The 1,027,500-nt window shown below is 42.8% G+C and overlaps 19 protein-coding genes and 1 pseudogene across 37 annotated transcripts in view; 4 read left to right on the top strand and 16 right to left on the bottom strand.

Moving 5' to 3' along the window:
- Nucleotides 1-98,438: 98,438 nt before the first annotated feature.
- hyal1 (hyaluronidase 1) lies at nt 98,439-101,603 on the bottom strand. The gene is made up of 4 exons (XM_029683891.2): nt 101,330-101,603; nt 100,171-101,090; nt 99,953-100,042; nt 98,439-99,867 (listed from the first exon to the last, which is right to left on the bottom strand). Exons 1-4 carry the CDS (start codon nt 101,331-101,333, stop codon nt 99,547-99,549), a joined length of 1,335 nt encoding a protein of 444 aa, XP_029539751.1. The 5' UTR covers nt 101,334-101,603; the 3' UTR covers nt 98,439-99,546.
- A 1,596-nt stretch (nt 101,604-103,199) lies between these two features.
- On the bottom strand, nt 103,200-109,055 carry LOC115143443 (hyaluronidase-2-like). Its single transcript, XM_029683887.2, has 4 exons — nt 107,142-109,055; nt 105,641-106,623; nt 104,597-104,686; nt 103,200-104,328 (listed from the first exon to the last, which is right to left on the bottom strand). Exons 2-4 carry the CDS (start codon nt 106,577-106,579, stop codon nt 103,930-103,932), a joined length of 1,428 nt encoding a protein of 475 aa, XP_029539747.1. The 5' UTR covers nt 106,580-106,623; nt 107,142-109,055; the 3' UTR covers nt 103,200-103,929.
- A 93-nt stretch (nt 109,056-109,148) lies between these two features.
- Nucleotides 109,149-112,892, bottom strand: LOC115143444 (tumor suppressor candidate 2-like). Of its 3 annotated transcripts, none has more exons than XM_029683888.1 (7): nt 112,681-112,892; nt 112,033-112,273; nt 111,816-111,936; nt 111,636-111,695; nt 110,984-111,015; nt 110,579-110,670; nt 109,149-109,997 (listed from the first exon to the last, which is right to left on the bottom strand). In XM_029683888.1, the coding sequence occupies exons 2-7, from the start codon at nt 112,182-112,184 to the stop codon at nt 109,855-109,857; spliced, it is 600 nt and encodes a 199-aa protein (XP_029539748.1). In that variant the 5' UTR covers nt 112,185-112,273; nt 112,681-112,892; the 3' UTR covers nt 109,149-109,854. The 3 variants fall into 3 exon arrangements, with proteins under 3 accessions (XP_029539748.1, XP_029539749.1, XP_029539750.1); XM_029683889.1 differs by having other exon boundaries at nt 109,149-109,994; XM_029683890.2 differs by lacking the exons at nt 109,149-109,997; nt 110,579-110,670; nt 110,984-111,015 and having other exon boundaries at nt 111,203-111,695; nt 112,681-112,886.
- Nucleotides 112,893-114,817: 1,925 nt separating this feature from the next.
- On the bottom strand, nt 114,818-123,774 carry LOC115143442 (ras association domain-containing protein 1-like). Of its 2 annotated transcripts, XM_029683885.1 has the most exons (7): nt 123,455-123,774; nt 122,444-122,822; nt 120,985-121,097; nt 116,896-117,003; nt 116,385-116,676; nt 116,132-116,247; nt 114,818-116,028 (listed from the first exon to the last, which is right to left on the bottom strand). In XM_029683885.1, the coding sequence occupies exons 2-7, from the start codon at nt 122,763-122,765 to the stop codon at nt 115,849-115,851; spliced, it is 1,131 nt and encodes a 376-aa protein (XP_029539745.1). In that variant the 5' UTR covers nt 122,766-122,822; nt 123,455-123,774; the 3' UTR covers nt 114,818-115,848. The 2 variants fall into 2 exon arrangements, with proteins under 2 accessions (XP_029539745.1, XP_029539746.1); XM_029683886.2 differs by lacking the exons at nt 120,985-121,097; nt 122,444-122,822; nt 123,455-123,774 and adding an exon at nt 119,657-120,276.
- A 13,275-nt stretch (nt 123,775-137,049) lies between these two features.
- Nucleotides 137,050-144,281, bottom strand: nprl2 (NPR2 like, GATOR1 complex subunit). Its single transcript, XM_029683871.2, has 11 exons — nt 143,733-144,281; nt 140,701-140,792; nt 140,223-140,391; nt 140,006-140,114; nt 139,784-139,920; nt 139,206-139,303; nt 138,685-138,721; nt 138,490-138,583; nt 138,283-138,400; nt 137,941-138,083; nt 137,050-137,788 (listed from the first exon to the last, which is right to left on the bottom strand). Exons 1-11 carry the CDS (start codon nt 143,805-143,807, stop codon nt 137,721-137,723), a joined length of 1,140 nt encoding a protein of 379 aa, XP_029539731.1. The 5' UTR covers nt 143,808-144,281; the 3' UTR covers nt 137,050-137,720.
- A 267-nt stretch (nt 144,282-144,548) lies between these two features.
- On the top strand, nt 144,549-147,579 carry LOC115143436 (MTRF1L release factor glutamine methyltransferase-like). The gene is made up of 12 exons (XM_029683873.2): nt 144,549-144,602; nt 144,774-144,869; nt 145,029-145,202; nt 145,333-145,424; nt 145,561-145,654; nt 145,907-146,044; nt 146,152-146,216; nt 146,328-146,377; nt 146,498-146,603; nt 146,699-146,794; nt 147,196-147,306; nt 147,422-147,579. The coding sequence occupies exons 1-12, from the start codon at nt 144,591-144,593 to the stop codon at nt 147,483-147,485; spliced, it is 1,098 nt and encodes a 365-aa protein (XP_029539733.1). The 5' UTR covers nt 144,549-144,590; the 3' UTR covers nt 147,486-147,579.
- A 514-nt stretch (nt 147,580-148,093) lies between these two features.
- Nucleotides 148,094-154,392, bottom strand: LOC115143437 (cytokine-inducible SH2-containing protein-like). 6 transcript variants are annotated; one of them, XM_029683876.2, is made up of 5 exons: nt 154,249-154,312; nt 154,129-154,153; nt 152,097-152,158; nt 149,221-149,381; nt 148,094-149,030 (listed from the first exon to the last, which is right to left on the bottom strand). In XM_029683876.2, exons 4-5 carry the CDS (start codon nt 149,333-149,335, stop codon nt 148,534-148,536), a joined length of 612 nt encoding a protein of 203 aa, XP_029539736.1. In that variant the 5' UTR covers nt 149,336-149,381; nt 152,097-152,158; nt 154,129-154,153; nt 154,249-154,312; the 3' UTR covers nt 148,094-148,533. The 6 variants fall into 6 exon arrangements, with proteins under 6 accessions (XP_029539736.1, XP_029539734.1, XP_029539738.1 ...); XM_029683874.2 differs by lacking the exon at nt 152,097-152,158 and having other exon boundaries at nt 154,249-154,392; XM_029683878.1 differs by lacking the exons at nt 152,097-152,158; nt 154,129-154,153 and having other exon boundaries at nt 154,249-154,330.
- A 32-nt stretch (nt 154,393-154,424) lies between these two features.
- LOC115143438 (twinfilin-2-like) lies at nt 154,425-160,290 on the bottom strand. Its single transcript, XM_029683879.2, has 4 exons — nt 160,094-160,290; nt 155,938-156,033; nt 155,707-155,811; nt 154,425-154,904 (listed from the first exon to the last, which is right to left on the bottom strand). The coding sequence occupies exons 2-4, from the start codon at nt 156,019-156,021 to the stop codon at nt 154,686-154,688; spliced, it is 408 nt and encodes a 135-aa protein (XP_029539739.1). The 5' UTR covers nt 156,022-156,033; nt 160,094-160,290; the 3' UTR covers nt 154,425-154,685.
- A 6,919-nt stretch (nt 160,291-167,209) lies between these two features.
- Nucleotides 167,210-168,396, bottom strand: LOC135560253 (F-box/WD repeat-containing protein 7-like). Its single transcript, XM_065001980.1, has 2 exons — nt 167,521-168,396; nt 167,210-167,447 (listed from the first exon to the last, which is right to left on the bottom strand). Exons 1-2 carry the CDS (start codon nt 168,394-168,396, stop codon nt 167,418-167,420), a joined length of 906 nt encoding a protein of 301 aa, XP_064858052.1. The 3' UTR covers nt 167,210-167,417.
- Nucleotides 168,332-174,045, bottom strand: LOC115143441 (WD repeat-containing protein 82-B-like). The gene is made up of 7 exons (XM_029683883.2): nt 173,681-174,045; nt 173,194-173,241; nt 172,665-172,731; nt 169,108-169,224; nt 168,844-168,999; nt 168,608-168,681; nt 168,332-168,419 (listed from the first exon to the last, which is right to left on the bottom strand). The coding sequence occupies exons 4-7, from the start codon at nt 169,141-169,143 to the stop codon at nt 168,413-168,415; spliced, it is 273 nt and encodes a 90-aa protein (XP_029539743.1). The 5' UTR covers nt 169,144-169,224; nt 172,665-172,731; nt 173,194-173,241; nt 173,681-174,045; the 3' UTR covers nt 168,332-168,412.
- Nucleotides 174,046-174,131: 86 nt separating this feature from the next.
- On the top strand, nt 174,132-177,893 carry glyctk (glycerate kinase). 3 transcript variants are annotated; one of them, XM_029683869.2, is made up of 6 exons: nt 174,132-174,299; nt 175,432-175,484; nt 175,750-176,128; nt 176,219-176,370; nt 176,493-176,668; nt 176,795-177,893. In XM_029683869.2, exons 3-6 carry the CDS (start codon nt 175,773-175,775, stop codon nt 177,689-177,691), a joined length of 1,581 nt encoding a protein of 526 aa, XP_029539729.1. In that variant the 5' UTR covers nt 174,132-174,299; nt 175,432-175,484; nt 175,750-175,772; the 3' UTR covers nt 177,692-177,893. The 3 variants fall into 3 exon arrangements, with proteins under 3 accessions (XP_029539729.1, XP_029539730.1, XP_029539728.1); XM_029683870.2 differs by lacking the exon at nt 175,432-175,484; XM_029683868.2 differs by lacking the exon at nt 174,132-174,299 and having other exon boundaries at nt 174,312-175,484.
- A 2,186-nt stretch (nt 177,894-180,079) lies between these two features.
- Nucleotides 180,080-182,022, bottom strand: LOC115143439 (T-cell leukemia translocation-altered gene protein homolog). Its single transcript, XM_029683880.2, has 3 exons — nt 181,622-182,022; nt 181,422-181,476; nt 180,080-181,272 (listed from the first exon to the last, which is right to left on the bottom strand). The coding sequence occupies exons 1-3, from the start codon at nt 181,830-181,832 to the stop codon at nt 181,230-181,232; spliced, it is 309 nt and encodes a 102-aa protein (XP_029539740.1). The 5' UTR covers nt 181,833-182,022; the 3' UTR covers nt 180,080-181,229.
- A 327-nt stretch (nt 182,023-182,349) lies between these two features.
- Nucleotides 182,350-188,239, top strand: LOC115143433 (vacuolar fusion protein MON1 homolog B-like). 5 transcript variants are annotated; one of them, XM_029683864.2, is made up of 6 exons: nt 182,350-182,453; nt 183,757-183,857; nt 184,064-184,693; nt 184,833-185,625; nt 186,709-186,856; nt 187,233-188,239. In XM_029683864.2, the coding sequence occupies exons 1-6, from the start codon at nt 182,416-182,418 to the stop codon at nt 187,452-187,454; spliced, it is 1,932 nt and encodes a 643-aa protein (XP_029539724.1). In that variant the 5' UTR covers nt 182,350-182,415; the 3' UTR covers nt 187,455-188,239. The 5 variants fall into 5 exon arrangements, with proteins under 5 accessions (XP_029539724.1, XP_029539723.1, XP_029539726.1 ...); XM_029683863.2 differs by having other exon boundaries at nt 184,019-184,693; XM_029683866.2 differs by having other exon boundaries at nt 182,411-182,480; nt 184,019-184,693.
- Nucleotides 188,240-188,588: 349 nt separating this feature from the next.
- LOC115143432 (bromodomain and PHD finger-containing protein 3-like) lies at nt 188,589-208,653 on the bottom strand. The gene is made up of 13 exons (XM_029683860.2): nt 208,311-208,653; nt 195,218-196,781; nt 194,850-195,006; nt 194,615-194,746; nt 194,266-194,394; nt 193,837-194,149; nt 193,361-193,639; nt 192,650-193,201; nt 192,402-192,471; nt 192,217-192,293; nt 191,912-192,042; nt 191,295-191,449; nt 188,589-191,146 (listed from the first exon to the last, which is right to left on the bottom strand). The coding sequence occupies exons 2-13, from the start codon at nt 196,729-196,731 to the stop codon at nt 190,951-190,953; spliced, it is 3,705 nt and encodes a 1,234-aa protein (XP_029539720.1). The 5' UTR covers nt 196,732-196,781; nt 208,311-208,653; the 3' UTR covers nt 188,589-190,950.
- LOC115143431 (glutamate receptor U1-like) lies at nt 208,563-215,173 on the top strand. Its single transcript, XM_029683859.2, has 10 exons — nt 208,563-209,773; nt 209,950-210,035; nt 211,736-211,767; nt 211,895-212,074; nt 212,261-212,484; nt 212,597-212,694; nt 212,820-213,037; nt 213,194-213,413; nt 213,603-213,847; nt 213,963-215,173. Exons 2-10 carry the CDS (start codon nt 209,966-209,968, stop codon nt 214,062-214,064), a joined length of 1,389 nt encoding a protein of 462 aa, XP_029539719.1. The 5' UTR covers nt 208,563-209,773; nt 209,950-209,965; the 3' UTR covers nt 214,065-215,173.
- Nucleotides 215,174-232,546: 17,373 nt separating this feature from the next.
- LOC115143430 (ski oncogene-like) lies at nt 232,547-297,473 on the bottom strand. Its single transcript, XM_029683858.2, has 7 exons — nt 296,071-297,473; nt 237,572-237,685; nt 236,946-237,049; nt 236,473-236,741; nt 235,270-235,553; nt 234,880-235,110; nt 232,547-234,744 (listed from the first exon to the last, which is right to left on the bottom strand). The coding sequence occupies exons 1-7, from the start codon at nt 296,968-296,970 to the stop codon at nt 234,574-234,576; spliced, it is 2,073 nt and encodes a 690-aa protein (XP_029539718.1). The 5' UTR covers nt 296,971-297,473; the 3' UTR covers nt 232,547-234,573.
- A 3,574-nt stretch (nt 297,474-301,047) lies between these two features.
- LOC115143429 (transmembrane protein 51-like) lies at nt 301,048-314,938 on the bottom strand. Of its 3 annotated transcripts, none has more exons than XM_029683856.2 (4): nt 314,673-314,938; nt 313,909-314,109; nt 303,967-304,446; nt 301,048-303,193 (listed from the first exon to the last, which is right to left on the bottom strand). In XM_029683856.2, exons 3-4 carry the CDS (start codon nt 304,350-304,352, stop codon nt 302,770-302,772), a joined length of 810 nt encoding a protein of 269 aa, XP_029539716.1. In that variant the 5' UTR covers nt 304,353-304,446; nt 313,909-314,109; nt 314,673-314,938; the 3' UTR covers nt 301,048-302,769. The 3 variants fall into 3 exon arrangements, with proteins under 3 accessions (XP_029539716.1, XP_029539717.1, XP_029539715.1); XM_029683857.2 differs by lacking the exon at nt 314,673-314,938 and adding an exon at nt 314,201-314,592; XM_029683855.2 differs by lacking the exon at nt 313,909-314,109.
- Nucleotides 314,939-318,705: 3,767 nt separating this feature from the next.
- Nucleotides 318,706-953,100, bottom strand: LOC115115236 (kazrin-like; annotated as a pseudogene).
- A 15,007-nt stretch (nt 953,101-968,107) lies between these two features.
- On the bottom strand, nt 968,108-980,064 carry LOC115117565 (PR domain zinc finger protein 2-like). Its single transcript, XM_029646040.2, is given in 8 exon segments — nt 968,108-969,804; nt 969,921-972,247; nt 972,250-974,541; nt 974,727-974,837; nt 978,224-978,350; nt 978,957-979,109; nt 979,278-979,381; nt 979,935-980,064. Coding segments are annotated over 8 exon segments (5,247 nt in total). The 5' UTR covers nt 980,050-980,064; the 3' UTR covers nt 968,108-969,786.
- Nucleotides 980,065-1,001,635: 21,571 nt separating this feature from the next.
- The window catches only part of LOC115117564 (forkhead box protein J3-like), a 197,720-nt gene continuing 171,855 nt past the window's right edge, over nt 1,001,636-1,027,500 (bottom strand). For all 3 annotated transcript variants that reach the window (XM_065001977.1, XM_065001979.1, XM_065001978.1), the window contains exons 4-12: nt 1,024,985-1,025,068; nt 1,023,564-1,023,665; nt 1,017,883-1,018,011; nt 1,014,130-1,014,304; nt 1,008,073-1,008,525; nt 1,007,615-1,007,716; nt 1,006,746-1,006,940; nt 1,005,915-1,006,013; nt 1,001,636-1,005,667 (exon numbers count right to left, since the gene is read on the bottom strand). In XM_065001977.1, the coding sequence (XP_064858049.1) occupies nt 1,005,555-1,005,667; nt 1,005,915-1,006,013; nt 1,006,746-1,006,940; nt 1,007,615-1,007,716; nt 1,008,073-1,008,525; nt 1,014,130-1,014,304; nt 1,017,883-1,018,011; nt 1,023,564-1,023,665; nt 1,024,985-1,025,068 (1,452 nt within the window). In that variant the 3' untranslated portion in view covers nt 1,001,636-1,005,554. The remainder of the gene's footprint in view (nt 1,005,668-1,005,914; nt 1,006,014-1,006,745; nt 1,006,941-1,007,614; nt 1,007,717-1,008,072; nt 1,008,526-1,014,129; nt 1,014,305-1,017,882; nt 1,018,012-1,023,563; nt 1,023,666-1,024,984; nt 1,025,069-1,027,500) is intronic.

Here is a 1,027,500-nt window from a genome sequence, read left to right as displayed (position 1 = left end):
CACACACACACACACACACACGGTGCGTGTGAAAACAGAGTCCCAGTGTTGGCATGCTCTACTAGAAGCTTAATGACCCTTGGGTAATGGCCTCTTTGGTCTTAAGGAAATCCTCCCTCATGCATAAATCAAAGATGGGAGAAGGATAGTGAGGGGAAGATAGGGGAGAGAGGGGAAGATAGAGGGGAGAGAGGGGAGAGAGGGGAAGATAGGGGAGAGAGGGAGAGAGGGAAGATAGGGGAGAGGGGAGAGAGGGAAGATAGGGGAGAGAGGGGAAGATAGGGGAGAGAGGGGAGAGAGGGGAAGATAGGGGAGAGAGGGGAGAGAGGAGAGAGAGCAGGACAGCAGCAGTACAGGTATAGAGAGATAGAGAAGGGAGGACAGCAGCAGTACAGGTATAGAGAGATAGAGAAGGGAGGACAGCAGCAGTACAGGTATAGAGGGATAGAGAAGGGAGGACAGCAACAGTACAGGTATAGAGAGATAGAGAAGGGAGGACAGCAGCAGTACGGGTATAGAGGGATAGAGAAGAGAGGACAGCAACAGTACAGGTATAGAGAGATAGAGAAGGGAGGACAGCAGCAGTACAGGTATAGAGGGACATCTAAAACATCTCTAGTCCTAATGCATAACTGCCTATTACTAGGTATTTTCTTCTCAGGACTATTTTCCCATGAATAACTCCCTCATCTCCCCTTCATAAACTACCCATCATCCCCTCTTCTCCATCTCTCTCTCTCTGTCTGCTGACATTTCTCCGTGTTAGCAACCGGCTGCTAAACACAAACAGAGCCTTGTAGCTAATCACACCATCCTTTCCTTTGCCGGCGGTTACTCACTTCCCTGTCACCGATGAGCCACCTCCTCAGTCGGGATACTCCTCAGTCTGGATATTGCACATCTATTTTTATTTATTTATTATTTCACCTTTATTTAACCAGGAAGGCTAGTTGAGAAGAAGTTCTCATTTACAATTGCGACCTGGCCAAGATAAAGCAATGCAGTTCGACACATACAACGACACAGAGTTACACATGGAGTAAAACAAACATACAGTCAATAATACAGTAGTAAAATAAGTCAATAAACGATGTGAGCAAATGAGGTGAAATAAGGGAGGTAAAGGCAAAAAAAAGGCCAAGGTGGCAAAGTAAATACAATATAGCAAGTAATACACTTGAATGGTAGATTTGCAGTGGAAGAAAGTACAAAGTAGAAATAAAAATAATGGGGTGCAAAGGAACCAAATAAATAAATACAGTAGGGGAAGAGGTAGTTGTTTGGGCTAAATTATAGGTGGGCTATGTACAGGTGCAGTCATCTGTGAGCTGTTCTGACAGCTGGTGCTTAAAGCTAGTGAGGGGGATAAGTGTTTCCAGTTTCATAGATTTTTGTAGTTCGTTCCAGTCATTGGCAGCAGAGAACTGGAAGGAGAGGCGGCCAAAGGAAGAATTGGTTTTGGGGACGACCAGAGAGATATACCTGCTGGAGCGCGTGCTACAGGTGGGTCCTGCTATGGTGACCAGCGAGCTGAGATAAGGGGGGACTTTAACTAGCAGGGTCTTGTCGATGACCTGGAGCCAATGGGTTTGGCGACGAGTATGAAGCGAGGGCCAGCCAACGAGAGCGTACGGGTCGCAGTGGTGGGTAGTATATGGGGCTTTGATGACAAAACGGATGGCAATAGACTGCATCCAATTTATTGAGTAGAGTATTGGCTATTTTATAGATGACAATACCGAAGTCGAGGATCAGTAGGATGGTCAGTTTTATGAGGGTATGTTTGGCAGCATGAGGGAAGGATGCTTTGTTGCGAAATAGGAGGCCAATTCTAGATTTAACTTTGGTTTGGAGATGTTTGATGTGAGTCTGGAAGGAGAGGTTACAGTCTAACCAGACACCTAGGTATTTGTAGTTCTCCACATATTCTAAGTCAGAACCGTCCAGAGTAGTGATGCTGGATGGGCGGGCAGGTGCAGGCAGTGATCGGTTGAAGAGCATGAATTAGTTTTACTTGTATTTAAGAGCAGTTGGAGGCCACGGAAGGAGAGTTGTATGGCATTGAAGCTCGTCTGGAGGGTTGTTAACACAGTGTCCAAAGAATGGCCAGAAATATACAGAATGGTGTCGTCTGCGTAGAGGTGGATCAGAGACTCACCAGCAGCAAGAGCGACATCATTGATGTATACAGAGAAGAGAGTCGGCCCAAGAATTGAACCTTGCGGCACCCCCATAGAGACTGCCAGAGGCCCAGACAACAGGCCCTCCGATTTGACACACTGAACTCTATCAGAGAAGTAGTTGGTGAACCAGGCGAGCCAACCATTTGAGAAACCAAGGCTATCGAGTCTGCCGATGAGGATGTGGTGATTGACAGAGTCGAAAGCCTTGTCCAGGTCAATGAATACGGCTACACAGTATTGTTTCTTATCGATGGCGGTTAAGATATTGTTTAGGACCTTGAGCATGGCTGAGGTGCACCCATGACCAGCTCAGAAACCAGATTGGATAGCGGAGAAGGTGCGGTGGGATTCGAAATGGTCGGTAATCTGTTTGTTGACTTGGCTTTCGAAGACCTTAGAAACGCAGGGTATGATGAATATAGGTCTGTAGTAGTTTGGGTCTAGATTGTCCCCCCTCCCCTTTGAAGAGGGGGATTACCGCGGCAGCTTTCCACCCTTTGGGGATCTCAGATGATACAATAGAGAGGTTGAACAGGCTAGTAATAGGGGTTGTAACAATTTCGGCAGATCATTTTAGAAAGAGAGGGTCCAGATTCTCTCGCCCGGCTGATTTGTAGGGGTCCAGATTTTGCAGCTCTTTCAGAACATCAGCTGACTGGATTTGGGAGAAGGAGAAATGGGGAAGGCTGGGGCGAGTTGCTGTGGGGAGTTCAGTGCAGTTGACCGGGGTAGGGGTAGCCAGGTGGAAAGCATGGCCAGCCGTAGAAAAATGCTTATCAATGAGGGCTAATTATAACTGACACAGTGCTCTTCATTCTGACCCTGCATGTGTTTACTGAATGTTAGTGTGGAGACAAACAAGAGTTAAAGTGGGAAAACATACAAGCTCATAATAATCTATACTTCTGACCCTGTCCTACAGGTTTAAATACAAATCTAGTTCTTCATTCTTCTTGTCTTTTATGATTGATAATGAGATATCGACTAGTATCCCTCAAAACTATACCGATCAGTGGGCTAGAGAAATGTGTCTGTGCTCATAATGTGATGAACTACATCCAAATGATCATGATGGTCCATGAATATATCCTATAGCAGCTGGAGGGATGGGGACTGGAAGAAGACTGCCTGTCCCTCTCAAGGAGTCTCACTCATCAATCTCTCAATTCAAGAGCTTTTCTATCGTGCACCTCTTCAAGTCCTACATGTCCTACATGTCAAGTCCTACATGCCTTTCGGGCTTTGGAAGACTAGCTGGGCCTCTTTATGAAGAACCTTGGGACAAATATATTGTCAAAATAACCAAATGAAATGAACTGATCTGAAATGGATTGAAAGTTGGTGCAAGTCAGGCTGCAGCATGGTAGAAAACATACTTTGTTTTGGCCAGCAAAAATGTAGCTACAGCAAGTGTAATGAAATTCTGATTCAGAGTGTTAATTTCGCAATCAGAAAGTTTTCAGACCCCTTGACTTTTTCCTAATTTTGTTAAGTTACAGCCTTATTCTAAAAACTGATAAAATTGTTTTTTTCCCTCATCAAGCTACATATAATACACCACAATGACAAAGAAAATATGGTTTTTAGAAATAATAAATCAACTGAAATATCACATTTACATAAGTATTCAGACCCTTTACTCAGTACTTTGTTGATGCACCTTTGGCAGCCTCTAGTTTTTACAGCTTACAAGCTTGGCACACCTGTATTGGGATGTTTCTCTCATTCTTCTCTGCAGATCCTCTCAAGCTTTGTCAGGTTGGATGGGGAGCGTCGCTGCACAGCTCTTTTCAGGTCTCTCCAGAGATGTTCGATCTGGTTCAAGTCCGGGCTCTGGCTGGGCCACTCAAGGACATTCAGAGACTTGTCCTGAAGCCACTCCTGCTTTGTCTTGGCTGTGTGCTTAGGGTCATTGTCCTGTTGGAAGGTGAACCTTCGCCCCAGTCTGAGGTCCTGAACACTCTGGAGACTGTTCTAGGATCTCTGTACTTTGCTCCGTTCATATTTCCCTCGATCCTGACTAGTTTCCCAGTCTCTGCCCTGCCACTAAAAAAACATCCTCACAGCATGGCGCTGCCACCACCATGCTTCACCGTAGGGATGGTGCCACGTTTCCTCCAGACGTGATGTTTGGCATTCTGGACAAAGAGTTCATTATTGGTTTCTTCAGACCAGAGAATCTTGTTTCTCATAGTCTTAGAGTTCTTTAGGTGCCTTTTTTGCAAACTCCAAGTCATATGCCTTTTACTGAGGAGTGGCTTCTGTCTGGCCACTCTACCATAAAGGCCTGATTGGTGGAGTGCTGCAGAGATGGTTGTCCTTCTGGAAGGTACTCCCATCTCCACAGAGGAACTCTGGAGCTCTGTCAGAGTGACAATGGGTTTCTTAGTCACCTCCCTAACTAAGGCCCTTCTCCCCGGATTGTTCTGGCCAGGCGGCCAGCCCTAGAAAGAGTCTTGGTGGTTGCAAACTTCCTCCATTTAAAAAACATTGGAGGACACTATGTTCTTTTTGGTACCCTTTCCCAGATCTGTGCCTCGACACAATTCCTTCAACCTAATGGCCTGGTTTTTCTCTGATGTGCATTGTCAACTGTGGGACGTTATATAGACAGTTTTTTACAAATAATGTCCAATCAATGGAATTTACCAAAGGTGTACTTCTAATCAAGATGTAGAAACATCTCAAGGATGATCAACAGAAACCGGATGCACCTGAGCTCAATTTCGAGTCTCATAGCAAAGGGTTTGAATATTTATGTAAATAGGTTATTTCAAATCAAATCAAATGTATTTATATAGCCCTTCTTACATCAGCTGATATCTCAAAGTGCTGTACAGAAACCCCGCCTAAAACCCCAAACAGCAAGCAATGCAGGTGTAGAAGCACGGTGGCTAGGAAAAACTGCCTAGAAAGGCCAAAACCTAGGAAGAAACCTAGAGGGGAACCAGGCTATGAGGGGTGGCCAGTCCTCTTCTGGCTGTGTCGGTGGAGATTGTAACAGAACATGGCCAAGATGTTCAAATGTTCATAAATGACCAGCAGGGTCAAATAATAGTAGTTATCAATGGTACAGCAAGTCAGCACCTCAGCCGATCATTAAGAGTATCTCTACCGCTCCTGCTGTCTCTAGAGAGTTGAAAACAGCAGGTCTGGGACAGGTAGCACGTCCGGTGAACAGGTCAGGGTTCCATAGCTGCAGGCAGAACAGTTGAAACTGGAGCAGCAGCACGGCCAGGTGGACTGGGGACAGCAAGGAGTCATCGTGCCAGCTAGTCCTGAGGCATTGACCAGGTCCTCCGAGAGAGAGAGAGTGAAAGAAAGAGAGAAAGAGAGAATTAGAGAGAGCATACTTAAATTCACACAGGACACTGAATAAGACAGGAGAAGTACTCCAGATATAACAGACTGACCCTAGCCCCTCGACACATAATCTACTGCAGCATAAATACTGGAGACTGAAACAGGAGGGGTCAGGAGACACTGTGGCCCCATCCGATGATACCCCCGGACAGGGCCAAACAGTCCGGATATAACCCCACCCACTTTGCCAAAGCACAGCCCCCACACCACTAGAGGGATATCTTCAACCACCAACTTACCATCCTGAGACAAGGCCGAGTATAGCCCACAAAGATCTCCGCCACGGCACAACCCAATGGGGGGCGGCAACCCAGACAGGATGACCACGTCAGTGACTCAACCCACTCAAGTGACGCACCCCTCCTAGGGACGGCATGGAGGAGCACCAGTAAGCCAGTGACTCAGCCCCTGTAATAGGGTTAGAGGCAGAGAATCCCAGTGGAGAGAGGGGAACTGGCCAGGCAGAGACAGCAAGGGCGATTCGTTGCTCCAGAGCCTTTTTGTTCACCTTCACACTCCTGGGCCAGACTACACTCAATCATATGACCCACTGAAGAGATGAGTCTTCAGTAAATATTTAAAGGTTGAGACCGAGTCTGCGTCACTCACATGGGTAGGCAGACCATTCGATAAAAATTGAGCTCTATAGGAGAAAGCCTTGCCTCCAGTTGTTTGCTTAGAAATTCTAGGGACAATTAGGAGGCCTGCGTCTTGTGACCGTAGCGTACGTGTAGGTATGTACGGCAGGACCAAATTGGAAAGACAAGTAGGAGCAAGCCCATGTAATGCTTCGTAAGTTAGCAGTAAAACCTTAAAAATCAGCCCTTGCCTTAACAGGAAGGCAGTGTAGGGAGGCTAGCACTGGAGTAATATGATCAAATTTTGGGGTTCTAGTCAGGATTCTAGCAGCCGTATTTAGCACTGATTTTTGCAATGTTACGTAGATGGAAAAAAAGCTGTCCTTGAAACAGTCTTGATATGTTCGTCAAAAGAGAGATCAGGGTCCAGAGTAACGCCGAGGTCCTTCACAGTTTTATTTGAGACGACTGTACAACCATCAAGATTAATTGTCAGATTCAACAGAAGATCGCTTTGTTTCTTGGGACCTAGAACAAGCATCTCTGTTTTGTCCGAGTTTAAAAGTAGAAAGTTTGCAGCCATCCACTTCCTTATGTCTGAAACACAGGCTTCTAGCGAGGGCAATTTTGAGGCTTCACCATGTTTCATTGAAATGTACAGCTGTGTGTCATCCGCATAGCAGTGAAAGTTAACATTATGTTTTCGAATGACATCCCCAAGAGGTAAAATATATAGTGAAAACAATAGTGGTCCTAAAACGGAACCTTGAGGAAAACCCCGAAATGTACAGTTTATTTGTCAGAGGACAAACCATTCACAGAGACAAACTGATATCTTTCCAACAGATAAGATCTAAACCAGGCCAGAACTTGTCCGTGTAGACCAATTTGTGTTTCCAATCTCTCCAAAAGAATGTGGTGATCAATGGTATCAAAAGCAGCACTAAGGTCTAGGAGCACGAGGACAGATGCAGAGCCTCGGTCTGACGCCATTAAAAGGTAATTCACAAGTGCAGTCTCAGTGCTATGATGGAGTCTAAAACCAGACTGAAGCATTTCGTATACATTGTTTGTCTTCAGGAAGGCAACAGCTTTTTCTAAAATTGAGAGGAATCGAAGATTCGATATAGGCCGATAGTTTTTAAATATTTTCTGGGTAAAGGTTTGGCTTTTTCAAGAGAGGCTTTATTACTGCCACTTTTAGTCAGTTTGGTTCACATCCGGTGGATAGAGAGCCATTTATTATGTTCAACATAGGAGGGCCAAGCACAGGAAGCAGCTTTTTCAGTAGTTTAGTTGGAATAGGGTCCAGTATGCAGCTTGAAGGTTTAGAGGCCATGATTATTTCCATCATTGTGTCAAGAGATTTAGTACTAAAACACTTGAGTGTCTCTCTTGATCCTAGGTCCTGGCAGAGTTGTGCAGACTCGGGACAACTGAGCTTTGGAGGAATACGCAGATTTAAAGAGGAGTCCGTAATTTGCTTTCTAATGATCATGATCTTTTCCTCAAAGAAGTTCATTAATTTATTACTGCTGAAGTGAAAGCGATCCTCTCTTGGGGAATGCTGCTTTTTAGTTAGCTTTGCGACAGTATCAAAAATACATTTCGGATTGTTCTTAATTTCCTCAATTAAGTTGGAAAAATAGGATGATCGAGCAGCAGTGAGGGCTCTTCGATACTGCACGGTACTGTCTTTCCAAGCTTATCGGAAGACTTCCAGTTTGGTGTAGCAGCAGTGAGGGCTCTTCGATACTGTACGGTACTGTCTTTCCAAGCTAGTCAGAAGACTTCCAGTTTGGTGTAGCAGCAGTGAGGGCTCTTCGATACTGCACGGTACTGTCTTTCCAAGCTAGTCGGAAGACTTCCAGTTTGATGTGGCGCCATTTCCGTTCCAATTATCTGGAAGCTTGCTTCAGAGCTCGGGAATTATCTGTATACCAGGGAGCTAGTTTCTTATGACAAATGTTTTTAGTTTTTAGGGGTGCAACTGCATCTAGGGTATTGCACAAGGTTAAATTGAGTTCCTCAGTTAGGTGGTTAACTGATTTTTGTCCTCTGATGTCCTTGGGTAGGCAGAGGGAGTCTGGAAGGGCATCAAGGAATCTTTGGGTTGTCTGAGAATTTATTGCACGACTTTTGATGCTCCTTGGTTGGGGTCTGAGCAGATTATTTGTTGCGATTGCAAACGTAATAAAATGGTGGTCTGATAGTCCAGGATTATGAGGAAAAACATTAAGATCCACAACATTCATTCCATGGGACAAAACTAGGTCCAGAGTATGACTGTGACAGTGAGTAGGTCCGGAGACAAAACCCACTGAGTTGATGATGGCTCCGAAAGCCTTTTGGAGTGGGTCTGTGGACTAAAATCACCAACAATGAGAATATCATCTGCTATGACTATTTCTGTTTATTTAATTTGTAATACATTTTCTAAACTTTCTAAAAACCTGTTTTCGTTTTGTCATTATGGGGTATTGTGATGTCTTTATGGGGTATTGTGATGTCATTATGGGCTATTGTGATGTCTTTATGGGTTATTGTGATGTCATTATGGGGTATTGTGATGTCATTATGGGGTATTGTGATGTCATTATGGGGTATTGTGATGTCATTATGGGGTATTGTGTGTAGACTGATGAGAAGAAAAAAGGTGTCTGAATACTTTTTGAATGCACTGTACAGGGTTGCATGTGTGATTGTAGGTTACAGTGAACATTGGAGTTTACGAGCTCTAACATGAAGGACTAGTGGAATAAAATGACGAAAATGGCAATAAAATACTTAAGAAATATAAATAGCACTATATACATCATAACTGTAGCAGTGATGAATAAAGAAATGTCCATTGTGGTGGAGGCAGAGTAAAGACTGCTGAGGAGATGGGGGGGAATGACCATAGGGGAGGAAGCAACATGACCATTTTATAATAGTAATAATAATATACATATTAACAACTGCAACAGTGATGATTGTCGTTGGGGTGGAGCAGGTAGCTGAGTAGCAGGACGGGGGGTGCAGATAGTTGACTAGTGGTGGCTATTCAGCAGCCTGATGGTCTGAGGGTGGAAACTATTGGCCAGACTTTCAGTTTTTGCCATGATGGTCCTGTACTGCCTGCTTCTGAGTGATTGAAGCAGGGAGAACGGGGCATGGCTTGGGCAGGAGGGAGAACAGGGCATGGCTTGGACAGGAGGGAGGACATGGCATGGCTTGGACAGGAGGGAGGACAGGGCATGGCTTGGGCAGCTAGGGACCCTGATGATGTTCTTGGCCTTCCTGCGACACCTGGTGATGTAGATGTCCTGTAGGGCAGGCAGTGTACACCCAATAGTGTGTTAGGCAGCACGTATCACCCTCGGAAGTGCCTTGCAGTCCGTGGCGGTGGAGTTGCCGTACTGTGATGCTGCCGACAGTATGCTCTCCATCCTCAGAATGATATATTTTGTTATGACCAATGAAAGGCTTATTGGTGTTATAAGACATGAATTACGACTTAAGGCCAGCTTACGCCAAGAGGCCAGAGCATTTGGATTGGTTGGATTGAGGGAGAGAGTGGTTCTGTCTGTGCGTGGGCTGGGTGCTCCTCCTCTCAACGCTCTCCGCATGCAGAGTGAAATGCACGTCAGGCTCAGAGGCTCTTAGCCGTCCTGCCATCACATTAAAGAGCATCTTAATTAGCATTAAAACCCAGTGATAAGGGCTTAATGAAGGAATTAGTAGATAAGACAAAGTCTGGAGCTTATTCTTCCACACAGTCACAGACACACAGACAGACAAACACACACAGTCATACACACACTGACACTGGCACAATTTTACATTCAGAAACAGAACTGGGTCAGAAGTCATATTAAAAGGCCTGAAAGGAAATACAGATATGAATTAGAATTAGCTCCTGCTGAATGTAAGGCAGGTGGTCACGCATGTTGACATTTTGTACATTTTGTACTGCTTATATAAATTGGAGGCTGTTACCCTTCTTTAAACTCTCTAAATAGGGCTGCTTAAAGCTTTCAACTCAAATTGTTGTCCAAGAATTTGTTGGTTGGAGGTCTTAGTTGTGTTGTGTGTTATTCCATAGAAATATGATGTGCCTACAGAGTTGAATGAGAATCTCTCTTTGACACAGTGATGAAGACCTGGACCTGAACTAATATATCCTTGATCGTTATATCCAATATATATCCAGTATATTCCAAATATTGTACACATCACATCTCAAAGCACTGTGTTAACTCTGTACTCTCTGAGCCTTGAGAACGGTCTGTTATTGTTCGTTCTTCAGTGACAACGACATACACATCTGACTCCCATTCATATAATCACAAAATGAAAATGTATGTGGTTCTCACACAGTCTCTCCTAAATTGGACACATATTTCCACGTCTCTCTCTCTCTCTCTCTCTCTCTCTCTCACACACACACACACACACACACACACACACACACACACACACACACACACACACACACACACACACACACACACACACACACACACACACACACACACACACATACACACACAGAGGGGGGCAGATGCTTTCCTGTCCTCCCAGAGGAGCATGTCACATATGCTGAGAGTGACTGTGCTGGTCACATTAAACACACCATGTGCACTGTGTGTGTGTGTGTGTGTGTATGTGATATTTGTCTGTGCATGCCTCCGGAAGCCTAGGAGACTTAAAAGCAAACACATACACATAAAATATCACGTTGGCAATATCTACAGCAGTGATTTACAAATGTGTTTTGTATTCTTTGTATACAAAAGAACAAAATGATATTTTATTCATGTGTAGGGGCCTACATTTTGATAAAGCATCTTTTGCCAAGAGACAGAGCATTCATCATTTGGTCTTTAATGTGTGTCAGTCTTTGGATATTTCAGCACACTGACTATGATACCAACTGTCATAACAATAGATATTTCTGTTGATGTGATGAATTATCTGTCAAACAGCCAGCAGTAGGACATCGTCTGCTGGTCAAATGGAGCCATACAATATACCGTGGGGCAAAAAAGTATTTAATCAGCCACCAATTGTGCAAGTTCTCCCACTTAAAAAGATGAGAGAGGCCTGTAATTTTCATCATAGGTTCACTTCAACTATGACAGACAAAATGAGAAGAAAAAAATCCAGAAAATCACATTGTAAGATTTTAATGAATTTTATTTGCAAATTATGGTGGAAAATAAGTATTTGGTCAATAAACAAAAGTTTATCTCAATACTTTGTTATATACCCTTTGTCGGCAATGACAGAGGTCAAACGTTTTCTGTAAGTCTTCACAAGGTTTTCACACACTGTTGCTGGTATTTTGGCCATTCCTCCACGCAGATCTCCTCTAGAGCAGTAATGATTTGGGGCTGTTGCTGGGCAACACGGACTTTCAACTCCCTCCAAAGATTTTCTATGGGGTTGAGATCTGGAGACTGGCTAGGCCACTCCAGGACCTTGAAATGCTTCTTACGAAGCCACTCAAAATCTCACGATACATGGCCCCATTCAGTTTTCCTTTACACGGATCAGTCGTCCTGGTCCCTTTCCAGAAAAACAGCCCCAAATCATGATGTTTCCACCCCCATGCTTCACAGTAGGTATGGTGTTCTTTGGATGCAACTCAGCATTCTTTGTCCTCCAAACACGACGAGTTGAGTTTTTACCAAAAAGTTCTATTTTGGTTTCATCTGACCATATGACACTCTCCCAATCTTCTTCTGGATCATCCAAATGCTCTCTAGCAAACTTCAGATGGGCCTGGACATGTACTGGCTTAAGCAGCGAACACGTCTGGCACTGCAAGATTTGAGTCCCTGGCGGCGTAGTGTGTTACTGATGGTAGGCTTTGTTACTTTGGTTCCAGCTCTCTACAGGTCATTCACTAGGTCCCCCCGTGTGGTTCTGGGATTTTTGCTCACCTTTCTTGTGATCACGGGGTGAGATCTTGCGTGGAGCCCCAGATCGAGGGAAATTATCAGTGGTCTTGTATGTCTTCCATTTCCAATTATTGCTCCCATAGTTGATTTCTTCAAACCAAGCTGCTTACCTATTGCAGATTCAGTCCTCCCAGCCTGGTGCAGGTCTACAATTTTGTTTCTGGTGTCCTTTGAAAGCTCTTTGGTCTTGGCCATAGTGGAGTTTGGAGTGTGACTGTTTGAGGTTGTGGACAGGTGTATTTTTTACTGATAACAAGTTCAAACAGGTGCCATTAATACAGGTAACGAGTGGAGGACAGAGGAGCCTCTTAAAGAAGAAGTTATCTTGCTTGTTTGTAGGTGACCAAATACTTATTATCCACCATAATTTGCAAATAAATTGTTTAAAAATCCTACAATGTGATTTTCTGGATTTTTTTTCTAATTTTGTCTGTCATAGTTGAAGTTTACCTATGATGAAAATTACAGGCCTCTCTCATCTTTTTCAGTGGGAGAACAATTGGTGGCTGACTAAATACTTTTTTCCCCCACTGTAACATAACCCAAGTGGTGTTTTCACTGGCCTGGTTGCCTCTTACTGCCTATAGACAGCTATGTGTGGACTGCAGGGCTGAGATACTGTGTATGTACTGTATATGAGTATTCAATGCTTATTGCAATTAAACTAATGGGCCTATAATGAAGACATCTGAACCAGTACGCATGCACACTAGCAATGCTCCCTGTTCTGATTGCCCCCATCATCATGTAGCCCAACCTTTAACGCAGAGATGTCAAGCCTCAGCCAGCCAAATGTCTTGTTAATCTTAACTGGCCAATCGTAGCCTGGTGTACTGTATACTACTAAACTGGGTGGGAGGCGGGACATCACAGTATAGAGGCAGAGACGAGATTAAGACTTGAATCAAAAGCGGATTAAAGTGTGTTTGTGTGTCTGTATGTATGTGTGTGTGTGTGTGTGTGTGTGTGTGTGTGTGTGTGTGTGTGTGTGTGTGTGTGTGTGTGTGTGTGTGTGTGTGTGTGTGTGTGTGTGTGTGTGTGGCTGCGTGGGTGGGTGGGTGTAGGGCCATCTCCTCCAGTGTTGAACACAAACATATACACACGTATGCCCACTTAACATGAAACTGTTGTATTATAAACACGTTCACACACTGTGTGTATACCCACTGTGCACAATAAATCACATGCAAATAAGACTTAATGTGGGTTAACATGTTTATTATGCCTGTTGTGTCTCATTGTCAAACAGCCCCTCTGAAATGACATTAAAGCATCTCGATGAAGATGAATCCACAGGTTCTGACAGACTGTAGTGTCTGAGGTGATCGTTTCAAACCACCATTCCCAGACAATGAGAAGAAGGTGATTGTTGGGTTAATTTGTCTAAGTGTGTATCCTTCTCACTTAGACGAATTAGTGTGCCAACTCCATATCCCAGGCCAGCGCTTCTAATCATCTCCCTCTGATCAGCACAGAGATACCGTCAGGAAAACCTCATCTGCAACAACCACAAACAATCCTGCATCTGAAATCGAGCAATAGAGCATAAACAAAGAAACAGTTCAAATCCCACCTAAGATGCTTTGATTATATTCGCCTCAACTGTGATTGGAAGCAGAGAGCTTATCACAGAGCCCCCTGTCTGAACCACCTAAAGCTGTGCCCAGGGCAGCAATGAACCGACTCCACGGGTTACATTTGGGGGCAGGAGCAAAGCTCAAAAGGAACCATAAGAGAACTCATCCTGTACTCTGAGACTGAGAGGGTAATATTAATAGTTGGCATGACTGCTATTAAAATAAACATAATTGTATTAAAAGAGATAATGCAGGGCCTGTTTACAGTCAAAAACCAACCAATTGGGTTCTTTGGTAATCCAGCACTTGGTAAGTATTGGACAGAACACATGCTGGGTTCATTTGAGTTGGTTGGATTATCGTACTTTCTACAGATTGTAAATTAAAGATAAACATTTTTGCAAAAATAATGATTATATTATTGATCGATTGACTATGACTTTTCAAATGACCCAGTATTGCTATCTGCAGTGTTAGTGGCAGGTAAATGTTGCAATTCTTCAGCCATTCCAGGGCATGTGACCAAAGACGAGCAACATATGGACAGTACCAAAATAAATGATCTAATGACTCTGCCTCCTCACAGCAGAATCTGCAGAGCTGGGAAGATTGTTCCTCATATATATAACATTCTATTGGTTGCAAGAATTTTGTATAATGATTTTAATTGAAAAATTCTATGTTTTAAATACGGCGTCATTTTGCATGTCAATTCATAAAACATGTGCCATGGAAAATCTCTTCCCAACTATTTTGCAATTTATATGGAATAGCTGTCAATTTTTTTGTTCTTACATGAAACTGGTATATCTTTTTATTCATCACAATTTTCTTTAACCAATATTGGTCTTTAATGCAGGGCCGACAGACAAGTTCCTAACTTCTCCCCCTTCCACTTACCTCTTCCATTTCTGCAGTAATGCTGCAATTAGTTGTTTGTCATTTTGGGTAGAGCAGACATTTCCATATGTTTGAGTTAGCTGCAAGTGTGACATAACACCACCAGTTATGATATCAATTACAAAGATTATACCTTTTTTTTAAAAATGTTATCGAAAAACTATTTAAATATTTTTTATCAATTAGTATATAATAATACAATTAGTATATTTGTTGTATTATTTGTTCTGTATTTTCTGATGGAGTAAACTGAAATTGCAAACAACTTTCTATGGCTTGTTTAAAAAATAACAATATTTTGGAGATGATTTTGTTTTCAAATAACCGAAAGTGAGCGGTTGTAATCTGAATAAAGGGAAAAAGGCCATTATTGAACATGGGGTGAGACATTCTTATACATTTTCTAGAGAACCAGTTCGGATTTAAGTATAACTTTTGTATGACATGTCTTTAGTGAGAGGTCTAATGCTTTAACAATTAATCATTTCTGTCCTCCGAATTCATATTCATTATTTAAATAGGCCCTTTAAATTTTGTCTGGTTTGCCGTTCCAAATAAAATAGATTTTTTTTTGCTCATATAATTTAAAAAACAGGTCACTAGGTGTAGGCAAAACCATAAGCAAATAAGTAAACTGTGATATGACTAAAGAGTTAATCAGGGTGATTTTCCACAAATAGTGTCACGCTCATCTGAATGAATGGACCGAGGCGCAGCGTACTTTTTTATTTTATTTTTATTTCACCTTTATTTAACCAGGTAGGCAAGTTGAGAACAAGTTCTCATTTACAATTGCGACCTGGCCAAGATAAAGCAAAGCAGTTCGACAGATACAACGACACAGAGTTACACATGGAGTAAAACAAACATACAGTCAATAATACAGTATAAACAAGTCTATATACAATGTGAGCAAATGAGGTGAGAAGGGAGGTAAAGGCAAAAAAGGCCATGGTGGCAAAGTAAATACAATATAGCAAGTAAAACACTGGAATGGTAGTTTTGCAATGGAAGAATGTGCAAAGTAGAGATACAAATAATGGGGTGCAAAGGAGCAAAATAAATAAATTAATTAAATACAGTTGGGAAAGAGGTAGTTGTTTGGGCTAAATTATAGGCGGGCTCTGTACAGGTGCAGTAATCTGTGAGCTGCTCTGACAGTTGGTGCTTAAAGCTAGTGAGGGAGATAAGTGTTTCCAGTTTCAGAGATTTTTGTAGTTCGTTCCAGTCATTGGCAGCAGAGAACTGGAAGGAGAGGCGGCCAAAGAAAGAATTGGTTTTGGGGGTGACTAGAGAGATATACCTGCTGGAGCGTGTGCTACAGATGGTTGATGCTATGGTGACCAGCGAGCTGAGATAAGGGGGGACTTTACCTAGCAGGGTCTTGTAGATGACATGGAGCCAGTGGGTATGGCGACGAGTATGAAGCGAGGGCCAACCAACGAGAGCGTACAGGTCGCAATGGTGGGTAGTATATGGGGCTTTGGTGACAAAACGGATTGCACTGTGATAGACTGCATCCAATTTGTTGAGTAGGGTATTGGAGGCTATTTTGTAAATGACATCGCCAAAGTCGAGGATTGGTAGGATGGTCAGTTTTACAAGGGTATGTTTGGCAGCATGAGTGAAGGATGCTTTGTTGCGAAATAGGAAGCCAATTCTAGATTTAACTTTGGATTGGAGATGTTTGATATGGGTCTGGAAGGAGAGTTTACAGTCTAACCAGACACCTAAGTATTTGTAGTTGTCCACGTATTCTAAGTCAGAGCCGTCCAGAGTAGTGATGTTGGACAGGCGGGTAGGTGCAGGTAGCGATCGGTTGAAGAGCATGCATTTAGTTTTACTTGTATTTAAGAGCAATTGGAGGCCACGGAAGGAGAGTTGTATGGCATTGAAGCTTGCCTGGAGGGTTGTTAACACAGTGTCCAAAGAAGGGCCAGAAGTATACAGAATGGTGTCGTCTGCGTAGAGGTGGATCAGAGACTCACCAGCAGCAAGAGCGACCTCGTTGATATATAGAGAAGAGAGTCGGTCCAATAATTTAACCCTGTGGCACCCCCATAGAGTACTTAGAGTTCCACAAGTTTAATTAATATGAAACTCACCAAAAACAATACAGAAGAAAACGAAACGTGAAGTTCTGGGCTGCTCACAGGCAGCTACACAAAAACAAGATCCCACAAACAACAGGTGGGAAAAGGCTGCCTAAATATGATCCCCAATCAGAGACAACGATAGACAGCTGCCTCTGATTAGGAACCATACCAGGCCAACAAAGAAATAGAAAACATAGATTACCCACCCTAGTCACACCCTGACCTAACCAAATAGAGAATTAAAAGGATCTCTAAGGTCAGGGTGTGACAGTACTCTCCCCCCCAAAGGCAAACCTGAACCTATAGGGGAGGGTCCGGGTGGGCATCTACCCTCGGTGGCGGCTCCGGTGTGGGACGCAGACCACGCTCCGTTCGTGGATCCGCCAACCTCGTGGCGCCTCTGGTGCAGGGATCATCGCCAGAGGCTCCGGACCGTGGATCGTCACCGGAGGCTCCGGACCGTGGATCTTAGCCGAAGGAACCGGGCCGTGGATCGTCGCCGGAGGAACCGGATCGTGGATCGTCGCTGGAGGAACAGGACCGTGGATCTTTGCCGGAGGCTCCGGACTGCTGACTGTCTCTGGAGGCTCCAGACTGCAGACCGTCGCTGGAGGCTCCGGACTGCCGACCATCTCTGGAGGCTCCAGACTGCCGACCGTCGCTAGAGGAGACCTTCCTCTCCCAGACTGGCTCTGGTTCAACCAACCCGTGTGCCCCTGATAGAGGAAATTATGGTTGAAATGATTAATTATGTATACATTATTGATTAGAACCATTTATTCTAATACTATTATGTTATGGTATGAACTGTTACTGAAAATGTAAACAGAACGAATTAATTGTCTGTGCCTCTTGGGGGGTTTAAGGGTGAGGATTGATATAGCTTTTCAGACAAGATAAGGATGTTTGGGTTATGTTCCATTAGGGGAGAAAAAGTATATCTTTTAGACAGTTTGGAATGTAGTTTTATGGGGGGAGTAGGAGAAGAGTTTCAGACCTAAAAACAATGGGCTCTTGTGAGAATCGGAGAGAGGGTGTGAAACTGATGACGTCATTTATGTTCTCTCTTTAAAATGTAATGTTCTTTGTATTATGGGTTAGTACTCATCAAGAATAAATGCTGAACTTGTTTTTAAGACTGGTCTCTTGCTAATTCATGCAAATGATAAACTTACAACTTATCATGAAATAGATAAGAGTGTGAATTTGGTTTTGGCTGCAAAATACTCAGGAATCTAGAATTCCTCTATCAATTTGGTCCTTCGAGTGCCGGATCTAAATACCTCTCCCTGTGCCTGGAGGTAGTACGCTGGAAAATCGTGCACGGACGAGTTTTTGACTCGTTTTACTAAAGACCTGACCTCTGAATTGAGGTTAAAATTGAAACAGGCCTGCGTATTATCACAGAGGACAGAGAGAGTGACTAGATACAACGAACATTGCTTTCCCAGTCGGCGATAAGGTCAGTAATTTTTATTCTTGATTAAGGGGGAATGATTTAAATTATCATAGAGTGGATGTAAGTTGTTCTCAGTTTGAAAGTCAACTCTACAAATAGGCTATGCTTGGAGCGACATTGTAGTTCAAAGTCCTATAGGGAACAGCGACTTACTGTATAGTCCTACAGTGATCACTGTATACGGGTGAAAACTAGTGTCAGATCGAGCGATGAATGGAGGGGGGGTCTTTCCCGGTTTTTAGTAGTCAGTGTTCTTGATAGTGAAAAGTGATCGTGTGGTTGAGGTTCCGTGGGAAGAAACGGAACAGGTGATTTTATACCATCAGCTTTCAAGAATAGACACTGCAGGATTGGTTTTGGGACTGGCCTCGGTCCATTTGTTTTCGGTCAACTTTACAAGTAGGCTATGTTTGGAGCGACATAGTTTAAGTTAAAAGTCCTATAGGAACAGTGATTATTGTATACGGGGGAGTTAAATGTCAGATTGAACAATGTATCCGGCGGAAAGACAGAACAAGTGACCCCATAGATATATAGATCTTGATAATAGACACTGCAGGTTGGTGGTCTTTATTTAGATTATGGGGAACAATTGAGTTGCTTTTCCGTTGGTCATTTTCAATCAACTCTACAGTTTAAGCTATATTTGGGGCGATATTTTAGTTCAAAGTCCTATAGGAACAGTGATTACTGTATATTCCTACAGTGATCGCTGTATACGGGTGAAAACTAGTATCAGATTGAACGACGAGTGGACGGAGACTCTTGAGACTCGGTCTATTTGTCCTCGGTCAACCCTACAAGTAGGCTGATTTGGAGCGACAATCTTAGCAGAAGTCCTATAGGAACAGTAATGTATTGTATACGGGTGAGACTTAATGTCAGACTTTAGTAGATGAGGATTCCAATAAAGAGATATTAACCATAAGGTGTTAAATATTGGAATTACTAGGAGTGAGTAGATAAGGATTCCAATAAAGAGAAATTAACATAAAGTGTTGAAGATTGGAATTAATAGGAGGGGCAGGAATTTATTATAATGGGTAGTAATCCCTCTAAACTGCTTTCTGAAGAGACGGAAGATTACCGTTATATGAAACAAAAAGATCGAAGGAACGTAGATTTCTGTCCTAAATGGAAAAAAAAGGAATGGTTTTGACGGACGCCTAGATGTCGAAAAGTTAGAATCCCTTCTAAAACAGATACAAAGGGAGCGAGATTAATGAGAATCCTAAACTGAGGGAAAACGTTGGGCGTTTAAATTTGGGCTATTTTCTGTTGTCTAGATGTTGGAGTATAAAATTACAGATAACTATAAAAATGGGTATATTTGCGGAGAGTCTCAGTCCAATGCATAGAGCTGGTAGTATAGTGGTGAGCGCAAAAGTCTCACCAACAGTAATCCACGGTTCGGTTCCCGGCCGAGGCGTTTAACTAAAATTGATTTTAGATCGTAATTGACCTATTTGCATGTTTTGCCTGAAAAATACGGTCGCCAGTGCTTGCCAAATTTATAACTGAACGGATATTATGTGTTCTAGATAGAATTGAAAAAAGAAGTCATTAAAAATAACGGCGAGACAATTTCGATGTAAAACGCTATTTCGCCCAAAATAATCTGGTGGAATAATGTATTGAGATGGGAGTCGTATTCAAATAAATGTATCATAGAAGAGAGAGTTACCTAAAGTTAAATGGAGGGGATAACGGAGAGATACGATACAATTTACTATTTGGACGTTATAGCTATTTATGAATCGATTGACATATGAGAAATTTAACACAAAAACATGGTACGTTTAAATGTTAGGGTATAGTAAATTGAGAAGTTCGGTTGGGTTTGCTCTGATGATTAGAATTTGGAACTGAGCTCAATCTGAATAGGGAATATATATTTTACAAAGGCGGGCAGATTTGTGGCTATAGCCAGCAACGGAATTGCTAGACACTCAATGGGGCTATATAGTGCAACGCTTTGGACTATAAATTAGGTAAGAATAGTTTAATCGTAAGAAGTTGTGATTGTTTTTCCGAGTATTGAGTTTTGGTTCAGGTAACGCCAGTGAATTTGAACAAAAAGTAACGTATTCTAAAAATGATCTGTTTTCCGTTCTCATTGCGGGGAACAAATAAAATGTCTTATCTTAAAGGGACAGTGCACGGTAATCACAGTGGTTTGAGTGTATGACAGTGGAAAAAATATTGTGGGACGACAATTCGAAGATAGAAAAATAAGTTACATGATACCTCAAGAGATTTAAAACAAACGACGTGAAGGGATCGTCGGAATTATTGGGTGTCGTTGTAGGAGTAAAAGTTTGGGTTAAGGGGATTTCCCTGTTCCCAGAGACAAGGCATTTTTAAGGCGTACACTCGCTAATGCTAGTCTGAGTTTGTAATTAGACAAGTGAATAACGTATTGGGAATAGAGTTGTAATTAAAATACTAAGTCAAAGACGAGACAGGTACTTAGAGCAAAATGGATTCTAAATGATAACAAAGAGACAATTATGATTTATACCCATCGAAAAGCTTTTATAAAATTGGCGAATTTAGAGATGTTGGTTGGGGTGGTAAATTATAATTCAGGATTTGAACAGATGTGATAAATTAGGTTTGGTTAATCGAACAAGAATTATTTACAATTCATTTGAAGTCGCTACGAATTGGCAGGTTGAGCGCTTGATGATGACGTCACTAGCGAGGCACTTTTGTCACCAGGGACTGGGGATAACGGAGCAAATCGTATGGCTGTTAGTGTGTGTATCGAGGTTTCGAGTAACTTTTCACTTTACTGGTTATGGTCAATTTTAGGGTTTGATTTAACTTAGTTGAACCGTGTGTTCTGGCGGGTTTAGGTAAACTCTTTGTTCCGGGACGGATGGGAGTTACCCAGAAATAAGTAAATTAAAGGAGCCATGAGAGAATGCGAATGCATATTTATTAAATATCGGAGATATTATATTATTATAAAGATATTAAATATAGGACATCTATGATGATTTAGGATTATTGTTAGGATTACGATAGATTGATTAAGGAAATGTAAGGACTTTAGAGAAAAGCCGCTCATAGACATGTTCTTTCTAAAAGAAAATCCATGATTTTAGATAAAGCCAAACAGTGAGGCATGTAGTTCAAATTTGGGAATGTGAAAAACAGAGCCACAGGCAGACAGAAGAGCCCTCCCCCGCACTGCAGAGACCTTGAAGGTTGGAGAGCAGAGAAGTTTTAGAAGGGGAGCCAGGACGAGCAAAGATAACATAGAGTGTAGATAACAGTTACTGAGTGGAGACAAAAGCGAGAATTGGACATGTGGAAAATGAAAGGGACACTCCTAAATGATAATGTCAGACATAAGGATAATTCACTAAATCTTACCTAAGTCATTGTGTAAGAATAAGGCAAGGTTGTTACCTGGGCAGAGCCAGGTAACAAAGGGGGGATGGGTAAATAGTGTTCTAGAATAGGATGTGACCTACGGGATAATTAACTAATAATTTTTTTTTTAGCTAATAAACAGAACGAATAAGAAACTGTTTTATTAACCAAACCTGTATGTCTAAGAGTCTATGCACTACAGGTGAACTACAGGTGAAGTCACTCAATCCAGTCCCATAGGCCTGGCGGGGGGACCATACCAAGGGCTCCTGGTGACAGCTAGCTGAAAGAGCTACCCGGATTCATATCGCACTGAGGGAGGGTAGGACACATTTACGCTATCGAACAATAACAGAGTTCGAGACGAGAACTGGAATTAACAGAATTCTGGGTGCCATCTCTCGAATGAAAAATACCTTACCTGTCCTTTCCTCACTGTTGTTGTTCATAGAAGTGAAAATGTGTCTGGCTCTTGCTAGGCGATGTGTTCTAGGGGAGAGGGTGGGGCTTCACATGGAAGCTGTTCGTCTGAAGCTTGCCTACGGAGCTGTGAGGGGAACGGCACCTCAGTACCTCCAGGCTCTGATCAGGCCCTACACCCAAACAAGGGCACTGTGTTCATCCACCTCTGGCCTGCTCGCCTCCAGACCACTGAGGAAGTACAGTTCCCGCGCAGCCCAGTCAAAACTGTTCGCTGCTCTGGCCCCCCAATGGTGGAACAAACTCCCTCACGACGCCAGGACAGCGGAGTCAATCACCACCTTCCGGAGACACCTGAAACCCCACCTCTTTCAGGAATACCTAGGATAGGATAAAGTAATCCTTCTCCCCCCCCCCCCTTACTAGATTTAGATGCACTATTGTAAAGTGGCTGTTCCACTGGATGTCTTAAGGTGAACGCACCAATTTGTAAGTCGCTCTGGATAAGAGCGTCTGCTAAATGACTTAAATGTAAATGTAAATGAAGCTGTTTTATCGTGGGTGACATGTTCCTGATACAGCACGTCCTACTAGATATGCGAAGAGTGGTAATTTGACCCATGGTTTAGACGGTGAGGATTTTGTTCCAAAATAGAAGAGATATCGGTGCAGGTTCCCATATTGATCGTGGACACAGGTCATACCCCATGGGGAGAGAGGGCTATATGAATCCATTCGCCCAGTATGGAAAAAGGTAGAGTGGAGTGGCATAAGGAAATGCTTAACTCTTTAAATAGAAATGAAGGAGGGTCAAGGGTTGTGGTAGGGAGATGACCAGGTCTTGGTCGACACCCTAGTACGGTTCTGGGTAGAGGAGTGTGGGTCGGTATGGTAAAGCTGTTCATGAAAGCAGGAATGCCAGATAATGACAGTTGTATTGATTTGCACTAATTATATCCCCAGGAACCAAGTTAGTACTTGCAATAGGACAGAGAATATGACCACTGACGAGACCATGTCTGAATTGACAGGCTGGTTGAACTCTGGGGATTTCAATAAAATAAAATGGGCCAGTGTTGACACCTAGTGGTTGTGTGGGTCATGTGCGCAGACAACAGGACATGAAGTTATCTAAAAGGGAAAAGAGAAGCACTCCATCTGGGTCATTTGATGACAAGGTATACATTGATAACATTGGGGTTCCAGGAGAGGTGCCAGATGAGTCAAAGCAAGAAATCAGATCCTAGCAGGATTAGAGTTAAGCATTTCCGGGGCTCTACTCTCGCAAGAACGTGGACTGGATTAATTATAGTTATGATAATCAACAGCGCTTTAGCAGGAATACCAGAAGTGTTATTAAAGGTTTTGTAGAACAGACTGAAGCAACCAGCTGGAAGACCTGACAGAATAGAATTGCATTAGATAAAAGGGGGAAGTGGGCGTGGTAATCAGGACCATGTCTTACATCCCAGGTAGCACAGCTCCGGACGAATCAGTGCCCGAAGCCTCAGCTGGTTTGACCACCCTGGCTCACGGGTTGGCAGAAAACTCTGGGGTGAATACTTCCCTGACTAATTGGTTTGATAGTACGTTTGGAAAATGGAAATTTTTTATAATCACTGTGTTATGGGCGGCATCCACCTGCATGACTGTTTTAATTTTATGCGGCTGTTGTCTAATTCCCTGTGTGCGAGGCCTTGTTTCCAGGACTCTGGAGAGATCAATGACACTACAGATGGTGCGTTATGGGCCGATTCCAGGTTCTGACCCGTGGAGGACTGAAGGCATGTCTACAGAGGAAGTGGACGAATCTGGATCTGTCATTTGTGGGGAATTTATGTTTGATGAGAATAGTGTTGACATGAAGGGGAATTAGATTGTAATTTGTTTCAATGATTAAATTGTTTTTTTAATAAAGATTGTGACAAAAATCCTGAAAGAGGAGTTATGATTCTGATGTAGGTTTAAAAATAGTTGGAGTTAAGGTTGGATTTGATTAATGATGGGTGAAGAGTCAGATAAACATTTATAATAATATTTTTATTTTGTAGATTTGAATGTATAATATTTGATCAAAGGGAGGCTTGATAGAGGAAATTATGGTTGAAATGATTAATTATGTATACATTATTGATTAGAACCAGAATCGGAGAGAGGGTGTGAAACTGATGACGTCATTTTATGTTCTCTCTTTAAAATGTAATGTTCTTTGTATTATGAGTTAGTACTCATCAAGAATAAATGCTGAACTTGTTTTTAAGACTGGTCTCTTGCTAATTCATGCCAATGATAAACTTACAACTTATCATGAAATAGATAAGAGTGTGAATTTGGTTTTGGCTGCAAAATACTCAGGAATCTAGAATTCCTCTATCAGCCCCCCAATTATTTTTTTTACGGCTGCCCTTCTTTCATCGTGGCCGCGAACCCTGGTGTCGTCGTTGTTGCTCCTTTGCTGCTTCCGCCTGCTTCCATGGCAGGCTTCTGTCTCCTGCCATGGATTTGTCCCACATCCAGGATGTTCTCCACTCCTTGCTTTCCTCCCAGGTTCAGGATCCCTGCTCCTCCTGGGCACGCTGCTTGGTCCGTGGGTGGTGGTATCTTCTGTTACGCTCGTTGATGGAAGGATCGGACCAAGGTGCAGCATGGAAGGCGTACATCTTACTATATTCAATGCACACCGAAAAAACAACAAATACAAACGAAACGTAAAGTTTAGTAGGGCTAAACAGCACAGTACCAAAACAAGATCCCACAAACTACAGGTGGGAAAAGGCTGCCTAAAAATGATCCCCAATCAGAGACAACGATAGACAGCTGCCTCTGATTGGGAACCATTCCCGGCCAACAAAAAAATAGAAAACATAGATTGCTCACCCTAGTCACACCCTGACCTAACCAAATAGAGATTTAAAAGGTTCTCTAAGGTCAGGGCGTGACAAATAGACAGATATTTTCCTTTCCATGGTAGCAAGATCTTATCTATTTTTGCCAACTTTCTATTAAAATGTATTGGAGTGAGATCATTTATTTCTGTCGGGATATGTATACCGAGTATGTCCACATCCCTGTCAGATCATTTTATTGGTAAACTATACAGTAATGTAAAAGTTGTATATTTTAGTGATCCAATACGTAATATAGTAGTACACTTATCATCATTTGGTTTTAATCCAGAGTGGTTAGAAAAAGTATCTAGATCCTCTATGAGGCTGTGGAGGGATTCTAATTGTGGATTTAAAAGAAAACATGAATCATCAGCGTACAATGACACCTTTGTTTTTAAACTCTGGATTTCTAATCCCTTGATATTATTGTTGGATCTGAATTTAATTTTAAATAGATATGTCGATATTGGACAACCTTTGGTATTAGATGGGTATTTTTTACTTCATGCTGGGTTGACCCAGCAGCTGGGTCTTTTATAATATAACCCTTAAGGTATTTTCAGGAGGAGTGGTTTATTAGGGTCGTGGCTTTCAGATAGACCTCATTGGCCACCTGTGAGAGTTATTGTCCTAACTATTCATCATGTAAAGTACTGCAAACTACATTTTCCTTTAAAAAATGCATTTTGCACGTTCTAGAATATTATTTATTACTTAATACAAAAGGTGATATCTATACCAACAAAGGATTTGCATAGGCTTTTAGGGAACTCATACACTTCTGTAAGCCTCATTGAAACGACAAAAATGTAAATGTTCAACCTTAACGTGATAACTATACAACAGAACAGATGAACAGGAATGACATTTACATGTGGCTAAATATAACTATCTGAAAGCCACTCCCCTACTAAACGACGCCTCCAGTCCTCTGATCTGACCCGTTGGGTCATATCTCAATAACCCAGCACCAATAACACAACATCAACAACCCAACCTTGCTCTTTTTTAAAGAAAACAACCCAACTAAGTGACCCAATGCCTGCAACCCAGCAGTTGGGTCAATAAAACAACCCAGCATTTTTCTTTGTTTACATGCAGTTGCTAGTGCTATTGCTGTACATTGGACACAAGCTAAATGTAATCAGGATGTTAGTGAAAGTGATCAGACTAACATTGAGCACATGATCATAGCAGAGTCATTTATCACATTCCTCTTAGCTTTCCCTTTCTGGCACCTTTCTGTAAATCCCACTACTAGTCCAACCAACAGAGTCCACCAGGCTCTTAGTCTGTGCGTAATCACTGACAGCATCTGGAAATGCTTTTCTTGTGGTACCTGCTGCTGTTTGTGCTTGCTGTTGCTAAGCTTCCTTTGCCGCATACACTGACTGTAGATCATTCTGTATAATAGTCCTAGTGTCAACCAGTGGCTGATGAATGGGCATCAGTGGCTGATGAATGGGTGGTTTCTGGGTGCAGCTTTAGCTACAGTCTTATTGCTCAGGAGTGAGGGACCCATCTTAGGCAGGATGTGAGAGAGGAAAGCATTTCAATAGGATTAGAAATAAACTATTGTTGAGCAAAAAATGGGTTGTCTTGTTTAGGGGGGTTGAGCATTGTCATATTAAGTTCTCTGCTAAAACAATAAAAAGGACAGATCCATGTGAATTAGAATGATATCGGTGTGCTGTATGTTCGTGTCAGTTAATGTTGTAAATATTACGTTTCAATACAATGTGGCACATACACATATACCTTTACCTGGGCATTCACACAGAGACACTGACACACTCATACCCATGTATAAAACAAGAGGATTCAAGACGCATGCAGACATTCTTCCTCTGGTTTGTTCTTCACTTGTCCTGGGGAGGGAGTGGAGATTTCCCCCTATTTGTTGCCGTGTAGACAGCAAGAATGTGCAAAGCTGTCATCAAAGTAAAGAGTGGCTACTTGCTAAATGACTTAAATGTAAATGTAAATGTACTTTGAAGAATCTAAAATCTAAAATCTAATCTATCGATTTGTTTAACTCATTTTTTGCTTACTACATGATTCCATATGTTTTATTTCATAGTTTTGATGTTGTCACTATTATTCTACAATTAAGAAAATAGTAAAAATAAAGAAAGACCCTTGAATGATTAGGTGTGTCCAAACTTTTGACTGGTACTGTATATAGTTCTGAAGACATCGAAACAATGAAATAACACATATTCTGGATTCTTGAAGAATATAACTTATAATTACCTCATGAGCTTAGTTCAACAGTCACACTCCAGGAGAACCCGAAATATAAGCTTGTTTTTCACCAATGTTTGGAAACATTGTAGATGTAAACAAACACTGTATAGCCTCATAACATGGTTAAAACAATCATTTTGATATCATGGATTGTCACCGATGTCATAAGAACGGGACCAAGGTGCAGTGTATGTAGAGTTCCACATCTTTATTTCCAAGTGAAACTTAAGCAAAACAAAGACAATAAACGAACAACTAAACGTGACTACGTGGTGCACAAACACAAAACAATATCCCACAAACACAGGTGGGAAAAATAGCTACTTAAATATGATCCCCAATTAGAGACAATGATTACCAGCTGCCTCTCATTGGGAATCATACAAAACACCAACATAGAAAATAATAAACTAGAATACCCCCTAGTCACGCCCTGACCTACTACACCATAGAGAAACAAGGGCTCTCTATGGTCAGGGCGTGACATGGATGTTCAGTCCTTGCATCCATAGCTCTGTCTATTAATCTGAGAGTGATTACATTTCTCCAGGTCCATCCCTCAGCTTTTTACCAAAACAGAGGCGGGGCAACCGTTTTGTTATTGTTTCATCTGTGGATTTGCCCTTTAAACAGCTGCATATTATCAAGATATCAAAGTGTCACCAACAAAAAGTTAAACAATAGGCCTGTAGCAAATGCAGCATATGGCATTAATTTTTCACATATAAATAGCCCTTTTCAGTGGTGCTCAAAGCATGCCATTCCATGAGCGCAGCATTTATTTTCCAACTCGAATCAATGAGCCCAATCAGTTCTCCATGACAACAAAATCATAATCAACAGAGTAGGGCTGGCTAATAAGTCCTTACTTTTGGGGTTATGCTCAGGTAAAACAATTTGGCTAATCTATACTTCCATATTTCCAAGTCCTATTCTTGAAGATCAAGGGGTATAACATGTATTGGAATGGCTGGAATTCTGACAGACTTTGATTTTTAATGTAAATATATAATTTACTCGTATTATTTTTTTGTAGTAGAAAGTGATGGGTTAGAAGAAGCCCACATAACCAACCCATAAACCAACCCATGGCGAGCTATGTAAACTTTAACATTGATTTATCCTGCAATAGATGTTGTTCAATTGGTAACATACATTTTTGTCTTCTTCTAATGCCTCTTAAGGGGAAAGTAATCTAAAAGTAACTGAATGTAATCAGATTACATTACTTAGTTGGGTAATCCGAAAGTTAGTTTTTAACGATTACAATTTTGGACAGGTAACTAGTAACTGTAATGGATTAAATTTAGAAAGTAACTTACCCAACCCTGCATATTATTAATGTTAGCTCTCTGTGTACTTCCAAGGGCCAGCTTGGAAGGACCTGCTGCCCTGTTCTGAGCATGTTGCACCTGACCACACAACTGAACAGTAGTCCAGGTGCAACAAAACTAGGGCCTGTAGGACCTGTGTTTTTGACAGTGCTGTTAAGAAGGCAGAGCAGCGCTTTTTATGGACAGACTTCTCCCCATTTTAGCTACTGTTGTATCAATTTGTTTTGACCATGACAGTTTACAATCCAGGGTTACTCCAAGCATTTTAGTCACCTCAACTTGCTCAATTTCCACATTATTCATTACAAGTTGAGGTTAGGTTTAGTAATGATTTGTCCCAAATACAATGCTTTCAGTTTTTGAAATATTAAGGACTAACTTATTCTTTGCCACCCATTCTGAAGCTAACTGCAGCTCTTTGTTAAGTGTTGCAATCATTTCAATCACTGTTGTAGCTGACATGTACAGTGTTGAGTCATCCGCATACATAGACACACTGGCTTTACTCAAAGCTAGTGGCATGTATTTAGTAAAGCTTGAAAATGTAAGGGGCCTAGACAGCTGCCCTGGGAAATTCCTGATTCTACCTTGATTATGTTGGAGAGGATTCCATTAAAGAACACCCTCTGTGTTTATCCACAGTATAGCAGGGTGTGTAAAGCCATAAGACATACGTTTTTCCAGCAGCAGACTATGATCGATAATGTCAAAAGCCGCCCTGAAGTCTAACAAAACAGCCCCCACAATCTTTTAATCATCAATTTAATTTGTGTAAGTTCTGTGCTTGTTGAATGACCTTCCCCATAAGCGTGCTGAAAGTGTGTTGTAAATGGGGTTTTACTATTCTTAGGTAGTGGAATGACTTTTACTTCCCTCCAGGTCCGAGGGCACAAACTTTCTAGTAGGCTTAAATTGAAGATATGGCAAATAGGAGTGGCAATATCGTCCGCTATTATCAGTAATTTTCCATTCAAGTTCTCAAACCGCATTGGCTTGTTATTGTTGATAGACAACAATAATATGTTCACCTCTTCCACACTCACTTTACAGAATTCAAAACGAAAATGACCAAAATTTGGTCTGATATACTTGGATGTGTAGTGTCAGCGTTTGTTGTTGTCATATCATGCCTAGGTTTGCTAATCTTGTCAATGAAAAAAATGATTAAAGTAGTTGGCAATATCAGTGGGTTTTGTGAAGAATGAGCCATCTGATACAATGAATGATGGAGCAGAGTTTGCCTTTTTGCCCAAAATGTCATTTAAGCTTTTTACTATAATTCTTTATATTATTTATCTTTGTTTCATAGTATAGTTTCTTCTTCTTGTTATTCAGTTTAGTCATATAATTTCTCAATTTGCAGGATGTTTGCCAATTGGTTGTGCTGACAGACTTATTTGCCATACCTTTTGCCTCAGCCCTCTCAAACATACCATTTTTCAATTCCTCATCAATCCAAGGGGATTTATCAGTTTTTACAGTCAGTTTATTAATAGGTGCATGATTATTAGTAACTGGAATAAGCAATTTCATAAATGTGTCAAGTGGAGCATCTGGTTGCTCCTCATTACACACACCAGACAAGCAAATATTCTTTACATCATCAACATAAGAATCACTTCAAAACGTATTGTATGACCTCTTATACACTATATTAGGCCCAGACTTTGGAACTTTTGTTTTCATAGATATTGCTACTATATTGTGATCATTGCATCCAGTGGATATGGATACTGCTTTAAAGAACATTTCTGCAGCATTAGTAAAGATGTGATCAATGCATGTTGATGATTTAATTCCTGTGCTTTTTGTAACTACCCTGGTAAGTTGACTGATAACCTGATCCAGGTTTGCAGGCACTGGTTACAGTTTGAAGCCTTTCTTGAGTGGGCAGCTTGATGAAAGCCAGTCAATACATTATCAAGCATTTCACACATATTATCCATATTATCCATATTATCCAGACTGTTAGCACTTAGTGGTCTACAGCAGCTTCCCACAAGAATGGATTTTAGGTGAGGCAGATAGCCATAACCTGTAGCCATATTACTTCAACAGTATTTAACATGAGAACCTCTCTAAGCTTTACAGGAATGTGATTCTTAATATAGACTGCAACACCACCCCCATTGGCATTTCTGTCTTTTCTGTAGATGTTATAACCATGTATTGCTACAACTGTATCATCAAAGGTATTAGGTAAGTGAGTTTCAGAGATATAGTCAGAATATGAATGTCATCTGTTACTGGCAAGTTAGTGACTTCATGTTAACATGGGCTATTTTAGCACTTTTGTGGGATGCTTGATTGTTTTCATTGCTTTACTGGGAAGCTTAGCAGAAGTAGACATGCTCATTAATTTATGTTAGTGCAGGGTGAGCTGCACACAGTGGACTTCTTACTATGGCACACCACCTCAGTGCTAACAGTATAACTCTAGCTTATAGGCACATGAATACTGCATACAATAGCTTGGGATTAGCAGAAGCATTCAGGGAAGTTAGAGGGACATAAATTAGGTTACTTACATTGTGTCTTCCAATGCCCCTGGGATAATGTACATTTGCTGAAGAATTATAACAACTCAGCGACACACTAGTAGGGATTAACTGACCTGGGCTTGGGTCATTGATAAGTAATTGTCTCAACGCAGCCTTATAATGCTGTGAAAGGATCCAGGAACCGAAATGATTTGGGTGGATCCCATCCTCTTTATAAAACCAGCTTTGTTTCCAAAAGGTATCAAAATTGTCAAGAAATGTTACACCCACAGAACTGCAATAGTCTCATAGCCAGTTATGGACGGATAAAAGTCTGCTGAAACATTCATTGGCACAATTTAGGGTGGGCATAGGGCCCTAATCCTACACTTCACACAATTAGTTGAACCTTTCACGGGTCCACAAGAAGCATGATAGCGTACGCCCGCTGCTCCAGGCAATAGGTCCAGACCTCCCACAGCAGGCAGTGCCCCGTCAGATCCAGAGAGAGGGAAAGGAGCCGAACTCGACGACGAAGACGCTGCTGGTGTCAGCATAGTTGGATGCAGCACCGTCATTGCAGACACAGGCAATCCCAGTCATGAAGGCGGAGGTTGATCAGGCACCAGTGCAGTGAAGCTATTCCTTATGTCAATCTTCTCTGAACCTCTTGCAGTCGCTCCTGTCCGCTTAGCAGCATGCCACTGCCTTCGGGTTTCCACAACTTGTGACTTGGGATCAGCGCTGTTTGGAACAGTCTGTTCTCCGTCTACTTCATTACAAGATGAAGGAGAAGAAGCAGATGGAGACGACTTCCTGGGCAGGCAAGTTCCAGGTACCACAGGCCATTCCGATAGGGACAGATGACAAGGTGTGTAAACATCCATCAGGCCTGAAGGAGTTGAGAATAAGAAAGTTCCAATTTGCGTTTTCCCCATAAATTTGTGCAGAATTGAGATTTCTTTGCTAAGCATATTCAACTCATTCCTCTAATCCTCCACTAGCAAATAATTGCTGCATTGGGCTCCATTGCTAGCTAGCTAGTTGGCAGCAGGTATTCACACAAACACTTGTGAAAAAAAAATAAAAGAAATGAAAGGAAATGAAAGGAAACAACAGGTCGAGGCGCAGGAGGTTAGCAAGTTTGTGACAGGAAATGATGCAGTCAATTCGCATCCGACTGACTGTGGTAACAGCAGAATGTAAACAGAAAATAAGGAGTTAATGGTTTTTGAGCCCACTGTCATCTCCAGTCTAGCGTTGGCTATCACGCAGGATATTAGCAGATCAATCTAAATGGCTTCCATCTGAAGCAAATGCCACAATATCTATTGATCACACACCCCCGACCAGGGTGAGGAGCAGAGTTAATTCATTAGGGATTGACACCCAATTCCCCCCTCTTATTCAGAGATGGACAGCCACGGAATCCTAATGAGGTGTACCCTCTATGGTCTACTCGCTTGCTAACACCATCCGGCCTGCAATAATACACCCACAGTCATAATGAAACCAAACACACTGAGCATTCAGATCATGATGAGCTCTTTGTTCATAAACCTGCAGCAGATAGTCATCTCTGTGTTGTCAACTTCTTACATTCTGATCATGAAGCCTGACAGCCTCATGGGGTATTTCATCTACCAACACCATTTATCTATTTATCTATCATTTTTCAGAAAACAGCAGGTCAATCAGGGACTTTTATGAGGCGATGTGACTTCCTAGACACCTTTTCACAGTATACCACACTCTTTTGTTATTCTTCCCTCCTCTCTATCTTCCTCTTCCTCCTTTACTCCATCTCTCTCTTCCTCTTCCCCCTCATCTCCATCTTCCTCTTCCTCCTTTACCCCATCTCTCTCTTCCTCTTCTCCCTTCTCTCCATCAATCTTCTCCCTTTTCCCTCCTCTCCATCTTTCTCTTCCTCCCCAGCAGCCTCCCTCTGTCTCTCCCTGTCACTGCAGATCCCCAGTCCGCTCTAATGAACATATGAATGTCTTTATTGTCTTTCTCCAACAGCACTGCGCCTTCTCCTTAAACTTCACTCTAATAGGATACAGGGCCCTTCCATTGATTGGGTTACTAGAGAATAAAATAGGCTCTTAACTGTACCTCAGTGCTGAGCGGAGCCCTAATCCAGCCACCCAGGACTGCCAGGCTCTCCCTCCCTCTCCCATACGCTCCGATATGGATCTGATCCCCAGTGCAATTTCATGCCTGCTTTGCCCCTCTTCTTCTGCAGCACAGCGTCAATTACCCTCATAAAACAAATTCTGCCACCTTCAAACTCCTTCCTCCAAACTCCTCACGACATTCACATCTCTGCACATCCAACAAATTATAAACTCTCTGCACAACTCAATTTCTTGCACATCCAGTGCCTTCAGAAAGTGTTCATACCCCTTGACTTATTTCACATTTTGTTGTGTTACAGTCTAATGGATGCCAAATAATTGACCAATAAATAAATCATTTTTAAAATAATGTCTCTTTCATCTCTTTGTGCTTTCATATCTTTCCATCAATTTGCAAGTGGCTGAAAATCACCGGAGAAAGCATCAAAGCGACGGAATTTAATTTTAATTTTAATTTAACCTTTATTTAACTAAGTCAGTTAAGAACAAATTCTTATTTACAATGACGGCCTACCAAAAGGCAAAAGGCCTCATGCGGGGACAGGGGCTGGGATTAAAAATATTAAATTCTATAAAAATATAGGACAAAACACACATCATGACAAGAGAGACACCTAAGGCAACAACATAGCATGGCAGCAACACATGACAACACAGCATGGTAGCAACACAACATGACAACTACATGGTAACAACACAACATGGCAGCAGCACAACATGGTAGCAGCACAAAACATGGTACAAACATTATTGGGCACAGACAACAGCACAAAGGTCAAGAAGGTAGAGACAACAATACATCACGCGAAGCAGCCACGACTATCAGTAAGAGCGTCCATGATTGTGTCTTTTAATGAAGAGATGGAGATAAAACTGTCCAGTTTGAGTGGTTTTTGCAGCTTGTTCCAGTCGCTAGCTACAGCGAACTGAAAAGAGGAGTGACCCAGGGATGTGTGTGCTTTGGGACCTTTAACAGAATGTGACTGGCAGAACGGGAGTTGTATGTGGAGGATTAGGACTGCAGTAGATATCTCAGATAGGGGGAGTGAGGCCTAAGAGGGTTTTATAGATAAGCATCAACCAGTGGGTCTTGCAACGGGTACACAGAGATGACCAGTTTACAGAGGAGTACAGAGTGCAGTGATGTGTCCTATAAGGAGCATTGGTGGAAAATCTGATGAAAACAGTGCCCCTCTATCTCAGTATGTGTAGTCCATGTTTCTGATGCTGTCTGGACCAAAATAATATAACATGTTGCTGCCGTAGCATTTGATTGATTGATGCCAGGAAGCATTAGGCCTCCCTTAATTCTAAATGGATTAGCCAATCAGCGTTGAGCTGAGCTCAACTGTGAGTTGTCTTGGTGCAGCAAAACGTCCCCCCAAGGGAGAGTAGTTGGATTTGGCTTCACACCAATCAAATCACTTCCTAAGCAAGACGTAATTTTCAGAAAAATGTGTATGTTTCTGGTCTGCTTGTGTTGATGTCCTGCAGTAGCTAGCTTGCTAAATCTGGAGTCCAAATTTGAGATTTTTGGTTCCAACCTCCGTGTCTTTGTGAGATGCAGTGTGGGTGAACGGATGATCTCCGCATGTGTATTTCAAACCATAAAGCATGGAGGAGGAGGTGATATGGTGTGGGGTGCTTTGCTGGTGTGATTGATTTAGAATTCAAGGTACACTTAACCAGCATGGCTACCACAGCATTCTGCAGCAATACACCACCCATTTCTGGTTTGGGCTTAGTGGGACAATTATTTGTTTTTCAACAGGAAAATTACCCAAAACATTGCTATTTTACCAAGAAGGAGAGTGATGGAGTGCTGCATCAGATGACCTGGCCTCCACAAATCTCCACAAACCAAATTGAGATGGTTTGGGATGAATCGAACCGTAGAGTGAAGGAAAAGCAGCTAACAAGTGCTCAACACATGTGGGAACTCCTTCAAGCCTGTTTGTCACGGTTGTCGTAAGAACTAGACCAAGGTGCAGCGTACGTAGAGTTCCACATCTTTATTATCAATTGGAACTTTAGCAAAACAAAACAATAAACGAACAACGAAACGTGACTACACAAAATAATATCCCACAAACACAAGTGGGAAAAATAGCTTAAAAATAACAATTACCAGCTGCCTCTAATTGGGAACCAAACCAAAGCACCAACATATACATTTTAAACTAGGCCCCCTTGTCATGGTCAGGGCGTGACACTGTTTGAAAAGAATTGCAGGTGAAACCGGTTGAAAAAATGCCAAGAGAGTGCAAAGCTATCATCAAGGCAAAGGGTGGCTATTTGAAGAATTTGAAGTATTCATACCCCTGAGTCAATGCTTTGTAGAAGCACCTTTGGCGGCAATTACAGCTTTAAGTAGTCTTGGGTATGTCTGATCAGCTTTGCACATCAATTCTTCCTTGCAGATATTCTCAAGCTCTGTTAAGTTAGATGGGGAGTGGCGGTGAACAGCAATCTACAAGTCTTCCAACATTGTTGTTCTATAGCCATTCCAGTGTTGCTTTTGCTGTATGCTTAGGGTCATTGTCCTGTTGGAATTAAATCTTCACCCCAGTCTAAGGTTTTTTCACTCTGAAGCAGGTTCTCATCAAGGATTTGCCTGTGTTTGGCTCCTTTCATTCTTCCCTTCATCCTTACCAGTCCCTGCTGCTGAAAAGCATCCCCATAACATGACACTGCCATATCACCTTCATGCTTCACGGTAGGGCTGGCCTTATACGGTGATGAGCTGCGCCTGGTTTTCCCCATACATAGCGCGTTGCATTCAGACCAAAGAGTTACATTTCTGTCTCATCAGACCACAGAATCTTTTGCCTTATGCTCTGAGTCTTTCATGTGCCTTTCTGCAAACTCCAGGCGTGCTGTCATGTGGTTTTTCTCAGGAGTGGCTTCTGTCTGGCTACTTTGTCGGGGATGTGTACACCGGTTGTCCTTCTGTAAGGTTCTCCCATCTCGGCCAAGGTTGTTCTGTCAGAGAGGTCATTGGGTTCTTGGTCACCTCCCTGACCAAGGTCCTTCTTGCCCGGTTTCTCAGTTTGGTCGGATGGCCAGCTCTATGCAGAGTCTTGGTAGTTCCATATTTTTTCAATTTCCCAATGATGGGAACCACTGCTGGTTCACTTTCAACACTCTCGAAATTGTTTTATACCCTTCCCCAGATATATACCTCATCACAATTCTCTATCAGAGATCTACAGACAGTTCCTTGGACTTCATGGTATAGTTTCTGCTCTGACATTTACTGTCAACTGTGGGACCTTATACAGTCCACAAGTGGACTCCAATCAAGTTGTAGTGACATCTCAAGGATGATCAAAGGAAATTGGATGAACCTGTGCACAATTTGGAGTGTCATAGGAATACTAACAGTATGTACATTAAATATTTCTGTATTTAATTTTCAATAGATTTGTAAAAATGCATAAAAACACGTTTTCACTTTGTCTTTCTGGGGTATTGTGCGTAGATAGGGGAGAAGACAATGTAGTTCATCCATTTTGAGTTCCGGCTGTAACACAACAACATGCGGAATAAATCAAGGATGGTGAATACTTTCTGAAGGCACTGTCTGTTTGTAGTGTATTCCTACTATTTGCATATAAGCCATTATAAGATAATGTGCCTTTCCTAAAATGTCAACGAAATCACTTCTAATCTCATGCGTCAAGTCTTTGTCATGTCAAATCGGATAATTTTGGAATAGATTATTACATTCACCTATTCTCATCTATACAGATATCTTTCTAAAAGCCTTAGAAAATACTCATAATAAGATACAGCATCCATCTAATCATACACATACCTAACCATCACACATGCACACTCACACACACACACACACACACACACACACACACACACACACACACACACACACACACACACACACACACACACACACACACACACACACACACACACACACACTCTTCCATATGCTCACACACAAAGATCCTTGAGCCAAGGGGGAATTTCCATTTCATAAGGATTACAGGGAACCATTAAGTTTCAATTTCAGGGTTGGTAATACCAGCTTGTGCTGGCTGGGTGGCTCTCCATCCCTCTGACCTCTGACGTCTAGATCTGCCAGGCTAATCCCAGGTTAATGGCTGGGCCAGATCATATATGAGGTTACATAACACTCCTCTGAAACACACTCACGCACGCACACACACACGCACGCACGCACGCACACACACACACACACACACACTTCCCCTTTGTCTCAGATGTTCCTTCTCTCTGCTCCTTCTTCTCCACTCCACACAAAGTTCCTTCCCTGGATTTGAGGAACTGTTTAAAAAATATATTCAAATTACATTAACAGATTTTCTAAGTAATGCGTCTAAGGGGCGAGATGGAGCGTAATGGAGAATACACAGCTTTCTTATCACGGCACTGCAAAAAGGAGAAACGTTGACAGACAGAGGACATTTTCTGGGACCCTAAGAGTCTCAGTAAGGAGGAAGAGAGATGGGGCACAGAAGAAGAGATAATGAAACATTTTGACTCAATAATAAATATAATCTATGAGAATGGTAATTATGGGGGCCAGTGGTTAGTAAGGGGTTCACGGATTAAAGTAATGGAGAGTAAAGTATTTTTAAGACAATATTATTTCCTGTGGAGTTATTTATTGAGCCACATGCCAACACATTTTAAATAACTTGTGGTGCTATTGATGTGTGAAACTTACTCCTCAGCTTGAAGGGTCCCCATTTGCAGCAGCGAATAGCTAGTTTTTCGCGTGGAGCAGACTGGTAAGACACTTTTGGAGGGCGATCACATGTGCTAGCAAGGCAGCGGTCCTGGGTTGAAGCCTCGGTGTGAACCGAATCAGGAAGAAGTGACAATGACTATGAAAATCTGTTCTCATTGCAGGATGAACTGTCTCGTGTTCTGGCAGAGTAATATGGAATGGTCATATTCTAGTCATATGATATTGCAATGCAACATTAATTGCATAGTAATGAGTATTTGAGTGGCTAGTTGAGTGGTTTACATGTCCTGATTTAGCTAAAGGCAACAGTAATTTTCTATGTTGGCAATGGGTTTGCTCTCTTATATCTTGCGATGTTTTGGTCTATACACTCTCTCTTGACAATTAATTACAGAGATATAACAAGTTAAATAATACATTTCTTATGTATATAGATAGTGATTCATTCAAAAGAGATGGCACTTAGAAATTAACAAGAATGTAACATATTTTCAAAAGAGTAATTTAGTGAACATTCACTTTCATAATGACTTATTTGAGTGCCTTCTCTCATCAGATAACTACCATTTCAATACCAAAAGACACAACCTATTCACTATGTAATTACCTAGTAATTGACTGGTCTTCAAGAAATAGTCGTGTCCCTTTTGCTGAGGTCTTCATCCTCTGTATCCTTACTAAGATTGTGTGGAATAGTTGCTCGGTGGTCTGCATATTGGTGTGTGTATTGTTTAAGCCGTACCTGTGTATGTGAGCACGCATACATGTGTGTGTTAACCTTTGTTCAGGGCTTTACATCCTCCCAGTCAAGCAGGCAGATGTCTAGAGGCAGGTGGACAGCATCTCTGGTGTCTAGAGGCAGGCAGGCAGGCAGCATCTTTGGTGTCTAGAGGCAGGCGGACAGCATCTCTGGTGTCCAGAGGCAGGCAGACAGCATCTCTTGTGTATAGAGGCAGGCGGACGGCATCTTTAGTGTCTAGAGGCAGGTGAACAGTGTCTCTTGTGTCTAGAGGCAGGCAGACAACATCTCTGGTGTCTAGAGGCAGGTGGACAGCATATATTGTGTCTAAAGGAAGGTGGACAGCATCTCTTGTGTCTCTGAGTCAGAAGAACATGAGAGGCATTTCAATCAGTATCCACACACATTCCCTCTCGGTAACAACACCCCCAAGCCACACACACATTCCCTCTCAGTGACAACACCCCCACCCCACACACACATTCCCTCTCAGTGACAACACCCCCACCCCACACACACATTCCCTCTCAGTGACAACACCCCCACCCCCACACACACATTCCCTCTCAGTGACAACACCCCCACCCCACACACACATTCCCTCTCGGTGACAACACCCCCACCCCACACCTACATTCCCACTCAGTGACAACACCCCCACCCCACACACACATTCCCTCTCTGTGACAACAGCCCCCCACACACACACACACTCCCTCTCAGTGACAGCCCCCCCCACACCCACACCACATTCCCTCTCAGTGACAACCCCCCGCATACACATATTCGCTGCCATTGACAACCTCCCCCGCATACACACACAATTCCCTCTCAGTGACAACACCCCCAGAGTTCATATAAGGAAATCAGTCAATTGAAATAAAGTCATTAGGCCCTAATCTTTGGATTAGAGGCTCCCAAACATGCTCAATGGGTGACATGTCTGGTGAGTATGCAGGCCATGGAAGAACTGGGACATTTTCAGCTTTGTTTCAGAACATTCAATGATCTGGAAACAGCTCTAGTGGACATTCCTTCAGTCAGCACGCCAATTGCAAACTCCCTCAAAATGGAAGACATCTGTGGCATTGTGTTGTGTGTCAAAGCTGCACATTTTAGAGAGGCCTTTCGTTGTTCCCAGCACGAGGTGCACCTGTGTAATGACCATGCTGTTTAAACAGTAACAGTAAAGTCTACACCTGTTGTATTCGGATTTGATTTTATTTTGACATGCCACACCTGTCAGGTGGATGGATTATTTAGGCAAAGAAGAAATGCTCACTAACAGGGATGTTAAGACATTTGTGCACAACACTTGAGAGAAATAAGCTTTTTGTGCATATGGAACATTTCTGGGATCTTTTATTTGAGCTCAATAAACATGGGACCAACACTTTACATGTTGCGTTTTACATTCATGTTCAGTATATATATGAATTAAGAAATCAAGAAATGTCGTAACTAATCTACTTAGCAACCCAAATAGCACTGTAACAGTAATCCAAATCCAAGCTATACGTATGTACACCGGATTAATTTACACAAGACATACTAAGAATGATATGTACAGCAGTAGATATATTACAGTGAGTTATGTCAAGAACCCAGTGTATAAATCAATATGCGGTGTGTATAAACAGTGTAACTACAATGCAATGTGCAGTAGTAGAAATAATAGAATGAGCTACACTACTGGCCAAAAGTTTTAGAACAAATCAAAATCTAATTTTATTTGTCACATACACATGGTTAGCAAATGTTTGTGCTTCTAGTAATATCCAGTAATATCTCATATCTAAGTAATCTAACAAATTCACAACAACTACCTTATACACACAAATGTAAAGGGATGGAATAAGAATATGTACATACAAATTTATGGATGAGCGATGGCCGTGCGGCATAGGCAAGATGCAATAGATGGTATGGAATACAGTATATACATATGAGATGAGTGATGTAGGATATGTCGACATTATTAAAGTGGCATTACCTAAAGTGACTAATGATACTTTTATTAAATCAATTTATTAAAGTGGCCAGTGATTTGGGAACAGGCAGTGTCTCGGGTGGTTGCTGTCCTTGATGATTTTTTGGGCCTTCCTGTGACATCGGGTGCTGTAGGTGTCATGGAGGGCAGGTAGTTTTCCCCCGGTGATGCGTTGTGCAGACCGCAGTTGAGGGCGGTGCAGTTGCGGTGATACAGCCCGACAGGATGCTCTCGATTGTGCATCTGTAAAGGTTTGTAAGGATTTTAGGTGGCAAGCTGTTGCGCCTTCTTCACCATGCTGTCTGTGTGGGTGGACCATTTCAGTTTGTCGGGGGATGTGTACACCGAGGAACTTAAAACTTTCCACCTTCTCCACTACTATCCCATCGATGTGGATATGGGGATGCTCCTTTTGCTGTTTCACAGTTCACAATCATCTCCTTTGTTTTGTTGACATTGAGTTTGAGGTTGTTCTCCTGACACCACACTCCGAGTGCCCTCACCTCCTCCCAATAGGCTGTCTGGTCATTGTTGGTAATCAAGCCCACAACTGTTGTGTCGTCTGGAAACTTGATGATTGAGTTGGAGGCGTGCATGGCCACACAGTCATGGGTGAACAGGGAGTACAGGAGGGGGCTGACCACACACCTTTGTGGGGCCCCAGTGTTGAGGATCAGCGAAGTGGAGATGTTATTTCCTACCTTCACCACCTTGGAGGGTACAATGGTGTTGAATGCTGAGCTGTAGTCAATGAACAGCATTCTTACATAGGTATTCCTCTTATACAGATGGGATAGGGCAGTGTGCAGTGTGATGGCGATTGCATCATCTGAGGACCAGTTGGGGCGGTATGCAAACTGAAGTGGGTCTAGGGTGGCAGGTAAGGTGGAGGTGATATGATCCTTGACTAGTCTCTCAAAGCACTTCATGATGACAGAAGTGAGTGCTACGGGGTGATAGTCATTCAGTTCAGTTATCTTTGCCTTCTTTGGTTCAGGAACAATGGTGGCCATCTTGAAGCATGTGGGGACAGCAGACTGGGATACACCAGCCAGCTGGTCTGCGCATGCTCTGTGGACGTGGCTAGGGATGCCGTCTGGGCCAGCAGCCTTGCGAGGGTTAACACGTTTCCATGTTTTACTCACGTTGACCAAGGAAAAGGAGAGGGGGGCACTGTATTATCCTCAAAGCAGGCAAAGAAGGTGTTTAGCTTGTCTGGAAACAAGATGTAGGTGTCTGTGATGTGGCTGGTTTTCTTTTTGTAGTCCGTAATTTCCTGTAGACCCTGCCACATACCTCTCATGTCTGGGCCGTTGAATTGCGACTCCATGTCCCTATAGCGACATTTTGCTTTTTTGATTGGCTTGCGGAGGGAATAACTACACTGTTTATATTTGGCCACATTCCCCGAACTCTTTCCACAGTTGAATGCAGTGGTTCGCGCTTTTAGTTTTGAGCAAATGCCGCCGTCTATCCACGGTTTCTGGTTGGGGTAGGATTTAATAGTCACAGTGGGTACAACATCTCCAATGCACTTCCTAATAAACTCACTCCCCGAGTCAGCGTATAAATCAATATTATTGTCTGAGGCTTCCTGGAATATTTTCCAGTCCAGGTGATCAAAACGATCTTGAAGCGTGGATTCCGATTGGTCAGACCAGTGTTGAATGGTTCTTGTCACAGGTACATCCTGTTTGAGTTTCTGCCTATAGGACGGTACGAGCAAGATGGAGTCATGGTCAGAGTTGCCAAAGGGAGGGCGGGGAATGGCCTTGTACGCATCGCAGAAGTTAGAGTAGCAGTGGTCCAGTGTTTTGCTCGAGCGGGTACTACAGTCAATGTGCTGGTAGAATTTAGGTAGCCTTGTTCTCAAATGAACTTTGTTAAAATCCCCAGCTACAATAAATGCAGCCTCGGGATATCTGATTTCCAGTTTACATAGAGTCCAGTGAAGTTCTTTCAGGGACGTCGGGGTATCTGCTTGGGGGGGGGGGAATACACGGCTGTGATATAATCGAAGAGAATTCTCTTGGGAGATAATGCGGTCTGCATTTGATTGTAAGGAATTCTAGGTCAGGTGAACAAAAGGACTTGAATTCCTGTATGTTGTTAGTATTACACCAAGAGTCGTTAATCATGAGGCATACACCCCCGCCCTTCTTCTTACCAGAGAGATGTTTGTTTCTGTCAGGGCGACGCATGAAGAGACCGGGGCTGTATCGACTCAGACAACATATCCCGAGTGAGCCATGTTCCCGTGAAACAGAGAATGTTACAATCTCTGATGTCTGTCCAGAAGGCAACTCATGCCCTAATTTCATCCACCTTGTTGTCTAGAGATTGGACATTGGCGACTAATATGCTCGGAGTGGTGGGTGGTGTGCTTGTCTTCCAAGTATGACCAGGAGGCCGCTTCCTTTGCCGTAACGTCATTGTTTTGGGTCGGCCTCTGGGATTAAATCCAATGTCCAGGGTGGAGGTCCGAACAAAGGATCCGCTTCGGGAAAGTCGTATTCCTGGTCGTAATATTGGTAAGTTGATGTCGCTCTTATATCCAATAGTTTTTTTTTTTTTTTAATTAAACTTTATTTAACTAGGCAAGTCAGTTAAGAACAAATTCTTATTTTCAATGACGGCCTAGGAACAGTGGGTTAACTGCCCGTTCAGGGGCAGAACGACAGATTTGTACCTTGTCAGCTCGGGGGTTTTAACTTGCAACCTTTCGGTTACTAGTCCAACGCTCTAACCACTAGGCTACAAAATAATATTGATTTATATGCTGACTCGGTGAGTGAGTTTATAAGGAAGTGCATTGGAGATGTTGTACCCACTGTGACATTACAACCTACCCTAACCAGAAACCGTGGAAAGACGGCGGCATTTGCTCAAAACAAAAAGCGCAAACCACCGCATTCAACCATGGAAAGAGTTCGGGGAACCCTGCCACCCTGGCTGTATGTAATAACACTTAAGATTTTCTGGGCTAACAATGTAAGAAATAGTACATAAAAAAAAAATTGCTGCATAGTTTCCTACGGACTTGAAGCAAGGCGACCTTTTCTTTAATTTTACTATTTTCTACATTGTAGAATAATAGTAAAGACATCAAAACTATGAAAAAACACATATGGAATCATGTAGTAACCAAAAAGGTGTTAAACTAATTATATTCTTCAAATAGCCACCCTTTGCCTTAATGACAGCTTTGCACATTCTTGACATTCTCTCAACCAGCTTCATAAGGTAGTCACCTGGAATGCATGTCAATTAACAGGTGTGCCTTCTTTAAGTTCATTTGTGGAATTTCTTTCCTTCTTAGTGCGTTTGAGCCAATCAGTTGTTTTGTGACAAGGTAGGGGGGAAGAAGAAAGAAACAGAAGAAACGACCAAGTACATATTATGGCAAGAACAGATCAAATAAGCAAAGAGAAATGACAGTCCATCATTACTTTAAGACATGACGGTCAGTCAACATGGAACATTTCAAGAACTTTGAATGTTTGTTCAACAGTCTGATGGTAATGGAAGCTGTTCAACAGTCTGATGGTAATAGAAGCTGTTCAACAGTCTGATGGCCTGGTAATAGAAGCTGTTCAACAGTCTGATGGTCTGGTAATAGAAGCTGTTCAACAGTCTGATGGTAATAGAAGTTGTTCAACAGTCTGATGGCCTGGTAATAGAAGCTGTTCAACAGTCTGATGGTAATAGAAGCTGTTCAACAGTCTGATGATAATAGAAGCTGTTCAACAGTTTGATGGTCTGGTAATAGAAGCTGTTCAACAGTCTGATGGTCTGGTAATAGAAGCTGTTCAACAGTCTGATGGCCTGGTAATATAAGCTGTTCGACAGTCTGATGGTCTGGTAATAGAAGCTGTTCAACAGTCTGATGGTCTGGTAAAAGAAGCTGTAAAACAGTCTGATGGTAATAGAAGCTGTTCAACAGTCTGATGGTCTGGTAATAGAAGCTGTTCAACAGTCTGATGGCCTGGTAATAGAAGCTGTTCAACAGTCTGATGGTAATAGAAGTTGTTCAACAGTCTGATGGCCTGGTAATAGAAGCTGTTCAACAGTCTGATGGTCTGGTAATAGAAGCTGTTCAACAGTCTGATGGTCTGGTAATAGAAGCTGTTCAACAGTCTGATGGTCTGGTAATAGAAGCTGTTCAACAGTCTGATGGTAATAGAAGCTGTTCAACAGTCTGATGATAATAGAAGCTGTTCAACAGTCTGATGGTCTGGTAATAGAAGCTGTTCAACAGTCTGATGGTCTGGTAATAGAAGCTGTTCAATAGTCTGATGGTAATAGAAGCTGTTCAACAGTCTGATGGTCTGGTAATAGAAGCTGTAAAACAGTCTGATGGTAATAGAAGCTGTTCAACAGTCTGATGGTCTGGTAATAGAAGCTGTTCAACAGTCTGATGGTCTGGTAATAGAAGCTGTTCAACAGTCTGATGGTCTGGTAATAGAAGCTGTTCAACAGTCTGATGGTAATAGAAGCTGTTCAACAGTCTGATGATAATAGAAGCTGTTCAACAGTCTGATGGTCTGGTAATAGAAGCTGTTCAACAGTCTGATGGTCTGGTAATAGAAGCTGTTCAACAGTCTGATGGTCTGGTAATAGAAGCTGTAAAACAGTCTGATGGTAATAGAAGCTGTTCAACAGTCTGATGGTCTGGTAATAGAAGCTGTTCAACAGTCTGATGGTAATAGAAGCTGTAAAACAGTCTGATGGTAATAGAAGCTGTTCAACAGTCTGATGGTCTGGTAATAGAAGCTGTTCAACCGTCTGATGGTCTGGTAATAGAAGTTGTTCAACAGTCTGATGGTAATAGAAGCTGTTCAACAGTCTGATGGTAATAGAAGCTGTTCAACAGTCTGATGGTCTGGTAATAGAAGCTGTTCAACAGTCTGATGGTCTGGTAATTGAAACTCTTCAGCAGTCTGATGGTAATAGAAGCTGTTCAACAGTCTGATGGTCTGGTAATATAAGCTGTTCAACAGTCTTATGGTCTGGTAATAGAAGCTGTTCAACAGTCTGATGGTCTGGTAATATAAGCTGTTCAACAGTCTGATGGTCATAGAAGCTGTTCAACAGTCTGATGGTCTGGTAATAGAAGCTGTTCAACAGTCTGATGGTCTGGTAATAGAAGCTGTTCAACAGTCTGATGGTCTGGTAATAGAAGCTGTTCAACAGTCTGATGGTCTGGTAAAAGAAGCTGTTCAACAGTCTGATGGTAATAGAAGCTGTTCAACAGTCTGATGGTCTGGTAATAGAAGCTGTTCAACAGTCTGATGGTCTGGTAATAGAAGCTGTTCAACAGTCTGATGGTAATAGAAGCTGTTCAACAGTCTGATGGTCTGGTAATAGAAGCTGTTCAACAGTCTGATGGTCTGGTAATAGAAGCTGTTCAACAGTCTGATGGTCTGGTAATAGAAGCTGTTCAACAGTCTGACGGCCTGGTAAAAGAAGCTGTTCAACAGTCTGATGGTAATAGAAGCTGTTCAACAGTCTGATGGTCTGGTAATAGAAGCTGTTCAACAGTCTGACGGCCTGGTAATAGAAGCTGTTTTTTAGTCTCACGATGTTGGTCCTGATGCACCTCTGTCTGCCAGACGGTTCTACATCTGCACCAGTCGGTGGGCTCAAGAGGATGAAAATATTTCACATTGGCCCTCAGAGCCTTAAAAAGTTTGACAGCTGCACCATTAAGAGCATCTTGACTGGCTGCATAATTGCTTGGTATGGCAACTGCTTAGTATCTGACCGCAAGGAGCTACAGAGGGTAATGTGTATGACCCAGTACATCACTGGGACCGACCTCCCTGCCATCCAGGATCTCTATACCAGACAGTGTCAGAGGACGGCCCTAAAATTCGGCAAAGACTCCAGTCACCCAAGTAATAGACTGGTCTCTCTGCTACCGCACAGCAAGCGGTACCGATGCACCAAGACAGGAACCAACAGGACCCTGAACAGCTTCTACCCCCAAGCCATAAGATGCTAAATAGTTAACCAAATAGCTACCCGGACACTCTGCATTCACCCTTTTTGCACAAACTGTTTGGACTGGCAGCTTCTTTAATAAATAGTACCCGCAAAACACCAGTCTCAACGTCAACAGTGAGGAGGCGACTCCTGGATGCTGGCCTTCTAGGCAGAGATCCTCTGTCCAGTGTCAGTGTTCTTTTGCCCATCTTAGTCTTTTCTTTTTATTGGCCAGTCTGAGATATGGCTTTTTCTTTGCAACTCTGCCAAGAAGGCCAGCATCCCGGAGTCGCCTCCTCACTGTTGATGTTAAGACTGGTGTTTTGCGGGTACTATTTAATGAAACTGACAATTGAGGACTTGTGAGGTGTCTGTTTCTCAAACTAGACACTCTAATGTACTTGTCCTCTTGCTCAGATGTGCACCGGGGCCTCCCACTCCTCTTTCTATTCTGGTTAGAGCCAGTTTGCGCTGTTCTGTGAAGGGAGTCGTACCCAGCATTGTACGAGATCTTCAGTTTCTTGGTAATTTCTCACATGGAATAGCCTTAATTTCTCAGAACAAGAGTAGACTGACGAGTTTCAGAAGAAAGTTCTTAGTTTCTGGCCATTTTGAGCCTGTAATTGAACCCACAAATGTTGATGCTCCAGATCCTCAACTAGTCTAAAGAAGGCCAGTTGTATTGTTTCTTTAATCAGAACAACAGTTTTCAGGTGTACTAACATAATTGCAAAAGGGTTTTCTGATAATCAATTAGCCTTTTAAAATGATAAACGTGCCATTGGAACACAGGAGTGATGGTTGCTTATAATGGGCCTCTGAATACCTATGTAGATATTCCATAAAAAATCTGCCGTTTCCAGCTACAATAGTCATTTACAACATTCACAACGTATACACTGTATTTCTGATCAATTTGGTGTTATTTTAATGGACAAAAAAAAGTGCTTTCTTTCAAAAACAAGGACATTTCTAAGTGACACCAAACTTTTGAACGGTAGTGTACATATCTACGTCAATGGCCTCCCGAGTAGACAGATTAAAGGCTGCCAATTGTGCGCTGCCCCATGGGGCTTTGCCTTAGACCACTGCATCGCTAGCTGTGCCACTAGAGATCCTGGTTCAAGTCCAGACCCTGTCGCAGCCGGGACTCCCATGGGGCAGTGCCTTAGACCACTGCATCGCTAGCTGTGCCACTAGAGATCCTGGTTCAAGTCCAGACCCTGTCGCAGCCGGGACTCCCATGGGGCAGTGCCTTAGACCACTGCATCGCTAGCTGTGCCACTAGAGATCCTGGTTCAAGTCCAGACCCTGTCGCAGCCGCGACTCCCATGGGGCAGTGCCTTAGACCACTGCATCGCTAGCTGTGCCACTAGAGATCCTGGTTCAAGTCCAGACCCTGTCGCAGCCGGGACTCCCATGGGGCAGTGCCTTAGACCACTGCATCGCTAGCTGTGCCACTAGAGATCCTGGTTCAAGTCCAGACCCTGTCGCAGCCGGGACTCCCATGGGGCAGTGCCTTAGACCACTGCATCGCTAGCTGTGCCACTAGAGATCCTGGCTTTTGGCCACAGGAGGGATCTGCAAATTAAGATGGAAGTCCCACCCAGGTGACTATATTAAAATGGTGGAAGCCCTCAATGGTGCTGCCCATGCTAATATGAGCTTTTGGCCACAGGAGGGATCTGCAAATTAAGTTGGAAGTCCCACCCAGTTGACAATATTAAAATGGTGGAAACCCTCAATGGTGTTGCCCATGCTAATACGGGCTTTTGGCCACTGATGTCCCCACATGCTTCAAGATGTCCACCATTGTTCCTGTACCCAAGAAAGCAAAGGTGTAAAAAATAACACTAAAATAAACAAAAGACTACAAAGTTGGCTGGGAGCTAGCAACAGGGCGACCATCATCAGTGCCATCTTGTTGTGAAAATTACCTATATGAAGAGGTAAATATTAAGGGGTTCCATACTAGTTAAGCACCCTGGTCCTAGCAGCATGCACTCTGCATTATCTGCCCAAAATCCTAAGAACGCTTGTAGGAAATGCCTCGAGATTTCAAAAGTTAATTACGGCTTCAAATTAAGTGCACGACAAGTGCCAACATGAGACCAGGGAAACAGCCTTTAATCTGTCCCTGCCCGCTGCTCCCCTCTTCCCAGCATCTCAAATGGCTGCACCAAAGCCACTGTTTACCAAATTAAAAAATCCCAACTGTAGCAGGCAATCAACAAGCACATGGATTTACACAATTTCCTCCCCCTCACTCGTTTGTTTGTGTATTGAAAGGGGGATAGAAAGACTAATGATTGAATTGAGCAGAGGCCCTTTTTGCAGCCAGTTTAAGAGAGAAATGTGATTGCCGTTTTAATTAACAAACATAGCGTGCTTTTGAAACTTTTCAAATCTCTTTCATTGGCGCTAAGGAGTACAATTATGAGCACATTGCAGCAGCACCCGTGTGGTGATTTAGTCATTTGTACTTGCATGGAAGCTGTTCAGCTGGCCCTATTCAAGAGCTGTGTAAAGATAGCTGAGGTGAGGTATGAATTTAGTCCTATCTCGACTGTGTGAAGAGATAGCTGTTGTGTATCTATGGGCTTTTAAAGGTTGTTGTGATATTCGTTGAGATGGTTTTCAAGTATGTATCATTTTTTAATTTGTGTAGCTATTCATGTTGGTTAAACCGTGACATTAAATTGTGTCCTCCACCATTCTCTTTCACATCCAAACATTCCAAGTTTAATTTCAGTTAGAAATAATACTTCCTCTGGATATTTCAGCATCTAACATTCTATACCTCTGAGTCACAAAATTCCATTTCGTTTTTAAAGTTATTACCCACTGGATTGTTTTAGAAGAAGGAGCAGGATTGTAATGTAAAGGTCTCAGAATATCTTTGTTTATCATTGTCGTCCATGGTGAGAGGCCATGATAGGGAGAGAAACGACACTAATGGCCCTGTACAAAATCACAATGACGTCCAAAACCATCACCTCCTTCCTGTCCTGTCTAGATGTGCCAGAAGTCTGCCTTTCATCAGTACTCAGTCTGTAGGCTTGTTTGACCATGTTTCTATCTGCCTCGGAGTCAGGCAGGACCATAGAGATAGATAGCGGACTCTAGTGCCAAAAAGCCTGTCTCACAGACGCCATAATAGGACAGATACTATGGGGTGAGACAGAGGTGCACCATATTATCTCAGTCACACCACAGTCCACTTCCTGAGCTACAGCCTTTGGAAGGGTTGGTCGGGAAGTTGAGCAGTCACATCGCAGATGAAACCCACATCAAGGATTCATGTAAACAAGCGTCCTCCGCCTTTGTCTTATCAGGCCCAAATTTTATCAGGCCCAAAATACAGGCATACCAGACATACTCTCTCTCTCTCTCTCTCTCTCTCTTTCTAACCTCCCACACCCCTCCTCGCTTTCTCTCTCTCTCTATTTCCCTCTCTGTCACTCTATCTCTGGCTCTCTCTCTTTCTCACTTTTATACTGCTTATCTCCAATGAAGAAACTGAGAAGAAGTGTTGACTTAGAAATAGAACTGGGTGAAAGTGGCCACAGCCTGCCTCTTAACAGGGTCCTTTATCTCATGATATGTCCATTTACTAGCTAGGACATATTGACAGTGTAATCACGCAGGTAAACACAGCATAGCCAGATCATGTTAGATACTGTAATAGTGTTTCAGCTAAGATGGCCATTGTCAATATCAAATCAAATCAAATGGTATTAGTCACATGCGTTGAATACAACAGCTGTAGACCTTGCAGTGAAATGCTGAATACAACAGCTGTAGACCTTGCAGTGAAATGCTGAATACAACAGCTGTAGACCTTGCAGTGAAATGCTGAATACAACAGCTGTAGACCTTGCAGTGAAATGCTGAATACAACAGCTGTAGACCTTGCAGTGAAATGCTTACTTACGAGTCCCTAACCAACAATGCAGTTTAAAAAAATAATGCAATTTAAGAATAAGAAATAAAAGTAACAAGTAGTTAAAGAGTAGTAGTAAAATAACAATAGCGAGACTATATACAGGGGGGGGGGGGTACCGATACAGAGTCAATGTGCAGGGGCACCGGTTAGTTAGGGTAATATGTACATGTAGGGAGAGTTATTAAAGTGACTATGCATAGATGATAACAACAGTCTCCTGATGGGGAATAGGTTTGGTCGTGCCCTCTTCACGACTATCTAGCTGAGCTTGGACCATGTTAGTTTGTTGGTGACATGGACAACAAGGAACTTGGAAGCTCTCAACCTGCTCCACTAGAGCCTGGTCGATGAGAATGGGGGTGTGCTTGGTCCTCTTTTTCCTGTAGTCCACAATCATCTCCTTTGTCTTGATCACGTTGAGGGACAGGTTGTTGTCCTGGCATCACACGGCCAGGTCTCTGACCTCCTCCCTATAGGCTGTCTGGTCGTTGTCGGTGATCAGGCCTAACACTGTTGTGTCATCGGCAAACTTAATGATGGTGTTAGAGTCATGCCTGGCCGTGCAGTCATGAGTGAACAGGGAGTAGGGGACTGAGCACGCACCCCTGAGGGGCCCCTGTTTTGAGGATCAGCGTAGCAGATGTGTGTTGTTACCTACCCTTACCACCTGGGGGCGGCCCTTCAGGAAGTCCAGGATCCAGGTGCAGAGGGAGGTGTTTAGTCCCAGGGTCCTTAGCTTATTGATGAGCTTTGAGGGCACTATGGTGTTGAAAGCTGAGCTGTAGTAAATTAATAGCATTCTCACATAGGTGTTACTTTTGTCCAGATGGGAAAGGGCAGTGTGGAGTGCAATTGAGATTGCATCATCTGTGGATCTGTTGGGGTGGTATGCAAATTGGAGTGTGTCTAGGGTTTCTGGGATAATGGTGTTGATGTGAGCCATGACCAGCCTTTCAAGGCACTTCATGGCTACAGATGTGAGTGCTATGGGTTGGTAGTCATTTAGGCAGGTTACCTTAGTGTTCTTGGGCACAGGGACTATGGTGGTCTGCTTAACTACGGACTCAGACAGGGAGAGGTTGAAAATGTCAATGAAGACACTTGCCAGTTGGTCAGCGCATGCTCACAGTACATGTCCTTGTAATCCGTCTGGTCCTGCGGCCTTGTGAATGTTGACCTGTTTAAAGGTCTTACTCACATCGGCTGCAGAGAGCGTGATCACAGTCTTCCAGAACAGCTGGTGTTCTCATGCATGTTTCAGTGTTATTTGCCTCAAAGCGAACATAGAAGTAGTTTAGCTCATCTGGTAGGCTCGTGTCACTGGGCAGCTCTCGGCTGTGCTTCCCTTTGTAGTCTGTAATGATTTGCAAGCCCTGCCACATCTGACGACTGTCAGAGTTGGTGTAGTATGATGTGGTCTAAGGCCTGTATTGACGCTTTAACTGTTTGATGGTTCATCGGAGGGCATAGTGGGATTTCTTATAAGCTTCCGGGTTAGAGTCCCACTCCTTGAAAGTGGCAGCTCTAGCATTTAGCTCAGTACGGATGTTGCATGTAATTCATGGCTTCTGGTTGGGGTATGTACGTAAGGTCACTGTGGGGACGACGTCATCGATGCACTTATTGATGTAGCCAATGACTAATGTGGTGTACTCCTCAATGCCATCGGAGTAATGCCGGAACATATTCCAGTCTGTGCTAGCAAAACAGTCCTGTAGCTTAGCATCTGCTTCATCTGACCACTTTTTTATTGATCGAGTCACTGGTGCTTCCTGCTTTAATTTTTGCTTGTATGCAGGAATCAGGAAGATAGAATTATTGTCATATTTGCTAAATGGGGGGCAAGGGAGAGCTTTGTATGAGTGTCTGTGTGTGGAGTAAAGGTGGTCCACAGTTTTTTCCCTCTGGTTGCACATTTAACATGCTGATAGAAGTTTGGTAAGACGGATTTCAGTTTGCCTGCATTAAAGTCCCTGGCCACTCGGAGTGCAGCCTCTGGATGAGCGTTTTCCTGTTTGCTTATGGCGGAATACAGCTCATTCAGTGCGGTCTTAGTGCCAGCATCAGTCTGTGGTGGTATTTAGACTGCGACGAAAAATACAGATGAAAACTTTCTAGGAAACAGTGGGTTAACTGCCTTGTTCAGGTGCAGAATGACAGATTCTTGCCTTGGGGATTTGATCTTGCAACCTTTCGGTTACTCTACCAATGCTCTAACCACTAGGCTACCTGCGCCCCAGGAGTATCATGAGATACTCTACCTCAGGCAAGCAAAACCTCGAGACTTTCTTAGATATCTCGCACCAGCTGTTATTTACAAATATACATAGTCCCCCGCCGCTTGTCTTACCAGACGCCGCTGTTCTGTCCTGTCGATAAAGCGTATAACCAGCCAGCTGTATGTCGATAATGTCGTCGTTCAGCCACTACTCCGTGAACCATAAGATATTACCGTTTTTAATATCCCGTTGGTAGTTTAATCTTCCGCGTAGGTCATCGATTTTATTTTCCAAAGATTGCACGTTTGCTAGCAGAATGGAAGGCAGTTGGGGTTTATTCGATCACCTACGAATTCTCAGAAAGCAGCCCACCCTCTGGACCCCTTTTCTTTGTCTTCTCTTCACACAAATAACAGGGATATGGGCCTGTTCCCGGGATATCATTCTATGCCTGTTCCCGGGATATCATTCTATGCCTGTTCCCGGGATATCATTCTATGCCTGTTCCCGGTATATCATTCTATGCCTGTTCCCGGGATATCATTCTATGCCTGTTCCCGGTATATCATTCTCGTCATACTCATTAAAGGGAAAAAAGGATTCTGCCAGTCCGTGGTGAGTAATCGCAGTTCTGATGTCCAGAAGTTATTTTCGGTAATAAGAGACGTTAGCAGCAACATTATGTACAAAATAGGTTTTAAAAATAAGTTACAAACAACCCAAAGAAACAAACAAAAAACACAATTGGTTTGGAATACGTAAAACGTCAGTTCTCCGGCACCATCTTGATTCCAGATGATACTGCTACAGCAGATGTATGGTAACAAACATAATGGTTCATTTTAGTCAAATCCACTCTCATTTCCTCGTGTACTAAATAGATAACTCTGTTATTTCTGCTTTAGCCAAGGCACAAGATAGAATCTCTGGTTGAACAAAAATGGCCTAGCATAAATACTGTATAGATTACTGTGGGACTGGTATGATCTAGTCCTATAGAAGGGCATTACAGATGACTTATCACCATCCCATCTGGTATTCACCAGATGAGGCGGGAGTCATGACTTTTATAATATGAATCATAATGACTTAAATGTAATGTAAATGTTTTTGAGGATGTTACGAATGAGCACACACACACTCAGAAGAAGGAGAAGAGGAATCACACAAACACTCAACGTAGAGGACAGGGCGGACACAGACGCACACCCTCTCTCGCCTCTAAGCTGTAAATGAGCTGGTGTGGATCAGCGCCTCCTGGCCAAATGGGTTGTGTCGGCACACTGAGAGCACATCATCATGCTGCTTATTTTGGATTGGCACGCCGCTCTGAGGAGCAAGGTAAGGCATGCCACCACACACAGGCATATAGGCACGCATTCACACACACACCAACACACACACTATATACAATGAGATGTAGCACTTCAGAGGCAGAGGGGCGACAGATTTAAGCTACTGATAAAACAAAATTAAGTAAAGTTTAGCAACATATAATGACGAGAGAAAAGTAATGTTTATTAACAGATAATGATAAGTAAAAAGTCAAGTTTAGCTACAGACAATGATAAGAAAAAAGTCAAGTTTAGCTACAGACAATGATAAGTAAAAAGTCAAGTTTAGCTACAGACAATGATAAGTAAAAAGTCAAGTTTAGCTACAGACAATGATAAGTAAAAAGTCAAGTTTAGCTACAGACAATGATAAGTAAAAAGTCAAGTTTAGCTACAGACAATGATAAGTAAAAAGTCCAGTTTAGCTACGGATAATGATAAGTAAAAAGTCAAGTTTAGCTACAGACAATGATAAGTAAAAAGTCAAGTTTAGCTACAGACAATGATAAGTAAAAAGTCAAGTTTAGCTACGGATAATGATAAGTAAAAAGTCAAGTTTAGCTACAGACAATGATAAGTAAAAAGTCAAGTTTAGCTACAGACAATGATAAGTAAAAAGTCAAGTTTAGCTACTGTAACGACGGGTGAGTGAAATGAGTGAGGAGTCAGATGCAGAGAGCGAAATTAACGGGGAAACGCTTTAATGTCCTTCAAAACGATACATCACCAAACGTAACAACCAACAAGCCCGCACAAACACCAGCGGGCAAAACAAACTTAAATAACACCCATCCCAAAACCCCAACAAGGAACAGGTGAAAACAATTAGACAAAAACAAACGAAAAGGAAAAAGGGATCGGTGGCAGCTAATAGACCGGCGACGACGACCGCCGAGCGCCACCCGAGCAGGAAGGGGAGCCACCTTCGGTGGTATTCGTGACAGCTACAGACAATGATAAGAAAAAAGTCAAGTTTAGCTACGGATAATGATAAGTAAAAAGTCAAGTTTAGCTACAGATAATGATAAGAGAAAAGTAAAGTTTAGCTACAGATAATGATAAGAGAAAAGTAAAGTTTAGCTACAGATAATGGTGCGAAAAAAGTAAAGTCAAAGTCAAACACACTTCCCGACTCATAGTAAAAAAATGCACACATACACAAATGCACACAAACACACAAACACAAGTATGGACACACACACTCTCCTACTCTCTCTCTCTCTTTGTCTCTCTCTCTGTCTGTCTCTCTGTCTCTCTGTCTCTCTCACACACACTCCTACTCTCTCTCTCTGTCTGTCTCTCTGTCTCTCTGTCTCTCTCACACACACTCCTACTCTCTCTCTCTGTCTGTCTCTCTGTCTCTCTGTCTCTCTCACACACACTCCTACTCTCTCTCTCTGTCTCTTTGTTTCTCTCTCTCTGTCTGTCTGTCTGTCTGTCTGTCTGTCTGTCTGTCTGTCTGTCTGTCTGTCTGTCTGTCTGTCTGTCTGTCTGTCTGTCTGTCTGTCTGTCTGTCTGTCTCTCTGTCTCTCTGTCTCTCTGTCTCTCTGTCTCTCTGTCTCTCTGTCTCTCTGTCTCTCTCACACACTGTCCTACTCTCTCTCTGTCTCTCTGTCTCTCTCACACACTCATACAGCACAGGGCCCTGGTGACCATGTGAGTTTAATGGCATTACTGATGAGGTCAAAGAGAGAGGGGAGCCGGGTTAATTGGGAGATGCTCAGCAAATCTCAGGTTGAATTATGATTACAAATTCTCTGAATGTTAACGGGGAAAGTATGATATAAATATAGCTTCCAGCTGGGCTGAATGTGGAGTTGTGAAAAGACAGGAGGAATTTTCTTCCCCATGAGATGGTATCTGTGGAAATTAGGTTATAATACCAGATAGAGGACAGGACAATTATCACATCTCTAAATCTTATAGACACAGATAAGAGCCACTACAGCTTTGCTTGAGTAAGCTGCTATTGCTTCTTCAGTTCTGACTCAGAGAATGTATCATTAAAAGGTCAAAAATACTTGTGTGGAAAGGAATATAATATTTTTATCAGTATGAACACACATTAATAATAATAATAGATTTATTTGTATAGCACTTTTCAATAAAAGTAATTAAGTGCTTCATATAGTGCATCCCAGTAGAGGCCTTATCAGTGAGAGGTGTTTGGTCGACAGCCTTGACCGGCCAGCACAAGGTTGCTCCAGGTCACTCTGTCTGGGACAAATAGAAAAACAGACACAAAAGGAGAGTAGAAGAAAACTGAGGACAAGAGGGCAGGGAATAGAGAATGTGAATAGAGTTTAGGGGCGTGATCACACAGCGACCGATCTCTCTGCTGTTCTTTTACAGGGGTTTTCTTTTCTGGTATTAATCCATATACTGACAGAGACCTGCCACACAAACCATTAATACTTTTAACCACATAACAGATCAATGTATTTATGTGCTAACAAGAACCTGTGGAATCCCCTCAGCACACTACTCCTCTGTTTTTCTCTCCCATTACACACACACACACACACACACACACTATTTGTGAAAATGTAGAAAATAACTGCCCCCACCGCCCTCCTTTCCCTCCACAGATAGCAGCACATGTATAATTGCATTGTGCAACAGTGCGTACCTTAGAGGAAATAATTATCACCATAAAAAGAGCAATTACTAACCTGGCAGAGAGTTGCAATGGATTTTAATGTGTCTATAACGTCTTCTCATGCACTCCTCTTTGTTTATTTAGTTGACTGATGTTCGCTTTTGATGGATACACAACCAAACTTACAAAAACCCACATTTAATATGGCCATATGTAGCGGCGGGTGGTTCAGTGAATCTCATTCATGTGTTGAGTAACTTTAAATAACTATCCAGGGAAAATCTAACTTTTAAAAGTTAATATTCTGTTAACTCATACCCAAATAATGTTGACTCATCCTATACTCGTATTTGTGCCCACAGCAGAATGTACCTGTATTTGGGGTGTTTCTCCCATTCTTCTCTGCAGATCCTCTCAAGCTCTGTCAGGTTGAATGGGGAGCGTCGCTACACAGCTATTTTCAGGTCTCTCCAGAAATGTCAAATCAAATCAAATCAAATGTTATTTGTCACATAAACATGGTTAACAGATGTTAATGCGAGTGTAGCAAAATGCTTGAGCTTCTAGTTCCGATAATGCAGTAATATCTAACAAGTAATCTAACAATTTCACAACAACTACCTTATACACACACAAGTGTAAAGGAATTAATAAGAATATGTACATAAAAATATATATGGATGAGTGAATCAAACGGCATAGGCACGATGCAATAGATGGTATAGAGTACAGTATATACATATGAGATGAGTAATGTAGGGTATGTAAACATAATATAAAGTGGCATAGTTTAAAGTGACTAGTGATACATTTATTACATAATTTTTTTATTATTAAAGTGGCTGGAGTTGAGTCAGTATGTTGACAGCAGCCACTTAATGTTATTGATGGCTGTTTAACAGTCTGATGGCCTTGAGATAAAAGCTGTTTTTCAGTTTCTCGGTCCCAGCTTTGATGTACCTGTACTGACCTCGCCTTCTGGATGATAGCGGTGTGAACAGGCAGTGGCTCGGGTGGTTGTTGTCCTTGATTAACTTTTTGGCCTTCCTGTGACATCGGGTGATGTAGGTGTCCTGGAGAACAGGTAGTTTGTCCCCGGTGATGCGTTGTGCAGACCTCACTACCCTCTGGAGAGCCTTACGGTTGTGGGTGGAGCAGTTGCCGTACCAGGCGGTGATACAGACCGACAGGATGCTCTCGATTGTGCATCTGTAAAAGTTTGTGAGTGTTTTTGGTGACAAGCTGAATTTCTTCAGCCTCCTGAGGTTGAAGAGGCACTATTGCGCCTTCTTCACCATGCTTTCTGTGTGGGTGGACTGTCGTGGAAATTTCCTCTATTTACCAAATCATGGGAGCAAACCACACACACACAAGTCAGAGTTAGTTATCAAAGTCCATCCTTAATTATATGAGCTCTATCACAATCCTGTGACTCTCATGTAATTCAGTGTCTCTCAGTGAATTCTCTGAGAGCCCCCCCCTGCATTGCAACTGCGATCCTTTAATAGCAAAGAACACACATAGTCAGACAGCATAGACATAAATAAATCGTTCAGCTTTGTCTCCTTACTCAAACCCCAGAACTATAAACCAATCCTCCATATCAACAGGCATATATCAAATTGTCATTTAGATACAACCAATTCTAAATACAACCAATCCTGGACAAACTCACGGAGAGGAGAATGAGGCTATAGGTTAAGATAGAAACATCATTAGAGGGAGCATAGAATGATTCCAGACACTGCCACCCTCCTTTCCCCGCTGGGAAAGGTAGGGAGTAAAAGATATGTTTACACATGATGACACTTTGACCTATCCCCTCTCTGCGGCCCATGCAACTTAGTCTTGACATAGAACAGATAACTGCAACCCCGCCACAGTATTATACAAAAATACCATTCTGATGAGAAGTAACTTACACACATTTGATGAATATAAAACATCTTACATATGTTACCAACAAATTCTGATTCTTCCACGACAGGACCATTTCAGTTTGTCCGTGATGTGTACGCCGAGGAACTTAAAACTTTCCACCTTCTCCACTACTGTCCCATCGATGTGGATAGGGGGTGCACCCTCTGCTGTTTCCTGAATTCCACGATCATCTCCTTTGTGTAACGGCTTTCTTCCGCTGAAGGAGAGGAGGACCAAAATGCAGCGTGGTTAGAGTTCATTGTTTTTAATATGAGAAACTAAACATGAACACAATTACAAAACAACAAATGTGGCAAAACCCGAAACAGTCCTATCTGGTGCAGAGAACACAAAGACAGGAAACAACCACCCACAAACCCAACACAAAACAAGCTACCTAAATATGGTTCCCAATCAGAGACAATGACTAACACCTGCCTCTGATTGAGAACCATATCAGGCCATACATGGAAACGGACAAACTAGACACACAACATAGAATGCCCACCCAGCTCACATCCTGACCAACTCTAAAACAAGGAAAATACAAAAGAACTATGGTCAGAATGTGACAGTACCCCCCCTCCCCCCCCAAGGTGCAGACTCCGACCGCACAACGTAAACCTATAGGGGAGGGTCTGGGTGGGCATCTGGCGCTGGAAGTGGACCCCACTCCACCATTGTCTTTGTCCACCTCCTTAGCGTCCTTTGAGTGGCGACCCTCGCCGCCGACCTTGGCTTAGGAACCCTAACAAAGGGCCCCACTGGACTGAGGAGCGCCTCTGGACTGAGGGGTGCCTCATGACTGAGGAAACTCCTCCGGACTGAGGGACAGATCCGGACTGAAGGGCAGCTCATGACTGAGAGGTAGCTCATGACTGATAGGTAGCTCATGACCGAGGGGTAGCTCAGGACCGAGGGGTAGCTCAGGACTGAGGGGTAGCTCAGGACTGAGAGGTAGCTCAGGACTGAGGGATAGCTCAGGACTGAGGGATAGCTCAGGACTGAGGGATAGCTCAGGACTGAGAGATAGCTCTGGCTGGTTGACGGCTCTGGCAGCTTCTGGCTGACTGACGACTCTGGCAGATCCTGGCCGAATGGCGGCTCTGGCGGAGCTGGCTCACTGGTGGCTCTGGCTGATCCTGGCTGACTGGTGGCTCTGGCGGATCCTGGCTGACTGGCGGCTCTGGCGGCTCCTTGCAGACTGGCGGCTCTGGCGGCTCTGGCCAGGCGGGAGACTCTAGCAGCTCTGGACAGGCGGGAGACTCTAGCAGCTCTGGACAGGCGGTAGACTAGCAGCTCTGGACAGGCGGGAGACTCTAGCAGCTCTGGACAGGCGGGAGACTCTAGCAGCTCTGGGCAGGCGGGAGACTCTAGCAGCTCTGGACAGGCGGGAGACTCTAGCAGCTCTGGACAGGCGGGAGACTCTAGCAGCTCTGGACAGGCGGGAGACTCTAGCAGCTCTGGACAGGCGGGAGACTCTAGCAGCTCTGGACAGGCGGGAGACTCTAGCAGCTCTGGACAGGCGGGAGACTCTAGCAGCTCTGGACAGGCGGGAGACTCTAGCAGCTCTGGACAGGCGGGAGACTCTAGCAGCTCTGGACATGCGGGAGACTCTAGCAGCTCTGGACATGCGGGAGACTCTAGCAGCTCTGGACATGCGGGAGACTCTAGCAGCTCTGGACAGGCGAGGCGCACTGTAGGCCTGGTACGTGGTGCCGGCACTGGTGGTACTGGGCCGAGGACACGCACCTCAGGGCGAGTGCGGAGAGGAGAAACAGGGAGTACTGGGCTCTGGACATGCACAGGAAGCATGGTGCGGAGGGCTGCCACTGGAGGGCTGGTGCGTGTAGGTGGCACTGGATAGACCGGACCGTGCAGGTGCACTGGAGCTCTTGAGCACCGAGCCTGCCCAACCTTACCTGGCTCGATGTCCACTCTAGCCCGGCCAATACGAGGAGCTGGAATGTACCGCACCGGGCTATGCACCCGCACTGGAGACACCGTGCGCTCCACAGCATAACACGGTGCCTGCCCGGTCTCTCTCGCTCTCCGGTAAGCACAGGAAGTTGGCGCGGGTCTCCTACCTGGCTTCGCTATACTCCCTGTGTCCCCTCTCCCAATACATTTTTGGGGCTGCCTCGGGCTTCATACCGCGCCGCCGTGCTCGTTTCGCCAACTCCATTCTCCTGTAACCCTCCTCGCACTGCTCCAGCGAATCCCAGGCGGGCTCCGGCACTCTCCCTGGGTCGACCGACCACCTGTCTATCTCTTCCCAAGTTGTATAGTCCAGATTCTGCTCCCATGTCCAGAAATCCTGACATCGCTGCCTCTCCTGTTCCTGCCTGTTGCCACGCTGCTTGGTCCTGTTGTGGTGGGTGGTTCTGTAACGGCTTTCTTCCACTGAAGGAGAGGAGGACCAAAATGCAGCGTGGTTAGAGTTAATGGTTTTTAATATGAGAAACTAAACATGAAGACAGGTTACAACCACCCACAAACCCCAACACAAAACAAGCTACCTAAATATGGTTCCCGATCAGAGACAATGACTAACACCTGCCTCTAATTGAGAACCATATCAGGCCATACATAGAAACGGACAAACTAGACACACAACATAGAATGCCCACCCAGCTCACGTCCTGACCAACACTAAAACAAGGAAAACACAAAAGAACTATGGTCAAAACGTGACACTTTGTTTTGTTGACGTTGAGTGTGAGGTTGTTTTCCTGACACCACACTCCGAGGGCCCTCACCTCCTCCCTGTAGGCCGTCTCGTCGTTGTTGGTAATCAAGCAAACTTGATGATTGAGTTGGAGGCATGCATGGCCACACAGTCTTGGGTGAACAGGGACTACAGGAGAGGGTTGAGAATGCACCCTTGTGGGGCTCCAGTGTTAAAGATCAGCGGGTTGGAGATGTTGTTTCCTACCCTCACCACCTAAATTCAGTTGTCCAATCAACTGAATTTACCACAGGTGGACTCCAATAGAATTGTAGAAATCAAGGATGATCAATGGAACAAGATGCACCTGAGCTCAAATTTGAGTCTCACCTTACGTAAATAAGGTTTTTTATTACATTTGCATAAAAATCTAAAAACCTCGCTTTGTCTTTATGAGGTATTGTGCTTAGATTGATGAGGTAAAAAAAAAGTGTATTTAATCAATTTTAGAATAAGGCTGTAAGGTAACAGAATATGGAAAAAGGTACCCGCAATTGGATTGAATCTAGCCCTAAAGCTTTATCAAAATTCACAACTGACTAAGGTCTGCTGCATTTCAATAGCTAATATCCATTTCCGATTAGGTGATGTCATTTCAATTCATTGCAGAGCTTGTGAATAAATTGCTCTCCAAATTAGGTGTCATTGTAGCGGGGTTACTCATTTTAATCTTAAACGTCATAATAAAATAATAATTTAAATTATATGGACGCGAGAGTGAATGATTTTGTCATTTGTACTACAAGCGGTGGGTTCTGTGCTCTGTGTCACGAGAAAATGAAAAGATGCATTAAGGCGCCCAAAAGCCAGTAACGAGCAGAAAGGAACAAAACTGTAGTCAAGATTTTGCCTATTCCACATTGCTCTGTCAGATAATTAATCAGAATCTGCTCCCTGCCTCCTTTTGATAATATGGCCATCTATCAACGTCTTAGCTTATCCTGCCCTCTCTAATATGTCTTCCCACTGAACTGGGCTACTCTTCTTTCTATAGAACTTCACAAATTAGAAATTGATTGATTGTGTCAGGCAATTATTGAAAATCATCATTGTCCACAATCTTTGTGGGCATTTACAGCCTGGGCTCTGCCCAACCTGTAGTCTGACTAAGCAACAATGAGGAGGATGACAACTTCCTAGAACTGTCAATCGTAGCCTGTGCCTCATGTAGGCTACAAGGAGTTCCCTGCGAATCGATTTGTTTTCTCTGTCTGTATTTACAGTAAGTTAGCACATAGTACATAGGTTAAAAAGGAGAGGGAAGAATACAGGCAGCATGAAAGGAGCCACTAAAGAGGCATCCTCCCTGCAGCCACACCAACAACAAGTGCGTGGCGCTGTCCACGTGGCCTTGGTGCTGAATCATCGCCAGATCTTCATAGCTCTACATGCAGTGCTTCTCGATGGTACTGAATTGTTGTGCGGTGCTCTCCGCATGGTGGTAGTGTTGAATAAACGCGGTGCTATCCATGGTGCTGAATTGTTGTGCAGTGCGTGCAAAATTGTCTGTGGTGCTGTTCACTAGGTCATAGTGTTGGATCGTTGTCCAATCTTCATTAGCGCTAAACGCGGTGTTGTCCATGGTACTGACCTGTTTACCAGTAACGGTACAACTTGGGGACCTCACAGGCACAGGTGAAGATGTAACACCCTGGTTACAGTGGGTAACAGGCTAAATCATGGTGCAAGCACTAGCTTATAAGTAACATAATCTGGTGTCTAATTAAGCAATAAGGCATGAGGGGGTGTGGTATATGGCCAATATACCACGGCTGTCAGCCAACCAGCATTCAGGGCTCGAACCACCCAGTTTATAATTTCAAACAGCTGTCTGCTACGCCACAGGATGGATGGCGGCGGGCAGAAACACCTTGATAATTCATTGCCTGTGAAATGAAGATGAATATTTAATATCATCTCATTAACAGACTGAGTACAGTCATCCAACATAAACAGAACAACCAACAAACCCACTGTCAGTATGTCACTGTCTGTGATGCTCCGGGATTAAATAGGGTCAATCATGTAACATGTTAACATTGGATCATGAAATAGTCATGCATGCATACATTGCACGTGCTAAGTTTACATGTAACTCTCATTATCATTAGGATTTAATGATGTGAACTGGTACTAAATTATGTTGAGTAATACCACATCTGTCCATCACATTCAAAGTTTGTCCTTTTAACAGTGAAACACTACTGAGCTGGTTTTTAGGTTCTTTTTTTCCATTTGGGTTCATTTCCAGACATCATTAACCGAAATATAATTTCCTCTGAATTGGATATCAAATAATCGTATTTATTGATAAAAACCTTCTAAACCTCTTTAACTAGAGTTAAGTGCATGTGTCTGTGTGTATGCCTCCATGACAAGGTTTGCAGGAGTACATTGAGTGTGTGGCTGAGTATAATTCACTCGTAGAACAGCCCCATTTCCCTCTGCCCACCTGCTTGGTCACATGAATCTAATGCAAGTCACAGCACAAAATCCATAACAGTACATTTCACTTCTAAGGAGGAACGTGTCCCATCACCGACCCCGCCTGGGTTGCCTGGTAACTCAACACGCCCACATAACTAACCCTAACATTACTGTGGAGTCATAAAGTCATAAAAACAACCATGCTGGATAACCCATAGCCAATGTGGCTAAAGCCTGGGCTATCCATCTCATTAGGCCAGTAATGGCACCGCGGAGGACACCCTGGCTATCACTCTAATGGATTCTGCTTATTTGATGTGCATCTGTAGCAGGGTCAGAGTTCACCGTTAGGTCAGCTACAGAAGTCTGATATGACTAATGCACCATTTCCAAAAGTAACAACCTGGCTTTTAGACGTAACAATCCCTTCACACATTAATCTGGTTTTAGTGTTCATGTCATTATCCATTCTCAAAGGCTACATGGGCTGTGAACGTTCCAGAAGCCCTTCTGAGATATCAGTCCACATTAATCTTATTATGGGCATGATCCCTAGAGAAGGCTTCCCTCTGCACAATAGTATACAGATTATAATCGTATTATTGTGTATAGTAGGTTTACACTGAAGCAAATTATTTTTTAGTAATGACATACTTGTCATGTGACAACTTTCACAGCTATTTGTCTAGGTTTAGTGGAGTTTATTCATGCTCTGCATAATAACAGCTAAATACTGAATCGCTGTACACAGTACTACCCTATTGTTTTAGCTGTACTAAGTACTGCCCTAATGTTTTAGCTGTACACAATACTGCCCTAATGTTTTAGCTGTACACAGTACTACCCAAATGGTTTAGCTGTACTATGTACTACCCTAATGTTTTAGCTGTACACAGTACTACCCTAATGTTTTAGCTGTACACAGTACTGCCCTAATGTTTTAGCTGTACACAGTATTGCCCTAATGTTTTAGCTGTACACAGTACTGCCCTTATGTTTTAGCTGTACACAGTACTACCCTAATGTTTTAGCTGTACACAGTACTACCCTAATGTTTTAGCTGTACACAGTACTACCCTAATGTTTTAGCTGTACACAGTACTACCCTAATGTTTTAGCTGTACACAGTACTACCCTAATGTTTTAGCTGTACACAGTACTGCCCTAATGTTTTAGCTGTACACAGTACTACCCTAATGTTTTAGCTGTACACAGTACTACCCTAATGTTTTAGCTGTACACAGTACTACCCTAATGTTTTAGCTGTACACAGTACTGCCCTAATGTTTTGGCTGTACACAGTACTGCCCTAATGTTTTAGCTGTACACAGTACTGCCCTAATGTTTTGGCTGTACACAGTACTGCCCTAATGGTTTAGCTGTACACAGTACTACCCTAATGTTTTAGCTGTACACAGTACTACCCTAATGTTTTAGCTGTACACAGTACTACCCTAATGTTTTAGCTGTACAACATACTATCCTAATGTTTTAGCTGTACACAGTACTACCCTAATGTTTTAGCTGTACACAGTACTACCCTAATGTTTTAGCTGTACAACATACTATCCTAATGTTTTAGCTGTACACAGTACTACCCTAATGTTTTAGCTGTACACAGTACTGCCCTAATGTTTTAGCTGTACACAGTACTACCCTAATGTTTTAGCTGTACAACATACTATCCTAATGTTTTAGCTGTACACAGTACTGCCCTAATGGTTTGGCTATACACAGTACTGCCCTAATGGTTGAGCTGTACACAGTACTACCCTAATGTTTTAGCTGTACACAGTACTGCCCTAATGGTTTAGCTGTACACAGTACTGCCCTAATTGTTTGGCTGTACACAGTACTGCCCTAATGGTTTAGCTGTACACAGTACTGCCCTAATGTTTTAGCTGTACACAGTACTGCCCTAATGGTTTAGCTGTACACAGTACTACCCTAATGTTTTAGCTGTACACAGTACTACCCTAATGGTTTGCCTATACACAGTACTGCCCTAATGTTTTAGCTGTACACAGTACTGCCCTAATTGTTTGGCTGTACACAGTACTACCCTAATGGTTGAGCTGTACACAGTACTACCCTAATGTTTTAGCTGTACACAGTACTACCCTAATGGTTGAGCTGTACACAGTACTACCCTAATGGTTGAGCTGTACACAGTACTACCCCAATGTTTTAGCTAATACTGAAATGCAAGTACACTCTCCTTTAGATGGGAGAGCAGCACAATTAATATTACAGTTACACTAAGTATTGAGATAGTAAAATCTTACTGCTCCTTGTCGGGTTTTCAGTCTGGCATTAAAAAAGCAGTATATTTCAGCTTGGCCTTAAGAGCAGTATCAAGGTGCACAGCAGGAGAAGGGAAGTGACAGGGATGCTGTGATCCCAGGGAGGTCTCAGTAATATTCACTCGGGAATAAAAACGAAACATTATCACTGCTAATGAACTGCACGCCTGGGATTTTCCAGGCGTTTGGACCCTGGGTTTGATTTTACAAGCATGTATAAGACTCACTAGATATGATGTCTCACAGAGGTGGTAATTATTGATAATGAGTCTTATTGTGCAGAGGGAGGCTAATGGCTGTGTCTGACCACCTTATCCTACCAACTGTCATGGCATTCTTCTGCTTTACCAAATGAGGAGAGTTACAAACTTCACACACCAGTCAGAGTTACACTTAAACTACATCTTTTTTTAATAAGAGCTTTGCAATAGCCCTTTTTGCCTTTCAATGATGCGCTATTTCTAATGAACCATTGAAAAGTCCCAACAGAAAAGTACAAAAATCTTTTGTAGCCAAGATACACCCCTCTCAACTTACATGACGAATCACAGATCTTAGGAACAGTTCACAAATGTTAAGATTTGTATGAAAGATATCTATAAAACATAGCAGACAGTTACTGCTGTGTCAACAGTTCTCATTGTAAAGACCAGTGTCTGGCCCTCTCCAAAGACAGTGCTATCTCATAGAGGCCCATCCTCAGTGGAACACACACACAATACTCTATTCTGTCGAATGTAACAACTATTATAATGTAATACAAGCATTATAACAATCTTACAAGCATTAAAACATAATCTTGCAATTGTTCACGACACAACACTCCCCTGAGCCAGTACCACTGTATTATGCTGGTGTTGTGGATGGCTAAGTTAGCACCGCTACTGCCTTCCTGAGACCTGAAGAGCAGCTACTGATCGCTAACATGCTAGCTTGTAGAGTATGTTGTGACCTGGTGTGGGTTTGAATCCCAGGTCCGCCGTGGCTGGGTTGGATTGTATTATACAGTGGGTATCATAAGCATTCACCCCCCTTGGACTTTTCACATTTTGTTGCGTGAAAAAGCGGGATCGAAATGGATTTGTAGTTTTTTTTGTCATTGATCATAAAATACTCCGTAATGTCAAAAGTTTATAGAAAATTCTACAAATGTTAACAAATTAATATAAATTAAATGACCAAAATAATGTTGTTGCAAAGGTATTAACCCATTTTGTTTAGGCCAGCCTAAATTAGTTGAGGAGTAGAATTTGGCTGAACAAACCACATAGTTACATGGACTCACTCTGTGTGCAATAATTATGGGGTTGACATGATTTTTAATGACTACCCCTTCCTCAGTCCCCCATACATACATCTGTAACCTCAGTCAAGTATTGCATTTCAAGCACATATTCAACTATAAAGACCAGGGAGCTTTTCAAAAGTTTCATAACGAACGGTAGTGATTGGTAGTTGGGTACAATAACAAATCAGACATTGAATATAAATTTAAGCATGGTCAAGTTAAAGGAGGAGTTTATCTAAAATCCAGACACTCCCAAGTGATTCTATACATGAAACTAGTTCAGTGGAGTTTGCCCTCTCCCCCTCTCTCTCCCTGTAGTGCTGTACTGAAACAGCTGCTCTCCCTCTCTCTCCCTGTAGTGCTGTACTGAAACAGCTGCTCTCCCCCTCTCTCTCCCTGTAGTGCTGTACTGAAACAGCTGCTCTCCCCCTCTCTCTCCCTGTAGTGCTGTACTGAAACAGCTGCTCTCCCCCTCTCTCTCCCTGTAGTGCTGTACTGAAACAGCTGCTCTCCCCTCTCTCTCCCTGTAGTGCTGTACTGAAACAGCTGCTCTCCCCCTCTCTCTCCCTGTAGTGCTGTACTGAAACAGCTGCTCTCTCTCCCTGTAGTGCTGTACTGAAACAGCTGCTCCCCTCTCTCTCCCTGTAGTGCTGTACTGAAACAGCTGCTCTCCCCCTCTCTCTCCCTGTAGTGCTGTACTGAAACAGCTGCTCTCCCCCTCTCTCTCCCTGTAGTGCTGTACTGAAACAGCTGCTCTCCCCCTCTCTCTCCCTGTAGTGCTGTACTGAAACAGCTGCTCCCCCTCTCTCTCCCTGTAGTGCTGTACTGAAACAGCTGCTCCCCCTCTCTCCCTGTAGTGCTGTACTGAAACAGCTGCTCTCCCCCTCTCTCCCTGTAGTGCTGTACTGAAACAGCTGCTCTCCCCCTCTCTCTCCCTGTAGTGCTGTACTGAAACAGCTGCTCTCCCCCTCTCTCTCCCTGTAGTGCTGTACTGAAACAGCTGCAAAAACGGGCCACGTGACGAATGATGTTGCTGGATGCAAGCCTCGCTCTGCTCTGTTGCCAATGAATTTAACATGTGGTTAAAATTCAAAGTTTTATTGAAAGCGCGCAGCCTGAATGAGCTACAGTATTTTTGTTAATTTTGAGGATTTTGAGTCGAAAATGTGTACTTTTCTACCTAAAACATTTGCGATTATTTTATATAATTATTACTCTATCCATCTCTAGCCACCTCTAGCCACCTCTAGCCACCTCTAGGCATCCCTAGTCATCTCTAGCCACCTCTAGACATCTCTAGACATCTCTAGCCACCTCTAGCCACCTATAGGCATCCCTAGGCATCTCTAGCCACCTCTAGACATCTCTAGACATCTCTAGACACCTCTAGCCACATCTAGGCATCTCTAGCCACCTCTAGCCACCTCTAGACACCTCTAGGCATCTCTAGACAACTCTAGGCATCTCTAGACAACTCTAGGCATCTCTAGACAACTCTAGGCATCTCTAGACAACTCTAGCCAACTCTAGACATCTCTAGCCACCTCTAGCCACACAGCAGGAGCTGGACCACAGCCCCAACCCATCCCCAGGATCAACACAGACTGGTGTTGCAGCAGTAGCTGGACCACAGCCCCAACCCATCCCCAGGATCAACACAGACTGGTGTTGCAGCAGTAGCTGGACCACAGCCCCAACCCACCCCTAGGATCAACACAGACTGGTGTTGCAGCAGTAGCTGGACCACAGCCCCAACCCACCCCCAGGATCAACACAGACTGGTGTTGCAGCAGTAGCTGGACCACAGCCCCAACCCATCCCCAGGATCAACACAGACTGGTGTTGCAGCAGTAGCTGGACCACAGCCCCAACCCATCCCCAGGATAAACACAGACTGGTGTTGCAGCAGTAGCTGGACCACAGCCCACCCATCCCTAGGATCAACACAAACTGGTGTTGCAGCAGTAGCTGGACCACAGCCCCAACCCATCCCTAGGATCAACACAGACTGGTGTTGCAGCAGTAGCTGGACCACAGCCCCAACCCACCCCTAGGATCAACACAGACTGGTGTTGCAGTTGTGGCAATTGCGCTCCAATGCCAAAAATTATAAATGTTTGTGTTGCAGAAGATTAAAATATGTGACTACAGTTCTTACAGAAATCGAGGAACGTACTGATGATGAGGAGCAATTTGTTTGCTTTGCGAACATGGAGATTTTGCTGCTCACCTAAACTCTGGTGTCCTGGAAAAAAAATCTGTATTCCAAAAATGAATTGGAGATGCACCCCTGTTCCAGCTGGGCCAAATGGACAGTTATCTAATGAGTAAGTAGCACAACTTAACTTTATTGAATGATTGCTTATCATAAACATCTATGACCTGGACCATTGTGGCTTTATGTTTTTGGGATATTCTATTCTGCAATGTAAGGTGACACAATGTCCATTGTTTCTCAACTCCCCCTGTCATTAATACACAGGGCACATATGCTAATCTGTTGAGCACCTAGGCCTCTAATGTATGTCTACATGATGCAATGGTAATAACACAATAAGAACACCTCGAACGTCAAGAATCAGGCTACAATCCTCAGCACGCTCGCTGTCTCTTGTTCTTCTCAAACATGCCTTTGTATTTTAGGACTGCGCCAGACCCAGTCCATGGAGGTACAGTAGCAACATCTGTATCTTTTAGTATCCTTTGGTTTTCTGTCCCCATCATTTCATATGCATTGTCGCTGAAGTGCTTGCTACACACATGCAGCGATGCATGTTGGCTGCAGGAGTATTTACATTGTATATAGTATTTTGAATTGCTACTAACCATCTTCTGCATCTTTTATTGGAAAACAGTGAAATGTGGTGCCTTCTTTCCTTGATTTCATGTCTAAAGTGCAGCCAATGACCAAACACCAGCTTGCTCTTGCTGCCATCTCTTTTTTCACTTTGCGTAACTTCTTTCACCTAAAATATAATATTATGCTTGATCTGTAAATGTGGTCTGGAGGCTCTATACGGACGGTGTGATACAATTGCGGAGCTTCCGGAGGCTTGCGGATGCCAAATCGAGCTCTGCATGGCTCCGCATTGACATGATTATTTGACAGTAGGTGGGGGCGGTGCATCCTGTGTAAACACAAACTCACTTCCTTCACCACAAACATGGAGAACTTTGACAAAAGGCTATCAGAACAGGTTCACAAATAAAAAACATCTTTATGATACTGTCACGAACCGGCTCGAAATTCGTAACAAAAGGGAGACAACGTGGAGACTAGAAATACCTAAATATATTTATTAAATAAAGTAAACTAAATACAGTTCACAATGGTGTGTGTAATCAGTAATCAGTAGTGTAAGTGAGTGTTTGCATGCATAAATGTGATAATGCGGGGTTGGTGAAAGGTGCCAAAGCAAACAAACAAAAGGCCACAGAAGTACCACAACAAAATCTATAAAGGTGTCTGCATGGAGAGAGTCTCCTCCATGACTGGGGAAGTGGTGTATTTATCCTGGGACACACCCAGGCCCAGGTGTGTCCCATGTCTCTGACGACCCACCCGGCTCTGCCCACCGGCCTCCTAATAAGGAAAACGAGAGCAAAGAGAATATGGCAGACAGAGTGGGAGGGTCGTCACAATACCTCATGTATGGATTTCAAAGACACTAAAATGAGTTTGAACTCCTGGAAAGAGATCAGGGAGGTAATGGGGATAGATGTGGTTAAGAGTTCAATAGAATGCAGACCATTGGAGACAGACGGACAACGGAGTGGCTCAGATTCAACAAATCTGATCTAACAAAGTGGATATTTGTCAAATCTGTCATGATTGATGTATTGAAAAAGGCCCACGATGAGGTTACTAAAATCTGATGTTGATATATTTATCTATTTTCGCTGCAGGTTTAGAAATAGTGACACCTAAATACTAAGCTGACATATGTAACTGTTTTAAGATGGTCCATGGATTATTTAGCTGCTTGATTATGAATATTAAGAACCCTTAAGGTATCAAAAAACATATTTAAAAACTGATTGAATAAAACATTGAATTTGGCATTACTGATGGTGAATCTGTTATTCAATGTGTTTCTATTGCCTAAAAGCAATCACCATCAGTAATGCCAAATTCAATGTTTTATCCAATCACCCTTTAAATATATTTTGGACACGGTCCGGGAAAAAAAATCTGCCTTTTAAAAATGCATGTCATGCAATGCTACCTCTCTTACAATTTCAGAAGACATTAGCTGAATCTTTTCTAATACCACACAAATTACCGAAATGAGTTGGTACTGACAAACTGAGACACTGACAAACTGAGAACAATCTGGTCTTGAATTCAAATAACAATAGCCCAGGCCAATGAAGCGACACAATGATTGTACAATATTAGGAGGAAATATATATATATATATATACAGTTGAAGTCAGAAGTTTACATACACCTGAGCCATATACATTTAAACTCAGTTTTTCACAATTCCTGACATTTAATCCTAGTAATAAATCCCTGTTTTAGGTCAGTTAGGATCACCACTTTATTTTAAGAATTTGAAATGTCAGAATAATAGTATAGAGATTTATTTCAGATGTATTTATTTCATCACATCCCCAGTGGGTCAGAAGTTTACATAAACTCAATTAGTATTTGGTAGCATTGCCTTTAAATTATAAAACTTCGGTCAAACGTTTTGGGTAGCCTTCCACAAGTCTCCCACAATAAGCTGGGTGAATTTTGGCCCATTCCTCCTGACAGAGATGGGGTAACTGAGTCAGGTTTGTAGGCCTCCTTGCTCGCACACACTTTTTCAGTTCGGCCCACAAATCTTCTATAGGATTGAGGTCAGGGCTTTGTGATGGCCACTCCAATACCTTGACTTTGCTGTCATTAAGGAATTTTGCCACAACTTTCGAAGTATGCTTGGGGTCATTGTCCATTCGCGACCAAGCTTTAACTTCCTTGAGATGTTGCTTCAATACATCCACATAATTGTCCCTCCTCATGATGCCATCTATTTTGTGAAGTGCACCAGGCCCTCCTGCAGCAAAGCACGCCCACAACATGATGCTGCCACCCCAGTGCTTCACGGTTGGGATGGTGTTCTTCGGCTTGCAAGCCTCCCCCTTTTTCCTCCAAACATAACGATGATCATTATGGCCAAACAGTTCTATTTATGTTTCATCAGACCAGAGGACATTTCTCCAAAAAGTACGATCTTTGTCCCCATGTGCAGTTGCAAACCATAGTCTGGCTTTTTTATGGTGGTTTTGGAGCAGTTATTTCTTCCTTGCTGAGCGGCCTTTCAGGTTATGTCGATATAGAACTCATTTTACTCTGGATATAGATACTTTTGTACCTGTTTCCTCCAGCATCTTCACAAGGTCCTTTGCTGTTGTTTTGGGATTGATTTGCACTTTTCGCACCAAAGTAGGTTCATGTCTAGGAGACAGAATGCGTCTCCTTCCTGAGCGGTTTGACGGCTGCGTGGTCCCATGGTGTTTATACTTGCGTACTATTGTTTATACAGATGAATGTGGTACCTTCAGGCATTTGAAAATTGCTCCCAAGGACGAACCAGACTTGTGGAGGTCTACTATATTTTTTCTGAGGTCTTGGCTGATTTCTTTTGATTTTCACATGATGTCAAGCAAAGAGGCACTGAGTTTGAGGGTAGGCCTTGAAATACATCCACAGGTACACCTCCAATTGACTCAAATGATGTCAATTAGACTATCAGACGCTTCTAAAGCCAGAACATCATTTTCTGGAATTTTCCAAGCTGTTTAAAGGCACAGTCAACTTAGTAAATGTAAACTTCTGACCCACTGGAATTGTGATACACTGAATTATAAGTTAAATAATCTGTCTGTAAACAATTGCTGGAAAAATGAATTGTGTCATGCACAAAGTAGATGTCCTAACCGACATGCCAAAACTATAGTGTGTTAACAAGAAATTTGTGGAGTGGTTGAAAAACAAGTTTTAATGACTCCAACCTAAGTGTATGTAAACTTCCGACTTCAACTGTACATAGTAAAGGGTAGGGTAAGCCACTAAATAAAAAGTCCAATAGTACACTGACTTACCTAATGAGGAAGATGAAGCCATAGTGTATGTTTTTCCCATGATTGTGCCGTATTTCTAAATCTGCAAAAAGTGACAGCCGCAACCAACCATAGAAATATAATCCATTAATGGCAGTTCGCATGCAAGTCGAGACCGGCAGCCATTGAGTTTAACAGCCAGAGTAAGAGCTTCCAAAACCCTTCTGTATATTAAACAGCGACGTGAAAAGTATTTGTCCCTTTTCCGATTTTCTGTATTTTTTGCATATTTTTTCAACTGAATGTTATCAGGTCTTCAACCAAAATGTAATATTAGATAAAGGGAGCCTGTGTTTACAAATAACAAAATACATTTATACTTATTTCATTTATTTAATTAACAAACTTAGTACTGCTGTAACTCAACAACATTTGTGGGTTTTCAAGCATGAACTGCTCATTTCAAGTCCTGCCACAACATCTCAATTGGGATTAAGTCTGGACTTTGACTAGGTCATTTCAAAACTTTTTGGGGACCAGCTCCTGACTCACATAACTGACCAGTCACATTCATTTATTATGCAGCTTATTTTTGTATTTTTTATGAATCAGTTACTTAGCAAACGTTCTCTCTGCGTGGGCTTTTGGGAAACGTACGTTACATCTTCAGCCTTTGTAGGAATGATGCATCATTAAAACACGCCTAAGACTAAATGGCATCGCTATCGGGAAACCGGCCCCAGGGATGAGGCCATTGGGGATTTTAAAACAGCTACAGAGTTCAATGGCTGTGAAGGGAGAAAACTGAGGATGGATCAACAACATTGTAGTGACTCCACAATAATGACCTAAATGACAGAGTGAAAAGAAGAATACAAATATACAGAATAAAAATAAAACATCCAACATGGCACTAAAGTAATACTGTAAACCACAGCAAAATAATAACTTGTATTGTCCTAAATGCAAATCCAACACATCACTGAGTAACTGCTTCCTTATTTTTAAGCATGGTGGTGGCTGCATCATGTTATGGTTATACTTGACATTGTCGGAGACTGGGGAGCTTTTCAGGGTGAAAGAAACGGGATGGAGTTAAACACAGGAAAAGTCCTAGAGGAAAACCTGCTTCAGTCTGTTTTACATCAGACACTGGGAGATTAATTCACCTTTCAGCAGCACAATAAGCTACAACACAAGGCTAAATCTACACTGGAGTTACTTACCAAGAAGACAGTGAATGTTCCTGACGGTCCAAGTTACAGTTTTGACATGAATCTCATGAAAAATCTATTGCAAGACTTGAAAATGGCCTTCCAGCCATGGTCCTTGACAGAGCTTAAAGACTTTTAAAAATAATAATGGGCTAATATTGCGCAATCCAGTTGTGCAAAGCTCTTAGAGAATTACCCATGAAGACTCTTAGCTGTAATCGCTGCCAAATGTGTTTCTAACAGGGAGCTGAATACTTATGTAACGTTTTATTTTTCATTAATAAAACAAAAATGTGAGAATATTTCTTCCACTGACATTACAGAGTATTTTGAGTAGATCAATGACAACAAAAAAATCACAATTAAATTAATTTCAATCCCACTTTGTAATGCAAAAAGTGTTTAAAGAATCAAATGGGGGTGAATACTTGTGATACCCACTGTACATACCCCTAAGCCACGAGTTTCCCCTTTAGGGTTGTCACATTCAAGGCCACTACAACACAATGACCTCTGTTTAGATGGCTGTTATCATTACATTTGTGAGATCAACAAATATCTTGGGGTCAGAGACTGATAGAGATATGTATGTTATAGAGCTCAAGTTCAAAGCATGAAACGCTATGGATGTGCTTGACCAGAGATTCCAGAATGTGCCCTGGTCTCTAATGTACCAATAAACAGCATGAAGGGAGATGCTCCCGCCTCCAATTAATGATTTTTTCCAGTTCCACGAACCAGTGATGCTCTGTCCTCCTCATCACGACTCAGATCAAGTCCTGCCTGCCCATCATTGATGATTTCCCCTGTAGATGTCCCACATCAGTCTAACCCTTATAGATGTCCCACATCCCTCTTACCCCTATAGATGTCCCACATCACTCTAACCCGTATAGATGTCCCACATCACTCTAACCCTTATAGATGTCCCACATCACTCTAACCCTTATAGATGTCCCACATCACTCTAACCCTTATAGATGTCCCACATGACTCTAACCCTTATAGATGTCCCACATCACTCTAACCCGTATAGATGTCCCACATCACTCTAACCCTTATAGATGTCCCACATCACTCTAACCCTTATAGATGTCCCACATCACTCTAACCCTTATAGATGTCCCACATCACTCTAACCCTTATAGATGTCCCACATCAATCTAACCCTTATAGATGTCCCACATCACTCTAACCCTTATAGATGCCCCACATCACTCTAACCATTATAGATATCCCACATCCCTCTTACCCTTATAGATGTCCCACATCACTCTAACCCTAACCCTTATAGATGTCCCACATCACTCTAACCCGTATAGATGTCCCACATCACTCTAACCCTTATAGATGTCCCACATCACTCTAACCCTTATAGATGTCCCACATCCCTCTAACCCTAATAGATGTCCCACATCACTCTAACCTTTATAGATGTCCCACATCCCTCTAACCCTTATAGATGTCCCACATCAAACATCTCCAATCGAAAATCAAATCAAGAGTCGGCTTTCTATTCCGAAACAAAGCCTCCTTCACTCACGCCGCCAAGCTTACCCTAGTAAAACTGACTATCCTACCGATCCTCGACTTCGGCGATGTCATCTACAAAATGGCTTCCAACACTCTACTCAGCAAACTGGATGCAGTCTATCACAGTGCCATCCGTTTTGTCACTAAAGCACCTTATACCACCCACCACTGCGACTTGTATGCTCTAGTCGGCTGGCCCTCGCTACATATTCGTCGCCAGACCCACTGGCTCCAGGTCATCTACAAGTCCATGCTAGGTAAAACTCCGCCTTATCTCAGTTCACTGGTCACGATGGCAACACCCATCCGTAGCACGCGCTCCAGCAGGTGTATCTCACTGATCATCCCTAAAGCCAACACCTCATTTGGCCGCCTTTCGTTCCAGTACTCTGCTGCCTGTGACTGGAACAAACTGCAAAAATCGCTGAAGTTGGAGACTTTTATCTCCCTCACCAACTTCAAACATCAGCTATCCGAGCAGCTAACCGATCGCTGCAGCTGTACATAGTCTTTTGGTAAATAGCCCACCCATTTTCACCTACCTCATTCCCATACTGTTTTTATACTGTTTTTTATTTATTTACTTTTCTGCTCTTTTGCACACCAATATCTCTACCTGTACATGACCATCTGATCATTTATCACTCCAGTGTTAATCTGCAAAATTGTATTATTCGCCTACCTCCTCATGCCTTTTGCACACATTGTATATAGACTGCCCATTTTTTCTACTGTGTTATTGACTTGTTAATTGTTTACTCCATGTGTAACTCTGTGTTGTCTGTTCACACTGCTATGCTTTATCTTGGCCAGGTCGCAGTTGCAAATGAGAACTTGTTCTCAACTAGCCTACCTGGTTAAATAAAGGTGAAAAAAAAAAAACATCACTCTAACCACATGACTCTAACCTTAACCCTTAGAGATGTCCCACATCACTCTAACCCGTATAATGTCCCACATGACTCTAACCCTTGTAGATGATCTAATGATCCACCTAATACTCAATAAAGGTATGTAGTATAGATGATTATAGCTTATTAGATATCACCAATGGACTATTAGATAATGCTAATATAACCTGCAACAACATGGCAAATGTCAACAGATAGACTTCAAAAGTTGTCATTTGGGTCACAGGTAGAGACAAAAGGAATTGTATTTGAGTCCGTCAATACACTTCTAACTCGATGGTGTGTGTGTGTCACTGTGTGTCAGGGTGTATTGTTAGTTAGAGTGATTTTGTGTGTGTATGAGTGATGCAGCAAAATTGTCCATTTGCTGTATATCTGATGGGCTCAGGGATGTCATTAGTCACAGCGTGCTCTCTCTCATTAAATGGCCCAGTCGCCATGGCAGCCTCACAAGGCCCATCCCCTTCCTCAGTGCATGGAGAGGGACAGGCCAATTAGAGCAAGGCGCAGTGACATGCAGTCTGCTGTGATTACAGCTCTAAGGACTGGAGAGCCACACAGGGGACAATAATACACCCTCTACAGATGCCTCCCACCAAACAAGCACAGTGACATGCAGTCTGCTGTGATTACAGCTCTAAGGACTGGAGAGCCACACAGGGGACAATAATACACCCTCTACAGATGCCTCCCACCAAACAAGCACAGTGACATGCAGTCTGCTGTGATTACAGCTCTAAGGACTGGAGAGCCACACAGGGGACAATAATACACCCTCTACAGATGCCTCCCACCAAACAAGCACAGAGACATGCAGTCTGCTGTGATTACAGCTCTAAGGACTGGAGAGCCACACAGGGGACAATAATACACCCTCTACAGATGCCTCCCACCAAACAAGCACAGTGACATGCAGTCTGCTGTGATTACAGCTCTAAGGACTGGAGAGCCACACAGGGGACAATAATACACCTCTACAGATGCCTCCCACCAAACAAGCACAGTGACATGCAGTCTGCTGTGATTACAGCTCTAAGGACTGGAGAGCCACACAGGGGACAATAATACACCCTCTACAGATGCCTCCCACCAAACAAGCACAGTGACATGCAGTCTGCTGTGATTACAGCTCTAAGGACTGGAGAGCCACACAGGGGACAATAATACACCCTCTACAGATGCCTCCCACCAAACAAGCACAGTGACATGCAGTCTGCTGTGATTACAGCTCTAAGGACTGGAGAGCCACACAGGGGACAATAATACACCCTCTACAGATGCCTCCCACCAAACAAGCACAGTGACTGTCGGTGAGCCAGCCAGACCCTAGAGGACGGAAGTCATGTCTGCTGAGAGAGTAAGCAGGGGGCCCTCATTGCTCCATTAACACTGCCAATCTGTCTGCTGCCATCAGGAGAGTTTAGATTGCTGGCCTGCAGAGAGAGGAGCAGTAATGAACTACATTACCCAAAAACCTCTGTGGCATACACAAAATCCTGTACGAATCTGATGGATTTTAGGAGATGTTGCCAGTGGTTCTGTGTTTCACCTGTGAGGAGACCGTTTCATGGTGCCCATGGAGACAGACATGAGGAAGAAGAGAGCCCTCTAATCAAATCAACGAGGAGAATATTTCACATAGTTATTCATACACATGCTTTCATGCAGATTCATCCTCTCACACACTGGACACCTCGACACCTCGACACCTACACACTGACACGCCACTCGTACATACATACTGGACACTATGACACCGACCCACCTACACACTGACACGCCACACGTATATAATGGACACTACGACACCAACCCACCTACACACTGGCATACATACATACTGGACACTAGACCTACGCACTGATACGCCCTCACAGAGACTATAACAGAGGACAGCTCCTCCAGGGCTATTCTGAGGCAAGCGCCAGAGTTAAACGGCACTTTATGTTGTTTTGTGAGCACCAAAAGAGAAAAGAGGAAAAAAGAGAAAAAAAATTACCTTGTGTCTGGGGAGATGGAGGCATTGGTCTCTCTCTGCCTACATCTTTGTGTTTCTGAGTGAATGGTTCACTGCTTTTTTATAACAAAAAACACAGAAAAAAAATACATCATTTTCTCCAGTCAATCTCTGCTCACGCTGACCAGCACATGAACAACAAGGCCAAACAAAAAAGCTGGGTATTCTAAATCTATCTTACATTTGTACTTAGCATTTCTTATGAATAAAACTGCATAATTCTGCCATTTCTTCTCTGTTATAAGTAACGAAGGGTATTATTTTCCCTTTATACCGGAAGACATGGGGATGGAAGGAGGGAAGGAGGATATGAGGGATGGAGGGAAGGAGGACATGGGGGATGGAAGGAGAGAAGGAGGATATGAGGGATGGAGGGAAGGAGGACATGGGGGATGGAAGGAGAGAAGGAGGATATGAGGGATGGAGGGAAGGAGGACATTGGGGGATGGAGGGAGAGAAGGAGGTGGGATAGAGGGAGGGAAGGAGGACATGGGGGATGGAGGGAGAGAAGGAGGTGGGATAGAGGGAGGGAAGGAGAACATGGGGGATGGAGGGAGAGAAGGAGGTGGGATAGAGGGAGGGAAGGAGGACATGGGGGATGGAGGGAGAGAAGGAGGTGGGATAGAGGGAGGGAAGGAAGGGTAGAAATAGAAGGTAGTAACAGAGTAACGAGTTAGTAGCTTGTAAATGATTTGAGTGGGTGGAGAAAAGAAAGGTAAGTAAAGCTGCAGATTGTGTATTTATTTTTTGATAGTTATCTTTAGTCACACAACATTAACCCCAAATAATAGGGGGGGTGGGGGGTTAAAAGTAATGCACACACACTTGCAAATACAAACACACTTAACCACACACACAAGTGAAACATATCACCATAAAATAATCTGATACCAGACACAATGGAACCTGTGCTGCTTGTTGGAATTTCGGTCCCGACTTGGAGAAAAACACATCCCTCTTTCTCTCTCCCTCCCTCCCTCTGTAAACTGTATATTTATTTTTCTCAACCTCTGTATCTCTCTCTCAACCTCTGTATCTCTCTCTCTCTATATTTTTAAGTGGGAGAACTTGCACAATTGGTGGCTGACTAAATACTTTTTTGCCCCACTGTATATGTATGTATATATATATATATACACAGTGGCAAAAAAATGAGAACTTTATAGATCTGGGGATCCATCTTGCGTGGATCCCCAGATCGAGGGAGATTATCAGTGGTCTTGTACGTCTTCCATTTCCTAATAATTGCTCCCACAGTTGATTTCTTCAAACCAAGCTGCTTACCTATTGCAGATTCCGTCTTCCCAGCCTGGTGCAGGTCTACAATTTTGTTTCTGGTGTCCTTTGACAGCTCTTTGGTCTTGGCAATAGTGGAGTTTGGAGTGTTACTGTTTGAGGTTGTGGACCGGTGTCTTTTATACTGACAACAAGTTCAAACAGGTGCCATTAATACAGGTAACGAGTGGAGGACAGAGGAGCCTCTTAAAGAAGAAGTTACAGGTCTGTGAGGGCCAGAAATCTTGCTTGTTTGTAGGTGACCAAATACTTATTTTCCACTAAAATCTGCAAATAAATTCATTAAAAATCCAACAATGTGATTTTCTGGATTTTTTTTTTCTCACTCTGTCATAGTTGAAGTGTACCTATGATGAAAATTACAGGCCTCTCCTCTCTTTAAGTGGGAGAACTTGCATAATTAGTGGCTGACTAAATACTTTTTTGCCCCACTGTATATATATATATATATAAATGTATATTTCCCTCTCTCTCTCTCTCTCTCTCTGTATCTCTCTCAACCTCTTTTTGTTTCTCTCTCTCCCTCTCTCTCTCTCTGTATCTCTCTCTCAGCCTCTTTTTGTTTCTCAATTCAATTCAATTCAAGGTCTTTATTGGCATGGGAAACATATGTTAACATTGCCAAAGCAAGTGAAGTAGATAGTAAACAAAAGTGAAATAAACAATAAAAATGAACAGTAAAAATTACACTCACAGAAGTTCCAAAATAATAAAGATTTTCAAATGTCATATTATGTTTATATACAGTGTTGCTGCTCCAGTTTCAACTGTTCTGCCTTACTATTATTCAACCATGCTGGTCATTTATGAACATTTGAACATCTTGGCCACGTTCTGTTATAATCTCCACCCGGCACAGCCAGAAGAGGACTGGCCACCCCACATATGCTCTCTCTAATTCTCTCTTTCTTTCTCTCTCTCTCGGAGGACCTGAGCCCTAGGACCGTGCCCCAGGACTACCTGACATGATGACTCCTTGCTGTCCCCAGTCCACCTGACTGTGCTGCTGCTCCAGTTTCAACTGTTCTGCCTTATTATTATTCGACCATGCTGGTCATTTATGAACATTTTAACATCTTGGTCATGTTCTGTTATAATCTCTACCCGGCACAGCCAGAAGAGGACTGGCCACCCCACAGCCTGGTTCCTCTCTAGGTTTCTTCCTAGGTTTTGGCCTTTCTAGGGAGTTTTTCCTAGCCACCGTGCTTTTACACCTGCATTGTTTGCTGTTTGGGGTTTTAGGCTGGGTTTCTGTACAGCACTTTGAGATATCAGCTGATGTACGAAGGGCTATATAAATACATTTGATTTTGATTTGATTTGATTTGATTTGTTGTAACAATGTGCAAATAGTTCAAGTGCAAAAGGGATAATAAATAAACATACATTTTGTCTAAGATGGCGTAGCAGTAGGGCGTGTGTATTTGTCTTATCTTTCGATATATAAACAGCTGAAGATGCGCATTACCGAAAAAGTGCTGTGCGTCACAAGCTTGGCTCCTTCCAGTATGAATCTTCAATAGCGAATGACCGTCTTTATGCAGGAGTTTACTACATGGGTTGGTCTTCCAACACATAAACATGACATATTGCCATATACCTCAGCTCATTGGCTATCTAACCAGCTAGATTTCAAGACGATCAGTGGTCATTGGGTTATAATACAGTCAATCAGATCCAAAAAGAAACCAAATCGGTTTCTTTCAGTCAATACGTCCCGCGAAATCACCCATCAAGTTTGGTTGTGTTACAAACAAACCAGTTGATAGCAATGAAACCAAACATGACTGGAAAAGTCACGTTTAGTGTGTGTATTTACATTGAATGTGTCGTCGAAAATTGAATGAGACGGAATTCACAGCACAAGCGGTTCACAAAATGTTTCGTGTTAGGCTATAAAAATGGATTTTATCAAACAAAAGACCATTCATTGTGTAACATTGAGCATTGGGATTGCAAACAGAGGAAGATCGTCAAAGGTAAACCATTTATTTTATTTCAATTTGTGATTTTGTTACGCCTGTGCTGGTTGAAATTGTTTTTTATGGGGCTCTATCCTCAGATAATCACATCGTATTCTTTCGCAGTAAATCCTTTTTTAAATCTGACAACGCAGTTGGATTAGCAAGATTTTATGCTTTCGAAACATGTGAGACACTTGTATTTTCATGAATGTTTAATATGACTATTTATGTAGCGATCACTGGTTTGGTGCGCAGAGGTTAACTAGGAAGTCGGGGTACCAAGGAAAATATTCAGATTACAAAGTTATAATATCCCAATATAACCTTTCAGATATTTTCATATCTGATCCATAGTCTTCTGATTAATGAATTATTTACTTTACCTCACGTTAGTCTCATTCTAAACGTCGTAAATTGTTGGTTATCTGCACGAACTCAGTCTTCACTATGAGTCATCCATACATCAATTGTCTTAAATCATTTATTTATTACTAACTAAGTAATTCACAGAAATGCATAAACAAACAGTAAATATGGTTACAAGAAATGATAGGAGAATCTGCCCTAGTGGGCTAAACTGGCATCGCGGCTTGGTGTACAAAAAGGGAAGTGGGGGTCGATTGAGAAGTCACTACAGAGTTAATAATTATAACAATTGAAATGCTAATCCTTTACACATGAACGCTCACTCATTCGGGAACAATTGCAATCAATATATATATTTACGCTCAGTGTGTCGTCTTGATCGCTGTTGTTTATTTTGTAGAATTGTCCGTCTCTCTCCCTCTCTCTGTTGTGGTTAGACCCTAACTGGGCTCAGGGGCGGTTCTCTAATTTAGTTCAACTCAAAAGGGAATTGGAGTTTCCTTCATTAAACAGTCCAAAATCACATTGTAAAATTGTGTAAACAGTATCATATTCACTCATTCATCTTATACAACAATTAGATGTAAACCTCATATCTGAGGCTATTATATAAACAGCGTTATGGTAATGTGGCCACACCGTCTCCCATGAGCTTTCCAAGTTGTGACATACGGACCAGTTAGTAGCTGGATTCTTCACCGATCTTTCATACCTTCTCCGGAACATGACATTTGTTGGGACCTCAAGTTCTGTGAGGTGGAAGAAATTCATTTGTTCTCTATGAAAATTCACTCTGTCTCTTATACTGTGTGGCCATGAGGCAGGGAATTTATAACCTCTCTCTGACCACAGCGGTCTGGTTGCAGAGAGAGGGGGATGGTGTTCGCTGTACCCAAAGAGGGCAACGTCATGACACTCATGACGCGATATGCAACTTTTTAGGGAAGTTAGGAACTAATATACACAGGCAGTTAGAAAAGCAAAGGCTAGCTTTTTCAAACAGAAATTTGCATCTTGTAGCACAAACTCCAAAACGTTCTGGGACACTGTAAAGTCCATGGAGAATAAGATCACCTCCTCCCATTAGCCCACTGCACGGAGGCTAGGAAATCTACTATAATCGAGAATTTCAATAAGCATTTTTCTATGGCTGGCCATGCTTTCCAACTGGCTATCCCTACCCCTGTCAACAGCTCTGAACCCCCCACAGCAACTTTCCCAAGCCTCCCCCATTTCTCCTTCACCCAAATCCAGATAACTGATGTTCTGAAAGAGCTGCAAAATCTGGACCCCTACAAATCAGCCGGGCTAGACAATCTGGACCCTCTCTTTCTAAAATTATCCACCGCAATTGTTGCAACCCCAATTACTAGCCTGTTCAACCTCTCTTTCATATTGTCTGAGATCCCCAAAGATTGGAAAGCTGCCACGGTCATCCCCCTCTTCAAATGGGGAGACACTCTAGACCCAAACTGTTACAGACCTATATCCATCCTGCCCTGCCTTTCTAAAGTCTTTGAAAGCCAAGTTAACAAACAGATCACCGACCATTTAGAATCCTACCGTACCTTCTCCACTATGCAATCCGGTTTCAGAGCTGGTCATGGGTGCACCTCAGAGTGCTGTGACCTGTATGCTCTCGTTGGCTGGCCCTCGCTTCATATTCATCGCAAAACCCACTGGCTCCAGGTCATATATAAATCTTTGCTAGGTAAAGCTCCACTAACTTTAAGCACCAGCTGTCAGAGCAGCTTACCGATCATTGCACCTGTACACAGCACATCTGTAAATAGCCCATCCAACTACCTCATCCCCATATTGTTATTTATTTTTTTGCTCCTTTGCACCAGTATCTCTACTTAACTTACACATTCATCTTCTGCACATCTATCACTCCAGTGTTTAATTGCTAAATTGTAATTATTTCACCACTATGACCTATTTATTGCCTTACCTCCCTAATCTTACTACATTTGCACACACTGTATATACATTTTTATTTTGTGTTATTTTGTTTATCCCATGTATAACTCTGTGTTGTTTGTGTCGCACTGCTTTGCTTTATCTTGGCCAGGTCGCAGTTGTAAATGAGAACTTGTTCTCAACTGGCCTACCTGGTTAAATAAAGGTGACTTTTTTATATATATGGTTTGTTTTTACAATGGTGTTTGTTTTTCTCTGGTTGCCCTTTTCTTGTGGCTACAGGTCACAAATATTGCTGCTGTGATGGCATACTGTGGTATGTCACCCAGCAGATATGGGAATTTATCCAAATTGGGTTTATTTTCAAATTCTTTGTGGATCTGTGTCATTTGAGGGAAATATATGTCTCTAATATGGTCATACATTTGGCAGGAGGTTAGGAAGTGCAGCTCAGTTTCCATCTCATTTTGTGGGCAGTGTGCACATAGCCTGTCTTCTCTTGAGAGCCAGGTTTGCCTACGGCGGCCTTTCTCAATAGCAAGGCTATGCTCACCGAGTCTGTACATAGTGAAAGTTTTCCTTAAGTTTGGGTCAGTCACAGTGGTCAGGTATTCTGCGAGTGTGTACTCTCTGTTCAGGGCCAAATAGCACTCTAGTTTGCTCCGGATTTTTGTTAATTCTTTCCAATGTGTCAAGTAATTATCTTTTTGTTTTCTCATGATTTGGTTGGGTCTAATTGTGTTGCTGTCCTGGGGCTCTGTGGGGCCTGTTTGTGTTTGCAAACAGAGCCCCAGGACCAGCTTGCTTAGGGTACTCTCCTCCAGGTTCCTCTCTCTGTAGGTGATGTCTTTGTTATGGAAAAATTGGGAATGCTTCCTATTAGGTGGTTGTAGAATTTAACGTCTCTTTTCTAGATTTTGCTCTGCATGCATTTGCTCTGCATGCATTATTTATTTATTTTTACGTTGCACACAGAGGATATTTTTGCAGAAATCTGCATGCAGAGGGGCCCAGGTCTGGCAGAATCTGTGCAGAAGATCTAGGTAATGCTGTAGGCCCTCCTTGGTTGGTGACAGAAGCACCAGATAATCAGAAAACAGTAGACATTTGACTTCAGATTCTAGTAGGGTGAGGCCGGGTGCTGCAGTTTGTTCTAGTGCCCTCGCCAATTTGTTGATATATATGTTAAAGAGGGTGGGGCTTAAGCTGCATCCCTGTCTCACCCCACGGCCCTGTGTGAAGAAATGTGTGTGTTTTTTGCCAATTTTAACCGCACACTTGTTTCTGTACATGTTTTTCCCCCAACACCACTTTCCATCAATTTGAATAGCAGACCCTCACGCCACATTGAGTCAAAGGCTTTTTTGAAATCAACAAAGCATGAGAAGACTTTGCCTTTGTTTTGGTTTGTTTGTTTGTCAATTAGGGTGTGCAGAGTGCTATAATTTGGTAAAAGGCCAAATTGTTATTTGCTCAGTACATTGTTTTCACTGAGTAAATGTACGAGTCTCTCTCTCTCTGTATCTCTCTCTCAGAGGATAAAAGATAGAAAAACATAGGATATTAATGGTGATAGAACAGGGTGAGTCCGGAGAGCAGAGGGTTGAAAGGAGGTGAACAACTAATAATGAGGAGAGCAGAGCGAAAGAAAGTGGAGAATCGAGTCGAGAGAGAAGGGAAGAATAAAGAAAGTGGAGAATCGAGGCGAGAGAGAAAGGGAGAATAAAGAAAGTGGAGAATCGAGGCGAGAGAGAAGGGGAGAATAAAGAAAGTGGAGAATCGAGGCGAGAGAGAAAGGGAGAATAAAGAAAGTGGAGAATCGAGGCGAGAGAGAAGGGGAGAATAAAGAAAGTGGAGCATCAAGGCAAGAGAGAAGGGGAGAATAAAGAAAGTGGAGCATCGAGGCGAGAGAGAAGGGGAGAATATAGAAAGTGGAGCATCGAGGCGAGAGAGAAGGGGAGAATAAAGAAAGTGGAGCATTGAGGCGAGAGAGAAGGGGAGAATAAAGAAAGTGGAGCATCGAGGCGAGAGAGAAGGGGAGAATAAAGAAAGTGGAGCATCGAGGCGAGAGAGAAGGGGAGAATAAAGAAAGTGGAGCATTGAGGCAAGAGAGGAGGGGAGAATAAAGAAAGTGGAGCATCAAGGCAAGAGAGAAGGGGAGAATAAAGAAAGTGAAGCATCGAGGCGAGAGAGAAGGAGAGAATAAAGAAAGTGGAGCATTGAGGCGAGAGAGAAGGGGAGAATAAAGAAAGTGGAGCATCGAGGCGAGAGAGAAGGGGAGAATAAAGAAAGGGGAGCATTGAGGCGAGAGAGAAGGGGAGAATAAAGAAAGTGGAGCATCGAGGCGAGAGAGAAGGGGAGAATAAAGAAAGTGGAGCATCGAGGCGAGAGAGAAGGGGTGAATAAAGAAAGTGGAGCATCGAGGCGAGAGAGAAGGGGAGAATAAAGAAAGTGGAGCATCGAGGCGAGAGAGAAGGTGAGAATAAAGAAAGTGGAGCATCGAGGCGAGAGAGAAGGGGAGAATAAAGAGATGTTGAGAGAGATTTTGCGGGGTGACAGAGTTAGGGAGTTTCAAAATGAGAGGGGAAAAAGGAGAAGGGAGGTGCAGAAAAGAGAGGAGAAAGAGCGGGTTGAAGGGTTAGGTGTGAAGTTGGGAGTCTATGTGACAGTATTAAAGCCACAGGAGCAGCAGAGGAAAGCTGTTAGCGGGAGCGCACCGTCTCCTAATCGATTGTGAACAGTGCTACAGAGCAGAACCAATCGCAAGGGCTCCCAGAGACTTCTCTGGGTTAGAGTACTTACACGCTGTCTGCTGCCCGATCAGAGAAAGTAGAGAAGGAGAAGAGAGTGAAAGAAACAGAGGCAGAATAAACGAAGATATGAAGAGAAAGTGAGAGAGGAGAGAAAGAGGGAGTTGGAGAAGATTCAGGTTCAGCTATTCTAATTGAGTGACCTTGACTTGAGATAGCTGGTTAGGCTTCTTAGCTCAGACTGTGTGTGTGTGTGTGTGTGTGTGTGTGTGTGTGTGTGTGTGTGTGTGTGTGTGTGTGTGTGTGTGTGTGTGTGTGTGTGTGTGTGTGTGTGTGTGTGTGTGTGTGTGTGTGTGTGTGTGTGTGTGTGTGTGTGTGTGTGTGTGTGTGTGTGTGTGTGTGTGTGTGTGTGTGTGTGTGTGTGTGGTTTTTGTTTAGTCGGCATTAGATTAGTCCAACTCAGAGATGATGACCTCTAAGAAAGATCACGTCACACTGTCTAAAACAGAAATGGTCTACGTCCTTAACCTTAAGAAAGTTAATGAGACTGAGTTTTAAACAAAATAATAATAAGTTAAAGGAACGATCTGAAACCTATTGAGGCTATAATTGGTTTGACAACCAATATGCTACTCGTGACAAGCGGCCTGGCTAGCAGCCAGACAGACAGCTATCCAACAGACAGCTGCAGAGCAGCGCCATCAAAACAAAAGCCCAATCTCATCCTGACACATATCATTTGCATTCCTCCATCTGTCTCTTCTCTCTTTCATGCTCCTTTCTGCACTGAATAAAAATAGGTGTAAGGTGTTGGTCCCATGTTTTATGAGCTGAAATAAAAGATCCCTAAAATGTTCCATACACACAAAAAAAACATATTTCTCTCAAATTTTCTGCACAAATTTGTTTAGTGAGCGCTTCGCAGTAAGATCTTTGAAATTGTTGCATGATACATTTATATTTTTGTTCAGTATAGTTAAACCCAACATGGAGGTGGTTGTTCCTGACCGTGTAAAGTTGTGCTGCCTGCGACACTGGGGGGAGAAATCCCATTAGTCTTGCTTGACTGGGTTTACCTGTTAGAACCATCGCATAGTAATTAAGAGCGGGAAATAAATTATGGAGTGCCAGATTAAGACATCAGACTCTTGGTTGATATAAGGAGAGAAAGCAAAGCTAGAGAGAGAGACAGAGAGAGACAGAGATCTCCACAGGAGGATAGAAGAGGGGCTGAATATCCCCCACTGGCAATGTGATATTGTCGTCATTTTAGACAGGGTGTAGATGTCATCAAGTAATACCATGTATTGGTATACTGTCACACACACTTAAATGAACATGATAGTGAATGTAGAAAGCAATAGATCCACAGTAAGCCTACAGTACCATAATAAGCTCACTCAGACAACTTGAGATGGCACAGGATAAACCCTACCTCTTTGTTTTAGTGTGCAAGGTGTTTTGCATGAAATGCCACGCTATGCTGATCCTTCCACAAGGATCTGAAGTGCCATAAAAAAGGGTCTAATCACAGCTTCAAGTGTGAGTGTGGTTCTGGTCAAGGGCATGCGGTCAATAAGCAGAACTGCCCCTTTAAACGGCAGTCGGTTGTCTAGGAAACAGGTACAGAAATCAGGGATTTGGAAGATGGCTGAGTAGAGCAGCCTGGGAGGCAGCATTAAGCAGGGTTAGTGCTATCCAGGGTCCTCGAGACGTCCCTACCCGAAACTCTAGCCTTAACCTCTACCTTAATCATCTTACATGTCAACTTTAATGGGTGACGTTAGAGCTCCGGGATAGCAAGGACCCATTTAACAGCAGCCTCTTGAAACAACAGCAAGGAGACATAATGTCACACAGTCACACACAGGAGCCACAACATAACACTCTCTAGCAGAAACACTATAGCAGTCATAACCAAATTAGACCGTTTTAGAGATGTTCATGGTCCACATGAGGATACTTCAGTGAATCAGCTGAGTTCTGTGAATTTCAAATGTTCAGTGGTATCTGTTGTTTTCAAGTTGTTGTGTAATATTGCATACTAGTGTGTTTAAAAATGTTTGATGTCTAAACATACATTGAAAGTCAAATCTCCACTGGAATTATGAGGATAACAGCTAAAACATATTTCTAGCACTTGATCAGGTACACTACCGTTCAGAAGTTTGGGGTCACTTAGAAATGTCCTTGTTTTTGAAAGAAAAGCAAATGCTTTGACCATTAAAATAACATGAAATTGATCAGAAATACAGTGTGGACACTGTTAATGTTGTAAATGACTATCGTAGCTGGAAACGACTGATTTTTTTATGAAATAGGCGTACAGAGGCCCAATCACTCCTGTGTTCCAATGGCATGTTGTGTTAGCTAATACAAGTTTATCATTTTAAAAGCGTTGGGGTGGGGTCAATGCCAGCTGCCCAGCATAGGGCAACCAGTCATCAGCCTCTTTATTCTGTCTCTGTTCTCATTCAGTTAAGCATGTACTAACGCTTAGAAGAAGAGAAAGAATAGCCGACTGTGACCTGAAGCCCCATAGGACAGTGCTGTCCGTAGTAGGGTAGTGTTTGGCACCGGGGGCTTTCCTTGGCTCATCGAGCTCTAGTGACTCCTTGTGGCAGGGCACAGCGAAGAGCCAATGTTGTAATTCGGTGAGATAATTCCTGGTTAAAAGATTCCGGATTCAAGAGGTAAAAAGCAGGAAGACCTGATTCCTACCAGGATTTCTGGAAAACCAGGGTTTTTGGGAAAGTTACCGACATTTTGCCACCCTGGATCGGTCACACAGGTATCCTTTCCTGGAGGCCTTTATTTTGTCTGGCATCCATTCTGACCTTTCAACATGCTGACAAAGACAACATTTCAAAGTATTTGCTGCATTATCCACAATCAAAAAGAGACTCAATAACCATATATGAGCTCTAAACGTGTGAACTCTTAATGTTTACATTTTAGCAGGCGCTTTTATCCAGAGAGACTTAGAGTAGATTGTGGATATATTTTTCATACATTTCTTCCATACTGGTCCCCCATGGGAATTGAACCCACAACGCTTACATTGCAAATGCCATACCCTACCAACTGAGCCACACAAATGCCATGCCCTACCAACTGAGCCACACAAATGCCATGCCCTACCAACTGAGCCACGCAAATGCCATGCCCTACCAACTGAGCCACACAAATGCCATGCCCTACCAACTGAGCCACACAAATGCCATGCCCTACCAACTGAGCCACACAAATGCCATGCCCTACCAACTGAGCCACGCAAATGCCATCCCCTACCAACTGAGCCACGCAAATGCCATGCACTACCAACTGAGCCACACAAATGCCATGCCCTACCAACTGAGCCACGCAAATGCCATGCCCTACCAACTGAGCCACACAAATCCCATGCCTTACCAACTGAGCCACACAAATGCCATGCCCTACCAACTGAGCCACGCAAATGCCATCCCCTACCAACTGAGCCACGCAAATGCCATGCACTACCAACTGAGCCACACAAATGCCATGCCCTACCAACTGAGCCACGCAAATGCCATGCCCTACCAACTGAGCCACACAAATCCCATGCCCTACCAACTGAGCCACACAAATGCCATGCCCTACCAACTGAGCCACGCAAATGCCATGCCCTACCAACTGAGCCACGCAAATGCCATGCCCTACCAACTGAGCCACACAAATGCCATGCCCTACCAACTGAGCCACACAAATGCCATGCCCTACCAACTGAGCCACGCAAATGCCATGCCCTACCAACTGAGCCACTCAAATGCCATGCCCTACCAACTGAGCCACACAAATGCCATGCCCTACCAACTGAGCCACGCAAATGCCATGCCCTACCAACTGAGCCACGCAAATGCCATGCCCTACCAACTGAGCCACGCAAATGCCATGCACCACCAAAACTGAGCCACACAAATGCCATGCCCTACCAACTGAGCCACGCAAATGCCATGCCCTACCAACTGAGCCACACAAATGCCATCCCCTACCAACTGAGCCACGCAAATGCCATGCCCTACCAACTGAGCCACGCAAATGCCATGCCCTACCAACTGAGCCACACAAATGCCATGCCCTACCAACTGAGCCACGCAAATGTGTAAGGTCACCATAAGATAACATGTTGAAGTATTGTAGGATTTATTGGTATATGAAATATGAAGCGGTGAATACATCACACAGCCATGACAAGCAACCAAAATGGCTGAGAAAATGCAAGTAGGGACCTCGCCCAGGCAGCACGACTGAGAGAGACTATCCACATGCAGTAAAATATCGAGAATATCAGCGCCCAGTTTCACCTGTTGAGTTACATTAACTACTACTGCCCCCTAGTGTGTAAAAGGGAGTGGACTGAGACGTATACCTGCATGAATGGTGTACCTCAAGGAAGAATATGGACAGAGAATCCCCCATCCTCCCCTTCCCTCCTCTATTATCTCCATCCACCATCCCTACTCCATCCTCCATCCCTACTCCCCATCCTCCTCTATCCTCCTCTAACCCTCCTCTATTCTCTCCATCCACCATCCCTACTCCATCCTCCATCCCTACTCCCCATCCTCCTCTATCCTCCTCTAATCCTACTCTATTCTCTCCATCCACCATCCCTACTCCATCCTCCATCCCTACTCCCCATCCTCCTCTATCCTCCTCTAATCCTACTCTATTATCTCCATCCACCATCCCTACTCCAGCCTCCATCCCTACTCCCCATCCTCCTCTAACCCTCCTCCATCCCTACTCCATCCACCATCCCTACTCCCCATCCTGCTCTATCCCCCTCTAACCTTCTTCTATTCTCTCCATCCACCATCCCTACTCCCCATCCTCCTCTATCCTCCTCTATTCTCTCCATCCACCATCCCTACTCCCCATCCTCCTCCATCCCTCCTCTATTCTCTCCATCCTCCATCCCTCCTCCCCATCCTCCTCCATTGTCCTCTATTCTCTCCATCCTCCATCCCTACTCCCCATCCTCCTCCAACCCTCCTGTATTCTCTCCATCCTCCTCCAACCCTCCTATTCTCTCCATCCTCCATCCCTCCCCAACCTCTTCCATCCTCCTCTATTCTCTCCATTCTCCATCCCTCCTCCTCTATCCCCACCATCTTCCCCCAGCCTGATGCTCTGTGTGGAGAGACGCAGATACACTGGGACAGATTAGATCCTTGTAACTTTACAGAGTGGTGTGTGGTGTGGACGGCCTGCCGTAGCGCTGGTGTTGCTGAACTGTGAAGGGGAGATAGCCCGCGGGCATGACTCCGACGGGGACCTTTCAAATCCAATCGCATCGCCGTGGTCCCCGTCCCAGCTCTGTCTCGCTATCAGAGCAGATAACATTCTCTAGTAAAGGTTACAAAATGTAACCGTGACATTTCTGTTGAGGCCGAACAACGGGCATTCCTGGGATTCCTGTACAAAGACTGAATTTATATAAGGATGTGTATTCATGTCTATAGTGTGTGTGTGAGTGGGAGGGGAGAGGGGGTGTGTGTGTGTTTAATTAAAGTGAATTACTGAGAAAAGTTTATTCTATGTTCAAAAAATTATTTTTTCTCTAAGAGTCATGTTTAGTGGGGCTTTAAGTTAATTAAAAGCACAAGGCAAGCTACATCTCCAAGAATTAAATAAAAAAATATGATAAGAAGATGGACACAATTTGACTGAATTGTGGATTAAAAAAAATATGGGTATAGAAATTTGCAAATGCCATTATTCTAATCTCTCTCTCCCTGTCTCTCTCTCTCTCTCTTCCTCCTGTTGTCTCTCTGTCACTTCTTTAAAAGACATAGCAAAAGACACAGTTCTTTAAATGACATAGCATACATATTATAGGAGAGAGTAGAGATGTTACAGAACTGTTGTCTGTCTGTTGTAAACTTTGGTCAAATTGTTCTTAGACTAGGTTCTCAGGTCCCCAGGGCCTAGGCAAAGGCCACTAAGTGTCAGGATGTAGTTCATTTGAAATCAGCTCCAAGCACGGTATGTGCTAAGGCCCTCCAACACACGGGATCGCTATTGCTCTATCTGCTGCTAACACAACATTTGTCAGGTTGATATTAATGTTCAGAGACTGTTTGAAAAAGGAACACAAAACACAATGGCAGCCATCGTGGTTGGAAAGCGAGGTAGCTGCAGTGATCCCTTCCCTTTTACAATGGCAGCCATCGTGGTTGGAAAGCGAGGTAGCTGCAGTGATACCTTCCCTTTTACAATGGCAGCCATCGTGGTTGGAAAGCGAGGTAGCTGCAGTGATCCCTTCCCTTTTGCACTGGCAGCCATCATTGTTGGAAAGCGAGGTAGCTGCGGTGATCCCTTCCCTTTTACAATGGCAGCCATCGTGGTTGGAAAGCGAGGTAGCTGCAGTGATCCCTTCCCTTTTGCACTGGCAGCCATCATTGTTGGAAAGTGAGGTAGCTGCGGTGATCCCTTCCCTTTTACAATGGCAGCCATCGTGGTTGGAAAGCGAGGTAGCTGCAGTGATCCCTTCCCTTTTACAATGGCAGCCATCGTGGTTGGAAAGCGAGGTGGCTGCAGTGATCCCTTCCCTTTTACAATGGCAGCCATCGTGGTTGGAAAGCGAGGTAGCTGCAGTGATACCTTCCCTTTTACAATGGCAGCCATCGTGGTTGGAAAGCGAGGTAGCTGCAGTGATCCCTTCCCTTTTGCACTGGCAGCCATCATTGTTGGAAAGCGAGGTAGCTGCGGTGATCCCTTCCCTTTTACAATGGCAGCCATCGTGGTTGGAAAGCGAGGTAGCTGCAGTGATCCCTTCCCTTTTGCACTGGCAGCCATCATTGTTGGAAAGCGAGGTAGCTGCGGTGATCCCTTCCCTTTTACAATGGCAGCCATCGTGGTTGGAAAGCGAGGTAGCTGCAGTGATCCCTTCCCTTTTACAATGGCAGCCATCGTGGTTGGAAAGCGAGGTAGCTGCAGTGATCCCTTCCCTTTTACAATGGCAGCCATCGTGGTTGGAAAGCGAGGTAGCTGCAGTGATCCCTTCCCTTTTGCCACGGCAGCCATTGTGGTTGGAAAGCGAGGTAGCTGCAGTGATCCCTTCCCTTTTGCACTGGCAGCCATCGTGGTTGGAAAGCGAGGTAGCTGCAGTGATCCCTTCCCTTTTACAATGGCAGCCATCGTGGTTGGAAAGCGAGGTAGCTGCAGTGATCCCTTCCCTTTTACACTGGCAGCCATCGTGGTTGGAAAGCGAGGTAGCTGCAGTGATCTCTTCCCTTTTGCACTGGCAGCCATCGTGGTTGGAAAGCGAGGTAGCTGCAGTGATCCCTTCCCTTTTGCACTGGCAGCCATTGTGGTTGGAAAGCGAGGTAGCTGCAGTGATCCCTTCCCTTTTGCAATGGCAGCCATGGTGGTTGGAAAGCGAGGTAGCTGCAGTGATCCCTTCCCTTTTACACTGGCAGCCATGGTGGTTGGAAAGCGAGGTAGCTGCAGTGATCCCTTCCCTTTTGCAATGGCAGCCATGGTGGTTGGAAAGCGAGGTAGCTGCAGTGATCCCTTCCCTTTTGCAATGGCAGCCATGGTGGTTGGAAAGCGAGGTAGCTGCAGTGATCCCTTCCCTTTTGCAATGGCAGCCATGGTGGTTGGAAAGCGAGGTAGCTGCAGTGATCCCTTCCCTTTTGCAATGGCAGCCATCGTGGTTGGAAAGCGAGGTAGCTGCAGTGATCCCTTTCCTTTTACACTGGCAGCCATCGTGGTTGGAAAGCGAGGTAGCTGCAGTGATCTCTTCCCTTTTGCAATGGCAGCCATCTTACACTCGTTTACATATGATTGTGTGCATACAATTGTATGAGATGAGTGGTATTTTAAGGTGTCACTAGAGACTGATAAGATATTTTCTTCCTATTTTGTAGCAAATTACAAGTCTTTATTCTTATTCTTCACTGGTTCCCATCTACAATCCAATCAGCATTTCCCCACTGTGAGGTGACCAGCATGTCAGTTTTCTCCTTCATTGTGCCACTACCGAGAGCCTCCTCTCATAACAAAAGCATCTCTCTTCGGAGATCCACTTCATTACCCAGACTAATATGGAAAAAACATTTTATTCAAATGAGCTTAGATCAAAATTCAGTAAAATGAAAATTCTGAAATGGATTATCTGCTTACAAAAATAAATCACATTTAAATGAATTACATAATAAATTACTTATCTGAAAAGTGCAAGTTTCCCTCATTGGCTGAAGGTCCATGGGGTTAACCTTGGTGTGTGTGTGTTTGTGTGTGGTGGTGTTCACCGAGCTCTAATGGGGTCTGGCAGGGATGGAGGGATTGAGAACAGAGCTGCTCATCGGTGGAGAAGTCACATGTGACAGTCTGTCAGGTCACCTCTCATCAGGACACATACTGCAGAGACAGCAAATCTTCAACTCACACGCACACACACCCACAGGTAGGCGCACAAACCCATGTGCACACACCTGCACGCGCAGAGATACACACTCCTCTCATGTCATACCCCTGAGAGAGAGTTTATACAAGGTTATTCATTTATCTTCCATGAATAAAGAAAGTGAATATCTTGAAACAGTCTGCATTCAGGCATTGCGTTGATATGACATGCACAACAGCCAGATAGAGTCTGTCTGCCACTCAGAGGGAGAAATGGCCATTCAGTGAAGTGAGTGCAATCAGAGCCCCATCTCAGAGAAATAGGACATTGTGACCTCTATCACCACGCCCCCCCCCCTCTCTCTCTCTATGTCCTGATGTCATTTTCTTACATTTGATGGATATATTATTATTGAAGTGTCAGAGAACATTTTGTGTGACAGTCTGCACAAACACCTCAGCCTCCATCAAGCATCTGTTGTGTCCGTGTACCTAGAAACAGGAGAGCTCATAAGTTTTATTTCTGTGAAACGGTCACAAAGAGTGCATTGGCCTTCTGTGCTACTGTGTAAATATACAGTACCAGTCAAAAGTTTGGACACATCTACTCATTCAAGGGTTTTTCTTTATTTTTACTATTTTCTACATTGTAGAATAATAGTGAAGACATCAAAACTATGAAATAACACATATGGAATCATGTAGTAACAACAAAAGTGTAATTACATGTAGGTGTGATGATATGGGGGTACTTTGCTGGTGACACTGTCAGTGATTTATTTAGAATTCAAGGCACACTTACCCACCACGTCTACCACAGCATTCTGCAGCGATATGCCATCCCATCTGGTTTGTGCTTAGTGGGACTATCATTTGTTTTTCAACAGGACAATTACCCAACACACCTCCAGGCTGTCTAAGGGCTATTTGACCAATAAGGAGAGTGATGGAGTGCTGCATCAGATGACCTGGCCTCCACAATCACCCATCCTCAACCCAAATGAGATAGTTTGGGATGAGTTGGACCGCAGAGTGAAGGAAAAGCAGCCAACAAGTGCTCAGCATAGGTGGGAACTCCTTCAAAACTGTTGGAAAAGCATTCCAGGTGAAGCTGGTTGAGAGAAGGCAAATTTCATCAAGGCAAAGGGTGGCTACTTTGAATAATCTCAAATATAAAATATATTTTGATTTGTTTAACACGTTTTTGGTTACTACATCATTCCATGTGTTATTTCCTAGTTTTCTTCACAATTATTTTACAATGTAGAAAATAGTAAAAATAAAGAAAAACCCTGAAATAAGTAGGTGTGTCAACTTTTGACTGGTACTGTAATTTTGGAAGACATTAGTCAAAGATATTCGGAGTCAGTGTGGTCACAGTTGGTATACAACCACATCAAACAGGTTCTGATTTCATTGTACTGTGTACCATGTGTGTCCTGTGCATGACAAATAAACTTGACTTGATTCCCACTCCCCTACCACAGTGAAAAATCAACGAACAAAAACATAGACTTGCTCACACATATAAGGGACAACACATCCTTGCAGAGATACAGAAGAACATCAGACCTCTATGAAGCCTGATCAGTCTTGACTCTTTTGAAGGACACTGACAGAGAGTGTGACGAACCACTTATTATACCAAGAGCCACCGAGACAATCTCTAGACCGAGCGGCAGGGGAGGGGAGGGGGAGGCGTGACCACAGAGGGGTGACAGAGCGAGACACCAAAATGAACAAATGTGGAGATTAGAGGATAGAGAGATGGAGAGTGAGGGCCCGGCTCACTGGAACTGACAGACAGGGGTTAGTTAGTGGGAGAGAGGGCCAATTGTTTGGAGAGTTGTGTTTCTAGCAGGAGCCAGATAATGCTCACAGTGGCCTCTCATTATAGCTGATCTACCTGAAGGCTACAGGTCAGCTCTATTCAGTATTGGAGTATGGGAAAAGGAGAAAATATAACAGCTAATTTGCATTCAAATTGTTATTATGACTGTTGCAACATTAAGTTGTTCTCATCTTTTTACTTATCATTGCGTAAATTATACAATGTCATGTGTAATTCAAGTCAGGCAAGTGCAGGCCGAAACCACAGTTTTGATGATTCTAAAAGGCTCCTATATATTCCTATTTTCCATATATGGGAATAATAGTGTGTGGAAACAGCAGCTTTTGGATATCTTTCTCATTTTCCCCCCAATCCAATCTGCTGTGATAAAGAGGGAAGTGGGAAAGAGCAAGCCCATCCTCCAGGGAGAAAGCCAAATTACAGCCAACCACACTACATTGAAACAGCAGCTATCAGAAGAGAGAGGGTCTTACATGCTGCGTGAAAATCAATCAAGGGCATCAGGGTCACCACATGTTCCTAAGAAGACACCGAGACAGTGTCTGTCAGTGTCTGTTAGCTCAATACTGTGGATAAGCACTCATATTTTGAGCTCTTCAAAACTGAGGCATGAAATTATCCATACATTTTTGTGGTTCCAATTATCTTTTGCAAAGAGCCACTTAATCCACTCTGAGCTGTGGTGACCAGTAGTAGCTACATATAAAGCCTTGGGTAAGCTCTTGTTTCAGTTTAATTATTACATACCACCACCTGGTGGTCACAGACCTGCAGTAGGAAACCCAGGGAATCCTGTCAGAGCTCAGCATGCTGCTCCTCTGCTAACAGCTCACACACAAGTATAGAAATAACCATGTTCTTTCTAAATGAGAGTGGGTACAAGGCATCCATAATAGGTCCACTGTGGTGCGAGGTTGGGATATCACATGCAGCTGTGCTGAAATGGTTGAAGACCACTTCCTATTGTGATTTTAGTACAGATATGCCAGTGAGATCATTTATTGAATGTAAAATTCAAAAACATTTCAGTTGAAGTATCTGGTAGACAATACATTCACCCATACAGTATCAATCATGAGTACATTAAATCACATTTCTAATGAGTCACATATACGCCCACAGGGTTCTAGTAAATTTCTGAGTACATTTGTGGTGCTCAAGAATCACTTTGCCATTAGCTAACAGCTGAAACTGCCAAGCACCACTCCAGTTGGTGTGGATCTCCTTAGCTCTAATAGCTTTAAAAACTTAAAGTCCCGAAATGAAGCATTATTTTAAAGCTAGAATCCTTAGTTGCTACATCCATTTCTGGACTTATGAATGATATATACCCATTGATTCTTGAAGAATATAACTTGGGAATGCATCGTGAGCTTAGCTCAACTCGCATACCCCATCAGAACCCAAAATATGTTGTTTTACTCCAATGTTGGTAAACAGTGTAAACACTGTATAGCATCAAAACATGGTTAAAAGCATCCATAGCTCTGTCTATAAATGTGAGAATGGTTACACTTCTAAAAGGCCCATCCCTCAGCTTAATACCAAAACAGAGGAGGAATGACTCCTTTGTTATTGTTTCAACTAAGGATTCAAGCTTAACCACTGATTTTCTGTGACGTGTTTGAAACCAATAGGAATAATCCCAGGTCATAAACTGTCATTTAACAAGATTACATTTCTACTTTTGTAAAATGTCTGCAAACTATTTTCTAAACAGACAGGTGCTTAAATGGCAATGTCAACTATGGTTTATTCCTAGCTTTCTCAGTGATCTACAAATAAACTGTTCATAATATCATCTCACTTCATCCCTCACTAGTAAACTCATCCAACTGGTAACATGTAACCCACCTATCTGGAGTGGTCAGAGGCAGATTGGTGTTGAGCAGGGGGAGTCTGAATGAGGGTCACGAATGCAACAATGCTTGTTACAATTGTTATACTTCTATACCTTATTGGCTCAGGACTGGGTATAATGTGTCCCATAAGAGTGAGTACAGTAATCAGAGTGGGCTAAAGTAATGTAATGTAGCGTAACGTAATGTAACCGATGCTCCTTTAAACACAAGGGGATTGTCTCGATCAGAACTACAGGGGCTTGGAGCAGTGTTCACCTCCCCAGCCAGGATAGCATTGGCACTGGAAGTGGGTCTGTATGTAGACAGCCTCACGTGGCTTCAGTTGGCCCAGCACCCTGTAGCGTTGCCCTCCCTCTGGCCTCTTCTCAGGCACCACAGTCCAGGCACTGGGGTCCAGGTGGAGGTAGGCACGGGAGACTTTGTCTCTCCTCTGGCATCGGCCCTGTGAGGAGCACACCGTCCTGCTACACAGAGTAGCTGCTGTGGTCACATTCACCAAGTAACGGCCCAGGGTTTCATCCAGGTAGTCTTTGATTGCCTCACAATTCGCCTGGAAAACAGGAAATCACAAATAATCATTATTTGTGTGTGTTTGCATATGCAGGGAATGGACCAAATTCTAAGTTACAATGTACCTTAGATTTGGAGTAGGCATCGTCTCCCCACAGTACGATCCCTGCAGATCCTAAAGCAGCACTCTCTCCAATCGTGTGGACCAGGACCTCCTAACAAAGTAGCAATCAGGGGTCAGTATGTATCACGTACCATAACAGTCTTAGACTCATACTATTGCACTGATAGACAATAGGGATTGGCAGTACAGAACAGCATACTGAACTAGGGGGGCACCTGCCTGAGAGAGGAACTCCAGAGAGTAAGTGTAGACAATGCGGGCGTACGGAAACACAGGGGGGACCATGGGGGTCACCTGCGCGCCCACCCTCATGGCTTCCATGACACGGTGGTGTGTGTAGAGGAGGATGCCGTTGCCAAGACCACGCATCCCAATATCCAGGTAGATATCTGGGTAGAGGGCAGAGGAGACGTTCCACAGCCAGAACAGATCATCATTCCTCTTCAACTCTGTCTGAGGACACTCCCCTGTGTAGTTATATGTTGTGTTTTTGTAGTAGTTATAGCAGGAGGGGAAGCCATAAAAGCCCCACATTCCCTTGGGCCTCTCCTGCTCCCCCAACCTTAGGGTGCCCTCCATGAACGCCCGTGCTGCATCCTCAAACTCCTTGCGGGCCACCACCTCCACCTGAGCAGGGCTCCAGTCTGGGTGCTTGGCCCTCACTAGGGCCCTGGACCCCTCCCAGTAAACCTTCATGCCGTCCCAGTTGCGCTCCCACAGTGGCCTCCAGCTCTCCCAGTCCACCACAGCCAACCCTTGGAAGTCTCTGTCAGGCATGTAGGTCCGGAGGTCCTCAGAGGAAGCCCTCAGGTGCTCCAGCAGGCTGGCATTCTGTGGCACCCCGCCGTTAACTGCCTCTCCTTGGTTGTATCTTGGGTACAGACCCAGTTTAGTATTGTAGAAGATGGTGATGTTGTCACCCATGAAGCTCTGGTTCTGATTGCTCACTATGTTGAACACTCCCAGGTCCAGATCCACCCCATAGCGGCTCTTACACTGGGCTGTGGGGGCATTCCACACAGTGAGGAAGGGCAGCTGGGACAGTGTGGGGAGTGCTCCTGCTTCATGCTCACTGCTAAGAACAATACTGGCCACATTCACACAAAGAATCAGCGCCCCAGGGAAAATGCACTTTATACCTGCAGAGAGAAAACACTACTTTTATACCATATTTTGCCAAATTGAAATAAAAGCAGTGTGCCTGAGTGACACAGTCAGTACATACTGATTCAAGTTCTCCAGTCGACTATTTTACTGTGAGGAAGTAAGTCACATGACTTTGAGTGTGCGAAGGGAATCTAATGAAAATATGCACTGCATAAACATTACTTAGCTAAGTCAAAATCACACAATAACAGCTCCTTATTAGTCTACTTACCCATATCATCGGTTTCGTGGGCAAATAGTTGGTTTATACAAGTCAACTGACTATAGAGAAAAGTGTATGCTATCGCATGATCTGCTGATAGCCAACTTCTCTTTTCAAAGTAAGAAAGAGGAAGGAAAACGGTCTGGAGAAACAAGTAGGTGCGCTGGATTTAGGTCGTCCGCTATGCCTGGGGTTCGGACTTTGTTATTTTTATTGCACAAAGTGCAAATTCGGATCACCATTTGCGCCACGCGAACTAAATGCAGTGCATCTTGAAAAACCAGAGGAGATTTTCCAATCACCAATCAAAAGAGGACGAGGCAGAACGTTTTCTCATACAGTCGACATTCGTTAAAGATACATGAACAAATGTATTTCGCTCTGAATCACCCGCGAAGGTGCTGCAGGTGGTTTGCGAAATTGTTTAGATTCATTTTTTTATATCTATTTTTTCTTCCAGACATAATAACAGTTGGGAGTATTAATGGTATTATAAGCAATTTCACGATACAAATGGTTTATAATAATAATTATTATTATTATTATAAACAATTATAATTATAAACAATTATAATTATTATAGTTTATAATAGTTTACAATATTATTATAATAATTATTATTATTATATTATTATGTGCTACATTTACTGCTAGAATGGACAACATTTGACCACCAAAATATTTTACGTTTAGCAAATTCTGCGATTCTCGTCAAGAGCTTTTTACAGTGATTTGGTGGTCCCCAGAACAGGACAGGTTGGGAACCACTATAGCCCATTCAGCTCGTGAAAATAGTGTATTATATAAATGATTAGAAAGTATTGCTCTCAGAATAGGCCTACAGAATGCACTGTCTTTAATATTTTTGTATTTTTATTTAACCTTTATTTAACTAGGCAAGTCAGTTAAGAACACATTCTTATTTACAATGATGGCCTACCCCGGCCAAACCCGGACGACGCTGGACCAATTGTATGCCGCCCTATGGGACTCCAAATCACAGCCGGATGTGATGCAGGCTGGATTCGAACCAGTGCCTTAGACCGCTGCACCACTCGGGATAATGAATTAATGAATTAGATAATTAAAATAAACAGGCTCTGTGCATTAACATTTTAACAGACCTGGCTATCTGCAATGTGTCTAAACACACAGGCCTATAAAACTTTAGGATCTCTTGCTGAAGACTTCAAAGGAACCAAAATCATTTTGGCTAGAGGAAACCTATAATTATGGTAGAGGAGGGCTGTTAAATCAAATATGGTGTTGTGGCCTAGGCTACAGTAAGGCAATGCTTCAGACAAAGTTTTATTTGACCCCAAAATCGGGAGGGTAGCCTATTGCCCACTCATTTGGATGTCAAAACCCCAAAACTGTTTTTTAAAAGATATATAGATCAGTGGAGAATTGCCCTCAGAATTCTATAAACATGCAGGGTCTTTCCATAATGTCAGGTCATGTGTCAGCTTCCTGGAAACGTGTATTGCTGAAAATAACATTTGGCTGGCAGCACCAGACAATTATAGGGGGGAAGGGGTTGTGCCAGACAAATGCAATCTCAAAAGTAGCCTGTATTTAAGGTCTAGGCCAGGGGTATCCAACTCTTACCCTACGAGGTCCGGAGGCTGCTGGTTTTCTGTTCTGCCTGATAATTACACACACCTGGTGTCCCAGGTCTAAATCAGTCCCTGATTAGAGAGTAACAATGAAAAAAATGCAGTGGAACTGGTATCGAGGTCCAGAGTTGAGTTTGAAGGGTCTAGGCCTATAGCCCATATGTGTACATTGTGATTTTTGGATCCACCAGAAACAAAGCAGAGAGAGGCACTTATAGACCAGTGACCAGCAAGAGTGATGCATCTGCAAGATTTGTATTGGATGTTGTTAAGGCTTTGATTTATTTTGAAAGATTGAAACACAGTACACAGTAAAATAGATGCACAATTCTGGAGAGAAAATAGTAGTCTTGTTTTTGTCATAACATTTGTCATAAAATAACAAAAGCTTTTTTCTTGTGTGAAAATACATTCATATAAATGTGAACTTTTACCTAAAGATAAAAATGTCAAAGGTCAGGCACTAAGTAATATTTTGTGCTATTAAAAAAATCAAGTGCATCTGTCCCATTTTGGCACACACACATAACACAAACCTGTACATACATCATAAGCTGAAAACTACCACACAAAAACAAACTGGGATCATGAGAAAATTACAACTTAAAAGGGAAGGGGGTTGTAGAAAGGAAAGGGGAGAGGGGTGGGAAGAAGAGACAGGCATGAGAGAGATATATATTGTTGGGACTGAGAAAGAGCGAGAGAGCAATGTAAACAAAGTTATTTCCAGCGAGCCCTCCAATGTATCAAGAAAATCAAAACACACAAACAACCATAACTCTACGTACGTGTTCCACAGTGTTCCACCATCTATTCATAGATTCACCAAACTTACAGCATCCTGGGCCCCAGTGAATACATTTGCATTTGTCCCAGTGTATGTATATAATGCTTGTGCATTTTGTGGAAGTGTGTAGATAATGTCATGTGTATACCAATACACATTAAATCATTTTAAATGTAGCTGTATGAACTATGTATGTATGCAATCAGTCAGAGCAGGAGTGTGAGGAGTAGCAGGAGCAGACAGTGAACCCATGTCCCCATGACTGAAGGTGCGATACCTCTCTGTTGTAGGGGGTCTCTCTGGCCACAACCCTCTCCCTGGTAGCCACTATAGCACTGGCACTGAAACTCTCTCTGAAAGCCCATTATCTCCTCTTCCCCAAGCTGACCTAGAGTTTGAACCTTGAATTTGCCATTTTCCAGGCTGACTATGTTGTGGGTGAGGGGGCTGAGGTGCAGGTAGGCGTCAGTGTCAGGGTGTCTGCGCAGGCAGCGTCCTTGGGAACCGCACAGCCTCTGGCTGCACAGCTCTGCTGCCGTGGAGACATTGAGCAGGTACCGGCCCAGCGGACCCTGTAGGTACTCATTCAGACTGAAGCAACTGGTCTGGAGAGAGAAAAACACACACAGAGTTGAAAGATTGATGTTGTTCCTGCGTCTCCCCAATTTAAATGAAGCTTACAGTCCACTACAAACCATTTCACAGCATAATAACAAAAAGCATAGGAAGAGGGGCTGCTACAAAAACACAACTCCTAATCAGCTGATCATCAAGTGTGTGACATGATTGACTATGATATTGTGACAAGCAGTCAGAGGTCCTGTGATTTGGTCATTCAGTGATTCATAGCGATGTCATTATGTGGACACTTGCCTTGCTGCCTGCATAAGCATGGTCTCCCCAGAGGATGATGCCTGCAGCCCCAAGAGCCACACTCTCCCCGATGGTGGAGACCAGGTCCATCTGCAGAGAGATGAAATCATTACAAATCTTGACTATAGGAGTACAGATTTGTCACAAAAAGCACACCGTGCACAGTCATCACAAATCAGCCAGTGGAAATAGAACCAGAATGAACCACATGCACTTAGTATTGTTGAGCGTGAGAGGGGGCGAGAGGTAACTGGACCCTATAGACCTTGTGTATGACCACCTCTTATCTGCTCATGCCCCCTAAGGAAATGCACTATGGAGTGTTAGCGAGTAACATGTCCAACACCCATCCTGCTCACACACATACAAAAGAGTGGTAGTATTGGAGTGACTGCTGATAGCGCAGGAAAGGGTTGCAGCCACAGATAAGGACGGAGAGAAATTTGTCTGTGAATCAGGGTCAATCAAACCAGCACACACAGACACACCACACAAAAGAGCAGTTAGAAATCACACCCATTGATGAAATAGATTTTAAAGAGGGAGTATTCAGAAAAAATATGAAACGGTTTCAAACTAAAACTCATTGAATCCTCAAAACATTAACTGAATCGGAATCATCATTCAAATCAATTTTAGGGTAGGATTAGGGTAGGTTTATAGGCTGTAGATATTGGTTAACAGAAATTATTCTTCCAACTCCTTGACTACTTTCTCACTGAATTGAGCTGGAATATGATATGCAGGATGGATTTCCTGTCCAATGGTAAACAGTCTGATCAAAAGGTCTAGGTAGGTGGCCTGGGGTGGCCTATCTGTCTAAGCCACTGCCTCTGGAGGACATGTATGATGTTCTGCAGCCAGCATGGATTTGTATCTGTTCCCGTGCTCTTTCAGCAACCTCTCTCTCATACCTTTCACCTCCATCTGTCTCAACCCAATAAACATACAAAGACTTAAAAAAAAACTATATTATTTAAAGGTCTAGGTAGGATAAGTGCTCCTGGTTAGTACTATGTGACTGTCAGTGAAACGGCCCCTCACCTCTGTCAGCAGGTCCAATACGTTGGCGTAGGTGGGCCGGGCATACACAAAGACAGGACGTGCCAGCCCGTCTCCCCCTGATGCCAGACGCATCCCCTCCTTCACCCGGTTCCGGACAAACTGGCGCCCAGAGGGCGAAGAGCGTAGCACTGTGCTCATGTAGACGGAAGGGAAGAGGGCTGTACTCTCAGTCCACAGCCATTTGAGCATTTCATTCCGGGCCACCTCCACGTCAGGGCAGCGGCCCGTGTAGTTCTCCAGAGTGATCCTGTAGTCGTGGTTATAGCAGTCTGGGAACAGGTAGAACCCCCACAGCTGGTTGGGCCGCAGGCTCTTGGCCAGCCTCAGGGTCTCCAGCATGAACTTCCGAGCCGACATCTCAAACTCCTGCTGGGCCACCTTAGCCACACGCTCTGCGGGCCAAGCTAGGTTCTTCTCAGCCACCAGCTGGCGTGACTGTCTGCGGTACACATCCTTGAAGTCCCAGTTGCGGATCCACAGTGGTCTCCATTCCTCCCAGTCAATAACTGCCAGTCCCTTGGCCCCTGGTTCACGTATGTAATACTGAATGCCCTCCGGCATCTTCTCCAGATGCTGAGTGAGACTGGCAACCTGCGGGAGCCCACCGTTCATGGCTGTACCATCAGGCTCATCATAGTAGGGGTACAACCCTAAGCGGTCCTTGTAAAATATGGTGAGGTTCTGGCGGACAAAGCCCTCATTGGGCGATGCCACAATCTGGAACTGTTCCAGCTGAAAATGGATACCGTGCCGCGGGCCGCAGTCCTCCGTCGGGGCATTCCAGGCCAGGACCAGAGGCTTTTGGGGATACAGTGGCCATCTTGTGGGCTTCAGTTCCTCAGCACAGAAGCAGCAGTCCCATAGAAGAGTCACCAACAACAATACTTTCCAATCAGGCAGTACAGTCCAGTACAACATGACTTTTGTGGGGAATGAATATCTTTTCACTCTGCTCTCCTGTCCTGTAAAGATAAATTACATTAACTTATTTTAAATGTAAATTGAAGTGAACATCACAAATTATATTTGGGATTTCTAATCAATAGATTCAGATTTGCTACCAACTGTAATTACTTGGGTACCTCCATGACCATACAAGTTGAAATAGAGGGCTGACTTTCCCCACAGGTTCAAGACATACACTGGGTTTAAGAACGAAGACGATAATATGGTGTGAACAGTTCAGCTGGTTTAATTCATTGTATTCCGCGTGAAAGCCTCTATGAATAATGCATTAAGATCAAGCAGCCTACTGTATATGACAAGCCTAGAAACAATACCACTTTTCATGAAGATGATGAATTTAATATTTAGTGAAAGTTCTAGGTTACTGAAAGTAATCCGTTTGTTGGGAAACAGTATTTAGCAGCAGTGGACTTGAAAAAGCAGTAGACGCTTGTCTCGGGAAACACACCCTTACATTTTTGCTTTTACCCATGAGGAAGTTTTAATTAGTGGAAAAGAAAATAGAAAAACATACTTTACAGAAACGAGGAAGCATTCCCAAAAGATGGAGTCCTGCTATATTCCAAGCCACGTTTGTCTTTCCTCAAGATAAGTTGGAGAAAAGTGAATGAAACAAACTTTAAGTGATCCCTGCAATAATAGGTAAAAACACTGGTACTTCATTTATGTCACTGGCGTGTATTATTACTGTACTTTACAACTTGAAACGACAGTGAGTGTACCCGTAAACCTTGTACTGTTGTCAGTTCAGTTGCACGAAACGCCTACCCTAGACTAGCGGGAGACTGGACCACTTCAGGATGTTCCATTCAGCATGAAAAGGGGGGAGTGGCGAACTAAACCGTACAATTATGATATTTGTACTGTAGGCGTGTCAAGTGGTTCTTAATATATTGTATGACACCAACATAATTGAACTAACCTAGGTTTAATATCTTATATTTATTTCCAGTTAATATTTCTTTCCAGTTTTTAATTGAAAATAGTTCCTTTAATTTGTCAGTTGAACACTTCAGAATGAGTCAGTCCAAAACGTTTCCAATTTGGTCATTGAAAACAGATGCAATACACATGACCAAAAGTACGTGGACACCTGCTTGTCGAACATCTCATTCCAAAATTAATATGGAGTTGGTCCCCCCTTTGCTGCTATAACAGCCTACACTCTTCTGGGAAGGTTTTCCACTCGATGTTGGAACAATGCTGCAGGGACTTGCTTCCATTCAGCCACAAGAGCATTAGAGAGGTCTGGCTCGCAGTCTGCGTTACAGTTCATCCCAAAGGTGTTTGATGGGGTTGATGTCAGGGCTCTGTGCAGGCCAGTCAAGTTCTTCCACACCGATCTTGACAATCCATTTCTGTATGGACTTTGTTTTATGTGCACGGGGCATCGTCATGCTGAAACAGGAAAGGGCCTTTCTCAAACAGTTGCCACAAAGTTGGAAGCACAGAATCGTCTAGAATGTCATTGTATGCTGTAGCATTAAGATTTTCCTTCACTGGAACTTAAAGAGCCTGAACCATGAAAAACACCCCCAGACCATTATTCCTCATCCACCAAACTTTACAGTTGGCACTATGCATTGGGGCAGGTAGCGTTTTCCTGGCATCCACCAAACCCAGATTCGTCCTTCAGACTACCGGATGGTGAAGCGTGATTTATCACTCCAGAGAATGTGTTTCCACTGCTCCAGAGTCCAATGGAGGCGAGCTTTACACCACTCCAGCCGACACTTGGCATTGCGCATGGTGATCTTAGGCTTGTGTGAGGCTGCTATGCCATGGAAACCCATTTCATGAAGCTCCCAACTAACAGTTCATGTGCAAACGTTGCTTCCAGTGGCAATTTGGAACTCAGGGGAGAGTGTTACAAACGAAGACAGACGATTTTTACGCATTACGCGCTTCAGCACTCGGCATCCCCGTTCTGTGAGATTGTGGCCTACGACTTCGCAACTGACCTGTTGTTGCGTCTACGCGTTTCCACATCACAATAACAGCACTTACAGTTGACCCAGGCAGCTCAAGCAGGGAAGAAATTTGATTAACGGACTTGTTGGAAGGGTGTCATCCTATGACAGTACCATGTTGAAAGTCACTGAGCCATTTTACTGCCAATATTTACCTATGAATATTGCATGGCTGTGTGCTCGATTTTACACACCTGTCAGCAACGGGTGTGGCTGAAATAGCCAAATCAACTAATTTGAAGGGATGTCCACATAATTTTGTATATATAGTGTATATTGTTGCATTATCTAGATTTAATAGCTGTTGACAGCGTAGAATAGGGGTCCCAATTACATTCAGTCATGGGCCGGTTTTCCCTTGAAAGGATTGTTTGGGGGTTGAACATGGTTATAAATCATTTGTACTGCAAATTAACCACAAGAATCCCAGACTATTTGACAAAACATAATTACTCCAAACCTTGTTTACATTGGGATACGATCACATATGCCTCACTTTTTATGCGTGGGAATACTTCGTAACAGATGTCCTAAATAAAAACCACTTTGAGCCGATTTCACAGTATTTAATATCCAACAACAAAAATCACCTGCGGCCCGCCTATTGAGGAAGCCTGGCGTAGACACTCCCAACATACTGAGAATGCCATGCCTATAGTTTGAGTTCTCAGTTTGATACATTTGAGTCATTTATAACAGACTCTCTTATCCAGAGTGACTTACAGTAGTGAGTGCATCCATTTTTTGTACTGGTCCCCCATGGGAATGGAAGCCACAACCCTGGCGTTGCAAAAGCCACACTCTACCAATTGAGCCACACAGGACCATTTGAGTTCATATACAGTTTTTGGCCAAACAGTTAAATGACAAGCATACAATTGCAACCAATGTTTTAAACATGTTCATTACATATTCATAAACTATCTATACACTTACAATTGACAGTTTAAACCCCTAAATAAATAATTTTAAGTAGGCTACACCATAATATAAAGTCTTACAGAATAACCTATAGCTAATGTAAGCAAGCATGGTATATCTCTAGGACTAGTAGCATTTAAACTCTGTCTGGACACAGACATCTGGCATGCAGATGTTCCGCTTGAGGCAGATGAGATGGCCATTGGCAGTGGCTCAAATGAACCAACCAAGTACCACATGCTGTCATGTTGCCAAGATCATGGAAAGATTTAGAGCAGGCTGGGGTTGAAAGCTTTTAAATGAATAGTTAGAAGCAAAGTCCAACAAAACATATGCCTAAAGGGTGCATGTAACGTGGAGGATCTGAGAGCACATGATAGACAAAAAACCCTGGAAGTGAGGTGAGGCCTCATCCTGTGGGGGGTCACTCAGTTGATGCGGTTCCGCTGTTTGTTCTCCAAGCTCTGCTGACTCACCTGCTAGTATATGCGTGTGAATGAGACAAAGAGAGAGTGAGGGACGAGAAGGGATGGGCAGTTTCCCTCCATCCTGCGTGCTTCCCTTTGACCCTTGACTATGGACATTACATCATCAGCCTTCAGGCACCTCCAGGAAGTGATAACAATGTGGGGAACTGGAAACACACTCTGTCACCTTCATCATAAACAAGCACTTTAAAAATCAGAGGGACCATAGGACCGTATAATAGCCTGTAACTCACACAGGTTACATTTTGAACTTTGTAGATCATGTGGGAAATGGCTTTATAAAATTCATTTTTATCTTTGAGAAGTATGAAAATATATTTTTACACCAACAACCCATGAATTCACATACTTTACATAAACTGCCTATGGCATTTGAACTCCATGGGACTTTCTGATTAAATAAAATGTCATGATGCAACTGAAATGTACATATTTACATCCTCACACACCTTTTTCCATCACGCCATGTAAATTGCTTACAGTATGCTATTTGGATGTATTACTCTTCTTGCTAAATCCATCAGTATGGCTAAAACACACTTTAGGAATTTATGATCATAAACAAGCCTCACCCATTCGAGAGTAACCAATCTCAGAGGAAGTTGCTCTGCAGAACATCAAAGGACGGAATGAAGGAGGAATTACATCAGTCTGACCCCTGGCCCTGAAACACACCCAACCACATTCCATACAATTACAGGGGCCAGAGATCGCCATTATGCCCATAGCCAGCCGTATGCTACAAGAGAGCAAACAACACTGAAACAGACAATATGTCATGATCATGAACCATTAGATACTGTACAAATTATCATTAGAATATTTTCCCCCAAACCTTCAATATGTATATAAAGTACTTCACTTTATCATAAACAACTAGACACATGTCATGTCATAATCATCTTAAATTATTCAAAGTCAATTGGCATAAATGATGACTGACCCAAAAACGTTACAGAATCAAACCTGAGACCCACCTGTAAAAGAGCACTGCCCCCTGGTGCCTAAACTGAAATACAGCAGAGAGAAAAAAAATATTCACCAACAGCTTCCCAGGATTATGATAACGAGAAAGAGGACTAGTAAATTGAGCCAATCAGTCTTTAAATCGCTGAACACAAAACCATCGATATTGTGACCACATTGTGTGTAGACTGTGAACCATGTGGACTTCATAAAAACAGGGGATGCCTCAGTATTTTAGCCTGGTAAACCATTTATTCAAGTATTTCCAACTCAGACAGATTATTTTTATTTACATTAAAAGTTCACTAGTGCAGGTCTTGGCTCCAATCAGAGGCAGACATAGATATGATAAAATTGAAAATGGTCAACATGTACTGTGGGAATTCATAAACCTTCCCTTATCTTGAGCTACCTTTCTCTCCCACACACACACACTTCTTTACATGTCACAAAAGGCAGTACTTTTACTCTATCCTTTATCTTTCACCAAAACATCTATCCGCCTCCCCTTTCTCTCCGCAACATAGCTTCAGTGGTCTGTCCACAGCTGTAGTCAGACATCTCATCCATCTTACACCAGCGTTCAAGATGGAGCAGTTGTAGTGTGGGGCAGCCTTTGACTGACATCTTTTCCACATTAGACCAGCCCAATGTGATTCACACCTCACAGAGGATGACAGGAAAATCTACATGGATCCGGGGATGGTTCAGCATCACAATTCCCTACAAACAGATAACAATACCCACAAGAGTAAATTATAAACAAGAACAAGAACCATGGGTAACTGGAAACCTTTCCAAAACAGAGTCTGGGACTCTCAAGTGATCATCCAATCAGCGTACCTGAGGTATGAGGTTCTTCTGAATCCTCTTCAGCTTGGACCTCTTCCGGCCATTTTTTGTCACCAAAGTCTCTTCATAGAACTCATGAGCCAGGTCCCCATCCTCATCATAGTAAAGAGAGCTAACACACATACACACAAAATCAGGTATTGGAAAGTATTTCGCTAAGGATCACATATCATATAGGCTACATATTGCATTTAGCAAACATTATTACCTCCTCCTTGTGAAAATAAATGGGGTTGCTTTTCTGGTCCCTTTGAGGCGGGTCAAAGACTGGTCTTCTTGCCCCTCACTGCCTGAATCACCTCCAGCTCCTGAACCAGCAAATGGCCAAGCACCTTTCACCTTGGACCCACTGCCTCCCATCTTCAGTGATGGGACATTATCCCCTGTGAAACCCCCTAGGCAACGAGTATATGAGCTGTACAGACAGTCAGTTGTCTCCTGGTTTGGATCTGAAAACAAGAACAGTTATGCCATAGGCACTGCTGATAAAACACACAAGCTGTTGCGTTAGCTAGCCTGATGTTACCACATAGGCCAAACAATAGTTAGCTAGCAAGTTAAATAGCTAGGTTAGCTTGCTAACTAGTTGGCATTCAAACGGTCAATTTAACATTAGCTAGTTATAGTAGTTAGCGAACGAAGTTGGCCAAGATGACTAGCTAACGTAACACTGTTCAAATTACAGCTGATAGCAAACTAAGTTATCTTAATATAGTAAATGAATTAAGCTTTTAAAATGCATCAACCAAAGCTACATAACTATCTCAACGGCTGTTTGCTACGCTAGCCTAGTAACTTAACAATTAGCAAGGTAAGCTGACGTTAGCTAGCGGTGTATTATGGTGACAGCACTTACAGTAACATGTTCATTATTTTAGCTGTGACTTCTATTCGTCCTTGGAGTAAGGTAGTGTTGATCAAATACACTGTTGTTGTTAAATAGCTAAAATGGCTGGCTAGCTAGTACAGATCTCAAAAAAACAATCACGCCCTACGTCACGAATGGTCTAAACGATCGAAAGAACCGCACGGTTGGTCAGCTGAGCTTGCGCATGAGTGACATAAACAATGTACCTCTAGCCAGTACGGAGAGGATGTAGGTAGATGTTTGCACAATATCCTTTACTAACTCTGTACACCATCACAAGGAAATAATAGTAACATTCTCTTCGTCAAAGTTTGCAGCCCAAACACTTAAGACACACCCTATCTCCTCAGCTTTCAAATTAAGTGGACACTTTTGATGACGTGTGACAAGAAGACACTTTGCAGGGCAAGGGAGGCAGTAATTGGCAAGACATCAATAGGTTTATAATTGAACACATTTATGAAGATTTTACACTATTGTGGAGAGATGTACTGTTTGGATTCTTTACATACAATAGAAATAAGCGCAATCATTTTTACGTAATTAATTTCATTATTCTTTTGGCCAAATTTCATATACACAAATGTAAATTTACAAACAGAAAACCACATTTTCGTACCCTACAAAAAGAAATTGAACTGTATTTTAAGACGGTTAAATGCTCTACTAACAAAAAAGCTGTTAGAATTGTAAGTATATGCATGTCCCTTAAGGTCCTTGTGTAATTGTAATGTGATATTGTACCCCCTAGCTCGATTGTCTATTGTTTGTAATCTATGTATGCTTGTGTTCCCTCGTGTGCTTTATGTATTGATTTGATATTAATAAAATAAAATTTAAAAAAGGGAGGCAGGAATTGTGTTGCATCTTTTTTGGCATTGCATTCATGTAAGAAAACTGTGGCAAGACATCAGTAGATTTATAATTGAACACGTTTATGAAGATCTTACAATATTGTGGAGAGATGTACTGCTTGAATTCTTTACCTACGATAGAAATAAGCTGAAACATTTTTATGTAATTCATTTCATTATTCTTTTGGCCAAATTTCATATTGACAAATGTAAATTTACAACAAAAAAAACATATTCTAACCTTACATAAATAAATTGAACTGTATTTCAAGACAATTAAATACTCTACTAACAAAAAGCTGTTAGAATAATGAGTGTTTGTATGTCCCTTAAGGTCCTTGTATAATGTGATATTGTACCCCCTAGCCCTATTGTCCATTGTATATTATTTATATATACTTGTGTTCCCACATGTACTTCCTGTATTCATTTGTTGTTAATAAAATAAATAAATTAAAAAGGAGGCAGGCATTATTTTTTAATGGAAATTCGTCACTCGTTCATCCCGCGATGATTGTGTTTTCAGCCACAGGTACTTGTGGGTGCTTTATATGCGCAACAGTCAATTATGATTGCATGTCTACTTATATTAAATATATCATTATTAATATACGCCTACTGTATGATAGCTAGCTAACGGTAGCCTGCCTAGCTGGAACTTCTGAGGAAGGGAAATGTTTTTTTCTACAATTTTCAAAAGATAACCAAACAAAAACATATTTGCTTTTAACGAGGCGTGTTTGTGCCATCATGTGCATTAGTAGCACAATTTCAAACTTATTTGCATTCGTTTTTAATTCCACTTGTATGTTGCCTTCTCCATTGATGTTGTTTTTAAGTTTTCGCTGACTTTTTTTAGCGGATGTACAATCGTCGCGAATTGAATTATGGGGAGTTTCAGACCCCGGAATTAACATAATTATACACTCGCAAAATCCAATGAAAACGAGGCCTGAGGGCCTTACGTTGCAAACTTCCCTTGCTTGGCTAATCATTTGGACCACCCGCCAAGATGGCGACGGAGTATCCCCCCAAGGGCATAAGGCGAGGGTAAGTGGAAGAGTGTGTCTTTTAAGTATTTGGACCGCAAACCAAGTACTCGCAACTAGCCATAACTGCCAAGTGAGGATAGCATTATTTAGTAAACGAATATCATCCCAATGGAATACCCCCATCATCAAGAGACACCACACCTTAGTGAAGGATATCTTATGTAATGTGAACAGTGCTAATTTATTATTGTTTTGTAAAAAATATATTGACACTGGACATGTAAAAACATTTTTTTTTAATAATTGACAGTCAAGGTATTATTTCAAGCAATATAGACATGTACTGATCATATGAATCCAATTCTCAACTCTATTATTCTGTTGTTTTAGGTTTAAAATCTCATAAAGAACATGAAAAGATATACAAACAAACAAACATTCCATAAAAATCATCAGCTTCCAGTTCAAAGTGTTTCAAGGATGAGATTCCCCTATCAATTAAATCAACCTGGGGATTCCCTATCAATTAAATCAACCTGGGGATTGTCCTCTCAATTGACATTCACAGTGCACCCAACACATGGGGCACTCCCACTCAGTTTCATAAAGGGACAGCAAAAAGAGTAACATCCATCACAGTACAGATGTGCAAGAGGTATGTGGCAGAGATTGGGGTCAAATGGAAACCTGGGGTACCTACCTGGCCCATAATGTCCATCGCTTGTTATTCTGACTAGCATTTGGGTCTGGAGATACTGAGGCAGACAGCACCTGAATATGTTTAACATTTGTCTTAGCTAGTAGGTTGGCTACCCTCTTATTGCTTGGCATTAAGGGAGTTAAACAGCTTTTTGATATGGCTTACCCCACTCAGGTGTCTCAAAATGATCTTTGATCGTTACCCCAAAGCTATAAATGATATAATCTATGGACCCTACTGCCAGCAAGAATAATGTGATAAACGCTACGAACCAGGTAGCTGACCCAGGATAGTGAAATGGCGCCCCCATAATGAGAGGCAGTACTGGACAAAGCCAGTCTCTCATCAGCCACAGTTTCATATACTGTTTCTCAACTCTCATTATCAACAGACTCTCTCTAGCTGTACGGCACTTCTGATAGCTCTCACATTCACACGCGCTTGCCCTCTTGCTCTCATGCGCCCTCTCGCTCTCATTCGTTCTTTCACTCTCCTCCTTTGAGGGAGGTGTCCACTTGTGTTCTCTGGGATCTTTGGATGCAGTGATGACTGGTCATCTTGTGATGGTTGTCAGTCAGAGGTGCAGGTTGTCCCATAGGCGACATGTTTCTCAGCCAGGGGTGGAACCACTAGCGGAGGAACCACCAGGGATGGAAGCAGCAGCTTGGGTCTCCTGCATTCTGGTGCGGGCCAGAGCGTAGCGCTGCAAAATCTGCTTGACATGCTCCTCCTCCTCACGCTGTAACATGCGGACAAAGTTCTTGAGCTCTGGCATAGAGAAGGCATCCCACTGGACAGAGAGAGGAGGGAGACAGAGCATTAGTGTATGCTGCACAATGTGAAATGGCCATGTTGGTTTGACAATGAATGCCCAATGCATGCTCAATACTCACGTTGACCTCTCCAGTCTCATTCTCTTTCAATACCAAACTGAGGGCTTTCTCATTGGGTCCAGCACACAGACGCAGTTCGAGTGGACGCTCGTCATCAGACAGCTTACGTAGGAACACTGAGAGAAATACAGGAGGACAATAGAATTAATCAACTGTATTGCACCTCGTTGTATTTATCTACTGTATGTGATGTCAATGCAGAACAAAGAACAGACATGTGCTGCCACAAAACCGGTCACAGAGGTAGGCTTACCTTGGTCATGACGCTCGGTGCGCTCAAACAGGGCAAACTTTCCAGGGTTGTCCACCACAGTGAACTTCTTTAGCAAGGCTTCGATGACCTCACGAGCGCATGTCCGGGAGCTGATGTGTAGGTGTTTAGATATATCCTTGGGCAGGTAGAAAGAGGTGCAACGTTTTACTCCCCCATTCTTCTTGACCGCACCATCCTGTGTTGCAGTACCTTTTCTCGGTGGGGGAACTGACACAGGTCGTACCAGCTTGAACTGGACCTTTATGAAGCCAGTGAAGGAACCATCTTTGTTCTGTTGAAGAGAATGAAGAAATGTTGTCATAAAATTTAACATTAACACACATTATCAACATGTTATTGCATAGTAGACATTACATTGTTGGTGTAATTCTGCAGTATTGTAACTGAGCAATTACTGAATTACTAGATTTATTACAATGTTATTACAATGGTATACTAGATTTATTACAATGTTACTACAAAGGTATAAGGGCAACTTGTTAGTACTCACCAGGTTCATAAAGAGGTTGCTGTTGATTTGAGCATTGTACTCCTTCACCTTCTGCTGGATCTCTGTGCCTGACAGCTCCTGCTGCTTCCCACATTTGACCTGCTCATCCTGACCAGAGAGATAGAAAAGGGAGTCAATATTTCAATAAGCCATTTATTGGTTACACTTTCATTGTCGAAGAGGCCGTAAAAGCCCTCTTTCCATTTGGCTTACTCTCTCATCTTCCTAAAGACAAAAAAAGGGTTATCTTGGGAGTCTTTTGTGTTCTACCACTTTAAGCCAAGTTTAAATGTGTTGCATGTAAAATCATGCCTGTAAGAAATGTGTTATGTGGGCCTAATGGGGGCAAACTAACACCCCACAACATTTCATATTGAAAAAAAATCAAATTGATTAGAGGGACAGTTAAGGAGGCATGACATATCGACCAATTGAACTAAACATTTAGTTAAGAAAATCATCCCAATGAAAATTCCCAGAGGTGGACAAGCTGGGTTTTTTCCCGCAGTAGCTGAGAAGAAGGAAGCACTAGACTGGTGTAGGTCAAAATGGTATGAGAAACAGCATTACTGCTTTTTCAGGACTTGTTGCTGCTGTATAATGAAGAGTTGGTAAATGTGCTAAATAGTAACCTATGCTTCACAGTGCTAACTTCCTGTAAGCTCCACTCCTTCCTTCACAAATGACCACCGGTTGCATCAGATTCCAAACTTCCTGTCAAGTGTCAACGTAGCCATAGCTTACAATAGGGAAGTAGTGGAGTACAATGATGTCAGCGCTGACCAATCCTAGTTCCTGAACTCCTATCTCTGAAGAGGGAGGCGCCATGGGGGAACGTGCAGCTGTTTGTAATGTCTGCAACGGCTTTGAGCTGCATTCTTTAATGCTGTGTTCATGTAAAAAAATATCCCCCGCCCGCTTGAGATGTCTGGTATGGACACACGGTATCCACCACATGTATGCACTTCCGGTGTCTAATGGTCCGTTCTTGCTTCCTGTGTGAGGATGTTATTCAGGACATATGATGCACAAAATGTAGGCGCATCAATTAGGGCAGTATTTCCCAACCCTAGTCCTCAGGTACCCCCAACAGTACACATTTTTACTGTAACACTGGACAAGCACACCTGATTCAACTTGTCAACTAATCATCAAACCCTCAATGAGCTGAGTGAGGTGTGTTTGTCAAGGGCTACAACAAAACTCTGTATTGTTGGAGGCACTTGGGGACCAGGATTGGGAAACACTGAATTAGGGGACCAACAGTAGCTGTTTTTCGTGGAGGGATGATCCATAGATCAATAGCCATTAATCTCCATGGCTCGTGCTACCATCAGTACCCTGGGGCAAAATCACAAGAAAAATAACTAAATCAGGAGGAAAATCACAGGGACAAATAAATAACTCTTTAGGAATGGTGCCATTCAAAACTATATTGCTCTTGTGTTGTTTATCCCACTAATCATGTTCCTAATGCGGAGAGTTAGCTGATGTTTACACATTGGAGAAATGAATGGCCACAGCTGCCCAGAATTCATGGAGCACAAAACTACATAAAGCAATGTCAAGCTGTGAAAAAAAGATCAATAAACCAGATCAATAACCTACATCCTAATGCAGATTGAAAGGCTGCTGAGTTAATGTCCTGCAGTTAATTATTAAATAGGCAATCACAAAATGAGAGCCAGCTCATTCTACTAAGGAGTCACTAATGTTCACGGTGACGTTATCACTTTGTACTGTACTCTGTATAATAACATTCAAGATGATGTGGAAATATTAGTTAATCAGACATGATCTTATTTTGCCATTACTCATTGAAACCCTGCGGAAATATGTGTGCAGGCTTATATGCAGACTTGTGTGTGCAAGCTTTGTAAGTGTAATGTTTGTTCAGATGTGAGAGTAGAACACTGAACAGTAGGCTACATGAGTGTGTTTGTGTTCCGAAACTTAACTAGAGGTACAGTATCATGGGTGCGTCACTAAACATGAATTTGTGAGTGGTTCTCAGCATCAGGGTGTAAGAGTCATCATTGTAATATAGATGTTAAGCAAGCCAAACTGCTTTCTTAACCCGGAAGCCAGCAGCACCAATGTGTCGGAGGAAACACTGTACAGCTGGCAACCGAGGTCAGCGTGCATGTGCCCGGCCCGCCACAACGAGTCGCTAGAGCGCAATGGGACAAGGACATCCCGGCCGGGCAAACCCTCCCCTAACCCGGACGGCGCTGGGCCAATTGTCCGCCAGCTCATGGGTCTCCTGGTAGCGGCCGGCTGTGACAGAGCCTGGGATTGAACACGGGTCTGTAGTGAAATGTTTTATATGAGAGGTACAGCAGATCCCAATGATTTTTTTTTTAAAGGAGCCATGGTATAGTTACTCGGGGTACTACAGCAATCACGCTATTAGTGAATAATCATAAACTACAATGCAACTATAAAGAAAGTTACAGAGTGGGCTCCTGAGTGGGGCAGCGGTCTAAGGCACTGCATCTCAGTGCTAGAGGCGTCACTACAGACCCTGGTTCAATTCCAGGCTGTCTCACAACCGGCCGTGATTGGGAGTCCCATAGGGCGGCACACAATTGGCCCAGTGTCGTTTGGGTTTGGCCGGGGTAGCCCGTCATTGTAAATAAGAACTTTCCTAGTTAAATAAAGGTAAAATAAAAAATACAATTAAACAGAACTATTCTAAATGGAAACAGCTTGGTAGGCAATTGACATAGTCCTGTCTGCTTGATAAAGTTATCATTCTTACCTTCTCTTTCTTGGATTTGCAAATGAATGATGTGCGAGCAGTAAAGTACTGCTCGAACTCAGAATCCGAGTCCCCACTGCAGTATCCGCTACTGGTGGAGCTGCCCCACGTCTTCCCGAAGGATGGGCTCTTATCCGAAACACTGACCGCGTCTTTCATGATCAAAATGTTGCAATGTAACGTTAGACTCTGGAACGATATTGCGATCAGACTTCGCTACAATTTCTCAAATTGTATCTAATTCGGCTTTGATTGGAGGACTAATAGGCCTAGTTTCCCGTTTAATAAAACAATGTATATCTTAAAATGTATCCCGCTGTAATAAACATGTAGTAACTACAGCAACTTGAGATTCACAGATAGTGTGTAGCGTATTCAGACTGCTAGTATAGTTAGTATCTCCCTGTAAACTTCAACAACGTTCTAAAGCACGTTTTTGTCGGTTTCCTGTTCAATCTGGCCACGTTTCGGTTTCTCAAAACGAGCAGAGAACAGGATGCGGGACCAGCCCCCGCCTTTCCATCTCTCTCCCCGGACGGCGGAGGCCCCACCCAGGCAGTTGAGATTAGAAAATACACAAAACCAGCGCAAACGGCCATGATTGGGCGCTGAGGGAAAATTAGAACTCCCATGACATCATACCCCCCCTTTTCCTGTCTGCCAATAATAAATGCGACGTGAGACAATGAAAATCATGTGAGGATTCAGATGAAAGCAGAGCATAGGGGATTCTCATAACATGACAAATGCATGACATATGTAGGCCTATGGTTCTACAGAGAACAGCACCACTTTAGAGAAAAATAAATATATCAGATAAGACTAGCTCCCGAGTGGCGCAGCAATCTAAGGCACTGCAGACCCTGGTTCGATTCCAGGCTGTATCACAACCGGCCGTGATTGGGAGTCCTATAGGGCGGTGCAAAATTGGCCCGGGGTAGGCCGTCATTGTAAATAATAATTTGTTCTTAACCTTAACTGACTTGCCTTGTTAAATAAAGGTTCATTAATAAATACAAATAAAATACATATAAATGATTGATGCCCATAGATAGGGTACTGTAGCCAAAGGGAATTGTGAGAGAGAGGACCTGAACTGAAAGGACCTGACACAGGGGGATCATGGAATAGAAAGAAACATGAATAGAAAGAAAAGAAGACTAGGGTGATTGATTACAGAGAGTGTGCAGACACCATGTCACCACAAAGAGTATGGCCTGAATAGTGGATAGGTGGTGGTCATGACACACGACATGGCCGGTGAATGAGAGGTTGAGTAGAGAAAACAAATGAAATGACACGCATACATCAGATCATGAGGTTCTTACCACATTTGTATCAGTCTCTACAGCACATGTTTGTTCAACTGTGGAGCCACGATCCAAACTGCAATCTAATTGGATGAGAGGTCGACATCGATAGTGACATGTGAATCCGCAATCTGTGAGAAAAGATAGTGATGAATTAAAAACAGGATTTGATCAGATCATGGGTTGTAATCAAAGTCACATCTCCACAGATGTAAGGAAATGTCCGCTATGAAAAGAAGTGTTGAGCACTGGCACAAACTTCCATTTACTCAATTTAGGATGTCAATTCCCTCCAGTTTTGGGACATTTTGAGATTCTAATTTATCTGCTGTCCTCCACTGGCCACATGGAGTCATTACACGTTTGACAACTAGTCACAGACTAAAAAATATTACTTCAAATTGGTCACTAACTAATCAAACAGGACATGATCAGACAAGTATTGCTAGACAGTAGAGGGATTATTTGACATATAAAGAGGTGTTGTCATGAGAGTTTACCAGTATATTCCCCATACACTTCAGACACAGGCTACACTTCTCAATTCTCTCTCCACACATGTAATGGCCACACATAACAATTTAAAGGGCCGGTTTCAGCCAGAGGAAAGGAAGATCATAGTGTAAACTTTGAAGATTATGCATGTACCTACACAGACATTTTTTTTTTTAAACACTAGATCCATCTTAATGCCCTAAAGAATAGACTGCCGCCAACAGCTGACTGAATTTGGGAGTTTTCCAAGTACTCCAGAGCTAAAACAGGGTCTGGGATTTCCAGGCGAGCGGTTTGGTTCTCAGCTGGTTCGTCGCTGCTGGGAACAGTAATGTCCCTCTTTGCAGAAACTCCTCATTAAAGCCTATTCAGGCCTAATGAATACTGAGTCCTGTGAATAGAGCCCATCTTACAAAAAGCCCATTTAGTCCATCTGAGAAACAATGACTTAAAGCTTTATGGCCTGGCATATACATAAACAAACACATACAGTATATCCTATGCACACACAAACAGGCTATATAATACTGTAGGACCCTGGTTTGCACGGGCGGAAATCAACTCTGCCTCTTGACCATGCTTTCTATGTCTGCTAGAGGGTCGAGGGTTCGCGCCACACTCCTTGCCCGTTTCATTATATTGGTGTCAGAAGTGGGATAACCTTGAAACACATTCTCATAGGCTAGCCATAGTTAAACCCTATAACACTCACGCACATAGGCCTACATAACACAGGAGGCTGTTGAGGGGAGGACCGCTCATAATAATGTCTGGAATGGAGTGAATTAAATGGTATCAACCACCATTTCATTCACTCCATGGAAACCATGTGTTTGATACCATTCCGTTCCAGCCATTACTATGAGCCCGTCCTCCCCAATTAAGGTGCCACCGGTTGCCTGTGACATACATGTATGCAGACATACAATCCTAATAATTATCATGGAAGTCAATCCTATGCAGCAGCAGAAGACAGACTCACTGGCACAGCGCAGGCTCTGTTTGTACAGTCCCCAGATGAAGTCTCCACACAGGTCACACCAGGTGGGCTGGGCATGGCTGCAGGGCTGGAAGTCATGTCCCTCTCCCCTCTCATCTGTGAGCCGTGGGTCCAGGCTATCCCCCAGCAGTCGGATGATGCCCACCCGGCTGAGCAGCTCTGGGACCTTCCCTGGGCTGATCCGCAGGGCATTGGCCCGCTCCAGGCGAGGTGGTGAGCGAGGCACCTCGCAGCAGGTCAGCTCAATCCGGTCATTGTCATGCAGCCTCAACTCACGGAGCTCAATGAACTCACCCCAAGACATTCTGTTAGTCACAGCTTCAGTTCCTTCTTCACTCAGAGGCAATCATCACACCTGTGACTAAAAACAATAATACACAATCCAGCGTCACCAATCATGAAGCACCAACTCATGGACAGGACATTGGCCTACAGTAGTACATTGTTGCTAGCCTTCAAATGTGGGGAGAACTTCCCATACAGCTATGCTTCCCTTACTATAGAAACCACAGCTTGAACTAAATAAAATAGCCTATTCTATAGCCTACTGAGTATGAATGAAGTCATTGTTTCTCGGCATAAAATGATCTGTGTTAGTACTTTAATATAATTTGCCATTTGCTGCATCAATAAACTGGTCTAATAATAATAAAAAATAGCGTTTTAAGGCTATTTTATAATTGTCCTGTTCTTTATTGTTTTAATAACGGAGCACGTTGCCGTCTATTATTAAATACCAAGATAACTAGTTATATTAATTTGCATACCATCAAATGTCAGATTATATAATCGAATAAATCGCCAATATTCTGCTTCAAACATGTCGTGAATAATAATTGTAAATCAGGCCTACATGCAGCCGTTTAGCATCACAGATGAAGATGTATGAGGGAGGAGGGGGTAGCCTAGAAACACAAGAAGCAAGGGACCGAGCCTATTTCACATCATTCATAAAACTTGCTATAGACTTGTTTTGAAAGTTTAACAATTTACCAAATCCGGGATCCACCCCGCAGCGGCCGATGCCTCGTCCCCGATGTTCTTCTATCGTACCAAGTTTCCATATAAGTTATTACGAATAACGGAGCAGAGGTGGGCAGTTTCGCGTCTGGTCTGGAAACAATGTATTATCCGCTACTTAACGGAAATACCCCAATTCGAAAAAAAATCGAGATTATCAGCAGCGCGTTTACTTTATAACGACCTCATCACCCTATTCGGACACCCCAACATGTGACGCAATAACAAGACAAGAAAATGAGAGAAAGACGAGAAAGTGAAGAGCAGACTACTGTTCTTGACATCCGGAATGTTTTCACATAGGGGGTGCTTCTGAGTCTTGAACAGTAGAGCGGGCGCGGGAGATGTGTGTGTGTGTAAATCCCAGCCCTCCATCGCCATTGAACACTGTGTATCTGTATGCTATTTCATTAGTGACATTCAAATACAAACTACATTAAGGATAATCATTTACTAATCATCCATTGACAGTATATGTTATATGTTTGTCAGTTAACATGTGAACTTCACAGGCACACCCTTTTTTACAGTTCAAGGCGCGCAGAGTCTAAACAATCAAGTGGGTAAAGTTACTTTGAAATACTACCCAGTGAAATGGATACCGTGCAGTTACCTGAACAATAGGCAGATTCTGATCCCAGGATGACTGACCATGATGATGAGTCAAAACATGAGGCCACAAACTTTGGAGTTTCTTGTAAAACATTTTTCTATTTCACATCTATGACAGACGCATAGGCTTATTTAATTGTTAGAATTGTCAAAAAAAATGTGCTAAACAACTTGTAAGATGACAAGCTAATGAGGAGCCCATTATTACAATTTAATTAGCAAGTCTTGAGTTGTGCTCCTTCCCAGGTTCAACCTGTGAGTTCCACTCAGTCTGAGATCAAAGGGATATATCAGGTCTGAGATCAAAGGGATATAAACTCTGTTTGATAATTTATTTTTTTAAATGAATGTTTTACCTTTATTTAACTAGACAAGTCAGTTAAAAACAAATTCTTATATACAAAGATGGCCTACACTGGCCAAACCTGGATGATGCTGGGCCAATTGTGTGCCGCCCTATGGGACTCCCAATCACGGCCGGTTGTGAAACAGCCTGGATTCGAACCAGGGTGTCTGTAGTGACTCCTCAAGCACTGAGATGCAGTGCATTAGATCGTTGCGCCACCCGGGAGCCGTCAACGTTTGCATTAATACAATCTAGAAGTCGGAATTTAATTGAGACAGACAAACCTCAAAAGGTTAACATTAACAGTCCAAAACCATAACAATTGCATTCAAATCCCATCCCAAATTGCATATAGGTGAATATCTTTCCATTGACTTGTCACCACATAAGACCTCTCTTTTCTCTCCCATTACACTTTTTTTGCCTTTACCTCCCTTATCTCACCTTATTTGCTCACATCGTATATAAACTTGTTTATACTATATTATTGACTGTATGTTTGTTTTACTCCATGTGTAACTCTGTGACGTTGAATGTGTCGAACTGCTTTGCTTTATCTTGGCCAGGTCGCAATTGTAAATGAGAACTTGTTCTCAACTTGCCTACCTGGTTAAATAAAGGTGAAATTAAAACATTTAAAAACTCAGTCCAATATATTGCTGATGTCCACCTTTCTCTCTTCAGGAGTTATGGTCAAGTCCTTCTGGAGCTTTTCTGTGGCTTCAGTCATCAGTTGGCAGGCCGCCTTGTGTTTGGCCCAGTGCTTCACCTGGCATTCCCTACAAACACATAGCAGCAACACTTAGAACACGGGTGTCAAACTTATGGCCCGCAATCTGGCCCGCAGGTGGTCTGAGTAAAACAGAAAACTCAATATAAACTTAATATACTTTCAAATGACTAAAACCAAATCAAAACTGTGTAGAAATGTAATGGACTTACATTTATACAGTCATGAACGTGTCCAGCTCGTTAACAATAACCAAAATGAAAGCTTGACCATCAGAGAGTATCAAAAACACACAAAAAAAACGCTGGATAGAGGGTCTATCTTTTGCTAATTTTGACGGCAAGGAAATACAATCAATTTTCCGTGTGGCCCTCCAGACCTTGTTGAAGATGAGTTTGACACCCATGACATATAATCTCATTCAGCTGCTTTGGGCTACACAGTAGAACCTCTTGAACACATGGGGTGTAATGTTTTTTTCATGGTCTTTTGAGTACAATCTCTTGTAATATATCAACACATTCTTTGCAAGTCTAGTAACAGATTCGTTTGATATTTATTCAAGTAGAAACATTTCCCTGTAGTGCTACAATGTGAACAGTCTTACCTCTGGCAGTACCATTCTCCCTGGTAAGGTAGCATCTCTTGGAAGCCTCCTCCCCACACATAGGCTTCTCAGGGATCAAACTTTCCATCACATCCAGGTTATAGGTCTGGGCCAACCTAGCAGAGATGATTCCTATGCAAGCAGAGAATAGATTGTAACAGATATGCACAATGGCAGGTCTTGAATCCCCTCCAAGGTTTCATTCTCCCTTATGGATTTTGGTCTCATTCCGTCCCTTTACTAATGTCACCAGACTCAGTATTACCTGAGTGCTTGTTGTCTCAGGTCCTTCTCAGATGAGTTGAATGTTTCCTTCACTTGATACTTGGCAATGGCCTTCCACACATATTGTCCCGCATAATTTTGTTCCATATCTCTAGGATCGACAAGTAAGAGTAAGATGTTTAATTGTAAGACAAATAAAGTAAAATCACATTTTATTGGTCACATACACATGGTTAGTAGATGTTATTGCGAGTGTAGCGAAATGTTTCTAGATCCGACGGTGCAGCAGTATCTAACAATTTCACAACAAATCTAATATCTTAACAAATTCCACAACAAAACCTAATACACACAATCTAGTAAAGGAATGGGATGAGAATATAAAGTATAAAATTTATGGATGAGCAGTGACAGAGCGGCTAAGATGCAATAGATAGTAAAGAATACAGTGAGGCAAAAAAGTATTTAGTCAGCCACCAATTGTGCAAGTTCTCCTACTTAAAAAATGAGAGAGGCCTGTAATTTTCATCATAGGTACACTTCAACTATGACAGACAAAATTAGAAAAAAATCCAGAAAATCACATTGTAGGATTTTTAATGAATTTATTTGCAAATTATGGTGGAAAATAAGTATTTGGTCAATAACAAAAGTTTATCTCAATACTTTGTTATATACCCTTTGTTGGCAATGACAGAGGTCAAACGTTTTCTGTAAGTCTTCACAAGGTTTTCACACACTGTTGCTGGTATTTTGGCCCATTCCTCCATGCAGATCTCCTCTAGAGCAGTGATGTTTTGGGGCTGTTGCTGGGCAACACGGACTTTCAACTCCCTCCAAAGATTTTCTATGGGGTTGAGATCTGGAGACTGGCTAGGCCACTCCAGGACCTTGAAATGCTTCTTACGAAGCCACTCCTTCGTTGACCGGGCGGTGTGTTTGGGATCATTGTCATGCTGAAAGACCCAGCCACGTTTCATCTTCAATGGCCTTGCTGATGGAAGGAGGTTTTCACTCAAAATCTCACGATACATGGCCCCATTCATTCTTTCCTTTACACGGATCAGTCGTCCTGGTACCTTTGCAGAAAAACAGCCCCAAAGCATGATGTTTCCACCCCCATGCTTCACAGTAGGTATGGTGTTCTTTGGATGCAACTCAGCATTCTTTGTCCTCCAAACACGGCGAGTTGAATGTGATGAAAGAAATAAAAGCTGAAATAAATCACTTTCTACTATTATTCTGACATTTCACATTCTTAAAATTAAAGTGGTGATCCTAACATACCTAAGACAGGGGATTTTTACTTGAATTAAATGTTAGGAATTGTGAAAAACTGAGTTTAAATGTTTTTGGATAAGGTGTATGTTAACTTCCTAGAAGAAAAAGAAACGCACACCTATTTAGGCGAGGTGCTGGCCAGCAGAGTAGATAACTTGAAAATAAAAGAGAGCCGCACACTCTAGGAGCTCAGATGCAAAAATGTAATTACCTAGTTCAAGCTGTCTTCATCAGGGTATAAACACAAACACTGCGGGATGACTCGTTTATATAGTGTCAAAAGACACAGGTGTCTGTAATCATGGCCAAAAGTGGCCTAATATCATTGGTTAATGATCAAATATTAAAATGTCATACAAAGAACAGTATACGAACAACAAATGGATAGCATACGATCATAAATTCATTTGACTACACAAGCTTACAAACAATTACAATGGCAAAGTCACAATAATCACAAGAATGACTTCAGATCAAAGTCTACGTTGAGACCGAAGGGCGCAAGGGTCTTTAAATTAAAGATCCAGGAAACCTCTCGTTTAACAATAAATTATCAAGGTCACCCCCTCTCCTAGGTAGGGTGACATGTTCGATGCCAATATAATGCAGAGACGAAATCGAGTGGCCTGCCTCCAAGAAGTGGGCCGCAACTGGGTAAGTAAAGTTTCTACACTTAATGTTGCTACGATGCTCTGAGATACGTACTTTTAATTCACGCTTTGTTTTACCTACATATTTTTTTTTACCACAAGGACAAGTTATAAGATAAATAACTGCCTTAGTGGTGCACGTAATAACACCTTTGATTGGGATCAATTTCCCTGTTTGAAGGATCTACATTTATAAGTGCCATTGCATTGAGCACAGCCATTCCATTTGTCATTTCCATCCAGTAGGGGTGCAAATAGATGTTGTTCAGGAATATCTTTGGGTGGTAAATCAGAGTGTACCCCTGCCCTTGTTACCAGAGAGATGTTTGTTCCTGTCGACGCAATACACTGAAAATCCCATTGGCTGTACGGACTCCGATAGCATGTCCCCAGCTAGCCATGTCTCCGTGAAACAGAGTATGTTACAAACCCGGATATCTCTTTGGAAAGCAACTCTTGCCCTAATTTCGTCAACTTTGTTAACTAGGGACTGGACATTAGCTAGTAATATACTCGGAAGCGGTGGGTGGTGTCCGCGCATCTGAAGCCTCACTAGAAGACTGTTCTGGCACCCTCTCCTCTGACGGTGTTGTTTTGGGTCGGCCTCTGGAATCAGTTCAAATGCCCTGGGAGGTGCAAACAAAGCATCCGCTTTGGGAAAGTCGTATTCGTGGTCGTAGTGCTGGTATGCTGGTAAATTGACGTCTCTCTGATATCCAATAGTTCTTCCCGGTTGTATGTAATAACACTTTAGGTTTTCTGGGCTAACAATGTAAGGTATAATACATTAAAAATATATACAGTGCCTTGCGAAAGTATTCGGCCCCCTTGAACTTTGCGACCTTTTGCCACATTTCAGGCTTCAAACATAAAGATATAAAACTGTATTTTTTTGTGAAGAATCAACAACAAGTGGGACACAATCATGAAGTGGAACGATATTTATTGGATATTTCAAACTTTTTTAACAAATCAAAAACTGAAAAATTGGGCGTGCAAAATTATTCAGCCCCTTTACTTTCAGTGCAGCAAACTCTCTCCAGAAGTTCAGTGAGGATCTCTGAATGATCCAATGTTGACCTAAATGACTAATGATGATAAATACAATCCACCTGTGTGTAATCAAGTCTCCGTATAAATGCACCTGCACTGTGATAGTCTCAGAGGTCCGTTAAAAGCGCAGAGAGCATCATGAAGAACAAGGAACACACCAGGCAGGTCCGAGATACTGTTGTGAAGACGTTTAAAGCCGGATTTGGATACAAAAATATTTCCCAAGCTTTAAACATCCCAAGGAGCACTGTGCAAGCGATAATATTGAAATGGAAGGAGTATCAAACCACTTCAAATCTACCAAGACCTGGCCGTCCCTCTAAACTTTCAGCTCATACAAGGAGAAGACTGATCAGAGATGCAGCCAAACACAACAGTTGTTGTGTTTAATATGCTAACTTACACATTCTGTTAAGATCTTACTCCAGAGTGATTAGTTCTTGCAATTTGTAGTCTATGACATTTCAGATTTAGATATGATTTATCACAAAGTGCTTTGAATGTAGTAAACTACTTTAGTGTAACTTAACTCCTTCCAGTGTGAAGTAATTGGTAGCTTGGTAAACTATATGTTCAGAGTAGCTTTCCCAACACTGCAACTATCAGGTTTCAGGTGTGACCCAGATGCAGACAGTGTCGAAGAAACAAAAGTTTATTTGTAGAACAGGGGCAGGCAAACGGAAACAGGAGACAAAGGGCTGTGAGACATGGGTTTAACTCTAGACACATGAAAGGTGGGATGTATACGGAGGGTACGGGGCAACAGAAGACAAACAGCAGAGGGGATAATGACCTTGGAGATGGGAAATGGGACGATTAACCGGGGAGAGATTTTGCAGGATTCCACCCGGAGGGACAGATCCCAGGTGGACAGCCATACCTTCTGCCCGAGAAGATACTGGGGAGCTGGAGTCCGGTGGCGATCCACTTGTCCTCAATACCTGGAGGTGGTCACGAGGAGGGCCGACTGGACTCTCCTTCAAGTACGACAACAGCGGCAGAGAAACATCTGGTCCGAAGGTATGCTGACTTCTTCTTCTTGCTTAGGGAAAAGTGGGGGCTGATACCCCAGGGAACACTCAAAGTGTGATAGGCCTGTAGCAGGGAAGGGTGTTGTAGGCATATTCAACCCACACAAGCTGCTGGCTCCAGGTGGTGGGGTTGGCGAAGACCAGGCAGCACAGAGTAGTTTCTAGGTCCTGGTTGGTTTTCTCCAACTAGCCGTTGGACTGGGGTGGAACCCGGAGGACAGACTGGCCGACAACCCAATGAGTGTGCAGAACACCTTCCAGAACTGGGATGAGAACTGAGGACCCCGGTCAGAGACCATGTCTACTGGCAGTCCATGAATCCGGAAGACGTGCTGCACCATGAGCTGGGCCGTCTCTTTGGCAGAGGGTAGCTTGAAGAGAGAAATTAAGTGGGAGCTTTGGAAAACCGATCCACTATGGTCAGGATGGCGGTGTTGCCATCAGACGGGGGAGACCCATGACAAAGTCCAGGTAGATGTGAAACCAGGGACAATGAGGGACAGGCAGAGGTTGGAGGAGACCAGATGGAGCTTGCCGAAGAGTGTTGTTCTGTGCACAGACCGTGCAAGCGGCAACGAATGCGGAGACATCAAGAACCATGGTAGGCCACCAAAAGCGTTGTGGCACAAAAGCCAGGGTCCGGCAGGAGCCCGGGTGGCAGAAAAGCCTGGAGGAGTGTGCCCACTCCAGGACCAAGGAGTGGACCGCGTAAGGAATGAACATCCGGTTACCTGGGTTTCCCCTGGCGTTCGGCTGAGAACGCTGTGCCTCACGAACCTGCTTCCCTATTCCCCAGCTGAGTGCAGTCGCCAGGCACAAGGTGGGAAGGATGGTCTCAGGTTCTGGGGTAGTAGCCGTGGGGCTATAGCGGTGTGACTGCGCATCCGGCTTGAGATTCTTGGATCCCGGCTGGTATGAGAGGGAGAAGTTGAACCGGGTGAACAGTAGGGCCCACCTAGCTTGCCTGGAATTGAGGCACTTCGCGGTGTGGAGATATTCCAGGTTCTTGTGGTCGGTCCACACAATGACAAGATGTTCCACCCTCTCCAGCCATTGCTTCCACTCCTCCAACGCCATCTTCACAGCGAGAAGCTCATGATTCCCCACATAATAGTGGTGTTCTGTGATCCCGGAATGCCCGATCAGCAGCTGGGGACCACGTGAACGGAACCTTGAGAGAGGTGAGTGCAGACAGGGGGGATGCCAGGGTGCTGTAGCCCTGGATAAAGAGGCGATAAAAGTTGGTGAATCCCAGGAAACGTTGCAGCTGTACTCTGGACATAGGCTGGGTCCAATCCACCACCACTCTCACTGTCCTGGGATCCATCTGGACATTCCCTGCAGCAATGATGTAACCCAGAAAGGGGATGGTGGAGAGATTTAATTTGCACTTCTCTGCTTTTACAAAAAGGCGTTGGGAAACCTGTCGGACGTGGAGCACGTGTTCTTGGGTGGAGCGTGTGAAGACGAGGATGTCATCGAGGTAAACGAACATGAACCGGTTCAACATGTCACAGAAAACATCATTAACCAGAGCCTGGAACACAGCAGGGGCGCTGGTAAGGCCAAATGGCATGACCAGATTCTCATTGTGACCACTGGCCATGTTGAAGGCAGTTTTCCACTTGTCCCCTTCCCATATCCGCACCAGGTGGTAGGCTTTCCATAGCTCCAGCTTGGAGAACACGGTGGCACCCTAGAGTGGCTCAAAGGGTGAGGAGATGAGAGGTAACGGTTCTTCACCGTGATGTCATTCAGACCCCGGTAGTTGATGCACGGCGCAGGGTTTTGTCCTTCTTCTCCACAAAGGTCCGGGGCAACTTCCGAGCCCCCAGGAAGACGTCCCGGGGCAGGCTGCGCTGACTTCAGGCAATGGGCATGGCAGAACGGGCTTCAGCCCATGATTGCACCGGCACACCAGTCAATGAGGGGATTGTGTCGCTGTAGCCAGGAGAAACCCAATACCATGGGTACCTGAGAAGACTTAATGAGCAGGAGCTGGAGCGTCTTGCTGTGGTTCCCTGATACACATAGGTTGATGGGGTGGTATTGTGGGTGACCCGGCCTATAGAGCGCACGTCCAGTGCTCTAACATCCATGGGAATGGAATGGGACTGAGTGGGAATATCCAGCTCAGAAGCCAGTGTAGCGTCCTTTAAGCTCTCATTGGCCCCAGAGTCGGTGTACCCGGATAGATTTTGACTGGTTCTCCCACAGCAACATGGCATGAAAAGGTCTTTTAGTGGATAGGTGGAGACGAAATTACTAGTAGTTCTGCAATACAGGCAGCTCTAAGTGTGAAGCCTGTATAACCGTTCAGCTGGAGACCGCCTAGCTCTGCCTAGTTGCATGGGCTCGTGAAGAGGTGAATCGCCAGTCTTCGGAGGCTCTCGGGGGAACTCTGGTATCCTCGGGTTCTCTCGGCAACGGAGCCATCGGGGAACTTCCGGGATACCTCGGAGAAAAGGTGGAATTCTTGGACGGGTGAGTAAAATGCAACACAAAATTACGTTCTTGAGTTTTGGTCCTGTGGATACCACGCTGTGAACAGTTTGAAGCAAACCTGTGCACATGCGAAGATACAGTGTGAGCAATTACCAAGAAAGGCTAGTACCTACCATACCCAATAATTTACAGCAATAGTTTAATGATATTTATTTTACAACAAGCCTACTAATAACCCATCTTAAACTAAATACGGAGCACACAATTAAAATTAATTTAGCAAACAGAAATGTCTCAACAGATAAAACAAAATGCATTATGCATGTTTAAAACTTGTTTAGATTAATAAATAGGCCTACAATGATAACAATGATATACAGCAGTGGTTACCAACCAGTCAATCGCCAAGGAATTCCTAGTTGATTACCAAACATTTCTGTAAAAAACAACGACAAGGCTTTCGTTCCTATATTTTTTTTACTCGTCTCACGCTGTTAGTGTTAGGTGTACCTGATGTGTTGTCATTGTGAACCATTTCATATCTCTGAAGGTACAAACTCTGCCTTCCCGGGGGTAGCAGATCAAGTGCGCTATAGGCCTACCACTGGCCAATCGGATGGTTCAGATTAACGTAACGTAGCAGGCGTAAAAGAAAGCTATAGCAAAGTTGATACTGTGAGATTTCTAAACTTTTAAAACCATGACTAGAGAGAGACTGTCAACGAATAGAGCAAAGAGCTACTGGTTTTATGACTGAGTTCATGTTTAAGTTTTTACTCAGCACTGTCAACACTTTGTATTCAAAACTTTTATAAGCAATAAAATGCGTGTTCTCCCTACTTCCACTCGCATTACAACCAACACTGCAGCTGCAATGAATGAGTCAAAGTGTATCGATAGGCTTGCGTTGTTATTATTAGCAGCTTGGGTCTTTTTTAATATCGAGGAATGTTTCACTTTATCTGATCATATTAGTAACAACATGAATTTGTGCATGAGGCAGAAATAATGTGGTGCAATTTGAGTTTTGCCATTAGCTGGAAGACGGAGTCCATGTTTGGTCAGTGTCAGCAGAGGAAAGGGAGAGCGGAGGGACGTTGACTGACCATCAGAAGTAGGCTCTATCAACACAGTAATATAAAAAAGGTTATTATTATGCTCACTCAGTTGTGCCTCACAAGTAATACAACAACTGATCTATTACCAGTGTGATCATATAGCCTACTTCAAATGTTGAAATATCATTTTAATAAAATGGTTAGAGAAGTACAAAAATGCATTGGCAGGGCAATTCAAGCAAAGCCCATATACGGTGATAATGTTTTGGGCCTATAGCCTACTGCATAGGTTAATGTTGCGTAGGCTTACGTTTTTTAAGTAATGTTAATGTAGATCTCGGCTTGCATTTTGACTCAGAAAGTGATGTTGACTCAAAAAAGGTTGGTGACCACTGATACACGGTAATAATAATGATTAATACAAATTATTATAAATGCTATATAAATATATATTTTTTCAAAATTGCATCCTACCTGAATAGTGAGTTGCACAATAGCCTGCATTTGGTTGTACCAACTTTCATCTCATCTTCGTCCACTACAATATTAAAAGTTCTCCATACAAAGGACATTCCTCTGGTAGGCCTTTCACTGTAGGCATACTCTCTAACTTTCCTTTAACTTTCTCTCCTCTCTTGCTCGCTCTCTCCTCAGCAGCAGATGCATGCTGATACTAGATATTAGATACTACTGTACTGTTGGAGCTAGGAACAAGCATTTCGCAACATCCTCAATAACATCTGCTAAATATGTGTATGTGACCAATAAAATGTGATTTGATGCACATAAGGCAGCGTGCAAGGAGTGAGAGAATGGTGCTGAAGTGTGAAAAGCGGGATGTATAATATGCAGCCCCCCAGCTACAACTTCACTTAATCGGCTTTTAATTTATTTTATAGGCAAAAGCCGTCTAACGGAAACCCTGGCGTGCGTGCGTGTGCGTGTGTGTGTGTTCGTGTTCCTCACCTGTTCCAAGATTAGGTCTTTCTTTGGAGGGGCAGGGTCTGTGACAGTGAGGTGACTGAGGAAGCGCTGGAGCTCCACCAGGTTGGCCAGCTGGTCTCTTAACACCTCTATCAGGAAACCACAGCTACACACAAAATAAGTTTCAGTTTGAGTTAGACTTTTATTGTCTGCATTGTGGTCTGTCTGATAGACCACCTATGCTATCCTGCACAGCTCTCAGAGCTCATAATTCTATCCTCACGTATGTTCAGGAAGGAGAGAGAATCATGTAAATAATAGTAAGAGAAAACACCAGTCAAAACAAAGCCTGGATACCTCATCTGTCTTCTAATCGGAGGGGAGATAAGAAAAGATTTTGAAGGACAATGATCTGAACAGACATTCTTCCTGAGCTATAGTTTTGATAGTTAGGATTCAGAGGCCACTCTTGTCAGAAGCGCCAGTACTGGCTGAGACTACTGTACCTTTAAGCCCTGGTTCTTGTTGAAGTTGTTGAAGTCATATTTCTTTTGGCAGTCTTCCTTCAGCACCAGGTTGTACAGAGCAATCCAGACCTGGCCGTCCAATTTAGTCACCTTCAGACAGAACCATTTTCCATTAATGTACTTCTCTATCTCTCCTGTAGAAGGAGACAAAGGACATGTGGGTCTACTACACTGTAACAACTAGGCCAGGGTTCCCCAACTGGTGGCCCGCAGGCCAAATAGTTTTATACCCCCCCCACATCCCAAGTAAAAAAAAAACATATTTCTTTAGAATTTTCCTTGTTGGACCTAAAAAACTGTAAAAACACCAGGAAATCAGCTACAAGTCATTTTCATTGAGGAAATCTTTTCCCAAGTCTTCCCACACATGTTTTGTCAAATATTATATCTGTTTGGGCTTCTTGCAGTCAATTTGCAGTCTACAAGTTATTTGTAATCATGTTCTGGCCCCCAACCATGCGCTAGTTGATGATCCCATTACAATATTCACACACCTCAACTTTTTTGCACATTTTGTTGTTTTATAGCCTGAATTTTAAATGGATTATAATTGAGTTTTTTTTCACTGGCCTACACACAATACCCCATTATGTCAAAGTGGAAATATGTTTTTAAACATTTTAAAAATTAATGCAAAATGAAAAGCTGAAATGTCTTGAGTCAACAACTATTCAACCCCTTTGTTATGGCTAGCCTAAATAAGTTCAGGAGTAAACATTTGCTTAACAAGTCACATGGACTGAATAATAGTGTTTAACATGATTTTTGAATGACTACCTCATCTCTGTACCCCACATGTACAATTATCTGTCGAGCAGTGAACACATTCAACCACAAAGACCAGGGAGGTTGTCCAATGCCTCGCAAAAAAAGGCACCTATTGATAGATGGGTCATATGAAAAAAGCAGACATTGAATATTCCTTTGAGCATGATGAAGTTATTCATTACTCTTTGGATGGTGTATCAATGAACGCAGTCACTACAAAGATACAGGTGTCCTTCCTAACTCCGGAGAGGAGGGAAACCACTCAGGGATTTCACCATTAGGCCAATGGTGACTTTCAAAAAGTTAAAGTTTAATGGCTGTGATAGGAGAAAACTGAGGATGCATCAACAGCATTGTAGTTATTCAAAAATAGTAAACTAATTGACAGAGTAAAAAGGAAGCCTGTACAGAATAAACATATTCCAAAACATGCATCCTGTTTTCAACAAGGCACAAAAGTAGAACTGCAAAAAATGTGCCAAAGAAATTAACTTTGTCTTGAATACAAAGTGTTATGTTTGGGGCAAATCCATCACAACACATTACTGAGTATCCACTTCATATTTTCAAGCATGGTGGTGGCTGCATCATGTTATGAGTATACTCTTTTTTAGGATAAAAAACAAAAAACAAATAGAGCTAAGCACAGGCAAAATCAGAGGAATACTTGGTTCAGTCTGCTTTCCAACAGACACTGGGAGACAAATTCACCTTTCTGCAGAAAAATAACACAAAATACAAGGCCAAAGATACACTGGAGTTGCTTACCAAGACAACATTGAATGTTCCAAGACTTAAATTGGCTTGAAAACCTATGGCAATGCTTGAAAATGGCTGTCTAGCAATGATCAACAACCAACTTGACAGAGCTTGAAGAATTTTTTAAAGCATGTGCAAATGTTCTACAATCCAGGTGTACAAAGCTCTTCGAGACTTAACCAGAAAGACACAGCTGTGATCACTGGCAAAGGTGATTCTAACATGTATTGAGATCAGGGGTGTGAATACTTCTGTAAATTAGAGACTGTATTTCTGCATTTAATTTTCAATAAGTTAGCTAACATTTCTAAAAACATGTTTTCACTCACATTATGGGGTTAAGAAGCATCATAACGTGAGTGAAAACATGTTTTTGGAAATGTTAGCAAATGTATTGAAAAAACAGCATGTAGATGGGTGAGAAACAAAACCAATTCAATCCATTTTGAATTCAGGCTGTAATACAATGTGGAATAAGTCGAGGGGTATACATACTTTCTGAAGGCTCTGTAGGTGAAGTGAGCAAGATAAACACAGTCAGACAATGGGTCATTCAAATCAACAACACATCTTTATTATTGCAAGGAGTTGGTATTATCATTTTTTGGTACATTAATAAGCACATTTTACATTTGAGTCATTTAGCTGATGTTCTTATCCAGAGCGACTTACAGGAGCAATTAGGGTTAAGTGCCTTGCTCAAAGGAACATAAACAGATTTTTAACCTAGTCGGCGCAAGAGTTTGAACTAGCGAATGTTCTCTGAACTGGCACAACGCTCTTAACCGCTAGGCTACCTGCCACATTCCTCATTTTTGTGGTCTTTTTAAATTATTCCATTCATTGTTCTGAATGAAACTATCCCACAATGATTGATTCAAAGTCTGGATGGGAAAACCTGAGGATGATAACAGGTGACATTGGTGACATACTAGTAGTATATAAATTCCTACATGTCTCAGCCTTTGAATGCACAGATCATTTCCAGAACATTTCGGATGAAGTCCACAGACAACAACAGTGATAAACTGACTTTTCTAAGGCATCTTTGGCCGAGGTTGATCCACATTGTGTCTCCTGGACAGCAGGCAGTTGTGTGGGTCAGATGAGAGGCGAGCAGGAGGCCTCTGTTTCAGTACAATCGGACCTCGTGTCTGTCTGTCTTTGTTAGAGAGATGGCTTTCTCTATCAAAGTGAGTGTGGTTGCTGATTAAGCCAGGGTATCACTTCCAGCATACAATTATGTTGGGGTCATTCTCCAAGCGCTCATCCAGCTCTTTGTAGCTCATTCCTGCAAATACAGGGAAAGGCGCTGCCATGAGAGATTATAGAGTATAGAACGATTTCTCAAAATACTTATCCAGCCCTCTGTAATTATTAATCTTCCTAAACACGTCATCACTATAAAACCAGTAATGTGTCATCATAAACGCCTTAACCTACCCGTCTTGCAGCAGATTTCGTCGTAACTATGGCAACCAGTGTAAAGGCGTGGTGGGCGGCTCCTCTCGTCTCGTGTCACCTTAACAGGATACTTCTGCAGACGGCGAATGAGAGCCTTCATCAGTCCATACTGGATCAGCCTCCTGTTGAGCATCACATGATATCAACAACACTATTCTCTACACTTCTCCACGTAGATGAGGATTAGCGATCTAGCTAAATCTGGTGCAATGGCATGTTGTACATGGTCCCTGACAAATAAATAAATAAATAAATATGGACATTGAGGTCTATGTCAACCACATAAACATCATGAGTCAACATGGATGCTTAATAACTCACCTCTCATCTACCCTCTGCAGCTGCTGTGAGTAGCGGGAGCAAAGATCACGAACTGTGGTGCCTGGAGTCAGACCACAGTACAGCTGGAACACATCCCTTAAACAGGCTCTCTTCTGTCCTGAAGCACACAGGCAGCAGAACTTATCATACACTCACTGTAACAAATTCTAACTTGTTCTGACTACAACTTTCCAAACTGGCTGTTACCTTTCTTGGTGACATAGTTGAGACACTCCTCCTGAATGGACCTGTCATCTATCAGGCTCTGGACTGTAGGGGTTGTACAGTACACATTGGAGTACTGGAGAGACACAACATACAGTTTGTTAGCAGGACTGTAGACACACTCACACACACACAGCACATTTCAGAAGAAGGTATTGTTACTGAGGGTTTCATTACCTGAAATATTGATACCAAGGTTACAACACCATAATACCTGTGAAAAAGAATGTTCTCTTAGAATCTATTCCATGGTTTCAAAGGGAAATGTTGTTTCATCATAAAGAATGTTCTTTTAGCATCTATTCCATGGTTTCAAAGGGAAATGTTGTTTCATCATAAAGAATGTTCTCTTAGAATCTATTCCATGGTTTCAAAGGGAAATGTTGTTTCATCATAAAGAATGTTCTTTTAGCATCTATTCCATGGTTTCAAAGGGAAATGTTGTTTCATCATAAAGAATGTTCTCTTAGAATCTATTCCATGGTTTCAAAGGGAAATGTTGTTTCATCATAAAGAATGTTCTCTTAGAATCTATTCCATGGTTTCATAGGGAAATGTTGTTTCATCATAAAGAATGTTCTCTTAGAATCTATTCCATGGTTTCAAAGGGAAATGTTTCATCAAAGAATGTTCTCTTAGAATCTATTCCAATGGGTTCATTATCTGTTGCATCATATTATCAGTTTTAAAGCACTCACAGTAAATTCTGTACGGCGATCCGGACTAGATTAAGTTCAACATCCGCTTCTGCAGATATCTTCTGGATATGCCTGAACCCATCAATGTAGGCCAGGATCTACAACAGAATTCAACAAATTTCTAACATCTTTTTCATCAGCGCTTTAATCTGAGACAGGTGCATGATGACATTGCACAGTACTGGTCCAAAATTTGGACACACCTACTAATTCAAGGGTTTTTCTTTATTTGTACTATTTTCTACATTGTAGAATAATAGTGAAGACATCAAAACTATGAAATAGCACATATGGAATCATGTAGTAACCAAAAAAAAAGTGTTAAACAAATCTAAATATATTTTCTATTTGAGATTCTTCAAAGTAGCCACCCTTTGCCTTGATGACAGCTTTAATAGTACAAAAGAAAAACCCTTGAATGAGTAGGTGTCCAAACTTTTGACTGGTACTGTATAGACAAATCATTGTTTCTCTGAAACCCTTGATGGGATGTCAGCCACACTGTATGTACGCTTCTGGTAAGGATGAGGCGTGGGTCTATTTGTGTGAGCCACTGTCGGTGTGGCAGAAAGACCTACCTGTTGAGTGGTGAGATCCCACTGGGATTTGATGAAGTGGTCTTTGCACTGAGTGAAGACAGGCACGTCATACTCCTGCACGATCAGAGGGTCCCTGCGCTGCTCAATCAACTTCAGGTTGATTGTATTGGACTCATCTAAATAAGAGGGAGGAAACAAATGGTGTGTAAGAGAAAGAGAAAAGGCTATCTGACACATTGCTGTGTACAAATGCACACATACCGATGGGTAAGGTACAGGCTCCGGTAGCATTTAGCTCCTCTAACAAGGTGGACATAATAGGTAGCAGTTTCTGTTTGCTCTCCTCGTTCGATATGAACCCACTCTCCAGCTGCAAAATAAAGAGAAATATTAACACTTTGACCCATATATCCCATAAGACATTCAGATCTTGTGATGTTTTGAAAAAGAGCACTAGCCTCCAGGGAGATCCTTTTACCTCCAGCGTTGTGAGGTACCCTGACAGCTTCTTGACAATTGGCTCAAGGGCACAGGTCTTGGTCCTTGCATCGCATACAAGGCCCAGGTTAAAGAGCAGAGCATTACGGCTGTACTTCTTGTGCTCGATGCACACCGGACAACCAATTAACTTCTTCCCCATGGCCGTTCTACATCAATCAAAGACAAGTCCATATTATGGCAAGAACCGCTCAAATAAGCAAAGAGAAATGACAGTCCATCATTACTTTAAGACATGAAGGTCAGTCTATTCGGAAAATGTGCAGTTTCAAAAGCCATCAAGCGCCATGATGAAACTGGTTCTTGTGAGGACCGCCACAGGAAAGGAAAAAATTGCAGCCCAAATAAATTATTCATTTAGTTCAAGTAACAGACACAAGAGGAGAGAAAAATAAGACCTGTTGTTAAATTGGACCATGAATAAGAATATCCTAATGTAAATTCCCAAGTGTACGTACACAGTTATGAGTTTGTTCTGCAGTTCTGGTTTGGTAATGATGTACACCTGTACTGTGTCAAAGAGCTCCCGGGATATGTACTCCTCTGGAACCTGGAGAGGATAGAACACAATAGAAAGATGGGAAAATATAGAACACAGCCCCAACAGATGACACAATCTTTATTGCCCTCTCCCACCTGGACAAAAGGAACACCTACAGTATGTGAGAATGCTGTTCATTGACTACAGCTTAGTGTTCAACACCATTGTGCCCTCGAAGCTCATCACTAAGCTAAGGACTCTGGGACTGAACACCTCCATCTGAAACTGGATCCTGGACTTCCTGACAGCTCACCCCCAGGTGGTGAGGATAGGCAATAACACAGCCATGCTGACCCTCAACACAGGGGCCCCCTCAGAGGTGCATGCTTAGTCCCCTCCTGTACTCCCTGTACACCCACGACTGCGTGGCCACGCACAACTCCAACATCATCACTAAGTTTGCCGACAACATCACTGAGTTTGCCGACAACACGACGGTGGTAGTCCTGATTACCGACACAATGAGACAGCTTATAGGGAGGAGGTCAGAGACCTGTCAGTGTGGTTCCAGGAGAACAACCTCTCTCTTAATGTCAGCAAGACAAAGGAGCTGATCATGGACTACAGGAAACGGACGGGACGAGCACGCTCCCATCCACATCAACAGGGCTGTAGTGGAGCGGGTCGAGAGCTTCAAGTTCCTCGGTGTCCACATCACTAAGGATCTATCATGGTCCAGACACACCAACACAATTGTGAAGAGGGCACGACAACGCCACTTCCCCCTCAGGAGACTGAAATTACTTGGCATGGGCCCTCAAATCCTCAAAAAGTTCTACAGCTGCACCATCGAGAGCATCTTGACGAACTGCATCACCAGTATGGCAACTGCTTGGCATCCGACCGCAAGGCACTACAGAGTAGTGAGTACGGCCCAGTACATTACTGGGGCTGAGCTTCGTGCCATCCAGGACCTCTATGCCAGGCGATGTCAGAGGAAGGCCCAAAAAAGTGTCAGACTCCAGCCTCCCAAGCCACAGACTGTTCTAGCTACTACCGCACAGCAAGCGGTACCAATCCACCAAGTCTGGAACCAACTGGACCCTGAACAGCTTCTATCCCCAAGCCATAAGACTTCTGAACAGCTAATCAAAGGGCTACCCGGACTACTTGCATTTATCTTTTTTGGCACTAACTCTTTAGCAGTGACTATGCACACACTGGACTCTACCCACACACACTTACTGACACCCCCAACACACACACGCAAACTGATGAAACGCACTCACACTTACCACATAAGCTGCTGATAGTCACTTTACCCCTACCTATACAGTGCATTCGAAAAGTATTCAGACCCTTGACTTTTTCCACATTTGTTACGTTAAAGCCTTATTCTAAAATGGATTCAATAAAAAGAAATTACTCATCAATCTACACACAATACCTCATAACGACAAAGCAAAAACAGGTTTTTCTAAACGTTTTCAAATGTATTAAAAATAAAAAAAACAGATACCTTATTTACATAAGTATTGAGACCCTTTGGTATGAGACTCGAAATTGAGCTCAGGTGCATCCTGTTTCCATTGATCATCCTTGAGACGATTATACAACATGATTGGAGTCCACCTGTGGTAAATATCTGAGTAAAACCCAAGCCATGAGGTCGAAGGAATTGTACATAGCACTACGACCATGAGGTTGAAGGAATTGTACATAGCACTACAAGACAGGGTCATGTTGAGGTACAGATCTGGGGAAGGGTACCAAAACATTTCTGCAGCATTGAAGGTTCCCAAGAACACAGTGGCCTCCATTATTCTTAAATGGAAGAAGTTTGGAACCACCAAGACTCTCCCTAATGCTGGCCGTCCGGCCAAACTGAGAAATCATATATATATTTTCTAATCCCTGCCCCCGCAGGAGGCCTTTTGCTTTTGGTAGGCCGTCATTGTAAATATGAATTTGTTCTTAACTGACTTGCCTAGTTAGATTAGAGCAGTAAAAATAAATGTTGTGTCACACCCGTGATATACGGTCTGATATACCACAGCTGTCAGCCAATCAGCATTCAGGGCTGGAACCACCCAGTTAATAATCCATTTTAGAATAAGGCTGTAACGTGTTAAAAGTCAAGTGTTCTGAATACTTTCCGAATGCATTGTATGTACAGTACAGTACATAGGTACCTCAATTACTTTGTGCCTCTGCACATTGACTTAGTACTTGCACTCCCTGTATAGCCATGTTATTTTCTAAACCCTATTTATAGCAGTTGTGGAAAAAGTACCCAATTGTCATACTTGAGTAAAAGTAAAGATAACTTAATAGAAAATGACTCAAGTAAAAGTTATCTGGTAAAATACTACTTGAGTAAAAGTCTAAAAGAATTTGGTTTTATATATACTTAAGTATTAAAATAATTACTAATTCCTTATATTAAGCAAACCAGAGGGCACCGTTTTAGTTTTTTAAACTTATGTATCGATAGCCAGGGGAACCTACAAGACAAGTGAGTCTGCCAGATCAGGGGCAGTAGAGATGACCAGGGTTGTTTTCTTGATACGTGTGTGAATTGGACCATTTTCCTGTCCTGCTAAGCATTCAAAATGTAGAGAGTACTTTTGGGTGTCCGGGAAAATGTCTGGAGTAAAAAGAACACTATTTTGTCAAGGAATGTAGCAAAGTAAAAGTTGTCAAAAATATAAATAGTAAAGTACAGACACCACAAAAAAAACGACTTAAGTAGTACATTAAAGTATTTTTACACCACTGTATATAGCCATGTTATATTTACTCGTTATTCACTGCGTCACTATTTCTATTTTTGATCTTATCTTTAGCTCTGCATTGTTGGAAAAGGACCCGTAAGTAAAGCAGTTCACTGTTAATCTACCCGCCAGGTTGTATACGAAGCATGTGACAAATAAAATGCGATTTGATTAGAAAGTTAGCTTGACACTCGTTGCAAAAACTGTCGAAACATATACTGTACTGTACACCTACCTGGTAAGTAATCTTTGGTCCCAGTGTGGGGTGAAACTCACTAAAAAATATACACTCTATTCGACTCATCCCCATGAAGACGTTGTAAAAAGGACTTTAAACTTCAGGTAGTATAATAAAGAAAGAAAGTAACTCCAACTGCGTCAATCTCTTACTCCGTTCAGACAATGTGAATGCTCAATTGAAGATAAGTCTTTTTGAAGACCTACAGTAGCTGTGTATATAGTGGTTGTAAATCACTCTCTTGTTACTGTAGCTAGCTAGTAGCTATGATGACTCCTAATTCCTGACAGAGCAGGGAAGGGTTGTTGTTGACAGTCTACCCTAGCTAGCTAGTCCAGCTATCTCTAGCTTACTTAAACTCTCTGGCTAATGTGTAAACATACAACTGGATCCTCTTGTATTTCCTTACAATTGACGACCAATCTATTTAAATGTCATGCAAAAAAAATATACCACAGCGTAAATACAATCGAACAAGTGGTATGCTAGCTAGCTATATGGCTAACAACAACCTTGCGCTATCGATGAAACATGGTGGAGTTCCCGAACATAATTTTCCCGCACTGCGCATTACTGATGGGTACGTTCCAGGACACGCCAAACAAGTTGATGGATGTCAGATTTGGGAAATGAAATCTTTATAGTACACGTTAAATAAATGTCGATCAGGTATGAATTAATTTGATGCATGTACTGCAATTTTCTTCTTAAAAATATAATTTAATTTAACTTCATCCTAATTGTATGGATCGACAAAATACAGTTAACTTTTATTTTGGAAGGATTTATGAATTCATCTAATGCACTATTATTCTGAAAAAAGGAAGGATGCCCGGAAGTGAATACCTCTAATGAATGATTGAAATGGTTGGTTATTTTGTATTTAATAGTTAGTACAGTCAACTTACTTAGACCACATTCAGCTGGTTTTACACAATATCCATTAATATAGTCAAACGATTATTTCGGAGTTTCATATTAGCTACATTTTTTTACCTTCTTTATGTCAACTGCTTCACGTGTTTGTCTTCTGTCAAGAGAAAGTGGAATACCATGTGGATACGATTACGAAGACCATTGAAGGAGGTTTATAACTGCTTTAAACCACTTAAAGACGGATTTATTGGACACAAGGTAAATTAAGATGCCTTTCCTATAAAGTGTTGCACGTGGATTGCAAGGAAAGTGCGTTGTTTACAGTATAAACATAACTGGAATTCATTATTGAATGAAGCCTCGTAATATCCTCGTAATATTCTCCCTATTGCTGTCTCGCTCCCTCCCTTCCTCCAGTGGCTGTGCACGTCTCCGTGTGTGGCTGAATGCGTCCCAGCCTTACCTACAGCTAGCAGGCTCACGGTGGAGCAAGCTGTCAAGTTATGGACAGACCATTTCCAGCAAAGAGGTGTCTCAGAGCCACATCTCTCCAGCCAGTACATCATTGCACATTTGCTTGGTGCTAAAACAGTGAGTTTCTGAACCCAAAATATGATCCTTGCAAGTAATTTCCATATTCACCTTTCCACCTTTTATCCTTTTCGGTCTATCATTCTCTCACTGAAGGAATCATCTAACCCTCAACCTCTTCCCCTCGCAGTTAGAGGGCATTGGACAGGACAGGCTGGCTGAATTCCTGACACAAGAACAGACAGAGCAGACATGGGAGCTCTGTTCCAGACGTCTCACCAGGTACATACAAGCTTAGTCTTAACGTGCTAGTCAGTGACGGTGCACTTGACCTGTTCTTCTGTCTCTGAAAGCTAACAATTTCATTGGAAAGTGTAGCCTACATTGCGTCAACATGTGAAATGTGCTGTGTGTTCAGAATGCCAGTGCAGTATGTGATTGAAGAGTGGGACTTCAGAGATCTGACACTGAAGATGAGACCTCCCGTGTTTATCCCCCGGCCTGAAACTGAGGTGCGGGAGAGTACACACACACTTTTTTATTTTATTTATTTATTTTATTTATTTTTTATTTAACCTTTATTTAACTAGGTAAGTCACTTACACATACTATAAAACAAGTTGTTTGAAACACAAGGGACCATAATCTCTTGTGATAAGAGCGCATTTAAATATTTCATTCTGTGACTGTCGTCAGAATTTCCATTGCAGAGACATGAAGCTATGGTTGTCAAGCTATGGTTGCACGTCTGTCTGTCTGTGCAGGAGTTGGTTGGCCTAGTGCTTACAGATCTCCAGATGAAGCAGGGGACTGGATTAAGTGAGGAGACCAGCTTCAGGTGCCTGGAAGTGGGTTGTGGCTCTGGTGCTATCTCCCTCAGTTTACTTAAGAGCCTCCCACAGGTGTGCTCTCCCCCTCTTTTACTTTCTCCCTTTCTTTCATATCATGTTCCTTGATCTCTGAGCCCCTTCACTCAAACAACACTGATATTTGGGTTTCTCTCTCTCAGCTCAGAGCGATTGCTTTAGATAAAAACAAGGATGCTGTGGATCTGACAAGAGAGAACTCACACAGGTAATCATGAAAACACAGGATAACAATTTTACTTTGATTAGCTGATTTTGATTAGCGACATTAATTCATGTTTTGTGAATATGTGCAAACCTGATTGGCTGTATGTTACAGTTTGGGGTTCCAGGACCGACTTGAGGTTCACCATATGGATGTGATGAGAGGTAAGGTCAATAGGAATGATGGGGGAGGGATATTATAACATCGGTAAAGGAAGATAAGCCATACAGATGTTACATTCAGATTTGCCGATTTCAAGGGTGTGATTTTATGTTATGTTCTAGATGCAGACATAATTGTGAGCATGTGCAGTCCAGTCTCCGTTTTGGTCAGCAACCCTCCGTACCTGTTCTCAGAGGATATGATATCACTTGAACCTGAAATCCTCAGGTGAGACGAGCAGTCGCACGCACACACAAATGCACGCACACTTCGAGTTAAAATGGAAGTATATGAACTACAGTGTTCTGTGCTGACATCCTCAGGTTTGAGGACCATGCTGCTCTGGATGGGGGGAAAGATGGCATGCAGGTGATGAGACACATTCTGACTCTGGCTCCAAAGCTCTTATCCAACCATGGGTAAGGCACTGGGTGTATTTTCTGCATCTAGAACATAACATAAAATCACACGCTTGAAATTGGTCAATATGAATGTATCATTGCTATCTATAATTTCCCTCCCCCCGTTGTTCCTAGTGATCTTACCGCTCATCATATCCATATGGTGAAACTCAAGTCAGTTCTGGAGCTACAAACTGTATTGGAAGTGTTTATGCAGGCCACAGTGTTTGTTTTTAAGGGAATATTCACAGTAGGCCAATATTATTTTAATGTACCGTTTTGTGGCGCACACTAAGAAGCTTTCTGTCTAGTCACTCTGTTGTATCTATTGTAAAGCAGGTCTCACTACTTCAATCTCTGTTATTCAATGGTTTGAGAAGTTTCACTTCACTGTGTTTTCATTTCTTTCTGTCTTGCAGTCGTGTATACTTGGAAGTAGACCCACGTCATCCACAGCTCATCCAGAAGTGGGTAGAGGAAAGTGTCGAAGAGTTACACTACTTGCACACGCATCGTGACATCACTGACAGGTCAGGAGTAAATCAGACTGCTATATCTTTGTTAAATAACTACATTTTCAAAACCTTCCATCAAGAAATGTATTCATATTGAACGCCTGATTCATATTCTCTCTGTCGCTTATAGGCCCCGTTTCTGCATCCTTCAAAAAAAAGAGTGCAACACAGATCAGGACCAGGACCAGCATTGAGAGACTGTGTGAGATATGGATCCTGTTTCACTGGCTTCAGACCAGCCTGCTACAGCCTCAACACCCACCATCCATCTGCCACGTACTGTACACACTACTGAGCTCAAATAATGTAGAAATTCACAAACACGTACATATACATATCGTAGATGGGCTTCATTTATACCTGAGGACGTTGTAGGTGCTAATGTGTGTTTGTGTGGCAATAAAGGAGGGTGATCGTGACCGAGCGAGTAGTAGGCTGAAGGTAATTACTGAGAGGCTTTTCTTAGAACCCTCCCTCTCAGAATTTCACCCTCCCAGAAGGCATTCAGTAGTTCTACGAATCAAGGGATTCTCCCTCCCCGCTGACTAGGCTGCTGACTCAGATTCACTCTTACACAAAGGCACATTGAATCCAGCCTATATTGCCTAGTCGATTCTGCTGTGTACACACTTATACACGAGGGGGTTTAATCTCTGTTATAAAGACCGCTTCAGATAACAACTGAGATTGGGCACACTGCCCACGCAACCCATTTTCTCTTCTGTGGATGTAGGCTATAAAGCTCTTTGTGGCATTTGACCCACCAAAAGACAACGGGACATTGAAGACAGGAGCAGTATAACTCATTTAACATTGTTTTAATAAAAAAAGGGATATGTACAGTGTCGGGGGGGGGTAAAAAATGACAATGTTGACTAAATAAAAAATTTAACCATTTACATCTGTGACTGAAAAGCAATTCACTGCTCAGAAACAGAAAGAAAACGTTACCCCTCATAGCACGAGGATACACTACAGTTAGCACCATATGTTTTCCAGTCAATCACCTCTGTGAATTGGGGTGGTACACAGAACCCCACTTCCCTCTGAGAAATCCAAAACCAGGCACCATTTTCTGGAAGGTTCTTTCCCAAACATGGTCTCATGACCAACCGTATGTCTGATGTGGCTCCATTAGTTGCCAGTGCAGTGATGTTGTTTCCAGCTGCCAGGGACCTCTTACTGACAGCGCTCCTCAAGGTTTAGTTGAACTGTTTAGTTTAATTCAGCACCAGAGGACCCTCATACATGGAAGGGGTAGTCCTGCAGGTAGCGCACCAGTGGGCGTGGCAGTGGCAGCTGGTCCGGACAGCCTGTGCTGCGGTTGATGGTGAGGCGTGTGATATGCTGGAGGGAGGGGAAGGCCTGGGGCTTGTGCAGGGCCCGCTTGAGCTTCAGCACTACTGTGCTCTCCTGAACTGTCCTCTGGGCGGGCTGTGCGCTATGAGTCTCCTCCACCTTGCCCTTCTGCACCTTCCTTGTTGGTCCTACATAGTACTGCACCATGCTAGGCACGTCAGGAAAGGACAAAAGGCTGGGTCGGGCTGGCGAGCTGGAGTCTAGCAGAAACCGGGCTCCACTGTACTGGATGCGTATACTGGTGGGGCCACGGGCAGTCCTAACAGACAGGGTCAGCATGTACAGGGGATGGCTGCTGTCTCGAATCAGAAAGGCCCCCTCTGACGCTGCCTGGAGAGCTGCATGGGCCTGACCTGCTGTGATGGCTCCCCAGTACCAGCCTGCAAAGAGTGAGAGGTCAAAGTTTATTAACTTATTCAATGGTTTAGATTTTAGTAATCCTGTAGTAAGCAGTCGACTGGATGAACTGAAACGCAAGTAGTTATTGTTACCAAAAACATTAAAACCATGAAAGGGTTTCAGGGAGCCTGTTGGGAGGAGTTTACAGTTTGGAAATTCGATTTGCATTACCTGAGGTATCAAGGTAGAAGAAGTTTTTGGCGATGGTGCGCAGGTCATTCGTGGGGTCCCACTGTGGAGGGGTGCTGTGAAGGCAGTGAGGTGAGGAGATGCTCCCTGTCCGCATGCCCACAGGGCCCTCTGTGGGGCTGCCAGACAGCAGTGGTCTGGGGCTGTAAACAAGAGACTACAACAATGAGCACAGGACAAGTGTAGGAGACAGTAGGGAACAACCAGGTGAATCATTCATTACATTACGCACTATCCTGTTAAAGGACAAGTCCTAATATTGTCATAGGCAGGGTAGCCTAGTGGTTAGAGCGTTGGACTAGAAACCGGAAGGTTGCAAGTTCAAACCCCCGAGCTGACAAGGTACAAATCTGTCGTTCTGCCCCTGAACAGGCAGTTAACCCACTGTTCCTAGGCTGTCATTGAAAATAAGAATTTGTTCTTAACTGACTTGCCTAGTTAAATAAAGGTAAAATAAAATAATAGGCTAATTAATCAGGGGGCGGACTTGAACCAGAAATCTGCCCTGGCATTGCTAACACACCGGGCAATTTTTCCCCTCCAGGCCCCCCTCACCAGACCATTTTTCCCTCCAGGCCCCCACACCAGACCATTTTTCCCTCCAGGCCCCCTCACCAGACCATTTTTCCCTCCAGGCCCCCTCACCAGACCATTTTTCCCTCCAGGCCCCCACACCAGACCATTTTTCCCTCCAGGCCCCCACACCAGACCATTTTTTTCCAGAGGCCCCCATTATTAGTCAAGTAATTGTCATTTTGCACACACAAAAAAAACAAGTTAGACAGGCCCAATGGGCTGAAAATGGACCAGCCCATCTGGCATTTATCTGAAATGCAAGATGGCCAGTCCACCCTTGGCCTTAATGTTATGTTGGGGGAGGGGGGGGGGTGTTTTGCTGGAACAACGCTCATCATTTAGGAGTGGTGGCTTTACAAGACCTCAAATCTCAACATTAAATCTCTGATGGCTCCCTTCCTTGTAACATCAAGCAGTGTCACTGACTGAGTGTGAATTGATTCAGATGCTCAGATACGGGTTAGACTTGTCACAATTGGAAGTATTATAATATTTGAATTCACAACAGGGTTGCGTTCGATTCCAATTTAATTTGTAATTCCAATAAAATTATTGAAATCACGCATGAAGAGGAAAATCTGTTGAATTCAATTCGAATTTAAACAATCTTCATGTTATGGATTTTTAATTGGATTAGAATTTAAACTGTTTGGACTGTTTGAATTGGAATTGGGGAATTTATTTGGAATTTAATATTATTAGAATTAATGAACCTAGTATCAAATGTATTCCAGGATTTGTTTTAAATTTCAACTTGTATATTTCTATTTACAGTATAGCTAGGCTATCTGCACAGCAGAATTTGTGCAATTGTTAGTGATAATATTTAATTGGGAATTGAGTTCTTGGAATTTAAATATTGGAATTGACAGTAATTGAATTATTTCTGAATTCTAAGAATGACCTGGAATTTTTTTTTAATTAAATGGAATTTATAGGGAGATAAACACGACTTTTGTCTTTGCCATTTGATTTTGAATATCAACTTCAAAGCATGAAATGTCACATCAAACAGGGACAAAAGAATGTGAACTTACCCTTGAACACAAAGAATCATGATGGTGAGTCTTCAATATTCCACAATAGTCTAATTCCACAGCGGTTTTTACGAAAATATAGCTGGTCTATACAAAGGAATGTAATTATTTTATTCTAATTAATGTCTCACGCAAATGTTCAGTGAATAGAGACGCATCCGAAAATGAATAAACTAATTCAAAAGCACTCAAATAAATGTGAAATGTAGAAAAATAGGATACAGAGCAGCAGATGAGTGTTGTCTCTAAAATGGGTTCTTAGCATGTGAGGGAGGGTGTGTGGGTTCGGCTTTTAAAATGAACCAATTCCAAGAATTATACTCTGTGATTCTATTCTGAGAACTGTTCAGTACACCGGAGCTTCTGACGTCATATGCGCACCGCCACCGAGCCTGTCCACATTTTATTATTTGAAATCTGTTACTGTGAATGCCAGTGTAAAAATAAATACAAATTTAGCTCGTACCTGGTGAGTCTAAATTCATCATAGTAATTCCGTCTTTCGGTCTTGCTGCCAGGAATCGGACCTCACCACTACCTTCCCCCTAATCACTTTCCAAGAATCGTCGCGATTATCTCCGCCCACTAGACCTGCAGCAAGCCCTTTACACATTCTGGGAATTGAGTCACTAGAATAATGGGTATGCGGAACGGATAGGGTTTTTCCAAATAATATAGACATTCGTCAGCTGAAAATACGTATAAACAGAGGGTGAAAATAGATTTAATTTCTTACGGGTACGGGATATCCAAGTGCGCGCACTATTTTTTTATATGATAAAATATACATGGGAGCCTACTCTGCTGACACTGACAAACAGATCAATAAAAACGATGTCTAGTCCATATATAATTAGCCTACGAAAAGGGGAGACACAAATACAATATGACCTCAATCTAATCTGGAGGACGAAATTATTGTTGCAAAAAAACTTAAACGACACTGACCCATTGACAAAGTCATTAGGCCTACACTTGTAGCTGAATTGATGCATTCACGGATGTCCACGCGCGCCACGGTCTCGGCCACTCATCTCCGTCTTGTCCGCGGGCGTTTCGGCCACGCATCTATGCCTTGGCAACATGTTAGTGTTCTCCTCAAACCACAACTCAATTTGGAGCGTATACCAACCGATTTCCAGTCAGTTCGCTAATTATTCATGCGGCTGATATGCAGTAATGTCAAATAATGGTATAATAGCCTGTAGTTTTTGGGGCTTGTTGTTTTAATCATGATATACTTACTTTTAACTGGTATGGCGTACAACACTTTATTTGGCCTGGTTCAACCCGCCTTACTTTCACCCCTGCTTATAAACAAATGTCAAAATCAAATCATATGTTATTTGTCACATACACATGGTTAGCAGATGTTAATGCAGAGTGTAGCGAAATGCTTGTGCTTCTAGTTCCGACTATGCAGTAATATCTAACAAGTAATCTAACCTAACAATTTCACAACAACTACCTTATACACAAGTGTAAGGAATGAATAAGAATATGTACATACAAATATATGAATGAATGATGGTCTAACGGCATAGGCAAGATGCAGTAGATGGTATAGAGGACAGTATATACATATGAGATGAGTAATGTAGGGTATGTAAACATTATATAAAGTGGCATTGTTTAAAGTGGGTAGTGATAAATTGATGTAATAAATGTTTCCATTATTAAAGTGGCTAGAGTATGTTGGCAACTCAATGCTGGGGATGACTGTTTAACAGTCTGATGGCCTTGAGATAGAAGCTGTTTTTCAGTCTCTCTGTCCCCGCTTTGATGCACAAAATGTGATGTTAGGTCTGGTGTGGTGGCCTAACATTAATTTGCCACTCAAATGGCTCGATATTTGTGACAGACTTGTTCAGTAGAGTAAGGCAAGTTTTGAAACAAACTGTTGGAAAGGTTATTGAATTCGTCTTCCAGCTGGGCTGACCTGGCTGGAAACACATGGTTGTACAGGCTTTTGTCTCTGACCAGCAGTAATACACCTGTTTCAATTAATCAAGGGCTTGATGTTTGAATCAGGCCCGTAGCAGTACTAAACTGGAACTGTGTGTGGGACCAGTATTAAATGACAATACACGGTTGAAGAAATGTTGTGTAATATGTCAATAGTTATGGATTTTGGGGGTGCCTTTACCTTATGTTAGTCTACACGTGTAAAAAGTTTGAGGTTTTAATTAACCTGCTCTCAAAGGCATGTGGGCTATTAGGCTACTCGCTATTTCAATTAAGGAATTCCTTGCAGATCTTAATTAACAGGCTCTAAGCTCTGTGCTATTTATGCATGGCTGCCAGCGCATATTGACAATCTGTGCTTATGTTAAAACATGGTCATTTGCTTCCTCAACAGGCCAGTCAGGGGTGCAGCCTACAGTAGTCTAGTCAGAAGTGTCCTCCCTGTCCCCTCTGTGTGTCCTTTAATAGCTGCCACAAGAGGCTCTCTTGTAATAACATCATCGGTCCCATGCAGTGTGTGTTTTTTTTTTTTACTTATCATTTCAGTGATAAGAAAAAGACAACATACTGAAAAACATCTACATCTCACTTAGAATTCCTCTCATTATCCTCTGTTTTTACAAACATGTTTGATGCAAAACATTTAGTGACAACAGGCAAGGTATGGATAACTAGGGTTGCAAAATTCCAGTAATATTCCACAAATGCCCTGGTTTTCCAGAAAAACTGGTTGGAAGATTCCTGGAGTCACGAGGGAATAAGCAGGAAATCCAGGAAGCCTCTAACCAGGATTTCCAGGGGGGAAAAAACTGGGAATTTGGGGAAAGTTTAACCTATGGACAACACATCAGATGGACAGGCTTCTTCTGTAGATCTGTGACATTTGCAATAGAGAAATTTGGCTGAGGCATCTGTAAGACCATCCATTGGTCTTTCATGTTTGTCAGTCCATCTGTCTGTCTGTGTGTGAGAGACATATGCCCCTTGGAGGGGGGAACACAACACCCTGCTACATCTCAACTCCCCGTGGAGTGAAAAAAAAAAGTGCGTTAGTAGGTGCGGGGAAAGACAGAGGCAGAGAAAAATACTGTTACAGGGAATTGATTATTCCTTAAAACACGGTAAGGTGGGGGAAAAGGGGCTGGACGGAACCAAAGCAAAGAAAGTAAGTTAAAGAGTCCCCTCTCCTACCTTCCCACTACTTACCTAACCTTTAGCACCAACTGGCTCGCTAACAAAATACCAGGGGTATTACCTAGTGTGCATAGACAGATTAAATTCTACAGGTTATGTGTGCCCGCAGGCCTCTTACCTAAACACTCCCAAGGTGCGCTCCCCTTCTCCCCCGGAACAAATGAAACAGAATAGTTACTAATACTTAGTGAACAATTTCAATAACCAAAAACACTAAGTCCTATTGGCATACACATACCTTGGAAGGAGCGCCTACAAAATAATATCCACAAAACTTTTACAGACTGCCACAACAAATCAACACAGGACATAAAAATAAGCTATTTTTCTGACAAAGGAACACTGACTTTTATCAAGCTGGTGAAGGAGTTGGTAATTGAAGAGCCAGCTGTTTCCCCTGATTAGAGGGAGGGGTCAGAGCTCCAATCAGCGATGGGGCCGACCAATCAGCTGCTTGAGGAATCCAGGATTCCATTTCCTGAAATACACACATACACATACACATACAAACCCACAACAACACAGAAACTGGGCCTCTGTCGGGTCGGAATGAACCAGCTCTATCATTTCTTTCTCTGTTTCTCTTTCTTTCTCTGTGTCCAACTTCTGCAACACACACATATTACACAGCTACCACTGAGATGACTGTGTATGGCTCAGGCAGTGTGCCTTGGGTCAGAATACATGGCTATTATCGCTGAGATTGTGGCCGCCAGAGATATCAATCGTTTGTATTTGGTTGGCTAATGGCATTTCTATATGGCTCACCAGCTGAATGTAGTTGATGTGTTTCTGTGCAAGTTGTTGTAGAACCCGTTTGGCATCCTCCTGCAGTGGGAAAGCAAGGCCCTGCAGTGTTTGGCTCTTACTCTCTACACTGGTCTTTGTTTTCACCTGATGGGGGCAGCATATACACAGACACAATACATTATTACTTAAAGTGATACTACAGGTTTTTGGAAATTAATCTACTTCCCTAGAGTCAGATGACCTCGTGGATACCATTTTAATGCCTCTGTGTCCAGTATGAAGGATGTTAGAGGTAGTTTCATTAGCTAATGTTAGCTAATGCTAACTAGCAATTGTGCTAGCTCTAGTTAGCAACTTCCTTCAAACTGTACTCAGAGACATAAAAATGGTTTCCACGAGTTCATCTGACTCTGGGGAAGTAGATAAAGGGCTTCATTGCCAAAAAAACAAGTATCCCTTTACAAGAAAATGTAGAATAACATTTTTAACTAAATAGTATATATTGTGTTCACACAGGTAAATACACCACACGCAGCTGTGCAATCTGCACAGACACATTTATGGACATGTTCTATGCTCTCACTCTCACACTCTCTCTAGTCTAGACAGTGCCAGTGAATGCTGTTCAAAGAGGAGGCTAGTGTTATTCATTCCCCTCGAATAATGATTACCTTGAATTTAGTTTACAAATATTTTCTACATTTTTAAGTGATACATTAGAATTGTTGGGGTCAAACCAGTGTTACTGTTTCCCAGTTGTCAGTCATGCAGGGTTAATGTAGAATGCATGGTCATTAGTTGAGGTAAATGTGTGACCCTCCTTATTTTAGTTGATGAGGGATTCCACCATTCTGTCCTCAGTATGTGAAAACACACGTACACACATGCAATAATAATTTACCTGTTCGATGCCGTTAATTAACCTAGTCGATGCTTATCGTCTCACCTCGTTGATTTTAATTCTCTGCAACTCCTGTTCAGCAGCTGTGAGTGGGGCAGGGCCGGAGCTGGTGGACATATGTCGCTGATACCCCTCCAGACAGATGTCCTCCTAGTGAGAGCAAATAAGAGGTCAGCCATTTAGGGAAGGCTGAGAACCAACAGGTCTAACCTCATCATTAGTCAGGTAAGAGAATAACCAGAGTATATCAGTTTAAAAAAATGGCTTCTACTGTACCTCCTCTGTGCCAAACATCTCATCCTTCACATGACCACCACCAAACTCCTTCTTCACTGTGTCACGGGTGGCAGCATTCAGCATCTTCTGTCTCACCTGTAGTGAACATGAATGGGTGAATGAGACATGGATCTGAGTGAAATGTGTTTGCTGTGAACATGAGAGTATGTGTGTGTTGCACACAAGGTTATTATAGTTTTGTGATTTAATATTAATTTTTATTTCTATTCATTTGAGATTTAACTTGATATTCTGTTTAGTTTCAGTTTGTTTTCAGACTTGATTTGCTAGTTTTCATTTCATTTCAGTTTGATAAAAACATTTCCATTTTGTTTTTATATTATTTAGTTTTAGTGTTAGGGACAGGAAGTAGCCTATACGTGAGAGCCTATTATGCATTGTAGGCCTATATAGTTATTTGGGGGGCTGTCCCTTCTTGCTACTGGGGGGTAGTAATACATTGGCCAGGACCATAGACTTGAAAATAAATAACACATCTCTATCTGTGTCATGATGGCGTCTTTGAAAGCATGGGCAGCTCCATTGAGGCCATCTCTATCTTGAAATGGTCAATTTTCTTCTTCACAAGTAAAATACATTGTTTGATCCCTCCTGCTGACCCAGCTACACTATCATGACTCCAACCGGGTCATCAGGTCATGCCAACTGGATTATCAGGAGGGATCAGCCAATGAAGGTGGAAGTCGACTAAATCAAAATGGTGAATCCTCAATGGAGCTGCCCATGCTAACACAGGCTTTTGGCAACTAGAGGACGTCATTCAACTCCATGGCCATTACATAGGTTTGGTTAGGTTTAAATTATAAATCAATCCTAATTTGACTTGTATTTAAAGGATAAGCGCCAAGACTGGTGCAAGAAATATGGTGGAAGGAAACTCTCTTGCCCATGTTTACACCAATCAAATGCTTTTTTACCTTTAGTGAAAGTACCTTTATCTGACAGAAAGAGAGAGGAAAAAACAACAAATGAGGTCATGGCACATTTGACATGTTATGTTTATGTAGCAGGCCCCCATCCAACAGGCCCCCATCCACATCGACAGGGCTGTAGCGGAGTGGGCCATGTTCACCCACGACTGTGTGGCTGTGCACGACTCCAACACCATCATTAAGTTTGCCGATGACACGACAGTGGTAGACCTGATCACTGAAGACAATGAGACAGCCTATAGGGAGGAGGAGGTCAGAGACCTGGCAGTGTGGTGCCAGAATAACAACCTCTTCCTCAACGTCAGTAAGACAATGGACCTGATTGGGGACTACAGGAAATGGAGGGCCGAGCACGCCCCCATTCATATCGACAGGGTTGTAGTGGAGCGGGTTGAGAGCTTCAAGTTCCTTGTTGTCCACATCACTAAGGAATTAACATGGTCCACACACACCAAGACAGTAGTGAAGAAGGCACGGCAACGCCTCATTCCCCTCAGGAGGCTGAAAAGATTTGGCCCTCAGATCCTCAAAAAGTTCAAAAGCTGCACCATTGAAAGCATCTTGACTGGCTGTATCAACTGCTTGGCATCCGACCGCAAGGCACTACAGAGGGCAATGCGTACAGGACATCACCTTGGCCGAGCTCCCTGCCATCTAGGACCTCTACCAGGTGATATAGCATTTTTCAAATACTGCAGCCACCTAAGTCATAGAGTGTTCTCTCTGCCACCGCATGGCAAGCGGTACCGATGCACCAAGTCTAGAACCAACAGGACCCTGAACAGCTTCTAACCCCAAGCCATAAGACTGCTAAATAGTTAACCAATAGAGGCCCACAGTGGAGGTGTCATAATACCAATAAAAACTAGCGGTCAAAGAGGGAAATGGTTCCAATCGTTTTTTCCACCATTCATTTTCTTTTTTTTTTAGAACACTTAAAATAAGGGCTGTTTAGACTTACCCTGGCGTGACGTTCTGATAAGCTTGTAAAACTTGCACAAGACAGTTCACATAATTGTCCATTTAAAGACATTTTGTCAAATTATTTATTACTACATTTAGCGAACATTAGATAGTTAATCCAGAGGTTCTTACCTTTGCATCGATTTGGCAGACTCATCTAGATCATCATGACATTTGTAGTTCTTTATGATAGCCACATTAGCAGCTAAGTAGAATTTCAATTTTTGGGGGTAAATATAGGTGAATATATTGCTAAAAGTCACCTTGTGTTAGAGAGATTTACATGGTTATAATAACTTCAAGCCAGGCTAAATCTACACAAAACACAGACCTTATTTTAAGTCATTTTAAAATCGTCTATGGAAAAAATGAATGGTGGAAAAACGATTGGAACCATTTCCATGTTTGACCACTAGGTTTTATGGGTATTATGACTCGTACTGTGCTTGTCTGTTGCTACCCGGACTATCTGCATTGACCCTTATGCACTAACTCTTTTGACTCATCACATACCCTGCTGCTACTTTTGTTATCTATCCTGCTGCCTAGTCACTTTATCCCTACCTATATGTACACATCTACCTCAATTAACTCGTACCCCTGCACATCGACTCTGTACTGGTACCCTGTGTATATAGTCAAGTTATCGTTACTCAATGTGTATTTAGTCCTTGTGTTATTTTTTTTCTCTCTGCATTGTTGGGAAGGGTCCAAAAGTATGAATTTCACTATTAGTCTACACCTGTTGTTTACAAGCATGTGACAAATAAAATGTGATTTGATTTGACATAGATCACTGACTAACCCCTTCAAATAGGGTTCATGAAAACAGCGGCAACAACAGCAAAAACATAAGCAATACAACATTGCTTCACAAATCTATCAGTTCACAGCTAGCCAGCTTGTGTCTGTTTCCGTTCAACCAAACAGGATTTTCTGGTTTATCTTCTGCATTCCAGAGAGGTGGTCATTTGGTTTCTCAATCCTGAGAAACCAGTTGTCCACGGAAAGAGAATGTTGTCTCTATGAACGCTTGGGATGCAGGGGCGTAAACCAGATCCAGTGCCACAGGGCACAGCTTTGGATAAACTGCCATCCTTGCCCGCCAGAACTAGAGAGGTGACTCTGTAAACATGTCACCCTTAACCTTTTCCAGGTATTTCCCCAGCTCACACGGGGCACATTAGCAGCTAAGTCGAATTTCCATTTTTGGGGGTAAATACAGGTGAATATATTGATAAAAGTCACCTTGTGTTAGAGAGATTTACATGATTATAATAACAGGCTAAATCTACACAAAACACAGACCTTATTTTAAGTCATTTTAAAATCTTCTATGGGAAAAATGAATTGTGGAAAAACGATTGGAACCATTTCCATGTTTAACCACTAGGTTTTATGGATATTATGACTCATACTGTGCTTGTCTGTTGCTACCCGGACAGTGACCTCAGACACAATCTTTGATGTGAGGAAGATATTGTTCTGAAGCACTGCGGTCAAGATGCTTGCACGAGTCATGGTGCTTGCATCTTCCTGGGACCCTGCTGCTTCACGGCTGTACTATCTGATTTGCTGATGTACAAAAGACTCTGCTTCCCTCATCAGTGGCTACATCTCTGTTGAGCGAAGTGCTAGAGACACACTTTGGTCCATCAGGCAAGCTGTTGCAGGGGTTGGATAAAAGTTGGCTGCCAGAATAATTTAGTATGCAGTGACTTCAGGAGGACCTGTGCCAACTGTTTTGCAACATAAGTTGAATGCAAGTGTGCCTCAAGGTTGAGAAGACACAGCACCACATCAGACAGCGACTGGCTGTCAGATTGAAGTTGGTCGGTGAGGATTACGAACGGCTCCAACAACTTCAGAAGCTGTTCTAGCTTGGCCCAGTCATGCTTCGTGCTCAACCTAAGATTTCTTCCCTGTTAGCTAGTGATAGCTAGGGATAGTGATGCACAAGCAGGGCTCATTTGAAACATCGACATCCACTGGCAACATTTACCCACTAGATTCAGAAGCTCGAAAACTCCATTAGATTTTTAACCAAAGTTTAGAAGAAACTAAAACTAAACATAATTTATGATGGTTTTTATTTAATTTAGTTTTGCATTCAAAGATAATAGGTTCAGTATAGTCTTCGTTTTTTTATGTTTTTAGTTTACATTCTTTATTTCAGTTTACTAAATTGTTTTTCAATTATTGTACCTTTTTTAGTGTCAGTTTTCATGTACTATAATAACCTTGGTTGCACGGTTACACGTAATGGAGATTGGTCAGGAGACCAGGAGATGAATATCCATTCGTATCCCTGTGCGTTCTGGGAGTTGAGGTGGTATAGTATGTAGCAGGGCTCCTTGTCGTCCAGCAGAGGAAGTAGGAAGTGGTCATAGTCATGGTCCCAGCTCTGTCCCGGCTCTCTGAATGTCCCCAGCACCAGCTACTCTGAAAAACAGAGTACAACTCGTTACACACCTTGACCCATGCTTTAAACATTATTACTCAGCTACACATACACGCAGGTGGGGATGTGTGAAACTTACTCCTTAGCCTGAAGTGTCCCCACTTGTGACACTGAATAGCTAGCTTTTCATGTGGCGCTGACTGGTAAAGATGCTTTGGGAGGGTGGTCACATGTGCTAACAAAGCAGAGGTTTTGGGTTCGAGCCTCGGTGTGAACCTAATCAGGAGGAAGTTGTGCTAGGCAAGCAGCGTGACATCCTTTACAGTGGTGCCAATTGTCTCAGATCTACAGTAGCACTAAGGTCGTTGTTGAGTAAGTTTGAGGGGTAAACGTAGCACATGGTGATGTGTGAAACTTACTCCTCAGCCTGAAGTGTCGCCACTGAATAGCTAACTTTTTATATGGCACAGACTGATGGGATGCTTAAGGAAGACGGTCATGTGTGCTATAGAGAGTCCTGGGTTTGAGTCTTGGTGTGAGCCGAATCAGAAGGAAGTGGTACTGGCTAAGCAAGTAGCGTGACGTCCTTTACACACACGCAAAAACACCTTCTCTGTCCCCCGAAGCCACTGTAGTCCAGCCAATGCTCTTCTTTTTGCAGTGATATCATTTTTTCATCTATTTTACTCCATGCACTGAAGGCTCTTCTGTGGCTTATCTTTCCCCTACTCTTGTGTTTGGCTTAAATGAGTCTCAACACATCAATGAACTATTCATCAGGTCTCGGGACCTATTCATCTCACTGGTGTATAGGGACCATTTAAGTTGAGCCTGTCAATGATTGACAGTAGCCTACATGGCAGTCCTCGATTGTGCACTCAGCTAATTCTCTCTCAATAATATTGACAAGATCGGAAAAGAACGTTGTCAAATGATCCAGGGTCACTAACTTTGGCATGCATGACGACAGCGGAGACGCTGTGTTTAAAATGACACATTGGTGTTATTTACTAGAAATAGATCACTAGTTAACCAGGTCTATAAAATGAGGTCACAGATAAGATGCACACACACACTTGCATAGAATTCCGCAACAACATAAAGTCCAATCACAGACAGACGATCAACACATGAAGACAAGTGCCCACACACACATCTCCAAATAGCTCAATAGCGCAGTGACAGGCTCAAAAAGCAGAAGACAGACAGGAGACCTCAAACATACTTTAAAAAACAGTCCAGAGAAACTTTAGACAGTACAACTGTACCCCATCTGCATACTTGCCCAACTGTTGGTCTATACACCACCTGGAGATAGGCCCAGACATCAGACTAGACACAAGCCCGTAAACTACCCAGAGACAGTCCAACTCGAGCTAGACTCCACACCCATATCAGTCATAGCCTCAGATATCTACAGTTTGACTGATGGACCAGACAGTGCATCAGTAGGCCCGCAAGATGTCATAAAAATATGTAAACATCCCAGATGTACTTCATTAAATATCTGTATAACCTCACAGGCCAACCTGTTGTCTCGTGGTATGTTTCACACACGCATAGTCTGGCACATAGAGGAAAATAAATCATCATGTCTAATGAATGTTAGACTTATTTTGTGTGACAGCTCATGGATTGACCTATGAACATCACAGTGTGTGAGAGATCTGGCCATTTGAGTGTTATGCCTGACACCTGGATCAACATCTCCACAGTGGTTTCATGCACGTAGCTGGCTGCTTATTGTTGTGTTTTTTTTATACTGAAAAGCTACCCTGAAAGGACTATCAGAAAATAAGAAGCCCCCTTGCACCTAATCATGTTATGTTACCTGACTAAAGTGAGTTTCTGCTACAGGTGCTGTTAGCGACTCATAAGGTGCAATCAACAGTCAGGTTTTGTCATGATGAGTATCATTAGACAGTGAGGACTCAGATGATTTTTTCCACTAACCCTTCTGAATGGGAGTTTAACGTAACTTGATATCTCAACTGGATCATATACAGTGCCTTGCAAAAGTATTCAGACCCCTTGGATTTCTTCACATTTTATTGTGTTACAAAGTGGGATAAAAATGGATTGAATTCACTTTTTTGTCAACAATCTACACAAAATACTCTGTAATGTCAAAGTGAAAGAAAAATCCAAGTTTTATTTTTGATAAAAACTATTCGGAACTAAAATCGAGTATTTGCGTAAGTATTCAGACCCTTTGTTGACGCAAGCCTAAATTAGATCAGGAGTAAAATGTGGTTTAAAAAATATCACACAAATTACATGGACTCACTCTTTGTGAAGAATGATTTTTGAATGACTAACCCTTCCTCTGTCCCATACACATACAACATCCGTAAGGTCCCTCAGTCAAGCATTGAAATTCGCACACAGATTCAACTACAAAGACCAGGGTGCTTTTTGAAAGCCTCAAAAAGAAGGGCAGTGATTGGTAGATGGGTAACAATAACAAATCAGACATTGAATATCTCTTTAAGCATGGTCAAGTTAATAATTATGCTGTGGATGATGTATTAAACCACCCAGAGACATCAAATATACAGTCGTCCTTCTGAACTAAGCTGCAGGACAGGAATGAAACTGCTCAGGGATGTTACCATGAGGCCATTAGTGATTTTAAATCAGCTATAGAGTTCATTGCCTGTGATGGTAGAAAACTGAGGATGGATCAACAACACTGTAGTGACTCACAATAATGACCTAAATGAGAGAGTGAAAAGAATACAAATATACAGAATACAAATATTACAACAACGAGGCACTAAAGTAATACTGCAAAATAACACACCAAAGGATTAAACTTTTTGGTCTAAATGTGAAGTCTCATGTTTGGGGAAAATCCAACACAACACATCACTGAGTAACTGCCTCCTTATTTTCAAGCATGGTGGTGGCTGCTTCATGTTATGGCTATACTTGACATTGGCAAATACTGGGGAGTTTTTCAGGATAAAAAGCAATGAAATGGAGCTACTGTAAGCAAAATCCTAGAGGAAAACCTGCTTCAGTCTGCTTTACACCAGAGACTGGGAGAGGAATTCACCTATGAGCAGGACAATAACTTACAACACAAGGCCAAATCTACACTGGAGTTGCTTACTAAGAAACAGTGAATGTTCCTGAGTGGCCAAGTTACAGGTATTACTTAAATCTGCTTGAAAATATATGGCAAGTTTTGAAAATTGCTGTCTAGCCATGATCCCCAACATCTTGACAGAGCTTGAAGAATTTTGAAAAGAATAATGGGCAAATATTCCACAATCCAGGTGTGCAAAGCTCTTAGAGACTTGCCCAAAAAGACTCACACTTGTAATCGATGCCAAAGGTGTTTGTAAGTAAGTAAGCATTTCACTGTAAGGTCTAAACATGTTGTATTTGGCAGATGTGACAAATACAATTTGATTTGATTTGTTTCTAACGTATTGACTCAAGGAGCTGAATACTTAAGCAATGACTATATTTTAGTTATTACATTTTAATTCATCTTTTGTAAGTTTTCTTCCACTTTGACATTAGAGTATTTTGTGTCGATTGTTGACAAAAAAATGACAATTCAATCCATTTTAATCCCACTTTGTAACACAATAAAATGTCTGAATACTTTTGCAAGGCACTGTAAACCTTGACAACTTGCCCACCATCACAAAGTTGAGGAAAGCAGTCAGTCTCTCTTGCAATCCCTTTCAACAGACTGAATGCATCATCTGACCAAACACATTGTGAAATATTTGTTTTTTTTTCAACTCAATGACATCTCCACCAGCACCACAATCAAGTGACTGAACAGCAGAACAGGGAACAACATGGATAACTCACACACACTTTCACAAATACACACATCATCATACAAAACACACAGTTAGATCAGTTTAATCACATAACACTGGCAATTCAGGATAAATCATTCAAGACATCAAATTCATATAAATGTTGTTGCGCTGCCTTACCAAGACCCTCCCGTCCTAGATCCCCCCTGCCCCTGCAACCTGACTACACCGCTGTCCCCTGGGTCACTCACCGTCCTGGATGAGGCGGATAGCTCCACCACCTGCCCTGGCCAAGGACTCCCCTAGTTCTGGCGTCACAACGAGAACCAGAAACATGGCAGTTCAGCACGAAGTATGTTGAGAGACAGAGACGGTAGAGCCAAGCCAAGTACCAGTGCAGATGATGGAGATTTAGCCCAGCCAAAAAAAGACACACAATGGGGTAACCTGCAGCAATAACTGCACTGATAAAGCCAGTATGACTAAGCACTGCTCTGAGTGAGTGTGACAGTATGACTAGGACACAGCTAGCGTAACTACAGCAGGATTATGTGTGTTCAGAAAGGCAACCTAATCCCCTCTCTCCCAAATGTAGCTGATACTGACTGTTCTGCCTGTCCATCTTCCTCCCCACCCCCAGCCCACCAGGTTCTGCTTGAGAGACAAACTAGTGACCGGAAAACCTTAAAACCACACTCACCTGAGCCCCTGACCAAGTGACATTTCTGTTAAACTGTTTTCAACAATATTTGATTGTAATTTGGTGCACTGTTCAGTGGTGGAGATAAGTAAATGGAGGACTGAAAACTATTGACAAAGACTGCAGAGATATGTTTAATGGACGTGTACGGCACACAGTCTGTCACAAGGGAACATTTGTGTTAATGCAGTTACCAACAATTAAGAATAACAATGGTCCAAGTATTGAACCTAGCAGCATCAAGTGATTGAACTTAATGGCCTCTTTTTTTAAACTCTGATTTCAATTATTACTCAGAAAACCAATTCCAAGGCCTTTGTGCAAACCCAAGCATTTTAGTTTATCTAAGAGAATGAGATGGTGAGTTAGACCAAAGGCCTTGGTAAAAAAATCTATATGGCCCCTGTGATATAAACAGATTACCTGAGTTCAGCTGCTGCAGGCCATTCGATGGTGTGTGTTTGTTTGTCTAATACCGAAAATAATTCAGATCATACATCAATCCCATGCTTCTTGCACAATGAGTATCAACTGCATTCAATCCCAGTTTATGTGCTATTACTGTATGTCCAGGGAACAGTTTAAAAAAAAAGTTTTTAATCCAGATCAAAACACTCATGTGTTGAGTGAAATCCTGTTCATCAATTGGATTCTCTTTTCCCATAATTGTTAACTTTTTTTCTGGACATTTTGTGCGTGCAATTAGGATTTAACTAGATATCCTCCACTAGTCTAGCAAATTCGCACACGCTTGTCTCTTGAACGAGCCAGGAAGGATTTTGTGTGGGCATATCAAACAAAAGTCAAAACGAAACCAAACTATAAGAATGTAGATGTAATATAATCCACTGTAGACTATGACAGATTTTTTTGACAATATATTTTTCTTAGGAACATTGAGAGCATGTACTTCATGGACTACTTTTTGATCGGAATAGAAGTAATTAGTTATAAATTATGAATATAGATTTATCTTTTTGTGAAGATAACTTGGTTGTAGTGAGCTACTATCACTGTAAATGGTTGACAACATCTAATTAGGGACACAGTAATAAAAACACTGGAACATTTTCATCCTAATTCAATATTCTGAGAAACTGGCCCACTGTTAGAATCTATTTCAAGAACTCTACGTTTGAATTCCCTGAAATGCCTCAGACTACCATTACCCCTAATGCAATTCTAAAATTAGGAACCTCAAACGCCTTTTTGCATTCATTGTAAATTGTAATTTCTCACTTTCCAAGAATAGCATGACTGCTTCAATCACTGACCTCTTCCTAGTATGTTGCACATAACTTTAACTAAATTGTCATCTGTGACTTCAAGCAGCAGGTTTCAGAGTATTGCTGCCAATTGACCTTGTTCAGGGGTGGACATGCTCCTTTCCAAGAAGACAGTGGTAATGCAGTTTCAAGTAAATATTGTGGTTTTATCACGAGGGTGAATTAAACTGTGGAGACGTGCTTACTTGTTGATTCACACCTTACGCCTTGACGTATTTCCATCTTCATTAAATGCATGTTAACCTTTATTTAGACAGGGAATCCCATTGAGACCAGTCTCTTTTGCAAGGGATCCCTGCATGACTTGGTTGGTCAATCATTCCCATGTTCCTGCTTGCCTTGTCATCATTTATCCATAACTTCAGTAATGTGCACTGTTCTTTGAGAGGCTGGGCAAGTATTGAGGGGTTCGGGAAGAGCTATTGGTCGTCAGAGGAAAAGGGTTTACTCCGTCCAAAATCTTCCCACGAAAATAAAACCAGAGGAATTCTAATTTGTTCAACAACAAATGTAATTGCACATGTGCCTCAGTGAAGCTTCTTCAATATACGTTTGATAATAATTGTTAGGTTGTTACGAAATAAATAAGTGGATGCACATTGCATTTCTGCAACAACGTCTGCCCTTTCATTGGCTAAAATGGTCCCACCTGACCTCGCATCGTCCCGCATGCCTTACATTTTTGAGGTTGTGTATTTCCATTGTTAGAGCGGTCATGCGACAATCTTGTCAATATAACAGATAATCTTTGATAATGTGTGACCCTAAGATTGTGTTAACAGAGGTTAGGCATAGACACAGATTACACTTCACCAGCTGAACACACCCTCCTGTTGATATTAACCTGTCAGTTGAGACAAGTCTACAAACAAACGTCATATTAGGAATGCACTGTGGTAGTACATTATAAATCACCAGGGGTGTATTCACTAGGAACCAAACGGGTAGGGACATATCCAAATTTGTCCAATTGAAACTCTTTTCTTGCTAAAACAATTTCAGTTTGGAGTAAAGTCTGTTGCAAAACGTTTTGCAACGGTCTTGGTCTGAACAAATACACCCCAGCTGTCCTAGACTAGGTTAGACTAGCCTAGACTAGCCTGCTAGTGCTAATGATGCCGTGTGGTTCACTGACTGGGTGTAGGTAAACAACCTCTGATTAGGAAGACACACATAGAAGTCCAACACTTGTTAAAAAATAAAACATTTAATGTTACAAGTATAAAAAGAACACAAAAATCGGACAATTTATATTCCTGAAGTTCTACATACTTACAATCAACTTGAATTGGCAACACACACACACACACACAAAGAGCTGGATGTGCTGACGCCTGCTGGTTTTAAATGGGATCTCACGTTGCCTGTGGCTTCCATAGCTTCTCGCCCTCTCAATCAATCATCAATAGTGGGGAGCCAGAATGCCTGCAGAGGACAAAACAGATTTACTGAGCATTCTGTATGTGAGATTGTGTGTTTTCAACAGAACTAATCTTACCATGTTTGAACAGGCACTAGAAAAAGTCATGAATTTGGGGTTGAACTGAAGGCAGGTGACGGGACCCGTGTGCTTCCCATCCAGAACAGCCACCTTCATCCCACTCTCTGCATTCCACATGTGGATCTTCTCATCCAGAACAGCTACCTTCATCCCAATCTCTGCATTCCACATGTGGATCTTCTCATCCAGAACAGCCACCTTCATCCCACTCTCTGCATTCCACATGTGGATCTTCTCATCCAGAACAGCTACCTTCATCCCACTCTCTGCATTCCACATGTGGATCTTCTCATCCAGACCAGCCACCTTCATCCCACTCTCTGCATTCCACATGTGGATCTTCCCATCCAGAACAGCCACCTTCATCCCACTCTCTGCATTCCACATGTGGATCTTCTCATCCAGAACAGCTACCTTCATCCCACTCTCTGCATTCCACATGTGGATCTTCCCATCCAGAACAGCTACCTTCATCCCACTCTCTGCATTCCACATGTGGATCTTCTCATCCAGACCAGCCACCTTCATCCCACTCTCTGCATTCCACATGTGGATCTTCCCATCCAGAACAGCCACCTTCATCCCAATCTCTGCATTCCACATGTGGATCTTCTCATCCAGAACAGCTACCTTCATCCCAATCTCTGCATTCCACATGTGGATCTTCCCATCCAGAACAGCCACCTTCATCCCACTCTCTGCATTCCACATGTGGATCTTCTCATCCAGAACAGCTACCTTCATCCCAATCTCTGCATTCCACGTGTGGATCTTCCCATCCAGAACAGCCATCTTCATCCCACTCTCTGCATTCCACATGTGGATCTTCCCATCCAGAACAGCTACCTTCATCCCACTCTCTGCATTCCACATGTGGATTTTCCCATCCTCAGAGCCTGAGACACAACCAGCGTCAGACCACGGAAAAACAAGAGGAAGCTTAACTACTGTTTTAGTGTGTGTAATGTTTCCAGGTTAGGTGAAATTAGCAGTTTCAAATAATTACTACCAAATTGTTCTATGGTAGAATAAGAAGACAATTGGAACTTTCATGTCTTACTTTACAGAACATAGAGCCTGTTACCTCACGATCATAATAAACTGAGAGTCAGGAGTGAAGGAGGCCTCCAGCGTCACAGCTTTACTGTTGTTGTAGCCCTGTAGGATAGAGGAGTGTCTATAAGTATAGGCCTATCATTTACTTCTTGAGTAACTTGCTCTTGTTGTGAAATGTATGTCAGTTCAAGAGTCTTTGCATTAAGTATCTAACAGAGTCCGTCTAGGTATTAAGTGTCCGCATGAATGCGTATTATCTCTCACCCCAAAGGAATGCATCACAGCGCCCTTGAAGGCATTGATGAGGCGGAGAGCACCCCCATTGGTTGAGACAAGGATGAGCTTCCCATCATTGCTGAACTTGAGTTCTGTCAACTCACATGTACGGTCGTACTGTAGCTTGAAGGTAGCAAAAGGACCCTATAGAGAAGCCAACAAGAACAGTTACTCCATCTACCACTGACCTGCATTCACAGCTCTCAATACACATACAACTATAAAACAGAAAGCCCTGATAACTACTGTTACCTTGTCAAAGGATCGCAGGTCGTACAATTTGACCATCTCAGAGTTCACACCAGCAGCAAAAATCAGACCCTCAGGATCAAAGGAGCAAACTGGCTTCCCCTGGAGGTGCGTCAGGCCCTGGTAGTGACAGAGACAGTCACAGGAAATATATTTAATCCAGCGCAACACTACATCTAGAACAGGGATGCAAACTGGCAAGCCTCCAAAAAGGACTTCTTTTGTGCATATCATTTGAATATTTCAGGGAATAACAAGTACATATTTGAACAATCTCAATACTCTGGGAACATGTTTATGGTGGGCTGGCATTACTTAAATGATTACAGGGTTCGAATGTAATCCACAGAAATGTATTGTGCCATATCACAACGTGTTGCTGTACTCATGAGCGGCATGATTTTCAAAGTCTGAACCAGGCCTTTATTAGGCCTATTTGAGCATGGCTGCAGCTCACTGCGTTCTGGATCTCCAACGGTAACGCAACTAGCCTAAATATAGATGGTGTCATTCCTTTATCGATCAAATATTTTGTTTACTAGGTCTACTTGGTACCGCTGCTTTGTTCTGTTTGCATTCGACTGCTATATAGTATTTGTTTGTATGCATGAATAACAAGGCTACTACTTTCAGCATTTAGTTTGCATTATTTTGGTAAGACAGCGGTGTGTACAGCTGCATTCATATAGGGTAATTCACCTATTACAAACAGCCCATCTATCTTATAGGGAAAGGGGGGTATCTAGTAGAGGTTGGCCGATTTCAAGTTTTCATAACAATCGGTAGTCGCCATTTTTGGACGCCGATTACATTGCACTCCACAAGGAAACTGCGTGGCAGGCTGACCACCTGTTATACGAGTGCAGCAAGGAGCCAAGGTAAGTTGCTAGCTAGCATTAAACTTACCTAATAAAAAACAAGCAATCTTACATAATCACTAGTTAACTACACATGGTTGAAGATATTACTAGGTTAACTAGATTGTCCTGCGTTGCATATCATCAAAAATCATAATCGATCGACCTCTAGTACCTAGTCAGTTGTCCAACTGAACTTATTCAACTGAAGTGTGTCTTCCGCATTTAACCCAACCCCCAACCTCTCTGAATCAGAGGTGCGGGGGACTGCCTTAATCGACATCGGCGCCCGGGGAACAGTGGGTTAACTGCCTTGTTCAGGGGCAGAACGACAGATTTTTACCTTGTCAGCTCAGGAATTCAATCCTAAAACCTTCCGGATACTGGCCCAACCACTAGACTACCTGCCGCCCCATTAGCCTATATTATTAGCAAAACGGCCTTGCTTTAGTGTGTAGGAAGCCGTCTGATGTGCTGATACAGTGCAGCATAGATGGACTACAGATTTCACACAACCTGTCACTTCAAAAGCACTCAATGGTCAGAGTCTCGTCATTTGAACTGTGTTTATTGTGGTATAGCGTGATAGAAGCAGAATTCAATACATTTCCAATGCAAGAAGCACCAAAAATTGTGCCCCTCACTCATTTCAACCACCCCCCCTGTCACTAGATCCTCCCACCAGGGCTGGAGAGAAGCAGCTGAGTAGACTAATGTCTGGTTAGGGGGATGCAGCTGGCTGCTCACCGCTGTCACACGTGATATTATTGGATGCAGCACTCATTCTGATATATATCTGACATCACGCTCTGAGATTCTATTTGTAGGATGCGTAAGGATTCATTCTGTGTTCAGTCATTCATTTCAATATGAGAAACATACCCCATTATTATCTGTAAATAGCCCACCCAACTACCCCATCCCCATGTTATTATAATTGTTTTGCTCCTTTGCACCCCAGAATCTCCACTTGCACATTCATCTTCTGCACATCTATCATTCCAGTGTTTAATTGCTAAATTGTAATTATTTCACCACTATGGGTTATTTATTGCCATACCTCCCTAAACTTACTACATTTGCACACGCTGTATATAGACTTTTTTCTTGTGTTATTGACTGTATGTTTGTTTATTCCATGTGTAACTCTGTCGTTTGTGTCGCACTGCTTTGCTCTAGCTTGTCCAGGTCGCAATTGTAACTCAACTGGCCTACCTGGTTAAATAAAGGTGTTCTCAACTAGCCTACCTGGTTAAATAAAGGTGTTCTCAACTGGCCTACCTGGTTAAATAAAGGTGAAATAATACATGTTAAAAATTGGTGGGTGGTAATGTTCACTTAAATACTAACGTATCTAGCTAACGTTAATAACTGTGTGTGTAATCATTTGCGCTATTGAGACATACGTGCAACTATAATTAGCTTCTTATCAACTATAACCTCAGCATCATTTCGAACACAGGTTGCATTCCAAATTTTCCAGCCGGGAACAAAGTTTGTTGCGTGGAGTGCGTGATGACACAGCCGCCAGAGACGGTAACGTTAATGAATCTCAATTGTATACTCCGTGCGTTCTCTCTCCTGAAAGTCCATTGGTTGAGATATCCTGAGGTCCCACGCCTCTAACCTTCTCCAATGGTTTTGAGAAGGAGGCGAGGAGTATGCAATTGAGATTCTCCCAGGGAGAAGATTTGTTTGTGCCTCTTTTATAGCTCAATGGTGATATATGCACTTTCTTTAACGGATCTACAATATTCCCATGGATGACCTATTGAGATCAAAAAGGTGAATATCACATAAAGTGGCAAGTTTACATCCCTGATCTAGAGTCAATTGATCTGCAATGTCAAGGAGTGGTCAAGGTAGACTCTGCGATATGACGTAGAAAGCAAACAGTTTTGAAGCGCCAGGCTCAACTTCTCTGCTGTTTTGGTCCCGTGGCTACCACATTGTAAAAAGTGTGAAGTGAACTCATGCACATGTGCAGATACTGTGTGTGACTGTGAAAGCAAAGTTGTGCATCTCGTCCATCGCAATATCTGCAGTTCCGCTTCATGGCAACGTCATTTTGCTGTGTCACCCTCTAAGACCTAGTGAGTAAGGGAACACACCTGGCAGTTCAGAGACCGCAGGTCCCATAGCCGGATTGTCTTGTCTAAAGATCCTGAGATAAATGTGTCATCCACAGGGGACATGGAGAGAGCCGTCACTCTGAAACATTCATGATAAAGGTATAGAAACATCTACCTTGAGAGAAACACCTGATGTCTTGTGATCATAATCCCTAGCGGTGTATTGCCAATTTCCATGTTGTCTGTAGCTTGTGAGGTGTGGAAACACTTTGTTGCTTTTATGAATTTTGTCTTGCTGCTTTTTGTTCTATGTTGCTCTGTCTGTATGCTACGTCTTGCTTGTCCTATGTTGCTCTGTCTGTATGCTATGTCTTGCTTGTCCTATGTTGCTCTGCGTGTGCTCACTGCTCAATGATTGTCTATATTGTAATTGTTTTTAATAACCTGCCCAGGGACTGCGATTGAAAATTAGCCGGCTGGCTAAAACTGGCACTTTTACTGAAACGTAGATTAATGTAAAAAATAAAATAAACTCAAACTCTGTTAAAAAAAAACAATACTCAAGTAATAGTACAGTAATGTAGCCTAAACTACCCCTCAGATAATTGGGTTTCTCGGTCTCAATCCTCACCTTTTGTTTTGTCCAGGGAAGTACCGGATGTACTTGTTGTCATGGAGGGAGAGGTACCGGATAGTGTCTGCAATTATCATAAAGGCGTGGGGTTATGGGCCGATGACAGCATAGCATTCCCATTCATCACCATAGACAACTAGAGAGCAAGTAGAGCTTCCGATCCTGGAGGCGATGGGCACTGGGCAGGTCGGATGAGTAGACACCACCCTAGGCAAGGCAGTGGCTTGTACAGTTAGCTCCTTTATCGGGCAGAATCACGGACCCTCAAACTGTACAAACAACTACCTCAGACCAGGGTGAGCATGGCCGCCCCAGGCTGAGATTAACGCGGTCAGGCCCTGTCAGGAAATCCCCATGAACAATCTTCTATATACATACAATATTACACTCCTGAAATGTGCCAGGCCAGAGTTACATGGACAACTGCTTATCGACAGATATAGGCCAACTGATCACAAATCGCCTCACTAACATAGCATCAATTTTGTTGGAGCTGTAGACCACGGTGTTGGCTGCATGTGTGTACCTGATCAGATCCACTCCATACTTCTTACTGTAGAGGGTCCGCTTGGGTCTGGACCAGCACAGGATGGAGAGGAAAAACATTTAAGGAACGATGTTAGATTGCTGGCACAGAAACAAAGCCAACAGCCTCTGAAATCCCAATAACAATCATAATACGGGCGGTTAAAACAGCAACGTATAGTGCTAACCTCGACGAGCACATACAATTGTTAAATATCGTTATGTATTCTACCTCCACAATATACACGCTTGTGGGAAATAAGATTAAATACAATTGATAGTTTTGTTACCAAGCTAACAACCCAGACCTGCATCCGCTCAAACTCTCGATCGTGTCTTAACTCGAGCCCGGGGAATTTGCATACCGCAGTAGGCCTCACTAGTACTAACGGAGCAGATCTTAGTTACAGCACAGGGGTCGGCCTACCCTAACAGGCAGCTCGGGGGAAAAAAACGGTCGATTAATATGAATTCGATGCATGTCTTACTTTCCCTCCTGGCAATCGTATAAAACCAGGGAGTCATCGTCGCTGCTAGAAATAATGGTTTCGCCGTTTGAGCTGGAAATCAAAACAGTTGATTTTGTCTGAATTTTCTCGGAAAACCTTTGCAACCCTGAAGCTCCGCAGCACATTGTCCGTCAGCTTCATGATGGGCTCTTTGAGGGGGAGCAGACCCTCGTTTTCTACTCGAATCTATTATCTGATCATCTATTTATGTGGTTTTAAAATAGGAGCTTCACTATTTGAAGAAAAAATATATAGAACTGTGTGTTTCAAAAACTGTAAAGAAAGACCTCCTGGTACACTTGTTACACGAGTCATGTAAAAGCACCGCCTTCCATACGTCCGCTACCCGCAAGTTCCACAGACACGCGCATTAACTCTCGCGATATACAACAACTATCGCGGTACAGTCAGTTCATGTTTTGCACACAACCATAAGAGCACAGACTATAAACAAGGAAGACGCAATCAGAACGCTTTTGGATACAGACAAAAATGGAGCAGAGAAATTCTCACATTTACAATAATTGTAACTACTTATCAGTCATACAATAATACGTGCTCTGACTGTCAAGACAGAGTAACCGAAGTAGCAATGCAGGTGAGTTTGAAGTCATTGGGTTATGTAAATCGACCCCTAGCCTTGGGGTGTATTCATTACGCCGATTGCAAAACGATTTGCAACAGAAACCACATATCCAATCAGAGGGCAGGGTGGGGTATTCCCATAATACCTATCCAATCATTTTTCAGATACACTGAAAACGTGTAGCTCCGAGAACATGGTTTAAATGGCTACCTAGAAATGTCTTGCTTTTTAGTGGTGGTAGTTGTCATTGAGACATTTGCCTCCCCATCACATTACCAGCTTGCAGGTGATAGCCTAGCCAACGACAGGTGATAAGCACATGGAAAACAAATTGTGTACTGTGCTTCCCATCTTGACGTTAGTGATGTACAAGTAATAGCCAAAATAAATTAAACACTTGAGTTAATGAGGGATACAAAGTATATTGAAAGCAGGTGCTTCCACACAGGTGTGGTTTCCATTAGTTAATTAAACAATTAACATCCCATGCTTAGGGTAATGTATAACAAACAAAAAAATGTAGTTTCCCATCATTTACTTTAAGGGTGGTCTCAAAATAAACATACATCAGGTTTAAATGATGTATGTATGTGTCAAGTCACCAGATCTCAACCCAATTATGGGAGATTCTGGAGCGGCGCTAAGACAGCGGTTTCCAGCGTCAACAAAACACCAAATGATGGAATTTCTTATGGAAGAATGGTGCCGCATCCCTCCAATCGAGTTCCAGATACTTGTAGAATCTGCCAAGGCGCATTGAAGCTGTTCTGGTGGCTTGTGGTGGCCCAACGCCCTATTAAGAAATGTTATGTTGGTGTTTCCTTTATTTTGGCAGTTAGCTGTATGTGAGTGAGGTTTGAATATTCAGCACTCATCCACCCTGCCACAAGGTGGATCTATCCTCATTCCAGTCAATATTTTTAATACCTAGTTGCTCAAATTGAATACTGCTGTGTGTTTTGACCCTGGGTAGTTGCTGATTTGTACATCTAAAAAAGACAAACACGCAGACTGCTCACTTTTCCTGCCCTATGGTCAGGCTTGAGTCAATCATTACACATAGGGTACACATTCAACTTGAGTTGAGCTCTGTCCAGATTTTGCCACACTGTTTTAGTGCTAATCCCGACTCTGCAATACACAGCTCGCACACGGAGCACAGAGGAAATCCAGAGGTTCACCATACCCGGTGTACAGGTAGGCAACCTCTGTAGGATTCAGTCAATGACTTGTCAACTAAATGCAGAGACTATGGGGTTATCCAACATGTTTGGTGGGCATCTCAAGGCAAGTGACAAAGTTGACCTACTAGTTGACCTATCTGGATTCTCTTGGGTGTACTCCTTTTGGTAAATTACCAGTAAAATCATAACAGCAGAAACCGCAAAGGGTGTGGTCATAATTTACAGTACATCCTGTGATCGAGAAACATGGTTTTTGCCTTTTCTCTCCTGTCCGCTAGGTGCTCCCTGCAAGGACAGCCTGATGGCTTGTGTTGTGTCCCTGTATCGGCCTTTATCTTTACTGGCTCCTGTGGGGGTGAGGCGAGCCATAGTTTGCAGAATGTCACTGGACATGCGAGCACGGGAGGTGTTTGCTACGGCTATCGAAGCTGTGCAACCAGACATTGTGATGCGGCGGGGTCTGGAGCGTACAGGAGACACCCTCCTAGTGAATGGACGCAGCTTCACGCTAAAGAACAACCTTCACCTGGTAGGCTTTGGCAAAGCTGTGCTGGGCATGGCTGCCGAGGCAGAGAGGATAGTGGGGGACCACTTGGTGAGAGGAGTGATCAGTGTGCCACACGGCATTCAGGAGACAATACGGCAGCATGGGAAAGAGTAAGCAACTCACACTAGAACCAGATTGTTTGTGGGTGGGATGGGTTTGGTTGGTCAATTAATTCTTAATCTGTTTTAATTCCACCTCAGCCAGATGTTGTTGAAGGATGGAAGTCGCATCACAGTGATGGAGGGAGCTAAACACAACCTGCCAGATGCTGATGCCCAGAGGGCAGCCGAATGTATCAAGGAGCTGGTCAGCACACTAACAGAGAATGACATGTTGCTTGTACTCATCTCAGGTAAACTGATACCAAACTATTAAATCATGTAACTGTCACACAAACTAGTCATTACTCAATTTGAATCACTGAAGCTACAGGTTGTCCATAAATATGTACATACCGTGTGTGTGTGTGTGTAGGAGGAGGGTCTGCACTCTTGCCTGCACCAGTCCCACCAATCTCTCTTCAAGAGAAACAGGATGTTACACGCAGACTGGCTGGTGCTGGTGCCACCATTCAGGAGCTTAACTCTGTACGCCGTGCCCTGTCAATTTTGAAAGGAGGAGGACTTGCACACTGCGCTCACCCTGCTCAGGTAAGAGCACAACTGTACTAGCTCATTATAGAACTTTTACCCAAAGACCTGAACTTCTTGCACATTAGCTTTACATTCTGGTTGTATTTGGCCGAATAAAATGTTCCTGTTAACATTTTATAACAGGTGGTGGCCCTGGTTCTGTCTGATGTAATTGGAGATCCCCTGGACTTGATAGCCAGTGGCCCCACAGTGTGGACTGAGGTGTGGCCTGAGGAGATTTGGTCGATCCTTGAACGTTACGGGCTGTCCTCCTCTCTCCCTGTCTCGGTGAAAGAGGTGCTTGGACGCTCAGCTCCCCGATGGGAGGAGTCTGGAGAGCAGTCAGACAGGGCGGCACATGTTCTCAATGCTGTGATTGGCTCCAATAGCATTGCTCTGGAATGCGCAGGGAGACGTGCGCGGGAGCTCGGATTCCGTCCAGTTGTGCTGTCGCCAGGGGTGTGCGGGAACGTACAGTCTGTCTCTCGCCTTTATGGTCTACTGGCTCGCTTTGCCTGCTCCCGTGACGAGCCTCCTCCTGAGTTGCCTGCTGAGATTCTGAAGCTGGGGCCCGAGACAGGCGTGGAAAGCTGGGACTTGTGCCGTGCTATGCAGGTGCTTGGTGAGGGGCGTGGGGAGGGCTGGGGAGCCACCTGTCTGCTGGCTGGGGGAGAGCCCACTGTGCAGTTGACAGGCAAGGGGCGTGGTGGGCGGAACCAGGAGCTGGCCCTGAGAGTAGGGCTTGAGCTGGCAGGCATGGAGCTCCCTCCGAAGGGTCCCCTGTTCCTGAGTGGTGGGACCGATGGTCAGGACGGGCCAACTGAGGCAGCAGGGGCAGTCACAGACGCGGGGCTTGGCAAAGAAGCACGAGCACAGGGGCTCGACCCTGATGGCTTCCTCGTCAACAATGATTCCTTCACCTTCTTTTCACGCCTGTCTGGTGGGCAGCGGCTGCTCCTACCAGGGTTAACAGGTACCAATGTGATGGATGTGCACATGCTGCTCATCCCACCAATCCCCATAGTTGTGTCTGGTCGTTGATGAAGACAAGGGCATGGAAGCTGTCAATTACACATTTCAGTATGAATCCATACAGAGCAGACTGAGTATATTCAGAGAGCAGCTTTTCAAAGCTGACCATGACCATGATATTCTTTCCAGCAAGCCCTTTTGGAGATCCATGTTTAATTTAAAAAGCAGCAGTCAGTTATGTCTATGATAAGAATAAATACAGTAAATAGTGTACTTTTGTGTTATTTGTGAAGAGATTGTTTCTGTACAGAGCAGTTAGTCAGGCAGATATAGGCAAATATACCCAAGAATGTTCCAATTAATGATACAAGTATCAGACATAGTACACTAATACTAGATACCTTAAGGAACATTTCTGAAGATTGGATGCAGTCTAATAAAATGCCTGCCATTCTGATTTCCTATTAGATGAAAATAGGGTAAAGTCATTCCAAATAATATGTAAATGACTTTGTAATGTTATCTACCCACTAAATAAACCCCACAAATAACATAGACAATAACCTACTCTTAAGACCTTCAAGGGGGTCATATTGAGGTCATTTTGACCATAGTCCAATGACTATGGGAAAACATTTTGAACTTGTTGATAGAGCCAAGAAATGTCACAGCTGGGGCATGTCTCCGTTATTCTTGGCTATAGTGCCATTAGATTTGGTCCATTACCCCCCTGGCTGCCATTTCCCATATGACCAATAACCAGCTGCATGGGGCCATATTGGACAGGATTCACTTGGACATGTCGCCATAAAATTAAATGGTACTTACAGCCCAATGATGGTTTCAAATGTTTTAGAGGGTCTGGAAAACACAAAATGGCTCGCAAACGCCATATATACTTATCCGTTAAACTTGTGGTGAAAACATGTCAAATGAATTTTTCCATGACTAGTTCCAATAGTTTTACATGTAAACACTCTAGAAAGTCATGAGTGTTCCCTGAAGTCTACTGATTGCAATGATATGTTTTGTCAATTAAATTTTTTTTAAAGACAGGAAACCTGCCCTGTACACATCACTTTGGGTAAAACTACATAGGAATGCATTATGTCCAGCAGAGAGAGACAGGTAACCCATTATGAGACCTTTCAGTATTTACACATAGTAAAAGTCTAAACAAAGATGTCTAGCTATAGTGCCATTGCAGATTTAACCTATTATACTCAGTGGTGAATTTTGTTCACCAAATTCGACACTCATTGATCTCCATACAAAAATGCCTTGCTTGGCCAGAGAAAAAATGAAAAACACCTGCTGGAGAAGACAGATTTTGCGTCCAGTTATCCCTCTCACTTTGGACGTTCCTCTCTAATACTACAGAGATGACTTTAATCAACCAAGTTGATTTTCACCTGTTGACTCTTTCTCAATGCCACACACTTGTCACTAATTATCAGGACTGCCCTGATAGGATTTAAATACAAACTGAAGGTGTGAATGAGCCCGTCAAGCCGTTACTCAAGTTTCTTTCCAGTTGTGTTAAAAGTACATTTCCTATTTCCTTGTATATTTTAGTTACGTAATACTTTTCCTTGTTTAATATAATCATCCTTATCACCTTTACCTTTTTACATTATGCAACTTGCTTATGTCTCTCCTTTGTTTCAGAACCACACACAAATCCAACTTTACCATGTCCAACCACAAGTCCATAATAAATATGTGAACTTTGGCTCTGTCTCCTTGCTCTCTGACCGGAGCAGAGTAAATCTAGATGGTTGTACAGTCATCTCAAATAAAACTGAAGGACCTTGGCGTTACTCGATGAACGTGTCAAAAATATTTCAAGAGCAGCCTTTTTTCATCTTCGTAACATTGCAAAAATCAGAAACTTGTCTAAATGAATTGAATTATACCCCTGGTGACATCTATCCAATTAATTCCCTATCTTAGATTTCTTAGCCTATTTTTCAATGCCCATTTTGGAAATGACGCCAGGGTGGTGTAATTGACCAAATCTGCGATGGCACTACAAAAATAGTTATTTAGACATGCCTTAGCAATGTGTGAAATTTGGTGGCTCTATCATTTTTTCACATAGCTGCTGGACTATGGTCAGTGACCTCAATATGACCCTTATTAAGGTCTTAAGAGTACTTTATGATCAGATTTGTCTATATCTGGGGTAGATGAATGAGTTATTTTGATATTGTTTGGAATGATTTTACTCTATTTTCTTCTAACAGGTAGCCATTTTATTAAAAATAGCCACAATGGTTGACTGACAAGCTCCCCGGGCTGCAAAAAAAACATTAAAATGTTCCTTAAAGTATCTAGTATTAGTGTACCAAGTTTGATACTTGTATCATAATTCTTCCATTTTATGTCACCTATCTGCTGGACTAAGTTGTGTGCTAGACATCGTTATAGACAATGAAAAAAAATAACATTAGGAAATTAGAATTTGAAACAAAATTATTTATGTACCAATCAACTGCACAAGACCATAACATAAAATGTACAATCAATGTGCCTACTCCATTGGACTGCTACAGGTACCAACCTGTACCTGAGACAATAAAAAGTATTATTGGCCTTCACTGTTTAATATTTTCACAGCAATCAGAAGACAGGGCTGCGTTCAGTACAAAAAAAACATACTCCAACATTCAATCAAATGGAAACGGTGCTGTTCTAAATGGCCAGTTAAAAACAGGGAGGGGTTGGGTTGTGGAAGGCTGTCAGCATGGCCGCTTACCTTTAAATACGTCACTCACTTTCTTCAAGCATCAACCTGTCAGACCCACGAAACAGAGCAAACCTACCGCAATCTGTTCAATATCGTTTTGGGGAAACGTGTCATTTAGTACAAACAGATAAACAATGTAGCAAATGTTCAATCAAACTGAACGCACCCCAGTCTTCACTGTTTTATATTTTCATAACAATCAAAAGACAGTCATTGAGGGCTCAGGCTGTCAAGAATAAGAAATATGAATTTGAGGAAAGCTGCTGTTTGATGTAAGACCTCTATCTCTGACCACTCTCTCCACAGTAGCCTTGCTCCAGCGCAATCTTCATGGATTACTATGTAGCCTTGCTCCAGCAAAAATAAAAACAGAAACCATCTCTCTGAACAGCTCCTTACTCATACAATATGTTATGAACATAACTGCAGTCACACCAACCCACAACTCTCACAGCATTTGTTGTTGAGTCTCTCCAGATTCTGTCTAGATTAGAGTAACATTTCATGTAAATCTATATCAATCAGTGGATATGTAGCCAGATGGATATTTGAATGTCTCACCAATAAAAGGAGGTAAAATTGTACATGAGCCAGAGGAGCTAAATTTAAAAAGATATGAGATTAAAAAAGATATGGCATATGAGAGAATATCTTAGCATATTACATGGTGTTTATATCGTCATGACAACCAACAAGTAGAAACTTCTTCAGCTCAAAGGAAGCGTCCACAGGCCCACCTCATCAATGAACTCCAGTCCATTTGAAAAGGCACAACATTAGCAAGTCTGTGTCTACTCAGCAACCCTGTCTGATAAGACAGAGAGCAAATTGTATGTAGTCCAACTTATGTCCTGTCTGTCACTCACGATGTGTCTTGAGGTTGTCTCCTGCCGCACTCTCCCTGACAGATAGAAAACATTATCACAACCATTCACTGATATGAGACAAGGAAAGGTTCACACCTATAAACGACACTGTATAGTGACTGGGGAGAATAACAGTCAGTATTTGGGGGTACCTGGAGGGAGATATGGATGCTTGGACACCTACCATCCGCTCCTGTGAGGTGCAGTGTCAGGTGTGCCTCCATTCTTTCCACCAGTACCTAAACGTTAGAAAGCAATACAAGTTAGCTAGCTAGCACTTAATCGCAGCATGCCTTTCAGACATAGCTAACTAACGTTATAGAACTAAACGTGATGATGGTGGCAAATATTCGAATATGAATAACTATCTAGTTTAGCACTTACCTTGTCGGTAATACATATCGTTCACAGTGTTTCCGTAAAATTTCCAAGCAAAATGGATGGCAATGAGACTGACAACGAGCCAACTAAACAATATCTTGAATATTGACACTCTCATATCATTAGCCAGCCAGTCGTCAACAAATTCGGAAAGAAACGAAACAAACCCGTCCACAATGCGGGATAAAAACTCGAAATCCCAGGGCTCTTCCATTTTATAAAACAACACCCAAAATGTATGCTTTGTCAAAAAAACATATTTGATCTAAACCAGCTAGCTAACGTTAGTTATTAATATGACCAAGGCCGAGTAACTGTCTAAACCACTGAGGTTTACTATAGCTAGCTATATGAACAGGGGCTAAACGCGTAACAGCTAGCCAACGGGCGATGCGCTGACTGTTTCAAATCACCCCATTCGTCAAACAGATTGAGGAGGAAAAGTTCAGTCACAGATGCAATAATATTTTCTTTATTGTTATGTCACGAAACACTTTTCAATTCAAATAACCGTACTATTATAATGAGATAACCAGTATCTCATATAGCTAGCTCTTGGTACACTTAGCTACCTTTTGGGGGAGAATAGAATCCTCTGTGTCAAATCTGAAAGTATATTTTTTGGTCTAGATTTAGGGAATCGTGTCTGTACAAGGCTGCGCATTGACGGCAACCAGCACGAATCGTAAACAAACAAACAAAACTAAAAAGCGCACTGGAACGTACCCTGTCTGTGGGAGAGGGAGTTTCTTCCCTCATTGGTTTATTACTTGCTCCATCTAAATTACCATTGGACAATGAATCCCGTCACCATTGGGATTATGGATGTGCTGTTGTGAGTGGAAAAACAACTTGTTTACCAGTTAGTTATACCTTTCTACCGATGATTTAACAACGGAATAGCCAAACGTAAAATGTGTTTGTTACATTATTTCAAGTTGTGTTAGTATTGTAGCTACATTGATAACGTTAGGTATTTGCTAAAGCTACTATAGTTAACTAGCTGGCTGCTTTATTGTGTTCGGCAAACTGGAGGGTTGGGAAGTACAGTACTGGAATGTATTTAGCTGGATGTTACGTAGTGAGGGTAGCTTTAGCCTGCAATAACATCTAAATCATCTAGCTAGTTAGGTACTTCATTTAGTTTTAGTTAGATAGTTAGATATGTAACGTTAACTCATTAGCCCAAAATTGTTTTGCCTGCTAATCGTATTAATCCAGTTAGCTAGATAAAGGCATTTTAATTTAGAGCTAATGTTAACTGTGATGTTTTCTGGTCTGTATAGCGATGCATATTGGCTTCATCTGTTGTAGGAAATTAATTTAGCTAGTTAAATTAAGTTGAAGTTCAAAGCCTAGTAAAAAAAGCTAATGTTGCCAGTAACAAACGGCTAACGTTACTTAAATATGTTCCTACTGCAGGGGCTTTAATCTGATCAAGATGCTAGTCAGTGAGTGTTTGTTACCAAAACTAAACACACACTGCGTGTACAACAAATTAGGAACACCTGCACTTACCATGACATAGACTGACCAATGCTGTGTCAATGCACTTCCATCAGTGTACATGAAGGGAAGGAGACAGGTTAAAGCTTGAGACATGGATTGTGTGTGTGCCATTCAGAGGGTGAATTGGCAAGACAAAATATTTAAGTGCATTTGAACCAGGTATGTTAGTAGGTGCCAGGCGCACTGTTTGTGCGTCAAGAACTGCAATGCTGCTGGGTTTTTCACACAACAGTTTCCTGTGTGTATCAAGAATGGTCCACCACCTGAAGGACATCCAGCCAACTTCACACAACTGTGGGAAGCATTGGAGTCAACATGTGCCAGCATCCCTATGGAACGCTTTTGACACCTTGTAGAGTCCATGCCCTGACTAATTTAGGCTGTTCTGAGGGCAAATGGGGTGCGCAACTCAATATTAGGAAGGTATTCCATATTCCAAGGTACTCCATAATGACCCATTTTAGGCTTGTCCGTCTATCTAGGCATTAGTTACTTGCATTACCAGTTTGTGGCTAGCTGCGTAGCTCGAACGCTAGTGGTGTGCTGTTGTAGTATGTCTGTTACTGTTAACTGAATATCAAATGAATGACTAGTATGCCAATGAATGCTTCCTTTTCTGTGATTTACAGTGTTTGTGATGTCAACATGGAGAGAGATGACAATCAAGAAAAGGGAGAGATGGAGGAGATAAAGAGTGAGAATCCATCCTCTGACTGCACACTGTCAACTGGTAATGAAATGCCTTTCTAATAGCATGTGATATCTAATCTATAATGAAAGTTAGCTCATCTTTAATGACATCCAGCTGATATTGACATGCCTCCACTCAGTAAGTAGGGGGATCAGCAGTGTTTGTAATTATTTTACTGAGTTCATTTGTGTGATTTTCAGGTTCTGCTGATCTCACTCATGCTCTGCCCTCTGAAATTCACACAGTTCCTGAGCCTGCTGGGCCAGTGGGAGAAGACGACGGCACCAATGTGACTTTAGAGGAGCCTAAGAATCCACCTCCATCAGAAACTATGGGTGAGGAGGGGACCCAGGAACTAGAACCGGCCCCTGATCAGGAACTAGAACCGGCCCCTGTCCAGGAACTAGAACCGGTCCCTGACCAGGAACTAGAACCGGCTCCTGACCAGGTAAAAGATGAAGAGACTGATGAGTGCAATAAGACAGAATATCATAACAGTTCAGGTGGTCAACCAGAGACTGTGCCAGAAGAGGCTTCATCTTCAGCTGAGAATGTGCAGGACGACTCAGGGGAGTTTGTGGTCACTATGTTGGCCAGAGGTAAACTGGAGGAACAAGATATGGGAGTGAAGGGGATGTCCTCTACACTTTCAGAGACTGGCGCCCCAGAGGCCCCCCCATCCTACCGTGATGAAGACGTGATGGCTGAGAGCTGGAGGCAGCACAGGAAGCATGTGTTTGTCCTGAGTGAGGCAGGGAAACCAATCTACTCCCGCTACGGCAGTGAAGAGGCCCTGTCGTCCACTATGGGAGTCATGATGGCACTGGTGTCCTTTGTCCAGAGTAGTGACAACATGATCCGCTCTGTCTACTCAGGTGAGCATTTCTAGAATTTCCTTACATTCTTGACTATGACAATAAGTTACTATAGGTGTTTTTGTAGCATACTTGGCTCCTTCTGTACAGCTTTACATCGTGATGTTTCCCTGTGTCTCTACCTCTACTCTTCCCTCAGACGGGCACACGGTGGTGTTCATGCAGAAGGGTCCTCTGGTGCTGGTGTCTGTGTCAAGCAGCCGTCAGTCAGAGCAGCAGCTGCGTGCTGAGCTGCTGTACGTCTACTACCAGATCATCAGCATGCTCACCCAGGCCAGCATCACACGTATCTTCGAACACAAGAAGAACTATGACCTGCGGCGACTACTGGCCGGCTCCGAGAAGATCCTGGATGGCCTCCTCAACCTGGTGGACTCAGACCCCAGCTTCCTGCTGGCAGCGGTGCACTGCTTGCCCCTGACTTCCTCTCTCAGGGACTCCCTCAGCCAGATCCTACAGAAGGCCATCACCCCAAACCTGGTCTTCTCCATCCTCATTGCCAAGAACCAGCTGCTCACCATTGTCCAGGAGAAGACGGTGATTGAGGACACCAGGCTGGAGCCTGCTGATGTCCACCTGCTGCTCAACCTCATTGGGGCCTCCTCTGCCTTCCAGGCTGGAGAGATCTGGACTCCTATCTGCCTGCCTCTCTTTAACCCTGACTGTTACTTCTATGCCTACATCTCCTACCTGGACCCCCCAGAATGCACTGTGTGTCTGCTGCTGCTCTCCACGGATAAGGAGGCTTTTTATGCGGTGGCAGAGTGTAAGAGGAGGATAGAGTTGGCCATGCTGGCTCAGAGCTCTCTGAGGCTCATTGCCAATGCCCACTCCTACAGCGTGAGCCAGGTGGGTGTCTCAGACCTCAGGCACTTCATGTACAAGCCCTTTGATGTCCCAGACAACCACAAGCAGCTCACCCAGTTCACCAGGTAGGTGGTATGTTTTGATTGTGCCTGTATAACCTTCACCCAGTGAATGATTAAGAATGATTCACATCTGTCTTTGTCATTTTACTACTTTCTTGCATGTTTTAACTAAATAGTGTTTCTGCATTTCTGTGTTAATGCGCAGAAAGATTAGCCTACAAACATAATTACTCAAAAAGTAATGTCAAAGGGGAGATGTGGGGCGGCAGGGTAGCCTAGTGGTTAGAGCGTTGGACTAGTAACCGGAAGGTTGCAAGTTCGAATCCCCGAGCTGACAAGGTACAAATCTGTCGTTCTGCCCCTGAACAGGCAGTTAACCCACTGTTCCTAGGCCGTCATTGAAAATAAGCATTTGTTCTTATTGCCTAGTTAAATAAAGGTTAAATTAAATTAAAAATGTGTAGCGCTGCTGAGGGGAGGAGGGCTCATAATAATGGCTGGAACAAAGCGAATGGAATGGCATCAAACCTATGGAAACCATGTTCTAGGTATTTGATGCCATTCCACTGATTACATTCCAGCCATTACCAGGAGCCCGTCCTCCCCAATTAAGATGCCACCAACCTCCTGTGGTGTGTAGTACATCAAAATATGTGCCTCAGCAGGTCGGATCACATGCAGCCTCCAGTAGACCTATTGCTTATGATGGCCATATTAACATTACAGAATCATATGCATTGAAAGTGCATGATATCCATGATGATACTGATAAGATTGTATCACTCTCACTGTAAGTGAAGCATGACTTCAATTATTTCTTAATTATCTTGATTGCCATCTTTGGGTTTCTTATTAGACCAGCTGTACCAGTGAGAACCAACTTCCAAAATCTAATAAAACAGGGAAAATAAATACTCACCATGCAATGCTGTGTCTTGCAAACTGAGTTATTGAAAGGCTAACAGTCTGACTTACGTTAGAGCAGCATGATCAAAGTGGGAGAAGCAAACATGTTTTATTTTTCCAAACACACTGTTCTATGGCAATTTCTTTCTGATGTATACAATTGGCCGATATTTACACTGCATAATATCTAAGGTCTTGCCCTGTCCTTGTTTAAGACGTTTGATGTGCTGTTGATTTCAGCCCAGAGATGGAGGCTCCCTACAGCACGGAGGAGGAGAGGATGCGGCTGCTGGACCTGTACCGTTACATGCACGGTCGCATCCACAGCTCCTGCCGGCCCCTCAAGCTCATCTACCATGTGGCAGAGAGGGAAACCCTGCTGGCCTGGGTATGTCACGCCCACAGGGAATATACACGTAGTGCTACTATGGGCAGGTCTATTGACTGAAACTTGTTTTAGTCTGGAGGCTAGGGTCTCACAAACTTGCATTCTGTTCCAGAGTTTACATTGCAGTATTTGAGCTATGATGGATTGTTGCTAGCGTTCATGTTGCATACCTTTCGGCTCAATGGAACACAACAGTAATTTGAAGGAATTTGAAACTTATATATTTAAGGTTTAGTTTATTGTCATGATGTAGAACATTGGTAACTAAGAGCTGAATTGCAGTATACAGTCCATACCTAAATGAATAGACAATTAATAATAGTTGAAATGGACCTGCTAAGTCAACTCATTTCATGCTCTGTCCATTTCTCTGTAGGTCACAAGTAAATTTGAGTTGTACACTTGCTTTAGCCCCTTGGTGACTAAGGCCCGTGCCATTAACGCAATAACCAAGCTTCTACGTTGGATCAAGAAGGAGGAAGACCGTCTCTTTATCCGATACCCACCCAAGTATTCAACCACGCCCAACCCCAGCAAAAGCTCCCGCAAGTCTGACCAGCAGGACTCCACAGATAATGGCTTTGCATCTCTACTATAGAGCTGATCTAGCCCTGGCTATTCCTCTCTGTCAACAGTTTATACACCGGTTCCACTAGAAGAGGTGTTTGCCACTGACCACATCCTACATCTTTTTGGACTTCATTGAACTTTGACCACTGGACTATTGAAGGATGACTTGCCTTCTTGAAACTGACTCTATTATTATTTCTGTACCTTTATAAGAAAGCATGTTTAGTAACTGTGTTAGTGCTTTTAGGTTCCAACTTGGTCAGGAAAACTGTAAGGAGAAAGCAAACATTTTAAAATTGGCTAGTGGTGGAACTTTCAATAATATCTAATTGTTTTTATATTGTTTTATTCTATTGTGACAAAGGTGAGAACTCTTCTCGAAGGCATAATATCTGACTCATTACATACAACTATTGCAATTCAAGCTTTTGTGGTCATTGACACTGTAGCACATTACAAAAATGAAAGGAAGGACTACCTAGAACTACTCCTGAATTTCTTTTCAAATGCCTTGCCATCATACTTATTGCTAGAAACCTTAATGTTGACCGGATGACAAATAGGAAATTAATTTTAAAAAGTTTGGTTATTGGTGGCATGAACAGAATTTAAATGTATCAATGTCTTATTTTGAAATCGCATCCTCTAGACAACTGGAATTGGAAGGATTACCACTCTTGTATGTGTCTGGATAGTCCATGACATCACCTCTCTACATGTTCATTGTTCTCAGTTGATACAATTGTTTGACTGGCATGTTGTCTTTGAGGTTTAGATTGTAAATAATGCTCTGGTAATAAACATTCAGTTACATTTTTCTATCCTTAATATTTTTACATCTGTGAGACACATTTTCTCCCCACACTGTAATATTCGTTATTTGAGGATTACCAGAGTAAAGTACTTGAAGGCTAAATGCTTTTTCCGGCCCACAGATCCTAGATTGGAGTTCCAATTTGTGGAGTTCTTTATTTAAAGACACTTGCTGCAAATTCTCCCGGCGGATACCGGGATCAACTATGATGTGTTATTTCATGAGTGGTGGAGGTTCAGTCTTACCTGATTTGACTGTTATGTTCAGTGAGTTCCTAAATAAATCCCAGGTTGCACAAACCACCTTGTCATTTTATAACTGCATGTTAGATTAAGACTGAAAACAAACAACCGTTTTAAACAATATTTATTTGAGAAAATATTGTTTGACAGATTTTAGATCTTGTGGTATAATTCAAATTACAAGATCCAGAACTCCTTTGAGCCACCTAATAAACAGGCTAGTAGGCTAGTGCACTTATGCCTAGACAACTACAGGGTTTTGTGCCAACTGACCACTAGGAAACATTGATACAAAGAGCTACAAAGCTTCCTACATCTTTTTCAATATTTATTTTTTTAAATAACAGACTCAATTGTCACAATATAAATTAAAATCTAATATTTCGATTTTTTTTGCATTCCTTAAATTACTTTGTGTATTATAAACACAGACATTTACATATATACAAATATGCATATGCACATAACCAAGTTTTTTTTTTTCCTTCATACCTATGGCTTCAGAGCTCAATCTACAAACCATTTCAAACTAACATTGTGCTTTTCAAGTCATTGGAGGGTTTGCAAATCACATCTTGCCACTGACTGGAATCCCAAGTTATTGACCTTATTGAAGTGGTTGCAGTGACCCATTTCCTAAGTCATGACGAGACATTCGAAAGTCCTGTTCCATCAAATAGCTGCAACAAGCACACCACCACCATTTCATATAAAAAAAAGAAAGAAACCCAGAAATAGCATCAATGTGTAAAAATGTATAAGAAGCATGGCATTTCAATGACAAATCTGAATATGCTTTGAATCAAGCAAATCCCCTTTGAGGATAAAATATATACAATGACTTTCTTTGTCTTGATTGACTTCTGGCTAAAACAAAATGTATATTATTACTAGACTCATTGCAACAGAGTGGTTGTGTAAAGTACTAAAAAGTAATCAATGAGTAATCAGATGTTATCTTAAAAAATATATATCCTAAAATCCATGTCTTTTAGGAACTCCTCCTTTCACATTTCCCCCCAATTTCCAAAATTATAACATTCCCCCTAAAAAAAAGTGTCAGAGTCAATCAGATCATCACTCATTTTAGGTAGTTGCAGCCAAATATATTGGCACCCTTGCACTTTTCTTAAATAATTCTCAGTCTTCTAAAATAAATTGAAATTACCAAAGAAAACGTTGATTTCCAAAAGTTATTGGATTGTCAACATTGCAGAACCATTTCTTTTTGGGGGGGGGGGGCTTCAGTTTACAATTTTTTTTCTGAAAATAAAAGCAAAATACCATGAACAACATTATTGGCATCTACAAGCTAATACTTGGTCACACAGCCTTTGGCCAAGTTGACTGCAAAATAACACCACAAATGATCTTGCTGCACCGTTCTACTGGCAATTTGGCCCACTCTTCAGCTGCAGACTGTTCCAATTCTGTAATGTTTGAGTGGTGCCGATCTCTCCATAGGTTTTGGATGGGATTCAGCTCTGGACTCCAGTACATTTCTGGATGTGTGTTTGGGTTGTTGTCCTGCTGGAAGACCCGCACCCTTCAAAAGAGACCCAGTTTTTGGACACTGAGTTGAACATTGTACTCCAAAACACCTTGTAAACATTCAAGGCCCCTACGTACCAGAGGCATCAAAGCAACCCCACACCTTCCCCATGTTTGAGTCTAGGGAGGGTGTTATTTTCTTTGAATGCATAATTTGGTCATTGGTAAACATAGGAAGACCCCACTCCTGAAAGAGACCAGAAAGCCCCATTGAACTTAATTATGCCTGGGGTTGCTTTGCTGCCTTTGGGGTCCTTGAATGTGTATAAGACATCATCAAATCATGAGATTATCAGGTGTTTGAGTACGATGTTCAACCCAGTGTCCAAAAACTGAGTCTCTGTTGAAGGTTGTGGGTCTTCCAGCAGAACAACTCAAATACACATCAAAAAGCAGCCAGGAATGATTCAAGAATAAAACAGTGAACTGTTCTGGAGTGGCCAGTGATACGTCCAGAACTGAATCCCATCAAAAACCTATGGAGAGATCGGCACCACTCAAACATTGAAGAATTGAAGCAGTCTGCAGCTGAAGCGTAGGACAAATTGCCAGTAGAACGGTGCATAATTATTTTTCAGTTAACTTAGCCAAAGGCTGGGCAACAAAGTATTAGCTCCTGCCAATAATGTTGTCCATTCCATTTGCTTTTATTTTTCTAAATTAGAATTGTTAACTTAAGTTTCCCCATAGCAAAATGGTGTATAGCAATGTTGACAATCCAATAGGAACATTATTTGAGAAGAAAGTTAATTATTTAAGAAAACTGTATATTGAACCACTCAAATTCCATGTCCACCTTCTAGTAAATGAATGAAGAAAATGTTATTTTCTCACTGAAGATTGGTGTTATTGGTGAGGGTTTGAGCAGTCCTAGCCAGACAGTTTGCAGTGGATTTGCAGACTGACACTAAAATCCTTCATATAAAATTGGAGGGGTTGAAAGTGAGGTTCCCCTTGACGTGGTTGATAACGTGGTTCAGGTGTATCATGGCACGGTCGTATGCCGTGTGTACAGACTTGCGGACGCTGGGCTTCTTGCCCTCCATCAGGCGCAGCTTGTCCACCGTGTCATCCATCCCCATTTGCAGCAACTTGTCCCGTGGCAGCCATTGCCTAAAAGGAAGAAAGAGGGTTCAAAAGAACACAAAAACATACAATAGAAGCAATCAATAGACACACACATCAACTACCCCAAAAAACTGCCGTAGCTAATTAATGTGAGACTAAACTTTAGGCAGAACACTCGTCTTGAATTTCTTACCAGGTCCTTTTGGTGTCGAAGAACAGCACAAGGTAGTGCCTCTCCCCGGTCTCCTTCTGCCTCCGCTCCCCCAGTTTTAACACGTCCCCAGGAGGCACGGGGATGGGGATGCCATTGTGAAGAAGCCCTTCCTGAGGCATGTCTGGGTCAACAACCTGGGGAAACCCTGTTAGTCTCTGTGGTACAACAATAGGCGAGTTGGTTTGGCATTGGCCGATGCCACGGTTGGGCAGGGTTTGCACATTTTAGACCATTCCATTGCTCATAAAATGAAAACTACACCCACCTCGGGAAACGAGTCATGCAAAACCAACTCGCTGAACTACATCGGGGCGGCAGGTAGCCTAGTGGTTAGAGCGTTGGGCCAGTAACTGACAGGTCGCTGGATTGAATCCCCGAGTTGACAAGGTAAAAATCTGTCGTTCTGCCCTTGAACAGGCAGTTAACCCACTGTTCTTAGGCCGTCATTGTAAATAAGAATTTGTTCTTAACGGACTTGCCTAGTTAAATAAAAGGTTAAACTTATCAACCATTGCTTGTGCCAACCCCCCAAAAATATTGAAAATCAGGCCAACCCTCTTATTGCAATGAATAAGTGACTGAAGTCATGTTCTCACCATTGCTGGGTATGATGGATATCCACGACACTTAGCCCAGACCAGGTCAAGTGGTGTGAGCTCTGTGTCACTATCAAAGGGCAAAAGCATACTTCCCCCAGAGCACAAACACAAAGATGTGGGATGTTGAACTGGAAAAATGGAAATGGTTGAGATGGAAAAATTATTTTCAGTAATGATTTTTAGAATTTTACAGGACTTACTATAATGTATAAATCTATATTTGCCAATATACGATTTACTGGAAATTGAAATTGGAGCTATTTTGTCTGACCCTAAGGTCTATGGTGCCTGAACACACTCACCTGAGCCTCCATTCTGGCTCTCTGGGACTTTAGCCAGAGCTGGTTTACCACGGCTGCGTTTGGGTGGCGGGGGGACACTTCATCCATAGACAGAACAAAGGAAAGAGGTATGTTATTTCTGAACATATCCATCTTGGAAATCAATCTCCATTTCAGAGGTATCATGTGTTTAGTGGGATCCTCACCTATGTTTTTGGTCATTGGATGCTATGTCTGAGGAGTCATCTTTGTGCTTTCCTAGACCATTTGTAAAGCCTAGTAGAATACAAATTCTGTACGTCATCATTATGATCTACACCTCTCTTCCCTTATGCAACTCACAAATAAAGGGTAAAGACATGGTTTCCTTAATAACAAGTAATAACTTATTACTCATCGCCTACAGCTTTAATGAAATGACAGAGCAAATGTAAATAACATTTTTTGTATCTACCTTCTACTTTGACAAGGGGGAGGGGCTTGTCTCCCTCGCTGTCAGAGCTGGGCCCTCTGGACCTCAGGCGGTGGGATGACGGTGAGGAGGGAGGGGCAGGGGTGGAAAGGGCAGTCTCACTGGGAGGTTTTATAATGGTGGGGGAACTGTCCAATCCATTGGTTTTACCCTCAGTGGTCCCTACATACTGTAACTGAGCTGCTCTAATCTTTGCCAGTCTCGCTCCATTTTTAGCTTTCTTGAACAGAACAGATGTCCGCCGGCCAACTCCAATCAAAGGACAGGCGTTAGTGGGGGGACTGGGAGTCTGTGAAGGAGAGAACTTTTCAGAATCCTCCTTCTGTTTGCACGGTGTCGCTGTCTCCTCAACTTCAGCATCATCATCACTCTGCCCTTTTCCCCCACTCGGCGAGGATCTCTGGCGTTTGTAAGAGCGCCCTGGTGACCTTCGCCCTGCGGTCACAAGGCCCAGTACGGGTGGCTCAGGTGGGGCATCGCCTGGCAGGGGGGACGACACTGGGCATGAAGACTCTAGTGTTGGTGGAGAGGCATCTGCAAGAAAGAAACATGCATTCACTTTGTTAGAATAATAAAATCAGAAATGCACAACAGCAAAATCATTAGCTAATTAAACTAACACATCCATACCAGAAAGACTAGTAGAGTTGGACAGCAACAAGCCCATAAACAATCAAAGTACATCCCTTTTACCTTTCCCCGGAGTAGAGGCTGATGTTAAAGGACTGTTCTCCACATTGTCCTTCTTTCCATTTTCTTCCTCCTCTTCCTCTTCTTCTTTCCCGTTGTGCGATTGTGAGCGCTGTTGTTTGTGCGTGACCGTGTTGATCTCTCTACGTAGCAGCCGGATGCGTTTGGTTCGTCCTCCACTGGAGCGCATGGATGCCACCATGTCCAGCTTCTCCAGCAGGGCCTTCAGCTGCTCCTCTGTGGACAGGTGGAGCCTGTTGTCTGGATCCAGGAGAGAGTCCACTGTACAGAACACAAAGGCCGTAAAAGAGAGAACAGGTAGATGAGATGAAGGATGAGAAAAATTCATTTCTGCAATGAAAAGCGCGATTGAATTTCTATAAATAATAATTATTTCTTATGTGTTTTACGATTGTGAAAAGGCATATTTTTCACAGGAAGCCATTCCAAGGCCAACCCAGTTGGTGTGCTCTGCTCACCGTCCTCCCAGGTGCATTGGTAGAAGCCATGCTTGTTAGGAGAGTCTGGGAGGTGCATGCCCGTGCTGGGGTCCAACCCGATGCTCTGCGCCTGTCTGTGGGCGTGGCGGAGGACGGCTCCTCCCACCTCCCGTAGGTGCAAGGCGGCTCGGTGGAACGCGGTCTCCTTGGAGTTGTACCTCAGGCAGTTGGACACCATGAGGTTAAAGTCCCCCTCCAGGTCGGTTGTGGAGCAGTAGGCATGGGCCTCCAGTTTGGCACGCATGCTGGATAAATCCATGGGCTTGGAGATGAACTCCAGATAGTCTGGCACCTTCAATTAAAAACATACAAATTAACAGACTATTCAAGAAAAGGAGACAACTGCAGTACTACTTGCTGAATTTTAAATCAATGCAAAAAGTGACCCATTTTTCTAACCTTACTAACCTCTGCTAGATTGACAGGCTGAGAGAAAATCTGTGCTGCGTCCTTCTCCTGAAGCTGGTCCAGGGTGGAACGCAGCAGTATTAACGCTGGGGTCAACTTCAGCTCCAGAGCAGCCTGTTGAAGTTTCATCTGGAGGGAGAGAGAGAAAGAGAGAGGGAGAGAGAAAGAGGGAGGGGGAGAGAAAGAGGGAGGGGGAGAGAAAGAGGGAATATAAAAAGGGTGCAGAGTCGTTTAAGGAAAGACATAAGAACGATACAGAGATTGTAAAAGTTAATTATTTTCATACGGTATATGCAGATGGTAACTCATGATTATATATTGACATTTTGTCCTCTGACTGAAACAGTACCTGCTCTCTCTTTAGTCTCTCTCTCTTGCGGACGAGTTCCACCAGGAGCCGGGCTCTCTCCAGGTCCTGCCGCAACTTCTGCCAGTACCGTAGCTCCTCCCTCGCCGCACAAAGCTTCTCATCTGGTTCCCTCTGAACACATGCACACACACATTCAGCTTCACAATTTCCATTTTACCATCAACATGAGATCTATAATTGACTTTAGGTCTCTCTCTCCCTGTATCTTCCTGACCTGCTCAGCAGTCTTGTGAGCCTGCAGATGCGAGTGCAGGCGCCGGATGAGAGGCATGCCATTTCGGGACTGACGTTTCAGCAGCCAGTAGTTGTGAAGCCTCTGAATGAACTGGTTCTTCCTCTGGACAGCAACCCCAATGCAAATCTTGTTCAGCCTGTTTACAACATAGCAATAACTGTTAATCATACGGCATCCTTCCACTGTATAGGTGGTGTATTAATAGTTAGTATAAGGCAGCTGTACTGTTACATTAAACAAGCTAAATAAATACACAAACGTGCATTCTACAAGCAAATATAGTTTATAAGGGAAAACTACTGCTACTGGAAGTGGTGTGTTAGGAGAAGGGGTGTCTGAGGTCAGACCTGTGAGAGGGGATTTGAGGCACCAGCAGCACAGGCACAGCAGAGCGACGGGTCGTCTGACCAGCTAGGCTCTTCTTTCCTTTCTTCTTCTTCTGGCCTTTGGGAGTCTTTTTACTGGGCGGTGCCGGGGGGCTCTGAGTGTATGACCTTTGACCCCTGTTCCCCCTGCCTCCCACCAGCCTTCCCTCCACCGCCTCATCACCTGACCCATCTCGCCGTGACCCGACTGGGGAGTGATTCTCACAGAAGGCAGTCTTCTTCACAGAGAAGGTGGTTCCGTTGACCCCAGTCTCCCGGACCGGGTCGATCTTCATGAAGAGGCCAGCCTTCTGGGCACAGCTGACATGGAAGGCCCGGTAACAGTTGGCCTTGTGGCACTGGATGGACGCGCCCCGGCCTTTCTGCTTGCACAGGTAGCAGGTGAGCTTCCAGCGGGCTGAGGGGATGTTCTTCACCCCCTCCACTGGCTCCAGGAATACCATGTTGGCAAAGCACACCTCTGGGATCCATATGGCACAGACAACGTGGGCCCAGCGTCCATCACTAGTCTGTTTGAAGGCACCTCCCCGGTTGGGGCAGAGCACACAGTCCACAGGGCGTGAGGGGGACTGCAGACAGCAGCGGCACAGCCACTGGCCCTCAGGAATGTAGGGCACACCGTAACACTCCTGGTGGACGGCCAGGTTGCAGATGTCACAGAACAGGATGACGTTGCTGTTGAGACACTCGTCGTCCAGGCAGACGCAGCAGAAGGCATCCTCGTCTATGGCACTCTGGGACAGGGCCTGGCTCCGTGACTCCAGGATGGACTCCCTCTCCAGACGGTCGATCAGCAGCTCAAAGGTGTCCGGGGAGACGGACGCGTGGCCATCAGATACCCTCTTCTGGTTGACCATCTCCAGCCAGGCCAGGTCCTCCTCGTCCATGTCGTACTCTGCCTCACAGTCCTGCTCCTCCCCTGACTTCTCTACGAAACGGTAGTAGGCCACAGGTAGGGGAGGTGTGTCTAAAGGACACGGACAGTCAAGCACGCGGAAGGTTGGCTCGGGGAGAGGGCTTTGGTGAGAAGGGTGTTGGGAGGAATTGGTGTGGCTTTGAGTGTACTGCTGACTGCCAGAACGTCGGCTCTGGTGAGATGAGGTTTTGCTTTCCCTCCTGCGGCCTTTTGGGTTGGGAGGTTTACGCCCTGGTCTGGCTCTGCTCTGGGTTTGTTCGCTGTTCTCTTTGTTACTGTTGCACTCAACAATGTCCTGAGCCATCATCTCATCCTCTGTGATGACTGGCAGAGGGTCGGTGATGCTGATCCTGTGAAGCCTTCCATCCAGGTCCACCTCCACCATCTTCTGGGCCTGCGCATAGGTCAAAGTTTCTCTAGATGGAGATAGCTGCAGTCTATAGGGGGAAGGTGGCCGCAGCTGAACACTGGAGTCCCTGCCCCTCCCCCTCCCTCTACCCCTGCCCATCTCAAGGCCAACTACTCCTGGCCTGCATCCTCTCCTCCGCAGCCTCCTCATGGGGGTTTGCACTAGCTTTCTAGATTGGAGAGGGCGAGGAGGACGGAGTTCTGCAAAAGAAGGAAAGAAAAAACCTAATCTGCTAAATTCAGAATTTCACAATAAGTCAATAGAGGAAATAATTAGAAGATATCATTCATGATATTTCAAATGTAGGCTGATTACATATCACATTAGGAGTTCACAGATAAGAAAAACCCATCAGAGTCAATTTGAAACAGTCAAACACCAACTCATCAACATACTGTAGCTAATCCACTCTCCAGTGCCAGCCAATGAGATATATTTATTTTCAAACCATCTTTAGAGCATTCGGAAAGCATTCAGACCCCTTGACTTTTTCCACGTTACAGCCTTATTCTAAAATGTATTAAATTAATTGTTGTCCTCATCAAATCTACACACAAAAACCGGTTTAGACATTTTTGAAAATCTATTAAAAACAGAACTACCTTATTTACACAAGCATTCAGACCCTTTTCTATGAGAGTCGAAATTGAGCTCAGGTGCATCCTGTTTCCATTGATCATCCTTCAGTCCACCTGTGGTAAATTAAATGGATTGAACATTTGGAAAGGCACACACCTGTGTATATAAAAAGTCCCACAGTTGACAGTGCATGTCAGAGCAAAAACCAAGCCATGAGTTCGAAGGAATTGTCTGTAGAGCTTCAAAACAGGATTGTCGAGGCACAGATCTGGGGAAGGGTACCAAAGCATTTCTGCAGCATTGAAGGTCCCCAAGAACACAGTGGCCTCCATCATTCTTGGAGGTTCCTAGAGCTGACCGCCTGGCCAAACTGAGCAATCGGGGGAGAAGGGCCTTGGGCAGGGAGAAGAGCAAGAACCCAATGGTCACTCTGACAGAGCTCCTCTGTGGAGATGGGATAACCTTTCAGAAGGACAACCATCTCTGCAGCACTCCAGCCTTTGTGGTAGAGTGGCCAGGCAGAAACCACTCCTCAGTAAAAAGCAAGACAGCCCGCGTGGAGTTTGCCAAACGGCACCTAAAGGACTCTCATAAACAAGACTCTGGTCTGATGAAACCCGGAATGCCAAGTGCCATGTCTTGAGGAAATCACTACGGAAATCCCTACGGTGAAGCATGGTGGTGGCAGCATTATGTGTGGGGACTTTTTTCAGGGACTGTGAGACTAGTCAAGATCAAGGGAAAGATGAACGGAGTAAAACAGAGAGATCCTTGATGAAGAGCGCTCTGGAGCAGGTTATGACCTCAAACTGGGGTGAAGATTCACCTTCCAATAGGACAACGACCCTAGGCACACAGCCAAGACGACGCAGGAGTGGCTTCGGGACAAGTCTTGGAATGTCCTTGAGTGGCCCAGCCAGAGCCTGGAACTGAAAATAGCTGTGCAGCAACACTCCCCCATCCACCCACAGAGCTTTAGAGGATTGGGTGAAACTCCCCAAATACAGGTGTGCCAAGCTTGTAGCATCATACCCAAGCAGACTTGAGGCTGTAATCGCTGCCAAAGGTGCTTCAACAAAGTACTGAGTAAAGGGTCTGAATACTTATGTAAATGTGACAGGTTTTTAGAAATTTGGCAAATGTATTAAAAATAAAAAACTGTTTTTGCTTTGTCATTATTGGGTATTGTGTGTAGATTGATGGAGAAAAAAACAATTTCATCCATTTTAGAATAAGGCTGTAACATAACAAAATGTGGAAAAAGTCGAGAGGTCTGAATACTTTCCGAATGCACTGTATCAAAACACAAGAGTATGTAGACAACCCTTAAAATTGTGGATTTGGCTATTTTAGCCACACCCATTGCTGACAGGTGTATACAATTAAAGTACGCAGCCATGCAATCTATATAGACAAACATTGTCAGTAGAATGGCCTTACTGAAGAGCTCAGTGACTTTCCACTGTTGTACTGCGCCATTTTCTTCCTGTTTGTGGCCTGTTAGCTTGCAAGATTCTTTCCATTCTCCTTTGACCGCGCATCAACGAGCTGTTTTTACCCACAGAACTGCCTCGGACTGGATTTGTATTTTTTGTCACACCATTATCGGTAAACCCTAGACACTGTCGTGCGCGAAAAGCCCAGGAGGCCGGCCGTTTCTGAGATACTGGAACCGGCAAGCCTGGCACCGATGCTCAAAGTCGCTTAGGAGTGGGTCTAGGGTTTCCGGGATGGTGGTATTGATGTGAGCCATGAAGTGCTTTGAAAGGCTGGTCAACTGAAGAACATACACACATCCATCTACTTTCCGCAGGTGCTGGAGTTGTAGGCAAACTCATGGAAAACAGAATGGAAAACGCTGCACACTGCTGCTCACATCAACACCATGATCCCGGACACCCTACACCCACTCCAATTTGCATACGGCTCAAACACTGCCCTTTCCCACCTGGACAAAAGGAACACCTATGTGAGAATGCTGTTCATTGATTCCTGCTCAGCATTCAACACCATAGCACATTCAAAGCTCACCACTAAGCTAAGGACCCTGGGACTAAACAGCTCCCTCTGCAACTGGATCCTGGTCTTCCTGACAGGCCAACCCCAAGTTGGTAAGGGTAGACAACAACACATCTGCTTCTGTGATCCTCAACATGGGGGCCCCTCAAGGGTGAGTGCAAGGTCCCCTCCTCTATCCCGTTCACCCACGACTGTGTGGTCAAGTACGACTCCAACACCATCATTAAGTTTGCCGACAATCACGAGACAGCTTATAGGGAGGAGGTGAGAGACAACAACCTCTACCGCAACGTGAGCAAGATAAAAGGAGCTGATCATAGACTACAGGAAAAGGAGGGCTAAGCACATCGACTGGGCTATAGTGGAATGGATCCTTTGTGTCCACTAACAAACTATCATGGTCCAAACACACCACGACAGTCGTGAAGAGGGCACAACAACGCCTTTTCTCCCTCAGGAGTTTGAAAATATATGGCATGGGTCCTCTGATCCTCAAAAAGTTCTACAGCTGCATCACCGCCTTGTATGGCAACTGCTCGGCATCTGACCGTAAGCTACAGAGGGTAGTGTGTATGGCCCATCACTGGGGCCAAGTGTCCTGCCATCCAGGACCTTTATACGGGGCGGCAGGGTAGCCTAGTGGTTAGAGAGTTGGACTAGTAACCGGAAGGTTGCAAGTTCAAACCCCCGAGCTGAGAAGATACAGATCTGTTGTTCTGGCCCTGAACAGGCAGTTAACCCACTGTTCCTAGGCTGTCATTGAAAATAAGAATTTGTTCTTAACTGACTTGCCTAATTAAATAAAGGTAAAAAAATAAAAATACCAGGCAGTGTCAGAGGATGGCCCTAAAAATTGTCAGACTCCAGCCACCAAAGTCAGACTTCCGGTTCCACATGGAAAGTCTACAGTAGGTCCAAAAGGCTCATTAACAGCTTCTACCCCCAAGTCATAAGACTGCTCAACAATGAAATAAATGGCTCCCCAGACAATTTGCATTGACTATTTGCATTTTTTTTTTTTACACTGTTGCTACTCGCTGTATATCATCTATACATAGTCACTTTATCCCTACCTACATGTACAGTACCAGTCAAAACTTTAGACACACCTCCTCATTCAAGGGTTTTTCTTTATTTTTACAATTTTCTACATTGTAGAATAATAGTGAAGAAATCAAAACTATGAAATAACACATGGAATCATGTAATAACCAAAAATGTTTTAAAAAATCTAAATATATTTTTAGCCACCCTTTGCCTTGATGACAGCATTACACACTCTTGGCATTCTCTCAACCAGCTGTGAGTATGGTTGAGAGAATCACCTGGAATTATTTTCCAACAGTCTTGACCGAGTTCCCACATATGCTGAGCACTTGCTGGCTGCATTTCCTTCACTCTGCAGTCAAATTCACCCCAAACCATCTCAATTGGGTTGAGGTCGGGTGATTGTGGAGGCCAGGTTATCTGATGGAGCACTCAATCACTCTCCTTCTTGGTCAAATAGCCCTTACACAGCCTGGGGGCATGTGGGGTCATTGTTCTGTTGAAAAACAAATGATAGTCCCACTAAGCGCAAACCAGACGGGATGGCATATCGCTGCAGAATGCTGTGGTAGCCATGCTGGTTAAGTGTGCCTTGAATTCTAAATAAAAATCACTGAGTGTCAACAGCAAAGTACCACCACACCTCTTCCTCCATGCTTCACGGTGGGAACCACACGGATATCATCCATTCACTTACTCTGCGTCTCACAAAAGACACACAGTTGAACCAAAAATCTCAAATTTGGACTGGTCTAGTGTCCATTGAGCATGTTTCTTGGCCCAAGCAAGTCTTTTATTGGTGTCTTAAAGTAATGACGGACTGTCATTTCTAGTTTCTTATTTGAGCTGTTTGTTCTTGCCATAATATAGACTTGGTCTTGTACCAAATCCTCTGTATTTAAACAATATATATATCACCTTTATTTAAACAGGTAGGCAAGTTGAGAACAAGTTCTCATTTACAACTGCGACCTGGCCAAGATAAAGCAAAGCAGTGCGACAAAAACAACAGAGTTGTAAGGAGGTAAGGCAATAAATAGGCCAATACTTGTGAAGTATGAACAATTGAGCAATTTACACTGGAGTGATATACAGTTGAAGTTGGAAGTTCACATACAACATAGCCAAATACATTTAAACTCAGTTTTTCACAATTTCTGGCATTTAATCCTAGTAAAAAGTCCCTGTCTTAGGTCAGCTTGGATCACCACCTCATTTTAAGAATGTGAAATGTCAGAATAATAGTAGAGAGAATAATTTTTTTCAGCTTTTATTTCTTTCATTACATTCCCAGTGGGTCAGAAGTTTACATACACTCCATTAGTATTTGGTAGCATTGCCTTTAAATTGTTTAACTTGGGTCAAATGTTTCAGGTAGCCATCCACAAGCTTCCCATAATAAGTTTGGTGAATTTTGGCCCATTCCTCCTAACAGAGCTGGCATAACTCAGTCGGGTTTGTAGGCCCCCTTACTCGCACAAGCTTTTTCAGTTCTGCCCACAAATTCTCTATAGGATTGAGGTCAGGGCTCTGTGAGGGCCACTCCAATACCTCGACTTTGTTGTCCTTAAGCCATTTTGCAACAACTTTGGAAGTATGCTTGGGGTCAATGTCCATTTGGAAGAACCATTTGCGACCAAGCTTAAACTTCCTGACTCATGTCTTGAGATGTTGCTTCAATAAATCCACATCATTTTCCTGTCTCATGTTGCCATCTATTTTGTGAAGTGCACCAGTCCCTCCTGCAACAAAGCACCCACACAACATGATGCTGCCACCCCCGTGCTTCACGGTTGGGATGGTGATCTTTGGCATGCAAGCCTCCCCCTTTTACCTCCAAACATAAATTATCATTATGGCCAAACAGTTCTATTTTTGTTTCACCAGACCAGAGGACATTTCTCCAAAAAGTACGATCTTTGTCCCCATGTGCAGTTGCAAACCGTAGTCTGGCTTTTTTATGGCGGTTTTGGAGCAGTGGCTTCTTCCTTGCTGAGCGGCCATTCAGGTTGTCAATATAGGACTCATTTTCCTGTGGATATAGATACTTTTGTACCGGTTTCCTCAAGCATCTTCACAAGGTCCTTTGCTGTTGTTCTGGGATTGACTTGCACTTTTCGCACCAAAGTACATTCATCTCTAGGAGACAGAACGCGTCTCCTTCCTGAGCGGTATGACGGCTGCGTGGTCCCATGGTGTCTATACGTGCATACTATTGTTTGTACAGATGAACGTGGTACCTTCAGGCGTTTGGAAATTGCTACCAAGGATGAACCAGACATGTGGAGGTCTAAAATTTTTTCCTGAGGTCTTGGCTGATTTATTTAGATTTTCCCATGGTGTGAAGCAAAGAGGCACTGAGTTTGAAGGTAGGCCTTGAAATACATCCACAGGTGCACCTCCAATTGACTCAAATGATGACAATTAGCCTATCAGAAGCTTCTAAAGCCATGACATAATTTTCTGGAATTTTCCAAGCTGTTTAAAAGGCACAGTCAACTTAGTGTATGTAAACTTCTGACCCACTGGAATTGTGAAACAGTGAAATATAAGTGAAATAATCTGTCTGTTAACAATGGTTGGAAAAATTACTTGTGTCATGCACAAAGTAGATGTCCTAACCGACTTGCCAAAACTATAGTTTGTTACACCTAAGTGTATGTAAACTTCCGACTTCAACTGTGTGTGCAGATGAGGACGTGCAAGTAGAAATACTGGTGTGCATAAGAGCAGAAAAACAAATATGGGGATGAGGCAGGTAGTTGGTTGGATGGGCTATTTACAGATGGGCTGTGTACAGTTGCAGCGATCGGTGAGCTGCTCTGACAGCTGATGCTTGAAGTTAGTGAGGGAGATATGACACTCCAGCTTCAGTGATTTCGTTCCAGTCATTGGCAGCAGAGAACTGGAAGGAAAGGCGGCCAAAGGAGGTGTTGGCTTTGGGGATGACCAGTAAAATATACCTGCTGGAGTGCGTGCTACGGGTGGGTGTTGCTATGGTGACAAGTGAGCTGAGATAAGGCGGAGCTTTACCTAGCAAAGACTTATGGATGACCTGGAGGCAGTGGGTTTGGCAATGAATATGTAGCGAGGACCAGCCAACGAGAGCATACAGGTCGCATCGGTGGGTAGTATATGGGGCTTTGGTGACAAAACAGATGGCACTGTGATAGACTGCATCCAATTTGCTGAGTAGAGTGTTGGAGGCTATTTTGTAAATGACATCGCTGAAGTCAAGGATAGGTAGGATAGTCAGTTTTACGAGGGAATGTTTGGCAGCATGAGTGAAGGAGGCTTTGTTGCAGAATAGGAAGCCGATTCTAGATTTAACTTTGGATTGGAGATGGTTAATGTGAGTCTGGTAGGAGAGTTTACAGTCTAGCCAGACACCTAGGTATTTATAGTTGTCCACATATTCTAAGTTAGAACGGTCCAGAGTAGTGATGCTAGTCGGGCGGGTGCGGGCAGCGATCGGTTGAAGAGCATGCATTTCATTTGACTAGCATTTAAGAGCAGTTGGAGGCCACAGAAGGAGTGTTGTATGGCGTTGAAACTCGTTTGGAGGCTAGCCAGTCATTAGAGAAACTAAGGCTGTTGAGTCTGCCGATAAGAATACGGTGATTGACAGAGTCAAAAGCCTTGGCCAGGTCGATGAAGACGGCTGCAAAGTACTGTCTTTTATCGATGGCGGTTATGATATCGTTTCGGACCTTGAGCGTGGCTGAGGTGCACCTGTGACCAGCACGGAAACCAGATTGCATAGCGGACAAGGTACAGTGGGATTCAAAATAGTTGGTGTCTGTTTGTTCACTTGGCTTTCAAAGACTTTAGAAAGGCAGGGTAGGATAGATATAAGTCTGTAACAGCGTGGGTCTAGAGTGTCTCCCCCTTTGAAGAGGGGGATGACCGCAGCCGCTTTCCAATCTCCAATTTAGGAATCTCAGATGATATGAAAGAGGTTGAACAGACTAGTAATAGGGGTTGCAACAATGGCAGGGGATAATTTAGGAAGAGAGGGTCCAGATCGTCCAGCCCAGCTGATTTGTATGGTTCCTGATTTTGCCGCTTTTTCAGAACATCAGCTGTCTGGATTTGGGTGAAGGAGAAGCAGGGGGGGGGTGTATTTATCAGTGGTGAGTGTTTCCTAGTCTCGGTGCAGTGGGCAGGTGGGAGGAGGTACTCATATTCTCCATGGACTTTAGTGTCCCAAAACTTTTTGGAATTAGTGCTGCAAGATGCAAATTTCTGTTTGAAAAAGCTAGCCTTTGCTTTCCTAACTATGTATTTTGGTTAGTGACTTCCCTGAAAAGTTGCATATCGCGGGGACTATTTGAAGCTAGTGCAGTACACACAGGGTGTTTTTGTGCTCGTCAAGGGCAGTCAAGTCTGGAGTGAACCAAGGGCTGTATCTGTTCTTAGTTCTAAATTTTTTGAAAGGGGCCATGCTTGTTTAAGATGGTGAGGAAAGCACTTTTAAAGAACAACCAGGCATCCTCTACAGACGAGATGAGGTCAATATCCTTCCAGGATACCTGGGCCAAGTCAATTACAAAGGCCTGCTTGCAGAAGTGTTTTAGGGAGCGTTTGACAGTGATGAGGGGTGGTCTTTGACCACGGAACCATAACGGATGCAGGCAATGAGGCAGTGGTCGCTGAGATCCTGTTTAAAAACACAGAGGTGTATTTAGAGGGAAAGTTGGTCAGGATGATACAGTGGGGCAAAAAAGTATTTAGTCAGCCACCAATTGTGCAAGTTCTACCACTTAAAAAGATGAGAGAGGCCTGTAATTTTCATCATAGGTACACTTCAACTATGACTGGGGCGGCAGGGTAGCCTAGTGGTTAGAGCATTGGACTTGTAACCGGAAGGTTGCAAGTTCAAACCCCCGAGCTGACAAGGTACAAATCTGTCGTTCTGCCCCTGAACAGGCAGTTAACCCACTGTTCCTAGGCCGTCATTGAAAATAAGAATTTGTTCTTAACTGACTTGCCTGGTTAAATAAAGGTAAAATAAATAAAAATGACAGACAAAATGAGAAGAAAAAAAATCCAGAAAATCACATTGTAGGATTTTTAATGAATTTATTTGCAAATTATGGTGGAAAATAAGTATTTGGTCAATAACAAAAGTTTATCTCAATACTTTGTTATATACCCTTTGTTGGCAATGACAAAGGTCAAACGTTTTCTGTAAGTCTTCACAAGGTTATCACACACTGTTGCTGGTATTTTGGCCCATTCCTCCATGCAGATCTCCTCTAGAGCAGTGATGTTTTGGGGCTGTTGCTGGGCAACACAGACTTTCAACTCCCTCCAAAGAATTTCTATGGGGTTGAGATCTGGAGACTGGCTAGGCCACTCCAGGACCTTGAAATGCTTCTTACGAAGCCACTCCTTCGTTGCCCGGGCAGTGTGTTTGGGATCATTGTCATGCTGAAAGACCCAGTCACGTTTCATCTTCAATGCCCTTTCTGATGGAAGGAGGTTTTCACTCAAAATCTCACGATACATGGCCCCATTCATTCTTTCCTTTACACGGATCAGTCGTCCTGGTCCCTTTGTAGAAAAACAGCCCCAAAGCATGATGTTTCCACCCCCATGCTTCACAGTAGGTATGGTGTTCTTTGGATGCAACTCAGCATTCTTTGTCCTCCAAACACGACGAGTTGAGTTTTTACCAAAAAGTTATATTTTGGTTTCATCTGACCATATGACATTCTCCCAATCTTCTTCTGGATCATCCAAATGCTCTCTAGCAAACTTAAGATGGGCCTGGACATGTACTGGCTTAAGCAGGGGGACATGTCTGGCACTGCAGGATTCGAGTCCCTGGCGGCGTAGTGTGTTACTGATGGTAGGCTTTGTTACTTTGGTCCCAGCTCTCTGCAGGTCATGCACTAGGTCCCCCCGTGTAGTTCTGGGATTTTTGCACACCGTTCTTGTGATCATTTTGACCCCACGGGGTGAGATCTTGCGTGGAGCCCCAGATCGAGGGAGATTATCAGTGGTCTTGCATGTCTTCCATTTCCTAATAATTGCTCCCACGGTTGATTTCTTCAAACCAAGCTGCTTACCCATTGCAGATTCAGTCTTCCCAGCCTGGTGCAGGTCTACAATTTTATTTCTGGTGTCCTTTGACAGCTCTTTGGTCTTGGCCATAGTGGAGTTTGGAGTGTGACTGTTTGAGGTTGGGGACAGGTGTCTTTTATACTGATAACAAGTTCAAACAGGTGCCATTAATACAGGTAACGAGTGGAGGACAGAGGAGCCTCTTAAAGAAGAAGTTACAGGTCTGTGAGAGCCAGAAATCTTGCTTGTTTGTAGGTGACCAAATACTTATTTTCCACCATAATTTGCAAATAAATTCATTAAAAATCCTACAATGTGATTTTCTGGATTTTTTTCCTCATTTTGTCTGTCATAGTTAAAGTGTAGCTATGATGAAAATTACAGACCTCTCTCATCTTTTTAAGTGGGAGAACTTGCACAATTGGTGGCTGACTAAATACTTTTTTGCCCCACTGTATCTATGAGGGTGCCCATGTTTATGGATTTGGGGTTGTACCTGGTAGGTTCCTTGATAATTTGTGTGAGCTTGAGGGCATCTATCTTAGATTGTAGGACGGCCGGGGTGTTAAGCATATCCCAATTTAGGTCACCTAGTAGTATGAACTCTTGACGATAGATGGGGTGCAATCAATTCACATCCCTACCTTGTCACAACACAACTGATTGGCTCAAACACATTGAGGAAAGAAATTCCACAAATTAACTTTTAACAAGGCACACCTGTTAATTGAAATGCATTTCAGGTGACTAACTCATGAAGCTGGTTGAGAGTATGCCAAGAGTGTGTAAAGCTGTCATCAAGGCAAAGGCGGCTACTTTGAAGAATCTCAAACACTTTTTTGGTTACAACATGATTCCATGTGTAAAAATAATAGTAAAAATAAAGAAAAACCCTTGAATGAGTAAGCGTCCAAACTTTTGACTGGTACTGCACATATTACCTCAATTACCTCAATTACCTTGACTTTCCTGTACCAGCACATATGACTCGGTACCGGTACCCCTTGTAACCAGCCTCGTTATTGTTATTTTATTCAGTTACTTTTTATACTTGTTTATTTTGTAAACATTTTCTTAAAAACGGAATTGTTGGTTAAGGGCTTTTAAGTACACCAGTAGGTCTACACGATTTGATTTGGAGGTCACTCATTTTGGCTGTTCTAAAGTTCAATTAACAGTAACTGAATACCCTGATGCCTGTCTGCCTGCTTTATATAGCATGTCACGAACACGTGACTCACAGTCTGTAGGACCGAACCATTTTCGTGAATGTGGTGGTTGTACCTAATAAACTGGCCACTGAGTGTATAAATAAACATCATTGGTGCCAGTCTGCAACAAGTTTGTGCAAGACAAGAGAGACTCACATGAACATGTGCATTACATTCTATTTCTGGACAAAATAGCCACACAGCAAAAAATATTTGGCCTACTGATTTTACTAGTCATCTGCAATCTAAAACAAATGAGTGTTTTTCTGATATGCTATTAATTAATCTAAAAGTAATTTGGTATTACACAAGAGTTTAGAACCTGCGAACATGACACTCGAGAGTACATCTCGACATCCAATCACGTCTCGAGACCATTGCACACGTATTTTTCTTGCCAATCAACTGCTCGTATTATTTTCTGCTTACAGCTGAACATAAGATATAGTTGGGTTGCGGGGCGCTAAATACCAAACCGAGTATCCCGACTGTCAGCCATTTTATCCGTTCAACAACATTTGCAGTCAACACTATTATTGTGAACTGATACGCAACCGATAAAAACAATGGCAACAGCACAACCGGGGCACTATAGCCAGATTAACACTGTGCACAACTGTACAATTGCCATGTCGGCTAGATTGCCGTAATTATATGCGTCCTCGTATGTGTACGCAGGCTACAGACCCTTCAGTATAACTAGGTTAGCGCAAACTAGCTTGTACATAACTAGCTCGACATGACGAACGCCACATCTTATGAAGCAAAAACAAACAAGTCAGCCAAAATGTCGGAAGTGTTTACCTTGTTTAACGTGATCCTATGGTATGCGCAAGCCAGAGAAAGGTAATATTAGATAGCTAATGTTGAAATACGACCGAAAAGGACCTCCTAATAACAAGCTAGGGCATTGCTAGCCGGTAATTTCAGGGGCGACAGCGTCATCTTCAGCACTTCAGTCCTCCATGGTGACTTCAGACAAATGCTCAAACTCGACCTGGTTACATATCTGTGATTTAGACGTTTTCAACTGGAAATATATACACTAATTGTTACATAAAATTATGTAAGATATGTCAGGTTGATGTAGCTAGCTAGATATTCAGTCAAGATGGCTTGAAAAATACGCCCCTTTGGGGGAAAAAAAACTAGCACAGCCAATTGTGCGTCCTATTTTTGCCGCGTACACAGCGCGCATTCGATTATGATTGGCCGACACAGAAACCCCATTGCATCGAGTTGCAACGGGAGCACATATTAGCGCAAATCGTTGAGAAAAACTCATCGACATTTCTTGCGCGCCTTAACTTCATTATCGACGCACAACAGTATTTCACACCTGTTACGTCCAGTACAGTGTTGCTTAGAAGTTGTATTCCTTTTGATACGTTGGTTACGGTAAAAAAAAAATGGTGAACCAGGTGCATAATGTAGGCTGTGCCTGTATGCATAATCTTTTTCTGCATAGTTACTGAACTTGTCACAATTTATAGCAGATACAAAAAAATTGATTTTGATTAATGAAGGGGCCACATATATGCAGCCAAGATTTAGACATGTAAGAGGAATAGCGCCATGCAGGTGAACTAGCCAGGTCCGGGGTGGCAGGGTATCCTAGTGGTTAGAGTGTTCGACTAGTAACCGGAAGGTTGCAAGTTCAAACCCCTGAGCTGACAACCTACAAATTTGTCGGTCTGCCCCTGAACAGGCAGTTAATCCACTGTTCCTAGGCCGTCATTGAAAATAAGAATTTGTTCTTAACTGACTTGCCTAGTTAAATGAAGGTAAAAAATAAAAAAAACTAGCCAACTCTCTTTGCTGTTTACACTACACACATTCCCACCCCCTTTCTTTGTCAATGTTTTTTTTTTAAACCTTTTCTTTATTATTTGTTCAGGAACCTTGCTCTGTAAACAGGTGTGAACCTGAGACTGACTTCAAACCATTCACAATGAATTTGGCAGATTATAAGATTTTTCTCAATTATAACAGCCTGTGATACAGGCTTGGATATGGGTGATTCTGTGTTTGAATCTTCCAAACATATTATTAAGTGACACATTCACAGGGGACAAACTCTTTGTCTGTCCCCCACCCCCCTTTAAAATCTCATTCTCCACCCACAAAAAAGTCCATTGGCTGTTTTAGCAACTATGTTGTGTTGGGATGAATATTTATCATCCTCATTTTCCCTAGTTCATCAGGATCAGTTTATAGTTGGAAGGTTCAACACAGCAGACTCAATTTACAGCTAACAATCCTGTCAGGTATGGAGATATTTTTCATTTGTTTATTGTCATAGATTTAATATGCCCATGCTTCATACCTAGGGTATTTTTTGTCAGCTGTTTAATTGTATTCCTTAATTTAGTCCCTGAGTTTTTTTATTCTCTGAATTTAATAGTTTGTAATATCAATCACATTGATTGTTTTACATCATTAGGATCAAAGGTGAAACCATGAGGGTGCTGGAGGGTGTTGTAGTGTGCACCGTGGTGCTTCTACTGTCCCTAGGGAGCTGTGCTGCAGGTAATGCAATGTTTAACATACATCCTACTGTGCTTAGAAACCCAGTGAGTGGTTTGCCTGTTTGTCTTTCACTTAAGCAAACAAAATTGTGTAAAACAGGAATCTTGACATACATGGGATTCACCGTAACCTTGTCCCAGATGCGTTTGTGCTCTTCCCAATGCTGTTATTGTCTGGCGTTACAGGAAAAACATTCTATTGTTAATAACCTCTAAAGAGCTGGAGCAGAACATTGCAGATTGGTTTGGTATGACAATGAGTGACAAGGAGTTGGCATCAGGGGCAGACAGCGATTTCGGGGCCCATTTCAAAATTCTGTTGATGGGCCCCTTAACACCCAAAGGAGACATTTCCCCCATAAATGTACTGCTAGATTATTATTATCCCACAATTAAAAATGAAATGTATAGGGCCTATAAAGATGTTGAGTGAGTGGCTCACTGACATTTGTGTGAAAAATATATAACTAAAATAGTCCAAAATCAGTCAGTGTGGGCAGCTGGGGTCCATTTAATTTGAAACCTATGAAACATAGCTAAGTCCACCTATTGTTAGCATGATGACACAAACAAACTGGGACTCAGGCTAAATTCATGTGAAAATTACATACTGGATCTGTACTTTAGATGTTTTTCTTTAGCCGTTGGACCAGTCATTGCACTGGTGGCAGTGTGACAGTGGATATGCTCATTTTGGTGCCAGACTCCTCATGTCCTCTCTGCTTGACGTGGTATAGTTTCTCAGGCCTTGACGAGTCATAAATGGGGTGACTGTCAGCTGGGCATGGCATCAAAGTGAGGGGCCGCATCCTGTCTGGCACACACACACCATACCCCACTCTGATAGAAAAAGAAGAGAGCCAGCTGACATGATCACAAAAATCCTTGTGTTTAAGTGTAGCCAAATAGTGACAGGGCCATTGAGAGCTTGTATGTGTGTCATATTTTGAATAGGAGGAGCTGATGTGTGTGTCAGGATCGCCCTATGGTATTGATGGAACCCTGAGGCCTTAGCCTGAATCAAGGCTTTTGATAATCTTAGACTGCCCTCCCACCCCATAGTGCCATGGCTTTGTGATGGCTTGAATTAACTCACTAACTGGTTTTTGGCTATAAATAGATCTTGGGGGTTTTCAACATTTTCAAGAGGGAAAAGAGATTGGCCAGATCTCTGGGATGCCGGAAACCAGTGGTGATGAGTAAGAAGGCATCAATGCACCCCCACATTCACCCTCACTATCTGCAAAGGGGTCACTGACTTAGGGTATAAGGCCTAAAGAAGGCCACAATACAAAGAGCTCTTTGATTCCGCCTGCTAAATTTGGAAGGTGCTCCCATTGCACTCAGACTGAAAGAAAAACTCAGTGATGTTAAACCAGTGGGACTGGAAAGACGCTTTGGCAATATCTCAATGCCGATGGAGAAGTTCTGCTCAAGCCTGCTGCCGGTTCCCTCTCCTCTGTCTCTTCAATGTGTCAGCATGTACGTTGTTGTCCTCATGTGTATATTCCTTTATTAAATTGAAATGATGTATTGATGCTCTTAGAAAGCACTAAAAATGTTCCACTGTTGGAGATGCTGCGAATCCTAATTGATTTAACTAAAGATGTAATTGGACATGTTCAAATACAACTTCATTTGGATGTGGGTGCTCTGAATCAAGATAACCTCTATATTTTACTATCTTTTTTCCCTTATCAGTGCGACCAGACTTGACAATCACTACAATAAAGGTAGTAAGATACGTGTTTCTGACACTATACTTTATTGCCTGAAAGCATTTTATTTTCAAATTCAAGACATTTGCTGCTGTATAAATATGATTACATCAGAATGGTTCCTTTGTGTCCCATCTTTCAGCAAGATCCATACACCATGTCCAAAGGCTCTCAGCTGGAAGGGTACTGCATGGACCTGCTGTCTGAACTGGCCAAGAAACTGAGCTTCAAATACAACGTGCACCTGGTGAAAGATGGGTCCTATGGCAGGCAGGATGAGAGTGGGGCCTGGAACGGGATGATCGGTGAGGTGGTGAGAGGGGTGAGTAAAGCTAGCATTTTCATACATAGGTGATTATAGTACAAAAAAAATCGACTCACACATCTGCTTATGATAGATACTGTACAGATGTGACTATAACCATGTGTGATGTTATTAATGCAGATAAAAAACAAATGTATAATGTGCTAGTCCATAAAATATTAATATATATTCTTGTCCCTGTAGGAGGCAGACCTGGCGATTGCTCCTCTTACCCTTACTGCTGCCCGGGAGAAGGCTGTGGGGATGACCAAACCCTTCATGCAGACAGGCATCAGTATTCTCCTGAGGAAAGACATCTCAGAAGAGGCTGGCTTCTTTGACTTCCTTACCCCCTTCTCAGTAGACACCTGGGTGGGGATCCTCGCTGCGTACCTGGGGACTGCTGTCTGCTTCTGTGTAGTAGCCAGGTGAGTGGTTATTGTGATGAACTTTCGTCAGAAAATACATTTATCGTGTGCCTGACCGGAGCCTTTTACAAGTAGAATTTAAAGACGGTTACACAAAACTCTTTCAACACAGACTCAGCCCATGTGAGTGGAGTCAACCCCAGACTGAGAAAAACAGCTTCACTCTCAGCCACAGTCTGTGGTACACCGCTGGAGCCCTCACTTTACAGGGTAACTAACAGGGATTTAACCAGGCATTTCAACCAATAGCTTACCCACAGCAGTACAACATAAGAGCTTAGGAGGAGCTTGGTGGTTTGGTCTTCTGATTTAGTATTCCTTTATCTTATTCTCAGGTACCGGTCCACACCCCAAAGCTTTATCAGGACGCATTATCTGCTGCACCTGGTGGTTGTTTGGTCTGGTCCTCTTGGCCTGCTATTTCTCCAACCTCAGCACCTCTCAGGGCTCAGACTCCAATTCACTGATGGTGAAAGGGTTTGAGGACCTGGCCAACCAGCAAGGGATTGAGTATGGGACCCTGTCTGGCTCCTCTACACTTGCCTACTTCAAGGTGAGGCCAGTGTACCTCGCCACACCTGGCCCTCCTATATCCCACTTTTTCCCATCAAAGGATTAGGCTCACGTGTCAGTGTCTCAGTTCTGTCAGTTCTCTCAGCAGCATACTGACTTTTTCTTCCTCTCCGTCCGTGTTCCCCCCTTGGTGTAGAACTCTAATAACCCAACTTACCGCAAGATCTATGAGCACATGGAAAGAACCAAGAGTTTTGTGTCGTCAATGGATGAGGGTGTTCGCCGGGCAAAGGAGGGCAACTTTGCCTTCATTGGAGAGTCTGTGTCACTGGACTTGGCGGTGGCACGTCACTGTGAGCTGATCCGTGTCCATGAGGTCATCGGCATGAGAGGGTACAGCATTGCAGGCACCCTGGGTGAGCCATGTAGTCTAGGCCAATAGTGAGATCTCATGCAACACATATTGACTGAAACTTTTAAAAACTGTTCCTGTAAATCAAAATAGCAAGGCACCAAGATATTCATGCGATCCACATATTGGCTTATGGTTGATTTTATGACAACAAGCCAGCTGACATGCAAATGGTACTGTTTGTGTCATTCAGGTTCTCCCGTGCTGAAGAACCTGAGCGTGGCCATCCTGCAACTGAGTGAGGCAGGGGAGTTGTCCTACCTGCGCAGTAAGTGGTGGGCCAGCAGCTGCATGGCAGACCCAGCCAAGGCCTCCTCCCTGCAGCCCCACAGCCTGAAGGGCATGTTTCTGGTGCTGGCCCTGGGCCTGGGACTGGGGGTGCTGCTGGCTGTCCTGGAGCTCACCGCCAAGTCCCGGAACGGTGCTGGGGAGCAGAGGGTGAGCTAGTCACTGCTGGTTTAACACTGGAGCATTGTGTGAATATTTCGTATGAATGGATTAGCAGATTTCCTGGTCAAGATCTCTAAACATCCATACAATTTGCTCCCCACAGAAATCATGTTGCACAGTGTTGTCTGAAGAACTGAGTCAGCGTTTCAGGGGCACCACCACCAATGAGAAGAGAAGTGAGGAAACAGACAAAGAAAAAGCATGAGGAGACATGATAGTATACGATAATATATACAGCCTGAAAAAGCAAATGTCTCCATGCAGGTCTTGACATGAGTCATGGCTTGTATACTTATTTTCAATACTATCTACCACAGTGAGACAGAGTGTATCAGAAAGGCTTCCAGACTGTTATATGATATGTTTATTAACAGAGTGATACATAAACAGTGAAGTCAATTAACAATACTACTGAAGTACTATGTTTAAAAACAATTATATGATAGCAGAGCATTTTACTGAGAAAATCAACATGTATATTTACTGTTACAAAACAAGTCATGTGTACTGATTTATACATATTTAAGGGGTGTGCAAAAATAGAAATTAAACATGAAGATCCAAGTCAAGTCATCTGTAAATTATGAAAAATTATCAGTTTCAAAGAGTTTACATTTCAGTACTTTTGTTCGGAACAAATACTGAGAACAGATTACTGCTATTAATTGTATGATGCAATACATTTGTTTCAAAGTAGATTATTAATTTACATATTGTAGATACTAAGTAAACCTAACTGTTTTTTAAAAGTAGATTATTAATTTACATATTGTAGATACTAAGTAAACCTAACTGTTTTTGTACAATTGGCAGCACACATTATGCGCATTCCTTTCGAAACTATAAAACTGTTATCTACATTTTTTTGGTTATTATAGAACTCAACATATATTAAAAAAAAGCATTGTCATAGAATGATGTTGATGTAAAAGTTACGGCACACCTTTCAATAAAACCAGTCTAATAATGAATATATGTTCCATATATATGTTTCAATCAGAACTATTTACCACTTGGTAATACATTCTATTTACAATACATGCATCTTGATGCAAAAATCAAAATACACACGTCAAAAAGTAGGTGATTACATTATACTAATAAACTTGTTTGGGCTCCTGTAGTGATCCTGCGTGTGTACCTGACAGTACAGATCACAGTGGTACATTTTGTACAAGCACCGAGAATCTAGATATAAGCAAGGTAATGCTATATGTTTAGAGTGTATTTCATATTCCTATGTTTAATCCAATGCTGCTCACTGCTGTGATTCTTGTAATGGCTGACTACTATCACATGGAGTAAATAAACACATCAAATAACATCATTCCAGGTCATCAATCAACATCGATTTTGTACTGTCGAATGATCTGAGCATACAGGTTTCTACTAAACACATTGTGACTCATTCAAAACAATACATCTTTAACACTGGCATGCTCTCCAGCTGTGATACAATAAGACAATCTAATAAGATTCCCTCTTACCGTCAAAAAAAGAGTGGCGAACTACAGCGGATCTCCCTTATCTTCTGGTTGAAGAGGGAGTTTGTCTGGCTCTACAGGGTGCCCACTTCTCTCTGCTCACCGACTGGCACACAGGAGGACAGGAGCTCCAGACTCAGACTGTCTATACTGCCACCACTGCTGGAGTCACTGTCAGATAGGCAGAGGCCATTGGGTACAGGCTTCACCTGGTGGCCATAGCTGCCATGGTTCTGGGGGAGGAGGGTTCTGGGGGGGAGGGGAGTCGGAGGCTGCCAGTGCACAGCAGCCCTGCGGTTAACCACTGGGGAGAGTGGCGAGGCGTGCGGCTTCCGTGCAACACTGCGAGAGCCGGCCTTGATCCTTATTGTACTGGAGGGGAATTGGCTGGCTGGGGACTCTAGGGTCCGTCTGACTCTGACAGGAGAGGATAGGAATACCTACAGTGGGGCAAAAAAGTATTTAGTCAGCCACCAATTGTGCAAGTTCTCCCACTTAAAAAGATGAGAGAGGTCTGTAATTTTCATCATAGGTACACTTTAACTATGACAGACAAAATGAGGGGAAAAAATCCAGAAAATCACATTGTAGGATTTAAAAAATATATATTTGCAAATTATAGTGGAAAATAAGTATTTGGTCACCTACAAACAAGCAATATTTCTGGCTCTCACAGACCTGTAACTTGTAACCTGTAACTTGTAACTATGGCCAAGACCAAAGAGCTGTCAAAGGACACCAGAAACAAAATTGTAGACCTGCACCAGGCTGGGAAGACTGAATCTGCAATAGGTAAGCAGCTTGGTTTGAAGAAATCAACCGTGGGAGCAATTATTAGGAAATGGAAGACATGCAAGACCACTGATAATCTCCTTCGATCTGGGGCTCCACGCAAGATCTCACCCCGTGGGGTAAAAATGATCACAAGAACGGTGAGCAAAAATCCCAGAACCACACGGGGGGACCTAGTGCATGACCTGCAGAGAGCTGGGACCAAAGTAACAAAGCCTACCATCAGTAAAACACTACGCCGCCAGGGACTCAAATCCTGCAGTGCCAGACATGTCCCCCTGCTTAAGCCAGTACATGTCCAGGCCCATCTGAAGTTTGCTAGAGAGCATTTGGATGATCCAGAAGAAGATTGGGAGAATGTCATATGGTCAGATGAAACCAAAATATAACTTTTTGGTAAAAACTCAACTCGTTGTGTTTGTAGGACAAAGAATCCTGAGTTGCATTCAAAGAACACCATACCTACTGTGAAGCATGGGGGCGGAAACATCATGCTTTGGGGCTGTTTTTCTGCAAAGGGACCAGGACGACTGATCCATGTAAAGGAAAGAATGAATGGGGCTATATATCGTGCAATTTTGAGTGAAAACCTCCTTCCATCAGCAAGGGCATTGAAGATGAAACGTGGCTGGGTCTTTCAGCATGACAATGATCCCAAACACACCACCCGGGCAACGAAGGAGTGGCTTCGTAAGAAGCATTTCAAGGTCCTGGAGTGGCCTAGCCAGTCTCCAAATCTCAACCCCATAGAAAATCTTTGGAAGGAGTTGAAAGTCTGTGTTGCCCAGCAACAGCCCCAAAACATCACTGCTCTAGAGGAGATCTGCATGGAGGAATGGGCCAAAATACCAGCAACAGTGTGTGAAAACTCGTGAAGACTTACAGAAAACGTTTGACCTCTGTCATTGCCAACAAAGGGTATATAACAAAGTATTGAGATAAACTTTTGTTATTGACCAAATACTTATTTTCCACCATAATCTGCAAATAAATTCATTAAAAATCCTGCAATATGATTTTCTGGATTTTTTTTCCTCATTTTGTCTGTCATAGTTGAAGTGTACCTATGATGAAAATTACAGGCCTCTCTCATCTTTTTAAGTGGGTGAACTTCCACAATTGGTGGCTGACTAAATACTTTTTTGCCCCACTGGTACGCCTGGTACGGCAACTGCACCGCCCTCAAACGCAAGGCTCTCCAGAGGGTGGTGTGGTCTGCACAACGCATCACTGGGGGCAAACTACCTGCCCTCCATGTTACCTACAGCACCAGATGTCACAGGACGGCCAAAAAGATCATCTAGGATATGAACCACCCGAGCTACTGCCTGTTCACACTGCTACTATCCAGAAGACGATGTCAGTACAGGTGCATCAAAGCTGGGACCGGGAGACTGAAAAACAGCTTCTACCTCAAGGCCATCAGATTGTTATAGAGCAATCACTAACTCAGAGAGGCTGCTGCCTACATGGAGACCCAATCACTAACTCAGAGAGGCTGCTGCCTACATGGAGACCCAATCACTAACTCAGAGAGGCTGCTGCCTACATGGAGACCCAATTACTAACTCAGAGAGGCTGCTGCCTACATTGAGACCCAATCAATGGCACAGGGAAAGAACAAGACGATTAACTTCAATTGCATTTCCACAAAATTTTACGTGCTTTTCATTCAACAGAAATGTAATAGAACATCAAAATGCTTACTTGAATGAGCATCTTGTTAAAATAAAATACAGAAAATAAATAGCTGTTGAAATAGTTCCCTTTCCTGCAGTCAAATGATCTAGTTGCCTCATGGGTGGAATGTTATTAATATTTGTTATAATTTCATAATTAATAAACATAAATTTTGTCTAAATGCCAAAAATCCAGTGTCTGTCAAACAGTTTTGTTATACAGTATTTCACTCTTCTGTTATGTACTGTATATAAAGTGTAATATTGGGATGCAAACTTAAAATGTAATACATTTCAACTCTTTATCTGACATGGTAGAGGTGTCTACATTTTTTAAGCCCATAACCATGTGTGTGTGATATATACTTTTGTTTCAATGTAAATTTGTTTAAGACTGTCACACACCGTGTGACCCTGATTTAGCCCTCTGCATTTAAAAGGTTGGTCAGGTCAATGCTCATCATTATCCTCCAACACCCTTGTCTGCTGCTTACAGCAGTCAATAGGCAGACCAATAATCTCCACCTCTACAAAAAGATAAATAATCTACAAAAACAACGAAGAACCATCTTCACATACAACACACGAGTGATAAGACTAAATGCCTTGTAGTATCCTCCAGAGTGGCACAGTGGTCTAAGGAACTGCATTTCAGCGCTAGATGTGTCACTACAGATACCTGTGGGGGTTCATTTCTGTATTACCAAATGAGGAGAGTTAAACTAAACATACGAGTCTGAGTTATACTTACACTACATCTTTAATAATAAGAGCTTTGCAATAGCAATGACTTTCAATGATGCACCATTTCTAATAAACCATTGAAAGTGACAACACAATGGCTACTGAGATCTTTTATAGCAAAGATATACACACCACATCCCTCCCTCCAGTCGACATAACAAACCACAGATATTAGGAACAGTTCGCAAAGGAAGACTTTATAAATGGAAAGGAGTATCCCGTAGCCAGATAGCATTCGCTATAAATTATCGTTCAGTTTGGTCCCTACAATGAGGTTCTAATCTTGTTCCTGGTACTTCATAGCACAAAAACACCAACTCATCCAATGGCATAACTCAATTTTCAACTCTAGATACTCCCTTCTCAAGTAGAATCCCTTCTTGACCTCACTGACATTGTGGAGATAATTAATTGGTTCCCCATTAATCACGCCATCCCTTCACATGGTTTAAGAATAGGTAAAGACACATTCACATATGAAAACAATGTTCCATCCTGTCCTCTTCCCTTTCTGATGTTCTGCATAGCACCAGAGACATGTAAAAGACAAGCCTGACCTCTCCCCTCTCTGGGCCCCAGGTGACTGAGCCCCAGCTGAGGGAAGAAGTGCAACTGCCAACACCAGAGTCCAAAGGGATATATTCTACTAACAAGTATATCACATAAGCATATTATGCAGATGAGAGATCTTAATTATCTATGTTACCCAACTAATTCTGATTCATCCACCACAACCCTTGTTTAAATCCAGGCTGTATCACAACTGGCTGTGATTGGGAGTCCCATAGGGTGGTGCACAATTGGCCCAGAATTGTCTGGGTTTGACTGGTGTAGGCCGTCATTTAAAATAATAATTTGTTCTTAACTGACTTGCCTAGTTAAATAAAGGTTCAATATTTTTTTATATATATATTTTAAAGAGGTCAATTGAGGTTGTCAGATATGTCTCACCTCCCCTCAATCCACCAGCAGCTGCTGCCCACTGATGATCTTCAGCACCAGCTGAGTCTTCTTTTGTCCTGGCAGAGGGTCCTCCACTGTAGGGTTAAAGAAACCTGGGCAACACAGAAGGTAACATTCAGCCAACAAACCCTTAGTTCAAGAAACAACTGCTGTATATTTCTAGTGTTAAACGTTATAATCAGTTTGGTCATATGCTTTAATTAAGCGATAAGGCACGAGGTGTGGTATATGGCCAATATACCACAGCTAAGGACTGTTCTTAGCACGACGCCCTTAGCCCTTAGCTGTGGTACATTGGCCATATATCACAAACCCCGGAGGTGGCTTGTTGCTATTCTAAACTGGTTACCAACGTAATTAAAACAGTAACTTTTTTGTTGTTGTCATACACATGGTATACGGTCTGATATACCACGGCTGTCAGCCAATCAAAATTCAGGGCTCGAACCACCCAGTTTATATATACAATTATAAACTGTGTGGTTCGAGCCCTGAATAATTAATTGATATTAAATAAAGATGATTGTTTGAAGAATTGACCAAGACTAAGTCTCTCTCAGTACTGAATTTCCACGACACGTTGCACCGTGATTAGCTCAGTGTTCTGTCACTCATAGAGACTACGTCACCGCCAAGTCTAAGGGTAGAGATAGAACATTCTAGCCCCTTGGGTGCTGCCATAGAGTTTCATTAGAAGTGCCCATCCAAGAAGGCTCAAGGTCATTGGCCACAGATACAATGACGTCAAATCACATTATATATACAGTAGCTTTGATTGGACTGATCATGTCAACATTATACTTTTAAAATCTTAGCTAGCAGTCATCATCATGAATCAAGTTGACAATCTACTGGCAAATCCTTTTTAATCCTTGTCATATGAAAAGAAACAATGAAAAATTATAGATAAAACTCGGTGCTCTTTGGCCATTGGACATAAACATTACACAAGTTGGAAATCGCAAATTCAACAATAAGTTCTTTGGAAGGAATCAGTGACATTGGCTAACTGCAAGCATTGCAAAGCAATCACTAGCCTGCTATTCAGTAGAGTGGCTGTGTGGTCCCAAATCTGGGATTAAGGGGCTCTTTTACAAGTTTAGAATTATAAACATTCAACATTGGAAAAACTATCAATCAAAAATGATTTGTGGTGCGCTCAAAACAACTATTAACTCGGAACTGCAAAAACTTGACTTCCGTGAGTTCAATACAACTGGGAAGTCGGGAATAAATGAGCTCTGACTGGGAAAATACGTTTTTTAACAGTCATCCAACTCGGAATGGTAAATCTGTCCTCTTTCTAGAGCTACGACCTGAAAATCAATGACGTCATCATAATTCAAACTTCCCCCCCCCCAGAGTTTCCAGTTGTTTTGAAAATACCATAAATCCAAAAACTGCAAGACTTTGATGACAAAATTTACCCATGAAGGACCACCGCACCACCTTCCTTTTCAAATGAGCACAGCACAACAAGGCGAGTCCAAAAATGGATTGTATGCTTCTGCATAAATTATGTAATATGCCAGGGAGATACAGTGCCTTGCGAAAGTATTCGGCCCCCTTGAACTTCGCGACCTTTTGCCACATTTCAGGCTTCAAACATAAAGATATAAAACTGTATTTTTTTGTGAAGAATCAACAACAAGTGGGACACAATCATGAAGTGGAACGACATTTATTGGATATTTCAAACTTTTTTAACAAATCAAAAACTGAAATATTGGGCGTGCAAAATTATTCAGCCCCCTTAAGTTAATACTTTGTAGCGCCACCTTTTGCTGCGATTACAGCTGTAAGTCGCTTGGGGTATGTCTCTATCAGTTTTGCACATCGAGAGACTGAATTTTTTTCACATTCCTCCTTGCAAAACAGCTCGAGCTCAGTGAGGTTGGATGGAGAGCATTTGTGAACAGCAGTTTTCAGTTCTTTCCACAGATTCTCGATTGGATTCAGGTCTGGACTTTGACTTGGCCATTCTAACACCTGGATATGTTTATTTTTGAACCATTCCATTGTAGATTTTGCTTTATGTTTTGGATCATTGTCTTGTTGGAAGACAAATCTCCGTCCCAGTCTCAGGTCTTTTGCAGACTCCATCAAGTTTTCTTCCAGAATGGTCCTGTATTTGGCTCCATCCATCTTCCCATCAATTTTAACCATCTTCCCTGTCCCTGCTGAATAAAAGCAGGCCCAAACCATGATGCTGCCACCACCATGTTTGACAGTGGGGATGGTGTGTTCAAGGTGATGAGCTGTGTTGCTTTTACGCCAAACATAACGTTTTGCATTGTTGCCAAAAAGTTCAATTTTGGTTTCATCTGACCAGAGCACCTTCTTCCACATGTTTGGTGTGTCTCCCAGGTTGCTTGTGGCAAACTTTAAACTACACTTTTTATGGATATCTTTAAGAAATGTCTTTCTTCTTGCCACTCTTCCATAAAGGCCAGATTTGTGCAATATACGACTGATTGTTGTCCTATGGACAGAGTGTCCCACCTCAGCTGTAGATCTCTGCAGTTCATCCAGAGTGATCATGGGCCTCTTGGCTGCATCTCTGATCAGTCTTCTCCTTGTATGAGCTGAAAGTTTAGAGGGACGGCCAGGTCTTGGTAGATTTGCAGTGGTCTGATACTCCTTCCATTTCAATATTATCGCTTGCACAGTGCTCCTTGGGATGTTTAAAGCTTGGGAAATCTTTTTGTATCCAAATCCACCTGTGTGTTCCTTGTTCTTCATGATGCTCTCTGCGCTTTTAACGGACCTTTGAGACTATCACAGTGCAGGTGCATTTATACGGAGACTTGATTACACACAGGTGGATTGTATTTATCATCATTAGTCATTTAGGTCAACATTGGATCATTCAGAGATCCTCACTGAACTTCTGGAGAGAGTTTGCTGCACTGAAAGTAAAGGGGCTGAATAATTTTGCACGCCCAATTTTTCCGTTTTTGATTTGTTAAAAAAGTTTGAAATATCCAATAAATGTCGTCCCACTTCATGATTGTGTCCCACTTGTTGTTGATTCTTCACAAAAAAATACAGTTTTATATCTTTATGTTTGAAGCCTGAAATGTGGCAAAAGGTTGCAAAGTTCAAGGGGGCCGAATACTTTCGCAAGGCACTGTATGTATACTCCAGTTTCAACTGGCCTGGGCCCTAGGACCATGTCCCAGGACTACCTGACATGATGACTCCTTGCTGTCCCCAGTCCACCTGGCCATGCTGCTGCTCCAGTTTCAACTGTTCTGCCTTACTATTATTCAACCATGCTGGTCATTTATGAACATTTGAACATCTTGGCCACGTTCTGTTATAATCTCCACCCGGCACAGCCAGAAGAGGACTGGCCACCCCACATATGCTCTCTCTAATTCTCTCTTTCTTTCTCTCTCTCGGAGGACCTGAGCCCTAGGACCGTGCCCCAGGACTACCTGACATGATGACTCCTTGCTGTCCCCAGTCCACCTGACTGTGCTGCTGCTCCAGTTTCAACTGTTCTGTCTTATTATTATTCGACCATGCTGGTCATTTATGAACATTTGAACATCTTGGTCATGTTCTGTTATAATCTCTACCCGGCACAGCCAGAAGAGGACTGGCCACCCCACATAGCCTGGTTCCTCTCTAGGTTTCTTCCTAGGTTTTGGCCTTTCTAGGGAGTTTTTCCTAGCCACCGTGCTTTTACACCTGCATTGTTTGCTGTTTGGGGTTTTAGGCTGGGTTTCTGTACAGCACTTTGAGATATCAGCTGATGTACGAAGGGCTATATAAATAAATTTGATTTGATTTGATTTGTAGCTAAGAAAGTAATACTAAGTATTTGTTGTTTAGTAAGATGTTTGTAGCCCATGTGCCTCACCCTAATAATTTGGTCTATTTAACCCTCTTAATTTTGCCTACTGTTCTGACTTGGTGATGCACATGAGGCCTATAACCTGTTTTAGAGAAAAGTAATCAAATATTGTAAGAGCTTTCATTGTATGCCCCCTTTATTTATCCTACGGTTCTGACTTGGTGTACAGGGAGAACACTGTAAGAATGGCCCATGTTCTGATTTCTATCGCTGTACATTTCAAAAGTGCTAAACAAATAGTTATATAGACCACTTCCGTCCTAGCTCGCTCATTAATGTTTTAATCGAAATTACAGATTGCCTCTCATCTGCTTGTCATCTCCTTATGCCATAGTTTGTACATCTCATTTGTCATTAGAAACCACATTTATTTAAGCAAGTCAGCCATATCAGCTATGTTTTTTTTTAATGCAGTAAATGAGGCTAAATGAACTGTTTCACTGCCAGCCAAGGCTCCGCTGATATCCAGGTGTAGCAGTGGTAAGATGCCCCACCAAGATTTACATGCTAAAAATCGCCACTGGTCAGGATACTGTTGTTCAGAGGAGCTAGCCAACAACACAGCTAACACAATAACTTCAAACTGAAGCTGACAAGACTGCACACTAGCTGCACTTCGTTTCGTTTGATCTTTTTTCAATTGACATTTCTTTGTATATATCCATAAAAATTATGCCAGTTGATTCATGATTTCGACTGTCTGAGAAATGCTGCCTGCCTCTCTCTCTCTCTCTCTCTCTCTCTCTCTCTCGTTGTCACATCCTGATCTGTTTCACCTGTCTTTGTGAGTGTCTCCACCACCCTCCAGGTGTTGCCCATCTTCCCCATTATCCCCTGTGTATTCATACCAGTGTTCTCTGTTTGTCTGTTGCCAGTTTGTTTTGTTTCATCAAGCCTACCAGCGTTTTCCCCTCTGTTCCTGCCTCTTGATTGTTCCCGTTTTCCCGGTGTTGACCTTTTCTGCCTGCCCTGACCCTGATCATGTGTTCTAGAAACAACCCACTTAAGGTATTGTATGAGCAGGGTCTCTTATCCATATGACATCATGTGTTCCAGGAAGGCTGTGGGTTGAAGTTGTTGGAGTCCACACGGTAAGAGCTGTCTCTGGTTGATGCGCACCAAATGAGCTGGCTTCAGAGCCATGATCTTGTTCACAATGCTCTTATTGAGGGAAGACACTTGCCAACTGGTCATATACTGTACACTGCCAACCAGAAAAAACATACGTGTAGGTTCACACACACACTGCCAACCAGAAAGCACATACGTGTAGGTTGACACACACACTGCCAACCAGAAAACACATACGTGTAGGTTCACACACACACTGCCAACCAGAAAACACATACATGTAGGTTCACACACACACTGCCAACCAGAAAACACATACGTGTAGGTTCACACACACACACTGCCAACCAGAAAGCACATACGTGTAGGTTCACACACACACTGCCAACCAGAAAACACATACGTGTAGGTTCACACACACACTGCCAACCAGAAAGCACATACGTGTAGATTCACACACACTGCCAACCAGGAGGTAGAAAGATTCCCATGCTGAAAGAACTTGTGATATCGCTGTGCATGTTGAATGACGAAGAAAATATTTTGTCTGAAAATGGATACTCCTCCCCCCTTGGTGTACTTAGAGGTCAAATAGGGCTCGGGATAACCTCATTGTCTTCCCTTTCCTGAGGGTGAATAGGGGATGGGCAGACATAGCTGGATGCAGGGGTCAATCTAACACACCAGTTTCAAAGTTAAAGTAAATGGTTTGATAATAGTATGTCACGTTTGATTGGATTTACTTGTTGTTGTACACAATTTTGTTGTTGTACACATTACCTTTGTTTTCCCCCTTCTAAATACAAGATATGAACAGTCAGTGTTTAGTGCAACAAGGGTCTTCCAGAAGGGGACATTTGTATTCTAACCAGAGCATGGAAAGATGTTAGAGCAGTAGAACACTTCCAGGGAATCACACAGGACAGCAGATATAGGCTGTAGAGGTTTTGTACCTGTGGACAATATGTAAGTAAGGTACTCTCTTGTCCCTTAAGGTACACTATTTGCTCTTTTAAGGTACAAACTGCAACGGTACAATTATGTACCTATAACTAATGGTACAATGGACACACCCTACAGGGCACCACTATAGTGACAAGTGTTTGTACCGTACAATTCTGTACCTTTTTTTTCTGAGAGTGTATGATCATGACTACATTTACACACTAGTAAAGGTGCTGAAGGGAGTTTGTGATTTGCATTTGTGCTGGTGAGGAAAGACTAATTTGCATGCTGGAGGGAATGGTGAAGAGGAGAGATGTTAATTTACATAAACATGATTGGAAAGCATGGTGTGGTGAAGTGAAGACTGGGTGGGGAGGGAGTTGTATGAGAGAATCAGCTGACCTTGCATTTGAAGCTGCCCATGATATTCCTGCGTTTCTTGGGTTTGGGCTCATCTGCAGTACCTGCTGCGTTGCCCTGAAATAGTAGAACCTATTCCAGATTCTAGACGGCCTGACGACAGAGCAATAATTCAGTCTATGTTCGCTGCATACTTCAGTCTGAGACTGCCATCATTGATGTCGTTTGTGATGACATCAAAATGGGCTGTTGTACAAAACAAAGTCATCAGCAATTGGACTATCTCTAACCATTCAAAGTATCAAAGCCAATGACGCATTTTCAAAATGCCGCTTTACCCAAGCATGTTCTGTCTCTGGCCCAACCCATCGGTTTCTGGGACCAATCAGAACAGTTAGAATGTGTCTGAATTCTAGAAATCGTCTGGGAGGTAATCATATCCAGACTCATTGTGGAGAAGAAACTAATGTCTGTGGGCATGGTGGAGCGTTTGGCTGGAGCAAGGACTTTTGGTAGCCAAGCAAGACTCCCTGCAGAAACAATCAGCCACCAGCTATCAGCCATCCGCTATCTCACTGTCTGATGGAATACCCAATGGCTTCATCATCATCTTATGACAGAGCACCTGATAGTATCATGTGGTATAAGACATAGCTACTTTATATCCCCCCCATACACTGCAAAACAGCCTGAAAACGTTCCAGACATTGGGCTATTATGCCACCTAGGGGAACTTAAGGAACACAACAAATGTCCTGGGATATTTCTACTCAAAACGTATATTTTGCTCTCAGTCTATTTTTAGCCTAAACAGTAGTAACAGTCTTACATCTGTGTTCATCTGGATGTCATCTTCATCTTCCCCACTGTCTTCATCCGACACATCTCCCATCTCTGCATCATTGTCAATGTTAGCTGGGAGCTTCTTTCCCTAACTTATTATTTCAACAGAAGATGTTCAGTAATGTTATATTTATTGGGGTAACATTTCATGATTTGGAAATTGTCGCTATAAAAATGACTCAGTGCTTCCATTGTTTGAACAACAAATTAACAAAAAAAAGATGTCTCTACCTTGACTAGAACTTTCCTTTTCAGGAGCTCTGGGGAGGGCAGCTTTCTGAATTCATTCATATTGACTGTAGACAGGTCCACCTTGCCCTGGAGCACCTCCATCAGAGACTCAGCTGTCTTCTTCTGCTGGGGCACTGTGCAATGGTTCTCTATGGATAGGATAACTGGGTACCTGGGGATGTATGACAGATAGATACTCTAGTGTTTTAGCAGGCAGTGCCATTGAGGACTTTCACAATTTAAGTAGTCAACTGGGTTGGACTTCCTATGGGTTAAGGAAGGATCACAATTCCACCCAGGTCATCAGGAGTGATCAGCCAATGAATTATACTTTTGAGCAAACATTCCACAACTGGAGGTGGCAGTAAATCGCCAACGTTTGCTTTATACTTGTTATAACACACTCTACGTGGCAGTGTACATCCGTTCAGTTTGTTTACCAACTCATAAAAGTAGTAGAAGACGAAAATGGACTACTTCAAAATGGAGATGGCCGCAATGGTGCTGCACATGCTCTCACATACGTCAGAATGGGACAGATACAATGTTGCATCCTCTAACCATCTCTATAGGCTCAACATATTGGAATATAAAGTGAATTGCCCATGAATGGTTTGCTATTGCTATCTATACCTGGGCTGGATATGGTGACAAAATGAAGGTACTTACTGATTCTTTACAAAGGCATATTTGTTAATGGTTTCAATGAAGTCTTTGAGGAGGATCTTGGATCTTGTCAGTGTGTAGCCATGATGAATAATAGATTCCCTGTCTGGTCCATCCAAGCAGTCCACTGAGAGACACGGTGAGTGGTCGGGTGATCGAGTGAGAGATCAAGTGAGTGATGAGGATGGTATATACTAGTAAGAGAACAGCACTGCAATGTTTTCAGTAGGGAGGCAGTTAAAGGGTCAAGATAGTGCCTAAGCTTACCTTCCACACAGCGAGAGCCAGCCTGGAGCACGTTGGCATACATGTCTACCCTGGACTCAGACAGAAGCTGGTCCCCTGTCATGTAGGTGTTGTGGGACGAGGCTATGAAGTAGTTACACAGGGGCTGGGTCATGTCCTGGTGCACCTGATGGTGGTCTGGGTTTAAGATATCTCCTGCAGGTTGGTGAAACCTGATGCAAGACTTGGGATGCGTGACCTTTCTGTCATTGACATTCTGTTTTGTATTTTGATATTTCTGTGGGCTGTGATACTTAAGATACAAGTGCTTGTGTCATGAAAATCATTACCATCGATGCCCAGAACTATATTCTGTAGGTTTTGAGCACATGGCTCAAACTGACCCATTATCTCCAGACAATAACCTCTGGTGACACCCACCATCTACCAAACAGAAACAGAAGAAAAGAGAAGAGAGCAATAATGACTGAAGAATGTAAAAAATATCTTACATATTCTGCTTTAATTCAGTTTTACCTTCTGTTCAATATCCATGAACCAGACAAGGTCATCTGCACGTAGTCATCTTATAGAAGGTGCAGAATTCTTCAAATGCTAACAAACCCTGGTTATCATCTGTGTCTGCTCCCTGAAAATGGAAAGAAAATGTTCATGTTTAGGGTTAGGGTTTAGGGTTAGGTTTAGGGTGAGAAGAGTTGGGTTTAGGGTTAGGATGAGAAGTGTTGGGTTTAGGGTTAGGGTTAGACTGGGATAGTGATTTTGCTGCTGGTTAGATTTATGTCACTGTTTGTCTAAGATAAAACACAGAAAACAAATCCTCTAAAGAACACAACTACTAATATACATTCTACTTGCACAGCCACAGACTGACACAAAACAAAACTGTGTTTGACATGAGGAGTTAAGATGAACAGAAGACAGGTAATGTAATGGAACAAACCGCACTCAAAGTGCCTCAGCATGGATTACTGGAGCATAATGCTGAACACATACAGTTTTACAATGAAAGCCATCTGTTCTGTTCAGCGGTGGCCATATGCCCTGGCCTTCCTCTAGCGTGCTCCTCCTGTACAGCGACCAACCTGCGCTCTCTCAATGTACGGCTAGGAAACTCTGACACACGACATCACATCCTTCATACTAGCTCCAAGCTAGGATTGGAGATCAAGTTGTCAGGCCAAGATATTTGACCCATAAAACCTGTTTGGAAAAGTCTTGTCATCAGTAAAACCCTGTTGCTGACTTTAAAAGTAGCCTAGGGCAGTGGTTCCCAACCTGTGTTCCGACGGGGGCATTCGTCATTTGTTGTTGTTGTTTTAATTTTTTATAATCCTTTTTTTTAAAAGATAATATTACAGTTGGGAGTATAAATGGTATTATAAGCAATTTTGCATTAGTTTTCACAATGCAAATAGTTTATAATAGGCCTTTAATCTGTTACATTCATAAAAATGACTCTAAATTTACCAGCCAGGATATTTAATGGAAAGAAATTTGGTGATTCTGCTAAGGTCGTCCTCATGAGTTATGACAGTGATTTAGTGGGTACATTGTGTGCAGGACCATATAAGGAAACGTGAAACGCAAGCTCTTCCAAATTAGTTATAAGAGATGCTGGGTTTTGTTTTATATATATTTATCTACATGATAAATACACTGCTCAAACAAATAAAGGGAACACTTAAACAACACAATGTAACTCCAAGTCAATCACACTTCTGTGAAATCAAACTGTCCACTTAGGAAGCAACACTGATTGACAATAAATTTCACATGCTGTTGTGCAAATGGAATAGACAACAGGTGGAAATTATAGGTATTTAGCAAGACACCCCCAATAAAGGAGTGGTTCTGCAGGTGGGGACCACAGACCACTTCTCAGTTCCTATGCTTCCTGGCTGATGTTTTGGTCACTTTTGAATGCTGGCGGTGCTTTCACTCTAGTGGTAGCATGAGACGGAGTCTACAACCCACACAAGTGGCTCAGGTAGGGCAGCTCATCCAGGATGGAACATCACTGCGAGCTGTGGCAAGAAGGTTTGCTGTGTCTGTCAGCGTAGTGTCCAGAGCATGGAGGCGCTACCAGGAGACAGGCCAGTACATCAGGAGACGTGGAGCAGGCCGTAGGAGGGCAACAACCCAGCAGCAGGACCGCTACTTCCGCCTTTGTGCAAGGAGGAGCAGGAGGAGCACTGCCAGAGGCCTGCAAAATGACCTCCAGCAGGCCACAAATGTGCATGTGTCTGCTCAAACGGTCAGAAACAGACTCCATGAGGGTGGTATGAGGGCCCGACGTCCACAGGTGGGGGTAGTGCTTACAGCCCAACACCGTGCAGGACGATTGGCATCTGCCAGAGAACACCAAGATTGGTAAATTCACCACTCTCGCACCCTGTGCTCTTCACAGATGAAAGCAGGTTCACACTGAGCACATGTGACAGACGTGACAGAGTCTGGAGACGCCGTGGAGAACGTTCTGCTGCCTGCAACATCCTCCAGCATGACCGGTTTGGCGGTGGGTCAGTCATGGTGTGGGGTGGCATTTCTTTGGGGGGCAGCACAGCCCTCCGTGTGCTCGCCAGAGGTAGCCTGACTGCCATTAGGTACCGAGATGTGAGACCATATGCTGGTGTGGTTGGCCCTGGGTTCCTCCTAATGCAAGACAATGCTTGACCTCATGTGGCTGGAGTGTGTCAGCAGTTCCTGCAAGAGGAAGGCATTGATGCTATGGACTGGCCCGCCTGTTCCCCAGACCTGAATCCAATTGAGCACATCATGTTTCGCTCCATTCGGATGCTTTAGTCCAGGTCTGGGAGGAGATCCCTCAGGAGACCATCCGCCACCTCATCAGGAGCATGCCCAGGCGTTGTAGGGAGGTCATACAGGCACGTGGATGACACACACACTACTGAGCCTAATTTTGACTTGTTTTAAGGACATTACATCAAAGTTGGATCAGCCTGTAGTGTGGTTTTCCACTTTAAAAAAACTTGTTTTCACCTTATGTGAATGGTAGTTTCACATGAAAAACTTTCTCATGTGAAAATTTCATGTTCATTTGTGGAATTGCAAGTTCACAAGAACATTAGTGAGGTTGAGCACTAATGTTGGGCGATCAGGCCTGGCTCGCAGTCAGCGTTCTAATTCATCCCAAAGGTGTTCGATGGGGTTGAGGTCAGGGCTCTTTGCAGGCCAGACAAGTTCTTCCACACCGATCTCGAGAAACCATTTCTGTATGGACCTCGCTTTGTGCACGGGGCATTGTCATGCTGAAACAGGGCCTTCCCCGAACTGTTGCCACAAAGCTGGAAGCACAGAAACGTATAGAATTTCATTGTATTCCGTAGTGTTAAGATTTCTCTTCACTGGAACTATGTGGTCTAGCACGAACCATGAAAAACAGCCCCAGACCATTATTCCTCCTCCACCAAACTTTACAGTTGGCACTATGCATTCAGCCAGGTAGTGTTCTCCTGGCATCTGCCAAAACCAGGTTTGTCTGAAGCTGAAGCTCCCGATGAACAGTTCTTGTACTGACGTTGCTTCCAGAGGCAGTTTGGAACTCAGTAGTGAGTGTTGCAACTGAGGACAGATGGTTTTTACACGCTTCAGCAGTCCTGTTCTGTGACCTACCACTTTGTGGCTTAGCCGTTGTTTCTCCTAGAAGTTTCCTCTTTACTATAATAGCACTTACAGTTCACTGCAGCATCTCTAGCAGGGAAGAAGTTTGATGAACTGACTTTTTGGAAACGTGGCATCCAATGACAATGCCACATTGAAAGTCTGTGAGCTATTCAGTAAGCCCATTCTATTTTTATTTTATTAACCTTCATTTAACTAGGCAAGTCAGTTAAGAACAAATTCTTATTTACGACAACAGCCTACTGGGGAACAGTGGGTTAACTGCCTTGTTCAGGGGCAGAAGGACATATTTTTACCTTGTCACCTCAGGGATTTGTTCTAGCAACCATTTGGTTACTGGCCCAATGCTCTAACCACTAGGCTACCTGCCACCCCTATTGCCAATGTTTGTCTATGGAGATTGCATGACTGTGGGCTTGATGTTATACACCTGTCAGAAACTAATTTGAAGGGATGTCCACATACCTTTGTATATATAGTGTATTAAATTAGCGCTGTCAGTACAATTTTTGAAATTTCAGTGCAACATTTTTTAAATCTAATTTTCGGGAATGTGTTCAAAATGCACTTGAAAACATCCAACAAAAACTAAAGCTCAGTTTGAGCAAATTATGCTTTTCACTTGAATTTTTTGTTTTTTGTAAGGGTATATACAGATGTAAGATCTTAATTTGATCAAATTGTTGCAAAGGCACTTTCCTGCATTGCAGGAAATGACAAACGTGTAGTGTATTTCAAGTTTTAAAAGGCTTCTGAAGTTTGTAATTTCCACCTTGAACATCTTTTGCTCCAACATTGACTCATTGATTGGGTCTACTGTAGGCTTATCAACAGTTGACTTTGTCTTTAAAACTGAACTGGCTTCCATTAGGACCTCATGTCCCTTGGGCCGTGACATGTTTGTATAGTATGTATGTTTTGTATTGTAATGTTGAGCAAGTAACCTTCCTCAGCGATCTGGAGTAGAGAGAGACGTGCTGCCCGCTCGTTTGTATCACTCAGTATAATCTCCAAGGATTGTCTGCAGTCCATAACCATCATCTATGCATGTTATGTATTCATATCTAAGAAACAGGGACAATCAATAACATGAATACATAACAGTGTTACACTTTGTGTAACTCACTGACAGTAGTAAAATATTAAACACACCATTGAATATGGTTGATTAGATTTTTAATGGGTATTATACAGGTTTTCCAAAGAAAAACCCCACTTACAAACCAAAACTACAACAAGAGCATAAACACAATGTATAATGTTATTACATTGTACCCAACAGGTATTCAGTGGGGAGATAATAATAGTAACTGGTACATGAGATATAAAATTATTTTCTTCTACAATACATAAGAGAGCACCTAGGAATGAAACCCAGAGAAGTTGTAATATTTATCCTAATTGGAGCTTTAGCATTGGGAAACCTGATAAAGGAATTGATGCTGAGATATCGTCTTCAGGTTTCTATTTTGGTCTGGGTTTTGGTACACACTTAACGATACATCAAAAAAGATATATTTTCTGAAAATTCTCATTGAAGAAAGAAAATAAAGAGGACATTTTAAATGTTCTCTCTCTGTTTTTGTCTCCATCTGACAAAGATCACTGATCGGTCAATTAGCAATCTTTCCTCTTCTTTTCTCTACCCATAATCCATTGTAATAAATGCACATTGCTTTCAGATGATATTGAAGGGGAACAATAATGAAACTAGAATATCAACATTTCAAATATAGTTTCTATTGGTTTCAAGTATGAGTCAAAATGATATTCATATGCAATTTAGGTGTGAAGCAAGCGAACTTCTTGACAAAAATAGTATTCACAATATCATCCTTAAACGTTGTATTTACACAAGAGGTCATTAAATGATGTTGTTCAATTCTATGTTCATGTTCATTTGTGAGTTGAAAAACATAAGAGGGAGTTAAATGCACAATGCAATTTTATTTTTTAAAAGTGCAATTACTTTTAGTAAAGTAAAAAAATATATCCATATTTTGTATATGTAGAAATGTTGTTCATATAAACAGCACATGTTGCTTTTTCAAAGAGCCCTAAAACCAGTGACTAAAAATGTATGCTGCTTATAATTGACAAGCAGGAAATGATTTCAGAATATAAATTATTTTACAGTACTCGATACAAAATCAGAAATACCTCAATTCACCAAAGATAAAGCTTTATCAAAGGTGTTTTATGTGGGCGGAACTCCATTCCATGGACAAGCACAGTTAAACACTTGTCACATGGTTTGGTTTCATACACACTATACTGTATCTCAAAACAATTAAAAAACAAACCATATTAAGCTGTATAACGATTGTAAAAAGTAACACTTTCATAAAATATTTAAGATGAGAACAAACGGTAGCTGGAACTGATTCCAGACCACACAATCCCAAATACTTCAGGCTTTAAATACAAGAACACGAATACACACGGTAGAGAAGCTGGTATACATAGGCCAATATGTTTGTATGTGAATGTGTAAATATGTATGTGAGCGTTGCCTGTAGGATAGCAGTGCTGCTCAGGCAACATTTCCTGTACAACATCAAAATGAAAACATTAGAATGAAGCAAACTGATCGGTTGAATGAAGTAAATAGTGGTCATCTGGTGTCCATTGTTTTCAGTGGTTTGTAATACCTTAAAGTGTACCGAGATTGTGTGGCACATGCAAGAGTTACATCTGCAGCTGTCATTTCATGAAAACAATCACTCCTCTTTTATATTCAAGTAACATTATGTAGCTCTATTTCTACATTTTTAAATAGCTTATACCAAAATAAAATCCTTAAAAAGCTTCAGGAATCTGACTGAGGGCTCTAAAGTCACTTGTGAGGTGTCTTCTATGTAGTGTATTTCTTATCATCTGTAGGCTGTACGACATGCGTATTCATGCTTCTATCCAGTTCACCCTATGAGGTTCATATATTATTATAATAATGTCCATTTCTCTCCTATCAGTAACCATATCAGTAATCAGAAGATTTATTTTTCATACTATGAAAACATCTTGACTTTGCTCCAACAAACATCTTTAATTGACTGAATTTCTTTTCCTTAACAAGAGGCGCAATTCAGTCTGTATCCACCCTCTTGCTTTACGTCTCTGACTCCAGTCCACTGCATGCATCTTTAGGATCCATTGGGGTGTTATGTCTGTCTGTGTGTCTCTGTGTTAGTGTGTTGGGGGGTTCATGGCGTTGTCCTGTGGGCCTCCCAGCTGAGCCTGCAGGTCCTTGACCACCCTCTCCAGGCTCTGCCGCGCCTCCCTCTCCTGCTGTAGCTCCTCTCTCAGCTGCTCTCGGTCCGCCTCCGCCTGATGCAGCTGTACCTGCAGCTCTTTCATCTGGAAAGGAACATACACATCAGTCAGGGAGCATATACAATGACTCAATTACAGTTAATTGTGTGTGTGTGTGTATGATTCTTTAAGTATGATATCCTAAGTATATATGCTATATCATTAGGATCTTGGTCTTACCTGTGTGGAGTACTTGGATCGCAGGCGTTCAGCCTCACAGCCTTTGTCGCAGACCCGTAACTGTATCTCTCTCTCCAGCTCTCTTTTCAGATAGCCACGGGACTCGTCAGCCTCCCTCATCTTCCTGTCCCACTCCATATGCAGGTGATCTATCTCTTTCCTCAGATTGTGCTTGGCCTCGATGGCCTCTCGAAGACGCCCCTTCTTGGACACCTTCACAAACTCCAGCTCCTGTGGGGGAATAAAATTATATATATAAATGAAAACAGTTTTTTTTAATGTGTAGAAACATAATCTTTAAGACACCTACAGATTTTCTCTACACATAAATAAACTGTTTTCCTTTTTGTGCCAAAGGGGGCCATTTTGGATCTTGAGTGTGAGGTTTACCTGCTGAAGACTAAGTTTGGCCTGCAGAGCAACCCCCAATTTCTCTTCCTGCTTCACTCTCATTTGAATAATCTCCTGCAGGAACTTCTCCCTGGCCTCCTTGGAGTCCAGGCATCCATACAGGGTCTGTCTCAGCGTGTCCAGCTCTGTGCATGACGGTTCCCCTGGTAATACCAGCCGGACTGGGCCCTCCAGAGGCCTCACGGTGGTCTGGGGGGTCAGTGTCTGGTACCCACTGGAACAGGCAGAGGTAGGGGATGCCAAGGAAGGGACCAATGGTGGGTCTGACAGACAGAAAAATTAAACATTATGTTAAAGATCCAATGTAGCCATTTTACCTCAATATAAAATCATTTCTGGGTAATAATTAAGTATCTTACTGTGATTGCATTCAATCAAAATGGTCAGAAGGAAATAAAATAGCTTCTTAGCAAAGAGCAATTTCTCAAGTAAGAATTTGCTGGTGTAACCGATGTGAAATGGCTAGCTAGTAAGCGGGGTGCGCGCTAATAGCGGTTCAATCGGTGACGTCATTCGCTCTGAGATCTTGAAGTAGTCGTTTCCCTTACTCTACAAGGGCCACGGGTTTTGTGGAGCTATTGGTATCGATGCTTCAAGGGTGGCTGTTGTCAATGTGTGCAGAAGTTTCCTGGTTCGTGCCCAGGTAGGGGCGAGGAGAGGGACTGTCTGGGAGTGGTCTGAGTGGGGACAGGAAAACTAGCTGTTATCGGCAGAGATGTTTGGAACTCTCTTTCTTATTGGTCTATTAACTAATCACCAGGCAGGTCGAAACTCCATCCTTCAAAAACAGGCTGAAATTACATCTATTACACGAAAATGGTATTAACATAACTTTCACAATTTCATAGTATTATTCCAACCTCATATTGTGGAAATATATATAAAACAGAGGAAATCACATTTTTGACTGCACTGGGCCTTTCATAGCGGGAAGCCTAAAAAATGTATTGGAGCAGCAGCGACATCTGCTGTTAAGCAAGTTGAGATTTCCCTCTGTGCTCTGTGCTGCGCAGACCAACCACTAGATGGTGCTCTGTCACCGGGATCAGGCCATCCAACCATAGCTTTCTTCCAGTAGTATTAGCGCGGGTTAGGTTGCCTGTCCTTGAGAGTTGGAGTAATTTGTGTCACGGTGCCCTATTTCTCCTACCGAATGTCTGAACAACAGTGTGTCATACTCACAGTCATCACAGTCGTCCACCTCGATCTCCCTGTCAGTCTCCATGTCCTCCAAACCGTTGGCTGTGTTATTAGTGTTGGTGTTGATGTGGACAGGTCTGGGACCAGGCTGGGAGTCTCCACACTGTGGTGCTGGTCTGGAGCTGATGTGCTGGTCTCCCCTGGCTAGAGCCTGACTGTGGCCCACAGGGGCCTGCTCCTCTCTCTGGTAGGCCAACAAAGCTGGGGCCACATTTGACACTACAGACGTGTCTATGTTTTTGTGGATGAATCTGTTATGACAAGAAAATACAAGTGACCTTAATTACTGTATTTCAACAATATAAAGTAAGGGATCATAGCAGCGGACAATGTAGTTATTGGTCCTCATTACATTGTAATCCCTTAGGAATGTTACGGCCAAACACTCCTTTAGTGTGGTGTGGTGAAATGGATGAGTGAAACTATGACAACATGACTGTCTGTCTCTGACTGACCTCTCATTGTGACCAGTAGACTTCTCCTCCCCAGCAGATGGACCTCTGGAGGACCAGGGCCGGAAGGCTGACGACCTCTGTTTCAGCGGGACCCGTTTCAGATCCTGACAAAATATAGAATTCATATAGAATACAGTGAAATGGGGAATTTGAAAAACATCCCTGGAAAGGAAAAGTGAAATCTTATTGCATAAGGCAGACAGGTTTGTTAAAAAGACTATTGACAACATGAATTATCTAACTGTATAAGATAAGGTAACACAGTCAATTAGACAAGGACTCTGTATAAAGGCATAGGATCTTAATTTGATCACTTAAAAAAAATAGAATTGACCTGCACAGCAGGATATGCAAACTTGCTGTGTATTCAAGGTTTAAAAAGGCTTCTAAAGTTTGTCATTTCCACTTAAAAATGTCAGACTTCATTTTCCATAATGAAAAATGTATCAACCCCAACAAAAAAATGCACATTAATTATAATCCACATAATAATTCAAATGTCCTGTTGCTGCAGGATTATTTTCAGAAAACAGTCTCACATTAAGATCCTACATCTGTAGGATCCCCTGACCTTGGGAAAAAAAAATCACATTTCACACAAAAAATGAAGAACAAGAACTACTAACCTTGTTCGCTGACTTTGATAGAGATTGTAACCAATCAGGTTGCTTCTCTTTGTCAGTTGATGGAGAGTGTAGTTTCACCAGTTTGGACTTTTTGGCTGGAACTGGGCTGTGAGACTAGATAGAAAAGAGAAAGGCTATTAATTATCAACATCCACAGGAATCTACTGGAGTAGTCTGCAATAGATTTCTTCATACTGTACAAATCCCCCATACATTCACATAATTTAGCAGTCACTCTTATCCAGAGCGACTTACAGGAGAAATGAGGATTAAGTGCCTTGCTCAAGGGAACATCAACAGATTTTTCACCATGTCAGCTCGGGGATTCGAACCAGCATCCTTTTGGTTACTGGCCCAACACTTTAACACAATATCCTCTTCAAAGGTGTGTGATACTGAATATCATCTCAGTTGAGGTGTATTCTAGAGAAAACATCCATGTGTCATACAACATCAGCTAGTGGACCTACGTCAGTGTGTGAGGGCAGCAGAATATGTGTCTATAAGAGGTCTGGCTGTGAATAGTGAGCTGGGGGCTCTGTTCTGTGTGTGTCTAGGCTGGGAGTAGCAGACAACCAGGCTGGTCTGGATGGCAGCCAGCAGAGCTACACCATACCGCATCATTAGGTGGAGTGGAGCTGCTCTCTGCTCTGTGTGGGAGAGAGGGCTGAGAGAACTATGAAGAGCAGAGTAATGGCGCTGGAATCTGACGGACAACTGGAGTAAAATGTTCTGCCAGTGCTGCTGCACCTCGGCACGGATCGTAGGGTCACGCAATGTTTCCCGCTTCACTCTGCTGAGCAAGATGATGCTCCTGTTAGGACAGACTACCTAACATAACATATCTCTCTCTCTCCTTTTATTCTCTCTCTCTCTCTCTCTCTCTCTCTCTCTCTCTCACTGAGCAAAGGGGCCACACATAGCGGCATGTTTGGCCATGTGACAATGATCCAGGAAGAGGCGGTGTTGAAACAGGTTCTGTGCAGCACTGGGGCCCTGGCTCCAGTGGTGAGACAGAGTAATCTAGCCCCTACCCTCAGGTCTGCACTTGTCAGGATGAGGATATACTTATCTAGGCAGTGTGAGAGGTCTGCATCAGGATGAGGATATGTTTACTTAGGCAGTGTGAGAGGTCTGCATCAGGATGAGGATATGTTTACTTAGGCAGTGTGAGAGGTCTGCCTCAGGATGAGGATATGTTTACCTAGGCAGTGTGAGAGGTCTGCCTCAGGATGAGGATATACTTATCTAGGCAGTGTGAGAGGTCTGCATCAGGATGAGGATATGTTTACCTAGGCAGTGTGAGAGTTCTGCATCAGGATGAGGATATGTTTACTTAGGCAGTGTGAGAGGTCTGCATCAGGATGAGGATATGTTTACTTAGGCAGTGTGAGAGGTCTGCATCAGGATGAGGATATGTTTACTTAGGCAGTGTGAGAGGTCTGCATCAGGATGAGGATATGTTTACTTAGGCAGTGTGAGAGGTCTGCCTCAGGATGAGGATATGTTTACCTAGGCAGTGTGAGAGGTCTGCCTCAGGATGAGGATATACTTATCTAGGCAGTGTGAGAGGTCTGCCTCAGGATGAGGATATGTTTACCTAGGCAGTGTGAGAGGTCTGCATCAGGATGAGGATATGTTTACCTAGGCAGTGTGAGAGGTCTGCCTCAGGATGAGGATATGTTTACCTAGGCAGTGTGAGAGGTCTGCCTCAGGATGAGGATATGTTTACTTAGGCAGTGTGAGAGGTCTGCGTCAGGATGAGGATATGTTTACCTAGGCAGTGTGAGAGGTCTGCCTCAGGATGAGGATATGTTTACTTAGGCAGTGTGAGAGGTCTGCGTCAGGATGAGGATATGTTTACCTAGGCAGTGTGAGAGGACTGCAATCACCTAGAGATGGAGCCGGAGGGGATGGCTGTCGTTTTACGGGTTCCTAACCAATCATGCTATTCTGTGGGGTTTTTCGTGGTGTTTGTAACTTTTTTTCTACATAATGTTTCTGCCACCGTCTCTTATGACCTAAAATAGCTTCTGGATATCAGGAATGCGATTACACACCTCGGACTGGACGAAGATTTTTTCTTTAATGAATCGGAAGTGAAAGATTTACAGCTCCTCCCGGACCAGGCCCAAATCCCCATTATTCGCATTAAAAGGAGACGCCAATACAGTGGGCGCAGATCTGGGTGCTTGGTGAGAATTAGTCAGTGAGTGGAAAATCTGCCTTCACCATCCATCCTACTGGCAAACGTGCAATCACTGGAGAATTAACAGTGATTGCAAGACAGAACAGCAGAGTACCTCATGATAAGTTGTAGACCATACTATTCACCAAGAGTGTTTTCATCTATATTATTCGTAGCTGTATATTTACCAACACAAACCGATGCAGGCACTAAGACCGCACTCTACGAGCTGTATAAAGCCATAAACAAACAAGAGAATGCTCACCCAGAAGCGGCACTCCTCGTGGCCAGGGACTGAACTCCGTCCACAATCTGGCCATAATTATATCCTCCTGATTCCTGCTTACAAGCATAAACTCAAGCAGGGAGTACCAGTGACTCGGTCAACACGGAAATGGTCTCATGACGTGGATGCTAAGCTACAGGACTGTTTTGCTAGCACAGAAGGGAATATGTTCCAGGAATATGTTCATCCGATGGCATTGAGGAGTATACCACATCAGTCACTGGCTTCAGCATCGACGACGTCGTCCCCACTGTGACCGAACGTACATATCCCAGCCAGAACCCACGGATTACAGGCAAAATTAGCACTAAGCTAAAGGCTAGAGCTGCCGCTTCCAAGGAGCAGGACACTAATCTGGATGCTTATAAGAACTCCCACTATGCCCTCAGACGAACCATCAAACAGGCAAAGCATCAATACAGGACTAAGATTGAATCCTTCTACACCGGCTCAGACACTCATCGGATGTGGCAGTGCTTGCAAACTATTAAGGATTACAAAGGGAACCCAACCGCGAGCTGCCTAGTGACACAAGCCTACTAAAAGAGCTAAATGTCTTCTATGCTCGATTTGAGGCAAGCAACACTGAACCATGCATGAGAGTAGCAGCTGTTCCAGACTACTGTGTGATCGCGCTCTCCGTAGCTGATGTGAGTAAGACAGGTCAACATTCTCAGAGCATGAGCTGATCAACTGGCAAGTGTCTTCCCTGACATGTTCTACCTCTCCCTGACGACTGTAATAACTACATGTTTCAAGTAGATCACCATAGGCCCTGTGCCCAAGAACACCAAGGTAACCTGCCTAAATGACTACCGCCCCGTAACACTCACGTCTGTAGCCATGAAGTGCTTTGAAAGGCTGGTCATGGCTCACATCAACACCATCATCCCAGAAACACTAGACCCACTACTATTTGCATATCGCCCCAAGAGATCCACAGATGACGCAATCTCTATTGCACGGCACACTGCGCTTTCCCACCTGGACAAAAGGAACACCCATGTGAGAATTCTGTTCGTTGACTACAGCTCAGCGTTCAACACCATAGTGCCCTCAAAGCTCATCACTAAGCCAAGGACCATGGGACTAAACACCTCCCTATGCAACTGGATTCTGGACTTCCTGACACCCCCCAGGTGGTAAGGGTATACAACAACAGATCTGCCACGACAACTGCGTGGCCACGCACCCACAACTGCGTGGCCAGGACAACAACCTCTCCCTCAACGTGAGCAAGACAAAGGAGCTGATTGTGGATTACAGGAAAAGAGGGGCCAAAAACGCCCCCATTCACATCAATGGGGCTGTAATGGAGTGTCCACATCACTAACAAACTATCATGGTCCAAACACACCAAGACAGTCGTGAAGAAGGCACGACAACACCTATTCCCCCTCAGGAGACTGAAAAGATTTGTCATGGGTCCTCAATCCTCAGAAAGCTATACAGTTGCACCATCGAGAGCATCCTGGCTGGTTGCATTACCGCTTTGTATGGCAACTGCTCAGCATTCGACCGCAAGGCGCTGCAGAATGTAGTGCGTACGGCCCAGTAAATCACTGTGGCCAAGCTCCCTGCCATCCAGGACCTCTATACTAGGTGGTGTCAGAGGAAGGCACTAAAAATGGTCAAGGACTCCAGCCACCCTAGTCATAGACTGTTCTCTCTGTTACCGCATGGCAAGTGGTACCAGAGTGCAAAGTCTAGGTCCAAAAGGCTCCTTAACAGCTTCCATCCCCAAGCCATTAGACTGCTGAACAGTTAATCAAATGGCTACCAGAACTATTTACATTGACCCCCTTTTTTACGCTGCTGCTAATCTCTGTTTATTATGTATGTATAGTCACTTTACCCCTATCTACATGTACATATTACCTCAATTACCTTGACTAACCTGTTTATTATGTATGTATAGTCACTTTACCCCTATCTACATGTACATATTACCTGAATTACCTTGACTAACCTGTTTATTATGTATGTATAGTCACTTTACCCCTATCTACATGTACATATTACCTCAATTATCTTGACTAACCTATTTATTATCTATGCAGAGTCCCTTTACCCCTATCTACATGTACATATTACCTCAATTACCTCGACTAACCTGTACCCCCGCACATTGACTAGGTACTGGTACCTCCTATATATAGCCTCTACATTGACTCGGTACTGGTACCTCCTGTATATAGCCTCTACATTGACTCGGTACTGGTACATATATAGCCTCGTTATCGTTAATATTTTCTTACTTACTTAAAAACAAAATCTGCATTGTTTGTTAAGGGCTTGTAAGTCGCCTGTTGTATTCGGCGCATATGACAAATACAATTTGATTTGATTTGAGGATGAGGATATGTTTACTTAGGCAGTGTGAGAGGTCTGCCTCAGGATGAGGATATGTTTACCTAGGCAGTGTGAGAGGTCTGCCTCAGGATGAGGATATGTTTACCTAGGCAGTGTGAGAGGTCTGCCTCAGGATGAGGATATGTTTACTTAGGCAGTGTGAGAGGTCTGCCTCAGGATGAGGATATGTTTACCTAGGCAGTGTGAGAGGTCTGCCTCAGGATGAGGATATGTTTACCTAGGCAGTGTGAGAGGTCTGCCTCAGGATGAGGATATGTTTACTTAGGCAGTGTGAGAGGTCTGCCTCAGGATGAGGATATGTTTACTTAGGCAGTGTGAGAGGTCTGCCTCAGGATGAGGATATGTTTACCTAGGCAGTGTGAGAGGTCTGCCTCAGGATGAAGATATGTTTACTTAGGCAGTGTGAGAGGTCTGCCTCAGGATGAGGATATGTTTACCTAGGCAGTGTGAGAGGTCTGCCTCAGGATGAGGATATGTTTACTTAGGCAGTGTGAGAGGTCTGCCTCAGGATGAGGATATGTTTACCTAGGCAGTGTGAGAGGTCTGCCTCAGGATGAGGATATGTTTACTTAGGCAGTGTGAGAGGTCTGCCTCAGGATGAGGATATGTTTACTTAGGCAGTGTCAGGAGAGGTCTGCCTCAGGATGAGGATATGTTTACTTAGGCAGTGTGAGAGGTCTGCCTCAGGATGAGGATATGTTTACCTAGGCAGTGTGAGAGGTCTGCCTCAGGATGAGGATATGTTTACCTAGGCAGTGTGAGAGGTCTGCCTCAGGATGAGGATATGTTTACCTAGGCAGTGTGAGAGGTCTGCCTCAGGATGAGGATATGTTTACCTAGGCAGTGTGAGAGGACTGTGTCAGGAGAGGTCTGCCTCAGGATGAGGATATGTTTACTTAGGCAGTGTGAGAGGTCTGCCTCAGGATGAGGATATGTTTACCTAGGCAGTGTGAGAGGTCTGCCTCAGGATGAGGATATGTTTACTTAGGCAGTGTGAGAGGTCTGCCTCAGGATGAGGATATGTTTACCTAGGCAGTGTGAGAGGTCTGCCTCAGGATGAGGATATGTTTACTTAGGCAGTGTGAGAGGACTGTGTCAGGATGAGGATATGTTTACTTAGGCAGTGTGAGAGGACTGTGTCAGGATGAGGATATGTTTACTTAGGCAGTGTGAGAGGACTGTGTCAGGATGAGGATATGTTTACCTAGGCAGTGTGAGAGGTCTGCCTCAGGATGAGGATATGTTTACTTAGGCAGTGTGAGAGGTCTGCCTCAGGATGAGGATATGTTTACTTAGGCAGTGTGAGAGGTCTGCCTCAGGATGAGGATATGTTTACTTAGGCAGTGTGAGAGGTCTGCCTCAGGATGAGGATATGTTTACTTAGGCAGTGTGAGAGGTCTGCGTCAGGATGAGGATATGTTTACTTAGGCAGTGTGAGAGGTCTGCCTCAGGATGAGGATATGTTTACTTAGGCAGTGTGAGAGGTCTGCCTCAGGATGAGCATATGTTTACTTAGGAGGTGTGAGAGGACTGTGTCAGGATGAGGATATGTTTACTTAGGCAGTGTGAGAGGTCTGCCTCAGGATGAGGATATGTTTACTTAGGCAGTGTGAGAGGACTGTGTCAGGATGAGGATATGTTTACTTAGGCAGTGTGAGAGGACTGTGTCAGGATGAGGATATGTTTACTTAGGCAGTGTGAGAGGTCTGCCTCAGGATGAGGATATGTTTACCTAGGCAGTGTGAGAGGACTGTGTCAGGATGAGGATATGTTTACCTAGGCAGTGTGAGAGGACTGTGTCAGGATGAGGATATGTTTACTTAGGCAGTGTGAGAGGACTGTGTCAGGATGAGGATATGTTTACCTAGGCAGTGTGAGAGGACTGTGTCAGGATGAGGATATGTTTACTTAGGCAGTGTGAGAGGTCTGTGTCAGGATGAGGATATGTTTAGTTAGGCAGTGTGAGAGGAGAGGTCTGCCTCAGGATGAGAGGATATGTTTACTTAGGCAGTGTGAGAGGACTGTGTCAGGATGAGGATATGTTTACCTAGGCAGTGTGAGAGGACTGTGTCAGGATGAGGATATGTTTACTTAGGCAGTGTGAGAGGTCTGCCTCAGGATGAGGATATGTTTAGTTAGGCAGTGTGAGAGGTCTGCCTCAGGATGAGGATATGTTTAGTTAGGCAGTGTGAGAGGTCTGCCTCAGGATGAGGATATGTTTAGTTAGGCAGTGTGAGAGGTCTGCCTCAGGATGAGGATATGTTTAGTTAGGCAGTGTGAGAGGTCTGCCTCAGGATGAGGATATGTTTACTTAGGCAGTGTGAGAGGACTGCCTCAGGATGAGGATATGTTTACTTAGGCAGTGTGAGAGGACTGTGTCAGGATGAGGATATGTTTACTTAGGCAGTGTGAGAGGACTGTGTCAGGATGAGGATATTTTTACTTAGGCAGTGTGAGAGGTCTGCCTCAGGATGAGGATATGTTTACTTAGGCAGTGTGAGAGGTCTGCCTCAGGATGAGGATATGTTTACCTAGGCAGTGTGAGAGGTCTGCCTCAGGATGAGGATATGTTTACCTAGGCAGTGTGAGAGGTCTGCCTCAGGATGAGGATATGTTTACCTAGGCAGTGTGAGAGGACTGCCTCAGGATGAGGATATGTTTACCTAGGCAGTGTGAGAGGTCTGCGTCAGGATGAGGATATGTTTATCTAGGCAGTGTGAGAGGTCTGCCTCAGGATGAGGATATGTTTAGTTAGGCAGTGTGAGAGGACTGTGTCAGGATGAGGATATGTTTACTTAGGCATTGTGAGAGGACTGTGTCAGGATGAGGATATGTTTACCTAGGCAGTGTGAGAGGTCTGCCTCAGGATGAGGATATGTTTACCTCCGTGTTGCGTCGTGCATAAGAACAGCCCTTAGCCGTGTTATATTGACCACAACTCCTCGGGCCTTATTGCTTAAATATACAGGGGATGTATCATAAAAGTATATACAACATAGGTGTGAATGGAAAATACGCTACATGAACATGAACGGAAGTATGTGTCAAACATCTCATTCCAAAATCATGGGCATTAATATGGAGTTGGTCCCCCTTTTTCTGCTATAACAGCCTCCACTCTTCTGGGAAGGCTTTCCACTAGATGTTGAAACATTGCTCTGGGGACTTGCTTCCATTCAGCCAAACCCAGATTTGTCCGTCGGACTGTCAGATGGTGAAGCGTGATTCATCACTCCAGAGAACGTGTTTCCACTGCCCTAGAATCCAATGGCGGCGAGCTTTACACCACTCCAGCCGACGCTTGGCATTGCGCATGGTGATCTTAGGCTTGTGTGCGGCTGCTCGGCCATGGAAACCAATTTCATGAAGCTCCTGACGAACAGTTATTGTGCTGACGTTGCTTCCAGAGGCAGTTTGGAACTCGGTAGTGAGTGATGCATTCAAGGACAGACGTTTTTTTGCGCTTCAGCATTTGGCGGTTCTGTGTCCTACCACTTTGTGGCTGAGCCTTTTATTTATTTTTATTTTACCTTTATTTAACTAGGCAAGTCAGTTAAGAACAAATTCTTATTTTCTATGACGGCCTAGGAACAGCGGGTTAACTGGCTGTGTGTTGATTTTCTACACCTGTCAGCAACGGGAGTGGTTGAAACAGCCGAATCCACTCATTTCAAGGGGTGTCCACATACGTTTGTATATATAGTGTATACTCTACTATGTTATATTGAAAGTTTTAATAACGTGTAGAGGAGAAAGATAAATTGCCTGTGGTACCGACTGACAGCTTTGGTGTTAATAAATCCTGTGTCACAGTTCTGATGAGTCTGTGGTTCTAGCAATGTAACACAAGGGGGAGCACAGGGGGTTGGTGGCACATTAATTAGGGAGGACGGGCTCGTGGTAATGACTGGAGCGGAAAGATTGGAATGATATGAAATACTGTACATGAAACACATGGTTTGATGCCATTCCATTTGCTCAGTTCCAGCCATTAGTATGAGCCGTCCTCCCCTCAGCAGCCTCCACTGACGGGGAGGAAGTTGTCGGTCAGGTCTCACACTGCACTGACTGCCTCAGTCTAGTGTACGACGGCACTCAAGACTAAAACATGCCACAAAACCTTGTCATTTCTAGCTGTGCCTCTGGCCCATAAAGCTATAATCACACAGCAGTTGTGTTATCACAAGGCCCAAGTGCATACGGCATGACTGTGGTTGTCTGGACACTCATCTCATGTCTCCCTCCCTGACTCACACATGTCTGTTTCCTCTCTAAATGTCTAACCACACACACACACACACACACACACACACACACACACACACACACACACACACACACACACACACACACACACACACACACACACACACACACACACACACACACACAGTCAGAAGCAGACATTGAGGTTAATTTTCAGAGGCATTTAACCCAGACCTCTAGCTGACTCCACGATGACTTGACCCTTCACCTGCTTGTGGTTTTCTAAGAAGCGAGGAGTGGTGAAACCGGAGTCTGTAATTACTGCCATTGCTGTTGTTTTCCCAACAAAAGCTTTCTGTCTGGTACTATTTCTACCCTGAGGTTTGCAGCTCCAGGAAGGCGTAGAGCCTCAGACATCATAGAGCCAGAAAACAGACCCTCCCAGTCACCACAAGGGACCTGCTGGCTAAATCTGACACTGATCTCACAGGAGAGAAGCCACATAGGCTTTACTCAGCACCACATCACAGCCATAACCAGACCACACAGACACAGCATCACAGCCATACCCAGACCACACAGACACAGCATCACAGCCATAATCAGACCACACAGACACAGCATCACAGCCATAACCAGCCCACACAGACACAGCATCATAGCCATAACCAGACCACACAGACACAGCATCACAGTAACCAGACCATAGCCACCAGACCACACAGACCACACAGACACAGCATCACAGCCATAACCAGACCACACAGACACAGCATCACAACCATAACCAGACCACACAGACACAGCCATAACCAGATCACACAGACACAGCATCACAGCCATAACCAGACCACACAGACACAGCATCACAACCATAACCAGATCACACAGACACAGCATCACAGCCATAACCAGACCACACAGACACAGCATCACAGCCATAAACAGACCACACAGACACAGCATCATAGCCATAACCAGACCACACAGACACAGCCATAACCAGACCACACAGACACAGCATCACAGCCATAACCAGACCACACAGACACAGCATCACAGCCATAACCAGACCACACAGACACAGCATCACAACCATAACCAGACCACACAGACACAGCATCACAGTCATAACCAGATCACACAGACACAGCATCACAGCCATAACCAGACCACACAGACACAGCATCACAGCCATAACCAGACCACACAGACACAGCATCACAACCATAACCAGACCACACAGACACAGCCATAACCAGATCACACAGACACAGCATCACAGCCATAACCAGACCACACAGACACAGCATCACAACCATAACCAGATCACACAGACACAGCATCACAGCCATAACCAGACCACACAGACACAGCATCACAGTCATAACCAGACCACACAGACACAGCATCACAGCCATAACCAGACCACACAGACACAGCATCATAGCCATAACCAGACCACACAGACACAGCCATAACCAGACCACACAGACACAGCATCACAGCCATAACCAGACCACACAGACACAGCATCACAACCATAACCAGACCACACAGACACAGCATCACAGTCATAACCAGATCACACAGACACAGCATCACAGCCATAACCAGACCACACAGACACAGCACCACAGCCATAACCAGACCACACAGACACAGCATCACAGCCATAACCAGACCACACAGACACAGCATCACAACCATAACCAGATCACACAGACACAGCATCACAGCCATAACCAGACCACACAGACACAGCATCACAGTCATAACCAGACCACACAGACACAGCATCACAGCCATAACCAGACCACACAGACACAGCATCCCAGCCATAACCAGACCACACAGACACAGCCATAACCAGACCACACAGACACAGCATCACAGCCATAACCAGACCACACAGACACAGCCATAACCAGACCACACAGACACAGCATCACAGCCATAACCAGACCACACAGGCACAGCATCACAACCATAACCAGATCACACAGACACAGCATCACAGCCATAACCAGACCACACAGACACAGCATCACAGTCATAACCAGACCACACAGACACAGAATCACAGCCATAACCAGACCATACAGACACAGCATCACAGCCATAACACTTTCTTCATATATCCTCCTAGCCTGGTTGCACACCACATGCCATGACTACATTACCCTCACTGTGCACCAATACAATCCTACACTACCCAACATGGCCCCTCTTAGAAGGGAGTGAGTGAAAGAGGGAAAGAGTGAGAGAGATAAAAATGGAGGGGGAGACTTCCTCTCTGGAGTTTGCTTTGGCGAGGGCCCCTATGGGAACGGAGTAGTGAGTGCGAGGGAGGGGAGGGCTAGGGGAGGGGAGGGGAGCGGGACCACAGAGGGAGCACTGAGCTGGAGGAATGTATACTTGAAGGCCAAGTACAGCCTCCTCTTAAAGAGTCCATTCAAGCATTGCCCTTTTCAACTGCTATTGTAAGATATTTATTTGACGCACCATAATGAGGGACTAAACAGGGCCGAACAGTGCCCAGGGCAAACCAGACATGCTTTATCTGGAAATTACAGTCATATTATGGTGTGGTAATACTGTGATAAACTCACTGAGAAAATGTCCACATGGGCAAATCCTCTTTACAGCACGATAACTGTCAACAGACACATAAACAACATGAACTGCAGAATCCTCCAACAACTCAAAAATATCTAGGTTAAATTTAAAGTACAATGTGGGTACGATGAATTACATTTCATCAGTCCCAGTTAATCCTTCAGTTATTTGCTGAAGCACAAGATAGAATTTCAAATGAAATGATCTAAAAACAAAACACGAGGACTGCTCTCAGCCCGGACGTTTCCTCAGCTGACCTTCCCCGGGCTTCCGTCACACAAAACCACGGCATGCTGGATGATAGCATAGCATTATGCACACAGCAACAACACAGTTTCACCTTTCAGACTCCTCCTGCTACTAAACCCCTCACTGTAATCCTTGGATCTGAGTGTGCTTAGTAGGGTGCTGTCTCATTCAAGGGCACACCAACTGGCACAGCTCAACAACTTTAGTGAGCAGTGAATGAGTGAGCAGAGGTCTGGGGTGGGTGGTCCTGGGGAAGCCTATGGGTGGGTGGTCCTGGGGAAGCCTATAGGCCTCTATTCAGTGCTTTATTCCGTGCTGGGCTTAGCTGACTGGTGTCGGACTTACAGCTGGGCTTAGCTGACTGGTGTCAGACTTACAGCTGGGCTGAGCTTAGCTGACTGGTGTCGGACTTACAGCTGGGCTGAGCTTAGCTGACTGGTGTCGGTCTTACAGCTGGGCTGAGCTTAGCTGACTGGTGTCGGACTTACAGCTGGGCTGAGCTTAGCTGACTGGTGTCAGACTTACAGCTGGGCTGGTCTTAGCTTAGCTGACTGGTGTCAGACTTACAGCTGGGCTGGTCTTAGCTTAGCTGACTGGTGTCAGACTTACAGCTGGTCTTAGCTTAGCTGACTGGTGTCAGACTTACAGCTGGGCTGAGCTTAGCTGACTGGTGTCGGACTTACAGCTGGGCTGAGCTTAGCTGACTGGTGTCGGACTTACAGCTGGGCTGAGCTTAGCTGACTGGTGTCGGACTTACAGCTGGGCTGAGCTTAGCTGACTGGTGTCGGACTTACAGCTGGGCTGAGCTTAGCTGACTGGTGTCAGACTTACAGCTGGGCTGGTCTTAGCTTAGCTGACTGGTGTCAGACTTACAGCTGGGCTGGGCTTAGCTGACTGGTGTCAGACTTACAGCTGGGCTGAGCTTAGCTGACTGGTGTCAGACTTACAGCTGGGCTGGTCTTAGCTTAGCTGACTGGTGTCAGACTTACAGCTGGGCTGGGCTTAGCTGACTGGTGTCAGATTTACAGCTGGTCTTAGCTTAGCTAACTGGTGTCAGATTTACAGCTGGGCTGGGCTTATCTTATCTGACTGGTGTCAGACTTACAGCTGGGCTGAGCTTAGCTGACTGGTGTCAGACTTACAGCTGGTCTTAGCTTAGCTAACTGGTGTCAGATTTACAGCTGGGCTGGGCTTATCTTATCTGACTGGTGTCAGACTTACAGCTTGGCTGGGCTTAGCTTAGCTAACTGGTGTCAGACTTACAGCTTGGCTGGGCTTAGCATAGCTGACTGGTGTCAGACTTACAGCTGGGCTGGGCTTAGCTTAGCTAACTAGTGTCAGACTTGCAGCTGGGCTGGGCTTAGGTTAGCTAACTGGTGTCAGACTTACAGCTTGGCTGGGCTTAGGTTAGCTAACTGGTGTCAGACTTACAGCTGGGCTGGGCTTAGCTTAGCTAACTGGTGTCAGATTTACAGCTTGTCTGGGCTTAGCTTAGCTAACTGGTGTCAGACTTACAGCTTGGCTGGGCTTAGCTTAGCTAACTGGTGTCAGACTTACAGCTGGGCTGGGCTTATCTTAGCTAACTGGTGTCAGACTTACAGCTGGGCTGGGCTTAGCTTAGCTAACTGGTGTCAGACTTACAGCTTGGCTGGGCTTAGGTTAGCTAACTGGTGTCAGACTTAAAGCTTGGCTGGGCTTAGCTTAGCTAACTGGTGTCAGACTTACAGCTTGGCTGGGCTTAGGTTAGCTAACTGGTGTCAGACTTACAGCTTGGCTGGGCTTAGGTTAGCTAACTGGTGTCAGACTTAAAGCTTGGCTGGGCTTAGCTTAGCTAACTGGTGTCAGACTTACAGCTTGGCTGGGCTTAGCTTGGCTGACTCGTGTCAGACTTCCATGTGCATGCACCATGCTACCAAAACTTCTGAGCGTTTAGACTTCCTCCCTCATCATTCAGCAGTCTGCTTCCCCTTCTAATTCACATGATCTGAGCTAAAGTGAGTCACGGTGACACGGCTGTCCTAGCGTGACAGAGGATCCTGGGAGGTGAGTTGAGCTGCAACAGCATGACAACACTGTGACATTCTGTACAATATGGCCACACCGTCACCGTGCCATATGAAACACAGAGAGGGGAGGGATGTCGTGAGAAGAGAACAGCCTTGAAGCAAAGCAATCTTGATTGGATTGTCCTAATTGTCTTTAGGAATCGAGAGAGGTTAGAGCTGACGACTGGACAAACTAAGACCTCGTCTGTTCATTACCAAGTAAATGATCATATCTGACCTACAGCATCCAACAGCAGCATGTGTAACACATAAAACCCAGTGGAAGGAGAAAAGGTTCTATCAATATATCCCCAGACTTCCCACACTCCCTAAGTGAGCTGTCGTGGACACAACAACACTGCAGGGTGTCCAGGTCTATAAACAGAGGAACCAGGCAGACTTTAATATCCCTGCATGACCAGGACAACAGTGGACTCCTCTTATGTCCTGAGCAGGCAAAGACCGGTGTAACTAAGAGGAAGCAAATCCAATTCAGGTCAAATATAGCAACCATGACAACATCACATGTATCCATATTCATTTCCTCATTATGGCTAAAACAGCTGATCCCTTAGAAAGAACTGAGGAAGGACTTTCACGACAGGAATATGGGTGATTAGTTCTTCCAAGAGCTGTGGGCCTAATCAGAACGTGGCTAAAAATGAACTGACAAAGATATCATCACAGACGACATGTTATTAGTATTAGGATGTTTGGTATGGTTCTAAGTCACAGATATCTTTGGACATGAAGCGTGTTATGTGAGTGGTGTATAGTTCAGACAGACGCCAAACTCACAGAATGCCTGTCGCAGTAGCCCATAGGGACTTTGTCTGTCCCAATTTAAAATGAAACAGAGCATCATTGGTTCTATGTGAACATGAAACAGTGCATCATTGGTTCTATGTGAACATGAAACAGTGCATCATTGGTTCTATGTGAAAATGAAACAGTGCATCATTGGTTCTATGTGAAAATGAAACAGTGCATCATTGGTTCTATGTGAACATGAAACAGTGCATCATTGGTTCTATGTGAAAATGAAACAGTGCATCATTGGTTCTATGTGAACATGAAAAAGTGCATCATTGGTTCTATGTGAACATGAAACAGTGCAGCATTGGTTCTATGTGAAAATGAAACAGTGCATCATTGGTTCTATGTGAACATGAAACAGTGCATCATTGGTTCTATGTGAAAATGAAACAGTGCATCATTGGTTCTATGTGAACATGAAACAGTGCAGCATTGGTTCTATGTGAACATGAAACAGTGCATCATTGGTTCTATGTGAAAATGAAACAGTGCATCATTGGTTCTATGTGAAAATGAAACAGTGCATCATTGGTTCTATGTGAAAATGAAACCGTGCATCATTGGTTCTATGTGAAAATGAAACCGTGCATCATTGGTTCTATGTGAAAATGAAACAGTGCAGCATTGGTTCTATGTGTGCTAGAACATGTATTGTAGTACTGTGGAACATGCACTACTACAGACACACAATACACACACAGTTTTTATGCTTCTATTGACATTTAGCACACTTACAATGTAGGAACAGCTGTAGTGCTAACCAGGAAGCCAGAGGGGGTGATGGTTGGTTAACGGGAGGGAGAAAGATGACATAACATCCCTTTATAACATCTATTAAGGCGCTCATAGGGCTTAATGCACACAGTTAATGCAAACCTACTGAAAATCATGGATTGATGTTAGGGAAGATTTGGGTGAAAATATGAGTTTACAAGTCTCAAGTAAGGATTCAACCTGTAGTATACACAAACAACAATGTTATGGCCCTTTCCTGCAGTCAAATGACTAGTGACCTCATGGGTGGAATGTTATTCATATTTTTAATATCAAACACTTTTGTTCTATATCAGTCTTCTGATGTATAGAAAGTGTAATATTGGGATGCAATACTCAACATGTAATCCATGTCAACTCTATATCTGACATGGTACAGGCGTCTTCTTTTTAAGCCCAGAACCATGTGTGTGAGGTCTATACTTTGTTTCTACATCTGCATTGCTTGCTGTTTGGGGTTTTAGCCTGGGTTTCTGTATAGCACTTTGTGACATTGGCAGATGTAAAAAGGGCTTCATAAATACATTTGATTGATTGATTTGTTTAAGACTACCAAGAAACATTGTGTTACCCTGATTTAGCCCACTGCAGTAAAATGTTATTCAAGAGCCTCTGACACATTCCAAATTAAATGGTATTCGTCACATACACAGGTTCCAGCAGGTATAAGATGTGCAGTGAAATACTTGCGTGCTAATAGCTCCCTCAATAATGCAGTACAATCATCAATATTAATAATAAAAAGCCAAATACAAAATCTAAAGTAATTAGAAGGTATGCAAAATTATAAATTGTACACAATTATAACGCTCGTCTGAAGACGAGGACCAAAGCGCAGCGTGGTGCACGTTCATTATAATTTATTCAAACTGAACACTGACACAAAATGGCACAAACCGACACAGTTCTGTCTGGTGCAGACACAGAAAACAGAAAACAACTACCCACAAACCCAGGTGGGAAAAAGGCTACCTAAGTATGATTCTCAATCAGAGACAATGATAGACAGCTGCCTCTGATTGAGAACCACACCCGGCCAAACACAAAGCAATAGAACACATAGAAATAAAGAAACTAGAATGCCCACCCTAGTCACACCCTGGCTTAACCAAAATAGAGAATAAAAGCATATCTATGGCCAGGGTGTGTCAACAATAGGATATACAGTATAGATTACACCAACATATAATATCAGCCCAATAAATCAAATAGAATTTGATGCATATGATGTGCAGTATAGATTAGTGAGAATAATGCCACCCAGTTGCAGTGAGAAACAAGACTACATACATATTAAGAGCCCTTCCACCTTACCATCCCCTAATGCAGTGGTACTCAAAGTCGAGGGAATTGCAGTAGGGAACCATAAATGAAGAGTACAGATTAAGTTACAGGACAATATACAAACGTTATTAAAAAATACAATTTTATTGAGTAAATGCATGTAGTGGTTGTCTTCATTTCCATAGGAGATGAACATTGAATGAATTAAAGTTGATTTGTTGATGTATTTTTTTTTGAATTGACAGATTTTGAGGTTGTGTCATTAGATTTGGGGTGGGGTGGGCTCACCAAAAGTTAGAATACCACCGCCCCTAACGTCTCCTGCCTGAGAACCTGAGTTTCCACAGTCAATCTGACCCTTCAACATGAAAGACTGTCTGCTCTGCTGTAGTAGCAGTAAGCACACAACCACCGCCACGAGACAGTACATCCAGTATCGGACTGCCTGAGTTTTAATCCCACAGATTAGTACCAATGCCAAGGCAAAGAAGTCAGAAAGACGATTAAAATGTCACTGGGTAACCTCTCTCAGCAACCCAAACTGTTACAGCTCCAAATACACAGACAATTATATCACATATACCAGGTTCCAAGCGATTTCATTAGGGTGTGAGGACTCCCCCAAACAGAGGAGCTACATTGTGGCTACACAACAGTACAGTGTGTCAGGTGGCAGATTGATGATGGCGAGACTGCTACTTAGTGAAGTTGGGGTTAACCCTGGCCCTCTGGTATCTGAGTGATTGACAGACCAAATGGTCAGTCACGTAACGGAGTTAAGTGTGAGAGTGACATCCCTGTGTGTCACCAATTGGACTGAAGTGGGTTCACGTGCTCACATTAACTAAAATGAGTGAAAAGGATGAATGTTATGTGAGGAGAAAGTCAACATGAGAAGCAACTTGCTTCCCAGAAACCATTGTGTCTGAATGAGTCTTAAGTAGTTGCTTGTGTCATTCCCCATTGGTCAGTCTAGCGTAGACCCCTTGAGCACGCTGCACAGCTGGAATTGGCCAGCTGGCTACTGATGCCATCTATTTGAGTTTGTCCAAAATGTGCTAGACCATTTTATAGTAAATCATCATTGTAGTGAGTGTCATCTACAATTCATCAAATCGATTAGAAAGGACCAAGAAATTAAATCAACAAAATACAAATAGTAAACAGTGATCAAACATGAGAAGGTAAACGGAGAGAGAAAGAGCAGTACTTGGAAGCTGACCTGAGGTTGGGCCTGAGCTGGAAAGCTGAGGCCCATGACCACATGGTCACTGGCAGGCCAATGGGAAGGAAGGCAGGTGGCAGATTTATTTGGGAGGAGGAAAAAGAGGATGAATGCCAGGGAGATGTTAAGAGGTGTGAGGGGACTGAGGACTGGCCGGGAGGATGGGGTAGAGGGGCCCATAAAAACTGTGTCAGAGGGTGGGGTAAAGTTAGGGTCACTGCCCAGGGTCCCATATGATGTCATTTCACAGACACAGTGTCTGCCCTGGGAACTGGTGATAAATCCTAGTGATATTTATAGACGCCATTCAAGCTGTTCTATTTCAGTGCAGGTTCCCCACTGGGTCCAAATACATCAAACATGTGGCTAAAGTTACAACACAACAACTCTGTAAAATAAACACACTTCCTGATAGGCTACATGAAATGCACTTATATTTCCCTCACTAACTTTAAGCATCAGCTATCTGAGCAGCTAACCAATCGCTGCAACTGTACATAGCCCATCTGTAAATAGCCCACCCAATCTACCTACCTCATCCCCATATTGTTTTTATTTACTTTTCTGCACACCAGTATTTCTACTTGCACATCATCATCTGCACATCTATCACTCCAGTGTTAATTTGCTAAATTGTAATTACTTTGCTACTATGGCCTATTTATTGCCTTACCTCCTCACGCCATTTGCACACACTGTACATAGACTGTACGCTTGTTTAGTCCATGTGTGACTGTGTTGTTGTTTCTGTCGCACTGCTTTGCTTTTTCTTGGCCAGGTCACAGTTGTAAATGAAAACTTGTTCTCAACTGACCTACCTGGTTAAATAAATAAAGGTGAAATAAAAAACTTTTTAAAAAAAACCTCCAATGAGTTACTAGGTCAGCCTCTGATGTTGTGGCTGTAGGAGATGGGTCTAGCTTTATTTGTTTACTTGGAGATAGATATGTGATATGTGATGGGTGAAGGGATTGGTTTATTATTTTGAGTACAACCTCTTAAACATAGTGTTTCTCTAGTGTGTTTTGACAAAACAAACACTACTAATGGCTCCATGCAGAGTGACAGGAAACATAGTAAATGTGAAGCTCTCCACTCAGAGCACTATGGAGCCCCAGCATGTGGCTGTGAGGCTGAGGGGAATTTAGAGTGCCAGGAAAAAAATACTACTCCAAAAACCATTATGTGTGCGTTACCAAGTAACTGTTGACCAATTTTCCAAAATATAGAAGCCCTTTACACTTATGTTGACAATGGCAGATTTGGGAACTGATAAGGACATACAAAGGAATGCAAAGGCTATACAGAAACATACTACAAATGATATCAGAGCTCAGGCTGAGCACTTCACTGTGCTGTATGGGTTTTGACTGACAGCCATTCTAAATTTGAGCCCCAAACGTGACAAGAAGTTGCCTCCATCCCTCCTGCTAATTGGGTAACCTTTTCAAACATTTTGTTATCTGAGTGAGGGAAATGCTGTAAATTAAGCAGAATCCATGTATTTTGAATGATGAAACATTGAGGATCATAAGAAATACTGCTTTGATGTCATACAAGCAGGCCAAACACCCCATGCAAATGTGCACTTCACATTTCCGTATCATAAAACTCATGTCATTTACAGTGTCAACGTTTATGATCACTATGTTTGATGTACAACTACAAGATGACATGGCATCATATCCTGAGTTGTCCTGAACAGAATTAGTCTATTGTGAAGAAAATTGCCGCAGAACACGCACCTGAATGCACTCATGCCTAGTTAAATAAAGGGAAAAATCAAATCTAAAATAAAATAATAAATGACTCCTTTCTATGCGTACCAAAATGATGATCTGTTTCTCAGAGTTGCCTTGTGAAAGCCTAACACTCAAAGATCGTATTTTATAACTTAGCAAATCATACTGGCAATAGAACAAGCCTTCAAATGATTCCCACCTGACCCAGATTGTGATTTATAATGGGCCGTTTTGGATTCCGTAAAGAATAACAATAATTGTGTGATAATATATAATATATGCAATTTAGCAGATGCTTTTATGGAAAGAGACTTCCGTGTATACATTTAATGTATGGTGGGGATGTAGGGTTGTGTTCCAAACAAAACAACACCAAGTGTGCTTGCATTACTTTTGGGCTCCTGAGTGTCGCAGCAGTGTAAGGCACTGCGTCTCAGTGTTAGAGGCATCACTACAGACACCCTGGTTCAAATCCAGGCTGTATCACAACCATCTGTGATTGGGAGTCTCATAGGGCGGCGCCCAGTGTCTTCTGGGTTTGGCCGGGGTTGGCCATCATTGTAAATAAGATATATTTTTTAACTGACTTGCCTAGTTAAATAAAGGTTGAATAAAAAAGCCAAAAACAGTTCCTCCATGGAACAGTCAGGAGAGCTCAAAACAGCACCTTACAGTTGAAGACTAGTCTTTGAGTCATAAAAGTGCATTGAAATGACTTGTGCACACTATGAAAAGGTGTCTGGCCATTTGGAGACACCAGTTAGTTCTCTCACTCAAACCCTTGTCATTTGTCTTATGTTGCATCTACCCCACCTTTTCCAGGAATAGTCTTATCATGTTACTGAATGTATCAAGAGTATTTTGAGGTTTCGTTATCAACAAATGCAGTGAAAAGTACAGTACATGTAAAATGCACATACAATCAACAGTGTAATGTTTGAATTCAGTCTTGTGTCAGGTGAACATTTTCCCGTAATCTCCAAAATGTTCCCTTTCAATTACTACCATGCTTATGCATTTTCATATTTCCTCTGTAAGAAACATGTACATTTAGCCTTATCCATATTGACCAATTCCCACGAGAGTAAAGGGTTAATGTTTATAGTCTATGTATCTCCTGCTCATTTACACCTGACTTGCAAGCTGGCTAAAACGTAACAGGGTGAACACAGCACTTCTATGGCTGTGTAGTAACATTCGACAGAGATCAAATAGCATTTCTTGTTTCCACATGCTCAGGGAATTGTCTCTGAGGGAAATAGGGGATAAAAACACCCACAACTTCCGTTCCTCAGATGGCACATTCCATACGTAAAAATGTGGCCCTTTCTCCCTCCACCCCCATTAACAGGAAGGCAAGATCTGCTCTCAACAAATATGGGTAAGAGGGCCCAGTCTTGGAGCCTCCATAAAACAAATATGAGCGTTCTAAAATGGAAAGCTAGGGGAGGGGGGAGGGAGGGATTGGATGGACCACAGCATCGCTCAATTCATAGCTCCGTCTGCTCATGACCCAGAAAATACTTGGAAATGTATTTTTCCTGGATGATTTTATTGCACTCTTCTGAATCTGGGGCCAGTGTTTTTCTCCATAGCAACCACAAAACAGTGGAGCACAGCTAAGCTCTGACTCAACCCGAAGAACTCTACAAAATCACAATTTCAACGCCAGGGTTTTCCCCAAGCAGAGCAGAGCAGCAAGCACTCCCAGAACCTGACTCTAGACAGCTTTAAAACACGGACTGTACGATTGCAGGAACCATGAATGGAGACACATGTTGAAATAAACACATGCACTGTGCACTGGTACTGTATGAGATGGGGTTGGGGGTCGGGGGGTGGGTGTCGTCATAATATCTTGTGAACTCAGGTGCTTTGTGTGATGTGGTGCCGTCTGTATTCAGTCTGTATTCCTCTATTGAGGTCAACAGGACTAAACAGTAGGTCTGAGAAGAAAGGGAGGCAACAGCTGGTCACTACAGCTGACCCTGGGGAACTCGGTCACTCAGACAGGCTAGATGAAGTTTAGAGCTGCCCGGCCGGCCTGGCCCGCAGGAGTACAGACAGACAGGCTAGCTGAAGCTTAGAGCTGCCCGGCCGGCCTGGCCCGCAGGAGTACAGACAGACAGGCTAGATGAAGTTTAGAGCTGCCCGGCCGGCCTGGCCCGCAGGAGTACAGACAGACAGGCTAGCTGAAGCTTAGAGCTGCCCGGCCGGCCTGGCCCGCAGGAGTACAGACAGACAGGCTAGATGACGTTTAGAGCTGCCCGGCCGGCCTGGCCCGCAGGAGTACAGACAGACAGGCTAGATGAAGTTTAGAGCTGCCCGGCCGGCCTGGCCCGCAGGAGTACAGACAGACAGGCTAGATGAAGTTTAGAGCTGCCCGGCCGGCCTGGCCCGCAGGAGTACAGACAGACAGGCTAGATGGAGTTTAGAGCTGCCCGGCCGGCCTGGCCCGCAGGAGTACAGACAGACAGGCTAGATGAAGTTTAGAGCTGCCCGGCCGGCCTGGCCCGCAGGAGTACAGACAGACAGGCTAGATGAAGTTTAGAGCTGCCCGGCCGGCCTGGCCCGCAGGAGTACAGACAGACAGGCTAGATGGAGTTTAGAGCTGCCCGGCCGGCCTGGCCCGCAGTAGTACAGACAGACAGGCCAGCACAGTATTACATAATTGTCTCCTGTCTTTCTCAGCTCAGCACTGAGCCGTACAGACACAGGTGCTTTATGGTTTAATGCAGTCTGTGCTGCCTGCGATACAGCCAGGGATTACAGGCAGCCAGGCACAGGCCTGAGGAGAGGACATGGTGTAAGTATATCATCTCTCCACAGCCTCCCTGGGCCCTGGCTACTAACTCTCTCCCATCAAATCCAGTCTGACCTGGTAGCTGAGCTTTGACCAGTGACCATGGATGGGTGCCAAGCGTCTGCAGACTCAGCTACTAGAGCCCTCAATGGTGTTATGTACAAGGTAGAGGGAGAGAGACTGAAAACAGCCAGTATATGATCTAGACCATTTTTTCTCCAGATTTAAACGCATCTTTTGAATTCTCCTATAGGGCTATTATGCACTGTATACGAGCCATTTTAAAACTGCTGTGATAAGTGTGTTTCTGTGCTGTCAGTACAGTATCCCTCCCCCTAGTCAGCCATGAATCATACTTATCATTTAGCACGCCAACCAGCCAGCCAACCAGCCAGCCAGCCAGTCATCCAGCCAGCCAGCAGAGGATTTAGACCGCTGAATGCTGATTGGAGAGCAGTCAGCCCCTGTGCTCTTCTTGTCTTGACTAGTTAAGGCGGTTCCCTACGAAAACAGGACAGGCCTACTTCACTGTAACAGAAGAATATACTCAGCTAGCACATAATGTTCTGAGAATCAAATGTTTCTTAGAGCTTGGTGAGAGCGTGGTTGTCCAATGATTCTTTTGCATTACAAGCTTCCCACATCATTCTGGGATTGGTGCAGGATACTTCTGAGCATATTTAAGGAACTTAAATGATTGTTATTTCATTACTTTAACAGAATGTTCCCTAAAAGTTTAAATATGGTTACGTTTCATTTCAATTTTGATAATGTTCTAGGAACGTTCTCCAACTGGTTTGACATTGGGAATGTCCTCAAATAGTTCAGAGAACGTTAAGAAACAACATTCTTCTGTGGGAATTTCAGTACTTCAGCATCAAGTTTCCCCATGGTTCTATTTAAAGTCATGTTCTCAGATAGTTCCGAGACCATTAAGAAAACTTTCCATAAAAACCACAAGAAAATGTTAGTAACTTTCAGGAAACATTCTAAGAATGCTATTTAAAAACATACATTCTATTCTCAGAACGTTAAGAAAACTTTAGTAACGTTCTGAGGACCATATGCTTCTTAGAGAAAACATTTAAAGTTATTTAAAAACATATACACTAAACAAAAATATAAATGCAACATGTAAAGTGTTGCTACCATGTTTCATGAACTGAAATGTCCCATTCGCACAAAAAGCTTATTTCTCTAAAATGTTGTGCACACATCTGTTTACATCCCTGTTAGTGAGCCTTTCTTCTTTGCCATGACAATCCATCTACCTGACAGGTGTGGCATGGTCAAGAATCTGATTAAACAGCATAATCATTACACAGGTGCATCTTGTGCTGGGTACACTCTAAAATGGGCAGGTTTGTCACGCAACACAATGCTACAGATGTCTCAAGTTTTGAGTGCAATTGGAATGCTGACTGCAGGAATGTCCACCGGAGCTGTTGCCAGAGAATTTAATGTACATTTCTCTACTATAAGCCGCCTCCAACGTCATTTTAGAGAATTTGGCAGTACGTCCAACCGGCCTCACAACCACAGACCACGTGCATGGCATCTTGTGGGCGAGCGGTTTGCTGATGTCAACCTTGTGAACAGAGTGCCCCATGGTGGCGATGGGGTTGTGGTATGGGCACGCATAAGCTACGGACAAAGAGCACAATTGCATTTTATCGATGGCAATTTGAATGCACAAAAATATCGTGATGAGATCCTGCGGCCAATTGTGAGGCCCGTTTGTTTTAAGGTATCTGTGACCAACAGATGCATATAGGTATTCTCAGTCATGTGAAATCCATAGATTAGGGCCTAATGACTTTATTTCAATTGACTGATTTCCTCATCTGAACTGTAACTCAGTAAAATCATTGAAATTGTTGCATGTTGCGTTTATATTTTTGTTCAGTATACATTCCGTTCTCATCATCAAAACTCTCTCTATCCTCGATCTTGTTAAATGTTTCAGGTGTCTTGGCAACACCCACTAATTGGCCACACATGATCTTAATGAGTGCTTGTTTCCTTTAAAATGGGGTCTGTTTGAATAGACTAAAATTAACATCTTAATATGAGTAAAAACAAATCAAGTACGTTCCCATAACTTCCAAGGAACCAAATATGCTGGCTGGGTAGTATGCTGGGCTTGGATTTTCAGCTGCTGCTGGGGCTGTAGGAGCAGCTGTGAGGCAGTTCACTTACTGTGTGGAGTGTGGGTCACTCACCTTTTAATGACTTTACAAAACATAGAATCAAACATAATTCTACTTTATTTGTTGTATTAAAGGTTATTGCGAAAGAGCATGTTAAGCTGACAGCTTTGTCTTTCTGTCTCTGTATGTTTCTATCTCTCTCATAGCGAGCAGAGAGGGGAGGCCGGGGTCTTTCTGTCTCTGTATGTTTCTATCTCTCTCATAGCGAGCAGAGAGGGGAGGCCGGGGTCTTTCTGTCTCTGTATGTTTCTATCTCTCTCATAGCGAGCAGAGAGGGGAGGCCGGGGTCTTTCTGTCTCTGTATGTTTCTATCTCTCTCATAGCGAGCAGAGAGGGGAGGCCGGGGTCTTTCTGTCTCTGTATGTTTCTATCTCTCTCATAGCGAGCAGAGAGGGGAGGCCGGGGTCTTTCTGTCTCTGTATGTTTCTATCTCTCTCATAGCGAGCAGAGAGGGGAGGCCGGGGTCTTTCTGTCTCTGTATGTTTCTATCTCTCTCATAGCGAGCAGAGAGGGGAGGCCAGGCACAGGAACTTAATAATAACTTTCAACAGTCTAGCCAGGAGCCAGGAGGCAGGAGGCAGGAGGCCCAGACTGCGGCTGTTCCCTCCTGCTCCTTTCCCTCCCGACGCTGGGCCACACACTCCTCCCTCCACCCCCCTCCTCCTGGCCTGTGTCTGCTCCACAGGACTGATGCATTCTGCAGACAGGCCAGCGCTCTTAAAGAGACACAGGCCACATTTTTCTCCCCTGAATCCCTGCAGTGGATGTAACCACGAACTCAGAGCAGAGGCCATTATTCCCAGCCTCTCACTAGAGGACCGGCTCTTTTCCTTTCTCTAAATCTTTTTCTTGGCACTCAAGAGATCCCAACAAGACATGAAAAGTGAGGGAGAAACAGACTGAAATATGTTAAGAGTCTCTCAGTGGATATCAGGCATAATTATTTCACTGCAGCAGCTTGTCAGAGACCCTTTGATGCTTGACTTTAAAAAGCAGGAGAAGGCTTGTCAAGTGCAATCAGCAGTCTTGGCTATGAAAGTGTATTTGATGCCATTATTATGATAATTATTAGGGACAATCCAATAAACTTTATACCATGTTGTGCTGCTGCCATGTTGTGTTGCTGCCATGTTGTGTTGCTACCATGTTGTTGTCATGCTGTGTTTCTACCATGCTGTGTTGTCATGTGTTGCTGCCATGCTATGTTGTTGTCTTAGGTCTCTCTTCATGTAGTATTGTGTTGCCTCTCTAGTCCTGATGTGTGTTTTGTCCTATATTTAATTTAAAAAATGTTTAATCCCAGCCCCCGTCTCCACAGAATGCCTTTTGGTAGGCTGCCATTGTAAATAAGAATTTGTTCTTAACTGACTTGCCTAGATAAATAAGGGTTAAATAAATCAATAAAAAAATCAGATGTCCTCATAAAGCAACTGTTGCCACCCTGGGGTTGGCTATAAGATGTAGCTCTGCCCTGTAATGAATCAACACATGTTACATTACTGCTGGACGGGAATAAAGTATCTTGTAGAATATTTAACTAGAACAAATTCTTATTTACAATGACAGCCTACCCCAGACAACACAAGGCTAAAAGTGCACTGCCCTATGGGACTTGAAATCACAACCAGGTGTGATACAGCCCGGATTTGAACCAGGAACTGTAGTGACGCCTCTTGCATTGAGATGCCGAGCCTTAGACCGATGCGCCACTCATGAGCCTCATATAAAGTGCAGTTACATCAATCCAACAGATAAAGTTGCACTCTGCATCCAAAGTGATGTGGTGAAGGTCTGGCCACCACACCACAGACCTCCCAGGAAATGCATCACTGCAGTACAGACAGGAGACACAGACACACCCCACATATTCAACACACACCCCATAACTGCAAATAGGTATGGTTGAACTTTGATTCGAATGAGTTAAAATCTAACCAAATAATTTTTGATAAGCTAACCATATAAACCACAACACTACATGTGTTGGGTAAACTGTGCGACACTGTGGGCTGTATACCACAGTGAGGAAACGATAAAACATTTCATGGGGTTTAGTGACACAGAAGGGTGTGCCCTGCTGAACACGTTGTCAGCCCTTTTCTTCTTTGGATAATGCAAACTGTGTGGGAAGCCAAGGGTCTGGATACTCAACCCAACAGACAAGGGGAAGAGGTCAAGCTGCCTCCAAACTAATTCAAATAGCATCTATGTTGAGTTTATATATATTTTACTTTCCCGTGAGGAGGACTGACTGGAGGACTTCTCTAAATTTGCAATGAGACAGAAATCTGGAAATAAAAAAACATCACAATAAACAGGGTTTAGGGCTTTTTCCTCGCATAGCAGAAAGAGCCACATCCTGATGTGAATTACATTTGCTGTGCTTCGATATAAGCCAAATGTCTTGGAGTGGCTAAGGGGTTAGGGCTAAGGGGTTAGGGCTAAGGGGTTAGGGCTAAGGGGTTAGGGGTTAGGGGTAAGTGGTTAGGGGTAAGGGGTTAGGGCTAAGGGGTTAGGGGTAAGTGGTAAGGGGTAAGGGGTTAGGGCTAAGGGGTAAGTGGTAAGGGGTTAGGGCTAAGGGGTTAGGGGTAAGGGGTTAGTGGTAAGGGGTTAGGGCTAAGGGGTAAGGGGTTAGGGCTAAGGGGTTAGGGGTAAGTGGTAAGGGGTAAGGGGGGTAAGGGGTTAGGGCTAAGGGGTAAGTGGTAAGGGGTTAGGGCTAAGGGGTTAGGGCTAAGGGGTTAGTGGTAAGGGGTTAGGGCTAAGGGGTAAGGGGTTAGGGCTAAGGGGTTAGGGGTAAGGGGTAAGGGGTTAGGGCTAAGGGGTTAGGGGTAAGGGGTTAGTGGTAAGGGGTTAGGGCTAAGGGGTAAGGGGTTAGGGCTAAGGGGTTAGGGGTTAGGGCTAAGGGGTAAGTGTTAAGGGGTAAGGAGTTAGGGCTAAGGGGTTAGGGCTAAGGGGTTAGGGCTAAGGGGTAAGTGGTAAGGGGTTAGGGCTAAGGGGTTAGGGCTAAGGGGTAAGTGGTAAGGGGTTAGGGGTAAGTGGTAAGGGGTTAGGGCTAAGGGGTTAGGGCTAAGGGGTTAGGGGTAAGGGGTTAGGACTAAGGGTTAGGGGTAGGGGTTAGGGCTTAGGGGTAAGTGGTAAGGGGTTAGGGCTAAGGGGTTAGGGGTAAGTGGTAAGGGGTTAGGGCTAAGGGTAAGGGGTTAGGGCTAAGGGGTTAGGGCTAAGGGGTTAGGGATAAGGGGTTAGGGGTAAGTGGTAAGGGGTTAGGGCTAAGTGGTAAGGGGTTAGGGCTAAGGGGTAAGGGGTTAGGGGTAAGGGGTTAGGGCTAAGGGGTTAGGAGTAAGGGGTTAGTGGTAAGGGGTTAGGGATAAGGGGTAAGGGGTTAGGGCTAAGTGGTAAGGGGTAAGGGGTTAGGGCTAAGTGGTAAGGGGTTAGGGCTAAGGGGTAAGGGCTAAGGGGTAAGGGCTAAGGGGTAAGGGGTTAGGGCTAAGGGGTAAGGGCTAAGGGGTAAGGGGTTAGGGCTAAGGGGTAGGGGTTAGGGCTAAGGGGTAAGGGCTAAGGGGTTAGTGGTAAGGGGTTAGGGCTAAGTGGTAAGGGGTAAGGGGTTAGGGATAAGGGGTAAGGGGTTAGGGCTAAGGGGTAAGTGGTAGGGTAAGGGGTAAGGGGTAAGGGGTTAGGGCTAAGGGGTTAGGGCTAAGGGGTAAGGGGTTAGGGCTAAGGGGTAAGTGGTAAGGGGTTAGGGCTAAGGGGTTAGGGGTAAGGGTTAGTGGTAAGGGGTTAGGGATAAGGGGTAAGGGGTTAGGGCTAAGGGGTAAGTGGTAAGGGGTTAGGGCTAAGGGGTTAGTGGTAAGGGTTCGTAGTAAGGGGTTAGGGGTAAGGGGTTAGTGGTAAGGGGTTAGGGGTTAGGGCTAAGGGGTTAGGGGTTAGGGGTAAGTGGTTAGGGCTAAGGGGTTAGGGGTAAGGGGTTAGTGGTAAGGGGTTAGGGGTAAGGGGTTAGGGCTAAGGGGTTAGGGGTAAGTGGTAAGGGGTAAGTGGTAAGGGGTTAGGGGTAAGGGGTTAGGGCTAAGGGGTTAGTGGTAAGGGGTTAGGGGTAAGGGGTTAGTGGTAAGGGGTTAGGGGTAAGGGCTAAGGGGTTAGGGGTAAGTGGTAAGGGGTAAGGGGTTAGGGCTAAGGGGTTAGGGGTAAGGGGTTAGTGGTAAGGGGTTAGGGGTAAGGGGTTAGGGCTAAGGGGTTAGGGGTAAGTGGTAAGGGGTAAGGGGTTAGGGCTAAGGGGTTAGGGGTAAGGGGTTAGTGGTAAGGGGTTAGTGATAAGGGGTAAGGGGTTAGGGGTAAGGGGTTAGGGGTAAGGGCTAAAGGCTAAGGGGTAAGGGGTTAGGGGTAAGGGCTAAGGGGTTAGGGTAAGGGCTAAGGGGTTAGGGATAAGGGGTAAGGGGTTAGGGCTAAGGGGTAAGGGCTAAGGGGTAAGGGCTAAGGGGTAAGGGGTTAGGGCTAAGGGGTAAGGGCTAAGGGGTAAGGGGTTAGGGCTAAGGGGTAAGGGGTTAGGGCTAAGGGGTAAGGGCTAAGGGGTAAGGGGTTAGTGGTAAGGGGTTAGGGCTAAGGGGTTAGTGGAAAGGGGTTAGGGATAAGGGGTAAGGGGTTAGGGCTAAGGGGTAAGTGGTAAGGGGTTAGGGCTAAGGGGTAAGGGCTATTGGGTAAGGGGTTAGGGCTAAGGGGTAAGGGGTTAGGGCTAAGGGGTTAGGGCTAAGGGGTAAGTGGTAAGGGGTTAGGGCTAAGGGGTTAGGGGTAAGGGGTTAGTGGTAAGGGGTTAGGGATAAGGGGTAAGGGGTTAGGGCTAAGGGGTAAGTGGTAAGGGTTAGGGCTAAGGGGTTAGTGGTAAGGGGTTAGGGGTTAAGGGCTAAAGGCTAAGGGGTAAGGGGTTAGGGGTAAGGGGTTAGGGGTAAGGGGTTAGGGCTAAGGGGTTAGGGATAAGGGGGTAAAGGGTTAGGGCTAAGGGGTTAGGGGTAGGGGTTAGGGGTAAGGGGTTAGGGCTAAGGGGTAAGGGGTTAGGGGTAAGGGGTTAGGGCTAAGGGGTTAGGGGTAAGGGGTTAGGGCTAAGGGGTTAGGGATAAGGGTAAGGGGTTAGGGCTAAGGGGTTAGGGGTAAGGGCTAAGGGGTTAGGGTAAGGGGTTAGGGGTAAGGGGTTAGGGGTAAGGGCTAAAGGCTAAGGGGTTAGGGATAAGGGCTAAGGGGTTAGGGGTAAGGAGTAAGGGGTTAGGGGTAAGGGGTTAGGGGTAAGGGCTAAAGGCTAAGGGGTAAGGGGTTAGGGGTAAGGAGTAAGGGGTTAGGGGTAAGGGCTAAGGGCTAAGGGGTAAGGGGTTAGGGGTAAGGAGTAAGGGGTTTGGGGTAAGGGGCAAGGGGTTAACATATCTAAGCTCTGCAGCGTTAAAAAATATGAAGTCTCTATAGGAAGATTCAGTACCAGAGTCAGAACAGTAGAGTCAGCACAGAAGAGTCAGCAGCACAGAAGAGTCAGCAGCACAGAAGAGCACGGAAGAGTCAGCAGCACAGAAGAGTCAGCAGCACAGAAGAGTCAGCAGCACAGAAGAGTCAGCAGCACAGAAGAGTCAGCAGCACAGAAGAGCACGGAAGAGTCAGCAGCACAGAAGAGTCAGCACAGAAGAGTCAGCAGCACAGAAGAGCACGGAAGAGTCAGCAGCACAGAAGAGTCAGCACAGAAGTGTCAGCACAGAAGAGTCAGCACAGAAGAGTCAGCACAGAAGAGTCAGCACAGAAGAGTCAGCAGCACAGAAGAGCACGGAAGAGTCAGCAGCACAGAAGAGTCAGCACAGAAGTGTCAGCACAGAAGAGTCAGCACAGAAGTGTCAGCACAGAAGAGTCAGCACAGAAGAACTTCCGCACTCAACAATCCGGTCGCATTTCGCTTCGCTCCACAGGTAGTATCACATTTTTCATTTCATTACAGTACAACGGCTTGATTTGTTTGATCGTAGCTAGCTACATAGCTAGCTACATAGCCGTCTTTGTATCAAAGATAATTGTGTAGTCTTGAGCGATTTCCTAGGTTAGCTAGCCAGCTATTGTCGTTCTTTTAACGCAACGTAACGTAAATCAACACTGCTAGCTAGCCAGCTAGCCCCGAATAGCAGCACAGTAGCACAGTAGAAACCATTACACTCAACGGAACGACTTGATTAGTGTAGTGTCAACAACGCAGACACTGCCAGCTAGCCTACATAGTCAACAACGCAGCCTCTGCCAGCTAGCCTACTTCAGCAGTACTGTATCATTTTAATCATTTTAGTCAATAAGATTCTTGCTACGTAAGCTTAACTTTCTGAACACTCGAGACGTGTAGTCCACTTGTCATTCCAATCTCCTTTGCATTAGCGTAGCCTCTTGTGTAGCCTGTCAACTATGTGTCTGTCTATCCCTGTTCTCTCCTCTCTGCACAGACCATACAAACGCTCCACACCGCGTGGCCGCGGCCACCCTAATCTGGTGGTCCCAGCGCGCACGACCCACGTGGAGTTCCAGGTCTCCGGTAGCCTCTGGAACTGCCGATCTGCGGCCAACAAGGCAGAGTTCATCTCAGCCTATGCCTCCCTCCAGTCCCTCGACTTCTTGGCACTGACGGAAACATGGATCACCACAGACAACACTGCTACTCCTACTGCTCTCTCTTCGTCTGCCCACGTGTTCTCGCACACCCCGAGAGCTTCTGGTCAGCGGGGTGGTGGCACCGGGATCCTCATCTCTCCCAAGTGGTCATTCTCTCTTTCTCCCCTTACCCATCTGTCTATCGCCTCCTTTGAATTCCATGCTGTCACAGTTACCAGCCCTTTCAAGCTTAACATCCTTATCATTTATCGCCCTCCAGGTTCCCTCGGAGAGTTCATCAATGAGCTTGATGCCTTGATAAGCTCCTTTCCTGAGGACGGCTCACCTCTCACAGTTCTGGGCGACTTTAACCTCCCCACTTCTACCTTTGACTCATTCCTCTCTGCCTCCTTCTTTCCACTCCTCTCCTCTTTTGACCTCACCCTCTCACCTTCCCCCTACTCACAAGGCAGGAAATACGCTCGACCTCATCTTTACTAGATGCTGTTCTTCCACTAACCTCATTGCAACACCCTCCAAGTCTCCGACCACTACCTTGTATCCTTCTCCCTCTCGCTCTCATCCAACACTTCCCACACTGCCCCTACTCGGATGGTATCGCGCCGTCCCAACCTTCGCTCTCTCTCCCCCGCTACTCTCTCCTCTTCCATCCTATCATCTCTTCCCTCTGCTCAAACCTTCTCCAACCTATCTCCTGATTCTGCCTCCTCAACCCTCCTCTCCTCCCTTTCTGCATCCTTTGACTCTCTATGTCCCCTATCCTCCAGGCCGGCTCGGTCCTCCCCTCCCGCTCCGTGGCTCAACGACTCATTGCGAGCTCACAGAACAGGGCTCCGGGCAGCCGAGCGGAAATGGAGGAAAACTCGCCTCCCTGCGGACCTGACATCCTTTCACTCCCTCCTCTCTACATTTTCCTCTTCTCTCTCTGCTGCTAAAGCCACTTTCTACCACTCTAAATTCCAAGCATCTGCCTCTAACCCTAGGAAGCTCTTTGCAACCTTCTCCTCCCTCCTGAATCCCCCCCTCCCTCTCTGCAGATGACTTCGTCAACCATTTTGAAAAGAAGGTCGACGAAATCCGATCCTCGTTTGCTAAGTCAAACGACACCGCTGGTTCTGCTCACACTGCCCTACCCTGTGCTCTGACCTCTTTCTCCCCCCTCTCTCCAGATGAAATCTTGCGTCTTGTGACGGCCGGCCGCCCAACAACCTGCCCGCTTGACCCTATCCCCTCCTCTCTTCTCCAGACCATTTCCGGAGACCTTCTCCCTTACCTCACCTCGCTCATCAACTCATCCCTGACCGCTGGCTACGTCCCTTCCGTCTTCAAGAGAGCGAGAGTTGCACCCCTTCTGAAAAAACCTACACTCGATCCCTCCGATGTCAACAACTACAGACCAGTATCCCTTCTTTCTTTTCTCTCCAAAACTCTTGAACGTGCCGTCCTTGGCCAGCTCTCCCGCTATCTCTCTCAGAATGACCTTCTTGATCCAAATCAGTCAGGTTTCAAAACTAGTCATTCAACTGAGACTGTTCTTCTCTGTATCACGGAGGCGCTCCGCACTGCTAAAGCTAACTCTCTCTCCTCTGCTCTCATCCTTCTAGACCTATCGGCTGCCTTCGATACTGTGAACCATCAGATCCTCCTCTCCACCCTCTCCGAGTTGGGCATCTCCGGCGCGGCCCACGCTTGGATTGCGTCCTACCTGACAGGTCGCTCCTACCAGGTGGCGTGGCGAGAATCCGTCTCCACACCACGTGCTCTCACCACTGGTGTCCCCCAAGGCTCTGTTCTAGGCCCTCTCCTATTCTCGCTATACACCAAGTCACTTGGCTCTGTCATAACCTCACATGGTCTCTCCTATCATTGCTATGCAGACGACACACAATTAATCTTCTCCTTTCCCCTTCTGATGATCAGGTGGCGAATCGCATCTCTGCATGTCTGGCAGACATATCAGTGTGGATGACGGATCACCACCTCAAGCTGAACCTCGGCAAGACGGAGCTGCTCTTCCTCCCGGGAAGGACTGCCCGTTCCATGATCTCGCCATCACGGTTGACAACTCCATTGTGTCCTCCTCCCAGAGCGCTAAGAACCTTGGCGTGATCCTGGACAACACCCTGTCGTTCTCAACTAACATCAAGGCGGTGGCCCGTTCCTGTAGGTTCATGCTCTACAACATCCGCAGAGTACGACCCTGCCTCACACAGGAAGCGGCGCAGGTCCTAATCCAGGCACTCGTCATCTCCCGTCTGGATTACTGCAACTCGCTGTTGGCTGGGCTCCCTGCCTGTGCCATTAAACCCCTACAACTCATCCAGAACGCCGCAGCCCGTCTGGTGTTCAACCTTCCCAAGTTCTCTCACGTCACCCCGCTCCTCCGCTCTCTCCACTGGCTTCCAGTTGAAGCTCGCATCCGCTACAAGACCATGGTGCTTGCCTACGGAGCTGTGAGGGGAACGGCACCTCAGTACCTCCAGGCTCTGATCAGGCCCTACACCCAAACAAGGGCACTGCGTTCATCCACCTCTGGCCTGCTCGCCTCCCTACCACTGAGGAAGTACAGTTCCCGCTCAGCCCAGTCAAAACTGTTCGCTGCTCTGGCCCCCCAATGGTGGAACAAACTCCCTCACGACGCCAGGACAGCGGAGTCAATCACCACCTTCCGGAGACACCTGAAACCCCACCTCTTTAAGGAATACCTAGGATAGGATAAAGTAATCCCTCTCACCCCCCCCCTTAAAAGATTTAGATGCACTACTGTTCCACTGGATGTCATAAGGTGAATGCACCAATTTGTAAGTCGCTCTGGATAAGAGCGTCTGCTAAATGACTTAAATGTAAATGTAAATGAGTCAGCACAGAAGTGTCAGCACAGAAGAGTCAGCACAGAAGTGTCAGCACAGAAGAGTCAGCACAGAAGAGTCAGCACAGAAGTGTCAGCACAGAAGAGTCAGCACGGAAGAGTCAGCACGGAAGAGTCAGCACGGAAGAGTCAGCACAGAAGAGTCAGCACAGAAGTGTCAGCACAGAAGAGTCAGCACAGAAGAGTCAGCACATAAGAGTCAGCACAGAAGTGTCAGCACAGAAGAGTCAGCACAGAAGAGTCAGCACAGAAGAGTCAGCACAGAAGAGTCAGCACAGACGAGTCAGCAGCACAGAAGAGCACGGAAGAGTCAGGAGCACAGAAGAGTCAGCACAGAAGTGTCAGCACAGAAGAGTCAGCACAGAAGAGTCAGCACAGAAGAGTCAGCACAGAAGAGTCAGCACAGAAGAGTCAGCACAGAAGTGTCAGCACAGAAGAGTCAGCACAGAAGAGTCAGCACAGAAGAGTCAGCAGCACAGAAGAGCACGGAAGAGTCAGCAGCACAGAAGAGTCAGCACAGAAGAGTCAGCACAGAAGAGTCAGCACGGAAGAGTCAGCACAGAAGAGTCAGCACAGAAGAGTCAGCACAGAAGAGTCAGCACAGAAGAGTCAGCACGGAAGAGTCAGCAGCACAGAACTCCAGCCCTCTGAAATGATAACCCCAATCTGGAAAACCAATAAGCAAAGCATCCAGCTACAGACGGCCAAACAGTTCCACTTCAGGCTCTTAAAGTAGGAAAAGAGACATCCAGGAGGAACACATAACTGAGAATCTCAGGACTGTCCTCATCTCAGAAAATGTCCATGAGAGAACCTCACAAACTCGTTTTCACGTGCAACAATGCTGTGATTTAATCTCGATTTGATGTGTAAAGACAACAGCTGGACTACTACTAGATTGCCTCTATGATAAAGATGACTAGACCGGGAGGCCATTGAAACGAAGCTGTCTGTTCATTACTCAATGGAGTACAGAGAGCTTTGCGAAGCTGACACATACCCAAACAACACTAACCCATAGAATCATCAGTGTTTATGCATCCATATCATTCTGCACCATCTGTGAGACTGACTGAGGGATGGTTCTCGGCCTGATATAACAGGCTAATAGTAAAAGAACAACAACAAACAACATACACAGCTACAGTACAGTATGGAGCACTGCAGCACTCATAAAACAAAGTCTCTCGGGTACAACATTTGTCTAAAACATTCACAGCAAAAACAAAAAGACTCTCTTCTCATTTACATCTACACTCCTTCAACTGACTGCTGAACCAGTTACCACCTCCCTTCACCTTTCCACCAGGACTTTAGGAAAGGAAGAGAAAAGAAGGCAATGAACTTCTGACCTGTCCTACAGACTATGGAGGATGCTCTGAAGCTTGGGGGCAACTAGAGTCCGCCATCCACACTCTGTCTCTCTCACCCTGCCGTCCTATAAAACCCTCCTGCTCCCCATTTTATGGCTGCCAGATGGTAGGAGGCCATCTTGCCGCTGGACTTGCCTCTCCAGTCTAGTAAAAACCAGTTGACCTCGGCAACATAAAAACTGGCATTTATGAAAAGGGCTTGGAACAAAACACACAAACATCCTGCCACTGAAACAATCAACGCCATTTAGTCTCGCAGAAAGAGGCACATTTACAGAGGAGAAAACTGCATGTTTTCCACCAGATGTAGAGGCTACACCCAGGTACAGCTTTATGTGAAGGATTTTACTGGCGTGCCTTGGTTGTGAATACAAGTCCTTGGCAGCCTCTAAAGTTCTCCCTGAGAAACGGAGAAACAAAACAAATGCACTGGTCTATATTCAGGTTAGAGATGAAAAGCCAGTCTGGCTCGTGTTTCACTACATTCTGTTCCAGTGTTGCCGTCACCTCTCTAACAATCACACTTCATTCTTATCCACCTGGGCTAGAGGGATTTAAATGAGCAATCTGGAGATTTTTGTAGCGCACATTTCAGCTCTATTAACGCTGTTTTAAAGGCAATTCATTTGATAAAAGTAAAGTTTTGGTCGAAGTTTTACGAAATTGAATCACAAGTTTTTTTTAAAACCTGTCAAACATCATGCATTGAGCATGATTAAACTTAATAACAAGTGAACCAGAAACTAAATGCAGGAGCTGATTCCCATCCCAGTATAGTGGCCGTGTTGAGTTTAGTGTAGTCTGAGAAGGTTAACGGATGCCTCTATATAAAAAGGTAGGTTCAACCAAAGGCTTCTTTTTACTGCTAATCAATTGATGTGATGATCTGCTCTTCCAATAACAACGGTTACCCCCTTCCTCACCTCAGATGCTCCTCCTTCTCTCTCCTTTATTTGTTTTACTAGTTGGAAACGAGTATGTATGTCCTGTAATTCAACCTGACCTCCAGGCAACCCCTGGCCCTACCCCTGCCACGGCTGCCTAAGCCATTAGGGTTAGCTGTGACTTCAGGCTATTAGTGTGATAAAAGTTTACTGTCACTCCAGCCACTCTACAAGGCTGCTGTTAAAACGCCTGTTGGATTCTCAACTACAGATGTAGGATGTGAATTTGATCACCCAGTTGCAAGAGAACTTTCCTTCAATGCAGGAAATGTAAAACTTGTAGGATATTTTAGTTTTAAAAAGGGTTCTGAAGTTTGTAATTTACACTTTGAAATTCAGACTTTATCAACCGCCTCAAAAATGTCCATTAATTATAATCCACATAATAATTCACATTTTCTGTTGCTGCAGGATTATCTGTAGTATATTTGACCTCTCTTCCACACTACTAGCCCAAAGACATCCAGATAGCTAGTTTGTTTGGGTGCATTTGGTCAATAGATACACATGCTTTAAATCAGTAAAACTGTGCGAATTTCAAAACAAAGAACTGCGCTGATTGTTTTCACTGCATCGGGTTCACAAGTGTTCAAGTACTGTACCTTCTAAAAAGCGGTGAAAAACTGAAACATAACGTAAGTGGATGAGGCCCGAGCGTGGTTGGAATGTCTCTGGGTTTAGCTGTGTATGTATAAAGGGGTGGAGGTCTGTGCTGTGGTGCTGTGTTTCTCCTGTACTGTCTAAGTTGTGGGAAGCCAAGTTATATAACTGCAGCCTCAGCACTTCTCTCCATTTTCTCAAGTTTCAAGCCAAGTGAGGGAACAAAGGCAGTGAGCTAAGCTGCTGCAGAGGGAATGAGGACAGACAGACAGACCGAGGCATACAGAGCAGAAGATGGTGCTCTCAAAAACTAGTGCTGCCTGGTGCAGTCAGTCTATGACAATTCTTCTTCACACAGACAACGGAATAAAACCCACCCAGTAAGCAAACGGACGTTGAAAAGACGTCTTTTAGTCGTCTTTTCCAAATGTGGATTGACGTCAGGTGCATTTTAGTTACTGAATGTAAGTTGAAAATAAGTATTTTTCTGTCATTGATTACATGGCCAAATTTCAACTGCACATACATGTACATTCTCAATGAAGTAAAGCATTATATCACAATAATAACTTTTCAAGCCTCTTCATATAGGAAAGAGGAGGCAACTGAAGACTGCAACAGAATATTTATCATTGCACCCATCAGTCACATGCACTTATATCAGCTTTTTCAAAAGCTTTAAAATGGGCAGCAATGACGTTCAAAGTAGTCCTACCTCCAGAATAAACCAACAGACTACTCAATTACAATAACATTTTCTGTGACGGTTACAGAATAAAACATTTCTTGCTATGACTGTGATATGATGTTGTTAATCTATCTTGGTTGAAGTCGCTCTGGATAAGAGCATCTGCTGAATGACCAAAATGTAAATGTATAAATACAACTTGAAAACCATGCTGACTATTATTTGAATGAGCTCCCCAAACACGTACATATTTGGACGGTGCGGACCAGATCCAAAAATGAACGAATCATAGAGGTCTCGGTTATGTTTGAACATCACAGTACAGTACGGCATAGTTTAGTACAGTAGAGCACAGTAGAGTAGAGTACAGTAGAGTATGGTACATAAAGAGACCTAAGACAACAACATAGCATGGCAGCAATACATGACAACACAGCATTGTAGCGATGGCCGATTAATAAGGGCCAATTTCAAGTTTTCATAACAATCGGTTATTGGCAATCCACGATGAGACTCCGTGGCAGGTTGACCACCTGTTACGCGAGTGCAGCAAGGAGCCAAGGTAAGTTGCTAGCTAGCATTAAACTTATCTTGTTAAAAATCTATCAATCTTAACATAATCACTAGTTAACTACACATGGTTGATGATATTACTAGTTTAACTAGCTTGTTCTGCTTCGCATATAATCAATGTGGTGCCTGTTAATTTATCATCAAATCACAGCCTACTTCACCAAACGGGTGATGATTTAAAAAGCGCATTCACAAAAAAAATCACAATCGTAGCACCAATGTACCTAACCATAAACATCAATGTATTTCTTAAAATCAATACACAAGTATATTTTTAAGCATTCATTCAAACAGCACTTTCCTGCGTTTGCCAGCAGTTCTTCGCAATGCTTGAAGCACAGCGCTGTTTATGACTTCAAGCATATCAACTCCCGAGATTAGGCTGGCAATACTAAAGTACCTATTAGAATATCCAATAGTCAAAGGTATATGAAATATAAATGGTATAGAGAGAAATAGTCCTATAAATTCCTATAATAACTACAACCTAAAACTTCTTACCTGGGAATATTGAAGACTCATGTTAAAAGGAACCACCAGCTTTCATATGTTCTCATGTTCTGAGCAAGGAACTTAAATGTTAGCTTTTTTACATGGCACATATTGCACTTTTACATTCTTCTCCAACACTTTGTTTTTACATTATTTAAACCAAATGGAACATGTTTCATTATTTATTTGTGACTAAATTGATTTTATTGATTTATTATATTAAGTTAAAATAAAAGTGTTCATTGTTCATTCAGTATTGTTGTAATTGTCATTATTACAAATATATATATAAAAATCGGCCAATTCATCGGTATCAGCTTTTTTTGGGGTCCTCCAATAATCGGTATCGGAGTTGAAAAATCATAATCGGTCAACCTCTAATGACAACAACACAACAAGGCAGCAGCACAACATGATAGCATCACAAAACACGGTACAAACATTATTGGGCACAGACAACGGCACAAAGGGCAAGAAGGTAGAGACAACAATACATCACGCGAAGCAGCCAAGCTAACTACAGTACAGTACAGTATAGTTTAATTCAGTAGAGTACAGTACAGTACAATACAGTACAGAACAGTATAGATTAATTCAGTAGAGCACAGTACAGTATAGTTTAATTCAGTAGAGTACAATACAGTACAGTAGAGTAGAGTACAGTTTTGCTCAGTATAGTAGAGTACATTTGTCACACCCTGACCATAGTTTGCTTTGTATGTTTCTATGTTTTGTTTGGTCAGGGTGTGATCTGAGTGGGCATTCTATGTTGTGTGTCTAGTTTGTCTGTTTCTGTGTTTGGCCTGATATGGTTCTCAATCAGAGGCAGGTGTTAGTCATTGTCTCTGATTGGGAACCATATTTAGGTAGCCTGTTTGGTGTTGGGTTTTGTGGGTGATTGTCTCCTGTGTCAGTGTTTGTGCCACACGGTTTCGGGTTTACACGTTTGTTGTTTTTATAGTTTATTCATGTATAGTTTTCTTATTAAAAACAAACATGAATTTCAACCATGCTGCATTTTGGTCCTCCTCTCCTTCAACGGAAGAATCCCGTTACAACATTAGAGTAAAGTAGCGTACAATATAGTACACCAGAGATGTGGACTCGAGTCACATGACTCGGACTCGAGTCTGACTCGAGTCACAAATTTGATGACTTGAGACTCGACTTCACAGAAAAGAAAATAACCTGAGACTTGGGACTCGACTTTGACTGATGACTTGAAATTATCTAGCCAGGTTTTGTAAAGTTTTGCCCCTCGTATTGTGGCACAGTCTCAGTGGAGTATGCTACTCTCCACGCAGCCAGAGACAGTATCGCACATGTAAAAAACTGATTGGCTAGTGAAACGCACACTATGCCCTCTGATTGGACCAGCAAACTGTATATACTACACTTTACTGTACTGTGTACTGTATTGTAATGTACTGTATTCTGTGGTGCTGTACTGTGCTGTAAAAACGTAAGAAGCATAGATATCTATGATTGGTTCAGATTTGGTCCGGTCCGCACTGGACCAAATCTGAACCAATTATAGATGTCTATGTTTGGGCCAAATAAAGGCTGGTCTGGATCAATCCGATTCTGAACCAAATATAGACGTCTGTGATTGGTTCAGATTTGGTCCTTGGATGTTGCAATCAAGGCCGGTCAAGACTGCAACAATTTTTTTGGGGAAAAAAACAAGTCAATACAGGACCACAAAAAGACGTATCCGTTGGTAAATGCATCCGTTTTCCAGTAAGACTTCAATTCTGATGTAAGATCTTCATTTGAGCTTGTTTACGTCAGCAGGAAGATAATACTGCAGCAATTTTTGGCGGGGTATATTTTTTGTAAGGGAAAATCAAGTCTGACATGTGGAATGTGACAGTGGAAATTACAAACTTCAAACCTTTTTAGACCTCAAATACACTACAAGTTTAAAATATTCTGCATTGCAGGAAAGTTATCCTGCAACAGGGTGATCAAATTAGGATCCTACATCTGTTTTTTCTGGAGCTGATTGCTCTTTTTTTCTGATATTGCAAATGACCTTGAACATAATTAGATTGGCACTAAAGCCAAATAAAGCATTCACTCGATGAAAGATATTGGTATCTTTTTCATAATAATTTAGACAACTTACGTTGAAAAGCTCTAATTGTGCTGTTTGAGACTTGCCGTAGCTAGAAAGGCAGTTTTGGGCAAATTTTGATAAGCTGAATGTGTGCCTGTGTTCATGTTGGTCCATGCCAGCCCCGCTTCATCAAGGCCCAACCCAGTACATCACGTGTTTTCACTCTACAGATAGGGTGGAAATGACCTCAGCGCAGTAAAAGATGACAGGGGCGCTAGCACTGCTCCCCAGATGTGAGGAGAAAAAGAGGAGGAAGGAGAGAGAAAACCATTCGCCTGAACAATTTACTGCAAACCCCTGAGGAGCCCTGTGATTGAGGGTTCAAGTCCAGTTCCAGAGGTTCCTGGTCTATCTCAGCAGTACTCAGCCGCAGGGAAGACATATCCTGCTGAGGCGCGCGCGTATTCACACTCACTCACACAGACACAAACACTCACACACACACACACTCACACACTCTCGCAAAGACACACACATTCACAGAAACACACTTACTCATACAGATGTGCACAAGCAGACACTTACTCACAGATACACACCCAGACACACACACACTCTCTTACACACACGCACTCGCTCTCTCTCACACACACACTCTCACAAAGACACTCACACACACACTCTCACAAAGACACACACACACTTACAGAAACACACTTACTCATACAGATGCGCACAAGCAGACACACACACACACACACACACACACACACACACTACTCAAAACCCCACTGTCACTCCGTCTGCACCCCACTGCACCTGCCAGCCACACAAAATCCACTTCTTCCCACTGTGTCCGGCCAAGGTCCTTTATCCCATTTAGTACAGCCTGCACCACAACAAAGGAAGATAAATTAGGGTGCCGGCTGATGAGAGGGTGACTAATCCCTCTGGAGAGGCTCATTCTATCATCAGCTTGTACAGTTGAGCAGCTGAAAGGCCTGAATGAAATATGGACTTGCAGAGATGGGAGTCTTTGTGGAGATGAGCTCCAACATTGCCCTGTCATAGCCCTGTCATAGCCCTGGAATAATTCATACAGACTGACCTATTGTTGTGTCTGTCATGGGTTCATCTGCAATGTCACTACTGTAACTGTATATCCTTCTATTAACAATGTACCCAATCTTTCAATAGTGAAATCAGAACGTTCCACAATGTAAAGATAACCCATCTCTTAATCCCTATTCACTTACTCCCTCTCAGGAGCCCTTGCTTCATCTTCTCCATTGCCAAAGAGCACATTACACCCAGAAAGGTCAGGTCACTGCAGCCTCAATAGGAGCTGGATACTCTGCCTCTTTACTATGCAGCAGATTAAGCTGTTGGTGCCAAAAGAGGAGGTGACGACCCAATTTATGATGATAATCTGAAAAGCAGCTTGGAGATTTTTAAGGTGATGTAAAAGCTAACCTCTGTCCTAACACTGTACAATTGCCTGCCTTAAGACACTGGGTTTATAAGTCTCCCCATTATGGGATAAAGGGCAAGTCTCCATCCAAGCTCTATTTCAGGCTGAGTCAGTCTGTGTCTGTCTGCGGTCCCGCTGACTGGCTGGAAATAAAGCCAGCCAGACTCCCGTCAACGCCACCGGCTCACACAGCCCCACTGGGCAGACCAGACAGAGGACGGGAGCTCCAGTTAAGGGCCCCACCCTGGCAGCGCCACAGAATGAGGCCATCTCATCATCTAAGGCCCCTGCAGAGGGAAGACGCTCTCTCTCTCTCTCTCTGAGCCTATAGCATCCCCAATCGGTGCGCCTGTCTCTCTAAATGCGAGAGCCGCCATGTCAGATATGGAGGGAGGGAAGAAAGGGGTGAGGGAGTGTGTGGAGGGATTAAAGGAGAGAGACAGAGCCCTGCTCTGGTGAGTAACCAGGAGTGACACGTCTGCAACGACACATCAAGGCTTTTGAATGAGGGCACTTCCTGTTAGGAACAGGAAGAACAAAAGAGAGAGAAAGGACGGACTAGTCAGATGCTTTGCGGTAAAGAAGGAGACAGTAATGGGGGTGACCATGACAGACCAAGAGGCCTGTAATACAGAATAAACAAGTCTCACTCAGCCCAGTACAGACCAGTAGAGTACAGACACCTGTGCTGAATTAATTTGATATGTGAGCCTGCCTATCTGCCTGCCTGTCTGCCTGCCTGTCTGCCTGCATGTCTGCCTGCCTGCCTGCCTATCTGCCTGCCTGTCTGCCTACCTATCTGCCTGCCTATATGCCTGTCTGCCTTCCTGCCTGCCTGTCTGTCTGTTTGCCTGCCTATCTGCCTGCCTGTCTGCCTATCTGTCTGTCTGCCAACCTACCTATCTGCCTTCCTACCTATCTGCCTGCCTGCCTATATGCCTGTCTGCCTATCTGCCTGCCTGTCTGTCTGCCTGCCTATCTGCCTGTCTGTTTGCCTATCTGCCTGGCTGCCTATATGCCTATCTGCCTTCCTGCCTGTCTGTCTGCCTGCCTATCTGTCTGTCTGTCTGTCTGCCTGCCTATCTGCCTGCCTGTCTGCCTACCTATCTGCCTGTCTATATGCCTGTCTGCCTTCCTGCCTGTCTGCCTGCCTATCTGCCTGGCTGCCTATCTGTCTGTCTGCCTACCTATCTGCCTGCCTGCCTATATGCCTGTCTGCCTTCCTGCCTATCTGCCTTCCTGCCTGCCTGTCTGTCTGCCTGCCTATCTGCCTGTCTGATTTTAAGAGCACACATGGGCTCAGCTTTTCACCAATAGACAATAGCTGCTCTGCAGATCCCAAAGCTTTTACCAGACAAAACTAGCACAGAGGGAAATAGCCTAGCCATTAGGTGATGTGGTTAATAGGACTAGTTGTCTATTAGTTTGCAGGGGGTGGATGAGCAAAGACACCGCAGTATGAGAGCCAAGTATGAGAGCTGCAGTATGAGATATCAAATGCACTGCCTTCAAGGCAGAGCAGAAACACAACATAGTAGCCTGTCTTGATAGGATATAACAGAGTAGATACACAAGAGAGTAGCCTGTCTTGATAGGATATAACAGAGTAGATACACAAGAGAGTGGCCTGTCTTGATAGGATATAACAGAGCAGAAAGGCAGAGAAATTAGTCTCCCACTCATTCAGAGCAGAGATGGAGCCTGGTTGTCTGGTCATCCTGACATCACAGTCATCATCACCCTCTCTCTTCATTTGCAGAGGGACAGGCAGGACAGAATGACTGCAGATGAATGGCAGCCTTCTGGGCAGTAGGAACGGTGTGTTTTCTATGTTCTGCAGTGTAAAATATGAGTTGTAGGGAGGAGGAGAAGCTCTGTGCTGTAGGGAGAAGGAGAAGGTGGTGGGAGGTCCATGTAACGAGGTCAGCTGTATGTGGTGTAGTTGGAGGAGGAGTTGGTTGGCGGTCTGTGTAACGAGGTCTGCTGTATGTGGTGTAGTTGGAGGAGGAGGTGGTTAGAGATCTGTGTAACGAGGTCTCCTGTATGTGGTGTAGTTGGAGGAGGTGGTTGGAGGTCTGTGTAACGAGGTCTGCTGTATGTGGTGTAGTTGGAGGAGGAGGTGGTTGGAGGTCTGTGTAACGAGGTCAGCTGTATGTGGTGTAGTTGGAGGAGGAGTTGGTTGGCGGTCTGTGTAACGAGGTCTGCTGTATGTGGTGTAGTTGGAGGAGGAGTTGGTTGGCGGTCTGTGTAACGAGGTCTGCTGTATGTGGTGTAGTTGGAGGAGGAGTTGGTTGGAGGTCTGTGTAACGAGGTCTGCTGTATGTGGTGTAGTTGGAGGAGGAGTTGGTTGGAGGTCTGTGTAACGAGGTCTGCTGTATGTGGTGTAGTTGGAGGAGGAGGTGGTTGGAGGGCTGTGTAACGAGGTCTGCTGTATGTGATGTAGTTGGAGGTCTGTGTAACGAGGTCTGCTGTATGTGGTGTAGTTGGATGAGGAGGTGGTTAGAGATCTGTGTAACGAGGTCTGCTGTATGTGATGTAGTTGGAGGTCTGTGTAACGAGGTCAGCTGTATGTGGTGTAGTTGGAGGAGGAGGTGGTGGGAGGTCCGTGTAACGAGGTCTGCTGTATGTGGTGTAGTTGGAGGAGGAGGTGGTTAGAGATCTGTGTAACGAGGTCTGCTGTATGTGGTGTAGTTGGAGGAGGTGGTTGGAGGTCTGTGTAACGAGGTCTGCTGTATGTGGTGTAGTTGGAGGAGGAGGTGGTTGGAGGTCTGTGTAACGAGGTCAGCTGTATGTGGTGTAGTTGGAGGAGGAGTTGGTTGGCGGTCTGTGTAACGAGGTCTGCTGTATGTGGTGTAGTTGGAGGAGGAGGTGGTTAGAGATCTGTGTAACGAGGTCTGCTGTATGTGGTGTAGTTGGAGGAGGTGGTTGGAGGTCTGTGTAACGAGGTCTGCTGTATGTGGTGTAGTTGGAGGAGGAGGTGGTTGGAGGTCTGTGTAACGAGGTCAGCTGTATGTGGTGTAGTTGGAGGAGGTGTTGGTTGGCGGTCTGTGTAACGAGGTCTGCTGTATGTGGTGTAGTTGGAGGAGGAGTTGGTTGGAGGTCTGTGTAACGAGGTCTGCTGTATGTGGTGTAGTTGGAGGAGGAGGTGGTTGGAGGGCTGTGTAACGAGGTCTGCTGTATGTGATGTAGTTGGAGGTCTGTGTAACGAGGTCTGCTGTATGTGGTGTAGTTGGATGAGGAGGTGGTTAGAGATCTGTGTAACGAGGTCTGCTGTATGTGATGTAGTTGGAGGTCTGTGTAACGAGGTCAGCTGTATGTGGTGTAGTTGGAGGAGGAGGTGGTGGGAGGTCCGTGTAACGAGGTCTGCTGTATGTGGTGAAGTTGGAGGAGGAGGTGGTTGGAGGTCTGTGTAACGAGGTCTGCTGTATGTGGTGTAGTTGGATGAGGAGGTGGTTGGAGGTCTGTGTAACGAGGTCTGCTGTATGTGGTGTAGTTGGAGGAGGAGGTGGTTGGAGGGCTGTGTAACGAGGTCTGCTGTATGTGATGTAGTTGGAGGTCTGTGTAACGAGGTCTGCTGTATGTGGTGTAGTTGGATGAGGAGGTGGTTAGAGATCTGTGTAACGAGGTCTGCTGTATGTGATGTAGTTGGAGGTCTGTGTAACGAGGTCAGCTGTATGTGGTGTAGTTGGAGGAGGAGGTGGTGGGAGGTCCGTGTAACGAGGTCTGCTGTATGTGGTGAAGTTGGAGGAGGAGGTGGTTGGAGGTCTGTGTAACGAGGTCTGCTGTATGTGGTGTAGTTGGATGAGGAGGTGGTTAGAGATCTGTGTAACGAGGTCTGCTGTATGTGGTGTAGTTGGACGAGGAGGTGGTTGGAGGTCTGTGTAACGAGGTCTGCTGTATGTGGTGTAGTTGGACGAGGAGGTGGTTGGAGGTCTGTGTAACGAAGTCTGCTGTATGTGGTGTAGTTGGAGGAGGAGGTGGTTGGAGGTCTGTGTAACGCGGTCTGCTGTATGTGGTGTAGTTGGAGGAGGAGGTGGTTGGAGGTCTGTGTAACGAGGTCTGCTGTATGTGGTGTAGTTGGAGGAGGAGTTGGTTGGAGGTCTGTGTAACGAGGTCTGCTGTATGTGGTGTAGTTGGAGGAGGAGGTGGTTGGAGGTCTGTGTAACGAGATCAGCTGTATGTGGTGTAGTTGGAGAAGGAGGTGGTTGGAGGGCTGTGTAACGAGGTCAGCTGTATGTGGTGTAGTTGGAGGAGGAGGTGGTTGGAGGGCTGTGTAACGAGGTCTGCTGTATGTGGTGTAGTTGGAGGTCTGTGTAACGAGGTCAGTTGTATGTGGTGTAGTTGGAGGAGGAGGTGGTTGGAGGGCTGTGAAACGAGGTCTGCTGTATGTGGTGTAGTTGGAGGAGGAGGTGGTTGGAGGTCTGTGTAACGAGGTCTGCTGTGTGTGGTGTAGTTGGAGGGCTGTGTAACGAGGTCAGCTGTATGTGGTGTAGTTGGAGGAGGAGGTGGTTGGAGGGCTGTGTAACGAGGTCTGCTGTGTGTGGTGTAGTTGGAGGGCTGTGTAACGAGGTCTGCTGTATGTGGTGTAGTTGGAGGAGGAGGTGGTTGGAGGGCTGTGTAACGAGGTCAGCTGTATGTGGTGAAGTTGGAGGAGGAGGTGGTTGGAGGTCTGTGTAACGAGGTCAGCTGTATGTGGTGAAGTTGGAGGAGGAGGTGGTTGGAGGTCTGTGTAACGAGGTCAGCTGTATGTGGTGTAGTTGGAGGAAGAGGTGGTTGGAGGTCTGTGTAACGAGGTCAGCTGTATGTGGTGAAGTTGGAGGTGGTTGGAGGTCTGTGTAACGAGGTCTGCTGTATGTGGTGTAGTTGGAGGAGGAGGTGGTTGGAGGTCTGTGTAACGAGGTCTGCTGTATGTGGTGTAGTTGGAGGGCTGTTTAACTAGGTCTGCTGTATGTGGTGTAGTTGGAGGAGGAGGTGGTTGGAGGGCTGTGAAACGGGGTCAGCTATATGTGGTGTAGTTGGAGGGCTGTTTAACTAGGTCTGCTGTATGTGGTGTAGTTGGAGGAGGAGGTGGTTGGAGGGCTGTGCAACGAGGTCTGCTGTATGTGGTGTTGTTGGAGGTCTGTGTAACGAGGTCAGCTGTATGTGGTGTAGTTGGAGGAGGAGGTGGTTGGAGGGCTGTGAAACGAGGTCTGCTGTATGTGGTGTAGTTGGAGGAGGAGGTGGTTGGAGGGCTGTGAAACGAGGTCTGCTGTATGTGGTGTAGTTGGAAGAGGAGGTGGTTGGAGGGCTGTGAAACGAGGTCTGCTGTATGCGGTGTAGTTGGAGGAGGAGGTGGTTCGAGGGCTGTGTAACGAGGTCTGCTGTATGTGATGTAGTTGGAGGTCTGTGTAACGAGGTCTGCTGTATGTTGTGTAGTTGGAGGAGGAGGTGGTTGGAGGTCTGTGAAACGGGATCAGCTATATGTGGTGTAGTTGGAGGGCTGTTTAACTAGGTCTGCTGTATGTGGTGTAGTTGGAGGAGGAGGTGGTTGGAGGGCTGTGAAACGAGGTCTGCTGTATGTGGTGTAGTTGGAGGAGGAGGTGGTTGGAGGTCTGTGTAACGAGGTCTGCTGTGTGTGGTGTAGTTGGAGGGCTGTGTAACGAGGTCAGCTGTATGTGGTGTAGTTGGAGGAGGAGGTGGTTGGAGGGCTGTGTAACGAGGTCTGCTGTGTGTGGTGTAGTTGGAGGGCTGTGTAACGAGGTCTGCTGTATGTGGTGTAGTTGGAGGAGGTGGTTGGAGGGCTGTGTAACGAGGTCAGCTGTATGTGGTGAAGTTGGAGGAGGAGGTGGTTGGAGGTCTGTGTAACGAGGTCAGCTGTATGTGGTGAAGTTGGAGGAGGAGGTGGTTGGAGGTCTGTGTAACGAGGTCAGCTGTATGTGGTGTAGTTGGAGGAAGAGGTGGTTGGAGGTCTGTGTAACGAGGTCAGCTGTATGTGGTGAAGTTGGAGGAGGAGGTGGTTGGAGGTCTGTGTAACGAGGTCTGCTGTATGTGGTGTAGTTGGAAGAGGAGGTGGTTGGAGGTCTGTGTAACGAGGTCAGCTATATGTGGTGTAGTTGGAGGGCTGTTTAACTAGGTCTGCTGTATGTGGTGTAGTTGGAGGAGGAGGTGGTTGGAGGGCTGTGCAACGAGGTCTGCTGTATGTGGTGTTGTTGGAGGTCTGTGTAACGAGGTCAGCTGTATGTGGTGTAGTTGGAGGAGGAGGTGGTTGGAGGGCTGTGAAACGAGGTCTGCTGTATGTGGTGTAGTTGGAGGAGGAGGTGGTTGGAGGGCTGTGAAACGAGGTCTGCTGTATGTGGTGTAGTTGGAAGAGGAGGTGGTTGGAGGGCTGTGAAACGAGGTCTGCTGTATGTGGTGTAGTTGGAGGAGGAGGTGGTTGGAGGGCTGTGTAACGAGGTCTGCTGTATGTGATGTAGTTGGAGGTCTGTGTAACGAGGTCTGCTGTATGTTGTGTAGTTGGAGGAGGAGGTGGTTGGAGGTCTGTGAAACGGGATCAGCTATATGTGGTGTAGTTGGAGGGCTGTTTAACTAGGTCTGCTGTATGTGGTGTAGTTGGAGGAGGAGGTGGTTGGAGGGCTGTGAAACGAGGTCTGCTGTATGTGGTGTAGTTGGAGGAGGAGGTGGTTGGAGGGCTGTGAAACGAGGTCTGCTGTATGTGGTGTAGTTGGAGGAGGAGGTGGTTGGAGGGCTGTGTAACGAGGTCTGCTGTATGTGATGTAGTTGGAGGTCTGTGTAACGAGGTCTGCTGTATGTGGTGTAGTTGGAGTAGGAGGTGGTTGGAGGGCTGTGTAACGAGGTCTGCTGTATGTGATGTAGTTGGAGGTCTGTGTAACGAGGTCTGCTGTATGTGGTGTAGTTGGAGGAGGAGGTGGTTGGAGGGCTGTGTAACGAGGTCTGCTGTATGTGATGTAGTTGGAGGACGGGGTGTGTATTCTATAGGGAGGAGGACGTATCTGTTGTGCAGGGTAGAGGAGAGTGGAGAAGGGAAACCTACAGTCTCTCTGCTCTGCTGTGAGTAAGTCTGTGTGGGGAGGCCTGCATGCCTGTCTGTGTTTGTTGTGCAGCTCAGCTCTGGCACACTCCTCTCAGCCCACCAGCCAGAGAAAGAGCACCAAGTTCTTATTTAGCAGAGGAATAGCAGCTCTGCTTAGCAACCACATCGGCCCTCCAATCACAGGCCTACTGTATGGAGGAGACTCCACCCTGTGTGTGTGTGTGTGTGTGTGTGTGTGTTTGTGTGTGTGTGTGTGCGTGCATGAGTGCGTGTGTGCGTGTGTGTGTGTGTGTGTGTGTGCATGTGTGTGTGTACTTTGAGAGAACTCTGAATGCTGCCTGGGACACACACTCAGTTAAAAAACATATTTCATGCAAACCAGACTTTCTAACCTAGTGATTACAGAATAGTGTTGGTTGCTAACAGATGCTTTCCTCTCCGTCTTGGGTTGTTTGTATTCTGAACTGAACCTGCAATCTGTTCCAATTAATCCTGAAAGAAATGATGTATATCCTGGAGAGCAAGGAAGTAGTAAATCCTTAAAACATTCACTACTTTTACAATTCAGTGACTGTAGCCTACAATTTGCACCAGCTACAACTGAAAAGATTGCATGATTTGTGAGCATTTAAATCCATAATTTGGAACAAATGCAGTCTGAACATTGAGCAGTCTTTTTGATTTAGCTACATGAGCTAATCCTCCTGATAGTTTTGGGGGTGGTTGGTGGGCGGAACGTAGGCGAGAGCAGCATGTCGATTTGTCATATGGCACCAGCAGGACCTGCTCTGTTCTGGCTGGAGCAACATTACTGTAGCACTGGTCTGATAGATCAACAAACACAGACTAGTACTGCAGGTCAGTACAAAGGCAAACCAAGATGGACATAATAAATAAATACAAAATGATACTGTCTGTGGCTTCAAAAAGTGTAGAAAGAAACGCAGCAAGCAAGTCTGGAAGACATATTCTCATATTTCTATTTCCTGTTCTCTAATAATCAAATAATGAAAATTCCAGACAAAGTTAGCAGTAACTAAGTTAGCAGTGACTAAGTTAGCAGCAACTAAGTTAGCAGTAACTAAGTTAGTAGTAACTAAGTTAGCAGTAATTAAGTTAGCATTAACTAAGTTAGTAGTAACTAAGTTAGCAGTAACTAAGTTAGCATGAGGTGGAGAGGAACATTACAGTTTCCTTGTCTGAAGAGGTCAAACTTAGACACTAGACTCAGACCCATCACTCAGACCCCCAAAGAGCCGTCCAGATGTTAGTTTCATCCAAACCGAGTCAGTGCATTCTAGGAGTGTTCCAGGATTAAAACCTCCTCCTCCCCAGCAGCAGCTTAGTCCTCCTATCCTCCCAGCAGCAGGTGCAGGCTCCAGGATTTTCGCTATCCACACAGATGGAGCAGAGTCTTAATCATGTATCTCATAATCACGAGGCTATCGCAGATGAACTGATGATCATAAAATAACACCAAACCCCATCCAGGCATCTGTTCTCAGCAAGACTACAGTCACAGCCACAGCTAATCTCCTCCTCCTCTCCACATCCTCTCCTCACTAATCTCCTCCTCCTTTCCACCTATAATCTCCTCCTGTCCACCTCCTTCTCTTCACTAATCTCATCCTCCTCTCCACCTCCTTCTTCTCAATAATCTCCTCCTCTCCACCTCCTTCTCCTCACTAATCTCCTCCTCTCCACCTCCTTCTCCTCACTAATCTCCTCCTCTCCACCTCCTTCTCCTCACTAATCTCCTCCTCTCCACCTCTTTCTCATCACTAATCTCCTCCTCTCCACCTCCTTCTCTTCACTAATCTCCACCTCCTTCTCCTCACTAATCTTCTCCTCTCCACCTCCTTCTCCTCACTTATCTCCTCCTCTCCACCTCCTTCTCCTCACTAATCTCCTCCTCTCCACCTCCTTCTCTTCACTAATCTCCACCTCCTTCTCCTCACTAATCTCCTCCTCTCCACCTCCTTCTCCTCACTTATCTCCTCCTCTCCACCTCCTTCTCCTCACTTATCTCCTCCTCTCTACCCCCTTCTCCTCACTAATCTCCTCCTCCTCTCCACCTCCTTCTCCTCACTAATCTCCTCCTCCTCTCCACCTCCTTCTCCTCACTAATCTCCTCCTCTCCACCTCCTTCTCCTCATTAATCTCCTCCTCTCCACCTCCATCTCCTCACTAATCTCCTCCTCCTCTCCACCTCCTTCTCCTCACTAATCTCCTCCTCCTCCCCCTTCTCCTCATTAATCTCTTCCTCTCCACCTCTTTCTCCTCACTAATCTCCTCCTCTCCAGCTCCTTCTCCTCACTTATCTCCTCCACTCCTTCTTCTTCTCCTCACTAATCTCCTCCTCCTCTCCACCTCCTTCTCCTCACTAATCTCCTCCTCCTCTCCAACTCCTTCTCCTCACTAATCTCCTCCTCTCCACCTCCTTCTCCTCACTAATCTCCTCTTCCTCTCCACCTCCTTCTCACTAATCTCCTCCTCCTCACTAATCTCCTCCTCCTCTCCTTCTCCTCACAAATCTCCTCCTCTCCACCTCCTCCTTGCTAATCTCCCCCTCCTTCTCCTCACTATTCTCCTCCTCCTCTCCACCTCCTCCTCACTAATCTCCTTCTCTGACTGTCTACTGTTAAACACCACCTTTAAAGAATGTAAACCACATCAACAAACCCTGTACCATCTATTTGTCATAGGTTATGAATAATGGTATGAGGTCTACTTGAAGCTGTACTTTCAGGTTAGTGTGCATGCTTTTGAAGCAGACAGACAGTGACCAGTCAGTGGCGACTGGCTGCCCTACATGGAACAGGATGCCATTGATACAGACAGACACAGCAAAGTGCTCAGTCATAGGTTTCCCACCCTGGGAGAGGCTGTGAGTTAGAGACATTTTACCCACGCACCACCCAAAGAAACAAGACATTAACAAAAAGGAATGGCTGCACTTAACAGCCACTGAAAGGCAGGGCTCTGGAACAAAGGAGGTGGCTGGTCTTTACCACACATCACCCATGACAGAGCTCCAGCTGACGTCCTTTTAACAGGGGGTCAGCCTTTGGAGAATGGAGGGCGAGACCCCAGTGAGCTCCTCTGTGAGCTCCTCACACCCCTCTTACTGACACACTGCCTCTCACTCTCCTTCAATCACATATAATACGAGATGATGCACTTCTCTAGTTATCCATGTTTCGAAAAGGGTTTACAGACGAGGCAATTGAACAGACTCAGAGCTCCTTATATAGAATCCTACCAACAAAACTCTGGGCTGGATGCATTATCCACTGAAATATGTGTTTGCTTAGGGACTAGTGGTTTAGTATGGTTTAGGTTGAACTGGAGGCAGAGGTTGGAGATGCTGGGTCTGAGTTTGGCTTGGCTGGTCCGTTTAGGGTAGGTGCTGGTCAGTGAGGAAGTGTGTGTTGGGTCAGTGCTGGTCAGACAGGGGTGACTGAGGGCCGGGCCAGGGGCAGGGGGGATGAACTATGTGTGGTCTCAGGGCTTCCCAGAGGTTATAGCAGACAGATAGGTGCGGAAATGAGCCGGCAGTGAGCTCATTTGAATCACCCAGCCCAGCTGATCCAGGCATAATTACATGCCCACTCACATACTGCACACATTATTCTATTGTGTTAATATTTCCTATTTTTTCTGCTTATTTGGATTATTTTTGTACTTTTTAACTCTGCATTGTTGGGAAAGGGCTCGTAAAGTAAGCCTTCGGGAAAGTCTACACCTGTCGTATTCAGCAAATGTGACAAATAACGTTTGATTTGATTTGTCTTGCTAGCCATAAGTTACACAGAGCAATACCTAAGCACACAGATGTAGGGCTTTACACGCACAATAAACACACACCGTCCCTCTCCATCTCAGAGTACAGTACTCAGTTTACTGGTTTGGTCCCAGGTTTGAGGCTCATTTGATGAACAGAACAATGGGATGAGAAATTGCATAAATTGTCCTCACATGAACAAGGCTAATATCCATTCCATTAAGGATGGACTACATGGGTCTCCAGAGTCCGCTTCTACACTCATACACAAGACTGACGTTATTGCTCTTACTTGTTAAGCTTATTCTAAGAAATATTGGACAATGAGGGAGGGAAACATATTTTAGTCATTCCTGACAAAAGCATATTTTATGTACTTCCCCTAAATAGAAGAACAGGTGAAATTCATATTTCAGAAAATCAATCAATATCATTTTTTATACCTTTGATATTTGGTTATTTATTTGAATTGTGGGGTTTCATAAGGTCATTTGTTTGTGTTGTATGCTGGTGTACTTGGTTCCTGTATTATAGATACTGTGGTACTATGTGTTTTTGTATTTGCGTGGTTGCTAGGCTAGTTCGGAATAATATTTGTTATTTGTATTTATTTATTTGCTGGGTCTCTCTGTCCTTTATCAGACAGCCATCTGGCCAGTGGACTGGACACAAGGACATCTGATTGGACGCTGTAAAAAGAGTGGGGGTGAGTGGGGTCAGTCTCTGTGGATAGAGGTCAGGTGTCACAGCTCTTTAACAACACATGTTAAGACCTTGCTCCACTGGGTCCGCATCTCTTCAATGAGAGTCTACAGCCTGTTTTCTTCCATCCCCATCTTTACATTAGGCAACGGCTAAATAACCAAATGCAGGATTCAATTTAAAACAGACACAACGGACTTCTAACAGGGGCGTACTGGCCATCTGGCATTTCGGGCAAATGCCAGATGGGCTGGTCCATTTTTAGCCCAGTTGGCCTGTCTAACTGTTTTTTTTAGCAGAGTGTGGGGGCATCAAGGGGGGGGGGTTGGGCCGGTGTGTTAGAAATGTGTCACGACTTCCGTCGAAGTCGGTCCCTCTCCTTGTTCGGGCGGTGTTCGGCGGTCGATATCACCGACCTTCTAGCCATCACTAATCCATTTTTCATTTTCTATTGGTTTTGTCTTGTCTTCCTTCACACCCGGTTCCAATCTCATCATTACATGTTGTGTATTTAACCCTCTGTTTCCCCTCATGTCCTTGTTTGGTTGTATGTATTGTGCAAGTCATGTGTTGGTGTGCGATGGGTTTTGTACCCACTTTTATAATTTTTTGTATATTTTGGTTTTTGGAGTTTTATGAGCACTTATTAAACGACCCCGTTTATACCAAGTTCGTTCTCCTGCGCCTGACTTCCCTGCAACCAACACACACCCATTACAAAATGCCAGGGACGATTTCTGGTCCCAGTCCGCCCCTGACCTCTGGTGTCATCAACCCTCTTCCCTGTCAGCTTTGTACTCGAACAATGATATCCAACTATAATGCTGTCTCTAGCTATGTAGAAACCCTGTTCAACTTGTTCTACAGAACTTTGGAAATGTTTATCATTTAATTACCTATTATCTCAATATACTTTCTCTTTTTATTGAAAGAAAGTACTCAAAAATAGCGAAAAGGTCATTTTCAACTGAACCTAGTTTACAGAGCTCTGTGTACAGAAGTGTAACTGAATGCCCAAACAGACAGACATGATCCTGGATGAGGTCTGACCCAACACACACCCTGACATTAGTGTGGGTCTGAGGTCGGTTGATAACATTGTTTTTTTTATGGGTAAGCGAGCCAGGGCTGGCTGCTAGCGACCCTGTCAGTCCTGCCTCTCAGCAGCTTCCCCTGTCAGAGTGATGTATGAGAGCACTGGTGTGCAGCTCCCCAAGGACCAGGCCTGGCTGTCTGCTAACTGGGACAATCCTGACTGTGAACCAAGGCAGGCAGACACACACCACAACCCCACACCACCCTATGCCCCCTGAAGCAGAGACCTCACAGTTTTGAAAATATGAAACACACTGACCATATATCATGTCATGATGACTACAGTTAGGACAGCAGCGGTAAGCAACAGGTGGTGGAGATTTTGCCACACAGACATTTTTTCTTTAGGTCCAAGCCACTGTGAGGTTCTGGATGTCAATTTCTTATGTGGAAATGACACAGATTATGTAATTGTATTATTAAATGTGCATTAACTGTGAGATTTTGAAAACTGTAGAGGGCACAATGTTACTGTGTCTCAAAAGAGAGACATTGGAAGCCGTTTTACAAGCACTTTAGAAATTGAGAATATACACTACCGTTCAAAAGTTTGGGGTCACTTAGAAATGTCCTTGTTTTTGAAAGAAAAACACATTTGAAAGAAAAACACATTTGTCCATTAAAATAACATCAAATTGAGTGTAGATATTGTTAATGTTGTAAATGACTATAGTAGCGGGAAACGGCAGATTTTTTATTGGAATATCTACATAGGCGTACAGAGGCCCATTATCAGCAACCATCACTCCTGTGTTCTAATGTCACGTTGTGTTAAAAGGCTAATTGATCATTAGAAAACCCTTTTGTGATTATGTTAGCACAGCTGAAACTGTTGTCCTGATTAAAGAAGCAATAAAACTGGCCTTTTTTAAACTAGTTGAGTATCTGGAGCATCAGCATTTGTGGGTTCGATTACAGGCTCACAAAGAACTGTCTTCTGAGACTCGTCAGTCTATTCCTGTTCTGAGAAATGAAGGCTATTCCATGGGAGAAATTACCAAGAAACTGAAGATCCCGTAAAGCGTTGTGTACTACTCCCTTCACAGAACTTCGCAAACTGGCTCTAACCAGAATAGAAAGAGGAGTGGGAGGCCCCGGTGCACAACTGAGCAAGAGGACAAGTACATTACAGTGTCTAGTTTGAGAAACAGACGTCTTGCAAGTCCTCAACTGGCAGCTTCATTAAATAGTACCCGCAAAACACCAGTCTCAACGTCAACAGTGAAGAGGCGACTCCGGGATGCTGGCCTTCTAAGCAGAGTTGCAAAGAAAAAGACATATCTCAGACTGACCAATAAAAATGGAATATTAAGATGGGCGAAAGAACACAGACACTGGACAGAGGAACTCTGCCTAGGAGGCCAGCAGCCCGGAGTCGCTTCTTCACTGTTGACGTTGAGACTCACGATTATGCATTCTTGTCTCTTCCATAGCAGGCTTAAAAAAAACACAGACTGGTAGATGCATAATGGATTATGGTCATTGTAGTTAATTATCATGTTTTATGCACTAACCTATGTAGAATATTGGCCTGTTGGAAACGACAACTCCCTACTACATCGCACAGTTATTTATCTCTAGAGAAACTGTGCAATATGCGCATTGAGCTCAGTGGAGAAAAAAAACGCAATTTATTTAAAATATTTGAACTGACGTCATTCAATTAGTTGTTAAAAACTGAAAAATAATCTATATTTCGGTTAATCGCTCAGAACTAATATTCAACCAAGCCTCTCTTGGTCGAGGTAGACCTCCATTCATTTCTAATAATACATACAAATTCCCAAATTTCCTGTGTAGGAATGATAATGAAATGTAAAGTCACTGAGAGGAATATTGAAGAGATAGCCTGTCTCCTGTTCAGAGTGTAGTTACACCACAGTGAAACAGTGTCCAGTCATTAGCTAAGTCCCACTCAACAGCTGTTGTGAGCTGAGGGAAACAGCCACCATGTCTCCCTGTCCTTTGTCCACTCTGAACATCTGTGAGCCTCGCGTGGAGCCAGGCAGCACAGCCATAGACCTCAGGCAAATGTTCACCCTGAAAACCTTCCACCACCCTGCATTCAATGGGCTCAAGTTCGCACGCACGCACGCACACACACTTACACATAACCTATCCTGATCTAACACACATTGTGATAACTCATTGTTCATTAAACTCTTATCCCCTAACCCACCTTGTGGCCCAATAATGGGTTCCCCAGTCCCCCTCCCTTCTCTGACACTAATAAAAACGGTCATATGAAGATGCCCTTGGGTTACCCTATGGGGAATCCAAGGAGAGTGGGGTGAAGGACCACTCAGGGTGTGAAAGTTTGAGCTTCTTTTGTTTTCAAAGGAACATTTTAAAACAACCTTTTCAATGTGAATTTAAACCAATGTACCTGCACTGCAAAAAGGCAGAGAGGAAAAGATTTGAAATAAATCATGCGTGTGTGTGTGTGTGTGTGTGTGTGTGTATGCATGTATGAATGTGTGTTGAGTGAGTGAGTGTGAGTGAGTGAGTGAGTGAGTGAGTGAGTGAGTGAGTGAGTGAGACCAATAGAACAGGGCAGGGGAAGGGGCCATCATATACAGGTTGGTCATCCCTACTGTACATTGTCAGTTGCAAATGTAACAGTGATGGAATGACTCAATAGTGTGGGCTAAATGGCATGCAATAAGATATCATATTCAGATATCCTTAGTTGTTCTTAACACGCAACTGTGTAATAGGGCCATTATTTCAAAACACTACCATTGATTAATGAATAACAACACATTAACCAATAGGTTATCACAAATTATAAACTGGGTGGTTCAAGCCCTGAATGCTGATTGGCTGACATCCGTGGTATATCAGACCTTATACCACCAGTATGACAAAACAGTTATTTTAATGCTCTAATTACATTGGTAGATGGTGCACACCCAGAATAATAGTTTGTGTGGAGGTGCTGACTAATGGCAAATAAACTATAAACTATCAAAATAAAGAAAGTTGGATGCCGAAACATTGGTAAATACCCATTAAATTGCCTGGAGATTATACATGGAGTGGGCCACTTTCTTTCTTTTGATAATTACATTGTTTACCAGTTTATAATAGCAATAAGGCACCTTGAGGGTTTGTGGTATATGGCCAATATACCAGGCTAAGGGCTGTATCCAAGCACTCCGCGTTGCATCATACCGAAAGAACAGCCCTTAGCCGTGGTATATGGGCCATTTACCACACCTCCTCGAGCCTTATTGCTTAATTATACAACGGGTGGGTCTAATCCTGAATGCTGACGGGTTGCTTCTAAGGCATTATCACTTAATTAAGTGTTAATGTATGTCATCAAATATGTTCAAATGTTTTTTAAACACAAACTTTAAAAAAAAACTTGAACAGACTTACACGGCATGATTTATTTGAGAACTTGTTCACGAAGTCAAATTTGCCCTTCATTTCTTTGAGGTTCTGATCCAGGACAGCCTTCTCTTCTTTCCACGTATAGTCCGGGTCCAGGAGAACATAGACCCGCCAGTTAGCCGAGTCGAACCCCCAGTGAACTGTCCGGTTCTCTAGTCTTTTGTGACTATGGACCACAAACTTGTGAGTGGGGTACATGAGTCTGCAGTCCATGCATTGGATACAGGCGGCATTGGGACTGGTATACAGTTCTGGGACAAATAACCCCTTACACCTACCAAAACATTCGTGGTATACTTTGAAGCTTTTTTCCGTCCTCTCCAACTCTAGGGAGCCAGACAGCTCTTTGTTGCAGTGAGGAGGGTAGATACCACAGTAAATGAGGGCATTGCAGAGGCGCTCAGCATCCGTCTGGGTGATCAGTCCGCATGATGGGGCAGAGAAGGGCAGGATGCCCACGACTTTGAGGATCTCCAGCTGGTCCGCAGTGCACCGGGAGCAGTAGATATGCAGGTCGTCGCACACCGAGTTGATCTGCTGAAGCGAGAAATCCCGCAGGACACTGTTGAGAATCTGCGGCAGACACAGCCGTTTCTCGCCGCCGACCACGAAACAAGAAATTGTCTCGCGCTCCAGGACAGTTTCGCACCTTTCGATGGAGCGGTCGGATGGAATGAACAACGGCCCCGATAAAACCTGGGGTGTCAGGGGAGGCATGGCCAGCATCAGTTCAGCTGTTTTTCCATCTTTGTTGAAGAGAATTTCCTGGTGCCACCGAGCGGAGAACGCCGCCGGTCCACCAAGGGAGCTCCTGGAACTCAAATGAAACTGCTTCAGAGTTTGCTGAAGTCCGGGATGAGGCTGAAAGCTTGATGGAGCCTCCATGTTTTTGCCACTAGAGAAGTGAGTTCAAATGTACGCGACCTATTTTAATCAGTTGTCTTCAAAATCCACCAAAAGAGCATTTCCATGTCACTAGAGAATGTCACCACCGGCCCATCTGTTAAAAAATGAGGATACGACAGTATTGAGTTGAAATACTCGTAACTCTCCCGTCCACAGATAAGATAAATCCGTCGGACCACTCACATAAGAGCGTCAAAACGATACAATGTTTATCTTCTCCAAAGCAGTCTCTGGTTGCAATGTCTAGTCTGCACGATATGATCCTCAAACATGCCAAGTCTGAGCAGTCTGGCGTTCTCTCTCTCTCCCTCTCTCTCCCTCTCTCTCTCTCTCTCTCTCTCTCTCTCTCTCTCTCTCCCTCCCTCTCTCTCTTTCTCTCTCTCTCTCTCTCTCTCTCTCTCTCTCTCTCTCTCTCTCTTTCTCTCTCTCTCTCTCTCTCTCTCTCTCTCTCTCTCTCCCTCTCTCTCTCTCTGTTTGTTTGTGTCTGGTTCAGTCATTGAATCCCGGCCAGGAATGTGACTGACTCCCCGGGCTGGCTGTTCCCTGAACGAGTTGTCCCTCCCCCTCATACCATGGCAGCTGCAACAGCAGCCACAAAAAACCTAGTAGACTGGAAAGTAAGGGTGGAGTCGGACCTCAATGGGGAGAATACATTAATCTCAATTGAAACTATTAAAACTAGTTCAAAGGAGCCTTTATAATGCATGAATGTATCCATGGCAGTGTTCATAAATATATGTGTGATACCACAGTCTTGGTGTCAGTGGTATCTACACTGAGTGTACTAAACATTAAGAGCACTTGCTCTTTCCATGACATACACTGACCAGATGAATCCAGGTGAAAGCTATGCTCCCTTATTGATGTCACTTGTTAAATCCACTTCAATCAGTGTAGATGAAGGGGAGGAGACAGGTTAAAGAAGGATTTTTTAGCCTTGAGATAATTGAGACATGGATTGTGTATGTGCCGTTCAGAGGGTGAATGGGCAAGACAAAAGATGGAAGTATCTTTGAACGAGGAATGGTAGTAGGTGCCAGGTGCGCAGGTTTTTGTTAAGAACTGCAATGCTGCTGGGTTTTTCATGTAGAGTCCACGCCCCAATGAATTGAGGCTGTTCTGAGGGCAAAGGGGGGACACATATATTTTGTTGCTGTTGCTTAAATGAAATTTTCTTGCTGGCTCTCTTTTTTGATTATTGACCTGTGGAACACTCTCCATGTATCTACAATTATATATATACATTTGATCAGTAAGAAGTGGGCTTTTCAGGTTTTTTATCTCACAAGACTTAGATTAGACTCAGATTAGTAATGGGGGTTAGTTGTAACAGGGTTATTTGTATTGCAGTGTACCTAAAATGATATTGTATTTTATATGGTAGTTAAGACACATTCACATAATGATATCAAATTTCAAAGTGCTGTTATTGTGAAGTGGAAACGTCTAGGAGCAACAACGGCTCAGCCGCGAAGTGGTAGGCCACACAAACTCACTGAATGGGACCGCCGAGTGCTGAAGCTCATAGCGCTTAGCACGTAAAAATGATCTGTCCTCTGTTACAACACTCACTACTGAGTTCTAAACTGCCTCTGGAAGCAACGTCAGCACAAGAACTGTTCATTGTAGGGAGCTTCATGAACTGGGTTTCCATGGTCGAGCAGCCGCACACAAGCCTAAGATCATCATGCACAATGCCAAGCGTCGGCTGGAGTGGTGTAAAGCTCGCCGCTATTGGACAATGAAGCAGTGGAAACGAGTTCTCTCGAGTGATGAATCACGCTTCATCATCTGGCAGTCTGATGGACGAATCTGGGTTTGGCGGATGCCAGGAGAACGCTACCTGCCCCAATGCATAGTGCCAACTGTAACGTTTGGTGGAGGAGGAATAATGGTCTGGGGCTGTTTTTCATGGTTCGGGCCCCTTAGTTCCAGTGAAGAGAAATCTTAATGCCAACATACAGCATACATTCTATACGTTTCTGTGCTTCCAACTTTGTGGCAACAGTTTGGGGAAGGCCCTTTCCTGTTTCAGCATGACAATGCCCCCATACACAAAGCCAGGTTCATACAGAAATAGTTTGTTGAGATCGGTGTGGAAGAATCACCCAACATCGGTGCCCGACCTCACTAATGCTCTTACGGCTGAATGGAAGCAAATCCCACAGCAATGTTCCAATACTCGCTAATGTAGGAACATTGCCTTTACGTTTCAAACATGCTGTAACACTGACATACGGATTGAATAGAGCCCTAAAATAGTATTTTCATAAATAAGCAAAAGGAAAAAAGTGTTCCATTTAGCCCCAGTCTCCCCGAGCCCAAACATGACCCTAGCCCAAACATGACCCTAGCCCAAACATGTCCCTAGCCCAAACATGACCCTAGCCCAAACATGACCCTAGCCCAAACATGACCCGAGCCCAAACATGACCCTAGCCCAAACATGACCCGAGCCCAAACATGACCCGAGCCCAAACATGACCCGAGCCCAAACATGATCTTACAACGTTTTCCCCCCGCAATGCTAAACATAAATAAGTACATTTAGTTATCAAACCCTGATCTCCAAATTAATACTACACAAAATATTAGTATTATTATGAAATTGTTTAATAGTCACATTAGGTTAAATTATTTCAATTGTGTATTTTAGTAGCTTACAGACAACCGCAATTATAGCAAATCCTAGCAGGTAACACTTTAAAATAACGTTCATGAATATGCCATTATGAATGCTTAGAAATGTTGATAAATGGTTATACATGTTCAATACTTATGATGAATTGTAATTCTTATCAGCTAAGGCCTATAAATGCTTCAACTATTAATAAGTATTTCATTATTTGTAAACATGTAGGCCTATTAACATGTATAATGCCTAGTTTATTAACGGTTATTTGTCAAAGTTATAATAAAGTGTTACCCAAATATTTCTATGGTCAGCTGTCAAAAGTCTTTAATAGTCTACTATTTTACAGGCAGAACGACATAACAGAATAAGTTGAATATTCGATGAATCATTTGTAGATATAGCCATGAAAAGTAGGACCTCATTGTGCTTTTGGAAAAACATGTACTACAAGTTAGTGTTCACCATAGGTTCATGTAGGTTAATGTGAACTCCTGAAATCAATAGGAAGCTATGATTAGCGTCCTATGCTGAATTATTTGGTGCAGAAAATATACATTTCCTTAACACTTCAGATAAGATTTGTGTTACCAGTTCATTACGCCAATTATTTAGCAACAGAAACATTTTACTCCAATTGGAAAAACTTTTGCAACAAAAACTAGCGTTTCAATGGTCAAACTCAAGTAGGTCCCTCCCCGTTACGTTCTGCTTGCTTCCGTTTAGTTTTTGAACGGTAAAACAGTTACCGTTGGAAGACAGAATGAGTACACACCAGGACGATGTTCAGTAACCAAATGTTGAACGTTACAGATATGCAACGAATGGAGCCGCGTCGATTCTTTATTATACGGCAGAGACATGTTTGTTCCTCATAGCGTATTACTATCTGAACATTCCAAAACGTTGGGTCTTGCTGAACGCACCCCAGTTTGATGACAAAAGATTTTGTGGATTTTTTCCCTTTGTGACGCTCTACACAATATATAACCAGGGGGTATTCACTAAACCGATGTTTTGCAACAGAAAACGTTTACTCCAAACGGAAAAAGCTTTGCAACGAAAACGATCGTTTCTATTATAAACATGCACGTAGTTCCTGGGCTATTACATTCCGTTTGGGTTTTAAATGGTCTCCGTTGCAAGACGTAATGAATCCATTCCCTGGGTTCAGTTTCCTCGGTTTGACGGCATGGTCAGGAATAAACCTGCAACCCAGTCCTTCACTTTATGTGGGTTCATTAAAATACCACTAGAGGGTGCTAAAATATAATTTAATAAGAGCCGGAAAAATAGGAAGCCATAGGAATTTATGGCAATGTAAAAAAAAAAGAAGACAATCTTACTATATAACCGTAGGCTAAAGAACATTCTGGGCAACATATTGTTTGTTTACACATGTAACATGAATTAATGTGAGAAGGTCAAGATTGAAATATTTAATGTTCAGTGTGAGATTGTGATGCATCTTTAATCCATACAACAAACAACCCAGTCAATTTTATTTCTCAAGAATCCCAAAATAATGATTTGCACGTTAAAATAAATACATTGATATTTTTTTTTTTTTAAAACAGACAATTACCCCAATACCTTTCATGACTTATTTAAATTTGTGTCAATACAGAAACAAGCGCATACACGCAAAACAATTCTACAGACCAGAAGTCATTCATACAGTGTTATCTATTGAATTTGGTCACCTACACTAAGTACATAGACAGTACACCCCCCCTAATTTTTTAAAACTAGGATAGTCAGTTAAAAACAAATTCTTATTTACAATGACGGCCTACCCCTGCCAAACCCTAATCTGGACGACACTGTGCCAATTGTGAGCCGACCTATGGGACTCCCAATCACGGCCGGTTGTGATACAGCCTGGAATCGAACCAGGGTCTGTAGTGATGCCTCTAGCACTGCAGTGCCACTCGGGAGCCCAATAGTTCCATTTTTTCTCCTAGTGTCAGATGACAAAAAAATCTTTCAGAAATAACTGCGGTTTAATTCTAAGAACATTATGCTTCTCCAATGATCTTCCCAAACATGGCTGTAGTTAGGTGAACTGGGTCAGTACTAGAAAGGTACATTCATTCACGGTCCACATAAGGAAAGAAATCTTGAAGCAGTCTTATCAAAATGCTCTTAACTCTGTAAAAATGTGCATAGTTAATTAGATAAATTAGCAGAGATAAGTCTTACAGTTTATTTGGACTCCAGGGTATTCTACCTGCTATTCCCTTGAATGTAAAGCTGACGAGACAACACTCATTCCCTTTCGTTGTTGCTGCAGTTATAGAATGATTCACATTCAATACTCTCCAAATACCAAACGTCAACATAAAGGTATTTAATTATTCCTTGGCTTCAGCATGTCCTCTACATAGTAGTACTATAAAACACATTCTCAAAAGTTGTGCCATTCTTTGTATAGACTGACATGAAACTACCATTTTCATAGGGTATTTGTTTCCAGTAGTCCATGAGCAATCACTGTGTGGGACAAACTGATGACATGGATCGTTTCCTAATAGGCACATCTGCTGATACAATACAATTACCAAGGCACTGTTATGACACCATTTTATGCATTCCATCTGAAAAGGTTAAGGACATTTTCTGGATGTCAAGATGTATTTGTGCACAAGATAAGAACAAGATAATTACCTATCTTCAAAACACAGCCACAGTGTTCTAAACAGATAGCATAGTGCACATAAAGAAGCCCTGGAATAAATATGCCATTAAGCAGATTTCAATAAACAAGTCAAGATAGAGCAGAGAAACATCTTGATTCAAAGCAACAATGTCAGTGTCTTGGTCTCAGTGTGAAGGAAGAAGACTCCCAGCCAGGCCTCTGGACTAAAGGCCCGTGTATCCACAAAGTGTCTCAGTGGGAGATCTGAACTAGGATCAGCTTTGCCTTTCAGTTCATAATGAATAAGATTGCATGGACAGATCCTAGATCAACACTCCTACTCTGAGATGGTATGTGAGTTCAGGGCCTATATTCACAAAGCATCTGTTATAATGGTTCTGCTTTCCAAAAATTGTATTTATTATTAGTCCATCTGATCCAGCGATAGTGTTGTTTTACTCAACATTGAAAAACAATGCTTGTAGTCCTCCCAAGCCCGAGGGCGCTGTCAGAACTCAGGCATCTTGTCGTCATACTGTGGTGGTGGCGTGATGGGTTCAATGGTCACCTTCACATCAGTAGGGTTGCGGACCTTAAAACGGAAGTCCTTCAGATGGAGTTTCTCTGACTTGATTCTGCGTACCCTGAGCGGCCGTAGTATCCGTCTAGCCCGACTGCTGCTGCGGGTGGGGGGGTTGGCTGCAGTCGCGGGGGCGGGCTGGGGATCCAGGGCCGGAGTGGTGGGAGGAACCTCCTCTGAAGTAACTGCTCTTGGTCCCTCCCCCTCGTTTTCCACAGCACTGATGAGGTCTTCGTATGAAGGCAGCTGGGAGGTGCTGTGGCGTAAGTTGCTCTGGCGTATGGGGTACTGGCCACTGGTGACCGCCTCCTCATAGCTGGGCACATCGTAGGCTGGTGCTGGCTCCCCTGCACTACAAAAGAATGTACAGGGACAGCGGTTTAAAATAACATTTTAGCAATCATTTACATTTCATGTTTTTTTTAAGGATACTAGAAAAGCTAAGTACTGCTTCTTAACTGATCATAGTCACAAAAATATCCATTGCCAGAACAATAAGAGCTTTTGTAATGATACGTTTCTGCTATTTTTGTAAACTTGAGAGCCATTTGTAATGCAGGACGTTGTACACACAACTAGCCACACCGGCCAGTAGTGGTAATAAGTGCACGGCGTTCAATGTTTCTTTTTTCCTCTAATGAACTTTTATCCCTTAATTACTTTGTGGTATGTACTGGTAAGACATTTGGTGCTAGTTTTGAGAGTACAAAACATTAAGGACACCTGCTCTTTCCATGACATAGACTGACCAGGTGAATCCAGGTGAAAGCTATGATCCCTTATTGATGTCACTTGTTAAATCCACTTCAATCAGTGTAGAGGAAGGGGAGGAGACAGGTTAAATAAGGATTTTAAAGCCTTGAGACATGGATTGTGTATGTGTGCCATTCGGAGGGTGAGTAGGCAAGACAACTCAATATTAGGTAGGTGTTCTTAATGTTTTGTACACTCAGTGGAGATAAACTGGTGCTTTAACATTATCAATCAAAAGGGAGGCATGTTGCAGGCATCATCCTAGAAACTAAGTTATATGGGTTAATAGTGAAAACGAAGCCTCTGAACCCCTTCTTGGATGATTAAAATAAGTTACTGTTAGTGATTATATTAATTGTTTAAAGCACTCACATCTCTCTTGCCTCCCCAGCCACATGGTCCACAAAGGGGACCTGTGTCTCCTGTCCTCTTTGGCTCCCCCTCCTCTTGTTCCTCACCCCCAGGTAGATGGACAGCAGCAGCATGGCCACCCCTGCACCCACCAGCACATAGGCTATTGATGAGGTCTTCGCTGTTTCCCTGTCCTTCTCTCCATCCCCAGCATGGTCCACTGGTACAATAACACTGAAGTTGCCCGGAGCCTTGGTTGTCTGGGGAGCATCCCCGGGCACCACAGTCCACACGATCATGACGATGCCCAGGGCTATGAGCCCCACCCCCAAGGCACACAGAGCATATGAGGAGCCGGACCGGCTGCCCCCATAGCCGGAGCTGTCTGGACCGCCACTGGAACACATCACCCCCCCCTACGTGGACCCACCAGAAGTGTCACACAATCAGATACAGCAGACTGGGAGAGGAGGCTCAAGGGATGAACCCCGTAGACCTAATCTGCAATGTGGGAGAGAGGAAAGTTGTTTTCATATTAAAGGAGCAGGAATGTAGCAGCACAATAAAACTGGCAAAGGCTCAGACTAGCTGAAATCAGATGACAATGAACAACTTCCTGGAATAGACACAATGTGGCTACGAAAGGGGGCCAACGCCAGAGAAGTTCATGGAGGGTCACATTAACCTACCTGCGTTTTAGTTATTCACAAATATATTTTACATGATAAAGAGCTGCTGGAATAGTGCCAATTAAAGAGAACTGAATTAATCAGGTGAATTAGCCAATCATTGACCAAAAAGCACCAGGAAATAATGTAGGCCTATAGTATTGTCGTGAAGTTCGAAGAAATTTTCAAAACTAGAAAGTCCAAATTTAAAGCTAGCCCTGGGATTTGAAATCCATCCAATTGTATTGTTGGAGGTAGTGTGCATGGCAACGTAATATATACCATGGTCATTTATCATTGTCCTGTCTTTAAATACTTCACTGTGTGAATATGTTGGTATTTCGAGTGACAATATATTACCCAAACAATGTCCTGAACATTTCTTTGTGGGTCTAGCCCTCCTAAATCATGCTAAAACAACACTACACTTTGCTCAGGCTGTGTTGAGGTGGTATTACTATAGTATAACCAACAGAAGATTCTAAACTGCTCAGGCTGTGTTGAGGTGGTATTACTATAGTATAACCAACAGAAGATTCTAAACTGCTCAGGCTGTGTTGAGGTGGTATTAGTATAGTATAACCAACAGAAGATTTTAAACTGCTCAGGCTGTGTTGAGGTGGTATTACTATAGTATAACCAACAGAAGATTTTAAACTGCTCAGGCTGTGTTGAGGTGGTATTACTATAGTATAACCAACAGAAGATTCTAAACTGCTCAGGCTGTGTTGAGGTGGTATTACTATAGTATAACCAACAGAAGATTCTAAACTGCTGGCACTTCCATTTGTTTCTTTTCAGTTTACAACTAGAGCATTTCACATTGTAATTGTCAGGAAGAGCATTTCCCAGTGTAAATGGTAGATATTCACAAAATGACTGTCTCATAGTGATACCTCCATATCATGCTACGAGTCACTTAACGTGGATTCAGCAAACACTGACAGTACTTATTCCTTTTAGCTCCCAATGCAGCAAAGGGCCCCTAAACAAAAACTCGGATGGATCTCTAACTGACCATACCAAGACAACTTGTACTGGGAGTCTGCATATAATACCACTTTGGCCTAAGTGTGTAACCTATACAAGTAATACCACTTTGGCCTAAGTGTGTAACCTATACATGTAATACCACTTTGGCCTAAGTGTGTAACCTATACAAGTAATACCACTTTGGCCTAAGTGTGTAACCTATACATGTAATACCACTTTGGCCTAAGTGTGTAACCTATACATGTAATACCACTTTGGCCTAAGTGTGTAACCTATACATGTAATACCACTTTGGCCTAAGTGTGTAACCTATACAAGTAATACCACTTTGGCCTAAGTGTGTAACCTATACATGTAATACCACTTTGGGCTAAGTGTGTAACCTACAGCCTATGAAGTGTGCATACATTTCTCATGAAGCATATATTTTGGGCTCCTGAGTCGAGCAGCGGTCTAAGGCACTGCATCTCAGTGCTAGAGGCGTCACTACAGACCCTGGTTCGATTCCAGTCTATCACAACCGAGTCCCATAGGGCGGCGCACAATTAGTCCAACGTCGTCCGGGTTTGGCCGCCATTGTAAATAAGAATTTGTTAACTGACTTGCCTAGATAAACAAAGGTTAAATAAAATAAATAAATATTCCTGATATGCAATGTTTGGTGATAAGTGTATTCAACATTATAATATATGTCTTTGAATGCATAACTGTCTAAAAATACATGCATGCCATTTACATGTACCTGTCAGCCAATATATTAAATGGTTTGACTTGGTTGGATCACTAGAAGAGGGGCGGCAGGGTAGCCTAGTGGTTAGAGCGTTGGACTAGTAACCGAAAGGTTGCAAGTTCAAATCCACGAGCTGACAAGGTACAAATCTGTTTTTCTGCCCCTGAACAGGCAGTTAACCCACTGTTCCTAGGCCGTCATTGAAAATAAGAATTTGTTCTTAACTGACTTGCCTAGTAAAATAAAGGTTAAAAAAAAGAGATGCTTCAGGTGGAAATAGAAGACCTTGGTGAAAAGTGTGAACAGCTTTGCAGTGCAGGTCTAAATATGCACTGAAGACACTATCCAACAAAACCTTACACCTTAATGTGAAGGATGGCAGTGCACTGCACCTATAAAAGTATTGGCATGAACGTTATGGTACAGTGACAATATCAGAAGCATGAATGTATGAAAAAGCCTCCTATAGCAACAATGTGCTTGGTGAGCTTTCAAGGTGACATGCAATCACATTACACTAAAGCAGGCTTTAAAGTATGGGTCGTGACACACGGACCTGGTAATGGTGGGCGGCGATGTGTCAAGAGTAAATGTAGAATTATTTAATTACGGGAAGTGATTTGGCCAAGTGCATCTGTGGTCTCTGCTCAGTTTGGCAGTTGCGTCGCGAGAGAGGTAGATGCCTGTGTGCTTCGCGGTTCACCAGATCTTTTTTCTGCAGTTTTCGTGAAGATCACGCCGCGACACACACAACGCAGCCGATGATGCGCTGCCTGCCACTCGTCATTCCCACTCGCCATCACTCACCGCTGTTATCACATGGACTCATGCTAGCCACAAGGTCTGACTGAACTCAATTGTCATGAAACACATATACAGCGATGAGTTTCTCCCTCTTTCATACACATTTTATAACGAGGAGCGCACACAATGTGTTTAGTGCGGGGAAGTGCATAGTAGAGTCTCTCAAAACGAACAAATGAATAAAACGATATGTCCTGACCCAACATCCATAGCATGGTGGTAAACCCAGAGAGTTCTTTCAGAACAGGGGAGAATGCTTCAGGAAACAGTGCTTCTGACAGTGGAAAAGTCAGCTAGCAAGGCATTGTTGTCATTTTATAACAGGTAATAAGCAGAAATAAGAAAGTACTAACTCTCATACACAGCTAATAGATAACATTCACCAAAGCTAGCTACTGATAGTGCAATCCTAGGAACAGTACAGAAGATGAAAAATGTTCAGAAAGTCTAGTTGGAACTGTTGCTGTTAAAATACATGTAATAATTTTGTATTCTTAACTGGAATAAACTGATTGAAGCAAGATGCTGTTAGAGGCAAACACACACAGTTCTGGGTTGTTCATCTTCAGCAGGAAGCGGTCTCCTGCCTGACTGAGAAAGCAGTAGATGTTCTGGTCCAGCTTGGCACCACATACCTATGTGAGTCAGGGTTCTCAACTCTGACATACTTAAAAAAAAATTTTTTTTTAAACTACAGAAATTAAATTTCAAGGCTGAGCATCACCTCAAGAGTTGCACTGTCAAAAACAGAGCCCAAATACACATGAGAACTTCAACCAGCCACCCACCTCTCATTGGGACTGTGTGTGTGTGTGTTTGTTTCCTGGTCTACATCTGTGTGATGTGATAAATCAGTTTATTCCAGTTGAGAATTAAAAATGATTTATTGTATTTTAACAGCACCAGTTCCAACCTAGACAGATATGTAAGAGTGTTTTTAAAATGGGGGAAAATAAACATGAATAGATATTTAATGTCATTGTTGTCGTCTAAACTGCATTTGTTTTAGGCATAAGGGCAATGAAATGTACCGATATTTATGTATAGTTGCATATTTTCCTAAGCTTGGGTCCCAGGAAAACAGAATCTCTCATTTGGGTGCCAGGCTGGAAAAGTTGAAGAACCCCTGCACTAAAGTCAGGTGCTCTACAACAAATACAGATGTTGGAAAAAGTGCAGTCATAGTGCAAGATTCTGTACAACAACAGACTCAATGAGAATCTTCTATTATGCCAAGCCAGAGTCCCCTGTTTCAAGGCACTTAAACAGTAAGTTGTCGTGTGGCGCAAATCAAATAAATTGTCACGTACACAGTTTCCAGCAGGTATAAAAGGTGCAGTGAAATGCTTACATGCTAGCGCCTTCACCACTAATCAAGTCAAAATTAAAACAAATAAAAAGTAATTACAGGAAAGTAGTATGCATAGTAATACAACTGATATGTACACAATAGGATATACACAGAGGACACAAAACATTAAGAACACCTGCTCATTCCATGACAGGCTGACCAGGTGAAAGCTATGATCCCTTATTGATGTCACTTGTTAAATGCACTTCAAAATCAGTGTAGATGAGGAGACAGGTTAAAGAAGGATTTTTAAGCCTAGAGAAATGGAGAAATGGATCGTGTATGTGTGCCATTCAGAGGGTGAGTGGTCAAGACAAAAAATGTAAGTGCCTTTGAATGGGGTATAGTAGTAGGAGCCAGGTTTATGGCTGAGGCGTCATGAAAATGTCAGCCGGTGATTGTCACGCAAATAACTGCAGGTCTCACGGTAATAAACTGTTAATTAACATAAAAACATTTAGCATCTCCGGGCTTCCTACAAGCCACTGATGCAGACCTTTGGAACCTCTACATTTTAAACAAGTCTAACAAATCTATGTAATATAGCCTACCCCTTCACAATAAAGCCATTATTATTTTAGACATGATATGAAGAAAATGTAGTCTATTTCAGAAGAACAGAATAGCATACTCCGAGTTGTCCTTATGTTAGGTCCTGACCTGGTTATGCCATATGGCTGTGGGCTAAACTAGTTCATTTACCAGGCAAGATTTGCTTTGAATTCCGTGACATTATTTAATGTTATTTTATAGCATGAAGAACACAACTGAACATAGCCGAGTAAAATAGAAAGGCTATTTTCTCCAAACGATTTGAAGGAGTGCACCCATGCGGCTATTCTGCGCTGAGCGTTTAACAAAGAAACAGGTACTCTTACACTATATGCTTAGAGTTATAACAGCATTCAGCCACAAAAGTGAGCCATACAGTTACCCGCCAAATTGTGGAGTCAACAAAAGTCATAAGTAGCATTATAAATCTTCACTTACCTTTGCTGATCTTCGTCGGAACGCACTTCCAGGACTCCCACAAGAAATGTTGTTTTGTTCGATTACGTCCATATTTATGTCCAAATACCTCCGTTTTGTTCGCGCGTTTAGTTCACTATTCCAAAGGCACAATGTGCGAGCACAAAATCCAGACGAAAGGTCTGGAAGGTCAAGAGTTCCATTACAGTTTGTAGAAACATGTCAAACGATGTTTACAATCAATCCTTAGGGTCTTTTCATAATAAATTTTCAATAATATTCCAACCGGACAATAGCGTATTCATTACAGAGGAAAAAGAAGGTACGGCGCGCCCGCGCAGTAAACAACTGATTGGCCACAGCCTAGTCCACTCTTATTCGACCACCTTCCACAACAGAAGCCTCAAACAACTTTCTAAAGACTGTTGACATCTGCTGGAAGCCTTGGGAAGTGCAATCTGGCCCCATAGACACAGCATATTGGATAGGCAATCACATAAATTAAACTACAAACCTCAGATTTCCCACTTCCTGGTTGGATTGGTCTCAGGTTTTCACCTGCCATACGAGTTCTGTTATACTTACAGACATCATTCAAACAGTTTTAGAAACTTCAGAGTGTTTTCTATCCAATACTACTAATGATATGCATATATTAGTGTAACAGTATAACTTCAGACCGTCCCCTCGCCCATACCCGGGCGCGAACCAGGGACCCTCTTGCACACATCAACAACTGACACCCACAAAGTATCGTTACCCATCGCTCCACAAAAGCCGCGGCCCTTGCAGAGCAAGGGGAACCACTACTTCAAGGTCTCAGAGCAAGTGATGTCACCGATTGAAACACTATTTAGCGCGAACCACTGCTAACTAAGCTAGCGTTTCACATCCGTTACATTAGCATCTGGGACAGAGTAGCAGGCAGTGTACTCTGGGCACCTTATTCATCCAAACTACTCAATACTGCCCCCCTGTCACCAAGAAGTTTTAAAACATTCCAGAACATGATGTCATGGCTTTAGAAGCTTCTGATAATCTAATTGACATAATTTGAGTCAATTGGAAGTGTATCTGTGGATGTATTTCAAGGCCTCCCTTCAAACTCAGTGCCTCTTTATTTGACATCATAGAAAAATCAAAAGAAATCAGCCAAGACCTCAGAAAAAAATAGTAGACCTCCACAAGTCTGGTTCTTTCTTGGGAGCAATTTCCAAATCATACCGGTCAGGAAGGAGACGCGTTCTGTCTCCTAGAGGTGTACTTCGGTACCCGAAACGTTTGATCCAAGTTAAAGAATATAAAGGCAATGCTACCAAATACTAATTGAGTGCATGTAAAATTCTGACCCACTGGGAATGTAATGAAAGAAATAAAACATTCTCTCTACGATTATTCTGTCATTTCACGTTCTTAAAATAAAGTGGTGATCCTAACTGACCTAAGACAGGGAATTTTTACTAGGATTAAATGTCAGGAATTGTGAAAAACTGAGTTTAAATGTATTTGGCTATAGTGTATGTAAACTTCCAACTTCAACTGTATGTATGTACGAACGATGCTGGTTCATGATTTGACTGGCTGAGAAAAGCTGCCTACCGGTCTGTCTCTTCCCGACACATTCATTACTATTGGATAGCTGGAGATCGAATTTGAATATTGAAACAATGTTGCAAATGTCGGAGAGACAGACAGCAAGGTTTATACACATCTCTGCTGTTTGAAACTAAATGTTAGTCTAAACGAAATGTGAGAATTTCTATTGTGGAAATCAAGTTTATAAACTGCCTGGCTGGGCTGATGAGACAGTGGGTTGCACAGTCAGATGGAACAGGGTAAATAGGCATTTTAACATCATACATTTAGCCAGTGGTATCTTGTGTAATAGACAGAGGCTGAAATTGAGTTTTAACCAATCAGAATAACACCCAACTACAATGGAAATGGGACCATAGAGTGAACATGTTTTAGAGGCAGCTAGACAGAGACTCAAATCCCACACCTACATAGTTCAAACTCATTAGAAAACAGTATTCTGGTCAATGTACACAAAAAATACTTTACATGTTGAGGTAATTGATGTTTCCTATTGTGTAAATTGTAACAGGGTTTACATGTTTAAGTCATCTGACTTCTTGGCACGTGTCACAGTCCCATGGGAATCCAGACTAAGCTGATTCCAGAGGTGACAGATGATAAATGACCTCTGTTATGACCACACAGAATGACTGAAAGAGAGAAATAGAAGAAAAGGACAGGAAACATTGCACAAACAAAACAATTAACCATTTGGTTGAGTAATTGTTTTTTGAAGCCCTGGTTCTTCAACAAAAAAAGGCATATAGCCTACAGTGCCTTCAGAAACTATTCACACTCCTCGACTTTTTCCAGATTTTGTTGCGTTACAGCCGGAATTTAAAATGGATTACATTGAGATGCTGTCACTGGCCTACACACACACACAATACTCCATAATGTCAAAGCGGAACGATGACATTTCAATTTCTATATATTAAAAAAAAGTAAATAAATTAAACTGAAATGTCTTGAATCAATAAGTATCCAACCCCTTTGTAACGGCAAGCCTAACTAAGTTCAGGAGTAAAAATGTGCCTAACTAAGTTCAGGAGTAAAAATGTGCCTAACAAGTCACATAATAAGTTGCATGGACTCACTTTGTGCAATAATAGTGTTTGACATGATTTTTGAATGACTACATCTTCTCTGTACCCCACACATATCATTATCCCTCAGTCGAGAAGTGCATTTCAAACACAGATTCAACCACAAAGACCAGGGAGGATTTCCAATTCCTCGTAAAGAAGGGCACCTATTAGTAGATGGATAAAAAAAAGCTGATATTGAATATCCCTTTGAGCACAGTGAAGTTATGAATGACTTTGGATGGTGTATCAATACATCCAGTCACGACAAAGATACAGGAGTCCTTCCTAACTCAGTTGCCGGAGAGGATGGAAACCGCTCAGGGATTTCACCATGAGGCCAATGGTAACTTTAGAACAGTTACAGAGATGAATGGCTGTGATAGGAGAATACAATGTTGATCCATCCTCAGTTGTTACTCTGCAATACTATACTAATTGACAGAGTGAAAAGGAAATAAAAAATATTCCAAAACATGCATCCTGTTTGCAACAAGGCACTTTTTATTTAATTTAAACTTTATTTAACTAGGCAAGTCAGTTAAGAACTAATTCTTATTTACAATGACGGCCTAGGAACAGTGGGTTAACTGCCTTGTTCAGGGGCAGAACGACAGATTTGTACCTTGTCAGCTCTGGGATTTGATCTAGCACCTTTTCGGTTACTGGCCCAATGCTCTAACCTCTAGGCGACCTTACAGTAATACTGTAAAACATTTCTCTAAGCAATTCACTTTTTGTCCTGAATAGAAATGTATGTTTGAGGCAAATCCAATAAAACACATTACTGAGTACCACTCTTCATATTTTCAAGCATAGCAGTGGCTGCATCATGTTATGGGTATGTTTGTAATCGTTAAGGTCTGGGAAGTTTTTCAGGATAAAAAGCTAAGCACAGGCATTGGAAAACCTGGTTGTCTGCTTTCTACCAGACATTGGGAGATTATTTCACCTTTCAACAGGACAATAACCTCAAACACAAGGCCAAATCTACACTGGAGTTGCTTACCAAGACAGTGAATGTTCCTATGTGGTGAGTTACATACAGTTGACTTAAATCTGCTTGAAAACCAATGGCAAGACTCAAAAAATGGTTGTCTAGCAGTAATCAACAACCAATTTGATAGACTATTGAAAATGAAATACATAAATATCTCATTTACATAAGTACTCACATGCCCGAGTCAATAGGTTAGAATCCCCTTTGGCATTGATTACAGCTGTGAGTCTTTCTGGGTAAGTCTCTAAGAGGTTTACACAGCTGGATTGTACATTATTTGCCCATTTATACTTTCTAAATTCTTCAAGCTCTGTCAAATTGGTTGTTGATCATCGCTAGACAACCATTTTCAAATCTTGCCAGATTTTCAAGCAGATTTTTTTTAAAGCCCTTTTAAAAACAGGTTATGGTAGTAGGTGCCAGGCGCACCGGTTTGTCTCAAGAACTGCAACACTGCTGGGTTTGATGGTCAACAGTTCACTGTGTGTGTCAAGTATGGTCCACCATCCAAAGGACATCAAGCAAACTTGACACAACCGTGGGAAGCATTGGAGTCAACATTATCCAGTTTTCGACACCTTGAGTCCACGCCTAATGTTACTGCTTAGTCCAAGGAACTTGCAAGTTCTGTTTAAAGGGTGAATTGGCTCTGGAAGACAAAACAGCCAAATACTCCATCTCAACATGAATTGATTCTCAATTGTGGTACAGTTCTTGAAACATAAATCCCTCTACTTCCATACCACATCAAAATAATTTCACAAATGCAAAACACACACACTTACTGTACATGGTTTAAGCCATTTTTAACACAGTTGCAGCAGACAGTATTTTTCAGTGACACCTTTGTGGAGTCTCGGTCTTCCGTTTACACACGTGTTCGTAGATGCAGATAGCTAATTAGCACAGCTAGTCCACCATCTTCCATCCGATTTCTTTAAACGAGCGCTAAAACATGGACATATGGCCTCGTGGAAACCCTATCCCTATAAGAAAAGTGTTTATCAATTTAATTTTAAAATATATATATTTCTCGCTGATATGAAAAATAAAGTCCGTATGCTTCCAGAACCATACCTTAAACAATGCGTGTTAATGTTCAGACCGAGCGTCGCGCTTCCTTACAAAACACCCCCTTACAGAAGACGCCTTTTCCAATGACCCTTACTTTATGAAAAATTTAATCTAACTAAGGGGTAGCTTCTAAGGGGCATTTACACGATTTCACAGACTAATTAACTGTATTACATCATGATTAAATCAGACTACTACCAACTTAATGTATCAATTTGACTACAATTCTCCCTCCCGAATCCCAAAACAATGTATCGCTGCCAGCCATTTGAGCGAAGGTGTTTGTAGTGGGGAGGAACTGAAATCATGTTACAAACTCTGTGGCATTAGATCACTGTAAGTCTTGACATCTTGCCATAAGAACTGCGATTTTGTGTTATCAGATAACACGGCCTAATACTTCACAGATAATATAATAGTCAGTCTGAACACTGCTCAAACTGTCAAGGTGATTTGCAATTTGAGACGGCCTTACCTTATTCTTTCCAGCCGTGAACGCCCAATGACTTCCCTCCCAATCGAATACCTGATGTATCGCAGGTGTCTTCAAAATTATGATATTGCTACCCCAATATCCAGAATGTAATCCTGCTATTTACACAATCTGAAATATGTATTAACGTGTGTATTTCCCCCGATGGTAGTCTCTATAGAATTCAGGGAATATGTTAGGCAGGAACTTTGTCCAACTTCCCCCCCTATTGTAAAGCGTTAACTCTTTGTTCCTTGGTCATAGAGCACGTAGTCTCACTTTTTATAAGGCAACCTGGTCTCATAGATTAGACGTAACATAGTAATCCGGGCCCGTCAAATCAGTGTATGTTACGTTTTGTATTTGGTATAGTTACATAAGACAGAAGGTTACTTAAGGGGAAAACGAAAGTAGGGTGGTTAGTCAGGGTGGATGGGTGAGCGTATAATGTGAAAGTCTAGTAACCCAAAGGTTGTGTGTACAAATCTGATCACAGACAACTTCAGCATTTTAGATAATAAGCAACTTTGCTACTATTCAACTACTTAGCATGTTAGCTAAACCTAACCTTAATAACCTAACTCCTAACCGGCTAATAATGTTGGCTGGAACGGAGCGAATGGAATTGGATCAACCACACAGAAACCATGTTTTTTATATATTTGCCATTCCTCTCCAGCCATTACCACAAGCCCGTCCTACCTAATCAAGGTGCCACCAACCCCCTGTATACTTTTCCCTAACGACTAGCTAACATTAGACACCTAGCTAACAGAAAATGAGAATTCGTAACATGTCATGCATTTGTACAGCCTGGATTCAAACCAGGGTGTCAGTAGTGACGCATCAAACACTGAGATGCAATTCCCCATAACATTGAAATAAACTTGGATTGACAATTCTATTCCCCCAAATAGGCCTGTCTGAGAAGTTCCTGAGCAGACTAAATCCAAATGAAAATAAAATTAGAACTACTCGATTTTCTTGTGCTCATAACAAACTGAAATAAAGTTAATTTTAGATAGCATTTATATATTTTATTATTGAGTACATTAAACACAAGTGCTCCATAATGTTAAAAAAATCTGCAATGCCACAATGTACATTATTACTTAATAAGCATCTATTTGAAAACATACAATATAAACTATCTTTCTCATTTAATGGAAATTGCCCCTCTGTTCTGTTGTCAGTAGTCTGACTATATATGGATGGGATATGCTTGTTTTGAAAGTAGATTGTGACACCATAACAAAGTCAACAGTATAGTGTGTGTTTTCTGTAACACATAAGCCATTGATGTTCACACCACATCTCACAAGCACAGTTAACTAGTTTGAACTAGTCTAATGTTCCCGCTTTGTATCTCTATATGACTGTGTTCACTAGGGTGCTGGGGTGACGCCCATAGCTGACAGCCTTGTCTTCCTCTGGTTCGAGTCCCCCTCCAGCTGTTTGCATATAGAGACATGGCTGTGGAATGCAGTGTTGAAATATGCTGTTGTACTGTTGTATGGTATACATCAGGGTTGTCAATCTCATTCCATGGAGGGCCTAGTACCGTTTTTTTATTTAAATTAAGACCTAGATAACCAGGTGAGGGGAGTTCTTTACTAACTAGTGACCTTAATTCATCAATCAAGTACAAGGGAAGAGCAAAAACCTGCAGACACTCGGCCCTCCGTGGAATGAGATTGACACGTGCTATACATACTGCATACAGCTCATGCCTTCTTGCTACAATCATGTGTGGTAAAGATAATTGAGTTATTGATAATAAAATAAAGATTTCCCTTGACATTCTGTCCTGTGTAGACATTCTAAACCATGGTATTATTTAACTGTTCTTTTGGTTGAGGTCCTTCATTATCTGCAATGCAAAATGTACAAACATTTACAACATTGTAATCTCTGTGACACAGAGAGACACACTGTAGCTAAATCTTTACCTTCTAATGAATTGATTAGTAATATTGTAATTCCCATATTTACAGTGACACATGGAAGTGAAGTGCTTTTATTGCTTTCAGTAAAGTTAAGAATATTTATGACAAACATATCAAACTGTAGTCTGTATTTTTATTACATGATTTATCTTTAACTCTGCATTGTTGGAAACTGACCTGTAAGTCAGCATTTCACTGTTAGTCTACACCTGTTGTTTACCAAGCATGTGACAAATAACATTTGATTAGGTTTTTATCTGTACCTCTTAGCACACCTAATTCTCTTCACGGCTGTTGTCTCTCACAATATAGAATGTAATGATAACCTTACACAGAACTCAGTGAATGGCGGGTTCCAAAGAATAGGTTCCAAGTTCCAAGTAGTAGTCATCTGCAACTTTTGAGCCAGGGAGGCAGGCCAGACAGTGAGATACAGGAAACCTATACATGCCAACATCAGACCCCTGCAGGGGGAGGCAGGCCAGACAGTGAGATACAGGAAACCTATACATGCCAACATTAGACCCCTGCAGGGGGAGGCAGGCCAGACAGTGAGATACAGGAAACCTATACATGCCAACATCAGACCCCTGCAGGGGGAGGCAGGCCAGACAGTGAGATACAGGAAACCTATACATGCCAACATCAGACCCCTGCAGGGGGAGGCAGGCCAGACAGTGAGATACAGGAAACCTATACATGCCAACATTAGACCCCTGCAGGGGGAGGCAGGCCAGACAGTGAGATACAGGAAACCTATACATGCCAACATCAGACCCCTGCAGGGGGAGGCAGGCCAGACAGTGAGATACAGGAAACCTATACATGCCAACATCAGACCCCGGCAGGGGGAGGCAGGCCAGACAGTGAGATACAGGAAACCTATACATGCCAACATCAGACCCCTGCAGGGGGAGGCAGGCCAGACAGTGAGATACAGGAAACCTATACATGCCAACATCAGACCCCTGCAAGGGGAGGCAGGCCAGACAGTGAGATACAGGAAACCTATACATGCCAACATCAGACCCCTGCAGGGGAGGCAGGCCAGACAGTGAGATACAGGAAACCTATACATGCCAACATCAGACCCCTGCAGGGGGAGGCAGGCCAGACAGTGAGATACAGGAAACCTATACATGCCAACATCAGACCCCTGCAAGGGGAGGCAGGCCAGACAGTGAGATACAGGAAACCTATACATGCCAACATCAGACCCCTGCAAGGGGAGGCAGGCCAGACAGTGAGATACAGGAAACCTATACATGCCAACATCAGACCCCTGCAGGGGAGGCAGGCCAGACAGTGAGATACAGGAAACCTATACATGCCAACATCAGACCCCTGCAGGGGGAGGCAGGCCAGACAGTGAGATACAGGAAACCTATACATGCCAACATCAGACCCCTGCAAGGGGAGGCAGGCCAGACAGTGAGATACAGGAAACCTATACATGCCAACATCAGACCCCTGCAGGGGGAGGCAGGCCAGACAGTGAGATACAGGAAACCTATACATGCCAACATCAGACCCCTGCAGGGGGAGGCAGGCCAGACAGTGAGATACAGGAAACCTATACATGCCAACATCAGACCCCTGCAGGGGGAGGCAGGCCAGACAGTGAGATACAGGAAACCTATACATGCCAACATCAGACCCCTGCAGGGGGAGGCAGGCCAGACAGTGAGATACAGGAAACCTATACATGCCAACATCAGACCCCTGCAGGGGGAGGCAGCCCAGACAGTGAGATACAGGAAACATATACATGCCAACATCAGACCCCTGCAGGGGGAGGCAGGCCAGACAGTGAGTTACAGGAAACCTATACATGCCAACATCAGACCCCTGCAGGGGGAGGCAGGCCAGACAGTGAGATACAGGAAACCTATACATGCCAACATCAGACCCCTGCAGGGGGAGGCAGCCCAGACAGTGAGTTACAGGAAACCTATACATGCCAACATCAGACCCCTGCAGGGGGAGGCAGGCCAGACAGTGAGATACAGGAAACCTATACATGCCAACATCAGACCCCTGCAGGGGGAGGCAGGCCAGACAGTGAGATACAGGAAACCTATACATGCCAACATCAGACCCCTGCAGGGGGAGGCAGGCCAGACAGTGAGATACAGGAAACCTATACATGCCAACATCAGACCCCTGCAGGGGGAGGCAGGCCAGACAGTGAGATACAGGAAACCTATACATGCCAACATCAGACCCCTGCAGGGGGAGGCAGGCCAGACAGTGAGATACAGGAAACCTATACATGCCAACATCAGACCCCTGCAGGGGGAGGCAGGCCAGACAGTGAGTTACAGGAAACCTATACATGCCAACATCTGACCCCTGCAGGGGGAGGCAGGCCAGACAGTGAGATACAGGAAACAGGGCATAGACATCAAAGAACCAGGACATCAGGCGTCTTCCTTCCATGTGTCCTCCTCGCATGGCTACATTTTCATCAACATCAGGAACAGACCACTTTCAGCCTCCATGGACTTGGGATGGTTTGTTTTATTGCCCAGAAGTGACTTTTTCCTTTAGACGTCAACATTCTTTTGTTTGATATGCGGAAACACATTATTAGCATAATGATCCTTGATAGATGTTACAACAGATGCCTTGATAAAGAAATGTTGTGATGTTCATTCTTAGAAAGGAAACATGGCACCAGTGTTGCAATGTGGAATTTTGAATGTTACCACATTTTCATAGTTTTCCCGATTCAAACATAAGGCATTACGTCCACTGATCTATTGACATTTACTGTACAACAAAAGAAAGAAAATGTCTCAAAAGTTGAAAAAGATTTTGATTCCCAAAAATAAGATGAAAACTTAGACTGTCAACAAGCAGGTATAATGTTGACTCTGAGTCCAACCACCAGTATCCACCTCAGGCTAAATGGGAACTGCATTCAAATCCTTGGTGGCGCTGCATAGTTTAGACATTGGTGATCTCAACACTGTTGTAGGTGTGCATGGGACTGCCCTTCGTCCTGGGCACAGCCTGCACCCGCGCCTCTCTGGGCAGAGATCCACAGCTGCCATGGTAACCAAGGCCCCGTCCAATGGCTGTCTTTGGGCTGAACCTTAGAGGACTCTGGGAAAATGAAAGGAAGAATGAGTCACAAAGCAAAACAGAGCTTTTACCCAGTGGAAAAATACAGCCTCAGTTTGAATATCTGCAGTACAAGTTTGAATAACTATCATCTTTATAACATGTATTATTTGGAGTCTTCTTGAATGAAATTGTTATTAAAGTAGTTTCTTGCTACCTTGCCTGGTCTTCGTCTCATGGAGACACTCTCGTCATTATAGCGGCTAACAACAGAAGGTGATTGTGGTGGGGTTCCCGACGTATCACAATCCTGCTCAACACGACTATGCCTGCAAGTAGTAGGAAGGAGGGGAGATTTAATTGAGCTCACTGCTGTGAACACTTCCTCAACAAAACATTCCACTTATTACTATTGCTAAGGAGCTTAAAACCATAAATGATAGAGCAAGACTAATCACCTGGCAGGGATGGCGAGAGCCTTCATCTCCTCATATAGGTGCCGATGGAGCATGTGTTTGTGGCTGGGGATTCCCAGGGCCCTGCCCATGGCATCTGCATCAAAGGAGGGGTCTAGAGCCAGCATAGCACCATGGACTCCCCTGCCATGGAGACTGTCAGCATACTCCTGGACAGTGGGACATAGAAACAGAATGTTTAGCGAGACAGAGGAGGTTTTCCGATTTATTCAAGAACAACAATGGCAAACAAGCAACTTGTCTCAATTTTACTCATCCTCCCCTATCAGGATGTAAACAGAGTATACACCAGTCTATTGGCCCCAAAATGGAGACAGTTAGAACGGAGTCCAGGTCTATTCTGATGTTTCTGTTGTAGGAGAAAGACACACTTTTAGGTCTATGTCTCTGATCCACTTCATGACTCTGTGGCAGGTCCAAACTACAGGGTCCTGGTGCTGGTGCTCACACTGGGCCCGGCGAGCCTGCAGCACCTGCACACCAACAACACACATACAGTACTGTTACTGTACAGTTACAGTACTGTTACTATAAGATTACAATACGCTACTGTTACTATACAGTTACAATACAGTACTGTTACTATACAGTTACAATACGGTATTGTTACTATACGGTTAATATACGCTACTGTTACTATACAGTTACAATACAGTACTGTTACTATACAGTTACAATACGGTATTGTTACTATACGGTTAATATACGGTACTGTTACTATACGGTTACAATACGCTACTGTTACTATACAGTTACAATACTGTATTGTTACTATACGGTTACATTACAGTACTGTTACTATACAGTTACAATACAGTACTGTTACTATACAGTTACAATTCGCTACTGTTACTCTATGGTTACAATACGCTATTGTTACTATACGGTGTTACTATACGGTTACAATACGGTGCTGTTACTATACGGTTACAATACGGTACTGTTATTATAAAGTTACAATACTGTATTGTTACTATACAGTTACCATACTGTATTGTTACTGTACAGTTACAAAACTGTATTGTTACTGTACGGTTACCATACTTTATTGTTACTGTACGGTTACCATACTGTATTGTTACTGTACGGTTACCATACTGTATTGTTACTGTACGGTTACAAAACTGTATTGTTACTGTACGGTTACCATACTGTATTGTTACTGTACAGTTACCATACTGTATTGTTACTGTACGTTTACCATACTGTATTGTTACTGTACGGTTGCAAAACTGTATTGTTACTGTACGGTTACCATACTGTATTGTTACTGTACGGTTACCATACTGTATTGTTACTGTACAGTTACCATACTGTATTGTTACTGTACGGTTACAAAACTGTATTGTTACTGTACGGTTACAATGCTGTGTTGTTACTATAAGGTTACAATGCTGTATTGTTACTGTACGGTTATAATGCTGTATTGTTACTGTACGGTTACAATACTGTAGTGTGACTATACGGTTGCAAAACTGTATTGTTACTATACGGTTGCAATACTGTATTGTTACTATACGGTATTGTTACTATACGGTTACAATACGCTATTGTTACTATACGGTTACAATACACTATTGTCACAATACACTATTGTTACTATACGGTTACAATACAGTACTGTTACTATACGGTTACACAATTTTACTGTTACTATATGGTTACGATACACTATTGTTACTATGTGGTTACAATATGTTATTGTTACAATACAGTACTGTTACTATGCGGTTACAATACGGTACTGTTACTATATGGTTACGATACGCTATTGTTACTATGTGGTTACAATATGGTATTGTTACAATACAGTACTGTTATTTTACGGTTACAATACGGTACTGTTACTATACGGTTACTGTGCTGTTACTATATGATTAGAATACTGTACTGTTACTTCACGGTTACTGTACTGAACTGTTACTTCACGGTTACTGTACTGTACTGTTACTATACGGTTACAATACGCTACTGTTACTATACGGTTACAATACAGTACTGTTACTATACGGTTACAATACGGTACTGTTACTATACGGTTACAATACAGTACTGTTACTATACGGTTACAATACGCTACTGTTATGGTTACAATACAGTACTGTTACTATACGGTTACAATACAGTTACTATATGGTTACTGTTACTATACGGTTACAATACAGTACTGTTACTATACGGTTACAATACGGTACTGTTACTATATGGTTACAATACAGTACTGTTACTATACGGTTACAATACGGTACTGTTACTATATGGTTACTGTACTGTACTGTTACTATACGGTTACAATACAGTACTGTTACTATATGGTTACAATACAGTATTGTTACTATATGGTTATTGTACTGTACTGTTACTATACGGTTACAATATGGTACTGTTACTATACGGTTACAATACAGTACTGTTACTATACGGTTACAATACGCTACTGTTACTATACGGTTACAATACGGTACTGTTACTATATGGTTACAATACAGTACTGTTACTATACGGTTACAATACGGTACTGTTACTATATGGTTACTGTACTGTACTGTTACTATACGGTTACAATACAGTACTGTTACTATACGGTTACAATACAGTACTGTTACTATACGGTTACAATACGGTACTGTTACTATATGGTTACTGTACTGTACTGTTACTATACGGTTACAATACAGTACTGTTACTATATGGTTACTGTACTGTACTGTTACTATACGGTTACAGTATGCTACTGTTACTATACGGTTACAATACAGTACTGTTACTATACGGTTACAGTATGCTACTGTTACTATACGGTTACAATACAGTATTGTTACTATATGGTTACTGTACTGTACTGTTACTATACGGTTACAATATGCTACTGTTACTATACGGTTACAATATGCTACTGTTACTATACGGTTACAATGCAGTACTGTTACTATACGGTTACAATACGGTACTGTTACTATACAGTTACAATACGGTACTGTTACTATACGGTTACAATACGGTACTGTTACTATGTTACAATTACTGTTACTATACAGTTACAATACGGTACTGTTACTATACGGTTACAATACGGTACTGTTACTATATGGTTACTGTACTGTACTGTTACTATACGGTTACAATACAGTACTGTTACTATACGGTTACAATACAGTACTGTTACTATACGGTTACAATACGGTACTGTTCCTATATGGTTACTGTACTGTACTGTTACTATATGGTTACTGTACTGTACTGTTACTATATGGTTACAGTTGCTGTATGTACTGTTACTATACGGTTACAATACGGTACTGTTACTATATGGTTACAATACGGTACTGTTACTATATGGTTATGTACTGTTACTGTTACTGTACTATACCTGGTTACTAGTATGCTACTGTTACTATACGGTTACAATACAGTACTGTTACTATACGGTTACAGTATGCTACTGTTACTATACGGTTACAATACGGTACTGTTACTATATGGTGTACTGTACTGTTACTATACGGTTACAATATGCTACTGTTACTATACGGTTACAATATGTACTGTTACTATACGGTTACAGTACTGTTACAATACGGTACTGTTACTATACGGTTACAATACGGTACTGTTACTATACGGTTACAATACGGTACTGTTACTATACAGTTACAATACGGTACTGTTACTATACGGTTACAATACGGTACTGTTACTATACGGTTACAATATGCTACTGTTACTATACGGTTACAATACAGTACTGTTACTATACGGTTACAATACGGTACTGTTACTATACGGTTACAATACAGTACTGTTACTATACGGTTACAATACGCTACTGTTACTATACGGTTACAATACAGTACTGTTACTATACGGTTACAATACGGTACTGTTACTATATGTTACTATATGTACTGTTACTATATGGTTACAATACGGTACTGTTACTATACGGTTACAATACGGTACTGTTACTATACGGTTACAGTATTACTGTTACTATACAGTACTGTTACTATACGGTTACAATACGGTACTGTTACTACGGTTATACGGTACTGTTACTATATGGTTACAATACTGTACTGTTACTATATGGTTACAATACTGTACTGTACTGTTACTATACGGTTACATACGGTTACAATACGGTACTGTTACTATACGGTTACTACGGTACTGTTACTATATGGTTACTGTACTGTACTGTTACTATACGGTTACAATACAGTACTGTTACTATACGGTTACAATACAGTACTGTTACTATATGGTTACTGTACTGTACTGTTACTATACGGTTACAGTATGCTACTGTTACTATACGGTTACAATACAGTACTGTTACTATACGGTTACAGTATGCTACTGTTACTATACGGTTACAATACAGTATTGTTACTATATGGTTACTGTACTGTACTGTTACTATACGGTTACAATATGCTACTGTTACTATACGGTTACAATATGCTACTGTTACTATACGGTTACAATGCAGTACTGTTACTATACGGTTACAATACGGTACTGTTACTATACAGTTACAATACGGTACTGTTACTATACGGTTACAATACGGTACTGTTACTATACGGTTACAATACGGTACTGTTACTATACGGTTACAATACGGTACTGTTACTATACAGTTACAATACGGTACTGTTACTATACGGTTACAATGTTACGGTACTGTTACTATATGGTTACAATACGGTACTGTTACTATATGGTTACAATGTACTGTTACTATACGGTTACAATACAGTACTGTTACTATGTTACTATGTTACAATACGGTTACTGTTACTATATGGTTACAATACTGTACTGTTACTATACGGTTACAATGCGGTACTGTTACTATACGGTTACAATACGGTACTGTTACTATATGGTTTACTGTACTGTTACTATACGGTTACAATATGCTACTGTTACTATACGGTTACGGTACTGTTACTATACGGTTACTGTTACTATACTGGTTACAATTACTGTTACTATACGGTACTGTTACTATACAGTTACATACGGTACTGTTACTATACGGTTACAATACGGTACTGTTACTATACGGTTACAATACGGTACTGTTGTTATACGGTACTGTTACTATACGGTTACAATACGGTACTGTTACTATACAGTTACAATACGGTACTGTTACTATACGGTTACAATACGGTACTGTTACTATACGGTTACAATACGGTACTGTTACTATATGGTTACTGTACTGTACTGTTACTATACGGTTACAATACGGTACTGTTACTATACGGTTACAATACGGTACTGTTACTATATGGTTACTGTACTGTACTGTTACTATATGGTTACTGTACTGTACTGTTACTATACGGTTACAATACGGTACTGTTACTATACGGTTACAATACACGGTACTGTTACTATATGGTTACGGTACTGTACTGTACTGTTACTATACGGTTACAATATGTACTGTTACTATACGGTTACAATACGGTACTGTTACTATACGGTTACAATACGGTACTGTTACTATACGGTTACAATACGGTACTGTTACTATACGGTTACAATACGGTACTGTTACTATACGGTTACACTGTACTGTTACTACGGTTACAATACAGTACTGTTACTATACGGTTACAATACGGTACTGTTACTATATGGTTACTGTACTGTACTGTTACTATACGGTTACAGTATGCTACTGTTACTATACGGTTACAATACAGTACTGTTACTATACGGTTACAGTATGCTACTGTTACTATACGGTTACAATACAGTATTGTTACTATATGGTTATTGTACTGTACTGTTACTATACGGTTACAATATGCTACTGTTACTATACGGTTACAATATGCTACTGTTACTATACGGTTACAATGCAGTACTGTTACTATACGGTTACAATACGGTACTGTTACTATACGGTTACAATACGGTACTGTTACTATACGGTTACAATACGGTACTGTTACTATACGGTTACAATACGGTACTGTTACTATACGGTTACAATACTATACAGTTACAATACGGTACTGTTACTATACGGTTACAATACGGTACTGTTACTATATGGTTACTGTACTGTACTGTTACTATACGGTTACAATATGCTACTGTTACTATACGGTTACAATACAGTACTGTTACTATACGGTTACAATACGGTACTGTTACTATACGGTTACAATACGGTACTGTTACTATACAGTTACAATACGGTACTGTTACTATACGGTTACAATACGGTACTGTTACTATATGGTTACTGTACTGTACTGTTACTATACGGTTACAATACGGTACTGTTACTATACGGTTACAATACGGTACTGTTACTATACGGTTACAATACGGTACTGTTACTATATGGTTACTGTACTGTACTGTTACTATATGGTTACAGTACTGTACTGTTACTATACGGTTACAATGCGGTACTGTTACTATACGGTTACAATACGGTACTGTTACTATATGGTTACACTGTTACTGGTTACTGTACTGTACTGTTACTATATGGTTACAATACGGTACTGTTACTATACGGTTACAATACGGTACTGTTACTATACGGTTACAGTATGCTACTGTTACTATACAGTTACAATACGGCACTGTTACTATACGGTTACAATACGGTACTGTTACTATATGGTTACAATACGGTACTGTTACTATATGGTTACTGTACTGTACTGTTACTATACGGTTACAATACAGTACTGTTACTATACGGTTACAATACGGTACTGTTACTATACGGTTACAATACGGTACTGTTACTATATGGTTACTGTACTGTACTGTTACTATACGGTTACAATATGTACTGTTACTATACGGTTACAATACAGTACTGTTACTATATGGTTATTGTACTGTACTGTTACTATACGGTTACAGTATGCTACTGTTACTATACGGTTACAATACAGTACTGTTACTATATGGTTACAATACTGTTACTGTTACTATACGGTTACAATACTGCTACTGTTACTATACGGTTACAATATGCTACTGTTACTATACGGTTACAATATGCTACTGTTACTATACGGTTACAATACAGTACTGTTACTATACGGTTACAATACGGTACTGTTACTATACAGTTACAATACGGTACTGTTACTATACGGTTACAATACGGTACTGTTACTGTACGGTACTGTTACTATACAGTTACAATACGGTACTGTTACTATACGGTTACAATACGGTACTGTTACTATATGGTTACTGTACTGTACTGTTACTATACGGTTACAATACAGTACTGTTACTATACGGTTACAATACGGTACTGTTACTATACGGTTACAATACGGTACTGTTACTATATGGTTACTGTACTGTACTGTTACTATACGGTTACAATATGTACTGTTACTATACGGTTACAATACACGGTACTGTTACTATACGGTTACAATACGGTACTGTTACTATATGGTACGGTACTGTTACTATATGGTTACTGTACTGTACTGTTACTATACGGTTACAATACGGTACTGTTACTATACGGTTACAATACGGTACTGTTACTATATGGTTTGTACTGTACTGTTACTATACGGTTACAATATGTACTGTTACTATATGGTTACAATACTGTACTGTTACTATACGGTTACAATACGGTACTGTTACTATACGGTTACAATACGGTACTGTTACTATACGGTTACTGTACGGTACTGTTACTATACGGTTACAATACGGTACTGTTACTATACGGTTACAATATGTACTGTTACTATACGGTTACAATACGGTACTGTTACTATACGGTTACAATACACGGTACTGTTACTATACGGTTACAATACGGTACTGTTACTATACGGTTACAATACGGTACTGTTACTATACGGTTACAATACGGTACTGTTACTATACGGTTACAATATGTACTGTTACTATATGGTTAGTACTGTACTGTTATATACTGTTACAATACGGTACTGTTACTATACGGTTACAATACGGTACTGTTACTATACGGTTACTACGGTACTGTTACAATACGGTACTGTTACTATATGGTTACTGTACTGTACTGTTACTATACGGTTACAATACGTACTGTTACTATACGGTTACAATACGGTACTGTTACTATACGGTTACAATACGGTACTGTTACTATATGGTTACTGTACGGTACTGTTACTATATGGTTACAATACGGTACTGTTACTATACGGTTACAATACGGTACTGTTACTATACGGTTACTGTATGTACTGTTACTATACGGTTACAGTATGGTACTGTTACTATACGGTTACAATACGGTACTGTTACTATACGGTTACAATACGGTACTGTTACTATATGGTTACTACGGTACTGTTACTATACGGTTACTATACGGTACTGTTACTATACGGTTACAATACGGTACTGTTACTATACGGTTACAATACGGTACTGTTACTATATGGTTATGTACTGTTACTATACGGTTACTGTACTGTACTGTTACTATACGGTTACTATACGGTTATACGGTACTGTTACTATACGGTTACAATACGGTACTGTTACTGGTGTACTGTTACTATATGGTTACTGTACTGTACTGTTACGGTTACAATACAGTACTGTTACTATACGGTTACAATACAGTACTGTTACTATATGGTTACTGTACTGTACTGTTACTATACGGTTACAGTATGCTACTGTTACTATACGGTTACAATACAGTACTGTTACTATACGGTTACAATACAGTATTGTTACTATATGGTTATTGTACTGTACTGTTACTATACGGTTACAATATGCTACTGTTACTATACGGTTACAATATGCTACTGTTACTATACGGTTACAATACAGTACTGTTACTATACGGTTACAATACGGTACTGTTACTATACAGTTACAATACGGTACTGTTACTATACGGTTACAATACGGTACTGTTACTATACGGTTACAATACGGTACTGTTACTATACAGTTACAATACGGTACTGTTACTATACGGTTACAATACGGTACTGTTACTATATGGTTACTGTACTGTACTGTTACTATACGGTTACAATACGGTACTGTTACTATACGGTTACAATACAGTACTGTTACTATACGGTTACAATACGGTACTGTTACTATACGGTTACAATACGGTACTGTTACTATATGGTTACTGTACTGTACTGTTACTATACGGTTACAATATGCTACTGTTACTATACGGTTACAATACGGTACTGTTACTATATGGTTACAATACGGTACTGTTACTATATGGTTACTGTACTGTACTGTTACTATATGGTTACAATACGGTACTGTTACTATACGGTTACAATACGGTACTGTTACTATACGGTTACAGTATGCTAATGTTACTATACGGTTACAATACAGTACTGTTACTATACGGTTACAATACGGTACTGTTACTATACGGTTACGGTACTGTTACTATACGGTTACTATACTGTTACTATACTGGTTACAATACAGTACTGTTACTATACGGTTACAATACTGTACTGTTACTATACGGTTACAATACGGTACTGTTACTATATAGTTACAATACGGTACTGTTACTATATGGTTACAATACGGTACTGTTACTATACGGTTACAATACGGTACTGTTACTATACGGTTACAATACGGTACTGTTACTATACGGTTACAATACAGTACTGTTACTATACGGTTACAATACGGTACTGTACTGTTACTATACGGTTACAATACTGTACTGTTACTATACGGTTACAATACGGTACTGTTACTATACGGTTACAATACGGTACTGTTACTATATGTACTGTTACTATACGGTACTGTACTGTTACTATACGGTTACAATACAGTACTGTTACTATACGGTTACAATACGGTACTGTTACTATACGGTTACAATACGGTACTGTTACTATACGGTTACAATACGGTACTGTTACTATACGGTTACAATACGGTACTGTTACTATACGGTTACAATACGGTACTGTTACTATATGGTTACAATACGGTACTGTTACTATACGGTTACAATACGGTACTGTTACTATACAGTTACAATACGGTACTGTTACTATACGGTTACAATACGGTACTGTTACTATACGGTTACAATACGGTACTGTTACTATATGGTTACTGTACTGTACTGTTACTATACGGTTACAGTATGCTACTGTTACTATACGGTTACAATACGGTACTGTTACTATATGGTTACAATACGGTACTGTTACTATATGGTTACTGTACGGTACTGTTACTATACGGTTACAATACGGTACTGTTACTATACGGTTACAATACGGTACTGTTACTATACGGTTACAGTATGTACTGTTACTATACGGTTACAATACGGTACTGTTACTATACGGTTACAATACGGTACTGTTACTATATGGTTACAATATGTACTGTTACTATACGGTTACAATACGGTACTGTTACTATACTACGGTACTGTTACTATACGGTTACAATACGGTACTGTTACTATACGGTTACTGTACGGTACTGTTACTATACGGTTACAATACGGTACTGTTACTATACGGTTACTACTGTTACTATACGGTTACAATACGGTACTGTTACTATATGGTTACTGTACTGTACTGTTACTATACGGTTACAATACAGTACTGTTACTATACGGTTACAATACACTGTTACTGTTACTACTGTTGGTTACTGTACTGTACTGTTACTATACGGTTACAGTATGCTACTGTTACTATACGGTTACAATACAGTACTGTTACTATACGGTTACAGTATGCTACTGTTACTATACGGTTACAATACAGTACTGTTACTATATGGTTATTGTACTGTTGTACTGTTACTACTGTTACTAATGGTTATGCGGTACTGTTACTGTTACTATACTGTTACTTACGGTTACAATGTACTGTTACTATACGGTTACAATACGGTACTGTTACTATACAGTTACAATACGGTACTGTTACTATACGGTTACAATACGGTACTGTTACTATACGGTTACAATACGGTACTGTTACTATACGGTTACAATACTGTTACTATACAGTTACAATACGGTACTGTTACTATACGGTTACTGTACTGTACTGTTACTATACGGTTACAATATGCTACTGTTACTATACGGTTACAATACAGTACTGTTACTATACGGTTACAATACGGTACTGTTACTATACGGTTACAATACGGTACTGTTACTATACAGTTACAATACGGTACTGTTACTATACGGTTACAATACGGTACTGTTACTATATGGTTACTGTACTGTACTGTTACTATACGGTTACAATACGGTACTGTTACTATACAGTTACAATACGGTACTGTTACTATACGGTTACAATACGGTACTGTTACTATACGGTTACAATACGGTACTGTTACTATATGGTTACTGTACTGTACTGTTACTATACGGTTACAGTATGCTACTGTTACTATACGGTTACAATACGGTACTGTTACTATATGGTTACAATACGGTACTGTTACTATATGGTTACTGTACTGTACTGTTACTATATGGTTACAATACGGTACTGTTACTATACGGTTACAATACGGTACTGTTACTATACGGTTACAGTATGCTACTGTTACTATACAGTTACAATACGGCACTGTTACTATACGGTTACAATACGGTACTGTTACTATATGGTTACAATACGGTACTGTTACTATATGGTTACTGTACTGTACTGTTACTATACGGTTACAATACAGTACTGTTACTATACGGTTACAATACGGTACTGTTACTATACGGTTACAATACGGTACTGTTACTATATGGTTACAATACAGTACTGTTACTATACGGTTACAATACAGTACTGTTACTATACGGTTACAATACAGTACTGTTACTGTTACTATATGTACTGTTACTATACGGTTACGTATGTACTGTTACTATACGGTTACAGTATGGTACTGTTACTATACGGTTACAATACGGTACTGTTACTATACGGTTATTGTATGTACTGTTACTATACGGTTACAATATGTACTGTTACTATACGGTTACAATATGCTACTGTTACTATACTGTTACTACGGTACTGTTACTATACGGTTATACGGTACTGTTACTATACGGTTACAATACGGTACTGTTACTATACGGTTACAATACGGTACTGTTACTATACGGTTACTATACGGTACTGTTACTATACGGTTACTGTTACGTTACAATACGGTACTGTTACTATACGGTTACAATACGGTACTGTTACTATACGGTTACAATACTGTACTGTTACTATACGGTTACAATACGGTACTGTTACTATACGGTTACAATACTATACAGTTACAATACGGTACTGTTACTATACGGTTACAATACGGTACTGTTACTATATGGTTACTGTACTGTACTGTTACTATACGGTTACAATATGCTACTGTTACTATACGGTTACAATACAGTACTGTTACTATACGGTTACAATACGGTACTGTTACTATATGGTTACTGTACTGTACTGTTACTATATGGTTACAATACGGTACTGTTACTATACGGTTACAATACGGTACTGTTACTATACGGTTACTGTATACTACTGTTACTATACAGTTACAATACGGTACTGTTACTATACGGTTACTGTACTACGGTACTGTTACTATATGGTTACAATACGGTACTGTTACTATACGGTTACAATACTGTACTGTTACTATACGGTTACAATACGGTACTGTTACTGTTACTATACGGTACTGTTACTATACAGTTACAATACGGTACTGTTACTATACGGTTACAATACGGTACTGTTACTATATGGTTACTGTACTGTACTGTTACTATACGGTTACAATACAGTACTGTTACTATACGGTTACAATACGGTACTGTTACTATACGGTTACAATACGGTACTGTTACTACGGTTACGGTACTGTTACTATATGGTTACTGTACTGTACTGTTACTATACGGTTACAGTATGCTACTGTTACTATACGGTTACAATACGGTACTGTTACTATATGGTTACAATACGGTACTGTTACTATATGGTTACTGTACTGTACTGTTACTATATGGTTACAATACGGTACTGTTACTATACGGTTACAATACGGTACTGTTACTATACGGTTACAGTATGCTACTGTTACTATACAGTTACAATACGGCACTGTTACTATACGGTTACAATACGGTACTGTTACTATATGGTTACAATACGGTACTGTTACTATATGGTTACTGTACTGTACTGTTACTATACGGTTACAATACAGTACTGTTACTATACGGTTACAATACGGTACTGTTACTATACGGTTACAATACGGTACTGTTACTATATGGTTACTGTACTGTACTGTTACTATACGGTTACAATACAGTACTGTTACTATACGGTTACAATACAGTACTGTTACTATATGGTTACTGTACTGTACTGTTACTATACGGTTACAGTATGCTACTGTTACTATACGGTTACAATACAGTACTGTTACTATACGGTTACAGTATGCTACTGTTACTATACGGTTACAATACAGTATTGTTACTATATGGTTATTGTACTGTACTGTTACTATACGGTTACAATATGCTACTGTTACTATACGGTTACAATATGCTACTGTTACTATACGGTTACAATACAGTACTGTTACTATACGGTTACGGTACTGTTACTATACAGTTACAATACGGTACGGTACTGTTGTTACTATACGGTTACAATACGGTACTGTTACTATACGGTTACAATACGGTACTGTTACTATACGGTTACAATACGGTACTGTTACTATATGGTTACTGTACTGTACTGTTACTATACGGTTACAATACGGTACTGTTACTATACGGTTACAATACAGTACTGTTACTATACGGTTACAATACGGTACTGTTACTATATGGTTACAATATGTACTGTTACTATATGGTTACTGTACTGTACTGTTACTATACGGTTACAGTATGCTACTGTTACTATACGGTTACAATACGGTACTGTTACTATATGGTTACAATACGGTACTGTTACTATATGGTTACTGTACTGTACTGTTACTATATGGTTTACTACTGTTACTATACGGTTACAATACGGTACTGTTACTATACGGTTACAATACGGTACTGTTACTATACGGTTATGGTACTGTTACTATACGGTTACAATACGGTACTGTTACTATATGGTTACTGTACTGTACTGTTACTATATGGTTACAATACTACTGTTACTATACGGTTACAATATGGTACTGTTACTATACGGTTACAATACTGTACTGTTACTGTTACTACTGTTACGGTTACAATACTGTACTGTACTGTTACTATACGGTTACAATACGGTACTGTTACTATACAGTTACAATACGGTACTGTTACTATACAGTTACACGGTACTGTTACTGTTACTATACTGTTACAATACGGTACTGTTACTATATGGTTACTGTACTGTACTGTTACTATACGGTTACAATACGGTACTGTTACTATACAGTTACAATACGGTACTGTTACTATACGGTTACAATACGGTACTGTTACTATACGGTTACAATACGGTACTGTTACTATATGGTTACTGTACTGTACTGTTACTATACGGTTACAGTATGCTACTGTTACTATACGGTTACAATACGGTACTGTTACTATATGGTTACAATACGGTACTGTTACTATATGGTTACTGTACTGTACTGTTACTATATGGTTACAATACGGTACTGTTACTATACGGTTACAATACGGTACTGTTACTATACGGTTACAGTATGCTACTGTTACTATACAGTTACAATACGGCACTGTTACTATACGGTTACAATACGGTACTGTTACTATATGGTTACAATACGGTACTGTTACTATATGGTTACTGTACTGTACTGTTACTATACGGTTACAATACAGTACTGTTACTATACGGTTACAATACGGTACTGTTACTATACGGTTACAATACGGTACTGTTACTATATGGTTACTGTACTGTACTGTTACTATACGGTTACAATACAGTACTGTTACTATACGGTTACAATACAGTACTGTTACTATATGGTTACTGTACTGTACTGTTACTATACGGTTACAGTATGCTACTGTTACTATACGGTTACAATACAGTACTGTTACTATACGGTTACAGTATGCTACTGTTACTATACGGTTACAATACAGTATTGTTACTATATGGTTATTGTACTGTACTGTTACTATACGGTTACAATATGCTACTGTTACTATACGGTTACAATATGCTACTGTTACTATACGGTTACAATACAGTACTGTTACTATACGGTTACAATACGGTACTGTTACTATACAGTTACAATACGGTACTGTTACTATACGGTTACAATACGGTACTGTTACTATACGGTTACAATACGGTACTGTTACTATACGGTTACAATACGGTACTGTTACTATACAGTTACAATACGGTACTGTTACTATACGGTTACAATACGGTACTGTTACTATATGGTTACTGTACTGTACTGTTACTATACGGTTACAATACAGTACTGTTACTATACGGTTACAATACAGTACTGTTACTATATGGTTACTGTACTGTACTGTTACTATATGGTTACTGTACTGTACTGTTACTATATGGTTACTGTACTGTACTGTTACTATACGGTTACAGTATGCTACTGTTACTATACGGTTACAATACGGTACTGTTACTATATGGTTACTGTACTGTACTGTTACTATATGGTTTACTGTACTGTACTGTTACTATACGGTTACAATACGGTACTGTTACTATACGGTTACAATACGGTACTGTTACTATACGGTTACAGTATGTACTGTTACTATACGGTTACAATACGGTACTGTTATGGTTACAATACTGTACTGTTACTATACTGTTTACAATACGGTACTGTTACTATACGGTTACAATACGGTACTGTTACTATATGGTTACAATACTGTACTGTTACTATACGGTTACTGTTACTATACGGTTACAATACGGTACTGTTACTATACGGTTACAACTGTTACTATACGGTTACAATACGGTACTGTTACTATACGGTTACAATACGGTACTGTTACTATATGGTTACGGTACTGTTACTATACGGTTACAATACGGTACTGTTACTATACGGTTACAATATGCTACTGTTACTATACGGTTACAATACAGTACTGTTACTATACGGTTACAATACGGTACTGTTACTATACAGTTACAATACGGTACTGTTACTATACGGTTACAATACGGTACTGTTACTATATGGTTACTGTACTGTACTGTTACTATACGGTTACAATACGGTACTGTTACTATACGGTTACAATACGGTACTGTTACTATACGGTTACAATACGGTACTGTTACTATACGGTTACAATACGGTACTGTTACTATATGGTTACTGTACTGTACTGTTACTATACGGTTACAGTATGCTACTGTTACTATACGGTTACAATACGGTACTGTTACTATATGGTTACAATACGGTACTGTTACTATATGGTTACTGTACTGTACTGTTACTATATGGTTACAATACGGTACTGTTACTATACGGTTACAATACGGTACTGTTACTATACGGTTACAGTATGCTACTGTTACTATACAGTTACAATACGGCACTGTTACTATACGGTTACAATACGGTACTGTTACTATATGGTTACAATACGGTACTGTTACTATATGGTTACTGTACTGTACTGTTACTATACGGTTACAATACAGTACTGTTACTATATGGTTACAATACGGTACTGTTACTATACGGTTACAAGTACTGTTACTACTGTTACTATACTGTTACAATACAGTACTGTTACTATACGGTTACAATACGGTACTGTTACTATATGTTACTGTACTGTACTGTTACTATATGGTTACAATACGGTACTGTTACTATACGGTTACAATACAGTACGGTTACAGTATGCTACTGTTACTATACAGTTACAATACGGTACTGTTACTATACGGTTACAATACGGTACTGTTACTATATGGTTACAATACGGTACTGTTACTATATGGTTACTGTACTGTTACTATACGGTTATACAGTACTGTTACTATACGGTTACAATACGGTACTGTTACTATACGGTTACAATACGGTACTGTTACTATATGGTTACTGTACTGTACTGTTACTATACGGTTACAATACAGTACTGTTACTATACGGTTACAATACAGTACTGTTACTATATGGTTACTGTACTGTACTGTTACTATACGGTTACAATAGTACTGTTACTATACGGTTACAGTATGTACTGTTACTATACGGTTACAATACAGTACTGTTACTATACGGTTATTGTACTGTACTGTTACTATACGGTTACATATGTTACTACTGTTACTATATGGTTACAATACAGTACTGTTACTATACGGTTACAATACAGTACTGTTACTATACGGTTACAATACGGTACTGTTACTATACGGTTACAATACGGTACTGTTACTATACGGTTACAATACGGTACTGTTACTATACGGTTACAATACGGTACTGTTACTATACGGTTACAATACGGTACTGTTACTATACGGTTACAATACGGTACTGTTACTATATGGTTACTGTACTGTACTGTTACTATACGGTTACAATACAGTACTGTTACTATACGGTTACAATACAGTACTGTTACTATACGGTTACAATACGGTACTGTTACTGTATACTGTTACTATATGGTTACTGTACTGTACTGTTACTATACGGTTTATGCTACTGTTACTATACGGTTACAATACGGTACTGTTACTATATGGTTACAATACGGTACTGTTACTATATGGTTACTGTACTGTACTGTTACTATATGGTTACAATACGGTACTGTTACTATACGGTTACAATACGGTACTGTTACTATACGGTTACAGTATGTACTGTTACTGTTACTATACATACGGTACTGTTACAATACGGTACTGTTACTATATGGTTACAATACTGTACTGTTACTATATGCTACTGTTACTATACGGGTTACAATACGGTACTGTTACTATATGGTTACAATACGGTACTGTTACTATATGGTTACTGTTACTATACGGTTACAATACAGTACTGTTACTATACGGTTACAATACGGTACTGTTACTATACGGTTACAATACGGTACTGTTACTATACGGTTACAATGTACTGTTACTATACGGTTACAATACGGTACTGTTACTATACGGTTACAATACGGTACTGTTACTATACGGTTACAATACGGTACTGTTACTATACGGTTACAATACTGTACTGTTACTATACGGTTACAATATGTACTGTTACTATACGGTTACAATGGTACTGTTACTATACGGTTACAATACGGTACTGTTACTATATGGTTACTATATGGTTACTGTACTGTTACTATACGGTTACAATATGTACTGTTACTATACGGTTACAATACGGTACTGTTACTATATACTGTACTGTTACTATATGGTTACAATACGGTACTGTTACTATACGGTTACAATACGGTACTGTTACTATACGGTTACAATACGGTACTGTTACTATACGGTTACAATACGGCACTGTTACTATACGGTTTACGGTACTGTTACTATATGGTTACAATACGGTACTGTTACTATATGGTTACTGTACTGTACTGTTACTATACGGTTACAATACAGTACTGTTACTATACGGTTACAATACGGTACTGTTACTATACGGTTACAATACGGTACTGTTACTATATGGTTACTGTACTGTACTGTTACTATACGGTTACAATACAGTACTGTTACTATACGGTTACAATACAGTACTGTTACTATATGGTTACTGTACTGTACTGTTACTATACGGTTACAGTATGCTACTGTTACTATACGGTTACAATACAGTACTGTTACTATACGGTTACAATACAGTATTGTTACTATATGGTTATTGTACTGTACTGTTACTATACGGTTACAATATGCTACTGTTACTATACGGTTACAATATGCTACTGTTACTATACGGTTACAATACAGTACTGTTACTATACGGTTACAATACGGTACTGTTACTATACAGTTACAATACGGTACTGTTACTATACGGTTACAATACGGTACTGTTACTATACGGTTACAATACGGTACTGTTACTATACGGTTACAATACGGTACTGGTTACAATACGGTACTGTTACTATACGGTTACAATACGGTACTGTTACTATATGGTTACTGTACTGTACTGTTACTATACGGTTACAATACAGTACTGTTACTATACGGTTACAATACAGTACTGTTACTATACGGTTACAATACGGTACTGTTCCTATATGGTTACTGTACTGTACTGTTACTATATGGTTACTGTACTGTACTGTTACTATACGGTTACAGTATGCTACTGTTACTATACGGTTACAATACGGTACTGTTACTATATGGTTACAATACGGTACTGTTACTATATGGTTACTGTACTGTACTGTTACTATATGGTTACAATACGGTACTGTTACTATACGGTTACAATACGGTACTGTTACTATACGGTTACAGTATGCTAATGTTACTATACGGTTACAATACAGTACTGTTACTATACGGTTACAGTATGCTACTGTTACTATACGGTTACAGTATGGTACTGTTACTATACGGTTACAATACAGTATTGTTACTATATGGTTATTGTACTGTACTGTTACTATACGGTTACAATACAGTACTGTTACTATACGGTTACAATATACTGTTACTATACGGTTACAATACAGTACTGTTACGGTTACAATACGGTACTGTTACTATATGGTTACTGTACTGTACTGTTACTATATGGTTACAATACGGTACTGTTACTATACGGTTACAATACGGTACTGTTACTATACGGTTACAGTATGCTACTGTTACTATACAGTTACAATACGGTACTGTTACTATACGGTTACAATACGGTACTGTTACTATACGGTTACAATACGGTACTGTTACTATACGGTTACAATACGGTACTGTTACTATACGGTTACAATACTGTACTGTTACTATACGGTTACAATGTACTGTTACTATAATACGGTTACAATGGTTACTGTACTGTTACTACTGTTACTATACGGTTACAATACAGTACTGTTACTATGTACGTACTGTACTGTTACTATACGGTTACAATACGGTACTGTTACTATACAGTTACAATACGGTACTGTTACTATACGGTTACAATACGGTACTGTTACTATATGGTTACTGTACTGTACTGTTACTATACGGTTACAATACGGTACTGTTACTATACAGTTACAATACGGTACTGTTACTATACGGTTACAATACGGTACTGTTACTATACGGTTACAATACGGTACTGTTACTATATGGTTACTGTACTGTACTGTTACTATACGGTTACAGTATGTACTGTTACTATACGGTTACAATACGGTACTGTTACTATATGGTTACAATACGGTACTGTTACTATATGGTTACTGTACTGTACTGTTACTATATGGTTACAATACGGTACTGTTACTATACGGTTACAATACGGTACTGTTACTATACGGTTACAGTATGCTACTGTTACTATACAGTTACAATACGGCACTGTTACTATACGGTTACAATACGGTACTGTTACTATATGGTTACAATACGGTACTGTTACTATATGGTTACTGTACTGTACTGTTACTATACGGTTACAATACAGTACTGTTACTATACGGTTACAATACGGTACTGTTACTATACGGTTACAATACGGTACTGTTACTATATGGTTACTGTACTGTTACTGTTACTATACTGGTTACAATACAGTACTGTTACTATACGGTTACAATACAGTACTGTTACTGGTTACGGTACTGTTACTATACGGTTACAATACTGTACTGTTACTGGTTACAATACTGTACTGTTACTATACGGTTACAGTATGCTACTGTTACGGTTATACGTACTGTTACAACGGTTACAGTAGTACTGTTACTATATGGTTACAATACTGTACTGTTACTATACGGTTACAATATGTACTGTTACTATACGGTTACAATATGCTACTGTTACTATACGGTTACAATATGTACTGTTACTATACGGTTACAATACGGTACTGTTACTATACAGTTACAATACGGTACTGTTACTATACGGTTACAATACGGTACTGTTACTATACGGTTACAATACGGTACTGTTACTATACGGTTACAATACGGTACTGTTACTATACAGTTACAATACGGTACTGTTACTATACGGTTACAATACGGTACTGTTACTATATGGTTACTGTACTGTACTGGTTACAATACAGTACTGTTACTATACGGTTACAATACAGTACTGTTACTATACGGTTACAATACGGTACTGTTCCTATATGGTTACTGTACTGTACTGTTACTATATGGTTACTGTACTGTACTGTTACTATACGGTTACAGTATGCTACTGTTACTATACGGTTACAATACGGTACTGTTACTATATGGTTACAATACGGTACTGTTACTATATGGTTACTGTACTGTACTGTTACTATATGGTTACAATACGGTACTGTTACTATACGGTTACAATACGGTACTGTTACTATACGGTTACAGTATGCTACTGTTACTATACAGTTACAATACGGTACTGTTACTATACGGTTACAATACGGTACTGTTACTATACGGTTACAATACGGTACTGTTACTATACGGTTACAATACGGTACTGTTACTATACGGTTACAATACGGTACTGTTACTATACGGTTACAATACGGTACTGTTACTATATGGTTACTGTACTGTACTGTTACTATACGGTTACAATATGCTACTGTTACTATACGGTTACAATACAGTACTGTTACTATACGGTTACAATACGGTACTGTTACTATACGGTTACAATACGGTACTGTTACTATACGGTTACAATACGGTACTGTTACTATACGGTTACAATACGGTACTGTTACTATATGGTTACAATACGGTACTGTTACTATATGGTTACTGTACTGTACTGTTACTATGTTACTATACGGTACTGTTACTATACGGTTACAATACGGTACTGTTACTATACGGTTACAATACGGTACTGTTACTATATGGTTACTGTACTGTACTGTTACTATACGGTTACAATACAGTACTGTTACTATACGGTTACAATACAGTACTGTTACTATATGGTTACTGTACTGTACTGTTACTATATGGTTACAATACGGTACTGTTACTATACGGTTACAATACGGTACTGTTACTATACGGTTACAGTATGCTACTGTTACTATACAGTTACAATACGGCACTGTTACTATACGGTTACAATACGGTACTGTTACTATATGGTTACAATACGGTACTGTTACTATATGGTTACTGTACTGTACTGTTACTATACGGTTACAATACGGTACTGTTACTATACGGTTACAATACGGTACTGTTACTATACGGTTACAATACGGTACTGTTACTATATGGTTACTGTACTGTACTGTTACTATACGGTTACAATACAGTACTGTTACTATACGGTTACAATACAGTACTGTTACTATATGGTTACTGTACTGTACTGTTACTATACGGTTACAGTATGCTACTGTTACTATACGGTTACAATACAGTACTGTTACTATACGGTTACAGTATGCTACTGTTACTATACGGTTACAATACAGTATTGTTACTATATGGTTATTGTACTGTACTGTTACTATACGGTTACAATATGCTACTGTTACTATACGGTTACAATATGCTACTGTTACTATACGGTTACAATACAGTACTGTTACTATACGGTTACAATACGGTACTGTTACTATATGGTTACAATACGGTACTGTTACTATGTTACAATACGGTACTGTTACTATACGGTTACAATACGGTACTGTTACTATACGGTTACAATACGGTACTGTTACTATACGGTTACAATACGGTACTGTTACAATGGTTACTGTACTGTACTGTTACTATATGGTACTGTTACTATACGGTTACAATACGGTACTGTTACTATACGGTTACAATACGGTACTGTTACTATATGTTACTACGGTACTGTTACTATATGGTTACAATACTGTACTGTTACTATACGGTTACAATATGCTACTGTTACTATACGGTTACAATACGGTACTGTTACTATATGGTTACAATACGGTACTGTTACTATATGGTTACTGTACTGTACTGTTACTATATGGTTACTATACGGTACTGTTACTATACGGTTACAATACGGTACTGTTACTATACGGTTACAGTATGCTAATGTTACTATACGGTTACAATACAGTACTGTTACTATACGGTTACAATACGGTACTGTTACTATACAGTTACAATACGGTACTGTTACTATACGGTTACAATACGGTACTGTTACTATACGGTTACAATACGGTACTGTTACTATACGGTTACAATATGTACTGTTACTATACGGTTACATGCTACTGTTACTATACGGTTACAATACGGTACTGTTACTATACGGTTACAATACGGTACTGTTACTATATGGTTACTGTACTGTACTGTTACTATACGGGTACTGTACTGTTACTATACGGTTACAATTACTGTTACTATATGTTACAGTACTGTTACTATACGGTTACAATACAGTACTGTTACTATACGGTTACAATACGGTACTGTTACTATACAGTTACAATACGGTACTGTTACTATACGGTTACAATACGGTACTGTTACTATACGGTTACAATACTATACAGTTACAATACGGTACTGTTACTATACGGTTACTGTACTGTACTGTTACTATACGGTTACAATATGCTACTGTTACTATACGGTTACAATACAGTACTGTTACTATACGGTTACAATACGGTACTGTTACTATACAGTTACAATACGGTACTGTTACTATACGGTTACAATACGGTACTGTTACTATATGGTTACTGTACTGTACTGTTACTATACGGTTACAATACGGTACTGTTACTATACAGTTACAATACGGTACTGTTACTATACGGTTACAATACGGTACTGTTACTATACGGTTACAATACGGTACTGTTACTATATGGTTACTGTACTGTACTGTTACTATACGGTTACAATACGGTACTGTTACTATACGGTTACAATACGGTACTGTTACTATACGGTTACTATACTGTACTGTTACTATATGGTTACTGTACTGTACTGTTACTATACGGTTACAGGTACTGTTACTATACGGTTACAATACGGTACTGTTACTATATGGTTACAATACGGTACTGTTACTATATGGTTACAATACTGTACTGTTACTATATGGTTACAATACGGTACTGTTACTATACGGTTACAATACGGTACTGTTACTATACGGTTACAGTATGTACTGTTACTATACAGTTACTGTTACTATACGGTTACAATACGGTACTGTTACTATATGGTTTACGGTACTGTTACTATATGGTTACTGTACTGTACTGTTACTACTGTTACTATACGGTTACAATACGGTACTGTTACTATACGGTTACAATACGGTACTGTTACTATATGGTTACTGTACTGTACTGTTACTATACGGTTACAATACAGTACTGTTACTATACGGTTACAATACAGTACTGTTACTATATGGTTACTGTACTGTACTGTTACTATACGGTTACAGTATGCTACTGTTACTATACGGTTACAATACAGTACTGTTACTATACGGTTACAGTATGCTACTGTTACTATACGGTTACAATACAGTATTGTTACTATATGGTTATTGTACTGTACTGTTACTATACGGTTACAATATGCTACTGTTACTATACGGTTACAATATGCTACTGTTACTATACGGTTACAATGCAGTACTGTTACTATACGGTTACAATACGGTACTGTTACTATACAGTTACAATACGGTACTGTTACTATACGGTTACAATACGGTACTGTTACTATACGGTTACAATACGGTACTGTTACTATACGGTTACAATACTATACAGTTACAATACGGTACTGTTACTATACGGTTACTGTACTGTACTGTTACTATACGGTTACAATATGCTACTGTTACTATACGGTTACAATACAGTACTGTTACTATACGGTTACAATACGGTACTGTTACTATACGGTTACAATACGGTACTGTTACTATACAGTTACAATACGGTACTGTTACTATACGGTACTGTTACTATATGGTTACTGTACTGTACTGTTACTATACGGTTACAATACGGTACTGTTACTATACAGTTACAATACGGTACTGTTACTATACGGTTACAATACGGTACTGTTACTATACGGTTACAATACGGTACTGTTACTATATGGTTACTGTACTGTACTGTTACTATACGGTTACAGTATGCTACTGTTACTATACGGTTACAATACGGTACTGTTACTATATGGTTACAATACGGTACTGTTACTATATGGTTACTGTACTGTACTGTTACTATATGGTTACAATACGGTACTGTTACTATACGGTTACAATACGGTACTGTTACTATACGGTTACAGTATGCTACTGTTACTATACAGTTACAATACGGCACTGTTACTATACGGTTACAATACGGTACTGTTACTATATGGTTACAATACGGTACTGTTACTATATGGTTACTGTACTGTACTGTTACTATACGGTTACAATACAGTACTGTTACTATACGGTTACAATACGGTACTGTTACTATACGGTTACAATACGGTACTGTTACTATATGGTTACTGTACTGTACTGTTACTATACGGTTACAATACAGTACTGTTACTATACGGTTACAATACAGTACTGTTACTATATGGTTACAATACTGTACTGTTACTATACGGTTACAATATGCTACTGTTACTATACGGTTACAATACAGTACTGTTACTATACGGTTATTGTATACGGTACTGTTACTATACGGTTACAATACTGTACTGTTACTATACGGTTACAATACGGTACTGTTACTATACGGTTACAATACTATACAGTTACAATACGGTACTGTTACTATACGGTTACAATACGGTACTGTTACTATATGGTTACTGTACTGTACTGTTACTATACGGTTACAATATGCTACTGTTACTATATGGTTACAATACAGTACTGTTATGGTTATACGGTTACATATGGTTACTGGTACTGTTACTATATGGTTACAATACTGTACTGTTACTATACGGTTACAGTATGCTACTGTTACTATACGGTTACAATACGGTACTGTTACTATACGGTTACAATACGGTACTGTTACTATATGGTTACAATACGGTACTGTTACTATATGGTTACTGTACGGTACTGTTACTATACGGTTACAATACGGTACTGTTACTATACGGTTACAGTATGCTACTGTTACTATACAGTTACAATACGGCACTGTTACTATACGGTACGGTACTGTTACTATATGGTTACAATACGGTACTGTTACTATACGGTTACAATACGGTACTGTTACTATACGGTTACAATACGGTACTGTTACTATACAGTTACAATACGGTACTGTTACTATACGGTTACAATACGGTACTGTTACTATATGGTTATACTGTACTGTTACTATACGGTTACAATATGTACTGTTACTATACGGTTACAATACAGTACTGTTACTATACGGTTACAATACGGTACTGTTACTATACGGTTACAATACGGTACTGTTACTGTTACTATACTGTTATGGTTACTGTACTGTACTGTTACTATATGGTTACAATACGGTACTGTTACTATACGGTTACAATACGGTACTGTTACTATACGGTTACAGTATGCTACTGTTACTATACAGTTACAATACGGTACTGTTACTATATGGTTACAATACGGTACTGTTACTGGTTACAATACGGTACTGTTACTATATGGTTACTGTACTGTACTGTTACTATGTTACAGTACTGTACTGTTACTATACGGTTACAACGGTTACTATACACGGTACTGTTACTATACGGTTACAATACGGTACTGTTACTATATGGTTACTGTACTGTACTGTTACTATACGGTTACAATACGTACTGTACTGTTACAATAGTACTGTTACGGTTACAATACTGTACTGTTACTATACGGTTACAATACGGTACTGTTACTATATGGTTACTTGTTACTATACGGTTACGGTACTGTTACTGTACTGTACTGTTACTATACGGTTACTGTTACTATATGCTACTGTTACTATACGGTTACAATACGGTACTGTTACTATACGGTTACAATACGGTACTGTATACAGTTATACTATATGGTTACAATGTTACTATACGGTTACAATACGGTACTGTTACTATACGGTTACAATATGTACTGTTACTATGTTTACTGTTACTATACGGTTACAATACGGTACTGTTACTATATGGTTACTGTACTGTACTGTTACTATACGGTTACAATACAGTACTGTTACTATACGGTTACAATACGGTACTGTTACTATACGGTTACAATACGGTACTGTTACTATATGGTTACTGTACTGTACTGTTACTATACGGTTACTGTACTGTACTGTTACTATACGGTTACAATACGGTACTGTTACTATACGGTTACAATACTGTACTGTTACTATATGGTTACAATACGGTACTGTTACTATATGGTTACTGTACTGTTGTACTGTTACTATACGGTTACAATACGGTACTGTTACTATACGGTTACAATATGTACTGTTACTATACGGTTACTATACTGTTACTATACGGTTACAATACGGTACTGTTACTATACGGTTACAATACGGTACTGTTACTATATGGTTACTATACACGGTTACAATACGGTACTGTTACTATACGGTTACAATACGGTACTGTTACTACGGTTACAATACGGTACTGTTACTATACGGTTACTGTACTGTTACTATATGGTTACAATACGGTACTGTTACTATACGGTTACTGTACTGTACTGTTACTATATACAATATGCTACTGTTACAATACGGTTACTGTACTGTACTGTTACTATACGGTTACAATACGGTACTGTTACTATACGGTTACAATACGGTACTGTTACTATACGGTTACAGTATGTACTGTTACTATACGGTTACAATACGGTACTGTTACTATACGGTTACAATACTGTACTGTTACTATACGGTTACAATACGGTACTGTTACAAGTTACAACACGGTACTGTTACTATACGGTTACAATACGGTACTGTTACTATACGGTTACAATACGGTACTGTTACTATATGGTTACTGTACTGTACTGTTACTATACGGTTACAGTATGTACTGTTACTATACGGTTACAATACAGTACTGTTACGGTTACAACACGGTACTGTTATATGGTTACAATATGCTACTGTTACTATACGGTTACAATACAGTACTGTTACTATATGGTTACAATACGGTACTGTTACTATACGGTTACAATACGGTACTGTTACTATACGGTTACAGTATGCTACTGTTACTATACAGTTACAATACGGCACTGTTACTATACGGTTACAATACGGTACTGTTACTATATGGTTACAATACGGTACTGTTACTATATGGTTACTGTACTGTACTGTTACTATACGGTTACAATACAGTACTGTTACTATACGGTTACAATACGGTACTGTTACTATATGGTTACTGTACTGTACTGTTACTATACGGTTACAATACAGTACTGTTACTATACGGTTACAATACAGTACTGTTACTATATGGTTACTGTACTGTACTGTTACTATACGGTTACAGTATGCTACTGTTACTATACGGTTACAATACAGTACTGTTACTATACGGTTACAGTATGCTACTGTTACTATACGGTTACAATACAGTATTGTTACTATATGGTTATTGTACTGTACTGTTACTATACGGTTACAATATGCTACTGTTACTATACGGTTACAATATGCTACTGTTACTACGGTTACGGTTACTGTTACTATATACAGTACTGTTACTATACAGTTACAATACGGTACTGTTACTATACGGTTACAATACGGTACTGTTACTATACGGTTACAATACGGTACTGTTACTATACGGTTACAATACGGTACTGTTACTATATGGTTACAATACGGTACTGTTACTATACGGTTACAATACGGTACTGTTACTATATGGTTACTGTACTGTACTGTTACTATACGGTTACAATACGGTACTGTTACTATACGGTTACAATACGGTACTGTTACTATATGTTACAATACGGTACTGTTCCTATATGGTTACTGTACTGTACTGTTACTATGGTTATGGTTACTGTTACTGTACTGTTACTATACGGTTACAGTATGCTACTGTTACTATACGGTTACAATACGGTACTGTTACTATATGGTTACAATACGGTACTGTTACTATATGGTTACTGTACTGTACTGTTACTATACGGTACTGTTATGTTACTATATGGTACTGTTACTATACGGTTACAATACGGTACTGTTACTATACGGTTACAGTATGCTACGGTTACAATACAGTACTGTTACTATACGGTTACAGTATGCTACTGTTACTATACGGTTACAATACAGTACTGTTACTATATGGTGTACTGTACTGTTACTACGGTTACAATATGCTACTGTTACTAACGGTTACAATATGCTACTGTTACTATATGGTTACAATACAGTACTGTTACTATACGGTTACAATACGGTACTGTTACTATACAGTTACAATACGGTACTGTTACTATACGGTTACTATACTGGTTACAATACGGTACTGTTACTATATGGTTTACGGTACTGTTACTATACGGTTACAATGTACTGTTACTATACGGTTACAATACGGTACTGTTACTATACGGTTTACGGTACTGTTACTATACGGTTACTGTATACGGTACTGTTACTATACGGTTACAATACGGTACTGTTACTATACAGTTACAATACGGTACTGTTACTATACGGTTACAATACGGTACTGTTACTATATGGTTACTGTACTGTACTGTTACTATACGGTTACAATACGGTACTGTTACTATAGTTACAATACGGTACTGTTACTATACGGTTACAATGTACTGTTACTATACGGTTTACGGTACTGTTACTATATGGTTACTGTACTGTACTGTTACTATACGGTTACAGTATGCTACTGTTACTATACGGTTACAATACGGTACTGTTACTATATGGTTACAATACGGTACTGTTACTATATGGTTACTGTACTGTACTGTTACTATATGGTTACAATACGGTACTGTTACTATACGGTTACATACGGTACTGTTACTATATGGTTACTGTACTGTACTGTTACTATACGGTTACAGTATGTTACTGTTACTATACGGTTACAATACGGTACTGTTACTGTTACTATACTGTTACTATATGGTTACGGTACTGTTACTATATGGTTACAATACGGTACTGTTACTATATGGTTACAATGTTACTGTACTGTTACTATACGGTTACGGTTATACGGTACTGTTACAGTACTGTTACTATATGGTTACAATACTGTTACTGGTACTGTTACGGTACTGTTACTATACGGTTACAATACGGTACTGTTACTATATGGTTTGTACTGTACTGTTACTATACGGTTACAATACAGTACTGTTACTATACGGTTACAATACAGTACTGTTACTATATGGTTACTGTACTGTACTGTTACTATACGGTTACAGTATGCTACTGTTACTATACGGTTACAATACAGTACTGTTACTATACGGTTACAGTATGCTACTGTTACTATACGGTTACAATACAGTATTGTTACTATATGGTTATTGTACTGTACTGTTACTATACGGTTACAATATGCTACTGTTACTATACGGTTACAATATGCTACTGTTACTATACGGTTACAATACAGTACTGTTACTATACGGTTACAATACGGTACTGTTACGGTACTGCTACTGTTACTATACGGTTATACGGTACTGTTACTATTACGGTACTGTTACTATAATATATGGTTACTGTACTGTTACTGTTACTGTACTGTTACTATACGGTTACAGTACGGTACTGTTACTATACGGTTACTGTACTGTTACTATAATACGGTACTGTTACTATACGGTTACAATACGGTACTGTTACTATATGGTTACTGTACTGTTACTATACGGTACTGTTACTGTTACTATACGGTTACAATACGGTACTGTTACTATACGGTTACATATACTGTACTGTACTGTTACTATACGGTTACAATACGGTACTGTTACTATACGGTTACATATGGGTACTGTTACTATATGGTTACTGTACTGTACTGTTACTATACGGTTACAGGTACTGTTACTATATGCGGTACTGTTACTATACGGTTACAATACGGTTACAATGTACTGTTACTATACGGTTACAATACGGTACTGTTACTATATGGTTACAATACAATACGGTACTGTTACTATATGGTTACTGTACTGTACTGTTACTATATACTGTTACTATACGGTTACAATACGGTACTGTTACTATACGGTTACAATACGGTACTGTTACTATACGGTTACAATATGTACTGTTACTATACGGTTACAATACGGTACTGTTACAATACGGTACTGTTACTGTTACTATATGGTTACTGTACTGTACTGTTACTATACGGTTTACGGTACTGTTACTATACGGTTACAATGGTACTGTTACTATACGGTTACAATACGGTACTGTTACTATATGGTTACTGTACTGTACTGTTACTATACGGTTACAGGTACTGTTACTATACGGTTACAATACGGTACTGTTACTATATGGTTACTGTATTGTACTGTTACTATACTGTTACTACAGTACTGTTACGGTTATGGTTACTGTACTGCTACTGTTACTATACGGTTACAATACGGTACTGTTACTATACGGTTACAATACGGTACTGTTACTACTGTTACTATACGGTACTGTTACTATATACGGTACTGTTACTATACGGTTGTACTGTTTACGGTTACAGTACGGTACTGTTACTATACGGTTACAATACGGTACTGTTACTATATGGTTACAATACGGTACTGTTACTATATGGTTACTGTACTGTACTGTTACTATATGGTTACAATACGGTACTGTTACTATACGGTTACAATACGGTACTGTTATACGGTTACAGTATGCTACTGTTACTATACAGTTACAATACAGTACTGTTACTGTTACTGTTACTATACGGTTACAATACAGTACTGTTACTATAGTTACAGTATGTACTGTTACTATACGGTTACAATACGGTACTGTTACTATATGGTTACTGTACTGTACTGTTACTATACGGTTACAATACGGTACTGTTACTATACGGTTACAATACGGTACTGTTACTATACGGTTACAATACGGTACTGTTACTATACGGTTACAACACGGTACTGTTACTGTTACTATATACGGGTTATACTGTTACAAGTTACTGGTACTGTTACTGTTACTATACGGTTACAATACGGTACTGTTACTATACTGTACTGTTACTATACGGTTACAATATGCTACTGTTACTATACGGTTACAATACAGTACTGTTACTATACGGTTACAATACGGTACTGTTACTATACGGTTACAATACGGTACTGTTACTATACGGTTACAATACGGTACTGTTACTATACGGTTACAATACGGTACTGTTACTATATGGTTACTGTACTGTACTGTTACTATACGGTTACAATACGGTACTGTTACTATACAGTTACAATACGGTACTGTTACTATACGGTTACAATACGGTACTGTTACTATACGGTTACAATACGGTACTGTTACTATATGGTTACTGTACTGTACTGTTACTATACGGTTACAGTATGCTACTGTTACTATACGGTTACAATACGGTACTGTTACTATATGGTTACAATACGGTACTGTTACTATATGGTTACTGTACTGTACTGTTACTATATGGTTACAATACGGTACTGTTACTATACGGTTACAATACGGTACTGTTACTATATGGTTACTGTACTGTACTGTTACTATACGGTTACAGTATGCTACTGTTACTATACGGTTACAATACGGTACTGTTACTATATGGTTACAATACGGTACTGTTACTATATGGTTACTGTATGCTACTGTTACTGGTTACTGTTACTATACGGTTACAGTATGGTACTGTTACTATACGGTACTGTTACAATACAATACGGTACTGTTACTATATGGGTGTTACTATATGGTTACAGTATGTACTGTTACTGGTTACTATACAGTATTGTTACTATATGGTTATTGTACTGTACTGTTACTATACGGTTACAATATGTACTGTTACTATACGGTTACAATATGTACTGTTACTATACGGTTACAATACAGTACTGTTACTATACGGTTACAATACAGTACTGTTACTATATGGTTACTGTACTGTACTGGTACTATGTTACTACTGTTACTATACGGTTACAATACAGTACTGTTACTATACGGTTACAGTATGCTACTGTTACTATACGGTTACAATACAGTATTGTTACTATATGGTTATTGTACTGTACTGTTACTATACGGTTACAATATGGGTTTACTGTTACTATACGGTTACAATACAGTACTGTTACTATACGGTTACAATACGGTACTGTTACTATACAGTTACAATACTGTACTGTTACTATACGGTTACAATACAGTACTGTTACTATACGGTTACAATACGGTACTGTTACTATACGGTTACAATACGGTACTGTGGTTACAATACGGTACTGTTACTATATGGTTACTGTACTGTACTGTTACTATATGGTTACTGTACTGTACTGTTACTATATGGTTACTGTACTGTTACTATGTTACTATACTGTTACTATATGGTTACACGGTACTGTTACTATACGGTACGGTACTGTTACTATATGGTTACTGTACTGTACTGTTACTATGGTTACTGTTACAATACGGTACTGTTACTATATGGTTACTGTACTGTACTGTTACTATACGGTTACAGTATACGGTACTGTTACTATACGGTTACAATACGGTACTGTTACTATACGGTTACACTGTTACTATATGGTTATGCTACTGTTACTATACAGTTACAATACGGCACTGTTACTATACGGTTACAATACGGTACTGTTACTATATGGTTACTGTACTGTACTGTTACTATATGATTACAGTATGCTACTGTTACTATACGGTTACAATACAGTACTGAAACTATATGGTTACAATACATTGTTGTTATTATACGGTTACACTACGTTGTTGTTACTATACGGTTACAATACGGTAATGTTACTATAGGGTTACAGTACTGTACTGTTGTACGGTTACAATTCTAACCACAGCAACACAAGTACACAGTGAAGAGAGGCTGAGTGGTCACTCTAATGTCACAGTATTGGTAATATGACTACAGTTCTGACCTCTTTGTTGAAGTTGATCAGTTGCAGGAGCTGTATAGCCAGGAGCAGGCTGTTTTGGTGGGACTCTGTGGTGACGTTCAGGAGTCTCTCTAGGTCTCGTCGGCTGAGGGAGTTGAGCACCCGACCATCCACCAGTTGATTTTGGAAGGCTTGGGAATACTGTGGCAACCCGACATCACTCAACCAAGATTTGGCAACCCAGTGATGATCCATTTCTGCAGCCTTTGATAGCCTAAAAGTTTAGGCAGGTACACTTAGTAATGTGTGTGTGTGTTGTGTGTGTGTGTGTTGCAGCTTACCCCTGGCCAGCCTCTGCCTCCCTGTAGTCCTCGATGGCGAGGCGGAGCTTCCTGCGGTGCATGGGCTTACTGATGCCCAGTCCCAGCTCCAGGTCCTCGTCTGTCATCCCCAGCAGCACCTGCAACCAGGGGACACCCATCCAGAGCACTCTTATCAATATACACCTGCACTGAAAATCACTCTTACACTAAGGCACACACACACATGCAAGCATGGACGAGGGAATACTAATGCAGATGCTATGAGGAAGGAAAGCATGCTGAAATGACTGTTTTACTGGGAGGTCGAGGGATTCTTAGAAATAATGTTATCATCGTTACAGGCTGTATAAAAACAAGCTTAAAGTGGATGTGTACTTGTTACATGTTGAAGCGTTGAGGCCGTACCTTGCCACTTTTGACGTTTTCCATGCAAGCACGGATATACATGGGCATTGCCATGACAACCTCCAGCCAGGCTTGTACTGGCCCTGCCTTCCACAGTGACATGGGCATGTTCCGAGTGAGCTCTGCCTGCTGGAGGCGGTCCAGCTGCTCCTCTCCATCTGATAGGCTGTGCTGTTGTGTTGATAGGCTGGAGAGGCTGTCAGTGTCTGTCAGGATTGGTCAGGGGAAGTAGGAGTACAGGACAGGGGAGGGGTTTGGGGTCAAAGGAATTGAGAGGCAAAAATGACTAATCCAACTCAAATTTAAAGGCCCAGTGCAGTCAAAATCCTTTTTTTTCTGTGTTTTATATCATATCTTCTGTACAACAGGTGATGAAACTAACACTTTAAAAGTGTAAACACTTTTGATCAGTGTTATTTTCTGATGGTTGCTAGTTGAAAATACAATCTACACAGGACCTTCTTATCAGCAGGTTTGCATGGGCGAGAGTTTCGGCTTTCCATGGTGTCAACACCATATGCTAAATTGGTTAGTAAACAAATAACAAAGAGTTCCAAAGTTCCCTGCCAATAACAGCTAGTTTTCCGTTTTCCCCTCCCCACACAGACCACTCCCAGGCAGTCCCAGCAAAATGATTGCTTTTAAAAATAGTTTCTTGCTAAAAAGATTTTAATGGAAATGTATTAAAGGTACTTAATTGTTACCCAGAAATAATTTGATATTGGCATAAAAACAGCTGCATTGGGCCTTTAACCGTAGAAAAGGGAGGAGGATATATACTGTATATCACTGTATACCTAGGATATTACTAACATTCCTCTGAAACATTGACATGGCTACAATATTTACCGTCTACTGAAACCTATTGGATTGTTTGGCAACTCGTGAACCTGGAATTATGTCCCCCGCAGCTAACATCAAATGTCATTTCATGACAGCAGTATTATCAATTGAATGGCAGAGGGTCTCACACATGAGACAGGACCAAGAAAGCATAAAACAGCTCTGGGACTAGTATGAACAGTCAGTCACTGCTCTATACAGCCAGTAGATGGTGCCAGAGTAATTCACCACAGCAGAGTATTATTAAGGTCTCTATTATCTGACAGATGACTTATTAGATGCCTTAATACGATGACATTACAGAATAACTCATCACACTACAAATGGGATATTACAGACTGAGGACAGGTGCCACATCTGGGCAGGTGACTCAAGCACTGACAAATCCAGGAAAACATTTTTAAATTGTACAATGAAAACTATTAGTACGCATTTCATAAAGACAGAGACCTTTCTTTAGTTCTAGTGTTAGTGAATACTGTGTGAGTAGGGTTAAGGTTTGCATTTAAATGGTTGAGTTTGAATGATCTTGTGGGGATGGAATGATTTTTTTTTGTCACTATAGGCAAATATTAGAGATTGAGACACATTAGAAATACATGGGTGACATTATTGATAAAACTAACTGCTGCTGTGAATTTACCACCTGTTTATCCAAGTCTTAAACAAATAAGTAAGCGGCAAAATCCAGGAGGATTAGCAAGTGTGTTTTCTGCCTTGTTCATATGCTGAGAGGGAGGCCTACATAAATACAATCTAGGATTTTTTCAGTAGGTTTTCAAAAGACAGCGCAGGAGGTCATTTTCCTTCAGGAGTATCGTTATATGAATGATCTCCACAGTGTAGAAACAGACACTTGGTAATTCACAGATGAGGAGTTATTTTTTGGGGAGGGAGGGATTCATGCCCCCTGAGAGTGAAAGAGACACCAAGACACAAGAACAGATTACACATGGAACAGAATAACACCACATGGTTATTTAGTTGCTGGTTTCATTTTAAAATATGATTTTATTTTAATCATTTATCATATTCATTTTTTAAGATGTTAAAGCTCCTCATCCTCTGCCAACAGTTGAAGACAGGTCAGATTATCTTACCCTTGAAGTTACTTCTTGTTCTTTAAATAAAATACTTTTGAAATATTTTCTCTTTTATGCAACATCTCCTAAATTACAAAACATGAAACAAAGTATCATCATAATCACAAATGTAAGAAATTAGGAGGGTTGTATGGTAAAGAGCAAGAGAATGAAAATGGGAACGGGTTATGTTTTGGGAGGTTATGATATGAGGATGCTTGAGGTTGTTCATTTTACTGCTAACTAATGGATTCCTAACCGAAGCAGCAGAGGTAATCATTCAGGGGTTTTACTGCACAGTCCTATGCTTACCGTTGGCACGTTATAGTTGTCCATTTTAAACTCAATAAGGACAAAAGCGATCTTACAAGGCAGTGACACACATCTACTCTGACTACTCTACTCTGTTTTGTTAAAGATTAAACTTGAACCTTTGGCACTTTAAAATGCTTTCAAACCATGTGTGTGTATCAGATACATTGATACATTTGTGTGTTTTTTACTTTTTTACTACCATTGTTTTTGGAACCTTATTTTTGGTTTTCAGCTTTCAGTCTGAGAAATGCATATGGATCGATTTAACACATCTACAAGCCTGGCAGGGTACCATAATTCTTTAACAATTGATCCGATTGTAACGGTCAGTGTCTATCAGAAACATTCAGCATGGTTAGAACAGAGCAGGAGGCCTACACAAACAAGCACATATCAATCCTCTACCGATCTAACATTCCTATACTCCTAAACATGTATCTCTACAAAGCACACTATTCACATCAGACACTCTGGTACTCCCAGCATCATCCTCTATAAGGCTATCCTTTTTGTCGATGCTGCCCAACGAGCTATTTAAATGTGTGGTTCCTCCCCTTTTATCCATTATGACAGAATTAGCAATAATGCCTTCTCCCCCCAGCTGTAGCAGTTTCACTTGTTCTACACTACAGTGTCAAAAACTCCTTACTGTAGCTGTACAGTGGGATGTTTCTGGTCCATTGTTAACCGGAATATCAAATGTCCTTCTGATTGTCATATTTTTATCATTTTCTTTCAGTTTCACTATAAGAAACATGGTCGTTCCATAGACTTCAATGTTGAGCACTAAATGATACCACGGGTCCAGTGTTCTTCTGTTCGTAGATAACGTCATGGGTTATACTAGCGTGTATAATATATACTTATTCTCCATTCACAATGTGGAGGGTATTCCTCATTCATATCTTCATGAGAATATAAAGAATTGGCCAACTAAGACTGGGGATGGGAAAATTCTAAATAAAAAAGTATGATAAAAGCAACTATAAAATAAAACAGTTATCAGACAAAAGACATTTACAAACACTAGGTGCCGATTTACTACTATTAACATATTCACATCAGTCCTTCATGTCTCCAGTTATAAAAAACACATAAATATTAAGATAAATAAAAGATTACACAGCATGAACATGTCCACACATAATTATCTCATGTATATATTTATATGCATGTAAACATATATACATATGCATACATGTACATCTATAAATATATATTTAATTTACATACATACATTTTTGAGGATAATATACATTTTCTGGGGGCAGCAGTTGTCTCAGGTTTTTCTTGTGGGCACATACGGCAACACACCCGCAAGCATGCACATGGTCAAACGACACACACACACACACACACACACACACACACACACACACACACACACACACACACACACACACACACACACACACACACACACACACACACACGCACAGAGAGAGACAGAGACAGACACGCACATCCGCATGCACACAACCACACATAAATCCACACACACCATCACCAGTCGGCATCCTCCTCTATGTAATAATCAGGGATGGATGTACCATCAAACAGGCCCGGGTCCATTGACTTGCGCTGCTTTCCCCGAGCAAACACCCGTGAGAGGGAGCCCAGACACATCTTCTCCTTCTTCTTAGTCTTACGCTTCTGGTCCTCCAGGTCCTCCATAGACTAGGCCAGGGGAAGGAGAGGGCAGTAGGAGGGAGAGAGGAAAGAGAGTGAAAGGGGCAGAGGGGAGTAGGACAGAGAGAGAGAGTGCAGAGGACAGACAGACATTCGGGTTAGTCAATGAAACAGGAGATTCTCACTCAAACGACTTTCAGATTCAATCACAGAACTACAATAACCAATACTGCAACGGAACCAAACCAACTGAAAGAGCAGGTAAAGACAGACAAACAGACAATACTGCAACGGAACCAAACCAACTGAAAGAGCAGGTAAAGACAGACAAACAGACAATACTGCAACGGAACCAAACCACCTGAAAGAGCAAGTAAAGACAGAAAACAGACAATACTGCAACGGAACCAAACCACCTGAAAGAGCAAGTAAAGACAGACAAACAGACAATACTGCAACGGAACCAAACCACCTGAAAGAGCAGGTAAAGACAGACAAACAGACAATACTGCAACGGAACCAAACCAACTGAAAGAGCAAGTAAAGACAGACAAACAGACAATACTGCAACGGAACCAAACCACCTGAAAGAGCAGGTAAAGACAGATAAACAGACAATACTGCAACGGAACCAAACCACCTGAAAGAGCAAGTAAAGACAGACAAACAGACAATACTGCAACGGAACCAAACCAACTGAAAGAGCAGGTAAAGACAGACAAACAGACAATACTGCAACGGAACCAAACCACCTGAAAGAGCAGGTAAAGACAGACAAACAGACAATACTGCAACGGAACCAAACCACCTGAAAGAGCAGGTAAAGACAGACAAACAGATAATACTGCAACGGAACCAAACCAACTGAAAGAGCAGATAAAGACAGACAAACAGACAATACTGCAACGGAACCAAACCACCTGAAAGAGCAGGTAAAGACAAACAAACAGACAATACTGCAACGGAACCAAACCAACTGAAAGAGCAGGTAAAGACAGACAAACAGACAATACTGCAACGGAACCAAACCACCTGAAAGAGCAAGTAAAGACAGACAAACAGACAATACTGCAACGGAACCAAACCACCTGAAAGAGCAGGTAAAGACAGACAAACAGACAATACTGCAACGGAACCAAACCACCTGAAAGAGCAGGTAAAGACAGACAAACAGACAATACTGCAACGGAACCAAACCACCTGAAAGAGCAAGTAAAGACAGACAAATAGACAATACTGCAACGGAACCAAACCACCTGAAAGAGCAGGTAAAGACAGACAAACAGACAGACAGAACAAAGAGTGGTAAAGGTACTTCTAGAGAATTGCGGAGGTGTGATTACTTGGTCGGGGAGGCCAGGCAGCTCTTACATTGCAGAGGGAGTGTGTCCGGTGGCGGGGGGAGTTGATGTCACTGGGGGTGGACGACCGATCCCCGTCAGCCGCCGACGCGTCCGAGATGGTAGAGGGCTGGCGGGAGTGACAGGGACTGACCCTGACCACCGCTGGAGAGGAGAGACACGCACATTAGTCACCTCACACTGAGCCACTGTAATGGTTGTGCTGTTTGTGTGTGTGTGTGCGCGAGAGAGTGGTCCTCTGTAGCTCAGTTGACAGAGCAATGGCGCTTGCAACACCAGGTAGGTTCGGTAACCAGGACCATCCATACTTCAAATGTAAAATACTAAAAGTATTTGGTTTAAAATATACTTAAGTATCAAATGTAAAAGTATAAATAATTTCAAATTCCTTATATTAAGCAAATCAGACAGCACAATTTTTTTTTTTTTACGGATAGCTAGGGGCACACTCCAACATCCAGCCATCATTTACACAGGAAGCATGTGTGTTTAGTGAGTCCATGACCAGGGATGTTCTCTTGATCAGTGCATGAATTGGACCATTTTCCTGTCCTGCTAAGCACTCAAAATGTAATGAGTTATTTTGGGTGTCAAGGACAATTTATGGAGTAAAATGTACATTATTTTGTTTCGGAATGTAGTGAAGTAAAAGTAAAATTTGTCAAAAGTATAAATAGTATAGTACAGATACCCCAAAAAACAACTTAAGTAATACTTTAAAGTATTTTTACTTAAGTACTTTACACCACTGCCTACCCTGGCGGTCCACAGTGTGTCCGTGGTAGAGTGTCTGTTGGCTCTGGCGGATGGCAGCGGTGAGGGGCAGGTCTCCCTGCATCGCCCACTCCTGACTGCCGTTCACCACCGGCTCTGAGGGCGTGGCCAGGGACTGGCGTTTCGGCACGTCCTTAGTCAGCGTGGCCAGGGACTGTTTTGCCTGCCATAAATACACACACAGGGCGGTAAGATACAGTGGTACAGACACACGCACATACAGTACATGCTTAGAGGCATGTATGCACTGATGCACCATACACACATACACTGAGTGTACAAACACCTGCTCTTTCCATTACATAGACCTGCTCTTTGCTGCTCTTTCTATGACATAAACTGACCACGTGAATCCAGATGAAAGCTATGATCCCTCATTGATGTCACATGTTAAATTCACTTCAATCAGTGCAGATGAAGGGAAGATACAGGTTAGAAGAATTTAAGCCTTGAGACAATTGAGACATGGATTGTGTATGTGTGCCATTCAGAGGGGGAATGGGCAAGACAAAATATTTAAGTGCCTTTGAACGGGGTATGAGAGTAGGTGCCAGTAGGTGCCGAACTGGTTTGAGTAAAGAACTGTAACGCTGCTGGGTTTTTTACACTCAACAGTTTCCCGTGTGTATCAAGAATGGTCCACCACCCAAAGGACATCCAGCCAACTTGGCTGGCTGTTGTTGGCTGGCTGGCTGTTGTTGGCTGATTGCTGTTGTCTGGCAGTGGGGAGGAATTAAGGACATGGACTGAATAATGAGTCCATCTGTCAGTCAGGCAAGACAACAGACTCTAACGGGTACCTTAACAAGGCAGAAAATGCAGGAATTCCGATTCAGAGCTAAACCTGTGTATGTCAGTGCATATTGGTGTGGGTGTGTGCATGTGCTCGTGTGTGTGTGTATCAGTGTGCGTGTGTGTGAGTGTACATCTCACCATGGTGAGTTCAGCCTCCAGCTCTTTGATGCGGTTCTCCTTAATGTCCATGTGAGAGCGCAGGATGCAGGCCTGCTCCGTGGCCTCTTTGGTCTGCCTCCTCAGATCCCATTTCTCCCTCTCCAGCACGTCCTTCTCCTTAGCCAGGGCCTTCACTGCATCCTCACTCTCCTACAGTACAGAACACAGATACTGTCAATCTTCACACTCCCAGCATTGCCACAAACAAGTGTGTGAGGACATGACTGCTCAATGAACCCCTGGTGTGTTAGTTATCCTATTTCAAACTGTTTGGAGACTATCTGGCTACTGTATAGTGGATGTAGTGTACATTTTGGTGCTGGTCGTAGTTGACTTAGTACTTTACTTCACAATTTATATTTTTTACAACTTTTAATTCACCACATTCCTAATGAAAATAAATGTACTTTTTACTCCAAACATTTTTCCTGACACCCAAAAGTAATTGTGACATTTTGAAGCAAGACAGAACAATGGTCCAATTCACACACTTATCAAGAGAGTATCCCTGGTCATCCCTACTGCCTCTGATCTGGTGGACTCACTAAACAGAACATCCCTGGTCATCCCTACTGCCTCTGATCTGGTGGACTCACTAAACAGAACATCCCTGGTCATCCCTACTGCCTCTGATCTGGTGGACTCACTAAACACACATGCTTTGTTTGTAAATTATGTCTGAGTGTTGGAGTGTGCCCCTGGCCATCCGTAAATAAATACAAACAAGAACATTAAGTATATTTTAAACCAAATACTTTTAGTCAAGTAGTATTCTACTGGGTGACTTTTATTATTTCTTTTCTATTAAGGTATCTTTACTTTCACTGAAGTATTACAATTGGTTACTTTTTCACCGCTGCTGGTCGAAATTGAGCGTAAATGTGAGGGTACCTTTCTGGGCTGGTTGTAGTTGAGCGTAAATGTGAGTGTACCTTTCTGTGCTGGTCGTAGTTGAGCGTAAATGTGAGGGTACCTTTCTGTGCTGGTCGTAGTTGAGTGCACTGTACCTTTCTGTGCTGGTCGTAGTTGAGCGTAAATGTGAGTGTACCTTTCTGTGCTGGTCGTAGTTGAGCGTAAATGTGAGTGTACCTTTCTGTGCTGGTCGTAGTTGAGTGCACTGTACCTTTCTGTGCTTGTCGTAGTTGAGCATAAATGTGAGTGTACCTTTCTGTGCTGGTCGTAGTTGAGCGTAAATGTGAGTGTACCTTTCTGTGCTGGTTGTAGTTGAGCGTAAATGTGAGTGTACCTTTCTGTGCTGGTCGTAGTTAGGCGTAAATGTGAGTGTACATTTCTGTGCTGGTCGTAGTTGAGCGTAAATGTGAGTGTACCTTTCTGTGCTGGTCGTAGTTGAGTGCCATGTACCTCTCTGTGCTGGTCGTAGTTGAGCGTAAATGTGAGTGTACCTTTCTGTGCTGGTCGTAGTTGAGTGCCATGTACCTTTCTGTGCTGGTCGTAGTTGAGCGTAAATATGAGTGTACCTTTCTGTGCTGGTCGTAGTTGAGCGTAAATGTGAGGGTACCTTTCTGTGCTGGTCGTAGTTGAGTGCACTGTACCTTTCTGTGCTGGTCGTAGTTGAGCGTAAATATGAGTGTACCTTTCTGTGCTGGTCGTAGTTGAGCGTAAATGTGAGGGTACCTTTCTGTGCTGGTCGTAGTTGAGCGTAAATGTGAGTGTACCTTTCTGTGCTGGTCGTAGTTGAGCGTAAATGTGAGTGTACCTTTCTGTGCTGGTCGTAGTTGAGTGCACTGTACCTTTCTGTGCTGGTCGTAGTTGAGCGTAAATGTGAGGGTACCTTTCTGTGCTGGTCGTAGTTGAGCGTAAATGTGAGTGTACCTTTCTGTGCAGGTTGTAGTTGAGCGTAAATGTGAGTGTACCTTTCTGTGCTGGTTGTAGTTAAGCGTAAATGTGACTGTACCTTTCTGTGCTGGTCGTAGTTGAGCGTAAATGTGAGTGTACCTTTCTGTGCTGGTTGTAGTTGAGTGCCATGTACCTATCTGTGCTGGTCGTAGTTGAGCGTAAATGTGACTGTACCTTTCTGTGCTGGTCGTAGTTGAGCGTAAATGTGAGGGTAACTTTCTGTGCTGGTCGTAGTTGAGTGCACTGTACCTTTCTGTGCTGGTCGTAGTTGACCGTAAATGTGAGTGTACCATTCTGTGCTGGTCGTAGTTGAGCGTAAATGTGAGGGTACCTTTCTGTGCTGGTCGTAGTTGAGCGTAAATGTGAGTGTACCTTTCTGTGCTGGTCGTAGTTGAGCGTAAATGTGAGTGTACCTTTCTGTGCTGGTCGTAGTTGAGTGCACTGTACCTTTCTGTGCTGGTCGTAGTTGAGCGTAAATGTGAGGGTACCTTTCTGTGCTGGTCGTAGTTGAGCGTAAATGTGAGTGTACCTTTCTGTGCTGGTCGTAGTTGAGCGTAAATGTGAGGGTACCTTTCTGTGCTGGTCGTAGTTGAGTGCACTGTACCTTTCTGTGCTGGTCGTAGTTGAGCATAAATGTGAGGGTACCTTTCTGTGCTGGTCGTAGTTGAGCGTAAATGTGAGTGTACCTTTCTGTGCTGGTTGTAGTTGAGCGTAAATGTGAGTGTACCTTTCTGTGCTGGTCATAGTTGAGTGCCATGTACCTCTCTGTGCTGGTCGTAGTTGAGCGTAAATGTGACTGTACCTTTCGGTGCTGGTCGTAGTTGAGCGTAAATGTGACTGTACCTTTCTGTGCTGGTCGTAGTTGAGCGTAAATGTGAGTGTACCTTTCTGTGCTGGTCGTAGTTAGGCGTAAATGTGAGTGTACATTTCTGTGCTGGTCGTAGTTGAGCGTCAATGTGAGTGTACCTTTCTGTGCTGGTCGTAGTTGAGTGCCATGTACCTTTCTGTGCTGGTCGTAGTTGAGCGTAAATGTGACTGTACCTTTCGGTGCTGGTCGTAGTTGAGCATAAATGTGACTGTACCTTTCTGTGCTGGTCGTAGTTGAGCGTAAATGTGAGTGTACCTTTCTGTGCTGGTCGTAGTTGAGCGTAAATGTGACTGTACCTTTCTGTGCTGGTCGTAGTTAGGCGTAAATGTGAGTGTACATTTCTGTGCTGGTCGTAGTTGAGCGTAAATGTGAGTGTACCTTTCTGTGCTGGTTGTAGTTGAGTGTAGATGTGCACTGTACCTTTCTGTGATGGTCGTAGTTAGGCGTAAATGTGAGTGTACCTTTCGGTGCTGGTAGTAGTTCAGCGTAAATGTGAGTGTACCTTTCTGTGCTGGTCGTAGTTGAGCGTAAATGTGAGGGTACCTTTCTGTGCTGGTCGTAGTTGAGTGCACTGTACCTTTCTGTGCTGGTCGTAGTTGAGCGTAAATGTGAGGGTACCTTTCTGTGCTGGTCGTAGTTGAGCGTAAATGTGAGTGTACCTTTCTGTGCTGGTCGTAGTTGAGCGTAAATGTGAGGGTACCTTTCTGTGCTGGTCGTAGTTGAGTGCACTGTACCTTTCTGTGCTGGTCGTAGTTGAGCGTAAATGTGAGTGTACCTTTCTGTGCTGGTCGTAGTTGAGCGTAAATGTGAGGGTACCTTTCTGTGCTGGTCGTAGTTGAGTGCACTGTACCTTTCTGTGCTGTTCGTAGTTGAGCGTAAATGTGAGGGTACCTTTCTGTGCTGGTTGTAGTTGAGCGTAAATGTGAGTGTACCTTTCTGTGGTGGTCGTAGTTGAGCGTAAATGTGAGGGTACCTTTCTGTGCTGGTCGTAGTTGAGTGCACTGTACCTTTCTGTGCTGGTCGTAGTTGAGCGTAAATGTGAGTGTACCTTTCTGTGCTGGTCGTTGTTGAGTGCACTGTACCTTTCTGTGCTGGTCGTAGTTGAGCGTAAATGTGAGTGTACCTTTCTGTGCTGGTCGTAGTTGAGCATAAATGTGAGTGTACCTTTCTGTGCTGGTTGTAGTTGAGCGTAAATGTGAGTGTACCTTTCTGTGCTGGTCGTAGTTGAGCGTAAATGTGAGGGTACCTTTCTGTGCTGGTCGTAGTTGAGTGCACTGTACCTTTCTGTGCTGGTCGTAGTTGAGCGTAAATGTGAGTGTACCTTTCTGTGCTGGTCGTAGTTGAGCGTAAATGTGAGGGTACCTTTCTGTGCTGGTCGTAGTTGAGTGCACTGTACCTTTCTGTGCTGTTCGTAGTTGAGCGTAAATGTGAGGGTACCTTTCTGTGCTGGTTGTAGTTGAGCGTAAATGTGAGTGTACCTTTCTGTGCTGGTCGTAGTTGAGCGTAAATGTGAGGGTACCTTTCTGTGCTGGTCGTAGTTGAGTGCACTGTACCTTTTTGTGCTGGTCGTAGTTGAGCGTAAATGTGAGTGTACCTTTCTGTGCTGGTCGTAGTTGAGTGCACTGTACCTTTCTGTGCTGGTCGTAGTTGAGCGTAAATGTGAGTGTACCTTTCTGTGCTGGTCGTAGTTGAGCATAAATGTGAGTGTACCTTTCTGTGCTGGTTGTAGTTGAGCGTAAATGTGAGTGTACCTTTCTGTGCTGGTCGTAGTTAGGCGTAAATGTGAGTGTACATTTCTGTGCGGGTCGTAGTTGAGCGTAAATGTGAGTGTACCTTTCTGTGCTGGTCGTAGTTGAGTGCCATGTACCTCTGTGCTGGTCGTAGTTGAGCGTAAATGTGAATGTACCTTTCTGTGCTGGTCGTAGTTGAGTGCCATGTACCTTTCTGTGCTGGTCGTAGTTGAGCGTAAATGTGAGTGTACCTTTCTGTGCTGGTCGTAGTTGAGCGTAAATGTGAGGGTACCTTTCTGTGCTGGTCGTAGTTGAGTGCAAAGTACCTTTCTGTGCTGGTCGTAGTTGAGCGTAAATGTGAGTGTACCTTTCTGTGCTGGTCGTAGTTGAGCGTAAATGTGAGGGTACCTTTCTGTGCTGGTCGTAGTTGAGCGTAAATGTGAGTGTACCTTTCTGTGCTGGTCGTAGTTGAGCGTAAATGTGAGTGTACCTTTCTGTGCTGGTCGTAGTTGAGTGCACTGCACCTTTCTGTGCTGGTCGTAGTTGAGCGTAAATGTGAGGGTAACTTTCTGTGTTGGTCGTAGTTGAGCGTAAATGTGAGTGTACCTTTCTGTGCTGGTTGTAGTTGAGCGTAAATGTGAGTGTACCTTTCTGTGCTGGTTGTAGTTAAGCGTAAATGTGAGTGTACATTTCTGTGCTGGTCGTAGTTGAGCGTCAATGTGAGTGTACCTTTCTGTGCTGGTCGTAGTTGAGCGTAAATGTGAGTGTACCTTTCTGTGCTGGTCGTAGTTGAGCGTAAATGTGAGTGTACCTTTCTGTGCTGGTCGTAGTTGAGTGCACTGTACCTTTCTGTGCTGGTCGTAGTTGAGCGTAAATGTGAGGGTACCTTTCTGTGCTGGTCGTAGTTGAGCGTAAATGTGAGTGTACCTTTCTGTGCTAGTCGTAGTTGAGCGTAAATGTGAGGGTACCTTTCTGTGCTGGTCGTAGTTGAGTGCACTGTACCTTTCTGTGCTGGTCGTAGTTGAGCATAAATGTGAGGGTACCTTTCTGTGCTGGTCGTAGTTGAGCGTAAATGTGAGTGTACCTTTCTGTGCTGGTCGTAGTTAGGCGTAAATGTGAGTGTACATTTCTGTGCTGGTCGTAGTTGAGCGTAAATGTGAGTGTACCTTTCTGTGCTGGTCGTAGTTGAGTGCCATGTACTTCTCTGTGCTGGTCGTAGTTGAGCGTAAATGTGAGTGTACCTTTCTGTGCTGGTCGTAGTTGAGTGCACTGTACCTTTCTGTGCTGGACGTAGTTGAGCGTAAATGTGAGTGTACCTTTCTGTGCTGGTCGTAGTTGAGCGTAAATGTGAGGGTACCTTTCTGTGCTGGTCGTAGTTGAGTGCACTGTACCTTTCTGTGCTGTTCGTAGTTGAGCGTAAATGTGAGGGTACCTTTCTGTGCTGGTTGTAGTTGAGCGTAAATGTGAGTGTACCTTTCTGTGCTGGTCGTAGTTGAGCGTAAATGTGAGGGTACCTTTCTGTGCTGGTCGTAGTTGAGTGCACTGTACCTTTCTGTGCTGGTCGTAGTTGAGCGTAAATGTGAGTGTACCTTTCTGTGCTGGTCGTAGTTGAGTGCACTGTACCTTTCTGTGCTGGTCGTAGTTGAGCGTAAATGTGAGTGTACCTTTCTGTGCTGGTCGTAGTTGAGCGTAAATGTGAGTGTACCTTTCTGTGCTGGTTGTAGTTGAGCGTAAATGTGAGTGTACCTTTCTGTGCTGGTCGTAGTTAGGCGTAAATGTGAGTGTACATTTCTGTGCGGGTCGTAGTTGAGCGTAAATGTGAGTGTACCTTTCTGTGCTGGTCGTAGTTGAGTGCCATGTACCTCTCTGTGCTGGTCGTAGTTGAGCGTAAATGTGAATGTACCTTTCTGTGCTGGTCGTAGTTGAGTGCCATGTACCTTTCTGTGCTGGTCGTAGTTGAGCGTAAATGTGAGTGTACCTTTCTGTGCTGGTCGTAGTTGAGCGTAAATGTGAGGGTACCTTTCTGTGCTGGTCGTAGTTGAGTGCAAAGTACCTTTCTGTGCTGGTCGTAGTTGAGCGTAAATGTGAGTGTACCTTTCTGTGCTGGTCGTAGTTGAGCGTAAATGTGAGGTACCTTTCTGTGCTGGTCGTAGTTGAGCGTAAATGTGAGTGTACCTTTCTGTGCTGGTCGTAGTTGAGCGTAAATGTGAGTGTACCTTTCTGTGCTGGTCGTAGTTGAGTGCACTGCACCTTTCTGTGCTGGTCGTAGTTGAGCGTAAATGTGAGGGTAACTTTCTGTGTTGGTCGTAGTTGAGCGTAAATGTGAGTGTACCTTTCTGTGCTGGTTGTAGTTGAGCGTAAATGTGAGTGTACCTTTCTGTGCTGGTTGTAGTTAGCGTAAATGTGAGTGTACATTTCTGTGCTGGTCGTAGTTGAGCGTCAATGTGAGTGTACCTTTCTGTGCTGGTCGTAGTTGAGCGTAAATGTGAGTGTACCTTTCTGTGCTGGTCGTAGTTGAGCGTAAATGTGAGTGTACCTTTCTGTGCTGGTCGTAGTTGAGTGCACTGTACCTTTCTGTGCTGGTCGTAGTTGAGCGTAAATGTGAGGGTACCTTTCTGTGCTGGTCGTAGTTGAGCGTAAATGTGAGTGTACCTTTCTGTGCTAGTCGTAGTTGAGCGTAAATGTGAGGGTACCTTTCTGTGCTGGTCGTAGTTGAGTGCACTGTACCTTTCTGTGCTGGTCGTAGTTGAGCATAAATGTGAGGGTACCTTTCTGTGCTGGTCGTAGTTGAGCGTAAATGTGAGTGTACCTTTCTGTGCTGGTCGTAGTTAGGCGTAAATGTGAGTGTACATTTCTGTGCTGGTCGTAGTTGAGCGTAAATGTGAGTGTACCTTTCTGTGCTGGTCGTAGTTGAGTGCACTGTACCTTTCTGTGCTGGACGTAGTTGAGCGTAAATGTGAGTGTACCTTTCTGTGCTGGTCGTAGTTGAGCGTAAATGTGAGGGTACCTTTCTGTGCTGGTCGTAGTTGAGCGTAAATGTGAGTGTACCTTTCTGTGCTGGTCGTAGTTGAGCGTAAATGTGAGTGTACCTTTCTGTGCTGGTCGTAGTTGAGTGCACTGTACCTTTCTGTGCTGGTCGTAGTTGAGCGTAAATGTGAGTGTACCTTTCTGTGCTGGTCGTAGTTGAGCGTAAATGTGAGTGTACCTTTCTGTGCTGGTCGTAGTTGAGTGCACTGTACCTTTCTGTGCTGGTCGTAGTTGAGCGTAAATGTGAGGGTACCTTTCTGTGCTGGTCGTAGTTGAGCGTAAATGTGAGTGTACCTTTCTGTGCAGGTTGTAGTTGAGCGTAAATGTGAGTGTACCTTTCTGTGCTGGTTGTAGTTAAGCGTAAATGTGACTGTACCTTTCTGTGCTGGTCGTAGTTGAGCGTAAATGTGAGTGTACCTTTCTGTGCTGGTTGTAGTTGAGTGCCATGTACCTATCTGTGCTGGTCGTAGTTGAGCGTAAATGTGACTGTACCTTTCTGTGCTGGTCGTAGTTGAGCGTAAATGTGAGGGTAACTTTCTGTGCTGGTCGTAGTTGAGTGCACTGTACCTTTCTGTGCTGGTCGTAGTTGACCGTAAATGTGAGTGTACCATTCTGTGCTGGTCGTAGTTGAGCGTAAATGTGAGGGTACCTTTCTGTGCTGGTCGTAGTTGAGCGTAAATGTGAGTGTACCTTTCTGTGCTGGTCGTAGTTGAGCGTAAATGTGAGTGTACCTTTCTGTGCTGGTCGTAGTTGAGTGCACTGTACCTTTCTGTGCTGGTCGTAGTTGAGCGTAAATGTGAGGTACCTTTCTGTGCTGGTCGTAGTTGAGCGTAAATGTGAGTGTACCTTTCTGTGCTGGTCGTAGTTGAGCGTAAATGTGAGGGTACCTTTCTGTGCTGGTCGTAGTTGAGTGCACTGTACCTTTCTGTGCTGGTCGTAGTTGAGCATAAATGTGAGGGTACCTTTCTGTGCTGGTCGTAGTTGAGCGTAAATGTGAGTGTACCTTTCTGTGCTGGTTGTAGTTGAGCGTAAATGTGAGTGTACCTTTCTGTGCTGGTCATAGTTGAGTGCCATGTACCTCTCTGTGCTGGTCGTAGTTGAGCGTAAATGTGACTGTACCTTTCGGTGCTGGTCGTAGTTGAGCGTAAATGTGACTGTACCTTTCTGTGCTGGTCGTAGTTGAGCGTAAATGTGAGTGTACCTTTCTGTGCTGGTCGTAGTTAGGCGTAAATGTGAGTGTACATTTCTGTGCTGGTCGTAGTTGAGCGTCAATGTGAGTGTACCTTTCTGTGCTGGTCGTAGTTGAGTGCCATGTACCTTTCTGTGCTGGTCGTAGTTGAGCGTAAATGTGACTGTACCTTTCGGTGCTGGTCGTAGTTGAGCATAAATGTGACTGTACCTTTCTGTGCTGGTCGTAGTTGAGCGTAAATGTGAGTGTACCTTTCTGTGCTGGTCGTAGTTGAGCGTAAATGTGACTGTACCTTTCGGTGATGGTCGTAGTTGAGCGTAAATGTGACTGTACCTTTCTGTGCTGGTCGTAGTTAGCGTAAATGTGAGTGTACATTTCTGTGCTGGTCGTAGTTGAGCGTAAATGTGAGGGTACCTTTCTGTGCTGGTCGTAGTTGAGTGCACTGTACCTTTCTGTGCTGGTCGTAGTTGAGCATAAATGTGAGGGTACCTTTCTGTGCTGGTCGTAGTTGAGCGTAAATGTGAGTGTACCTTTCTGTGCTGGTTGTAGTTGAGCGTAAATGTGAGTGTACCTTTCTGTGCTGGTCATAGTTGAGTGCCATGTACCTCTCTGTGCTGGTCGTAGTTGAGCGTAAATGTGACTGTACCTTTCGGTGCTGGTCGTAGTTGAGCGTAAATGTGACTGTACCTTTCTGTGCTGGTCGTAGTTGAGCGTAAATGTGAGTGTACCTTTCTGTGCTGGTCGTAGTTGAGCGTAAATGTGAGTGTACCTTTCTGTGCTGGTCGTAGTTGAGTGCACTGTACCTTTCTGTGCTGGTCGTAGTTGAGCGTAAATGTGAGGGTACCTTTCTGTGCTGGTCGTAGTTGAGCGTAAATGTGAGTGTACCTTTCTGTGCTGGTCGTAGTTGAGCGTAAATGTGAGGGTACCTTTCTGTGCTGGTCGTAGTTGAGTGCACTGTACCTTTCTGTGCTGGTCGTAGTTGAGCATAAATGTGAGGGTACCTTTCTGTGCTGGTCGTAGTTGAGTGCACTGTACCTTTCTGTGCTGGTCGTAGTTGAGCGTAAATGTGAGTGTACCTTTCTGTGCTGGTCGTAGTTGAGCATAAATGTGAGTGTACCTTTCTGTGCTGGTTGTAGTTGAGCGTAAATGTGAGTGTACCTTTCTGTGCTGGTCGTAGTTAGGCGTAAATGTGAGTGTACATTTCTGTGCGGGTCGTAGTTGAGCGTAAATGTGAGTGTACCTTTCTGTGCTGGTCGTAGTTGAGTGCCATGTACCTCTCTGTTCTGGTCGTAGTTGAGCGTAAATGTGAATGTACCTTTCTGTGCTGGTCGTAGTTGAGTGCCATGTACCTTTCTGTGCTGGTCGTAGTTGAGCGTAAATGTGAGTGTACCTTTCTGTGCTGGTCGTAGTTGAGCGTAAATGTGAGGGTACCTTTCTGTGCTGGTCGTAGTTGAGTGCAAAGTACCTTTCTGTGCTGGTCGTAGTTGAGCGTAAATGTGAGTGTACCTTTCTGTGCTGGTCGTAGTTGAGCGTAAATGTGAGGGTACCTTTCTGTGCTGGTCGTAGTTGAGCGTAAATGTGAGTGTACCTTTCTGTGCTGGTCGTAGTTGAGCGTAAATGTGAGTGTACCTTTCTGTGCTGGTCGTAGTTGAGTGCACTGCACCTTTCTGTGCTGGTCGTAGTTGAGCGTAAATGTGAGGGTAACTTTCTGTGTTGGTCGTAGTTGAGCGTAAATGTGAGTGTACCTTTCTGTGCAAGTTGTAGTTGAGCGTAAATGTGAGTGTACCTTTCTGTGCTGGTTGTAGTTAAGCGTAAATGTGAGTGTACATTTCTGTGCTGGTCGTAGTTGAGCGTCAATGTGAGTGTACCTTTCTGTGCTGGTCGTAGTTGAGCGTAAATGTGAGTGTACATTTCTGTGCTGGTCGTAGTTGAGCGTAAATGTGAGTGTACCTTTCTGTGCTGGTCGTAGTTGAGTGCACTGTACCTTTCTGTGCTGGTCGTAGTTGAGCGTAAATGTGAGGGTACCTTTCTGTGCTGGTCGTAGTTGAGCGTAAATGTGAGTGTACCTTTCTGTGCTAGTCGTAGTTGAGCGTAAATGTGAGGGTACCTTTCTGTGCTGGTCGTAGTTGAGTGCACTGTACCTTTCTGTGCTGGTCGTAGTTGAGCATAAATGTGAGGGTACCTTTCTGTGCTGGTCGTAGTTGAGCGTAAATGTGAGTGTACCTTTCTGTGCTGGTCGTAGTTAGGCGTAAATGTGAGTGTACATTTCTGTGCTGGTCGTAGTTGAGCGTAAATGTGAGTGTACCTTTCTGTGCTGGTCGTAGTTGAGTGCCATGTACTTTCTGTGCTGGTCGTAGTTGAGCGTAAATGTGAGTGTACCTTTCTGTGCTGGTCGTAGTTGAGTGCACTGTACCTTTCTGTGCTGGACGTAGTTGAGCGTAAATGTGAGTGTACCTTTCTGTGCTGGTCGTAGTTGAGCGTAAATGTGAGGGTACCTTTCTGTGCTGGTCGTAGTTGAGTGCACTGTACCTTTCTGTGCTGTTCGTAGTTGAGCGTAAATGTGAGGGTACCTTTCTGTGCTGGTTGTAGTTGAGCGTAAATGTGAGTGTACCTTTCTGTGCTGGTCGTAGTTGAGCGTAAATGTGAGGGTACCTTTCTGTGCTGGTCGTAGTTGAGTGCACTGTACCTTTCTGTGCTGGTCGTAGTTGAGCGTAAATGTGAGTGTACCTTTCTGTGCTGGTCGTAGTTGAGTGCACTGTACCTTTCTGTGCTGGTCGTAGTTGAGCGTAAATGTGAGTGTACCTTTCTGTGCTGGTCGTAGTTGAGCATAAATGTGAGTGTACCTTTCTGTGCTGGTTGTAGTTGAGCGTAAATGTGAGTGTACCTTTCTGTGCTGGTCGTAGTTAGGCGTAAATGTGAGTGTACATTTCTGTGCTGGTCGTAGTTGAGCGTAAATGTGAGTGTACCTTTCTGTGCTGGTCGTAGTTGAGTGCCATGTACCTCTCTGTGCTGGTCGTAGTTGAGCGTAAATGTGAATGTACCTTTCTGTGCTGGTCGTAGTTGAGTGCCATGTACCTTTCTGTGCTGGTCGTAGTTGAGCGTAAATGTGAGTGTACCTTTCTGTGCTGGTCGTAGTTGAGCGTAAATGTGAGGGTACCTTTCTGTGCTGGTCGTAGTTGAGTGCAAAGTACCTTTCTGTGCTGGTCGTAGTTGAGCGTAAATGTGAGTGTACCTTTCTGTGCTGGTCGTAGTTGAGCGTAAATGTGAGGGTACCTTTCTGTGCTGGTCGTAGTTGAGCGTAAATGTGAGTGTACCTTTCTGTGCTGGTCGTAGTTGAGCGTAAATGTGAGTGTACCTTTCTGTGCTGGTCGTAGTTGAGTGCACTGCACCTTTCTGTGCTGGTCGTAGTTGAGCGTAAATGTGAGGGTAACTTTCTGTGTTGGTCGTAGTTGAGCGTAAATGTGAGTGTACCTTTCTGTGCTGGTTGTAGTTGAGCGTAAATGTGAGTGTACCTTTCTGTGCTGGTTGTAGTTAAGCGTAAATGTGAGTGTACATTTCTGTGCTGGTCGTAGTTGAGCGTCAATGTGAGTGTACCTTTCTGTGCTGGTCGTAGTTGAGCGTAAATGTGAGTGTACCTTTCTGTGCTGGTCGTAGTTGAGCGTAAATGTGAGTGTACCTTTCTGTGCTGGTCGTAGTTGAGTGCACTGTACCTTTCTGTGCTGGTCGTAGTTGAGCGTAAATGTGAGGGTACCTTTCTGTGCTGGTCGTAGTTGAGCGTAAATGTGAGTGTACCTTTCTGTGCTGGTCGTAGTTGAGCGTAAATGTGAGGGTACCTTTCTGTGCTGGTCGTAGTTGAGTGCACTGTACCTTTCTGTGCTGGTCGTAGTTGAGCATAAATGTGAGGTACCTTTCTGTGCTGGTCGTAGTTGAGCGTAAATGTGAGTGTACCTTTCTGTGCTGGTCGTAGTTAGGCGTAAATGTGAGTGTACATTTCTGTGCTGGTCGTAGTTGAGCGTAAATGTGAGTGTACCTTTCTGTGCTGGTCGTAGTTGAGTGCACTGTACCTTTCTGTGCTGGACGTAGTTGAGCGTAAATGTGAGTGTACCTTTCTGTGCTGGTCGTAGTTGAGCGTAAATGTGAGTGTACCTTTCTGTGCTGGTCGTAGTTGAGCGTAAATGTGAGTGTACCTTTCTGTGCTGGTCGTAGTTGAGCGTAAATGTGAGTGTACCTTTCTGTGCTGGTCGTAGTTGAGTGCACTGTACCTTTCTGTGCTGGTCGTAGTTGAGCGTAAATGTGAGTGTACCTTTCTGTGCTGGTCGTAGTTGAGCGTAAATGTGAGTGTACCTTTCTGTGCTGGTCGTAGTTGAGTGCACTGTACCTTTCTGTGCTGGTCGTAGTTGAGCGTAAATGTGAGGGTACCTTTCTGTGCTGGTCGTAGTTGAGCGTAAATGTGAGTGTACCTTTCTGTGCAGGTTGTAGTTGAGCGTAAATGTGAGTGTACCTTTCTGTGCTGGTTGTAGTTGAGCGTAAATGTGACTGTACCTTTCTGTGCTGGTCGTAGTTGAGCGTAAATGTGAGTGTACCTTTCTGTGCTGGTTGTAGTTGAGTGCCATGTACCTATCTGTGCTGGTCGTAGTTGAGCGTAAATGTGACTGTACCTTTCTGTGCTGGTCGTAGTTGAGCGTAAATGTGAGGGTAACTTTCTGTGCTGGTCGTAGTTGAGTGCACTGTACCTTTCTGTGCTGGTCGTAGTTGACCGTAAATGTGAGTGTACCATTCTGTGCTGGTCGTAGTTGAGCGTAAATGTGAGGGTACCTTTCTGTGCTGGTCGTAGTTGAGCGTAAATGTGAGTGTACCTTTCTGTGCTGGTCGTAGTTGAGCGTAAATGTGAGTGTACCTTTCTGTGCTGGTCGTAGTTGAGTGCACTGTACCTTTCTGTGCTGGTCGTAGTTGAGCGTAAATGTGAGGGTACCTTTCTGTGCTGGTCGTAGTTGAGCGTAAATGTGAGTGTACCTTTCTGTGCTGGTCGTAGTTGAGCGTAAATGTGAGGGTACCTTTCTGTGCTGGTCGTAGTTGAGTGCACTGTACCTTTCTGTGCTGGTCGTAGTTGAGCATAAATGTGAGGGTACCTTTCTGTGCTGGTCGTAGTTGAGCGTAAATGTGAGTGTACCTTTCTGTGCTGGTTGTAGTTGAGCGTAAATGTGAGTGTACCTTTCTGTGCTGGTCATAGTTGAGTGCCATGTACCTCTCTGTGCTGGTCGTAGTTGAGCGTAAATGTGACTGTACCTTTCGGTGCTGGTCGTAGTTGAGCGTAAATGTGACTGTACCTTTCTGTGCTGGTCGTAGTTGAGCGTAAATGTGAGTGTACCTTTCTGTGCTGGTCGTAGTTAGGCGTAAATGTGAGTGTACATTTCTGTGCTGGTCGTAGTTGAGCGTCAATGTGAGTGTACCTTTCTGTGCTGGTCGTAGTTGAGTGCCATGTACCTTTCTGTGCTGGTCGTAGTTGAGCGTAAATGTGACTGTACCTTTCGGTGCTGGTCGTAGTTGAGCATAAATGTGACTGTACCTTTCTGTGCTGGTCGTAGTTGAGCGTAAATGTGAGTGTACCTTTCTGTGCTGGTCGTAGTTGAGCGTAAATGTGACTGTACCTTTCGGTGATGGTCGTAGTTGAGCGTAAATGTGACTGTACCTTTCTGTGCTGGTCGTAGTTAGGCGTAAATGTGAGTGTACATTTCTGTGCTGGTCGTAGTTGAGCGTAAATGTGAGGGTACCTTTCTGTGCTGGTCGTAGTTGAGTGCACTGTACCTTTCTGTGCTGGTCGTAGTTGAGCATAAATGTGAGGGTACCTTTCTGTGCTGGTCGTAGTTGAGCGTAAATGTGAGTGTACCTTTCTGTGCTGGTTGTAGTTGAGCGTAAATGTGAGTGTACCTTTCTGTGCTGGTCATAGTTGAGTGCCATGTACCTCTCTGTGCTGGTCGTAGTTGAGCGTAAATGTGACTGTACCTTTCGGTGCTGGTCGTAGTTGAGCGTAAATGTGACTGTACCTTTCTGTGCTGGTCGTAGTTGAGCGTAAATGTGAGTGTACCTTTCTGTGCTGGTCGTAGTTAGGCGTAAATGTGAGTGTACATTTCTGTGCTGGTCGTAGTTGAGCGTAAATGTGAGTGTACCTTTCTGTGCTGGTCGTAGTTGAGTGCCATGTACCTTTCTGTGCTGGTCGTAGTTGAGCGTAAATGTGACTGTACCTTTCTGTGCTGGTCGTAGTTGAGCGTAAATGTGAGTGTACCTTTCTGTGCTGGTCGTAGTTGAGCGTAAATGTGACTGTACCTTTCGGTGCTGGTCGTAGTTGAGCGTAAATGTGACTGTACCTTTCTGTGCTGGTCGTAGTTAGGCGTAAATGTGAGTGTACATTTCTGTGCTGGTCGTAGTTGAGCGTAAATGTGAGTGTACCTTTCTGTGCTGGTTGTAGTTGAGCGTAAATGTGCACTGTACCTTTCTGTGATGGTCGTAGTTAGGCGTAAATGTGAGTGTACCTTTCGGTGCTGGTAGTAGTTCAGCGTAAATGTGAGTGTACCTTTCTGTGCTGGTCGTAGTTGAGCGTAAATGTGAGGGTACCTTTCTGTGCTGGTCGTAGTTGAGTGCACTGTACCTTTCTGTGCTGGTCGTAGTTGAGCGTAAATGTGAGGGTACCTTTCTGTGCTGGTCGTAGTTGAGCGTAAATGTGAGTGTACCTTTCTGTGCTGGTCGTAGTTGAGCGTAAATGTGAGGGTACCTTTCTGTGCTGGTCGTAGTTGAGTGCACTGTACCTTTCTGTGCTGGTCGTAGTTGAGCGTAAATGTGAGTGTACCTTTCTGTGCTGGTCGTAGTTGAGTGCACTGTACCTTTCTGTGCTGGTCGTAGTTGAGCGTAAATGTGAGGGTACCTTTCTGTGCTGGTTGTAGTTGAGCGTAAATGTGAGTGTACCTTTCTGTGCTGGTCGTAGTTGAGCGTAAATGTGAAATGAGTGCACTGTACCTTTCTGTGCTGGTCGTAGTTGAGCGTAAATGTGAGTGTACCTTTCTGTGCTGGTCGTAGTTGAGTGCACTGTACCTTTCTGTGCTGGTCGTAGTTGAGCGTAAATGTGAGTGTACCTTTCTGTGCTGGTCGTAGTTGAGCATAAATGTGAGTGTACCTTTCTGTGCTGGTTGTAGTTGAGCGTAAATGTGAGTGTACCTTTCTGTGCTGGTCGTAGTTGAGCGTAAATGTGAGGGTACCTTTCTGTGCTGGTCGTAGTTGAGTGCACTGTACCTTTCTGTGCTGGTCGTAGTTGAGCGTAAATGTGAGTGTACCTTTCTGTGCTGGTCGTAGTTGAGCGTAAATGTGAGGGTACCTTTCTGTGCTGGTCGTAGTTGAGTGCACTGTACCTTTCTGTGCTGGTCGTAGTTGAGCGTAAATGTGAGGGTACCTTTCTGTGCTGGTTGTAGTTGAGCGTAAATGTGAGTGTACCTTTCTGTGCTGGTCGTAGTTGAGCGTAAATGTGAGGGTACCTTTCTGTGCTGGTCGTAGTTGAGTGCACTGTACCTTTCTGTGCTGGTCGTAGTTGAGCGTAAATGTGAGTGTACCTTTCTGTGCTGGTCGTAGTTGAGTGCACTGTACCTTTCTGTGCTGGTCGTAGTTGAGCGTAAATGTGAGTGTACCTTTCTGTGCTGGTCGTAGTTGAGCATAAATGTGAGTGTACCTTTCTGTGCTGGTTGTAGTTGAGCGTAAATGTGAGTGTACCTTTCTGTGCTGGTCGTAGTTAGGCGTAAATGTGAGTGTACATTTCTGTGCGGGTCGTAGTTGAGCGTAAATGTGAGTGTACCTTTCTGTGCTGGTCGTAGTTGAGTGCCATGTACCTCTCTGTGCTGGTCGTAGTTGAGCGTAAATGTGAATGTACCTTTCTGTGCTGGTCGTAGTTGAGTGCCATGTACCTTTCTGTGCTGGTCGTAGTTGAGCGTAAATGTGAGTGTACCTTTCTGTGCTGGTCGTAGTTGAGCGTAAATGTGAGGGTACCTTTCTGTGCTGGTCGTAGTTGAGTGCAAAGTACCTTTCTGTGCTGGTCGTAGTTGAGCGTAAATGTGAGTGTACCTTTCTGTGCTGGTCGTAGTTGAGCGTAAATGTGAGGGTACCTTTCTGTGCTGGTCGTAGTTGAGCGTAAATGTGAGTGTACCTTTCTGTGCTGGTCGTAGTTGAGCGTAAAAGTGTACCTTTCTGTGCTGGTCGTAGTTGAGTGCACTGCACCTTTCTGTGCTGGTCGTAGTTGAGCGTAAATGTGAGGGTAACTTTCTGTGTTGGTCGTAGTTGAGCGTAAATGTGAGTGTACCTTTCTGTGCTGGTTGTAGTTGAGCGTAAATGTGAGTGTACCTTTCTGTGCTGGTTGTAGTTAGCGTAAATGTGTACATTTCTGTGTGTACAATGTGAGTGTACCTTTCTGTGCTGGTCGTAGTTGAGCGTAAATGTGAGTGTACCTTTCTGTGCTGGTCGTAGTTGAGCGTAAATGTGAGTGTACCTTTCTGTGCTGGTCGTAGTTGAGCGTAAATGTCTGTCGAAGGAGAGTGTACCTTTCTGTGCTGGTCGTAGTTGAGCGTAAATGTGAGGGTACCTTTCTGTGCTGGTCGTAGTGCACTGACCTTTCTGTGCTGGTCGCGTAAATGTGAGGGTACCTTTCTGTGCTGGTCGTAGTTGAGCGTAAATGTGAGTGTACCTTTCTGTGCTGGTCGTAGTTAGCGTAAATGTGAGTGTACCTTTCTGTGCTGGTCGTAGTTGAGCGTAAATGTGAGTGTACCTTTCTGTGCTGGTCGTAGTTGTAAATGTGCACTGTACCTTTCTGTGCTGGTCGTAGTTGAGCGTAAACCTTTCTGTGCTGGTGAGTTGAGTGCACTGTACCTTTCTGTGCTGGTCGTAGTTGAGCGTAAATGTGAGTGTACCTTTCTGTGCTGGTCGTAGTTGAGCGTAAATGTGAGTGTACCTTTCTGGCTGGTGTACCTTTCTGTGCTGGTCGTAGTTGAGCGTAAATGTGAGTGTACCTTTCTGTGCTGGTCGTAGTTGAGCGTAAATGCTGGTGAGTTGAGTGCACTGTACCTTTCTGTGCTGGTCGTAGTTGAGCGTAAAAATAGTTGAGTAAATGTGACTGTACCTTTCTGTGCTGGTCGTAGTTGAGCGTAAATGTGAGTGTACCTTTCTGTGCTGGTCGTAGTTTGCACTGTGCTGGTCGTAGTTGAGCGTAAATGTGAGTGTACCTTTCTGTGCTGGTGTAGTTGAGCGTAAAGTTGTACCTTTCTGTGCTGGTTGTAGTTGAGCGTAAATGTGAGTGTACCTTTCTGTGCTGGTCGTAGTTGAGCGTAAATGTGAGGTACCTTTCTGTGCTGGTCGTAGTTGAGTGCACTGTACCTTTCTGTGCTGGTCGTAGTTGAGCGTAAATGTGAGTGTACCTTTCTGTGCTGGTCGTAGTTGAGCGTAAATGTGAGGGTACCTTTCTGTGCTGGTCGTAGTTAGTGCACTGTACCTTTCTGTGCTGTTCGTAGTTGAGCGTAAATGTGAGGGTACCTTTCTGTGCTGGTTGTAGTTGAGCGTAAATGTGAGTGTACCTTTCTGTGCTGGTCGTAGTTGAGCGTAAATGTGAGGGTACCTTTCTGTGCTGGTCGTAGTTGAGTGCACTGTACCTTTCTGTGCTGGTCGTAGTTGAGCGTAAAAACCTTTCTGTGCTGGTGAGTTGAGTGCACTGTACCTTTCTGTGCTGGTCGTAGTTGAGCGTAAATGTGAGTGTACCTTTCTGTGCTGTGAGCATAAATGGAGTGTACCTTTCTGTGCTGGTTGTAGTTGAGCGTAAATGTGAGTGTACCTTTCTGTGCTGGTCGTAGTTAGGCGTAAATGTGAGTGTACATTTCTGTGCTGGTCGTAGTTGAGCGTAAATGTGAGTGTACCTTTCTGTGCTGGTCGTAGTTGAGTGCCATGTACCTCTCTGTGCTGGTCGTAGTTGAGCGTAAATGTGAATGTACCTTTCTGTGCTGGTCGTAGTTGAGTGCCATGTACCTTTCTGTGCTGGTCGTAGTTGAGCGTAAATGTGAGTGTACCTTTCTGTGCTGGTCGTAGTTGAGCGTAAATGTGAGGGTACCTTTCTGTGCTGGTCGTAGTTGAGTGCACTGTACCTTTCTGTGCTGGTCGTAGTTGAGCGTAAATGTGAGTGTACCTTTCTGTGCTGGTCGTAGTTGAGCGTAAATGTGAGGGTACCTTTCTGTGCTGGTCGTAGTTGAGCGTAAATGTGAGTGTACCTTTCTGTGCTGGTCGTAGTTGAGCGTAAATGTGAGTGTACCTTTCTGTGCTGGTCGTAGTTGAGTGCACTGTACCTTTCTGTGCTGGTCGTAGTTGAGCGTAAATGTGAGGGTAACTTTCTGTGTTGGTCGTAGTTGAGCGTAAATGTGAGTGTACCTTTCTGTGCTGGTTGTAGTTGAGCGTAAATGTGAGTGTACCTTTCTGTGCTGGTTGTAGTTAAGCGTAAATGTGAGTGTACATTTCTGTGCTGGTCGTAGTTGAGCGTAAATGTGAGTGTACCTTTCTGTGCTGGTCGTAGTTGAGCGTAAATGTGAGTGTACCTTTCTGTGCTGGTCGTAGTTGAGCGTAAATGTGAGTGTACCTTTCTGTGCTGGTCGTAGTTGAGTGCACTGTACCTTTCTGTGTAAATGTTGAGCGTAAATGTGAGGTACCTTTCTGTGCTGGTCGTAGTTGAGCGTAAATGTGAGTGTACCTTTCTGTGCTGGTCGTAGTTGAGCGTAAATGTGAGGGTACCTTTCTGTGCTGGTCGTAGTTGAGTGCACTGTACCTTTCTGTGCTGGTCGTAGTTGAGCATAAATGTGAGGGTACCTTTCTGTGCTGGTCGTAGTTGAGCGTAAATGTGAGTGTACCTTTCTGTGCTGGTCGTAGTTAGGCGTAAATGTGAGTGTACCTTTCTGTGCTGGTCGTAGTTGAGCGTAAATGTGAGTGTACCTTTCTGTGCTGGTCGTAGTTGAGTGCCATGTACTTTCTGTGCTGTGAGTTGAGCCGTAAATGTGAGTGTACCTTTCTGTGCTGGTCGTAGTTGAGTGCACTGTACCTTTCTGTGCTGGTCGTAGTTGAGCGTAAATGTGAGTGTACCTTTCTGTGCTGGTCGTAGTTGAGCGTAAATAGTACCTTTCTGAGCGTAAATAAATGTGAGTGTACCTTTCTGTGCTGGTCGTAGTTGAGCGTAAATGTGAGTGTACCTTTCTGTGCTGGTCGTAGTTGAGTGCACTGTACCTTTCTGTGCTGGTCGTAGTTAGCGTAAATGTGAGTGTACCTTTCTGTGCTGGTCGTAGTTGAGCGTAAATGTGAGTGTACCTTTCTGTGCTGGTCGTAGTTGAGTGTGAGTGTACCTTTCTGTGCTGGTCGTAGTTGAGCGTAAATGTGAGTGTACCTTTCTGTGCTGGTCGTAGTTGAGCGTAAATGTGAGTGTACCTTTCTGTGCTGGTCGTAGTTGAGCGTAAATGTGAGTGTACCTTTCTGTGCTGGTCGTAGTTGAGCGTAAATGTGAGTGTACCTTTCTGTGCTGGTCGTAGTTGAGCGTAAATGTGAGTGTACCTTCTGTGAGTGTACCTTTCTGTGCTGGTCGTAGTTGCGTAAAGTGACTGTACCTTTCTGTGCTGGTCGTAGTTGAGCGTAAATGGTCGTAGTTGAGTGTACCTTTCTGTGCTGGTCGTAGTTGAGCGTAAATGTGAGTGTACCTTTCTGTGCTGGTCGTAGTTGAGCCGTAAATGTGTACCTTTCTGTGCTGGTCGTAGTTGAGCGTAAATGAGTGACCTTCTGTGCTGGTCGTAGTTGAGCGTAAATGTGAGTGTACCTTTCTGTGCTGGTCGTAGTTGAGTAAATGCACTGTACCTTTCTGTGCTGGTCGTAGTTGAGCGTAAATGTGAGTGTACCTTTCTGTGCTGGTCGTAGTTGAGCGTAAATGTGAGTGTACCTTTCTGTGCTGGTCGTAGTTGAGTGCCTGTACCTTTCTGTGCTGGTCGTAGTTGAGCGTAAATGTGAGTGTACCTTTCTGTGCTGGTCGTAGTTGAGTGCCATGTACCTTTCTGTGCTGGTCGTAGTTGAGCGTAAATGTGAGTGTACCTTTCTGTGCTGGTCGTAGTTGAGTGCGTAAATGAGGGTACCTTTCTGTGCTGGTACCTTTCGTAGTTGAGCGTAAATGTGAGTGTACCTTTCTGTGCTGGTCGTAGTTGAGCGTAAATGTGAGGTACCTTTCTGTGCTGGTCGTAGTTGAGCGTAAATGTGAGTGTACCTTTCTGTGCTGGTCGTAGTTGAGCGTAAATGTGAGTGTACCTTTCTGTGCTGGTCGTAGTTGAGGCGTAGTTGAGCGTAAATGTGAGTGTACCTTTCTGTGCTGGTCGTAGTTGAGCGTAAATGTGAGTGTACCTTTCTGTGCTGGTCGTAGTTGAGCGTAAATGTGAGTGTACCTTTCTGTGCTGGTCGTAGTTGAGCGTAAATGTGACTGTACCTTTCTGTGCTGGTCGTAGTTGAGCGTAAATGTGAGTGTACCTTTCTGTGCTGGTCGTAGTTGAGCGTAAATGTGAGTGTACCTTTCTGTGCTGGTCGTAGTTGAGCGTAAATGTGACTGTACCTTTCTGTGCTGGTCGTAGTTGAGCGTAAATGTGACTGTACCTTTCTGTGCTGGTCGTAGTTGAGCGTAAATGTGAGTGTACCTTTCTGTGCTGGTCGTAGTTGAGTGCACTGTACCTTCTGTGCTGGTCGTAGTTGAGCGTAAATGTGAGGGTACCTTTCTGTGCTGGTCGTAGTTGAGCGTAAATGTGAGTGTACCTTTCTGTGCTTCTAGTGCTGAGGGTACCTTTCTGTGCTGGTTGTAGTTGAGCGTAAATGTGCACTGTACCTTTCTGTGCTGGTCGTAGTTGAGCGTAAATGTGAGGGTACCTTTCTGTGCTGGTCGTAGTTGAGCGTAAATGTGAGTGTACCTTTCTGTGCTGGTCGTAGTTGAGCGTAAATGTGAGTGTACCTTCTGTGCTGGTCTGTACCTTTCTGTGCTGGTCGTAGTTGAGCGTAAATGTGAGGGTACCTTTCTGTGCTGGTCGTAGTTGAGCGTAAATGTGAGTGTACCTTTCTGTGCTGGTCGTAGTTGAGCGTAAATGTGAGTGTACCTTTCTGTGCTGGTCGTAGTTGAGTGCACTGTACCTTTCTGTGCTGGTCGTAGTTGAGCGTAAATGTGAGTGTACCTTTCTGTGCTGGTCGTAGTTGAGTGAAATGTGAGTACCTTTCTGTGCTGGTCGTAGTTGAGCGTAAATGTGAGTGTACCTTTCTGTGCTGGTCGTAGTTGAGCGTAAATGTGAGTGTACCTTTCTGTGCTGGTCGTAGTTGAGCGTAAATGTGAGTGTACCTTTCTGTGCTGGTCGTAGTTGAGCGTAAATGTGAGTGTACCTTTCTGTGCTGGTCGTAGTTGAGCGTAAATGTGAGTGTACCTTTCTGTGCTGGTCGTAGTTGAGTGCCAGTGTACCTTTCTGTGCTGGTCGTAGTTGAGCGTAAATGTGAGTGTACCTTTCTGTGCTGGTCGTTGAGCGTAAATGTGACTGTACCTTTCTGTGCTGGTCGTAGTTGAGCGTAAATGTGAGGGTACCTTTCTGTGCTGGTCGTAGTTGAGCGTAAATGTGAGTGTACCTTTCTGTGCTGGTCGTAGTTGAGCGTAAATGTGAGTGTACCTTTCTGTGCTGGTCGTAGTTGAGCGTAAATGTGAGTGTACCTTTCTGTGCTGGTCGTAGTTGAGCGTAAATGAGTGTACCTTTCTGTGCTGGTCGTAGTTGAGCATAAATGCACTGTACCTTTCTGTGCTGGTCGTAGTTGAGCGTAAATGTGAGTGTACCTTTCTGTGCTGGTCGTAGTTGAGCGTAAATGTGAGTGTACCTTTCTGTGCTGGTCGTAGTTGAGCGTAAATGTGAGTGTACCTTTCTGTGCTGGTCGTAGTTGAGCGTAAATGTGAGTGTACATTTCTGTGCTGGTCGTAGTTGAGCGTAAATGTGAGTGTACCTTTCTGTGCTGGTTCACTGTACCTTTCTAGTTGAGCGTAAATGTGAGTGTACCTTTCTGTGCTGGTCGCTGTACCTTTCTGTGCTGGTCGTAGTTGAGCGTAAATGTGAGTGTACCTTTCTGTGCTGGTCGTAGTTGAGCGTAAATGTGAGTGTACCTTTCTGTGCTGGTCGTAGTTGAGCGTAAATGTGAGTGTACCTTTCTGTGCTGGTCGTAGTTGAGTGCACTGTACCTTTCTGTGCTGGTCGTAAGCGTAAATGTGAGTGTACCTTTCTGTGCTGGTCGTAGTTGAGTGTAAATGTGACCTTTCTGTGCTGGTCGTAGTTGAGCGTAAATGTGAGTGTACCTTTCTGTGCTGGTCGTAGTAGTGTGTACCTTTCTGTGCTGGTCGTAGTTGAGCGTAAATGTGAGTGTACCTTTCTGTGCTGGTCGTAGTTGTAAAGTGAGTGTACCTTTCTGTGCTGGTCGTAGTTGAGCTGAGTGTACCTTTCTGTGCTGGTGTAGTTGAGCGTAAATGTGAGTGTACCTTTCTGTGCTGGTCGTAGTTGAGCGTAAATGTGAGTGTACCTTTCTGTGCTGGTCGTAGTTGAGCGTAAATGTGAGTGTACCTTTCTGTGCTGGTCGTAGTTTGAGTGTGTACCTTTCTGTAAATGTAGTTGAGTGAGTGTACCTTTCTGTGCTGGTCGTAGTTGAGTGCACTGTACCTTTCTGTGCTGGTCGTAGTTGAGCGTAAATGTGAGGTACCTTTCTGTGCTGGTCGTAGTTGGTAAATGTGACTGTACCTTTCTGTGCTGGTTAGTTGAGCGTAAATGTGAGTGTACCTTTCTGTGCTGGTCGTAGTTGAGCGTAAATGTGAGTGTACCTTTCTGTGCTGGTCGTAGTTGAGCGTAAATGTGACTGTACCTTTCTGTGCTGGTCGTAGTTGAGCGTAAATGTGAGTGTACCTTTCTGTGCTGGTCGTAGTTGAGCGTAAATGTGAGTGTACCTTTCTGTGCTGGTCGTAGTTGAGTGTAACTGTACCTTTCTGTGCTGGTCGTAGTTGAGCGTAAATGTGAGTGTACCTTTCTGTGCTGGTCGTAGTTGAGCGTAAATGTGAGTGTACCTTTCTGTGCTGGTCGTAGTTGAGCGTAAATGTGAGTGTACCTTTCTGTGCTGGTCGTAGTTGAGCGTAAATGTGAGTGTACCTTTCTGTGCTGGTCGTAGTTGAGCGTAAATGTGAGTGTACCTTTCTGTGCTGGTCGTAGTTGAGCGTAAATGTGAGTGTACCTTTCTGTGCTGGTCGTAGTTGAGCGTAAATGTGAGGTACCTTTCTGTGCTGGTCGTAGTTGAGTAAATGTGACTGTACCTTTCTGTGCTGGTCGTAGTTGAGCGTACCTTTCTGTGCTGGTCGTAGTTGAGCGTAAATGTGAGTGTACCTTTCTGTGCTGGTCGTAGTTGAGCGTAAATGTGAGTGTACCTTTCTGTGCTGGTCGTAGTTGAGCGTAAATGTGAGTGTACCTTTCTGTGCTGGTCGTAGTTGAGCGTAAATGCCATGTACCTTTCTGTGCTGGTCGTAGTTGAGCGTAAATGTGAGTGTACCTTTCTGTGCTGGTCGTAGTTCGTAAATGTGAGTGTACCTTTCTGTGCTTCGTAGTTGAGCGTAAATGTGAGTGTACCTTTCTGTGCTGGTCGTAGTTGAGCGTAAATGTGAGTGTACCTTTCTGTGCTGGTGTAGTTGAGCGTAAATGTGAGTGTACCTTTCTGTGCTGGTCGTAGTTGAGCGTAAATGTGAGTGTACCTTTCTGTGCTGGTCGTAGTTGAGCGTAAATGTGAGTGTACCTTTCTGTGCTGGTCGTAGTTGAGCGTAAATGTGAGTGTACATTTCTGTGCTGGTCGTAGTTGAGCGTAAATGTGAGTGTACCTTTCTGTGCTGGTCGTAGTTGAGTGCACTGTACCTTTCTGTGCTGGTCGTAGTTGAGCGTAAATGTGAGTGTACCTTTCTGTGCTGGTCGTAGTTGAGCGTAAATGTGAGTGTACCTTTCTGTGCTGGTCGTAGTTGAGCGTAAATGTGAGTGTACCTTTCTGTGCTGGTCGTAGTTGAGCGTAAATGTGAGTGTACCTTTCTGTGCTGGTCGTAGTTGAGTGCACTGTACCTTTCTGTGCTGGTCGTAGTTGAGCGTAAATGTGACTGTACCTTTCTGTGCTGGTCGTAGTTGAGCGTAAATGTGAGTGTACCTTTCTGTGCTGGTTGTAGTTGAGCGTAAATGTGAGCTGGTACCTTTCTGTGCTGGTCGTAGTTGAGCGTAAATGTGAGTGTACCTTTCTGTGCTGGTCGTAGTTGAGTTGAAATGTGAGTGTACCTTTCTGTGCTGGTCGTAGTTGAGCGTAAATGTGAGTGTACCTTTCTGTGCTGGTCGTAGTTGAGCGTAAATGTGAGTGTACCTTTCTGTGCTGGTCGTAGTTGAGCGTAAATGTGAGGGTGTACCTTTCTGTGCTGGTCGTAGTTGAGCGTAAATGTGAGTGTACCTTTCTGTGCTGGTCGTAGTTGAGCGTAAATGTGAGTGTACCTTTCTGTGCTGGTCGTAGTTGAGTGCACTGTACCTTTCTGTGCTGGTCGTAGTTGAGCGTAAATGTGAGTGTACCTTTCTGTGCTGGTCGTAGTTGAGCGTAAATGTGAGGTACCTTTCTGTGCTGGTCGTAGTTGAGCGTAAATGTGAGTGTACCTTTCTGTGCTGGTCGTAGTTGAGCGTAAATGTGAGTGTACCTTTCTGTGCTGGTCGTAGTTGAGCGTAAATGTGAGTGTACCTTTCTGTGCTGGTCGTAGTTGAGTGAGTGTACCTTTCTGTGCTGGTCGTAGTTGAGCGTAAATGTGAGTGTACCTTTCTGTGCTGGTCGTAGTTGTAAAGTGCACTGTACCTTTCTGTGCTGGTCGTAGTTGAGCGTAAATGTGAGTGTACCTTTCTGTGCTGGTCGTAGTTGAGCGTAAATGTGAGTGTACCTTTCTGTGCTGGTCGTAGTTGAGCGTAAATGTGACTGTACCTTTCTGTGCTGGTCGTAGTTGAGCGTAAATGTGACCTTTCTGTACCGTAAATTTCTGTGCTGGTCGTAGTTGAGCGTAAATGTGAGTGTACCTTTCTGTGCTGGTCGTAGTTGAGTGCACTGTACCTTTCTGTGCTGGTCGTAGTTGAGCGTAAATGTGAGTGTACCTTTCTGTGCTGGTCGTAGTTGAGCGTAAATGTGACTGTACCTTTCTGTGCTGGTCGTAGTTGAGCGTAAATGTGAGTGTACCTTTCTGTGCTGGTCGTAGTTGAGCGTAAATGTGAGTGTACCTTTCTGTGCTGGTCGTAGTTGAGCGTAAATGTGAGTGTACCTTTCTGTGCTGGTCGTAGTTGAGCGTAAATGTGAGTGTACCTTTCTGTGCTGGTCGTAGTTGAGCGTAAATGTGAGTGTACCTTTCTGTGCTGGTCGTAGTTGAGCGTGCACTGTACCTTTCTGTGCTGGTCGTAGTTGAGCGTAAATGTGAGTGTACCTTTCTGTGCTGGTCGTAGTTGAGCGTAAATGTGAGTGTACCTTTCTGTGCTGGTCGTAGTTGAGCGTAAATGTGAGTGTACCTTTCTGTGCTGGTTGTAGTTGAGCGTAAATGTGAGTGTACCTTTCTGTGCTGGTCGTAGTTGAGCGTAAATGTGAGTGTACCTTTCTGTGCTGGTCGTAGTTGAGCGTAAATGTGAGTGTACCTTTCTGTGCTGGTCGTAGTTGAGCGTAAATGTGAGTGTACCTTTCTGTGCTGGTCGTAGTTGAGTGCACTGTACCTTTCTGTGCTGGTCGTAGTTGAGCGTAAATGTGAGGTACCTTTCTGTGCTGGTCGTAGTTGAGCGTAAATGTGAGTGTACCTTTCTGTGCTGGTCGTAGTTGAGCGTAAATGTGAGTGTACCTTTCTGTGCTGGTCGTAGTTGAGTGCACTGTACCTTTCTGTGCTGGTCGTAGTTGAGCATAAATGTGACTGTACCTTTCTGTGCTGGTCGTAGTTGAGCGTAAATGTGAGTGTACCTTTCTGTGCTGGTCGTAGTTGAGCGTAAATGTGAGTGTACCTTTCTGTGCTGGTCGTAGTTGAGCGTAAATGTGATGTACCTTTCTGTGCTGGTCGTAGTTGAGCGTAAATGTGAGTGTACCTTTCTGTGCTGGTCGTAGTTGAGCGTAAATGTGAGTGTACCTTTCTGTGCTGGTCGTAGTTGAGTGCCATGTACCTTTCTGTGCTGGTCGTAGTTGAGCGTAAATGTGAGTGTACCTTTCTGTGCTGGTCGTAGTTGAGCGTAAATGTGAGTGTACCTTTCTGTGCTGGTCGTAGTTGAGCGTAAATGTGAGTGTACCTTTCTGTGCTGGTCGTAGTTGAGCGTAAATGTGAGTGTACCTTTCTGTGCTGGTCGTAGTTGAGCGTAAATGTGAGTGTACCTTTCTGTGCTGGTCGTAGTTGAGCGTAAATGTTGTACCTTTCTGTGCTGGTCGTAAAGCGTAAATGTGAGTGTACCTTTCTGTGCTGGTCGTAGTTGAGCGTAAATGTGACTGTACCTTTCTGTGCTGGTCGTAGTTGAGCGTAAATGTGAGTGTACCTTTCTGTGCTGGTCGTAAGTGCACTGAGTGTACCTTTCTGTGCTGGTCGTAGTTGAGCGTAAATGTGAGTGTACCTTTCTGTGCTGGTCGTAGTTGAGCGTAAATGTGACTGTACCTTTCTGTGCTGGTCGTAGTTGAGCGTAAATGTGAGTGTACCTTTCTGTGCTGGTCGTAGTTGAGCGTAAATGTGAGTGTACCTTTCTGTGCTGGTCGTAGTTGAGCGTAAATGTGAGTGTACCTTTCTGTGCTGGTCGTAGTTGAGCGTAAATGTGAGTGTACCTTTCTGTGCTGAGCCGTAAATGTGAGGGTACCTTCTGTGCTGGTCGTAGTTGAGCGTAAATGTGAGTGTACCTTTCTGTGCTGGTCGTAGTTGAGCGTAAATGTGAGTGTACCTTTCTGTGCTGGTCGTAGTTGAGCGTAAATGTGAGTGTACCTTTCTGTGCTGGTCGTAGTTGAGTGCACTGTACCTTTCTGTGCTGGTCGTAGTTGAGCGTAAATGTGACTGTACCTTTCTGTGCTGGTCGTAGTTGAGCGTAAATGTGAGTGTACCTTTCTGTGCTGGTTGTAGTTAAGCGTAAATGTGAGTGTACCTTTCTGTGCTGGTTGTAGTTGAGCGTAAATGTGAGTGTACCTTTCTGTGCTGGTCGTAGTTAGGCGTAAATGTGAGTGTACATTTCTGTGCTGGTCGTAGTTGAGCGTAAATGTGAGTGTACCTTTCTGTGCTGGTCGTAGTTGAGTGCCATGTACTTCTCTGTGCTGGTCGTAGTTGAGCGTAAATGTGAGTGTACCTTTCTGTGCTGGTCGTAGTTGAGTGCACTGTACCTTTCTGTGCTGGACGTAGTTGAGCGTAAATGTGAGTGTACCTTTCTGTGCTGGTCGTAGTTGAGCGTAAATGTGAGGGTACCTTTCTGTGCTGGTCGTAGTTGAGCGTAAATGTGAGTGTACCTTTCTGTGCTGGTCGTAGTTGAGCGTAAATGTGAGGGTACCTTTCTGTGCTGGTCGTAGTTGAGCATAAATGTGAGGGTACCTTTCTGTGCTGGTCGTAGTTGAGCGTAAATGTGAGTTGAGTGCACTGTACCTTTCTGTGCTGGTCGTAGTTGAGCGTAAATGTGAGGGTACCTTTCTGTGCTGGTCGTAGTTGAGCGTAAATGTGAGTGTACCTTTCTGTGCTGGTTGTAGTTGAGCGTAAATGTGAGTGTACCTTTCTGTGCTGGTTGTAGTTAAGCGTAAATGTGAGTGTACATTTCTGTGCTGGTCGTAGTTGAGCGTCAATGTGAGTGTACCTTTCTGTGCTGGTCGTAGTTGAGCGTAAATGTGAGTGTACCTTTCTGTGCTGGTCGTAGTTGAGCGTAAATGTGAGTGTACCTTTCTGTGCTTCTGTACCTTTCTGTGCTGGTCGTAGTTGAGCGTAAATGTGAGTGTACCTTTCTGTGCTGGTCGTAGTTGAGCGTAAATGTGAGTGTACCTTTCTGTGCTGGTCGTAGTTGAGCGTAAATGCCAGTGTACCTTTCTGTGCTGGTCGTAGTTGAGCGTAAATGTGAGTGTACCTTTCTGTGCTGGTCGTAGTTGAGTGCCATGTACCTTTCTGTGCTGGTCGTAGTTGAGCGTAAATGTGAGTGTACCTTTCTGTGCTGGTCGTAGTTGAGTGCACTGTACCTTTCTGTGCTGGTCGTAGTTGAGCGTAAATGTGAGTGTACCTTTCTGTGCTGGTCGTAGTTGAGCGTAAATGTGAGTGTACCTTTCTGTGCTGCTGGTAAATGTGAGTGTACCTTTCTGTGCTTGAGTTGAGCGTAAATGTGAGTGTACCTTTCTGTGCTGGTCGTAGTTGAGCGTAAATGTGAGTGTACCTTTCTGTGCTGGTCGTAGTTGAGCGTAAATGTGACTGTACCTTTCTGTGCTGGTCGTAGTTGAGCGTAAATGTGAGTGTACCTTTCTGTGCTGGTCGTAGTTGAGCGTAAATGTGAGTGTACCTTTCTGTGCTGGTCGTAGTTGAGTGCACTGTACCTTTCTGTGCTGGTCGTAGTTGAGCGTAAATGTGAGTGTACCTTTCTGTGCTGGTCGTAGTTGAGCGTAAATGTTAGTGTACCTTTCTGTGCTGGTTGTAGTTGAGCGTAAATGTGAGTGTACCTTTCTGTGCTGGTCGTAGTTGAGCGTAAACTGTACCTTTCTGTGCTGGTCGTAGTTGAGCGTAAATGTGAGTGTACCTTTCTGTGCTGGTCGTAGTTGAGCGTAAATGTGAGTGTACCTTTCTGTGCTGGTCGTAGTTGAGTGCACTGTACCTTTCTGTGCTGGTCGTAGTTGAGCGTAAATGTGAGTGTACCTTTCTGTGCTGGTCGTAGTTGAGCGTAAATGTGAGTGTACCTTTCTGTGCTGGTCGTAGTTGAGCGTAAATGTGAGTGTACCTTTCTGTGCTGGTTGTAGTTGAGCGTAAATGTGAGTGTACCTTTCTGTGCTGGTCGTAGTTGAGCGTAAATGTGAGTGTACCTTTCTGTGCTGGTCGTAGTTGAGCGTAAATGTGAGTGTACCTTTCTGTGCTGTCGTAGTTGAGTGCACTGTACCTTTCTGTGCTGGCGTAAATGTGAGTGTACCTTTCTGTGCTGGTCGTAGTTGAGCGTAAATGTGAGTGTACCTTTCTGTGCTGGTCGTAGTTGAGTGCACTGTACCTTTCTGTGCTGGTCGTAGTTGAGCGTAAATGTGAGGGTACCTTTCTGTGCTGGTCGTAGTTGAGCGTAAATGTGAGTGTACCTTTCTGTGCTGGTTGTAGTTGAGCGTAAATGTGAGTGTACCTTTCTGTGCTGGTCGTAGTTGAGTGCACTGTACCTTTCTGTGCTGGTCGTAGTTGAGCGTAAATGTGACTGTACCTTTTGCTGGTGCTGAGTGCACTGTACCTTTCTGTGCTGGTCGTAGCGTAAATGTGAGTGTACCTTTCTGTGCTGGTCGTAGTTGAGCGTAAATGTGAGTGTACCTTTCTGTGCTGGTCGTAGTTGAGCGTAAATGTGAGTGTACCTTTCTGTGCTGGTCGTAGTTGAGCGTAAATGTGAGTGTACCTTTCTGTGCTGGTCGTAGTTGAGTGCACTGTACCTTTCTGTGCTGGTCGTAGTTGAGCGTAAATGTGAGGGTACCTTTCTGTGCTGGTCGTAGTTGAGCGTAAATGTGAGTGTACCTTTCTGTGCTGGTTGTAGTTGAGCGTAAATGTGAGTGTACCTTTCTGTGCTGGTTGTAGTTAAGCGTAAATGTGAGTGTACATTTCTGTGCTGGTCGTAGTTGAGCGTAAATGTGAGTGTACCTTTCTGTGCTGGTCGTAGTTGAGCGTAAATGTGAGTGTACCTTTCTGTGCTGGTCGTAGTTGATTGTAAATGTGTAAATGTAGTTGAGTGCACTGTACCTTTCTGTGCTGGTCGTAGTTGAGCGTAAATGTGAGTGTACCTTTCTGTGCTGGTCGTAGTTGAGCGTAAATGTGAGTGTACCTTTCTGTGCTGGTCGTAGTTGAGTGCACTGTACCTTTCTGTGCTGGTCGTAGTTGAGCGTAAATGTGAGTGTACCTTTCTGTGCTGGTCGTAGTTGAGCGTAAATGTGAGGGTACCTTTCTGTGCTGGTCGTAGTTGAGCGTAAATGTGAGTGTACCTTTCTGTGCTGGTCGTAGTTGAGCGTAAATGTGAGTGTACCTTTCTGTGCTGGTCGTAGTTGAGCGTAAATGTGAGTGTACCTTTCTGTGCTGGTTGAGCGTAAATGTGAGTGTACCTTTCTGTGCTGGTAAATGTTGAGTGCCATGTACCTCTCTGTGCTGGTCGTAGTTGAGCGTAAATGTGAGTGTACCTTTCTGTGCTGGTCGTAGTTGAGTGCACTGTACCTTTCTGTGCTGGTCGTAGTTGAGCGTAAATGTGAGGGTACCTTTCTGTGCTGGTCGTAGTTGAGCGTAAATGTGAGTGTACCTTTCTGTGCTGGTCGTAGTTGAGCGTAAATGTGAGTGTACCTTTCTGTGCTGGTCGTAGTTGAGCGTAAATGTGAGTGTACCTTTCTGTGCTGGTCGTAGTTGAGCGTAAATGTGAGTGTACCTTTCTGTGCTGGTCGTAGTTGAGCGTAAATGTGAGTGTACCTTTCTGTGCTGGTCGTAGTTGAGTGCACTGTACCTTTCTGTGCTGGTCGTAGTTGAGCGTAAATGTGAGTGTACCTTTCTGTGCTGGTCGTAGTTGAGCGTAAATGTGAGTGTACCTTTCTGTGTGCTGAGTGCACTGTAGTGCTGGTCGTAAATGTGAGTGTACCTTTCTGTGCTGGTCGTAGTTGAGCGTAAATGTGAGTGTACCTTTCTGTGCTGGTTGTAGTTGAGCGTAAATGTGAGTGTACCTTTCTTTCTGTGCTGTGCTCGTAGTTGAGCGTAAATGTGAGTGTACCTTTCTGTGCTGGCGTAGTTGAGTGCACTGTACCTTTCTGTGCTGGTCGTAGTTGAGCGTAAATGTGAGTGTACCTTTCTGTGCTGGTCGTAGTTGAGCGTAAATGTGAGGGTACCTTTCTGTGCTGGTCGTAGTTGAGCGTAAATGTGAGTGTACCTTTCTGTGCTGGTCGTAGTTGAGCGTAAATGTGAGTGTACCTTTCTGTGCTGGTCGTAGTTGAGTGCACTGTACCTTTCTGTGCTGGTCGTAGTTGAGCGTAAATGTGAGGTACCTTTCTGTGCTGGTCGTAGTTGAGCGTAAATGTGAGTGTACCTTTCTGTGCTGGTTGTAGTTGAGCGTAAATGTGAGTGTACCTTTCTGTGCTGGTTGTAGTTAGCGTAAATGTGAGTGTACCTTTCTGTGCTGGTCGTAGTTGAGCGTAAATGTGAGTGTACCTTTCTGTGCTGGTCGTAGTTGAGCGTAAATGTGAGTGTACCTTTCTGTGCTGGTCGTAGTTGAGCGTAAATGTGAGTGTACCTTTCTGTGCTGGTCTAGTTGAGTGCACTGTACCTTTCTGTGCTGGTCGTAGTTGAGCGTAAATGTGAGTGTACCTTTCTGTGCTGGTCGTAGTTGAGCGTAAATGTGAGTGTACCTTTCTGTGCTGGTGTAGTTGAGTGCACTGTACCTTTCTGTGCTGGTCGTAGTTGAGCGTAAATGTGAGGGTACCTTTCTGTGCTGGTCGTAGTTGAGCGTAAATGTGAGTGTACCTTTCTGTGCTGGTTGTAGTTGAGCGTAAATGTGAGTGTACCTTTCTGTGCTGGTTGTAGTTGAGCGTAAATGTGAGTGTACCTTTCTGTGCTGGTCGTAGTTGGCGTAAATGTGAGTGTACCTTTCTGTGCTGGTCGTAGTTGAGCGTAAATGTGAGTGTACCTTTCTGTGCTGGTCGTAGTTGAGTGCCATGTACCTCTCTGTGCTGGTCGTAGTTGAGCGTAAATGTGAGTGTACCTTTCTGTGCTGGTCGTAGTTGAGCGTAAATGTGAGTGTACCTTTCTGTGCTGGTCGTAGTTGAGCGTAAATGTGAGTGTACCTTTCTGTGCTGGTCGTAGTTGAGTGCACTGTACCTTTCTGTGCTGGTCGTAGTTGAGCGTAAATGTGAGGGTACCTTTCTGTGCTGGTCGTAGTTGAGCGTAAATGTGAGTGTACCTTTCTGTGCTGGTCGTAGTTGAGCGTAAATGTGAGTGTACCTTTCTGTGCTGGTTGTAGTTAAGCGTAAATGTGAGTGTACCTTTCTGTGCTGGTCGTAGTTGAGCGTAAATGTGAGTGTACCTTTCTGTGCTGGTCGTAGTTGAGCGTAAATGTGAGTGTACCTTTCTGTGCTGGTCGTAGTTGAGTGCCATGTACCTCTCTGTGCTGGTCGTAGTTGAGCGTAAATGTGAGTGTACCTTTCTGTGCTGGTCGTAGTTGAGTGCACTGTACCTTTCTGTGCTGGTCGTAGTTGAGCGTAAATGTGAGTGTACCTTTCTGTGCTGGTCGTAGTTGAGCGTAAATGTGAGGGTACCTTTCTGTGCTGGTCGTAGTTGAGCGTAAATGTGAGTGTACCTTTCTGTGCTGGTCGTAGTTGAGCGTAAATGTGAGTGTACCTTTCTGTGCTGGTCGTAGTTGAGTGCACTGTACCTTTCTGTGCTGGTCGTAGTTGAGCGTAAATGTGAGTGTACCTTTCTGTGCTGGTCGTAGTTGAGCGTAAATGTGAGTGTACCTTTCTGTGCTGGTTGTAGTTGAGCGTAAATGTGAGTGTACCTTTCTGTGCTGGTTGTAGTTAAGCGTAAATGTGAGTGTACATTTCTGTGCTGGTCATAGTTGAGCGTCAATGTGAGTGTACCTTTCTGTGCTGGTCGTAGTTGAGCGTAAATGTGAGTGTACCTTTCTGTGCTGGTCGTAGTTGAGTGCCATGTACCTCTCTGTGCTGGTCGTAGTTGAGCGTAAATGTGACTGTACCTTTCGGTGCTGGTCGTAGTTGAGCGTAAATGTGACTGTACCTTTCTGTGCTGGTCGTAGTTGAGCGTAAATGTGAGTGTACCTTTCTGTGCTGGTTGTAGTTAAGCGTAAATGTGAGTGTACCTTTCTGTGCTGGTTGTAGTTGAGCGTAAATGTGAGTGTACCTTTCTGTGCTGGTCGTAGTTAGGCGTAAATGTGAGTGTACATTTCTGTGCTGGTCGTAGTTGAGCGTAAATGTGAGTGTACCTTTCTGTGCTGGTCGTAGTTGAGTACCTTTCTGTGCTGAGTGTACCTTTCTGTGCTGAGTCGTAGTTGAGTGCACTGTACCTTTCTGTGCTGGTCGTAGTTGAGCGTAAATGTGAGTGTACCTTTCTGTGCTGGTCGTAGTTGAGCGTAAATGTGAGTGTACCTTTCTGTGCTGGTCGTAGTTGAGCGTAAATGAGTGCACTGTACCTTTCTGTGCTGGTCGTAGTTGAGCGTAAATGTGAGGGTACCTTTCTGTGCTGGTCGTAGTTGAGCGTAAATGTGAGTGTACCTTTCTGTGCTGGTTGTAGTTGAGCGTAAATGTGAGTGTACCTTTCTGTGCTGGTCGTAGTTGAGCGTAAATGTGAGGGTACCTTTCTGTGCTGGTCGTAGTTGAGCGTAAATGTGAGTGTACCTTTCTGTGCTGGTCGTAGTTGAGCGTAAATGTGAGTGTACCTTTCTGTGCTGGTCGTAGTTGAGTGCACTGTACCTTTCTGTGCTGGTCGTAGTTGAGCGTAAATGTGAGGGTAACTTTCTGTGCTGGTCGTAGTTGAGCGTAAATGTGAGTGTACCTTTCTGTGCTGGTCGTAGTTGAGCGTAAATGTGAGTGTACCTTTCTGTGCTGGTTGTAGTTAAGCGTAAATGTGAGTGTACATTTCTGTGCTGGTCGTAGTTGAGCGTCAATGTGAGTGTACCTTTCTGTGCTGGTCGTAGTTGAGCGTAAATGTGAGTGTACCTTTCTGTGCTGGTCGTAGTTGAGCGTAAATGTGAGTGTACCTTTCTGTGCTGGTCGTAGTTGAGTGCACTGTACCTTTCTGTGCTGGTCGTAGTTGAGCGTAAATGTGAGGGTACCTTTCTGTGCTGGTCGTAGTTGAGCGTAAATGTGAGTGTACCTTTCTGTGCTGGTCGTAGTTGAGCGTAAATGTGAGTGTACCTTTCTGTGCTGGTCGTAGTTGAGTGCACTGTACCTTTCTGTGCTGGTCGTAGTTGAGCGTAAATGTGAGGGTACCTTTCTGTGCTGGTCGTAGTTGAGCGTAAATGTGAGTGTACCTTTCTGTGCTGGTTGTAGTTGAGCGTAAATGTGAGTGTACCTTTCTGTGCTGGTTGTAGTTGAGCGTAAATGTGAGTGTACCTTTCTGTGCTGGTCGTAGTTGAGCGTAAATGTGAGTGTACCTTTCTGTGCTGGTGTAGTTGAGCATAAATGTGAGTGTACCTTTCTGTGCTGGTCGTAGTTGAGCGTAAATGTGAGTGTACCTTTCTGTGCTGGTCGTAGTTGAGTGCACTGTACCTTTCTGTGCTGGTCGTAGTTGAGCGTAAATGTGAGGGTACCTTTCTGTGCTGGTCGTAGTTGAGCGTAAATGTGAGTGTACCTTTCTGTGCTGGTCGTAGTTGAGCGTAAATGTGAGGGTACCTTTCTGTGCTGGTCGTAGTTGAGTGCACTGTACCTTTCTGTGCTGGTCGTAGTTGAGCGTAAATGTGAGTGTACCTTTCTGTGCTGGTCGTAGTTGAGCGTAAATGTGAGTGTACCTTTCTGTGCTGGTTGTAGTTGAGCGTAAATGTGAGTGTACCTTTCTGTGCTGGTCGTAGTTGAGTGCCATGTACCTCTCTGTGCTGGTCGTAGTTGAGCGTAAATGTGACTGTACTTTCTGTGCTTCGTAGTTGAGTGCACTGTACCTTTCTGTGCTGGTCGTAGTTGAGCGTAAATGTGAGTGTACCTTTCTGTGCTGGTCGTAGTTGAGCGTAAATGTGAGGGTACCTTTCTGTGCTGGTCGTAGTTGAGCGTAAATGTGAGTGTACCTTTCTGTGCTGGTCGTAGTTGAGCGTAAATGTGAGTGTACCTTTCTGTGCTGGTCGTAGTTGAGTGCACTGTACCTTTCTGTGCTGGTCGTAGTTGAGCGTAAATGTGAGGTACCTTTCTGTGCTGGTCGTAGTTGAGCGTAAATGTGAGTGTACCTTTCTGTGCTGGTTGTAGTTGAGCGTAAATGTGAGTGTACCTTTCTGTGCTGGTTGTAGTTGAGCGTAAATGTGAGTGTACATTTCTGTGCTGTAGTTGAGCGTAAATGTGAGTGTACCTTTCTGTGCTGGTCGTAGTTGAGCGTAAATGTGAGTGTACCTTTCTGTGCTGGTCGTAGTTGAGCGTAAATGTGAGTGTACCTTTCTGTGCTGGTCGTAGTTGAGTGCACTGTACCTTTCTGTGCTGGTCGTAGTTGAGCGTAAATGTGAGGGTACCTTTCTGTGCTGGTCGTAGTTGAGCGTAAATGTGAGTGTACCTTTCTGTGCTGGTCGTAGTTGAGCGTAAATGTGAGGTACCTTTCTGTGCTGGTCGTAGTTGAGTGCACTGTACCTTTCTGTGCTGGTCGTAGTTGAGCATAAATGTGAGGGTACCTTTCTGTGCTGGTCGTAGTTGAGCGTAAATGTGAGTGTACCTTTCTGTGCTGGTTGTAGTTGAGCGTAAATGTGAGTGTACCTTTCTGTGCTGGTTGTAGTTGAGCGTAAATGTGAGTGTACCTTTCTGTGCTTCTGTGCGTAAATGTGAGTGTACATTTCTGTGCTGGTCGTAGTTGAGCGTAAATGTGAGTGTACCTTTCTGTGCTGGTCGTAGTTGAGTGCCATGTACTTTCTGTGCTGGTCGTAGTTGAGCGTAAATGAGTGTACCTTTCTGTGCTGGTCGTAGTTGAGTGCACTGTACCTTTCTGTGCTGGTCGTAGTTGAGCGTAAATGTGAGTGTACCTTTCTGTGCTGGTCGTAGTTGAGCGTAAATGTGAGGGTACCTTTCTGTGCTGGTCGTAGTTGAGCGTAAATGTGAGTGTACCTTTCTGTGCTGGTCGTAGTTGAGCGTAAATGTGAGTGTACCTTTCTGTGCTGGTCGTAGTTGAGCGTAAATGTGAGTGTACCTTTCTGTGCTGGTCGTAGTTGAGCGTAAATGTGAGTGTACCTTTCTGTGCTGGTCGTAGTTGAGCGTAAATGTGAGTGTACCTTTCTGTGCTGGTCGTAGTTGAGCGTAAATGTGAGTGTACCTTTCTGTGCTGGTCGTAGTTGAGTGCTGTACCTTTCTGTGCTGGTCTGTACCTTTCTGTGCTGGTCGTAGTTGAGCGTAAATGTGAGTGTACCTTTCTGTGCTGGTCGTAGTTGAGCGTAAATGTGAGGGTACCTTTCTGTGCTGGTCGTAGTTGAGCGTAAAGTGCACTGTACCTTTCTGTGCTGGTCGTAGTTGAGCGTAAATGTGAGTGTACCTTTCTGTGCTGGTCGTAGTTGAGTGCACTGTACCTTTCTGTGCTGGTCGTAGTTGAGCGTAAATGTGAGTGTACCTTTCTGTGCTGGTCGTAGTTGAGTGCATGTGGTGTACCTTTCTGTGCTGGTCGTAGTTGAGCGTAAATGTGAGTGTACCTTTCTGTGCTGGTCGTAGTTGAGCGTAAATGTGAGTGTACCTTTCTGTGCTGGTCGTAGTTGAGCGTAAATGTGAGTGTACCTTTCTGTGCTGGTCGTAGTTGAGCGTAAATGTGAGTGTACCTTTCTGTGCTGGTCGTAGTTGAGCGTAAAAACCTTTCTGTGCTGTGTAGTTGAGCGTAAATGTGAGTGTACCTTTCTGTGCTGGTTGTAGTTGAGCGTAAATGTGAGTGTACCTTTCTGTGCTGGTCGTAGTTAGGCGTAAATGTGAGTGTACATTTCTGTGCTGGTCGTAGTTGAGCGTAAATGTGAGTGTACCTTTCTGTGCTGGTCGTAGTTGAGTGCCATGTACTTCTCTGTGCTGGTCGTAGTTGAGCGTAAATGTGAGTGTACCTTTCTGTGCTGGTCGTAGTTGAGCGTAAATGTGAGTGTACCTTTCTGTGCTGGTCGTAGTTGAGCGTAAATGTGAGTGTACCTTTCTGTGCTGGTCGTAGTTGAGCGTAAATGTGAGTGTACCTTTCTGTGCTGGTCGTAGTTGAGCGTAAATGTGAGTGTACCTTTCTGTGCTGGTCGTAGTTGAGCGTAAATGTGAGTGTACCTTTCTGTGCTGGTCGTAGTTGAGCGTAAATGTGAGGTACCTTTCTGTGCTGGTCGTAGTTGAGCGTAAATGTGAGTGTACCTTTCTGTGCTGGTCGTAGTTGAGCGTAAATGTGAGTGTACCTTTCTGTGCTGGTCGTAGTTGAGCGTAAATGTGAGGGTACCTTTCTGTGCTGATTGTAGTTGAGCGTAAATGTGAGGGTACCTTTCTGTGCTGGTCGTAGTTGAGTGCCCTGTACCTTTCTGTGCTGGTCGTAGTTGAGCGTAAATGTGAGTGTACCTTTCTGTGCTGGTCGTAGTTGAGCGTAAATGTGAGGGTACCTTTCTGTGCTGGTCGTAGTTGAGCGTAAATGTGAGTGTACCTTTCTGTGCTGGTCGTAGTTGAGCGTAAATGTGAGGGTACCTTTCTGTGCTGGTCGTAGTTGAGCGTAAATGTGAGTGTACCTTTCTGTGCTGGTCGTAGTTGAGCGTAAATGTGAGGGTACCTTTCTGTGCTGGTCGTAGTTGAGCGTAAATGTGAGTGTACCTTTCTGTGCTGGTTGTAGTTGAGCGTAAAAGTGTACCTTTCTGTGCTGGTCGTAGTTAGGCGTAAATGTGAGTGTACCTTTCTGTGCTGGTCGTAGTTGAGCGTAAATGTGAGTGTACCTTTCTGTGCTGGTCGTAGTTGAGTGCCATGTACCTTTCTGTGCTGGTCGTAGTTGAGCGTAAATGTGACTGTACCTTTCTGTGCTGGTCGTAGTTGAGCGTAAATGTGAGTGTACCTTTCTGTGCTGGTTGTAGTTGAGCGTAAATGTGAGTGTACCTTTCTGTGCTGGTCGTAGTTGGCGTAAATGTGAGTGTACATTTCTGTGCTGGTCGTAGTTGAGCGTAAATGTGAGTGTACCTTTCTGTGCTGGTCGTAGTTGAGTGCCATGTACCTTTCTGTGCTGGTCGTAGTTGAGCGTAAATGTGAGTGTACCTTTCTGTGCTGGTCGTAGTTGAGCGTAAATGTGACTGTACCTTTCTGTGCTGGTCGTAGTTGAGCGTAAATGTGACTGTACCTTTCTGTGCTGGACGTAGTTGAGCGTAAATGTGAGTGTACCTTTCTGTGCTGGTCGTAGTTGAGCGTAAATGTGAGGGTACCTTTCTGTGCTGGTCGTAGTTGAGCGTAAATGTGAGTGTACCTTTCTGTGCTGGTCGTAGTTGAGCGTAAATGTGAGTGTACCTTTCTGTGCTGGTCGTAGTTGAGTGCACTGTACCTTTCTGTGCTGGTCGTAGTTGAGCGTAAATGTGAGTGTACCTTTCTGTGCTGGTCGTAGTTGAGCGTAAATGTGAGTGTACCTTTCTGTGCTGGTCGTAGTTGAGCGTAAATGTGAGTGTACCTTTCTGTGCTGGTCGTAGTTGAGCGTAAATGTGAGTGTACCTTTCTGTGCTGGTCGTAGTTGAGCGTAAATGTGAGGTACCTTTCTGTGCTGGTCGTAGTTGAGCGTAAATGTGAGGGTACCTTTCTGTGCTGGTCGTAGTTGAGCGTAAATGTGAGTGTACCTTTCTGTGCTGGTTGTAGTTGAGTGCACTGTACCTTTCTGTGCTGGTTGTAGTTGAGCGTAAATGTGAGTGTACCTTTCTGTGCTGGTCGTAGTTGAGCGTAAATGTGAGTGTACCTTTCTGTGCTGGTCTGTGCTGTGCTGGTCGTAGTTGAGCGTAAATGTGAGTGTACCTTTCTGTGCTGGTCGTAGTTGAGCGTAAATGTGAGTGTACCTTTCTGTGCTGGTCGTAGTTGAGCGTAAATGTGAGTGTACCTTTCTGTGCTGGTCGTAGTTGAGCGTAAATGTGAGGGTACCTTTCTGTGCTGGTCGTAGTTGAGCGTAAATGTGAGTGTACCTTTCTGTGCTGGTCGTAGTTGAGCGTAAATGTGAGGTACCTTTCTGTGCTGGTCGTAGTTGAGTGCCTGTACCTTTCTGTGCTGGTCGTAGTTGAGCGTAAATGTGAGTGTACCTTTCTGTGCTGGTCGTAGTTAAAGTGCCATGTACCTTTCTGTGCTGGTCGTAGTTGAGCGTAAATGTGAGTGTACCTTTCTGTGCTGGTCGTAGTTGAGCGTAAATGTGAGTGTACCTTTCTGCTGGCTGAGTGCACTGTACCTTTCTGTGCTGGTCGTAGTTGAGCGTAAATGTGAGTGTACCTTTCTGTGCTGGTCGTAGTTGAGCGTAAATGTGAGGGTACCTTTCTGTGCTGGTCGTAGTTGAGCGTAAATGTGAGTGTACCTTTCTGTGCTGGTCGTAGTTGAGCGTAAATGTGAGGGTACCTTTCTGTGCTGGTCGTAGTTGAGCGTAAATGTGAGGGTACCTTTCTGTGCTGGTCGTAGTTGAGCGTAAATGTGAGTGTACCTTTCTGTGCTGGTTGTAGTTGAGCGTAAATGTGAGTGTACCTTTCTGTGCTGGTCGTAGTTGAGCGTAAATGTGAGTGTACCTTTCTGTGCTGGTCGTAGTTGAGCGTAAATGTGAGTGTACCTTTCTGTGCTGGTCGTAGTTGAGTGCCATGTACCTTCTGTGCTGGTCGTAGTTGAGCGCGTAAATGTGACTGTACCTTTCTGTGCTGGTCGTAGTTGAGCGTAAATGTGAGGTACCTTTCTGTGCTGGTCGTAGTTGAGCGTAAATGTGAGTGTACCTTTCTGTGCTGGTCGTAGTTGAGCGTAAATGTGAGTGTACCTTTCTGTGCTGGTCGTAGTTGAGTGCACTGTACCTTTCTGTGCTGGTCGTAGTTGAGCGTAAATGTGAGGTACCTTTCTGTGCTGGTCGTAGTTGAGCGTGAAAGTTGAGCGTAAATGTGAGTGTACCTTTCTGTGCTGGTTGTAGTTGAGCGTAAATGTGGTACCTTTCTGTGCTGGTCGTAGTTAGCGTAAATGTGAGTGTACCTTTCTGTGCTGGTCGTAGTTGAGCGTAAATGTGAGTGTACCTTTCTGTGCTGGTCGTAGTTGAGTGTAAATGTAGTGTACCTTTCTGTGCTGGTCGTAGTTGAGCGTAAATGTGAGTGTACCTTTCTGTGCTGGTCGTAGTTGAGCGTAAATGTGAGTGTACCTTTCTGTGCTGGTCGTAGTTGAGCGTAAATGTGAGGGTACCTTTCTGTGCTGGTCGTAGTTGAGTGCACTGTACCTTTCTGTGCTGGTCGTAGTTGAGCATAAATGTGAGGGTACCTTTCTGTGCTGGTCGTAGTTGAGCGTAAATGTGAGGGTACCTTTCTGTGCTGGTTGTAGTTGAGCGTAAATGTGAGTGTACCTTTCTGTGCTGGTTGTAGTTGAGCGTAAATGTGAGTGTACCTTTCTGTGCTGGTCGTAGTTAGGCGTAAATGTGAGTGTACATTTCTGTGCTGGTCGTAGTTGAGCGTAAATGTGAGTGTACCTTTCTGTGCTGGTCGTAGTTGAGTGCCATGTACCTCTCTGTGCTGGTCGTAGTTGAGCGTAAATGTGAGTGTACCTTTCTGTGCTGGTCGTAGTTGAGTGCACTGTAAATAGTTGAGCGTAAATGTGAGTGTACCTTTCTGTGCTGGTCGTAGTTGAGCGTAAATGTGAGGTACCTTTCTGTGCTGGTCGTAGTTGAGCGTAAATGTGAGTGTACCTTTCTGTGCTGGTCGTAGTTGAGCGTAAATGTGAGTGTACCTTTCTGTGCTGGTCGTAGTTGAGTGCACTGTACCTTTCTGTGCTGGTCGTAGTTGAGCGTAAATGTGAGGTACCTTTCTGTGCTGGTCGTAGTTGAGCGTAAATGTGAGTGTACCTTTCTGTGCTGGTTGTAGTTGTAAATGTGCACTGTACCTTTCTGTGCTGGTTGTAGTTGAGCGTAAAAATGTGAGTTGAGTGCCATTTCTGTGCTGGTCGTAGTTGAGCGTAAATGTGAGTGTACCTTTCTGTGCTGGTCGTAGTTGAGCGTAAATGTGAGTGTACCTTTCTGTGCTGGTTGTAGTTGAGCGTAAATGTGAGTGTACCTTTCTGTGCTGGTTGTAGTTGAGCGTAAATGTGAGTGTACCTTTCTGTGCTGGTCGTAGTTGAGCGTAAATGTGAGTGTACATTTCTGTGCTGGTCGTAGTTGAGCGTAAATGTGAGTGTACCTTTCTGTGCTGGTCGTAGTTGAGTGCCATGTACCTTTCTGTGCTGGTCGTAGTTGAGCGTAAATGTGAGTGTACCTTTCTGTGCTGGTCGTAGTTGAGCGTAAATGTGAGTGTACCTTTCTGTGCTGGTCGTAGTTGAGCGTAAATGTGAGGGTACCTTTCTGTGCTGGTCGTAGTTGCGTAAATGTGCACTGTACCTTTCTGTGCTGGTCGTAGTTGAGCGTAAATGTGAGTGTACCTTTCTGTGCTGGTCGTAGTTGAGCGTAAATGTGAGTGTACCTTTCTGTGCTGGTCGTAGTTGAGCGTAAATGTGAGTGTACCTTTCTGTGCTGGTTGTAGTTGAGCGTAAATGTGAGTGTACCTTTCTGTGCTGGTCGTAGTTAGGCGTAAATGTGAGTGTACATTTCTGTGCTGGTCGTAGTTGAGCGTAAATGTGAGTGTACCTTTCTGTGCTGGTCGTAGTTGAGTGCCATGTACCTCTCTGTGCTGGTCGTAGTTGAGCGTAAATGTGAGTGTACCTTTCTGTGCTGGTCGTAGTTGAGCGTAAATGTGAGTGTACCTTTCTGTGCTGGTCGTAGTTGAGCGTAAATGTGAGGGTACCTTTCTGTGCTGGTCGTAGTTGAGTGCACTGTACCTTTCTGTGCTGGTCGTAGTTGAGCATAAATGTGAGGGTACCTTTCTGTGCTGGTCGTAGTTGAGCGTAAATGTGAGGGTACCTTTCTGTGCTGGTTGTAGTTGAGCGTAAATGTGAGTGTACCTTTCTGTGCTGGTTGTAGTTGAGCGTAAATGTGAGTGAGCGTAAATGTGAGTGTACCTTTCTGTGCTGGTCGTAGTTGAGCGTAAATGTGAGTGTACCTTTCTGTGCTGGTCGTAGTTGAGCGTAAATGTGAGTGTACCTTTCTGTGCTGGTCGTAGTTGAGTGCTGTAAGTTGAGCGTAAATGTGAGTGTACCTTTCTGTGCTGGTCGTAGTTGAGTGCACTGTACCTTTCTGTGCTGGTCGTAGTTGAGCGTAAATGTGAGGGTACCTTTCTGTGCTGGTCGTAGTTGAGCGTAAATGTGAGTGTACCTTTCTGTGCTGGTCGTAGTTGAGCGTAAATGTGAGGGTACCTTTCTGTGCTGGTCGTAGTTGAGTGCACTGTACCTTTCTGTGCTGGTCGTAGTTGAGCATAAATGTGAGGGTACCTTTCTGTGCTGGTCGTAGTTGAGCGTAAATGTGAGTGTACCTTTCTGTGCTGGTTGTAGTTGAGCGTAAATGTGACTGTGCCTTTCTGTGCTGGTCGTAGTTGAGCGTAAATGTGAGTGTACCTTTCTGTGCTGGTTGTAGTTAGGCGTAAATGTGAGTGTACTTTTCTGTGCTGGTCGTAGTTGAGTGCACTGTACCTTTCTGTGCTGGTCGTAGTTGAGCGTAAATGTGAGGGTACCTTTCTGTGCTGGTCGTAGTTGAGTGCACTGTACCTTTCTGTGCTGGTCGTAGTTGAGCGTAAATGTGAGGGTACCTTAATGTGCTGGTCGTAGTTGAGCGTAAATGTGAGTGTACCTTTCTGTGCTGGTCGTAGTTGAGCGTAAATGTGAGGGTACCTTTCTGTGCTGGTCGTAGTTGAGTGCACTGTACCTTTCTGTGCTGGTCGTAGTTGAGCATAAATGTGAGGGTACCTTTCTGTGCTGGTCGTAGTTGAGCGTAAATGTGAGTGTACCTTTCTGTGCTGGTTGTAGTTGAGCGTAAATGTGACTGTACCTTTCTGTGCTGGTCGTAGTTGAGCGTAAATGTGAGTGTACCTTTCTGTGCTGGTTGTAGTTAAGCGTAAATGTGAGTGTACCTTTCTGTGCTGGTTGTAGTTGAGCGTAAATGTGAGTGTACCTTTCTGTGCTGGTCGTAGTTAGGCGTAAATGTGAGTGTACATTTCTGTGCTGGTCGTAGTTGAGCGTAAATGTGAGTGTACCTTTCTGTGCTGGTCGTAGTTGAGTGCACTGTACCTTTCTGTGCTGGACGTAGTTGAGCGTAAATGTGAGTGTACCTTTCTGTGCTGGTCGTAGTTGAGCGTAAATGTGAGGGTACCTTTCTGTGCTGGTCGTAGTTGAGCGTAAATGTGAGTGTACCTTTCTGTGCTGGTCGTAGTTGAGCGTAAATGTGAGTGTACCTTTCTGTGCTGGTCGTAGTTGAGTGCACTGTACCTTTCTGTGCTGGTCGTAGTTGAGCGTAAATGTGAGGGTACCTTTCTGTGCTGGTCGTAGTTGAGCGTAAATGTGAGTGTACCTTTCTGTGCTGGTCGTAGTTGAGCGTAAATGTGAGTGTACCTTTCTGTGCTGGTCGTAGTTGAGCGTAAATGTGAGGGTACCTTTCTGTGCTGGTCGTAGTTGAGCGTAAATGTGAGTGTACCTTTCTGTGCTGGTCGTAGTTGAGCGTAAATGTGAGTGTACCTTTCTGTGCTGGTCGTAGTTGAGTGCACTGTACCTTTCTGTGCTGGTCGTAGTTGAGCGTAAATGTGAGGGTACCTTTCTGTGCTGGTCGTAGTTGAGCGTAAATGTGAGTGTACCTTTCTGTGCTGGTCGTAGTTGAGCGTAAATGTGAGTGTACCTTTCTGTGCTGGTTGTAGTTAAGCGTAAATGTGAGTGTACATTTCTGTGCTGGTCGTAGTTGAGCGTCAATGTGAGTGTACCTTTCTGTGCTGGTCGTAGTTGAGCGTAAATGTGAGTGTACCTTTCTGTGCTGGTCGTAGTTGAGCGTAAATGTGAGTGTACCTTTCTGTGCTGGTCGTAGTTGAGTGCACTGTACCTTTCTGTGCTGGTCGTAGTTGAGCGTAAATGTGAGGGTACCTTTCTGTGCTGGTCGTAGTTGAGCGTAAATGTGAGTGTACCTTTCTGTGCTGGTCGTAGTTGAGCGTAAATGTGAGGGTACCTTTCTGTGCTGGTCGTAGTTGAGTGCACTGTACCTTTCTGTGCTGGTCGTAGTTGAGCATAAATGTGAGGGTACCTTTCTGTGCTGGTCGTAGTTGAGCGTAAATGTGAGTGTACCTTTCTGTGCTGGTTGTAGTTGAGCGTAAATGTGAGTGTACCTTTCTGTGCTTCTGTGCTGTACCTCTCTGTGCTGGTCGTAGTTGAGCGTAAATGTGAGGGTACCTTTCTGTGCTGGTCGTAGTTGAGCGTAAATGTGAGTGGACCTTTCTGTGCTGGTTGTAGTTGAGCATAAATGTGAGGGTACCTTTCTGTGCTGGTCGTAGTTGAGTGCACTGTACCTTTCTGTGCTGGTCGTAGTTGAGCATAAATGTGAGTGTACCTTTCTGTGCTGGTCGTAGTTGAGCGTAAATGTGAGTGTACCTTTCTGTGCTGGTTGTAGTTGAGCGTAAATGTGAGTGTACCTTTCTGTGCTGGTCGTAGTTGAGTGCCATGTACCTCTCTGTGCTGGTCGTAGTTGAGCGTAAATGTGACTGTACCTTTCTGTGCTGGTCGTAGTTGAGTGCACTGTACCTTTCTGTGCTGGTCGTAGTTGAGCGTAAATGTGAGTGTACCTTTCTGTGCTGGTCGTAGTTGAGCGTAAATGTGAGGGTACCTTTCTGTGCTGGTCGTAGTTGAGCGTAAATGTGAGTGTACCTTTCTGTGCTGGTTGTAGTTGAGCGTAAATGTGAGTGTACCTTTCTGTGCTGGTCGTAGTTGAGTGCACTGTACCTTTCTGTGCTGGTCGTAGTTGAGCGTAAATGTGAGGGTACCTTTCTGTGCTGGTCGTAGTTGAGCGTAAATGTGAGTGTACCTTTCTGTGCTGGTTGTAGTTGAGCGTAAATGTGAGTGTACCTTTCTGTGCTGGTTGTAGTTGAGCGTAAATGTGAGTGTACATTTCTGTGCTGGTCGTAGTTGAGCGTAAATGTGAGTGTACCTTTCTGTGCTGGTCGTAGTTGAGCGTAAATGTGAGTGTACCTTTCTGTGCTGGTCGTAGTTGAGCGTAAATGTGAGTGTACCTTTCTGTGCTGGTCGTAGTTGAGTGCACTGTACCTTTCTGTGCTGGTCGTAGTTGAGCGTAAATGTGAGGGTACCTTTCTGTGCTGGTCGTAGTTGAGCGTAAATGTGAGTGTACCTTTCTGTGCTGGTCGTAGTTGAGCGTAAATGTGAGGGTACCTTTCTGTGCTGGTCGTAGTTGAGTGCACTGTACCTTTCTGTGCTGGTCGTAGTTGAGCATAAATGTGAGGGTACCTTTCTGTGCTGGTCGTAGTTGAGCGTAAATGTGAGGGTACCTTTCTGTGCTGGTTGTAGTTGAGCGTAAATGTGAGTGTACCTTTCTGTGCTGGTTGTAGTTGAGCGTAAATGTGAGTGTACCTTTCTGTGCTGGTCGTAGTTAGGCGTAAATGTGAGTGTACATTTCTGTGCTGGTCGTAGTTGAGCGTAAATGTGAGTGTACCTTTCTGTGCTGGTCGTAGTTGAGTGCCATGTACCTCTCTGTGCTGGTCGTAGTTGAGCGTAAATGTGAGTGTACCTTTCTGTGCTGGTCGTAGTTGAGTGCACTGTACCTTTCTGTGCTGGACGTAGTTGAGCGTAAATGTGAGTGTACCTTTCTGTGCTGGTCGTAGTTGAGCGTAAATGTGAGGTACCTTTCTGTGCTGGTCGTAGTTGAGCGTAAATGTGAGTGTACCTTTCTGTGCTGGTCGTAGTTGAGCGTAAATGTGAGTGTACCTTTCTGTGCTGGTCGTAGTTGAGTGCACTGTAAATAGTTGAGCGTAAATGTGAGGGTACCTTTCTGTGCTGGTCGTAGTTGAGCGTAAATGTGAGTGTACCTTTCTGTGCTGGTTGTAGTTGAGCGTAAATGTGAGTGTACCTTTCTGTGCTGGTTGTAGTTAAGCGTAAATGTGAGTGTACATTTCTGTGCTGGTCGTAGTTGAGCGTCAATGTGAGTGTACCTTTCTGTGCTGGTCGTAGTTGAGCGTAAATGTGAGTGTACCTTTCTGTGCTGGTCGTAGTTGAGCGTAAATGTGAGTGTACCTTTCTGTGCTGGTCGTAGTTGAGTGCACTGTACCTTTCTGTGCTGGTCGTAGTTGAGCGTAAATGTGAGGTACCTTTCTGTGCTGGTCGTAGTTGAGCGTAAATGTGAGTGTACCTTTCTGTGCTGGTCGTAGTTGAGCGTAAATGTGAGGGTACCTTTCTGTGCTGGTCGTAGTTGAGTGCACTGTACCTTTCTGTGCTGGTCGTAGTTGAGCATAAATGTGAGGGTACCTTTCTGTGCTGGTCGTAGTTGAGCGTAAATGTGAGTGTACCTTTCTGTGCTGGTTGTAGTTGAGCGTAAATGTGAGTGTACCTTTCTGTGCTGGTTGTAGTTGAGCGTAAATGTGAGTGTACCTTTCTGTGCTGGTCGTAGTTAGGCGTAAATGTGAGTGTACATTTCTGTGCTGGTCGTAGTTGAGCGTAAATGTGAGTGTACCTTTCTGTGCTGGTCGTAGTTGAGTGCCATGTACCTCTCTGTGCTGGTCGTAGTTGAGCGTAAATGTGAGTGTACCTTTCTGTGCTGGTCGTAGTTGAGTGCACTGTACCTTTCTGTGCTGGACGTAGTTGAGCGTAAATGTGAGTGTACCTTTCTGTGCTGGTCGTAGTTGAGCGTAAATGTGAGGGTACCTTTCTGTGCTGGTCGTAGTTGAGCGTAAATGTGAGTGTACCTTTCTGTGCTGGTCGTAGTTGAGCGTAAATGTGAGTGTACCTTTCTGTGCTGGTCGTAGTTGAGTGCACTGTACCTTTCTGTGCTGGTCGTAGTTGAGCGTAAATGTGAGGGTACCTTTCTGTGCTGGTCGTAGTTGAGCGTAAATGTGAGTGTACCTTTCTGTGCTGGTTGTAGTTGAGCGTAAATGTGAGTGTACCTTTCTGTGCTGGTTGTAGTTGAGCGTAAATGAGTGTACATTTCTGTGCTGGTCGTAGTTGACGTCAATGTGAGTGTACCTTTCTGTGCTGGTCGTAGTTGAGCGTAAATGTGAGTGTACCTTTCTGTGCTGGTCGTAGTTGAGCGTAAATGTGAGTGTACCTTTCTGTGCTGGTCGTAGTTGAGTGCACTGTACCTTTCTGTGCTGGTCGTAGTTGAGCGTAAATGTGAGGGTACCTTAATGTGCTGGTCGTAGTTGAGCGTAAATGTGAGTGTACCTTTCTGTGCTGGTCGTAGTTGAGCGTAAATGTGAAATAGTTGAGTGCACTGTACCTTTCTGTGCTGGTCGTAGTTGAGCGTAAATGTGAGTGTACCTTTCTGTGCTGGTCGTAGTTGAGCGTAAATGTGAGTGTACCTTTCTGTGCTGGTCGTAGTTGAGCGTAAATGTGAGGGTACTTTTCTGTGCTGGTCGTAGTTGAGTGCACTGTACCTTTCTGTGCTGGTCGTAGTTGAGCGTAAATGTGAGTGTACCTTTCTGTGCTGGTCGTAGTTGAGCGTAAATGTGAGGGTACCTTTCTGTGCTGGTCGTAGTTGAGTGTAAATGTGAGTGTACCTTTCTGTGCTGGTCGTAGTTGAGCGTAAATGTGAGGGTACCTTTCTGTGCTGGTCGTAGTTGAGCGTAAATGTGAGTGTACCTTTCTGTGCTGGTCGTAGTTGAGCGTAAATGTGAGTGTACCTTTCTGTGCTGGTCTGAGTGCACTGTACCTTTCTGTGCTGGTCGTAGTTGAGCGTAAATGTGAGGGTACCTTTCTGTGCTGGTCGTAGTTGAGCGTAAATGTTGAGTCGTAGTTGAGCGTAAATGTGAGTGTACCTTTCTGTGCTGGTCGTAGTTGAGTGCACTGTACCTTTCTGTGCTGGTCGTAGTTGAGCGTAAATGTGAGGTACCTTTCTGTGCTGGTCGTAGTTGAGCGTAAATGTGAGTGTACCTTTCTGTGCTGGTTGTAGTTGAGCGTAAATGTGAGTGTACCTTTCTGTGCTGGTTGTAGTTGAGCGTAAATGTGAGTGTACATTTCTGTGCTGGTCGTAGTTGAGCGTAAATGTGAGTGTACCTTTCTGTGCTGGTCGTAGTTGAGCGTAAATGTGAGTGTACCTTTCTGTGCTGTAGTTGAGCGTAAATGTGAGTGTACCTTTCTGTGCTGGTCGTAAATGTGACTGTACCTTTCTGTGCTGGTCGTAGTTGAGCGTAAATGTGAGTGTACCTTTCTGTGCTGGTCGTAGTTGAGCGTAAATGTGAGTGTACCTTTCTGTGCTGGTCGTAGTTGAGCGTAAATGTGAGTGTACCTTTCTGTGCTGGTCGTAGTTGAGTGCACTGTACCTTTCTGTGCTGGTCGTAGTTGAGCGTAAATGTGAGGTGTACCTTTCTGTGCTGGTGTAGTTGAGCGTAAATGTGAGGTACCTTTCTGTGCTGGTTGTAGTTGAGCGTAAATGTGAGTGTACCTTTCTGTGCTGGTTGTAGTTGAGCGTAAATGTGAGTGTACCTTTCTGTGCTGGTCGTAGTTGAGCGTAAATGTGAGTGTACATTTCTGTGCTGGTCGTAGTTGAGCGTAAATGTGAGTGTACCTTTCTGTGCTTCTGAGTGCCATGTACCTCTCTGTGCTGGTCGTAGTTGAGCGTAAATGTGAGTGTACCTTTCTGTGCTGGTCGTAGTTGAGTGCACTGTACCTTTCTGTGCTGGTCGTAGTTGAGCGTAAATGTGAGTGTACCTTTCTGTGCTGGTCGTAGTTGAGCGTAAATGTGAGGGTACCTTTCTGTGCTGGTCGTAGTTGAGCGTAAATGTGAGTGTACCTTTCTGTGCTGGTCGTAGTTGAGCGTAAATGTGAGTGTACTTTTCTGTGCTGGTCGTAGTTGAGTGCACTGTACCTTTCTGTGCTGGTCGTAGTTGAGCGTAAATGTGAGGGTACCTTTCTGTGCTGGTCGTAGTTGAGCGTAAATGTGAGTGGACCTTTCTGTGCTGGTTGTAGTTGAGCGTAAATGTGAGTGTACCTTTCTGTGCTGGTTGTAGTTAAGCGTAAATGTGAGTGTACATTTCTGTGCTGGTCGTAGTTGAGCGTCAATGTGAGTGTACCTTTCTGTGCTGGTCGTAGTTGAGCGTAAATGTGAGTGTACCTTTCTGTGCTGGTCGTAGTTGAGCGTAAATGTGAGTGTACCTTTCTGTGCTGGTCGTAGTTGTAAATGTGACTGTACCTTTCTGTGCTGGTCGTAGTTGAGCGTAAATGTAGTACCTTTCTGTGCTGGTCGTAGTTGAGCGTAAATGTGAGTGTACCTTTCTGTGCTGGTCGTAGTTGAGCGTAAATGTGAGTGTACCTTTCTGTGCTGGTCGTAGTTGAGCGTAAATGTGACTGTACCTTTCTGTGCTGGTCGTAGTTGAGCGTAAATGTGAGTGTACCTTTCTGTGCTGGTCGTAGTTGAGCGTAAATGTGAGTGTACCTTTCTGTGCTGGTCGTAGTTGAGCCGTAAATTGAGGGTACCTTTCTGTGCTGGTCATGTGCACTGTACCTTTCTGTGCTGGTCGTAGTTGAGCGTAAATGTGAGTGTACCTTTCTGTGCTGGTCGAGTTGAGCGTAAATGTGAGTGTACCTTTCTGTGCTGGTCGTAGTTGAGCGTAAATGTGAGTGTACCTTTCTGTGCTGGTCGTAGTTGAGCGTAAATGTGAGTGTACCTTTCTGTGCTGGTCGTAGTTGAGCGTAAATGTGAGTGTACCTTTCTGTGCTGGTCGTAGTTGAGTGCACTGTACCTTTCTGTGCTGGTCGTAGTTGAGCGTAAATGTGAGGGTACCTTTCTGTGCTGGTCGTAGTTGAGCGTAAATGTGAGTGTACCTTTCTGTGCTGGTTGTAGTTGAGCGTAAATGTGAGTGTACCTTTCTGTGCTGGTTGTAGTTAAGCGTAAATGTGAGTGTACATTTCTGTGCTGGTCGTAGTTGAGCGTAAATGTGAGTGTACCTTTCTGTGCTGGTCGTAGTTGAGCGTAAATGTGAGTGTACCTTTCTGTGCTGGTCGTAGTTGAGCGTAAATGTGAGTGTACCTTTCTGTGCTGGTCGTAGTTGAGTGCACTGTACCTTTCTGTGCTGGTCGTAGTTGAGCGTAAATGTGAGTGTACCTTTCTGTGCTGGTCGTAGTTGAGCGTAAATGTGAGTGTACCTTTCTGTGCTGGTCGTAGTTGAGCGTAAATGTGTACCTTTCTGTGCTGGTCGTAGTTGAGTGCACTGTACCTTTCTGTGCTGGTCGTAGTTGAGCATAAATGTGAGGGTACCTTTCTGTGCTGGTCGTAGTTGAGCGTAAATGTGAGGGTACCTTTCTGTGCTGGTTGTAGTTGAGCGTAAATGTGAGTGTACCTTTCTGTGCTGGTTGTAGTTGAGCGTAAATGTGAGTGTACCTTTCTGTGCTGGTCGTAGTTAGGCGTAAATGTGAGTGTACATTTCTGTGCTGGTCGTAGTTGAGCGTAAATGTGAGTGTACCTTTCTGTGCTGTGTTGAGTGCCATGTACCTCTCTGTGCTGGTCGTAGTTGAGCGTAAATGTGAGTGTACCTTTCTGTGCTGGTCGTAGTTGAGTGCACTGTACCTTTCTGTGCTGGACGTAGTTGAGCGTAAATGTGAGTGTACCTTTCTGTGCTGGTCGTAGTTGAGCGTAAATGTGAGGGTACCTTTCTGTGCTGGTCGTAGTTGAGCGTAAATGTGAGTGTACCTTTCTGTGCTGGTCGTAGTTGAGCGTAAATGTGAGTGTACCTTTCTGTGCTGGTCGTAGTTGAGTGCACTGTACCTTTCTGTGCTGGTCGTAGTTGAGCGTAAATGTGAGGGTACCTTTCTGTGCTGGTCGTAGTTGAGCGTAAATGTGAGTGTACCTTTCTGTGCTGGTTGTAGTTGAGCGTAAATGTGAGTGTACCTTTCTGTGCTGGTTGTAGTTAAGCGTAAATGTGAGTGTACATTTCTGTGCTGGTCGTAGTTGAGCGTCAATGTGAGTGTACCTTTCTGTGCTGGTCGTAGTTGAGTAAATGTGAGTGTACCTTTCTGTGCTGGTCGTAGTTGAGCGTAAATGTGAGTGTACCTTTCTGTGCTGGTCGTAGTTGAGTGCACTGTACCTTTCTGTGCTGGTCGTAGTTGAGCGTAAATGTGAGGTACCTTTCTGTGCTGGTCGTAGTTGAGCGTAAATGTGAGTGTACCTTTCTGTGCTGGTCGTAGTTGAGCGTAAATGTGAGTGTACCTTTCTGCTGTCGTAGTTGAGTGCACTGTACCTTTCTGTGCTGGTCGTAGTTGAGCGTAAATGTGAGTGTACCTTTCTGTGCTGGTCGTAGTTGAGCGTAAATGTGAGTGTACCTTTCTGTGCTGGTCGTAGTTGAGCGTAAATGTGAACTTTTCTGTGAGTTGAGTGCACTGTACCTTTCTGTGCTGGTCGTAGTTGAGCGTAAATGTGAGTGTACCTTTCTGTGCTGGTCGTAGTTGAGCGTAAATGTGAGGGTACCTTTCTGTGCTGGTCGTAGTTGAGTGTAAATGTGAGTGTACCTTTCTGTGCTGGTCGTAGTTGAGCGTAAATGTGAGTGTACCTTTCTGTGCTGGTCGTAGTTGAGCGTAAATGTGAGTGTACCTTTCTGTGCTGGTCGTAGTTGAGCGTAAATGTGAGTGTACCTTTCTGTGCTGGTCGTAGTTTGAGTGTACCTTTCTGTGCTGGTCGTAGTTGAGCGTAAATGTGAGTGTACCTTTCTGTGCTGGTTGTAGTTGAGCGTAAATGTGAGTGTACCTTTCTGTGCTGGTCGTAGTTGAGGCGTAAATGTGAGTGTACATTTCTGTGCTGGTCGTAGTTGAGCGTAAATGTGAGTGTACCTTTCTGTGCTGGTCGTAGTTGAGTGCCATGTACCTCTCTGTGCTGGTCGTAGTTGAGCGTAAATGTGACTGTACCTTTCTGTGCTGGTCGTAGTTGAGCGTAAATGTGAGTTTACCTTTCTGTGCTGGTTGTAGTTAAGCGTAAATGTGAGTGTACCTTTCTGTGCTGGTCGTAGTTGAGCGTAAATGTGAGTGTACCTTTCTGTGCTGGTCGTAGTTGAGCGTAAATGTGAGGGTACCTTTCTGTGCTGATTGTAGTTGAGCGTAAATGTGAGGGTACCTTTCTGTGCTGGTCGTAGTTGAGTGCCCTGTAACTTTCTGTGCTGGTCGTAGTTGAGCGTAAATGTGAGTGTACCTTTCTGTGCTGGTCGTAGTTGAGCGTAAATGTGAGGGTACCTTTCTGTGCTGGTCGTAGTTGAGTGCACTGTACCTTTCTGTGCTGGTCGTAGTTGAGCGTAAATGTGAGTGTACCTTTCTGTGCTGGTCGTAGTTGAGCGTAAATGTGAGTGTACCTTTCTGTGCTGGTCGTAGTTGAGCGTAAATGTGAGGGTACCTTTCTGTGCTGGTCGTAGTTGAGTGCACTGTACCTTTCTGTGCTGGTCGTAGTTGAGCGTAAATGTGAGTGTACCTTTCTGTGCTGGTCGTAGTTGAGCGTAAATGTGAGGGTACCTTTCTGTGCTGGTCGTAGTTGAGTGTAAATGTGAGTGTACCTTTCTGTGCTGGTCGTAGTTGAGCGTAAATGTGAGTGTACCTTTCTGTGCTGGTCGTAGTTGAGCGTAAATGTGAGTGTACCTTTCTGTGCTGGTCGTAGTTGAGCGTAAATGTGAGTGTACCTTTCTGTGCTGGTCGTAGTTGAGCGTAAATGTGAGTGTACCTTTCTGTGCTGGTTGTAGTTGAGCGTAAATGTGAGTGTACCTTTCTGTGCTGGTCGTAGTTGGCGTAAATTGTACATTTCTGTGCTGGTCGTAGTTGAGCGTAAATGTGAGTGTACCTTTCTGTGCTGGTCGTAGTTGAGTGCCATGTACCTCTCTGTGCTGGTCGTAGTTGAGCGTAAATGTGACTGTACCTTTCTGTGCTGGTCGTAGTTGAGCGTAAATGTGAGTTTACCTTTCTGTGCTGGTTGTAGTTAAGCGTAAATGTGAGTGTACCTTTCTGTGCTGGTCGTAGTTGAGCGTAAATGTGAGTGTACCTTTCTGTGCTGGTCGTAGTTGAGCGTAAATGTGAGGGTACCTTTCTGTGCTGATTGTAGTGAGCGTAAATGTGAGGTAAATAGTTGAGTGCCCTGTACCTTTCTGTGCTGGTCGTAGTTGAGCGTAAATGTGAGTGTACCTTTCTGTGCTGGTCGTAGTTGAGCGTAAATGTGAGGGTACCTTTCTGTGCTGGTCGTAGTTGAGCGTAAATGTGAGTGTACCTTTCTGTGCTGGTCGTAGTTGAGCGTAAATGTGAGGGTACCTTTCTGTGCTGGTCGTAGTTGAGCATAAATGTGAGTGTACCTTTCTGTGCTGGTCGTAGTTGAGCGTAAATGTGAGTGTACCTTTCTGTGCTGGTTGTAGTTGAGCGTAAATGTGAGTGTACCTTTCTGTGCTGGTCGTAGTTAGGCGTAAATGTGAGTGTACATTTCTGTGCTGGTCGTAGTTGAGCGTAAATGTGAGTGTACCTTTCTGTGCTGGTCGTAGTTGAGTGCCATGTACCTCTCTGTGCTGGTCGTAGTTGAGCGTAAATGTGACTGTACCTTTCTGTGCTGGTCGTAGTTGAGCGTAAATGTGAGTGTACCTTTCTGTGCTGGTTGTAGTTAAGCGTAAATATGAGTGTACCTTTCTGTGCTGGTCGTAGTTAGGCGTAAATGTGAGTGTACATTTCTGTGCTGGTCGTAGTTGAGCGTCAATGTGAGTGTACCTTTCTGTGCTGGTGTAGCTGAGTGCCATGTACCTTTCTGTGCTGGTCGAGTTGCGTAAATGTGACTGTACCTTTCGGTGCTGGTCGTAGTTGAGCATAAATGTGACTGTACCTTTCTGTGCTGGTCGTAGTTGAGCGTAAATGTGACTGTACCTTTCGGTGCTGGTCGTAGTTGAGCGTAAATGTGGCTGTATCTTTCTGTGCTGGTCGTACTTGAGCGTAAATGTGAGGGTACCTTTCTGTGCTGGTCGTAGTTGAGCGTAAATGTGAATGTACCTTTCGGTGCTGGTAGTAGTTGAGCGTAAATGTGAGTGTACCTTTCTGTGCTGGTCGTAGTTGAGTGCACTGTACCTTTCTGTGCTGGTCGTAGTTGAGCGTAAATGTGAGTGTACCTTTCTGTGCTGGTCGTAGTTGAGCGTAAATGTGAGTGTACCTTTCTGTGCTGGTCGTAGTTGAGCGTAAATGTGAGGGTACCTTTCTGTGCTGGTCGTAGTTGAGCGTAAATGTGAGGGTACCTTTCTGTGCTGGTCGTAGTTGATCGTAAATGTGAGGGTACCTTTCTGTGCTGGTCGTAGTTGAGTGTAAATGTGAGGGTACCTTTCTGTGCTGGTCGTAGTTGAGCGTAAATGTGAGTGTACCTTTCTGTGCTGGTCGTAGTTGAGTGCACTGTACCTTTCTGTGCTGGTCGTAGTTGAGCGTAAATGTGAGTGTACCTTTCTGTGCTGGTCGTAGTTGAGCGTAAATGTGAGGGTACCTTTCTGTGCTGGTCGTAGTTGAGCGTAAATGTGAGTGTACCTTTCTATGCTGGTCGTAGTTGAGCTGGTACCTTTCTGTGCTGGTCGTAGTTGAGCGTAAATGTGAGTGTACCTTTCTGTGCTGGTCGTAGTTGAGCGTAAATGTGAGTGTACCTTTCTGTGCTGGTCGTAGCTGAGCGTAAATGTGAGGGTACCTTGCTGTGCTGGTCGTAGTTGAGCGTAAATTTGAGTGTACCTTTCTGTGCTGGTCGTAGTTGAGCGTAAATGTGAGGGTACATTTCTGTGCTGGTCGTAGTTGAGTGCACTGTACCTTTCTGTGCTGGTCGTAGTTGAGCGTAAATGTGAGGGTACCTTTCTGTGCTGGTCGTAGTTGAGCGTAAATGTGAGTGTACCTTTCTGTGCTGGTCGTAGTTGAGTGCCATGTACCTCTCTGTGCTGGTCGTAGTTGAGCGTAAATGTGAGTGTACCTTTCTGTGCTGGTCGTAGTTGAGCGTAAATGTGAGTGTACCTTTCTGTGCTGGTCGTAGTTGAGTGCACTGTACCTTTCTGTGCTGGTCGTAGTTGAGCGTAAATGTGAGTGTACCTTTCTGTGCTGGTCGTAGTTGAGCGTAAATGTGAGGGTACCTTTCTGTGCTGGTCGTAGTTGAGCGTAAATGTGAGGGTACCTTTCTGTGCTGGTCGTAGTTGAGCGTAAATGTGAGTGTACCTTTCTGTGCTGGTCGTAGTTGAGCGTAAATGTGAGGGTACCTTTCTGTGCTGGTCGTAGTTGAGCGTAAATGTGAGTGTACCTTTCTGTGCTGGTTGTAGTTGAGCGTAAATGTGAGTGTACCTTTCTGTGCTGGTCGTAGTTAGGCGTAAATGTGAGTGTACATTTCTGTGCTGGTCGTAGTTGAGCGTAAATGTGAGTGTACCTTTCTGTGCTGGTCGTAGTTGAGTGCCATGTACCTCTCTGTGCTGGTCGTAGTTGAGCGTAAATGTGAGTGTACCTTTCTGTGCTGGTCGTAGTTGAGTGCACTGTACCTTTCTGTGCTGGACGTAGTTGAGCGTAAATGTGAGTGTACCTTTCTGTGCTGGTCGTAGTTGAGCGTAAATGTGAGGGTACCTTTCTGTGCTGGTCGTAGTTGAGCGTAAATGTGAGTGTACCTTTCTGTGCTGGTTGTAGTTGAGCGTAAATGTGAGTGTACCTTTCTGTGCTGGTTGTAGTTAAGCGTAAATGTGAGTGTACATTTCTGTGCTGGTCGTAGTTGAGCGTCAATGTGAGTGTACCTTTCTGTGCTGGTCGTAGTTGAGCGTAAATGTGAGTGTACCTTTCTGTGCTGGTCGTAGTTGAGCGTAAATGTGAGTGTACCTTTCTGTGCTGGTGGTGCACTGTACCTTTCTGTGCTGGTCGTAGTTGAGCGTAAATGTGAGTGTACCTTTCTGTGCTGGTCGTAGTTGAGCGTAAATGTGAGTGTACCTTTCTGTGCTGGTCGTAGTTGAGCGTAAATGTGAGGGTACCTTTCTGTGCTGGTCGTAGTTGAGTGCACTGTACCTTTCTGTGCTGGTCGTAGTTGAGCGTAAATGTGAGTGTACCTTTCTGTGCTGGTCGTAGTTGAGCGTAAATGTGAGGGTACCTTTCTGTGCTGGTCGTAGTTGAGCGTAAATGTGAGTGTACCTTTCTGTGCTGGTCGTAGTTGAGTGTAAATGTGAGGGTACCTTTCTGTGCTGGTCGTAGTTGAGCGTAAATGTGAGTGTACCTTTCTGTGCTGGTCGTAGTTGAGCGTAAATGTGAGGGTACCTTTCTGTGCTGGTCGTAGTTGAGCGTAAATGTGAGTGTACCTTTCTGTGCTGGTTGTAGTTGAGCGTAAATGTGAGTGTACCTTTCTGTGCTGGTCGTAGTTAGGCGTAAATGTGAGTGTACATTTCTGTGCTGGTCGTAGTTGAGCGTAAATGTGAGTGTACCTTTCTGTGCTGGTCGTAGTTGAGTGCCATGTACCTCTCTGTGCTGGTCGTAGTTGAGCGTAAATGTGACTGTACCTTTCTGTGCTGGTCGTAGTTGAGCGTAAATGTGAGTGTACCTTTCTGTGCTGGTTGTAGTTAAGCGTAAATGTGAGTGTACCTTTCTGTGCTGGTCGTAGTTGAGCGTAAATGTGAGTGTACCTTTCTGTGCTGGTCGTAGTTGAGCGTAAATGTGAGGGTACCTTTCTGTGCTGATTGTAGTTGAGCGTAAATGTGAGTGTACCTTTCTGTGCTGGTCGTAGTTGAGCGTAAATGTGAGGGTACCTTTCTGTGCTGGTCGTAGTTGAGCGTAAATGTGAGTGTACCTTTCTGTGCTGGTCGTAGTTGAGCGTAAATGTGAGTGTACCTTTCTGTGCTGGTCGTAGCTGAGGGTAAATGTGAGGGTACCTTGCTGTGCTGGTCGTAGTTGAGCGTAAATGTGAGGGTACCTTTCTGTGCTGGTCGTAGTTGAGTGCCCTGTACCTTTCTGTGCTGGTCGTAGTTGAGCGTAAATGTGAGTGTACCTTTCTGTGCTGGTCGTAGTTGAGCGTAAATGTGAGGGTACCTTTCTGTGCTGGTCGTAGTTGAGTGTAAATGTGAGTGTACCTTTCTGTGCTGGTCGTAGTTGAGCGTAAATGTGAGGGTACCTTTCTGTGCTGGTCGTAGTTGAGCGTAAATGTGAGTGTACCTTTCTGTGCTGGTCGTAGTTGAGCGTAAATGTGAGGGTACCTTTCTGTGCTGGTCGTAGTTGAGCGTAAATGTGAGTGTACCTTTCTGTGCTGGTTGTAGTTGAGCGTAAATGTGAGTGTACCTTTCTGTGCTGGTCATAGTTAGGCGTAAATGTGAGTGTACATTTCTGTGCTGGTCGTAGTTGAGCGTAAATGTGAGTGTACCTTTCTGTGCTGGTCGTAGTTGAGTGCCATGTACCTCTCTGTGCTGGTCGTAGTTGAACGTAAATGTGACTGTACCTTTCTGTGCTGGTCGTAGTTGAGCGTAAATGTGAGTGTACCTTTCTGTGCTGGTTGTAGTTAAGCGTAAATGTGAGTGTACCTTTCTGTGCTGGTCGTGGTTAGGCGTAAATGTGAGTGTACATTTCTGTGCTGGTCGTAGTTGAGCGTAAATGTGAGTGTACCTTTCTGCTGGTCTGAGTGCCATGTACCTTTCTGTGCTGGTCGTAGTTGAGCGTAAATGTGACTGTACCTTTCGGTGCTGGTCGTAGTTGAGCATAAATGTGACTGTACCTTTCTGTGCTGGTCGTAGTTGAGCGTAAATGTGACTGTACCTTTCTGTGCTGGTCGTACTTGAGCGTAAATGTGAGGGTACCTTTCTGTGCTGGTCGTAGTTGAGCGTAAATGTGAATGTACCTTTCGGTGCTGGTAGTAGTTGAGCGTAAATGTGAGTGTACCTTTCTGTGCTGGTCGTAGTTGAGTGCACTGTACCTTTCTGTGCTGGTCGTAGTTGAGCGTAAATGTGAGTGTACCTTTCTGTGCTGGTCGTAGTTGAGCGTAAATGTGAGTGTACCTTTCTGTGCTGGTCGTAGTTGAGCGTAAATGTGAGGGTACCTTTCTGTGCAGGTCGTAGTTGAGCGTAAATGTGAGGGTACCTTTCTGTGCTGGTCGTAGTTGAGCGTAAATGTGAGGGTACCTTTCTGTGCTGGTCGTAGTTGAGTGTAAATGTGAGGGTACCTTTCTGTGCTGGTCGTAGTTGAGCGTAAATGTGAGTGTACCTTTCTGTGCTGGTCGTAGTTGAGTGCACTGTACCTTTCTGTGCTGGTCGTAGTTGAGCGTAAATGTGAGTGTACCTTTCTGTGCTGGTCGTAGTTGAGCGTAAATGTGAGGGTACCTTTCTGTGCTGGTCGTAGTTGAGCGTAAATGTGAGTGTACCTTTCTGTGCTGGTCGTAGTTGAGCGTAAATGTGAGGGTACCTTTCTGTGCTGGTCGTAGTTGAGCGTAAATGTGAGTGTACCTTTCTGTGCTGGTCGTAGTTGAGCGTAAATGTGAGGGTACCTTTCTGTGCTGGTCGTAGTTGAGCGTAAATGTGAGGGTACCTTTCTGTGCTGGTCGTAGTTGAGTGTAAATGTGAGGGTACCTTTCTGTGCTGGTCGTAGTTGAGCGTAAATGTGAGTGTACCTTTCTGTGCTGGTCGTAGTTGAGTGCACTGTACCTTTCTGTGCTGGTCGTAGTTGAGCGTAAATGTGAGTGTACCTTTCTGTGCTGGTCGTAGTTGAGCCGTAAATGTGAGGGTACCTTTCTGTGCTGGTCGTAGTTGAGCGTAAATGTGAGTGTACCTTTCTATGCTGGTCGTAGTTGAGCGTAAATGTGAGGGTACCTTTCTGTGCTGGTCGTAGTTGAGCGTAAATGTGAGTGTACCTTTCTGTGCTGGTCGTAGTTGAGCGTAAATGTGAGTGTACCTTTCTGTGCTGGTCGTAGCTGAGCGTAAATGTGAGGGTACCTTGCTGTGCTGGTCGTAGTTGAGCGTAAATTTGAGTGTACCTTTCTGTGCTGGTCGTAGTTGAGCGTAAATGTGAGGGTACATTTCTGTGCTGGTCGTAGTTGAGTGCACTGTACCTTTCTGTGCTGGTTGTAGTTGAGCGTAAATGTGAGGGTACCTTTCTGTGCTGGTCGTAGTTGAGCGTAAATGTGAGTGTACCTTTCTGTGTTGGTCGTAGTTGAGTGCCATGTACCTCTCTGTGCTGGTCGTAGTTGAGCGTAAATGTGAGTGTACCTTTCTGTGCTGGTCGTAGTTGAGCGTAAATGTGAGTGTACCTTTCTGTGCTGGTCGTAGTTGAGTGCACTGTACCTTTCTGTGCTGGTCGTAGTTGAGCGTAAATGTGAGTGTACCTTTCTGTGCTGGTCGTAGTTGAGCGTAAATGTGAGGGTACCTTTCTGTGCTGGTCGTAGTTGAGCGTAAATGTGAGGGTACCTTTCTGTGCTGGTCGTAGTTGAGCGTAAATGTGAGTGTACCTTTCTGTGCTGGTCGTAGTTGAGCGTAAATGTGAGGGTACCTTTCTGTGCTGGTTGTAGTTGAGCGTAAATGTGAGTGTACCTTTCTGTGCTGGTCGTAGTTAGGCGTAAATGTGAGTGTACATTTCTGTGCTGGTCGTAGTTGAGCGTAAATGTGAGTGTACCTTTCTGTGCTGGTCGTAGTTGAGTGCCATGTACCTCTCTGTGCTGGTCGTAGTTGAGCGTAAATGTGACTGTACCTTTCTGTGCTGGTCGTAGTTGAGCGTAAATGTGAGTGTACCTTTCTGTGCTGGTTGTAGTTAAGCGTAAATGTGAGTGTACCTTTCTGTGCTGGTCGTAGTTGAGCGTCAATGTGAGTGTACCTTTCTGTGCTGGTCGTAGTTGAGTGCCATGTACCTTTCTGTGCTGGTCGTAGTTGAGCGTAAATGTGACTGTACCTTTCGGTGCTGGTCGTAGTTGAGCATAAATGTGACTGTACCTTTCTGTGCTGGTCGTAGTTGAGCGTAAATGTGACTGTACCTTTCGGTGCTGGTCGTAGTTGAGCGTAAATGTGACTGTACCTTTCTGTGCTGGTCGTAGTTGAGCGTAAATGTGAGGGTACCTTTCTGTGCTGGTCGTAGTTGAGCGTAAATGTGAGTGTACCTTTCTGTGCTGGTTGTAGTTGAGCGTAAATGTGAGTGTACCTTTCTGTGCTGGTCGTAGTTAGGCGTAAATGTGAGTGTACATTTCTGTGCTGGTCGTAGTTGAGCGTAAATGTGAGTGTACCTTTCTGTGCTGGTCGTAGTTGAGTGCCATGTACCTCTCTGTGCTGGTCGTAGTTGAGCGTAAATGTGAGTGTACCTTTCTGTGCTGGTCGTAGTTGAGCGTAAATGTGAGTGTACCTTTCTGTGCTGGTCGTAGTTGAGCGTAAATGTGAGGGTACCTTTCTGTGCTGATTGTAGAAGAGCGTAAATGTGAGTGTACCTTTCTGTGCTGGTCGTAGTTGAGCGTAAATGTGAGGGTACCTTTCTGTGCTGGTCGTAGTTGAGCGTAAATGTGAGTGTAACTTTCTGTGCTGGTCGTAGTTGAGCGTAAATGTGAGTGTACCTTTCTGTGCTGGTCGTAGCTGAGTGTAAATGTGAGGGTACCTTGCTGTGCTGGTCGTAGTTGAGCGTAAATGTGAGGGTACCTTTCTGTGCTGGTCGTAGTTGAGTGCCCTGTACCTTTCTGTGCTGGTCGTAGTTGAGCGTAAATGTGAGTGTACCTTTCTGTGCTGGTCGTAGTTGAGCGTAAATGTGAGGGTACCTTTCTGTGCTGGTCGTAGTTGAGCGTAAATGTGAGGGTACCTTTCTGTGCTGGTCGTAGTTGAGCGTAAATGTGAGTGTACCTTTCTGTGCTGGTCGTAGTTGAGCGTAAATGTGAGGGTACCTTTCTGTGCTGGTCGTAGTTGAGCGTAAATGTGAGTGTACCTTTCTGTGCTGGTTGTAGTTGAGCGTAAATGTGAGTGTACCTTTCTGTGCTGGTCGTAGTTAGGCGTAAATGTGAGTGTACATTTCTGTGCTGGTCGTAGTTGAGCGTAAATGTGAGTGTACCTTTCTGTGCTGGTCGTAGTTGAGTGCCATGTACCTCTCTGTGCTGGTCGTAGTTGAGCGTAAATGTGACTGTACCTTTCTGTGCTGGTCGTAGTTGAGCGTAAATGTGAGTGTACCTTTCTGTGCTGGTTGTAGTTAAGCGTAAATGTGAGTGTACCTTTCTGTGCTGGTCGTAGTTAGGCGTAAATGTGAGTGTACATTTCTGTGCTGGTCGTAGTTGAGCGTCAATGTGAGTGTACCTTTCTGTGCTGGTCGTAGTTGAGTGCCATGTACCTTTCTGTGCTGGTCGTAGTTGAGCGTAAATGTGACTGTACCTTTCGGTGCTGGTCGTAGTTGAGCGTAAATGTGAGGGTACCTTTCTGTGCTGGTCGTAGTTGAGCGTAAATGTGAATGTACCTTTCGGTGCTGGTAGTAGTTGAGCGTAAATGTGAGTGTACCTTTCTGTGCTGGTCGTAGTTGAGTGCACTGTACCTTTCTGTGCTGGTCGTAGTTGAGCGTAAATGTGACTGTACCTTTCTGTGCTGGTCGTAGTTGAGCGTAAATGTGAGTGTACCTTTCTGTGCTGGTTGTAGTTAAGCGTAAATGTGAGTGTACCTTTCTGTGCTGGTCGTAGTTAGGCGTAAATGTGAGTGTACATTTCTGTGCTGGTCGTAGTTGAGCGTCAATGTGAGTGTACCTTTCTGTGCTGGTCGTAGTTGAGTGCCATGTACCTTTCTGTGCTGGTCGTAGTTGAGCGTAAATGTGACTGTACCTTTCGGTGCTGGTCGTAGTTGAGCGTAAATGTGAGGGTACCTTTCTGTGCTGGTCGTAGTTGAGCGTAAATGTGAATGTACCTTTCGGTGCTGGTAGTAGTTGAGCGTAAATGTGAGTGTACCTTTCTGTGCTGGTCGTAGTTGAGTGCACTGTACCTTTCTGTGCTGGTCGTAGTTGAGCGTAAATGTGAGTGTACCTTTCTGTGCTGGTCGTAGTTGAGCGTAAATGTGAGTGTACCTTTCTGTGCTGGTCGTAGTTGAGCGTAAATGTGAGGGTACCTTTCTGTGCTGGTCGTAGTTGAGCGTAAATGTGAGGGTACCTTTCTGTGCTGGTCGTAGTTGAGCGTAAATGTGAGGGTACCTTTCTGTGCTGGTCGTAGTTGAGTGTAAATGTGAGGGTACCTTTCTGTGCTGGTCATAGTTGAGCGTAAATGTGAGTGTACCTTTCTGTGCTGGTCGTAGTTGAGTGCACTGTACCTTTCTGTGCTGGTCGTAGTTGAGCGTAAATGTGAGTGTACCTTTCTGTGCTGGTCGTAGTTGAGCGTAAATGTGAGGGTACCTTTCTGTGCTGGTCGTAGTTGAGCGTAAATGTGAGTGTACCTTTCTATGCTGGTCGTAGTTGAGCGTAAATGTGAGGGTACCTTTCTGTGCTGGTCGTAGTTGAGCGTAAATGTGAGTGTACCTTTCTGTGCTGGTCGTAGTTGAGCGTAAATGTGAGTGTACCTTTCTGTGCTGGTCGTAGCTGAGCGTAAATGTGAGGGTACCTTGCTGTGCTGGTCGTAGTTGAGCGTAAATTTGAGTGTACCTTTCTGTGCTGGTCGTAGTTGAGCGTAAATGTGAGGGTACATTTCTGTGCTGGTCGTAGTTGAGTGCACTGTACCTTTCTGTGCTGGTTGTAGTTGAGCGTAAATGTGAGGGTACCTTTCTGTGCTGGTCGTAGTTGAGCGTAAATGTGAGTGTACCTTTCTGTGCTGGTCGTAGTTGAGCGTAAATGTGAGTGTACCTTTCTGTGCTGGTCGTAGTTGAGTGCACTGTACCTTTCTGTGCTGGTCGTAGTTGAGCGTAAATGTGAGTGTACCTTTCTGTGCTGGTCGTAGTTGAGCGTAAATGTGAGGGTACCTTTCTGTGCTGGTCGTAGTTGAGCGTAAATGTGAGGGTACCTTTCTGTGCTGGTCGTAGTTGAGCGTAAATGTGAGTGTACCTTTCTGTGCTGGTCGTAGTTGAGCGTAAATGTGAGGGTACCTTTCTGTGCTGGTCGTAGTTGAGCGTAAATGTGAGTGTACCTTTCTGTGCTGGTTGTAGTTGAGCGTAAATGTGAGTGTACCTTTCTGTGCTGGTCGTAGTTAGGCGTAAATGTGAGTGTACATTTCTGTGCTGGTCGTAGTTGAGCGTAAATGTGAGTGTACCTTTCTGTGCTGGTCGTAGTTGAGTGCCATGTACCTCTCTGTGCTGGTCGTAGTTGAGCGTAAATGTGACTGTACCTTTCTGTGCTGGTCGTAGTTGAGCGTAAATGTGAGTGTACCTTTCTGTGCTGGTTGTAGTTAAGCGTAAATGTGAGTGTACCTTTCTGTGCTGGTCGTAGTTGAGCGTCAATGTGAGTGTACCTTTCTGTGCTGGTCGTAGTTGAGTGCCATGTACCTTTCTGTGCTGGTCGTAGTTGAGCGTAAATGTGACTGTACCTTTCGGTGCTGGTCGTAGTTGAGCATAAATGTGACTGTACCTTTCTGTGCTGGTCGTAGTTGAGCGTAAATGTGACTGTACCTTTCGGTGCTGGTCGTAGTTGAGCGTAAATGTGACTGTACCTTTCTGTGCTGGTCGTACTTGAAGGTAAATGTGAGGGTACCTTTCTGTGCTGGTCGTAGTTGAGCGTAAATGTGAATGTACCTTTCGGTGCTGGTAGTAGTTGAGCATAAATGTGAGTGTACCTTTCTGTGCTGGTCGTAGTTGAGTGCACTGTACCTTTCTGTGCTGGTCGTAGTTGAGCGTAAATGTGAGTGTACCTTTCTGTGCTGGTCGTAGTTGAGCGTAAATGTGAGTGTACCTTTCTGTGCTGGTCGTAGTTGAGCGTAAATGTGAGGGTACCTTTCTGTGCTGGTCGTAGTTGAGCGTAAATGTGAGGGTACCTTTCTGTGCTGGTCGTAGTTGAGCGTAAATGTGAGGGTACCTTTCTGTGCTGGTCGTAGTTGAGCGTAAATGTGAGGGTACCTTTCTGTGCTGGTCGTAGTTGAGCGTAAATGTGAGTGTACCTTTCTGTGCTGGTCGTAGTTGAGTGCACTGTACCTTTCTGTGCTGGTCGTAGTTGAGCGTAAATGTGAGTGTACCTTTCTGTGCTGGTCGTAGTTGAGCGTAAATGTGAGGGTACCTTTCTGTGCTGGTCGTAGTTGAGCGTAAATGTGAGGGTACCTTTCTGTGCTGGTCGTAGTTGAGCGTAAATGTGAGTGTACCTTTCTGTGCTGGTCGTAGCTGAGCGTAAATGTGAGGGTACCTTGCTGTGCTGGTCGTAGTTGAGCGTAAATTTGAGTGTACCTTTCTGTGCTGGTCGTAGTTGAGCGTAAATGTGAGGGTACATTTCTGTGCTGGTCGTAGTTGAGTGCACTGTACCTTTCTGTGCTGGTTGTAGTTGAGCGTAAATGTGAGGGTACCTTTCTGTGCTGGTCGTAGTTGAGCGTAAATGTGAGTGTACCTTTCTGTGTTGGTCGTAGTTGAGTGCCATGTACCTCTCTGTGCTGGTCGTAGTTGAGCGTAAATGTGAGTGTACCTTTCTGTGCTGGTCGTAGTTGAGCGTAAATGTGAGTGTACCTTTCTGTGCTAGTCGTAGTTGAGTGCACTGTACCTTTCTGTGCTGGTCGTAGTTGAGCGTAAATGTGAGTGTACCTTTCTGTGCTGGTCGTAGTTGAGCGTAAATGTGAGGGTACCTTTCTGTGCTGGTCGTAGTTGAGCGTAAATGTGAGGGTACCTTTCTGTGCTGGTCGTAGTTGAGCGTAAATGTGAGTGTACCTTTCTGTGCTGGTCGTAGTTGAGCGTAAATGTGAGGGTACCTTTCTGTGCTGGTCGTAGTTGAGCGTAAATGTGAGTGTACCTTTCTGTGCTGGTTGTAGTTGAGCGTAAATGTGAGTGTACCTTTCTGTGCTGGTCGTAGTTAGGCGTAAATGTGGGTGTACATTTCTGTGCTGGTCGTAGTTGAGCGTAAATGTGAGTGTACCTTTCTGTGCTGGTCGTAGTTGAGTGCCATGTACCTCTCTGTGCTGGTCGTAGTTGAGCGTAAATATGAGGGTACCTTTCTGTGCTGGTCGTAGTTGAGCGTAAATGTGAGTGTACCTTTCTGTGCTGGTCGTAGTTGAGCGTAAATGTGAGGCTACCTTTCTGTGCTGGTCGTAGTTGAGCGTAAATGTGAGTGTACCTTTCTGTGCTGGTTGTAGTTGAGCGTAAATGTGAGTGTACCTTTCTGTGCTGGTCGTAGTTAGGCGTAAATGTGACTGTACCTTTCGGTGCTGGTCGTAGTTGAGCGTAAATGTGACTGTACCTTTCTGTGCTGGTCGTAGTTGAGCGTAAATGTGAGTGTACCTTTCTGTGCTGGTGAGTGTAGTTCGTAGTTAGCGTAAATGTGAGTGTACATTTCTGTGCTGGTCGTAGTTGAGCATCAATGTGAGTGTACCTTTCTGTGCTGGTCGTAGTTGAGTGCCATGTACCTTTCTGTGCTGGTCGTAGTTGAGCGTAAATGTGACTGTACCTTTCGGTGCTGGTCGTAGTTGAGCATAAATGTGACTGTACCTTTCTGTGCTGGTCGTAGTTGAGCGTAAATGTGACTGTACCTTTCGGTGCTGGTCGTAGTTGAGCGTAAATGTGACTGTACCTTTCTGTGCTGGTCGTACTTGAGCGTAAATGTGAGGGTACCTTTCTGTGCTGGTCGTAGTTGAGCGTAAATGTGAATGTACCTTTCGATGCTGGTAGTAGTTGAGCGTAAATGTGAGTGTACCTTTCTGTGCTGGTCGTAGTTGAGCGTAAATGTGAGGGTACCTTTCTGTGCTGGTCGTAGTTGAGTGCACTGTACCTTTCTGTGCTGGTCGTAGTTGAGCGTAAATGTGAGTGTACCTTTCTGTGCTGGTCGTAGTTGAGCGTAAATGTGAGGGTACCTTTCTGTGCTGGTCGTAGTTGAGCGTAAATGTGAGGGTACCTTTCTGTGCTGGTCGTAGTTGAGCGTAAATGTGAGTGTACCTTTCTGTGCTGGTCGTAGTTGAGCGTAAATGTGAGGGTACCTTTCTGTGCTGGTCGTAGTTGAGCGTAAATGTGAGTGTACCTTTCTGTGCTGGTTGTAGTTGAGCGTAAATGTGAGTGTACCTTTCTGTGCTGGTCGTAGTTAGGCGTAAATGTGGGTGTACATTTCTGTGCTGGTCGTAGTTGAGCGTAAATGTGAGTGTACCTTTCTGTGCTGGTCGTAGTTGAGTGCCATGTACCTCTCTGTGCTGGTCGTAGTTGAGCGTAAATATGAGGGTACCTTTCTGTGCTGGTCGTAGTTGAGCGTAAATGTGAGTGTACCTTTCTGTGCTGGTCGTAGTTGAGCGTAAATGTGAGGCTACCTTTCTGTGCTGGTCGTAGTTGAGCGTAAATGTGAGTGTACCTTTCTGTGCTGGTTGTAGTTGAGCGTAAATGTGAGTGTACCTTTCTGTGCTGGTCGTAGTTAGGCGTAAATGTGACTGTACCTTTCGGTGCTGGTCGTAGTTGAGCGTAAATGTGACTGTACCTTTCTGTGCTGGTCGTAGTTGAGCGTAAATGTGAGTGTACCTTTCTGTGCTGGTTGTAGTTAAGCGTAAATGTGAGTGTACCTTTCTGTGCTGGTCGTAGTTAGGCGTAAATGTGAGTGTACATTTCTGTGCTGGTCGTAGTTGAGCGTCAATGTGAGTGTACCTTTCTGTGCTGGTCGTAGTTGAGTGCCATGTACCTTTCTGTGCTGGTCGTAGTTGAGCGTAAATGTGACTGTACCTTTCGGTGCTGGTCGTAGTTGAGCATAAATGTGACTGTACCTTTCTGTGCTGGTCGTAGTTGAGCGTAAATGTGACTGTACCTTTCGGTGCTGGTCGTAGTTGAGCGTAAATGTGACTGTACCTTTCTGTGCTGGTCGTACTTGAGCGTAAATGTGAGGGTACCTTTCTGTGCTGGTCGTAGTTGAGCGTAAATGTGAATGTACCTTTCGATGCTGGTAGTAGTTGAGCGTAAATGTGAGTGTACCTTTCTGTGCTGGTCGTAGTTGAGCGTAAATGTGAGGGTACCTTTCTGTGCTGGTCGTAGTTGAGTGCACTGTACCTTTCTGTGCTGGTCGTAGTTGAGCGTAAATGTGAGTGTACCTTTCTGTGCTGGTCGTAGTTGAGCGTAAATGTGAGGGTACCTTTCTGTGCTGGTCGTAGTTGAGCGTAAATGTGAGGGTACCTTTCTGTGCTGGTCGTAGTTGAGCGTAAATGTGAGGGTACCTTTCTGTGCTGGTCGTAGTTGAGCGTAAATGTGAGTGTACCTTTCTGTGCTGGTCGTAGTTGAGCGTAAATGTGAGTGTACCTTTCTGTGCTGGTCGTAGTTGAGTGCACTGTACCTTTCTGTGCTGGTCGTAGTTGAGCGTAAATGTGAGTGTACCTTTCTGTGCTGGTCGTAGTTGAGCGTAAATGTGAGGGTACCTTTCTGTGCTGGTCGTAGTTGAGCGTAAATGTGAGTGTACCTTTCTATGCTGGTCGTAGTTGAGCGTAAATGTGAGGGTACCTTTCTGTGCTGGTCGTAGTTGAGCGTAAATGTGAGTGTACCTTTCTGTGCTGGTCGTAGCTGAGCGTAAATGTGAGGGTACCTTGCTGTGCTGGTCGTAGTTGAGCGTAAATGTGAGGGTACCTTTCTGTGCTGGTCGTAGTTGAGTGCACTGTACCTTTCTGTGCTGGTCGTAGTTGAGCGTAAATGTGAGGGTACCTTTCTGTGCTGGTCGTAGTTGAGCGTAAATGTGAGTGTACCTTTCTGTGCTGGTCGTAGTTGAGCGTAAATGTGAGGGTACCTTTATGTGCTGGTCGTAGTTGAGCGTAAATGTGAGTGTACCTTTCTGTGCTGGTTGTAGTTGAGCGTAAATGTGAGTGTACCTTTCTGTGCTGGTCGTAGTTAGGCGTAAATGTGGGTGTACATTTCTGTGCTGGTCGTAGTTGAGCGTAAATGTGAGTGTACCTTTCTGTGCTGGTCGTAGTTGAGTGCCATGTACCTCTCTGTGCTGGTCGTAGTTGAGCGTAAATATGAGGGTACCTTTCTGTGCTGGTCGTAGTTGAGCGTAAATGTGAGTGTACCTTTCTGTGCTGGTCGTAGTTGAGCGTAAATGTGAGGCTAACTTTCTGTGCTGGTCGTAGTTGAGCGTAAATGTGAGTGTACCTTTCTGTGCTGGTTGTAGTTGAGCGTAAATGTGAGTGTACCTTTCTGTGCTGGTCGTAGTTAGGCGTAAATGTGACTGTACCTTTCGGTGCTGGTCGTAGTTGAGCGTAAATGTGACTGTACCTTTCTGTGCTGGTTGTAGTTAAGCGTAAATGTGAGTGTACCTTTCTGTGCTGGTCGTAGTTAGGCGTAAATGTGAGTGTACATTTCTGTGCTGGTCGTAGTTGAGCGTCAATGTGAGTGTACCTTTCTGTGCTGGTCGTAGTTGAGTGCCATGTACCTTTCTGTGCTGGTCGTAGTTGAGCGTAAATGTGACTGTACCTTTCGGTGCTGGTCGTAGTTGAGCATAAATGTGACTGTACCTTTCTGTGCTGGTCGTAGTTGAGCGTAAATGTGACTGTACCTTTCGGTGCTGGTCGTAGTTGAGCGTAAATGTGACTGTACCTTTCTGTGCTGGTCGTACTTGAGCGTAAATGTGAGGGTACCTTTCTGTGCTGGTCGTAGTTGAGCGTAAATGTGAATGTACCTTTCGATGCTGGTAGTAGTTGAGCGTAAATGTGAGTGTACCTTTCTGTGCTGGTCGTAGTTGAGCGTAAATGTGAGGGTACCTTTCTGTGCTGGTCGTAGTTGAGTGCACTGTACCTTTCTGTGCTGGTCGTAGTTGAGCGTAAATGTGAGTGTACCTTTCTGTGCTGGTCGTAGTTGAGTGCCATGTACCTCTCTGTGCTGGTCGTAGTTGAGCGTAAATATGAGGGTACCTTTCTGTGCTGGTCGTAGTTGAGCGTAAATGTGAGTGTACCTTTCTGTGCTGGTCGTAGTTGAGCGTAAATGTGAGGCTAACTTTCTGTGCTGGTCGTAGTTGAGCGTAAATGTGAGTGTACCTTTCTGTGCTGGTTGTAGTTGAGCGTAAATGTGAGTGTACCTTTCTGTGCTGGTCGTAGTTAGGCGTAAATGTGACTGTACCTTTCGGTGCTGGTCGTAGTTGAGCGTAAATGTGACTGTACCTTTCTGTGCTGGTTGTAGTTAAGCGTAAATGTGAGTGTACCTTTCTGTGCTGGTCGTAGTTAGGCGTAAATGTGAGTGTACATTTCTGTGCTGGTCGTAGTTGAGCGTCAATGTGAGTGTACCTTTCTGTGCTGGTCGTAGTTGAGTGCCATGTACCTTTCTGTGCTGGTCGTAGTTGAGCGTAAATGTGACTGTACCTTTCGGTGCTGGTCGTAGTTGAGCATAAATGTGACTGTACCTTTCTGTGCTGGTCGTAGTTGAGCGTAAATGTGACTGTACCTTTCGGTGCTGGTCGTAGTTGAGCGTAAATGTGACTGTACCTTTCTGTGCTGGTCGTACTTGAGCGTAAATGTGAGGGTACCTTTCTGTGCTGGTCGTAGTTGAGCGTAAATGTGAATGTACCTTTCGATGCTGGTAGTAGTTGAGCGTAAATGTGAGTGTACCTTTCTGTGCTGGTCGTAGTTGAGCGTAAATGTGAGGGTACCTTTCTGTGCTGGTCGTAGTTGAGTGCACTGTACCTTTCTGTGCTGGTCGTAGTTGAGCGTAAATGTGAGTGTACCTTTCTGTGCTGGTCGTAGTTGAGCGTAAATGTGAGGGTACCTTTCTGTGCTGGTCGTAGTTGAGCGTAAATGTGAGGGTACCTTTCTGTGCTGGTCGTAGTTGAGCGTAAATGTGAGGGTACCTTTCTGTGCTGGTCGTAGTTGAGCGTAAATGTGAGTGTACCTTTCTGTGCTGGTCGTAGTTGAGCGTAAATGTGAGTGTACCTTTCTGTGCTGGTCGTAGTTGAGTGCACTGTACCTTTCTGTGCTGGTCGTAGTTGAGCGTAAATGTGAGTGTACCTTTCTGTGCTGGTCGTAGTTGAGCGTAAATGTGAGGGTACCTTTCTGTGCTGGTCGTAGTTGAGCGTAAATGTGAGTGTACCTTTCTATGCTGGTCGTAGTTGAGCGTAAATGTGAGGGTACCTTTCTGTGCTGGTCGTAGTTGAGCGTAAATGTGAGTGTACCTTTCTGTGCTGGTCGTAGCTGAGCGTAAATGTGAGGGTACCTTGCTGTGCTGGTCGTAGTTGAGCGTAAATGTGAGGGTACCTTTCTGTGCTGGTCGTAGTTGAGTGCACTGTACCTTTCTGTGCTGGTCGTAGTTGAGCGTAAATGTGAGGGTACCTTTCTGTGCTGGTCGTAGTTGAGCGTAAATGTGAGTGTACCTTTCTGTGCTGGTCGTAGTTGAGCGTAAATGTGAGGGTACCTTTATGTGCTGGTCGTAGTTGAGCGTAAATGTGAGTGTACCTTTCTGTGCTGGTTGTAGTTGAGCGTAAATGTGAGTGTACCTTTCTGTGCTGGTCGTAGTTAGGCGTAAATGTGGGTGTACATTTCTGTGCTGGTCGTAGTTGAGCGTAAATGTGAGTGTACCTTTCTGTGCTGGTCGTAGTTGAGTGCCATGTACCCTCTGTGCTGGTCGTAGTTGAGCGTAAATATGAGGGTACCTTTCTGTGCTGGTCGTAGTTGAGCGTAAATGTGAGTGTACCTTTCTGTGCTGGTCGTAGTTGAGCGTAAATGTGAGGCTAACTTTCTGTGCTGGTCGTAGTTGAGCGTAAATGTGAGTGTACCTTTCTGTGCTGGTTGTAGTTGAGCGTAAATGTGAGTGTACCTTTCTGTGCTGGTCGTAGTTAGGCGTAAATGTGACTGTACCTTTCGGTGCTGGTCGTAGTTGAGCATAAATGTGACTGTACCTTTCTGTGCTGGTTGTAGTTAAGCGTAAATGTGAGTGTACCTTTCTGTGCTGGTCGTAGTTAGGCGTAAATGTGAGTGTACATTTCTGTGCTGGTCGTAGTTGAGCGTCAATGTGAGTGTACCTTTCTGTGCTGGTCGTAGTTGAGTGCCATGTACCTTTCTGTGCTGGTCGTAGTTGAGCGTAAATGTGACTGTACCTTTCGGTGCTGGTCGTAGTTGAGCATAAATGTGACTGTACCTTTCTGTGCTGGTCGTAGTTGAGCGTAAATGTGACTGTACCTTTCGGTGCTGGTCGTAGTTGAGCGTAAATGTGACTGTACCTTTCTGTGCTGCTCGTACTTGAGCGTAAATGTGAGGGTACCTTTCTGTGCTGGTCGTAGTTGAGCGTAAATGTGAATGTACCTTTCGATGCTGGTAGTAGTTGAGCGTAAATGTGAGTGTACCTTTCTGTGCTGGTCGTAGTTGAGCGTAAATGTGAGGGTACCTTTCTGTGCTGGTCGTAGTTGAGTGCACTGTACCTTTCTGTGCTGGTCGTAGTTGAGCGTAAATGTGAGTGTACCTTTCTGTGCTGGTCGTAGTTGAGCGTAAATGTGAGGGTACCTTTCTGTGCTGGTCGTAGTTGAGCGTAAATGTGAGGGTACCTTTCTGTGCTGGTCGTAGTTGAGCGTAAATGTGAGGGTACCTTTCTGTGCTGGTCGTAGTTGAGCGTAAATGTGAGTGTACCTTTCTGTGCTGGTCGTAGTTGAGCGTAAATGTGAGTGTACCTTTCTGTGCTGGTCGTAGTTGAGTGCACTGTACCTTTCTGTGCTGGTCGTAGTTGAGCGTAAATGTGAGTGTACCTTTCTGTGCTGGTCGTAGTTGAGCGTAAATGTGAGGGTACCTTTCTGTGCTGGTCGTAGTTGAGCGTAAATGTGAGTGTACCTTTCTATGCTGGTCGTAGTTGAGCGTAAATGTGAGGGTACCTTTCTGTGCTGGTCGTAGTTGAGCGTAAATGTGAGTGTACCTTTCTGTGCTGGTCGTAGCTGAGCGTAAATGTGAGGGTACCTTGCTGTGCTGGTCGTAGTTGAGCGTAAATGTGAGGGTACCTTTCTGTGCTGGTCGTAGTTGAGTGCACTGTACCTTTCTGTGCTGGTCGTAGTTGAGCGTAAATTTGTGTGTACCTTTCTGTGCTGGTCGTAGTTGAGCGTAAATGTGAGGGTACATTTCTGTACAGGTCGTAGTTGAGTGCACTGTACCTTTCTGTGCTGGTTGTAGTTGAGCGTAAATGTGAGGGTACCTTTCTGTGCTGGTCATAGTTGAGTGCCCTGTACCTTTCTGTGCTGGTCGTAGTTGAGCGTAAATGTGAGTGTACCTTTCTGTGCTGGTCGTAGTTGAGTGCACTGTACCTTTCTGTGCTGGTCGTAGTTGAGCGTAAATGTGAGGGTACCTTTCTGTGCTGGTCGTAGTTGAGCGTAAATGTGAGGGTACCTTGCTGTGCTGGTCGTAGTTGAGCGTAAATGTGAGTGTACCTTTCTGTGCTGGTCGTAGTTGAGCGTAAATGTGAGTGTACCTTTCTGTGCTGGTCGTAGTTGAGTGCACTGTACCTTTCTGTGCTGGTTGTAGTTGAGCGTAAATGTGAGGGTACCTTTCTGTGCTGGTCGTAGTTGAGTGCCCTGTACCTTTCTGTGCTGGTCGTAGTTGAGCGTAAATGTGAGTGTACCTTTCTGTGCTGGTCGTAGTTGAGTGCACTGTACCTTTCTGTGCTGGTCGTAGTTGAGCGTAAATGTGAGTGTACCTTTCTGTGCTGGTCGTAGTTGAGCGTAAATGTGAGTGTACCTTTCTGTGCTGGTCGTAGTTGAGTGCACTGTACCTTTCTGTGCTGGTCGTAGTTGAGCGGAAATTTGAGTGTACCTTTCTGTGCTGGTCGTAGTTGAGCGTAAATGTGAGGGTACCTTTCTGTGCTGGTCGTAGTTGAGCGTAAATGTGAGTGTACCTTTCTGTGCTGGTCGTAGTTGAGCGTAAATGTGAGTGTACCTTTCTGTGCTGGTCGTAGTTGAGCGTAAATGTGAGGGTACCTTGCTGTGCTGGTCGTAGTTGAGCGTAAATGTGAGGGTACCTTTCTGTGCTGGTCGTAGTTGAGTGCACTGTACCTTTCTGTGCTGGTCGTAGTTGAGCGTAAATTTGAGTGTACCTTTCTGTGCTGGTCGTAGTTGAGCGTAAATGTGAGGGTACCTTGCTGTGTTGGTCGTAGTTGAGCGTAAATGTGAGTGTACCTTTCTGTGCTGGTCGTAGTTGAGCGTAAATGTGAGTGTACCTTTCTGTGCTGGTCGTAGTTGAGTGCACTGTACCTTTCTGTGCTGGTCGTAGTTGAGCGTAAATTTGAGTGTACCTTTCTGTGCTGGTCGTAGTTGAGCGTAAATGTGAGGGTACCTTTCTGTGCTGGTCGTAGTTGAGTGCACTGTACCTTTCTGTGCTGGTTGTAGTTGAGCGTAAATGTGAGGGTACCTTTCTGTGCTGGTCGTAGTTGAGTGCCCTGTACCTTTCTGTGCTGGTCGTAGTTGAGCGTAAATGTGAGTGTACCTTTCTGTGCTGGTCGTAGTTGAGTGCACTGTACCTTTCTGTGCTGGTCGTAGTTGAGGTTAAATGTGAGTGTACCTTTCTGTGCTGGTCGTAGTTGCGTATGAAGTCTCGGAGCTGCTCCTCCCGGCTCTCCAGTGTGGTGTACAGCTGCTGCATCTGGTTCACCAGGTCTGCCTTTTCCACCTTCAGACGTTTACGGTCAGACTTCATAGCTGTGGGACACACACACACATTTTCACACACACACATTTTCACACACACACATTTTCACACACACACACACACACACACACACACACACACACACACACACACACACACACACACACACACACACACACACACACACACACACACACACACACACACACACACACACACACACACACACACACACACACACACACACACACACACACACACACACACACACTCACTCTGTGGCTTATTGTAAAATCCTAGGAAGAGCAACATTGTTATCCCAAACAGTGGTGTAAAGTACTTAAGTAAAAATACTTTAAAGTAGGGCATAAATCGTTTTTTTGGGTATCTTTATTTTACTTTACTATTAACAGTTTTGACAACTTTGACTTTTACTTCACTACATTCCTAAAGAAAATAATGTACTTTTTACTCCATACATTTTCCTTGACACCCTAAAGTACTCGTTACATTTTGAATGCTTAGCAGGACAGGAAAATGGTCCAATTCACACACTTATCAACATGTACTTTTGATACTCAAGTAGTATCTTATTGGGTTACTGACTTTTACTTGAGTCATTTTCTATTAAAGTATCTTTACTTTTACTCAAGTATGACAATTGGCTACTTTTTCCACCACGGATGCCAAAGAAGCACCACAGAGTAAATTATGTAAGGATCTAAGAAGGTAAGTGGTAGAGAGACACTTAGTCATTCAAAACACGTAACCACACAGACTGATGTGGGCACTATGTTCACTAATCTTCTCCCAAAGATGGCTTGGCATAGTGGCATTGGCTACACAGGCAGCATGTTTAAAACAGCCAACTTCCAGGGTCAAGGTTTTCTTTTCAGTATAAGAGACCATAACTCCTAACCTGTATTGAGAGGTTATGAGACCATACATAATAACCTGTATTGAGAGGTAATGAGACCATAAATAATAACCTGTATTGAGAGGTAATGAGACCATAAATAATAACCTGTACTGAGAGGATATGAGACCATAAATAATAACCTGTATTGAGAGGTAATGAGACCATAAATAATAACCTGTATTGAGAGGTAATGAGACCATAAATAATAACCTGTATTGAGAGGTAATGAGACCATAAATAATAACCTGTATTGAGAGGTAATAAGACCATAAATAATAACCTGTATTGAGAGGTAATGAGACCATAAATAATAACCTGAATTGAGAGGATATGAGACCATAAATAATAACCTGTATTGAGAGGTAATGAGACCATAAATAATAACCTGAATTGAGAGGATATGAGACCATAAAGAATAACCTGAATTGAGAGGATATGAGACCATAAATAATAACCTGTATTGAGAGGTAATGAGACCATAAATAATAACCTGTATTGAGAGGTAATGAGACCATAAATAATAATCTGTATTGAGAGGTAATGAGACCATAAATAATAACCTGTATTGAGAGGTAATGAGACCATAAATAATAACCTGTATTGAGAGGATATCAAAATAGTGAAGCCTCGACAGGCAGACTAAGATTGTGAGTCATGATAGCAAAGTATTCCTGAATCTTTCTACCAGGAAAAAGGAGAAGCTGTCCTCTCCATAACCGTAACCGTCATTCATTGAGCTTAAGCATTCCCAATGTTCTGCCTTAACCCTCCTCAATCAACACTCAAACCTGTTCTTCAATAGTTACACCAGAGAGCGCTACAGCAATGACAACGCTGCCTGCCACCTGTTACTCCCTGATCGGAAAAGAGAGGAGAGAAGGAGGGATAGATGGGGGAGGTTGAGAGATGAAACAGAAGTGATTGGTTTGTCTTCTTTATGTGCCGTGGGTGCCGGCATTCTACACACAGCCAGTCTGCCTTAGCAGGGGATGGGGTTTAACACATTAAAACCAGTAGCTAATGATAGCACAGACGTCATCCACGTATTCCTATCGAAAACTACCAATGCCTCATGAAGCGGGAAGTATTTGAATTTGAAGCGTGTTATATTGCTGAATGGGGCTGAATGGCACAAAAAAAAAAATCGCAAACGATCATGGGAAAAGTGGCTGTAACTAGCAAAGAATCATGGTCGATGTCGTCGTTTTCATCCTGCCGGAGAGAGTCAACCAGGAACCTCCTCGTAGCCTGCCAGCCTGTGATTGGTATGTGTCAGCACATGGTCCCGTGTGACGACAAATGTGTTACTCACTATTTAATTAAATATCTCGATTTGTAGCAACTTTAAAATACTTCAGAATGGGAATTGAACTTGATCATAATAAACACATTTTAGAGCCCAAAACAGACATCTAATTTCATTTGGGCTATTCTGGTGATCCTATTTACATACAGTAGGCTTCCAAGGGCAGACCAGGGGCCTCGTTTATCAATCATGCGTAGGCACAAATCTGTCTATAAATCATGCATCGGATCATTTCCATTTAAAGTGTATCATATATCTTTGGGCGCATTCGAGCAGATCACTTTTTTAAAGATGTTGACCAACATTGGCCAGCGCCTTTCAAAGTGTGTTGCATTATGGATATAAAAAAAATGTAGACTCAACTGTAATCAATTGAAAAGTCAGAACCAAAGCATTAAGGGAGACAAAATTTTTCTGGGTTTTTTTGGACGCAAAAGACACTACATGCTCACAAATGGTTGATGTCGCCACTTATCATTGGATATTATCAAATACATTTTAGAGGCTTAATCTGTGTCTGGGAAACCAGCCCTTAATGAGCAAGTACATTGCTAAGTGCATTTGACTGTCAGGCATATTGTTTACCCAGTAACTTATTTGAGTGTACAAAACATTAGGAACACCTTTTTAATATTTAGTTGCACACCCTTTTGCCCTCAGAACAGCCTCAATTAATCGAGAATGGACTCTACACAGTGTCGAAAGCATTCCACAGGGATGCTGGCCCACATTGAATCCAATGCTTCCCACAGATATGTCCGGTTGTCTGGATGTCCTTTGGGGGGCACACATACACAATCCATGTCTCAATTGTCTCAAGGCTTAAAAATCTTTATTTAACCTGTCTCCTACCCCTTCATCTGCATTGATTGAAGTGGATTTAACAGGTGACATCAATAAGGGATCATAGCTTTCACCTGGTCAGTCTATGGCATGGAAAGAGCAGGTGTTCCTAATGTTTTGTACACTCAGTGTATAGTCTAATACTTTTCGGTACAATGTATTTTGTCCTTCATGTGATTGAATCAAATTCTGTTCTTTACATGCTTACTGACAACAGCAACATAAAGGTTGAGAAGTACATAAACACACAACAGACTGTAGTGATGCTGACATGCAATCAATTATCATAGAGTAAGAATCTTTGTGGATAATTAATAATGAGAAAGGTACAAGGGCATGAAGTAATGGCAAACAACCGAGCATTTCCCATATGCTGCAAAAACACATATTTCTTATGTTCTCATTCCAGTAGCCTGTGCACTCACTGCCTGGTTATATTTTGAGAAAACCATTGCAAAAATACAAAACATGTCTTGTGACTGTTCGAAAGAGCTCGGGCTGGATTCTAATGTCCGTATCATCACGATATTCATTCCTTGGAACATGTTGGTCATGTTTGGCTACATGCAGGAGAAGTGGTATTTTGATAGCATCAACTTAACAAAGGTGAATGCCATTGTCGTGTTTCCTCAAAACAGCAGAAGTCAACTTGCTGTCTTTGCATATATACCTCGCCCACTCTACTTGTTGACTTCCGTCTACAGTCGGCTACTTTGGCCTTACCACTCAAACGTGCCCAATATGAACATTTGCTTGAGAGTGTGCATAAATGTATGCACAGCCATATATGCACCGTGCCAAGTAATAAAATAAGGGAACTGCTTGTCAAGCATAGAATGGGGAAAATATATGGCACAAATGTGAGAAATTGTGAAAGTGAGCCTAATAATTATTTCCATTGTGAATGCATGCAACAGGCTATATATAATTACACCAAATCAGTGCATTTGTTACGATAATAATGAATACAAAGTACATTCATTTGTTAAATTAGAGGCACATGTGAAAGTTAAACTATTGTTGAAATACTATAAAATAATGATATAATGGGTTTAGATGCACTATTGTAAAGTGGCTGTTCCACTGGATGTCATAAGGTGAATGCACCAATTTGTAAGTCGCTCTGGATAAGAGCGTCTGCTAAATGACTTAAATGTAAATGTAAAATGGAATGAGAGGTGTCTGATCTTGCTTGTTACAGTACGTTTGATATGGTTGCACAAGACAGATGGTTATTTAAGGCAAAAACTAAAGTAGGATGGGGGGGTGTATTATGTGAAGGTCTAGCAACCCAACAGTTGTGAGTTCGAATCTCATCACTGACAACTTTAGCATTTTAGCTAATTAGCAACTGTTTAACTACTTACTATTTTTAAGCTACTTTGCAATTGCTTAGCATGTTATCTAACCCTTTCCCTAACACATTTAGCTAACCCTCACCCTAACCCTTTTAGCTAACCCTTCCCATAACCCTAACCGTAACCCTGACCCCTAACCCCTAGCCTAGCTAACGTTAGCCAGCTAGCTAACGTTAACCACCTAGCAAGAATTAGTCACATATCATATGTTTTGCAAATTCATAATATATAGTACGTTTTGCAAATTCGTAACATATAATACGAATTGTAATTCGTAACATATCATACAAAATGGGTGATGGACATCCACAAATTAATTACATACCATATGAAACGTAACATATCATACTAAATGTGTCCATAACCGTAATGGAGTGTCTCGGGTTTACATACAGAAGGAACAAAAGGAACACCTCTGGACAAAAGGAATACCTATGTGAGAATGCTGTTCATTGACTACAGCTCAGCGTTCAACACCATAGTGCCCACAAAGCTCGTCACTAAGCTAAGGACCCTGGGACTAAACACCTCCCTCTGCACCTGAATTATTATTATTTTTTCCCTCTGCAACTGAATTCTGGACTTCCTGACAGGCCGCCCCCAGGTGATAAGGGTAGGCACCAACACATCTGCCACGCTGATCCTCAACACGGGGGCCCCTCAGGGGTGCGTGCTTTGTCCCCTTCTGTACTCCCTGTTCAACCACGACTGCGTGGCCAAGCACAACTCCAACACCATCATTAAGTTTGCTGACGTCACAGCGGTGGTAGTCCTGATCACCGAAACGATGAGATAGCCTATAGGGAGGAGTGTCCACATCACCAACAAACTATCCTGGTTCCCCCTCAGGAGACTGAATAGATTTGGCATGGGTCCCCAGATCGTCAAAAAGTTCTACAGCTCCACCATCGAGAGCATCCTGAATGGTTGCATCACCACCTGGTATGGCAACTGCTCTGCATCCAACCATAAGGTCGCTACAGAGGGTAGTGCGTATGGCCCAGTACATCACTGGGGTCAAGTTTTCTGCCATCCAGGACCTATATACTAGCCGGTGTAAGAGGAAGTCTCCAAAAATTGTCCAAGACTCATAGACTGTTCTCTCTGCTCCTGCACGGCAAGCAGTACCGGAGTCCAAAAGGCTCCTTAACAGCTTCTACCCCCAAGCCATAAGACTGCTGAACAATTAATCAAATGGCCACCGGACTATTTACATTGACCCCTCCCTTTGTTTTTACACTGCTGCTACTTGCTGTTTATTATCTATTCATAGTCACTTTACCCCTACCTACATGTACAAATGACCTCAACTAACCTGTACCCCTGCACATTGACTCGGTACAGGTACCCCCTCTATATAGCCTCATTATTGTTATTTTATTGTGTTACCTTTTTTACTTAAGAAAATAATTACTAAATAAACTAAACTATTTTTTTTAAACTGCATTGTTGGTTAAGGACTTGTAAGTAAGCATTTCCCAGTAAGGTCTACCTGTTGTATTCTGTGCATGTGGCAAACTACATTTGACTCTACGAGTCTTGGACAACCACCCTAAGCACACAGCCAAGACAACGCATGAGTGGCTTCGCGACAAGTCTCTGAATGTCCTTGAGTGGCCCAGCCAGAGACCGGACTTGAACCCGATCAAACATCTCTGGAGATACCTGAAAATAGCTGTGCAGCAACGCTCCCCATCCAACCTGACAGAGCTTGAGAGGATCTGCAGGGAAGAATTGGATAAACTCCCCAAATACAGGTGTGCCAAGCTTGTAGCGTCATACCCAAGAAGACTCAAGGCTGTAATCGCTGCCAAAGGTGCTTCAACAAAGTACTGAGTCTGAATGGGTCTGAATACTTATGTAAATGTGATATTTCATTTAGTCATTTTTAATAAATTAGCAAACACTTCTACAAACCAGTTTTTGCTTTGTCATTATGGGGTATTGTTTGTAGATTGATGGGGGGGAAAACAATTTCACCAAATTTAGAATAAGGCAAAATGTGAAATAAAGTCAAGGGGTTTGAATACCTTGGGGCGGCAGGGTAGCCTAGTGGTTAGAGTGTTGGACTAGTAACCGAAAGGTTGCAAGTTCTGCCCCTGAACAGGCAGTTAACCCACTGTTCCTAGGCCGTCATTGAAAATAAGAATTTGTTCTTAACTGACTTGCCTAGTTAAATAAAAATAAAATAAAAACTTTCCGAAGGCCCTGGATATCTTAAAGCAATGCCTGTGTGCTACCATTTATGGAGCTCAACCTTGAAGGAACTGAGCCTAGATATGAGCCAAGTAGAATGATGAACAGATCTATTTACTGACACTGTGGAAGGACAGATCAGGCAGAAAGTATCGACTTATATACACTACTATTCAAAAGTTTGGGGTCACTTAGAGATGCCCTTGTTTTTGAAAGAAAAGCAAAAAATGGCTTTTCTTTCAAAAACAAGGACATTTCTAAGTGAACCCAAACTTTTGAACGGTAGTGTATGTCTACCTCACACACACACACACCATGACTATTATGACAGATAAGAAGAGATGACAGATAAGAATTCTATACTACACACAGTTAGTACATACAGTAGATAAACTTCAGTGGTGGTCAGTGCTGTTAAAGATGAGGGAGGATTATAACTGTTTTAATGAGTATGGCCTTATTTCTATTACAGTATATTGGATGACTGACATTCATATTCCATTCACCCAGCTCAATGTAGCAGTGATAGGTTTAGGCTACTACATGATACTTAAGTTCTCCCTGTACCCATCATAAGGTTTCTACAACCTAGCCTATGAATGTAAGTTTCCAATGTAGGTGAACAGGTTGAGAGAATTTGTGGTAATCAAGATTACAGACAGTGACAGTGACAATACCACCTTGCACACTCTTGCCAGCATCTAGTTGATGTAGGGTGTAATCAGTAGTCTAACAGTTGCAAATGAGAGTTTCTATTAGACAAATTCAGGTAGGTTTATCCACATTTCGTTACATTTGCTTCCATTTAAGAAATGTTTTTCAACAGAATTGGGGTAATGAATACACCCCTGATCAGTAGTGGTGCACGACGCCAGGATTTTTGGAGTCGACACCCCAACACTACTTATCACACACAAACACAGTTCACTTTCATAGCAGCCACATACAAACAGCTCATTGTATAAATAATCCCTTCTGGCATCTATCTACACACTCTGCTCCTCTCACCTTTTCCCTTTCGCTTGTGGACTTCAGTGCACAACACATCAGCTGTCTGTGACCAGGCAAAAAAAAACTTTGAAGCCAAACCTTCATATTATGAGCGCTAATGCTATACACAGACTACATCATTTTCACGTCATAGTCAACATCGTTACTAGAACAAACGTGTTAGTAAACCTGCTATCATGCAGTACAGTGTACAGTCAGCAGCCAGCAGTTCAGCAGTTACACCGGTGGGCCCGGGTGGCAATAAAATAATAAAAGCAAAAACTTACAGTACCTTGACTTGGAAGAGTTCCAGTGTTGGATAGCTATAGTCAGCTAGCTAACATAGCACACCTCTCTGTTTGAGCCAAGTGTTTGAGTAGAATAAACTATCTAGCTGCATTCGATGCTAGCTAAGTAAGTGAAAGTGAAAGGGAAAGAATATATACTAAATATAGCTAGCTCTCTCTCTAGCTTCTCCTTAATTTTGGGTGAAAGGTATTAGTTCAAACTGTTGTATTTTTCTCTCTTTGAGTCAACTACTCACTACATTTTATGCACTGCAGTGCTAGCTAGCTGTAGCTTATGCTTTCACTACTAGATTCATTGGATAACATGTCATATCATGCTGCACGAGCTCTGATAGGTTGGAGGATGTCCTCTGGAAGTTGTCATAATTACTGTTTAAGTCTATGGAAGAGGGTGAGAACCATGATGAGCCTCCTCAGTTTTGTATTGAAGTCAATGTACCCAGAGGAGGACAGAAGCTAGCTGTCCTCCGGCTACACCATTATGCTACCCTACAGAGTTATGCTGAGGCAAATGTAGACCTTCATTGCAAAACAGTGTGTTTTAATCAATTGTTTGTTGATGTAAATATATTTAGTTTTTATTTAGTTTTCTCTAAAAAGGATAACATTTTACATTTTATTTGATTATTTTTCTGATATTCACTGAGAAGATTGGTCCTCCCCTTCCTCCTCTGAGGAGCCTCCACTGAAAAACAAAAGGGGCATATCAGACACATTTAGGTCAGATACATTTTTTAAAGGGATTGACTGATCGATGTGTTGAGTGATAAACTGATGTTATCTCTAGTGAGATGAAGTGGGTTTGACTGAGCTGTCAGAAACATATGGGGCTTAAGGTGGGGCTCAGACAGCTGTGTAGTATATTAGGGCTAATGCCTCTAAGACCAACAGCATCATTGCATCAATGCTGCATAATAAATATTTCATTATGTAATCCACATGTTTTATTGGATATGTGTGCAACATTCACCTTTTGATAATATTTCTGTTAAGTCTACGCATACAATTTGATGTACATGTTGGATAAATCCAACGTGTGCACCACACAGAACGCATTGCAACTGCCTCTGCAAAGGACACAGGTAGGACTAGCAGGGTAGAACTCAGGTAGGACTTAGGGTAGGACTCAGGTAGGGCAGTAGGGTACGACTCAGGTAGGAATAGCAAGGTAGGACAGTAGGGTATGACTCAGGTAGGAATATCAAGGTAGACCAGTCGGGTATGACTCAGGTAGGACATTAGGGTATTACTCAGGTAGGACAGTAGAGTATGACTCAGGTAGGAATAGCAAGGTAGGACAGTAGGGTATGACTCAGGTAAGACAATAGGGTATAACTCAGGTAGGACAGTAGGGTAGAACTCAGGTAGGACTAGCAGGGTAGGACAGTAGGGTATGACTCAGGTAGGACAGTAGAAGAGGACTCATAGGACAGTAGGGTGGGACTCAGGTAGGAAAGTATGGTACAACTCAGCTAGGACTAGCAGGGTAGGACAGTAGGGTAGGACTCAGGTAGAACTAGCAAGGTAGTAAAGTAAGGTATAACTATGGTAGGACAGTAGGATAGGATAGGAGGGTAGGACTCAGGTAGTACTATCAGGGTAGGAGTTAGGTAGAACTGTAGGGTAGGAGAGCAAGGTAGGGCTCAGGTAGAACTAGCAGGGTAATAGGTGAGCACCACAGGGTTCCCCCTGACCTTGTAAGGCCTCCTTGACACGGTCCAGCTCCTGCTCCTTGTCTCCCATCTGCACGCGGAGCTCAGTGTCAGAGAGGAGGTTGGAGGAGCAGCCTCCCTGGCCCTCCTCCAGGTCCTTACTCAACATGTCCTTCATCTGCCGCAACAGGTGCACCTCTTCCTGCAGCTGGGCCACCTCCTCACGCAGCAACACTACACACAGAGAGACAGAGACAGAGAGACAGAGAGAGAGAGAGAGAGAGAGAGAGAGAGAGAGAGAGAGACTTAATTTTCCATTACTTACAGTCGACAGAAATGTGTCTTTGTGCTTTTAACCCAACCCCCTGAGGTTGGGAATGGAGAGACGTGAAATAATGAGGAAGGGGTGGGGAAGGAAGAGTGGAGAGGTAGAGTAAGGGAGAGATTAGTTGAGAAATAGGGAGTAAGGACAATGAGATGGAGGTTTATAATTAAAATTAAGGAGGGAGAAGGAGAAGGGAAGAGTAGAAAGACAGACAGACAGAGAATAAGTGAGGGGGATGGTGAGAGTTGTGAAAGTCAACAGGAAAACGTTGAGAAGGGAGAGGAGGGAGGTGTGTAACAGGGTTACAAAGGGAGAGGAGGGAGATGTGTAACCGGGTTACAAAGGGAGAGGAGGGAGGTGTGTAACAGGGTTACAAAGGGAGAGGAGGTGTGTAACAGGGTTACAAATGGAGAGGAGGGAGGTGTGTAACAGGGTTACAAAGGGAGAGGAGGGAGGTGTGTAACAAGGTTACAAAGGGAGAGGAGGTGTGTAACAGGGTTACAAATGGAGAGGAGGGAGGTGTGTAACAGGGTTACAAAGGGAGAGGAGGTGTGTAACAGGGTTACAAAGGGAGAGGAGGTGTGTAACAGGGTTACGAAGGGAGAGGAGGGAGGTGTGTAACAGGGTTACAAAGGGAGAGGAGGTGTGTAACAGGGTTAGAAAGGGAGAGGAGGTGTGTAACAGGGTTACAAATGGAGAGGAGGTGTGTAACAGGGTTACAAATGGAGAGGAGGGAGGTGTGTAACAGGGTTACAAAGGGAGAGGAGGTGTGTAACAGGGTTAGAAAGGGAGAGGAGGTGTGTAACAGGGTTACAAAGGGAGAGGAGGTGTGTAACAGGGTTACATATGGAGAGGAGGGAGGTGTGTAACAGGGTTAGAAAGGGAGAGGAGGTGTGTAACAGGGTTAGAAAGGGAGAGGAGGTGTGTAGCAGGGTTACAAAGGGAGAGGAGGTGTGTAACAGGGTTACAAATGGAGAGGAGGGAGGTGTGTAACAGGGTTACAAAGGGAGAGGAGGGAGGTGTGTAACAGGGTTACAAATGGAGAGGAGGTGTGTAACAGGGTTAGAAAGGGAGAGGAGGTGTGTAACAGGGTTACAAAGGGAGAGGAGGTGTGTAACAGGGTTAGAAAGGGAGAGGAGGTGTGTAACAGGGTTACAAAGGGAGAGGAGGTGTGTAACAGGGTTACAAATGGAGAGGAGGTGTGTAACAGGGTTACAAATGGAGAGGAGGGAGGTGTGTAACAGGGTTACAAAGGGAGAGGAGGGAGGTGTGTAACAGGGTTACAAATGGAGAGGAGGTGTGTAACAGGGTTAGAAAGGGAGAGGAGGTGTGTAACAGGGTTACAAAGGAGAGGAGGTGTGTAACAGGGTTACAAATGGAGAGGAGGGAGGTGTGTAACAGGGTTACAAAGGGAGAGGAGGTGTGTAACAGGGTTACAAAGGGAGAGGAGGTGTGTAACAGGGTTAGAAAGGGAGAGGAGGTGTGTAACAGGGTTACAAAGGGAGAGGAGGTGTGTAACAGGGTTACAAATGGAGAGGAGGTGTGTAACAGGGTTACAAATGGAGAGGAGGGAGGTGTGTAACAGGGTTACAAAGGGAGAGGAGGGAGGTGTGTAACAGGGTTACAAATGGAGAGGAAGTGTGTAACAGGGTTAGAAAGGGAGAGGAGGTGTGTAACAGGGTTACAAAGGGAGAGGAGGTGTGTAACAGGGTTACAAATGGAGAGGAGGGAGGTGTGTAACAGGGTTACAAAGGGAGAGGAGGTGTGTAACAGGGTTAGAAAGGGAGAGGAGGTGTGTAACAGGGTTACAAAGTGAGAGGAGGTGTGTAACAGGGTTACAAATGGAGAGGAGGGAGGTGTGTAACAGGGTTACAAAGGGAGAGGAGGTGTGTAACAGGGTTAGAAAGGGAGAGGAGGTGTGTAACAGGGTTACAAAGGGAGAGGAGGGAGGTGTGTAACAGTGTTACAAAGGGAGAGGAGGGAGGTGTGTAACAGGGTTACAAATGGAGAGGAGGGAGGCGTGTAACAGGGTTACAAAGGGAGAGGAGGTGTGTAACAGGGTTACGAAGGGAGAGGAGGGAGGTGTGTAACAGGGTTACAAAGGGAGAGGAGGTGTGTAACAGGGTTACAAATGGGGAGGAGGGAGGTGTGTAACAGGGTTACAAAGGGAGAGGAGGTGTGTAACAGGGTTACAAATGGAGAGGAGGGAGGCGTGTAACAGGGTTACAAATGGAGAGGAGGGAGGCGTGTAACAGGGTTACAAAGGGAGAGGAGGTGTGTAACAGGGTTACGAAGGGAGAGGAGGGAGGTGTGTAACAGGGTTACAAAGGGAGAGGAGGTGTGTAACAGGGTTACAAATGGGGAGGAGGGAGGTGTGTAACAGGGTTACAAAGGGAGAGGAGGTGTGTAACAGGGTTACAAAGGGATAGGAGGTGTGTAACAGGGTTACAAAGGGAGAGGAAGTGTGTAACAGGGTTACAAATGGAGAGGAGGGAGGTGTGTAACAGGGTTACAAAGGGAGAGGAGGGAGGTGTGTAACAGGGTTACAAATGGAGAGGAGGTGTGTAACAGGGTTAGAAAGGGAGAGGAGGTGTGTAACAGGGTTACAAATGGAGAGGTGTGTAACAGGGTTACAAATGGAGAGGAGGGAGGTGTGTAACAGGGTTACAAATGGAGAGGAGGTGTGTAACAGGGTTACAAATGGAGAGGAGGGAGGTGTGTAACAGGGTTACAAAGGGAGAGGAGGTGTGTAACAGGGTTAGAAAGGGAGAGGAGGTGTGTAACAGGGTTACAAAGGGAGAGGAGGTGTGTAACAGGGTTACATATGGAGAGGAGGGAGGTGTGTAACAGGGTTAGAAAGGGAGAGGAGGTGTGTAACAGGGTTAGAAAGGGAGAGGAGGTGTGTAGCAGGGTTACAAAGGGAGAGGAGGTGTGTAACAGGGTTACAAATGGAGAGGAGGGAGGTGTGTAACAGGGTTACAAAGGGAGAGGAGGAGGTGTGTAACAGGGTTACAAAGGGAGGAGTTACAAAGGGGAGGAGGTGTGTAACAGGGTTAGAAAGGAGAGGAGGTGTGTAACAGGGTTACAAAGGGAGAGGAGGTGTGTAACAGGGTTACAAATGGAGAGGAGGTGTGTAACAGGGTTACAAATGGAGAGGAGGGAGGTGTGTAACAGGGTTACAAAGGGAGAGGAGGGAGGTGTGTAACAGGGTTACAAATGGAGAGGAGGTGTGTAACAGGGTTAGAAAGGGAGAGGAGGTGTGTAACAGGGTTACAAAGGGAGAGGAGGTGTGTAACAGGGTTACAAATGGAGAGGAGGGAGGTGTGTAACAGGGTTACAAAGGGAGAGGAGGTGTGTAACAGGGTTACAAAGGGAGAGGAGGTGTGTAACAGGGTTAGAAAGGGAGAGGAGGTGTGTAACAGGGTTACAAGGGAGAGGAGGTGTGTAACAGGGTTACAAATGGAGAGGAGGTGTGTAACAGGGTTACAAATGGAGAGGAGGAGGTGTGTAACAGGGTTACAAAGGGAGAGGAGGGAGGTGTGTAACAGGGTTACAAATGGAGAGGAAGTGTGTAACAGGGTTAGAAAGGGAGAGGAGGTGTGTAACAGGGTTACAAAGGAGAGGAGGTGTGTAACAGGGTTACAAATGGAGAGGAGGGAGGTGTGTAACAGGGTTACAAGGGAGAGGAGGTGTGTAACAGGGTTAGAAAGGAGAGGAGGTGTGTAACAGGGTTACAAAGTGAGAGGAGGTGTGTAACAGGGTTACAAATGGAGAGGAGGGAGGTGTGTAACAGGGTTACAAAGGAGAGGAGGTGTGTAACAGGGTTAGAAAGGGAGAGGAGGTGTGTAACAGGGTTACAAAGGGAGAGGAGGAGGTGTGTAACAGTGTTACAAAGGAGAGGAGGGAGGTGTGTAACAGGGTTACAAATGGAGAGGAGGGAGGCGTGTAACAGGGTTACAAAGGGAGAGGAGGTGTGTAACAGGGTTACGAGAAGGGAGAGGAGGGAGGTGTGTAACAGGGTTACAAAGGGAGAGGAGTGTGTAACAGGGTTACAAATGGGGAGGAGGGAGGTGTGTAACAGGGTTACAAAGGGAGAGGAGGTGTGTAACAGGGTTACAAATGGAGAGGAGGGAGGCGTGTAACAGGGTTACAAATGGAGAGGAGGGAGGCGTGTAACAGGGTTACAAAGGGAGAGGAGGTGTGTAACAGGGTTACGAAGGGAGAGGAGGAGGTGTGTAACAGGGTTACAAAGGGAGAGGAGGTGTGTAACAGGGTTACAAATGGGGAGGAGGGAGGTGTGTAACAGGGTTACAAAGGGAGAGGAGGTGTGTAACAGGGTTACAAAGGGATAGGAGGTGTGTAACAGGGTTACAAAGGGAGAGGAAGTGTGTAACAGGGTTACAAATGGAGAGGAGGAGGTGTGTAACAGGGTTACAAAGGAGAGGAGGGAGGTGTGTAACAGGGTTACAAATGGAGAGGAGGTGTGTAACAGGGTTAGAAAGGGAGAGGAGGTGTGTAACAGGGTTACAAATGGAGAGGTGTGTAACAGGGTTACAAATGGAGAGGAGGAGGTGTGTAACAGGGCTACAAAGGGAGAGGAGGTGTGTAACAGGGTTAGAAAGGGAGAGGAGGTGTGTAACAGGGTTACAAAGTGAGAGAGGTGTGTAACAGGGTTACAAATGGAGAGGAGGGAGATGTGTAACAGGGTTACAAAGGGAGAGGAGATGTGTAACAGGGTTACAAAGGAGAGGAGGTGTGTAACAGGGTTACAAAGGGAGAGGAGGTGTGTAACAGGGTTAGAAAGGGAGAGGAGGTGTGTAACAGGGTTACAAAGGGAGAGGAGGTGTGTAACAGGGTTACAAAGGGAGAGGAGGTGTGTAACAGGGTTACAAAGGGAGAGGAGGAGGTGTGTAACAGGGTTACAAATGGAGAGGAGGGAGGTGTGTGTAACAGGGTTACAAAGGGAGAGGAGGCAGATGTGTAACAGGGTTACAAAGGGAGAGGAGGTGTGTAACAGGGTTACAAATGGAGAGGAGGGAGGTGTGTAACAGGGTCACAAAGGGAGAGGAGGTGTGTAACAGGGTTACAAAGGGAGAGGAGGTGTGTAACAGGGTTACAAATGGAGAGGAGGAGGTGTGTAACAGGGTTACAAAGGGGAGGAGGAGGTGTGGTAACAGGGTTACAAAGGGAGAGGAGGTGTGTAACAGGGTTACAAATGGGGGAGGGAGGTGTGTAACAGGGTTACAAAGGGAGGAGGTGTGTAACAGGGTTACAAAGGGAGAGGAGGTGTGTAACAGGGTTACAAATGGAGAGGAGGAGGTGTGTAACAGGGTTACAAAGGGAGAGGAGGAGGTGTGTAACAGGGTTACAAATGGAAGGAGGTGTGTAACAGGGTTAGAAAGGAGAGGAGGTGTGTAACAGGGTTACAAATGGAGAGGAGGGAGGTGTGTAACAGGGTTACAAAGGGGAGAGGAGGTGTGTAACAGGGTTAGAAAGGGAGAGGAGGTGTGTAACAGGGTTACAAAGGGAGAGGAGGTGTGTAACAGGGTTACAAATGGAGAGGAGGTGTGTAACAGGGTTAGAAAGGGAGAGGAGGTGTGTAACAGGGTTACAAATGGAGAGGTGTGTAACAGGGTTACAAATGGAGAGGAGGAGGTGTGTAACAGGGTTACAAATAGGTGTGTAACAGGGTTACAAATGGAGAGGAGGGAGGTGTGTAACAGGGTTACAAAGGAGAGGAGGTGTGTAACAGGGTTAGAAAGGAGAGGAGGTGTGTAACAGGGTTACAAAGGGAGAGGAGGTGTGTAACAGGGTTACAAATGGAGAGGAGGGAGGTGTGTAACAGGGTTAGAAAGGGAGAGGAGGTGTGTAACAGGGTTAGAAAGGAAGGAGGTGTGGAGGGTTACAAAGGGAGAGGAGTGTGTAACAGGGTTACAAATGGAGAGGAGGGAGGTGTGTAACAGGGTTACAAAGGGAGAGGAGGAGGTGTGTAACAGGGTTACAAATGGAGAGGAGGTGTGTAACAGGGTTAGAAAGGGGAGGAGGTGTAACAGGGTTACAAAGGGAGAGGAGGTGTGTAACAGGGTTACAAATGGAGAGGAGGTGTGTAACAGGGTTACAAATGGAGAGGAGGGAGGTGTGTAACAGGGTTACAAAGGGAGAGGAGGGAGGTGTGTAACAGGGTTACAAATGGAGAGGAGGTGTGTAACAGGGTTAGAAAGGGAGAGGAGGTGTGTAACAGGGTTACAAAGGGAGAGGAGGTGTGTAACAGGGTTACAAATGGAGAGGAGGGAGGTGTGTAACAGGGTTACAAAGGGAGAGGAGGTGTGTAACAGGGTTACAAAGGGAGAGGAGGTGTGTAACAGGGTTAGAAAGGGAGAGGAGGTGTGTAACAGGGTTACAAAGGGAGAGGAGGTGTGTAACAGGGTTACAAATGGAGAGGAGGTGTGTAACAGGGTTACAAATGGAGAGGAGGGAGGTGTGTAACAGGGTTACAAAGGGAGAGGAGGGAGGTGTGTAACAGGGTTACAAATGGAGAGGAAGTGTGTAACAGGGTTAGAAAGGGAGAGGAGGTGTGTAACAGGGTTACAAAGGGAGAGGAGGTGTGTAACAGGGTTACAAATGGAGAGGAGGGAGGTGTGTAACAGGGTTACAAAGGGAGAGGAGGTGTGTAACAGGGTTAGAAAGGGAGAGGAGGTGTGTAACAGGGTTACAAAGTGAGAGGAGGTGTGTAACAGGGTTACAAATGGAGAGGAGGGAGGTGTGTAACAGGGTTACAAAGGGAGAGGAGGTGTGTAACAGGGTTAGAAAGGGAGAGGAGGTGTGTAACAGGGTTACAAAGGGAGAGGAGGGAGGTGTGTAACAGTGTTACAAAGGGAGAGGAGGGAGGTGTGTAACAGGGTTACAAATGGGAGGAGGAGCGTGTAACAGGGTTACAAAGGGAGAGGAGGTGTGTAACAGGGTTACGAAGGGAGAGGAGGGAGGTGTGTAACAGGGTTACAAAGGGAGAGGAGGTGTGTAACAGGGTTACAAATGGGGAGGAGGGAGGTGTGTAACAGGGTTACAAAGGGAGAGGAGGTGTGTAACAGGGTTACAAATGGAGAGGAGGGAGGCGTGTAACAGGGTTACAAATGGAGAGGAGGGAGGCGTGTAACAGGGTTACAAAGGGAGGAGGTGTGTAACAGGGTTACGAAGGGAGAGGAGGGAGGTGTGTAACAGGGTTACAAAGGGAGAGGAGGTGTGTAACAGGGTTACAAATGGGGAGGAGGGAGGTGTGTAACAGGGTTACAAAGGGAGAGGAGGTGTGTAACAGGGTTACAAAGGGATAGGAGGTGTGTAACAGGGTTACAAAGGGAGAGGAAGTGTGTAACAGGGTTACAAATGGAGAGGAGGGAGGTGTGTAACAGGGTTACAAAGGGAGAGGAGGGAGGTGTGTAACAGGGTTACAAATGGAGAGGAGGTGTGTAACAGGGTTAGAAAGGGAGAGGAGGTGTGTAACAGGGTTACAAATGGAGAGGTGTGTAACAGGGTTACAAATGGAGAGGAGGGAGGTGTGTAACAGGGCTACAAAGGGAGAGGAGGTGTGTAACAGGGTTAGAAAGGGAGAGGAGGTGTGTAACAGGGTTACAAAGTGAGAGGAGGTGTGTAACAGGGTTACAAATGGAGAGGAGGGAGATGTGTAACAGGGTTACAAAGGGAGAGGAGATGTGTAACAGGGTTACAAAGGGAGAGGAGGTGTGTAACAGGGTTACAAAGGGAGAGGAGGTGTGTAACAGGGTTAGAAAGGGAGAGGAGGTGTGTAACAGGGTTACAAAGGGAGAGGAGGTGTGTAACAGGGTTACAAAGGGAGAGGAGGTGTGTAACAGGGTTACAAAGGGAGAGGAGGGAGGTGTGTAACAGGGTTACAAATGGAGAGGAGGGAGGTGTGTGTAACAGGGTTACAAAGGGAGAGGAGGCAGATGTGTAACAGGGTTACAAAGGGAGAGGAGGTGTGTAACAGGGTTACAAATGGAGAGGAGGGAGGTGTGTAACAGGGTCACAAAGGGAGAGGAGGTGTGTAACAGGGTTACAAAGGGAGAGGAGGTGTGTAACAGGGTTACAAATGGAGAGGAGGGAGGTGTGTAACAGGGTTACAAAGGGAGAGGAGGGAGGTGTGTAACAGGGTTACAAAGGGAGAGGAGGTGTGTAACAGGGTTACAAATGGGGAGGAGGGAGGTGTGTAACAGGGTTACAAAGGGAGAGGAGGTGTGTAACAGGGTTACAAAGGGAGAGGAGGTGTGTAACAGGGTTACAAATGGAGAGGAGGGAGGTGTGTAACAGGGTTACAAAGGGAGAGGAGGGAGGTGTGTAACAGGGTTACAAATGGAGAGGAGGTGTGTAACAGGGTTAGAAAGGGAGAGGAGGTGTGTAACAGGGTTACAAATGGAGAGGAGGGAGGTGTGTAACAGGGTTACAAAGGGAGAGGAGGTGTGTAACAGGGTTAGAAAGGGAGAGGAGGTGTGTAACAGGGTTACAAAGGGAGAGGAGGTGTGTAACAGGGTTACAAATGGAGAGGAGGTGTGTAACAGGGTTACAAATGGAGAGGAGGGAGATGTGTAACAGGGTTACAAAGGGAGAGGAGGGAGATGTGTAACAGGGTTACAAAGGGAGAGGAGGTGTGTGTAACAGGGTTACAAAGGGAGAGGAGGGAGGTGTGTAACAGGGTTATAAAGGGAGAGGAGGGAGGTGTGTAACAGGGTTACAAATGGAGAGGAGGTGTGTAACAGGGTTATAAAGGGAGAGGAGGTGTGTAACAGGGTTACAAAGGGAGAGGAGGGAGGTGTGTAACAGGGTTACAAATGGAGAGGAGGGACGTGTGTAACAGGGTTACAAAGGGAGAGGAGGGAGGTGTGTAACAGGGTTACAAATGGAGAGGAGGGAGGTGTAACAGGGTTACAAAGGGAGAGGAGGGAGGTGTGTAACAGGGTTACAAAGGGAGAGGAGGGAGGTGTGTAACAGGGTTACAAAGGGAGCAGAGCAGAAACAGTGTGAGTACGAAGCATATGACAATATATAGAGTAGAAAACCCACAGCAACACCTCACACTGGGTACACGCCGGTTGATTTTTTTTTTAAATCACGTCATTCCAATGAAATTACGTTGAACCAACGTGGAATAGACGTTGAATTGATGTCTGTGCCCAGTGGGATTCACAAGTACACACACACACACACACACACACACACACACACACACACACACACACACACACACACACACACACACACACACACACACACACACACACACACACACACACAACAGTACTCACACACAGCAGGCAGTAAACTGAAGCCATGGGTGATGAGCGATAGAGGTAGACGAGGAGTGACAGTGTCAGGACAAATTGGCAGGGCTGCAGAGCCAGTGAGAGACAGTAGTTTGATAAGACTCTATAAAAAATATATATATCCGGAACGCAAGCTCCGTGCCTTTCCACTGACAAACTACTTCACAGTCCTCTGGGAGCAAGGGACTTAGCAAGCGATAAACAAGACCTGGAAACCAGGGATACAACACAGAGAATCCGAAGACAGTAATTGGCACAGTATCTCCTAATACACAAGCACATTTACCAAGGCAAGATACGCTGAACACAAAGATCCTGAACTGAACAGAGGAGTCAAGGCCTCCATTTCATAAGATACAAGGAATCGACTAGCTGAGGTTAGTTTAGAGCTTCTATTTCACCCCAGTCAGGGCCGGGCCGCACACCACAACAAAGACATTAACTTGTCATAATGAGTTATATTTTCACACTAAAGATTCTAGAATATATACAGTATCATGGTTCAGAACAATGCACAATGTTTGTATGACTGGGCAGAAGCTATACCAACAGCAGAAATCAGCAGCCCAAACACTTCCAGCCCTAAGCAGGGTAGGGAGCACGGCTGGTTGGTACCTGGGAGACAGCATGTAAAAATCAGACAGTTTTGGCCACTATCCTTCCTCTAGTCAAAGATATCCAAGGGCATTGACAAGGCCTGAGAGCCGCAGTGTGTTCTGGCATTCATACTGTACTTGTTGTACATTACACAGATAGGTGCTACGCATTGGTTGTGCACAGTAACTGAACCAGGAGATTGACTTGGCACTCGGTGATGTTGCATGAAGATAGATAATAAATATTTCAAAACATCACTGGCAAGTCTTCTCCGGTATGAGGGTGTAGGGGAGCTGTGTGCGAACAGAGAAAGAGTGTGTGTGAGGGCCTGTAGCCAGACCACGTGGGGCTGCAGAGGCCCAGATAAGAGAGAAAGGGACAGTCCATCGGTCACTGTCGACTCTGGCTGTGGAGAGACGCGCTAGGCAGCAACTCTGTATTGTACATGGCATAAGGAGGTAGTATCCTGGAGAGAGCAATCTTTCACAGCCTTCTTGCCGGCTAAATGCGCTTATTCATCTGTTTACCTACAGGCTTTCTTATTTGTTGCAGGCGAGTCCAGCTTCCGTCTTTGTTAGCTGTGTAGAGCAGAGCAGCCAGACACAGGTAGAAGTATGCATCCCAGGCAGTTATGTGCTGTTCAGATGCACTGCAGTTGTAGTTTCAAGTGTTATCGTCAGGTGCAGTACAGTGTCTTGCAAGTTCCAAACCCAACAATGCAGTAATCAATATCAATGTAGTACCAAAAATAACACTGTACTGTTACAGTAATCTGTGCTACTAACTGTGCTGTTATAGTAATCTGTGCTACTAACTGTACTGTTATAGTAATCTGTGCTACTAACTGTGCTGTTAAAGTAATCTGTACTGTTATAGAAATCTGTGCTACTAACTGTACTGTTACAGTAATCTGTGGTACCAACTGTGCTGTTATAGTAATCTGTGCTACTAACTGTGCTCTTATAGTAATCTGTGGTATTAACTGTGCTGTTATAGTAATCTGTGCTCCTAACTGTACTGTTATAATAATCTGTGCTACTAACTGTACTGTTATAGTAATCTGTGGTATTAACTGTGCTGTTATAGTAATCTGTGCTACTAACTGTACTGTTATAATAATCTGTGCTACTAACTGTACTGTTATAGTAATCTGTGGTCCTAACTGTGCTGTTATAGTAATCTGTGCTACTAACTGTGCTGTTATAGTAATCTGTGGTATTAACTGTGCTGTTATAGTAATCTGTGCTACTAACTGTACTGTTATAATAATCTGTGGTCCTAACTGTGCTGTTATAGTAATCTGTGCTACTAACTGTGCTGTTATAGTAACCTGTGGTATTAACTGTGCTGTTATAGTAATCGGTGCTCCTAACTGTACTGTTATAATAATCTGTGCTACTAACTGTGCTGTTATAGTAATCTGTGGTATTAACTGTGCTGTTATAGTAATCTGTGCTACTAACTGTACTGTTATAGTAATCTGTGGTATTAACTGTGCTGTTATAGTAATCTGTACTGTTATAGTAATCTGTGCTACTAACTGTACTGTTATAGTAATCTGTACTCTTATAGTACTCTGTGCTACTAACTGTGCTGTTATAGTAATCTGTGGTATTAACTGTGCTGTTATAGTAATCTGTGCTACTAACTGTACTGTTATAGTAATCTGTGGTATTAACTGTGCTGTTATAATAATCTGTGCTACTAACTGTACTGTTATAGTAATCTGTACTGTTATAGTAATCTGTGCTACTAACTGTACTGTTACAGTAATCTGTGGTACAAACTGTGCTGTTATAGTAATCCGTACTGTTATAGTAATCTGTGCTACTAACTGTACTGTTATAGTAATCTGTGCTCCTAACTTTACTGTTATAATAATCTGTGCTACTAACTGTACTGTTATAATAATCTGTGCTACTAACTGTGCTGTTAGAGTAATCTGTACTGTTATAATAATCTGTGCTACTAACTGTACTGTTATAGTAATCTGTGCTACTAACTGTGCTGTTAGTAATATGTGCTACTAACTGTGCTGTTTTAGTAATCTGTGGTATTGACTGTGCTGTTATAGTAATCTGTGCTACTAACTGTACTGTTATAGTAATCTGTGATATTAATTGTACTGTTACAGTAATCTGTGCTCCTAACTGTACTGTTATAATAATCTGTGCTACTAACTGTACTGTTATAGTAATCTGTGGTCCTAACTGTGCTGTTAGAGTAATCTGTGCTACTAACTGTGCTGTTATAGTAATCTGTGGTATTAACTGTGCTGTTATAGTAATCTGTGCTACTAACTGTACTGTTATAATAATCTGTGCTACTAACTGTACTGTTATAGTAATCTGTGGTCCTAACTGTGCTGTTATAGTAATCTGTGCTACTAACTGTGCTGTTATAGTAATCTGTGGTATTAACTGTGCTGTTATAGTAATCTGTGCTACTAACTGTACTGTTATAATAATCTGTGGTCCTAACTGTGCTGTTATAGTAATCTGTGCTACTATCTGTACTGTTATAGTAATCTGTGCTACTAACTGTACTGTTATAGTAATCTGTGCTACTAACTGTGCTGTTATAGTAATCTGTGCTACTAACTGTGCTGTTATAGTAATCTGTGCTACTAACTGTACTGTTATAGTAATCTGAGCTACTAACTGTGCTGTTATAGTAATCTGTGCTACTAACTGTGCTGTTATAGTACTCTGTGCTACTAACTGTGCTGTTATAGTAATCTGTGCTACTAACTGTACTGTTAAAGTAATCTGTACTGTTATAGTAATCTGTGGTATTAATTGTACTATTAGAGTAATCTGTACTGTTATAATAATCTGTGCTACTAACTGTACTGTTATAGTAATCTCTACTGTTATAGTAATATGTGCTACTAACTGTGCTGTTATAGTAATCTGTACTGTTATAATAATCTGTGCTACTAACTGTACTGTTATAGTAATCTGTACTGTTATAGTAATCTGTACTGTTATAGCAATATGTGCTACTAATTGTGCTGTTATAGTAATCTGTACTACCAACTGTACTGTTATAGTAATCTGTGGTATTAACTGTACTGTTATAGTAATATGTGCTACTAACTGTACTGTTACAGTAATCTGTGGTACAAACTGTGCTGTTATAGTAATCCGTACTGTTATAGTAATCTGTGCTACTAACTGTACTGTTATAGTAATATGTGCTACTAACTGTACTGTTACAGTAATCTGTGGTACAAACTGTGCTGTTATAGTAATCCGTACTGTTATAGTAATCTGTGCTACTAACTGTACTGTTATAATAATCTGTGCTACTAACTGTACTGTTATAGTAATCTGTGCTACTAACTGTACTGTTATAATAATCTGTGCTACTAACTGTACTGTTATAATAATCTGTGCTACTAACTGTGCTGTTAGAGTAATCTGTGCTACTAACTGTGCTGTTATAGTACTCTGTACTACTAACTGTGCTGTTATAGTAATCTGTGATATTAATTGTACTGTTACAGTAATCTGTGCTACTAACTGTGCTGTTATAGTACTCTGTACTACTAACTGTGCTGTTATAGTAATCTTTACTGTTATAGTAATCTGTGCTACTAACTGTACTGTTATAGTAATCTGTGCTACTAACTGTGCTGTTATAGTAATCTGTGCTACTAACTGTGCTGTTATAGTAATATGTGCTACTAACTGTACTGTTATAGTAATCTGAGCTACTAACTCTGCTGTTATAGTAATCTGTGCTACTAACTGTGCTGTTATAGTAATCTGTGCTACTAACTGTGCTGTTATAGTAATCTGTGCTACTAACTGTACTGTTATAGTAATCTGAGCTACTAACTGTGCTGTTATAGTACTCTGTGCTACTAACTGTGCTGTTATAGTAATCTGTGCTACTAACTGTACTGTTAAAGTAATCTGTACTGTTATAGTAATCTGTGGTATTAATTGTACTATTAGAGTAATCTGTACTGTTATAATAATCTGTGCTACTAACTGTACTGTTATAGTAATCTGTACTGTTATAGTAATATGTGCTACTAACTGTGCTGTTATAGTAGTCTGTGGTACTAACTGTGCTGTTATAGTAATCTGTACTGTTATAATAGTCTTTGCTACTAACTGTACTGTTATAGTAATCTGTACTGTTATAGTAATCTGTACTGTTATAGCAATATGTGCTACTAATTGTGCTGTTATAGTAATCTGTACTACCAACTGTACTGTTATAGTAATCTGTGGTATTAATTGTGCTGTTATAGTAATCTGTGCTACTAACTGTGCTGTTATAGTAATCTGTGCTACTAACTGTACTGTTATAGTAATATGTGCTACTAACTGTACTGTTACAGTAATATGTGCTACTAACTGTGCTGTTATAGTAATCTGTGGTACAAACTGTGCTGTTATAGTAATCCGTACTGTTATAATAATCTGTGCTACTAACTGTGCTGTTATAGTAATCTTTACTGTTATAGTAATCTGTGCTACTAACTGTGCTGTTATAGTAATCTGTGCTACTATAGTAATCTGTGCTACTAACTGTGCTGTTATAGTAATCTGTGCTACTATCTGTACTGTTATAGTAATCTGTGCTACTAACTGTACTGTTATAGTAATCTGTGGTATTAACTGTGCTGTTATAGTAATCTGTACTGTTATAGTAATCTGTGCTACTAACTGTACTGTTATAGTAATCTGTGCTACTAACTGTGCTGTTATAGTAATCTGTGCTACTATCTGTACTGTTATAGTAATCTGTGCTACTAACTGTACTGTTATAGTAATCTGTGGTATTAACTGTGCTGTTATAATAATCTGTGCTACTAACTGTACTGTTATAGTAATCTGTACTGTTATAGTAATCTGTGCTACTAACTGTACTGTTATAGTAATATGTGCTACTAACTGTACTGTTACAGTAATCTGTGGTACAAACTGTGCTGTTATAGTAATCCGTACTGTTATAGTAATCTGTGCTACTAACTGTACTGTTATAATAATCTGTGCTACTAACTGTACTGTTATAATAATCTGTGCTACTAACTGTGCTGTTAGAGTAATCTGTACTGTTATAATAATCTGTGCTACTAACTGTACTGTTATAGTAATCTGTGCTCCTAACTGTACTGTTATAATAATCTGTGCTACTAACTGTACTGTTATAGTAATCTGTGCTACTAACTGTGCTGTTAGTAATATGTGCTACTAACTGTGCTGTTTTAGTAATCTGTGGTATTGACTGTGCTGTTATAGTAATCTGTGATATTAATTGTACTGTTACAGTAATCTGTGCTACTAACTGTGCTGTTATAGTACTCTGTGCTACTAACTGTGCTGTTATAGTAATCTTTACTGTTATAGTAATCTGTGCTACTAACTGTGCTGTTATAGTAATCTGTGCTACTAACTGTACTGTTATAGTAATCTGTACTGTTATAGTAATCTGTGCTACTAACTGTGCTGTTATAGTAATCTGTGCTCCTAACTGTACTGTTATAATAATCTGTGCTACTAACTGTGCTGTTAGAGTAATCTGTACTGTTATAATAATCTGTGCTACTAACTGTACTGTTATAGTAATCTGTGCTACTAACTGTGCTGTTAGTAATATGTGCTACTAACTGTGCTGTTTTAGTAATCTGTGGTATTGACTGTGCTGTTATAGTAATCTGTGCTACTAACTGTACTGTTATAGTAATCTGTGATATTAATTGTACTGTTACAGTAATCTGTGCTACTAACTGTGCTGTTATAGTACTCTGTGCTACTAACTGTGCTGTTATAGTAATCTTTACTGTTATAGTAATCTGTGCTACTAACTGTGCTGTTATAGTAATCTGTGCTACTAACTGTACTGTTATAGTAATCTGTGCTACTAACTGTGCTGTTATAGTAATCTGTGCTACTATCTGTACTGTTATAGTAATCTGTGCTACTAACTGTACTGTTATAGTAATCTGTGCTACTAACTGTGCTGTTATAGTAATCTGTGCTACTAACTGTGCTGTTATAGTAATCTGTGCTACTAACTGTACTGTTATAGTAATCTGTGCTACTAACTGTGCTGTTAGTAATATGTGCTACTAACTGTGCTGTTTTAGTAATCTGTGGTATTGACTGTGCTGTTATAGTAATCTGTGCTACTAACTGTACTGTTATAGTAATCTGTGATATTAATTGTACTGTTACAGTAATCTGTGCTACTAACTGTGCTGTTATAGTACTCTGTGCTACTAACTGTGCTGTTATAGTAATCTTTACTGTTATAGTAATCTGTGCTACTAACTGTGCTGTTATAGTAATCTGTGCTACTAACTGTACTGTTATAGTAATCTGTACTGTTATAGTAATCTGTGCTACTAACTGTGCTGTTATAGTAATCTGTGCTCCTAACTGTACTGTTATAATAATCTGTGCTACTAACTGTGCTGTTAGAGTAATCTGTACTGTTATAATAATCTGTGCTACTAACTGTACTGTTATAGTAATCTGTGCTACTAACTGTGCTGTTAGTAATATGTGCTACTAACTGTGCTGTTTTAGTAATCTGTGGTATTGACTGTGCTGTTATAGTAATCTGTGCTACTAACTGTACTGTTATAGTAATCTGTGATATTAATTGTACTGTTACAGTAATCTGTGCTACTAACTGTGCTGTTATAGTACTCTGTGCTACTAACTGTGCTGTTATAGTAATCTTTACTGTTATAGTAATCTGTGCTACTAACTGTGCTGTTATAGTAATCTGTGCTACTAACTGTACTGTTATAGTAATCTGTACTGTTATAGTAATCTGTGCTACTAACTGTGCTGTTATAGTAATCTGTGCTACTATCTGTACTGTTATAGTAATCTGTGCTACTAACTGTACTGTTATAGTAATCTGTGCTACTAACTGTGCTGTTATAGTAATCTGTGCTACTAACTGTGCTGTTATAGTAATCTGTGCTACTAACTGTACTGTTATAGTAATCTGTGCTACTAACTGTGCTGTTAGTAATATGTGCTACTAACTGTGCTGTTTTAGTAATCTGTGGTATTGACTGTGCTGTTATAGTACTCTGTACTACTAACTGTGCTGTTATAGTAATCTGTGATATTAATTGTACTGTTACAGTAATCTGTGCTACTAACTGTGCTGTTATAGTACTCTGTACTACTAACTGTGCTGTTATAGTAATCTTTACTGTTATAGTAAGTAACTAACTGTACTGTTATAGTAACTACTAACTGTGCTGTTATTATAGTAACTGTGCTGTTATAGTAATATGTGCTACTAACTGTACTGTTATAGTAATCTGAGCTACTAACTCTGCTGTTATAGTAATCTGTGCTACTAACTGTGCTGTTATAGTAATCTGTGCTACTAACTCTGCTGTTATAGTAATCTGTGCTACTAACTGTACTGTTATAGTAATCTGAGCTACTAACTGTGCTGTTATAGTAATCTGTGCTACTAACTGTGCTGTTATAGTACTCTGTGCTACTAACTGTGCTGTTATAGTAATCTGTGCTACTAACTGTACTGTTAAAGTAATCTGTACTGTTATAGTAATCTGTGGTATTAATTGTACTATTAGAGTAATCTGTACTGTTATAATAATCTGTGCTACTAACTGTACTGTTATAGTAATCTGTACTGTTATAGTAATATGTGCTACTAACTGTGCTGTTATAGTAGTCTGTGGTACTAACTGTGCTGTTATAGTAATCTGTACTGTTATAATAGTCTTTGCTACTAACTGTACTGTTATAGTAATCTGTACTGTTATAGTAATCTGTACTGTTATAGCAATATGTGCTACTAATTGTGCTGTTATAGTAATCTGTACTACCAACTGTACTGTTATAGTAATCTGTGGTATTAATTGTGCTGTTATAGTAATCTGTGCTACTAACTGTGCTGTTATAGTAATCTGTGCTACTAACTGTACTGTTATAGTAATATGTGCTACTAACTGTACTGTTACAGTAATATGTGCTACTAACTGTGCTGTTATAGTAATCTGTGGTACAAACTGTGCTGTTATAGTAATCCGTACTGTTATAATAATCTGTGCTACTAACTGTACTGTTATAGTACTCTGTGCTACTAACTGTGCTGTTATAGTAATCTTTACTGTTATAGTAATCTGTGCTACTAACTGTGCTGTTATAGTAATCTGTGCTACTATAGTAATCTGTGCTACTAACTGTGCTGTTATAGTAATCTGCTACTATCTGTACTGTTATAGTAATCTGTGCTACTAACTACTGTTATAGTAATCTGTATTAACTGTGCTGTTATAGTAACTGTACTGTTATAGTAATCTGTGCTACTAACTGTACTGTTATTATAGTAATCTGTGCTGTTATACTATCTGTGTTACTGTTATAGTAATCTGTGCTACTAACTGTACTGTTATAGTAATCTGTGGTATTAACTGTGCTGTTATAATAATCTGTGCTACTAACTGTACTGTTATAGTAATCTGTACTGTTATAGTAATCTGTGCTACTAACTGTACTGTTATAGTAATATGTGCTACTAACTGTACTGTTACAGTAATCTGTGGTACAAACTGTGCTGTTATAGTAATCCGTACTGTTATAGTAATCTGTGCTACTAACTGTACTGTTATAATAATCTGTGCTACTAACTGTACTGTTATAATAATCTGTGCTACTAACTGTGCTGTTAGAGTAATCTGTACTGTTATAATAATCTGTGCTACTAACTGTACTGTTATAGTAATATGTGCTCCTAACTGTACTGTTATAATAATCTGTGCTACTAACTGTACTGTTATAATAATCTGTGCTACTAACTGTGCTGTTAGAGTAATCTGTACTGTTATAATAATCTGTGCTACTAACTGTACTGTTATAGTAATCTGTGCTACTAACTGTGCTGTTAGTAATATGTGCTACTAACTGTGCTGTTTTAGTAATCTGTGGTATTGACTGTGCTGTTATAGTAATCTGTGATATTAATTGTACTGTTACAGTAATCTGTGCTACTAACTGTGCTGTTATAGTACTCTGTGCTACTAACTGTGCTGTTATAGTAATCTTTACTGTTATAGTAATCTGTGCTACTAACTGTGCTGTTATAGTAATCTGTGCTACTAACTGTACTGTTATAGTAATCTGTACTGTTATAGTAATCTGTGCTACTAACTGTGCTGTTATAGTAATCTGTGCTCCTAACTGTACTGTTATAATAATCTGTGCTACTAACTGTGCTGTTAGAGTAATCTGTACTGTTATAATAATCTGTGCTACTAACTGTACTGTTATAGTAATCTGTGCTACTAACTGTGCTGTTAGTAATATGTGCTACTAACTGTGCTGTTTTAGTAATCTGTGGTATTGACTGTGCTGTTATAGTAATCTGTGCTACTAACTGTACTGTTATAGTAATCTGTGATATTAATTGTACTGTTACAGTAATCTGTGCTACTAACTGTGCTGTTATAGTACTCTGTGCTACTAACTGTGCTGTTATAGTAATCTTTACTGTTATAGTAATCTGTGCTACTAACTGTGCTGTTATAGTAATCTGTGCTACTAACTGTACTGTTATAGTAATCTGTGCTACTAACTGTGCTGTTATAGTAATCTGTGCTACTATCTGTACTGTTATAGTAATCTGTGCTACTAACTGTACTGTTATAGTAATCTGTGCTACTAACTGTGCTGTTATAGTAATCTGTGCTACTAACTGTGCTGTTATAGTAATCTGTGCTACTAACTGTACTGTTATAGTAATCTGTGCTACTAACTGTGCTGTTAGTAATATGTGCTACTAACTGTGCTGTTTTAGTAATCTGTGGTATTGACTGTGCTGTTATAGTAATCTGTGCTACTAACTGTACTGTTATAGTAATCTGTGATATTAATTGTACTGTTACAGTAATCTGTGCTACTAACTGTGCTGTTATAGTAGTGCTACTAACTGTGCTGTTATAGTAATCTTTACTGTTATAGTAATCTGTGCTACTAACTGTGCTGTTATAGTAATCTGTGCTACTAACTGTACTGTTATAGTAATCTGTACTGTTATAGTAATCTGTGCTACTAACTGTGCTGTTATAGTAATCTGTGCTCCTAACTGTACTGTTATAATAATCTGTGCTACTAACTGTACTGTTAGAGTAATCTGTACTGTTATAATAATCTGTGCTACTAACTGTACTGTTATAGTAATCTGTGCTACTAACTGTGCTGTTAGTAATATGTGCTACTAACTGTGCTGTTTTAGTAATCTGTGGTATTGACTGTGCTGTTATAGTAATCTGTGCTACTAACTGTACTGTTATAGTAATCTGTGATATTAATTGTACTGTTACAGTAATCTGTGCTACTAACTGTGCTGTTATAGTACTCTGTGCTACTAACTGTGCTGTTATAGTAATCTTTACTGTTATAGTAATCTGTGCTACTAACTGTGCTGTTATAGTAATCTGTGCTACTAACTGTACTGTTATAGTAATCTGTACTGTTATAGTAATCTGTGCTACTAACTGTGCTGTTATAGTAATCTGTGCTACTATCTGTACTGTTATAGTAATCTGTGCTACTAACTGTACTGTTATAGTAATCTGTGCTACTAACTGTGCTGTTATAGTAATCTGTGCTACTAACTGTGCTGTTATAGTAATCTGTGCTACTAACTGTACTGTTATAGTAATCTGTGCTACTAACTGTGCTGTTAGTAATATGTGCTACTAACTGTGCTGTTTTAGTAATCTGTGGTATTGACTGTGCTGTTATAGTAATCTGTGCTACTAACTGTACTGTTATAGTAATCTGTGATATTAATTGTACTGTTACAGTAATCTGTGCTACTAACTGTGCTGTTATAGTACTCTGTGCTACTAACTGTGCTGTTATAGTAATCTTTACTGTTATAGTAATCTGTGCTACTAACTGTGCTGTTATAGTAATCTGTGCTACTAACTGTACTGTTATAGTAATCTGTACTGTTATAGTAATCTGTGCTACTAACTGTGCTGTTATAGTAATCTGTGCTCCTAACTGTACTGTTATAATAATCTGTGCTACTAACTGTACTGTTATAATAATCTGTGCTACTAACTGTGCTTTTAGAGTAATCTGTACTGTTATAATAATCTGTGCTACTAACTGTACTGTTATAGTAATCTGTGCTACTAACTGTGCTGTTAGTAATATGTGCTACTAACTGTGCTGTTTTAGTAATCTGTGGTATTGACTGTGCTGTTATAGTAATCTGTGCTACTAACTGTACTGTTATAGTAATCTGTGATATTAATTGTACTGTTACAGTAATCTGTGCTACTAACTGTGCTGTTATAGTACTCTGTGCTACTAACTGTGCTGTTATAGTAATCTTTACTGTTATAGTAATCTGTGCTACTAACTGTGCTGTTATAGTAATCTGTGCTACTAAACTGTTATAGTAATCTGTACTGTTATATCTGTGCTACTAACTGTACTGTTATAGTAATCTGTGCTACTAACTGTACTGTTATAGTAATCTGTGCTACTAACTGTACTGTTATAGTAATCTGCTACTAACTGTGCTGTTATAGTAATCTGTGCTACTAACTGTGCTGTTATAGTAATCTGTGCTACTAACTGTACTGTTATAGTAATCTGTACTAACTGTGCTGTTATAGTAAACTAACTGTGCTGTTATAGTAATCTTTACTGTTATAGTAATCTGTGCTACTAACTGTGCTGTTATAGTAATCTGTGCTACTAACTGTACTGTTATAGTAATCTGTACTGTTATAGCAATATGTGCTACTAACTGTGCTGTTATAGTAATCTGTACTACCAACTGTACTGTTATAGTAATCTGTGGTATTAATTGTGCTGTTATAGTAATCTGTGCTACTAACTGTGCTGTTATAGTAATCTGTGCTACTAACTGTACTGTTATAGTAATATGTGCTACTAACTGTACTGTTACAGTAATCTGTGGTACAAACTGTGCTGTTATAGTAATCCGTACTGTTATAGTAATCTGTGCTACTAACTGTACTGTTATAATAATCTGTGCTACTAACTGTACTGTTATAGTACTCTGTGCTACTAACTGTGCTGTTATAGTAATCTTTACTGTTATAGTAATCTGTGCTACTAACTGTGCTGTTATAGTAATCTGTCCTACTAACTGTACTGTTATAGTAATCTGTACTGTTATAGTAATCTGTGCTACTAACTGTGCTGTTATAGTAATCTGTGCTACTATCTGTACTGTTATAGTAATCTGTGCTACTAACTGTACTGTTATAGTAATCTGTGCTACTAACTGTGCTGTTATAGTAATCTGTGCTACTAACTGTGCTGTTATAGTAATCTGTGCTACTAACTGTACTGTTATAGTAATCTGAGCTACTAACTGTGCTGTTATAGTAATCTGTGCTACTAACTGTGCTGTTATAGTACTCTGTGCTACTAACTGTGCTGTTATAGTAATCTGTGCTACTAACTGTACTGTTAAAGTAATCTGTACTGTTATAGTAATCTGTGGTATTAATTGTACTATTAGAGTAATCTGTACTGTTATAGTAATCTGTACTGTTATAGTAATATGTGCTACTAACTGTGCTGTTATAGTAGTCTGTGGTACTAACTGTGCTGTTATAGTAATCTGTACTGTTATAATAATCTGTGCTACTAACTGTCTGTTATAGTAATCTGTACTGTTATAGCAATATGTGCTACTAACTGTGCTGTTATAGTAATCTGTACTACCAACTGTACTGTTATAGTAATCTGTGGTATTAACTGTACTGTTATAATAATCTGTGCTACTAACTGTGCTGTTAGAGTAATCTGTACTGTTATAGTAATCTGTGCTACTAACTGTGCTGTTAGTAATATGTGCTACTAACTGTGCTGTTTTAGTAATCTGTGGTATTGACTGTGCTGTTATAGTAATCTGTGCTACTAACTGTACTGTTATAGTAATCTGTGATATTAATTGTACTGTTACAGTAATCTGTGCTACTAACTGTGCTGTTATAGTACTCTGTGCTACTAACTGTGCTGTTATAGTAATCTTTACTGTTATAGTAATCTGTGCTACTAACTGTGCTGTTATAGTAATCTGTGCTACTAACTTTACTGTTATAGTAATCTGTACTGTTATAGTAATCTGTGCTACTAACTGTGCTGTTATAGTAATCTGTGCTACTAACTGTACTGTTATAGTAATCTGAGCTACTAAATGTGCTGTTATAGTAGTCTGTGGTACTAACTGTGCTGTTATAGTAATCTGTACTGTTATAATAATCTGTGGTACTAACTGTACTGTTATAGTAATCTGTACTGTTATAGTAATCTGTACTGTTATAGCAATATGTGCTACTAACTGTCCTGTTATAGTAATCTGTACTACCAACTGTACTGTTATAGTAATCTGTGGTATTAATTGTGCTGTTATAGTAATCTGTGCTACTAACTGTGCTGTTATAGTAATCTGTGCTACTAACTGTACTGTTATAGTAATATGTGCTACTAACTGTACTGTTACAGTAATCTGTGGTACAAACTGTGCTGTTATAGTAATCCGTACTGTTATAGTAATCTGTGCTACTAACTGTACTGTTATAATAATCTGTGCTACTAACTGTACTGTTATAGTACTCTGTGCTACTAACTGTGCTGTTATAGTAATCTTTACTGTTATAGTAATCTGTGCTACTAACTGTGCTGTTATAGTAATCTGTGCTACTAACTGTACTGTTATAGTAATCTGTACTGTTATAGTAATCTGTGCTACTAACTGTGCTGTTATAGTAATCTGTGCTACTATCTGTACTGTTATAGTAATCTGTGCTACTAACTGTACTGTTATAGTAATCTGTGCTACTAACTGTACTGTTATAGTAATCTGTGCTACTAACTGTGCTGTTATAGTAATCTGTGCTACTAACTGTGCTGTTATAGTAATCTGTGCTACTAACTGTACTGTTATAGTAATCTGTACTGTTATAGTAATCTGTGCTACTAACTGTGCTGTTATAGTAATCTGTGCTACTATCTGTACTGTTATAGTAATCTGTGCTACTAACTGTACTGTTATAGTAATCTGTGCTACTAACTGTACTGTTATAGTAATCTGTGCTACTAACTGTGCTGTTATAGTAATCTGTGCTACTAACTGTGCTGTTATAGTAATCTGTGCTACTAACTGTACTGTTATAGTAATCTGAGCTACTAACTGTGCTGTTATAGTAATCTGTGCTACTAACTGTACTGTTATAGTAATCTGAGCTACTAACTGTACTGTTATAGTAATCTGTGCTACTAACTGTGCTGTTATAGTAATCTTTACTGTTATAGTAATCTGTGCTACTAACTGTGCTGTTATAGTAATCTGTGCTACTAACTGTACTGTTATAGTAATCTGTACTGTTATAGCAATATGTGCTACTAACTGTGCTGTTATAGTAATCTGTACTACCAACTGTACTGTTATAGTAATCTGTGGTATTAATTGTGCTGTTATAGTAATCTGTGCTACTAACTGTGCTGTTATAGTAATCTGTGCTACTAACTGTACTGTTATAGTAATATGTGCTACTAACTGTACTGTTACAGTAATCTGTGGTACAAACTGTGCTGTTATAGTAATCCGTACTGTTATAGTAATCTGTGCTACTAACTGTACTGTTATAATAATCTGTGCTACTAACTGTACTGTTATAGTACTCTGTGCTACTAACTGTGCTGTTATAGTAATCTGTGCTACCAACTGTGCTGTTATATTAATCTGTGGTACCAACTGTGCTGTTATAGTAATCTGTACTGTTATAGTAATCAGTGCTACTAACTGTTGTGTTATAGTAATCTGTGCTGTTATAGTAATATGTGCTACTAACTCTACTGTTACAGTAATCTGTGGTATTAACTGTGCTGTTATAGTAATATGTGCTACTAACTGTACTGTTATAGTAATCTGTGGTATTAATTGTACTGTTACAGTAATCTGTGCTACTAACTGTGCTGTTATAGTAATCTGTGCTACTAACTGTACTGTTATAGTAATATGTGCTACTAACTGTACTGTTACAGTAATCTGTGCCACTAACTGTGCTGTTATAGTAATCTGTGGTATTAACTGTGCTACTATATTAATCTGTGGTACCAACTATGCTTTTATAGTAATCTGTGGTATTAACTGTGCTGTTATAGTAATATGTGGTATTAACTGTGCTGTTATAGTAATCTGTGTTAGCTCCAGGGTTGCTAATGTGGAAGATAAAAATAATAATAATTGTCCCATAGGTTATAGTACATTCAGTCATTGTATAACCTTCCATACAATGTAGAGTGTATAACAAAGAACAAACAGCAAAAACATGTATTTCACCTTCATTTAACCAGGTAGGCAAATTGAGAATAAGTTCTCATTTACAATTGCGACCTGGCCAAGATAAAGCAAAGCAGTTCGACACAAACAACGACACAGAGTTACACATGGAGTAAAACAAACATACAGTCAATAATACTGTAGAAACAAGTCTATATACGATGTGAGCAAATGACGTGAGATAAGGGAGGTAAAGGCAAAAAAAGGCTATGGTGGCAAAGTAAATACAATTTTGCAAGTAAAACACTGGAATGGTAGATTTGCAGTGGAAGAATGTGCAAAGTAGAGATAAAAATAATGGGGTGCAAAGGAGCAAAATAAACAAATAAATAAATAAAATAAAATAAATACAGTAGGGAAAGAGGTACAGTGGGGCAAAAAAGTATTTAGTTAGCCACCAATTGTGCAAGTTCTCCCACTTAAAAAGATGAGAGAGGCCTGTAATTTTCATCATAGGTACACTTCAACTATGACAGACAAAATGAGAAAAAAAATCCAGAAAATCACATTGTATGATATTTATGAATTTATTTGCAAATTATGGTGGAAAATAAGTATATAAATGGGAGAACATGCATACTTGGTGGCTGTAGTTGTTTGGCCTAATTATAGGTGGGCTATGTACAGGTGCAGTAATCTGTGAGCTACTCTGACAGCTGGTGCTTAAAGCTAGTGAGGGAGATAAGTGTTTCCAGTTTCAGAGATGTTTGTAGTTCGTTCCAGTCATTGGCAGCAGAGACTGGAAGGAGAGGCGGCCAAAGACAGAATTGGTTTTGGGGGTGACCAGAGAGATATACCTGCGCGTGCTACAGGTGGGTGATGCTATGGTGACCAGCGAGCTGAGATAAGGGGGGACTTTACCTAGCAGGGTCTTGTAGATGACATGGAGCCAGTGGGTTTGGCGACGAGTATGAAGCGAGGACCAGCCAACGAGAGTGTACAGGTAGCAATGGTGGGTAGTATATGGGGCTTTGGTGACAAAACGGATGGCACTGTGACAGACTGCATCCAATTTGTTGAGTAGGGTATTGGAGGCTATTTTGTAAATGACATCGCCGAAGTCGAGGATTGGTAGGATGGTCAGTTTTACAAGGGTATGTTTGGCAGCATGAGTGAAGGATGCTTTGTTGCGAAATAGGAAGCCAATTCTAGATTTAACTTTGGATTGGAGATGATACATGATCAAATACAAATATTAGAATCCACTATTAAAGACTACAGGAACCCACTGGATTCTCCAATTACCTTGAATGAACTACAGGACAAAATCAAACCCCTCCAACCCAAAAAGGCCTGTGGTGTTGATGGTATCCTCAATGAAATTGTCAAATATACAGACAACGAAATCCAATTGGCTATACCAAAACTCTTTAACATCATCCTTAGCTCTGGCATCTTCCCCAATATTTGGAACCAAGGACTGATCACCCCAATCCACAAAAGTGGAGACAAATTTGACCTCAATAACTACCGTGGGAAATGCATCAATAGCAACCTTGGGAAAATCCTCTTCATTATCATTAACAGCAGACTCGTACATTTCCTCAATGAAAACAATGTACTGAGCAAATGTCAAATTGACTTTGTACCAGATTATCGTATGACAGACCACGTATTTACCCTGCACAACCTAATTGACAAACAAACAAACCAAAACAAAGACAAAGTCTTCTCATGCTTTGTTGATTTCAAAAAAAGCCTTCCAACTCAATTTGGCATGAGGGTCTGCTATACAAATTGATGGAAAGTGGTGTGGGGGAAAAACATACAACATTATAAAAACCATGTACACAAACAACAAAAAAGGCAAAAACACACACATTTCTTCACACAAGGCCGTGGGGTCAGACAGGGATGCAGCTTAAGCCCCACCCTCTTCAACATATATATCAATGAATTGGCGAGGGCACTAGAAGTCTGCAGCACCCGGCCTCACCCTACTAGAATCTGAAGTCAAATGTCTACTGTTTGCTGATGATCTGGTGCTTCTGTCACCAACCAAGGAGGCCCTACAACACCACCTAGATCTTCTGCACAGATTCTGCCAGACCTGGGCCCTGACAGTAAATCTCAGTAAGACCAAAATAATGTTCCAAAAAAGATCTAGTCGCCAGGACCACAAATACAAATTCCATCTAGAGCCCGTTGCCCTAGAGCACACAAAAAACTATACATACCTAAACATCAGCGCCACAGTTAACTTCTACCAAGCTGTGAACAATCTGAAAGACAAGGCAAGAAGGGCATTCTATGCCATCAAAAGGAACATAAAATTCGACATACCAATTAGAATCTGGCTAAAAATACTTGAATCAGTTATAGAACCCATTGCCCTTTATGGTTGTGAGGTCTGGGGTCCGCTCACCAACCAAGAATTCACAAAATGGGACAAACACCAAATTAAGACTCTGCAAGCAGAATTCTGCAAAAATATCCTCTGTGTAAAACGTAGAACACCAACTAATGCATGCAGAGCAGAATTAGGCCGATACCCGCTAATTATCCAAATCCAGAAAATAGCTGATAAATTCTACACCCACCTTAAAGGAAGCGATTCCCAAACCTTCCATATCAAAGCCATAACCTACAGAGAGATGAACCTGGAGAAGAGTCCCCTAAGCAAGCTGGTCCTGGGGCACTGTTCACAAACACAAACACACCCTACAGAGCCCCAGGACAGCAACACAATTAGACCCAAACAAATCATGAGAAATCAAAAAGATAATTACTTTAACTAAAAAACAGAGCAAACTAGAATGCTATTTGGCCCTAAACAGAGAGTACACAGTGGCAGAATACCTGAGCACTGTGACTGACCCAAACTTAAGGAAAGCTTTGACTATGTACAGACTCCGTGAGCATAGCCTTGCTATTGAGAAAGGCCGCATAGGCAGACCTGGCTCTCAAGAGAAGACAGGCTATGTGCACACTGCCCACAAAATGAGGTGGAAACTGAGCTGCACTTCCTAACCTCCTGCCCAATGTATGACCATATTAGAGACACATATTTCCCTCAGATTCCACAGATCCACAAAGAATTCGAAAACAAACCCGATTTTAATAAACTCCCATTTCTACTGGGTGAAATTCCACAGTGTGTAATCACAGCAGCAATATTTTTGACCTGTTGTACATCGTTACAACGCTGTATATATACATAGTATGACATTTGTAATGTCTTTATTCTAATGGAACTTCTGTGATTGTAATGTTTACTGTTCATTTTTATTGTTTATTTCACTTTTGCATATTATCTACTTCACTTGCTTTGGCAATGTTAACATATGATTCCCATGCCAATAAAGCACCTTTAATTGAATAGAGTGTTTCAGGACAGTTTAACTCTAAATCTGATGTCATATCTGTGTATTATGATAATGAGCATGTAGAATTATATGTATGGGTAAGTAGGCTACTTGAAGGAAATTGTCATTATCACCAGCGTTGTAGAGTGGATGCATCTGCAGTAACTATAGCAGAGCGGTTGGATCAGAGCCATCCAACGTGACTCAACATAAGAAAGACAGACACATGGTGAGCACTCAGAGATTCTCTAGATACTGTGGGAACAGAACAGAGGGTGATTTAAGCACAAGCAATCAGCACCATAATTCCCTCAAATACACTTTCCCATTGATCCTGCCATTACTCCCCCACTGTCAGCTCTGAGCTGCATAATCACTCCTTTTTTAGGTTCCCTCCCTCCCTGCCTGCCTTAAAGTCAGGATGAAATGAAGGCAAGGCAAAGCCTTTAGAATCTTCTTTATTTATCCCAGAGACAACGTGGCCATTTCAGTGTGGAAATGCCAGTTGGCAGGGACATCATCAGAAGAAAATAGGCTACACATCGTGTCATACTGGACACTGAAATCACACTGAGGGCTGTCAACGGATGGCTGTGAGAGGGAGTGTACTTCCGGGTTGGAGCGAGCGGTCGCATCCGCACTTCGGTCCGCAGGTCGTATAACTTTTCATTACATTTCATTACATTTCATTATAGTACAACGGTTTGATTTGTCTAATCTTAGCAATTTCTTCTTAGCTAGCTACATAGCCGTCATTGTATCAAAGATAATTGCGTAATTATCGTATTTCGTCGTCCTAACGTAGTCTACACTGCTATCTGCCCAGCAGCTAGCCAGCTAGCAAACGTCCACCGTCTACCGAATAGCAGCACTGTAGAAACTAGTACACTCAACTGAACGACTTGATTAGTGTAGTGTTAGCTAGCTACATAGTTGTCTTTGCTGTCTTCGTATCCAAGATAATTGTGTAGTTTAGAGTGTGTAGTTTTAGAGTGATTATCTTAATTTACCGAGGTTAGCTAGCCAGCTATTTGTCGTCCTTAACGTAGGAGACACTGCTAGCTAGCCAACAGCTAGCCAACGTCTACCGAATAGAACTTCCGCACTCAACAACCCGGTCGCATTCCGCTTCGCTCCACAGGTAGTATCACATTTTCATTTCATTTCATTACAGTACAACGGTTTGATTTGTTTGATCGTAGCTAGCTACATAGCTAGCTACATAGCCGTCTTTGTATCAAAGATAATTGTGTAGTCTAGAGCGATTTTCTAGGTTAGCTAGCCAGCTATTGTCGTTCTTTTAACGCAACGTAACGTAATCAACACTGCTAGCTAGCCAGCTAGCCCCCGAATAGCAGCACTGTAGAAATGATTACACTCAACGGAACGACTTGATTAGTGTAGTGTCAACAACGCAGCCACTGCCAGCTAGCCTACAAAGTCAACAACGCAGCCACTGCCAGCTAGCCTACTTCAGCAGTACGGTATCATTTTAATCATTTTAGTCAATAAGATTCTTGCTACGTAAGCTTAACTTTCTGAACATTCGAGACGTGTAGTCCACTTGTCATTCCAATCTCCTTTGCATTAGCGTAGCCTCTTCTGTAGCCTGTCAACTATGTGTCTGTCTATCCCTGTTCTCTCCTCTCTGCACAGACCATACAAACGCTCCACACCGCGTGGCCGCGGCCACCCTAATCTGGTGGTCCCAGCGCGCACGACCCACGTGGAGTTCGAGGTCTCCGGTAGCCTCTGGAACTGCCGATCTGCGGCCAACAAGGCAGAGTTCATCTCAGCCTATGCCTCCCTCCAGTCCCTCGACTTCTTGGCACTGACGGAAACATGGATCACCACAGATAACACTGCTACTCCCACTGCTCTCTCCCACTGCTCTCTCAAGCTGAACCTCGGCAAGAAGGAGCTGCTCTTCCTCCCGGGGAAGGACTGCCCGTTCCATGATCTCGCCATCACGGTTGACAACTCCATTGTGTCCTCCTCCCAGAGCGCTAAGAACCTTGGCGTGATCCTGGACAACACCCTGTCGTTCTCAAATAACATCAAGGCGGTGGCCCGTTCCTGTAGGTTCATGCTCTACAACATCCGCAGAGTACGACCCTGCCTCACACAGGAAGTGGCGCAGGTTCTAATCCAGGCACTTGTCATCTCCCGTCTGGATTACTGCAACTCGCTGTTGGCTGGGCTCCCTGCCTGTGCCATTAAATCCCTACAACTCATCCAGAACGCCGCAGCCCGTCTGGTGTTCAACCTTCCCAAGTTCTCTCACGTCACCCCGCTCCTCCGCTCTCTCCACTGGCTTCCAGTTGAAGCTCGCATCCGCTACAAGACCATGGTGCTTGCCTACGGAGCTGTGAGGGGAACGGCACCTCAGTACCTCCAGGCTCTGATCAGGCCCTACACCCAAACAAGGGCACTGCGTTCATCCACCTCTGGCCTGCTCGCCTCCCTACCACTGAGGAAGTACAGTTCCCGCTCAGCCCACTCAAAACTGTTCGCTGCTCTGGCCCCCCAATGGTGGAACAAACTCCCTCACGACGCCAGGACAGCGGAGTCAATCACCACCTTCCGGAGACACCTGAAACCCCACCTCTTTAAGGAATACCTAGGATAGGATAAAGTAATCCTTCTCACCCCCCCCCTTAAAAGATTTAGATGCACTATTGTAAAGTGGCTGTTCCACTGGATGTCATAAGGTGATTGCACCAATTTGTAAGTCGCTCTGGATAAGAGCGTCTGCTAAATGACTTAAATGTAATGTAATGTAATGAGTGTGTTTGTGGGGTCAGTTGTGTTTTTGTATAGACATGCAAAGCATGAAATGATTTATGTCTGTTTTTCTCTTCTCACACAATACACAGGCACACATGAGGGACAAGCCTCAGAGGTAATCTTTTAGTATACACTATTGAAGAATAAGCCAAAATAAATGTTGTGTACTTTACTGGCCATAATGTGCCCTGGCCGGTTGAAAATCCCATTAGTATTTGTATTAATTATGGATCCTCATAAGTTCCTGCCAAGGCAGAAGCTATTCTTCCTGGGGTCCAGTAATATTAAGGCAGTTATACAATTTAAAAAACATTACAATACATTTTACAACAGATTTCACAAAACAATAAGTGTAACATAACAATAACTCTACTAACCACATATATACAACACAAAATCCATGTGTACGTGTGTGTATAGTGCACCCATTGCATTGTTGTTGTTGTTGTTGTTGTTGTCATCGTCTCCCTGACTCCAGTCTTAGTCTTAGCACCACCAGTAGACAGGGAGCATGCCTGTTCCATTAGCTACCTCCCGGAGGAGAGAAGGTCACCCGTCTCTTCACTCAATTACTCCAGTCTGAGCCATGCCTCCCTCCATTAGAGTGTCGAGCATCAGGGCTGCTCTGACCAGGCCATCAACCTGTCCTCTTCCCTCTCTCCCTGGCTTCTCCAATCAGACACAGAGAGAGACAGGACACATCTTACTGAACAGACAGGTCTCGTGGCTAAAAGGGGGCTGGGGCCAGAGGTATTAAATAGATGACTACCTGTGCTGTGACTTTGATACGAGTGTCAAACACATCCTTGACAGCAGCCATCTGCTCTACTTCTATGTAGCATGCTGTGTAGGAATTTCTGGGCAGGTGTCACCCACCGTTCTCCCTTGGCCTACATGTGTTACTATGCTGGAGGCTATGATCATATGGCAACTCCTCTCCCTGTGCCAGGTCGCCACATCACTGACCGGGGTGACATCAAATTCATCCTACACCTACTATGTTCACTATAAATGTCCACAGGCACTGTCCTAACTGAGGAGCTGTACTCTTGCACAGACATGACACCTCCAATATAATGTGAAACTGTCAATTACCCCAATGGTTAATGTGTGCAGACCTCTATTTCATCTTAATAAGCATCTCCACGGACCCTGTTAGATTGACGCGGTGTGACAATTCATTATTTGCCTCTCTGCCTGTAATATTCAGTGTAATAAATGTACTATGTTATGTTCCTCGGGTTTGTTATAGCAGGGAATTAGCCAGCCAACAACAGGGAGAACGAGCTCACATGATTAGGCAAACCGTGGTCCTTTCATAATAGCCAAACTGAAATATGTGCATGAATCATTTATTTACATTTACAAACACTTCACATTATTCTTACAGTACTAACAGTGCACCTAACAGCATTATTGACCTTGGAAAATACTATTTAACATACCCATTTACACACACTGCATGGGCCGCTTTCTCTAATTGAGAGACAGTGTGGGTACTGCAAGATGGAAGACAGCTCAGGCTGGTTAGAGCTGGTAAGAGTCTACTTTAGTTAATATATATAACAAAGTACACTGAAAAAATACATAAAGGTAACATGTAAAGTGTTGGTCCCATGTTTCATGATCTGAAATTAAAGATCCCCAAAATTTGCCATAAGCACAAAAAGCTTATTTCTCTAAAATGTTGGGCTGAAATTTGTTTACATCCCTGTTAGTGAGAATTTATTTTGCCGAGACAATCAATCTACCTGGTGTGGCTCAATTGGTAGACCATGGTGCTTGCAATACCAAGGTTGTGGGTTTGATTCCCATGTGGGACCAGTGTGACAAAATGTATGCACTCACTACTGTAAGTTGCTCTGGATAAGAGCATCTGCTAAATGACAAAAATGTAGAATGTATGGCATATCAAGAAGCTGAATAAACAGAATGATCATCACACAGGTGCACCTTGTGCTGGGGACAATAAAATACCACTCTAAAATGTGCAATTTTTCACCCAACACAATGTTTTGAGGGAGCGTGCAATTCGCATGCTGACTGCAGGAATATTCACCAGAGCTATTTTCCAGAGAATTGAATGCTAATTTCTCTACCATAAGCCACCTCCAACAACATTTTAGAGAATTTGACAGTCCATTCAACTGGCCTCACAACCTCAGACCACGTTTAACCACACCAGCCTAGGACCTCCATATCTGGCTTCTTCACCTGCGGGATCGTTTGAGACCAGCTACCTGGACACCTGATGAAACTGTGGGTTTTCACAACCAAAGAATGTCTGCACAAACGGTCAGAACCCGTCTCAGGGAAGCTCATCTGCGTGCTCGTCATCCTCACCAGGGTCTTGACCTGACTGCAGTTTGGCATCATAACCGACTTCAGTGGGAAGATGCTCACCTATGATGGCCACTGGCATGCCCGGTTTCAACTGTACCGGGCAGATGGCGTTGTGTTGGCGAGCGGTTTGCTGATGTCAACATTGTGAACAGAGTGCCCCATGGTGGCGGGTTATGGTATGGGCAGGCATAAGCTACAGTATTCAGACACAACTGCATTTTATCGATGTCAATTTGAATGCACAGAGATATCATGACGAGATCCTCAGTCCCATTGTCGTGCCATTCATACGCCACCATCACCTCATGTTTCAGCATGATAATGCATGGCCCCATGTCGCAAGGATCTGTACACAATTCTTGGAAGCTGAAAATGTCCCATTTCTTCCATGGCCTGCATACTCACCAGACATGTCACCCATTGAGCACTAATACACTCAGCACGGTGAGGAGAGGGAGTGGGGGAATTGGAGCTGAGGGAGGAGAAGAGTAATTACTTTTTTAGAGAGTGTAACGTGCTGTACAGAGAGATATTGTACTGTAGCGTTGCAGGCAACTGTACTGTAGAAATAAGGTCACTATTACAGTACCTGGAACACAACTCAATCATGCACTCAGGTCACAACAGGGTTGCGAAATATTCAACCATTTCAAATACTTGAAAAATCCTTACAATGTTTACTTACGCAATAATTTGCTGTTTTCAACGGCTGATAAAAGCACAAAATGGGTGCTTGGGAAGTTCAAACAGCCCTGAAGGGGTATTAGGGAGGTTCAAACAGCCCTGAAGGGGTATTAGGGAGGTTCAAACAGCTCTAAAGGGGTGTTGAGGAGGTTCAAACAGCTCTAAAGGGGTGTTGAGGAGGTTCAAACAGCCCTGAAGGGGTATTAGGGAGTATCAAACAGCCCTGAAGGGGTGTTGGGGAGGTTCAAACAGCCCTAGAAGGGGTATTAGAGAGGTTCAAACAGCCCTAGAAGGGGTATTAGGGAGGTTCAAACAGCCCTAGAAGGGGTGTTAGGGAGGTTCAAACAGCCCTAGAATGGGTATTAGGAAGGTTCAAACAGCGTGGAAAGGGGTATTAGGGAGGTTCAAACAGCCCTGAAGGGTTGTTAGGGAGGTTCAAACAGCCCTGAAGGGGTGTTAGGGAGGTTCAAACAGCCCTAAAGGGGTATTAGGGAGGTTCAAACAGCCCTGAAGAGGTATTAGGGAGGTTCAAACAGTCCTGAAGGGGTATTAGGGAGGTTCAAACAGCCCTGAAGGGGTATTAGGGAGGTTCAAACAGCTCTGAAGGGGTGTTGAGGAGGTTCAAACAGCCCTGAAGGGGTATTAGGGAGGTTCAAACAGCCCTGAAGGGGTGTTGGGCAGGTTCAAACAGCCCTACAAGGTGTGTTAGGGAGGTTCAAACAGCCCTGAAGGGGTATTAGGGAGATTCAAACAGCCCTGAAGGGGTATTAGGGAGGTTCAAACAGCCGTAGAAGGGGTATTAGGGAGGTTCAAACAGCCCTAGAAGGGTTATTAGGGAGGTTCAAACAGCCCTAGAAGGGGTATTAGGGAGGTTCAAACAGAACTAGAAGGGGTGTTAGGGAGGTTCAAACAGCCCTAGAATGGGTATTAGGGAGGTTCAAACAGCGTGGAAAGGGGTATTAGGGAGGTTCAAACAGCCCTGAAGGGTTATTGGGGAGGTTCAAACAGCCCTAGAAGGGGTATTAGGGAGGTTCAAACAGCCCTAAAGGGGTATTAGGGAGGTTCAAACAGCCCTGAAGCGGTGTTAGGGAGGTTCAAACAGCCCTGAAGGGGTGTTAGGGAGGTTCAAACAGCCCTAAAGGGGTGTTAGGGAGGTTCAAACAACCCTGCAGGGGTGTTAGGGAGGTTCAAACAGCCCTTAAGGGGTGTTAGGGAGGTTCAAACAGCCTTGAAGGGGCGTTAGGAAGTTTTAAACAGCCCTAGAAGGGGTATTAGGGAGTTTCAAACAGCCTTAGAAGGCGTATTAGGGAGGTTCAAACAGCCTTAGAAGGGGTATTAGAGAGGTTCCAACAGCCCTAGAAGGGGTATTAGAGAGGTTCAAACAGCCCTAGAAGGGGTATTAGGGAGGTTCAAACAGCCCTAGAAGGGGGTATTAGGGAGGTTCAAACAGCGTGGAAAGGGGTATTAGGGAGGTTCAAACAGCCCTGAAGGGTTGTTAGGGAGGTTCAAACAGCCCTGAAGGGGTGTTAGGGAGGTTCAAACAGCCCTAAAGGGGTATTAGGGAGGTTCAAACAGCCCTGAAGGGGTATTAAGGGAGGTTCAAACAGCCCTGAAGGGGTATTAGGGAGGTTCAAACAGCCCTGAAGGGGTATTAGGGAGGTTCAAACAGCTCTGAAGGGGTATTAGGGAGGTTCAAACAGTCCTGAAGGGGTATTAGGGAGGTTCAAACAGCTCTGAAGGGGTATTAGGGAGGTTCACAGCCCTGAAGGGGTATTAGAGAGGTTCAAACAGCCCTGAAGGGGTATTAGGGAGGTTCAAACAGCACTGAAGGGGTATTAGGGAGGTTCAAACAGCCCTAAAGGGGTGTTAGGGAGGTTCAAACAGCCCTGAAGGGGTGTTAGGGAGGTTCAAACAGCCCTGAAGGGGTGTTAGGGAGGTTCAAACAGCCCTAGAAGGGGTATTAGGGAGTTTCAAAAAGCCCTAGAAGGGGTATTAGGGAGATTCAAACAGCCCTAGAAGGGGTGTTAGGGAGGTTCAAACAGCCCTAGAAGGGGTATTAGAGAGAATCAATCAGCCCTAGAAGGGGTATTAGGGTGGTTCAAACAGCCCTGAAGGGGTATTAGGGAGGTTCAAACAGCCCTAGAAGGGGTATTAGGGAGGTTCAAACAGCACTTAAGGGGTATTAGGGAGGTTCAAACAGCCCTGAAGGGGTATTAGGGAGGTTCAAACAGCCCTGAAGGGGTATTAGGGAGGTTCAAACAGCCCTGAAGGGGTATTAGGAGGTTCAAACAGCACTGAAGGGGTATTAGGGAGGTTCAAACAGCCCTGAAGGGGTGTTAGGGAGGTTCAAACAGCCCTGAAGGGGTGTTGGGCAGGTTCAAACAGCCCTACAAGGTGTGTTAGGGAGTTTCAAACAGCCCTGAAGGGGTATTAGGGAGATGCAAACAGCCCTGAAGGGGTATTAGGGAGGTTCAAACAGCCCTAGAAGGGGTTGTAGGGAGGTTCAAACAGCCCTAGAAGGGGTATTAGGGAGGTTCAAACAGCCCTAGAAGGGGTATTAGGGAGGTTCAAACAGAACTAGAAGGGGTGTTAGGGAGGTTCAAACAGCCCTAGAATGGGTATTAGGGAGGTTCAAACAGCCCTAAAGGGGTATTAGGGAGGTTCAAACAGCCCTGAAGAGGTATTAGGGAGGTTCAAACAGCCCTGAAGGGGTATTAGGGAGGTTCAAACAGCCCTGAAGGGGTATTAGGGAGGTTCAAACAGCTCTGAAGGGGTGTTGAGGAGGTTCAAACAGCCCTGAAGGGGTATTAGGGAGGTTCAAACAGCCCTGAAGGGGTGTTGGGCAGGTTCAAACAGCCCTACAAGGTGTGTTAGGGAGGTTCAAACAGCCCTGAAGGGGTATTAGGGAGATTCAAACAGCCCTGAAGGGGTATTAGGGAGGTTCAAATAGCCGTAGAAGGGGTATTAGGGAGGTTCAAACAGCCCTAGAAGGGGTATTAGGGAGGTTCAAACAGCCCTAGAAGGGTTATTAGGGAGGTTCAAACAGAACTAGAAGGGGTGTTAGGGAGGTTCAAACAGCCCTAGAATGGGTATTAGGGAGGTTCAAACAGCGTGGAAAGGGGTATTAGGGAGGTTCAAACAGCCCTGAAGGGTTATTGGGGAGGTTCAAACAGCCCTAGAAGGGGTATTAGGGAGGTTCAAACAGCCCTAAAGGGGTATTAGGGAGGTTCAAACAGCCCTGAAGCGGTGTTAGGGAGGTTCAAACAGCCCTGAAGGGGTGTTAGGGAGGTTCAAACAGCCCTAAAGGGGTGTTAGGGAGGTTCAAACAACCCTGCAGGGGTGTTAGGGAGGTTCAAACAGCCCTTAAGGGGTGTTAGGGAGGTTCAAACAGCCTTGAAGGGGCGTTAGGAAGTTTTAAACAGCCCTAGAAGGGGTATTAGGGAGTTTCAAACAGCCTTAGAAGGCGTATTAGGGAGGTTCAAACAGCCTTAGAAGGGGTATTAGAGAGGTTCCAACAGCCCTAGAAGGGGTATTAGAGAGGTTCAAACAGCCCTAGAAGGGGTATTAGGGAGGTTCAAACAGCCCTAGAAGGGGTATTAGGGAGGTTCAAACAGCGTGGAAAGGGGTATTAGGGAGGTTCAAACAGCCCTGAAGGGTTGTTAGGGAGGTTCAAACAGCCCTGAAGGGGTGTTAGGGAGGTTCAAACAGCCCTAAAGGGGTATTAGGGAGGTTCAAACAGCCCTGAAGGGGTATTAAGGGAGGTTCAAACAGCCCTGAAGGGGTATTAGGGAGGTTCAAACAGCCCTGAAGGGGTATTAGGGAGGTTCAAACAGCTCTGAAGGGGTATTAGGGAGGTTCAAACAGTCCTGAAGGGGTATTAGGGAGGTTCAAACAGCTCTGAAGGGGTATTAGGGAGGTTCACAGCCCTGAAGGGGTATTAGAGAGGTTCAAACAGCCCTGAAGGGGTATTAGGAGGTTCAAACAGCACTGAAGGGGTATTAGGGAGGTTCAAACAGCCTAAAGGGGTGTTAGGGAGGTTCAAACAGCCCTGAAGGGGTGTTAGGGAGGTTCAAACAGCCCTAGAAGGGGTATTAGGGAGTTTCAAAAAGCCCTAGAAGGGGTATTAGGGAGATTCAAACAGCCCTAGAAGGGGTGTTAGGGAGGTTCAAACAGCCCTAGAAGGGGTATTAGAGAGAATCAATCAGCCCTAGAAGGGGTATTAGGGTGGTTCAAACAGCCCTGAAGGGGTATTAGGGAGGTTCAAACAGCCCTAGAAGGGGTATTAGGGAGGTTCAAACAGCACTTAAGGGGTATTAGGGAGGTTCAAACAGCCCTGAAGGGGTATTAGGGAGGTTCAAACAGCCCTGAAGGGGTATTAGGGAGGTTCAAACAGCCCTGAAGGGGTATTAGGGAGGTTCAAACAGCACTGAAGGGGTATTAGGGAGGTTCAAACAGCCCTGAAGGGGTGTTAGGGAGGTTCAAACAGCCCTGAAGGGGTGTTGGGCAGGTTCAAACAGCCCTACAAGGTGTGTTAGGGAGTTTCAAACAGCCCTGAAGGGGTATTAGGGAGATGCAAACAGCCCTGAAGGGGTATTAGGGAGGTTCAAACAGCCCTAGAAGGGGTTGTAGGGAGGTTCAAACAGCCCTAGAAGGGGTATTAGGGAGGTTCAAACAGCCCTAGAAGGGGTATTAGGGAGGTTCAAACAGAACTAGAAGGGGTGTTAGGGAGGTTCAAACAGCCCTAGAATGGGTATTAGGGAGGTTCAAACAGCGTGGAAAGGGGTATTAGGGAGATTCAAACAGCCCTGAAGGGTTATTGGGGAGGTTCAAACAGCCCTAGAAGGGGTATTAGGGAGGTTCCAACAGCCCTGAAGCGGTGTTAGGGAGATTCAAACAGCCCTGAAGGGGTGTTAGGGAGGTTCAAACAGCCCTAAAGGGGTGTTAGGGAGGTTCAAACAACCCTGCAGGGGTGTTAGGGAGGTTCAAACAGCCCTTAAGGGGTGTTAGGGAGGTTCAAACAGCCCTTAAGGGGTGTTAGGGAGGTTCAAACAGCCTTGAAGGGGCGTTAGGAAGTTTTAAACAGCCCTAGAAGGGGTATTAGGGAGTTTCAAACAGCCTTAGAAGGCGTATTAGGGAGGTTCAAACAGCCTTAGAAGGGGTATTAGAGAGGTTCCAACAGCCCTAGAAGGGGTATTAGAGAGGTTCAAACAGCCCTAGAAGGGGTATTAGGGAGGTTCAAACAGCCCTAGAAGGGGTATTAGGGAGGTTCAAACAGCGTGGAAAGGGGTATTAGGGAGGTTCAAACAGCCCTGAAGGGTTGTTAGGGAGGTTCAAACAGCCCTGAAGGGGTGTTAGGGAGGTTCAAACAGCCCTAAAGGGGTATTAGGGAGGTTCAAACAGCCCTGAAGGGGTATTAAGGGAGGTTCAAACAGCCCTGAAGGGTATTAGGGAGGTTCAAACAGCCCTGAAGGGGTATTAGGGAGGTTCAAACAGCTCTGAAGGGGTATTAGGGAGGTTCAAACAGTCCTGAAGGGGTATTAGGGAGGTTCAAACAGCTCTGAAGGGGTATTAGGGAGGTTCACAGCCCTGAAGGGGTATTAGAGAGGTTCAAACAGCCCTGAAGGGGTATTAGGGAGGTTCAAACAGCACTGAAGGGGTATTAGGGAGGTTCAAACAGCCCTAAAGGGGTGTTAGGGAGGTTCAAACAGCCCTGAAGGGGTGTTAGGGAGGTTCAAACAGCCCTAGAAGGGGTATTAGGGAGTTTCAAAAAGCCCTAGAAGGGGTATTAGGGAGATTCAAACAGCCCTAGAAGGGGTGTTAGGGAGGTTCAAACAGCCTTAGAAGGGGTATTAGAGAGGTTCCAACAGCCCTAGAAGGGGTATTAGAGAGGTTCAAACAGCCCTAGAAGGGGTATTAGGGAGGTTCAAACAGCCCTGAAGGGGTATTAAGGGAGGTTCAAACAGCCCTGAAGGGGTATTAGGGAGGTTCAAACAGCCCTGAAGGGGTATTAGGGAGGTTCAAACAGCTCTGAAGGGGTATTAGGGAGGTTCAAACAGTCCTGAAGGGGTATTAGGGAGGTTCAAACAGCTCTGAAGGGGTATTAGGGAGGTTCACAGCCCTGAAGGGGTATTAGAGAGGTTCAAACAGCCCTGAAGGGGTATTAGGGAGGTTCAAACAGCACTGAAGGGGTATTAGGGAGGTTCAAACAGCCCTAAAGGGGTGTTAGGGAGGTTCAAACAGCCCTAGAAGGGGTATTAGAGAGAATCAATCAGCCCTAGAAGGGGTATTAGGGTGGTTCAAACAGCCCTGAAGGGGTATTAGGGAGGTTCAAACAGCCCTAGAAGGGGTATTAGGGAGGTTCAAACAGCACTTAAGGGGTATTAGGGAGGTTCAAACAGCCCTGAAGGGGTATTAGGGAGGTTCAAACAGCCCTGAAGGGGTATTAGGGAGGTTCAAACAGCTCTGAAGGGGTATTAGGGAGGTTCACAGCCCTGAAGGGGTATTAGAGAGGTTCAAACAGCCCTGAAGGGGTATTAGGGAGGTTCAAACAGCACTGAAGGGGTATTAGGGAGGTTCAAACAGCCCTAAAGGGGTGTTAGGGAGGTTCAAACAGCCCTAGAAGGGGTATTAGAGAGAATCAATCAGCCCTAGAAGGGGTATTAGGGTGGTTCAAACAGCCCTGAAGGGGGGGTTCAAACAGCCTAGAAGGGGTATTAGGGAGGTTCAAACAGCCTAGAAGGGGTATTAGGGAGGTTCAAACAGCCCTGAAGGGGTATTAGGGAGGTTCAAACAGCCCTGAAGGGGTATTAGGGAGGTTCAAACAGCCCTGAAGGGGTATTAGGGAGGTTCAAACAGCACTGAAGGGGTATTAGGGAGGTTCAAACAGCCCTGAAGGGGTGTTAGGGAGGTTCAAACAGCCCTGAAGGGGTGTTGGGCAGGTTCAAACAGCCCTACAAGGTGTGTTAGGGAGTTTCAAACAGCCCTGAAGGGGTATTAGGGAGATGCAAACAGCCCTGAAGGGGTATTAGGGAGGTTCAAACAGCCCTAGAAGGGGTTGTAGGGAGGTTCAAACAGCCCTAGAAGGGGTATTAGGGAGGTTCAAACAGCCCTAGAAGGGGTATTAGGGAGGTTCAAACAGAACTAGAAGGGGTGTTAGGGAGGTTCAAACAGCCCTAGAATGGGTATTAGGGAGGTTCAAACAGCGTGGAAAGGGGTATTAGGGAGATTCAAACAGCCCTGAAGGGTTATTGGGGAGGTTCAAACAGCCCTAGAAGGGGTATTAGGGAGGTTCCAACAGCCCTGAAGCGGTGTTAGGGAGATTCAAACAGCCCTGAAGGGGTGTTAGGGAGGTTCAAACAGACCTAAAGGGGTGTTAGGGAGGTTCAATCAACCCTGCAGGGGTGTTAGGGAGGTTCAAACAGCCCTTAAGGGGTGTTAGGGAGGTTCAAACAGCCTTGAAGTGGTGTTAGGAAGTTTTAAACAGCCCTAGAAGGGGTATTAGGGAGATTCAAACAGCCTTAGAAGGCGTATTAGGGAGGTTCAAACTGCCTTAGAAGGGGTATTAGAGAGGTTCCAACAGCCCTAGAAGGGGTATTAGAGAGGTTCAAACAGCCCTAGAAGGGGTATTAGGGAGGTTCAAACAGCGTGGAAAGGGGTATTAGGGAGGTTCAAACAGCCCTAAAGGGGTATTAGGGAGGTTCAAACAGCCCTGAAGCGGTGTTAGGGAGGTTCAAACAGCCCTGAAGGGGTGTTAGGGAGGTTCAAACAGCCCTAAAGGGGTGTTAGGGAGGTTCAAACAACCCTGCAGGGGTGTTAGGGAGGTTCAAACAGCCCTTAAGGGGTGTTAGGGAGGTTCAAACAGCCTTGAAGGCGTGTTAGGAAGTTTTAAACAGCCCTAGAAGGGGTATTAGGGAGATTCAAACATCCTTAGAAGGCGTATTAGGGAGGTTCAAACAGCCTTAGAAAGGGTATTAGAGAGGTTCCAACAGCCCTAGAAGGGGTATTAGAGAGGTTCAAACAGCCCTAGAAGGGGTATTAGGGAGGTTCAAACAGCGTGGAAAGGGGTATTAGGGAGGTTCAAACAGCCCTGAAGGGTTGTAAGGGAGGTTCAAACAGCCCTGAAGGGGTGTTAGGGAGGTTCCAACAGCCCTGAAGCGGTGTTAGGGAGATTCAAACAGCCCTGAAGGGGTGTTAGGGAGGTTCAAACAGCCCTAAAGGGGTGTTAGGGAGGTTCAAACAACCCTGCAGGGGTGTTAGGGAGGTTCAAACAGCCCTTAAGGGGTGTTAGGGAGGTTCAAACAGCCTTGAAGTGGTGTTAGGAAGTTTTAAACAGCCCTAGAAGGGGTATTAGGGAGATTCAAACAGCCTTAGAAGGCGTATTAGGGAGGTTCAAACAGCCTTAGAAGGGGTATTAGAGAGGTTCCAACAGCCCTAGAAGGGGTATTAGAGAGGTTCAAACAGCCCTAGAAGGGGTATTAGGGAGGTTCAAACAGCCCTAGAAGGGGTATAAGGGAGGTTCAAACAGCGTGGAAAGGGGTATTAGGGAGGTTCAAACAGCCCTAAAGGGGTATTAGGGAGGTTCAAACAGCCCTGAAGCGGTGTTAGGGAGGTTCAAACAGCCCTGAAGGGGTGTTAGGGAGGTTCAAACAGCCCTAAAGGGGTGTTAGGGAGGTTCAAACAACCCTGCAGGGGTGTTAGGGAGGTTCAAACAGCCCTTAAGGGGTGTTAGGGAGGTTCAAACAGCCTTGAAGGCGTGTTAGGAAGTTTTAAACAGCCCTAGAAGGGGTATTAGGGAGATTCAAACATCCTTAGAAGGCGTATTAGGGAGGTTCAAACAGCCTTAGAAGGGGTATTAGAGAGGTTCCAACAGCCCTAGAAGGGGTATTAGAGAGGTTCAAACAGCCCTAGAAGGGGTATTAGGGAGGTTCAAACAGCGTGGAAAGGGGTATTAGGGAGGTTCAAACAGCCCTGAAGGGTTGTAAGGGAGGTTCAAACAGCCCTGAAGGGGTGTTAAGGAGGTTCAAACAGCCCTGAAGGGGTAATAGGGAGGTTCAAACAGCCCTGAAGGGGTATTAAGGGAGGTTCAAACAGCCCTGAAGGGGTTTTAGGGAGGTTCAAACAGCCCTGAAGGGGTATTAGGGAGGTTCAAACAGCTCTGAAGGGGTATTAGGGAGGTTCAAACAGTCCTGAAGGGGTATTAGGGAGGTTCAAACAGCTCTGAAGGGGTATTAGGGAGGTTCACAGCCCTGAAGGGGTATTAGAGAGGTTCAAACAGCCCTGAAGGGGTATTAGGGAGGTTCAAACAGCACTGAAGGGTTATTAGGGAGGTTCAAACAGCCCTAAAGGGGTGTTAGGGAGGTTCAAACAGCCCTAGAAGGGGTATTAGGGAGTTTCAAAAAGCCCTAGAAGGGGTATTAGGGAGATTCAAACAGCCCTAGAAGGGGTGTTAGGGAGGTTCAAACAGCCCTAGAAGGGGTATTAGAGAGAATGAATCAGCCCTAGAAGGGGTATTAGGGAGGTTCAAACAGCCCTAGAAGGGGTATTAGGGTGGTTCAAACAGCCCTGAAGGGGTATTAGGGAGGTTCAAACAGCCCTAGAAGGGGTATTAGGGAGGGTCAAACAGCACTTAAGGGGTATTAGGGAGGTTCAAACAGAACTAGAAGGGGTGTTAGGGAGGTTCAAACAGCCCTAGAATGGAAAGGGGGGTATTAGGGAGGTTCAAACAGCCCTAGAAGGGGTATTAGGAGGTTCAAACAGCCTAAAGGGGTGGAAAGGGGTATTAGGGAGGTTCAAACAGCCCTGAAGGGTTATTGGGGAGGTTCAAACAGCCCTAGAAGGGGTATTAGGGGGGAGGTTCAAACAGCCCTAAAGGGTATTAGGGAGGTTCAAACAGCCCTGAAGCGGTGTTAGGGAGGTTCAAACAGCCCTGAAGGGTGTTAGGGAGGTTCAAACAGCCCTAAAGGGGTGTTAGGGAGGTTCAAACAACCCTGCAGGGGTGTTAGGGAGGTTCAAACAGCCCTTAAGGGGTGTTAGGGGTGTTAGGAAGTTTTAAACAGCCTAGAAGGGGTATTAGGGGAGTTTCAAACAGCCTTAGAAGGCGTATTAGGGAGGTTCAAACAGCCTTAGAAGGGGTATTAGAGAGGTTTCAGGTTCAACAGCCCTAGAAGGGGTATTAGAGAGGTTCAAACAGCCCTAGAAGGGGTATTAGGGAGGTTCAAACAGCCCTAGAAGGGGTATTAGGGAGGTTCAAACAGCGTGGAAAGGGGTATTAGGGAGGTTCAAACAGCCCTGAAGGGTTGTTAGGGAGGTTCAAACAGCCCTGAAGGGGTGTTAGGGAGGTTCAAACAGCCCTAAAGGGGTATTAGGGAGGTTCAAACAGCCCTGAAGGGGTATTAAGGGAGGTTCAAACAGCCCTGAAGGGGTATTAGGGAGGTTCAAACAGCCCTGAAGGGGTATTAGGGAGGTTCAAACAGCTCTGAAGGGGTATTAGGGAGGTTCAAACAGTCCTGAAGGGGTATTAGGTAGGTTCAAACAGCTCTGAAGGGGTATTAGGGAGGTTCACAGCCCTGAAGGGGTATTAGAGAGGTTCAAACAGCCCTGAAGCGGTGTTAGGGAGGTTCAAACAGCCTGAAGGGGTGTTAGGGAGGTTCAAACAGCCCTAAAGGGGTGTTAGGGAGGTTCAAACAACCCTGCAGGGGTGTTAGGGAGGTTCAAACAGCCCTTAAGGGGTGTTAGGGAGGTTCAAACAGCCTTGAAGGGGCGTTAGGAAGTTTTAAACAGCCCTAGAAGGGGTATTAGGGAGTTTCAAACAGCCTTAGAAGGCGTATTAGGGAGGTTCAAACAGCCTTAGAAGGGGTATTAGAGAGGTTCCAACAGCCCTAGAAGGGGTATTAGAGAGGTTCAAACAGCCCTAGAAGGGGTATTAGGGAGGTTCAAACAGCCCTAGAAGGGGTATTAGGGAGGTTCAAACAGCCCTAGAAGGGGTATTAGGGAGGTTCAAACAGCGTGGAAAGGGGTATTAGGGAGGTTCAAACAGCCCTGAAGGGTTGTTAGGGAGGTTCAAACAGCCCTGAAGGGGTGTTAGGGAGGTTCAAACAGCCCTAAAGGGGTATTAGGGAGGTTCAAACAGCCCTGAAGGGGTATTAAGGGAGGTTCAAACAGCCCTGAAGGGGTATTAGGGAGGTTCAAACAGCCCTGAAGGGGTATTAGGGAGGTTCAAACAGCTCTGAAGGGGTATTAGGGAGGTTCAAACAGTCCTGAAGGGGTATTAGGGAGGTTCAAACAGCTCTGAAGGGGTATTAGGGAGGTTCACAGCCCTGAAGGGGTATTAGAGAGGTTCAAACAGCCCTGAAGGGGTATTAGGGAGGTTCAAACAGCACTGAAGGGGTATTAGGGAGGTTCAAACAGCCCTAAAGGGGTGTTAGGGAGATTCAAACAGCCCTAGAATGGGTATTAGGGAGGTTCAAACAGCGTGGAAAGGGGTATTAGGGAGGTTCAAACAGCCCTGAAGGGTTATTGGGGAGGTTCAAACAGCCCTAGAAGGGGTATTAGGGAGGTTCAAACAGCCCTAAAGGGGTATTAGGGAGGTTCAAACAGCCCTGAAGCGGTGTTAGGGAGGTTCAAACAGCCCTGAAGGGGTGTTAGGGAGGTTCAAACAGCCCTTAAGGGGTGTTAGGGAGGTTCAAACAGCCTTGAAGGGGCGTTAGGAAGTTTTAAACAGCCCTAGAAGGGGTATTAGGGAGTTTCAAACAGCCTTAGAAGGCGTATTAGGGAGGTTCAAACAGCCTTAGAAGGGGTATTAGAGAGGTTCCAACAGCCCTAGAAGGGGTATTAGAGAGGTTCAAACAGCCCTAGAAGGGGTATTAGGGAGGTTCAAACAGCCCTAGAAGGGGTATTAGGGAGGTTCAAACAGCGTGGAAAGGGGTATTAGGGAGGTTCAAACAGCCCTGAAGGGTTGTTAGGGAGGTTCAAACAGCCCTGAAGGGGTGTTAGGGAGGTTCAAACAGCCCTAAAGGGGTATTAGGGAGGTTCAAACAGCCCTGAAGGGGTATTAAGGGAGGTTCAAACAGCCCTGAAGGGGTATTAGGGAGGATCAAACAGCCCTGAAGGGGTATTAGGGAGGTTCAAACAGCTCTGAAGGGGTATTAGGGAGGTTCAAACAGTCCTGAAGGGGTATTAGGGAGGTTCAAACAGCTCTGAATGGGTATTAGGGAGGTTCACAGCCCTGAAGGGGTATTAGAGAGGTTCAAACAGCCCTGAAGGGATATTAGGGAGGTTCAAACAGCACTGAAGGGGTATTAGGGAGGTTCAAACAGCCCTAAAGGGGTGTTAGGGAGGTTCAAACAGCCCTGAAGGGGTGTTAGGGAGGTTCAAACAGCCCTAGAAGGGGTATTAGGGAGTTTCAAAAAGCCCTAGAAGGGGTATAAGGGAGATTCAAACAGCCCTAGAAGGGGTGTTAGGGAGGTTCAAACAGCCCTAGAAGGGGTATTAGAGAGAATCAATCAGCCCTAGAAGGGGTATTAGGGAGGTTCAAACAGCCCTAGAAGGGGTATTAGGGTGGTTCAAACAGCCCTGAAGGGGTATTAGGGAGGTTCAAACAGCCCTAGAAGGGGTATTAGGGAGGTTCAAACAGCACTTAAGGGGTATTAGGGAGGTTCAAACAGCCCTGAAGGGGTATTAGGGAGGTTCAAACAGCCCTGAAGGGGTATTAGGGAGGTTCAAACAGCCCTGAAGGGGTATTAGGGAGGTTCAAACAGCCCTGAAGGGGTATTAGGGAGGTTCAAACAGCACTGAAGGGGTATTAGGGAGGTTCAAACAGCCCTGAAGGGGTGTTAGGGAGGTTCAAACAGCCCTAGAAGGGGTATTGGGGAGATTCAAACAGCCCTAGAAGGGGTGTTAGGGAGGTTCGAACAGCCCTAGAAGGGGTATTAGGGAGGTTCAAACAGCCCTGAAGGGGTATTAGGGAGGTTCAAACAGCCCTGAAGGGGTATTAGGGAGGTTCAAACAGCCCTAGAAGGGGTATTAGGGAGGTTCAAACAGCCCTGAAGGGGTATTAGGGAGGTTCAAACAGCCCTGAAGGGGTATTAGGGAGGTTCAAACAGCCCTGAAGGGGTATTAGGGAGGTTCAAACAGCCCTGAAGGGGTATTAGGGAGGTTCAAACAGCACTGAAGGGGTATTAGGGAGGTTCAAACAGCCCTGAAGGGGTGTTAGGGAGGTTCAAACAGCCCTAGAAGGGGTATTAGGGAAATTCAAACAGCCCTAGAAGGGGTGTTAAGGAGGTTCAAACAGCCCTGAAGGGGTATTAGGGAGGTTCAAACAGCCCTGAAGGGGTATTAGGGAGGTTCAAACAGCCCTGAAGGGGTATTAGGGAGGTTCAAACAGCCCTGAAGGGGTATTAGGGAGGTTCAAACAGCCCTGAAGGGGTATTAGGGAGGTTCAAACAGCCCTGAAGGGGTATTAGGGAGGTTCAAACAGTCCTAAAGGGGTATTAGGGAGGTTCAATCAGCCCTGAAGGGGTATTAGGGAGGTTCAAACAGCCCTAAAGGGGTGTTAGGGAGGTTCAAACAGCCCTTAAGGGGTGTTAGGGAGGTTCAAACAGCCCTTAAGGGGTGTTAGGGAGGTTCAAACAGCCTTGCAGGGGTGTTAGGAAGGTTCAAACAGCCCTAGAAGGGTTATTAGGGAGATTCAAACAGCCTTAGAAGGGGTATTAGGGAGGTTCAAACAGCCTTAGAAGGGGTGTTAGGGAGGTTCAAACAGTCCTAGATGGGGTATTAGGGAGGTTCAAACAGCCCTGAAGGGGTGTTAGGGAGGTTCGAACAGCCCTGAAGGGGTATTCGGGAGATTCAAACATTTACATTTACATTTAAGTCATTTAGCAGACGCTCTTATCCAGAGCGACTTACAAACAGCCCTGAAGGGGTATTAGGGAGATTCAAACAGCCCTGAAGGGGTATTAGGGAGGTTCAAACAGTCCTGAAGGGGTATTAGGGAGGTTCAAACAGCTCTGAAGGGGTATTAGGGAGGTTCACAGCCCTGAAGGGGTATTAGGGAGGTTCAAACAGTCCTGAAGGGGTATTAGGGAGGTTCAAACAGCTCTGAAGGGGTATTAGGGAGGTTCACAGCCCTGAAGGGGTATTAGAGAGCTTCAAACAGCCCTGAAGGGGTATTAGGGAGGTTCAAACAGCCCTGACGGGGTGTTAGGGAGGATCAAACAGCCCTAGAAGGGGTATTAGGGAGTTTCAAAAAGCCCTAGAAGGGGTATTAGGGAGATTCAAACAGCCCTAGAAGGGGTGTTAGGGAGGTTCAAACAGCCCTAGAAGGGGTATTAGAGAGAATCAATCAGCCCTAGAAGGGGTATTAGGGAGGTTCAAACAGCCCTAGAAGGGGTATTAGGGTGGTTCAAACAGCCCTGAAGGGGTATTGGGGAGATTCAAACAGCCCTAGAAGGGGTGTTAGGGAGGTTCGAACAGCCCTAGAAGTGGTATTAGGGAGGTTCAAACAGCCCTGAAGGGGTATTAGGGAGGTTCAAACATCCCTGAAGGGGTATTAGGGAGGTTCAAACAGCCCTAGAAGGGGTATTAGGGAGGTTCAAACAGCCCTGAAGGGGTATTAGGGAGGTTCAAACAGCTCTGAAGGGGTATTAGGGAGGTTCAAACAGCCCTGGAGGGGTATTAGGGAGGTTCAAACAGCCCTGAAGGGGTATTAGGGAGGTTCAAACAGCACTGAAGGGGTATTAGGGAGGTTCAAACAGCCCTGAAGGGGTGTTAGGGAGGTTCAAACAGCCCTAGAAGGGGTATTAGGGAGATTCAAACAGCCCTAGAAGGGGTGTTAAGGAGGTTCAAACAGCCCTGAAGGGGTATTAGGGAGGTTCAAACAGCCCTGAAGGGGTATTAGGGAGGTTCAAACAGCCCTGAAGGGGTATTAGGGAGGTTCAAACAGCCCTGAAGGGGTATTAGGGAGGTTCAAACAGCCCTGAAGGGGTATTAGGGAGGTTCAAACAGTCCTAAAGGGGTATTAGGGAGGTTCAATCAGCCCTGAAGGGGTATTAGGGAGGTTCAAACAGCCCTAAAGGTGTGTTAGGGAGGTTCAAACAGCCCTTAAGGGGTGTTAGGGAGGTTCAAACAGCCTTGCAGGGGTGTTAGGAAGGTTCAAACAGCCCTAGAAGGGGTATTAGGGAGATTCAAACAGCCTTAGAAGGGGTATTAGGGAGGTTCAAACAGCCTTAGAAGGGGTGTTAGGGAGGTTCAAACAGTCCTAGATGGGGTATTAGGGAGGTTCAAACAGCCCTGAAGGGGTGTTAGGGAGGTTCGAACAGCCCTGAAGGGGTATTCGGGAGATTCAAACATTTACATTTACATTTAAGTCATTTAGCAGACCCTCTTATCCAGAGCGACTTACAAACAGCCCTGAAGGGGTATTAGGGAGATTCAAACAGCCCTGAAGGGGTATTAGGGAGGTTCAAACAGTCCTGAAGGGGTATTAGGGAGGTTCAAACAGCTCTGAAGGGGTATTAGGGAGGTTCACAGCCCTGAAGGGGTATTAGGGAGGTTCAAACAGTCCTGAAGGGGTATTAGGGAGGTTCAAACAGCTCTGAAGGGGTATTAGGGAGGTTCACAGCCCTGAAGGGGTATTAGAGAGCTTCAAACAGCCCTGAAGGGGTATTAGGGAGGTTCAAACAGCACTGAAGGGGTATTAGGGAGGTTCAAACAGCACTGAAGGGGTATTAGGGAGGTTCAAACAGCCCTAAAGGGGTGTTAGGGAGATTCAAACAGCCCTAGAAGGGGTGATAGGGAGGTTCAAACAGCACTAGAAGGGGTATTAGAGAGAATCAATCAGCCCTAGAAGGGGTATTAGGGAGGTTCAAACAGCCCTAGAAGGGGTATTAGGGTGGTTCAAACAGCCCTGAAGGGGTATTAGGGATGTTCAAACAGCCCTAGAAGGGGTATTAGGGAGGTTCAAACTGCCCTGAAGGGGTATTAGGGAGGTTCAAACAGCCCTGAAGGGGTATTAGGGAGGTTCAAACAGCCCTGAAGGGGTATTAGGGAGGTTCAAACAGCCCTGAAGGGGTATTAGGGAGGTTCAAACAGCACTGAAGGGGTATTAGGGAGGTTCAAACAGCCCTGAAGGGGTGTTAGGGAGGTTCAAACAGCCCTAGAAGGGGTATTGGGGAGATTCAAACAGCCCTAGAAGGGGTGTTAGGGAGGTTCAAACAGCCCTAGAAGGGGTATTAGGGAGGTTCAAACAGCCCTGAAGGGGTATTAGGGAGGTTCAAACAGCCCTAGAAAATCAAATCAAATCAAATCAAATTTTATTTGTCACATACACATGGTTAGCAGATGTTAATGCGAGTGTAGCGAAATGCTTGTGCTTCTAGTTCCGACAATGCAGTGATAACCAACAAGTAATCTAACTAACAATTCTAAAACTACTGTCTTATACACAGTGTAAGGGGATAAAGAATATGTACATAAGGATATATGAGTGAGTGATGGTACAGAGCAGCATACAGTAGATGGTATCGAGTACAGTATATACATATGAGATGAGTATGTAGACAAAGTAAACAAAGTGGCATAGTTAAAGTGGCTAGTGATACATGTATTACATAAGGATGCAGTCGATGATGTAGAGTACAGTATATACGTATGCATATGAGATGAATAATGTAGGGTAAGTAACATTATATAAGGTAGCATTGTTTAAAGTGGCTAGTGATATATTTACATCATTTCCCATCAATTCCCATTATTAAAGTGGCTGGAGTTGGGTCAGTGTCAATGACAGTGTGTTGGCAGCAGCCACTCAATGGTGGCTGTTTAACAGTCTGATAGCCTTGAGATAGAAGCTGTTTTCAGTCTCTCAGTCCCAGCTTTGATGCACCTGTACTGACCTCGCCTTCTGGATGATAGCGGGGTGAACAGGCAGTGGTTCGGGTGGTTGATGTCCTTGATGATCTTTATGGCCTTCCTGTAACATCGGGTGGTGTAGGTGTCCTGGAGGGCAGGTAGTTTGCCCCCGGTGATGCGTTGTGCAGACCTCACTACCCTCTGGAGAGCCTTACGGTTGAGGGCGGAGCAGTTGCCGTACCAGGCGGTGATACAGCCCGCCAGGATGCTCTCGATTGTGCATCTGTAGAAGTTTGTGAGTGCTTTTGGTGACAAGCCGAATTTCTTCAGCCTCCTGAGGTTGAAGAGGCGCTGCTGCGCCTTCTTCACGACGCTGTCAGTGTGAGTGGACCAAACAGCCCTGAAGGGGTATTAGGGAGGTTCAAACAGCCCTGAAGGGGTATTAGGGAGGTTCAAACAGCCCTGAAGGGGTATTAGGGAGGTTTAAACAGCACTGAAGGGGTATTAGGGAGGTTCAAACAGCCCTGAAGGGGTGTTAGGGAGGTTCAAACAGCCCTAGAAGGGGTATTGGGGAGATTCAAACAGCCCTAGAAGGGGTTTAGGGAGGTTCAAACAGCCCTAGAAGGGGTATTAGGGAGGTTCAAACAGCACTGAAGGGGTATTAGGGAGGTTCAAACAGCCCTGAAGGGGTGTTAGGGAGGTTCAAACAGCCCTAGAAGGGGTATTGGGGAGATTCAAACAGCCCTAGAAGGGGTTTAGGGAGGTTCAAACAGCCCTAGAAGGGGTATTAGGGAGGTTCAAACAGCCCTGAAGGGGTATTAGGGAGGTTCAAACAGCCCTGAAGGGGTATTAGGGAGGTTCAAACAGCCCTGAAGGGGTATTAGGGAGGTTCAAACAGCACTGAAGGTGTATTAGGGAGGTTCAAACAGCCCTGAAGGGGTGTTAGGGAGGTTCAAACAGCCCTAGAAGGGGTATTAGGGAGATTCAAACAGCCCTAGAAGGGGTGTTAGGGAGGTTCAAACAGCCCTAGAAGGGGTATTAGGGAGGTTAAAACAGCCCTGAAGGGGTATTAGGGAGGTTCAAACAGCCCTAGAAGGGGTATTAGGGAGGTTCAAACAGCCCTGAAGGGGTATTAGGGAGGTTAAAACAGCCCTGAAGGGGTATTAGGGAGGTTCAAACAGCCTTGAAGGGGTATTAGGGAGGTTCAAACAGCCCTGAAGGGGTATTAGGGAGGTTCAAACAGCCCTGAAGGGGTATTAGGGTGGTTCAAACAGCCCTGAAAGGGTGTTAGGGAGGTTCAAACAGAGCTCAACAAAAGCCCCTGTGTGACTCACTGACAGCGTTGGGGAGTACTGGAATACATAAAGCCCCTGTGTGACGCACTGACAGGGTTGGGGAGTACTGGATTACATAAAGCCCCTGTGTGACTCACTGACAGGGTTGGGGAGTACTGGATTACATAAAGCCCCTGTGTGACTCACTGACAGGGTTGGGGAGTACTGGAATACATAAAGCCCCTGTGTGACTCACTGACAGGGTTGGGGAGTACTGGATACATAAAGCCCCTGTGTGACTCACTGACAGGGTTGGGGAGTACTGGAATACATAAAGCCCCTGTGTGACTCACTGACAGGGTTGGGGAGTACTGGATTACATAAAGCCCCTGTGTGACTCACTGACAGGGTTGGGGAGTACTGGATACATAAAGCCCCTGTGTGACTCACTGACAGGGTTGGGGAGTACTGGAATACACAAAGCCCCTGTGTGACTCACTGACAGGGTTGGGGAGTACTGGATTACATAAAGCCCCTGTGTGACTCACTGACAGGGTTGGGGAGTACTGAATTACATAAAGCCCCTGTGTGACTCACTGACAGGGTTGGGGAGTACTGGATTACATAAAGCCCCTGTGTGACTCACTGACAGGGTTGGGGAGTACTGGATTACATAAAGCCCCTGTGTGACTCACTGACAGGGTTGGGGAGTACTGGATTACATAAAGCCTCTGTGTGACTCACTGACAGGGTTGGGGAGTACTGGATTACATAAAGCCCCTGTGTGACTCACTGACAGGGTTGGGGAGTACTGGATTACATAAAGCCCCTGTGTGACTCACTGACAGGGTTGGGGAGTACTGGATTACATAAAGCCCCTGTGTGACTCACTGACAGGGTTGGGGAGTACTGGATTACATAAAGCCCCTGTGTGACTCACTGACAGGGTTGGGGAGTACTGGATTACATAAAGCCCCTGTGTGACTCACTGACAGGGTTGGGGAGTACTGGATTACATAAAGCCCCTGTGTGACTCACTGACAGGGTTGGGGAGTACTGGATTACATAAAGCCCCTGTGTGACTCACTGACAGGGTTGGGGAGTACTGGATTACATAAAGCCCCTGTGTGACTCACTGACAGGGTTGGGGAGTATTGGAATACATAAAGCCCCTGTGTGACTCACTGACAGGGTTGGGGAGTACTGGAATACATAAAGCCCCTGAGTGACTCACTGACAGGGTTGGGGAGTACTGGATTACATAAAGCCCCTGTGTGACTCACTGACAGGGTTGGGGAGTACTGGATTACATAAAGCCCCTGTGTGACTCACTGACAGGGTTGGGGAGTACTGGATTACATAAAGCCCCTGTGTGACTCACTGACAGGGTTGGGGAGTACTGGATTACAAAAAAACGGTCACTTTAATCTGTTTCTTTACCAGCTAAAATATTGTAATCAGATTACAGATTATTTAGAAAAACTAGATGATTTTAAATTCAGCAAGGATGTTTGCAAATTATTTTTTTTGACACTTCTCTGTTTCTCAATGACATTCAAATCAGATTTAAAAAATGGCACAAGTTTTAGTTTGTTCCAACTGAGCAAGTCTGAACACAAATCAGAGACCACTATGATGACACACCAAATGTGATTGATCGATCTCGTGGAAAGCGCAGGAATAGGATTTTGTAGGCTACAGTCCAAGGTATGTCTTCCAATGGTGCTGCTGCTGTTGGCATCTAAAGATGATCCAATTTGAATAAACGCTTGGAGGTAAGGATGACAGCAGTGGTGTAGTCTACGGCGAAACAGATATCACTTATTATTGAGATCTACATAGCACATTGATGTGAATCACACAGCTGCTCTCTTATTTAGCTATTTGCACCTTACGTTGTGGTTGTTGTGGATGGCTGCTCACAAATCTAAATATGTATTTGAACCCAATAATGGTTGAATTCAAGAAGTTTAAGCTGCCTATTAATCATTGTTTTTGAAGCCAGTGGACAGCCAGTAAAAAATGTGCCTTTGCAACAGCTGCATAGTGTGGTTCCCAGCAACAGCTGCATAGTGTGGTTCTCAGCAACAGCTGCATAGTGCGGATCCCAGCATATGGGCACATTTATCACTCCAGTGTAAATTGCTAATTTGTAATTACTTCCCCACTATTGGCCTATTTATTGCCTTACCTCCTTACTTCATTTGCACACGTTGTATACATATTTTTCTATTGTGTTATTTACTGTACGTTTGTTAATCCCATGTGTAACTATGTGTTGTTGTTTTTGTCGCACTGCTTTGCTTTATCTTGGCCAGGTCGCAGTTGTAAATGAGAACTTGTTCTCAACTGGCCTACCTTGTTAAATAAAGGTGAAATAAAAATAAATAAATATGGAATAAAAGTGGGGCTTTTATTGCTCAATCTAATTCATGCTGATGAAAAACTCAAATCCATAGGCCTAACGGACACATGCTCCTACTCGCACACCTTTGATACTTAAAGGGTCAATCTTGAGGTTCTGCATCCATTTTCTGACTTATAAATTATATACATGTATATACATATATACATAAGGTACCAGTCAAAAGTTTGGACAGACATTCAAAGGGTTTTTCTTTATTTTGCAATATTTTCTATATTGTAGAAAAATAGTGAAGACATCCAAACTATAAAAAAACACATGGAATCATGTAGTATGTACCTTTCTAATCGACCTGGCCGGGGTATCCTGGAAGGATATTGATCTCATCCCGTCAGTAGAGGATGCCTGGATATTTTTTTTAAATGCCTTCCTAACCATCTTAAATAAACATGCCCCATTCAAGAAATTTAGAACCAGGAACAGATATAGCCCTTGGTTCTCCCCAGACCTGACTGCCCTTAACCAACACAAAAACATCCTATGGCGTTCTGCATTAGCATCGAACAGCCCCCGTGATATGCAGCTCCTCCCAGCTGCCCACTGCACTGAAGATAGGAAACACTGTCACCACTGATAAATCCACCATAATTGAGAATTTCAATAAGCATTTTTCTACAGCTGGCCATGCTTTCCACCTGGCTACTCCTACCCCGGTCAACAGCACTGCACCCCCAACAGCAACTCGCCCAAGCCTTCCCCATTTCTCCTAAACGATATCTTAACCGCCATCGATAAGAAACATTACTGTGCAGCCGTATTCATTGATCTGGCCAAGGCTTTCGACTCTGTCAATCACCACATCCTCATCGGCAGACTCGACAGCCTTGGTTTCTCAAATGATTGCCTCGCCTGGTTCACCAACTACTTCTCTGATAGAGTTCAGTGTGTCAAATCGGAGGGTCTGCTGTCCGGACCTCTGGCAGTCTCTATGGGGGTGCCACAGGGTTCAATTCTTGGACCGACTCTCTTCTCTGTATACATCAATGAGGTCGCTCTTGCTGCTGGTGAGTCTCTGATCCACCTCTACGCAGACGACACCATTCTGTATACTTCTGGCCCTTCTTTGGACACTGTGTTAACAACCCTCCAGGCAAGCTTCAATGCCATACAACTCTCCTTCCGTGGCCTCCAATTGCTCTTAAATACAAGTAAAACTAAATGCATGCTCTTCAACCGATCGCTACCTGCACCTACCCGCCTGTCCAACATCACTACTCTGGACGGCTCTGACTTAGAATACGTGGACAACTACAAATACTTAGGTGTCTGGTTAGACTGTAAACTCTCCTTCCAGACCCATATCAAACATCCCCAATCCAAAGTTAAATCTAGAATTGGCTTCCTATTTCGCAACAAAGCATCCTTCACTCATGCTGCCAAACATACCCTTGTAAAACTGACCATCCTACCAATCCTCGACTTTGGCGATGTCATTTACAAAATAGCCTCCAATACCCTACTCAACAAATTGGATGCAGTCTATCACAGTGCAATCCGTTTAGTCACCAAAGCCCCATATACTACCCACCATTGCGACCTGTACGCTCTCGTTGGCTGGCCCTCGCTTCATACTCGTTGCCAAACCCACTGGCTCCATGTCATCTACAAGACCCTGCTAGGTAAAGTCCCCCCTTATCTCAGCTCGCTGGTCACCATAGCATCTCCCACCTGTAGCACACGCTCCAGCAGGTATATCTCTCTAGTCACCCCCAAAACCAATTCTTTCTTTGGCCGCCTCTCCTTCCAGTTCTCTGCTGCCAATGACTGGAACGAACTACAAAAATCTCTGAAACTGGAAACACTTATCTCCCTCACTAGCTTTAAGCACCAACTGTCAGAGCAGCTCACAGATTACTGCACCTGTACATAACCCACCTATAATTTAGCCCAAACAACTACCTCTTTCCCAACTGTATTTAATTTATTTATTTATTTTGCTCCTTTGCACCCCATTATTTGTATTTCTACTTTGCACATTCTTCCATTGCAAAACTACCATTCCAGTGTTTTACTTGCTATATTGTATTTACTTTGCCACCATGGCCTTTTTTGCCTTTACCTCCCTTCTCACCTCATTTGCTCACTTGTTTATACTGTATTATTGACTGTATGTTTGTTTTACTCCATGTGTAACTCTGTGTCGTTGTATCTGTCGAACTGCTTTGCTTTATCTTGGCCAGGTCGCAATTGTAAATGAGAACTTGTTCTCAACTTGCCTACCTGGTTAAATAAAGGTGAAATAAAATAAATAAAAAGTAACCAAAAAAGTGTTGAACAAATCAAAATATATTTTATATTTGAGATTATTCAAAGTAGCCACCCTTTGCCTTGTTGACAGCTTTGCACACTCTTGGCATTCTCTTAACCAGCTTCATGGAACGCATTTCAATTAACAGGTGTGCCTTCTTAAAAGTGAATTTGTTTTTTTGTTTGTCACAACATAACAATCAGTTGTGTTGTGACACGGTAGGGGTGGTATACAGAACATAGCCCTTTTTGGGAAATGACCAAGTCGATATTATGGCACGAAAAGCTCAAATAAGCAAAGAGAAACGACAGTCCATCATTACTTGAAGGTCAGTCAATACGGAAATTTACAAGAGCTTTGAAAGTTTCTTCAAGTGCAGTTCCAAAAACCATGAATCGCTATGATGAAACTGGCTCTCATGAGGACAGCCACAGGAAAGGAAGACCCAGATTCACTTCTGCTGCAGAGAATAAGTTCATTAGAGTTACCAGCCCCAGCAATTGCAGCCCAAATAAATGCTTCACAGAGTTCAAGTAAAGGACACATCTCAACATCAACTGTTCAGATGAGACTGCATGAATCAGGCCTTCCGTGATATACTGAACAAAAATATACACGCAACATGCATCAATTTCAACCATTTTATTGAGTTAGAGTTCATATAAGGAAATCAGTCAATTGAAATAAATGCATATACATGTACTGCCAATTTCTCTAAAAGTACTTCCGGGTTGGAGCGAGCGGTCGCATCCGCACTTCGGTCTGCTTCGGTCTGCAGGTTGTATAACTTTTCATTACATTTCATTACATTTCATTATAGTACAACGGTTTGATTTGTCTAATCTTAGCAATTTCTTCTTAGCTAGCTACATAGCCGTCTTTGTATCAAAGATAATTGCGTAATTATCGTATTTCGTCGTCCTCCTATCTGCCCAGCAGCTAGCCAGCTAGCAAACGTTCACCGTCTACCGTAGCACTGTAGTAACTATCACACTCAACTGAACGACTTGATTAGTGTAGTGTTAGCTAGCTACATAGTTGTCTTTGCTGTCTTCGTATCCAAGATAATTGTGTAGTTTAGAGTGTGTAGTCTTAGAGTGATTATCTTAATTTACCGAGGTTAGCTAGCCAGCTATTTGTCGTCCTTAACGTAGGAGACACTCCTAGCTAGCCAACAGCTAGCCAACGTCTACTGAATAGAACTTTCGCATTCCGGTCGCATTCCGCTTCGCTCCACAGGTAGTATCACATTTTCATTTCATTACAGTCCCAACGGTGTGATTTGTTTGATCTTAGCTAGCTACATAGCTAGATACATAGCTAGCTACATAGCCGTCTTTGTTTCAAAGATAATTGTGTAGTCTAGAGCGATTTTCTAGGTTAGCTAGCCAGCTATTGTCGTTCTTTTAATGCAACGTAACGTAATCAACACTGCTAGCTAGCCAGCTAGCCCCCGAATAGCAGCATTGTAGAAACTTTACACTCAACGGAACGACTTGATTAGTGTAGTGTCAACAACGCAGCCACTGCCAGCTAGCCTACAAAGTCAACAACGCAGCCACTGCCAGCTAGCCTACCTCAGCAGTACTGTATCATTTTAATCATTTTAGTCAATTAGATTCTTGCTACGTAAGCTTAACTTTCTGAACATTCGAGACGTGTAGTCCACTTGTCATTCCAATCTCCTTTGCATTAGCGTAGCCTCTTCTCTAGCCTGTCAACTATGTGTCTGTCTATCCCTGTTCTCTCCTCTCTGCACAGACCATACAAACGCTCCACACCGCGTGGCCGCGGCCACCCCTAATCTGGTGGTTCCAGCGCGCACGACCCACGTGGAGTTCCAGGTCTCCGGTAGCCTCTGGAACTGCCGATCTGCGGCCAACAAGGCAGAGTTCATCTCAGCCTATGCTTCCCTCCAGTCCCTCGACTTCTTGGCACTGACGGAAACATGGATCACCACAGACAACACCGCTACTCCTACTGCTCTCTCTTCGTCCGCCCACGTGTTCTCGCACACCCCGAGAGCTTCTGGTCAGCGGGGTGGTGGCACCGGGATCCTCATCTCTCCCAAGTGGTCATTCTCTCTTTCTCCCCTTACCCATCTGTCTATCGCCTCCTTTGAATTCCATGCTGTCACAGTTACCAGCCCTTTCAAGCTTAACATCCTTATCATTTATCGCCCTCCAGGTTCCCTCGGAGAGTTCATCAATGAGCTTGATGCCTTGATAAGCTCATTTCCTGAGGACGGCTCACCTCTCACAGTTCTGGGCGACTTTAACCTCCCCACGTCTACCTTTGACTCATTCCTCTCTGCCTCCTTCTTTCCACTCCTCTCCTCTTTTGACCTCACCCTCTCACCTTCCCCCCTACTCACAAGGCAGGCAATACGCTCAACCTCATCTTTACTAGATGCTGTTCTTCCACTAACCTCATTGCAACTCCCCTCCAAGTCTCTGACCACTACCTTGTATCCTTTTCCCTCTCGCTCTCATCCAACACTTCCCACACTGCCCCTACTCGGATGGTATCGCGCCGTCCCAACCTTCGCTCTCTCTCCCCCGCTACTCTCTCCTCTTCCATCCTATCATCTCTTCCCTCTGCTCAAACCTTCTCCAACCTATCTCCTGATTCTGCCTCCTCAACCCTCCTCTCCTCCCTTTCTGCATCCTTTGACTCTCTATGTCCCCTATCCTCCAGGCCGGCTCGGTCCTCCCCTCCCGCTCCGTGGCTCGACGACTCATTGCGAGCTCACAGAACAGGGCTCCGGGCAGCCGAGCGGAAATGGAGAAAACTCGCCTCCCTGCGGACCTGGCATCCTTTCACTCCCTCCTCTCTACATTTTCCTCCTCTGTCTCTGCTGCTAAAGCCACTTTCTACCACTCTAAATTCCAAGCATCTGCCTCTAACCCTAGGAAGCTCTTTGCCACCTTCTCCTCCCTCCTGAATCCTCCTCCCCCTCCCCCTCCTCCCTCTCTGCAGATGACTTCGTCAACCATTTTGAAAAGAAGGTCGACGACATCCGATCCTCGTTTGCTAAGTCAAACGACACCGCTGGTTCTGCTCACACTGCCCTACCCTGTGCTCTGACCTCTTTCTCCCTCTCTCTCCAGATGACATCTCGCGTCTTGTGACGGCCGGCCGCCCAACAACCTGCCCGCTTGACCCTATCCCCTCCTCTCTTCTCCAGACCATTTCCGGCGACCTTCTCCCTTACCTCACCTCGCTCATCAACTCATCCCTGACCGCTGGCTACGTCCCTCCCGTCTTCAAGAGAGCGAGAGTTGCACCCCTTCTGAAAAAACCTACACTCGATCCCTCCGATGTCAACAACTACAGACCAGTATCCCTTCTTTCTTTTCTCTCCAAAACTCTTGAACGTGCCGTCCTTGGCCAGCTCTCCTGCTATCTCTCTCAGAATGACCTTCTTGATCCAAATCAGTCAGGTTTCAAGACTAGTCATTCAACTGAGACTGCTCTTCTCTGTATCACGGAGGCACTCCGCACTGCTAAAGCTAACTCTCTCTCCTCTGCTCTCATCCTTCTAGACCTATCGGCTGCCTTCGATACTGTGAACCATCAGATCCTCCTCTCCACCCTCTCCGAGTTGGGAATCTCCGGCGCGGCCCATGCTTGGATTGCGTCCTACCTGACAGGTCGCTCCTACCAGGTGGCGTGGCGAGAATCTGTCTCCTCACCACGCGCTCTCACCACTGGTGTCCCCCAGGGCTCTGTTCTAGGCCCTCTCCTATTCTCGCTATACACCAAGTCACTTGGCTCTGTCATAACCTCACATGGTCTCTCCTGTCATTGCTATGCAGACGACACACAATTAATCTTCTCCTTTCCCCCCTCTGATGACCAGGTGGCGAATCGCATCTCTGCATGTCTGGCAGACATATCAGTGTGGATGACGGATCACCACCTCAAGCTGAACCTCGGCAAGACGGAGCTGCTCTTCCTCCCGGGGAAGGACTGCCCGTTCCATGATCTCGACATCACGGTTGACAACACCCTGTCGTTCTCAACTAACATCAAGGCGGTGGCCCATTCCTGTAGGTTCATGCTCTACAACATCCGCAGAGTACGACCCTGCCTCACACAGGAAGCGGCGCAGGTCCTAATCCAGGCACTTGTCATCTCCCGTCTGGATTACTGCAACTCGCTGTTGGCTGGGCTCCCTGCCTGTGCCATTAAACCCCTACAACTCATCCAGAACGCCGCAGCCCGTCTGGTGTTCAACCTTCCCAAGTTCTCTCACGTCACCCCGCTCCTCCGCTCTCTCCACTGGCTTCCAGTTGAAGCTCGCATCCGCTACAAGACCATGGTGCTTGCCTACGGAGCTGTGAGGGGAACGGCACCTCAGTACCTCCAGGCTCTGATCAGGCCCTACACCCAAACAAGGGCACTGCGTTCATCCACCTCTGGCCTGCTCGCCTCCCTACCACTGAGGAAGTACAGTTCCCGCTCAGCCCAGTCAAAACTGTTCGCTGCTCTGGCCCCCCAATGGTGGAACAAACTCCCTCACGACGCCAGGACAGCGGAGTCAATCACCACCTTCCGGAGACACCTGAAACCCCACCTCTTTAAGGAATACCTAGGATAGGATAAAGTAATCCTTCTCACCCCCCTTAAAAGACTTAGATGCACTATTGTAAAGTGGCTGTTCCACTGGATGTCATAAGGTGAAAGCACCAATTTGTAAGTCGCTCTGGATAAGAGCGTCTGCTAAATGACTTTAAATGTAAATGTAAATGTTCATGGACATATTGCTGCATAGAAACCACTACTAAAGGACACCAATAATAAGAAGAGACTTGCTTGGGCCAAGAAACACAAGCAATGGACATTAGACAGGTGAAAATCTGTCCTTTGGTCTAATGAGTCCAAATTTGAGATTTTTGGTTCCAACCGCTGTGTCTTTGTGAGACTCAGAGTAGGTGAACGGATGATCTCCGCATGTGTGGTTCCCACCGTGAAGCATGGAGGAGGATGTGTGATGGTGTGGGTGTGCTTATTGGTGACACTGTCATTGATTAATTTAGAATTCAAGGCACACTTAACCAGCATGGCTACCACAGCATTCTGCAGCAAAATTTGCTTTTGGGTGTCAGGGAAAATGTATGGAGTGAAAGGTACATACTTTTCTTTAGGAATGTAGTGAAGTAAAAAGTAAAAATTGGCAAAAATATACAGTTGAAGTCGGAAGTTTACATACACCTTAGCCAAATACATTTAAACTCAGTTTTTCACAATTCCTGACATTTAGCCTAGTAAAAATTCCCTGTCTTAGGTCAGTTATGATCACCACTTTACTTTTAAGAATGTGAAATGTCAGAATAATAGTGGAGAGAATGATTTATTTCAGCTTTTATTTCTTTCATCACATTCCCAGTGGGTCAGAAGTTAAAATACACTCAATTAGTATTTGGTAGCATTGCCTTTCAATTGTTAACCTGGGTCAAATGTTTCGGGTAGCCTTCCACAAGCTTCCCACAATAAGTTGGGTGAATTTTGGCCCATTCCTCTTGACAGAGCTGGTGTAACTGAGTCAGGTTTGCAGGCCTCCTTGCTCGCACACGCTTTTCAGTTCTGCCCACACATTTTCTATAGGATTGATGTCAGGACTTTTTCATGGCCACTCCAGTACCTTGACGTTGTTGTCCTTAAGCCATTTTGCAACAACTTTGTAAGTATGCTTGGGGTCATTGTCCATTTGGAAGACCCATTTGCAACCAAGCTTTAACTTCCTAACTGATGTCTTGAGATGATGCTTCAATATATCCACATATTGTCCTTCATAGTTGGGATGGTATTCTTCGGCTTGCAAGACTCCCCCTTTTTCCTCCAAACATAACAATGGTCATTAAGGCCAAACAGTTCTATTTATGTTTCATCAGACAGGAGGACATTTCTCCAAAAAAGTACGATCTTTATCCCCATGTGCAGTTGCAAACCGTCGTCTGGCTTTTTTTATGGCGGTTTTGGAGCAGTGGCTTCTTCCTTGCTGAGCGGCCTTTCAGGTTATGTCAATATAGGACTCTTATAAGTGTGGATATAGATACTTTTGTGCCTGTTTCCTCCAGCATCTTCACAAGGTCCTTTGCTGTTGTTCTTGGATTGATTTGCAATTTTCGCACCAAAGTACATTCATCTCTAGGAGACAGAACGCGTCTCCTTCCTGAGCGGTATGATGGCTGCAGGGTCCCATGGTTTTTATACTTGCGTACTATTGTTTGTACAGATGAACGTGGTACCTTCAGGCATTTGGAAATTGCTCCCAAGCATGAACCAGACTTGTGGAAGTCTACCATTTTCTTCTGAGGTCTTGGCTGATTTCTTTCGATTTTCCCATGATGTCAAGCAAAGAGGCACTGAATTTGAAGGTAGGCCTTGAAATACATCCACAGGTACACCTCCAATTGACTCGAATGATGTAAATTAGCCTATCAGAAGCTTCTAAAGCCATGACATCATTTCTGGAATATTCCAAGCTGTTTAGAGGCACAGTCACCTTAGTGTGTGTAAACTTCTGACCCACTGGAATTGTGATACAGTGAATTATAAGTGGAATAATCTGTCTGTAATCAATAGTTGGAAAAATGACTTGTGTCATGCACAAAGTAGATGTCCTAACCGACTTGCCAAAACTATAGTTTGTTAACAAGAACTTTGTGGAGTGGTTGAAAATCAAGTTTTAATGACTCTAACACAAGTGTATGTAAAGTCAAATGCAGATACAAAAAAAATCTACTTAAGTAGTACTTTTAAGTATTTTTACTTAAGTACTTTACACCACTGTGAATACATTGCGTCTTATTGTCTGCTCTTGGCCACAGAGCATCTGTGCTTCCATGTCTCTGCTCCATCCACAATGTTCCTCTGCTCTGTATGGCTGTGACGGAGGAGTCACATGATGCGTGGATGGCTGTATCGGTGTGTTTGTGTGTGCGCATGCAAGTGTGTGTGTGCTTGTGTGTGTGCATGGATGCCTGGTGTGCTTTGCCTCTCTGATTATTACTGCGTGGTGGAGATGATTCCCACGAAAGGAGGGCTGTGTTGGGATCGCCGTAGGGGATGACAGGGGTCGGCTGCTTCTCCTCATCAAACTCATGCAGATAATAGCCCTTATTGTCAGGGAAATGCAGCCTGCCGAATGAACCCAGGGATCTCTCATACAGATGTGGGATCTTAATTTGATACAATTAAGTAGGAAACAGTAGGAAAATAATCCTGCAGCAACAGGAAATGGTCATGGTCATTTTTGGTCATTTTTCATAAGGGAAACTCAAGTCTGAAATTTCAAAATGGAAATGACAAACTTTAAGTGGCTATTTAAACCATCTTTTCACATTATTACGACGTCTCACAGGCAACAGGCACATCGTGATACCGTGGAAGGTGGCACGAAATGGCTGTTAACAACGACCTGATAAGACTAGTCACTAAAGAGCCAATTTAGTTTACATCCCAAGACAAGAGGATGACCCATATATAAGCCTTATATAAGAGGATAACATCAAATCAACATGAAATGATGCAGGAAGACCGGTGGAAAGGGTTGCATCAAAAATAGCAACCATATTCATTCAGTCAATGACCGGTTTTGGATCCGAGGGGGAGTTTGGTGGTTGGGAGGCTGCATGGAGATTATTTTCTGTTCTAAACCTGCTGCACAACACTATGTTGACATTCTCTACAGTAGTCAAATCAAATAATACTTTGTCACATCTGCCGAATACAACAAGTGTAGACTTTACTGTGAAATGCTTACTTACGAGCCCTTTCCCAACAATGCAGTTAAAAAGTAAGAACATTTACAAATAAATAAAAAGAAAATAGTAACAAGAAAATAACACAATAAAAACTATAACGAGGCTATGTACAGGCTACATACAAGCAGTACCGGTACCGAGTCAGTGTACTGGGGTACGAGGTAGTTGAGGTGATTGATTGAGGTAATATATACATGTAGGTTTGGTTAGGTGATTGATTGAAGTACAATGTACATGTAGATAGGGGTGAAAAGTATAAAGTCCAGGTAGCTGTTTAATTAATGGTTCAGCAGTCTTATGGCTTTGGGGTTGAAGCTTTTCAGGAACATTTTGGTCCCAGACTTGGCGCTCCGGTACTGCTTGCAGTGTGATAGCAGAGAGAACAGACTGTGACTTGGGTGACTGGAGTCTTTGACAATTTCTAGGGCCATCCTCTGACACGTCTGGTATAGATGTCCTGGTTGACAGGGAGCTCGGTCACAGTGAAGTACTGGGCTGTACGCATTACCCTCTGTAGCGCCTTGTGGCCGAATACCAAACAGTTACCATACCAAGTGGTGATGCAGTCAGTCAAGATGCTCTCAATGGTGTAGCTGTAAAACCTTTTGAGGATCTCAGGGCTCAAGCCAAATCTTTTCAGCCTCCTAAGGGGGAAGAGAAGTTGTCGTGCCCTCTTCAGGACTGTGTTGGTGTGTGTGGACCATGGTAGGTCCTTGATGATGTGGACAGGAACTTGAAGCTCTCGACCGTCTCCACTATAGCCCCCTCTATGTGAATGGGGGCGTGCTCGGCCCTTCCGTTTCCTGTAGTCCACGCTCCTTTGTCTTGCTGACATTGAGGGAGAGGTTGTTGTCCTGGCACCACTCTGCCAGGTCTCTGACCTCCTTCCTGTAGGCTGTCTCAGTCTCTCAGCCATTGATAGTGCCGGGATGAGTGTGGGTGAGAGAATACAACACAACACAAATCCTCCCTGGTTGATCCCTGAACAGCATTTGGCAGCACGTGAGGACCAGCAAGTCCTCTTCTCACTCAGGTTATTACAGGACTGTTCTATAATATATGTGAGCATCAATTATGCATTGGCATTGGCTCTCAACTTTACTTAACTTCAACATCCAACGCACAACACAAACAAGATGTTAGATAGAGCGGACCCTAGGTTTCCCTCTATACAGTATATGTTACAGTTTATGCCTGACTAGTGTCTGCATGTGTAATTCTGCATGCATGAACCCACAAAGAGATTGTGTGTTTGTGTGTATTATTGTGCAAGCTGGCTCGTCCATGTCTGTGTGTATATCTATAGGGAACAGCAGCCATTAATTAATTGCTGTGAGTTTACATTACAACAGGGTTCAGTGTAGGCATGCCAACTGGAAATAGCAGTAATTAATTCACACTTTTATTATGAGGAGATTAACCCTACTGCCAGGGATGTGCCTCTGGAAGAGCAGCAATAACCTGCAGTGACTGCTCAACGCAGAGTCAGTTAGCACTACCAACAAGACCAACGAGGCCAACAAGACTAACAAGACCAACAAGACCAACGAGGCCAACGAGGCCAACAAGACTAACAAGACTAACAAGACCAACAAGATCAACAGGGCCAACAAGACCAACAAGACCAACAAGACCAACGAGGCCAACGAGGCCAACAAGACCAACAAGACCAACGAGGCCAACGAGGCCAACAAGACTAACAAGACTAACAAGACCAACAAGACCAACAGGGCCAACAAGACCAACAAGACCAACGAGACCAACGAGGCCAACAAGGCCAACAAGGCCAACAAGAACAATAAGACCAACTATAACAACAAGACCAATAAGACCAACAAGGCCAACAAAATCAACAAGAACAATACGACCAACAAGACCAACAAGACCAATGAGACCAACAAGACTAACAAGGCCAACAATACCAACAAGGCCAACAAGGCCAACAAGACCAACAAGGCCAACAAGGCCAACAAGACTAACAAGACCAACAAGGCCAACAAGACCAACAAGGCCAACAAGAACAATAAGGCCAACAATACCAACAAGAACAATAAGGCCAACAAGGCCAACAAGACCAACAAGACCAACAAGACCAACAAGACCAACAAGGCCAACAAGACCAACAAGATCAAAATCTCTAATCTATCTAAACATATTGTAGCTCTTTTCACTCAAACCAGGATGGAGATGAAAGCAGTGCCCAATTCATGAACATCTCCGGGAAAACCACAGTCAAACTAATGGTGGTGCATCCTTCTCATACACTGACCTCCACTCGCTATGGAGCTGTAACACATTAGACTGGTCCAGCCAGGTGGACTGGTCAAGGACTAGGCCTGCAGATCATGTCATCATGGGCCTGCTGTGAGCTGTTGTTGGAGCAGAGTGTGAGACCATCTCTGATAGTGAGACCATCTCTGATAGTGAGACCATCTCTGATAGTGAGACCATCTCTGATAGTGAGACCATCTCTGATAGTGCCATCTGGCAGCAGCGTCTCACTCTGTCAAACTCATTATCTTTCCTCAAACCTCTGGGTATGAAGTAAATCAACAGCAGGAGTCATGCAACACAACCAGCGGGATAAGACTCGGACTCATCCACTCAAATACCACCACCAGCACGCACACACACACAAACAAGAGTGAGTATTAAGTACACACACATATGTGCATGCACACACACACACATAATATGCATGCATGAGCAGAGCACGCACGCACGCACGCACACAGGCGTGCATGGAGGCACACACACACAGGAGTGCATGGAGGCACACACACACAGGAGTGCATGGAGGCACACACACACAGGAGTGCATGGAGGCACACACACACAGGCGTGCATGGAGGTACACACACACAGGAGTGCATGGAGGCACACACACACAGGAGTGCATGGAGGCACACACACACAGGAGTGCATGGAGGCACACACACACAGGAGTGCATGGAGGCACACACACACAGGAGTGCATGGAGGCACACACACACAGGAGTGCATGGAGGCACACACACACAGGAGTGCATGGAGGCACACACACACAGGAGTGCATGGAGGCACACACACACAGGCGTGCATGGAGGCACACACACACAGGAGTGCATGGAGGCACACACACACAGGAGTGCATGGAGGCACACACACACAGGAGTGCATGGAGGCACACACACACAGGAGTGCATGGAGGCACACACACACAGGAGTGCATGGAGGCACACACACACAGGAGTGCATGGAGGCACACACACACAGGAGTGCATGGAGGCACACACACACAGGCGTGCATGGAGGCACACACACACAGGAGTGCATGGAGGCACACACACACAGGAGTGCATGGAGGCACACACACACAGGAGTGCATGGAGGCACACACACACAGGAGTGCATGGAGGCACACACACACAGGAGTGCATGGAGGCACACACACACAGGAGTGCATGGAGGCACACACACAGGAGTGCATGGAGGCACACACACACAGGAGTGCATGGAGGCACACACACACAGGCGTGCATGGAGGCACACACACACAGGCGTGCATGGAGGCACACACACACAGGCGTGCATGGAGATGCGCACGCACGCACGCACGCTCGCCCCCCACAGTCTTATGTAACTTGTCAGGGGGTGTACAGGTAAAACACACAGTATAGATCCTGTCACAGAGACAGTGTCTACCAGGAGGCTCTCTCAGATAACACCTGAATGAATGGCTGTATCTGGTGGCTGCCATTTTCTATCAAATGCATTGCAACACATTAAAGGCAAGACATGGGAGGAGGAATTGTAGGGTGAACACTGGGGCAATATGCTGATTGGATAGTAGTTCTAGGACTAGACAGGACTCCAGACAGAACAGGACACAGCTTCCAGAGTACTGGCATGTGAGAGACTGACTCATCATCTCTCAGAGATGTAGTCTATGTGTGCTATGTTGTCTGAGCTGATCATCACCAAATATCTGCCTAAATACCAGACTCACTCATGGTAGATTAACAGATTAACACGCATATTAATCAACGTACATATCAGATCCAGGTCAACATGCTTATGTAAAGCAAATAAACAAAGGAGGTTAGGAGCCTCCTACCATCAAATATGTTTATAAATTCAGTGTGAATATTAAAACAAATGGGTATACATGTTAAAGACGAACTTGTGAACTCACACACTCTTCTACAGTAGAAACAGAACTCTGGCTTAAATCAACTGTCACAACAGCGAGTGATCCTCTAAACACACTCTTCTACCGTAGAAACAGAACTCTGGCTTAAACCAACCGTCACAACAGCGAGTGATCCTCTAAACACACTCTTCTACCGTAGAAACAGAACTCTGGCTTAAACCAACCGTCACAACAGCGAGTGATCCTCTAAATACATTCCTCTTTCTTTCTCTCACTCACCGGGTGTCCCCTCCTCCCTGTCGGACCTCATGTCCTCCTCCTCCTCCACAGTACAGGCTACGCTGGGCTCCACGGTCAGTGCTGGTGTGTGTTCTCATAGCAGAGGAACCCAACACAGACAGACACCATTCAGAAATACACCGTAGCACAGCAGCCTCTCTCCCAGCCACTCGCAGCTCTGGTCATTAGGTCCACCCAGCCAGGTTACTAGGAAGAGTTCCCCTGAGTGCGTGAGTGAGCCTGTTTTCTCTAGCTATCTCCCTCTCTGTCATTTGCAGGTTCTATCTCTCAACCCCTCTCTCTCTCCCCCGCCCTTTTCTCTACCTGTTCTGGTACACGCCCAGAGGCAGTTTCCATTCCAAACCGCTCTCACCCCTCCTCTTTTTAACCCTTCCCAGCTCTCTCTCTGGAATCTATCTAGCTCTCTCTGGAATCTCTCTCTCTGGAATCTATCTAGCTCTCTCTGGAATCTCTCTCTCTGGAATCGATCTAGCTCTCTCTGGAATCTCTCTCTCTGGAATCGATCTAGCTCTCTCTGGAATCTCTCTCTCTGGAATCGATCTAGCTCTCTCTGGAATCTCTCTCTCTGGAATCGATCTAGCTCTCTCGGGAATCTATCTATCTATCTATCTATCTATCTATCTATCTATCTATCTATTTATCTATCTATCTATCTATCTATCTAATCTATCTATCTATCTATCTGGAATCTCTCTCTCTCTCTCTCTCTCTCTCTCTCTCTCTCTCTCTCTCTCTCTCTCTCTCTCTCTCTCTCTCTCTCTCTCTCTCTCTCTCTCTCTCTCTCTCTCTCTCTCTCGTGGAGGAGGGAGGGCGTACCTGTAGGTGGTAGGACAGGTGAGTCACTGTTATAGCACTCCTACTCCACCTGATGGCAGAGAGTTGAATGCCACACTGTCCGTACAGTACAGGACTTACTATATACCAACTATATACTATATATACTATATACTTACTATATACTATACTGAACATCTCACTTACTGTACAGAGAACAATACACCTGTAAGGATTGTACTTGCATGTGAAAATAAAACTTGAAACTTGAGACATACAGTACTTCCTGGTCACAAATGAAAGTACATCAAAACAATTCCACACACATCACTGGGGTTGTTAGTGTGAGAACGCAACCCAGGAAGTGCTGGTGTTTTCTCCCAGTCCCAGGGCCCAAGAAAGGGACAGCAGGTGCAGTCAGGTAGAGGAACAGAGATAAGCCCAGCATTGGTTAAAGGAAGTGTAAACAAGACACTGGGGGGGATTCATTTCAGAGTTAAATCTGACTTCCTGCTGGCTATTTTTACTCCTGAAACATTGTAGCTTAGTACTAACGTGTACAGGTTGTATAAACTGAAAGTGTTGTAGTATTATGTATTACTGTATTAGTAATACATAAACTTGCAACTAAAAATGTAACATGCATCTTTTTTCCATCCGCAAATGGATTTAGATATTTCTTATGATTCTGTCACAGAATTTCATTACTTGGCTACCACAAACCTAATATAGTGCTATTTTCTAGTGCTAAGCCTGTACAGAATAATTATGTCTCAAATATAGAATACATATGTGCATATTTAGACTTATGTGTGGGAGAGAGTGTGTCACCTATTGCTATTGTAGTAATGAGCACAAGTAAGCCATCTATCCTGCTTGTCAGTGGATGATGCTCCAATGTGTGTGTTTCATCTTTCAACATGGCCCAAACATCACAGACATTTTAGCCAGATGCTTGTCAACTGATGCAATGGATCTGTCACTCACTCACTCACTCACTCACTCACTCACTCACTCACTCACTCACTCACTCACTCACTCACTCACTCACTCACTCACTCACTCACTCACTCACTCACTCACTCACTCACTCACTCACTCACTCACTGACTGACTGACTGGCTGGCTGGCTAGCTGGCTGACTAATTCACTGACTGCTCAAGAATCACAGTCATGTGTCATTCTCATTCTCATTCATCTAACGCCCATTCAGGGTTGTGAGTGTGACAAGAGTTTACTTGTTTCAGCCTTGGTTTCAGTGTAGCTGGAATCAATTGACTGATATTTTTATTTACAGTTACCCTTCTCATGATACTGCTCTTTTGTCTTCATACTCTCAGTCCTCTATCCTGTCTTTCCACCCCTCATACAGCTATCCTTGATGTCATAACTAAACACATTGAACGTGGACTACAGGAAAAAGTGGGCCGAACAGGCCCCCGTTAACATCGACTGGGCTGTTGTGGAGCAGGTCGAGAGCTTCAAGTTCCTTGGTGTCCACATCACCAACAAACTATCATGGTCCAAACATACCAAGACAGTTGTGAAGAGGGCACAACAAAACCTTTCCCCCCCATAGGAGACTGAAAAGATTTGGCATGGGCCCCCAGATTCTCAAAAGGTTTTACAGCTGTACCACAGAGAGCACTGGATGCATCACCGCTTGGTATGACAACTGCTCGACATCTGACCGCAAGAAGCTACAGAGGGTAGTGCGAACGACCCAGTACATCACTGGGGCAAAGCTTCCTACCATCCAGGACCTACATACAGTTGAAGTCGGAGGTTTACATACAACTTAGCCAAATACATTTAAACTCAGTTTTTCACAATTCCTGACATTTAATCCTAGTAAAAAGTCCCTGTTTTAGGTCAGCTTTTATTTATTTCATCACATTCCCAGTGGGTCAGAAGTTTACATACACTCAATTAGTATTTGGTAGCATTGCCTTTCAATTGTTTAACTTGGGTCAAACGTTTCGGGTAGCCTTCCACAAGCTTCCCACAATAAGTTGGGTGAATTTTGGTAAATTCCTCTTGACAGAGATGGTGTAACTGAGTCAGGTTTGTAGTCCTCCTTGCTCGCATACGCTTTTTCAGTTCTACCCACAAATTCTCTACAAAATTGAGACATAACGATGGTCATTCATCAGACCAGAGGACATTTCTCCAAAACAGTACGATCTTTGTCCCCATGTGCAGTTGCAAACCGTAGTCTGGCTTTTTTTATGGCGGTTTTGGAGCAGTGGCTTCTTCCTTCCTGAGCGGCCTTTCAGGTTATGTCGATATAGGACTCATTTTACTGTGGATATAGATACTTTTGTAAATGTTTCCTCAAGCATCTTCACAAGGTCCTTTGCTGTTGTTCTTGGATTGATTTGCAATATTCGAACCGAAGTTCGTTCATCTCTAGGAGACAGAACGCCTCTCCTTCCTGAGCGGTATGATGCCTGCGTGGTCCCATGGTGTTTATACTTGCAAACTATTGTTTGTACAGATGAACGTGGTACCTTCAGGCATTTGGAAATTGCTCCCAAGGATGAACCAGACTTGTGGAAGTCTACAATTTTTTTTCTGAGGTCTTGGCTGATTTCTTTTGATTTTCCCATGATGTCAAGCAAAGATGCACTGAGTTTGAAGGTAGGCCTTGAAATACATCTACAGGTACACCTCCAGTTGACTCAAATGATGTCAATTAGCCTATCAGAAGCTTCTAAAGCCATGACATAATTTTCTGGAATTTTCCAAGTTGTATAAAGGCACAGTCAGTTTGGTGTATGTAAACTTCTGACCCACTGGATCTGTGATACAGTGAACTATAAGTGAAATAATCTGTCTGTAAACAATTGTTGGAAAAAGTAGATGTCCTAACCGACTTGCCAGAACTATAGTTTGTTAACAAGAAATTTGTGGAGTCGTTGAAAAACGAGTTTTAATGACTCCAACATAAGTGTATGTACATTTCTGACTTCAACTGTACTGTAATAGGCGGTGTCAGATACTCCAGTCACCCAAGTTGTAGACTTCTACCGCACAGCAAGCGGTACCGGAGCGCCAAGTCTCAGACCAAAAGGCTCCTCAACAGCTACCCCCAAGCCATTAGACTGCTGAAGTCAGCAATTCCTACCCCCCCTGTACACTGCTGCTACTCACTGTTTGTTTGTTACCTATGCATAGTCACTTTGATTTGATTTGCATTGGTGTTTGTTATTCACTGGTTGTCCTTTTCTTGTGGCAACAGGTCACAAATCTTGCTGCTGTGAAGTAGCAAATAAATTCATTAAAAATCCTACATTGTGATTTTCTGGATTTCTTTTTCTCATTTTCTCTGTCATAGTTGAAGTGTACCTATGATGAAAATTACAGGCCTCTCTCATCTTTTTAAGTGGGAGAACTTGCACAATTGGTGGCTGACTAAATACTTTTTTGCCCAATTGTATACAGACCACACATTCCAAATGGCTTAAACTCTTTAACATCATCCTCAGCTCTGGAATCTTCCCCAATATTTGGAACCAAGGACTGATAACCACAATCCACAAAAGTGGAGACAAATTGGACCCTAATAACTACCGTGGGAAATGCATCTCTCAACCTTGGGTAAATCCTCTGCATTATCATTAACAGCAGACTAGTACATTTCCTCAGTGAAAACAATTTACTGAGCAAATGTCATATTGGCTTTATACCAAATTACCGTACGACAGATCACATACTCACCCTGCAAACCCCAAGTGACAAACAAACAAACCAAAGGCAAGGTCTTCTCATGCTTTGTTAACTTCACAAAATATTTGGATTAATTGTGGCATGAGGGTCTGCTATACAAATTGATGAAAAGTGTGGTTTGGGGAAAAACATACGACATTATAAAATCCATGTACATTTATTTAACTAGGCAAGTCAGTTAAGAACAAATTCTTATTTTCAATGACAGCCCAGGAACAGTGGGTTAACTGCCTGTTCAGGGGCAGAACGGCAGAATATTTGCTTGTCAGGGCAGGGATTTGATCTTGCAATCTTGCAGTTACTAGTCCAATGCTCTGACCACTAGGCTACCTGCCGCCCCAAAACATAAACAACAAGTGTGAGGTTAGAAATGGCAAAAAACTACATTTTGAATAGATATGCAATACTTCACTAGATCACTCTAAAACTTTGCACATACAGTGCTAGGTGCCAAAGTTTAAATTGCGCCTGGGCTAGAATAATTCATTATGACCTTTCTCTTGCATTTCAAAGATGATGGTACAAATTTTTTTTCACATTTCCACAAACTTCAAAGTGTTTCCTTTCAAATGGTATCACGAATATGCATATCCTTAGTTCAGGTCCTGAGCTACAGGCTATTAGATTTGGGTATGTCATTTTAGGCAGACATTTAAAAAAAGGGTCCGATCCTTAAGAGATTAATTTTGGGTCAATTACAGTGGTCAGGTATTCTGCCAGTGTGTACTCTCTGTTTAGGGCCAAATAACATTCTAGTTCATTCTTTCCAATGGTCTAATTGTGTTGCTGTCCTGTTGCTGTCCTGGGGCTTTATGGGGTCCGTTGGTGGTGGTGAACAGAGCCCCAGGACCAGCTTACTTAGGGGACTCTTCTCCAGGTCCATCTCTGTAGGTGATGGCTTTGTTATGGAAGGTTTGGGAATCTCTTCCTTTTAGGTGGTTGTAGAATTTACAAGCTGGACTTTGGTAATTAGCCGGTTTAAGCCTAATTCTGCTCTGCATGCATTATTTGGTGTTTTACGTTGTACACGGAGGATATTTTTGCTACATTCTGTATGCAGAGTCTCAATTTGGTGTTTGTCTCATTTTGTGAATTCTTGGTTGGTGAGCGGACCCCAGACCTCACAACCAATGGGCAATGGGTTCTATAACTGATAACTGTCAAATTTTATGTTCTTTTTGAGGGCGTAGATGGCCCTTCTTGCCTTGTCTCTCAGATCGTTCATAGCTTTGTGGAAGTTACCTGTGGCGCTGATGTTTAGGCCGAGGTATGTATCGTTTTTAGTGGGTAACAGTGTCTAGATGGAATTTGTATTTGTGGTCCTGGCAACTGGACCTTTTTTGGAACACCATTATTTCTGACTTACTGAGATTCTGCCCATGTCTGACAGAATCTGTGCAGGACATCTAGGTTCTGCTGTAGGCCCTCCTTGGTTGGGGACAGAAGCACCACATCATCAGCAAACAGTAGACATTTGATTTCAGATTCTAGTAGGGTGAGGCTGGGTGCTGCAGACTTTTCTAGTGCCCTCGCCAATTTGTTGAAGAGGGTGGGGCTCTCCCTCTCTCTCCTGCACCCCCCTCCCTCTCTCGCTTCCTCGCTCGCTCGCTCCCTCCCTCCCTCTCTTTCTCTTCCCTATCTTATTCTCGCTCCCTTCCTCTCCCCCTCCATTTCTCTCCCTCTCCTCCTCCCTCTCTTTCTCTGCCCCCCCTCCATCTCTTTCTCTGCTCCCCCTCCCTCTCTTTCTCTGCTCCCCCTCCCTCTCTTTCTCTGCCCCCCTCTCTCTTTCTCTGCTCCCCCTGTCCTCCAGCTGCACCAGATGATTGGTCACTCTGCATTATAAGCACATGAGAGTGTTGATGGAGAGCTGAGAAAGACAGGCATTAATATATTAATAATTGTCCTGGGATGGGAAGAAGGGAGGGAAGGAGTGACTCAGATAGATACTACCTCTGTTCAGGGCTGATTGAAGTGTCATGAGGCTCATTTAATGACCTGAGAGTGTACTTCTGCTGCTTGAAGGGGCAGTATTCCATGAAATGATTACAATTACAATTGTGGGGGACACTCTTCTGGCTTTCTGGCAGCGTGATAAAGAATAATGGGTATCATTAAGTAGGAGAAAATGAAATGCCCACAAGACTTATATATTGACCAATAAGCTTCAGGTGATCAATACTCTTTATGACAATCCTCCTCACTATCATTATTGATCATCCAGATCACAACTAAGAGAGAGAGCCTTTATTCAGAAAGTTCTTTAGAGGGAAAATTAGATGCCATTTACCTCAAAATGAAGACTGTGATTAGAGCATAAAATGGCCAAAACCACAATACAACAAAGACGAACATCAATAGTAGTCTTCTCTATTCAGATGCTACAACAATAGAATGTAAAGAGGTTACATCTGCCCCTCTCACCCCATTCAGCTCTGCTATCAATGTTTCACTACATTGTGTCTGAGCCCAGCACAGAATTGGGTGTATACAGTACAATGCCAAGCAGATCATTAACCCTGTGTGCAGGCAGGCAGGCAGGCAGGCAGGCAGGCAGGCAGGCAGACAGGCAGACAGACAGACAGACAGACAGAGACTCACAGGCCTTTGCTCCTGTCTGTGTACACCCATCTGACATGCTGACAGGTCTTTGTCTCAGTCTCAACTCCTGGCACAAATCACCACGCACACACTTCCTTCCGTCACCAAGGCAACGCCCTGTATTTCCAATGGCAACACCTTACCTTTATCGAGCGAGGAGTCTGGAGTCCCAAAGTCCATGAGGCTGGAGATCTCTGTCTGGTAACAGATATCGCTCAACACCGACTTCTGCCTGTAATTACCGGCAGGATCTGTCAGACAAAACACAATAGGACATATGACATCAGACCAACAACAGGGACTAGCATCATTGAGATGTACAATAACGTTATGTTGACAACAGATCTCTTCAGGAAGACGTCTTTCTAAAGAGGAAGGACAGTTATTATTAGCATTTACAAAGCCAAGGGGCACTAACATGACTCACACAGGTGGTGAATAGCTGTGTGTCTGTGTGTGTGATTGTGTGTACATGTGTGCATATGTGCGCGTGTGAAAGAGTGACAGAAAGAGAGAGAAAGAGTGAGCGAGTAATCAAATGAGTCACTGTCTGCGTTAAACTTGTGATGTGATGAAACTTCCATACACACTGCTGAGAGGTTTTCAAAAACAAACAATTATGTTTGAAATTGGCAGAGCCATTATAGATATGAATTGAGTTTGACAGGCACTATTCTAATGAACAATACAGCTAATAGATTTTTGCATGTTTAACAATTGCAGGAGAAATGGGAGGACAGTTTTCATACAGATCATACTCTGCTCACATTTTCAATCCACTGTCTTATTCCTTTTCACACTTTTTCTCTCATACTGTCTCTCTCTATTTTGCTCCGCCAAACGTTTTTGCGTCCAATACAACGATTTAATGGTTCTGATCGAACTCTGGTGCTTGAACTCTACAGGTGAAGGTTCATCTGCTGTCCGTCTCTCTCCTCTTGTCTATCATCCTCTTGTCTATCCTCCTCTCTCCTCCTCTCTATCCTCCTCTCTCTCCTCCTCTCTATCCTCCTCTCTATCCTCTTCTCTATCCTCCTCCTCTCTCCTCCCTGTCCTTCTCTCTCCTTCTCTCCACCTTTCTCTCCTCCTCTCTCTCCTCCTCTCTATTCTCCTTTCTCTCATCCTCTCTATCCACCTCTCTTATCCTCCTCTCTGTCCTCCTCTCTCTCCTCCTCCCCGTCCTCCTCTCTCTCCTCCTCCCCGTCCTCCTCTCTCTCCTTCTCTTATCCTTCTCTCTCTCTAATTCCCCATCCTCCTCTCTCTCCTCCTCTCTCTCCTCCTCTATCATTCTCTCTCTCCTCCTCTCTCTCCTCCTCTCTGTCCTCCTCTCTGTCCTCCTCTTTATCCTCCTCTCTCTCCTCCTCTCTCTCCTCCTCTTTATTCTCCTCTCTATCCTCCTCTATCCTCTTCTCTATCCTCTCTCTCTCCTCCTGTATCCTCATCTCTGTCCTCCTCTCTGTCCTCCTCCTCTCTGTCCTCCTCTCTCTCCTCCTCTCTGTCCTCCTCTCTATCCCCCTCTCTCTTCTCCTCTATCCTTCTCTCTCTCCTCCTCTCTCTCCTCTCTCTTTACTCCTCTCTATCCTCTCTCTCTCCTCCTCTCTCTCCTCCTCTCTATCCTCTCTCTGTCCTCCTCTCTGTCCTCCTCTCTATCCCCCTCTCTGTCCTACTCTCTATCCTCCTCTCTCTCCTCCTCCCCGTCCTCCTCTCTCTCCTCCTCCCCGTCCCCCTCTCTCTCCTTCTCTTATCCTTCTCTCTCTCTAATTCCCCATCCTCCTCTCTCTCCTCCTCTCTCTCCTCCTCTATCCTTCTCTCTCTCCTCCTCTCTCTCCTCCTCTCTGTCCTCCTCTCTGTCCTCCTCTCTGTCCTCCTCTTTATCCTCCTCTCTCTCCTCCTCTCTCTCCTCCTCTTTATTCTCCTCTCTATCCTCCTCTATCCTCTTCTCTATCCTCTCTCTCTCCTCCTGTATCCTCCTCTCTGTCCTCCTCTCTGTCCTCCTCCTCTTTGTCCTCCTCTCTATCCCCCTCTCTCTTCTCCTCTATCCTTCTCTCTCTCCTCCTCTCTCTCTATCCTCTCTCTCTCCTCTCTCTCTCCTCCTCTCTCTCCTCCTCTCTATCCTCTCTCTGTCCTCCTCTCTATCCCCCTCTCTGTCCTACTCTCTATCCTCCTCTCTCTCCTCCTCCCCGTCCTCCTCTCTCTCCTCCTCCCCGTCCCCTCTCTCTCCTTCTCTTATCCTTCTCTCTCTCTAATTCCCCATCCTCCTCTCTCTCCTCCTCTCTCTCCTCCTCTATCCTTCTCTCTCTCCTCCCTCTCTCTCCTCCTCTCTGTCCTCATCTTTATCCTCCTCTCTCTCCTCCTCTCTCTCCTCCTCTCTATCCTCTCTCTGTCCTCCTCTCTATCCTCCTCTTTATCCCCCTCTCTATCCTCCTCTCTGCGCTCCTCTCTATCCTCCTCTCTATCCTCCTCTCTGTCCTCCACTCTCTCCTCCTCTATCCTTCTCTCTTTACTCCTCTCTCTTTACTCCTCTCTATCCTCTCTCTCTCCTCCTCTCTCTGTCCTCCTCTCTATCCTCCTCTTTATCCCCCTCTCTATCCTCCTCTCTGCGCTACTCTCTATCCTCCTATCTATCCTCCTCTCTGTCCTCCACTCTCTCCTCCTCTCTGTCCTCCTCTCTGTCCTCCTCTCTATCCTCCTCTCTCTCCTCCTCTCTATCCTCCTCTCTCTCCTCCTCTCTATCCTCCTCTATCCTCCTCTCTCTCCTCCTCTCTTTCCTCCTCTATCCCCCTCTCTGTCCTCCTCTCTATCCTCCTCTCTGTGCTCCTCTCTCTCCTCCTCTCTGTCCTCCTCTCTGTCCTCCTCTCTATCCTCCTCTCTCCTCCTCTCTATCCTCCTCTCTCTCCTCCTCTCTTTCCTCCTCTATCCTTCTCTCTCTCCTCCTCTCTATCCTCCTCTCTGTCCTCCTCTCTCTCCTCCTCTCTATCCTCCTCTCTCTCCTCCTCTCTGTCCTCCTCTCTATCCTCCTCTCTCTCCTCCTCTATCCTTCTCTCTCTCCTCCTCTCTCTCCTCTCTCTCTACACCTCTCTATCCTCTCTCTCTCCTCCTCTCTATCCCCTCTCTCTCCTCCTCTCTCTCTCCTCTCCTCTCTCTATCCTCCTCTCTGTCCTCCTCTCTGTCCTCCTCTCTATCCTCCTATTTAACCTCCTCTCTATCCTCCTCTCTGTCCTCCTCTCTCTCCTCCTCTTTATCCTCCTCTCTATCCTCCTATTTAACCTCCTCTCTATCCTCCTCTCTATCCTCCTCTCTGTCCTCCTCTTGTTGCCTTAGGTCGCTCTTTATGTAGTGTTGTGTCTCTCTTGTTGTGATGTGTGTTTTGTCCTATATTTATATTGTATTTGTTTTTTTTATCCCAGGCCACCGTCCCTGCAGGAGGCCTTTTGCCTGTTGGTAGGCCGTCATTGTAAATAAGAATTTGTTCTTAAAACCTTTTTTGGGATAGGGGGCAGCATTTTCACTTTTGGATGAACAGCGTGCCCAGAGTGAACTGCCTCCTACTCTGTTCCGGATGCTAATATATGCATAGTATTAAATGTAAATGTAAATGTGTCCTTCACGATTTGCCCAAACGTATCTGGGTGACTTCACATTAAATGTAATGTAGCTTGCTCATACTTCAAGTTATCAGTCTAAAACTTTGCACATACATTGCTGCCCTCTTCTGGACACCATCGGAATTACAACGAGAGTGATGGCTAAAACAGGAGACTTTCAGTTGCATTTCAAAGATGGTGGTAGAAAGAAAATACAAAAAACGTTTGGTTTTTTCTTTGTATTTTCTTCGACCAGATCTATTGTGTTACATTCTCCTACATTCAAATCACATTTCCACAAATTTTAAGTGTTTCCTTTCAAATGGTACCAAGAATATGCATATCCTTGCTTCAGGGCCTGAGCTACAGGCAGTTAGATTTGGGTATGTCATTTTAGGAGAAGAATGAAAAAAGGGGGCTATCCCTAAGAAGTTCGTTAGCATCCAAACCTGTGGGAACTAGTTATGATCAAAAGAATGTGAACATCCAAATCTGTGTGTACCGGGGATGTATAACTAGAACCTTGAGGGCGGATGACGTCCAAATCTGTGTGTACCAGATGTATAACTAGAACTTTGAGGGGCGGATGACGTCCAAATCTGTGTGTACCAGATGTATAACTAGAACCTTGAGGGGCGGATGACGTCCAAATCTGTGTGTACCAGATGTATAACTAGAACCTTGGGGGACAGATGACGTCCAAATCTGTGTGTACCAGATGCATAACTAGAACCTCGAGGGGCGGATGACGTCCAAATCTGTGTGTACCAGATGTATAACTAGAACCTTGAGGGGCGGATGACGTCCAAATCTGTGTGTACCAGATGTATAACTAGAACCTTGAGGGGCGGATGACGTCCAAATCTGTGTGTACCAGATGTATAATTAGAACCTTGAGGGGCGGATGACGTCTAAATCTGTGTGTACCAGATGTATAACTAGAACCTTGAGGGGCGGATGACGTCCAAATCTGCGTGTACCAGATGTATAACTAGAACCTTGGGGGGCGGATGACGTCCAAATCTGTGTGTACCAGATGTATAACTAGAACCTTGAGGGGCGGATGACGTCCAAATCTGTGTGTACCAGATGTATAACTAGAACTTTGAGGGGCGGATGACGTCCAAATCTGTGTGTACCAGATGTATAACTAGAACCTTGAGGGGGGGATGACGTCCAAATCTGTGTGTACCAGATGTATAACTAGAACCTTGGGGGACGGATGACGTCCAAATCTGTGTGTACCAGATGTATAACTAGAACCTCGAGGGGCGGATGACGTCCAAATCTGTGTGTACCAGATGTATAACTAGAACCTTGAGGGGCGGATGACGTCCAAATCTGTGTGTACCAGATGTATAACTAGAACCTTGAGGGGCAGATGACGTCCAAATCTGTGTGTACCAGATGTATAACTAGAACTTTGAGGGGCAGATGACGTCCAAATCTGTGTGTACCAGATGTATAACTAGAACCTTGAGGGGCAGATGACGTCCAAATCTGTGTGTACCAGATGTATAACTAGAACCTTGGGGGACAGATGACGTCCAAATCTGTGTGTACCAGATGTATAACTAGAACTTTGAGGGGCGGATGACGTCCAAATCTGTGTGTACCAGATGTATAACTAGAACCTTGAGGGGCAGATGATGTCCAAATCTGTGTGTACCAGATGTATAACTAGAACCTTGGGGGGCGGATAACGTCCAAATCTGTGTGTACCAGATGTATAACTAGAACCTTGGGGGACGGATGACGTCCAAATCTGTGTGTACCAGATGTATAACTAGAACCTTGAGGGGCAGATGACGTCCAAATCTGTGTGTACCAGATGTATAACTAGAACCTTGAGGGGCAGATGACGTCCAAATCTGTGTGTACCAGATGTATAACTAGAACCTTGAGGGGCGGATGACGTCCAAATCTGTGTGTACCAGATGTATAACTAGAACTTTGGGGGGCGGATGACGTCCAAATCTGCGTGTACCAGATGTATAACTAGAACCTTGAGGGGCGGATGACGTCCAAATCTGCGTGTACCAGATGTATAACTAGAACCTTGGGGGGCGGATGACGTCCAAATCTGTGTGTACCAGATGTATAACTAGAACCTTGAGGGGCGGATGACGTCCAAATCTGTGTGTACCAGATGTATAACTAGAACTTTGAGGGGCGGATGACGTCCAAATCTGTGTGTACCAGATGTATAACTAGAACCTTGAGGGGCGGATGACGTCCAAATCTGTGTGTACCAGATGTATAACTAGAACCTTGGGGGACGGATGACGTCCAAATCTGTGTGTACCAGATGTATAACTAGAACCTAGAGGGGCGGATGACGTCCAAATCTGTGTGTACCAGATGTATAACTAGAACCTTGAGGGGCGGATGACGTCCAAATCTGTGTGTACCAGATGTATAACTAGAACCTTGAGGGGCGGATGACGTCCAAATCTGTGTGTACCAGATGTATAACTAGAACCTTGAGGGGCGGATGACGTCTAAATCTGTGTGTACCAGATGTATAACTAGAACCTTGAGGGGCGGATGACGTCCAAATCTGCGTGTACCAGATGTATAACTAGAACCTTGGGGGGCGGATGACGTCCAAATCTGTGTGTACCAGATGTATAACTAGAACCTTGGGGGCGGATGGCGTCCAAATCTGTGTGTACCAGATGTATAACTAGAACCTTGGGGGCGGATGACGTCCAAATCTGTGTGTACCAGATGTATAACTAGAACCTTGAGGGGCGGATGACGTCCAAATCTCGTGTACCAGATGTATAACTAGAACCTTGAGGGGCGGATGCGTCCAAATCTGCGTGTACCAGATGTATAACTAGAACCTTGGGGGGCGGATGACGTCCAAATCTGTGTGTACCAGATGTATAACTAGAACCTTGAGGGGCGGATGACGTCCAAATCTGTGTGTACCAGATGTATAACTAGAACCTTGAGGGGCAGATGACGTCCAAATCTGTGTGTACCAGATGTATAACTAGAACCTTGAGGGGCAGATGACGTCCAAATCTGTGTGTACCAGATGTATAACTAGAACCTTGAGGGGCAGATGACGTCCAAATCTGTGTGTACCAGATGTATAACTAGAACCTTGAGGGGCGGATGACGTCCAAATCTGTGTGTACCAGATGTATAACTAGAACCTTGAGGGGCGGATGACGTCCAAATCTGTGTGTACCAGATGTATAACTAGAATCTTGAGGGGCAGATGACGTCCAAATCTGTGTGTACCAGATGTATAACTAGAACCTTGGGGGGCAGATGACGTCCAAATCTGTGTGTACCAGATGTATAACTAGAACCTTGGGGGGCAGATGTCGTCCAAATCTGTGTGTACCAGATGTATAACTAGAACCTTGAGGGGCAGATGACGTCCAAATCTGTGTGTACCAGATGTATAACTAGAACCTTGAGGGGCAGATGACGTCCAAATCTGTGTGTACCAGATGTATAACTAGAACCTTGGGGGGCAGATGACGTCCAAATCTGTGTGTACCAGATGTATAACTAGAACCTTGAGGGCAGATGACGTCCAAATCTGTGTACCAGATGTATAACTAGAACCTTGAGGGGCGGATGACGTCCAAATCTGTGTGTACCAGATGTATAACTAGAACCTTGAGGGGCGGATGACGTCCAAATCTGTGTGTACCAGATGTATAACTAGAACCTTGAGGGGCGGATGACGTCCAAATCTGTGTGTACCAGATGTATAACTAGAACCTTGAGGGCGGATGACGTCCAAATCTGTGTGTACCAGATGTATAACTAGAATCTTGAGGGCAGATGACGTCCAAATCTGTGTGTACCAGATGTATAACTAGAACCTTGGGGGCAGATGACGTCCAAATCTGTGTGTACCAGATGTATAACTAGAACCTTGGGGGGCAGATGTCGTCCAAATCTGTGTGTACCAGATGTATAACTAGAACCTTGGGGGGCAGATGACATCCAAATCTGTGTGTACCAGATGTATAACTAGAACCTTGAGGCGCAGATGATGTCCAAATCTGTGTGTACCAGGATGTATAACTAGAACCTTGGGGGCAGATGGCGTCCAAATCTGTGTGTACAAGATGTATAACTAGAACCTTGGGGGCGGATGACGTCCAAATCTGTGTGTACCAGATGTATAACTAGAACCTTGAGGGCAGATAGCGTCCAAATCTGTGTGTACCAGATGTATAACTAGAACCTTGAGGGCAGATGACGTCCAAATCTGTGTGTACCAGATGTATAACTAGAACCTTGGGGGCAGATGACGTCCAAATCTGTGTGTACCAGATGTATAACTAGAACCTTGAGGGGCAGATGACGTCCAAATCTGTGTGTACCAGATGTATAACTAGAACCTTGGGGGGCAGATGACGTCCAAATCTGTGTGTACCAGATGTATAACTAGAACCTTGGGGGCAGATGACGTCCAAATCTGTGTGTACCAGATGTATAACTAGAACCTTGGGGGCAGATGACATCCAAATCTGTGTACCAGATGTATAACTAGAACCTTGAGGGAACAGCAGGGGGCAGATAGCGGATGACGTCCAAATCTGAGTGTACCAGATGTATAACTAGAACCTTGAGGGGCAGATGACGTCCAAATCTGTGTGTACCAGATGTATAACTAGAATCTTGAGGGGCAGATGACGTCCAAATCTGTGTGTACCAGATGTATAACTAGAACCTTGGGGGACGGATGACGTCCAAATCTGTGTGTACCAGATGTATAACTAGAACCTTGGGAGGCAGATGACGTCCAAATCTGTGTGTACCAGATGTATAACTAGAACCTTGGGGGGCAGATGTCGTCCAAATCTGTGTGTACCAGATGTATAACTAGAACCTTGGGGGGCAGATGACATCCAAATCTGTGTGTACCAGATGTATAACTAGAACCTTGAGGGGCAGATGATGTCCAAATCTGTGTGTACCGGGGATGTATAACTAGAACCTTGGGGGGCAGATGACGTCCAAATCTGTGTGTACAAGATGTATAACTAGAACCTTGGGGTGCGGATGACGTCCACATCTGTGTGTACCAGATGTATAACTAGAACCTTGGAGGGCAGATGACATCCAAATCTGTGTGTACCAGATGTATAACTAGAACCTTGAGGGGCAGATGACGTCCAAATCTGTGTGTACCAGATGTATAACTAGAACCTTGGGGGGCAGATGACGTCCAAATCTGTGTGTACCAGATGTATAACTAGAACCTTGAGGGGCAGATGACGTCCAAATCTGTGTGTACCAGATGTATAACTAGAACCTTGGGGGGCAGATGACGTCCAAATCTGTGTGTACCAGATGTATAACTAGAACCTTGGGGGGCAGATGACATCCAAATCTGCGTGTACCAGATGTATAACTAGAACCTTGAGGGGCGGATGACGTCCAAATCTGAGTGTACCAGATGTATAACTAGAACCTTGAGGGGCAGATGACGTCCAAATCTGTGTGTACCAGATGTATAACTAGAATCTTGAGGGGCAGATGACGTCCAAATCTGTGTGTACCAGATGTATAACTAGAACCTTGGGGGACGGATGACGTCCAAATCTGTGTGTACCAGATGTATAACTAGAACCTTGGGAGGCAGATGACGTCCAAATCTGTGTGTACCAGATGTATAACTAGAACCTTGGGGGGCAGATGTCGTCCAAATCTGTGTGTACCAGATGTATAACTAGAACCTTGGGGGGCAGATGACATCCAAATCTGTGTGTACCAGATGTATAACTAGAACCTTGAGGGGCAGATGATGTCCAAATCTGTGTGTACCGGGGATGTATAACTAGAACCTTGGGGGGCAGATGACGTCCAAATCTGTGTGTACAAGATGTATAACTAGAACCTTGGGGTGCGGATGACGTCCACATCTGTGTATACCAGATGTATAACTAGAACCTTGGAGGGCAGATGACGTCCAAATCTGTGTGTACCAGATGTATAACTAGAACCTTGAGGGGCAGATGACGTCCAAATCTGTGTGTACCAGATGTATAACTAGAACCTTGAGGCGCAGATGATGTCCAAATCTGTGTGTACCGGGGATGTATAACTAGAACCTTGGGGGGCAGATGACGTCCAAATCTGTGTGTACAAGATGTATAACTAGAACCTTGGGGGCGGATGACGTCCAAATCTGTGTGTACCAGATGTATAACTAGAACCTTGGGGGCAGATGTCGTCCAAATCTGTGTGTACCAGATGTATAACTAGAACCTTGAGGGGCAGATGACGTCCAAATCTGTGTGTACCAGATGTATAACTAGAACCTTGAGGGGCAGATGACGTCCAAATCTGTGTGTACCAGATGTATAACTAGAACCTTGAGGGGCAGATGACGTCCAAATCTGTGTGTACCAGATGTATAACTAGAACCTTGGGGGCGGATGACGTCCAAATCTGTGTGTACCAGATGTATAACTAGAACCTTGAGGGGCAGATGACGTCCAAATCTGTGTGTACCAGATGTATAACTAGAACCTTGAGGGGCGGATGACGTCCAAATCTGTGTGTACCAGATGTATAACTAGAACCTTGAGGGGCAGATGACGTCCAAATCTGTGTGTACCAGATGTATAACTAGAACCTTGAGGGGTGGATGACGTCCAAATCTGTGCGTACCAGATGTATAACTAGAACCTTGAGGGGCAGATGACGTCCAAATCTGTGTGTACCAGATGTATAACTAGAACCTTGGGGGGCGGATGACGTCCAAATCTGTGTGTACCAGATGTATAACTAGAACCTTGAGGGGCAGATGACGTCCAAATCTGTGTGTACCAGATGTATAACTAGAACCTTGAGGGGCAGATGACGTCCAAATCTGTGTGTACCAGATGTATAACTAGAACCTTGGGGGGCAGATGACATCCATATCTGTGTGTACCAGATGTATAACTAGAACCTTGGGGGGCGGATGACGTCCAAATCTGTGTGTACCAGATGTATAACTAGAACCTTGAGGGGCGGATGACGTCCAAATCTGTGTGTACCAGATGTATAACTAGAACCTTGAGGGGCAGATGACGTCCAAATCTGTGTGTACCAGATGTATAACTAGAACCTTGAGGGGCAGATGACGTCCAAATCTATGTGTACCAGATGTATAACTAGAACCTTGGGGGGCGGATGACGTCCAAATCTGTGTGTACCAGATGTATAACTAGAACCTTGAGGGGCAGATGACGTCCAAATCTGTGTGTACCAGATGTATAACTAGAACTTTGGGGGGCGGAAGACGTCCAAATCTGCGTGTACCAGATGTATAACTAGAACCTTGAGGGGCAGATGACGTCCAAATCTGTGTGTACCAGATGTATAACTAGAACCTTGAGGGGCAGATGACGTCCAAATCTGTGTGTACCAGATGTATAACTAGAACCTTGGGGGGCAGATGACATCCATATCTGTGTGTACCAGATGTATAACTAGAACCTTGGGGGGCGGATGACGTCCAAATCTGTGTGTACCAGATGTATAACTAGAACCTTGAGGGGCGGATGACGTCCAAATCTGTGTGTACCAGATGTATAACTAGAACCTTGGGGGCAGATGACGTCCAAATCTGTGTGTACCAGATGTATAACTAGAACCTTGAGGGGCAGATGACGTCCAAATCTGTGTGTACCAGATGTATAACTAGAACCTTGGGGGGCAGATGACATCCAAATCTGTGTGTACCAGATGTATAACTAGAACCTTGGGGGGCGGATGACGTCCAAATCTGTGTGTACCAGATGTATAACTAGAACCTTGAGGGGCGGATGACGTCCAAATCTGTGTGTACCAGATGTATAACTAGAACCTTGAGGGGCAGATGACGTCCAAATCTGTGTGTACCAGATGTATAACTAGAACCTTGAGGGGCGGATGACGTCCAAATCTGTGTGTACCAGATGTATAACTAGAACCTTGAGGGGCGGATGACGTCCAAATCTGTGTGTACCAGATGTATAACTAGAACCTTGAGGGGCGGATGACGTCCAAATCTGTGTGTACCAGATGTATAACTAGAACCTTGAGGGGCGGATGACGTCCAAATCTGTGTGTACCAGATGTATAACTAGAACCTTGAGGGGCGGATGACGTCCAAATCTGTGTGTACCAGATGTATAACTAGAACCTTGAGGGGCGGATGACGTCCAAATCTGTGTGTACCAGATGTATAACTAGAACCTTGAGGGGCGGATGACGTCCAAATCTGTGTGTACCAGATGTATAACTAGAACCTTGAGGGGCGGATGACGTCCAAATCTGTGTGTACCAGATGTATAACTAGAACCTTGAGGGGCGGATGACGTCCAAATCTGTGTGTACCAGATGTATAACTAGAACCTTGAGGGGCAGATGACGTCCAAATCTGTGTGTACCAGATGTATAACTAGAACCTTGAGGGGCGGATGACGTCCAAATCTGTGTGTACCAGATGTATAACTAGAACCTTGGGGGGCGGATGACGTCCAAATCTGTGTGTACCAGATGTATAACTAGAACCTTGAGGGCAGATGACGTCCAAATCTGTGTGTACCAGATGTATAACTAGAACCTTGGGGGCGGATGACGTCCAAATCTGTGTGTACCAGATGTATAACTAGAACCTTGAGGGGCGGATGACGTCCAAATCTGTGTGTACCAGATGTATAACTAGAACCTTGAGGGGCAGATGACGTCCAAATCTGTGTGTACCAGATGTATAACTAGAACCTTGGGGGGCGGATGACGTCCAAATCTGTGTGTACCAGATGTATAACTAGAACCTTGAGGGGCGGATGACGTCCAAATCTGTGTGTACCAGATGTATAACTAGAACCTTGAGGGGCGGATGACGTCCAAATCTGTGTGTACCAGATGTATAACTAGAACCTTGGGGGGCAGATGACGTCCAAATCTGTGTGTACCAGATGTATAACTAGAACCTTGAGGGGCAGATGACGTCCAAATCTGTGTGTACCAGATGTATAACTAGAACCTTGGGGGCGGATGACGTCCAAATCTGTGTGTACCAGATGTATAACTAGAACCTTGAGGGGCAGATGACGTCCAAATCTGTGTGTACCAGATGTATAACTAGAACCTTGAGGGGCGGATGACGTCCAAATCTGTGTGTACCAGATGTATAACTAGAACCTTGAGGGGCGGATGACGTCCAAATCTGTGTGTACCAGATGTATAACTAGAACCTTGAGGGGCGGATGACGTCCAAATCTGTGTGTACCAGATGTATAACTAGAACCTTGAGGGGCAGATGACGTCCAAATCTGTGTGTACCAGATGTATAACTAGAACCTTGAGGGGCAGATGACGTCCAAATCTGTGTGTACCAGATGTATAACTAGAACCTTGAGGGGCGGATGACGTCCAAATCTGTGTGTACCAGATGTATAACTAGAACCTTGGGGGGCGGATGACGTCCAAATCTGTGTGTACCAGATGTATAACTAGAACCTTGAGGGGCAGATGACGTCCAAATCTGTGTGTACCAGATGTATAACTAGAACCTTGGGGGGCGGATGGCGTCCAAATCTGTGTGTACCAGATGTATAACTAGAACCTTGAGTACCAGGGCGGATGACGTCCAAATCTGTGTGTACCAGATGTATAACTAGAACCTTGAGGGGCGGATGACGTCCAAATCTGTGTGTACCAGATGTATAACTAGAACCTTGAGGGGCGGATGACGTCCAAATCTGTGTGTACCAGATGTATAACTAGAACCTTGAGGGGCGGATGACGTCCAAATCTGTGTGTACCAGATGTATAACTAGAACCTTGAGGGCGGATGACGTCCAAATCTGTGTGTACCAGATGTATAACTAGAACCTTGAGGGGCGGATGACGTCCAAATCTGTGTGTACCAGATGTATAACTAGAACCTTGAGGGGCGGATGACGTCCAAATCTGTGTGTACCAGATGTATAACTAGAACCTTGAGGGGCGGATGACGTCCAAATCTGTGTGTACCAGATGTATAACTAGAACCTTGAGGGGCGGATGACGTCCAAATCTGTGTGTACCAGATGTATAACTAGAACCTTGAGGGGCGGATGACGTCCAAATCTGTGTGTACCAGATGTATAACTAGAACCTTGAGGGGCGGATGACGTCCAAATCTGTGTGTACCAGATGTATAACTAGAACCTTGGGGGCAGATGACGTCCAAATCTGTGTGTACCAGATGTATAACTAGAACCTTGGGGGCGGATGACGTCCAAATCTGTGTGTACCAGATGTATAACTAGAACCTTGAGGGGCAGATGACGTCCAAATCTGTGTGTACCAGATGTATAACTAGAACCTTGAGGGGCAGATGACGTCCAAATCTGTGTGTACCAGATGTATAACTAGAACCTTGGGGGCGGATGACGTCCAAATCTGTGTGTACCAGATGTATAACTAGAACCTTGAGGGGCGGATGACGTCCAAATCTGTGTGTACCAGATGTATAACTAGAACCTTGAGGGGCAGATGACGTCCAAATCTGTGTGTACCAGATGTATAACTAGAACCTTGAGGGGCGGATGACGTCCAAATCTGTGTGTACCAGATGTATAACTAGAACCTTGAGGGGCGGATGACGTCCAAATCTGTGTGTACCAGATGTATAACTAGAACCTTGAGGGGCGGATGACGTCCAAATCTGTGTGTACCAGATGTATAACTAGAACCTTGAGGGGCGGATGACGTCCAAATCTGTGTGTACCAGATGTATAACTAGAACCTTGAGGGGCGGATGACGTCCAAATCTGTGTGTACCAGATGTATAACTAGAACCTTGAGGGGCGGATGACGTCCAAATCTGTGTGTACCAGATGTATAACTAGAACCTTGAGGGGCGGATGACGTCCAAATCTGTGTGTACCAGATGTATAACTAGAACCTTGAGGGGCGGATGACGTCCAAATCTGTGTGTACCAGATGTATAACTAGAACCTTGAGGGGCGGATGACGTCCAAATCTGTGTGTACCAGATGTATAACTAGAACCTTGAGGGGCGGATGACGTCCAAATCTGTGTGTACCAGATGTATAACTAGAACCTTGAGGGGCGGATGACGTCCAAATCTGTGTGTACCAGATGTATAACTAGAACCTTGAGGGGCGGATGACGTCCAAATCTGTGTGTACCAGATGTATAACTAGAACCTTGAGGGGCGGATGACGTCCAAATCTGTGTGTACCAGATGTATAACTAGAACCTTGAGGGGCGGATGACGTCCAAATCTGTGTACCAGATGTATAACTAGAACCTTGAGGGGCGGATGACGCGTCCAAATCTGTGTGTACCAGATGTATAACTAGAACCTTGAGGGGCGGATGACGTCCAAATCTGTGTGTACCAGATGTATAACTAGAACCTTGAGGGGCGGATGACGTCCAAATCTGTGTGTACCAGATGTATAACTAGAACCTTGAGGGGCGGATGACGTCCAAATCTGTGTGTACCAGATGTATAACTAGAACCTTGAGGGGCAGATGACGTCCAAATCTGTGTGTACCAGATGTATAACTAGAACCTTGAGGGGCGGATGACGTCCAAATCTGTGTGTACCAGATGTATAACTAGAACCTTGAGGGGCGGATGACGTCCAAATCTGTGTGTACCAGATGTATAACTAGAACCTTGAGGGGCGGATGACGTCCAAATCTGTGTGTACCAGATGTATAACTAGAACCTTGAGGGGCAGATGACGTCCAAATCTGTGTGTACCAGATGTATAACTAGAACCTTGAGGGGCGGATGACGTCCAAATCTGTGTACCAGATGTATAACTAGAACCTTGGGGGCGGATGACGTCCAAATCTGTGTGTACCAGATGTATAACTAGAACCTTGAGGGGCGGATGACGTCCAAATCTGTGTGTACCAGATGTATAACTAGAACCTTGAGGGGCGGATGACGTCCAAATCTGTGTGTACCAGATGTATAACTAGAACCTTGAGGGGCGGATGACGTCCAAATCTGTGTGTACCAGATGTATAACTAGAACCTTGAGGGCGGATGACGTCCAAATCTGTGTGTACCAGATGTATAACTAGAACCTTGAGGGCAGATGACGTCCAAATCTGTGTGTACCAGATGTATAACTAGAACCTTGAGGGGCAGATGACGTCCAAATCTGTGTGTACCAGATGTATAACTAGAACCTTGAGGGGCGGATGACGTCCAAATCTGTGTGTACCAGATGTATAACTAGAACCTTGGGGCGGATGACGTCCAAATCTGTGTGTACCAGATGTATAACTAGAACCTTGAGGGGCAGATGACGTCCAAATCTGTGTGTACCAGATGTATAACTAGAACCTTGAGGGCGGATGACGTCCAAATCTGTGTGTACCAGATGTATAACTAGAACCTTGAGGGGCGGATGACGTCCAAATCTGTGTGTACCAGATGTATAACTAGAACCTTGAGGGGCGGATGACGTCCAAATCTGTGTGTACCAGATGTATAACTAGAACCTTGAGGGGCGGATGACGTCCAAATCTGTGTGTACCAGATGTATAACTAGAACCTTGAGGGGCGGATGACGTCCAAATCTGTGTGTACCAGATGTATAACTAGAACCTTGAGGGGCGGATGACGTCCAAATCTGTGTGTACCAGATGTATAACTAGAACCTTGAGGGGCGGATGACGTCCAAATCTGTGTGTACCAGATGTATAACTAGAACCTTGAGGGGCGGATGACGTCCAAATCTGTGTGTACCAGATGTATAACTAGAACCTTGGGGGACGGATGACGTCCAAATCTGTGTGTACCAGATGTATAACTAGAACCTTGAGGGGCGGATGACGTCCAAATCTGTGTGTACCAGATGTATAACTAGAACCTTGAGGGGCGGATGACGTCCAAATCTGTGTGTACCAGATGTATAACTAGAACCTTGAGGGGCGGATGACGTCCAAATCTGTGTGTACCAGATGTATAACTAGAACCTTGAGGGGCGGATGACGTCCAAATCTGTGTGTACCAGATGTATAACTAGAACCTTGAGGGGCGGATGACGTCCAAATCTGTGTGTACCAGATGTATAACTAGAACCTTGAGGGGCGGATGACGTCCAAATCTGTGTGTACCAGATGTATAACTAGAACCTTGAGGGGCGGATGACGTCCAAATCTGTGTGTACCAGATGTATAACTAGAACCTTGAGGGGCGGATGACGTCCAAATCTGTGTGTACCAGATGTATAACTAGAACCTTGAGGGGCGGATGACGTCCAAATCTGTGTGTACCAGATGTATAACTAGAACCTTGAGGGGCGGATGACGTCCAAATCTGTGTGTACCAGATGTATAACTAGAACCTTGAGGGGCGGATGACGTCCAAATCTGTGTGTACCAGATGTATAACTAGAACCTTGAGGGGCGGATGACGTCCAAATCTGTGTGTACCAGATGTATAACTAGAACCTTGAGGGGGCAGATGACGTCCCAAATCTGTGTGTACCAGATGTATAACTAGAACCTTGAGGGGCGGATGACGTCCAAATCTGTGTGTACCAGATGTATAACTAGAACCTTGAGGGGCGGATGACGTCCAAATCTGTGTGTACCAGATGTATAACTAGAACCTTGAGGGCAGATGACGTCCAAATCTGTGTGTACCAGATGTATAACTAGAACCTTGAGGGGCGGATGACGTCCAAATCTGTGTGTACCAGATGTATAACTAGAACCTTGAGGGGCGGATGACGTCCAAATCTGTGTGTACCAGATGTATAACTAGAACCTTGAGGGGCGGATGACGTCCAAATCTGTGTGTACCAGATGTATAACTAGAACCTTGAGGGGCGGATGACGTCCAAATCTGTGTGTACCAGATGTATAACTAGAACCTTGAGGGGCAGATGACGTCCAAATCTGTGTGCACCAGATGTATAACTAGAACCTTGAGGGGCGGATGACGTCCAAATCTGTGTGTACCAGATGTATAACTAGAACCTTGAGGGGCGGATGACGTCCAAATCTGTGTGTACCAGATGTATAACTAGAACCTTGGGGGGCAGATGACATCCATATCTGTGTGTACCAGATGTATAACTAGAACCTTGAGGGGCAGATGACGTCCAAATCTGTGTGTACCAGATGTATAACTAGAACCTTGAGGGGCGGATGACGTCCAAATCTGTGTGTACCAGATGTATAACTAGAACCTTGGGGGGCGGATGACGTCCAAATCTGTGTGTACCAGATGTATAACTAGAACCTTGAGGGGCAGATGACGTCCAAATCTGTGTGTACCAGATGTATAACTAGAACCTTGGGGGGCGGATGACGTCCAAATCTGTGTGTACCAGATGTATAACTAGAACCTTGAGGGGCGGATGACGTCCAAATCTGTGTGTACCAGATGTATAACTAGAACCTTGAGGGGCGGATGACGTCCAAATCTGTGTGTACCAGATGTATAACTAGAACCTTGAGGGGCGGATGACGTCCAAATCTGTGTGTACCAGATGTATAACTAGAACCTTGAGGGGCGGATGACGTCCAAATCTGTGTGTACCAGATGTATAACTAGAACCTTGAGGGGCAGATGACGTCCAAATCTGTGTGTACCAGATGTATAACTAGAACCTTGGGGGGCGGATGACGTCCAAATCTGTGTGTACCAGATGTATAACTAGAACCTTGAGGGGCGGATGACGTCCAAATCTGTGTGTACCAGATGTATAACTAGAACCTTGAGGGGCGGATGACGTCCAAATCTGTGTGTACCAGATGTATAACTAGAACCTTGAGGGGCGGATGACGTCCAAATCTGTGTGTACCAGATGTATAACTAGAACCTTGAGGGGCGGATGACGTCCAAATCTGTGTGTACCAGATGTATAACTAGAACCTTGAGGGGCGGATGACGTCCAAATCTGTGTGTACCAGATGTATAACTAGAACCTTGAGGGGCGGATGACGTCCAAATCTGTGTGTACCAGATGTATAACTAGAACCTTGAGGGGCGGATGACGTCCAAATCTGTGTGTACCAGATGTATAACTAGAACCTTGAGGGGCGGATGACGTCCAAATCTGTGTGTACCAGATGTATAACTAGAACCTTGAGGGGCAGATGACGTCCAAATCTGTGTGTACCAGATGTATAACTAGAACCTTGAGGGGCGGATGACGTCCAAATCTGTGTGTACCAGATGTATAACTAGAACCTTGAGGGGCGGATGACGTCCAAATCTGTGTGTACCAGATGTATAACTAGAACCTTGAGGGGCGGATGACGTCCAAATCTGTGTGTACCAGATGTATAACTAGAACCTTGAGGGGCGGATGACGTCCAAATCTGTGTGTACCAGATGTATAACTAGAACCTTGAGGGGCGGATGACGTCCAAATCTGTGTGTACCAGATGTATAACTAGAACCTTGAGGGGCAGATGACGTCCAAATCTTTGTGTACCAGATGTATAACTAGAACCTTGAGGGGCAGATGACGTCCAAATCTGTGTGTACCAGATGTATAACTAGAACCTTGGGGGGCAGATGACGTCCCAATCTGTGTGTACCAGATGTATAACTAGAACCTTGAGGGGCAGATGACGTCCAAATCTGTGTGTACCAGATGTATAACTAGAACCTTGAGGGGCAGATGACGTCCAAATCTGTGTGTACCAGATGTATAACTAGAACCTTGGGGGGCGGATGACGTCCAAATCTGTGTCTACCAGATGTATAACTAGAACCTTGAGGGGCGGATGACGTCCAAATCTGTGTGTACCAGATGTATAACTAGAACCTTGGGGGGCAGATGACGTCCAAATCTGTGTGTACCAGATGTATAACTAGAACCTTGAGGGGCAGATGACGTCCAAATCTGTGTGTACCAGATGTATAACTAGAACCTTGAGGGGCAGGTGACGTCCAAATCTGTGTGTACCAGATGTATAACTAGAACCTTGGGGGGCAGATGACATCCATATCTGTGTGTACCAGATGTATAACTAGAACCTTGAGGGGCAGATGACGTCCAAATCTGTGTGTACCAGATGTATAACTAGAACCTTGAGGGGCGGATGACGTCCAAATCTGTGTGTACCAGATGTATAACTAGAACCTTGAGGGGCGGATGACGTCCAAATCTGTGTGTACCAGATGTATAACTAGAACCTTGAGGGGCGGATGACGTCCAAATCTGTGTGTACCAGATGTATAACTAGAACTTTGAGGGGCGGATGACGTCCAAATCTGTGTGTACCAGATGTATAACTAGAACCTTGAGGGGTGGATGACGTCCAAATCTGTGTGTACCAGATGTATAACTAGAACCTTGGGGGGCGGATGACGTCCAAATCTGTGTGTACCAGATGTATAACTAGAACCTTGAGGGGCGGATGACGTCCAAATCTGTGTGTACCAGATGTATAACTAGAACCTTGAGGGCAGATGACGTCCAAATCTGTGTGTACCAGATGTATAACTAGAACCTTGGGGGCAGATGACGTCCAAATCTGTGTGTACCAGATGTATAACTAGAACCTTGAGGGGCGGATGACGTCCAAATCTGTGTGTACCAGATGTATAACTAGAACCTTGAGGGCAGATGACGTCCAAATCTGTGTGTACCAGATGTATAACTAGAACCTTGAGGGGCAGATGACGTCCAAATCTGTGTGTACCAGATGTATAACTAGAACCTTGGGGGCAGATGACGTCCAAATCTGTGTGTACCAGATGTATAACTAGAACCTTGAGGGGCAGATGACGTCCAAATCTGTGTGTACCAGATGTATAACTAGAACCTTGAGGGCAGATGATGTCCAAATCTGTGTGTACCAGATGTATAACTAGAACCTTGAGGGGCAGATGACGTCCAAATCTGTGTGTACCAGATGTATAACTAGAACCTTGGGGGCGGATGACGTCCAAATCTGTGTGTACCAGATGTATAACTAGAACCTTGGGGGCAGATGACGTCCAAATCTGTGTGTACCAGATGTATAACTAGAACCTTGGGGGCAGATGACGTCCAAATCTGTGTGTACCAGATGTATAACTAGAACCTTGAGGGGCAGATGACGTCCAAATCTGTGTGTACCAGATGTATAACTAGAACCTTGAGGGGCAGATGACGTCCAAATCTGTGTGTACCAGATGTATAACTAGAACCTTGGGGGCAGATGACGTCCAAATCTGTGTGTACCAGATGTATAACTAGAACCTTGGGGGCAGATGACATCCAAATCTGTGTGTACCAGATGTATAACTAGAACCTTGAGGGGCGGATGACGTCCAAATCTGTGTGTACCAGATGTATAACTAGAACCTTGGGGGCAGATGACGTCCAAATCTGTGTGTACCAGATGTATAACTAGAACCTTGAGGGGCAGATGACGTCCAAATCTGTGTGTACCAGATGTATAACTAGAACCTTGGGGGCGGATGACGTCCAAATCTGTGTGTACCAGATGTATAACTAGAACCTTGGGGGCAGATGACGTCCAAATCTGTGTACCAGATGTATAACTAGAACCTTGGGGGCAGATGACGTCCAAATCTGTGTGTACCAGATGTATAACTAGAACCTTGGGGGCAGATGACGTCCAAATCTGTGTGTACCAGATGTATAACTAGAACCTTGAGGGGCAGATGACGTCCAAATCTGTGTGTACCAGATGTATAACTAGAACCTTGGGGGCAGATGACGTCCAAATCTGTGTGTACCAGATGTATAACTAGAACCTTGAGGGGCGGATGACGTCCAAATCTGTGTGTACCAGATGTATAACTAGAACCTTGGGGGGCAGATGACATCCATATCTGTGTGTACCAGATGTATAACTAGAACCTTGAGGGGCAGATGACGTCCAAATCTGTGTGTACCAGATGTATAACTAGAACCTTGGGGGGCAGATGACGTCCAAATCTGTGTGTACCAGATGTATAACTAGAACCTTGAGGGGCAGATGACGTCCAAATCTGTGTGTACCAGATGTATAACTAGAACCTTGAGGGGCAGATGACGTCCAAATCTGTGTGTACCAGATGTATAACTAGAACCTTGGGGGCAGATGACGTCCAAATCTGTGTGTACCAGATGTATAACTAGAACCTTGAGGGGCGGATGACGTCCAAATCTGTGTGTACCAGATGTATAACTAGAACCTTGAGGGGCAGATGACGTCCAAATCTGTGTGTACCAGATGTATAACTAGAACCTTGAGGGGCAGATGACGTCCAAATCTGTGTGTACCAGATGTATAACTAGAACCTTGGGGGCGGATGACGTCCAAATCTGTGTGTACCAGATGTATAACTAGAACCTTGAGGGGCAGATGACGTCCAAATCTGTGTGTACCAGATGTATAACTAGAACCTTGAGGGGCAGATGACGTCCAAATCTGTGTGTACCAGATGTATAACTAGAACCTTGGGGGCAGATGACGTCCAAATCTGTGTGTACCAGATGTATAACTAGAACCTTGAGGGGCAGATGACGTCCAAATCTGTGTGTACCAGATGTATAACTAGAACCTTGGGGGCAGATGACGTCCAAATCTGTGTGTACCAGATGTATAACTAGAACCTTGAGGGGCGGATGACGTCCAAATCTGTGTGTACCAGATGTATAACTAGAACCTTGAGGGGCAGATGACGTCCAAATCTGTGTGTACCAGATGTATAACTAGAACCTTGGGGGGCAGATGACGTCCAAATCTGTGTGTACCAGATGTATAACTAGAACCTTGAGGGGCAGATGACGTCCAAATCTGTGTGTACCAGATGTATAACTAGAACCTTGAGGGGCAGATGACGTCCAAATCTGTGTGTACCAGATGTATAACTAGAACCTTGGGGGCGGATGACGTCCAAATCTGTGTGTACCAGATGTATAACTAGAACCTTGGGGGCAGATGACGTCCAAATCTGTGTGTACCAGATGTATAACTAGAACCTTGAGGGCAGATGACGTCCAAATCTGTGTGTACCAGATGTATAACTAGAACCTTGAGGGGCAGATGACGTCCAAATCTGTGTGTACCAGATGTATAACTAGAACCTTGAGGGGCAGATGACGTCCAAATCTGTGTGTACCAGATGTATAACTAGAACCTTGGGGGCGGATGACGTCCAAATCTGTGTGTACCAGATGTATAACTAGAACCTTGAGGGGCAGATGACGTCCAAATCTGTGTGTACCAGATGTATAACTAGAACCTTGAGGGGCGGATGACGTCCAAATCTGTGTGTACCAGATGTATAACTAGAACCTTGAGGGGCAGATGACGTCCAAATCTGTGTGTACCAGATGTATAACTAGAACCTTGAGGGGCGGATGACGTCCAAATCTGTGTGTACCAGATGTATAACTAGAACCTTGAGGGGCAGATGACGTCCAAATCTGTGTGTACCAGATGTATAACTAGAACTTTGGGGGGCGGAAGACGTCCAAATCTGCGTGTACCAGATGTATAACTAGAACCTTGAGGGGCAGATGACGTCCAAATCTGTGTGTACCAGATGTATAACTAGAACCTTGAGGGGCGGATGGCGTCCAAATCTGTGTGTACCAGATGTATAACTAGAACCTTGAGGGGCAGATGACATCCAAATCTGTGTGTACCAGATGTATAACTAGAACCTTGGGGGCGGATGACGTCCAAATCTGTGTGTACCAGATGTATAACTAGAACCTTGAGGGGCGGATGACGTCCAAATCTGTGTACCAGATGTATAACTAGAACCTTGAGGGGCGGATGGCGTCCAAATCTGTGTACCAGATGTATAACTAGAACCTTGAGGGGCAGATGACGTCCAAATCTGTGTGTACCAGATGTATAACTAGAACCTTGAGGGGCGGATGACGTCCAAATCTGTGTGTACCAGATGTATAACTAGAACCTTGAGGGCAGATGACGTCCAAATCTGTGTGTACCAGATGTATAACTAGAACCTTGGGGGCGGATGACGTCCAAATCTGTGTGTACCAGATGTATAACTAGAACCTTGAGGGGCAGATGACGTCCAAATCTGTGTGTACCAGATGTATAACTAGAACCTTGGGGGCAGATGGCGTCCAAATCTGTGTGTACCAGATGTATAACTAGAACCTTGAGGGGCAGATGACATCCAAATCTGTGTGTACCAGATGTATAACTAGAACCTTGGGGGCGGATGACGTCCAAATCTGTGTGTACCAGATGTATAACTAGAACCTTGAGGGGCGGATGACGTCCAAATCTGTGTGTACCAGATGTATAACTAGAACCTTGGGGGCAGATGACGTCCAAATCTGTGTGTACCAGATGTATAACTAGAACCTGAGGGCGGGGGGCGGATGACGTCCAAATCTGTGTGTACCAGATGTATAACTAGAACCTTGGGGGGCGGATGACGTCCAAATCTGTGTGTACCAGATGTATAACTAGAACCTTGAGGGGCAGATGACGTCCAAATCTGTGTGTACCAGATGTATAACTAGAACCTTGAGGGGCAGATGACGTCCAAATCTGTGTGTACCAGATGTATAACTAGAACCTTGAGGGGCGGATGACGTCCAAATCTGTGTGTACCAGATGTATAACTAGAACCTTGAGGGGCGGATGACGTCCAAATCTGTGTGTACCAGATGTATAACTAGAACCTTGAGGGGCGGATGACGTCCAAATCTGTGTGTACCAGATGTATAACTAGAACCTTGAGGGGCAGATGACGTCCAAATCTGTGTGTACCAGATGTATAACTAGAACCTTGAGGGCGGATGACGTCCAAATCTGTGTGTACCAGATGTATAACTAGAACCTTGAGGGGCAGATGACGTCCAAATCTGTGTGTACCAGATGTATAACTAGAACCTTGAGGGGCGGATGACGTCCAAATCTGTGTGTACCAGATGTATAACTAGAACCTTGAGGGGCGGATGACGTCCAAATCTGTGTGTACCAGATGTATAACTAGAACCTTGAGGGGCGGATGACGTCCAAATCTGTGTGTACCAGATGTATAACTAGAACCTTGAGGGGCGGATGACGTCCAAATCTGTGTGTACCAGATGTATAACTAGAACCTTGAGGGGCGGATGACGTCCAAATCTGTGTGTACCAGATGTATAACTAGAACCTTGAGGGGCGGATGACGTCCAAATCTGTGTGTACCAGATGTATAACTAGAACCTTGAGGGGCGGATGACGTCCAAATCTGTGTGTACCAGATGTATAACTAGAACCTTGAGGGGCGGATGACGTCCAAATCTGTGTGTACCAGATGTATAACTAGAACCTTGGGGGGCGGATGACGTCCAAATCTGTGTGTACCAGATGTATAACTAGAACCTTGAGGGGCGGATGACGTCCAAATCTGTGTGTACCAGATGTATAACTAGAACCTTGAGGGGCGGATGACGTCCAAATCTGTGTACCAGATGTATAACTAGAACCTTGAGGGCGGATGACGTCCAAATCTGTGTGTACCAGATGTATAACTAGAACCTTGAGGGCGGATGGCGTCCAAATCTGTGTGTACCAGATGTATAACTAGAACCTTGAGGGGCGGATGACGTCCAAATCTGTGTACCAGATGTATAACTAGAACCTTGAGGGGCGGATGACGTCCAAATCTGTGTGTACCAGATGTATAACTAGAACCTTGAGGGGCGGATGACGTCCAAATCTGTGTGTACCAGATGTATAACTAGAACCTTGAGGGGCGGATGACGTCCAAATCTGTGTGTACCAGATGTATAACTAGAACCTTGAGGGGCGGATGACGTCCAAATCTGTGTGTACCAGATGTATAACTAGAACCTTGAGGGGCGGATGGCGTCCAAATCTGTGTGTACCAGATGTATAACTAGAACCTTGAGGGGCGGATGACGTCCAAATCTGTGTGTACCAGATGTATAACTAGAACCTTGAGGGGCGGATGACGTCCAAATCTGTGTGTACCAGATGTATAACTAGAACCTTGAGGGGCGGATGACGTCCAAATCTGTGTGTACCAGATGTATAACTAGAACCTTGAGGGGCGGATGACGTCCAAATCTGTGTACCAGATGTATAACTAGAACCTTGAGGGGCGGATGACGTCCAAATCTGTGTGTACCAGATGTATAACTAGAACCTTGAGGGGCGGATGACGTCCAAATCTGTGTGTACCAGATGTATAACTAGAACCTTGAGGGGCGGATGACGTCCAAATCTGTGTGTACCAGATGTATAACTAGAACCTTGAGGGGCGGATGACGTCCAAATCTGTGTGTACCAGATGTATAACTAGAACCTTGAGGGGCGGATGACGTCCAAATCTGTGTGTACCAGATGTATAACTAGAACCTTGAGGGGCGGATGACGTCCAAATCTGTGTGTACCAGATGTATAACTAGAACCTTGAGGGGCGGATGACGTCCAAATCTGTGTGTACCAGATGTATAACTAGAACCTTGAGGGGCAGATGACGTCCAAATCTGTGTGTACCAGATGTATAACTAGAACCTTGAGGGGCGGATGGCGTCCAAATCTGTGTGTACCAGATGTATAACTAGAACCTTGAGGGGCGGATGACGTCCAAATCTGTGTGTACCAGATGTATAACTAGAACCTTGGGGGCGGATGACGTCCAAATCTGTGTGTACCAGATGTATAACTAGAACCTTGAGGGCGGATGACGTCCAAATCTGTGTGTACCAGATGTATAACTAGAACCTTGAGGGCGGATGACGTCCAAATCTGTGTGTACCAGATGTATAACTAGAACCTTGAGGGGCGGATGACGTCCAAATCTGTGTGTACCAGATGTATAACTAGAACCTTGGGGGCGGATGGCGTCCAAATCTGTGTGTACCAGATGTATAACTAGAACCTTGAGGGGCGGATGGCGTCCAAATCTGTGTGTACCAGATGTATAACTAGAACCTTGAGGGGCGGATGACGTCCAAATCTGTGTGTACCAGATGTATAACTAGAACCTTGGGGGCGGATGACGTCCAAATCTGTGTGTACCAGATGTATAACTAGAACCTTGAGGGGCGGATGACGTCCAAATCTGTGTGTACCAGATGTATAACTAGAACCTTGAGGGGCGGATGACGTCCAAATCTGTGTACCAGATGTATAACTAGAACCTTGAGGGGCGGATGACGTCCAAATCTGTGTGTACCAGATGTATAACTAGAACCTTGAGGGGCGGATGACGTCCAAATCTGTGTGTACCAGATGTATAACTAGAACCTTGAGGGCGGATGACGTCCAAATCTGTGTGTACCAGATGTATAACTAGAACCTTGAGGGCGGATGACGTCCAAATCTGTGTGTACCAGATGTATAACTAGAACCTTGAGGGGCGGATGGCGTCCAAATCTGTGTGTACCAGATGTATAACTAGAACCTTGAGGGGCGGATGGCGTCCAAATCTGTGTGTACCAGATGTATAACTAGAACCTTGAGGGGCGGATGACGTCCAAATCTGTGTGTACCAGATGTATAACTAGAACCTTGAGGGGCGGATGACGTCCAAATCTGTGTGTACCAGATGTATAACTAGAACCTTGAGGGGCGGATGACGTCCAAATCTGTGTGTACCAGATGTATAACTAGAACCTTGAGGGGCGGATGACGTCCAAATCTGTGTGTACCAGATGTATAACTAGAACCTTGAGGGGCGGATAGCGTCCAAATCTGTGTGTACCAGATGTATAACTAGAACCTTGAGGGGCGGATGGCGTCCAAATCTGTGTGTACCAGATGTATAACTAGAACCTTGGGGGCGGATGACGTCCAAATCTGTGTGTACCAGATGTATAACTAGAACCTTGAGGGGCGGATGGCGTCCAAATCTGTGTGTACCAGATGTATAACTAGAACCTTGAGGGCGGATGACGTCCAAATCTGTGTGTACCAGATGTATAACTAGAACCTTGAGGGGCGGATGACGTCCAAATCTGTGTGTACCAGATGTATAACTAGAACCTTGAGGGGCGGATGACGTCCAAATCTGTGTGTACCAGATGTATAACTAGAACCTTGAGGGGCGGATGACGTCCAAATCTGTGTGTACCAGATGTATAACTAGAACCTTGAGGGGCGGATGACGTCCAAATCTGTGTGTACCAGATGTATAACTAGAACCTTGAGGGCGGATGACGTCCAAATCTGTGTGTACCAGATGTATAACTAGAACCTTGAGGGGCGGATGACGTCCAAATCTGTGTGTACCAGATGTATAACTAGAACCTTGAGGGCGGATGACGTCCAAATCTGTGTGTACCAGATGTATAACTAGAACCTTGAGGGGCGGATGACGTCCAAATCTGTGTGTACCAGATGTATAACTAGAACCTTGAGGGGCGGATGACGTCCAAATCTGTGTGTACCAGATGTATAACTAGAACCTTGAGGGGCGGATGGCGTCCAAATCTGTGTGTACCAGATGTATAACTAGAACCTTGAGGGCGGATGACGTCCAAATCTGTGTGTACCAGATGTATAACTAGAACCTTGGGGGCAGATGACGTCCAAATCTGTGTGTACCAGATGTATAACTAGAACCTTGAGGGGCGGATGACGTCCAAATCTGTTTGTACCAGATGTATAACTAGAACCTTGGGGCGGATGACGTCCAAATCTGTGTGTACCAGATGTATAACTAGAACCTTGAGGGGCAGATGACGTCCAAATCTGTGTGTACCAGATGTATAACTAGAACCTTGAGGGGCAGATGACGTCCAAATCTGTGTCTCCAGATGTATAACTAGAACCTTGAGGGGCAGATGACGTCCAAATCTGTGTGTACCAGATGTATAACTAGAACCTTGGGAGGCGGATGACGTCCAAATCTGTGTGTACCAGATGTATAACTAGAACCTTGAGGGGCGGATGACGTCCAAATCTGTGTGTACCAGATGTATAACTAGAACCTTGGGAGGCGGATGACGTCCAAATCTGTGTGTACCAGATGTATAACTAGAACCTTGAGGGGCGGATGACGTCCAAATCTGTGTGTACCAGATGTATAACTAGAACCTTGAGGGGCAGATGACGTCCAAATCTGTGTGCACCAGATGTATAACTAGAACCTTGAGGGGCGGATGACGTCCAAATCTTTGTGTACCAGATGTATAACTAGAACCTTGAGGGGCGGATGACGTCCAAATCTGTGTGTACCAGATGTATAACTAGAACCTTGGGGGGCAGATGACATCCATATCTGTGTGTACCAGATGTATAACTAGAACCTTGAGGGGCAGATGACGTCCAAATCTGTGTGTACCAGATGTATAACTAGAACCTTGAGGGGCGGATGGCGTCCAAATCTGTGTGTACCAGATGTATAACTAGAACCTTGAGGGGCGGATGACGTCCAAATCTGTGTGTACCAGATGTATAACTAGAACCTTGAGGGGCGGATGACGTCCAAATCTGTGTGTACCAGATGTATAACTAGAACCTTGAGGGCGGATGACGTCCAAATCTGTGTGTACCAGATGTATAACTAGAACCTTGAGGGGCGGATGACGTCCAAATCTGTGTGTACCAGATGTATAACTAGAACCTTGAGGGGCGGATGACGTCCAAATCTGTGTGTACCAGATGTATAACTAGAACCTTGAGGGGCGGATGACGTCCAAATCTGTGTGTACCAGATGTATAACTAGAACCTTGAGGGGCGGATGACGTCCAAATCTGTGTGTACCAGATGTATAACTAGAACCTTGAGGGGCGGATGGCGTCCAAATCTGTGTGTACCAGATGTATAACTAGAACCTTGAGGGGCGGATGACGTCCAAATCTGTGTGTACCAGATGTATAACTAGAACCTTGAGGGGCGGATGACGTCCAAATCTGTGTGTACCAGATGTATAACTAGAACCTTGAGGGCGGATGACGTCCAAATCTGTGTGTACCAGATGTATAACTAGAACCTTGAGGGGCGGATGACGTCCAAATCTGTGTGTACCAGATGTATAACTAGAACCTTGAGGGGCAGATGACGTCCAAATCTGTGTGTACCAGATGTATAACTAGAACCTTGAGGGGCAGATGACGTCCAAATCTGTGTGTACCAGATGTATAACTAGAACCTTGAGGGGCAGATGACGTCCAAATCTGTGTGTACCAGATGTATAACTAGAACCTTGAGGGGCAGATGGCGTCCAAATCTGTGTGTACCAGATGTATAACTAGAACCTTGAGGGGCAGATGACGTCCAAATCTGTGTGTACCAGATGTATAACTAGAACCTTGGGGGGCGGATGACGTCCAAATCTGTGTGTACCAGATGTATAACTAGAACCTTGAGGGGCGGATGACGTCCAAATCTGTGTGTACCAGATGTATAACTAGAACCTTGAGGGGCAGATGACGTCCAAATCTGTGTGTACCAGATGTATAACTAGAACCTTGAGGGGCGGATGACGTCCAAATCTGTGTGTACCAGATGTATAACTAGAACCTTGGGGGGCGGATGACGTCCAAATCTGTGTGTACCAGATGTATAACTAGAACCTTGAGGGGCGGATGACGTCCAAATCTGTGTGTACCAGATGTATAACTAGAACCTTGAGGGGCGGATGACGTCCAAATCTGTGTGTACCAGATGTATAACTAGAACCTTGAGGGGTGGATGACGTCCAAATCTGTGTGTACCAGATGTATAACTAGAACCTTGGGGGGCGGATGACGTCCAAATCTGTGTGTACCAGATGTATAACTAGAACCTTGAGGGGCGGATGACGTCCAAATCTGGGTGTACCAGATGTATAACTAGAACCTTGAGGGGCGGATGACGTCCAAATCTGGGTGTACCAGATGTATAACTAGAACCTTGAGGGGCGGATGACGTCCAAATCTGTGTGTACCAGATGTATAACTAGAACCTTGAGGGGCGGATGACGTCCAAATCTGTGTGTACCAGATGTATAACTAGAACCTTGAGGGGCGGATGACGTCCAAATCTGTGTGTACCAGATGTATAACTAGAACCTTGAGGGGCAGATGACGTCCAAATCTGTGTGTACCAGATGTATAACTAGAACCTTGGGGGACGGATGATGTCCAAATCTGTGTGTACCAGATGTATAACTAGAACCTTGGGGGGCGGATGACGTCCAAATCTGTGTGTACCAGATGTATAACTAGAACCTTGGGGGGCAGATGTCGTCCAAATCTGTGTGTACCAGATGTATAACTAGAACCTTGGGGGGCAGATGACATATAAATCTGTGTGTACCAGATGTATAACTAGAACCTTGAGGGGCAGATGATGTCCAAATCTGTGTGTACCGGGGATGTATAACTAGAACCTTGGGGGGCAGATGACGTCCAAATCTGTGTGTACAAGATGTATAACTAGAACCTTGGGGGACGGATGACGTCCACATCTGTGTGTACCAGATGTATAACTAGAACCTTGGGGGGCAGATGTCGTCCAAATCTGTGTGTACCAGATGTATAACTAGAACCTTGAGGGGTAGATGACGTCCAAATCTGTGTGTACCAGATGTATAACTAGAACCTTGAGGGGCAGATGACGTCCAAATCTGTGTGTACCAGATGTATAACAAGAACCTTGGGGGGCAGATGACATCCAAATCTGTGTGTACCAGATGTATAACTAGAACCTTGCGGGCGGATGACGTCCAAATCTGTGTGTACCAGATGTATAACTAGAACCTTGAGGGGCGGATGACGTCCAAATCTGTGTGTACCAGATGTATAACTAGAACCTTGAGGGGCAGATGACGTCCAAATCTGTGTGTATCAGATGTATAACTAGAACCTTGGGGGGCAGATGACATCCAAATCTGTGTGTACCAGATGTATAACTAGAACCTTGGGGGGCGGATGACGTCCAAATCTGTGTGTACCAAATGTATAACTAGAACCTTGAGGGGCAGATGACGTCCAAATCTGTGTGTACCAGATGTATAACTAGAACCTTGAGGGGCAGATGACGTCCAAATCTGTGTGTACCAGATGTATAACTAGAACCTTGAGGGGCGGATGACGTCCAAATCTGTGTGTACCAGATGTATAACTAGAACTTTGAGGGGCGGATGACGTCCAAATCTGTGTGTACCAGATGTATAACTAGAACCTTGAGGGGCGGATGACGTCCAAATCTGTGTGTACCAGATGTATAACTAGAACCTTGGGGGGCGGATGACATCCAAATCTGTGTGTACCAGATGTATAACTAGAACCTTGAGGGGCGGATGACGTCCAAATCTGTGTGTACCAGATGTATAACTAGAACCTTGAGGGGCGGATGACGTCCAAATCTGTGTGTACCAGATGTATAACTAGAACCTTGAGGGGCGGATGACGTCCAAATCTGTGTGTACCAGATGTATAACTAGAACCTTGAGGGGCAGATGACGTCCAAATCTGTGTGTACCAGATGTATAACTAGAACCTTGAGGGGCGGATGACGTCCAAATCTGTGTGTACCAGATGTATAACTAGAACCTTGGGGGGCGGATGTCGTCCAAATCTGTGTGTACCAGATGTATAACTAGAACCTTGGGGGGCAGATGACATCCAAATCTGTGTGTACCAGATGTATAACTAGAACCTTGAGGGGCAGATGATGTCCAAATCTGTGTGTACCGGGGATGTATAACTAGAACCTTGGGGGGCAGATGACGTCCAAATCTGTGTGTACAAGATGTATAACTAGAACCTTGGGGGACGGATGACGTCCACATCTGTGTGTACCAGATGTATAACTAGAACCTTGGGGGGCAGATGTCGTCCAAATCTGTGTGTACCAGATGTATAATTAGAACCTTGAGGGGTAGATGACGTCCAAATCTGTGTGTACCAGATGTATAACTAGAACCTTGAGGGGCAGATGACGTCCAAATCTGTGTGTACCAGATGTATAACAAGAACCTTGGGGGGCAGATGACGTCCAAATCTGTGTGTACCAGATGTATAACTAGAACCTTGCGGGCGGATGACGTCCAAATCTGTGTGTACCAGATGTATAACTAGAACCTTGAGGGGCGGATGACGTCCAAATCTGTGTGTACCAGATGTATAACTAGAACCTTGAGGGGCAGATGACATCCAAATCTGTGTGTATCAGATGTATAACTAGAACCTTGGGGGGCAGATGACATCCAAATCTGTGTGTACCAGATGTATAACTAGAACCTTGGGGGGCGGATGACGTCCAAATCTGTGTGTACCAGATGTATAACTAGAACCTTGAGGGGCGGATGACGTCCAAATCTGTGTGTACCAGATGTATAACTAGAACCTTGGGGGGCGGATGACGTCCAAATCTGTGTGTACCAGATGTATAACTAGAACCTTGAGGGGCGGATGACATCCAAATCTGTGTGTACCAGATGTATAACTAGAACCTTGAGGGGCGGATGACGTCCAAATCTGTGTGTACCAGATGTATAACTAGAACCTTGAGGGGCGAATGACGTCCAAATCTGTGTGTACAAGATGTATAACTAGAACCTTGGGGGACGGATGACGTCCACATCTGTGTGTACCAGATGTATAACTAGAACCTTGGGGGGCAGATGTCGTCCAAATCTGTGTGTACCAGATGTATAACTAGAACCTTGAGGGGTAGATGACGTCCAAATCTGTGTGTACCAGATGTATAACTAGAACCTTGAGGGGCAGATGACGTCCAAATCTGTGTGTACCAGATGTATAACAAGAACCTTGGGGGGCAGATGACGTCCAAATCTGTGTGTACCAGATGTATAACTAGAACTTTGAGGGGCGGATGACGTCCAAATCTGTGTGTACCAGATGTATAACTAGAACCTTGAGGGGCGGATGACGTCCAAATCTGTGTGTACCAGATGTATAACTAGAACCTTGGGGGGCGGATGACATCCAAATCTGTGTGTACCAGATGTATAACTAGAACCTTGAGGGGCGGATGACGTCCAAATCTGTGTGTACCAGATGTATAACTAGAACCTTGAGGGGCGGATGACGTCCAAATCTGTGTGTACCAGATGTATAACTAGAACCTTGAGGGGCGGATGACGTCCAAATCTGTGTGTACCAGATGTATAACTAGAACCTTGAGGGGCAGATGACGTCCAAATCTGTGTGTACCAGATGTATAACTAGAACCTTGAGGGGCGGATGACGTCCAAATCTGTGTGTACCAGATGTATAACTAGAACCTTGGGGGGCGGATGTCGTCCAAATCTGTGTGTACCAGATGTATAACTAGAACCTTGGGGGGCAGATGACATCCAAATCTGTGTGTACCAGATGTATAACTAGAACCTTGAGGGGCAGATGATGTCCAAATCTGTGTGTACCGGGGATGTATAACTAGAACCTTGGGGGGCAGATGACGTCCAAATCTGTGTGTACAAGATGTATAACTAGAACCTTGGGGGCGGATGACGTCCACATCTGTGTGTACCAGATGTATAACTAGAACCTTGGGGGGCAGATGTCGTCCAAATCTGTGTGTACCAGATGTATAACTAGAACCTTGAGGGGTAGATGACGTCCAAATCTGTGTGTACCAGATGTATAACTAGAACCTTGAGGGGCAGATGACGTCCAAATCTGTGTGTACCAGATGTATAACAAGAACCTTGGGGGGCAGATGACGTCCAAATCTGTGTGTACCAGATGTATAACTAGAACCTTGAGGGGCGGATGACGTCCAAATCTGTGTGTACCAGATGTATAACTAGAACCTTGAGGGGCGGATGACGTCCAAATCTGTGTGTACCAGATGTATAACTAGAACCTTGAGGGGCAGATGACATCCAAATCTGTGTGTATCAGATGTATAACTAGAACCTTGGGGGGCAGATGACATCCAAATCTGTGTACCAGATGTATAACTAGAACCTTGGGGGCGGATGACGTCCAAATCTGTGTGTACCAGATGTATAACTAGAACCTTGAGGGGCGGATGACGTCCAAATCTGTGTGTACCAGATGTATAACTAGAACCTTGGGGGCGGATGACGTCCAAATCTGTGTACCAGATGTATAACTAGAACCTTGAGGGGCGGATGACATCCAAATCTGTGTGTACCAGATGTATAACTAGAACCTTGAGGGGCGGATGACGTCCAAATCTGTGTGTACCAGATGTATAACTAGAACCTTGAGGGGCGGATGACGTCCAAATCTGTGTGTACCAGATGTATAACTAGAACATTGAGGGGCGGATGACGTCCAAATCTGTGTGTACCAGATGTATAACTAGAACCTTGAGGGGCAGATGACGTCCAAATCTGTGTGTACCAGATGTATAACTAGAACCTTGGGGGACGGATGACGTCCAAATCTGTGTGTACCAGATGTATAACTAGAACCTTGGGGGGCGGATGACGTCCAAATCTGTGTGTACCAGATGTATAACTAGAACCTTGAGGGGCGGATGACGTCCAAATCTGTGTGTACCAGATGTATAACTAGAACCTTGGGGGGCGGATGACGTCCAAATCTGTGTGTACCAGATGTATAACTAGAACGTTGGGGGGCGGATGACGTCCAAATCTGTGTGTACCAGATGTATAACTAGAACCTTGGGGGGCGGATGATGTCCAAATCTGTGTGTACCAGATGTATAACTAGAACCTTGAGGGGCGGATGACGTCCAAATCTGTGTGTACCAGATGTATAACTAGAACCTTGAGGGGCAGATGATGTCCAAATCTGTGTGTACCAGATGTATAACTAGAACCTTGGGGGGCAGATGTCATCCAAATCTGTGTGTACCGGATGTATAACTAGAACCTTGGGGGGCAGATGACATCCAAATCTGTGTGTACCAGATGTATAACTAGAACCTTGAGGGGCAGATGATCTCCAAATCTATGTGTACCGGGGATGTATAACTAGAACCTTGGGGGGCAGATGACGTCCAAATCTGTGTGTACAAGATGTATAACTAGAACCTTGGGGGGCGGATGACGTCCACATCTGTGTGTACCAGATGTATAACTAGAACCTTGGGGGGCAGATGTCGTCCAAATCTGTGTGTACCAGATGTATAACTAGAACCTTGAGGGGCAGATGACGTCCAAATCTGTGTGTACCAGATGTATAACTAGAACCTTGAGGGGCAGATGACGTCCAAATCTGTGTGTACCAGATGTATAACTAGAACCTTGGGGGGCAGATGACGTCCAAATCTGTGTGTACCAGATGTATAACTAGAACCTTGAGGGGCAGATGACGTCCAAATCTGTGTGTACCAGATGTATAACTAGAACCTTGAGGGGCAGATGACGTCCAAATCTGTGTGTACCAGATGTATAACTAGAACCTTGGGGGGCAGATGACGTCCAAATCTGTGTGTACCAGATGTATAACTAGAACCTTGGGGGGCAGATGACGTCCACATCTGTGTGTACCAGATGTATAACTAGAACCTTGGGGGGCAGATGACGTCCAAATCTGTGTGTACCAGATGTATAACTAGAACCTTGAGGGGCAGATGATGTCCAAATCTGTGTGTACCGGGGATGTATAACTAGAACCTTGGGGGGCAGATGACGTCCAAATCTGTGTGTACCAGATGTATAACTAGAACCTTGAGGGGCAGATGACATCCAAATCTGTGTGTACCAGATGTATAACTAGAACCTTGGGGGGCAGATGACGTCCAAATCTGTGTGTACCAGATGTATAACTAGAACCTTGAGGGGCAGATGACGTCCAAATCTGTGTGTACCAGATGTATAACTAGAACCTTGGGGGGCAGAAGACGTCCAAATCTGCGTGTACCAGATGTATAACTAGAACCTTGAGGGGCAGATGACGTCCAAATATGCGTGTACCAGATGTATAACTAGAACCTTGAGGGGCAGATGACGTCCAAATCTGTGTGTACCAGATGTATAACTAAAACCTTGGGGGGCAGATGACGTCCAAATCTGTGTGTACCAGATGTATAACTAGAACCTTGGGGGGCAGATGTCGTCCAAATCTGTGTGTACCAGATGTATAACTAGAACCTTGGGGGGCAGATGTCGTCCAAATCTGTGTGTACCAGATGTATAACTAGAACCTTGGGGGGCAGATGACATCCAAATCTGTATGTACCAGATGTATAACTAGAACCTTGAGGGGCAGATGATGTCCAAATCTGTGTGTACCGGGGATGTATAACTAGAACCTTGGGGGGCAGATGACGTCCAAATCTGTGTGTACAAGATGTATAACTAGAACCTTGGGGGGCGGATGACGTCCACATCTGTGTGTACCAGATGTATAACTAGAACCTTGGGGGGCAGATGTCGTCCAAATCTGTATGTACCAGATGTATAACTAGAACCTTGAGGGGCAGATGACGTCCAAATCTGTGTGTACCAGATGTATAACTAGAACCTTGAGGGGCAGATGACGTCCAAATCTGTGTGTACCAGATGTATAACTAGAACCTTGGGGGGCAGATGACGTCCAAATCTGTGTGTACCAGATGTATAACTAGAACCTTGGGGGGCAGATGACGTCCAAATCTGTGTGTACCAGATGTATAACTAGAACCTTGGGGGGCAGATGACGTCCACATCTGTGTGTACCAGATGTATAACTAGAACCTTGGGGGGCAGATGACATCCAAATCTGTGTGTACCAGATGTATAACTAGAACCTTGAGGGGCAGATGATGTCCAAATCTGTGTGTACCGGGGATGTATAACTAGAACCTTGGGGGGCAGATGACGTCCAAATCTGTGTGTACCAGATGTATAACTAGAACCTTGAGGGGCAGATGACGTCCAAATCTGTGTGTACCAGATGTATAACTAGAACCTTGGGGTGCAGATGACGTCCAAATCTGTGTGTACCAGATGTATAACTAGAACCTTGGGGGGCAGATGACGTCCAAATCTGTGTGTACCGGGGATGTATAACTAGAACCTTGGGGGGCAGATGACGTCCAAATCTGTGTGTACCAGATGTATAACTAGAACCTTGGGGGGCAGATGACGTCCACATCTGTGTGTACCAGATGTATAACTAGAACCTTGGGGGGCAGATGACATCCAAATCTGTGTGTACCAGATGTATAACTAGAACCTTGAGGGGCAGATGATGTCCAAATCTGTGTGTACCGGGGATGTATAACTAGAACCTTGGGGGGCAGATGACGTCCAAATCTGTGTGTACCGGGGATGTATAACTAGAACCTTGGGGGGCAGATGACGTCCAAATCTGTGTGTACCAGTTGTATAACTAGAACCTTGAGGGGCAGATGACATCCAAATCTGTGTGTACCAGATGTATAACTAAAACCTTGTGAGAACTAGTTAAGGCCTAAAAGAGAAAGTAAAAAGCTCTATAATAAAAACATAAAAGCCCCTGTTGAGGGTACGCACAGAACAAGGTCATCCTTAACAGGGCCACAGCCGAGGTAACTAGCAGGATTGAGATGAGTTGATAAGAGTGTTCTTAAGTGAGGTATCCTTGGGCATAATTGTTAATTAGCCAGTTGTGGGCAACCATAAGTTCAGATCTGTGGTACTGAGTTGATCACCGTAGGACTGGTGAGGTTAATGTGGAGTGAAGTACTAGAACGGGGTAATCTAGCGAGGACATCTGCATTGGTGAAATTCAAATGATAACCTGTAATGTTTTGATTAAACTGCTTGTTAAGTGAGGTAACAGGTATGCCCTGGGTTACTATTGTTAGGTGTTATTGTCAGTGTATTGTTATTCCTGATACTTAGTAAATATGAGGTAAGGTTGGATTTTTTGGGACCGTGTTACATAGTTAGATAGGAGACATGGATACTCTATAATCTATGTCACAATCGTCATAAGAAGCGGACCAGCGGGTGTGGTGTGAATGCATGATTTAATGAAAAGACGGAAAAAACACAAAGTACACTAAAACAAACAAGACTGCTAACGAAACACTGTGCTAACACGCAACATCACATAGACAATAAATAACCCACCAACCACAATACAAAACAGGCTACCTAAATATGGTTCCCAATCAGAGACAACGACAAACACCTGCCTCTGATTTAGAACCATATCAGGCCAAAACACATAGAAATAGACAAACTAGACAGACAACATAGAATGCCCACTCATATCACACCCTGACCAAACAAAACATAGAAACGAACAACGCAAATCATGGTCAGAGTGTGACAACAGTAGGCGATATCCCAGTGTGGATACAACACCCCTTTGTGGGACCACTAATTAGGCAATATTTTGATAATGGTATGGGTTTCCCTGTTCATATAGACAGGGTTTGAAATCTAAAAACAGCGCTAACCGGTTTTCGTCATCTGTCTCATCGGCCTCTGTATCTTTTGTTTGTGTTTTCTGTGAATGTGATATGAGAGTGTGTGAGGGTAGAAACATTTTCATCTTAAATTTGGATTAAACGATGTAGAAACGTGTATAATAAGCTGATTTACATTTTGGATAATACGTTTCGATATGTAGCGTTATCTTGGGGTTCCGTCCATCACTGCCCATCATAGAATATCACAGGGTGGTATTGAGTGCGGGAATGCTATTTTAGAATAATAGCGGCAACTGTATCATTTGTGGAAGTCTAAGAAACTGTTGAGGATATGTGTAGAGCATTATTTCCATATGGCAGCGTTTTTGGGTTCCGCTGGGAGTGTATGGATGGAGAGTCGTTGGAAACGTACATGGAGTGGTTAATTAATGTGGGTATCGAAGTTTTCCTACATTATATAATGATTCTTTGAAGATATATGGGAAAAATCAGAAATTGTATGTGTGTGTAATCGAGAGATTTGATAAAATAACCATTTGACCGATACTGTATTCATATACTAACTTGTGAACCCATATGTAGTCATACGTAGGTTCAGAGTGGTCTTTATGGATCATTTGATAATGTTAAGGTTAAGCATTATATGACTGGAAAATAGTCTCTGAAAAAGATTGGCATATATTAAAACCGCGAGAGAGGCGTGAGAGAGTCGCAGAAATACATTCATAGAAGAGGTCAATTATAGCAAAGCCATAGAAGCACTAAAAAGAAGCGCATGAACATTCTACCAATTCGGCTCGAATATGGGAAAGAATCGAATCATGGATAACATTCGGCAGCTTTTCCCTGCTGACAGGAAAATTCCAATCTATTAGAGAATTCAGGGATGCAATTGTGACTTGGCACAATAATATAAAAGAAGAATCATTAGCTCAATACACCAGCGTATTGATGTTATTGTTGTATCAGTGTAATCACACAAACTATTTGTTAAGTAGTTTGAGTATGTAGTATGCTTATTGGTTTTAACACACTAATAATGTATTTTAACTAATTATGAAAAATGTGTTGGTTGCGCTATCCTTATGAACCCCATAGCATATCATTGTATCGAACTTGCTAGTATATTAACTATTCACGTCATTCTTAGCTTAGCGTAGCTAAATGGTATTGTCTTTGTGCAATGGACAGTGTTAAATGGGATACTTGGTAAATTCGCTCTTGCTATTGTGGTCTCACTGTACCAAACACTCAACGCCCGTTGAATATGGCCGGTGTAAATTGGCAGCATATATGGGCGAGAGCACAAATGATGTTTACAAAGAGTCAAACTTTGTATCACACTGCATTTAAAAAAATCTCTAAAGTGTCACGATCCTCGTCCTCCTCGTCTGAGGAGGAGTAGTTGGAAGGATCGGAGGACCAAAATGCAGCGTGGTATGTGCTCATCGTGAATTTAATGAACAGAGAACACTTGAACAAACTATACAAAACAATAAACAAATAACGAGCAACTAACATAGACAATCACCCACAACCCACAATGACAAAACAGGCTACCTAAATATGGTTTCCAATCAGAGACAACGACTAACATCTGCCTCTGATTGAGAACCATATCAGGCCAAACACAGAAACAGACAAACTAGACATCCAACATAGAATGTTCACTCAGATCACACCCTGACCAAACAAAACATAGAAACATACAAAGCAAACTATGGTCAGGGCGTGATATAAAGGGTGTTGATTTGAGGGTTTTGTGTTGATACAACATGTACTGAATTTGTTATTGGCGTAAAAAGAAGAAGAAAGTCCATAAGCCAAACATCACCACACTAGTAAACTATTTTGTAGAACAGGGCTCACAAGGCATCATATGGGAAAGTACAACTAGCGAAACAATTGATTACATATTTGGGAGTTTCGTGAACAATGAGACTCAGGATAACCCTAGATGTTTTCATCTCATGAGACTTTATTTAGTTTTATTCTAAAATAGATTTATAGAACTGATGAAAGGGAGGACAGGTAATGAGTCATTAAAGTGGCCTCCCTGTGAACAGAAGTTATGTTTGTTCTTACAGAGGTAGAGTATGATAGAGATTGTAGAGGGCTTTCTGAGTTTAAGGAAACAGACATGTAGACTAGTGAAGGTAACAAAGTAAGTCAATTGGAAATATGTCATTAGTGAGGTTTTTTTGATAGCACTCTAATGATGCGATATTTTAGTAATATAAAGTACAAGGTTAAATGATGAGTATAGGGATTGAGCCTTGAGATTGCAAAAGAGATTAGCTGCGGTTGAAAGGGAGCAGACTGGGTAATTTGAAGTAGAGGTATGAGAAACGTTTGTTGATTGTTTCTGATTATTGTTGCTTGGTTTTATAGTTTAGGTCACACCAGTGAATTTGAGCAGGAAGTTAATGTTTTCTAAAATTATAATCTGCTTCCATTTTGTGAAACAGTGTCCAGTAATGAAAGTAGAAATAAGTATTGAATATTAATCTGATTAAACAGCACCTATTGTTTGAACGTTCTACATTTGTAAAGAGCAGGTTTTTTTATTTTGACTAAATTACTGCAACAGGTTGCAATGATTAGATTACCAGAAAGGGGTTATGGGTTTGTTTATTTTAGATGGTGCTGATTTCCCTTAATGGAACACTGTATTATCTCTTGTGTCTTGTGTAGGATTCTTTCTTCCAGGACTGATGGAAGTCCACTACACTATGTATGTTAAGGGAGACGTACAGTAGGAGACCACGTCTCAAACAACCTTTTAATAGATCCCTGGGATCAAATATCACCGATTCCTTATGCTAAAGAAATGTACACTTTCTCTTCCAGGAGAATGGGGGTAATGATTTTATCTCTCTTTGAAATGTTTCCTGAGGCTATGGTCTTGGGAGAGCAGTTAGTGAAATTTGGCACTTTTCTAGGTATAAAGGTATCCGAATTCAGTGGTAAAGAGGAGTTACCAAAATAAATAAGGCCATTTTTGTTTGATTTTACCATATGGTATACCACACACACACACCAGCACACACACACACACACACACCAGCATACACACACAACGAAGGTTGATTATGTATTGGGTGGCAGGTAGCCTAGTGGTTAGAGAATTGGGCAAGTAAAAATCTGTCAATCTGCCCCTGAACAAGGCAGTTAACCCACTGTTCCTGGGCTGTCATTGTCAATAAGAATTTGTTCTTAACTGACTTGTGTAGTTAAATAAATCAAATGCAACCATGTTTATGTGAGCTATATGGATCACTCCAATATATTGGTATTATTCTGTGGCGGAAGGATACATCTGAGGTGAGGATTTACAGATTTACACTCCCATGTACATGGCCGCGACACATAGGGTCTACAGTCATGGCAAAAAGTTTTGAGAATGACACAAATATTAATTTTCACAAAGTCTGCTGCCTCAGTTTGTATGATGGCAATTTGCATATACTCCAGAATGTTATGAAGAGTGATCAGATGAAGTCCCTCTTTGCCATGCAAATGAACTGAATCCCCCAAAAACATTTCCACTGCATTTCAGCCCTGCCACAAAAGGACCAGCTGACATCATGTCAGTGATTCTCTCGTCAACACAGGTGTGAGTGTTGACGAGGACAAGGCTGGAGATCACTCTGTCATGCTGATTGAGTTCGAATAACAGACTGGAAGCTTCAAAAGGAGGGTGGTGCTTGGAATCATTGTTCTTCCTCTGTCAACCATGGTTACCTGCAAGGAAACACGTGCTGTCATCATTGCTTTGCACAAAAAGGGCTTCACATGCAAGGATATTGCTGCCAGTAAGATTGCACCTAAATCAACCATTTATCGGATCATCAAGAACTTCAAGGAGAGCGGTTCAATTGTTGTGAAGAAGGCTTCAGGGCGCCCAAGAAAGTCCAGCAACCTCCACAACAGTCTCCTAAAGTTGATTCAACTGCAGGATCGGGGCACCACCAGTACAGAGCTTGCTCAGGAATGGCAGCAGGCAGGTGTTAGTGCATCTGCACGCATAGTGAGGCAAATAATTTTGGAGGATGGCCTGGTGTCAAGAAGGGCAGCAAAGAAGCTCTCCAGGAAAAACATCAGGGACAGACTGATATTCTGCAAAAGGTACAGGGATTGGACTGCTGAGGACTGAGGTAAAGTCATTTTCTCTGATGAATCCCCTTTCCGATTATTTGGAGCATCCGGAAAAAAGCTTGTCCGGAGAAGACAAGGTGAGCACTACCATCAGTCCTGTGTCATGCCAACAGTAAAGCATCCTGAGACCATTCATGTGTGGGGTTGCTTCTCAGCCAAGGGAGTGGGCTCTCACAATTTTGCCTAAGAACACAGCCATGAATAAAGAATGGTACCAAACACATCCTCCGAGAGCAACTTCCTCCAACAATCCAGGAACAGTTTGTTGACGAACAATGCCTTTTCCAGCATGATGGAGCACCTTGCCATGAGGCAAAAGTGATAACTAAGTGGCTCAGGGAACAAAACATTGATATTTTGGGTCCATGGCCAGGAAACTCCCCAGACCTTCATCTCATTGAGAACTTGTGGTCAATCCTCAAGAGGCGGGTGGACAAACAAAACCGCACAAATTCTGACAAACTCCAAGCATTGATTATGCAAGAATGGGCTGCCATCAGTCAGGATGTGGCCCAGAAGTTAATTGACAGCATGCCAAGGCGGATTGCAGAGGTCTTGAAAAAGAAGGGTCAACACTGAAAATATTGACTCTTTGCATCAACTTCATGTAATTGTTAATAAAAGCCTTTGACACTTATGAAATGCTGGTAATTATACTTCAGTATTACATAGTAACATCTGACAAAAATATCTAAAGACACTGCAGCAGCAAACTTTGTGGAAATTAATATTTGTGTCATTCTCAAAACTTTTGGCCATGATGGTATGTATAGGTGCGGAACTCAGCTGCCCCTATATATAGACATCATTTCTGAGGCGCCTCTAGCACCGTAGAGGATTGGAGTGATCCATATAGTTCACATAACCATGATTACATATGTAATCACTCCAATATATTGATATACCCGAGCCCAGGATGCACCAACACCTCGTGTTGAATGTACCACCACAGATCCCAGCTCTGGCCTGCCAGTCAGGCGATATGCTGTCGTAATCATGTCCACGGTCCAGTGAGAAAGCCTCTGCTTGATAACCCAGCTCCCAGGACTCTCTCACCATAGCAGACAAAAAGCTGGTCTGTTGTTCTCACTGACTGTGACTGCTCCACATAGGCAGTCAGTCCCTCACAGGGCACATTATGCCAGAGGGAGGTCCAGACTCCCCCGCCACTGCCGGGGGCTCATAAGCAGACAGGATAAAAGGGATGTTTACATGCCTGTCTGACAGAACCTTCGGGAGGAATGAAGGGTTGGGGTAGAGAGATCTACTCCTCCCGCCGGGGTCCATCCGGTAGCACTCATAACTTACCGAAAAGCATGGAGCTCACCCACCCTCTTCATGAAAGTAATTGCTACCAAGAAAACCACCTTCATAGAGAGGTGTTTCGGGGAGGCAGACTCCAACGGTTCAAAAGGCAGCTTTGCCAAAGTTACCAAGACCACATCCAGATCCCAGCTTGCCATTGAGCGGGTCCTAGCTGAACACAGGCAACAAACCCCCTTCATAAACCTGAAGACCAAGATATGGCGCCCCAGTGGCCTGTCCATCCACCCCACATGGCAGGCAGATATAGCGGCCAAATACCCTCTCAATGTAGAGCGAGACTGCAGGTATTGGAGAACATACTACACCCTGCATGACTTGGGCACAACCTCAATACCAGTGTGCCAAGAGTAGAACAACCGCCAGCGCAACTGATATGCCGCGGTTGTAGCCAGTCACCTTGCGCTCTGCATGATATTTCTTACACCCTCCTGTAGTCCTAACATGGACTGTTGGTGTTGTTCAGCGGCCAAGCCCACAGACTGAGGCGTTGCGGTCTCGGATACCACATTGTTACCCCGGCCTGAAACAGCAGATTGGTTTTCAGGGGCAGTTGCCAAGGTGTCCCAGACAACAGGAACAGGAGAATACGTAAGCTCCAGCCTTGGCCAAACTTGATCCAGAGCATCCAAGCCCAGAGGCACTGGTGGCTTCAACATGGAGTACCACAAGGGGAAGTGTGCATTGCCCAGGGAGGCAAACAGGTCCATCTTTGCCCTCCCAAACTTGTCCCACAGGTGCTGCACCACCTAGGGATGTAGGCTCCAGGTGGCAGGCCCTCCCTCGAGAGCATATCCGCTGCCACATTCAGGATGTCAGGTACATACGCTGCATATAGAGATGCTAGATGTCCCTGAGCCCAGAGAAGGAGCTCCCGTGCTATAAGATTGAGGCGGTGGCACCTCAGTCCACCCTGATGGTTGATGTAGTAAGCCACGGTGTTGTCTGTTCTCACCAGGACATGTCTTCCTTTCAGATGTGGAAGGAAAGACCACAGGGCCAGCAGTACAACTCAGAACTCTAGTGTATTGATTTCCCTGCCGCTCCAAGGGGGTAGCCAACAGCCGCTGGCTGACCTGCCCTTGGTCACACCCACCAGCCGATCTGGGAGGTGTCTGTGCTGACCAGCTCCCGGCGGCACATACTCAGTATCTCCACCCCACCTGAGAGAAAGGAGCAACAGCGCCACCTCAACAATGCCCTGAGGCCCTGTGCGGTCACCTGCAGCTGGCGGTGATGGTGGCGCTTCGGGTGCAGCCGGTGGGAGTTGAACCACCATTGAAGAGGCTGGAGATGGAGCAGGCCTAGGGGAATCAGCAACGAGGCCGCAGTTAGCAAGCCCAACAGGCGTTGGCAGGTCAGGGCAGATACCACGTGCCCTTGCCGTAAGTGGTCGAGGCAAGATAAGATCGCCTGAACCCTTCTGGTGGGCAGGAGTGCTCTCATGAAGACTGAGTCCAGTTCCATGCCAATGAAAGCCACCTTCTGGGTGGGCGTCAGATGACTCTTGTCGTTTACAGTGATGCCCAGCCCGCCAATTATGGTCATGAGCATGTCTCTGTCTGACAGGAACTGGGTCCTGGTCGGGGCACAAATCAGCCAATCGTACAGGTAATTGATGTCCTCAGGACATGAGAGGTGCCAGGACAGCGTCCATGCACTTTGTGAAAGTGCGGGTGCCAAGGAGAGCCCGAAGGGAAGAACTATGAATTCCTAAGCAGTACTGCCAATGAGCTGGGTGAAAAGGAACAGGAAAGTACACATCCCTCAGGTCCAGCTTCCCAAACCACTGGTCCATGGACACGGCCTGCGACACGTGGCTGGGGACAGCATGTGGAACCTCAGTACCTTCAAGTACACATTGAGGTTGTGGAGGTCCAGAATTGGTTGAAATCCTCAGTCTCTTTTTGGGACCACAAAATAAGTGGAGTAGAACCCACCTAGCCGTTCTGATGTCTCAATCCTGCGGATGGCACCCTTGTCCAAGAGTGAGGAGATCTCCAGCCGCAGGGTTTTCTTCAGGGGGTCGGCCACCATGGTGACATGAAGGCTCCTGAAGGATGGGGAGCAGGGAAAGCAGGCGAGACACCTCCATCACTTCCCGGAGGAGCTCCTATGTGCCCTCCTGCATGGTCAAGTAATTCACAACACACACACATAGAACAAGCCAGTGGGCAAGTTGTGCAAGGTCAATTACAGTTTGTGGCAGCAAGAGCCAATACTAATGGATGCACAAGGACTCGTAGTGTAACGCTACCGAAACCTAAGTACGACAAACCATGGGGGGGGGGGGATACAGATCAAACCCAGCCCTCACTGGTTTAATTGCCCTCACTGGAAAGCCAAGAGACATTGAATGATGAGTTTAACCTCACTAGTGTACGTGGGACGCTAGCGTCCCATCTGGCCAACATCCAGTGAAATTGCAGAGCGCCAAATTCAAAAACAGAAATACTCAATTTCAAAATTCATAAAACATACAAGTGTTATACATCGGTTTAAAGATGAATTTCTTGATAATCCAAACACGGTGTCAGTTTTCAAAAAGGCTTTATGGCGAAAGCATACTGTGCGATTATCTGAGAATAGAGCCCAGCAGACAAATCATTACCAGCCAATTAGAGGAGTTACACAGATCAGAAATAGAGATTAATTAATAACTTACCTTTGATGATCTTCATATAGTTGCACTCACAAGACTCCCATTTACTCAATAAATGTTTGTTTTGTTTGATAAAGTCCCGGTTTATATTCAAAAACCTTCGTTTTGTTTGCGTGTTTTTTTCCCAGTAATCCACAGGCTCAAACGCAGTCACAACAGGCAGACAAAAATCCAAATAGTTTCCGTAAAGTTCGTAGAAACATTTCAAACGATGTTTATAATCAATCCTCAGGTTGTTTTTAGCCTAAATAATCAATCATATTTCAACCGGACAATCACGTCGTCCATATAAAAGGTAAACAAGAAAGGTGCGCTCTCGGTCGTGCGCATGAAAAAGCTCTGGGACACTGCAGTGTCCACTCATTCAGAGTGGTCTTACTCCCTCATTTTTCAGAATACAAGCCTGAAACAATTTCTAAAGACTGTTGACATCTAGTGGAAGCCATAGGAAGTGCAATTTGAGTCCTAAGTCAATGGATAATGGCATTCAATAGAAAACTACAAACATTTAAAAAATCCCACTTCCTGGATGGATTTTTCTCAGGTTTTCGCCTGACAAATCAGTTCTGTTATACTCACAGACACTATTTTAACAGTTTTCTATCCAAATCTACCAATTATATGTATTTTCTAGCTTCTGGGCCTGGGGAGCAGGCAGTTTACTTGGGCACGCTTTTCATCCGACAGTGATAATAATGCCCCGTACCCTAGAGAAGTTAAGGTAATTTGTAATGATAATAATTACAGAGAAGGTTATAATTAATACTTATATTTGTGATTCGGTCCACGAGGGAAAGAGAGGGCTGCCCTTGAATAGGGGGGGCTGTCTAAAGTCTGTTTTTACTATGAAGTTATGGGTACAAATGTTTTTTATGGAGCTATTAAGGATAGTAATTCAAATTTGATTTGCAGTGTCATGTATCAAAATGGGGGAATCATTTTGGGATAATTTCCTGATCCTGAGGTTTTGGGATTTTTGGATTGAGTGACATATGAAGGAGTGTATTGTTGTGTTGTTTGTTCTGTTTTGTTTCGATACATCTCACCAGATTGGATCTGCTGGATGATCAGGATAATTTCCTGATCCTGTGACTCTGCGATGAGGTTGACAGTGCCAAAGGGGAGTATAAGCCAATTTGGAAAACATTTTCAACAGAATGTGATTTTATTTTCTTAGGATTTTGTTTTAGAAATGTGTATTAAGAATATGGGTAAAAGTAATAATTTCAGGATTTCCTGAATCAGAAATTAACTGAACTAAACTATTGTTTTGATCTGTCCCCTCTTGAGATTTTGGATTGTGACTACAGATGGTATCTAGATGCATGAAAGGGATAATTTGACCAAATGGTGTGGACCTCAAAACCTCCTCTAACCGGCTGAAGAAATTAGGTTTAATCCGGCCCTGTACTTCTATTGAGAGACGTGAGTCTGAGCCAGCAACCGGTGTTCAGCATCCAGTTGAAGCAATTGTAAGAATATGTCAAAGATAAATACATAACGCAGAGACAGAGGACGAGAAGTCAATAGAGTAATAACGATTAAGGGAAATAGTGTTTTTTCTGTAATAGGGAATTATTGATCAGTGGTTCAGAGACATGGGAGGAATATGTCTTCTGAAATACACTCAGGCTGAGTTGCACAAGGATGATCGGGTTTCAAGCATCTGGTGAACTATGTCTTAGGCCAACCAGAACACAGGCTGTAAAAGGTGATAAAGACAAACCTCTGGTGATAGTAATCACACAACTCAGAACAACCGTGAACATGGTGTAGTTGAAGAAAAGGTTTATAGAGCTGTGGGTTGTGAAGAGCAAGATGTGGCCGATGGATGGAGAGCCATACATGTTTTCCTAAATTAAGGGTCTGACCAATGCAACCACCAATTGGGGAGAGATAACCAAATGTGTTCAAAAACCGAAATAACCGTTTGTTGAATTTGAAGACAGGTTTATAGCAGATGTGGTTAAACACAGTGGGTTACCTGACATGGAAGATGAAGATACACTCAATCCCTCCAAAAATGGGGCAATCACTCATCAGCTGATGCAATCCATACATGATGATTTGCGGAAAACTTTTGTTTCCACAAGTAATGACTGGGAGAGACAAAACTACGGCGACATCATCGACAGACTGTCACGACTGGACAGAGACATCAATCAGCATAATAGACTGGCTGTTATCAGAGTTGTGCAGGTTCCAAGTGAAACCAACAACATTATTCGTTCAGCAGAAGAGAAACCTGGTGAATGTCATTATTGCGGGATTTCTGTTCACTGGCAATAAGAATGTCAGACAAGAAAACATGATTTAATGAGAAGTGGCCAGGAGAAGCAGTGTCCGTCTAAGGGAAAATGGAATCAGGACAACAGCCTCAATGACACAATGTTAATGCAGAAATGTAAGAAGCTCTCTCCGGCTCAGCAGCAGAGTTTGCTGTATGCTGTGGAGGGAAACTAATAGACCCACTCTTACGTTCCATCTCAGCTGGTGTACATATGAAATCGGATGGAATATATGTGAACATGATGGTTGACAACTTTGCAGTCAATTTCTTTTTCATAGATACGGGTGCTGAAGTCACTGTATTGCCCATATCTTATGCAAAACATATATGTCCTCAGTACACGGGCATGAAGATCAGAGCAACAGGAGTAGGGGGGAAGACAGATAAGAAACAAACCAAACCATTGTCAATTTCTATTGGTCCAATGAAGATTGATGCAGGGGTGTAGATAGGCTCATTTGAACAACCCATTTTAGGCCTTGATGTTATTATGCAACTTGACTCTACATTGAACATTTTTGAATGAAAGGTGATGTGGCAAATTATACAACTGCAGGGATTTACAGTTCAGAACCATCCTACGAAGAAAAAAAGAGTGTGGAACTTTGGATATGGAACCAGTGTTTTTCACAGGTGTTGCCCCACCTTGCCCAAAACAATATATCATTAGCAAGGAAGCTATGGACACTACTAAAGTAGTGATTTAAGATCTATGGGACATGGGTATAGTTGAAAAGACACCATGTAATCCAGAAACACTGATGTATCCTACAGATACCACATTACTTGAACACGACTGTTGTGAGTTGGTTTTGGATCAGCTCTCTGATGGGTTTATAGAGTAATTTGTTGGAAAACCCTGAGTTGATCTTATACACAGACGGTTCAAGCATTGTGGAGGGGGTGTGAGGCAGGTTGGGTAGTTACTACAATGGACAATGTGATAATACCAGTTACGTTAGATTTGAGAAAAGCAGACGTTCACTTTATGAGTGACACAATGATGAACTATTGCATACAACTCTCTCATGGGGAATAACTCCCCAGGGGGGACATGATGTAGTGCCAGGGCAGTGGATGATGGTAAAGAAATGTTTTTTCACTTTTTTGTTTCCTTTGTTACAGGTTATGAGAATCTACAGTCTGAAGCTGAAGCAATATCCTTTGATTCAAGGACTGTACCTGAAACGATACAAGATCACCGGTGATGTGCAACCAGTGGAACGGAAGAAGAATTCCTCACTACTGGCAGACTGTCACAACATCATTTCTAATAGTTATCTACAGTGGGGAGAACAAGTATTTGATACACTGCTGATTTTGCAGATTTTCCTACTTCCAAAGCATGTCGTGGTCTGTATTTTTTAAAATCATAGGTACACTTCAACTGTGAGAGACGGGATCTAAAACAAAAATCCAGAAAATCAATTTGTATGATTTTTAAGTAATTCATTTGCATTTTATTGCATGACATAAGTATTTGATCACCTACCAACCAGTAAGAATTCCGGCTCTCACAGACCTGTTAGTTTTTCTTTAAGAAGCCCTCCTGTTCTCCACTCATTACCTATATTAACTGCACATGTTTGAACTTGTTACCTGTATAAAAGACACCTGTCCACACACTCAGTCAAACAGACTCCAACCTCTCCACAATGGCCAAGACCAGAGAGCTGTGTAAGGACATCAGGGATAAAATTGTAGACCTGCACAAGGCTGGGATGGGCTACAGGAGAATAGGCAAGCAGCTTGGTGAGAAGGCAACAACTGTTGGCGCAATTATTAGAAAATGAAAGAAGTTCAAGATGACGGTCAATCACCCTCGGTCTGGGGCTCCATGCAAATACTTGTTCCCCCCACTGTATGTGGACTGATACCAGTGTGGAAGTGGCGGTCACTTTTAAAGGACTTGGTGAATGATTACCTTGCCGATAGGATAATAGAATATCGTCTTGTAGATATATATTTTTTTTTTTGTGAGTTTCCTCCTAATACAGGATGTGGTAGGAATCGGGACATCACCATTACACCTGTTAATACTTATTCTCTATAACTTTGTTTGAAATTTCTTATTGTAACAGCAAGTACAATGTGCCCTTTGTGTTTTAAATACATGTGAATGATTTTATGCTAACTGCTAGTGTTTTTTATACTGTCTATTATTTAATGTTTTTTTTTATTGTTTTCTAGAAAGACATTTTAAGTATATTTATTTTTAAAAGGGTCTAGGGGGGAGTGTAAGATTATGTCGAAGATAAATACATAACGCAGAGACAGAGGATGAGAGGTCAAAAGGACGAGACGTCAATAGAGTAACAACGATTAAGGGAAATAGTGTTTTTTCTGTAATAGGGAATTATTGATCAGTTGTTCAGAGACATGGGAGGAATATGTCTTCTGAAATAGGGTACTTGTTATTTGGCCATTGGCTAGTTTAATTGAAAGGAATTCTAATTGGTCAACCACAGGCTAGGGCTGGGTTATAAAGCTACATGCTGTCCCTTGTTCTGGGGATAGAATCACAGGAGAGAAGCACTGGAGAGAAGCACTGGAGAGAACCACTGAGAGAGCATCACTGAGAGAGCATCACTGAGAGAGCATCACTGAGAGAGCATCACTGAGAGTGCATCACGGCGGACAGGAGAGAATGACCATCTACCTCTCAGCATAACATCTATGATTTATCCTCTTTGAATAAATCTATCTTTCCTCCCCCTGATTTGCTTTGGGGGTCTGTGTTATTGAAGAATAACATCAACTGCTAACACTACCAACTGCCTTTTTTCTCAGGAGTGCAAAATAAGTCCATGTGGAGTGAGTATGAAGAGAGATCAGTTCCAAAACTTCTCTCATATTGCTGGTATACTGGTTGACAAATGGACATGACATAATTGTCACGATCTTTGGAATAAATGGACCAAGGCGCCACGTACGTAGAGTTCCACATGTTTAATTGAAATGAAACTCACAAAACACAATAAAGAGCGAACTGTGACATCATGGGAGTGCTCACAGGCCTCTACACACAAACAAGATCCCTCAAAAACCCAAGGGGAAAAGGCTGCCTAAAAATGATCCCCAATCAGAGACAACGATAGACAGCTGCCTCTGATTGGGAACCATACCAGGCCAACATAGAAATACAAAAACTAGAGTACCCACCCTAGTCACACCCCGACCAAACCAACATAGAGAATAAAAGGCTGTCTGTGGTCAGGGTGTGACAATAATAGGCGTTATGTTGGGGCTCAGGTGAGACATTAGTCTCTTTGGGAAAATCTGATTGTTCCTGATTGTTCCTGAGACATTGAAATTGAGACATTATCATGGGCCATCCATTCTGCCAGTAATGATGTGTGTTAATTTGAGGGTTTTAATTTTGAGGGATAGAACCAATGTGAATCACTTAGCAATGTCATTCTGGATTGTGGGTTGGATACTTAATTGGGTTTTTAATTAGGATTTGGAAACTGAATGATTTCTCTATTCCTGACTACGTCACTGATTCTGAGCTTAAGGACCAAGATGTGGAGCTCATGTTCCGTACTGAGTGTACAAAGTGCCCAGAGAGGGGCGTCTGTCACTGGTGTAGGAAGGGTTCTAAATGGGGTGAACATTTTCATCATGCTGACCTCTTTGTGCATGGTGCCAGTGTGATGACTGTCTATCTGTTGTAATGAAGCTTGTGTGTGATGTTAATTTTATGGGTTTTATTATGTTCCAAATTGACTGTGTTTTGATAAAGAAGGTATTAAGCTCAGCAACCCAGAGGAAGGTTGTTTACCATGGATGAAATGCTTGGCACCAGAGGGATGTATTTTGTTAGTTTAAATGTATATTTAACAATCTTGAGTTTTTCTAAAAGAAATTGAGTTTCTTGAGGGGAATGTGAGAGAAAAATGACATATTTACCTGATTTATTTGATATTAATGGTTTAACTAATAGTAAGACATTTTTGTCCTGCTAGTGTCTGTGTTTTTTTATGGTCTCCACTCTAGTTCCCTGCAGCTAATCTGGGCATATGGTCACCAGAGATGGCTGGAGCTGAAAAATGAGTTAAAGACTGCATTACATAGACAGGAATGTGTTTTACTAGGGATAGCTTAAGAATAGAACAATCCCTCATCGTCTCAGAATCATCCTTGCATCTGGGAAACTAAGCCAGGGTGGAGTTAAGACAACAACCCAGATAACGACCGGATGAACAAAGAGTGGTTTATGATACCCCAATCTGCATGACGGGTGGAACCAACCATGACTAAGGGTTTTTAGTGTCAGTTATATATAGTACTCTGAATTTGTAAGGTTATTCAGTCCAACACTCAAAAGTGAGGGGTCGACCAGCCTCATTATTGCAATAATTAATCAATATTGAATAAAGATGATTGTTTGAAGAAATTACCAAGTCTCTCTCACTTGATTAGAATATTCCACGACACCTTTCCCTGGGTCTTTATGGAGATTGGGCAGCAAGCAGGCAGCATAGCCACAGGCTCCAAGCTGGGCGGCTGCTTTCTTTAGCAGGTGATAATGAGTAGCAGGGTCGGCACTGAGACTAATTCACAGAGAGAGAAGCTATTCTGCAGGAGCTGTCTGAATGTGGGAATAAATAAACATATCAATTAATAAGTGAACAGAGAAATGTGAAAACTATTCCCTATTTGAAAATTCAGTTGAATCTCTACCTCAACCTGGGAGAAACTGCAGTGGTACATTACTGTATGTATACCGTAGGTGCTAGAAAGTACAGGTATGCAAAAAGTGTGGGAGGGAATAGGGATAGCCACCGGTCACTTCCTCTCTAGCCGTGAGAGGTCAAAGGTCAGGTAAATAATGAGACAAACCAGTGGTGGGGCTGGCCCTAACCCAAATGACGATCAGAGGATGTCACAAACCACAGGAGCACATGCCACTGGCGATTGTCCATGCTCTCAACAAAACAAAAGATGAGTGTACTGTAGATTCACTCTCTACTGTTCATCCTCTTTCTCTGTCTCTCTCGCGTGCTAACGTCATGTATGACATAATTCATTGTAATATGCGTGATTATTCATTAGGCTTGTTCCCCAATAACATATTCATATCACAGGCCATTCATAATTAAAATGCTTTATGATCATTCTCAATTAAATTAAGTGATTTCCTAACAACCAGCAGGAAATGCAGTCATGACAGCATAGCTAGTGGAAACAGACATGAGTTATTAATTAGATTTGCCTGAAAGCATATGCCTGGTGGTAGGCACCCCCCTCAGGTAGACCGGTGTGGTGTCAGTCTCTTTCAATGGCACCTCTGTGGCCTGGACAGAGCAGGCTGCCTGTCTGTTACATACAGAGAGAGATGTGCTCTATAGAGTACAAGCTTAGAACCTCAACCTCGGCACTTCCTGGGTGTACAGAATGTGACCTATCCTAATCCCCCAGAGCCACCTGGGTAATCAGTTTCCACCCTGTGCCTGCTGCCCTTTCAAACAATCAATGTGCTTCCTGTCACTGCTAATTTCTCTGACATATCATTAATAGGTCTCTGACATGGATGGATGATCTCATATCCTGTCCCTTTTCACTCAGAACACTTGACATAGTGGAGAATCAGACAGGCTCAAACCCCCTCTGAGAGAAGAACAGAGGTAATTCATTTAAAACCTGTTCAAAAATACAACTCTACATTCTAGTCAGGAACAGAGGAGACAAATAGGCAGCAGGCTTAGCTATGCATTGTCCTCTCTGCCTCTCCTCACCTAACCCATAATTACACTGACATTCACTGCTCTTATAGAGTCAGACACTCCAATATCAATCATCTCCAAGGAGAAAGAGAATACTAACACCTGATGCTGCCATGGAATCACATCACAACGCCCTATAAATAACCCTGCACTGTGGCTCTACATCAACATGCTCCTGGTTACATGTACAGAGAGCCGTTCAGGTGACTGATGCCGTTTTTAAGGCAACTCGGAAACTCGGACATTTTTGACTTGCAAACTCATTGTTAAAAATCGACCACTAGGAAGCTCTACACAAAACACAAAAACACACACACACACACACACACACACACACACACACACACACACACACACACACACACACACACACACACACACACACACACCACTTTTCCAATGGCATGAATGGCTACATAATTGTCCGGCCATTACTTTGGTCAGTTATTACCAAAGTCATAATAAAACTGCAGGGTGCCAGCTACTAGTTGTCACGCCCTGACCTTAGAGATCCTTTTTATGTCTCTATTTTGGTTTGGTCAGGGCGTGAGTTGGGGTGGGCATTTTCTATTTCTAGGTTTTGGCCGGGTGTGGTTCTCAATCAGGGACAGCTGTCTATCGTTGTCTCTGATTGGGAACCACTTTGGTACCCTTTTTCCCACCTGTGTTTGTGGGAAGTTAATTTTGTTTGATGGCACTTAGCCTTAAGAGTCACGGTTTGTGTTGTATTGTTTATAGTTTTTTTGGCGTCATTTTTAATAAAAGAGAAAATGTACGCACACCACGCTGCACCTTGGTCCAGTTCTTTTAACGGCCGTGACACGAGTAGATTCAATCACAATTAACCTGACTTTATTTCATCGCAAATAACAAGAGGGTCTAAACTGTACCTCATTTTAGTAATCTAGGTTATGATTCCCTGAAGAATTTAGCCGTTTTCTGTGGAAAAGTACTGCACTGCAAGTTGGAATAAAAAATATATTTATTCTTTCATTTGTTCTCTCACATGTTGAAATTGACACAGCACAGTGCAATATTACTATGAATAATTATCTAGATTGGAATTTCAAAATGATGTCACAGTGAAAAAATTAACGAACTTGCTACAGTTCTGGCTTTTTTTTCATTTTTTTTGTGACAATCTTTATATATTTTTTGTCATTGTTCTTGTTGGGGTGGGGGGGCACAACACACAAATTCATATAACTACCTCTGAAAGCAAAGACAGTAGAAAATATGAAAATAGGCACATATATACAGTATAGTCAGTACCAGTCAAAAGTTTGGACACACCTACTCATTCAAGGGTTTTTCTTTATTTTTACTATTTTGTACATTGTAGAATAATTGTGAAGACATCAACACTATGAAATAACATATATGGAATCATGTAGTAACCCAAAAAGTGTCAAACAAATTAAAATATTTTATATTTGAGATTCTTCAAAGTAGCCACCCTTTGCCTTGATGACAGATTTGCAAATTCTTGGCATTCTCTCAACCAGCTTTACCTGGAATACTTTTCCAACAGTCTTGAAGGAGTTCCCACATATGCCGAGGACTTGGCTGCTTTTCCTTTACTCTGCGGTTCAACTCATCCCAAAACATCTCAATTGGGTTGAGGTCGGGGGTCTCCTTCCTGGTCAAATAGCCCTTACACAACCTGGAGGTGTGTTGGGTCATTGTCCTGTTGAAAAACAAATAATAGTCCCACTAAGCGCAAACCAGATGGGATGGCGTATTGCTGCAGAATGCTGAGGTAGCCATGCTTCTTAAGTGTGCCTTGAATTCTAAATAAATCATGGACAGTGTCACCATCAAAGCACCCAATACCATCACACCTCCTCCTCCATGCTTCACGTGGGAACCAAACATATGGAGATCAACTGTTTACCTATTCTGCGTCTCACAAAGACAGGGTAGTTGGAACGAATAATCTCAAATTTGGACTCATCATACCAAGGACAGATTGCCACCGGTCTAATGTCCATTGCTCGTGTTTCTTGGCCCAAGCATGTCTCTTCTTCTTACTGTAGTCCTTTAGTAGTGGTTTATTTGCAGCAGAGGTAACTCTGGGTCTTCCTTTCCTGTGGCGGTCTTCATGAGAGCCAGTGTCATCATAGCGGTTGATGGTTCTTGAAATGTTTTTTTTTTTACTGACCTTCGTGTCTTAAAGTAATGATTGACTGTCAGTTCTCTTTGCTTATTTGAGCTGTTCTTGGCATAATATGGACTTGGTCTTTTACCAAATAGGGCTATCTTCTGTATACCACCCCCTACCTTGTCACAACCCAACTGATTGGCTCAAACGCATTCAGAAGGAAATAAAATCCACAAATTAACTTTTAACAAGACAGACCTGTTAATTTAAATGCATTCCAGGTGACTACCTCATGAACCTGGTTGAGAGAATGCCAAAAGTGTGCAAAGCTGTCCTCAAGACAAAGGGTTGCTACTTTGAAGAATATAAAATCTAAAATGTATTTTGATTTGTTGGTGTGTCCAAACTTTTGACTAGTACTGTATATTTTGTTTTTATGTTCGGTCTTTATAGATTGTTTATTTGAATGTGTTGGGCTTTAGCTGAGATTATTATTTACATTGTCAAGTGCATTTTGTCCAGACCTCAATTGTTTCTTGACAAGCACCTTTACATTTTTTATTTAACGTTATCAGGAAATATTCCAAAAGTATGGAAATCATCTCTTGCACTGCCACACCATAAGGATGGAGACAGTAGTGATCTTAATCCTTATCGTGGAATTTCAAAGCTTCTTCGTCTAGCTAAGATTTTTGAATCCTTGGTAAATGTACTGCTTTTCTCTTTTTTATCTGAGGAATGCATTTTGGATGTAAACCAATCAGAGTTTAGGCCTGGCCATAGCACTACTACAGCAACCACTTTAGTAGTTAATGATCTTGTCAATGCTTTAGATTCTAAAATGAAATGTGCTGCTTTGTTTGTGGACCTGTCAAAAGCTTTTGATACTGTTGATCATGCTATTATACATTGTCCTCGATAGACCTTTTGGGAGCTGTTTCCTTCACTATTTATACATACACCATTGGACTATCTGTTAAAATGTGTAAAATGCATCTATATGTGGATGATAGTATTATGTATGCTATTTGTCAGGACCCGGTTACGAACCCGGGTCTCCGGTGTGAGAAACAGTCACTTAGCAAACTGAGCCACGAATAGTCGGCAGAACCCAGAAGATGAGGCAGACACAGCAGTACTTGAGACGGTGTTTTAATAAAGTAAAAGGAAAGTTCTTCAGGCAAAAATATAAATCCACAACGTTAAAAGTAATTCCAAGAGATCAAAGGTAATCCTCCAAGTCAAAAAGGTAAATCCACAAGGTGGTAGGTACAGCAGAAAAAAGCCTCAAAAGATAATCAAAAATAAATAAACAAGAACAAAAACAGAATACCACAAGAGAGTCCAACTGGAGCAACAAATGATCACAGCATCACTGGGGCTGGGTGCCAACATTCAAACACAGAGCAAAGAACTGAGGAAAACTAAGGGTTTAAATACAATCAAGGGAAACGAGGCACAGGTGCAAATAATAAGTGGGAACAAGGGAAAACAAAAGGGTCAAAAAACAAAATGGGGGCATCTAGTGACCAAAACTGGAACAACCCTGGCCAAATCCTGACACTATAGCCCTGAATGTTGATCTGGCTGTGTCGAAACTACAGTCAGATTTTATAGCTATGCAGGAAGCCCTTGCTGATTTAAAATGTGTGCTTAATATGGGCAAAACTAAATACATGTTATTTTCAAACTCTCCTAATAATGTTTCAGGTGAACTACATGTTCACTCGTTAGATGGTTCTCCAATCAAACCTTTTTATTTGTTCTAGATTATGGTGATACTATTTATCAAAATGCAGCTGCTACTACTCTTAAACCTTTGGATGCCATCTACCATAGTGACCTTCATTTACAGTTTTAATACTCATCACTGCATCCTGTATCAAAGGGTTGGCTGGACTTCGCTAAAGAACCATAGGTCTCTGTATTACTCCCTTTATGTTTACAAGGCCCTACTTCATACATTTATATCTTATATAACTTTGCTGTTGAAGTATAAACACTTGAGTTGCCTAATGCTGACCTAAATTAATTTGCTTTTAGTTTTAATGCATGGAACAAAATTCTAAATATGTTTCATGCTTCTGGTGCAGTTCAGGCAATTTAAACCATTGATTGGGGATTTCTTTGTGGAGGAATGTAACTGTTTTTCTGGGGCATTTGTGCTTTTTTATTTGTGCTTCCCATGACTGTGTTTGTCTGTTGTTTATCAAACACTATACAGTGGAGCATAAAAGTATTTAGTCAGCCACCAATTGTGCAAGTTCTCCCACTTAAAAAGATGAGAGAGGCCTGTAAAACATCACTGCTCTAGAGGAGATCTGCATGGAGGAATGGGCAAAAATACCAGCAACAGTGTGTGAAAACCTTGTGAAGACTTACAGAAAATGTTTGACCTCTGTCATTGCCAACAAAGGGTATATAACAAAGTATTGAGATAAACTTTTGTTATTGCAAAATGCAGTGTGATGAATGACACTTCACCATCTGGCAGTCTGACTAAACCCTTTTGAGTTCATGGAGAGAAATTTGGGCACCCAACAAGCCGGCTTCCTCAGTTGAGAGGAAAGGAGTTCTCATATCTTTTAAAAAGGAATCGATCTGGCTTGGTTAGAGGTGTACAATTCTTCATAGAAATGGGAGAGCCTTTGGTTGATTCATTTGAGTTCTGATAGTAATTTACCTGATTCAGATTCAATAGCTGCAATATCCGCCAATTGATCATTACCGTGAAGCTTGCTAAACAGTAGACGACTGGGTCGATTACGATGGAAGTAATGGTTGAGTCTAACTCGATGGATGGCAAATTATGCTCTCTGTCTTATCTATAGATTTAGTTCTGTCTTGACTTTGAAGAGAGTAGTCACTACCTGGTCTGAAAAAAAGTGTTTGTAATTTATTCAGCCCAGATGCAAATGCAGTTGCATGTTTTTAATAAAGCCTTTGATGGCGTCCCATAAAATCCGAGGGTCATCGACTGAGTTTTTATCAATCATTATCAATTCATTCAATTCAGTTTCAAATTGTTCACAGAAAGTAGGATTTTGTTGTAAGGAACAACTAAAGCTCTATCTTGTGGCTCTATTAGGAGATTCAGACATTTGTAGCTGAAAGTAATAAGCATGGAGATCAGATAGGCTGAAATGTCTTTTTTTCAACTTGATTGAGAGAAACTAGAGAAGTAGATATTTTATTTACGCAAATAATATATATTTAACCTTTTTTTATTTAAGTCAGTTAAGAACAAATTGTTATTTACAATGACGGCCTACCAAAAAGCAAAAGGCCTCCTGCGGGGACGGGGGCTGTGATTAAAAATAAATTAAATTAAAATATAGGACAAAACACACATCACGACAAGAGAGACTACACAACACTACATAAAGAGAGACGGCAGACAACAACATAGCATGGCAGCAATACATGACAACATAGCCTGGTAGCAACACAACATGACAACATAGCCTGGTAGCAACACAACATGACAACATAGCCTGGTAGCAACACAACATGACAACATAGCATGGCAGCAATACATGACAACATAGCCTGGTAGCAACACAACATGACAACATAGCCTGGCAGCAATACATGACAACATAGCCTGGCAGCAATACATGACAACATAGCCTGGTAGCAACACAACATGACAACATAGCATGGCAGCAATACATGACAACATAGCCTCGTAGCAACACAACATGACAACATAGCCTGGTAGCAACACAACATGACAACATAGCATGGCAGCAATACATGACAACATAACCTGGTAGCAACACAACATGACAACATAGCCTGGTAGCAACACAACATGACAACAACATGGTACAGCAATAACACAACATGGCAGCAGCACAGGGTACAAACATTATTGGGCTCAGACAACAGCACGAAGGGCAAGAAGGTAGAGACAGCAATACATCACGCAAAGCAAAGATAATAGTACAAGATCGATTTGGGACAATGTTTTGTACCTGTTTGAACAGAAAGTGCACTCTTTTGCTTTAGGGTTATGAGCTCACCAGGCATCAATGAGGCTGTAATCAGAGAGTATATGTTGGAGAGCCTTGGTAGCCTGTGGATTGTAGTTGGTATCTTCATAGATTTGTCCTGCATGTCCAGAAGGGCATTCATGTCTGTCCCAATAATCCGTTGGAATTTAGTTAATTCTAACAATTTGATGTTCAGGTAATCAAAAAACTTAGGATCATATGAATTTGGGGTGCATACACATTAACAAATGTCATGTTCTTTCCATTATGGATCCATTTCCATTATGGATACATTTAAGGTAAGTGATTCTGCCTTCTTGGTCTCTGCCTTTACCAAGGATGGTGATTTTGAGTTTCTTATGTATCACCATGATTCCACCCTTGGTTTTGTTTGGGGCTGATGAAAAAGCAGCCAGTACAAATGGTTCTCTACTCTATGTGCGTCCTTTGGAGCAGGTGTGTTTCTTGGAGCATTGTTATGTCAATAGAATGTCAATACAGCTGGAACACTTTACAGGAATATTAAGGCTTTTCAAATTCCACAAGAGAATAGCTAGTGTCACCATTGCTTTTGCAGAATGTAATTGTTATAATTGGTGTTGATAAGCCCATGGATGTAAAATGAAAAGCAGGACCCACAGGGAAACCCTCCCATTGGTAACTCCCCGCCCAGAAGACCCTTTATAAATCGAGACGCTTATCAAACCCAAGTCATGGGGTTCCATCTGTCAGCTTGTCTCCTTGTGTGTTGAGTTTGATGTGTCAGCTTGTCTCCTTGTGTGTTGAGTTTGATGTGTCAGCTTGTCTCCTTGTGTGTTGGATTTGATGTGTTAGCTTGCCTCCTTGTGTGTTGGATTTGATGTGTCAGCTTTTCTCCTCGTGTGTTGGGTTTGACGTGTCAGCTTGTCTCCTTGTGTGTTGGGTTTGACGTGTCAGCTTTTCTCCTTGTGTGTTGGGTTTGACGTGTCAGCTTTTCTCCTTGTGTGTTGGGTTTGACGTGTCAGCTTGTCTCCTTGTGTGTTGGGTTTGACGTGTCAGCTTTACTCCTTGTGTGTTGGGTTTGACGTGTCAGCTTTACTCCTTGTGTGTTGGGTTTGATGTGTTAGCTTGTCTCCTTGTGTGTTGGGTTTGATATGTCAGCTTGTCTCATTGTGTGTTGGGTTTGATGTGTCAGCTTGTCTCCTTGTGTGTTGGGTTTGATGTGTCCGCTTGTCTCATTGTGTGTTGGGTTTGATGTGTCAGCTTGTCTCCTTGTGTGTTGGGTTTGATGTGTCCGCTTGTCTCATTGTGTGTTGGGTTTGATGTGTCAGCTTGTCTCCTTGTGTGTTGGGTTTGATGTGTCCGCTTGTCTCCTTGTTTGTTGGGTTTGATGTGTCAGCTTGTCTCCTTGTGTGTTGGGTTTGATGTGCTTCTCCAAGATGTCTTGAGCCTTCTTGGCAGATGAAAACATGTGTGTTGTGTTCTGGAAGGTCAAGATGAGTTTTGCCGGGTGGATGAAGCCGCATCTCAGGTTTAGCTTGATTAGCTGTGATCTCACGTCGCTGTAGGTCTCCCTCTGTTTTAACAGTTCAACACTCAGGTCTGGGTAGATGGTGATCCTCTTCCCTGCATAGGTCAGACCCCCGGATTCCACTGCAAGGCGAACAATTCGCCACTTAACTTCAAAGCTATGAATCATAAAGCGAGCACCGTTGCGGAGTTGACCTTTGCGGTGTGCAGTGTTAATCAACAGCATGAGACCCAGCTGCTCCTGTCCGAATAGTTCCTAGAATTTTTTTCTCATTAAGGAAGTTGGCTTGCCCGCTTCCACACCAGTTTCAGAACTATGACCTGCACAATTTACTTTACGGGAATGATTTTCGAGTGATTCTTTTTTCTTTTTTAGACTTTGATTATCCGTTCTTGGACGTTGGGGGCAATAAGTGTTTAAATGTTAAATCCTCTCATTCATTCTCAGCCCCCTGCAGTATTTTGTCTGGCAGAGACAGAGACACGTGGAGCTCATCCAAATTCCAGCACACAGAATGCTGACAAGAGGAAAAGTAAATACTGTTTTCCAGAGATCCATAGCACAGCAGTTTGTTCCATTTACAGGTATCATTAGCAAGCCTATGCTACAGATGGCATTGATGAATCGAACCAATATTCTCTGTGATTGGGACTGCTGTGAAAACAAGAATTGTGAGCTTTAACAATTACAGGGATTAGACTGTAAACCCGAGGTAACCTGGTGGAAAAAAAGACTTTCACATGTCCGTCTCTCTTCCCCTTTGTAAGAAATGTAATCTACAGGACCATCGGAAGAGACGACTTCCATGCCCTAGGTAATTAAGTGTCAAGCTGTAGAGATAACTTTATAGACCTACTGTGGTATCTGTGTCATCTCAAAGTGACCCTATTAAGAGCCTCATATGGTGATTTCCTAAGGCCAGTATAGTGAGCGTACCTGGACACTGGTTGAATCAAAGTTGATTCCATGTCATTTCAAGCAAAAGTACACTACAACAAGTGCCATTACTCTCCGTTCTGGACTGCCTGGATCTGAAAACATCCACTTTATGAACATGTATTCATAATCGCAGGTGACACACAAAGCAAATCAATTAAGGCTGCATTCAGAGAGCATTAGGCCTGAAAGGGTGCTTCAAGGCTGCTGTGATCCAAGGTCCTAAGATGCAGTTAGCGCTGAGTGGGGTTGGGAAGACAGCTTCAGTTTCAGCCTCAGTCTGCCCCGAGGAAACCACCTCCAAACGGGCCCCATCAGGGACCCATCCATTACATCTAGCTATGAGGGGAGAACACTCTGGAAAATGATGGTGCAACTCAGCTAAACAGGATGTGGTGGATCTCTCTCTCTCTCATTCCCTCTCTCTTTCTCTCTAATGATGTCAGTTGATGAGGACAGACGAGAATGGAGCTCTTGAAATGTAATGTGTGTAGCCTTGGGAAGAGTGCCCATGTCCCCTTAAAAACCCCAGTGTGACAGTGTGAAGCTTGACATACTGTAAGCTTCTCAATACTTTTGGTCAGTCTTAAGTCAGAAGTGTCATCAACAGTTTAATTTGGGGGGTGGATTGGAACAGCTGGGGAGACAGAATATTGTGGGAATTTGAACTGATTTCTGTTCAAAGTACTCTTTAGTAATCATTAGTCATCATTAGTATCTTAGATTACTGTATCATTAAAAAGCAATCTGTTTTGGGACACCACAATAATCTCAATTGAACCCTTGCATGTCATTAACTTCTACCCAACTGGTCTACATGCCTGATAATATTCTGATGCTGAATGGGTTTTGTTCATAGCTAAATGTCACTTCAACCACCGCCCATCACGAATGTAAGTGTTGCCATGGAACACATAGGCTCTGAAGCACAGCATAATAGAATAAAACCAAACAGCTCAATGATCTACTGGCAACTATTCTGTCCCTGTGTAAGGGCTTGTTTGTTCATGTGTTTGTTTTTGTATGCCTGAAAGTCCTATGTAGGGTCCTTGTATTTAGATGAGAAATTCCATTAATTCTCTGCAAATATTATAAACCCATAGACCTCAATGTCCAGCTTTCTGGAATCTGTCACAACGTGGGACCATGAACACACCAACCTTGAAAATATGATGAGGCGATTGTGTCTGGTTGAAATATTAAGGTCAGTTGAGACCCATCCATCCAGGCCTCCTCCCTCACTGATAACCTGAGCCTCTGTGTTGGGCTGCTGAGGCAGATCACAGGTTCCTGAGCTGCCAAACTGGGGAATAGGGTTTAGAGACACACAGAGTACAGAGTACAGGCAGGGTTTACTGCTGGATAATCTGAGGCCGGGGCAGAAATAATATGAAATATTAAACCCCACCCAGCTAGGACTGTGTGGAGCTAGGAGCTTACCTCCGAGCCATCCATTCCAGCACCACCTTCCCAATTAGCTGAGCTAATGGACTATCTGGACTATCTGGAAACTCTCATGGCATGGATAACAAATGTCAATAATGGTAAACTGTTTTAGCCCCATGATGGGTGGGATGGATTATCATTATCATCATGTCAATCACAGACTAGTTAATCCAATAAAGTATTTCTGATGGGGATAATCCAGAGCTTCCACGGGTTAGATGAGCAGGCCAACGACTGACGGGGTATGACAGTTGTGCCCATTGCGAGTTGGCAAGGATTTATAATAAAATGTACTATCACTATGGTAGACAAATCGATTATACAAGATACCAGAACAAGATGAAGAGCAGGACAGTGATTTGCACTCCGATGGGAAACAGACTTCCATCTGTGAAAGACAGAATGAGGCTGTAGAGGCAGAGAGCTGAACTTTGGTTGGGTCAGCAGTCCGACTGGGGATGCAGAGAGAAGGTCACCTAAAGATTGGCCTTTTAACCTCCCGAAGTCGATTTCTGCGCCACCACGGAAATATAATTAGCACAACATAAAAATCCCCAGAAAAATATGTTTGTCAGACCATAAGACATCCCGAAAATTGGTCTTCTCACAAAATCATCTAAATTGGCCTACAAACTATTATGACCCCTCTATGGAAAGATGAGACTCTCACAAACACAGTACCAGTTACCAACGTTTGAACACACCTACTCATTCAAGTTTTTTTGAAATTATTACTATTTTCTACATCTACTCTAATAGAGAAGATATCAAAACTATGAAATAACACATATGGAATCATGTAGTAACCCCAAAAAGTGTTAAACAATCCTAAATATATTATATATTTGAGATTCATCGAAGTAGCAACACTTTGCCTGGATTACAACTTTTCACTTTTGACATTCTCTCAACCAGCTTCATGAGGTAGTCACCTGGAATGTATTTCAATTAACAGGTGTGCCTTGTTAAAAGTTAATTTGTGGAATTACTTTCTTCTTAATGCATTTGAGCCAATCAGTTGTGTTGTGACAAGGTGTGTGGGGGGGGGTATACAGAAAATAGCCTATTTGGTAAAAGACCAAGTCCATATGTGACCCGTTTCAGGAAACTAGTCGTATGTCGCAAATCAAGACTTCACAGGAGAGCCATTCTGGAACATGTGAACTTTCATGTGCCTTAATAACAAACTTGTATGCCATCAGTAAAAAATTAAATTGTTAAAATACAAGCCTTGTTGGTTAAGCCATAGAAAAAGTCAGCAACCTTCCCACTAGCCATGATTGGCTGAGATAATGAGTGGGTTGGACATGCCGAGAGAGGAGTATGGATTGGTCTGCCATATAGACGGCTTCTATCTATTTGAGCTGATCAGTCTGTGTTGGTAATCCTATCGAATACGGCTTTTTAAAAATGCATAGTGTAGTGGAGCTGCATACGTTTTTCTCTCCACTTTCAGGGGTATCGAGTTTTGAAATCAGTGGAATAGAGTATGATCGCTAAAGAGGTGGAGAAAACCCCTGTCTCAGGATTACATCTTCAAACTAAGGGCTACCGTGGCATGGCATCCGTGACAGGGAGACGTGTCCATCATGCATGATGATAGCCTAGCTAGCTACATTTTCAGATATTACACGTTTCTAATTTTGACAGAAAGTGGTTTCTAAAGTGTATTGTTTGCTAGCTAGCTGGCTCCCTAGCTAACGTTATGTGTGATGTTATTATTTGTATCCCAGAACTGTATGCTATGCTAGTTAGAGTCTAATGTTAGCTAGCTAACATTGAACCTGGTTGGTTAGCTCCCAGCAGATTAATGCAGGGCAGTAATGACATGATTTGGCACTATGTTCATTGTTATTTAACCAGCTAACGTTAGCTGGCTGTCTCGTTAGCTAACGTTACGTGACGTGTGTGATCTTACACGCTGTTTACCTAGCTAGGTTCATTGTTTACCTAGCTAGCTAGCTACATCTTAGGCTAAAGCATACAACACCCGTTGAATATGGCCGGTGTCACTAAACGTCGGCAAAAAAGCTTAATGAAATTGCTGCCAGCAGGGCTGGTTAGGCTGTTTCCAGAGGTAAACAAATCATTGGCCAGAGCATCAAGTGTGCGTTCTGAACACTTCGAAAGCAAAACGAGATGGGTGGGGCAAAAGCTTAAGAAGGTGTGAACAATGCAGAATGGGTGTTGACAAAGAAGTATCTTCACTAGATACCAAAACATTCAAGGTGAGTTTATCAACTTTCAAAGCCCAATTACTCATTGCTCCTAAAAAATGCAATGTGTGATATACCATTTTGTAGCTCTGAGTCTCTACTTTAATTCAATGTAAAAAAAAAAATTAAAAATCAGATTTTGCTACATAAGACCAGATCCAGGTGGTGAGTCACATATGGCAAGAACAGCTTAAATAAGCAAAGAGAAACGACAGTCCATCATTACTTTAAGACATGAAGGTCAGTCAATCTAGAAAACTTTAAGAACTTTGAAAGTTTTTTCAAGTGCTGTCACAAAAAACATCTAGTGTTATGATGACACGGGCTCTCATGAGTACTGCCACAGGAAAGGTAGACCCAGAGTTACCTCTGCTGCAGAGGATAAATTCAGTTACCAGCCTCAGAAATTGCAACCTAAATAAATGCTTCACAGAGTTCAAGTAACAGACACTTGTCAACATCAACTGTCCAGAGACTGTGTGAATCAGGCATTCATGGTCGAAATGCTGCAAAGAAACCACTACTAAAGGACACCAATAAGAAGAAGAGGCTTGCTTGGGTCAAGAAACACGAGCAATGGACATTAGACCGGTGTAAATCTGTCCTTTGGTCTGATGAGTCCAAATTGTAGATTTTCGGTTCCAACCGCTGTGTCTTTATGGGACTAAGAGTAGGTGAACAGATGATCTCCACATCTGTAGTTCCAACCGTGAAGCATGTAGGAGGAGGTGTGATGGTGTGGGGGTGCTTTGCTGGTGACACTGTCATTGATTTATTTAGAATTCAAGGCACACTTAACCAGCATGGCTACCACAGCATTCTGCAGCAATATGCCATCCCATCTGATTTACGCTTAGTGGGACTATCATTTGTTTTTCAACAGGAAAATGACCAACACACCTCCAGGCTGTGTAAGGGCTATTTGGCCAAGAAGGAGAGTGATGGAGTGCTGCACCCCTAGGCTTAGACTCTTATTGTGTTTCCCTTACGAGCAAGAACGTGAGTCCTATAGTTAATAACACAACCTGAAACAGAAATGCAAATACGCTTCTCTAGGGAAAGTAATTTGACCTTAACAGCCTAGATATGTGTGGATGAATTAAACAAGCAGAAGGAGTGATGTATTTATAATACATAAGGACAACAAATTACTGTCAGAAAAGAGGCAATTACATCCTTTTTGACATTCCCGGAAGGCTTTTTATATCACACAGTAGCTGGTAGACACAAGCAGTCAAAAACATGTATTAAATAAACTGACACTGATTGACGCTGGGGGAGACTCAATGAAGAAGAAATAAAGAAACGCACAGACAAGCACACACACACACACACAAGCACACGTACATGCACACGCACACACACGCACACACGCACACACACAAGCACACGTACATGCACACGCACACACACACATACATGCATGCATGCATGCATACACACACACACACACTCTCTCGTGCACATGCACACACACACATGCAAACACACACACGTGGTAGCTCATCTGGTTGGTGGTGTTGGTCAAAGAGGGCTGGTCCCTCATCACCCTGACCCAGGGGCTTTTCTACTGGACCCAGCCACCAAGATGAGGTCGGATTTAAAAGGAAGATTAAGCAAGGAAATCTATCTGGAAGCAATAAAGTACGGACACAACTAAAACATCCTTCCTCCAGCCCATCTCAGGGCTCCTTGTTGCCAAAGCGCCTTTGGAGAGGGTGGGAGAGACGTGGTGATGGGGGCAGGAATAGGGAGCAGCAGCAGCGCGGACACACATGTCACTTGGCTCTTTAATATTCTCCCAGTGTGGAGAGACATTTGGAGAATGTGAGACATTTAGCTGACCTCTGTCCCATTGGCACTATGTGTCTGATTACTGTTGCTGTCACACATTCCAGTCCTGCCCCTCCCAGCCCAGCTGGCTACAAACCTAACTGGGTACCTTAGTGCATCCTCAGCCTCCTCTTTAGAAAGATGGACTAGGACACAGAGACTCATCACTGGACACCCTGTCCTGTCTGGAGGGGGACACAGAGACACAGAGATACAGACATTATCACTGGTCATCACTGGGAGATCAAAGATCTCCATCCTCACTGGACACCTTGTCCTGTCGGAGGACAGGAGCTGTATGAAACGGTAGAGAGGGGCCTTGGCATCTCTGGGACAACCACACCAACAGTCCACATACACCTTCTCTGCACTCAATCCCATGTTCCCCTCATTACAGTCCACATACTCCTGCTCTGCACTCGATCCCATGTTCCCCTCATTACAGTCCACATACACCTGCTCTGCACTCGATCCCATGTTCCCTGCATTACAGGGATGCAGTCCCCTCTTCTACGTCCCGGAGACTGAACCCAGGATGGGCCCAGCCACGAACCGACAGGACTGAAACAACAGCATGAAAGATTTATTGTCACCTATGGGACTGCAGAACCCACGTCATGTCTCCAGAGAAAAGGCCTACTTAGCAGACTGCATGGCTGAACAATATAACTCAGCACTGCAAGGTGGAGACCACAGCACAGCAGAACAGAGTCTGCGTTAGTTAGGGTAGCAGTGTAGAGTCTAGAGCAATGTGAGTACAGGTAGCGTTGAGTTGAGCAGGTGAACAGAGAAGGCAGTGTGAATAAAATAAATTATGCACACTGTGTGCATTGGGCCTATACTGTACTGTACACACGCTCTCGGCAAAGTAAAGAGAACAGTCACAGGAACCGCTAGCTAGTTACAGCTCCCCACCACCACCACCGACACACTCTGTTCAAACAGAATCCCATGAAGACATCATCAGTTGGCTTCAACAATTCAATACAGCAAATCTCATTCCTCATACCAGGTAACCACATCACAGCTGAGACATTAATAACAATAACACACACCCTCTCTTGTGTTTTATTATTGCTTTACTGAGAATAAAGAGTCTGCATATTTCCCACCATGGTTTGAACTGACTGTCCATGCTCTGGTCTAACTGCAGAGTACAGAGAAGAGAGAGAATGGCCTCTGACCCAGACCCCACTTATAAACGCAGTGTTGAACACCCACAAACCAGCATACAACATGATGGAAAAGGGCAACTTACAATAATGTACTCCCTATGGGAAACCAGCTAAAGAGAGTACCACTAGAACAGCAGAACTCGGCCTAACCAGACGTGTCCTTCACTTACCTGCATAGATAGTGCACTTTTCTAGGTGAGTTAGTGGACAGGGGGTAGGGAGGATGACTGACTGTAGCCTCCATGTCGATAGCTGTCAGGGTGGGTCCGGTTCACGTCACGCCCCAGGATGCAGCCCTAGCCAAGCTGTCTGACAGTAGTCTTCCAGGCGAATGGAGTACTCTAGTGGCCTGATATGTTTGATACACACAGAGGTAAGTGAAGGCAACGTATATCCAAGATCAATGCCCTGGCCCAGGATGCATGTTTACCGTGCGTCAGACATCAACTCTGTTTACCACGCATCAGAAAGGTAGAGAGAAAAAGAGTGAGAGCGAGAAAGAAAGAGAGAGAAAGAGAGTGAGAAAGAGAGTGAGAGAGCGAGAAAGAGAGAGTAAGAGAGAGAGAGAGAAAGAGTGAGAGAGCGAGAAAGAGTGAGAGCGAGAAAGAGAGAGTAAGAGAGAGAAAGAGAGTGAGAGCGAGAAAGAGAGAGAGTAAGAGAGAGAAAGAGAGTGAGAGCGAGAAAGAGAGAGTAAGAGAGAGAGTGAAAAAGAGAGTGAAAAAGAGAATGAGAGAGACTTGGCCTGGCAAGATGGGAAGGTAATATGGGAGGGTTCAGGGTGAAATACCACTGCTGTCCATCAATGAAGACTGCTATGGTCCTGTGGCCCATTGGCCCATGGTAATGAGTGTGGCATGATTGGAACACTGTCAGAATCCCAAATGGCACCGTATTCCCTACATAGTACACTATGGGCCCTGGTCAAAAGTACACTCTTAGAAAAAAAGTTGCTCAGTAGAACCATGCAGGTCTCTTCGGTTTGTCCCCATAGGGGAACCATTGTTGGTGCTGGGTAGAACCCTTTGCAGAGGGTTCTATCTAGTTCTTCAAAGAACCCCCTGTATATGGTTCTGTCGAGAACCCTCTATGATGGATTCTACCAAGAACCATTTAATCTTTGGAGGGTTCATCCTAGAACCCTCTATGAACGGTACCACCAGCCTTATTAGCCTTTAAAAATGTATTATTTAAGACCATACATTATATATATAAGGCTTTTATTTGAGGGCCTAGTTATACCCTAACACAGTAGTGTCATGGATCTCCTAGTTTACAGGCCACATCAGGCCTGCAAGTCACACTATGCTGGCTTGCAAAGTGATGTGTAATTCCTATTGGAATCCAGCCAGAATTAGGATATCCAACAAGTGGAATTGTTAATCACTCACAACCTGCATTCAGAATGACTGCCAGGGTAGGGAAGATTGAATACTGAGACTACCTAAATCATCTAAACTTGAAGAACTATCTCAGTAAGGGATGCAATAAATCAAATTACTTACTGATTGAATTAGTTTAGAAAACAGTTATGTTATTTACTTTGGTGCAGCATAAAATGAATCAACCAATCAATGCAAATACACAGATATTACAGTAGAACTGTACTGGGTATGCATGTAACTGGTGGCAGTGAAGTCAGACGCAGGAGAGCAGCACTAGGTAATAGCAGGAGCAGTTTAATATCAAAACCAACGGCATAAAGAATAAACCAACATGGGTAGAAAACCCGCCGCGCACCAGTCAACATGTGCACAAGCACTTACAACAAACAATACCACACAAAGACATGGGGAGAACAGAGGGTTAAATACACAACACTTAATGAGGGAAATGAGAACCAGGTGTGTAGGAAAACAAGACAAAACAAAAGGAAAATGAAAAGTGGACCGACGATGGCTAGAAGACCGGTGACGCCGACCACTGAACGTCGCCCGAACAAGGAGAGGAACCGACTTCGGTGGAAGTCGTGACAAGAACAAACAATTCAGAAAATATCTATGCAATGAAGCATCCTGGGAAATATTATATATGCTTTTATGTAGAATCCTTCTTGCCTTCCTAAGAATCATTAAAGACCCCTTTCTTCCAAAAACCGTTCTTAGGATGTTAAATGTTCTAGGTAGAACCCTTTATAAAGAACCCTTGTCTTCCAAAAATGGTTCTTCTGATCGAAACGGTTCTTGGTAGAACACTATCCCTCCTCAATGAACCCTATTGGAACCCTTTTTCTAAGAGTGTAGTGCACTAAATAGTCAATAGGGTGCTATTTGAAAGGCAACCACTGAGAGCTCAGATAACACTGATATTAATGCAGGAACCCTCCAGCCAACCGGAGAGTTTCACTCACTCCCACTGGTCATTCCTCATGTCACTCTAGGCCAAGTTGTGTGATCAGCTTTGATAGGGAAGGGGAGGTGTGTGAAATAAAAGGCTTACAATACTAGTTTTCCTGCCCATGGAGGGAAATCCATCAAACAGACCTATTTCCCTCTGGTTAAGTGATACATCTGCCTGTGTGTGCGTGCGTGTGCGTGTGTGTGCGTGTGCTTTAGCTGTAATAATGCAGGGGTCTATGAGCAATGGTACTTCCTACTGGCATAGCCCTCTTCTTACCTTACAGATGCATAGCAGGTGTGATGTGATATGCATGGAAACAGAGGCTCCATTTAGGTGTGATGTGATATGCATGGAAACAGAGGCTCCATTCAGGTGTGATGTGATATGCATGGAAACAGAGGCTCCATTTAGGTGTGATGTGATATGCATGGAAACAGAGGCTCAATTTAGGTGTGATGTGATATGCATGGAAACAGAGGCTCCATTCAGGTGTGATGTGATATGCATGGAAACAGAGGCTCCATTCAGGTGTGATGTGATATGCATGGAAACAGAGGCTCCATTTAGGTGTGATGTGGTATGCATGGAAACAGAGGCTCCATTCAGGTGTGATGTGATGTGCATGGAAACAGAGGCTCCATTCAGGTGTGGTGTGATGTGCATGGAAACAGAGATTCCATTCATACATCCATACTATGTACATGATTGTAAGAGACAGGAACACTATCTTTAGAAAACAGTTGATAAACTTAAGACTTGGCGGGTGTCAGATCACATAATGTTTCATCAGTAATCCATCAGTAATCCAAAACATAGAGTAATCCATGTCAGCTTGGTATCTAAACTATGACCATTTACCACAATAGAGAACATGCAGAATCATTGATGTTTCAGAGAAGAGATATTTCTGAGAAGGGAGTTGGCCACATGCTCCTGTCCTCCTGCATGAGGGAGCAACTCAGAGATGCGTGTGTGTTGTTGTGTGTCAGAGCGTCCGCTCACACTGTGTCTCGGTCTCCTCCGCCCTCTCTATCAACAGCAACACCTCTGTATAATTAGTGTGATGGCAGCAGCAGCGCTCATTAGCATCCATACAGCTAGAGTTGTGGAGCAAGAGCTGTCAGGGCCCCTTTCTGAGATCAAATCCACACACTCAAGCACACAGTCGGTCTGCTCATTGGGTTACATATCCATCAATTACAGTTCCTTGACTGGCAGTTCCATCACATGATGTTACTAATCTATTAGACGTGGCTGTAGGAGTCTGTAATCTGGTGGGTTAGTGCTGCTGATCTAATGTTGCACATGATGTTACTACTCTATTAGACGTGGCTGTAGGAGTCTGTAATCTGGTGGGTTAGTGCTGCTGATGGCATCTAATGTGTCGTCTCCACCTGGCTCTAAGTTGACCTGCAGTGCTGCTGTGGCATGTCTACTGATGACTGTGGCATGTCTACTGATGACTGTGGCATGTCTACTGATGACATGTCTACTGATGACTGTGGCATGTCTACTGATGACTGTGGCATGTCTACTGATGACTGTGGCATGTCTACTGATGACATGTCTACTGATGACTGTGGCATGTCTACTGATGACATGTCTACTGATGACTGTGACATGTCTACTGATGACTATGGCATGTCTACTGATGACTGTGGCATGTCTACTGATGACTGTGGCATGTCTGCTGATGACTGTGGCATGTCTACTGATGACTGTGACATGTCTACTGATGACTGTGGCATGTCTACTGATGACTGTGGCATGTCTACTGATGACTGACATGTCTACTGATGACATGTCTACTGATGACTGTGGCATGTCTACTGATGACATGTCTACTGATGACTGTGGCATGTCTACTGATGACATGTCTACTGATGACTGTGGCATGTCTACTGAGGACTGTGGCATGTCTACTGATGACATGTCTACTGATGACTGTGGCATGTCTGCTGATGACTGTGGCATGTCTGCTGATGACTGTGGCATGTCTACTGATGGCTGTGGCATGTCTACTGATGACTGGCATGTCTACTGATGACTGTGGCATGTCTGATGATGACTGTAAAATGTCTGCTGATGACTGTGGAATGTCTGCTGATGACTGTGGCATGTCTACTGATGGCTGTGGCATGTCTGCTGATGACTGTGGCATGTCTACTGATGGCTGTGGCATGTCTGCTGATGACTGTGGCATGTCTGCTGATGACTGTGGCATGTCTGCTGATGACTGTGGCATGTCTGCTGATGACTGTGGCATGTCTGCTGATGACTGTGGCATGTCTACTGATGGCTGTGGCATGTCTGCTGATGACTGTGGCATGTCTACTGATGGCTGTGGCATGTCTGCTGATGACTGTGGCATGTCTACTGATGGCTGTGGCATGTCTACTGATGACTGGCATGTCTGCTGATGACTGTGGCATGTCTACTGATGACTGTGGCATGTCTGCTGATGGCTGTGGCATGTCTGCTGATGACTGTGGCATGTCTACTGATGGCTGTGGCATGTCTACTGATGACTGGCATGTCTGCTGATGACTGTGGCATGTCTGCTGATGACTGTGGCATGTCTGCTGATGACTGTGGCATGTATGCTGATGACTGTGGCATGTCTGCTGATGGCTGTGGCATGTCTGCTGATGGCTGTGGCATGTCTGCTGATGGCTGTGGCATGTTTGCTGATGACTGTGGCATGTCTACTGATGACTGTGGCATGTCTGCTGATGACTGTGGCATGTCTACTGATGACATGTCTACTGATGACTGTGGCATGTCTACTGATGACTGTGGCATGTCTGCTGATGACTGTGGCATGTCTACTGATGACTGTGGCATGTCTGCTGATGACTGTGGCATGTCTACTGATGACTGTGGCATGTCTACTGATGACTGTGGCATGTCTGCTGATGACTGTGGCATGTCTGCTGATGACTGTGGCATGTCTGCTGATGACATGTCTGCTGATGACATGTCTACTGATGACATGTCTACTGATGACATGTCTACTGATGACTGTGGCATGTCTGCTGATGACTGTGGCATGTCTGCTGATGACTGTGGCATGTCTGCTGATGACTGTGGCATGTCTACTGATGACTGTGGCATGTCTACTGATGACTGTGGCATGTCTACTGATGACATGTCTACTGATGACTGTGGCATGTCTGCTGATGACTGTGGCATGTCTGCTGATGACTGTGGTATGTCTACTGATGACTGTGGCATGTCTACTGATGACTGTGGCATGTCTACTGAGGACTGTGGCATGTCTACTGATGGCTGTGGCATGTCTGCTGATGACTGTGGCATGTCTACTGATGACTGTGGCATGTCTACTGATGACTGTGGCATGTCTACTGATGACTGTGGCATGTCTGCTGATGACTGTGGCATGTCTACTGATGACTGTGGCATGTCTACTGATGACTGGCATGTCTACTGATGACTGGCATGTCTACTGATGACTGTGGCATGTCTGCTGATGACTGTGGCAAGTCTACTGAGGACTGTGGCATGTCTACTGATGACTGTGGCATGTCTACTGAGGACTGTGGCATGTCTACTGATGGCTGTGGCATGTCTGCTGATGACTGTGGCATGTCTACTGATGACTGGCATGTCTACTGATGACTGTGGCATGTCTGCTGATGACTGTGGCAAGTCTACTGATGACTGTGGCAAGTCTACTGATGACTGTGGCATGTCTACTGAGGACTGTGGCATGTCTGCTGATGACTGTGGAATGTCTGCTGATGATTGTGGAATGTCTGCTGATGACTGTGGCATGTCTACTGATGACTGGCATGTCTACTGATGGCTGTGGCATGTCTACTGATGACTGGCATGTCTGCTGATGACTGTGGCATGTCTACTGATGACTGGCATGTCTACTGATGACTGTGGCATGTCTGCTGATGACTGTGGCATGTCTACTGATGACATGTCTACTGATGACTGTGGCATGTCTACTGATGACTGTGGCATGTCTGCTGATGACTGTGGCATGTCTACTGATGACTGTGGCATGTCTGCTGATGACTGTGGCATGTCTACTGATGACTGTGGCATGTCTACTGATGACTGTGGCATGTCTGCTGATGACTGTGGCATGTCTGCTGATGACTGTGGCATGTCTGCTGATGACATGTCTGCTGATGACATGTCTACTGATGACATGTCTACTGATGACTGTGGCATGTCTGCTGATGACTGTGGCATGTCTGCTGATGACTGTGGCATGTCTGCTGATGACTGTGGCATGTCTACTGATGACTGTGGCATGTCTACTGATGACTGTGGCATGTCTACTGATGACATGTCTACTGATGACTGTGGCATGTCTGCTGATGACTGTGGCATGTCTGCTGATGACTGTGGTATGTCTACTGATGACTGTGGCATGTCTACTGATGACTGTGGCATGTCTACTGAGGACTGTGGCATGTCTACTGATGGCTGTGGCATGTCTGCTGATGACTGTGGCATGTCTACTGATGACTGTGGCATGTCTACTGATGACTGTGGCATGTCTGCTGATGACTGTGGCATGTCTGCTGATGACTGTGGCATGTCTACTGATGACTGTGGCATGTCTACTGATGACTGGCATGTCTACTGATGACTGGCATGTCTACTGATGACTGTGGCATGTCTGCTGATGACTGTGGCAAGTCTACTGAGGACTGTGGCATGTCTACTGATGACTGTGGCATGTCTACTGAGGACTGTGGCATGTCTACTGATGGCTGTGGCATGTCTGCTGATGACTGTGGCATGTCTACTGATGACTGGCATGTCTACTGATGACTGTGGCATGTCTGCTGATGACTGTGGCAAGTCTACTGATGACTGTGGCAAGTCTACTGATGACTGTGGCATGTCTACTGAGGACTGTGGCATGTCTGCTGATGACTGTGGAATGTCTGCTGATGATTGTGGAATGTCTGCTGATGACTGTGGCATGTCTACTGATGACTGGCATGTCTACTGATGGCTGTGGCATGTCTACTGATGACTGGCATGTCTGCTGATGACTGTGGCATGTCTACTGATGACTGGCATGTCTGCTGATGACTGTGGCATGTCTACTGATGGCTGTGGCATGTCTACTGATGACTGGCATGTCTACTGATGACTGTGGCATGTCTGCTGATGACTGTGGCATGTCTACTGATGACTGTGGCATGTCTACTGATGACTGTGGCATGTCTACTGATGACATGTCTACTGATGACTGTGGCATGTCTGCTGATGACTGTGGCATGTCTGCTGATGACTGTGGCATGTCTGCTGATGACTGTGGTATGTCTACTGATGACTGTGACATGTCTACTGATGACTGTGGCATGTCTACTGATGACTGTGGCATGTCTACTGATGACTGTGGCATGTCTGCTGATGACTGTGGCATGTCTGCTGATGACTGTGGCATGTCTGCTTGTACACAGTGTCCACCCCTCCCTGACCATCCATACACAGTCCTGAGATATACTATTTGTTTAGAGCTGAGACGAGGAGAACATACAGCTCACCAGTCTCCTCTACCTCCACCTCTCTCTCAGTCTCTTTCAGCTATGACATCTGTGTGATTACTGTTAAGCACAGACAATAGTCCACTGGCTTAGTGGCACACTGACAGATGGATCTCATCTTCATTTACTGTAGCAGATGAGAGTGCTGCTGAGAGTCACCACTCTAATACCCAAGTGCCCATCCCTTCCATCATGCCTCTGCTATTTCTATCGCTGCCCTCTTTCAGTGACACCTGTCCTAATCAATCCCCTCTCTCCTCTCTGGACTTTCTAAACTCAATCCCCTTCAACCCATGACTATGAACCCTCCTATCCTATCCCTGTGCCTGCAGCAGTCTCTCGCTTTCCCTCCCTCCCTATCTCTCTCTCCATGTTTCTGCGTCACTGATCAGGGTAGTTCTCTATTGGGTCACTGAGCCGTCTCCCCAGGAGAGTGACTGTGCTGTAATGAGAGCAGAGCACCTGGGATGGCATTCAGCTGTCACTCTGAATGGCACAGAGCACCTGGGACGGCATTCAGCTGGCACTCTGAAGGGCACAGAGCACCTGGGATGGCATTCAGCTGGCACTCTGAAGGGCACAGAGCACCTGCGATGGCATTCAGGTGGCACTCTGAAGGGCACAGAGCACCTGGGATGGCATTCAGCTGGCATTCTGAAGGGCACAGAGCACCTGGGATGGCATTCAGCTGGCATTCTGAAGGGCACAGAGCACCTGGGATGGCATTCAGCTGTCACTCTGAAGGGCACAGAGCACCTGGGATGGCTTTCAGCTGGCACTCTGAAGGGCACAGAGCACCTGGGATGGCTTTCAGCTGGCACTCTGAAGGACACAGAGCACCTGGGATGGCATTCAGCTGTCACTCTGAAGGGCACAGAGCACCTGGGATGGCATTCAGCTGTCACTCTGAAGGGCACAGAGCACCTGGGATGGCATTCAGCTGTCACTCTGAAGGGCACAGAGCACCTGGGTTGGCTTTCAGCTGTCACTCTGAAGGGCACAGAGCACCTGGGATGGCATTCAGCTGTCACTCTGAAGGGCACAGAGCACCTGGGATGGCATTCAGCTGTCACTCTGAAGGGCACAGAGCACCTGGGATGGCATTCAGCTGGCACTCTGAAGGGCACAGAGCACCTGGGATGGCTTTCAGCTGGCACTCTGAAGGGCACAGAGCACCTGGGATGGCATTCAGCTGGCACTCTGAAGGTTACAGAGCACCTGGGATGGCATTCAGCTGGCACTCTGAAGGGCACAGAGCACCTGGGATGGCATTCAGCTGTCACTCTGAAGGGCACATTAAATGAAAGAAGAGGAAAGTCAAAGTAACAATGCAGAGCAGTGAGACCGAGGCATCTAAAAGAGATATAGTACCTACAGTATGTCATCTCAGCTGAAGAAAGGCACACACAGTCCATAGATACCATAATACCAGCATGACAGATGCTTGATCCCTCTACATACCGTAGATGAAGTTGGTGTGATCAGATCAGTGCACACAAAGTACAGCACAATACAGTTTACTAAATGTGACCAGTTTCAGGAAACTAGGCGTATGTCGCGGTTCACTACTTCAGGAGAGCCATTTGAACTTAAACTTTATATTTTATCGAAATTTATCGAAATGTGTTTTTGGGCTGAAATGCCTTCTGGAACATGTGAACTTTCATGTGCCGTAATAAAAAACTTGTATGCCATCTGTAAATATGAATACAATTGTTAAATTACAAGCCTAGTTGGTTTAGCCACAGAATAAGTCAGCAACCTTCCCGCTAGCCATGATTAGCTGAGATAATGAGTGGGCTGGACATGCCGAGAGATGAGTTTGGATTGGTCTGCCATGTAACAAACTTCTGTCTATTTGAGCTGGTCAGTATGTGTAGGTAATCCTGTCTGTCACAACCTGATAGGTTTCACCTGTCTTTGTGCTCGTCTCCACCCCACTCCAGGTGTCGCCCATCTTCTCCATTATCCTCTATGAATTTATACCTGTGTTCTCTGTATGTCTGTTGCCAGTTCGTCTAGTCTTATCCAGTCTTACTTTCCTGTCTTCCTCTCAAGTTTCTGTTTCCTGGTTTCCCCGGTTCTGACCATTCTGTCTGCCATGACACCGAGCCTGCCTGCCGTTCTGTACCTTCTCGACTCTGACCCAATTAGGAACCTCTGCCTGCCCTTGACCTGTCATTTGCCTGCCCCCTGTTTTGGTCAATAAACAACTGTTATTCTAGCTGTCTGCATCTGGGTCTTATCCTGAGTTTTGATACTGTCTAACTCTGTTTTTTTTTAATTTATATATCATGTACTAGAACTGCATAAGTGTTGCTCTCCACTTCCTGAAGGACCGAGTTTTGAAATCAGAAGAATTAGAGTATGATAGCTAAGGAGATGGAGAAAACACCTGTCTCCGGATTACATCTTCAAACTAAGGGCAACCATGGCATCCGTGACAGGGAGAAGCGTCCATCCATGATGTATAGGGGTAAGATAGTCTAGCTAGCTACATTTTCAGATATTACACATTTCTAATTTTGACAGAAAGTCATTTTCATTTCAAATTAAAGTGTACTGTTAGCTATCTAGTTAACGTTAGCTGGCTGGCTTGCTAGTTAACATTACGTGTATGATCTGTGCATTAATATTATTTGTATCTCAGAGCCGTTTGCTTTGCTAGTTATAGCCCAATGTTAGCTAGCTAACATTGAACCTGGTTGGTTAGCTACCTGCACATTCATGCAGGGTAGTAACATCATGAGTTGGGGTGGCAGGGTAGCCCAGTGTTGGACTAGTAACCAAAAGGTTGCAAGTTCAAATCCTCAAGCTGACCCAGGTACAAATCTGTCATTCTGCCCCTGAACAGGCAGTTCTTATGCCGTCATTGAAAATAAGAATTTGTTCTTAACTGACTTGCCTGATAAAATAAAAAAATAAAAACATCATGAGTTGGGATTATGGTTCATTGATTAGCTAGCTAGCTACAATTCATTAACAAAAGACTCCACTATGCAAGTATCCATTTCAATAGGGTGAGTAAAATGGTCAGTGAGTTGTTCTCTCATTTGTAGCTAGCCAGTTAGCTTAGGTATGTGACTGCTGTTGTTAGGTCAGCTAGCTAACGTTACATGTATGATCACTGTACAGTCGTGGCCAAAAGTTGAGAATAACACAAATATTAATTTTCACAAAGTTTGCTGCTTCAGTGTTTTTAGATATTTTTGTCAGATGTTACAATGCAATACTGAACTATAATTACAAGTGTCAATTGCTTTTATTGACAATTACATGAAGTTGATGCAAAGAGTCTGTCACGGCTGGCTGAAGGATTGGACCAAGGTGCAGCATTGAACTTTATTTATAAATGACGCCGACAAAACGAAGAACAAAAAAACTACCGTGAAGCTTTGGGCTATGTGCCCTGAACAACTACAAAGTTAACTTCCCACAAAACAGGTGGGGGAAAAGGGTACCTAAGTATGGTTCTCAATCAGAGACAACGATAGACAGCTGTCCCTGATTGAGAACCATACCAGGCCAAGACATAGAAATACAAAACATAGAAAAAAGGACATAGAATGCCCACCCTAGTCACTCCCTGGCCTAACCAAAATAGAGAATAAAAAGCCTCTCTATGGCCAGGGCGTGACAAGAGTCAATATTTGCAGTGTTGACCCTTCTTTTTCAAGACCTCTGCAATCCGCCCTGGCATGCTGTCAATTAACTTCTGGGCCACATCCTGACTGATGGCAGCCCATTCTTGCATAATCAATGCTTGGAGTTTGTCAGAATTCCTCAGAACTGCCTCTTGAGGATTGACCACAAGTTCTCAATGGGATCAAGGTCTGGGGAGTTTCCTGGCCATGGACCCAAAATATTGATGTTTTGTTCCCCGAGCCACTTAGTTATCACTTTTGCCTCATGGCAAGGTGCTCCATCATGCTGGAAAGGGCATTGTTCGTCACCAAACTGTACCTGGTTGGTTGGGAGAAGTTGCTCTCGGAGGATGTGTTGGTACCATTCTTTATTCATTAGACAAAATTGTGAGTGAGCCCACTCCCTTGGCTGAGAAGCAACCCCACACATGAATGGTCTCAGGATGCTTTACTGTTGGCATGACACAGGACTGAGGGTAGCGCTCACCTTGTCTTCTCCGGACAAGCTTTTTACCGGATGTCCCAATGGACTAGTAACCGAAAGGTTGCGGAAAGGGGATTCATCAGAGAAAATTACTTTACCACAGTCCTCAGCAGTCCAATCCCTGTACCTTTTGCAGAATATCAGTCTGTCCCTGATGTTTTTCCTGGAGAGAAGTGGCTTCTTTGCTACCCTTCTTGACACCAGGCCATCCTCCAAAAGTCTTCGCCTCACTGTGCGTGCAGATGCACTCACACCTGCCTGCTGCCATTCCTGAGCAAGCTCTGTACTAGTGGTGCCCCGATCCCGCAGTTGAATCAACTTTAGGAGATGGTCCTCGTGCTTGCTGGACTTTCTTGGGCGCCCTGAAGCCTTCTTCACAACAATTGAACCGCTGTCCTTGAAGTTCTTGGTGATCCGATAAATGGTTGATTTAGGTGCAATCCAGGCCATCTTCCTACAGAGCAGCTGACCAGCAGCTACACAAAAAGACTATTTTACATTCCACTCAACACTTCAGATCAATTTACGGTGCCCATGTTGTAGAGTTACTAGTCGCAGGCCAGAAACCAAGGGTTGCTTGCCTGTCTATGTGTTCTCTGTTTCTTGTGTGAGGTACGGTACTGAATGCCTCCTATGAACCCTCAAATTCAACCATCAATTCAACCTCTACTTCATCATCCATCTGTGGTAGTAATAATCTCATATTACCTAGATTTCATATGTTGAGTTCCACATAATATTTAATAGTGAAACTTTGCAAAACAAACAAATGAAACAACAAACTGTGACAACAGAGGTGCTACATACACTACTCAAAACAATATCCCATAACACACAGGTGGAAAAATTCTACTTAAGTATGATCCCCAATTAGAGACAATGATAGCCAGCTGCCTCTAATTGGGAATCATACCAACATAGAAAAAATATAAACTAGACTAAATCCCTAGTCACGCCCTGACCTACTCTACCATAGAAAATAAAGGCATCCTATGGTCAGGATGTGACACATTATTTCACCGTCCTTGAAAATATAATGTTTACATTCTCAACTTTATTTTGAATTCAATACATATGGCTTGAAATTGATCCCATACAATTTTACACATTTTGCTTTGAGAGAAGAGAGAAAAATGTGCAGATTTACACCTAATTTCCTGCAATTCTACACCCTTTGCCATAGAGTGGAGAGAAATGTTTGCATTTTTTATTTAATATGATATCTGAATGAGAGTGACTAACAAAATCAATGGGGGGCCACGGTCAGTAATTCAACCACGATTATTACAAGTTTAGATAGCTGGCCATTAGATGAATTTACCAATCTAAAAACTGTTAGCTGAAATGGATTCATTGAGTAAACGTCAGTGACTAACATAACAAGAGAAAAACTGCCGATGCACAACCACATTTTGAAATTTCACCTTTTGTTACTGTTCTAACTCTCAACAGTAAGTTCACAAAAAAAATCGTAATAATTGGAAATGGATCCGCAGGCCTACAAAAGTGGCCAGCCACCAGTTGCCCATCCCTGATATACACAGTCACAGGTCATAAACACATACTGGTCTGTTATTCACAACGACTGGAAACTAGCAGCAACTTTGAAGCTCATTGTGATAGCAAAGGTTAAATGGAGTCCGAGAAACATAACTTATTATGTTCCTCTGCGGCATACCATCCAATGGTAGTTGCTTAGCAACAGGTGCACAGGCAACAATAGGCTTAAACGTTCATCTTCTCTCTATAGAAAGTGGTAAAGAACTGCAGAGAAACTAAAGCCTATGTAATACAGCATGACTGATGAGAAGTAAAGCTAAGTTGCGATTGATATGCGGCATTAAAAAGACAGAGCCCTCAGAAGTACTGTTCAATAACAACTACCACACACAACTCCCAAAGCTCACCACACAAACAACTCCCAACTCTCATTAAACAGTACTATGAGACCCCAGCTCCCCCAACCATTATTGTGCTACACATTACTATCACACACAGTTCTCACAACTACCATGAAAGAACACTTTTACCTTGAACTTTAACAGCTATCATTAAACAACACAGCTGCTCATAGTTCGAAAAGCTGTGAACGGAATCACAAACAAAGTGAACAAATGGCAATACCCAACAAATCCAACCAGAATGCTCACACCTGTCAAATAACCAGATCAACGAGCCGGTTATTGTTGCTTCTTTCCTAAACTAACCAGCTCTCATCTGAGCAGTGTTCTGCAACACCGGATCCTGGCCCAAAAATGTCATTCTGCTGTTTGATAAATGAGATAGGAGTATCGCAGGCTAATTTACGGCTTAAGAATTTCTGAAAAGGGTAAAGTCACCAAATTAGAACAAAATACATACATTTAGTGGGCTGCTGATCGTTGCCTGAGGGCGGACGATAGAAGTGACAGGCTTTTCTTGAGAACCTTAGTGGATCTTACAGTATGTGCTCAAAAGGCAAATTCCTCAATCAGAACTCTATTACAGGAAATTCCCTCATCTGTGCATGAGGCCATTCAAAGCCTCTGAGAGAGAAAGAGCGAGAGAGAGAAAGAGACAGAGAGAGACCCAGCTCAGTCCTCATCCATTTAGATCACACAGTGGTTACACCTCCTCAGAGGCACTTGACAGTATGGATGAGTCATCCTCCTCTATCCACTTCCTGTTTCTGTCATGTCGACACTCACCCAATCTGTCGGTAAGCCCCCTCTTGACACACACAAACACGAATGCACACACGCACGCACACACCCTCGCACCTGAGTTTAGGACAGTGAGCTGCCATATTAGATGTCTGCATATCGCTGATCACAAGGCTACATAATAGCCTCACATGTTACAGTATACAGTATATCTGCGGGGATCCCATTACAAGATGTATAAAATGCACCGGTCTAATTTGAAAGCCTTCTCTACAGTACAGTCTGAAGACAATACTGCTCAGAGATGTGACTGAAAAGTGACAAAAACAAAGCCTGCGTAGGAATGTAATGAGACCTGTACATATCCTCCATCCATCCAGCGCAGGATTAGCGAATGATGCTACTCTAGTCCTGTCTGACACTGACTGAGACAGAGGCTGTACGTTTCCTGCTTTACCTCCAATCACGTCCCCTCCATCCAGCTCCCACGGAACACAGATAGGCCGCCACATCCTCTCTTCCCTTCACACCATGGAGAAGTCCATGTCCTCCTTCCCTGCTACTACCGTTTGCATATCCCAGATAAGGGATGCAGATTACCATGGCAATTTGTCCTCACGCCCACCCCCATCCCCCACCTCTCCTGTCCTCAGCCTCCTGCTGGTGACCCCCACCTGTTCCGCCCCGCCCCACCAGGGGTCAGACTGCATGCCAGATGGACCATCTCTCTCTGGGTCAAAGACACCCGCCTCCCAGCTAATCACCAGCCACGACACCACCACACAGTGTAATCATATAGGATGTGTATTAGAGAGCTAATACCTGATTGTGACATGGAGACATATGTAATGCCTCTGAAAACATTGCTGTAATCCTTTGATATCTTGATCAGAGACAGCAGTGTTAAGGGATTTTGAGTAGGAGTCTAGCAACAGATCTCAACATACAACCCTCCTGGCATACATACAGCCGGAGATCCCTGAAAGCCAGTGTGTGGGAGGTGAAAATAAGAATTAGTTGAATAGAGAATTAGTTGAACCTGCAGCCACTTATAGACATCAGTTAGTGAGGCTCCTTAGGACATTGTCATATTGTTTAACTGGATAACAACCCTGCAAACCAGAGAGTGTGAGGAGCTATAGGAGGACGGGATCATTGTAATGGCTGGAATGGAATTGTATTTATGTAGCTTTATTTCAACAGGGAAGTCACATTGAGACTAAAGTCTCTTTTACAAATGAGCCCTGCACAATGCAAAAACAAAGACATACAACAGGTAAGTATAGATAAACATAAATATAGACAACACATTAAATACACATTAAGATACAAATACATTCTTTATTCTAAAAATCCTCTGTCAGCTGTCTGAATTGCCCTAGGGATGTCAAAGCATCCAACAAAACGTCTTGTGGAGATTATTCCAAACATAGGGTGTAAGGAAATGAATGGCCAATTTACCTACTGTGTAACCCACTTGGATACCGGGTCCCCACATTTCCCATTCTCCCATGTCAAATAGCCTGAAGCCACAGGGCTCTTTTCGCACATTCTATTTCCCTCTATCTAGCCTGCCTTTCTCAATCCAATTCAGAGAGGGAATTCCTGGTTCCTGTTGCACAATCAATCATTTCTCCACAATAATTACATACACATTTCAGGGAGGTTTTATGGTCCAACAGTAGCTGGACCATAAAGTGTTTTTGGAAGTGGGAATGTGGAAATGTATGTCAATGTGGATGGGACATTAGTGTTGAACCTTTGTGTCTGTGTTACTGGAGTTGTTTTGGTGGCTTTGACATTGATGGGTTGTGAGTGTGTCACTATGTCTGTGAGTGTTTTTGGAAGAGGGTGTTTGCCGTTTGCTTTGTGATGGTGCTAGTTATGCCCCTTTACTCTTCACTGTTGAAGTGGCATTCGAGTACTTAGCTTCTTTCATCATAAGTTGCACAATCACATTTGAAATGATCTGTGTTTTCTTGTTCAAGTGTTGTCCAGAACTTTAAAACAACAGCCTTGTCCAAAGTGGTATGTGTTGTATTTGATGGGAAAATATTTTTAGCTGTGGCCTGCTGTTATTGGGGAGAAAAAAAAGACAGGGAGAGGGATGGAGAGAGAGAAAGAAAGGAGGGGAGAGAGAAGCAAGGGATAAAACAAATAATGATGTATGTGGGTAATGAACTGTTTAATGACAGAGCAGCCCTGACGTGGTTTGGGGCAGTGCATTCTAATTCATTACTGCATTCTATGTTCAGGGTTTTTCAAAGTGGGGTCTGTGGGTCTGTGGAGGTACTGCAGGGGGTCTGTGATTTATTTTAGATTTTGGAAACCTTTTGGGGGGACTTTTTTACATGAAAAATGCTTGTTTTATGAATAGCTGCAACAAAATGTAATTGCGGATACCATTTTTATGTCTCTGTGTCCAGTATATAGGGAGTTAGAGGTAGTTTCACAAGCCAATGCTAACTAGCGTTAGCACAATGACAAAGTCTACAGGAACAGTAGATAAATGGCTTCATTGCCAAAACCTCAAACTATTCCTTTTTTATGGAGGAAATTACAGTCATTGGAAATAATTACAGGTATTTTTCTGCATAAAAATTCTTAGGCGGGCTGTCTAATTGGCTATTTTCAGAATGGAAAAACAGTTTCAGTGTTTCATTTGTGATTATCCCTGACTATCTGGCTTTTATTTGATTGTTAGTTCTCAAAGATGGTATTATAAAAAAAATATCTCCCATCTTTGAGAAGTGACAATCAAATAAAAGCTAGACAGTCGGGGATAATTGCAAATTCCCAAAACCCAGCATTCAGAGCAGGTACCTATTGATTTGCTATACATTTTGAGCAGATGAACATAGTATTAGCCATGGCAAAACAGAACTGCGGGAAATTAGCTTTAAACTGCAAAAATGACTCTCAGCTCCCGGCCAAACTGTGTAGAATTGCATGAAAATTAAAATCTGCAACATTTTCTCAAAACTCAATGGGAAAAAGTTCTGTACATGCAGTAGCCAAGATACCATTCTAGCTATGTTAGAGTTTACACTTCCTCCTCCAATGAACCGTGGGGAGGTCAAAATAATGAAACTGTCTACCAAAATGATCCTTTTTAAAATGTTGATTACTTCTACTTCCCACTGGGCACACACTGGTTGAATCAATGTTGTTTTCACGTCATTTCAATCAAATTGTGTGGAATAGACCATTGAATTGATCTCAGTACCCAGTGGGTTGTCATTATCATTTTTAATTAGTTTATTATTGAACCTTTATTTAACTAGACAAGTCAGTTAAGAACAAATAGTTATTTACCATGACGGCCCTCCCCGTCCAAACGGGCGACACTGGGCTAATTGTGCGCCGCCCTATGGGACTCCCAATCACGGCCGGATGTGATGCAGCCTGGATTCGAACCAGGGACTGCAGTGACGCATCTTGCACTGAGATGCAGTGTGTTTACTAACATATGATTGGGGTCTCTGGGTCGTCCTCTCTGGAATTTATTTTCATTGACAAGGTCAAGGAAGAGAACATTCATGCACATGCATTTTTCATCAGCTGGTGATTTATAGATTATATTGAGTATTTTCTCAAGATCCTTTGTTGCACTCAGTCTGTGTGCTAGTGGGGGTGTTGGGATGATGTAGGTTGTGCTCTGCCTGTTTGGGCGTGTGTGTGTGTATATGTTTGTTTGTTTGTGTGTGTGTGTGTGTTTGTGTGAATGATGCAGCCCTGGAGCCTCCTGTTCTAATGCGATGAGCAGTACAGCAGGAGGGAGATGAGTTCTGCTCCATTGTGAGAGACAGGTAATGAGTGTGTGGTAATTTGCATCCAGACTTTAATTGGTCGAAATGCACGGGTCGAAGAGGCTACACTATCACGATGTGGAGGAGTAGAGAGGCAGGTGACAGAATGTGGGGAAAGAGCTAATTGGTTTCTTCTCATCCCTCTGTTGCTCCTGTCTGTCACAGTGGGGGGAAAAGTACCCAATTATCAAACTTGAGTAAAAGTAACGATACCTTAATAGAAAATTACTCAAGTAAAAGTCATCCAGTAAAATACTACTTGAGTAAAAGTCTAAAAGTACTTGGTTTTAAATATACTTAAGTATCAAAAGATATGTAATTGCTAAATATACATAAGTATCAAAAGTAAAAGTATAAATACTTTCAAATTCCTTATATTAATCAAACCAGACAGCATCATTTTCTTGTTTTTTAATTTACGGATAGCCAGGGGCATGCTCCAACACACACATAATTTACAAACGAAGCATGTCTTTAGTGAGTCTGCCAGATCAGGTGGCAGAAAGGATGACCAGGGATGTTCTCTTGATTAGTGTGTGAATTAGGCAATTTTCCTGTACTTTTGGGTGTCAGGGAAAATGTCTGTAGGAATTATTGTTTAGGAATTATTGTTTAGGAATTATTGTCAAAAAATATAAATAGTAAAGTACAGATACCCCCAAAAACGAATTAAGTAGTACTTTCAAGTAGTTTTACTTAAGTACGTTACACCACTGTCTGTCCTCATGTCTTCGTTCATCCTTCTGTTGCTCCTGTCTGTCCTCATGTCTCCTCTCATCCCTCTGTTGCTCCTGTCTGTCCTCATGTTTCCTCTAATCCCTCTGTTGCTCCTGTCTGTCCTCATGTTTCCTCTCATCCCTCTGTTACTCCTGTCTGTCCTCATGTCTTCGCTCATCCTTCTGTTGCTCCTGTCTGTCCTCATGTCTCCTCTCATCCCTCTGTTGCTCCTGTCTGTCCTCATGTTTCCTCTAATCCCTCTGTTGCTCCTGTCTGTCCTCATGTTTCCTCTCATCCCTCTGTTGCTCCTGTCTGTCCTCATGTTTTCTCTCATCCCTCTGTTGCTCCTGTCTGTCCTCATGTCTCCTCTCATCCCTCTGTTGCTCCTGTCTGTCCTCATGTCTTCGCTCATCCTTCTGTTGCTCCTGTCTGTCCTCATGTCTCCTCTCATCCCTCTGTTGCTCCTGTCTGTCCTCATGTTTCCTCTCATCCCTCTGTTGCTCCTGTCTGTCCTCATGTCTTCGCTCATCCTTCTGTTGCTCCTGTCTGTCCTCATGTCTCCTCTCATCCCTCTGTTGCTCCTGTCTGTCCTCATGTCTCCTCTCATCCCTCTGTTGCTCCTGTCTGTCCTCATGTTTCCTCTCATCCCTCTGTTGCTCCTGTCTGTCCTCATGTTTCCTCTCATCCCTCTGTTGCTCCTGTCTGTCCTCATGTTTCCTCTCATCCCTCTGTTGCTCCTGTCTGTCCTCATGTTTCCTCTCATCCCTCTGTTGCTCCTGTCTGTCCTCATGTTTCCTCTCATCCCTCTGTTGCTCCTGTCTGTCCTCATGTCTCCTCTCATCCCTCTGTTGCTCCTGTCTGTCCTCATTACATTTACATTTAAGTCATTTAGCAGACGCTCTTATCCAGAGCGACTTACAAATTGGTGCGTTCACCTTAAGACATCCAGTGGAACAGCCACTTTACAATAGTGCATCTAAATCTCATGTCTCCTCTCATCCCTCTGTTGCTCCTGTCTGTCCTCATGTTTCCTCTCATCCCTCTGTCGCTCCTGTCTGTCCTCATGTCTCCTCTCATCCCTCTGTCGCTCCTGTCTGTCCTCATGTCTCCTCTCATCCCTCTGTTGCTCCTATCTGTCCTCATGTCTCCTCTCATCCCTCTGTTGCTCCTGTCTGTCCTCATGTCTCCTCTCATCCCTCTGTTGCTCCTGTCTGTCCTCATGTCTCCTCTCATCCCTCTGTTGCTCCTGTCTGTCCTCATGTCTTCGCTCATCCTTCTGTTGCTCCTGTCTGTCCTCATGTCTCCTCTCATCCCTCTGTTGCTCCTATCTGTCCTCATGTCTCCTCTCATCCCTCTGTTGCTCCTGTCTGTCCTCATGTCTCCTCTCATCCCTCTGTTGCTCCTGTCTGTCCTCATGTCTCCTCTCATCCCTCTGTTGCTCCTGTCTGTCCTCATGTCTTCGCTCATCCTTCTGTTGCTCCTGTCTGTCCTCATGTCTCCTCTCATCCCTCTGTTGCTCCTGTCTGTCCTCATGTCTCCTCTCATCCCTCTGTTGCTCCTGTCTGTCCTCATGTTTCCTCTCATCCCTCTGTTGCTCCTGTCTGTCCTCATGTTTCCTCTCATCCCTCTGTTGCTCCTGTCTGTCCTCATGTTTCCTCTCATCCCTCTGTTGCTCCTGTCTGTCCTCATGTTTCCTCTCATCCCTCTGTTGCTCCTGTCTGTCCTCATGTTTCCTCTCATCCCTCTGTTGCTCCTGTCTGTCCTCATGTCTCCTCTCATCCCTCTGTTGCTCCTGTCTGTCCTCATGTCTCCTCTCATCCCTCTGTTGCTTATGTAACCCTACACGTAGCTATGCGTGTGGAAAACATTTCATCACATCACATTTAACTTGTAGTCCGTTGTATATTCAGTTTGTGTTGTTGGTCTTGGCTAGCTTAATGTTCCAGTCGGTAGCTAGCTAACACTCACATGGCTGCAAGCACCGTCATGTAAAGGGGCATGAGAACGCACGGGAGCAGACAATGTTGAAAATAAATCTTTAGACATGTTGTACTCTTCTTAAATGTAGTTTTGTAATTTACTAAAACAAGCAGACAACAAGAAAATTCCATTTGAAAAAGGTCAAGTAGTTTCTGTGAGCCAACGGGGTAACCTAGGTTACCACCGTTTGTTTTCCCCTCAGGAGGGCGGGACAGCAACGGCGTTCTATCTAATACCGAATGGGACTATGGCCTGTACATGCTCCACTACACAATACGGTACAGTACATGTGCACTTGAATGAAATGATAACAAACCTAATCATCTACAGTAGACTGATAATGACTTGACTTACTGCTGCAGCACTGTTCTATGTAGGTACTTGAGTTTTTATTTATTCATAAAGGCCAGCCACACACACAGTATGTGAAGATAGTGGAACCAGCAGCAACCTGATTGGGCTCTCATTGACTTCCTGAAAAGGTCACATGCCATTATAGCTAGGTAAGGAAAGCGATCTCACCAGCCTTAGCTACTGCAGCAGAATCTAAAGTATGTTCAGAAAAGCAAGATATCATGGTGGGGTGGGTCCCAGTAGGAAAGGCTAAGGATGTTTTAGCCAGATCATGTTCTGGAGTCCAAGTAGTCTTTCATGTTCTCGTTCCATTTCATCATGATGACACTGTCTTCAGGCTGTTTGAACACTGACAAAACCTCACTAATTCCTAAAGAGGAGTGTGAGAGTCTCACATCACTATAACGTCCATTACCTCACCCATGACAGGTGCTGCTCTCTCCTTCCCTCTTCGTCCCTCTTGTTACAGAGTGTGAAGTCTGTCTTGTGTCTGTAGTTTCTCCTTCAGAGCAGTTCAACTACGTTTCAGTATTATTTTTTTCTCTACTCTCGTGAGCTTGTTGCGTTTTCACATTCTCTCCTCTCCCCTCTACTCCTCTCCCCTTCTCTCTCCTCCTCCCCTTTCTACTCCTCTCCCCTCTCTACACTACCCTACTCCTCTCCTCTCTCCTCCTCTCCACTTCTCTCTCCTCCTCTCCTTTCTACTCCTCTCCCCCTCTCTATTCTACTCTACTCCTCTCCTCTCTCCTCCTCTCCACTTCTCTCTCCTCCCCACTTCTATATCCTCCCCACTTCTCTCTCCTATCTACTCTACTCCACTCCTCTCGTCTCTCCTCCGCTCCTCTAATACACCATGTACAATAACCATGGAATAACTGATCTCCCTCCTCAAGCTCCCTACAACTATAACAGCAGGTAAACTCTGTACCCAGGGAGACGACACAGAAGACAGACAGACCGAAAGCATCATCCATCCCCCCTACGCAGATATACAGTCTTTGATGGTCCAACCTTCACCATTTAATTTGGGGGATATCAACCCATTTCCAGCTCTCTGGTACAGTACTCATTCCCCTGCCGCCTGTGGAATTATGGAAGGGTTTCACAGAGCAGGCTGAATAGAACAGAAGCATTTCTGGTTTTGGGAGCACATTCCTGGATGGAGGGAGCAGTTGAGTCTCTGGTCGTGGTAATTAAAGGGGTTTGTGGGAAACCCTTCAGTCTGAATCCTCCTGAAACCACACAGTCATGCTGAATGGAATTCATTGTTCGGTTGCCAGGGTGGAAGATTCCACCACTAGAATCCCGTCCTCTCTGAGGAGCTATTATGAGCCGGGCTATGAGAAGGCCAGTATGGGCAACAGTAGAGAATGGGCACCCTAAATAACAATGGGAGAGGGATGAAGTGGGAGAGTTTAGAACAGGAATTAGGGAACTGTCTCAGATACTGAGTGTTGAGTCTGCCTGGCTGGCTTTCTGTTACAGTAGTATAAAGGGTAGGAAGTCTGTGTGTTTAGGGTCAGAGTTTATTATTATGTTTGATTTCTTTATTTAACCAGGCAAGTCAGTTAAGAACAATGTATTATTTACAATGACGGCCTACCAAAAGGCAAAAGGCCTCCTGCGCGGACGGGGGCTGGGATTCAAATAAAAAAATGCAATAAAGATATAGGACAAAACACACATCACAACAAGAGAGACACCACTCTCTTTACATAAAGAGAGACCTAAGGCAACAACATAGCATGGCAGAAACACATGACAACACAACATGGTAGCAACACAACATGGCAGCAGCACAAAACATGGTACAGACGACAGAACAAAGGGCAAGAAGATAGAAATAGCAACACATCACGCGAAGAAGCCAGTGCTTTGGGGAACTTTAACAGAATGTGACTGAGAGAACAGGTTTTGCATGTGGAGGATGAGGGCTGCAGTAGATATCTCCGATAGGGGGGAGTGAGGCCGAAGAGGGTTTTATAAATAAGCATCAACCAGTGGGTCTTCAAATCAAATCATCAAATCAAATGTTATTGGTCACATACACATGTTTAGCAGATGTTATTGCGGGTGTAGTGAAATGATTGTGCTTCTAGCTCTGACAGTGCAGTAATATCTAACAAGTAATATCTAACAATTACACAACATATACCCAATACTCACAAATCTAGTAAAGGAATGGAATTAAGAATATAAAAATATATGGACAAGCAATGTCAGAGCGGCATAGACTAAGATACAGTAGAATAGAATAGGATACAGTATATGCCCTGCGACAGGTACACAGAGATGACCAGTTTACAGAGGAGTACAGAGTGCAGTGACGTGTCCTATAAGGAGCATTGATGGGAAATCGAATTGTAAAGAACATCTAGTCGCTCGAGAGAACCCTTACCTGCCAATCTATAAATTACATCTCTGTAATCTAGCAAGGTTAGGATGGTCATCTAAATCAGGGTTAGTTTGGCAGCTGGGATGAAAGAGGAGCGATTACGATAGAGGAAACTGTGTCTAGATCTAATCTTAGCCTGCAACTTTGATATGTGCTGAGAGAAGGACCATCTAACCATACTCACTACCTAAAGCTCTAAACATTCAGAGGTAGTAATCACACCGGTGGGGAGAGGGGCATTCTTCTTACCAAACCACATTACCTTTGTTTTGGAGGTGTTCAGAAAAGGTTAAGGGCAGAGAAAGCTTGTTAGACACTAAGAAAGCTTTTTTGAAGAGCGTTTAACAGTACATCCGGGGATGGATGGTGGGTGTTGAGTTTAAAGGGGAAAAGTCTGGTTTTACATTGGATGTCAGCACTGAATGTAAAAGGCTGAAGTTGGAGTGTATCGACATTACAGAGAGAGGACAGTGATGGATGTAGCGACCTGACAAGGATTAGTTATCTCACGAGTCCATGACCACAAACTTTGTCGTCCAAATAGCTCATGTTTCAACCTCCTGGGGTAGTAGTAAAACACATCTGGTTTGAGGAGGCAGGCAGACAGTATAAACACATTCCATTTATAGACATACAGGACCACAGGCCTTGGAGAAGGAGAAAATTAACTCTGTCTGTCCGTCCGCCCGCCCGCCTGCCTGCCCGCCCGCCCGTCTGTCTGTCTGGTCATAATGTCAGGGTAATTGGGGCCAGGTAAATATTTGTGTATAGCCTCCTCAACTTTAAAAACAGAGAAACCTGCGAACGCTGTCCAGAAGCAGACAACAATTATTCAGAGGAAGAGACTTCCTGTACTTGATGTCAAGATCCCAGAGTGCCGGAGCTAATAATGACATGTCTAATGTACTCAGCACAGATTTTAAGATTTCAAGTGAGAGGGAGAGAGAGCATTGATGTTGATGACTGTACAACACATAGCTCTGCCAAAAACAGATTCAGTTTCAAAAAACTTTCCAGGTGCAAACAGTATCAGAAGCACTTAATCATGGTTGTCTAATAATGTTGCTCTCATTGATTAATCTTGTATTTGATTCGTTCCAGGGTAATTGGAAAAAGACTAGAGCAGTGAGAAGTGGAGGGGAGAATGGGAGAAAGGAGAGGAGAGGAGAGCAGAGGAGAGTATTGGAGAGGAGAGTATTGGAGAGGAGAGGAGGGGTGACTAGAGGAGATGAGAGTATTGGAGAGGAGAGGTGAGTAGAGGAGTGGAGTGGAGTGGAGAGGAGAGGAGAGGAGAGGAGAGGAGATGAGAGTATTGGAGAGGAGAGGAGAGGAGAAGAGAGGAGAGGAGAGGAGAGGAGAGGAGAGGAGAGGAGAGGAGAGGAGAGGAGGGTATCTAGAACAACTCATGGGAGATCAATTAGAAGCGCCAAATAGGACTCCATTGGAATTCATTCAGATAGAATAAATCAGACGCTTTTAATTTGAATGACTGGAAGGCTGCAGTGCAAACCAGCACTTAGCCTGACACCTGGACAGAATGCTCTTAGCCTGACAGCTGGACAGAATGCTCTTAGCCTGACAGCTGGACAGAATGCTCTTAGCCTGACACCTGGACAGAATGCTCTTAGCCTGACACCTGGACAGAATGCTCTTAGCCTGACACCTGGACAGAATGCTCTTAGCCTGACACCTGGACAGAATGCTCTTAGCCTGACACCTGGACAGAATGCTCTTAGCCTGACACCTGGACAGAATGCTCTTAGCCTGACACCTAGACAGCATGCACTTAGCCTGACACCTAGACAGCATGCACTTAGCCTGACACCTGGACAGAATGCTCTTAGCCTGACACCTGGACAGAATGCTCTTAGCCTGACACCTGGACAGAATGCTCTTAGCCTGACAACTGGACAGAATGCTCTTAGCCTGACACCTGGACAGAATGCTCTTAGCCTGACACCTGGACAGAATGCACTTAGCCTGACACCTGGACAGAATGCTCTTAGCCTGACACCTGGACAGAATGCTCTTAGCCTGACACCTGGACAGAATGCTCTTAGCCTGACACCTGGACAGAATGCTCTTAGCCTGACACCTGGACAGAATGCTCTTAGCCTGACACCTGGACAGAATGCTCTTAGCCTGACACCTGGACAGAATGCTCTTAGCCTGACACCTGGACAGAATGCTCTTAGCCTGACACCTAGACAGCATGCACTTAGCCTGACACCTAGACAGCATGCACTTAGCCTGACACATGGACAGAATGCTCTTAGCCTGACACCTGGACAGAATGCTCTTAGCCTGACACCTGGACAGAATGCTCTTAGCCTGACAACTGGACAGAATGCTCTTAGCCTGACACCTGGACAGAATGCTCTTAGCCTGACACCTAGACAGCATGCACTTAGCCTGACACCTAGACAGCATGCACTTAGCCTGACACCTGGACAGAATGCTCTTAGCCTGACACCTGGACAGAATGCTCTTAGCCTGACACCTGGACAGAATGCTCTTAGCCTGACAACTGGACAGAATGCTCTTAGCCTGACACCTGGACAGAATGCTCTTAGCCTGACACCTGGACAGAATGCACTTAGCCTGACACCTGGACAGAATGCTCTTAGCCTGACACCTGGACAGAATGCTCTTAGCCTGACACCTGGACAGAATGCTCTTAGCCTGACACCTGGACAGAATGCTCTTAGCCTGACACCTGGACAGAATGCTCTTAGCCTGACACCTGGACAGAATGCTCTTAGCCTGACACCTGGACAGAATGCTCTTAGCCTGACACCTGGACAGAATGCTCTTAGCCTGACACCTGGATAGAATGCTCTTAGCCTGACACCTGGACAGAATGCACTTAGCCTGACAGCTGGACAGAATGCTCTTAGCCTGACAGCTGGACAGAATGCTCTTAGCCTGACAGCTGGACAGAATGCACTTAGCCTGACACCTGGACAGAATGCACTTAGCCTGACACCTGGACAGAATGCTCTTAGCCTGACACCTGGACAGAATGCTCTTAGCCTGACACCTGGACAGAATGCTCTTAGCCTGACACCTGGACAGAATGCTCTTAGCCTGACACCTGGACAGAATGCACTTAGCCTGACACCTGGACAGAATGCACTTAGCCTGACACCTGGACAGAATACACTTAGCCTGACACCTGGACAGAATGCTCTTAGCCTGACACCTGGACAGAATGCTCTTAGCCTGACACCTGGACAGACACCTTAGCCTGACACCTGGACAGAATGCTCTTAGCCTGACACCTGGACAGAATGCTCTTAGCCTGACACCTGGACAGAATGCTGGACAGAACTTAGCCTGACACCTGGACAGAATGCTCTTAGCCTGACACCTGGACAGAATACAGCCTGACACCTGGACAGCCTGACACCTGGACAGAATGCTCTTAGCCGGACACCTGGACAGAATGCTCTTAGCCTGACACCTGGACAGAATGCTCTTAGCCTGACACCTGGACAGCATGCACTTAGCCTGACACCTAGACAGCATGCACTTAGCCTGACACCTAGACAGCATGCACTCAGCCTGACACCTGGACAGCATGCACTTAGCCTGACACCTAGACAGCATGCACTTAGCCTGACACCTAAACTTGATGGATGTGTGGGTCACTTCAACGTTGGTAGAAATCATGAATCCATGACATCTGAGGATGTATGGGAAGGTTCGAGTTATGCTGAACACAGTCAGGTCTGGTGTGTGTGTGTGCGTGTGTGTGTTTGTGCGTGAAGCGAGAGAGAGTGTGTGTGCCTGTGTTTGTGAACACACTCCTGTAATGTTGGGAATGTGTATTGAGCCCACCCATCACGTTAGAGGTCTGCTGAGCCAGATGAGCTGGAGGAGGAGTGGTATAGAAGGAGCGCTCTGCTAAACCTCCGGCCCTATTGGAATGTCACGCTTTTTGTCCCCTGGGTACAGGAGGCTCTGCCTGCGTCTGCACTTCCTCAAAAAGAAAATTCTCCGCATGCAGTAATGTGGATGTATAGTGAAGCCAAGGCAACAATATGTACCAGCAGCAATAAAAGGCTCCTCTGCCAAAGCAATGAGGCATTTTAATAGGGTGAGCTGAGGGACTGTTCAGAGAGCGCCTGCATGCCCAGGCTTTCCTTCCACCCACACTCCCACTAAGTTACAGTCGTTTGAAGTCTGGACTCAACAAAGATTTGGATGAATTATGGTGAAAACTGAGGGTTAGATGTGTGGAGCTGGTGAGAGGTGGGGTACAGGGAGAGCAGGGGGGAGACAGGAGGAGAAGGGGGAGATAGGAGGAGAAGGGGGAGACAGTAAGAGAAGGGGAGACAGGAAGAGAAGGGGGAGACAGGAAGAGAAGGGGGAGATGGGGAGAAGAAGGGGGAGACAGGAAGAGAAGGTGGAGACAGGAGGAGAAGGGGTAGACAGGAGGAGAAGGGGTAGACAGGAAGAGAAGGGGTAGACAGGAAGAGAAGGGGGAGACAGGAAGAGAAGGGGGGAAACAGGAAGAGAAGGGGGAGACAGGAAGAGAAGGGGGAAACAGGAAGAGAAGGGGAGATGGGGAGAAGGGGGAGACAGGAGGAGAAGTGGGGAGACAGGAAGAAGGGGGAGACAGGAGGAGAAGGGGGAGACAGGAGGAGAAGTGGGGAGACAGGAAGAGAAGGGGGAGACAGGAGGAGAAGGGGGGAAACAGGACGAGAAGGGGAGACTGGAGGAGAAGGGGGAGACAGGAAGAGAAGGGGAGACCGGAAGAGAAGGGGGAGACAGGAAGAGAAGGGGAGACAGGAAGAGAAGGGGGAGAAGAAGAGAAGGGGAGACAGGAAGAGAAGGGGGAGACAGGAAGAGAAGGGGAGACAGGAAGAGAAGGGGGAGACAGGAAGAGAAGTGGGGAGACAAGAAGAGAGGGGGAGACAGGAAGAGAAGGGAGGGAGACAGGAAGAGAAGGGGGAGACAGGAGGAGAAGGGGGAGACAGGAAGAGAAGGGGAGACAGGAAGAGAAGGGGGAGACAGGAAGAGAAGGGGGAGACAGGAGGAGAAGGGGGAGACAGGAAGAGAAGGGGGAGACAGGGTGAGGAGGGGGAGACAGGGAGAGAAGGGGAGACAGGGTGAGGAGGGGGAGACAGGGTGAGGAGGGGGAGACAGGGAGAGAAGGGGGAGACAGGGAGAGAAGGGGGAGACAGGAAGAGAATGAGGGAGACAGGAAGAGAAGGGGGAGCTAGGAAGAGAAGGGGGAGACAGGAAGAGAAGGGGGAGACAGGAAGAGAAGGAGGAGACAGGATGAGAAAGGGGAGACAGGAAGAGAAGGGGGAAACAGGCAGAGAAGGGGAGACAGGAATAGAAGGGGAGACAGGAAGAGAAGGGAGACAGGAAGAGAAGGGGGAGACAGGAAGAGAAGGGGGAGACAGGAGGAGAAGTGGGGAGACAGGAAGAGAAGGGGGAGACAGGAGGAGAAGGGGGAGACAGGACGAGAAGGGGGAGACAGGAGGAGAAGGGGGAGACAGGAAGAGAAGGGGGAGACAGGAAGAGAAGGGGGAGAAGAAGAGAAGGGGAGACAGGAAGAGAAGGGGGAGACAGGAAGAGAAGGGGGAGACAGGAAGAGAATGGGAGACAGGAAGAGAAGGGGGAGACAATAAGAGAAGGGGGAGACAAGAAGAGAAGGGGGAGACAGGAAGAGAAGGGTGAGACAGGAAGAGAAGGGGGAGACAGGAAGAGAAGGGGGAGACAAGAAGAGAAGGGGAGACAGGAAGAGAAGGGGGAGACAGGAGGAGAAGGGGGAGACAGGAACAGAAGGGGGAGACAGGAACAGAAGGGGGAGACAGGAGGAGAAGGGGGAGACAGGAGGAGAAGGGGGAGACAGGAAGAGAAGGGGGAGACAGGGTGAGGAGGGGGAGACAGGGAGAGAAGGGGGAGACAGGGAGAGAAGTGGGGAGACAGGGAGAGAAGGGGGAGACAGGAAGAGAATGGGGAGACAGAAAGAGAAGGGGGAGATAGGAAGAGAAGGGGGGACAGGATAAGAAAGGGGAGACAGGAAGAGAAGGGGGAAACAGGCAGAGAAGGGGAGACAGGAAGAGAAGGGGGAGACAGGAAGAGAAGGGGGAGACAGGAAGAGAAGGGGGAGACAGGAAGAGAAGGGGGAGACAGGATGAGAAAGGGGAGACAGGAAGAGAAGGGGGAGACAGGAAGAGAAGGGGTGAGAAAGGAAAAGAAGGGGGGGATTACAGGGGAGAGAGGGGGAGAGAAGGGGAGAACGGGGGAGAAGGGGAGAGACGGGGGAGAATGGGGGAGACAGGGGGAGAACGAGGGAGAATGGGGGAGACAGATGGAGAAGGGGAGAACGAAGGAAACAGGGGTGGCGGAGAAAGAGAGAGAAGGAGCGAGAAGGAGAGAAGGACAGAGGAGAGAGAAGGGGAGAGAAAGGCAGAGAAGGAGAGAGAAGGAAAGAGAAGGAGAGAAGACAGGCATCGTTACGACACTGTATATAGACATAATATAACATTTGAAATGTCTATTATTTTGGAACTTAATGAGTGTAATGTTTACTGTTGGATAGTGAAGGAGAAAGAAGGAGAGCGAAGGAGAGGATAGTGAAGGAGAGAGAAGGAGAGAGGAGAGAGGATAGTGAAGGAGAGAGGATAGTGAATGAGAGTGAATGAGAGAAAAGGAGAGAGAAGGAGAGAGAAGGGCAAAGGAGAGAAAAGAGAGAAGGAGAGAGAAGGAAAGAGGAGAGAGGAGAAAGAAGGAGAGAGGAGAGAGATGGAGAGATGCCTAATACAGTGCCTTGCGAAAGTATTCGGCCCCCTTGAACTTTGCGACCTTTTGCCACATTTCAGGCTTCAAACATAAAGATATAAAACTGTATTTTTTTGTGAAGAATCAACAACAAGTGGGACACAATCATGAAGTGGAACGACATTTATTGGATATTTCAAACTTTTTTAACGAATCAAAAACTGAAGAATTGGGCGTGCAAAATTATTCAGCCCCCTTAAGTTAATACTTTGTAGCGCCACCTTTTGCTGCGATTACAGCTGTAAGTCACGTGGGGTATGTCTCTATCAGTTTTGCACATCGAGAGACTGAAATTTTTTCCCATTCCTCCTTGCAAAACAGCTCGAGCTCAGTGAGGTTGGATGGAGAGCATTTGTGAACAGCAGTTTTCGGTTCTTTCCACATATTCTCGATTGGATTCAGGTCTGGACTTTGACTTGGCCATTCTAACACCTGGATATGTTTATTTTTGAACCATTCCATTGTAGATTTTGCTTTATGTTTTGGATCATTGTCTTGTTGGAAGACAAATCTCCGTCCCAGTCTCAGGTCTTTTGCAGACTCCATCAGGTTTTCTTCCAGAATGGTCCTGTATTTGGCTCCATCCATCTTCCCATCAATTTTAACCATCTTCCCTGTCCCTGCTGAAGAAATGCAGGCCCAAACCATGATGCTGCCACCACCATTTTTGACAGTGGGGATGGTGTGTTCAGGGTGTTGCTTTTACGCCAAACATAACGTTTTGCATTGTTGCCAAAAAGTTCAATTTTTGTTTCATCTGACCAGAGCACCTTCTTCCACATGTTTGGTGTGTCTCCCAGGTGGCTTGTGGCAAACTTTAAACGACACTTTTTATGGATATCTTTAAGAAATGGCTTTCTTCTTGCCACTCTTCCATAAAGGCCAGATTTGTGCAATATACGGCTGATTGTTGTCCTATGGACAGAGTCTCCCACCTCAGCTGTAGATCTCTGCAGTTCATCCAGAGTGATCATGGGCCTCTTGGCTGCATCTCTGATCAGTCTTCTCCTTGTATGAGCTGAAAGTTTAGAGGGACGGCCAGGTCTTGGTAGATTTGCAGTGGTCTGATACTCCTTCCATTTCAATATTATCGCTTGCACAGTGCTCCTTGGGATGTTTAAAGCTTGGGAAATCTTTTTGTATCCAAATCCAGCTTTAAACTTCTTCACAACAGTATCTCGGACCTGCCTGGTGTGTTCCTTGTTCTTCATGATGCTCTCTGCGCTTTTAACGGACCTCTGAGACTATCACAGTGCAGGTGCATTTATACGGAGACTTGATTACACACAGGTGGATTGTATTTATCATCATTAGTCATTTAGGTCAACATTGGATCATTCAGAGATCCTCACTGAACTTCTGGAGAGAGTTTGCTGCACTGAAAGTAAAGGGGCTGAATAATTTTGCACGCCCAATTTTTCAGTTTTTGATTTGTTAAAAAAGGATCCAATAAATGTCGTTCCACTTCATGATTGTGTCCCACTTGTTCTTGATTCTTAACAAAAAAATACAGTTTTATATCTTTATGTTTGAAGCCTGAAATGTGGCAAAAGGTCGCAAAGTTCAAGGGGGCCAAATACTTTCGCAAGGCACTGTATGTCTAACATGGCCTAACCAGCGGAATCCCAGCGGGGTTGGTCTCATCATGGTCCATTAGCCTCTGGACTTGGGCCTGAGGAGGAGCCAGTTCCTTAAGAGAGTACAAAACACTCAATCTCTCTCCTCTCATCCCAGTAATGTTAAGTCACGCAGGCACCTGCTTTGGGTTCTGCACCGGCCCCAGTCCCTCCAGTTAAAGCAGCGTCTCTTATAATCACAATCATAAGGTAACAGGTCCAACTCATCCTCAATGAGATGCTACCCCTCCCTGCACACCCCTCCTGATCCTCTCCACAGATACACATGCTGCAGATGTCCCATAGATCCATATGGAATGGAGTAGGAAGCACAATTTCACCAGACACATGAAATGAACCCTCCACTCTGGCATATGGGGCGTAATAAACCCCAGGTTCCCACCACAGAGAAGACATGAAGGATGCGTTTTGCCTCATTTCCAGTAGCAAAGCTTCTCTCTCTCTCTATCTCTCGTCGTCTACGGGGGAAAGGAAATATACAGTGTGTCACTGCTGATCATTTTATGAGGAGGGGGCCAAGTGAGGGGAGCCCCTTACAAAAAAACATATCAGTTTTGAAACTGCAGTAAAAGTACAGTAGCTGCAGACGACTGCGATATTTTGGACACAGTATTGTAGCATACTGCAGTTACACTGCACTCCAACTACAGTTATACTGCACTCCAACTACAGTTACACTGCACTCCAACTACAGTTACACTGCACTCCAACTACAGTTACACTGCACTCCAACTGCAGTTACACTGCACTCCAACTACAGTTACACTGCACTCCAACTGCAGTTACACTGCACTCCAACTGCAGTTACACTGCACTCCAACTACAGTTACACTGCACTCCAACTACAGTTACACTGCACTCCAACTACAGTTATACTGCACTCCAACTACAGTTACACTGCACTCCAACTACAGGTACACTGCACTCCAACTACAGTTACACTGCACTCCAACTGCAGTTACACTGCACTCCAACTACAGTTATACTGCGCTCTTACTGCAATCTTTCTTATAAGGGGCTGAAGAGAAGGGAACTCACAAAGGAGGGAACTGAAGTGAGAGGGAGAATGGAGGAATCTTCCCATGTAGCATCAGCAGCAGCTACCCAGGCTCAGTCCCAATCCCAGCTAATAGAGAGCATCAGTCAAAGTCATGACGCAGCTATGACCACAACAGACCCAGGAAGTCCTAAGTAAACCATGTCTCAACGATTCATCAAACGGAATAGAATCAGAGAGGGAAGGAAAATCACTCAAACTTTGTATTTCATTAATGTAATTAACATGCTAGAGATAGAGGAATCTAGCCATCTATGTAAATCACTTCTTCAACCATATTAAAAATACCATCACCGCTTCAACCATAGCAACATTATCATCACTGCTTCAACCATAACAACATTATCATCACTGTTTCAACCATAGCAACAATATCATCACTGTTTCAACCATATTACAAAATATCATCACTGTTTCAACCATATTACAAATATCATCACTGTTTCAACCATATTACAAAATATCATGACTGTTTCAACCATAGTAACAATATCATCACTGCTTCAACCATAGCAACAATATCATCACTGCTTCAACCATAGCAACAATATCATCACTGTTTCAACCATATTAAAAAATATCATCACTGCTTCAACCATAGCAACATTATAATCACTGTTTCAACCATAGTAACAATATCATCACTGTTTCAACCATATTACAAAATATCATCACTGCTTCAACCATAGCAACAATATTATCACTGTTTCAACCATAGCAACATTATCATCACTGCTTCAACCATAGCAACATTATCATCACTGCTTCAACCATAGTAACAATATTATCACTGTTTCAACTATAGCAACAATATCATCACTGTTTCAACCATACCAACATTATCATCACTGCTTCAACCATGGCAACAATATCATCACTGTTTCAACCATATTACAAAATATCATCACTGCTTCAACCATATTAAACATATCATCACTGTTTCAACCATAGCAACAATATCATCACTGCTTCAACCATATTACAAAATATCATCACTGTTTCAACCATAGCAACAATATCATCACTGTTTCAACCATAGCAACAATATCATCACTGCTTCAACCATATTACAAAATATCATCACTGCTTCAACCATAGTAACAATATTATCACTGTTTCAACCATAGCAACAATATCATCACTGCTTCAACCATAGCAACATTATCATCACAGCTTCAACCATAGCAACATTATCATCACTGTTTCAACCATAGCAACAATATCATCACTGTTTCAACCATATTAACAACATCATCACTGATTCAACCATAGCAACAATATCATCACTGTTTCAACCATACCAACAATATCATCACTGCTTCAACCATATTACAAAATATCATCACTGCTTCAACCATAGTAACAATATTATCACTGTTTCAAACATAGCAACATTATCATCTCTGCTTCAACCATAGCAACATTATCATCACTGCTTCAACCATAGTAACAATACCATCACTGCTTCAACCATAGTAACAATATCATCACTGTTTCAACCATAGCAACATTATCATCACTGCTTCAACCATAGCAACATTATCATCACTGCTTCAACCATAGTAACAATATTATCACTGTTTCAACCATAGCAACAATATCATCACTGTTTCAACCATATTACAAAATATCATCACTGTTTCAACCATATTACAAAATATCATCACTGCTTCAACCATAGCAACAATATTATCACTGTTTCAACCATGGCAACATTATCATCGCTGCTTCAACCATAGCAACATTATCATCACTGCTTCAACCATAGCAACATTATCATCACTGCTTCAACCATAGCAACATTATCATCACTGTTTCAACCATAGCAACAATATCATCACTGTTTCAACCATATTACAAAATATCATCACTGTTTCAACCATATTACAAAATATCATCACTGTTTCAACCATATTACAAAATATCATCACTGTTTCAACCATATTACAAAATTTCATCACTGTTTCAAACATAGTAGCAATATCATCACTGCTTCAACCATAGCAACAATATCATCACTGCTTCAACCATATTACAAAATATCATCACTGCTTCAACCATATTACAAAATATCATCACTACTTCAACCATAGTAACAATATCATCACTGTTTCAACCATATTACAAAATATCATCACTGTTTCAAACATAGTAGCAATATCATCACTGCTTCAACCATAGCAACAATATCATCACTGCTTCAACCATATTACAAAATATCATCACTGTTTCAACCATAGCAACAATATCATCACTGTTTCAACCATAGCAACAATATCATCACTGCTTCAACCATAGCAACATTATCATCACAGCTTCAACCATAGCAACATTATCATCACTGTTTCAACCATAGCAACAATATCATCACTGTTTCAACCATATTAACAACATCATCACTGATTCAACCATAGCAACAATATCATCACTGTTTCAACCATACCAACAATATCATCACTGCTTCAACCATATTACAAAATATCATCACTGCTTCAACCATAGTAACAATATTATCACTGTTTCAACCATAGCAACATTATCATCTCTGCTTCAACCATAGCAACATTATCATCACTGCTTCAACCATAGTAACAATATCATCACTGCTTCAACCATAGTAACAATATCATCACTGTTTCAACCATAGCAACATTATCATCACTGCTTCAACCATAGCAACATTATCATCACTGCTTCAACCATAGTAACAATATTATCACTGCTTCAACCATAGCAACATTATCATCACTTCTTCAACCATAGCAACATTATCATCACTGCTTCAACCATAGCAACATTATCATCACTGTTTCAACCATAGCAACAATATCATCACTGTTTCAACCATATTAACAACATCATAACTGCTTCAACCATAGCAACATTATCATCACTGTTTCAACCATAGCAACAATATCATCACTGCTTCAACCATAGCAACATTATCATCACAGCTTCAACCATAGCAACATTATCATCACTGTTTCAACCATAGCAACAATATCATCACTGTTTCAACCATATTAACAACATCATCACTGATTCAACCATAGCAACAATATCATCACTGTTTCAACCATACCAACAATATCATCACTGCTTCAACCATATTACAAAATATCATCACTGCTTCAACCATAGTAACAATATTATCACTGTTTCAACCATAGCAACATTATCATCACTGTTTCAACCATAGCAACAATATCATCACTGTTTCAACCATATTACAAAATATCATCACTGTTTCAACCATATTACAAAATATCATCACTGCTTCAACCATAGCAACAATATTATCACTGTTTCAACCATGGCAACATTATCATCGCTGCTTCAACCATAGCAACATTATCATCACTGCTTCAACCATAGCAACATTATCATCACTGCTTCAACCATAGCAACATTATCATCACTGTTTCAACCATATTACAAAATATCATCACTGTTTCAACCATATTACAAAATATCATCACTGTTTCAACCATATTACAAAATATCATCACTGTTTCAAACATAGTAGCAATATCATCACTGCTTCAACCATAGCAACAATATCATCACTGCTTCAACCATATTACAAAATATCATCACTGTTTCAACCATAGCAACAATATCATCACTGTTTCAAACATAGCAACAATATCATCACTGCTTCAACCATATTACAAAATATCATCACTGCTTCAACCATAGTAACAATATCATCACTGTTTCAACCACATTACAAAATATCATCACTGTTTCAAACATAGTAGCAATATCATCACTGCTTCAACCATAGCAACAATATCATCACTGCTTCAACCATATTACAAAATATCATCACTGTTTCAACCATAGCAACAATATCATCACTGTTTCAACCATAGCAACAATATCATCACTGCTTCAACCATATTACAAAATATCATCACTGCTTCAACCATAGTAACAATATTATCACTGTTTCAACCATAGCAACATTATCATCACAGCTTCAACCATAGCAACATTATCATCACTGTTTCAACCATAGCAACAATATCATCACTGTTTCAATCATATTAACAACATCATCACTGATTCAACCATAGCAACAATATCATCACTGTTTCAACCATACCAACAATATCATCACTGCTTCAACCATATTACAAAATATCATCACTGCTTCAACCATAGTAACAATATTATCACTGTTTCAACCATAGCAACATTATCATCTCTGCTTCAACCATAGCAACATTATCATCACTGCTTCAACCATAGTAACAATATCATCACTGCTTCAACCATAGTAACAATATCATCACTGTTTCAACCATAGCAACATTATCATCACTGCTTCAACCATAGCAACATTATCATCACTGCTTCAACCATAGTAACAATATCATCACTGTTTCAACCATAGCAACATTATCATCACTGCTTCAACCATAGCAACATTATCATCACTGCTTCAACCATAGTAACAATATTATCACTGTTTCAACCATAGCAACATTATCATCACTTCTTCAACCATAGCAACATTATCATCACTGCTTCAACCATAGCAACATTATCATCACTGTTTCAACCATAGCAACAATATCATCACTGTTTCAACCATATTAACAACATCATAACTGCTTCAACCATAGCAACATTATCATCACTGTTTCAACCATAGCAACAATATCATCACTGTTTCAACCATAGCAACAATATCATCACTGCTTCAACCATATTAACAATATCATCACTGCTTCAACTGTATTAACAAAATCATCACTGTTTCAACCATAGCAACAATATCATCACTGTTTCAACCATAGCAACAATATCATCACTGTTTCAACCATAGCAACAATATCATCACTGTTTCAACCATAGCAACAATATCATCACTGTTTCAACCATAGCAAAATATCATCACTGTTTCAACCATATTACAAAATATCATCACTGTTTCAACCATAGCAAAATATTATCACTGTTTCAACCATGGCAACAATATTATCACTGTTTCAACCATAGCAACATTATCATCACTGCTTCAACCATAGCAACATTATCATCACTGCTTCAACCATAGCAACATTATCATCACTGTTTCAACCATAGCAACAATATCATCACTGTTTCAACCATATTACAAAATATCATCACTGTTTCAACCATATTACAAAATATCATCACTGTTTCAACCATATTACAAAATATCATCACTGTTTCAAACATAGTAGCAATATCATCAAAGCTTCAACCATAGCAACAATATCATCATTGCTTCAACCATAGCAACAATATCATCACTGCTTCAACCATAGCAACAATATCATCACTGTTTCAACCATATTACAAAATATCATCACTGCTTCAACCATAGCAACAATATTATCACTGTTTCAACCATAGCAACATTATCATCACTGTTTCAACCATAGCACCATTATCATCACTGTTTCAACCATAGCAGCATTATCATCACTGCTTCAACCATAGCAACATTATGATCACTGCTTCAACCATAGCAACATTATCATCACTGTTTCAACCATAGCAACAATATCATCACTGTTTCAACCATATTACAAAATATCATCACTGTTTCAACCATATTACAAAATATCATCACTGTTTCAACCATATTACAAAATATCATCACTGTTTCAAACATAGTAACAATATCATCACTGCTTCAACCATAGCAACATTATCATCACTGCTTCAACCATAGCAACAATATCATCACTGCTTCAACCATAGCAACAATATCATCACTGCTTCAACCATAGCAACAATATCATCACTGTTTCAACCATATTACAAAATATCATCACTGCTTCAACCATAGCAACATTATCATCACTGTTTCAACCATAGTAACAATATCATCACTGTTTCAACCATATTACAAAATGTCATCACTGCTTCAACCATAGCAACAATATTATCACTGTTTCAACCATAGCAACATTATCATCACTGTTTCAACCATAGCAACATTATCATCACTGCTTCAACCATAGCAACATTATCATCACTGCTTCAACCATAGCAACATTATCATCACTGCTTCAACCATAGCAACATTATCATCACTGTTTCAACCATAGCAACAATATCATCACTGTTTCAACCATAGCAACAATATCATCACTGTTTCAACCATATTACAAAATATCATCACTGTTTCAACCATATTACAAAATATCATCACTGTTTCAAACATAGTAACAATATCATCACTGCTTCAACCATAGCAACAATATCATCACTGCTTCAACCATAGCAACAATATCACCACTGCTTCAACCATAGCAACAATATCATCACTGTTTCAACCAAATTACAAAATATCATCACTGCTTCAACCATAGCAACAATATTATCACTGTTTCAACCATGGCAACATTATCATCACTGTTTCAACCATAGCACCATTATCATCACTGCTTCAACCATAGCAACATTATCATCACTGCTTCAACCATAGCAACATTATCATCACTGCTTCAACCATAGCAACATTATCATCACTGTTTCAACCATATTACAAAATATCATCACTGTTTCAACCATATTACAAAATATCATCACTGTTTCAACCATATTACAAAATATCATCACTGTTTCAAACATAGTAACAATATCATCACTGCTTCAACCATAGCAACATTATCATCACTGCTTCAACCATAGCAACATTATCATCACTGCTTCAACCATAGCAACATTATCATCACTGTTTCAACCATAGCAACAATATCATCACTGTTTCAACCATATTACAAAATATCATCACTGTTTCAACCATATTACAAAATATCATCACTGTTTCAACCATATTACAAAATATCATCACTGTTTCAAACATAGTAACAATATCATCACTGCTTCAACCATAGCAACAATATCATCACTGCTTCAACCATAGCAACAATATCATCACTGCTTCAACCATAGCAACAATATCATCACTGCTTCAACCATATTACAAAATATCATCACTGCTTCAACCATAGTAACAATATTATCACTGTTTCAACCATAGCAACAATATCATCACTGCTTCAACCATAGCAACATTATCATCACAGCTTCAACCATAGCAACATTATCATCACTGTTTCAACCATAGCAACAATATCATCACTGTTTCAACCATATTAACAACATCATCACTGATTCAACCATAGCAACAATATCATCACTGTTTCAACCATACCAACAATATCATCACTGCTTCAACCATATTACAAAATATCATCACTGCTTCAACCATAGTAACAATATTATCACTGTTTCAACCATAGCAACATTATCATCTCTGCTTCAACCATAGCAACATTATCATCACTGCTTCAACCATAGTAACAATATCATCACTGCTTCAACCATAGTAACAATATCATCACTGTTTCAACCATAGCAACATTATCATCACTGCTTCAACCATAGCAACATTATCATCACTGCTTCAACCATAGTAACAATATCATCACTGTTTCAACCATAGCAACATTATCATCACTGCTTCAACCATAGCAACATTATCATCACTGCTTCAACCATAGTAACAATATTATCACTGTTTCAACCATAGCAACATTATCATCACTTCTTCAACCATAGCAACATTATCATCACTGCTTCAACCATAGCAACATTATCATCACTGTTTCAACCATAGCAACAATATCATCACTGTTTCAACCATATTAACAACATCATAACTGCTTCAACCATAGCAACATTATCATCACTGTTTCAACCATAGCAACAATATCATCACTGTTTCAACCATAGCAACAATATCATCACTGCTTCAACCATATTAACAATATCATCACTGCTTCAACTGTATTAACAAAATCATCACTGTTTCAACCATAGCAACAATATCATCACTGTTTCAACCATAGCAACAATATCATCACTGTTTCAACCATAGCAACAATATCATCACTGTTTCAACCATAGCAACAATATCATCACTGTTTCAACCATAGCAACAATATCATCACTGTTTCAACCATATTACAAAATATCATCACTGTTTCAACCATATTACAAAATATCATCACTGCTTCAACCATAGCAACAATATTATCACTGTTTCAACCATGGCAACATTATCATCGCTGCTTCAACCATAGCAACATTATCATCACTGCTTCAACCATAGCAACATTATCATCACTGCTTCAACCATAGCAACATTATCATCACTGTTTCAACCATAGCAACAATATCATCACTGTTTCAACCATATTACAAAATATCATCACTGTTTCAACCATATTACAAAATATCATCACTGTTTCAACCATATTACAAAATATCATCACTGTTTCAAACATAGTAGCAATATCATCAAAGCTTCAACCATAGCAACAATATCATCATTGCTTCAACCATAGCAACAATATCATCACTGCTTCAACCATAGCAACAATATCATCACTGTTTCAACCATATTACAAAATATCATCACTGCTTCAACCATAGCAACAATATTATCACTGTTTCAACCATAGCAACATTATCATCACTGTTTCAACCATAGCACCATTATCATCACTGCTTCAACCATAGCAGCATTATCATCACTGCTTCAACCATAGCAACATTATGATCACTGCTTCAACCATAGCAACATTATCATCACTGTTTCAACCATAGCAACAATATCATCACTGTTTCAACCATATTACAAAATATCATCACTGTTTCAACCATATTACAAAATATCATCACTGTTTCAACCATATTACAAAATATCATCACTGTTTCAAACATAGTAACAATATCATCACTGCTTCAACCATAGCAACATTATCATCACTGCTTCAACCATAGCAACAATATCATCACTGCTTCAACCATAGCAACAATATCATCACTGCTTCAACCATAGCAACAATATCATCACTGTTTCAACCATATTACAAAATATCATCACTGCTTCAACCATAGCAACATTATCATCACTGTTTCAACCATAGTAACAATATCATCACTGTTTCAACCATATTACAAAATGTCATCACTGCTTCAACCATAGCAACAATATTATCACTGTTTCAACCATAGCAACATTATCATCACTGTTTCAACCATAGCAACATTATCATCACTGCTTCAACCATAGCAACATTATCATCACTGCTTCAACCATAGCAACATTATCATCACTGCTTCAACCATAGCAACATTATCATCACTGTTTCAACCATAGCAACAATATCATCACTGTTTCAACCATAGCAACAATATCATCACTGTTTCAACCATATTACAAAATATCATCACTGTTTCAACCATATTACAAAATATCATCACTGTTTCAAACATAGTAACAATATCATCACTGCTTCAACCATAGCAACAATATCATCACTGCTTCAACCATAGCAACAATATCACCACTGCTTCAACCATAGCAACAATATCATCACTGTTTCAACCAAATTACAAAATATCATCACTGCTTCAACCATAGCAACAATATTATCACTGTTTCAACCATGGCAACATTATCATCACTGTTTCAACCATAGCACCATTATCATCACTGCTTCAACCATAGCAACATTATCATCACTGCTTCAACCATAGCAACATTATCATCACTGCTTCAACCATAGCAACATTATCATCACTGTTTCAACCATATTACAAAATATCATCACTGTTTCAACCATATTACAAAATATCATCACTGTTTCAACCATATTACAAAATATCATCACTGTTTCAAACATAGTAACAATATCATCACTGCTTCAACCATAGCAACATTATCATCACTGCTTCAACCATAGCAACATTATCATCACTGCTTCAACCATAGCAACATTATCATCACTGTTTCAACCATAGCAACAATATCATCACTGTTTCAACCATATTACAAAATATCATCACTGTTTCAACCATATTACAAAATATCATCACTGTTTCAACCATATTACAAAATATCATCACTGTTTCAAACATAGTAACAATATCATCACTGCTTCAACCATAGCAACAATATCATCACTGCTTCAACCATAGCAACAATATCATCACTGCTTCAACCATAGCAACAATATCATCACTGCTTCAACCATATTACAAAATATCATCACTGCTTCAACCATAGTAACAATATTATCACTGTTTCAACCATAGCAACAATATCATCACTGCTTCAACCATAGCAACATTATCATCACAGCTTCAACCATAGCAACATTATCATCACTGTTTCAACCATAGCAACAATATCATCACTGTTTCAACCATATTAACAACATCATCACTGATTCAACCATAGCAACAATATCATCACTGTTTCAACCATACCAACAATATCATCACTGCTTCAACCATATTACAAAATATCATCACTGTTTCAACCATAGTAACAATATTATCACTGTTTCAACCATAGCAACATTATCATCTCTGCTTCAACCATAGCAACATTATCATCACTGCTTCAACCATAGCAACATTATCATCACTGCTTCAACCATAGTAACAATATTATCACTGTTTCAACCATAGCAACAATATCACCACTGCTTCAACCATAGCAACAATATCATCACTGTTTCAACCAAATTACAAAATATCATCACTGCTTCAACCATAGCAACAATATTATCACTGTTTCAACCATAGCAACATTATCATCACTGTTTCAACCATAGCACCATTATCATCACTGCTTCAACCATAGCAACATTATCATCACTGCTTCAACCATAGCAACATTATCATCACTGCTTCAACCATAGCAACATTATCATCACTGTTTCAACCATATTACAAAATATCATCACTGTTTCAACCATATTACAAAATATCATCACTGTTTCAACCATATTACAAAATATCATCACTGTTTCAACCATATTACAAAATATCATCACTGTTTCAAACATAGTAACAATATCATCACTGCTTCAACCATAGCAACATTATCATCACTGCTTCAACCATAGCAACATTATCATCACTGCTTCAACCATAGCAACATTATCATCACAGCTTCAACCATAGCAACATTATCATCACTGTTTCAACCATAGCAACAATATCATCACTGTTTCAACCATATTAACAACATCATCACTGATTCAACCATAGCAACAATATCATCACTGTTTCAACCATACCAACAATATCATCACTGCTTCAACCATATTACAAAATATCATCACTGTTTCAACCATAGCAACATTATCATCTCTGCTTCAACCATAGCAACATTATCATCACTGCTTCAACCATAGTAACAATATCATCACTGCTTCAACCATAGTAACAATATCATCACTGTTTCAACCATAGCAACATTATCATCACTGCTTCAACCATGGCAACATTATCATCACTGCTTCAACCATAGCAACATTATCATCACTGCTTCAACCATAGTAACAATATTATCACTGTTTCAACCATAGCAACATTATCATCACTTCTTCAACCATATTAACAACATCATAACTGCTTCAACCATAGCAACATTATCATCACTGTTTCAACCATAGCAACAATATCATCACTGTTTCAACCATAGCAACAATATCATCACTGCTTCAACCATATTAACAATATCATCACTGCTTCAACCGTATTAACAAAATCATCACTGTTTCAACCATAGCAACAAAATCATCACTGTTTCAACCATAGCAACAATATCATCACTGTTTCAACCATAGCAACAATATCATCACTGTTTCAACCATAGCAACAATATCATCACTGTTTCACCCATATTACAAAATATCATCACTGTTTCAACCATATTACAAAATATCATCACTGCTTCAACCATAGCAACAATATTATCACTGTTTCAACCATGGCAACATTATCATCGCACCTTCAACCATAGCAACATTATCATCACTGCTTCAACCATAGCAACAATATCATCACTGTTTCAACCATATTACAAAATATCATCACTGTTTCAACCATATTACAAAATATCATCACTGTTTCAAACATAGTAGCAATATCATCACTGCTTCAACCATAGCAACAGTATCATCATTGCTTCAACCATAGCAACAATATCATCACTGCTTCAACCATAGCAACAATATCATCACTGTTTCAACCATATTACAAAATATCATCACTGCTTCAACCATAGCAACAATATTATCACTGTTTCAACCATAGCAACATTATCATCACTGTTTCAACCATTGCACCATTATCATCACTGCTTCAACCATAGCAACATTATCATCACTGCTTCAACCATAGCAACATTATGATCACTGCTTCAACCATAGCAACATTATCATCACTGTTTCAACCATAGCAACAATATCATCACTGTTTCAACCATATTATAAAATATCATCACTGTTTCAACCATATTACAAAATATCATCACTGTTTCAAACATAGTAACAATATCATCACTGCTTCAACCATAGCAACAATATCATCACTGTTTCAACCATATTACAAAATATCATCACTGCTTCAACCATAGCAACAATATCATCACTGTTTCAACCATATTACAAAATGTCATCACTGCTTCAACCATAGCAACAATATTATCACTGTTTCAACCATAGCAACATTATCATCACTGTTTCAACCATAGCAACATTATCATCACTGCTTCAACCATAGCAACATTATCATCACTGCTTCAACCATAGCAACATTATCATCACTGCTTCAACCATAGCAACATTATCATCACTGTTTCAACCATAGCAACAATATCATCACTGTTTCAACCATATTACAAAATATCATCACTGTTTCAACCATATTACAAAATATCATCACTGTTTCAACCATATTACAAAATATCATCACTGTTTCAAACATAGTAACAATATCATCACTGCTTCAACCATAGCAACAATATCATCACTGCTTCAACCATAGCAACAATATCACCACTGCTTCAACCATAGCAACAATATCATCACTGTTTCAACCAAATTACAAAATATCATCACTGCTTCAACCATAGCAACAATATTATCACTGTTTCAACCATAGCAACATTATCATCACTGCTTCAACCATAGCAACATTATCATCACTGCTTCAACCATAGCAACATTATCATCACTGCTTCAACCATAGCAACATTATCATCACTGTTTCAACCATAGCAACAATATCATCACTGTTTCAACCATATTACAAAATATCATCACTGTTTCAACCATATTACAAAATATCATCACTGTTTCAACCATATTACAAAATATCATCACTGTTTCAAACATAGTAACAATATCATCACTGCTTCAACCATAGCAACAATATCATCACTGCTTCAACCATAGCAACAATATCATCACTGTTTCAACCATATTACAAAATATCATCACTGCTTCAACCATAGCAACATTATCATCACTGTTTCAACCATAGTAACAATATCATCACTGTTTCAACCATATCACAAAATGTCATCACTGCTTCAACCATAGCAACAATATTATCACTGTTTCAACCATAGCAACATTATCATCACTGTTTCAACCATAGCACCATTATCATCACTGCTTCAACCATAGCAACATTATCATCACTGCTTCAACCATAGCAACATTATCATCACTGCTTCAACCATAGCAACATTATCATCACTGTTTCAACCATAGCAACAATATCATCACTGTTTCAACCATATTACAAAATATCATCACTGTTTCAACCATATTACAAAATATCATCACTGTTTCAACCATATTACAAAATATCATCACTGTTTCAACCATATTACAAAATATCATCACTGTTTCAAACATAGTAACAATATCATCACTGCTTCAACCATAGCAACAATATCATCACTGCTTCAACCATAGCAACAATATCACCACTGCTTCAACCATAGCAACAATATCATCACTGTTTCAACCAAATTACAAAATATCATCACTGCTTCAACCATAGCAACAATATTATCACTGTTTCAACCATAGCAACATTATCATCACTGCTTCAACCATAGCAACATTATCATCACTGCTTCAACCATAGCAACATTATCATCACTGCTTCAACCATAGCAACATTATCATCACTGCTTCAACCATAGCAACAATATCATCACTGTTTCAACCATATTACAAAATATCATCACTGTTTCAACCATATTACAAAATATCATCACTGTTTCAATCATATTACAAAATATCATCACTGTTTCAAACATAGTAACGATATCATCACTGCCTCAACCATAGCAACAATATCATCACTGCTTCAACCATAGCAACAATATCATCACTGTTTCAACCATATTACAAAATATCATCACTGCTTCAACCATAGCAACAATATTATCACTGTTTCAACCATAGCAACATTATCATCACTGTTTCAACCATAGCACCATTATCATCACTGATTCAACCTTAGCAACATTATCATCACTGCTTCAACCATAGCAACATTATCATCACTGCTTCAACCATAGCAACATTATCATCACTGTTTCAACCATAGCAACAATATCATCACTGTTTCAACCATATTACACAATATCATCACTGTTTCAACCATATTACAAAATATCATCACTGTTTCAACCATATTACAAAATATCATCACTGTTTCAAACATAGTAACAATATCATCACTGCTTCAACCATAGCAACATTATCATCACTGCTTCAACCATAGCAACATTATCATCACTGCTTCAACCATAGCAACATTATCATCACTGTTTCAACCATAGCAACAATATCATCACTGTTTCAACCAAATTACAAAATATCATCACTGCTTCAACCATAGCAACAATATTATCACTGTTTCAACCATAGCAACATTATCATCACTGCTTCAACCATAGCAACATTATCATCACTGCTTCAACCATAGCAACATTATCATAACTGCTTCAACCATAGCAACATTATCATCACTGTTTCAACCATAGCAACAATATCATCACTGTTTCAACCATATTACAAAATATCATCACTGTTTCAACCATATTACAAAATATCATCACTGTTTCAACCATATTACAAAATATCATCACTGTTTCAAACATAGTAACGATATCATCACTGCTTCAACCATAGCAACAATATCATCACTGCTTCAACCATAGCAACATTATCATCACTGTTTCAACCATAGCAACAATATCATCACTGTTTCAACCATATTACAAAATATCATCACTGTTTCAACCATATTACAAAATATCATCACTGTTTCAACCATATTACAAAATATCATCACTGTTTCAAACATAGTAACAATATCATCACTGCTTCAACCATAGCAACATTATCATCACTGCTTCAACCATAGCAACATTATCATCACTGCTTCAACCATAGCAACATTATCATCACTGTTTCAACCATAGCAACAATATCATCACTGTTTCAACCATATTACAAAATATCATCACTGTTTCAACCATATTACAAAATATCATCACTGTTTCAAACATAGTAACAATATCATCACTGCTTCAACCATAGCAACAATATCATCAATGCTTCAACCATAGCAACAATATCATCACTGTTTCAACCATATAACAAAATATCATCACTGTTTCAACCATATTACAAAATATCATCACTGTTTCAAACATAGTAACAATATCATCACTGCTTCAACCATAGCAACAATATCATCACTGCTTCAACCATAGCAACAATATCACCACTGCTTCAACCATAGCAACAATATCATCACTGTTTCAACCAAATTACAAAATATCATCACTGCTTCAACCATAGCAACAATATTATCACTGTTTCAACCATAGCAACATTATCATCACTGCTTCAACCATAGCAACATTATCATCACTGCTTCAACCATAGCAACATTATCATCACTGCTTCAACCATAGCAACATTATCATCACTGTTTCAACCATAGCAACAATATCATCACTGTTTCAACCATATTACAAAATATCATCACTGTTTCAACCATATTACAAAATATCATCACAGTTTCAACCATATTACAAAATATCATCACTGTTTCAAACATAGTAACGATATCATCACTGCTTCAACCATAGCAACAATATCATCACTGCTTCAACCATAGCAACAATATCATCACTGTTTCAACCATATTACAAAATATCATCACTGCTTCAACCACAGCAACATTATCATCACTGTTTCAACCATAGTAACAATATCATCACTGTTTCAACCATATTACAAAATATCATCACTGCTTCAACCATAGCAACAATATTATCACTGTTTCAACCATAGCAACATTATCATCACTGCTTCAACCATAGCAACATTATCATCACTGCTTCAACCATAGTAACAATATTATCACTGTTTCAACCATAGCAACTATATCATCACTGTTTCAACCATAGCAACAATATCATCACTGTTTCAACCATATTACAAAAATATCATCACTGCTTCAACCATATTAACAATATCATCACTGCTTCAACCATATTAACAATATCATCACTGTTTCAACCATAGCAACAATATCATCACTGCTTCAACCATATTACAAAATATCATCACTGCTTCAACTGTATTAACAATATCATCACTGTTTCAACCATAGCAACAATATCATCACTGTTTCAACCATAGCAACAATATCATCACTGCTTGCATCACGCAAGGGTGCGTTCTGAGCCCTCTCCTGTACTCCCTGTTCACCCACGACTGCGTGGCCACGCACGCCTCCAACTCAATCATCAAGTTTGCGGACGACACAACAGTGGTAGGCTTGATTACCAACAACGACGAGACGGCCTACAGGGAGGAGGTGAGGGCCCTCGGAGTGTGGTGTCAGGAAAATAACCTCACACTCAACGTCAACAAAACTAAGGAGATGATTGTGGACTTCAGGAAACAGCAGAGGGAACACCCCCCTATCCACATCGATGGAACAGTAGTGGAGAGGGTAGCAAGTTTTAAGTTCCTCGGCATACACATCACAGACAAACTGAATTGGTCCACTCACACTGACAGCATCGTGAAGAAGGCGCAGCAGCGCCTCTTCAACCTCAGGAGGCTGAAGAAATTCGGCTTGTCACCAAAAGCACTCACAAACTTCTACAGATGCACAATCGAGAGCATCCTGGCGGGCTGTATCACCGCCTGGTACGGCAACTGCTCCGCCCTCAACCGTAAGGCTCTCCAGAGGGTAGTGAGGTCTGCACAACGCATCACCGGGGCAAACTACCTGCCCTCCAGGACACCTACACCACCCGATGTTACAGGAAGGCCATAAAGATCATCAAGGACATCAACCACCCGAACCACTGCCTGTTCACCCCGCTATCATCCAGAAGGCGAGGTCAGTACAGGTGCATCAAAGCTGGGACCGAGAGACTGAAAAACAGCTTCTATCTCAAGGCCATCAGACTGTTAAACAGCCACCACTAACATTGAGTGGCTGCTGCCAACACACTGTCATTGACACTGACCCAACTCCAGCCACTTTAATAATGGGAATTGATGGGAAATTATGTAAATATATCACTAGCCACTTTAAACAATGCTACCTTATATAATGCTACTTACCCTACATTATTAATCTCATATGCATACGTATATACTGTACTCTACATCATCGACTGCATCCTTATGTAATACATGTATCACTAGCCACTTTAACTATGCCACTTTGTTTACTTTGTCTACATACTCATCTCATATGTATATACTGTACTCGATACCATCTACTGTATGCTGCTCTGTACCATCACTCATTCATATATCCTTATGTACATATTCTTTATCCCCTTACACTGTGTATAAGACAGTCGTTTTAGAATTGTTAGTTAGATTACTTGTTGGTTATCACTGCATTGTCGGAACTAGAAGCAGAAGCATTTCGCTACACTCGCATTAACATCTGCTAACCATGTGTATGTGACAAATACATTTGATTTGATTTGATTTGCTTCAACCATAGCAACATTATCATCACTGCTTCAACCATAGCAACATTATCATCACTGCTTCAACCATAGCAACATTATCATCACTGTTTCAACCATAGCAACAATATCATCACTGTTTCAACCATATTACAAAATATCATCACTGTTTCAACCATATTACAAAATATCATCACTGTTTCAACCATATTACAAAATATCATCACTGTTTCAAACATAGTAACAATATCATCACTGCTTCAACCATAGCAACATTATCATCACTGCTTCAACCATAGCAACATTATCATCACTGCTTCAACCATAGCAACATTATCATCACTGCTTCAACCATAGCAACATTATCATCACTGTTTCAACCATAGCAACAATATCATCACTGTTTCAACCATATTACAAAATATCATCACTGTTTCAAACATAGTAACAATATCATCACTGCTTCAACCATAGCAACAATATTATCACTGTTTCAACCATGGCAACATTATCATCGCTGCTTCAACCATAGCAACATTATCATCACTGCTTCAACCATAGCAACATTATCATCACTGCTTCAACCATAGCAACATTATCATCACTGTTTCAACCATAGCAACAATATCATCACTGTTTCAACCATATTACAAAATATCATCACTGTTTCAACCATATTACAAAATATCATCACTGTTTCAACCATATTACAAAATATCATCACTGTTTCAAACATAGTAGCAATATCATCACTGCTTCAACCATAGCAACAATATCATCATTGCTTCAACCATAGCAACAATATCATCACTGCTTCAACCATATTACAAAATATCATCACTGCTTCAACCATAGCAACAATATTATCACTGTTTCAACCATAGCAACATTATCATCACTGTTTCAACCATAGCAACAATATCATCACTGTTTCAACCATATTACAAAATATCATCACTGTTTCAACCATATTACAAAATATCATCACTGTTTCAACCATATTACAAAATATCATCACTGTTTCAAACATAGTAACAATATCATCACTGCTTCAACCATAGCAACATTATCATCACTGCTTCAACCATAGCAACATTATCATCACTGCTTCAACCATAGCAACATTATCATCACTGTTTCAACCATAGCAACAATATCATCACTGTTTCAACCATATTACAAAATATCATCACTGTTTCAACCATATTACAAAATATCATCACTGTTTCAAACATAGTAACAATATCATCACTGCTTCAACCATAGCAACAATATCATCACTGCTTCAACCATAGCAACAATATCATCACTGTTTCAACCATATAACAAAATATCATCACTGTTTCAACCATATTACAAAATATCATCACTGTTTCAACCATAGCAACAATATCATCACTGCTTCAACCATAGCAACAATATCACCACTGCTTCAACCATAGCAACAATATCATCACTGTTTCAACCAAATTACAAAATATCATCACTGCTTCAACCATAGCAACAATATTATCAATGTTTCAACCATAGCAACATTATCATCACTGCTTCAACCATAGCAACATTATCATCACTGCTTCAACCATAGCAACATTATCATCACTGCTTCAACCATAGCAACATTATCATCACTGTTTCAACCATATTACAAAATATCATCACTGTTTCAACCATATTACAAAATATCATCACAGTTTCAACCATATTACAAAATATCATCACTGTTTCAAACATAGTAACGATATCATCACTGCTTCAACCATAGCAACAATATCATCACTGCTTCAACCATAGCAACAATATCATCACTGCTTCAACCATAGCAACAATATCATCACTGTTTCAACCATATTACAAAATATCATCACTGCTTCAACCACAGCAACATTATCATCACTGTTTCAACCATAGTAACAATATCATCACTGTTTCAACCATATTACAAAATATCATCACTGCTTCAACCATAGCAACAATATTATCACTGTTTCAACCATAGCAACATTATCATCACTGCTTCAACCATAGCAACATTATCATCACTGCTTCAACCATAGTAACAATATTATCACTGTTTCAACCATAGCAACTATATCATCACTGTTTCAACCATAGCAACAATATCATCACTGTTTCAACCATATTACAAAAATATCATCACTGCTTCAACCATATTAACAATATCATCACTGCTTCAACCATATTAACAATATCATCACTGTTTCAACCATAGCAACAATATCATCACTGCTTCAACCATATTACAAAATATCATCACTGCTTCAACCGTATTAACAATATCATCACTGTTTCAACCATAGCAACAATATCATCACTGTTTCAACCATAGCAACAATATCATCACTGCTTGCATCACGCAAGGGTGCGTTCTGAGCCCTCTCCTGTACTCCCTGTTCACCCACGACTGCGTGGCCACGCACGCCTCCAACTCAATCATCAAGTTTGCGGACGACACAACAGTGGTAGGCTTGATTACCAACAACGACGAGACGGCCTACAGGGAGGAGGTGAGGGCCCTCGGAGTGTGGTGTCAGGAAAATAACCTCACACTCAACGTCAACAAAACTAAGGAGATGATTGTGGACTTCAGGAAACAGCAGAGGGAACACCCCTATCCACATCGATGGAACAGTAGTGGAGAGGGTAGCAAGTTTTAAGTTCCTCGGCATACACATCACAGACAAACTGAATTGGTCCACTCACACTGACAGCATCGTGAAGAAGGCGCAGCAGCGCCTCTTCAACCTCAGGAGGCTGAAGAAATTCGGCTTGTCACCAAAAGCACTCACAAACTTCTACAGATGCACAATCGAGAGCATCCTGGCGGGCTGTATCACCGCCTGGTACGGCAACTGCTCCGCCCTCAACCGTAAGGCTCTCCAGAGGGTAGTGAGGTCTGCACAACGCATCACCGGGGCAAACTACCTGCCCTCCAGGACACCTACACCACCCGATGTTACAGGAAGGCCATAAAGATCATCAAGGACATCAACCACCCGAACCACTGCCTGTTCACCCCGCTATCATCCAGAAGGCGAGGTCAGTACAGGTGCATCAAAGCTGGGACCGAGAGACTGAAAAACAGCTTCTATCTCAAGGCCATCAGACTGTTAAACAGCCACCACTAACATTGAGTGGCTGCTGCCAACACACTGTCATTGACACTGACCCAACTCCAGCCACTTTAATAATGGGAATTGATGGGAAATGATGTAAATATATCACTAGCCACTTTAAACAATGCTACCTTATATAATGCTACTTACCCTACATTATTAATCTCATATGCATACGTATATACTGTACTCTACATCATCGACTGCATCCTTATGTAATACATGTATCACTAGCCACTTTAACTATGCCACTTTGTTTACTTTGTCTACATACTCATCTCATATGTATATACTGTACTCGATACCATCTACTGTATGCTGCTCTGTACCATCACTCATTCATATATCCTTATGTACATATTCTTTATCCCCTTACACTGTGTATAAGACAGTCGTTTTAGAATTGTTAGTTAGATTACTTGTTGGTTATCACTGCATTGTCGGAACTAGAAGCAGAAGCATTTCGCTACACTCGCATTAACATCTGCTAACCATGTGTATGTGACAAATACATTTGATTTGATTTGATTTGATTTGCTTCAACCATAGCAACATTATCATCACTGCTTCAACCATAGCAACATTATCATCACTGCTTCAACCATAGCAACATTATCATCACTGTTTCAACCATAGCAACAATATCATCACTGTTTCAACCATATTACAAAATATCATCACTGTTTCAACCATATTACAAAATATCATCACTGTTTCAACCATATTACAAAATATCATCACTGTTTCAAACATAGTAACAATATCATCACTGCTTCAACCATAGCAACATTATCATCACTGCTTCAACCATAGCAACATTATCATCACTGTTTCAACCATAGCAACAATATCATCACTGTTTCAACCATATTAACAACATCATAACTGCTTCAACCATAGCAACATTATCATCACTGTTTCAACCATAACAACAATATCATCACTGTTTCAACCATAGCAACAATATCATCACTGCTTCAACCATATTAACAATATCATCACTGCTTCAACCGTATTAACAAAATCATCACTGTTTCAACCATAGCAACAATATCATCACTGTTTCAACCATAGCAACAATATCATCACTGTTTCAACCATAGCAACAATATCATCACTGTTTCAACCATATTACAAAATATCATCACTGTTTCAACCATATTACAAAATATCATCACTGCTTCAACCATAGCAACAATATTATCACTGTTTCAACCATGGCAACATTATCATCGCTGCTTCAACCATAGCAACATTATCATCACTGCTTCAACCATAGCAACATTATCATCACTGCTTCAACCATAGCAACATTATCATCACTGTTTCAACCATAGCAACAATATCATCACTGTTTCAACCATATTACAAAATATCATCACTGTTTCAACCATATTACAAAATATCATCACTGTTTCAAACATAGTAGCAATATCATCACTGCTTCAACCATAGCAACAATATCATCATTGCTTCAACCATAGCAACAATATCATCACTGCTTCAACCATAGCAACAATATCATCACTGTTTCAACCATATTACAAAATATCATCACTGCTTCAACCATAGCAACAATATTATCACTGTTTCAACCATAGCAACATTATCATCACTGTTTCAACCATAGCACCATTATCATCACTGCTTCAACCATAGCAACATTATCATCACTGCTTCAACCATAGCAACATTATGATCACTGCTTCAACCAGAGCAACATTATCATCACTGTTTCAACCATAGCAACAATATCATCACTGTTTCAACCATATTACAAAATATCATCACTGTTTCAACCATATTACAAAATATCATCACTGTTTCAAACATAGTAACAATATCATCACTGCTTCAACCATAGCAACATTATCATCACTGCTTCAACCATAGCAACAATATCATCACTGCTTCAACCATAGCAACAATATCATCACTGCTTCAACCATAGCAACAATATCATCACTGTTTCAACCATATTACAAAATATCATCACTGCTTCAACCATAGCAACATTATCATCACTGTTTCAACCATAGTAACAATATCATCACTGTTTCAACCATATTACAAAATGTCATCACTGCTTCAACCATAGCAACAATATTATCACTGTTTCAACCATAGCAACATTATCATCACTGTTTCAACCATAGCAACATTATCATCACTGCTTCAACCATAGCAACATTATCACCACTGCTTCAACCATAGCAACATTATCATCACTGCTTCAACCATAGCAACATTATCATCACTGTTTCAACCATAGCAACAATATCATCACTGTTTCAACCATATTACAAAATATCATCACTGTTTCAACCATATTACAAAATATCATCACTGTTTCAACCATATTACAAAATATCATCACTGTTTCAACCATATTACAAAATATCATCACTGTTTCAAACATAGTAAAAATATCATCACTGCTTCAACCATAGCAACAATATCATCACTGCTTCAACCATAGCAACAATATCACCACTGCTTCAACCATAGCAACAATATCATCACTGTTTCAACCAAATTACAAAATATCATCACTGCTTCAACCATAGCAACATTATCATCACTGTTTCAACCATAGCAACAATATCATCACTGTTTCAACCATATTACAAAATATCATCACTGTTTCAAACATAGTAACAATATCATCACTGCTTCAACCATAGCAACAATATCATCACTGCTTCAACCATAGCAACAATATCATCACTGTTTCAACCATATAACAAAATATCATCACTGTTTCAACCATATTACAAAATATCATCACTGTTTCAACCATAGCAACAATATCATCACTGCTTCAACCATAGCAACAATATCACCACTGCTTCAACCATAGCAACAATATCATCACTGTTTCAACCAAATTACAAAATATCATCACTGCTTCAACCATAGCAACAATATTATCACTGTTTCAACCATAGCAACATTATCATCACTGCTTCAACCATAGCAACATTATCATCACTGCTTCAACCATAGCAACATTATCATCACTGCTTCAACCATAGCAACATTATCATCACTGTTTCAACCATAGCAACAATATCATCACTGTTTCAACCATATTACAAAATATCATCACTGTTTCAACCATATTACAAAATATCATCACAGTTTCAACCATATTACAAAATATCATCACTGTTTCAAACATAGTAACGATATCATCACTGCTTCAACCATAGCAACAATATCATCACTGCTTCAACCATAGCAACAATATCATCACTGCTTCAACCATAGCAACAATATCATCACTGTTTCAACCATATTACAAAATATCATCACTGCTTCAACCACAGCAACATTATCATCACTGTTTCAACCATAGTAACAATATCATCACTGTTTCAACCATATTACAAAATATCATCACTGCTTCAACCATAGCAACAATATTATCACTGTTTCAACCATAGCAACATTATCATCACTGCTTCAACCATAGCAACATTATCATCACTGCTTCAACCATAGTAACAATATTATCACTGTTTCAACCATAGCAACTATATCATCACTGTTTCAACCATAGCAACAATATCATCACTGTTTCAACCATATTACAAAAATATCATCACTGCTTCAACCATATTAACAATATCATCACTGCTTCAACCATATTAACAATATCATCACTGTTTCAACCATAGCAACAATATCATCACTGCTTCAACCATATTACAAAAATATCATCACTGCTTCAACCATATTTACAATATCATCACTGTTTCAACCATAGCAACAATATCATCACTGTTTCAACCATAGCAACAATATCATCACTGCTTGCATCACGCAAGGCAACGTTCTCATCCCTCTCCTGTACTCCCTGTTCACCCACTGCTTGGCCACCACTTCACAGATGCCTCAACAATATCAATCACTGTTTCAAGTTAGCAGGTGCATCAAAGCTGGGACCGAGAGACGAAAAACAATACAACAGTGGTAGGCTTGATTACCAACAACGAAATGATGTAAATATATCACGGCCTACCAGGGAGGAGGTGATGCATCGTATATACTGTACTCTACATCAGGAAAATAACATGTATCACACTTTCAACTTTGTCAACAATACTAAGGAGATGATTGTGGACTTCAGGAAACAGCAGAGGAACACCCCTCATCACATCGATGGAACAGTAGTGGAGAGGGTAGCAAGTTTTAAGTTCCTCGGCAACACATCACAGACAAACTGAATTGGTCCACTCACACACACAATAGGCGCAGCAGCGCTTCAACCTCAGGAGGCTGAACAATATCATCACTTGTCAACCAAAGCACTCACAAACTTCACAGATGCACAATCAAGCATCCTGGCGGGCTGTATCACCGCCTGGTACAAAATATCATCCTGCCTCAACCGTTTCAAACATAGGCTCTCCAGAGGGTAGTGAGGTCTTCAACGCATCACCGGGGGCAAACTACCTGCCCTCCAGGACACAATACACCACCCGATGTTACAGGAAGGCCATAAAGATCATCACTGCATCAACCAAGCAACCACTGCCTGTTCACTGTTTCAACCCAGCAACATTATCATCCAGAACTATCATCCAGGTCAGTACAGGTGCATCAAATCTGGGACCGAGAGACTGAAAAGCAGCTTCTATCTCAAGGCCATCAGACTGTTAAACAGCCACCATAACATTGAGTGGCTGCTGCCATACATCACTGTTTGACACTGACCCAATCCAGCCACTTTAATAATGGGAATTGATGGGAAATGATGTAAATATCATCACTAGCCACTTTAAACAATGCTACCTTATATAATGCTACTTACCCTACATTATTAATCTCATATGCATACGTATCAACCATCACTGCATCCTTATGTAATACATGTATCACTAGCCACTTTAACTATGCCACTTTGTTTACTTTGTCTACAAATATCATCTCATATGTATATACTGTACCATAGCAACAATACCATCTACTGCTTATGCAACACCATCACTCATTCATATAACCATATGTACATATTCAAAATATCTTCACTGTTTCCCGTTTTAAACAGTAACAGTATCATCACTGTTTCAACCACTTGTTGGTTATCACTGCATTGTCGGAACTAGAACACAAGCATTTCGCCACTCGCATTAACATCTGCTAACCATGTGTAACAAATACATTTGATTTGATTTGATTTGATTTGCTTCAACCATAGCAACATTATCATCACTGCTTCAACCATAGCAACATTATCATCACTGCTTCAACCATAGCAACATTATCATCACTGTTTCAACCATAGCAACAATATCATCACTGTTTCAACCATATTACAAAAATATCATCACTGTTTCAACCATATTACAAAAATATCATCACTGTTTCAACCATATTACAAAAATATCATCACTGTTTCAAACATAGTAACAATATCATCACTGCTTCAACCATAGCAACATTATCATCACTGCTTCAACCATAGCAACATTATCATCACTGCTTCAACCATAGCAACATTATCATCACTGTTTCAACCATAGCAACAATATCATCACTGTTTCAACCATATTACAAAATATCATCACTGTTTCAACCATATTACAAAATATCATCACTGTTTCAAACATAGTAACAATATCATCACTGCTTCAACCATAGCAAACAATATCATCACTGTTTCAACCATAGCAACATTATCATCACTGCTTCAACCATAGCAACATTATCATCACTGTTTCAACCATAGCAACAATATCATCACTGTTTCAACCATATTAACAACATCATAACTGCTTCAACCATAGCAACATTATCATCACTGTTTCAACCATAACAACAATATCATCACTGTTTCAACCATAGCAACAATATCATCACTGCTTCAACCATATTAACAATATCATCACTGCTTCAACCATATTAACAAAATCATCACTGTTTCAACCATAGCAACAATATCATCACTGTTTCAACCATATTACAAAATATCATCACTGTTTCAACCATATTACAAAATATCATCACTGCTTCAACCATAGCAACAATATTATCACTGCTTCAACCATAGCAACAATATCATCACTGCTTCAACCATAGCAACATTATCATCACTGTTTCAACCATAGCAACATTATCATCACTGCTTCAACCATAGCAACATTATCATCACTGCTTCAACCATAGCAACAATATCATCACTGTTTCAACCATATTACAACAATATCATCACTGTTTCAACCATATTACAAAATATCATCACTGTTTCAACCATATTACAAAATATCATCACTGTTTCAAACATAGTAACAATATCATCACTGCTTCAACCATAGCAACAATATCATCATTGCTTCAACCATATTACAACAATATCATCACTGTTTCAACCATAGCAACAATATCATCACTGTTTCAACCATAGCAACAAATATCATCACTGTTTCAACCATAGCAACAATATCATCACTGTTTCAACCATAGCAACATTATCATCACTGTTTCAACCATAGCAACCATTATCATCACTGTTTCAACCATAGCAACAATATCATCACTGCTTCAACCATAGCAACAATATCATCACTGCTTCAACCATAGCAACATTATCATCACTGTTTCAACCATAGCAACAATATCATCACTGTTTCAACCATATTACAAAATATCATCACTGTTTCAAACATAGTAAACAATATTATCACTGTTTTCAACCATAGCAAGCAATATCATCACTGCTTCAACCATAGCAACATTATCAATATCACCACTGCTTCAACCATAGCAACAATATCATCACTGTTTCAACCAAGCAACATTACAAAATATCATCACTGTTTCAACCATAGCAACAATATTATCACTGTTTCAACCATAGCAACATTATCATCACTGCTTCAACCATAGCAACATTATCATCACTTCTTCAACCATAGCAACATTATCATCACTGTTTCAACCATAGCAACAATATCATCACTGTTTCAACCATATTACATAAAATATCATCACTGTTTCAACCATATTACAAAATATCATCACTGTTTCAACCATATTACAAAATATCATCACTGTTTCAAACATAGTAACGATATCATCACTGCCTCAACCATAGCAACAATATCATCACTGCTTTAACCATAGCAACAATATCATCACTGTTTCAACCATATTACAAAATATCATCACTGCTTCAACCATAGCAACAATATTATCACTGTTTCAACCATAGCAACATTATCATCACTGTTTCAACCATAGCACCATTATCATCACTGCTTCAACCATAGCAACATTATCATCACTGCTTCAACCATAGCAACATTATCATCACTGCTTCAACCATAGCAACATTATCATCACTGTTTCAACCATATTACAAAATATCATCACTGTTTCAACCATATTACAAAATATCATCACTGTTTCAACCATATTACAAAATATCATCACTGTTTCAAACATAGTAACAATATCATCACTGCTTCAACCATAGCAACATTATCATCACTGCTTCAACCATAGCAACATTATCATCACTGCTTCAACCATAGCAACATTATCATCACTGTTTCAACCATAGCAACAATATCATCACTGTTTCAACCATATTACAAAATATCATCACTGTTTCAACCATATTACAAAATATCATCACTGTTTCAAACATAGTAACAATATCATCACTGCTTCAACCATAGCAACAATATCATCACTGCTTCAACCATAGCAACATTATCATCACTGCTTCAACCATAGCAACATTATCATCACTGTTTCAACCATAGCAACAATATCATCACTGTTTCAACCATATTAACAACATCATAACTGCTTCAACCATAGCAACATTATCATCACTGTTTCAACCATAACAACAATATCATCACTGTTTCAACCATAGCAACAATATCATCACTGCTTCAACCATATTAACAATATCATCACTGCTTCAACCGTATTAACAAAATCATCACTGTTTCAACCATAGCAACAATATCATCACTGTTTCAACCATATTACAAAATATCATCACTGTTTCAACCATATTACAAAATATCATCACTGCTTCAACCATAGCAACAATATTATCACTGTTTCAACCATGGCAACATTATCATCGCTGCTTCAACCATAGCAACATTATCATCACTGCTTCAACCATAGCAACATTATCATCACTGCTTCAACCATAGCAACATTATCATCACTGTTTCAACCATAGCAACAATATCATCACTGTTTCAACCATATTACAAAATATCATCACTGTTTCAACCATATTACAAAATATCATCACTGTTTCAACCATATTACAAAATATCATCACTGTTTCAAACATAGTAGCAATATCATCACTGCTTCAACCATAGCAACAATATCATCATTGCTTCAACCATAGCAACAATATCATCACTGCTTCAACCATAGCAACAATATCATCACTGTTTCAACCATATTACAAAATATCATCACTGCTTCAACCATAGCAACAATATTATCACTGTTTCAACCATAGCAACATTATCATCACTGTTTCAACCATAGCACCATTATCATCACTTCTTCAACCATAGCAACATTATCATCACTGCTTCAACCATAGCAACATTATGATCACTGCTTCAACCATAGCAACATTATCATCACTGTTTCAACCATAGCAACAATATCATCACTGTTTCAACCATATTACAAAATATCATCACTGTTTCAACCATATTACAAAATATCATCACTGTTTCAAACATAGTAACAATATCATCACTGCTTCAACCATAGCAACATTATCATCACTGCTTCAACCATAGCAACAATATCATCACTGCTTCAACTATAGCAACAATATCATCACTGTTTCAACCATATTACAAAATATCATCACTGCTTCAACCATAGCAACATTATCATCACTGTTTCAACCATAGTAACAATATCATCACTGTTTCAACCATATTACAAAATGTCATCACTGCTTCAACCATAGCAACAATATTATCACTGTTTCAACCATAGCAACATTATCATCACTGTTTCAACCATAGCAACATTATCATCACTGCTTCAACCATAGCAACATTATCACCACTGCTTCAACCATAGCAACATTATCATCACTGCTTCAACCATAGCAACATTATCATCACTGTTTCAACCATAGCAACAATATCATCACTGTTTCAACCATATTACAAAATATCATCACTGTTTCAACCATATTACAAAATATCATCACTGTTTCAACCATATTACAAAATATCATCACTGTTTCAAACATAGTAAAAATATCATCACTGCTTCAACCATAGCAACAATATCATCACTGCTTCAACCATAGCAACAATATCACCACTGCTTCAACCATAGCAACAATATCATCACTGTTTCAACCAAATTACAAAATATCATCACTGCTTCAACCATAGCAACAATATTATCACTGTTTCAACCATAGCAACATTATCATCACTGCTTCAACCATAGCAACATTATCATCACTTCTTCAACCATAGCAACATTATCATCACTGTTTCAACCATAGCAACAATATCATCACTGTTTCAACCATATTACAAAATATCATCACTGTTTCAACCATATTACAAAATATCATCACTGTTTCAACCATATTACAAAATATCATCACTGTTTCAAACATAGTAACGATATCATCACTGCCTCAACCATAGCAACAATATCATCACTGCTTTAACCATAGCAACAATATCATCACTGTTTCAACCATATTACAAAATATCATCACTGCTTCAACCATAGCAACAATATTATCACTGTTTCAACCATAGCAACATTATCATCACTGTTTCAACCATAGCACCATTATCATCACTGCTTCAACCATAGCAACATTATCATCACTGCTTCAACCATAGCAACATTATCATCACTGCTTCAACCATAGCAACATTATCATCACTGTTTCAACCATAGCAACAATATCATCACTGTTTCAACCATATTACAAAATATCATCACTGTTTCAACCATATTACAAAATATCATCACTGTTTCAACCATATTACAAAATATCATCACTGTTTCAAACATAGTAACAATATCATCACTGCTTCAACCATAGCAACATTATCATCACTGCTTCAACCATAGCAACATTATCATCACTGCTTCAACCATAGCAACATTATCATCACTGTTTCAACCATAGCAACAATATCATCACTGTTTCAACCATATTACAAAATATCATCACTGTTTCAACCATATTACAAAATATCATCACTGTTTCAACCATATTACAAAATATCATCACTGTTTCAAACATAGTAACAATATCATCACTGCTTCAACCATAGCAACAATATCATCACTGCTTCAACCATAGCAACAATATCATCACTGCTTCAACCATAGCAACAATATCATCACTGTTTCAACCATATTACAAAATATCATCACTGCTTCAACCATAGCAACATTATCATCACTGTTTCAACCATAGTAACAATATCATCACTGTTTCAACCATATTACAAAATGTCATCACTGCTTCAACCATAGCAACAATATTATCACTGTTTCAACCATAGCAACATTATCATCACTGTTTCAACCATAGCAACATTATCATCACTGTTTCAACCATAGCACCATTATCATCACTGCTTCAACCATAGCAACATTATCATCACTGCTTCAACCATAGCAACATTATCATCACTGTTTCAACCATAGCAACATTATCATCACTGTTTCAACCATAGCACCATTATCATCACTGCTTCAACCATAGCAACATTATCATCACTGCTTCAACCATAGCAACATTATCATCACTGCTTCAACCATAGCAACATTATCATCACTGTTTCAACCATAGCAACAATATCATCACTGTTTCAACCATATTACAAAATATCATCACTGTTTCAACCATATTACAAAATATCATCACTGTTTCAACCATATTACAAAATATCATCACTGTTTCAAACATAGTAACAATATCATCACTGCTTCAACCATAGCAACATTATCATCACTGCTTCAACCATAGCAACATTATCATCACTGCTTCAACCATAGCAACATTATCATCACTGTTTCAACCATAGCAACAATATCATCACTGTTTCAACCATATTACAAAATATCATCACTGTTTCAACCATATTACAAAATATCATCACTGTTTCAACCATATTACAAAATATCATCACTGTTTCAAACATAGTAACAATATCATCACTGCTTCAACCATAGCAACAATATCATCACTGCTTCAACCATAGCAACAATATCATCACTGCTTCAACCATAGCAACAATATCATCACTGTTTCAACCATATTACAAAATATCATCACTGCTTCAACCATAGCAACATTATCATCACTGTTTCAACCATAGTAACAATATCATCACTGTTTCAACCATATTACAAAATGTCATCACTGCTTCAACCATAGCAACAATATTATCACTGTTTCAACCATAGCAACATTATCATCACTGCTTCAACCATAGCAACATTATCATCACTGCTTCAACCATAGCAACATTATCATCACTGTTTCAACCATAGCAACAATATCATCACTGTTTCAACCATATTACAAAATATCATCACTGTTTCAACCATATTACAAAATATCATCACTGTTTCAACCATATTACAAAATATCATCACTGTTTCAAACATAGTAACAATATCATCACTGCTTCAACCATAGCAACAATATCATCACTGCTTCAACCATAGCAACAATATCATCACTGTTTCAACCATATAACAAAATATCATCACTGTTTCAACCATATTACAAAATATCATCACTGTTTCAAACATAGTAACAATATCATCACTGCTTCAACCATAGCAACAATATCATCACTGCTTCAACCATAGCAACAATATCACCACTGCTTCAACCATAGCAACAATATCATCACTGTTTCAACCAAATTACAAAATATCATCACTGCTTCAACCATAGCAACAATATTATCACTGTTTCAACCATAGCAACATTATCATCACTGCTTCAACCATAGCAACATTATCATCACTGCTTCAACCATAGCAACATTATCATCACTGCTTCAACCATAGCAACATTATCATCACTGTTTCAACCATAGCAACAATATCATCACTGTTTCAACCATATTACAAAATATCATCACTGTTTCAACCATATTACAAAATATCATCACAGTTTCAACCATATTACAAAATATCATCACTGTTTCAAACATAGTAACGATATCATCACTGCTTCAACCATAGCAACAATATCATCACTGCTTCAACCATAGCAACAATATCATCACTGCTTCAACCATAGCAACAATATCATCACTGTTTCAACCATATTACAAAATATCATCACTGTTTCAACCATATTACAAAATATCATCACTGTTTCAAACATAGTAACGATATCATCACTGCCTCAACCATAGCAACAATATCATCACTGCTTTAACCATAGCAACAATATCATCACTGTTTCAACCATATTACAAAATATCATCACTGCTTCAACCATAGCAACAATATTATCACTGTTTCAACCATAGCAACATTATCATCACTGTTTCAACCATAGCACCATTATCATCACTGCTTCAACCATAGCAACATTATCATCACTGCTTCAACCATAGCAACATTATCATCACTGCTTCAACCATAGCAACATTATCATCACTGTTTCAACCATAGCAACAATATCATCACTGTTTCAACCATATTACAAAATATCATCACTGTTTCAACCATATTACAAAATATCATCACTGTTTCAACCATATTACAAAATATCATCACTGTTTCAAACATAGTAACAATATCATCACTGCTTCAACCATAGCAACATTATCATCACTGCTTCAACCATAGCAACATTATCATCACTGCTTCAACCATAGCAACATTATCATCACTGTTTCAACCATAGCAACAATATCATCACTGTTTCAACCATATTACAAAATATCATCACTGTTTCAACCATATTACAAAATATCATCACTGTTTCAACCATATTACAAAATATCATCACTGTTTCAAACATAGTAACAATATCATCACTGCTTCAACCATAGCAACAATATCATCACTGCTTCAACCATAGCAACAATATCATCACTGCTTCAACCATAGCAACAATATCATCACTGTTTCAACCATATTACAAAATATCATCACTGTTCAACCATAGCAACATTATCATCACTGTTTCAACCATAGTAACAATATCATCACTGTTTCAACCATATTACAAAATGTCATCACTGCTTCAACCATAGCAACAATATTATCACTGTTTCAACCATAGCAACATTATCATCACTGTTTCAACCATAGCAACATTATCATCACTGCTTCAACCATAGCAACATTATCATCACTGCTTCAACCATAGCAACATTATCATCACTGCTTCAACCATAGCAACATTATCATCACTGTTTCAACCATAGCAACAATATCATCACTGTTTCAACCATATTACAAAATATCATCACTGTTTCAACCATATTACAAAATATCATCACTGTTTCAACCATATTACAAAATATCATCACTGTTTCAAACATAGTAACAATATCATCACTGCTTCAACCATAGCAACAATATCATCACTGCTTCAACCATAGCAACAATATCATCACTGTTTCAACCATATAACAAAATATCATCACTGTTTCAACCATATTACAAAATATCATCACTGTTTCAAACATAGTAACAATATCATCACTGCTTCAACCATAGCAACAATATCATCACTGCTTCAACCATAGCAACAATATCACCACTGCTTCAACCATAGCAACAATATCATCACTGTTTCAACCAAATTACAAAATATCATCACTGCTTCAACCATAGCAACAATATTATCACTGTTTCAACCATAGCAACATTATCATCACTGCTTCAACCATAGCAACATTATCATCACTGCTTCAACCATAGCAACATTATCATCACTGCTTCAACCATAGCAACATTATCATCACTGTTTCAACCATAGCAACAATATCATCACTGTTTCAACCATATTACAAAATATCATCACTGTTTCAACCATATTACAAAATATCATCACAGTTTCAACCATATTACAAAATATCATCACTGTTTCAAACATAGTAACGATATCATCACTGCTTCAACCATAGCAACAATATCATCACTGCTTCAACCATAGCAACAATATCATCACTGCTTCAACCATAGCAACAATATCATCACTGTTTCAACCATATTACAAAATATCATCACTGCTTCAACCACAGCAACATTATCATCACTGTTTCAACCATAGTAACAATATCATCACTGTTTCAACCATATTACAAAATATCATCACTGCTTCAACCATAGCAACAATATTATCACTGTTTCAACCATAGCAACATTATCATCACTGCTTCAACCATAGCAACATTATCATCACTGCTTCAACCATAGTAACAATATTATCACTGTTTCAACCATAGCAACAATATCATCACTGTTTCAACCATATTACAAAAATATCATCACTGCTTCAACCATATTAACAATATCATCACTGCTTCAACCATATTAACAATATCATCACTGTTTCAACCATAGCAACAATATCATCACTGCTTCAACCATATTACAAAATATCATCACTGCTTCAACCGTATTAACAATATCATCACTGTTTCAACCATAGCAACAATATCATCACTGTTTCAACCATAGCAACAATATCATCACTGCTTGCATCACGCAAGGGTGCGTTCTGAGCCCTCTCCTGTACTCCCTGTTCACCCACGACTGCGTGGCCACGCACGCCTCCAACTCAATCATCAAGTTTGCGGACGACACAACAGTGGTAGGCTTGATTACCAACAACGACGAGACGGCCTACAGGGAGGAGGTGAGGGCCCTCGGAGTGTGGTGTCAGGAAAATAACCTCACACTCAACGTCAACAAAACTAAGGAGATGATTGTGGACTTCAGGAAACAGCAGAGGGAACACCCCCCTATCCACATCGATGGAACAGTAGTGGAGAGGGTAGCAAGTTTTAAGTTCCTCGGCATACACATCACAGACAAACTGAATTGGTCCACTCACACTGACAGCATCGTGAAGAAGGCGCAGCAGCGCCTCTTCAACCTCAGGAGGCTGAAGAAATTCGGCTTGTCACCAAAAGCACTCACAAACTTCTACAGATGCACAATCGAGAGCATCCTGGCAGGCTGTATCACCGCCTGGTACGGCAACTGCTCCGCCCTCAACCGTAAGGCTCTCCAGAGGGTAGTGAGGTCTGCACAACGCATCACCGGGGGCAAACTACCTGCCCTCCAGGACACCTACACCACCCGATGTTACAGGAAGGCCATAAAGATCATCAAGGACATCAACCACCCGAACCACTGCCTGTTCACCCCGCTATCATCCAGAAGGCGAGGTCAGTACAGGTGCATCAAAGCTGGGACCGAGAGACTGAAAACAGCTTCTATCTCAAGGCCATCAGACTGTTAAACAGCCACCACTAACATTGAGTGGCTGCTGCCAACACACTGTCATTGACACTGACCCAACTCCAGCCACTTTAATAATGGGAATTGATGGGAAATGATGTAAATATATCACTAGCCACTTTAAACAATGCTACCTTATATAATGCTACTTACCCTACATTATTAATCTCATATGCATACGTATATACTGTACTCTACATCATCGACTGCATCCTTATGTAATACATGTATCACTAGCCACTTTAACTATGCCACTTTGTTTACTTTGTCTACATACTCATCTCATATGTATATACTGTACTCGATACCATCTACTGTATGCTGCTCTGTACCATCACTCATTCATATATCCTTATGTACATATTCTTTATCCCCTTACACTGTGTATAAGACAGTCGTTTTAGAATTGTTAGTTAGATTACCTGTTGGTTATCACTGCATTGTCGGAACTAGAAGCACAAGCATTTCGCTACACTCGCATTAACATCTGCTAACCATGTGTATGTGACAAATAAATGTGATTTGATTTGATTTGATTTGCTTCAACCATAGCAACATTATCATCACTGCTTCAACCATAGCAACATTATCATCACTGCTTCAACCATAGCAACATTATCATCACTGTTTCAACCATAGCAACAATAGCATCACTGTTTCAACCATATTACAAAATATCATCACTGTTTCAACCATATTACAAAATATCATCACTGTTTCAACCATATTACAAAATATCATCACTGTTTCAAACATAGTAACAATATCATCACTGCTTCAAACATAGTAACAATATCATCACTGCTTCAACCATAGCAACATTATCATCACTGCTTCAACCATAGCAACATTATCATCACTGTTTCAACCATAGCAACAATATCATCACTGTTTCAACCATATTACAAAATATCATCACTGTTTCAACCATATTACAAAATATCATCACTGTTTCAAACATAGTAACGATATCATCACTGCCTCAACCATAGCAACAATATCATCACTGCTTCAACCATAGCAACAATATCATCACTGTTTCAACCATATTACAAAATATCATCACTGCTTCAACCATAGCAACAATATTATCACTGTTTCAACCATAGCAACATTATCATCACTGTTTCAACCATAGCACCATTATCATCACTGCTTCAACCATAGCAACATTATCATCACTGCTTCAACCATAGCAACATTATCATCACTGCTTCAACCATAGCAACATTATCATCACTGTTTCAACCATAGCAACAATATCATCACTGTTTCAACCATATTACAAAATATCATCACTGTTTCAACCATATTACAAAATATCATCACTGTTTCAACCATATTACAAAATATCATCACTGTTTCAAACATAGTAACAATATCATCACTGCTTCAAACATAGTAACAATATCATCACTGCTTCAACCATAGCAACATTATCATCACTGCTTCAACCATAGCAACATTATCATCACTGTTTCAACCATAGCAACAATATCATCACTGTTTCAACCATATTACAAAATATCATCACTGTTTCAACCATATTACAAAATATCATCACTGTTTCAAACATAGTAACGATATCATCACTGTCTCAACCATAGCAACAATATCATCACTGCTTCAACCATAGCAACAATATCATCACTGTTTCAACCATATTACAAAATATCATCACTGCTTCAACCATAGCAACAATATTATCACTGTTTCAACCATAGCAACATTATCATCACTGTTTCAACCATAGCACCATTATTATCACTGCTTCAACCATAGCAACATTATCATCACTGCTTCAACCATAGCAACATTATCATCACTGCTTCAACCATAGCAACATTATCATCACTGTTTCAACCATAGCAACAATATCATCACTGTTTCAACCATATTACAAAATATCATCACTGTTTCAACCATATTACAAAATATCATCACTGTTTCAACCATATTACAAAATATCATCACTGTTTCAACCATATTACAAAATATCATCACTGTTTCAAACATAGTAACAATATCATCACTGCTTCAACCATAGCAACATTATCATCACTGCTTCAACCATAGCAACATTATCATCACTGCTTCAACCATAGCAACATTATCATCACTGTTTCAACCATAGCAACAATATCATCACTGTTTCAACCATATTACAAAATATCATCACTGTTTCAACCATATTACAAAATATCATCACTGTTTCAACCATATTACAAAATATCATCACTGTTTCAAACATAGTAACAATATCATCACTGCTTCAACCATAGCAACAATATCATCACTGCTTCAACCATAGCAACAATATCATCACTGCTTCAACCATAGCAACAATATCATCACTGTTTCAACCATATTACAAAATATCATCACTGCTTCAACCATAGCAACATTATCATCACTGTTTCAACCATAGTAACAATATCATCACTGTTTCAACCATATTACAAAATGTCATCACTGCTTCAACCATAGCAACAATATTATCACTGTTTCAACCATAGCAACATTATCATCACTGTTTCAACCATAGCAACATTATCATCACTGCTTCAACCATAGCAACATTATCATCACTGCTTCAACCATAGCAACATTATCATCACTGCTTCAACCATAGCAACATTATCATCACTGCTTCAACCATAGCAACATTATCATCACTGTTTCAACCATAGCAACAATATCATCACTGTTTCAACCATATTACAAAATATCATCACTGTTTCAACCATATTACAAAATATCATCACTGTTTCAACCATATTACAAAATATCATCACTGTTTCAAACATAGTAACAATATCATCACTGCTTCAACCATAGCAACAATATCATCACTGCTTCAACCATAGCAACAATATCATCACTGTTTCAACCATATAACAAAATATCATCACTGTTTCAACCATATTACAAAATATCATCACTGTTTCAAACATAGTAACAATATCATCACTGCTTCAACCATAGCAACAATATCATCACTGCTTCAACCATAGCAACAATATCACCACTGCTTCAACCATAGCAACAATATCATCACTGTTTCAACCAAATTACAAAATATCATCACTGCTTCAACCATAGCAACAATATTATCACTGTTTCAACCATAGCAACATTATCATCACTGCTTCAACCATAGCAACATTATCATCACTGCTTCAACCATAGCAACATTATCATCACTGTTTCAACCATAGCAACAATATCATCACTGTTTCAACCATATTACAAAATATCATCACTGTTTCAACCATATTACAAAATATCATCACAGTTTCAACCATATTACAAAATATCATCACTGTTTCAAACATAGTAACGATATCATCACTGCTTCAACCATAGCAACAATATCATCACTGCTTCAACCATAGCAACAATATCATCACTGCTTCAACCATAGCAACAATATCATCACTGTTTCAACCATATTACAAAATATCATCACTGCTTCAACCACAGCAACATTATCATCACTGTTTCAACCATAGTAACAATATCATCACTGTTTCAACCATATTACAAAATATCATCACTGCTTCAACCATAGCAACAATATTATCACTGTTTCAACCATAGCAACATTATCATCACTGCTTCAACCATAGCAACATTATCATCACTGCTTCAACCATAGTAACAATATTATCACTGTTTCAACCATAGCAACAATATCATCACTGTTTCAACCATATTACAAAAATATCATCACTGCTTCAACCATATTAACAATATCATCACTGCTTCAACCGTATTAACAATATCATCACTGTTTCAACCATAGCAACAATATCATCACTGTTTCAACCATAGCAACAATATCATCACTGCTTGCATCACGCAAGGGTGCGTTCTGAGCCCTCTCCTGTACTCCCTGTTCACCCACGACTGCGTGGCCACGCACGCCTCCAACTCAATCATCAAGTTTGCGGACGACACAACAGTGGTAGGCTTGATTACCAACAACGACGAGACGGCCTACAGGGAGGAGGTGAGGGCCCTCGGAGTGTGGTGTCAGGAAAATAACCTCACACTCAACGTCAACAAAACTAAGGAGATGATTGTGGACTTCAGGAAACAGCAGAGGGAACACCCCCCTATCCACATCGATGGAACAGTAGTGGAGAGGGTAGCAAGTTTTAAGTTCCTCGGCATACACATCACAGACAAACTGAATTGGTCCACTCACACTGACAGCATCGTGAAGAAGGCGCAGCAGCGCCTCTTCAACCATCAGGAGGCTGAAGAAATTCGGCTTGTCACCAAAAGCACTCACAAACTTCTACAGATGCACAATCGAGAGCATCCTGGCGGGCTGTATCACCGCCTGGTACGGCAACTGCTCCGCCCTCAACTGTAAGGCTCTCCAGAGGGTAGTGAGGTCTGCACAACGCATCACCGGGGCAAACTACCTGCCCTCCAGGACACCTACACCACCCGATGTTACAGGAAGGCCATAAAGATCATCAAGGACATCAACCACCGAACCACTGCCTGTTCACCCCGCTATCATCCAGAAGGCGAGGTCAGTACAGGTGCATCAAAGCTGGGACCGAGAGACTGAAAAACAGCTTCTATCTCAAGGCCATCAGACTGTTAAACAGCCACCACTAACATTGAGTGGCTGCTGCCAACACACTGTCATTGACACTGACCCAACTCCAGCCACTTTAATAATGGGAATTGATGGGAAATGATGTAAATATATCACTAGCCACTTTAAACAATGCTACCTTATATAATGCTACTTACCCTACATTATTAATCTCATATGCATACGTATATACTGTACTCTACATCATCGACTGCATCCTTATGTAATACATGTATCACTAGCCACTTTAACTATGCCACTTTGTTTACTTTGTCTACATACTCATCTCATATGTATATACTGTACTCGATACCATCTACTGTATGCTGCTCTGTACCATCACTCATTCATATATCCTTATGTACATATTCTTTATCCCCTTACACTGTGTATAAGACAGTCGTTTTAGAATTGTTAGTTAGATTACTTGTTGGTTATCACTGCATTGTCGGAACTAGAAGCACAAGCATTTCGCTACACTCGCATTAACATCTGCTAACCATGTGTATGTGACAAATACATTTGATTTGATTTGCTTCAACCATAGCAACATTATCATCACTGCTTCAACCATAGCAACATTATCATCACTGCTTCAACCATAGCAACATTATCATCACTGTTTCAACCATAGCAACAATATCATCACTGTTTCAACCATATTACAAAATATCATCACTGTTTCAACCATATTACAAAATATCATCACTGTTTCAACCATATTACAAAATATCATCACTGTTTCAAACATAGTAACAATATCATCACTGCTTCAACCATAGCAACATTATCATCACTGCTTCAACCATAGCAACATTATCATCACTGCTTCAACCATAGCAACATTATCATCACTGTTTCAACCATAGCAACAATATCATCACTGTTTCAACCATATTACAAAATATCATCACTGTTTCAACCATATTACAAAATATCATCACTGTTTCAAACATAGTAACAATATCATCACTGCTTCAACCATAGCAACAATATCATCACTGCTTCAACCATAGCAACATTATCATCACTGCTTCAACCATAGCAACATTATCATCACTGTTTCAACCATATTAACAACATCATAACTGCTTCAACCATAGCAACATTATCATCACTGTTTCAACCATAACAACAATATCATCACTGTTTCAACCATAGCAACAATATCATCACTGCTTCAACCATATTAACAATATCATCACTGCTTCAACCGTATTAACAAAATCATCACTGTTTCAACCATAGCAACAATATCATCACTGTTTCAACCATAGCAACAATATCATCACTGTTTCAACCATAGCAACAATATCATCACTGTTTCAACCATAGCAACATTATCATCACTGTTTCAACCATAGCAACAATATCATCACTGTTTCAACCATATTACAAAATATCATCACTGTTTCAACCATATTACAAAATATCATCACTGTTTCAACCATATTACAAAATATCATCACTGTTTCAAACATAGTAACAATATCATCACTGCTTCAACCATAGCAACATTATCATCACTGCTTCAACCATAGCAACATTATCATCACTGCTTAAACCATAGCAACATTATCATCACTGTTTCAACCATAGCAACAATATCATCACTGTTTCAACCATATTACAAAATATCATCACTGTTTCAACCATATTACAAAAATATCATCACTGTTTCAACCATATTACAAAATATCATCACTGTTTCAAACATAGTAACAATATCATCACTGCTTCAACCATAGCAACATTATCATCACTGCTTCAACCATAGCAACATTATCATCACTGCTTCAACCATAGCAACATTATCATCACTGTTTCAACCATAGCAACAATATCATCACTGTTTCAACCATATTACAAAATATCATCACTGTTTCAACCATATTACAAAATATCATCACTGTTTCAAACATAGTAACAATATCATCACTGCTTCAACCATAGCAACATTATCATCACTGCTCACTGTTTCAACCATAGCAACATTATCATCACTGCTTCAACCATAGCAACATTATCATCACTGTTTCAACCATAGCAACAATATCATCACTGTTTCAACCATATTACAAAATATCATCACTGTTTCAACCATATTACAAAATATCATCACTGTTTCAAACATAGTAACAATATCATCACTGCTTCAACCATAGCAACAATATCATCACTGCTTCAACCATAGCAACATTATCATCACTGCTTCAACCATAGCAACATTATCATCACTGTTTCAACCATAGCAACAATATCATCACTGTTTCAACCATATTAACAACATCATAACTGCTTCAACCATAGCAACATTATCATCACTGTTTCAACCATAACAACAATATCATCACTGTTTCAACCATAGCAACAATATCATCACTGCTTCAACCATATTAACAATATCATCACTGCTTCAACCGTATTAACAAAATCATCACTGTTTCAACCATAGCAACAATATCATCACTGTTTCAACCATAGCAACAATATCATCACTGTTTCAACCATAGCAACAATATCATCACTGTTTCAACCATATTACAAAATATCATCACTGCTTCAACCATAGCAACAATATTATCACTGTTTCAACCATGGCAACATTATCATCGCTGCTTCAACCATAGCAACATTATCATCACTGCTTCAACCATAGCAACATTATCATCACTGCTTCAACCATAGCCACATTATCATCACTGTTTCAACCATAGCAACAATATCATCACTGTTTCAACCATATTACAAAATATCATCACTGTTTCAACCATATTACAAAATATCATCACTGTTTCAACCATATTACAAAATATCATCACTGTTTCAAACATAGTAACAATATCATCACTGTTTCAAACATAGTAACAATATCATCACTGCTTCAACCATAGCAACAATATCATCACTGCTTCAACCATAGCAACAATATCATCACTGTTTCAACCATATTACAAAATATCATCACTGTTTCAACCATATTACAAAATATCATCACTGCTTCAACCGTATTAACAATATCATCACTGTTTCAACCATAGCAACAATATCATCACTGCTTCAACCATAGCAACAATATCATCACTGCTTCAACCATATTAACAATATCATCACTGCTTCAACCGTATTAACAAAATCATCACTGTTTCAACCATAGCAACAATATCATCACTGTTTCAACCATAGCAACAATATCATCACTGTTTCAACCATATTACAAAATATCATCACTGTTTCAACCATATTACAAAATATCATCACTGCTTCAACCATAGCAACAATATTATCACTGTTTCAACCATGGCAACATTATCATCGCTGCTTCAACCATAGCAACATTATCATCACTGCTTCAACCATAGCAACATTATCATCACTGCTTCAACCATAGCAACATTATCATCACTGTTTCAACCATAGCAACAATATCATCACTGTTTCAACCATATTACAAAATATCATCACTGTTTCAACCATATTACAAAATATCATCACTGCTTCAACCGTATTAACAATATCATCACTGTTTCAACCATAGCAACAATATCATCACTGCTTCAACCATAGCAACAATATCATCACTGCTTCAACCATATTACAAAATATCATCACTGCTTCAACCATAGTAACAACATTATCACTGTTTCAACCATAGCAACATTATCATCACTGCTTCAACCATAGCAACATTATCATCACTGCTTCAACCATAGCAAAATTATCATCACTGCTTCAACCATAGTAACAATATCATCACTGCTTCAACCATAGTAACAATATCATCACTGTTTCAACCATAGCAACATTATCATCACTGATTCAACCATAGTAACAATATCATCACTGCTTCAACCATAGTAACAATATCATCACTGTTTCAACCATAGCAACATTATCGTCACTGCTTCAACCATAGCAACATTATCATCACTGCCTCAACCATAGCAAAATTATCATCACTGTTTCAACCATAGCAACAATATCATCACTGTTTCAACCATATTAAAAACTTCATCACTGATTCAACCATAGCAACAATATCATCACTGTTTCAACCATAGCAACAATATCATCACTGTTTCAACCATAGCAACAATATCATCACTGTTTCAACCATAGCAACAATATCATCACTGCTTCAACCATAGCAACAATATCATCACTGTTTCAACCATAGCAACATTATCATCACTGCTTCAACCATAGCAACATTATCATCACTGCTTCAACCATAGCAACAATATCATCACTGCTTCAACCATATTACAAAATATCATCACTGCTTCAACCATAGTAACAATATTATCACTGTTTCAACCATAGCAAGATTATCATCACTGCTTCAACAATAGCAACAATATCATCACTGTTTCAACCATATTACAAAATATCATCACTGTTTCAACCATATTACAAAATATGATCACTGTTTCAACCATATTACAAAATATCATCACTGCTTCAACCGTATTAACAATATCATCACCGTTTCAACCATAGCAACAATATCATCACTGCTTCAACCATAGCAACAATATCATCACTGCTTCAACCATAGCAACAATATCATCACTGTTTCAACCATATTAAAAACTTCATCACTGATTCAACCATAGCAACAATATCATCACTGTTTCAACCATAGCAACAATATCATCACTGTTTCAACCATAGCAACAATATCATCACTGCTTCAACCATAGCAACAATATCATCACTGTTTCAACCATAGCAACAATATCATCACTGTTTCAACCATAGCAACAATATCATCACTGCTTCAACCATAGCAACATTATCATCACTGCTTCAACCATAGTAACAATATCATCACTGTTTCAACCATAGCAACAATATCATCACTGTTTCAACCATAGCAACATTATCATCACTGTTTCAACCATAGCAACAATATCATCACTGTTTCAACCATATTACAAAATATCATCACTGCTTCAACCATATTAACAATATCATCACTGCTTCAACTATAGCAACAATATCATCACTGTTTCAACCATAGCAACATTATCATCACTGCTTCAACAATAGCAACATTATCATCACTGCTTCAACCATAGTAACAATATCATCACTGCTTCAACCATAGTAACAATATCATCACTGTTTCAACCATAGCAACATTATCATCACTGCTTCAACCATAGCAACATTATCATCACTGTTTCAACCATAGCAACAATATCATCACTGTTTCAACCATATTACAAAATATCATCACTGCTTCAACCGTATTAACAATATCATCACCGTTTCAACCATAGCAACAATATCATCACTGCTTCAACCATAGCAACAATATCATCACTGCTTCAACCATAGCAACAATATCATCACTGCTTCAACCATAGCAACAATATCATCACTGTTTCAACCATATTACAAAATATCATCACTGCTTCAACCATAGCAACATTATCATCACTGTTTCAACCATAGTAACAATATCATCACTGTTTCAACCATATTACAAAATATCATCACTGCTTCAACCATAGCAACAATATTATCACTGTTTCAACCATAGCAACATTATCATCACTGCTTCAACCATAGCAACATTATCATCACTGCTTCAACCATAGTAACAATATTATCACTGTTTCAACCATAGCAACTATATCATCACTGTTTCAACCATAGCAACAATATCATCACTGTTTCAACCATATAACAAAATATCATCACTGCTTCAACCATATTAACAATATCATCACTGCTTCAACCATTTTAACAATATCATCACTGTTTCAACCATAGCAACAATATCATCACTGCTTCAACCATATTACAAAATATCATCACTGCTTCAACCGTATTAACAATATCATCACTGTTTCAACCATAGCAACATTATCATCACTGCTTCAACCATAGTAACAATATCATCACTGCTTCAACCATATTACAAAATATCATCACTGCTTCAACCATAGTAACAATATTATCACTGTTTCAACCATAGCAACATTATCATAACTGCTTCAACCATAGCAACATTATCATAACTGCTTCAACCATAGCAACAATATCATCACTATTTCAACCATATTAACAACATCATCATTGATTCAACCATAGCAACAATATCATCACTGTTTCAACCATAGCAACAATATCATCACTGTTTCAACCATAGCAACATTATCATCACTGCTTCAACCATAGTAACAATATCATCACTGTTTCAACCATAGCAACAATATCATCACTGCTTCAACCATAGCAACATTATCATCACTGCTTCAACCATATTAACAATATCATCACTGCTTCAACCATAGCAACAATATTATCACTGTTTCAACCATAGCAACATTATCATCACTGCTTCAACCATAGCAACATTATCATCACTGCTTCAACCATAGTAACAATATTATCACTGTTTCAACCATAGCAACTATATCATCACTGTTTCAACCATAGCAACAATATCATCACTGTTTCAACCATATTACAAAATATCATCACTGCTTCAACCGTATTAACAATATCATCACTGTTTCAACCATATTACAAAATATCATCACTGCTTCAACCGTATTAACAATATCATCACTGTTTCAACCATAGAAACAATATCATCACTGTTTCAACCATATTACAAAATATCATCACTGCTTCAACCATATTAACAATATCATCACTGTTTCAACCATAGCAACATTATCATCACTGTTTCAACCATAGCAACAATATCATCACTGTTTCAACCATAGCAACAATATCATCACTGCTTCAACCATATTAACAGTATCATCACTGTTTCAACCATTGCAACAATATCATCACTGTTTCAACCATATTACAAAATATCATCACTGTTTCAACCATAGTAACAATATCATCACTGTTTCAACCATATTACAAAATATCATCACTGCTTCAACCATAGCAACAATATTATCACTGTTTCAACCATAGCAACATTATCATCACTGCTTCAACCATAGCAACATTATCATCACTGCTTCAACCATAGCAAAATTATCATCACTGCTTCAACCATAGTAACAATATCATCACTGCTTCAACCATAGTAACAATATCATCACTGTTTCAACCATAGCAACATTATCATCACTGATTCAACCATAGTAACAATATCATCACTGCTTCAACCATAGTAAGAATATCATCACTGTTTCAACCATAGCAACATTATCATCACTGCTTCAACCATAGCAACATTATCATCACTGCCTCAACCATAGCAAAATTATCATCACTGTTTCAACCATAGCAACAATATCATCACTGTTTCAACCATATTAAAAACTTCATCACTGATTCAACCATAGCAACAATATCATCACTGTTTCAACCATAGCAACAATATCATCACTGTTTCAACCATAGCAACAATATCATCACTGTTTCAACCATAGCAACTATATCATCACTGCTTCAACCATAGCAACAATATCATCACTGTTTCAACCATAGCAACATTATCATCACTGCTTCAACCATAGCAACATTATCATCACTGCTTCAACCATAGCAACATTATCATCACTGTTTCAACCATAGCAACAATATCATCACTGTTTCAACCATATTACAAAATATCATCACTGCTTCAACCGTATTAACAATATCATCACCGTTTCAACCATAGCAACAATATCATCACTGCTTCAACCATAGCAACAATATCATCACTGCTTCAACCATAGCAACAATATCATCACTGCTTCAACCATAGCAAGAATATCATCACTGTTTCAACCATATTACAAAATATCATCACTGCTTCAACCATAGCAACATTATCATCACTGTTTCAACCATAGTAACAATATCATCACTGTTTCAACCATATTACAAAATATCATCACTGCTTCAACCATAGCAACAATATTATCACTGTTTCAACCATAGCAACATTATCATCACTGCTTCAACCATAGCAACATTATCATCACTGCTTCAACCATAGTAACAATATTATCACTGTTTCAACCATAGCAACTATATCATCACTGTTTCAACCATAGCAACAATATCATCACTGTTTCAACCATATAACAAAATATCATCACTGCTTCAACCATATTAACAATATCATCACTGCTTCAACCATTTTAACAATATCATCACTGTTTCAACCATAGCAACAATATCATCACTGCTTCAACCATATTACAAAATATCATCACTGCTTCAACCGTATTAACAATATCATCACTGTTTCAACCATAGCAACATTATCATCACTGCTTCAACCATAGTAACAATATCATCACTGCTTCAACCATATTACAAAATATCATCACTGCTTCAACCATAGTAACAATATTATCACTGTTTCAACCATAGCAACATTATCATAACTGCTTCAACCATAGCAACATTATCATAACTGCTTCAACCATAGCAACAATATCATCACTATTTCAACCATATTAACAACATCATCATTGATTCAACCATAGCAACAATATCATCACTGTTTCAACCATAGCAACAATATCATCACTGTTTCAACCATAGCAACATTATCATCACTGCTTCAACCATAGTAACAATATCATCACTGTTTCAACCATAGCAACAATATCATCACTGCTTCAACCATAGCAACATTATCATCACTGCTTCAACCATATTAACAATATCATCACTGCTTCAACCATAGCAACAATATTATCACTGTTTCAACCATAGCAACATTATCATCACTGCTTCAACCATAGCAACATTATCATCACTGCTTCAACCATAGTAACAATATTATCACTGTTTCAACCATAGCAACTATATCATCACTGTTTCAACCATAGCAACAATATCATCACTGTTTCAACCATATTACAAAATATCATCACTGCTTCAACCGTATTAACAATATCATCACTGTTTCAACCATATTACAAAATATCATCACTGCTTCAACCGTATTAACAATATCATCACTGTTTCAACCATAGAAACAATATCATCACTGTTTCAACCATATTACAAAATATCATCACTGCTTCAACCATATTAACAATATCATCACTGTTTCAACCATAGCAACATTATCATCACTGTTTCAACCATAGCAACAATATCATCACTGTTTCAACCATAGCAACAATATCATCACTGCTTCAACCATATTAACAGTATCATCACTGTTTCAACCATTGCAACAATATCATCACTGTTTCAACCATATTACAAAATATCATCACTGTTTCAACCATAGTAACAATATCATCACTGTTTCAACCATATTACAAAATATCATCACTGCTTCAACCATAGCAACAATATTATCACTGTTTCAACCATAGCAACATTATCATCACTGCTTCAACCATAGCAACATTATCATCACTGCTTCAACCATAGCAACATTATCATCACTGCTTCAACCATAGCAAAATTATCATCACTGCTTCAACCATAGCAAAATTATCATCACTGCTTCAACCATAGTAACAATATCATCACTGCTTCAACCATAGTAACAATATCATCACTGTTTCAACCATAGCAACATTATCATCACTGATTCAACCATAGTAACAATATCATCACTGCTTCAACCATAGTAAGAATATCATCACTGTTTCAACCATAGCAACATTATCATCACTGCTTCAACCATAGCAACATTATCATCACTGCCTCAACCATAGCAAAATTATCATCACTGTTTCAACCATAGCAACAATATCATCACTGTTTCAACCATATTAAAAACTTCATCACTGATTCAACCATAGCAACAATATCATCACTGTTTCAACCATAGCAACAATATCATCACTGTTTCAACCATAGCAACAATATCATCACTGTTTCAACCATAGCAACTATATCATCACTGCTTCAACCATAGCAACAATATCATCACTGCTTCAACCATAGCAACATTATCATCACTGCTTCAACCATAGTAACAATATTATCACTGTTTCAACCATAGCAACTATATCATCACTGTTTCAACCATAGCAACAATATCATCACTGTTTCAACCATATTACAAAATATCATCACTGCTTCAACCATATTAACAATATCATCACTGCTTCAACCATTTTAACAATATCATCACTGTTTCAACCATAGCAACAATATCATCACTGCTTCAACCATATTACAAAATATCATCACTGCTTCAACCGTATTAACAATATCATCACTGTTTCAACCATAGCAACAATATCATCACTGTTTCAACCATAGCAACTATATCATCACTGCTTCAACCATAGCAACAATATCATCACTGTTTCAACCATAGCAACATTATCATCACTGCTTCAACCATAGCAACATTATCATCACTGCTTCAACCATAGCAACAATATCATCACTGCTTCAACCATATTACAAAATATCATCACTGCTTCAACCATAGTAACAATATTATCACTGTTTCAACCATAGCAAGATTATCATCACTGCTTCAACAATAGCAACAATATCATCACTGTTTCAACCATATTACAAAATATCATCACTGTTTCAACCATATTACAAAATATCATCACTGCTTCAACCGTATTAACAATATCATCACCGTTTCAACCATAGCAACAATATCATCACTGCTTCAACCATAGCAACAATATCATCACTGCTTCAACCATAGCAACAATATCATCACTGTTTCAACCATATTAAAAACTTCATCACTGATTCAACCATAGCAACAATATCATCACTGTTTCAACCATAGCAACAATATCATCACTGTTTCAACCATAGCAACAATATCATCACTGCTTCAACCATAGCAACAATATCATCACTGTTTCAACCATAGCAACAATATCATCACTGTTTCAACCATAGCAACAATATCATCACTGCTTCAACCATAGCAACATTATCATCACTGCTTCAACCATAGTAACAATATCATCACTGTTTCAACCATAGCAACAATATCATCACTGCTTCAACTATAGCAACAATATCATCACTGTTTCAACCATAGCAACATTATCATCACTGCTTCAACAATAGCAACATTATCATCACTGCTTCAACCATAGTAACAATATCATCACTGCTTCAACCATAGTAACAATATCATCACTGTTTCAACCATAGCAACATTATCATCACTGCTTCAACCATAGCAACATTATCATCACTGTTTCAACCATAGCAACAATATCATCACTGTTTCAACCATATTACAAAATATCATCACTGCTTCAACCGTATTAACAATATCATCACCGTTTCAACCATAGCAACAATATCATCACTGCTTCAACCATAGCAACAATATCATCACTGCTTCAACCATAGCAACAATATCATCACTGCTTCAACCATAGCAACAATATCATCACTGTTTCAACCATATTACAAAATATCATCACTGCTTCAACCATAGCAACATTATCATCACTGTTTCAACCATAGTAACAATATCATCACTGTTTCAACCATATTACAAAATATCATCACTGCTTCAACCATAGCAACAATATTATCACTGTTTCAACCATAGCAACATTATCATCACTGCTTCAACCATAGCAACATTATCATCACTGCTTCAACCATAGTAACAATATTATCACTGTTTCAACCATAGCAACTATATCATCACTGTTTCAACCATAGCAACAATATCATCACTGTTTCAACCATATAACAAAATATCATCACTGCTTCAACCATATTAACAATATCATCACTGCTTCAACCATTTTAACAATATCATCACTGTTTCAACCATAGCAACAATATCATCACTGCTTCAACCATATTACAAAATATCATCACTGCTTCAACCGTATTAACAATATCATCACTGTTTCAACCATAGCAACATTATCATCACTGCTTCAACCATAGTAACAATATCATCACTGCTTCAACCATATTACAAAATATCATCACTGCTTCAACCATAGTAACAATATTATCACTGTTTCAACCATAGCAACATTATCATAACTGCTTCAACCATAGCAACATTATCATAACTGCTTCAACCATAGCAACAATATCATCACTATTTCAACCATATTAACAACATCATCATTGATTCAACCATAGCAACAATATCATCACTGTTTCAACCATAGCAACAATATCATCACTGTTTCAACCATAGCAACATTATCATCACTGCTTCAACCATAGTAACAATATCATCACTGTTTCAACCATAGCAACAATATCATCACTGCTTCAACCATAGCAACATTATCATCACTGCTTCAACCATATTAACAATATCATCACTGCTTCAACCATAGCAACAATATTATCACTGTTTCAACCATAGCAACATTATCATCACTGCTTCAACCATAGCAACATTATCATCACTGCTTCAACCATAGTAACAATATTATCACTGTTTCAACCATAGCAACTATATCATCACTGTTTCAACCATAGCAACAATATCATCACTGTTTCAACCATATTACAAAATATCATCACTGCTTCAACCGTATTAACAATATCATCACTGTTTCAACCATATTACAAAATATCATCACTGCTTCAACCGTATTAACAATATCATCACTGTTTCAACCATAGAAACAATATCATCACTGTTTCAACCATATTACAAAATATCATCACTGCTTCAACCATATTAACAATATCATCACTGTTTCAACCATAGAAACAATATCATCACTGTTTCAACCATATTACAAAATATCATCACTAATTCAACCGTATTAACAATATCATCACTGTTTCAACCATAGCAACATTATCATCACTGTTTCAACCATAGCAACAATATCATCACTGTTTCAACCATAGCAACAATATCATCACTGCTTCAACCATATTAACAGTATCATCACTGTTTCAACCATTGCAACAATATCATCACTGTTTCAACCATATTACAAAATATCATCACTGTTTCAACCATAGTAACAATATCATCACTGTTTCAACCATATTAAAAAATATCATCACTGCTTCAACCATAGCAACAATATTATCACTGTTTCAACCATAGCAACATTATCATCACTGCTTCAACCATAGCAACATTATCATCACTGCTTCAACCATAGTAACAATATTATCACTGTTTCAACCATATCATCACTGTTTCAACCATAGCAACAATATCATCACTGTTTCAACCATATTACAAAAAATATCATCACTGCTTCAACCATATTAACAATATCATCACTGTTTCAACCATATTAACAATATCATCACTGTTTCAACCATAGCAACAATATCATCACTGCTTCAACCATATTACAAAATATCATCACTGTTTCAACCATATTAACAATATCATCACTGTTTCAACCATAGCAACAATATCATCACTGCTTCAACCATAGCAACAATATCATCACTGTTTCAACCATAGCAACAATATCATCACTGCTTCAACCATAGCAACAATATCATCACTGTTTCAACCATAGCAACAATATCATCACTGTTTCAACCATAGCAACAATATCATCACTGCTTCAACCATAGCAACATTATCATCACTGCTTCAACCATAGTAACAATATCATCACTGTTTCAACCATAGCAACAATATCATCACTGTTTCAACCATAGCAACATTATCATCACTGTTTCAACCATAGCAACAATATCATCACTGTTTCAACCATATTACAAAATATCATCACTGCTTCAACCATATTAACAATATCATCACTGCTTCAACTATAGCAACAATATCATCACTGTTTCAACCATAGCAACATTATCATCACTGCTTCAACAATAGCAACATTATCATCACTGCTTCAACCATAGTAACAATATCATCACTGCTTCAACCATAGTAACAATATCATCACTGTTTCAACCATAGCAACATTATCATCACTGCTTCAACCATAGCAACATTATCATCACTGTTTCAACAATAGCAACAATATCATCACTGTTTCAACCATATTACAAAATATCATCACTGCTTCAACCATATTAACAATATCATCACTGCTTCAACCATATTAACAATATCATCACTGTTTCAACCATAGCAACAATATCATCACTGTTTCAACCATATTACAAAATATCATCACTGCTTCAACCGTATTAACAATATCATCACCGTTTCAACCATAGCAACAATATCATCACTGCTTCAACCATAGCAACAATATCATCACTGCTTCAACCATAGCAACAATATCATCACTGCTTCAACCATAGCAACAATATCATCACTGTTTCAACCATATTACAAAATATCATCACTGCTTCAACCATAGCAACATTATCATCACTGTTTCAACCATAGTAACAATATCATCACTGTTTCAACCATATTACAAAATATCATCACTGCTTCAACCATAGCAACAATATTATCACTGTTTCAACCATAGCAACATTATCATCACTGCTTCAACCATAGCAACATTATCATCACTGCTTCAACCATAGTAACAATATTATCACTGTTTCAACCATAGCAACAATATCATCACTGTTTCAACCATATTACAAAATATCATCACTGCTTCAACCATATTAACAATATCATCACTGCTTCAACCATTTTAACAATATCATCACTGTTTCAACCATAGCAACAATATCATCACTGCTTCAACCATATTACAAAATATCAATACTGCTTCAACCGTATTAACAATATCATCACTGTTTCAACCATAGCAACATTATCATCACTGCTTCAACCATAGTAACAATATCATCACTGCTTCAACCATATTACAAAATATCATCACTGCTTCAACCATAGTAACAATATTATCACTGTTTCAACCATAGCAACATTATCATAACTGCTTCAACCATAGCAACATTATCATAACTGCTTCAACCATAGCAACAATATCATCACTATTTCAACCATATTAACAACATCATCATTGATTCAACCATAGCAACAATATCATCACTGTTTCAACCATAGCAACAATATCATCACTGTTTCAACCATAGCAACATTATCATCACTGCTTCAACCATAGTAACAATATCATCACTGTTTCAACCATAGCAACAATATCATCACTGCTTCAACCATAGCAACATTATCATCACTGCTTCAACCATATTAACAATATCATCACTGCTTCAACCATAGCAACAATATTATCACTGTTTCAACCATAGCAACATTATCATCACTGCTTCAACCATAGCAACATTATCATCACTGCTTCAACCATAGTAACAATATTATCACTGTTTCAACCATAGCAACTATATCATCACTGTTTCAACCATAGCAACAATATCATCACTGTTTCAACCATATTACAAAATATCATCACTGCTTCAACCGTATTAACAATATCATCACTGTTTCAACCATATTACAAAATATCATCACTGCTTCAACCGTATTAACAATATCATCACTGTTTCAACCATAGCAACAATATCATCACTGTTTCAACCATATTACAAAATATCATCACTGCTTCAACCATATTAACAATATCATCACTGTTTCAACCATAGCAACATTATCATCACTGTTTCAACCATAGCAACAATATCATCACTGTTTCAACCATAGCAACAATATCATCACTGCTTCAACCATATTAACAGTATCATCACTGTTTCAACCATTGCAACAATATCATCACTGTTTCAACCATATTACAAAATATCATCACTGTTTCAACCATAGTAACAATATCATCACTGTTTCAACCATATTACAAAATATCATCACTGCTTCAACCATAGCAACAATATTATCACTGTTTCAACCATAGCAACATTATCATCACTGCTTCAACCATAGCAACATTATCATCACTGCTTCAACCATAGTAACAATATTATCACTGTTTCAACCATATCATCACTGTTTCAACCATAGCAACAATATCATCACTGTTTCAACCATATTACAAAATATCATCACTGCTTCAACCATATTAACAATATCATCACTGCTTCAACCATATTAACAATATCATCACTGTTTCAACCATAGCAACAATATCATCACTGCTTCAACCATATTACAAAATATCATCACTGCTTCAACCGTATTAACAATATCATCACTGTTTCAACCATAGCAACAATATCATCACTGTTTCAACCATAGCAACAATATCATCACTGCTTCAACCATAGCAACATTATCATCACTGCTTCAACCATAGTAACAATATTATCACTGTTTCAACCATATCATCACTGTTTCAACCATAGCAACAATATCATCACTGTTTCAACCATATTACAAAATATCATCACTGCTTCAACCATATTAACAATATCATCACTGCTTCAACCATATTAACAATATCATCACTGTTTCAACCATAGCAACAATATCATCACTGCTTCAACCATATTACAAAATATCATCACTGCTTCAACCGTATTAACAATATCATCACTGTTTCAACCATAGCAACAATATCATCACTGCTTCAACCATAGCAACAATATCATCACTGTTTCAACCATAGCAACAATATCATCACTGCTTCAACCATAGCAACAATATCATCACTGTTTCAACCATAGCAACAATATCATCACTGTTTCAACCATAGCAACAATATCATCACTGCTTCAACCATAGCAACATTATCATCACTGCTTCAACCATAGTAACAATATCATCACTGTTTCAACCATAGCAACAATATCATCACTGTTTCAACCATAGCAACATTATCATCACTGTTTCAACCATAGCAACAATATCATCACTGTTTCAACCATATTACAAAATATCATCACTGCTTCAACCATATTAACAATATCATCACTGCTTCAACTATAGCAACAATATCATCACTGTTTCAACCATAGCAACATTATCATCACTGCTTCAACAATAGCAACATTATCATCACTGCTTCAACCATAGTAACAATATCATCACTGCTTCAACCATAGTAACAATATCATCACTGTTTCAACCATAGCAACAATATCATCACTGCTTCAACCATAGCAACAATATCATCACTGCTTCAACCATAGCAACAATATCATCACTGTTTCAACCATATTACAAAATATCATCACTGCTTCAACCATAGCAACATTATCATCACTGTTTCAACCATAGTAACAATATCATCACTGTTTCAACCATATTACAAAATATCATCACTGCTTCAACCATAGCAACAATATTATCACTGTTTCAACCATAGCAACATTATCATCACTGCTTCAACCATAGCAACATTATCATCACTGCTTCAACCATAGTAACAATATTATCACTGTTTCAACCATAGCAACAATATCATCAATGCTTCAACCATATTAACAATATCATCACTGCTTCAACCATTTTAACAATATCATCACTGTTTCAACCATAGCAACAATATCATCACTGCTTCAACCATATTACAAAATATCATCACTGCTTCAACCGTATTAACAATATCATCACTGTTTCAACCATAGCAACATTATCATCACTGCTTCAACCATAGTAACAATATCATCACTGCTTCAACCATATTACAAAATATCATCACTGCTTCAACCATAGTAACAATATTATCACTGTTTCAACCATAGCAACATTATCATAACTGCTTCAACCATAGCAACATTATCATAACTGCTTCAACCATAGCAACAATATCATCACTATTTCAACCATATTAACAACATCATCATTGATTCAACCATAGCAACAATATCATCACTGTTTCAACCATAGCAACAATATCATCACTGTTTCAACCATAGCAACATTATCATCACTGCTTCAACCATAGTAACAATATCATCACTGTTTCAACCATAGCAACAATATCATCACTGCTTCAACCATAGCAACATTATCATCACTGCTTCAACCATATTAACAATATCATCACTGCTTCAACCATAGCAACAATATTATCACTGTTTCAACCATAGCAACATTATCATCACTGCTTCAACCATAGCAACATTATCATCACTGCTTCAACCATAGTAACAATATTATCACTGTTTCAACCATAGCAACTATATCATCACTGTTTCAACCATATTACAAAATATCATCACTGCTTCAACCGTATTAACAATATCATCACTGTTTCAACCATATTACAAAATATCATCACTGCTTCAACCGTATTAACAATATCATCACTGTTTCAACCATAGCAACAATATCATCACTGTTTCAACCATATTACAAAATATCATCACTGCTTCAACCATATTAACAATATCATCACTGTTTCAACCATAGCAACATTATCATCACTGTTTCAACCATAGCAACAATATCATCACTGTTTCAACCATAGCAACAATATCATCACTGCTTCAACCATATTAACAGTATCATCACTGTTTCAACCATTGCAACAATATCATCACTGTTTCAACCATATTACAAAATATCATCACTGTTTCAACCATAGTAACAATATCATCACTGTTTCAACCATATTACAAAATATCATCACTGCTTCAACCATAGCAACAATATTATCACTGTTTCAACCATAGCAACATTATCATCACTGCTTCAACCATAGCAACATTATCATCACTGCTTCAACCATAGTAACAATATTATCACTGTTTCAACCAAATCATCACTGTTTCAACCATTGCAACAATATCATCACTGTTTCAACCATATTACAAAATATCATCACTGCTTCAACCATATTAACAATATCATCACTGCTTCAACCATATTAACAATATCATCACTGTTTCAACCATAGCAACAATATCATCACTGCTTCAACCATATTACAAAATATCATCACTGCTTCAACCGTATTAACAATATCATCACTGTTTCAACCATAGCAACAATATCATCACTGTTTCAACCATAGCAACAATATCATCACTGCTTCAACCATATTACAAAATATCATCACTGCTTCAACCATAGTAACAATATTATCACTGTTTCAACCATAGCAACATTATCATAACTGCTTCAACCATAGCAACATTATCATAACTGCTTCAACCATAGCAACAATATCATCACTATTTCAACCATATTAACAACATCATCATTGATTCAACCATAGCAACAATATCATCACTGTTTCAACCATAGCAACAATATCATCACTGTTTCAACCATATTACAAAATATCATCACTGCTTCAACCATAGCAACAATATCATCACTGCTTCAACCATAGCAACAATATCATCACTGTTTCAACCATATTACAAAATATCATCACTGCTTCAACAATAGCAACAATATTATCACTGTTTCAACCATAGCAACATTATCATCACTGCTTCAACCATAGCAACATTATCATCACTGCTTCAACCATAGTAACAATATTATCACTGTTTCAACCATAGCAACAATATCATCACTGTTTCAATCATAGCAACATTATCATCACTGCTTCAACCATAGCAACATTATCATCACTGTTTCAACCATAGCAACAATATCATCACTGTTTCAACCATAGCAACAATATCATCACTGCTTCAACCATATTAACAGTATCATCACTGTTTCAACCATTGTAACAATATCATCACTGTTTCAACCATATTACAAAATATCATCACTGTTTCAACCATAGCAACATTATCATCACTGCCTCAACCATAGCAACAATATCACCACTGTTTCAACCATATTACAAAATATCATCACTGTTTCAACCATAGTAACAATATCATCACTGTTTCAACCATAGCAACATTATCATCACTGTTTCAACCATAGCAACAATATCATCACTGTTTCAACCATAGCAACAATATCATCACTGCTTCAACCATATTACAAAATATCATCACTGCTTCAACCATAGTAACAATATTATCACTGTTTAAACCATAGCAACATTATCATCACTGCTTCAACCATAGCAAAATTATCATCACTGCTTCAACCATAGTAACAATATCATCACTGCTTCAACCATAGTAACAATATCATCACTGTTTCAACCATAGCAACAATATCATCACTGTTTCAACCATAGCAACAATATCATCACTGCTTCAACCATATTAACAATATCATCCCTGTTTCAACCATAGCAACAATATCATCACTGCTTCAACCATAGCAACATTATCATCACTGATTCAACCATAGCAACAATATCATCACTGTTTCAACCATAGCAACAATATCATCACTGTTTCAACCATAGCAACAATATCATCACTGTTTCAACCATAGCAACAATATCATCACTGTTTCAACCATAGCAACATTATCATCACTGTTTCAACCATAGCATCATAATCAGCACTGTTTCAACCATAGCAACATTATCATCACTGTTTCAACCATAGCACCATTATCATCACTGCTTCAACCATATTAAAAATATCATCACTCTTTCAACCATAGCAACATTATCATCACTGGTTCAACCATAGCAACAATATCATCACTGTTTCAACCGTATTAACAATATCATCACTGTTTCAACCATAGCAACATTATCATCACTGTTTCAACCATAGCAACATTATCATCACTGTTTCAACCATAGCAACAATATCATCACTGCTTCAACCATATTAACAGTATCATCACTGTTTCAACCATAGTAACAATATTATCACTGTTTCAACCATATTACAAAATATCATCACTGTTTCAAACATAGTAACAATATCATCACTGCTTCAACCATAGCAACAATATCATCACTGCTTCAACCATAGCAACAATATCATCACTGTTTCAACCATATTACAAAATATCATCACTGCTTCAACCATATTAACAATATCATCACTGCTTCAACCATATTAACAGTATCATCACTGTTTCAACCATAGTAACAATATCATCACTGTTTCAACCATAGCAACAATATCATCACTGTTTCAACCATAGCAACAATATCATCACTGCTTCAACCATATTAACAATATCATCCCTGTTTCAACCATAGCAACAATATCATCACTGCTTCAACCATAGCAACATTATCATCACTGATTCAACTATAGCAACAATATCATCACTGTTTCAACCATAGCAACAATATCATCACTGTTTCAACCATAGCAACATTATCATCACTGTTTCAACCATAGCAACAATATCATCACTGCTTCAACCATATTAACAGTATCATCACTGTTTCAACCATAGTAACAATATTATCACTGTTTCAACCATATTACAAAATATCATCACTGCTTCAACCATATTAACAGTATCATCACTGTTTCAACCATAGTAACAATATCATCACTGTTTCAACCATATTTTACAAAATATCATCACTGCTTCAACCATATTAACAATATCATCACTGCTTCAACCATATTAACAGTATCATCACTGTTTCAACCATAGTAACAATATCATCACTGTTTCAACCATAGCAACAATATCATCACTGTTTCAACCATAGCAACAATATCATCACTGCTTCAACCATATTAACAATATCATCCCTGTTTCAACCATAGCAACAATATCATCACTGCTTCAACCATAGCAACATTATCATCACTGATTCAACCATAGCAACAATATCATCACTGTTTCAACCATAGCAACAATATCATCACTGTTTCAACCATAGCAACAATATCATCACTGTTTCAACCATAGCAACAATATCATCACTGTTTCAACCATAGCAACATTATCATCACTGTTTCAACCATAGCATCATAATCAGCACTGTTTCAACCATAGCAACATTATCATCACTGTTTCAACCATAGCACCATTATCATCACTGCTTCAACCATATTAACAATATCATCACTCTTTCAACCATAGCAACATTATCATCACTGGTTCAACCATAGCAACATTATCATCACCATATTAACAGCTGTTTCAACCATAGTTAATCACTGTATCAAAATATCATCACTGTTTCAACCATAGTAACAATATTATCACTGTTTCAACCATAGCAACATTATCATCACTGTTTCAACCATAGCAACATTATCATCACTGCTTCAACCATAGCATCATAATCAGCACTGTTTCAACCATAACAACATTATCATCACTGTTTCAACCATATTACAAAATATCATCACTGTTTCAAACATAGTAACAATATCATCACTGCTTCAACCATAGCAACAATATCATCACTGCTTCAACCATAGTAACAATATCATCACTGCTTCAACCATATTAACAATATCATCACTGTTTCAACCATAGCAACATTATCATCACTGTTTCAACCATAGCAACATTATCATCACTGTTTCAACCATAGCAACAATATCATCACTGCTTCAACCATATTAACAGTATCATCACTGTTTCAACCATAGTAACAATATCATCACTGTTTCAACCATATTACAAAATATCATCACTGTTTCAACCATAGTAACAATATTATCACTGTTTCAACCATAGCAACATTATCATCACTGTTTCAACCATAGCAACATTACCATCACTGCTTCAACCATAGCAACATTATCATCACTGTTTCAACCATAGCAACATTATCATCACTGTTTCAACCATAGCAACAATATCATCACTGTTTCAACCATATTACAAAATATCATCACTGCTTCAACCATAGTAACAATATCATCACTGCTTCAACCATAGCAACATTATCATCACTGCTTCAACCATAGTAACAATATCATCACTGCTTCAACCATAGTAACAATATCATCACTGTTTCAACCATAGCAACATTATCATAATTCTTCAACCATAGTAACAATATCATCACTGCTTCAACCATAGTAACAATATCATCACTGTTTCAACCATATTACAAAATATCACCACTGTTTCAACCATATTACAAAATATCATCACTGCTTCAACCGTATTAACAATATCATCACTGTTTCAACCATAGCAACAATATCATCACTGTTTCAACCATAGCAACATTATCATCACTGTTTCAACCATAGTAACAATATCATCACTGTTTCAACCGTATTAACAATATCATCACTGTTTCAACCATAGCAACAATATCATCACTGTTTCAACCATAGCAACAATATCATCACTGCTTCAACCATTTTACAAAATATCATCACTGCTTCAACCATAGTAACAATATTATCACTGTTTCAACCATAGCAACATTATCATCACTGCTTCAACCATATTAACAACATCATCACTGCTTCAACCATAGCAACAATATCATCACTGCTTCAACCATAGCAACAATATCATCACTGCTTCAACCATATTACAAAATATCATCACTGCTTCAACCATAGTAACAATATTATCACTGTTTCAACCATAGCAACATTATCATCACTGCTTCAACCATAGCAAAATTATCATCACTGCTTCAACCATAGTAACAATATCATCACTGTTTCAACCATAGCAACATTATCATCACTGCTTCAACCATAGTAACAATATCATCACTGCTTCAACCATAGTAACAATATCATCACTGTTTCAACCATAGCAACATTATCATCACTGCTTCAACCATAGCAACATTATCATCACTGTTTCAACCATAGCAAAAATATCATCACTGTTTCAACCATATTACAAAATATCATCACTGTTTCAACCATATTACAAAATATCATCACTGCTTCAACCATAGCAACAATATCATCACTGCTTCAACCATAGCAACAATATCATCACTGCTTCAACCATAGCAACAATATCATCACTGTTTCAACCATATTACAAAATATCATCACTGCTTCAACCATATTAACAATATCATCACTGCTTCAACCATATTAACAGTATCATCACTGTTTCAACCATAGTAACAATATCATCACTGTTTCAACCATATTACAAAATATCATCACTGTTTCAACAATAGTAACAATATTATCACTGTTTCAACCATAGCAACATTATCATCACTGCTTCAACCATAGCAACATTATCATCACTGTTTCAACCATAGCACCATTATCATCACTGCTTCAACCATATTAACAATATCATCACTGTTTCAACCATAGCAACATTATCATCACTGTTTCAACCATAGCAACAATATCATCACTGTTTCAACCGTATTAACAATATCATCACTGTTTCAACCATAGCAACATTATCATCACTGTTTCAACCATAGCAACAATATCATCACTGTTTCAACCATAGCAACATTATCATCACTGTTTCAACCATAGCAACATTATCATCACTTCTTCAACCATAGTAACAATATCATCACTGTTTCAACCATAGCAACAATATCATCACTGCTTCAACCATAGCAACATTATCATCACTGCTTCAACCATATTAACAATATCATCACTGCTTCAACCATAGCAACAATATTATCACTGTTTCAACCATAGCAACATTATCATCACTGCTTCAACCATAGCAACATTATCATCACTGCTTCAACCATAGTAACAATATTATCACTGTTTCAACCATATCATCACTGTTTCAACCATAGCAACAATATCATCACTGTTTCAACCATATTACAAAATATCATCACTGCTTCAACCGTATTAACAATATCATCACTGTTTCAACCATATTACAAAATATCATCACTGCTTCAACCGTATTAACAATATCATCACTGTTTCAACCATAGCAACAATATCATCACTGTTTCAACCATATTACAAAATATCATCACTGCTTCAACCATATTAACAATATCATCACTGTTTCAACCATAGCAACATTATCATCACTGTTTCAACCATAGCAACAATATCATCACTGTTTCAACCATAGCAACAATATCATCACTGCTTCAACCATATTAACAGTATCATCACTGTTTCAACCATTGCAACAATATCATCACTGTTTCAACCATATTACAAAATATCATCACTGTTTCAACCATAGTAACAATATCATCACTGTTTCAACCATATTACAAAATATCATCACTGCTTCAACCATAGCAACAATATTATCACTGTTTCAACCATATTACAAAATATCATCACTGTTTCAACAATAGTAACAATATTATCACTGTTTCAACCATAGCAACATTATCATCACTGCTTCAACCATAGCAACATTATCATCACTGTTTCAACCATAGCACCATTATCATCACTGCTTCAACCATATTAACAATATCATCACTGTTTCAACCATAGCAACATTATCATCACTGTTTCAACCATAGCAACAATATCATCACTGTTTCAACCATATCATCACTGTTTCAACCATAGCAACAATATCATCACTGTTTCAACCATATTACAAAATATCATCACTGTTTTCAACAATATCATCACTGTTTCAACCATATTACAAAATATCATCACTGCTTCAACCGTATTAACAATATCATCACTGTTTCAACCATAGCAACAATATCATCACTGTTTCAACCATATTATCAAAATATCATCACTGCTTCAACCATATTAACAATATCATCACTGTTTCAACCATAGCAACATTATCATCACTGTTTCAACCATAGCAACAATATCATCACTGTTTCAACCATAGCAACAATATCATCACTGTTTTCAACCATATTAACAGTATCATCACTCACTGTTTCAACCATTGCAACAATATCATCACTGTTTCAACCATATTACAAAATATCATCACTGTTTCAACCATAGTAACAATATCATCACTGTTTCAACCATATTACAAAATATCATCACTGCTTCAACCATAGCAACAATATTATCACTGTTTCAACCATAGCAACATTATCATCACTGCTTCAACCATAGCAACATTATCATCACTGCTTCAACCATAGTAACAATATTATCACTGTTTCAACCATATCATCACTGTTTCAACCATAGCAACAATATCATCACTGTTTCAACCATATTACAAAATATCATCACTGCTTCAACCATATTAACAATATCATCACTGCTTCAACCATATTAACAATATCATCACTGTTTCAACCATAGCAACAATATCATCACTACTTCAACCATATTACAAAATATCATCACTGCTTCAACCGTATTAACAATATCATCACTGTTTCAACCATAGCAACAATATCATCACTGTTTCAACCATAGCAACAATATCATCACTGCTTCAACCATATTACAAAATATCATCACTGCTTCAACCTTCAACCATAGTAACAATATTATCACTGTTTCAACCATAGCAACATTATCATAACTCATCACTGTTTCAACCATAGCAACATTATCATAACTGCTTCAACCATAGCAACAATATCATCACTATTTCAACCATATTAACAACATCATCATTGATTCAACCATAGCAACAATATCATCACTGTTTCAACCATAGCAACAATATCATCACTGTTTCAACCATATTACAAAATATCATCACTGCTTCAACCATAGCAACAATATCATCACTGCTTCAACCATAGCAACAATATCATCACTGTTTCAACCATATTACAAAATATCATCACTGCTTCAACAATAGCAACAATATTATCACTGTTTCAACCATAGCAACATTATCATCACTGCTTCAACCATAGCAACATTATCATCACTGCTTCAACCATAGTAACAATATTATCACTGTTTCAACCATAGCAACAATATCATCACTGTTTCAATCATAGCAACATTATCATCACTGCTTCAACCATAGCAACATTATCATCACTGTTTCAACCATAGCAACAATATCATCACTGTTTCAACCATAGCACCAATATCATCACTGCTTCAACCATATTAACAGTATCATCACTGTTTCAACCATTGTAACAATATCATCACTGTTTCAACCATATTACAAAATATCATCACTGTTTCAACCATAGCAACATTATCATCACTGCCTCAACCATAGCAACAATATCACCACTGTTTCAACCATATTACAAAATATCATCACTGTTTCAACCATATTACAAAATATCATCACTGTTTCAACCATAGTAACAATATCATCACTGTTTCAACCATAGCAACATTATCATCACTGTTTCAACCATAGCAACAATATCATCACTGCTTCAACCATATTACAAAATATCATCACTGCTTCAACCATAGTAACAATATTATCACTGTTTAAACCATAGCAACATTATCATCACTGCTTCAACCATAGCAAAATTATCATCACTGCTTCAACCATAGTAACAATATCATCACTGCTTCAACCATAGTAACAATATCATCACTGTTTCAACCATAGCAACAATATCATCACTGTTTCAACCATAGCAACAATATCATCACTGCTTCAACCATATTAACAATATCATCCCTGTTTCAACCATAGCAACAATATCATCACTGCTTCAACCATAGCAACATTATCATCACTGATTCAACCATAGCAACAATATCATCACTGTTTCAACCATAGCAACAATATCATCACTGTTTCAACCATAGCAACAATATCATCACTGTTTCAACCATAGCAACAATATCATCACTGTTTCAACCATAGCAACATTATCATCACTGTTTCAACCATAGCATCATAATCAGCACTGTTTCAACCATAGCAACATTATCATCACTGTTTCAACCATAGCACCATTATCATCACTGCTTCAACCATATTAACAATATCATCACTCTTTCAACCATAGCAACATTATCATCACTCTTTCAACCATAGCAACATTATCATCACTGGTTCAACCATAGCAACAATATCATCACTGTTTCAACCGTATTAACAATATCATCACTGTTTCAACCATAGCAACATTATCATCACTGTTTCAACCATAGCAACATTATTATCACTGTTTCAACCATAGCAACAATATCATCACTGTTTCAACCATAGTAACAATATTATCACTGTTTCAACCATATTACAAAATATCATCACTGTTTCAAACATAGTAACAATATCATCACTGCTTCAACCATAGCAACAATATCATCACTGCTTCAACCATAGCAACAATATCATAACTGTTTCAACCATATTACAAAATATCATCACTGCTTCAACCATATTAACAATATCATCACTGCTTCAACCATATTAACAGTATCATCACTGTTTCAACCATAGTAACAATATCATCACTGTTTCAACCATAGCAACAATATCATCACTGCTTCAACCATATTAACAGTATCATCACTGTTTCAACCATTGTAACAATATCATCACTGTTTCAACCATATTACAAAATATCATCACTGTTTCAACCATAGCAACATTATCATCACTGCCTCAACCATAGCAACAATATCACCACTGTTTCAACCATATTACAAAATATCATCACTGTTTCAACCATATTACAAAATATCATCACTGTTTCAACCATAGTAACAATATCATCACTGTTTCAACCATAGCAACATTATCATCACTGTTTCAACCATAGCAACAATATCATCACTGCTTCAACCATATTACAAAATATCATCACTGCTTCAACCATAGTAACAATATTATCACTGTTTAAACCATAGCAACATTATCATCACTGCTTCAACCATAGCAAAATTATCATCACTGCTTCAACCATAGTAACAATATCATCACTGCTTCAACCGTATTAACAATATCATCACTGTTTCAACCATAGCAACATTATCATCACTGTTTCAACCATAGCAACATTATCATCACTGTTTCAACCATAGCAACAATATCATCACTGCTTCAACCATATTAACAGTATCATCACTGTTTCAACCATAGTAACAATATTATCACTGTTTCAACCATATTACAAAACATCATCACTGTTTCAAACATAGTAACAATATCATCACTGCTTCAACCATAGCAACAATATCATCACTGCTTCAACCATAGCAACAATATCATAACTGTTTCAACCATATTACAAAATATCATCACTGCTTCAACCATATTAACAATATCATCACTGCTTCAACCATATTAACAGTATCATCACTGTTTCAACCATAGTAACAATATCATCACTGTTTCAACCATAGCAACAATATCATCACTGTTTCAACCATAGCAACAATATCATCACTGCTTCAACCATATTAACAATATCATCCCTGTTTCAACCATAGCAACAATATCATCACTGCTTCAACCATAGCAACATTATCATCACTGATTCAACCATAGCAACAATATCATCACTGTTTCAACCATAGCAACAATATCATCACTGTTTCAACCATAGCAACAATATCATCACTGTTTCAACCATAGCAACAATATCATCACTGTTTCAACCATAGCAACATTATCATCACTGTTTCAACCATAGCATCATAATCAGCACTGTTTCAACCATAGCAACATTATCATCACTGTTTCAACCATAGCACCATTATCATCACTGCTTCAACCATATTAACAATATCATCACTCTTTCAACCATAGCAACATTATCATCACTGGTTCAACCATAGCAACAATATCATCACTGTTTCAACCGTATTAACAATATCATCACTGTTTCAACCATAGCAACATTATCATCACTGTTTCAACCATAGCAACATTATCATCACTGCTTCAACCATATTAACAGTATCATCACTGTTTCAACCATAGTAACAATATTATCACTGTTTCAACCATATTACAAAATATCATCACTGTTTCAAACATAGTAACAATATCATCACTGCTTCAACCATATTAACAGTATCATCACTGTTTCAACCATAGTAACAATATCATCACTGTTTCAACCATATTACAAAATATCATCACTGTTTCAACCATAGTAACAATATTATCACTGTTTCAACCATAGCAACATTATCATCACTGCTTCAACCATAGCAACATTATCATCACTGTTTCAACCATAGCACCATTATCATCACTGCTTCAACCATATTAACAATATCATCACTGTTTCAACCATAGCAACATTATCATCACTGTTTCAACCATAGCAACATTATCATCACTGTTTCAACCATAGCAACAATATCATCACTGGTTCAACCATATTAACAGTATCATCACTGTTTCAACCATAGTAACAATATCATCACTGTTTCAACCATATTACAAAATATCATCACTGTTTCAACCATAGTAACAATATTATCACTGTTTCAACCATAGCAACATTATCATCACTGTTTCAACCATAGCAACATTATCATCACTGCTTCAACCATAGCATCATAATCAGCACTGTTTCAACCATAACAACATTATCATCACTGTTTCAACCATATTACAAAATATCATCACTGTTTCAAACATAGTAACAATATCATCACTGCTTCAACCATAGCAACAATATCATCACTGCTTCAACCATAGTAACAATATCATCACTGCTTCAACCATATTAACAATATCATCACTGTTTCAACCATAGCAACATTATCATCACTGTTTCAACCATAGCAACATTATCATCACTGTTTCAACCATAGCAACAATATCATCACTGCTTCAACCATATTAACAGTATCATCACTGTTTCAACCATAGTAACAATATCATCACTGTTTCAACCATATTACAAAATATCATCACTGTTTCAACCATAGTAACAATATTATCACTGTTTCAACCATAGCAACATTATCATCACTGTTTCAACCATAGCAACATTATCATCACTGCTTCAACCATAGCAACATTATCATCACTGTTTCAACCATAGCAACATTATCATCACTGTTTCAACCATAGCAACAATATCATCACTGTTCCAACCATATTACAAAATATCATCACTGCTTCAACCATAGTAACAATATCATCACTGCTTCAACCATAGCAACATTATCATCACTGCTTCAACCATAGTAACAATATCATCACTGCTTCAACCATAGTAACAATATCATCACTGTTTCAACCATAGCAACATTATCATAATTCTTCAACCATAGTAACAATATCATCACTGCTTCAACCATAGTAACAATATCATCACTGTTTCAACCATATTACAAAATATCACCACTGTTTCAACCATATTACAAAATATCATCACTGCTTCAACCGTATTAACAATATCATCACTGTTTCAACCATAGCAACAATATCATCACTGTTTCAACCATAGCAACATTATCATCACTGTTTCAACCATAGTAACAATATCATCACTGTTTCAACCGTATTAACAATATCATCACTGTTTCAACCATAGCAACAATATCATCACTGTTTCAACCATAGCAACAATATCATCACTGCTTCAACCATTTTACAAAATATCATCACTGCTTCAACCATAGTAACAATATTATCACTGTTTCAACCATAGCAACATTATCATCACTGCTTCAACCATATTAACAACATCATCACTGCTTCAACCATAGCAACAATATCATCACTGCTTCAACCATAGCAACAATATCATCACTGCTTCAACCATATTACAAAATATCATCACTGCTTCAACCATAGTAACAATATTATCACTGTTTCAACCATAGCAACATTATCATCACTGCTTCAACCATAGCAAAATTATCATCACTGCTTCAACCATAGTAACAATATCATCACTGTTTCAACCATAGCAACATTATCATCACTGCTTCAACCATAGTAACAATATCATCACTGCTTCAACCATAGTAACAATATCATCACTGTTTCAACCATAGCAACATTATCATCACTGCTTCAACCATAGCAACATTATCATCACTGTTTCAACCATAGCAAAAATATCATCACTGTTTCAACCATATTACAAAATATCATCACTGTTTCAACCATATTACAAAATATCATCACTGCTTCAACCATAGCAACAATATCATCACTGCTTCAACCATAGCAACAATATCATCACTGCTTCAACCATAGCAACAATATCATCACTGTTTCAACCATATTACAAAATATCATCACTGCTTCAACCATATTAACAATATCATCACTGCTTCAACCATATTAACAGTATCATCACTGTTTCAACCATAGTAACAATATCATCACTGTTTCAACCATATTACAAAATATCATCACTGTTTCAACAATAGTAACAATATTATCACTGTTTCAACCCCATAGCAACATTATCATCACTGCTTCAACCATAGCAACATTATCATCACTGTTTCAACCATAGCACCATTATCATCACTGCTTCAACCATATTAACAATATCATCACTGTTTCAACCATAGCAACAATATCATCACTGTTTCAACCGTATTAACAATATCATCACTGTTTCAACCATAGCAACATTATCATCACTGTTTCAACCATAGCAACATTATCATCACTGTTTCAACCATAGCAACAATATCATCACTGCTTCAACCATATTAACAGTATCATCACTGTTTCAACCATAGTAACAATATCATCACTGTTTCAACCATATTACAAAATATCATCACTGTTTCAACCATAGTAACAATATTATCACTGTTTCAACCATAGCAACATTATCATCACTGCTTCAACCATAGCAACATTATCATCACTGTTTCAACCATAGCAACATTATCATCACTGTTTCAACCATAGCAACAATATCATCACTGTTTCAACCATATTACAAAATATCATCACTGCTTCAACCATAGTAACAATATCATCACTGCTTCAACCATAGTAACAATATCATCACTGTTTTAACCATAGTAACAATATCTTCACTGCTTCAACCATAGTAACAATATCATCACTGTTTCAACCATAGCAACATTATCATCACTGTTTTAACCATAGCAACAATATCATCACTGTTTCAACCATATTACAAAATATCATCACTGCTTCAACCGTATTAACAATATCATCACTGTTTCAACCATAGCAAGAATATCATCACTGCTTCAACCATAGCAACAATATCATCACTGCTTCAACCATATTACAAAATATCAACACTGCTTCAACAATAGTAACAATATTATCAATGTTTCAACCATAGCAACATTATCATCACTGCTTCAACCATAGCAAAATTATCATCACTGCTTCAACCATAGTAACAATATCATCACTGTTTCAACCATAGCAACATTATCATCACTGCTTCAACCATAGTAACAATATCATCACTGCTTCAACCATAGTAACAATATCATCACTGTTTCAACCATAGCAACATTATCATCACTGCTTCAACCATAGCAACATTATCATCACTGTTTCAACCATAGCAAAAATATCATCACTGTTTCAACCATATTACAAAATATCATCACTGTTTCAACCATATTACAAAATATCATCACTGCTTCAACCATAGTAACAATATTATCACTGATTCAACCATAGCAACATTATCATCACTGTTTCAACCATAGCAACAATATCATCACTGTTTCAACCATATTACAAAATATCATCACTGCTTCAACCATAGTAACAATATCATCACTGCTTCAACCATAGCAACAATATCATCACTGCTTCAACCATATTAACAATATCATCACTGTTTCAACCATATTACAAAATATCATCACTGCTTGAACCATAGTAACAATATCATCACTGCTTCAACCATAGTAACAATATCATCACTGTTTTAACCATAGTAACAATATCATCACTGCTTCAACCATAGTAACAATATCATCACTGTTTCAACCATAGCAACATTATCATCACTGTTTCAACCATAGCAACAATATCATCACTGTTTCAACCATATTACAAAATATCATCACTGCTTCAACCATAGTAACAATATTATCACTGTTTCAACCATAGCAACATTATCATCACTGCTTCAACCATAGCAACATTATCATCACTGCTTCAACCATAGCAACATTATCACCACTGTTTCAACCATAGCAACAATATCATCACTGGTTCAACCATATTAACATCATCATCACTGCTTCAACAATAGCAACAATATCATCACTGTTTCAACCATAGTAACAATATCATCACTGTTTCAACCATATTACAAAATATCATCACTGTTTCAACCATATTACAAAATATCATCACTGTTTCAACCATAGTAACAATATCATAACTGTTTCAACCATAGCAACATTATCATCACTGTTTCAACCATAGCAACATTATCATCACTGATTCAACCATAGCAACATTATCATCACTGTTTCAACCATAGCAACAATATCATCACTGTTTCAACCATATTACAAAATATCATCACTGCTTCAACCATAGTAACAATATCATCACTGCTTCAACCATAGCAACAATATCATCACTGCTTCAACCATATTAACAATATCATCACTGTTTCAACCATATTACAAAATATCATCACTGCTTCAACCATAGTAACAATATCATCACTGTTTTAACCATAGCAACAATATCATCACTGTTTCAACCATATTACAAAATATCATCACTGCTTCAACCATAGTAACAATATCATCACTGCTTCAACCATAGTAACAATATCATCACTGTTTCAACCATAGCAACAATATCATCACTGTTTCAACCATAGCAACAATATCATCACTGCTTCAACCATATTACAAAATATCAACACTGCTTCAACAATAGTAACAATATTATCACTGTTTCAACCATAGCAACATTATCATTACTGCTTCAACCATAGCAAAATTATCATCACTGCTTCAACCATAGTAACAATATCATCACTGTTTCAACCATAGCAACATTATCATCACTGCTTCAACCATAGTAACAATATCATCACTGCGTCAACCATAGTAACAATATCATCACTGTTTCAACCATAGCAACATTATCATCACTGCTTCAACCATAGCAACATTATCATCACTGTTTCAACCATAGCAAAAATATCATCACTGTTTCAACCATATTACAAAATATCATCACTGTTTCAACCATATTACAAAATATCATCACTGCTTCAACCATAGTAACAATATTATCACTGATTCAACCATAGCAACATTATCATCACTGTTTCAACCATAGCAACAATATCATCACTGTTTCAACCATATTACAAAATATCATCACTGCTTCAACCATAGTAACAATATCATCACTGCTTCAACCATATTACAAAATATCATCACTGTTTCAACAATAGTAACAATATCATCACTGTTTCAACCATATTACAAAATATCATCACTGCTTCAACCATAGTAACAATATCATCACTGTTTCAACCATATTACAAAATATCATCACTGTTTCAACAATAGTAACAATATTATCACTGTTTCAACCATAGCAACATTATCATCACTGCTTCAACCATAGCAACATTATCATCACTGTTTCAACCATAGCACCATTATCATCACTGCTTCAACCATATTAACAATATCATCACTGTTTCAACCATAGCAACAATATCATCACTGTTTCAACCGTATTAACAATATCATCACTGTTTCAACCATAGCAACATTATCATCACTGTTTCAACCATAGCAACATTATCATCACTGTTTCAACCATAGCAACAATATCATCACTGCTTCAACCATATTAACAGTATCATCACTGTTTCAACCATAGTAACAATATCATCACTGTTTCAACCATATTACAAAATATCATCACTGTTTCAACCATAGTAACAATATTATCACTGTTTCAACCATAGCAACATTATCATCACTGCTTCAACCATAGCAACATTATCATCACTGTTTCAACCATAGCAACATTATCATCACTGTTTCAACCATAGCAACAATATCATCACTGTTTCAACCATATTACAAAATATCATCACTGCTTCAACCATAGTAACAATATCATCACTGCTTCAACCATAGTAACAATATCATCACTGTTTTAACCATAGTAACAATATCTTCACTGCTTCAACCATAGTAACAATATCATCACTGTTTCAACCATAGCAACATTATCATCACTGTTTTAACCATAGCAACAATATCATCACTGTTTCAACCATATTACAAAATATCATCACTGCTTCAACCGTATTAACAATATCATCACTGTTTCAACCATAGCAAGAATATCATCACTGCTTCAACCATAGCAACAATATCATCACTGCTTCAACCATATTACAAAATATCAACACTGCTTCAACAATAGTAACAATATTATCAATGTTTCAACCATAGTAACAATATCTTCACTGCTTCAACCATAGTAACAATATCATCACTGTTTCAACCATAGCAACATTATCATCACTGTTTTAACCATAGCAACAATATCATCACTGTTTCAACCATATTACAAAATATCATCACTGCTTCAACCATAGTAACAATATCATCACTGCTTCAACCATAGTAACAATATCATCACTGTTTCAACCATAGCAACAATATCATCACTGTTTCAACCATAGCAACAATATCATCACTGCTTCAACCATATTACAAAATATCAACACTGCTTCAACAATAGTAACAATATTATCACTGTTTCAACCATAGCAACATTATCATTACTGCTTCAACCATAGCAAAATTATCATCACTGCTTCAACCATAGTAACAATATCATCACTGTTTCAACCATAGCAACATTATCATCACTGCTTCAACCATAGTAACAATATCATCACTGCTTCAACCATAGTAACAATATCATCACTGTTTCAACCATAGCAACATTATCATCACTGCTTCAACCATAGCAACATTATCATCACTGTTTCAACCATAGCAAAAATATCATCACTGTTTCAACCATATTACAAAATATCATCACTGTTTCAACCATATTACAAAATATCATCACTGCTTCAACCATAGTAACAATATTATCACTGATTCAACCATAGCAACATTATCATCACTGTTTCAACCATAGCAACAATATCATCACTGTTTCAACCATATTACAAAATATCATCACTGCTTCAACCATAGTAACAATATCATCACTGCTTCAACCATATTACAAAATATCATCACTGTTTCAACAATAGTAACAATATCATCACTGCTTCAACCATAGTAACAATATCATCACTGTTTCAACCATAGCAACATTATCATCACTGTTTCAACCATATTACAAAATATCATCACTGTTTCAACAATAGTAACAATATTATCACTGTTTCAACCATAGCAACATTATCATCACTGCTTCAACCATAGCAACATTATCATCACTGTTTCAACCATAGCACCATTATCATCACTGCTTCAACCATATTAACAATATCATCACTGTTTCAACCATAGCAACAATATCATCACTGTTTCAACATATTAACAATATCATCACTGTTTCAACCATAGCAACATTATCATCACTGTTTCAACCATAGCAACATTATCATCACTGTTTCAACCATAGCAACAATATCATCACTGCTTCAACCATATTAACAGTATCATCACTGTTTCAACCATAGTAACAATATCATCACTGTTTCAACCATATTACAAAATATCATCACTGTTTCAACCATAGTAACAATATTATCACTGTTTCAACCATAGCAACATTATCATCACTGCTTCAACCATAGCAACATTATCATCACTGTTTCAACCATAGCAACATTATCATCACTGTTTCAACCATAGCAACAATATCATCACTGTTTCAACCATATTACAAAATATCATCACTGCTTCAACCATAGTAACAATATCATCACTGCTTCAACCATAGTAACAATATCATCACTGTTTTAACCATAGTAACAATATCTTCACTGCTTCAACCATAGTAACAATATCATCACTGTTTCAACCATAGCAACATTATCATCACTGTTTCAACCATAGCAACAATATCATCACTGTTTCAACCATATTACAAAATATCATCACTGCTTCAACCGTATTAACAATATCATCACTGTTTCAACCATAGCAAGAATATCATCACTGCTTCAACCATAGCAACAATATCATCACTGCTTCAACCATATTACAAAATATCAACACTGCTTCAACAATAGTAACAATATTATCAATGTTTCAACCATAGCAACATTATCATCACTGCTTCAACCATAGCAAAATTATCATCACTGCTTCAACCATAGTAACAATATCATCACTGTTTCAACCATAGCAACATTATCATCACTGCTTCAACCATAGTAACAATATCATCACTGCTTCAACCATAGTAACAATATCATCACTGTTTCAACCATAGCAACATTATCATCACTGCTTCAACCATAGCAACATTATCATCACTGTTTCAACCATAGCAAAATATCATCACTGTTTCAACCATATTACAAAATATCATCACTGTTTCAACCATATTACAAAATATCATCACTGCTTCAACCATAGTAACAATATTATCACTGATTCAACCATAGCAACATTATCATCACTGTTTCAACCATAGCAACAATATCATCACTGTTTCAACCATATTACAAAATATCATCACTGCTTCAACCATAGTAACAATATCATCACTGCTTCAACCATAGCAACAATATCATCACTGCTTCAACCATATTAACAATATCATCACTGTTTCAACCATATTACAAAATATCATCACTGCTTGAACCATAGTAACAATATCATCACTGCTTCAACCATAGTAACAATATCATCACTGTTTTAACCATAGTAACAATATCATCACTGCTTCAACCATAGTAACAATATCATCACTGTTTCAACCATAGCAACATTATCATCACTGCTTCAACCATAGCAACATTATCATCACTGCTTCAACCATAGCAATATTATCACCTCTGTTTCAACCATAGCAACAATATCATCACTGGTTCAACCATATTAACAACATCATCACTGCTTCAACCATAGCAACAATATCATCACTGTTTCAACCATAGCAACAATAGCATCACTGTTTCAACGATAGCAACAATATCATCACTGCTTCAACCATAGTAACAATATCATCACTGTTTCAACCATAGCAACAATATCATTACTGTTTCAACCATATTACAAAATATCATCACTGTTTCAAGCATAGTAACAATATCATCACTGTTTCAACCATAGTAACAATATCATCACTGTTTCAACCATATTACAAAATATCATCACTGTTTCAACCATATTACAAAATATCATCACTGTTTCAACCATAGTAACAATATCATAACTGTTTCAACCATAGCAACATTATCATCACTGTTTCAACCATAGCAACATTATCATCACTGATTCAACCATAGCAACATTATCATCACTGTTTCAACCATAGCAACAATATCATCACTGTTTCAACCATATTACAAAATATCATCACTGCTTCAACCATAGTAACAATATCATCACTGCTTCAACCATAGCAACAATATCATCACTGCTTCAACCATATTAACAATATCATCACTGTTTCAACCATATTACAAAATATCATCACTGCTTCAACCATAGTAACAATATCATCACTGCTTCAACCATAGTAACAATATCATCACTGTTTTAACCATAGTAACAATATCATCACTGCTTCAACCATAGTAACAATATCATCACTGCTTCAACCATAGTAACAATATCATCACTGCTTCAACCATAGCAACAATATCATCACTGCTTCAACCATATTAACAATATCATCACTGTTTCAACCATATTACAAAATATCATCACTGCTTCAACCATAGTAACAATATCATCACTGCTTCAACCATAGTAACAATATCATCACTGCTTCAACCATAGCAACAATATCATCACTGATTCAACCATAGCAACAATATCATCACTGTTTCAACCATAGCAACAATATCATCACTGTTTCAACCATAGCAACAATATCATCACTGCTTCAACCATAGCAACAATATCATCACTGCTTCAACCATATTACAAAATATCATCACTGTTTCAACCATAGCAACAATATCATCACTGTTTCAACCATAGCAACAATATCATCACTGTTTCAACCATAGCAACATTATCATCACTGTTTCAACCATAGCAACATTATCATCACTGTTTCAACCATAGCAACATTATCATCACTGTTTCAACCATAGCAACAATATCATCACTGCTTCAACCATATTAACAGTATCATCACTGTTTCAACCATAGTAACAATATCATCACTGTTTCAACCATATTACAAAATATCATCACTGTTTCAACCATAGTAACAATATTATCACTGTTTCAACCATAGGTACATTATCATCACTGCTTCAACCATAGCAACATTATCATCACTGTTTCAACCATAGCACCATTATCATCACTGCTTCAACCATATTAACAATATCATCACTGTTTCAACCATAGCAACATTATCATCACTGTTTCAACCATAGCAACAATATCATCACTGCTTCAACCATAGTAACAATATCATCACTGTTTCAACCATAGCAACATTATCATCACTGCTTCAACCATAGCAACATTATCATCACTGTTTCAACCATAGCAAAAATATCATCACTGTTTCAACCATATTACAAAATATCATCACTGTTTCAACCATATTACAAAATATCATCACTGCTTCAACCGTATTAACAATATCATCACTGTTTCAACCATAGCAACAATATCATCACTGTTTCAACCATAGCAACAATATCATCACTGGTTCAACCATATTAACAACATCATCACTGCTTCAACCATATTAACAATATCATCACTGCTTCAACCATAGTAACAATATCATCACTGTTTCAACCATAGCAACAATATCATCACTGTTTCAACCATAGCAACAATATCATCACTGGTTCAACCATATTAACAACATCATCACTGCTTCAACCATATTAACAATATCATCACTGCTTCAACCATAGTAACAATATCATCACTGTTTCAACCATAGCAACAATATCATCACTGTTTCAACCATAGCAACAATATCATCACTGGTTCAACCATATTAACAACATCATCACTGCTTCAACCATAGCAACAATATCATCACTGTTTCAACCATAGCAACAATATCATCACTGTTTCAATCATAGCAACAATATCATCACTGTTTCAATCATAGCAACAATATCATCACTGCTTCAACCATATTAACAATATCATCACTGCTTCAACCATAGTAACAATATCATCACTGTTTCAACCATAGCAACAATATCATCACTGTTTCAACCATAGCAACAATATCATCACTGCTTCAACCATATTACAAAATATCATCACTGTTTCAACCATAGCAACAATATCATCACTGTTTCAACCATAGCAACAATATCATCACTGTTTCAACCATAGCAACATTATCATCACTGTTTCAACCATAGCAACATTATCATCACTGTTTCAACCATAGCAACATTATCATCACTGTTTCAACCATAGCACCATTATCATCACTGCTTCAACCATATTAACAATATCATCACTGCTTCAACCATAGCAACAATATCATCACTGTTTCAACCATAGCAACAATATCATCACTGTTTCAATCATAGCAACAATATCATCACTGCTTCAACCATATTAACAATATCATCACTGCTTCAACCATAGTAACAATATCATCACTGTTTCAACCATAGCAACAATATCATCACTGTTTCAACCATAGCAACAATATCATCACTGTTTCAACCATAGCAACATTATCATCACTGATTCAACCATAGCAACATTATCATCACTGTTTCAACCATAGCAACAATATCATCACTGTTTCAACCATATTACAAAATATCATCACTGCTTCAACCATAGTAACAATATCATCACTGATTCAACCATAGCAACAATATCATCACTGTTTCAACCATATTACAAAATATCATCACTGCTTCAACCATAGTAACACTATCATCACTGTTTTAACCATAGTAACAATATCATCACTGTTTCAACCATAGCAACAATATCATCACTGTTTCAACCATAGCAACAATATCATCACTGTTTCAACCATAGCAACAATATCATCACTGTTTCAATCATAGCAACAATATCATCACTGCTTCAACCATATTAACAACATCATCACTGCTTCAACCATAGCAACAATATCATCACTGTTTCAACCATAGCAACAATATCATCACTGTTTCAATCATAGCAACAATATCATCACTGCTTCAACCATATTAACAATATCATCACTGCTTCAACCATAGTAACAATATCATCACTGTTTCAACCATAGCAACAATATCATCACTGTTTCAACCATAGCAACAATATCATCACTGCTTCAACCATATTACAAAATATCATCACTGTTTCAACCATAGCAACAATATCATCACTGTTTCAACCATAGCAACAATATCATCACTGTTTCAACCATAGCAACATTATCATCACTGTTTCAACCATAGCACCATTATCATCACTGCTTCAACCATAGCAACATTATCATCACTGTTTCAACCATAGCAACATTATCATCACTGTTTCAACCATAGCAACAATATCATCACTGCTTCAACCATATTAACAGTATCATCACTGTTTCAACCATAGTAACAATATCATCACTGTTTCAACCATATTACAAAATATCATCACTGTTTCAACCATAGTAACAATATTATCACTGTTTCAACCATAGCAACATTATCATCACTGCTTCAACCATAGCAACATTATCATCACTGCTTCAACCATAGCAACATTATCATCACTGTTTCAACCATAGCAACATTATCATCACTGTTTCAACCATAGCAACAATATCATCACTGCTTCAACCATATTAACAGTATCATCACTGTTTCAACCATAGTAATAATATCATCACTGTTTCAACCATAGTAACAATATCATCACTGCTTCAACCATAGTAACAATATCATCACTTCTTCAACCATATTACAAAATATCATCACTGTTTCAACCATACTACAAAATATCATCACTGTTTCAACCATAGTAACAATATCATCACTGTTTCAACCATAGTAACAATATTATCACTGTTTCAACCATAGCAACATTATCATCACTATTTCAACCATAGCAACATTATCATCACTGCTTCAACCATAGCAACATTATCGTCACTGCCTCAACCATAGCAACAATATCATCACTGTTTCAACCATATTACAAAATATCATCACTGCTTCAACCATAGTAACAATATTATCACTGTTTCAACCATAGCAACAATATCATCACTGTTTCAACCATATTACAAAATATCATCACTGCTTCAACCGTATTAACAATATCATCACTGTTTCAACCATAGTAACAATATCATCACTGTTTCAACCATATTACAAAATATCATCACTGCTTCAACCGTATTAACAATATCATCACTGTTTCAACCATAGCAACAATATCATCACTGTTTCAACCATAGCAACAATATCATCACTGCTTCAACCATATTATAAAATATCATCACTGCTTCAACCATAGTAACAATATTATCACTGTTTCAACCATAGTAACAATATCATCACTGTTTCAACCATAGCAACAATATCATCACTGTTTCAACCATAGCAACAATATCATCACTGCTTCAACCATAGCAACAATATAATCACTGCTTCAACCATATTAACAATATCATCACTTCTTCAACCATATTAACAATATCATCACTGTTTCAACCATAGCAACAATATAATCACTGCTTCAACCATATTAACAATATCATCACTGCTTCAACCATAGCAACAATATAATCACTGCTTCAACCATATTAACAATATCATCACTTCTTCAACCATATTAACAATATCATCACTGCTTCAACCATATTAACAATATCATCACTGCTTCAACCATAGCAACAATATCATCACTGCTTCAACCATAGCAACAATATCATCACTGCTTCAACCATAGCAACAATATCATCACTGCTTCAACCATATTAACAATATCATCACTGCTTCAACCATAGCATCACTGCTTCAACCATATTAACAACATCATCCCTGCTTCAACCATATTAACAATATCACTGCTTCAACCATAGCAACAATATCATCACTGCTTCAACCATAGCAACAATATCATCACTGTTTCAACCATATTACAAAATATCATCACTGCTTCAACCATAGCAACATTATCATCACTGTTTCAACCATATTACAAAATATCATCACTGCTTCAACCATATTAACAATATCATCACTGCTTCAACCATAGCAACAATATCATCACTGCTTCAACCATAGCAACAATATCATCACTGCTTCAACCATAGCAACAATATCATCACTGCTTCAACCATAGCAACAATATCATCACTGCTTCAACCATAGCAACAATATCATCACTGCTTCAACCATAGCAACAATATCATCACTGCTTCAACCATATTAACAACATCATCCCTGCTTCAACCATATTAACAATATCACTGCTTCAACCATAGCAACATTATCATCACTGCTTCAACCATAGCAACAATATCATCACTGCTTCAACCTTAGGAACAATATCATCACTGCTTCAACCATAGCAACAATATCATCACTGCTTCAACCATATTAACAATATCATCACTGCTTCAACCTTAGGAACAATATCATCACTGCTTCAACCATAGCAACAATATCATCACTGCTTCAACCTTAGGAACAACATCATCCCTGCTTCAACCATATTAACAATATCATCACTGCTTCAACCATATTAACAATATCATCACTGCTTCAACCATATTAACAATATCATCACTGATTCAACCATAGCAACAATATCATCACTGTTTCAACCATATTACAAAATATCATCACTGCTTCAACCATAGTAACACTATCATCACTGTTTTAACCATAGTAACAATATCATCACTGTTTCAACCATAGCAACAATATCATCACTGTTTCAACCATAGCAACAATATCATCACTGTTTCAACCATAGCAACAATATCATCACTGGTTCAACCATATTAACAACATCATCACTGCTTCAACCATAGCAACAATATCATCACTGTTTCAACCATAGCAACAATATCATCACTGTTTCAATCATAGCAACAATATCATCACTGCTTCAACCATATTAACAATATCATCACTGCTTCAACCATAGTAACAATATCATCACTGTTTCAACCATAGCAACAATATCATCACTGTTTCAACCATAGCAACAATATCATCACTGCTTCAACCATATTACAAAATATCATCACTGTTTCAACCATAGCAACAATATCATCACTGTTTCAACCATAGCAACAATATCATCACTGTTTCAACCATAGCAACATTATCATCACTGTTTCAACCATAACACCATTATCATCACTGCTTCAACCATAGCAACATTATCATCACTGTTTCAACCATAGCAACATTATCATCACTGTTTCAACCATAGCAACAATATCATCACTGCTTCAACCATATTAACAGTATCATCACTGTTTCAACCATAGTAACAATATCATCACTGTTTCAACCATATTACAAAATATCATCACTGTTTCAACCATAGTAACAATATTATCACTGTTTCAACCATAGCAACATTATCATCACTGCTTCAACCATAGCAACATTATCATCACTGCTTCAACCATAGCAACATTATCATCACTGTTTCAACCATAGCAACATTATCATCACTGTTTCAACCATAGCAACAATATCATCACTGCTTCAACCATATTAACAGTATCATCACTGTTTCAACCATAGTAATAATATCATCACTGTTTCAACCATAGTAACAATATCATCACTGCTTCAACCATAGTAACAATATCATCACTTCTTCAACCATATTACAAAATATCATCACTGTTTCAACCATACTACAAAATATCATCACTGTTTCAACCATAGTAACAATATCATCACTGTTTCAACCATAGTAACAATATTATCACTGTTTCAACCATAGCAACATTATCATCACTATTTCAACCATAGCAACATTATCATCACTGCTTCAACCATAGCAACATTATCGTCACTGCCTCAACCATAGCAACAATATCATCACTGTTTCAACCATATTACAAAATATCATCACTGCTTCAACCATAGTAACAATATTATCACTGTTTCAACCATAGCAACAATATCATCACTGTTTCAACCATATTACAAAATATCATCACTGCTTCAACCGTATTAACAATATCATCACTGTTTCAACCATAGTAACAATATCATCACTGTTTCAACCATATTACAAAATATCATCACTGCTTCAACCGTATTAACAATATCATCACTGTTTCAACCATAGCAACAATATCATCACTGTTTCAACCATAGCAACAATATCATCACTGCTTCAACCATATTATAAAATATCATCACTGCTTCAACCATAGTAACAATATTATCACTGTTTCAACCATAGTAACAATATCATCACTGTTTCAACCATAGCAACAATATCATCACTGTTTCAACCATAGCAACAATATCATCACTGCTTCAACCATAGCAACAATATAATCACTGCTTCAACCATATTAACAATATCATCACTGCTTCAACCATAGCAACAATATAATCACTGCTTCAACCATATTAACAATATCATCACTTCTTCAACCATATTAACAATATCATCACTGCTTCAACCATATTAACAATATCATCACTGCTTCAACCATAGCAACAATATCATCACTGCTTCAACCATAGCAACAATATCATCACTGCTTCAACCGTAGCAACAATATCATCACTGCTTCAACCATATTAACAATATCATCACTGCTTCAACCATAGCATCACTGCTTCAACCATATTAACAACATCATCCCTGCTTCAACCATATTAACAATATCACTGCTTCAACCATAGCAACAATATCATCACTGCTTCAACCATAGCAACAATATCATCACTGTTTCAACCATATTACAAAAATATCATCACTGCTTCAACCATAGCAACATTATCATCACTGTTTCAACCATATTACAAAATATCATCACTGCTTCAACCATATTAACAATATCATCACTGCTTCAACCATAGCAACAATATCATCACTGCTTCAACCATAGCAACAATATCATCACTGCTTCAACCATAGCAACAATATCATCACTGCTTCAACCATAGCAACAATATCATCACTGCTTCAACCATAGCAACAATATCATCACTGCTTCAACCATAGCAACAATATCATCACTGCTTCAACCATAGCAACAATATCATCACTGCTTCAACCATATTAACAACATCATCCCTGCTTCAACCATATTAACAATATCACTGCTTCAACCATAGCAACATTATCATCACTGCTTCAACCATAGCAACAATATCATCACTGCTTCAACCTTAGGAACAATATCATCACTGCTTCAACCATAGCAACAATATCATCACTGCTTCAACCATATTAACAATATCATCACTGCTTCAACCTTAGGAACAATATCATCACTGCTTCAACCATAGCAACAATATCATCACTGCTTCAACCTTAGGAACAACATCATCCCTGCTTCAACCATATTAACAATATCATCACTGCTTCAACCATATTAACAATATCATCACTGCTTCAACCATATTAACAATATCATCACTGCTTCAACCATAGCAACAATATCATCACTGCTTCAACCATATTATAAAATATCATCACTGCTTCAACCATAGTAACAATATTATCACTGTTTCAACCATAGTAACAATATCATCACTGTTTCAACCATAGCAACAATATCATCACTGTTTCAACCATAGCAACAATATCATCACTGTTTCAACCATAGCAACAATATAATCACTGCTTCAACCATATTAACAATATCATCACTGCTTCAACCATAGCAACAATATAATCACTGCTTCAACCATATTAACAATATCATCACTTCTTCAACCATATTAACAATATCATCACTGCTTCAACCATATTAACAATATCATCACTGCTTCAACCATAGCAACAATATCATCACTGCTTCAACCATAGCAACATTATCATCACTGCTTCAACCATATTAACAATATCATCACTGCTTCAACCATAGCATCACTGCTTCAACCATATTAACAACATCATCCCTGCTTCAACCATATTAACAATATCATCACTGCTTCAACCATAGCAACAATATAATCACTGCTTCAACCATATTAACAATATCATCACTTCTTCAACCATATTAACAATATCATCACTGCTTCAACCATATTAACATTATCATCACTGTTTCAATCATAGCAACATTATCATCACTGTTTCAACCATAGCACCATTATCATCACTGCTTCAACCATATTAACAATATCATCACTGTTTCAACCATAGTAACAATATCATCACTGTTTCAACCATATTAACAATATCATCACTGATTCAACCATAGCAACAATATCATCACTGTTTCAACCATAGCAACAATATCATCACTGTTTCAACCATAGCAACAATATCATCACTGCTTCAACCATAGCAACAATATCATCACTGCTTCAACCATATTACAAAATATCATCACTGTTTCAACCATAGCAACAATATCATCACTGTTTCAACCATAGCAACAATATCATCACTGTTTCAACCATAGCAACATTATCATCACTGTTTCAACCATAGCAACATTATCATCACTGTTTCAACCATAGCAACATTATCATCACTGTTTCAACCATAGCAACAATATCATCACTGCTTCAACCATATTAACAGTATCATCACTGTTTCAACCATAGTAACAATATCATCACTGTTTCAACCATATTACAAAATATCATCACTGTTTCAACCATAGTAACAATATTATCACTGTTTCAACCATAGGTACATTATCATCACTGCTTCAACCATAGCAACATTATCATCACTGTTTCAACCATAGCACCATTATCATCACTGCTTCAACCATATTAACAATATCATCACTGTTTCAACCATAGCAACATTATCATCACTGTTTCAACCATAGCAACAATATCATCACTGCTTCAACCATAGTAACAATATCATCACTGTTTCAACCATAGCAACATTATCATCACTGCTTCAACCATAGCAACATTATCATCACTGTTTCAACCATAGCAAAAATATCATCACTGTTTCAACCAATTACAAAATATCATCACTGTTTCAACCATATTACAAAATATCATCACTGCTTCAACCGTATTAACAATATCATCACTGTTTCAACCATAGCAACAATATCATCACTGTTTCAACCATAGCAACAATATCATCACTGGTTCAACCATATTAACAACATCATCACTGCTTCAACCATATTAACAATATCATCACTGCTTCAACCATAGTAACAATATCATCACTGTTTCAACCATAGCAACAATATCATCACTGTTTCAACCATAGCAACAATATCATCACTGTTTCAACCATAGCAACAATATCATCACTGGTTCAACCATATTAACAACATCATCACTGCTTCAACCATAGCAACAATATCATCACTGTTTCAACCATAGCAACAATATCATCACTGTTTCAATCATAGCAACAATATCATCACTGTTTCAATCATAGCAACAATATCATCACTGCTTCAACCATATTAACAATATCATCACTGCTTCAACCATAGTAACAATATCATCACTGTTTCAACCATAGCAACAATATCATCACTGTTTCAACCATAGCAACAATATCATCACTGCTTCAACCATATTACAAAATATCATCACTGTTTCAACCATAGCAACAATATCATCACTGTTTCAACCATAGCAACAATATCATCACTGTTTCAACCATAGCAACATTATCATCACTGTTTCAACCATAGCAACATTATCATCACTGTTTCAACCATAGCAACATTATCATCACTGTTTCAACCATAGCACCATTATCATCACTGCTTCAACCATATTATTAACAATATCATCACTGCTTCAACCATAGCAACAATATCATCACTGTTTCAACCATAGCAACAATATCATCACTGTTTCAATCATAGCAACAATATCATCACTGCTTCAACCATATTAACAATATCATCACTGCTTCAACCATAGTAACAATATCATCACTGTTTCAACCATAGCAACAATATCATCACTGTTTCAACCATAGCAACAATATCATCACTGTTTCAACCATAGCAACATTATCATCACTGATTCAACCATAGCAACATTATCATCACTGTTTCAACCATAGCAACAATATCATCACTGTTTCAACCATATTACAAAATATCATCACTGCTTCAACCATAGTAACAATATCATCACTGCTTCAACGATAGTAACAATATCATCACTGTTTCAACCATAGCAACAATATCATCACTGTTTCAACCATAGCAACAATATCATCACTGTTTCAACCATAGCAACATTATCATCACTGATTCAACCATAGCAACATTATCATCACTGTTTCAACCATAGCAACAATATCATCACTGTTTCAACCATATTACAAAATATCATCACTGCTTCAACCATAGTAACAATATCATCACTGCTTCAACCATAGCAACAATATCATCACTGTTTCAACCATATTACAAAATATCATCACTGCTTCAACCATAGTAACACTATCATCACTGTTTTAACCATAGTAACAATATCATCACTGTTTCAACCATAGCAACAATATCATCACTGTTTCAACCATAGCAACAATATCATCACTGTTTCAACCATAGCAACAATATCATCACTGGTTCAACCATATTAACAACATCATCACTGCTTCAACCATAGCAACAATATCATCACTGTTTCAACCATAGCAACAATATCATCACTGTTTCAATCATAGCAACAATATCATCACTGCTTCAACCATATTAACAATATCATCACTGCTTCAACCATAGTAACAATATCATCACTGTTTCAACCATAGCAACAATATCATCACTGTTTCAACCATAGCAACAATATCATCACTGCTTCAACCATATTACAAAATATCATCACTGTTTCAACCATAGCAACAATATCATCACTGTTTCAACCATAGCAACAATATCATCACTGTTTCAACCATAGCAACAATATCATCACTGTTTCAACCATAGCAACATTATCATCACTGTTTCAACCATAGCACCATTATCATCACTGCTTCAACCATAGCAACATTATCATCACTGTTTCAACCATAGCAACATTATCATCACTGTTTCAACCATAGCAACAATATCATCACTGCTTCAACCATATTAACAGTATCATCACTGTTTCAACCATAGTAACAATATCATCACTGTTTCAACCATATTACAAAATATCATCACTGTTTCAACCATAGTAACAATATTATCACTGTTTCAACCATAGCAACATTATCATCACTGCTTCAACCATAGCAACATTATCATCACTGCTTCAACCATAGCAACATTATCATCACTGTTTCAACCATAGCAACATTATCATCACTGTTTCAACCATAGCAACAATATCATCACTGCTTCAACCATATTAACAGTATCATCACTGTTTCAACCATAGTAATAATATCATCACTGTTTCAACCATAGTAACAATATCATCACTGCTTCAACCATAGTAACAATATCATCACTGCTTCAACCATATTACAAAATATCATCACTGTTTCAACCATACTACAAAATATCATCACTGTTTCAACCATAGTAACAATATCATCACTGTTTCAACCATAGTAACAATATTATCACTGTTTCAACCATAGCAACATTATCATCACTATTTCAACCATAGCAACATTATCATCACTGCTTCAACCATAGCAACATTATCGTCACTGCCTCAACCATAGCAACAATATCATCACTGTTTCAACCATATTACAAAATATCATCACTGCTTCAACCATAGTAACAATATTATCACTGTTTCAACCATAGCAACAATATCATCACTGTTTCAACCATATTACAAAATATCATCACTGCTTCAACCGTATTAACAATATCATCACTGTTTCAACCATAGTAACAATATCATCACTGTTTCAACCATATTACAAAATATCATCACTGCTTCAACCGTATTAACAATATCATCACTGTTTCAACCATAGCAACAATATCATCACTGTTTCAACCATAGCAACAATATCATCACTGCTTCAACCATATTATAAAATATCATCACTGCTTCAACCATAGTAACAATATTATCACTGTTTCAACCATAGTAACAATATCATCACTGCTTCAACCATAGCAACAATATAATCACTGCTTCAACCATATTAACAATATCATCACTTCTTCAACCATATTAACAATATCATCACTGTTTCAACCATAGCAACAATATAATCACTGCTTCAACTATATTAACAATATCATCACTGCTTCAACCATAGCAACAATATAATCACTGCTTCAACCATATTAACAATATCATCACTTCTTCAACCATATTAACAATATCATCACTGCTTCAACCATATTAACAATATCATCACTGCTTCAACCATAGCAACAATATCATCACTGCTTCAACCATAGCAACATTATCATCACTGCTTCAACCATATTAACAATATCATCACTGCTTCAACCATAGCATCACTGCTTCAACCATATTAACAACATCATCCCTGCTTCAACCATATTAACAAAATCACTGCTTCAACCATAGCAACAATATCATCACTGCTTCAACCATAGCAACAATATCATCACTGTTTCAACCATATTACAAAATATCATCACTGCTTCAACCATAGCAACATTATCATCACTGTTTCAACCATATTACAAAATATCATCACTGCTTCAACCATATTAACAATATCATCACTGCTTCAACCATAGCAACAATATCATCACTGCTTCAACCATAGCAACAATATCATCACTGCTTCAACCATAGCAACAATATCATCACTGCTTCAACCATAGCAACAATATCATCACTGCTTCAACCATAGCAACAATATCATCACTGCTTCAACCATAGCAACAATATCATCACTGCTTCAACCATATTAACAACATCATCCCTGCTTCAACCATATTAACAATATCACTGCTTCAACCATAGCAACACTATCATCACTGCTTCAACCTTATTAACAATATCATCACTGCTTCAACCTTAGGAACAATATCATCACTGCTTCAACCATAGCAACAATATCATCACTGCTTCAACCTTAGGAACAACATCATCCCTGCTTCAACCATATTAACAATATCATCACTGCTTCAACCATATTAACAATATCATCACTGCTTCAACCATATTAACAATATCATCACTGCTTCAACCATAGCAACAATATCATCACTGCTTCAACCATATTATAAAATATCATCACTGCTTCAACCATAGTAACAATATTATCACTGTTTCAACCATAGTAACAATATCATCACTGTTTCAACCATAGCAACAATATCATCACTGTTTCAACCATAGCAACAATATCATCACTGTTTCAACCATAGCAACAATATAATCACTGCTTCAACCATATTAACAATATCATCACTGCTTCAACCATAGCAACAATATAATCACTGCTTCAACCATATTAACAATATCATCACTTCTTCAACCATATTAACAATATCATCACTGCTTCAACCATATTAACAATATCATCACTGCTTCAACCATAGCAACAATATCATCACTGCTTCAACCATAGCAACATTATCATCACTGCTTCAACCATATTAACAATATCATCACTGCTTCAACCATAGCATCACTGCTTCAACCATATTAACAACATCATCCCTGCTTCAACCATATTAACAATATCACTGCTTCAACCATAGCAACAATATCATCACTGCTTCAACCATAGCAACAATATCATCACTGTTTCAACCATATTACAAAATATCATCACTGCTTCAACCATAGCAACATTATCATCACTGTTTCAACCATATTACAAAATATCATCACTGCTTCAACCATATTAACAAATATCATCAACCATGCTTCAACCATAGCAACAATATCATCACTGCTTCAACCATAGCAACAATATCATCACATAGCTTCAACCATAGCAACAATATCATCACTGCTTCAACCATAGCAACAATATCATCACTGCTTCAACCATAGCAACAATATCATCACTGCTTCAACCATAGCAACCATAGCAACACTATCATCACTGCTTCAACCATATTAACAATATCATCACTGCTTCAACCTTACTGCTTCAACCATAGAACAATATCATCACTGCTTCAACCATAGCTTCAACCAACAATATCATCACTGCTTCAACCATAGCAACAATATCATCACTGCTTCACCAATATTAACAATATCATCACTGCTTCAACCATATTAACAATATCATCACTGCTTCAACCATAGCATCACTGCTTCAACCATATTAACAACATCATCCCTGCTTCAACCATATTAACAATATCACTGCTTCAACCATAGCAACAATATCATCACTGCTTCAACCATAGCAACAATATCATCACACTGTTTTAACCATAGCAACAATAGCTTCAACAATATCATCACTGTTTCAACCATATTACAAAATATCATCACTGCTTCAACCATATTAACAATATCATCCCTTCTTCAACCATATTAACAATATCACTGCTTCAACCATAGCAACAATATCATCACTGCTTCAACCTTATTAACACTATCATCACTGCTTCAACCTTAGGAACAATATCATCACTGCTTCAACCTTAGGAACAATATCATCACTGCTTCAACCATAGTAACAATATCATCACTGCTTCAACCATATTAACATTATCATCACTGCTTCAACCTTAGGAACAATATCATCACTGCTTCAACCATAGTAACAATATCATCACTGCTTCAACCATATTAACATTATCATCACTGCTTCAACCTTAGGAACAATATCATCACTGCTTCAACCATATTAACATTATCATCACTGCTTCAACCATATTAACATTATCATCACTGCTTCAACCATATTAACAATATCATCACTGCTTCAACCATAGTAACAATATCATCACTGTTTCAACCATAGCAACAATATCATCACTGCTTCAACCATATTAACAATATCATCACTGCTTCAACCATAGCAACAATATCATCTCTGTTTCAACCATAGCAACAATATCATCACTGGTTCAACCATATTAACAACATCATCACTGCTTCAACCATAGCAACAATATCATCACTGTTTCAACCATAGCAACAATATCATCACTGTTTCAATCATAGCAACAATATCATCACTGCTTCAACCATATTAACAATATCATCACTGCTTCAACCATAGTAACAATATCATCACTGTTTCAACCATAGCAACAATATCATCACTGTTTCAACCATAGCAACAATATCATCACTGCTTCAACCATATTACAAAATATCATCACTGTTTCAACCATAGCAACAATATCATCACTGTTTCAACCATAGCAACAATATCATCACTGTTTCAACCATAGCAACATTATCATCACTGTTTCAACCATAGCACCATTATCATCACTGCTTCAACCATAGCAACATTATCATCACTGTTTCAACCATAGCAACATTATCATCACTGTTTCAACCATAGCAACAATATCATCACTGCTTCAACCATATTAACAGTATCATCACTGTTTCAACCATAGTAACAATATCATCACTGTTTCAACCATATTACAAAATATCATCACTGTTTCAACCATAGTAACAATATTATCACTGTTTCAACCATAGCAACATTATCATCACTGCTTCAACCATAGCAACATTATCATCACTGCTTCAACCATAGCAACATTATCATCACTGTTTCAACCATAGCAACATTATCATCACTGTTTCAACCATAGCAACAATATCATCACTGCTTCAACCATATTAACAGTATCATCACTGTTTCAACCATAGTAATAATATCATCACTGTTTCAACCATAGTAACAATATCATCACTGCTTCAACCATAGTAACAATATCATCACTTCTTCAACCATATTACAAAATATCATCACTGTTTCAACCATACTACAAAATATCATCACTGTTTCAACCATAGTAACAATATCATCACTGTTTCAACCATAGTAACAATATTATCACTGTTTCAACCATAGCAACATTATCATCACTATTTCAACCATAGCAACATTATCATCACTGCTTCAACCATAGCAACATTATCGTCACTGCCTCAACCATAGCAACAATATCATCACTGTTTCAACCATATTACAAAATATCATCACTGCTTCAACCATAGTAACAATATTATCACTGTTTCAACCATAGCAACAATATCATCACTGTTTCAACCATATTACAAAATATCATCACTGCTTCAACCGTATTAACAATATCATCACTGCTTCAACCATATTAACAATATCATCACTGCTTCAACCATAGCATCACTGCTTCAACCATATTAACAACATCATCCCTGCTTCAACCATATTAACAATATCACTGCTTCAACCATAGCAACAATATCATCACTGCTTCAACCATAGCAACAATATCATCACTGTTTCAACCATATTACAAAATATCATCACTGCTTCAACCATATTAACAATATCATCCCTTCTTCAACCATATTAACAATATCACTGCTTCAACCATAGCAACAATATCATCACTGCTTCAACCTTATTAACACTATCATCACTGCTTCAACCTTAGGAACAATATCATCACTGCTTCAACCTTAGGAACAATATCATCACTGCTTCAACCATAGTAACAATATCATCACTGCTTCAACCATATTAACATTATCATCACTGCTTCAACCTTAGGAACAATATCATCACTGCTTCAACCATAGTAACAATATCATCACTGCTTCAACCATATTAACATTATCATCACTGCTTCAACCTTAGGAACAATATCATCACTGCTTCAACCATATTAACATTATCATCACTGCTTCAACCATATTAACATTATCATCACTGCTTCAACCATATTAACAATATCATCACTGCTTCAACCATAGTAACAATATCATCACTGTTTCAACCATAGCAACAATATCATCACTGCTTCAACCATATTAACAATATCATCACTGCTTCAACCATAGCAACAATATCATCTCTGTTTCAACCATAGCAACAATATCATCACTGGTTCAACCATATTAACAACATCATCACTGCTTCAACCATAGCAACAATATCATCACTGTTTCAACCATAGCAACAATATCATCACTGTTTCAATCATAGCAACAATATCATCACTGCTTCAACCATATTAACAATATCATCACTGCTTCAACCATAGTAACAATATCATCACTGTTTCAACCATAGCAACAATATCATCACTGTTTCAACCATAGCAACAATATCATCACTGCTTCAACCATATTACAAAATATCATCACTGTTTCAACCATAGCAACAATATCATCACTGTTTCAACCATAGCAACAATATCATCACTGTTTCAACCATAGCAACATTATCATCACTGTTTCAACCATAGCACCATTATCATCACTGCTTCAACCATAGCAACATTATCATCACTGTTTCAACCATAGCAACATTATCATCACTGTTTCAACCATAGCAACAATATCATCACTGCTTCAACCATATTAACAGTATCATCACTGTTTCAACCATAGTAACAATATCATCACTGTTTCAACCATATTACAAAATATCATCACTGTTTCAACCATAGTAACAATATTATCACTGTTTCAACCATAGCAACATTATCATCACTGCTTCAACCATAGCAACATTATCATCACTGCTTCAACCATAGCAACATTATCATCACTGTTTCAACCATAGCAACATTATCATCACTGTTTCAACCATAGCAACAATATCATCACTGCTTCAACCATATTAACAGTATCATCACTGTTTCAACCATAGTAATAATATCATCACTGTTTCAACCATAGTAACAATATCATCACTGCTTCAACCATAGTAACAATATCATCACTTCTTCAACAATATTACAAAATATCATCACTGTTTCAACCATACTACAAAATATCATCACTGTTTCAACCATAGTAACAATATCATCACTGTTTCAACCATAGTAACAATATTATCACTGTTTCAACCATAGCAACATTATCATCACTATTTCAACCATAGCAACATTATCATCACTGCTTCAACCATAGCAACATTATCGTCACTGCCTCAACCATAGCAACAATATCATCACTGTTTCAACCATATTACAAAATATCATCACTGCTTCAACCATAGTAACAATATTATCACTGTTTCAACCATAGCAACAATATCATCACTGTTTCAACCATATTACAAAATATCATCACTGCTTCAACCGTATTAACAATATCATCACTGTTTCAACCATAGTAACAATATCATCACTGTTTCAACCATATTACAAAATATCATCACTGCTTCAACCGTATTAACAATATCATCACTGTTTCAACCATAGCAACAATATCATCACTGTTTCAACCATAGCAACAATATCATCACTGCTTCAACCATATTATAAAATATCATCACTGCTTCAACCATAGTAACAATATTATCACTGTTTCAACCATAGTAACAATATCATCACTGCTTCAACCATAGCAACAATATAATCACTGCTTCAACCATATTAACAATATCATCACTTCTTCAACCATATTAACAATATCATCACTGTTTCAACCATAGCAACAATATAATCACTGCTTCAACTATATTAACAATATCATCACTGCTTCAACCATAGCAACAATATAATCACTGCTTCAACCATATTAACAATATCATCACTTCTTCAACCATATTAACAATATCATCACTGCTTCAACCATATTAACAATATCATCACTGCTTCAACCATAGCAACAATATCATCACTGCTTCAACCATAGCAACATTATCATCACTGCTTCAACCATATTAACAATATCATCACTGCTTCAACCATAGCATCACTGCTTCAACCATATTAACAACATCATCCCTGCTTCAACCATATTAACAATATCACTGCTTCAACCATAGCAACAATATCATCACTGCTTCAACCATAGCAACAATATCATCACTGTTTCAACCATATTACAAAATATCATCACTGCTTCAACCATAGCAACATTATCATCACTGTTTCAACCATATTACAAAATATCATCACTGCTTCAACCATATTAACAATATCATCACTGCTTCAACCATAGCAACAATATCATCACTGCTTCAACCATAGCAACAATATCATCACTGCTTCAACCATTGCAACAATATCATCACTGCTTCAACCATAGCAACAATATCATCACTGCTTCAACCATAGCAACAATATCATCACTGCTTCAACCATAGCAACAATATCATCACTGCTTCAACCATATTAACAACATCATCCCTGCTTCAACCATATTAACAATATCACTGCTTCAACCATAGCAACACTATCATCACTGCTTCAACCTTATTAACAATATCATCACTGCTTCAACCTTAGGAACAATATCATCACTGCTTCAACCATAGCAACAATATCATCACTGCTTCAACCTTAGGAACAACATCATCCCTGCTTCAACCATATTAACAATATCATCACTGCTTCAACCATATTAACAATATCATCACTGCTTCAACCATATTAACAATATCATCACTGCTTCAACCATAGCAACAATATCATCACTGCTTCAACCATATTATAAAATATCATCACTGCTTCAACCATAGTAACAATATTATCACTGTTTCAACCATAGTAACAATATCATCACTGTTTCAACCATAGCAACAATATCATCACTGTTTCAACCATAGCAACAATATCATCACTGTTTCAACCATAGCAACAATATAATCACTGCTTCAACCATATTAACAATATCATCACTGCTTCAACCATAGCAACAATATAATCACTGCTTCAACCATATTAACAATATCATCACTTCTTCAACCATATTAACAATATCATCACTGCTTCAACCATATTAACAATATCATCACTGCTTCAACCATAGCAACAATATCATCACTGCTTCAACCATAGCAACATTATCATCACTGCTTCAACCATATTAACAATATCATCACTGCTTCAACCATAGCATCACTGCTTCAACCATATTAACAACATCATCCCTGCTTCAACCATATTAACAATATCACTGCTTCAACCATAGCAACAATATCATCACTGCTTCAACCATAGCAACAATATCATCACTGTTTCAACCATATTACAAAATATCATCACTGCTTCAACCATAGCAACATTATCATCACTGTTTCAACCATATTACAAAATATCATCACTGCTTCAACCATATTAACAATATCATCACTGCTTCAACCATAGCAACAATATCATCACTGCTTCAACCATAGCAACAATATCATCACTGCTTCAACCATAGCAACAATATCATCACTGCTTCAACCATAGCAACAATATCATCACTGCTTCAACCATAGCAACAATATCATCACTGCTTCAACCATAGCAACAATATCATCACTGCTTCAACCATATTAACAACATCATCCCTGCTTCAACCATATTAACAATATCACTGCTTCAACCATAGCAACACTATCATCACTGCTTCAACCTTATTAACAATATCATCACTGCTTCAACCTTAGGAACAATATCATCACTGCTTCAACCATAGCAACAATATCATCACTGCTTCAACCTTAGGAACAACATCATCCCTGCTTCAACCATATTAACAATATCATCACTGCTTCAACCATATTAACAATATCATCACTGCTTCAACCATATTAACAATATCATCACTGCTTCAACCATAGCAACAATATCATCACTGCTTCAACCTTATTAACAATATCATCACTGCTTCAACCTTAGGAACAATATCATCACTGCTTCAACCATAGCAACAATATCATCACTGCTTCAACCATATTAACAATATCATCACTGCTTCAACCATATTAACATTATCATCACTGCTTCAACCATAGCAACAATATCATCACTGCTTCAACCATATTAACAATATCATCACTGCTTCAACCTTAGGAACAATATCATCACTGTTTTAACCATAGCAACAATATCATCACTGCTTCAACCATATTAACAATATCATCACTGCTTCAACCTTAGGAACAATATCATCACTGCTTCAACCATATTAACAATATCATCACTGCTTCAACCATAGCAACAATATCATCACTGCTTCAACCATAGCAACAATATCATCACTGCTTCACCAATATTAACAATATCATCACTGCTTCAACCATATTAACAATATCATCACTGCTTCAACCATAGCATCACTGCTTCAACCATATTAACAACATCATCCCTGCTTCAACCATATTAACAATATCACTGCTTCAACCATAGCAACAATATCATCACTGCTTCAACCATAGCAACAATATCATCACTGTTTCAACCATATTACAAAATATCATCACTGCTTCAACCATATTAACAATATCATCCCTTCTTCAACCATATTAACAATATCACTGCTTCAACCATAGCAACAATATCATCACTGCTTCAACCTTATTAACACTATCATCACTGCTTCAACCTTAGGAACAATATCATCACTGCTTCAACCATAGTAACAATATCATCACTGCTTCAACCATATTAACATTATCATCACTGCTTCAACCTTAGGAACAATATCATCACTGCTTCAACCATAGTAACAATATCATCACTGCTTCAACCATATTAACATTATCATCACTGCTTCAACCTTAGGAACAATATCATCACTGCTTCAACCATATTAACATTATCATCACTGCTTCAACCATATTAACATTATCATCACTGCTTCAACCATATTAACAATATCATCACTGCTTCAACCATAGTAACAATATCATCACTGTTTCAACCATAGCAACAATATCATCACTGCTTCAACCATATTAACAATATCATCACTGCTTCAACCATAGCAACAATATCATCACTGCTTCAACCATAGCAACAATATCATCACTGCTTCAACCATATTAACAACATCATCACTGCTTCAACCATAGCAACAATATCATCACTTCTTCAACTATAGCAACAACAGCATCACAATGGGAAGGAATCCATGAAATAGTTATTTTCATGGTTAAAAACACTATTGGTTTCTCCTTGAACTGACTTTCTCTGACTTCCAAGTCCAATATGTGAAAGTTTCAGATGGGCTCAGTGTGTCTCCTCAGTTGTACCCTGTCATAAAGCTGGCATCTCTCTCCCTGCCCGCGCCTCTCTCGCTCCCTTCCTGGTTCTGCTCCACTGCCTGCCGGTCCCATTAAAAGGACAGTTCATGTCATCGTCTGCCTACTGTCGCCACCGAGGCCATCTGCTGCCCAGCTACAGAGAAGAGCCACCGTCACCAGCTGCACCACCAGGCAGGGCAGGTAGGTCCCAGATGGAGAGGTGTGGCCCCTCACCAGGCAGGGCAGGCAGGGCCCCAGAGGAAGATGTGTGGTCCCTCACCAGGCAGGGCAGGCAGGGCCCCAGAGGGAGAGGTGTGGTCCCTCACCAGGCAGGGCAGGCAGGGCCCCTAACAGAGAGGTGTGGCCCCTCACCAGGCAGGGCTCCAGAGGGAGAGGTGTGTCCCCTCACCAGGCAGTGAAGACAGGGCCCCAGAGGGAGAGGTGTGTCTCCTCACCAGGCAGGGAAGACAGGGCCCCAGAGGGAGAGGTGTGGCTCCTCACCAGGCAGGGAAGACAGGGCCCCAGAGGGAGAGGTGTGGCTCCTCACCAGGCAGGGAAGACAGGGCCCCAGAGGGAGAGATGTGGCTCCTCACCAGGCAGGGCAGGCAGGGCCCCAGAGGGAGAGGTGTGGTCCCTCACCAGGCAGGGCCCCTAACAGAGAGGTGTGGCCCCTCACCAGGCAGGGCCCCAGAGGGAGAGGTGTGGCCCCTCACCAGGCAGGGAAGACAGGGCCCCAGAGGGAGAGGTGTGGTCCCTCACCAGGCAGGGCAGGCAGGGCCCCTAACAGAGAGGTGTGGCCCCTCACCAGGCAGGGAAGACAGGGCCCCAGAGGGAGAGGTGTGGCTCCTCACCAGGTAGAAAGAGGGGAACCTTTCTGACCGTCCTAGTTTTCCGAAACAATCAATCCCAAAACAAGCGTAGGTCACTTTTCATTAGGTTCTTTTGACCCCAATGAAATCCCAAACATTACACCACTTCACTATCCCTTTCACTAAACCCTATGCCTTGTCAACCCCGACCTTCAACTGAATGATGGTAACTAAAACAAAATGTAAACATAATCACCATTTCTCATTTCTTGACTTTCCCTACATGAAATGAAACAGAAACTTGCACCAAGCCGGCTTCCTCCTGAAAATACCTAAAACATCTTGTAGTTACTCCATCCGTTTGCATGGTCCTACTGTTCACACTGATACAGGCCTGTCTGTCTGCAACGTGCCTGGCTCTGTCTCAGTGGACTCATTACCAGGCCTAGCCTTATTAACAGAGCACAGAGGAGACAGACAGACGACAATGAGGTCCTTGTGCATTACAAGCCTCTGCCAGGCACTGTAGAACAATGGCTGACTATGTAAACACAAATCATACTAGTCTAGTCAAGGGACACACTAAACTGCGTGTGTGCAATTGGTTTTGTCAGACCTATATTCTACACATGAAATCTGAAGTTCAATTGAATTATTGCAGCAAAATCCAATTTCTTCTATTTCCAATTCATTAAACTCTGAGTATGGTGTTCCTGTAATTCTCAAAAAGAAAGTGTACTGAGATGCTAGCTCTTCAACCTTCATCTCTCTCTCTCTTTGTACAAGGCCATGGCCAACATCATAGGGGTCCAGCTCCCATTCCTCCCTAGTGGAATGGTGCCTCACTGCCCCACTGCTTCACTGCCCTACTGCCTCGGGCTCGACTAGTAGTGGACCTGGAGCTCTCTGATGAAGGAATGAATAGCCTTTCCTCTTGAGAGAGAGAGAGAGGGGGGGGGGTAAAGAGAGAGAGGGAGAGAGGAGGGGGTAGATAGAGAGAGTAAGATTCCATAGAATCAAACCACTTCTGGAAAAATTGGAACACACTAAACAAACAACCACATGAAGAGTTATCTATCCAAAACAGAGATATGTGGATAAACCACTTCTCCAGTCTTTTTGGTACTACAACAATGAACAAACAGTTAAAACCATGTATAGTGCATTCGGAAAGTATTTAGACCCCTTGACTTTTTCCACATTTTGTTACATTACAGCCTTATTCTAAAATGGATTAAAATGTTTTTTTTCCCTCATCAATCCACACACAATACTGCATAATGACAAAGCAAAAACAGGTTTTTAGAATTTTATGCTAATTAAAAATAAAAAACTGAAATATTGCATTAACATACAGTACCAGTCAGAAGTTTACCATGGGCACGTCATTTATCTGAACTTCAGAACTCTGCCCCCTAGCCCTAAGAGGTTTTAACAAGAAGTTACGCTTTTAAACGATGTAAGACACTTTTCATGAATATTTAATATTACGAGTTTTGTATTTTGAATTTCTCGCTCAGCAATTTCACCGGATGTTGTCGTAGTGGCACGCCTCCCAAAGAGGTAACAAACCTCCAAACAAGCTTCAGTGCCATACAACACTCCTCCCATGGCCTCCAACTGCTCTTGAATACCATTACAACTAAATGCATGCTTTTCAACCGATCACTGCTCGCACCCGCCCGCCCGACTAGCATCACTACTCTGGACGGTTCTGACTTAGAATATGTGGAAAACTACAAAAACCTAGGTGTCTGGTTAGACTGTAAAATCTCCTTCTAGACTCATAGTAAACATCTCCAATCCTAAATTAATTCTAGAATCTGCTTCCTATTTCACAACAAAGCCTCCTTCACTCACGATGCCAAACATACCCTCGTAAAACTGACTATCCTACTGATCCTTGACTTCGGAAATGTCATTTACAAAATAGCCTCCAAAACTCTTCTCAGAAAACTGGATGCAGTCTATCACAGTGCCATCTGTTTCGTCACCAAAGCCCCATATGCCACCCAGCACTGCGACCTGTATGCTCTCGTCGGTTGGCCCTCGCTACATATTCGTCACCAGACCCACTGGCTCCAGGTCATCTATAAGTCTTTGCTAGGTAAATCTCCGCCTTATCTCAGATCACTAGTCATCATAACAACACCCACCGGTAGCACGCGCTCCAGCAGGTATATCTCACTGGTCATCCCCAAAGCCAACACCTCCTTTGGCCGCCTTTCCATCCAGTTCTCTGCTGCCAATGACTGGAACCAATTGGAAAAATCACTGAAGTTGGAGACTTAGATGTCCCTCACTAACTTCAAGCATCAGCTATCTGAGCAGCTTACCGATTGCTGCAGCTGTACACAGCTCATCTGTAAATAGCCCATCCTACTACCTACCTCATCCCCATATTGTTTTAATTGACTTTTTTCTTGCACATCATCATCTATCACTCCAGTGTTAATTTGCTAAATTGTAATTACTTCGCAACCATGGCATATGTATTACCTTACCTCCTTATTACATTTGCATACACTGTAAATAGACTTTTTCTATTGTGTTATTGACTGTATGTTTGTTTATTCCATGTGTAACTCTGGGTTGTTGCTTGTGTCACACAGCTTTGCTTTATCTTGGCCAGGTCTCAGTTGTAAATGAGAACTTGTTCTCAGCTGGCCTACCTGGTTAAGTAAAGGTCAAATAAAAAATAAAATAAAAATCTATGTGAACGTGCCTTAGGCATGCTACAAGGAGGCATGAGGAATGCAGATGTGGACAGGGCAATACATTGCAATTGCATCCGAACATCACACCTGTGGGACAGGTACAGGATGGCAACAACAACTGCCCGAGTTACACAAGGAATGCACAATCCCTCCATCAGTGCTCAGAGTGTCCACAATAGGCTGAGAGAGGCTGGACTGAGGGCTTGTAGGCCTGTTGTAAGGCAGGTCCTCACCAGACATCACTGGCAACAACGTTGCCTATGGGCACAAACCCACCAATGCTGGACCAGACAGGACAGGCAAAAAGTGCTCTTCACTGACGAGTCGCAGTTTGTCTCATCAGGGGTGATGGTCAAATTCGGGTTTATGGTCGAAGGAATGAGCATTGCACCGAGGCCTGTACTCGGGATCCATTTGGAGGTGGAGGGTCCGTCATGGTCTGGGGCGGTGTGTCACAGCATCATCGGATTGAGCTTGTTGTCATTGCAGGCAATGCCAACACTGTGCGTTACAGGGAAGACATCCTCCTCCCTCATGTGGTACCCTTCCTGCAGGCTCATCCTGACATGACCCTCCAGCATGACAATGCCACCAGCCATACTGCTCGTTCTGTGTGTGATTTCCTGCAAGACAGGAATGTCAGTGTTCTGCCATGGCCAGCGAAGACCCCGGATCTCAATCCCATTGAGAATGTCTGGGACCTGTTGGATCGGAGGGTGAGGGCTAGGGCAATTCCCCTCAGAAATGTCGGAAACTTGGAGGTGCCTTGGTGGAAGAGTGGTGTAACATCTCACAGCAAGAACTGGCAAATCTGGTGCAGTCCATGAGGAGGAGATGCACTGCAATACTTAATGCAGCTGGTGGCCACACCAGATACTGACTGTTACTTTTGATTTTGACCCCCCTTTGTTCAGGGACACATTATTACATTTCTGTTAGTCACACGACTGTGGAACTTGTTCAGTTTATGTCTCAGTTGTTGAATCTTGTTATGTTCATACAAATATTTACACATGTTAGGTTTTCTGAAAATAAACTCAGTTCACAGTTAGAGGACATTTCTTTTTTACTGAGTTTAGTAACCAAAATAGTGTTAAACCAATTCAAAATATATTTTGTATTTTAGGTCTTCGAAGTAGCCATCCTTTGCCTTGATGACAACTTTGTGCACTTTTGGCATTCCCTCAACCAGCTTCATGGGGTAGTCACCTGGAATGCATTTCAATTAACATGTGTGCCTTGTTGATTTATTTCCTTCTGAATGTGTTTGAGCCAATCAGTTGTGTTGTGACAAGGTAGGGGTGGTATTCAGAAGATAGCCCTATTTGGTCAAATAACAAACTTCAAGTGCAGTACAGCGTTACGTTAAGATTCTTGGATTTTCCAAACTTCTTTCATTTAAGAATGATGGTGTTTTTGGGGACCTTCAATGCTGCAGAAATATTTTGGGACCCTTCCCAGTCTGTGCCTCGACACAATCCTGTTTCGGACAACTCCTTCGACCTCATGGCTTGGTTTTTGCTCTGACATGCACTGTCAACTGTGGGACTTTATATAGACAGGTGTGTGCCTTTATAAATCATGTCCAATCAACTGAATTTACCATAGGTGTACTCCAATCAAGTTGTGGAAACATCTCAAGGATGATCAATTTATTTTTTATTACATTTTGTACCTTTATTTAACTAGGCATGTCAGTTAAGAACAAATTCTTATTTTCAATGACAGCCTAGGAACAGTGGGTTAACTGCCTGTTCAGGGGCAGAACGACAGATTTTTACCTTGACAGCTCGGGGATTCGATCTTGCAACCTTTCAGGTTACTAGTCCAACGCTTTAACCACTAGGCTACCTGCCACCAATTTAAACAGGATGAACCTGAGCTCAATTTTGAGTCTCATAACAAAGGGTCTGAATAGTTATGTATATAAGATACTTTTTTTATAGACTTTACAACATTTCTAAAAACCTGTTTTCGCTTTGTCATTATGGGATATTGTATATGGATTGACAAGGATTGTTTTTTATTTAATCAATTTTAGAATAAAGCTGTAACGTAACAAAATGTGGAAAAAGTCAAGGGGTCAGAATACTTTCTGAAGGAACTATAAATGATCAATTACAAATCTTAGAATCAGCTATTAAACACTGCCAGAACCCACTGGATTCTCCAATTACATTGAATGAATTACAGGACAAAATACAAACCTTCCAACCCAAAAAGACTTGTGGTGTTGATGCTATCCTACATGAAATGATAAAATATACAGACCACAAATTCCAATTGGCTATACTTAAACTCTTTAACATCATCCTCAGCTCTGGCATCTTCCCCAATATTTGGAACCAAGGACTGATAACCCCAATCCAAAAAAGTGGAGACAAATTTGATCGCAATAACTACCGTGGGATACGCGTCAACCGTAACCTTGGGAAAATCTTCTGCATTATCATTAACAGCAGACTTGTACATTTCCTCAGTGAAAACAATGTACTGAGCAAATTACCGTATGGCAGACCACGTATTAACCCTGCATACCCTAATTGACAAACAAACAAACCAAAACAAAGGCAAAGTCTTCTCATGCTTTTTTGACTTCAAAAAGCTTTTGACTCAATTTGGCATGAGGGTCTGCAAAACAAATAGCTAAATAAGTGATGTTGGGGTGGGGGGGGGGGACATACGACATTAAAAAATCCAACAATCGTGCTATTAAAATTGGCAAAAAACACACGTTTCTTTCCACAGAGCCGTGGGGTAAGACAGGGAAGCAGCTTAAGCCAAGACACTGTTGCCCTAGAGTACACAAAAAACTATACATACAGTACCTCGGCCTAAACATCGGCCTAAACAACAGATAACTTCCACAAAGTTGTGAACGATCTGAGGGCAAAGTAAGAAAGGCCTTCTATGCCATCAAAAGGAACATAAAATTTGACATATCAATTAGGATCGGGCTAAAAATACGTGAATCTGTCACCAACCAAGAATTCACTAAATGGGACAAAAAAACAAATGGAGACTCTTCAAATGAGGTGGAAACTGAGCTGCACATCCTAAACTCCTGACAAATGTATGACCTAAATTAGAGACATATATTTCCCTCAGATTAGACAGACCCACAAAGAATTTGAAAACAAATCCAATTTTGATAAACTCCCATATCTATTGGGTGAAATACCACAGTGTGCAATCAGAGCATCAAGCTTTGTGAGCTGTTGCTACAAGAAAAGGGCAACCAGTGAAGAACAAACACCATTGTAAATACAACCCATCATTATTTATTTTCTCTTTTGTACTATAACTATTTGCACATCGCTAAAGCACTGTATGTAGACATAATATGACATTTGTAATGTCTTTATTCTTTTGGAGTATAATGTTTACATTTCATTCGCATTGTTTATTTCACTTTTCTTTATCCATTTCACTTGCTTTGGTAATGTAAACATATGTTTCCCATGTCAATAAAGCCCCTTGAATTGAATTAAATTGAGAGAGGAGGGGTAGAGCGGAAGAGAGGGGGGGGGTGACCTGCCTCTGGCTATTATTCGGACACAGTACCTCTCCCGCTGCATTGGCCACAGACAGGGCGTGGCTGGGGGAGGGCTGGGAGAAGGGGAGAAGAGGGTGGAGGGGGAGGTTCTGGCTCACTACAGAATGTACTTTCTCTGCATGTGGAGAATGAACAGGAAGGTGGGTGGTCCCAGGAGAGAGGTAGAGAGAGATGGAGAGAGGGGTGAGGTGGGGCTTTCTGTTCCCAGCCTCTCACTGAGTTAAATGGTTTCCTAGTGTGTACATATATTCCTCTTACTCCATCCCAGAACTACTCTAGAGCACCATGAGGTAATGAGAGAGCTGAGACCTAAACTCAGGCCAGATGGGGAGAAGTAGTCTTCCTCACAGGGCTCGGCAGGTACTAGAAACCAGCATGACCCCTAAACAGTTTGACTTCCCTCATCTGAAGAAAGAAGTTGAGTATCCATTATTTTGTATTAAGAAGTGTTGGAGTTTATTCCCTTTCCAACTGACTACAGTATGTGCACTTCCAAAAAGGTCTTTCAGCTGCTGCAAGTCCACAATCCTCTCTAACCTATCCTTACCATGCTTCAGTAGGGCTAAGAGAGTGTCCTTCATTCCAACCACATCGCTAATCCTACAATTGAACCATAACACTTAAAAACTCTGACCACCAACAACCCTCTCAGATCAAAACCTAACTCTGCTTCAAACACACAAAGCTAAATCCCTCACCTCAAACCTTGACCCTGACCTCTCCCTGTGAGAGGTGCCACACCATCCAGTAAACATACTGCTTATATTACAACTATTTCCTCTTGTGTTCAGCACAATCCAGCCTGTTATAAGTGAGATGTATTCTCCCCCTGTTGTACCAGATGTGTCTCTCTTCCGTACCGTATGAGCAACTGAAGGCTGCCTTCTTTACGGCGGTGTCTTAGGAGCTTTATGAAGTAGTACCGTCTTGGCAGATTACCATGAGTCTGTGATGAGTGCACGCAAGATACCGATCAGCCCCAACTATACATAATGGAACAGGCTTACAGTGCATTGATTTTGGTCCTTCTGGTACTGCTACACTGGCTCAGATGTATTGGGTGTGAGGCGGATATTTCACACCATCTTTTCCCCCCATCAGACACGTATTAGGGGCAACAGTAATGTAGTCGATTGGCGCTGGAACATCAGAATCATTTAGAAATGCTAAACAGATTGCGGACATCCGAGTGATGGATTAATATAGTATCCAATCATGCCGAGGTGTCATCACCCCATTATGAATACTTCAGTGTCAGCGTCTGGAATAAGAGGAGGCAGGTCATTTGTTACATTCAGCTGCACAGTGGACCCAGCCTCCTACCCTAGACATGTACTGTAGAATAGAACCAGGGGAGGAAACACAGTCAACACAAACACAAAACAGGCTGGTTCGTGTGTGCCGATTCCCTACCATTCAGTACACACACACACTGGTTTTTCTGCCACTTTCATTGATGCTACTTCTGAGGAGGTCCAAAGTTAGGGAGAGTTGTGGGCCATCATGGCCGGCGAGTGGTGGTTTCATCTTGTGTCACTGCCAGCCAGTGGTTTGTTTTAGAAGGACAGATTCCAAGGGCAAGGAACCAGATTGAGCTCTAGTTTTATAGCTTTATTGGACATCTGTCAGTGATGTTATTGAGGTCCCACAGAGGTGAAACACAGTAAAAAGTCCTGGCATTTCTTCACAGCAGAATATATTTACAGGAGTCAGCCTGTGCATACTAACAAGTCTTGTCTGTTTGCTAGCCTTGATCCGGCTCAGGACAAGGCTTACAAACACCCTGACATAGAGAAGGAAACACACTTCAAGTCTTAATCTCTTAATCCACTGAGTGCTGAAGCTGATTTATCAGATAACTCCTCTGACTAAGAGGGGAAATTTCACTAAGAGGAGAAATCAGAGAAATCTAAGTCTCACACATGAACAATCTTAAACCTCATCGTGTAAGATTTCCTTTAACAAAGACAGTATAAGTGGTCAGCTCTGTGGTTCCCTCTCCTTCCAGAGCGAGATTATGTGACTGAGTTCCCTTCCTAGCACGCAATAGGGGAAGAGTTATAGGTAACTGCCAAAATTAAGGTAACGCCAACATAAAGCGTCTGGCGTTGGGCCACCACGAGTCGCCAGAACAGCTTCAATGCACCTTGGCATAAATTCTACAAGTAAGTGTCTGGAACTCTATTGGAGGAGTTGTGACACAATTCTTCCACGAGAAATTCCATAATTTGGTGTTTTGTTGGTGGTGGTTGAAATCATTTACTCTATTTTGGCAGTTACCTGTACGTGTGTCTCTGTTTGGGTTTTGACTAAACAGCCTCACATAACTCCAGTCACCTGACTGGCTGCCCTGCCGACTGTCCAGCTGGGGAACAGGAAGCATGACATCACTGCCCTGATGCAAAGGCATGTGTGAATGTGTTCCCCGTTAACACTGCATGACTGAAGATGGAGAGAGGCCAGGGAATCACGCTCTGAACCCAACCACAGACTCTCTCCCAGATAGCAGATAGCAGCCCACCATCTCATGACTGAAGAAGGAGAGAGGCCAGGGAATCACGCTCTGAACCCAACCACAGACTCTCTCCCAGATAGCAGATAGCAGCCCACCATCTCATGACTGAAGAAGGAGAGAGGCCAGGTAATCACGCTCTGAACCCAACCACAGACTCTCTCCCAGATAGCAGATAGCAGCCCACCATCTCATGACTGAAGATGGAGAGAGGCCAGGGAATCACGCTCTGAACCCAACCACAGACTCTCTCCCAGATAGCAGATAGCAGCCCGCCATCTCATGACTGAAGATGGAGAGAGGCCAGGAATCACGCTCTGAACCCAACCACAGACTCTCTCCCAGATAGCAGATAGCAGCCCACCATCTCATGACTGAAGATGGAGAGAGGCCAGGGAATCACGCTCTGAACCCAACCACAGACTCTCTCCCAGATAGCAGATAGCAGCCCACCATCTCATGACTGAAGATGGAGAGAGGCCAGGGAATCACGCTCTGAACCCAACCACAGACTCTCTCCCAGATAGCAGATAGCAGCCCGCCATCTCATGACTGAAGATGGAGAGAGGCCAGGAATCACGCTCTGAACCCAACCACAGACTCTCTCCCAGATAGCAGATAGCAGCCCACCATCTCATGACTGAAGATGGAGAGAGGCCAGGGAATCACGCTCTGAACCCAACAACAGACTCTCTCCCAGATAGCAGATAGCAGCCCGCCATCTCATGACTGAAGATGGAGAGAGGCCAGGGAATCACGCTCTGAACCCAACCACAGACTCTCTCCCAGATAGCAGATAGCAGCCCACCATCTCATGACTGAAGATGGAGAGAGGCCAGGGAATCACGCTCTGAACCCAACCACAGACTCTCTCCCAGATAGCAGATAGCAGCCCACCATCTCATGACTGAAGATGGAGAGAGGCCAGGGAATCACGCTCTGAACCCAACCACAGACTCTCTCCCAGATAGCAGATAGCAGCCCGCCATCTCATGACTGAAGATGGAGAGAGGCCAGGAATCACGCCATCTCTGAACCCAACCACAGACTCTCTCCCAGATAGCAGATAGCAGCCCACCATCTCATGACTGAAGATGGAGAGGCCAGGGAATCACGCTCTGAACCCAACCACAGACTCTCTCCCAGATAGCAGATAGCAGCCCACCATCTCATGACTGAAGAAGGAGAGAGGCCAGGGAATCACGCTCTGAACCCAACCACAGACTCTCTCCCAGATAGCAGATAGCAGCCCACCATCTCATGACTGAAGATGGAGAGAGGCCAGGGAATCACGCTCTGAACCCAACCACAGACTCTCTCCCAGATAGCAGATAGCAGCCCGCCATCTCATGACTGAAGGAGAGAGGCCAGGGAATCACGCTCTGAACCCAACCACAGACTCTCTCCCAGATAGCAGATAGCAGCCCGCCATCTCATGACTGAAGAAGGAGAGAGGCCAGGGAATCACGCTCTGAACCCAACCACAGACTCTCTCCCAGATAGCAGATAGCAGCCCACCATCTCATGACTGAAGAAGGAGAGAGGCCAGGGAATCACGCTCTGAACCCAACCACAAACTCTCTCCCAGATAGCAGATAGCAGCCCACCATCTCATGACTGAAGATGGAGAGAGGCCAGGGAATCACGCTCTGAACCCAACCACAGACTCTCTCCCAGATAGCAGATAGCAGCCCACCATCTCATGACTGAAGAAGGAGAGAGGCCAGGGAATCACGCTCTGAACCCAACCACAGACTCTCTCCCAGATAGCAGATAGCAGCCCGCCAGATAGCAGACAGCAGCCCACCATCTCATCCACTCAGTGTGAGAACATGCTAATGACACCTGTTCAAACAGAGAGTCTATCCAGTGTCCACCCACTAGGCAAGCAGAGTCGAGCAGAGGAAGCAAGGGTGAGCTGGGCAAACATTTCACACTGACCAGTCGACTCTGTGCTTTAAACCCTGAGGGCCAACCATCTCCAGCTGAGATGCCTTGTTGCTCTGCTCAGCACCATCTGCTCAACACACAGAGAGAACCATTAGACAGACCCACCTACGGGGTATCACAAACCCGTCAGCTCCATACCCCCTGTTCCCCTCCTCCATGGCACCTATACTCAGTAACGCAAATGAAAAAATACTAGTGTTTGCTGTAGTGTTTTTGCTGACTTACTGTAGTGTTTTTGTGGACATTACTATTGTAATATTATATTTGATATAGAAGCGGGAGGCTTTCTAAAGGAAACCTACTGGAGAAATAGTAAAGGAACACATGACCTATACAGTAGGTAGGACTGAGTTCTGAACGTGGAGTTCAGAGCTTCTGCTCTGTTCTATTACCTGCAAAGAGCACAATACAGTGCCTTGCGAAAGTATTCGGCCCCCTTGAACTTTGCGACCTTTTGCCACATTTCAGGCTTCAAACATAAAGATATAAAACTGTATTTTTTTGTGAAGAATCAACAACAAGTGGGACACAATCATGAAGTGGAACGACATTTATTGGATATTTCAAACTTTTTTAACAAATCAAAAACTGAAAAATTGGGCGTGCAAAATTATTCAGCCCCCTTAAGTTAATACTTTGTAGCGCCACCTTTTGCTGCGATTACAGCTGTAAGTCGCTTGGGGTATGTCTCTATCAGTTTTGCACATCGAGAGACTGACATTTTTTCCCATTCCTCCTTGCAAAACAGCTCGAGCTCAGTGAGGTTGGATGGAGAGCATTTGTGAACAGCAGTTTTCAGAAATGTGGCAAAAGTTCGCAAAGTTCAAGGGGGCCGAATACTTTCGCAAGGCACTGTATATGGTCTATACTTGGCATGTAGATTTTTCACTTACGGGTGGCACAAAATGGGATATGGGTGTGCGGACTGAGTAAATGTGCAAATTAAAGACTGTAATATTTACTACAGTGTTTTTAAGTGTAGATATACTGTAATATTTATTAAAGTATTCTACAAAATGCTATACTAAGTACTACACATGATTGAGGGATACTACAGTGTGTAGTATTGAATTCTACAGTATACTAAAGTTTACTACAGAATTATATAGTAAGTACTGTAGTATTCTGTATTAAACTTTAGTATTTTCTTTTATGTGGGAATATACAGAACTCAAACAGTCTGAGGCTACGAGGCCTTCCTCTCTGATCTCACCTCACAGACACACAGCCAACACCAACTGACACCACTACTTACAAACTGACATTGACATAGTTGAAATTCACAATCGCCATCTCTCAGTGACACTATAAATAAGTTAAGCTGAAGGTGCAGTATGCAGAGATCGCTCCACCATTTCCAACTTGGAAAAATTTGAATGGTAAATTTGGCAAAATTCTAATTTCAGATAATTTGACAAAACAAGCACTGTGAAATATATTTTCATTAAACAAATATATTCTATTTTCAACTGTTTCAAGTTGGTGTACAAAACCGAAAGTAAAATATGCATAAACTAAACATAAGAACGGGTATAGAGTATAGAAATAGCGCACATATAAGATTTACCGCTTCCTTTTTTTGGTCGGGTCGCAGTGTCTACTACCTAGTGCCTACTGCCTAGAGCCTAGTGCCTACAGCCTAGTGCCTACAGCCTAGTGCCTACAGCCTACAGCCTAGTGTCTACAGCCTAGTGCCTAGTGCCTACAGCCTAGTGCCTACAGCCTAGTGCCTACCGCCTAGTGTCTACTGCATAGCGCCTACTGCCTAGTGCCTACAGCCTAGTGCCTACTGCCTAGTGCCTACAGCCTAGTGCCTACTGCCTAGTGCCTACAGCCTAGTGCCTACTGCCTAGTGCCTACAGCCTAGTGCCTACTGCCTAGTGCCTACAGCCTAGTGCCTACTGCCTACAGCCTAGTGCCTACAGCCTAGTGTCTACTGCTTAGTGACTACTGCCTTGTGCCTAGTACCTGCTGCCTACAGCCTAGTGCCTACTGCCTAGTGTCTACTGCCTACTGCCTACTGCCTAGTGTCTACTGCCTACTGCCTAGTGCCTACTGCCTAGTGCCTACTGCCTACTGCCTTGTGCCGAGGACCTGCTACCTACAGCCTAGTGCCTAATGCCTACTGCCTACCATGATGTGAATGAAGCAACATGACAATGACCATATCATCCTGATCAACCACGTGCTTCCACATTTCCACCCTTTAAGACAATGTGATGTGACGCCAAACTCATGCTGGAGCAGCTGGCAGCAACTCTCCTCTCTCCGGGCTAACACAGACAGAGAGAGAGCCAGGACGGAGCCAGAGCCAGTACGGAGCCAGAGCCAGGACGGAGCCAGAGCCAGGACGGAGCCAGAGCCAGGGGGAGCAGAGAAACACACAGTCTCCACCGCTGCCTAGGAAAGCAGACCAGGACCAGCCCCTCCTTGTCCTAGTTCCCTTCTCCTACTCCCCTATCCCTATCCGGGTGCTGTGAGTTATCCAACGGAGGAATAAGTTAGCAAAAGAACGGTGGAATGAGATTAGTCATCCCATTGTCCAGTTACGCATTCCTCAAATACTTCCCCTACACACAAACACACACAAACACACACACACACACACACACACACACTGTGTGTAACTCACCCCGGTAGCGGAGGCTGTCATGGTGGTTGTGCTGGTGGTGCTGATGGTTGTTCACCAGGGGCGAGGGGGGGCTGCTGGCCCCCAGCTCTGCCAGTCTACGGCTGGTGGCCGACAGCTCTGAGCGCAGGTTGGTCACCTCCTGACTGGCAGACTGGATGGCCCCATCGATCCTCTGAGCCAGCTGCTTGTTGTCTTCCATCATTTTAAGGATTTTCCCCTGAGGACCAAACCCACACAGAGCAGCATGGTGTCAAGTGGAGCATTAGGGGATGAAGAGACTGATACCCTCTCCCTCTCTCTTCTTCTTCTCCTCCTCTGCCTCTTCTTCTCTCACAGTTTACTTCACACATAAAAATGCCAGCAGCCAGTTGCTCTTATCTCCCCTCCGTTCAGCCAGAACAGAGATGGTGTGTCTACTTGTTACTGCATACAGTCAGTATCCTCCTGTCCCTGATTTGTGTGTTTTTCCAAAAACAGAAAGTGAGTGAGAGAAAGAGATGAAACACAGCAGACGGAGAAGGAAAGTGAGTATTCCTGCCGAGGAGAATGTGCTGTGAGCAGCTGCTCTATGAGAGGACCCAGCGCATACAGAGATGACATGCACCCTTTTAAATGGAACGTACCATGTGCTGCAGCACCAGGGGAGAGGGGGGTTGGGGGGGTGATAGAGGTAGCTAGACTAAGCTCCACTTCTCAAACTCTTTAACAACAGAATACATCATCATGTATCCCACATCCTACAGACAGACTGACTTAGTAATCCACTCTCCTATGTGAAGCTTGTTTTCCCATTTTTCTTGGCTTGGATGTAGTGTTGGTCCCTGTAACAAAACTCTCTCTCTCCCTATTTCTCTATATATATATATATATATATATATATATAAGGACATTTCAAATGTCATATTATGGCTATGTACAGTGTGGTAACGATGTGCAAATAGTTCAAGTATGAAAGGGAAAATAAATAGATAGATAAATATAGTTTATTTGCAATGGTGTTTGTGCTTCACTGGTTGCCCTTTTCTTGTGGCAACAGGTCACAAATCTTGCTGCTGTGATGGCACACTGCGGTATTTCACCCAATAGATACGGGAGTTTATATGTGTCTCTAATATGGTAACACATTTACTTTCTCTCTCGCGCAGACACACGTACACACACACACACGTACACACACGTACACACACACACACACACACACACACACGTATACGTACACGCACACTCACACACACAGTCTTTATATCAATCCCACCCCTCTCTTTCTATTCATTATATATTCATCCTTTGTCCCTGGAAAGCTCGCCCCCACATCGTAAGAAATGAAAGGGGGCTGGCTCAAGCCTGGCCAAGAGGAAAACATGTCAACCCCGAAAACAAACTTAGCATAGGACTAACAGACAGTTAGAGGCACAGCCCATAAATGAGGAGAGGCTGGGAGAATTACAATTGAGCCTCAGTAAGAGAACATTGTGGGCTTATGTCTATGATCAAAAACGGCTCAAAAGGATTACAAGTTCGAGATTTATCTCTAACCCCATCAAACAAACACTACCAGATCAATTCCTATTTTGGAGGGATAGGCAGTTTTATGAAACACAGAGATTTGGAAGTGTATGCCTTTAGATAGCGAGATAAATCGTTAACACTTCTCAATACAGCTACAGTTCAGCCCACCTCTAACACCCTGATCAAATCATACATCTGGATTGAATCTATTAGCAGTGTTAAACAGGTATTTTCCCCAGTGGCAAAACACATTCTCTGTTTGTGAACAAAGTTAGGGAGATAAACGCAACAGCTTGTCACTCTGTGCCACTGTCTAGTTTTGGTGATAACAGTCAGTGTGCTCATTGGTATTCACACAATGCAGAGGCAGACAAAGGCAAGGCCAGGGCGAGACCAGGGAGTCTGTATCACAGACAGCTCTGATTGTTATAATGATAACATCTGAGTTCAAATGTACTGTACAATATTTGCGTAGAGCTTCTTATTTGTTGATTCTGGTACTTTCAAGTGGGAAACTCTGGGCTCATGTTTCTACAACGAGTTTCCTAGTTCCAACTAGTACGTGAACGCCACATAAGATCCCAGTTTCACTGTGAAGTTACTGCAGTTCCACCACATCCTAGTTTGAAATGAAGCTTGTAAATGAATGTGGTGCAGCTGCTGGTGCTTCTATACATCTTTACTCTGTGCCTCAGGTACACTGCCTGTGCCTCAGGTAGCCTACCAGTTACTCTGGCCTCAGGTAAAGTGCCTCTGCCTCAGGTAGCCTACCAGTTAGTCTGGCCTCAGGTACAGTGCCTGTGCCTCAGGTAGCCTACCAGTTACTCTGGCCTCAGGTAAAGTGCCTCTGCCTCAGGTAGCCTACCAGTTAGTCTGGCCTCAGGTACAGTGCCTGTGCCTCAGGTAGCCTACCAGTTAGTTTGGCCTCAGGTAAAGTGCCTCTGCCTCAGGTAGCCTACCAGTTAGTCTGGCCTCAGGTACAGTGCCTGTGCCTCAGGTAGCCTACCAGTTAGTCTGGCCTCAGGTAAAGTGCCTGTGCCTCAGGTAGCCTACCAGTTAGTATGGCCTCAGGTACAGTGCCTGTGCCTCAGGTAGCCTACCAGTTAGTCTGGCCTTAGGTAAAGTGCCTGTGCTTCAGGTAGCCTACCAGTTAGTCTGGCCTCAAGGCGGGAGACAAGTACTATATGAAATCAATGTGCTGTGGTAGTCAACCCTAGTAAGGGATAAAACAAATAATGATGTATGTGGGTAATGAACTGTTCAATGACAGAGCAGCCCTGATGTGGTTTGGGGCAGTGCATTCTAATTAATTACTGCATTCTTTGTTCAGGGTTTTTCAAACTGGGGACTGCGGCCCCTACGGGTCCACGGAGTTACTGCAGCAGGTCTGTGATTTTTCTGGGGGAGGGGGTATATTTTAGGACAGACGATAGAGACAGAGATGGAGAGGTGAGTATAAAATATGGTGGCAGAAGGTCAGAGAGGACCAGTGTAGTCTATTACCACAGGCTAGCTTTAAGGTAGACTGCAGAATGATGGACGTCTCCAAACCACCAGCAGGACATTGTCACGAACACTTAGGAAAAGTTTTCGCTATAGTTCCGTCACTTGCACATGAGTTGATTTTTGTCATGCCCTGACATACAGTATATGACATACAGTCAGTGGAGGTCAGTGCCATTTAAGATGAGAGAGGATACATTTTGTTTCATGACCATGGCCTTATTTCTATTACAGCATATTGGATGACTGACATTCATATTTCATTCACCCAGTTCAATGTAACAGCGATAGGTTTAGGCTACTACATGATAATTCCCTATCATTAGTCCAACATTTGCAAACGAGAGTTTCTATTGGACAAATTCAGGTATGTTTATCTCAGTTTTGTTCTGTTTGCTTCAGTTTAAGAAACGTTTTTCAACAGAATCGAAGGAATGAGTACACCCCAGATCACGCGTAAACACAGTTCACTTTCATAGCAGCCACATTGTATTCCTTCTCCCATGCTCTCTCCTCCTCTCACCTCTTCGTTTGTGGACTTCAATGAACAACACATCAGCTGTATGTGACCAGGTGAGAGAACCTTTCCAAGCCAAACTGCTACACACAGCCTACATCGTTGTCACCATATTAAATTAAATCTAATCAAATCAAATGTTATTTGTCACATACACATGGTTAGCAGATGTTAATGCGAGTGTAGCGAAATGCTTGTGCTTCTAGTTCCGACAATGCAGTAATAACCAACAAGTAATCTAGCTAACAATTCCAAAACTACTACCTTATAGACACAAGTGTAAGGGGATAAAGAATATGTACATAAAGATATATGAATGAGTGATGGTACAGAGCGGCACAGGCAAGATACAGTAGATGGTATTGAGTACAGTATATACATAGTTAAAGTGGCTAGTGATACATGTATTACATAAAGATGCAGTAGATGATATAGAGTACAGTATATACGTATACATATGAGATGAATAATGTAGGGTATGTAAACATTATATTAGGTAGCATTGTTTAAAGTGGCTAGTGATATATTTTACATAATTTGCCATCAATTCCCATTATTAAAGTGGCTGGGGTTGAGTCAGTGTGTTGGCAGCAGCCACTCAATGTTAGTGGTGGCTGTTTAACAGTCTGATGGCCTTGAGATAGAAGCTGTTTTTCAGTCTCTCGGTCCCAGCTTTGATGCACCTGTACTGACCTCGCCTTCTGGATGATAGCGGGGTGAACAGGCAGTGGCTCGGGTGGTTCTTGCCCTTGATGATCTTTATGGCCTTCCTGTGACATCGGGTGGTGTAGGTGTCCTGGAGGGCAGGTAGTTTGCCCCCGGTGATGCGTTGTGCAGACCTCACTACCCTCTGGAGGGCCTTTTGTGGGCCGGTTGTGGGTGGAGCAGTTGCCGTACCAGGCGGTGATACAGCCCGACAGGATGCTCTCGATTGTGCATCTGTAGAAGTTTGTGAGTGCTTTTGGTGACAAGCCGAATTTCTTCAGCCTCCTGAGGTTGAAGAGGCGCTGCTGTGCCTTCTTCACGATGCTGTCTGTGTGGGTGGACCAATTCAGTTTGTCTGTGATGTGTACGCCGAGGAACTTAAAACTTACTACCCTCTCCACTACTGTTCCATCGATGTGGATAAGGGGGTGTTCCCTCTGCTGTTTCCTGAAGTCCACAATCATCTCCTTAGTTTTGTTGACGTTGAGTGTAAGGTTATTTTCCTGACACCACACTCCGAGGGCCCTCACCTCCTCCCTGTAGGCCGTCTCGTCGTTGTTGCTAATCAAGCCTACCACTGTTGTGTCATCCGCAAACTTGATGATTGAATTGGAGGCGTGCGTGGCCACGCAGTCGTGGGTGAACAGGGAGTACAGGAGAGGGCTCAGAACGCACCCTTGTGGGGCCCCAGTGTTGAGGATCAGCGGGGTGGAGATGTTGTTGCCTACCCTCACCACCTGGGGGCGGCCCGTCAGGAAGTCCAGTACCCAGTTGCACAGGGCGGGGTCGAGCTGATGACGAGCTTGGAGGGCACTATGGTGTTAAATGCCGAGCTGTAGTCGATGAACAGCATTCTCACATAGGTATTCCTCTTGTCCAGATGGGTTAGGGCAGTGTGCAGTGTGGTTGAGATTGCATCGTCTGTGGACCTATTTGGGCGGTAAGCAAATTGGAGTGGGTCTAGGGTGTCAGGTAGGGTGGAGGTGATATGGTCCTTGACTAGTCTCTCAAAGCACTTCATGATGACGGAAGTGAGTGCTACGGGGTGGTAGTCGTTTAGCTCAGTTACCTTAGCTTTCTTGAGAACAGGAACAATGGTGGCCCTCTTGATGCATGTGGGAACAACAGACTGGGATAGGGATTGATTGAATATGTCCGTAAACACACCAGCCAGCTGGTCTGCGCATGCTCTGAGGGCGCGGCTGGGGATGCTGTCTGGGCCTGCAGCCTTGCGAGGGTTAACACATTTAAATATTTTCCTCACGTCGGCTGCAGTGAAGGAGAGTCTGCATGTTTTGGTTGCGGGCCGTGTCAGTGGCACTGTATTGTCCTCAAAGCGGGCAAAAAAGTTATTTAGTCTGCCTGGGAGCAAGACATCCTGGTCCGTGACGGGGCTGGTTTTCTTTTTGTAATCCGTGATTGACTGTAGACCCTGCCACATACCTCTTCTGTCTGAGCCGTTGAATTGAGATTCTACTTTGTCTCTATACTGACGCTTAGCTTGTTTGATTGCCTTGCGGAGGGAATAGCTACACTGTTTGTATTCGGTCATGTTTCCGGTCACCTTACCCTGATTAAAAGCAGTAGGCTTTCAGTTTCACGCGAATGCTGCCATCAATCCACGGTTTCTGGTTTGGGAATGTTTTAATCGTTGCTATGGGAACGACATCTTCAACGCACGTTCTAATGAACTCGCTCACCGAATCAGCGTATTCGTCAATGTTGTTGTCTGACCTGCCCGCTTGACCCTATCCCCTCCTCTCTTCTCCAGACCATCTCCGGTGACCTTCTCCCTTACCTCACCTCACCTCGCTCATCAACTCATCCCTGACCGCTGGCTACGTCCCTCCCGTCTTCAAGAGAGCGAGAGTTGCACCCCTTCTGAAAAAACCTACACTCGATCCCTCCGATGTCAACAACTACAGACCAGTATCCCTTCTTTCTTTTCTCTCCAAAACTCTTGAACGTGCCGTCCTTGGCCAGCTCTCCCGCTATCTCTCTCAGAATGACCTTCTTGATCCAAATCAGTCAGGTTTCAAGACTAGTCATTCAACTGAGACTGCTCTTCTCTGTATCACGGAGGCGCTCCGCACTGCTAAAGCTAACTCTCTCTCCTCTGCTCTCATCCTTCTAGACCTATCGGCTGCCTTCGATACTGTGAACCATCAGATCCTCCTCTCCACCCTCTCCGAGTTGGGCATCTCCGGCGCGGCCCACGCTTGGATTGCGTCCTACCTGACAGGTCGCTCCTACCAGGTGGCGTGGCGAGAATCCGTCTCCTCACCACGTGCTCTCACCACTGGTGTCCCCCAGGGCTCTGTTCTAGGCCCTCTCCTATTCTCGCTATACACCAAGTCACTTGGCTCTGTCATAACCTCACATGGTCTCTCCTATCATTGCTATGCAGACGACACACAATTAATCTTCTCCTTTCCCCTTCTGACGACCAGGTGGCGAATCGCATCTCTGCATGTCTGGCAGACATATCAGTGTGGATGACGGATCATCACCTCAAGCTGAACCTCGGCAAGACGGAGCTGCTCTTCCTCCCGGGGAAGGACTGCCCGTTCCATGATCTCGCCATCACGGTTGACAACTCTATTGTGTCCTCGTCCCAGAGCGCTAAGAACCTTGGCGTGATCCTGGACAACACCCTGTCGTTCTCAAATAACATCAAGGCGGTGGCCCGTTCCTGTAGGTTCATGCTCTACAACATCCGCAGAGTACGACCCTGCCTCACACAGGAAGCGGCGCAGGTCCTAATCCAGGCACTTGTCATCTCCCGTCTGGATTACTGCAACTCGCTGTTGTCTGGGCTCCCTGCCTGTGCCATTAAACCCCTACAACTCATCCAGAACGCCGCAGCAAGTCTGGTGTTCAACCTTCCCAAGTTCTCTCACGTCACCCCGCTCCTCCGCTCTCTCCACTGGCTTCCAGTTGAAGCTCGCATCCGCTACAAGACCATGGTGCTTGCCTACGGAGCTGTGAGGGGAACGGCACCTCAGTACCTCCAGGCTCTGATCAGGCCCTACACCCAAACAAGGGCACTGCGTTCATCCACCTCTGGCCTGCTCGCCTCCCTACCACTGAGGAAGTACAGTTCCCGCTCAGCCCAGTCAAAACTGTTCGCTGCTCTGGCCCCCCAATGGTGGAACAAACTCCCTCACGACGCCAGGACAGCGGAGTCAATCACCACCTTCCGGAGACACCTGAAACCCCACCTCTTTAAGGAATACCTAGGATAGGATAAAGTAATCCTTCTCCCCCCCCCCCTTAAAAGACCTAGATGCACTATTGTAAAGTGGCTGTTCCACTGGATGTCATAAGGTGAAAGCACCAATTTGTAAGTCGCTCTGGATAAGAGCGTCTGCTAAATGACTTAAATGTAAATGTAAATGTGACGCAATACGGAACATATCCCAGTCCACGTGATGGAAGCAGTCTTGGAGCGTGGAATCAGATTGGTCGGACCAGCGTTGAACAGACCTCAGCGTGGGAGCTTCTTGTTTTAGTTTCTGTCTGTAGGCAGGGATCAACAAAATGGCTAAAGTAACTTCATAGTCAGCATAGCTAATATAACTAATGCATTAGTAAACCCATTACAATCATGCAGTAACGGAAGTGTACAGTCAGTAAGCAGTTACACCGGCTGGCCTGGTGGCAATACATTGGTAAAACCAAAAGCTTACCTTGACTTGTGTTGTGTTGGAAAGTTATAGCCAGCTAGATAAATTAGCATCCCTCTGTTTGAGCCGGGTGTTTCAGAAGGCTAAACTAGCTAGCTGCATTTGCTAGCTAATTAAGTGAAACAAAGTGGGGGGAAAAATCTCTCTCTCTATTTCTCTCTTGCCTCTCCTTCATTTTGGAATAAATTAATTTGTTAAAAACTGGTCAACTACTGTCTTTCTCTCTCTTTGAGTCAACTACTACCCCATTTTATGTAGTGCAGTGCTAGCTAGCTGTAGCTGAAGCTTTCAGTACTAGATTTATTCTCTGATCCTTTAATTGGGTGGACACCATGTCAGTTCATGCTGTAAGTCTATGGAAGGGGGTGAGAACCATGAATCTCTTGCTTTTGTATTGAAGTCATTGTACCCAGAGGAAAACGGAAGCAAGCTTTCCTCTGGCCTTAGTACACCATAGTGCTACCCTACTGAGTGCTGTTAAGGCTACTGTAGAACTTCTTTGCAAAATAGTGTGTTTTAATCAAAATTATGAATTATATTTAGTATGGTTTTATCTAAAAAAGGAACATTTTGTTAATGTTTTACTCTCCTCCCCTTCCTCTGAGGAGCCTCCATTGCATACAGTATATAATGTAGGTATAGTAAAGTTCTTACAATGTTCTTAAAATGTCTGCCTATCGTTGACATGGTGGGGCAGTGCGTGTGAAATCACTGTCTGTCTGTTATGAAACCTGCTGTGGAATGATTCCAGAGGTCAAGGGTCAGCTTGTGTCCCATATAGACAGCAACAACAGAGGAGATACGTTGAGGATGTATAATCATGGTCTGTCACAAAGCCCTCCTCTGTCTCTAATGTAAAAGAATGTCAGACATGCATTATGGTACTATGAGTGAACCCAACAGATAGACTCCCCTCTAACCAGGGATAGTTCTCCCCTTCTCCTCTCTGTCTAGGACAGACTCCCCAAAAACCTTCTAACCAGGGATAGTTCTCCCCCTCTCCTCTCTGTCTAGGACAGACTCCCCAAAAACCTTCTAACCAGTGATAGTTCTCCCCTTCTCCTCTCTGTCTAGGACAAACTCCCCAAAAACCTTCTAACCAGGGATAGTTCTCCCCCTCTCCTCTCTGTCTAGGACAGACTCCCCAAAAACCTTCTAACCAGGGATAGTTCTCCCCCTCTCCTCTCTGTCTAGGACAGACTCCCCAATAAACTTCTAACCAGGGATAGTTCTCCTTCTCTTCTCTCTGTCTAGGACAGACTCCCCAAAAACCTTCTAACCAGGGATAGTTCTCCTTCTCTTCTCTCTGTCTAGGACAGACTCCCCAATAAACTTCTAACCAGGGATAGTTCTCCCCCTCTCCTCTCTGTCTAGGACAGACTCCCCAAAAACATTCTAACCAGGGATAGTTCTCCCCCTCTCCTCTCTGTCTAGGACAGACTCCCCAAAAACCTTCTAACCAGTGATAGTTCTCCCCTTCTCCTCTCTGTCTAGGACAGACTCCCCAAAAACCTTCTAACCAGGGATAGTTCTCCCCCTCTCCTCTCTGTCTAGGACAGACTTCCCAAAAACCTTCTAACCAGTGATAGTTCTCCCCTTCTCCTCTCTGTCTAGGACAGACTCCCCAATAAACTTCTAACCAGGGATAGTTCTCCTTCTCTTCTCTCTGTCTAGGACAGACTCCCCAATAACCCTCTAACCAGGGATAGTTCTCCTTCTCTCCTCTCTGTCTAGGACAGACTCCCCAAAAACCTTCTAACCAGGGATAGTTCTCCTTCTCTTCTCTCTGTCTAGGACAGACTCCCCAATAAACTTCTAACCAGGGATAGTTCTCCCCCTCTCCTCTCTGTCTAGGACAGACTCCCCAAAAACATTCTAACCAGTGATAGTTCTCCCCTTCTCCTCTCTGTCTAGGACAGACTCCCCAATAAACTTCTAACCAGGGATAGTTTTACCCCTCTCATCTCTGTCTAGGACAGACTCCCCAAAAACCTTCTAACCAGGGATAGTTCTCCTTCTCTTCTCTCTGTCTAGGACAGACTCCCCCAAAACCTTCTAACCAGGGATAGTTCTCCCCCTCTCCTCTCTGTCTAGGACAGACTCCCCAATAACCCTCTAATCAGGGATAGTTCTCCTTCTCTCCTCTCTGTCTAGGACAGACTCCTCAATAAACTTCTAATCAGGGATAGTTCTCCCCCTCTCCTCTCTGTCTAGGACAGACTCCTCAATAAACTTCTAACCAGGGATAGTTCTCCCCCTCTCCTCTCTGTCTAGGACAGACTCCCCAATAACCCTCTAACCAGGGATAGTTCTCCCCCTCTCCTCTCTGTCTAGGACAGACTCCCCAAAAACCTTCTAACCAGGGATAGTTCTCCTTCTCTCCTCTCTGTCTAGGACAGACTCCCCAATAACCCTCTAACCAGGGATAGTTCTCCTTCTCTCCTCTCTGTGTAGGACAGACTCCCCAATAACCCTCTAACCAGGGATAGTTCTCCTTCTCTCCTCTCTGTCTAGGACAGACTCCCCAATAACCCTCTAACCAGGGATAGTTCTCCTTCTCTTCGCTCTGTCTAGGACAGACTGCCCAATAACCCTCTAACCAGGGATAGTTCTCCTTCTCTCCTTTCTGTCTAGGACAGACTCCTCAATAAACTTCTAACCAGGGATAGTTCTCCCCCTCTCCTCTCTGTCTAGGACAGACTCCCCAATAACCCTCTAACCAGGGATAGTTCTCCCCCTCTCCTCTCTGTCTAGGACAGACTCCCCAAAAACCTTCTAACCAGGGATAGTTCTCCTTCTCTCCTCTCTGTCTAGGACAGACTCCCCAAAAACCTTCTAACCAGGGATAGTTATCCTTCTCTTCTCTCTGTCTAGGACAGACTCCCCAATAACCCTCTAACCAGGGATAGTTCTCCCCCTCTCCTCTCTGTCTAGGACAGACTCCCCAATAACCCTCTAATCAGGGATAGTTCTCCCCTTCTCCTCTCTGTCTAGGACAGACTCCCCAATAACCCTCTATAACCAGGGATAGTTCTCCTTCTCTTCTCTCTCTCTCTCTTCTTGATCTCTCTCTCTAACTCTCCATCACTCTCTCATCTCTCTTACTCTCTCCTCTCCCACTCTCTTACTCTCTCTTACTCTCTCCTCTCTCTTACTCTCTCCTCTCTCTTACTCTCTCCTCTCTCTTACTCTCTCCTCTCCCTTACTCTCTCCTCTCTCTTACTCTCTCCTCTCTCACTCTCTCACTCTCTCCTACTCCTCTCCCACTCTCTCCTCTCTCACTCTCTCCTCGCTCTTACTCTCTCCTCTCTCTTACTCTCTCCTCTCTCTTACTCTCTCCTCTCTCTTACTCTCTCCTCTCCCACTCTCTTACTCTCTCCTCTCTCTTACTCTCTCCTCTCCCACTCTCTTACTCTCTCCTCTCTCTCACTCTCTCCTCTCTCTGCTTACTGACTGTCCTTACTGTCCCAATGTTGTTGTTGGTTGTTTGTTCACTAGTTTGATACTATTAATGGGAAGTGTATTTAAGTGTACCAGAGGTGTGCAGTTAAAAAGAGCTATTGATAAACAGTCACCATGAATGTCTGCCTGGGATAATTGAATATCGACTTATCCTCAGCACACTAGAATGCTTTCCATGTTTCCCAATAGTAGAACGATGTTATAGCAAGGTTAACTATTTATACAGCTCTTATCAAGAACCTGGGAGGAAAAATATCCAGTCCCACCAAACACACATGTTATTTTTTTTACGCCCTTTTGCTCCCAAATTTCATGATATCCAATTACGAACTTGTCTCATTGCTGCAACTCCCCGACAGGCTTGGGAGGGTGCTTCCTAACACCCACCCGCTTAACCAATGCGTCAGAGGAAACACCGTTCAACTGACGATCGAAGCAAACAAGGAGTCTCTAGAGCGGGATGAGCCAAGTAAAGCCCCCCGGCCAAACCCTCCCCAAACCCTCCCTAACCTGGACGACGATGGGCCAATTGTGCGCCGCCCTATGGGACTCATGGTCACAGCCGGTTGATCAAACCCGGGTCTGCTGGGCCACCTCAAGCACTGTGATTCAGTGCCACTTCGGAGGCTCAAACACACATCCCAATGCCCATCACACACTATGAGAAAGAGAGAGGTGTGTGTGTGTGTGTGTGTGTACGCGTGTGTGTGTGTGTGTGTGTGTGTGTGTGTGTGTGTGTGTGTGTGTGTGTGTGTGTGTGTGTGTGTGTGTGTGTGTGTGTGTGTGTGTGTGTGTGTGTGTGTGTGTGTGTGTGTGTGTGTGTGTGTGTGTGTGTGTGTGTGTGTGTGTGTGTGTACGCATGTGTGTGAAAAAGAGAAAGAGAGGGAGAGAGAAGGAAAGTTGGTGTGAAGGAGGGAAACATGGGTCAGTAATTGCTAGAAAGAGAATTATCAATGGATGAGTCTGTTAGATAGAGTATGATGGGTCTCTGTTATTATGTTAGATAGAGTATGATGGGTCTATGTCTTTTTGATAGAGTATGATGGGTCTTTATGTCTTTTTGATAGAGTATGATGGGTATTTATGTCTTTATATCTTTTTGATAGAGTATGATGGGTCTTTATGTCTTTTTGATAGAGTATGATGGGTATTTATGTCTTTTTGATAGAGTATGATGGGTCTTTATGTCTTTTTGGTAGAGTATGATGGGTCTCTGTAAGTCTGTTAGAGTATGATGGGTCTATGTCTTTTTGAAAGAGTATGATGGGTCTTTATGTCTTTTTGATAGAGTATGATGGGTCTTTATGTCTTTTTGATAGAGTATGATGGGTCTCTGTGGGTCTTTAGAGTATTTATGCTGCAGTAGTTTATGTGTCGGGGGGCTAGGGTCAGTTTGTTATATCTGGAGTACTTCTCCTGTCCTATTCGGTGTCCTGTGTGAATCTAAGTGTGCGTTCTCTAATTCTCTCCTTCTCTCTTCTCGGAGGACCTGAGCCCTAGGACCATGCCCCAGGACTACCTGACATGATGACTCCTTGCTGTCCCCAGTCCACCTGGCCATGCTGCTGCTCCAGTTTCAACTGTTCTGCCTTACTATTATTCGACCATGCTGGTCATTTATGAACATTTGAACATCTTGGCCATGTTCTGTTATAATCTCCACCCGGCAGAGCCAGAAGAGGACTGGCCACCCCACATATGCTCTCTCTAATTCTCTTTCTTTCTCTCTCTCGGGGGACCTGAGCCCTAGGACCGTGCCCCAGGACTACCTGACATGATGACTCCTTGCTGTCCCCAGTCCACCTGACTGTGCTGCTGCTCCAGTTTCAACTGTTCTGCCTTATTATTATTCAACCATGCTGGTCATTTATGAACATTTGAACATTTTGGCCATGTTCTGTTATAATCTTCACCCGGCACAGCCAGAAGAGGACTGGCCACCCCACATAGCCTGGTTCCTCTCTAGGTTTCTTCCTAGGTTTTGGCCTTTCTAGGGAGTTTTTCCTAGCCACCGTGCTTTTACACCTGCATGGCTTGCTGTTTGGGGTTTTAGGCTGGGTTTCTGTACAGCACTTTGAGATATCAGCTGATGTACGAAGGGCTATATAAATACATTTGATTTGATTTGATTTGTTAAATAGTGTATGATGGGCCTCTGTAAGTCTGCAAGAAATAATATTTTGGGTCTCTGGAAGTCTGCTAGATAGAATATTAAGGGTCTCTGTGAGTCTGTTAGTGTTATGGGTCTCTTTGAGTCTGTTACAGTATGATGGGTCTGTATGTCTTTTTGATAGAGTATGATGGGTCTATGTCTTTTTGATAGAGTATGATGGGTCTTTATGTCTTTTTGATAGATTATGATGGGTCTTTATGTCTTGTTGATAGAGTATGATGGGTCTATGTCTTTTTGATAGAGTATGATGGGTATTTATGTCTTTTTGATAGAGTATGATGGGTATTTATGTCTTTTTGATAGAGTATGATGGGTCTTTATGTCTTTTTGATGGGTCTATATCTTTTTGATAGAGTATGATGGGTCTTTATGTGTTTTTGATAGAGTATGATGGGTCTATGTCTTTTTGATAGAGTATGATGGGTCTTTATGTCTTTTTGGTAGAGTATGATGGGTCTTTGTGTCTTTTTGATGGAGTATGATGGGTATTTATGTCTTTTTGATAGAGTATGATGGGTCTTCATGTCTTTATGTCTTTTTGATAGAGTATGATTGGTATTTATGTCTTTTTGATAGAGTATGATGGGTATTTATGTCTTTTTGATAGAGTATGATGGGTCTTTATGTCTTTTTGATAGAGTATGATGGGTCTTTATGTCTTTTTGATAGTATGATGGGTATTTATGACTTTTTGATAGAGTATGATGGGGACTTTGTCTTTTTGATAGAGTATGATGGGTCTTTATATGTCTTTTTGATAGAGTATGATGGGTATTTATGTCTTTTTGATAGAGTATGATGGGTATTTATGTCTTTTTGGTAGAGTATGATGGGTCTTTATGTCTTTTTGATGGGTCTATGTCTTTTTGATAGAGTATGATGGGTCTTTATGTGTTTTTGATAGAGTATGATGGGTCTATGTCTTTTTGATAGAGTATGATGGGTCTTTATGTCTTTTTGGTAGAGTATGATGGGTCTTTGTGTCTTTTTGATGGAGTATGATGGGTATTTATGTCTTTTTGATAGAGTATGATGGGTCTTCATGTCTTTATGTCTTTTTGATAGAGTATGATTGGTATTTATGTCTTTTTGATAGAGTATGATGGGTATTTATGTCTTTTTGATAGAGTATGATGGGTCTTTTTGTCTTTATGTCTTTTTGATAGAGTATGATGGGTCTATGTCTTTTTGATAGAGTATGATGGGTATTCATGTCTTTTTGATAGAGTATGATGGGTATTTATGACTTTTTGATAGAGTATGATGGGTCTTTGTGTCTTTTTGATGGAGTATGATGGGTCTTTATATATTTTTGATAGAGTATGATGGGTCTTTATGACTTTTTGATAGAGTATGATGGGTCTTTGTCTTTTTGATAGAGTATGATGGGTCTTTATATGTCTTTTTTGATAGAGTATGATGGGTCTTTATGTCTTTTTGATAGAGTATGATGGGTCTATGTCTTTTTGATAGAGTATGATGGGTCTTTATGTCTTTTTGATAGAGTATGATGGGTATTTATGTCTTTTTGATAGAGTATGATGGGTATTCATGTCTTTTTGATAGAGTATGATGGGTATTCATGTCTTTATGTCTTTGATAGAGTATGATGGGTCTATGTCTTTTTGTCTTTTTGATAGAGTATGATGGGTATTTATGTATTTTGATAGAGTATGATGGGTATTCATGTCTTTTTGATAGAGTATGATGGGTATTCATGTCTTTATGTCTTTGATAGAGTATGATGGGTCTATGTCTTTTTGTCTTTTTGATAGAGTATGATGGGTATTCATGTCTTTTTGATAGAGTATGATGGGTATTTATGTCTTTATGTCTTTTTGATAGAGTATGATGGATCTATGTCTTTTTGATAGAGTATGATGGGTCTTTATGTTTTTTTTGATAGAGTATGATGGGTCTTTTTGTCTTTATGTCTTTTTGATAGAGTATGATGGGTCTATGTCTTTTTGATAGAGTATGATGGGTATTCATGTCTTTTTGATAGAGTATGATGGGTCTTTGTGTCTTTTGATGGAGTATGATGGGTCTTTTATGTTTTTGATAGAGTATGATGGGTCTTTATGTCTTTTTGATAGAGTATGATGGGTCTTTGTCTTTTTGATAGAGTATGATGGGTCTTTATGTTTTTTTTGATAGAGTATGATGGGTCTTTTTGTCTTTATGTCTTTTTGATAGAGTATGATGGGTCTATGTCTTTTTGATAGAGTATGATGGGTATTTATGTCTTTTTGATAGAGTATGATGGGTCTTTATGTCTTTTTGATAGAGTATGATGGGTATTCATGTCTTTTTGATAGAGTATGATGGGTCTTTATGTTTTTTTGGTAGAGTATGATGGGTCTCTGTGGGTCTGTTAAATAGTGTATGATGGGCCTCTGTAAGTCTGCAAGAAGGAATATTTTGGGTCTCTGTAAGTCTGCTAGATAGAATATTTGGGGTCTCTCTCAGTCTTTTATAGTATGATGGGCCTCTGTAAGTCTGCTAGATAGAATATTTGGGGTCTCTCTCAGTATTTTATAGTATGATGGGCCTCTGTAAGTCTGCTAAATATAATATTTTGGGTCTCTGTGAGTCTGTTATAGTATGATGGGCCTCTGTAAGTCTGCTAGATATAATATTAAGGGTCTCTGTGAGTCTGTTAGTGTTATGGGTCTCTGTGAGTCTGTTATAGTATGATGGGTCTTTATGTCTTTTTCATAGAGTATGATGGGTCTTTATGTCTTTTTGATAGAGTATGATGGGTATTCATGTCTTTATGTCTTTGATAGAGTATGATGGGTCTATGTCTTTGATAGAGTATGATGGGTATTCATGTCTTTTTGATAGAGTATGATGGGTATTCATGTCTTTATGTCTTTGATAGAGTATGATGGGTCTATGTCTTTTTGTCTTTTTGATAGAGTATGATGGGTATTTATGTCTTTTTGATAGAGTATGATGGGTCTTTATGTCTTTTTGATAGAGTATGATGGGTATTCATGTCTTTTTGATAGAGTATGATGGGTATTCATGTCTTTTTGATAGAGTATGATGGGTATTCATGTCTTTTTGATAGAGTATGATGGGTATTCATGTCTTTTTGATAGAGTATGATGGGTATTTATGTCTTTATGTCTTTTTGATAGAGTATGATGGGTCTATGTCTTTTGTCTTTTTGATAGAGTATGATGGGTCTTTATGTTTTTTTTTTAGAGTATGATGGGTCTTTATGTCTTTTTGATAGGTCTTTATGATGGGTCTTTGTGTCTTTTTGATAGAGTATGATGGGTCTTTATATATTTTTGATAGAGTATGATGGGTCTTTATGTCTTTTTGATAGAGTATGATGGGTCTTTGTCTTTTTGATAGAGTATGATGGGTCTTTATGTCTTTTTGATAGAGTATGATGGGTCTTTATGTCTTTTTGGTAGAGTATGATGGGTCTCTGTGGGTCTGTTAAATAGTGTATGATGGGCCTCTGTAAGTCTGCAAGAAGGAATATTTTGGGTCTCTGTAAGTCTGCTAGATAGAATATTTGGGGTCTCTCTCAGTCTTTTATAGTATGATGGGCCTCTGTAAGTCTGCTAGATAGAATATTTGGGGTCTTTCAGTATTTTATAGTATGATGGGTCTGTAAGTCTGCTAAATATAATATTTTGGGTCTCTGTGAGTCTGTTATAGTATGATGGGCCTCTGTAAGTCTGCTAGATATAATATTAAGGGTCTCTGTGAGTCTGTTAGTGTTATGGGTCTCTGTGAGTCTGTTATAGTATGATGGGTCTTTATGTCTTTTTCATAGAGTATGATGGGTCTTTATGTCTTTTTGATAGAGTATGATGGGTCTATGTCTTTTTTTGATGAGTCTTTATGTCTTTTTATGATGGGTATTTATGTCTTTATGTCTTTTTGATAGAGTATGATGGGTCTTTATGTCTTTTTGATAGAGTATGATGGGTATTCATGTCTTTTTGATAGAGTATGATGGGTATTCATGTCTTTATGTCTTTGATAGAGTATGATGGGTCTATGTCTTTTTGTCTTTTGATAGAGTATGATGGGTATTTATGTCTTTTTGATAGAGTATGATGGGTCTTTATGTCTTTTTGATAGAGTATGATGGGTATTCATGTCTTTTTGATAGAGTATGATGGGTATTCATGTCTTTTTGATAGAGTATGATGGGTATTCATGTCTTTTTGATAGAGTATGATGGGTATTTATGTCTTTATGTCTTTTTGATAGAGTATGATGGGTCTATGTCTTTTTGATAGAGTATGATGGGTCTTTATGTTTTTTTTGATAGAGTATGATGGGTCTTTATGTCTTTTTGATAGAGTATGATGGGTCTTTGTGTCTTTTTGATGGAGTATGATGGGTCTTTATATATTTTTGATAGAGTATGATGGGTCTTTATGTCTTTTTGATAGAGTATGATGGGTCTTTTTGTCTTTTTGATAGAGTATGATGGGTCTTTATATGTCTTTTTTGATAGAGTATGATGGGTCTTTATGTCTTTTTGGTAGAGTATGATGGGTATTTATGTCTTTTTGATAGAGTATGATGGGTCTTTATGTCTTTTTGATAGAGTATGATGGGTCTTTATGTTTTTGATAGAGTATGATGGGTCTTTATGTCTTTTTGATAGAGTATGATGGGTATTCATGTCTTTTTGATAGAGTATGATGGGTATTCATGTCTTTATGTCTTTGATAGAGTATGATGGGTCTATGTCTTTTTGTCTTTTTGATAGAGTATGATGGGTATTTATGTCTTTTTGATAGAGTATGATGGGTATTCATGTCTTTTTGATAGAGTATGATGGGTATTCATGTCTTTATGTCTTTGATAGAGTATGATGGGTCTATGTCTTTTTGTCTTTTTGATAGAGTATGATGGGTATTTATGTCTTTTTGATAGAGTATGATGGGTATTCATGTCTTTATGTCTTTGATAGAGTATGATGGGTCTATGTCTTTTTGTCTTTTTGATAGAGTATGATGGGTATTCATGTCTTTTTGATAGAGTATGATGGGTATTTATGTCTTTATGTCTTTTTGATAGAGTATGATGGGTCTATGTCTTTTTGATAGAGTATGATGGGTCTTTATGTTTTTTGATAGAGTATGATGGGTCTTTATGTCTTTTTGATAGAGTATGATGGGTCTTTATGTCTTTTTGATAGAGTATGATGGGTATTTATGTCTTTTTGTCTTTTTGATAGAGTATGATGGGTCTTTATGTCTTTTTGATAGAGTATGATGGGTCTATGTCTTTTTGATAGAGTATGATGGGTCTTTATGTCTTTTTGATAGAGTATGATGGGTCTTTATGTCTTTTTGATAGAGTATGATGGGTCTTTATGTCTTTTTGATAGAGTATGATGGGTATTTATGTCTTTATGTCTTTTTGATAGAGTATGATGGGTATTCATGTCTTTTTGATAGAGTATGATGGGTCTTTATGTTTTTTTGGTAGAGTATGATGGGTCTCTGTGGGTCTGTTAAATAGTGTATGATGGGCCTCTGTAAGTCTGCAAGAAGGAATATTTTGGGTCTCTGTAAGTCTGCTAGATAGAATATTTGGGGTCTCTCTCAGTCTTTTATAGTATGATGGGCCTCTGTAAGTCTGCTAGATAGAATATTTGGGGTCTCTCTCAGTATTTTATAGTATGATGGGCCTCTGTAAGTCTGCTAAATATAATATTTTGGGTCTCTGTGAGTCTGTTATAGTATGATGGGCCTCTGTAAGTCTGCTAGATATAATATTAAGGGTCTCTGTGAGTCTGTTAGTGTTATGGGTCTCTGTGAGTCTGTTATAGTATGATGGGTCTTTATGTCTTTTTCATAGAGTATGATGGGTCTTTATGTCTTTTTGATAGAGTATGATGGGTATTCATGTCTTTTTGATAGAGTATGATGGGTCTTCATGTCTTTTTGATAGAGTATGATGGGTATTCATGTCTTTTGATAGAGTATGATGGGTATTTATGTCTTTATGTCTTTTGATAGAGTATGATGGGTCTATGTCTTTTTGATAGAGTATGATGGGTCTTTATGTCTTTTTGATAGAGTATGATGGGTCTTTATGTCTTTTTGATAGAGTATGATGGGTCTATGTCTTTTTGATAGAGTATGATGGGTCTTTATGTCTTTTTGATAGAGTATGATGGGTCTTTATGTCTTTTTGATAGAGTATGATGGGTCTATGTCTTTTTGATAGAGTATGATGGGTCTTTATGTCTTTTTGATAGAGTATGATGTATGGTCTTTATGTCTTTTTGATAGAGTATGATGGGTCTTTATGTCTTTTTGATAGAGTATGATGGGTCTTTATGTCTTTTTGATAGAGTATGATGGGTCTTTATGTCTTTTTGATAGAGTATGATGGGTCTTTATGTCTTTTTGATAGAGTATGATGGGTATTTATGTCTTTTTGATAGAGTATGATGGGTATTCATGTCTTTATGTCTTTGATAGAGTATGATGGGTCTATGTCTTTTTGTCTTTTTGATAGAGTATGATGGGTATTTATGTCTTTTTGATAGAGTATGATGGGTATTCATGTCTTTTTGATAGAGTATGATGGGTATTCATGTCTTTATGTCTTTGATAGAGTATGATGGGTCTATGTCTTTTTGTCTTTTTGATAGAGTATGATGGGTATTCATGTCTTTTTGATAGAGTATGATTATTTATGTCTTTTTGATAGAGTATGATGGGTCTTTATGTCTTTTGATAGAGTATGATGGGTATTCATGTCTTTTTGATAGAGTATGATGGGTATTTATGTCTTTTTGATAGAGTATGATGGGTCTTCATGTCTTTATGTCTTTTTGATAGAGTATGATGGGTATTTATGTCTTTTTGATAGAGTATGATGGGTATTCATGTCTTTATGTCTTTTTGATAGAGTATGATGGGTCTTTATGTCTTTTTGATAGAGTATGATGGGTATTTATGTCTTTTTGATAGAGTATGATGGGTCTTTATGTCTTTTTTAGAGTATGATGGGTATTATGTCTTTTTGATAGAGTATGATGGGTATTTATGTCTTTTTGATAGAGTATGATGGGTATTCATGTCTTTATGTCTTTTTGATAGAGTATGATGGGTCTATGTCTTTTTGATAGAGTATGATGGGTCTTTATGTCTTTTTGATAGAGTATGATGGGTCTTTATGTCTTTTTGATAGAGTATGATGGGTCTTTATGTCTTTTTGATAGTATGATGGGTCTTTATGTCTTTTTGATAGAGTATGATGGGTCTTTATGTCTTTTTGATAGAGTATGATGGGTCTTTATGTCTTTTTGATAGAGTATGATGGGTATTCATGTCTTTTTGATAGAGTATGATGGGTATTCATGTCTTTATGTCTTTGATAGAGTATGATGGGTCTATGTCTTTTTGTCTTTTTGATAGAGTATGATGGGTATTTATGTCTTTTTGATAGAGTATGATGGGTATTCATGTCTTTTTGATAGAGTATGATGGGTATTCATGTCTTTATGTCTTTGATAGAGTATGATGGGTCTATGTCTTTTTGTCTTTTTGATAGAGTATGATGGGTATTCATGTCTTTTTGATAGAGTATGATGGGTATTTATGTCTTTTTGATAGAGTATGATGGGTCTTTATGTCTTTTTGATAGAGTATGATGGGTATTCATGTCTTTTTGATAGAGTATGATGGGTCTTTATGTCTTTTTGATAGAGTATGATGGGTATTTATGTCTTTATGTCTTTTTATAGAGTATGATGGGGGTCTATGTATGTCTTTATGTCTTTTGATAGAGTATGATGGGTATTTATGTCTTTATGTCTTTTTGATAGAGTATGATGGGTATTTATGTCTTTTTGATAGAGTATGATGGGTATTTATGTCTTTTTGATAGAGTATGATGGGTCTTTATGTCTTTTTGATAGAGTATGATGGGTATTATGTCTTTTTGATAGAGTATGATGGGTATTATGTCTTTTTGATAGAGTATGATGGGTATTCATGTCTTTATGTCTTTTTTGATATGTCTTTTGATAGAGTATGATGGGTCTTTATGTTTTTTGATAGAGTATGATGGGTATTCATGTCTTTTTGATAGAGTATGATGGGTATTCATGTCTTTTTGATAGAGTATGATGGGTATTCATGTCTTTTTGAAAGAGTATGATGGGTATTTATGTCTTTATGTCTTTTTGATAGAGTATGATGGGTCTATGTCTTTTTGATAGAGTATGATGGGTCTTTGTGTCTTTTTATAGAGTATGATGGGTCTTTATGTCTTTTTGATAGAGTATGATGGGTCTATGTCTTTTTGATAGAGTATGATGGGTCTTTATGTCTTTTTGATAGAGTATGATGGGTCTTTATGTCTTTTTGGTAGAGTATGATGGGTATTCATGTCTTTTTGATAGAGTATGATGGGTCTTTATGTCTTTTTGGTAGAGTATGATGGGTATTCATGTCTTTTTGATAGAGTATGATGGGTATTCATGTCTTTATGTCTTTGATAGAGTATGATGGGTCTATGTCTTTTTGATAGAGTATGATGGGTCTTTATGTTTTTTTGGTAGAGTATGATGGGTCTCTGTGGGTCTGTTAAATAGTGTATGATGGGCCTCTGTAAGTCTGCAAGAAGGAATATTTTGGGTCTCTGTAAGTCTGCTAGATAGAATATTTGGGGTCTCTCTCAGTCTTTTATAGTATGATGGGCTTTATGTCTTTTCTGTAAGTCTGCTAGATAGAATATTTGGGGTCTTTCATGTATTTTATAGTATGATGGGTCTTAAGTCTGCTAAATATAATATTTTGGGTCTCTGTGAGTTGATATAGTATGATGGGTAAGTCTGCTAGATATAATATTAAGGGTCTTTGATAGAGTTATGATGGGTCTGTGAGTCTGTTATAGTATGATGGGTCTTTATGTCTTTTTGATAGAGTATGATGGGTCTTTATGTCTTTTGATTTTGTCTTTTTGATAGAGTATGATGGGTCTTTATGTCTTTTTGATAGAGTATGATGGGTATTTATGTCTTTATGTCTTTTTGATAGAGTATGATGGGTCTATGTCTTTTTGATAGAGTATGATGGGTCTTTATGTCTTTTTGATAGAGTATGATGGGTCTTTATGTCTTTTGATAGAGTATGATGGGTCTTTATGTCTTTTTGATAGAGTATGATGGGTCTTTATGTCTTTTGATAGAGTATGATGGGTCTTTATGTCTTTTTGATAGAGTATGATGGGTCTTTATGTCTTTTTTAGAGTATGATGGGTATTCATGTCTTTTGATAGAGTATGATGGGTATTCATGTCTTTATGTTTTGATAGAGTATGATGGGTCTATGTCTTTTGTCTTTTTGATAGAGTATGATGGGTATTTATGTCTTTTTGATAGAGTATGATGGGTATTCATGTCTTTTTGATAGAGTATGATGGGTATTCATGTCTTTATGTCTTTGATAGAGTATGATGGGTCTATGTCTTTTTGTCTTTTTGATAGAGTATGATGGGTATTCATGTCTTTTTGATAGAGTATGATGGGTATTTATGTCTTTTTGATAGAGTATGATGGGTCTTTATGTCTTTTTGATAGAGTATGATGGGTATTCATGTCTTTTTGATAGAGTATGATGGGTCTTTATGTCTTTTTGATAGAGTATGATGGGTATTTATGTCTTTATGTCTTTTTATAGAGTATGATGGGTCTATGTCTTTTTGATAGAGTATGATGGGTATTTATGTCTTTATGTCTTTTTGATAGAGTATGATGGGTCTATGTCTTTTTGATAGAGTATGATGGGTATTTATGTCTTTTTGATAGAGTATGATGGGTCTTTATGTCTTTTTGATAGAGTATGATGGGTATTTATGTCTTTTTGATAGAGTATGATGGGTATTATGTCTTTTTGATAGAGTATGATGGTATTCATGTCTTTATGTCTTTTGATAGAGTATGATGGGTCTATGTCTTTTTGATAGAGTATGATGGGTCTTTATGTTTTTTTTGATAGAGTATGATGGGTATTATGTCTTTTTGATAGAGTATGATGGGTCTTTATGTCTTTTTGATAGAGTATGATGGGTCTATGTCTTTTTGATAGAGTATGATGGGTCTTTATGTCTTTTTGATAGAGTATGATGGGTCTTTATGTCTTTTTGATAGAGTATGATGGGTCTTTATGTCTTTTTGGTAGAGTATGATGGGTATTCATGTCTTTTTGATAGAGTATGATGGGTATTCATGTCTTTATGTCTTTGATAGAGTATGATGGGTCTATGTCTTTTTGTCTTTTTGATAGAGTATGATGGGTATTTATGTCTTTTTGATAGAGTATGATGGGTATTCATGTCTTTTTGATAGAGTATGATGGGTATTCATGTCTTTATGTCTTTGATAGAGTATGATGGGTCTATGTCTTTTTGTCTTTTTGATAGAGTATGATGGGTATTCATGTCTTTTTGATAGAGTATGATGGGTATTTATGTCTTTATGTCTTTTTGATAGAGTATGATGGGTCTATGTCTTTTTGATAGAGTATGATGGGTCTTTATGTCTTTTTGATAGAGTATGATGGGTATTTATGTCTTTATGTCTTTTTGATAGAGTATGATGGGTCTATGTCTTTTTGATAGAGTATGATGGGTATTTATGTCTTTATGTCTTTTTGATAGAGTATGATGGGTCTATGTCTTTTTGATAGAGTATGATGGGTATTTATGTCTTTTTGATAGAGTATGATGGGTCTTTATGTCTTTTTGATAGAGTATGATGGGTATTCATGTCTTTTTGATAGAGTATGATGGGTATTCATGTCTTTTTGATAGAGTATGATGGGTATTCATGTCTTTATGTCTTTGATAGAGTATGATGGGTCTATGTCTTTTTGATAGAGTATGATGGGTCTTTATGTTTTTTGATAGAGTATGATGGGTATTCATGTCTTTTTGATAGAGTATGATGGGTCTTTATGTCTTTTTGATAGAGTATGATGGGTATTCATGTCTTTTTGATAGAGTATGATGGGTATTCATGTCTTTTTGAAAGAGTATGATGGGTATTTATGTCTTTATGTCTTTTTGATAGAGTATGATGGGTCTATGTCTTTTTGATAGAGTATGATGGGTCATTATGTCTTTTTGATAGAGTATGATGGGTCTTTATTTTTGTCTTTATGTCTTTTTGATAGAGTATGATGGGTCTTTATGTGTTTTTGATGGGTCTTTATGTCTTTTTGATAGAGTATGATGGTCTTTATGTCTTTTTTATGATGTATTCATGTCTTTTTGATAGAGTATGATGGGTCTTTATGTCTTTTTGATAGAGTATGATGGGTCTTTATGTCTTTTTGGTAGAGTATGATGGGTATTCATGTCTTTTTGATAGAGTATGATGGGTATTCATGTCTTTATGTTTTGATAGAGTATGATGGGTCTTTATGTCTTTTTGATAGAGTATGATGGGTCTTTATGTTTTTTTGTAGAGTATGATGGGTCTTTATGTCTGTTTAGTGTATGATGGGCCTCTGTAAGTCTGCAAGAAGGAATATTTTGGGTCTCTGTAAGTCTTTTTGAGATATGATGGGTCTTTATGTCTTTTTATAGTATGATGGGTCTTTAAGTCTTTTTAGATAGAATATTTGGGGTCTTTCAGTATTTTATAGTATGATGGGCCTCTGTAAGTCTGCTAAATATAATATTTTGGGTCTTTGAGTCTTTTTGTAGAGTATGATAAGTCTGCTAGATATAATATTTTATGTCTGTTTTTGAGTCTGTTATAGTATGATGGGTCTTTATGTCTTTTTCATAGAGTATGATGGGTCTTTATGTCTTTTTGATAGAGTATGATGGGTCTATGTCTTTTTGATAGAGTATGATGGGTCTTTATGTCTTTTTGATAGAGTATGATGGGTATTTATGTCTTTATGTCTTTTTGATAGAGTATGATGGGTCTATGTCTTTTTGATAGAGTATGATGGGTATTTATGTCTTTTTGATAGAGTATGATGGGTCTTTATGTCTTTTTGATAGAGTATGATGGGTATTCATGTCTTTTTGATAGAGTATGATGGGTATTCATGTCTTTATGTCTTTGATAGAGTATGATGGGTCTATGTCTTTTTGATAGAGTATGATGGGTATTCATGTCTTTTTGATAGAGTATGATGGGTATTCATGTCTTTTTGATAGAGTATGATGGGTATTCATGTCTTTTTGAAAGAGTATGATGGGTATTTATGTCTTTATGTCTTTTTGATAGAGTATGATGGGTCTATGTCTTTTTGATAGAGTATGATGGGTCTTTGTGTCTTTTTATAGAGTATGATGGGTCTTTATGTCTTTTTGATATGATGGGTATGTCTTTTGATGAGTATGATGGGTCTTTATGTCTTTTGATAGAGTATGATGGGTCTTTATGTCTTTTTGATAGAGTATGATGGGTCTTTATGTCTTTTTGATAGAGTATGATGGGTCTTTATGTCTTTTTGATAGAGTATGATGGGTCTTTATGTCTTTTTGATAGAGTATGATGGGTATTCATGTCTTTTTGATAGAGTATGATGGGTCATGTCTTTATGTCTTTGATAGAGTATTTTATGTCTTTTTGATAGAGTATGATGGGTCTTTATGTCTTTTTGATAGAGTATGATGGGTCTTATGTCTGTTAAATAGTGTATGATTTGTAAGTCTGCAAGAAGGAATATTTTGGGTCTTGTAAGTCTGCTTTAGATAGAGTATTTGGGTCTCTTCAGTCTTTTATTCTTATGTCTTTTGATAGAGTATGATGGGGTCTCTCTCAGTCTTTTTTATAGTATGATGGGCCTCTGTAAGTCTGTCTTTTTGATAGAGTATGATGGGTCTTTATGTCTTTTAGTATGATGGGCCTTTTTGATAGAGTATGATATAATATTATGGGTCTCTGTGAGTCTTTATGGGTCTTTGAGTCTGTTATAGTATGATGGGTCTTTATGTCTTTTTGATAGAGTATGATGGGTCTTTATGTCTTTTTGATAGAGTATGATGGTCTTTATGTCTTTTTGATTTGTCTTTATGTCTTTTTGATAGAGTATGATGGGTATTTATGTCTTTATGTCTTTTTGATAGAGTATGATGGGTCTATGTCTTTTTGATAGAGTATGATGGGTATTTATGTCTTTTTGATAGAGTATGATGGGTCTTTATGTCTTTTTGATAGAGTATGATGGGTATTCATGTCTTTTTGATAGAGTATGATGGGTATTCATGTCTTTTTGATAGAGTATGATGGGTCTTTATGTCTTTTTGATAGAGTATGATGGGTCTTTATGTTTTTTGATAGAGTATGATGGGTCTTTTTTGTCTTTATGTTTTTTGATAGAGTATGATGGGTCTTTATGTCTTTTTGATAGAGTATGATGGGTATTTATGTCTTTTTGATAGAGTATGATGGGTCTTCATGTCTTTTGATAGAGTATGATGGGTCTTTATGTCTTTTTGATAGAGTATGATGGGTCTTTATGTCTTTTGATGGAGTATGATGGGTCTTTGTGTCTTTTTGATGGAGTATGATGGGTCTTTATATGTTTTTGATAGAGTATGATGGGTCTTTGTCTTTTTGATAGAGTATGATGGGTCTTTATATGTCTTTTTTGATAGAGTATGATGGGTCTTTATGTCTTTTTGGTATTGTATGATTTGTATTTATGTCTTTTTGATAGAGTATGATGGGTCTTTATGTCTTTTTGATAGAGTATGATGGGTCTTTATGTCTTTTTGGTAGAGTATGATGGGTATTTATGTCTTTTTTATGTCTTTTGATCTTTTGAGTATGATGGGTCTATGTCTTTTTGATAGAGTATGATGGGTCTTTATGTCTTTTTGATAGAGTATGATGGGTCTTTATGTCTTTTTGATAGAGTATGATGGGTCTTTATGTCTTTTTGATAGAGTATGATGGGTCTTTATGTCTTTTTGATAGAGTATGATGGGTCTTTATGTCTTTTTGATAGAGTATGATGGGTATTTATTCTTTTTGATAGAGTATGTCTTTATGTCTTTTTGATAGAGTATGATGGGTCTTTATGTCTTTTTGATAGAGTATGATGGGTATTCATGTCTTTATGTCTTTTGATAGAGTATGATGGTCTTTATGTCTTTTTGATAGAGTATGATGGGTATTTATGTCTTTTTGATAGAGTATGATGGGTATTCATGTCTTTTTGATAGAGTATGATGGGTATTCATGTCTTTATGTCTTTGATAGAGTATGATGGGTCTATGTCTTTTTGTCTTTTTGATAGAGTATGATGGGTATTTATGTCTTTTTGATAGAGTATGATGGGTATTTATGTCTTTATGTCTTTTTGATAGAGTATGATGGGTATTTTATGTCTTTTTGATAGAGTATGATGGGTCTTTATGTCTTTTTGATAGAGTATGATGGGTCTTTATGTCTTTTTGATAGAGTATGATGGGTATTTATGTCTTTTTGATTTTGGGTGATGGGTTATGTCTTTTTGATAGAGTATGATGGGTCTTTATGTCTTTTTGATAGAGTATGATGGGTCTTTATGTCTTTTTGATAGAGTATGATGGGTCTTTATGTCTTTTTGATAGAGTATGATGGGTCTTTATGTCTTTTTGATAGAGTATGATGGGTCTTTATGTCTTTTTGATAGAGTATGATGGGTCTTTATGTCTTTTTGATAGAGTATGATGGGTATTTATGTCTTTTTGATAGAGTATGATGGGTATTCATGTCTTTATGTCTTTTTGATAGAGTATGATGGGTCTATGTCTTTTTGATAGAGTATGATGGGTCTTTATGTTTTTTTGGTAGAGTATGATGGGTCTTTGGGTCTGTTAAATAGTGTATGATGGGTCTGTAAGTCTGTCTTTTTGAAGAAGGAATGTCTCTGTAAGTTTGATAGTCTTTTTTATAGTATGATGGGTCTTTATGTTTTTTTGATTTTAGAGTATGATGGGGTAAGTCTTTATGTCTTTTTATAGTATGATGGGTATTCATGTCTTAAGTATGTCTAGATATAATATTAAGGGTCTTATGTCTGTTTTTTGGGATAGGTCTGTATGATGGGTCTTTATGTCTTTTTGATAGAGTATGATGGGTCTTTATGTCTTTTTGATAGAGTATGATGGGTCTATGTCTTTTTGATAGAGTATGATGGGTCTTTATGTCTTTTTGATAGAGTATGATGGGTATTTATGTCTTTTGTCTTTTTGATAGAGTATGATGGGTCTTTATGTCTTTTTGATAGAGTATGATGGGTATTTATGTCTTTTTGATAGAGTATGATGGGTATTTATGTCTTTTTGATAGAGTATGATGGGTATTTATGTCTTTTTGATAGAGTATGATGGGTATTTATTTATGTTTTGATTATGATGGGTCTTTATGTCTTTTTGATAGAGTATGATGGGTATTATGTCTTTTTGATAGAGTATGATGGGTCTTTATGTCTTTTTGATAGAGTATGATGGGTTTATGTCTTTTTGATAGAGTATGATGGTATTTATGTCTTTATGTCTTTTTGATAGAGTATGATGGGTTTATGTCTTTATGTCTTTTTGATGAGTATGATTTATGTCTTTTTGATAGAGTATGATGGGTCTTTATGTTTTTAGAGTATGATGGGTCTTTATTGATAGAGTATGATGGGTTTATGTCTTTTTGATAGAGTATGATGGGTCTTTATGTCTTTTTGATAGAGTATGATGGGTCTTTATGTCTTTTGATAGAGTATGATGGGTATTTATGTCTTTTTGATAGAGTATGATGGGTCTTTATGTCTTTTTATGTAGAGTATGATGGGTATTTATGTTTTGATAGAGTATGATGGGTATTTATGTCTTTATGTTTTGATAGAGTATGATGGGTCTTTATGTCTTTTTGATAGAGTATGATGGGTCTTTATGTTTTTTTAGAGTATGATGGGTCTCTGTGGGTCTGTTAAATAGTGTATGATGGGCCTCTGTATGCAAGAAGGAATATTTTGGGTCTTGTAAGTCTGCTAGATAGAATATGTCTCTCTCAGTCTTTTATAGTATGATGGGTCTGTAAGTTTATGTATTTGGGGTTTTGTATTTTATAGTATGATGGGTCTTAAGTCTGCTAAATATATGTCTTTTATTTTGGGTCTATGAGTCTGGTATAGTATGATGGGCCTCTGTAAGTCTGCTTTTTGATATAATATGAGGGTCTCTGTGAGTCTTTATGTTATGGGTCTTGTGAGTCTGTTATAGTATGATGGGTCTTTATGTCTTTTTATAGAGTATGATGGGTCTTTATGTCTTTTTGATAGAGTATGATGGGTCTTTATGTCTTTTTGATAGAGTATGATGGGTCTTTATGTCTTTTTGATAGAGTATGATGGGTCTTTATGTCTTTTTGATAGAGTATGATGGGTCTTTATGTCTTTTTGATAGAGTATGATGGGTATTTATGTCTTTTTGATAGAGTATGATGGGTCTTTATGTCTTTTTGATAGAGTATGATGGGTATTCATGTCTTTTTGATAGAGTATGATGGGTATTCATGTCTTTATGTTTTTGATAGAGTATGATGGGTCTATGTCTTTTTGATAGAGTATGATGGGTCTTTATGTCTTTTTTGATAGAGTATGATGGGTCTTTATGTCTTTTTGATAGAGTATGATGGGTCTTTATGTCTTTTTGATAGAGTATGATGGGTATTTATGTCTTTTTGATAGAGTATGATGGGTATTTATGTCTTTTTGATAGAGTATGATGGGTATTTATGTCTTTTTGATAGAGTATGATGGGGGTCTTTATGTTTTTGATTTATGTCTTTTTGATAGAGTATGATGGGTCTTTATGTCTTTTTGATAGAGTATGATGGGTATTTATGTCTTTTTTGATAGAGTATGATGGGTCTTTATTCTTTTTGGTAGAGTATGATGTCTTTTGTCTTTTTGATAGAGTATGATGGGTCTTTATGTCTTTTTGATAGAGTATGATGGGTCTTTATGTCTTTTTGATAGAGTATGATGGGTCTTTATGTCTTTTGATAGAGTATGATGGGTCTTTATGTCTTTTGATAGAGTATGATGGTCTTTATGTCTTTTTGATAGAGTATGATGGGTCTTTATGTCTTTTGATAGAGTATGATGGGTATTTATGTCTTTTGATAGAGTATGATGGGTCTTTATGTCTTTTTGATAGAGTATGATGGGTCTTTATGTCTTTTTGATAGAGTATGATGGGTATTTATGTCTTTTTGATAGAGTATGATGGGTCTTTATGTCTTTTTGATAGAGTATGATGGGTATTTATGTCTTTTTGATAGAGTATGATGGGTATTTATGTCTTTATGTTTTGATAGAGTATGATGGGTCTTTATGTCTTTTTGTTTTTGATAGAGTATGATGGGTATTTATGTCTTTTTGATAGAGTATGATGGGTATTTATGTCTTTTTGATAGAGTATGATGGGTATTCATGTCTTTATGTTTTGATAGAGTATGATGGGTCTTTATGTCTTTTTGATAGAGTATGATGGGTATTATGTCTTTTTGATAGAGTATGATGGGTCTTTATGTCTTTATGTCTTTTGATAGAGTATGATGGGTCTTTATGTCTTTTTGATAGAGTATGATGGGTATTTATGTCTTTTTGATAGAGTATGATGGGTATTTATGTCTTTTTGATAGAGTATGATGGGTCTTTATGTCTTTTTGATAGAGTATGATGGGTCTATGTCTTTTGATAGAGTATGATGGGGTGTCTTTTTATTTGATGTCTTTATGTTTTGATAGAGTATGATGGGTCTTTATGTCTTTTTGATAGAGTATGATGTCTTTATGTTTTTGATAGAGTATGATGGGTCTTTATGTCTTTTTGATAGAGTATGATGGGGTATTTATGTCTTTTGATAGAGTATGATGGGTCTTTATGTCTTTATGTTTTTGATAGAGTATGATGGGTATTTATGTCTTTTTGATAGAGTATGATGGGTATTCATGTCTTTATGTTTTGATAGAGTATGATGGTATTTATGTCTTTTTGATAGAGTATGATGGGTCTTTATGTCTTTTTGATAGAGTATGATGGGTCTTATGTCTTTTGATAGAGTATGATGGGTCTTTATGTCTTTTTGATAGAGTATGATGGGTAGTCTTTTGATAGTATGATTATGTCTTTTTGATAGAATATTTGGGGTCTTTATGTATTTTAGAGTATGATGGGTCTTTATGTCTTTTGTATTTTTTGTGAGTTGATAGAGTATGATGGGTCTTTATGTCTGAGTCTTTTGATATGATGGGTCTTTATGTCTTTTTGATAGAGTATGATGGGTCTTTATGTCTTTTGATAGAGTATGATGGGTCTTTATGTCTTTTTGATAGAGTATGATGGGTCTTTATGTCTTTTTGATAGAGTATGATGGGTCTTTATGTCTTTTTGATAGAGTATGATGGTATTTATGTCTTTTTGATAGAGTATGATGGGTCTTTATGTCTTTTTGATAGAGTATGATGGGTCTTTATGTCTTTTTGATAGAGTATGATGGGTTTATGTCTTTTTGATAGAGTATGATGGGTCTTTATGTCTTTTTGATAGAGTATGATGGGTCTTTATGTCTTTTTGATTTGATGGGTATTTATGTCTTTTTGATAGAGTATGATGGGTATTTTATAGAGTGATTTATGTCTTTTGATAGAGTATGATGGGTCTATGTCTTTATGTCTTTTTGATAGAGTATGATGGGTATTTATGTCTTTTTGATAGAGTATGATGGGTCTTTATGTCTTTTTGATAGAGTATGATGGGTATTTATGTCTTTTTGATAGAGTATGATGGGTCTATGTCTTTATGTCTTTTTGATAGAGTATGATGGGTATTTATGTCTTTTTGATAGAGTATGATGGGTCTTTATGTCTTTTTGATAGAGTATGATGGGTCTTTATGTCTTTTTGATAGAGTATGATGGGTATTTATGTCTTTTTGATAGAGTATGATGGGTCTTTATGTCTTTTTGATAGAGTATGATGGGTATTTATGTCTTTTTGATAGAGTATGATGGGTATTTATGTCTTTATGTCTTTTTGATAGAGTATGATGGGTCTATGTCTTTATGTGATGGGTATTTATGTTTTTTGATAGAGTATGATGGGTCTTTATGTCTTTTTGATAGAGTATGATGGGTATTTATGTCTTTTGATAGAGTATGTGGGTATTTATGTCTTTTTGATAGAGTATGATGGGTCTTTATGTCTTTTGATAGAGTATGATGGGTATTTATGTCTTTTGATAGAGTATGATGTCTTTATGTCTTTTTGATAGAGTATGATGGGTCTTTATGTCTTTTTGATAGAGTATGATGGGTCTTTATGTCTTTTGATAGAGTATGATGGGTCTTTATGTCTTTATGTCTTTTTGATAGAGTATGATGGGTATTTATGTCTTTTTTTTAGAGTATGATGGGTATTTATGTCTTTTTGATAGAGTATATGGGTATTTATGTCTTTTTGATAGAGTATGATGGGTCTATGTCTTTTTGATAGAGTATGATGGGTCTTTATGTCTTTTTGATAGAGTATGATGGGTCTTTATGTCTTTTTTGAGTATGATGGGTCTATGTCTTTTGATAGAGTATGATGGGTCTTTATGTCTTTTTGATAGAGTATGATGGGTCTTTATGTCTTTTTTTATGTCTTTTTGATAGAGTATGATGGGTATTATGTCTTTTGATAGAGTATGATGGGTCTTTATGTCTTTTTGATAGAGTATGATGGGTCTTTATGTCTTTTTGATAGAGTATGATGGGTCTTTATGTCTTTTTGATAGAGTATGATGGGTATTTATGTCTTTATGTCTTTTGATAGAGTATGATGGGTCTTTATGTCTTTTTGATAGAGTATGATGGGTCTTTATGTCTTTTTGATAGAGTATGATGGGATGGGTCTGTTAAATAGTTATGATCTTTTTGCAATAGGAGTATATTTTGGGTCTTTATGTCTTAGATAGAATATTTGGGGTCTCTGGGTCTTTATGTCTTTTATAGTATGATGGGTCTGTAAGTTTGATAGTATTTTTATGATTTTTATGTCTTAGTATTTTGGGTCTTTATGTCTTTTGATAGTATGATGGGTCTTTATGTCTTTTTGATAGAGTATGATGGGTATTTGAGTCTTTTGATATAGTATGATGGGTCTTTATGTCTTTTTGATAGAGTATGATGGGTCTTTATGTCTTTTTGATAGAGTATGATGGGTCTTTATGTCTTTTGATAGAGTATGATGGGTCTTTATGTCTTTTTGATAGAGTATGATGGGTCTTTATGTCTTTTTGATAGAGTATGATGGGTCTTTATGTCTTTTTGATAGAGTATGATGGGTATTTATGTCTTTTTGATAGAGTATGATGGGTCTTTATGTCTTTTTGATAGAGTATGATGGGTATTTATGTCTTTTTGATAGAGTATGATGGGTATTTATGTCTTTATGTCTTTTTGATAGAGTATGATGGGTCTATGTCTTTTTGATAGAGTATGATGGGTCTTTATGTTTTTTGATAGAGTATGATGGGTATTTATGTCTTTTTGATAGAGTATGATGGGTCTTTATGTCTTTTTGATAGAGTATGATGGGTATTTATGTCTTTTTGATAGAGTATGATGGGTATTTATGTCTTTTGATTTATGGGTATTTATGTCTTTTGATAGAGTATGATGGGTCTTTATGTCTTTTGATAGAGTATGATGGGTCTTTATGTCTTTTTGATAGAGTATGATGGGTCTTTATGTCTTTTTGATAGAGTATGATGGGTCTTTATGTCTTTTTGATAGAGTATGATGGGTCTTTATGTCTTTTTGATAGAGTATGATGGGTCTTTATGTCTTTTGATAGAGTATGATGGGTCTTTATGTCTTTTTTTAGAGTATGATGGGTATATGTCTTTTTGATAGAGTATGATGGGTCTTTATGTCTTTATGTTTTTGATAGAGTATGATGGGTCTTTATGTCTTTTGATAGAGTATGATGGGTCTTTATGTCTTTTTGATAGAGTATGATGGGTCTTTATGTCTTTTTGATAGAGTATGATGGGTCTTTATGTCTTTTTGATAGAGTATGATGGGTCTTTATGTCTTTTGATAGAGTATGATGGGGTATTTATGTCTTTTTGATAGAGTATGATGGGTCTTTATGTCTTTTTGATAGAGTATGATGGGTATTTATGTCTTTTTTTTGATATGTCTTTTTGATAGAGTATGATGGGTATTTATGTCTTTTTGATAGAGTATGATGGGTATTTATGTCTTTTTGATAGAGTATGATGGGTCTTTATGTCTTTTGATAGAGTATGATGGGTATTCATGTCTTTATGTTTTGATAGAGTATGATGGTATTTATGTCTTTATGTTTTTTGATAGAGTATGATGGGTCTTTATGTCTTTTTGATAGAGTATGATGGGTATTCATGTCTTTTTGATAGAGTATGATGGGTATTTATGTCTTTGTCTTTTTGATAGAGTATGATGGGTCTATGTCTTTTTGATAGAGTATGATGGGTCTTTATGTCTTTTTGATAGAGTATGATGGGTCTTTATGTCTTCTTTTGATAGAGTATGATGGGTCTTTATGTCTTTTTGATAGAGTATGATGGGTCTTTATGTCTTTTTGATAGAGTATGATGGGTCTTTATGTCTTTTTGATAGAGTATGATGGGTCTTTATGTCTTTTTAGAGTATGAGTATTTATGTCTTTTTGATAGAGTATGATGGGTCTTTATGTCTTTTTGATAGAGTATGATGGGTCTTTATGTCTTTTTGATAGAGTATGATGGGTATTTATGTCTTTTTGATAGAGTATGATGGGTCTTTATGTCTTTGATAGAGTATGATGGGTCTATGTCTTTTGTCTTTTTGATAGAGTATGATGGGTATTTATGTCTTTTTGATAGAGTATGATGGGTCTTTATGTCTTTTTTGATAGAGTATGATTTATGTCTTTTTGATAGAGTATGATGGGTCTTTATGTCTTTTTGATAGAGTATGATGGGTCTTTATGTCTTTTTGATAGAGTATGATGGGTCTTTATGTCTTTTGATAGAGTATGATGGGTCTTTATGTCTTTTGATAGAGTATGATGGGTCTTTATTATGTCTTTTTGATAGAGTATGATGGGTCTTTATGTCTTTTTGATAGAGTATGATGGGTCTTTATGTCTTTTTGATAGAGTATGATGGGTCTTTATGTCTTTTTGATAGAGTATGATGGGTCTTTATGTCTTTTTGATAGAGTATGATGGGTCTTTATGTCTTTTTGATAGAGTATGATGGGTCTTTATGTCTTTTTGATAGAGTATGATGGGTCTTTATGTCTTTTTTAGAGTATGATGGGTCTTTTGATAGAGTATGATTCTTTATGTCTTTTGATAGAGTATGATGGGTCTTTATGTCTTTTTGATAGAGTATGATGGGTCTTTATGTCTTTTTGATAGAGTATGATGGGTCTTTATGTCTTTTTGATAGAGTATGATGGGTCTTTATGTCTTTTTGATAGAGTATGATGGGTCTTTATGTCTTTTTTGATAGAGTATGATGGGTCTTTATGTCTTTTTGATAGAGTATGATGGGTCTTTATGTCTTTATTTTTGATAGAGTATGATGGGTCTTTATGTCTTTTTGATAGAGTATGATGGGTCTTTATGTCTTTTGATAGAGTATGATGGGTCTTTATGTCTTTTGATAGAGTATGATGGGTATTTATGTCTTTTTGATAGAGTATGATGGGTCTTTATGTCTTTTGATAGAGTATGATGGGTCTTTATGTCTTTTTGATAGAGTATGATGGGTCTTTATGTCTTTTGATAGAGTATGATGGGTCTTTATGTCTTTTGATAGAGTATGATGGGTCTTTATGTCTTTTTGATAGAGTATGATGGGTCTTTATGTCTTTTTGATAGAGTATGATGGGTATTTATGTCTTTTTGATAGAGTATGATGGGTCTTTATGTCTTTTTGATAGAGTATGATGGGTCTTTATGTCTTTTTGATAGAGTATGATGGGTCTTTATGTCTTTTTGATAGAGTATGATGGGTCTTTATGTCTTTATGTTTTTGATAGAGTATGATGGGTATTTATGTCTTTTTGATAGAGTATGATGGGTTTATGTCTTTTTGATAGAGTATGATGGGTCATTTATGTCTTTTTGATAGAGTATGATGGGTCTTTATGTCTTTTGATAGAGTATGATGGGTATTTATGTCTTTTGATAGAGTATGATGGGTCTTTATGTCTTTTGATAGAGTATGATGGGTCTGATGTCTTTATGTCTTTTGATAGAGTATGATTATGTCTTTTTGATAGAGTATGATGGGTCTTTATGTCTTTTTGATAGAGTATGATGGGTCTTTATGTTATGTCTTTTTGATAGAGTATGATGGGTATTTATGTCTTTTTGATAGAGTATGATGGGTATTTATGTCTTTTGATAGAGTATGATGGGTATTTATGTCTTTTTGATAGAGTATGATGGTATTTATGTCTTTATGTGATGGGTTTTATGTCTTTTTAGAGTATGATGGGTCTATGTCTTTTTGTCTTTTTGATAGAGTATGATGGGTCTTTATGTCTTTTTGATAGAGTATGATGGGTCTTTATGTCTTTTTGATAGAGTATGATGGGTCTTTATGTCTTTTTGATAGAGTATGATGGGTCTTTATGTCTTTTTGATAGAGTATGATGAGTTTCTGTAGGTCTGTTAGAGTATGATGGGTCTTTATGTCTTTGATAGAGTATGGTGGGTCTTTATGTCTTTTTGATAGAGTATGATGGGTCTTTTTGATTTATGTATTTATGTCTTTTTGATAGAGTATGATGGGTCTATGTCTTTTTGATAGAGTATGATGGGTCTTTATGTTTTTTGATAGAGTATGATGGGTCTTTATGTCTTTTTGATAGAGTATGATGGGTCTTTATGTCTTTTTGATAGAGTATGATGGGTCTTTATGTCTTTTTTTATAGAGTATGATGGGTCTTTATGTCGTTATGTCTTTTTGATAGAGTATGATGGGTCTATGTCTTTTTGATAGAGTATGATGGGTCTTTATGTCTTTTTGATAGAGTATGATGGGTCTTTATGTCTTTTTGGTAGAGTATGATGGGTCTTTATGTTTATGTCTTTTTTGATAGAGTATGATGGGTCTTTATGTCTTTTTGATAGAGTATGATGGGTCTCTTTATGTCTTTAAATGTGTATGATGGGCCTCTGTAAGTCTTTTGAAAGGGTATTTTGGGTTATGTCTTTTGATAGAATATTTGGGGTCTTGTGAGTCTGAGTATGATGGGTCTTTATGTCTTTTTGATAGAGTATGATGGGTCTTTATGTCTTTTTGATAGAGTATGATGGGTATTTATGTCTTTTGTCTTTTTGATAGAGTATGATGGGTCTATGTCTTTTTGATAGAGTATGATGGGTATTTATGTCTTTTTGATAGAGTATGATGGTCTTTATGTCTTTATGTCTTTATGTTTTGATAGAGTATGATGGGTCTTTATGTCTTTTTGATAGAGTATGATGGGTCTTTATGTCTTTTTGATAGAGTATGATGGGTCTTTATGATAGGTATGTCTTTATGTCTTTTTGATAGAGTATGATGGGTCTTTATGTCTTTTTGATAGAGTATGATGGGTCTTTATGTCTTTTTGGTAGAGTATGATGGGTCTTTATGTCTTTTTGATAGAGTATGATGGGTCTTTATGTCTTTTTGATAGAGTATGATGGGTCTTTATGTCTTTTGATAGAGTATGATTATTTATGTCTTTTTGATAGAGTATGATGGGTCTTTATGTCTTTTTGATAGAGTATGATGGGTATTTATGTCTTTTTGATAGAGTATGATGGGTATTATGATGTCTTTATGTCTTTTTGATAGAGTATGATGGGTCTTTATGTCTTTTTGATAGAGTATGATGGGTATTTATGTCTTTTTGATAGAGTATGATGGGTATTCTTTATGTCTTTTTGATAGAGTATGATGGGTATTTATGTCTTTTGATAGAGTATGATGGGTATTTATGTCTTTTGATAGAGTATGATGGGTCTTTATGTCTTTTGATAGAGTATGATGGGTCTTTATGTCTTTTTGATAGAGTATGATGGGTATTTATGTCTTTATGTCTTATGTTTTTGATAGAGTATGATGGGTCTATGTCTTTTGATAGAGTATGATGGGTCTTTATGTCTTTTTGATAGAGTATGATGGGTCTTTATGTCTTTTTGATAGAGTATGATGGGTATTTATGTCTTTTTGATAGAGTATGATGGGTCTTTATGTCTTTTTGATAGAGTATGATGGGTATTCATGTCTTTATGTCTTTTTGATAGAGTATGATGGGTCTTTATGTCTTTATGTCTTTTTGATAGAGTATGATGGGTGATTATGTCTTTTTGATAGAGTATGATGGGTCTTTATGTCTTTTGATAGAGTATGATGGGTCTTTATGTCTTTTTGATAGAGTATGATGGGTATTTATGTCTTTTTGATAGAGTATGATGGGTCTTTATGTCTTTTTGATAGAGTATGATGGGTCTTTATGTCTTTTTGATAGAGTATGATGGGTCTTTATGTCTTTTTGATAGAGTATGATGGGTCTTTATGTCTTTTTGATAGAGTATGATGGGTCTTTATGTCTTTTTGATAGAGTATGATGGGTCTTTATGTCTTTTTGATAGAGTATGATGGGTATTTATGTCTTTTTGATAGAGTATGATGGGTATTTATGTCTTTTTGATAGAGTATGATGGGTCTTATGTCTTTATGTCTTTTTGATATGAGTATGTCTTTTTGATGGGTCTTTATGTCTTTTGATAGAGTATGATGGGTTTATGTCTTTTTGATTTATGTCTTTTTGATAGAGTATGATGGGTATTTATGTCTTTTTGATAGAGTATGATGGGTATTTATGTCTTTATGTTTTTTGATAGAGTATGATGGGTCTTTTGATAGAGTATGATGGGTATGTCTTTTTGATAGAGTATGATGTCTTTATGTTTTTGATAGAGTATGATGGGTATTTATGTCTTTATGTTTTGATAGAGTATGATGGGTCTTTATGTCTTTTTGATAGAGTATGATGGGTCTTTATGTCTTTTGATAGAGTATGATGGGTCTTTATGTCTTTTGATAGAGTATGATGGGTCTTTATGTCTTTTTGATAGAGTATGATGGGGTCTTTATGTCTTTTTGATAGAGTATGATGGGTCTTTATGTCTTTTTTATGATGTCTTTATGTCTTTTTGATAGAGTATGATGGGTCTTTATGTCTTTTTGATAGAGTATGATGGGTCTTTATGTCTTTTTGATAGAGTATGATGGGTCTTTATGTCTTTTTGATAGAGTATGATGGGTCTTTATGTCTTTTTGATAGAGTATGATGGGTCTTTATGTCTTTTTGATAGAGTATGATGGGTATTCTTTATGTCTTTTTGATAGAGTATGATGGGTCTTTATGTCTTTTTGATAGAGTATGATGGGTATTTATGTCTTTTGATAGAGTATGATGGGTTTATGTCTTTTTTGATAGAGTATGATGGGTCTTTATGTCTTTTTGATAGAGTATGATGGGATGGGTCTTTTGATAGAGTATGATGGGTATTTATGTCTTTTTGATAGAGTATGATGGGTATTTATGTCTTTTGATAGAGTATGATGGGTCTTTATGTCTTTTGATAGAGTATGATGGGTCTTTATGTCTTTTGATAGAGTATGATGGGTCTTTTATGTCTTTTGATAGAGTATGATGGGTCTTTATGTCTTTTGATAGAGTATGATGGGTCTTTATGTCTTTTTGATAGAGTATGATGGGTCTTTATGTCTTTTTGATGTATGATGGGTATTTTGTCTTTTTGATAGAGTATGATGGGTATTTATGTCTTTTTTGATAGAGTATGATGGGTCTTTATGTCTTTTTGATAGAGTATGATGGGTCTTTATGTCTTTTTGATAGAGTATGATGGGTCTTTATGTCTTTTTGATAGAGTATGATGGGTCTTTATGTCTTTATGTCTTTTTGATAGAGTATGATGGGTCTATGTCTTTTTGATAGAGTATGATGGGTCTTTATGTCTTTTTGATAGAGTATGATGGGTCTTTATGTCTTTTTGATAGAGTATGATGGTATTTATGTATGATGGGTCTTTATGTCTTTTTGATAGAGTATGATGGGTCTTTATGTCTTTTGATAGAGTATGATGGGTCTTTATGTCTTTTTGATAGAGTATGATGGGTCTTTATGTCTTTTTGATATGTCTTTTTGATAGAGTATGATGGGTCTTTATGTCTTTTTGATAGAGTATGATGGGTCTTTATGTCTTTTTGATAGAGTATGATGGGTCTTTATGTCTTTTTGATAGAGTATGATGGGTCTTTATGTCTTTTTTGATAGAGTATGATGGGTCTTTATGTCTTTTTGATAGAGTATGATGGGTATTCATGTCTTTATGTCTTTGATAGAGTATGATGGGTCTTTATGTCTTTTTGATAGAGTATGATGGGTCTTTATGTCTTTTTGATAGAGTATGATGGGTCTTTATGTCTTTATGTCTTTTTGATAGAGTATGATGGGTCTTTATGTCTTTTTGATAGAGTATGATGGGTATTCATGTCTTTTTGATAGAGTATGATGGGTATTTATGTCTTTATGTCTTTTTGATAGAGTATGATGGGTCTATGTCTTTTTGATAGAGTATGATGGGTCTTTATGTCTTTTTGATAGAGTATGATGGGTCTTTATGTCTTTTTGATAGAGTATGATGGGTCTTTATGTCTTTTTGATAGAGTATGATGGGTCTTTATGTCTTTTTGATAGAGTATGATGGGTCTTTATGTCTTTTTGATAGAGTATGATGGGTCTTTATGTCTTTTTGATAGAGTATGATGGGTCTTTATGTCTTTTTGATAGAGTATGATGGGTATTTATGTCTTTGATAGAGTATGATGGGTCTTTATGTCTTTTATGTCTTTGATAGAGTATGATGGGTCTTTATGTCTTTTTGTCTTTTGATAGAGTATGATGGGTATTTATGTCTTTTGATAGAGTATGATGGGTCTTTTTGTCTTTTTGATAGAGTATGATGGGTCTTTATGTCTTTTGATAGAGTATGATGGGTATTTATGTCTTTTTGATAGAGTATGATGGGTCTTTATGTCTTTTTGATAGAGTATGATGGGTCTTTATGTCTTTTTGATAGAGTATGATGGGTCTTTATGTCTTTTTGATAGAGTATGATGGGTCTTTATGTCTTTATGTCTTTTTGATAGAGTATGATGGGTATTTATGTCTTTTGATAGAGTATGATGGGTATTTATGTCTTTTTGATAGAGTATGATGGGTCTTTATGTCTTGATGTCTTTTTGATTTGATGGGTATTTATGTCTTTTGATATGATGATGGGTCTTTATGTCTTTTGATAGAGTATGATGGGTCTTTATGTCTTTTTGATAGAGTATGATGGGTCTTTATGTATGTCTTTTTGATAGAGTATGATGGGTATTTATGTCTTTTTGATAGAGTATGATGGGTATTTATGTCTTTTTGATAGAGTATGATGGGTCTTTATGTCTTTTGATAGAGTATGATGGGTCTTTATGTTTTTGATAGAGTATGATGGGTCTTATGTCTTTATGTCTTTTTGATAGAGTATGATGGGTATTTATGTCTTTTGATAGAGTATGATGGGTATTTATGTCTTTTTGATAGAGTATGATGGTCTTTATGTCTTTATGTCTTTTGATAGAGTATGATGGGTATTATGTCTTTTTGATAGAGTATGATGGGTATTTATGTCTTTATGTCTTTTTGATAGAGTATGATGGGTCTATGTCTTTTGTCTTTTTGATAGAGTATGATGGGTCTTTATGTCTTTTGATAGAGTATGATGGGTATTCATGTCTTTATGTCTTTGATAGAGTATGATGGGTCTATGTTCTTTTGTCTTTTTGATAGAGTATGATGGGTCTTTATGTCTTTTTGATAGATTATGATGGGTCTTTATGTCTTGTTGCTAGAGTATGATGGGTCTGTATGTCTTTTTGATAGAGTATGATGAGTTTCTGTAAGTCTGTTAGAGTATGATGGGTCTTTATGTCTTTGATAGAGTATGGTGGGTCTTTATGTCTTTTTGGTAGAGTATGATGGGTCTTTATGTCTTTTTGATAGAGTATGATGGGTCTTTATGTCTTTTTGATAGAGTATGATGGGTCTTTATGTCTTTTTGATAGAGTATGATGGGTCTTTATGTCTTTTTGATAGAGTATGATGGGTCTTTATGTCTTTATGTCTTTTTGATAGAGTATGATGGGTATTTATGTCTTTTGATAGAGTATGATGGGTATTTATGTCTTTTTGATAGAGTATGATGGGTCTTTATGTCTTTATGTCTTTTTGATAGAGTATGATGGGTCTTTATGTCTTTTTGATAGAGTATGATGGGTATTTATGTCTTTTTGATAGAGTATGATGGGTCTTTATGTCTTGTTGCTAGAGTATGATGGGTCTGTATGTCTTTTTGATAGAGTATGATGAGTTTCTGTAAGTCTGTTAGAGTATGATGGGTCTTTATGTCTTTGATAGAGTATGGTGGGTCTTTATGTCTTTTTGGTAGAGTATGATGGGTCTTTATGTCTTTTTGATAGTATGATGGGTATTTATGTCTTTTTGATAGAGTATGATGGGTATTTATGTCTTTTTGATAGAGTATGATGGGTCTATGTCTTTTTGATAGAGTATGATGGGTCTTTATGTCTTTTTGATAGAGTATGATGGGTCTTTATGTCTTTTTGATAGAGTATGATGGGTCTTTATGTCTTTTGATTATGTGGGTATTTATGTCTTTTGATAGAGTATGATGGGTCTTTATGTCTTTTTGATAGAGTATGATGGGTCTTTATGTCTTTTTGATAGAGTATGATGGGTCTTTATGTCTTTTTGATAGAGTATGATGGGTCTTTATGTCTTTTTGATAGAGTATGATGGGTCTTTATGTCTTTGATAGAGTATGATGGGTCTTTATGTCTTTTTGATAGAGTATGATGGGTATTTATGTCTTTTTGATAGAGTATGATGGGTCTTCATGTCTTTATGTCTTTTTGATAGAGTATGATGGGTCTTTATGTCTTTTTGATAGAGTATGATGGGTCTTTATGTCTTTTTGATAGAGTATGATGGGTATTTATGTCTTTTTGATAGAGTATGATGGGTCTTTATGTCTTTTTGATAGAGTATGATGGGTATTCATGTCTTTATGTCTTTTGATAGAGTATGATGGGTCTATGTCTTTGATAGAGTATGATGGGTATTCATGTCTTTTTGATAGAGTATGATGGGTCTTTATGTCTTTATGTCTTTTTGATAGAGTATGATGGGTCTTTATGTCTTTTTGATAGAGTATGATGGGTATTTATGTCTTTTTGATAGAGTATGATGGGTATTTATGTCTTTTTCTTTTGATAGAGTATGATGGGTCTATGTCTTTTTGATAGAGTATGATGGGTCTTTATGTCTTTTTGATAGAGTATGATGGGTCTTTATGTCTTTTTGATAGAGTATGATGGGTCTTTATGTCTTTTTTGATAGAGTATGATGGGTCTTTATTATGTCTTTTTGATAGAGTATGATGGGTATTTATGTCTTTTTGATAGAGTATGATGGGTCTTTATGTCTTTTTGATAGAGTATGATGGGTCTTTATGTCTTTTTGATAGAGTATGATGGGTCTTTATGTCTTTTTGATAGAGTATGATGGGTATTCATGTCTTTATGTCTTTGATAGAGTATGATGGGTCTATGTCTTTTTGTCTTTTTGATAGAGTATGATGGGTCTTTATGTCTTTTTGATAGAGTATGATGGGTATTCATGTCTTTTTGTCTTTTGATAGAGTATGATGGGTCTTTATGTCTTTTGATAGAGTATGATGGGTATTTATGTCTTTTGATAGAGTATGATGGGTCTATGTCTTTTTTGATAGAGTATGATGGGTCTTTATGTCTTTTTGATAGAGTATGATGGGTCTTTTTGTCTTTTTTTTTGGAGTATGATGGGTATTTGATGGGTCTTTATGTCTTTTTGATAGAGTATGATGGGTATTTATGTCTTTTTGATAGAGTATGATGGGTATTTATGTCTTTTTGATAGAGTATGATGGGTCTTTATGTCTTTTTGATAGAGTATGATGGGTATTTATGTCTTTTTGATAGAGTATGATGGGTCTTCATGTCTTTATGTTTTTGATAGAGTATGATGGGTATTTATGTCTTTTTGATAGAGTATGATGGGTCTTTATGTCTTTTTGATAGAGTATGATGGGTCTTTATGTCTTTTTTTATGTCTTTTGATAGAGTATGATGGGTATTTATGTCTTTTTGATAGAGTATGATGGGTCTTTATTATGTCTTTTGATAGAGTATGATGGGTCTTTATGTCTTTTGTCTTTTGATAGAGTATGATGGGTCTTTATGTCTTTTTGATAGAGTATGATGGGTATTCATGTCTTTATGTCTTTTTGATAGAGTATGATGGGTCTATGTCTTTTTGTCTTTTTGATAGAGTATGATGGGTCTTTATGTCTTTTTGATAGAGTATGATGGGTCTTTATGTCTTTTTGATAGATTATGATGGGTCTTTATGTCTTGTTGCTAGAGTATGATGGGTCTGTATGTCTTTTTGATAGAGTATGATGGGTTTATGTCTTTTGATAGAGTATGATGTGTCTTTATGTCTTTTTGATAGAGTATGATGGGTCTTTATGTCTTTTTGATAGAGTATGATGGGTCTTTATGTCTTTTTGATAGAGTATGATGGGTATTTATGTCTTTTTGATAGAGTATGATGGGTCTATGTCTTTTTGATAGAGTATGATGGGTCTTTATGTCTTTTTGATAGAGTATGATGGGTATTCATGTCTTTATGTCTTTTTGATAGAGTATGATGGGTCTATGTCTTTTTGATAGAGTATGATGGGTATTCATGTCTTTTTGATAGAGTATGATGGGTCTTTATGTCTTTTTGATAGAGTATGATGGGTCTTTATGTCTTTTTGATAGAGTATGATGGGTCTTTATGTCTTTTTGATAGAGTATGATGGGTCTTTATGTCTGATAGAGTATGATGGGTCTTTATGTCTTTGATAGAGTATGATGGGTCTTTTGATAGAGTATGATGGGTCTTTATGTCTTTTTGATAGAGTATGATGGGTCTTTATGTCTTTTGATAGAGTATGATGGGTCTTTATGTCTTTTTGATAGAGTATGATGGGTCTTTATGTCTTTTTGATAGAGTATGATGGGTATTTATGTCTTTTTGATAGAGTATGATGGGTCTATGTCTTTTTGATAGAGTATGATGGGACTATGTCTTTTTTGATAGAGTATGATGGGTCTTTATGTCTTTTTGATAGAGTATGATGGGTCTTTATGTCTTTTTGGTAGAGTATGATGGGTCTTTATGTCTTTTTTTATAGAGTATGATGGGTCTTTATGTCGTTATGTCTTTTTGATAGAGTATGATGGGTCTATGTCTTTTTGATAGAGTATGATGGGTCTTTATGTCTTTTTGATAGAGTATGATGGGTCTTTATGTCTTTTTGGTAGAGTATGATGGGTCTTTATGTCTTTTTGATAGAGTATGATGGGTCTTTATGTCTTTTTGGTAGAGTATGATGGGGTAAATTTATGATCTCTTTTGATAGAAAGAATATTTTGGGTCTCTGTAAGTCTGCTAGATAGAATATTTGGGGTCTCTGTGAGTCTGTTATAGTATGATGGGTCTTTATGTCTTTTTCATAGAGTATGATGGGTCTTTATGTCTTTTTGATAGAGTATGATGGGTCTTTATGTCTTTTGATAGAGTATGATGGGTATTTATGTTTATGTCTTTTGTATGATGGGTCTTTATGTCTTTGTCTTTTTGATAGAGTATGATGGGTCTTTATGTCTATGTCTTTTTGATAGAGTATGATGGGTATTTATGTCTTTATGTCTTTTTGATAGAGTATGATGGGTCTATGTCTTTTTGATAGAGTATGATGGGTCTTTATGTTTTTTTTTGATAGAGTATGATGGGTCTTTATGTCTTTTTTATAGAGTATGATGGGTCTATGTCTTTTTGATAGAGTATGATGGGTCTTTATGTATTTTTTGATAGAGTATGATGGGTCTTTATGTCTTTTTTGATAGAGTATGATGGGTCTTTATATGTCTTTTTTGATAGAGTATGATGGGTCTTTATGTCTTTTTGGTAGAGTATGATGGGTATTCATGTCTTTTTGATAGAGTATGATGGGTATTCATGTCTTTATGTCTTTGATAGAGTATGATGGGTCTATGTCTTTTTGTCTTTTTGATAGAGTATGATGGGTATTCATGTCTTTTTGATAGAGTATGATGGGTATTCATGTCTTTTTGTCTTTTTGATAGAGTATGATGGGTCTTTATGTCTTTTTGATAGAGTATGATGGGTATTTATGTCTTTGTCTTTTTGATAGAGTATGATGGGTCTATGTCTTTTTGATAGAGTATGATGGGTCTATGTCTTTTTGATAGAGTATGATGGGTCTTTGTGTCTTTTTGATAGAGTATGATGGGTCTTTATGTCTTTTTGATAGAGTATGATGGGTATTCATGTCTTTTTGATAGAGTATGATGGGTCTATTATGTCTTTTTGATAGAGTATGATGGGTATGATGGGTATGATGGGTCTTTATGTCTTTTTGATAGAGTATGATGGGTCTTTATGTCTTTTTGATAGAGTATGATGGGTATTTATGTCTTTATGTCTTTTTGATAGAGTATGATGGGTATTTATGTCTTTTTGATAGAGTATGATGGGTATTTATGTCTTTTTGATAGAGTATGATGGGTATTCATGTCTTTATGTCTTTTTGATAGAGTATGATGGGTCTTTATGTCTTTTTGATAGAGTATGATGGGTCTTTATGTCTTTTTGATAGAGTATGATGGGTATTCATGTCTTTATGTTTTGATAGAGTATGATGGGTCTTTATGTCTTTTGATAGAGTATGATGGGTCTTTATGTCTTTTTGATGGAGTATGATGGGTATGATGGGTCTTTATGTCTTTTTTATAGAGTATGATGGGTATTCATGTCTTTTTGATAGAGTATGATGGGTATTTATGTCTTTTTGATAGAGTATGATGGGTCTTTATGTCTTTTTGATAGAGTATGATGGGTCTTTATGTTTTTTGATGATGGGAGTCTTTATGTCTTTTTGATAGAGTATGATGGGTCTTTATGTCTTTTTGATAGAGTATGATGGGTCTTTATGTCTTTTTTGATAGAGTATGATGGGTCTTTATGTTTTTTTGATAGAGTATGATGGGTCTTTATGTCTTTTTGATAGAGTATGATGGGGGTCTTTATGTCTTTTTGATAGAGTATGATGGGTATTTATGTCTTTTGATAGAGTATGATGGGTCTTTATGTCTTTTGATAGAGTATGATGGGTATTTATGTCTTTTTGATAGAGTATGATGGGTATTTATGTCTTTTTGATAGAGTATGATGGGTCTTTATGTCTTTTGATAGAGTATGATGGGTCTTTATGTCTTTTGATAGAGTATGATGGGTCTTTATGTCTTTATGTCTTTTTTTTTGATAGAGTATGATGGGTCTTTATGTCTTTTTGATAGAGTATGATGGGTCTTTATGTCTTTGATAGAGTATGATGGGTCTTTATGTCTTTTTGATAGAGTATGATGGGTCTTTATGTCTTTTTGATAGAGTATGATGGGTATTTATGTCTAGAGTTATGGGTCTTTTTGATGAGTATGATGTCTTTATGTCTTTTTGATAGAGTATGATGGGTCTTTATGTCTTTTTGATAGAGTATGATGGGTCTTTATGTCTTTTTGATAGAGTATGATGGGTCTTTATGTCTTTTTGATAGAGTATGATGGGTCTTTATGTCTTTTTGATAGAGTATGATGGGGTCTTTATGTCTTTTTTTTGATATGTCTTTTTGATAGAGTATGATGGGTCTTTATGTCTTTTTTTTGATAGAGTATGATGGGTCTTTATGTCTTTTTAGAGTATGAGATTATGATGGGTCTTTATGTCTTTTTGATAGATGGGTTTATGTCTTTTTATGATGGGTCTTTATGTCTTTTGATGATGGGTCTTTATGTCTTTTATGATGGGTCTATGTTTTTGATAGAGTATGATGGGTCTTTATGTCTTTTTGATAGAGTATGATGGGGTCTTTATGTCTTTTTGATAGAGTATGATGGGGGTCTTTATGTCTTTTTGATAGAGTATGATGGGTCTTTATGTTTTTTTGATAGAGTATGATGGGTCTTTATGTCTTTTGATAGAGTATGATATGTCTTTTTGATAGAGTATGATGGGTCTTTATGTCTTTTTGATAGAGTATGATGGGTCTTTATGTCTTTTTGATAGAGTATGATGGGTCTTTATGTCTTTTTGATAGAGTATGATGGGTCTTTATGTCTTTTTGATAGAGTATGATGGGTCTTTATGTCTTTTGATAGAGTATGATGGGTCTTTATGTCTTTTTGATAGAGTATGATGGGTCTTTATGTCTTTTTGATAGAGTATGATGGGTCTTTATGTCTTTTTGATAGAGTATGATGGGTCTTTATGTCTTTTTGATAGAGTATGATGGGTCTTTATGTCTTTTGATAGAGTATGATGGGTCTTTATGTCTTTTTGATAGAGTATGATGGGTCTTTATGTCTTTTTGATAGAGTATGATGGGTCTTTATGTCTTTTTGATAGAGTATGATGGGTCTTTATGTCTTTTTTGATAGAGTATGATGGGTCTTTATGTCTTTTTGATAGAGTATGATGGGTCTTTATGTTTTTTTTGATAGAGTATGATGGGTCTTTATGTCTTTTTGATAGAGTATGATGGGTCTTTATGTCTTTTTGATAGAGTATGATGGGTCTTTATGTCTTTTTGATAGAGTATGATGGGTCTATGTCTTTTTGATAGAGTATGATGGGTCTCTGTAAGTCTTTTGGAGTATTATGGGTCTCTGTGGGTCTGTTAAATAGTGTATGATGGGCCTCTGTAAGTCTGCAAGAAAGAATATTTTGGGTCTCTGTAAGTCTGCTAGATAGAATATTTGGGGTCTCTCTCAGTATTTTATAGTATGATGGGCCTCTGTAAGTCTGCTAGATAGAATATTTGGGGTCTCTCTCAGTATTTTATAGTATGATGGGCCTCTGTAAGTCTGCTAAATATAATATTTTGGGTCTCTGTGAGTCTGTTATAGTGTGATGGGTCTCTGTAAGAAGAAGAACGAGGAGGAGGAGGAGCACTTGACTGTTAGAGCTGTGTGTTGGGTCAAGGACCCATCCCATTTCTCCTTATAGTGACTGCTGTCTCAAAGCAGCACACAGTTAAAGCAGGGCATGCAGTCAGCTATTCCAGGGAGAGCCATGTCACATCCTGTCAGAGGTTGGAGGAACCCGCTGAATGAGAACAGACAGAATGGCCACCGTGGACACGAACAGGCAAGTCATGGAAAAATGAAGAGACTGGTTGGTTGTGAAGGATGAGGAGATGAGTGAACGAAGAGAGAGAAGCGCCCACATTGCAGACTGCAGTTGAGAATGAGTATTATATTTGCCTTAACTCAGGACTTGTGTGCGCAGCCATGTGATGCAGTATCAGACTGAGGTGTGTCATTTATTTCTGTGTGGGGAAATGTGATTCAACTGCTGTGTGTAACTTCAGTAAATGAAAATGTCGAGAAAGGCTATCTCTTCTTTCCCACTCATAAATATAGCCCTGTCTGGCTCTCCCTGCACAATCCTCTCTCTCTCTCTCTCTCTCTCTCTCTCTCTAAACAGCGTCCACTTAGGGTCAACGCTCGGAATCAGAGTTTTCACACAGAAGGAGGATTTATGCTAATGTCACAGTTGGGGGAAAAGGGACATTTATGTATAGGTGTGAGTGACAGTGGGGGAGAGAGGCCTTTGCCCCTCCCTATCCCCCTCCCGGCCCGAGCGGTGGAAGTGTGACACACTGGGACAGAGGGTCATTGATGGAGAACACAGTCGATGGCAGAGAGCGGAAACTGAGCTCTCATTCTTCATCTACCGTATGGCTGCCTCTCTTTCTTTCTCTGACCCTTCCACACATTCAATGGAAAGCCTAGGAAACAGAATATCCAATAAGCAAGCCCTGTGTTCTGATAAAATGTAATAAATCACTCCTTTATTCAGTTTTCTGCTATCGCACCAGACTACATACCAATCAACTTCTGGCAGCAGCATATGTACATATCTTATTTGTGAAAGTCAGTGCTAGTATCTTTTATCACGGCTAAACCCTATTACATATTCCACAGGAGTAGATACAACCTGGTCGACACTCCAAGCCAAACTCTATCAACAGGTTATTGATTCATCAAATGTTGCTTGAGTCCCTGCTGGCTCTGCGGCTTGAACTCTGACAGCGATAAAGTCCCATCCCAGGAGCGGGCTGTATGTTGACTGAGATAAGGCTTGAAGGGAGGACCTCTTATCGGCTGTCAAACTTCCTACGTCTGTCTTTCTATCGCTCCAGTCCTCCCTAGAGGCTCCACTCCACTCTCTCTCACGTCTCGCCCACATCCATCCTTCCTCCATTTTTGATAGAGAAGCGGTAACACCCAATACATTGACATGGTCTCTCCAGTCAAAGATAACGACAGACATGGTTTCAGAGCGTAGAGGGGTGGTGGGGGACCGGTGAAGGGGGCCCAGTGAATCTCTTCCTCCCTTTCCTTCCCTTTTCCTCCCTCTTTCCCTCTTCTGCCCCCTGCTGGGTGTATGGTTCTACTGTTCTCTCTCTCTCTGAGGAGGAAGTAGGGGTTGTCCCTTTCCACTGATAAAGATAAAGGTTAGTATTGGGGGCAGGATAATCTGATTCTAGATCTGTGCTTAGGGCAGGGCAACTTCTACCTCAAGAACTTTATCCCTGCATGTAGCTGTTCCTCATCTAGCATGAACCCTGTTGACAGGCCAGGGTTGGTGGAGCAGAGCCCTGTTGACAGGCCAGGTTTCTGCTGATTGGGAAGCTCATCTCGCTGGTATTGGCCCATGTCCTAAACATGGCCAGCTACAGTGGAGCATAGCGGGGAAATACGCCAATGCTTATCAGGCTTTAAGAACGCTAAAAATATAACACAAACATAGGAACAAGGTCAAAAGAGAGAAAGAGAGGGAGAGATGGAGAGAGAGAGCGAGAGAGAGTGGGAGGGACGGAGAGAGCGAGAGAGAGTGAGAGTGAGAGTGAGAGTGAGAGTGAGGGAGAGAGAGAGAGAGGGAGGGAGGGAGGGAGGGAGAGGGAGGGAGGGAGGGAGGGAGGGAGGGAGGGAGGGAGGGAGGGAGGGAGGGAGGGAGGGAGGGAGGGAGGGAGGGAGGGAGGGAGGGAAGGGAGAAAGTGAGGGAGGGGAGGGCGAGCGAGAGAGAGTGGGAGGGAAGGAGAGAGAGGGAGGGAGGGAGGGCGAGAGAGAGAGAGTGGGAGGGAAGAGAGAGAGAGAGAGAGAGAGAGAGAGAGAGAGAGAGAGAGAGAGAGAGAGAGAGAGAGAGAGAGAGAGTGAGAGTGAGAGTGAGAGTGGGAGGGAGGGAGGGAGGGAGGGAGGGAGGGAGAGAGAGAGAGAGAGAGAGCGAGCGAGAGAGAGCGAGAGGGAGAGAGAGCGGGAGGGAGGGAGAGCGAGAGAGCGAGTGAGAGAGCGAGCGAGCGAGCGAGAGAGAGCAAGAGAGCGAGCGAGAGAGAGCAAGAGAGCGAGCGAGAGAGCGAAAGAGAGCGAGAGAGAGAGCGAGCGAGCGGGAGGGAGGGAGGAGGAGAGAGCGAGAGAGAGAGAGAGAGAGCGAGAGAGAGCGAGTAGGTGCAGAGAGCGAAAGACAGTTGTCAAAATAGTTAAGGACATTTATTGTATTTAAAATTTATCTCTTGGAAGGAGCAAGAGTTATCAGAGGGGCTTAATTGAAAGACATTCAAGCGTGCAGTGGGGAGTCTGTTAAAGGAACACTGATGGCCCAACAAGCAGAAATCCATTCAGCTCTCCAGGCTTAGCATGCACAACCCTTCACAACCCTGCACAGACAGCAGAACAGTGCAAAGCAGAACAGAGCAGAACAGGGCTGAGCAGAGCAAAGCAGACCTTGCAGAACAGAGCAGAGAAAAGCAGAACAGAACAGAGCAGAGAAAAGCAGAACAGAACAGTCAATCAACACAGCAATATACAAAAAAATACAAAAAAATCAGGAGACACTTCTACCTCTAACCATTCCAAATGCACCAGCCACAACTCTACAGTAGAACTGGTAACCTGACAGCAGGTCTGAGTCCTGTATTAAATGTAATAGGAGGAATGCTTGGATGAAGTCTGGAGTGATGTTTAAACTATAGGATATGCATACTTTACGTTACTAAAACTGCAAGGAGCCAGTTACAGTTATTATGCAACACGCCTTTTATTTCATGTCTCTGATTTATTCTAATTGTAAACGTGTGTGATTTAAATGTGGTTCATTAATAAAGATGGCTTCTGTAGAGGCTGGGAGTTGAATTAATCTGCATTCAAAATGAGTTTGTCTGAATCCAAAAGTAGTACGTTTAGGGAGTTTTGAACGTGGTAGTAATTATTGCATGAGTAACACTAAGAGTAACACAGAGTAACAATTAGAAACGTGAAAAGCAATAAAGGACATTGTGCTATGCTTCCCATTGTTTTGATATGTTGCATCTGATCTGGCTAACCTCATTTACACATGAATGTTTTGGGACGGTATTTTAAATAATAGAGTTATAGAAGACCTGTGAATCTGTTTATGTGTGCATGCATGTATCTGAGTGTGTGTGTGCATGCATATATCTGAGTGTGTGTGTGCATGCATGTATCTGAGTGTGTGTGTGCATGCATGTATCTGAGTGTGTGTGTGCATGCATGTATCTGAGTGTGTGTGTGCATGCATGTATCTGAGTGTGTGTGTGCATGCATATATCTGAGTGTGTGTGTGTGCATGCATGTATCTGAGTGTGTGTGTGCATGCATGTATCTGAGTGTGTGTGTGCATGCATGTATCTGAGTGTGTGTGTGCATGCATATATCTGAGTGTGTGTGTGCATGCATGTATCTGAGTGTGTGTGTGCATGCATGTATCTGAGTGAGTCTGTGTGTGTATACGCATGCGTGCGTGTGTGTATGTGTCTGTGTGAAGGAGAGAGAGAGAGAGAGAGAGAGAGAGAGAGAGCGTCTGTGTTCATCACTTTATTTCATCTGGCACTGTCACAACCACAGGTACTTTGTTGACCGAGGATAACAATCAGTCTGAAATGGAGTATACCTGCCATCCTTCAGATCTAAAGACCAACCCTTCATTCCAGAAGTCTTTGAAAGCCTAATGGCTCTGCCTGTAGCTGTTACTCCCTGAGAACCATCCCATCTCTGTGTCTAAACACTGGATGTCACAAGGTGAATGCACCAATTTGTAAGTCGCTCTGGATAAGAGCGTCTGCTAAATGACTTAAATGTAAATGTAAATGTAAACACAAACCACAGAGGAGGAAGAGCAGCTTTACAATACAACAGAAACACTATTTGAATTGATGGTACTGTAAACACCAGCACAAGAGGAACACTCTCAGACAAACACACCCTGGACATTAATCTCACAACACAACCTGGACATTAATCCCACAACACACCCTGGGCATTAATCCCACAACACACCCTGGGCATTAATCTCAAAACACACCCTGGACATTAATCCCACAACACACCCTGGACATTAATCTCACAACACACCCTGGACATTAATCTCACAACACACCCTGGACATTAATCCCACAACACACCCTGGGCATTAATCTCAAAACACACCCTGGACATTAATCCCACAACACACCCTGGACATGAATCCCACAAGACACCCTGGACATTAATCCCACCCTGGACATTAATCTCACAACACACCCTGGACATTAATCCCACCCTGGACAATAATCTCACAACACACCCTGGACATGAATCCCACAACACACCCTGGACATGAATCCCACAAGACACCCTGGACATTAATCCCACACTGGACATTAATCTCACAACACACCCTGGACATTAATCCCACCCTGGACAATAATCTCACAACACACCCTGGACATGAATCCCACAAGACACCCTGGACATTAATCCCACCCTGGACATTAATCTCACCCTGGACAATAATCTCACAACACAACCTGGACATTAATCTCACAACACAACCTGGACATTAATCCCACAACACACCCTGGACATTAATCCCACCCTGGACATTAATCCCACCCTGGACAATAATCTCACAACACACCCTGGACAATAATCTCACAACACACCCTGGACATTAATCTCACAACACACCCTGGACATTAATCCCACAACACACCCTAGACATTAATCCCACAACACACCCTGGACATGAATCCCACAACACACCCTGGACATTAATCCTACAACACACCCTGGACATTAATCCCACAAGACACCCTGGACATTAATCCAACAACACACCCTGGACATTAATCCCACAACACACCCTGGACATTAATCCTACAACACACCCTGGACATTAATCCCACAAGACACCCTGGACATTAATCCTACAACACACCCTGGACATTAATCCCACAACACACCCTGGACATTAATCCAACAACACACCCTGGACATTAATCCCACAACACACCCTGGACATTAATCCCACAACACACCCTGGACATTAATTAATCCTGGACATTAACCCACCCTGGACATTAATCCCACAACACACCCTGGACATTAATCCCACAACACACCCTGGACATTAATCCCACAACACACCCTGGACATTAATCCCACAACACACCCTGGACATTAATCCCACAAGAACCCTGGACATTAATCCCACCCTGGACATTAATCCCACAACACACCCTGGACATTAATCCCACAACACACCCTGGATATTAATCCCACAAGATATTAACACACAACACTGGACATTAATCCCACAAGACACCCTGGATATTAATCCAACACACCCTGGACATTAATCCCACAACACACCCTGGACATTAATCCCACAAGACACCCTGGACATTAATCCCACAACACACCCTGGATATTAATCCCACAAGACACTCTGGACATTAATCCCACAAGACACCCTGGACATTAATCCCACAACACACCCTGGACATTAATCCCACAACACACCCTGGACATTAATCCCACAAGACACCCTGGACATTAATCCCACAAGACACCCTGGACATTAATCCCACAAGACACCCTGGACATTAATCCCACAAGACACCCTGGACATTAATCCCACAAGACACCCTGGACATTAATCCCACAAGACACCCTGGACATTAATCCCACAACACACCCTGGACATTAATCCCACAAGACACCCTGGACATTAATCCCACAAGACACCCTGGATATTAATCCCACAACACACCCTGGATATTAATCCCACAAGACACCCTGGACATTAATCCCACAAGACACCCTGGACATTAATCCCACAAGACACCCTGGACATTAATCCCACAACACACCCTGGATATTAATCCCACAACACACCCTAGACATTAATCCCACAAGACACCCTGGATATTAATCCCACAAGACACCCTGGATATTAATCCCACAACACACCCTGGATATTAATCCCACAACACACCCTGGACATTAATCCCACAACACACCCTGGATATTAATCCCACAAGACACCCTGGATATTAATCCCACAACACACCCTGGACATTAATCCCACAACACACCCTGGATATTAATCCCACAACACACCCTAGACATTAATCCCACAACACACCCTGGACATTAATTTCACAACACACCCTGGATATTAATCCCACAACACACCCTAGACATTAATCCCACAACACACCCTGGACATTAATCCCACAACACACCCTGGACATTAATCCCACAACACACCCTGGACATTAATCCCACAACACACCCTAGACATTAATCCCACAACACACCCTAGACATTAATCCCACAACACACCCTGGACATTAATCCCACAACACACCCTGGACATTAATCCCACAACACACCCTGGACATTAATCCCACAACACACCCTGGACATTAATCCCACAACACACCCTGGACATTAATCCCACAACACACCCTAGACATTAATCCCACAACACACCCTGGACATTAATTTCACAACACACCCTGGACATTTATCCCACAAATTTGAACTCTGCAGGACCTGTTGACATGCATTGATTTCATTCCCCCTACAGCATGAGGTTGATTTGGACAGGTAGCTCACCTACAGAGAGAACAAAATGAGCAGCTGATGATCAATCAGGTGTGAACTATTCAGAGTGAAGTCATTGATAGTAATCACACGTTTAGAGGTTATGGATGACTATGGGTTTTGTATGGTTCTCTATACTGAATCCATCTCTCTCTCTTCACTCTCTCTTAAGAATATTGAGATAGTCTACAGTGAGAACATGAGGACTGTAATGACTCAACCAGAACACAACATATAAAACAAAGCCTCTTCATGAGACCCTAACAGAACATGGAATCTGCGGCTGGTTCTGATTAAGGAGGCATTCTTTGTAACACTGACAGATATAAACATTAGTGATTCATTATAATTTTCAACCTTCAACCATCATTACCTTAAACCATCATGACATTCAACCTTCAACCATCATAATTTTCAACCTTCATAACCTTAAACCATCATAACATTCAACTTTCAACCCTCATAACCTTCAACCATCATAACCTTAAACCATCATAACATTCAACCTTCAACCCTCCTAACCCTCAACTTTCAACCATCATAACCTTAAACCATCATAACATTCAACCATCATAACATTCAAACTTCAACCATCATAACCTTCAAACTGAACCATCATAACCTTAAACCATCATAACATTCAAACTTCAACCATCATAACCTTCAACCATCATAATCTTCAACCTTCATAACCTTAAACCATCATAACATTTAAACTTCAACCTTCCTAACCTTCGATTTTCAAGCATCTCAACCTTCAACCATCATAACTTTCAACCTTCAACCATCATCCTCTATAATCTTCAACAATCATAAATTTCCATCTTCAACCATCATAACCTTCAACCTACAACCATCAAAACGTTCACCTTTAACATCCCTATCGGATCGAGAGTTTGTTATTTTCTTATGAGTCTGGGACGGTTTTAAAGCGTCGCAGAGTAGGAGAAGTGATCAAGGAGTACTGATCAGGTCTCCCCTGTCCATATAGACCCTAATCCTATTCATTATGATTTAAAAGACTAAACTGATCCTAGCAATACTACTCTGAGACGCTTCATGGACCCTGAATCTCTAGAAGGGCATACAATGACTGGAGCAATGATCTTCATGACATATTTCAAGTGCACCTTCCTGGCATCTTATGTTATGCAACATACAAGAGGACAATAGCTTTATTAAAATACCTAGTGAAGTTAATTAAAATAACATCTTCTCTCTAAAGAACCAACAAAGATTAATGACGAAATAATGGTGCTCTAGGGATTTAAAAGAATGCTGTTAGACTGTGGTATTGAAATAAACACTCACAGGCCAGTTTATTAGGTACACCCATCTAGCACCAGGTCGGACCCCCTTTACTTCCTGAACAATCCTAATTTTGGGGGGAATGGATTCTACAAAGTGTGGTGTTCAAATGTTGCTCATTTAGTATCAAGGGATCTAACGTGTGTCAGGAAAACATTCCCCACACCATTACACCATTACACCATCGACACCAGCCTGTACCGTAGACACCAGGCAGGATGGGGCCATGGCCTCATGCTGCTTATGCCACATCCTGACTCTGACATCAGCATGACGCAACAGGGACCGGGATTTGTTGGACCAGGTAATGTTTTTACACTCCTCAATTGTCCAGTGTTGTTGATCACATGCCCACTGGAGACACTTCTTCTTCTTGTTTTTAGCTGATAGGAGTGGAACCCGGTGTGGTCGTCTGCTACAACCATCCGTGATAAGGACCGAAGAGTTGTGCGTTCCGAGATGCCGTTCTGTTCACCACTGTTATTTGCCTGTTAGTTTGCAAGATTCTTGCCATTCTCCTTCAACCTCTCCTCAACGAGCTGTTTTTGCCCACAGAATTGCCGCTGACTGGATGTTTGTTTGTCACACCATTCTCTGTAAACCCTAGATACTGTGAAAAGCCCAGGAGACCTGTCGTTTCTGAGATACTGGAACCGGCGCGCCTGGCACCGATGATCATACCACGCTCAAAGTTGCCTAAGTCACTCGTTCTTCCCATTGTAACATTCAATCGAACAGTAACTGAATGCCCCGATGCCTGTCTGCCTGCTTTATATAGCAAGCCACGGCCATGTGACTCACTGTCTGTAAGAGCGAATCATTTTCGTGAACAGAGTGGTGTACCAAATAAACTGGACACTGAGTGCATATTGCTTGTTTTAAAGAGCACTGCTATCCTATACTCACAACAGCTGTAGAACGCTAGGTTAAATGAATACATGAAATGTCAGGTTGTCTAGGATGTAACTTTCCACTTTATGACCTTGGTTTTTAAAGGTATGACTGAATGTATAGATTTCAGTAAAGCAAAGTATATGTATAACATTCCAACATTCTAAGGAGCAACATACTCATACTGTTAATGCACTATATACTGTAGAGTGCACAGCACCCTGGTTTCTATCCAGCAGTGTTGTAATGTTTCACTGACTAAAACAGTCAGGGCTTAAATACTGAAACTGTTAGGAGGGGTTGCGGAATGTTATCATTGTACCATCTAAATGTCTTTGTTGCGAAATAAGCTAAAGCCCCATAAGGTCTGTTATAAGAAGCCATCAGTGTGTGAGTCAGCTAGCCAGTGACACAGAACCACAGACCGATGGGAGGGTTTAACAGGGGCCAGGAGGGAACCCCAGGACAACATGGGGGTAATAAAACAGTGACACAGAACCACAGACCGATGGGAGGGTTTAACAGGGGCCAGGAGGGAACCCCAGGACAACATCGGGGTAATAAAACAGTGACACAGAACCACAGACCGATGGGAGGGTTTAACAGGGGCCAGGAGGGAACCCCAGGACAACATGGAGGTAATAAAACAGTGACACAGAACCACAGACCGATGGGAGGGTTTAACAGGGGCCAGGAGGGAACCCCAGGACAACATGGAGGTAATAAAACAGTGACACAGAACCACAGACAGATGGGAGGGTTTAACAGGGGCCAGGAGGGAACCCCAGGACAACATGGAGGTAATAAAACAGTGACACAGAACCACAGACCGATGGGAGGGTTTAACAGGGGCCAGGAGGGAACCCCAGGACAACATGGAGGTAGTAAAACAGTGACACAGAACCACAGACCGATGGGAGGGTTTAACAGGGGCCAGGAGGGAACCCCAGGACAACATGGGGGTAATAAAACAGTGACACAGAACCACAGACCGATGGGAGGGTTTAACAGGGGCCAGGAGGGAACCCCAGGACAACATGGGGGTAATAAAACAGTGACACAGAACCACAGACCGATGGGAGGGTTTAACAGGGGCCAGGAGGGAACCCCAGGACAACATGGAGGTAATAAAACAGTGACACAGAACCACAGACCGATGGGAGGGTTTAACAGGGGCTAGGAGGGAACCCCAGGACAACATCGGGGTAATAAAACAGTGACACAGAACCACAGACCGATGGGAGGGTTTAACAGGGGCCAGGAGGGAACCCCAGGACAACATGGAGGTAATAAAACAGTGACACAGAACCACAGACCGATGGGAGGGTTTAACAGGGGCCAGGAGGGAACCCCAGGACAACATGGAGGTAATAAAACAGTGACACAGAACCACAGACCGATGGGAGGGTTTAACAGGGGCTAGGAGGGAACCCCAGGACAACATGGAGGTAATGAAACAGTGACACAGAACCACAGACCGATGGGAGGGTTTAACAGGGGCCAGGAGGGAACCCCAGGACAACATGGGGGTAATAAAACAGTGACACAGAACCACAGACCGATGGGAGGGTTTAACAGGGGCCAGGAGGGAACCCCAGGACAACATGGAGGTAATAAAACAGTGACACAGAACCACAGACCGATGGGAGGGTTTAACAGGGGCCAGGAGGGAACCCCAGGACAACATGGAGGTAATAAAACAGTGACACAGAACCACAGACCGAAGGGAGGGTTTAACAGGGGCCAGGAGGGAACCCCAGGACAACATCGGGGTAATAAAACAGTGACACAGAACCACAGACCGATGGGAGGGTTTAACAGGGGCCAGGAGGGAACCCCAGGACAACATGGAGGTAATAAAACAGTGACACAGAACCACAGACCGATGGGAGGGTTTAACAGGGGCCAGGAGGGAACCCCAGGACAACATGGGGTAATAAAACAGTGACACAGAACCACAGACCGATGGGAGGGTTTAACAGGGGCCAGGAGGGAACCCCAGGACAACATTGGGGTAATAAAACAGTGACACAGAACCACAGACCGATGGGAGGGTTTAACAGGGGCCAGGAGGGAACCCAGGACAACAACGGGGTAATAAAACAGTGACACAGAACCACAGACCGATGGGAGGGTTTAACAGGGGCCAGGAGGGAACCCCAGGACAACATGGGGTAATAAAACAGTGACACAGAACCACAGACCGATGGGAGGGTTTAACAGGGGCCAGGAGGGAACCCCAGGACAACATGGGGGTAATAAAACAGTGACACAGAACCACAGACCGATGGGAGGGTTTAACAGGGGCCAGGAGGGAACCCCAGGACAACATGGGGGTAATAAAACAGTGACACAGAACCACAGACCGATGGGAGGGTTTAACAGGGGCCAGGAGGGAACCCAGGACAACATGGGGTAATAAAACAGTGACACAGAACCACAGACCGATGGGAGGGTTTAACAGGGGCCAGGAGGGAACCCCAGGACAACATGGAGGTAATAAAACAGTGACACAGAACCACAGACCGATGGGAGGGTTTAACAGGGGCCAGGAGGGAACCCCAGGACAACATCGGGGTAATAAAACAGTGACACAGAACCACAGACCGATGGGAGGGTTTAACAGGGGCCAGGAGGGAACCCCAGGACAACATGGAGGTAATAAAACAGTGACACAGAACCACAGACCGATGGGAGGGTTTAACAGGGGCTAGGAGGGAACCCCAGGACAACATGGAGGTAATGAAACAGTGACACAGAACCACAGACCGATGGGAGGGTTTAACAGGGGCCAGGAGGGAACCCCAGGACAACATGGGGTAATAAAACAGTGACACAGAACCACAGACCGATGGGAGGGTTTAACAGGGGCCAGGAGGGAACCCCAGGACAACATGGAGGTAATAAAACAGTGACACAGAACCACAGACCGATGGGAGGGTTTAACAGGGGCCAGGAGGGAACCCCAGGACAACATCGGGGTAATAAAACAGTGACACAGAACCACAGACCGATGGGAGGGTTTAACAGGGGCCAGGAGGGAACCCCAGGACAACATCGGGGTAATAAAACAGTGACACAGAACCACAGACCGATGGGAGGGTTTAACAGGGGCCAGGAGGGAACCCCAGGACAACATGGAGGTAATAAAACAGTGACACAGAACCACAGACCGATGGGAGGGTTTAACAGGGGCCAGGAGGGAACCCCAGGACAACATGGGGTAATAAAACAGTGACACAGAACCACAGACCGATGGGAGGGTTTAACAGGGGCCAGGAGGGAACCCCAGGACAACATGGGGGTAATAAAACAGTGACACAGAACCACAGACCGATGGGAGGGTTTAACAGGGGCCAGGAGGGAACCCCAGGACAACATGGGGGTAATAAAACAGTGACACAGAACCACAGACCGATGGGAGGGTTTAACAGGGGCCAGGAGGGAACCCCAGGACAACATGGAGGTAATAAAACAGTGACACAGAACCACAGACCGATGGGAGGGTTTAACAGGGGCCAGGAGGGAACCCCAGGACAACATGGAGGTAATAAAACAGTGACACAGAACCACAGACCGATGGGAGGGTTTAACAGGGGCCAGGAGGGAACCCCAGGACAACATGGAGGTAATAAAACAGTGACACAGAACCACAGACCGATGGGAGGGTTTAACAGGGGCCAGGAGGGAACCCCAGGACAACATGGAGGTAATAAAACAGTGACACAGAACCACAGACCGATGGGAGGGTTTAACAGGGGCCAGGAGGGAACCCCAGGACAACATGGAGGTAATGAAACAGTGACACAGAACCACAGACCGATGGGAGGGTTTAACAGGGGCCAGGAGGGAACCCCAGGACAACATGGGGGTAATAAAACAGTGACACAGAACCACAGACCGATGGGAGGGTTTAACAGGGGCCAGGAGGGAACCCCAGGACAACATGGAGGTAATAACACAGTGACACAGAACCACAGACCGATGGGAGGGTTTAACAGGGGCCAGGAGGGAACCCCAGGACAACATCGGGGTAATAAAACAGTGACACAGAACCACAGACCGAAGGGAGGGTTTAACAGGGGCCAGGAGGGAACCCCAGGACAACATCGGGGTAATAAAACAGTGACACAGAACCACAGACCGATGGGAGGGTTTAACAGGGGCCAGGAGGGAACCCCAGGACAACATGGAGGTAATAAAACAGTGACACAGAACCACAGACCGATGGGAGGGTTTAACAGGGGCCAGGAGGGAACCCCAGGACAACATTGGGGTAATAAAACAGTGACACAGAACCACAGACCGATGGGAGGGTTTAACAGGGGCCAGGAGGGAACCCCAGGACAACATCGGGGTAATAAAACAGTGACACAGAACCACAGACCGATGGGAGGGTTTAACAGGGGCCAGGAGGGAACCCCAGGACAACATGGGGTAATAAAACAGTGACACAGAACCACAGACCGATGGGAGGGTTTAACAGGGGCCAGGAGGGAACCCCAGGACAACATGGGGGTAATAAAACAGTGACACAGAACCACAGACCGATGGGAGGGTTTAACAGGGGCCAGGAGGGAACCCCAGGACAACATGGGGGTAATAAAACAGTGACACAGAACCACAGACCGATGGGAGGGTTTAACAGGGGCCAGGAGGGAACCCCAGGACAACATGGAGGTAATAAAACAGTGACACAGAACCACAGACCGATGGGAGGGTTTAACAGGGGCCAGGAGGGAACCCCAGGACAACATGGAGGTAATAAAACAGTGACACAGAACCACAGACCGATGGGAGGGTTTAACAGGGGCCAGGAGGGAACCCCAGGACAACATCGGGGTAATAAAACAGTGACACAGAACCACAGACCGATGGGAGGGTTTAACAGGGGCCAGGAGGGAACCCCAGGACAACATGGAGGTAATAAAACAGTGACACAGAACCACAGACCGATGGGAGGGTTTAACAGGGGCCAGGAGGGAACCCCAGGACAACATGGAGGTAATAAAACAGTGACACAGAACCACAGACCGATGGGAGGGTTTAACAGGGGCCAGGAGGGAACCCCAGGACAACATGGGGGTAATAAAACAGTGACACAGAACCACAGACCGATGGGAGGGTTTAACAGGGGCCAGGAGGGAACCCCAGGACAACATGGAGGTAATAAACAGTGACACAGAACCACAGACCGATGGGAGGGTTTAACAGGGGCCAGGAGGGAACCCCAGGACAACATGGGGGTAATAAAACAGTGACACAGAACCACAGACCGATGGGAGGGTTTAACAGGGGCCAGGAGGGAACCCCAGGACAACATGGGGGTAATAAAACAGTGACACAGAACCACAGACCGATGGGAGGGTTTAACAGGGGCCAGGAGGGAACCCCAGGACAACATGGAGGTAATAAAACAGTGACACAGAACCACAGACCGATGGGAGGGTTTAACAGGGGCCAGGAGGGAACCCCAGGACAACATGGGGTAATAAAACAGTGACACAGAACCACAGACCGATGGGAGGGTTTAACAGGGGCCAGGAGGGAACCCCAGGACAACATGGAGGTAATAAAACAGTGACACAGAACCACAGACCGATGGGAGGGTTTAACAGGGGCCAGGAGGGAACCCCAGGACAACATGGGGTAATAAAACAGTGACACAGAACCACAGACCGATGGGAGGGTTTAACAGGGGCCAGGAGGGAACCCCAGGACAACATGGAGGTAATAAAACAGTGACACAGAACCACAGACCGATGGGAGGGTTTAACAGGGGCCAGGAGGAACCCCAGGACAACATGGAGGTAATAAAACAGTGACACAGAACCACAGACCGATGGGAGGGTTTAACAGGGGCCAGGAGGGAACCCCAGGACAACATGGAGGTAATAAAACAGTGACACAGAACCACAGACCGATGGGAGGGTTTAACAGGGGCCAGGAGGGAACCCCAGGACAACATGGAGGTAATAAAACAGTGACACAGAACCACAGACCGATGGGAGGGTTTAACAGGGGCCAGGAGGGAACCCCAGGACAACATGGGGGTAATAAAACAGTGACACAGAACCACAGACCGATGGGAGGGTTTAACAGGGGCCAGGAGGGAACCCCAGGACAACATGGGGGTAATAAAGTGACACAGGGATGGGAGGGTAATAAAACAGTGACACAGAACCACAGACCGATGGGAGGGTTTAACAGGGGCCAGGAGGGAACCCCAGGACAACATGGAGGTAATAAAACAGTGACACAGAACCACAGACCGATGGGAGGGTTTAACAGGGGCCAGGAGGGAACCCCAGGACAACATCGGGGTAATAAAACAGTGACACAGAACCACAGACCGATGGGAGGGTTTAACAGGGGCCAGGAGGGAACCCCAGGACAACATGGAGGTAATAAAACAGTGACACAGAACCACAGACCGATGGGAGGGTTTAACAGGGGCCAGGAGGGAACCCCAGGACAACATGGAGGTAATAAAACAGTGACACAGAACCACAGACCGATGGGAGGGTTTAACAGGGGCCAGGAGGGAACCCCAGGACAACATGGAGGTAATAAAACAGTGACACAGAACCACAGACCGATGGGAGGGTTTAACAGGGGCCAGGAGGGAACCCCAGGACAACATGGGGGTAATAAAACAGTGACACAGAACCACAGACCGATGGGAGGGTTTAACAGGGGCCAGGAGGGAACCCCAGGACAACATGGAGGTAATAAAACAGTGACACAGAACCACAGACCGATGGGAGGGTTTAACAGGGGCCAGGAGGGAACCCCAGGACAACATGGGGTAATAAAACAGTGACACAGAACCACAGACCGATGGGAGGGTTTAACAGGGGCCAGGAGGGAACCCCAGGACAACATGGGGTAATAAAACAGTGACACAGAACCACAGACCGATGGGAGGGTTTAACAGGGGCCAGGAGGGAACCCCAGGACAACATGGAGGTAATAAAACAGTGACACAGAACCACAGACCGATGGGAGGGTTTAACAGGGGCCAGGAGGGAACCCCAGGACAACATGGGGTAATAAAACAGTGACACAGAACCACAGACCGATGGGAGGGTTTAACAGGGGCCAGGAGGGAACCCCAGGACAACATGGGGGTAATAAAACAGTGACACAGAACCACAGACCGATGGGAGGGTTTAACAGGGGCCAGGAGGGAACCCCAGGACAACATGGGGTAATAAAACAGTGACACAGAACCACAGACCGATGGGAGGGTTTAACAGGGGCCAGGAGGGAACCCCAGGACAACATGGGGGTAATAAAACAGTGACACAGAACCACAGACCGATGGGAGGGTTTAACAGGGGCCAGGAGGGAACCCCAGGACAACATGGGGTAATAAAACAGTGACACAGAACCACAGACCGATGGGAGGGTTTAACAGGGGCCAGGAGGGAACCCCAGGACAACATGGAGGTAATAAAACAGTGACACAGAACCACAGACCGATGGGAGGGTTTAACAGGGGCCAGGAGGGAACCCCAGGACAACATCGATGGGAGGGTAATAAAACAGTGACACAGAACCACAGACCGATGGGAGGGTTTAACAGGGGCCAGGAGGGAACCCCAGGACAACATGGAGGTAATAAAACAGTGACACAGAACCACAGACCGATGGGAGGGTTTAACAGGGGCCAGGAGGGAACCCCAGGACAACATGGAGGTAATAAAACAGTGACACAGAACCACAGACCGATGGGAGGGTTTAACAGGGGCCAGGAGGGAACCCCAGGACAACATGGGGGTAATAAAACAGTGACACAGAACCACAGACCGATGGGAGGGTTTAACAGGGGCCAGGAGGGAACCCCAGGACAACATGGGGTAATAAAACAGTGACACAGAACCACAGACCGATGGGAGGGTTTAACAGGGGCCAGGAGGGAACCCCAGGACAACATGGGGGTAATAAAACAGTGACACAGAACCACAGACCGATGGGAGGGTTTAACAGGGGCCAGGAGGGAACCCCAGGACAACATGGAGGTAATAAAACAGTGACACAGAACCACAGACCGATGGGAGGGTTTAACAGGGGCCAGGAGGGAACCCCAGGACAACATGGAGGTAATAAAACAGTGACACAGAACCACAGACCGATGGGAGGGTTTAACAGGGGCCAGGAGGGAACACCAGGACAACATGGAGGTAATAAAACAGTGACACAGAACCACAGACCGATGGGGAGGGTTTAACAGGGGCCAGGAGGGAACCCCAGGACAACATGGGGGTAATAAAACAGTGACACAGAACCACAGACCGATGGGAGGGTTTAACAGGGGGCCAGGAGGGAACCCCAGGACAACATCGGGGTAATAAAACAGTGACACAGAACCACAGACCGATGGGAGGGTTTAACAGGGGCCAGGAGGGAACCCCAGGACAACATGGAGGTAATAAAACAGTGACACAGAACCACAGACCGATGGGAGGGTTTAACAGGGGCCAGGAGGGAACCCCAGGACAACATGGAGGTAATAAAACAGTGACACAGAACCACAGACCGATGGGAGGGTTTAACAGGGGCCAGGAGGGAACCCCAGGACAACATGGAGGTAATAAAACAGTGACACAGAACCACAGACCGATGGGAGGGTTTAACAGGGGCCAGGAGGGAACCCCAGGACAACATCGGGGTAATAAAACAGTGACACAGAACCACAGACCGATGGGAGGGTTTAACAGGGGCCAGGAGGGAACCCCAGGACAACATGGAGGTAATAAAACAGTGACACAGAACCACAGACCGATGGGAGGGTTTAACAGGGGCCAGGAGGGAACCCCAGGACAACATGGAGGTAATAAAACAGTGACACAGAACCACAGACCGATGGGAGGGTTTAACAGGGGCCAGGAGGGAACCCCAGGACAACATGGAGGTAATAAAACAGTGACACAGAACCACAGACCGATGGGAGGGTTTAACAGGGGCCAGGAGGGAACCCCAGGACAACATGGAGGTAATAAAACAGTGACACAGAACCACAGACCGATGGGAGGGTTTAACAGGGGCCAGGAGGGAACCCCAGGACAACATGGAGGTAATAAAACAGTGACACAGAACCACAGACCGATGGGAGGGTTTAACAGGGGCCAGGAGGGAACCCCAGGACAACATGGGGGTAATAAAACAGTGACACAGAACCACAGACCGATGGGAGGGTTTAACAGGGGCCAGGAGGGAACCCCAGGACAACATGGAGGTAATAAAACAGTGACACAGAACCACAGACCGATGGGAGGGTTTAACAGGGGCCAGGAGGGAACCCCAGGACAACATGGGGTAATAAAACAGTGACACAGAACCACAGACCGAAGGGAGGGTTTAACAGGGGCCAGGAGGGAACCCCAGGACAACATGGGGTAATAAAACAGTGACACAGAACCACAGACCGATGGGAGGGTTTAACAGGGGCCAGGAGGGAACCCCAGGACAACATGGAGGTAATAAAACAGTGACACAGAACCACAGACCGATGGGAGGGTTTAACAGGGGCCAGGAGGGAACCCCAGGACAACATGGGGTAATAAAACAGTGACACAGAACCACAGACCGATGGGAGGGTTTAACAGGGGCCAGGAGGGAACCCCAGGACAACATGGGGTAATAAAACAGTGACACAGAACCACAGACCGATGGGAGGGTTTAACAGGGGCCAGGAGGGAACCCCAGGACAACATGGGGTAATAAAACAGTGACACAGAACCACAGACCGATGGGAGGGTTTAACAGGGGCCAGGAGGGAACCCCAGGACAACATGGGGGTAATAAAACAGTGACACAGAACCACAGACCGATGGGAGGGTTTAACAGGGGCCAGGAGGGAACCCCAGGACAACATGGGGGTAATAAAACAGTGACACAGAACCACAGACCGATGGGAGGGTTTAACAGGGGCCAGGAGGGAACCCAGGACAACATGGAGGTAATAAAACAGTGACACAGAACCACAGACCGATGGGAGGGTTTAACAGGGGCCAGGAGGGAACCCCAGGACAACATGGAGGTAATAAAACAGTGACACAGAACCACAGACCGATGGGAGGGTTTAACAGGGGCCAGGAGGGAACCCCAGGACAACATGGGGGTAATAAAACAGTGACACAGAACCACAGACCGATGGGAGGGTTTAACAGGGGCCAGGAGGGAACCCCAGGACAACATGGAGGTAATGAAACAGTGACACAGAACCACAGACCGATGGGAGGGTTTAACAGGGGCCAGGAGGGAACCCCAGGACAACATGGAGGTAATGAAACAGTGACACAGAACCACAGACCGATGGGAGGGTTTAACAGGGGCCAGGAGGGAACCCCAGGACAACATGGGGGTAATAAAACAGTGACACAGAACCACAGACCGATGGGAGGGTTTAACAGGGGCCAGGAGGGAACCCCAGGACAACATGGGGTAATAAAACAGTGACACAGAACCACAGACCGATGGGAGGGTTTAACAGGGGCCAGGAGGGAACCCCAGGACAACATCGGGGTAATAAAACAGTGACACAGAACCACAGACCGATGGGAGGGTTTAACAGGGGCCAGGAGGGAACCCCAGGACAACATGGAGGTAATAAAACAGTGACACAGAACCACAGACCGATGGGAGGGTTTAACAGGGGCCAGGAGGGAACCCCAGGACAACATCAGGGTAATAAAACAGTGACACAGAACCACAGACCGATGGGAGGGTTTAACAGGGGCCAGGAGGGAACCCCAGGACAACATGGAGGTAATAAAACAGTGACACAGAACCACAGACCGATGGGAGGGTTTAACAGGGGCCAGGAGGGAACCCCAGGACAACATGGAGGTAATAAAACAGTGACACAGAACCACAGACCGATGGGAGGGTTTAACAGGGGCCAGGAGGGAACCCCAGGACAACATGGGGTAATAAAACAGTGACACAGAACCACAGACCGATGGGAGGGTTTAACAGGGGCCAGGAGGGAACCCCAGGACAACATGGAGGTAATAAAACAGTGACACAGAACCACAGACCGATGGGAGGGTTTAACAGGGGCCAGGAGGGAACCCCAGGGCAACATGGAGGTAATAAAACAGTGACACAGAACCACAGACCGATGGGAGGGTTTAACAGGGGCCAGGAGGGAACCCCAGGACAACATGGAGGTAATAAAACAGTGACACAGAACCACAGACCGATGGGAGGGTTTAACAGGGGCCAGGAGGGAACCCCAGGACAACATGGGGTAATAAAACAGTGACACAGAACCACAGACCGATGGGAGGGTTTAACAGGGGCCAGGAGGGAACCCCAGGACAACATGGAGGTAATAAAACAGTGACACAGAACCACAGACCGATGGGAGGGTTTAACAGGGGCCAGGAGGGAACCCCAGGACAACATGGAGGTAATAAAACAGTGACACAGAACCACAGACCGATGGGAGGGTTTAACAGGGGCCAGGAGGGAACCCCAGGACAACATGGGGGTAATAAAACAGTGACACAGAACCACAGACCGATGGGAGGGTTTAACAGGGGCCAGGAGGGAACCCCAGGACAACATGGAGGTAATAAAACAGTGACACAGAACCACAGACCGATGGGAGGGTTTAACAGGGGCCAGGAGGGAACCCCAGGACAACATGGGGTAATAAAACAGTGACACAGAACCACAGACCGATGGGAGGGTTTAACAGGGGCCAGGAGGGAACCCCAGGACAACATCGGGGTAATAAAACAGTGACACAGAACCACAGACCGATGGGAGGGTTTAACAGGGGCCAGGAGGGAACCCCAGGACAACATGGAGGTAATAAAACAGTGACACAGAACCACAGACCGATGGGAGGGTTTAACAGGGGCCAGGAGGGAACCCCAGGACAACATCGGGGTAATAAAACAGTGACACAGAACCACAGACCGATGGGAGGGTTTAACAGGGGCCAGGAGGGAACCCCAGGACAACATGGAGGTAATAAAACAGTGACACAGAACCACAGACCGATGGGAGGGTTTAACAGGGGCCAGGAGGGAACCCCAGGACAACATGGGGTAATAAAACAGTGACACAGAACCACAGACCGATGGGAGGGTTTAACAGGGGCCAGGAGGGAACCCCAGGACAACATGGGGGTAATAAAACAGTGACACAGAACCACAGACCGATGGGAGGGTTTAACAGGGGCCAGGAGGGAACCCCAGGACAACATGGAGGTAATAAAACAGTGACACAGAACCACAGACCGATGGGAGGGTTTAACAGGGGCCAGGAGGGAACCCCAGGACAACATGGAGGTAATAAAACAGTGACACAGAACCACAGACCGATGGGAGGGTTTAACAGGGGCCAGGAGGGAACCCCAGGACAACATGGAGGTAATAAAACAGTGACACAGAACCACAGACCGATGGGAGGGTTTAACAGGGGCCAGGAGGGAACCCCAGGACAACATGGAGGTAGTAAAACAGTGACACAGAACCACAGACCGATGGGAGGGTTTAACAGGGGCCAGGAGGGAACCCCAGGACAACATCGGGGTAATAAAACAGTGACACAGAACCACAGACCGATGGGAGGGTTTAACAGGGGCCAGGAGGGAACCCCAGGACAACATGGAGGTAATAAAACAGTGACACAGAACCACAGACCGATGGGAGGGTTTAACAGGGGCCAGGAGGGAACCCCAGGACAACATGGAGGTAATAAAACAGTGACACAGAACCACAGACCGATGGGAGGGTTTAACAGGGGCCAGGAGGGAACCCCAGGACAACATGGGGGTAATAAAACAGTGACACAGAACCACAGACCGATGGGAGGGTTTAACAGGGGCCAGGAGGGAACCCCAGGACAACATGGAGGTAATAAAACAGTGACACAGAACCACAGACCGATGGGAGGGTTTAACAGGGGCCAGGAGGGAACCCCAGGACAACATGGAGGTAATAAAACAGTGACACAGAACCACAGACCGATGGGAGGGTTTAACAGGGGCCAGGAGGGAACCCCAGGACAACATGGAGGTAATAAAACAGTGACACAGAACCACAGACCGATGGGAGGGTTTAACAGGGGCCAGGAGGGAACCCCAGGACAACATGGAGGTAATAAAACAGTGACACAGAACCACAGACCGATGGGAGGGTTTAACAGGGGCCAGGAGGGAACCCCAGGACAACATGGGGGTAATAAAACAGTGACACAGAACCACAGACCGATGGGAGGGTTTAACAGGGGCCAGGAGGGAACCCCAGGACAACATGGGGGTAATAAAACAGTGACACAGAACCACAGACCGATGGGAGGGTTTAACAGGGGCCAGGAGGGAACCCCAGGACAACATGGAGGTAATAAAACAGTGACACAGAACCACAGACCGATGGGAGGGTTTAACAGGGGCCAGGAGGGAACCCCAGGACAACATCGGGGTAATAAAACAGTGACACAGAACCACAGACCGATGGGAGGGTTTAACAGGGGCCAGGAGGGAACCCCAGGACAACATGGAGGTAATAAAACAGTGACACAGAACCACAGACCGATGGGAGGGTTTAACAGGGGCCAGGAGGGAACCCCAGGACAACATGGAGGTAATAAAACAGTGACACAGAACCACAGACCGATGGGAGGGTTTAACAGGGGCCAGGAGGGAACCCCAGGACAACATGGAGGTAATAAAACAGTGACACAGAACCACAGACCGATGGGAGGGTTTAACAGGGGCCAGGAGGGAACCCCAGGACAACATGGGGGTAATAAAACAGTGACACAGAACCACAGACCGATGGGAGGGTTTAACAGGGGCCAGGAGGGAACCCCAGGACAACATGGAGGTAATAAAACAGTGACACAGAACCACAGACCGATGGGAGGGTTTAACAGGGGCCAGGAGGGAACCCCAGGACAACATGGGGTAATAAAACAGTGACACAGAACCACAGACCGATGGGAGGGTTTAACAGGGGCCAGGAGGGAACCCCAGGACAACATGGGGTAATAAAACAGTGACACAGAACCACAGACCGATGGGAGGGTTTAACAGGGGCCAGGAGGGAACCCCAGGACAACATGGAGGTAATAAAACAGTGACACAGAACCACAGACCGATGGGAGGGTTTAACAGGGGCCAGGAGGGAACCCCAGGACAACATGGGGTAATAAAACAGTGACACAGAACCACAGACCGATGGGAGGGTTTAACAGGGGCCAGGAGGGAACCCCAGGACAACATCGGGGTAATAAAACAGTGACACAGAACCACAGACCGATGGGAGGGTTTAACAGGGGCCAGGAGGGAACCCCAGGACAACATGGGGTAATAAAACAGTGACACAGAACCACAGACCGATGGGAGGGTTTAACAGGGGCCAGGAGGGAACCCCAGGACAACATGGGGTAATAAAACAGTGACACAGAACCACAGACCGATGGGAGGGTTTAACAGGGGCCAGGAGGGAACCCCAGGACAACATGGGGTAATAAAACAGTGACACAGAACCACAGACCGATGGGAGGGTTTAACAGGGGCCAGGAGGGAACCCCAGGACAACATGGAGGTAATAAAACAGTGACACAGAACCACAGACCGATGGGAGGGTTTAACAGGGGCCAGGAGGGAACCCCAGGACAACATGGAGGTAATAAAACAGTGACACAGAACCACAGACCGATGGGAGGGTTTAACAGGGGCCAGGAGGGAACCCCAGGACAACATGGAGGTAATAAAACAGTGACACAGAACCACAGACCGATGGGAGGGTTTAACAGGGGCCAGGAGGGAACCCCAGGACAACATGGAGGTAATAAAACAGTGACACAGAACCACAGACCGATGGGAGGGTTTAACAGGGGCCAGGAGGGAACCCCAGGACAACATGGAGGTAATAAAACAGTGACACAGAACCACAGACCGATGGGAGGGTTTAACAGGGGCCAGGAGGGAACCCCAGGACAACATGGGGGTAATAAAACAGTGACACAGAACCACAGACCGATGGGAGGGTTTAACAGGGGCCAGGAGGGAACCCCAGGACAACATGGAGGTAATAAAACAGTGACACAGAACCACAGACCGATGGGAGGGTTTAACAGGGGCCAGGAGGGAACCCCAGGACAACATCGGGGTAATAAAACAGTGACACAGAACCACAGACCGATGGGAGGGTTTAACAGGGGCCAGGAGGGAACCCCAGGACAACATCGGGGTAATAAAACAGTGACACAGAACCACAGACCGATGGGAGGGTTTAACAGGGGCCAGGAGGGAACCCCAGGACAACATGGAGGTAATAAAACAGTGACACAGAACCACAGACCGATGGGAGGGTTTAACAGGGGCCAGGAGGGAACCCCAGGACAACATCAGGGTAATAAAACAGTGACACAGAACCACAGACCGATGGGAGGGTTTAACAGGGGCCAGGAGGGAACACCAGGACAACATGGAGGTAATAAAACAGTGACACAGAACCACAGACCGATGGGAGGGTTTAACAGGGGCCAGGAGGGAACCCCAGGACAACATCGGGGTAATAAAACAGTGACACAGAACCACAGACCGATGGGAGGGTTTAACGGGCCAGGAGGGAACCCCAGGACAACATCGGGGTAATAAAACAGTGACACAGAACCACAGACCGATGGGAGGGTTTAACAGGGGCCAGGAGGGAACCCCAGGGCAACATGGAGGTAATAAAACAGTGACACAGAACCACAGACCGATGGGAGGGTTTAACAGGGGCCAGGAGGGAACCCCAGGACAACATGGAGGTAATAAAACAGTGACACAGAACCACAGACCGATGGGAGGGTTTAACAGGGGCCAGGAGGGAACCCCAGGACAACATGGGGTAATAAAACAGTGACACAGAACCACAGACCGATGGGAGGGTTTAACAGGGGCCAGGAGGGAACCCCAGGACAACATGGAGGTAATAAAACAGTGACACAGAACCACAGACCGATGGGAGGGTTTAACAGGGGCTAGGAGGGAACCCCAGGACAACATGGAGGTAATGAAACAGTGACACAGAACCACAGACCGATGGGAGGGTTTAACAGGGGCCAGGAGGGAACCCCAGGACAACATGGGGTAATAAAACAGTGACACAGAACCACAGACCGATGGGAGGGTTTAACAGGGGCCAGGAGGGAACCCCAGGACAACATGGAGGTAATAACACAGTGACACAGAACCACAGACCGATAGGAGGGTTTAACAGGGGCCAGGAGGGAACCCCAGGACAACATGGGGTAATAAAACAGTGACACAGAACCACAGACCGAATGGGGGAGGGTTTAACAGGGGCCAGGAGGGAACCCCAGGACAACATGGGGTAATAAAACAGTGACACAGAACCACAGACCGATGGGAGGGTTTAACAGGGGCCAGGAGGGAACCCCAGGACAACATGGAGGTAATAAAACAGTGACACAGAACCACAGACCGATGGGAGGGTTTAACAGGGGCCAGGAGGGAACCCCAGGACAACATTGGGGTAATAAAACAGTGACACAGAACCACAGACCGATGGGAGGGTTTAACAGGGGCCAGGAGGAGGAACACCAGGACAACATGGAGGTAATAAAACAGTGACACAGAACCACAGACCGATGGGAGGGTTTAACAGGGGCCAGGAGGGAACCCCAGGACAACATCGGGGTAATAAAACAGTGACACAGAACCACAGACCGATGGGAGGGTTTAACGGGCCAGGAGGGAACCCCAGGACAACATCGGGGTAATAAAACAGTGACACAGAACCACAGACCGATGGGAGGGTTTAACAGGGGCCAGGAGGGAACCCCAGGGCAACATGGAGGTAATAAAACAGTGACACAGAACCACAGACCGATGGGAGGGTTTAACAGGGGCCAGGAGGGAACCCCAGGACAACATGGAGGTAATAACACAGCAACACAGAACCACAGACCGATTGGAGGGTTTAACAGGGGCCAGGAGGGAACCCCAGGACAACATGGAGGTAATAAAACAGTGACACAGAACCACAGACCGATGGGAGGGTTTAACAGGGACCAGGAGGGAACCCCAGGACAACATGGAGGTAGTAAAACAGTGACACAGAACCACAGACCGATGGGAGGGTTTAACAGGGGCCAGGAGGGAACCCCAGGACAACATGGGGGTAATAAAACAGTGACACAGAACCACAGACCGATGGGAGGGTTTAACAGGGGCCAGGAGGGAACCCCAGGACAACATCGGGGTAATAAAACAGTGACACAGAACCACAGACCGATGGGAGGGTTTAACAGGGGCCAGGAGGGAACCCCAGGACAACATGGAGGTAATAAAACAGTGACACAGAACCACAGACCGATGGGAGGGTTTAACAGGGGCTAGGAGGGAACCCCAGGACAACATCGGGAGGTAATAAAACAGTGACACAGAACCACAGACCGATGGGAGGGTTTAACAGGGGCCAGGAGGGAACCCCAGGACAACATGGAGGTAATAAAACAGTGACACAGAACCACAGACCGATGGGAGGGTTTAACAGGGGCCAGGAGGGAACCCCAGGACAACATGGAGGTAATAAAACAGTGACACAGAACCACAGACCGATGGGAGGGTTTAACAGGGGCTAGGAGGGAACCCCAGGACAACATGGAGGTAATGAAACAGTGACACAGAACCACAGACCGATGGGAGGGTTTAACAGGGGCCAGGAGGGAACCCCAGGACAACATGGGGGTAATAAAACAGTGACACAGAACCACAGACCGATGGGAGGGTTTAACAGGGGCCAGGAGGGAACCCCAGGACAACATCGGGGTAATAAAACAGTGAAACAGAACCACAGACCGAAGGGAGGGTTTAACAGGGTCCAGGAGGGAACCCCAGGACAACATCGGGGTAATAAAACAGTGACACAGCACCACAGACCGATGGGAGGGTTTAACAGGGGCCAGGAGGGAACCCCAGGACAACATGGAGGTAATGAAACAGTGACACAGAACCACAGACCGATGGGAGGGTTTAACAGGGGCCAGGAGGGAACCCCAGGACAACATCGGGGTAATAAAACAGTGACACAGAACCACAGACCGATGGGAGGGTTTAACAGGGGCCAGGAGGGAACCCCAGGACAACATGGGGGTAATAAAACAGTGACACAGAACCACAGACCGATGGGAGGGTTTAACAGGGGCCAGGAGGGAACCCCAGGACAACATGGGGGTAATAAAACAGTGACACAGAACCACAGACCGATGGGAGGGTTTAACAGGGGCCAGGAGGGAACCCCAGGACAACATGGGGGTAATAAAACAGTGACACAGAACCACAGACCGATGGGAGGGTTTAACAGGGGCCAGGAGGGAACCCCAGGACAACATGGAGGTAATAAAACAGTGACACAGAACCACAGACCGATGGGAGGGTTTAACAGGGGCCAGGAGGGAACCCCAGGACAACATCGGGGTAATAAAACAGTGACACAGAACCACAGACCGATGGGAGGGTTTAACAGGGGCCAGGAGGGAACCCCAGGACAACATGGAGGTAATAAAACAGTGACACAGAACCACAGACCGATGGGAGGGTTTAACAGGGGACAGGAGGGAACCCCAGGACAACATGGAGGTAATGAAACAGTGACACAGAACCACAGACCGATGGGAGGGTTTAACAGGGGCCAGGAGGGAACCCCAGGACAACATTGGGGTAATAAAACAGTGACACAGAACCACAGACCAATGGGAGGGTTTAACAGGGGCCAGGAGGGAACCCCAGGACAACATGGAGGTAATAAAACAGTGACACAGAACCACAGACCGATGGGAGGGTTTAACAGGGGCCAGGAGGGAACCCCAGGACAACATGGGGGTAATAAAACAGTGACACAGAACCACAGACCGATGGGAGGGTTTAACAGGGGCCAGGAGGGAACCCCAGGACAACATGGGGGTAATAAAACAGTGACACAGAACCACAGACCGATGGGAGGGTTTAACAGGGGCCAGGAGGGAACCCCAGGACAACATGGAGGTAATAAAACAGTGACACAGAACCACAGACCGATGGGAGGGTTTAACAGGGGCCAGGAGGGAACCCCAGGACAACATGGAGGTAATAAAACAGTGACACAGAACCACAGACCGATGGGAGGGTTTAACAGGGGCCAGGAGGGAACCCCAGGACAACATGGGGGTAATAAAACAGTGACACAGAACCACAGACCGATGGGAGGGTTTAACAGGGGCCAGGAGGGAACCCCAGGACAACATGGAGGTAATAAAACAGTGACACAGAACCACAGACCGATGGGAGGGTTTAACAGGGGCCAGGAGGGAACCCCAGGACAACATGGAGGTAATAAAACAGTGACACAGAACCACAGACCGATGGGAGGGTTTAACAGGGGCCAGGAGGAACCCCAGGACAACATGGAGGTAATAAAACAGTGACACAGAACCACAGACCGATGGGAGGGTTTAACAGGGGCCAGGAGGGAACCCCAGGACAACATCGGGGTAATAAAACAGTGACACAGAACCACAGACCGATGGGAGGGTTTAACAGGGGCCAGGAGGGAACCCCAGGACAACATGGAGGTAATAAAACAGTGACACAGAACCACAGACCGATGGGAGGGTTTAACAGGGGCCAGGAGGGAACCCCAGGACAACATGGGGTAATAAAACAGTGACACAGAACCACAGACCGATGGGAGGGTTTAACAGGGGCCAGGAGGGAACCCCAGGACAACATGGAGGTAATAAAACAGTGACACAGAACCACAGACCGATGGGAGGGTTTAACAGGGGCCAGGAGGGAACCCCAGGACAACATGGGGTAATAAAACAGTGACACAGAACCACAGACCGATGGGAGGGTTTAACAGGGGCCAGGAGGGAACCCCAGGACAACATGGAGGTAATAAAACAGTGACACAGAACCACAGACCGATGGGAGGGTTTAACAGGGGCCAGGAGGAACCCCAGGACAACATGGAGGTAATAAAACAGTGACACAGAACCACAGACCGATGGGAGGGTTTAACAGGGGCCAGGAGGGAACCCCAGGACAACATGGGGTAATAAAACAGTGACACAGAACCACAGACCGATGGGAGGGTTTAACAGGGGCCAGGAGGGAACCCCAGGACAACATGGAGGTAATAAAACAGTGACACAGAACCACAGACCGATGGGAGGGTTTAACAGGGGCCAGGAGGGAACCCCAGGACAACATCGGGGTAATAAAACAGTGACACAGAACCACAGACCGATAAAACAGTGACACAGGGAGGGTTTAACAGGGGCCAGGAGGGAACCCCAGGACAACATGGAGGTAATAAAACAGTGACACAGAACCACAGACCGATGGGAGGGTTTAACAGGGGCCAGGAGGGAACCCCAGGACAACATGGGGTAATAAAACAGTGACACAGAACCACAGACCGATGGGAGGGTTTAACAGGGGCCAGGAGGGAACCCCAGGACAACATGGGGTAATAAAACAGTGACACAGAACCACAGACCGATGGGAGGGTTTAACAGGGGCCAGGAGGGAACCCCAGGACAACATGGAGGTAATAAAACAGTGACACAGAACCACAGACCGATGGGAGGGTTTAACAGGGGCCAGGAGGGAACCCCAGGACAACATCGGGGTAATAAAACAGTGACACAGAACCACAGACCGATGGGGGGGGTTTAACAGGGGCCAGGAGGGAACCCCAGGACAACATGGGGTAATAAAACAGTGACACAGAACCACAGACCGATGGGAGGGTTTAACAGGGGCCAGGAGGGAACCCCAGGACAACATGGAGGTAATAAAACAGTGACACAGAACCACAGACCCGATGGGAGGGTTTAACAGGGACCAGGAGGGAACCCCAGGACAACATGGAGGTAATAAAACAGTGACACAGAACCACAGACCGATGGGAGGGTTTAACAGGGGCCAGGAGGGAACCCCAGGACAACATCGGGGTAATAAAACAGTGACACAGAACCACAGACCGATGGGAGGGTTTAACAGGGGCCAGGAGGGAACCCCAGGACAACATGGAGGTAATAAAACAGTGACACAGAACCACAGACCGATGGGAGGGTTTAACAGGGGCCAGGAGGAACCCCAGGACAACATGGAGGTAATAAAACAGTGACACAGAACCACAGACCGATGGGAGGGTTTAACAGGGGCCAGGAGGGAACCCCAGGACAACATCGGGGTAATAAAACAGTGACACAGAACCACAGACCGATGGGAGGGTTTAACAGGGGCCAGGAGGGAACCCCAGGACAACATGGAGGTAATAAAACATTGACACAGAACCACAGACAGTGGGAGGGTTTAACAGGGGCCAGGAGGGAACCCCAGGACAACATGGAGGTAATAAAACAGTGACACAGAACCACAGACCGATGGGAGGGTTTAACAGGGGCCAGGAGGAACCCCAGGACAACATCGGGGTAATAAAACAGTGACACAGAACCACAGACCGATGGGAGGGTTTAACAGGGGCCAGGGAGGGAACCCCAGGACAACATCGGGGTAATAAAACAGTGACACAGAACCACAGACCGATGGGAGGGTTTAACAGGGGCCAGGAGGGAACCCCAGGACAACATGGAGGTAATAAAACAGTGACACAGAACCACAGACCGATGGGAGGGTTTAACAGGGGCCAGGAGGAACCCCAGGACAACATCTATAGGTAATAAAACAGTGACACAGAACCACATACCGATGGGAGGGTTTAACAGGGGCCAGGAGGGAACCCCAGGACAACATGGAGGTAATAAAACAGTGACACAGAACCACAGACCGATGGGAGGGTTTAACAGGGTTCAGGAGGGAACCCCAGGACAACATCGGGGTAATAAAACAGTGACACAGAACCACAGTTCTTATGGGAGGGTTTAACATGGGCCAGGAGGGAACCCCAGGACAACATCGGGGTAATAAAACAGTGACACAGAACCACAGACCGATGGGAGGGTTTAACAGGGGCCAGGAGGGAACCCCAGGACAACATGGAGGTAATAAAACAGTGACACAGAACCACAGACCGATGGGAGGGTTTAACAGGGGCCAGCAGGGAACCCCAGGACAACAGGGGGGGTAATAAAACAGTGACACAGAACCACAGACCGATGGGATCACTTAACCACAGACCGATAGGAGGGTTTAACAGGGGCCAGGAGGAACCCCAGGACAACATGGAGGTAATAAAACAGTGACACAGAACCACAGACCGATGGGAGGGTTTAACAGGGCCAGGAGGAACCCCAGGACAACATGGAGGTAATAAAACAGTGACACAGAACCACAGACCGATGGGAGGGTTTAACAGGGGCCAGGAGGGAACCCCAGGACAACATGGAGGTAATAAAACAGTGACACAGAACCACAGACCGATGGGAGGGTTTAACAGGGGCCAGGAGGGAACCCCAGGACAACATCTGTAATAAAACAGTGACACAGAACCACAGACCGATGGGAGGGTTTAACAGGGGCTAGGAGGGAACCCCAGGACAATATCGGGGTAATAAAACAGTGACACAGAACCACAGACCGATGGGAGGTTTAACAGGGGCCAGGAGGGAACCCCAGGACAACATCGGGGTAATAAAACAGTGACACAGAACCACAGACCGATGGGAGGGTTTAACAGGGGCCAGGAGGAACCCCAGGACAACATGGAGGTAATAAAACAGTGACACAGAACCACAGACCGATTGGAGGGTTTATCAGGGGGCAGGAGGGAACCCCAGGACAACATCGGGGTAATAAAACAGTGACACAGAACCACAGACCGATGGGGGGGTTTAACAGGGGCCAGGAGGGAACCCCAGGACAACATTGGGGTAATAAAACAGTGACACAGAACCACAGACCGATGGGAGGGTTTAACAGGGGCCAGGAGGGAACCCCAGGACAACATGGAGGTAATAAAACAGTGACACAGAACCACAGACCGATGGGAGGGTTTAACAGGGACCAGGAAGGAACCCCAGGACAACATGGAGGTAATAAAACAGTGACACAGAACCACAGACCGATGGGAGGGTTTAACAGGGGCCAGGAGGGAACCCCAGGACAACATCGGGGTAATAAAACAGTGACACAGAACCACAGACCGATGGGAGGGTTTAACAGGGGCCAGGAGGGAACCCCAGGACAACATGGAGGTAATAAAACATTGACACAGAACCACAGACCGATGGGAGGGTTTAACAGGGGCCAGGAGGAACCCCAGGACAACATGGAGGTAATAAAACAGTGACACAGAACCACAGACCGATGGGAGGGTTTTAACAGGGGGCCAGGAGGGAACCCCAGGACAACATGGGGTAATAAAACAGTGACACAGAACCACAGACCGATGGGAGGGTTTAACAGGGGCCAGGAGGGAACCCCAGGACAACATGGAGGTAATAAAACATTGACACAGAACCACAGACCGATGGGAGGGTTTAACAGGGGCCAGGAGGGAACCCCAGGACAACATGGAGGTAATAAAACAGTGACACAGAACCACAGACCGATGGGAGGGTTTAACAGGGGCCAGGAGGGAACCCCAGGACAACATCGGGGTAATAAAACATTGATACAGAACCACAGACCGATGGGAGGGTTTAACAGGGGCCAGGAGGGAACCCCAGGACAACATCGGGGTAATAAAACAGTGACACAGAACCACAGACCGATGGGAGGGTTTAACAGGGGCCAGGAGGGAACCCCAGGACAACATGGAGGTAATAAAACAGTGACACAGAACCACAGACCGATGGGAGGGTTTAACAGGGGCCAGGAGGGAACCCCAGGACAACATCGGGGTAATAAAACAGTGACACAGAACCACATACCGATGGGAGGGTTTAACAGGGGCCAGGAGGGAACCCCAGGACAACATGGAGGTAATAAAACAGTGACACAGAACCACAGACCGATGGGAGGGTTTAACAGGGGCCAGGAGGGAACCCCAGGACAACATCGGGGTAATAAAACAGTGACACAGAACCACAGACCGATGGGAGGGTTTAACATGGGCCAGGAGGGAACCCCAGGACAACATCGGGGTAATAAAACAGTGACACAGAACCACAGACCGATGGGAGGGTTTAACAGGGGCCAGGAGGGAACCCCAGGACAACATGGAGGTAATAAAACAGTGACACAGAACCACAGACCGATGGGAGGGTTTAACAGGGGCCAGCAGGGAACCCCAGGACAACATGGGGGTAATAAAACAGTGACACAGAACCACAGACCGATGGGAGGGTTTAACAGGGGCCAGGAGGGAACCCCAGGACAACATGGAGGTAATAAAACAGTGACACAGAACCACAGACCGATGGGAGGGTTTAACAGGGGCCAGGAGGGAACCCCAGGACAACATGGAGGTAATAAAACAGTGACACAGAACCACAGACCGATGGGAGGGTTTAACAGGGGCCAGGAGGGAACCCCAGGACAACATGGAGGTAATAAAACAGTGACACAGAACCACAGACCGATGGGAGGGTTTAACAGGGGCCAGGAGGGAACCCCAGGACAACATCGGGGTAATAAAACAGTGACACAGAACCACAGACCGATGGGAGGGTTTAACAGGGGCTAGGAGGGAACCCCAGGACAATATCGGGGTAATAAAACAGTGACACAGAACCACAGACCGATGGGAGGGTTTAACAGGGGCCAGGAGGGAACACCAGGACAACATCGGGGTAATAAAACAGCATAGGCGGTATATAGAAATGCAGATACCATAACCATACACAGACTACTGTACAACCCCGATGATGCCAGCCACTTTCTTTTTTAACATGCTGGCATTGGATTTCTCTATAACAGACATTTCCTATCTAATTTATGACTTCCAATGTCACACTCTACTTCCTCTATTAATCTTCATGTCAATTTGCAGTGGCTTCCTATTGCTTCATCTCATGCATAATATCACATGGACAGACGTGTATGAAGGGAGCGGGGACAGGTGACTATTAACATATGAGAGAAATGGCAGATGAAGTTCTAAACATGTGGCTTACCCTTGAGGCCCAAGGGGGTTAATGCACTGCATACGGCCATGTGACCATAGTCAGACCACAAGTAGAACACACTGGAGAAAATTCTAATGAGCCACGTCTGAAGTGGGCAACCTGTCTGCTTTAACTACTCTGTGTCACTCTACCACTAGGGTTCTTATGTATCCTATCCTTAACTACTCTGTGTCACTCTACAACTAGGGTTGTTATGTATCCTATCCTTAACTACTCTGTGTCACTCTACAACTAGGGTTCTTATGTATCCTATCCTTAACTACTCTGTGTCACTCTACCACTAGGGTTCTTATGTATCCTATCCTTAACTACTCTGTGTCACTCTACAACTAGGGTTCTTATGTATCCTATCCTTAACTACTCTGTGTCACTCTACAACTAGGGTTCTTATGTATCCTATCCTTAACTACTCTGTGTCACTCTACAACTAGGGTTCTTATGTATCCTATCCTTAACCTCTTCAGTCGACCCTCTACTTTTTTGAACATTCTGTTAAAAATCGCGCAACATTTCAGCGCCCTGCTACTCATGCCAGGAATATAGTATATGCATTTGCTTAGTCTGTGTGGATAAAAACACTCAGACGTTTAAAAAACTGGTTAAATCACTGCTGTGGCTTTACCAGAACGGCATTTACATCGAAAAGCACAGGAAAAACTGATCACTGAAAATGGGAAAATATATCCATGCGCTACTTGATCCCATTGATAAAGGTGAACCACAATTAATTGACTGAGGTTGCAGTACCTACAGCTTCCACACGGTGTCTAGAGTCTTGTCATTTCCCTTCAAGTTTTTTCTTTCTAGCCGGACATTTTTCCAGACGGACAGCTAATGATCTTTACATCGCCTTCTGATGAATTTTATCGCTTAATTAACGTTTACTAATACCTAAAGTTGCATTACAAACGTATTTCGAAGTGTTTTGTGAAAGTTTATGTCGACTTTTTGAATTTTAAAAAATGACGTTACGTTTTGAAACTATGTTTTTCGTTTATCACACAGTCTACATATAACAATATCTAGGCTTTTATGGACCGATTTAATCGAAATAAAGACCCAAATAGTGTTTATGGGACATCTAGGAGTGCCAACAAAGAAGATGGTGAAAGGTAATGAATGTTTTCTATTTTATTGTGCGGGTTGTGTATCCGAAATGCTAATTATTTTGTTCACGTCCCCTGTGGGTCTTTTGGGGTGTTGCATGCTATCAGATAATAACTTCTCATGCTTTCACTCGAAAAGCATTTTAAAAATCTGACTTGTTGCCTGGATTCTACAACTAGTGTAGCTTTATGATACCCTGCATGTGTATTTTAATGAACTTTTGAGTTTTAACTAATACTATTAGCATTTAGCGTAGCGCATTGCATTTCCAGAGCTCTAGTTATCAGCGTCTAGTATGTATCCTAAGCAACAGGTTAACTACTCTGTGTCACTCTACCACTAGGGTTCTTATGTATCCTATCCTTAACTACTCTGTGTCACTCTACCACTAGGGTTCTTATGTATCCTATCCTTAACTACTCTGTATCACTCTATATGTATCCTATCCTTAACTACTCTGTCACTTTATCACTAGGGTTCTTATGTATCCTATCCTTAACTACTCTGTATCACTCTATATGTATCCTATCCTTAACTACTCTGTGTCACTCTACCACTAGGGTTCTTATGTATCCTATCCTTAACTACTCTGTGTCACTCTACCACTAGGGTTCTTATGTATCCTATCCTTAACTACTCTGTGTCACTTTATCACTAGGGTTCTTATGTATCCTATCCTTAACTACTCTGTATCACTCTATATGTATCCTATACTTAACTACTCTGTCACTTTATCACTAGGGTTCTTATGTATCCTATCCTTAACTACTCTATAACTAGGGTTCTTATGTATCCTATCCTTAACTACTCTGTGTCACTCTACAACTAGGGTTCTTATGTATCCTATCCTTAACTACTCTGTGTCACTCTACCACTAGGGTTCTTATGTATCCTATCCTTAACTACTCTGTGTCACTCTACCACTAGGGTTCTTATGTATCCTATCCTTAACTACTCTGTGTCACTCTACCACTAGGGTTCTTATGTATCCTATCCTTAACTACTCTGTATCACTCTATATGTATCCTATCCTTAACTACTCTGTGTCACTTTATCACTAGGGTTCTTATGTATCCTATCCTTACCTACTCTGTGTCACTCTACCACTAGGGTTCTTATGTATCCTATCCAATATCACTGCATAGCTCTCACAGCTAGCTAACACATACAAGAGGCCTGGATACCCTGGGAACTGTCAGGACTAGAACACATAGCAGAGCTCATAAATAGATGGGAGCTGTCTTTGATAACCTTGTCCCTCTGGTAGAATAGAAACAGGATTTAGCCCAGAGCCTTCAAGCATGGAATGTGGTTCCCAAGAATAAACCTCCATCCATGTTAAATTTGAATCAATATCGAGATCCACCATCAAATTCCTGCCTGTCTGCAATCGTTGTGGCCAGATGGTGGCGGCCTTCAAGTGCAACTGACACTGAGTATTCATCAGGAACACCGTCCTAACTGGTTGTTGAAGGGGACAAAAGACAGCGCTTCACACAGTTGTGTCAAGTTGGCTGGATGTCCTTTGGGGGTGGACCATTCTTGATACACATGAGAAACTGTTGAGCGTGAAAAATTCAGCAGCATTGCAGTTCTTGACACAAACCAGTGCGCCTGGTACCTACTACCATACCCCGTTCAAAGGCACTTAAATCTTTTGTCTTGCACATTCACCCTCTGAATGACACACATACACAATCTACAGCATGTCTCAATTGTCTCAAGGGTAAAACATCCTTCTTTAACCGGGCTCCTCCCCTTCATCTACACTGATTGAAGTGGATTTAACAAGTGACATCAATAAGAGATCATAGCTTTCATCTGGATTCACGTGGTCAGTTTATGTCATGGAAAGATCATAATACTCAGTGTATGATCCTACTGTAAAATCCATATGACAACTTGTATGACACCCAGGTATAATTTAATAGCCATGGTGTGAAGGCAATGCTAGGAGGTACAGGTAATCCCAACATACCACCTGCTGTGGGTGCTTCTGGGTGAGTACTAGGTACTGTAACCATCCCTGTACAGGATGAAGAGCAGGATGAGGATGACCCTATCTATCACCTGTATGGGGAGGCCTGCTGAGCCCTCCAGAGGATTAGACAGATAGATAGCCTCTCTGTTTAATGACATTACACCAGATGACATCAGATTACAGCTGGGGAAGATCTGACACGCAGAACCCGGCAACCCTGCTCTCAATGACTGTTTCAGCGTGTCGAAAGGTGGGGGGAAATAATGTTTTATACACTGTTGAGAAAATAATCATGTATGTTTGACCCTAGTTAACATCAATGCTGTTTTGACCATTTTCAAATAAAGGACATAGTAATCCCAAGGATGAGGGCAGTGCTTATTTTTGACTAACATTACAGTTAAAAGGGACTGATGCTCTGATACTCCCACAGAACGACACACATTTGGTGTATCAGTGAGCTGAGCTGGTGGCTGGCCCAGGTAGAGTAAACACTCTGTTTGTATAAACCTGTTACTAATGCCCTGTTATCAGTCCAGTCTACAGTAATCCAGCCTGGTCCAGCCAGCATCATTTCCTTCTCAAATAAGTGCCTTGAGAATGAGGGGCCCTGGGCTAAATACCACCTCCACCTGGCCAGCCTCCCTGCCTACTCGAACTGATTGCTTCTGGCAGGGAATAGATACGGGGGGAGTCATTTAGTTCCCTGCACCTCCTTACAGGTATGGGATGGCAGGAAGCATTTCAATCTTAGAGTGAGGTCAAGGGGGATCTCCATACAGCTAATTCCACTCTGGAATCAGCCCTACAGAATTATTCCACTTTCGATGAGGAGTCAATGGGCAGAGAGGGATTCAGGAGGTGAACACATTCCTCAGGTTGAGATCACATAGAGGGAGATGGAGGAGGATGGAGAAGGATGGAGGAGGATGAGGGAGGATAGAGGAGGATGAAGTAGAATGGAGGAGGATGGGGGATGATGGGGGAGGAGAGAGGAGGATGAGGAGGATGAAGTAGAATGAAGGAGGATGGGGGACGATGGGGGAGGATAGAGGAGGATGGAGAGGATGGAGGAAGGAGGATGGGGGTTTGGAGGAGGATGGAGAGGATGGAGGATGGGGGAGGATGGAGGATGGAGAGGATGGAGGAAGGAGGAGGAAGGAGGAGAATGGAGAGGATGGAGGATGGAGAGGATGGAGGAAGGAGGAGGATGGAGAGGATGGAGGAAGGAGGAGGATGGAGAGGATGGAGGAAGGAGGAGGTTGGAGAAGATGGAGGAAGGAGGAGGATGGAGAAGATGGAGGAAGGAGGAGGATGGAGAAAGGAGGAGGACGGAGAGGATGGAGGATGGAGAGGATGGAGGAAGGAGGAGGATGGAGAGGATGGAGGAAGGAGGAGGATGGAGGAAGAAGGAGGAGAATGGAGAGGATGGAGGATGGAGAGGATGGAGGAGAATGGAGAGGATGGAGGATGGAGAGGATGGAGGAAGGAGGAGGATGGAGAGGATGGAGGATGGAGAGGATGGAGGAAGGAGGAGGATGGAGAGGATGGAGGAGGATGGAGAAGATGGAGGAAGGAGGAGGATGGAGAAAGGAGGAGGAAGGAGGAGGATGGAGGATGGAGAGGATGGAGGAAGGAGAAGGATGGAGGAAGGAGGAGGATGGAGAGGATGGAGGAAGGAGGAGGATGGAGAGGATGGAGGAAGGAGAGGATGGAGGAAGGAGGAGGATGGAGAGGATGGAGGAAGGAGGAGGATGGAGAGGATGGAGGAGGATGGGGGAGTTGAGACAGAAAAGAAGGGAGAAGTAAAAGGACGTCAGTCTCTTCTTCTCACATCAAACCTCCCTACTCTTGGTCGACTGTGTGTGTGCACAGCAGCTGTATGTTTTCACATGCATTATTCAAGCGCCAGTTCTCAGGAAGAAACACCAGCAGCAGCAAGAGGAGAAGAAATGTCAAATAATAATAGATGCTAAACAATGAACTGTAGGTTGTTTGTACATCTCTCCTCTCTGAATGAATCAAAAACAATGGCAAACTATACCAGAGGCCGTAATGGTCTATGCTGAACTCTGGTGGGTGGGTGGGTGGGCAGGCAGGCTCTCTCTCTCTCTCTCTCTCTCTCTCTCTCTCTCTCTCTCTCTCTCTCAAACAAGACTTTGAATTGCACAAACACTCTGTCAGTCAAGAGCAGATCGGCAAGGATGAAGAGGCCTTTCATATCATCAAAACTCTCTCTGAAATTGAGATGAGAACTTTGATCTGCAGAAAGAGCTGTATGTAGTGATCCGGATCAACTTTGTGACAGCACTCTCCGTTTCTATGGCCAGTTCAAACTGTGTGAATGGACAGGTTTAGGCAGGGCTTTCGACAACCAAACCCCATCATCAGACTGGGGCTGTTTCATCTGATACAACTTCCCCCCCCCCCCCCCTTTTGTCCTCAGCATATCCTCAATTCGTCAGGGCATGGACTCTACAAATAGTCAAAAGCGTTCCACAGGGATGCTGGCCCATGTTGACTACAGTGCCTCCCACAATTGTGTCAAGTTGAGCTTGAAAAACCCAACAGCGTACCATACCATGTTCAAAGGCACTTTTTGTCTTGCCCATCCACCCTCTGAATGGCACACATAAACATACACAATTCATGTCTCAATTATCTCAAGGCTTAACAATCCTTCTTTAACCTGTCTGCTCCCTTTCATCTACACTGATTGAAGTGGATTTAACCAGTGACATCAATGAGGGAGCATAGCTTCTACCTGGATTCACCTGGTCAGTCTGTCATAGAAAGAGCAGGTGTTCATAATGTTTTGTATACTCAGTGTATAGCAAAGGCTTGATCTACTGAGCAATGTGTCCTCAATACTGGGGTTGCTAGATTTGTGATCGGATATGAGATTCTACAATCAGTGTGCAAGTTTATCTAACTGTATTTCAAGGGACGTGGGGACAATACAAAGAATCCATTACATCTGCGTGTCCTGCCATTGAAAGGTGGAAATATCCTGAATGTGATAAAGCATGTGAAGTACCCAATTACAGTGCTATTCTATCCTCATCCAGGCCTATGACCCTCAGACATGACACATATTTCATTTCAACAGATTCTCCACAGCCGGATGGATCCCAAACGGATGTTAAAAAACAAATGCATCCGAGCAGTTTGAAATGTCTGGATAGGTGAAAAAGGGCATATCAGCTCGGCACAGCGGCACAGCTAGAAAATGAACAACCTCAGCTCTTTGAAGTCTAGACCACTCATACTGTTTTCATTCAGAATGCCAGTCTACCAAATAAATAAACCTTGGTTGAGTGAATTATCTCACACCGTCACACGATGAATCAGGTGGCAGAGAAAGTAATGACGGCCATTCAAATGAGATAAAATACATTGTCGTCTCCTGAAATGAGACGGAATGAGATGTTCGGCATCCTCGGACAAAATAATGTCATTTCATTTTCTGCACCTCAGCAGTAAAGTGTTCACACTTCAAACGAAGGCCGAACACTCCGGGGCCTGCAAGGCTCTAAGAATAAAAGTATTGAGGAGATGCTAGCTAGGAGTTATGGATCATTATTCAAGTAGTTAAGTGGAGATGGGGAAGCAAATCTACACTCGCCTGGGTCGTCCTTTGTGTTTCTGTCGACCAGTTTATTAGTGCATTATGTGAAGGCCCTGATCATCCTCCCAGACTCACGCATGCACATACAGACACACACACACCTCAGCTCTAGAAGCTGCAGAAAGTCTGCCTCCCAATTCAAACCCTACTGGATCAATATCCCAGCCACTCAAATAATCTTCTACCAGGCCCATGGCTCAATAATAAATTAAAGTAATGACAGTGACAAAAACTTTGTAATGGAATGCTTCAAATTGGCACCTTTCCCCTCCGCCTAATAAAACTACAAAACAAATGTTTTGTAGCGGCCATAAAGTTCACTGTGGTTTTAAATCGGCACAGCCCATCACATAGACTAAAATCTCCCTAAAATGTGTTAATTAACTGGAATACTTTTCATGAGTATTGCTCATAATCAGACTCCTGTGAGCTACTGGAAGTGAAAGGGTCTGGAAGTGACGGCTAGGGATTAATGGGATTAATAGCATCACTATTCACTTCTAATCCTACCAGAGCTCCTGCTGCCTTTTCACTTCTGTGTTTGTCCTGTATTGAATTTCTGGGCACTCTGTTTTTGCTTCCACTATACACTCCCTTCATTGCCAAACAGACAGACCCTGACCCCGGACATCAGAGTAGGGGGAGAGAGAGTAGATTAAGGATGTGCAAGGTCTGCAGAACAACCCTCCCCCAATGACAACTCACCGTCCGATCAATACTGTAATCACTTCCTGGTGTCCCATCTAACAGCCTGCCCATGGTGGGCTAGCGATCAATTATTCATGTAAGATGGTCTCAAAGCCTTTAGCTAATACAAGGAAACCTCTCCTGTTTGGACAGAGTGACCATAACATACAAACTGACAGTGAAGGGTGTTTGGGTGGCAGCAGTGCTCTGTTTGAGGTCTCTGACCAGTCCCAGTCCCTCTGTATTCAGTCTGTATTGCCGCAGTCAGACGTACTGCTCCTACGTTTATTCTATTGTTTACAATACAGTATTTTGACCTTTTGACCTTATTACTTTTCCGTATCATGATGAGCTCTCTGTCCGCCATCATCAGATCAGAGCAGCAAACTAAGGAAACCCCACTGACACCTCCACCACAGTAAGGCAATGTAACGTTCCGCTACATCGACTCACAGTCCCCACACCCACAGAAAAGCATTTGATTAGTCACCCAGCCACAGCACAGCACAGCAAGCAGGACATAAATAATACATCTGTGCAAATGACAAATGAGGCAATAAATTATGGGATAGCATTCAAAGAGAAACTTTTAGTGGAATTTGCCTTGAGATATTAGCACTTAAATGTGCAGTTTTCCTCAGATTTACACAGTCAAACCAAACCCTTTGACTGCATATAGATTGTAGAAATTATAAAGAAATCTTTGATTAAAGAAAGTACTGTTTATTTCACGTAATTTTCTAATGACGAATTCTGTTCTTCAGCTCTTTATGAACCTGAACTAGATGTATATATAGATTTCATCATTATGACACACTACTTCCTAACAGTGGCGTTGTTCCATGGATTCCAAGGGAAGCCAGGCTTCCCCAAAAAAACATACAAGAAAAAATACAAAAACATATAAAATAATGTATTTTTCGTCTCTCTATGTTGCATATTTTCTTCAATTCAAAAGAGGCTAAATGTATCTCAAGGGAGAAAGCATCCGAGCAAGCAAAACAGCGCACCTCTGTCTCTGTATGTATAGGCGATCTATCTGATGCTGTCTGGTCCAAAAGAGTATGACATTGTTGCCGCCCGTAGCATTGAATGCAAGGGAAGCCAGCAAGCGTTTGGCATCCCTTGATAAAAAAAAGTATAAAACAAGAGCCAATCAGTGTTGAGCTAAACTGAGTGACCTCAGCTGTGAATGGTCCTGGCACACCAAAAATGTGTCAAGCGAAGCCCGTTTGAATTTGGGTTCACTCCTATCAAATCGCATCGAGAGCAAACGTCCTTAATTGAAAAAACTTGAATTGTTGCATCTCGTTGGGTTGTTGTCCTTCGGAGACTAGCGAGCTAGCTAAAATTGAACCCTTTCCTAAATTAGCCATGGATAGAGATAGGGATTTGGGCTTATGGTTTTAAAGGTGATTCGGATCCAACCATTAATTCATACATTGTGCCCCTGGTCTGAGAGGATGGAAGTTTTTTATTTTTATTTGACCCCTTTTCTCCCCAATTTCGTGGTCTCCAATTGTTTCAGTAGCTACTGTCTTGTCTCATCGCTACAACTCCTATACGGGCTCGGGAGAGACGAAGGTTGAAAGTCATGCTTCCTCCGATACACAACCCAACCAAGCCGCACTGCTTCTTAACACAGCGTCATCCAACCCGGAAGCCAGCCGCACCAATGTGTCGGAGGAAACACCGTGCACCTGGCAACCCTGGTTAGCGCGCACTGCGCCCGGCCCACCACAGGAGTCGCTGGTGTGCGATGAGACAAGGATTTCCCTGCCGGCCAAACCCTCCCTAACCCGGACGACGCTATATTTACATTTTCGCTATAGTCCTTTCAAATACGAGTTTGGTTACAGGGACAGACAACCTTTTTAGATACAAATCTGATTGGATACAGGGTGTGATTATTGAAATGTCTGACTCAATTTAACTCCAGAGCAGTGGTGACCCGTCATTAAGGGCAGAGCCCCACCTGTTTTGAGCCCCAGCTGTTTAGCACAAAACAAGGTCTGTTTTACATGTTATTTTGGCATTATTTCATGTTACATATCAGTTTGCAAACAATGGGTGCTGCCATCAATTTACAGAAGAAGTACCCGTCCAAGAAGGCTCAAGGTAATTTGCCACAGATAAAATGATGTAAAATCACATTATATCTAGCGTAGCTTTGATTGGACTGATCATGTCAACCATGAGGGGATACTATATAATGTTGTTGTGTCTGTAACCATGAGGAGGGGATACTATATAATGTTGTTGGGTCTATAACCATGAGGAGGGGATACTATATAATGTTGTTGGGTCTAGAACCATGAGGAGGGGATACTATATAATGTTGTTGGGTCTATAACCATGAGGAGGGGATACTATATAATGTTGTTGGGTCTGTAACCATGAGGAGGGGATACTATATAATGTTGTTGGGTCTATAACCATGAGGAGGTGATACTATATAATGTTGTTGGATCTGTCACCATGAGGAGGGGATGCTATATAATGTTGTTGGGTCTATAACCATGAGGAGGGGATGCTATATACTGTTGTTGGGTCTGTAACCATGAGGAGGGGATGCCTTACTGTTGTTGGATCTGTAACCATGAAGAGGGGATACTATATAATGTTGTTGGGTCTGTAACCATGAGGGGATACTATATAATGTTGTTGGGTCTGTAACCATGAGGAGGGGATACTATATAATGTTGTTGTGTCTGTAAACATGAGGAGGAGATGCTATACTGTTGTTGGGTCTGTAACCATGAGGAGGGGATACTATGTAATGTTGTTGTGTCTGTAACCATGAGGAGGGGATACTATATAATGTTGTTGGGTCTGTAACCATGAGGAGGGGATACTATATAATGTTGTTGGGTCTGTAACCATGAGGAAGGGATACTATATAATGTTGTTGGGTCTGTAACCATGAGGAGGGGATACTACATAATGTTGTTGGGTCTGTAACCATGAGGAGGGGATACTATATAATGTTGTTGGGTCTGTAACCATGAGGAGGGGATACAATATAATGTTGTTGGGTCTGTAACCATGAGGAGGGGATGCTATATACTGTTGTTGGGTCTGTAACCATGAGGAGGGGATGCTATACTGTTGTTGGATCTGTAACCATGAAGAGGGGATACTACATAATGTTGTTGGGTCTGTAACCATGAGGAGGGGATACTATATAATGTTGTTGGGTCTGTAACCATGAGGAGGGGATGCTATACTGTTGTTGGATCTGTAACCATGAAAAGGGGATACTATATATTGTTGTTGGGTCTGTAACCATGAGGGGATACTATATAATGTTATTGTGTCTGTAACCATGAGGAGGGGATGCTATATAATGTTGTTGGGTCTGTAACCATGAGGAGGGGATACGGGATGCTATATAATGTTGTTGGGTCTGTAACCATGAGGAGGGGATACTATATAATGTTGTTGTGTCTGTAACCATGAGGAGGGGATACTATATAATGTTATTGTGTCTGTAACCATGAGGAGGGGATACTATATAATGTTATTGTGTCTGTAACCATGAGGAGGGGATACTATATAATGTTGTTGGATCTGTAACCATGAGGAGGGGATACTATATAATGTTGTTGGGTCTGTAACCATGAGGAGGGGATACTATATAATGTTGTTGGGTCTGTAACCATGAGGAGGGGATACTATATAATGTTGTTGGGTCTGTAACCATGAGGAGGGGATACTACATAATGTTGTTGGGTCTGTAACCATGAGGAGGGGATACTATATAATGTTGTTGGGTCTGTAACCATGAGGAGGGGATACTATATAATGTTGTTGGGTCTGTAACCATGAGGAGGGGATACTATATAATGTTGTTGGGTCTGTAACCATGAGGAGGGGATACTATATAATGTTGTTGGGTCTGTAACCATGAGGAGGGGATACTACATAATGTTGTTGGGTCTGTAACCATGAGGAGGGGATACTATATAATGTTGTTGGGTCTGTAACCATGAGGAGGGGATGCTATACTGTTGTTGGATCTGTAACCATGAAAAGGGGATACTATATATTGTTGTTGGGTCTGTAACCATGAGGGGATACTATATAATGTTATTGTGTCTGTAACCATGAGGAGGGGATGCTATATAATGTTGTTGGGTCTGTAACCATGAGGGGATACTATATAATGTTATTGTGTCTGTAACCATGAGGAGGGGATACTATATAATGTTGTTGGGTCTGTAACCATGAGGAGGGGATACTATATAATGTTGTTGGGTCTGTAACCATGAGGAGGGGATACTATATAATGTTGTTGGGTCTGTAACCATGAGGAAGGGATACTATATAATGTTGTTGGGTCTGTAACCATGAGGAGGGGATACTACATAATGTTGTTGGGTCTGTAACCATGAGGAGGGGATACTATATAATGTTGTTGGGTCTGTAACCATGAGGAGGGGATACTATATAATGTTGTTGGGTCTGTAACCATGAGGAGGGGATACTATATAATGTTGTTGGGTCTGTAACCACGAGGAGGGGATACTATATAATGTTGTTGGGTCTGTAACCATGAGGAAGGGATACTATATAATGTTGTTGGGTCTGTAACCATGAGGAGGGGATACTATATAATGTTGTTGGGTCTGTAACCATGAGGATGGGATACTATATAATGTTGTTGTGTCTGTAACCATGAGGAGGGGATGCTATATAATGTTGATGGGTCTGTAACCATGAGGAGGGGATACTATATAATGTTGTTGGGTCTGTAACCATGAGGAGGGGATACTATATAATGTTGTTGGGTCTGTAACCATGAGGAAGGGATACTATATAATGTTGTTGGGTCTGTAACCATGAGGAGGAGATACTATATAATGTTGTTGGGTCTGTAACCATGAGGAGGGGATACTATATAATGTTGTTGGGACTGTAACCATGAGGAGGGGATACTATATAATGTTGTTGGGTCTGTAACCATGAGGAGGGGATACTATATAATGTTGTTGTGTCTGTAACCATGAGGAGGGGATGCTATACTGTTGTTGGATCTGTAACCATGAGGAGGGGATACTATATAATGTTGTTGGGTCTGTAACCATGAGGAGGGGATGCTATATACTGTTGTTGGGTCTGTAACCATGAGGAGGGGATGCTATACTGTTGTTGGATCTGTAACCATGAAGAGGGGATACTATATAATGTTGTTGGGTCTGTAACCATGAGGAGGGGATACTACATAATGTTGTTGGGTCTGTAACCATGAGGAGGGGATACTATATAATGTTGTTGGGTCTGTAACCATGAGGGGATACTATATAATGTTGATGGGTCTGTAACCATGAGGAGGGGATACTATATAATGTTGTTGGGTCTGTAACCATGAGGAGGGGATACTATATAATGTTGTTGGGTCTGTAACCATGAGGAAGGGATACTATATAATGTTGTTGTGTCTGTAACCATGAGGAGGGGATGCTATATAATGTTGTTGGGTCTATAACCATGAGGGGATACTATATAATGTTGTTGGATCTGTAACCATGAGGAGGGGATACTATATAATGTTGTTGTGTCTGTAACCATGAGGAGGGGATGCTATATAATGTTGTTGGGTCTATAACCATGAGGGGATACTATATAATGTTGTTGGGTCTGTAACTATGAGGAGGGGATACTATATAATGTTGTTGGGTCTGTAACCATGAGGAGGGGATACTATATAATGTTGTTGGGTCTGTAACCATGAGGAGGGGATACTATATAATGTTGTTGGGTCTGTAACCATGAGGAGGGGATACTATATAATGTTGTTGGGTCTGTAACCATGAGGAGGGGATACTACATAATGTTGTTGGGTCTGTAACCATGAGGAGGGGATACTATATAATGTTGTTGGGTCTGTAACCATGAGGAGGGGATACTACATAATGTTGTTGGGTCTATAACCATGAGGAGGGGATACTATATAATGTTGTTGGGTCTATAACCATGAGGAGGGGATACTATATAATGTTGTTGGGTCTGTAACCATGAGGAGGAGATACTATATAATGTTGTTGGGTCTGTAACCATGAGGAGGGGATACTATATAATGTTGTTGGGTCTGTAACCATGAGGAGGGGATACTACATAATGTTGTTGGGTCTGTAACCATGAGGAGGGGATACTATATAATGTTGTTGGGTCTGTAACCATGAGGGGATACTATATAATGTTGATGGGTCTGTAACCATGAGGAGGGGATACTATATAATGTTGTTGGGTCTGTAACCATGAGGAGGGATACTATATAATGTTGTTGGGTCTGTAACCATGAGGAGGGGATACTACATAATGTTGTTGGGTCTGTAACCATGAGGAGGGGATACTACATAATGTTGTTGGGTCTGTAACCATGAGGAGGGGATACTATATAATGTTGTTGGGTCTGTAACCATGAGGAGGGGATGCTATACTGTTGTTGGATCTGTAACCATGAAAAGGGGATACTATATATTGTTGTTGGGTCTGTAACCATGAGGGGATACTATATAATGTTGTTGTGTCTGTAACCATGAGGAGGGGATACTATATAATGTTGTTGGGTCTGTAACCATGAGGAGGGGATGCTATACTGTTGTTGGATCTGTAACCATGAGGAGGGGATGATATATAATGTTGTTGGGTCTGTAACCATGAAGAGGGGATACTATATAATGTTGTTGGGTCTGTAACCATGAGGAGGGGATACTACATAATGTTGTTGGGTCTGTAACCATGAGGAGGGGATACTATATAATGTTGTTGGGTCTGTAACCATGAGGGGATACTATATAATGTTGATGGGTCTGTAACCATGAGGAGGGGATACTATATAATGTTGTTGGGTCTGTAACCATGAGGAGGGGATACTATATAATGTTGTTGGGTCTGTAACCATGAGGAAGGGATACTATATAATGTTGTTGTGTCTGTAACCATGAGGAGGGGATGCTATATAATGTTGTTGGGTCTATAACCATGAGGGGATACTATATAATGTTGTTGGATCTGTAACCATGAGGAGGGGATACTATATAATGTTGTTGTGTCTGTAACCATGAGGAGGGGATGCTATATAATGTTGTTGGGTCTATAACCATGAGGGGATACTATATAATGTTGTTGGGTCTGTAACTATGAGGAGGGGATACTATATAATGTTGTTGGGTCTGTAACCATGAGGAGGGGATACTATATAATGTTGTTGGGTCTGTAACCATGAGGAGGGGATACTATATAATGTTGTTGGGTCTGTAACCATGAGGAGGGGATACTATATAATGTTGTTGGGTCTGTAACCATGAGGAGGGGATACTACATAATGTTGTTGGGTCTGTAACCATGAGGAGGGGATACTATATAATGTTGTTGGGTCTGTAACCATGAGGAGGGGATACTACATAATGTTGTTGGGTCTATAACCATGAGGAGGGGATACTATATAATGTTGTTGGGTCTATAACCATGAGGAGGGGATACTATATAATGTTGTTGGGTCTGTAACCATGAGGAGGAGATACTATATAATGTTGTTGGGTCTGTAACCATGAGGAGGGGATACTATATAATGTTGTTGGGTCTGTAACCATGAGGAGGGGATACTACATAATGTTGTTGGGTCTGTAACCATGAGGAGGGGATACTATATAATGTTGTTGGGTCTGTAACCATGAGGGGATACTATATAATGTTGATGGGTCTGTAACCATGAGGAGGGGATACTATATAATGTTGTTGGGTCTGTAACCATGAGGAGGGGATACTATATAATGTTGTTGGGTCTGTAACCATGAGGAGGGGATACTACATAATGTTGTTGGGTCTGTAACCATGAGGAGGGGATACTACATAATGTTGTTGGGTCTGTAACCATGAGGAGGGGATACTATATAATGTTGTTGGGTCTGTAACCATGAGGAGGGGATGCTATACTGTTGTTGGATCTGTAACCATGAAAAGGGGATACTATATATTGTTGTTGGGTCTGTAACCATGAGGGGATACTATATAATGTTGTTGTGTCTGTAACCATGAGGAGGGGATACTATATAATGTTGTTGGGTCTGTAACCATGAGGAGGGGATGCTATACTGTTGTTGGATCTGTAACCATGAGGAGGGGATGATATATAATGTTGTTGGGTCTGTAACCATGAGGGGATACTATATAATGTTATTGTGTCTGTAACCATGAGGAGGGGATACTATATAATGTTGTTGGGTCTGTAACCATGAGGAGGGGATACTATATAATGTTGTTGTGTCTGTAACCATGAGGAGGGGATACTATATAATGTTGTTGGGTCTGTAACCATGAAGATGGGATACTATATAATGTTGTTGGGTCTGTAACCATGAGGAGGGGATACTATATAATGTTGTTGGGTCTGTAACCATGAGGGGATACTATATAATGTTGTTGTGTCTGTAACCATGAGGAGGGGATACTATATAATGTTGTTGTGTCTGTAACCATGAGGAGGGGATGCTATATAATGTTGTTGGGTCTATAACCATGAGGGGATACTATATAATGTTGTTGGATCTGTAACCATGAGGAGGGGATACTATATAATGTTGTTGGGTCTGTAACCATGAGGAGGGGATGCTATACTGTTGTTGGATCTGTAACCATGAAAAGGGGATACTATATATTGTTGTTGGGTCTGTAACCATGAGGGGATACTATATAATGTTATTGTGTCTGTAACCATGAGGAGGGGATGCGATATAATGTTGTTGGGTCTGTAACCATGAGGAGGGGATACGGGATGCTATATAATGTTGTTGGGTCTGTAACCATGAGGAGGGGATACTATATAATGTTGTTGTGTCTGTAACCATGAGGAGGGGATACTATATAATGTTATTGTGTCTGTAACCATGAGGAGGGGATACTATATAATGTTGTTGGGTCTGTAACCATGAGGAGGGGATACTATATAATGTTGTTGTGTCTGTAACCATGAGGAGGGGATGCTATATAATGTTGTTGGGTCTATAACCATGAGGGGATACTATATAATGTTGTTGGATCTGTAACCATGAGGAGGGGATACTATATAATGTTGTTGGGTCTGTAACCATGAGGAGGGGATACTTTATAATGTTGTTGGGTCTGTAACCATGAGGAGGGGATATATATAATGTTGTTGGGTCTGTAACCATGAGGAGGGGATACTACATAATGTTGTTGGGTCTGTAACCATGAGGAGGGGATACTATATAATGTTGTTGTGTCTGTAACCATGAGGAGGTGATACTATATAATGTTGTTGTGTCTGTAACCATGAGGAGGGGATGCTATATAATGTTGTTGGGTCTATAACCATGAGGGGATACTATATAATGTTGTTGGATCTGTAACCATGAGGAGGGGATACTATATAATGTTGTTGGGTCTGTAACCATGAGGAGGGGATGCTATACTGTTGTTGGATCTGTAACCATGAAAAGGGGATACTATATATTGTTGTTGGGTCAGTAACCATGAGGGGATACTATATAATGTTATTGTGTCTGTAACCATGAGGAGGGGATGCTATATAATGTTGTTGGGTCTGTAACCATGAGGAGGGGATACGGGATGCTATATAATGTTGTTGGGTCTGTAACCATGAGGAGGGGATACTATATAATGTTGTTGTGTCTGTAACCATGAGGAGGGGATACTATATAATGTTATTGTGTCTGTAACCATGAGGAGGGGATACTATATAATGTTGTTGGGTCTGTAACCATGAGGAGGGGATACTATATAATGTTGTTGTGTCTGTAACCATGAGGAGGGGATGCTATATAATGTTGTTGGGTCTATAACCATGAGGGGATACTATATAATGTTGTTGGATCTGTAACCATGAGGAGGGGATACTATATAATGTTGTTGGGTCTGTAACCATGAGGAGGGGATACTATATAATGTTGTTGGGTCTGTAACCATGAGGAGGGGATACTATATAATGTTGTTGGGTCTGTAACCATGAGGAGGGGATACTACATAATGTTGTTGGGTCTGTAACCATGAGGAGGGGATACTATATAATGTTGTTGGGTCTGTAACCATGAGGAGGGGATACTATATAATGTTGTTGGGTCTGTAACCATGAGGAGGGGATACTATATAATGTTGTTGGGTCTGTAACCATGAGGAGGGGATACTATATAATGTTGTTGGGTCTGTAACCATGAGGAGGGGATACTACATAATGTTGTTGGGTCTGTAACCATGAGGAGGGGATACTATATAATGTTGTTGGGTCTGTAACCATGAGGAGGGGATGCTATACTGTTGTTGGATCTGTAACCATGAAAAGGGGATACTATATATTGTTGTTGGGTCTGTAACCATGAGGGGATACTATATAATGTTATTGTGTCTGTAACCATGAGGAGGGGATGCTATATAATGTTGTTGGGTCTGTAACCATGAGGGGATACTATATAATGTTATTGTGTCTGTAACCATGAGGAGGGGATACTATATAATGTTGTTGGGTCTGTAACCATGAGGAGGGGATACTATATAATGTTGTTGGGTCTGTAACCATGAGGAGGGGATACTATATAATGTTGTTGGGTCTGTAACCATGAGGAGGGGATACTACATAATGTTGTTGGGTCTGTAACCATGAGGAGGGGATACTATATAATGTTGTTGGGTCTGTAACCATGAGGAGGGGATACTATATAATGTTGTTGGGTCTGTAACCATGAGGAGGGGATACTATATAATGTTGTTGGGTCTGTAACCATGAGGAGGGGATACTATATAATGTTGTTGGGTCTGTAACCATGAGGAGGGGATACTATATAATGTTGTTGGTTCTGTAACCATGAGGAAGGGATACTATATAATGTTGTTGGGTCTGTAACCATGAGGAGGGGATACTATATAATGTTGTTGGGTCTGTAACCATGAGGAGGGGATACTATATAATGTTGTTGTGTCTGTAACCATGAGGAGGGGATGCTATATAATGTTGTTGGGTCTGTAACCATGAGGAGGGGATACTATATAATGTTGTTGGGTCTGTAACCATGAGGAGGGGATACTATATAATGTTGTTGGGTCTGTAACCATGAGGAAGGGATCCTATATAATGTGGTTGGGTCTGTAACCATGAGGAGGGGATACTATATAATGTTGTTGGGTCTGTAACCATGAGGAGGGGATACTATATAATGTTGTTGGGACTGTAACCATGAGGAGGGGATACTATATAATGTTGTTGGGTCTGTAACCATGAGGAGGGGATACTATATAATGTTGTTGTGTCTGTAACCATGAGGAGGGGATGCTATACTGTTGTTGGATCTGTAACCATGAGGAGGGGATACTATATAATGTTGTTGGGTCTGTAACCATGAGGAGGGGATGCTATATACTGTTGTTGGGTCTGTAACCATGAGGAGGCGATGCTATACTGTTGTTGGATCTGTAACCATGAAGAGGGGATACTATATAATGTTGTTGGGTCTGTAACCATGAAGATGGGATACTACATAATGTTGTTGGGTCTGTAACCATGAGGAGGGGATACTATATAATGTTGTTGGGTCTGTAACCATGAGGAAGGGATACTATATAATGTTGTTGGGTCTGTAACCATGAGGAGGGGATACTACATAATGTTGTTGGGTCTGTAACCATGAGGAGGGGATACTACATAATGTTGTTGGGTCTGTAACCATGAGGAGGGGATACTATATAATGTTGTTGGGTCTGTAACCATGAGGAGGGGATGCTATACTGTTGTTGGATCTGTAACCATGAAAAGGGGATACTATATATTGTTGTTGGGTCTGTAACCATGAGGGGATACTATATAATGTTATTGTGTCTGTAACCATGAGGAGGGGATGCTATATAATGTTGTTGGGTCTGTAACCATGAGGGGATACTATATAATGTTATTGTGTCTGTAACCATGAGGAGGGGATACTATATAATGTTGTTGGGTCTGTAACCATGAGGAAGGGATACTATATAATGTTGTTGGGTCTGTAACCATGAGGAGGGGATACTATATAATGTTGTTGGGTCTGTAACCATGAGGAGGGGATACTATATAATGTTGTTGGGTCTGTAACCATGAGGAGGGGATACTATATAATGTTGTTGGGTCTGTAACCATGAGGAGGGGATACTATATAATGTTGTTGGGTCTGTAACCATGAGGAGGGGATACTATATAATGTTGTTGGGTCTGTAACCATGAGGAGGGGATACTATATAATGTTGTTGGTTCTGTAACCATGAGGAAGGGATACTATATAATGTTGTTGGGTCTGTAACCATGAGGAGGATACTATATAATGTTGTTGGGTCTGTAACCATGAGGAGGGATACTATATAATGTTGTTGTGTCTGTAACCATGAGGAGGATGCTATATAATGTTGTTGGGTCTGTAACCATGAGGAGGGGATACTATATAATGTTGTTGGGTCTGTAACCATGAGGAGGGGATACTATATAATGTTGTTGGGTCTGTAACCATGAGGAAGGGATGCTATATAATGTGGTTGGGTCTGTAACCATGAGGAGGGGATACTATATAATGTTGTTGGGTCTGTAACCATGAGGAGGGGATACTATATAATGTTGTTGGGACTGTAACCATGAGGAGGGGATACTATATAATGTTGTTGGGTCTGTAACCATGAGGAGGGGATACTATATAATGTTGTTGTGTCTGTAACCATGAGGAGGGGATGCTATACTGTTGTTGGATCTGTAACCATGAGGAGGGGATACTATATAATGTTGTTGGGTCTGTAACCATGAGGAGGGGATGCTATATACTGTTGTTGGGTCTGTAACCATGAGGAGGGATGCTATACTGTTGTTGGATCTGTAACCATGAAGAGGGGATACTATATAATGTTGTTGGGTCTGTAACCATGAAGATGGGATACTATAATGTTGTTGGGTCTGTAACCATGAGGAGGGGATACTATATAATGTTGTTGGGTCTGTAACCATGAGGAAGGGATACTATATAATGTTGTTGGGTCTGTAACCATGAGGAGGGGATACTATATAATGTTGTTGGGTCTGTAACCATGAGGAGGGGATACTATATAATGTTGTTGGGTCTGTAACCATGAGGAGGGGATACTATATAATGTTGTTGGGTCTGTAACCATGAGGGGATACTATATAATGTTGTTGTGTCTGTAACCATGAGGGGGGATGCTATACTGTTGTTGGATCTGTAACCATGAGGAGGGGATACTATATAATGTTGTTGGGTCTGTAACCATGAGGAGGGGATGCTATATAATGTTGTTGGGTCTGTAACCATGAGGAAGGGATACTATATAATGTTGTTGGGTCTGTAACCATGAGGAAGGGATACTACATAATGTTGTAGGGTCTGTAACCATGAGGAGGGGATACTATATAATGTTGTTGGGTCTGTAACCATGAAGAGGGGATACTATATAATGTTGTTGGGTCTGTAACCATGAGGAAGGGATACTATATAATGTTGTTGGGTCTGTAACCATGAGGAGGGGATACTATATAATGTTGTAGTGTCTGTAACCATGAGGAGGGGATGCTATATAATGTTGTTGGGTCTGTAACCATGAGGAGGGGATACTATATAATGTTGTTGGGTCTGTAACCATGAGGAGGGGATGCTATATACTGTTGTTGGGTCTGTAACCATGAGGAGGGGATGCTATACTGTTGTTGGATCTGTAACCATGAAGAGGGGATACTATATAATGTTGTTGGGTCTGTAACCATGAAGAGGGGATACTACATAATGTTGTTGGGTCTGTAACCATGAGGAGGGGATACTATATAATGTTGTTGGGTCTGTAACCATGAGGAGGGATACTATATAATGTTGTTGGGTCTGTAACCATGAGGAGGATACTACATAATGTTGTTGGGTCTGTAACCATGAGGAGGGGATACTATATAATGTTGTTGGGTCTGTAACCATGAGGAGGGGATACTATATAATGTTGTTGGGTCTGTAACCATGAGGAGGGGATGCTATACTGTTGTTGGATCTGTAACCATGAAAGGGGATGCTATATATTGTTGTTGGGTCTGTAACCATGGGGATACTATATAATGTTATTGTGTCTGTAACCATGAGGAGGGGATGCTATATACTGTTGTTGGGTCTGTAACCATGGGATACTATATAATGTTATTGTGTCTGTAACCATGAGGAGGGGATACTATATAATGTTGTTGGGTCTGTAACCATGAGGAGGGGATACTATATAATGTTGTTGGGTCTGTAACCATGAGGAGGGGATACTATATAATGTTTTTGGGTCTGTAACCATGAGGAAGGGATACTATATAATGTTGTTGGGTCTGTAACCATGAGGGGATACTATATAATGTTGTTGGGTCTGTAACCATGAGGAGGGGATGCTATATACTGTTGTTGGGTCTGTAACCATGAGGAGGGGATGCTATACTGTTGTTGGGTCTGTAACCATGAGGAGGGGATACTATATAATGTTGTTGGGTCTGTAACCATGAGGAGGGGATGCTATATACTGTTGTTGGGTCTGTAACCATGAGGAGGGGATACTATATAATGTTGTTGGGTCTGTAACCATGAGGAGGGGATACTATATAATGTTGTTGGGTCTGTAACCATGAGGAAGGGATACTATATAATGTTGTTGGGTCTGTAACCATGAGGAAGGGATACTACATAATGTTGTTGGGTCTGTAACCATGAGGAGGGGATACTATATAATGTTGTTGGGTCTGTAACCATGAGGAGGGGATACTACATAATGTTGTTGGGTCTGTAACCATGAGGAGGGGATACTATATAATGTTGTTGGGTCTGTAACCATGAGGAAGGGATACTATATAATGTTGTTGGGTATGTAACCATGAGGAAGGGATACTATATAATGTTGTTGGGTCTGTAACCATGAGGAGGGGATACTATATAATGTTGTTGGGTCTGTAACCATGAGGAGGGGATACAATATAATGTTGTTGGGTCTGTAACCATGAGGAGGGGATGCTATACTGTTGTTGGATCTGTAACCATGAAAAGGGGATACTATATATTGTTGTTGGGTCTGTAACCATGAGGAAGGGATACTATATAATGTTGTTGGGTCTATAACCATGAGGGGATACTATATAATATTATTGTGTCTGTAACCATGAGGAGGGGATACTATATAATGTTGTTGGGTCTGTAACCATGAGGAGGGGATACTACATAATGTTGTTGGGTCTGTAACCATGAGGAGGGGATACTATATAATGTTGTTGTGTCTGTAACCATGAGGAGGGGATGCTATATAATGTTGTTGGGTCTGTAACCATGAGGAGGGGATACTATATAATGTTGTTGTGTCTGTAACCATGAGGAGCGGATGCTATATAATGTTGTTGGGTCTGTAACCATGAGGAGGGGATACTATATAATGTTGTTGGGTCTGTAACCATGAGGAGGGGATACTATATAATGTTGTTGGGACTGTAACCATGAGGGGATACTATATAATGTTGTTGTGTCTGTAACCATGAGGAGGGGATACTATATAATGTTGTTGGGTCTGTAACCATGAGGAAGGGATACTATATAATGTTGTTGGATCTGTAACCATGAGGAGGGGATACTATATAATGTTGTTGGGACTGTAACCATGAGGAGGGGATACTATATAATGTTGTTGTGTCTGTAACCATGAGGAGGGGATGCTATACTGTTGTTGGATCTGTAACCATGAGGAGGGGATACTATATAATGTTGTTGGGTCTGTAACCATGAGGAGGGGATACTATATAATGTTGTTGTGTCTGTAACCATGAGGAGGGGATGCTATACTGTTGTTGGATCTGTAACCATGAAGAGGGGATACTATATAATGTTGTTGGGTCTGTAACCATGAGGGGATACTATATAATGTTGTTGGGTCTGTAACCATGAGGAGGGGATACTATATAATGTTGTTGGGTCTGTAACCATGAGGAGGGGATGCTATATACTGTTGTTGGGTCTGTAACCATGAGGAGGGGATGCTATACTGTTGTTGGGTCTGTAACCATGAGGAGGGGATACTATATAATGTTGTTGGGTCTGTAACCATGAGGAGGGGATGCTATACTGTTGTTGGGTCTGTAACCATGAGGAGGGGATACTATATAATGTTGTTGGGTCTGTAACCATGAGGAGGGGATGCTATACTGTTGTTGGGTCTGTAACCATGAGGAGGGGATGCTATACTGTTGTTGGGTCTGTAACCATGAGGAGGGGATACTATATAATGTTGTTGGGTCTGTAACCATGAGGAGGTGATGCTATACTGTTGTTGGGTCTGTAACCATGAGGAGGGGATACTATATAATGTTGTTGGGTCTGTAACCATGAGGAGGGGATACTACATAATGTTGTTGGGTCTGTAACCATGAGGAGGGGATACTATATAATGTTGTTGGGTATGTAACCATGAGGAGGGGATACTATATAATGTTGTTGGGTCTGTAACCATGAGGAAGGGATACTATATAATGTTGTTGGGTCTGTAACCATGAGGAAGGGATACTACATAATGTTGTTGGGTCTGTAACCATGAGGAGGGGATACTATATAATGTTGTTGGGTCTGTAACCATGAGGAGGGGATACTACATAATGTTGTTGGGTCTGTAACCATGAGGAAGGGATACTATATAATGTTGTTGGGTCTATAACCATGAGGGGATACTATATAATATTATTGTGTCTGTAACCATGAGGAGGGGATACTATATAATGTTGTTGGGTCTGTAACCATGAGGAGGGGATACTATATAATGTTGTTGGGACTGTAACCATGAGGAGGGGATACTATATAATGTTGTTGTGTCTGTAACCATGAGGAGGGGATACTATATAATGTTGTTGTGTCTGTAACCATGAGGAGGGGATACTATATAATGTTGTTGGGACTGTAACCATGAGGAGGGGATACTATATAATGTTGTTGTGTCTGTAACCATGAGGAGAGGGGATACTATATAATGTTGTTGGGTCTGTAACCATGAGGAAGGGATACTATATAATGTTGTTGGATCTGTAACCATGAGGAGGGGATACTATATAATGTTGTTGGGTCTGTAACCATGAGGAAGGGATACTATATAATGTTGTTGGGTCTGTAACCATGAGGAAGGGATACTATATAATGTTGTTGGGTCTGTAACCATGAGGAGGGGATACTATATAATGTTGTTGGGTCTGTAACCATGAGGAGGGATACAATATAATGTTGTTGGGTCTGTAACCATGAGGAGGGATGCTATACTGTTGTTGGATCTGTAACCATGAAAAGGGGATACTATATATTGTTGTTGGGTCTGTAACCATGAGGAAGGGATACTATATAATGTTGTTGGGTCTATAACCATGAGGGGATACTATATAATATTATTGTGTCTGTAACCATGAGGAGGGGATACTATATAATGTTGTTGGGTCTGTAACCATGAGCAGGGGATACTACATAATGTTGTTGGGTCTGTAACCATGAGGAGGGGATACTATATAATGTTGTTGTGTCTGTAACCATGAGGAGGGGATGCTATATAATGTTGTTGGGTCTGTAACCATGAGGAGGGGATACTATATAATGTTGTTGTGTCTGTAACCATGAGGAGCGGATGCTATATAATGTTGTTGGGTCTGTAACCATGAGGAGGGGGATACTATATAATGTTGTTGGGTCTGTAACCATGAGGAGGGGATACTATATAATGTTGTTGGGTCTGTAACCATGAGGAAGGGATACTATATAATGTTGTTGGGTCTGTAACCATGAGGAGGGGATACTATATAATGTTGTTGGGACTGTAACCATGAGGAGGGGATACTATATAATGTTGTTGTGTCTGTAACCATGAGGAGGGGATACTATATAATGTTGTTGGGTCTGTAACCATGAGGAAGGGATACTATATAATGTTGTTGGATCTGTAACCATGAGGAGGGGATACTATATAATGTTGTTGGGACTGTAACCATGAGGAGGGGATACTATATAATGTTGTTGTGTCTGTAACCATGAGGAGGGGATGCTATACTGTTGTTGGATCTGTAACCATGAGGAGGGGATACTATATAATTTTGTTGGGTCTGTAACCATGAGGAGGGGATACTACATAATGTTGTTGGGTCTGTAACCATGAGGAGGGGATACTATATAATGTTGTTGGGTCTGTAACCATGAGGAGGGGATACTACATAATGTTGTTGGGTCTATAACCATGAGGAGGGGATACTATATAATGTTGTTGGGTCTATAACCATGAGGAGGGGATACTATATAATGTTGTTGGGTCTGTAACCATGAGGAGGAGATACTATATAATGTTGTTGGGTCTGTAACCATGAGGAGGGGATACTATATAATGTTGTTGGGTCTGTAACCATGAGGAGGGGATGCTATACTGTTGTTGGATCTGTAACCATGAGGAGGGGATGCTATATAATGTTGTTGGGTCTGTAACCATGAGGGGATACTATATAATGTTATTGTGTCTGTAACCATGAGGAGGGGATACTATATAATGTTGTTGGGTCTGTAACCATGAGGAGGGGATACTATATAATGTTGTTGTGTCTGTAACCATGAGGAGGGGATACTATATAATGTTGTTGTGTCTGTAACCATGAGGAGGGGATGCTATATAATGTTGTTGGGTCTATAACCATGAGGGGATACTATATAATGTTGTTGGATCTGTAACCATGAGGAGGGGATACTATATAATGTTGTTGGGTCTGTAACCATGAGGAGGGGATGCTATACTGTTGTTGGATCTGTAACCATGAAAAGGGGATACTATATATTGTTGTTGGGTCTGTAACCATGAGGGGATACTATATAATGTCATTGTGTCTGTAACCATGAGGAGGGGATGCGATATAATGTTGTTGGGTCTGTAACCATGAGGAGGGGATACGGGATGCTATATAATGTTGTTGGGTCTGTAACCATGAGGAGGGGATACTATATAATGTTGTTGTGTCTGTAACCATGAGGAGGGGATACTATATAATGTTATTGTGTCTGTAACCATGAGGAGGGGATACTATATAATGTTGTTGGGTCTGTAACCATGAGGAGGGGATACTATATAATGTTGTTGTGTCTGTAACCATGAGGAGGGGATGCTATATAATGTTGTTGGGTCTATAACCATGAGGGGATACTATATAATGTTGTTGGATCTGTAACCATGAGGAGGGGATACTATATAATGTTGTTGGGTCTGTAACCATGAGGAGGGGATACTATATAATGTTGTTGGGTCTGTAACCATGAGGAGGGGATACTATATAATGTTGTTGGGTCTGTAACCATGAGGAGGGGATACTACATAATGTTGTTGGGTCTGTAACCATGAGGAGGGGATACTATATAATGTTGTTGTGTCTGTAACCATGAGGAGGGGATACTATATAATGTTGTTGTGTCTGTAACCATGAGGAGGGGATGCTATATAATGTTGTTGGGTCTATAACCATGAGGGGATACTATATAATGTTGTTGGATCTGTAACCATGAGGAGGGGATACTATATAATGTTGTTGGGTCTGTAACCATGAGGAGGGGATGCTATACTGTTGTTGGATCTGTAACCATGAAAAGGGGATACTATATATTGTTGTTGGGTCAGTAACCATGAGGGGATACTATATAATGTTATTGTGTCTGTAACCATGAGGAGGGGATGCTATATAATGTTGTTGGGTCTGTAACCATGAGGAGGGGATACGGGATGCTATATAATGTTGTTGGGTCTGTAACCATGAGGAGGGGATACTATATAATGTTGTTGTGTCTGTAACCATGAGGGGATACTATATAATGTTATTGTGTCTGTAACCATGAGGAGGGGATACTATATAATGTTGTTGGGTCTGTAACCATGAGGAGGGGATACTATATAATGTTGTTGTGTCTGTAACCATGAGGAGGGGATGCTATATAATGTTGTTGGGTCTATAACCATGAGGATACTATATAATGTTGTTGGATCTGTAACCATGAGGAGGATACTATATAATGTTGTTGGGTCTGTAACCATGAGGAGGGGATACTATATAATGTTGTTGGGTCTGTAACCATGAGGAGGATACTATATAATGTTGTTGGGTCTGTAACCATGAGGAAGGGATACTATATAATGTTGTTGGGTCTGTAACCATGAGGAGGGGATACTACATAATGTTGTTGGGTCTGTAACCATGAGGAGGGGATACTATATAATGTTGTTGGGTCTGTAACCATGAGGAGGGGATACTATATAATGTTGTTGGGTCTGTAACCATGAGGAGGGGATACTATATAATGTTATTGTGTCTGTAACCATGAGGAGGGGATGCTATACTGTTGTTGGATCTGTAACCATGAGGAGGGGATACTATATAATGTTGTTGGGTCTGTAACCATGAGGAGGGGATGCTATATAATGTTGTTGGGTCTGTAACCATGAGGAAGGGATACTATATAATGTTGTTGGGTCTGTAACCATGAGGAAGGGATACTACATAATGTTGTTGGGTCTGTAACCATGAGGAGGGGATACTATATAATGTTGTTGGGTCTGTAACCATGAGGAGGGGATACTATATAATGTTGTTGGGTCTGTAACCATGAGGAAGGGATACTATATAATGTTGTTGGGTCTGTAACCATGAGGAGGGGATACTATATAATGTTGTAGTGTCTGTAACCATGAGGAGGGGATACTATATAATGTTGTTGTGTCTGTAACCATGAGGAGGGGATGCTATACTGTTGTTGGATCTGTAACCATGAGGAGGGGATACTATATAATGTTGTTGGGTCTGTAACCATGAGGAGGGGATGCTATATACTGTTGTTGGGTCTGTAACCATGAGGAGGGGATGCTATACTGTTGTTGGATCTGTAACCATGAAGAGGGATACTATATAATGTTGTTGGGTCTGTAACCATGAAGAGGGGATACTACATAATGTTGTTGGGTCTGTAACCATGAGGAGGGGATACTATATAATGTTGTTGGGTCTGTAACCATGAGGAAGGGATACTATATAATGTTGTTGGGTCTGTAACCATGAGGAGGATACTACATAATGTTGTTGGGTCTGTAACCATGAGGAGGGGATACTATATAATGTTGTTGGGTCTGTAACCATGAGGAGGGGATACTATATAATGTTGTTGGGTCTGTAACCATGAGGAGGGGATGCTATACTGTTGTTGGATCTGTAACCATGAAAAGGGGATACTATATATTGTTGTTGGGTCTGTAACCATGAGGGGATACTATATAATGTTATTGTGTCTGTAACCATGAGGAGGGGATGCTATATACTGTTGTTGGGTCTGTAACCATGAGGGGATACTATATAATGTTATTGTGTCTGTAACCATGAGGAGGGGATACTATATAATGTTGTTGGGTCTGTAACCATGAGGAGGGGATACTATATAATGTTGTTGGGTCTGTAACCATGAGGAGGGGATACTATATAATGTTTTTGGGTCTGTAACCATGAGGAAGGGATACTATATAATGTTGTTGGGTCTGTAACCATGAGGAGGGGATACTACATAATGTTGTTGGGTCTGTAACCATGAGGAGGGGATACTATATAATGTTGTTGGGTCTGTAACCATGAGGGGATACTATATAATGTTGTTGGGTCTGTAACCATGAGGAGGGGATACTATATAATGTTGTTGGGTCTGTAACCATGAGGAGGGGATGCTATATACTGTTGTTGGGTCTGTAACCATGAGGAGGGGATGCTATACTGTTGTTGGGTCTGTAACCATGAGGAGGGGATACTATATAATGTTGTTGGGTCTGTAACCATGAGGAGGGGATACTATATAATGTTGTTGGGTCTGTAACCATGAGGAGGGGATGCTATATACTGTTGTTGGGTCTGTAACCATGAGGAGGGGATGCTATACTGTTGTTGGATCTGTAACCATGAAGAGGGGATACTATATAATGTTGTTGGGTCTGTAACCATGAAGATGGGATACTACATAATGTTGTTGGGTCTGTAACCATGAGGAGGGGATACTATATAATGTTGTTGGGTCTGTAACCATGAGGAAGGGATACTATATAATGTTGTTGGGTCTGTAACCATGAGGAGGGGATACTACATAATGTTGTTGGGTCTGTAACCATGAGGAGGGGATACTATATAATGTTGTTGGGTCTGTAACCATGAGGAGGGGATACTATATAATGTTGTTGGGTCTGTAACCATGAGGAGGGGATACTATATAATGTTGTTGTGTCTGTAACCATGAGGAGGGGATGCTATACTGTTGTTGGATCTGTAACCATGAGGAGGGGATACTATATAATGTTGTTGGGTCTGTAACCATGAGGAGGGGATGCTATATAATGTTGTTGGGTCTGTAACCATGAGGAAGGGATACTATATAATGTTGTTGGGTCTGTAACCATGAGGAAGGGATACTACATAATGTTGTTGGGTCTGTAACCATGAGGAAGGGATACTATATAATGTTGTTGGGTCTGTAACCATGAGGAGGGGATACTATATAATGTTGTTGGGTCTGTAACCATGAGGAAGGGATACTATATAATGTTGTTGGGTCTGTAACCATGAGGAGGGGATACTATATAATGTTGTAGTGTCTGTAACCATGAGGAGGGGATGCTATATAATGTTGTTGGGTCTGTAACCATGAGGAGGGGATACTATATAATGTTGTTGTGTCTGTAACCATGAGGAGGGGATGCTATACTGTTGTTGGATCTGTAACCATGAGGAGGGGATACTATATAATGTTGTTGGGTCTGTAACCATGAGGAGGGGATGCTATATACTGTTGTTGGGTCTGTAACCATGAGGAGGGGATGCTATACTGTTGTTGGATCTGTAACCATGAAGAGGGGATACTATATAATGTTGTTGGGTCTGTAACCATGAAGAGGGGATACTACATAATGTTGTTGGGTCTGTAACCATGAGGAGGGGATACTATATAATGTTGTTGGGTCTGTAACCATGAGGAAGGGATACTATATAATTTTGTTGGGTCTGTAACCATGAGGAGGGGATACTACATAATGTTGTTGGGTCTGTAACCATGAGGAGGGGATACTATATAATGTTGTTGGGTCTGTAACCATGAGGAGGGGATACTATATAATGTTGTTGGGTCTGTAACCATGAGGAGGGGATGCTATACTGTTGTTGGATCTGTAACCATGAAAAGGGGATACTATATATTGTTGTTGGGTCTGTAACCATGAGGGGATACTATATAATGTTATTGTGTCTGTAACCATGAGGAGGGGATGCTATATACTGTTGTTGGGTCTGTAACCATGAGGGGATACTATATAATGTTATTGTGTCTGTAACCATGAGGAGGGGATACTATATAATGTTGTTGGGTCTGTAACCATGAGGAGGGGATACTATATAATGTTGTTGGGTCTGTAACCATGAGGAGGGGATACTATATAATGTTTTTGGGTCTGTAACCATGAGGAAGGGATACTATATAATGTTGTTGGGTCTGTAACCATGAGGAGGGGATACTACATAATGTTGTTGGGTCTGTAACCATGAGGAGGGGATACTATATAATGTTGTTGGGTCTGTAACCATGAGGGGATACTATATAATGTTGTTGGGTCTGTAACCATGAGGAGGGGATACTATATAATGTTGTTGGTTCTGTAACCATGAGGAGGGGATGCTATATACTGTTGTTGGGTCTGTAACCATGAGGAGGGGATGCTATACTGTTGTTGGGTCTGTAACCATGAGGAGGGGATACTATATAATGTTGTTGGGTCTGTAACCATGAGGAGGGGATGCTATATACTGTTGTTGGGTCTGTAACCATGAGGAGGGGATGCTATACTGTTGTTGGGTCTGTAACCATGAGGAGGGGATACTATATAATGTTGTTGGGTCTGTAACCATGAGGAGGGGATACTACATAATGTTGTTGGGTCTGTAACCATGAGGAGGGGATACTATATAATGTTGTTGGGTCTGTAACCATGAGGAGGGGATACTATATAATGTTGTTGGGTCTGTAACCATGAGGAAGGGATACTATATAATGTTGTTGGGTCTGTAACCATGAGGAAGGGATACTACATAATGTTGTTGGGTCTGTAACCATGAGGAGGGGATACTATATAATGTTGTTGGGTCTGTAACCATGAGGAGGGGATACTACATAATGTTGTTGGGTCTGTAACCATGAGGAGGGGATACTATATAATGTTGTTGGGTCTGTAACCATGAGGAAGGGATACTATATAATGTTGTTGGGTATGTAACCATGAGGAGGGGATACTATATAATGTTGTTGGGTCTGTAACCATGAGGAGGGGATACTATATAATGTTGTTGGGTCTGTAACCATGAGGAGGGGATACAATATAATGTTGTTGGGTCTGTAACCATGAGGAGGGGATGCTATACTGTTGTTGGATCTGTAACCATGAAAAGGGGATACTATATATTGTTGTTGGGTCTGTAACCATGAGGAAGGGATACTATATAATGTTGTTGGGTCTATAACCATGAGGGGATACTATATAATATTATTGTGTCTGTAACCATGAGGAGGGGATACTATATAATGTTGTTGGGTCTGTAACCATGAGGAGGGGATACTACATAATGTTGTTGGGTCTGTAACCATGAGGAGGGGATACTATATAATGTTGTTGTGTCTGTAACCATGAGGAGGGGATGCTATATAATGTTGTTGGGTCTGTAACCATGAGGAGGGGATACTATATAATGTTGTTGTGTCTGTAACCATGAGGAGCGGATGCTATATAATGTTGTTGGGTCTGTAACCATGAGGAGGGGATACTATATAATGTTGTTGGGTCTGTAACCATGAGGAGGGGATACTATATAATGTTGTTGGGTCTGTAACCATGAGGAAGGGATACTATATAATGTTGTTGGGTCTGTAACCATGAGGAGGGGATACTATATAATGTTGTTGGGACTGTAACCATGAGGAGGGGATACTATATAATGTTGTTGTGTCTGTAACCATGAGGAGGGGATACTATATAATGTTGTTGGGTCTGTAACCATGAGGAAGGGATACTATATAATGTTGTTGGATCTGTAACCATGAGGAGGGGATACTATATAATGTTGTTGGGACTGTAACCATGAGGAGGGGATACTATATAATGTTGTTGTGTCTGTAACCATGAGGAGGGGATGCTATACTGTTGTTGGATCTGTAACCATGAGGAGGGGATACTATATAATGTTGTTGGGTCTGTAACCATGAGGAGGGGATACTATATAATGTTGTTGTGTCTGTAACCATGAGGAGGGGATGCTATACTGTTGTTGGATCTGTAACCATGAAGAGGGGATACTATATAATGTTGTTGGGTCTGTAACAATAAAGATGGGATACTACATAATGTTGTTGGGTCTGTAACCATGAGGAGGGGATACTATATAATGTTGTTGGGTCTGTAACCATGAGGAATGGATACTATATAATGTTGTTGGGTCTGTAACCATGAGGAGGGGATACTACATAATGTTGTTGGGTCTGTAACCATGAGGAGGGGATACTATATAATGTTGTTGGGTCTGTAACCATGAGGAGGGGATACTATATAATGTTGTTGGGTCTGTAACCATGAGGAGGGGATACTATATAATGTTGTTGTGTCTGTAACCATGAGGAGGGGATGCTATACTGTTGTTGGATCTGTAACCATGAGGAGGGGATACTATATAATGTTGTTGGGTCTGTAACCATGAGGAGGGGATGCTATATAATGTTGTTGGGTCTGTAACCATGAGGAAGGGATACTATATAATGTTGTTGGGTCTGTAACCATGAGGAAGGGATACTACATAATGTTGTTGGGTCTGTAACCATGAGGAGGGGATACTATATAATGTTGTTGGGTCTGTAACCATGAGGAGGGGATACTATATAATGTTGTTGGGTCTGTAACCATGAGGAAGGGATACTATATAATGTTGTTGGGTCTGTAACCATGAGGAGGGGATACTATATAATGTTGTAGTGTCTGTAACCATGAGGAGGGGATGCTATATAATGTTGTTGGGTCTGTAACCATGAGGAGGGGATACTATATAATGTTGTTGGGTCTGTAACCATGAGGAGTGGATACTATATAATGTTGTTGGGTCTGTAACCATGAGGAGGGGATACTATATAATGTTGTTGGGACTGTAACCATGAGGAGGGGATACTATATAATGTTGTTGGGTCTGTAACCATGAGGAGGGGATACTATATAATGTTGTTGTGTCTGTAACCATGAGGAGGGGATGCTATACTGTTGTTGGATCTGTAACCATGAGGAGGGGATACTATATAATGTTGTTGGGTCTGTAACCATGAGGAGGGGATGCTATATACTGTTGTTGGGTCTGTAACCATGAGGAGGGGATGCTATACTGTTGTTGGATCTGTAACCATGAAGAGGGGATACTATATAATGTTGTTGGGTCTGTAACCATGAAGAGGGGATACTACATAATGTTGTTGGGTCTGTAACCATGAGGAGGGGATACTATATAATGTTGTTGGGTCTGTAACCATGAGGAAGGGATACTATATAATGCTGTTGGGTCTGTAACCATGAGGAGGGGATACTACATAATGTTGTTGGGTCTGTAACCATGAGGAGGGGATACTATATAATGTTGTTGGGTCTGTAACCATGAGGAGGGGATACTATATAATGTTGTTGGGTCTGTAACCATGAGGAGGGGATGCTATACTGTTGTTGGATCTGTAACCATGAAAAGGGGATACTATATATTGTTGTTGGGTCTGTAACTATGAGGAGGGGATACTATATAATGTTATTGTGTCTGTAACCATGAGGAAGGGATACTATATAATGTTATTGTGTCTGTAACCATGAGGAGGGCATACTATATAATGTTGTTGGGTCTGTAACCATGAGGAGGGGATACTATATAATGTTGTTGGGTCTGTAACCATGAGGAGGGGATACTATATAATGTTGTTGGGTCTGTAACCATGAGGGGATACTATATAATGTTGTTGGGTCTGTAACCATGAGGAGGGGATACTATATAATGTTGTTGGGTCTGTAACCATGAGGAGGGGATACTATATAATGTTGTTGGGTCTGTAACCATGAGGAGGGGATACTATATAATGTTGTTGGGTCTGTAACCATGAAAAGGGGATACTATATAATGTTGTTGAGTCTGTAACCATGAGGAGGGGATACTATATAATGTTGTTGAGTCTGTAACCATGAGGAGGGGATGCTATACTGTTGTTGGATCTGTAACCATGAAAAGGGGATACTATATATTGTTGTTGGGTCTGTAACCATGAGGGGATACTATATAATGTTATTGTGTCTGTAACCATGAGGAGGGGATACTATATAATGTTATTGTGTCTGTAACCATGAGGAGGGCATACTATATAATGTTGTTGGGTCTGTAACCATGAGGAGGGGATACTATATAATGTTGTTGGGTCTGTAACCATGAGGAGGGGATACTATATAATGTTGTTGGGTCTGTAACCATGAGGGGATACTATATAATGTTGTTGGGTCTGTAACCATGAGGAGGGGATACTATATAATGTTGTTGGGTCTGTAACCATGAGGAGGGGATACTATATAATGTTGTTGGGTCTGTAACCATGAGGAGGGGATACTATATAATGTTGTTGGGTCTGTAACCATGAAAAGGGGATACTATATAATGTTGTTGAGTCTGTAACCATGAGGAGGGGATACTATATAATGTTGTTGAGTCTGTAACCATGAGGATGGGATATTATATATTGTTGTTGAGTCTGTAACCATGAGGAGGGGATACTATATAATGTTGTTGGGTCTGTAACCGTGAGGAGGGGATACTATATAATGTTGTTGGGTCTGTAACCGTGAGGAGGGGATACTATATAATGTTGTTGGGTCTGTAACCGTGAGGAGGGGATGATTTAATGTTGTTGGCTCTATAACCATGAGGAGGGGATACTATATAATGTTGTTGGATCTGTAACCATGAGGAGGGGATACTATATAATGTTGTTGGGTCTGTAACCATGAGGAGGGGATACTATATAATGTTGTTGGATCTGTAACCATGAGGAGGGGATGCTATATAATGTTGTTGGATCTGTAACCATGAGGGGATACTATATAATGTTGTTGGCTCTATAACCATGAGGAGGGGATACTATATAATGTTGTTGGATCTGTAACCATGAGGGGATACTATATAATGTTGTTTGCTCTATAACCATGAGGAGGGGATACTATATAATGTTGTTGGATCTGTAACCATGAGGAGGGGATACTATATAATGTTGTTGGGTCTGTAACCATGAGGAGGGGATACTATATAATGTTGTTGGGTCTGTAACCATGAGGAGGGGATACTATATAATGTTGTTGGATCTGTAACCATGAGGGGATACTATATAATGTTGTTGGATCTGTAACCATGTTCGCTAGTGAAAGTTCAGTAATAAACTCATGTAATTCCAGTTGATATTGCGAGGGTTGTTGTGTTTGCATAATGCGATGTGTGCTTAGTTATATTGTCTATAAAAGTGGATCCTTGTGATTGTATTTTCCTTCCTTTGTAGACCACATAGGCCTAATAAAATACTTCAAATGGTAGGCTAAGAGCGTCTCTCTCACTCTCTCTCTCTCTGCTGACTTAAAGAAGAGTAAAGTTAAGGCCTCAACGTCCTGCTGAATTTATCTGAACTAACATCTATCTGAACTTCTGTCGGTGTCTGTTTTGAAAGTGCTGAACGAAGGCCTAACTGGTCGCAGCTCATTTGCTTGCACTTGCTTATACACTTAGAGCTAGGGACTTTTCTAACACTTTCAGAGGTCTCAAAACAATTAGTTTAATGTCGTATAGAAATGGTCTTATTTCTTTTTAAACAACCTTTATTAAGAGCTGTCATTTTATTGTGAGGAACTGCAGTTTCATCAGACATGTTTTCTGTTTTGTGCTCTGTTATGTGAGTGACAAGGCCCAGCCCGGTGGAGACACAATTTTCAGCAAAATCATTCTCAAGAGATCCCTGAAAAAAATTATACTTGAAGATGAAGTCATAAAATCAAAATCTTGATACCCAGGTGTGTGTAAGTGTCAATGATATTAGAATAAACATTATGAATTTACCGAACATGAATGTAATAATTTTGGTGTATGGTTCAAAAGTCTAAACTCATGTTGTCGATGGTTATTATGAAGGAGAATGTGGTTCTTATTGAGTTACACAAATCCACAAGGAGTCACTAGAAACCATATATATTTAAGCAAGTCAGCCATATCAGCTATGCTTTTAAAAGGCAGTAAATGAGCCTGAATGAACTGTTTCTCTGCTAGACAAGGCTCTGCTGATAGCCAGGTGTAGCAGTGGTAAGGATTCACTCCATGTGGTTTAAAGGAAAGCTCAGCTGTCAGGCCAGCTTTCTGCCCATCTACCATTCCAGTGTTTAATTGCTATATTGTAATTACTTCGCCACCATGGCCTATTTCTTTCCTTAACTTACCTCATTTGCACTCACTGTATATAGACTTTTTGTTTTCTTTTGTTCTACTGTATTATTGACTGTATGTTTTGTTTATTCCATGTGTAACTCTGTGTTGTTGTATGTGTCGAATTGCTACGCTTTATCTTGGCCAGGTCGCAGTTGCAAATGAGAACTTGTTCTCAACTAGCTTACCTGGTTAAATAAAGGTGAAATAAAATAAAAAAAATAAAAAATGTAGACCCTAACAGTTTGTGGGCACCATTTGTCACCGTTATAGTGCAATTAATGTATTGTTTAGTGTTGTGTTGTGGCTTTGCTGGCATGCACCTCATAAAAATGTTTTGAGTTTTCCCCACCAAGATTGACATGCTAAACTAGCCACTGCTCCAGAGTTGCTTTTTTCTTTCTGCGGCTCTTTAAGGTTCCACGGGGTGCCAGAACAGCCCAGTCTGGCTCTGCCACAGAACCAATTAGGCTGAGGTCAGCTGTAGCCTGCTGCTGAAACACTGTCAGCTAGCTGGACTTTTGGTTCAGACTTACCCCGAGATTGACAGCTAATACAGAAGGAAGGAGAGAGAGGGGAGATGGGGGGAGATAGAGGTGGGGAGAGACTTATTTAATATTCCACCTGAGTGCTTACTGCTGCTCTACTGTTTGGACGGACGGACGGACACGCAGGCAGGCAGACAGACAGACAGACAAGCACGCAGACAGACAAGCACGCAGACAGACAGACAGACAGGCAAGCATACAGACAAGCACGCAGACAGATAGACAGACAGACAGACAGACAGACAGGCAAGCATACAGACAGGCAGGCATGCAGACAGGCAAGCATGCAGACAAGCACACAGACAGACAGACAGACAGACAGACAGGCAAGCATGCAGACAGGCAAGCATGCAGACAAGCACACAGACAGACAGACAAGCACGCAGGCAGGCAGACAAGCACGCATGCAGATAGACAAGCACGCAGACAGACAGACAGACAGACAGACAGACAGACAGACAGACATACAGACAGACAGACAGACAGACAGACAGACATGCAGACAGGCAGACAGGCAGGCACTGCTCCTGTGTAGGCATCATGGAAATAGTCTCATTTTTTCTCACCTTTTATTTTGGGAGGTTCTCTGGGCAAAGTCATACACTACGGATATAAGGATGTAATTACTGTGATCATGTAGTCTGATCAAACAGAGCATTGTGCAGCACAGTTCAGAAAGGTCCTACTGTGCTCATACCCATAGGAAATCAGGGAATGTAGAAGAGAGACACACCCGGCGCCGACAGAGATGGCCGCCTCGTTTCGCGTTCCTAGGAAACTATGCACTTTTTTGTTTTTTTACGTGTTATTTGTTACATTGGTACCCCAGGTCATCTTAGGTTTCATTACATACAGTCGAGAAGAACTACTGAACATAAGAGCAGCGTCAACTCACCATCAGTACGACCAAGAATATGACTTTCGCGTAGCGGACCCTGTGTTCTGCCTTTCACCCAGGACAACGGAATGGATCCCAGCCGGCGACCCCAAAAAACGACTTCGAAAAAGGGGAAAACGAAGCGGTCTTCTGGTCAGACTCCGGAGACGGGCACATCGTGCACCACTCCCTAGCATTCTCCTCGCCAATGTCCAGTCTCTTGACAACAAGTTTGATGAAATCCGAGCAAGGGTAGCATTCCAGAGGGACATCAGAGACTGTAAGGTTCTTTGCTTCACGGAAACATGGCTCACTGGAGAGACGCTATCGGAGACGGTGCAGCCAGCTGGTTTCTCCACGCATCGCGCCGACAGAAACAAACATCTTTCTGGTAAGAAGAGGGGCGGGGGCGTATGCTTTATGGTTAACGTGACGTGGTGTGGCCAAAACAACATACAGGAACTCAAGTCCTTCTGTTCACCTGATTTAGAATTCCTCACAGCATTATTCCTCACCGCATTATCTACCAAGGGAATTCTCTTCGATTATAATCACAGCCGTATATATTCCCCCCCAAGCAGACACATCGATGGCTCTGAACGAACTTTATTTGACTCTTTGCAAACTGGAATCCATATATCCGGAGGTTGCATTCATTGTAGCTGGAGATTTTAACAAGGCTAATCTGAAAACAAGACTCCCTAAATTTTATCAGCATATCGATTGCGCAACCAGGGCGGGAAAAACCTTGGATCATTGCTATTCCAACTTCCGCGGCGCATATAAGGCCCTGCCCCGCCCTCCTTTCGGAAAAGCTGACCACGACTCCATTTTGTTCATCCCTGCCTACAGACAGAAACTAAAACAAGAAGCTCCCGCGCTGAGGTCTGTTCAACGCTGGTCCGACCAATCTGATTCCACACTCCAAGACTGCTTCCATCACGTGGACTGGGATATGTTCCGTATTGCGTCAGACGACAACATTGACGAATACGCTGATTCGGTGTGCGAGTTCATTAGAATGTGCGTTGAAGATGTCGTTCCCATAGCAATGATTAAAACATTCCCAAACCAGAAACCGTGGATTGATGGCAGCATTCGCGTGAAACTGAAAGCGCAAACCACGCTTTTAATCAGGGCAAGGTGACTGGAAACATGACCGAATACAAACAGTGTAAGTATTCCCTCCGCAAGGCAATCAAACAAGCTAAGCGTCAGTATAGAGACAAAGTAGAATCTCAATTCAACGGCTCAGACACAAGAGGTATGTGGCAGGGTCTACAGTTAATCACAGATTACAAAAAGAGAACCAGCACCGTCACGGACCAGGATGTCTTGCTCCCAGGCAGACTAAATAACTATTTTGCCCGCTTTGAGGACAATACAGTGCCACTGACACTGCCCGCAACTAAAACATGCGGACTCTCCTTCACTGCAGCCGACGTGAGGAAAACATTTAAACGTGTCAACCCTCGCAAGGCTGCAGGCCCAGACGACATCCCCAGCCGCGCCCTCAGAGCATGCGCAGACCAGCTGGCTGGTGTGTTTACGGACATATTCAATTAATCCCTATCCCAGTCTGTTGTTCCCACATGCTTCAAGAGGGCCACCATTGTTCCTGTTCCCAAGAAAGCTAAGGTAACTGAGCTAAACGACTACCGCCCCGTAGCACTCACTTCCGTCACCATGAAGTGCTTTGAGAGACTAGTCAAGGACCATATCACCTCCACCCTACCTGACACCCTAGACCCACTCCAATTTGCTTACCGCCCAAATAGGTCCACAGACGATGCAATCTCAACCACACTGCACACTGCCCTAACCCATCTGAACAAGAGGAATACCTATGTGAGAATGCTGTTCATCGACTACAGCTCGGCATTTAACACCATAGTGCCCTCCAAGCTCGTCATCAAGCTCGAGACCCTGGGTCTCGACCCCGCCCTGTGCAACTGGGTACTGGACTTCCTGACGGGCCGCCCCCAGGTGGTGAGGGTAGGCAACATCTCCACCCCGCTGATCCTCAACACTGGGGCCCCGCAAGGGTGCGTTCTGTACTTCCTGTTCACCCACGACTGCGTGGCCACGCACGCCTCCAACTCAATCATCAAGTTTGCGGACGACACAACAGTGGTAGGCTTGATTACCAACAACGACGAGACGGCCTACAGGGAGGAGGTGAGGGCCCTCGGAGTGTGGTGTCAGGAAAATAACCTCACACTCAACGTCAACAAAACTAAGGAGATGATTGTGGACTTCAGGAAACAGCAGAGGGAACACCCACCTATCCACATCGATGGAACAGTAGTGGAGAGGGTAGTAAGTTTTAAGTTCCTCGGCGTACACATCACAGACAAACTGAATTGGTCCACCCACACAGACAGCATCGTGAAGAAGGTGCAGCAGCGCCTCTTCAACCTCAGGAGGCTGAAGAAATTCGGCTTATCACCAAAAGCACTCACAAACTTCTACAGATGCACAATCGAGAGCATCCTGTCGGGCTGTATCACCGCCTGGTACGGCAACTGCTCCGCCCACAACCGTAAGGCCCTCCAGAGGGTAGTGAGGTCTGCACAACGCATCACCGGGGGCAAACTACCTGCCCTCCAGGACACCTACACCACCCGATGTCACAGGAAGGCCATAAAGATCATCAAGGACAGCAACCACCCGAGCCACTGCCTGTTCACCCCGCTATCATCCAGAAGGCGAGGTCAGTACAGGTGCATAAAAGCTGGGACCGAGAGACTGAAAAACAGCTTCTATCTCAAGGCCATCAGACTGTTAAACAGCCACCACTAACATTGAGTGGCTGCTGCCAACACACTGACTCAACTCCAGCCACTTTAATAATTGGAATTGATGGGAAATGATGTAAAATATATCACTAGCCACTTTAAACAATGCTACCTAATATAATGTTCCCTACATTATTCATCTCATATGTATACGTATATACTGTACTCAATATCATCTACTGTATCTTGCCTATGCCGCTCTGTACCATCACTCATTCATATATCTTTATGTACATATTCTTTATCCCCTTACACTTGTGTCTATAAGGTAGTAGTTTTGGAATTGTTAGCTAGATTACTTGTTGGTTATTACTGCATTGTCGGAACTAGAAGCACAAGCATTTCGCTACACTCGCACGAACATCTGCTAACCATGTGTATGTGACAAATAACATTTTATTTGATTTTGTTTGATGTGTAAGCTTAGCCTACCACTACACACTGTCCTGTAAGGAATCTCCTGGAGAGGATACAAGACTCATCGCTATGGCAGCAAGCAGCTGTCAGTCGAAGAGGGGCAGCCTATACTGTAGCTACTCTACTATGACAGGGCAGAAAAGGGCCTCATGGAGAGGCTCAGGTGACAGGACAGACCCACAAGGGAAGAGAGGGGTGCAGGTAAAGTTAATGGGTCTACTGGACACAGAGCCATGGCAACAGGTAGATACTTAGTCAACTTGGCAGTTAAGGATGATTCAGTTAACATTAAACTACAACCAACTTTTAGAAGTACAACTTCTCACAGAGATAATCAGCAGTCCATTCATGGCAGAGGCTACTGCTCATCCATCACCCTACAGTGTTCTATTGTTGAGCTGCAGAAAAACTGACTGCGGGCTAACTATCTTTCACTCTGGCTTGCATACAAATGGGCTGAGGAGAAGGCAATGGCCTTTTGCTGAATTACATTCTCTTTAATCAATGACACCGCAGCGTCTCAGGAAAATATCTTAGGGACAATGGCGAGGGACTCTATATCCATCAAGTGTGTGATGTGACTAAAGGATGAGCCAAATGCATCACTATGTCAAGTCTCGGAGAACATCCATCAAAACAAGAAAGGGAACAAGGTGATAAAGGGGGAAATAAAAAGTGTAAAGAGGAATTATCAAACGATCCAAGGCAAACCGGAGGATTCAAGCAGATTGTTTTATTACTTCTCCCTACAGCCAGACGGATTCTTTCTACAGAAATTCATCACATATTATACATAAAGAGTCCCCTCGGATGAAGAAAGGACATCATTATGTTCAGGAAAGAAGTCTTTAGGAAAGACAATGGAAGGCATTGTGATTGAAGCAAGCATTTTATTTCCAAACATCCTGAAGATTGAGAGAGATACAAACAATCTATTGCTTTATCACAGAGTTAGGGCCAGATTGTGTTGCCAGATTGGAGACAATGATATTGGGGCCTTGGTTTATGCATACTGTAATTAGTGAGCGAGCCGCGGCAGAGCCAGTCACATTATGGCCATATCTGCAGTGCTGATGTTGTCACTAATGATTTTGAACAGCTCAATTTGATCAGGAGCTTCAGAGAGACTGAAAGACCAATGCATTATTTATGCTCCTCTTCGAACGAGGTGGCATTCAATTATTCAAATGTCGACATTTGGGGACGATTCCGTTTTGTTGGACTTTTGCCTCTCCCAGGTCCTGCATAGAGTCAGTAAGCTCATAGCTGCCCTGTCAGTGTCTGTTCCCCGGGAGAAGCTACATCCTCTCCAGGGAAAGGAAACACAAAGTGAAAGAGTAGAACAAAAGCCCCAGGACTAAAATAAATATTAGTTTGCTTGCTTGCTTGGAGGGAAATGGTCTAGCATAGTATCAGTTGAAATACTTTTTAATGAGATTGGAGTGAATGAACTATTAATACTCTAGTCAAGTCTAAACAGCCCAAGTATGAGTCATCATAACATTAATTCCCTGAATTGCTGTGAAAACATTCCTTCCTCCCCACATGATTTCAGCAGACTCATACAGCAAAGAGGCTTGTTTGCCCTTTTGATTCTTGACCTGGTTTTATAGGTGGTGAATGATCAGCGGTTAGAGGTTAGACGTCAGGGGTTGTACCTGTGCGTCCAAGAGTAGGTGCCTCATCAGGGCCATGGACTCCTTCAAGGTGTCTCTCTCTTCAGGCATGAAGGCCTCGTCCTCCCGGGACAGAGTGCCGGGCCTGGTCATCATGAAGTGGGCTATCTGGTCATTCAGACTGTTCAGAGACTGGACCGCTAGGAGAGAGAGATGGAGCGAAAGAGAGGGAAATAGAGAGAGAGGAGAGGGAGGTAAAGGAGAGAGAGAAACAAAAAACTCAGGTTCATTTGACTCACACCAGTGTTGTGTTTTAGACCACTTAAACTGAGACCGATTCAAGACCAAGACCGGAGTAAATCAAGACCGAGACCGGGAGGAGGACAAGGGGTCTGACACCAGTTAAGACCAAGACCGGGAGGAGGACAAGGGGTCTGACACCGAGTTAAGACCGAGACCAGAAAAATGTGAGTCCAATTCAAGACCACGGTTGTTATTGTTTTATTCCACTTTTATTTAACCAGGTAAGCTAGTTTAGAACAAGTTCTCATTTACAACTGCGACCTGGCCAAGATATAGTAAAGCAGTGCGACACAAACAACAACACAGAGTTACACATGGAATAAACAAGCGTACAGTCAATAACACAATAGAAAAAAAGTCTATATACAGTGTGTGCAAATGGAGTGAGGAGGTAGACATTTTGTTAAATCACCACCGTAATAAGAGTTCAAAATATCCAGTATTTCTGTGTTCATGGAACAGTATTGCTTCCGTCCCTCTCCTTGCCCCGGACCAGGGACCCTCTGCACATATTGACAACAGTCACCCTCGCAGCCCTTCCAGAGCAAGGGAAACAACTACTTCAAGGTCTCAGAGCTAGTGATGTCACCGATTGAACCGCTATTAGCGCGCACCCCGCTAACTAGCTAGCAATTTCACACCATTCACATTCATATTTCAGAAAAATATAGATTCTTTAGACATTGAAAATAGTGGAAAAATGCATGCTGAGGGAAAATAGAGCCACTCTACAAATGATTACTAACCCAAACACAGTGGGGAACAATGGGCCTTTTACACCTTCAGAGAAGGGCTAAGGATTTATAAATTAATGATTTGAATAATAATGATAATGATATGATTCTTTTCAATGATGTTCTGATTTAATCTTGTCAGTTTTTGTTGATAAGGAAAGGGTTAACAATGATCCCATCATGATTTTTCTTTGCTGGTCTCTGGGGAGATAAATCTAGCTAGCTAAATCAGCCATTGGGTAGGCCATCAGAAGCTAGATAAAGGCATATTCCATTCACCCAATCACATTTTGATTTAATGGGTGGGACCGTTTTTACAAAAACGTATGAAATATTCTTCCTTCTTGAAGGCCAACAGGTCACTGCGCAATATGGAGCAGTAGCTTTCCCACGGTCTAGCTAGCTAGCTTTGTTGTCGACTAGTTTGCAGTGGCTGCAGCAGGTGTTATCAAAGAGGATGTTGCTGCTCATTTGTTAGCTTCTCCCTTTTCAAGAATAAGTTTCAACAAGAAGTTAAGTTTTACGATCATCATCTGGTAAGTGGAACTGTGTTTTTTATTGCAGCGCGCTTGCTCTTGTTAGCCATTTCTTTGAAAATAACTTACATGTATGAAACCACACGGGCCAGCCATCATTCCATCTGATCCGTGTGTTTACAGGCCGTTAGAAAAGTGTGACTTTAGATCATTAGAACGCATTCTCTAAAAGCCACAAAATACACCCGAATGGATTTCTGCAAATATGTAAACACCACGGAGTCCTCTTACATTTGGAAACTGTCCTATTGATCAAACAACCATGAAAAGATAGGCTCTCTCACCCTCAGATATGTACATAAATAAGATGAACAACTAAAGCTATCCAGAGCAAGATGAGCTCGAATCAAACAAAGGAACATTCGATAAACCCTCTCAAACTTTTTTTTCACTAGTTGGCCGTCAAAATTGATAACGGGGAATTGTAGGCTCCTCATCCTTCTGCAGCTTGCCTGCCAATGCATGCTTATCCCAACCAAGCACCCAAGCTAATTGGCTGAAGTAGGCTAGCTTGCTAGCTAGCTACTTCCAGACACAAGTGAGAGAACACCTCACTCTGACTATTTTACTTGCAGTATCAGAGCTGGGTAGGCTATTTACATGTAATCTATCAATCAAATGTATTTATAAAGCCCTACTTACATCAGCTGATGTCACAAAGTGCTGTACAGAAACCCAGCCTAAAACCCCAAACAGCAACCAATGCCGGTGTAGAAGCTGTGGCTAGGAAAAACTCCCTAGAAAGGCCAGAACCTAGGAAGAAGCCTAGAGAGGAACTAGGCTATGAGGGGTGGCCAATCCTCTTCTGGCTGTGGCGGGTGGAGATTATAACAGAACATGGCCAAGATGTTCAAATGTTCATAGATGACCAGCAGGGTCAAATAATAATCTAGACTAACTAATACTTTTTTGTCCATGTTTACTTACACCAGTCATATTAGCGGGTGTTGGTCATTCGTAAATTCATCAGTTGTTCTCGTCACACTGAAATCGGAGTAGACAGCCAAAGTGAATTTGTGAATGCAAGAGATATGCTAACTGAATAACAGTCGTTCAAGTTCTTGCTAGCTAACCAAATGACACCTGCAACTCTAGCTGTCTATAGCCATCGAAAAATGATATGAGGGGAAAAAGTCATTCACTCAACCACTCCTCCAATGGCATAACATGAGATCCTTCTAGCAGCTAGCTAGCTAACATTAGGCTCTGTGTTTTTAGCTTGCTACATAAGTAGATATGATAACCTATTAGCCACATTATGACTGACTTGGGATCATTGCCCTTGATAGTTGGATTGTTTTCCCAGCCTTAATTACATTCATTCATACATGGGATTTACAACCTGACAACAAATTGGTGAATTATATTAGTAAACTACCATAATTTTGCTGGACCCCAGGAAGATTAGCTGCTGCTTTGGCACCATAATAAATACAAATACAAATACAAACTGCATCCATATTTTCTGCCAACAATGCCTTAGGTGTTGGAAAGTGCAGTCAAATGGAAAGTTGAGTCAAAGATAACCTATTTTTAAAACCTCTTATTATGTTGGTTTTGTAGCATAAACTGGGATTTATTTTTTATTTTTGACTGATATTATGATTGTCTGTTTGTTTCATATCTGCAAAGTTCCACTTTAAGCTTTAGGTCACCAGTTACTTTGTGTGCTAAAGGTGAATTTTTTTTCTTCTATGGGAAGTAATTGTTGTACATTTCGATTGGGAAATGCTTAATGGTTGTGTTTTTGTGTTCTTATGATTGGGACCTACTGGCTTATTATGTCAGAGTTTAAGGCCTGCTTATCCTTCAACATCATGCTGTGTGTGACTGCTGTCTTTCCATCTGCTCTATGCAGGGATGTAGTGGTGCTTCAACATGATGCTGTGTGTGACTGCTGTCTTTCCATCTGCTCTATGCGGGGGTGTAGTGGTTCTTCAACATGATGCTGTGTGTGACTGCTGTCTTTCCATCTGCTCTATGCGGGGGTGTAGTGGTGCTTCAACATGATGCTGTGTGTGACTGCTGTCATTCCATCTGCTCTATGCGGGGGTGTAGTGGTGCTTCAACATGATGCTGTGTGTGACTGCGGTCTTTCCAACTGCTCTATGTGGGGGTGTAGTGGTGCTTCAACATGATGCTGTGTGTGACTGCTGTCTTTCCATCTGCTCTATGCGGGGGTGTAGTGGTGCTTTAACATCACGTTGTGTGTGACTGCTGTCTTTCCATCGGCCCTATGCAGTGCTGTAGTTTTGCATGTAGTGGCTATATTCAAATTTGGCAAAAAAATCCTAAAACAGCCTTCCCAGCGAAGGAAAGGCACCCTGTGTGAAAAATCGTATGTTTTCTATTGTTTTTTTATGAGTTTTCCTATGTTTTTCAGAATTTCACTCTCAAAATCACACTTAGAAAAAAATGCTAAAATGTGATGGTCTAAGTCCACAACAATGCTTAAACCACATCAATCTGATTGGGTGGGCCTGTCAGGACCTAGCTCCCCAGTGGATGGACCTCTGTCCACCCAGGCCCATCCATGTCTACGCTTCTGATGCAAACAGCTCATGGTGACAATTGTCCTTCACAAATAGCCTACTAACCAACAGTTCAGACTTAACTTTTTCAATACCTGGTTTGCATAACCATTGTTGCCTTAGTTAGCATGGTAAATATCATAAGTTAAAATGTCTTTCCTACCTTACCGGCTACTGATGTCATTCTGTGAGCTGCTCCATCCCAAAACTATTTGAGAGCTGCACACTCTTGCTGCCCGGAGATGATATTCCTCTGTGCAGCACGCATGTGAATATAATTCACCTGCATTGCGATTGTGTAGGCTACTTTGTGCATGATTTTGTCTATTGTACTACATCATTGAACAGTTGTATACTTCCACTACACTACTTAGATACACATCAGTAGGGATTAAGAAGTGAGTGTACGCAATGCCATCTGAAAAAAAGTGGGTGTATGGCTTATACCTGCGTATACACCACCACTACACCACTGGCCCTTTGTGTTTTATAAAAAGTGATCTAGTATTACAGCTGTCCTTTCAGAATCACCAACCTGTCACACACTGAAGGCCTATAGGTTTGCCACTGCACAAACATGTCTACAATAGATTTAAAGGCTGTTCAGATATTATATTCATGTTTCTAGAAAGGAGTATATATTTGGCCCGGCGAAGCAAGTAACCATTTCGGGTGCGTTCGTAAATTCATCTACTCTGATTTCAGGGCACTCTCGTCTGAGTGTGCCAGAGCCCAGAATAACTGATGAATTTACAAACGCTCAACACCCATTGAATATAGCCGGTGTCAGTAAACATTGGCAAAAAATGGTTGTCACCAACGCTCTGGGTAACCAGCTCTGCTAGGGCGAGTAAAATGGTCAGAGTTTGGGTGGGTCTAAAGCTTAAGAGGGTGTGAATGATGTTGAACAGGTGTAGACAAAAGAAGAGCTCTCCATTAGATACCAAAACATTCAAAGGCCATTTTATCAAAATAGAGGTTACAAGTTTATCAACTTTCAAAGCAGAATTACTTTCCCACTGTTCCGTTTATCCAATGTAAAAAACACCATTTCAAATTTTGCTACACAATACCAAATCAAGGTGGTCGGTCACATATACCGAGACTGGTTTTGAGTGCTACAACACTGTTTCACACACACAAAGACATGCGCACACACAGAGGGAAATTACCACACACATTGTTGTGGACGGAATCACAGAGTCTCCATATGAGACCTGGACAAAGTCTGAGGACAAAGTGAGGGAAATGACCACTGAGAAACTGAAGATGGACCAGGAAGATTAAGATGGAGCGTGCCCAGAGGACTGGAAACCCACCACTAGCCCAGGTGACAGGACCGATAGTGATCAAGCTCCTGAGGTTCAAGGACAAGGTAGCTGTTCTGGAAAGAGCCAAGAACTTGAGAGGGACTTACTTCCTCAATGAGGACTATTTGGAAGCATGTGTGCGCCAGAAGAGGAAATAACTTATCCCAGCCATAAAAACTGCCAGGACATTGCTAACATCCGCTATGACAGGCTCATTGTCCACCCTCCCCCCAAAAGCCTGTGGGTTCATAGTTTCAACCCCGCAGCACATACACACTTATACAGATCAACTGATTGATGGACTGCTGAATACTGTTTTTTCTCGCTTTGTTACTTTTCCATATTATGTCTCTCTCTAATAAGCTATCCAGGAAAGTGCAAACAATTGCTCATATTAATACACTGAGTATACTAAACATTAGGAACACCTTCCTGAAATTGAGTTGCCAAGTGCTGACAGTCAGTATCTACATAATGTGTGTGTGAAATGCTTGAGAGTGTATGTGATGTAAACCAATACTTTTTCGGGGACCTGAATATTGACTGGTTTTCATCAAGCTGTCCGCTCAAGAGGAAGCTTCTCACTGTAACCAGGGCCTGTAATCTGGTTCAGGATATTAATCATCCTACCAGGTTGTTTACAAACATTACAGGAACTACATCATCCACATTGATCACATTTCTACTGATACTGTAAAACCACTTGAGAGCCCAAATATCGCTAAGTGAACAGCAAACCTGGTTTAAAAAAGAAATATAGCAAATCTTCACAGCACAACGCCTCTCCCCCATGTGACCTACTTTGTGTGTTTATTCACTGACATGTATGTGTAACTGATAGATGCACGCACCCACACACACATGTTCATGTTCTTTTAAATATGTGACCCAATTCAGGAAACTAGGCGTATTCACAGGAGAGCCTTTTGAATGTAAAAAAAAATGTTTAATCAAAATGTCCTAACATGTTTTGAAATCAGTGGAACACAATGGGCCAAATGAGCTGTACGAACTAAATGGAAACACAGGATGTCTTATAAAAGGGGTTGCAGTCTGCCGTGAAGCTTTCATCCATGTATACAGGTAAGAACCTAGCTACACATTCAGATATTATTCGTTTCTAACTTTGTCAGAAAGTTGTTTTCATTGCAAGCTAAATCTTGCTGTTAGCTAGCCAGCTGGAGTTCCATGGCTGGTTTGGGGGGCAGAGCAGATAACCACAAGCTAAATCTTGCTGTTAGCTAGCCAGCTGGAGTTCCATGGCTGGTTTGGGGGGCAGAGCAGATAACCTCAAGCTAAATCTTGCTGTTAGCTAGCCAGCTGGAGTTCCATGGCTGGTTTGGGGGGCAGAGCAGATAACCTCAAGCTACATCTTGCTGTTAGCTAGCCAGCTGGAGTTCCATGGCTGGTTTGGGGGGCAGAGCAGATAACCTCAAGCTACATCTTGCTGTTAGCTAGCCAGCTGGAGTTCCATGGCTGGTTCCATTGGGGGCAGAGCAGATAACCTCAAGCTAAATCTTGCTGTTAGCTAGCCAGCTGGAGTTCCATGGCTGGTTTGGGGGGCAGAGCAGATAACCTCAAGCTACATCTTGCTGTTAGCTAGCCAGCTGGAGTTCCATGGCTGGTTTGGGGGGCAGAGCAGATAACCTCAAGCTAAATCTTGCTGTTAGCTAGCCAGCTGGAGTTCCATGGCTGGTTTGGGGGGCAGAGCAGATAACCTCAAGCTAAATCTTGCTGTTAGCTAGCCAGCTGGAGTTCCATGGCTGGTTTGGGGGGCAGAGCAGATAACCTCAAGCTAAATCTTGCATAGCCAGCTGGAGTTCCATGGCTGGTTTGGGGGGCAGAGCAGATAACCTCAAGCTACATCTTGCTGTTAGCTAGCCAGCTGGAGTTCCATGGCTGGTTTGGGGGGCAGAGCAGATAACCTCAAGCTAAATCTTGCTGTTAGCTAGCCAGCTGGAGTTCCATGGCTGGTTTGCTAACTAACAATGAAGCTAACGTTAGTTGGTTAACTTCAGCTTGCCATGGCAATGGGTTAACATTTAACTTACTGGTTAACTTTAGCTAGCTATGACAATCATTGCTAGATAGCTGGCTAGCTAACAGAAAGCTTTAACGTTACATCATTTCTTGTGTTACTTTTCTATTTTATTTTTGTACTTTAGTTTATTTAGTAAATATTTTCTTAACTTTATTTCTTGAACTGCATTGTTGGTTAAGGACTTGTAAAGTAAGCATTTCACGTTAAGGTCTACACCTGTTGTATTCAGCGCATGTGACAAATCAAATTTGATTTGAATAAGATTCTGCCTTTCCATCCATTGCCATGGTGACCTGTCAGCTGAAGTAATTTGCCTCACACTGGCTTTGCTTTCGCATCTCCCCCTGTGAGCCTCCTTGTCCATGCTGATCTCTCCCATGTGCATTCTGAGTGCTGAGCTCTAATCCCTGTCATCCCCATGGCCACAGCACTGCTCTCTCCTGGCTGAGCTCTAAACCCTGTCATCCCCATGGCTACAGCACTGCTCTCTCCTGGCTGAGCTCTAAACCCTGTCATCCCCATGGCTACAGCACTGCTCTCTCCTGGCTGAGCTCTAAACCCTGTCATCCCCATGGCTACAGCACTGCTCTCTCCTGGCTGAGCTCTAATCCCTGTCATCCCCATGGCTACAGCACTGCTCTCTCCTGGCTGAGCTCTAAACCCTGTCATCCCCATGGCTACAGCACTGCTCTCGCCTGGCTGAGCTCTAAACCCTGTCATCCCCATGGCTACAGCACTGCTCTCTCCTGGCTGAGCTCTAATCCCTGTCATCCCCATGGCTACAGCACTGCTCTCTCCTGGCTGAGCTCTAAATCCTGTCATCCCCATGGCTACAGCACTGCTCTCTCCTGGCTGAGCTCTAAACCCTGTAATCCCCATGGCTACAGCACTGCTCTCTCCTGGCTGAGCTCTAAACCCTGTCATCCCCATGGCTACAGCACTGCTCTCTCCTGGCTGAGCTCTAAACCCTGTCATCCCCATGGCTACAGCACTGCTCTCTCCTGGCTGAGCTCTAAACCCTGTCATCACCATGGCTACTGCACTGCTCTCTCCTGGCTGAGCTCTAAACCCTGTCATCCCCATGGCTACAGCACTGCTCTCTCCTGGCTGAGCTCTAAACCCTGTCAACTCCATGGCCACAGCACTGCTCTCTCCTGGCTGAGCTCTAAACCCTGTCATCCCCATGGCTACAGCACTGCTCTCTCCTGGCTGAGCTCTAAACCCTGTCATCCCCATGGCCACAGCTATAATACTGTTCCTCCCTGACTGAGTGCCATACCCTGTCATCCCCATGGCCACAGCTATAGTACTGTTCCTCCCTGGCTGAGCTCCATACCCTGTCATTCCATGGCCACAGCTATAGTACTGTTCTTTCCCTGGCTGAGATCTAATCCCTGTCATCCACATGGCCACAGCTATAATACTGTTCCTTCCTGGCTGAGCGCCATACCCTGTCATCCCCATGGCCACAGCTATAGTACTGTTCCTTCCTGGCTGAGCGCCATACCCTGTCATCCCCATGGCCACAGCTATAATACTGTTCCTCCCTGACTGAGTGCCATACCCTGTCATCCCCATGGCCACAGCTATAGTACTGTTCCTCCCTGGCTGAGCTCCATACCCTGTCATCCCCATGGCCACAGCTATAGTACTGTTCCTCCCTGGCTGAGCTCCATACCCTGTCATCCCCATGGCCACAGCTATAATGCTGTTCCTTCCATGGCTGAGATCTAATCCCTGTCATCCCCATGGCCACACCTACAGCACTGCTCCCTCTGTGGCTGAGCTCCATTCCATCATCCCCGTGGCCACAGCTACAGTATCAAATTTCAAATCATTTTTTTATTTATTTATAGCCCTTCGTACATCAGCTGATATCTCAAAGTGCTGTACAGAAACCCAGCCTAAAACCCCAAACAGCAAGCAATGCAGGTGTAGGAGCATAGTACTGTTCCTCCCTGGCTGAGCTCCATCCCCTGTCATCCCCACGGCCACAGCTATAATACTGTTCCTCCCTGGCTGAGCTACATTCCATCATCCCCATGGCCACAGCTATAATACTGTTCCTCCCTGGCTGAGCTCCATACCCTGTCATCCCCATGGCCACAGCTATAGTACTGTTCCTCCCTGGCTGAGCGCCATACCCTGTCATCCCCATGGCCACAGCTATAATACTGTTCCTCCCTGGCTGAGCTCCATACCCTGTCATCCCAATGGCCACAGCTATAATACTGTTCCTCCCTGGCTGAGCGCCATACCCTGTCATCCCCATGGCCACAGCTATAATACTGTTCCTCCCTGGCTGAGCGCCATACCCTGTCATCCCCATGGCCACAGCTATAATACTGTTCCTCCCTGGCTGAGCACCATTCCAGGATCCCCATGGCCACAGCTATAATACTGTTCCTCCCTGGCTGAGCTCCATTCCATCATCCCCATGGCCACAGCTATAGTACTGTTCCTCCCTGGTTGAGCGCCATACCCTGCCATCCCCATGGCCTCAGCTATAGTACTGTTCCTCCCTGGCTGAGCGCCATACCCTGTCATCCCAATGGCCACAGCTATAATACTGTTCCTCCCTGGCTGAGCGCCATACCCTGTCATCCCCATGGCCACAGCTATAGTACTGTTCTTCCCTGGCTGAGCTCCATACCCTGTCATCTCCATGGCCACAGCTATAATACTGTTCCTCCCTGGCTGAGCGCCATACCCTGACATCCCCATGGCCACAGCTATAGTACTGTTCCTCCCTGGCTGAGCTCCATACCCTGTCATCCCCATGGCCACAGCTATAATACTGTTCCTCCCTGGCTGAGATCTAATCCCTGTCATACCCATGGCCACAGCTATAGTACTGTTCCTTCCTGGCTGAGCGCCATACCCTGTCATCCCCATGGCCACAGCTATAATACTGTTCCTCCCTGGCTGAGCACCATACCCTGTCATCCCCATGGCCACAGCTATAATACTGTTCCTTCCTGGCTGAGCGCCATACCCTGTCATCCCCATGGCCACAGCTATAGTACTGTTCCTTCCTGGCTGAGCGCCATACCCTGTCATCCCCATGGCCACAGCTATAATACTGTTCCTCCCTGGCTGAGCACCATACCCTGTCATCCCCATGGCCACAGCTATAGTACTGTTCCTTCCCTGGCTGAGATCTAATCCCTGTCCTCCCAATGGCCACAGCTATAATACTGTTCCTCCCTGACTGAGCGCCATACCCTGTCATCCCCATGGCCACAGCTATAGTACTGTTCCTTCCTGGCTGAGCTCCATACCTTGTCATCCCCATGGCCACAGCTATAGTACTGTTCCTCCCTAACTAAGCGCCATTCCCTGTCATCCCCATGGTCACAGCTATAATACTGTTCCTCCCTGGCGGAGCGCCATACAGTCATCCCCATGGCCACAGCTATAATACTGTTCTTCCCTGGCTGAGCGCCATTCCCTGTCATCCCCATTGCCACAGCTATAGTACTGTTCCTCCCTGGCTGAGCTCCATACCCTGTCATCCCCATGGCCACAGCTATAATACTGTTCCTCCCTGGCTGAGCGCCATACCCTGTCATCCCCATGGCCACAGCTATAGTACTGTTCCTCACTGGCTGAGCTCCATACCCAGTCATCCCCATGGCCACAGCTATAATACTGTTCCTCCCTGGCTGAGCGCCATACCCTGACATCCCCATGGCCACAGCTATAGTACTGTTCTTCCCTGGCTGAGCTCCATACCCTGTCATCCCCATGGCCACAGCTATAATACTGTTCCTCCCTGGCTGAGATCTAATTCCTGTCATCCCCATGGCCACACCTACAGCACTGCTCCCTCTGTGGCTGAGCTCCATACCCTGTCATCCCCATGGCCACAGCTATAGTACTCTTCCTTCCCTGGCTGAGATCTAATCCCTGTCATCCCAATGGCCACAGCTATAATACTGTTCCTCCCTGACTGAGCGCCATACCCTGTCATCCCCATGGCCACAGCTATAGTACTGTTCCTCCCTAACTGAGCGCCATTCCCTGTCATCCCCATGGTCACAGCTATAATACTGTTCCTCCCTGGCGGAGCGCCATACAGTCATCCCCATGGCTATAATACTGTTCTTCCCTGGCTGAGCTCCATTCCCTGTCATCCCCATGGCCACAGCTATAATACTGTTCCTCTCTGGCTGAGCTCCATACCCTGTCATCCCCATGGCCACAGCTATAGTACTGTTCCTCCCTGGCTGAGCGCCATTCCATCATACCCATGGCCACAGCTATAATACTGTTCCTCCCTGGCTGAGCTCCCATTCTATCATCCCCATGGCCACAGCTATAATACTGTTCCTCCCTGGCTGAGCGCCATTCCATCATACCCATGGCCACAGCTATAGTACTGTTCCTCCCTGGCTGAGCGCCATACCCTGTCATCCCCATGCCCACAGCTATAATACTGTTCCTCCCTGGCTGAGCGCCATACCCTGTCATCCCCATGGCCACAGCTATAGTACTGTTCCTCCCTGGCTGAGCGCCATACCCTGTCATCCCCATGGCCACAGCTATAATAATGTTCCTCCCTGGCTGAGCTCCATTCCCTGTCATCCCCATGGCCACAGCTATAGTACTGTTCCTTCCCTGTCTGAGATCTAATCCCTGTCATCCCAATGGCCACAGCTATAATACTGTTCCTCCCTGACTGAGCGCCATACCCTGTCATCCCCATGGCCACAGCTATAGTACTGTTCCTCCCTGGCTGAGCTCCATTCCATCATCCCCATGGCCACAGCTATAATACTGTTCCTCTCTGGCTGAGCTCCATTCCATCATCCCCATGGCCACAGCTATAGTACTGTTCCTCCCTAACTGAGCGCCATTCCCTGTCATCCCCATGGTCACAGCTATAATACTGTTCCTCCCTGGCGGAGCGCCATACAGTTATCCCCATTGCCACAGCTATAGTACCTTTCCTTCCTGGCTGAGCGCCATACCCTGTCATCCCCATGGCCACATCTATTGTACTGTTCCTTCCTGGCTGAGCGCCATACCCTGTCATCCCCATGGCCACAGCTATAATGCTGTTCCTTCCCTGGCTGAGATCTAATCCCTGTCATCCCAATGGCCACAGCTATAATACTGTTCCTCCCTGACTGAGCGCCATACACTGTCATCCCCATGGCCACAGCTATAGTACTGTTCCTCCCTGGCTGAGCGCCATTCCATCATACCCATGGCCACAGCTATAGTACTGTTCCTCCCTGGCTGAGCGCCATACCCTGTCATCCCCATGCCCACAGCTATAATACTGTTCCTCCCTGGCTGAGCGCCATACCCTGTCATCCCCATGGCCACAGCTATAGTACTGTTCCTCCCTGGCTGAGCGCCATACCCTGTCATCCCCATGGCCACAGCTATAATAATGTTCCTCCCTGGCTGAGCTCCATTCCCTGTCATCCCAATGGCCACAGCTATAGTACTGTTCCTTCCTGGCTGAGCTCCATACCCTGTCATCCCCATGGCCACAGCTATAGTACTGTTCCTTCCCTGTCTGAGATCTAATCTCTGTCATCCCAATGGCCACAGCTATAATACTGTTCCTCCCTGACTGAGCGCCATACCCTGTCATCCCCATGGCCACAGCTATAGTACTGTTCCTTCCTGGCTGAGCTCCATACCTTGTCATCCCCATGGCCACAGCTATAGTACTTTTCCTCCCTAACTGAGCGCCATTCCCTGTCATCCCCATGGTCACAGCTATAATACTGTTCTTCCCTGGCGGAGCGCCATACAGTCATCCCCTTGGCCACAGCTATAATACTGTTCTTCCCTGGCTGAGCTCCATTCCCTGTCATCCCCATTTGCCACAGCTATAGTACTGTTCCTTCCTGGCTGAGCGCCATACCCTGTCATCCCCATGGCCACAGCTATTGTACTGTTCCTTCCTGGCTGAGCGCCATACCCTGTCATCCCCATGGCCACAGCTATAATGCTGTTCCTTCCCTGGCTGAGATCTAATCCCTGTCATCCCCATGGCCACAGCTATAATACTGTTCCTCCCTGGCTGAGCGCCATACCCTGTCATCCCCATGGCCACAGCTATAGTACTGTTCCTCCCTGGCTGAGCGCCATACCCTGTCATCCCCATCGCCACAGCTATAATACTGTTCCTCCCTGGCTGAGCTCCATTCCATCATCCCCATGGCCACAGCTATAATACTGTTCCTCTCTGGCTGAGCTCCATTCCATCATCCCCATGGCCACAGCTATAGTACTGTTCCTCCCTAACTGAGCGCCATTCCCTGTCATCCCCATGGTCACAGCTATAATACTGTTCCTCCCTGGCGGAGCGCCATACAGTTATCCCCATTGCCACAGCTATAGTACCTTTCCTTCCTGGCTGAGCGCCATACCCTGTCATCCCCATGGCCACAGCTATTGTACTGTTCCTTCCTGGCTGAGCGCCATACCCTGTCATCCCCATGGCCACAGCTTTAATGCTGTTCCTTCCCTGGCTGAGATCTAATCCCTGTCATCCCAATGGCCACAGCTATAATACTGTTCCTCCCTGACTGAGCGCCATACACTGTCATCCCCATGGCCACAGCTATAGTACTGTTCCTCCCTGGCTGAGCTCCATACCCTGTCATCCCCATGGCCACAGCTATAATACTGTTCCTCCCTGGCTGAGCGCCATACCCTGACATCCCCATTGCCACAGCTATAGTACTGTTCCTCCCTGGCTGAGCTCCATACCCTGTCATCCCCATGGCCACAGCTATAATACTGTTCCTCCCTGGCTGAGCGCCATACCCTGTCATCCCCATGGCCACACCTACAGCACTGCTCCCTCTGTGGCTGAGCTCCATTCCATCATCCCCGTGGCCACAGCTATAGTACTGTTCCTCCCTGGCTGAGCGCCATTCCATCATCCCCATGGCCACAGCTATAATAATGTTCCTCCCTGGCTGAGCTCCATTCCCTGTCATCCCCATGGCCACAGCTATAGTACTGTTCCTTCCCTGGCTGAGCGCCATACCCTGTCATCCCCATGGCCACAGCTATAATACTGTTCCTCCCTGGCTGAGCTCCATACCCTGTCATCCCCATGGCCACAGCTATAATACTGTTCCTCCCTGGCTGAGCTCCATACCCTGTCATCCCCATGGCCACAGCTATAGTACTGTTCCTCCCTGGCTAAGCTCCATACCCTGTCATCCCCATGGCCACAGCTATAGTACTGTTCCTCCCTGGCTAAGCTCCATACCCTGTCATCCCCATGGCCACAGCTATAGTACTCTTCCTTCCCTGGCTGAGATCTAATCCCTGTCATCCCAATGGCCACAGCTATAATACTGTTCCTCCCTGACTGAGCGCCATACCCTGTCATCCCCATGGCCACAGCTATAGTACTGTTCCTCCCTAACTGAGCGCCATTCCCTGTCATCCCCATGGTCACAGCTATAATACTGTTCCTCCCTGGCGGAGCGCCATACAGTCATCCCCATGGCTATAATACTGTTCTTCCCTGGCTGAGCTCCATTCACTGTCATCCCCATGGCCACAGCTATAATACTGTTCCTCCCTGGCGGAGCGCCATACCCTGTCATACCCATGGCCACAGCTATAATACTGTTCCTCCCTGGCTGCGCTCCATACCCTGTCATCCCCATGGCCACAGCTATAGTACTGTTCCTTCCCTGGCTGAGATCTAATCCCTGTCATCCCCATGGCCACAGCTTTAATACTGTTCCTCCCTGGCTGAGCCCCATACCCTGTCATCCCCATGGCCACAGCTATAATACTGTTCTTCCCTGGCTGAGCTCCATTCCCTGTCATCCCCATGGCCACAGCTATAATACTGTTCCTCCCTGGCGGAGCGCCATACCCTGTCATACCCATGGCCACAGCTATAATACTGTTCCTCCCTGGCTGAGCTCCATACCCTGTCATCCCCATGGCCACAGCTATAGTACTGTTCCTTCCCTGGCTGAGATCTAATCCCTGTCATCCCCATGGCCACAGCTTTAATACTGTTCCTCCCTGGCTGAGCCCCATACCCTGTCATCCCCATGGCCACAGCTATAATACTGTTCCTCCCTGGCTGAGCTCCATTCCATCATCCCCATGGCCACAGCTATAGTACTGTTCCTCCCTGGTTGAGCTCTAATCCATCCCAAATCTCACTCCAGCCCATTTGTTCATGCTGTAAACTCTGCGGATCATACAACCCTTTGTTTTTCAGCCACGAGAGTCGATGCATCAATAAATGCAGCACTTTTAAAACAAACACACTATGCTTACTTCATAAATACCTTACTGTGGAAACTGTAAATGTACTGTGTAACGGATAATGACTGTCTTCACTTCAATAGGTGGCTGTGCAAACCAAACAGGCTACAGTCCAGATGCCATATCGGAATTTGAGCCAGTTTCACACAACAGGAAAATATTCCTGCAGCAACAGGAAATGTGAATTGTTATGTGGATTATAATTAATAGACATTTTTCGTTAGGGTAAATCAAGTCTAACATTTTTAAGTGGAACTTACAAACTTTAGAAGCCTTTTAAAACCTTGAATACACACGTTTGCATGTTCTGCTGTGAAGAAAACATTCCTGCAACAGGATGATTAAATTAAGACATGTTATCTGTAGCTGTCTAGGGGTGGATGTTGTGCTTGGCTAAGCCGCAAGGTCAGGTCAGCTCATCAGACATGAGAGCAGATGACCTTTGACTCAGGGTGGCCACAGGAGGTGAAAAGGAGAGAGTGACCTGCATAGTTGGTTGAGAGGTCAGCATAGGGTAGTGGAACGCTGGTCACATGCGACGTCGTCCCCGATGGCAACCAAGGTCAGTCCATCAACAAATTGATGAAAGATTTATGTTCCCACCTTCCAGTTTTCCATTAAACGGCTAACAGCATCACACAGCACAGAGACATGTTTATGAGCACACAGCACTGAGACATGTTTATGAGCACACAGCACAGAGACATGTTTATGAGCACACAGCACTGAGACATGTTTATGAGCACACGGCACAGAGACATGTTTATGAGCACACAGCACAGAGACATGTTTATGAGCACACAGCACAGAGACATGTTTATGAGCACACAGCACAGAGACATGTTTATGAGCACACAGCACAGAGACATGTTTATGAGCACACAGCACAGAGACATGTTTATGAGCACACAGCACAGAGACATGTTTATGAGCACACAGCACAGAGACATGTTTATGAGCACAGAGACATGTTTATGAGCACAGAGACATGTTTATGAGCACAGAGACATGTTTATGAGCACACAGCACAGAGACATGTTTATGAGCACACAGCACAGAGACATGTTTATGAGCACACAGCACAGAGACATGTTTATGAGCACACAGCACAGAGACATGTTTATGAGCACACAGCACAGAGACATGTTTATGAGCACACAGCACAGAGACATGTTTATGAGCACACAGCACAGAGACATGTTTATGAGCACACAGCACAGAGACATGTTTATGAGCACACAGCACAGAGACATGTTTATGAGCACACAGCACTGCAGGCAGGCATCAAATCAGAGGCAGGAAAAAATAAAATGTTTATGACAGCGGTTGACAAATGGATTGTAATTTCACATCCAACATTGACGAGGTTTACCTCTCTCTGCCTGAAAGATGGGCGGGCAGACACGCTGCAGTGTAATGAAACGCTGCTGTTGAAAATGACATTCTGTCAGACGTGGAGAACAGAACAGACACACCTTCAGCTGTACTTTCAATTTCCTTTCAATGCAATCTGTCACAGAGAGAGAAAGAGCTCAGCTCAACGGAGAAACCAAGTGGCTTTTTCTGACAGCAATTCAATAACAATCCTACTTCAATATGGCAAAATATTAGAGTGAAAATGCTCATAGGGTTCCACTATTTACATAAAGTATCAGGATAAACAAGTAGGCTATATACAAAACCAAATTAGAATAATACAATGTCACTTCTAGACATATAAGGCATGTGACTCTTCCTATTAGTGTAGCTCCAGGGAATGGGTACAACTCCAGTCCTTAAGGGCTACAGGGTCTGCTGGTTTTTATTCTAGCCTTTTGATAAATGACTGTTTATACCTGGGAAAACAGATACAGTATGTACACTCTCTGGGCAATCACTAACATGAATTGATGAAGTAAGTTACCCGTAGAAATGAAAACATGCATCAGTGCAGCCCTCAAATGACTGGAGAGGTATTCAACTGCACACGCTCCTAGCTTCACATTGTCACAGACGTCTTCCTGGACATGACCGGACCAAGGTGCAGCATACATTTTCCTTTATTTATATAAATGTCAACAAAGAAACGACAGTGAAGCTTAACTTAGGCAATAATGCCACTAACAAAGATAACTACCCACAAATGCAAAAGGAAAAAAGGCTGCCTACGTATGATTCCCAATCAGAGACAACGATAGACAGCTGCCTCTGAGAACCACACCCGGCCAAACACAAAGAAATAGAAAACATAGAAATAAAGAAACTAGAATGCCCACCCTAGTCACACCCTGGCCTACCCCCAAAATAGAGAATAAAAGCCTCTCTATGGCCAGGGCGTGACACACATCTAATCATATTCACACAGCAAGTGCAAAGCAGAAAAACCATTAGCATGGACATTAATACACACACCCTTATTCTACAGCGAGTAAAATAGTAGAGAAAATGTCAACGGTGGTTTTCAGATCAATGATTGAATACAATACCTAACCTAAGTATTCAAATCACCTGGAGAGCTGACCATGTGTCAACTCATGCTTTCGATTAGCATAACTGAGAGAAATTATAGCAATGCTCTTTCTCAGTAAGCGCCACATGACGTATTTCATTATAAATATAGGGACATTTCTAGTCGCTTCAGTATTTGTTCAAACATAAACCTGGAAAGTGAAATGCATTTGATGTATTTCGGATAGTCCTCGGAACAAGGGCTCTGTAATAATTGATGTTCTTTATATATAACAATGGTGTTTTGTTATGCAAATTAAACATTAAAGCTACACATTTGCTCACTCTGTTCAGTAGTTTTACCTCAGAGTTCATGATTATGAATCAAACTCCTGTTTATGTTACATAAATGTTCCTGAAGGATCCACTGGATGGTCAATGAAATCACCACACCATTGTTTGGTTAGTGTTTATTTGCCAGACTAGTACTCCTCCACATGGTCCACACACATGTGGAACAGATGAAATAGAGATCATTACAGGCTTTGCAGAGTCACTGTCAGCATCAACAATGAACTGTAATGAGACCAGTCAACAGCAGACACTTTTACTGTATCATTAAACAGTCAAAAAAACAGCTAACTCTTATTAATGCAATATCTCTAGAGGGGTGTTTTCACACTTCATCTGTGTTTTGTGGTGTTTGTTAAAATATCAATCTGCATAGTGTTTCCTGTGGGAGACCGATTTGTTTGGCTATGGTATAATTGCAAAATGAATAAATGTAAAGGTAATGATTGGGGTTTTTCACCCAGGCCTACTTATCCAGCTCTGCACTATAGATTAATAAGACTTTTCTGCTGGTGCAGAGAGAAATAGAGATGAGTATTTCAAATCTTCAGTAGCTTTGGGGATCCCTCCCTGTTCAGGTGCTGTGGTACAGTAAGACTCAGAAGCCTGCCTACTGCCAAGGCAATTTGAAGAAGTTCCAAGGACTGCTACTGTTATTTTTCACTGTCTTTTTACTGTTGTTTTATTTCTTTACTTACTTATTGTTCACCTAATACCTTTTTGCACTGTTGGTTAGGGCCTGTAAGTAAGCATTTCACTACCTGTTGAATTCGGCGCACGTGACAAATACACTTTGATTTGATTTGGACTTGACATCTGAAACCTCAGACCCATGGCTGCATCACTGGATGAGAGACAACCAAGAGAATGCAACTCTGCTGCGTCTCAATGGCACTGATGCCAGGAAAGCACCCCACACAATCATGTTGGAGAACAAAGCCTGTATTGCATCTAAACTTAAGGCTATACAGTAACATGATCTGCTTCTTTCAAAACGGGAAGAGATTGAGGTTAATATTGAGGCATTAGAAAGGTTGCAACTGTAGTGCTTATTGTAAAGCTACTCAAACACACAGGCATTTGGACAGATCCATTTTAGTTCAGAGGTTTGCTTTGCATAAAATGAACCCAATTCCGTTTGATATCTGACAATGTCCATAAAGGCCTGGAACTTTGATGTTTGCCACAGGGTTCAGTATCCATGGGAGGGTGCAATTCATCCCCTGATTGTCTATGCATCGCAATCTCCTGAAAAATGTTACTCTTTTTTCAAAGCCATGCTCTAACAAATATATCTTGTTGAGAGCTCAAATGTCCCTAAGAGTTAGACAGAATCAAATTAACTTTGAAGACCTGTCAAATAGCAATTTATTCTGCAAAAGTAAATCCAGGTTGCAACAGGAATAACTGCCAAAAACCCCACGGTGAATGGACACACTGACAAATACTTCACCTTGGTAAGCCTCATTCCAATGTATCCCAGCTCCTCAGAAAGCAACTGATCCTGTCACTCTCAACACTGACTTCTGTCTGACTGTGTGAAGACCATGAAGCACAGAAGATGGAGGTATGTTAGTATGAAGTGTAGATTTGATCTGTTTTGCTGGGCGGAGGAGGATGTGAAACGCAAGACTGACAGTCACTGGATTCAGGGGGTTGATCTCAAAAAGGAATCAAGCCAAAAATCTAGAATTCCGCTTGTGTTCTATAGAATCAATTATCGGAGAATCCACAGCCCTCAGTCAGTCTAAAACAAACAGCCAGACTGGCATATATCAGAAAGTAGGATAGCCCTCTCTGAAGACATGTACTGTAAGTAAATACAACCTCTGCAGTACCTAACATTATTGATAACCTTTAGACGTACTGTACGAGTTACCGTACCCGGTCTCCACACAGGTAAATATGCTTTTAGTTTCTTTGCACCCCATGTATGGAACAAACCTACGGAGTACCCTACAACTAGATGTACTGTACTGAAGTGGAGGCTCTCTTGTGATTGTTTCTCTTGAGTGTGTTTTGTCATTTTGTATATTTGAATTATGTTGTATTTGTACATTGTGCAGGGCTCCCTTGTAAAATAGACATTGATATAAGGGCACAGGGTGAGACCCAGATGCAGACACGGGAGGCATATTTCTCTGCTATGCTCTGCTCCAGCCTACCAGCTTGCAGAGATCCCTTGGACCCAAATCAGATGTGTACACTGAAAAAAAGGTGGTATTTAGAACCAAAAGAGGTTATTTGGCTGTCCCTAGGAGAACCCTTTGAAGAACCACTGTGGTTTCCAGGTAGAATCATTTTGGTTCCAGGTAAAAACCTTTTTGGGTTCCATGTAGAAACCTTTACACAGAACCCAAAAGATTTTTATGTGGAGGCAAAAACATTTCTACCTGGAACCAAAAAGGGTTCTCCTAGCAGAACCCTTTTTCTAAGAGTGTGGTTCCCATTGTGCAAAAGTCTTGCTTTGGTTTGTGTAGAACAAAACCTTCTGTTCCAATCAGGACTTAAATGCACCACTCACACAACAATCTGTTGTCGAATGAAGAATGGGAAACAACCATATAGACTTACTCTTACATATGCACACACCAATCTGACTCTCAAAAACTTAATTGATCATTAATAAATCATAGTATACTATCCACACGTTATTTGCTAATGAGGAATGCTTTTTAGAGCAGCACAACATGGTGTTGACGGCCCAGCCCACACAGCAGAGGGGTTAGAGGAGATAAATTAAAGTTGTGAAGACGTGCTTGTATTCAGGTAAAATATGGTCATTACAGAAGTTGAAATAGAGAACTCTTGATTGTGCTGTACCCTGAGTGTACAAAACATTAGGAACACCTTCCTATTATTGCGTTGTCGCTTTTTGACCTCAGAATAGCCTCAATTCATCGGGGCATGGACTTTACAAGGTGTCAAGCATTCCACAGACTCCAATGCTTCCCACAGTTGTGTCAAGTTGGCTGGATGTCCTTTGGGGGTGGACCATTCTTGATCAACATGGGAAACTGTTGAGCGTGAAAATTCAGCAGGATTGCAGTTCTTGACACAAACCGGTGCGCCTGGTACCTACTACCATACCTTGTTCAAAGGTACTTAAATCTTTTGTCTTGCACATCCACCCTCTGAATGACAAACATGTCTCAATTGTCTCAAGGCTAAAACATCCTTCTTTAACCTGGCTCCTCCCCTTCATCTACACTGATTGACGTGGATTTAACAAATTACATCAATATGGGTTCATAGCTTTCAACTGGATTGACCTGATCAGTCAATGTCATGGAAAGAGCAGGTGTTCCTAATGTTTTGTACACTGTGTTCATGTTAAGTTATATTGCTATGATATAGCACCTATACTGCTTATAATGCTTAGAGGTCTTGGATTACTTAACATCATATGTGTATGAACCATGTATTACCAGAACCTGCAAACTGCATATATAAATGATGAAAAGTCTTATTCCAGTAAAACAAGAGCTGACCCATGCAGGAAACAGTTTGGTCTAACTGCACCACAATGGGTTTGGAACCTCTGGACAGCCAATCCTCTCAGTGGAAAAAGTGAAATGTTGTTCTGTTGAAATGAAAACCGTACGGGAAAAATGAGGGAAAAAAGGAAAAAATGTGGAATAAACTTCTCATGAAACTAAACGCTGGGTTTAGCTAACATCCAATAACCAATCAAGGTCTTGTTGATGCTCTCTATTTCTGTCTGAGAGAACACAATTTGCAATACTTGTGTCTCCAACTTTAAATGGAATTGCTTTGGGTTTCTTTTCAATATCCCCCTACATGGATGTCTCGAAGACAAATCTAATTTGAAATGTCACTGTAAAAGCCTGAGAATCTTATTTCCTTATGTGTTATTTTCACTGAGCCATACAGCTCTGTTTATTCAATTCCAATCCATTGGCCACATTCTGTATTCTATTCACATGTAATGTAAATTACCAAGGGAGCGGAAAAACAATAGCATTTGCATATTTTAAGTAGTTTTATTTTATTTCTTGATGTATGAGGAAAAACTGAGACTGAATTGATCCTTTTCACATCTATCCTATATTCCCAAAACAAATAACAGTATGAATCGAATGTGATTCAATAAATTAAAAATGAAATGTTTCAAAGTTCAGCAAATAAGTACTAAAGTAGCTCCTTTAGTTTCTGTTGTGGGGGTCCCACTAATTATACTGATAGTTATTCAGCCCTTTCAGTGCTCACCCACGATAAGCATACAAAGACAGCCGCCCAATCAAATTCTCAACAACGAGGACTGATAAAATAAATAAATGATCCCTTCTTCAAAAAACTCTAAAGTATTTCAACAGGCACAGTAATCAAAATTCTAATGAAGGCTAGAGAAAGAAAAGAAATCCTGTTACATTTCTAATGAAACTTTTACAGCACGGCTCAGCGCTGGTTGCTATGGTGACAGTAGAACTAGACCCACTGGGTCTTGAAGCCAGCAGGAGCAGGCAGCACTGAAGCTAGAACACTTCTTAAACCTCATACTATCACCCTAGAACTAAAACCATAGCATTAACACTCGCCTTGAAAAACAGACCAATCCAGTTTGAGACCAAATGAGTTTCCCCTGAACAGCAGCACCAGTTCTGTGTTGAGGATAGAAGTTCACAATTTCATTGTAACAAAGTTATTAGCTAACACCAAACCAAAGCCTGCACCTTGATTTGTCATGAGTTTTCTACATTTGTTTGAAGTATTATTCAATTCTACATGGTAAGCAGATGAAATGGTTTAACCGATCCTGGGTGATTTGACACCAGTGTTGCTGTGACTTATGATCCAGCAACATTTCCTTCTGTAAATGTCAGCCAATGGCTCCCAGACCTCCCAGGCTTGACCTGTCTATCTGTCAGTTTGAACATTAAAACGTCAGACAGTTGGACCTGGTTACTTCTTGGTTGTGGTTAGTGACCGGTTGTTCCAGCAGGCAGCTGGTTAACTTAATTGGGATCCTAATAAATACTAACTTGGGGGAAGGTGAGCCCATGAAAGCTCTCCTTTGGGGGACTCTAACTAAACTGTCTGACCCTGCGTGGCAGTATGTGACCCTGTGTGACAGTGTGTGCAGTACATTATAGTTCATGTACCTCTGCTCGATTATTTCCATGACATAGACTGACCAGGTGAAAGCTATGATCCCTTAATGCTGCCACCTGTTAAATCCACTTCGTTCAGGTGAAGGGAAGGGTGTAGATTAAGGGAAGGAGACAGGTTAAAGAATGATTTTTAAGCCTTGAGACAATTGAGACACGGATTCTGTATTTGTGCCATTCAGCGGGTGAATATGCAAGACAAAAGACTTATGGGACTTTTTATTTAACCAGGGAAGTCAGTTAAGAACAAGACGGCCAAACCTGGACGACGCCGGGCCAATTGTGCACCGCCCTACGGGACTCCCAATCACAGCCAGATGTGATACAGCTTAGATTTGAAACAGGAACTGTAGTGAAGCCTTTTGCACTGAGATGCAATACCTTAGACCGCTGTGCCACTCTGGAGCCCACTTTGAAGGGGGTATAGGTTTGAGTGTGTCAAGAACTGCAGCGCTGCTGGGTTTTTCATGCTCAACAGTTTCCAGGGTGTATCAAGAATGGTCCACCTCCCAAAGGACATCCAGCCAATTGACACCACTGTGGGAAGCATTGGAGGCAACATGGGACTGCATCCCTGTGGAACGCTTTTGACACTTCGTAGAGTGCATGCCCTGGTGAATTGAGGCTGTTCTGAGGGCAAAATGGTGGGGGAGTGTAACTCAATATTAGCAAGGTGTTCCTAAAATTTAGTATAGTCAGTGTACATTCCTTTGTGCACTGTGCAGGGATTCCACCTTTTTACAAATCAACACTGCCCCCATGTGGTAACTGTAGCGTGGTACACAGCTCCTGTATGAGAATAGGCATGGTGAAAATCAGGGATCACCAACTAGATGTTTTATTGAAAGGAAGGTCAGGGTCTGGAACATAATTCCAGATCATGTGTAGACTTCACATTGACTGCAAGAGTCCCAAACAGATAGTATTTCACTAAAACATAATCATTTCGAACCTTGCTTACATTTGTATACGATCACATATCTATTATGCGTGGGAATAGTTTGGTACAGATTTCCAAAATGAAAATCACTTGGAGCTGTATTTTGGTTTAAAAATGTATATATACAACCATTTTTAAATGGTTAAATGGTTTAAAATTGCAATGTATACAGTACCAGTCAAAAGACACACCTACTCAAAGGTTTTCTTTATTTTTCATGTTTTCTACATTGTAGAAAGTAGGGTGTCTACTTTGAAGAATCTGAAATAGATTTGTTTAACACTTTCGTGGTTACTACACGATTCCATGTGTTATTTCATAGTTTTGATTTCTTCACTATTATTCTACAATGTAGAAAATAGTCCAAATGAAGAACCCCTGGAATGAGTAGTGTGTCCAAACCTTTGAATGGCACTTTTTTGTTTTTACTCAGAAAACTTGAGAGGCCCAAAAGAAAATCATTATTTGGCCTGTGAGCCACCAGTTGGGGGACCCTAGTGTAAATCTTTATCAAGTCTGTTCTATTTTCAAGGGCTTTTAAATAAAATATTAGATCAAAGCCTATTTTGTGAAATGTATTTCACTAGCCTGGTTGAACCAGAATGACCCTGCACTCACCATATCAACTACAGTATAACATCAATAAATTACAAGTAAAGATTTCAGATCCACCTCAATATCATCCACACAATCATTCAGACAACCAAAGAGTCAGTAAGTGGTTGTACAGTCGTCTCAAATAAAACTGTGAAGGACCTCGGCGTTACTCTGGACCCTGATCTCTCTTTTGAAGAACATATCAAGACCATTTCAAGGACAGCTTTTTTCCATCTACGTAACATTGCAAAAATCAGAAACTTTCTGTCCAAAAATGATGCAGAAAAATTAATCCATGCTTTTGTCACTTCTAGGTTAGACTACTGCAATGCTCTACTTTCCGGCTACCCGGATAAAGCACTAAATAAACTTCAGTTAGTGCTAAATACGGCTGCTAGAATCCTGACTAGAACCAAAAAATGTGATCATATTACTCCAGTGCTAGCCTCTCTACACTGGCTTCCTGTCAAAGCAAGGGCTGATTTCAAGGTTTTACTGCTAACCTACAAAGCATTACTTGGGCTTGCTCCTACCTATCTCTCTGATTTGGTCCTGCCGTACATACCTACACGTACGCTACGGTCACAAGACGCAGGCCTCCTAATTGTCCCTAGAATTTCTAAGCAAACAGCTGGAGGCAGGGCTTTCTCCTATAGAGCTCAATTTTTATGGAACGGTCTGCCTACCCATGTCAAAGACGCAAACTCGGTCTCAACTTTTAAGTCTTTACTGAAGACTCATCTCTTTAGTGGGTCATATGATTGAGTGTAGTCTGGCCCAGGAGTGTGAAGGTGAACGGAAAGGCTCTGGAGCAACGAACTGCCCTTGCTGTCTCTGCCTGGCCGGTTCCCCTCTTTCCACTGGGATTCTCTGCCTCTAACCCTATTACAGGGGCTGAGTCACTGGCTTACTGGGGCTCTCTCATGCCATCCCTGGAGGGGGTGCATCACCTGAGTGGGTTGATTCACTGTTGTGGTCATTCTGTCTGGGTTGGCGCCCCCTCCCCCCCCTTGGGTTGTGCCGTGGCGGAGATCTTTGTGGGCTATACTCAGCCTTGTCTCAGGATGGTAAGTTGGTGGTTGAAGATATCCCTCTAGTGGTGTGGGGGCTGTGCTTTGGCAAAGTGGGTGGGGTTATATCCTTCCTGTTTGGCCCTGTCTGGGGGTGTCCTCAGATGGGGCCACAGTGTATCCTGACCCCTCCTGTCTCAGCCTCCAGTATTTATGCTGCAGTAGTTTATGTGTCGGGGGGCTAGGGTCAGTTTGTTATATCTGGAGTACTTCTCCTGTCCTATTCGGTGTCCTGTGTGAATCTAAGTCTGCGTTCTCTAATTCTCTCCTTCTCTCTTTCTTTCTCTCTCTCGGAGGACCTGAGCCCTAGGACCATGCCCCAGGACTACCTGACATGATGACTCCTTGCTGTCCCCAGTCCACCTGGCCATGCTGCTGCTCCAGTTTCAACTGACCTGAGCCCTAGGACCGTGCCCCAGGACTACCTGACATGATGACTCCTTGCTGTCCCCAGTCCACCTGACTGTGCTGCTGCTCCAGTTTCAACTGTTCTGCCTTATTATTATTCGACCATGCGGGTCATTTATGAACATTTGAACATCTTGGCCATGTTCTGTTATAATCTCCACCCGGCACAGCCAGAAGAGGACTGGCCACCCCACATAGCCTGGTTCCTCTCTAGGTTTCTTCCTAGGTTTTGGCCTTTCTAGGGAGTTTTTCCTAGCCACCGTGCTTCTACACCTGCATTGCTTGCTGTTTGGGGTTTTAGGCTGGGTTTCTGTACAGCACTTTGAGATATCAGCTGATGTACGAAGGGCTATATAAATACATTTGATTTGAAGTGGTCTCCTATTGTTGTGATTTAAGAAAGCAGTAATGTGCTGTATGGCTGAGCTGTATAATACAGTATACTGAATGTCCTTGCTACCTGGAAGTCTTGGGACGTCCCTACCCCATTGAAGTAGACATATAAAGTGGTTAAGGTAAGGGTAGGGGTTAAGAGTAGAGTTTAGTGTAGAGACGTCACAAGGACCCAGGATCGCACTAACCCTGAGTGTATCACAGCCAGAAGCAAAGCAGCTCGAGGCAGCATGGAGGATAGTGCCGTCCACAGGTCCAGATTGGCTTTGATCAGTGTGCCACCTAGTGAGACAACCCAGTGAAAAGCACCCAGGGCTGCTGAGGGTCCCTGTGTTCAGTCTGAACTTTTTGAAATACAACCCTCAGATGGAGCATCAGAACCATGAACTGAAGATAAAAGCCTCCTTTGGCCCTTTGATAGACTGTCAAACACTCCACGCTGCCTGGCTGGAGTATGATTACACTCACATTAGCGTGCCTCCACAGACTAATTGAAATGAACGACAAATGAGTGTGGTGAGGAGAGGCTCTCACGATAAGACATGTAATGCTGCGCGTAATGTCAGGGAGGTGAGGGGAGCATCTCAGGGAAGGCCGGCTTAATGATCTGGATCGATCCTCAGCCCAAGGTCAGCTAGCATTAGCATCCCCATCCGCATCCTGCCAGCCTGCAACACAAAACAGAGGCCTACCATCCCAGAAGCACAACGGAAACTCAGCTACAGCAGTCAGTGTTATTCTAGTGTATATGAAAGAGGAAAATAAGATGAAGAAGAAACGTCTGAAGGATGGGAGTGACACATACCGCAGGAGAGAGAAGAAAAGAGACATCTGTGCACTTCTTCCAGCTGAGAAGGATAGATCATGAGGATAAGGCTCTTCTCTTTGAGGAACTGGGGTAAATAGAGCTTGTTAGAGTGGAGGGGACCGATAGGAACGCCATCACTACACAGAGAGAACGTGTTAGAGTGGAGGGGACCCATAGGAACGCCATCACTACACAGAGAGAGCTTGTTAGAGTGGAGGGCACCCATAGGAACGCCATCACTACACAGATAGAGCTTGTTAGAGTGGAGGGCACCCATAGGAATGCCATCACTACACAGAGAGAGCTTGTTAGAGGGCAGGGGACCCATAGGAACGCCATCACTACACAGAGAGAGCTTGTTAGAGGCCAGGGGACCCATAGGAACGCCATCACTACACAGAGAGAGCTTGTTAGAGGCCAGGGGACCCATAGGAACGCCATCACTACACAGACAGAGCTTGTTAGAGTGGAGGAGACCCATAGGAATGCCATCACTACACAGATAGATCTTGTTAGAGTGGAGGGGACCCATAGAAATGCCATCACTACACAGACAGAGCTTGTTAGAGTGGAGGGGACCCATAGGAACGCCATCACTACACAGATAGAGCTTGTTAGAGTGGATGGCACCCATAGGAACGCCATCACTACACAGAGAGAGCTTGTTAGAGGGCAGGGGACCCATAGGAACGCCATCACTACACAGAGAGACCGTGTTAGAGGGGAGGGGACCCATAGGAACGCAATCACTACACAGACAGAGCTTGTTAGAGTGGAGGGGACCCATAGGAATGCCATCACTACACAGATAGAGCTTGTTAGAGTGGAGGGCACCCATAGGAACGCCATCACTACACAGAGAGAGCTTGTTAGAGGGCAGGGGACCCATAGGAACGCCATCACTACACAAAGAGACCGTGTTAGAGGGGAGGGGACCCATAGGAACGCCATCACTACACAGAGAGAGCTTGTTAGAGGGCAGGGGACCCATAGGAACGCCATCACTACACAGAGAGACCGTGTTAGAGGGGAGGGGACCCATAGGAACGCCGTCACTACACAGACAGAGCTTGTTCGACTGGAGGGGACCCATAGGAATGCCATCACTACACAGATAGAGCTTGTTAGAGTGGAGGGGATCCATAGGAACACCATCACTACACAGATAGAGCTTGTTAGAGTGGAGGGGACCCATAGGAACGCCATCACTACACAGATAGAGCTTGTTAGAGTGGACCCATAGGAACGCCATCACTACACAGATAGAACTTGTTATAGGGGAGGTGACCCATAGGAACTCCATCACTACACAGATAGAACTTGTTAGAGTGGAGGGGACCCATAGGAACGCCATCACTACACAGATAGAACTTGTTAGAGTGGAGGGGACCCATAGGAACGCAATCACTACACAGATAGAGCTTGTTAGAGTGGAGGGGACCCATAAGAACGCCATCACTACACAGATAGAACTTGTTAGAGTGGAGGGGACCCATAGGAACGCCATCACTACACAGACATAACTTGTTAGAGGGAAGGGAACCCATAGAAACTCCACCACTACACAGATAGAGCTTGTTAGAGGGGAGGGGACCCATAGGAACTCCATCACTACACAGAGAGAGCTTGTTAGAGGGGACCCATAGGAACTCCATCACTACACAGAGAGAGCTTGTTAGAGGGGACCCATAGGAACTCCATCAGTACACAGATATAACTTGTTAGAGGGGACCCATAGGAACTCCATCACTACACAGAGAGAGCTTGTTAGAGGGGACCCATAGGAACTCCATCACTACACAGAGAGAGCTTGTTAGAGGGGACCCATAGGAATTCCACCACTACACATATAGAGCTTGTTATAGGTGAGGGGACCCATAGGAACTCCATCACTACACAGATCGAGCTTGTGAAAGGGGAGGTGACCCATAGGAACTCCATGACTACACAGATAGAACTTGTTAGAGTGGAGGGGACCCATAGGAACGCCATCACTACACAGATAGAACTTGTTAGAGTGGAGGGGACCCATAGGAACGCAATCACTACACAGATAGAGCTTGTTAGAGTGGAGGGGACCCATAAGAACGCCATCACTACACAGATAGAACTTGTTAGAGTGGAGGGGACCCATAGGAACGCCATCACTACACAGACATAACTTGTTAGAGGGAAGGGAACCCATAGAAACTCCACCACTACACAGATAGAGCTTGTTAGAGGGGAGGGGACCCATAGGAACTCCATCACTACACAGAGAGAGCTTGTTAGAGGGGACCCATAGGAACTCAATCACTACACAGAGAGAGCTTGTTAGAGGGGACCCATAGGAACTCCATCAGTACACAGATATAACTTGTTAGAGGGGACCCATAGGAACTCCATCACTACACAGAGAGAGCTTGTTAGAGGGGACCCATAGGAATTCCATCACTACACAGATAGAGCTTGTTAGAGGGGAGCGGACCCATAGGAACTCCATCACTACACAGACAGAACTTGTTAAAGGGGAGGGGACCCATAGGAACGCCATCACTACACAGACAGAACTTGTTATAGGGGAGGGGACCCATAGGAACTCCATTCCTTCATAGATAGAGCTTGTTAGAGTGGAGGGGACCCATAGGAACTCCATCACTACACAGATAGAGCTTGTTAAAGGGGAGGGGACCCATAGGAACTCCATCACTACACAGACAGAAATTGTTAAAGGGGAGGACACCCATAGGAACTCCATCACTACACAGACAGAACTTGTTATAGGGGAGGGGACCCATAGGAACTCCATTCCTTCATAGATAGAGCTTGTTAGAGTGGAGGGGACCCATAGGAACTCCATCACTACACAGATAGAGCTTGTTAAAGGGGAGGGGACCCATAGGAACTCCATCACTACACAGACTGAAATTGTTAAAGGGGAGGACACCCATAGGAACTCCATCACTACACAGACAGAACTTGTTAGAGGGGAGGACACCCATAGGAACTCCATCCCTACACAGATAGAGCTTGTTATAGGGGAGGGGACCCATAGGAACTCCATCACTACACATATAGAGCTTGTGAAAGGGGAGGGGACACATAGGAACTCCACCACTACACATATAGAGCTTGTTATAGGTGAGGGGACCCATAGGAACTCCATCACTACACAGATCGAGCTTGTGAAAGGGGAGGTGACCCATAGGAACTCCATCACTACACAGATAGAACTTGTTAGAGTGGAGGGGACCCATAGGAACGCCATCACTACACAGATAGAACTTGTTAGAGTGGAGGGGACCCATAGGAACGCAATCACTACACAGATAGAGCTTGTTAGAGTGGAGGGGACCCATAAGAACGCCATCACTACACAGATAGAACTTGTTAGAGTGGAGGGGACCCATAGGAACGCCATCACTACACAGACATAACTTGTTAGAGGGAAGGGAACCCATAGAAACTCCACCACTACACAGATAGAGCTTGTTAGAGGGGAGGGGACCCATAGGAACTCCATCACTACACAGAGAGAGCTTGTTAGAGGGGACCCATAGGAACTCCATCACTACACAGAGAGAGCTTGTTAGAGGGGACCCATAGGAACTCCATCAGTACACAGATATAACTTGTTAGAGGGGACCCATAGGAACTCCATCACTACACAGAGAGAGCTTGTTAGAGGGGACCCATAGGAACTCCATCACTACACAGAGAGAGCTTGTTAGAGGGGACCCATAGGAATTCCATCACTACACAGATAGAGCTTGTTAGAGGGGAGCGGACCCATAGGAACTCCATCACTACACAGACAGAACTTGTTAAAGGGGAGGGGACCCATAGGAACGCCATCACTACACAGACAGAACTTGTTAGAGTGGAGGGGACCCATAAGAACGCCATCACTACACAGATAGAACTTGTTAGAGTGGAGGGGACCCATAGGAACGCCATCACTACACAGACATAACTTGTTAGAGGGAAGGGAACCCATAGAAACTCCACCACTACACAGATAGAGCTTGTTAGAGGGGAGGGGACCCATAGGAACTCCATCACTACACAGAGAGAGCTTGTTAGAGGGGACCATAGGAACTCAATCACTACACAGAGAGAGCTTGTTAGAGGGGACCCATAGGAACTCCATCAGTACACAGATATAACTTGTTAGAGGGGACCCATAGGAACTCCATCACTACACAGAGAGAGCTTGTTAGAGGGGACCCATAGGAATTCCATCACTACACAGATAGAGCTTGTTAGAGGGGAGCGGACCCATAGGAACTCCATCACTACACAGACAGAACTTGTTAAAGGGGAGGGGACCCATAGGAACGCCATCACTACACAGACAGAACTTGTTATAGGGGAGGGGACCCATAGGAACTCCATTCCTTCATAGATAGAGCTTGTTAGAGTGGAGGGGACCCATAGGAACTCCATCACTACACAGATAGAGCTTGTTAAAGGGGAGGGGACCCATAGGAACTCCATCACTACACAGACAGAAATTGTTAAAGGGGAGGACACCCATAGGAACTCCATCACTACACAGACAGAACTTGTTATAGGGGAGGGGACCCATAGGAACTCCATTCCTTCATAGATAGAGCTTGTTAGAGTGGAGGGGACCCATAGGAACTCCATCACTACACAGATAGAGCTTGTTAAAGGGGAGGGGACCCATAGGAACTCCATCACTACACAGACTGAAATTGTTAAAGGGGAGGACACCCATAGGAACTCCATCACTACACAGACAGAACTTGTTAGAGGGGAGGACACCCATAGGAACTCCATCCCTACACAGATAGAGCTTGTTATAGGGGAGGGGACCCATAGGAACTCCATCACTACACATATAGAGCTTGTGAAAGGGGAGGGGACACATAGGAACTCCACCACTACACATATAGAGCTTGTTATAGGTGAGGGGACCCATAGGAACTCCATCACTACACAGATCGAGCTTGTGAAAGGGGAGGTGACCCATAGGAACTCCATCACTACACAGATAGAACTTGTTAGAGTGGAGGGGACCCATAGGAACGCCATCACTACACAGATAGAACTTGTTAGAGTGGAGGGGACCCATAGGAACGCAATCACTACACAGATAGAGCTTGTTAGAGTGGAGGGGACCCATAAGAACGCCATCACTACACAGATAGAACTTGTTAGAGGGAAGGGAACCCATAGAAACTCCACCACTACACAGATAGAGCTTGTTAGAGGGGAGGGGACCCATAGGAACTCCATCACTACACAGAGAGAGCTTGTTAGAGGGGACCCATAGGAACTCCATCACTACACAGAGAGAGCTTGTTAGAGGGGACCCATAGGAACTCCATCAGTACACAGATATAACTTGTTAGAGGGGACCCATAGGAACTCCATCACTACACAGAGAGAGCTTGTTAGAGGGGACCCATAGGAACTCCATCACTACACAGAGCTTGTTAGAGGGGACCCATAGGAATTCCATCACTACACAGATAGAGCTTGGAGGGGGGGACCCATAGGAACTCCATCACTACACAGACAGAACTTGTTAAAGGAGGGGACCCATAGGAACGCCATCACTACACAGACAGAACTTGTTAGAGTGGAGGGGACCCATAAGAACGCCATCACTACACAGATAGAACTTGTTAGAGTGGAGGGGACCCATAGAACGCCATCACTACACAGACATAACTTGTTAGAGGGAAGGGGAACCCATAGAAACTCCACCACTACACAGATAGAGCTTGTTGGGAGGGGACCCATAGGAACTCCATCACTACACAGAGAGAGCTTGTTAGAGGGGACCCATAGGAACTCAATCACTACACAGAGAGAGCTTGTTAGAGGGGACCCATAGGAACTCCATCAGTACACAGATATAACTTGTTAGAGGGGACCCATAGGAACTCCATCACTACACAGAGAGAGCTTGTTAGAGGGGACCCATAGGAATTCCATCACTACACAGATAGAGCTTGTTAGAGGGAGGGACCCATAGGAACTCCATCACTACACAGACAGAACTTGTTAAAGGGGAGGGGACCCATAGGAACGCCATCACTACACAGACAGAACTTGTTATAGGGGAGGGGACCCATAGGAACTCCATTCCTTCATAGATAGAGCTTGTTAGAGTGGAGGGGACCCATAGGAACTCCATCACTACACAGATAGAGCTTGTTAAAGGAGGGGACCCATAGGAACTCCATCACTACACAGACAGAAATTGTTAAAGGGGAGGACACCCATAGGAACTCCATCACTACACAGACAGAACTTGTTATAGGGAGGGGACCCATAGGAACTCCATTCCTTCATAGATAGAGCTTGTTAGAGTGGAGGGGACCCATAGGAACTCCATCACTACACAGATAGAGCTTGTTAAAGGGGAGGGGACCCATAGGAACTCCATCACTACACAGACTGAAATTGTTAAAGGGGAGGACACCCATAGGAACTCCATCACTACACAGACAGAACTTGTTAGAGGGGAGGACACCCATAGGAACTCCATCCCTACACAGATAGAGCTTGTTATAGGGGAGGGGACCCATAGGAACTCCATCACTACACATATAGAGCTTGTGAAAGGGGAGGGGACACATAGGAACTCCACCACTACACATATAGAGCTTGTTATAGGTGAGGGGACCCATAGGAACTCCATCACTACACAGATCGAGCTTGTGAAAGGGGAGGTGACCCATAGGAACTCCATCACTACACAGATAGAACTTGTTAGAGTGGAGGGGACCCATAGGAACGCCATCACTACACAGATAGAACTTGTTAGAGTGGAGGGGACCCATAGGAACGCAATCACTACACAGATAGAGCTTGTTAGAGTGGAGGGGACCCATAAGAACGCCATCACTACACAGATAGAACTTGTTAGAGTGGAGGGGACCCATAGGAACGCCATCACTACACAGACATAACTTGTTAGAGGGAAGGGAACCCATAGAAACTCCACCACTACACAGATAGAGCTTGTTAGAGGGGAGGGGACCCATAGGAACTCCATCACTACACAGAGAGAGCTTGTTAGAGGGGACCCATAGGAACTCCATCACTACACAGAGAGAGCTTGTTAGAGGGGACCCATAGGAACTCCATCAGTACACAGATATAACTTGTTAGAGGGGACCCATAGGAACTCCATCACTACACAGAGAGAGCTTGTTAGAGGGGACCCATAGGAACTCCATCACTACACAGAGAGAGCTTGTTAGAGGGGACCCATATGAATTCCATCACTACACAGATAGAGCTTGTTAGAGGGGAGCGGACCCATAGGAACTCCATCACTACACAGACAGAACTTGTTAAAGGGGAGGGGACCCATAGGAACGCCATCACTACACAGACAGAACTTGTTATAGGGGAGGGGACCCATAGGAACTCCATTCCTTCATAGATAGAGCTTGTTAGAGTGGAGGGGACCCATAGGAACTCCATCACTACACAGATAGAGCTTGTTAAAGGGGAGGGGACCCATAGGAACTCCATCACTACACAGACAGAAATTGTTAAAGGGGAGGACACCCATAGGAACTCCATCACTACACAGACAGAACTTGTTAGAGGGGAGGACACCCATAGGAACTCCATCCCTACACAGATAGAGCTTGTTATAGGGGAGGGGACCCATAGGAACTCCATCACTACACATATAGAGCTTGTGAAAGGGGAGGGGACACATAGGAACTCCACCACTACACATATAGAGCTTGTTATAGGTGAGGGGACCCATAGGAACTCCATCACTACACAGATCGAGCTTGTGAAAGGGGAGGGGACCCATAGGAGCTCCATCACTACACAGATAGAGCTTGTTAGAGTGGAGGGCACCCATAGGAACGCCATCACTACACAGAGAGAGCTTGTTAGAGTGGAGGGCACCCATAGGAACGCCATCACTACACAGAGAGAGCTTGTTAGAGGGCAGGGGACCCATAGGAACGCCATCACTACACAGAGAGACCTTGTTAGAGGGAGGGGACCCATAGGAACGCCATCACTACACAGATATAATTTGTTAGAGTGGAGGGGACCCATAGGAACGCCATCACTGCACAGATAGAACTTGTTAGAGTGGAGGTGACCCATAAGAACGCCATCACTACACAGATAGAACTTGTTAGAGTGGAGGGGACCCATAGGAACGCCATCACTACACAGACAGAACTTGTTAGAGGGAAGGGAACCCATAGAAACTCCACCACTACACAGATAGAGCTTGTTAGAGGGGAGGGGACGCATAGGAACTCCATCACTACACAGAGAGAGCTTGTTAGAGGGGACCCATAGGAACTCCATCACTACAGAGAGAGAGCTTGTTAGAGGGGACCCATAGGAACTCCATCACTACACAGATATGACTTGTTAGAGGGGACCCATAGGAACTCCATCACTACACAGAGAGAGCTTGTTAGAGGGGACCCATAAGAACGCCATCACTACACAGATATAACTTGTTAGATTGGAGGGGACCCATAGGAACGCCATCACTACACAGATAGAACTTGTTAGAGTGGAGGGGACCCATAGGAACGCCATCACTACACAGATAGAGCTTGTTAGAGTGGAGGGGACCCATAAGAACGCCATCACTACACAGATAGAACTTGTTAGAGTGGAGTGGACCCATAAGAAGGCCATCACTACACAGATAGAACTTGTTAGAGTGGAGGGGACCCATAGGAACGCCATCACTACACAGATAGAGCTTGTTAGATGGGACCCATAGGAACTCCATCACTACACAGAGAGAGCTTGTTAGAGGGGACCCATAGGAACTCCATCACTACACAGAGAGAGCTTGTTAGAGGGGACGCATAGGAACTCCATCACTACACAGATATAATTTGTTAGAGGGGACCCATAGGAACTCCATCACTACACAGAGAGAGCTTGTTAGAGGGGACCCATAGGAACTCCATCACTACACAGATAGAGCTTGTTAAAGGGGAGGGGACCCATAGGAACGCCATCACTACACAGACAGAACTTGTTATAGGGGAGGACACCCATAGGAACTCCGTCACTACACAGACAGAACTTGTTAGAGTGGAGGGGACCCATAAGAACGCCATCACTACACAGATAGAACTTGTTAGAGTGGAGGGGACCCATAGGAACTCCATCACTACACAGAGAGAGCTTGTTAGAGGGGACCCATAGGAACTCCATCACTACACAGAGAGAGCTTGTTAGAGGGGAGCGGACCCATAGGAACTCCATTCCTTCATAGATAGAGCTTGTTAGAGTGGAGGGGACCCATAGGAACTCCATCACTACACAGATAGAGCTTGTTAAAGGGGAGGGGACCCATAGGAACTCCATCACTACACAGACAGAAATTGGTAAAGGGGAGGACACCCATAGGAACTCCATCACTACACAGACAGAACTTGTTAGAGGGGAGGACACCCATAGGAACTCCATCCCTACACAGATAGAGCTTGTTATAGGGGAGGGGACCCATAGGAACTCCATCACTACACATATAGAGCTTGTGAAAGGGGAGGGGACACATAGGAACTCCACCACTACACATATAGAGCTTGTTATAGGTGAGGGGACCCATAGGAACTCCATCACTACACAGATCGAGCTTGTGAAAGGGGAGGTGACCCATAGGAACTCCATCACTACACAGATAGAACTTGTTAGAGTGGAGGGGACCCATAGGAACGCCATCACTACACAGATAGAACTTGTTAGAGTGGAGGGGACCCATAGGAACGCAATCACTACACAGATAGAGCTTGTTAGAGTGGAGGGGACCCATAAGAACGCCATCACTACACAGATAGAACTTGTTAGAGTGGAGGGGACCCATAGGAACGCCATCACTACACAGACATAACTTGTTAGAGGGAAGGGAACCCATAGAAACTCCACCACTACACAGATAGAGCTTGTTAGAGGGGAGGGGACCCATAGGAACTCCATCACTACACAGAGAGAGCTTGTTAGAGGGGACCCATAGGAACTCCATCACTACACAGAGAGAGCTTGTTAGAGGGGACCCATAGGAACTCCATCACTACACAGAGAGAGCTTGTTAGAGGGGACCCATAGGAATTCCATCACTACACAGATAGAGCTTGTTAGAGGGGAGCGGACCCATAGGAACTCCATCACTACACAGACAGAACTTGTTAAAGGGGAGGGGACCCATAGGAACGCCATCACTACACAGACAGAACTTGTTATAGGGGAGGGGACCCATAGGAACTCCATTCCTTCATAGATAGAGCTTGTTAGAGTGGAGGGGACCCATAGGAACTCCATCACTACACAGATAGAGCTTGTTAAAGGGGAGGGGACCCATAGGAACTCCATCACTACACAGACAGAAATTGTTAAAGGGGAGGACACCCATAGGAACTCCATCAGTACACAGACAGAACTTGTTAGAGGGGAGGACACCCATAGGAACTCCATCCCTACACAGATAGAGCTTGTTATAGGGGAGGGGACCCATAGGAACTCCATCACTACACATATAGAGCTTGTGAAAGGGGAGGGGACACATAGGAACTCCACCACTACACATATAGAGCTTGTTATAGGTGAGGGGACCCATAGGAACTCCATCACTACACAGATCGAGCTTGTGAAAGGGGAGGGGACCCATAGGAACTCCATCACTACACAGATAGAGCTTGTTAGAGTGGAGGGCACCCATAGGAACGCCATCACTACACAGAGAGAGCTTGTTAGAGTGGAGGGAACCCATAGGAACGCCATCACTACACAGAGAGAGCTTGTTAGAGGGCAGGGGACCCATAGGAACGCCATCACTACACAGATATAATTTGTTAGAGTGGAGGGGACCCATAGGAACGCCATCACTGCACAGATAGAACTTGTTAGAGTGGAGGTGACCCATAAGAACGCCATCACTACACAGATAGAACTTGTTAGAGTGGAGGGGACCCATAGGAACGCCATCACTACACAGATAGAGCTTGTTAGAGGGGAGGGGACCCATAGGAACTCCATCACTACACAGAGAGAGCTTGTTAGAGGGGACCCATAGGAACTCCATCACTACAGAGAGAGAGCTTGTTAGAGGGGACCCATAGGAACTCCATCACTACACAGATATGACTTGTTAGAGGGGACCCATAGGAACTCCATCACTACACAGAGAGAGCTTGTTAGAGGGGACCCATAAGAACGCCATCACTACACAGATATAACTTGTTAGAGTGGAGGGGACCCATAGGAATGCCATCACTACACAGATAGAACTTGTTAGAGTGGAGGGGACCCATAGGAACGCCATCAGTACACAGATAGAGCTTGTTAGAGTGGAGGGGACCCATAAGAACGCCATCACTACACAGATAGAACTTGTTAGAGTGGAGTGGACCCATAAGAAGGCCATCACTACACAGATAGAACTTGTTAGAGTGGAGGGGACCCATAGGAACGCCATCACTACACAGATAGAGCTTGTTAGATGGGACCCATAGGAACTCCATCACTACACAGAGAGAGCTTGTTAGAGGGGACCCATAGGAACTCCATCACTACACAGAGAGCTTGTTAGAGGGGACCCATAGGAACTCCATCACTACACAGATATAATTTGTTAGAGGGGGGACCCATAGGAACTCCATTCCTTCATAGAGAGAGCTTGTTAGAGTGGGGACCCATAGGAACTCCATCACTACACAGATAGAGCTTGTTAAAGGGAGGGGACCCATAGGAACTCCATCACTACACAGACAGAAATTGTTAAGGGAGGACACCCATAGGAACTCCATCACTACACAGACAGAACTTGTTAGAGGGGAGGACCCATAGGAACTCCATCCCTACACAGATAGAGCTTGTTATAGGGGAGGGGACCCATAGGAACTCCATCACTACACATATAGAGCTTGTGAAAGGGAGGGGACACATAGGAACTCCATCACTACACATAGAGCTTGTTATAGGTGAGGGGACCCATAGGAACTCCATCACTACACAGATCGAGCTTGTGAAAGGAGGGACCCATAGGAACTCCATCACTACACAGATAGAACTTGTTAGAGTGGAGGGGACCCATAGGAACGCCATCACTACACAGATAGAACTTGTTAGAGTGGAGGGGACCCATAGGAACGCAATCACTACACAGATAGAGCTTGTTAGAGTGGAGGGGACCCATAAGAACGCCATCACTACACAGATAGAACTTGCCATCACTACACAGAAGTGGAGTGGAGGGGACCCATAGGAACGCCATCACTACACAGATAACTTGTTAGATGGGACCCATAGGAACTCCATCACTACACAGGGGACCCATAGGAACTCCATCACTACACAGAGCTTGTTAGAGCTTGTTAGATATAAGGGTCCATCACTACACAGAGAGAGGGGACCCATAGGAACTCCATCACTACACAGATAGAGCTTGTTAGGGAGGGGAGGGGACCCATAGGAACTCCATCACTACACAGACAGAACTTGTTTAGGGGAGGACACCCATAGGAACTCCATCACTACACAGACAGAACTTGTTAGAGTGGAGGGGACCCATAAGAACGCCATCACTACACAGATAGAACTTGTTAGAGTGGAGGGGACCCATAGGAACTCCATCACTACACAGATAGAGCTTGTTTGTTAACAGGAGGGGAGGGGACCCATAGGAACTCCATCACTACACAGAACTCCATCACTACACAGACAGAACTTGTTATAGGGGAGGGGACCCATAGGAACTCCATCCCTTCACAGATAGAGCTTGTTAGAGTGGAGGGGACCCATAGGAACTCCATCACTACACAGATAGAGCTTGTTAAAGGGGAGGGGACCCATAGGAACTCCATCACTACACAGACAGAACTTGTTATAGGGGAGGACACCCATAGGAACTCCATCACTACACAGACAGAACTTGTTAGAGTGGAGGGGACCCATAGGAACTCCATCCCTACACAGATAGAGCTTGTTAGAGTGGAGGGGACCCATAGGAACTCCATCACTACACAGATAGAGCTTGTTAAAGGGGAGGGGACCCATAGGAACTCCATCACTACACAGATAGAGCTTGTTATAGGGGAGGGGACCCATAGGGGAACTCCATCACTACACAGATCGAGCTTGTGAAAGGGGAGGGGACCCATAGGAACTCCATCACTACACAGATAGAGCTTGTTAGAGTGGAGGGCACCCATAGGAACGCCATCACTACACAGAGAGAGCTTGTTAGAGTGGAGGGCACCCATAGGAACGCCATCACTACACAGAGAGAGCTTGTTAGAGGGCAGGGGACCCATAGGAACGCCATCACTACACAGAGAGACCGTGTTAGAGGGGAGGGGACCCATAGGAACGCCATCACTACACAGATATAATTTGTTAGAGTGGAGGGGACCCATAGGAACGCCATCACTGCACAGATAGAACTTGTTAGAGTGGAGGTGACCCATAAGAACGCCATCACTACACAGATAGAACTTGTTAGAGTGGAGGGGACCCATAGGAACGCCATCACTACACAGACAGAACTTGTTAGAGGGAAGGGAACCCATAGAACATCCACCACTACACAGATAGAGCTTGTTAGAGGGGAGGGGACCCATAGGAACTCCATCACTACACAGAGAGAGCTTGTTAGAGGGGACCCATAGGAACTCCATCACTACAGAGAGAGCTTGTTAGAGGGGACCCATAGGAACTCCATCACTACACAGATATGACTTGTTAGAGGGGACCCATAGGAACTCCATCACTACACAGAGAGAGCTTGTTAGAGGGGACCCATAAGAACGCCATCACTACACAGATATAACTTGTTAGAGTGGAGGGGACCCATAGGAACGCCATCACTACACAGATAGAACTTGTTAGAGTGGAGGGGACCCATAGGAACGCCATCACTACACAGATAGAGCTTGTTAGAGTGGAGGGACCCATAAGAAGCCATCACTACACAGATAGAACTTGTTAGAGTGGAGGGGAGGAACTCCATCACTACACAGATAGTTAGATGGGACCCATAGGAACTCCATCACTACACAGAGAGAGCTTGGAGGGGACCCATAGGAACTCCATCACTACACAGAGAGCTTGTTAGGAACTCCATCAGCAGATATAATTTGTTAGAGGGGACCCATAGGAACTCCATCACTACACAGAGAGAGCTTGTTAGAGGGGACCCATAGGAACTCCATCACTACACAGATAGAGCTTGTTAAAGGGGAGGGGACACTAGGAACGCCATCACTACACAGACAGAACTTGTCACTACACAGACAGAACTTGTTAGAGTGGAGGGACCCATAGGAACTCCATCACTACACAGATAGAGCTTGTTAGAGTGGAGGGGACCCATAGGAACTCCATCACTACACAGAGAGAGCTTGTTAGAGGGGACCCATAGGAACTCCATCACTACACAGAGAGAGCTTGTTAGAGGGGAGCGGACCCATAGGAACTCCATCACTACACAGACAGAACTTGTTAAAGGGGAGGGGACCCATAGGAACGCCATCACTGCACAGATAGAACTTGTTAGAGTGGAGGTGACCCATAAGAACGCCATCACTACACAGATAGAACTTGTTAGAGTGGAGGGGACCCATAGGAACGCCATCACTACACAGATAGAGCTTGTTAGAGGGGAGGGGACCCATAGGAACTCCATCACTACACAGAGAGAGCTTGTTAGAGGGGACCCATAGGAACTCCATCACTACAGAGAGAGAGCTTGTTAGAGGGGACCCATAGGAACTCCATCACTACACAGATATGACTTGTTAGAGGGGACCCATAGGAACTCCATCACTACACAGAGAGAGCTTGTTAGAGGGGACCCATAAGAACGCCATCACTACACAGATATAACTTGTTAGAGTGGAGGGGACCCATAGGAATGCCATCACTACACAGATAGAACTTGTTAGAGTGGAGGGGACCCATAGGAACGCCATCAGTACACAGATAGAGCTTGTTAGAGTGGAGGGGACCCATAAGAACGCCATCACTACACAGATAGAACTTGTTAGAGTGGAGTGGACCCATAAGAAGGCCATCACTACACAGATAGAACTTGTTAGAGTGGAGGGGACCCATAGGAACGCCATCACTACACAGATAGAGCTTGTTAGATGGGACCCATAGGAACTCCATCACTACACAGAGAGAGCTTGTTAGAGGGGACCCATAGGAACTCCATCACTACACAGAGAGAGCTTGTTAGAGGGGACCCATAGGAACTCCATCACTACACAGATATAATTTGTTAGAGGGGACCCATAGGAACTCCATCACTACACAGAGAGAGCTTGTTAGAGGGGACCCATAGGAACTCCATCACTACACAGATAGAGCTTGTTAAAGGGGAGGGGACCCATAGGAACGCCATCACTACACAGACAGAACTTGTTATAGGGGAGGACACCCATAGGAACTCCGTCACTACACAGACAGAACTTGTTAGAGTGGAGGGGACCCATAAGAACGCCATCACTACACAGATAGAACTTGTTAGAGTGGAGGGGACCCATAGGAACTCCATCACTACACAGAGAGAGCTTGTTAGAGGGGACCCATAGGAACTCCATCACTACACAGAGAGAGCTTGTTAGAGGGGAGCGGACCCATAGGAACTCCATCACTACACAGACAGAACTTGTTATAGGGGAGGACACCCATAGGAACTCCATCACTACACAGACAGAACTTGTTAGAGGGGAGGACACCCATAGGAACTCCATCACTACACAGATATAACTTGTTATAGGGGAGGAGACCCATAGGAACTCCATCCCTTCACAGATAGAGCTTGTTAGAGTGGAGGGGACCCATAGGAACTCCATCACTACACAGATCGAGCTTGTTAAAGGGGAGGGGACCCATAGGAACTCCATCACTACACAGACAGAACTTGTTATAGGGGAGGACACCCATAGGAACTCCATCACTACACAGACAGAACTTGTTAGAGGGAAGGACACCCATAGGAACTCCATCCCTACACAGATAGAGCTTGTTAGAGTGGAGGGGACCCATAGGAACTCCATCACTACACAGATAGAACTTGTTAGAGTGGAGGGGACCCATAGGAACTCCATCACTACACATATAGAGCTTGTTATAGGGGAGGGGACCCATAGGAACTCCATCCCTTCGCAGATAGAGCTTGTGAAAGGGGAGGGGACCCATATGAACTCCATCACTACACAGATCGAGCTTGTGAAAGGGGAGGGGACCCATAGGAACTCCATCACTACACAGATAGAGCTTGTTAGAGTGGAGGGCACCCATAGGAACGCCATCACTACACAGAGAGAGCTTGTTAGAGTGGAGGGCACCCATAGGAACGCCATCACTACACAGAGAGAGCTTGTTAGAGGGCAGGGGACCCATAGGAACGCCATCACTACACAGAGAGACCGTGTTAGAGGGGAGGGGACCCATAGGAACGCCATCACTACACAGATATAATTTGTTAGAGTGGAGGGGACCCATAGGAACGCCATCACTGCACAGATAGAACTTGTTAGAGTGGAGGTGACCCATAAGAACGCCATCACTACACAGATAGAACTTGTTAGAGTGGAGGGGACCCATAGGAACGCCATCACTACACAGACAGAACTTGTTAGAGGGAAGGGAACCCATAGAACATCCACCACTACACAGATAGAGCTTGTTAGAGGGGAGGGGACCCATAGGAACTCCATCACTACACAGAGAGAGCTTGTTAGAGGGGACCCATAGGAACTCCATCACTACAGAGAGAGAGCTTGTTAGAGGGGACCCATAGGAACTCCATCACTACACAGATATGACTTGTTAGAGGGGACCCATAGGAACTCCATCACTACACAGAGAGAGCTTGTTAGAGGGGACCCATAAGAACGCCATCACTACACAGATATAACTTGTTAGAGTGGAGGGGACCCATAGGAACGCCATCACTACACAGATAGAACTTGTTAGAGTGGAGGGGACCCATAGGAACGCCATCACTACACAGATAGAGCTTGTTAGAGTGGAGGGGACCCATAAGAACGCCATCACTACACAGATAGAACTTGTTAGAGTGGAGGGGACCCATAGGAACGCCATCACTACACAGATAGAGCTTGTTAGATGGGACCCATAGGAACTCCATCACTACACAGAGAGAGCTTGTTAGAGGGGACCCATAGGAACTCCATCACTACACAGAGAGAGCTTGTTAGAGGGGACCCATAGGAACTCCATCACTACACAGATATAATTTGTTAGAGGGGACCCATAGGAACTCCATCACTACACAGAGAGAGCTTGTTAGAGGGGACCCATAGGAACTCCATCACTACACAGATAGAGCTTGTTAAAGGGGAGGGGACCCATAGGAACGCCATCACTACACAGACAGAACTTGTTATAGTGGAGGACACCCATAGGAACTCCGTCACTACACAGACAGAACTTGTTAGAGTGGAGGGGACCCATAAGAACGCCATCACTACACAGATAGAACTTGTTAGAGTGGAGGGGACCCATAGGAACTCCATCACTACACAGAGAGAGCTTGTTAGAGGGGACCCATAGGAACTCCATCACTACACAGAGAGAGCTTGTTAGAGGGGAGCGGACCCATAGGAACTCCATCACTACACAGACAGAACTTGTTAAAGGGGAGGGGACCCATAGGAACGCCATCACTACACAGACAGAACTTGTTATAGGGGAGGACACCCATAGGAACTCCATCACTACACAGACAGAACTTGTTAGAGGGGAGGACACCCATAGGAACTCCATCACTACACATATAGAGCTTGTTATAGGGGAGGGGACCCATAGGAACTCCATCCCTTCGCAGATAGAGCTTGTGAAAGGGGAGGGGACCCATATGAACTACATCACTACACAGATAGAGCTTGTGAAAGGGGAGGGGACCCATAGGAACTCCATCACTACACAGACAGAGCTTGTTAGAGGGCACCGATAGGAACTCCTCCACTACTCAGACAGAGCTTGTTAGAGGGCATCCATAGGAACTCCATCACTACACAGACAGAGCTTGTTAGAGGGCACCGATAGGAACTCCACCACTACACAGACCAAACTTTTTAGAGGGGAGGGGACCCATAGGAACGCCATCACTACATAGACAGAACTTGTTAGAGTGGAGGGGACCCATAGGAACGCCATCACTACATAGACAGAACTTGTTAGAGTGGAGGGAACCCATAGGAACGCCATCACTGCACAGATAGAACTTGTTAGAGTGGAGGTGACCCATAAGAACGCCATCACTACACAGATAGAACTTGTTAGAGTGGAGGGGACCCATAGGAACGCCATCACTACACAGACAGAACTTGTTAGAGGGAAGGGAACCCATAGAAACTCCATCACTACACAGAGAGAGCTTGTTAGAGGGGACCCATAGGAACTCCATCACTACACATAGAGAGCTTGTTAGAGGGGACCCATAGGAACTCCATCACTACACAGATATAATTTGTTAGAGGGGACCCATAGGAACTCCATCACTACACAGAGAGAGCTTGTTAGAGGGGACCCATAGGAACTCCATCACTACACAGATAGAGCTTGTTAAAGGGGAGGGGACCCATAGGAACGCCATCACTACACAGACATAACTTGTTATAGGGGAGGACACCCATAGGAACTCCGTCACTACACAGACAGAACTTGTTAGAGTGGAGGGGACCCATAAGAACGCCATCACTACACAGATAGAACTTGTTAGAGTGGAGGGGACCCATAGGAACGCCATCACTACACAGATAGAACTTGTTAGAGTGGAGGGGACCCATAGGAACGCCATCACTACACAGATAGAGCTTGTTAGAGGGGAACCATAGGAACTTCATCACTACACAGAGAGAGCTTGTTAGAGGGGACCCATAGGAACTCCATCACTACACAGAGAGAGCTTGTTAGAGGGGACCCATAGGAACTCCATCACTACACAGAGAGAGCTTGTTAGAGGGGAGCGGACCCATAGGAACTCCATCACTACACAGACAGAACTTGTTAAAGGGGAGGGGACCCATAGGAACGCCATCACTACACAGACAGAACTTGTTATAGGGGAGGACACCCATAGGAACTCCATCACTACACAGACAGAACTTGTTAGAGGGGAGGACACCCATAGGAACTCCATCACTACACATATATAACTTGTTATAGGGGAGGGGACCCATAGGAACTCCATCCCTTCACAGATAGAGCTTGTTAGAGTGGAGGGGACCCATAGGAACTCCATCACTACACAGATCAAGCTTGTTAAAGGGGAGGGGACCCATAGGAACTCCATCACTACACAGACAGAACTTGTTATAGGGGAGGACACCCATAGGAACTCCATCACTACACAGACAGAACTTGTTAGAGGGAAGGACACCCATAGGAACTCCATCCCTACACAGATAGAGCTTGTTAGAGTGGAGGGGACCCATAGGAACTCCATCACTACACAGATAGAACTTGTTAGAGTGGAGGGGACCCATAGGAACGCCATCACTACACAGACAGAACTTGTTAGAGGGAAGGGAACCCATAGAAACTCCACCACTACACAGATAGAGCTTGTTAGAGGGGAGGGGACCCATAGGAACTCCATCACTACACAGAGAGAGCTTGTTAGAGGGGACCCATAGGAACTCCATCACTACAGAGAGAGAGCTTGTTAGAGGGGACCCATAGGAACTCCATCACTACACAGATATGACTTGTTAGAGGGGACCCATAGGAACTCCATCACTACACAGAGAGAGCTTGTTAGAGGGGACCCATAAGAAAGCCATCACTACACAGATATAACTTGTTAGAGTGGAGGGGACCCATAGGAACGCCATCACTACACAGATAGAACTTGTTAGAGTGGAGGGGACCCATAGGAACGCCATCACTACACAGATAGAGCTTGTTAGAGTGGAGGGGACCCATAAGAACGCCATCACTACACAGATAGAACTTGTTAGAGTGCAGTGGACCCATAAGAAGGCCATCACTACACAGATAGAACTTGTTAGAGTGGAGGGGACCCATAGGAACGCCATCACTACACAGATAGAGCTTGTTAGATGGGACCCATAGGAACTCCATCACTACACAGAGAGAGCTTGTTAGAGGGGACCCATATGAACTCCATCACTACACAGAGAGAGCTTGTTAGAGGGGACCCATAGGAACTCCATCACTACACAGATATAATTTGTTAGAGGGGACCCATAGGAACTCCATCACTACACAGAGAGAGCTTGTTAGAGGGGACCCATAGGAACTCCATCACTACACAGATAGAGCTTGTTAAAGGGGAGGGGACCCATAGGAACGCCATCACTACACAGACAGAACTTGTTATAGGGGAGGACAAATCAAATCAAATTTTATTTGTCACATACACATGGTTAGCAGATGTTAATGCGAGTGTAGCGAAATGCTTGTGCTTCTAGTTCCGACAATGCAGTGATAACCAACAAGTAATCTAACTAACAATTCCAAAACTACTGTCTTATACACAGTGTAAGGGGATAAGGAATATGTACATAAGGATATATGAATGAGTGATGGTACAGAGCAGCATACAGTAGATGGTATCGAGTACAGTATATACATATGAGATGAGTATGTAGACAAAGTAAACAAAGTGGCATAGTTAAAGTGGCTAGTGACATAAGAATGCAGTCGATGATCTAGAGTACAGTATATACATATGCATATGAGATGAATAGTGTAGGGTAAGTAACATTATATAAGGTAGCATTGTTTAAAGTGGCTAGTGATATATTTACATCATTTCCCATCAATTCCCATTATTAAAGTGGCTGGAGTTGGGTCAGTGTCAATGACAGTGTGTTGGCAGCAGCCACTCAATGTTAGTGATTGCTGTTTAACAGTCTGATGGCCTTGAGATAGAAGCTGTTTTTCAGTCTCTCGGTCCCAGCTTTGATGCACCTGTACTGACCTCGCCTTCTGGATGATAGCGGGGTGAACAGGCAGTGGTTCGGGTGGTTGATGTCCTTGATGATCTTTATGGCCTTCCTGTAACATCGGGTGGTGTAGGTGTCCTGGAGGGCAGGTAGTTTGCCCCCGGTGATGCGTTGTGCAGACCTCACTACCCTCTGGAGAGCCTTACGGTTGAGGGCGGAGCAGTTGCCGTACCAGGCGGTGATACAGCCCGCCAGGATGCTCTCGATTGTGCATCTGTAGAAGTTTGTGAGTGCTTTTGGTGACAAGCCGAATTTCTTCAGCCTCCTGAGGTTGAAGAGGCGCTGCTGCGCCTTCTTCAGACGCTGTCAGTGTGAGTGGACCAATTCAGTTTGTCTGTGATGTGTATGCCGAGGAACTTAAAACTTGCTACCCTCTCCACTACTGATCCATCGATGTGGATAGAAGTCCACAATCATCTCCTTAGTTTTGTTGACGTTGAGTGTGAGGTTATTTTCCTGACACCACACTCCGAGGGCCCTCACCTCCTCCCTGTAGGCCGTCTCGTCGTTGTTGGTAATCAAGCCTACCACTGTTGTGTCGTCCGCAAACTTGATGATTGAGTTGGAGGCGTGCATGGCCACGCAGTCGTGGGTGAACAGGGAGTACAGGAGAGGGCTCAGAACGCACCCTTGTGGGGCCCCCGTGTTGAGGATCAGCGGGGAGGAGATGTTGTTGCCTACCCTCACCACCTGGGGGCGGCCCGTCAGGAAGTCCAGTACCCAGTTGCACAGGGCGGGGTCGAGACCCAGGGTCTCGAGCTTGATGACGAGCTTGGAGGGTACTATGGTATTGAATGCCGAGCTGTAGTCGATGAACAGCATTAGGAACTCCGTCACTACACAGACAGAACTTGTTAGAGTGGAGGGGACCCATAAGAACGCCATCACTACACAGATAGAACTTGTTAGAGTGGAGGGGACCCATAGGAACTCCATCACTACACAGAGAGAGCTTGTTAGAGGGGACCCATAGGAACTCCATCACTACACAGAGAGAGCTTGTTAGAGGGGAGCGGACCCATAGGAACTCCATCACTACACAGACAGAACTTGTTAAAGGGGAGGGGACCCATAGGAACGCCATCACTACACAGACAGAACTTGTTATAGGGGAGGACACCCATAGGAACTCCATCACTACACAGACAGAACTTGTTAGAGGGGAGGACACCCATAGGAACTCCATCACTACACAGATATAACTTGTTATAGGGGAGGGGACCCATAGGAACTCCATCACTACACAGACAGAACTTGTTAGAGGGAAGGACACCCATAGGAACTCCATCCCTACACAGATAGAGCTTGTTAGAGTGGAGGGGACCCATAGGAACTCCATCACTACACAGATAGAACTTGTTAGAGTGGAGGGGACCCATAGGAACTCCATCACTACACATATAGAGCTTGTTATAGGGGAGGGGACCCATAGGAACTCCATCCCTTCGCAGATAGAGCTTGTGAAAGGGGAGGGGACCCATATGAACTACATCACTACACAGATAGAGCTTGTGAAAGGGGAGGGGACCCATAGGAACTCCATCACTACACAGACAGAGCTTGTTAGAGGGCACCGATAGGAACTCCTCCACTACTCAGACAGAGCTTGTTAGAGGGCATCCATAGGAACTCCATCACTACACAGACAGAGCTTGTTAGAGGGCACCGATAGGAACTCCACCACTACACAGACCAAACTTTTTAGAGGGGAGGGGACCCATAGGAACGCCATCACTACATAGACAGAACTTGTTAGAGTGGAGGGGACCCATAGGAACGCCATCACTACATAGACAGAACTTGTTAGAGTGGAGGGAACCCATAGGAACGCCATCACTACATAGACAGAACTTGTTAGAGTGGAGGGGACCCATAGGAACGCCATCACTACATAGACAGAACTTGTTAGAGTGGAGGGGACCCATAGGAACTCCATCACTACACAGACAGAACTTGTTAGAGGGGAGGGGACCTATAGGAACTCCATCACTACACAGACATAACTTGTTAGAGGGCATCCATAGGAACTCCATCACTACACAGACAGAACTTGTTAGAGGTCACCGATAGGAAATCCATCACTACTCAGACAGAGCTTGTTAGAGTGGAGGGGACCTATAGGATCTCCATCACTACTCAGAAAGAGCTTGTTATAGGGGAGGGGACCCATAGGAACTCCATCCCCTCACAGATAGAGCTTGTTAGAGGGGAGGACACCCATAGGAACTCCATCCCTACACAGATAGAGCTTGTTATAGGGGAGGGGACACAGGAACTCCATCACTACACCTATAGAGCTTGTGAAAGGGGAGGGGACACATAGGAACTCCACCACTACACATATAGAGCTTGTTATAGGTGAGGGGACCCATAGGAACTCCATCACTACACAGATCGAGCTTGTGAAAGGGGAGGGGACCCATAGGAACTCCATCACTACACAGATAGAGCTTGTTAGAGTGGAGGGCACCCATAGGAACGCCATCACTACACAGAGAGAGCTTGTTAGAGTGGAGGGCACCCATAGGAACGCCATCACTACACAGAGAGAGCTTGTTAGAGGGCAGGGGACCCATAGGAACGCCATCACTACACAGAGAGACCGTGTTAGAGGGGAGGGGACCCATAGGAACGCCATCACTACACAGATATAATTTGTTAGAGTGGAGGGGACCCATAGGAACGCCATCACTGCACAGATAGAACTTGTTAGAGTGGAGGAGACCCATAAGAACGCCATCACTACACAGATAGAACTTGTTAGAGTGGAGGGGACCCATAGGAACGCCATCACTACACAGACAGAACTTGTTAGAGGGAAGGGAACCCATAGAAACTCCATCACTACACAGAGAGAGCTTGTTAGAGGGGACCCATAGGAACTCCATCACTACAGAGAGAGAGCTTGTTAGAAGGGACCCATAGGAACTCCATCACTACACAGATATGACTTGTTAGAGGGGACCCATAGGAACTCCATCACTACACATAGAGAGCTTGTTAGAGGGGACCCATAGGAACTCCATCACTACACAGATATAATTTGTTAGAGGGGACCCATAGGAACTCCATCACTACACAGAGAGAGCTTGTTAGAGGGGACCCATAGGAACTCCATCACTACACAGATAGAGCTTGTTAAAGGGGAGGGGACCCATAGGAACGCCATCACTACACAGACAGAACTTGTTATAGGGGAGGACACCCATAGGAACTCCGTCACTACACAGACAGAACTTGTTAGAGTGGAGGGGACCCATAAGAACGCCATCACTACACAGATAGAACTTGTTAGAGTGGAGGGGACCCATAGGAACGCCATCACTACACAGATAGAACTTGTTAGAGTGGAGGGGACCCATAGGAACGCCATCACTACACAGATAGAGCTTGTTAGAGGGGAACCATAGGAACTTCATCACTACACAGAGAGAGCTTGTTAGAGGGGACCCATAGGAACTCCATCACTACACAGAGAGAGCTTGTTAGAGGGGTCCCATAGGAACTCCATCACTACACAGAGAGAGCTTGTTAGAGGGGAGCGGACCCATAGGAACTCCATCACTACACAGACAGAACTTGTTAAAGGGGAGGGGACCCATAGGAACGCCATCACTACACAGACAGAACTTGTTATAGGGGAGGACACCCATAGGAACTCCATCACTACACAGACAGAACTTGTTAGAGGGGAGGACACCCATAGGAACTCCATCACTACACAGATATAACTTGTTATAGGGGAGGGGACCCATAGGAACTCCATCCCTTCACAGATAGAGCTTGTTAGAGTGGAGGGGACCCATAGGAACTCCATCCCTACACAGATAGAGCTTGTTAGAGTGGAGGGGACCCATAGGAACTCCTTCACTACACAGATCGAGCTTGTGAAAGGGGAGGGGACCCATAGGAACTCCATCACTACACATATAGAGCTTGTTATAGGGAAGGGGACCCATAGGAACTCCATCCCTTCGCAGATAGAGCTTGTGAAAGGGGAGGGGACCCATAGGAACTACATCACTACACAGACAGAGCTTGTTAGAGGGCACCGATAGGAACTCCTCCACTACTCAGACAGAGCTTGTTAGAGGGCATCCATAGGAACTCCATCACTACACAGACAGAGCTTGTTAGAGGGCACCCATAGGAACTCCTCCACTACTCAGACAGAGCTTGTTAGAGGGGACCCATAGGAACTCCACCACTACACAGACCAAACTTTTTAGAGGGGAGGGGACCCATAGGAACGCCATCACTACATAGACAGAACTTGTTAGAGTGGAGGGGACCCATAGGAACGCCATCACTACATAGACAGAACTTGTTAGAGTGGAGGGGACCCATAGGAACGCCATCACTACATAGACAGAACTTGTTAGAGTGGAGGGGACCCATAGGAACTCCATCACTACACAGACAGAACTTGTTAGAGGTCACCGATAGGAAATCCATCACTACTCAGACAGAGCTTGTTAGAGTGGAGGGGACCTATAGGATCTCCATCACTACTCAGAAAGAGCTTGTTATAGGGGAGGGGACCCATAGAACTCCATCCCCTCACAGATAGAGCTTGTTAGAGGGGAGGACACCCATAGGAACTCCATCACTACACAGAGAGAGCTTGTTAGAGTGGAGGGACCCATAGGAACTCCATCACTACACAGATAGAGCTTGTTAGAGTGGATGGGACCCATAGGAACTCCATCACTACACAGATAGAGCTTGTTAGAGTGGAGGGGACCCATAGGAATGCCATCACTACACAGAGAGAGCTTGTTAGAGGGCACCGATAGGAACTCCTCCACTACTCAGACAGAGCTTGTTAGAGGGCATCCATAGGAACTCCATCACTACACAGACAGAGCTTGTTAGAGGGCACCGATAGGAACTCCTCCACTACTCAGACAGATCTTGTTAGAGGGGACCCATAGGAACTCCACCACTACACAGACCAAACTTTTTAGAGGGGAGGGGACCCATAGGAACGCCATCACTACACAGACCAAACTTGTTAGAGTGGAGGGGACCCATAGGAACTCCACCACTACACAGACCAAACTTGTTAGAGGGGAGGACACCCATAGGAACTCCATCACTACACAGAGAGAGCTTGTTAGAGTGGAGGGGACCCATAGGAACTCCATCTCTACACAGATAGAGCTTGTTAGAGTGGAGGGGACCCATAGGAACTCCTTCACTACACAGATCGAGCTTGTGAAAGGGGAGGGGACCCATAGGAACTCCATCACTACACATATAGAGCTTGTTATAGGGGAGGGGACCCATAGGAACTCCATCCCTTCGCAGATAGAGCTTGTGAAAGGGGAGGGGACCCATAGGAACTACATCACTACACAGATAGAGCTTGTGAAAGGGGAGGGGACCCATGGGAACTCCATCACTACACATATAGAGCTTGTTATAGGGGAGGGGACCCATAGGAACTCCATCACTACACAGACAGAGCTTGTTAGAGGGCACCGATAGGAACTCCTCCACTACTCAGACAGAGCTTGTTAGAGGGCATCCATAGGAACTCCATCACTACACAGACAGAGCTTGTTAGAGGGCACCGATAGGAACTCCTCCACTACACAGACCAAACTTTTTAGAGGGGAGGGGACCCATAGGAATGCCATCACTACATAGACAGAACTTGTTAGAGTGGAGGGGACCCATAGGAACTCCATCACTACACAGACAGAACTTGTTAGAGGGGAGGGGACCTATAGGAACTCCATACTACACAGACATAACTTGTTAGAGGGCATCCATAGGAACTCCATCACTACACAGACAGAACTTGTTAGAGGTCACCGATAGGAAATCCATCACTACTCAGACAGAGCTTGTTAGAGTGGAGGGGACCTATAGGATCTCCATCACTACTCAGAAAGAGCTTGTTATAGGGGAGGGGACCCATAGGAACTCCATCCCTTCACAGATAGAGCTTGTTAGAGGGGAGGACACCCATAGGAACTCCATCACTACACAGAGAGAGCTTGTTAGAGTGGAGGGGACCCATAGGAACTCCATCACTACACAGATAGAGCTTGTTAGAGTGGAGGGGACCCATAGGAACTCCATCACTACACAGATAGAGCTTGTTAGAGTGGAGGGGACCCATAGGAACGCCATCACTACACAGAGAGAGCTTGTTAGAGGGCACCGATAGGAACTCCTCCACTACTCAGACAGAGCTTGTTAGAGGGCATCCATAGGAACTCCATCACTATACAGACAGAGCTTGTTAGAGGGCACCGATAGGAACTCCTCCACTACTCAGACAGATCTTGTTAGAGGGGACCCATAGGAACTCCACCACTACACAGACCAAACTTTTTAGAGGGGAGGGGGCCCATAGGAACGCCATCACTACACAGACCAAACTTGTTAGAGTGGAGGGGACCCATAGGAACTCCACCACTACACAGACCAAACTTGTTAGAGTGGAGGGGACCCATAGGAACGCCATCACTACATAGACAGAACTTGTTAGAGGGGAGGGGACCCATAGGAACTCCATCACTACATAGACAGAACTTGTTAGAGGGGAGGGGACCCATAGGAACGGCATCACTACATAGACATAACTTGTTAGAGTGGAGGGGACCCATAGGAACGCCATCACTACATAGACAGAACTTGTTAGAGTGGAGGGGACCCATAGGAACTCCATCACTACATAGACAGAACTTGTTAGAGTGGAGGGGACCTATAGGATCTCCATCACTACTCAGACAGAGCTTGTTAGAAGGGAGGGGACCCATAGAAACTCCATCACTACTCAGACAGAGCTTGTTAGAGGGGAGGGGACCTATAGGATCTCCACCACTACACAGATATAGCTTCTTAGAGTGGAGGGGACCCATAGGAACGCCATCACTACATAGACAGAACTTGTTAGAGTGGAGGGGACCCATAGGAACTCCATCACTACACAGACAGAACTTGTTAGAGGTCACCGATAGGAAATCCATCACTACTCAGACAGAGCTTGTTAGAGTGGAGGGGACCTATAGGATCTCCATCACTACTCAGAAAGAGCTTGTTATAGGGGAGGGGACCCATAGAACTCCATCCCCTCACAGATAGAGCTTGTTAGAGGGGAGGACACCCATAGGAACTCCATCACTACACAGCTTGTTAGAGTGGAGGGACCCATAGGAACTCCATCACTACACAGATAGAGCTTGTTAGAGTGGATGGGACCCATAGGAACTCCATCACTACACAGATAGAGCTTGTTAGAGTGGAGGGGACCCATAGGAATGCCATCACTACACAGAGAGAGCTTGTTAGAGGGCACCGATAGGAACTCCTCCACTACTCAGACAGAGCTTGTTAGGGGCATCCATAGGAACTCCATCACTACACAGACAGAGCTTGTTAGAGGGCAGATAGGAACTCCTCCACTACTCAGACAGATCTTTAGGGGACCCAGGAACTCCCACCACTACACAGACCAAACTTTTTAGAGGGAGGGGACCCATAGGAACGCCATCACTACACAGACCAAACTTGTTAGAGTGGAGGGGACCCATAGGAACTCCACCACTACACAGATAGAGCTTGTGAAAGGGGAGGGGACCCATAGGAACTCCATCACTACACAGATAGAGGTTGTTAGAGGGGAGGGGGCCCATAGGAACTCCATCACTACACATATAGAGCTTGTGAAAGGGGAGGGGACCTATAGGAACTCCATCACTACACAGATAGAGCTTGTTAGAGGGGAGGGGACCCATAGGAACTCCATCACTACTCAGAAAGAGCTTGTTATAGGGGAGGGGACCCATAGGAACTCCATCACTACACAGACAGAACTTGTTAGAGGGGAGGGGACCCATAGGAACTCTGTCAGTCCACAGACAGAACTTGTTAGAGGGCATCCATAGGAACTCCACCACTACACAGATAGAGCTTGTTCGAGGGGACCCATAGGAACTCCATCACTACACAGACAGAACTTGTTAGAGGGCACCCATATGAACTCTACCACTATACAGCTACAGAAACACCACTGTGGTCACCAGGCACATCAAATCCAGCGGCTGAATGAGGGTCCTTTGGAGAGCCAGGACTATGGGGAAAACCTATGACAAGGCTGCTGCCAATTAGGCCTGTTTGTCTCAGTCTCTGTGTCTTCTTTGTGTATCTGTCGCTCAGGGAAAAAGTGGGGCAGAGGCAGATCTTCTGCAAACTCTGCAGCAGGATGGAACACTGTGTGATAGCTAGATACTCTTCACAACCTATAATAAAGCTATTGGGGAAACTCATTAGATCTCAGAATTACTGTAATAGTGCAGATATTGCAGCCTGCTTGCCAGTGTTCTCAGCTAACATTCCACTTCTTGTCCTCCGTGTCATATGCCAAAGATCTTTCGGAGAGGCGACACATTTTGTACCTTTGTACTTATTTTATTCCCGCTCCAAAAAATACAAATACAATTATACTCATATTTGTATAGCTCATGGCTAGAAGGGATACAGCTTTTGTCAAATTAACATCGGGAGGCAGGTAGCCTAGTGGTTAGTGCGTTAGACTAGTAACCGAAAGGTTGCAAGATCGAATCCCAGAGCTGACAAGGTACAAATCTGTAGTTCTGCCCCTGAACGAAGCAGTTCCTAGGCCGTCATTGAAAATAAGAATTTGTTCTTAACTGACTTGCCTAGTTAAATAAAATAAAAACATTTTAGCTAATACTAACCCTTCTCCGAACCTTAACCTAATTCTCCTAACCTGCTAGCCACATTAATTATCCTAATCTACTGTGTAAATTCTGCTAACCTGCAACGAAAAGTCAAATCTGATAAAGACTGTATCCCATCTAGCCAAAACCATTGTTATACCCATATCTGACTGTTAACAGCTCAATGACAGTAGGTTATATGTAATTCAAAGGTAGACAAAGTGCTTGTAAAAACCTGGTAAAATACAGTTATTGTTATAAAGCTATTCCCAGGTTCCTGTAGGTAAACAGCCCCAGAAATTCAAAGGCACCTCAAACAAAAGCATACTGAGCTTGACACTCCTGGAGAAAGGATATGTGAGAAAAGTTAAAGGGCATTCACACATTCCACACTCCAAACACACGCACAGACAGCTCCGTATTCACATGTCTGCCCCCCGTGAGCTCAGGAGACGGGAGAGAAAGGAATGTAGCTTAATGATGCTGACAGTATCTCTCCTAGTGAGTACCTGGACCAGGTGATTAGATCATACAGGATACGCCTGTCTGAACAGCACATATGGGTTGTTAATCTCAAGACCACTGCAGATCATGTGAATGCAATTTTGGTCTGGTCCTCTGTGCCCAACGTCTAGGTGGAGGTGGAGGTTTTGAGGGATCTGGTCTTATGTCACGAGAGGACAAGCCAGCTCAAAACAGATATAGACAGATTTAGCCCTAATGAGCATTTCCTCCAGTATTTAATTTTCCTTAATAACCACAAAGCTTTTATTATAATGTCTAACTCCTACCATTTAATTCTAATAAACAGCAGAGCTAGGGGTGTGACTTTAGGATGATCAGTAATGAAGGGCAAATTCAAACCTACTCCTTTTCAACTCCGCAACAATTCCACCACTACAATTAAAGTATAGCGCTGTCACGGCTGTCATTTTATAAAATGTTATTACATTGTGGCTGATGCAGAAAACTAAACTCTCACTTGCACAGTCAGCAGACTTATATAACTCTGGAGGAGTTTACTTGACTGTTAATTAAAAATGGAAAGCCTTTGACACAAAATACTACCTTTCCAGGCTCTGATAATATCCAGTCTCAGAGGCGGTGAATCAAATCAAATTGTATTTGTCACATGCTTTGTAAACAGCAGGTGTAGAATAACAGTGAAATGCTTACTTTACGGGCCCTTCCCAACAATGCAGAGGAAAAAAAATGAGAAATAGTAGAAAAAAATAACAAATGCTAAAATAATAACACAGGGAATAAATTGAAAAACAATAACACAAATAATAAATAGACATTGAGTAACGATAACTTAAAATGTAATGGCCACAGATGTGAGTGCTATGGGGTGATAGTCATTTAGATAGGTTACCTTGGCGTTCTTGGGCACAAGAACTATGGTGGTCTGCTTGAAACATGTACAGTAGGTATTACAGACTGGGTCAAGGAGAGGTTGAAAATGTAATTGAAAACACTTGCCAGCTGGTCAGCGCATGCTCTGAGTACGCGTCCTGGGTAATCCTTCTGGTTCTGCAGCCTTGTGAATGTTAACCTGTTTAAATGTCTTGCTCACATCGGCTATGAAGAGCGTGATCACACAGTCATCCGGAACAGCTGGTGCTCTCATGCATGCACAGTTCAGTGTTGCTAGCCTCGAAGCGTATTTAGCTGGTCTGGTAGGGTCGCATCACTGGACAGATCGCAGCTGGGTTTCCTTTTGTCTGTGATAGTTTGCAAGCCCTGCCACATCCGACGAGTGTCAGAGCTGGTGTAGTAGGATTCGATCTTGGTCCTGTATTGACACTTTGTCTGTTTGATGGTTCGTCGTAGGGAGTTCAAACTAGTGTCTCCCGCTCATTGAAAGCAGCAGCTCTAGCCTTTAGCTCAGTGGGGATGTTGCCTGTAATCCATGGCTTCTGGTTGGGATATGTACGTACTGTTGTTGTGGGGACGATGTTGTCAATGCACTTATTAATGAAGCCGGTGACTGATTTAGTAAACTCTTCAATGCCATAGGGTGAATCCAGTCTGTAGCTTAGCATCCGCTTCATCGGACCACTTTCGTATTGAGTGAGTCACTGGTACTTCCTATTTGAATTTTAGTTTGTAAGCAGGAATCAAGAGGATAGAGTTATGGTCAGATTTGCCAAATGGAGGGTGAGGGAGAGCTTTGTATGCACCTCTGTATGTAGTGTAAAGGGGATTTTTTTTGCCTCTAGTTGCACAGGTGACATACTGGTAGAAATGAGGCAAAACGGATTTCAGTTTTCCCGCATTAAAGTCACCGGCCAATAGGAGCGCCACCTCTGGGTGAGCATTTTCTTGTTTACTTATGTCCCTTTACAGGCCCTATATAAATGTACTCTCGCTCAGTGAGCCCTTTCCCCAAAATAAGATTAGTAAATGCACCAGCATCATCCTTACTCAAACACACACACCATTTCAAACCTGCTTAAAACACCTGCTATATCTGGCCCTGCTCTGCCTCTCTCAGGTCAGTTAACACTGTGGTGCTGCCTGGAGAGATTAGATTAGATTTTTTATTTAGGGTTGCAGATGTAGTAGCAGTGTACAGTCAAACTCTGAAGGTCTGAGCTCCAACAGTGCAGGTGTGAATAAAACAATAAAACAAAAATAATAATTGTAATCATATATAGATGTTTACAACTGAGTCTTGGAGGTGTGAATGCAGTAGCAGCAGCAGTAGAACCAGCCTGGCAGCATAGAGCTAAGCTAAGCCTCATCATCCTCTCGATGTGTTTCTTTGTTTCTGCATCATTGAACCCCAGGCTTCCTGTGTCTGCTGACTCCACACATCTGTCGTCTCTACCTCCCTACCCAGTACCCAGCGCCGCTGGCCTCCTTTCCCCTCAGTATGGAATATAAACCTCTTAGTTACACTGTTGAGTCCTCCACTGCAGACATGCTGAGGCTGAGCTGCTTGCCAAGCCCCCAGTGTTCCTCTAACAAACGACAGAGCTACAAACTGGGAAGAGAGGGGAGGATGGAAAACAAGCTAAAGACAAAGACAAAACTATTTACTCTACATCTGTAATAAAGAACAAATATATATACACACACACAAAGCCACAATAAAAAAGTTAACCATTGCACCAGAGTATGGAACCAATAGTACAAACACACATACTGTAGGACAATACCTTTATAGTACAGAGCTCATAACACAAGAGTGCTTAGGTTACACACTCCATAGCAAAACCCCTATAGCACATCACCCATAGCACTGGCACCTATAGAGCAGAGGCTTTAGAACAGACAAGACATTCTTGATCTACATGAATTAGTGCATCCATAGTTAGGCTATAGTGCATGTGCTCCTGTTGTGATGAAATATATAGCCTTCACACACAGGGCTCTAGTGGCTAGCTCTTTAACATGCAGGCCACATGGGAGTGCACAGAGCAGAGTGTGCATGTTTGTAACAATTTAAGTAGGTAATGATAGTTTAGCTGGACCACCTCAATGCATATTGGATTCAGAAGACATTTAAAATAGGATTATATTTATTTTGCTGTGGCAATAGCAGACCATTCTTCACCACTAAAAAAGGTTATTTCTTACAAAAGGAAAAGCTTGTAAACCTGTGGTTTCTAAAGGTTAACTCTAAATGTAACCCTTGGCAATATGACTTTTAATTATCTTGTATGAAGGTTCAGTGGAGTTTTCATTAACGTTGCATCTGTGAGCAGAGTTATAGTATAATGAAAAAGTTGCTCCTGCTGTTTCTATTTTCAGTAAAACAACATCAGCCTTTATCCTGAGGTAGACTTTCAATTAGCACATACTGTTGCTTCCCAAACATTCAATTAAACGCTTAAAAGCCTCAACCAGGGTGAAGTGTGTGCTAATAGAAATGTATCAGTGCATGTGTGCACCACTTACAGTAAGTTTGCCAAAATAATTCCGCAACAGAACGTGACGCTAAGAGTTTGTCAGGAAGCAGAACTTTTTAATGTTGTATATAATTGCGACTAGGCTACGGCCTGTAATTGTTTGCCTTAATGTGTTTGATGATGTGACAATGTGTGCGCAGTAATGTGCCCAATTTTTTTGATTTAGTGCATTATTGTTTACGCGTAATAAGCAGCCTCGCACTCAATAGTCCATTTGCAGCTATAGGTGGTAGTGATAATATCTCTCTAGGAGCTGATCCGAGAGCAGTGCTGCTTTTCTTTCGATCCTATGAGTATCCACACATGGTCTAAGACCAAACTTACCAAATGTTTTCTCTATGTGCTTGTTTGGGAGGCACTCTTAAAAAGTTGGCTCCTAAATAACGATGCATCTGGTTATTTCGCAACTGGAAAACGAGGCCCAGATCTTAAGACAGCTTGAGCATCGGAGTATGAAAGCCACTCTCTCGTAACAAGCCACTCTTCCTGAGTACAACCACTGTGATAACATAATGTAGACAGCATATTACATTTTTATCACAAAAGAAAAGGGAATTACCCGTTACTATCTGCAGAAATGCAGGAAGGTGTGAAATTGAGGCTGTGTCAGGTGTGTGTGTGTGTGCGTGCTTCTGAGTAAAAGAGAGAGAAACAAAAGAGATACAGAGTTCTGAAGAAGCCCAAAGGTAAATCAGTATGGAAGAGAGAAACGATACTGCAATGCAATGTGTGAAAATATGAGCGACACAGGCATATCTACACATCAAAAGCTTGGGGAGCATGGCTTCAACCTTACAATCAAAATCTGTCACTGGGTCTGTACTCTGGCATCAGCCGGTGTCTGTCTGTCTGCTCCATCTCAATGATTACATGTGTATATGAGTATCTGCTATTTAAAATACTTTTCTCTGTGTATTTTAGTATTTTCAAATACACAGCCCAAAAACAACTACTTTTATTTCAGTATTTGAAAGGATATTTGTAAAAACCAAATAACAACTCAAACAACTCAATTGTATTTGAGAGTAGTTTAAATTACTATTATCAAATACCTGTGTTAAATGCATGGGATTGTATCTGAGTCAGTGTATTTTAATATTTTCAATTACTTTCAGATACCTTACAATGTTAAACTACTTTTATTTTCAAATAAATATACATGACTAGTTACTTTGAATGTATGTGGAAGTAATTTAGATATTTGAAACAGTATTTGAACCCAGTTCTGTCAGTCACTAGTCATGCAGACAGATGCATACATACAGTATTCACACCCATTTACTTTTGACCCATTTATTTGTGTTCTAGCCTGATTTTAATATGGGTCACATTTAGCTTTTCTTGTCACTGGCCTGCACACAATACCCCATCATGTCAAAGTGGATTTGTTTTTTGTGGATTATTTGACAAATTAATAAAAAATGAAGAGCTGAAATGTCTTGAGTCAATAAGTATTCAACCCCTTTGCTATGGCAAGCCTACATGAGGGCAGGAGTAAAGATCTGTCACATAAGTTGCATGGACACACTCTTTGTACAACAATAGTGTTTAACATGCTTTTTGAATGACTACCTCATCTCTGTACCACACACATATCTGTATGGTCCTTCAGTCGAGCAGTGAATTTCAAACACAAAGACCACAGGGGTTTTCCAATGCTTAGCAAAGAAGGGCACCTATTGGTAGATGGGTCAACATTTTAAAAAGCAGGCACTGAATATCCCTTTCAGCATGGTGAAGTTAATAATTACACTTTAGATGGTGTATCAATACCCCCAGCCAATACAAAGATACAGACCTCCTTCCTAACTCAGTTGCTGGAGAGGAAGGAAACCACTCAGGGATTTCACAAGGCCAATGGTGACTTTAAAACAGTTACAGAGTTTAATGGCTGTGATAGGAAAAAACAGAGGATGGATTAACAACATTGTAGTTACTCTACAATACTGACCTAATTGACAGAGGGAAAAGAGGGAAGCCTGTACAGAATAAAACTATTTCAAAACATGCCTCCTATTTGCAACAAGGCACTAAAGTAATACTGCAACAAAAATGTGGCAAAGCAATTCACTTTCTGTCCTGAATACAAAGTGTTATGTTTGGGGCAAATCCAATACAACACATTACTAACTACCACTCTCCATATTTTCAAGCATAGTGGTGGCTGCATCATGTTATGTGTATGCTTGTAATCGTTAAGGACTAGGGATTTATTTTTTACATTTTCAATAATTTAGCAGAAATGTCAAAATACATGTTTTCACTTTGTCATTATCGGGGTATTGTGTGTAGATGGGTGATATATATATATGTAATCCATTTTGAATTCAGGCTGTAACACAACAAAATGTGGAATAAGTCAAGGGGTATGAATACTTTCTGAAGGCAATTTACATAAATACACAGTATTGACTACCCTGAGTCAGTAAAGCTTCACACACACACGTACACACAAGTGCACGCACAAACACAGTCCCACGCACAATTCCAGACCCAGTTCTTACACAGTGACCATTAGAGACATGAGGCCTGCCCATCTGTGCAGTCAAATGCACTAATGTAGTGCTGAAATCCAATATGGGAGATTAGACCACAGAGAGAGAGAGAGAGGTCTAAATTAAGCCTGTATGGTCTCTGATGGAGTGATTACCAGCATCACTGGAGATAACCAGCAACCATGATCAATAAGGACCTCTAATCTAATAGAGATATGAAAACCACTGTGACTGAGCCATTCAACATAAGCCTAATAAACCACTGTGACTGGCTTTTTATTAGGAACTAAGGATATTGCCAACAATATCAATTGTTTCTGACTGTGACTCTAATGGGAAGATCGCAGTAATGTTTTAGTGGTCAGTCTGGGCACACAGAGAGAGGGTTGGAATATTGGCCTTGCGCCAACCTCCTGACCTCATCCTCCAATCCCCCCCCCCCTCTCTCCCTCAGAGGGGATGAGGACAGTATGAAGAGTTATAGGCTCGATAGACTTTAATCTGCTGATAACCTTGTTTTCCCTCTGTCCTCTCATCACTGGAACCGAGTGGAGCAGAAAGGTGACTGGAACTTCTCCATAGGACATTACAGTACAGTACAGGGGCATTTAGCCAGAGCAGACCCCAGCTCTATGGCATCGATTTGAGTGATGGTACGCATTAAAGGCAATCTCCCAACTTTATAGGCCCTTGTGAAATGTGTTTGCACCACCAGAGTTTTTTTGGAGGAACAAAGTGGGACAAAACATTGCCCAAAACGTAAGATGAAAACAGGCGGAACTGGGACTGTTCATAAAGAAAATTGCAAAATAGTTAATAATTCAAATATATATATTTTTAGTTTCCAGATAGAGGTTTCGCTTGGCACTAGCTTTAGGCAAGATTAAACTCTGGTCCCTCATAAAACAATGCTGTCAGGATTGGAGATCTGTGTAATGTCACGAACCGGCTCAAAGCCCGTAACAAAGGGAGACAACGTGGAGATAAGGAGTAGCAAAATATATATTTATTAAATAAGTAACTAAGTATAATATACAATGGTGTGTGTAATCAGTAATCAGTAGTGTAAGTGAGTGTTTTGCATGCATGAATGTGATAATGCAGGGTGATGAAAGGTGCCAAAGCAAACAAACAAAAGGCCACCAAGAACCACAACACAATCTACAAAGGTGTCTGCATGGAGAGAGTCTCTTCCATGAATGTAGAAGAGGTCTATTTATCCTGGGAGACACCTGGCCCAGGTGTTTCCCATGAAGCTGACGACCCTCTCAACTCCGCCCACCAGCATCCTAATAAGGAAACAAGAACAAAGACAGAATACGGCAGACAGAGTGGGAGGGTCGTCACATTCCCCCCCATAAAACCGGGGACCAACAAGGACCCCGGAACATCATACCAGCCTCTGCGTCCCAAATTGACACAGCCTCTGCGTCCCAAATTGACACAGCCTCTGCGTCCCAAACTGACACAGCCTCCCTCGTCCCAAATTGACACAGCCTCTGCGTCCCAAATTGACACAGCCTCTGCGTCCCAAATTGACACAGCCTCCCGCGTCCCAAATTGACACAGCCTCCCGCGTCCCAAATTGACACAGCCTCCCGGTCTCCCAAACCAATAGTTCAAATATCCCGGATGAGCCCCCACTTGTCACGAACCGGCTCAAAGCCCGTAACAAAGGGAGACAACGTGGAGATAAGGAGTAGCAAAATATATATTTATTAAATAAGTAACTAAGTATAATATACAATGGTGTGTGCAATCAGTAATCAGTAGTGTAAGTGAGTGTTTTGCATGCATGAATGTGATAATGCAGGGTGATGAAAGGTGCCAAAGCAAACAAACAAAAGGCCACCAAGAACCACAACACAATCTACAAAGGTGTCTGCATGGAGAGAGTCTCTTCCATGAATGTGGAAGAGGTCTATTTATCCTGGGAGACACCTGGCCCAGGTGTTTCCCATGAAGCTGACGACCCTCTCAACTCCGCCCACCGGCATCCTAATAAGGAAACAAGAACAAAGACAGAATACGGCAGACAGAGTGGGAGGGTCGTCACAGTAATATTAGTTGGTACAAACTGTTTTCATGTAAAGGACAGTTCAAAATGTACTGGGGTGGGGTGGGTGTTGTCTAATGTATCTTTTGCTTTGGGGAGGGATGTGTTTTTTTTTTATTGGGCACAGGGGAGGGTAGTGTGTTTTTTCCCTGGTTTACATGAGCTCTTTTGCAGGTTTTACTATATCATTTCTTCCATCCTCGCCACATTTCCACATCTGAATGTACCTCCCCTATATCAAGGTGTTTTGGTATTTCCCTTATGCACTATGCTTTTCCACTCGCTAACTTTTACTATACCACAGGTCAATATCGACTACTAGTCTAACTGTCTATCATGCCCTCTATCCACCATTCATATTGACAATGGCGGATCATTTGTACAGATCTGCAATAGGCTAACTAGCACATATACCACACATAAAAGCATTCAAAGCTGCATCAATTTTCAATATGAATCCACAAGAACGAATAGGAATAGCTCATAGGCAGTGAAGAGGACAGGTGCATCACTGTATCTGCGAGCTGTGGGCTAGAGCGCAGGTGCCAATACCAGAGTAGGACATTCGCTATACCTACGCAACAGTGTGGCAAAACAATCAGTAGGCCTAGAGTTTAAAATGCCATGGAAACTCATTTCACTTGTATTATTTATTCGGTACATGGGGAATTTAACTGCAAAAGTTATTTTGATGTGCACTACGAACAGTTGAAGTCGAAAGTTTACATACACCTAGGCCAAATACATTTAAACTCAGTTTTTCACAATTCCTGACATTTAATCCTTGTAAAAATGCCCTGTCTTAGGTCAGTTATGATCACCACTTTATTTTAAGAATGTGAAATGTCAGAATAATAGCAGAGCGAATGATTTATTTCAGCTTTTATTTCTTTCATCACATTCCCAGTGGGCCAGAAGTTTACATACACTCAATTAGTATTTGGTAGCATTGCCTTTTAATTGTTTAACTTGGGTCTAACGTTTCAGGTAGTCTTCCACAAGCTTCCCACAATAAGTCGGGTGAAATTTGGCCCATTCCTCCTGACAGAGCTGGTGTAACTGAGTCAGGTTTGCTCGCACACGCTTTTCAGTTCTGCCCACAAATTTTCTACAGGATTGAGGTCAGGGCTTTGTGATGGCCACTCCAAAACCTTGACTTTGTTGTTCTTAAGCCATTTTGCCACAACTTTGGAAGTATGCTTGGGGTCATTGTCCATTTGGAAGAACCATTTGCGACCAAGCTTTAACTTCCTGACTGATGTCTTGAGATGTTGCTTCAATACAGTGCCACTGACACGGCCCGCAACCAAAACATGCGGACTCTCCTTCACTGCAGCCGAGGTGAGTAAAACATTTAAACGTGTTAACCCTCGCAAGGCTGCAGGCCCAGACGGCATCCCCAGCCGCGCCCTCAGAGCATGCGCAGACCAGCTGGCTGGTGTGTTTACGGATATATTCAATCAATCCCTATCCCAGTCTGCTGTTCCCACATGCTTCAAGAGGGCCACCATTGTTCCTGTTCCCAAGAAAGCTAAGGTAACTGAGCTAAACGACTACCGCCCGTAGCACTCACTTCCGTCATCATGAAGTGCTTTGAGAGACTAGTCAAGGACCATATCACCTCCACCCTACCTGACACCCTAGACCCACTCCAATTTGCTTACCGCCCAAATAGGTCCACAGACGATGCAATCTCAACCACACTGCCCTAACCCATCTGGACAAGAGGAATACCTATGTGAGAATGCTGTTCATCGACTACAGCTCAGCATTTAACACCATAGTACCCTCCAAACTCATCATTAAGCTTAAGACCCTGGGTCTCGACCCCGCCCTGTGCAACTGGGTACTGGACTTCCTGACGGGCCGCCCCCAGGTGGTGAGGGTAAGTAACAACATCTCCACCCCGCTGATCCTCAACACTGGGGCCCCACAAGGGTGCGTTCTGAGCCCTCTCCTGTACTCCCTATTCACCCACGACTGCGTGGCCACGCACGCCTCCAACTCAATCATCAAGTTTGCGGACGACACAACAGTGGTAGGCTTGATTACCAACAACGACGAGACGGCCTACAGGGAGGAGGTGAGGGCCCTCGGAGTGTGGTGTCAGGAAAATAACCTCACACTCAACGTCAACAAAACTAAGGAGATGATCGTGGACTTCAGGAAACAGCAGAGGGAACACCCCCCTATCCACATCGATGGAACAGTAGTGGAGAGGGTAGTAAGTTTTAAGTTCCTCAGCGTACACATCACAGACAAACTGAATTGGTCCACCCACACAGACAGCATCGTGAAGAAGGCGCAGCAGCGCCTCTTCAACCTCAGGAGGCTGAAAAAATTTGGCTTGTCACCAAAAGCACTCACAAACTTCTACAGATGCACAATCGAGAGCATCCTGTCGGGCTGTATCACCGCCTGGTACGGCAACCGCTCCGCCCACAACCGTAAGGCTCTCCAGAGGGTAGTGAGGTCTGCACAACGCATCACCGGGGGCAAACTACCTGCCCTCCAGGACACCTACACCACCCGATGTCACAGGAAGGCCATAAAGATCATCAAGGACAACAACCACCCGAGCCACTGCCTGTTCACCCCGCTATCATCCAGAAGGCGAGGTCAGTACAGGTGGGACCAAGCTGGGACCAAGAGACTGAAAAACAGCTTCTATCTCAAGGCCATCAGACTGTTAAACAGCCACCACTAACATTGAGTGGCTGCTGCCAACACACTGACTCAACTCCAGCCACTTTAATAATGGGAATTGATGGGAATTGATGTAAAATATATCACTAGCCACTTTAAACAATGCTACTTAATATAATGTTTACATACCCTACATTATTTATCTCATATGTATACATATATACTGTACTCTATATCATCTACTGCATCTTTATGTAATACATGTATCACTAGCCACTTTAAACTATGCCACTTTGTTTACATACTCATCTCATATGTATATACTGTACTCGATACCATCTACTGCATCTTGCCTATGCCGCTCTGTACCATCACTCATTCATATATCTTTATGTACATATTCTTTATCCCTTTACACTTATGTGTATAAGGTAGTAGTTTTGGAATTGTTAGCTAAATTCCTGTTGGTTATTACTGCATTGTCGGAACTAGAAGCACAAGCATTTCGCTACACTCGCATTAATATCTGCTAACCATGTGTATGTGACAAATAAAATTTGATTTGATTTGATTTAGTCAGGATCAAGGAACAGTTGAATGGAGAAAAGTACAGAGAGATCCTTGATGAAAACCTGCTTCAGAGCGTCAGAAACTCCGACTGGGGTGAAGGTTCTCCTTCCAACAGGACAATGACCCTAATCACACAGCCAAGACAAAGCAGGAGTGGCATCGAGACAAGTCTCTGAATGTCCTTGAGGGGCCCAGCCAGAGCCTGGACTTGAACCCAATCGAACATCTCTGGAGAGACCTGATAATAGCTGTGCAGCGACGCTCGCCATCCAACCTGACAGAGCTTGAGAGGATCTGCAGAGAAGAATGGGAGAAACTCCCCAAATACAGGTGTATCAAGCTTGTGGCGTCGTACACAAGCCGACTCGAGGCTGTAATCGCTGCCAAAGGTGCTTCAAAAAAGTTCTGAGTAAAAGGTAAAAGAATACTTATGTAAATGTGATATTCAGTAAAAAAAATATCAAGGCCAATATTCCAATTCTCTCTGTGTGCCCAGACTGACCACTAAAACATTACTGTCATCTTCCCATTAGAGTCACAGTCAGAAACATTTGATATTGTTGGTATCCTTAGTTCCTTTTCCTTTGTCATTATGGGGTAAGTGTGTAGATTGATGTGGGGGGAAAAACGATTTAATCCATTTTAGAATAAGGCTTAAACGTAACAAAATGTGAAAAAAAGTCAAGGGATCTGAATTCTTTCCGAATGCACTGTATATACACACAGCACAATTGTTTTTATAAGTGACCGAGATTACACAATAAAGTGGGACTTATTCCATTGTGGTCCCTATTGTCACACCAGTCGTCGTTTTGGCTGTCCAGCTCAGGGGTTTGGCGTCGCCGGCCTTCTAGGGGCTGCCGAACCTGCTGCTGGCAAACGCCCTTTACTCATCAACCCCAGACTTGTCTCGTCATCATTACACACACCTGGTTCCAATCCACACTCTATCACTGTATATATTCTCCCTCTGACATTTGTCTTTGTCTGTTGTAAATGTTACTTGTTTTCCAGAGAGGAATCAGTCCCACTATTTCCTGATACTTTATATTTTGCACTTTGGGTTTGCCCTGTGCCTTTTTGTTTATAAAGATATATTTTGAGCACCTCAGCGTTTGGGTTTCGTGCTGCTTTGATCTATGGAGCTTAAATAAATTCAGTCGTTCTAAACCTGCGACTGCGTCCTGCCTACTCCTCTCTACACCAGTGACATCTTTTTATTTTTATACATAAATACATATGCAATTACATAGATATAGACATCAAAATGTTCTACTGTTCACACATTAGCCAGCTTTTGACATTATTTTTAAAAGAGGTTATGGTTGGTGTGACTTTGAGTTGCTGTGGTAGTTTGTTCCACTCAACAGGGCCGGTATATCTTCTTATCAGATAGACTCATATTTAAAACAGTGAAAATCTCTTGCTCTGGTATTATGCTGGTGGACGTCTCTAACAAATGAAAAATAGTTACCTAGGGGCTGAGTACGTGATAATTCACACCAAGTTTAATTAGTACTACTCTTTTTGTCCACAGATAGCAAGCCTAGCTGCTTAAAATGCTCAACCTCCAGATGAATAGGAGGGGAGAGTTTAAGTGCAATTCCTAGACCCCTGTTTTGGCTGGTCTGTAACTTATTCTTTATATGTGTGGGACGGTTGGTGAACCATGATGCATGGGCGGACTGGGACAAAAATTCAGCCCTGGCATTTTACCCACACCAGGCCACATCACACCACTAGCTACTTACACACACGCACAGACGGTAGTGCTACTGACACATAAGATAAGCAGTACACTACAGTGCACCGTCTTCATCGACCTTGCCAAGGCTTTCGACTCTGTCAATCACCATATTCTTATCGGCAGACTCAGTAGCCTCGGCTTTTCGGATGACTGCCTTGCCTGGTTCACCAATTACTTTGCAGACAGAGTTCAGTGTGTCAAATCGGAGGGCATGTTGTCCGGTCCTCTGGCAGTCTCTATGGGGGTGCCACAGGGTTCAATTCTCGGGCCGACTCTTTTCTCTGTGTATATCAATGATGTTGCTCTTGCTGCGGGCGATTCCCTGATCCACCTCTACGCAGACGACACCATTCTATACACTTTCGGCCCGTCATTGGACACTGTGCTATCTAACCTCCAATCGAGCTTCAATGCCATACAACACTCCTTCCATGGCCTCCAACTGCTCTTAAACGCTAGTAAAACCAAATGCATGCTTTTCAACCGATCGCTGCCTGCACCCGCTTGCCCGACTAGCATCACCACACTGGATGGTTCCGACCTTGAATATGTGGACACTTATAAGTACCTAGGTGTCTGGCTAGACTGCAAACTCTCCTTCCAGACCCATATCAAACATCTCCAATCGAAAATCAAATCAAGAGTCGGCTTTCTATTCCGCAACAAAGCCTCCTTCACTCACGCTGCCAAGCTTACCCTAGTAAAACTGACTATCCTACCGATCCTCGACTTCGGCGATGTCATCTACAAAATGGCTTCCAACACTCTTCTCAGCAAACTGGATGCAGTTTATCACAGTGCCATCCGTTTTGTCACTAAAGCACCTTATACTACCCACCACTGCGACTTGTATGCTCTAGTCGGCTGGCCCTCGCTACATATTCGTCGCCAGACCCACTGGCTCCAGGTCATCTACAAGGCCATGCTAGGCAAAGCTCCGCCTTATCTCAGCTCACTGGTCACGATGGCAACACCCATCCGTAGCACGCGCTCCAGCAGGTGTATCTCATTGAGCATCCCCAAAGCAACACCTCATTCGGCCACCTTTCGTTCCAGTACTCTGCTGCCTGTGACTGGAACGATTTGCAAAAATCGCTGAAGTTGGAGACTTTTATCTCCCTCACCAACTTCAAACATCAGCTATCTGAGCAGCTAACCGATCGCTGCAGCTGTACATAATCTATTGGTAAATAGCCCACCCATTTTCACCTACCTCATCCCCACAGTTTTTATTTATTTACCTTTCTGCTCTTTTGCACACAAATATCTCTACCTGTACATGATCATCTGATCATTTATCACTCCAGTGTTAATCTGCAATATTGTAATTATTCGCCTACCTCCTCATGCCTTTTGCACACATTGTATATAGACTCCCCTTTTTTTTCTCTACTGTGTTATTGACTTGTTCATTGTTTACTCCATGTGTAACTCTGTGTTGTCTGTTCACTCTGCTATGCTTTATCTTGGCCAGGTCGCAGTTGCAAATGAGAACCTGTTCTCAACTAGCCTACCTGGTTAAATAAAGGTGAAATCAATTTTTTAAAAATGTGTAAACAACAATGGAGTCTGGAGATACAACTCACCACTATAACTGAACCAGAACTTTTAGCAAATACTGTAAGTCGTTCATTTGAGACATTTAGCAGCGTCGGCCTCAAGAATCCTTTTTTTGGTCTCTCTAACTTATTCGGCACCAACTTTCTGTTTTTTATAATCCATGATCATGTGTTCTGACTGAGTGACTTACAAAGAGAGCGGGTCTCACTCTCTTTGATGATACGCGTTTGACTTTGAATGTGAATTTACGCCACCTCAGCCAATCAGAAAACCGGGCAGCCCATCTTGATAGAGGGGGGCCGACCGATGCCCACTGGTCAGCCAAATGTTCAATATAGATTATTATAGCAATAGAGATAGTATTTATTTATTTTTTATTTTTTTGACCAGCCCACCCTAACGAAACATGGTCCGTCCCTTCTGGCATTTGCCAGACGGCCAATCTGCCCATGCCATGATGTGCAGGCATAATCAAAGTGTCACTGGACTAACACACTTGCCAGTCTTTAAGGTGTCTATAGCTACACTTCAGTCCAATTGGCAACCGATTGTCTTGCGAATATTCTAAAATCTGCATACAAGCACTATGCACATTTTCCCATCAGAGTTGTGCTTCCATCACATTGACTTGTCGCAGATAAAAGTCTATGAGTAAATACAGTTGAAATCGGAAGTTTACATACACTTAGGTTGGAGTCATTAAAACTTGTTTTTCAACCACTCTTGTTAACAAACTATAGTTTTGGCAAGTCGTTTAGGACATCTACTTTGTGCGTAACACAAGTCATTTTTCCAACAATTGTTTATCGACAGATTATTTCACTTATAATTCACTGTGTCACAATTCCAGTGGGTCAGAAGTTTACATACAGTAAGTTGACTGTGCCTTTAAACAGCTTGGAAAATTCCAGAAAATAATGTCATGCCTTTAGAAGCTGATAGGGTAATTTACATCATTTTAGTCAATTGGAGGTGTACCTGTGGATGTATTTCAAGGCCTACCTTCAAACTCGGTGCCTCTTTGCTTGACATCATGGGAACATCAAAAGAAATCAGACCTCAGGAAAACAATTGTAGACCTCCACAAGTCTGGATCATCCTTGGGAGCAATTTCCAAACACCTGAAGGTACCACGTACATCTGTATAAACAATAGTACGCAAGTATAAACACAATGGGACCACGCAGCCGTCATACCGCTCAGGAAGGAGATGCGTTCTGTCTCCTAGAGATGAACGTACTTTGGTGCGAATGGTGCAAATCAATCCCTGAACAACAGCAAAGGACCTTGTGAAGATGCTGGAGGAAACGGGTACAAAAGTATCTATATCAACAGTAAAACGAGTCCTATATCAACATAACCTGATAGGCCGCTCAGCAAGGAAGAAGCCACTGCTCCAAAACCAGACTACGGTTTGCAACTGCACATGGGGACAAAGATGGTACTTTTTGGAGAAATGTCCTCCGGTCTGATGAAACAAAAACAGAACTGTTTGGTCATAATGACCATTATGTTTGGAGGATAAAGGGGGAAGCTTGCAAGCCGAAGAACATCATCCCAACCGTGAAGCACAGAGCTGGCAGCATCATGTTGTGGGGGTGCTTTGCTGCAGGAGGGACTGGTGCACTTCACAAAATAGATGGCATCATGAGGAAAGAAAATGATGTGGATATATTGAAGCAACATCTCAAGACATCAGTCAGGAAGTTAAAGCTTGGTCGCAAATGGTTCTTCCAAATGGACAATGACCCCAAGCATACTTCCAAAGTTGTGGCAAAATGGCTTAAGAACAACAAAGTCAAGGTTTAGTCTCCTAGTCCCTGCCGCTGAAAACATCCCCACAGCATGATGCTGCCACCACCATGCTTCACCGTAGGGATGGTGTCAGGTTTCCTCCGGATGTGACGCTTGGCATTCAGGCCAAAGAGTTCAATCTTGGTTTCATCAGACCAGAGAATCTTGTTTCTCATGTTTTGAAAGTCTTTAGGTGGCTTTTGGTAAACTTCAAGCAGGCTGTCATGTGCCATTTACTGAGAATTGCCTCGACACAATCCTGTCTTGGAGCTCTATGGACAATTTCTTTGACCTCATGACTTGGTTTTTGCTCTGACATGCAATGTCAACAGTGGGAACTTATATAGACAGCACCTGAGCCTTTCCAAATCATGCCCAACAATTGAATTTACCACAGGTGGACTCCAATCAAGTTGTAGAAACCTCTCAAAGATGATCAATGGAAACAGGATACACCTTTACAAAAAAATATATTCGCATAGAAAAGGGTCTGAATACTTACGTAAATAAGGTATTTCTGTTTTTGTTTTTTTTATTACCAAAAATTCTAAAAACCTGTTTTCCCTTTGTCATTATGGGGTACTGTGTATTGATTTTATTTTATTTATCCATTATTTTACCAGGTAAGTTGACTGAGAACACGTTCTCATTTGCAGCAACGACCTGGGGAATAGTTACAGGGGAGAGGAGGGGGATGAATGAGCCAATTGTAAACTGGGGATTATTAGGTGACCGTGATGGTTTGAGGGCCAGATTGGGAATTTAGCCAGGACACCGGGGTTAACACCCCTACTCTTACGATAAGTGCCATGGGATCTTTAATGACCTCAGAGAGTCAGGACACCCGTTTAACGTTCCATCCGAAAGACGGCACCCAACACAGGGCAGTGTCTGGGGCATTGGGATATTTTTTTTAGACCAGAGGAAAGAGTGCCTCCTACTGGCCCTCCAACACCACTTCCAGCAGCATCTGGTCTCCCATCCAGGAACTGACCAAGACCAAACCTGCTTAGCTTCAGAAGCAAGCCAGCAGTGGTATGCAGGGTGGTATGCTGATGAGGGAAAAAATATATTTGATCAATTTTAAAATTAGGCTGTAACGTAACAAAATGTGGAAAAAGTCAAGAGGTCTGAATACTCTCCGAATGCACTGTACTGTATGTACATGTTTTTACTGATATACAGTATACAACCAATCAATTACAACTGTTCAGCGGCCATTTGATGAATGGAAAGAGACATCTGTTACAAAACACTGAAACGTTTAATGACATTCGGAGATTGTCAAGCCAAGCCTTCTATACTGGGTCCAAGGTAGGGAGGGGTGTATTTTCTGTTTGTCCATATTATTGACATATTTATTGTGGTGTTAAAAAACGTAAACCATGATATTGAAGCGCCTTTCGTCGGAATGATTTGTTTATTGGTTGTGTGGACCATTGGCACAGAAACCTGTTGGCGGAAATGTATTTGCATATTTTATATAATTATAAATATGGCATCAACATTTACAAACTCAGATATTTCCCTAGTTGATCATTGTCTACAGACAGCTCTGAACATAGTGTTGGCCTAATGAAACAGGCAGGGAAAGTGAGCTCGTTTGTGGTGGGGGGCGAACCGTCAACCTTCTGGACCAAGGCCCTGCGTGGCATCGACTGTGCCACAAAAGTATGCTGAAGTGGCAAAGTCGATATCAAAGTTTATTAACACAGGGTCTCTACAGTTCTTAGTATGTGTGGTCATTAACATTATTTTGAGTTAATTCTATGAGTGGGAGGGTGTACAGCCCCTATAAATAATGACTGCAGTGTTATAGCAACTCTTCCCATGTTGTTGAGGAGCAGAGAATCACATTGAAAGACAAACCTAGAGAATGGCATTGAAACAGAAACCTATTATTGATCCAATTCATTCAATATTGATAGGTGACGATAATGACGCTGGCTAAAACCTACACTACCGTTCAAAAGTTTGGGGTCACTTAGAAATGTCCCTGTTTTCCATGAAAACATACATGAAATTAGTTGAAAAATGAATTAGAAAATATAGTCAACACGTTAACAAGGTTATAAATAATGACTTTTTAATTTAAATAATAATTATGTCCTTCAAACTTTGCTTTCGTCAAAGAATCCTCCATTTGCAGCAATTACAGCCTTGCAGACCTTTGGCTTCTAGTTGTCAATTTGTTGAGGTAATCTGAAGAGATTTCACCCCATGCTTCCTGAAGCACCTCCCACATGTTAGATTGGCTTGATGGGCACTTCTTACGGTCAAGCTGCTCCTACAACAGTGCAATAGGGTTGAGATTCAGTGACTCTGCTGGCCACTCCATTATAGACAGAATACCAGCTGACTTCTTCTTCCCTAAATAGTTTGGAGCTGTGCTTTGGGTCATTATCCTGTTGTAGGAAATTGGCTCCAATTAAGGTCTGTCCACAGAGTGATAGCCTTCCTTCTTCACAATCCCTTTTAACCTGTACAAATCTCCCACTTTACCACCACCAAAGCACCCCCAGACCATCACATTGCTTCCACCATGCTTTACAGATGGTGTCAAACACTCCTCCAGCATCTTTTCATTTTTTCTGCGTCTCACGAATGTTCTTCTTTGTGATCCAAACAACTCAAACTTAGATTCATCTGTCCATAACACTTTTTTCCAAACTTCCTCTGTCCAGTGTCTGTGTTCTTTTGCCCATCTTAATATTTTATTTTTATTGGCCAGTCTGAGATATAGCTTTTTCTTTGCAACTCTGCCTAGAAGGCCAGCATCCCAGAGTCGCCTCTTCACTGTTGACGTTCAGACTGGTGTTTTGCGAGTACTATTTAATGAAGCTGCAGGTTGAGGACTTGTGAGGCGTCTGTTTCTCAAACTAGACACTCTATTGTACTTGTCCTCTTGCTCAGTTGTGAGCCGGGGCCTTCCACTCCTCTTTCTATTCTGGTTAAAGCCAGTTTGCACTGTTCTGTGAAGGGAGTAGTACACAGCATTGTACGAGATCTAAAGTTTCTTGGCAATTTCTTGCATGGAATAGCATTTATTTCTCAGAACAAGAATAGACTGATGAGTTTCAGAAGAAAGTTATTTGTTTCTGGCCATTTTGAGTCTGTAATCGAACCCACAAATGCTGATGCTCCAGATACTCAACTAGTCTAAAGAAGGCCAGTTGTATTGATTCTTTAATCAGAACAACAGTTTTCAGCTGTGCTAACATAATTGCAAAATGGTTTTCTAATGATCAATTATCCTTTTAAAATGATAAACCTGGATTAGCTAAAACAACATGCCCTTGGAACACAGGAGTGATGGTTGCTGATAATGGACATCTGTACGCCTATGTAGATATTCCTTTAAAAATCAGCCGTTTCCAGCTACAATAGTCATTTACAACATTAACAATGTCTACACTGTATTTCTGATCAATTTGATGTTATTTTAATGGATAAAAAAATGTGCTTTTCTTTCAAAAACGAGGACATTTCTAAGTGACCCCAAACTTTTGAACGGTAGTGTACAATGTTTTGTGACAACAACAAAAAAGAGGTTCTGTCTTAGAATTCTAACCTGTTCAAAAACATTAAATATTAACAGCAACTTCACTGAATAGCTGATTTGCATACAGTAATTGCATTAGCTTAATAGGTTTGGTGAGGCAGAGTGGGCGTGATAGTACAAACCAAGCTACAGTGCAGTTGGTGTGACTCAATCAACCCCTTCATTTGCGTAAGTGCAAAAGCACATTTCCATTCAGCATGGTACACACTGTACCTTGACTAGGCCTACTATTTCCAAAACAGTTTCTAAGCCATCTTAAAGCTCAGTTGTGTACTGAATCTTCCCCCACACTCAAAGAGAAAGATAAGTGTTAGGCATCAAATGTGACAGCATTTGAGATTAGCCACATACGGTAGCAGCGATGTGTGGGAATAAATCAGGACTGTGTGTGTGAATAAATCAGGACTGTGTGTGTGAATAAATCAGGACTGTGTGTGTGGGAATAAATCAGGACTGTGTGTGTGAATAAATCAGGACTGTGTGTGTGAATAAATCAGGACTGTGTGTGGGAATAAATCAGGACTGTGTGTGTGAATGAATCAGGACTGTGTGTGTGGGAATAAATCAGGACTGTGTGTGTGAATAAATCAGGACTGTGTGTGTGAATAAATCAGGACTGTGTGTGGGAATAAATCAGGACTGTGTGTGTGAATAAATCAGGACTGTGTGTGTGTGAATAAATCAGGACTGTGTGTGTGAATAAATCAGGACTGTGTGTGTGAATAAATCAGGACTGTGTGTGTGAATAAATCAGGACTGTGTGTGTGAATAAATCAGGACTGTGTGTGTGTGAATAAATCAGGACTGTGTGTGTGAATAAATCAGGACTGTGTGTGTGAATAAATCAGGACTGTGTGTGTGTGAATAAATCAGGACTGTGTGTGTGTGAATAAATCAGGACTGTGTGTTTGAATAAATCAGGACTGTGTGTGTGTGAATAAATCAGGACTGTGTGTGTGAATAAATCAGGACTGTGTGTGTGAATAAATCAGGACTGTGTGTGTGTGAATAAATCAGGACTGTGTGTGTGTGAATAAATCACGACTGTGTGTTTGAATAAATCAGGACTGTGTGTGTGTGAATAAATCAGGACTGTGTGTGTGAATAAATCAGGACTGTGTGTGTGTGAATAAATCAGGACTGTGTGTGTGAATAAATCAGGACTGTGTGTGTGTGAATAAATCAGGACTGTGTGTGTGAATAAATCAGGACTGTGTGTGTGTGAATAAATCAGGACTGTGTGTGTGAATAAATCAGGACTGTGTGTGTGAATAAATCAGGACTGTGTGTGTGTGAATAAATCAGGACTGTGTGTGTGAATAAATCAGGACTGTGTGTGTGAATAAATCAGGACTGTGTGTGTGAATAAATCAGGACTGTGTGTGTGAATAAATCAGGACTGTGTGTGTGTAAGAGATATAAAGGTTTGTCCTATATAATAAGACCTAGCTCTGCTCTCCTAGATACAACAGAAGAGTCTCATCATCAGCAGCACTTCAAAACCCAGCACACACTTAGTGAAGAGGATTTGAGCCTCCTGAGATGCCCAGTCAGAGGCAGAATATTAATCAGGGCCCTGTCACCACCCAGACAGTAATACGCTCCTGAATACCAAACACACTTAATGAGTCCAGATACACTCAAACAAAGAGCATTATTTATATAAGGCTGCTCTTATGCAAAGAGAAGAGAGGAACAGAGAGAGACGCTCTCTCGGCAATAACAATGACAATACACCACCGGGCTGGATTAGCTCATTTATCTCATCAAATCACTGCATGGCCCAGCAGCGAGTCGGCTAAATAAAGCAAAATAACAGAAGAGATAGCAGATCCACTAGACTGCACCGCACCACAGCTCATTACACCGGCCAAGGAACATGTGTTAGTGAGTTATGTTCTCATTATCACAAACAACTCTCTGTTTGCGCATTATGCTTTAATACCGTGTGTTCCCAATCTAATTGTTTTTTTTAATACTGTGTGTCTCTGTTGAATGGCACTGTTTAATCTGCCCAACGCCCTCCTCATTACCCAACATACATGTGTGAAGAGTCCGTTTGTATTAATGGTAGAGAGGAGACATCCAAGGAAGTGGGTTCTCTTTGCAAGACGTTGGCTAGAGAGAGGGAGAGAGAGGGTTCCGCTCACCAACCAAGAATGCACTAAATGGGACAAACACCAAATTGCATGCAGAATTCTGCAAAAATGTCTTCAGTGTACAACGTAAAACACCAAATAATGCATGCAGAGCAGAATTAGGCCGATACCCGCTAATGATCAAAATCCGGAAAAGAGATGTTAAATTCCACAACCACCTAAAAGCAAGTGATTCCCAAACCTTCCATAGATTAACCTGGAGAACCTGGAGAAGAGTCCCCTAAGAAAGCTGGTCCTGGGGCTTTGTTCACAAACAGACCCCACAGACCCCCAGGGCAGCAACACAATTAGACCCAACCAAATCATGAGAAAACAAAAATTACTTGACACATTGGAAAGAATTAACAAAAAAACAGAGCAAACTAGAATGCTATTTGGCCCTAAACAGAGAGTACACAGTGGCAGAATACCCGACCACTGTGACTGACCCCAAATTAAGGAAAGCTTTGACTATGTACAGACTCAGTGAGCAGAGCCTTGCTATTGAGAAAGGTTGGCGTAGGCAGACCTGGCTTACACTGACCACAAAATTAGGTGGAAACTGAGCTGCACTTCCTAACCTCCTGACAAATGTTCTGTATGACCTATATTAGAGACACATTTTTCCCTCAGATTACACAGATCCACAAAGAATTTGAAAACAAATCCAATTTTCGATCAACTAACATATCTATTGGGTGAAATTCCACAGTGTGCCATCACAGCAGCAAGATTTGTGACCTGTTGCCACAAGAAAAGGGCAACCAGTGAAGAACAAACACCAATGTAAATACAGCCTATATTTATTTGCACATCGTTACATGTCTGTATATAGACATAATGTGACATTTGAAATGTCTTTATTCTTTTGGAACGTGTGTGAATGTAATATTTACTGTTCCCTTTCAATTGTTTATTTCACTTTTGTTCATCAATTTCATTGGCAATGTAAACGAGAGAGAGAGAGAGAGAGAGAGAGAGAGAGAGAGAGAGAGAGAGGATATTAAGGTAGCCCCCTGCACCTCTCTGGGGATGGGTTAAATGCGGAAGACACATTTCAGGTGTATAACTGACTAGGTATCCCCTTTTTCCCTGCGCTGTGGAGATTACCCTGTTGTGAGATTACACTGCTATGATGTCATGCCTCCCTCTCTATACTGAACACTGGATATGTAAACTCAGCCCTGCTAGTGCTACAACTCAGCACAGCCACAGATATTAACCATGAGTACCAGCAGCTACATACACCGCATATTTCCTCATGGGCACAAAAACAAAACAAACAACATCCTGCAATGGTTTGTGCACCTTACACTTTACCTAAAGCCCCTGTACACAGACCTCTGCCAACTCCCTTAATATCAACCTACATAGAAACCACCCCTCTACTCCAAAGAGACTGGAGAAGTGCAACAGCAATCCCATGAGATCTCAGCCTCGCTCTGTCTGAAACAGTCTCTGTTGCCTCCAAGCACCAGCTGAACTAAGGTTTCAGTGAGAGCCAGGAGATCCGTTAAAACTGACAGATAGAGCAGGCTTGTTAACGATCTGATCTGGGAGCGATCTCCAGGAAGCCGATGGGGGATAAAACACTGACATGTTTAATAACGGGGTAGGTTGGTTTGGTTACTCACTGGCCTGCATGAGCTGTCCCTGACATCCGAACACCTGGGAAAAGGTGGCGGGGCTGCAGGTGAGGGTATCTTCCATGGCTGTCCCACTGGTCCACACTGAGTGCACTTAGGGGAATGAAGGTCAGAAACACTGCGTCACGGCGAGGCAGAGAGAGAGTGAGAATGGAGAGATAGATAGAACAAGAAACAGAGAGAGAAAGGCTTGTTGAGGGCTTCCCGAGTCCTGGGGGTGAGCTGTCCTGGAGTCTGGAGAGAGTGAGGTGATTGCCCTCCACTGGACCAGTCCTGCTGCTAGAGTGCTGCTGTTGCTGCCAGAGAGAAACACAGCCCACTGCTCACACCCACACAAGCAGAGCAGAGCTTCTCACTGCACATATAATGAGAGGGGGTGTGCCTGCCTGAGTGTGTGAGGAGCGCTTGCGTGGTAGAGTTCTGGACGTGCCTGTGTGTGTATGTTAGAGTGAGAGAATGCAGGAGTGTTGGAGAAAGCAGCCCTGAGTGCAGCTGTTCCAGTAGTGCTGTGATCTTGCTCTGTGTCTGCGCGAGGCTGAAAGCAGATTCGGTAGCTGCAGGCTGAGAGAGGAACAGAGCAGAGAGAAGCTGGTTGTCTCCAGCAGGTGAACGTCACACTTCCCTCTCGCTCTCTTTCTCCCTGGGAGAAGGTAGTATGCAGCAGGCTCTGGGAAAGGATGGTGGAAAAACAATTGTTGTTATCTGATCTGTTTTGCATGCCCCTGTTCTCTCCTCCCTCTGCCCACCCTCAATTCTTCCTCCCCTCTCTATATCCCTAATAATCTCTTTCTCTCGTTCCCTCTCTCTCCCTCTCCCCATGCAAACCACCTCTATCCATCTTAGAGCCTGAGCTGCTGCTTGGAAACGGATTTCTGCAACCCCAGCTCTTTATTTCTCTCTGGCGCTGGGAAAAGGGATGAGGGAGAAAGAAAGAGGCGTAAAAGTCTGAATTCTATATTTGTTACCCAAGGCTTCGCTTTTCAAAAAGCACAACCAGAAACACTGAATATGAGGTGAAAAGGAGCACACACTGTAGCTTACTTAAACCCATTATTAATGTATTACATGTAGTGTGGAAACAAACTGCTCCACTGTTGCATTTGATGAGATGAGTGCCAATGATGATTATAAGCATCTGAAAATACATAAATGTTCACCTACAGTAATTGCAAAGATACATCAACATGTTGATGGATATTACACATAGGCATTAAAGGAATATCCAATTAAATTGAGACAATAATACTTCAGATCCTGAGGCACCTTGAAGCGTAAAGTGCCCATTATTTATTTAGGGGTTGGCATGGAAACTACCCTCAGACACATTATGACACACTTATTCCTACACAATGAAGGCACAAACCCATAATATTCCTCTCAGTGAGTCCACCTCTCTTTCTCTGTTCTGTTTAGGTCCTGACCCTTCTGTAGGATGTCAGCCAGCTCCTCCGTTTAACAGGCCATTTCCCTGTTAGCAAAACATTCCCAGGAAGCCCATTGTCACTGAGCCCTCTGTCACACTGCTGTGCTGTTAAGAGCTTACACACAGAGGACCTGACTATGGCACTCGCGTCACATCCTTCTGTTTTGAAAGGAAACGTTGCAGCAGGACACTCCAACAGCCACTGTGGGAGATCAGCCCTCGGCTGGCAGGCTAAAGCAAGGTGACAACGCAGGTGAACAGATCTGGACATATTTGCTTGGCTAAGTGAATAATTAGCCATAGGCATGCACATGCTTTACTGTCTGCAGTTGAAGATTCATCCAATCTAAGACATTCAAGTAGGTGAACAGTTAACCTCATACAAAAAAGTGTAGATATCTGACACCACACCCACCCTAACATAGCAGGTAAAAAGTACCCTCATCTCACAAACACTCGTGTAGATGGACAGCTGCCCTATATCAGAGGCAAATCATTCCTATAGAGACATAAATGAACTGAGTCTATGGGACAGGCTCAGCTGTGGTATGACATGAGCAATGACAAGAGACACAGAGAAGATGGCTCCTCACTGAAATCTCTGCCTACAGATGTAGGATCTTAATTTGAGCCAGTTTGCTACAGCAGGAAAATAATTTATACAATTGTAAAGAAACGTTGAAAAGTGCTATGTACGTCCAATGTATTATTATTATTCAAATAATCCTGCAGCTAAAGGAAATGTCAATTATTATACATTTGATACATTTTTGTCAGGGAAAATCTAACTTCAGAAGCCTTTTAAACCTCATATACACTACACGTTTGACATTTCCTGCATTGCAGGAAAGTTCTCCTGCAACAGGGTAAGATCCAACATCTGTAACTCAGACTGATGTCCGTTGGAGATGTTTACCAGGTTATTTTCGATTAAATAGTATTCTTTGAGTTTAACGGGTAGTTGTTGGCTCTTTTCAAAAGTAAAATATCACATTCCTGCTTTTTTTCTAAAATAGGGATTTATTTTTCTTTAATTTAAATTTCTAACTCAGATTTAATTTTAGCAGAGTATGATATTGTAATTCCCCTAATGTACACCTTAAAAGCATCCCATATTATGTTGGGGGATAGCTTTTCTTTGTCCTCTATGTCTACATTTGTAAAGGTAAAGTTTATTTATTTATTTATTGACATATTTAATACATTTATGGGCTTGAAGTTGCGTTCTGTTAATTCTTCATATCAGAGCATTTTTGGATATAAAAATTCTTGAATAGCTTTTCTTACTTTGAGAAAAAAGGAGTAGTCTTTCATTGTTGGGAATAGTAATCTCCAGGTATCTTGTAATTATTTTCAGCCTCTTTGGAGGTTCCTTGAATTTGCCTGTCAATCTTATAAAATGTATGATTTGGTTGCTTGCTAAATGAATAGTTCCTGCCTGGATTTTATCTAATATTGTTACACCCTGAGCTGTTTCACCTGTCTTGTGAGTGTCTCCACCCCCTCCAGGTGTCGCCCATGTTCCCCTGTGTATTTATACTTGTGTTCTCTGTACTCTTTTTCTCACCCTCTTGGTTTTGACTCTTCACTGTCCTGCCCCTGAGCCTGCCTGCCGTCCTGTACTTTTGCCCCACCTCTGGATTACCAACCTCTACCTCACCTGACCCTGCCTGCATCCTGTACCCTTCCCCCACTACTCTGGTTATCGACCCCTGCCTGCCTTGACCTGTCGTTTGCCTGCCCTATTGCTGTAACAAACATTGTTACTCCAACACAGTCTACATCTGGGTCTTACCTTCAAACCTGATAGTATGAAATGGCCATGACTGACCCAACAGGCCCGGGCCAGCTGCACGATGCCATCTCCTCCCAAGAAGCCACCATCGGGAGGCAGAAGGAACTGCTTCGTGGTCTTATGGAGGGGGTCCAAAAGTTGGCTGTACGCCATGACCGGGAATTGGAAAATTTTCTGTAGCAATTCCGCGGGTTGTCTGGAAGGCAGCCTACCACGGTGGTAACCCCACAGGCCCTCGGTAACCCAGCTGCTAGCAGCGCCGTCTCATTGTTCACTCCACCTTCTCGGGAGCCCCGTTAACCCCCCCCGGAGCCGAGCACCTGTTCGGGCGTTTCTAGCTCAGCGAGTCCTCATTTTCCTACTTCCCCTCGGATCTCTCCAAGATAGCCTATCGCCACACTGATGTCCGGGAGGGCTCTCACCTGGGCTACTGACGTATGGGAACAACAGTGTTAGTTTGTGGGAGAGGTGAAGAATATTTTTTTAATGCCCTGTTCTCTGGGAGAGAAGCTGCCCGGAAACAAATCCAGCAATGGCAGGAATCCTGCCGTGTGGCCGACTATGCGGTGGATTTCTCCACGTTGGCAGCGGAGAGTGCTTGGAACCAGGAAGCACTGTTCGATATGTTCCTGCACGGCGTCTCAGAGGAGGTCAAGGATGAGCTTGCTGATCGGGAGTTACCCACAGATCTTGATTCCCTCATCGCTTTGACCATCCAAAACTATGGGTGACTACGGGAATGATGGAGGGAGAGGAAATTCGACTTCACTCGTACGTCCAGGGATTCCACCTTGCCTCCGAGCCATCCCGGAAGTCCCCAACGATCTTCTTGCCGAGAGAACCCGAGGCTTCCCAACCTTCCCCGAGAGTCGCCGAAGACGGCTGAGTCACTGCTTTCCGAGCCTATGCAACTAGGTAGAGCTGGGCTATCGCCAGCGGAACGGCAATACAGGATCAACACGAAGTGATGTCTGTACTGCAGGGCTCTTGGTCATTTTGTATCCTCTTGTCCTTTAAAAAGATCAGGCTCACTGGTAGGAGCAAGTACTCGTGGGCCATATGGAGAACTTTCCTGCTTCTCTTGCTCGCACCCCTGTTCATGCCATTCTTCTGTGGGGAAACCAGTATAAATGTCTCTGGGTCCTCATTGCCTCTGGGGCCAATGAGAGTTTTTTGGACACTACCCTGGTTTCTGAGCTGAACATCCCCACTCAGCCCCTCTCCATTCCCATGGATGTTAGGGCGCTGGACGGGCTCTCTATAGGCCGGGTCACTCATATTACCACTCCCATCAACCTACGGATGTCAGGGAATCACAGCGAGACTATTCAATTCCTGCTCATCAAGTCTCCTCAGATACCCATGGTATTGGGATTCTTCTGGCTCCAGTGACACAATCCCCTCATCAACTGGTCTACTGGTGCCATCATGGGCTGGAGTCCATTCTGCCACGCTCAGTTTCTGAAGTCAGCACAACCTGCCCGGGAACATCTTTCTGCATGCTCTCAAAGTGCCCCGGACCTCTCTGCCATTCCCGCGGAGTACCAGGACCTTCGGGAGGTGTCCAACAAGGTCCGGGCCACTTCGCTTCCTCCCGATGGTGGCTCCTTGGGAGGAGAAGGCATTGCGCAGCTGGCCCGGGTCTGCTGGGTTAGTCATGGCCAGTTTGTACTATCAGGTTTGAAGGTAAGACCCAGATGCAGTCTGTGTCCGAATAACAATGTTTATTACAGCTTCACCACAGCTCCTGCCATCCTGTACCTTTGCCCCACCTCTGGATCACCAACCTCTGCCTGACCCGACCCTGAGCCTGCGTGCCATCCTGTACCCTTCCCCCAGTACTCTGGATATTGACCCCTGCCTGCCTTGACCTGTTGATTGGCTGCCCTGTTGCTGTAATAAACATTGTTACTCCAACACAGTCTGCATCTGGGTCTTACTTTCAAACCTGATAAATATAGCTTTAATGCTATCTAAAAACACCCGATTTGTCCCTGGTGGGAAAAACAATGATATCAATGTGTATTTTTCACCATGTAAGGTACAATTCCAGCTAGCTACTGGAACGAGCTGCAACAAACCCTCAAACTGGACAGGTTTACCTAAATCTCTTCATTCAAAGAATCAATCATGGACACTCTTACTGAGAGTTGTGGCTGCTTTGCGTGATGTATTGTTGTCTCTACCTTCTTGCCCTTTGTGCTGTTGTCTGTGCCCAATAATGTTTGCACCATGTTTTGTGCTGCTACCATGTTGTGCTGCTACCATGTTGTTGTCATGTTGTGTTGCTACCATACTGTGTTGTCATGTGTTGCTGCCTTGCTATGTTGTTGTCTAAGGTCTCTCTTTATGTCGTGTTCTGATGTGTGTTTTGTCCTATATTTATATTGTTTTATTTTTAATCCCAACCCTTGTCCCTACAGGAGACCTTTTGCCTTTTGGTAGGCCGTCATTGTAAATAAGAATTTGTTTTTAACTGACTTGCCTAGTTCAATAACATTCAACATCAGAAAACGGCGTTCTTGGTCCGTGTGCTGGGATATAAAGGAATAGGGTATATTCTTATTAATGCCATTCTCTTTGAACAGCAAGTCAGGACTGGGAATGCTTTTTTAGAACACAGAAGGCTGCGTGCTGTGATGTGTGCGCAGCAGCAGTCATACCCCTCCCACAGAGCTCGCTGACACATTCTATAGAGAAGACAGATTACTATACTCCTCAGGCTTTAGGATGAGCTGAGTGTTTGGAACAATGAGGGTTACAGAGCAATGTTGCGTACAGAAATGCAGAAACTGCACCCCTTCAGGAATAGGATATGTTACAATCTTGATTCACAAATGATGAATACAGTGTTATGTGCATCTGGTAATTCAGCATTTGCATGGTACTGAATATAATAGTACTATATATCATGGTACTATACATCACGATACTATACTGTATACAATGGTACTATATCTTATGGTACTATACTGTATATCATCGTACTGTATATCAGCACATACACGTGCAGTAGCAGCTACAGTGTGTCACAACAAATGTGTGTCACAGGAGGTTGGTGACACCTTAATTGGGGAGGACGAGCTCGTGATAATGGCTGGAGCAGAATTATTATGAGTCGTCCTTCCCTCAGTAGCCTCCTGTGGTGTGTCCATGCACTTCGGCCTGCTTTCCTCTGTATCGTAGTTTATTTAGTGCTCTCTGGCTGGCTGGTATAGAGCTGCATGGGATTACCATTTTTATGAATCCGACGAGGCCCCGTACATCGCAATCAGGAGTGAGTGTAGTGATATTTCATTCTGACAGCCGGGGCATGGCACAGCGCTCCTCTCCACACAGAGCACCCATAAACAACAACATCAGCCCACGGGGGAACCATAAACCATACCGCCATGGCACCAGGGGAAAGAAAATCATGTTGCACCATCCCACTGAATAAATCAAATTCACACATTACATTAGATTCCTCATTCACCTATCAACCTCAAAGCTCCACACACCTTTCCAGTAAAACAAATGCATTCGAGAAGTTCTAGTCTAAAATACATTCCAATTATCCTGTGACTAGTATGGTTTATTGCAGCTTGTCTGGTGAGTGAGCTTGATAGGCCATTAATGTGTGTGAGGTTGTGGGCCTTGGACAAATCCTCTCAGCACAGACGCACGCTGGCCAGAACCTGTCTCTAAGCGTATTCATGGAAAAGCAGCATCAATGTGATGGCGATACAACGGCCTACCATTCAGTAAACTACCCTGTATTTTCTTCCAGTAAAAGGACTGATGTGACATGAATGAGACTTACTGCTGACACAGATCTAAAGAGACTGTGAAAGACTGCTCCTTAAACGCCTCCTGGATAGAGGATATAATGTTATTCAAGAACAATAATGCTAAAGGTAAAATTGCTATTCTTAATATTAGTAGATACAGATAGTGGCATAATATCTAGTATAACAGATCATATAATAACAATAATATAATCATAATATCTAAGCCCTCTCGACTACAGAGGGTGGTGCGGTCTGCACAACGCATCACCGGGGGCAAACTACCTGCTCTCCAGGACACCTACAACACCCGATGTCACAGGAAGGCAAAAAAGATCACCAAGGACAATAACCACCCGAGTCACTACCTGTTCACCCCACTTCCATCCAGAAGGCGAGGTCAGTACAGGTGCATCAAAGCTGGGACAGAGAGATAGAAGCTGTTTTTCAATCTCAAGGCCATCAGATTGTTAAACAGCCACCACTAACACAGAGAGGCGGCTGCCTACCTACAGACTTGATATCATTGGCCACTTTAATAAATGGAACACTAGTCACTTTAATAATGGCATTTTTTTTTTTTTTTTTTTACATATCTCACATTACTCATATCATATGTATATAATGTATACTGTATCCTTCACTATCTATTCTTTACTATCTATTGCATCTTAGCCACTGTCACTGCTCATCCATATATTTTATACTTTATATTCTCATCCCATTCCTATACTAGATTGTGTGTATTAGGTTCTGTTGTGGAATTTGTTAGATATTAGGTTTTGTTGTGGAATTTGTTAGATATTAGGTTTTGTTGTGGAATTGTTAGATATTACCTGTTAGATACTGCTGCACTGCCGGATCTAGAAGCATAAGCATTTCACTACACTCACAATAACATCTGCTAACCATGTGTGTGACCAATAACATTTGATTTGATACAGGGTGAGTTTACTCTCTCTGATGACTGACAGCAGTCTACAGAATCACCCCCATGTCCAAAATCAGCACCAAAGTTTACACCTCGAAATCAATGTATTCAGGGTTCATGTCAGACGAATATACTCCATCACTGATACAATTACTTGACTACTGTAAGGTCACGGTCTGCTGCTCCACAAAAAGAGCTGTGTAGTGAAGATCAGACTGCATGCTGTAAAACCTGAAAACAACCGTTAGCATTTGGAATATCCTAAGCAAACTGTACTAATAAAAATGTATATTGAGCAGTGACACTGGAAGAACTGGGAAATGTTAAGCTTCCTTGCGACATGGGGCCATGCATTATCATGATGAGACATGGGGCCATGCAATATCATGATGAGACATGGGGCCATGCATTATCATGATGAGACATGAGGCCATGCATTATCATGATGAGACATGAGGCCGTGCATTATCATGATGAGACATGAGGCCGTGCATTATCATGATGAGACATGGGGCCGTGCATTATCATGATGAGACATGGGGCCGTGCATTATCATGATGAGACATGGGGCCGTGCATTATCATGATGAGACATGAGGTGATGGCAGCGGATGAATGGCAGGACAATGGGCCTCAGGATCTCATCACGGTATCTCGATGCATTCAAATTGCCATCGATAAAATGCAACTGTGTTCGTTGTCCGTAGTTTATGCCTGCTCTTACCATAACTGCACCGCCAACATGGGACACCCTGTTCACAACGTTGACAACAGCAAACCGCTCTCCCACACGATGCCATACACACTGAGTGCCATCTGCCTGGTACAGTTGAAACCAGGATTAATCCGTTAAGAGCACATTAAAATCAGTTAAGACGCTGAACTGCAGGCAGATCAAGACCCTGGTGAGGATGACAAGCCCGCAGATGAGCTTCCCTGAGACGCTTTCTGACAGTTTGTGCAGAAATTCTTCAGTTGTGCAAACCCACAGTTTCAACAGCTTTCTGCAGGTGAAGAAGACGGATATGGAGGTTCAGGGAGGTTCTGGGCTGGTGTGGTTACACATGGTCTGCGGTTGTGAGGCGAGTTGGACGTACTACCAAATTCTCTAAAATGACATTGGAGGCTTATGGTAGAGAAATTAAAATTATATTCTCTGGCAACAGCTCTTGTGGATATTCCTGCATTCAGCATGCCAAATGCACTCTCCCTCAAAACTTGATGCATTGATGTAATTGTGTTGTGTGACAAAACTGCACATTTTAGAGTGGCCTTTTATTGTTCCAAGCACAATGTGCAGCTGTGTAATTATCATGCTGTTTAATCAGCTTCTTGATATACCACACCTGTCAGATGGACGGATTATCTTGGCAAAGGAGAAATGCCAACAGGGCGTTTTTTGTGCACAAAATGAGGGAAATACAATTTTTTAAATTTAATCTCATGAAACATGGGACCAACACTTTATATTTTTGTTCAGCATTCAGGAAGTATACAGACCCGTTGACATTTTCCACATTTGTTCCGTGACAACCTTACTCTAAAATGGTTTGAATTACTTTTTTCCCTTATTAATCTACACAGAATACCCCATACTGACAAACTGAAAACAGGTTTTAGAAATGTTTGCAGTATACAGAACCTTTGCTATGATATTCGAGCTCAGGTGCACCCTGTTTCCATTGATCATCCTTGAGATGTTTCTACAACTTGATTGGAGTTCACCTGTGGTAAATTCAATTCATTGGACATGATTAGGAAAGGCACACACCTGTCTATATAAGCTCACACAGTTGACATTGCATGTTAGAGCAAGAACCAAGCCATGAGGTCAAAGGAATTGTCTGTAGCGCTCCAAGACAGGATTGTGTCGAGGCACAGATCTGGGGAAGAGTACCAAAAAAGTTCTGAGGCATTGATGATCCCCAAGAACACAGTGGCCTCCATCATTCTTAAATTGAAGAAGTTTGGAACCACCAAGACTCTTCCTAGAGCTGGCCGCCCGGCAAAACTGAGCAATGGGGAGCGAAGGGCCTTGGTCAGGGAGGTGACCAAGAACCTGATGGTCACTCTGACAGAGCTCCAGAGTTCCTCTGTGGAGATGGGAGAAACTTCCAGAAGGACAACCATCTCTGCAGCACTTCACCAATCAGGCCTTTATGGTAAAAGGCACATGATAGCCAGCTTGGATCTTGCCAATAGGCACCTAAAGACTCTCAGACCATGAGAAACAAGATTCTCTGGTCTGATGAAACCAAGATTGAACTCTTTGGCCTGAATGCCAAGCGTCACGTATGGAGGAAACCTTGCACTATCCCTAAGGTGAAGCATGGTGGTGGCAGCATCATGGTGTGGGGATGTTTTTCAGATGCAGGGACAGGAAGACTAGTCAGGGTCGAAGGAAAGATGAACGGAGCAAAGTACAGATCGATCCTTGATGAAAACCTGCTCAGGACCTCAGACTGGGGTGAAGGTTCACCTTCCGACAGCACAACGACCCTAAGCACACAGCCAAGACAACGCAGAAATGGCTTTGGGACAAGTCTCTGAATGTCCTTGAGTGGCCCAGCCTGAGCCCGGACTTGAACCCAATCAAACATCTCTGGAGAGACCTGAAAATAGCTGTGCAGCGACGCTCCCCATCCAACCTGACAGAGCTTGAGGATCTGCAGAGAAGAATGGGAGAAACTCCCCAAATACAGGTTTGCCAAGCTTGCAGCGTCATACTCAAGAAGACCCAAGGCTGTAATCGCTGCCAAAGGTGCGTCAACAAAGTACTGAGTAAAGGGTCTGAATACTTGTGTACATTTATTTGTTTTATGTGCAAAAAGTTATAAAAACAGTTTTTGGGGTATTGTGTGTAGATTGATCAGGGGAAAAAAACATTTTAATCCATTTGAGAATAAGGCTGTAAAGTAATAAAATGTGGAAAAGTCAAGGGGTCTGAATACTTTTTGAATACACTGTACAGTACAATTGGTATTTGAAGCACAGGTTTTCTAAATATTGTGTAATTTCATAGCATATGGTTAACATTAATATTGTACGTTAAAGCTTTTACCTTAGTAGTCAAAACTATTTGACCTCTGTTTAAAATTGATGTTGTGTTTATGTTTTAGCACCAGCCTCAGACGTCTCAAGGTCACTATGTCCTGGCCATCAACCAGACTTTCTGATTAGGTCACTTTCTGTCCTGGTCAGGCTGTATTGGAACAAAGATAGCGATTCCACTATCAGATAATACCTGATGCAATTTGTATGCAGTGCTCCTAAGTTTAAAGTACACACATTACAGTGAATCTGGGGCAATTTGTGTACCGGTAAGTGAGTGATTTAGGACTAATTTGCATCATGGGTGTTGTTGTCCTTGAGGCCGACTGGAGTGTAAAGGCTCTATTGTTTTTCACAGAACAGTCTTTTTGCAAGGTATCACCCACACTGTGATGACTCACAGTGCACTGCTCTCAAAATACACCCAGATCACAGCCCCAGACATGGTCCTCCGACAGTCTATATCAGGGTTCCACAACTGGCAGCGGTTTTATTTGACCCCCTCAAGTTCACTGAGCAAAAAAATATAATAAAACATTTTAAATGGTTACATGTTCATTGTTGGGTGTAAAAACACCAAGAAATCAGCTTCAAGTTATTTTAATTTCGGAACTCTGTTCCCAAGTATTTCAACAAATAATAGAGACACGTGATCATAAACAAATGGAAGCAAGATTTATGTTTTATTCTAATATTATATCAGTTTGGCCTTCATGCAGTTAGTTTACAGTCTACAAATGATTTCAAATTGTGTTCCGGACCCCCGACCATCCACTCCACTAAAAATTGTCCAGCACTGAATTTAGTTGATGATCCCTGGTCTATATTATATTTTCAGATAATATAATCAAGGTGTATCAAAAGTTATATTACTTTTCCCGAAGTACAGTATATACTGTATATACACTGAGTGTAAAAAAAACATTAAGGCCACCTGTTCTTTCCATGACATAGACTGACCAGATGAATCCAGGTGAAAGCTATGATCCCTTATTGATGTCACTTGTTAAATCCATTTCAATCAGTATAGATGAAGGGAAGGATATTGATTAAATCATTATTTTTAAGCCTTGAGACATGGATTGCGTATTTTGTACCATTCAGAGGGTGAATGGGCAAGACAAAATATTTAAGTGCATTTGAACAGGGTATGGTAGTTGGTGTCAGGCGCACCGCACCAGTTTGTGTCAAGAACTGCAACATTGCTGGGTTTTTCACTCGACAGTTCCGTGTTTCAAAAATGCCAGCATCCCTGTGGAACGCTTTTGACACCTTGTAGAGTCCTTGAGGGAAATGGGGGGTTTTACACTCAGTGTATACTTAGGGGAAAGTAAAATCACTTTAATAAGCCTTGATTATAGTATCTGTCTCAGCTTTCGAAAAGAAGAGAGCCTTTCAGTTTGGCAGAAACTTGCCAATGCCAATATAGGATAGCTTCATCGACCACCCAGAATATCACATTACTGTATGTACTCTGTCAAGTGTAGACTAGGAAATTAATTAAAAAACGGTGCTTTTGGCATTCTGAGCACAGCCCGATTCCAGCAGCTATTCCTCAGGTAGTATTCTGGCTCTACAGGAAAAAATAAATCATGATGATTGACTAGAGCCGCAGCATCACAGCAAGATAATTAATCTATGGGGGGCTGATCATGCTTCAGACTTTTATTTTTTAAATAAGAAATGAATATCTATTCTTTGGCATGTCGAGAAGACAATGCAGGATACAGGATTGGAGTCCCTGTCTGTCATATTGCAGGTAAAGTTAACAGGTCAGATGAAAGACATTCAGTCAGTCACGTTCTGAGGACACATTTCCCTTGGGATGACCTCTCTCCCATTATACTCAAGTACATTGTCATCAATGCGCTTGTCATTCTGTAGTCTAACCTATACATAATCAGTATGCGTTTATGAAATCAACTACATTGCAATCAGACTGTGCATAGTGACTGATGGATAAATCTCTGTGCATCCCAAATAGGACTCAATACTCACCACCATGGCCCAGTTTTCATAAATGATCTGGATTTCACCTATCGGAAAGGATGAAATGCATTAGAAATAGAATGAATAGAACTGACAAATAATTTACTTTCATGTGGAATCCTGTTGTTTAGATTTTCTTTCTATGCATTTAATTCTATCCAATAGCCATAAAAAAAACTTGGACCAGGTGATCAAGATGAGCTCACCTTGCCAAAACAGATGCCTGAATGTACAGTACGATGACTCTGCAATGGAATCACAACTAAAAAGGACCTAACCAAAAACATGAAATCATACATGGCAGCGTACACAGACGCCAAATTGAAAAATAATGTAATATGTAAATTAGAACAATATGTTTTACATAATGAGGTCAACAGGTATATTTTTCTTTGTTCATTAATCTTCAACCATACACTGAGTGTTCAAAACATTAGGAACACCTGCTCTTTCCATGGCATTTGCTGACCAGGTGAAAGCTATAATCCCTTATTGATTTTACTTGTTAAATCCACTTCAATCAGTGTAGATGAAGAGGAGGAGACAGGTTAAATGATTTTTTAGCCTCGACAATTGAGAAATGGATTGTGTATGTGTTATTCAGAGGGTGAATGGGCAACACAAAAGATGTAAATGCCTTTGAACGGGTATGTTATTAGGTGCCAGGCATTTCAGTTTGATTGTCAAACACTGCAACACTGCTGGGTTTTTCATGCTCAACAGTCTCCCTTGTGTATCAATAATGGTCCACCACCCAAAGGACATCCAGCTAACTTGACACAACTGTGGGAAGCATTGGAGTCAACATGGGCCAGCATCCCTGTGGAATGCTTGACACCTTGTAGAATCCATGCCCCTGATGAATTGAGGCTGTTTTGAGGGAAAAGGGGTTGCAACTCAATATTAGTGAGTTGTTCCTAATGTTTTGTCCACTCAGGGTATATTAGAAGATTCTCCATTAATTTAACTCAAGAGAATCCTCAAGAATATTGATGCAGGAAGGCAAACATATAAGATGAAAATGTCAAACGGAAATATCATATATTAGATATATAATAAATGGTTAAATTAGCTTTTCCACCCAAATATGCAAAAAGCACTTAAGTCATACTCCCTCTCCTCATAGGGTGAGCATTGTACACGGAGACAGACGGGAGAATCACTCTATATAGCACGTTATGGTGTAGATAGGAACAAATCATAATCAAAGTAGAATAATATGTCCAAGTATGTCATCATTTGTTACAGACCTGCATGTATACTAAAAATATAAATGCAACAATTTCAAGATTTTACTGAGTTACAGTTCAAAGAAGGAAGTCAGTCAATTTAAATGAATGAATTAGGCCATAATCTATGAATTTCACAACTGGGCAGGGGGGCAGCCATGGGTGGGCATGGAACGGCATAGGCCCACCCACTGGGGAGCCAGGTCCTCCCACTGGGGAGCCAGGCACAGACCATCAGAATGAGTTGTTCCCCACAAAAGAGCTTTATTACAGACAGAAATACTCCTCAGCATCGCCCCTCCCCCTCTTCAGATGATGCCAAAGGGTGAAGAAGACAGATGTGAAAGTCCTGGGCTGGCGTGGTTACGCATGGTCTGCGGTTGTGAGGTAGGTTGGATGTACTACCCAATTCTCCAAACATTGGATGCGGCTTATGGTAGAGAAATTAACAAATTCTCTGGCAACAGCTCTGGTGGACATTCCTGCAGTCAACATACCAATTGCAAGCTCCCTCAAAACTTGAGACATCCATGGCATTGTGTTGTGTGACAAAACTGCACATTTTAGAGTGGCTGCTTATCGTCCCCAGCACAAGGTGTACCTGTGTAATGATGCTGTTTAATCAGCTTCTTGAGATGCCACACGTGTCAAGTGGACAGGCTATCTTGGAAAAGGAGAAATACTCACTAACAGGGATGTAACCAAATTTGTGCACCAAATTTGAGATAAGCTTTTTGTGCGCATGGAACATTTCTGGGATCTTTAATTTTAGCTTATGAAAAATGTGACCAACACTTTAAATGTTGTGTTTATATTTTTGTTCAGTATAGATCACATTAAAGATACGCTACCTCTACAACCACACAACTTTAGGTACAGAAATAACCTACAATCTATGACCGTGGCATGTTTGCCACTGCAAGGAAAGGAACATTAGAACTGAAGCAATTTTCCAGGCCGTCCTTATTACTGGAACACAGTGGCTACTAATCTCCAGCTGTTCACATCTCCAGACATGATTCCAATTTACAAACCTTTGAAATTACTTCCGAACATCATCACCTTTTAACTTTTTTGACAATCCTCAATAAGATCATTGCTGCTACATATTTCAGATGATTTCATCATTATGATGTAATCAGGTGAATTTAAGTCTCGGGACCGTTTCGTAAAGAAAAGAAAAATGCAAATCTATAGGGAGTCTTTAATCAGGAAAATGTTACAGGGAAATATTCCAATGACTACATTTAAATTATTTTTCTGAGGCAACTCCGTTTCAGTCATGTGCAATAGAAATGTCTAAATCTCATTCTTCACATTTAAAACCAAATAACTGAAAGGTCCAAATGCAGTCATTTTTTTACCTCAATATCAAATCATTTCAGGGTAACAATTAAGTACCTTACTGTGATTAATTTCAATAAAAATTGAAAAGAGCAATTTCTCAAGATTTTTGCTAGGACTGGGAGTGGTCTGGGTGAGTATTTTCAAACAGCTCTTACATTAAAAGAGCATCATAATTGTCACAGTAGTATTCCAACCCCAGCGAGGAAATATCTAGAAAATACAGAAAATCATGTTTGACTGCATTGGTCCTTTAAGGATTCATACTGATCTAATCAAAACAGTTTGGCAGATTTTCTTCTTGAAGTGCTTTCAGACAAGAGGGGGCTACTTATAACACATCAACATGTGAGCCTCTGAAATCCACAATGTCAATCAACTGGATAAGCGGCAGTGTTCCTTAGCCACTCACATTTTCAACGTGAAGAGCAAATCTCATCTTCCCTATCCCTTCTCTGGGAACTAACGGTGTTAAGTGGCATTGTTCTAGTTGTGGCAGGTTTCCCTGCTGGTACTGCTCTGATAAGCAACATGAAGACAAAACATACCAGAGACAACACACGTCTCAACTTTGAGATGAAGGGGTCAACTGTTGTCAGACAACACATACAGCACATGCCTGCCACACAACACATACAGCACATGCCTGCCACACAACACATACAGCACATGCCTGCCACACAACACATACAGCACATGCCTGCCACACAACACATACAGCACATGCCTGCCACACAACACATACAGCACATGCCTGCCACACAACACATTTGCACACACTCTTTTCAGCCAACCTTTCAGACAACCCACTTCTACAGTTGAAAACAGCGGTTTAATCCTAGCTTCCCAAATAAACAAAAAATAAATGCATAAGAGATATTCTACAATGTATTCTCAATGGAGTATTACATGAAATCAAATGTACATATTAATTTGCAAATTATTTGTATTAATTAAAGTAGGTGCAAGACTTAACATGGGACACAGGCGAGGGACAGGGTTCTGACTAGTTCTACTGGATAATCAGCACATGCATTAAAAGACTGTTGAATCCTCCAACATCTCAACAACCAAACAAGTAAACCAAAAACACAGCGAAAGAAACACCAGACCAGTTTTGTGAACTGATATAAATGATTGCCATTTGCAATATATCAGCTTTTAACCGTAACGGAACCCCAATGTCAATGTTATGGGTCAAGTTATGACTGAAAATATATGACAGACTGTATATATTAATTTACAGTCTGTTAATCGTTTCTTTTTTGTGTTTAAAAGTCTCAGGCTCATTTCACAGTGAGTGATGGAGAGAAAGGCATCCCTCCTGTTCAGCCAACACAGCATGTGATGTGTAGAGAGCAGAGTCCATGATGTCCTGTAACTGAGCCAGCCCACCTCCAGATCCTCCTGTCCGTCAGAACCTTGGAAAGGCCAGAGGATCTCCTCCGAGGTGAGCCAGCACAGCAACACCCTCCTAGCCAGGGACTTCTTTCTCCTCAGATCGACATGGCTTTACCTGGCTCATTTCAGCAAGGACTCCTAGAAGATGAGACAACGCATCAAGACAGAATATTGTGTAAAGGATTATTTAAAAGTGAGTAGTAACTTGGCATGAACATAGGCTGAGACTGGACACCGTTTGAAAGTAACATTACCTGGGTCTCTTTAGGCCCCTGGCTGGAGAGGTCCTCTGTTTTCACCTCCACAGGAGCTACATTGTTGGCCATCTGTAGGCTCCGGGTCACCGGCCCACCAGCTCGCTCCCTCGCTCTCAGAGAGAACCGTTCCCCTTCTTTCTTAGGCGGCACCTGAGACGGCTTCTGTAGGGGCAATTTCACCTCTGCTACCTTCTTAGGCAGCATTTCCTTGCCCGTGCGTTGCTTTGTCTGGGTTGCTGGCAGTGGTGCAGAGTTACTGGGAGTCTCGGAGGGCAACGGGGTGGGGGGTAATGATTGAACTTTGCCTTTTTTACTTTTCATGTTGAGAGAAACTGTGGCAGCAGGGAAAGAGGCTGGCCTCTTCGTACGCACCTGTGTGACAGCAGTCTTTCCTTTACCTGGCCGCGGTGTGGTCTCAGCCTCCGCAGAGCCGGGTCCAGAAGTGCGAGCGCGTGTTTTGCCCAGGGTTTTGGGCACCGGCTCAGCAGTCTCTGGCTGCTGGATCTCAGAGTCTGTGGTTCTCCTTCGAAGGCTCATGTTTTTATCTACAGCTGGTGTTGCCTCTTCTGCTGCTGCTCCCTTTTTGGCCTTTTTCGAGACAGGCTTCATGGGACAGCTGACTGCTATATGTTTACTGAGACTGGCCGGGTAAGTGAACTCCCGACTGCAGTGAGGGCACACATGGACCCCCTGCGGCTCCTCCTCTTTAACCTGGCTAGGGGCCTTAGCAGTAGCAGCAGTCTTATTCCTCTGAGTGATGGCCTTCTGAACCAGCTGGTTCTTCTTCTTACTGAGGGAACTCATCTTGGTTTTGCCAAGCGGTTCTTGGTTGAAGTTCAGCCTCTTGGGTTGGCCCATTCTGCGGAAGGCGTTGTGCCCTGCGTTGGCAGCAGAGGCAGGTGACAGAGCTCCGTTCTGAGGCTTCACTATCTGTCTGAGAGGGATGGGGTTCTTCTTGGGAGTGTACCGCCTCTTATCACTGGCGTTGGCACAGGCTAGTATGTGCTTGTGCAGCTCGGGCATGTTATCAAAGCTCTTGCCGCATTTGGTGCATCGGATGGCAGTGCTGAATGTCTGGGGGATGTTGTGGGTAGTGAAGTTGGTGGCCGAGGCCACTGAGTCTGCAGCCGTGCGGTTGTGGTAGGGGAAGGGGGGTGGCTTGAAACTGGGGTAGTGTTGATTAATGCCCAGGCGAACGTCTGGGCCTTTAGGCTTGCCTCCTTCAGAAGCCATGATCTTTATTGTAGTATAGAGCTCTTCAGTTGGGTCCTCTGGTCCAGCCTCCTCATGCTTCCCGTTAGTATCAGGCTGCTCTTTCTTCACATCAGAGACCCCCTGGGAGGAGGCAGCTTCAGCAGAGGACTCAGGCCCTGTGGTTGAGAGGTTACTCTCCTCTTTGGCCCTGGCTGGGTCTGTGTAGTTCTGTGGCCTCAGCTTGCCACTCTCCACCGCTGCGTGTGTGCACGGCTGGCTGGGATGCAGGTCTTTGTGGTGCTGCTGGAGGTTGCAGAGGAAGGCGAACTCCTTGGAGCAGAAGGAGCAGACAAAGATGCGTCCCACACCATGGAGGGCTGTACGGTGCTCCAGCAGGGCCGGGGCATTCCCAAACAGCTGCACACAGAACTCACACCTGTAGGGCCACTCAGCCGCGTGCTCCACGATGTGCCGACTGAGCTCTTTGATGGAGCGGAAGGGATCCTCACACACGTTACACACAAAGCTCTTACTGAAGGGGTCTGGCTCCAATCCCTCCTCCTCCACCACCTCTTCAGAGGGCTTTTCAGCAGCAGCGGCAGATGGAGGTGAAGACCCTGTGGCACCAGGAGGAAGGCCTAAATCAGCCAGCTGATCCATGTGCTGGACCTCCTCTTTAATCACAGTGCTAGAGAGTGATGCTGGGGAGACCACTGACGGAGCTGGGACATCTGATATTCCAACAGGAGAGGTCGATGAGGCAGTGAGGGGGTATTCTGTTACGGGTGATAAAACAGGGAGTTCAGAGCATTGGGATTTCCCCTGTCCCTCAGTAATAATCGGTTCCAGGTCTGGGTTAATTTGGATATCTAAGAAAATGTGGTTCCCACTCCTAGCAGGTTTAGATTGTGCTGAGGACAGACTCACAGGGACAGCATCAGATACTGAGGGGGACTCTGTAGAGGGGTTTGATAAAGCTTTCCCGATAACGGGATCTGTATTGTGGGTGGGGTCTACTGGCTTAGTGACATCTCCATAACTGTTACTTACCGCAGCTAATATTGTCTCTGCTGTAGTAGAGTTAGATACACAAACTGGCTCGTCCTCACAATGGTCAATGGATCTGGGGACATTTTAGGGGAGAGGACAGGGAGAGAGCTGGAAGTGGGGCAGTCTGATGAGGGCATAGAGGGTAGGACAGGGGGAGGTGGAGTTGGAGAGGTCAGGCTGGAGACGCAGGGGGAGGAGGGATTCATAGTGACAGGGGTTAGAGAGGGGGGAGAGGGATCGGCTGATTCAAAGGGCATATTGGAAGAGGGACTGTGAGAAGCTGTGCCTGTACCACTGCTTGCAGTATACTGAGAATCTGGGCTTCCCAAGGCACAAGAGCCCTCCTCTCCTGCTGGGTTTAAGCCAGCGTACTCATTCATCAACACCTTCTCTAGCATACTGGTATTGGGCTTCTTCTTCTTGGTGTGGGGCTGTGTCGGAGCTGGACTTCCCTTGGACTCTGGCTCCGCTGTACTCTTCCGACTCATGCTTAAATCCAGCACTTCCTCCCTGGGCGTCTTGTTGAAGCCATCACTCCATTTACTGATGCCACTGGAAAGGTCCAAGGGCTGCTGATTACACGAGTTCCCTCCGGTCCGAGAGGCAGACCAGCTGCACCCGTCCTTCCCGCTGGGACTCATGGTGTTCCTCTCCTCTTTGCTGGACAGACTCCAGGCAGAGGAAATGCCCAGGCTCTCCAGCTTTGGCACCTTGAGGGTGTACGACGAGACCCCTGCCTCGCTCTTACAGCCATCTGCTTTCAGCGCAGGGCTGAGCTGTGGAGACGAGGGAGGGGAAGCCGTTCTTCTCTTAAACCTGCCTGAGGCTGCAGGCAGAGACGTAACGGAGAGAGGGGGAGCTAATCTGTGGCTGTCTGCTATCAGGGCGATGGTGGGTTTCTGACCGTCTGTCTGAGTCTGGAGGAGCTGTTTGAGCTTAGGAGACAGATAGATAGTTTTCTCCTTTTGAAATGCTAATGAGTCTGAGGACTGAGGGAAGAGACTTTCCACCAACAAGGTAGATGAGGAAGACGTGGAGGAGGAAGAGGCAGAGGAGGACCCATTTTCAGACTCCATTTTAAGACTGGGCATGAGCGGGGGTGTCGACGTTCTCCTTTTCGTCGTGGGCTGGCCGAGGTTGGAGACCTGCTTCACAGCACAGGTCCTGGTGTCCACTTTGAAAGCCTGACTGATCTGATTGGGGCTGATGACCACTGCATCGAGACCAAACAGTGCTGCAGAACTGGAGTCCACTTCGATCACCTCACAGCCGCTGACTGAACTAGTGGACAGGATCTTGCCGTCGATGTACAGGCTGAGGTTCTCCGAGATATTATTGGATATGTCGACCATGTACTCCTCTCGGTCCCCCTCATCCTCAGTGTCTGCACTGGGCACATAGACAGGGGGTGGGCTGGCACTGGGGGACTGCTCAGGCAGACGCTGCTGCTGCTGTTGCGGGCTCTCCTGCAGCAGCATGCCTTTCCTGCGCACACCCTTGGGCAGTAAGTGGCGCTCGTGGATTCTGCGTTGGTGTCTGCGCATGTTAGTGTGAGTGCCGAAAGCTTTATTACAGTACTTGCAAGGATGAAGCTCTTTTGTCTCTCCATTCTCATCCACGATAAAGGGCTGGTCACTCTCAGCCGCAGGGTCCTTCCTCACAAGCTGAGGGCTCTGCATAAGTCCTCCAGGGAGCGGGGACCCCATGACAACATAGTGGCCAGAGACAGTGGCACAGTCTGGGCTGGAACAGTCAGCCTGCCCCAGAGGACTGAGTAAAGTAGCAGTCCCAGCCAGTGAGCCAGGCCTTTGGCCTTTGTTTTTTGGCCCGTTCTCATGCCTCCGCTCGTGCCGCCGACGTCCCACCTGCGAGCCAAAGGACTTGCCACAGTAACGGCATTTGAACGTATGTGTTTGCTGGTTTGCAGTGGCATGGATGTGGGTGTGGCGCTCCAAGCCCTGTTTGGTGGAGAAATGGCGCTCGCAGTGCTGGCAGGGATGGGACTCCTCTCCGTGGGGGTCACCTTCAAGGTCAGGGTCGAGGTATGGGTCAGCCTCTGGTTCAGGCCTTGGTAGGAATGAGGCAGTCTGAAGGCTCCCAGGCCCCACCTCACCTGGGCTGCTATGGCTTAGTGGCAGATCAGGCTGCTCACACCTATCCTCCGACTCAGCTTCAGTAGCAGACCGAGCACTCTGCGACGGCCGCTGCTGCAGATCCCTTGGGTCTTCCTCATCACCCTCCTCATCTTTCTCTCTCATTGCTGCTGAGATGAACTGGGCTTGAGAGAGGCTGTTACTCCCCATGGTGGAGCTCTCCCGAGTCCCCTGTGAAGGCCCTGGAGAAGGAGAGGGTCTCTCGTCCTCCTCATTTGGACCTAAAACCGCAGAGCAACAGAATTTAAAAAGTAACATTTAATTTCAACGTAAAAAAATATTCTGAGAATTTAAAGGGGGAAACCCAGCTGAAATGGTTGAAATACATGAATAACATGACTTAACTAGCTACACCTGAACAGACTTCCCAAATTACAAATATCTATTATAAAATGGGGCAACTTACCTTCCTCTGTATCCCACATCTCTGTGACAATAGGTTTGGTTCCGCCTGTTTGTTTGGGCCCACGGAATCCACCCAAACAAGCCTGTCTGGCTCTTTCCAACAGTTTTCTGGCTAAGATAAAAAGCACACATCAACCAACAAACATTAGCCAAACTCAAATAAAAAAATTCACACCAAAGCAATACTGGTAAGATGTGGAATGAAGTTTCTTTAAAATGTTGACATTGGACTACTTCTACATAAGTAAATGCACTATCAGAAAGATGTTCAGAGAAGTGAACATCTAGTGGGGAAAGTGTACTAATTCACACCTCAACTCACAACTGTGCTGTGTATTGGTTGGCACTTAAAACTACATGGAATTTCAAACTCATAATATTATATTTGTCTAACACAAAGCAAAGCAATATACTGTATGACTGCTGAACAGGATCTTAAACAATGTAGGCCAAGTACCACATGTGCTTATGTCATCAATTGTCTTTCGACATTACCATACAGAATGTTTTTCCCCTTCTTCTAAACAGCTGCAGGATTAAAAGTCAGGCTAACATCCAACACGGTCAAATACAACTTCTGGCCTAAATTAATTTCCACAGCTATGATGCCTTCATTCAGAATTTTTCAAGTCATATTAAACACTAAGCTACATAATGAACAAACTGTCATGCGAAGAGACATGGATATTTTTGGAATGGCTGATCAATGTAGTGGTTATGTCCCTCGGCAGGAGACCATTTTGAGTTGATATCAGCCAGCCTCAAGAGACTGGGCTAGCATCCAGTCATCACTGGAGTTGCTGTGACAATAAGGTCATCTGGCCTGGCCTACAAAGCCTGATTCATGCCACAGAAGCACATGTTGCAGCTCAGTCACCTGTGCCCCTCAAATTGGTTTCAAGTCAGCAAAATAAACAAGTTTGAGTGCTTGAAAACAAGCATTGAAATTGTGCTAGCATTTAGTTTTTCCCCAGAAGTTAATTTACTTACATTGAAAGATTATATGGTGTATAGATAGTTCCCACTTGTTGGAAATTTGATGCAGATATTTACATGATTTGTCAAAGAGGGATTGCAGATAAATGACAAGTAGGCTTTCTTAACAGACAATTCTGAATGTTGAGACTTTAACACAACTCACTGATAGTACTCAATAGGCCTTTTAACATGGCAATGTTCTTAGCCCCTGGCTATCCTTAGTCCCAGGCAAAAACTGGTCGTGGGCAAGCTAAGCCTGTGTGCACACAAACAGAGTTGCCTGAAACCAACCGTCACTTTTCTGGAGTAAAATATTCAAATTAGGAGACAATGGAACACTGATTGACTAGCCCTGCAAAGTCAGTGCCACCCTGCTCTGGAGCAGGGCCAGCAAGACCACTTTTTTATGAGTGTGAAAACGCTGGAATTAGAATGCACCGTAGTGAATGAGAGAAAACAGACAGGCCGCGAGCGTTAATGCCGTCATGCACTTCACATTAGAACGCAAGTCTATCCCCCCCGCATTTACGTGAAGCAATTCCGGTACAGCGAGCATATAAAACGCCACAAAAGACCGTTTGTGCATTGTTACGTCTGGAATTGTGACATGTATAAGTTAGTTAGAAAGTGTCTATTTTGTGTTAAGTTTAGCCTCCAGTGACAATAATACATATTTGAAAGCAATAACTTTATGCCTACCTTTGTTGATGCCAAGCACAGACATATAGCCTAGGCAGGCTACGACTGGGACACTCGAACTCCAAGAGAGAATACTGTTATGTATAAATAACCAGACTAGCTACATTCTTTAAAAACTGCTAGGGTGTATTAACTAACGTTACAACGCTCCTGTTCGTGATCCAACATAACAGGAGGCAGGTACGGTGGCTCCCGTAGGACATAATGTGAGTCAAAATGAACACAATTCACAAGGGCTACATAGCAAACATAAATAGAACTGTTTATTATGGCTTTTCATGACAATGTAATTGGCATAAACTACATAGTGCATGTGAATTGACGCTCTACTCGCACGCAAATTAACGTAATCCGTGTGGTTTCAGTTTTGCCCTGGGATAAAAGCTATTTTAGCCCTGGGCATTGGTGTGAACGTGACTATTTAGTTAACCTATAACTAGGCAAGAACACATTCTTATTTTAAAATAACGGCTTACCCGGGACAAACCCTCCCCTCACACAGACGACGCTGGGCCAATTGTGCACCGCCCTATGCGTCTCCCGATCACTATTCAGTCAATAAATCAGTGCAAATTAAAAACAGACCGGGGTTGAATGCATAGATAGGCCTACACCAAACTTGACAATCATAGACAGTCATTCATATTGAAAGGAAAACACGAGGTCAATTTCAAAGAGAGAGAGAAAAAAAGTATGAATTTCATTCTAGCAGGTAATTATTATGCAAAATGCAACTCGATTTTAAGATTTGGTATTGTTGAGAAAGGAAGGGTGGGACTACAGAACTTGTGCAACTACATGCATCCTGGGCCTAGTCTGCAGCACTACATTACCTCAACTTTGCATTGACTTTGGCTGACTAGCTAGCTAGTAGCTACAGTCCCGATGCCAAATGAAAATGGAGCTCACTTACCTGGGAAACATGAACATTTCAAATTTGTCAAAGTATAAGAAACCTATACCGTTCAGCTAAATCGTATTTGTTACGTCGAAAATTATTAAAGGGTTTTCATTTCAGGGCAGGCATATTCCCAGCGATGGCACAGACAAAACTGATAAACGTACCCAGGTAGCTAACTAGATGTAGCTAAGGGTTTACAGCACATGTATGACACATACCTCGAGTAATCTACCATCCCTTTACCACAACGGCAACTGTTTATCAGTTATTTTCTGAACACAAAAACCAGCACTTTGCAGTCTAGCACGCCCGTGCTTGACCTAGCCTGTTAGCTCGCGAGCTAGCTACCCGAGCTGAATTGACAGCAGAGTGAAACAAACCGATCAGACTATGCAATCCCTAACCTGCAAGTCCTGTAACATAACTAGCTAATTGGATACCTCTTAAATATAGGTAAGTAGCGAATGGATCAACGGGTCAAATAACGTGGCTCGCAAATAAGTTGCTAGTCTGGAAAGGTCACATCCCAGAAAACTCGGTGGCTGGTTCGTGGTGACGTTTACGTTAGCTAGCTAACTTATTTATCCGACAAGCCAATGTTGACAGTATCGTGCTGTCTGTGTTGTTACATAATAGCTACCAATTTAGCTGCAATCAACCTTTATGAATTAACAGTAACATAAAACTACATTTGAGATAGAAAGTTTGGAAAGGAAAATTACTGCATCTAGTTAGTTACACCTCACTGTACTGTTAGCTAAGCTAGCTAGCATGCTATCAAGAATTCAACTTCGAATGGGCGTAAGGACAATTTCCTTCGACTTCTGCCACCCACTGCCAGCTATCGTATCGAAGAGCTTGGCAAATATGTACTGCAAAATGTAATAGAGAAATTAGAATTTTAGGGGTGTACGCCTTACCTCGCTTTGCCTTGGGTGAATTTTTCTTGTTCAGCTTGCTGGCTCTTTCTTCCTCTAATGCAGCTGTTATCTCAGGGTTGTCTTCCCCATTGTACCACACCAGCAACTCTTCCCCGGGTCCTATTGGCTGTTACAAGAAAAGAGGAGAATGGGAACAAATCAGAGACAGGATTGCTGAGAGACAGGATGAAATACTTGGGCTCTTGTTGTGCCTGTCAAGTCCAACAAGAATGTTAAATCCTGACAATTCAGTAGCTGTAGATGGCAAACTATGTATTTAAATTTTTTTGTAAATGTAATTCCTTTATAAATGGTTTATTATACCCAAGTATAGCAGAGACAGCATAATACAAATTTGTATTTTGCATGAATTATTTTAAAAAGTTTACCACAATTCTCTCATTTGGCTTCAATGAGAATAACCCCCATACTAGCCGGCAGATCTGACCGCTTGCTTACATCTGCACTAGGGTCGGACAGAATCCCTGTGTAGATTAAGACGCTGCGGAGCCAGCGTGAGATATGGCTCGGGAAAACGTACCTCGATCCAGGAATGAGAAATGCTTTGTACTACAAATTGGCACATTATCCCAACTGTTACACAGAGAAGATTGAACGCTAAATAGCCAGTACTCTTGCATTCACATGCCTAAATAGCAAACCATCACTCTGCTTTAATGCTCAAATGTTTAGAGAATAACATTTTACCAGTGAGACTTCATGTCTGAATTACCCGTAACACTTTGTAGTAAATGGCTCGGTTGATCTCCATGGGGAAAAGGTTCTGTTCTTGAGTGGAGTATGCCCAGTTTACATACCGTAGCCAGTTCCCTTTCATGGGGTCTGTAGCATCCACACACATCCAGCCCCTGGCTGGAAAATACACCTACAGACGACAGATTGGTAATCTGGATGATAATCTTTAAAATGTTATGAAAACGGATAACAGCATATATAATATGGAGGATGTGCTGTGCCTGTGATGTTTACAACCTAAATGTCTGTGAAGGTACTGTAGATCTTTGAGGCTATTGCTCTATCCTCTGCTGCTCACCTCCCACATGTAAACATTGCTGGACACCTGGGACATCTTTTTTCTCTCTCCTACAAACGGGCCGAACCTCTTGCCTTTAGGGATCAGCCTCGAGGCCCAGACAACTGGGGAAAAGAGTGGAGGAAAATCCCAAACCAAAACCCCACTGCCTACTAAATGTTGCCTAGGCAACTTCCTGCCATTGGGGGATAGCGATCCCAAATCAAATTCATCTTACAAATGCAGATTTTTTCAAGTTGGCCAGAATTGGACATGCACTACAACATTCACAATTAACCATGCAATATACAAAGCTTTCAGACTCTAAAAATGTGTTAAGGTGTGCCGATTCTCTGAGGCATGCCAGAACAGGCTGGAGATGATTATTTTTCTTGAGTTGAAAGCCTTCATAATGTACTCTGCTTCCACTGCCAGATGTAGTTCTTCCTCTCCCTTGTGATCACTGGTCGTTACTGAATGATCCTAAGTATCAGGAGCTACACTTATATGAGCTACACTCATGCCACAGTCAGAAACCACAGAGCCGCTCACTGCATATCGTACGGTGCACTGCTAGCGGAATTTTACCACCAACAAATGATCATTGATCACTTATCTACAAAACTGAAAAGTGATGTGACGTTAGAACAAACCCAAAGCAGCTCATTTTCAACTCACCAATGCGACTTTGATCAACAGCAGAGCAGCTTAGTCTCATGCTATCGGGCAAGCCCTTCCACACATGGCGCGGAATGTCAGTGAGCTTTTCCTTTGTCCCTCCAGGAACTGCCATAGTCACCTAGAATATAACACACAATTTCATATCTAAAGCAGACCACCACCCTGACCAAAACATAAAAACACTCTCTCACCGGGAGCACTGTAAAACTGAGAATAAATGCATTGGCTTCTTTTACCTGCTCATGTAAGACTCTGGGTCTGGCACTTTGGGCAGGCTGTGCTCATATTGGATGTAAAGGGGAGGCAGCACAGGAGACATGTATAATTGTGGTCTCAGGATAATAGTCAATCCTATGGTTGGATAATAGCATTGAGGCAGACTGCCGATGCCACATATAGCCACATGATAGTGACTCTGGCAGAGTTACTACTGATTATGAAGGGGATAGCTATCATTACTAGTACTCCACTATAATTAGGATTAACTATCCCTTTATTAACAACACAAGGTGAAATATAAGACACGCATGTTTGTGGAATCAAGTTGTTCTTATTACAACAAGCTCGAGAAGCACAGCTAGCAAGTTCCTTTTGTAAGAGGTTGTATTTGTTACTCATAAGGTACTCTATTAGGAAAGGAGAGGGGATTCTAAGGCAAACTGTCCTGGCTGTCACTGGTTCAAAATATCACACTCCTTTATATAGTTGACAAACTCCGACACAAAGCATATTACATGGAGGCCAGGCACATTTTCTCAAGCTGCAGACATGCCAGCATGCATATATTTGAGATTGTAGTATGAATTCAGTGTAATAACTCATTATTGTAGTAGACTTTTCCATAGCCTGAAATACAGTGATGTGATCATCTCCATAATTAAGGCCTACCTCACCAAACAAGTGCAAGAAAATGCCTTCAGTAGGCTATAGGCTGCACTCATGTTGAATATGACAATATAATAATATGACATGACAAGCCCTGACTTCATGTATACAGCAGCTGCTGAAAAATGAGCTCCTGTATATATTGAGATTTAAATGGTTTTTTAGAGTGAAGTACATCGAAAAAATCAAGAGAAAACTGCAAGACTCAATAGAAGACAAAACAAAGAACAAACCAAAAAGACAGGCTTTTGAAGAAGTAACTATTTTCATAAAATTGTACAGTTAACTTAGCTAGCTGAATTGCTAGCTGAATTGTTTACTTGTTGCTAAGCAGTTGCTAGGGACTCTCCTGGAAGAAGCTAGCTAGCTTACAAAGAATAACAACAAAAAATATCTAGTTAACAGAAGAAAGGAAGACAAAATAAAGACAGAAGAAAAAGGAAAAGAAAAAGGACAACAAAGTGAAACCTCTAAAGAAACAAGAGACCATAATACAAGAAACAGCACTATAGAGAGATAGAACAACAACAACGCAGCCACTGCCAGCTAGCCTACTTCAGCAGTACTGTATCATTTGAATTATTTTAGTCAATAAAAGATTCCTGCTACGTAAGCTTAACTTTCTGAACATTCGAGACGTGTAGTCCACTTGTCATTCCAATCTCCTTTGCATTAGCGTAGCCTCTTCTGTAGCCTGTCAACTATGTGTCTGTCTATCCCTGTTCTCTCCTCTCTGCACAGACCATACAAACGCTCCACACCACGTGGCCGCGGCCATTCTAATCTGGTGGTCCCAGCGCGCACGACCCACGTGGAGTTCCAGGTCTCCGGTAGCCTCTGGAACTGCCGATCTGCGGCCAACAAGGCAGAGTTCATCTCAGCCTATGCCTCCCTCCAGTCCCTCGACTTCTTGGCACTGACGGAAACATGGATCACCACAGATAACACCGCTACTCCTACTGCTCTCTCTTCGTCCGCCCCGTGTTCTCGCACACCCCGAGAGCTTCTGGTCAGCGGGGTGGTGGCACCAGGATCCTCATCTCTCCCAAGTGGTCATTCTCTCTTTCTCCCCTTACCCATCTGTCTATCGCCTCCTTTGAATTCCATGCTGTCACAGTTACCAGCCCTTTCAAGCTTAACATCCTTATCATTTATCGCCCTCCAGGTTCCCTCGGAGAGTTCACCAATGAGCTTGATGCCTTGATAAGCTCCTTTCCTGAGGACGGCTCACCTCTCACAGTTCTGGGCGACTTTAACCTCCCCACGTCTACCTTTGACTCATTCCTCTCTGCCTCCTTCTTTCCCTCCTCTCCTCTTTTGACCTCACCCTCTCACCTTCCCCTCTACTCACAAGGCAGGCAATACACTCGACCTCATCTTTACTAGATGCTGTTCTTCCACTAACCTCACTGCAACTCCCCTCCAAGTCTCCGACCACTACCTTGTATCCTTTTCCCTCTTGCTCTCATCCAACACTTCCCACACTGCCCCTACTCGGATGGTATCGCGCCGTCCCAATCTTCGCTCTCTCTCCCCCGCTACTCTCTCCTCTTCCATCCTATCATCTCTTCCCTCTGCTCAAACCTTCTCCAACCTATCTCCTGATTCTGCCTCCTCAACCCTCCTCTCCTCCCTTTCTGCAACCCTTGATTCTCTATGTCCCCTATCCTCCAGGCCGGCTCGGTCCTCCCCTCCTGCTCCGTGGCTCGACGACTCATTGCGAGCTCACAGAACAGGGCTCCGGGCAGCCGAGCGGAAATGGAGGAAAACTCGCCTCCCTGCGGACCTGGCATCCTTTCACTCCCTCCTCTCTACATTTTCCTCTTCTGTCTCTGCTGCTAAAATCAAATCAAATCAAATTTTATTTGTCACATACACATGGTTAGCAGATGTTAATGCGAGTGTAGCGAAATGCTTGTGCTTCTAGTTCCGACAATGCAGTGATAACCAACAAGTAATCTAACTAACAATTCTAAAACAACTGTCTTATACACAGTGTAAGGGGATAAAGAATATGTACATAAGGATATATGAGTGAGTGATGGTACAGAGCAGCATACAGTAGATGGTATCGAGTACAGTATATACATATGAGATGAGTATGTAGACAAAGTAAACAAAGTGGCATAGTTAAAGTGGCTAGTGATACATGTATTACATAAGGATGCAGTCGATGATGTAGAGTACAGTATATACGTATGCATATGAGATGAATAATGTAGGGTAAGTAACATTATATAAGGTAGCATTGTTTAAAGTGGCTAGTGATATATTTACATCATTTCCCATCAATTCCCATTATTAAAGTGGCTGGAGTTGGGTCAGTGTCAATGACAGTGTGTTGGCAGCAGCCACTCAATGGTGGCTGTTTAACAGTCTGATAGCCTTGAGATAGAAGCTGTTTTTCAGTCTCTCAGTCCCAGCTTTGATGCACCTGTACTGACCTCGCCTTCTGGATGATAGCGGGGTGAACAGGCAGTGGTTCGGTGGTTGATGTCCTTGATGATCTTTATGGCCTTCCTGTAACATCGGGTGGTGTAGGTGTCCTGGAGGGCAGGTAGTTTGCCCCGGTGATGCGTTGTGCAGACCTCACTACCCTCTGGAGAGCCTTACGGTTGAGGCGGAGCAGTTGCCGTACCAGGCGGTGATACAGCCCGCCAGGATGCTCTCGATTGTGCATCTGTAGAAGTTTGTGAGTGCTTTTGGTGACAAGCCGAATTTCTTCAGCCTCCTGAGGTTGAAGAGGCGCTGCTGCGCCTTCTTCACGACGCTGTCAGTGTGAGTGGACCAATTCAGTTTGTCTGTGATGTGTATGCCGAGGAACTTAAAACTTGCTACCCTCTCCACTACTGTTCCATCGATGTGTATAGGGGGTGTTCCTCTGCTGTTTCCTGAAGTCCACAATCATCTCCTTAGTTTTGTTGACGTTGAGTGTGAGGTTATTTTCCTGACACCACACTTCGAGGCCCTCACCTCCTCCCTGTAGGCCGTCTCGTCGTTGTTGGTAATCAAGCCTACCACTGTTGTGTCGTCCGCAAACTTGATGATTGAGTTGGAGGCGTGCGTGGCCACGCAGTCGTGGGTGAACAGGGAGTACAGGAGAGGGCTCAGAACGCACCCTTGTGGGGCCCCGTGTTGAGGATCAGCGGGGGGAGATGTTGTTGCCTACCCTCACCACCTGGGGGCGGCCCGTCAGGAAGTCCAGTACCCAGTTGCACAGGGCGGGGTCGAGACCCAGGGTCTCGAGCTTGATGACTAGCTTGGAGGGTACTATGGTGTTGAATGCCGAGCTGTAGTCGATGAACAGCATTCTCACATAGGTATTCCTCTTGTCCAGGTGGGTTAGGGCAGTGTGCAGTGTGGTTGAGATTGCATCGTCTGTGGACCTATTTGGGCGGTAAGCAATTTGGAGTGGGTCTAGGGTGTCAGGTAGGGTGGAGGTGATATGGTCCTTGACTAGTCTCTCAAAGCACTTCATGATGACGGAAGTGAGTGCTACGGGGCGGTAGTCGTTTAGCTCAGTTACCTTAGCTTTCTTGGGAACAGGAACAATGGTGGCCCTCTTGAAGCATGTGGGAACAGCAGACTGGTATAGGGATTGATTGAATATGTCCGTAAACACACCGGCCAGCTGGTCTGCGCATGCTCTGAGGGCGCGGCTGGGGATGCCGTCTGGGCCTGCAGCCTTGCGAGGGTTAACACGTTTAAATGTCTTACTCACCTCGGCTGCAGTGAAGGAGAGACCGCATGTTTTCGTTGCAGGCCGTGTCAGTGGCACTGTATTGTCCTCAAAGCGGGCAAAAAAGTTATTTAGTCTGCCTGGGAGCAAGACATCCTGGTCCGTGACTGGGCTAAAGCCACTTTCTACCACTCTAAAGTCCAAGCATCTGCCTCTAACCCTAGGAAGCTCTTTGCCACCTTCTCCTCCCTCCTGAATCCTCCTCCCCCTCCCCCCTCCTCCCTCTCTGCAGATGACTTCGTCAACCATTTTGAAAAGAAGGTCGACGACATCCGATCCTCGTTTGCTAAGTCAAACGACACCGCTGGTTCTGCTCACACTGCCCTACCCTGTGCTCTGACCTCTTTCTCCCCTCTCTCTCCAGATGAAATCTCGCGTCTTGTGACGGCCGGCCGCCCAACAACCTGCCCGCTTGACCCTATTCCCTCCTCTCTTCTCCAGACCATTTCCGGAGACCTTCTCCCTTACCTCACCTCGCTCATCAACTCATCCCTGACCGCTGGCTACGTCCCTTCTGTCTTCAAGAGAGCGAGAGTTGCACCCCTTCTGAAAAAACCTACACTCGATCCCTCCGATGTCAACAACTACAGACCAGTATCCCTTCTTTCTTTTCTCTCCAAAACTCTTGAACGTGCCGTCCTTGGCCAGCTCTCCCGCTATCTCTCTCAGAATGACCTTCTTTATCCAAATCAGTCAGGTTTCAAGACTAGTCATTCAACTGAGACTGCTCTTCTCTGTATCACGGAGGCCCTCCGCACTGCTAAAGCTAACTCTCTCTCCTCTGCTCTCATCCTTCTAGACCTATCGGCTGCCTTCGATACTGTGAACCATCAGATCCTCCTCTCCACCCTCTCCGAGTTGGGCATCTCCGGCGCGGCCCACGCTTGGATTGCGTCCTACTTGACAGGTCGCTCCTACCAGGTGGCGTGGCGAGAATCTGTCTCCTCACCACGCGCTCTCACCACTGGCGTCCCCCAGGGCTCTGTTCTAGGCCCTCTCCTATTCTCGCTATACACCAAGTCACTTGGCTCTGTCATAACCTCACATGGTCTCTCCTATCATTGCTATGCAGACGACACACAATTAATCTTCTCCTTTCCCCCTTCTGATGACCAGGTGGCGAATCGCATCTCTGCATGTCTGGCAAACATATCAGTGTGGATGACGGATCACCACCTCAAGCTGAACCTCGGCAAGACGGAGCTGCTCTTCCTCCCGGGGAAGGACTGCCCGTTCCATGATCTCGCCATCACGGTTGACAACTCCATTGTGTCCTCCTCCCAGAGCGCTAAGAACCTTGGCGTGATCCTGGACAATACCCTGTCGTTCTCAACTAACATCAAGGCGGTGGCCCGTTCTTGTAGGTTCATGCTCTACAACATCCGCAGAGTACGACCCTGCCTCACACAGGAAGCAGCGCAGGTCCTAATCCAGGCACTTGTCATCTCCCGTCTGGATTACTGCAACTCGCTGTTGGCTGGGCTCCCTGCCTGTGCCATTAAACCCCTACAACTCATCCAGAACGCCGCAGCCCATCTGGTGTTCAACCTTCCCAAGTTCTCTCACGTCACCCCGCTCCTCCGCTCTCTCCACTGGCTTCCAGTTGAAGCTCGCATCCGCTACAAGACCATGGTGCTTGCCTACGGAGCTGTGAGGGGAACGGCACCTCAGTACCTCCAGGCTCTGATCAGGCCCTACACCCAAACAAGGGCACTGCGTTCATCCACCTCTGGCCTGCTCGCCTCCCTACCACTGAGGAAGTACAGTTCCCGCTCAGCCCAGTCAAAACTGTTCGCTGCTCTGGCCCCCCAATGGTGGAACAAACTCCCTCACGACGCCAGGACAGCGGAGTCAATCACCACCTTCCGGAGACACCTGAAACCCCACCTCTTTCAGGAATACCTAGGATAGGATAAAGTAATCCTTCTCACCCCCTCCCCCCTTAAAAGATTTAGATGCACTATTGTAAAGTGGCTGTTCCACTGGATGTCTTAAGGTGAACGCACCAATTTGTAAGTCGCTCTGGATAAGAGCGTCTGCTAAATGACTTAAATGTAAATGTAAATATAGGGTAGTATAAGGTCTTTTAAAAGCTTTCAAAATATGATAATTTTACAGTTACAACAGAAAGAGACTAGCCTACTAACTATCGGCTAAACCATTATTGATCCAGAACTTTCCTATACTTTCATGAACAAATCAATTAGGCCTACATTTGGAGAGTTTTCACACCCCTAGACTTTTTCCAGATTTTGTTACGTTACATTTTGTTAGCCTTATTCTAAAATGGATTAAATGGGGGTTTCCCCCCTCATCAATCGACACACAAAACCCCACGATGACAAAGAAAAAACAGTTATTTTTTACATTTTACAAAACGTATTAAAAATAAATGAATCCAATCAAATTTTATTGGTCACATACACGTGTTTATCAGATGTTATTGTGGGTGTAGGGAAATGCTTATGTTTCTAGCTCCGACAGTGCAGTAATATCTAATAATTTCACAACATATACTCAATACACACAAATCTAAGTAAAGGAATTAAGAATATATAAATGTCAGAGCGGCATACAGTATATACATATGAGATGAGTAATGCAAAATATGTAAACATTATTAAAGTGACTAGTGTTACATTTATTAGTGGCCAGTGATTTCAAATCTACAGTGGGGCAAAAAAGTATTTAGTCAGCCACCAATTGTGCAAGTTCTCCCACTTAAAAATATGAGAGAGGCCTGTAATTTTCATCATAGGTACACTTCAACTATGACAGACAAAATGAGAAAAAAAATCCAGAAAATCACATTGTAGGATTTTTAATGAATTTATTTGCAAATTATGGTGGAAAATAAGTATTTCGTCACCTACAAACAAGCAAGATTTCTGGCTCTCACAGACCTGTAACAACTTCTTTAAGAGGCTCCTCTGTCCTCCACTCGTTACCTGTATTAATGGCACCTGTTTGAACTTGTTATCAGTATAAAAGACACCTGTCCACAACCTCAAACAGTCAAACTCCAAACTCCACTATGGCCAAGACCAAAGAGCTGTCAAAGGACTCCAGAAACAAAATTGTAGACCTGCACCAGGCTGGGAAGACTGAATCTGCAATAGGTAAGCAGCTTGGTTTGAAGAAATCAACTGTGGGAGCAATTATTAGGAAATGGAAGACATACAAGACCACTGATAATCTCCCTCGATCTGGGGCTCCACGCAAGATCTCCCCCGTGGGGTCAAAATGATCACAAGAACGGTGAGCAAAAATCCCAGAACCACACGGGGGGACTTAGTGAATGACCTGCAGAGAGCTGAGACCAAAGTAACAAAGCCTACCATCAGTAACACACTACGTCGCCAGGGACACAAATCCTGCAGTGCCAGACGTGTCCATGCCCGTCTTTTTTTATATTTTTTTACCTAGGCAAGTCAGTTAAGAACAAATTCTTATTTTCAATGACGGCCTAGGAACAGTGGGTTAACTGCCTGTTCAGGGGCAGAACGACAGATTTTGTACCTTGTCAGCTCAGGGATTTGAACTTGCAACCCCTGTCTGAAGTTTGCTAGAGAGTATTTGGATTATCCAGAAGAAGATTGGGAGAATATCATATGGTCAGATGAAACCAAAATATAACTTTTTGGTAAAAACTCAACTCGTCGTGTTTGGAGGACAAAGAATGCTGAGTTGCATCCAAAGAACACCATACCTACTGTGAAGCATGGGGGTGGAAACATCATGCTTTGGGGCTGTTTTTCTGCAAAGGGACCAGGACGACTGATCCGTGTAAAGGAAAGAATGAATGGGGCCATGTATCGTGAGATTTTGAGTGAAAACCTCCTTCCATCAGCAAGGGCATTGAAGATGAAACGTGGCTGGGTCTTTCAGCATGACAATGATCCCAAACACACCGCCCGGGCAACGAAGGAGTGGCTTCGTAAGAAGCATTTCAAGGTCCTGGAGTGGCCTAGCCAGTCTCCAGATCTCAACCCCATAGAAAATCTTTGGAGGGAGTTGAAAGTCCGTGTTGCCCATCAACAGCGCCAAAACATCACTGCTCTAGAGGAGATCTGCATGGAGGAATGGGCCAAAATACCAGCAACAGTGTGTGAAAACCTTGTGAAGAATAACAGAAAACGTTTGACCTCTGTCATTGCCAACAAAGGGTATATAACAAAGTATTGAGATAAACTTTTGTTATTGACCAAATACTTATTTTCCACCATAATTTGCAAATAAATTCATTAAAAATCCTACAATGTGATTTTCTGGATTTTTTTTTCTCATTTTGTCTGTCATAGTTGAAGTGTACCTATGATGAAAAGTACAGGCCTCTCTCATCTTGTTAAGTGGGAGAACTTGCACAAGTGGTGGCTGACTAAATACTTTTTTGGCCCACTGTATGTATATAGGCAGCAGCCTCTAATGTGCTAGAGATTGCTATTTAACAGTGAGATGGCCTGAAATATAATTAGGCATTCCTTTTTTTATAATGGCTATTTATTAGCAAATTGTCTGAAAACAATCCAACACAAAATATGTTGCCAAAAATATTGCCTTTTTAATAGTCTATCATATATTACAATGCTGCCTTTATTAGGCTATTGCCTAGATTTACCAGTAATCTTACATAAAATAACAAATAAATCATGTGCTTGGAGTGTTCTGAGATATCAAGCAAGTTTTACAAACAAATAGCTAGAGGGTATCATGTATATTTTTTTATATTGTTAATCCAATGGCTTGACCGAAAAGTTGTGCGAGATGTTTGATAGAACATCATAGCCAAATGGTTTTACAAAATGCATTTTATTGTTATCCTTGTACATCGACGATTCGAATGGTAGCCTATTCCAAACCGATGCAACCATCGACTGTGTGTCTCTGGTTTTCCAATGTAGCCACTTACACGCCAACCGGTTTGATTGAGATACCGGTTTGATTGAGATACCGGTTTGATTGGGATACCGGTATGATTGGGATACCGGTTTGATTGGGATACCGGTATGATTGGGATACCGGTATGATTGAGATACCGGTATGATTGGGATACCGGTATGATTGGGATACCGGTTTGATTGGGATACCGGTATGATTGAGATACCGGTATGATTGAGATACCGGTATGATTGGGATACCGGTATGATTGAGATACCGGTTTGATGGGGATACCGGTTTGATGGGGATACCGGTATGATTGGGATACCGACCGGTATGATTGGGATACCGACCGGTATGATTGGGATACCGACCGGTATGATTGGGATGATTGGGATACCGACCGGTATGATTGGGATACCGACCGGTATGATTGAGATACCGGTATGATTGAGATACCGGTATGATTGAGATACCGGTATGATTGGGATACCGGTATGATTGGGATACCGGTTTGATGGGGATACCGGTATGATTGGGATACCGGTTTGATTGGGATACCGGTATGATTGAGATATCGGTATGATTGGGATACCGGTATGATTGGGATACCGGTTTGATTGAGATACCGGTATGATTGAGATACCGGTATGATGGAGATACCGGTATGATGGGGATACCGGTATGATGGGGATACCGGTATGATGGGGATACCGGTATGATGGGGATACCGGTATGATTGAGATACCGGTATGATCGAGATACCGGTATGATCGGGATACCGGTATGATCGGGATACCGGTATGATCGGGATACCGGTATGATCGAGATACCGGTATGATCGGGATACCGGTATGATCGAGATACCGGTATGATTGGGATACCGGTATGATTGAGATACCGGTATGATTGAGATACCGGTATAATTGGGATACCGGTATGATTGGGATACCGGTATGATTGAGATACCGATATGATTGGGATACCGGTATGATTGGGATACCGGTTTGATTGGGATACCGTTATGATTGAGGTACCGGTATGATTGAGATACCGGTATGATTGAGGTACCGGTATGATTGAGATACCGGTATGATTGAGATACCGGTATGATTGGGATACCGGTTTGATTGGGATACCGGTATGATTGGGATACTGGTATGATTGAGATACCGGTATGATTGGGATACCGGTATGATTGGGATACCGGTATGATTGGGATACCGGTTTGATTGGGATACCGTTATGATTGAGGTACCGGTATGATTGAGATACCGGTATGATTGAGATACCGGTATGATTGGGATACCGGTTTGATTGGGATACCGGTATGATTGGGATACCGGTATGATTGGGATACCGGTATGATTGGGATACCGGTATGATGGGGATACCGGTATGATTGGGATACCGGTATGATTGAGATACCGGTATGATTGAGATACCGGTATGATTGAGATACCGGTATGATTGAGATATCCGTGTTCACATATTTGTGCACTTACCTGTTTTAGTTTGATCAGCACTGATTTGTATTTACCTGCTTTCAATCTGCTGAAAATGGAGGATGGAAGCTTGAGTCAAAAGGCTTTCCAATGACTAACTATTCATTCGGGTTGTGGAGCAGGGAGAGGCAGGCGGCTCGTGCAACTATCGATTGGGCATTGTTCAATTCGGTTTTTTAAAGATTTTTGCAAGGACTCTGTGCAGACTGGACAACAGACCTCTCTTGAAAAATGTATTAATAATTGTTTTCAAACATCTACACCCAAGTCACTCAGTAGCCTAACCTCAATTGTCAATTTGTTGACCAATGGTCTTTTCATGTCTCACATCATTATTAAATGGCATATTCAATGGCATTTAGATACAGTACTACAAGACATGTCCATTCGGCCCATGCCACATGTAAATGTTTAACTGTTATCATCAGGCAAATAACACTGATAGTCAGTGTCTAAAAAATGTACACAATCATTTGATTACATATATCCTTTAATTTCTTACCCTCAGGATGTGGAAGTATGTAGGTTAAAAATCCTCATAGTATTTTTTAAATATTTATTTCCAGGAGTATTACTTTGTACTTGAAAATAAAGCATGAAAGATTATTACATGAATTACAAGAATGTATTGTGCATTTTCTTGCAGAGATAGTTTTTTGCTCAATCCAACACACACCTGGGAACCCTGGAAGCCTGCCGTGCAGCACCCCTAGAGCTGTTATAGGGCCAAGTGCCAAACTCAGGGGAACAGAGGCATATTATGGCATCAAGAATCAAATAACATTTTATTGGTCACATACACATATTTAGCAAATGTTATTGCGGGTGTAGCGAAATGCTTGTATTCCTAGCTCCAACAGTGCAGTAGTATCTAACTAAATGCTTGTATTCCTAGCTCCAACAGTGCAGTAGTATCTAACTAAATGCTTGTGTTCCTAGCTCCAACAGTGCAGTAGTATCTAACTAAATGCTTGTATTCCTAGCTCCAACAGTGCAGTAGTATCTAACTAAATGCTTGTATTCCTAGCTCCAACAGTGCAGTAGTATCTAACTAAATGCTTGTATTCCTAGCTCCAACAGTGCAGTAGTATCTAACTAAATGCTTGTGTTCCTAGCTCCAACAGTGCAGTAGTATCTAACTAAATGCTTGTGTTCCTAGCTCCAACAGTGCAGTAGTATCTAACTAAATGCTTGTGTTCCTAGCTCCAACAGTGCAGTAGTATCTAACTAAATGCTTGTATTCCTAGCTCCAACAGTGCAGTAGTATCTAACTAAATGCTTGTATTCCTAGCTCCAACAGTGCAGTAGTATCTAACTAAATGCTTGTATTCCTAGCTCCAACAGTGCAGTAGTATCTAACTAAATGCTTGTATTCCTAGCTCCAACAGTGCAGTAGTATCTAACTAAATGCTTGTATTCCTAGCTCCAACAGTGCAGTAGTATCTAACTAAATGCTTGTATTCCTAGCTCCAACAGTGCAGTAGTATCTAACTAAATGCTTATATTCCTAGCTCCAACAGTGCAGTAGTATCTAACTAAATGCTTGTATTCCTAGCTCCAACAGTGCAGTAGTATCTAACTAAATGCTTGTATTCCTAGCTCCAACAGTGCAGTAGTATCTAACTAAATGCTTGTATTCCTAGCTCCAACAGTGCAGTAGTATCTAACTAAATGCTTGTATTCCTAGCTCCAACAGTGCAGTAGTATCTAACTAAATGCTTGTATTCCTAGCTCCAACAGTGCAGTAGTATCTAACTAAATGCTTGTATTCCTAGCTCCAACAGTGCAGTAGTATCTAACTAAATGCTTGTATTCCTAGCTCCAACAGTGCAGTAGTATCTAACTAAATGCTTATATTCCTAGCTCCAACAGTGCAGTAGTATCTAACTAAATGCTTGTATTCCTAGCTCCAACAGTGCAGTAGTATCTAACTAAATGCTTGTATTCCTAGCTCCAACAGTGCAGTAGTATCTAACTAAATGCTTGTATTCCTAGCTCCAACAGTGCAGTAGTATCTAACTAAATGCTTATATTCCTAGCTCCAACAGTGCAGTAGTATCTAACTAAATGCTTGTATTCCTAGCTCCAACAGTGCAGTAGTATCTAACTAAATGCTTGTATTCCTAGCTCCAACAGTGCAGTAGTATCTAACTAAATGCTTGTATTCCTAGCTCCAACAGTGCAGTAGTATCTAACTAAATGCTTATATTCCTAGCTCCAACAGTGCAGTAGTATCTAACTAAATGCTTGTATTCCTAGCTCCAACAGTGCAGTAGTATCTAACTAAATGCTTGTATTCCTAGCTCCAACAGTGCAGTAGTATCTAACTAAATGCTTGTATTCCTAGTTCCAACAGTGCAGTAGTATCTAACAACTCACAATAATACACACAAATCTAAAAGTAAAATAATGGAATTAACAAATATATAAATATTAGATATTAGTTCGAGCAATATCGGAGGGGAATTGACTAAAATACAGTACAGTATATACATATGAGATGAGTAAAGCAGTATGTAAACAATATTTAAACATGATTAAAGTGCAAGTCTATGTATGTAGGGCAGCAGCCTCTAGGGTGCAGGGTTGAGTATAGTGATGGCTATTTAGCAGTCTGATGGCCTTGAGATCAAAGCTGTTTTTAAGTCTCTTGGTCCCAGCATTGATGCACCTGTACTGACATCGTCTTCTGGATGATAGCGGGCTGAACAGGCTGTGGCTCGGGAGGTTTATGTCCTTGATGATCTTTTTGGCCTTCGTGTGAATCCTGATGCTGCCTCACACTAACAGATTTTCCCTTTAGACTATGAATGGAAGTTCTCTTAAAAACACATTGATTTAATCACATGGTATCTTTTTTGTTTTAAATAATGAAATACGTTTAAAATGTGCTACTGCTACAGAGTAACCAGGGAAAAGGGTCCTTGTCAAAGTTCCGTTCCAAACATGTTAGTGGCCAGCAGAGGGGGCTGTGTTCCCACACAATGTAGGTGATTATATAACCCCCCTTTCTTTCTCCCAACAGAAGAGCACAGTCTGTCCAATAAATGTTTACCAAGTCTCAAGCCAAAGAGTATACAGTTCATTATCCATGGTTAATTGTCAACCTGACCAATAAGTGTCTCTCATTCATGTTGTTGGATAACGGATTTAAGAATTCATTTGCAAACCTCGGGCATTGTTATGATATTATACTGAGATTCATGTATCAAAATGACTTTTGAAAAAAAATAAAATCACCAAATTTTAACATCCTGTCATGATGAGCACATGTTCAACTTTATTTAAAAAAGTGATTCCATCTCAAGAGGTTAAATGTAAAAAATGACTATAGGAAGAGCCTAATTAAGTGCCAAAAAGTAACAGGGTTGGTCATAACAGGGGGAATGGATGCTTGTTGTGTGCAACAGGGAGGGGCAATTGAATGCAGGCTTTACAAAAAATGTTTTGTTAAAAAAAATTCTAGCCTGTCTATCTATAATAACAGGGTTGATGTGTTATTCTAGCCTGTCTATCTATAATAACAGGGTTGACGTGGTATTCTAGCCTGTTATTCTAGCCTGTCTATCTATAATAACAGGGTTGACGTGTTATTCTAGCCTGTCTATCTATAATAACAGGGTTGACGTGGTATTCTAGCCTGTCTATCTATAATAACAGGGTTGACGTGTTATTCTAGCCTGACTATCTATAATAACAGGGATGACGTGTTATTCTAGCCTGTCTATCTATAATAACAGGGTTGACGTGTTATTCTAGCCTGTCTATCTATAATAACAGGGTTGACGTGTTATTCTAGCCTGTCTATCTATAATAACAGGGTTGACGTGTTATTCTAGCCTGTCTATCTATAATAACAGGGTTGACGTGGTATTCTAGCCTGTTATTCTAGCCTGTCTATCTATAATAACAGGGTTGACGTGTTATTCTAGCCTGTCTATCTATAATAACAGGGTTGACGTGGTATTCTAGCCTGTCTATCTATAATAACAGGGTTGACGTGTTATTCTAGCCTGACTATCTATAATAACAGGGATGACGTGTTATTCTAGCCTGTCTATCTATAATAACAGGGTTGACGTGTTATTCTAGCCTGTCTATCTATAATAACAGGGTTGACGTGTTATTCTAGCCTGTCTATCTATAATAACAGGGTTGACGTGTTATTCTAGCCTGTCTATCTATAATAACAGGGTTGACGTGTTATTCTAGCCTGTCTATCTATAATAACAGGGTTGACGTGTTATTCTAGCCTGTCTATCTATAATAACAGGGTTGACGTGTTATTCTAGCCTGTCTATCTATAATAACAGGGTTGACGTGTTATTCTAGCCTGTCTATCTATAATAACAGGGTTGACGTGTTATTCTAGCCTGTCTATCTATAATAACAGGGTTGACGTGTTATTATAGCCTGTCTATCTATAATAACAGGGATGATGTGTTATTCTAGCCTGTCTATCTATAATAACAGGGTTGACGTGTTATTCTAGCCTGTCTATCTATAATAACAGGGTTGACGTGTTATTCTAGCCTGTCTATCTATAATAACAGGGTTGACGTGTTATTCTAGCCTGTCTATCTATAATAACAGGGTTGACGTGTTATTCTAGCCTGTCTATCTATAATAACAGGGTTGACGTGTTATTCTAGCCTGTCTATCTATAATAACAGGGATGATGTGTTATGCTCGACACACACAGTTTCCCACAACAAAAGACCAGAAAAAGGATTTTCAAATCCAATATCAGTTAACAATTTCTACTTAAATATCAAAGGGACGCAAAAGGGACTAATTTTGTGGAAGACCCAGGTAGTGGTTGGTTTGTAAAGCACTTGTTTCAACTGCTTCCCCAATTTCACTGGTCAGTGTAATAAAACACCCTTCTACCAGAGCTGACTCCTCCCATCTTCCACAAGACTTCACCCTCAAGAGAGCATAAACTCCACCCTCAACTACCAGGTCATCCTTCCTGGCTCCTCGACTCAGCTGTCAGCAGTACTCCAGCTCTGAGAGGGGCATTCCGCCCTTGACAGCAACTTCTCATGCCTTCCCACTCAGGATGTCCATCATTGACCCTCATGCACACATGTATACAGCTTGGCCATGGGAGCTCTTTAAAGGGCCTCATATAGAACATCCCGTTCTCTCATCAACATAAATATTGTCTGTGTGAGCACTGAGCAGTGCACATACTGTTCCTGCAACATGCCTCTGTGTGGGTGACACAGGACCTTCCTCTCTTGTAAAAAAAAAAAACTTGAGCTATTGATGTACCTTACAAATCCGGCCTTGCCACTGACTTGAATATGTGTAGTATGATGTTTTTGTGGTCTATTCAGTATGGTGAATCGACCACTGGAGATAGGTTCAAAAGAACACCAGTTAGTGATTAACTTGCCTTTGGAACTTGAAGACCGGTGCAAAAGTAATTGTGTTTAGATTCATAGACAAGATTTTACGGGGTTCTTATTACATAGTAGTTAAATATTTACACTGTATCAAGTTTTGTAATGAATTGCAATACATAATTGGTGGTAATTGCAGTCTGTAATTACAGAGGTGTAACAATGAAGGCTTGTTACAATGCTTGTTACAAATGGGAAAGTTTAGTTGCTACTCAGCTGCATCCGATTCATTAATAAATATCACAAGGTTGGAATCTCTTGTGGACAGATATGCTGGGTGTCCCGGGATTACATAGGCTCTAATTATCTACCTTTGAATGTACACTCTTCAAAATGTCCACTCAATGTCGTTGCTAGCACTTGGTTGAGTTTACAAAATCATATCAGATGTAGGTCAACCTCACTGACTGGGGTCTACCATACGGGTGTCATCCTCGTCAACCTCACTGACTGGGGTCTACCATACGGGTGTCATCCTCGTCAACCTCACTGACTGGGGTCTACCATACGGGTGTCATCCTCGTCAACCTCACTGACTGGGGTCTACCATACGGGTGTCATCCTCGTCAACCTCACTGACTGGGGTCTACCATACGGGTGTCATCCTCGTCAACCTCACTGACTGGGGTCTACCATACGGGTGTCATCCTCGTCAACCTCACTGACTGGGGTCTACCATACGGGTGTCATCCTCGTCAACCTCACTGACTGGGGTCTACCATACGGGTGTCATCCTCGTCAACCTCACTGACTGGGGTCTACCATACGGGTGTCATCCTCGTCAACCTCACTGACTGGGGTCTACCATACGGGTGTCATCCTCGTCAACCTCACTGACTGGGGTCTACCATACGGGTGTCATCCTCGTCAACCTCACTGACTGGGGTCTACCATACGGGTGTCAACCTCACTGACTGGGGTCTACCATACGGGTGTCATCCTCGTCAACCTCACTGACTGCGGTCTACCATACGGGTGTCATCCTCGTCAACCTCACTGACTGGGGTCTACCATACGGGTGTCATCCTCTTCAACCTCACTGACTGGGGTCTACCATACGGGTGTCAACCTCACTGACTGGGGTCTACCATACGGGTGTCATCCTCGTCAACCTCACTGACTGGGGTCCTTCATACGGGTGTCATCCTCGTCAACCTCACTGACTGGGGTCTACCATACGGGTGTCATCCTCGTCAACCTCACTGACTGGGGTCATCCTCGTCAACCTCACTGACTGGGGTCTACCATACGGGTGTAATCCTCGAGTGGGAGGATAAACACACTAGTACACCACAGAGTACGTGTACTATCTACATAGTACAACGAAATTACTACGTGTTACACTTCATTTTCCAGCTTAATATTGTGTATCTTGAGGGGTACTTACATACTTAATGTGTACATCTGCTGCAGCTTCAATTGGAACAATCAGGACAGCTTCTGCTGGGGCAGCTTCTGCTGGGGCAGCTTCTTATGCTTGCTTTAGTGCAGCTTCCACTGGAGCTAATCAGGACAGCTTCTGCTGGGGCAGCTTCTTATGCTTGCTTTAGTGCAGCTTCCACTGGAGCTAATCAGGACAGCTTCTGCTGGGGCAGCTTCTTATGCTTGCTTTAGTGCAGCTTCCACTGGAGCTAATCAGGACAGCTTCTGCTGGGGCAGCTTCTTATGCTTGCTTTAGTGCAGCTTCCACTGGAGCTAATCAGGACAGCTTCTGCTGGGGCAGCTTCTTATGCTTGCTTTAGTGCAGCTTCCACTGGAGCTAATCAGGATGGTGTCCTCTGGTGCAGCTTCTTATGCTTGCTTTAGTGCAGCTTCCACTGGAGCTAATCAGGATGGTGTCCTCTGGTGCAGCTTCTTATGCTTGCTTTAGTGCAGCTTCCACTGGAGCTATCAGGATGGTGTCCTCTGGTGCAGCTTCTTATGCTTGCTTTAGTGCAGCTTCCACTGGAGCTATCAGGATGGTGTCCTCTGGTGCAGCTTCTTATGCTTGCTTTAGTGCAGCTTCCACTGGAGCTATCAGGATGGTGTCCTCTGGTGCAGCTTCTTATGCTTGCTTTAGTGCAGCTTCCACTGGAGCTATCAGGATGGTGTCCTCTGGTGCAGCTTCTTCAGGAACATATTTTACTGGGGCTGGTTCCTCTTGGTAATGTTCTACGGGGAGAACTATTTCAGGTTTTACAGAAGCAACTAGGTCAGGTTTTACAGGGGCAACTGGGTCAGGTACAAGGACTACTGGGACAGATTCCTCAGGGGTGATGGCAGGTCCTTCAGCAGCAGGTTCCTCACGGGCAGGTTCTCCAGAGGCAAGTTCCTCTGGGACAACTGGAACAGGTTCTACAGGGGCAATAAGGGGGGTCTTGACTTCAGTGATAACAAAACAGCAAATTCTTTGGTTTGGCATTTCCAATAGGTTCAGGAGATTAGTAAGTGAAAATAACATGTACATGTGACTGGCAAAATAAAGGAAACTTCAACATGAAGCGTCTTAGTGTCTGGAACTCTATTGGAGTGATGCAACACCATTCTTCCACAAGAAATCCTATCTTTTGGTGTTTTGTCGGTGGTGGTGGAAAACGCCGTCTCAGACGCACACTCCAGAATTTCCCATAAGTGTTCAATTGAGTTTAGATCTGGTGACTGACCCACACACATACACTTTGAATCCCATATGAGTTTAGATCTGGTGACTGACCCACACACATACACTTTGAATCCCATATGAGTTTAGATCTGGTGACTGACCCACACACATACACTTTGAATCCCATATGAGTTTAGATCTGGTGACTGACCCACACACATACACTTTAAACCCCATATGAGTTTAGATCTGGTGACTGACCCACACACATACACTTTGAACCCCATATGAGTTTAGATCTGGTGACTGACCCACACACATACACTTTAAACCCCATATGAGTTTAGATCTGGTGACTGACCCACACACATACACTTTGAACCCCATATGAGTTTAGATCTGGTGACTGACCCACACACATACACTTTAAACCCCATATGAGTTTAGATCTGGTGACTGACCCACACACATACACTTTGAACCCCATATGAGTTTAGATCTGGTGACTGACACACACACATACACTTTAAACCCCATATGAGTTTAGATCTGGTGACTGACCCACACACATACACTTTGAACCCCATATGAGTTTAGATCTGGTGACTGACCCACACAAATACACTTTAAACCCCATATGAGTTTAGATCTGGTGACTGACCCACACACATACACTTTAAACCCCATATGAGTTTAGATCTGGTGACTGACCCACACACATACACTTTGAACCCCATATGAGTTTAGATCTGGTGACTGACCCACACAAATACACTTTAAACCCCATATGAGTTTAGATCTGGTGACTGACCCACACACATACACTTTAAACCCCATATGAGTTTAGATCTGGTGACTGACCCACACACATACACTTTGAACCCCATATGAGTTTAGATCTGGTGACTGACCCACACACATACACTTTAAACCCCATATGCTTGTTTGAGACACTTCCTTCAAAGTCACTGAGATCTCTTCTTCTAGCCATGGTAGCCAACATTTTTATACATCACCCTAAGCATGATGGGATGCTAATTGCTTAATTAACTCTGGAACCACACCTGTGTGGAAGTACCTGCTTTCAAAAAACTTTGTATCTCTCATTTACCTGTATATTTCAGCATAAAGAAAGTAATTATTCTTAGAGTGTTTGTCCCCATGCTGTCCAAACACAGATGTGAGTATGGTGTGGACGTAGGATTAGCTTCCCTCAATGCAGGGGAAATGGGAGGAGTGTGGGGTGTAGTGTTAACTCCTAAATAGCTTACATACTTTTATTCTATACAGCTGGGGGTGTTTCTGCTACCAACCACCAAGACTAGAGCATCAGACACTCCACCTGGCAGAATTACATAACAAGTACCACCAAGGCAGGGCAGACGGCTCCCCTCCCCATATTACATTTCAACATAAGGAACTTTCATTTGCATTCACAATTAAGTAAGGAGTAACCATAGCCCTTCCATGTATAGTCATTCTGATGACACCCTGAACAGCACAGCCCAATGTGGCCCGGTACAAATATTTAGCATACCTAAATAAACCTGTTCCATATGGTTCTGATCAAATAAAAATACACACCAGAGTCAGAGGTCTGAGATATAATCCGTAAAGGTTACTAAAAATAAACATAACCAAGTCTCAATTGAATACATTATAACTAACTAAACAAATGAACTGAATTCACTAAATTACGAAAAGGGAGTTTCAAATCAAAACTCAGGACATACAGATATAGAATCCTAATTTGATCCCTTTTGTTGCTGAGAATTGCAGGAAATGTATATGAGCCTGCTGATTTACATAAATGTACTGTCAGTGCCAGCAGAAGCAGCATCAGAGGAATTCTCATGGCTGTCTTCCTGATGTCTTCTCTTACAATAACTAGACCAACGCCCCTAGCTGAGTCTAAAGGAGCTGTAGCACAGCTGAGCTCCCCCACACTACCTTCCCTGAAGTCAGTTACTCACTTCTACCAGTTTGGACCAAAGAGATGGAGCAGAATTCCAAACTGAGCATGATGTATTGTATGTCATGGAGTGTGAAAGTGGAGGTTTCGTGGGTGTCATGGGGGCTTGACATGTGTTGGGGCTACGGGAGGGTCTCCAGGATCTGGGCGGGGAAAAGGACATGCGTGTCTTGATAAACCTATCATTGCTTACTGTAACCGTCCTGGTAGACTCTTCTAGTCCAGGAACGTGTCATGTGGAAAACAACATATGGAGCTTGTCATTGACATGGAAGAAAGAGTTCCAGTATGAACACTAGTACGGTAATGCTAGTACTAATGTATGATCCTGGAAAACCTTCAGAATTAGTGAACTTTTAAACATTTAGAGTGCACAGAACTAAGTGGAATGTTGCAAGTGAAATAACAAATATTTACCAAAAACTATTTTATGTAAATGTTTGAGGTTGTGAGCAAGGAGCTGCACTACTGCCATTTGGGCTCTACTATCGGTTATATTCAACACTAACCTTTCAGTTTGGCTCTGATTTGTCATAATTGCTGCAATTTTAACAGTGTATATAGAAATTCCCCTACCCACAACTACTATGGTCTAAACACACTGCAAAACTTGTGTTCTGTAACAGTGATGCGAGTAACAGCTACATCTTATGTTCAAAATATGAAATAATTCACAAGTTTCTTCATGTAACTCATTCAAATACATAAAAAAATGATAAACGCACAACTATTCCACAGTGAAGTTAACATTTTATTTCTTTAAGTGCCATTCATGCATATTGGGGATGGGGGTGGTATCGACAACTCTAATAACAAGTTATTTTACAGCACTAAACCAATACAAAGAGTAGCTGTATCACCTCATTGGACAGCAAAAGTAATAAACCGTGCAATAACCAAGAGGACAAAAAGGAGAAAAAGAAAACAAATACAAGAAATGACAAAGACAAAATCAAAAACTGAAAAACATAACAAAATATATATTATCAACATTGAAACACTGAATGTAGAACCATAGTACAGGTAAAAGGTAGTGTCACAAAAAGCCAACACATTTTCATCACATATATACAATATAGATATATACACATACGGTCTCACCCTCGGATTGGACAATAACAAAATACTCTATTCTTTTCCCTCTCATGAGTAAGACCAACCCCTTGCCTTGATGCCCCGCCCCCAAGAGGAAAAAGGGATGATTGAAAAGACATTTATTTACAAGAAGCACAACAACACACCAGCACTGAATAAAATAGGCCTCAATCAGCAGTACTTCTTGGCAGTTTTCTCCATAATGTAACAAGCGAACAAGGCTTATTTTCTTTTTTCATATCATAGTAATCTCTCTGGCAGGTACATCTCCAGCAGTATTTAAAAAATGTCATTGTCTTTTTAAACAAAATGTACTCACTTGTACACAGACACACACACAGTTAAGAGGGTGATCCAGTCATCGTCTTTCCCTTCCTCTTTACCTCTGATCACATCCATGAGCTCTTTCCAGCCCATCCCATCTCCTCTGAACTGTGGGGGTGGATTTACTACATACCCTAAGGCTGTCCGAGAGTTTTTCATTAGTGCCTTCATCATTACCAGTGATGAAATGCAACATACAAAACCATGGGCTGCCAAGACTTCCCTATCACTTTTATATCCATATTCTCACTGTGTTCCTCAAAACACCCATTTCTTAGGTGAGTCCCAGAGTCTGCAGCACCCACACTGACTTCAACTAGCAATCAAATGGTCAATTAAAAATCACTACACTGATCTTTTCTCCATAAAGTAGTCCTCCTTCACTAATGAAGGGCTCAATGATTGACAATCTTAAGTGATCTTGGCTTTTTAACTGAATGAGCAATCAGACTGTGCTTTAAATGGCTGGCTGGCTGGCTGACTGACTGACTGATTTTGGCCATTAAACAAAGACTAAACACTCAATGGGTATCCACAGGCAGGACAATCAGCCACACACAACGCTTTCAAATACAATGGACATTTGGGAATCTAACCGAAAATCCGGTACAGGTAAAAGTAGCAGAAGTAAGAAAAGGAAAAAGAAGGAAAAGGAAGATAAAAACATTTAAGATCAAAACAATGGGCAGTATTAACGAACTGGCTGCTAAAAGATCTGTGAAACCTTGCAGATATGCTTGGCAGTATAGCTAGCTGTGAGAAGAGCTAGCTCCAGCACTATCATTAGCATTAGCACTAGCTCCAGCACTAGCACCAGCTCCAGCACTAGCTCCAGCTCCAGCACTAGCTCCAGCACTAGCACCAGCTCCAGCACTAGCTCCAGCTCCAGCACTAGCTCCAGCACTAGCTCCAGCTCCAGCACTAGCTCCAGCACTAGCTCCAGCACTAGCACTAGCTCCAGCACTAGCACTAGCTCCAGCACTAGCTCCAGCACTAGCTCCAGCACTAGCTCCAGCACTAGCACTAGCTCCAGCCAAGCTTCCCTTCTTGTCTTCTGCCTCCTGTTTCAAAAGGACAATGGCGGTTCAGTATCTACACATGTACACTGTCACAAGAGACATATTGGTGTCTGGCCCCAGCGGTGTTTATGTGATATTACAAAACAATGTCATGATTTTCAGAAATGGAGTAAAACCATATCCAGCCAAAGATTTTGTTTATCTAAGGGCCAATAGTGGAGGAACAAATAAAAAAGGGAAGATGAACTGTGCTCTACCCAGACAAAGCTCCTATACAGGCTTAACGCAGCACCATGATGGGGGTTCAGGGCCAGTCTGATTAAGACGACAAAGAGGGACAGAGAGGACAGGAGTGTTTCCAGAACCTCTAGTCTCCCATCCTCCATCTCCACCTGGCTGTTGGGGATCCTAACCAAAATGCACATCTGCCTTGAACCCTTGCTTTCATCTCTTCTTTCTGCATCTGTTTGGTGCTCATTGATAGCATATGCAGATGATTGTAATTTTAGGGCAAACACACACACACACACCTTGTTCCCTTTTTACATGGTATTTCAGCATATTTTCTGCCTTGCAGTGTAAGTCGGTCACAACCAAGATATTTGGGAGATTGATTCTGATGACTTGGGACGTATAGCATCTGAATGAAGAACATTCCTATTGTTTGTAGTAATTAAGTTATATCAGTACATTTCCTGCATCAGAAGATAACAGGAAAATATCCTACAGTTCATTGTGCTGCATGTACACTGAGTTTAATATATGAAAAGACACCTACAGGTGTATACTTGTACTCACTCATATTGTGTATTAACTACAAACTATTCCCTTAATACACTAGTACAGGGAAATTATAATCAATCTCATTGGTTGCGGGACCAGTGGAAGGATGTAGTGATTGGGAATGAGACTACTTTAAGTCTAAGTGTTATTTTGACAAAGGAAAAAAAAGCCAGACGGTGAGGGGGGAGGGGTGATGAGGTCTGGAATTCATCTACCAGTTTCAGTCTTGGAGTATTGGAGATAAAGGTATGACATTGTTAACAGAATAGACACAAAACCACAACAAATACTACCGGTAATGTTTCTGAATGTACACAATTAGCTTAGCTGGGCCAGATGTGTTGGTTAAAGGACAACGCTCTATGATAAAGCATGTGTTCTTTATGTGAAGCCTAGTTCAATGCAAAACACCCTGTTCAAAACATAACCTCAGTTATTGTAAACCTTCCTACCAATACACCCACTATTGGGGATCCTAACCTTCCTACCAATACACCCACTATTGGGGATCCTAACCTTCCTACCAATACACCCACTATTGGGGATCCTAACCTTCCTACCAATACACCCACTATTGGGGATCCTAACCTTCCTACCAATACACCCACTATTGGGGATCCTAACCTTCCTACCAATACACCCACTATTGGGGACCCTAACCTTCCTACCAATACACCCACTATTGGGGACCCTAACCTTCCTACCAATACACCCACTATTGGGGATCCTAACCTTCCTACCAATACACCCACTATTGGGGATCCTAACCTTCCTACCAATACACCCACTATTGGGGATCCTAACCTTCCTACCAATACACCCACTATTGGGGATCCTAACCTTCCTACCAATACACCCACTATTGGGGTTCCATCCAAAGCAAACCCACAAGCACCACAGGCGGCCTGCGTTTTCCATAAAATAATAAAAACGAATAAAGAGAGAAACTCATCCAAGAGGTAGCCGAGGCCTAAAGTCAACACGAGACGGATAACAAGCGGAACAAGTCGCTCAAATCACACAACAGTTACGGAGGGAGCTGGGGGAACTTTGGAAAGCTGCTGGCTGGGAGGGGGATGGGAGAGGGCTGGCTGAGGAACGAGGACTGGAGGATTTGTTTCGACATGAACGTGTGCTACTTGCCTGGTCAAGACAAGCACATAAGCCACCACTTAAACATGTCCTAGTAAATATGATTGTCTTCAAAGTAACATTTATTTTGTATGTTTCATTTTGTTAGTAAAAATGGCAGCACTCTGAAGTCTCTCCCTCTATCCTCCCAAAACAACACCTGCTCTTCTGTTCTGTATCCCACCAGCAACAGTCAGTCTCCTCGCTAGAGCGTACAGCTCAGCCTGGCTTCTTCCTCCTACTTCCACCTGCTCTGCACCACCTGACCGTTCCTTGTAAGGGGCAGAACATCTAACATTAGACAATGGAGTCCCAGTCAAAGTCATCCTGGATGTCATCAGCTGGCATGCGGTGCATCTGGAAGTTTCTGGGAGAGATCATGTGCTGCTGGTTCATCTGCGCATGGTGTCCTAAGAGAAGAGAGCAGGGGAGTTGGGCATAGTACACACACAAAGACACACATGCACTGTGCAAGCTTCATTGGTTAAATGTGTAGTTGAATGGGAAATGGACTTGTCGAGGTGTTGTTGTAGTGCTTGTAGAATGTGGAAGGATAGGTTTGATGAATACTTGGAGTGTACCGTAGAGACCATCCCCTTAACTGAGATCTAGTTTAGTGAGTAGTTGTATTGTATAGAGGCTGCCGCTGTTCTGTACCTGTCATTGTGGGACCTGCGCTGCTCATTGGGGGCATGTGGGGGTATCCTGGGGGGCCCATCATAGACATGCTCTGTCTTGAGTCCATGTAGAGATTTCCTGTGGAGAGAAAGACAAACTCAAGTATCGCAATCCCAAAATAATATATGTGCTAGCTAAAACAAGCCACCTGGTCAGCAGCATTATTGCAATATACATTGAGTGTACAAAACATTAAGGACACCTGCTCTTTCCATGACCTAGACTGACCAGGTGAATCCAGGTGAAAGCTATGATCCCTTATTGATGTCACCTGTTAAATCCACTTCAATCAGTGTAGATGAAGGGGAGGAGACAGGTTAAATAAGGATGTTTAGACCTTGAGACAACAGACAGATTGTGCATGTGTGTCATTCAGAGGGTAAATGGGCAAGACAAAAAATATTTAAGTGCCTTTGAACTGGGTATGGTAGTAGGTCAAGAACTGCAAAGTTTGTGTCAAGAACTGCAAAACTTCTGGATTTTTCACTCAACAGTTTCCTGTGTATGAAGAATGGTCCATCACCCAAAGGACAACCAGCCAACTTGACAACTGTGGGAGGCATTGGAATCAACATGGGCCAGCATCCTTGTGGAACGCATTCAACACCCTGTAGTCCATGCCCCAACAAATTGCAAATTGAGGCTGTTCTGAGGGCAAAAGGGAGTGCAACTCAATATTAGGAAGGTGTTCCTAATGTTTTGTACACTCAGTTACATAAAGGAAAATGCCACCAATGTCCAATGATCTGGAGTGGTAAATGCAATAATAATGTTAGTTGGGATGCAGGTTAGAGGTGAGGAGTCACCCACCTGTGGCCATGTGCTGGCTGGGCTTGTTGGGGTGCATGGAGCCATGGCATACGGGTACGGGCTGCACTGCCCCCTGTGGCTGAATGACACCGGTGCGGGCGAAGAACTGGTTGATAGATGAGCAGAGATCTGCGATCTGTGTGGGCTCCAGGGCCCAGTTGTTCTGCTCTGCTAGTCTCATGCTCTCCTTCAGTCCTGCACAGGGTCAAACATACATATCATCAGCCAAGGAAAACAACAGTGATGTACAGCCGCCTCAGCAGCTCACCAGTCCAACCCTTTCAGTACTACTAGCTGCTAGCCACTGCAGAGAAATGTCTCAACGACAAGTTAGTCATAAAAATCACCGGTCAAATCATCCACACCCCATAAATGTGAAAAGTGGGTGTAGGACACTTATCTATGTAAAAAAAAAAAAATGCTTTAATTACATAACTAAACTTTATCGGTGATAATTAAAACCGCCTACCTTGCAATTGTATACTGTAATTGGATCAACTCTGTGACCTGCTGAGCTACACTGTTTGGTAATTAAACTTGAAGGCAGTGTTCTTTAATTGTAGAGCTCCTTCAAATTCAACTGTTGATTGGCAACACGTCAGCACACCAACAAAAAGAGAGAACTCCAATGTGTCTAATGGTGCTCATCATGGGCAATCAGCCATGAAATCATTAGGATAAAATGACTCTGGTAAACACAATAAACAGCTGTTAAAATGTCAGTGAAAAGAACAGGTAGACAGTAAGAAAAATATATTAAACGCAGGACTAACACATTGAAAAATAAGCAGCCTGTATAGTTATCCTATTTGAGGCTGAAATTGGATGTGTCAATGCAACAGCATTTACATAATCCTTCATGGCCACACCTTGAAAAGGTGAGAGGTCGACATCAGCCCAGTTATAACTGCTGGCAATACGGCAGCTCTCTTTCAGTGCGTCCAGATTTGGGTACCAGTCAGAGGGCAGACCTGTAAACACAGATGGAGCACAGACTAATTTTTAGAGGCTGGAGGAATCCATGAGTCTCTACATTTCCTGCAACAGTACTCTACTTTGGCCACCGGTAGGAGCCAGTTCCCTCTGAAAAGGTTGCTGTGCTCCAGAGGTACTGTCTGGTGTATGGATGCAGGATTTGCTTTGTTCTCATTACAGCAAACAGCATAAATCAGATGGTGATTTACTGTCCTTTGTCCCAAAGCAGGTCTTGGTACTTATACAGAACAAATGTCCAGCTGTGTCTTGGAGGGTTATCCCTGAGTGTATCTGAATGTGTGTGTTTGTGTGTGTGAGAGACATCGGTGTAGAAGAGAGAGGCGGGTCTTACCCGTGTTGCAGGCCATCTGTTGCTGGGCAGGATGGGGCTGGTGAGCCAGAGTCTGATGCTGCTGCTGGGAGGGGTGCTGGCCGTGCTGCTGTGAGTGTTGGGAGGGGTGCTGGGTGTGCTGTGTGTGTTGGGAGGGGTGCGGCGTGTGCTGTGATGGGTGCGGACCATGCTGGGAGTGTGCAGGGTGATGGGGGTGCTGGTGCTGGCTGTGTTGGTTGTGCTGGCCATGTTGGTTGTGTGGGCCGTGCTGGGAGATGTGCTGTGTGTGGGGCGAGCCATGGCCGGGGTGGGCGTTCTGGCCAGGGAGCTGGGGAGGGTGGGACAGAGGCACCTGGCCACCGCTGCTGGAGTGGTTGTTTGTCAGGCTGTTCTGGGTGCTAATGGTGCCACTGGGTGAGTGCTGATAGGAGCAGGAGGTGTGTTGGGACGATTCCGTTGGCATGCCCATCAAACCTGGAAGTCCATACACACACACACACACACACACACACACACACAAAACACAGTCGTTATTAGTCCTCTCTGCTTAGAGAATTGAATCACTATTTGATATAAACATACAATGTAAAATAAACTGATGTTACATTGAGACTAAACAGCTGCCATTTTGAACGAGCTAAAGGAATGTCTCAGCAGCACTAGAGAGTCTGAGCCTTTCTTCTGCATCCTGTGTTTCTTTTCACATTTGTCATTGTGCAGCAGCACTGTTCTCTAAACAAGCACGACTGGAGCACGAACATCTGCACACCCAACAGCCATCGTGTAGAGGAGTGGTTCTTAAGAGGCCTGTCCATTTACATGTTAGTCATTTAGAGTTGCCTTCGCCACTGCCTCAGAACACTTACTGAAGTGGTGACAAAGGTGGATCTCTTATCGGCACGACTTACGCCAGCAATTACAGTTAAAGTGCCTTGCTCAAAGGCACATCGGCATATTTTTTACCTAGTCGGCTTGGGGTTTTGAACCAGCTTCACTTCAATTACTGGCCCAACGCTCTTAACCGCTAGAATATCAGCTTTGCCACAGTAAACCTATTTTACTGGAGTGCTTTTAGAGTTGACTCCAGCCCCTCGCCCCAGAACACTTACTCCAGCCCCTCGCCCCAGAACACTAACTCCAGCCCCTCGCCCCAGAACACTAACTCCAGCCCCTCGCCCCAGAACACTAACTCCAGCCCCTCGCCCCAGAACACTAACTCCAGCCCCTCGCCCCAGAACACTAACTCCAGCCCCTCGCCCCAGAACACTAACTCCAGCCCCTCGCCCCAGAACACTAACTCCAGCCCCTCGCCCCAGAACAACAGCCCCTCGCCCCAGAAACTCCAGCCCCTCGCCCCAGAACACTTACTCCAGCCCCTCGCCCCAGAACACTAACTCCAACCCCTCGCCCCAGAACACTAACTCCAGCCCCTCGCCCCAGAACACTTACTCCAGCCCCTCGCCCCAGAACACTTACTCCAGCCCTCGCCCCAGAACACTTACTCCAGCCCCTCGCCCCAGAACACTAACTCCAGCCCTCGCCCCAGAACACTTACTCCAGCCCTCGCCCCAGAACACTAACTCCAGCCCCTCGCCCCAGAACACTAACTCCAGCCCCTCGCCCCAGAACACTAACTCCAGCCCCTCGCCCCAGAACACTTACTCCAGCCCCTCGCCCCAGAACACTTACTGCAGCGGTGACAAAGGTGGATCTCTTATCGGCACAGAAAGCCCATTGTCCAACCAGGGAAATACAGAAAGCAATTAGCGCGCAGCCCCAGAATAATAATGCGAGCTCATTACCTATTATCAAAGCCGGTGAATTAGCTCACTGTCTACAGCACCATGGTGTGAAATCCTCTCGCTCGCTTATTTACACTTTTTAATTGCAAGGGCTTGTCTGACTAAGAGATTTCACTTTTATGCACATAAAAAGGGAACAACTTTAAACTAATGAAACTTAGATGATAGATTAAAGGAGAGGAACACTGAAAACATTAGCATGAAATGCATTAGATTTGTGAAAGTAGGCTATACAAGGAAAAGCATTGTCTGCTTTTACCCATAACCCACTTGTCAAGTGCTTTTTGTTCTTCAGTCAATCAGATTACAAACAAAAAGCATTACGTTCTAAAGGGCTGCCATGTTTTGGAGAGCTACACTTGATCTGACTCTGTGCAATAGGCCTTTATCAGGTTTGATGCTGCAATCATATGAAGTGTGTGTGTGTGTATATATATATATATATATATCGTCCTAAAGATATAAGGATTAACAGAGTAAGGATTAACATGTTTCATCCCATATAATGAAAGTCCACTGCATTATTCTGCTATGAACTTGCCGACTCTCTTTTATGCTTAGCATTGGGAATGAGGCCAGAGGCTTTAGCACACAGTAGACCATGAAAACACCCCCTATATTTCCACTACGGTTACTGTCTATTAAATGACTCATTGAAATCACTAAACCTAATTCGGACCAATTCCACTCTCCTTCGACCAGCTGTTAGATGTATAACACCCATATAATAATCCTGGCATGTTCTGCATGAGTTTACTAACACTACCCGGTGGGGCTGGGCGATATGACCATATATATCGTGTGACGATAGAAAAACGTCTATCGTTTATATCGTTGTGTCGCAAATCACACTCTTTACGGCAATATTTTCGTTAATTGGACGACGCTTTGCATTCTTCCTCACGAGTCGCGTGGAAGGAAATATGCAACACAAACAAACAGGGAGAGTGAACGTGACACAGAGCACAGAGCTCGTACCTAAAAGAGGGGCTACTTCGGTCTCATGGACGTGGGTTTAGGTATGAAAAGTCTGACATGGACCAGAAAACCGTCCACTGCAAAATATGCCGCAGGCCACGACAACAGGCTCAAACACCACTAACCTCTTTTACCACCTACACGGTCCCGACAACAGACTCAAACACCACTAACCTCTTTTACCACCTACACGGTCCCGACAACAGGCTCAAACACCACTAACCTCTTTTACCACCTACACGGTCCCGACAACAGGCTCAAACACCACTAACCTCTTTTACCACCTACACGGTCCTGACAACAGGCTCAAACACCACTAACCTCTTTTACCACCTACACGGTCCCGACAACAGGCTCAAACACCACTAACCTCTTTTACCACCTACACGGTCCCGACAACAGGCTCAAACACCACTAACCTCTTTTACCACCTACACGGTCCCGACAACAGGCTCAAACACCACTAACCTCTTTTACCACCTACACGGTCCCGACAACAGGCTCAAACACCACTAACCTCTTTTACCACCTACACTGTCCTGACAACAGGCTCAAACACCACTAACCTCTTTTACCACCTACACTGTCCTGACAACAGGCTCAAACACCACTAACCTCTTTTACCACCTACACGGTCCCGACAACAGGCTCAAACACCACTAACCTCTACCACCTACACTGTCCCGACAACAGGCTCAAACACCACTAACCTCTACCACCTACACGGTCCTGACAACAGGCTCAAACACCACTAACCTCTTTTACCACCTACACTGTCCTGACAACAGGCTCAAACACCACTAACCTCTTTTACCACCTACACTGTCCCGACAACAGGCTCAAACACCACTAACCTCTTACCACCTACACGGTCCCGACAACAGGCTCAAACACCACTAACCTCTTACCACCTACACGGTCCTGACAACAGGCTCAAACACCACTAACCTCTTTTACCACCTACACGGTCCCGACAACAGGCTCAAACACCACTAACCTCTTTTACCACCTACATGGTCCAGACAACAGGCTCAAACACCACTAACCTCTACCACCTACACTGTCCCGACAACTGGCTCAAACACCACTAACCTCTACCACCTACACGGTCCCGACAACAGGCTCAAACACCACTAACCTCTTTTACCACCTACACTGTCCCGACAACAGGCTCAAACACCACTAACCTCTTTTACCACCTACACTGTCCCGACAATAGGCTCAAACACCACTAACCTCTTTTACCACCTACACGGTCCCGACAACAGGCTCAAACACCACTAACCTCTTTTACCACCTACACTGTCCTGACAACAGGCTCAAACACCACTAACCTCTTTTACCACCTACACGGTCCCGACAACAGGCTCAAACACCACTAACCTCTTTTACCACCTACACTGTCCCGACAACAGGCTCAAACACCACTAACCTCTTTTACCACCTACACGGTCCCGACAACAGGCTCAAACACCACTAACCTCTTTTACCACCTACACGGTCCCGACAACAGGCTCAAACACCACTAACCTCTTTTACCACCTACACGGTCCCGACAACAGGCTCAAACACCACTAACCTCTACCACCTACACGGTCCCGACAACAGGCTCAAACACCACTAACCTCTTTTACCACCTACACGGTCCCGACAACAGGCTCAAACACCACTAACCTCTTTTACCACCTACACGGTCCAGACAACAGGCTCAAACACCACTAACCTCTACCACCTACACGGTCCCGACAACAGGCTCAAACACCACTAACCTCTTTTACCACCTACACGGTCCAGACAACAGGCTCAAACACCACTAACCTCTACCACCTACACTGTCCCGACAACTGGCTCAAACACCACTAACCTCTACCACCTACACGGTCCCGACAACAGGCTCAAACACCACTAACCTCTTTTACCACCTACACTGTCCCGACAACAGGCTCAAACACCACTAACCTCTTTTACCACCTACACGGTCCCGACAACAGGCTCAAACACCACTAACCTCTTTTACCACCTACACGGTCCCGACAACAGGCTCAAACACCACTAACCTCTTTTACCACCTACACGGTCCCGACAACAGGCTCAAACACCACTAACCTCTACCACCTACACGGTCCCGACAACAGGCTCAAACACCACTAACCTCTTTTACCACCTACACGGTCCCGACAACAGGCTCAAACACCACTAACCTCTTTTACCACCTACACGGTCCAGACAACAGGCTCAAACACCACTAACCTCTACCACCTACACGGTCCCGACAACAGGCTCAAACACCACTAACCTCTTTTACCACCTACACGGTCCAGACAACAGGCTCAAACACCACTAACCTCTACCACCTACACTGTCCCGACAACTGGCTCAAACACCACTAACCTCTACCACCTACACGGTCCCGACAACAGGCTCAAACACCACTAACCTCTTTTACCACCTACACGGTCCCGACAACTGGCTCAAACACCACTAACCTCTTTTACCACCTACACGGTCCCGACAACAGGCTCAAACACCACTAACCTCTTTTACCACCTACACGGTCCCGACAACAGGCTCAAACACCACTAACCTCTACCACCTACACTGTCCCGACAACTGGCTCAAACACCACTAACCTCTACCACCTACACGGTCCAGACAACAGGCTCAAACACCACTAACCTCTTACCACCTACACGGTCCCGACAACAGGCTCAAACACCACTAACCTCTTACCACCTACACGGTCCTGACAACAGGCTCAAACACCACTAACCTCTTTTACCACCTACATGGCCCTAATTTACACGGTCCAGAAACGGGGGTTTCGTGAGTTGGTCCTAACACTCAACCCAAGGTACCAAATGCACATTCATATGTGACACGTCTTAAAACCAAAATAACATGCAAAACAGGCAATCCGTCAAAAATAAATAAATATATATTTTAGGCCTATGTTTATTTTGTTTGCAACTATAGTTGAAGTGTTTTCCATTTACCTCTTTAGATTTTATACATTAATATTTTATATTTTGTTACATGCTTAATTGAAAATTTGCACAAAGGTTCTAAATAAAATGAGAAAGTACCTTTTTATTTGTTGAGTTTAATTCAAAATGTAATAAGAAATAGGTCTTTATGTGGTAATTTTATATAAACTATATAACAAAAAAATAGGTGCTATATCGTGATTTGTATCATCATCAGGATATGAAATGACCTTTGTCGGGATATGAGATTTTGGCCATATCGCCCAGCCCCACTACCTGGTATGCGTCATCCTGCCCTCTTGACGAGCACTCACCCTGTTGGCTGAAGGACTGCCCAAAGACAGACTTGTAAAGGCTGCGGAAGGAGGCACTGAGATCTTCAAAGTCGGAGAAGAGGAGCTGCTTGTCCCTCTCTGGCATGTTGTACTGGGGCTGGAGGGGCTGCTGGAGGCTCATCGACTGAGACACCGGCTCTGGGTGGTTAGTCACCTAGGGATGGAGGAGGAGAGAGAGAAGTAGAAAGAGAGGAGAGATAATGAGAGATTTGAGCAGTGAATTACATCTACTCTACACCTAACACTGACAGCTGTGTTCCGTCATGCAGTACAACCTAGCGGTACACACCTCCGTCTAACATACTAACTACAGTACAAACCTATTACCACAGTCAAACACAGACTACAACTTTCACTGGTGAAGAGCACCGACTACACCATCCAACACTGACTCTTGACTGGGAAACATACGTTTCAGAGACATCAATGGATATCTGCACATGGACCTGCTGGAGAACAAGAGAGCCACAAACATTTCATGCAAAACATTTTTCTACACTGAACAAAAATAAACAACATGTAAAGGTTTTGTCCAATTTTGCAAGAGCTAAAATAAAAGATGCCAGAAATGTTCCATCTGCACAAAAAGCAAATCTCATTTTGTGCACAAATTTGTTAATATTCCTGTTAGTGAGCATTTCCCTTTGCCAATATAATCCATCCACCTGACAGGTGTGGCATATCAAGAAGCTGATTAAACAGCATGATCATTACACAGGTGCACTGTGCTGGGGACAATAAAATGTGCAGCTTTGTCACAACACAATGCCAGAGACGTCTCAAGTTTTGAAGCAGCGTGCAATTGGGATTCTGACTGCAGGAATGTCCACCAGAGAATTAAATGTTAATTTCTCTACCATAAGCCACCTCCAATGTAGTTTTAGAAAATTTGGCAGCATGTCCAACCGCTGACCATGTGTAACTACGCCAGCCCAGGACCTCCACATCCGGCTTCTTCACCTGTAGGATCGTCTGAGACCAGCCACCCGGACAGCTGATGAAACCGAGGAGTATTTCTGTCTGTAATAAAGCCCTTTTGCCCTCCCAGGCCCCACCCATGGCTTGCGCTCCTTCCCAGTCATTTGACTGATTTGTATAAAGAACTGAAACTCAGTAAACCCGTTAAAATAGTTGCATAATGCGTTTATATTTTTGTTCAGTACATTTTTTTGTGCAACAGATCAAGGCTTATATTTTAGTCCTGTTTAGTCCATATTGAACATGTATAAGCAGCTAAATATCTGGTGTGTAAAGTGGTCACTCCTCAAACTAAACATCAACTACATGCCTTGATCACTGCTTGCATCCTTCTCAAAAAGTATTAAAAGAGAAACCAAAATCAACACAAAGCCAATACAATAGATGGCCTGCAAAATGTATTTAAAACAAAAACACCAAAGCCTTGTACAAATAAGCAATCATTTTACCCATGTACAGTAGTGTGAGGGTCAATTTTATCCAATGGTGTATAAGAGTGCAGGCAATGTTGCCCTCTAACAAGACCGTCTAATAACGTTAATGATGAGAAAAACACATATGGAGAAATCACTATTCTATAACTGAGGCGGTACCTTGCATTTACATGAAGTAGACTAGATGTTTAAGAACAGTATATATAATTTATTGCAGCATCACAGAGGTAGCTTTCAAGCCACACCAGGTTTAACACGTGAAGGACACTAATAATGGAGCTATCACTTAAAGTAGTCTTGCTGTTAGAGTACACATTCTTTAACACAGCAAAGGGCTTTGCAGACATACTGGTGGGCTATAGTATAGATTGCCTTGCTATAGAATCCAGTCTGAGTCTGCCTGGCTGAAGTGAGGCAGTAAGAAACAGTCTGCTCTCAGCAGCAGCACTGGAGGGACAACCATCAGTCTGAACGGATCGATACAGAGAGCCTGGAGCAATAGCACCCTGGGAAGCAGGAGGACCCCACCAAAGAAGGGGGCATCTCTGGTGGGAAGGCATCACAGGCAGCAGCTCTCTTTGTCTGCTCTCCAAGAGCGTGTACAACTCTCACTTTCCCTCAACCCCCCCTGATATTCTGCGCTAGAGCACCAACCCCCCGACCTCTTTAGTCTCTCACTGTCTATAGCTCTTCTGAAGGGAAACTCCTGGGTCTCCCGGATCATATGAGATATACAGTAATTAACTGGCCTGGGGCACTGCCCTCAGAGTGGAGCTGATACACTGTTTAAGTTCCAGGGTTACAGCTATCTACTGTGATAAGAGATTGGCATGCACTGCCTAAATTCCTGTATGTCTAAATGTGATACAGTGACAGTTATTTGTGGTGCTTGTTTGGTTTTAGCTGATGTATAGCTGAGGCACTGTGGTTAGAGATTGACATGCATGTTCTAAAAATCAATGGTTTTCAACTGGTTTTGCCTTAGGACCGAAATTGAACAAGGTTGTCTGTCTCAATCCGATATTCGCATTTTGTTACCAAAATGCAATCTGGATTTTTTTTCTCCTTCTCTATATTGCTAGTAAATGTACTAATTAAAGTACAATGGAACAACAGTCCCACCTTTTTAATTATATTTCACCCATATTCTTGATGAAGAAAGTTAAGCTTGAAATACACAGAATCTCACTGGCAATAGACTACCGATAGGTACCTGCTGCGGGCAGACCCCGCGTGGGGGTTCGTGATCTCTGATTGGCTCAAAGTCAAGTTGTTGGCCATCGGCAAGGATTGCGATTCTACAAGTATAATCAGCAGGTTCGTCACTGCCGGATCGGCACGCAGCAGGTACCACTTTTGTTCTGGCAAGTACCCATCGGCAGTGAGATTATGGGAGCAAAGAAAAAAAGGAAAAAAGAAGAGGGCATTTTCTCTGTACATCCACGGATCAACCAGTCACACTTCATATGTAATGTAGGCTATGGGATGGAAGCAAGCTAAGTGCACAGACAATGCACACAACACTACATACTATCTAACCACTGTAGCTAGTATTGACATAATTGAATCACAACGGATTAGCTCATTTCCATGAAACAGCTGCCGAGTTAGTGCAGTGTCCTTAGCTAGGTAGTGCTAGTTAGAGAATATGCCAACTTGAGCTATCTAGCTAAACATTTGGCTATGGTCTGGCACTGACAGTATAAGATTATGGAGAGTGAATTAAATTGTTTCTTCGTCATCTTGCTAGGTAGTTATCTAGCTGTAGCCATTAGACAAGTATCAACAAGTAAAAAAATAAAATACAACATTAGCAATACGAGTGGATATGCAATTACCAAACAACACTATTGATACCTTATGGTTTGGAGTATTTTAACTTTGCTGTGTGAACTCAGGCAAACGTTTGACAATCCTACCAGTGTGTCTGAACTTTCAAGCTTACTGGTTTGAGACGATAAAATCAACCAAATCCAATAAATAGTGCTGCTAATAAATATTTTTGGAAAATAATATGATTGAACTATTTTACTTCAGAAGGTTCAATTATTTTAAAATATAGGTTCATTATAATTTCTACACACATTATACCTGGTTTTAGTCGTTTAAGTTCAGAATGGAGTATATTTAATAAAAATAAATGATATATATTTTTTACTCAATCACATCCCATTCAAAACCTCCCGCAACCCACCAGCTGATAATCGCGGTTCTAAATGTTTAAGAACTGGGATCCTGTAGTTGTTTGTGTTGCTTGGTGTTTAGCAGTGTGTATAGCTGTAATACTGTGGTTAGAGGTTGCAGCAGTGTGAGCTCTTACCGGTGTGTAGCTGTGCACGCTGCCCACACTGTTTAAATTGACGGAGGCCAGACTCTGGTCAGACAGGCTGTTGTTAAGGCTGCTTCTTGGGCTGTCACTCCCATCCTGGTCTGGGTTGTATAATGCCACCTGAAATAAGAAGAGGCTGTGTTAGCTTTTCTTGCATACCGCACATCACACAACCTAGAAATACACCAACAGGGTTTGACGAATAACTGCATGCCATTTACAATCATTATCATTCTGATGGTGAATCACCATTTGCCCAAATAATGGCTGGGGATGGGTTTTGTTCTGTAACAAACTGAATTTGGTTTGTGTGCGTGTGGTTGTGTGTCTAGGAATTCAATACCTGTGTGTGTATGCAAAGCATTTGTGTACTGGATGTTATCAGAGTGCTTTTTTTTTGGACTAACAGGGTGGCTGGCCAGGAACATATTTTCTGAAGCTCCACAGCTACCCGAGCCACAGGGGCTCCTTCTGAATAAGTGTCCAGGTAAAGGCTCTTCTCTCTGGGAATGTAAGGGAGGGTGTCCCTTTTTTAATAAAAAAAAACAACTAAAGGTCACACTACTGGCCGTGTCAGACCAATCTGCTCACAGAGCGCAAATCGGTTTGGGACAACAAAGGTCTTCAATTCAACTGAGACCCTGACCTTTCAATACAGCAATGCAAGCAACCAGAGCACTGCAACGCGACCATCTTCATTATTATCATCTGAAAAGGCTTTGCTAAAGAAAAAAATTGTGTATTGTGGTGTCACACAACAGACTGCTATTAAGTAGCACTGGTGGTAGAAACAATCTGGCGATGAATATAATGAGATCCGGAGAGAATAGACGTGCATTCATTTTTTTCCATTTTGTGAAACGGAAAGAATGTGTGGAATGGCAGCTATGCGAGCGATGCTACTGGCTGGTGTGTGTGACAGGGCAGGGATTGGCAGCAGCACTAACAGCCTGGATGGTGCTGGTGCTGTGTGCTCAGTCTTGCCCAGTGTCCGGTCAGGGCTCTCTGCTCATCAGGCTGAGTGGCTGTGGTCCTGCCTGCACCCTCTCTCCCAGTCCAACACACAGCAGCAGCAGGACATGAAGGCTGCTCTGCATTCTGAGGCCAGAGAGAAGTCTAGGCCTGACTGACCTCCAGATCTGAGCTCAAATAGTACTTGTGCTTGATTGAGCTTGCCTGGCACAATGGAACCAATGGAATAATCACAAAAGTGAAAACCCGGTAAATCCGTCAAGCTTAATCATCCGTTCAGTGTTTGAAAGAGAACATACCATTTGAACCCAGATCTGGCTGCTGCCCTGTTACTGTTATATAGGCAGTCTGAGTACAGCCACTGACTAGTGCTGAGCAATTTACCCCAATTGTTTTGAGGGGTGGGGGGTTATTAAACAACTAATTGACAAATGTCAGTTCAATTACTTGAATTCCATAGTAGCTAATTACCACGTTTCTGCGCTGAAATAGGTAGACTATTTGCCTAATGAAAAACTACAACTCCCTTCAGCCCAGCGTCCCACAATTCGTTATTTTTCTCTAGAGAGAAACCAAATCACTCATAAGATACATTTAGTCAAGAACTCTCTGGGATGCTGGGCTGAAGGGAGTTGTAGATTTCATTAGGCAAATGTATGACCTAGTTCAGCGTAGAAACGTGGTAATTAACTACGATGAACAGAATCCATGATGTAAATATATCACTAGCCACTTTAAACAATGCTACCTTATATAATGTTACTTACCCTACATTATTCATCTCATATGCATACGTATATACTGTACTCTACATCATCGACTGCATCCTTATGTAATACATGTATCACTAGCCACTTTAACTATGCCACTTTGTTTACTTTGTCTACATACTCATCTCATATGTATATACTGTACTCGATACCATCTACTGTATGCTGCTCTGTACCATCACTCATTCATAGATCCTTATGTACATATTCTTTATCCCCTTACATTGTGTATAAGACAGTAGTTTTGGAATTGTTAGTTAGATTACTTGTTGGTTATCACTGCATTGTCGGAACTAGAAGCACAAGCATTTCGCTACACTCGCATTAACATCTGCTAACCATGTGTATGTGACAAATAAAATTTGATTTGATTTGATTTGTGTCTGTTCTTCCCGGGTAGGACGGCTAGCCGACACAGACCACATGAGAATGTACACAACACAATAATGAGAGGGATAGAGACAGTTCTTGAGGTAGCTCTACCCGATTGATAGTTGGAGTAGTTGCTCATAAGCGGTCTTGAAAGTATGCCATATATACTTTGAAGAACTAGTCAAATGATTGTCAGACAGCTATGAAGCATACATAAGCAGCTACTAGCTAGCAAGCTAGCCTAGCTAAATAGGATGACTCAAAGACAGTACAGTGTGGGGAGCACAGAGAACGTTAGAGGTTTGTTTGTCTGGCTAGCTGCCTTAGAAGAGAAGATATGGCTTTAAAGAATGAAAAATAATAAAGCCATAAAATAAAAACCAAGTAATACACACAACTGAAATATTATTTCATAGTAATGTCCTCTTTTTCTATTAATGTCTACCCAATGTGGAACTGACAAAGACAAGAGTGTTTTCAATGTTTTGGCAATTCACTATTTTTGGCTTTGGAATTTCCACTAAAATAATTTGTCATTATTTCATAATGCATTTAATGTTGAAAAAGAGCATCAAAACTGAAATCCGAAGCACTAATCCTGACACACAGCACTCTCCCCCAGTAGTGTGTCATTGTGGGCTCTCACTCAGCCAGAGAATGACGCTTTAATAAGTCAGAGGAGAGTGTGTTGGATCCAGTGTTGTAGTGAATGTGTGGTGGGGGAAGGGGATGAAAGCCAAGCTAATTAGTCGACTCTTGCCTTCCACCACTCAGTGTGGGCTTGGCTCCAGTGTTCATTAGCGTGAAGGAGGAAATCAATGAGCAGCTAAGACTGAGGGCTTAGGCACGTCTGAAAATCAGCACTACAATGCTAATCAAACAGCACGCTGTAGAAATATAAATGTTACATGTAATGAGCGGGTTTTAGCCTTAAACCACCAATCTATTTTTACTCCCCTCATCCAGTGTGATGATATCCAGACCTCACTGCTCTGTGGTTTACACAGACCCCAGAGTCAAGACGCCCACTCGACCAAAACTCAGTCATCATGTCTCTCACACACACGCAAAGTCATCCAGTCCCACAAAGACAAGCATGCTCACACAGGCAGGAGCTCCTGCCACAGTAAATCCTGATGCCTATTTGGTGCTAGCAACTAGCAGGAGTTAGTGTGTGTTCTATTCTTAGCAGTAAATTAAGTAAAAAGCCAGGTGTGTCTTTTACATAAGACTCTAATCTGGAGCATGAGACTTGGATTATGAAATCAAAGCGAGATTCACCCAGATGTCTTTAACAATGCCTGCCAGGGTTCAGCAGAATCCCTGCTCACAGGATTTAAGAGGGAGAAAGAAAAGCAACGGCAGACTTCTCCTCAGTAAACACACTTCTTCCTACAATCCCCCTTCCTTTATCACGCTCTAGTGCCAGACTTCTGTCTCATTCACAACCACTGCAAACAGCTACCTCAGAATAGACCAGAGAAAAATGTTTTAAAACGCGTGCGTGCGTGTGTGTGAGAGAGAGAGAAAGGCAGGGGAGACTTGAGGCACGTCTAACAGACCGTGTTTGGATTCTCACTGGTTCTGTAGTCCTGACACAGTCTCCCATTGGCCTCTCAGAGAAGGCAGGAACATGAGAGATGGAAAATAGAGAGCGAGAAAGAGGGAGAGAAAGAGGGAATTCCTGTGGTTTGGCACAGTGCACCAAAAGAGGCGTGGCCAGTTGTATGTTTACAGTGTAACACAGTGAGAAACAAGCTCTCTCAGGAGTAGGGCTCAGATCTGCTGCTGCTTCTCCACTTTATCATAGCAACAGTTACAATCAGGAGAACAAAAGACACAAACACAGCCCTGCTGTAACCTTGCCTGAAGCAGGGATGTTCAGAATTTTTGGTGTTTTGTTTTCCATGATTCTTATGTGTGAAATCAAACTGTTGTTATCTATGGAGGATGTCCGTGTTAAATGGCCAACTGAGGTTTGAAACCTCAATTTTCACAGCAAATCGATGGCAAGTGATTATTTGTTGAGATGAGAGCAGGGAAGAGGTGTGTGTTTTATAGGGGCTCAGCCTAGCCCGTCTCACACGCCAAAGACAGTCCTCCTACCGAACGGGCAGACCCACACCACTCCCTCTTACTGCACAGACACGCGGTTCTATCCTAGTGAGGCCCTAAAATGTATTTCCTTTCAAAATCCTATTTTCCCTAAGCCCAAAACCTAAACCCCAAAATAGCCTTTGTTCTTGTCGGGATGTGGGAAACGTCCCAACGAGGGAGAATTGTCCTCGTTTTACTATCCTTGTGGGGACTTCAGGTCCCCACGAGGGTAGAAGAGCAAGACCACACACACCCTCCTCTTCTCACACATCCCACCCTCAAGTACTCTTCCCCAAAGCACCCCCCTCCCCCAGTTTATATAAAAAACAGTATTTTCTTTATGCCCACTGCAGTAAATGAATGAGCAACTCTTGCAGGTTACTCCAGAGAGCTGCCCCCACTGGGCCCAGAGGAGAGGGCTTAAGGTTAAAAAGCCTATTTCAATTTCAGAGTGAACAGCGTATTCAACGCCAACAGCTTGCAGTCCCTGTGGCTTCTCCCGCTCTTTCTCTGCAGTGAGGGTTATACGGCAACACAGTACTAGCCTGGCAACACAGTACTGTCTCGCCAGGCTACCCAGACTCCTCCAGCCAAACGCTACGGCACGCCCGTAGACGTTAGTTTCTTCTCCACAACGAATCTGGATCTAAGTACTTGCCTGACCCCTCACCGAATGTGAACACATTCGGGGATGTGTGATTGGTCCAGAAGAAGCAAGGATAAAGCGGCAGTTTGACCTTGATACTCTTGATTTGTTAGAGACGATCAAATGGATTACTTTGTTTAGTACAACACCCCTCGTCACCACAAACGACTTCAATGAGGACTTTAGTGTGAGTCGTCAGGCTAGGCAACCCAACCACATCTCATGGACAGACCAGACCACTGGGCATCTTCCATGAACTTTCAGGTGTGTGTACAGTAGTGTTGTCATTTTTAAAATTATTATTATAAAAAAAATGTTAACCTTTATTTAACTAGGCAAGTCAGTTAAGAACAAATTCTTATTTTCAATGACGGCCTAGGAACAGTGGGTTAACTGCCTGTTCAGGGGCAGAACGACAGATTTGTACCTTGTCAGTTCGGGGGTTTGAACTTGCAACCTTCCAGTTACTAGTCCAACGCTCTAACCACTAGGCTACCCTGCCGCCCCATGACACCAGATTTTTGATTTCAATACCAATACCAGGGTTATCATCACAATACTCAACTCAAATACCATACTCAACATCAATATCTTATTGAACAGAATGAGTAATCCCCTGTTGTTGTGACGCTGTGTGTGTGTGTGTGTGTGTGTGTGTGTGTGTGTGTGTGTGTGTGTGTGTGTGTGTGTGTGTGTGTATATCCCGGTTGAGTGCTGCTCTCAGTGAGGAACAAGCTGTGGGTGGGTGGGCGGGCAGAGGGAGGAAGGAGGGGTCAGGGTGGTGCAGTGTGTGCAGGTGCATGCTGGGTAGTTACCTTGTTAGTCACAGTGTTGATTGCCAGAGTTGGAGAAGCACTTCCAGAGATCATACAGTCCATTCCCAAAGACTCCGACTCCAGGGTGTACGGTGTGGAAGCCTGGGGGAGGGAGGGAGGAAAAAGTATTACTTTGACCTAATTATCAAATATAGGACCACTAAAATATTCACTCTTAACTAATTCTAAGAATAATACATAACCTCAAGCCATAAGTACGAAGGCATAGGTTTTAACACTCATATGTTGCCGTGTTTGTTGGGAAGCTAGTTTTCCTTCCAGGCAAGAGGGAGGAATGCAGGTCTCTAGTATGTAAAGTACATCAGGACCATTTATAAATAACAAAAGAAGCAACACCTTTATTTAGGTCACATTTGAAATATTTCCTGAGGAGATGAAGAGAAGAGCCCCCATTGCTCTCTGCGAGTCGCGGGCGCTCCGCTGGGGGAGATAACTCCACCACGCCTGTCTGCCAAAACTGCTTACTATAAGAGGATTGGCTGGCAACAATACCAATTTTAATTCACGATAAACATAAATGAGATTTCACAAAGTCACAATTTTCTAAATGTCTGAGACTTAATGGGATGCCTTGTAGGCCAACAGTCCCATCTGTAGTACGGGAGGATGGTGTGCATGTGTCATACTAACAACATACATGCACAAACCTGAGGGTGGGAGAATAGTGCGTGAATTCTGTGCATTTGTTTTGCTTTAGAATTACACACCAATGACTATATTTAAACTCATTTACACACAAACACACAGGTGTAGGTACTGTATAGAATAGGATGTGCACCTCTCCCTCCCCATCTTAGAACCACAGACATACACGTGGCTGGTTAACTGAGTGAGTGGCTCTTTGTGTCTGTATGTCTTGTAGCGGGACAGACTGCCGACCACAGCAGCCAGGAAGAGATGGATGGATGCCTCAGAGCCAGGTCAATCTGGGCAGTTTACTAAACCAGTGAGGCTGTGCGTTACACTGGACATGACTCATACATAATTAAAGACAAAAGCTCCCGCTCAGAATGAACAGCCAGTGCACATTAATTGATGTTTGTAAAAAAAATAAAAAAGACTGCAGAATGCAATGTATGTAAGTAACAGCAGCCTGGGGCACAGCTTATTAATGAGGAGCCTGCTACAAGACAGACTCATCCAGAGTTACATAAAGGGAGGAGAAACTCCTACTGCGTGCGTGTGAGTGAGACAGTATACAGGAGAGAGAGGCAGAGGTCTATCGGCGAGAGATTGAACATAAAGAATAGCTGTATGTGAAGACTTTGTATGATATGGTTACCCAATTCTCCACATGAGCGCACTCATCATTACTGGCGATGGCATTGTTTAAGAGAGGGTATCTACATGTGTAAAACACAAAGCTTCAGGGGAGGATGTGGCGTGTCTGGAGGACTCACCCGCTCTCCGGACCGCGGCCTCTTCTTTGGCCGTGTGGGCAGGGCGTCCTCCTTTGGGTTGGTGTCGATGGCCCAGTAGGAGCCCTGTGGAGAGAGGGACCACAGTAAAGAACACACAATGCCCTGCCTGGCCTGATACCCACAGGAACGTTAGCGTTGGACATGAGGGATTCATATCTCCAGACAAAGGGTAAAGGAATCGGAGGCTTTTCTTTGGGACTGACACAATAGGGCTTTAACAAATGCTATTAAAAGACAATCCAAGAGTAAACAGTGGTGTGTGGTAAGTGTGTGTGTGGCTTTGTTTTATATTGGAGGGAGCTGTGTTGTGTGGCGAGGCTTCTCCTTGTCTGTGATGCTCCATGGTTAGACAGTGGCTGGTGAAATGCTAAGCTACTCCTGAAGCAGTGCTTCCTCAGTCTCAGGTAGTGTAGGTAGCCAACTGTAGCTGGGCTGGGAGCTGGAGCAACGCGTTGGCTTTCTGCCCAGATCTGAGCCCGGCTAATCAAGGAGAGAATAGACCTGCTGGCTCTGGGGCTGCAGCTGCATTATTTAGCTCTGTATTCAGCCCCATTTAATTCATTTTTCAATGGTGTTCCTCCCTGAAGCCACATGCAACACATGATTTGAAATATTTCATATTAATCCTGATAAGATCTCAATTGCCAAGGGAAAGTGAGATCAGGACTTTTAAAATTCTTCCTAAGCAGAGAGAAATCATTTCAATATATATTTTTAAATTGCCAGTCTGGACAACAGAAGAGGAGAGGTACGGTTTCAACAACCTGTGTCTAATGTAATCCATACAATGAGGTGCACCATACTCCAGTCACAGTACTACTGTCATCTAAAGGACCATTCTGGATTTTATTTTGAAACACTGCAACAACAATACAATGTTGAGCAAATATGTTTTATATTTTCAAAGCTTGGGCGTCGATTAGCATTTCCCTCAGAGGGAGAATAATTCACAGTGCAACCAACCAGAGATAGACATCCCATAATAATATATGTCTGAAGTAAATCCCATTATACTCTCAGCTCTGTAGCCCAATTCCATTGTTGGTATATTTGGTGTTGTCGTCTTCAGTGTAAAAGGCTGAGAGTAACAGACAGAGAAACGTCTGAGGACATCTGAAGGTGAGCTGCCTGAACTCTGTGTTATGATCATAGCAACTGTTTTAGGGGTTCAACTAGAGCTCCTGGTAGACTAAAAATCACTGTCCCGGTAGAGAGACGTTTCTTTTAATTAAGCAAAAAATCTAAGCACAAACCCTTGGGATGGGAGTTTCTGCATTTCTCCACACACCCCCATGAGACTCGATGGGGGAGGGGGGGTGGAAAAAAACTATTTCAAGAGTTCTTAAATTATTCACAAATACACTGCATCATAGCGAAGCCTGGCAAGTCAAGTGTGTGTGTGTCCATATTGTAAGCTACAACTGCTATGAAACTAAGCTCCAACTATTCGGTCTCTAAACAAAGGCCATGATGACCGTGTGATGATTTCACCAGAAGCACTGTTTAACTGTTATACCTTCAATCAAAAAGGAAGCTGGCTTTCCCTCCTTACAGTACGCATGTCAACATCACGTTCTCTGGTTTCCCCATCTCAGTCTAGATTAGATACACAACATGGAATATGCAGTACACTTAGCATTCCCTACCAGTTAAAGGCCAGTGCAGTCAAAAATGTGATTTTCCTGTGTACCAGTCATAAGTAGAACCATTCAAAAGTTTGGACATCTACTCATTCAACGGTTTTTCTTTATTTTTACTATTTTCTAAATTGTAGAATAAGAAGACATCAAAACTATTAAATAACACATGGAATCATGCAGTAACCAAAAAAGGTGTTAAAAAAAATCATAACATATGTTATATTTGAGATGATTCTTCAAAGTAGCCAACCTTTGCCTTGATGACAGCTATGCACATTCTTAGCATTCTCTCAACCAACTTCATGAGGTTGTCCCCTGGAATGCATTTCAACTAACAAGTGTGCCTTGTTAAAAGCTAATTTGTGGAATTTCTTTCCTTAACCTCTTCAACCTATGGGGGCGCTATTTCATTATTGGATAAAAAAACGTGCCCGTTTTAAGCTCAATATTTTGTCACAAAAAGATGCTCGACTATGCATATAATTGACAGCTTTGGAAAGAAAACACTGACGTTTCCAAAACTGCAAAGATATTCTCTGTGAGTGCCCCAGAACTGATGCTACAGGCGAAACCAAGATGAAACTTCAAACAGGAAATGAGCAGGATTTGAGGCTCTGTTTGCCAATGTCTCCTTAAATGGCTGTGAATGCGCCAGGAATGAGCCTGCCCTTTCTATCATTTCTCCAAGGTGTCTGCAGCATTGTGACGTATTTGTAGGCATATCATTGGAAGATTGGCCATAAGAGACTACATTTACCAGGTGTCCGCCCGGTGTCCTTTGTTGAAATTGCTGCGTAATCTACAAGCTGCACGCAGTCATCCAGTGATTTGAGAGGAGAGAGTAGACTTCCACGA

Source organism: Oncorhynchus nerka, linkage group LG15 (genome assembly GCF_034236695.1).
Source record: "Oncorhynchus nerka isolate Pitt River linkage group LG15, Oner_Uvic_2.0, whole genome shotgun sequence".
Taxonomy (NCBI): Eukaryota; Metazoa; Chordata; class Actinopteri; order Salmoniformes; family Salmonidae; genus Oncorhynchus; species Oncorhynchus nerka.
Note: the sequence above shows the minus strand (reverse complement) of the source record. Positions and strands in the feature narration are given on the sequence as shown.

What these genes read in the sequence shown, in the direction of transcription:
- hyal1 (XM_029683891.2), bottom strand. An exon ending in CTCTGGAGTTCCTCTCTCAG is followed by an intron (nt 100,043 to 100,170) that starts GCAGGTGCCCCC and finishes CTACTTTGTTAG; the next exon opens with GAGGTCCTGGTCCACACGAT. An exon ending in ATGCCTACTCCAAATCTAAG is followed by an intron (nt 99,868 to 99,952) that starts GTACATTGTAAC and finishes CCTGTTTTCCAG; the next exon opens with GCGAATTGTGAGGCAATCAA.
- LOC115143443 (XM_029683887.2), bottom strand. Translation starts at nt 106,579, where the DNA reads ATGTTGTACTGGACTGTACTGCCTGATTGGAAAGTATTGTTGTTGGTG. An exon ending in TATTGGACCTGCTGACAGAG is followed by an intron (nt 104,687 to 105,640) that starts GTGAGGGGCCGT and finishes ATCTCTCTGCAG; the next exon opens with ATGGACCTGGTCTCCACCAT. An exon ending in ATGCTTATGCAGGCAGCAAG is followed by an intron (nt 104,329 to 104,596) that starts GCAAGTGTCCAC and finishes TTCTCTCTCCAG; the next exon opens with ACCAGTTGCTTCAGTCTGAA.
- LOC115143444 (XM_029683888.1), bottom strand. Translation starts at nt 112,184, where the DNA reads ATGGGAGGCAGTGGGTCCAAGGTGAAAGGTGCTTGGCCATTTGCTGGT. An exon ending in AGAAGAACCTCATACCTCAG is followed by an intron (nt 111,696 to 111,815) that starts GTACGCTGATTG and finishes ATCTGTTTGTAG; the next exon opens with GGAATTGTGATGCTGAACCA. An exon ending in TTCCTGTCATCCTCTGTGAG is followed by an intron (nt 111,016 to 111,635) that starts GTGTGAATCACA and finishes GCTGTATTTCAG; the next exon opens with TTTAGGCACCAGGGGGCAGT.
- LOC115143442 (XM_029683885.1), bottom strand. Translation starts at nt 122,765, where the DNA reads ATGTCTTGGGGTGAGTTCATTGAGCTCCGTGAGTTGAGGCTGCATGAC. An exon ending in TAGAGACTGATACAAATGTG is followed by an intron (nt 117,004 to 120,984) that starts GTAAGAACCTCA and finishes CTCTCTGGTCAG; the next exon opens with GATGAGCAGGTCAAATGTGG. An exon ending in CACCGAGCGTCATGACCAAG is followed by an intron (nt 116,248 to 116,384) that starts GTAAGCCTACCT and finishes TATTTCTCTCAG; the next exon opens with TGTTCCTACGTAAGCTGTCT.
- nprl2 (XM_029683871.2), bottom strand. Translation starts at nt 143,807, where the DNA reads ATGGGGATGAGTCGAATAGAGTGTATATTTTTTAGTGAGTTTCACCCC. An exon ending in CCTTGGTATCAATATTTCAG is followed by an intron (nt 138,584 to 138,684) that starts GTAATGAAACCC and finishes GTGTCTCTCCAG; the next exon opens with TACTCCAATGTGTACTGTAC. An exon ending in CAACTATGTCACCAAGAAAG is followed by an intron (nt 138,401 to 138,489) that starts GTAACAGCCAGT and finishes TGTGTGCTTCAG; the next exon opens with GACAGAAGAGAGCCTGTTTA.
- LOC115143436 (XM_029683873.2), top strand. An exon ending in TGTTCCAGACGTCTCACCAG is followed by an intron (nt 145,425 to 145,560) that starts GTACATACAAGC and finishes CTGTGTGTTCAG; the next exon opens with AATGCCAGTGCAGTATGTGA. An exon ending in CCATATGGATGTGATGAGAG is followed by an intron (nt 146,378 to 146,497) that starts GTAAGGTCAATA and finishes GTTATGTTCTAG; the next exon opens with ATGCAGACATAATTGTGAGC.
- LOC115143437 (XM_029683874.2), bottom strand. Translation starts at nt 154,321, where the DNA reads ATGTCCTGTGTTGATTTGTTGTGGCAGTCTGTAAAAGTTTTGTGGATA. An exon ending in TTGTAGGCGCTCCTTCCAAG is followed by an intron (nt 154,154 to 154,248) that starts GTATGTGTATGC and finishes CCGGGGGAGAAG; the next exon opens with GGGAGCGCACCTTGGGAGTG. An exon ending in CTTCTACCTTGATACCTCAG is followed by an intron (nt 149,031 to 149,220) that starts GTAATGCAAATC and finishes CACTCTTTGCAG; the next exon opens with GCTGGTACTGGGGAGCCATC.
- LOC115143438 (XM_029683879.2), bottom strand. Translation starts at nt 156,021, where the DNA reads ATGCTGAATGCTGCCACCCGTGACACAGTGAAGAAGGAGTTTGGTGGT. An exon ending in AGATGTTTGGCACAGAGGAG is followed by an intron (nt 155,812 to 155,937) that starts GTACAGTAGAAG and finishes TGCTCTCACTAG; the next exon opens with GAGGACATCTGTCTGGAGGG. An exon ending in AGAGAATTAAAATCAACGAG is followed by an intron (nt 154,905 to 155,706) that starts GTGAGACGATAA and finishes TGCCCCCATCAG; the next exon opens with GTGAAAACAAAGACCAGTGT.
- LOC135560253 (XM_065001980.1), bottom strand. Translation starts at nt 168,396, where the DNA reads ATGTGGAATGCAGAGAGTGGGATGAAGGTAGCTGTTCTGGATGGGAAG. An exon ending in CTAGTGCCTGTTCAAACATG is followed by an intron (nt 167,448 to 167,520) that starts GTAAGATTAGTT and finishes TGTCCTCTGCAG; the next exon opens with GCATTCTGGCTCCCCACTAT.
- LOC115143441 (XM_029683883.2), bottom strand. Translation starts at nt 169,143, where the DNA reads ATGGTCAAATTGTACGACCTGCGATCCTTTGACAAG. An exon ending in ACCTGCGATCCTTTGACAAG is followed by an intron (nt 169,000 to 169,107) that starts GTAACAGTAGTT and finishes GCTTCTCTATAG; the next exon opens with GGTCCTTTTGCTACCTTCAA. An exon ending in CTGTGATGCATTCCTTTGGG is followed by an intron (nt 168,682 to 168,843) that starts GTGAGAGATAAT and finishes TCTATCCTACAG; the next exon opens with GGCTACAACAACAGTAAAGC.
- glyctk (XM_029683868.2), top strand. Translation starts at nt 175,319, where the DNA reads ATGGTCAGGCTTGAGTCAATCATTACACATAGGGTACACATTCAACTT. An exon ending in ATACGGCAGCATGGGAAAGA is followed by an intron (nt 176,129 to 176,218) that starts GTAAGCAACTCA and finishes ATTCCACCTCAG; the next exon opens with CCAGATGTTGTTGAAGGATG. An exon ending in GTTGCTTGTACTCATCTCAG is followed by an intron (nt 176,371 to 176,492) that starts GTAAACTGATAC and finishes GTGTGTGTGTAG; the next exon opens with GAGGAGGGTCTGCACTCTTG.
- LOC115143439 (XM_029683880.2), bottom strand. Translation starts at nt 181,832, where the DNA reads ATGGAAGAGCCCTGGGATTTCGAGTTTTTATCCCGCATTGTGGACGGG. An exon ending in CGATATGTATTACCGACAAG is followed by an intron (nt 181,477 to 181,621) that starts GTAAGTGCTAAA and finishes TCTAACGTTTAG; the next exon opens with GTACTGGTGGAAAGAATGGA. An exon ending in GCACCTCACAGGAGCGGATG is followed by an intron (nt 181,273 to 181,421) that starts GTAGGTGTCCAA and finishes TCTATCTGTCAG; the next exon opens with GGAGAGTGCGGCAGGAGACA.
- LOC115143433 (XM_029683863.2), top strand. Translation starts at nt 182,416, where the DNA reads ATGAATCCCGTCACCATTGGGATTATGGATGTGCTGTT. An exon ending in GATCCGCTCTGTCTACTCAG is followed by an intron (nt 184,694 to 184,832) that starts GTGAGCATTTCT and finishes CTCTTCCCTCAG; the next exon opens with ACGGGCACACGGTGGTGTTC. An exon ending in GGGAAACCCTGCTGGCCTGG is followed by an intron (nt 186,857 to 187,232) that starts GTATGTCACGCC and finishes ATTTCTCTGTAG; the next exon opens with GTCACAAGTAAATTTGAGTT.
- LOC115143432 (XM_029683860.2), bottom strand. Translation starts at nt 196,731, where the DNA reads ATGAGGAGGCTGCGGAGGAGAGGATGCAGGCCAGGAGTAGTTGGCCTT. An exon ending in CCCCCTTGTCAAAGTAGAAG is followed by an intron (nt 192,472 to 192,649) that starts GTAGATACAAAA and finishes GTATTCTACTAG; the next exon opens with GCTTTACAAATGGTCTAGGA. An exon ending in TTCGACACCAAAAGGACCTG is followed by an intron (nt 191,147 to 191,294) that starts GTAAGAAATTCA and finishes TCTTCCTTTTAG; the next exon opens with GCAATGGCTGCCACGGGACA.
- LOC115143431 (XM_029683859.2), top strand. Translation starts at nt 209,966, where the DNA reads ATGAGGGTGCTGGAGGGTGTTGTAGTGTGCACCGTGGTGCTTCTACTG. An exon ending in TCGGTGAGGTGGTGAGAGGG is followed by an intron (nt 212,075 to 212,260) that starts GTGAGTAAAGCT and finishes TTGTCCCTGTAG; the next exon opens with GAGGCAGACCTGGCGATTGC. An exon ending in CTACACTTGCCTACTTCAAG is followed by an intron (nt 213,038 to 213,193) that starts GTGAGGCCAGTG and finishes CCCTTGGTGTAG; the next exon opens with AACTCTAATAACCCAACTTA.
- LOC115143430 (XM_029683858.2), bottom strand. Translation starts at nt 296,970, where the DNA reads ATGGAGGCTCCATCAAGCTTTCAGCCTCATCCCGGACTTCAGCAAACT. An exon ending in TCTCAAATAAATCATGCCGT is followed by an intron (nt 237,686 to 296,070) that starts GTAAGTCTGTTC and finishes TTTTCTATCTAG; the next exon opens with TCTCACAGCCCAGTTCCAGC. An exon ending in TCTACTGGTCACAATGAGAG is followed by an intron (nt 236,742 to 236,945) that starts GTCAGTCAGAGA and finishes TTGTCATAACAG; the next exon opens with ATTCATCCACAAAAACATAG.
- LOC115143429 (XM_029683856.2), bottom strand. Translation starts at nt 304,352, where the DNA reads ATGTGTTCCAGTGGCGGTCCAGACAGCTCCGGCTATGGGGGCAGCCGG. An exon ending in GCTGGGGAGGCAAGAGAGAT is followed by an intron (nt 303,194 to 303,966) that starts GTGAGTGCTTTA and finishes ATTCTTTTGTAG; the next exon opens with TGCAGGGGAGCCAGCACCAG.